At 53.2% G+C, this 1,066,977-nt stretch overlaps 51 protein-coding genes, 4 long non-coding RNA genes, 3 other non-coding genes and 2 pseudogenes across 161 annotated transcripts in view; 27 read left to right on the forward strand and 33 right to left on the reverse strand.

Annotated features, from left to right (window-relative positions):
- PPP5C (protein phosphatase 5 catalytic subunit) overlaps positions 1-11,383 on the reverse strand; it is a 23,602-nt gene extending 12,219 nt beyond the window's left edge. The window contains exons 1-2 of the mRNA XM_059045237.2: positions 11,116-11,383; positions 4,824-5,065 (exon numbers count right to left, since the gene is read on the reverse strand). Of these exons, the coding sequence (XP_058901220.1) occupies positions 4,824-5,065; positions 11,116-11,236 (363 nt within the window). The 5' untranslated portion in view covers positions 11,237-11,383. The remainder of the gene's footprint in view (positions 1-4,823; positions 5,066-11,115) is intronic.
- A 2,199-nt stretch (positions 11,384-13,582) lies between these two features.
- Positions 13,583-44,877, reverse strand: HIF3A (hypoxia inducible factor 3 subunit alpha). Of its 6 annotated transcripts, XM_059045227.2 has the most exons (15): positions 44,823-44,877; positions 39,580-39,770; positions 38,359-38,504; positions 36,665-36,749; positions 36,213-36,325; positions 35,498-35,706; positions 33,941-34,047; positions 33,623-33,770; positions 28,284-28,402; positions 27,114-27,304; positions 25,686-25,790; positions 21,300-21,571; positions 20,088-20,205; positions 18,676-18,757; positions 13,583-16,335 (listed from the first exon to the last, which is right to left on the reverse strand). In XM_059045227.2, exons 1-15 carry the CDS (start codon positions 44,846-44,848, stop codon positions 16,238-16,240), a joined length of 2,010 nt encoding a protein of 669 aa, XP_058901210.1. In that variant the 5' UTR covers positions 44,849-44,877; the 3' UTR covers positions 13,583-16,237. The 6 variants fall into 6 exon arrangements, 5 of the variants coding, with proteins under 5 accessions (XP_058901210.1, XP_058901209.1, XP_066875373.1 ...); XM_059045226.2 differs by lacking the exon at positions 44,823-44,877 and having other exon boundaries at positions 39,580-39,959; XR_010837776.1 differs by lacking the exons at positions 20,088-20,205; positions 44,823-44,877 and having other exon boundaries at positions 39,580-39,959.
- A 16,966-nt stretch (positions 44,878-61,843) lies between these two features.
- Positions 61,844-84,750, reverse strand: CCDC61 (coiled-coil domain containing 61). 9 transcript variants are annotated; one of them, XR_010837692.1, is made up of 15 exons: positions 84,682-84,739; positions 77,166-77,324; positions 76,831-76,913; positions 73,131-73,288; positions 72,356-72,517; positions 69,152-69,362; positions 68,980-69,062; positions 68,123-68,295; positions 67,929-68,004; positions 67,471-67,613; positions 67,303-67,381; positions 67,071-67,125; positions 66,225-66,300; positions 65,839-66,110; positions 61,844-63,273 (listed from the first exon to the last, which is right to left on the reverse strand). XR_010837692.1 is itself a non-coding variant. In XM_067018635.1 (14 exons), exons 2-14 carry the CDS (start codon positions 77,311-77,313, stop codon positions 66,013-66,015), a joined length of 1,548 nt encoding a protein of 515 aa, XP_066874736.1. In that variant the 5' UTR covers positions 77,314-77,324; positions 84,682-84,750; the 3' UTR covers positions 65,794-66,012. The 9 variants fall into 9 exon arrangements, 5 of the variants coding, with proteins under 5 accessions (XP_066874736.1, XP_066874737.1, XP_066874733.1 ...); XR_010837691.1 differs by having other exon boundaries at positions 66,225-66,303; XR_010837689.1 differs by lacking the exon at positions 84,682-84,739 and adding an exon at positions 80,771-80,926 and having other exon boundaries at positions 66,225-66,303.
- Positions 84,751-100,310: 15,560 nt separating this feature from the next.
- NOVA2 (NOVA alternative splicing regulator 2) lies at positions 100,311-125,634 on the forward strand. Its single transcript, XM_059045233.2, has 4 exons — positions 100,311-100,470; positions 109,245-109,388; positions 114,622-114,788; positions 124,176-125,634. The coding sequence occupies exons 1-4, from the start codon at positions 100,386-100,388 to the stop codon at positions 125,256-125,258; spliced, it is 1,479 nt and encodes a 492-aa protein (XP_058901216.1). The 5' UTR covers positions 100,311-100,385; the 3' UTR covers positions 125,259-125,634.
- A 32,593-nt stretch (positions 125,635-158,227) lies between these two features.
- On the forward strand, positions 158,228-158,935 carry NANOS2 (nanos C2HC-type zinc finger 2). Its single transcript, XM_059045267.2, has one exon. It carries the CDS (start codon positions 158,243-158,245, stop codon positions 158,657-158,659), a length of 417 nt encoding a protein of 138 aa, XP_058901250.1. The 5' UTR covers positions 158,228-158,242; the 3' UTR covers positions 158,660-158,935.
- A 6,571-nt stretch (positions 158,936-165,506) lies between these two features.
- On the forward strand, positions 165,507-173,203 carry MYPOP (Myb related transcription factor, partner of profilin). The gene is made up of 3 exons (XM_067018547.1): positions 165,507-165,559; positions 166,308-166,858; positions 171,942-173,203. The coding sequence occupies exons 2-3, from the start codon at positions 166,360-166,362 to the stop codon at positions 172,631-172,633; spliced, it is 1,191 nt and encodes a 396-aa protein (XP_066874648.1). The 5' UTR covers positions 165,507-165,559; positions 166,308-166,359; the 3' UTR covers positions 172,634-173,203.
- Positions 173,204-175,740: 2,537 nt separating this feature from the next.
- Positions 175,741-178,304, forward strand: IRF2BP1 (interferon regulatory factor 2 binding protein 1). Its single transcript, XM_059045230.2, has one exon. It carries the CDS (start codon positions 176,122-176,124, stop codon positions 177,874-177,876), a length of 1,755 nt encoding a protein of 584 aa, XP_058901213.1. The 5' UTR covers positions 175,741-176,121; the 3' UTR covers positions 177,877-178,304.
- A 7,692-nt stretch (positions 178,305-185,996) lies between these two features.
- FOXA3 (forkhead box A3) lies at positions 185,997-194,555 on the reverse strand. Its single transcript, XM_067020075.1, has 2 exons — positions 193,365-194,555; positions 185,997-187,650 (listed from the first exon to the last, which is right to left on the reverse strand). Exon 2 carries the CDS (start codon positions 187,618-187,620, stop codon positions 186,667-186,669), a length of 954 nt encoding a protein of 317 aa, XP_066876176.1. The 5' UTR covers positions 187,621-187,650; positions 193,365-194,555; the 3' UTR covers positions 185,997-186,666.
- SYMPK (symplekin scaffold protein) lies at positions 193,995-230,856 on the forward strand. The gene is made up of 27 exons (XM_059045196.2): positions 193,995-194,155; positions 198,737-198,860; positions 199,006-199,071; positions 200,373-200,426; positions 200,521-200,594; positions 202,248-202,374; positions 203,007-203,256; positions 204,964-205,134; positions 206,339-206,578; positions 210,172-210,326; positions 212,443-212,593; positions 214,026-214,230; positions 215,101-215,251; positions 216,840-217,075; positions 218,063-218,144; positions 218,347-218,460; positions 219,469-219,616; positions 220,628-220,788; positions 222,304-222,412; positions 222,746-222,846; positions 223,486-223,576; positions 224,708-224,809; positions 228,453-228,640; positions 229,386-229,562; positions 229,759-229,854; positions 230,110-230,445; positions 230,617-230,856. Exons 2-27 carry the CDS (start codon positions 198,756-198,758, stop codon positions 230,746-230,748), a joined length of 3,822 nt encoding a protein of 1,273 aa, XP_058901179.1. The 5' UTR covers positions 193,995-194,155; positions 198,737-198,755; the 3' UTR covers positions 230,749-230,856.
- A 169-nt stretch (positions 230,857-231,025) lies between these two features.
- Positions 231,026-245,194, forward strand: RSPH6A (radial spoke head 6 homolog A). 3 transcript variants are annotated; one of them, XM_059045218.2, is made up of 6 exons: positions 231,026-231,829; positions 234,254-234,494; positions 238,840-239,610; positions 240,942-241,086; positions 241,867-241,984; positions 244,797-245,194. In XM_059045218.2, the coding sequence occupies exons 1-6, from the start codon at positions 231,156-231,158 to the stop codon at positions 245,032-245,034; spliced, it is 2,187 nt and encodes a 728-aa protein (XP_058901201.1). In that variant the 5' UTR covers positions 231,026-231,155; the 3' UTR covers positions 245,035-245,194. The 3 variants fall into 3 exon arrangements, with proteins under 3 accessions (XP_058901201.1, XP_066876174.1, XP_066876175.1); XM_067020073.1 differs by lacking the exon at positions 241,867-241,984 and having other exon boundaries at positions 231,052-231,829; positions 244,868-245,113; XM_067020074.1 differs by lacking the exon at positions 241,867-241,984 and having other exon boundaries at positions 231,052-231,829; positions 244,797-244,996.
- A 1,749-nt stretch (positions 245,195-246,943) lies between these two features.
- DMWD (DM1 locus, WD repeat containing) lies at positions 246,944-253,982 on the forward strand. 3 transcript variants are annotated; one of them, XM_059045222.2, is made up of 5 exons: positions 246,944-247,467; positions 248,707-248,889; positions 250,928-252,187; positions 252,976-253,050; positions 253,427-253,982. In XM_059045222.2, the coding sequence occupies exons 1-5, from the start codon at positions 247,024-247,026 to the stop codon at positions 253,472-253,474; spliced, it is 2,010 nt and encodes a 669-aa protein (XP_058901205.1). In that variant the 5' UTR covers positions 246,944-247,023; the 3' UTR covers positions 253,475-253,982. The 3 variants fall into 3 exon arrangements, with proteins under 3 accessions (XP_058901205.1, XP_066875435.1, XP_058901206.1); XM_067019334.1 differs by lacking the exon at positions 252,976-253,050 and adding an exon at positions 253,171-253,237; XM_059045223.2 differs by lacking the exon at positions 252,976-253,050.
- On the forward strand, positions 252,202-265,216 carry DMPK (DM1 protein kinase). 19 transcript variants are annotated; one of them, XM_067019319.1, is made up of 15 exons: positions 254,064-255,510; positions 257,602-257,693; positions 257,962-258,045; positions 258,137-258,232; positions 258,776-258,924; positions 259,091-259,184; positions 259,472-259,678; positions 259,759-260,022; positions 260,734-260,822; positions 262,115-262,223; positions 262,984-263,141; positions 263,232-263,329; positions 263,512-263,558; positions 263,868-263,957; positions 264,307-265,216. In XM_067019319.1, exons 1-15 carry the CDS (start codon positions 255,351-255,353, stop codon positions 264,427-264,429), a joined length of 1,860 nt encoding a protein of 619 aa, XP_066875420.1. In that variant the 5' UTR covers positions 254,064-255,350; the 3' UTR covers positions 264,430-265,216. The 19 variants fall into 19 exon arrangements, with proteins under 19 accessions (XP_066875419.1, XP_066875420.1, XP_058901253.1 ...); XM_059045270.2 differs by having other exon boundaries at positions 263,872-263,957; XM_067019325.1 differs by having other exon boundaries at positions 263,872-263,957; positions 264,830-265,216.
- On the reverse strand, positions 259,767-267,011 carry LOC136793046 (uncharacterized). The gene is made up of 3 exons (XR_010837782.1): positions 266,120-267,011; positions 264,013-265,850; positions 259,767-263,417 (listed from the first exon to the last, which is right to left on the reverse strand). It is a non-coding gene; the product is annotated as an uncharacterized lncRNA (long non-coding RNA).
- Positions 266,075-270,264, forward strand: SIX5 (SIX homeobox 5). The gene is made up of 3 exons (XM_059045221.2): positions 266,075-266,911; positions 267,903-268,705; positions 268,981-270,264. Exons 1-3 carry the CDS (start codon positions 266,112-266,114, stop codon positions 269,577-269,579), a joined length of 2,202 nt encoding a protein of 733 aa, XP_058901204.1. The 5' UTR covers positions 266,075-266,111; the 3' UTR covers positions 269,580-270,264.
- Positions 270,265-270,525: 261 nt separating this feature from the next.
- On the reverse strand, positions 270,526-289,652 carry MEIOSIN (meiosis initiator). Its single transcript, XM_067019335.1, is given in 14 exon segments — positions 270,526-271,109; positions 271,709-271,798; positions 272,642-272,886; positions 272,963-273,127; positions 274,105-274,178; positions 274,581-274,736; positions 275,221-275,321; positions 276,149-276,257; positions 277,204-277,449; positions 278,308-278,442; positions 279,861-279,972; positions 284,310-284,417; positions 288,542-288,667; positions 289,578-289,652. Coding segments are annotated over 14 exon segments (1,911 nt in total). The 3' UTR covers positions 270,526-270,940.
- Positions 289,653-292,873: 3,221 nt separating this feature from the next.
- Positions 292,874-306,106, forward strand: FBXO46 (F-box protein 46). The gene is made up of 3 exons (XM_059045229.2): positions 292,874-292,952; positions 293,728-293,802; positions 303,939-306,106. The coding sequence occupies exon 3, from the start codon at positions 304,017-304,019 to the stop codon at positions 305,832-305,834; it is 1,818 nt and encodes a 605-aa protein (XP_058901212.1). The 5' UTR covers positions 292,874-292,952; positions 293,728-293,802; positions 303,939-304,016; the 3' UTR covers positions 305,835-306,106.
- Positions 306,107-310,285: 4,179 nt separating this feature from the next.
- QPCTL (glutaminyl-peptide cyclotransferase like) lies at positions 310,286-316,951 on the reverse strand. 2 transcript variants are annotated; one of them, XR_010837847.1, is made up of 8 exons: positions 316,672-316,905; positions 316,063-316,206; positions 315,020-315,301; positions 313,354-313,506; positions 313,154-313,253; positions 312,540-312,656; positions 310,623-310,989; positions 310,286-310,471 (listed from the first exon to the last, which is right to left on the reverse strand). XR_010837847.1 is itself a non-coding variant. In XM_059045247.2 (7 exons), the coding sequence occupies exons 1-7, from the start codon at positions 316,879-316,881 to the stop codon at positions 310,844-310,846; spliced, it is 1,152 nt and encodes a 383-aa protein (XP_058901230.1). In that variant the 5' UTR covers positions 316,882-316,951; the 3' UTR covers positions 310,286-310,843. The 2 variants fall into 2 exon arrangements, 1 of the variants encoding a protein (XP_058901230.1); XM_059045247.2 differs by having other exon boundaries at positions 310,286-310,989; positions 316,672-316,951.
- Positions 316,952-317,612: 661 nt separating this feature from the next.
- SNRPD2 (small nuclear ribonucleoprotein D2 polypeptide) lies at positions 317,613-331,596 on the forward strand. 2 transcript variants are annotated; one of them, XM_067019816.1, is made up of 4 exons: positions 317,613-317,715; positions 319,401-319,580; positions 330,186-330,367; positions 331,579-331,596. In XM_067019816.1, coding segments are annotated over exons 1-3 (363 nt in total). In that variant the 5' UTR covers positions 317,613-317,713; the 3' UTR covers position 330,367; positions 331,579-331,596. The 2 variants fall into 2 exon arrangements, with proteins under 2 accessions (XP_066875917.1, XP_058901252.1); XM_059045269.2 differs by lacking the exons at positions 330,186-330,367; positions 331,579-331,596 and adding an exon at positions 323,045-323,309.
- On the reverse strand, positions 325,337-334,599 carry GIPR (gastric inhibitory polypeptide receptor). Its single transcript, XM_059045633.2, has 13 exons — positions 334,337-334,599; positions 333,899-333,998; positions 333,317-333,424; positions 332,713-332,816; positions 331,909-332,012; positions 331,353-331,497; positions 330,438-330,597; positions 330,169-330,229; positions 329,780-329,849; positions 329,565-329,653; positions 329,334-329,472; positions 327,498-327,539; positions 325,337-327,401 (listed from the first exon to the last, which is right to left on the reverse strand). Exons 1-13 carry the CDS (start codon positions 334,406-334,408, stop codon positions 327,195-327,197), a joined length of 1,401 nt encoding a protein of 466 aa, XP_058901616.1. The 5' UTR covers positions 334,409-334,599; the 3' UTR covers positions 325,337-327,194.
- Positions 330,326-369,381, forward strand: EML2 (EMAP like 2). 7 transcript variants are annotated; one of them, XM_067019815.1, is made up of 22 exons: positions 330,326-330,367; positions 346,599-346,817; positions 346,910-347,033; positions 347,218-347,322; positions 349,207-349,235; positions 349,443-349,572; positions 353,223-353,372; positions 354,306-354,375; positions 354,477-354,587; positions 355,644-355,739; positions 356,631-356,765; positions 357,636-357,735; positions 359,950-360,104; positions 360,262-360,387; positions 362,097-362,228; positions 364,288-364,355; positions 364,628-364,716; positions 364,948-365,045; positions 365,543-365,630; positions 366,206-366,301; positions 367,361-367,491; positions 367,817-369,380. In XM_067019815.1, exons 2-22 carry the CDS (start codon positions 346,625-346,627, stop codon positions 367,940-367,942), a joined length of 2,352 nt encoding a protein of 783 aa, XP_066875916.1. In that variant the 5' UTR covers positions 330,326-330,367; positions 346,599-346,624; the 3' UTR covers positions 367,943-369,380. The 7 variants fall into 7 exon arrangements, 6 of the variants coding, with proteins under 6 accessions (XP_066875916.1, XP_066875912.1, XP_066875914.1 ...); XM_067019811.1 differs by lacking the exon at positions 330,326-330,367 and adding an exon at positions 343,692-344,031 and having other exon boundaries at positions 367,817-369,381; XM_067019813.1 differs by lacking the exon at positions 330,326-330,367 and adding an exon at positions 345,569-345,640.
- An 868-nt stretch (positions 369,382-370,249) lies between these two features.
- Positions 370,250-390,022, forward strand: GPR4 (G protein-coupled receptor 4). Of its 8 annotated transcripts, XM_067018489.1 has the most exons (4): positions 377,186-377,271; positions 380,628-380,708; positions 383,866-384,034; positions 385,633-390,022. In XM_067018489.1, exon 4 carries the CDS (start codon positions 386,408-386,410, stop codon positions 387,551-387,553), a length of 1,146 nt encoding a protein of 381 aa, XP_066874590.1. In that variant the 5' UTR covers positions 377,186-377,271; positions 380,628-380,708; positions 383,866-384,034; positions 385,633-386,407; the 3' UTR covers positions 387,554-390,022. The 8 variants fall into 8 exon arrangements, with proteins under 8 accessions (XP_066874586.1, XP_058901237.1, XP_058901236.1 ...); XM_067018485.1 differs by lacking the exons at positions 377,186-377,271; positions 383,866-384,034 and adding an exon at positions 370,250-370,411; XM_059045254.2 differs by lacking the exon at positions 383,866-384,034 and having other exon boundaries at positions 377,151-377,271.
- Positions 390,023-391,015: 993 nt separating this feature from the next.
- Positions 391,016-392,263, reverse strand: LOC131745082 (uncharacterized). Its single transcript, XR_009332252.2, has 2 exons — positions 391,843-392,263; positions 391,016-391,443 (listed from the first exon to the last, which is right to left on the reverse strand). It is a non-coding gene; the product is annotated as an uncharacterized lncRNA (long non-coding RNA).
- OPA3 (outer mitochondrial membrane lipid metabolism regulator OPA3) lies at positions 391,951-448,896 on the forward strand. 2 transcript variants are annotated; one of them, XM_059045266.2, is made up of 2 exons: positions 391,951-392,190; positions 447,578-448,896. In XM_059045266.2, the coding sequence occupies exons 1-2, from the start codon at positions 392,049-392,051 to the stop codon at positions 447,976-447,978; spliced, it is 543 nt and encodes a 180-aa protein (XP_058901249.1). In that variant the 5' UTR covers positions 391,951-392,048; the 3' UTR covers positions 447,979-448,896. The 2 variants fall into 2 exon arrangements, with proteins under 2 accessions (XP_058901249.1, XP_058901248.1); XM_059045265.2 differs by lacking the exon at positions 447,578-448,896 and adding an exon at positions 428,227-431,728.
- On the reverse strand, positions 409,131-416,326 carry LOC131745246 (barrier-to-autointegration factor pseudogene; annotated as a pseudogene).
- Positions 448,897-449,413: 517 nt separating the features above from the next.
- Positions 449,414-463,354, reverse strand: VASP (vasodilator stimulated phosphoprotein). 11 transcript variants are annotated; one of them, XM_059045249.2, is made up of 13 exons: positions 462,256-463,354; positions 455,154-455,325; positions 454,915-455,080; positions 453,794-453,890; positions 453,263-453,312; positions 452,902-453,143; positions 452,656-452,756; positions 452,102-452,153; positions 451,510-451,546; positions 451,249-451,294; positions 451,008-451,095; positions 450,384-450,441; positions 449,414-450,258 (listed from the first exon to the last, which is right to left on the reverse strand). In XM_059045249.2, the coding sequence occupies exons 1-13, from the start codon at positions 462,258-462,260 to the stop codon at positions 450,221-450,223; spliced, it is 1,152 nt and encodes a 383-aa protein (XP_058901232.1). In that variant the 5' UTR covers positions 462,261-463,354; the 3' UTR covers positions 449,414-450,220. The 11 variants fall into 11 exon arrangements, 8 of the variants coding, with proteins under 8 accessions (XP_058901232.1, XP_058901234.1, XP_066874851.1 ...); XM_059045251.2 differs by having other exon boundaries at positions 451,510-451,543; positions 462,256-462,639; XM_067018750.1 differs by having other exon boundaries at positions 449,414-450,269; positions 451,510-451,543; positions 462,256-462,611.
- On the forward strand, positions 461,389-469,202 carry LOC136793016 (uncharacterized). Its single transcript, XR_010837718.1, has 4 exons — positions 461,389-461,475; positions 463,788-463,879; positions 466,215-466,771; positions 467,904-469,202. It is a non-coding gene; the product is annotated as an uncharacterized lncRNA (long non-coding RNA).
- On the reverse strand, positions 464,568-469,264 carry PPM1N (protein phosphatase, Mg2+/Mn2+ dependent 1N (putative)). Of its 3 annotated transcripts, none has more exons than XM_067018744.1 (5): positions 467,942-469,264; positions 467,219-467,336; positions 467,035-467,140; positions 466,890-466,950; positions 464,568-464,921 (listed from the first exon to the last, which is right to left on the reverse strand). In XM_067018744.1, the coding sequence occupies exons 1-5, from the start codon at positions 468,854-468,856 to the stop codon at positions 464,691-464,693; spliced, it is 1,431 nt and encodes a 476-aa protein (XP_066874845.1). In that variant the 5' UTR covers positions 468,857-469,264; the 3' UTR covers positions 464,568-464,690. The 3 variants fall into 3 exon arrangements, with proteins under 3 accessions (XP_066874845.1, XP_066874846.1, XP_066874847.1); XM_067018745.1 differs by lacking the exon at positions 464,568-464,921 and adding an exon at positions 465,267-465,710; XM_067018746.1 differs by lacking the exon at positions 464,568-464,921 and having other exon boundaries at positions 467,035-467,120.
- Positions 469,265-470,013: 749 nt separating this feature from the next.
- Positions 470,014-478,474, forward strand: RTN2 (reticulon 2). 2 transcript variants are annotated; one of them, XM_059045239.2, is made up of 10 exons: positions 470,014-470,223; positions 471,888-471,932; positions 472,056-472,535; positions 472,641-472,901; positions 475,133-475,340; positions 475,699-475,837; positions 475,984-476,053; positions 476,180-476,226; positions 477,646-477,704; positions 477,977-478,474. In XM_059045239.2, the coding sequence occupies exons 1-10, from the start codon at positions 470,190-470,192 to the stop codon at positions 478,056-478,058; spliced, it is 1,425 nt and encodes a 474-aa protein (XP_058901222.1). In that variant the 5' UTR covers positions 470,014-470,189; the 3' UTR covers positions 478,059-478,474. The 2 variants fall into 2 exon arrangements, with proteins under 2 accessions (XP_058901222.1, XP_058901223.1); XM_059045240.2 differs by lacking the exons at positions 470,014-470,223; positions 471,888-471,932; positions 472,056-472,535; positions 472,641-472,901 and adding an exon at positions 473,499-473,603.
- Positions 478,475-481,458: 2,984 nt separating this feature from the next.
- On the forward strand, positions 481,459-481,545 carry TRNASTOP-UCA (transfer RNA opal suppressor (anticodon UCA)). Its single transcript has one exon. It is a non-coding gene; the product is annotated as a tRNA-Sec (tRNA).
- A 2,984-nt stretch (positions 481,546-484,529) lies between these two features.
- FOSB (FosB proto-oncogene, AP-1 transcription factor subunit) lies at positions 484,530-491,441 on the reverse strand. 3 transcript variants are annotated; one of them, XM_059045262.2, is made up of 5 exons: positions 490,799-491,441; positions 488,543-488,872; positions 488,171-488,278; positions 487,007-487,162; positions 484,530-486,866 (listed from the first exon to the last, which is right to left on the reverse strand). In XM_059045262.2, exons 1-5 carry the CDS (start codon positions 490,922-490,924, stop codon positions 486,864-486,866), a joined length of 723 nt encoding a protein of 240 aa, XP_058901245.1. In that variant the 5' UTR covers positions 490,925-491,441; the 3' UTR covers positions 484,530-486,863. The 3 variants fall into 3 exon arrangements, with proteins under 3 accessions (XP_058901245.1, XP_058901243.1, XP_058901244.1); XM_059045260.2 differs by having other exon boundaries at positions 484,530-487,162; XM_059045261.2 differs by having other exon boundaries at positions 484,530-487,162; positions 488,543-488,960; positions 490,799-491,436.
- Positions 491,442-492,178: 737 nt separating this feature from the next.
- On the forward strand, positions 492,179-536,731 carry ERCC1 (ERCC excision repair 1, endonuclease non-catalytic subunit). The gene is given in 12 exon segments (XM_067020204.1): positions 492,179-492,254; positions 515,718-515,760; positions 521,208-521,525; positions 521,997-522,108; positions 523,110-523,325; positions 527,010-527,113; positions 527,901-528,000; positions 528,973-529,049; positions 534,429-534,528; positions 535,926-535,997; positions 536,228-536,296; positions 536,619-536,731. Coding segments are annotated over 12 exon segments (1,326 nt in total). The 5' UTR covers positions 492,179-492,193; the 3' UTR covers positions 536,673-536,731.
- POLR1G (RNA polymerase I subunit G) lies at positions 536,562-540,125 on the reverse strand. Its single transcript, XM_059045234.2, has 4 exons — positions 539,998-540,125; positions 538,968-539,336; positions 538,440-538,581; positions 536,562-538,267 (listed from the first exon to the last, which is right to left on the reverse strand). The coding sequence occupies exons 2-4, from the start codon at positions 538,987-538,989 to the stop codon at positions 536,851-536,853; spliced, it is 1,581 nt and encodes a 526-aa protein (XP_058901217.1). The 5' UTR covers positions 538,990-539,336; positions 539,998-540,125; the 3' UTR covers positions 536,562-536,850.
- On the forward strand, positions 538,819-560,986 carry PPP1R13L (protein phosphatase 1 regulatory subunit 13 like). Of its 9 annotated transcripts, none has more exons than XM_067020195.1 (14): positions 539,149-539,389; positions 540,713-540,797; positions 545,102-545,182; positions 545,299-545,444; positions 545,793-546,282; positions 546,386-546,484; positions 546,560-546,651; positions 546,965-547,397; positions 548,832-549,286; positions 551,512-551,643; positions 551,740-551,873; positions 551,962-552,128; positions 553,812-554,011; positions 560,238-560,986. In XM_067020195.1, exons 3-14 carry the CDS (start codon positions 545,128-545,130, stop codon positions 560,283-560,285), a joined length of 2,451 nt encoding a protein of 816 aa, XP_066876296.1. In that variant the 5' UTR covers positions 539,149-539,389; positions 540,713-540,797; positions 545,102-545,127; the 3' UTR covers positions 560,286-560,986. The 9 variants fall into 9 exon arrangements, with proteins under 9 accessions (XP_066876295.1, XP_066876292.1, XP_066876296.1 ...); XM_067020190.1 differs by lacking the exon at positions 560,238-560,986 and adding an exon at positions 554,861-555,448 and having other exon boundaries at positions 539,330-539,389; XM_059045204.2 differs by lacking the exons at positions 539,149-539,389; positions 560,238-560,986 and adding exons at positions 540,006-540,478; positions 554,861-555,448.
- Positions 550,642-553,226, reverse strand: LOC136793111 (uncharacterized). 2 transcript variants are annotated; one of them, XR_010837935.1, is made up of 3 exons: positions 553,098-553,226; positions 552,122-552,444; positions 550,642-551,985 (listed from the first exon to the last, which is right to left on the reverse strand). It is a non-coding gene; the product is annotated as an uncharacterized lncRNA (long non-coding RNA). The 2 variants fall into 2 exon arrangements; XR_010837936.1 differs by lacking the exon at positions 553,098-553,226 and adding an exon at positions 552,540-552,624.
- Positions 560,987-562,904: 1,918 nt separating the features above from the next.
- Positions 562,905-582,529, forward strand: ERCC2 (ERCC excision repair 2, TFIIH core complex helicase subunit). 2 transcript variants are annotated; one of them, XM_067020196.1, is made up of 23 exons: positions 562,905-562,960; positions 563,208-563,372; positions 564,370-564,447; positions 564,530-564,592; positions 564,749-564,862; positions 569,393-569,509; positions 569,598-569,714; positions 570,061-570,184; positions 570,281-570,377; positions 570,463-570,596; positions 570,679-570,847; positions 573,421-573,539; positions 575,721-575,790; positions 575,881-575,950; positions 576,042-576,143; positions 577,309-577,372; positions 577,894-578,015; positions 579,431-579,523; positions 579,623-579,695; positions 579,916-579,986; positions 580,091-580,234; positions 580,363-580,506; positions 580,816-582,529. In XM_067020196.1, the coding sequence occupies exons 2-23, from the start codon at positions 563,340-563,342 to the stop codon at positions 580,906-580,908; spliced, it is 2,211 nt and encodes a 736-aa protein (XP_066876297.1). In that variant the 5' UTR covers positions 562,905-562,960; positions 563,208-563,339; the 3' UTR covers positions 580,909-582,529. The 2 variants fall into 2 exon arrangements, with proteins under 2 accessions (XP_066876297.1, XP_058901193.1); XM_059045210.2 differs by having other exon boundaries at positions 562,910-562,960; positions 563,273-563,372.
- LOC131745705 (small nucleolar RNA SNORA46) lies at positions 566,750-566,888 on the forward strand. Its single transcript, XR_009332435.1, has one exon. It is a non-coding gene; the product is annotated as a small nucleolar RNA SNORA46 (small nucleolar RNA).
- On the reverse strand, positions 580,995-607,927 carry KLC3 (kinesin light chain 3). 7 transcript variants are annotated; one of them, XM_067020202.1, is made up of 15 exons: positions 607,625-607,713; positions 594,877-594,971; positions 589,249-590,276; positions 585,874-586,139; positions 585,135-585,365; positions 584,756-584,825; positions 584,129-584,348; positions 583,630-583,717; positions 583,448-583,549; positions 582,736-582,909; positions 582,063-582,153; positions 581,947-581,987; positions 581,741-581,847; positions 581,507-581,570; positions 580,995-581,226 (listed from the first exon to the last, which is right to left on the reverse strand). In XM_067020202.1, the coding sequence occupies exons 4-15, from the start codon at positions 586,129-586,131 to the stop codon at positions 581,155-581,157; spliced, it is 1,518 nt and encodes a 505-aa protein (XP_066876303.1). In that variant the 5' UTR covers positions 586,132-586,139; positions 589,249-590,276; positions 594,877-594,971; positions 607,625-607,713; the 3' UTR covers positions 580,995-581,154. The 7 variants fall into 7 exon arrangements, with proteins under 7 accessions (XP_066876303.1, XP_058901215.1, XP_066876302.1 ...); XM_059045232.2 differs by lacking the exon at positions 594,877-594,971 and having other exon boundaries at positions 607,625-607,927; XM_067020201.1 differs by lacking the exon at positions 594,877-594,971 and having other exon boundaries at positions 580,996-581,226; positions 581,947-582,153; positions 607,625-607,927.
- On the forward strand, positions 599,382-608,262 carry CKM (creatine kinase, M-type). The gene is made up of 8 exons (XM_059045246.2): positions 599,382-599,696; positions 601,760-601,970; positions 602,889-603,043; positions 603,370-603,502; positions 605,347-605,518; positions 606,471-606,594; positions 607,013-607,202; positions 607,724-608,262. Exons 2-8 carry the CDS (start codon positions 601,778-601,780, stop codon positions 607,900-607,902), a joined length of 1,146 nt encoding a protein of 381 aa, XP_058901229.1. The 5' UTR covers positions 599,382-599,696; positions 601,760-601,777; the 3' UTR covers positions 607,903-608,262.
- Positions 608,263-611,290: 3,028 nt separating this feature from the next.
- Positions 611,291-641,682, reverse strand: MARK4 (microtubule affinity regulating kinase 4). 3 transcript variants are annotated; one of them, XM_059045214.2, is made up of 18 exons: positions 641,374-641,526; positions 636,628-636,828; positions 634,415-634,468; positions 634,269-634,317; positions 633,466-633,531; positions 633,311-633,381; positions 632,115-632,171; positions 629,589-629,825; positions 625,827-625,946; positions 625,270-625,369; positions 623,789-623,898; positions 623,524-623,683; positions 620,284-620,501; positions 617,765-617,868; positions 615,295-615,573; positions 615,072-615,151; positions 614,040-614,084; positions 611,291-612,611 (listed from the first exon to the last, which is right to left on the reverse strand). In XM_059045214.2, exons 1-18 carry the CDS (start codon positions 641,422-641,424, stop codon positions 612,547-612,549), a joined length of 2,067 nt encoding a protein of 688 aa, XP_058901197.1. In that variant the 5' UTR covers positions 641,425-641,526; the 3' UTR covers positions 611,291-612,546. The 3 variants fall into 3 exon arrangements, with proteins under 3 accessions (XP_058901197.1, XP_058901195.1, XP_066876298.1); XM_059045212.2 differs by lacking the exon at positions 615,072-615,151 and having other exon boundaries at positions 641,374-641,682; XM_067020197.1 differs by lacking the exons at positions 611,291-612,611; positions 614,040-614,084; positions 615,072-615,151; positions 615,295-615,573 and adding an exon at positions 617,347-617,467.
- A 4,174-nt stretch (positions 641,683-645,856) lies between these two features.
- On the forward strand, positions 645,857-665,807 carry EXOC3L2 (exocyst complex component 3 like 2). The gene is made up of 12 exons (XM_059045199.2): positions 645,857-645,901; positions 649,524-650,062; positions 652,660-653,293; positions 654,828-654,939; positions 655,936-656,037; positions 656,138-656,238; positions 656,457-656,567; positions 658,152-658,287; positions 661,250-661,372; positions 661,845-662,000; positions 662,807-662,928; positions 665,173-665,807. Exons 2-12 carry the CDS (start codon positions 649,540-649,542, stop codon positions 665,450-665,452), a joined length of 2,400 nt encoding a protein of 799 aa, XP_058901182.1. The 5' UTR covers positions 645,857-645,901; positions 649,524-649,539; the 3' UTR covers positions 665,453-665,807.
- Positions 665,808-681,836: 16,029 nt separating this feature from the next.
- LOC131745309 (very-long-chain 3-oxoacyl-CoA reductase-B-like) lies at positions 681,837-694,893 on the reverse strand (annotated as a pseudogene).
- Positions 694,894-711,422: 16,529 nt separating this feature from the next.
- On the forward strand, positions 711,423-711,526 carry LOC131745668 (U6 spliceosomal RNA). Its single transcript, XR_009332402.1, has one exon. It is a non-coding gene; the product is annotated as a U6 spliceosomal RNA (small nuclear RNA).
- Positions 711,527-727,799: 16,273 nt separating this feature from the next.
- BLOC1S3 (biogenesis of lysosomal organelles complex 1 subunit 3) lies at positions 727,800-730,532 on the reverse strand. The gene is made up of 2 exons (XM_059045390.2): positions 730,352-730,532; positions 727,800-729,906 (listed from the first exon to the last, which is right to left on the reverse strand). Exon 2 carries the CDS (start codon positions 729,896-729,898, stop codon positions 729,308-729,310), a length of 591 nt encoding a protein of 196 aa, XP_058901373.1. The 5' UTR covers positions 729,899-729,906; positions 730,352-730,532; the 3' UTR covers positions 727,800-729,307.
- Positions 730,533-730,831: 299 nt separating this feature from the next.
- TRAPPC6A (trafficking protein particle complex subunit 6A) lies at positions 730,832-742,442 on the forward strand. Of its 3 annotated transcripts, XM_067019810.1 has the most exons (7): positions 730,839-731,027; positions 738,085-738,152; positions 738,300-738,417; positions 738,992-739,075; positions 739,226-739,319; positions 739,937-739,954; positions 740,119-740,415. In XM_067019810.1, the coding sequence occupies exons 1-7, from the start codon at positions 730,896-730,898 to the stop codon at positions 740,148-740,150; spliced, it is 546 nt and encodes a 181-aa protein (XP_066875911.1). In that variant the 5' UTR covers positions 730,839-730,895; the 3' UTR covers positions 740,151-740,415. The 3 variants fall into 3 exon arrangements, with proteins under 3 accessions (XP_058900951.2, XP_066875911.1, XP_058900957.1); XM_059044968.2 differs by lacking the exons at positions 739,937-739,954; positions 740,119-740,415 and adding an exon at positions 740,970-742,442 and having other exon boundaries at positions 730,832-731,027; XM_059044974.2 differs by lacking the exon at positions 739,937-739,954 and having other exon boundaries at positions 730,845-731,027.
- Positions 742,443-742,872: 430 nt separating this feature from the next.
- NKPD1 (NTPase KAP family P-loop domain containing 1) lies at positions 742,873-750,142 on the forward strand. Its single transcript, XM_059044975.2, is given in 4 exon segments — positions 742,873-743,876; positions 746,459-746,590; positions 747,878-748,944; positions 749,083-750,142. Coding segments are annotated over 4 exon segments (2,181 nt in total). The 5' UTR covers positions 742,873-743,644; the 3' UTR covers positions 749,833-750,142.
- A 1,969-nt stretch (positions 750,143-752,111) lies between these two features.
- On the reverse strand, positions 752,112-797,957 carry PPP1R37 (protein phosphatase 1 regulatory subunit 37). 3 transcript variants are annotated; one of them, XM_059045113.2, is made up of 13 exons: positions 795,744-797,957; positions 761,201-761,298; positions 760,326-760,371; positions 759,985-760,085; positions 759,178-759,297; positions 758,588-758,738; positions 758,341-758,496; positions 757,042-757,154; positions 756,242-756,383; positions 755,977-756,143; positions 755,111-755,885; positions 754,694-754,784; positions 752,112-754,600 (listed from the first exon to the last, which is right to left on the reverse strand). In XM_059045113.2, the coding sequence occupies exons 1-12, from the start codon at positions 795,943-795,945 to the stop codon at positions 754,702-754,704; spliced, it is 2,154 nt and encodes a 717-aa protein (XP_058901096.1). In that variant the 5' UTR covers positions 795,946-797,957; the 3' UTR covers positions 752,112-754,600; positions 754,694-754,701. The 3 variants fall into 3 exon arrangements, with proteins under 3 accessions (XP_058901096.1, XP_066875910.1, XP_058901095.1); XM_067019809.1 differs by having other exon boundaries at positions 759,931-760,085; XM_059045112.2 differs by having other exon boundaries at positions 759,985-760,371.
- An 87-nt stretch (positions 797,958-798,044) lies between these two features.
- GEMIN7 (gem nuclear organelle associated protein 7) lies at positions 798,045-809,164 on the reverse strand. Of its 3 annotated transcripts, none has more exons than XM_059045120.2 (2): positions 808,816-809,164; positions 798,045-798,747 (listed from the first exon to the last, which is right to left on the reverse strand). In XM_059045120.2, the coding sequence occupies exon 2, from the start codon at positions 798,737-798,739 to the stop codon at positions 798,353-798,355; it is 387 nt and encodes a 128-aa protein (XP_058901103.1). In that variant the 5' UTR covers positions 798,740-798,747; positions 808,816-809,164; the 3' UTR covers positions 798,045-798,352. The 3 variants fall into 3 exon arrangements, with proteins under 3 accessions (XP_058901103.1, XP_058901102.1, XP_058901099.1); XM_059045119.2 differs by lacking the exon at positions 808,816-809,164 and adding an exon at positions 806,570-806,660; XM_059045116.2 differs by lacking the exon at positions 808,816-809,164 and adding an exon at positions 801,592-801,680.
- ZNF296 (zinc finger protein 296) lies at positions 808,753-812,708 on the forward strand. The gene is made up of 3 exons (XM_059045114.2): positions 808,753-809,182; positions 809,484-809,633; positions 811,636-812,708. Exons 1-3 carry the CDS (start codon positions 808,885-808,887, stop codon positions 812,610-812,612), a joined length of 1,425 nt encoding a protein of 474 aa, XP_058901097.1. The 5' UTR covers positions 808,753-808,884; the 3' UTR covers positions 812,613-812,708.
- Positions 812,709-813,206: 498 nt separating this feature from the next.
- CLASRP (CLK4 associating serine/arginine rich protein) lies at positions 813,207-836,781 on the reverse strand. Of its 5 annotated transcripts, none has more exons than XR_009332243.2 (21): positions 836,458-836,781; positions 835,540-835,667; positions 828,137-828,234; positions 827,463-827,564; positions 827,155-827,234; positions 824,922-825,006; positions 823,610-823,758; positions 822,744-822,840; positions 821,675-821,753; positions 821,517-821,590; positions 820,222-820,263; positions 819,096-819,311; positions 818,693-818,980; positions 816,984-817,253; positions 816,621-816,664; positions 816,266-816,326; positions 815,959-816,017; positions 815,818-815,864; positions 814,042-814,124; positions 813,659-813,683; positions 813,207-813,365 (listed from the first exon to the last, which is right to left on the reverse strand). XR_009332243.2 is itself a non-coding variant. In XM_059045132.2 (21 exons), exons 2-21 carry the CDS (start codon positions 835,636-835,638, stop codon positions 813,323-813,325), a joined length of 2,037 nt encoding a protein of 678 aa, XP_058901115.1. In that variant the 5' UTR covers positions 835,639-835,667; positions 836,458-836,735; the 3' UTR covers positions 813,207-813,322. The 5 variants fall into 5 exon arrangements, 3 of the variants coding, with proteins under 3 accessions (XP_058901115.1, XP_058901116.1, XP_066874342.1); XR_010837626.1 differs by having other exon boundaries at positions 836,589-836,717; XM_059045132.2 differs by having other exon boundaries at positions 816,625-816,664; positions 836,458-836,735.
- Positions 836,782-836,930: 149 nt separating this feature from the next.
- On the reverse strand, positions 836,931-866,457 carry RELB (RELB proto-oncogene, NF-kB subunit). The gene is made up of 11 exons (XM_067018606.1): positions 866,225-866,457; positions 865,174-865,221; positions 859,953-860,299; positions 850,407-850,564; positions 848,975-849,066; positions 848,662-848,793; positions 847,034-847,138; positions 842,176-842,391; positions 841,297-841,365; positions 841,081-841,158; positions 836,931-837,741 (listed from the first exon to the last, which is right to left on the reverse strand). Exons 1-11 carry the CDS (start codon positions 866,277-866,279, stop codon positions 837,356-837,358), a joined length of 1,686 nt encoding a protein of 561 aa, XP_066874707.1. The 5' UTR covers positions 866,280-866,457; the 3' UTR covers positions 836,931-837,355.
- A 4,730-nt stretch (positions 866,458-871,187) lies between these two features.
- CLPTM1 (CLPTM1 regulator of GABA type A receptor forward trafficking) lies at positions 871,188-900,499 on the reverse strand. Its single transcript, XM_059044541.2, has 14 exons — positions 900,381-900,499; positions 894,839-894,951; positions 887,085-887,208; positions 886,055-886,213; positions 883,541-883,658; positions 878,927-879,012; positions 877,978-878,098; positions 877,180-877,424; positions 876,013-876,106; positions 873,663-873,853; positions 873,302-873,397; positions 872,860-872,995; positions 872,035-872,202; positions 871,188-871,830 (listed from the first exon to the last, which is right to left on the reverse strand). The coding sequence occupies exons 1-14, from the start codon at positions 900,450-900,452 to the stop codon at positions 871,571-871,573; spliced, it is 1,983 nt and encodes a 660-aa protein (XP_058900524.1). The 5' UTR covers positions 900,453-900,499; the 3' UTR covers positions 871,188-871,570.
- Positions 900,500-904,815: 4,316 nt separating this feature from the next.
- APOC2 (apolipoprotein C2) lies at positions 904,816-906,693 on the reverse strand. The gene is made up of 4 exons (XM_059044583.2): positions 906,162-906,693; positions 905,668-905,743; positions 905,351-905,510; positions 904,816-905,032 (listed from the first exon to the last, which is right to left on the reverse strand). Exons 2-4 carry the CDS (start codon positions 905,720-905,722, stop codon positions 904,942-904,944), a joined length of 306 nt encoding a protein of 101 aa, XP_058900566.1. The 5' UTR covers positions 905,723-905,743; positions 906,162-906,693; the 3' UTR covers positions 904,816-904,941.
- Positions 906,694-907,056: 363 nt separating this feature from the next.
- On the reverse strand, positions 907,057-908,753 carry APOC4 (apolipoprotein C4). Its single transcript, XM_059045636.2, is given in 4 exon segments — positions 907,057-907,154; positions 907,157-907,206; positions 907,440-907,593; positions 908,678-908,753. Coding segments are annotated over 4 exon segments (378 nt in total).
- Positions 908,754-917,229: 8,476 nt separating this feature from the next.
- Positions 917,230-920,023, reverse strand: APOE (apolipoprotein E). Of its 2 annotated transcripts, XM_059044567.2 has the most exons (4): positions 919,891-920,023; positions 919,038-919,103; positions 918,383-918,575; positions 917,230-918,086 (listed from the first exon to the last, which is right to left on the reverse strand). In XM_059044567.2, exons 2-4 carry the CDS (start codon positions 919,078-919,080, stop codon positions 917,369-917,371), a joined length of 954 nt encoding a protein of 317 aa, XP_058900550.1. In that variant the 5' UTR covers positions 919,081-919,103; positions 919,891-920,023; the 3' UTR covers positions 917,230-917,368. The 2 variants fall into 2 exon arrangements, with proteins under 2 accessions (XP_058900550.1, XP_058900549.1); XM_059044566.2 differs by lacking the exons at positions 919,038-919,103; positions 919,891-920,023 and having other exon boundaries at positions 918,383-918,693.
- A 1,769-nt stretch (positions 920,024-921,792) lies between these two features.
- On the reverse strand, positions 921,793-933,202 carry TOMM40 (translocase of outer mitochondrial membrane 40). 3 transcript variants are annotated; one of them, XM_067020390.1, is made up of 10 exons: positions 933,135-933,202; positions 932,699-932,978; positions 931,893-931,960; positions 931,318-931,410; positions 930,340-930,441; positions 929,607-929,712; positions 924,166-924,288; positions 923,975-924,051; positions 923,751-923,853; positions 921,793-922,465 (listed from the first exon to the last, which is right to left on the reverse strand). In XM_067020390.1, exons 2-10 carry the CDS (start codon positions 932,970-932,972, stop codon positions 922,326-922,328), a joined length of 1,086 nt encoding a protein of 361 aa, XP_066876491.1. In that variant the 5' UTR covers positions 932,973-932,978; positions 933,135-933,202; the 3' UTR covers positions 921,793-922,325. The 3 variants fall into 3 exon arrangements, with proteins under 3 accessions (XP_066876491.1, XP_058900548.1, XP_066876492.1); XM_059044565.2 differs by having other exon boundaries at positions 933,062-933,155; XM_067020391.1 differs by lacking the exons at positions 924,166-924,288; positions 933,135-933,202 and having other exon boundaries at positions 922,230-922,465; positions 932,699-933,055.
- Positions 933,203-934,787: 1,585 nt separating this feature from the next.
- Positions 934,788-962,821, reverse strand: NECTIN2 (nectin cell adhesion molecule 2). 4 transcript variants are annotated; one of them, XM_067020410.1, is made up of 10 exons: positions 962,248-962,528; positions 954,419-954,565; positions 951,320-951,715; positions 947,757-948,053; positions 946,376-946,493; positions 945,659-945,807; positions 938,938-939,091; positions 936,785-936,848; positions 936,553-936,639; positions 934,788-935,891 (listed from the first exon to the last, which is right to left on the reverse strand). In XM_067020410.1, exons 2-10 carry the CDS (start codon positions 954,501-954,503, stop codon positions 935,628-935,630), a joined length of 1,614 nt encoding a protein of 537 aa, XP_066876511.1. In that variant the 5' UTR covers positions 954,504-954,565; positions 962,248-962,528; the 3' UTR covers positions 934,788-935,627. The 4 variants fall into 4 exon arrangements, with proteins under 4 accessions (XP_066876511.1, XP_058900534.2, XP_066876512.1 ...); XM_059044551.2 differs by lacking the exon at positions 954,419-954,565 and having other exon boundaries at positions 962,248-962,821; XM_067020411.1 differs by lacking the exons at positions 934,788-935,891; positions 936,553-936,639; positions 936,785-936,848; positions 938,938-939,091 and adding an exon at positions 941,234-941,918 and having other exon boundaries at positions 962,248-962,530.
- A 5,183-nt stretch (positions 962,822-968,004) lies between these two features.
- Positions 968,005-978,789, reverse strand: BCAM (basal cell adhesion molecule (Lutheran blood group)). 2 transcript variants are annotated; one of them, XM_067019270.1, is made up of 16 exons: positions 978,497-978,789; positions 977,999-978,074; positions 976,080-976,201; positions 975,285-975,513; positions 975,113-975,183; positions 974,794-974,890; positions 974,518-974,700; positions 973,887-974,023; positions 973,440-973,596; positions 971,364-971,479; positions 971,122-971,263; positions 970,812-970,948; positions 970,486-970,630; positions 970,251-970,395; positions 969,262-969,379; positions 968,005-969,167 (listed from the first exon to the last, which is right to left on the reverse strand). In XM_067019270.1, the coding sequence occupies exons 3-16, from the start codon at positions 976,152-976,154 to the stop codon at positions 969,162-969,164; spliced, it is 1,758 nt and encodes a 585-aa protein (XP_066875371.1). In that variant the 5' UTR covers positions 976,155-976,201; positions 977,999-978,074; positions 978,497-978,789; the 3' UTR covers positions 968,005-969,161. The 2 variants fall into 2 exon arrangements, with proteins under 2 accessions (XP_066875371.1, XP_058900510.1); XM_059044527.2 differs by lacking the exon at positions 978,497-978,789 and having other exon boundaries at positions 977,999-978,195.
- A 5,094-nt stretch (positions 978,790-983,883) lies between these two features.
- Positions 983,884-997,112, reverse strand: CBLC (Cbl proto-oncogene C). The gene is made up of 11 exons (XM_059044557.2): positions 996,744-997,112; positions 994,034-994,180; positions 993,652-993,808; positions 993,253-993,374; positions 992,002-992,139; positions 989,211-989,298; positions 988,386-988,517; positions 987,093-987,239; positions 986,686-986,766; positions 984,015-984,133; positions 983,884-983,893 (listed from the first exon to the last, which is right to left on the reverse strand). Exons 1-11 carry the CDS (start codon positions 997,091-997,093, stop codon positions 983,884-983,886), a joined length of 1,491 nt encoding a protein of 496 aa, XP_058900540.1. The 5' UTR covers positions 997,094-997,112.
- A 9,790-nt stretch (positions 997,113-1,006,902) lies between these two features.
- BCL3 (BCL3 transcription coactivator) lies at positions 1,006,903-1,016,957 on the reverse strand. Of its 3 annotated transcripts, none has more exons than XR_010837688.1 (9): positions 1,016,610-1,016,957; positions 1,014,744-1,014,897; positions 1,009,862-1,009,970; positions 1,009,418-1,009,622; positions 1,009,222-1,009,310; positions 1,008,933-1,009,010; positions 1,008,063-1,008,317; positions 1,007,665-1,007,782; positions 1,006,903-1,007,527 (listed from the first exon to the last, which is right to left on the reverse strand). XR_010837688.1 is itself a non-coding variant. In XM_059044554.2 (9 exons), the coding sequence occupies exons 1-9, from the start codon at positions 1,016,863-1,016,865 to the stop codon at positions 1,007,340-1,007,342; spliced, it is 1,365 nt and encodes a 454-aa protein (XP_058900537.1). In that variant the 5' UTR covers positions 1,016,866-1,016,957; the 3' UTR covers positions 1,006,903-1,007,339. The 3 variants fall into 3 exon arrangements, 2 of the variants coding, with proteins under 2 accessions (XP_058900537.1, XP_058900536.1); XM_059044554.2 differs by having other exon boundaries at positions 1,008,150-1,008,317; XM_059044553.2 differs by having other exon boundaries at positions 1,006,903-1,007,782; positions 1,008,150-1,008,317.
- Positions 1,016,958-1,041,624: 24,667 nt separating this feature from the next.
- Positions 1,041,625-1,048,758, reverse strand: CEACAM16 (CEA cell adhesion molecule 16, tectorial membrane component). Its single transcript, XM_067019654.1, has 5 exons — positions 1,048,326-1,048,758; positions 1,047,718-1,047,993; positions 1,046,494-1,046,772; positions 1,044,092-1,044,418; positions 1,041,625-1,041,849 (listed from the first exon to the last, which is right to left on the reverse strand). The coding sequence occupies exons 1-5, from the start codon at positions 1,048,756-1,048,758 to the stop codon at positions 1,041,839-1,041,841; spliced, it is 1,326 nt and encodes a 441-aa protein (XP_066875755.1). The 3' UTR covers positions 1,041,625-1,041,838.
- Between the last annotated feature and the right edge of the window lie 18,219 nt (positions 1,048,759-1,066,977).

Genomic DNA, 1,066,977 nt, shown 5'->3' on the forward strand with positions numbered 1-1,066,977 from the left:
ATGAGACAGGTTAGGAAACTGAGGCCCAGAGAGGTGAGAAGCCAGGATTCAGTTCTCTCCCTGCTTGAGATCGTGCCCCCCCAGGCACGCTGGGATGTGCTCCCCTCCCTACCGCTGCCACCGTCCCCAGTGCCCCGCGCGGCCTCCAGGGAGACACTGTCGTGGTCACGAGTGCAGGCTCTGGGGCCAGGCCTCCAGGGTCTGCATCCAGGCCTTCCAGGGCAGGCAGCCCTACCTCTCCAGCCTCCCTCAGCTTCTAGAAAGCGAGGGAGGCTGGAGGGGTGGAGGGTGGCTGTGAGAATTTAACATCAGGCCCGTCTCAGGGCCCAGCAGCGAGCGAGTGCCCCTTCCAGGGCCTGGGGCCGCTGCGACTGCTACTGTAACTGGCCGCCTGGCTGGGAGAGGGAAGTGACCCTGCCAGGCTCCCGCTCCTGGGGAAGGTCGTTTGCTCCAGGTTGGAGGGGCCTAGTGGGTCCCAAGGCCTGTTGGGTCAGAACTGAATGCTGGACTTTTCTTTAAAAAGTGGGATCTGGGTTGTATCCGTGTCAGTATCCAGATCCCGATAGTGATGCCAGATACGTCACTGGGGAAAACTGGGTGAGTGAGATCTCTGTAATACTTCTTACGGCTGCGTGTGAAGCTACAAAGCCCTCAAAATAAAAAGCTGCTTTTAAAAAGTGGCATTTTCAGCTGGGCGTATTCCCAGGCAGTAACTACAACGGCTCAAATCAATGAAACGACAACGCAGGCTTGTGACCCCCACGTGAAGCCGTGGGGGCTGGAACTCTTCAGATTTTAGAAAGGTGACACAGTGCACCTGCGTGCTGTAAGTTACAGGACACCTCCAGCAAGTGCGGGTGGCACCTCGTAACCACACACACTCCCGTTTCTGCAGTGGAACTTCTGGTCGCGCTACATGGGGGCAGACGAGACCATCAACGGCCTATCAGTTCAGGTCAGACTGTGCCACCAAACGAGTTGCCCAAACTCACCAGACTATTTTTCACAACGGCTCGGGTTTAGAACTGAGGTGAAGGAGGACTATAGTCTGGGGGCAAAAGCTGACTTCAGGGGACCCACATGACAACGTGTGGCGGGCCATTGTGATTATTTCCAATGCAGAGGGGATGGGATGCAGCCCAGAGAGAGGCCACGCCTGCCCGGGGCACACGGGCAACCAAGGAAGCCAGGATCTGGGGGAGGCAGCGGGAAGCAGGACACGAGGGTTTCCAGCCCACGGGTCGAGGCCCTCCAGCGAATTCATCTAGGAGGTCACACCCCCACTCCTTCCATGATAAACCAGAGTGAGGCCATGGGAGTACGCCGCCCGAGCTAAGGGCGATGATTATGCCACCAAGGCCGGGACCGGGCTGCCCCTTCCTGGCCGCGGGACCTTGGGGCAGTGGCTACTCTCTGGGCCTCGGTCTTCTCACCTGTAAACCAGGGATAGTAAAAGGGGGCAGAGGCTGTGCCACGGCCCCACTGCGTAGGGCTGTCACGAAGATCACGTGGGTTATCACAGCGCGAAGGTCACCAGCGCGCCCGGCCCGAGAGCGCCGTGTCAGGTGTCAGCTGTGACCGTTCCTGTTACTATCATACGTCCACACCTTAGGGGGACGGGCGTTCGTACAGGCTAGCGAGGCAAAACGCACTGCTAACTGACTGTGCTGGGCTACGCTGTAGGAAGAAACCCAAATGCAAACCAGATTACAAACCAAACCCCAAAACCCCAGGAGAGGGTGAAGAGGGCTGAGGGAGTCCCCCAGATCCGGCCCGGGCCCGTGCGACTCACCACCTGAGTTCCAGCCACAGACGGGAAAGAACACAGGTGGAATCTTCTGAGAAGAGGACCCAATAAGGGGGCGGGGAATCCTGGAGCCAGAGTCCCCCGGAAAGGATGAGCTTGGAGGTGAGGGGCGTCGGTGGGGGGATTCAACGTGGACCCATGGAAAGGGGAGATCAGCTCCTGCCCTGGAGGGAGAGCAGAAGAGGGGTGCCCCCACGTCCCCGCCCCCTAACAAGGCCCTGTGTCTGCACACGGTCCTTCCTGGGGGCCGCAGGCTCTTCCCCAGACACCCCCAGGAGAAAGTGCACCCAGTGCTGAGCAGGGGCAGGCCCTACTCTGAACGTACTACTCTTGCTGAATCCTCACAAGGCCACTGAGGCAGGCTCTGCTGTTCTCTTCCGTTTACAGATGAGGACACTGAGGCCGAAGATCCAAAGCTCTCAGAGATACAGAGCTCATAGCCGGGCGTCCTGACCGCGGAGCCGGTGCCTCCAGCCCCTGCACGAGTGACCTTCAGAATTTGAGACTAGGACTCACAGTAAGAAATATATTATTTTATCACACCTAATACGCATCCATATTCACATAAATGAAAAATACTTTCTCAAATATATACGTACTTCCTCCAAACAACAAACTGCTGTCTTCTTCTCTATTCTATTTGATGAAGCCAGAAGTGCTGGTCTCAAGCTGTTACACTGACTTCACGGCCCACTAACCATTACAAGCATGGACTATGGGTTCAAGTCTCAGCCCTGCCACTTCGCTGCCGGGTGACCTTGGAGGAGGAACTTCCTCTCTCTAGACCTCTTTTTCCTTCTTGTAAAACGGACTGAACGCTTTTTCCTTCTTGTAAAAAGCACGTCAAGAGCTCACAGCAGAGCTAGGCCCACAGTGGGTATGCAGGTGAGGAAACAGGCTGAGAAAAGAAAGGTCCTTCATCCGAGGGCCCAGGCTGCTGTGAGACACAGCCTCAGGCTCTTTGTTTAACCACGGTCACATCTTGGTTCCGCCTCCAAGGATGCCATGACTTAAGAGGGGGCCTGGGCACATCCTCCGTGAAACTCCAGCATGTCACAAGATAGCCCTGGAGGTAGAGACTCTGGATGGGGAGCCACCCCGGGGCCCAGCCCCGCTGCCCTGCACCCAGAGTCGGATGAAATGTGTCAGAAAGGACGGCCTGCAGGCGGGCAGCTGGCCCAGGCGGGCAAGGATCTCAGGCTCGTGCAGGGGCTCCCCAGGGCTGCTGACAGAGCCCTCACAGGGAAATGGGCCGTGACCCGGCCCCCAGGGCATCCGCAAGGCCCGGGAGAAAACTCAGATGCAGTATGCCCACAAGACGGCTGCAAGTGACCTCTCAGCCTCATGGAATACGCGGGGCGAGGCCCCAGTCTGGGCCAGAGCTGTGCCGCAGACCTGTGCTTGGGGTTCCTCTCACCTCCTGCCCCCTCCCATCTCTCCCAGGCCCCTCCCCCCATTTGGGGACCTGCAGGAAAGCCCTGCCTCCATCCAACCTCACCTGTCTTCCGAGTTACTCACTACTGAGCCCTCCAGCCCCATGATCTTTACGCACACCACTTCACCAGAGCCCAACAGCCGCCCACTCCTCCTGTCACCATTCTCCAAATGAGGACACCAAGGGACAAGGGAGAGGTCGGGCTGGGGAACAGCCTGGGAGCCCACGCTTGTTAGGGCTCTGTTCTGCTGCTCCTTCCTCCGTCCTCCTCCCGGGGGGTCACCCCAGCCCCCTCCTCCATTCCGCCCCTCAGTCTCTGAATTATCTCCTCCTCCAGGCCTGTGCCCCCCCCCCCCGACACAGGTGCCCCCAGCCCAGCGCCTGGCTCGAGCCTGCACTTGGCCTGACGGCCGCCCTCCCCTCCGGGCCAGCAGCCAGCCCCAACCGTCTGACCCGGCTCCCTGCAACCGCAGCCTGTGGCTCTCAGCCTCCCCTGTCATCTCTCCCGACACAACAGAAGCCGCGCGGAGTGCGTGACGAATGCAGTGAAGGGAGGGAGTGCGGGCTGCGCTGCGGGGAGGGGGCAGGCTGATCATTCCCTCAAGCAGCACTAAAGCCCCTGCTGGGTACCAAGCGCCGTCCCAACGACCAGGATAAACAACAGCCCTACTCTCAAGGGGTGACCCTCTCCAGTGGGGAAGGCCGCAGACGGAAGGCTGGGCTGCCTGCGCTCAGACCCCAGCGTGGCCGCTCCCCGGCTGCGTGCTGGCGGGCAGGGGACTCGAGCCTGCTGGGCCTCAGTCACCCCATCTGTACGATGGGAGCAACCACAGTTCCCACCTCACAGGGCTGCCGCACAAGTCACTCAGCCAGCTGACCAGAGGGTACAGAACACGCCTGGCACGAAGGCGTGTGCTCTGGGGGCCCTTACCACTATCGTTACCATCAGGGCAGTTACAGTGATGCGGTGGCAGGTGAGCGAGTGAACTGGTGACTTCTTGTCCTCCTCTAGGTCCCCTCCCTTGTCACCTCGTTAAAACACATCCCCCGTTCGTTGTCCCTCTACAGCGTGTCACCCTAGTCTATTTCTCCCAGGCCCACAGCCTCACCTGCAACGATTCTGTGTACCCTCACAGGGACGGGTTTGTTTGCTGCCCTCCTCCGAATTATCAGCTCCACCAGAAGAGCTGTGTGCCTCTTGTTCACCAACAATAACAGCAACGATTATCGTAACAGTTAATTATTACAGAACACTGACTACGTGCTAGGGGCTCTTCTAAACACTCGGAAAGCAGAGGCTCATTGATTCTTCACGGCAACCCTGAGAGGTAGGTCTTACTGTCCTCCCGTTTCACAGATGTGGGAAAGAAGGCACAGAGAGGCCAGGTAACTTGTCCCAGGTCACCAGGCGACGATGGCAGAGCTGGGCTACGAGCCCGGCTGGCATCTGTTGGATGAGCAAGCGGCGAGTGAACGTGTGAATGGCCTCCTCACGCCTTCCCCATCTCGCCCAGCCGCACACACAGAGGCCGGCCTCCCGCGGCCCGCCCCGCCGGCCCTCGGCACCCAGGCCCGGCTCACCGTCTCGTAGTCGCGCAGGGCGGCCCGGAACTTGCCCAGCGCCATGTTGCTGGCGGCCCGGCGGTAGTAGCCCTTGATGTACTTCTTGTCCATCTCGATGGCCCGCGTGGCGTCGGCCAGCGCGTAGCCATAGCACTCAGTGCGCAGGTAGGCCAGGCTGCGGTTGCCATAGTAGATGGCATTGCTGGGGTTCAGCTCGATGGCCTGGCTGTAGAACTTGATCGCGTTCTCGTAGTCCTTGGCTGTGAAGATGGAGGAGGAGAAGCATGAGGCGAGGCTGCCACCGCCCAGCCAGAAGAGGCCCTAGGCTGGGTACTCACCCAGTCCCCCAATTTACAAATGGGGAAACTGAGGCCCACAGCTAAGCTCAGAAACGTCTCTTCAGCCCACCCCCCTTCCCTGTCCTGACTTGTCCCACCTTAGCACAGGCCTTGTCTCCTCAGGCCCAAATCCCTAAGACCCCAAATCACTTCCACACACCCATCCACCCAACCATCACCCCCCAAGGCCCCAGGTGGACACTACTTCTTCCAGGACTTCAGGAGGGTCTTACTGAATGTTCCCCATGGCCCAGAGAGGATATGTTACTGAGCGCCAGACCTGAGCTGTGAACAAGCAAATGTGAGTCTGCCCTGAGCCCCTTGGTTGTCCAGCCCCCCAAAGCAAGTAAACAAGCCCGAAGAGGGGTTCTAGAAGGAGAATAGGAAGTGGGGAAGGAAAAGGAACCTACTTAGGTCTCAAGAAGGGGACATTTCAGCAGAGACCCAAAGGAAGTGACAAACCAGACCAGAGGAAGAGCATTCCCAACAGAAGGAACAGCAGGTGCAAAGGCCCTGGGGGGGAAAGGGGGTGAGAGAGCATTACGTTCCAGGACCAGCAAGAGGGTGGTGTGGCTGGGGTGGAGTGAGCTGGGGGAGGGCAGGAGATGAGGGCAGGGAGGCTGGCAGGACAGATTCCAAAGACCACAGCCAGAGCTGGGTGTGGACATCAGTGTTCTAAGTGTGGAGTGACGGGATGTGATATCTAGCCAAGGGGAAAGGACAATTTTATTTGAAATGAGCTATGGCCATGCCTTGCACGTTACATCTCGGCCTGTGGAATCCTCACATCCCCACGGCATAAGCACCGCCCGGTGCTCACTTTACAGCAAGCCACAGAGGTCTTGTTCAAGGTCAAACACTCAGTTTGTATCTGCAGAGCTGTCTTGGGTCCCGCCCATATGGCCATTCAACAGGCAGGAGACCGAAGCTAGGAGGTGTGCCCGAACTGCGGGGGCTATGATGTGCCAGGAGCCACGTGGGGCTCTTGGGACATGAGTTGCCTCACTGAACCCTCACGGCAGCCCTGAGGACAGCTGCATTAGCCCCATTTTCCAGACGCGGCTCTAAGAGGGAAACCCCAGCACACACAGTGGCAGGCGGGAATTCTGAGCCAGGCCAAGACCCAAATGTTCCCACTCTCAGCCTCCGTACCAGGTGGCCTCTCAGTGGGAGCCTGGCATAGAGACAGGCACAGACACAGGGGCAGGTAGCCTGGGCCCAGTCGCTGGCTCCACTCCTTGCTAGCTGTGTGTCCTTGGGCAACTTCTGTGCCCACTCTGGCCTAAACTTTCAGGGAGTCCTCCAGACACTGAGCCTAAAATGAAAATTCCTGCCCTAACTCCCACTATTCTTTTCTCCAGAGCCATCTGAAAAACCATGGCTTTCCATTGTTTTGTTTGCTTATTATCCATCGTCCCAATTTGAACCTAAGCCCCATAAGGGCAGGGGCCCTGTTTGTCTTACTCCTTTGAACCCTTGCCCTGTCCGAGGACACAGCAGCCCCCAGCCCTGCCCTCCTGGGGCTCACAGTCCAGTTGGGGGGGTGGGAGTGACACAGCACACACAGATGCACCCCCAGACGGTGAGGACCCAGAGTGTTTTACAGCTGGGGCAACCCAGAGGGGGTGCTGGGGCTGAGACGTGGAGGAGGAGAAAGAGTGAGCCAGGTGCAAAGAATGGAAGAAGAGGATTCCAGGCTCCACGAATGGTTCCTGAATGAAGGAAGCAACGAATGAAAGAAAGAGAAAGACAGGACACGCCTACACTAGAGAAAGAAGCCGCCAGGAACAGTACAACAGCGATTGCTTCTGCAGGCTAACGTCTGGCAATCTTTCAAATGGCTTGGATGTCACCTCCTTTGGGAGGCTTTCCTTGACACCCAGGCTGGGTCAGGTACCTCTCCGGCTGCCTCGGCCCCTGGGCTCCCCTATCCCAGCCCCGCCCCCTCTGGGTAGTCACCGTTAGGTGATGGGTGTGTCCCCCAGGATGGTGAGCGCTGGAGGGCAGCCCAGGGCTTCCCAGAAACACGCAAGAGCAGAAGCAGGCAGCCCGAGTCTGACTGATCCCCCGGAACACCAACACCTTCAAGGGCTCCTCCCAGCCTCGTGGCTGGGCTCGAGGCCGACTGGCCAGCGCTCCTGCCGGGCCGTTTGGCATGGGGTGGGGAGCCTGGTGTCTCGAAGCCGGACACCTGGCTTTGAGGATCCTGACCACGAGACCCGGGGCAGACAGCCTCCCCTCTCTCGGCCTCAGCTTGCTCATCTCAACTGCGGGAACCACAATCGGCCCTGCCTCATGGGCTGGTTGTGAGGGTTAAAGGAACTCCCAGATGAAATGTGGCTACAGCAGAGAAAGAGGTCAGCAGAGGCTTGTAAAAGAAGTGACTAAATGATTGAATGAAAGGAAGAAGAGACTAGAGCAGAGGAAACAGGAGGGCCTGTGCTTCGCACAGCTACCCAGTGGCACCAGATCCCAGCCCTGCTCTATGGGCTCGACAAACACGAGCGCATTTAATCCTCGAGAGGCCCCATTTTAGAGGAGGAAACTGAGGCACAGAGAAGTTAAGGTCTGCCCAGGGGTCACACAGCAGGTAAGAGGAAGAAACAAGATTTGAACCCAGGCAGCCTGAGCTCTTAAGCCTGTCTACAAACTCTTAGACTCAGAGGCCTCCTGGGGGGTCAAATAGAACCCCTCTCTTTTTACAGAAGGGGGTGGGGGTCCGTGAGGCCCAGAAAGAGGGGGAGAGAGCTGAACGACAGTGGGGACCAGGCTCTGCCCCACCAGGGCCTCTGGGATGGGCCTGAGTTCACAGAAGTGATCCAGCCATGCTGGCGGGGCCGGGGGGCCTGGGGCCAGGACAGCTCCAGGTGAGGCTGTGGGTAAGGACTCTGAACGTGGGTGCCAAGCACGTGGTGAGGAAGGGGGATATCCGGGCTGTGCTGCTCACACACTCCGACCTTGGGCAAGCGGTTTCACTTCTCAGAGCCGCAGCTTCCTCTATAAAACAAACAGGCCCGCTCCTACCTAGTGCTGGGGGGAGGATTAAACAAAGTGGTGTATCTGGCCACCACGGGGGCTCAATTAAGGCGAGCTGTACTTATGCTTTTCATTGTTATTCCCCCAGCCCTGGGGACTGGGGCTCTGTGCCTGCAGCTGCCTGCCACCCAGCACGGGACCTGGACCAGCAGGGGCATTCCCGTCCGTTCCACCTCAGTGCCAGGACCGCTGGCTACTGCCCAGTCTCAGGCCTCCTAAGAGCTCAAATCCAGGTCCTGGAGGGCAAGGAGCCCTTCCCGACGGCCTACTGTTCCCCAGAGTCCCTCCCTCGCCACAGCATCATCGCCAGACTTGCTGCTCCTCTCGAGCCCCGTTGCAGGAACGGTCCCACCTTGCACACCACCCCCAGCTGGAGACTGGACCCTGTCCTGGACACCTGATACCGCAAGCCCCAAAGCCAGGCAGTCACCCTGTTCTGTCAAGTCAGCCTCCAGAACATCTCTCAAATCTATTCTCTCACTCCCATCCCGAGAACCGCTCTCTGCCCTGGTCTGGCCTTCATCCTCTCCTGCCCAGGTTCCTGCCGCAGTCTCCTCCCAGCTCTCCCAGCGTACGCCCCCTCCTGCCCCTCCAGAGGGGTCTTCCTGAAGCACTAACCCAACCCAGTCCTTCCCCGCTCAGGACCATCCACGGCTCCTCGGGGTCCTCAAGTGGAAAGCTCGGACTCCTGCCTGCAGCCTCGCCATAAACTCCTCTGGCCTCTTACACTCCAGCCCCACTCACTTCCTTGGTGCCAGGCTCACCTCTGGGCCTCTGATATCCGGCTCTTCCTGCCTGGGGTTCCCTCCTCCCTCTCTCCAGGCGGCCGCTGTCATTCTCCCTCGGAAACATTTCTTGAGCCGATCTTCATCTCTCCAGCCTAGTGGGCAGCAGCCCCTCCCCACTCACCTGTCCACCATCCTAGTCTCCTTCCTGGTCTCCAGCCTCACCCTTGGGCCCAGTCTCCACAAGGCCGCTGGGGGATCGCCTTCAAGCGCGCTAATCAGACCATGTCGCTCCTCTCTTCAAACCTTCCTTGGCTTCCTACCACCCTCGGGATCACAGCCCTGACCTGCCTCCAGGGCTCTACCTTCCAGCCTCACCTCTCACCAGTCCCACCTCCTTCTTGCTGCTCTGGCCTGACCTGACTTTCCCACTCTTAAAATCTGTTCGTGCTCCCACCAGAGGACAGCTCTCCACTAACGCTCTGGATTCCTCCCATGCCCCACCCCTCCTCCAGGGCTCTGCTGCTGTAGGTCTCCTCTCTCTCCTGCAGGATCAACTCTCTCTCTGTAGGACCATACTCTTAGTCTCTTCTATTCTTTAAAAAAAAAAAAAAAGCACCCTCCCGCCATTTCTCCACTCCCCCTCAGAACCAAATTTCTCAAAACCCTTGTCAACAATTTCTGTCTCCACTTCCTCATTTCCCATTCACTCTGCAGCGCCCTTCCCTCTGGCTACTATCGCCACCATCCCCTAGAAACGGCTCTGGTCAAGGCTATCACCAACATGTTATGGAGGCAAATCCAACGGTCAATGCCCGGTGCTCGGTGCTCGCTTTGGCAGCATCCGACCTCAGGTAGAGCCCCTCCTTCTAAAAGCACTCTCTTCTCTCAGCTTTCCTGATTTTCCTTCCACCTCACTGACCACTCTTACTCAGCCTCTTCTGTTCTAAACATTAGAATCCCTTGAGAATTCCATACTAGGCCCCTTCTCTTCTGAGGTGACCTCATCCATTCCCAGGGTGTTCCAGTCCACCCATAGGCTGATCATGCCCAAATTCCTCTCCAGAGTTCCAGACTGGCCCGTCTACCTACTCAATGTCTCCTCTTGGATAGCAGAGTCAAATCCACACTAGTCTATGCAGTGACTTGTGACACCCTACATGAACTGGCCCCTGTCCTAAGCTTATCTTGTACCTGTTTCCCTACTAACTCGTTAAAAGTTCCAGCCAAGCCAGCCAGTCTCTTTTCATTCCCGACCTCAGGGCCTTTGCACAGGCAGCTCCACCCACCTGGGACACTCCTTCCCAATTCTTCTCCTCAACTTAAATGCCTTCTCCTCAGTAGGATCTTCCTTGACCGCCCTCTCTAAAGTACTAGCCTCTAACCCTTATTCTCTATTTCACACTCCGTTGGGGTTTTTCCAGAGGACTCATCACAGCTTTTAAGTATTTTAATATTTATCTGTGTGTTTATTCAATGTCTGATTCTTCTGCTAAATTACAAGCTATATAAGAGCAGGGCTACATCTGTCTCATCTGCTGCTACATCCCTAACGTCGAGCATGGTCCTTAGCACATAGCAGATGCTCAATAAACGTAATGAATTAATGAATGAATGGGTGCCCCCACATCTTTCTTTCCCAAGATCCTAAGTCATACTATTCTTGGGATTGCCTCACCTCTACTCCCAGAACCTCCCTTCTCCTGGTGTAACCCCAAATCTCCTACTTCCTTGCCCTCCCATCTAATGATCTATTCTCCACTCCCATGATTTCCTGCTCTATTGGGACAGTTCCTCCCTCCCCCTCACTTGGTGTCTCTCCACTTGGTAGCGCCATCACTGCTCCGCCCCATGTCACTACTTGGTAGCGCCCTCTTCAGGTCTCACCATAAGCTGGCACCTCTGGGGTCTCACATTTGGTAGTGCTCTCATTCCCGTCCCCCCTCCCGTTTCACACTTGGAAGCGCCTTCCTCAGTCTCCCCACTTAGCACCCGCTCCGTACGCCACTTCTAGGTGTCACCCCTTCTCTCAGAAGGCCCCTCTGTCGCCCCTTGGTAGCGCCACCCTCGGCCTCCCCACGCCCAGTCACTTGGTACTGCCTGCCCCGCGCCCAGGCTGCCGCTCCTCGTTGCCATGGTTCCGCGCGGGCCCGGCACCCCTTGACCTGGGCCGCTCTCCACCCTCCTTCGCTCCCTCCAGGGCGGGCGCACCTTTGAAGTAGTCGTTGGCCTGCGTCTTGAGCACCTCTGCCCGCTTCAGGGCGCCATCAGCCGGGGGCTCGTCCCGGGGGTGCTCAGCACACTCAGTCCGCTCGCCCTCCGCCATCGCCATGCCGCAAAGCGACCCCCCACCCTGGCAACCGCGGCCAGCGGCACCCGGCCGAATCGTCGCGAAGGAGTGCCGAGTTGCCGCTGCTGCTGCTGCACAAGTGTCGTAAAGCGCGGGCCCTGAAGGCTCCCTTCGCGCGCCTGCGCAGGGCGCTTTAGCCATAGAGCGCGCGGAGAAGGTGAGCAGAGGGCCCCTTGACGGCGCCCTTCCTAGCATGAGCCAATGGGGAAGGCGAAAGGGGGCGCGCGGGCAATAAAGGCCCGGCGTGGCCCCGTCTCCCAAAGTTCCGTGTTCCGAGCCGCAGAAGTTTCTCGGGGTCTTAAAGTGGGATTTCTCTGCCGTCTTCTCCCGTTGGTAGGTGGGTTGCGAATGCTGCTGGTGGGTGTGGCTTTTCTGCGAGGCAGCACCTGGCCCAACGCGGAACCTGAGCCGGGGGTCCAGCCCTTCTGTCAGTTTACCTACGTGACCTTAAACAAAGAAATCTTCCCTTCCTCTCTAGGGCCTCACTTACCCCTCTCTGAAAAATGGGCGGTTTCTCAAACCAACACCAGAAAGGGCCAGTGTTTCTAAGTTATTAATTAAAGGTGCCCTGGATCCCCTAGCCCTGAGCTAGGCTTAGAAGTTCGTTGCACCATCTCCTTTCTCCTTCCTCACCCCCCAGTCACCAGCCTTCCATGGCTCCTCAGTGATCTTAGGAGAAAACCCAGACTTTTTCTGATGACCTAAGAGACCCTGGATAGTTTAGCCTCAGGCAGCATCTCCAGCTGCCACTCCCATCCCCGAATCTTCATTCACGGTACACCGTTCCAGACTATCCTTCCTAAACCCACAGCCGCTACTCAATACCGAACTGTAGCACTAAATCCTTTAAAGCACTGTTCTGGATCCCCTCCTGGGGATAGCACGAGCTATCCCACCCGGAACACTTCTTGTCCTGGCAATCTGACCCTACAACATCCAACAATCACCCAAGAAGGTAAATACTAGTATCATCTCCATTTTACAGATAAGGACACTGAGATTTGCAGAGGTCAACGTATTTGCCCAAGGTCATACAATAAGTGGCAGAGCCAGAACTTGAACCTGTCCCACCTAATTCCTGTGCTCTTAATTCCTACTCGACTGTTCCTGTATGCTCCAGAGCCTACGCTGTGGGTTAGATTTTCGAGGTTTTTTGTGTGTGTGGGGGGGGGGGAAGAATGCCATAATGGATTTGAATCCTGGATTCGAGTCCAGCACAGCCCTTCCCTGCTGTGTGACCTCGGGCAAGTGATCATCCTCTTTGAACCTGTTTCATTATCTGCAAAATGGGGATAATAACTGCCTATTGTATAGGATTAGAGGAGAGTTTGATAAGATCACTGTAAGTAAAGTGACAGAGGGCCTGACACAGTGTAAATACTTTTTATATCCACTCCGTTATAAGTACTCAAAGTGGGACAGAGTTACCTAGAGCTGATGGGGGGGGGGCAGGCAGCTCTCAGGAGGTTGTGGGAGGACCTCACCCAGCTGAGGTAGGCAGGGAAGACTTCTTGGAGGAGGGGGTGTCTGAACCAACATATGAGTAGGAGATAATCAGGTGAAGAGAGGGGAGAAGAGAGAAAGGCATTTAAGGCAGAGGGAACAGCAAGTGCGAAGGCTTAAAAGTGGCTTTCTTTCCTTTTTAAAAATTTTTATTTATTTATTTATTTATTGCCACACCGCGTGTCTTGCGGGATCTTAGTTCACCCCAAGCAGGGATTGAACTCGGGCAATGGCAGTGAAAGTGCCAAGTCCTAACTACTGGACCACCAGGGAATTCCTAAAAGTGGTTTTCTTCCTTTGAAAAGATTACTTTGCGGAACATAGGAGAGGGGTTATGAGGGTGACATGACAGAACAGGCACACCCGTCCACACATGAATCTGTAGACACAAAAGTCTCTCTTTGGCACGTGTGCGCGCACACACACACACTCAAGTACAGAGAATCATGTCACAGACACAGTACACAGAATTATCCTGTCAGACAGTCCCATACATGCATCCAGAATCACAACACACAGACAACACACAGGTACAAAAAAAAAAATCGCAATGCCTCCTACACTCAGGAACACAGAAATCCAAAGTAATGAGAGACACACATAAGGCTGAATCATTTCACCTAGACAGTAACACACGTAGGAGGGATTACAACCCTCCCCATACACAGGTTCACAGAATTATGTCACAGTGACCCACACAGAATGAAAACATCACCAGACACACAGCGTTACATAGACCTGTATCACAAGGTGACATGGACACCCGGTTACCCGGTGCACCCACACCCCCTGACGCGACCCCACAGATGAGTCATCACACAGAGCTCTGGTGCCTACCAAGGTGAGATCTTTATGGGGGTTCAGAGATCAGTGGGTTTCAGAGCCAGCATTGCTGGTCCAGTCCCTTCCCCTCCCCCAGCCCACACAGTTCCCTCCATAGAGGGCCTAGGTCACCCCCTGAGAGAGGGAGGGGTCAGACCCTTCCTCTCATAGCACCGATCTGGACAGGCCATCCCTTGACAAAACAGTGAGAAGTGCCTTCCATAAAGGGGGTGAATTGGGTTGAGAGAGGGAGGCCTTTTCCTGTGGAAGACCAAGAATAGCACCATCGTCGAAAGAAGGTTGGGGGAAGGGGACGGGGACACATAGGTGGTGGTGGAGTACTGAGGAGTCCTGGCCCCTCTCCCCACCCCATGATATGCAGATAGGGCTGTGCGTGTGCCTGTGCGGCTGGGGAAGTCACCTGGATTGTGAGGGAGCCCCAGGTTCCCCAGATACCTGGGGTTAAGTAATAGTAAGTACATATCTGAGGGCTGAGGTGGGGAGGGAGGGGGTTCTAGGACAGAGAACTTTTAGGGATATGAGACTGAGAATGGAGAGGCTTGAGCATGAAGTCCATTAGCTCAAGGACCTGGGGGGTAGGGATCTGGAATGGGAAGACTTAAGGCAGAGAGTAGTAATTAGAGCGAGTTGAGTTGGGCGGGAAGCCCAGAATAGAGTTAGGAGGGTGGGGTCTGGAGTGAGGGAGTCAGAGGTCTTAAGATTCAGAACTAGAGGAATCTACAGGTTAAGGTCCAGATTCTAAAATCAGAAGCCTTTGGAGGCTGAGTTCTAGAGCCAGAAGAATTTGGATCTGAAATCAGAGGCACTTGGATGCTGTGAGGTCTAGAACCAGAGATACAGAGTAAGGACTAGAATTTGAAAAAGTCTGAAGACCAAGTTCTAGGACCAGAGGGATTTGGGAGTTGTAAGGTCTAGAATCAGGAATTTAAAGCTGTAAGGTCTAGAGCCAGAAAAATTTATAAGGCAAGGTCTGTAATCAGAAGATGTTTGAAGGCTGAGTTCTAGATACGTGGTAGTTTGGAGTCATAAGATGTGGAAGGAGGGGGAATTGGAGATTGTGAGGTCTAGAACCAAGGAAATTTATAGGACGAGGTCTGGAATCAGAAGACATTTGAAGCCCATTACTAGAACCAGAAGAAAGGGAGCTCATCAGATCTGGAATCAGAGGGCCCTGTAAATTGCAAAATGTAAAGGTTGTACAGTCCAGGACCAGTCAGTGGTAGCGATGATGAGGTCGAGAGCAAAAGAGAACTGGGACACTGTGTCTGGTTCTGAAAGGTCCAGACATGAAACCCATAAGGTCAAGACATGAAACCCATTTTACTTCTTTTTGATGGGAGAAGCAAGTCTCGAGTGTAGAGTTGAAAAGGGATGAGCTGGGCATCATGAATCAAAATGATTGAGACATTATGAAGTCTAGATGTGGAACGAAATGCATTACAGATCAGGAAGACTAGAACCAATTCCAAGCTTGGGGATGTGGGGTTCCAAAATCAGAAGAAATCTGGTTGTAAGAGCTGGAATCAGCAGGAGGGGGAACATGCACCGTTGAGAACAAGGGAGATTGGTGGGGAGAGCTCTAGAACCAGAGGAAGGCAGAGAGTGAGTTCTAGAACCCGAGGATTCTGGTGGTCCTAGGCCTGAGGGAGTTGGAGGTCGTGAGGCCTAGAACCAGGCAACTTTGGAGAGCGTGCAGTAGAAAGATAGACAGAGTTGGAGATTGTGAGGTCCAGAAGGAGAAAGAGCTGAAGACGGTGAGATCCGGAGTCACAGCGGTTTGGAGGATGCAAGGTCTAAAGCAGACCACGTTGGGGGTTGTGCAGCCTAGAACCAGAGAAGGCCAGGAGTGGCGCAGCCCGGAACCAGAGTAGGTCGAAAGCTGTGTGGTCTAGAACCAGAAAGGGTTGGGGGTGGTATGGTCTGGAAGCAGAGGTCGGGAGCTACACCTGGGATAGGAAGACCGCCTATGGAGTCGTGGTCCAGGTCAGGCAGGAGCCAGCAGAAGTCCAGAGCGGAGGGGTGGGCAGAGCTGGGTGGCAGCATGGGAGGCTAAGGGCCCAATCAGGAGTCGCCGGGGGTGAGGTCTGGCCCAGAGGCCTCCCGTCCCCATTGACACCTGAGTTGGTTGGAAGAGCAGAGTCCCACATTCTTACGGACCCCAGGCAGTTCGTAGCATTGAAAAACATATCATGAAGGCAACAAAAATAAAAATAAGAATGAAAGACGGATGGAAAGCAAGGTGCTTATCGTTATCAATACTCCCCCAAGCCCAGAAATGCAGATCTGAGCCCCAAACTCCCCCACCCCTAATTACCGAAAATAAAGCCAAGAGAATTGGAGAAAAGGATGAGGTAACCGGTACTGAGAACCCCAAGGGAAGTCCTGAGAGAAGCAGGAGGGGGCCAGGGACCCCCTCCCAGAGGTCACTGAGCTGAGACCACCCCGGAGCACCCCCAGGCAGTGGGGGTGGGGCAGAGGGGTGGGGGCTGAGGTAGGCCTGAGGCGGGCGGGGGTCACCGAGAGGAGAGAGGGAACCCCTCTCCCGGCACCTCCGTCCTGTGCATTGGCTGCCGGCTTGGAGTATGATTGACGTCCTTTCTTGGTGGGGGGAGAAGGGAGATGGGAAGAGGACCTGGCTCAGTTGGCCTGGGCCAAGCCTGCCGCTGGCTGAAAGTGGCTCCTGGGCTGGGTGGTGTCCTCGTCCGGGTAGAGAGAGAGCAGGGAGGGGCCCAGGCCTGTGAGGGAACATGGAAGGTAAACCAGTGGGGAGTTATCACCCCAGCCCGTCTTCAGACAGTTAACAGCATGGCTGGTGAGGCAGGCATGCCCGGATTCAAATAGGAGTGAAATCTTGGGCAAGTGCTGTTCTCTGAATCTCGGGTGTCCAGACGTTAAGAAGCCTGGAGCCAGATGCCACCTGAGTTTGAATCCAGGCCCTGCTGTTTACTTGCTGTATGAACTGGGACGGGCGACTTTACCTCTGTGCCTCAGTTACCTCATCTGTAAAATGGGCTAACAACAATACCTCTCCTGCCTCCCACAGGGCTGTCAGTGAGGAAGTAAATGAGTGAATCCACGTAAAGTGCTTTGAACAGAGCCCAGTGAGCTGTGGTCATCTGGGAAACAGGGATACTTAGACCTACTTCATTCATGAGAATTCACTCATTCAAAAAATATTTGTTGAGTACCTACTGTGTGCCAGGCACTGGGGACACAGTAGTGAACAGGATAAATGAAACTTCCTGCCCTCGTGGGGCTGACATGCCAGTGAGGGACGTCAATTGGATCACGTACGTAACGGATATAGCACAAAGCTTGGCACAGAATGAGCTCTAGATAAATGTTAGCTCTTCATTTACAAATATGTACTGAGGCCCTGCTCTGTGCCCAGCCACTGCCCAGCCTTGCACACATGGTGAAGCACAATGACCAAGACAGGCCAGGCCCCTGCCCTGTGAGGAGTAGACAGTAGGAGTAATCAAATAATGTTGCAAACTCCTATGTGAATGTGGACTGTGATGAGTGTTTCAAACCATAGCTTGGGAAATGAGGGAAGGCTCTGTGGAAGGAGTCATATGTGATCTGAGATCTAAAGGATGTGGTAATTAGACAGAGAATGGAGGGAAAAGCATTCCAGGCAGAGGGATCAGCATATGCAAAGGCCCTGAGGCAGCCTCGTCAAGCAAAATGACTTCAAAGTCCTCACAATGCCCCACAGTGGCTCTGTGGAATCTGCTTCTCTCCTCTCTTCTCTGTGCTTCAGCCACACTGGCCTGATTTTTCCCCATAGAAGACAGATACACTCCCACCTCAGGACCTTTGCATTCGCTATTCTCTCTGCCTGGGATGCTCTTCCCCCAGAAATTGTCACAACTCACTCCCTCACCTCCTTAAGGTCTTTGTTCAAATGGCACCTTCTCAATGAGACCACCCCTAATCATACTGTTTAAAATGGAAATCCCCCCACCGCAGAACTCCTTTTTCCTCTGCACACATTATTTTCCTAAGTAGCACTATTTTTCATCATGTGTACTCTTTATTGCATTTGTTTCTTTGTTCTGGACTGTCTCCCTCACTAACATGTCAGCTTTATGAGGGCAGGGGTGTCCGTGTGTTTTGTTCCCGGTTTTGTCTTCAGCTCTTAGGACAGTGCCTGGCACTTACTGTGTGTTTAGTGAATATTTGTTACACACGTGAAGGAAAGAATGAATTAAAGGATAGTGACTGTGGCTGAAACGGAGGATGTGAAGTGGAGTGCAGTCTGAGACGAGGCAACAGTCAGACCCCACAGAGACTGGAGTCCAAGATAAGGGGCTTGATCTTTCTCTGAAGGGCGCTGTAGGGAGGCATACAAGAGCTTTGAGCAGAGGAAGGCCAGGGTCAGATTCGTGCTTCGGAAAGCTCCCTCATGGCCAGTGCCTGCAGGTTTCAGGTGGAGCTATGGCTATTCGTAGTTGTGCTGGAAGATGATGAGAGCAACACAGACAAAGCAGCTTGTCTCATACTCTGCAGTGTTGGTGGGGGGTGGTCTGGGACCAGCGTCACCTTAAGGGTGACATTTCTGGAGTGTTTTTTGTGAAACAGGTCTCGTCGTGCTAAGCTCTTCCTGGGCAGCATCTCCACAAGTCCTCAAAACATCTCCTTAAAGTATGAACTCTTATATTGGGTGGGCCAAAAAGTTCATTGGGGTTTTTCTGTACGGAAAATAGGCCCCCACTGACAAGAAGGGGGAAACCGAGACTCCAGAAGCAGAAACTATCTCCCAAAGCCACACAGCTGGGAATGACCAAGGGACAAGCAGACACAGGCTTCGGGAGACCTAGACTCAGGCCCGGGCTCAGCTTCCACCTCAAGGGACAGCTTTGGCCAGCCCCTGCCTCCCTCGGGGCCTCTCTTTCCTCCCACCGTGTCCCTGAGAAGAGGGAGGGGCTGCCTGTTTCCACTAAGGTCATGTCCAGGCACGGACAGCCCCCCCACCAGCCTCAGCATCATCTCACCCTCTCTCAGCCATCTAAGGCACCCCCCACAGGAGATGGGGACCCAGAGCCTCTCTGTCTACCCAGGTTGCTACTCACCCAGGGGCTCATTCAGTTCTAGGAGGTGGGTGCTGGGATCCTGCTGGCTCCCTGGGGCTGGTCCTCCTGTCAGAAGGAAACTCTAGGGGACACAGACAAAGCTGCCATCACCATCATCATCATCACCGTCATATCCAAGGAGGCAGGATGGGGCAGTGGTTACGGGCACTGTGGTGTTCAGTGGCCGCTTACTGGCTGTGTGAACTTGGGTGAGTCACTGTGCCAGATATCCTCTGTGGGTCCCTCCGGAGCCTTGTTCTCCCCTCCTTCGGTGCCCCAGCAGGCTGACCTGTGCGTGTGGACTCCATCAACGTGCACCCTTGCTCTGCGTGTTCCTTTGAGGTTCACGTGACGGGAGATACCAGCAGGTGGGAGGAGGGAGACAAGGGGTATTTGGCCTTCTAGCTGCTTCCCTGCTGGGTCATCTTGGGTTGGCCGTGTTCCTCCATGGAAGGTTTCAGCTCTTACAAGGTGGACCCTACTCTCTCCAGGATCCAGTGACCACCCCTCTGCCCTGTGCCTTCAGGCTAGGGATGGTGTCGCCAGCCCCAGGGTGACGCCTACACCTTTGCCAACAGTCCTGTTACTAAATTCTCCTCAGCACCCCATTTGAACATGTTCTCTGTTTCCTGTCCAGCCTCTGACTGATACAGGTGCTTAACCTCTTGTGTGTAAATGTGAATAATTAATAACAATAATAATATTTCAAGAGTGGCTATGGGGACCAAATAATCATGCAAGGCACTTTGTGCAGTCAGTGTCTGGCACATGGTAGGCACTCAACGAATAAGAGCTGTTGATATTATCAACCATACTCTCATGTTCAAACAGCCCTGTTTGTTTGGTTGGTTTTTACACACCCATTTACCAGCAGCCCACTAAGGAGCAGCTAAGGGCCGGATTTCATTACGTCTCATGCCAGTCCTATGAAATGTAACTGTCTGCTACTTCCCAGATGAGGAGACTGAGGCTGAGAGTGGTGACGTCACCCACCCAAGGTCTCACAGTTACCGAGTGACGGACCTGGGCCCCGAACCCAAGTCAGTCTGACTTCAGTGTCTGTACTCTTAAAGCTACACTAATAATCCAAGGCCAAGACCTGTGCTAGGTTTGGGAGGGAGTGTTCCATGGGAGCAGAGAAGATTCCTAGAGATATTCACCCTTGTCATTTCTCCCCTTAACCCTGCTTATTTTTTCTTCTTAGCACCTACCACCAGCTTACGTCTATTTGCAAAGCCCTTCCATACCTGTTGCCTGAACCAGCAGATCAGGGTCCTAGCCCTAGCTGGATGGCTGACCGTCCACTTGACCTTCAGCCAGGCCCTGCCTCTCTTGTTTTTCCATCTATAAAAACTAGGTTTAAGCCTGCTGGGTTCTGAGGGCCAGAGAATCCCACGAATCCCCACACATACCAGGCTGAGGGGAGGCAGCAGGAAGTTTTCGGGTTCTGGGCTGGGGGACCGTTTGGGGGGTCTCACTCCCAGCAGCTCCACCCCCTCTGCCTCGTCCTCTGAGCTCTGGGCCAGGGCCCTGGAGGAAGACAGGCAAGAATCTCAGAAGCCAGCAAACCTGGGCAGGTGTGGGCCCCGGTGTGCGCAGGTGACGAGCGTTCATTCGCTCCCCCCAAGCACCTATTTATTCCTTTACTCGTACACCCACCAATCCATCCATTCATCCGTCTATCCAGTGATCCATCACCCACCCACCCACCCACCTATACAACTACCATCCGTCTGTCCTTCCATTTGTCCATCTATCTATCCATCCACTCAGCCACCCACTCCCCCATCCATCCATCCATCCATCCATCCAACTACTATATTCACTAACTTCCTCCCTCTCTCACTTCACACATCTTTATTAGGCACCCACTGTATATCCAGCTCCAAACTGAAAGCCTTGGAAAATAATGAGATGTATCCATGAAAGCCTTATACGGATAGTAACGAGACCATCCCGGAGACTAAATGGGCACATGCCTACAATTTGCAGAGCAAAAACTTGAGTATTAGTAGTGTAACATCTTTGGAAGGGGGACATGGATCCTCTGAAATTATATGCGAAATCATGTGTCTGTATGTGTGTGTAAATCTTCTTGGGAAGGGTCCCTGGCTTTCAACAGATATTCAAAGGTGTTAGGGAACTTAGTTCTAGACAGTTTCTCTGACACCGTGGCAATGTCCTCTTAACTATGACAAAAACTGTTACTAGGCCAGATAGAAATATATTCTAAAGGAGAGGGCCGTGGTTGACTGATGGGATTTGGATAAACAATGAGAACAGTGGAGGGCACTCCAGAAGGAAGGCACAGCCTGGGCCAAGACATAAAGTTTGGAACAAACATGACATGTGCTAGGGACACTGAGGGCCTGGCTGGAGCAGAGGTCAGGGTAGGAGGAGTAATGAGAGATGAGGCTGAAGTAGGAGGCAGGAGGGAGATGGGGTCAGGGACCTTCTCTACACTTCTTTTTTTTTTTTTTGCCACCCCACTGCTTACAGGATCTTAGTTCCCTGACCAGGGATTGAACCCACACCCTCAGCAGTCAAAGCGCAGAGTCCTAACCACTGGACCGCCAGGGAGTTCCCTCTACACTTCTTTATATCCCACCTCTACTGTGGCTCACCTCTTCCGAGCCCCAGCCATGGGGGAGGATGCTGAGGGGTCCCCTCTGGAGGGGCTGGAACAGCTCAGCCGGGGGTCACTCCCCCAGCGGGGCAGCAGGGAGGGCTCAGGGGTTGGGGGCGACATGCCGTGGAAGCTCCGTGCGCGGGGCCGGGGAACAGCCCCTGGAGGTCTGTGGTAGGCCCTGGGTAGCTGCTCACTGGAGTTGAGCTGGAAGTCATCATCCATGGAGATGTAGGGGGCCAGCATCTCCAAGTCCAGAGCATCGACGTCCTGCGGAGGGCAGGAGGGAGTTAAGAGCATGAGCCTTGGCCTTGGGTGGACCCGGGCTGGAGTCCCAGCTCCACCACTTCTGAGTTGTGTGCCTGAGGTCAAGAGTCTGAGCCTCAGTTTCCTCATCTGTAAAATGGGTAGAAGGACTCTGTGGTAGCCAGTTGCCGAGATGGCCCCCAAGGATCCTCACCTCTTGGTATTCACACCCTAGCTTAGTCCCCTACTATGGTGACTAGGGCTGACCTGGTAACAATAGGATATTGAAGAGATAATGGTGTTTGACTTCCAACATTAGGTCATAACGATACTGTGGCTTCCGTTGTTGCTGTGCTCTCTCTCTCTCTCTCTCTCTCAGGTCACTGGCTCTTGAGGGGAGCCCTCTGGAGAGGCCCACATGGCAAGAAACAGACCTCTTGCCAACAGGCAAGAGAGGCATCTCGGAAGTGGGTCTTCTAGTCCCAGTCAAGCCTTCAGATGGCTGCAACCCTGCCTGACATCTTGATCGCAACCTCACGAGAGACGCTGAGCAAAAGCCACCCAGCTAAGTGTCTCCCAAACCCCTGACCCTCAGAAAGTATGTGAAGTAACACACACACGCCTGTATCAACCTTCAAAGTTTTACAGTAATTTGTTCTCCAGAAATAGATGGCAAATGAGATCTTGATAAGGAGTGTGGGGTGTGGCGGTAACAAGAACGTGCAATGGGGGAGTGGCTTTTGCACTGGGCAGTGAGCAAGGCCTGGAAGAGCTCTGAAGGGCCCGTTAGAGGAGGCCTAGATCGCCTTGAACAAGGCGTCCGTCAACATGTGAAGCGCGAGGAGCCTGCCACCGAGGGCTCGAAAGCAAGCGAGGCACACGTTATCCGAAGCTGGAGGAGAGAGTTTTGCTGGGAAGTGGCTGAAAGTGTAGCAACACTGCCACCTGCAGTTTTGTGCAAAGTAGAAAATGTAACTAGGAAGCCGGGTGATCCAGCTAAGGAGACTCCCAGCCAAAGTGTTGAAGGGGCTGCCTGATTCCTTCTTGCTTACTTGGAGTAAAAGGCAAAGGGAGAGAAAAGATAAAGGAAGAAGTGTTAAACAGGAAGGAGCTGGGGCTTGAAGGGCTAGAAAATTCTCAACCTCCCTGTGTACTGAAGAATTTTACCCAAAAAGAGGTTCGGCCTTTGTCCCGGCTCCTGGGAGGTGACATCTAAACCCTTGGAATCTCCCAAGTGATAGGTGTGTCTTGGCTACTCGTGATGGACCCCTTGGACCACACCCGATAGTTTATTCTGACTCAGGATGGGGACTATCCATGCCGGAAAGGCCAACCGTGGGATCTGAGGGCTGGGGCTTTGGGCCCCGTGAAATCAGCCTGACCTCCGAGGAGAATGTGTGCGTGCTGGCGAAGGTGGAGATGGAGATGGAATTCAAGTGCACTGGCAATAACTCTATTGATCACGCCTACACAATGAAACCTCAATAAAAACTCTGGAGACCAAAGCTGGGGTGAGCTTCCGGGACTGGCGGTGTTGCCATATGCGTGTTTCCACGCATCGGTGACGGGAGGGTGATACCGTCCCTGGGGACATGAAAGCTTTGAACTTGGGACTTTGCCAGTCCCAGGTTCTACCCTATGCATTTCTTCCTTTGGCTTTAATATTCTTTTGCTATAATAAGCCTGTAATCATAAATACAGTGCTTTCCTTAGTTTTATGACTAGTTCTAGTAAATTATAAAACCTGAGGGAGCCCATGAGAATCTCTGAATTTGTAGGCAGCTGCTCTGAAATGAGGGTAACTCTGGGGACCCCCAAACTTGTGGCTGAAGCCAGAAGTCTTGGGCAGACTTGACAGTCTGGAGGACTGTGCCCCTCACCTTGGGTGTGGCTGAGTCTGGGAACTCCCCAGATGGCAAGTGAGGCTCAAAGTAAGCAATGGTTTCTGAGCAAAGAAGGGCCCTCCCAGGGATGCATGGTCTAAGGCCAGGGTGCGTTTATAGAATTCCTTGTTAAGACCTCAGAAAGACAAAAGGTGGTGCCTAGCATATCCTCAGTCAGGCGAAAGGTACTCTAGGGTTTAAGGAAGTGCCTCATAGGTCTTCTCAGTCAAACAGTAGGGCTTCTCTTAAACCTCAGGGCCCTGTCACTCAGCCATCTCAACAGAAGCCCAAGGTAGAGAAGGGTTTATCTCGGAGATTTGTGGGTACGGCTTTGGCCTAATGGAGTGAACTCCCAAGAGATTCATTTAAGACATACAAAGTTTTTTGTTGTTGTTGTTTTTAAGAGAATTATGTGAACAGAAGCATTGCCAGCTTGGCCTGAAAGGGACAGAGACGGTACACAATGAAAAGAGACCTTTGGGCCGTCCAAGTTCTAAAAGCAGGAAGCAGGTTACAAAAACCACTCAGCTGCAAATACACATTACCTTTTTATGAAAAAGAAAGGGTGACTCAGAGTGAATTGCCCAGAGCCCAGAGGGTGGAGCCAAGAACCATGGAGAAAAACTCCTGGGATGTTTTTGAGTCAGAATGGGTTCTGACTAAGGAACCTTTTTTTTTTTTTTTGCGGTACGCGGGCCTCTCACTGTTGTGGCCTCTCCCGTCGCGGAGCACAGGCTCCGGACGCGCAGGCGCAGCGGCCACGGCTCACGGGCCCAGCCGCTCCGCGGCATGTGGGATCTTCCCGGACCGGGGCACGAACCCGTGTCCCCTGCATCGGCAGGCGGACTCTCAACCACTGCGCCACCAGGGAAGCCCACCAAGGAACTTTTGATATTTGCCCAACTGGATTTCAAGTGATACCTGTGTGCTCTCCTTTCCCCCTTTTTTTTTTGAATAGGAGTGTTTTTGGCAGTTATTCTATGCCTGTCCCATCACTGGATGTTGGGTACATGGGTGGCAGGCAACTTGTCTCTTTAGTTCACAGACCAATGGATTGAGAGGGACTGTATTTGAGGTGCTTTGCCACACCCAGACCTGATTGAGGTGACGAGATTCTGGACTTAAAGTTGATGCTGTAGTGGCAAGAGACTTTGGGGGACTTGGGAGGGGGTGAGTGAGTCTTGCGTGAAGGAGAGACATAAATCCCTATGATCCTTGCCTTTTGGTGTTCCCACTTGTTTGTGGCTGCCTTCCACATTGTACCAGGGTTGGTCTGTATGACCAGGACGATACAGCAGAAGCGATGGTATGTCACTTCTGAGATTAGGTTATAAAAGGCTGCGTCTTCTGTCTTAGGCTCACCCTCTGTCTCTTGGATTACTTGCCTTGGGGGAAGCCGGCTGCCATGTTGTGAGGGTGCTTAGGCAGCCTCTATGCAGGCCCACATGGTGAGGAACTGAGGCCTCCAGCCAAAGCCAGTGAGGGACTGAGGCCTGCCAACAACCATGTGTGTGAGTCTGGCATTGAATCCTCTAGCCCCAGATGACTATGGCCCTGACTGAGAGCTTGATTTCAACCTCATGAGAGACTCAGAACAACCCATCCAGCTAAGCTGCTCCCAGATTCCTGATTCGCAGAAATTGTGTGACATAATAAATGTTTGGGGGTTTTTTTTAAAGTTTTTTTTTTTTTTTGATGTGGACCATTTTTAAAGTCTTTATTGAATATGTAGCAATATTGCATCTCTTTTATGTTTTGGATTTTTGGCCCCGAGGCATGTGGGATCTTAGCTCCCTGACCAGGGATTGAACCTGCACCCCCTGCATTGGAAGGCAAAGTCTCAACCACTGGACCGCCAGGGAAGTCCCATAAATGTTTGTTTGAAGGTACTGAATTTTGGGGTAATTTGTTACACAGTGATATATAGCTAATACATCCATGCCACTGTCATTTCTCTCTCCAGACCATCAATCATCCAAACATTATCCATCTATCAAACATCCAATGGTCTATCTATCCAGCTACCCATCCAAACATACACCATCCATCCACCCATGCATGCATGCATCCATCCAAATACCTAAGCATTACCCATCCATCGCTCTACCGTCATCCACCTCCACCTAGTGAATTCAATGACCCATCTATCCATCCATCCACTCATCCCCTTAACCATTCCACCATCCTTCTCTAAAACTTAGATATGTCACCCAGAACCCAGAGGTAAAGACTGTTCCTTCCATGCCAGCCCTTACCTGAGCTATATCTAGATCTGTCTCCACTGCCTCAATGTCTTTCCCAGAGGCGAAGAGTTTGTGTGCATTCTCCACATCCACAAGTAGTTCATCTGGGAGATCAGCCTGTGGGGAGAGAGAATAGAGACTTAAGGAAATCTTGAGCCTGGGAGATGGTAAGCAGTAAGGCAGTCTAAACATTTGAGCTCAGGGGTAGAAGTGAGGGTCAAATGTCAGCCAGCTGGGACACCAAAGGGGTCAAATAGCAAATGTGAGTTTCTGCACCTGGGTGTTCAAAAGTCTGAGTGCCTGCGTATAAATTTTTTATATATATAAATTTATTTTATTTATTTTTTGGCTATGTTGGGTCTTCGTTGCTGCATGCGGGCTTTCTCTAGTTGCGGCGAGTGGGGGCTACACTTCATTGCAGTGCGTGGGCTTCTCATTGTGGTGGCTTCTCTTGTTGTGGAGCACAGCTCTAGGCGCGCGGGCTTCAGTAATTGTGGCGCACGGGCTCAGTAGTTGTGGCGCACGGGCTGTAGAGCGCAGGCTCAGTAGTTGTGGCACACGGGCTTAGTTGCTCCGCGGCATGTGGGATCTTCCTGGACCAGGGCTCGAACCCGTGTCCCCTGCATTGGCAGGTGGATTCTTAACCACTGCGCCACCAGGGAAGTCCCTCTGGGTGTAGATCGACAGAGAAAACATCAAAGGTTCAAAAGACCAAAGCCTGAGGCCAAGATATTCTGGCCTTCTGGGGTTAAATGTCTTGGAGTCTGGAGGAAAACAATGCCCAGTCCAGCTTCCCAAGGGTAAAGGGTGAGGTCAAAGGTCACAGTCTGTTTCTCTGGTGGAGAGAAGATATTTTTTTTTGGGGGGGGGTCACAAAGGTGGGAATAAGGAAAGTCAAGACCAGGTAATATAGACCCCTGAGTGAAAGGTCAGACTATCTGGACTCTTAAGTGAAAACAGTAACCGTTAATGGTCTCTTGAAGCCTTTCTAAGTGCTTCTCATGAATGATTTCATTGAACCCTCCCAATAACCAATGAGGTGGCTTCTTGCTATTATCTGAATTTTACAGGTGAAGAAACCGAGGCCCCACTTGTCCAGGGTAACACAGCTATAAATGGCAGAGTCAGCATTTGAATCCAGGTTTGTGCGGTTTAAGACATTAGACATTCTGGACTCTCTGAATTCCAACTTCAGAAAACCTGGCTGCTTGGTCACAAGCAATGAGGGGGTCACCCACACCAGTCCCAAACATCCTAGGTTTGGGTCCAGATAACAGTTGAAGAATCTGGAATCTAGGTCTTGAAGGAACCCCCGACTCCATCTCATCCCAGCCTTTCCACTACATAGATGGAGAAACTGAGGCCCAGAGAATAGCAAGGTTCAAGCCAAAGGCCAAAACAGCCTAGATCCTGAGGGCTGAAGTGGAGGGGACTGCTTACCGGAAGAGGACTTCGGGGGCGTCGTGGGGCTGGGGGTGCGCTGGGGGTAGCGGCTACTGAAGTCCCATCCAGGATCGGTGCCAGGAGGCGACGGAGGTCAGGGCTACAGAAACGACGGGGGTCAGCGGCCAGGGCGGCCTCACTCAGGGCAGGGGGGTGCAGGAAGGCTAGGATCCGGGGACCAGAGGCGTCTGCAGGACACATCAAGATGGGGAGGACACAGGATGGTCACCCAGGGCTGAGGGGCAGAGCCCTCTGCCAACCCCTGGGAGCATAGCTGACTAGGTAATCAGCATAGACCCCGTTCACAGTGCTGCCGAGTCCTGGAGAACTCCTGCTGTCCCTTCAGTTGCCCTGGAGGGGCTAACAGGCGGTGAGGGCACACAGTAGGCTGGGGACTGTAGCAATTGCCCAGCGGCGGGGAAATGTTGTAATATTCAAAATTGCCATGGCTGGACCATGGCACGTGACTGACCCGGTTCTCCGGTGGCACAGAATAACATTCAGCCTGGGGGGCTGTCATGTTAGGAGAAAAGACAGGCTCATGATCCTCAAGGAGAGTCTAAGGTCCCTGGAGGTCAAGATGTGGCCCTGAGCCAGTTCTGAGCCAGAAAAGGAAAGGATATGGGGGACCTCATTACCACACCCAGGAGCATGGGTTGCCAGCAACAGTTTGGGAGATGGTGAGGCCCTGAAGAACAAACAGGGAGGGAAGCTCATCCATCCAGGATTGGAGGGGGTGGGGTGTTAAGCAGAGGAGAAGGAAGAGGTAGAAAGGAGCCAGACGTGGAAGGGTCATGATTACCGGAATCCAAAGAACAGTGAAGTGGGAGCACGGAACAAATGGAAAGTGGGGGCGATTGGAAGCCACAGCAGGATTCAGAGCAAAGAGCAACAAGACTGAAGCAATCATCCTGGGGACAGAGGAGAAGAGGGAGGAGGGAAGAGAGAAGGGCATTCTGGGCGGAGGAAACTACATGTGCAAAGGCCCTGAGGCATGAAAGAGTTCGGTTTGTTCCCAGAGCACTAAGGAAGCTGGTGTGGCTCAGAGAGTAAGAAGGGGAGGGGAAGCAGGTCACACAGGGCCAAGCGAGTGGCATTAAGACACTTGGGCTTTCTTCCGAGCATCCTGGGGACACAACCCCTCCCGGCCCCAGCCGTGCCCCATACCAAGGCTGTCACCAGGATTAGGGGCATCCTTCTGAGAGGGGGTGCCCCGCTGAACGTGTCTGCGAGAGTGTCGCTCCGTTTGCTCCAGGGACAGCACCACTTCGGTCTCTTCCACCCGGCTGGGGTACAGGGCAGAAAGGGGAGTGGGAGTCAGGGAGGGTGCTTGGCAGCCTCCACATATGATGTCCTGTTAGAGGAAGGCAGTCTCATCCGGGGGCTGGTGGGCATTGTGCAGAAAATAATTTGCCACATTGACTTGTTTTAAAGATTTAAATTTTGTTGAATGCCTTGTATTATAATAGCATTGAAAAGAAAGTGAAGTGTGTCTTCCCAAGCTCCCTCTGTGGAAGGAAAGGCAGAAAAAAAGAGTTGGAATTTAGCACAGCCTGGGTAGAGAGAGAGAGAGGAGAGACTGAGGGGCCGTCAGGGGCAGAGAGCAGAGAGAGTGAAAGGCATGAGAACTAAATATTCTCTTTATAGATATTTACTTATAAATACATTCTTATAAATGTATTGATGAGGAATATGTACTTACTATATTCTTATGTTGCCAAATATGAAGAATTTATGGGGTATATTTTTATGAATAAGAGATTTTATTTATGAAGCTTCTATTCATAGGCATTTGTCACATTCAAGGGAACGAATTTATAAATACATCCGTATGTCCCTCGTGCCTTCCTGCCACCCCCTCTCTCCCCAGTCTGTAGCTGCAGAAGCAACTCAAATGTTCTCCCTGAAAATTAGCTTCTGGAGAATGGGTCTGGGGTGGAGGACCAGACCTTCATTTGCATCTCATTTGCATCTCATTTGCAGAACACTATCCAGGTCCGAATATGGGTGGTCCTTCTACCAGCTCTTTGAGAAGCTGTGACCCTTCCCCATCCTCACCCACCCCTTCTGAGCTGGGAACATTCCCAATTTAGGCTGGATCCAAAGCTACCCCACCCCTCTTGAAAAACATAAGGTCGCACAGTCACACGTGTATGCACCCTCGGCACTTACAGGCACAAACAGGAACTCCCATATACGCCCAAGTGTATACATCAGATATGCACACATGCTCTATACACTTGGGCTCGCACATATGCATACACGCCACATGAAATGCACGCGTTCATTCATTCCACAGACATTTCCTACACAACCAGTAATACTTAGTGGTTAAGAGCAAGGGGTCTGCAGCTAGCAGCCTGGGTTCAAATTCCAGCTCTGCCAGCTTATGAGCTGTGTGACCTTGAGCATATGGCTGAACCTCTCTGGGCCTCATTTTCCTCTTCTGTAAAAGGGAATAATAATAGTACCTCCTCCCCAAGTTGTCATGAGGCCTAAATGAGTTAGTGTATGTCAAATGCATAGAACCGTGCCTGGCACAGGGTGAGCTCTATGTAAGTATTTGTCATTATTGTTTATTGAGCAACTACTGTGTGCCAGACACTGTTCTAGGCGCTGGAGATTCAGCAGCGCACAAGACAGACGAAACTCCCTGGTCTCATGGGGCTTAAATGCTAGTGGGAAAAGACAGACCTTCAATAAAAGATATTATTTGTTGGTAAATGTATCTATCTAGTTACAAAATATGTATTTCCACTAATGAAGCACCTGAAACATGGCTGGTTGGAATTGAGATGTACTGTCAGTATAAAATACACCCCAGGTTGAAAAAATTGAGTATGAAAAGGAATCTAAAATATGTCATTAATAATTTTTAATATTGATTACATGTTGAAATGACATTTTTGGATGTATTAGAATACACGCACATATACTTATATTACAGTGTATAATACACTTAATAGTGTGTTGTTAATTACATTAATAATGTATTACTGATTTAACAATGTATTATTGACGTGACATATTATTGTATTTAATAAAGTATTATTGAAACTAATTTCACCTGGTTTTTTAAACTTTTTTTGGGGGGCGAGTATAGTTGTTTTACAATGTCGTGTTAGTTTCTACTGCACAGCGAAGTGACGTAGAGTTCCCTGTGCTATACAGCAGGTTCTCATTAGTTATCTATTTTATACATATTAGTGTATAGATGTCCATCCCAATCTCCCAATTCATCCCATCTCCCACCCCTCACCCCCCACTTTGCCCCTCTTTTTACTTTTTTAATGGCTATTGGAAAATTCAAAATAACATATGTGGCTCATGTCACACTTTTTTTTTTTTTTTTTTTCCTGTGGGGCTGGCTTGAGGGATTTCACTTTCCTGACTTGGGATCAAACCCGGGCCCTCAGCAGTGAAAGTGCGGAGTCCTAACCACTGGACCACCAGGGAGTTCCCATGTCACACTTTTATAGGACAATAAGTATTAGGGGAAAAAAAGGCGAAGAAGGAGATACGCAATTTTGAAAGGGTAATCAAGGAAGAAGGCCTGGTTAAACACAAATAAATAATTACAAATGGTTTTAACTGCTCTGAAGCAAAAGGACAGGACCAGGAAAATGGGGAGATATGACCTCCTGTAGGGGTTCAGGAAAGGGTCTCTCAGTAAGTAATGTCTGAGCTGAAACCAGAAGGATGAGTGGGCGTCATTCAGGAGAAAGAGGAGGAGGGAAGGGGGAGGAGCATCCTGGCAGAGGAAACCGCATGTGCAAAGGTCCTGAAGCTTGGAGTGATAAGGGGAGGCATGCAGGAGTCAGGTCACACGGGGCCTGATGAGCCACGTTAAGGTTCTTGGGCTTTCTCTTCTGGATACTGGAGAACCACAGAAAGGCTCTGAGCAGGGGAGAGACATGAACCAATTTGTATTTCAGAACCTGCCCCCTGACCTCCGCACTTGTGTGATCAGTGGAATCCAAACCAGCTTTAGATCTCAGTTAGGAGGTTAATGCTGTAAACAAGGTGTGAGATGGTGGTGGCCATGGAGACAGACAGAAGGGAAACAAATTCAAGATCTATCCCAGAGGCGGATAGAGTGGATGGGGATAGGAAGGAATGAGGAAAAGGATGCAGGAGAGACTCCTAGGTCTCTGGCTTGAGCAAGTAAGTAAGAGATCGTGTAGTTTAGTGGTTATTAGTGTAGCCTCCTGACCAACCTTGGGTCAAAACCCAGCTCTGACATTTACTAGCTGTGTGACATCAGGCAAATGACTTCCCCTCTCTGGTCCTCAGTTTTCTCTCCTCAAAAATGGGGATCGAGGGGGCTTCCCTGGTGGCGCAGTGGTTGAGAGTCCACCTGCCGATGCAGGGGACGCGGGTTCGTGCCCCGGTCCGGGAGGATCCCACGTGCCGCGGAGCGGCTGGGCCCGTGAGCCATGGCCGCTGCGCCTGCGCGTCCGGAGTGCTCCGCAGCGGGAGAGGCCACAACAGTGAGAGGCCCGCGTACCGCCAAAAAAAAAAAAAATGGGGATCAAAATAATTGCTATACCTCATGGGGTGGTTTTGAGCACAAAGCCCAGGGCCTGGAATGTTGTAAGTGCCCCGTGCAAGTGAGTTGTATTTTTATGGAGCAGGGGCTCACTGCAACGGAAGGAGGCTTAGGTGTGGAAGAGGAGGGATGGATTCTACAAAGTGTCAGCACCTGGGCACGCACAAAGAGCCACGCAGCTGCACACCACACCGTATGTACACAGCACTAAGCGTGATTCATACCATACACTTCTCATCTCACTGTTACTAAAGTAAACATCTATTCCTTCTTCTCCCGTTTTCTGCCAGTAGAACTGAACTCGCCAGATTGAAATTCCAGGGCCTGGCCATCAAAAGGCAAATCTTCATAATGAATAAAAGGAGCTTGCTGGAAGATATTGGGGTTGGGTCCCCTCTCCCTAGCCCCGACAGTGAAGAGGCTTCTTCCCAAGGCTACAAGTTATTCAAAGATTATGCTTTGAAAGGGTGTTAAGGAGCGAACATTCCAAAGACGATCAGCCTTGTTTCCTTGTGTATGAAGACTTATATGAATATTCCTGTTACCAACCTCTGTTTTCTAATAGAATCTGTTCTTGATCAAAAAGACCCAGGGAAACTCCTATGGCTTTATAAATGAATGCCATGTCCTGGAAGATAATCTTCAAAGAAAAGCTGTAAGTCTCAGCCTTAGGTGATAATTTGCTGCCCTCGTCACAATGTTGTCATGGTGAAAAACTTCTAAGATGCATGACGGAAGCATGAAAGACTATGATTCACCACTACACACCCATTAGAACGTCACCCAAGAGGGAAGAGATATGGGAACATATGTATATGTATAACTGATTCACTTTGTTGTAAAGCAGAAACTAACACACTATTGTAAAACAGTTATACTCCAATAAAGATGTTAAAAAAAAAAAAAAAGAATGTCACCCAGCGAAGACAAAACCAGACAAAACCAGACAATACAAATGCTGGCAAAGATGTGGAGGAACTGGAACCCTCCCACGTTGCTGATGGGAATGCAAGAGGGTACAGCCACTCTGGAAAGCAGTTTGGCAGTTTCTTAGGAAGTTAAACATACACTGACCATATGACCCATCCATTCCATTCTTAGGTGTTTGCCCAAGAGAAACGAAAACATATGATCTCACAAAATCCTGGATGAGAATGTTTACAGTAGCTTTTTTGGTAATTGCCCCAAATAGGCAACAGTCCAAATATCCTCCAACTGGAGAATGGATAAACCGTGGTCCATACATATTCATACCATAGAAGATTACCTAGCATCGAGAAGGAACGTACTGATACGCACCTCAACATAGAGAAATTTTGAATATATTAGGCTAAGTGAAAGAAGCCGGGCTCAAAGGCTACATACTATAGAGTTTCGTGTACATGACATTCTGGAAAAGGCAAAATTCTAGAGTCAGAGAACAGATCAGTGGTCGCCAGAGATGACGGGTGGGGGCGGGTGGAGTGGGGTTCACTATGAAAGAATTTTCTTGGGTGATGAAACTACACTATAGCTTTTTTTTTTTTTTGGCCACACTCCGTGGCTTGTAGGATTCCCTACTCTATAGCTTGATTATGGGCGGGGTTACACGACTCCATGCATTTGTCGAAACTCATAGAAGCGTATACCAACAAGAATGAAACTTCTCCATGTAAATTACACATCAATTTTTAAAAAGCAAAAAAAGCCCCCAAGATTCAGCTAGATTTCTTATTTTAACTTGAATATAGAATCCTTTTAGTTTAAATTACACGCTCACACACATTTGTGTCTACATGCAGATACGTGTGTGGTCAGTCACACGTGTTCTACATACGTGTACCTGTGCACATTCCCTCTCACACGTGTGCACCATACACACGCACACCTGTGCATACACACACACACACACACCTGTTCACACGTATGCAGACCCGAAGAGAACCACACACAGCCACCCCACCTCCTTCCCGCTTACCTGATGAGGAAATGGACGCAGACGATACTCTCAGACTGGGGGCCCCGGCCCCCCGACACCACTGTGGCCTGGGTCTGGGTCCACAGGTAGCCACCACTCCGGGCCAGGAAGCGGTACTGCCCCGTTACTGCCTGGCCCTTGCTCAGCACTGGGGAGGGGCATGGGGAGGGGTTAGGGCAACTGGGGAGAGAAAGCTGTGGGAGCAGGGTGCTGGGTATGAAGGGGCCAGGGAAGAGAAGGTTCCTTGGGACTTGGGGAAGCAGGCAGCTGGTGTTGGCTGGGGCCATGCAGCACTGGAAACGGAACCTGAACACGTACAGGTATGGATGGTCTGGCCGACTGCGTCTGAGTCCAGCGCATGGATGTACTCATAGGCAGAACAGCCAATCAGGTCGTCAGGGCTGTAGCCAGCAACCTCCGCAATCCTGAAGTGGGTGCAGTGGACCCGGTCAGTTCAACTGGCGAGAGTGGAGGGTGGGTGAAAGGGAGGAGAGGGGGACACGGGGACGGAGCCAGCAAGACAGAGAGTGACAGGGTCGTAATAGAGAGAAAGGGAGAGTAAGAAATAGAAAAAGGGGTGTGGCCGGTTGAATAATGGCCCCTGAAGATGTCTCCGTCCTAATTCCCGGAACCTGTGAATATGCTACCTTACGTGGCAAAAGGGACTTGGCGGATGTGATGAAGTTAAGGATCTTGAGATGCGGAGATGATCCTGGATTATCTGGGTGGGCCCCGTGTAATCCCAGGAGTCCTTATAGGAGGGGAGTAGGTGATCAGAGTGAGACTAGACGTGATGATGGAGGCAGAGGCTGAAGGGATGCGCTGTGAAGGTAGAGAGAGGGGCCACGAGCCAAGGAATGTAGGAGGTCTCCAGAAGCTTTCATGGCAAGGAAACGGATTCTTCCCTGGAGCCTCCAGAAGGAACATAGCCCTTGATTTCAGCCTCCTAAGACTCATTTCAGACTTCTCACTTCCAGAACACTGAGATAGAGAATTTGTATTGTTTTGAGCCACTACGTTTGTGGTAACATGATACAGCAGCCATAGGAAACTAATAGGGGAGGAGAGAGAAGGTAAAAATTGGAAGAGTGATGAAAAGAAAGACAAAAAAGGGGGACTTCCCTGGTGGTCCAGTGGTTAAGAATCCGCCTTCCAATTCAGGGGACGCAGGTTCGATCCCTGGTCAGGGAACTAGGATCCCACATGCGCAGAACAACTAAGCCTGTGTGCCACAACTAAAGAGCCTGCATGCCGCAACTACAGAGCCCATGCACTCTGGAGCCCGCGTGCCACAACTAGAGAGAAGCCCACACACCGCAATGAAAGATCCCGCGTGCCGCAACTAAGACCTGAGGCAGCCCAAAAATAAATAAATAAATATTTTTAAAAAAAGAAAGACAAAAGAGAACGTGAAAGAAATAGGAGAGGGGAAGAGAGAGAAAGAAAGTCACAAAAAGATAAAAAGAATGAATAGAGATAAAAAGTAATCGTGATGATAATAATTTTAAAAAATAGGCACTTCTAGAGTGCTTTGTACCAGGCAACTCACTGAATGCTCCGAACAACTGTTCAAAGTAGGTTCTGCTATCACTCCATAGGACGGATGAGGAAAGCGTGGCACAGAGAGGTCAAGTCATTTGGCCAAGGGTGCACAGCCGCCATCTGAACCCAAGTAGTCTGAACCCAGATACGAAGACCCACAGACAATTCAGAGACAGAGAGATACGCAAAAACAGAGATAGATGGAGTCAGAGAGATAGAAACAGCAGAGAGAGAAGCTGGGGCGTAGGAGAGGAGATGTGAATGAGCTTGGGCAGAAAGGAAGAGGAGGAGCCAGGCTGGCAGGTTGTGGGTGGGACCCTGGCTCCTGCCCACCTCTCGTCACAGTAGGTGAACTTCATGTCCAGGCTGTGGCGGCTGAGGAAGGCCCCCCGGCCCAACGGGGGCTCCAAGCTGCCAGGGTGGGGGATGGCTTCACAGATTAGCACCAGGCATTGCAGCGGGGGCTCCAAGTTGGGGCTCCCGGCCGGGGAGGACTGTGCAGGGGGCTTGTAGGCCCTCATGTGTCCAGAACAGTGCAGTACCTGGTGGGCAGGGAGCGAGGCGATGATGCACCTGGGCCTAGGGCTCCCCAAGGGGCTGGGAGGCAGATCCCTGTGGGCCCCTCCCCTCGGGGCGCTGAGAAGAAGAAACCCCTGAGGATTCTAGAGACCCAGCTCAGGGAGCTCTGAGGACCCCCAGACCCCAACCCCACAAAGACCCAACCTAAGAAGGTTCTGACAATCTCTAGATTCTTAAGACTCAGGGAGCTCTGAGGACCCCAGATTCCAACCCCATGGAGACTCCAGGCCCAGGATGCTGAGGACCCCCAGCCCCAGGCCCACAGAGACCCAGACTAAGAAAGGATACAAGGAACCCCCAGATCCCCAACCGCCTAGGTACCCAAAGGATGCACTAGACCCAGCCGGAGAATGCCCCGCTGGCTCCCTGGCCCGGGAGACTCCCGGACTCCAACCCACTGGGAGAACTTTAGGGCTCCGGTCCAGCCCCGGCAGGTCCCTCACCCTCCTCCAGGCCAGGCCCTGCCCACCTTCCAGGTGGCTGCCTTGAGGTTGAGGGTGTGCCCGCGGCTGGTGAGGGTACTCTTCATACGCAGGGAGAAGCGCCGCTCGGTGGGGGCCTCCGGCTTCTTTTTGGACAGGCCTGAGGAGGGCCGTGGGGGGGGGGGGGGGAGGGGAGGAGCAGGTCACCGGACAGCTTGGGACAGCGCCCGGTCCCTCCAGCACCCTGGTTACGAACCTCTCCCCAGCCTCATCCCCCACATTGAGACTTCTGACCCAGAGAGGGTCTCCACGGGGTATGCCATGCTCCTTTAGACCCCCAGGGTGGAGCCATGTCCCTGTATTCCCCTGGGGCAGGGCCACGTCCTCCTCATCCCATTTTTCTCAGTCCGGTATTTCAGAGGGGGGGGAGGAGATATGCTGAAGGAAGGATGGAGCCTCCGTTTCTGTAATTTGGGGGCAGAGATCTCCAAGGACTCACTGTGCCGGGGGGTCAGGGCGTCCTGAAGCTCCTCTTGGTCACAGGGATGGATAAAATCAAAGATACTGTGTCCGATCAGCTCGAGCTGGGAGGGAGGGAAGCAGGGGGTGTCTTAGAGGAAAAGCATTTGTACCAGGGCCTCTGACCCATCTCCTCCCTCCCATCCTCATTATCCTGCCCTAATTCATGAGCCTGGATTATTTCCCCAGTCTCCTTATTCATTCACTCATTCATTCATTCATTCGTTCCTTTCTTTGGCATATAATTTGCTGGGCGCTCTTCTACATGGTATGGGCACAGCACTGACGATGAAGGCAAAATCCCTGCCTCTCAGGGCTTACTGGCTAGTGGCGGGAGATAGCCAATGAACAGACAAAACAACACACATGCATAAAACAATATACTAAGTGATATGAAGAAAACTAAAGCAAGATAAGATGATGAAATGATGGGATGCTATCTTAGAGGCAGTAGTCAGGGACAGTTTCTTGAAGAAGTGACATTTACACGAATTGCTGAACAAAGCCAGTGAGGTGGCCCTCTGGGGTAGAGTGTTCCAGAAAGCGGGAACAGCACGTGCAAAGGCCCTGAGGTGAGACCCTTTTCAAATTCCATTTGTTGTGCAAGCCGAAGACCCAACTCCTTATTTCAAGTCAGGAAATGAGCCTGGTGCTGGGAGGAGGTGACACAGATGAAAGGGGACCCACAGAGCTCACAGTCCAGAGCTAATGCTGAATAGGGGAGGAGTGAGATCGTGTAGTTGGATTTGAATCCGAGCTCTGCCACTTCCTAGCTTTGGGATCTTGAGACAGTCACCTATCTGAGCCCAAGAGCTCAAACTAACAGAGAAACTGGTACCAAGAGTGGGATTACAAGGCAGGGGAAAGGGACAGATGCCAACTGTGGATCCCATTTATGTGAGCTAAGAAGAAGAATGGTATTGCTGTAAGGATCAGCTGAAATTAGTTCTACTCTCTAAGTGTCTCCTGTTTGTCTTCCCATCTCCAGACCCCTAATCCTACTTCTTTTCTCCCACTTGGGGCCCTGCATCCACTTCCTTATGGACTTTCCAGCTGCTAGTCTCACTCCCTCTAATTCTATCTCTGTGCAGTACCTAGAGGGATCTTTCTAAATAAAATGAAATTCTGATTCCACCTTTGTGACACAACCTCTCCCCTGCTTAAAATCTTTCCATGGCTCCCCAGTGCCCTAGAGATAAACCTTCTATTTTGGTCCTAAATTATGTCCTCTCTAGCCTTTTCTCTCTCACTTTCTCCCATTGCACTCTGCACCTAGCTTAGATTAACGTCTTTATTTCCCCCAAATGCTGTTTTATCTCACATCTGTGTCTTTGCATATTCTGTTCCCTTGGCCATGTACATTGCCAGTCTTCTCTGGTCCCATCCATTCACCATACCCTTTGACTGGCTAAGCCCTTCAGGTTTTAGCTCAGAGGTCTTCTCCTCCAGGAAGCCCTCAATTCCCACCCAGGCTGGGTCAGGTACCACCCTCCACCCCCGGCCTGTACAGCCCCCTAGGCTGCCCCACCCTAGCCCTGACCATTCCGAATCTTCCTGTCGGGTGACATATTCGTCTCCCCTCTGCACTGTGGGCCTTGTAAAAATAGGGCTAAGGTGGTTCTGGCCACCTCTGTATCCCAGCATCACCTGCACAAAGCAGGCAGCTCCTCTTACCTGACTGAGGCCCAGGTGTTTGCTGACATTCTCTGACAAGTAAGCCATGTCTCCCTCGGCGGTCAGCACCATAACGAAGCCCTCCAGGGCCTTCAGGTAGCAGGCATCCAGTGGTTCGCCCCCTGCTCCCACCTGGTTCCACTCCCCTGGTGTCCGGACCAGGATGGATGGGGCATCTCTAGTCAGCGGTAAGCCCACCCTGGCTAGCCTCCCTCTGCTTTCCTTCACTCAGAGGAACTTATAGGTACCTCCAGGTGAGTGGGGCACATCCCAGTGGCTTGGAGTCCAAGGAAGAGGGCAGGACCACCAAGGACTGGAATTCTAAGGGAGCAGAGCCTCCCAGGGGCACAGAATTCTAAGGAGATAGAAGTTTCCTAAGGGAATAGAACTCTAAGGAGGGCAGAATCTTAAGAGGATGAAATTTCCAGGGGTCAAAATTCTAAGAAGCCAGGGCCTAGGAGGAGTCAGAATTCCAAGGGGGCCAAGCTTCCCAGGGGTTCAGAATTCTTGGAGCAGGACCTTCCAGATCGGCGGGATTCTGAAGAAGCAGGGACTCCCAAACAACAGAATTCTAAGGAGGCAGAATTCTAATCTAATGGGCAGAGCCTGCCAGAGGATGAGTCCACCTTCCCCATAATAAAAGCTTTTCAGGGTCCTGGGATTCCAAGGGTGTGTGTGTGTGTGTGTGTGTGTGTGTGTGTGTGTGTGAAGGTGTCCTACAGAGAATTCTAACAGGGAGGGAATTCAAGGGGATGGCTACTAAGGGGACAAGCAATAGAACTAGGGACCTGAGGAGGGGAAGCAGGACTGTGAAGCCTCCTGGGGATATTGATTATAAGGGCAGGAAGCCTAGCCGAGACCAGGAGACCAAATCCTAAGGGTCCAGATGCCTTAGGGATTAGACGGCTTCCAATTCCCTAGGGTTCTAACTCTAAGGAGGCGGAGCTTCCCAAGGGCGCATTCCAACGGGCGGGGCCACACAAATGATAGACTTCTAAGGGGGCAGGGATTCCTAAGAAACTGGGTTCCGATTGGCCTAGAACTTGAAGGGGCGGGGCCTCTCCCACTAAGTGGATTCCAGAGGGGTGGGGCTTCGCCGGGAAGACCTCGGGGAGCGGGGCCTTGTAGAGATGAGGCTTCCCGGAGGAGGGGCTTCCCTGGGATGTACCTTCCCGAGGGCGGGGTCTTGCTGAGGTGGGAATTCCCGGGGGCGGGCCTCACCTGCGGCGCAGAGTTGGTGCATGCGCAGGTAGCTGATGGTGAGGCGCATGATGGAGGCCTTGTCCAGGTGGGCGCTCACCCCGCGCGCGAAGGGCAGCGTGTGCGCCAGCTGGTACAGCACCTCGGTCTCCTGGCTGCGCCGGCTGCGGGCCGCATCCCGGGACTTCTCCTTGCGCAGCTCCGTGCTCGACCTGCGGGCATGGGCAGCGTTCACTGGCGGCGCCCCGGGAAGGGAAAGAGTTGGATGGGACAAGCACGTGGGTTGCTGCCACATGGGGCTCGGGTTCAGAGAGCGCAGAGCCGCGACTGTGCTGGCCTCGCAGTGTGGCCCGGGCGAGTTGCCGGAGCTCCCTGGGCCTGGGTGGATTATACTGTGGAGTCGCTCCTTGCCTCAGGTTTTATCTTGTCCCCGCGCCAGCCCATGCTGCCCTCCGGTGCCTCACTCCTCTCCAAGGCGTGCCCAGGGCCGCTCTGTCCCCTCCCTGACTTATCTGCTGTTTATTCTCCGGGCTTGGGAAGACTGGGGAACAGGGAGGCCTCCGGCTGGGAGGGGGCTGGCAGAGCTGGCCAGGAGCCAGGGAAGGGAGGGCGCAAGAAGATGCCTGCAGCCCCCCAGGCCCCCTGCCCTACAGCCTCCCAGAACCCCCTCTTCTGCCCTTTCCCCTCCTCAGCTGAGCTGAGTCCTCAGGATCTTGGAGTACAGATCTCAAAGTCCAACGACCCACCAACAGGGGCCCTGCCAGGGTGACACAGCAAACCAACCCCAGGGCCAATGGCTAACCACTCATCGCTGCCCTTTAATCCACTTCAAATGCCTGAATTCTGCATGTGGGGTTGGGAGGAGAAGGATGAGTGTCATTTTTTTTTCAGAAATATTTGCCACTTATCCAGCTTTTACTATTAGGTCAGACCCTGTGACAAGTGTGTAACTTACATTAACCCATTTAACTCAGACATCCCTAGAAGGAAGGTAATAACATTTTCCCCATTGAACAGATGAAACCCAGGCACAGAGAGGTGCAGTGCTTGCCCACAAGGAGTGAAGCCAGGGTTTGAACGCTGGTCTTCCTAAACTCTTCAGTTTCCTCTGTTGTATGGCCCTGGGTTTATCTCCAGATTTTAGTACTTCTCCCTGTTTCTGCCACTGTCTTAAAAGTCAAACTCCAGGTCTGTCTGAATCCAAATTATAGTCTGGGGAAAAAAATTATAGAGTATATTACATATAGTATAGTATATGTAATCTTATCTATATTGATACTATTGATAAAACCATTAATAAGCAGCTATAAGTTGCTAAGCATTTATGGGTCTGGCATTGCACTAAGTAAGGATTCAGCCTATGTGTACTCATTCAATCCTAAGAAAGCCCTAGGCTTTCTTTAAACCTCCACTTTAAACCTCCACTTCACAAAGGTGAAACTGAGGCTCTGAAAAGTGAAGTCCTTTGCCCCAAAAGTCACAAAGCCATTAACTGGTGGAGCTGGGATTTGAAGTCAGGCAGTGAAGTTCCAAAGCCTTTATTCTTCTAATTCCTTTCTTGTGACGTCCCCGCCAACCTCCATGGACGCAAAGCTCTAGGAGGGGAAGCTGCCCCTTCCTAAGAGCCAGAGGAGACCACTTCTGGGGCATCAACCTCACCCCCAAGCAGGAGACCTGCAGCCCCACCCACAGGCATGATGGAGGGAGGGGAGTGGACTGTCCTGACTCTCCGGATGGGAAAGAACTCCTCAGTGCAAGTGGGTGGGAGGCACAGAAGGGGGCAGCTGGGTGGAGGGAGCCAGCAGTTGCCCTCATCCCCTCCCTCCTGGCTGATGGGGGGCAGGGGCCTCCAGTCCTGCTCTGCCCAGGGGACATTCCGTCCTCCTGTCCCGTTCTGTTCCAGCCCTGTTTGTCTTCCTGCCCAGAGGGTGGGGGTGGGTGGGCCTCACTGAGCTGGGGGCCCAGACAGAGGGAACAGGGAGCAGGAACAGGAACGGGGCTGGGGGGGTGGGGTTGGCCCCCCACCTCCCGGGCAGCTGGGCTCTATAATCCTCTCTGTGGCCAAATGACTCCTCCCTGCATAGAAGAAGCTAGCTGGTGGCTACAGCGGGACCCTCCTTCTAGCTCCCAGCCTGTTCTCCGGATGTTCTGACAGGAAGTGTGGCCTCTCACTTGCTCCACAGATGCCTGGTCTCTGGCCTTTCCCTTTAAACAGAGTCGGGGCTGGTTCCTCTGGTGCAGGGTTCCAATCTCAACTCCATTGCTTATCAGCTGTGTGACTTTGGACAAGTTGCACAGCCTCCCTGAGCCTAAGAACAGCACAAACTCATGGGGCTGTTGTAAAGATTAAATAAGTTAATATATGTCAAGGGCTTAGAACCGGGCCTGGCAATTGGTTGGCGCTATATAAAGGCTCAACTTTTATTATTCCCCCTTTGTCCACATCAGGGATGGAAGGCTTAGGAACATGGTGGGCACTGGAGAAACCCTCGGGCTTCAGTGGTAACCCCATGGTGTGGTGTGTGTATGTGTGCAAGTACACACGTGACTTAAACAACACCTTGCGAAGAAGACTAAATCATAGTGATACTACTGATGTTGATAGTTTTGGTGGATCAAACACTCATGAGCTTAGAGACCCCATTTAATCCTTTCAACAAACCCTAAGAACCTGGAAAAGTGATCTCCCTTGGACAGAGTCAGAAACCAAGGCTCTGAGCAATTGCATCACCCACCCAAGTAACCAAGCTAGTAATCTCAGGGCCCTCCACCAACGCGCAACTCTGCTCAACGCTTCTGTTAGTCTGACCACGTATCTGCTTCTACCCAGAACCCTGTCTGACTTGAACGCAGTTTATTGCTCACCTATCGGGTATCCTATCCCGAAGATGTGTCCCCTCACTGCTTCTCATCTTGAGCGGGTGCAGGGGAGGGGAGGTATAACCCTCATTTTCCAGGCTACAAAACTAAGGCTCAGAGAGCAGTCGCTGGCACAAAGCCACACAGCCAGGCAGCGGGTGAGCTGCAATTTGAACCCTGATTTGGGGGCCTGTGCTCTTAAATGCCATGCCTTGGTGGGCGTGCCACCCAACAGACCCCTGTCCTGCCCCTCCTCTGTCCATTGGCCCCAGTCCCTTCCCCTTGTCTCACCACTGCTGCCTCCAGATTTCCCCAGCTGGCCAGTCTCCCCAGCTGGCCCCATGCCCAGCCCTGGTCCGTCCCCTTGGCACTCTGCCCAGGTTGGGACGTGCAGCTGGAACCCTGCCACCCTTCCTCTGTGTTCCAGTAGAGAACGGGGGTGGAGCCAGGCTGGGAGGCCCCAGGGTAAGGCCTGGGAATGGGGACTAGGGCTTGGTGCCCCCCCCCCCAACCAGGAGAGGGAGAAGCCCACCTCTTCCCTTCCCTGAAGAACTTGCCACCCGAGAGCAAAGGCATGGAGAAGCGGGGACACCCTTCCCCACATTCAGGGCTACTCCTGGGCCTCTCTCTCCTTATATTCAGCTGGGTACTGGGGGTCTTGCAAAAAGTGTACAGGATTTGGCGGGGGCTTAGGTTGAATCCCTGCAGGGACTCCTCTTGGCATTGCCCCAAGGTGGCCTGAGAGGGTTTGGGTTTGAGAAGGGACTTGGGGTGGGGGTCGGTGGGAGTCTCTCTACCCCTAACTCTGCTCATTCCTAAGGACATGATAATCCAGTGGGGTGCCTGTACCCAAAGCCCTATGTTCTCTGGGAACCCTCTGACCGGAGGGGCGCCCTGGGCCTAGTGCCCATCAGGGACTTCCCAAGAATCATCCTTGCCTGGGGTGGGATGGCAAGGATGGAAGAAGGGAAGGGGGTAAGGGAGTATGGGGGGCCCACTCACCACCACCCTGACCCTCTTTGGCCCTAGCGCCATCCTAGCGGTGCAGCAGGGGATGGAACGTGGCTGGGGTCTGGGTGCGAGTTATGAGTGGGTGGTGTGTGGGCTCGGATGACACCACAGGAGAGGGCTGGCCTTGGATGGGGAGTGGGGCGTGCCCCAGCTCAGCCAAGAGGGGCCCCCACCTAGCCAGGAAGGGGTGCTGGGAGGGGCTAGGCCAGGGCTGGCCTAGAAGGGGTGGGATAGATTTCCCTGGCAGGCCTAGAGCCAGAGACTAGAATAGAATTGGGGGGTGTATAAGTGGGGGGAGTGAAAACATGGGGGTGTGGAAGGATCCAATCAGACCTGCGAAGCCAGGGAGGAGGGAAGGGGGTGAGGCTTCCTGGACGCCTCAGATTGGACAGGAGAAACCAAGGGCGTGGGATATTTTCCGGGGTCCCATGAAAACATGGTCAGATAGGACCCCCTGGCAGTGGACCCAGAGCACGAGTTCCCTGTGCTGCCCCAGCAAATATGCACCTGCTGGGAAGGGGAACACAGAAACCCACCACCTGTCCAGGATGACCCCAGCTGGGCACTGCGGCAGGGGGCGCTTCCCACAGCTTGCACTGAATCAGGCATAGCACCCTCTCTGCAGTCTTCCCCAAATAAGGCTTGGGCGCCCCTTCCCACTGTCACAGGGACTGGGTGGGAGTGGAGGAGTCAGATAAGAGGCTAGACTTTGGGAAGTGGGTCAGGCTGTTTTCTTGTTCTTAAAGGGGGTGACCCTACCTTCCAAAAGGCCCCTGGGAAGCGTCCCAAGGTGGCTTCTGAAATGTGACCGTCTCTGCCTATTTCTAGGCAAGTCAAGGTTTGAGAGACTGTCAGGGAGGGTCCAGTTAAAGAGGATCTCTCTTCTCTTGAACTCAGAAGCTGACTCCGCGTTCCAAGGGACTCCCTATATCTAGGAAGTTTCAATTTGGGGGTACCCCGGACCCCCTAGGACCCTAGGGGTCTGGTGTCAAAGAACAACCTCAATTCTGGGGGCTCGGACGCCAGAAGCGTCAGTATGTGGAGGGAGAATGCCTGCCGCAGAAGCCTGGGAACTGCTCAAATGCAACCACCCCCGATCCCGTGGGGACCCCGAGTTTCACCCCCAGTCAGGAGGGGAAGCGAACCCGGAACAGCAGGAAATCTAGGATCACGACCCCGATGTCGCTCCTGGCTAGAGGGGTGTGGCAGCTTGGACTTGGGGAAATGCCCCCACCCCTGCAGTCCCCTAGGGTGGAGGGTGCGGCGGGGATGTGTCTACAACCGCGCGCCCGTGTGGCCCTAGGCTTGCACCCGCGCCTTCCCCACCCGGCTCAGGGGTCGCTGGAAGAGGAGCCCCCCCAATTCTTATCATTCCTGCCCCCAAAGCCCAGTACCTTGCGCGCTGTAGCCCCAGCGCCATGACTCGCCAGTCGCCGCTCCGGAGCCCTTCGAGGCCCCTAGCCCCCTCCCCTGCCCTGCGAGCCCCCTCCCCAGCTCCTCCCCCTCCGAGCGGTTGGCTGCGCAGCGCCCGGCCCGCGGCTCTGGTTGGTTGACCGGTCTGTCACTTCCAGGAAAGAGGCGGGACAAGAGACGAAGACTTGGAATGCCGGGGGGGCGGGGGGGGGCGAGAGGGGTGTGTGTGTGTGTGTGTGTGTGTGTGTGTGTGTGTGTGTGTGTGTGTGTGTAGAGGGGGCGGGTGCCGTGGAATACACCCCCCCACACCCAGCCACACTCCTTGGCGCGGACTTCTCAGCAGTGTCGCCAGCACGGTGCAAGCAAGGTCGGCTGGCCGCGCCTTCTGGCCCAGTATCTCCCGCCAAGTTCCGATACCAGTACTCTTCTGAACCCACCGAGTTCACTCCAGCCCCCACCCTCTAACTCGCAACCCCGGCTCACTCCTCCATTTCCTACCCCCAGGTGGGCCCCTCCGACCTCCAATCCCACCCCCTCCAGTGGCCCAGCCCTGCCTCCTGAGTCGCCCAGCTCCGCCTCTTCCCCGTCCCTATCCACCCAGTTCTACAATCCCTCCCCCCTCTGTACCCCATCGTTCCCTCTCAGTCCCCAGCCCCTTCCTTCCACCTTCACCCCTCCATCCCGTGCCCAATCCCTCTACTACCTACTCCTCCGGTCTGGCACCCTCTGTACCCCAGCCCCACCCCCTTGCCTCTCTAACTCCCTTTTCAGGTTCTCACTGGTGAGTGATCAAGTTTATGTCAAGTAAATATGTAAAACTCAATCACACCCACTTTTCAAAAGAGTGGAGAAATGATCTTTCTACCAGTGAAGTAAGAAGGGAGAGGCACAAGGTCACCAAGGAGTGGTGAAAGTGTTACAATTGGATAAGGAACAGGGTGTGTGTGTGTGTGTGTGTGTGTGTGTGTGTGTGTGTGTGTGTGTGTGTTGGTGGTGGCTGGGTTCTAATCCACAGCAGACCAATATTCAGGATGCAGCTTTGGGCAGGGAAGAGGACACTATAGCAGAAGTCTGTGGTTTTTGCCCACGTTAGTGTCCCTCTCAGTTTTCTTTTGGGGAACCACTTCTCTCCCCTCTCAGTCTATTTAATTTGAATAGGGCTGACCATAACCCTCTCCTCACCAGCTCCAGGGACTAGACCTAGCCAGTTTATTCTGTTTTCCTGATCACAGTGATTGGTTCATTGAAGACATGTGACCTAATCTAGCCCAGTGAGAACCAACCCTGAGACATTTGCTGCAACCATCACAAAAGATGTTCTCTTTCTACTGGAGTTGCCAAGCTGGTGGGACGTGGGCCTGGAGCTCATGGGGCTCCGTTACCATGAAAGAAGAGGCTTTATGCTGAATGTCAATGCAGAGGAAAGCAGAAATGAAAGTTTGTGAAAGATAGTCCTAACACTAGCACTCAGGTGCCTAGATCCAGCCATACCTGAAGTCCACTTTAATCTTAGAACCATTATGGGTTTTTTGGTTGTTGCTGTTGTTGTTAAATATTGTTTTATTCATTTACTTTGTGCTTAGATTAGTTGAGTTGATTTCAGCTGCTTACCCCCAAAAGAATCTTGATAAACTGAGAGAATATCTCCTGAGCCTCAGTACAGAGACATGTGAATGAGAGGTCAAAATTAGAAAGGGCTGCAGGAGAAGCAGGTCCTATCCGAGGAAGCAGAGGCTATCTGAGTCATAGCAGATAGCCAATCTGAGGATTTACGGTGCCCAAGGAAAACTGGCATTTGTTAAATAAACATTAAAACAGGACTAAAACTTATATACACAGATGTGCCAGGCATCTATGATCTAGATTAGTGTTAAACTTCACTTGATGGTTCCTGGCAGCAAAGGTGATACGGGAAATGTGTTTTTCGAAACGGTTTTCAATTTTTGCTAAAAGGATACGTTCTTGTTTGGGGCTTCCCTGGTGGCGCAGTGGTTAAGAATCTGCCTGCCAATGCAGGGGACGCGGGTACGAGCCCTGGTCCGGGAAGATCCCACATGCTGCGGAGAAACTAAGCCCGTGTGCCACAACTACTGAGCCCGCACGCCTAGAGCCTGTGCTCCACAACAAGAGAAGCCACCACAATAAGTCCGCACACCGCAATGAAGAGTAGTCCCCGCTCGCTGCAACTAGAAAAAGCCCGTGCACAGCAACGAAGACCCAACACAGCCAAAACTAAATAAATAAATGAATAAAAATTTTTTTTTCAAAAAAGGATATGTTCTTGTTTGTCTGGAGAGACAAGTTTTGTTCCTGGAGTTGAAGCTTAGGGGAGAGCTTTTCATTATTAAAATGCAGAGTGATCCGAGCGAGCAGGAGCTATGGGAGCTCGGTGCGGCCACCTCACCCAGCCTGGGGGCGGGGGGTTGTCAGGAAGGTTTCCTAAGGAGGAGACCTCTGAACAGAGACTTGAAGAATGAATAAGAGTGAAGAAGGTAAAGAGAGGGGGAGAGAGGGCTTCTCTGGTGGCGCTGCGGTTAAGAATCCGCCAGCCAATGCAGGGGACACGGTTTAAGCCCTCATCTGGGAAGATCCCACATGTCGTGGAGCAACTAAGCCCATGCGCCACAACTACTGAGCCTGCGTGCCACAACTACTGAAGCCTGTATGCCTAGAGCCCGTGCTCTGCAACAAGAGAAGCCACCGCAATGAGAAACCCGCACATCTCCAGGAAGAGTAGCCCCGCTGACGGCAACTAGAGAAAGCCTGCGCAACGAAGAGCCAACACAGCCAAAAATAAATAAATTTATTCAAAAAGAGAGAGAGAGGGAGAGAGAAAAGTATTCTGGGCAGAGGGTAGAGAATGCAACGGCTTGGAGGCAAAAAAAGAGCTTGGGACCTTGAGATATTTGAAAGGTACCTGTGGCTACAACGTGGAGTGTAAGGAGAGGAGGTGGGCAGTGATGGTGGAATGGTGCGGGCAGGTGAGATCAAACCAGATCTGAAAGCCACGAAAGAAGTTTGGGCGATATCCTGGGGGCACTGGGGAGCCATGGCAGAGTTTTGAGCAGGACAGGAACACAATGTGTGGCCTCGTAAAGGTGCCTCTAGTTGCTATGTGGAGAGTGGATAACGGGGGTGAGACTGAAGGTCAGAGAACAGGAAGGAGGCTGGGGTGCAGATCTGGGTGCAAAGAAGAGATTCCTGGGCCAGAGAAGGGGCACTGGGGGTAAAGGAGAGGAGACAGATCGAAAAGATATTGACGTTCACACCTACATCAACATGTTAATATACTGATACGGATAAACAAACTGTGGTACACCCATACAATGAATACTGCCCAGTAAGAGAAAAGAGTGAACTATTGATACACATACAACACAGATGAATCTCAAAATCATTATGCAGAATGAAAGAAGACAGACACAAAAGAGAATTACTATGTGATTTCAATTCCATGAAGTTCCAGAATGGGCAAGGCTAATCTGCTAATCTACGGTGGAAAAAAAAAAAAAGTGCAAATGTCCTGAGGTGGGATTTGCCTGGTAAGTTCAGGGATCAGCAAGGAGACCAGTGTGGCTAGAGCGGAGGGATGGATGGGAAGACTGGGAGATGAGATCAGAGAGATGATGTGGGGAGGAAGTGGACAGTGGTGTGGAAAGATCGTGTAGGGTGAGGTTTTTTTTAGGTTATGTGTTGGCTTTCACTCTGAGGGAGGTAGAAACATAGAAGGCTTTTGAGCAGGAAAGTGACATCTGAGTTAGGTCTGAATGAAGTCCTCTTTCCCCACAGGTTGGAAAGAACTGGAAGCTCTCTCATTTACAAAACAAACCACCCAAATGAGATTTATTTTGCTCATGAATCTGAGATCTGGGCAGGGCTCAGTGGGGACAATTCAGCTCTGCCCCACTTGGCATCAGCTGGGGCAGCTTAAAGACTGTCGGCAGGAATGATCTGATGCTTCCTCACTCATATGCCTGGCGGTTGAGGCTGCCTGTCAGCTGAGACCTCAACTGGGGTCTGTGGCTGGAACGTCTACATGTGACCTTGCCATGTAGCTGCTTGGGCTTCCTCACACCATGGCAGCCAAGCCCCAAGGGAGAGGGAGAGGGAGTGAGGAGACAGGCAGAAGCTGTGTCTCCTTTATGACCTAGGCTTGGGAGTCCTGCAGTGTCACTTCTTTTCATCAAGACAATCACAAAGTCCTACCCAGTGGAGGGAAATAGACTCTACTTCTTTTTGACACAATTAATTAATTAATTAGGCTGCACCGGGTCTTAGTTGTGGCACACGGGATCTTCGCCGCAGCATGCAGGATCTTTAGTTGCGGCACGCAGGATCCGATTCCCTGACCAGGGATCGAACCCGGGCCCCCTGCATTGGAAGCATGGAGCCTTAACCACTGGACCACCGGGGAAGTCCCCAGACTCTACTTCTTGATGGGAAAGGTCAAGCTTCCACAGGAAGTGGAAATATTACTGTGGCCATTTTGGAGAAATATCTGCAACATTCTTTATAGAACATTTTCTTAGAGCTCTGCCTATGAGCAGCACCATGGAGGTAGAGTCTTAGGCTTTGGGATATTGGAGAAGAAATGCTTGATTTATTGACAGGGAAATAGGGTTGAGCAACAAAACCCCAGAACCAGGCACACACCCAATCTGACAAGTCAGCATCTCTGGCTACTGTGTTCTGTACAACTGCTCAGATATTGTAGCTGCTGATGTTACCTCTGTAAGGCTCACCCTCCCTACTGCCCAAGACTGGGGGGAATTTCTCCTAACCTCTCTACTGCTGCCTCTTGTGATCTGATTTTCTCTCTGCTCTCCCTTCCCCTGGCTCTGACTCCTCATAGTATGGGTTTATAAAGGTCAGCTGGCATTCCTGGAACGCTGCCAGGGGCAGAAAATCCCTCCAAACTCAAGCCAAGGCCAACCTGGAATCAGATAATGGATGTAAGTAGGGCGAGGGTTCTGTGCCCAGTGCTGTTCTGCTTTGACTGGAACATCATGACAGCCCCATTAGCTGGGCTCCATGATTTTCCTGTAGTTTAGTGGTTTCAATATATGGTTCTAGAGACAGCCTTTTGGCTCCTTCACTTGCCACCTGTGTGACCTTGACCACGTTATTTAACTTCTCTGTGACTCAGAGAGTCATTTCTGAAAAATGCATTTAATAAAAAAAAATAATATACCCTGTGGTAGATTGGATTACGGTTTCCAAATCTCCCCTCCCCTGCCAGCCAAGGGGCTCCAACCTGGAGGGTGGGCAGACAAGGCTCAGACAGGCACGGTCACTACCCACATGGCCACATGCACACGCGTCCATGTGTATTTTGATGTCACACACATAGGTGTCATGGAACAGGCTGCCATTAACACACAAGTCAGTAGCAGCACGTGGATTCTGCCAAATAGACATGTCAGTACATACCATGGTCAACATGTATGTCTTGGCCTTAGGCGTGCCTTGATGCGAGCCTGCTTGTCGGTGTTAGCACGTGGATGCATGTTGTTGCACACACAGATAGTGACACATATCTGGGTTCTGTAAATAAGGGCACCTGTCATCAAGAAGACATGTGAAACACACGCACGACTATAATCACACACATGTAAAAGTCTCTTGCATGTCATGGTTCCCTATGCAGACGCTGATGTGTACGTTGGTATAGATGCAGGTAACTGCCCCGCGTCTGCACTGTGGCCGGAGTCCCCTGCTCGCGTGCTCAGCGCTTTGGCGCCCCCTGCAGGAGAATCTCTCGCGCGACTCTGGGAGGCCAGGAGGCCCCTCCCAGCGCCCCGAGTCCCCCACCTCACCGGCACGTCCCTCCTCCAGGGTTCAGTGAGCCAGACTCAGTGGCTGGGGCAGTACCGGGAGATGTATGTAAATCTGTAGGGCTTCTGGTGTTTGGTGGCCAGGGCCAGGGAACCCAGATTCTTGCAATGCATCGTGCAGCCCAGATCAGGAAGGGTTTCCTGGGTTCCTGCCCGAGTTCGTAGGTGCAGGTAGAACCTGTTAAGGATCATCTTAGGCTACAGCGGCTCCCATTTTACATATAAAGAGCAAAAAATTTACACGATTTTAATATACTCTGAATTTGCCAGGAAAGCAACTACATGTGAATCAAGGGAAGGTCATTCCCTGTTTGGAGCAAAAGTTGGTATTAGGAGCGCTCACCGTGTCAGAGAATCCTATCACTGACATTCTCCCTCTTTAGGGTATTTGAATCCCAGACAATCTAGCTGGTCACTCCGTTTCGGTTTCTCTCTTAATAGGCAAATGAATGTTTTTCATTTAGCCCTTATTTCAAAGTGTCAAATATAAAGATAAAAAGTTGACTGACTCTTGTCTTCTTCACCTTAAATCTAAACTTATAGTTCATCAAAAGCAGGAACATCGGGCCCTGTAGTGTCTGAGAACATTGACCTAATGGAACACTTCATATTTAATCGTAGATTACAGGCTCACCATCAGTCATCCACAATTCCAAGATCCAAATAGCTCTGAAAAGGAGGGATTGTTTTCTAGTGTACTTGACAGCAAAACCTGACCCGACCCGGGCCATTTTGGTAATCTATATTAACAGCCCACATTTCACTGCGGAAATATTGATCTCTTTGATTCCAGGAGCCACCCTGAACCCAGTTGGGCTGACCTCATGTATGCCATATACACAAACCACCTTTCTAAAAACCAAACACATCTTCACTCCTAAACACACATGTCTAGTAAAGGATTGTGGAGTGTATTTTTCTTTTGTTTCTTTTCTAAACTACTGATAACGTACTGTAATAATTTTAAGTTAGAGATTATATGTACAAATAAGTTATGCTGTGCATGAATTTTGTTTCCTGGTAATAAAAGGAATACTATAAATATCTATTATTTTTAAAGGGGGTACTGGGTTGAATAGATTTAAGACATATTATATTATATTATATCATATTATATTACTAAGCCAGTGATTCCCAAGTATGGTCTGCAGAGCCCTGGGAGTCTCTGAGATCCTTTCATGATCTCCACAAGGTCAAAACTATTCTCATAAGAATACTAAGATGTTATTGGCTTTCCTCTTCTTCCTACTATAAGGTAAAGCTTTCCGGAAGCTATATGATGCCTGATGATATCATTGCTCTGATAGTAACATGTAATGGATTTATCATTGCAACTTTTCAATGAATAAATACATCTTTAAAAATTATCAGTTTAAATTTATATAAGGTAAATATGAATAACTACTCTGTGGTGTGCTGGTACCAGCCCTTACTGGCTTGGGAGAGTGACTTGTTAAATTTGGGATCATGTGTACCAGTTGTTAAAACTTTGATAGCACGAAATGGGCCGTGGTGAAGTATTTACACCATAGAAACATTATATCATGGATTTTTTTTCAGAAGGCTGGTTGAACAGTACACCATATTGTATATTACCCACACAAGCAAAGACTCTCTGGGGGTCCTCAACTTTTTTTAAGAGTATAAAGACGTTCTGAGACCAAAGCCTATGAGAACAAGTGGTCTACCTAAACTAAAAAACAATGAAGCCCTAACCTGAGCCCGACGCGCCCCCTGGTGGATGTGATGATATACACACTCAAACATACACACCTAAAAAGTGTGTGCGTGTGTGTTTGCGAAGAAATAGCTACGGGTAAAGGTCACATTGATTACATATTTTCAGTGTCTTGATTTTACATAATAAGAACACCTTCAATTCAGTGAAATATTATGTGCCAAGGAATGTTACAAGATTCCACATCTTATCATTTAACCCTCACATCTATCCTATAAGATAAATATTACTACCTCGCTTTGGTTTCCAGAGCCATTGAGAGTAAGTGGCCGACATAATGCCTCATCACCTCACCTTTGAATATTTTGTGTGTGATTACTGCAAACAAGGGCCCCTTTTCCTCTATATCTACCTTCAATATCAGGAAAGTCACATGATACATCACTAGTAGTGATGTATTCAGACTGCATTCAGGTTTCACAAACTGTCCCCCTTTATAACAACAGGGCCCAAGTCAGAACCACCCACTACATTTAATTGTCATGTCTTATTTGACTTTCATGGTCTTCACCCTTTTGAAGCTTGCAGTCCTGTTATTATTATTTTATTTTTTGGCTGCACCGCGCAGGATGTGAGATCTTAGTTCCCGGACCAGGAATCGATCCCACGTCCCCTGAAGTGGAAGCACGGGGTCGTAACCACTGGACCACCAGAGAAGTCCCAGGCCAGTTATTTTGTAAAACATCCCTCGATTTGGGTTTGTCTGATGTTTTCTCATCATTCACTACAGGATATACACCTCTGGCAGAAATGCCGCAGAAGGGGTTCAGTCATCTTATTGCGTCCTTTCCAGTGACACGTGATTACGATTTGTCTCATTATCCATGAAATTAACTTTGATCACTTTTAATAATTTGAGCCTATCAATACCTGTCACTTGACTTCAAAGTGATATTACTGGGGAAAGGTGGGGAGGAGTGATAAACTAGGAGTTTGGGATTAACATACGCACACTACTAAATATAAAATAAATAACCAACAAGGACCTACTGTATACTATCGGGAACTCTACTCAGTATTCCTTTTTTTAAAAGATTTTTTTTGATATGGAACAGTTTTAAAGTCTTTATTGAATTTGTTACTATTTTATATTTGTTTCTATTTTGTGTTTTGGTATTTTGGCCTTGAGGCATGTGGGATCTCAGCTCCTCGACCAAGGATCGAACCCTCACCCTCTGCACTGGAAGGCAAAGTCTGAACCACTGAACCTGGGAAGTCCCTCAATATTCTGTAATAACCTATATGGGAAAAGAATCTGGACTTCCCTGGTGGCGCAGTGGATAAGACTCCACGCTCCCAATGTAGGGAGACCGGGTTCCATCCCTGGTCAGGGAGCTAGATCCCACACGCATGCCGCAATTAAGAGTTCGCGTGCCACAACTAAGGAGCCCTGGAGCTGCAACTAAGGAGCCCGCTGCAACTAAGACCCAGTGCAACCAAATAAATATTTTTTGAAAAAAGAAAGAAAAGATTCTGAAAAAGAATGGATATAAGTGTATGTATAACTGAATCACTTTACCGTACACCTGAAACAAACACAATATTCTAAATCAGCTATACTCCAATATAAAATAAAATTTAAATTTAAAAAATACAAAGATTAAAAAATGATATTACTTTCAAACATTGGTGTGGAATGTCTATGCAAATTAAGTTATTTCTTAAAAAGTCGTCTGTGTAAATCCAGAAGTAAAGACAGACAATTGTTACTTTATCTTCCATAGACAATACCACATAATACTCCCCTGAGGAAGACACTTACCAAATATTGTAAAATAGATCATACTCCCGGATGGGAAGAATTTCTTTTTAAAATGCTGCACTAGACATACAGAATGGACTTGAGGACACGGGGAGGGGGAAGGGTAAGCTGGGACGAAGTGAGAGAGTAGCATTGACATACATACACTACCAAATGTAAAATAGATAGCTAGTGGGAAGCAGCCGCATGGCACAGGGAGATCAGCTCAGTGCTTTGTGACCACCTAGAGGGGTGAGATAGGGAGGGGATATGTGGATACATGTATACATATAGCTAATTCACTTTGTTACACAGCAGAAACTAACACAACAATGTAAAACAATTATACTCCAATAAAGATGTTAAAAAAAAATAAAAAATAAAAAATCACTTCCTTGATAACATAAAAATAAAAAAATAAAATGCTGCAATATATAAAAACATATCTAGTGCTATTCTAACCAGTTTTTCATACAATTTGAAAATCAAACTGAATTTTTGGGGAAAAAATATTCTCAAAGATACGCAGAGAAGGTAGGATTGGGAAAATAGGCAAGAATGACTTGCAATGCTAATATCAAATCAAAGCATGGTGTAAATCTATGTTAATTGAAAGCAGGGTGATGATTTCACAGGTAAACAGATGCATATGAGGTAAGCTGAAGCCAAATAAAAAGCTGGTTAATTTATATTTGTGCATTTATTATGTGGTGAAGATAAAATTCAAATCAGTGGAGATAAATGGAGTATTTTAAAATAGCATCTGACACGGCTACTGATTTTTTTAAAAATTAGATGCCAACTTCACAGCCTTCATAAAATCATAAAGTGATAGGGGAAAGAATGGTATATTACAAAGAAAAGCCACAACATTATTAGAAAAAAATATAGACAGCTTAAACAGGTTGATAAGTAATGCCTTATAAAGGTATACGTGAGAAAGATTTATGAATCAGATTCTATCCAAAGTAAGTATCTTCATGTTTTGTGTGTAGAACTGAAAAAATGATGAGGTCAATTGACATGTTATGAAGTACTGTGGTTTCCTCTGTGAAAGAATAAAGTCAGAAATATGGATGGCTGAGGAGAGAGTGCTGGGGCAGTGGATGAGAACTGGAGATGCCAGTACCAGATCTCTACTGGTTTTAAAAAACCATCCCTCACATGACGATCCCAGGCTCCTTGGAGAAATGGCTGATTCCAGGTCTAGGTAAGTAAAGTACCAAGTGAGTCTGGCATATCTTGTTAATACAAAGAATAGAGATGTTCTCAAAAATCAATGGGACATTTTTAGAAGACAAAATAGCCAGCATGAATAGGATCCTTGTGTATAATTTTGGGATGTGCGTGTGTGTGTGTGTGTGTATGTGTGTGTGTTCTGTGCTTCCACCAGGAGCACATAACATCCAGTTCTCTCCCAAGTCACACTGTTGGCAGCCATTCATTGATGTTTACTGCTTAGACCCATTCATTCATTTGAGTCACAAAATGGAAATAATGTAATTCTGCCCTTTTTTCCTACCTTTTTTATTTGGATTACTTCTCTAAAGAAAAAATTCTGTCTCAATTAACTGTACGTCGTGAGGTCCAGATCTTATGTGAAAGGCAAGAAAAATGTTTGGTTCTTCTTCTTCTTTTTTTTTTGGGGGGGGTACCAATTTTCATAAAATGACCTGGTTCCCTGATCCTGTAACAGAAAGAGGGCTTGTATTTTCCTTGCCTGTCCCTGGAGGGAAGAAGTGTTAAAAAACAAAATTCAACTGAGTACATTTTAAAGATCTTATTGGCTTTATTCAAATATTTATGAATTCGGTAGTATCCAATCTAGCAGATAGAGGGGGTACCAGGTGCTGTCATAAATCCTGTCTGTTTCCATAACATACCAAAGTCCTTTAATACCCCAAAGGCATAGAGACTGTTAGCATAGATGTTAACCTTCATTCCTCTCCCCTTATGCAATTTGGAGAGAGAGTGATTCATTCACCCACCTGGGCTCATTTAGCATATAGGAGGGCTCGATATTCAAGAGGTTGTGTTGATTAGGGATGGTGTATCCCACCTGGAAAATTCCAACTCTTCTTGGAGGTAAGAGCCTTGGACATAAAGAGTAAGATCAACTTGGAGAAGAGGGATTTCTGATAAATCTAATCTAGGACCAGATAATAATCTGATGTTGGGGGCACCATCTTGGGATATCCGATCAGTGGGTAAAGGAAGCAGGTCAGCAGGGTGAAGGTTTTGACAGGGTATAAGGTGATGTGAGGGGGGAGAGTAGGTCTGTTGAGACACAGAGAGATGCTATGTATTCTCATTAAGCAGTCGGTCTTTACAGCATGAAGGACATGTATATTCCATGGGTGACTCAATATCAAATCAGACTTAGACAAGTTTGGAAGCTGAACACACAGCACTTGAGGGGTATGCCCTCAAGGACAGAAACCGCTCCCTCACAGAATCACTAATTCTGCTTGTAAAAGATGAACTGATCAACAACACTAATTATTAGAGAAATGCAAGTCAAAACTACAATGAGGTACCACCTCCCACTTGTCAGAATGGCCATCATTTAAAAGTCTACAAATAACAAATGCTGGAGAGGGTGTGGAGAAAAGGGAACCCTCCTACACTGTTGGTGGGAATGTAAACTGGTGCAGCCACTGTGGAAAACAGTATGGAGGGTCCTCAAAGAAACTAAAAATAGAGTTGCCATATGATCCAACAATCCCACTCTTGGGCATATATCCAGACAAAACTATAATTCAAAAAGATACACGCACCCCTGTGTTCATAGCAGCACTATTCACAATAGCCAAGACATGGAAACAACCTAAGTGTCCATCTACAGATGAATGGATAAAGAAGATGTGGTACATATATACAATGGAATACTATTCAGCCATGAAAAAGAACAAATTAACGCCATTTGCAGCAACATGGATGCAACTAGAGATTATCATACTAAGTGAAGTAAGTCAGAAAGAGAAAGACAAATACCATATGATATCACTTATATGTGGAATCTAAAATATGACACAAATGAACCTATCTATGAAACAGAAACAGAATCAAGGACATAGAGAACAGACCTGTGGTTGCCAAGCAGGAGGAGGGTGGGAGAGGGATGGATTGGGAATTTGTGATTAGCAGATGCAAACTGGTATATATAGAATGTATAAACAACAAGGTCCTACTGTATAGCACAGGGAACTATATTCAGTATCCTGTGATACAGACCTCCCTGGTGGTACAGTGGTTAAGAATCCACCTACTAATGCAAGGGACACGGGCTCGAGCCCTGGTCCGGGAAGATCCCACATGCCGCGGAGCAACTAAGCCCATGTGCCACAACTACTGAGCCCGCATGCCACAACTACTGAAGCCCGCATGCCTAGAGCCCGTGCTCCACAACAAGAGAAGCCACCGCCATGAGAAGCCCACGCACCATAATGAAGAATAGCCCCCGCTCTCTGCAACTAGAGAAAGCCCGCGTGCAGCAATGAAGACCCAACGCAGCCATGTGTCTCAAAAAAAGCGAAAAGAAGTATAGGCAGGTGGTTTCTCTAGTGGCGCAGTGGTTAAGAATCCACCTGACAATGCAGGGGACACGGGTTCAAGTCCTGGTCTGGGAAGATCCCACATGCCGCAGAGCAACTAAGCCCGTGCGCCACAACTACTGAGTCTGAGCTCTAAAGCCCGCGAGCCACAACTCCTGAAGCCAGTGCACCTAGAGCCCATGCTCCACAACAAGAGAAGCCACCACAATGAGCAGCCCGCGTGCAGCAACGAAGACCCAATGCAGCCAAAAATAAATTAATTTTTTAAAAAAAAGAAATATAGGCAAAAATGTGCACTGTCAGCCTCCCTCAGGGGAGCAGCTCTTCTGATCCCAACTGGCTCCTCTCAGAGGAAAAACTACTCCCCTCTCCCTCAGATCTACTTAAAATCTGGTGTGGAATTTTTGTCCAGAATGGCAACAAAACAAATAAGTATGGTAACAATCTTGCTCACATCAATCACCTCTAAAGTCATCTATTGCTTACCAAGTACCCAGCACAATTTCTCCCATTCTCTCATTCATATTCTTCATATCTCCCAAATCAGTTATCATTTATATTGTTTAGATTATTCCCAAAGCAATCAACAGATTCAATGCAATCCCTTGCAAAACCCCAATGACATTTTTCCTTCTTCCAGTAATGGGAAAGAGCATTCTCAAATTCATATGGAACTGCAAGGGACTCTGAATCCCTCAAAGAATCCTTAAAAGAACACTCTTGGTAGACTCACAAGTCCCAATTTTAAACTTACTGTAAAGGTACAGTAATCAAAACAGTGTGGTACCGGCTTAATCATAGACATAGATCAATGGGATGGAATTGAGTTTCCAGAAATAAACTCATGCATTTATGGCCAATTGATTTTTTGTGTGAATTCTTTATTTATCAAGAGAAGCTATTCCTTAGCCCAGATATTCATAGTTCAGAAACACAGGTAAGTGACAAGCTTCCACAGAACTCAACCCAAAGAAATTCTTTACATTCCAAAATCACTTTGCACTCTGAAAGATACCAGCCTTCCTCATCTCCTCAAAGTCTTTTATAGAATCATAATTTCTGTAGACAGACTTCCCTGGTGGTCCAGTGGTTAAGAATCCGCCTCCCAATGCGGGGGACGCGAGCCCAATCCCTGGTTGGGGAACTAAGATCCTACATGCTGTGGGGCAACTAAGCCCATGTGCCGCAGCTGTTGAGCCCGCACACTCTAGAGCCTGTGTGCCACAACTAGAGAGAAGTCCACGCACCGCAACAAAAAGCCCACATGCCACAACTAAGACCTGACGCAGCCAAATAAATAAATCAATAAATTATTTTTAAAAGAGTCTCTTTTTAAAAAATAATTTCTGTAGAAATCTGCATTTTCAACTCTCAGGGAGACAATGAATGGTCCAACAATATGAAATCACAGATTCTTGGCCAGAACGTCACACATCTGAGGTTTTGTCAAAGAACTGGAAGCCACGGTAGTTTTTCGCCTTGATGGCTCAACAACAATGTCCTTACAGACTGATGGAGAAATGGACTTTGGCGAATTGATTTTTAATGAGGGTCCTAAGACCATACAAAGTGGGAAGAGGTTTTCAACACGTGGCAGACTGTGTCAAATGCATATCCACAGGCAAAAGGATGAAGTTGGACCTCTACCTCACACCATAAACAAATCTAAATCAAAGTTGATGAAAGGCCTAAATGTAAGAGTTAAAACTAGAAAAGTCTTAGGAGAAAACATAGGAGTAAGTCTTCATGACCTTGGATTTCAAAATGGTTTCTTAGATAAGACACCAAAAGCATAGAGGTAAAGGGGGAAAAAAAACCCAGCATATATTGGACTTTAAAATTTTTTTAAAGTTTTGGGTATCAAAGGATACTGTCAAGAAAGTGAAAATACAACTCACAGAATAAAAGAAAATATTGAAAATCATATAGCTAATAACGATCTGGAATATAGTCTCCAGAATATATAAAGAACTCCAACTGAATAACAAAAAGATAAATAATAGAATTTTAAAATTGGCAAAGGACTTAATAGATATTTCTCTAAAAAGAATATCCAATAAGCACATGATATCCTGATCAAAGTCATGTTTTAAGGGAAATTCAAATCAAAATTACTAGGAATTACCACTTGATAGCCACTAGAATGGTGGTACTTTTTAAATGATTAAAAAAAAAGTGTGTTCACAAGGGTATGGAGAAATTGCAAACTGCACGCTTTGCTCATGAAAACGGAAAATGGTGCAACTACTGTGGAAAACTGTTCGTTCCTCACTAAATTAAGCTTGTGAACAAACAAATCTGCTCCTGGATTATAACCAAAAGAATTGAAACATATGCTCAAACAATCATTTGTACATAAATGTTCGTAGTAGCATTTTTCACAAGAGTCAAAAGGTGGAAGCATCACAAATGTCCACCGAATGATGAATGGATAAAAAGATGTGGTATGCCCATACAATGAAATATTATTTCTCTTAAGAAACGAAGTGCCAATACATGCTGCAACATGGATGAACCTTGAAAACATTGTGATGAGTGGACAAAGCCAGACACAAACCACCACATCTTTCATAACTGATATGAAAACTTCAAAGTAGGTGAATACATTGAGACAGAAAGCAGATCAGTGGTTTACAGGGGCTGGGAAGACAGTGGAATGGGCAGTGATTGCTTAATGAGTATGAGATTTTCCTTTTGGGGTGATGAAAATATTCTGGTGATGGTTATACAACATCTTGAATGTACAAAATGTCACTGAACTGTACAATTTACAAGGGTTAAAATAGTAAGTTCTATGTTAGGTGTATTTTTCCACACACATGAAAAAGAAAAGTAAAAACATTTGAATGGGGGTGTGTGTGTCCAAAGAACAGAAGGAACTGTCCACACCTCTAGTGCTGACCAATTCGATCTGTTTCTGGAATGATACTTTCTCTGAGTATCTTCACTTTAGAGTGTGATTTTGATTCCCAGCTACTCGTGCAGAGCGGAGGTCGGTGCGGTTCACCTAAATCTGAAACGCTTGATCTGTTTGGTCCCAGAAACAATTCATTCCCTTCTCACTGAGGATCTGAAGCACACTGGCTCTAATTCTCAAGTGTCTTCCTTGACCACAAAGCCACGCACCAAAAAAAAGCCGTGACAAGCGCTCAAGAGAAGACATCCGAGGTGCTATCAGGATGTAATGAGGTTACAGACCACATTCTCAGAGTTCAGGGACATTTCAGGAGGGCAACATTTAAACTGAAAGCTGCTGCAGGGGTGGTGCGGGGGCAGTGAATAGAACGCACATGAAGAGAGCGGGGAGAGGGTCAGACAGAAACCGTCATGCACGAACCCTGGAGCTTGTGGATGCGGGGGGCACAGACACATGCTGAGGTACAGGAAGAGGGAAGAGAGTGGTGGGGCATACAGATGAGGACTTGGCAGCTGAGCCATGGGAGACATTTGGGGTTGTAATAAGCGGTTATAATAAGTCGGGGGCAAGGGGGAACCATGAGGAATGGGCAGGACACTTGGCCGCACTGCCCTCCACCGTGTGCCTCCTTGTCTGCAGAGGCTGGGAAGATTCCGACTGCCTTTCCTGCATGGCCTCGCAGCTGGGATTCCGGATGTATTTGCAGCTCTGGGCACCACAGCCACGGAGCCACCGGGTGTTTCCCCAGCAGCAACCGTGAGTTTAGACAATAGCTTTGAGGTGCTGAAAAGCCCTTGAGCAGAAACAAGGGCTTCCAGATCCTGGATCAGAGCTCAAGAGTGCTGTCCTGGGTATCATTCGTGGAGACACAGCCTAGAGCCTGTTCCTCCAGCCACCCCTATGACACGTAGGCTCTTAATCCACTATATCATGTGGAGGACCCAGCCAGCGCATCCATTGTTTCATCACTTGAAGTCACCTTGTAGGGGGCAGGGGTCTGTTTCTGTAATCCCAGGGATATGATTGGGGCAAAGGTTTGACGCGGCCCCCCACATCGGCCGGCAGAGGAGGACCCTCCTGGCTCCGGGCAGCCCCAGCCCCTTGTCCTGCATAGCTGACCTTCTCGCCATGCACCTGAAAGTCCACCCCATTCCTGCTTGTTTCCTGGGAGGGGCTCCCTAAGGCCAGATGGAAGTAACACCCGGATACTGCCAGGAGGAAGAGCAGGTCTGTTTATTCCTGGGCAACAAGGAAGCCCGTGGGGAATCCAGTGAGAGCGGAAACTGACAGCATCGCCCTGGGTTTCACATCCAGGAGCCCAGCTCGGCCAGTCCCAAGAAGGGACACATGGGAACGTTGCCCTGGGTCTGCGCCAGGGTTGTCTATGAGCAGAGGCTGTCCTTCCTAGACGGGCTGGGCCAGGGATGTCCGGAGGCCCCCGGACTGGGGTTCAGGAGGCCTGGGCTCCAGTCCAGCCTGAGTCACTGACCAGCAGTAAGACCTCGGGTCAGTGTCTTCTTTGGATTCAGGGAACAGAATGAGAGACTAAAGCAAATGGCTGTTTGAAGTCAGGATCTTACACTTACTGCCAAGAGAAGTAGAACTTTCTCTAGCCGTAAGTAGAGGCAGGTCCCGACGCCAAATGGTGGCTCAGCCAACACAGGCCAGGTCCCTCCCAGATCTGGGCTCTCTTGCAGAAGACAGAGCTGTCCCCAGACAGTGAGGTCCCATGGTGGACACAGTAGGATGGGAGTCTCTGAGGGGGCTGGTGGTAGGATTGGACAGGACTTTGTGCAAAGGCTTTTTTGATACCTTGAGAAAGGGGCCAAGGCAGGATGTGAACCCAGGACTATCTCATCCCAAAGTCTCAACGCTGTTGAGTTAGCGGCTCTTGGTATCCACAGATCTCAGAAATGGCACTGCTCTCCCGTCAGCACCCAGGGCCACCCCCCTACCCTGTCCTGATCTCCTTTCACTCTCCGGCCCTTTAGTGACTCAGCTCCCCTGAGACACAAGGCTCCAGGCCCTGGAGTGCAGTCTGGGCTCGTCCCTCTTCAGAGACGGAACACTAACGCTGCCCTAGAGAACATCCTTTCTCCCTCACACCCTGGTTGCTGTCCAGGCATCTGTCGCACTCCAGATTTAAGCAGAGGCAACCACGCCTGGGTCCTGTCCTGCCTGGAGCCATCACAGGAAGTGAAGGGAATCAAGGTCATGAGCAATGTGCCCCAACCTGTAAAACATGACGGGGCAGCTAAGTCTGCAGCGCGCATCAAAGGAAGAATCCACCCTTGCCTTGAGCCTCCTCCGTTCGAGACTTTGTTAACCAACAGGCTGCAGCTCTCTGGGAAAAAATAAATATTACATTATTATGTGGCTCCCAACATGCCTGAGGGCAAGTTTCAGGACACAATGTTTAATTGCTGAAATCCATTCCCTAATCTATATATTTTCAATTAAAAAATAATATAGCTTATGACCAACTCGAGTGGTCATCTAACCTACTAAAATGTTGCAATCTGGAGCTACTCAGCGGCTGCAGGAGAAAGGACACCAGAGAGCAGAGGGTGATGCGGGGTCGGGAGGGGAGCGTGTGTTTTGAATCCCCATTCCTTCTCACATCTTGTTCGGAGCCTCCGTTTCTTCACCTGTAAAAAAAAAAATGGGGCTCCTGACTACCCCCCAGGTGGTGGGGTTTGAAGTTTAAATTAGATGCATCCATTTAGCGAATATACAGAGAGTACCAACTGCTTGTGCCAGATGCCGGGGCTGTGGCAGGGCCATAACCGGCCAGTCCTGGGGGTCAATATCACTGTGGTACTTCTAGTCTCTTCCATCCAGATTCGGAGAGTCTGGCTTCCCAAGTGGCAGATTCAGGACCCAGTATTAGAGTTCCCACGTTCTGTGCCTCCTTGGGGACCTTGTGAGCCAGAGGACTGAGGTGACAGATAATTGCGTCTCCAAAACGCCCATCTCCTGGTTAATTCCAGTGTGCAAACTCAAACTCACTCCAGCAGGATGTGTTGAAGGAGTGAACCTGACAGATCTGCTGCCAGGATTGGAAACCTCAAAGAGGCAGATGCTGGGACTCCAGGCTTTGTGTCTGGTTGCAGCGCCAACCCTCGAGTCCCTGATCCTGCCACTCAAGGGTACCCCAGCAGGGAAGAGGAAGCAGGAAGCCGGCTGGGGAAAGGGCAGAAGAGCTGCTCAGTGGAGAGCTCTGAGAAGCATTAGTGTCCAGGACGTGACCTTGGGTAAATAATCTAAGTCTGCTTCCTCGGCTTAAAGTGGGGATGACGACGGTGCCTGCCTCCGAGGACCGCGTGTGAGAGTTCAGCCAATCAAGAGCTCAGCCAATCCTCCAGGGAGGCAGGAGAGAGCCAGACCACGTGGGTGGGAGTCTCGGAGACCTGGGTGAAAATCCTGACTCCTCACGGGGTTGAGGCTGCAAAAAGGTGCATGTGGAGCTGTGCTTGACAAATGGCAATGGCCATGGTCATTGTTCTTACCGTGGAAGATTACGGGATAGGAGGAGGGTGTTGGGGAAATTGGGTGTGAGTGACAGGGACAGGGGCGGGGCGAGCAGAGGACAGGGAGGGAGTCCTCCCCCCACCCCGGGAAGCCCTCCATCACTCATCCAGACCACCCTCCCACCCCCACAGCTTCCTGATGGGAGAAGACAGGCTCCAGTATGAGGGCCGGGTCTGGAACACCTTGGGCGCCCACTCAGGTCCCACCTGGAACCCCATATCTCTCCTTCATGGGTAACTACATGGGTAAGTGACTGTCCAGCCATCAGCTAGGGGGGTGACATGGAGCCTGGGGGATGGCACCGCCTGGTGAGTAGTTGCTGGGAGGCTCTGCCACCTAGAAGCTCTGTGACCTCGGGCAAGTGACTCTGCTTCTCTGAGCCTTGTTTCCTCTTTTGGATAAAGACCATTTTCAACCACATGGTTTTGGTGAAGATTAGTTCATCTCTCTAAAAGTTCTGAGACCAGTCCCATGGCCCCTATGAAGTACACGATAAATGGCAGCTATTGCTGTGGCTTGGCTGGGGAGGTCTGCGGGCAGATGAGGGCAAATAAGCAGTAATCTTGACAGCTGACACTTGCTGAGGGCTTACTCTGTACATAAAATAACTCTCATCCCACAGACCTGTGGGCAGGTGCTGTCGTTCTCCCCTTTCACAGATGAGGAAACTGAGGCACAGAGAGGTTAAGTCAGTGCTTGGTGCCGACAGGCTGGGCTCTGGGCCCTAGCGGGCCAGCTCAGAGTACAAAATCAGAAGCACTACCCACACTCTCTCTGCCCTTCGAGAAAGCCCCAGCCTAACTCCTGCCTCTACCTCCCACAGATCAGGTGCCCCCGCCCCGCGCCATCAGGGCAGCCCAGAGTCTGCTGGCTTGCGGCGTGGCTCAGGGATTCCTGACTCCTAGCTACTAGCTACGAGGTCAAAGGACACCGAGATGTGTAGCAGACGCTCTCTCCGGGTGACCAGCTCTACGAAATCATCCAGCAATGGTCACACTACCACCGCGTGTGAGGCCCTGTCCGTCTTCTCACACCGCCCCCGCCACCCCATCAGAAACCCCACTGCCTCCCCCTCCCCCAATAAAGGCGAACCTCAAACTGTATTTCCAGGTCCCGCCATCCCCCTCCCCACCCTCTCTCTCCCCCATAAGATCCCAGCCTTCCCCCCACCAACCTCCCAGAACTCTGATCTTGCTCAGAACCCAGAGGCCCCGACCCTGAACCAAGACCCCAGAGATCCCAGCTTGGAAGCCACGTCACAGCTCAGAACCCAGAGGCCTCAGGTCAGAGCACAGGAATAGCACCAAGTCAGCTGAGATGTCACCACCAGAAGCTCAGGGGTCCTCACCTCCCGGGCAGTGAGCCATGCGGCAAGACACCCCCTCTCTACCGCACCGCCAAAGACATCCTGGACAGCATCTCTGCTTGAACTCCTCTGGGGACAAGCTGCTCACCCCCACCCCTCAGGTCCCACGCCCTCATTGCTTTAGAGAGTGAGGGAGTTTTTTCTGAGCCTGTACTCCAGTCTGCCGCCCAGTCATAGGCATGGCCAGAAATATACCCAGGTCCCAGTTATACCCCCTCCCCACCCAATCTTCATTCCTCCTCACTCCACCCCAACCCTTCGGTCATAAGCTGAGGGGTCCCAAGGGCACATATGTTTATTTACAAAACACACTTACCCTCCCTCCCAGAATGTAGTGCCTGCGGGAGACGTAGGGGTTGGGGCCTCACACACCTGAGACCCCAAGAGCACCAGAAGGAGCGGGGCCTGGGCGGAGCCAGGACACACCGGCCCCACCCCTCACGCCGAATCCATCCGAATCCATTAGAGGGGCAGTAGTCTCTCTCCGAGGTCACGAGCGCATGTCCAGTCTGTTCATGTATTCCTGCAAGGCCTTCAGGCGGGTGTCGATTTCGGCCATGTCAGCTGCCTGGTGGTCTGAGCTGTACTCTGTGAGAGCAGGTGTGGCTGTGGGGGTCCGTGAGGGGCCCAATATCCTGCCCTCGGTAGCATCCCAGCAGGCTCTGGGGCAGGTGAGGGGGAGATGTGGAGTCCCAGGCTCACCTTTGATGGGGACCCGGCCCCCCGAATCGGCCAGGCGTCTCTGATGGCGGCCGCGTTCCAGGGGGCTAGGCTTCTGCTGCTGGGGGTGGCAGGAAAGGGGGTCAGGCACCCTCTATGCCTGCCCCCCAAATCCCACCGGCAATTCTGAACCAAAGGACCTCATAAAAATTAAGGGTTGGGCTTCCCTGGTGGCGCAGTGGTTGAGAATCTGCCTGCTTATGCAGGGGACACGGGTTCGAGCCCTGGTCTGGGAGGATCCCACGTGCCGCGGAGCAACTAAGCCCGTGCGCCACAACTAGTGAGCCTGCGCGTCTGAAGCCTGTGCTCCACAAGAGTGGCCCCCGCTTGCCACAACTAGAGAAAGCCCTCGCACAGAAACGAAGACCCAACAGCAAAAATAAATAAATAAATAATCTCCTACCCTCAACATCTTAAAAAAAAATTAAGGGTTGACACCTGAGCACTTATATGCAAAATAAGCTCCTTGTAGCTTCACCAGAACCCTCAGACGTGAATGCTATTACCATCCCCACTTAACTGATAAAGAAACTGATCTACAGACGCTAAGTAGCTACCCTGAGTCACACAGGTTCTAGGAAGGGGAGGCAGGTTTCAAGACCCGGCAATTTGAGGCCAGAGCCGGTGCTCCTAAGCAGTCTCCTGCCCCCACCTCTGCCCCATCCTCCTCTCCAACCCAAAGGTCTCAAAACACTGCCTCCAGAGGCACTGCGGAGCCGCCTTTACAACCTAATCCCCTAGAATGGAATCACGGGAGAAAGAGCCAGCGAGCTTCCGGTGGTTTAACGCTGCCCCTGCCTCCTCCAAAGCCTGAGGAAAGACACTCACCGTATTGGACCCACTCCAGGTGGTGGGGCTGGGCGGCTTCCCCCGGCGACGAACGCTGAGAGGACGGAGTAATCAAGGACCAATGGGAGGGGCCTGTGGCACCTCCCACCTCGCCCTCTTCCTTGGTTTCAAGGCTCCAGCCCTCCATCACCCAAGTTCCCCGCAAAAGACTGTTTCCAGTCTCCCCAGACATCCGTTTGGAGGCGGTCCTTTCCCCCAGCCCAAGTTTTACCCTCTAGGGAGGGATTCAGAGAAATCCTCGAACTCGCTGCAGGAGCTGGCGGACGAGTAGCGGCTGCGGAAACTGTCCACTAGAGGGAGAAGGAGAGTGTGAGCCTCTTGCACTGGCCACAGCCCCGCCCCGCCCGTCTGCCAGCCCCGCGCGCTCCAGCCCCGTTACCCGAGGAGCTGCGGTTTCGGGAGCGGTTAGCCGCCTCTCCTCGACCGGTCACGGCTGCGGGGGGTCGCGTCTGCCGAGACCAGGAGATGGATGGACCGTCCCCGCTTCCTCCGCTGCCCAATCGGTTTCGCTGCTGCTGCTGCCTGGAGAACGAGAAAGGAGACGCCCAGCTGTGCGCCCAACTAATTCGGGAAAGGGCGTCGCTGCGCCCCGTGGGTCACACCTAAATAGGGAAAAATCTTGCGGAGACACAGACCAGGTGGGGGTGGGAGAGACAGATAAGCAGGGCGGGGGGATGGGGGAGGCTGGCGATCAGGAGCGGGGAGCAGGAGCAGGTAGGGGGAAGGGGAGAGATGAAGCAGATGACAGGTGATGGAGATGGGAGTTGGGGATGGATGGTCAGAGGGGCAGGTAAAGGGGCAGGGATATGGGCAGGTGAGGAGAAAATGGGCGCTAACTTCATCTTGATCGCTCTCTGCTTCTTCTCCTTGGCTTTCACAAAGGCTGTCGGGTCGAAACGGGGCGCGCGACCACCTAGGACCGGGTGGGGGTGGCGTGTGGAGAGAAGAGGAGGCTGGAGTCATAGGATCACGCCTCCACAGTTCTAGTCCCATCCACCTCCTCCCACGGGCAGGGCAGGGTCGTCACAGACCTGTGGGTGAGGGCGAGGGGCGGCGGGCAGGGCGGCCTTGACCCCGGCTCCCGCGGTCGCTCTCCCGGGATGAGGAGCGGGCAGCGCCACGGCCACGCGACGTGGAGCGCTCCCGAGACGTCGAAATCCGATCTTCCCGGGCCGAGGGCGGCACCACCGGTGTAGTCCGTCTCCTGGGAGCACAGAGCCCACTGTCAGTTTCTCACCGGCGACGACAACTCCTATCCCAAGCCTCTTCCCGGACTGCACCATCTCCGAAACTTCAGGCCCATCCCCCATCAACTCCTCAACATTCACGTACTTACACGATCCTCACAGATACCTTCTCCCAGGGTCCACCCCTATCGGAGCCCCACAAACCACGGCCCCCCAAAACCTATCTGCCACTTCCCTACATCCTAACACATCCTTTCACCAGGCCCTTCTCCCAGAGGTCTCCCACAGCTCCCTGGAAACCCTTCCCAATTTTTCAACACCCACCCCAATACATGCCAGCGAACATCACTCGGATACCCACCTGCTTAGCCACGCCCTCTCGCTCAACTAGACCTCAGACCCCGCCCCTTTTCGGTCCCTATCTCCAGGTTCAGCCTCCTGAATGCCGCCTCAGGCCTGCCCATCTCTCTACAGACCCCGCCCATCGTTTTCAACTACTGTGTGTCCTTCCCTATGCCCCATGCAGTCCATTAGGCCCCACCCATCCCTCCGTTCCCGCCCACTCTCAGGCTCTACCCGCCCTCTCCACCCTACCTGGGCCCCGCCCCGTCACTCAGGCCCCGCCCAACCACGCCCGGAGCCCACCTGCAGGCGGGGTCCACAGCTCCAAGGCCCCACCCACCCCGGGCCGCGCCCCTCACCCCCTCTTGTACATTGCCAGCTCGGTGTTCAGCGTCTTCAGCCGGGCACGCAGGCTCCGCTCCGACGCCTTCACCTCCTCTAGCTGCCGGGAGGGAAGAGGGGCGTAGAGGTCCAGACTGAAGCCAAAGTCCGGGACCCGCCGGCGCCCAGCCGGCCGCCCCGCCCCCTCACCTCCTTGGCCAGGCGGCGGCAATCCTGGCTTCGGCGACCGGACCCGCGGTGCCCGAGGCCGCGCTCCTGCCGCAGCTCCAGCTCCAGGCCGCGCACGAGCCCGCGCAGCGCCTCGACCTCCTGGCGCGCCGCCCGCCCGGCCAGCGCCTCTTCGCACGATCTGCCCAGCTGGACCTCCAGCTCGCGCTTCTCAGCCTCCAAGCGCGACACCCTGGGGGGAGGAGGTAGAAAGCGAATGCTGGGGCGGGGTGAGGGGCATGGTCCCATAATCCTCACTCCTCCACTGGGGTGGGCACGCACCATTTCTTGATCGGTAATTAGAGAAATGCAAATGAAAGCCATCAAGAGATGCTGAGCTGATAGGAACTTTATAAGACAGGGATCCAGCTCTCAACATCCAAACCCATCAGTCCCAACACCACCTGACAATAGTAAATACACAGCCCCACCGAGGAAGGCACTGTCCCAGAAACCTGAATCTGATTAGCCTATAGGTTTAACAACCACTTCGCGGGAAATAAACAGAACAGGGGACTACGTGAACCATGGAGATAAAATCAACAAAATCCAGGGACTTCCCTGGCGGTCCAGTGGTTAAGACTCCACGCTTCCACTGCAGGGGACACGGGTTCTATCCCTGGTCTGGAAACTAAGACCCCGCAAGCTGGGTGGCCAAAAAAAAAAAAAAAATCAACAAAATCCAGACTATGGGAAACTGTACAAATAACCAGGCTTCTTCCACAAAGAAGTAGCATGAGAAAGGGGGGGAAGGGGGACTGTAATAAATTAAAAGAGATATCTGGATACTTATTCACACAAGCCAATTACAAAAAGACATTTGTGAGATAATCAGAGAAGTGTCAGCACATACACCCTGGGTATCAGATGACATTAAGGAATTTTTGTTAATTTTGTTGGATGTGATAACAGTGCTTATGTGGTTTTTTTTTTTCAAAAATGTCCTTATATGTTAAAGATACATATTGAAGTGTTTACAGAGGAGATTCAGTGTCTGGGATTTGCTCCTCAGGAGAGAGGAAAGGGCATAGATCAAACAAAATGGGCAAAATGTAGATAACCGTTGAAGCTGGGGCACAAGTACACGTGCATTATACTACTGTCTACTGTGCGTGCTTGGAATTTTTCCCAATAAAACATTTTTTAAAATCGGTGGCTCCCCCGCACTCTCCAAGGAGCTTCCCCATTCGGTCCCTTCCAGCTGACTTCCCCCCTCCCCTCCTCTCCTCCCACCTCCCTCTCCCATTGCTCTTTGCAAGCGCAATTCCCTCCTCCTGAACCCTCTCTCCTTCTCCTGGCAGGAACCACTCCACTCATCCTCCAAACATCACATCCCCCCCTGGGGAAGCCTGCCTGCCCTCCCAGCCAGGCTGTCATGTTCCTCTATTCTCTCCTCTCCTGGCTCTCTGTACGTTTCCTTCCCAGCACCAATCATGGTGGAGCTGACGTTGATCAGTGTTGATTATCTGTTTTCTGTCTGCCTACTCACTCCAGCTGTCTGGTCACTGTGTAGGAACGCGGGCTCTGTGGCCTGGCTGATGGCATCCAACTCTATTCCACTTCTTACAAGCTGTGTGACCTGGGGCAGTTTCACTTCACATCTCTGTGAAGTGGGATGATAATAATAACACCTACTGATAAGGTTGTAGGAATCTATAAAGAGCGCTTAGACTGTGTCTGGCACTGAGTGATGGCTCAGTAAACATCTGTAGGGCCAGGCAGTGTGCCTGGCACACCGTAGGAACTCAGTAAATGTTGGATGACTGAATGAATGAATCTTGGAGTCTTCCGAAACTCCCTAACTCCAAGCCGGGAAGAGAAAGGTAAGAACCAACTGTCCAGTTGTGGATCTCAGGGCAGATGATGCCACCTTGTGGCCATCCTGGGAAACACCGGCACACGCACCTGGAAGACTCACAAGGTTCTCCAAGACCCTATGGGCTTGCACTTCTGGGAGGGGAGAGGTCTGGTGCTCCCAGGCAGCACTGAGCGCTCAGTCCTGGGCTAGCAGCTGCCAGCAATGCACAGTGGCTGAGGAACCAAAGGTGGCTTGGGCTGATTGCCTGGATTCAAGGTCTAGCCAGGCCATATTACTTCACTGTGTAACCTGGGGCAAATTCTCTAACCTCTCTGGGCCTCAGTTTCCTCCTCTATAAAATGGGGACGATAGGGCTTCCCTGGTGGCGCAGTGGTTGGGAGTCCGCCTGCCGATGCAGGGGATACGGGTTCGTGCCCCGGTCCGGGAAGATCCCACATGCCGCGGAGCGGCTGGGCCCGTGAGCCATGGCCGCTGAGCTTGCGCATCCGGAGCCTGTGCCCCGCAACGGGAGAGGCCACAACAGTGAGAGGCCCGCATACCACAAAAAAAAAAAAAAAAAAAAAAAATGGGGACGATAGTAGTGCCTACTTTGGGAGGATTAAATCAATTAAATCATACAGCACTGAACAGAGTCCCTGGCACACAATTAAATGCTCAATAAACAATAGCTACTGGAATTATTATTATTACTACTACTAAAAATGGTATTAGCCCTCCCCAATGAGTGGGGCCCCCACCAGATGGAGACCAAGTCCCAGTCAGCCCCTCCACAGCCCTCAGCACACAGCAGGCACTCGGTAAACATGCCCATCAGGTTCCTGTCACAGCCTCCCATAACACAGGCTCCCTTTCCCGCCTAACCCCATCTCCATTTGCAATATACTCGGTGGGTATGTGATCAATGTCTCTCTGCCCCCTGCGCTGGCACTACACCATGGGCAGGGAAGGGGCCAGCACAAGAGAGGCGCTTGGTGAAGGTGGATTCAACTGAATAGAGCCCTGCCTCGCACGCTGTCTTTGAACATGCTGTTCCCTTTGCCTGGAACACCCTTCCCTTCCCAGGAAGGGTCAGGTCTCCCTCTGGACTCCCTCAGCCCTATCCATGGTGAATCTTCATTGTCTGCAGACAGATCTGTCTCCCGCACTGGACTGGGAGCCCCAGGAGAGGACAGGGCCAGAATTATCTCGGTCATTGCTGTGTCCCCAGCACCATTAACACATGGTGGGCACAGAGGAGGGGCTCAGAATAAGTATTTGGGAAATGAGGGATGGCTGTCCTTCCAACAGTGCTAAGCATTGGATCCCACAGTGCATGATGGGATGTGTCCTCCCCAGCCCCAACTGCCCACCCCCATCCCCAGACTTACTGCTCCCGCAGATGCCAGATCTCAGTTTCCCGGCTGTCCCGAGTGTCCTGGCCATCCAGCCCTCGAAGGCGGCTCAGCTCCTCCTTTAGTGAGCGAATGATGCCCCGCAGGACCACAGGGTCTGGTTTGCCCTGGTACGGGAGGGGCAGCGGGTAGTGAATCCTGAGAAGGAGGATTAGAACAGTGGCATCTCAGAGGCCAAGAATCCACTCAGAAAAGGACATGTGACCATTTTTGGCCAAATACTACAGGAAATTGGTTGGGAGTCTTCTGGGAACACTTTTGGTTTCCTGATAAAAACAGCTGATACAATTAACAAGCATTTGTTAATTTCCTGTTAACAGGAAATGGAACAATCCTGTTCCATTTCCTCCTGCTTTGATATAGATGCAACACCTGGAGAACCAGCAGCCATTTTGTGACCATGAAGAGATAAGGATGCAGTCAAAAAGCCAACACGTTAAGGATGAGGAAAAGAAGAACAAAAACAAAAACAGGAGGAGACTGAGTCCCTAACAAAACTGTTGAGTAGCGGCCATCTACCTAGACATCTCATTATGTGATAAACTATTGTTCAAGGCACTGATAATGGTTATCCTGATACTTGTAGCCAAACACAATACTAAATGATATAACCCTCAACACTGAAGATTCCAAAGGCTAGGCTTAAGCAACATCCCCACCTAGCCCTGGGTACCAGGGGTTCCTAAGTTCTATCCACGTCCTCTCCCACCTGACCACCAGCTAGCAGCCTGGTGGGTATACTGGTACCCACCTGTCAAACTCCACAGAGTAGATGAGGATCAGGTAGCGCTTGGAGTTGAGCTGGGCCGATCTCCAGGCCAAGGGGCCTGGGCAGCCCCCCATCTTTCGGTTCCGCAGGGACTGGAGATCTGTGTAGGTCAGCAGGTCAAGGGTAACCGACTCACTGCTCTGTTGGAGAGAATGGGAGGAGCTGCCAAAAGACCCAATGTGGCCATACCCAGAGCACAAAACCCACACATCTGGGCCTCGGCCCATTCATTCTTTGGGCTAGCCGGGCTTTTCCACACTGAGGCTGGTGATCCAGATGGCCCCGCCCCATGAGGGGCTGCACAGGACATCATCAGAGGGAGAAACTGAAAAGAACCTAAATGTTCAGCCACAGGAGACAGCTTAGTGCTGTGCCTTCCAAGTATTGTCCACAGACCCCTGGGGGTCCGCAAGACCCTTTCAGGGGAGTCCATGGGGCCAAAACACCTTGCATAATAATACTAAGATGTCATCTGCCTTTTTTGCTGTGTTGACATTTGCACTGATGGTGCAAAAGTCATGGTGGGTAAAACTGCTGGTGCCCATTGGCAGAAAGCAAGCCAGGGGCATCAAATGCACTAGTAACCGTTGTAAATTCCACTGCCACGCAGTCCCCGCAGGAGGATGGCAAGGGAAGGAGAAACACACAAATAAATAAATAACTAGATAAAAACACAGAAAACGAAACCTAGGAATGTCCTTGATAAACCTGTAAAAATTATTAATTTTGGGGGGGGCCACACTGCACAGCTTGCAGGATCTTAGTTCCCCGACCAGGGATCAAACCCGCACCCCCTGCAGTGGAAGCGCGGAGTCTTAACCAGTGGACCGCCAGGGAGCCCCAAATTATTAACTTTTTTGACTCTTGACCCTTAAGTGCACAGATTTTTACTACTGTGTGTGACAAAATGGAAAAGTACACATTCGGCTGCGTATCAAGGTATGACATTTTCTAGGAAAAGCACTTGTGTGACTGAATTTTGAGCTAAATTGGCCACTTTTTCATGGAACACTATTTTTACTTGAAAAGGTACTGACAGACAAAAACTACAGTTATTCAGTCCTCTATGTCTGGCAAGCATTTTCTCAAAAATGAACAAAGCGAGCCTGTCACTTCAAAAAAATACAGCTAACAGTATTTGTTGCCAACAATCAAATTCAACCTTTAAAGTGAAAATCAGAATTTTGGAAAACTTGTATCTGCCGTTGTGTGCTTGATAGCTTCTCAGTGTTGAAAGGCTTTCCTGGACAGATCAGTGAGGATATTAACAAATATGACTTCCTGATATTGTATAATGAAATGTGTCAACATCTGGAAGATTTGCACAACTCCATGAATCAATATTTTCCCAATGCATGATGTTAGAAAATGGGTAAAAGATCCCTGCAAAGTAAAGATACACTAATAGATTTTAATGTCACAGAATAGGAAAAGTTCACTGGTACGGTCTCAGATTCCACACTGCGATAAACCTTTAAGAAACTACCACATGTCCAGTTTTAATGTGCTGGCAAAAGAGGATATGCACAATTAACTGAAAAAGCTATTAAAGGACTCCCTTGTTCAGCTATATATCTTCCTGAGGCAGATTTTTCTGCATGTACGTCAATCAGGACATATCACAACAGACTGCAGAAGCACACGAGAATCTAGCAGTTTTCTATTAAGCCAGACATTAAAGAGATTTGCAAAAAAATGTTAAAAAAAAAACACTATATTTCTTACTAAATAATTTTGGTTTTAAAAATATTTTTCATAAAAAGGTTATTTAGGTCAGTAACAGGTTTGTTATTGTTATTTTTAAATGAATTTGTAAATATCTTTATATTTTTCTCAGTTTTAATTTACAATATGGCAAACAAATATTGATAGATAAAATCTGCATGAACAAAAGCTCTTTGGTGTCCTCAGTAATTTTTAAGAGTATAAAGGGGTCCTGAGACCAAAAAGTTGGTTTTTTTAAAATTAATTTTTATTGGAGTTTGGTTGCTTTCCAATGTTGTGTTAGCCTCCGCTGCACGACAGAATGAATCAGCCATACACATACCGGTATGCCCCCCCTTTCGGACTTCCCTCCCATTTAGGTTACCGCAGTGCATTAGGTAGAGGTCCCTGTGCTATACAGTATGTCCCCATCAGTTGTCTATTTTTATCAATAATGTGTATGCGTCAATCCCAGTCTCCCAATTCCTCCTACCCCACCCCTTTCCCCCTTGGTATCCATACATTTGTTCTCTACGTCTGTGTCTCTATTTCTGCTTTGCAAATAAGAACATCTATACCATTTTTCTAGATTCCACATATATGCCTTATTATACGATATTTGCTTTTCTCTTTCTGACTTACTTCACTCTGTATGACACTCTCTAGGTCCATACACGCTGGGACCAAAAAGCTTGAGAACCCACTGGGTTAAATAAATCACGACGCATGGGTACACTGGAATACTAAGCAACCACGAACAAGGATGACAAACTCAAAAGTTGTAATAATAATAAAAATAGACAATACCTGTATAGCACTTATTATGAGCCAGGCACTATTCTAAGCTTTTTACATGTAATTCATTTAATCTTCATAACCTTATGAAATGGGGACTACTATCATCCCCACATTACAGGTAAGGAAACTAAGACATGGAGTAACTGGCCCACGGCTCCCAAGTAGTAAGTGGTAGTGATTACTGATTTCAGAGTCCATGATCTTGGCCATTATGCTATACTGCCTATAGATACCAAAACGTTAACAGTCTGAGGTGGGGGATAGAAACAGAATTTAGACTCTTACTTTCTAAGTCACACATTACTTTAATATCATCCCAATTTTATGAGTGCATATTTTACCTGGAATCAGAGAAATAATGTAGTTCAGTTTTTAAATGATGTCTAAGTAGCATCTATGTCACTCTAAGCTCCAACCTGCTTCTTTTTCTCCTATTAATATTTTTAACTATTTGACATTATATATTTTTTTCAATTGTCTGTCTCTCCCACTAGACTGTCAGGTTCGTGAGGGCAGGAATTTTGTCTCTTTTGTTTAGTGCTGTATTCCAGTGCCTGGCACACAACAGATGCTCAGTAAATGAAATGACTGATTATCTATATCCACTGACATGACGAAATTTTTATGAATTATTGTTGAATCTTTTAAAAGCCTACAGAATACCTTGGGAAATATATCAACTATATAAAATTATAGATCTGCAAATACACACACGTTCACAAGTGAATACAGAAATGGAGAAATGGCTGGAGTGATTTCCATCAAAATATTAATAAAAGGGACTTCCCCAGGGGTCCAGTGGTTAAGACTCCGCCTTCCAATGCAGGGGGTGCGGGTTTGATCCCTGGTTGGGGAACTAAGATCCCACATGCCACGCAGTACGGCAAAAAAATATATATATATTAACCAAATATTACTAGGAGTGAGTATTGGGAATGGAGTGATTTTTACTTTCTTCTTTACATTTCTCTGTGACTTGAATTTTCTCCACGATAATCACTATCATTAGAATTACAATCAGAATAAGGCATTTACATTTGGGAAAGAAGAAAAGAAAACGATAGCCCTGTTCCTTCAATGGAAGAGAAGGTAGAGGGTCTTGCATACATCAGGTGGGCATCTACCCTCCCAGAGACCCAGGGAACAGACAGCTCCCCCAGCCCCCAACCCTGGCCCCTACCTGGGTGAGGGCCGACTCCAGCATGTTACAGAAGATGTTGAACCGTTTGAAGTTCCCTGTCTTGTGAGTCAAATCTTCGATGACTAGGTAGGGAGAAAAGTCCTTCCTGAGGTCTTACCACTTGCCCAGCCCAAGGGCAATGCACCCAAGCTTTCCACCTTTCCCCAACACCAGTGCCTCTGGCCCAAGGGATGAGCCCTACACCCCCTCCCCAGCTTAGAGAGCTTCTAGTCAGGTAGAAGAGGCAGGTGGACAGGATCCTGACTGGCCTCATCTTCCGGGAGAAGCTGATCCCAGGGAAGGACAAGTGAGCCCACCCAGGCTGGCACACTCACAGCTGGCATCAAACTTGGCCCGCCACTGGTCGGCCGTCATCCGGTCCTCCACCTCCAGCTCTAGCACCTGCCCAGACACCATCACCCGCACGGCATGCTCCACACCCCGGAAGACGTAGTCCACCTGCAGGCCAGCTGGCTGGTCCATGGCCAGTGTCGCTGGAGAGGGGAATGAGACAGAGACCCAGAGGGGCTGAGAGTCCAGACTCAGGAGCTGGAAGGCCAGAAATCCTGGTTCCACCATGTACCACCTTAGGAAAGAGACTTGGCCTCTCTATGCCTCAATTTCCTCATCTGGAAAATGGGTACAGTAATGGCACCTACCTCATAGAGCTGTCATGAGAATTAAATTGGACAATACACGTAAAAGCACTTGGAACTGTGTCCTGCACGTTACTATGCCCAATACAAGCTGGTTAATAGAATATATGATTACCAATAAGAGGATCAAGATTAATATTATTGATTATTAATTTATTAATCCTTATACTCATTATATATTTATTATTTATTCATTTATTTAAACATTCGTGGAGAAAAGTCAAGCTGTGAAGGGAGACAGAGTATTGAGATGAAGCTGGGCAGAGATTTTAAATAGAGGGTCAAGGGCAGGCCTCCCTGGGGAGGTGACATTTGGGCAGAGAACGGACTGAAGAAGGTCAGGGAACAAGCCAAGTGGCTATCCCTAAGGAAAGTGGTCCAAGTCGAGAGAACAGCCAGTGCATGGATAACAGATTATCCATGATAAACTTAAACCATTTACATTGAATTAATAATTGAACTTCTTCATTAGTCCGCTGTAAGCATAAAGAATTTCTCTCAGCCAACAGGACTACTACTCACTGTTAGTTCTATGAGGAGCTGGAGGAGAGGGTAGGCCTCCACCCTCAGCATGAATTCTAGGGAGTGGTTCAGAATGGGAGCCCCAGGCTGCTTGGGTTCGAGTCCAAGTTCAGCTATGTGCACTTAGATGGGCAAGTAACTTAACCTCTCTTGGAGCCAGATTCCTTATCTTTAAAGCATGTGCCATGCTGGGTGCTGGGGATATGATGAGAAAACAGATTCTGTCCCTACCCTCAAGAGGGTGGCAACAGTTAGAGGCATAAAAATGGGGAAAGGGGACACTAGGTAGTAGGGGTTGCTCTTTTAGCTAAGGTGGTCAGGGAAGGGCCACCCCCCTCCCTGCTGAGCAGAGGCCTGGAAGGAGGGAGCGGGGGAAGACAGGTGAATATCTGGAGATTAGGATCCAGGTAGAGGGAACAGCCAGGCAAAGATTCCAAGGCAGGATGTACCTAGTTTGTTCTGAAAACACCAAGGAGGTCAGCGTGAGGGAAGGAGAGGGGGAAAGTGAGGAGATTAGAGAGGTAACGGGCCAGATGATGTTCCTGCAGGCCTCTGGAAGCCCACAGAAGGATAACAGCGTTCATCTCCTTCGATTGGTGTAAGGATTAAATGAATTAATCATGTTAAAATCCTTGGTGAAATTGAGCCATGCCTGGCCCAAGCAAGCACTCAATACATATCGGCATGATCATTTTTTTTTTATTGAAAAATAGTTGATGGACAACATTATGTTAGTTTCAGGTGTACTACACAGTGACTTGGCATCTGCATACATTATGAAATGATCACCACGACAGACCTAGTAACCATCTATCCCCATACAAAGTTATTCCAATATTATTGATCATACTATGTGGCTTATTTTATAGCTGGAGGTTTGTACCTCTTAATCCCCTTCACCTATTTCATCCCCACTCCCAGTCATCGCTATTCTTGTTATTATTACTTTGTTGTTGTTTCTGAGCTTGACAGGGACTAGACAGACAAGGCCAGCCCATTCCCTTCCCAGTGTACAGATGGGGAAACTGTGGCTCTGTGAGAAAAAGAGCCCTGTGCAGAGTCCCACAGGTGCTGCAAAGACAGAGCCACCCAGGGATGCCCCCAACCCAGATCATGGGGACTCCTCCAGTGCCTGACCTCCTTCTCTCCCCACTGTCTCCTTTAGTCCTCACACTTTCCCCAATTTCGTCCTTCCTAAAGTCTGATGTTGGAAAATTTAATATTTTGAGCCCTGAATCTCTAGGTCAGTGATTTTTTTTTTTTGACGGTGCCATTGCACAGCATGCAGGATCCTAGTTCCCCGACCAGGGATCGAACCCGCACCCCCTGCAGCAGAAGCACCGAGTCTTGACCCCTGGACTGCCAGGGAAATCCCTCTAGGTCAGTGATTTTTAATCTTTTAAGAGTCCTTGAGCTTTTGAGAATCTAATGAGATCTCTGAACCTTCCCCAGATAAATGAATAGATCCATAACCTCGGCAAGGAATTTCAGGGTCTCCCAGAATACCACACCCCCAGGCTCATCCACAGATCCCCTTTCTCAAATGCCCAAGGACAATAGCCAGAGCCCCAGCCATCCTGAGAGGCACGTCTCTGCCTCTAGACCCCAGCTCTTAACTTTATCTGGGGGAGGGGGTCTCTCGTACTTTGGACGGACTGATGAAATCTGGAGAACCTTTTCCCACTCACACTCTCACAACTGTACTTTCATTCTCTGGGGTTTCAGAAGGGGGGGGGAGGTTAATAATTCCTGATCTACGGGCAAACAAACAGCTACACATTTCAACATATCCCTCATCCCCTAGCCCCCAGTGCGGGTGCCAGGCAGCGCTGGCCTCGCCCTCCCGGGAGTCCTAAACCCCGCCCACCCACTCCGCCCCTCAGACCCCGCAAGCCAATCAGCGGCTGCGCTGTCCCGGCTACCACCGCGCCAAAGGCAGCAGCGGAACACTTGACGAGCCACGCAGCCTAACCGCCCCATTCACCACCCCACTCTTGGTACCCAACTCTCCCGAGGAGGCAGAGGAAGAAGGGGACCCGCCCCACCTCATCCCCGCTGCCAACCCGGCCCTGCCCTCCTCCTTCCCCACTGCCCCACATAAGCCTCCCATTCATAGCCCTTCACTAGATAACAGGGCCTTTCTGCATTCCACTGCCCTGATGACACAGCCAACACCTCAGTCTCCAGATAGTAAGCCCCTGAATACTCTGCCCGAATTCAACTCTCCCCTTACACCTACCTGCCTCCTCACCTGCACAAACTGCGCCCGCTCCCCTCCCTCCATCCTCTCTTCTAGACAGAATAAATCCCACACTCCCCAGCCAGCTCGACTCTCCCCTCCTGACCCCAGCTCCCCATCACTCATACCCTAGATGGCCTCGAGATTCTGGCCACTCCCCTTCTCCCAGTCCCCCGTGTTCTACTGGGGTTCCCCCATATTCTACTTGAATTTTGTCCCGTCCCCCGCAACACACACACTATTCCGCCTGGATTCTGTCTGCAATTTGCCCAAGGTTCTACTCCACACACACCCCATTTTCAGCCTGTATTCTGGAACCCTGATATTTCATCTGGATTCTGTTCCCTCTCAAATTCTATGTAAACTCCCCGCATCCCCCCCCCCCATTTTCCACTTCTCTTCCCTTCGGAGAGCCCTCCTTGAGCCCGCCTACCCCCCCAGTTCTGGGATTCTCCAGGCACCGAGTCACCCCCTCCCTCCTCCATGCCCCACCCTGCCCCCACTGCCGACCCTGTCCTTCTACCTGCATCCTCCATCCTTGCTCTGTGACTCCGACCAGTGGTCTATGACCGCCGACCAGTGGCCCATCCTGGTCGCTGGTTTTGTTCCAGTCGCACGTCTCTCCCAGCTCCTCTTTGCCTCAGCTTAGTGACCTCCGCAACCCAGCCGGGGTGCTGTGCCTTTGAGGCCCCGCCCCTACCAACCCGCGACGTCAGCACTTCCACCTAGTGCACTCCGGGTGGACTCCCCAGCGCCCCACTCTGGTCCACACACCTGACACCATTTCTCCGGCCTTATGGCATCATGGCTTCAGTGCACACGCGCGTGCACACACTCAGTTTTCCAACCCCCAGCCCTCTCATCTTTCACTAAGGTGACCCCCTCTCCATTTCCAGTGTGACATCACCGCCCCTGGCTCCTCCTCCCAAATTATGCTCCCCGGATATTTCAGATTTCACAGCCCTCACCCCAGGACCGGAGTTGACAGTCCTCCACGCTGGGCTCCCCCAAAACAAGTCCACATGACCATGTCCCACACCAGACATGGGTAAATCACCGCCCCTGGCAGCCCCTACCCGACGGTTGTTTTCCCACCATCTGCCACCACCACGCCCCACACCAAATATTCCCGCCAGCCATGACCTAGCTGGAGTCTCCAATACAGCGTACCCCCCGCCTCACCTTCATACACGTGGCCTGACCTCAGCGACTCTTCCGAGCCCCCAGCTCACTGCCCCGCCCCCCATCAAGTGGGTGAATTGGGGCTGGATGGAACCCCCTTCCCCTTAGCCCTGCACTCCAGATCAAAACCTTCTACATGGGCTTCCCTGGTGGCGCGGTGGTTGGGAGTCCGCCTGCCGATGCAGGGGACGCGGGTTCGTGCCCCGGTCCCGGAGGATCCCGCATGCCGCGGAGCGGCTGGGCCCGTGAGCCATGGCCGCTGGGCCTGCGCGTCCGGAGCCTGTGCTCCGGCAACGGGAGAGGCCACAGCAGTGAGAGGCCCTCATACCGCAAAAACAAACAAACAAACAAACAAAAAACCTTCCACATTATCCCCCTGGAATGTATGGACCCCAAAGCCCTTTAGGACACCCCACAATCCAGACCCACAGTGCCCACCACAGCCCATCACCACCCCCTGGGATATCAGACGCCCTCCCCCACTGTCCCTCAAATGCTTTTTGCCTTAGATAAGGACTATGCACACCTACCAAGCAGCGACTCACCCTTAATCCTGCTCTCTGGCAGGTATTGTAACCATCCCCCATTTTACAGAGGATGAGGCATCCTGCCTGGCATCCTGCAGTGAGGGACTGGTACATTCATCCCCCTCCTCCTTGCTCGGCTGCCTCTGCCTGGCTACCTTCCTTTTCCTGCCATAACGCTCTGCTCCTTTCCCTTCCAGCACAAATCCAAATGTGGCCTCACACCTTGAGCACGGTACACGCTGCAGGCTGGGGACTCCTGGGTTCAGATCCTAACCCACAATGTGACCCCCGGCAAGGCATTTACCCTCTCTGGGCCTTTCCCCATCAGTAAAGCGGGGATAATAAGAGTTCCCACCTCACATAGGATTATTGTGGGGATTGACTTAGTCAATACATACAAGGTGCTTCAAACAGTGCCTGGCACTTGGTCAGCTGTTACCATCTGTGCAACTAGCTGATGACTAGTTGCCAGACCAGAAGCTCATGAGGGCACAGTCATTTTGATCATTCTTGTATCTTCAGCACCCTGGGCCTGGCACAGATCGGGGGCTGCTTGTGAATTAATGATCGATGCCAGGAGGCGGGGTTCAAGGCACTGGAGATACAAGCAAGGTCTTCTCCTCTCAGCTCACTCCTTATCATCCTCCAGGTCTCAGCTCCAATGTCTCCTTCTGCAGGAAGCCCTCCCTGACTCCCAGGCTGGGTAAAGGGCTGCCTCGATCACTGCAGAGTCCCCAACATGGCCTAGCACTGGGCCAGCCACAGAAGAGGGGTTGAATGATGAGAGTTCCAGCCCAAGCTCTGAACTGACCTTTTTTTCAAAGTGAGGGCTGCAGACCTTCAGCACCAACACGGGAGCTTGATGACAAGTTCCCCCCAGCACGAACTACAGCTGAGATTCTCTGCCCTTGGCCACCACAATCTGCCCAGTTTATGATCCCATCTAGACCCCAACACCCTCCCAGCTCAACAACCCTGCCCTATATCACGGGGACACCCCCCCCACGAAATGGTGGTAATGGTGGAACAGTACCACTAACACCTTTTAAGCACTATGTGCATTTCTAGGTGCTGAGTTCTAGATCCAATTGGGGCCAACACTCTAGTGAGGGGTGTCTAAGCAGCCCAGTGGATATAAACAAACACTAACATATGTCAGGTAGTGGTAAACCTTATGAAGAAAAGTAAAGCCAGGTGGTGAAGGGCCAGAGGGTGGCAGGAGCTATTTTAGTTTGGGTGGTCAGCGAGGGCCTGTCTGTGGAGTTGACATTTGAACCGAGACTTGAAGGAGATGCCACGAAGGCATGTGGGGGAACTCAATGCAGACAGAGGGGACAGCAAGTACATTCCCCAAGTGGGGATGTATTTGCTATGTTTGAGGGACAGCAAGGGGGCCAGGGTGGCTGAAGCAGAGTGAGCAAGTGGGATTGGTGGGATTTGAGAGCAGGGCGGAGGGGGAGCTGGATCAGGTGGGGCCTTGTAGGCTTGGCAAAGGCTTTTACTGCGTGAGATGGGAGCCATGGGAGGGTTTGAACAGGGGGGCAACATGATCTGACTTTTCTATTAACTTGACCGTGGAGTCAAGGGCAGAGGCAGGGGACCCAGTGAGGAGCCCACTGCAAAAGATAAGGTAAGGACAGGTGATGGCTTAGGCCAGAGCAGTAGCAAGGGAAGTGGTGAGACACGGTTGGATTCTGGATGTGTTTTGAAGGTAGCCTGTGAGATTTGCTGATTGACAGACAGTACGTGGGTGAAAGAACAGGGAGGAGTGAACGACAACTCCAAGATTTCTGCCCTGAGTACCTGGAAGGATGGGACTGCCATCAAATGGGTTTGGAGGTTGAAGGGGGAAAACACCAAGTTTAGTTTGGGACAAGTTTTTAAAGTCTGTATGTCAGCTGGACTTCCAAGTAGAGAAAAGCCGGCCATTGGACCTATGAGTCTTGAGTTCAGAGTAGATATCCCGACTGGAGACAGACACTTGGAAATATCATTACATAAAGAGCATATGAAGCCAAGAGACTGGGTGAGGCCACAAGGTGAATGGTACAGACTGAGAAGAGAGGAGGTCAATCTACTGATGATGAAGCTGAGGCACAGAGGGTTAAACAACTCACCCAGTGGCAGGGCCAGTGGCAAAGCCAGCATTCACACTCAGGCAACCCAACGCCAGAGCCCACACTCTTAGCCACCGGTAGGATTAAGTTTAAGAGTTAATTCACATAAAACACTTGGTAGGTGCCTGGCACATAGTAAGCCCTCAGTAAACGCTACGTGTATCATAAGTTTTCACACCTCGTCAAAGCACACCCTCATCCTTGGAGTTCTCACTCAATATTGTTCTTCACGTGCCCTCCACCCAAATCAAAGGTTTAACTGATGGCAGGGACTTCCACCACTCCACAATGTTCTATAATAACCCTCTGCCTTAAAACCTCCCATTAAATCGCAAGGCTATCTTACAAGGACATTTCTATATTTTACCATCTCCTGTCTCCTACTTTACACACTTCCCCCTTTAAAGAGCCTCCTGCGAAACAGAAAACACCCCCCGACTCACATACTGACCTCTGCCTCACAACTCTACCCCTGTTAAAGGGCAACCCCTCCCGATTCTCACACTGCCAGTTCTGCTGCCTGCCCAGTCCACTCTCCCCCCAGAGCATCCCCTCCCCCCAGGATCGCTACCCGAGCCCGCGCACCAACTCCTCTCGCCGCCTCTCACCTTCTCCACGGACACCCCTCCTCGCGAGCTGTTCAACTGCCGAAGCTCTAGCCCCGCCCCAGGATCCGGCCTTCTCGCTTCTGATTGGTACTGGCTTACTCGCAGCCAAATTCTCATTAGTCAAAACAGACGCCCGTCACTATAGCCCGCCCCAGGGAAGAACCCGCCCTCCAACGCTTGCAATTGGCCAACTCAGAAGAGAGGTTCCGAAATGGGTCGGTCGTCAGTCTCCTCTCCAATCACTACTGGCCGGTAACTACTGCCAGTCATACAAAGAAGGTTGTTCCTCTGAGAGGGGAGGAAATCCCGGAAGTAGCTCTTTGACTCCGCCCATAACCCCCTGCGGTAGAGCAGGCCACGCCCACGCGGAGGGGCAGGCTAGAGGAGAGTGTCCGACGCGCCTGCGCAGAGGAAGGTCTTGGCCGCGGGTACAGAAGCTGCGGAAACGTTCCTGAAGACTGGATGAGATTTATCATCGTTCAGTGCGTTCCAAGCCCGCACTTAGCAGTTTGCAGGCCTTGGCTTATTTAAAGTTACCATGCAATGTAGGGGCTATTATGATCCCCATTTTGCCACTAAGGAAACAGGCTCAGATAGGTACAGCCACTGGCCCGGGATCACACAGCTTGAAAACTACCCCTATTTTGGCTTATGAGTCATCAATAAGGACGACACAGCTTACAGAATTTGATGGGGGAGTAGGGGAGGGGAGCGTTCTTTAAGAAAAGGAATACAAAATCACTAACACAAAACTGGGTATGAACATGAAAATTTACTTAGAATATGAAATAATTGTTATTGTACTTTTAATATTGTTATTGTTACTTTTAAATGGTACATATTTAAAAGAGCTGACAAATACCACAAACATTGCAAAATCCCCAAAGATAAGGTAATGTTTTTATTAACTTACTATCTGACACACCTCTGTGGTATGTTTCCTACTTTTTTGGCTGCTTATACTTATTTCATAATATCCTGATCTGCAGAGAGAAGAGAAAAGTAAATTATCTTTCCTCTAGAATACTTGATGGAACTGTTTTTAGTCATTATCATTTAGAAAAAGTTCAGCTTCACAAGTCAGTATTGGTGATGTCATCTAAGTTTTTGTGAAATTTGTCAAAACTTTCATAAAGTTTAACTCATGTAGAATACGTTTTGGAAGATGATTCCACAGACTAGCTTCTAGCTCAGTCCTTTTAATTCTTGACTCCCTTTCATTATGCAGGTGCTTCTGGAGTAGACCACTAAAAGACCATTCATACCACAACACACTAGCCTTGTAACTAGTGAGTTAGCACCTTGGACAATAAGATTATTCTGGAAGCCATTCCAGACACCAGGACAACTAGTTAGGTAATTTAAGTACAGCTGAAAGTGTCTATGAACCACATCAAAACATCCTATGGAACCCGACCTAAATGTATCCTCAACTCACCTTCCCCTCACCTGGATCCCACCAGTAACCAAGGTGACTCCAGCCCCACCCGTGGTAGAGAGAAATGCAACAGGGGGACATAGAACTGGGAAAAAACAGTGGTCTTAACCAGCTGCATTTTAAATACCTTCCTTTTGCGAATTTTACAAAAACATCAGCCCATAGGAACACCTTGCTAGGGCCATGCAAGGGCCTATGCAAATCAGGGACCCTGAAGCTTATGTGAGCTTTACTATAAATCCACTCTGAATACCTGTCATCATGCACCTTGAATTGAATGTCCACCGTGTGCCAGAGGCTAATGCCAGAAATCCTGCCCTGAAGCATAATAGCTAGTCCTGACACTGCCACCAACTGGCTGTGGGGACCCCCTCCCTCTCTGGGTGTGAGTTTTCCCACCTATAGATTGAGTATTGCTAAAAGGTTAACATTTGGGGTTATTAGGAGGCCCAGACATAAAGTCCACTAAAGAGTCCTATTAAGAACTTGGGAGTTTGCAATCAGAGAGACCTGGATTAGAATCCCAAAGCATATGGAAAAAAAAAAATCTCTCAAGGCTTCCTCTTACCAGCTTGGGACTGTCCATAAGCCATACGTGAGCTTTGCTTTCTTCATCTGTAAATGGAATTCAGTGCATTCATTCATTCATCAAATGTTTACTAAACACCTGCTATGTTCCAGGCACTTTTTTTATATTCCAGACACTATGTGTTGAGAGTAGGAACCTCAGTGAACAGGCAGAAAAAGCCCATGCTCTAGTGAAAGGGAGACAAACAATAAAATGCAAATAAATAAATGTCAGGTGGTGATAAGAGCTGTGGAGAAAATAAAACATAGTAAAGGGGACAGGGTGGTCAAAGAAGTGTCTCAGCGAAGCTGGCTTAGAGCAGAGACCTGAAGTAAGTGAAGGAGCCAGTCTTGTGGTCCAGGGGTAGAGCATGCCAGGAAAAGGAAACAGTGAGTGCAAAGGCCCTGAGGTTGAGAGCATGCCTGATGCATTTAAAGAACAGTGAGGGGACTCCCCTGGTGGTCCAGTGGTGAAGACTTGGCACTTTCACTGCAGGTTTGATCTCTGGTTGGGGAACTAAGATCCCACATGCGGCGCAGCCAAAAAATAAAAATAAATTTTAAAAAAATAAAGTCTTTTTTTTTTAAAAAAAAAAACAACAGTGAGGAGGTCAATATTGAGTGACTGGGAATGTGGTAGAAGAAGTCTGGGAGGGATCCAGAAGCCAAGTTGTGTAGGGTCTTAAAAGCCATTGTGAGGTCTTTGCTGTGAGTGAGAAGGGACCCATTGAAGGTGGAGGGCAGCAGGGGCATAATTTTACTCACGTCTTGAGCAGTCATACTCTGTTAAGAATAGGCTGCTAGAATAATTCCAATGAGATAAAATGGTACAACCCGGGAAAAACATTTTGGCAGTTCCTCATAAAGTTAAACATCGAATTATCTAATGACCCAGCAATTTCGCTCCTAGGTATATACCCGAGAGAACTGAAAACTCGTGTTCAAACAAATACTTTCCGTGAATCTTCATAGCAGTATCATTCATGAAAACCAAAAGGTGGCAACAAGCCAAGTGTCTATCAGTAGACGAAAGGATAAACAAAATATGATCTATCCATACAACGGAGTATTATTCAGCTGTAAAAAGGAATGGAGTGCTGCTCCATGCTACAACACGGATGAACCCTGAAACACTGTGTTAAGTGAAAGAAGCCAGACACAAACGGTCACATATTGTATGATTCTGTTTGTATGAAATGTCCGGAATAGGCAAATCGTAGAGACAGAAAGCAGATTAGCAGTGCCAGGGACTGGAGTTGGGGGGTGGAAAGGAGGGGAATGGGGAATCATTTAATGGGTGTGGGGTCTCCTTTGGGGATGATGAAAATGTTTTGGAACTAAATAGAGGGGATGTTTTCACCACATCGTGAATGTATGAAATGCCTTTGGTCTGTGCCCTTTCAAATGGTTAATTTTACGATGTGCGGCTTTCACCTCAATAAAACAATCTTCTAAGCAAAAGATTACAAAAAAATCATTCAAATGAGAGATGATGGTGGCTTTTCTGAGGGTGGTAGCAGGGGAGGTGGAAAGACGTGGTTAGAATCTGCATCTATTCTAAAGGTAGAGCTGACAGAATTTGCTGATGGATTGGGTGTTGGGAGGGAGAGAAAGAGGAGTCAGGAATGATTGCAAGGTTTCTGAGCTGAGAAGCTGCCGAGATGAAGTTTCCGTTTATTGAGATTAGATGAATAGCAGGTACAGGAGGCAGGGAAAGAGTGAGATTAGGGAGTTTGGTTTTGGATGCATTGAGGTACCTAACGGATTTCCAAGTGGAAGTGTTGAGAAAGTAGCTGAATAGATGGGTCTGAATTCAAGGGTGAGGTCCAACCTAGATAGATAGATAGGTAAGTAGATAGATCGATAGATCGATAGATCGATAGATCGATAGATCGATCGATCGATAGATAGATAGATAGATAGATAGATCGATAGATAGATGAATGAATTTGGGAGGCCATCCGCAAAGGAGCGAGTGGAGAGAAAAAAAGAGAAGAGGACCAAAGACTGAGCCCCAAGACCCTCCAATGTTTAAAGACCCCAAAGATGAGGAAGAAACGACAAAGGAGTCTGAGAAGGAACAGCCACTGAGATAAAAGGGAATTCATGAGACTGGGGTGTCTTAGAAGTCAAGGGATGAAAATAAACCTAGGAAGAGGGTGTGACTGTCTGAGAGAAGCCTCAAGTCATGTGTGGGCAGGGCACTGAACTATTAAATTGAGCCACAGGGACGTTCCCTGATAACCTCAAGGGGTGATTTAGCCAAGTGGTGGAGCCAGACCCTACCTGGAGTGATTCAAGAAGGACTGAAGGAAAGGAATTGGAGATATTAGTACAGATAACTTTTTTGGCGGGTTTTGTTGTTGTAAAAAGCAGCACATCGCTGGAGCTGCAGCTAGACGGGGTTAATAAAACTTGTTTGTATGGCACCGTGTTTTTACACCAATGGGAATGATCCAGAAGAGAGGGGAGAATTGATGATACAGGAGAGGAGAGAATGGCTTGATTTACATCCCTGACTAGGCAAGAGGGGATGGGATGTAGCGCACCCGTGAAGAAGTGGCCTTGGCTAGGAGCGGTTCCCATTAGTAGCAGGAGGGAAGGCTGAGAATAGGGTCTCTGGTACAGGTAGCCGGGAAAAATATGTTGGGGACCTGTGGAAATTCTCTTCTGATGGATTTAAAACAGGAGCAGGGTCAAGGGTGAGAGTGAGGACACAGAGGAGGCGGTAGAGGTTGAAGGAGGGAGGAGACGGTGTGAAATATGCTTCCAGGAATGTGGGAGAGTGAATGGGCAATGAGCGGGGCTTCCAGGCATGAAATTACGGTAAACTCAGGCTCACTGCAGTGTGTGTCTTTGTCCAGCCACGTTCAGCAGGTGCCGGCACGTGGCAGATGAGAAGGTGAGTTAGGTGAGAATTGCCTGCAATCTCATTCACATAAAAGCTAGGAACAGGGCTTGCCTGGTGGCGCAGTGGTTGAGAATCCGCCTGCCGATGCAGGGGTCACGGGTTCGTGCCCTGGTCCGGGAAGATCCCACGTGCCGCGGAGCAACTAAGCCCGTGAGCCATGGCCGCTGCGCCTGCGCGTCCGGAGCCTGTGCTCCGCAACGGGAGAGGCCACAGCAGTGAGAGGCCCGCATACCACAAAAAAAAAAAAAAAAAAAAAAAAAAAAAAAAAAAAAAAAAAAAAAAAAAGCTAGGAACAGGACCTGGTACCTGGTGAGTGCTGGAAAGGAAGGCAACTGTAGCAGCTATAAGTGCTTTGATTTGGGAAGACAGCAGGACTGTGAAAAGAATAGGGACCAGGATTATGTCCGACATTATCCCTTTACAGGAAGGGGGAACAGAGGTCCAGGTGAGTCCCTTCCAGGTTTCACACACTCTAACACGATTTTTTTAATGTGACATGCTGTGATTACTATATTTGTAAAATGTGTCAAATTTTACAAATTTGTACAGATTTGTACAAATTTGTAAAATGTGTACAGCTGTGATGATTCAGGGCCTTCATTAAGCCCCAGGTATTTTTCCTGCGTCGTCTCATTCAGAGGTAGTGAGGTGGTGAGTGAGCGTGTCTGCCTGGGTCTGAATCCCAGCTCTGCTCTGTCTAGTCAGTTTCTCTGTGTGTCAGTTTTCTCATCTGTAAAATGGGGGTGATACCAGGAGCATGTGCCTCATAGTGTTTTTGTGAGGAATAAATGAGTTAATACAGCTAAAGTCCTTAGCACAGTGCCTGCCATGTAGTAAACATATAATAAACAGTGGCAATTATCATCACGATATAGGAAGGATACTGTCATGTTCCCTTGTTTACTGTGACAGTGGCTAAAATATTAAAGTGTTAGCATTCAAAACCACACACACACACACACACACACGCACACACAGAGGTAAGTTTGTGGTAATTCTGAGCGGAGATGCAAGCTAAAGCAACCCAGAGAAGCTTAATTGATGTACATAACAAAGTACATAAAACAATGCTTTCTTTTCTTTAAATAAATTTATTGGGCTTCCCTGGTGGCGCAGTGGTTGAGAATCTGCCTGCTAACGCAGGGGACACGGGTTCGAGCCCCGGGCTGGGAAGATCCCACATGCCGCGGAGCAACTGGGCCCGTGAGCCACAACTACTGAGCCTGCGCGTCTGGAGCCTGTGCTCCTGCAACAAGAGAGGCCGCGACAGTGAGAGGCCCGCACACGGCGATGAAGAGTGGCCCCCGCTTGCCACAACTAGAGAAAGCCCTCGCACAGAAATGAAGACCCAACACAATCAAAAATTAATAAATTAATTAATTTAAAAAAATTTTATTTATTTTTGGCTGTGTTGGGTCTTCGTTGCTGCATGCAGGCTTCTCACTGCAGTGGCTTCTCTTGTTGAGGAGCACGGGCTCTAGGCACGTGGGCTTCAGTAGTTGTGTCACGAGGGCTCTACAGCACAGGTTCAGTAGTTGTGGCGCACGGACTTTGTTGCTCCGCGGCATGTGGGATCTTCCCGCACCAGGGCTTGAACCCGTGTCCCCTGCATTGGCAGGCGGGTTCTTCACCACTGCGCCTCCAGGGAAACCCAGCAATACTTTCAAATCCATTAGATTGGCCAAAATTAGACAGTCTGAGAACACCAAGTTCTGCAGAAGTGTGTGGAAGAACAGGTCATTGGGCGCTGAAGTATTAGAAGGTGTATCGGGACTTCCCTGGTGGCGCAGTGGTTAAGACTCCGTGCTCCGAATGCAGGGGGCCGGGGTTCGATCCCTGCTCAGGGAACTAGATCCCACATGCATGCCGCAACTAAGAGTTCGCATGCCGCAACTAAGAGTTCGCATGCCACAACTAAGAGTTCGCATGCCACAACTAAGACCCGGTGTAACTAAATAAATAAATATTTAAAAAAAAAAAAAAAAAGGTGTATCCTTTCCAGAGAACAATATGACAATACTTCGAGAAATTAAATCTGAGGATGCCGGACAACCTCATTTCCCCACTATCCAAATGAGGCCTGTATGAGGATGAGCCTTGAGTGGAGTTTAGGTAGCAAAGAGTTGGAAAGAATTTGATGTCCATCATTAAGTCTCAAAAAATGGAATGTAAATCAACAATACTTCAATAAAATAAATTCTTAAATAAGTGGAATGGAAAATATATCCTGGAACATCCCACAGCAGTATAAGAGGTAGAAGCTGACATTCATACCATGCTTAATAATGCTTCCTAAATGCTTTAAGATGTCAGCTTGCAACGATCCTGTGAGAAAGGTACCATGATTTAACAAGCCCCATTTTAAAGATAGAGAAACCAAAGCCCAGAGAAGTTCAGTAACTTGCCCGAGGTCATTCAGATAGTGGGCAGCCGGGCTGGGACTTGAACCCAGGCAGCCTCTCCAGAGTCTATAAGACTCACTCCTGGGCTTCCCTGGTGGCGCAGTGGTTGAGAGTCCGCCTGCCGATGCAGGGGACACGGGTTCGTGCCCCGGTCCGGGAGGATTCCACATGCCGCGGAGCGGCTGGGCCCGTGAACCATGGCCGCTGAGCCTGCGCGTCTGGAGCCTGTGCTCTGCAAAGGGAGAGGCCACAACAGTGAGAGGCCCGCGTACCGCAAAAAAAAAAAAAAAAAAAAAAAAAAGACTCACTCCTCAGGAGCTAGAAATAAGCACAGCCACATTGAGAGCTCTCAAAACAAACAAACAAAACACACACACGCAAAGAAAGAAAGGTAATGAGTGTCTTCGCTCAGTGACATTTTTGCAAATTTAAAACACAGACAACAAAACTGACCTTAAGGATACATGGGGATCTTTGTAAAAGAATAGAAGGACTGGGGGCCCCAAATTAAGCACGCTAGAGTGGGTGCCTATGGGAGGGGGCAGATGAAGGGGGGAAATTACTAAAATTAAATTCCACCAAAGGTGGTTGTGTAGAATCAGCTTCAGCCTATGCACTGGTGGTTTGAAGCTCGAGAAGCATGGAAGTTCCCAGGGAGGGGGAGAGGTTATGGAAAGGGTGAGGGTGTACCTAGAAATTCAATTGAAAAGAGAAGAACTCCTGAGGAATAGAGGCAGTGTGATAGAGTTAAGGGGGTAAGGCTGCCAGAGTTCAATTCCAAGCCCTGCTGCAAGTGACTAAACCTCTTGATGCCTCGGTTTCCCCAACCGCACGTGGTGGAAAGATGCAAAGAAAGCTCCTTCTCCCTCCACCAGGCCTAAGGCAAGAAATCTATATCGTTCTTCAGTGTTCTTACAGATACCCCATTTTTGTTTCTCTTGCATACAGCACAGTGTCTTATCTGACTTGCCTTTTTGAAGGATGGCTCAGCTGCTGTCAAAAGGATAGGCAAGGACAGAAGCCAGGATCCCAGGAAAGGGGCCCCTATGGGAGTCCAGATGGGAGCCGATGGGGGCCTGGACTTTGGTGATGTTGATAGAGGTGGTGAGACGGGGTCAGACTTGGAATTTAAAGGTGCCGCAGCAAAAGTTTTCTGATGGATTGGATGTGGGTGTGAGGGGAAAGAGGGGGTGTCAAGGGCGAATGCAAGGTTTTTGGCCCGAGTGACTGGGAGAGTTTGGAATTTATCCCAGAGGCAGTAGGAAGTCATAGGAAGATGTTGAGGCTTGGCGGGGATGGGGGGAGGAGGGGATGTGGTCAGATGCCATGATCACCAAGGAGGCAGCCGGGATCGTGAACACAGGCTTGCGAGACAGGAGAGGGGGATGGAGTCTAGCCCTGGCTCAGCCCCCAACTCACGGTGGGCTCCTGGGCAAGATACAACTGTTCTCCAGATCTTCATTTCCCCATCCTACAAAAAAAGACTATTAGGAATAAAAGACACTCAAGTCCTCCTCAGCACAAGAATTTTTGCTCCAACATTCTCTGACTCAAATAGACCCAGGATCGGATAAATATAAGATCATCACTCAAGATCAGACCTCCTCCCTTCATCCTCCTTCCCAAAGCCCATCCTTGCCCCACTGGACAGGACACAGAACCTCCCTGGTCTGGGAGCCTGGAGGATAATATCAGTGACAATGGCAGGCAATGTTTGTTGAGTACACATTCTGTGTCAAGGGCTATTCATGCTCTGCCACACAGAGACCACACAGGAGCCCTGAGAGGTGGGTGCTTTATTATCGCTCCCATTTGTAAATGGGGAAACTGAGGCTCTGGAGAGGTGAAATGGTTTGCCCAAAGTCACATGGGAGAACTAGGACTCCAGTGATGTCTCCCCAGCTGCACTGCTATCGACCGCCCTGGTCCAGCCACCAGCGCTTCTCACCTCCTCATTGGGCTCCTTACTTCTACCCCAGCCCCCCACATAGTGTTCTTCACGTGCAGCCAGAAGGATCTTGTGATAAAACCTAAGTCAACTGAGATCTTTCCTCAAAATCCTCCCAAGCTGCCCATCTCACTCAGAGCCAAAGCTAAGTCTTCACAGTGGCCCTCAAGGCAGATACAGTGTGTTCCCTGCCTAACCCTCTGGCCTCAACCCTCCTGCTCTCCCCTCCCAACTCTCCTCTAGCTTCCCTGGGCTCCTCCTTCTTCCTCCAACAGACCAGGTGCACTCCAGCCTCAGGGCCTTTGCACCTGCTCTTCCCCCAGAGACCCATATGGCCCACTCCCTAACCTTCATATTCTGCTCAGATGTCACCCCCTCAAGCGAAGCCTTCCTTGTCACTCTGTTTAAAACTGCAGAGAATTCCCTGGTGTCCCAGTGGTTAGGACTCCACACTCTCACTGCTGAGGGCCCAGGTTCAGTCCGTGGCTGGGGAACTAAGATCCCACAAGTTGCGCTGCTCGGCCAAAACAAACAAACAAAAACAAACTGCAGCCTCCCTCCATCCCCTGCACCCCAATCCCTCATCCCCCTTCCTTCATGTATTTTTCTTCATGGCATTTACCATCATCAAACAATGTTTTACTTCTTTTGCTTGTTTATTGTCTACCTCCAGAATGTGAGCTCATGAGGTCAGGAATTTGTCTCAGTTTTGTCTACTGCCATATGTCCAGTGCCTAGAAAAATGCCCAACATACAGTAAGTGCTCAAAATTTTTTTTTGTCAGGTGGATGAGTGAGGATCTGCCTTTAGGGTTGACACTTGTAGCTACTATACGTTGTGTGCCTTAACTGCTCTGTATGTTGGGTTCTTTTTTTTAAAAAAAATTATTTATTTATTTGGGGCTGCATTGGGTTTTCGTTGCTGCGCACAGGCATTCTCTATTTGCGGCAAGCAGGGGCTACTCTTCGTTGTGGTGCACGAGCTTCTTATTGTGGTGGCTTCTCTTGTGGAGCACAGGCTTCGGTAGTTATGGCTCACTGGCTTCAGTAGTTGTGGCTTGCAGGCTCTAGAGCGCAGGCTCAGTAGTTGTGGCTCATGGGCTTAGTTACTCCACAGCACATGGGATCTTCCGGGACCAGGGCTCGAACCTGTGTCCCCTGCATTGGCAGGCGGATTCTTTTTTTTTTTTTTCTGTACGCGGGCCTCCCTCTGTTGTGGCCTCTCCCGTTGCGGAGCACAGGCTCCGGATGCACAGGCTCAGCGGCCATCGCTCACGGGCCCAAGCCGCTCCGCGGCATGTGGGATCTTCCCGGACCGGGGCACGAACCCGCGTCCCCTGCATCGGCAGGCGGACTCTCAACCACTGCGCCACCAGGGAAGCCCGGCAGGCGGATTCTTAACCACTGCGCCACCAGGGAAGCCCTGTATGTTGGGTTCTGATCACACCCTTCCATCTCTCCTGCCCCTACTGGGGTCCAGGCAAAGAACCCCTCCTCCCTGGAGTCTGTTCTGGCTCAATCCCAGCCCCCAGGCTGGCTCCTTCCCCTCCGTTGCCCCTTTGACACCCATGTTACTCCCCTGCTTAAAATCCTCCAATGATTCCAGGATTCCACCTCGTAACTTCCACTCCAGGGTTTTTCATACTGCGTGTCACAACTGGTTAGTGGACTGTGAAATCAACCAGCATTTTTCAATAGCCTAGACTAGATCAGAGTCTGTGCACATAGTATAGACTAAAATATAGGTGAAGTATGATTTCAAGAAACTTTCGGGGACTTCCCTGGTGGCGCAGTAGTTGAGAATCTGCCTGCCAATGCAGGGGACACGGGTTTGATCCCCGGTCCGGGAAGATCCCACATGCTGAGGAACAACTGAGCCCTTGCACCACAGCTACTGAGCCTGTGCGCCTAGAGCCCGTGCTCCGCAACAAGAGAAGCCACCGCAATGAGTAGCCCGCGCACCGCACTGAAGAGTAACCCCCACTCGCCGCAACTAAAGAAAGCCCTCACGCAGCAAGGAAGACCCAACGCAGCCAAAATACAAATAAAATTTTTTTAAAAAAGAAACTTTTGTTTCAGTGTCATATGCCTTGGAATCATGATGTAGAGTGGCATATGCCTTGGAATCATGATGTAGATGTATTTCTTTTCTTTTCTTTTTTTTTTTTTTTTTTTGGTGGTACGCGGGCCTCTCACTGTTGTGGCCTCTCCCGTTGCGGAGCACAGGCTCCAGACGCGCAGGCTCAGCGGCCATGGCTCACGGGCCCAGCCGCTCCGCGGCACGTGGGATCTTCCAGGACCGGGGCACGAACCCGTGTCCCCTGCATCGGCAGGCGGATTCTCAACCACTGCGCCACCAGGGAAGCCCCATGTATTTCTTACTGTGGGTCAAAACATTTTGCCAAACCCTGCACTACACAGATCCGCCTCTCCTAAATCCCACGTACAGACTGGACGGGTGATGTTAATATCAGCTTAGATTTCTCTCTTTGCTGGGACCCATGCCAAGTGATTTTACCTGCTTTGGTCTTGGACTCCTGGCCACACCCCAAGCACTGTTAATGATTCCCAGTTGACAGATGGTGAGACTGAGGCTTATACTGGAGAAAGCCCATGCCTGAAGTCACCAGGCTGGGAAGGAGGAGAGCAGGTCCTGAGTCCCAACCAACCTCCCTCCCTGAGCCCGCCCACTTGCCCTCTGGCCGTGCCCCTCCTAGTCTGCTCCCCACCTACACAAAGAACTCAGCTGTGCCAACTCAGCCCCAGAGCCTCCAGGTGCAAGCTGCCTCAGAGATCCTTCAACATCCCAGCCAGCGGTACTGGTTGAACCCCCATTTTGCAGGCTAGAAAACCGAGGCTAGAAAGCATTTCCAAGAATCCACCGTTCTATCACTCTTCTCCAAACTCCCCTCTTTGAGAGGCAAGAGAGAGAAATGGCTAAGGACGCATCTTTGACTGTCTGGGTTCAAATCTCATGCTTCAAAACTTTATAGCTGTGTGATCCGAGGCAAGCTCGCTGAACCTCAGTTTCCTTTACTGCAAAATAGGAATAATAATAGTAACTACCCATAAAGCCATGCTCAAGACTTAAATAAGTTGGGATAAGTGTAAAGTTCTTAGATCAGTGGCCACACCCCTTGGTTGGGAATCTTCCCAACATCTCTATGTAATTAGACTACTATTTGCCCCCGAAGTTTGTCGCAGAGAAAGGGAGGCCCTTGCCTGAGTTCGCACAGCTAGGAAGCGGGAGAGTCAGAATTTAGATGCAGAGCTGCCTGGGCTTTTAACCACCTGGTCACAATCGTCCTTTGGAATGTTAGTATCAGCAGCAATGACATTTTCTTAATTAAGGGACAGGAGACTCAGAGAGGGTAAGGACATGCCCAAGTCACACAGCCTGTAAATGGCCGAGCCAGGTTTCAAAGCCAGGCTCGTGTGTGTCCAGTACAGGCCGACTTTTGTCCCATGAGCCCCTCCATAAAGCTCTGGTGGGGCAGGAGGAGAAAGCAAGTTGAGAGCTGCCCTTGTGTCCGCTAGGTCTGGGGGTCTTGTATCCCTGGTTCCAGCCCCTGCCCAGCCTAGGGTGACTGCTTCCCTAAAGGCTCTAGGGTGGGGGTACTGGGGTGGCACAGATGATGGCAGAAGGTGCAGCCTCCCCCTGCACCGGCCTCTGATTGGGGCCCTGCAATCCCCCAGGATTTGGTGCTTGGAAGGCTGACGTTGTGTTGCTATGGCAATGGGTTTGGGGCGGTTGCCATAGCAGCAGAACTAGCCTGGGTTTAAAAATATCTAGGAGGAGGTTTGTGTTTGTGTGTGAGTGTGAGTGTGTGACCGACCGTGCTGTTGTGTGTGTGTCCAAATGGGAGGGCTTGGGGGGGGGTGTGGAACTGGGGCTGCAGGCATGACTTGAGGGTGGGGGCTGAGCAGCACCCAGACTCCATGTGTGCCGTGTGCGTTGCTGAGTGGCCTGCGAGGTCCCATGCACTTTGTGCGTTAGTCTACGTGGGCCGTGTATCTAAATGTGTGTGTTCTGCAATTAGTGTGGAAGACACAATCGAGTCTGTTTGTCAGTCTATGTATCACGTCACTAACATGTATGCCTTATGTAACATAGGTTGTGTACGTCTTGTAGCTTTGATCCTGTACGTGTAACTTCTCATCATGTGTGTGGCCAAGTGTGGATTTGTTTTGGCTCTGAATAGGTGCACCTGGGACATACTCAGATATCAGATTATGTATCTATTTGTGCATAAGAACCTGTGGCGTGGCTTTGTGAATGTGCATTATGGGTGTGTGTGTGTATGCGTGTGTATGTCTATTCCCTGTGAGTCTTCTTCATACATCAGAGTGTGCCTGTGTAAAATTGTTGAGTGTGTACCTGTGTGTCTGCAGGTGGACCTGTGTGACTCTGTGTGTGTTGGGGGGCATTTCACACCTTACTCCACGGATGTCGGGATATATGTACCTGTGTGGTGTGACTACATGTGACTCGAAGGTCTAAGGTGTGGATCTCTGCCTGACCCCAGTATCTCCCTCTGCCTCTTCTCTGTCTCTATGGCAACCAGCTCCTCAGCTCCCTCCAAGAAGATGGAGAGGGAGGATCCCGACTGCAGTGGACCACAACCCCTTCCCATCCCCTTTGACTCTGGGGACAATGGGGGGCAGGGGACAGATGGGCGGCCACCCCATCCACCCCAGGCCATCTGCTACCCTCCTCATCCTGGGGACCTGAGAGCGTGGCAAGGGAGGGACAGGAGTGGGATGGAGCAGGGGGAGGGGCCCCCCAGCTGCCACGATTACCCCCATCCAGGCCCCCTCTGAGCCTAATCTTGCCTCTGGCTGACCTAGGAAGGAAGAAGAATCCTTGGAGACCAGAAATCCAGGGAGAAGAAAATTCACGTATCAGACAAAATTAAATATTAGCAATGATCCATTCTAAGGAAGGGGCCCCTACTTCCAGTGACTTTGGGCTCTGAAATTAAGCTTGGCCTATGTTTGAATCCGAGTTTTCCCTCTGTCTACCTATACACCCTTGGACAAGCTACACTCCACATTCCTGGGTCTCCATCTGTCATCTGAAAATCAGGTTTTCTTAATGACGTGAATAGTAATACTTACTCTTTAAGGGCCAAGACTGTTTACTCCCCTGTTGTATCCCAGTGCTTGGGACAGTGCCTGGCACTCTGTAGGTTCATAAGTGCCATTGATTGAATTGAGTGTCAGTTGGGTGCTAGGCTCAAGCACTACATTTTGTAAGTCAGGTGTTCATTGAACTCGGTCCCCTAAGCCCTTGCGGCAACTCTGTGTCGATTCTTCAAGGGATAGATGAAAGATTTGAGGAGCAATTTCCCAGCTGTCGGGGGTGGGAGACATGTAAAGTGGGATTTCTTTTAGCAACCAAGTGATGTCAAGTGACTGAGGCTCAGTTTCCTCATCTGTAAAACGGGGGTAACAGAAGTACCTCACAGAGTCGGTTGCTCTAGGAATTAAATGTGATAATGTTTGTGAAGTGCTTACTTTGAACCGGACCTGGCACATGGTAAGTACTTGTTCAATAAACGCTCATTACAGGAGAGGGGTGGGGAAGCTGTGGAGAAGCCCAGGGTCCTTACTGCAGCCTGGGGGAGCCTGGTCCCTCTCGTAGCTGCGGGGAGGGGCGTGGTCAACGCAGGGGGCGTGGTCCAGGATTCAAGGACAGGCCAATGGGGCGTCGAAGGGCGTGGCCCTGACCTGCATGGGCGTGACCTTGCGCGGGTGGGAGGGGCCAGGCCGCTGTGGGAGCCTCCGGGAAGAAGATGCTCGGGCCAGCAGCCACCGCCAGCCCAGCCACCGCTGCCGCCCGCGCTCGCCGCCCCCCGGGTCCCCAGTAGCGGCCGCCTCCGCCTCCCATCTCCGGCCCCGTTCCTCCGGCCCCCCGCCCCGGGCAGGGTCTGGGGGGCTAGGCCCTCTGCCCCGGGGAGCAAAGAAGGGGGTCCCGTCCCCCCCAGTGGCGCGGCCAGTCCCCGGCCTCCGTAATCTTGAGAGAGACCCCACCCCTCAGTTCTCTCTGGGCCCTATCCGAGACCCCCTTTTCCTTCCCGTCCCGCTCACATCCGCTCTCCAGGCTCTGTCAGCCCCCCAGAAGCAGCTCCCTCCCTCCTCCCCTCTCCGGGGTTCCCCCTCCCCCATCCCTCCGCCACCGCCCCCTCCCCCTCCCACATCCCCTTCCCTCCCCCTCCCTCTCCCCCGTCCCCCGCCCCCCCCCACCATGAGGATGATGGCCGCCGGCGCGGTGCACGGCCTCTTCACGGCCTCCGCGGCCCCGCAGCCGCCGCCGCCCCCGCCGCCGCCGCCGCCGCAACCCCAGCCTCCCCAGCAGCCGTCGCCGCCGCCACAGCAGCCGCCGCCGCCGCCGCCGCAGCCGCCGCAGCAGCAGCAGCCGCCGCCCCAGGCCCCCCCCATGGAGCCCGAGGCCCCGGATTCCCGCAAAAGGCCCCTCGAAACGCCCCCCGAGGTGGTCTGCACCAAGCGCAGCAACACGGGAGGTGAGAAAGGGCTGCGGCTCCGGGTGGGGGAGCGGGCAGGGGGCCGCGCCTTTCTCCAGCCTCACCCCCCCCCCAAATGGCAGGTGCAAGGGCTCTGGGGAGGGGAAGGGCGCCCCTCCCTAGACTGGGGAACGGAGAGGGGAGTTGGGGAGGGAACAGGACCCCTTCCACCTCTCGCCGCGGCCCTGGGCTGGGAGCTTTGTCTGCGTTGAGAGGACTTGGGGGGGAGGGGGTGGTAAGTGTCCTTGGGGGCGCGCAAAGGATGGGGGGCGTGGGTGCCTCCGAGCGGATGTCTCTGTGTCCTTGAGGGGTGTGTGATGTGACCCTTTCGGGTCAGGGGTGTTCCCGGGCTTGCGTGTCCTGGCGGGGGGAGGGGAAGGAGCTGAGGAGGCCTGTGGACCCGGAGCTTCCCAGCCTCCCTCCCTGGGGATGTCCTGAGCAAGGGTTGTCCCGGAGGGAGGCATGTGTGGGCCATGGGCGGGATTTTGCGTGGGGACAAGCTAGGTGGGTGTGTTGGGTGACATGGAGGAAAGGGTGGGTGTGTAAAGCTCAGTGAGAGAATGTGTGGCTGGGACAGGTGTGTGTGTTTGTGTGTGCGTGTGAGCCCTGTAAGGCATGGATGTGTGACATTAGGGATCATGGATATGACAGGAAGGAGGGTGTGTGTGTGTGTGTGTGTCTGTGTGTGTGTGTGTGAGAGAGAGATGAGAGGGGCTGGGCTCCGTGTCTGAGACCCCCATAGGGGTATATGTGACAAGCGCGTGCATGTCACTCCAGAGGGGACCGTGGCAGAGTGTGACACATGAGTGAGAGGGTGTGTGTGACATGCAAGGGGGTGTGTGTGGGCTGCCGAATGGGCCGGCTCTGGGTGTGAGCCATGAGAAGCTGTGTGGATCAGAGGATGGCAGTTCAGTGTGTGTGACACAGGCGTGTCCCGGGTGGGGTGGGACCAGGAGAAGCTGGTGTGGGTATATGACAAGAAAAGAGTGTGGGCGTGACTCCAGAGAGGCTGTGGCTGGGTGTGACACACGGAGGTGTGCAATGGTGACATCAGAGGGGGTGTGTGCAACAAGGGAAGGTGGGTGTATGACAGGGGAGAGTCTGGGGCTCTGTGGTGAATGCATGAGGGTGTGTAACAAGGAAAGGGAAGGATGGGGGCCCATGTGACAGGGAGCAGGAACGTGTGCATGTGACACCCAAGGGGTAGGAAAAGGGAAGGTGTGTGTGTGACACCCAAGTGAGTGTATATGTGTAACAAGGGGCTGTGTGTGAAATGGTTGGTGTGGGGATGATTCTCTGTGTGTGTGACAAGGGAGTGTGTGTGTGTGTGTGTGTGTGTGTGTGTGTCATGGCTGCATGTTTGACAACACAGAAGGGGTGTAAGACAAGAGGGACCCTCACTGTGTGTGTGTGAAGAGGTATGTGTACCAGAGAATAAAAGCCAAGCTGGGAACTCTAGGTGTATGTCTACCCGTGAGGTAGGGAGTCCAGCCCATTAGCTCCCTGGAAGGAGGGAGACCCCAGAGCAGACAAGCCCCTCCCAGCGGTCACCTTGGCCAAAATCTCTGCTTCCTCTGGCCTTTTCCTCCGGATGGGAAAGGGATGGCCTCAGGCAGAGCGCACCCTTCCCACTCCATCAGGCATTGTAGTGGGTGGGGTGGGGACCTCCCACCTCCTCTCCTTGGATGAACGGGGAGCCGAGTCTCTTCCTCCCATCCCAGCCCCCTGCCACCCCTGGCCAGGTGCGATAGGAAATGGGGAACCCCTGGCTGCCTGTGAGGGTGTCCAGCAGAAATTGGAGGAAAGGGAAGTTGGGGGAAGGGTGGGAGGGAGTTTCCTGTCCTTCTTCCTGCTCCCCCACCCCCAGCACACACATGAATGTGTCCCTGCCACATCCTTGCCTCCTTCCTGCCTCTCTGCTATTCCCAGTCCTAGGAAGGGTTGGGTACCCAGGTGGTCCCTGAACCCAGCCTGGAGGTCCAGCCCCACCCCTGCTGCGGGGGGGGGGAAGGAGAGGAGGTCTCATCCTTCTCTTAAAGAGGCTGAGATGCTCAAAATCTGAGCACTCAGAGCAGAGCAGCACCACCTAACTGCGATGCTGCCAGGACGGTCAGGTCCAAGTGTTTGGCGCCTACAACGAGTCAAGCTCTGAGGTTAATTTCCCCGTACAGCCCCCGGGGGAGATGATTTGAGCTGCTTTTTCAGATGAGGAAAACTGAGGCTTAGCGAAATGAAGCCACTAGCCCGAACTCACACAGCTCATAAGCGGGGAAGCTGGGATCTCTCCAACCCTGGGCTGCCTGGCTCCGGAGCTCATGTGCTCAGTGACTGTGTATCCTGCCTCCTTCAGCTGTGGGGAAACTAGGGTGAGCCCTTAGGGACCCTCTCCTCCAGACTCTCCCCAGGGGAAACTGAGGCCCAGAGATGTGAAAGGACAGTCCTCCATTTGCAGAAACCCTCAGGGGCAGAGCTGGGCAACCGTCCAGGACTTTCATCTCAAAATTGACGGTTCCTTCCAATAATATTTTCATGCCTGTGGGACACTGGGTCAACCTCACGCCTTTTCTGATCTTCAGTGTCACCATCTGCCAAATGGGGAAATAGCAATAGTTACAGATGACAGCAGCTACCAGTATCCTTGCTTACTGCCTTACAGGCAATATTGCATTGAATTCTCCCAACATTCTATGATGTGATACTACTACTAATAAATAAATAATAATAATAAATTATAACAGTGGCTGACAGTTGCGGTGCCACGGTGCACCAAAAGTATTAGGGAAAGCCCTGGACACGGACCAATCATTTCATAATCCTTACAATCTGATTACGTTACCCATCTTACAGGTGACCCACTGAGGCACAGAGAGGTTAGTTAACTTGCCCAAGGTCAGTCAGCTAGTAAGAGGCAGAGCCAGGATTTGAACTCAGGAGGCTGGCTCCATTGGATGGGTAGACTCTCGCGTGAACCCCATTTTCAGGCAAGCAAACCAGGGCTCAGAGGGGTAAGGGACTTTCTAGGGTGTCACAGCAAGTCGTGCCAGCCTAGGGGCTGATAGAGGAGGCGGTGGCTGTTAAAACTGGCTTCTGGGCACTGTTAGTGGCAGGCAGACACGGTTGGGAAGGAGACAAGGCGCTAAGGACAGCAGGGCTTGAATGAAGAGGTCGAGACAAGGCGCTAAGGACAGCAGGGCTTGAATGAAGAGGTCGGATGGAAACTCCAGTTGGGAACTCACTGGAGAAACAAATAATCCCAGTCTGGTGGCACGGTAACAGAGTGTCTCCCTTGAGTACAGATGATAACTCTTTTTCTTTCTTTGGCCACTCCGCGTGGCTTGCGGGAGCTTAGTTCCCTGACCAGTGAAAGCGCTCAGTCCTAACCGCTGGACCGCCAGGGAATTCCCACAGATGATAACTCTTGAGGTGCTTCTAGAATGGCCCCCATACTCCTGACTGTACTCCCACCTCTGTCAGCCCCATAGACACAGAAACAGCAACTCCCCACCGCACACACACGTCTCACGCCCGAAATGTAGTTTACACCAGCCAGGCCTTGCTTCCAAGATCCTCGATCGTTAACGCAAAGTCAGTATCACCAAGGTCAAGAGCCCTAGAATGAGAGCTTCCAGGGTTCATCTCATCACTGTCGTGTGCTTGGTGTGGGACCCTCGGGTGAGTTCTTTCACTGCTCTGAGCCTCAGTGTCCTCATCTGGAAAATGGGAACTCTAAGATGCACCTCTGCCTCTCCAGGCTGTTGTGCGGGTTCAGTGAGATTGTATGTGAAGCACAGGGCATCAGGCCTGGCACATAGTAAGCACTCAATAAACAATAGCTATTATTATTGCTGTTATCATCATCATCATTATTATTGCTACGGAGAATGTCACATTCCTAATTTGCCATCCAGTGGTGATTCGCCCCAAGGATATCAAACCCCATCTACCTCTCTCTCACTTGGAGACAGTGTCACAACTCAAAGACAGTTTGTATTACATTTCTCACGTGGGCAGGCAACACCGTCATTCACAGAAAGATGTCACCCAGCCAACATCCCACCCCTCCTCGGGGGTCCCACGCCTAACCACCCCCCTGCCATCTTGTCTTCCTCCGGTGACATCCTCACGCGCTCCCAACGACAATATCAACATCCCACCCCAGCCTCCTCTTACCTCCACAGGACACACCGATGCTTCCACCCCGACCCCCAGACAAGAGCAGGAACCATGAATACAACACCCCGACTTTGGTTCCCCCTGAAATATACTGTCACCAAAACAACACCTCTGCCGCATCCAATTCTGCCCCCTCTCCCAGATCCAAGCCACCTTTCGGGATCAACTCGGTATAAAGTGCCACTCTTCCCATAGCACCCCAAATCTTCTGGGTAGGTTAGCATTATTTGTAGAGGTAGGGGAGTATTGCTTACTTTTTGGACACCTTTATAAGCATTCTTGAGGAGGGTGGGCACAGAAGGGAAAGGGAGACCAGAGACTCAGAATGACTAGAAAGTGGAAAGGCAGCTTGATCCCAAGGTGGAAATGTTGAAATCGCAGCAGAGGGGAACCCGGAGCGCTGAAGTTGGCGTCTTCATTTGCTGTCCTGTGTAGAGGGAGCTGCCTGGACCCCAAAGGAAAAGTGAAGGGAAGGGTGGGTGGGTGGAAAGTTCTGGCATCTAGATTTTGCTATGGTAGAAGTAAGTACTTTTTCACAGGCAGAGCCTTGGTTTTTCAAGCAGGGTGGGATGTGTGAGGTCTGGGGGCTCCGGGTTTAGCTGAGGTCACGTGTCTGCCCTTTGCTACAAGGCAGGCTGCCAGATAAAGGCCTGGCTTCTTCCTGGGGGAGGTGGGCTTCCCACGATGGGAGATGCAAGAGATTCTGAAGAAGACCAGAGCAGACTGTGGGCTGCCATGGGGACTCCTGGGACGTAGAGTCCTGAGCTTCTACAGGCGAGGGTAGGACCCTGGCCTCTGAGGAGGGGCCTCCAAACTTCCACTAGTCTGATATAAGGACTGCCAAGCGCCCACAAGGTGGTTTAAGGGGGTCCATGGACAAACTTGTTTGGAGGGTCATTTTTAGTGTATATCAGTGTGCTTTGGGAGGAAAAAATATAACCAGCCCTTCAAACTCGGACTATTAGTAATGATTTTTTAAATGTCCTCTTTAAATAGATGCATTTCCATTTTAAGAGGGAGTGGACTTAAAGGGCATGGACTGTCTGTCTTGTTCCCTGCTATGTCCCCAGGATCTAAAACAAGGCCTCGCATGTAGCAGATGCTCAGGAAGGGTTTGTTGGAACAAGGGAGGGAAGAGGGAGAGAAGAAGCAAGGAAATAATAGTACAGAGGGCTACAACAAGGGCCAAGTTCAGGAAGAGAGTTACAGAGATGCTGGGAGGGTGAGTGGAAGCAGAGCCTCGTTTCTATCAGTGAGAAGACATTCCTCCTCCAAAAAGCAGGGAGAAGCCCGGGGAAAGGTGATCAAGGAAGTGGGGTCTCCCCTCCTCCTATTTCCTAACAAAAGCCCCAACCTCGGAGGTTCATTTCCCCATTTACCAGTAAGTCTCTCTAACATAGAGCACTCACTGTGTACCAGACACTGTGATAAGAACTTTACCTGTGTTCACGAAATAGGTAATATTAATAATGATGATGGTGCTATCTGACATTTCTCAAATGGTCTGTGTGCCTGAGACCCTCCTAAGTACTTTACAGTTTAGCATTTCATTAATGATAATAACTCCAGGAACTAGCGCTCTCCTGTCCCCATTTTACAGATGAGAAAACAGAGGCCCAAAGAGGTGAAGAGACTCGCCCAAGGCCACACAACCCATCAGTGACAAAAGTTGCACTCAGTCTAGGGCTGTTTCTGCCATTTCATTCGGAGATTCTCAGACAAAACCTGAGGAAGTGTGAAGGAGGGGAGTGGGGGGTGTCCCCAGTTTTCTTCAGAGCAGACGATTACCTTCCATCTTCAAGAGGGAAGCTGGGGAAGTGGCTCTGGCTGGAGAAAAGATGGGGAATGAAATCAAAGAAGGAAAGAGGATGGAGTTCTAGTGAGAACACCTTTCCATCTTTCTGAACCTTCCAAAGGTGGAGAACTGGCCCCCCATCTCTGTGTCAGGTTGAGGGGCAGGGCTGGCAAGGGGCCGCCTCTGTGAGCCCAGGGAAGGAAGTAATTTGGGGGGGGAGGGTGTCAGAATGATTGATGGAAGGACACCCTGGGGGGCTAATTATCTAATAGGCTTAGTGGTTTGATTAGGCAAGTTTAAGAGGATTGCCTTGGGCTAAAGGAAACCCCTTAATTCTGGACCCCTCCCCATGCCTGCATAGCCACATCCCGCCCTCATACCTCCATCTTCACACATCAGGGAACCCAGAACTTTCAATCTTAAGGGACCAGGTGGAGATGGGCATGATTGCCAGACCCCCAGTCCTGCCCCCACTTTTATTTTAAATTTTAACATTTTTGCCCGCACGGTGCGGCATGCGGGATCTTAGTTCCCCCACCAGAGATCAAACCCGCGGCCCCTGCAGTGGAAGCGCAAAGTCTTAACCACTGGACCGCCAGGGAAGTCCCACCCTGCCCCCACTTTCAACAGAGCAGTTTCTCTTTTATCTGCGCTGGATGTTGGAGTTTCACGGGAGACATTGAAAATAGGTTTCCTTTGCTTAAAAGAAAAAGTTGAAAAACCAGTGGGGGATGGTGGCCTAAGACCTTAAGCTTTGGAAGCAAAATGGCCTGGCTCGTCCCTTCCTTTTCCCCGTGTTTGTTGCATGTCTACCAAGCGCTGAGCGCTGCATGAGTCCATGGACACAAGGGCGAGCTTCAGTGACGTGGCCCGCACTGGATGACTGTGGTACATTGTTCCGAAGGCATGAGACAGAGGGATCCTTCCCCTTCTCAGGGTTCCGGTCCAAGAAGGGACATTTGGGGGGGGGGACCTGAGGGACAAGAGGAATTCACTGAGGGAGGGGAGTTCCAGGCAAAGAGAATGTGCAAAGGCCCTGAGGTGGGAGGGAGGAGGGAAGTTTGAGGAACAAAAAGGAAAATGTGTCTAGTGCACCTGTCGGAAGATGAGGGTGTGAAGCTGGAGATGTGGACGGGGCCAAATCACAAAGTAACTTAGACTCAGAAAGTTCCCGAATGTCTACCCAGGGGGCGACAGTTTGGTTAGAAGGTGGGAAAGGTTAGGCACTTGCCTTGAGACTGCATTAACAAAGGGCTTTAAACGTGACCAAGAAAACTGGTCCATAACAAAGAATGACCAAAGCCCCATAAAGGGTCCTTGGTGCCACTTCACCACCTCTGGGTCTTTGAGTCTGTCCTGCAGCACGTTGGTCTTTAGCCACCAGCAGAGGAAAGTGTTAAGCATGGGTGGGTGAAAAATGAATCAGAGTTGCATTTGAATCTCAACCCAGCAACTGTCTTGGTGCCCTTGGGCCGGTACCTTCACTGCTCTATGCCGCTCTGTGCCTCAGTTTCTCCTTATGTCCAAATGGAGCTCATTCTACCCCCTCAGTGGGCGGTTGTGAGGAATGGATGAGATCAAGCTGGCAAAGCACTCAGCAGGGCACCGGCTCAGTAGTGAGTGTTAGAACCTCTCCGGAGTCCAGCCCTCCTCTCCCCTCCCCCTTCGCTGCTTCCACCAGTCAGACCACCATCACTTCCTGCCTGGACCATTGCAGTTGCCTCTAGCTCTTCCGCCCAAGCTGAGCATCAAAGGGATCTTCTTAAAGTCTAAGACAGGTCACATCCCTCCTCTGCTCAGAGCCTTCCCGTAGCTCTCATCTCACTTGGAATAAAAACCACCTTCGTCCACACGTCTGAACACTCCACCACTACCTCCAACCCTCTCAGCCCTCATTTCTTCTAACTCTCCTCCTCTCTCACTCAGCCCCAGCAACAGTGACCACCTCTCTCTCACTCAGACGACGCAGGCATAACCCCATCCAGGGCCTTTGCACTTGCTCTTCCTCCACATAGCCCCATGGTTCTGTTTCCTCCTCCACGGCCTGGAAACAGTGTATCATAATGGTTCAGAGCATGGACTCTGGAGCCAGGTGGGGTTCAGATCTCAGCCCTGCCACCTACTAGCTATGTGAATGGGAGCAATTTCTTCACCTTTGTTTACTTATCTGTAAAATGGGTTTTTTTAAGTACTTCCTGCATAGCATCAGTGTGAAAATGAAAAAAAAACCTCATATTTGTAAATTATTTGGAACGGAGTCTAGCGCATATTGGGTGCTATAGAAATGTTTGATGAACAAAGAATGCCGCATTCTTGGGGAAGGCTTTCCTGGCCATCGGATCTGACAATGCAGCACCTACACTCCCCTTCCTCTTTCCTGCCTCTTTTTGTTTTCTTAGTACTTACCACCATCCGACAGCGTAAAACATACTGTCTGTCTCCCCCCTCTAGGAGACTGTGGCTGTGTGAGCTCTTGGCTGAATCACCAAAACTCTTTTGGCCTTATTTGCCTTATTTGCGAAATCAGGGAGCTTTGTCTGTTTTCTTCATGGCTGTTTCACTAGAACGGTGCCAAGCACGTAGCAGGTGCTCAGGAATTATTTGTGGAATGAATGAATAAATGAGCGAATGAAGATCACGACGTGTTTTATTTTCCTGCTGCTATGCTCTTGGTCATTGATCCTCTGTGTTACTGTGATCCCAGTGGTTTCCCAGCCCAGCCCATACCAGTGCCTCCCTGGAGGTACCGTCCAAACGTGAAGACCCTTCTCCCCTGACTCCCGTGCCCCTCTGTGTGCCCCTGCAGAGGAAGGCGAGTACTTCCTGAAGGTGCTGATCCCCAGCTACGCGGCGGGCTCCATCATTGGCAAGGGCGGGCAGACCATCGTGCAGCTGCAGAAGGAGACCGGAGCTACCATCAAGCTCTCCAAGTCCAAAGACTTCTATCCGGGTAAGCCCCAGCCCAGCCCTCTTCCTCCAGCCTCCCATCCCTCCCACCTGGGCCCTCTAGGAGGGGGAAGGGCTGCCCTAGGGGCAGTGAGAGTGGTAGGGGGCCTCCCCTCCCCCTAAGGGGACAGAGCTGCCCTGGCCCCAGGGGCCAGGCCTGAGCAGATGGGGTGGGGGCGGGGCAAGACAATGGGGCTGCTGCATATTCATGAGCTCATTTGCATGATGTGCTGGCAGATGTGCCCGATCCCACACACCTGCCCCTTTGGGTCAGTTGGAGGAGCTGTGGGGGGGGGCCAAGGAGGCAGGTGTTAGGGTGTCCCTCGGGGCTTGGGGGGCCAGCCATGCGTGTCACCTAGGCCCTCACTCTTTCCCTTTGGATTTCTCTGTCACCCCATCTCGCCCCAATCTGAGTCGCACTGGTTTTCCATCTGTGTCATTCTTTATTTGTCCCTCATTCTGTTTCTGACTTTCTCATCTCTTGTTCACTTAGGCTCCATTCCCCTTGGCTTCTCTGTCTCCTCCTGCTCTGCTTTCCGCTCTGTCTCTCTGCTTCCCTTTGGACATCCCCCATCTCCGTTCTCTTAGCCTCCCAGCCAGTCTGTCTGTCTTGGCTTTTTCCTCTTCCTCCCGTCCTCTTCACTTCCCTTTCTGTCTTCCCATCTCTCTCCCCATCTTTTCCTTTTCCCCCACTTCTCTTATTCTCACATTCTTCTCTCTCTTCCTCTCCCAGCTCTCTCTGTCCAGTCACCCATTTCAACCAGTAGTTGGTAGCGCCCCTCGATGGGGCCATTCTTCGTGGTCATTCCGACGTCGCCCCTCATTTCTTTCTGCCCCTGCTTTTGCCCATTTCTCCTTTTATGTTTCTCTTTTTCTCCTAAGTCTCAGCTCCCTCGTGTTTTTTTTCTTCCCCTCTCTCCAAAATCAGCCCCTTTCCTGCCTCTCCTCCAGCTCTATCTCCCTTCCTTCAATCATACATTTTTCCAGGCCCCTCCACTCTCTGTAATCTCCCTCAATATCTCTCACCCCTTCATATATTCCCCCCCAAGACCTATGCCTGAGTTTTGACATCTAGGAATCCAGGGAAGGCCCCCTGAACTGCATCTCTGGTCCAGCGCTGGTTCTAGTTCATCCTTAATCCCCTTGGATTTTTTAGGTCAAACACCAGAGCTGGAGCCGAGGGTCAGGACAAATTCATATTCTCTCTCTCTCTCTCTCTCTCTCTCTCTGTGTCTCTCTTTCTCTCTCTCTCTCTCCTCCCTCCACCCCACTGCCTCCCATCTCACTAAGCAGCTTTGGCAAGAGGTTTAGAGAACAGTCCAGGGAACCTGGCACAACCCCCTTTTCTCTTCCTCCCTGGCCCAGTTTCCCCCTCACTCCTCTAGCCCACAAGATACAGATGAGACCTCTGCTTGGGACTTTCATCTAAGGACACTTGGTTCCTTGCCCCTGGATCACATTCTGTGACATAACACATGTCATTCCCTCTCAACTCAGTGACACATCCCACTGGCCAGGCAGCCTAGAACCCCAGAGGATGGGACAGTCATTGCCTCTCTCCTGGACCAAACACTGTTGAAACAAGCAATGTGAGCCGGCGTCTCTCCCCAGCCCCTGGATGTGCAGCCAGCCCCGCTCCCCACCCCCGAATTGGAACGTCCAGATCATACAGCATATGCTGGCTCCTGGCTCAGAGATGCAGGACACAGCTCCCTACTCCCTACAGTCCTGTCCCTAGGACTTCCCAGGACCCACAGGAACATAAGCAATGGAGAGGCTACTGCTGAAGCATGTGTTCCTCTGCTCCCGGCTGATACCTTTCATTCATTCATTCAACATATATTCTCTGAGCGTCTTCTCTATGCCAGCACCGGACCGGACCGAGATGGGGACACAAGCAGTGACTGAGACACCCCAGCCTCAGCCCTCCTGGCTCTCACATCCCAGTAGGGGAGATAAACCGAACACCACTGATCACCTAGAATGGTCAGGGCTGGGACAGGGAAACCCATAGGATGGACGGAGCCCAGACAGGGCACCCAACCCAGCCTGAGGAGATCAGGAAGGGCTTCCTGGAGGAGGAGGCCAGAATAATAAGAGTGAGCTAGGTAAGGAGCAGTGAAGGGTGCTCCAGGGAGATGAAAGAGCATGTTCAAAGGCTGGGGGTGGGGGTTAGTTCAGTGTGGCTGGTGAAAGGACAGGTGAAAACTGATCATAGAGAAATTGAAAGGGTCCTCTGGGCCTAGTTGGTTCTGTATCACACACACACACACACACACACACACACACACACACACACACACACACACACACACACACTGATGTATCTACTCCATGAAACAAAAACCTACCTGGCCTTTACCCAAAGGGAGGGGTAGAACACACAAGGGGTGCCCCCTCCTTGATACAGAAACCCCAGGCCCCAGATTCAATCCTTCCAGGTCATACATGGAGAAACTTAGACCCAGAGGAGGCAGGTACCTGCCCAAAGCCACACAGTCTTCTGTGTAGCTCACCAGACATTCTAGTGATTCTAAAACTCCTCCTGATTTTGAGGAGCTGCCTGAAGCCCTGGACCCTAGCCCCAGAAGAAAAACGGACACATACACTTTTTAGATTTTTTTATTGATTTATAACATCTGTGCAGCCAAGTGCAAAATCTTAAGTGACTACTTAATAAATTCATTCATATTCTTTTTTACCATCAAAAATACAAAAGCAGAATTGCAATCATTGTATGCCTCTCCCCACCACACACACACACACACACACACACACACACACACACACACACACTCCACCCACCCCAAATTTAGCACAGCGTGGCTCAGTGGTTAAAAGCCCAGACTCTGAAGCCAGACACCTGGGTTCAAAACCCTGATCTTTCACTACTGGCTGAGTGAACTTGGACAAATCCCAGACCTCTGTGACTTAGTGTCCGTAGCAGTAAATCAAGAATAATAATATCGCCTGCCTCATGTATTAAAGTGAACAAATACATATAAAGTGCTTAGACTATGCCTGGTGATTGGTGTTATGTAAGCACCAGCTGTTATTATTAGATATTCTTTCAGGGTTTAACTGAGTCCCCCAAAGCCCCTGTGGACCCTGGTTAAGAACTACAGGTCTGTGAGATCACAGACTCCCTGAGCTGGAAGGAAGCCTCCCAGAGATGGAGAGCTGGGCCACTTCAGTCAGGCTCTCCCTGGGGCCACCCCACCCCCCAGTTCCCACCCTGACCCACACCCTTTCCTATTTACACCCAGACGGAGGCAGCCTGCACGCTGACTCACGCTTGGCTCAGACCAAGCCATTGTTCTGGGGTGGAGGGGAGTCAGAGAGAGGAACAGCGGCCCAAAGGAGATGGGGGGTGTCAACTACACCAGTGACCCAAGACAGTGACACTCAGACACATGGCGAGGCTCGCTTGCCGGGCCGAGAGTTGCCAAGCAAGCGGTCAGGGTGGTAACACTAGCATGCCACACTGGAATGCCCACAGGACACCGGGCACTCGCCCCCAAGTCTCCCAGACACACAGGCACACGGAGCCTGGCGCACACTCAGGACCTTTTACAGACCCAGGGAGTTTACTGGTCCTGCAGAGAGAGTCCCATCCAGGAAGAGACACACACACACACCCCACACACCTAATATGTCCAAATCAGCCAGGCACTCACAGCTTCACCCCGGCCAGGCTTGGTGGAGTCTTCTTCGTCTGGCTGTAATTCAGACACTCAGACACACACACAAATCCATCAGTCCTCCAAACAGTCTTACATACTGACCCCTGGGTCTGCCTGTCGGTCCCTTTCTCTTCCTCATGTTCACACACGTCAGTCACAGCGTCTTGCCTGTTTCCTATACATGCGCCCTTACACATATGCGTGCATGCCACATCCCACTCATCTAAGTTGTCTTTTGAACAGCTAGGGGTGTCTGGATATCTCTTTCCCTTACACACACACACACACACACACACAGTCATACAATCTCCAAGTGCTATACATTCATCGTACAGCCTCAATGCCACTTCCTGGGATTCTTTGTTTCTTACTCTCAAACCCTTGGGCACACCCAGCTCAGTCTCACAAATAGTGTACATAACCTTGAACGTCACAGCGACACCCAAAGTCTCCCCCTCCACACAAGAGTCTTTACCGGAATCACTATGTCACACAGTCTGTTTGTGTCTCTGTCTCTCCTGCTCTTTCTTTTACACACACACACACACACACACACACACACACACACACACACATAAAGATAATTGAGCCAGTCCTGCCCAAATATACACATGCACACACACACGCCACTCACCCAAACAGCCTGCCAGAGGTACTCACACTGGTCAGTCAGTGTTACCCAGAGTCTCTCTCCCATATATCCCAGCTCACCCAGAATTAGTGTCTGTTCTCCCTGCTGCCCGCCCCCAATACACATAGTAAGGATGCCCAGGTCAGACCCACAGCCAATATCTGGAGAATCGCCAGCAAAGGCACCCACCTCACCCTGCTTTCTCCGTCCCCCTGTCTCCACTCTTCCATGAGTTGCCTTTGCCCCACTGCTCTCCCCTCTCCACAGCCTTGCCCTCCCCCAGCCCTCAGCCCTCCATCTGGTGGGTCCAGGCAGGCACTCAGGCCTCTCTGCTGTCTTCCCCATCCCCCAGCGCTTCCCCATCCTCTCCAAAAGCCCAGAGGCCGTCGCTGCAGGCTTTCAGGGGTTGCCATGGCAACGGGGCCTCATCCCTCGTCCCCCTGGGGGTGGGCTGAGGACCCAGCCAGCCACACCGATAAGGGGGTTCCAGTTACTGTGGCAACCGTTGCAGGCCTGAGCTCTCGGCTTCTAGAAGGTGGGGAGAGGGGAGTGAGTGAATGGTTGCCAAAGCAACCGAGAGAGCCGGCAAGGACTGGGAAGAGGCAGCTGAGCCCTGTCTCCCTTGCCCAGGGCTGCTGTGGGCATAGCAAAGTACTTAAGCGTCATTCTTCCATCCCCTGGGGTTGTTTTAAGGGAGGGAGAGGAAGTGCAGATAATAAAACAGGGATTCCACTCATTCTCCCAGCTACCCATCATGGTGTGGGAGCCCATGCCAGCTTGCCCAGGCTTACCAAGTGACCCGGGGCCAGTGAGGTCCACTCTCTGGACCTCAGTCTTCTCCTTTCATTAAATGGGGGCCTGTCTCTCAGGAATGCTCCCCGTCCTGTCTGATGAGTGTGCCCTCTCTCTTCTTTGCCCAACAGGAACCACAGAGCGAGTATGCCTGGTACAGGGCACAGCAGAGGCCTTGAATGCTGTGCACAGCTTTATCGCCGAGAAGGTCCGAGAAATCCCACAAGCGATGACCAAGCCCGAGGTGGTCAATATCCTTCAACCCCAAACCACAATGAATCCTGACAGAGCCAAGCAGGTTAGCAGGGGCAGAGGCTGAGTTTCTGTATAGCTGGTGGGGTTTGAGAGAAAACACTTCTTCCACGCCACTGGATTGCGATGGCGGTTCAATGGGATAATGGCTATAAAACATTGACCAGTCAGATACGTGGTAGTGGTTAATAGTATTGTTAGAGAGTCACCCTAAGGACTCCAGACCTCTTAGAGTGATTTGCTTCCGAAAGAGAGTGAATGAAGGTCTGGGAGAATCTGACCCAGACCCCCTTACTTATTCCTCCTTCCTAGGATTCTCCAGGGCCTCTTCTCTCTTCCACATCTTCCCAGTGTCTCTCAAAACCACCTGCTTCCCACTTCCTGTTCTCACCGGAAGTAACCTCAGTGACACCCCCATCCATAGGCAGAAAATTTTAGAAACAGCCTCCGGTACTCCCTCTCTCCATTAATTACTGAATAGGAGTAGCCACCATTTTGGAGAAAGGGTGTTTCATTGGGCGGGGGCGGGTCCCTCTCCTATGAAAGGAGGAGAGCAGAGCCTCTCTGTTGCGTGGTGTAGGGGAGTGGCAAGGAGCTGACCGATCGCTTCCTGGGCCTCTCCCGTTGCCAAGACCACCATGCATACCGGGCAGGTGGGCTTGCTGCAAAGCCCCTGGCAGCACGGTCCTGACTGCGCAGAGGGCCAAGGAGGAAGAGAGCACGGGGTTGGCTGCAGTAAACTCCCCGTTTTCTCTCCCCTTCTCCGCTCCCGCATACATGTGCACACGATGCACAGGGGCGAGATGACCCGGGCAGGCGGACAGGCCACTTTGTGAGGGTTCCTTAACGTCTGCCTAAAAGCAAAGACAAGAGAGCGGGCCTCGGTAAAAGGAAGCTGGAATTCCCGGGAACTCTTTTTGCCCTTAGGTGGGGGAGGCCACGGGTCTGAGTTTCTCTGAGCTTGCGGGCTAACAGTGGGCAGAAAGCTCTGGAAGAATGCTTCGGAGCGGAGCGTTCCCCCCAAAGACTGCGGGCTTGGGGCTTGGAGCGCGGCTGCTGTCCTTGGTGCTGAAGCAGCTCTGCTCCTCGCGCCCTGCCAGGCCTCTCCCAAATCCCTTTCCACCAGCAGGCCACAGCTTACCCACAGTGTACAGGGAGGCGAGGCTATTGCCTCTTCCCTCTGCCTTGGTCGTGGCCACTAGGGGCTCAGGGTTCATCAAGAGTTTGTACGTGTTGCAGGGAAAATGGGGTCAGTACCGTCTGTGCCGGAGCCTCCTCTCCACCACCTAAGCCACAGGAACTCTGAAATAGCCGAGTTGAAAGGTTACAGAACCAGGACTTTTTCCTCTGTCTTATTACTCCGGCGCTCCAAAGAATGAGAGAGATAATGGCTGAAGGCTCAGGCTCTGGAATCAGATGTTGAGTTGAATTTTCCTCTGATACTTCTTACCTGTGTGACCTTGAGCAGGTGACTTGATTTCTCCATGTAAAATGAGATTTATTATGGTACCTACTTAAGGGTGGTGGCTAGTGTTCATTAACATTTGAAAAGTACTTATCATGTATGCCTAATGCATGGAAAGTTCTCAAAAAATGTTCACCGTTGTCGCTATTATGGGATTTTTGAGTCAGGAGGCAGGTCTGTCCCCTTTCTGCCTTGGACTTGCTGTGTTGCTCTGTGTCTTTTTCCCTTCTTTATGCCTCAGTTTCCCTTTCTTTACAGTGGGGAAGCTGGGCCAAACCAGGGCTTATAAGTGGAAATGCCTCCAGGATTCAGAAAGAGAACATAAAGGATTGAGGACTGTGGACTCAACATAGAAATATCATGCCATCCCTAAAGGGGGCGGCTGCTGTTCAGCTTCACTTGATTCTTGCCATTTGGGAATGGGGACAGAGTATTACATCTTCCCCATTTTTCCAGAGAGGTCAAAAATATTTTAAATCAACTGATTTTTCAAGGTTGGCTCAGTTTTTAAAACACTGTGTGGCTGTGGGCTGGCTATGGGCTGAGCATCACCAGTTTGCCACCTCTGGGCTAGACCAGTGATTCTCAGCCCTGGCTGGTATCTGAGTCATCTGGGTAGCTTAAAACACAGATTCCTGAGTCGTGGCCTGGAGCCACTGAATCAGAGTTTCTGGGGAGAAGGCGTAGAGATCTGAACATGGACTCTGGCCTGGGATCAAATCCTGGCTCTACTGGTCACTATCTGTGTGACCTTAAGCAAGTTACTTAACCTCTCTGTGCCTCCGTTTTCCAATCCATAAAGTGTGATAATAACAGTACCTACCTTGTAGGGTTGTTGCTAAAATTAAGTTAGTTACTATATGAAAGTATTTTAAACAGTGCCTGGCACATGGTAAGCACTGTTAGCGGCTGCTGCTGTTATTGTTGTTGTTGTTATTATTATTTTTTAATCTCCAGACTTGCAAACCTCTGAGGCAGATGGTCTCTGAGGTCTTTCTGGCTCTAAGACACCTACAATTCTATGGCTCTGTGATTCCAAGATTCTAGACATGTATTTTTCTAACAGTCTACTGTTCTAACATCCAAGATTCTGTAGAACTGCATGTGCAGATCTAAGATGCTGTGGTCTTGCAATCTGGGCCTATCAAGAAGGCAGCTACTGTTTTCTGAGGGCTTCCCATGTGCCAGGCACTAAGGGATCATTTTAGTCATTGAATATTCTCAATAATTATATAGAGTAGCTGTGGTTATGTCAATGTCAGAGACGAGGAAACGGAAGCACAGAGAGGTGAAGGCATTTGCTTTCATCATTTCTTGGCAAACACCGTTCCTTGGATGAAAAGGTTCCATCCTTCCCCCATTGCTCTGAAATACTGTATCACATACTAAATACCTCTTTACCCTTAGGCCTGGTTTTGTACATTTTTCTGTTCTATCCCCTTGACTTGTCAGACTTCTTTTCTTCCAATCATTTCTCTAAAATAACAGCTGTATTGAGATATAATTCACATTCTGTAAAGTTCACCATTTTAAAGTGTGTAATTCAGTGGTTTCAGTAGATTCACAGTTGTGCATTGATCACCACTATCTAATTCTAAAACATTTTCACCACCCCAAAAAAAGCCCCTTAGCCATTAACAGTCATTTTCCATTCCCCCAGTGCCTCTGTCCCAACCCCTTCCCACCATTAATCTACTTTTAGTGTCTATGGATTTCTCTATTCTGAATAGTTTATATAGATTGAATGATATTTCTGTGGCATTTTGAGTCTGGCTTCTTTCCCTTAGCATAATGTCTTCAAGATTCATCCATACTGGGAATTCCCTGGCGGTCCAGTGGTTGGGACTCCACGCTTTCACCGCCGAGGGCACGGGCTCAGTCCCTGGTCAGGGAACTAAGAGCCCCACAAGCCGTGTGATGTGGCCCCCCCAAAAAAGTTTTAAAAAAGATTCATCCATACTGTAGCATATAACAAAACTTCATTCCTTTTTATGGCCAAATAATATTTCACTGTATGGATATACCACATTCTGTCTATTCATCAATTGATAGAAATTTGGGGTGTTTCTACTTTTTAGCTATTATGAATAATGCTGCTAATGAACATATGTGTGGATGTATGTTTTCAGTTCTCTTGGGTATATACCCAGGGTGGAATTTGTAGGTCATATGATAAATCTACGTTTAACTTTTTGAAGAACCGCCAGACTGTTTTCCAAAGTGGCTGTACCACAGATGTGGGATTTAAATCCAGGTCCGCCCGTGGGGATCACCATGACAGCAACCATTTCATGTGTACCTACTATGGGCACATATTAATTGCCTGCTCTCATGGCATCCAATGCTTGGCACATAGTAGGTGCTCAGCAAATGTTGCTTGTTTGAATGAATGGGTGATGACATGCCCACGGGGACCAAGCAGAAACGTGACTGAGGGGAGGTGGTCTGGTGTGACCTGGCAGAGGTAGGCGCTGTGTGTCATCTGGAGGGCAGCCATACTGAGTTCTGGCTAATTGTGGCCATGCTGGAATTTCAAGCTCGTGATTTCATGCACGCTCTCTATTAGACCTCACAGTAATCCTATGGAAGAGGTATGAATATCCCCATTTTATGGAAGAGAAAACTGAGTTTCCAAAAGATTAGGTCCCTTGCCCAGAATCAGCGGTGGAACCAGGATCTGAACCTGAGCAGGTGCCTCCAGAGTCCAGGGCAGCTTTTCAGGGATTTGTGTGCAGTGGACTGCAAACTGGTGGTCTGGCTGCTACACAGTGGTTCTTAGACGTTTTGAAGTGGTTACCAACATTTAAAAACTAGGACGCTTCACATTTTACAAGTCAGGATTGTCAGCTAATTTATAAAACTCATATCAGGCTGAATTTGACTGTCACACACACACACAGAGACCACCACCACCACCAGGTGAGATGCACCTGGCTGCCTACACCCAGTCCCATTCCTGCTTGGTCCTTTGGGCATTTCATCATCCATTCTTTCATCCATCCATTCATTCACCCACTCTTGGCTGAGTATGTGCCAGGCATCCCTCTAGGCACTGAGAACCCAGCAGTAAACAATACAGACACAAATCTCTACCCTTGTGGATCTTAACTTCTTCCCTGGAGAATCAGAAAATAAGTAAATAAATTAAATGTATAGGATGCCAGAGAGGGAAAAGTATTGTGAAGAAAAGACAGAGAAAAAGGAAAGGAAGTATTGGGGCCTTCTTTTCTCTTAACTTTTTATTTGGAAAATGTTTAAAGAATGTTACAATGAACTCCCTATACACTGCACTTAGATTCAATTGTTAACACATGTTTTATCTATACACACACACACACACACACACACACACACACACATGTTGCTTTTTAGTTTGTTTTTTTGTTGATCTGTTTGAAAATAAGTTGTAGATCTCATGACTCTTCATCTCTAAATACTTCAGTGTATATCTCCCAAGAACAAGGACAGTCTCCTACGTTATTACATTATTACTCTCACACCTATAAAAATTAACACTGAATTCATAATATTATTTAATAAAAAGTCCATATTCAGATTACCCCCAAATATCTTTTATATCTATAAAGTATTTTTATTAAAGATTCAGTCAGTGTTCATGCGTTGCATTTGGTTGTAATACTTCCTTAATCTCTTTTAATCTAGCATAGTCTAGGATATATTTTTGAAGGTAAAGCCAACAGAATTGCTGATTGGATGTTGAGGGTAAAGGAAAGAGAGGACTCCTAAGGGTTGGGACTGAGTAGTGGAAGGACACATTTCCACGTGCTGAAATGAGGAACACCATGGCAGAAACTCATTTGAGGAGGAAGATGAGGAGTTCCATTTGGGGTTTTAAGTTTGAGGTGTCCACTCCACATCATACTAGAGACGTGAGGTTAGCAGTTATGAGTCTGGAGGTATCCATGCTGGAGATGTAAAATAAACACAGACAAGCTTTGATAATCAGGCGGTCAGGGAAGGCCTTTCTGGGGAGGTGCATTTGTGCAATGAATGAAGAGAGGGGGCGAGCCGTCTTTTCTTGGGAAAAGCATTCCAGGTGAGGGAACAGCAGGTGCAAAGTCCCTGAGTCTGGGCAGAGCTTGGCAAGTTGGAGGAACGGCAGGGAGTCTGGTGTGTCTGCAGTGGAGTCAGCAAGAGGGAGGGAAGCGTGAAGTCAGAGAGGTCAACGGGGAACAGAGCATGCCAGAGCAGTGGTTCTCAGCCCTGTTTGCCTCTTTGAAGGGAACCAATGTCCCCTTTCTCCTACAAATATTTTCCTATGCCCACTTTACTCTCTGAAATTATATATATAATATGTCTATTTGTATAAATAAAAAACATATCTGGGGCTTCCCTGGTGGCACAGTAGTTAAGAATCCGCCTGCCAATGCAGGGGATACGGGTTCGATCCCTGGTTCGGGAAGATCCCACATGCCGTGGAGCAACTAAGCCTGTGCGCCACAACTACTGAGCCTATGCTCAAGAGCTCGTGAGCCACAACTACTGAAGCCCGCGTGCCACAACTACTGAAGCCCACGCGCCTAGAGCCCGTGCTCTGCAACAAGAGAAGCCACCGCAGTGAGAAGCCCGCGCCTCGCAAGGAAGAGTAGAAAAAGCCTGCGCGCAGCAACGAAGACCCAACGCAGACAAAAATCAATCAATCAATAAAAATTTATTTTTAAAAAAATCTACATCTATAAGATTTTTTAAAATTTATTTATTTTATTGATTGATTTTTGGCTGCTCTGGGTCTTCGTTGCTGCGCGGGCTTTCTCTAGTTGCGGCGAGCAGGGGCTTCTCATTGGGGAGCACGGGCTCTAGGCGCGTGGGCTTCAGTAGTGGTGGCCCGCGGGTTCTAGAGCAAAGGCTCAGTAGTTGTGGAGCGTGGGCTTAGTTGCTCCCCGGCACGTGGGATCGTCCCAGACCAGGGCTCGAACCTGTTGTCCCCTGCATCGGCAGGCGGATGCTTAACCACTGCGCCACCAGGGAAGCCCTATAAGATTTTTAACAATTTTATTGAGATATAATTCACATAAATACATTTGACCCATTTAAAGTGTGCAGTTCAACGGCTTTATCATATTCCGAGTCCGGCATCCATCACTGCAATCAATTTTAGAACATTTCATTTCCTCAAAAGGAACCCTTGATCCCCTTGGCTATCACCCCTCAATCCTCCCAGCTCTCCCCACCCCAGCCCTAAGCCACCACTAATCTACTTTGTCTCTATAGATTTGCCTATTCTGAACATTCATATAAATGGAATTATACAATATGTGGTCTGTTTTGCCTTACTTCGTTCACGCAGCATAATATTTTCTAGGCTTATATGCGTCAATCCTTCATTCATTTAAATTGCCAAGTAATATTCCATTGTACGGATATACATTTTCTATATCCCATAAGACTTTCAAATAAAGGAGAGATGAAAGGAAGGTCATTTGTTATAAAATAAGGGGAATTTTAATATGTAAATACTCAGCCAGGGCCACAGTAGAAGAAATAATGAAATAGTCAGCTGCTCACACATAACGGTGGCCTGAGTGAGACAGAGCGTAGTATTGGAGACTTAAATGATACAGGTGGCATTACTACTGATGTCATGGTTTCTTTCTTTTAATTGAAGTACAGCTGATTTACAGTGTTGTGTGAATTTCTGCTGTACAGCGAAGTGATTCAATTATACATATATAGACATTCCTTTTATATTCTTTTCCATTATGGTTTATGATGGGATATTGAATATAGTTCCCTGTGCTATACAGTAGGACCTTTTTGCTTATCCATTCTATATATAATAGCTTGCATGATGTCATGGTTTTCTAAAATGATGAATGACTCTTGGTAAAATTCAGAACAAAATAAAGTACAGTCTTCCCTTGATCTACCAATAGTTACATCCCCGGAAATTTCAGTAGATCTTAAAACGGTGCAAAAGAAAAAAAATACTTGGTACTTACATGAATCATGTTCTGGCTGCGAGATTTATAAACAGACTTCTCACCAACATGAATGTCCAGGGGGACATTCAGAAGTCGTACAGGACTTGGGACTGTTCTTCATTGTGAGGAACTGACTCACATTACGGGGTGCAAACATCCCTGACCCAGCCCACTGAATGCCCGCATCTGCCCCCCAGTTATTGCAGGCAACCAAAACCACTCCCACAATTTTCCTAACACCCCCAGGGTCTGGCTTGGGGGTGGAAAGGAGAGGCAGGGATGAAAGCTTCAGAGGGTAGAATCCACAGGTCTGAGGGGACGTGAGAAGGATTGAGAAGGAGGAATTTGTATGTAAAAATGCTCTTGGAGATGTGAAAGGAGACATTTGGTGTTAAGATATCCCCACTGGAATCAGGATTGATACGGGGGCTTCCCTGGTGGCGCAGTGGTTAAGAATCCGCCTGCCAATGCAGGGGACATGGGTTCGAGCCCTGGTCCGGGAAGATCCCACATGCCTCGGAGCAACCAAGCCCGTGCACCACAACTACTGAGCCTGCGCTCTACAGTCTGCATGCCACAACTACTGCGCCCACGTGCCACAACTACTGAAGCCCGCGCACCTAGAGCCTGTGCCCCGCCACAAGAGAAGTCACGGCAATGAGAAGCCCACGCACCGCAACGAAGAGTAGCCCCCGCTCGCCGCAACTAAAAAAAAGCCCGCGCACAGCGACGAGGACCCAAAGCAGCTAAAAATAAAAAATAAATAAATTTATTTGTAAAAGATCCGATTTGTAGCTGCAAAGGATGGGCTGCTCTACAACTGAGAAGGGGGACCCTCATATGTAAGTGACCAATTTTCTCCATCTTCTCTGATGTAAGCTTTTTTTTATCATCATTTTGCAGATAAGACAACTATATTAGATTGCTAGAGCTGTCATAACAAAGTACCACGAACAGGGGGGCTTAACAGAAACTCATTTTCTCACAATTCTGGAGGCTAGAAATCTGAACTCAAGGCATCGGCAGTGCTGGTTTCTTCTGAGGCCTCTGTCCTTGGCTTGTAGATAGCCACTGTCTCTCTGTCTTTTTTTCGCGGGGCGGGGGGCCCGCGCCGCACAGCTTGCGAGATCTCAGTTCCCTGACCAGCGATTGAACCTGGGCCACGGCAGTGAAAGCCTGGAATCCTAACCACTAGGCCACCAGGGAGCTCCCCCCCCCTCTGTCTTCACATGGTCCTCCCCCGTGTGTAAACGTCTGTGTCCTAATCTCCTCTTCTTATAAGTACACCAACCATATTGGATTAGGGTCCACCCTAATGACCTCACTTAACCTTAAATGCCTCTTTAAAGACGCTATCTCCATATACAATCATATTCTGAGGTATTAAGGGTTATGACTTCAACATGTGAGTTGGGATGGGAGGGGACAGCGATTCAGCTCATAAGAACAATGAAGAGCTTAAGCGAGGTGACCATGTCATAGGGTGGAAAGCCCGATGGAGCAGGAATCCACGAGGCTGGATTTCAGTTCCTTTGCTGTCTGGGTGACCTTGGGGCAAGTCCCTTCACGTCTTAGGCCTCAAGTGGCTCATCTGCAAAGTGCGACTAACGATGCCTTTTCTGCGGCTGGGAGGCGGAGTACTTAGTGATATAGAAGGACACGTGGGCACCAGTGCAAGATTGGAGAGGGGCCCTGGAGGGCTCCCACTGGGCTAGTCATTCAGCTTCCAGGTGCCGGGTGGAAGCGAGGTCCCAGGGGTGCCAGGAACAGGGTGGCTGAGAGGCCGCTAAGGAGAGATGGCGTACTAGCTCCTTTTTCGTCACCAGTGAATATGGAAGTAGTTCAATATTTCTAACCAGTAGAATCAGACCGCTGGCGCATATCAAGGGGGCGTGCTGGGCCTGATTGTGGACATTTGAGAGCAGGGGTGGGAAGTGACTTGACATGGCAAGTCTTAGACTAATGTTGCCCTTCAGTGTCCGATGACCCCCCCCCCTAAAGACCCTCCCTCTGGCTCCCCACGCAGGCCAAGCTGATCGTCCCCAACAGCACGGCGGGCTTGATCATCGGCAAGGGGGGCGCGACGGTGAAAGCCGTGATGGAACAGTCGGGCGCTTGGGTGCAGCTGTCCCAGAAGCCGGAGGGCATCAACCTGCAGGAGCGCGTGGTGACGGTTAGCGGCGAGCCCGAGCAGGTGCACAAGGCCGTGAGCGCCATCGTGCAGAAGGTACAGGAAGATCCCCAGAGCAGCAGCTGCCTGAATATCAGCTACGCCAACGTGGCTGGCCCCGTGGCCAACTCCAACCCCACCGGCTCGCCCTACGCCAGCCCCGCTGATGTGCTGCCCGCCGCCGCCGCCGCCTCGGCCGCTGCCGCCTCTGGCCTGCTGGGCCCGGCGGGGTTGGCGGGCGTGGGAGCCTTTCCTGCCGCCCTGCCTGCCTTCTCGGGCACCGACCTGCTGGCCATCAGCACGGCGCTTAACACGCTGGCCAGTTACGGCTACAACACCAACTCCCTCGGCCTGGGCCTCAACTCGGCCGCAGCCTCTGGGGTCCTGGCCGCCGTGGCCGCCGGTGCCAACCCCGCCGCCGCCGCCGCCGCCAATCTCCTGGCATCCTACGCCGGTGAAGCAGGGGCCGGGCCAGCCGGCGGGGCCGCTCCACCTCCACCCCCGCCACCTGGAGCCCTGGGGTCCTTCGCCTTGGCCGCGGCCGCCAACGGCTACCTCGGGGCCGGGGCGGGCGGCGGGGCGGGCGGAGGGGGTGGCCCGCTGGTGGCCGCTGCAGCCGCAGCGGGGGCGGCTGGGGGCTTCCTGACGGCGGAGAAGTTGGCGGCTGAGAGCGCCAAGGAGCTGGTGGAGATTGCGGTGCCTGAGAACCTGGTGGGAGCCATCCTGGGCAAGGGGGGCAAGACGTTGGTGGAGTACCAGGAGCTGACAGGCGCCCGCATCCAGATCTCCAAGAAGGGAGAGTTCCTGCCAGGCACGCGGAACCGGCGGGTCACCATCACGGGCAGCCCCGCGGCCACGCAAGCCGCTCAATACCTCATCAGCCAGCGGGTCACCTACGAGCAGGGAGTGAGGGCCTCAAACCCCCAGAAAGTGGGATGAGGCCTGTGGTGTGTGCGCCCACCCGGCTCCCTGTCCCTCCTTTTCCTCCTCCTCCTCCTCCTCCTCCTCCTCCTCCTCCCCCCTCCCCCGCCCCCGCCCCCGCCCCCCAACTCCTGACCTCAGCTCGGTAGAGTCCTGCTCCTCTTGGGATGGGGCTGGGGTAGGCCTGACTGCACCCCCCCTTTCTGGTAGTCATAGGCAGGATTGAGTGATGGCTGGGGATGGGGCCCAGAAGCTCCCTCCCCAGCCCTGAACTGACCCCTTCTTCCTTCCTTCCTATGCTTGACTGGGCCTGACCCTCCTCTCCCAGGGCCCAGGTCTGTGTGATATCTGTATATATTGCATTTTGTTGATTTTAATAGAAAACAAAGCGTTATTTTCTCTTTCTTTCCCTCCTTTTTTTCCCCTCCTTTGATAAGGATTTCCCCCCCACCCTTTATAAGTTTTTGTTTCCATATGGGAGGAGGGGAGGGAGCCTCTGGGTCACCTAGAAAGAGGGGCCACCCCAAAACAACACCCCGCCTCTCCTGCTTTCAGCTCCGGATCTGAGGGACCTGATGGGAGCACAGGTAGCAGAGGAGTCTGAGTTGAAGTGGGGCATTTGGAGCAGGGACCCCAGAGTTCCCAGATTTTCTCAGCTACTCTCCCCTCACCGAAGTTGCCCGTCCTAGGTGGCACTTTTCACTTTTTTTTGTTGTCAGGTTGTATGGGGGGAGGGGTGCGGTGCTGCTGGGAGCGAGGCCGGCTCTGGGATTGGGCCGGTCCGGTGGGCAAGTCTCTGGCACGAGGCTGGAACAACTTCCTGTGGCATCTCCTATGGTTTTTCGTAGCGTGATGGGCATGAAGGCCCCTGTTGTGCTGTCACGGAGTCAAGTACTTTCTGGGGTGCTTCTGGCACTCCCTATGATGTCACAGGAAGTAGTTCCCTGGAGGTCACTTCCTGTGATGGTAGGAGAGACAGGTACTTCCTATGATGTCTCAATGAGCCTTCCTGGAAGGTTATTTCATGATATCATGGAGGCGTGTACTTCCTGTGGTGTCGCCAGGTTACTTCCTTATGACGTCATCGGGGTGAAGCATGCACTTCCCGTACCAAGCCATGGCCAGTCGCTGATCCTCCTTCTCTACCCACACCCCTCTTTGGTGGGTCTTGGCCTGGGGGTCTTCCTAGGAGGAGAATTAGGGGTGGGAATTGGCTCTAATCTGGAGGACTCTAAGGAAGAAGACCCACTCTTCTCAGGGTCATCTCCATGCAAACGCACCACGTCTGAACTCACCTGGCAGGGAGGGGGTGGGAGATGGAGCTGGTGAAAACTGTTAAAGACCCTCATTCCCACCCCTGCCTTTTGTGTGCATGCTTGTGTCTGCGTGGCTTTGTTTCCTGAAGTCTGGTGAGCCAAATGTATGGTGGCTCTGTCAGGCCACGGTGGCCCAGGTGTATTCAGTGAGCTCATGGTAGGGTCCCTTGAGCCGGAATGCTTCGTGTCGTCTAATGCATTAGATTGACTTGTGGTTTCCAGCAAGCTGGAGTACTTTGGTGGTATCTGATGGATCGGAATGTTTTGGTGCTCTCACGAGGCTCTGAGGATCTAGAATGTTCTAATGGAGTTTGCCAAGCCAGGCAGCCCTGAGGCTTGGTTTGAGAGTGCCTCCCTGGGCACTGCGGCTGTGATCAGCTCTGAGGCCTTGTTGGCAGGCTGAGATGTCGGGGCCTGACAACCCCATGGACTTAGGATAGCTGAGACCCACTTCTACCCCCATCCATCTCCCGCTCCCCCATGGAGACCACCTCCACTTCCTCCAACCCAAGGCAGGGCCTCCCAGTGCCCTGGTTCCATCATCAGCATCTCTGGGGGAGGGGCACCCCATGCCCACCCTCTCCCCCAATTGTCCCCCTCCTAGGTCTTCCAGACCCTTCTCTTCTCCATGGCTTTGGGGGAATCCAGCCTCCTCGTCTCTCTCCCAACAAAGGAGGGGAGAAAAGCCAGAAACAATTCCCACCCCTAAAGCCTGGGAGATCCCTGCCCCTTGCGAGAGAGCCACCCCAAAATCAAAATGTGAAAATCCCTAGAAAGCAATAGCCTTCAAGGTATCTTGCACTGAATTTCCCACCCCAGCCCTTCCACCTGATGGGAGGCTGTAGCTTGGGCACTAGGGTGACCTTTCCCCTGCCCTCTTCATCTCCAGGGTGGGGGGCAAGCCCCATTTCCCCATCCCTCACCTCCCATCGCTGCTGCCCTCACCCCTAATCTCCAGACTGAACCCAGATGGAGATTTGAGTGCCAAAACAATTCTTGATGTAACTTTGTACATATCTTCTGCAGTTGGGGGCTCTTGGGGGTCGGAGGTGGAGGTGGCCCTATGGGCCACCGCTCCCCTCCACCTCTCAAAATACCTTACAGTATTTCACAACATCTCCACCCACATGTGGGTATTGCAGTATCTAGCTGGACTGTCCCCACCTACAACTCCCTGAGCTGCCATAAAGAGGGGAAGGAGCCAGGGAGAGGTGAAGTAAGGTCTGGGAGTGGGGAGGTGGGATTTGAAAGCACTCATTTGCATATCATTTGCATCCTCAGCTGCCCTCCGGCTTGTCAGATGCTTTCTTGTAGACCTGTTTCTGGGTCCCAATCAGCGGGGTCCAGTACTCCTCTCACACAGACACGTCTCTGGAGGCTGGGCCTCCTGAAAAGTGTTCCCTTGGGGTATCTGTGTGACAGCCCCCTCCCTATTCACAGTTTTCGGGGACCCCCTACCCCGCCAGCCAGGGCTATCTGAAAGGTAGTTTGCTAGCTCAGTGAGCTAGTTCACTCACTATGTTGGTGAGTGGAGAGCCACACACCTTTCCCCATTTTACCTTAGGAAGCTCACTCTATGGTCTTCCCCATCCCTTGAAAGTCCCTTCTGCAATCTGACCTCAATCTTTTGTGCTGCAGTTTGTCCAGAGGGGACGCAGATGTGGGGTCAGGGATGGGGATCATTGAAAAATCCATCACCTCTTTTTCCCCGCCTCTTCCCTGTTAGCCAATCAGATCTCAGAGACTCTGAGTGGCCTCCCTGCACCCTACTCTTCAGCACCCAGTAGGTGCTTAATAAGTGTTTGCTGCATTGAATTGTCTCCTTGTTCTTTCCCATTTGCCCTCCAACTCCCAACCCTCGCCCCCAGCATTTTCCTCTCTCTCTGGCTCCCTGTGACTTTCACTTCCTCTCCCTGTGGCTTCCGTTGTTATCTGTCCTGTCTCTATCTTCGTCTATGTCTGTCTTTTCCCTTTCCTCAACTCTCAGTCCTCTCCCTTCTTCTATTGCCCGATTAATTAAAAAAAAAAAAAAGTGCCAAACTTCCTTGGAACTGAGCCGCTCTGGGGGGAGGGAACCTCAGACAGAGGGGAGGAAATGGGACCATCTTCCTTTGAAGGGGCCCCTAAGAGGCATTGAAAACGTCTGTGGACACTTAGCTCAATTGCATCCCTCTTCCTCACCCCTCCCGCCCCCGAGTTTTTCTTAGAATCTTTGTAAGAAAAAAAAAAAGAGAAAAAAACTCTCCTTCAGCTAACCCCTAATCTTTTGGATTCCCCCCAATTTCCACCAGCCGGGGAGAACCCCACTTGCCTCCTTCAGGCAAATCTGTAGAAATTGGGGAGGGGGAGACAAGCTCAACCCCTCCTCTGCTGTCTTGAGGGACAGTGCCAACTGGATTCGAGAGAAGGACCTCAAAGCACTTATGAGAAGAAGGGGTTCAATGTGCCAAATTCACCTCCTTCATCCCCCGTCCCAGGGGGCTCTGAGCCAACCTGCCCCAGCCACCTTCTTCTGCCCTGTCCCAACCATCTCTACATGGGCAAGGAGGCTTCACTGCAATAATTATTAAGGGATCAGAAGGCAAAGATCGTGCCATCTTTATCTGCCCTAATGCCTGCCCTGGACTTGTAGGTGGGAAGTATGTGTATCCCAAATGGAGTTTGGTTAAGAGTCGACTTAATAGATGGTTGCGGACCTATACTTGGAAGAATACGGTACCACTCTTTGAGTGGTATACCTTCTCCCCTTCTTAACCCGCAAATCACTCAACATCCCGTTGTTCTGTTTCTCCTACCTATTCCTCCATCCCCCACCCTCTTTATTTTGTTTCTGATTGGTGGCCTACAGTTTGGAAAGTGAGAGGATTCCCCTGCGTTGAGTATTGCTCTGTCAAGACCAGGATTAGATGTTGTGATAGACTGAGAGGTGGAAAAAGTATTGAGTATAAGAGTGGCGATGAGGATGGCATTTGGGGCTTCCAGGCTGCTGATTGGGTGCACACCTATCACCACAGCCAGGCAGGCCTTCGCTGTTGGCCACGCACCTGCCCCCCTGCCGTCTGGAACCCCAAGGCCGGCTGTCGCGAAAGCCTGAACTGGATGTCACGATGGGGAGAACGGGATCGCGATGCCCACGTTGGGGCACTGCGGGCCAGGGGCGCTGGTTTTACGGCTCTCGTGGAGTCGCGACACCCAGCCCGGCTATCGCGATCCCTCTCCACTGCAGTCAGCCGCCTGGACGCCGTAGTGGAGGAGGTTTCTTTCCGTGGCTCCGCTGCAGGTGTGTGTATGGTCTCTGTGCCCTCCGCCCGTTGCGTGGGGGATTGCTGGGTGGCAGGGAGGGCGATGGGGGTGGTGAAAGCTGCTGCTTTTTAAACCCTTCTCAGCCAGTCCAGGACGCTCTTGTCTCCCAGAGATAATTGGGGGGGACCGCCTAATCCCCCTCCCCTCCCCCCTTCTCCTCTCCTCCCCCACCCCCAAAACCACCAACCTCTCATCTTCTAAGTGACTCCATCACCACCGGCCACCGGGACCTGCGGCTTCATTGCTCCAGCCCGCCCCACTCGACCGTCAGACTCGCTCATCGAACTCTTTCTGATTAACCCTTTCTGTGTTCATCCCACGGAAAACTGTGTGTCCGGCGTGGGGGAGGGGGGAGGCGAGGGGCAGTAGCTACCTTTCCTCCATCGCCTCCCACCGCCCATGCCTCCCCACCCGCACCCCATCCCATGCCCCACCCCCATCCCTCGCCCCGAGGGTCCTCCCTGGCCTGGGGATAGAGACCCTTTATAAATATCTACGCTGTTTGGCTTTGTCCCTTTCAAAGGCAGGGTCAGGGGTGTGGCCTCCTCCGAGTGGAGAGCTCACTCTGGCCTCACTTTCTGTGCCCCCCCCCACTCCCCACCCCTTCATTGTAAATAGTCACTTTTGTACTGGTTTGAGCCAGGGGACGTGGGGAGTCATTTTTTTTTTTCTTTGTGTTGGCATCTCAGGCCACTGGAGGCATGGCCCACATCCCAGCTTGATTTGGGAGAATCCCAAGATGTGTCCCCTCACCTGCCTCCGATGCTGAGGATTTCAGGATATCAGTATTACTCCTAAAGGGATGGGGTGCACAGATCCCTTGGCAGGGAGGTGGGAGAGGTGTGAAAAGGTGTAGCCTGAAAGGATGGCTCAGTTTTCCCCATCTGTGAAATGGGTTCGTCCTCCAAGTTCCCTCAGGAGCCTCAGTGAGATAATGGTGGAGTCAGAGGAGTTAGAATCTCTTTCCGCTTTCTCTGCTTGGGACAGATAGGGTAGGAGAAGAATGGGGGTGGGGGGGTAGGACTGTCTTTGGAGAGCTGATTGCTAAATCCTTATTATTAGAACCTCAAGCTAGCTTCTCCCAGGCTTGTTCTCTCTCTTGGAAAATGGAGGGAACCGGAGGACCTCTAAGGCTCCTTGGGTACCCCCAGTCCTTAGATTCAAAGCCTGAAGCCCAGGGCTGGCCCCCTGCCTGCTGCCTCGCTCCCACATTCCACTTCTTGGCCCCAGACCATCTGCCATGTGGCCATGCCTCCAGTGCCTCCATTCAACCCCCTCTAACTGATTCCTTCCATCCTCTGCGACCAGAGACGCCGCCCGCCCACCTCCCCCCCACCACCTCCAGAAGCTCCTGGCTGGGGCCCACTGCCCTCTCCTCTCCCCTCCCCCCATTGCCATGCCTGGGCCATGCCCACCCCCCACCTCCCCCCCCCAGTGTCCGTCGTGTGACCTAGTGCACCATGTATTAGCTTCCATGGCCCCCCCCCGGCCCCCACCACACCCCTTCCCCCACCCCTTCTCCCTCGGCGACTTCACCTTTTTTTGCCGCGATAAACGCCATCTCAGCATCTGTGTCTAATGTTGTCTTTTTTGCTTGACATCACACACTCCTTCTTAACCCATCCCCTTCCCTCTCCCTCCTCCCCCCACCTCCACCCTCATCCTGAATTCTTTCCCCCAGGGCTCTGGGCATCTAGGGGAGGAGGGTGGGGGGACCCCTGAGGATGGGCCCCGGGAGGGGGGGGAGGGGGAGGGGCGGATTGTTCTCTCTGGACTGGGTGAGCGCCCAGAGCAAGTGTGTCTGAGGAGCTAGGGATCCAGGTTGAGCTCCCGGGGCCTCAGTGTCCAATCAGGAGGATTGACAGACACCACCGCCGCCACACACGCACGCGACACCCCAACCCCTGGACGCACATCCCCACACAGCATTGCAAACGCACAACCCCAAGTAGAGTCACGAGAGCCCAGGGTTAAGGTTTTGGACTCAGGTGAGTGTAGATCCCAGTGCTGCTAGGTAACCGTGGGACTTTGAGCCTCTGAGCCTCCATTTAACATTTTTTTAAATGTTATTTCTGTAGTTTATGCTAGGATTCGACATATCATTAGCTTTAAAAGAAATTATTGAGCACCTACTACGAGTAAGGCACTGTCCTAGGTGCTGGAGAGAAGGCAATTAGCAAAACAGACTCAAATGTCTGTGCCTTCAAGGAGCAGAGATTCTGCTGGAATCTGGAGGTTCTTCTTTAGCACAGAACCTGGCACATGGGACTAAAAACAATTCAGAGGTTGCAAACCATTGGCCAGCAGACAGGTCTGCTGCACACATCACCTCGTTTGGCCTGAAGAGCGTGTCATGTGAATCTGGTGCCAGCATTTAAACCTTGGGAGACTTCGCCTACTCATGTGCCCCTTTGGAGAAATCAGATGCGGCCTCTCCGAGTGGCGATTGTCACCTGGCCATAATGGGCTGGAGCAGAACAGTCACTCCATCTTCCAGGGAAGGCAGCCTCAGTCCCTCCCTGACCTGCACTGCTCGTTTGTGTCCCGTGCCTGGCCCTTGGATGCATTTGTGTTTGCAGCCCCTGTGGTAAATGTTTAATGTTAACATCCTTATATCTTGGAGGTGTCAGAAATGCAGCTGGGCAGGCGATCATGTGCCACGCAGGAGGAAGGATGAAGTTTGAGGCGGAGAGACAAAAAGAGACGGCTTTGGCCTGGGGGGTGGGGGGCGGGGCGGGGAGAGGCTGGGGTTCCCGTGTGACCAGGGAACCAGACCAGACTCTCTGGGTCTCAGTCTCCACATCTGGAAAACGCCCGACCAAGCTATACTTACCTTCTGGAATATTCCAGAAGGATTCCGAAAGCAAATCGCTCCATCAGTACCTGACACGGGGGAGATGCTCAGCACCTGGTGGCCACTGGAGCGTCCCCTCCGGCCGAAAAATAACAATAAAAATGATTCTAAAGCAGGACAGAAACCAAGAGAGGGGATGGGAGGAAAAAGATTGAGGCTAGGACAAAGTAAGAGTCAGCAATGGGGATGAAGAGAAGGGAAGACATGGAGAGGAGTCCTCAACTGCTTGGGGTGTGTTTTTTCATTCATTCACTCATTCATTCATTCATTCATTCAACAGACATCTGGTGAGCACCTACTATGTTCTCAGGCCTGGGGACATGGCAACGACCATGACAAGTCATCACTCTCAGGCATACAGCCTGAGCACCATACCCCCAACTCTTAGCACATAGTAGGTGCTCAAAAGTCTCCCATCCCTTATGCCACAGGTACCTCTGGTCCTGGCCTGTGACCTTCTGGGGTTACCTGATATTCAGAAATATCACCAAGCCAGGCCCATTTTCAGGAAAAGTAAATGAATTTTCCACCAGGAACCTGGGAATTTTGAAGGGTTTGGGGGATCGGAGTCGAGGATGTGGAGTTAGGTCTCAATTCTGCTGTGTGACTTGGAGAAACTCTCATGACCTCTCCGGTCCAGGAGATGGAAAGGAAAGGAGATGAAGTCAGGATGCAGGTGAGTAATGGGGCACTCCTAACGTCCCTAAGGCTTCAGATCTTCTCGTCTGGTAAGGGAAGGGGAGAAAGGAAGGAAGGGGTGGAGGGCCTCGATGAGAAGAGAGATGGAGAAAGAAGATGGGGGAGTTGCCTGGAGGAGAGAGATGGCCCTAGAGACAGGGCTGGGGTGGGAGGATGGAGGGAGGAGGGGACCTGAGTGGGGATATGGGGGGGGGGATCTCAGGGGTGGCTCTGAAAGGCCATGGCGAGGTCATTAAGAGTGAACAGAGAAGGCAGAGAGGGAAAACAAGCACAAACCGGAAACGGAAATGAGGCAGAAACAGGACAGAGATGGAGATAGGGTTGTCCGATTTAGCAAACAAAAATACGTGTATGTCCAGTGAGATTTAAATTTCAAATTTTAAAAAAAGCTTAGTTTTCTTAAGCATAAGTATACCTCATGCCATATTGGGGCCATCCTTCTACTGAAATATTAGTCGTTGCTTATCTAAAGTTCAAGTGTCACTGGGCATCCTGTATTTTATCTGGCAACCCTAGAGGGCAAAGAACAAAGAGAGATCGGAGTGGCCACAGCGAAGCCAGAGCTAGTCAGAGGAGTCAGGTCATCCAGGTCCACTATCTGGAATCCTAAATCCGGCATGCCTAGCTCACTGCCTTTCTCTGCCCCTGGGTCACTGCCTCTCTCTGCCCCTGGGTCTCCCCCCTCTCTGCCTCACTCTCCCCAGCTCTCTGCCTCTAAGGCCCCCTCTCTGTTTCACAAAGCCTCCCTCTCTTCACACCCTCTCTCTGATACCTCCACTCCTCTTAGTTCCTCAGCCTTCCACTACCCTCAGGAATCTGCCTCAGACTTCAAAAGTGGTTAAGTCACCGTCGTCACCACTTCCCAAGTCATCAAGGGGGCTGGTCTTTGGCAGTAAGGCCTGAGGGACAAGTGACAAGAGAGGTGGGGGCTGCATTCGGGGCCACTACTCCTTCCTCGGGTAGGGCTGTTGAAGTTGGGGCTGCGTCTAGGCTTTGGGAAAAGAGATATTCTGTCAGAAGAATGCTCCATCGGTGGGTGGGGTCTTGGGGATAATGGCAAGTCAGGGACCTCCCTCTCCAGCATCCCTTCCATCCTCCTGCCTCCAACTGCCGTGCCTTCCGGAGAAGTTTAGTCCCTAAAGGGTCGTCTCTACCACAACTCCCACTCCAGCATTCTGGGGACGTCTCTGTGTCACTTTCTGGCCCCGAGTCCTTGCCTCTGCTTACGCTCCTCTCAGCCTCAGTTTACCTTCAGTATTTCTCTGGGTGTCTGTCTCACTCAGCATATCTTCCTCCTTTCCATCGTTTTTTGTTTTGTTTTTTGCTTTTTAATCTCATCCCATCGTATCCCTGCAAGGCCTGTCTCTCTCCTAGTTTCTGCTGGAGGGTGAAGTCTCTGTGTGCCTCTCTGACTTTCCCTGTTTCTGCCCGCGTCTGAATCTCTTTCCCCCTGTCTCTGTACCCATTATTATTGCTCAGCAGTAGCAAAAAGAATCCACTCTGGGGACTTCCCTGGCTGTCCAGTGGTTAGGACTCTGCGCTTCCACTGCAGGAGGCACGGGTTCTGTTGCTGGTCGGGAGTTAAGATCCCGCGAGCTGCACAACGCGGCCAAACAAAAACAACAACAAAAAGAATCCGCTCGGGCCAGTGTAAGCAGAAAGGGACTTTTTAAGGGACCCTGAGCCTGGTAGAAGGGACAGCTTCCAGGGCACTTCCAAATCCAGAAAGGGCCATGCAGGAGCTACTGCTCCCCTCCGCGATCAGGAAGCCGGCCACTGGCCCCACAACCGTACCAGCTCGCTGAGATCTGCACTGGCAGGGCCTCGTCCTCGCGGCTGCCTCTCTCCCCATTTACTTTGGTTGGAAATTCAAGCTTCCCGCGGAGGCATCTGATTGGTGGAACCTAAACCTCCGTCCGGAACCCCACCACATGGCATTCTGGGAAATGTAGTTTTTAGCTTGCCAGCCTCTTCAGTCCCAGGAAAGTGAGGTAGGAGAGTGGAATAGAGAGACACTAAGTGGAAAAGATGTTGAGGGGGCCCATTGACTCCCCATTATTGCAAGCACTCTGTCCCTATGTGCATGTGTTTCTCACATTCAGTCTTTCTGTTTGTCTCTGTCTCTGTTTGTTCTTGTTTTTATTGCCTCTTTTTCACCGTCTGGTTTTATTTCAGCCCTTTCTCTGTCTCTTTCTTCATCGCTGGTTTCCCTGCCTCACCCTCACCTCTTTCCCCAGTTCCAGCTCCAGTATTTAAGGGAGTCTCTCTCTTGACCCACATCCCATGCTGAAATGGAGGCCCAGAGCTATAGGGAGGGAAGATATGGGTGCCCCTCGGTTCAGCGGTTCAACGGACCAGGAAGACGACCCAAGCTATGGAATTTCTCAACTGCTCTCCCTGCAGGTGGGAACATCCAGGCCCCACAGGTGGCAACGTGAACTGAAAAAGTTTGGTGAGTTCCCAGCCAGAGCTAGAGTGGCCACAGGGTTTTGGGAACAGAGCCCAGCCCTCATTCGGCCAGATGTAACTGACAACTCAACCTGCTCTCCCGGAAACTGTGGCGACCTCCACCCTCTCCCCTCTTCACTGTTCTTCTTACCCAGTGATCTTAGAACTGTGGGGAAATGGAGCTGCATCCTTCTTAGGAGGTTACACAGTCACTTCAAAAACATTTATTAAGCACCTACTACGTCCCAGGCATTGTTCAAGACACTGGGCAACAAAAGACACAAAAAATTTCTCTATCCTGAGGGACTTACACGCTACTGGGGAAATTGACAATAAGGAGATAAATAAATTATACAGTACACTAGATGATAATACATGTCATGAAGAAAAATGAGACAGAGACAGGAAATAGAAAGTGCTGGAAGGGAGGGACACTGCAATTTTCAATACGGTGAATGTAAAGCCTTTATGGAAAACGTGACATGTGAGTAAAGACCTGAAGGAGTGGTGGGAGTGGGCATGTAGATATCGGGGGAAAGAGCATTCCAGGCAGAGGGAACGGCAAGTGCAAAGGCCCTGGGGTGGGATGTATCAATACCTGGAATACGTGTGGGATAGCAGGGAGGCAAGAGTGGCTGGGACACAGTGAGCAAGGGGAGGGTGGGAGGAAATGAGGTCAGAGGGGAGACAAAGGGGGCCATATTATTTAAGGTCTTGGGGGCCACTGTGAGACTTTGACTCCTAATGAGAAGGAAGCCACAGGAAGGTTCTGACCAGAGGGATGTGAGCTGATTCAGGTTGTAACAGGATCCCTCTGGCCATCATGTGGGAAACAGTCTGTAGGGGATGGGGGCTAGGAGTGTGAAATAAACAGGAGGAGCCCAGTGAGAAGGTGACTGCAGCAGTCCAAGTAGACGATGATGGTGGCTGGACCAGATAGTGGCTCTGGAGATGGAGAGGAATAGTTGGATACTGATAGAAGTTGAAAGTAGCACTGACAACATTTGCTGGGAGCCTGGATGTGAGAAGTGAGAGAAAAAGAAGTCAGGGATGACTCTAAGTCACATAAAGCTCTTAGGACTGGAGTTTGGTTCCAAGTAGGATTAGAAATTAAGAGTCAGGCTAAGGCTAAGATTAAGGATCAGTAGCAATCATTATCGGTGGAGTTTGGTTTGAGGTTGAAAGCAGGGTTAAGATTCTGGCAAAGATGACAACCAGCCCTGGTGTATGGGTTATGACCATGGTTGGGGTTAGGATTAAGTATGTAGGATAAGGGTAAAGATGAAGTATAGAGTTAAGACACTGGTTAGAGCAAGAATCACAGTCAAAGCTAGGATTACGGCTAAGATTAGGCCTGGGTGTGGATCTAGGACTGAACTGGGGTTAAAGAGAAACTCAGAGACAGAGAGGAGTGATCAGAGAGCAGAGAGAATGGTGGAGAGAACTCAGAGAGACTAGGGGACAGAAACCTAGAGAGAATAGGGGACAAAGATCCAGGGAGAGGGAGGACAGAAACAAAGAAGGGGAAATGGAGACCTAGAGAGATGGGAGACAGAGACCAAGACGGAAGCCTAGAGACTAGAGAGGAGTGGACAGAGAACCAGAGAGAAGGGGACAGAGACCTTGAGAGGGAGTGAGTAGGGAACCAGAGACAGGAGGAGACTGAGATCCAGGGAAAGTAGAGAACAAAGATGGGGGCGGGGGGCAGAGAATCAGAGGGAAGGGGAGATGGGGGAGAAAATAGATACCCAGAAGGGTAGAAGATAGAGACCCAGAGAGAAAGAACCAAAAACAGAGAAATTCAGGGAGGAGTGGCGAGAGGTGGAGCCCAGAAGTCCCCTCCTCACCCTCACCTAAGCCAGCTTCTCCTCCATTTTTACTTACTGAGGTGTGACCCTCCCCCCGCAACACACACACACACACACACACACACACACACACACACACACACACACACACTGGGTGGTTCTGAGTAATACCTATATGTAGTTCATTTGTTGATTTTAATAGATGAATTGTCATTTTCTCTTTCTTTTCCTTTTTTTCTTTTTAAGTTTTGTATCTTAGAGGCAAGGAAAGGGAGCCTCTCCAATCCTGACCACTCCTCTTTAAAAACAAACAAACAAAAAAAACCTTAACCCTTTCCTCTCTCGCTAGGGATCTCAGAGATTGGGTAGAACTTTGAGGATGAATGTAGCAAACAAGTGTCCTTTGGTGAGGGGTATCCGCACATTCCCAGGCGCCTGCAGCTCTTTTCTCCCCACCGGAAGGTTGATCCCCGAGATGCTTTTGAAAGATCACTTACGGACAAAGGGGTGGGGGTGGGGGGCAGATGCCTGTGAGTCACATGACCTTCAAGGCCTCTGCCTACACCCCTCCAAGGGCCGGAGATTCATGTGGCTCTAGGAAAGGATGTACCTCGCCCACTCCCCACGGCAGCGCCTTTCCAGGGGCAAATAAAGTCTCCAGGACCCACACTCATCCAAAATAGTGATTACTCAAGGCCTAGGGCATTGAGGGGGCTGCGGGGGGCTTCGGGCACCTAGAACCTAGTGGGCAGGGGACGGTGATAGACCGGGCGGGGAGGAGGCATGGTGTTCTGTGGGCGGATTTGGGCTGACCCAGACCTGGAATTGACAGGGAAGCGTGGCTTAAGGACTTCCTGTCTGGGATTGGAGGAGCGATTGGGGGCGTGGTCAAAGGGCTGTGGGCGTAGTTAGGGAACGCGGGACTTCAGGATAAGGGAGGTAGCTGACTTCTTTAGCCCTGGGATTGGAGGGTTGGGGAGGGGGCGTGATTCCGGACCAGTGCCCGGTTCATACTAGGATCGGAGAGTGGAGGCGGAGAATTTCTTGTAACTAGTCCTGGAGTGGTAGATCCAGAAAGTATCGATGTGGCACTTCCAACCGCTCAGGAATACACAGGATGGCAAACATAATAACATCCAATGGACAGGAAATGAAGCTTAGGGTGTATCACCCAGCACACACTGCAGAATGACACATTGAATCAAATAGGCTGCCCTTGATGAACCACAGGCTGCGCCCCGTGCCTGACACCTGACAAGCACCATCTCCTTGAATAATCACGGGGCCATGTGAAGCAGAACTTGTGATTATCTCCATTTTACAGAAAAGGAGGCACAGAGACGCTAAGTAACTTGCCCAAAGTCGCCCAGCTAGTGAGACATGAGGTTGGAGGTGAAGCCATGCAACCTCCTTCCCAAGCCAATGCTTTGATTTACTAAGACTCAAATACTCCCACGGACCCCAGGAGCAGAGTCAAGGTAACAAGCAACAAATGCACACGATGCACACCCTGACCGCATGATCCTCCCTCCGCGCCCTCGTTGCCAACTGTGGGACCCCAACCAAGCCACCCCCGCCCCAAGCCGGGGGTCCTCACCTAACCCAACAGTGACAGCTTCTGCTTTGCCCAGCTTTTCTGGCAGAGCTGGAGTCAAATAACCGACCAGAGTTTTTGACTGGGCTTGAGACCCCTGGGAAGACCCTGGTTGGATTTTAGGGCATCCTTGACCCCTGAGATTGAGTTAACTTGGAGGGAGTCCTGGCCCAATGGCTAAAACCAGAGACTCCACGTTTGTCACCCTTCCCTTGTCACTGGCTACCTGTGTGATCATGGGAAAGGCAGGTATCCTCTCTGGTTCTCATTTTGCCATCTGGATAATGAGGATCACCAAACACCTTCCCAAGACCCTCCCCCCTGGGTTGCTGTGAACACTAAGTTACCTGCCTATAAAGCACTCAGAACAGGGCTTCCCTGGTGGCGCAGTGGTTGAGAGTCCGCCTGCCGATGCAGGGGACACGGGTTCGTGCCCTGGTGCAGAAAGATCCCACGTGCCGCGGAGCGGCTGGGCCCGTGAGCCATGGCCGCTGGGCCTGCGCGTCTGGAGCCTGTGCTCCGCAATGGGAGAGGCCACAATGGTTAGAGGCCCATGTACCGCAAAAAAAAAAAAAAAAAAAAAGCACTCAGAACAAAGCGTGGCACACACTAAATGCTCTGTAGATGCTAGTTATTATAACTAGCTGTGAGTCTCCGTTTACCTGTGTGAGGGGGACAGCGTAGACCAAACCACACAGTCTGCACCTGAGTGTTCCGTGAACCCCCTGAAATCGCACACAAAATTGCACGTGTTTCCATACAGCGTTTCTCAGATTCCCCAATGGTGAGAGAAGCACAGAGAAAGACAAAGACATGCCCCTTTTTAAGCAAGGGTGAAAGGGACCTCGGATCACATCACTCTCTGCTTACAACCCCCATCCCCCCCCCCACAGTGGCTTCCCATGTGAAGTCCTTGCTACCCACGTGGTCTGCAAAGTCCCACCCCGCCGGCCAGCCCACCAGCCTGATCTAGAGGGGACCCGGCCTCAGCCTCACTCGCTCTCCTTGACCCCCCAGTCCCACACCCAGCCCTCTCTCTGTTCATCAAATACACCATATTTTGTGTAGTCTCAGGGACCTATTATATTTGCTTTTCCCCTTTTTTCTGACTCAAAAGCACGGGCATGTTGACACTGCTAACATCCTACCTAAAATAGCCACACACACCGCACCTCACCCCACCCCAGAGTCTCTTTAACAAAGGCTCTGTTTTACAGTCTTTATAGCACTTAATGTTATTCATTCATTCATTCATTTCAACATGTTTTTATGGAGCGTATGTGCCAGGTGCTGTTCTAGGCCCAGATGCAGCAGTAAACAAGACAAATCCCCTGCCTTCACTCAGTTCACATTGGGAACCTCCTAACCATTGGTTTATTTGCTGATCTGTTGCCTTCCTCCCTCCACCTCACCCCCAGCTAAAAGGTTGCTCGGTGAGAAGGAGGAGCATTTCTGTCTCCTCTCTAATGGTAGGCACTTTCTAAAATGTTAAAATGTATCCTAAGCAGGATCTTCACATAGTCTCGAAGTGTTATCCCAGCAATCACTTGGTAATTACAAAGGGGAGGGCGCGTACACAGCGGTGAGGTCTGCTACACACCACCTAAACCAAGGGACAGAACTCAGTACCGCCCATGACAGGCATTCTGATGTCCTGTGCCCCCCATGTGACATCCATCCTAGCACAGGAGGACGGGACAGCACCTATGCACTATGATTGCCCCAAATGCCTGCATCTAATCATGAGGAAATATCAGACAAACCCAAATTGAAGGACATTCTACCAAACACCTGGCTTTCCTGAAAAAAAAAAAAAAAATCAGTATCACGAAAGAAAAAAAGGTAGGGGATTGTTGTCGATTAAAAGAGACTGAAGAGGGGCTTCCCTGGTGACGCAGTGGTTAAGAATCCGCCTCTCAATGCAGGGGACACGGTTCGAGCCCTGGTCTGGGAGGATCCCACATGCCGCGGAGCAGCTAAGCCCGTGCGCCACAACTACTGAACCTGTGCTGTAGAGCCCGCGCACCACAACTACTGAAGCCTCCACGCCTAGAGCCCGGGCTCCCCAACAAGAGAAGCCACTGCAATGAGTAGACCCCGCTCGCCGCAGCTAGAGAAAGCCCGCAAAAAGCAACGAAGACCCAACGCAGCCAAAAATAAATAAATAATTAAATTAAAAATTTTTTTAAAAGACTGAAGAGATATAACTAAATGCAGCTTGGATCCTACACTAGATCCTGGATTTAAAGTGAAAGAAAACACTGCTATATTATTGGAAGGTTGGAATGATTAGGCAATTTTGAACATGTATATTTGATGATAGTAGTCTGTCTGTGAAGTTCCCTGAACTGGATCAATGTACTGTGGTTGTCTAAGACAATGCACCTCTTGTTTGGGGGTGTGCACATGCTGAAGTGTGCACAGGAGTGTCGTGATGTCTGGAACCAACTCTCAAAAAACAAGCAAAAAATATATATATTTATACATATACATAATTACATTATATTATATATAATATATGTAAAACATATTACATATAAAATTTACACACACACACTTGTGAGAGAGAGGAAGCAAATGCAGCAAGTGTTAAAAACTGATGCCTCGAGGAACTCCCTGGCGGTCCAGTGGTTAGGACTCTGCGCTCTCACTGCCGAGGTCCTGGGTTCAGTCCCTGGTCCCGGAATTAAGATCCCACAAGCAGCGCGGTGCGGCCAAAAAAAAAAAAAAAAAAAAAATTGATGCCCCAGTTTATACTGTATGGGGTTTCATTATACTAGGTTGCAACTCTTCTGGAAGTTTGAAAATTTTCAAATTAAAAAATTGAGGGAGGGAGAATGAATCAAGGACAATTACTCAAAGGTCGGCTACACTTGTGCTTCAGGGCATCTGTATGCAAAGTTGTAGATGGGGGGTGGATTTTCCTGGGAGGGTGGGGTGGCCACAGCTTTCAGCAGATTCTCGGTGAAGCCTAAGACCCAGGAAGTGACCCCAGAAAGCAGACAGAAGACTCTCCATATATGGAAGGTATCTCACTGGTGAGCACGGACTCTTGACTCGGTGGTCAAAAGGATCCCCTGAGGGTGTCCACAAATATCTTGGGTGTCCATGAATACTTCAGGAAAGCAGATCCACAGATTGTAAGAAAATTCTGCACTTTCAAATGCTATACCAACTCCTGGTCCACACAAGTACTGTCCCAAGTGCGGGCATGCAAGATGGCCCAGCAGGAGGCCAGAAGGAAATATTAGAACCTGTTTCTACTGTTGATTTTTATCTGGTTCTTTTTCATTTTAACTGGATTTTTCAGGTGGTGTAAATTTATAATGTACATTAAAACATCAGTACAGGAAGAAATATATATTATATATATATATATATATATATATATAAAGTTTGTAAATAAACCTACCTAGTGGTACATTCATGAAAAAAACTTCACTGAATAATTTCGCTATTTGCAGCCAAAAATTAACAAAATAATAAATGAATAAAAGAATGGCCATGCGTCAACAAGAGTGGGAGCTGTGTGATGTGTAGGTGAGAGTGGATATAATAATCTGCTCAGGTGGCCATAGCAAAATACCATCGACTGGGTGGCTTAAAACACAGAAATAAATTTTCTCACAGTTCTGGAGGCTAGAAGTCCAAGATCAAGGTTCCAGAGGATTCAGTTTCTTTCACATGGCCTTTCCTCTGTGCTGGTGGAGAGAGAGGTCGGTTTAGTGTCTCTTCCTCTTAAGTGGACATCGAATCCATCAGATGAGGCCCCGCTCTTATGAGCTCATTTAACCCTAATCATCTCTCCAAAGGCCCCATCTCCAAATACCACCCCATTGGAAGGCGTAGGGGTGGCAGGGGTGGAGCTGGGGTGGACACAATTCAGTCCATAACAGTGTGTGCTTGAAATTTTCCGTAATAAAAAGTTCTTAAGAAGAGCTCTCAATGTGCATCAGAATCACCCAGAGTGCTGGTTAAAAATGCAGATTTTTTTTTTATAATTCATCTGATGGCCTTTTATTTTTCTATCATTAGAAAAGTGCTATGAGTTCACGGTACACATTTCAATCAAACCGAAATATAGAACGTGGAACATACAAGTTCACTAAGAATTCTATTTCTAGACTACCACCATGTGCGGTTACATTAAAGATGGGAATATTTTAAGACTCATCTTCAGAAACATCTGCTTCTCTGGTGTGGGACACAGAAGGCTGTTTTGGTTTTGGTTTTTTTTTTTTTTTTTTTTTTGCGGTACGTGGGCCTCTCACTGCTGTGGCCTCTCCCGTTGCCGAGCACAGGCTCCAGACGCGCAGGCGCAGCGGCCATGGCTCACGGGCCCAGCCGCTCCGCGGCACGTGGGATCTTCACGTGGGATCTTCCCGGACCGGGGCACGAACCCGCGTCCCCTGCATCGGCAGGCGGACTCTCAACCACTGCGCCACCAGGGAAGCCCAGAAGGCTGTATTTTTAACACGGTCCCAAGCTCCTTCTTATGGTCCGTGGACCACCATCATGGTACTCCACTGCCAGTCTTGGAGAAGCAGTGCCAAGGATTGAGGTCCAGGAATTAGGATGCAACCCAGTCCCCATGAGAGCAGGAGATTGGCCAGCTCTGGGGGAGGGGCACCCAGGCTTGCTTCATGGAAACCTCCACTCTGTTATACCAAACACATCTCAGGCCTCCTAACATTTCACCCACAAATATTCCGGGATGTGTCTTTTAAAAATCAGAGTTTTTTGTTTGGGGGGTTTTTTTTGGCTGCACCATGTGGGGATGTGAGATCTTAGTTCCCCAACCAGGGATCAACCAGGGAGCCACCGGGGACTGAACCAGTGCCCCCTGCATTGGAAGCACAGAGTCTTAACCACTGCACTGCCAGGGAAGTCCCATAAAATAATGCCTTTTTAAAACAACAAGGTCCTCCTGTATAGCACAGGGAACTATATTCAATGTCCTGTGATAAACCTAATGGAAAAGAAGATGAGAAAGAATGTGTATTATGTATATATATATATATATATATATATATATATATATATATATATATATATAAAACTGAATCACTTTGCTGTACGGTAGAAGTTAACACAACACTGTAAATCAACTATACTTCAATAAAATAAATTTTTTAAAAAATTTAAAAGTAAAAATAAGGGTTTTTAAAAACATTGCTATAATACAATTATCACACCTGAAATTTTTTTAAGAATAATTTCTACTCTCACTTGATAAAACTAACATGATACCTGGTGTGTTTGAACATAGGAGAGGTCTTTTTACTCTTATAGTGAAGAGTTTGGGGTTGAATCCATGGTGGAAAATTAACCAACAACATGAATGACAATTAGTCAATCTCATGAAAAGAAAATGGTATCTCAGAGAAGAAATATAATCATAGCATACACTAAGGTTCAGCTGAGGACAGGATTTTACTTAGTCATCATAATATAGACATGAATATTGATCTCATGATCAATTGGGAGGTGATTCTGCAGGGAGGAAGGGGAGAGGACGTGTATTTGTGAAGTGGTGTATATGAAGAAACCTCAATCTTTACCTTCCATAGTGGAAGTCAATTGATAATGTGAAATAGAAAAATAAGAAGTAGCATTTTATTTATTTTTATTTCATATTGGAATATAGTTGATTTACAGTGTTGTGTTTGTTTCAGGTGTAAAGCAAAGTGATTTAGTTATACATATTCATATGTCTATTCCTTTTCAGATTCTTTTCCCCTATAGGTTATTACAGAATATTGGGTATAGTTCCTTGTGCTATAGAGTAGATCCTTGTTGATTATCTATTTTATATACAGTAGTGTGTATATGTTAATCCCAACCTCCTAATTTTTTTTTTTTTTTTTTTTTTTGTGGTACGTGGGCCTCTCACTGTTGTGGCCTCTCCCATTGTGGAGGACAGGCTCTGGACACACAGGCTCAGCGGCCATGGCTCACAGGCCCAGCCGCTCCGCGGCATGTGGGATCTTCCCGGACCGGGGCACGAACCCGTGGCCCCTGCATTGGCAGGCGGATTCTCAACCACTGCGCCACCAGGGAAGCCCCCAACCTCCTAATTTATCCCTCCCCCCGACCTTTTCCCTTTGGTAACCATAAATTTGTTTTCTTAGTCTGTGAGTCAGTTTCTGTTTTGTAAATAAGTTCATTTCTTTAGATTCCACATATAAGTGATATCATATGACATTTGTCTTTCTCTGTCTTATTTCACTTAGTATGATAATCTCTAGGTCCATCCATGTTGCTGCAAATGGCATCATTTCATTTTTTATGGCTGGGTAATATTCCATTGTATATATGTACCACATCTTCTTTATCCATTCATCTGTCGATGGACATTTAGGCTGCTTCCATGTCTTGACTATTGTAAATAGTGCTGCAATGGACTTCAGGGTGCATGTATCTTTTTGAATTATGGTTTTCTCCAGATATAGGCCCAGGAGTGGGATGGCTGAATCATAGGGTAGTTCTATTTTTAGTTATTTAAGGAACCTCCATACTCTTCTCCATAGAAGTAGCAATTTAAACATGTTACTTAGAATCCTGAGGGTAAAATACCCAGAGAAACACCTACAAGAGTTCAAAGTGATTTGATTAAAATTAAAATTAAATTAAACAAATAATTGACACAAAATATATTAGGGGTCCTTAAGGTGGAGTGTCCATAGGGCCTCTCAGAAGGCTGGGGGTCCTTGAGCCATGGCCTTGTGTTTGTGTAGGTTTTGGTCAAAGAAGAAGGGTGAAAAAATAAAAATAAAAATAAAAATAAAAATAAAAAAAAAAAGAAGAAGGGTGCTGGACTCTGGAAAGTGAAGGGCCCTCTGAGATGAGATAATGGGAGAGGGGGTGGGCAGGGCCATTAGGATTTATAAAGTGCCTGGCATATGCGCAGGGGGCCGTCACCCCCACAAGAAAGCTCAGGATACCCCCACCTGCCACCTGGGAGGCCAGAGACTGGTATTCCGGCAGAAACAGGGCACATTCAAATTGGGTCATTTGAGGAGTTTGAGAAAGGAGCTATTTACAAAGGTGTGGGCAAGGTATAGGGACATCCCAAAGCATGGTGCCCTGGGCCAGGTAAAGGTAGGCACCCCAGGCTGATGTAGTGATGCCTTGACCTCTCTCCCCTCTCAGTTCCTCCCATCTCTTGGGATGGGGTGGGGGTCGAGCGCTGGCTGAATCCTGTTGATGTAATCTGTACGGGTCAGCATCCCGGACAGAAACGGCTGGGAAGAGACGGGCAAAAGTGGATCTGGAGGGACAAACGGGAGCTTTCTCCAGCAGGGAACTGAGGGACAGAAACTTATCAGTATGTCAAATTTCCATACATAATTAAAAGGGAGAACAGTGATAGCTAGACTGTTGGCTCCTTGGAACCTCTTCCCAGCTGAGCCCCCATCTCCTCCCAGCCCCTCCTCAGGTGTTCCTCCCCTCCATCCCTACCCCACCTTCTAAAATGCTTCCCTCAGGGATGCCTGAAAATAGCAAAGGACCAGAGAATACAAATGACTCATCAACAGAAAAAAAGATAGCTCAGAACACCAGTAGAATCTCTAGGAAAGCTTTTAACCTGGAGAAGTTACGGCCTGGCCATCTTTTTTTAAAATTGAAATATAATTGACATACAGTATTATGTTCGTTTCAGGCGTACTACATCATGATTTGACACTTGCATACATTATGAAATAATCACCATGTAAGTCTAGTAACCATTGGTCCCCATATAAAGTTATTACAGTATTACTGACCACGTTCCTTATGCTGTATATTACATCCCCTGTGACTTATTTATTATACAACTGGAAGTTTGTACCTCTTAACCTCCTTTACTTGATTTGCCACCACTCACCCCCTGGGCTGGCCATCTTCTGAAAGGGAATATGTTTGGATAATTGGAAAGTTTCACGTAGTTTTTTCTGCGTTGGGTAATGGCTGAGTTATTCACAGCAATCTTCCCACTGAACACAATGGAAATGCTGGAAAATTTTTTTTTAATCTCAAAAACACTATGGAGAAACAGTTTGACAGTTTCTTATAACACTAAACAGGCCACTACCACATGACCCGGCAATTGCACTATGGGAGTTACCCAAAGAAATGAAAATAAATTGTTCACACATAAAATTGGTACATGAATATTCACAAGAGATTTATTCAAAGAGCCCAAAACTGAAAACAATACAGGTGTTTTTCAATAAGTGAATGGTTAAATCGACTATGATACACCCAAACCATGGACCACAACTCAGTAATAAAAGGAATGAAGTGTTGGCATGTACAACAACTTGGGTGAATTTCCAGAGAATTCTGCTGCATGAAAAAAAGCCAATCCCAAAAGGTTAAGTGCGGTATTATTCTATTTCTGTAACATTCTTGAAATGACAAAAATCATAGAAATGGAGAATATGTTGCCAGGGTATAAGGAGAGCATAGGAGCCAGGAAGGAAGTGAGTGTGTCTACAAAAGGGTAACACAAGTGACGCTTGGGGTGATGGAAATGTTCTGTGTCTTGACTGTGGTGGTACGTGAACAAACCTACATGTTACAAAATTGCATACAAGTAAACACACACACACACGAGTTCACAGGGCAAAAGCTAAACAAGATCAGTGGATTGTATAAACGTCTACATCCTGGTTGTGGTATTGTATTATTATTTTGTAGGGTATTATCATTTAGGGAAACTGCATTAAGAGTACACAGGATCAGGGCTTCCTTGGTGGTGCAGTGGTTAAGAATCCACCTGCCAACGCAGGGGACACAGGTTCAAGCCCTGGTCCAGGAAGATCCCACATGCTGCAGAGCAACTAAGCCTGCGTGCCACAACTACTGAGACCACACACCTAGAGCCCATGTTCCACAAGAGAAGCCACTGCAGTGAGAAGCCCACGGGCACCCCAACGAACAGTAGCCCCTGCTCGCAGAAACTAGAGAAAGCCCGCGCACAACAACAAAGACCCAATGCAGCCAAAAATAAACAAATTTATTTTTTTTAAAAAAGAGTATACAGGATCTCTATTCTTTCTTATGACTGGATGTGACTCTACAGTGGTCTCAAAATGAAAAATTTAATTTTCCAAAAAACATTGATGAGATGAAAACACAGAGGGGATAAAAGCCTGCAGAGTTTCCAATATAAACAGAGAGGCAAGCATATGATCCATCAATCCCACTCCTGGGCATATATCCAGAGGAAACCATAACTCAAAAAGATACATGCACCCCAATGTTCATAGCAGCACTATTTACAATAGCCAAGACATGGAAACATCCTAAATGTCCATTGACAGATGAATGGATAAAGAAGATGTGGTACATACATACAATGGAATAGTACTCAGCCATAAAAAATGAAATAATGTCATTTGCAGCAACATGGATGGACCTAGAGATTATCATACTAAGTGAAGTAAGTCAGACAGAGAAAGACAAATATCAAATGATACCACTTACATGTGGAATCTAAAATATGACACAAATGAACTTATCTACGAAACAGAAACAGACTCACAGACATAGAAAACAGACTTGTGGTTGCCAAGGAGGAGGGGAGGGCAGGGGAGGGAAGGTTTGGGAGTTTGGGGTTAGCAGATGCAAACTATTGCATAGCTAACAACAAGGTCCTACTGTACAGCACAGGGAACTATATTCAATATCTATAGTAAACCATAATGGAAAAGAATATGAAAAAGAATATACACACATACACACATATAACTGAATCACTTTGCTGTATACCAGAAACTAACACAACCTTGTAAATCAACTATACTTCAATAAAATAAAATAAACAGAGAGGCAATAAGAATATGCAGAAGGTGTTTTTACCCTAAGAGTGTTTGCTGGGAATACACGATTGGGTTTCATGTTATGGCCTCCAGGGTCAAGGCCCAGGGCCTGGGCAAGGTAGAAAGTGGAAAGGAAGACCTTCCCCACACTAAGCTTCCCCCTCTAAGTGAGGGTAAGCCAGATTACACATGCCCCTGCATGTGCCCTGGACAAATACAAAGTATAGAAATAAATTAATTAAATTAACGGTAGATATAACACCAATAATATTAGTAATCACATTAAATATAAGTGGATAAATAACTTTAAGTAAAAGACAAAGACTGTCAGGCTGAAAACTTTATGAGAAGGCTCACTGGATGCATCTCAATATATAAAGGATTGAGATTTTCTTTTTTAAAAAACTCTGGATTTTGAAATAATTGTAGGTATGCAGAAAAGTTGAAAAGATAGTGCAGAGAATTCCTATGTATGCTCACCCAGCTTCCCCTATTTTTAACATGTTATATAACTGTGTCAGGTATATCAAAACTCAGAGATTAACACTGGCACAACACTACTAATGAAATTATAAACTTTATTCAGATTTCACCAGTTTTGCCACTAATGTCCTTTTTCTGTCGCACAGTTCAATCCAGGATACAACATCCTACTTTGTCTTCATCTCTCCTTTGACTCCACTACCTGTGACAGTTTCTTGGTCTTTCCTTATTTTTCATGACCTTGAACTTTTGAAGAGTACTGGTCCGATATTTTGTAGAATGCCCCCCAATGTAGGTCTGTCTGATGTTTTCTCATGATTAGACTGAAGTTATGGTTTGGGATGGGGGGAATATCACAGAGGCAAGGTGCCATTCTCATCTACCATATCGTGGGTACGCAATATCAATATAACATCATGGAACATGTTAACCTTGATCACCTGGTTAAGGTGATGTCTGCCAAGTCACTCCACTCTAAAGTTACTACTTTGGGGGACTTCCCTAGTGGCACAGTGATTAAGACTCCACACTCCCAATGCAGGGGGCCCCGGTTCGATCCCTGGTCAGGGAACTAGATCCCACATGCATGCTGCAATTAAGAGTTTGCATGCCACAGCTAAGAGTTCGCATGCCACAGCTAAGGAGCCTGCCTGCCGCAACTAAGACCCAGCACAACCAAATAACTAAATAAAATAAATATTTTTAAAATAATAATAAAAAATAAAGTTACTATTTTTCCTCTTTCCACACTCTACTCTTGGAAGTAAGTCTTAAAAAAAAAAACTGAAGGGCTTCCCTGGTGGCGCAGTGGTTGAACCCGCCTGCAGATGCAGGGGACGCGGGTTTGTGCCCCGCTCCGGGAAGATCCCACATGCCGCGGAGCGGCTGGGCCCGTGAGCCACAGCCGCTGAGCCTGCGCGTCCGGAGCCTGTGCTCTGCAAAGGGAGAGGCCCACGTACCACAAAAAAAAAACAACCTGAAATAATAGTCTAACAAAAATATATATATATTTTAATATCAAGCTTTACCAAAAATCTAGAATGCTGAAAAGCTGTGTTGCAATCACCACTAGAGTTCCCATATACCTCCTCTCCTCCAGTTTCCCCCATTTCCATCCTGGTCTATTTAATTTTGCTCTGTCCGGAAGTTCTGGGTGGTTGCAGTGAATGAGAAAGTGGTTCAAGACAAGGCTGGAGAAGAACTGGACAACTCCTCCTCAGAGTAAGACAGTTAGTGTTGTATAAGAGACAGAGCCCTTGGCTGGGACAGGCCCCCATCCCTGCCCTCCCCAATTCTGCTTTAGTTTTGGTCTCATTCATTTATCCCCCCAAATCTCCCTTTGTGCCCAGCCCCTGTATAGAACAGTGCTGGGGACACAGCTGTCATCAAGACACTCCTGGTCCTGCCTTCATGGGGCTTCCAATCCTGTGGAGAAGACAGACCTGTCCCCAGACAGGCACGACTCATAGTGGGCAGAGCTGAGATAGGGGAAATACTGGGGGCTGCAGGAGTCCAGAGGGGTCATCTGACCCAGCGGGGGGTCTGGGAGGGCTTCTTGGGAGAGGGAATGTTGGAGCTGAGATTTGAAGGAGCAGTAGGTGTTATCAGGTAGAAATGTTTCAAGCAGAGAGAGTAGTATATGCAATGGCCCAGAATGGAGAGGAAGCCCTAGAGTGTTTTCTAAAGCTCACGGAACTTCCCTGGCGGTCCAGTGGTTGACTCCTTGCTTCCACTGCAGAGGGCACGCCTTCGATCCCTCTTCGGAGAACTATGATCCTGCAGCGCGGCCAGAACAAAAAGAGCTCAGATATAACCATAGCGTATGAACCTTCCTTGGCTCCCAGTGGCCTTATTAGCACAAAGTCCAAAGTCCTCAGGTTGGTATTCATGTATTCATTCAACAAACATTTGCCTACTCTGTGCTCTCTGATGGTTGAGTGGGAGTTACCAGGCCTTATACTTGGGGACACATCGCTGGCTACTGAGAAAGCCCAGCCCTTGGCACATCAGAATCACAGGGGTGTGTGTGTGCGTGCATATATGTATGTGTGTGTGTTTGTGTGTGCACATCCTCCAGGAGGGGATATGTGGGACTGTTCCAGAGCAGCGATGATAGAGTCAGACAGACAAACTTGAGCTCTCCTTGGACTCTGCCATCCTGGACAGATTGACCTTCCATCTCTGAGCCTCGGTTTTTTCCGCTGCAAAATGGGCTTAATAGTAGAACCACTGCACAGAGTTTTATTCAAACGCACATGTAATCTTAGAGCCCAAACTTCCTCAGAAGCCACTGTTAGATCTTGAATCAAATCATGTCACTCCTGTGACATGGCTCCCATGGCTCCCACCTCACTCAGAGCACAAGCCCAAGTCCTTGCAGTAGCCCACGGGGTCCTGTATTACCTCTCACCTCCATTATCTCTCACCTACTCCCACTCTCCCTCTCAATCTACCCAAGCCATAATGTTCACTGAACACAGCAGTCACGCTCTGACCTCAGGGTCTTTGCACTGGCTGTTCCTTCAGTCTGGGACACTCTTCCCCCGTATATCTACAAGGGCTCCCTCGCTTACCACCTTTAAGACTCTTCTCAAATGTCACCTTCTCCAAGAGGGCTTCCCTGACCACTCTTTTTTTTTTTTTTTAAATTTTTGTCTGCACCACGCAGCATGCAAGATCTTAGTTCCCCAGCCAAGGATGCAATCTGCATCCCCTGCGGTGGAAGCGCAGAGTCTTAACCACTGGACTGCCAGGGAAGTCCCCACAATCACTTTTATCTCCCTACCCCCTTTATTTTTTCTCAATAGCCTTACCTGAGATATATTTCACTTTTCTCTCTTGTTATCTATATAAAATTTCAGTTCTGTAAAGGCAGGGATTTTTGTATTTTTTGTTCATTGCTGTATCTTTGGCACCTAGAACAGGGCCAGACACATGTTAGGTATTGTGTAAATATTTGCTGAATGAATGCACAAATATTCCTCTCCCGGGGCCTGCACAGTCTCTTACCTGATACCTAGCACTCGTCAATGAATCTTTAGCGAGGGAATAAAACTAAAACTAATGGCTAAAGCTCACTGTGTACCTGTTCTAATGCCTTCACCTGTGTTCTGAGCTGCCATCTTCAAAACAGCCCCAGAGCAGGGGGTCTTCAATGATCTCCCTTTTTGTGAAATGGAGCAAACAGAAGCCCAGAGAGGTGACATCACTTGCTAAAAGCCGCATCTCTGTAAGTGGCAGTGCCAAGATTTGACCCAGGCCCTCTGGCCACAGCAGCCACACACCCACCCACACTATTTTCGTTTTCTGCCCCTTGCTTCCATCTCTCTCTGATGGAACCTCTGTCCCTTTCCATCCCTGGGAGTGTGAGTGTGTCCCTCTTCTCTGTCTGCAGACCTGGATTTGAGTCTAGGCTAATGGGATAACATCCATGAGAGATGTCACCTCCCTGGGCCTCAGTTTCCTGCTCTGTTAAATGGGGATATTATAACACTACTTGACAGGGTTTTTGCAAGGGTTTCATGAGATCTCACAGGCCAGCACCCAATAAACAGAGACCATGAGGACGATGCCCATGACCTCCTTGGTCTCCAGTGTCTCATTTTCCCCTGGTCTTCATCTCCCCTGTCTTGGTCTCTGCACCAAGACAGTGTGTCCCTCGGTCCCTTTGGGAGTCTCTGTCGCCTCTCTATGTGTCTCTTCCCCTCTTTCCCAGAGTTTCTCTCCTGCTAGCTCCTTCCCACCCTTCTCTGAACCCCCCATGAGCTGTTTCTGGATGACATGAGGCTGAGAGGGAAATTCACAAGTAAACAGGGCCGCTGTGCAGTCTGGGCTGCAGGGAGTGGTGAGGCCTTAACGTGGGGGTGGAGGTTATGATCAAGTAAACACCAGGCTGATGAATTTCCCATCAGTATCATCTTTGACTTTCCCTCAGTACACAGCCGGCAACCCTGCAGAAGAAGGCTTGCCTAAGGACGAATGCCCTTCAGTTACTGATCCAATAAAACACCACAGGGTGGGGGCTGAGCCTGGGGGTGGGGGGATGGTAGTCATGGCCCCAGTAACAGAATCCTAGAAGAAAACAATTGGGGAGAAAATAAATAATAAAGAAAAAAAAGAAAAAAATACTGGGAATTCCCTGGCAGTCCAGTGGTTAGGACTGGGTGCTTCCACTACAGGGGGTCACGGGTTCGATCCCTGGTTGAGGAGCTAAGATCCCGCATGCCCCGACAATAGGTGCGATCGTTAAGGGGATTCTCACACTTCCAGCAGATGCCACAGCTGCAGCGACCAGCACTGACTGGGTCCCCGGGTCCCGCCCTGCTGCACACAGGGGACGCATGCATCTTGAGCTGGCGGTCTCGGCTGTGACTTGACGGAAAGCACTTAGTGCAGAGGCTTCCCACACCCGTCCTGGTTCCTCCCTCCAGGAGCCTCGTTCTTCCACATGGGAGAGAGCCCGGTCTCTTCTGCCTTGGAGTATGTCCATCAGTGACCGACAGGTCCTCCCTGTGAAAACTGTCACTCCAATCCCCCCCCCCATCCTTCCTGGTTTCCCACCTCATTCTGTCCCTACGCCTAGGACGTCCCTGGCTCCCTTGCTTTCCGAGCCCTGGGTTCGAGCTCCAGCCTACCACTCACTGTACAACCTCAGACAAGACCCTCGGCCTTTCGGAGCCTCCCTTTGCTCATGTGTAAAACGGGGCTATTGCTAAACCCTTCTTCACAGGGTCTGGGGAGGAAGCAAGGAAAGCCACTGAGCAGGGTGCGGACCGGAAGGAGATGCTCGGTAAATAAGTGCCCTGAAGATTATTGCCTTAATTGTGCCTCGATTTTCATGACTAACATTGAATAATCATACCTACCCCACAGTCGAAATGTGCTATTTGCCAACACAACTGCAGTCCGTGCCCTGGGGCACACATCGGTGTCATCCCCTCTTGACACATGACAAAACGGGGGTTAGGAGAGGTTAAATAATAAGCCCACAGCCACTCAGTGAGTAGGTGGTAGAGCCTGGCTTGAACTAGGAGCTTATCACTGAACGTTTACCCGCCCCGTAAACTGTGTGCGGGGGGGTGTGCTCAAGCCACCCCACTGCCCGACCCGATGATCCCAACATAATAACACAAAGGTCTGATTTGCTTCTTCAGGGAGATGGACAAGCTGACAACCCCACAGCCTACCCTATGACCACTGGTGTGTTTTCATTAATAGGTTTCCGGAAGGTACTCAGTGTGCCTGTGAATCTGGGGACCTTGGCAAGGAACCATGACTTTAAGAGACTGAAACTTGGATCCTTCCCATCTTGAGGCCTCATTTCCACATCTGTAAAATAAGAACGTGAGGGGAGCTGGACCAGGGGATCTGGAAGATGCTGTGTATGCATTCATTTAGTAGTTCATCCTCTTGATGAGTGTTTATTGAACAGTGTAGGGCAATGGTTAAAGGCAAAGACTGAACTCAGGTAGACCCAGTTTGGAATCCCAGTTCTGCTGCCTGCCAGCTGTGTGACCATAGACAAGTCACCTAACCTCTCTGAACATCAGTTGCTGCCTTTGCAAGTCAGGAATACCGGTACTTAACTCGAGAAAGCAATGAGGGGAATTCCCTGGTGGTCCAATGGTTAGGACTCTGCACTTTCACTGCAGGGATCAGGGTTCGATCTTTTTTGGGGGGAACTAAGATTCCCGCAAGCCGTGCGGTGCGGCCATAAATAGATAAATGAAAGCAATGGGGGTTAAAGGACAGGAGGCACATAAACGTGGGAACAGCCTTAGCCCTGCCCTTACAGTCCAGAGGGAGAAACAGACCCACCTCCAGTCAGTGATGACCCAGAGTGGGCAGGGCTGGGATGGGGTCGCCGAGAGAAGGCTGACCCAGCCTGAGGGTCGGGAGGGCTTCCTGGAGGAGGAGACATTAGGGCTGAGCAGTGAAGAACATTGTAAGCACTCAAGACACAGGAATCACCCATGTGAATGACGTATTAATAGTCTGTGGACATTCTTCCTGCTAACATCTCCTGTTCTGCTCGCCTGGCCCTGTGCTGGCTGATGCTGGGGACACATCAGTGACCGAGAGAGCCCTGGCCCTGACCTCCTTGGGCTCACCGATTACCAGTGAGGACAGACATCAAACAAGTCATTATCCAAATCATTACTTCAAAAGGAAATTAAGAAAGCTAGATCACACCGCAAGAAGACCTTTCCTCTGACATCCACAAATTCCTCCTTTTGTCATCTCCCAACCTCGAGCCCATCCACAGAGAGAATACATTCACTCTACAAGCATGTGTTAAGCTCTTTCTGAAGGCAAGACATAGTGTCCACCAACAGGGAGTCCTCAACGGACTTTGTTCAGACTTTGCTCGCTGACTAGACGGCAGCAATGTGAGCTGACGGGCACAGCCTCCCTGCGTCTATTCAATCAACAGCAACCAGAGGAACATCCTAAAACACGTTTCTCATCTGTCCCTCCCTTGCTTATACCCTTCAGTGGCTTCCTATTGCTCTGAAGGCAAAGACCAATGGAATGATCTTGGCCTATATCGCGGGTTCTTAACCGGGTGAGACCTGACACCCACTTAACATTTTAAGATGCCCCTTTAATATTCTGAAATTAAACGCAGAGGTAATAGAGCCCCCCAACACACAAATTTTATTTTCTGAAATTAATAGCCTGTCCTAACTGAACTACAAAGGAAAAATTAAAAGGCAACAACTTATGATCAACTAATCATCTATTTTGGTGTAGAAATGCTCAGGCATGGCTGCTCGAAAAAGCATCTCACCAGGCAGATACTAGCATCATGAATGAGATAGGAATAAACTGTGTGTTGTTTGGACAATCACCCCAGTCAGCATTGCCTGGGGTGATGTGGCTTCTAGAAAGAGTGAGCAACTCCGGGTCAAGTTCCCAACAAAATCAAGAATAGGCCGGCTGTGATGGACGCAGTCTTTGCCTTTCAGGAGAGGTCAGGGTATCTTAAAATATTGCAAAAGCACTTCGTGTTTATACGTACAACATAGCTGAGCTCTGGACTCAGGCCGTCGTAAGTGGGTTTTTCTACCCACATGGGTGTCCAGTGGGACATTGGAAAGTTAAGTGTGTCTGGGACAGATGTTGGTCATATGGATGGTTGAGACATCTGGACCAGGACATCCCTGGTCCCTGTCCGTTACATCTCATCACACGTCATCACACCTCCAATCACTGTGGCAAACCCAAAACACCCCCATCATTTCCAAAACATCTCCTGAGGGGGGTGGGGTCACAGTCTGATGGCATACACCCCCTGCACTCTGGGCTGGCCTCATCTTGGGACCCTCACTCCGTTCTGGCTACCCCTGCCCCCTAGCTGTCCCCAGACTTCAGGCTTCCATAGCTTGTGTTCCTTTTCCTGGAAGATTGTCCTGTGTGGTCTCAGCTTCCAGGCCACCTCTCCCAGACCAGCCTAGGTAATCGGGTCTTTACGATCTATTGTTTTCTCACTTGCTGGCTGTTTCCCTACTGGACTGGTTGTTCGTGAAACAGGTAAGAGACAGCTGTGGTCACTGCTGAGTCTCCAGAGCCCAATGCAAGGGGCCTCAATGATTATGCTGCGTGGTCAAGGGGACCAACTGGGGACCACAGGTGGAGGAAGAAATCCTGGAGGTGGCATGGGCAGGAGGCAAGGCTTTTACTGGGTCCGGAAGGTCAGGAAGGATCTGAGATGATGTACCAGGCCAAGGGGGAAGGGTCGGCATTCCAAGGGATTCCGTGCCATGCCAAGGTCCCCAGCGTCTCTGGGGCCAGACCCGGGTGCAAATCCCAATTCTGCCATTTCCCTGCTGTGTGACCTTGCGTACTCTCCTTAACCTCTCTGAGCATAATATCCTTCTTTATAAGATGAAAATGATGGTGCCCACCTCCTTGAGTGATTATGGGGTTCAAAGAGATCATTTTTATAAAACATTGAATACCATAGTGTGCCCTCAATCGATATTTGGTGAATAAGTGGAACTAAGGGTCCAGATGTGATGAAAAATGAGGTTTTAATCCAAAAGAGGTAGGAAAGCATTTGCTCTGGAGTCATATGGCCCTGGGTTAGAGCCTCAGCTCTGCCACTTGCGTGTTAGATGACTGTGGGCCTCTGAGTTTTCCTCTCTGAGCTTTAGTGACTTGTCTATAAAATGGGGTCATAACTGTGTCACCCACATGGAGCTGTTGTGAAAATTAGATCCGATCATGAAGGTAACTGTGCAGCACAACGTCTGGCTCATAGTAAGGGGCTGTCGTTATGATCCGGAATGGCTCTGGAGTATATGAAGGCAGCAGACTCCCAGCCTTGGAGTAAGGCAGGATGGGGGTTGGGGGAATTTTCAGATATGCAGCTTTATTGAATGGATAGGGAAACTGAGGCCCAGGGAGAAGGGTCTTTCCAGAGGTCACACAGCACCTTGCAGGCCCAGCAAGGACCAGCAACGAGGGAAAGGACCCCCTTCCAGATCTCCATGGGGAATTAAAGTCAGGAGGGATCAAGGGTAAGGAGTGGGCCCTTTAAATCCTAAGCTCCACCTTTGCTTAGAAGGGTCTTTGGGGAGTATAAAAGGGGGTGCAATTCCTCTCTGCTCCGGAAAAGCATCGGCTGCTCCTGTCCCCGGGCCCCCAGCCCACCTCTCTGCAGCTGCCTACCACCTCCACCTGCATGCCATGCAGCTGCCACCCTTTGACATGTGGAAGGACTACTTCAAACTGAGCCAGGTGGTGTTGGCACTGATCCAGAGTCGGGGGCAAGGGCCAGAGGCCCAAGGGACCGGGGAGCCGAGACCTGGGTCCCAGCTGGAGCAGCATCCGGGGCAGGGAGGGCAGGGGGCCAGCGGGGTCCTGGCCGCCCTGTGCAACTTCTGCAAACACAATGGAGAGTCCCGCCACGTGTACTCCTCGCACCAGCTGAAGACACCAGAGGGCGTGGTGGTGTGTCCCATCCTGCGGCACTACGTGTGTCCCCTGTGCGGGGCCACGGGGGACCAGGCCCACACACTCAAGTACTGCCCGCTAAACGGAGGCCAGCAGTCTCTCTACCGCCGCAGTGGGCGCAATTCGGCCGGCCGCAAGGTCAAGCGCTGAGGACCATCAGGTGCCCACGCCCTGCACCCCCGCCAAGCCCTCCTGGTTCAATCCTCCCAAGTCCCTGGCCTCCCCCACTTCCCCAGACTCACCCAGCCCTCTGGAATGTCTGACCCCCCAGAACTCCATCCCTGCTGAATCCTGAAACAACGGAGGCTATGGGGACCCCGGCCAGCGCTGCCCTTTGGAACTCTCAGCCCCTGGGGTTCCGTCCTGGCCGTGTCTGTGGATTCTTGGTGCAGCAAGACCCCTGCCCCTTGGACCACACAGCCCTGTGGCTCCTTCTGGGTCATGGTTCATGGATCTTTAGTTCTTCTGGGACACTAGCTCTGCCCCTTTGGCTTCTCAGCCCTCAGGGTTCCATTCCTTGCGGAATCCTTGGACTCTTGGACCAACAGGAGCCCACTGTGCTGTCTCAGGCCAACCCTCAGAATCTGAGAGAGCTGTGAACAGGCTGGCTTGGACCTTCCAGCCCAAGAACTTCAAGATGGGATTCTGACTTAAACCAGCCTTCTCCGTCTCCTCCAGCCACCGGCAGACCCACCATTTCATCGTGGACGGTGCCGGATGGGTCCTTCCCTGCTCTCAGCAGCCCAGCCATCAGCAGCTGGGGGGGAGGACGGGGCACGCCCGAGGGGCGCCATGTCTTCGCAGGCTTATCTAGGGCTGGAGAGCCTTGGGGTGAACCGATACCCTTGACCTCCCCCTCGTCGTCCTTCGCATTGTTCACCCCGTTTCACGGCACTGGTGCCCGCCACGGCACATCACCACCACGGCAAATCACCGATGGGTCCTTTCCCCAGCGAGAGGGCGTCTCTCCGCCATCTCCCAACTGCCCCCAAGTCACCATAGTTTGTAAAGTTGCTTTTTTTTTTTTCCTCCCGTGTTTTCATCCTCCAACAGTTAAGTCAACGAAGCTCCCCCAGGAAAGGGGTGTGGATGCCCGGATGGGCATGGCAACTGCCTAGATTTTATTTTAGGGGCAAAGAGAAGACCCCAGTCGGATTTTAAGTTGTTCGGTTTTTGGCTCAGGGCCGGGCCCAGGTGTCGAGCTCTAGTAAATAAAAAGCGTTTCTGGTTGTCTTTGAAATCGCCATGTCTGTTTCCTGCGAGGCTGGGGGAGGGGGCGTGGGGGGTTCCGAATTTGGCCCAAAACGTGGGAAGCAGGAGGCAGAGCAGGAAGGAGACCTGGGTCCCTCCCACGAATGTGACCCACTTACATCCTCTGACACAGGTCACCTATGGCCTGGTCCGCAAGTCCCAGCCTCCACCTTGACCCCAGATTCCCTTTCCCTGTCCTTCCCAGGGCTCTGTCCAGGGTCCCCTCCCAGCCTGCTAAAGCCCAGGTCTTCCAGGACCGACATTATGGTTGTCCTTAAACTTTAGGCTCCCAGACTCCATTGGAGAGGTGACAAAAAGTATGGTCCCCACCTCGGGGAAACGCACACATGCACAAAATGTTGCGTATAAAATCAGGGCTTCTTGTATAACATTGTTCCACACATATTTACTGAGCTCCTACTTTTCTGCCAGGCACTGTTCTGGGTATTGGCGGGTACAGCGATGAGCAAAGCAGACAAGACTCCCGCCCTCGTGGAGCTGACATTCTAGTGCGGATGGGGGCGCCGTGACAGTCAAGCGATAAATATATAATACGTCAGGTAGGTGATAAGTGCTGTGAAGGAAAAGGAGTCAGAGTAAAGGGATGGAGACTGGAGGAGAGGCTGTTTTACGTGGGGGTGTGGTCAGGGGAGGTCTCTCTTTGGAGGTGACACTTGAGCAGAGTCCAAATAAATTGAGGAAACCAGGAGAAGGGCATTCCAGGCAGAGGTGACAGTGAGTTCAAAGGCCCTAAGGTGGGATAGAATCTGGTGTGTTTGCAGAAGAAGAAGGAGGCTGGCTGAGTAAGAGATAAGATCAGAGAGGTGAAAGGCACAGGCCCAGAGTTAAGAATCTTGCAGACCTTGGTGAGAATTTGACCTTCGTTGTGCATTTTCAGACTCTGAAATCTGTGAGATTGAGCGGGCTCCGCTCTCACATACAGTAGTCACAGAGGACAAAACAGAGACTCCCATTAAGGACCTCTGCTCACAGGTCCCTTTCCAAAAACGCAGCTCTGCCCTTAACAGAGATCCCCAAGGCCCCCAAACAATAGCCAAAAGGGACGCCCTAAGCCCGGAGCTGTGGTATGCACGGGCATCAGGCTGAGCCCTGGAGAAAGTGGGGGGCTGCATCGGGCAGGAAGCCGATGGCCTCTCGCATGTGATGACGGAGGAGAGCTTAATAGTTTAATAAAGGGACGGACTCCGGTAAAGCGTGTCCAGCAGTTATGGAAAGCAACAAGGGGTGGTATACTCAGGACTGGGGTGGGAGGGAGGATTACGACAGGTGACGGGGTGCATTTCACACTGGAGAAGTGAGCGGGGAGATGCTGAGGTCAGTCTGGGACAGAGGATATGAAGTGCCTGGGGACATCCAAGGTGAAAGCATCCAGGAGGCTGCCGGACACCTGATCTGGGGTTCCGAGGAGAAGACAGAGAATTAGTGATCAAGTTTTGTTTTTGTTTTTTAATGAATTATTTTTTTTAGTGAATTTTCACTTCTTTACCAGATAATTAAGTGGCAGCGTGGCCCTGACAAGAGCTGAGGACTCTTAAGGAGCTGCAGTAATAATGTACCTTGACCTTGATCTCCTCCAGCACCTGCAGAGCTCCACACACCTCTGCAGATGGTTCCCTACTTGCAGCCTCCTGCAGAGCTCCAAGCCAGATTTAGACCCAACTCCCCCCCTCGGCCCAGACTCTCATGGAGCCACAGCATCGCGGATGCCTTCCCTGGATGCCAAGTGTATACATTTCCAAGGGCCACCATAACAAAGGACCATAAACTGGGTGGCTTAAACGCCAGAAATGCATTCTCTCACTGTTCCGGAGGCTAGAGATGTGAAATCAAGCTGTTGGCAGTGCCACACTCTCTCCAAAAGGCTCTAGGGGAGGATCCTTGCCTCTTCCAGCTTCCGGTGGCCCCTTGGTGGTCCTTGGCTCGTGGCAGCATCGCTCCCATCCCTGCCCCCGTCTTCGCAGAGCTGTCCTCTTCCTTCTGTGTGTCTCTCTCCTCTTCTTCTAAGGACACCAGTCATGTCGGCTGAAGGACCTACCCCTACTCCAGTATGACCTCGTCACGTTCTGAAGTAGTAGGGGTTAGGACTTCAATATTATTTGGGGGGAGTTGGGGACACAGTTCAACCCATAACACCCATTGAGAACCTTACACTCCCCATGTCCTAACTGACCCCATCTCCCCAACTGGGACCTGAGCTGGAGAACTGGGTGTCACCTCCCTTTCCCTCCCCGACCCGACAGTCACCGCACTCTGTACATTCTGTGTCTCACATGTCTTCCAATTCATTTTCACCCTTCCCACCATCCCTGCCATGGTCCGGTCTCTCCCACCCTGTCCTTGGTCCACCCGTGACTTCTTCCTTGACTCTGGCTCATAGTCTCCCATCCACTCTCCACACAACCGCGGGGGTTCTTTCTAAAGCACACATCACACCCTGCCCATCCTCACTCATTCAAGCTCCTTAACGTTGCCCATGAGGCCCGGCATGGGCTGCCCCTGCCTCCTGGATCCTGACCCTTCATGGAGCACGTGGTGGGAGATCACCTAAACCTAGCCCTGGTGGAAGTCAGCTCGCCACCCACCCTGCACCTGTTCCCACTCAGAAAAAGACGAACAGAGAAAAACACACAATCAGGGGGACTCATCACTCTTTTATATCCAATTACCTCAAGTGATTGGTTCTATTTGTCTATAATTCCCTGGCCATTCATTCACTGTTTCATGCTTTCTCCTCTCTCTCCCCTATCCTCAGCACCTCCTTCTCACCCTGACCTTGCTTCCGATTCTACTGAGACAACAGAAGGAACCAGGAGACGACATTCACCTGCTCCTGACACTACATCACCACCTGCCTGCCTCCATGCCCTCCCCGTTTACTGTGGCTGAACAGCCCACGCCCCTTAGACCACCCCCTACTTGTGCCTTGAGTCCCACCCACCAAGCCCACTCAAGGACATGGCTACAACAAGTCTCCCCTCTCTCCTCTGCAGCATCAATCTCCCCGCTTCTAGATCATCCCTCTGGACACACAAACATACTGTGACATCTCCCATCTGAAATAAACCTCTGGAGATCCCGTGGGGAGATACCACCCCATTTCTGTGCCAGAAAGGATCATCTACACTGGCAATCTCTAAAGCCTCTCCTGAACCCCCCCCCAACCAAGCTACTGCCCCCACCACACCACCAAAATTGCCCCTTCCAGGATGACTGATGAATTCCTTATCACTAGCCCCAGTGGTCAGTTCTCAGTCCTCATTGGACTTGACTTCTAGGCAGCATTTGGCATCATTAACCCTTCCCTCCTCCTGGATTTGCACTTCTCACTTGGCCTCCAGCACAGCAGACAGCGCTGGTTCTCCTTTCACTCTCTGACTGCGCCTCTGTAGTCTCCTTGGCGGATCCAGCCCTCTACATCAGAGTGTCTAGCCTCAAGGCCATGGACTTCTTTTTTTTTTTAATGTGGACAATATTTAAAGTCTTTATTGAGTTTGTTACAATACTGATTCTGTTTTTTGTTGTTGTTGTTTCTCTTTTTTGTTTGTTTTTTTGGCTGCGTTGGGTCTTTGTTGCTGTGCACGGGCTTCTCATTGCGGTGGCTTCTCTTTGTTGTGCAGCACAGGCTCCAGGAGCACGGGCTTCAGTAGTTACGGCACGCAGGCTCAGTAGTTGTGGCTCACAGGCTCTAGAGCGCAGTCTCAGTAGTTGTGGCGCACAGGCTTTGTTGCTCCACGGCATGTGGGATATTCCCGGACCAGGGCTCGAACCCGTGTCCTCTGTATTGGCAGGTGTATTCTTAACCACTGCGCCACCAGGGAAATCCACTTCTTTTCTATCTACACTTGCTCCCCTGCCAACCTCTCCCAGTCTTAAATGTCATTATTCACTGACAATTACTAAATTCATATCTTAAGACTGAAACCTCTCCCCTGAAGCCCAGACTCAAATATCCAACTGCCTACCTGATTTTTGTACTTGGGCAAACTTGAACTCCTGATCCTCTTACAGCCCTTTGCCCGTCTTTGCTTCTGGCAGCTCCATGCTTCGTTACTCAGGCCAAAGTCACTGGGGTCATGTTCAACTCCTCTTTCTCTCACTTCCTCCACCCAATTCCACTTCACCTCACCTCAGCAGCTACCACCCTAGTTGAAGCCACCACCACGACCTCTCACCTGAGCCACTGTAGTCGCCTCTTCACTGGGCCCCAGATTCCACTCTCGCTCCCTAAACTCAGTTTCTGCTACTGTTAACACCAGAGTCAGGGACTTCCCTGGTGGCGCAGCGGTGAAGAATCTGCCTGCCAACGCAGGGGACATGGGTTCGAGCCCTGGTCCCGGGAAGATCCCACATGCTGCGGAGCAACTAAGCCCGTGCGCCACAACTACAGAGCCCGCCTACCTAGAGCCCGTGCACCTAGAGCCCGTGCTCCGCAACGAGAGAAGCCACTGCAGTGAGAAGCCCGTGCACCTCAACAAAGAGTAGCCCCCGCTCACCACAACTAGAGAAAGCCCGCATGCAGCAACGAAGACCCAATGCAGCCAAAAATGAATAAATAAATTTACTTTAAAAAATAATAAAAAAATAAAATTACACACACACACCCCATACTCCCCAACCCTTTTGCCTACTTCCATTTATTTCACGATCCTTGTAAACTTTTCACTTATATATATCTTATTTTGCTAAATGTCTTACTCTCCCAACTACAAAGTGAGCTCCATGAGGGTACGGATTTTTGTCTTCTATAATCACTGCACCTAGAATTGCGTAGGCGCTCAAGAAATATTTGTTTGAATGATGAATGAAGCACTGTTTGTGGAATGACCTTGAGAACTCCAGCAGGATGTTAAGCTACAAATTTCGCAGTGTAGACTTAACTCCATCATCCTACCTTCCAGCTAGAACCCGTGTTCTAGGTTCATTCCTGCCTCCATGCATTTCCTTAAAGTCATGCCTGTGCTAGGATCACCCCTTTCCAGCCAAGAAGCTCTCCCTCTGATCTCCCTCCCCGCGTGCCAGCCGTGACGTGTGTGGACACGGGTCCCGCCAGGTAGGGTTGGAAGATTGATGAGTTGCTATGGCTACTGCACCCGCCTGGGGCGTAATATCCCCAGGGTGCCCCGCCCCTACGGGTAGTGGTTAGCTGACCGCAAGCAGCCCCGCGCAGGGGCGGGTATAAGGGGCTGCAAACCCGGTTTTGTTACGCTCCCCCCAACCCACGCAGTTGTCATGGAAACGAACCGCTTCCCTCCAGCACCGTCTCCCTCCCCTTCCCTGAAGAGAGATACAGGCATAGTTAGAGGGCTGGGTGGGCTGGAAGACGGTCCGAAAGGCTAGGAAGCCATTCGGTCCCATCACTCTCCAAGGTCTCTCCCTCATCCTCCAAGGATTGCTACGCCTGCGCAGAGACGGAGTCCGGGTACCAAAGCTAGCGGGGAGAGAAAGGCGCGCATGCGTGCGAGGGTTTTGAGCGTGCGCTCTCGTGGCATCAGGGAGCGAGGGGAACGATCGCTGCGCTAACCTTGCGCCTGCGCAACTGCGGCCCGCTTACGGAGGCCGGTGGAGGGCAATTCTGCGCTTGCGCTCTGGCGGGAGGAGTGAAACCCAAGAGGTTCGGGCGTTGGGGGACCGTCTGGCGCTAGGTGCGCCTGCGCCTTGGCTCGCGGGGCGGCCGGGGGCGGGGCCCAGAAGGGGAGGGAGAAAGCCGGCAGGGGGAGGGAAGAGGCCGCAGAAGCCCGAGTCTTGACCGACGGGCAGGCGGGGGCTGCGGCGGCGCCGGTGAGTGACCCGCGGCCCAACCCGGTCCCCACCCTCTGCGACCCTCACTCTTCCCGGAGTCTCCCGTAGCCCCCGTTGGCCCCTCCTAATCCCGGACCCTCATAACCCTCAGGGCTCCCCTTGATTCGTGGCAATCCCCAAAGCCCCCACAATCCCCGCAAACCCTAATGCCTAATATTTTATTCTTCCAGTTTCTCCACTGTCCTAGGAGCCCCCAATTCACCATTATTTCTGGACTGCTCCTCTAAGGACCACTTCTCTTATTGGTCTTACAGACGTCCCATTGCCCCGGAACCCCCAGAGCGCTCCTCTGCTCCAGATCCCCCCTTTCCTGCTGCATCTCCTCTTCAACATCTCCTTATCCCCATCACCCTTGTGCTTCTTTGACCCCCGAGATACCCCATTCTCCTTCCATTTCCCATCCTCCTATGCCCCCAATTCTCCTCTAACTCCCGCAGACACCCCCTCTTCCGCTTTTCCTCATTTCCCTCCACTCCTCCATACCCATACCCAATTAACATCAACTCCATGGCCTGGCACTTTGCGCCGTGCCAGGCACAAGATGAGCGCTCAGCCGGTGTCATCTATTAGGCACTCTGACGGACTCCCGCTGCTCGTCGCCTCCGTCCACCCTTCGCCCCCACCCCTATCCCCGGGGACATAGGAGACGGTATCGGGGCGGCCGGGGTGGGGCGGGCGGCGCAGGGCCGCTGAACCCCTGCCAGCGCCGTGCGCCCTGTGCCCGCAGCGCCGGCGCCCCCCATGCGCCAGGCGGCCGGACGGCGGCGTCGGGGGGCGCCATGGCCTCGGCGGCGGCGGGCGAAGCGGAAGAGACCACCCGGCTGCGCAAGCCGCGCTTCTCGTTCGAAGAGAACCAGATCCTGATCCGTGAGGTGCGCGCCCACTACCCGCAGCTCTACGGCGCTCAGAGCCGTCGGGTGAGCGTGGCCGAGCGGCGGCGTGTGTGGGACGGCATCGCCGCCAAGATCAACGGCATCACCAGCTGGAAGCGCACTGGCCAGGAGGTGCAGAAGCGCTGGAACGACTTCAAGCGCCGCACCAAGGAGAAGCTGGCGCGCGTGCCGCACTCCACACAGGGCACCGGGCCTGCCGCCGAGGACGCCTTCTCCGCCGAGGAGGAGACCATTTTTGCCATCCTGGGGCCGGGTGTGGCGGGGCCAGGAGCTGGTGCAGGGGCAGAGCAGCCCTCCGCGGCCGCCTCTTCACAGCCAGCGGCCCCAAGCGCCTGCGCCCAACGCTGTGGGTTGTCTGAGGACCGCAGGGAGGACCGACGGGCAGGTGAGTTCCTTCAGCATCACCTTAGCAAAAGCGAACAGAAATTTTACTTTGTACCTGGAGCTGTTCCAGGCTCTTTATATGGTTCATCAGATCCTCACTATAGCTGTGGGAAGGGGGATACTGGTACAATCCCCATTTTACACCTGTGGAGACTGAGGCTCAGAAAAGTGTAGTAATGGTCAGAGTCGGGAATGGAACCCAGAACCAGGAGGCTTGGCTCCAGAGTCCACACATGGGATCATCAGCTCACCCAGGATTTCATTAAACTGTAGTGTAGGGGGAGTGACTCTGAAGGCAGATAGTCTGGGCTCCAGTTACAACTTTGCCACTCAACTGTGTCATTTGGGATAAGTTATTGCACATCAGATTCTGCATCTGTAAAATGGGGATTAAAAATGGTCCCCACCTCAAAGGGTTGCTGGGAAGATTAAATGAGTTAATATGTGTAATTTGCTTGGTACATTACCTCCTTGCTAGCTATTGACATAATTACCAGTGCTGTGAAGCACGAACTGTTTCACCATTTTATAAATCAAAGACTCAGGGAGGTTTGGAAGTTTTCCCAAGGTCATGCCCTGAGTAGAGGAGCTGAGGAGAGTGGAGTACAAAACTTCCCACTCAGCCTTGACTCTGGATGATTATTTCTTCTACAGCTATTCTCCAGGCAACTGCCCCGAGCTGGACAGTGTTGGGGACAGAGATGTGACTGAGACATCCTCAGGCCTTCCCTTCTGGGGCTCACAGTCCACTGGGGGAGACAGACCCATGCATAGACAGTGATGACTCAAAGCAGGCAGGGCTGGGCTGTGAGAGTCCCTAGGGGACATCTGATCCAGAGTGGGAAGTCAAGGAGGGCTTCCTGGAGGAGGAGCCATCAGAGCCGAGATGCAAAGAGTGAGGATGAAGAAGAGATGGGAAAGTGTTCCTGGAGAACAGCATGTACAGTGCCTTGGAGACAAGAAAACTTGGCCAGTTTAGGAAACTGAGAGATGCTGCCCAGTTAGGGGAGGGGAGGAAGGGAAAGTGGAAAGATTAAAGAAAGGACATGTTTTGAGATGAGATCAGAGAGGTCAGCAAAGGCCAAACCTTGCAGGGCCTTTAGGCTGAGATAAGGAGTTCAGTTTTATCCTAAGTACTATGGGGAGCCCTACAAGGGTTTAGAGAAAGAGGGGGCACATGATCCAACAAGGCAGCTCAGGATCATGTAATTTCTGAGAGGTTCATTCACCCACCCAGGGTCACACAGCAAGTAAGTAAGTAGAAGGGTTGGAACTTGAATATAGGTTGTGTCCAACTCACCGTCCATGCACTTAACCAGTGACTAGATGGCCTGATATATACCATATATATACATACATATATATGTAAATATGTAAGTAGTTGACATATATATAAACAATTAATATTGACTACGAGTTATTGGGTGTGCCAGAATTGGATCACATGTGGTTTAAAATAAAAGTCAGGACTTTGGATTTTACCTTGAGGACATTTGTGAGGCATGAAAGTGTCTTAAGCCAGAGAAAGACATAATCACTTGGGACCCTTGTACTCAATATGAATCAAACCTCATTGTTTCTACCTGTGAAATGGCCCCATTGAACCAGGGCAGAGATGGCAAACTTATTACTTCAAAAGCTGTACAACCCCTTATTCATTCATTCAACAGATATTTATTGAGCGCGTATTCTGAGGCAGACACCATGGTAGGTGCTGGGAATACTCTGAAGAAAGACAGTTTTCCTTCCCTTATGGAGCTGACATTCTAGTTATGGGAGACAGACCACAAGCAAGTAATCCCCCAAAGCAGATTATACAAAGAGGTGATAAGAACTAAAAGAAGTAAAACAAAGCATGTTAAGAGGTTAGTGAGTGATGGAAAGGGGGCCTCTGTAGAGAGGGGAAATTTGAGCAGAGGACCTGAATAGAGAGACTGAGCCAAGTAGATATCTGGGGGAAGAGTACTGCAGCTGGAGGAAACAGCAGGTGCAAAGGCCCTGAGGCAGGTATGTGCTTAAAGTGTCCTTGATTAGAATCTCACACAGAGATTACCCACTGTGTAAAACTCTTAAAAGAGGAACTGCTCTGATTGAAGGACAGGAACAGGGCCTGGGGCAGCCTGAGGCATCTTTGTTGACACTGGAAGGAGAGATAAGAGCCATTTATCTTGTGACCTAATATTTGAATGAAAGAACAATAAAAACCACATTGAGACGTTATTATATGCCAGGTACTGGCCTATGCCCTGGCCCATGGTAATTCAATTAATGCCTGTAACGGCCCTCAGGGAGATATTCTGTTACAGGTTTACTTGGTCCTATGTTCACACACATCCATTTACAGGTGGGGAAACTTGAGGCCCAAAGGTTGCGAATAACTATGATTTTAACTCTCACAGTGGTCCGTACATGACGCCTGTGAGCCCTGTGGCCATGAAGGCTGGGCCCCTTTTCTGTTCTTTTTACTCGGTAGACTAGAAAAGTCATATATATCTCCAAGTGGCTGGAATTCTCATTCTCTTATGAAGAAGACTCGCCACCGTCAAGCCCACAGCCCCAGCCCAAGGAATGGTTAAAAGCATAGGCTCCAGAACCTGCCTGGGTTCAAAATCCTCTTCTCCCATTCACCAGCTCTGTGACACCTCTTTGGGCCTCAAGTCACCTCATCTGTAAAATGGGCTAATACTGATAGCACCTACCCCAGAGACTGGCTCGGAGGACTGGGTGAAATAACATAGGAGAACTTAGCCACTGCGCCCGGGGTGGGCCAGGAAAGTGTCCAACTACCGTTAGCTCTGGTTATTGTGTCTCTGCCAGCCTCTCCTACTTGCCCAGGCCAGCTGGCCCAAAGAGTCTGGAGCCCCAGCCTTCGAGCCTGGGGGTGTGTGGGGGGTAGTGATCCTGGTAGAGGGAACAACATACGCACTGAGGCAAGGAAGAAAAATAGAAAGGAGTAAAAGCTGAGGCCTTGTAGCCCTAGAGAGAGGCCTGGACTGTCCCCCGTGGGTGCTAGGGAGCTGCGGGAAGGTTGTTGCCGGGACCTTGGGCCTGGTGCTCGATCAGTACTGACTCCCAGGAAGCCACAGTTCTTTTCTCATTAAAGACAGAATTTTGTGCTGGACATTGTTGTAGGCGCTGGGTAAACAGCAGTGCACAAAACAAAGCCCTGCCTGATGGAGCTGACATAAGGAGGAGGAGACAGACCACAAACACAGAGCGATCCCATGCCAGGTGGAGATAAGTGCTATAAAAGAAATCAGGTAGGGCTAGGAGAGAGAAAAGGACAGAGCTGTTTCAGAAGGAGGGTCAAGGAAGGTCTCTCCAAGGAGGCCGTGTTTGAGCAGAAGCCCGAGGAGGTGAGGAAGGGAGCCAAGCAGGTGTCTGGGGAAAGATCTTTCCAGGCTGAAGGAACAGAAAGTGCAAAGGCCCTGAGGCAGGGGCGGGCCTAAAGTGTATGAGGACCCAGGACTTCCCTGGTGGTCCAGTGGTTAAGACTCTATGCTTCCAACGCAGGGGGCTCAGGTTTGATCCCTGATCGGGGAACTAAGATCCCACATGCCTCCCGGCGTGGCCAAAATTTTTTAAAAAAAAGAGTATGAGGACCTGCAGGGAGGCCAGTTTGGCTGGAGTCAAGTGAAGGAAAGAGAGAGAGAGAGAAAGAGTGGGAGAAGAGGTTAGGGAAGCAACGGAGGCACATCGTGGGAACCTTGAAAACTTTGCTTTTACTGTGGGTGAGATAATAGCCACAGGAGGCTTTTGAGCAGAGAAGGACATCTCACTTGTATTTTTTTTAACACCTTTATTAAGGTAGAATTCTCATATACAACCCACCCATTTAAAGCATACAATTCAGTGGCTTTTAGTATATTCATAGAGCTGCACAACTATCACTACAATCAATTATAGAACATTTTCATCGCTCCAAAAAGAAACCCTGTACCTCTTAGCCATCAACCCCCCGCCTCGTTCCCCCATCTCTGCCCAGCCCTAGGCAACCACTAATCTACTTTCTGTCTCTGTAAGATTTGCCTATTTTGGACATTTCATGTAAATGGATCATATGACATGTGGTCCTTTGTGAGTAGCTACTTTCCAGTAGCATAACTGTGGTGTATTTTAGTTGGACCCCTGAAGCTGCTGGTGGAGAACAGACTCTAAGGGGTGGGGGTGTGGGCTGGGAGCCCAGTGAATAGTCCAGGTTGGGAGGTGGTGGTGGTTGGACCAGGGTGGGGGCCGTGGAGGAGGACAGATGTTGGGTTAGTTTGAAGGCAGAGCCAACGGTATTTGTACACGAGTGGTGTCTTGGGAGAGAAGAAGAGTGCGTTTTTGTCCCCAGCAGCTAGAAGGATGGAGCTGCCATCATCTGAGATGGGGTGGCTGAGGGAGGAGCAGGTTGGGGGAGGACCAGGAGCTCAGCTCCGGGCAAGGGGGTTGGAGGCATTATAGGACGGGATTATTGGAGGGGATATGCCGAGTACACAGCTGGAGGGAGAGGCTCAGGCTGGGCCCGGAAATCTGGGCGCCTCTGCACGCAGACTCTTCAAGTCCGTGAGCGGGAATGAGATCCCAGGTGAGAGGAGGCGGAGGAAGCCCCGCAGGCTTGGGGTTAAACTGGCACAGACCAGAGTTGAGACTGAAATCCCGCCATCTGATTGGAGAGAGCCCCCGACTCCCCGCCTCCAGAAGTTCCCCCCTCTCCTACTCCAGCCACCCAACCTCTTTTCCAGGCCCTCCTTCCCTGGGGCCTCCGCAGGATCCAGCAGTACTGCCTGAGGCGGGGGGGGGGGTTTCTGGATGGTTCAGAGTCTTGTAGCATATTGGCTTTTACACTGAATGAGATAAGAGCTGCCTGGCTCGGCAGGGGACCTCCAGGACCCTGTTCCAGTAAGGCTGGTATCGGCCACCAGATTATTGTTAAATATATTGTCTCTCTCCCCTGGGTCATGGGGCTTCTGCTCCAAGGCATGACCTGACTTAGGTTTGGAAAGGATGCCTTTGGGTCCAGGGTGGGTGGGAGGTGGGAAAGGGAAATCATGACAGCGTTAGGGGTCCCCCACATCTTACCTACATCTCTCTCTCCACAGATACACCAGCCCACAGCAAGGGGGGCTCTAGGAGCCCGGAGCCTTGGGCCAGACCCTCCTGCAATCCTCAGGAAGGGGGCTGCCAGGCACCCAAGGAGCGTGAGTCCCCGCCCCCTCCGGCCCTGCAGACCGTCCAGCTGCCCCGCCTGGCCTTGTCTCCACCCCCCCCAGCCCCTCCGCTGCCACCACCCCCCGAGCCACCGCAGCAGGTCCAACTGGCACCCTCGCCCTCCAGCTCCCCCTCCCCTCCACTGCCTCCACCCTCGGCCCCAGACCCCTCCCTGGACTTCCTGCGGGCGCAGCAGGAGACTGCCAACGCCATCCGGGAGCTGGCCGGCACCCTTCGCCAGGGACTGGCCCAACTGAGCGAGGCCCTCAGCGCCCTACTGCCCCTTCTGCCCGGAACCCCCGCTGACCCACTGCCCCCGCCCCCTCCCCCACCTCCACCGCCCAGGCCTGTCTTGTCCCCCACCTCCCCCAAGGTGGAGGTCACCCCAGAGCCTGTGTCCGTGGTGGCTGCTGTCGTGGACGGGGCTGTGGTGGCAGCCAGGGGGGTGATCATTACTCCTAGGAGCGAGGAGGGGGCCCCCCGGCTCCCCCCAGCCCCACTCACGCCCCATGACTCCCCGCCACACAAAAGGAGGAAAAGTTTCCCTACAAGGAAGAGGCGGGGGCGGTGGAAATCTCCATGACATCTGCTGTGGGGTTCAAGCTTGTTGGCGCACCTTCTGCCTGCACCTCTTCCCCCCAGCTTAGCCCAGCGGAGGAGGGCAATGCACTTACCCCATCCCAGCTGCACCCCGGCTCCCTGCTGCGGGGCACGAGCACCCCACTCCTTGTACTAGTTAGTGCCTGATTCTGGGGGGCCTCCTTGATGGGCCCCCCAGCCCTTTTCCAGTACAGCGCTGTCTGCCTGGCTGCTTTCCTTAACCCTGACTTCTAAGCCATGGATTTTATGTTATTTATTATTGCCCTTCGTGGGTTGCGAGGGAACCTGCACATCCCCCGTCCCCTAACAAAACTCCTGGCCTTGACTTGAAGACAACTGACCCACTTCCCCTCCCCAGACTTTGGAGGGGGTGGGAGTTTCAAGACAAGTCAGAATATGGATGAAGAGGCTACTGCAGTCTGTACCCTTGGGGCGGGTGGAGTTCGCACCGGTGTAGGTTGAGCCTCACGTTGCAGTCTCTGACCTCCAGAGCTCAACCCCCTCCGTGCTCCTCAGTGGTAACAAAATATCAATAAAGTTATTTTTAATATAATTACTTGGGGCTCTGTCTGAGACAGGCCTGAAGTTCCAATACGTACACCTGCCTCGTCCCTCCATGGGCAGGTGACACCCCCTTGAAGTTTTAGAGGCTGGTGGTTTTCCAGACTTTTTTTTTTTCTTAAAGCCATCAGGTCCTGTGTTCAAATCTTATTCCTTCTTTTTCATCCTTCAGATACCACCCTAAATGTCATCTCTGGGAGGACATCCTGGATTCCTTCCCCTGGGCTAGGGTGGGTCTGCTTCTTAGATTCTCTCTCAGCATCCTGTGGTCACTAAATGAACACATGCCTTTATCTATTTAAAGCCTGCTTCCCGTATAGTTTCATGAAGGGAGGAGCTGGTTCTCTTTTTTACTCCCAAACTGGCTGCAGAGTCTGGTAGCAAAGTAGCTAATAGCCATCACCCTGGACTCAGACCTGGCTCGACCCCTGGTGCTGCCCTGGCCAGCTGTGTAACTACGGGCCTCCACTGTCCTCATCTGTAATACGGGCATAAAGATTTAGGTGCCTTTGCTGCCTAGAACTACATTCTCTTCATCCCTCAGGTCACAGCTCAAATATCACCTCCTCGGGAAAGCCTCTCCTGAACCCCCCCTCCCTTTCTTGCAGCAAGTCATGAAAGAAAGGCAGTTAAGTAATCATTTGAGTAAATTTAAATTGAATGTCCTTCCATCACCAGGATGAGCCTTGTCTGGTCAAGGCCTGAGCCTATCTTAGTCACTGCTGTGTCCTCAGCATTGCCCAACACAGAAGCAAGGTTGAATCTTTGAAGTAATGGGAGCTTAGAAACAACTTTCATTTATGGTTCTCCTTTTCTGGGTCAGGTGCCATGCTAAGCATTTATTTGCACGTTTGCATTTTAACCTGAAGGTACCCGATGAAAAGCAGATTTTAGGGGATCTCCATTTTTTCCTGAGAACTTTAGGGACTTGCCCTAAATTTGTCAGGGGCCAATCCAGTCCACCTGAAGCCAGCCTCCGGCCAGAACTCCTGACTCCAACTAGTGTTTACTAAAGAATGGCCCAAAGACAATTTTAGGCGATATATGGATGGATGGCCTTTTTAAAGGTTCTGTGGTTATATGTGTATGTAGTTTTATTTTGTAAAAATGTACCTAGTACATAAAACCCATGATCATGCACATAATACTGCTTAGGATGAGGCAAAAGTAAATAGCGTTTTATTCACAGGAGTCAACTTCAAGGAAAATATTAATAATACAGGTGGTAAACAAAATGGTGAAGCTGAGACTGAAATTTGGGTAACATAAAATCAGACCTGCTATGGTTGCAGTGGGATGAGGGAGAGTGGGGGCAGGCATTCCCTGATTAGTTTGAAAACTACTAATGAATGCAACCCTGGCAAGTCATTCAAATATTTTTGAGCGCTTAACACAGACCCAGGCCTAGAGAGAGGAAGAGGCTGATGTGGGTTAGAAGCTGGAGACCTGTCTCTCCTCCACATGACCCCTCTCCAAGCCTGTCCTGCTTGGGGGGTATTCCATCGCCAGGAAGAAAAAAACATGGAGGTCCCAAAGCCTGCTTGGGCCTATCAGGTAGTAAGCACCCAAGGTTGGAGAAAGGTGGTCTCGCTCTCGCTCTCCCCAGAAATTACTCTGGCTTCCTTTCCGCCCCCCCAAATTGGTGAGCCCTAGAGGGTGAGGACCCTCTCACCCGGTGCTCGGAAAGATCCCCCAGAAATTGAGGCGAGGCGGGGGTGGGGGGGCGGGTATGGACAGCCAGCGGTAATCGGGAAGGCCTCCCCCAGCCTCATAGACAGCGGAAGTGCGTCAGTTTGTTCGCCCCGCAGAGCATTTTGGGAATTGTAGTGAAGTTGGGGTGAGGGGGGCGGAGAAACTGACAGTGTAACCCCTTGGAGACCAGAGCGCGCCCGCAGAGCTGGAACAGAGGGACGTTCGACCACTCCCTTTAGCAGATAAAGCAACTGAGACTGAGACCGTCAGTCCTCTCCTTTCTCCGGCTTTCGCTGGCCCCAGTCAGAGGTTTATATCCAAGATCCTGGGCAAGCAAAGTGCCAAGTGGACAGTCCTGCCCAACACTAAATTGCCAGCTTCCCTTCACTCCCCCACCCGAAAACGTCCAATTAAGGCCTCTCCGCCCCGCCCCAGGAGCTGCTGCCTTCGTAACCGGTCATTGGCCCACCTTTGAAGGGCGGGGAACTGAGCCTCAGAGAAGGCAAGACTTGTCTAAAGCTGCAAAGCTAGTCGGAGCAGAAACTGGCCGCCCGGAAGCCTGTCCACCCCCTACACTTTCTGAATCCGTGGTGGCTCTCACCATTCATATCACATCCCCGCCCCCAACCCTTGTGCTCGAGCTGCTCGGAGCCAGTCAAACTCCCTGACCCCCGGCGAGGAGGGGTACAGGCTGCGCAGCGGAAAGGCGGTGAGCCCCTACCCTCCCCGGCAGCTGGCGGGGCCCTTTAAGAAACGGCCCCGGAGGGACTACGTTTCCCAGAAGGCTTTGCCGGCGCGTTATGTAACTTTCCCTGCGTAGCGGCCTCTGGGGCAGAAGGAGGTGGAGGCGGTGGCGGCGGCGGCGGCGGTGGCGGCGGCAGTGGCAGTTGCAGCGGCGGTGGCGGGAGCGGCGGGAGCCCGAGGCGGCGGCGCCCGCGGCCTATCGCGGGGCCCGAGCTGTGCGCCGCGGCCCGGAGCTCGGACCCGGCGGGAGCACCGACGTGCCTCTGCCTGCCTTTGAGGAGGCGGGAGTGAGGAAAAAGGCTTAGGGCCCAGGGGGCGGGGAAGGGGGGCCGGGCCTGGATCCGCGGGGAGGCCGAGCCAGAGGCCCGACCGTGGCTCGCGCGGTCCCGGGGACACGAATCGAACGTCGGCGGCGCGGATCGAACGTCGGCGGCGGGTGGAACGCGGGGCCCCGGAGGCGCGCGTGCGGGGGCTATGGCGTCCGTGCAGGCTTCCCGCCGCCAGTGGTGCTACCTGTGCGACCTGCCCAAGATGCCGTGGGCCATGGTGTGGGACTTCAGTGAGGCCGTGTGCCGCGGCTGCGTGAACTTCGAGGGCGCGGATCGCATCGAGCTGCTCATCGATGCCGCCCGGCAGCTCAAGCGAAGCCACGTGCTCCCCGAGGGCCGCTCGCCGGGGCCCCCGGCCCTCAAGCACCCGGCCACTAAGGACCTGGCAGCCGCCGCTGCACAGGGGCCTCAGTTGCCGCCTCCACAGGCCCAGCCCCAGCCGTCGGGGACAGGCGGCGCTGTCTCAGGCCAGGACCGCTATGACAGGGCCACATCGTCGGGCCGCCTCCCCTTGCCCTCGCCCGCCCTGGAGTACACCCTGGGGTCCCGCCTGGCCAATGGACTGGGCCGCGAGGAGGCTGTGGCGGAGGGGGCGCGAAGGGCCCTGCTTGGCTCCATGCCCGGCTTGGTGCCCCCCGGGCTGCTGGCAGCTGCGGTGTCTGGCCTGGGAAGCCGAGGTCTGACGCTGGCACCCGGCTTGAGTCCTGCCCGTCCAGCCTTCGGCTCCGATTTCGAGAAGGAGAAGCAGCAGAGGAATGCGGACTGTCTGGCAGAATTGAACGAGGCCATGAGGGGCCGGGCAGAGGAATGGCACGGGCGCCCCAAAGCCGTGCGGGAACAGCTGCTGGCGCTGTCTGCCTGCGCCCCTTTCAATGTCCGTTTCAAGAAGGATCACGGGCTGGTGGGACGGGTGTTCGCCTTCGATGCTACTGCCCGCCCTCCAGGCTACGAGTTCGAGCTGAAGCTCTTCACCGAATACCCCTGTGGTTCTGGCAACGTGTATGCTGGAGTCCTGGCCGTGGCTCGCCAGATGTTTCATGATGCTCTGCGGGAGCCGGGCAAGGCGCTGGCCTCATCAGGCTTCAAGTACCTCGAATATGAACGCCGACACGGCTCAGGGGAATGGCGCCAGCTAGGGGAGCTGTTAACCGACGGTGTCCGCACCTTCCGCGAGCCAGCTCCCGCCGAGGCCCTGCCCCAACAGTATCCAGAGCCAGCCCCTGCAGCTCTTTGTGGCCCCCCGCCACGAGCCCCATCCAGGAATCTGGCCCCCACGCCACGCCGTCGCAAGGCGTCCCCTGAGCCGGAGGGCGAGGCGTCTGGGAAGATGACCGCCGAGGAGCTGCAGCAGCGGCACTGGGCGGCCCCCGGCGGCCCGTTCTCCGCCGACACCCCTGGTGTGCCCTCGCCCATCGCCGCCCTGAAGAACGTGGCCGAGGCCCTTGGCCACTCCCCCAAGGACCCTGCTGGGGCTGCGGGCCCTGTGCGTGCAGGGGGCGCCAGCCCCGCAGCCTCCTCCGCGGCGCAGCCTCCAGCCCAGCATCGTCTAGTGGCCCGAAACGGTGAGGCGGAAGTTAGCCCCACAGCAGGGGCGGAAGCTGTTAGCGGGGGTGGTAGCGGCACCGGGGCGACCCCTGGGGCCCCCCTGTGCTGTACCCTATGCCGGGAGCGGCTGGAAGACACCCACTTCGTCCAGTGCCCCTCAGTGCCCGGACACAAGTTTTGCTTTCCCTGCTCACGGGAGTTCATCAAGGCACAGGGTCCTGCCGGGGAGGTGTACTGCCCCAGTGGAGACAAGTGCCCGCTAGTGGGCTCCTCTGTCCCCTGGGCCTTCATGCAAGGCGAGATCGCCACCATCCTTGCTGGAGACATCAAGGTTAAGAAAGAACGGGACCCCTAGGCCACCACTGCCACCAGTCTACTGCCCATCCGCCCCCCCTTGCCACCCACCGCCGCTGCGGATAAATTATTCCCACCCAGCCCAGTGTCTCCCCCGCCTGTGTACATACCCCCTTCCTTATCCCAGATGGGTCCCCTCCTTATCCCAGATGGGTCCCCTGGGGTAGATGCATTGAGGGTGGGGGGAACAAACTTGTGGCTTCTGTCCGAGGGGGTGTTTGGGGTCCCTTGACCCCTCCGGTTACCCTCTCCCCTCCTTGGCTTGGCTTTGCTGCTGCTTGTAGTTGGAGGAGAGGTGTCCCCGACCCTCCTTGAGAAGGGGCCTCCTGAAATCTCGCTCTTTATAAACGAAGCAAAAGCATTTTATTGCCCCCCCCTCCCCTACCCCGTCTCCCTCCTTCAATAAACCGAAAGATGGGTTTTTTCCTTCTTGGTCCCTTAGTTGCGTGAGATGCTGCGCCCCCTTTGGGACCGAACTGATCCTGCAGGGAAAAGGACGTTGCCTTGTAGCCTCCAGGTGGCGCCCTTCACTCAGGTGGGCCGCCCCCCCCACCCCGGCTGTTTTTATAAATGTTGGCCAACTAGTCAAGCGTTCTAGCCATCAGCCCGTTTTCCAGATGACAGAACTAAGGCTCAGAGAGGGGATGGCTCTTGCGAGGGAGCCACAGCCAAGCTCGGGAACTAGCCTTCCCTTCTGGCCCCATCCCCTGTATCTCCCCCGAAGGTGGAGGACTCAGTGCCACCGAGGGGGAGGGTCAAGGGGCATCCAGAGGCTTCCCAGAAGGGACGGGCCGCGAGTTCTTGCTAGGCAGGGAGAGAATTAGGCCAGATTGCTAGAGGGACTGCCTGAGGAAAGAGGAAATTTACCTCATGAAGTACACTAACAGGTTCCCTGGAAACAAGGTGACTGCTTCTCGCCTCTGGTGGTGCCCTGAACTGCGCGCCCATCTCTGGAGACCAGCCTCAACGGCGGCCGCCCTAAGACACCGTGACTGGCCGGGTGAAAGGCGCTCCCCCCGCGGTCGCCTCTGATGTGCGCGGCCTTGTCCCGCACCTGTGCCGGCGGGCTGATAATTAACCAGGACTTCCTGCTCGCTGGCGTCAGGGGGCGGGGCCTGAGCGGGATGTGGCAAAGCAGGGGTTAAGGGGAGGGGGAGGCCCCAAGAGCCAGCCCCCACCCCAGCGGCCTCCCCTGCGACCCTGAGGTGGAGATTTCGTGAAGGGGGCAAAGCCGGGCGCAAAGGCCAGCGGATGGACAGAGAGATGAGGAATGACGGTGTGTCCTGCCACCGCACAGCCCTGTCACACGGCTGTGAGACCCTAGGTTGCCCCAGGTCTCAGGAACCCAGACGTTAATATCACCTAAATCAGGAAGACCTTAACGTCCTGACCCATCTTGGTTATCCAGGTGTCCCTCCCACACATCTCGCAGACCTCCATGTCCCAACTCCCAAATATTAGGGGCTCTGGGGCTTGGTCCTCCAGATCTGGAGGACCCTCAGTTCTTGGACTGAGGAGTCCCTTCCCCCAGCCACCGGGTCTCAGGTGTTCTGTCACCCCTGGCACTGCCAGCCTGGGCTCTGGGCAGGGCTGGGAAAACCACCCCTGATTAAATATACCAGGCGATAAGCCAGGAGCAAGGGAGACGCTGGATGGAGCGCCATGCCTGGGCACCCCTCCTGGGCAATCTTGTGGCCTCTCCTGACCCAGTTCTGCAGACCCAAGTACTGGGTAGCTCCCCCTCCCCCATTCTCAGAGCTAGAGGCCTCCAGACACGGGGGCGCTGTGCCCCAGTGGGGGCTAAAGAGCTGTGGAGGACACCTGGTCCTTTAAGAACAGCTGGTGGGTGGGTAGGGGCCAGAGGAGTCACCCCCAGCCTGGCTGGTGTGTATTCTAGATAGAGGTTGGGTTAACTATTAACAGAGCCGGCAGCCTGAACTGTGTGGGTGTAGGGGCCTGGATCAGCCCCTCTTCATTCAGTGCCAGGCTGGGGCCAGAGTGGAGGGGTTCTGGATTGATCTGGGGGATCAGTGAGTAGGTGAAGAGGCTTCGTGAGAGGAGAGACAGAGACACAGAGGGAGACCCAGGGAAAGATGGAGACGACAGAGATGGGGAGGGAGATGCAAGGAGACCAGCTCACTGAGAGAGAGAAGACAGAGATCCAGAGAGAGGAAAGGAGCTTGCTCGGAGATGAGGGAGATGAGGTAGAAGCAGAGAGAGATAAACGTTCAGAAAGGAAAGTTATAGAGAGTTATCCAGATGGGTTAAGGGAGGCTGAGGTACACTGAGGAAATGCCAACAATAGAGACAGAAGGAGAGAGAAGAGAGACAGATGTGGAGAGAGAGAGGGAAGGAGGGAGGCTGTGAAATCAGGAAAAGGTACAGGTTTGACCTAGAGAGTGAAGACATCTTCAGTCTCAAAAGTTCTATGAGACCCCAAGGGGGAGAACAGAGCTCTGTGAAGAAGGGCAGGGCTGGGTCTGTCTTAGCCACTTGGTCCCCATGACCAGACCTGGCTCACTGTTCACCCTCCAGTTCTCAGCTCAGCTGACCTCTCCTCCAGGAAGCCCTCCTTGACCCTCAGTCTGTGTCAGGTGCCATTTCTGGGCTCCCACTCCCCTATCCCAGCCCTGAGCATTCTAAGTCATTGTCTGGGGACTGGACTGTGAGCCCCATAAGGGCAGGGCCAAGGCTGTCTCAGTCACCACTGTGTCCCCAGCATTGCCCCGCACTGGCAAGGTTAAAGGATGGATAAATTAATGGACTCCTTTCTTTCAACAAATGCTTATTCAGCATCCACTGTGTGACAAGCCCTGCAGTAGGTTCTGTGGATACAGCAGGGAACAGAATGCATCCCCTGTTCTCATGGAGCTGACATTCAGGTGGGAGATACAGACCCATAAAATGTGACAGCCATGGCGGTAAATTCTAAGAAAAAATAAACCAGGGAAAGGAGATAGAGAATGATGGAGATTGGTATTTTAAAGAGGGAGGTAGGGGGAATTCCCTGGCGGTCCAGAGGTCAGCACTCCATGCTTTCACTGCCAGGGACGTGGGTTCGATCCCTGGTCGGGGAACTAAGATCCCATGAGCCACGTGGCCTGGCCAAAAAAAAAAAAGGGGAGGTAAAACTGAGATGAAACTAAAAACTAAGGGAGGTGAGTGAGCGAGCCACGGGCCATCTAGGGGGGATAGCAGCATGTGCAAAGGCCCTGAGGTGGGAGCCAGCTTGGTTCATTCCAGAAGCAAGGTGACCAGTGCAGCTATGGCATGAGAGAGAGTCATAAGATTGAGGTCAGAAGGATAGTAGGGTGGGGAGCACTGGGGGCCCTGTCTGCCACAGTAAGGACTGTGGATTTAGTTTTAATGGGAGCAAGTAGACGGTTTCAAGCACTGAGGGAAGGGATGAAGCAAATGAGACAGAAAAAGCACGGAATCAGCTGGGATGGACAGCATCCCATTCATCTCTGTGTCCAGGGCTCAAGAGAGGGCCTAGTACAGATGCCCAATGACAGTGTGTGCACGAGTGAATAAGACCCAAATCGACAGAGAAAGAGAACGACATTAGATGGATGGACAGACTCCCAGGGAGAAGCCAGGTAAGGACCCGGGGACGCCCAGGGACAGCAGACACAGACAGACAGACAGCAGCCCAGCTGAGAAGTCCTATTCCTTCCAGAACCCTCCCCACCCGGAAACCTTCCCTGGAGCTGGAAAAATTCCCCAGGCCCCCCTGCCCGCCTTGCCCTGTGGTGTGCCCACTCACACCTCAGGCAGAGGAAGCTGGCAGGCCTCACAGGAACCTTTCTATGAGGGGGGAGTAGAGGCGGGCGGGCGGGCGGCAGGGACGAAGGGAGAGGAGTGGCGGGCGGGCAGGCGGCGGGCAGCAGCTACACAAAGGCCCCAGTGTCTGCCCCTCCTGTCCCCGGGTACAGATATAAATAATATGTACATATACCTTTAAATATATATATGTATACACTTTATATATATATATATATATATATGTATATGTATATACACACACACACCAGTGGGCTGGGGTGGGAGGCTGGGGGCCACACACTTCCCTAAGGACCCTGATATGGCAGAGGTCTGCTCCTGTGGGGCTTGGGGGCTCAGAGACCCACAGAGATAGTGACCAAGACCGAGAGGCTCGAGCTGAGAGGGACACAGGAACAGAAGGGCGAGAGAGAAACTTACAAAGTGCGAGAGACAAACAGAAAGAGACTGGCCGCCTGCGACGCCGAGTTAGAAACCAAGACTGACTCAAATGGAGACGGATCAGGAAAGCAGAGAAATCAAACTTCGCTGAGAAAAGACAGAAAAAGTCAGAGGTAGAGGGGCAGTGACAGAAGGAAGACACAGGTCATTCCCGAGAAAGGCAGAGCCGCAGAGAAACCCAGTTGAGAGGAAGTGGGGACAGAAAGAAGCGGAGAGGCCAGCAGACATCCAGAGAGGGACAGAGAGAGAGGGACGGAGAGAGAGAGAAGCCGGCAGGCAGGCAGGGCCAAGGCTGGGGGCTTGGGAAGGCTGGCGACCGCGCGGGGCGAGGGTCAGGGCACGTCTCCAGTGTAGGGGCACCGCCTGTGCAGCTCTGGTCCAGCCCAGTCCAGGGCAGGCTAAGGGGCAGGGAGTGGAGGTGAGGGAGGTGGCCCTCGGATTCCGGATCTTGGTGTTTACCTGGGGCAGTCATGGCAAACAGGCGCCCAGCCTGGCCCACGGCAGAGCGAGGGTGGGATGGGCTGGGCCCCAGCTCTGGGCCCCAGTGGGCCCGACACGCCCACCTGTGGCCTGGGTGGTGAGTAACACACACGGTGACACCTGGGTAGATGGTGACACATAGGGGGACAGACACGGTGACACACAGGGACAGATATAGGCAGACCCAGAGTGTCTGAGACATAAACAGACCCACAGAAGCCAGTGACAGAGACACACTGTAATAGACACAGTGACAGAGACCAGGACACAATGATGGGCAAACGCAGTGCTGGGCTTAGAGACACAGCAGCAAAGCACAAGGACAGAGGACACAGCGACAGACACAGAGAAGACAATGATAGAACAGTGGCATACATGCGTACCCGGTGACACAGCACTGCAACACCTACAGAAACCCGGTGAGAAGACACCAACACAGAGACGTACAGGCACACACAACACACACTCACACACTGATCAGACAAATCATAGGGTAACACAGAAGCCTGCAAACACCTTGACATTGACACAGACTCATAAACCTCCCTGGCTGCTGGCTTCTGGGGTGCCCCCTCGGCCTCCAGGAGCAGGGTGTGAGTGGAGGTGACCGTGAGGGAGGGCTTGGGACCCGAGGGCCCTGCTGTGCAGCTGTTGCCCCTCCTATGCTCTAGAATAACGTCCTGGTTAAGGGCATCGGCTCTGAGCCTGGGTTCAGGTCCTAGCTCCCCACTCACTACCTGTGTGACCTTGGGTAAGTCACTTCATTTCTTCATGCCTCAGTTTCCCCAATAATAAAATGGGTGGTGGGAAGGATTGGGTGTATCGATTCTGTAAGGTGCTACATAATGCCAGACACATGGTAAGCCCTAGTAGCTGTTGTTATTATTATTTTCATCATCATCACCTCATGTCTTCTGCCCAAGGTGGGGGACCCTGCCTTGGCCTCTGTTTCCCCACTCACGGCCCCTCCCGTGGACTATGTCACCCAAAGCCCACAAGCCGTGCCCAGGTCCATCTGTCTCAGCCCAGGCTTCTCTGTGTCCCCATGGCTATCCCTCCATCCCTGATCCCTAGCGTCCTCATGTCTGTCCATGCGTCCCATGTCTGACTGCGGTACTTTTCCATTGCTGGCCACCAGCCGGCTGTCCCTGGGGTAGGGGTCACACCTGCCCACGCCAGCCGAGCCGGTGGCCACCAGACACCCTGACAGATGGCCCCACCCTCCCCCCCAGGACCCTACAACAACACCCGCCCCTCTGGCCACCTGAGGTCCCCACTGGGGCGGCCTGAGGCCTGAGCCTGGGGACAGGAAGCCCCAGGCCTGGCTGCCCTGAAAGCCTCTTTCAGCCTGGGCCTCCTCCCGCTGCCACCGACTCCTCCTGCGGAATAATATTTGGGCTGTTGGCCGGGGGGCGGGGGCCAGATCCGGAGGCCGCCTGGGAGAAGCCAGAAACCGCAGGGCTTCCTGCCTCGGGCCGGCATGACTCTGGGAGAGACCCCCAGGCCCGAGGGAGGGGGGTGGGCACCCAGGGAGACTGAGGGCCTTTCTCTTGACACCAGTTGTTTTTTCCAGGAACCGGGAGGAATTCCCCAGCCTGCCCAGGACAGCAAGGCTGGTGGGACGGCTGACTGGGAGCCAGCACGGCAGGGGGCGGGGTGGGGGTGACACGCAGCCGGCAGGGCGGGCACGGTGACAGAACTAGAGGGCCTGGCCTGCGAGGTGGCAGGTAGAGGCGGAAACTCCGGGAGCTGGGAGAGAGAGAGCGGAGGTGGAGGAGAGAGGCAAGAGAGCCAAAGGAGCGGGGGGGGGAGGCAGACCCCAAGAGAGGAAGACCCAGAGCCCCCAAGGGAAGGAGGGAGCCACCCAGAGGCCCAGAGAGAGACAGAGGACGGAGTCGAAGCAACGGAGAGGCTGAAGAGAGAGAGCAAAGCAAAGCATATGAAAGACAGAGGCACAGAGGATGAGCGAGCATTTTCCCATAAACCAAGGGACAGAGATAAAGGCACACAGAGAGAGGTAGGGACATAGATGACACTAAGAACCGGAGAAAGATGGACACACAGGAACTGGGAGAAACACCTCTCCCCCTCCCCAGCTCCTTCTCTCCGTCTGTCTGTCTCTCACACAAACACACACACAGGCGCGCGCATAAAGAGACAGCCTTTTGGTCTTTGAATGACTGCCTGACTAAATGAATAAGTGGCTCGAGAGCCAACGACCAAGTCAGACAAACGCAAACTAAGGAAAACACACCTGCTCCAGCGTGGCAGACGACCTTGGCCCAGTCCCTTCCCATTCTGGGTCTCTGTTTCCACCCTGTGAAATGGAGGGCGCGAGGAACACAGTTGTGGTTCACAGAGCCATCCCTTGGAACATCTGAGCCACCGACACCAGACTCAGAGCCCGGGCAGAGACCTGGAGGAACAGAAATACCCAAACCCAGAGGCTCCCAGAAGCCCCCAGCCCCCGAAGGAGGGCCCAGCTCCTTTCCCACACGCCTGCACGTGAAAGAGACAAGACACACCCGGGCCAGTCAACACACGCTCACACACAGCCACGGCCGTCACAGGCACACAGCAAAGACAGGCATAATACACAAACACGGACATACTTTAAAGAAAAACTACAGGCGCGCGCTGGTTCCCAGACATACACATGAAGCACAAAATGACCCACGACGCCGATGTAGTCACACGTAGACTCTTTAAGGCAGCAGGTATGTAGACAAATGGACATACGGGACACATATCCAACAGAGGGAGACCCAGAGGGTCCCAGGGATAGGTGTATAAGAGAACCACACGCACAAAACAATAAAGGAAACACGCACACGAGTCTGATATCCCGAGACACCGACAGTAAGCACATACCCAGGGGAGGAACAGACATACAAACTCAGACAGTTGAGGGATACAAACAATAGAGAACGCCCTGCAGCAGACCACAGGGACCTCAGTGGCCGTAGTGATGCGACCCACAGAAGCACAGGTGCACGCACACACACACGTGCAAACGAATAAAGTAACGCACACCCTGTCTCCTTCAATTAGCACCCCGTTTGTCCCTTCTCCTCCTCCCTAGCTTAACCAAAAATCGAGCGGCCCCTGGGCTCCCTGAACCTCGGCGCTGGAGGCATGTGTCTGGAGAGTGGGGGTAGGGAGATGGCCTTGGTCACGGCATAGCCACAGCCACCTCCTCCTGCTGCCCTGGCCCCACTGCTGCAGGGGCTGCTATCTGTGAGCAAACTGTCCTTGGGGTCAGGGACAGCAAAGAGCCAAAGGTCAGGTCGATGCCTCCCCCAGCCCTTCCCCCAGGGGCGGCCAGCTCTTGGGGGCAGGAAGGAGAGGGGACAGGGGACAGCAATTCAGGTGTTCAAGCCTCACAGGGCCCACTCGCCAAGGAAAAGAGACATTCAGTAAGAGGCAGAAATGGTGCCTTTAATGGTCAAACACAGCCAGTATCCCGCTTCCCAGGCAAGAACCAGACTTCAGTAGAAATTCCCCACACCCTAACCAGTCCTTTCTGGTTTCTCCTGGACCGGAGCAGGGGATGGGCTCCAGAAAAAAAACCAAGGAGTATCCTCATCTCCATCCGCCGCTCAACTCACACCAGAGACTGTGACGGCACGGCCAACACAGGGGCTGTTGGTGGCCATCACGATACACAGTGGTACGCTGGTTACGCCAGCCAGTCAAGATGGTGGCCATCACAGCGCCCAGTGGGCCCACGTCACCGTCACATCCAAAGGATCAGCCACGGGGATGTGCACCACGGCGCCCAAAGGGCCCACCAAGATGTCATCCCAGATGGTGGCCAGCAGAATACCCAACAGGTCAACCAATAACATCAATCAACATGGCAGTCTTCCCAGTACTCAGCGGGCCCACCAAGATGTCAAAGGCAGTTATCACAGTAGCCAGTGGATCAACACGGTGCCCACAGAGACGGAAGCCACCGCAGTGAGTAACGGACCAGCCAAGATGTTAACTGACAGGACAAGCCAAGTGTCCCCGGGAGGATCAGGCCGCAGGTGCCTGACGGTGTGAGCTACAGCCATGCCCCACCCACCACGCTCCCACCCCCCCGCTAGGACGCATTAAGCAGAGAGCGGGAATAGAGGCCCTGGTAGTAGATCCCAGGCTCCCCACCCTCCGCCCCGTAGCCCCCAAATCCCGCGTCCAGTTTGGGAGGAGCTGGCGTCTGTTCCGACATCAGGTTGTTGATGGAGAAAGGGTGGTTGAAGTTGTAGGGTGCATCCAGCTTCAGCTCCCCTGGGAGCTCCAGGCCAGTGAAATAGGGTGTGGAGGAAGGGGGCGAACCACAGTCCAGAGTCCCCACGTCTTCCCCACCCTGGGCCTCAGGTTCGGGGGCTGGCGGCTGGGCCTGCGGCGGAGAGGCGACTGTGGCAGCGGGGGTGGTGGTCGAGGAGGCTGACCCCGCACTGTTCCTGGAGGCAGAGGTCCCGCCGCCCCCTTTCTTCACCTTCTCCTCCAGCTTGAAGCGCTTCTGGCGGCGCAGGTAGCAGCCATTCTCAAACATGTTACCTGAGCTGGGGTGCAGGGCCCAGTAGGAACCCTTGCCCGGCTTGTCTGGAGAGCGCGCCACCTTGACGAAGCAGTCGTTGAAAGAGAGCGAGTGGCGGATGGAATTCTGCCAGCGTTGTTGGTTCTCCCGGTAGTAGGGGAAGAGGTCCATGATCCACTGGTAGATCTCGCTCAGGGTCAGCATCTTGCCCGGCGCCTGCTGGATGGCCATGGTGATGAGCGAGATGTAGGAATATGGCGGCTTGGCATGTGCCAAGGGCCGCCGGTACCCTTTCGGCATCTCCTTCCCGTGCACCAGCCCCGGTCCCGGGCCCCCGTACCCTGAGCTGCTGCCGCCACCACCGCTGGCACCCAGGCCTGGGAAGGTGGGCCCCAGGGGTGCTGTGGGCGCTGGGGGCGCCAGGGGTCCAGTGGGCAGTGGGGAGGCAGGGAGCCCCCCCGGGGGGTAGGGAGAGCTCAGAGGGTTCAGGGTCATGTAGGAGTTGAGGGGGGCCATGGTGGGTACTGGGGTCACCGGAGAGTAGACCTATCGGGAAAGAAAGAGAAACGGCGAGCGGTGAGTCTCTACTCTGTTGGTAAGCAAAGGGTCACTGGACCCATTGTGTGTCCATCTGTCTGTCTGTCTTGCCTCCTCTGTAAACAGCTGTCTGTTGAAGTCTCTCTCTCTCCCCCCTCCTCATGCACCTCCCTCCCTGACCCCATCCCCCCACGCTCCCAAATACTGAAGCTCACGCTTTAAGTGGTTCTCAGAGTGTGGTCCAGGACACCCTGGGGAGTCTCCAAGACTTTTTTGGGGTATCCGTGAGGTCAAAACTATTTTCATATAACGAAAGATATAAGATATGACTAGCCCTTTTCACTCTCTTTCCCTCATGAGCGTACAGTAGAGTTTTCCAGAGGCCACATGACAGGTGATATAGCAATAGACCAAATGTAGAAGCAGCTAGGAAAATGCAGCTGTCTTCTACTGAACCAGACACTAAAGAGATCTGCAAAAATGTAACTGTGCCACTCCTCTCACTAAATGTTTTGAAATAGTTATTTTAATAAAAATACATTGCTTATACTAACACATTGTTGCTATTTTTAAATGAATTAATGCCTATTTTTAAGACACCTCAGTTTTAATTTTGAATGCTGTTAACAATCAATATAACCCCGATCAATAAAAACTGTTTGGGGTCCTCGATAATTTTGAGTCTGGACTTCCCTGGTGGTGCAGTGGTTAAGAATCTGCCTGCTAATGCAGGGGACACGGGTTCGAGCCCTGGTCTGGGAAGATCCCACGTGCCGCAGAGCAGCTAAGCTCATGCGTCACAACTACTGAGCCTGCGTTCTAGAGGCCGCGAGCCACAACTACCGAGCCCATGCACTGCAACTACTGAAGCCCGTGCTCCGCAACAAAAGAAGCCACAGCAAGGAGAAGCCCACGTGCTGCAACGAAGAGTAGCCCCCACTTGCCGCAACTAGAGAAAGCCCGTGCTCAGCAATGAAGACCCAACGCAGGCAAAATAATAACTTTAAGAGTGTAAAGAGGTCCTGAGACAAAAAAAAAAAAATCAAGAACTGTTGATTTATCTAATAATAGAATCTATATATATTTTTTTAATGTGGACCATTTTTAAAGCCTTTATTGAATTTCTTACAATATTGCTTCTGTTTTATGTTTTGGTGTTTTGGTTGCGAGGCATGTGGGATCTCAGCTCCCCCGCCAGGGATCGAACCCGCACCCGCTGCATCGGAAGGCGAAGTCTTAACCACTGGACCGCCAGGGAAGTCCCTATATGTGTACTCTCTGTCCATCTAGCCATCATCTTTTAGGTTATACAGTTACAGTTTTTATGGGTCAAAAGCATTTGAAAATCAGAACTCACATATTTCTACCTAATATATGTCATCTGTTTATTATATATCATCAAATCTAAGACATCACTTCGTAAGCTGCAGTATTATTTTAAGTATCAATAAGAATGGGAAAAAACACTATCAATTATAATCCCGAGACACCATTGACTGAAAAACCCATTCCATTTTCAGATATGTTCAAATGGGGGGAAAATGTGCCTCTTAGCTCAGTGAAATACAGTAGACATTGCTATGTCTTTGTAAGTAACTATCTAGTCTCTCAATTATTCAATATTTCTTGGCCTACTCTGTGCCGGCACTGCTCCATCCAGGCACTTCAGAGCAAATGTCTGCTTTCATCTTTACAACCACACTGTGGGGGAGGCACTATCATGACACCCATTTTACAGCTGGGCAAGCTGAGGATCAGAGAGGTTGTCCAGGGGTCACACGACAAGGAAGGAAAAGAACGGGGATTGTGAACCCAGGCAGTCTGGCTCCAGATCGGTGTTCTGGATCAAGCTATAAAAGCAGTGACCAAGGCAGGCGGAAATGCCTGCCCTTAGGGAGCTGTCAGTCTAGCAGGAAGTGAACAAGATAAGCAAGGAAAATAGGAAGCACAGTGGACGGTGATTTCTTTCTGTGCGCGTTTACACCTTTCATCCCCTGCCTTCCATCCTTTCTCTCTCAATCTTCCATCTGCCTGTCTGCCCCGCTCCCTCCCCCTGAGGGAGGGTGGTCTCATGGCACTGGGGGGGTGGTGCTATAGCTCTGGTGGGAGCCACCTCTGCTATGAATCCGTGTGTCCCATCTCATTCCCGTGTCACTTAAGTGTCTGCACGTCCAAAGGTCCAGAGAGAAAAGGGAAATGCCAGGGTCACTCAGGGAGTCAGGGCCAGGTGGTAACCAACCCAGGTCTGTGTTCTAGTAGAGAAACTCTCCCCTCTCTCTTTCACATGACTGTCCAGGTAGTTCTTTCCTCCTATGTCTCTGAATCTCCCTGTGGCTCTGTGTGTATCTGTCCATCTCCTTCCCTGTCTCAGTACCTCTATACGCCTTCCCTCACCCCCTCCCCACGCCTGTCTCTCTCCCCTCCCCATGCTCCCTCCCTTTATCCCTCCCTGTCTCTCTCTCTCTCCTCGCCTTTCTCTCCCTCATCTCCCCACCCCACGCTACTCTGCCTTTCTTTCCTTGTGACTCTCCCATACCCCGTATCTCTCTCTCTACCTCTGTCCCCCCCTCATCTCTCACATCTCTTTTCCCCTGCCTTGGCACTCTCTCTCTGTCTCTCTCTACCCCACTCCTCTCCCACCCTGTTATTTCTTTCCCCTTCAGCACGTCTTTGCATCTCTCTGCCCCTTGCTGAACACCACCGTCTCCCCAGAAGTCTCACATTGAAATTGGAGCCACAGCTACTCCCCTCCCCCAAGCACTGGTCTCCCCCCACCACCCCCCACCACCCCCCACCCCGCCCCGGGTTGGCTGGCTCTCGTCCCTTCCTAAGAGTAAGGGAAGAGGGTCCTTCAGAGAAAGGGGAGAAGGTGATGGACTCAGGGGGATCCCCAGAGAGTTCCTAAATCCCTCTACAACCCCCTACAGTTCTCCAACTCAGTCAGACTCTCCTGTATCACAGAGGAAGACAGACTGGGACCCCAGAGCCCTCCTCTTCTGGCTCTCCATCCACCCGGAAGTCCTCCTTGAGGTCTGACCTCAAGCACTGCAGCTGCCCTAATCCACCCTAGGCTTTCACATGCCTGGGGCTGGGATGAACCCCCAGTGTCCGGGTCTGAACCGGATCTCCCCAGCGAGGGCGGAGCTGAGATTGGGGGGAAGCCCTCAGGGGACCTGCACGCCCACCCCTGGAGGCTGGAATTTCTCCCCTTTCATTTCCTTATTGTCTCTGGAGGAGGGTGTGACAGGGAGCGGGAGGCTGTGTGAAGCTATGAGCTACTTTCTAACCCTGGTCCCACCCTAGGACCTCAAGTGGCTCCCCCGACACGCCAAGAGGCTTTAGGTTTTCCACCTCTAAAATTGGGGAGCAGCTGGACCAGCCGATCTGTGAGAACCAGAGGCCAGTGGGGATGCCTTAGGGCAATAACTTTCCAGTCTCCTTCCAGACAGGGAGCCAGCCTGGGGAGGTCCACATCACCCCAGCGGGAGGGTGTGGTGGGCAAGCAGCAGCTTGGGGGCCCCTTCAGTCCTCAGTTGCTGAGTGAGTGCAGATGTTTCTCCCCACATCGTTCTGACCCAGGGGGAGGAGGTGGTTCAGTTGATGGGAAAGCTGAGGAGACCCTCACACAGTATGTCCATTTCCAGCCCCCTGTATGTCAACCCTTCCAAAATATGCCCCCAAATGCTGACTATCTCTAGACTGTCCCTCAATTTCAGAGACAATTTCCACACAAATTGTCCCCTACTAAACGTCAGGTTTTGCCCCAAATAATGACTCCTTCAGCCTAGACCCCCGCAATTTACTTCTTAAGATATGCCTCCAAAACACTGATTTGTAGTTGGTACCCTTAAATCAGGCCCCCGACTCTGAACTATGTGGGGGCTTCAGCCGGGATCCCCCAATACCTGGGAGTCTCCACCTCCAACCTGGTCTCTGCTTTCCCCACCGTATAACTGACATCCCCAGCTGCCCAGGCTCCGCCTCTCAACACTCCCAGTCCCTTCCCTGCACCACCCCACGTGCACCTCACACCTCCACGGCCCCAGGACTGGCCCCTCCTGGGCACCTTGCCAAGCCCCGCAGGCCTGGGTATTCAGGAGTCTCACCCTACAGCTTCAAACCCCAGACCCAGGACTCAGGCACTCTGGGGCCCCTGTAAACCCCAGATCTTGGTCTCTTTGGAGAACTCAACCATTCCAGTCCCATACCCCACCTCAAGCCCCACAGTCCCCTTCCATCAGAAACCCAGGTATCCAGACCCCCATAACCCTCTGACTAGGACTCCTCCACTTCACAATGTTGACTAGGCAGAGAGCACGCTCAGGAGGAGGAGTCCTTGCAGCAAGAGGAATGGGAGTTAGACCTAGGGAGGGACTTCCCGGCGGCTAGGGTGAGCGAATTAAGATACATCCCTGCCCCCTACTCCAGGGAAATCTTGTCTGAGATGGGACTGGTGAGGACATTAGCAATTAGTGGAGATTGCTGGAAGGCGGAGTGGGGGCGGGGATAGGGGGTGCGAAATCTGAAACCCTCCAGACTCCAACAAGGAGAATCCCTGCTGAGGGTCTCTGATAACAATTAAACCACTGAAGTTCAGCTGGGAGGGGCGAGGGTCATTAGTAGGGATGGGGGGCTGGGGTGGAGACCGACCCCTCCACTGCCAATGCTGTTGCCGACATGTGCTGATCTCAGGATCCCGAGTCTGACCCCTATCTATCCGAGCCCCAACTCTTAAATCACCTGTTATTTCACACTCCCCAGACCAAGCTTCATCTGAGCACCTTCGTCTCTTATACCCGAGCACCAACCCCCATTTCTGACTTTGACGTAGTCGCTGCCCCAATCCTTTTCCCGGAACCCCAATTCTTATTTCTACCCCAGACCCCCATCTTTAACACTAATTTCTAACGCTGAGCTCTCAGCTCAGATTTTCCCTTAATGGTGACTTCCCTCTCCCATCTCTTAGTCCCTTATATTTTCCCCAGTTTTGAACCCCATTTCCTAATCCCCCAGCTCTGTCCGTATCCCGGAGTTCTGAGTCTTATCTTTGGTCTGTTCATTTTAATTCCTTGTACTTTGGGTCCCTGACACCCAGCCCTCACATTTAAGCTATGACTTGACCCTTGCCTAAATCTTCCTGACTCCGTTTAAGCCCTCACTCTGACTAGCCTGCCTAAACCACACTCCCATGCATTGTCCCCCGTCCCTGACTCCTACACCTGGTCTCCGTGTCTCTAGTTCCTCCGCTCCCCAATTCTATTTGGGGCCCCCACTTGAGTCCACACCCCGGTCCTTGCCCCCATTTAGGCCCGCACCCTGATTCCTGCCCCCCCCTTCCCGCTCCGCCATCCCCGAGGACACACCTCGCCCGCCTCCGGGTAGTAGCTCCACTCGGCCAGGTCATGGGCCTCCATCTTCACCGAGCCCAGCATCCCCCGGGCCTGCGCCCCCACCCGCCCCCGCTCCGACCCGGGGGGGAACCAAGAGCTTCGGATCTCTCAGCCGGCACGGCCTGAGTTCCGACCGGCGCCCGTCCGTCCGACCGCCCAGGGTCCCAGCCTTCCCGGGCGCCGCGGGAGGCGGCCACGCTTTATAGCCGGGACACCCCCCCCAGCCCCCCCGCCCTCGCCCTCGCCCTCGCCCGCCCTGGGCTCCCCTCCCGCCTCCCCGAGGGCGGTGCGCCCGGACTGGGGCGCCCCCTGCGGGATTGCGAGGAGACAGACCTCAGGCGCCGGGAGCCGCAGCCCGGGGACGCGAGAGCTGGAGATGGCTGACGAGTGAGGAGCTACAGGTGGGAGACATTGCTGATACTAAAAGCCTCGAAGGCAGAACTCTAGGGCCCTTCTGTCCAGGGCTTTCATCATCTCGACAGGAGCAGGCGAACAGCCAGAGCCCAGCAAGACTGCCGCGGAGGAAAGGAGGCTCAGAGCCGAGTGGTCTCCATGGGTCCCGATGTGTTACTATAAGAACCTGTAGGAGCTCCTCGAAACCACATTTCCCATTGGACGGACTGGAAGACTGAAGCTTCTGATAGCTGGAAATGCTCCATACTGTGTAAATGGTCAGGACCAAGGGTTGAGGGGATCGAGGCCTCTGCTCAGACCCCGCTGAGGAAACACACCACCTTCCAGACCTAGGAGCTTCGCCTCCCGGACTCTCCACTCTCTCTAACACCTGCCGTCCAGGGACCCAGAACTGCTGTGAACTCCATTTCCCAGAAGCCTCTATCCCCCTTTCCTTCCGGACCCCGTCAAAGGACTACATTTCCCAGGAGGCATGGCTCCCGAAAGCCGGAAATGAAGGGGCTGCCCCGGCGTCATAGGGGGCGGAAAGCGGAAGGCCGGTCGCGCGGCAGAAGGTAGGGGCGGGGTACTGCCGCAGAGTGGACTCCATTTCCCAGCGACCCTCCGTGCTGGGCGCATGCGCAGTGTCACGGCGGCGAGCGAAGATGGCGGCGGCGTCTGTGAAGAGGCGCTGCTGAGGGGGCGCGAGGGGGACGGAGGCCTGAGCCGCGGTGAGAGGGGGGGCGGCGTGGGGACCCGGGGACGAAGGGAGGAAGGACCCTGAAAGGGCAGGGACGCTGCCGGGGGGAGTGGGGATGATGAGAGGGGAAGGGAGCAGTGACGCTCGGGACCCCAGTTTCTTCCCCAGCTCTGGACCCTCCCGTGGCTCCCTAGTGCCCTCAGGGCAAAGTTCCAACGTGGCCCCCAAGGCGCGTCCGCCCAGCCGGCCTCGGCTCTGCCTCTTTGCTCGTTCCTCACGTCGCACAGCTGCACTGGCCTTTCGGTTCCTCAGACTCGCCATACGCCTTCCCGTCTCAGGCTTTTTGCACATGCCGTCCCCTCTGTCTGCAACATCCTTTTACTCATTCCGCCTGGATGACTCCCATTCATTTTTCGGGTCTCGGCACCAACGTCACTTCCTCTGCGAAGCCCTCCTTTCCCGCTCTCCGTCCCGAAAACCGCCTGTTAAACGCTCTTATAGGTTCCTGTGCCTTTCCTTCATGTCACTTGGCGGCGGGTCTCATTTGTTACTGGACCTTTATTTGTGTGGCTCTTTTCGTTCTGTCTGTGACCATGAGCTCCATGGAGGCAGGTGTGTGTTGGTCACCGACGTGTTTCCCAGCACAGCGCGATCACGCCGAAAACTCCCGGTTAATGTTCGTTGAATGCTGAAAGATTTTCAGCCACTCTGTGTATATGCGGGGAGTCGTCATATTTCCAGGTGGGAGTGGGGCGGTGGGACCGGGAGGGAAGGGGAACCAATGATTGTTGGTAATAGCAAAAGACTACAAACACCCCAAATGTTCTTTAGTAGGGAGACTGGCAGAGGAGAAAAACAGATAACAGCCACATAATAAAATATCATGAAGCTGTAAAAAGGAATGAGGGAAGGGGGGCAAAAAAGGAATGAAATATAGAGAGTGGGCTCCAGCATAGATTAAGTGAAAAGCGAAATGAAAGACAGTGTTTATCATACGCTCCCTTTTTATAGAAGCAAAGGAAATATGTATATACGTTTAAAAATTAAAGAAAGAAACCAAAATGTGGAAGAGGAAGAACATGGTAAAAAGTTTGGGTGGATCAGTGTGAAAGGTTCATCATGAAAAAGTTCACTGTGTTCTGATGGGAAACAGCAGTATACTGGATTGTTGGGAACAGCCCTAGCAGGAGGAAGCAGTTCCTCTAGAGAGGCAGTCCAGCACAGCAGTGAGAAGGCTGGATTCTGCAGCCATACTGCTAGGTCTACATCTTACAGGTTGTGAGCCTTTGATCAAGTGACTTTACCTCCTTGAACTTCAAATTTCCTCATCTGTAAAATGGAAATTAAAAATAGCACTTACCTTGGGGACTTCCTTGGTGGCGCAGTGGTTGAGAGTCTGCCGGCTAATGCAGAGGACACGGGTTCGAGCCCTGGTCTGGGAAGATCCCACGTGCCGCGGAGCAACTGGGCCCGTGAGCCACAACTACTGAGCCTGCGCGTCTGGAGCGTGTGCTCCTCCGCAACAGGAGAGGCTGCAACAGTGAGAGGCCCGCGCACCGTGATGAAGAGTGGCCCCCACTCGCCGCAACTAGAGAAAGCCCTCGCACAGAAACGAAGACCCAACACAGCCACACACAAAAAAATAGTACTTACCTTGGAATCTAGAAAAATGGTACAGATGAACCTGTTTGCAAGGCAGAAATAGAGACACAGATGTAGAGAACAAACATATGGGCACCGAGGGGGGGGAAGGGGTGGTGGTAGGATGAATTGGGAGATTGACATATACACACTAATATGTATAAAATAGATAACTAGTGAGAACCTGCTGTATAGCACAGGGAACTCCACTTTGCTGTACAGTAGAAACTGATGCAACACTGTAAAACAACTATACCCCCATTTAAAAAAAAAACAGTACTTACCTCAAAGAATTGGTGTTGTGAGGTTTAAATAAGTTACTATGTGTGTTAGAATTGTGCCCGGCACATATTAAATGTTCAGTAAATATAAGCTGTTATTTTTCAGAATTCTAGAGCCAGAGGGTAGGGATACTAAGCCCAGTGATTGTTGAAGCCCTTTGGCATTCACTCAGCATTTTTATTGAATACTTACTAGGTGCCAAGCTCTGTTCCGTGCTGGGGATAGAGAAAGTGAACACACACACACACACATCTCTGCCCTCATGGAGCTTATAAATATGTAGTGTGTTGATGATAATAAATGCCATGGAGAAAAATAAAGCAACACAGATGGGGAGGGAGAGGAAATGGAAATTTGAAATGGGATCGTCAGAGGAGACCTCACTGCTGGGATATTTGAGTTGAGACCTGGAGGAAATAAGGAGGGAGGGGGTTGTGCCAGTCTCTGAGGGGAGGGGTGTCCCAGCCAGAAAGAAGAGAAGCCCTTGGAGGAGAAGGCTTGGAGGAAGGGGTATGATTGGCATGGTGACAAGGAGGCCAGTGTAGCTGGAGCAGGCAGGGCTGAGAGGGAAATGAGGGCAGAAGTGGAAGGGACCATGGGCTTCCCTGGTGGCGCAGTGGTTGAGAGTCCGCCTGCCGATGCAGGGGACACGGGTTCGTGCCCCGGTCCGGGAAGATCCCACGTGCCGCGGAGCGGCTGGGCCCGTGAGCCGTGGCCGCTGAGCCTGCGCGTCCGGAGCCTGTGCTTCGCAACGGGAGAGGCCACAACAGTGAGAGGTCCGCGTACCGCAAAAAAAAAAAAAAAAAGTAGAAGGGACCAGATCACATAAGGTCTTCTGGGCCTTGGTGAGGAGTTGGCTCTGACTCTAAGCAAGATGTGGGGATGACAGGCAGCAGGGAGACTAGGAAGGAGGTTGTTGGATAGTCATTCATTCAACAGATAACCTGTTAAGTAAACTACTGTGTGCAGTATATCTCCTTTAAAAGATGCACCTTTTTCACCCTCCTCAAATAATTGTTAACAGTTTATGCAGTAGCCTTCTGAAACTAATCTACTCAAAATAGTCCTGAGGGCTTCCCTGGTGGCGCAGTGGTTGAGAATCCGCCTGCCGATGCAGGGGTCACGGGTTCGTGCCCTGGTCCGGGAAGATCCCACATGCCGCGGAGCAACTAAGCCCGTGAGCCATGGCCGCTGGGCCTGCGCGTCCGGAGCCTGTGCTCTGCAATGGGAGAGGCCACAGCAGTGAGAGGCCCGCATACAGCAAAAAAAAAAAAAAAAAAAATATAGTCCTGACAGAGAAACACTGTTACCATCCCTGTTTTACCTATGAGGCAGCTGAGACCCAGTGGTTTCTTGCCTCCAGTGATTCTGTGTATACATACACAAACTTGACAAAAGTCAGTTGAATTGTATACATTCTTCTGTGATGCAACAGGCTGTCACTGTCATCTTTTCATGATGATAATACATTGAGATCCATCTGTTTTTTTAAACTATATTCTCCCTTTTCTACTTTTTGGTTTTTCCTTTCAGTTTTTTTTTTCTTTTTTTAACATATACACATATTTTCCTTTCTTTTGTAAAAAGGGAGCATACAGTAAACATTGTCTTCAGCTTACTTGCTTTTACTTAAAATGTGCTAGAGCCCACTGTTTATCAGTGTATATAGAGATTTTCCTCATTTTTTTTCTTCCCTCATTCCTTTTTATAGTTACATAGTGTTTTATGATGTGGATGTATCATAGTTTATCAGCCAGTCTCCCTATTTGAGAACATTTGTGTTGATAATAGTCTTTTTTTTAAAAAAAATAAATTTATTTATTTATTTTTGGCAGCGTTGGGTCTCGTTGCTGCACACGGGCTTTCTCTAGTTGTGGCGAGCCGGGGGTACTCTTCGTTGCGGTGCGTGGGCTTCTCACTGCTGTGGCTTCTTTTGTTGTGGAGCACAGGCTCTAGGCACACGGGCTGCAGTAGTTGTGGCGCTCGGGCTTAGTTGCTCCATGGCATGTGGGATCTTTCCAGACCAGGGCTCGGACCCGTGTCACCTGCATTGGCAGGCGGATTCTTAACCACTGCACCATCAGGGAAGCCCGATAATAGTCTTTTGCTATTAGGAATAGTGCTGTAATTCATACCCTTCTTATTTGTTAATTTTGCCACTGTGACTTTGGGACAAATGCCCAATAGTCCCCCGCCCCCGGCCTTTTAAAGCACAACTCCATAGTAATCCGGAAAATGGCAGAAATATAATTTAATTAGGCCTTCTCTGATGTATTGAGTACTTAACTACGTATAGGACTCCGACTTGCCCTCCTCAGAGCTATGTTTTAGAAAGCTTGCTCTGGTGTCCAGTCTAGAGTACAGCCCTGATGGAGAGACAGGAGGCACTGAGAACAGGGAGGTGGCTGCTCTGTGTTCATTTGTTCAGTCATTCAGCAGGTGTTTGTGGTCAGCCCGTTATGTGTAAAGTACTGGAGGTGAGGCTTGGTACTCCATGAGGTACTGCCTCTGAGCTGGGAGACATCAGTCTCCCCCAGGTTGCAACCTCACGGACACATACAGTCTGATCCAGACTCTGGAAGGGGGAGGGGCTTCAAAAGACCCAACAGAGACCCAGCAGGCTAGAAAGGAGGGTTGAACCCTTTGCAGCTAGTGAGGTAAGGTGCAGAGCTTGATCTGTCTTCTCCAGGGAGTACCAGGCAGCAGCCATGGCAGGCAGCAGTGGGGACAGCATCACTCGCCGGAGCGTGGCATCACAGTTTTTCACACAAGAGGAGGGGCCTGGCATTGATGGCATGACCACGTCAGAGAGAGTGAGTATGGAGAGAGGGGTTTGGAGTGGGGAGGCACAGGCCCTGTCTTGGGGCCATCCACCTCTAGGTGGCAGAACCCAGGGAGCCCCGTCAGGGCTAGGCTGGCAAGGTGAGTACTGTCACATGCCTTTCACCTTCCTTCCAGGTGGTGGATCTCCTCAACCAGGCAGCACTGATCACCAATGATTCAAAGATCACAGTGCTCAAACAGGTGAGGGGAAGCGGGTGATGCTGGGCTAAGCGGGACAAGGGGAGCTAGGATGGGAACCTCTGGAAAAGAAGACACTGATAATAACACTAGTGTCCACAGTTAAGCACTTGGGATATGCCTGCCATGGTGCTCAGTGCTATTCGGCCACGCTGTCATTGAATTCTCACAAAAACTCTGAGGCAGGGTAATTTCTTCCCTGTTTTATAGAAAAAGAAGCAGAGTCTCAGAGCTTAAATGAGCCCAAGGTCACTCTGCTAGCAGCTGGCTGAACTAGGACTTGAGTGCTGGATTCAGACTCCAAATTCTATGCTCTTGATCCTCATATTTGCTCTCTGCCAGGGTCCTATCCAGTGGGGAAGACATGCAGGTCACAAGACAGTGAGGACCCAGAGTGGGCAGGGATGGGATGGAGGAGACCAGAGGGGTGTGGAAGCCAGAGGGCGCTCCTGACCCAGCCGAGTGGTGGGGAGTCAGGGAGAGCTTTTTAGAAGAGGGACGTCTGAGCTGAGACCTGGATGATAAGGAGAGAACCAGGCCAAGTGAGAGATGGAGAGTGTCTTGACCAGAGGGCATAATAGCTTGTACAGAAGCAAAAGAGGGCATGGGGAAATGGGGAGGCAGGTGGAGTTCAGAGGTTGGGAGGTCAGGTTGCCTGGGTGAGGACCCCAGTTCTGTTTGTTCAGCATGTGGCCTTGGGCAGTCGATTGCGCCTCAGCAGTAGAGTGGGGTCCTGACCGGGCCTCCCTCGCGGAGTGGTTGTCAGGACTATTCAGCAGTGCCTTGGGTCATAGGCAGTGAGCTTCTGGGAGAATGTTTTTGGGAAGGGCTTATTCCAAAGAGCCTGGCAGGTACAAGGGCCTCAGAAAATGTGTTCTAATTGTCATAAAATGCCTAATGAATTGTGACAGTTGAGTGGGGAGTAGAAACAGAAGGAGAGTGGAGAGAATTGCTGGGTGAGCCTCAGGAAGGTAGGAGTCCTGCAGCACTTCCCTCTTTTCTTTAGCCTCCCTCTGTAACACGTACTCACTATCCACCAGGACCTGCGCCCTGTAGCATCTTCTTATTGAAGCCTCACAACAGCCCTATAAGTTGTTTACGATTCCCATTTTACAGAAGAGCAAACTGAGACTCAGGGGAAGCCACTTGCCCAGGGCATGGTAGGAGTGGCAGAGCCAGCATTTGAACTGAGCTTATCTGCTGCCTACCCCCAATGCTGTTTTCTCCTACATGTTCCTTTCTGCACTGATTGGACCCTGGTTTTATATGTGTGTTCCTCCTTCGCATCGCCAATCTCTTTCCAGGTCCAGGAACTGATCATCAACAAAGATCCCACACTACTGGACAACTTCCTGGATGTGAGTGACCGGCAGGAGAGAAAGGGTGTGGGTGTAGGGATAAGGGAATGGATCCTGGTGCAACTCTGACCTACCTTCTTCCTGACCTTGGCAGGAGATCATCGCTTTCCAAGCAGACAAGTCCATTGAAGTGCGCAAGTTTGTCATCGGCTTCATCGAGGAGGCATGGTACGGGGCCGCGCAGAGAGCCCCTGGGAGCACCCCTGCTGGAGTCAGCCTCTTTGGCGCCTGGCCCTGCCCTGAGAGTCTTGCCCTCTGCTTCTCAGACCCATTCTCCCTCCCATGCACAGTGATTCCCCAGCAAATATTTAATAAGGTCAAAATCTTGGACTCATCCACAGTTCCTCTACTTCTCCCACACTTTCACATCTGCATCATCAGTAAGGACTATCGGCTCTACCTTCAAATTGTAAACAGCATCTGACAGTTTTTCAGCCACTTCCTTTGCTGCACTAAGTACTTCATCTGCTTTCTTATTCGATCCTCAGAATAACACTGGATTATTTGTTTGGTACATTTAACTGAAGGCAGAACTGTGACTCAGAGAGGTGAAGTGAGTTCCTAAGGTCACACAGCCAGTATGTGGCCATGCTGGGATTTTAACCCGTGTCCATAACACCATTGCCCAAATTCTCAGTCTCCACCTTTTACTGGGAGAATTTTTTTTTTTCAGTTGAGGTATAGTTGATTTATAATATTATATCAGTTTCAGGTATACAACGTAGTGATTTAGATTTTTTGTATATTATATTCTACTTAAAGTTATCGTAAAATATTGGCTATATTCCCTGTGGTGTAAATATATCCTTGTAGTTTATTTTATACATAGTAGTTTGTACCTCTTAATCCCCCTACACCTATCTTGCCCCTCCTCCCTTCCCTCTCCCCATTGGTAACCACTAGTTTTGTCCTTTTTTTTTTTTAAGTTATAGTTGATTTGTAATATTATATTAATTTCAGGTATACAACATAGTGATTCAAAATTTTTATTGATTATTACTGGGACAATTTGTGGTAAGTTTTCTGAGTTTGCCAAAAAACTTTTTGTTCGACTGATATGTATCACATAACTGCTATGTGCCAGGCATTTGTGTCAGACTGTAGGACTATAACAGTGAATAAAAACAGGTATCGTTCCTGCCTTCATGTAGCTGACAGCTGAGTTTCATATTTTTGACTGATTAGCTTAATAATTCAGATTGTAACGTGTTATGAAAATACACATTCTGAGCTCTAGGTGTAGCCTTGAATTTATTCATTCACTGAATATATATTTATTGAAGGCCTTTCATTTTTTTTCCTTCAACAAAAAATGAGACTCTGCTAGTACTCAGACTAGAAAGGGTCCCCCACTTTCGGAGCCCTCAGACTTAGGTAAACAAATTAGTAAACAAAACCAGTGATTACATAAAGCAGAGTGCTTTAAAGTAATAATGGCTAATATCTATTGAATGCTTTCTATGCTGTTCTAAGAACTTTACATGTGTTGTTGCAGTTTTCACAGCAAGCCTTGAGGTAGGAACTATTCTAAATGAGACACAGTTGCTTATCCAGATTTACAGTTGTCTGGCTCTGCTGCCCCTTACGTGAACAGCAGGGCCCTAATAATACAGAACAGTGGGGGTTACAGGACCAACCTAGACAGCGTTCGGGGGCAGCTCTGTCTGAAGGTGCCAGCTGTGCTGGCAAACAAGACAGGTGCCCACCTCCATTCCAATCTCCTGACACACTGACCCTGATTTCCCTTTCCTTGTGGACCCCAGGCTCCCATCACCTGCCCAAAGACCACCTTGACCTTTCCCTTTTTCCTCCATCCCCTAGTAAGCGAGACATTGAGTTACTGCTGAAACTGATCGCGAATCTCAACATGCTCTTGAGAGATGAGAATGTGAATGTGGTGAAGAAGGCCATCCTCACCATGACCCAGCTCTACAAGGTGGCCCTGCAGGTAAGAGCTCCCTCCCCACCGGGGGCTGTCCCAGCCTGACAGGTCTCATTTGCAGACTCATCTGTTAGAGTTCAAAACCAGCGTCAGATCAGATTCGTTATGAGCAAGACGTGCTGTTGATCTTTAGGAAAAGACAGCAAAGGGTTTCTAATGTGTAATGGTCAGGGAGTTGCCATTAACCCATCCTTCCATCCATCTGTCCATTCATTTGTGCACTCAACAAACATTCCCTGAGTACCTCCTTTGTGACCAAGATGGGCCAGCCAGGTCCACACTGTGGTGTGATGTACATTTACATTAATGAAAGGAATGAATCCATTTAATCTCTGCCACCACCTTGTGAGGTTGGCACTGTTATTCCTTTGGCTTCCTTAAGATCTGAGTCTTCATCACTCTGGGTTGTCACTATCTGTGAACCTCGTGAGGACAGGACCAGACCTGGCTTGGTCACCACTGGGTCCTGTCCCCGGCATCAGCTAGCATGGGGCCAGAGATAGAGTTGTAACTCAGTGAACATTTCCCCAATGAATGTATTCATCATCATTTATGGATCTCTGGGAGTTGGTGGAGTTGGTGATTGATGTCTTTTCCCCATCTGTCTGTCCGCCCATCCCTCCCTGGCCCACTCGCAGTGGATGGTGAAGTCACGGGTGATCAGCGAGCTCCAGGAGGCCTGCTGGGATATGGTGTCTGCCATGGCGGGGGACATCATCCTGCTGTTGGACTCTGACAATGATGGCATCCGTACCCATGCCATCAAGTTTGTGGAGGGCCTCATTGTCACCCTGTCGCCCCGCATGGCTGACTCGGAGGTGCCCCGACGCCAGGAGCACGATATCAGCCTGGACCGCATCCCTCGTGACCATCCCTATATCCAGTACAGTGAGTGCCGCCTATCAGCTGGTGCCATTTGTCAGTCACGGCCCTGGCTCTCTTCCTCCTCCTTCTCCCCCTCACCCCCTTTTTTCTTGGTTTTTTTTCATGTCTGGAGTCAGTTTAAAACAGTGCTTAGGAGCCCTGATGCTAAGTTCAAATCTCAGTGTTACCACTTACTCATGTGAGCTTGGGCAAGTTACTCCTCTCTGAACTTTACCTTCTTTTTGTAAAATGGAGGTGATAGTAGTACTCCTTTCACAAGTTTGTTGGGAGGTTCCATGAAGACGTGAGCACTTAGTAGTAAATACTAGCTAGTTTTACAGTTTTTCTAATTGCAAGTTATAGAAGTAGTACATGCACATTACTGAAATGTCAAACAATAAATATAGAGAGGTATAAAGGAAAAATCCCCCCTCCCCCAGTCCTGCTTACCAGAGATGAATACTGCTAAGAGTATTATTTTCTTTCAGACCTTTTCTATGCAAAGATATTTATATGTATATATTCATAGTTTCTGTGTCTGTTGGCCCTGTTTTTACAGAAAACAGGACCATGCTTTATACTTTCAACTGAGAGGCATTAGAGTGTAGTGGCTTGTGTTTGAATCTCTGCTCTACCATTGAGCAACTGACCTATTCTCTCATCCTCTTTCTTCATTGGTAAATTGGGGGTCATTATTATGGCATCTACTTTAGGGTGTAGGTATGAGCATTTGGTGAGTTAATGTGGCTGGCATAGTAAGCATTCCCCAAATATTAGCTCTTCTTATATGTTGTTTGACAACCTTTTTATTAAAAAATTAATTAATTTGTTAGTTTTGGCTGCGTTGGGTCTTCATTGCTGCATGCGGGCTTTTTCTAGTTGCGTCGAGTTGGGGCTACTCTTCGTTGCGGTTTGCGGGCTTGTCATTGCGGCAGCTTCCCTTGTTGCGGACCACGGGCTCTAGGTGCACAGGCTTCAGTAGTTGTGGCACGCGGGCTCAGTAGTTGTGGCTCGTGGGCTCTAGAGCACAGGCTCAGTGGTTGTGGCGCACAGGCTTAGTTGCTCCACGACATGTGGGATCTTCCGAGACCAGGGCTCGAACCTGTGTCCCCTGCATTGGCAGGCGGATTCTTAACCACTGCGCCACCAGGGAAGTCCCTTGACAACCTTTTGAACTCAACAAAATTATCTTGTTACATCTTTTCCTAACAATATCATGTTCAGATGCTACAAAATATTCCACAGTATGGTTACATCACATTCTATTTTTTATTCACTATTTCAGATAATGTGGCATCCAGTATGTTTGTGTAAGAAATGTCAAGGTATCTTTCACAGTTGTTAAGAGTTAACTTTTGGTGACTGGATCAAGGAGCGTGGTGATTAAAAAGAACTTTGAGTTCTTTGTCTGTGTGTGTACAGACCTATACATATTCAAAGTTTTACATCAGTGTAGTTCAGACAGTCAAATTCCTTATAGTTGGATATTTTAAATTATTTCTACTTTTTCACTGTTGCAAGTCCATGCTTTGAGCATCAGCTCTAAATTTTTATACTGATTAATAGTCTTATAGTCAGGCTCATCAGCCACTAAATTTTCTGTGCTTTTTCAGCCATTCACAGCCATCCATGTATGAGGATCTTTCTCCTTTTGGTCCCAAAGGCTGCCTTTCTCCCTGGAGGCCAGGGAGAAGGGGCCCTACTAACTGGTTCTCTTCTTTTCCTCATTAGATGTGCTGTGGGAAGAAGGCAAGGCAGCCTTAGAGCAGTTGCTCAAGTTCATGGTGCACCCCGCTATCTCCTCTATCAACCTGACCACAGCCCTGGGCTCCCTCGCCAATATTGCCCGCCAGAGGCCCATGTTCATGTCTGAGGTGATTCAGGCCTATGAAACCCTGCACGGTAAGTTGGTCCCCTCCTTCTCCCCTTCCTCTGTCCACAGACCGGTCTCCTCTTTTCTGAGGAAATGTGAGCTAGGTAGTGGGCCCATAAGGGATTCATCATCAATCTAGTAGGTTGTGGACACAGGGAAGGATTCTCTAGGTTAGACATGTATATTTTGGTGGTTGTATGTGACAGAAACTTGGTTCAAAGCTGATTTTAATATTGAGGTATGTGTGGGTGAAATGACCTGGTTGGTGTCTGTGAAGTACTTTAAAATACTCCAGCTCTTCCCTTCTCTCCCCCAAAAAGCAGGGAGGATCGATGTGCCAAGATCAGCAAAATATTGATGGGTACATGGTGATTCATTATACTGTTTTCTCTACTTTTGTGCATGTGTGAAAACTGAAAAGTCGGGGGTTGAGGCACGAGTGTGTGCAGATCATAAATCCCTCTCCATCTCCTGGCTCTTGTGTGTCTCTTTCCTTGGGGTAGCGAAGATGGCCCCCCAGTTGTTACAGGCTTCCATTCCATCTCCTTGGGAAAAGAATGTCTCTTCCCAGTCATTCCAGCGAAGGTCCAAGGGCTCATTGTTTCTGATTGGCCAAGAAGATATTGTCAGCCTATATCTGAACCAGTCACATGGCCAAGAGATTGCAGTGTTCTTACTGGCCCTGAGTCTCTTGCCCACTTGGACTGAGAATGGAGCCGAGGTGGTTCCCTCAAAGGAAAATGGGGGTGTTGTTGGCTGAGGAAGTGGGAAGGGATGCTGGGCAGGAAAGATTGCAGGCGTCCTCTTTCTGGAACAGGGGAGGCTTACTTGTCAAGGTGATTGTTAGACATTCGAAAGTCATTCTGGTGTCAGGGACCAACGATGAACTGTTGTGGCAGTTCGGTTGGGACATTCTGGAGGTGATTATAGCCTTCCCCAGGGCAAGCATGTTGGAATTTCTAGACCAGAGATGGAGGGAGATGAGACTATGTTTAATGAAAGGGAGGGTGAGTTTTCTCATCGTTTTAAGGTTGACTAATACTGAAAGAGACCTCTCCAGGGTTTTGAGTTATCACTTTGTACAGGGGGAAGGCCATACATTAGATCTGAGAGCCAAGGAACTTTTCCAAGAGATGTCCGCCACCACTGCCGAAGCTGAGGCTTGGGAAGTGAGGGTGGCAGGGCCCCATGAGCTCTGTCCACAGCACGAAGTTCTTGCTACTTTCCTCACAGCCAACCTGCCCCCGACGCTGGCCAAATCTCAGGTGAGCAGCGTGCGTAAGAACCTCAAGTTGCACCTGTTGAGTGTGCTGAAGCACCCAGCCTCCTTGGAGTTCCAGGCTCAGATCACCACCCTGCTGGTAGACCTGGGCACACCTCAGGCTGAGATCGCCCGCAACATGCCCAGCGGCAAGGATGCCCGCAAGCGGCCCCGAGATGACTCAGACTCCACGCTCAAGAAGATGAAGCTTGGTGAGCTGAGGAGCCGAGTCAGGCCTGGCAGGAGGTGGTGGCGGGGACTCTGACCACGTTCGAAGTGTCTAGTTATTTTCAGGAAACTGTAAGCTAAATTTACATTATAAATTATGTTGTATAAATATGGTGACATATAAGTCATATCAAAGCAAAATTACCAAAGAATGTAATACACTTACAAGTAATTATGAGTTACTTAAGTTATACAGGAAGGAATAAAATGAAAATAGTCTCTTTCATCCCACACCCCAAAAGTAACCACTGCACAAGTATTAACACTTATATTTTCTTTCAGAAATGCCTTATATGTGTTATATGTGTAGAGTTCTCCTTTCCTGTGTTTCATTTATAAATCGAGTCTCTTTTTGAAGTAATTTTTTTTTTTTTTTTGGCTGTGCCACGTGGCATGTAGGATCTTAGTTCCGAAACCAGGGATTGAACCCACATGCCCTGCAGTGGAATTGTGGAGTCTTAACCACTGTACCACCAGGGAAGTCCCTGAAGTAATTTTTTAATCGTTGTATTATTTATCAATAGTGTTGACCATGGCAACCTTCCTTACTATAAAAAAAAATATTTTTAAAGTGCTCGTTTGTTTCTAGAACATTTATGAAAGAATCGAGTTTTGGATTTCCCTGGCGGTCCAGTGATTGATACTCCGTGCTTCCACTGCAGGGGGCGTAGGTTCGATCCCTGGTCAAGGAATTGGGATCCCATGGCACAGCCAAAAAAAAAAAAATCAAGTTTTGTTTTTGGCTTTTTTTTCCACTTTGAAAAATAACTTATTTTGATATAAGGAGTGAGGTAGGGATCTATTTTTCTCCCCCTAATTAAGCACACAAAGCAGAGCGTTCTGTACCTTATTTGTTTAGGAATTATCTTGGAGTTTTTTCTATATGTGCACATGGAGATCTGCATCCTTGTAATGGTGGCATAATAGTCTATAGGGTACATGGACCACTTTAACCAGTCCCCCTGTTGGTGGACATTTCATTTGTGTCCATTTTTATAAAATATGAAGATTGCTATAGTGTACAGTCTTACATGCGTGTCAAGTCATGAGACAAGTTCCCAGTAGTGGGATTGATGGGGCAAAGAGCTTATACATTTATTTTTTGCCAACCAATTTTATTTTTCTAACTTTAAACTTTTCATTTTGAAATAATTTCGAACTTGCAGATAAGTTACAAGAATAATACCAAACACTCCTGTGTACCCTTCACAAGGTGGGGATTACACATTCCATTTAGTTGTCACATCCCTTGAGTCTCCCAAATTATTTCCTCAGCCTTCTTCTGTTTCATGACCTTGACATTGTGAAGAGTCCAGGGCGGCTGTTTGGTAGAATGTCCCTCCTCTTGGGTTTGTCTCCTCTTGCCTCCTGATTGGATTCATCTTCTGCACTTTTGGCACGAACACTGCAGAAGTGATGCCCCAACCTCCTCTGTGTGTTGTGAGGAGGCACATGATGTCAGTTTGTCTCATCATTGGTGGTGGGAATTTGATCTCTTGGTCGAAGTGATGACCGCCAGGTTTCTCTAGTGTAAAGTACCCTTTTTCCCTTTGTAAATAATAAGCTGGGAAGAGATACTTAAAACTATGTAAAATACTAGTTCTGCTTCAAACTTTGTGTGGTTTTTGGCATCCATTAATGATTGTTGCCTGCATCTATTATTACTGTAATGGTTATAAAAAGGTTTCTACAGTTTTTTAAAAAAATAACTTTATTTATTTACTTGTTTTGGGGTCTTCGTTGTTGTGCACGGGCTTTCTCTAGTTGTGGTGAGTGCTTCGTTGCAGTGCTTGGGCTTCTCATTGCAGTGGCTTCTCTTGTTGCGGAGCGTGGCTCTAGGCACACGGGCTTCAGTAGCTGTGGCTCGTGGGCTCAGTAGTTGTGGCACACGGGCTTAGCTGCTCTGTGGCATGTGGGATCTTCCGGGACCAGGGCTCGAACCCATGTCCTCTGCATTGGCAGGCGGATTCTTAACCACTGCACCACCAGGGAAGTCCCTCTTTCTACATTTATTACTTGGCATTTTGCTGTAAGGAAGAGCTTTCTTTTCTTCTCCCTACTTTATTATTAGTGTGGACTTCTGGATTCTTATTTATTCTCTGGGCTATAATCCATTATTGTTGTTATTCATTTTGTTACTCAATTGCCTTATATTTAGTAGCAGGAGCCTTTGAGCTGGCTCCTGTGTCCCTTTAATGTGTCCTGTAAGTTTTTTTGAGCATTTCTTATTTTCTGGCGTAACAAGGTGTTCTAGACTCATCATGTACTTTCCTTACCCCAGCCTTCAATCAGCCATTTGTCTAAGGAGCCCTGGTTTTTTTCCTTTTCTTTCTTTCTTTTTTTTTTTTTTTTCTGGTTTCTTTTAAGTAGGGAATCGTTTCAGAAACCAAGATGTGAGCCATGGATGTGTCCATTACTGCTGGGTGCATCTAAATTCTTTTTTTTTGGCCACACTGTGAGGCATGCGGGATCCCAGTTGCCCGACCAGGGATCGAACCCATGTGCCCTGCAGTGGAAGCTCAGAGTCCTAACCACTGGCCTGCCAGGGAAGTCCCTAAATTCTTGCTAGCAGTTTTCCAAAAAGTCACACCAGCGTATACAACCCCAGCAGTGTGGGAGTGCCAGTTACCCCATTCTTACCAGCCCTGGACATTTGTTAACTCTCTGGGTATAAATGGTATCCTAGGTCTCAGCTTGCTTTTCTGCATGTGTTGGAGTCAGGCTGCAAGTTGTTTTACATTTATTAGCTACTTGCATTTCTGTGAAGTGCCCGTTCTGTTGTGTGGGTCAGCCTTTTGTGACTGTGCCCTTGGCTAATGCAGGGTATCAGCTCTTTGTTACATGTGTTACAAGCTTGAAGACACAAAGCCTTTTCTCTAAGGTTCACGTTAGTTAGTTTTTTCCCTTGAGCTAGAACTGCTGTGCTTGTAGTCACCCAGCCTGTTATTGACAGAAGTTGTGTGCCATATCTCTGTACAGTCAGTGTTGCAGTGAATTCTCTGTACATCTTACCTTAGCTATATCTGTAAGTTTTTGGGGTAGATATTTAAAAGTGGAATTGCTGTGTTGAAGAGGTGTGCGCATTTAAAATATTGACCTACTATCAAACTGCCCTTCCAAAAGGCGATACCAGTTTACATTTCCACAGTTCACACCCCTATTAACAACTGTCACTACTAACCTTTTTATTTTTTGTCAATCATATAGGCAAATTCGCTGTCTTATTAGGATGTTTTTACATTTTCCTGATTCCTGGTGAGGTTGAGCACTGTTTCAAACGTAGGTGTTTTATAAACAATAAAGCTCTGTGAACTTATTACTTAACCTTTTTGTCTTTTGGAGCTTAGTGTGATCAGCCAGGCTGGTATGGCTTATTCCCATTTCCCAGATGAAGAGAACTGAGGCCTAGAGAGAGGCAGGTAGTTCCTCAGGGTCATATGGCACAAAGGTCTTCATCTGCTGCACTGCTCCTATTTGCTGAGGCTGCCTGGAGGCAGGGACCACTGGGGGTGCCTGGGAGGAGGGGAGGACTGCTGCCCTCTCTAGAGCCATCATCTTGTCTCCTTTTCTATCCCAGAGCCCAACCTGGGGGAAGACGACGAGGACAAGGACTTGGAGCCAGGCCCCTCAGCAACCTCGAAGGCCTCAGCCCAGATCTCAGGCCAGTCAGACACAGATATCACAGCCGAGTTCCTACAGCCTCTGCTGACACCTGACAATGTGGCCAATCTGGTGAGGATGTGTGGGGGCCATTTCCCACCAGGCAGGGAGGAAGGGTCTCTAGTCTTTTCTCTGCCCCTCTGCTCCACACTGCCCACCTTTTCCAGATGACATCAGACCTGAAAAACTTTTCTGTTTTCAGTGTTGGGAGGGTGCGGTCCGGTGAGCCTTCCTCACTTTGGATGGGCCTCTTCTTGCACGATCTTTACTCCTTCGGGAGGTTACTAGTCACTGCCCCCCCCCAGTCCCCCTTTGGGTTTTCTGAGTCTCCATCTAGACCCACGCACTCGCACTCTCTCTCCTCTCCTTCGCAGGGAGGGTCTGTTAACTGGAGGGTGAACCCTGTGACTTGTTGGCTAAGTGGTGTAGGACTGGCATCGGTGGAGGGGGATGACCAGGGTCTCCTCTGGATTTTCGAAGATGACCTGCTTCAAAGTGAAAGAACCACGGGTTTGAGTTGATGAGGGAGCTGGAGTGGTCAGGGTGTCTCACATCGGTCCTCTGGCTGGAGCAGCACCGAGACCTTTCTGTTGGGTGCTCATGGAAAATAAATACCTCTTCCCGTGCTCAACAGCAGTCACCGTCAGCTTTCCCTTCTCTCTGCCTAGAGCCTCCAAGGGGCTTAGTTGTTGGGTGATTGGGGTGGCGGGGAGTTTTCTGTCCAGCTCAGATCTCTTTGGTGAGCTCCGGGCCTGGCTATGCGGCCACCTCCTGCATCTTTCTCTCCTTGGGTGTTTCACAGGCACCTCAGACTTAACATTTCAAAACTAAACTTGTGAAATTTCTCCCCCGACTCTTCTACAGGCCCTTGGCCCCTCATGTGTTCTTGGCACACATGCCTCTCGTCCCCACGCCAGAAACTTGGGAGTTAAACTCTTTGCCTCCCCCTCAGCCCGAGTCCTTCCCCTCTTCTCCATTCCCCATGGCCCACGCCCTGTCCAGGCCCCACCCTTTTCACAGAGAGAACTACCTGCTTGTTCCCTGGCTCTGCCTTCCACTCTCCCTGTGGCAGGCAGAGGCATCTTTGTAAAGTACAAGTCATGATGCTCCCCTGCTCAGATCCCTGCCTTCCAGATAAAACTTAAATTCAACTTGCCTTAGACCCTGTCTGATTTGGCTTCCATTAACTTGTACCTTATCTATCCCTGTCACACTCCGGGAAACTGTCTTTTTCAAATTATCAGCGTGAAGTTCATAAGATTCTTTTATTTTTATAATACCTGCTGTCTCTAGTAATGTGCCACTTTTTTGTCCCTAATACTGTGTCCTTCCTCTTTTTTTGTTTATTCTTGCTGTAGATTTGGTTGGTTTCAGTCATTTCAAAGGACTGGCTGTTAAGTTTTGTTGATAATCTTTTGTAACCTTTCTGTTTTATTTCTGCTGTCTTTATTTCTTTCATGTTACTTTCTGTGAATGTTCTTCCCCAAGGTTAAATGCTTGGCTTATTAGTTTTCAGTTTTCTTTTCCAGTGTAAGCATTTAAGGATCTGATTTTCCATCTAAGTAGTGTTGTAGTTGCATCTTACACATTTTTACTTGTAGTTATTTCATTATCTTTCTGTTCTATTATTTTATTATTTAAGAGCATGCATTTAAACTTCTAAGCCTGTAGGGAGTTTGAGATTATCTTTTGTTACTGATACCTGACAGACATGGTTGTGCTCTATTAGGATACTGATTTTTTGTTTTTCATCAATTTCTGGTTCATATTATACTGTGTCAGTGAACCTCCATCCACTCGCTGGGCAGGGTACCAGCTCTGCTGCCTCTTAGCCTTTCTATACCTGGAATGTATTACCCCCCAACCCCTCGCTTGCAAGACTTCACTCTGTGTCAGTCTGATTCTGTCCCTTCTCTCAGTTCTCAGCCTATGTGCCACTGCCCCGGGGAGCCAAAGCCATCCCTGGCACCCTTTACTGTGTCCCGTGGCACCCTTTACTTCTTCTCTCGTGCACCACACTGCATCAGTACTCGTTTTGTCTCTGACTTGCGCAAGAATCTGCGCTCCATGAGAGCAGGCCCAGGTCTGTCCTAGTCACTGCCATTTCGCCAGCATTGGCCTGGGTGTGGAACGAGTGTTTGTTGAGTCAATAAGTAAGGGAAGGCTCCTTTTCCTGGGCATCTCGCAGGTCCTCATCAGCATGGTGTACCTGCCCGAGGTCATGCCCGCCTCCTTCCAAGCCATCTACACCCCAGTGGAGTCAGCAGGCACTGAAGCCCAGATCAAGCACCTGGCTCGGCTCATGGCCACACAGATGACGGCCGCAGGACTGGGGCCAGGTGAGTGTCACATGGAGCTGACCAGGACCAGGGGTTGGCACTGTGGCCACTGGGTTCTCCTTAGTGGAAGAGCACCTCTTTGTAGTGCTGCAAATGGAAAATCATGCGATCTTAGGCGTAAATAGTTACAGGTCCAATAGATACAGTGACCACTCAATAGTTTCAGGCCCTGGGCTTTGAAATCCAGCAGACCTGGGTTTGAGGTCTGAGTTGAACTAGACCACCTCAACCACTTAATAGCTGTGTGTCTTTGGTTAAGTTACTTAACCTCTCTGATCCCCAGGTGTTCTCCCATTCTAATAGTACTACTGAGGTATAAATTATGTACAGTGAAACACACAGCTCTTAAGTATACACTTTAGTGAATTTTCACAAAGTGAACACACCAGTGTAGCCACCACTGAGATGGAGAAGGACTGTTACCTGCACTCTGGAAAATTCTTTCTTGCTCCTTTCCAGTTGACACTCAAAGCATCCCCTGTCCAGAGACAACCACTGTTCTGACTTCTGTCTCCACAGATTAGTTTTTTCTAGTTTTGAACTTCTTATAAATGGAATCATAGAGTCTGGCTTATTTTGCTCAGCATAAGGTTTTGTTTTGTTTATAAATTTATTTATTTATTTATTTATTTATGGCTGTGTTGAATCTTCGTTGCTGTGCGGTGGCTTCTCTTGTTACAGAGCATGGGCTCTAGGCGCGCGGGCTTCAGTAGTTGTGACACGCAGGCTTCAGTAGCTGTGGCTCGCGGGCTCTAGAGCGGCAGGCTTAGTAGTTGTGGCGCACGGGCTTAGTTGCTCCGTGGCGTGTAGGATCTTCCTGGATGAGGGCTCGAACCCGTGTCCCCTGCATTGGCAGGTGGATTCTTAACTACTGCGCCACCAGGTAAGTCCCATCAGCATAAGTTTTTGAGGTTCATCCGTGTTGCTACGTGAACCAAGAGTTTATTTTTTATTGCTAAGTAGTCTTCATTATGTGAATAGGCCACGTTTGTTTATCCACACTCCTCTGTTGATGGACCTGTGGATTGTTTATAGTTTTTGGCCATTGTGAATAAAGCTGCTGCAAACATTTGTGTACAGATGTTTTGATGCACATGTGCCCTCATTTATCTTGAGTTTATACCAAGGAGTGGAATTGTTGAGTCGTGAGTTTGGGTGTGTTCAGTGCTATTCGAAACTGCTCATCAGCTTTCCAAAGCGGCAGTACCATTTACTACTCCCACCGGCAGTGAGTGGACATTTCTGGTTTGAGTCTCCGTTGTTGTATTGCAAAATGGAGATGAAAAAGGTACCTGCTCCAGAAAGCCATTTTGCAGATTTAAATGAGTTTTGTGTGTACAAGGCTTAGAGTAGAGCCTGTCTCACAGGACGTCCTTGGGTGGGAGCGGGTGGGTCTGACGTGCCAAGAGCCCATTTGCTGCCTCCCCCTCAGGCGTGGAGCAGACCAAACAGTGCAAGGAGGAGCCCAAGGAGGAGAAGGTGGTGAAGCCGGAGAGTGTCCTGATCAAGCGGCGCCTGTCAGCTCAGGGTCAGGCCATCTCGGTAGTGGGCTCCTTGAGCTCCATGTCCACTCTGGAGGAGGAAGCGCCCCAGGCCAAGAGGAGGCCAGAGCCCATCATCCCTGTCACGCAGCCCCGGTGAGTCCCCTTGCAGGTGCTGGTGCAGGACTAGAGGCCTGGTTCTTGGTGTGTGTGTGTGACAGACAAAGACAGATAAACAGAGATCGGTCTGGATGAGGGTCTGTCTGATTCCAGAGTCAATGCCCTAACCACTAAGGCTTAGCTATTGTTTTCTTTTAGAAAAAACACCCCTTACTTATATCTAAAATTGGGATGGGATGAGAGTATCTCTCTCTAAGGATGAGGGAGAATTAAACGAGTTCACAATGATGGTTAGATGATTAAATCAGGTAACTCTTGGGGTGGACAGTGATCATGACGTAAAAAGCACTTAGCATGATTCCTGGCACTTCCTGGGAAGTGCTGCTGGTTGTTGCTGTCCTCGTCCTCATCATTACCTGCCTTAAAGACCACAAAATCCAGCCAGTCCCTGCCCTGTCCCCAACCAAGGCTTGCTAAGAAGGCCCTGCCTGATCTGCTGCCCCTCCAAGCTCTCCATTCCCCTTCCCCCCTCCTCCAGTCACACCAGCCTCTTGGTATTTCTTGAACAGCCAAGCAGGTTCCCACTTGAAGGCCTTTGCACCTCCTGTTCCCTCTGCCTGGAAAGCTCATCCTCCAGATATTTGTGCATCTTATTCCCTCGTTTCATTCAGATCTCCAGTCACACGTTGCTTGCTCCTTATAGAGGCCTTCCCTGAGATACTGTTTACAAAACCAAAATAGCATCCTCTTCCTTCCCATCACCCTGTGCCCTGCCGTGCCTCAGAGTCACAGGGGAGTTGGAGAGACAGTGTGGGGGTTGTCTCTGTATGTATGGCCTGGGGTGGCCCTGGGCTCCAGAAAGGATGTTCCGAGTCACCGTGTCCCTGTCCCTACTCTCCCACGTAGGCTGGCAGGTGCCGGCGGGCGCAAGAAAATCTTCCGTCTTAGTGATGTGCTGAAGCCCCTGACCGACGCCCAGGTTGAGGCCATGAAGCTGGGCGCTGTGAAGCGGATCCTGCGGGCTGAGAAGGCCGTGGCCTGCAGCGGGGCAGCCCAGGTGTGCCTCTGTACCCCCCAGCCATCCTTCCAGTCCCTCTCCCCAAGAGTCTACCTCACATCCCAGCAGAGACAGGCCCCAGGGTCAACCTCCCTGGCTCCAGATTCCAGCCCTGCCGTTCACTGGCCACTTCTCCAAGCCTCACTCTGTCATCCCATAAAACGAAGAGATAGCAGCTCCACACAAGTGACAAGGAGGAAGAAATGTGTGGACACGCATGCGCTCTCACTCAGCACAGGGCGGCTGCGAGGAAGAGCCCTGCGAGTGCGGGCTGCCGTGATGCTCTTTCTTCCTTGTGGTTGACAGTGTTCTTGTTCTTTAGCTTCAGAAACACTTACACACTTGCTTTAAATCCTGATTCTGCCACTTCCTGGGATTGTAACCTCAGTCAAGCGACTTTTTCCCTATTTTTTTGAAGTTTATTATTTTTTAAATTATTATTATTTATATAAATTTATTTTTATTTTTGGCTGCATTGGGTCTTCGTTGCTGTGTGCGGGCTTTCTCTAGTTGCGGCGCGAGGGCTTCTCATTGCAGTGGCTTCTCTTGTTGTGGAGCACGGCTCTAAGCGCGCGGGCTTCAGTGGTTGTGGCGCGCAGGCTCAGTAGTTGTGGTACACGGGCATAGTTGCTCCGCGGCATGTGGGATCTTCCCGGACAGGGGCTTGAACCCATGTCCCCTGCGTTGGCAGGCAGGTTCTTAACCACTGCGCCACCAGGGAAGCCTTGAAGTTTATTTTTAATTAACCAAATAGTATATGAATGTATTCTCTCTGGTAAAAAGTATTTCCAGGCCACAGAGGGCCTGTAAGTCTCCTTTGGCCCCGACTGCATGCCATCCCCTCTACAGAGGCGACCAATGTACAAATGAAGGGAATCCTTCAAGATCTTTTTCTGTGTACCTAAGTATGTAGATATTACTTCTAGAAATTTAGATATTTGTGCTTCCCTGGTGGCGCAGTGGTTAAGAATCTGCCTGCCAATACAGGGGACATGGGTTCGAGCCCTGGTCCGGGAAGATCCCACATGCTGCGGAGCAACTAAGCCTGTGCGCCACAGCTACTGAGCCTGAGCTCTAGAGCCCGTGAACCACAACTACTGAAGCCCGCGCGCCTAGAGCCCGTGCTCCTCAACAAGGGAAGCCACTGCAATGAGAAGCCCGCGCACCGCAACGAAGAGTAGCCCCCACTCACCACAGCTAGAGAAAGTCCGCGCACAGCAAAGAAGACCTAACGCAGCCAAAAATAAATTTTTTAAAAATTTAGATATTTATATTTTAGATACATTTTAGATATTTAGATAGATATTTGTAATTTCATATATTTACAATTTAGATATTACTCCTAGAAATTTTAGGGATTACTCCTAGTTTTATTCCATGATGATTAATTTTTTTCCTCCCTTTTCATTTTTTTTCTTCCATACCAATGAGACCTACTGAGAAAAAGGTTCTTCAGCTTTCCTTCCTCACTTAACACTGGGTCTGCGCTGGGGGTCCCTGAGGCTGGGCGGGAGTAGTTGCAGGGCACCATCGTGGGGTGCCTGGGATTGCCCACCCCCGCGCCAACACAGACCCTTGCTCGTGTCAGGTGCGCATAAAGATCCTGGCCAGCCTTGTGACTCAGTTTGACTCGGGCCTGAAGGCCGAGGTCCTGTCCTTCATCCTGGAAGACGTGCGGGCCCGCCTGGACCTGGCCTTTGCCTGGCTGTACCAGGAGTACAACGCCTACCTAGCAGCTGGTGCCGCAGGCACCCTGGACAAGTATGAGGACTGCCTCATCCGCCTGCTCTCCGGCCTTCAGGAGAAGCCAGACCAGAAGGATGGGTGAGGGGGATGGCCCTGCCCCCTCCTGTCCCCACGAGTCCCCCCACCTGTGTCCTGCCTTTTCTTTCTAGTTTCTGACCACCTCTGTCTTCATCCGCACCCGAGTCAGTCCTCCATGCGCCCATCCCAAGTCCCCCTTCTCTCCCCACTCTCCCCACGTGCAGACAATGTCACCTCACTGTAGGCTCTGGGTCACGCACCCTGGGCTTGCTTCCCAGCTCTGCTGCTTGCTCTCTGACTGACCTGTGTCACTCACTTCTGGGCCTCTGTTTTCTCATATAATACGGAATAAATAACAGTGCCTGCTTCAGAGGCTTGTTCTGGAGGTTGACTTCTCGCCATCCCCATCTCTTGCCTGAATCCGTTCTGTGGCTTCCTCATTGTCCTTGACCTCCAGTTTATCCATTCTCCCCACAGCAGCGCAGGTGACATTTTATAATGTAAATACTGTCTTGTTATTCCCCACTAAAAACCTTCAGTTGTCCTCGAGATAAAATGCAACTTTCTTACTATGTTTTATGAGACCTTGTGTAATCCAGTCCCTACCAACTTCTTTAGCCTCCTTTCTTACCTCTCTGCTTTTCCTGCTCCCAGACTTTAGCTGCACTGCTCCTTGCATGGCTGGCTCTTTCTCATCTGCCAGCATTGACTCAAGTATCATCTCAAAGCAGCCTTTCGTGGTCACCACGTCTAAAATAGCAATACCCTTTCCCAGCCCCCATCATTCCCTCCCATTGCTGTATTAAACAAGCTAGAAATCCCCATTTGACAAAGGGGAGAAACTGAGTTTCAGAGAGGCAGTCTCTGCCCAAGACACCCACCTGGCAGCGTTTGAACCCTGCTCTGTTGCCTCCAAAGCTCTGTACCCAGGGGCGTTGAGCGAGCTGTGAGGGGGGGGCCCTGCCAGCTGTGAGCTGCGATCAGCAGGATGGGGAAACCAGGGGCCCCCTTCTCTGCAGCTGTTCACTGTCCCTCCCTCTCTGGAAGGATCTTCACCAAGGTTGTGCTGGAGGCGCCGCTGATCACTGAGAGCGCCCTGGAGGTGATTCGCAAGTACTGTGAGGATGAGGTGAGGACGGGCGGCAGATCTCCCTGCATCCCCGACGTTGTGGTGCAGGCAGGAGCCCTGCTGGTTGCAGCCTGGGCGGGGGGGGGGGGGGGTCTGTGAGGGACCAGTAGCTTTTGTCTAGGACCAGATCCGACTGAAGCAAGGGAGACACCCCAAAGGCACGCCATGGGTGCCTTCAGCTCTGGTTCCCTTCCTGCTGCAGAGTCGCACCTACCTGGGCATGTCCACTCTTCGAGACCTGATCTTCAAGCGCCCGTCCCGCCAGTTCCAGTACCTGCATGTTCTGCTAGACCTCAGCTCCCATGAGAAGGACAAGGTGATCCCCCGTCGCCCTTTGCTGGGTTACACTCAGTCCTTCCTCTGTCCCGAGTAACCAGCCCAGTCTTTTCCACATTCCCCTGAAAGTTTCTGGGCCTAATGTCCTTCTTGCAACAATTTTTTGGTGGTGGTGGTAGTTTTTCCATTTACAATGGCACGAGGCTGCTTAGAATATACACACATATATACACTCGCCGCCTCCCAGGAAAGGCAGTCCTATTTTCGCTCTTATTCCACCTGTGTTGGTGCGCCCCTCTTAAGGCCTGGGGGTGTGCTGGGACCTGGGGGAGCGCTGACCAGGAGGGGAGCCACTGTGACCCACACGGTGTGTTCAGTGCCAGGAGTGGAGTAGGGTGTGCGGTGGCAGAAGCCTGGAGGCTGAGGAAGGGGGGTGGTCTGAAGAAGGCTTCTGGAGGAGGGGCTGTGTGAGCCAAGACCTGAAATACGAGTAGACGGGTGTGCATGTGTGCGACTGAGAGGGCCCGTGGTCCACCCTGCTTCAGCCTTCTGCCAGCTCCTGTCTGATGTCTTGTGTCCATTCATTCAGCAGACCCTCACTGCACACCCTGGCTCAGCCCTGTGGTGCTTTTGGGGACAAAGCGGCGCCCCAGACCAGGCCCTGTCCTCATGGCTCCCAGCAGGGGGTGTCTGAGTGAAACAGGACACAGCCAGTGACAGGCATGCCGGGCAGTGGGAACCTTCTGTCCCAGGTCGCAAAGCCGGGGAGAGTGCTGTTGCTTTTGTGGAGCGGAGGAAAACTCCTTCTGGTTGGAGTATAGCAAGCAAGGCAAGAACGATAAGAGGTGGGGCTGGGCAGGTAGATGGTGAGGTGGTGCAGGGCCCTGAGGTGGGCCAGGAAACCTCTCTGCGCAGCCGGTGACCAGTCTTGGGCATCGGTAACTCAGCCCAGCTGAGCCTCTCTCAGACTTGGGCTTGTTTTCACACTGGTGCTGCCAAGCTCAGAACAGCTGTCTTCCCCTCCACCATCTTCCCCCACTCTCCTCAGGTGCGTTCCCAGGCCTTGCTGTTCATCAAGCGCATGTACGAGAAGGAACAGCTACGAGAGTATGTGGAGAAGTTTGCCCTCAACTACCTACAGCTCTTGGTCCACCCCAACCCGCCATCTGTGCTTTTTGGAGCCGACAAGGACACAGGTTTGGTGCAGGTTCTTCAGAGGTGTATTGAGCACCCGCTGTGTCTCAGGCTCTGGGCTGGGTCTTGGGGACAGAGCTGGATCTAAGCTGAGCCCTGCCCAGCCTGCTAGAGAAGACAGCCAGACAGTAATAACCAGAATGAGCAGGCCTCAGGTGGCGAAACTAGGAGTCTGTGGAAGCCCAGAAGGAGCACCTGACCCAGCCTGAGGGGTCAGGGAGAGCATCCTGAAGGAGGAGACAGCTGCACTGAAAGCCGAGGACAAGGAGAGCTAGACAGTGATGGGGCTACAGGAAAGGCCAGGCAGGATCATCACAGGCCAATTTCCTCAGCAAAGCTCTGGGTCCTCCAGAATTGCAGACAGGGAGACCCGGGCCCCAGGGGAAGGGATCATTGAATTGGAAGGTTCAGGCTGTGGCAGGAAGCACAGGGCCTTCAAGAAGCACAGGAGCCCTGGTGCAGCCCGGGTGCCAGGAAGGCTTCCCAGGAGAGGTTCTAGCTATGTGAGACCCAGAGGAGGAGGTACAGAAAGAGGAGTTGGGCAGCAGTGTTCTAGGCATCAGAGCAGCACGTGCAAAGGCTCCAAAGTGGGGGTCCTGGGGGACTGTCAAAAGTAGGGTGTAACCAGAGCACACAAGCCCAGAGGCAAGGCCACCCTGAACAGGACCTGGCAGGTAGAGCAAGGTGAGGAGGAGGAGCTGGGGGTTTATCCTGAGGGCATAGGACAGTCATGGGAGCACTGAGCAGGGGAGGAACAGGGTCAGAACTTGGAAAGATCTCTCTCACCGCCTTGTGGATTGGAGGTCAGAGGAGACCAGACGGGAATTTAGTGCAGAGACTTGTGAAAGGGGAGCAGTCCTGGTTCCACCCCATTTCCCAGATGATTGGCTTCTTGCCCAAACAATTTGCTTCCCAGGCCCAGCTCCCTTATGTGCCTGTCCCCTAAGAAGAGCCAGATGCTGGGGGTGGGAGGGGAGTGGGGCCACCCTGATCTTCACCCCCTGCCCTATTAGAGGTGGCAGCACCCTGGACTGAGGAGACAGTAAAGCAGTGTTTGTACCTCTACCTGGCCCTCCTGCCTCAGAACCACAAGCTGATCCACGAGCTGGCAGCCGTGTATACTGAGGCCATCGCTGACATCAAGAGGACAGTGCTGAGGGTCATCGAACAGCCGGTGAGGCCCCTGAGCCCACCAGGCTCTGCCCACCCATGGGTGGGGCTCAATCCCCAACTCCAGCCCTTCCCCTGGTATATTCTCCTTGTGTGCGCTAAGCACTAAGGGTTGTCACCCCAGGTTGAGCAGCTGTGTCACTTGCGGGTGGTCCACACTTCCATCTGCTCCTGAGAAGACAGCAGGGTAGCCCCGCGGTTAAGAGCCTAGAGTTGGATGGACCTGGGTTCACATTCCGCCTCTCACTTTCTCACTGCGTAAACTTGCACCTTTCAGTAAAAATGGGGAAGATAATTCAGTCCCCCAAGCTTGTTGGAGGGATTCTGTGACCTCATGCATGTAAACATCTGTGTCACCGTTACCATTTATGAGCTGTCCCTCCCCTGCCTTGCTGACAGGAATCTTTAGTGGTCATTGCCTAAGTCCCTCCTGCTCCTCTCTGGAACCCCAGGGTCACCCACAAGAGAAGCATCTCAGTTACAGACTGGCCCCTAAAATTCAGAATGTCTGCCCTTCCGATTTGTAGCTGGGTTTGAAACCTTTTTCATGTCTCTGTCCCTGACATTTTATTACTGAGAATTTCCAACATAAACAAAAGGAGAAAGTGTGGTACATTAATTCCTACATACCCACCTCCCAGATTCAACAGTGTCTTTACCTGTAATGTGGGGGTAATAGGCTCGGTGTGAGGAAGAAGCAGATTCTTCTCCCCGTTCTCAAGGTGAGCCCACCAGACTCTGAGCTCTTCGAGGGCAAAGACTGGCAGTTCCACTTGCGATTGTAAAGATTTACGGGGCAGAGGAAGGCGTGAACCCTTGAAGCCTGGCCTTCCGCTCCTTGTGTTTGGCGTTTGTGGTGGGTTGGGGGGAAGCCTGCAGAAGCAGCCGCAGGTCGAGCCCCGATCTGAGCACTCAGCCAAGCCAGGGCCCTGACAGTCCCAGAGGTGGGTGGGCCAGGGACGCTTACAGAAGCCAGAAAAGTCTTCACCGAGGAATTGAAGGGCAGGTTGGGCACTAAAGCTCAGGTTAAGTCCGAGATGGCAGAGAGGAGGCATGGTCTGCCTAGAAGGGCAGCGTGGGTGAGGGCTCAGGAGCTGCAGAAAGCCTGTGTCTGTGTGAGATTGGGTGGAAGAGACGGAGATGCTTCTGCCCAACCCTCGCCCCCTTCCCCCACTTCTGTGAACCCTTTTCCACCTGTTTTATTGAGATATAAGTGACATATGACATTATCTTAGTTTAAGGTATACAACATAGTGATTTGATATATGTATATATGGTGAAATGATTATTACAGTAAGTTTGATTAACATCCATCACCTCACAGAATTAATGATTTTTTTTCTAATGAGAACTTTTAAGATCTACTCTCTCTGTCACCACTTCTTACTCCCGAGTCCCAGCATCTACCCTGCCCCCGACACCTGGGCCTCCCCGAGCTCTCACCCTGGGCCCCTCATCGTCCTCACGTCACCTAGCCTCTTCCCCGGGCCTTCCCTGTCATCCCTCTCTCTCCATCTAGATCCGAGGAATGGGCATGAACTCACCCGAGCTGCTCCTGCTGGTGGAGAACTGTCCCAAGGGGGCAGAGACGCTGGTCACACGTTGTCTGCACAGCCTCACAGACAAAGGTGCCCCCTGGGACCCTACCTTTCATCCTTTTCTTCCATTGCCCAGGTCTTCCCCACTTCCCCTTCCCCGGACCTGGGGATCAGAGCTGCTGGGTCCCCAGATGCTTGGCCTTCTTGTGAGTCTCTCCCCATCCTTGGGCCTCAGTTTCTCCATGTGGAAGAGTATATTGCTAAATGCACTTGAGAAAGCAAGGGGCCAAGGATTTCTACTCTGAAATGGAGTTGCCCCTCCCTGCCCCTCCCACACACCCACCACCATTTCTCCTCCTCCTCGGAGCTCACCTTCACCCCACCGCCCCCAACACCTGTGCCTCCTGCTGCTTCTACCTGCAGTCCCACCCTCCCCAGAGCTGGTGAAGCGGGTCCGGGATCTCTACCACAAGCGACTGCCCGACGTCCGCTTCCTCATCCCTGTGCTCAATGGGCTGGAAAAGGTATGGAGCTGGATGCCTCGATGCCTCCACTGACGAGGACGTGGCAGGGCAGGGGCAGGGAGGAGGTAGGCACCCAGGTGCCCGTGTCAGATGCTTGTAAACACATTCTGGGGCTCGTCTGGGTCAATCTCAACTTTGCAAGACGCTCCCCTCTCTGAGCCTCAGTTTCTTCCTCTGTCAAGTGAGTATCACAGTGATCCACCCCCACCCCCACCCTCCTTGCTCCCCGCCATACACACAAGATTGTCCTGAGGCCTAAATATAGCCACAGAAGCAGCACTCTTCCTAGCGTAGGAAGCACCTCCTCTTGAGGTTGTGCCTCCCCTGCCCATGCTCGATCTTGTTCCTAACAGGCTGTGGTACCTTGGGTGAGCCTCCATCTCCTCCACTTGCAGGAGGAATCACTGAGCTGACCCAGGGGGCTCAGATGGGGGTTGATGAGGCTGGGGCTGAGTCAGGCCCAGTGAGTTGGGAAAGCTCAGCCTTGAGGGGCCAGAGGAAGTGAGAGGAGGAAAGCACTGAAGGGGCTTGGTGAGGCCAGAGCTTGCCCCCCACCTCCCCAGGGTGAGCAGTGGGGAGGCTTGTCTGGAGGGGCTGGGCGGGCATATCTGACCTGCCTCCCCTGCCTTGCCCTTGTAGAAGGAAGTGATCCAGGCCCTTCCAAAGCTCATCAAACTCAACCCCATAGTGGTGAAAGAGGTCTTCAACCGCCTGCTGGGCACCCAGCACGGTAGGTGATGTGCTCTCCGCCCCACCAGCGACCAGCTCAGCCCTGGCCCTCATACCCCTCACCCGTGGCTCCCTGTGCCCCAGCTCCCCCAGGAGACCCCACCTCAAGTGGCAGGAGGAAGGGGTCCCGGAGGTGAGATGTGGAATGCTGGGGGAGGGATGCCATCCTTAGAGAGGAAGGGGGTGGGGGCTCATCTTGCTCTCTGGGGCTACCTTCCAGACTTGGCGACATCTCAGCGTCTGTCCCAGAGCTCCCAGGTCACCCTCCTGTGATACATGGATAATGGTTTCATCCACAATGGGGACAAAATTGTGGAATTGAGGTCTGACTCTCTATAAGCGTCTTCCCTTCTAGGACCCAACTACTCTTCCTCAAACATGGGCTCCACTCCTGCCCTTCCTTAGCTCTTGCCTGAACCCCTCCAGCTGTGGGTGGGGTCTTTGTTTGACCTGGTCAAAAAGAAAGAAAACTTCCAACCTAGAAAGACTACTAAGTGGCATAGGGTAGATTCCTCACCCCTCACCCCAGTGGCTGGAGCTAAGGAGAGTGGAGGCTGTCTGCTCCACATGTAATCTGGTGATTTAAAACATACACACAAGAGTGACTGGGACCCTCAAAACCCCACCAGAAGACTGCCATCTCCCCCAGCCTCCTCCGCTGTGGCATTCAGTTCAAGCACTGTTTGCACGTCTGTTGCCTGCCCCAGCCTGTCCTGTCCAGCAAATTCCCCTCAGTATCTGTGCTGTGCTGGGCACCTGGGATGAGCTCGTCCTAGCTCTGCCGTCATGGGTCCCCAGCCTGGGGCAAGTGTGGGAGAGAGCAGCCGAATCAATCACACTAGATGTTGCCCTCACGAGGGTAGGAGTGCAGTGCTGGCGAGGAGGAGAGCACAGTGAAGGCCTCTGATGATGCTCTTCGGTTGTGAAGGATGGCTTTCTAGCTGCTTGTCTCATTCAGGCCCCTCCTTTTGCGTTCTCAGTCTCCTTCCTCCGCTCCTTTAGCCCTTTGTACCCCTAATCCCAGAGGGCGCCTGTCTTCATTCGCCGCTCCCCCCAATTTGGGGGATTTGGACCTGTCTCTTAGGCCTCCATACTGTCTCTTCCACCTCCCCGCCACTCCTACCTGCTGCAGGTGAAGGGAACTCAGCCTTGTCCCCCCTGAACCCTGGAGAGCTTCTCATCGCATTACACAACATCGACTCCTCGAAGTGTGACATGAAGTCCATCATCAAAGGTGAGGCGTTCCCCCCAAACCCCCTTGAGTGGTCTGGCCACTTGGGACCTGGGGAAGAACCCAGTCGCCCATGTGCCCCTGCTGGAATCTGCCAACTTGGAGATTGTGCCACCTGCAGCCCCATCTCAGAGCTCCAGACACCCACCCTCGTTCCTTTCCCTCCCTCCCCCCACCTAAGAACTGATGCACCCACTGTGCACTGACACAGAGTAGTCCTCAGGAAGGGTGGGGAGCCCATCCCTCCCAGCACCAGTCTGAACTAAGTAAGCAGAGCCCTTGGCGAGGCTGGGCAGATGCATAGCCAGCAGAGCCGAGAGTGCACCAGGGCAGTTGTTGGACCGGGAGTCTAGTCTGGCCTCCAGTTGAGACCAGAGAGTGTGCCTCCAGGGCAGGGGAGTTGGTGGCAACCTGGCGGGCTCACCACGATTAGCAGTTTCATAATAGCTGCTGTCACTGTTTACCTAGCACTTACTCTGAGCCAGGCTTTCCTCAGCGCCTTACAGGCCTGCCTGCCAATCTGCACCACTCTTTACCTGGTAAGTATGCTGACTTCCGTTTTGTAGACGAAATGGAAGTTGCAGAGAGGTTAAGTAACTTGCTCAGGGCCACAGAGAAGCTAAGTGGTATAGTGCAAAAAAACAGAATCTGAAGTTGGGTGGATCTGAGTTGGAAACCCGGTCCTCCTGGTTCCTCCTGCAGATGGCATCCTGGGTCCCAGGGCTGCCTCCTGTGGGACAATCTCTCTCCCTCAGCTCTCCACAGCGCTCCCCTCCACGTCCTCCCTGAAAGAGGTTTCTGGTCCAGAAGCCATGCTTCCCCCCAGAGGTGGAAGCCCTTACTGTCGCCTGCTCTTCTCAGAAGACAGCTGTCCTTTGCTCCCTCCTCTCCCTTCAAAGCGGGGAGGGGGTTCCCTCCTTGCCACTTAGTTTCATGTCCAGCCTGAAGCAGCTTCTTCAGTGACTTATTTCCTAGTCTTCCTCAGCAAATTCTCTCAGAAACTTTTCGGTCAAGAGAGGAGCTTATGAAAATTTTAAACACACACTAAGAGAAGGAACTGAGAAGGAACTAAGGCCTCTAGTGGAAGCAGCAAAGTGAAAAGTGTCTCAAAGCTGAGACTCCAGGAGTAGTCTTTTTACACACCCTGGCCCCTTAGATGATCTCTGGAAAGTTACGAGCCCATTCCCAAGGACGGTAGCCTCACGTGATTTTGTGTACAATTTGAGGGGTTCGGATTATGCTAGTATGGCCTGATTCTGGAACTGCAGAGCGGACCCTGTCTAGGTCTGGTGGTTCGGGAGAGGGGGCCTGGTCAAGAGATGGGGTCAGGTGGTAACCGTGTAGGCCCCGCCCACCCCTGCCACCTCACTAAAGCCCATTCATGGACCCAGATTTAGTCCCTTATCTTATACATGGGAACCAAGGCCCAGGGAGAAAACAGGCTTTAGCACAGGTTACACACGAAGCCAGCGACCAGGCCCTGGAGATGTCAGCAAGTCCTGGCCTTCAGAACCCCATGTGTTTCTTCCTACAGACCCAGGCCCACACGGAGCCTCTATATTGGTGAGCTCTTGGCAACCCTTCAACTGGTCACCCTACCGGCTGTTCATCCCCAGCACGCAATCCAGTCAGTTCCCAGAGCATGCTTCTCTGCTCAGGCACCAGTGCTTTTCTTAGTTGCACTAGTAACCCTACTTGACTGTAAGCTCCAGATCCAAAGTCCGGATACAAAGTCTAGTCCTGTTTTGGGCCCCAGTGGAATCCCCAGTGCCTAGCAGTATAAGCAGTCATTCCTGGCATTCACTCTCCCCTTAAACCACCCTTTTTCTCTGGTGAGTTTTTCTACAACTGGACCTGTCCAGTGGACTGGTTCAGTGATTAAGAAAACTCACTGAGCGCCTCTGCTCAGTCCTTTGCTGGGCAGTGCTGAGGATACAACAGGGATGGGGATAGTCCTGGCCTTGCCCTGCTGGGGCTCACAGGCCATCCCCAGAGTAACAGTCTAGAATGAACAGGACTGGGACAGGGGGCCCAGAGCGGCCACTGACTCTCCCTTGTTTGGGACGTTAGGGAGGGCTTCCTGGAGGAAGGGACACCTGAGCTGAGACCACAGAAGGATGAACAGGGGTGAGGTAACAGGAGAAAAGATGATCCCAGAGAACGGAAGAACGTTTGCAGAGGCCAAGAGAGATGCTAGCGTGGCCTGGTTCTGGAACTGCAGAGTGCAACCTGGCTGGATCTGGTGGTTTGGGGGAGGGGGCTTGGTCAAGAGATGAGGTCAGGCTATAACCGTGTAAGCCCCGCCCGCACAGGGTCTCTCATAGGCCACAACTGAAGTTTGGACTTGCTCGCTTGAGGGCCTGTGGAGGTACAGGGTCAGGTTGAGCTTTTGAAAGACCCCTCAGGCTGCTGTATGGAGGGTGGATTAGAGGGTGGGTGGGAGGCCCAGGAGGAGGCTGGGGTGGAGCTGAGGGGGAGGAGAGGGAAGAGGGTTGATTTTGGAGGCTTTTAGGCAGAGCAGGCAGAAGCCAGCAACTACCTAGAAGGGAGGAGGAACAGCCTCGGTTTCTGACAGGTCCTCTTGCACTTTGTTCACCTTCTACTCTCCCTTCTGCTCCTTCAGCCTAGATATCCTCACTACCCTGCCTCCAGCCTCCTCCCTGCCTATCTACCTGTAATGCCTCCATCCTCCCCCTTTTCCTTATAGGAGCTCTCCACCCCCCATTCTTTATAGGCACCCACCCCTGTTCTCCATTAGCCTCTCAAGGATTGGGGGTCTCTTCTAGTCCAATAAAAACTTCCTGGTTGACAGACTCACATGGCCAGTGGTGTTTGGGGAAGAAGGGGTTCAGAGGCAGTTCCTGGAGTCTCCCCATTAACACAGTGGATCTGAGCACCACTGATTTTGGGGTACCACAACCCACTCCTGAGGGAACAGACCCCAGGGCCTGCCCTGGTCTGCCTGCCTTCGTGGGTGCTTGTGTTGTACCAGCCCTCCTTGGGCCCTTCCTGGCACTGGGTGCTGAGCTGGGGAGCTCATTGTATGCCCAGACTTCCTCCTCTCACCCCTCTCTCATTACTCTGTGGACCGTGCCCTCCACGTAATCCTACACCTGGTAACCCCTGAGCACCCGCACAAGCCCTTATGCACTGGCTTGAGAGTGGGCAATCTCTTGACCAGCCTGCTGGTGGAGACCGTCTCTTCTGTCTCCTGTGGGATTACTTACGGAAGCTAAAGTTCCCTCTCCAGTAGGGGTGGAGGTGCCATGCCACACCAATCAAGCCAGAATAGGTCCCCAGGGGTTGGCAACATATCTTTCTCACCTCACCCTTTCTGGGGGTTGTCCCCAAAGAGAGAGGGCCAAAGCCTTCCCACTCTGCCCAGTGGGGCTTCTAGGAGATGGAAGTGTCTTTTCCCTTGTACCCAGCTCCCAGGCTTTCCAAGGACCAGGCCACAGTGTCCCCTTAGAAGGAGCCCTTCTGGGTGGGGGAAGTCTTCTGTCTTGCCTGGAGCTTCAGGGAGTCAGGGCTGGGTCTCCCCTCACACGGGCAGATAATGGGGCTGAGGTTCTCTAAGGGGTGGGGCTCCCACTTCCCAGGGGGCAACTGGGCAAAGGGGACAGGCCCACTCTCCGCCTCCTCGCAGCCACCAACCTGTGCTTTGCGGAGCGGAACGTGTACACGTCGGAGGTGCTGGCCGTGGTGATGCAGCAGCTGATGGAGCAGAGTCCGCTGCCCATGCTGCTCATGAGGACCGTCATCCAGTCCCTGACCATGTACCCCCGCCTGGGGGGCTTCGTCATGAACATCCTTTCCCGCCTCATCATGAAGCAGGTAACCCACCCCTGGCTACCCCAGTCTCCCAAGCAGGGGACTGCAGCAGGACACACTACAGACAGACTTGAGGCAGAACCCCAGGCTTTTCCAGCCTGCTTGGCCCCTCCCCCAAGGGAGCCGTGATGCAGAGAATAAGCTCTGCCAAGACAGCCAGCTCCTTTGCCCTGCCCTCTGCTGAGACAGTACAACCCTTTAGGGGTCACTGAGTCAGACAGGTGTAGGGTGGCAGCGTGATGAGTGAGGGCTGTTGGGTGGGAGGAGCAAGCAGAAGGCTTCAGGGGGTGCACGTCCCAGGAGAGGTATGGCCGGCCCTTGCCCCCCACCACTGTGCACCCAGCCAGGATGCATACTAGAGCTGACAGATGGTCCCGTTTTTCAGGAGAAGCTAGAAATTGTTTTTAGAAATACCATGATGAAACAAAAAACAAACCCCATGCACAAGCCTTCAGACTGGATTTAGGCCACAGGTTGCTACTTTGCAACATCTGGCTTAGAGGTTAAGTGCAGATTCAGACACACCTGGGTTCAGATGTTGGTTCTGCCCCTTGGTACCGTACCTGTGTGACCCTGGACAAGTCCCCGCACCTGGGCCTTGTAGGTTTTGCAGGGCTAATGTCGCCCTCTAGAGGCTGCTGTGAATGAAATGAGGCGGTGCCATCTTGGCAAGGTCTTTCTCCCAGGTTCTGGGGTGGCTGGCTGCCTGCAGGCCCCCTGATGACTGCTCCCTCCCTGCCTGGTCCAGGTGTGGAAGTATCCCAAGGTGTGGGAGGGCTTCATCAAGTGCTGTCAACGCACCAAGCCCCAGAGCTTCCAGGTCATCCTGCAGCTCCCACCCCAGCAGCTGGGTGCCGTCTTTGACAAGTGCCCGGAGCTCCGGGAGCCCCTGCTGGCCCACGTCCGTTCCTTCACTCCCCACCAGGTACCCCAGGGTGTGGGATGGGTGGCCCCATGGGTCCAGCCCTGGGGGACTGGGTGGGATGGGCAGAGGGGAGCCCTGCACTGCCATGAAGGTCTGGGCCTCTGGAGGGTCAAGGACAGACACCAGGATCTGGGTGAGGTGGGGGTGTCTCTGGGTCAGAGCTGTTCGCAACGCCCCCATCCTGCTCTTCCCCTAGCAAGCACACATCCCCAACTCCATCATGACCATCCTGGAGGCCAGCGGCAAGCAAGAGCCAGAGACGAAGGAAGCGCCCGCCGGGCCCCTGGAAGAGGTGAGGGCCTGCAGCCCCCTCCCCAAGCCAGAAAGTCCCCGTCCCCTCCTCCCACCCACTCCACCCATCTCTCTGCCGAGGCTTCTACTGAAAGGAACTGGGGGTGGGGAGACAGCTGCCCCTTACTCCCTATGCCCAGGCGGCTGTCTGCCTTAGGATGGTTTCTGTCTTCTTTCCCACCAACCTCTTGAGAGCAGCCTAGGTCCTAGGTCCCACCCGTCCCTGAGCCTTTGTGTATCCCTCCCCACCCCCCAGGATGACTTAGAGCCCCTGGCCCTGGCACCGCCCCCAGCCCCCCGCCCCCCTCAAGACCTCATCGGCCTGCGGCTGGCCCAGGAAAAGGCCTTAAAGCGGCAGCTGGAGGAGGAACAGAAGCTGAAGCCTGGGGGAGTGGGAGCCCCCTCCTCGTCCTCCTCGTCGTTGTCCTCTTCCTCGGCCCGGCCAGGCCCTCCCCAGCCGGAGGAAGCCATTGATTTCCGGGAGGAGGGGCCGGAATGTGAGACCCCGGCCATCTTCATCAGCATGGATGATGACTCGGGGCTGACTGAGGCTGCACTGCTGGACTCTAGTCTTGAGGGACCCCTACCTAAGGTAGGGATGACAACCTCAGAGCAACAGAGGACGAGAAAGATCAGGGGCCTGGGGTTAAGTGTGTGTGCCGAGTGCCCAAGGCGGGGAGGGAGCAGAAAGGGTACGGCCCGAAGAAATATTGGAGGTGGGACCACGCTGTCTTTTGACCGCTCCCCATTCTCCTGTCACCAGGAAGCTGCAGCGGGCGGTTTGATTTCAAAGGAAGAGCGGAGTCCCCAGACCCTCACCCCTGCCGGAGAAGACACCGTGAAGACTCCCACTGCTGAGGAAGCCGGGGAACCCGAGACCAAGGGGAACAGCTGACGGGACTTGGTGGGGAAGGGGAGTGGGACTGGGAGCTCAGGGAGGCCTGGGAGGGGCTTGGCCGGCGGTGCTTTGCCTTTAAAAATTAAAAAGATCGCTGGTCTGGGGCAGGGGTGCAGTCTCTTTGCCTCCGTGTCAGCTGTGGAAGTGTGCAGAAGCTAGTGGGCGTGCCCAGGAGCTCCCTGGAAAACTGGAAGCCCTTCTGGCGCGCCGTTGCGCCTGCGCGGAAACCAGCTGCTTTGGCCCCAGCGTCTCCGCGCGCCCTCCCCTGGTAACGGGCCGCCCCCTCCCTCCCTAGAAACCGGCACCGCTGGCCTAGCGGCTGGCGAATACACACAAGCCGGGCGACTGGACTGGCCTGCCTATCTGCAAGCCTTCCTCCTAGAAGTCTGCGATCCCTTTGAACGATGGGAGACCTACCACCCGACCCTGAGCCCCCTCCTCAGCCTACCTCCAGCAGTAGGAATTCCGAGGTCTCCGAGCGGCGGCGCAGTGGGGAACAGTCTAGGCCCCAGCCCACAGTCCCTGAAGAGGTGCAGCAGATACCGCTTGACGCTCAGATCCTGCGCGGCAGTCGGGAGACGCTGTCGAACCAGATCAACCGGGGCTGGTCACAAGGGGCCAGTCTGACCTCAAATGAGAACTTCATTCTTCAGGCCGAGGAAGCCCAGCGGGGGGGCATTGAATACCCTTCCCTGAATACGGGCTTTCCCTCAGAGGTACAGCCCCAAACTTACCCGAGTGAAGGCAGGCTCCAGGCCAGCCACAACGCCAGCTTAATGCTGCAGCAGCTACAGCAGGGCGAAGGCAACCTATTCCAGCAACTGGAGTCTGCCTACCAGGAGCCCCGGGCTGACCTCTTGGGCCAGTACACCAGGTACGAGAGAGAAGACGTGCAGTTCAGCCAGGACACCCAGCACGGGCCGTCCCTACGGGATGACGCTGCGCTCCCGTCCTCGCCCTCTGAGCTGGGCTTCATGCCCTTCACTACGGAGTTGCCCGAGCCAGAGCCTCGAGAGCTGGCCGTGCAGAGCGCCAAGGCCTACCTGCTGCAGACCAGCGTCAGCTGCGACCTCAGCCTGTGAGAAGGGGGCCCCGGAGTGGGGAGAGGGCGGGGCCCAGGCAGGGAGGAGCCCCAGGCAAGGCCCTGCCTCAGGCCTGGGGTCTAGACGAGATTGCTCCTCATTGAGAACCAGCGACCACTCGGGGGGCCTCTAACTGAGCTTAGGAGTCAGGGAATAAATACTCACAATAGCTAGCATTTACTTACCAGACACTGTGCCAGCACTTCACACAGAAACATCTGGGTCTCATGGCTGAGACTAGTACACCTTCTGTTCCTGTTTTACAGGAGAGGAAACAGACACAGAGGAATTAGGTCCCATATCCAGAATAACACAGCTAAGATGTGGCAGAGCCAGGATTTCAACACAAGTGATTTGGCTCCTGAGGCCCTTTTATCCACTAAAATTTCTTGCCTGAGGAAGGCAGTTGCCAAGGCCACTTAGCTGCAGTCATAACACACCTCTCAGCCCCCTATCACATCCTCATGAAGCTGACACTCCAGTGGGAGACTAGACAGTGAATATAATAAGATTATAAGGTGATGATAAGAGCTAAGGTGAGCAATAAGGCAGAGTAAGGGGGATAGGGAGGGGATATTAAATAGTGTGAGGTCAGGGAAGGCCTCCCTGAGGAAGTGACACTTGGTCAGGGACCTGAAGGAGGTAAGGGAGAGCATCTTGCAGGTAATTGGAGGGAGAGTTGTCCAGATATAGAACACAGTGAGCTTCAGGGCTTTGAAGCTTGCCTTGTTTGAGGAACAGCAAGGAGGCTGGTGTGACTGGAACCAAGGGAGGAAGAGAGGACGTGAGAGAAGAAGAGTTGGAAGTAACGGGTCTTGCTAAAGCACAAAGCTGACTCCCATTCCTCCTATGCTCCGAGCCTGCTGTGGCTCACCAGTGCCCTCAGGAGAAGGTTCAGGCTCCTCATAACAGCCTTCAAGGCCCTATATGATTCAGCCCCTTCTCCCTCTCCAAACTTCATCTTTAGTCAGCTCCTACTTCAGATCCTAGAATCTAGTCAAAATTAACCTCCAGCTCTTCCCCAATACTACCCAGCCCTCAGGAGCTTCAAGGTCCCTTATTGTAAAGCCTTGGCCAAAGTCTCACTCCTCTTTACCCTTCCGAATTTAATGATGGCCCTCCATCACACCCAGGACTGCTGCCAAAGGGTCTGCACACTGAAGAGGGCTAGACATACATGTTTTGAAATCAGGCCAACCTGGTTTTAAATCCTGGCTGTGTTACCCACTGTGTGACCTCATGACCTCAACTTTTCTAAGCCTCAGTTTCCTCATCTGGAGAGTGGGGATCGTAATTGTTCCTCAGGTGTATGATTGTGGTGAGAATTCAACGTTGCTCTCGAGTGCCCAGCACAGTGACTGACTCAGGTGATTGGAAGCCATGATGATACTGTTATCACTCTGGCCTCCTTTCCTGCCACAAGCCCTCTCCCTCACTCCAGACCTCCTCAGTGTTCCTCCAACATGCCAGGCACACCTTTGCACTCCATTCTCAACCATATCATCTGCAAACCATGACAGTTTTGCTTCTTCCTTTCTAATTCTTTTACCTTTTCTTTTTCATGTTCGGATTGCATTAGCTGGGACCTCCAGTGCAGTATTATATAGAAGTGGTGAAAGGCGGCATCCTCATTTCCAATCTCATAGGAGAAATAGTCAGTCTTTTACCATTACGTTTGGTGTGTGCTGCAGGTTACTTGTGGCTCCCCTTTATAAGATTATAAAATATTAAATTCTATTTCTAGTTTGCTAGGTTTTTAAAAATCATGAGTGAGTGTTGAATGTTATCAGTTTCTCTGCACCTATTGAGGTGATCTTACATATCTCCTTTAACATGTTAATGTGCTGAATTACATTTTTTTCCTATTTTTCTAATACCAGTTCAGTCTTGCATTCGTGTTATTAGCCAGATTTAATCATGGTGTGTCATCCTTTTGAGAACGTTGGATGCCACTTGCAAATATTTTGCTTAGGATTGCAGCATCTATATTTCTAAATGAGAATGACATGGAATTTCCCTTTCTCCTAGTTTCCTTGAGTTTTGGTATCAAGATTATGTTAGACTCATAAAATGTCTCAGGGCCCTACGCATATGCTGTTCCCTCTGACTGAAATACTCTTCCTTCCAATATTCGCACGGTATGCCCCTCCCTGGCCCCCCTATTTAAAATTGTAAACCATCTCCAATCCCTGGCATTCCCAGTCCCCCTTCCCTGCTTTATCTGTCTCTGTATAAATTACCGCCCCCGACACACTATATGTTTTGCACATTTGGTTAATATGTCTCTATCACCAGACCATCAGTTCCCTTTCTCTTCCCTGTGTCCCCAGAGCCAGGCACAGGGCCAGGAACACAGCAGCAAGCTCAGTAAGCTGAGTGAGCGATGTCCCCCACCTCCCATTCCCCTCTCCCGGAGGCAGGTATGAGCACCTGGTGAACCTGCTGACCAAGATCCTGAACCAGCGGCCTGAGAACCCCTTGTTCCTCCTGGAGTCGCTGAACCGCACCACTCAGCGGGAGTGGTTCCACCCCAAGTTGGACACGCTTCGGGACGACCCAGAGATGCAGACCGCCTACGAGATGGCCGAGAGGCAGAAGGCGCTGTTCGGCCGGAGCGGCGGCGGCGGCGGCGAGGGCGAACAGGAGATGGAGGAGGAGGCGGTGAGTGACCCGGTGGGGAAGGGCGCGCGGCGGAAGAGCGGTGGTGGCCCGGGTTTAGGCACAGCTCCTAATAACGCGTGGAGGGGAGGGAGCGCACAGCACCACCCAGAAACACACGCGATTTCAGTCCAGAGTGTGGGTCGGGGACCAGGTCACAGAGGTCCTTGAACGCCAGGCTAAGGGGCTTGGGCTTTCTCCTGAGACCACCGGGGCGCCATGGGAGGGTTTGAAGCAGAGGAAAGTTTGGACAGCTGTGCTTTGTAGAAAGCTGACTCCAGCGCCACATGGAGGTGGAGGCTGATTTCTCCTACCATCCCTTACTTCCTTTCTGCAAGTAACTGCTCTGTGGACGTTTTCTGTGAAACCCACTGACTCCTGGAGTCTCTCAACACTGAATTTGCCTCCTATCCCCCGGACTCAGTTTCCCCTTTTGCAAGTTGAGACCCGCAGAGAACTCTTCCACCCATGATTGATGAACATTCTACTATGCTCAGAATATTTAATTCCACGATTCTGTTTCCAGCATTAGACGACGGCTTAAAATTTGGCTGAAATGTTCTTTCCCTCATTTAAGAAACATTTGTTGAGGGCTTCCCTGGTGGCGCAGTGGTTGAGAGTCCGCCTGCCGATGCAGGGGACACGGGTTCGTGCCCTGGTCCGGGAAGATCCCACGTGCCGCGGAGCAGCTGGGCCCGTGAGCCGTGGCCACTGAGCCTACGTGTCCGGAGCCTGTGCTCCGCAACAGGAGAGGCCACAACAGTGAGAAGCCCGCGTACCACAAAAAAAAAAAAAAAGAAAAAAGAAACATTTGTTGAGAACTCAGAACTCTGTTTATCATAATTCTGACACCTCCTAGGCGACACCCCCCCACCCCCCACCCGGCTAAGAGCTTTAGGAGCGTGGGCTCGTTTCCTCCCTGAAACAACCTTGTAAGGCAAGTGCCATTTATTATTCCTATTTGTGGAGGAAGGACTTAGAGGGCTCGAAACTAGAAAAGACAGGACTAGGAAGGCAGGACCATGTCCTCCAAAGCATAAGAAACATAAGAAAAATAAATAAATTAAATCCTATCTCTGGCCAAGGCAGTCAGTAAGGCTTACTTTGGGCTACAAGTGCTTGATTGAAATGGCGCAAGCAGTTCAGCAAAACATTTCATTACTTCACTTTGCCAAGAGTGAGTAGAGTGGGGGCAGTGTCCCTGTGAGATCGTGAAGACTCCCAGCTCTTTCCTCCCCTTTGTTCTGCCTTCATCACGTTGATGTTTGGTCCTTGAGTTTGTCATTTTATGTTTGAAAAATGACTGCTACAGTCTCGGACATCATATCTCCACACCAGTGCCCCCAAAAGAGAGGGGAAGCTCTTCACCGTATGTCTCCCCCTTTTTTCCCTTTCCTCTTTCTTTCTCTCTTCCTTCCTTCCTTCCTTTCCTTCTTCGTTTCTTTCTTTCTTTCTTTCTTTTGGCTGAGCCATGTGGCTTGCGGGATTGTGGGATATTAGTTCCCCGATCAGGGATTGAACCCAGGCCACAGCAGTGGAAGCGCTGAGTTCTAACCACCGGACTACTAGGGAATTCCCTCCCCCTTTATTTTTTTAAACAAGGGGAGCAAGGGAATTCCCTGGCGGTCCAGTGGTTAGGACTCTGCCCTTTCACTGCTGAAGGTACAGGTTCAATCCCTGGTTGGGGAACTAAGATCCCGCAAGCCATGCAGTGTGGCCCCCCCAAATAAATAAGTAACTAAATAAATAAATACATCAATCAATCAATCAGGGGAGCAAAAGATTCCCAGGAGCCCCTCAGAAAATCTCTGCTTGCATCTTTTTTTTTTTTTTTTTTTTTTTTTTTTTGTGGTACGCGGGCTTTTCACTGCTGTGGCCTCTCCCGTTGCGGAGCACAGGCTCCGGACGCGCAGGCTCAGCGGCCATGGCTCACGGGCCCAGCCGCTCCACGGCACATGGGATCCTCCCGGACCGGGGCATGAACCCGTATCCCCTGCATCGGCAGGCGGACTCTCAACAACTGCGCCACCAGGGAAGCCCTCTGCTTGCATCTTATTGGCCAGATTGGGTCACGTAACCATCCCTTGACTGCAAGGGGCCCTGGGAAAGTGACTGTGGAGAAGGCAAGCGGTGGAGAAGGGGGTTGAGGATGGTGCCATATGCCGTCGAACCCAAGGGCAGGAATGTAGCTGGGCCCCAGGCCAAGCTGATATTCAGGGATCTCAGGGCCCATTTCTCACCTCTGCTCCTCTCTCTCCCCTACCTCCTCACACGGCAGCATACAGCTGCCCCACAGTTCCTGATTTTTTTTTTTTAATTCCTCTAGTTGCCACTAGGAAATCTTTTCTCCCAGATCATAGATAGGATCTTCCTGGAAACTGGGAGAAGGAAAGAGGAAGGAAGATTCTGACCACAGTTAATAGAGGAATTAAGGAGTAGGGACTAAGAATATGACCTCTGGAGCCAGACCAACCCGGGTTTAAACCCAACCATCCCAAAGAAGTAATTTCTAGGCAGGGAGATGCCAGATGTACTTTCTCTCCACCCAGTTACAAATTGCAGAGGTAGAGAAGGAGAGCCTGATCTGCTCCATTTTGGAGCAGTTGTCCTCACTTGCTCCAATCACCAGTGGCCAGAAGCCAGGGTGATATCATTTAGTCACGGTTGGTGAGGCCACTCCATTGCCAAGTGGGTGGAAGACATTACCAGAAAGAGGGTGATGGCCATTGCCTCATGGGCCAGGCACACACCGCAAAGAGAGTTTTCTGTGCTCATTCCCTTATCTTCCCTGCTGGCAGCACAGTGAGTCTTGGGATGCTGGTGTCAATATCAATTAGGCAGACAAGCTTCATTTATTTATTTGGTTGCGTGGGGTCTTAGCTGTGGCAGGCAGGCTCCTTAGTTGCAGCTCCAGGAATCCTTAATTGCAGCTCGCCGGCTCCTTTAGTTGTGGCACGTGGGCTCCTTAGTTGTGGCATGCGAACCCTTGGTTGTGGCAGGCATGTGGGATCTAGTTCCCCGACCAGGGATCGAACCCGGGCCCCCTGCATTGGGAGCATGGAGTCTTATCCACTGTGCCACCAGGGAAGTCCCCTAGGCAGACAAGCTTTTGCACTGTGTTTAAGATTGAGGAAGGGGAATTCCCTGGCAGTCCAGTGGTTAGGACTTCACACTTCCACTGCGGGGGGTGTGGGTTCAATCCCCGGTCGGGGGCCTAAAATCCCACAAGCTGGACTGCATGGCAAAAAGAAAAAAAAAAAGATTGAGGGCAACTGCCAGAATCACTTTCAAAATAACAGTTCTCCTCCTACAGAGTATTAGTCAGGGTGTGCCGTTTCAAGCCGAGATAACAAACAGCCTGCGCTTCCCCGGTGGCGCAGTGGTTAAGAACCCGCCTGCCAATGCAGGGGACACGGGTTCGTGCCCCGGTCCGGGAAGATCCCACATCCCGCGAAGCAACTAAGCTCGTGTGTCACAGCTACTGAGCCTGCGCTCTAGAGCCCGCGAGCCACAACTACCGAAGCCCGTGATCCACAACAAGAGAAGCCACCGCAATGAGAAGCCCACGCGCCACAAGGAAAAGTAGCCCCCGCCCGCCGCAACCGGAGTAAAGCCGGCGTGCAGCAACGAAGACCCAACGCAGGCAGAAAATAAAATAAAATAAACATTTAAAAAACAAACAAACAGCCAAACAATCTCAGTGACTTAACGCCACACAGTGTATTTCTCACTCACACTACCCGCCCACCCAGGCTTGGCAAGGGGACTTGGCTTCTCAGACACTTGAGCTGGAGGGTGATGGAAGTGCCACTGTAACACAGGCTTCCACAGTTGCAGAGCAGGAAAAAGAAGGCAGAGCGAAACCCACGTTGTTTCTTACAGCCCCTGCCTGGGTGTGACCCGTGTCCCTTTCCCTGCCATTTCAAGTGGTCAGAACAAGTGACATGGCCACTCCTGAATGCAGTGGGGTGGGGGTGGGAACGTATAACCCTCCTGTGGACAGGCATTCGTGAGCAACGAAGCAGTCTGGCCGGCATAGGAAGAGGATGCAATAATTGTTCCTTTTAACACTGTGTTGTTCACAAACGGAGCTTGTAAGAACATGGGAACGCAGTATATACCTTTAGGAAAAAAACCTCAGTGTGCTCGTCCCCAAATCTTTTACATCAACTGTACAATTTAGGCATCATCTTTCCTTGGCACACTTACCCCTACATCTCAGTGGCCAGAAACGGTGGCATGAGCAACTGGGTTACGGAGGCGTCTCACTCTGTAGACTCTAGAAAAGTCAGGCTGGGGAGCAGGGCTTCAGCCTGGTTCCCTCCACCTTCCGCCCCGCCCTCTGCAGGCTGAGACGGCCGTGCCCAACATCATGGAGAAGGCCTTCTACCTGGAACAGGCCGGCGTGGGCCTGAGCTCAGACGAGAGTTTCCGCATCTTCATGGCCCTGAAGCAGCTCGTGGAGCAGCAGCCCATCCACACCTGCCGCTTCTGGGGCAAGATCCTGGGGCTCCGTCGCAGCTACCTGGTGGCTGAGGTGGAATTCCGGGAGGGCGAGGAGGAGCTGGAGGAGGAGGAGCTGGAGGAGATGATGGAGGGCGGAGAGGTCATGCAGGAGCCCGGCGAGGAGGAGGGCGAGGAGGGCGAGGAGGGCGAAGAGGTCGCCGACGTCATCCCCAAGCCCACGTGGAAGCCGCCGCCCGTCGTCCCCAAGGAAGAGAGCCGAAAGGGCGCCAACAAGTACGTGTATTTCGTGTGCAACGAGCCGGGCCGGCCGTGGGTGAGGCTGCCCCATGTCGTGCCAAGCCAGATCGTGCAGGCCCGCAAGATCAGGAAGTTCTTCACTGGCTTCCTGGACGCGCCGGTCGTCAGCTACCCGCCCTTCCCGGGCAACGAGGCCAACTACCTGCGGGCCCAGATCGCCCGCATCTCGGCCTCCACACACATCAGCCCCCTCGGCTTCTACCTGTTCGGCGAGGAGGAGGGCGACGACGACGAGGAGGGCGGTGCCGGGCGCGACTCTTACGAGGAGAACCCCGACTTTGAGGGCATCCCGGTCCTCGAGTTGGTGGCCTCCATGGCCAACTGGGTGCATCATACGCAGCACATCCTGCCACAGGTGAGGGCCGGCCTCCAGCCTCCCCGCGGGTCGTAGCTCCAGGTGTGACTCCAGACTACCTGCTCGGCAGCTGGGCATGGTGCGCAGTAATATTCATCCATCCATTCCTTCATTCATTCAACAGATATTGGTTGATAGTCCCCTGTCAGAAACCTTTGGGGCCAGATGCACCTTGGAATTCTGAATTTTTCAGATTTTAAAACGGTGACAGGAATTCCCTGGCGGTCCGGTGGTTAGGACTCAGTGCTTTCACTTCCGGAGGGGGCTGCCCGGGTTTGATCCCTGGTCGGGGAACTGAGATCCCACAAGACTGCTGGTGCGGCCAAAAAAACAGTACTTACAAAAATAAGAGTACTTAAAAAATTTTTTTAAAAAGGTGACACACACACTAAAAAAGTGACACAGTGCACACACTATAGATTATGCAACATGTCAAGCAGGGGCTGGGGCTGCAGCCTGTATTCAAACGCATCTTTATTTCTGCAGCAAAACTGAAGAGCTTCTGATCACTCAGGTCAGGGTTTCTGCCAAACTACTTATGAAAAATCTTTTGGTTTTCAAAGCTTTTCAGATTTTGGAATTGTGGATAAGAGATGGTGGACCTGCATTTATTGACTGCCTACTGTGTCTGAACTTCACATACATTTATTTATTCACTCAAGGCAGCACGTGCTGTGTGCTGGGAACTTTTTATGCATTCATTTATTCAATAAACATTGATTGACTCCACACTGTTTTATTAAATCCAAATAACTGCTTCTGAGATTGGTACGATGGTCATTCGCATTTCATAGTTGCTGAAACTGAAGTCTGCTATATGCTCTGCACTTAGGTTCACTCATTCATTCAACAAACATTTATTGCTCTTCAGTACCTCCTGCAACCCAGCAACAATCCAATGAGAGAGGCACCCATGACACCCCCATTTCTCAGATGAGCAAACATAGGATCATATGGGCTTCCAAATGTCAACTCCACAAGGGCAGGTATGGGGGGGGGCTCTTTTCTCAAGGACGCATATCCGGCACTGAGAGCAGTGCCTGTATATGGTAGGTGCTCCTCAAATATACAGTAAATGAATGGATGAATGGATGCGCAAATGGAGGCCACAGAACCTGAGAGAGGCAGGAGTCCCCATCTCACTGCTGCAGCTCTCAGCCCATTCTCCCCTCACCTCCTACCTGTGCAACTAACCTTGTCCTTCTACCCACTTCCGGGTCCCTGAGAACAGGCCCCGTCCCCAGTATCCTGCCTGGTCCTTCACCTCCTCCCAGAGTACAGGCCGGGCTCTGTGCCCTGGGAGTACCACCTGACCTCCTCCCCACTTCCAGGGCCGCTGCACTTGGGTGAACCCTTTGCAGAAGACGGAGGAGGAGGAGGAGCTGGGGGAGGAGGAAGAGAAGGCAGAGGAGGGGAGAGAGGAGGTGGAGCAGGAGGTCGGGCCCCCGCTGCTGACGCCACTCTCAGAAGATGCAGGTAACAGCCCTCACCTCACACACAGCTCTGGTGGAGACTGGGAGAAAGGGAGGAGCAGAGAGACTGGTGGCGGGGGGCACCTCTGTGAGCTTTGGTTGTGTTCTCATCTGTAAAATCGGCATCCCATGGGGTTATAGGAATGTGTCCATCTTGTGAACCTTGTCTGGCACATGGCAATGGTCCAGATGGTGAGATATGGTCTTTCAAGTCCCATATGGGTTTGGGGAGGGGGAGAGAGAGCTAGGGAGGCCTCCCCAGAGGAGGCAGAACTTGAGCTGGATTTTGGAAGACTGGACAGGAATTTCCTGAGGTGGGGATCTCAGGCATCTGAAGGAAGAAAGGAGAGGCTGAGAGTGGGCAAGCGAACAGAGTCTGGACGTGGACCCCGATTTCCATGAGCCTGGAGCCTGTGCCCTGTCCTCTGATCCCTGGTCCAAGCTTATGGCCAACCTTGAAGGAGAATCACAGTAGCTCCCTTGTTGGGGCCTCAGGGCTCACTGCCACCCGACAAAGGAGGTGAGATAATTGCCTCCTTTCCCGGGCGCAGTCACTGAGGCTCAGAGAGGTGAAGTGGCTTCCTAGGGCCACACAGCGAGAGAGCGGTCAGAGCCAGGGTTCAAACACTGAAGCCAATGCTGTTAGCCCCACACGCCCTTCCTTGTCCTCCCTCTTTTGCTCCCTCTCTTCCTCCTCTCTACCTTCCCTCCAGGGGGCTGTGCAGGGCAGGCGGGAGCTGCAGCCTAGCCTCTGACCTCCCTGGTTCTCTCTGCTCCCCCACAGAAATCATGCACATGTCACCCTGGACCGCCCGCCTGTCCTGCAGCCTCAGCCCGCAGTACGCCGTGGCTGTCGTGCGCTCCAATCTCTGGCCAGGGGCCTATGCCTACGCCAGTGGCAAGTAGGTCTTCTCCTAGTGCCTGCCAGCAGAGGGCGCCGCTACAACTTCATCCGAGCCAGGCCGGGTGGGGCAACTCACCAGGGTGGGCAGAGATTGGGACAGCTCCCTTCAGGAAGCCCCCAGGGGCTAACCTCCTCACTCAGCTCCCAGGGGTCCCACTAGGGCTAAAACGAGAATCCCATACCGAGTGTGTGAGCCCCTGGGATGAAACAATGGAAGGTCAGGAAGGGGAAGGAACTAACTCAGGGATCACACTGCCTGTGCAGTATTCAAACTTGGATACCTTGGCCTCTTGGCCCAGGCTTTCCTGCTGTCTGAGGCATGGAGCCAGACAGCACTCAGATGTCCCCTTTGGGGTGGCCTTGATGGGCAGAGTCTCATCTCTGGGGAAGCTAACTCCTTCCAGTCTGAAGGAAGAAAGCTGAAGGGCACAAATCTTCCCCACCAGGATCCCCCACCAGCTGTTCCCAAAAGATTGGCAGGTGGAAGTCACTCCCACATCGTCCCTCCTCGGCTACACCCTCGAGGCACGTCCCTCAGCCTCTCACCAGGCACATCCCAGCTTTTCTACTCAGCCACTAGAGGGCGCAGCCTGCAGCCACGGGGCGTGCACTTACCGGCTCTGTCCACCAGATGGCATGACGGTTTCTCATAGCTTTTCCTTTTCCATATCAGTGAACAGCCTGCCCTGTATTCGATACTATGCTTCACAGTCAAGGTGGGATTTTACATCATCTTGATAATTTAACCACATTCTTGACAATTTCTTGTTCGCCTCCAGAAGCATGGAAGAAGTATGCTTGCTTTTGCCAGCGCCCTTCTTCCGGCCACACCCTAACTTGCCAGCATCCCTCTGAAAGCAAAGGATCCAAACTTGGAGCTCCACTCACCCACCCATCCTCCAACCCCCACTTACCCAACCACCCATCCACCCTCCCATCCACCACCCAACCATGCATTCATCTCGCCACTTTTTTTCTTTATAGAAGACTCTTGAATGTCACCGTTTACCAGCTGTACGCTGGGCCCCAAGTACTTTGTTGAAAAAGCAGATATGGATCCTACTCTGGGAGCAGGCAGAGGAGGCATAGGTGTTAGATGTACATCGAGCCTCACCCTCCCTCACCCCCTTACCCCCATGAAATATCCTGTTACAAACTAAGAGAAGTACCACTAGGGAGAGGGGAGGGACCAATGACGACAGCGCATACCTGTCATATCTTGAGGGGATCAAGGAAGGATTCCCGGGAAAAGCAGCCTTGATCGGAAATCTTTGGGGGAAAAAAAGAAGTAACTAGGGGAAAAGCAGGCAGAAGGACATTCTAGACCAGAGCTTCCCAAACTGTGTATGTGTGTAGGACTCACCAGGGGCTCTGGTTAAAGCTCAGGTTCTGGTCGCCTGGGTCTGGGTTGGAGCACAAGACTCTGCCTTCCTAGCAAGCACAACCTCCTGGGTGAAGTTGCTGGTTCCTGGACCCCAGGAACCAGGGCTGGCAGAGGTCAGGGGCTTCCAAGGAAGCAGTGTATTTGAAGGCTCCGAGGAAGACCCAGAGGAAAATGATTCTCGAGGGAATAGCAAGGCTATGAAAGTAAGGTCAAATCCAAACTGCTCCCCGTGGCAAACTCTCTGCCTCTCTCCCTGTCTCTTAGTCCGCTCCCTTTCCCCCTATCTACTCCTCTCCTCTTTCCTTCTCCCATTAAAATTCCGGGGAGAGGTGAACTGGTGGGCCTGGGATGCAACCAGTTATGCTCTTGTTTATTATCAGTCTCCACTCTCTAGAATGTACGCACCACAGCAGGGATTCTTGTCTAATTTGTTCACTTCTAGGTTCCCATATCTAGACCAGTGCTGGTCAACATAAACAAAATATGAGCCACATATGTCATTTTAAATTTTCTTGTAGCCACATTCAAGAAATAAAAATAAACAGGCAAAATTCATTTTAATAACGTATTTAACCCCAACATTACATTCTCATTACAACATGAAATCAGTAATGTAAAAATTATTAACGAGCTAGTTTACACTCTTTTTTTCATACTAAGTCTTCAGAATCCGGGGTGAAGTTTACACTCACAGTACATCTCAATTCGGGTACTAAATTTTCATCAGAAATACTTGACCTGTATTCAGATTTCACAACACTTACAGTTGAAAAAGTAGATTCGTGTACCCAGGTTGTCCCAGGCATGCTTAGATGTCTTCCAATAAATGAAGTATCAGGTTTATTGTTTAAATTTAAGTTAATTAAAATTAATTAAAATTAAATAAAATCCACTCCAACAACAGTAGAACACACATTCTTTTCTAGCGCGTATGGAACATTCTCCAGGATAGACCAAATGCTAAGCCATAAAACAAGTCTCAATACATTTAAAAGGATTGATCATATAAAATTTCTTCTCTTACCACACTGGAATGAAATTAGAAATCAGTAAAAGAAGGAAATGTGGGCTATTCACAGGTATGTAGAAATTAAACCACAGAGTCCTAAATAATCAATGGGTCAAAGAAGAATCCACAAGTGAAATTTGAAAATTAAATAAAATTTGAAATTCAGTCTCACCACATTTCAGGAGCTGTTCAGCTACACGTGCTCTTAGACAGTGCAGCTCTAGACAAGACGTGGCCCTTAGTAGGTGCTAAGTGAATACTGAAAGAACAAATGAACACAGAAACGTGGTGGGCACATTCCACTCTACCACACATAACTTTGCAGGCATGCCATGCCTAGGCTGGGTCCCACCTTTAACAAAAGTCCAGGCCGGGGTCTTTGAGGGAGGATTTCCCAGCATCTCTCTGCCCCTTCAGGAAGTTTGAGAACATCTACATCGGCTGGGGCCACAAGTACAGTCCTGAGAATTTCAACCCGTCCCTGCCAGCCCCTGTTCAGCAAGAGTACCCCAGCGGCCCGGAGCTCATGGAGATGAGCGACCCCACGGTGGAGGAGGAGCTGGCCCTCAAGGCTGCCCAGGAGCAGGCCCTGGAGGCCACGGAGGAAGAGGAAGAGGATGAGGAGGAAGATGAGGAGGAGGACCAGGATGACTGAGGCCCCATAGCCCCCTTCCTCAAGCAGGTAGATAGCAGGTTTTCCCTTATGCATGGTTTTAGCTTGGTTTTTTTTTTCACTGTTGGTTTGCTTTCTGCCCCTAGAGGGCAGGGGTAGAAGAGGAAGGCAGCTGCTCTAAATAAAATTTCCTCAGGGCATGCCAGCCGAGTCACTCATTCATTTGTTCACCGCATTTGTTGACATGGCCTCCAAGTCAGGACTGTGGCACTTTGCTAGGAACACAGACTTTGCCCGGCATAGTCTCTCCCGTCTGTTCACTTATGCATTCATCTGGCCATCAAACAACTATTGAAGTGGCCCGGGTCAACCCAGCCCTGTGCTGGGAACACAGCGTCAACCCAGTGGCCCCAGATCTGCCTTCCAGAGGCTCACACTCTACAGTAGAGACAGACACATTCCCTAGGCAATGACAACCCAGATAGGGGAGCCCAGAGGACTGACAGAGCTCCTGAGCTGGCTCATAAATGGTCAAAAACAGAGTGGTGGGCGTTCCAAGCGGAGGGAATGGCATTCAAAGACCCAAGGGCAAGAGAGAGTGTGCTGCGTTGGGGTGGATTCTCAAACCTCATTTTTGGGACATGGTGTGAGGAGTCAGTGGTGAGAAATGAGGCTGGAAAGAGAGGTTGGCAGGAACAGATTACCCAGGGCTGAACTTTGTCCTGAGAGCCCTAGGGAGGCCACAGATGGGCTTTGAACAGGGCAGGGTCCTGATCATTATCATGCTTTAGAAAGACCTCTCTAGATGCCAAGTGGAGGGCAGATAGAGGGGTGAGACAGGAGTCTGGGAGAGCAGAGACAAGGCTGATACAGGGAGGGCCCAAGCAGGAGAGGAGGAGTTTAGACCAGGGCTGCACAGAGGAATGGACTGGAACAGAGGAATTCAGGTGACAGAATGCAAAAGACTTGGGGACTGGAATCAGGGAGTGAAGGGAAATGGCAGAAGTCTAGGGAGACACTGAGTTCTGCAGCCTGGTGACTGGAGGGGATGTCAGTGCCAGCCCTAAAACGGGGACACAAGAGAGGAGCAGGATTTGGAGTAAGATGTCAGTTTCATTGCAGGACTTGTTGAGTGTGAGATGCTTCTGGGACGTTCCGGTGAGAAATCTGGGAGGCGATTGAATAAGTGGGTCTAGGAAGATCTGTGATGGGGACAGGGTGGTGTCAGAAGAAGTGAGGGGCACTGGCTATCAGGGGGCTGATGGGATCAGGAAGACATTTTGGGTTACTAGTGGATTATTGGGACACTGGGGACATTGCAGGGATCAATACAATTTTGGTGGGTGTCGGAGGACCGAGTGAGATTGTTGAAGATTGTGGAGTTATGGAGATACACAGGAGGTTGGTGGGAAATGTGGAGATGTTTGGTGTTAGTATTAATCAGTAGTGGGTTAGATGAAGTCCTTGGACTTTTATGGAGGCAATGGAGATCAGTGGGATTTGCGGGATCATCAAGGGTGGGGAGGAATGGTTGGAGATGCTGTGGCCAGTCGGGGACTTTAAGATGTAAGTGGGAAACACCGGAGGGTGTATGTTGGGAGTCTTCGGGAGACTCCAGGGTCACCTGGAGTCATCTGTGACGTCATGGGAAAGACAAGGTTTGGATGAGGCCTTCTCTTGAGGGTACTCCCGTTGCTAGGCAAACGGTTCCCAGAGCGCCGTTGCTAGGGACCTGCGCTCTTTTGATGGCCGCGCCCCTTTCCCTACGGGCCCCGCCCCCACAGCCAACCACGTCGGCCGCAGGCACGAAGGCCGCGCCCACCTTGTAGCCCCGCCTTCAGCCCAGAACTGTTACCGGAGCGACGGCTGGAGCTCGTCCCGCCTCCCTACCCTGTTGCCAATCGAAGAGGCGTTGCCGGGGCGACGACACCACCTCTTCCGGTGCGGATCCCCGGCTTCCGGCAGGGGGCCCGGCGGCAGGCGGCTGTCCGGCACTAGCGGGGCGCTGGGCTGGGGTGGGGGTCGCCCAAGATGGCGGCGGGCGGCGCGGAGGGCGGCTCGGGCCCCGGCGCTGCCATGGGGGATTGTGCGGAGATCAAGTCGCAGTTCCGCACCCGCGAGGGCTTCTACAAGCTGCTCCCCGGCGACGGCGCCGCTCGCAGGTCGGGTCCGGCTTCCTCCCAGACCCCGGCGCCGCCCCAGCCGCCGCAGCAGCCCCTGCCCGGCCCTGCCTCCACCTCCGGCCCCGGTGTTGCGGGCGCCGCGCCGTCCCCTCCGCCCGCAGGCCCAGGGCCCGGGCCCGCGCTGCCTGCGGTGCGCCTCAGCCTCGTGCGCCTCGGGGAGCCCGACGGCGCCGGGGCCGGGGAGACTCCCGCCACGCCCGCAGGGCTGGGCGCTGGGGGAGACCGCGTCTGCTTCAACTTGGGCCGCGAGCTCTATTTCTACCCGGGCTGCTGTCGCCGCGGGAGCCAACGGGTGAGCGGCCCGCATCCTGGGGCCCTGGGTGCTGGCTGAGAGGATGGGGATCCCTGAGGTGGTTCACAAGTGACAGGAGAGCCCCTGAATGATAGGGGGCCCTGAGATAGGCATCCTACATGTGACGGACATCTTAAGGGGAAAGGATTCTTGGAGGTAATACAGGGTTCTAAAAGGTGATGGGAGGCTCCCTGGGTGCTGGCCATCCTGGAGGTGATGGGAAACCCCGAGACCATGTGAGATCCCGAGGTTATGCGTGGGGGTCCTGGGATGGTGACTATTCTGGAGGTGATGGGGAATCCGAGATGGTATGGGGTGCTCCAAGGTGCTGGCTGGCAGGCATTTGGCAGGTGATGGGAAATGCAGGCTCAGAAGTGATGGAGAGCCCATGGGTATTGCTGTCTGGGGGTGTTGGGGGGACTTGGGGAGCCCAGAGGTGAGGAGGATTCTGGAAGTGATGGGGGCTTAGAGGTAATAGGGATCCTGAAGGTGAATGGGATCCTAGAGAAACTTGGGGTTCTGGAGGTCATGAGGGTGCTGGAGGAAATGAGAATCTCAGAGCTGATGGGAGATCTGGAGATAATGAGATCCCAGAGGGAACATCCTCAGGTGTGATGGGTGTCTCTAAAGTGATGTCAGTCCCAGAGGACACGAGACCCTTGGAGTTTATGGTGGTCCCCAGAAGTGATGGGGATCCTGAGAGCCCAGAGATTATGAAGGCACCTGAAATTTGGGGGACCATGAGGTTTAATGGGTCCCTGAACTGTGATGGGGATGCTGAGATTTAAGGACTCCAAAGTGAGGAGACTCCTGGGACATTGGACTTTAGAATTCTGGGGACTGGGTGATCCTGAGTTTTGAGGGTCTTGGAATATAGTGGTTCTAAGACCCAGGAGAGTTGCTGAAATTATAGGAAGGAATTGGAGCTCAGGGACTACAGGGACCCTGAAACTGACACTGTGGCCAAGGGTGTCCCAGAAGTTGGGGGTGTCCATCTTTGGGGAGGACGCACTGTGGTCTCATGTGGTGGCAGGGGGAGAAGCTTCCTGCCACTGTTTGTGATGTGGGTCCTCCTTCCTGTCTGTGGTTGCCCCTTCCCTCCCCGCTCACCCATCCACCTACCCACTCCCCTCAGGGATTTAACCCTGCTTCCTCTTTGTGGTTTTCCCCCAACCTCAACACCCTCTTCCTTCCTCTCAGTGGTAGAAGCCATTAACTCATTTTCTCCCACCACCCAAGTCCATTGACCTCAACAAGCCGATTGACAAGCGGATCTATAAGGGCACCCAGCCCACTTGCCACGACTTCAACCAGTTCACTGCTGCCACGGAGACCATCTCCCTGCTGGTGGGGTTCTCAGCCGGCCAAGTGCAGTGCCTGGACCTCATCAGGAAGGACAGCGGCAAGCTATTCAATGAGGAGGTGATAGTGGGCCCCAAGCTTCCCCCGGGCCCGCCCGCCCGCCCACCCATACACCGTTTGCCACGAGGCCTGAGGGGGCAGAATGAGGGAGAGGCGGGGCGTGGACTGACAGATACGGAGGACGGGGTGACAGCAGCTGCTGTGACGATAGCTCATAATGACAGTTGCGTCTCCTGTGCCCAGGCCCTATGCTGAACACATTACTCCTGGAGTTTTCATCAACCAATGGGCTAGGATTGTGATACCCATTTTGTAGATTAGAGAACTGAAGCTACTTACTGGTTGGGATTTGTTTGAAGCCACAGCCCTTGCTTTTCAAATTCTGGGCCCTGTGGGCGTTGTATTCAAATCTTTGCTGCACCATCTACTCACTGTGTGGCTTTGGGAAGGTGACTGTTCCTCCCTTAGCCTCAGTTTTCCTCCTCTGAAAAATGGGATTCCCATCCCTACCTCACGGGACTGTTGTAAAATCATACATGGAGGTTGCTCAGTCCTGGGTGGACCTGGCAGGAGGGGAAGTGCCAGTGAAAGACCTTATCTGTGTCCAGAACTACTCTTGTCCTCCATCTCTCTCTCTCTGTTCTGAGAAGGTGTTTCAAATGTACAGAGTGCACGAATGGCAGAGGGGAGCGAGTGGAACAGGGAAGGGATTACAGTGGACCAGGTCATCCACTCACAGAATATTCCTTGAGTTTTCGTTCTTCGCCAGGCATTGTTCTAAGCACTGGGAATACTACATCTCCGTGAACAAAACAGAGGGCCCTGCCTTTGTGGAGCTTCTGTCTAGCTGGAGGAGACAGACAGTTATCAAATAACTAAGTAGGCTGTGTGTCAGGGTGTCGTGGAGACAGACGCAGCAGGGAAGGCGAATGGGGAGAGCTCGGTGAGGTTAGCAGAGGTCTCACTGGAAGGTGACATGGAAATAAAGTCCTAAAGGAGGCAAGAGAAATTTCTGGAGAAAGGGACATTCTGAGTAGAGGGAACAGCTAGGACAAATGCCGGAAGCAGGACAGCAGAAAGGCTGTAGGGCCAGCGCGGTGTTGATGGGGAGGGTAGTAGGTGAGCTCGGAGAAACAAGTCGGAGGGACCAGGGGATGTAGGGGCTGGCAGGTCATGGCAAAGACCTTGGCTTTTAGAGCCTCTTGCCACTGGGGTTCGTCTGAGCCATAGGACACAGAAACAATTTGATTTAATTTCTAAATTCTCCAGAGAATGGAGAATGGGAAGCAACTTGGGTACCTGGGAAAGAAGTTAACTTGTTACCGACGGTGGAAGCCAAAGGGCTTTAGGGCTTAGTTCTCCCCAGAATCCTGCTTGAGAAAGGCTGCCATGGTGTTCAGAATGGGAGAGACAGTGCCGGGTGCTGACTTAGGTCTTCATAGCATCTCTTTGGCAACTGTGCAGAGAAGAGACCCGGGTGGTGGAGGCCAGTCAGTTAGGCCGCTGCAGGCCTGACGGCAGCTGAGACCAGGGTGGTTGGAGCTGGGGGTGGTGAGAAGAGATCAGGTTCTGGGCACAATTTGCAGATCAAGCCCACAGGATTTCTTGCAGGTCTGGAGGTGAGTTGTGAGGACAAAAAGGAGCAAAGATGCGCAGCTGACAGGATGGGGTTGTCATTCAGGGGTCCAGGAACTACTTTCCAGGCCCCTCCTGCGGGCACAGCTCTGTGCTCTGGGGCTAGAACAATGAACCAAATAAACAAAGATACCTTCCCAGGGGGAGCTGATACTCCGTGACTCGATATCCTGCCTTAAGCATGACATGGTAAAGATGGTGGAGGGGGTTACCCAGGAGAGTTCTCTGGAAGGCAGCACTGTCCTCCTGCCGAAGAAGGGACATCGAGGCTCCACGGAGCGCCCCTCACGCAGCCCTTCTCCCCCGGCTTTCCCCTAACCTGGTGTCTGTCCGTCTCCCTCAGTTCCTCCTCTCCGAGGAGGCCCGGGCCACTTATGATGACCTTCTCCGGGGAGGCAGGCAGGGGAGGAGGTGGGCCGCGGGAGGATGGCCTTCTCCCAACCCCCGCTCTCTCCCCTGGCAGCGGCTCATCGACAAGACCAAGGTGACATATCTGAAGTGGCTGCCTGAGTCAGAGAGCCTGTTCCTGGCATCACACGCCAGCGGCCACCTGTACCTGTACAACGTCAGCCACCCGTGCGCCTCGGCCCCGCCGCAGTACAGCCTGCTGAAGCAGGGCGAGGGCTTCGCCGTCTACGCGGCCAAGAGCAAGGCGCCCCGCAACCCGCTGGCCAAGTGGGCGGTGGGCGAGGGGCCCCTCAACGAGTTCGCCTTCTCGCCCGACGGCCGGCACCTGGCCTGCGTCAGCCAGGACGGCTGCCTGCGCGTCTTCCACTTCGACTCCATGCTGCTGCGGGGGCTCATGAAGAGCTACTTTGGGGGCCTGCTCTGCGTGTGCTGGAGCCCCGACGGGCGCTACGTCGTGACGGGTGGTGAAGATGACCTGGTCACCGTGTGGTCCTTCACCGAGGGCCGCGTGGTGGCCCGAGGCCACGGCCACAAGTCCTGGGTCAACGCCGTGGCCTTCGACCCCTACACCACGAGGGCTGAGGAGGCGGCGGCTGCCGGTGGCGAAGGGGAGCGGAGTGGCGAGGAGGAGGAGGAGCCGGAGGCCGCGGGCACGGGCTCGGGCGGGGGCGCCCCCCTCTCCCCGCTGCCCAAGGCCGGCTCCATCACCTACCGCTTCGGCTCGGCCGGCCAGGACACGCAGTTCTGCCTGTGGGACCTCACCGAAGACGTGCTCTACCCTCACCCTCCCCTGGCCCGCACCCGCACCCTCCCCGGCACGCCTGGCGCCACGCCGCCTGCCACCGGCAGCTCGCGAGGTGGTGAGCCAGGCCCCGGGCCCCTGCCCCGCTCGCTGTCCCGGTCCAACAGCCTCCCACACCCAGCGGGCAGCGGCAAGGCGGGCGGCCCGGGGGCGGCGGCGGAGCCGGGGGCGCCCTTCAGCATCGGCCGCTTTGCCACGCTCACGCTGCAGGAGCGGCGGGACCGCGGGGCCGAGAAAGAGCACAAGCGCTACCACAGCCTGGGCAACATCAGCCGCGGTGGCGGTGGGGGCGGGGACAAGCCCAGCGGCCCCGCCCCCCGAAGCCGGCTGGACCCCACCAAGGTGTTGGGCACCGCGCTGTGCCCGCGCATCCACGAGGTGCCGCTGCTCGAGCCGCTCGTGTGCAAGAAGATCGCCCAGGAGCGGCTCACGGTCCTCCTCTTCCTGGAGGACTGCATCATCACCGCCTGCCAGGAGGGCCTCATCTGCACCTGGGCCCGGCCGGGCAAGGTGGTGAGTCACCCCACACCAGCCCACCTGGGATCCAGGCAGAGGCGGGAATTGGCAGAGAGGTTTGGTAGCATCACAGCCTCTAGCCGTGTGGGATGAGGGGAAGCCATGGAGATCTGTGTCCCAGAACAAGCCTTCTCAGATCTGAGAGTGACTTCTAGAACGCTTGGCAGGCAACGGTAAGCAGAGAGAGGGTCAGGCATAAGAGACATCTGGGCGTGGTGGAGAACATGGCCAGTTATCAGAAGGGCAGCCGGTGGGCCCACGTGGCTAGGTCTTACGGAATGGTGAAATTTTATTAATACTGCGGCTCGAGCTCTATGGGCAAGGTTGAGCCTGTGCACCCAGCTTCCAGCCTGAGTGTCAGACTCTTGGGATCTGAGCCCACTGCTGGAGGCGTGGGCTGCGGAATCCCAGGCTCAGGGGCCAGTCCACCACTTCTGCTCCCTGTGTGACCTCGAGCAAGTCACTGCCTCTTTATGACCTTTCTCACCTCTTAGGACAGGGAAGCTTGAAGATGGGTAGGCCATGGGGTTCAGAAATGTGCTAGTAAGGTGCAGTGCGGGCCTGGTGCCTTATAACTTGGGACCTGTGTTCTCAGATGTCTCCTAAGGGTTTGGGCTCTGGGGCCCAGGATGCCAGATCTGAGGGCTCTGCCTGGTTCCTTGGAAGAGCAGTTTTGGAATTGTAGGGTCCTGAATCCCTAGAATGTAAAGTACAGTCTGAGAGGCAGGGGCATTGGGATTTGGGGAATCTGGTAAGTCCTGAAAGAGATCCCTCTGTCTCCCTAGTTCACAGACGAGGAGACCGAGACCCAGACAGGGGAAGGAAGTTGGCCCAGGTCACCCAGCAAGTCAGTGGTAGAGGTAGGACTGTCCCTAAGTTCTTCCCTCCCAGAATCTTAGGACCCCCTCCGCAGTCAGAAGGGGCCCCCAGTTTCCCCCTCTCCTCCCTACCTCCACCCCTACCCCATCCTCTTTGCTCAGGATCACCTGAGGACTTTAATTATTGTATAAAAGTGCCACCTGCTGGGACAGGGAAGCTAGCCGACATGTAAGTTCCTGAGCCTAGAGCAGCGGCCTCTGTCTGGGTGGTCTGGGGTGGATTGAAGGGAAAGGCCAGGGTGGCTTCCCCGCCCCCCCCCACCACCCCCACCCCACCCCCCGCACACTGCCCCGCGGGACTGGTGAGAGCCCCAGGCGGTCTCTAACCCCCTCCTTTCTCCGCCCTCATCTTCCCCAGGGCATCTCCTCCCAACCAGGCAACTCCCCGAGCGGCACAGTGGTGTGAAGCCATGGATGTCGGGGTCCCCCACCCCATGCCCCCAGCTCCTAGCATAACCGTCCCCGCTGACCTCATGGATCAACGTATTAACAAGACTAACCATGACGGATGGACTGCTCCAGTCCCTCTCCCTGTACAAATTTGGGGCAGAGGGTCCCTCAGACCGGCCCAGACTCGGGGGGGATGTAGTGGCCCGTGTGGCCTCAGCCTTGTCCCCACCCACTGCCAAGTACAATGACCCCTTCCTCTGAAACATCAGTGTTAGCCTCACCCCTGTCCCCAGCATGTGACTGGTCACTCCTGGGGGAGAAACTCCCCGCCCACAAGAGCTCCAGCTCTGCAGCGCGCCTCTCGGTCCTGTGTGCAGCGCAGGGGTTGGCCCAGCCCTCCCCTGCCCCCCCCCACCCCGCCCTCGCTGTTACTTGTGCTTTTGAAGAATGTTAAATTATGGAAGCCCCTGGGGTCCTCGCTGTCCCCCAGGACCTCTTATTTATACTAAAGTTCCCTGTTTTCACAGTGTCTCTGTTCCCTTCCGCGGAGGTATGGAGGAAATGTGTGGGTGCTTTCGATGCAGCCCTAGAATCAATCCACTTTATCCAGAGGAAGAGCTAGGCCCTGCCTCCCCCCAACCCCCTTTTGAGGGCAGGAAGAACTGAAAAGCAGAGGACGGATGTGCCCGAGGCACACAGCTGCTGGATCTGCCGCTGGCCAGCCCCGGGCAGGGCCCTTCAGACAGAGGAGAGTATCCCTCGCCCCAGTCCAAACTCTCGGAGGGAAGAGAGCCACCAGGACCCCCTCTTCAGAGTCTTCAGTGGGAGTTTTAAAAGTTGTTTCAAAGTGTCCAGATATTACAGGGCCCCCCGCAGACGGTTCCCGAGATGCCCAGAGTGAGCTGCCACAGCATAGGCCCTGGCCTTCTGCTGCCGCAGGCCTGGCTTGGCCGGGCCCAGGCATCCCGGGCCAATTAGAGACCATGGTTTCCTCTGGGAGAACTGTCCACCCTGGAAAGAACAGCGAAAAGCCCTCCTGGCTGGCTCTCTGGAGCCACAGGGAGTGGTGTCTTCCCGCTCCACCCTCCACCCCCCGAAATGTTTCTGTTTCTAATCCTAGCCTGGGCAGGAATGTGGCTGTGCTGCCAGGGTCCAAGGAGCTATTTTGGGGGCTCCTTTGCCTCCCCCAGGCTTTGGCCAGTGGGTCACCCCTGATCCTGGCTCCTAAGGGCCTCCCTTCCCGATTCTCTCACCACCCCTTCCCCATCTCTTGCCAAAAAAAAGTGTAAAGCAGAGGGCCTGAGGGCTAAATTTAAACCATCCCAAAGTCTGAATCCTTGGCTGAATCACCCGCAAAGCTGCCCTGGCCTCTCGCCCCCCTTCCCAGGCCTCACCCCATTGCCTCCCCCCAGCCCCCCCCCCCGCGCTCCCAACTCAAGAGCTTGGGAGGGGTGTTACCAAATCACACTGAACCTCAATTGGTCCCCTCTGGGGAATGGGAGGGCTCATCTTTGGCATCTGTCATACCTGTAGCGTTCCTCTGTGCTTTGCCTTTTCAGTGAGGGGGGCAGTTTGAGGGTAGAGATTCTCCACCACCCCTCATCTCACACTGAAGCGTTCCGAGGGGCCCTGGAAGGAGCAAGTTGGGGGGGGCCTGGCTTGTGAGGGGTTAAGGCTGGGAGGCTGGAGGGGGCCGGACCGCGGGGTGGGGAGAAGGGGAGGAGGCCTTAGCAGCCAGCAGAGAGAAGTGGCCAGAGAGGCCCAGGGGACAGCCAGGGACAGGCAGACATGCAGCCAGGGCCCCAGGGCCTGGACAGGGCCCTCCAGGCCCCGTGACGGGAGGACCCCGAGCCCCTGGCCCGGGGAGGGGGCCATGGTGCTGCCTGCCCGACATGTCAGCCGAGGTGCGGCTGAGGCGCCTTCAGCAGCTGGTGTTGGACCCCAGCTTCCTGGGGCTGGAGCCCCTGCTCGACCTTCTCCTGGGCGTCCACCAGGAGCTGGGCGCCTCTGACCTGGCCCAGGACAAGTATGTGGCCGACTTCTTGGAGTGGGGTGAGTGCCTACCTGCCTGCATGGCACCCTCCAGATTTGGGGGTGGGGCAGGGCAGAGGGAGGAGGTGGGTCTGGGCTGGGTGTTGGGGGCAGGATGGACATGGGGAAAACCTCCCACTCAGGGGCCCAGAACTTGGGGCTGGGTCTTGGGGCGACATATTCCTACCCCTGTGCCACCCTGGCAGGGCAGAGTGAGATGAGCAGAGGCCAGGGCAGCCATGACTCAGAATCATGACTTGGGAGCCATGGTAAGATGGGTTGGGCACAGCCTCTCATGGTCCCCCTGCACCCCCTCCCCGAGTCTAGGCCTAGGGACATGCTGGGGAGCTCTGTCTTCTAGGACCCCTCCCCACCAAAACGGGCCCTGTGGCCCTCCACCCTGGTTCCCCAGAGCGCAGGGGCAAGCGGAAGGGACAGCACAGGGCAGCTGCCAGGGGCGCGGCCGACGGGCAGGTGTTCGGCGCCAGCCTCTCCAGCTGCTCCAACAGGTGCCCAGGCACTGGGAGGGCTCGGTGACTCAGGCAGGCCCGGGGAGAACCAGCTCTGCACACAGGCCCCACCGAGCACCCCCTCCACCCCCTGGTTGGAGGAGGAAGAATTAGGATTCTTCTGAGTGGGCCCGCTTTCTCTGTAGGTTCCTCCTCCACCCGAAGTCCCTTTGGGCCAAGTCTTCCCCTGGAGACAGGTCCAGAGGGAAGGCGCCTCATCTTCAGCCTCAGCCTCCTGCCTCGTCTGCCCCACTCCCTCCTGGCCCAGGCTCAGGCTGACTTGGGTTTTTGTCTCTCTAACATCTGCCATTCTGTCCCTCCACTTGTCTGTCCCTCAGTGGCTTGCTCTTGGTCCTTAGGCTCTGTGTGTCCCTGTCCCCGTCCGCTTCCCGTCTCTCTTCCTTCTCCCGCTCCCTCTTTTCTTGTGTCCATCTCTTTCTGACCCAGGCCCTGCTTCTCTCTCCCCATTTTGCAGATGCGAAGGTGGAGGCCAAGGGCTAGACCACTTGGCCTCTGGGAGAACCTTCTCCGCGCATCCCCCCAGCCCTTAGTAACTCTCTCAGCCCCTCTTTTGCAGAGCATGAACTGAGACCTGAGGTGGGGCAGCTCTCCTGAAAGGAGCACTCCTTTTGTGGCCCCTCCCCTGCCAGGCCGCTGGGGCGGGGGAGGGGGCCTGGGTTCCCGCTGCCTTAAAAGGGCTCAGTGTCTTGACTCTCTCCTCCCTCCCCTATGCTGGGCCCTGGCCGCTGCTTCCCTGCTGGCCCACTCTTCCTGAACCCCGAACCCTCTCCATAGCCCACTGTATCTTCCCTCATTCCTAGTTGCACCCACTGCTCTCTCCCTCCTGCCTCAGAAGCTCCCAGCTTCTTCCAACTCCGGGAGTCCAGGCTTCCCCCTCCCAAACTGCTCTCTGTAACGCTGCTAGCTGTAGGACCTTGGGCAGAGGACTTCACCTGTCTGAGCCTTGGTTCTTCATCTGTAGATAAGGGGTAATAGTAAAAACCTCCTCCTGGAGTTGAGAGCGTAGAGGTAACACACTTGACTGTGCCTGCAGCTCTGGAGCAGGGATGCGGACCCATGCTGGCTTTGTCTCCCTCTCCCGTTCCTTCTCCTGGCCCAGCCCTAAACTCAGGGTTTCCCAGAGTGTGGTCCCAAAGCCACCAGTATCTGAGCCTAGGATTAAACTGCAGGCTCTGGGCCGTGACCCAAAACAGACTGAATGAGAGCCCTGGGGGTGGGTGGGGTCACCGGGAGTAGGGGCCCCAGAAGCCCAGGGAGCTCTTAGAACTGGGCCTATTTCTTCTTCCTCTGTTCTTCAGGGCCTCCCTTCGGCAGACTTGTTACCTCACCCTGTCCACCCAGTGTTCTGTCCCAGAAAGGGGTTCCCAGGCATCCCACTTTTCTCTGTACAGGAGCACTTTTGGGTCCCCAAAGCGTCACATAATGTTTATGTGAAGTCTTTAAGGAGGCAGACCAGTGCTAAGGGGAGGAGCAGGGGCAGGGGAGACTCAGCGACAGAGGGTGGGACTCTCTCTCCTCGTCTCCAGTGTCAGTCCCTGTGATTCTCGGTTCTCATCCCCCGCCTTCGCCCCCTCCCCCCCAGTGGAGCCCATCGCGGAGAGGCTTAAGGAGGCCCGACTGCAGAGGAATGACTTCGAGATTCTGAAGGTGATCGGACGCGGGGCGTTCAGCGAGGTGAGCCTGGGGCAGCGGAGGCAGCTCAGTGGGGTTAGAGACCCGACCTTTCCTGCAGTGGGCGGGATGTTGGAGTTCCGGTCTCGCGGGGCCTTAGAAATTGATGAATGACTGAGTTTAGAACCTAAGGCGGGGCTTGAGGCCGATGGACGTGGCTTGTCGAGGTGGGGCGGGGCCAAGTCTGGCCCGGGTTAAGGGTGGAATCCAATCTGGGGGACCCTGGTGTTTCCCCGCCACCTCCGCTCCATTACGCTGTTTGGGCTTTCAGGTGGCGATGGTGAAGATGAAGCAGACGGGCCAGGTGTACGCCATGAAGATCATGAATAAGTGGGACATGCTTAAGAGAGGCGAGGTGACGGCCGGGCTGGGTGTGCGGGGTGCTGAGGATCCCCCCTTCCGTCCCGCCAGCCCCGTCCGCTTCAGCTCCTCCGGGTGCCCCGCAGGTGTCGTGCTTCCGCGAAGAGAGGGATGTGTTGGTGAACGGGGACCAGCGCTGGATCACGCAGCTGCACTTCGCCTTCCAGGATGAGAACTACCTGGTGAGCCCCAGGCCGGGCGACTAGAGGGACGGACCCCCACCCCTGAGGCTGTCGATTATCGAGGTGCGGGCAGGCAGAGGAAGTTCTAGGATCGGGGAGCCGCCTCGAAACGCACGCGGCAGTCCCTGGGTGTGGTGCGAGCTGGCCTTCCTTTCCCGGGATGGGAGATGTCCCTTTACCGCCTTTTTCCCCAGGTTGATTCTGGGGGCACTACCTGGAATGAGATAGTCTCTAGAGTCTATGTGGGAGCCACTGGGCAGGGGGTAGCTGGGCTCCATACCCTGGACAATCGGGAGGTCTCTGGGTTCTCTTTGTCCTGACTCCCTTGGTCGGGGGTGGGGGAAGTGAATCTCTGTCCAGTGACATCGTGGGGGAACGAGGATTGGGGGTGGGCGTGTCTCTGATTTGGCCTGGGAGATCTCTTGGGGCTGGGGCTGCCGAGTCTCTGCCCAGGGATGGGGCGTCTCTGGGAGTCTTTGTCCCGGGCTATGGGCCATGGGCGCCCAGGCAGGGTACCTACCCCCGTGACACGCCCCCTCCCAGTACCTGGTCATGGAGTACTACGTGGGCGGGGACCTGCTAACGCTGCTGAGCAAGTTTGGGGAGCGGATCCCGGCCGAGATGGCGCGCTTCTACCTGGCCGAGATTGTCATGGCCATAGACTCGGTGCACCGGCTGGGCTACGTGCACAGGTGGGCGCTGCAGGGGCTGAGGGCCGCGGGAATTGGACGGGAATTGGAGAGCGTGGTCCTTAAGAGGGTGGGGCCCAGGCGGTGCTGCCTAGTGGGGTGGAGCCTGGTGAGATGGCTGGAGAGAGGCTCACTTATCCCTCTCCCTTCCCTTCTTCCCTCCGCGTAGGGACATCAAACCGGACAACATCCTGCTGGACCGCTGCGGCCACATCCGCCTAGCGGACTTCGGCTCCTGCCTCAAGTTGCGGGCGGATGGAACGGTGAGCGGTGCACCGCTCTCGGGCAACCGGGACGACCAATGACGGGTCGGGAGCAGGAACCGGAGGTGCAGCGTGGGGGCGGGGCTGAGGCGCGCGGGCAGAGCCAGGGTGAGGGCAGGAGTAGATTTGTAGGGGAAAGAAGGAGGCGACCCAGGCCCTAGCCTGCCTGTGGCTCAGGCTTAGAACAGGCAAAAGGAGGGACTAAGCTCTAGGGTAGTGGTTAAGAGGGGGCGGAGCCAGAGCTAGGAGGGGCGGGGTCAAGCCTAGCTCGGATCCTGTTGGCTCAGGTGCGGTCACTGGTGGCTGTGGGCACCCCGGACTACTTGTCTCCCGAGATCCTGCAGGCCGTGGGCGGTGGGCCCGGGACTGGCAGCTACGGGCCCGAGTGTGACTGGTGGGCGCTGGGCGTGTTCGCCTATGAAATGTTCTACGGGCAGACGCCCTTCTACGCCGACTCCACAGCTGAGACCTACGGCAAGATCGTGCACTACAAGGTGAGCACAGCCCGGGGAGCCCCTCACCTCTCCGCACATGCTCCCGGGTAACATCCCCTCTTTCCCCTCCCTCCGAGCAGGAGCACCTGTCTCTACCGCTGGCAGACGCAGGAGTCCCTGATGAGGCTCGCGATCTCATCCAGCAGCTGCTGTGTCCCCCCGAGATGCGCCTGGGCCGGAATGGGGCAGGCGATTTCCAGAAGCATCCTTTCTTCTTTGGCCTTGACTGGGACAGCCTCCGAGACAGCGTGCCCCCCTTTACGCCGGATTTCGAGGGTGCCACGGACACGTGCAACTTCGATGTGGTGGAAGACGGGCTCACTGCCATGGTTAGCGGGGGCGGGGTAGGTACCTGCGATCTCTGGTCTGCAGAGGGTAGCCCCGCATCCGACCGCCGTTAACACCGAGGTTAGGAGAGTACCCTCCTCCGCGGGTCCTGAAATCATTCCTTCCCCCAGAACACCTGCTCTGTGTGGCCCCAGGGCTGGGAACCCAGCAGTGACCTAGACTCACAGTCCAGTGGAGGATACGGACTTGTCCCCAGACAGTGATGCCCCAGAGAGATCAGGGCTGAGATGGGGGCGGGGGGTGCAGGGGGGCGGGCCTCCTGACCCAGCGTGAAAGGTCCTGGAGGGCTTCCTGGAGGAGGGGGCTATCTGAGCTGAGACCTGGAAGGATGAGAGGTGAGAAAGCACCATAGAGGAATCTCCCTTGCTTAGACCATCCCTCTCTCAGCTGTTGTATGAGCTATCCCGTGTTTGTTCAGCTTGACTGCCTTTGTGCTGGGCACAGCGGGGGACACACATGGACCAAGCCAGCCCTGGTCCCTGCCCTCATCTACTTACAGTCTGGAGAAGTGTATAATTATACTGTGGCAAATGCCCTGAGGGAAGCAGCAGGATGTAATAAAAGAAAATGATGCAGGGTCCATTTTAGATAGACCCCAGGCTGGGGTGGGAGGGTGGGAGGGCACTTAAGCCAAGACTGGGAAGGGGTGAGTGAGGGCCCATCCCTGACAGCCGCTGGTCATCTCACATTGTGTTTCTCTCCTATAGGAGACGCTGTCGGATATGCAGGAAGGCATGCCACTGGGGGTCCACCTGCCTTTCGTGGGCTACTCCTCCTATTCCTGCATGGCCCTCGGGTAAGTGCTGCCCCTGTGCAGCTTGAGAGGAGTGGATGGGGGTGGGGGTGGGTGGGGGTCCTGCCTCCAGAGGCCCCAGGAGGCTGCTCGGGGTTATTACATCCTGGCCCGTTGGTGCCCAGGAGAATTGCAGGGTCAGTCTCGGAACCTTATTGTCTTGAGATGAAGGGCTTTTAGGAGCCCAGAATGGTAGGACCTTAAATTCTCAGACCGTAAGTACTTTGAAATGTAGACTCAAATGTAAAACCTCAGAGTCAGAGGCTCGGCCTTCTGGAATCTTCTGACCTTCCACTTTTAGGTTTCTAGTATACAGTCATGGGACCTCAAAATCTTAGAGAATAAGAAGTTTAGAATTGTTAAGTCAATCTTAAAAGAACACGGACTCACTAAATTACATAACCACAAAGCCTTCTTAAACCATTGATTCTGAAAATAATACATTGCTTATCACAAGTATATTAGAAAATAGGGATGAGAAAAAGGAAGGCCGCCAGCAGCAACGGTCCCTGGCTCACAGCACACGTACTTAACAGCTGTGAGAACATGCTGTATTCTAATCTGTTTTGTTACTGGACAATGTGCCGCAAGTGCCATTTCTTGAACAAACTATAACACAACCCTGACCCGCTGGGGAGTGTTCTCCTTACCGGGCGCCTCTCTGTCAGGACCCAGGCTGGATGAACAGCTGCAGGTTGGTCTTGGCGCTTGTCGAGCACCATTGGGTCCTTGAGACAGATTTCTACAAGAGGGACTGCTGGGTTGGAGGGGACATCACTTTTATTGCAATTTCATATTCCTTGGGAGGGTCTGTCTTCCTCCCAGCACCTGGGTCTGGGGGTGTGTGGGGGGTGGCTGCTGTCTAGAGTCAGTCTTGGGGTCCAACACCCAGTCTGAAGACCACCTCTTTGGAGGTAGCCAGAGCTGGGAGTGTCTCCCTGACTTCCTGAGGCCCTTAGGAGAGGGGCCTGTAAAGCGCACAAGGAGACGGAGATGGGCAGATCCTAGAACATGGGTTTCCTGACCCCAGGTTCCCGAGGAAGGTGCAGAGAGGCCAGCTTCCAGGGGCCTGAGGCCATGCCAGGGGCAGGCCTTTTCCTAACAAGAGGAGGACCTGTCCCACCAGCCTGGCAATTTGTTCCCTTCCCTCTGGCCCTCCCTCTCCTCAAGCCTGGAGCCTTCAGGTCTGGCTGCCCCAGGGCACAGGCTAGGGAGTCCTGGCTGTAAATGCAGGGGGTCGGCAGCCTCTGGGGTGAGGCCGGCTCTTCCTCCCCTCACCCTCTTCCTCTCCCCAGGGCTGATGAGATCCTGGGCTCCGTGCCCATGGAACTGGAGGCCGAGGCGTTGTCTGAGCCATTGCAAGAGCCCAGCCCGGAACCCACGGTGCCCCCACCAGAGGAAACGGTGAGTCTTTAGGAGTCTTTAGAGGAGAGGGTCAGTGAGGGACGAATGGAGAGAAAAGGGGGGGCCTTCAGGGATAGTGTGCGCCATGGAGTGCTAGGCCCTCTGGGAGCTTCCTCGACAGAAAGAGATGGAAGGCAAAGTAGAGACAAGGTTACTTCAGTCAGAAATGATCCCCACAGAGAAATTAGAACAGGTCAGTGAGTGTGCATGGAGGGGAGCTCTCTGGGGAGGGGAAGCCCTGGAGAAGGAGGAGGACCACCCATTGGTCAGCAAAGAGAAGGGTAAGGGCTCTGAGGTGAGAACCAGCTGGTCTGCTCTGAAACATGAAAGGAGGGTAGTAAGGCTGCGTTGTTCCAGGAGGAAGGAGGGTGAGGAGTGAGGAGAGGGGAGGCTGAAGAGGCCAGCAGACACACACCAGACAGGGCCTTTCGTTTTCATGTAACGGGCCTCCTCCTCAGGGCACTGAGGGGCCGGAGAGATTCTCCCGGGGAGGAACGTGGTCAAGCTGCGTAGTGTTATAGGAACAGCCCTTTGGTGTGGAAGGTGGATGGGAGGAAACCAGATTAAAGGCTGGAGGCGAGGGCTGGGCTGGGTTAGGGAAGGAGGGGGCTTGGATCACTGCAGGAGCTGTGGGGATTCCAGAAAGATCTCAGGGGTGCAGGAATAGAGATCAGAGGAGGATCCCAGGCCTGGAACCTATGCCTAAGTCTCGAATGCTCCAGGAGCCACAGGCAGCCCTAAGCCCGGTTCCCATACCCAGGCTGAAGCGGCAGTTCCGAAGGCCATTCCGGAGGCGGTGGCAGAGGCCGAGGTGACGCTGCGGGAACTCCAGGAGGCCCTGGAGGAGGAGGTGCTTACCCGACAGAGCCTGAGCCAGGAGCTGGAGGCCATCCGAACGGCCAACCAGAACTTCGCCAGGTCGGGGTCGGGAGTCGGGGACAGTCAGTACCTTTAGCAGTCTCTCTAGCCGAAATCCCGAAGGGCTCACGGTCCTTACCTCCCCTGCAGCCAACTCCGCGAGGCCCAGGCCCGTAACCGAGACCTGGAGGCGCACGTCCGGCAGCTGCAGGAGCGGATGGAGTTGCTTCAGGCCGGGGGAGCCGCAGGCGAGTCCCTCATCCACCACCTTTCCTGAGGCGCCGGCGATGGGGGGGTGGGGTGGCGGGGAGGTGGGCCCGCGGCGTGTGTATACACCTGGGGGAGGGTGAGGGGCCCAGGCTGGGGCACGCCGCGCCACCGCCCTTCTCCGTCCCTCCACGCGCCCTACGCCTCTCTCTTCTCCTTCCAGCTGTCACAGGGGTCCCCAGTCCCCGGGCCACGGATCCACCTTCCCATGTAAGACCCCTCTTTTTCCCCTGCGTCAAGCCTGCTGCCCCCTTTGCAGACTCTGTCTCCATCACCCCGTACCCCTGTCCAGACTTAGAGGTTCACCCCTACCTCTTTGAGGTTCCAGTCAGCAGACACCCTCCATTCATGCCCAAATCTACCAGATCTCCCTCGGTTCAGGCCTCTCACCAAATCCCATCCAGGATCTCCCTAGATGACCTCCCCGACCTCGACTCCCCTCTCTGTCTCTTGCACCCCGCCGAGGGCGGCCGTGCCGAGCTGGGCTCGGATCGGGTCACCTGTCCCTTCTCTCTCCAGCTAGATGGCCCCCCGGCCGTGGCTCTGGGCCAGTGCCCGCTGGTGGGGCCAGGCCCCATGCACCGCCGCCACCTGCTGCTCCCTGCCAGGGTACGTCCGGCTGCTCACGCCCGCCCGCCGCGCGCCCCCGCCCAGCTCCACGTACCCCAAGCCGCCTCTGCTTAGCTGCGCCTCTGCGGGGTGGGGCCCACGGCGGGGAGGGAGGATGCTCGGGCAGCCAATCAACACAGGCCTCTAGGAGGCAGCCAATGAGGAGTTGGGACAAGACTTAGGCTTCCGAGCCGACCAATCACGGGCTCGCTCTGAGGGGGCGGGGCGGGTGCAGGGAGTGTGTGGACCCTTTTATGGGCGTAGGCGGGGCTGGTCCCAGGAGCCAACCAGAGGCCCGCGTCGCCAGTGCTGACCACCCCCCCTCCCCCCCGCCGCCCTCTCCCCGCAGGTCCCTAGGCCTGGCCTATCGAAGGCGCGTTCCTTGCTCCTGTTCGCCTCTGCTCTGGCTGGTGCCGCCGCCCTGGGCTGCATTGGGTTGGTGGCCTGCGCCGGCTATCTTGCCGCAGTCTGACCCCGCCCGGGATCCGCCTTCGCCGCCTGAACCCTAGAACCCGAGCCTGTCCTCCACTCGGGCTCCGCTGGAGGGTTTGGAGACCCAGGCACGGCCCAGAAGCCACTCCCACCGCCTCCCAGTTCACAGCACTCCGAGCGTGGGTTTCCGCCCCAGCTCCAGCCCTGTGATCCGGGCCCGCCCCCTGGCGGCCGGGGAGGGAGGAGCCGGGGCCGCGGCTCCAGGGAGGCTTGTAGCCGGGAATGCTGCTGCTGCTGCTGCTGCTGCTGCTGCTGCTGCTGGGGGGATCGCGGACCTCTTCCTTTCTCCGGCCTAGCTGAGGCTCCCGACGTGGATGGGCAAGCTGCGACCTAGAGAAGGCAGCAGGGCCAAGGCTCGGCATCTGTTTTTCACCCTCCAGGCACCCCACCCACATCGGCTTGCAAACCACAAATCCTCCTTGTGCCTGAGGCCCTGCCCTCCCGGGAAGACTCTCTTTCCGCGGTGAACGTCTAGCGCGAGCTCCTCCTTTGCCTTTTGACAGTCCCGCTTTTTTCGGGGACTCTCGCGCCCTCTTCACGTGCGCTGCTCTCGGAGCCACAGCCGGCTCTGCCCGCCTCGGCAGCATGGGTATTTATTGACCTTTCCTCCGACCCGCTGACTGGCTCCAGGACCCCAGCACCCTAATCCACGTTTTGGATGCACTGAGACCCCGACATTCCTCGGTATTTATTGTCTTTCCCCACCTAGGACCCCACCCCCGATCCTCGCGAATAAAAGGCCCTCTCGTCTGCCCAAAATTCTGAAATTCCTTCGTGTCCGCTGTTTGCTTTGAGGGCAGGAGGCTTTTCAGTGGGCCAATAGGAAGGCGAGCGGAGGTGGCCAATGGCCTGGCAGCAAGCTAGCGGGAGGCGAAGCGGACGTATCAGGGGTGGGGGTGGGCTGCGGGGCGCGGCTTCGACACCCGGCCAATAGGAGAAGAAGAGCGGGCCACCAGGAGGCACCGCCTCTTGTCCAGCTGTGGCCCAGCTGTGCCATCAGACCGCGGTGAAGGGGGGGGCTGGGCTGGCAGCTAGCGCAGCCATCCTCCTACCACTGCGCCTGCGCGGGCCACGCGCATCCGTTCCGGGGACTCTGACTTAACGCTCAAGAAAAGTTGCTTCAAACTTTCTAGCCCGTTTCCCCCGCCCCTTCTCCCAGCCAGACCCGCCCCCCTGCGGAGCCGGGAATTCCGAGGGGCGGAGCGCGCGGGCCGAGATGGGGAGTGAGGGGGGCCTTCGGAGGACCCTGGAGACGGAGGCGTGCAGAAGCTCAGTCTCGGGGCGGAGGCGGCTTCGCGCCCTTAGCCCTCCCGGACGGCCTGTTGCCTTCTCCGTTGTCCCGATGGGGAAACTGAGGCCCTGAGCCAGAGGCACACGCGGGGGGGAGGCAAAAAGCGCGGCCTGAGGCGGAGGGAAAACAAAGGGAGAATCACGGACTGACGGGGAGGGGGACGGGCACACACACAGACACTGGGACAGAGACCCTAATAGAGAACTGGGCCTGGCATCGGTGGTGAGGGGGGAGACGCGGGGTCGGCGGGAGAAGGTCGGGAAGCGCGAAGTTGCGGGGGGTTGCGGGGAGGGGAGACGGACGGGGGAGGGGGCTGGGGAAAGCCCGAGGGAGGAGGAGAAGGAGGGAGGAACTTCCCAAAGTTGCAAAACATGGCTACCTTGCCTGCGGAGCCGAGCGCGGGGCCGGCGGCTGGGGGGGAGGCGGTGGCGGCGGCGGCGACCGAAGAGGAGGAGGAGGAAGCGCGCCAGCTTCTGCAGACTTTGCAGGCGGCCGAGGGTGAGGCAGCGGCGGCGGCCGGGGCCGGGGCGGGCGAAGCGGCGGTGAAAGTGGAGGGCCCGGGATCCCCGGGCGTCCCCGGGTCGCCCCCCGAGGCCGCTGCCGAGCCGCCCACGGGCCTCCGCTTCTCGCCGGAGCAGGTGGCGTGCGTGTGCGAGGCGCTGCTACAGGCGGGCCACGCTGGCCGCTTGAGCCGTTTCCTGGGCGCACTGCCCCCGGCCGAGCGCCTACGTGGCAGCGATCCGGTGCTGCGCGCTCGGGCCCTGGTGGCCTTCCAGCGGGGCGAATACGCCGAGCTCTACCGGCTGCTCGAGAGCCGCCCCTTCCCCGCCGCCCACCACGCGTTTCTGCAGGACCTCTACCTGCGCGCGCGCTACCACGAGGCCGAACGGGCCCGCGGCCGCGCGCTGGGCGCGGTGGACAAGTACCGTCTGCGCAAGAAGTTCCCGCTGCCCAAGACCATCTGGGACGGCGAAGAGACCGTCTACTGCTTCAAGGAGCGGTCCCGAGCCGCGCTCAAGGCCTGCTATCGCGGCAACCGCTACCCCACGCCGGACGAGAAGCGCCGCCTGGCCACGCTCACCGGCCTCTCGCTCACGCAGGTTAGCAACTGGTTCAAGAACCGACGACAGCGCGACCGGACCGGGGGCGGCGGCGGCGCGCCCTGCAAGAGGTGAGGGGACCCGGGCGGCGCCAGTCCCGCTTTCCCGGGGACGTGCCATCCACCAGCACCCCCTCCCCTCCCCCCAATGCCCGTTGTCCTCGGACACTCCCCGCTTACACTCTCAGGCGCCAGCCGAGCGCGGGGAATCCGTGTGCATGGAACGGGCACGCGCCCCGGCCCTCTCCCAGACACCCGGACACCAATGCACCTCTCGCGGAGGCCGGGAGGCCGCCTCTCTCTGCTCCACTCAAGGCTCCGTCCCAGATCCCATCCGTGTCCGCGGCTAGACTCGGGGCGGCAGTGAGGAAATGAGGGGCTGCGGGAAAGGAGGAGGGGCCTTTGTCCTCCCCACCGGGCGTAGGGGCTTGTTCAGTCTCCTTCGCGGCCAGGCCCTCCCTGACCGTTGCTCGGTCTCACCTCCCCCCTTCCCGCCCCCCCTCAGGGCCCAAACAGCGTGGTCCGTCTTCTGTCTTTGTTGTGAAACGTGAACCTTCCCCAGCTCCGGTTTCCCTGTAACCCAAGCCCTTCTCCTCCCACCCTGCGCGTCGGCCTCCTACTCCTCCGACGCCCGGGGAGGAGGGGGGTCGGGGGAGGGCACCGGGAACTGAGCGGGCGACTACCTCCTTACTCTCGCCAAAGCCACTCGGCTGCTTTCAGGCCGACTCAGGAGACTTCAGGCAGCCTGGTTGCTCAGCCTCCGGGGCCCTGAGGCCGAGGAGTTGGGAGAGGAGGGCCTCCTCCCCCCCAAAGCGGCCAGCTTGAGCCTTTAGTCAGTGGTATTGCAGAGGCTCCTCCCTGGGGCCCTTGGGTGGTCTCAGAGAGGAGGTTTCATAACCCCCTGAAATGGTGCACAGGATCTTGGGCTGGGGAAAGGTGGGGAGGCAGTGGGCGGCTTGTGCTTCCTCCGAGCACTTTGCAGCCGGCTCCGTGCAGGAATCGGGCTGTCCAGCGGGGAAACACAGCATTCGGGACCACAACTCACAATCCTTTCTCCGGCCAGCGAATCTGATGGGAACCCCACTACGGAGGACGAATCCAGCCGCAGCCCTGAGGACCTGGAGAGGGGGGCGGCTCCAGTGGCGGCCGAGGCCCCCGCCCAGGGCTCCATATTCCTGGCCGGGGCCGCTCCTCCCGCGCCGTGCCCCGCCTCCTCCTCCATCCTGGTGAACGGGAGCTTCCTGGCCGCCGGCAGCTCTCCAGCGGTGCTCCTCAATGGGAGCCCCGTCATCATCAACAGCCTGGCCCTGGGCGAGGCCTCCAGCCTGGGCCCCCTGCTGCTCGGCGGGGGCGGGGGCGCCCCTGCACCGCAGCCCAGCCCCCAGGGGGCCAGCGAGGGCAAGACCTCCCTGGTCCTGGACCCTCAGACTGGGGAGGTTCGCCTGGAGGAGGCTCAGCCTGAAGCCCCTGAGACCAAGGGGACCCAGGTGGCTGCTTCGGGGCCACCTGGAGAGGAGGTCCCAGGACCTCTGCCCCAAGTGGTGCCTGGCCCCCCGCCGGCTGCCACCTTTCCTCTGCCCCCAGGACCAGTGACTTCCGTGGCTGCTCCACAAGTGGTGCCACTTTCCCCACCCCCTGGCTACCCTGCCGGCCTGGGCCCCACCTCCCCACTGTTGAACCTGCCCCAGGTGGTGCCCACCTCCCAGGTGGTGACCTTGCCTCAGGCTGTGGGGCCACTGCAGCTGTTGGCAGCTGGGCCGGGCAGCCCCGTGAAGGTGGCAGCTGCCCCGGGCCCTGCCAACGTGCACCTGATAAACTCTGGGGTGGGCGTGACTGCCCTGCAGCTGCCTTCGGCCACTGCCCCAGGTACCCCTTTCTGGTGGCTGGGCGGGGGGTACAGTTACCTCAGGGAGGGATGGCGCTGTCAGTGGGCTTCCTGGGGCAACGGTGGGGAGTGGGGAGCTCACCCCCGGCGGGTCCCAGACCCTCCCGTGCCAAGCAGTACCCTGAGGCTCGAGCCGCGCGGACTTGGCCTCACCCTGACCCTGAAGGGGCTCCTTTTGCCTCCGGCTGATCTCCCTGCCTGCCCTCCAGCGGCGTACTCTTCACCTCTGCACCTGGCCCCTCTCCTCTCCCCACAGGAAACTTCCTGCTGGCCAACCCCGTGTCTGGCAGCCCCATCGTGACCGGTGTGGCCGTGCAGCAGGGCAAGATCATCCTCACCGCCACCTTCCCCACCAGCATGCTGGTCTCCCAGGTCCTGTCGCCGGCCCCCAGCCTGGCCCTGCCCCTGAAGCCAGACGCGGCCATCTCGGTCCCCGAAGGAGCCCTTCCGGTGGCCCCCAGCCCCGCTCTGCCGGAGGCCCACGCCTTAGGCGCACTGTCTGCGCAGCCGCCCCCCGCCCCAGCCGCCGCCAGCCTGCCCTTCTCCCCAGACTCCTCCGGCCTTCTGCCCGGCTTCCAGGCACCCCCGCCCGAGGGGCTCCTGCTGTCGCCCGCGGCCGTGCCCATCTGGCCGGCCGGGCTGGAACTGAGCGCCAGCACCGAGGGGCTGCTAGAGGCGGAGAAGGGGCTGGGGACGCAGGCCCCCCACACGGTGCTGAGGCTGCCGGACCCCGACCCCGAGGGGCTGCTCCTGGGGGCCACGGCGGGGGGCGAGGTTGACGAGGGGCTGGAAGCGGAGACCAAGGTCCTGACCCAGTTACAGTCGGTGCCTGTGGAAGAGCCCTTGGAACTGTGACCCGCTGGGCCCTGTGGCCTCCCCTGACAATGGTGCTCGAGGACGGCGGGGAGGAGGGAGCCTCTCAAACACGAGGACGGCTGCCACCCCCACACACTACACCCTCCCCGCGGCCACTCAACCTCTCCACGCCCTGGAGGCCCACTCCTGTCCGGGGCACCGTCCTCTGACGGGACGCCTCCTCTGTTACAGCCCTCTCCTTGTTCCGCCTCCTGATCTACATGGGGAGATTCGGGGCTCCTGACTTAGGGGCTCTGCCCCCCTCAACCTGGTACTAGCTGTGAGCTGAAAGCCCTGCCGAATGGCTGGATTTCCAACCCCCTTGAGCCCTCTCCCTGTCACTCCCTGAAACACTATTAATAGCTCCACTGACATCCAGTGTTCCCAGAACTGCTTGGAATCCGAGGGTGGAGCACGGGCAGTCCTGTGCCCGGAGACCGACGGACCCTCCCCGCCGGGCCCTTTCTGCCCACGAGGGATGCCGGTGTGCGGTCTGTGGGCCAGGGTCCTCCGTTAGCTCCTCCTGGACTAGAGCCCTCGGCAGCTCGGCCAGCCCCAGACCAAAGATCCCTTGACCCTCGGGCCAACCCTGACCCCTGTGTCTAGTTTGTATCCTAAATCTTTATTTTTCTAGGACATGTTATGCCTTCATTTCAATTAAAATAAAGTTAACAGACAACTAGAACCTCGGGGGGGTGTGGGTTATCTTCCAACGACTTGCCCGAGGAAAAGCTGAACCACAAAAAGCTCACCTTGAGATTCTGGCTTTCTGACCAAATGTTCTCTGAGGGGAAACAGGGTTGGAGGTCAGATTTGTGGTGCTGCTCGGGAAGGTGCCTGCCGTGAGCAGAGCTGAGAAAGCAGGGGCCCGGCCCTGTCTCTTGCTGGGAACAGTTTCCACTTTATTTAGTTGAAAGCAATAAATAATCTATAAATAGAACAGGGCCGGAGGCAGAGAGTGAGGTACGACTGAACAGGGGTGAAAGCATTTGATTCTGGGCTGGGCAAAGGACATGCAGAGGGCAACTAAACCTCCTCGCATTTCATTGTGCGTCGGGGGGCGGGGCGGGGGTCCTTCCTCCCCACCGGCGGCTCCTCTGATAGGCCAGGCCGCGGTGAAGGGGGCTGTGAGACGCCTGTAGACCCCGGGCAGGAGAAGTTCAGGCTGCCCCGCGCAAGACGAACGCACAAAGCACCGGGGTCAATAAATAGCCGCCTCCCAACTTGGGGGTGCCTGACCGAGGGGATCTGCACTAGCGGTGGTGACGCCCAGGACGAGACAACCTCTTCACCACCGGCGCCTGGTTTCAGACCACGGCTGCAGGAGCCGCGAGGCAGTGGCGGAGGGGGCGAGGCTGCGCTCACGCGCGGTAAGGAGGCGGCGGAGAGGCGGGGCCTGCGGAGCTGCGGGCCTTCTCAGCCAGCAGCTGGTAGAAGGGCTTGGGGGTCTCCCAGTCCTCGTCCTCGCTGCTGGAGCTATCCTTCTTCACGATCCGGTTGTGCCGGCGGCTGAACCTGCGCGCTTTGGCGCTGGGGGAGAGGTGGCAGGATGGCCGGGGTTCCTCGGTCTCCTCCCGGCCATCTCTGTCCCACCCCTAGTGCTCTGGCCCCAGCAGTGACGAGGGCCTGGGCTGAGGGGGCGGCCAGGGCTTTCTTTGGCCCCAGCGGGGGAGCCACTGGCTCCCGTGAGACCTGTCACCATCTGCACACGTGCACGTGTGTTTCCGGGGCCAGTTGCGAGCTGGGCAGGTGGAGAGGAGAGGGTTTCAGGAGGGAGGGGGCATCAAGAGGGGAAGAGAAGGAGAAGACCAAGCGACAGGGAAGTTAAGACCCAGTTTTCTGCTCTGAGAAACTCCCTGTGACAGAGAGGGCAAAGGAAAATTAGGGCAGTGGGGTCCAAATCCAGAATAAAGCTGTTCGCCCTTCGAAGTTACAGGCAGGGGTAGAGCACCACTCTGCTTCTGTCACACCAACTCTTTCATAAGAGCTCGTGACACCCAAATCTCTTGCCCGAGGAAACTCCCAACCTGTTTCCAACATCACAGAGCTCAAGGCTCTGAAAATCAGAGCAGGATGAGGAGCAGCAGGGCCTCACCTCCACGACCCACACCTGGGCAGGGGATTCTCACCAGTATGGTCTCCGCTCCTTCAGGGTCATCACCCGCCAGAGTTGGGCCAGCTCCTTGGTGGCAGACGTGGATGCAATCCCAGGGCAGGCTCTGGGGCAGGAGGGAGGAGAAGGTGAGGAGAGGCCTGCAGCCTCGCCTGGCTTGGGCGAAGGCCAACGGTGTGACCATACAAGGGTCCCTGGCCCTGTCAGAGCCGTAGCTCTCCAAATCTGAGAACTCATGTCTTTCCGTGTTGCCCTGAAAGATGCCCCCTTTCGCGCCCCCTGGAGCAGAGGTGGCAAAGAAGGGAGCTGGACTAAACGGTGGTTGGAAAGGGGCCACCTGGTGTCCTGGGACCTGCATCTGCCGCTCCGATACCAGCACCACCTCTTCTCCACGGAGGCTGCAGGCTGGCAAGATCGGTTCAGGGCTAGGTGCCTGATAGATCATATCAAGTCGGCCCCGAGAACTTTTGCTTGAAATCTTAGAAACGAGGCGCTCTCTTCCCACAGGGTTGCTGGGGCGGGAGACAGGACACGAGCCTGAACCTCCTGTGGGTGAGCCTGCCCACAGCCCAGCCCAGCGTGATGGAGCACAGAGCCGGCCCAGAGCGCGGAGTGGAGGGCGACAAGGATCCCGGGCGGTGTCCTTTGAGCCCAAGGACCAACCACATCCGAAGGTGGCTCCTCTTTTTTCAGGTTGTATAAATTTAATTAATTATATTAATTAGTTCATTATATTAATTAATGCAAGCCAGTTAGTTTCCTTTTTTTCCTAAGTCTGAGCTGAGTTTCACTGCTTGCAGTACACAGGCCCTGACCAGTGCCACGGGGCCAGGGGGAGGCTGGGAGAGTGTGGCTGGGGAATGTGTCGGCAGCAGCGGGTGGCGTGCTCTGCGGGTGGATGGACAGTGAGGTGGGGCCCCAAGCAGGGCCGAAGAGGACGCCCTCCCACCTGATGTACTGCTTCCGGTTCATCCTGCAGAACATGATGAAGCCGTTGACACACTTCTTCTTCGTCTGGGTGGGGCAGGGGGCTTGCTTGCTCTCCTTGGGCTTCACCAGGCCCCTGCCCGCCCTGCCCCCGCTGGCCTTCCTCCCGGCTGCGGGCAGGGCCGAGGCCTGCCAGGTAGGGGGCCACGTACAGTCCTCATCCTCATCGCTGGAGGACTGCAGGCCCTCGAGGTTGGCCTCAGCGCCCTGGGTGGGAGACAGAGAGGTGAGGGCGGGCAGGAGACGCGGGCTGACCACGCGGATGGCTTTCTGTCTCCCTCACCTCCTGCTGCCTCCACGCCATGTCTGTGTCCGTGTCCTCCGAGCTGGGGCTGGACGGCACCTTGCTGTTCTCACTCAGCGACAGGTAGCAGTGGTCCAGCGAGACCAAGGACCGGCACTGGCTGTGGGAGTCGGGAAGGTCTTCGGGGGCCTCAGGGGGTGTGTCCTGGGGGGTGAAGGAGAAAAATGGGAGGAGACGGAGGGGGACAGTGCTGTCCCTTCATGGCCCCCACTCACTGCTTTCCTAGGAGGTCACACGAGCATCATCACAAACAGCTCAGGCTCAAAACAGCCTCATCCAGATGCCTCCTCAGAAATTCAAGCAAAGTTTCCCCAGTTCCCACAGGGGGTCGGAGAGGAGGTGGATGGGGGTCTTCTGCCTCCTATTCTGGGGCACTCTCTCTCAATCCCATCAGTTTACCACCTGTCGAAGTAGCCATGATGCCCCGGGCAAGTCTTAACTCCTCTGAGCCTCAGTTTCATCCATGGATGGTGTCACTACACATCCTCCGCAAGGCTGAGAGGCACTTGGTGCAGTGGCTGCGCTTCCAAGAGCTCCGCTAAAGGTGTCTATTTTTGTTTCTACATCAGCTTCAGCTGTTCATTGAGGCAGGGGGCCACCTTCCCACACACTGGAGGGAGAATCATTTGGGGGCCGGAGCTGGGGCTGCCCCTCTGGCAGTCAGACGTTGAACTGCTGGAGCAAACAATGCTACGGAAATCAGCCTGGGGGCCTGGGAAGGAGGCTCTTTCCAACTGAGGATCCTGGGGGTCACCTGCTATTTTCAATTTCCTCATCTGTCAAATGGGGTCACAAGAGAGCCTGACTCATAGAGCAGTCGTAAAATTATGTGGGGTCTTTTCTGGGCACCTGGCAGCTTTTAGCTTTTATCCTTTGTGTCTGGTTCATTCTAAGGGCCCAGCACAGAGCAGGGCGCCTGGTGGCCAGCAGGGAGTGCTCAAAGGACGGGCAGGCAGGTGAGGGCACAGATGGTGGATGAGTCTCTGGAAGGATGAGGAGAAGCATGATGGATGGACAGGTGAGTGGGGGAGGAGCTGAAAGGTCGAGGGGACGGATGAGTGGATCAGGCAGGTGGAGAGAAGGTTGGACGTGTGTGGACAGATGCGTGGGCAGACGCCTACCTTCTTCTGTGGTCCCTCAAGCGTGCAGGCAGAAGGTGAAGACGCAGCATCTACGACTACTTCTTCAAAGAGAGCTGTCGGGGGCGGGGAGGGAGACCAGAGAGGTGGCTGGGACAGAACACCTCTCTCAGGGCACCGTACCTCTGTCCCGCCAGCCCTGCTATCCGGAATGCTCTTCTCTGGCTTTGGCTTTGGGATCTTCTGCCCCAAGTCCAAATCCAGCTCACAGGCCAGCTCCCGTGGGGAACCACCAACTGGGCAGAGCGAGTGGGTCCCCATTCCAGGCTCCTGGAGGCTCCCACACGCCACGCTGGCCTGGGGCTGCTCCCCACCAGGCCGTGGGCTCCTCGAGGCCCGGGATGGGATTCATCCCTGGTTATCCAGCACTGCCAGCACAGGGCTGCACACTTGGTGGGCGTTACTGTAGGGGTTTTTTCTGAATGAACCAAGCATCGGGTCCATCCCTGGGTGCTCACCTTGGGTCAGGTACTCGGTGCCATCCTCCAGGATCTGTTCTGGCAGCAGTTTCCCCGGGGACCTGAAGAGGGAGGGGCTGAGCCCTAGGATCTCGCTCCGGTAGCCTGTCACATTCCAGTTGTCAATCTGGGGAGGCCCCAAGGCGAGTGGGCTCCCTGAAAAGGAAATACCAGGCTCGAGGGTGTGTCAGAGGTTGCCCTCTCCCCCAGCACAGTAGCTGGCTTTGAGCAGATGGTGCCAGACACTGGGGAAAGGTGACCGTGTCAATTCCTTGTTGTGAGTGCTTGGAAGAGGAAATGACGAGGCACGATGCCTGGCATCTTGTTAGGGACGGACGGGAAAAAAGTCAACATCATGATATGCCAGATCCAACAGACTGATTTTAGCTGTCTGGAGCTCTGTGTTAAGAAAGATTCTGAGGCAGTGTCTGGGATCAACAGAAAGAGTAACGATTGATCTGCAACGTCTGCCATGGCAACCGATGGCTCAGGGACAGTGGGCAGGCTGTGTGTTGCCATCCCTGTGCTTAGCGGACATCCATCCCTTTCCCGCTCTCCCTGCTTCCAGAGACATCCTCAGAAGGAAGGTACCAAGAAGACCCCACACCAGGCTACAGGGAGGAAAGACAGCTTCAGTCACCATGGGTGCTGCCCTTGGGGGTCCAGGCAGGAAGCCAAGGGTCAGCATCTGGGGACTCCTTGTCCACCTCCTCGCTGTATTCGTACAACTCCAGCTTCTGCCTGCAAGAGGTGGAATTGAAGAGGCAGACCTGGAGCCCCGGGCTGGAAACACCGTGGGCCCTGGGGCGAGCCCCTTCCCCTTTGGGTGTCTCAGTGTCGCCCACTGTGGACTGAGACAGGGATCTCTCCGTGCCGGCCGCTGGGGGGGTGCCCGCCCTCAAGGAGCTTCAGGGCTTATAAGGAGAGGCCAGCTGTAATCAGCTGACTAAATGGGGCAGAGATGTGATGGGGCTCTGAGGACCCAGGGAGGGCAGGGAGGACCGAGCTGAGCTAAGCTTGAAGGATGGGTAGTTTTCCAGGTGGACGAAGGGATCAAGCTTCCAGGAAGAGGGAACAGAGGGTGAGAAGCCCAGAGGGGGACACAGGCATGGCTTCCGCAGGGAGTGGCGAATATTTGGTGGTGTTAAGGGTGAGGTTCGCAGTTGAGGAGCAGGAAAGATGGGGCTGGCAAGGTGAGCTGGGACCAGAGAGGGTCTCAAATGCCAATTAAGATATCTGGGCTTTACCCAACAGGAGGGAATAGCTTAAAGCCGAAAACTGACATGATCAAGGTCTTGTGTGTTAGAAAAGCCATGCAGGTGACTAGTGGGGACAGGCTAGAGGGCGGGACGGGAGGGGACGGGAGTCAGGGAGGGGCTGCGGCCCTGGTCAGCACCTAGGAAGCAAGGCTTTGAGCTCACGATGCCTGACGCAAAGCTAGGCCCTCAGAGGTGCTCACTCCACAGACACCAGGCAAGGGTGGTGATTGACCCCATTTCTCACCAAGTCTTAGCCAATCCCACCAAATGCCTCAGCCTCCTCCACTCACATCCCTGGGCTTCCCTTACCTGGGAGGGGGCTGGGTCCTGTTGAGAAGATGGATCCTCTCAACCCCTTGCTGGGCCTCGAAGGCAGGGTAAGGCCCCGCATCCTGGGCACTGTTTTTGCAACAGCAGCCTACGGGGGGTGGGGCAAGTCAGCATGGTCACTCCTGTGACTGGCCAAAATCCCGGGACTCACACAGGCAGGGACAGGCAGGGACCGACCCCATCCCAGCCAGAACCTCAGGCTCTGGGGCCTCTGTGTGAGGTCTGGGGGCTCCCTGAATCACCCGCAGGTTTCTGGAATCCCACATCCCTATCAGAAGCTCTAAGGAAGATAAAATCCTTAAGCAGAATGATGATGATGAAGATGATGAGAGCAAACAAGTATATAGTGCTTACCGAGGCAGCACGGTTTTAATCGTTTTGCATACTACTCGGTAGCCCTTTACCAAAGGGTACGGTTTTTATAATACCCATTTACAGTTACGTAAACTGAGGCATTGAGATATCAAGTAACTGGCCCAAGGTCACAAGATTAGCTCAAGATCTGGGACACCTCGCTCCCCAGGTGGGTCAGGCGCCTCCTTGGGGCTCCCACAGCCTCGTGGGCGACCCCAGGAAGTGAGAGCGTGGGATTTCTTCACTGGACTGTCACCAGCACCGCGCACATGGCCTGGCCCAGAGGAGATGCTCTGGGAGGAAAGGCTGAAGGAACAGACAGAGGAATAGGATGGCCTGAGGCCCCACCTTCCAGTCGCGCCCGTATCTCCTGGGGGTTTCACACCTTTGCAAGCTCGCAGAGGGATGGGGACCCACAAGAGTGCTTGTCTGGCCGCGTCAAGTGAAGGAAGGCTCACGAGGCGGCCCTGCCCTTGCCCCCAGTTCTGTGACCCTGTCCCCTGCTTACACCCCCAACAGAGCCTGAAGGGAAAAGGAAACTTGGAAAGAGGCTGTGAGACAGCGTCTCTCTTGTCCGTTGTAGAATCCCTGGCGACTAGGACTGTGCCTGGGACGTCGAGGGTGCCTGACAAGTGGTATATAAACGAGTGGCTAAGTTAGTGGAGGGGAAAGACACCAACTTGGGATGTCACAGTGGACGCTGTCCTCAGCCATATGCAGCAGTGTCAGCCAGGATCTTCCTCCCTTACTGTCACCCTGAGATGGTGATGACACAGCCTTGGGGTGACTGCAGGAGTCGAGGCATCTTGGAGGGGTGATGGTTCCCACCATGTTTCCTCCTCTCTGGTCTGGGGATGGGGTCACCTGCTTCTCAGGCTTGTCCAGGGCCAGACAGCGACGAGGGTTCTGGGCCCGGGTCTGGCGTTCTGGGAGAGCAGAGATGGCATCAGACAGGGCTGGGGGCCTGACTGTCACCAGAAGGTGGCTGAGGTGGGGGTCTTTGCTCTGGGCCCAATAACCTGCTTCAAAGCTTTGCCTGGCCTGGTCATTCAGTCCTTCCCGGAGAGGCCCAGATCCTCAGTTCAAGATCACCTAGTCGGATACCCCCTTCCCCTGCCCACACGTTAGAATCACCTTGCGAGCTCTGAAAATACTGATGCCCAGGTTCCACCCAGATCACTGAAGCCCGACTCTCTGGGTGTGAGGCACAGGCAATAGGCATTTGTAAAAGCACCCCAGTGATTCAGATGTGCAGCCAGAGCTGGAAATCATTGATTAGGTCCAACTCCCTGTTTAAGGACATGGAAACGGAGGCTCGAAAAGGGGAAGGGACAGTTAGTGTTAGTAGCGAGGCTGAGGTGGGACCTGGGACACTTGCCTCCCGCACTGGGGTCCTTCTGTCACCCACACTCCCTGCTGCCCTGGCCTGGGGATGGATGACTGGGTAGAGGGATGATAAATGCTGACACTGGCCATGTGCCCCATCACTTAAGCACTGCTTGAGCGGGGTGCGCCTGGCTCCTAATCTGAGGGCCACCCTGTGGCAGGCCCTCCAATTTCCAGGCCAGGAAGCTGAGGCTTACAGGAGAAGAGTGGCCCACCCCCAGGCCTCAGAGCTAGGAAGAGGAGGCACCACAGCTGAACCCGGGCACATCTGAATCCAGAGCCTCGTCAAGGGCTCAGGATTGCCGACTGGGCCTCCCAGGAGTGGGGACGGTCCTGGAGAAGGAGCCCCGCTCCCATCTGACCCCTGCACCCTCTTCTGTCTCCACTGACGGCTGTACCTGATGCTTGGGCCAGCTTCTTCTTCCGAGGTTTCTGGCAGCCTCCCCAAAGATGGGATTCATGAGAGTGTGGGTTGCTGGACGGGGTGGAGTGTCTCCACTCTGCTGGGCCTGCGGCCGGCTTCCAACCCAGCCCTGCACAGGACGGAGAATGAGGCGGGTCAGATGCCCTCACCCTCTTCCATCCCGAATTCTGCCTCTGGACAGCACTTCATGATGGACAGGGAGCAGAGAGGCTGCCACGGTCCCCAGACTGACTTTACAAATGGGGAAACTGAGGTCCCGGGAGGAGATGGGACCTGGCTGAGCTTGCGCAGCCAGGCGGCATAAGTACGGGCGAGAACTCAAGTGTCCTCAGGGCCATTCCGGGCCTCGGCTGAGAGGGAAGACAGACCCAACACTTCCCAGATGCTTCCCCATCTTCCGCCTCCCAAATCAGTTCTTCCTCCAGCCTCCTCAAGATGGTAGGGGCTCCAGCATCCACTCTGGGTGGCCTGGGGCCTCTCCCCCAGGCCTCCCAACTCTTCCTCATTAACGCCTCCCAAGAACTTCCCTGGCCGTCCAGTGGTTAAGACTCTGCGCTCCCAAGGCAGGAGGTATGGGTTCCACCCCTGGTCGGGGAACTAAGATCCCGCATGCTGTGCGGCATGGCCAGAAAAAAACCACAAAACTCCCAAATTTACCTACTTCTGTCTACACCCTCAGCGACGGTGCTACATTGGCCTCATCATCTCCCATCCAGATCACCCCTAAAAGTATCTTCACTCATCTCCCCCACTCCAGCTTCTTACTTAATAGCGAGTCCCCACATTAGATGTCAGGCACCTCTTCCTCAAAGAAACTCTGATCATGGCTTTCCTCTGGCTTAAAGGCCTTCAGTCATTCTCATCTTCTTCATCTCCCTCCTCCGCCAGGCGCTCGGGGCCCTTCAGAATCTCGTCCCCGCCTCATCTTCTACCCTTCTTGCCCGTGTATTCCTCACACCGGTAACCACGGCAGCCAGCGCACGCAGCATGGGGTGACTGGCTTGTCCCAGGTGCCGTGTTACAGCACTCTTTACGTGTATTAACTCATTCAGTCCTCACAACAGACACAGAAAGGGGGTATGGGTCCATTTTGCAGTTGAGGAGACTGAGGCACAGAGAGGTGTAGGTCACAGGACGTGTGCCTGAGTTGGGACCTGGCTCAGGAGTCTGCGCACATCATCTGGGTGCTACACGGCCCCTCCAGTCATACCCACTGCTTGCCTGTCCCCAGATGTCCCACATGTGTCTTCTCGTGCCTTCAGACTTGTTCACCTTGTTTCTCCTGCCTGGCGTGGCTCCCCCTTCCCTGTCCTCGAAGGCCCGGCTCCAAGGCCCCTCCCACCACAGTCTTCCCAGACACCCTCCTCTGGGGTCACAGCACTTTGGACATCCCTCTGACTTGTCCCGTGAGACAGGCTGTGAGATCCAGGAAGGACTGGACCCGTCTAAGCCCCTCAGCGTCCCTGACGGCCAAGACAATGCTTGGCACGTAGCAGGCGCTGGGAAACGTTGGCTGAACTTACTTACCCCCCAGTCCACCGTGCCCGTCGGTGGCGTGGAATTCGAGCAAGGCCTTGGCCGCATCGATGTTTCTCTGGAGGTGGTGAATGTAGTGCAGGACGTACAGCAGGATGTCCTTCTGCCCGCAAAAGAAAGACAGGGCTGAGCGGGGGCCTGAGATGACGTGAGGCTGCTGGGGACCGGGAACCCTGCCCCAGCGATCCCCCAATTGGCAGAGAGGTTCCTATCCTGCTCTTTAGTCCTCACTGCGGCCCAGTGAGCCGGTGGTTACAGCTAAGGAGACGGAAGCCCAGAGCGCTAAAGGGACTTGCTGGGTTACAGAGAGGAAGTGGCGGAGCTGGGATCTGAGCCCGGGCCTGCCTGCCTCCTGGTCCAGTTTGGGGGGCACACACTGCTCAGCTTCCCAGCCCTGGCCCTCAGCACACGCAAAGCCCTCCTCTTCTCCCCACAGACTCCTTCCCTGGCTTCTCCTCCTTTGAGCCTCAGCGCAGTGTTCTCCCCTTCTGGAAGCTTTCCTGCCCTCCTGGCCCCTCACCCAGGCTGGCTCAGATGTCCCTCCTCCGCACTCTTGTAACACCCTGGGCCTGTTTCCACCAAGGCACTTGCCATGGTGTTTTATAATTGTCTGTTTATGTATCATTCTCTCCCATTGACCTTGAACTAGCTGAGGGTAGAGACTGCAGCTAATTGATTTCTGGATCCCAAGCACACAGAATCGAGAGGTGACTTAGTTATCCCTGAAGGAACGACTTCCTCACAGCATCAGCGGGCACCCCCCAACCAGCCACCGAATACCGGCTGAGCTGGTACTGGAGACACTAAGCTAAAAAAGATACTACCCACTAAGAGCCACGTGGAGGGCTGAACTAGACATACTTTTGTTTGCCTTCATGAAACTTGCAGTCCAGAGAGGGCAGCAGACCTTAATAAACTCATAATTCATACAAAATTATCAAGTGTGTGATAAGCATTATGAATAAAAGAGCATGACATGTGACTCTGAAAGTGGACTTGGGTGTCCAGAAAGGCCTCTCTGAAGTGGCAGCATTTAAACTGAAGACTGAAAGGAGTTAACCTGGTGAAGGAAGAATACCCATAAATATTTTCTGGATTGAACTGGATCCCCAGAATAACAACAAAACCGTTAGCAGGAATCTTCCAACACCAAATCAGGAAACGTGGTCTGGGGGGTGGGGGATACATTGGGAGACTGGGACTGACATATACACACTACTATATATACAGTAGATAACTAATAAGGACCTGCTGTATAGCACAGGGGACTCTACTCAATAGTCTGTAATGGCCTTTATGGGAAAAGAATCTAAAAAAGATTGGATATATGGATATGTATAACTGATTCACTTTTCTGTACAGCAGAAACTAACACAACATTGTAAATCAACTATACTCCAATAAAAATTAATTTTAAAAAAGGATGGTCTCATGAGATGACTTACGTGAAATCGTTTCATGAAATATAATACAGTCACTGAACTTATTTAACCTGATCCAGGGAAGGAAGCTATAATCTAACTAAGGAATAGCGTGACACAGCCAAGAAATTATTGGTTTGGGGCCTGGCTCCAAGCTGCCACTTACTGGCTGTGCACTGGGAGCAGGTCATTTTACTTCTCTGGGCCTCGGTTTTCTCATCTGTGCAATGGGAACGAGGATATTCATTCAGCCTCAGAGGATTATCATTAGGACGAAATAAATTGGTGTGTGTGAAATCGCCCAGCACAGAGCCTGATAAATCAGTTGTCCAATAAATGCTTAGTTGATACCTGGATGAGAACACCTTCATCGGCTTCTCAAGGGATTAAATAGAAACCTTTGGGGGCTTCCCTGGTGGCGCAGTGGTTGAGAATCCGCCTGCCAATGCAGGGGACACGGGTTCAATCCCTGGTCTGGGAAGATCCCACATCCCGCAGAGCAGCTAAACCCGTGTGCCACAACTACTGAGCCTGTGCTCTAGCGCCCGCGACCCACAACTACAGAGCCCGCGACCCACAACTCCTGAGCCCGCGACACACAACTACTGAGCCTGCGTGCCGCAACTACTGAAGCTCACGTGCCTAGACGCCATGCTCCGCAACAAGAGAAGCCACTGCAATGAGAAGCCCGCGCACCGCAATGAAGAGCAGCCCCCGCTCGCCGCAACTAGAGAAAGCCCACGTGCAGCAACAAAGACCCAACGCAGCCAAAAATAAAATTAAAAAAAAAATAAGATAAAGGGAATCAGAGAAATGGAAACGATCACAGTAATGTGCAGAGGGCTGTGATGGTCAGACGGCTGGGAAGCCACGGACCAGATGGGGCAGGGGTACTTCATCAGCCAGGATGGTGAGGAAGGATACCACGGACCTAAGCTGCAGCCTAAATCTCAAACATGGGTGAAACAACGCATAAGAGCTCCCGCAGTTTATTCGGCAGTGGACTGAGCACGTCACACAGCCCTTGGACGAGCTGTGATGATGCATGTCAGGCAGACTGGTCTGGTGGGAGGCTGGGGACTGACTGGGACACTGGTTGTACATGGAGCAGGGGGCCCAGGACTGAATTTAAGGGAGGATGAAGATGGGGAAGAAGTGGGATTATTAAGACAGCAGAGAATCAATGGTAAAGAAAGTGGGCTGAGGCCTGGGGACGATTCCACGAAGAGATGTGGTCATCTAGTCAGTGAGGAAATGCTGCCTGTGCCCTGACTCAACTGTCATTCCTGCAGGGCAGGGGCTGTGTCCCAGTCATCTCTGCCTTCCCCGACAAGAATTTATAGTGCCTATGCACAGCAAATACTCAAATGGTGGAGGGCAGAGGGCAAAATCCCTCAGATATTTTTTGAGCACCGTGGTGCTCTGCGTAATGCCTCCCCCAAAGGTGTCCATGTCCTAGTCCCCGGCACCTGTGAATATGTTGCCATGTATGACAGAGGGGTCTTTGCAGATGTGATGAAGTTAAGGATCTTGAGATGGGGAGATTATTCTGGATTATCTGAGTGGGCCCAGTGTAATCACAAGCGTCCTTATGAGCAGGAGGTTGGAGGGTCAAGGCAGAGAAGGCGAAATGACAAAAGCAGAGGTAGAGGAGAGACTAGAAGATGCTACGCTGCTGGCTTGGAAGGGGCTGTGAGCCAAGGACCATAGGCGGCCTCTAGGAGTTGGCAAAGGGAGAGGAAATGGATGCTTCCCTGGAGCCTCCTGCTGACACGGTGACTTTAGTCCAGTGGGACTGATTTTGGATTTCTGACCTCCAGCACTCTGAGAAAACAAAGTTGTGTTGTTTTAAGCCACTAAGTTTGTGGTAAGCTATTCGAGCAGCCACGGGAAACTGATACAAGCACCTACAATTGAGAGGGATTTATGAGAGACAACCAGCGTGATCTGGTGATTGACGGGCTGTGGTTGGCAGGGAGAATAGGGTTAGGGTCAGGCACATCTCTCCCAAACACCCGCTCCCCTGAACCTCTCTGAAGGCAAGTAGAACATTCTAGATTGGATCAGTTATTGTGCGTTCAAATCTTCCTCTTTTTTTTCTTTCTGGCCATGCCACACAGCTTGCAGGGTCCCAGTTCCCTGAACCGGGGATCGAACCCAGGCCCCAGCAGTGGAAGCACCGGGTCCTAACCACTGGACCACCAGGGAAGTCCCTAAATCTTTATCTTCTTGACCCGATTCTAAGTTCTCAGAGGAGAAGGGCTGGGTTTCAAATTTCTTTGCTTCCCCTTGTTGCCGGCAGAACAGCTTCTGACATCTGACAGTCTTTCCATAAATGGCTGATGAATGAATGAATGAGGGACTGAATGAGAGAAACTATAGCAAGAAAACATCACACCAAACCTTCCAGATCTCTGAGTCTCATATTAAGTTGTTCATCCTGGGAGCAAGTGTTAGCTCAGCTCTATAAACATTTATTGAGTAGCTGCTGGGGAGACACCGAGAAGCTTTATCCCGACCTCATGGAGATGACCCCCACGAAGTCACCAAAGAAGGCACCCGGAAAGGGAACCGACACTTACTCAGGCCCCGTCATGGTTATCATGTCACTTTGGGCTCACAACGTCTCTGAGTAGGAGGAGTTATTTTTCTTGTTTTATAGCTGGGACACCTGAGGCGTGAGCGGCTGATAACCTGAGCGAGCTGCCCAGAGTTCTGCAGGTGTGGGGCTGGAGGGCTCAGATGCAGGCTGTGTGACCCCCAGAGGGATGACCTTGACCCAGCACCTTGCCTAGTCTTCCCCTCCCAACCTCCCCCGCCTCCTTTGCAGGAAAGAACCCCCCAGGCTTCTAGTCATGGGATCGCAGACTCCCAGAAATTCCCAGTCAGGACCATTGCCATCTCAGTGCTGTCACTGGGTGGGTCTGTCTAGGTTTCCTAGGACAAGGGAGGTCAACCCGATTGCTGATATGTTCAGATCTGCCTCCCAAATCCACCTCCTCTCCTTCAGCCCCCTCACCTTGGTGAGCTTCTTGGTGCTGGTCCTCAGGGCCACAGGTAGCAGCAGTGCCAGCTCTTGCAGTTTGTTGGTGTGGTCTTTCCTCTGCCTCCTGTTTTGGGGCAAGAGCTGGTTTGGATTAAGACATCCAAGATGGCATTTGGCATCTGACCTCCCAGAGCGCTTGTCTCAGTGTCCCCCATCTCGGAGAAGCTCCTTGCCCCAGGCGCCCAAGACAGAATCCTGGGCGTCGTCTGGATGCTCACTTGCCCGCATCCCCTGGTCCAGTCCGTCACCAAATCTTGCCCATTCCTCCTCCATTCCCTCCTCTCCGTCCCCTCGCTCCTGCCCTAGTCCATGTGCTGACATAGTTCCCCCAGCCTTCCATCTGGCTGCCTCCAGGCCATACTCTCTACGAGAGTCACGGTGATCTTTCTGAAACACAAACCTGTCTGTGGTTTTCTCATCTGTGCAAAAGGAATGAGGATATTCTTTCAGAGGCAGAGGGCTACCAATGGGACTGAATACATTAGTTACTTAATAAGCACTTCGAACCTCTCAATGCCATCCCATTATCAAGGATCAAGTTTCAACCCTTACTTAACATGGCTTTTAATGCCCCCCATGGCCTGGCCCGCCTGACGCTTCTGGTCTCATCTCTTACTTCCTTTCGTTCTCTCCCATCAGTGGACCCCAACTCCACAGGACAGGTGAGGTATCTCTGCTCAGGTCCCCCTGCCCCTGTGCTCATGCATTTCTCTGGTCCCTGCAGTTGGGTGAGAGCTGAGTGGGGGGCACCGCTGTTTCTCCAGCACCTAGAACAGGGTCTGGCACACTGCGGGAAGTCATCGCCTATTTGCTAAATGATTGATAAATAAGGGCATGAAAGAAGTTGACTCCTGAGCAGGTGCAGAACTTCCAGGATCCAATCCCTGAATTCATAATTCATAATATATCCATGTACACACACCTGTACCCCTCTCTCCTGACAGATGGAGACACGGAGACGTTGGAGTCTCTCTCCCAAATTACACACCGCTGCCACTACTCCGGCTACTCCTTTGGGAAGGCCCAAACACCTCGTCTCCACCAATCCTTATCTCACCTTCCTTCAGGGCCTGATTCAATTGCCACCCGAGGAAGCCTCCCCCGACCTCCCTTGTTTTTCTCCCCAACTCTGAATGTCCACAACACTTTGTGTCACCTGCAGCACCGCCCAGCCAAAAACATTTCCTTGATTACAGATGTATCTTTGGTTCCTACTCAGACCCACGAACTGACACCCCCTCTTTGCCAGGCCCTGTGCTGGACACTGTGGAAAGGGAGAGGAATCACTGTCCTGCCCTCGAGGACATGGAGGAGCAGTGTGGGAGACACTTACCTCCCTAACCAAACTCTGAAGTCCTGAAAGAATCGTTCTCACTCATTCATTCAGCAATTACTTATTAAACCCCTACTATGTGCCAGGAAGTGTGATCGCTGACAGGGACGAAAGGCTATAAAACAACTACAGCCCCTTCTAGAGCCTACAATGCAGTCGGGGATAAAGTCATTCATCACATTGTCACACAAATAAACATAAAATGGCAACTAGGACCAGAACCGGCTGTATAATTTGCTGGGGGTGGGGGCATTGCAAATGAAACTGTGGGTCCCCTTGTTCAGAAATTAAGAATTCGGGGAATTCCCTGGTGGTCCAGTGGTTAGGACGCCACACTTTCACTGCTGAGGACCCGGCTTCAATCCCTGGTCCGAGAACTAAGATCTCGCAAGCCACACGGCCTGGCCAAAAAAAAAGTTAAGAATTCCAAGATGGTGAGAGCAGAGCATTAAACCAAGCATTGGGCTCCTCTAAGCTCAGGGCTCTGTGACTGCATGAATCAATCACATGTCCCTCCTGGGGACAAAGGAGAGGTGCTGCTCCGTGTTATGGAAATTTGTGATAGGTGGTTTTGATCTAACCTATGAGGTTTTTCCAGAGGAAATAAATCTGGCCCGAAGCTGTTCGGAAGGATGAGTGGAGCTACCTCAGCGGAGGGGGAGAGGGAACATTTCAGATAGAGGGAGCATGGAGAAGTCAGAGCAAATAAAGCTGAAGTGTCTGGAGCACAGAAAGCAAGGAGTCCTGTGGGGTGAGATGAGGCTGGAGGACGAGGTAGGGGCCAGATGACACAGGGTCTTATGGGTCTTACAGGCTCACAGTATGAAGTTTTGCCTTTATCTGAAGCCCAACGAGAAGCATTAACGTGTTTTCTGCAGGGGATGGCATTTCTAGCGCACCCTCCCAGAACCACCACGAGTACAGGAGACTATACGTATTAGTCAGCTGAATGAAGCAATGAAAGAAAAACAAAACCACCAATTGGTCTCTAGTTCTTTCCTGATAGAAACCATAATTTCGAGGGGCAAGGGTGGGTGCTAGGTTTTTATCCATGGAGAAACACTGGGTAGGCTGAACTCTAACGTCTTGCCTGGCCCTGATATTTATTTTCTGCATGCGACTTTCCTGCTGTTCTAGAGGACTCCCTAGAAGCTCCAAAGAGAAACAGCACAGAAAGCCAGGAAGAAAAAGTATCCAGGTCTATTTAAGTTCAAGGTGCTGTTTGACCATGTCTGAGAAAAAGGGTTTCATATCAACCAGCCCCTGGGTGTTTCCTCTGGGTTTTGCAAAGTACTGAGAGAGCCTTCTGCACAAACACAGGAGTTCCAGGAAAAAAAAAAAAAAAAAAACTTGAGGGAGAAAAAGGGTGACTAGGAAATGCAAAATCTTGGCCGCTCTTGGGCAGCGGTCCTGAAGAGGTGTGACATGGGGCTCTGCTCACAGGGGCCTCCGGGAACTGGGCACTCACTCTCAAGGCTGCTCCTTTCCTGGCTGGATGGTTTTGGTTTCAGCCAAGTTCTTTCCTCAGAGTCTGTTTAATTTTCACCCACTAATCCCAGCTCTGCCCTCTGATTCTGTGGGGAACAGGTCAGCTCCAGCCACATGGGTCTTTTTCTGCTTCTCTCAACTGCCAAGTTTATTTCTGCCTTAGGGCCTTTACCATTGCCTCCACCTGGAATGTTCTTTTGGCCCGATTTTTACATGGCTGATTTCTTGCCATTCGGTGCTTAGCTTAAATGTAATCTCCCGAGAGGCCTTTCCTGACTACCTGATCTAAATAAGCACATTCTTTGTCACATCCCCATATCCTTTATCAGCATCTGAAATCTTTCTTTCTTTCTTCCTTCCCTTCCTTCTTTCCTTCCTCCCTCCCTCCCTCCCTCCCTTCCTTCCTTCCTCTCCTTCTCTCTCTCTCTTTCTTTCTTTCTTATAAATATAAACATAAGGAGAGGGATTTTTGTCTCTTTTAATTATTGCTATATCCTGGACTGACTTATCCATCAGGTAGCGTAAGCACAGTGCCTAGGGCTGGTGCTACTTTTACGGGCTTATGAGAATGTTTTCATTTCTTTTAAAACCAGAGGAGAAATAAATGAATATAATTCAACTTGGATTATAGTCATATTTATACCAGTGCTGTCATAAACTATAATTTTTAATGTGTTTTTTAAAATATTTTATTTATTTGGTTGCTCTGGGTCTTTTGCGGCATGTGGGCTCCTTAGTTGCGGCTTGCCAGCTCCTTAGTTGTGGCAGGCAAACTCTTAGTTGCGGCCTGTGGGATCTAGTTTCCTGACCAGGGATTGAAGCCAGGCCCACTGCATTGGGAGCGTGGAGCCTTAACCACTGTGCAACCAGGGAAGTCCCTTAATGTGTTTTTAATGTAGGAGCTGGAAGGAGCCTTAATCAAGAACCAGTCCAAATTTCTCACATTAGCTATGGGAAAACCAAGGCCCAGACCCTAATTTGCTTTAACATGTGCAGGAGCTTAAGAGTAAGAGCTGTTCCAAAGTGGGACAAAGCAGGGGCAGTCCCAAGAAGCAGCATAATAGTTGGTTACAAGGTTCAGCTTTTGAAGCAAACAGATCTGGTTGAAATCCCAGGTCTGCCACTTGCTGTGTGACTTTGGGTAAGTGCTTTCATCTCTCTGAGCCTGTTTATAATTAATTTACAAAATGGAGGTGGCTGGAAAGTGTGATCTTGTCCAGAAGGTGTTTCGCACATAGGGAGTGCTCACGAAATGTTAGTTCAAGACAGAAGGTAGACAGTCATTTGTTGGAACGATTTAGGGATAAGGGATGTTGGAGAATGGGGTGGGGGTATTGTACTGGATGACTACTGTTGATAAAACTGTTGTTTTTGGTTGACCGACATCCAATTCCTCCCTTTCCTGGTAATAGTTTCCTTTGGGGAGTGATCCCTCCCTCACTCTCAGTCCATATGGTTCAGAGAAGCTGACCCCAACCTCCCCTTCCACTAGGGAGCACTGAAGCAAGGTCTAGCCAAGAAGTCAAGTGATTGGTTCAGGATTGTGGTTGTAACCCAGGCTTGGCCAATCAGAGTCAACGGATCCTGGAAAGAGACTCTCTGCTACACTTGTCACGTTGGCAGGATATGGACCTGGAGCGGCTGGGAGCCATCTTGCCCTCACAAATGGAGAGCCAACACAGACAAGAGCAGAGCAAAGAGAGGCAGATTCTTGGCTGTATCATTTAACTCCTCAACTAGAACCAGCCAAGCCTGATGCCCCGGAATTTTTTGTTTAAAGGATTCAATAAATCCCCTTTTATGCATAAGCCAGTTTTAGCTAGGTTTCTGTTCATTGCAACTAAGAGTCTTTACTAATACAAAGACCCCACATCTAGAAAGGGGGGAAAGAGGATGCATTGTTGGTGAACTCTGGAATTCCAGGAGGAAAAGGCAAGCGAGAGAGGCATTCTTCATTTTCTTCGTTTGCTCCTTCTGAGCAACGTACCTAAGTAGAGAACCTGAACAAAGCAGACACTTATTTTTGGAGTTAATAAATGAAGACATAGGTGGGCGGCCGATCCAACCCTCAATCTGCTAGGAAAATCCCCTCTATAAGATTCCTGACACTTGGTAGGTGCTTGATGGCAAAGTGAATATGTGAATAAAAGAAAGGAAGGGCATTTAAGAAAATCAGAATGTCAAAACCTTCAAGGGCTTAGAGATGATCTTTGCCAACTACCTCAGAGTTATCTCATCTTGAAATGGCGGTAATATTCGCACCTCCTTCCTCGTGGAGTTGTTTTAAGGATTAAAGGATTTTATACAAACAAAAGGCTTAGCAAAAGTCTGGCAAACTAGTAAATGCTCAGTAAACACTACTGTTACTATTCTTCAACCACAGTGGCTGGAGCTGTAAGGGAGGTGGGCCCGGGAAACACTTACCTGTCCCTGGGACCCAGGGAGTTGGTCCTGGGCTGTTCAGGGGAACACAAGTGCTTGCTGGAATCCCACATCTGCAAAGAGGGGAAACGAAAGAATTATTAGTGACCTCTGGGATTCCAGGAGGCATGCACAGCTTGACAGGCAGCCCCATTTCCCCCATCATACTCCTTTGAGCACTCAGAGATCCCCAAATAAGTCCCCAGTCCCCATAAACACAGGGCAAGAGACCAAATTAAAATGCCCAAACTCTAAACTGAAGTCCATGAATCTCAAATTGCAAATTGGGGCCCGTAAATCATGATCCAGACCTAAAACTAAAAGGAGCAGATTCCCAAACTTTGACTTCAGAACTTCAGTCTTAACAGTGAAATGTCAGACCCTGCAATGGGAACCAGATCTGAAAACTGTGGCTTGAGATCTCTAAACTGTGATATTAAGACACGAAAACTATGTCTATAAACTCCCAAAGTGAGGACCTAGAACATAAAAAGGAGCCCTTCCCAAACCTAAACGCCCTAAACTCTACTACTGAGATGCTCTAGACCCCTCAACTTAATTTCTGATCTCTAAATATGAACCCAATCCTAGTATTAAGAACACAGACCAGGGCTTCCCTGGTGGCTCAATGGTTAAGAATCCGCCTGCCAATGCAGAGGACACGGGTTCGAGCCCTGGTCCGGGAAGATCCCACATGCCACGGAGCAACTAAGCCCGTGCGCCACAAGTACAGAGCCTGCACTCTAGAGCCCGCGAGCCACAACTACTGAAGCCCGCGCGCCTAGAGCCCGTGCTCCGCAACAAGAGAAGCCACCGCAACAAGAAGCCTGTGCATCGCGACGAAGAGTGGGCCCCGCTCGCCGCAACTAGAGAAAAGCCTGTGCGCAGCAACAAGACCCAACGCAGCCAAAAATAAAAATAAGCTAATTAATTAAAAAAAGAAAAAAACACAGACCACAAACCTTAATATTGAGAACCCAAGCCCTAAAGTAAGAAATCCAATCTCCCCAAAGCAAACCTCAGCCCCCCAAATTGACCTCAGATCCTAAAACAAAGACCTCTAGATCCCCAAACTGTCACTTCAGACCCTCAAATTGTGACCCCCAACCCTAAACTGAGATCTCACCTGTGAGTTCCACTCTGAAACCCAAACTCTAAAATTGAAGCCTCACACTCAACGTGGGGGACTGCAGGCCCTAACAATTCTCAAAGCTCCAAACTGTGACTCCAGACCCTACATCTCATACCTCATACTCTACATTGAAATTCTAGACGCTAAATCTACACTGAAGCGTCAATCCTCCCAAATTAGACCCCGGACCCCCAAAACGCTATTCTAGACTTTCAGAGACTCCAGATCCTAACTTGTGACCCCCCCAAATCCCCAACACTATTCAGAGACTTCGTATCTCAAACTTGAGCGTGGATCCCCAAACCTAGGTCCAGCCTCAAACCCAAACTCTGGCTCTGCTGCTCGGGTCCTGCCTCCCCCAGGGCCCCGGGCACCCAAGGCAAAACCGCCCTGCCGTCTGCCTGAAAGTCCCAGAGGGAAGCCACGACCACGAAGTGGACCCCAGGCTCCCCTCTGGCCGGCTAGTCAAGCGCCCTGTTCCCCTTGGCCTCCAGCACCCGCCTCAGGACGTGCACAATGGCGTGAGCACCCCCCTTCTGGTTTTCCGCCAGCCCCACACTTGGGAACCCGATCAGACAGCGTCTCGTGCGGGTCCCGGTAGGCTGGCCGCGTGCGCGAACCTTAGGCCGGCCTCAGCCACCACGTTCCCAGCCCAGACGTGGGGTGGACGCGAATCCCCCTTGGCGCGAGTCTCCTGCGCGAGCCTGAGGAGAGCAAGAGCGAACGCTTGAGGCCAGGCCACGCCCTCACCAATTCCCGCCAAGATGTGTTGGGTGCGAGACTGGAGAGGGGAAACGGCAGGGTTCAAGTGGCCACGCGCACGCGCGTCTGGGGAAAGCCCTGTCTGACAGCACAGCGCTCGCCTGGCCTCACGCCTCCTGACACAGTTTGCCGGTGCGCGCCAAACTGCCGACCAATCAGCGCTTGCTCAGCTGCCCGCCTTTTCGGCAGGTACCGCCCCTCAGGCCCCTGCCCCCAGACCACTTCTGAGGTCCTGAGCCAGTGGAGCCTAATGAGGAAGCGGGGTCTCCCTAACTGCCAACTCACCGGAAGCAAGGGAGATGTGACCAGTCTCCCTTCCCAACCTCTGGTGTCCCGTTGCCAACTTTCCCCTTTAGTGCATGTCTAATGAGGGCCTACTGTGTGCCAAGCGCTATGCTAGAAGTTGGGAATTTAGCCAAAGTCTTCCCAGTGCAGTTGGGAAGGCTCACAGACCATGAGAATCTAGTGAGGCAGAGGCTGCATTAAAGAGAGAGAAATTGAGAAAAGATTCAGAGGAGGGCCATTGGAATCGACACTTAATAGCAGTTCCCCTCATGAAGTTGTTATGTTCCTTAATATAGCAAACTTTCCATTTTAGAAAGTTCACTCTCATGGCCCGTGAGGAGTATGGACAGGAAAATATAGCTTAAGGGGAGACGATCTAGCAACCTAGCGGAGAGAAGAGGCCCTGGGGTCCAACACATTTCAGTTCAAATCACTTTCTTGCTGTGTTGCCCTGGAGAAGAATCTCAGTCTCTTGCTGCCTTAGTTTTTATCAATTTGGGATAATACTTGGGTTCTGTGCAGAGTGTCTGGCATATAATTATTAACATACAATAGGTATTTACTCAACATTTATTTACACTCTTCTGCGTGCTTGAACAAGATACAAAAAGATGCCTGTCTTCGTGAATCTTCTATGATACGCACAAATTTCTAGTGCATGGAGCTATCCTCCCTCCTAAAGCTTAAGGCTAATTTCCTTATTTGTAAATTAGGAGGTGGTGGTAAGAAAACCAGGGGGAAAAATGGATGGGAAAGTATTTGAGAAAGTTCAAGGCACTGTTAATTATTATGTTAATCAGTTTAAGTGAATCGGTAAACTTGCTCTTACCACCTCTCCACCCCTCACAAAAACTGCCCCTTTGCAGTTTTCTCAACCCCTTTTCCAAGGGCCCCGGGCCAAAATGGAGGAGGCTGCACTCCAACTCCCAGTGCGCCTGGAGGGGGCGCTCTGTGCGCCTGCGCTGTCAGGCCCCCTTGCTACCTCCTGGGAGTTACAGTCATTCTCCTCAGCCCGCCCAGTTTGCTTCCTTCCCCACCTCCAAGCTTGACCGTGCTGCCTTCTGGGAGTTGTAGTCCGTGGCCGCCCGGACTCCAATTCCCAGCGGGCTTCGGGGCGGGAACCCGGAAGGGGAGGCTGGAGAGGAGCGAGTGGGGGAAACCCGCGTAGCGGAGGGAGCTGCAGCGCGGGGAGATGGTGAGAACCCCGAGAGGGGGCCGGGGGCGCTTGAGAACCCGGGCGGGGGTTCGGGACCCTGTGGCGAGAGGGAAGAGGCAGGGGCTAAAGAAGAGGCTGGGGGAGGGGAGATCGCTTGGGGGAGGGGATTGGGAGAAATGGGAGCCGGAGGGAATAGTAGAAGAATGGGGGCTGGGGATGGGTCTTGAAGGTGGGGAGAGAGTCGAGCTTTGGGATTGATTGTGAGGGAGCTCAGAGCTGGGGAAATGAGTCCCGAGTTGGAGAAGGGGCTGGGCGTCCTGGCAGAGGCCCTGAAGGGGGCAATTTCGAGGAGTTTAGCGTAGGGGATGTGGAAAGGCATGGGAGTCAGTGCTAGATGAATGAGGGGGTCTGGAGGCTCCGAGGGAAAGGCCAGCTGTGGATGCGGTGGGTTGGAGCCTCTGGATCGGATTGGGGGCAGGAGGGCAAGCTGAGATGATGGAAGAGGGAAATCAGTGGTAGAGTGGTGTGTAGGTTAGGATACAGAACTGTGGGTGGAGTGCGGAGCATGAGATGAGGGGCCTGCCTGTAGCGATAGTTTGCTTAGTTCAGCCAGAGACTCCCGATAAACTGGACAGTCACGGAACTGTAGGATAATATGGCCAGCAGGGGCCATAAAGACGACCTTTTGCACTCTCGTTTCTCCAATGGGATTAGAAAAGTGTAGCGGATTATGTGTATGGACATTCCAGCATTCAGATCTTTTCTTCTGCTACTCCTTTGTGACCTGGGCAAATGTCCCCTCTCTGAAACTCAGTGCCTTTATCTATTGTGGGAACAACATGCCACTGAGAAGAGAGGAGGCTTCATAAGATCGTCGTCCCGGCTCGGGGTAAGTCCTTAGTCTAAAAGCTGTTGGTGGGAAGTTCCCCACCCCAGGAATGTGACTGGGTCACAGGTGCTAATGGATTCCCTCCTTTTTAGTCCAGCCCCAGGGGTGTTTTCTCAAAACCTGACTCTGAGCTGGGCACACCCCAGCTCAGAAACATGCGGGGGCGGGGGTGGGGGGTGGGGTTCCCCACAGTCAATTCCAGCTAACACTTATTGTTTAGGAAGTGCCTGGCCCTGTTCTTAGCTACTTGTATGTATTAAGTCCTTTAATTCTGACAACACCCCTAAGTTGTAGGTTCTGTTATTGTCTCCATTCTACAGAAAGGAAGCAGAGGCACAGAGAGGTTCAGCAACTTTCCCAAGGTCATCCAGCATTAAACGATAGACTCAGGATTCCAACCTAGACATCCTGGCTCAGAATCTGCTCTCCCCACTGTAATTTAGTCCTCTCTCCTTGTACCGAAGTACAATGTCATGAGTATGGCAGAGACTTGAGAACTGAAGCAGTCCTCAGTTTGAATTTTAGTTCTGCCATTTACTTGCTGTGTGACCTTGGGTAAGTCTTTTGGCCTCTCCTCAATTATAAAATGGGATTAGAACCCCTAGGAAGGTTAGAGGGTTCGGGCAGGTAAGCACGTGAAGTGCTTGGAGTAAGTGCTTTATACACCTGAGTTGTCGTTTTTTTTTGAATGGGAATGGGAAACGCAGACCCGAGAGAGGGCAGTAGAGAAGGACCAGTGAGGGAGACATCAGCCAGGCTGCCTTTCCTTTCTGTTCCAGGTTCCTCCCATATCCTGACTCTTGTAGTTCCCCACCCTCTACCCCTGGGCACCCAAGCTCAAGAGTGACTCCCCAAGGGGGTGCTTAGAAACTCCGTCTGTCCCCATTCCCATTCCTAGCCCCAGCCAAATATAAATATTTCACTTGCCAATGCCCAGCCTGGCCCAACTCCACGTATTTCGGTGAATATGAAATATTTCTAACAACTGTGTGCTTTTTTTTCTCCCAACTTTTTGGTCATTAGGACCTCACTGGGCAGTTTGGCAACTTTGTCAGTCATTTTGAAACAGTTTGGTTCATTTGTCTTGAGGCTTCCAGAGTTTATCCCCAAAATTGTCTGACCCTGATAGGAAAGCTTATGGTTAATAGCATCAGCGTCAGATAGGACCACATTCCTGTCCCCCACCTCTGCTGCCGTGTGTCCTTGGCCAAGTTACTTCCCCCCCACCCCCACCCCCGCCTCAGTTTTCTCATATGTAAAATGGGGCCACATTCCAACCGTGTTGCTCTTGTAAGCAGTTGATGAGGTCACATGTATAAAACGCCTAGTGCATATTAAGCTCTTAATAAGTGTGAAGTATTTTGATTAATTTTATTCTTTCAAGAAAAATTTATTGAACATGTGCTCCGGAACCAGAACACCCAGATTTGAATCCTGGCTCCATCACCCACCAGCTATGTGACTTTGGACAAGTCACTTAACCCCTCTGGACCTCAGTTTCCTCTTCTGGAAAATGGGGGTTCATCCCTTGAGTAGTCCGCCATGTTGATAGAGCACCTACTATGTGCCAGGGCCTGTACCAAGCACATTTTTGTCTCCAGGTCTCCTGTTAGTTTGGGGAAAAGTTGCCAACCTCTTACTCTTCCCTGTACCAGTTTGTCACATCTGGGTGCCCCGGGGTGATGTGACACCTTTTCCCCCCTTTATTTGTTTCTCTTAGAAAAGTATCTCCTTTCCAAGTTACTTTGCCTTTTCTTCAAATCTTAAGTGCGTTTTCAGCCTGTGCTTATCTGAAGCTTACTCATACAAAATGATATTTTTTTAATCATTGCGAATGGTATATATCTAGCAGCTCTGGTAAAGCTGCGTTATTCCTAAAAGCACAGGTTTTCTCAAAGACTTGGCTTGTCACCTGCTCCTCAATTAAGATCATAACCCCCGCTTTACGCTCCTCATCCCTCTCACTTGGTATATTTGTTTCCCTGTAGCACCTTGAAAATTACTATCTATTTCTTGTCCCCTCTCTCCAATCCATGAGGACAAGGATTTCTGTCTCCTGTGCCCTTGTCCCCGATGCCTGGAACAGTGTCTGGCACCCAGTAGCTGCTCTGTAAATTCTGTTTAATTACTAGGTGAGACCCAATTCCCAACAGTAACAAAGGCATGGCCATATTTTGATTATTGTGGGGGACTAGGATCGGTTTCATTTCAGAATGTGAAATAAAGAGAGATGTCTGGCTCTATCAGTGATAACTCTTCAGCAGTCTCACTTTTTTTTTTTTTTTTTGGCCACACTGTGCAGCTTGTGGGATCTTAGTTCCCCGACCAGGGATTGAACCTGTGCCCCCTGCAGTGGAAGCGGGGAGTCCTAACCACTGGACTGCCAGGGAATTCTCTGTCTCACCTTTTCTTAATAATCCTGGTGCCTTCGTATTGAACATGTCCTTGGTGCCTTGCTGGCAGTGAGTGCGCTACTGGGTTGATCTCAGTGAATCAGCAGCCAACCCATGGGTGGGTACTGTGATTATCTGTATTTTTCAATGGGGGAAACCAAGGCACAGAGGGATTAAAAACCCTGCCTATGGTCACACCCCTAGAAATGGGAAAGCTGGGGTGCTTGGAGGCCCTGTCTGGATTCTGTCTGCACCCTGGATCTCTAGATCCTGAGGATTTGGATGATTCCTACCATGAGCTGTTAGTCAGAAAGGGAAACTTGAGAAGGGGGAGAGAGGCCAGCAGACCCTGAGTCCAAAAAGCCAATAAAGGGACAGGGATGGATCAGGATTGCGGACAAAGCAGTAGTGGGGGTGACAGGGTAGAGACAGCGGAGGATAGAAGGAGCAGGACCAGGAGCAGAGCCCCGGGGCCCTGCCACTGCCGTCTGTTTGGCAGTGGGCAAGTGCGTTCCCTGGGCACCACTCTGTGCCCAGTCCTGTGCGGGCACGACCCTGACCTCCCGGGCCGCGGGATGGAGGTACCCCAGGGGGGTGGGAGGGGAGTATCCCCTGACTCGGCGTGGGGGAGTCAGGCATCTGCTTTTTACCCTTTCCTTCCTTCTTTGGCTTATTCTGTGGTTGCTACTGTTTCCAGCTTCTCAAGTCGCAGGCTCAGCTTGTTCATTGTCAGCCTCTCTCCTTTCTCTGCACTGAGAGTCGCAGGTTCTCCCTCCACCTGCTGCGCAGCTGTCCTCCTTGGAGCTTCCTTTACCTTCACCTGGGGATTCCTTCCTGTTGCCTTTTGCTGGGCTAGATCTTATTTCTTTGATCTGATAGCTTCCTTTTTCTTGGTTTATTCCTTCCTGTGCTGAAGCAAATCCTCCAGCAGCTTTCTGAGAAACGGTTCCTGGGCATGTTTTGTTTGTTTTTTCATTTTGTTTTGCCAACGTGCACCTCTTATGGAAGAATTTGAAACAGGGGAGTGCTGTGGTCTGATCTGTGTTTGGAAAGCTCTCTCTGGCTACCATGGAAAGGATGGAGCCGGAAGAGCTAAACCAGGCCAGGGAGCCACGTGCGGAGGTGGAGCAGCTGTACCTTTGAGGAGGGGTCCCAGCCTTCCAGAAACCCAGAGGATGAAGGGGAGAGAGGCCCTCACCCAGGTCACTGTCATTCAGCAAGGGCAGGTGACAGGTGCTGCCAGAGGAGGCCTGAGGAGGAAGAGATCCTGTGTAGCTTAGGATGGCACCAGCACAGCTCCTGGAGGAGGTGGCATCCTACCTTGGTCCCGGGAGCAGGATTTCCACCGGTGGACTCGGCTGGACCAGCTAGTTTTTCACAAGAGGTTCCCAGTAGTAACTGTGCAGAAGGCAGACAGTATGGCAGTGTTCGGCGTTTGTTCAAACAAATGTGCACTGCACACCTGTGATGTGCTCGGGCGTTGCTTCTCACACTTAATTGTGCTTGCAGTCCCCCAGAGAGCTTGTTGAAGTGCACATTCTGATTAAGCGCGTGTAGGGCAGAGCCCAAGATTGCATTTCTAACACACTCCCAGCAGCTGCCACTCTGGGGAACACACTAATGGTAGCCAACCGCTCGGTGCTGTTCTAAAAGCTGGCGACACGGCAGTGAAAGAAAAACTAGTCAAAAATATCAGCCTTGGGGGAGCTTTCATGTTAGTGAGGGGAGCGGACAATAAACTTTATAAAGTTCATAGTGTATTAGATAGTAACACGTGCTAAGGAGAAAAGTAAATCAGGGAAGGAGAGTGTGTATGTCTGTCTGTGGCAGGGGCTGCAGTCTTCAATCAAAGAAGGTCTTGTGAACAATAAGGTCCTACTGTAGAGCACAGGGAACTCTATTCAATATCCTGTGATCAACCATAATGGAAAAGGATATGAAAAAAGAATACGTATATATGTGTAACCGGATCACTTTGCTGTACAGTAGAAATTAATACAACATTGTAAATCAACTATACTCCAATAAAATAAGTTTAAAAAAAAAAAAAAAAAGGAAGGTCCCATGAAGGTGATCTCAGGAGGGGGTGAGTCCTGTGAATACCTGGGGAAGAGTATTCTAGGCATAGGGAACAGAGAGTGCAAAGGCCTTGAGGACTGAACAAGATGACCCAGGAAAAGTGCTCCGTATACGCAATGAATGAGCTTTGTACTCTGGAGTCATCCAGACTCTTGGAGTCAAAGCTCAGCCACAGAGCTGCATCCGACAGTATTTACTTAGCCCTTCTATGCCTCCACTTCCTAATCCCTGAAACGAGATGAAAAATAGTAAGATGACGTGAGAATTAAATGAGTTAATATTTGTAAAGTACTCACAGCAAAGCCTGGCTCACGGTGAGTGCTCCAGTGTTAAACTGCTGTTGTGATCATCATTTGCTCTGTAATGTATTCATGTTGGCCGTGATTGTTTATTTGGATGTCTGCCCCCTTTCCCATGAGCTCTTTCTGGTGAACTCAGTGTCATCTCTGTATCCCCAGCATCCAACCCAGGGCCAGCACACAGGAGGACCTCTGAATGTCAGATGAGGGATATAAAGCTGGATTCTCTAATTGTCGGGGGCATTCCAGCAAGGGTGCTGGTTGTGCGGTTCAGGTCCTTACTGATTTGATCTTTTCAACCGATGTCTTATGGAGAGATATATTAAGGTGTCCCATTACATTTGTGGATTTGCCAAACCGTTTTTGTCATTCTGTTGTTTTTTGCTTTGTATATCTTGAGGCCATAGTATTAGGAGCACGTATGTTGAGAACTTCTGTGTATAATGGGTCAGTTTGTTTTGTCACCATCTTTGTCCCTAATAATACCTTTTGCTTTTGTCAGTTGTTACTATTTTTTTAAACAGCGATGTCACTCCTCTCCTTGACTCTTGGTTCGTATTTGCCTGGTCAGTCTTTTCCCATCTTTTTATTTTCAGTCTTTCTGGCTTCTGATGTTTTACAATAAATGGATATTCACAGAGCATTCTCTAAAAGCTGTTTTAGCGTAGGGCTTTGTGCTGGGCTCAGTGTGTGGAAGTTAGAAAATTCTGCCCCAGTGACCTCGGACACAGATAGAATACTTGGGTGTGAAACAGAATTTACACTGTCAGGCTTCATGGAGTTAATGACATGGAGCCTCTGGAAAAGGAGCTTTGATCCATTCAGTCCCATGCTGGGCAGTGTTGCTGGGGTCACCATGATGAGCATGATACCTCTGACCCTTCCTCCCTCCTCTCCCCCCGGGGGTTCACTCTCCAGTGGAGGAGACAGATCCATCTCTAGACAGTGATGACTCAAGAGTGGGCAGGGCTGGGACTTGGGAACCCGGAGGTCCCCCGCTGGGCATTTGGGAGGTTTCCAGGAAGGGAGCTCAGGGAAGGCCTCTCTGTTAAAGATACAGGCCCATTAACGTTACATTTGAGCAAAGACCCAAATGACAGAAGGGATTGAACCATGTGGAGATCTGGGGGGAAAGCATTCCAGTCAGAGGAAACAGCAGACGCGAAGACCATGGAAGGAAAGAGCTTGGTGAGTGAGAAATAGATAGCAAGGAGGCCAGTGTGGGAGCCCAGAGGTGGAGCCTGACCCAGCCTGGGAAGTTAGCTTCCTGGAGCAGGGGATGGCTGAGCTGAGACCCCAGGGAATATATAATTAAACAAGAGAGCGCAGCAATCTAGAACCAGATTCCCTGGGTTCATATCCCTACTCGAAGTCACACCAGTTTATGTGTGACCTTGGGCTAGTTAGGCAACCTGTCCTGCCTCAATTTCTTCATCTATACAATGGAGATAACAGCTCCTATCGAGGATCAGACAGGGCCCCAGTATCCTAACTACTCTGTGTGCCAGATCAGGTGCTTACCTGGGTCCACTGGGGGTGTGGAAGAGTGGGGAAGGATGAGGCTGGACCAGTGGGGTATCTGGGCTTTTTCCCAAAGGCACTGGGGAGTTATGGTAGGTTCTGAGAAGGGTAGGGACAAGGTCAGGTTTATACTTTTAGAAGACCCTTCCGGCTCTGATGTGTGGGATGGTTGGTAGCAGGCAGGGTGGTGGGGATGGACAGATGCCTGCAGTGGGGCCACCTTTGAGTGTCTCTTGAGTCCGCCTGGCACTGAAAGGTTCTAGGCCAGTGCTGTTCAAGAGAAATATAAAGTGAGCCTTACGTGCAATTTAAAATCTTGTAGTAGCCACATTTTAAAAGTCAGAAGAAGGAGATGAAGTTAATTTTAAGTATTTTAACTCAATTATATCCTAAATAGTATCATTTTAACAGGTAATCAATATTAAAAAACCATTATTGAGGTATTTCATAGTCTTTTATTGTACCAACTCGGAGTCAGATTTGCGGCGCCTGGTTGGAAGGGCTGGCCGGAGAGGTCCTTTTGGCCACAGGGCCTGAGCCTTGAATGCCAGGCCCAGAGGCTTAGACGCAGTGATGCGGGAGCCATCGCAGGGTTCTGCCCATTTGTTTTTCAGGGTTAGGTGATCCCGCTGCACAGTTTCCGCCGCAGGAAATCTCGCCCCACAGGGCTCCCTACCAAAGCTAGGCACTTTTAGATCTTTCTGCCCCCTTCCTTCCGCCCTGGAGTCTCAATCCCTAAACTGCTTGGCCCTTTAAATCTCAACTGTCAATCAAGGCTCCTGTTTAGAGGAAACGTCGTAATAAACCTCTCCTTGAATGCCGTGCCCTCGGTCCTGGCCTTGTCCCTACGTTTTGTAGGAAGTTGGGAGTTGTTCCACGCTCTCTTGCACTCGGCTGTTTCCACACCCCCCTTCGTCACCTCTCGCCTACTCCTCCCTCTTCGAAGTTGGGCCCCTTCGCCAAGGCCTTCCTTATATGGGCATGGCCCCGAACGGCCGCCGCTCATTGGCTGGGGGCCTCACGCGCGCGTCTGTCAACAAAGGGGCGGAGGGAAACTAGTCAGGTGCTCGCCCGCGCGGCAGCCGGAGGGAAGGAGCGAGGGGGCGGGCCCTCTTCCCACTCGTACGCACGCGTGTGTGCAGCCACCTCCCGCCGCAGGGGGCGGGGCTCGCCGGTGTGGGCGCTTTGGGGGCGTGTCTCGGTTTCGAGGGTAGCCCCAGGGGTTGGCGGATTCCGGGGAGGCTATATTTGGGGGCTTGGGGACATTCTTGCGTGCGTGTGGGGATACTTTGGGGTTCCCTTGAGTTTAGGGGGCACCTTGGGATTTTGGTTTCCGTTTTGTTGTAGTGTGGAAGGTTCGGTTGTGTTGTAGGGGATCTCCTGTGTGGATTGGGGTGTTTGGTGGGTATAAGATTTGGGGAGCCACGGAGAGACCGAGAAGCAAAGAAAAGAGTCCAATTCTGGATCCAGAATGCGTGGGCTTTCGGCTCTTCCGACTTCCTACCTGATTGTCTCCGGACACGGGATTTAACCTTTCTGTGTCTCATCCGGAAGCTGGAGTTGTTATAACAGTACCCAGTAAGCTGCCAGCGAGCATGCCATAAGCTCATGTCTGCTTGTTAACATTTTGTAAGGTTTCTTTGGGAGTATTTTGGAGGTTCTTTTAGCTTTTGAGAAATACCTAGTTTGGGATTAGTTTTATTTGTTACGGAGCTTTTGTGCTTTAGTGAGTTGTTTGGGGGGCTTCTGTGGAATTAGGGAATACATGTGGAGGTTTAGAAAGAGTTTGAGGTGAGTATAGGATTTCAGGAAACTGGTCTTTGGGGTCATCTGTGAGGTTGGGAAATTGCTGTGTGTGTTTGAGTTCTTGGTTAGGCATGGGATCTGTGAGGGGTTCGTTGAGATTGAGGCTTTCTGTGCTGGAGGGGATATTTTTAGGTTTGGAAGTTTAAAGCAGGATTTGAGAGGTTCTGGATATTTTACATCAGGATACATTTGCATCTACAGAGAATGAATGGCCTTTGATGTGGTAGCTTCTATTCCTGGACATTTTAGATGTGTTGGTGGTTGGTAAACTTAGCCTTCTGTAGGTTTTAGGGGCTGTGTGGCATTTTTTTTTGTTGTTTTTTTAAGCAAGAAACTGGCATGTAAGTATTGGGGTAGGTGGGATTGGGGATTTTTTGGGGGGGGCAAGGATTTTTAGGATTAGGACTTTCTGTTTCTGGGGTCTGTGGATGTTTGGAGGCTGTCTAGATCTTGAATGGTGTCTACAGGGCTATGAAGTAAATGGTGATTTAGTGGTGTCTGTGGTATTGCCTGAATTTAGAGGGACCATATATACTGCGGAGGTCAGCAAACTTTTTCTATAAAGGGCCAGATAATGAGTATTTTAGGCTTTGCAGGCCATATGTTCTCTGTTGCCACTACTCAACTCTGCCATGATAGCATGAAAGCAGTCATAAACAAATGAACATGTTTCAATAAAACTATTTGCAGAGGCAGGCAGTGGGCCAGATTTGGCCTGTGGCTCAAAATAGTCTGACCAGGAGTCAGCAAACTACTTTTACCAGTCAGTAAGCATGTGGGAGTTTCGATGTTTGGAGGGTATTTTGTTGTTTTGTTTGTTTGTTTTGTTTTTTAAATTTTATTTTTGGCTGCGTTGGGTCTTCGTTGCTGCACACGGGCTTTCTCTAGTTGTGGCGAGCGGGGGCTAGTCTTCATTGCAGTGCGCGGGCTTCTCATTGTGGTGGCTTCTCTTGTGGAGCACAGGCTCTAGGCACGCGGGCTCAGTAGTTGTGGCACACGGGCTTAGTTGCTCCACGGCATGTGGGATCTTCCCAGACCAGGGATCAAACCCGTGTCCCCTGCATTGGCAGGTGGATTCTTAACCACTGGGCCACCAGGGAAGCCCTGAAGGGTATTTTGGTTTCAAGATGTCTGGAGGGAAATGGGCCAGGGAAGGATTGAGACTGAGGGATTGAGGCTGTTGGTCCTGCAGTGGAACGTGGTCGTGTTAGAGTCATTAGCAAAATTGCTTCCAGATTAGATCACGCACACAAAGTCATTGCAAAATAAAATGGTCACTGTTACAATCCCTAAACTGAAAAGTCTGGAAAACAAGTTTGCGGGCCTGGTGTTACACTATGTAAGCCTTCCCCACCCTGAGCCTCAAGCTCAGCAAGTTGTGAGCAACTTGAGGAAACTAGACTAGAAAGGCCTTCTCATCCCAGGGGTCTGCATTTGTGCTTAAGGGAATTACCTGCACAGTCTTGGTGCAAGTGTGTGCATTTTTCGGGGTGAGGATACACAGCTTTAAGGGATCCTTCAAGAGCCTCACGACCCGAGCAAAGTGAGGAGCTGAATTCTTAAAGACCTCTCTGTCTCCGACCTCTGATTTTCTTCCCCTGCCCAGCCTACCTTGTTGCTTCCTCTGGGCTCAAGCCGCAGTAGCTGTGGGCAGGGCTGGCAATTCTTGTCTTTTCAGGAACTTGTTACCAGGTGAGCAAATAGAAAAAGGAGGTGCTGTCTGTCAGTTGGTACTTTCATTCCTGCTTAAAAAGTTATGGCAGCAGGAGGCCTCTGGATCGTGACTGAAACCAGTCAGGCTGTGAGACAGCGGAGGGTTGGAGCAAACTGCCAGCTTTGGTCACACTCTGAGTTTTACAGGAGCAGGTCCTATCCCCTCTGCCGCCTTCCGTTTGCTCACCTGTGCCAGGGGGGCGGGAACAGGATCTCAGTGGTCTAGTTTGGTCTGCCCCCTCAGGTCAGGAGACGTTGAGGTCAGTGGGGTACTGGGAGGGCAGGCCGTTCCCCAGCTCCCCAGCCTCCTCTTCCCTGTCTCCAGGTGGCCTGTGGAGCCCCCCACCGCCATTCAGGTCCTGAGATGTGGTGAACCCCCGCCTGTCTGCCACCATTCCCCAGAATGGACCGAGGGGGCCTCCTTCCCTTCCAGCTGTGGTGTCCCCGGCCCTTTGGCACCTACTCCCAGAACCAGCCGCGCCCGCCTTCCGCAGCCCTCAAGCCGTCAGCCTGCCCTGAGCCAGGCGGGGGGCCGGAGCCAGACCATGGCCCTGCCCACTCAGAAAACACGCCCCCCGCCTTGGCCACGGAGGCTTCTGCCTCCCAGCCTGCCGCGCTCCTTTCAGCAGCCGCTGCCGGCGACGAGGGTCGAGTCCTGCTGGACACGTGGTATGTTATCAAGCCCGGGAATACAAAGGAGAAGGTGGCCTTCTTTGTGGCCCACCAGTGCGGTGGAGGGAGCCGGGCCAGCTCCATGAAGGTCAAGGGGCACTGGGGCAGTGACAGCTCCAAGGCCAAGCGGAGGAGGCGCTGTCTTGAGCCTACGAAGGCTCCTCCGGACCCAGGGGGACAACACGGGTCCCCTGCTGCTGAGGGGGCCCCAGCCTCAGCCAGTGAGGATGTGGACCTGCTCTCTGTGGCCGAGATGGTGGCCCTGGTGGAGCAGCGGGCCGCCCTGGCCCTGCAGAGCTACCCGCGCCCGGGCACCCCAGCGCCTGTGGTCTACGTGTCGGCCGAGCAGGGTGGGCCTGCCAAGGGGCTGGGGTCCGAACGGCGGTCTGGTGGCGGGGACTGCAGCCGTGTGGCGGAGGCCGTGGCCCACTTCGAGGCTCAGCGGGACAACCCTCCAGCTAAAGGCCTCCGCAAGGAGGAGCGGCCCGGGCCAGGCCCCGGGGAGGTGCGCATCGCCTTCCGGATCTCCAACGGCCGAGAGCCCCGTGCACCGGATGGCAGCTTGCCCAATGGGAGTGGGGGCCGGCCGGGTTGTGCCTACCCTGGCAGCCCGGGTCCTGGGGCCCGGGCCAAGGACAAGATCACCTGCGACCTCTACCAGCTCATCAGCCCCTCTCGGGATGCCCTCCCCAGCAATGTGGAGTTTCTGCTGGCTCGGGCGGATGAAGCCAGCGAGGGTGAGACCCCAGCCCCTGCCAGGCCCGAGGACACTCCCCCGGCCCCCCCTCCACCCCCTGCCCGGGACTGTGGCACGTCAGGCTTCCATGTGGATGTGGTGGTGACGGGGGTGGTGGATGAGTGTATCTTCTTCGGCAAGGATGGCACCAAAAACGTGAAGGAGGAGACGGTGTGCCTGACCGTCAGCCCCGAGGAGCCACCCCCGCCTGGCCAGCTCTTCTTCCTCCAGCCCCGGGGACCGGATGGGCCCCCCGAGCCACCGCCAGCCGACTCGCCCGCCACTGCACCTGGCCCGGACGATGCTGAGGGCACGGTGGACACCTCCCTGTGCCGCCTGTACCGGCACGTGTCGCACGACTTCCTGGAAATCCGCTTCAAGATCCAGCGGTTGCTGGAGCCGCGACAGTACATGCTGCTGCTGCCTGAGCACGTGCTGGTCAAGATCTTCAGCTTCCTGCCCACGCGGGCCCTGGCGGCCCTCAAGTGCACCTGCCACCACTTCAAGGGCATCATTGAGGCGTTCGGCGTGCGGGCCACAGACTCGCGCTGGAGCCGCGACCCGCTCTACCGCGATGACCCTTGCAAGCAGTGCCGCAAGAGATACGAGAAGGGCGATGTGTCGCTCTGCCGCTGGCACCCCAAGCCCTACCACCACGACCTGCCTTACGGACGTTCCTACTGGATGTGCTGCCGCCGAGCCGATCGCGAGACACCCGGCTGCCGCCTGGGTCTGCACGATAACAACTGGGTGTTGCCCTGCAATGGGCCAGGCGGTGGGGGCGGCCGGGCTGGCCGGGAGGAGGGGAGGTGAAGCCGGGGGAGGGGGGGGGAAGAGCCCACCGTGCACACCCCCACCCCCTCCCCCTGGGAGCCGGGGTCAGGACTGGGCCACCAGCCCATACCCTCAGCCCAGGCAGCGTTGATCCCCCTCCAGAACTGCGTTGGTGTTCAGGGGGATGTGACCCAAGAAAGCACTCGGATTGACCCCTGCTGGTTTTCTACTCTTCAGACCCTCAAGTAGGGTGTTTTTTTATCAGCATCTCAATTTCTTCTCCATTCAGCCCCAGCGCCCTCCCTGCCACTCTTCATACCCCAGGGACCTACAAGCAGGGAGCAGACGGCAGCTAATTTTGGTACTACTTAAGGGTTTCCCCATTCTGGCCCCCTTCCGTTCCCTCCCCACAGTTCTTTCTCTCTGGAGCTGTTTTTTTTTTTTTTTTTTTTCCCCAAGAGGCTGCAGCACCCAGGGTTGGTACCCTTCCTAACCTACTACACCAGGGCTCACCTCCTCTTTAGGAATCGGGGCCATCAGATCAAAGGTCACGTTTGGCAGTTTTCATGGCCGCCTGCCATTTCTAGACGTTTTCCCCATTAAAACAATACAAATCAGTTTTCTCCTTAACCTCAAGCTACCAGTCTCTCTACTTCCCCTAAAGGGGAAGAGGAGAAAAAAGTTGAAGTGTAAAAATTCTCCTCCTCCCAATATTTAAGCTATTGCCATGACTCTCCCCCCTCCCCCCCTGCAAAAAAGCTGTGAAGCCCTTTGCCTCGCTCTGGACAGCGTGGGGGGCCGGTGGGCAGGGACTGTGGGTTTGAATTTCTGGGTGGTTTTTCCTTCCACTCTGGGTACTTGTTCAGGTGTTGGGGTCTCTCCACCCCCCATCCACATGTGTTTCTTTAGAAGCCTTTGGTCAACCAAAACCTTGACCTTTAGGCAGTTTGATCTGGGGTATTTTTGTTTGTTCTGTTTGAGATGTGTTTTTGTTGTTTTTTTGTTTTGGTTTGGTTTTGGATTTTCATCCTTGTGGTTCTGGAAAGCTTCTAATGTGTGGCATCTGACCAATTCTGAATTGGTCCTTTCTATAAAATCAGTATTTATAAGGCTGGGCCCAGACTTGTTTGTGTGTTGTTCAGGGAAGGGGTTTGGGAGAGAAGGGAGTCATGGGCCAGTGCATGGTGAAATGGAAAAAGTTGAGAGAAGAATCCTTAGCCGAGTCCCTTAGCCTGAGATTATTTTTGACTCTTCATCTGTGTCGTTTTGGATTCGAAAACCTCAAAATAGTAGACGCTCAAACAAGGTAGTTTTATTGTTTTTTTTGTTTTGTGGTACGCAGGCCTCTTAATGTTGTGGCCTCTCCCGTTGCGGAGCACAGGCTCCGGACGCGCAGGCGCAGCGGCCATGGCTCACGGGCCTAGCCGCTCCGTGGCACGTGGGATCTTCCCGGACCGGGGCACGAACCCGTGTCCCGTGCATCGGCAGGCGGACTCTCAACCGCTGCGCCACCAGGGACGCCCACAAGGTAGTTTTTATTTCTTTAGAAGAAGGAAAAATGGATATTGAGCGGTGGCTAACAGTCTCTGACGTTCTTATCAAGGAATCAAAATTTCCAGAGACTAGGCTATATCATAGCAGTTATTTAATACTTAGATTTTAGAATCAGAGAATCCTGGGTTTGAATCTTGGCTTGCTTTTGTGGGATTTTTGGTTTCTTATAGCGGGAAGGCCAGATTATTTGGACTCTCCTGCTGAACACCAGAAGTAAAAAAAATCTGAAAAGCATCAAATATCCAATAAAATACAGTTAAGGATATACTAAGCCAGAAATTTAAGGGAAAGGCCCATGGGGCCCTGAAGCCACTTTTGCTCTGAGGGTATTTGTTGATGTGAACAAACTTGGATTTCCTATTTGTAGCCTTATTGGGACAAGCAGGCAGAAGTCAAGGTCAAAGCCTGTCCAAGGTGAAGAATCTAATAGGAGGTGGGATCCCACTGAACTACAAGCTCAGGTAAGGCTGACCCAGAACACTGCAGAGAAGATGTTTTAAATGCTGAGGGAGAGACTTTCCTGGTGGCGCAGTGGTTAAGAATCCTCCTGCCAATGCAGGGGACATGGGTTCAAGCCCTGATCCGGGAAGATCCCACATGCCGCGGAGCAACTAAGCCAGTGTCAGCTACTGAGCCTGTGCTCTAGAGCCTGCGTGCCACAACTACTGAAGCCGGCGCGCCTAGAGCCCGTGTTCTGCGACGAGAGAAGCCACCGCAATGAGAAGCCCGCGCACCGCAACAAAGAGTAGCCCTGGCTTGCTGCAACTAGAGAAAGCCCGCACGCAGCAACAAAGACCCAACGCAGCCAAAAATAAAATAAATAAAATTTTAAAAAGATTTATTGAACGTAAGCTAGGTCTGAAGTAGCACAGAGACCAAAAAAAGAAAAAAAGAAAGAAAATAGGAAGGAAGGTTATGGAGGATAGAGTGAGGAAGTCTAACACGTTTAACTGGCGTTCTAGAATCAGAAGAGAGAATGGTGCAATGATAATATTTAAGGACACGATGATTGCAAATTCCAGACTGGTAAAAAGACCGGTATGCCCAGTGAGTCATAGGCAGGATAAATAAAAAGAAATGAATACCTAGACACATGCAGTGAAAGTGTCCAGGTGTGATCTTCAGCAACTGATTTCTCTGAAGCTCAGTTTCTTAACCTGAAAAATGAGAATACTGACAGCTCCTCAGAAGACTGACATGTGAGCTGTTGCATCTAGAATGTTCAACAGTTGTGCTCACCAAAGACACCTCATGGCCTCTTCATAGTGTGAAGCTGAGGGAGCCTAAGTTTGGGGGACAGATGGGAGCTGGGGGAAACATCACCTTGCCAAGCATCAGCAGCCTCATCTGTAAAATGGGGCTCATAAGCCTTATCCTGGATTCAAGTGGAAAGTGTGCCCAGGCCCCTTGCCCGAACCTGGCATGCAGTACACTCAGCGAGATGACCTGCAGGGAGGCAAGGGGCCAAGGACATCACTGAACACACCGCTTCCCCTAACGCGGAGGTGATGGTTTCACCTACTTCTGGAATGGCTGTGAGGCTAAGGGGACCTGTTGCACTCTTAAGTGCTTGGCCTCGTGCCTGCCACACAAGACATGAACAAACAGGAACTAACTTTGTGATTTGAGACCCTCCTGCCGCCCTGGCTGTTGATACCTGTCGGTTTCCTTTCTGAACTCAACTTCTGCCAATTCCACCTCTAAGAGGCTGTTAGTCCCCACCCCCCAAAGCTCACTCAGACTTGCAGCCAGTTAAAAGCCTCAGGAGGAGCTACGTTTGACCAACAACCTGTTGGTCCAGCACAGGTGGTTTTTGGAAGGGAGGTAGGACATGGGGATAGGAGCACAGCTGTGGGTGAGAATCTGGGCTCTGTTGATAACTGGTTCGTAATTCTCAGCCCTGGCCACCTTCATTTGCAAAATGAGAACCGAAATTGTCCCTCAGCCCGTGAGTCCCCTCGAGTCCTCGCCAGCCTTGAGTTGGCTTACGAGGCTGATGTTGACCTTCACTCTTTAACCCTGCATCCTGGCCTGCCATCCCTGTGGCCTACCAGGCCTCCATCGAAGTCACGAAATCAGCAGGTACAGAGCCCAACACGGGACTTCCTGTCTAGGTGCCCTTTAGGTTTGCTAAGGAGCTGTGAATGAGCCAAACTTGTATCCTTAAGGACAGCATGTCCCACATTTTCTCAGGTGCTTGTTACAGAGTCCCAGCCCCTCCCTGAAGTTCTGATTCAATAGGTGGGACCTGGGAGTCTGCATTTTATTTATTTATTTATGTATTTATTTGCCTCACTGTGCGGCTTGCAGGATCTTAGTCCCCTGACCAGGGGTTGAAGCTGGGCCCGGCAGTGAGAGTGCCGAGGCCTAACCACTGGGCCGCCGGGGCGTTTTAAGTAAGCGCCCCAGTTGAGTCTGAAAAGTAGGGCTGGGAAATCATTTCTTGGGCCATCACTAGAGTTTGCAGTTACACACACCGTCTCCCACTCCTGTATCCACAGCCAAAAGGGAAAGGATGGTTTGGTGGAACTAGTTCACAGTGAGCCTGGATCTGTCTGACCCATTTCTACCATAAGTACACTCAAACTATCAAAACCCAATGTTTTTGGGCTTCCCTGGTGGCGCAGTGGTTGGGAGTCCGCCTGCCGGTGCAGGGGACACGGGTTCGTGCCCCCGTCCGGGAAGATCCCATAAAAGAAAAAAAAAAAAAAAAAAAAAAAAAAAAAACCCAATGTTTCCCAAAGTATCTTCTGAGGTACCATGGTTCTGTGAGGTGCTCCCCAATAAAGGGGTTCCGTGGTGAAATACTTTGGGGAAACATTGCATTCTCTTTCTTGAAAATCCACACTGCGCAAATGAAGGAACTCGCTTAGTGTCTCACCCCACTTTGGCCCCCCTTTTCATGCAGCACCTATGTATGCTAGTTCTACAGGATATATTTTGCAGAAACACTCGTTTATTGGCCATTGGATCCGGCAGAATCTGGAGTTCCCACGTACCGGGTTTCCATCTCCTCTGCTCCCTGCTTACGAGCACATCTTCTGCGGGCTCCCCGTGGCACATCCATGTGGGAGCTGGGTTTGGACTGATGCGGTAGCAAGGCTGCCATTCTGGAGAAGGAACTGCCACAAAAAACAGAAGCCACAGAGAATTCATTCGGTCAGGGGTATTGCTGGTCCACATGCCATTTGCCGACTAAAATGGAGAGCGGCATTTGGCCCCTGCAGACGTGCAGCCCCAGCGTTTCCCTCAGGGCGGCGGCCAGGCTCTTACTCCTTCGGCTCTGACACCGCAGCGGTCTGTCTCTTCCATGTCTCTGAAGAGTGGCGGCTTGAGATAAAGAGGGTCCTCCAGTCAGCACAAAAGCAGAGCCAAAGGTGTTACCACAGGACGAGCCAGCACACGGCGAGCAGGCCCGGCCTGAGCTCCTCGGCTCCAGGTGCCCTCGTCGCATCTGCTGCTGGGCGCTCCTCCCTCAGGGTCCGCCGGGCAGGCTAGAGCCCCAGGTACTCAGCCAGGAACACGGCCAGGATGCGGCTCAGGTTGTGTACCGTGGGGGGGTGCAGGTTGGCCTCCGAGTCCTGGGCCGTGTGCCAGACAGAGGGGAAGGGTGTGGAGATGAGGTGAAGCACAGGGACCCCTGCGGGACAGAGAGGAGGCCCAGGCTCGCGCGTGGCCCCCAACTGACCCAGGAGCCGGGGCCCACGTCGGGGGAACCTTGCCTCGTCCTGCCCAGCAGAAGATACTCTGTTGTGGCACTTGAAGAATTCTGAGCAATGATTTTTCAGTGTGTGAGGGTAACACGTTCGTTTTAAAAAGACATCCAGTGTATTATTTTCATAACGCAAATTCGAAAAACTCAAAACTTAATGGATGATGGAAAGACAGAAGAAGGGAATGAGGGCTTTGAGCTTCCTCGCTGGGTGTACATTATTCGGCTCTTTTTCTCTTCTTTACTGATCGTTAACGTTTATGTTCTATTCCAGGCCCGAGTCTCCTTACAATAATCCCGTAAGGTGTACTAGAATACCCCCGTTTTACAGATGTGGACACTGAGGCACAGAGGCAGGCAGAGTGAGTTGCCTGAGATCTCGCCTCTAGGAAAAAGCACAGTCAGAATTTGAACCCAGGCCACACGTCTCCAGAGTGTGTGCTCCTAACCCTTGCACTGCATCGGGTTCCTGTCCCCAGAGTGTCTCACTCTTTGCTTGTCCAGATTTGGTAAATACCTGTCCCCCTGCTAGACAGGAGCCACGTGGATTATGGCCCATCACTGGATCCCTGACAGCTAGCTCAGTACCTGCCTTGGGAAGTATTCAGTGAATGAATCCATAAAGGCATTGTAAGAAACGCATATTTGTTGAATGAGTAAATTATAGAATAAAAATTTAAAAAGCAGTTTTTAGCACTTACTGTATATGCCAAGCACTGTGTAAGAAGGCATTTTATATATCTAATCTCATCTAATCCTCCCAACCCTGTGATTAAGAATACATAACATAAGTTTGGTGTAGCCACTACGGAAAACAGTATGAAAGTTCCTCAAAAAATTAAAAATAAAACTGCCGAATGAAAAAAAAAAGAGAGAATACATACATACATATGTGTCTGTATGTATCTATCTCTTCCTTTTCCAGAAGAAACGGGGCCACAGAGAGGCTCGGTAATTTGCCTTAGGTCAACCAATGGTAAGTTGCAGATCCTAGAACCCAGACCTACCAATTCTAAAACCTATGTTTTGAACCCCTCTACCAGATGTCGTCAACCCTGGCTGTGCATCCGAATCACCTGGGAGTTTTGTAAAAATAATGTAGAGGCCCCAGATTGTGGTTCAGTAGGCCTGAAATGTGACTGGGCATTTTTCGAAGCTCAGGTGATTATGCTGGGTGGCCAAGGGCTTGAGAGCCAAGAACTAGAAGAAACTGCAATCACTGAGGCACAACCAGTAATAGCTAACATTTCTTGAACACTCGCTAGCGTCAGGCACTGGTCCAAGGTCTTTACATTCAATCCCCTCAACAACTCTGAGATGGGGGCCGTTATCACCCCCATCCTTACAGATGAGGAAATCAAGGCACAGAGAGGTTAAGCAGTTTGCCACCAGTCCCCTAACCTGGGAAGGGGCCAGGGCCAGGTCGCATCTGTGGCTCCCTGGGACCCCTGCCCACCACTCCTCCCCACAGCAAGTACCTCGGCGGAGGAAGGGGATGTGGTCGTCTTCCACAGAGCCAGGGGGCTCCCCGGGCTGGAAGTACATCACTTCCCAAGGATGAGACTGCAGTAGGTTCAGACGGTGCAGGCGCTTCTCTGGAGGCGGTGGGGATTAGAGAGCAAGGGTCAGCCCCTCAACGGTCAAAGGTTCCCCTGCTCACAAATCAGAGGAGGGCAGGGGGTCTGGGGGTGAAGCACTGGTCATCCCAGCAAGGGTGAATGTTAGTAACCCCTTACTGCAGGCCGACTATGTTCCCAGTCTCAGTTAATCCCTCTGAGTCTAAGGAGGTGGATACCCCTATTATTACCATCATGCCCATTTTATAGATAGGAAATCGAGGCTCAGGGAGAGGAAGCCACTTGCCCAAGCTCACACAGCTGGTAAGAAAGAGAGGCAGAATTTGAACCCAGGGCTATCTGACCCCAGAGCCCCCATCTGTAATCACTTCATTTGACTGCTGTGGGGTCTTTTTGTGTTTCTGCCCTAGTGCTTTAGAGAGAGACTAGGGAGGTAGAGGGAAGGCTGGATGACCCCTTAGAGGACAGGTGCCTGGCCTCCCTCCAGCATCCTAGGTGGGTGCCTGCCTCCTTACCGATGCTTCTCAGCCGTTGGAACCAGCGGGCCGTGCGAGGAAAGTGACTGTAGAAGGTCGGGTTGGGGGCTCCCAGGAGATCAAGAAGCATAAAGAGATCCTAGGGAGAGCGGCCAGGACTGGAGAGGCCAGGCGGGATGCTGCCAGCCTCGTGTCACCCACTTCCCACATCACCGGAACCCAGTGGGGCCTGGTCTTACAATAGCCTGGATCCTGGTGAAGCCGGGGCCATGGGGTGCAGACTCCATGAGCTGGGCCAGGTGCCGGGAGCCGTAAAGCGAGTCCTTGGGTCCCCACTCCTTCAGTGCCTCTTCACCGTCCAAGAAGAGCAGCTGCAAGGTCACTGGGGCTGCCTGTGAGGGCCAGCGGTCAGGGCCAGCCCGCAGCCTCGGTGCACACACATTTCCTGCCTGCCTGCACAGCTGACGAGGGCAAACTAAGTCTCCTCACTCGAAGAGCACAGTGGCCAAGAGTACAGACTCGGAGCCAGACTGCCTGCGTTCAAATCCTGGCTGGGCTGCTCAGTAGCCAAGCAGTCGTGGGTAAGTTACTAAGTTCTCAAAGCACTGGCTTCCTTATGTAGAAATGGGGTTAATACCAGTCCTCATCATAGGGTAGGATTCGAACCCAGGTCCTAGGACAGCGCCTGGCACGTAGTAACTAAATAAGGGTTAGCTCTGATTGTAATTGTTATTCCTCAAGTTCATGTAGCCAAAGAGACCCACAAATAAATAATTACACAAATGATGAAATGCAGTTAGGGCAAATGCTTCCAAGAACAGCAGCGTCCTGATCTGGCCTGGGGAACATGTCAGGTCTGTTGGAAAGGGATGTTTGCAGTGAGGCTCAGTAGGAGCTGGCCTGGCAAAGCGGAGCAGAGGGGAGAGTGTTCCCTGGTGAGGAAGCAACATGCATCAGGACTGGGGCCAAAGAGGTTTGAGTAGAGGCCCAAGGGGTCAGCAAGGGCCAGGGAGCTTGGGCTTTGTTACAGGGGCACTGGGGTTTGAGCCATGGAAGGGATCTGAGCAGGGGAGGAGCGTGAGGAGATCTGTTGTTTCCATTCATTCATTCCATACATTTAAAAAAAAATTTTTTCCCACAGGGTTGATGTTTTTATCTTTTTGTTGTTGTTTTGGCATGTGGGCTCTTCGTTCCCCGACCAGGGATCGAACCCATGCCCCTGCATTGGAAGCGCAGAGTCCTAACCACTGGACCACCAGGGAAGTCCCTCCATACATTTTTATTGACATCCTACTTTATGCCAGGCAATATTCTCAGCCCAGAGGATACAGCAGGAAATAAACGCAGCCAAGGGCCTGCCTATCTGGAGCTTATTCTAGTTGGGGAGACATAAACAAATCAACATAAAGCACCATGAGGCATGGGAGAGTGACAGGGAGCTGTTTTAGGGTGGCTGGGAAGGTCTCTTTGAGGAGGTGACATCAAAGTGGACGTCTGAATGAAGGGTGGCAGCCAGCCAGGAATATATCTGAGAAAATCACATTCTAGGCAGAGCAAAGAGCAAGTGCAAATGCCTGCCTGGGGTAGGAGTGAATTGTGTGGCTTGAGGTACACGGAGGAGGTGGGAGGCTAGAGTGGAGTGAGCGACGGGTGAGAGGCGGGAGGGGAGACCAGAGAGGTGAGAGGGCACACCTCATGGGCTAAGAGAAGGGCTCTGGCTTATTTGTGGAGTGAGGTGGGAGCTGTGGGGGAGAAGGGACAGGATCTGACATTCAGGAAGTGGAAACACCCTGCGGCTGTGTTGTGGAGCGGAGGAAGACAAGACCAAGCACGGGATGGTGTTGGTATGGACCAAGGTAGAGGCAGTCCCTACCCACCCACCCCCACCCTACCCCGGCTCCTCACCTGCTCCTTGGCTCTGGCCAGCTCCAGGTCCAGGGCCTGGGCCAGCTCCAGTAGGAGGGCGCAAGGCACAGCCGAATCGGTGGCCCCCACAAAGGGGGCTGACCCAGATGGGAAGAGCTTCGAGTCGTAATGGCAGGCAAGGGTGAGGTGACGGGCAGCCCTTGGGTCCAGCGTGGCCACCACGTTGCTGAAGTGCAGTGGCCCCAGGGGTGTCGAGGCTGTGAAGGGGTCCAGTTCTACGTGCCAGCCTGCCGTCAGGGTCCGCAGTGTGGCCTCCAAGAACTAGTGGCAAGAGAGAGGTGGGAGAGTGGGTGGGGACTGGGGAGAAGGTCGGAAGAAGGGCCACGTGACCCGAACCATGCCGAGCAGTCAGGTTGACTCACAAATCTCACTTTGGTTTAATCGTTCCCTTGATACACTTCGGCTGAGTACCTACTAAGTGCCAGGTGTGGAGTGACCCTATCTCTTGATGCCAAGACTAATCACAGCTCACCCTTCCATAGCACTCACTCTGTGCCAAGCCCTTGTTCTAGGAACCCTGTGGAGTGGGGACCGTCAATGGTTCCATTTTGAAGATGAGGAAACTGAGGCACAGAGAAGTTAAGAAACTAGTTCAAGGTCACACTCCAGGTGGCTGATGTGGATTTGAACTCAGGCAGTGTTCAAATGACTCTTAATACTTTCTGAGAGGCAATGTAGAGATGTTACCACACCGGCTCTGGAGCCAACCCATTTGGGTTGAAACCCTAGGTATCTCATTCATTAGCTGTGGGATTTGGGCAAAATGCCTAATCATTCTGCTCCTCAGTTTCCCCATCTACACAATGAAGATCAGATTGGTGCCCACCTTATCCGGCTGTTGCTGATGCTTAGCATATAGTAAGATTTTGGTGGGGGCAGTAAAGAGAGCAGTGGTCTGGTGGTTAGCAGAATAGGACTCGAGTCAGATTACGCCCAGCCAGAGCCCTAGTTCTGCCACTTGGGCAGAATACCTATTTCCTTGGTGGGCTGCGGGGTCACGGGTTGGAAGTGGGGCCCCTTACCTTTCTGACTTGGAGATTTCCGGGGCTGCCGGGGGTCCGCACAACCAGCAGGGGGCGCAGATAATTGTTCCAGAGGCGGTGAGGGTCCAGTTGCCCCACCACCCTCCGCACCCCGGCTTCGGGAAGACTTCCGATCGACGGGCCCTTGGGAAGGGGGTGGGGAAGAGAAGAGCAGAGCGTGAAAGCAACACCCATTCCAACCCTACCCTGGGGGCTGTCGCCCCTAAGAAGCCCCAGTTCCTCTTCCTAATCGCAGCCTCCAGCATCGGAGGTTTCTAGGATAAATCCTAGACTCGGGAAAGTCCCCCCAAGTCCATCCGGCCCAGCCCACCCGGCGAGAGTAAGGGACTCTTCCAAATAAATGACTTTAGGATTAGAACCCAGAACTCCCAGTGTTACTCCTCCAGACCCTTCCTCTTACGGGGTAACCGCTATTACAAAACAAGCCCGAAGCCTCATTCCTTTGGAAAGAGGCATGCGCTCTAAAGACGGAGACGGCGGCACCTGCGGCTAGGGCAATACGATAAAGTCACGTCAACCTGAAACCTCAAAGAAGGGGAGGCGGGGAATAAGGGCTCCCGCAGTGCCCGCGTCCCCTCCTGGCCTCACCCGCAGCTCCCGGCCTAGCGGCAGCTCCTCGATCTGGCGGTGCCAGCCGCTCCAAATGGTGTATAACACCGAGGCCACCGCCAGAGCCAGCAGCAGCAGAGGCAACAGCTGCGCCCGAGGTAGCAGGCGGCGCTTGGGCGGTGAGGGTGGCTCCAAAAGGCCGCGTTCCCCGAGCCGTAGCCGGGGCCGCCCGCGGCCCCCGGAACGCATGGCAGCTTTGCCCTGAAACCGGTCTGGGACAGCGGATAGAGTTTAGGCCCAGCCAAGTCCCACCCCGTGTAATCACCGGACCAATGAGCAACAAGAGCGGCTGCACCATCCCACCCTTCCGCGGGCAATAAAGCCAATGGGACTTTCGTTCTGAGGACACGCCTCCCTGTCTCCCCGGAGCTTTGGCGGTTGGTTCCCCTGAGGGTTGCACAACCCAAAAGGGAGCGCGAAAGAGGTAGGCACCGCCTCAGCGGAGGAGGGGAAGCCAATGAGAAGCGTTTGATCATGGAAAACATTCGACCTGCCGGGCGCAGGTCCCCGCCCCTCCCGGATGTAGGCAAAGGATTGGTTACCCCTAGTCAAAAGATCAATAGACACTTAAATGAACGGTCCCCGAAGGAAAAGGGGAGGTGTCCATCCCGGAAGCGAGGAGCGGATTGGCTTCGCGGAGGCCGCTCCCCCAAAGGCAGGGCGGGCGGGCATGTGGAAATAGCTTGTCCTTTCCTTCCTTCAACCTGTGCGGTTCTACAACAAAATGGTTTGAATCAGTCCCGCTTTCTTTTCCTCTCCATTGTCGTGAACATCCACCCCGTACTGTCCTGAATGGACTGGAATCACCACGTGAAACTTTTATCCCACAGCCGCGAAGGGCTGGCGGAAATCGCTATGGCAACTGGCCACGCCCCCATCCGCTGGTTGGGTTTGCGCAGGCGCCCACGGAAGTGGGCCGCAGGAAGCGGAAGTCCCGCCTATGTGTAGCTCTCTGCGGAAGGCTGAAGCAACGCGGAGGTGACGGTAGTGACTTGAGCGTGCGGCCACCACCATCGCCAACATGTGAGGCCGGGCTAGGCTTAGGTGGCGGGAGTGGGGTTGAGGGTGTAAATTTGGCCACTTACCGGTGGAAGGGGATGGGCAGAGCCGGGGGTGGAGGCAAACATTTTAGGGGTAAAGTGGCGTGCTTTTCTACTGATGCGTTTGAGAACGGACGTGGGGCCTTTGACGGATTCTGACTTCGGGAGGAGGGACAGCTTTATCTCATAACGGGTTGGGCTTTCCCAAATAATGAATCTTACTGAAATGAATTTTAAGGGGAAGCGCTTTTATGAATAAAGAACCTGGAAGAGGGGAATACGGACTTGTAGGAAAAACGATCTTAGATAAGGGGCTTATACGGATAATTTGAGCTGGAGATGGTTGGCTTTTCAACTACATTCCCGATTTTTACGGATAACAAGTTACGGGAATGATCTTCCTTACGTATTCATTCAACAGTTATTTATTGAGTGCTCCTATATCAGGCTGTTTTAGACACATAGGCTCTATCAGTGAATTAGCCCACTCCCCCAAGGAAGAAAATCCCCTTATGCATCTTATGGGTTGGGAAGAGGCAGGCAGTAAACGTACTGGTAATAAACAGGTAAAGTATGTGGTGTGTTAGGTGACCGGGACTATGAATAAAGAAACAGTAGAGCAGGGTGAAACAATGTAGAACGCCACTTTTGAGAGACCGGACACATAAAGGAGGCAACACTTGAGCAAAAACCTGAAGAAAGTGAGAGAGTGAACCACAGAGCTATCTGAGGAGGTATCCAGGCAGAGGGAAAAGCAAATGCAGGGACCCAAGAAGAAGTTTGCCTAATATCTATTTTTTAATATAAATTTATTTATTTTTATTTATTTATTTTTGGCTGCGTTGAGTGTTTGTTGCTGCGCATGGGCTTTCTCTAGTTGCGGCGAGCGGGGGCTACTCTTCATGGCGGTGTGTGGGCTTCTCATTGCGGTCGCTTCTCTTGTTGTGGAGCACGGGCTCTAGGCGCGCCGGCTTCAGTAGTTGTGGCTCGCGGGCTCTAGAGCGCAGGCGCAGTAGTTGTGGCGCACGGGCTTAGTTCCACTGCATGTGGGATCTTCCCAGACTAGGGCTCGAACCCGTGTCCCCGGCATTGGCAGGCGATTCTTAACCACTGCGCCACCAGGGAAGACCATGAGAGGGTTTTGAAGAGTGAGATGATATATGACTTGAGTCTTGGCACCATCCCTGAGACTGCTTTGTAGAGAGCAAACTGTTGGGGAGCATGGATGGAGGCAGGGAGACCAGTAGGAGAGAGATGATGATGGAGGTTTAAGCCATGGTAAGAAATGGACAGATTCCGATATATTTTAGCGGCAGATGACAGGATTTGCTGACAGATTGAATATAGGATGTGAGAGAAGGAAAGAAGAGTCAAGTTGACGTGAGTCAACTTTGAGTTTTTGCTCAAAGAACTAGAAGGATGGAGTTGCCATTGATGGAGATGAGGAAGGCTGTGGATAGTATAGTATAAGTTGGGGGTATTGGGGGATCTGGAGTTCAGCCTAGGACATGAAGGGTGGAAATGTCTATTAGGCATCCAAGTGGAGATGCCGAGAGAGGACCGAGCAGGAGGGTGGGTGTGTGAGGGAGACACCGAGCCAGAGGCCGTGACCACCCAGGCTCCAGCTCTGGGCCCTCTCACCTGTGGGTTCCATACTTGCCCACTTAGGAGCCTCCTCAACAAGCCCAAGAGTGAGATGACCCCAGAGGAGCTGCAGAAGCGGGAGGAGGAGGAGTTTAACACAGGGCCACTGTCCGTGCTCACCCAGTCGGTCAAGAACAACACCCAAGTGCTCATCAACTGCCGCAACAACAAGAAGCTCCTGGGCCGTGTGAAGGCCTTCGACAGGTAAACGCCTGGGTATGGGGAGGTGTTCTTTCCAGGCCTGGAGAAGCAGTCCCAGCTCCAGTCCGAGGCCCAGGGCAGAAGCCTCTCAGGACCTCAAGATGTGGTGGTCTGTCGTTGTCCCTCCAGCTGTGAAGCACAGTGGTTATGGTCGTGTACTTGGGAGCCAGTCTTCCTGGATTCATGTCCCAGCTCTGCCTCTTAACAGCCATGTGACCTTTCGCAAATGACTTTATCTCGTCTGTACAGTGGCAGTAATCATGGTGGTTGCAAAGATTCAGTCACTTAATATATGCGAAACGTAGTAAGTGATTAGAAGTCGAGCATTTGGCACACAGAGCTCTTAATCAGTTTTTTTGCAGTTATTGCATAATGAGAGCGTCCACCTGGGTCAGGTACTGTTTTAGGCTCCAGAGATACAGCAATGATGGAAACAAACATGCTTCCTATACTCAGGGAGCTTATGCTGTAGGCAGGGAAGCCGACAGCAAACACGTAAATAATGTCATAAAGACAAGTGATGATAAATTCTATGCAGAAAAGTGAAGCCAGGTAAGAGTTTGAAGTACTGGGAAGGGGGTGCTGTCTTAGGTAGATAATATAGGAGGCCTCAAAGGAAGAGGCAAAGGTGGACAGATATGAATAAAATGAAGGTGCAAGCTAGGGTCTGAGTGTTTCAGCCATAGGGAGCAGCAAATGATTTTTCCTCTCTGGGCCTCAGTTTCCTTATCTGTGAAATATGCATCACAGTAATACCCCTCAGAACAGTTGTGAGGCTTAAATGATATTATGTATGAAGAGCACTTGGCTCAGTACCTAACACATAATAAATGCTCAGTAAACATATGACCTGCAGCCTTTAGTTTGCATTTGGGAAGTGCTTTCTCATGGTGGTGTGATGAAACTTACTCCTGGAATGCTTTTGCCACTAGCTTTTATGTGACCATGAACGAGTCTTTCGCTCAGCGTTAGTTTCCCCTCGAGTAGAATGAGAATGAGAACAACAGGAAGTGCCGGGTACAGGAGGTAGAGAGGTCTGGATTCGAACACAGGCTCTGCCACTTCCAGACTCTGACCTTGGGTGAGTCACTTCAATCCCACTGGGCTCAGTTTCCTGCTCTAGAAGCTGGAGAGAACTAGTAAACTAGTGTTTGCCTCCTGGGGGTGAGATGCATGGAGGATTGATGGGTTAATGCTTAGAAAGTGTTTAAAGAGGCCTGGTGAGTGCCTGTATGGTACGTGCTCAATAGGTGGTGGATATATATATATAATTTTTTTAAAGTTAACTCTTTCCTTTTCCCCTGGCTTCCTCCTCTGCCCCCATATCATCCTCTCATCCCTCTCCCCACCCAGCCTACCACCCTAGTATGCGTCCTGCCATGTTTGATTCACCCAGAGACTCCTTTGTGGTGGTAGTTAACCGCTTTATTGAGGCATAATTGATCTGTCATAATATCGTAAAATTGTTTTTAAGATAGAATCATCCATGTGATTCTGTTGCATCTTGTTTTTTCACACAAATCAGTGGTCTGAGGACATCACTGCAAGTTAGCTAAGGCATTCGTAAGCACTTCATTTACTTAATTATGTTACTTTCTTGAGTGAGCGATGGATGCAAAATTTGAAAAATACAAAAGGCACCCAATGAAGAGCAAGTCTTCCCTCTGCACGCCCCAGGTGCCCTCCCCAGGGACCCCATCATGGCTAATTTCTCAGGTCTCCTCCAGGAGGATTACTTGCACAGAACATCATACACGTAGGTACAGGAGGGTGCTTTTTATTTATTTTGAAGTCACTACTAATGGCATGCCACGCCATTTTAGACCTTGCTTTTTTCACTTAACAATATACCTTGGAAATGTTCCCATATTGGTATGCTACTTCCTTTTTTGTTTTTGTTTTTGTTTTTTGTTTTGTTTTGTTTTTGCAATACGCGGGCCTCTCAGTGTTGTGGCCTCTCCCGTTGTGGAGCACAGGCTCCGGACGCGCAGGCTCAGCGGCCGTGGCTCACGGGCCCAGCCGCTCCGCGGCATGTGGGATCCTCCCGGACCGGGGCACGAACCCGTGTCCCCTGCATCGGCAGGCGGACTCTCAACCACTGTGCCACCAGGGAAGCCCAAGTACCTTTTTTTTGACTTATTTTCTCTGAATTGGTAATATATTCACATGATTTCCAAAACAGTAATAACAGTCCAATGAAAAGTTTCCATCTGGTTTGTCTCCAGTCTACCTAGGTCACCCCACTGCCACCAGTCTTTAGGTGTATTTCAAGGATTTAGTATTGCACAACCAGTGGTGGAATGTATGTTTTTCCTACCCACTTTTTTCCTACAGAAGATTGCTTTCCATGCATCCTGTTCCCTCCCTTGCATTTTTCACTCAACAGTATCTCCTGGAGGTTACTGCAGAGCAAGGCACAGAGCTTCCTCATATTCTCCTCATGAGCTTCCTCGTCTTTCTTTTTTTTTAAATAACTTTACTTATTTTATTTATTTATTATTTTTGGCTACGTTGGGTCTTCGTTGCTACTCTGCGTTGCGCTGCATGGGCTTCTCACCGCAGTGCCTTCTCTTGTTGCGGAGCACGGGCTCTAGGTGCGGAGGCTTCAGTAGTTGTGGAGCCCAGGCTTAGTTGCTCCGTGGCATGTGGGATCTTCCCGGACCATGGCTCGAACCCATGTTCCCTGCATCGGCAGGCGGATTCTTAACCACTGCGCCACCAGGGAAGCCCCCTCATCTTTCTTATGCTTGGAAATATTTCCCTGTATCCTCCTATCCCTTTACCTTGCTTTAATTTTTCTTCATAGCACTTGCTACCACCTGACGTATATTACGGGTGTCTTTGTTTACTTGTTTAGTGTTCTTCTCCCATCACTAGACTGCAGAGCCCATGAGGATAGGGATATTATCTCTTTTATTCATTGCTGTATTCATTGCAAGCATTTGTTGACTGAGCTCATCCATACTGTCGTCACACGTGCCCACCCAGCACCCTGAGGACAGGGACAAAAAGCAGGACTGGAGTGGAGGCGTCACGTACTGGCCTCAGGCCCCAGGGACCTCTGGTTCTCCAAAGAGAAGTTGTACCTTTGCTTATGCCACCAGAAGTACTTGGAGTTAAAAAGCACAAGCAGCACCATTTCATTTGCCTTTATCCTGTGCCAGGCCCTGTTCTAAGTACTTAACAAGAATACTGTATTGATTCATTTAATCTTCACAACAGCCCTAGGAGGTAGGCACCATGAATGTCTCCATTATAGAGAGGAGGAAACTGAGGCACAGAGGAGTGAAGTCCTTTGCCCAAGCTTCAAGCTGAGGACTTGCAGAGGTGGCCTTGGAGCCCCGGCCATCCTGGTCCCGGGCCTGCACCTTCCCCCATGCCTCGCTGATGGAGGAAGAGGCAGTGCTGCACAGAGGAGGGGGTCAGCAGGCTCCCTCTCATTCCTGATGCCGCCCTCTGCCCACCAGGCACTGCAACATGGTGCTGGAGAACGTGAAGGAGATGTGGACCGAAGTCCCCAAGAGTGGCAAGGGCAAGAAGAAGTCCAAGCCAGTCAACAAGGACCGCTACATCTCAAAAATGTTCCTGCGCGGGGACTCGGTCATTGTGGTCCTGCGGAACCCGCTCATCGCCGGCAAGTAGGGGCCTCCTCCCTGCCGTCAGAACTTGCCCCCTCGTTTTGCGAAGACTTGCCCTTTGTGCTGGGAATAATAAAGTCATGTGTTTTTTCTAGTGGCCTCTGTCTGTTCATAGGGCCTAGAGAGTGGGGCAGACCCAGGAGGGGGGCAGCCGGGCATGGGGCCAGGCCCGGGGGTTGGGACCTCTCTGAGCAGGTGAAGAGGCCTGACTTTCCCCCTCTGCGAAGTGAACTGGTTGGGCAGAGGGAGCTTTTGCTGCCTTTTGTGCTTTAACTTGTTCTCGCTTCTCGTCACTTTCTCTTTCTCTTCCTTCTCCCCACCTCTCAGTAAGTCGGTCTCACTCAAAATTTCTTTGTCTTTTTCTTTTTTTTTTTTTTGCGGTACGCGGGGCTCTCACTGTTGTGGCTTCTCCCGTTGCGGAGCACAGGCTCCGGACGCGCAGGCTCAGCAGCCATGGCTCACGGGCCCAGCCGCTCCGTGGCACGCGGGATCCTCCCGGACCGGGGCACAAACCCGTGTCCGCTGCATCGGCAGGCGGACTCTCAACCACTGCGCCACCAGTTTTTTTTTTTTTTCCATTTGTTCAGTCAGACAATCCCCCAAGTGCCTTCTCTGTGCCCAGCCCTGTGTTGCAATGCTGGGGACACAGCAGTGCCCAGAAGAGCCCCCAACCTGCCCTCACTGACAGGAGAAGGAGCTGCAGTTAAAGCAGTTAGTACTCAATACCAACAGCATTTGTAGCTGACACCTGACCTTTGAGGTTGCCAGGCCCTACACTCTGCACTGTTCAGACTTCCTAACAGCTCTGAGCAGGCACTGTGATTTATTACTTCCAATTCCGGAGGCAGGGACTGGGGCACAAAGGTGATGGCGCCTCCCCAGGGGTATCCAGCCAGGAAGTGGTGATGCCGCGATTCAAACCCACCCTGCTCCTGAGCCTGTGGCTTAACCCCTGAACTCTGCAGCCCTCAAATCACAGCTTAATTACCCTTGAGAGAAATTCTCTGACACATGTAAGGAGATAGAGCTGGGAAAGGGAGACCTTACTTATTGTGGGTGGATTCAGAAAAATCCCTGTCTCGCTCTGACGTGCACACATCATGCTCCCGCCCCCCCCGCCCGCCCCCGCCTGCTCTCTCTTTTCTGTCTCTGCATCTCTATCTGTGTTCTCCAGATAGGGCCAAGTGCCAGGCTGGTGCAGCTCGCAAGTCTGATGTCAGGGTCGAATGAGTCGTCTGACACACTGAGCTGTGGAAGGCGCAGCCATGATCCCATTAGCGACAGAGCTGAGGACCCTACAGCAGGAGGCCTGACACACGCAGGGCAACGGCTGTGAGGTTATAAAGGCTTATGTTTACTGAGTGGTTCACATCTAATTTGAACAACCATCTGGGGGGTAGATGCTAGAGGCACCCCATCTTACAGATGAGACAGCCAAGGCCCAGAGAAGGTAAGCGAGTTGCCCAGGATCGCTCAGGAAACAATGGAGCCAAGTTCAAACCCAGGGAGCCAGGCCCTCATGACTGTCGGGGAGCAGGATGGAGCCATAACCGTGTGGGGAATGATGCTGCTGCAGGAAACTTACCCCCAGGATTTGGTTCTTGTGCAGGACCTGGGACAGCACAAGCTCCGGGGTCACAGTTCAAAACCCTTCCCCACATCCCTCCTGTTCTCCCCAGGAAATAGGAATTCCTTTCCCTGCCTTGCAGGCTGGCAGCAAAGATTCTAGCCTAGGACACCCCTGCCTGGCATCAATCTGAATTTCCTCATCTCTTTACCCAACCCACTGCCCAAATGGTCTCTAATCCCCTCTTCTGTTACAGTGAGTGAAAGTGAAAACAAAGGTTGCGGGAAAAGCACTAGGCAAACTGGCCAAGTGTGCTCCATGCACCAGGCAGTATCCTAAGAGTTACTCATTGGAATCTCAGGCAACCCTAGGATGTTGGTACCATCATTATTCCCATTTTCCAGAAGTGAAACTTAGGCACAGAGAGGTTAGGAATTTTCCCCAAGTCACACAGCTAATCAGTAGCCAAAAACTAAGATTTGAACTAGGCTGCTTCCTGCAGCTTTATTATTCCTACACTACCTTTCTGGAGAAGCAGCTCTCAGAAAATGTTTGGCACACACACAATTTTTAATCGTACACATTGTAAATAGTTTAAATAACAGGAGATCACATGAATGTTCCCAGCTGGGAATGTTCTCTTAGGCATGGAGGACGGTGGCAGCATGGTGTCCATGATCTCTTGGCAACACGTGGCTGAAGTTGAGCAGTACTGCTCTCCAGTGAGTGCAAGGCCACCACCGGCATCCGGCCACACAGCCTGCCTCTGTCATTTCCCTTATGGCCTGGCCGAGAAGATTTTCCTGCCCCCCGCCCCATCCCCACAAAAAACAACTGTTTCTCAGGCTTTATTTACAAGGGCCCAGCCCTAGGGCCCCCACCTTCCCAGAACCCACAAGAGGGGCCCAGCAGGACCACATGCTTGAAAGGACTCTGAGTTCAGCGACTATGGGCCATATCTGTCCAGGGAGCTGGGGACCCCCACGGAAAAGAATGGACAACACCCAAGTACTAACTGGATCTAAGTGTGTGTCTATGTGGGGGAGGAATTTAGGAGTGAGCGTCTTGCATGTGTACAGGTGGTCCAGCCACAGTGAGACTGCTGGCTTTCCTCCTAACTCTCCTAGTTCCCAGGAGCCATCAAGAAGGGTATGCATGTGTGTCCACACTCTCCAGCTGGCAGTGGTCTTGGCCTCCCTGGATGTAGGTTTCAGCTCTGACACCTGCCCTGAATTGCCCATGTTGATATCTACACACAGAATCCTCCTCTCTGCACCCCAGTGCCACTCACATTTCTATCTCTCACTCTGACCTCTCCTGTGAGCTCCAGACGCTTATTCCCAGCTTAACATGTCCAAAGAGCACTCTTGGTTCTCCCCACCCTGAACCCCATCTCCCTCTTTCCTCTCTCCAGCCCCAAGCGAGAAGTCTTCCCTGGTTTCTCTCCTTCCTCGGCAAATCCTCTCAGTTCTACCTTTAAAACAGCTCTAGGGCTTCCCTGGTGGCGCAGTGGTTGAGAATCTGCCTGCGGATGCAGGGGACACGGGTTCGTGCCCCGGTCCGGGAAGATCCCACATGCCGCGGAGCAGCTAGGCCTGTGAGCCATGGCCGCTGAGCCTGCGCGTCCGGAGCCTGTGCTCCGCAACGGGAGAGGCCACAGCAGTGAGAGGCCCGTGTACCACCAAAAAAACCACAAAAAAAACAAAAAAAAAACCCAGCTCTAGAATCTGTTTCACACCCTATGTGGCCACTACCCTGGTCCAGCCAACATCACCTCCCACCTGCATCAGCCTCCTCCCTGGGCTCCCAGCTGCCACCCTTGCCCCTAATAATCTGTTGGCCCGGAGGGCAGACAGAGAGATCTGTTTTCAAAACGTAGCCCACTCCATTAGGAGCCGCTCCAAAGAATCTTCAGTGCACCTGAAATAAAATTCCCACTTTTCTGCCGCCGCCCACTTCTCTCTCCATCCGTTGGCTCTGATTCGTCCCACTCCGGACACGCAGGCCTCCTCTCTGTTCCTCAGGCACCGCCAAGCTCCTTCCCGCCCCAGATGCTCTTCCTTCTGCCTAGAATCTCGCCGCCAATTCTTTCCAAAGGTGTCTCCTTCACCTCTTTCAGGCATGGCTTGAATGTCGCTTCCTCAGAGATGCCCCAGGCCACACTAGGCCCCCTTCTAACTTTTCTTTATAAGCCGTTCCACGGCGTATATATAACTTGGTTTATCCTCACGGTCTGTTTCCCCCACTCCGTTGTGATCTCTAGGAGATCAGGGACCTTGTCTTCTGTCTCCTTCCCCTCCGCCCCTCGCCCCCGCGCCGCCCCATTTCCCCAGCGCTCTCCACACCAGGCCTGGTACACAGCAAGCGCTCAATAAATACGTGCTAACTGAATGGACCCAAGAATCCCGCTGCCTAGCAGTAACTTTCTAAGACATGGCTGGCCTCACCCCCAGGACCTGGGAGTGTCCTCGAGCACACAGCGCGGCCGGCGGCGACCTGGCCGGGGCCGGAACCCGAGGGCAGGGTCCGGAAGGCGCGCTCGGGGGGTTGGCACGGCTCTTCGCCGAGTCTGTGGCGCAGGCGGCAGCGGTGCCAGCCCCGCCGGATCTCCGACTGCACCTGCAACGGGACAGCGGCGCTCAGAGGCAGCGCGGGGCGCGCCATTCCCTGCGCGGCCGGCAGAGGGCGCGGGCGGCGGGCCGGGGCTCTCCCTACCTCCTTGTTGATGAAGCAGTAGAGGACGCTGACCAGAAAGCCCTGCCAGAGGAGGTGCGGGGTTAAATTGGGGGCAGGGGCAGGGTTATAAACACCCCTTAATGAGCTCTGACTCCTTCCCGGCCCCAAACCACCTCGCCTGCCGCCACCCTGGTCCTACACTATCGCAAGTCACCTTCTCCCTGGCTCCCGAATCCCCCCGTTGCCCTCGCCAGTTTGCTGAGCTCTCAGGGCTGGAGGTTAAGAACAAGTGACCCCGGAGGTAGCCGGCTTGGATGTGATCACCGCTTCCCCACTTTCTTCCCCACTTGGGTAAGCTGCTTAACCCCTCTGTGACTCAGTTTCTTCCTCTGGAAAATGGAGTAATAATACAGTGGTGGTCGTGAGAATTGAGGTATTATTAATATGCAAGAAGCTCTAGTGCGTGGCACATAGTTAATCCTTTTTCTGAATTTTATCATAACTTACTACATGGTTTTATTTATTTATTTATTTAGCCACACTGTGCGGCTTGCGGGATCTTAGTTCCCCAACCAGGGATCGAACCCAGGCCCTCGTCAGTGAAGGCACGGAGTCCTAACCACTGGACCGCCAGGGAATTCCCTATTTATAAACTTTAATAAAGAATTAGTTTTATATTTATATAAGTTTATACATATTTTACATATAAATTTAAATAAATATAAAGTATATTTATAATTAAGAAAGTAATTGATATATTAATGCAAGACAATTATTTTATGTGTAATTATTAAGATATTTCTTGTCACTTTCCACTATCCTTTTAATATCTAACTCTGATCACGTCCCTCTTCCCTCCTGGCTCCCACCTCAGTCAGAGGAAAAGCCAAAGTCCTCGCTTGGCTCAAGGATCTTCCCAGGTCTCTCACCTCTGTCCTATCCCCCACTTGCTCTCACTGGCTCCCGCTGCTGAGGCATGCTGACCTTCTTCCGTCATGATGGGTACTCTCTCCCACCTCAGGGATCTTGCACTTTGCATTTCTCTTTCTGGAACATTTTCCCCAAATATCTTCCTGGCTTGTTCCCTCATCTTTGGGTCTCTGCTCCAGTGTCTTTTCAGCAAGGCCTTCCCTGACCCCCCTGTCTATAACCCCATCCTTCTTTGTGGGTTCCTCATCTCTGTTTTCTTGCTTTCTTTCCCCCCTCCTTTAGGCCCGTCTCACCATCTGACATTCTGTATATTTTACTTATCTTTAGCATCTGTCTCTCCCACTAGAGGGCAGGCACCATTTGGTTCTTGGCTGTATCCCCCTAGTAAGCCTGGAAGAGTGCTTGGTACATAGCAAGTGTTCAAGAAAGTTTTGCCGAATGTAATGAACGAACAGCCTTATGAAGTGAGACAAGTATTGTCCCCACTTTAGAGATGAGAAAACTGAGGCCCAACAAGGTAAAAAGCAGGGTGGAGGCTAGGGTAGGGCAAGCACGGGCAGGGTGGGCCTTCAACTTCGGGGAGCACTTCCTTAAAATTTGCGCTTCAGGTACTTCAGATGCCTCACCCTTGCCCTGGCCCTGAGGTGAAGGCCACAGAGCTGGGAGTGACAACCCAAATTTGCCCCCAGCCCTGGCTGGCCTCAAAGCCCTCTATCTTAACCAGGAGGCAGTACTGCTGGGGCTGCCTGGTCTCCTGTCTCCTCTCTGCTGCTTCCCCAGCCCGGGGACGGCGCTAGCTCAGTATATTGTGTAGAATGAAAGAACACAATCCTATCTTCACACCCCATTCTGTGGCTGCGCCAGAGGATGACTGTAACCCTCGTGCCCCCCTGAGTAGGAGGACCCCAAGTCAAAGGGTGTAGCTCCTGCACCCTGCTTAAGCACCTGGAAAGAACTGAGGAAGATCTCAAAGCTGAGCTTGGCCAAGCGCAGGGCACCCCGGGCCTGTTCCTCAGTCACGGGAGCAAACACCACCTCGTGGACGCCCAGCAGGGGCACCAGCGTCAGCGTGGAGCGAGCCAGCCTGGGGGTAGAGGGTGGCAGTGGTCCCGCGGCCCCGGGTCCCCCATCTTGAACCCAACCACCTTCCCCTCCGTCCCCACCGCCCTCCTTCACCTCAGTCGGTAGTCCGGGCAGCGCATCTGTTGCGTCCTCAGCTTTGACGCGAGGATGCCAAGGATGCGGATAAAGATGAGAAAATTAATCTGCGGGGGAAGAGAGAGAGAGAGACTGAGCCAGTTCCCCCCCTCTCAGCCCTACCCCCCACCGCCCCGGCTTCTCAGGATAGGAAATCCCTGACACCAGCCTGAAAGAGGTGGGGCCGGCCGTACCAAGATGGTTAGCAGGATAGGGGTCCTTATAATCCACCAAATGCCCTTGATATCGTTCCGCTCCCAGCACCTGGAGGAGGGTGAGTAGAGCTAAGGGACAGAAAACCGTAGGCTCGCCGAATTAAGCACTTAAACTCACAAGGCCCCGCCCACCTTCCTTAACGCCACACCCACATTTCCTTAAAGCCCCGCCCGCTACTAGTTAGGCCCAGCCCTCATCCCTCCCTTTCCCGTAGTCCTGCAACCCAACTTTCTAAGCGACCTGTTCCTTTAGACCCCACCCAGGTCCCTAGGTGCAATTAGAACCTCCCCACGTTTCCATCGCACCCCTCCCGCCTCCCTCAAAGCTCCGCCCACCTCCCAAGCCCCGCCCCAGACCCGCGACTCACTGCGTGTTCTCGTACAGGTACCTGACGATCACCCAAGGAATGACGAAAAGCGCGGGGACCCCTGTGCAGACCCAGCCCCCGCCCCCCACCCCGCCGCAGCTGTCAGAGCGCGCACGGGCCCCGCCAGGCCCAAGACCCGAGGAATTCCCCCGCCGGCAAGGGGAGGCAGAAGCCTGGAGAGGAGAGGAGACCTCCTGAGGTAGACCAGCAGGGTAGCTGGGGGGAGGGGAGGCGCGCTGGGCTGGGCAGGGGACAGGGTCGGGGCTCACCCCAGCCGAGGAGCATGTAGCAGCGGAAGTGACCCTCCTCGGAGCCTCCCACAAGCACCAGGAGGCTGTGCAGGTAGATGCCCTCCACCAGCAGCCACGTGTAGTTGGCACCCACGCAGTACTGGGTCAAGATCTGGGCCGTGCGACAGGCAGCTAGGGCCTAGTGGGCGGCCAGACAAGAGGAAGCGGCAGTCAGGGCCCCCTCCACCCCCATCTCTTGTCGTCTCTTGACATCAAATGTTCTCCTCTCATTCTATATCACCAAAGGATGATATAGAATTGGTTTCTCTCGCCCTATTCTCTTTCCCTATATGAACTCTCCCACTCTAACCTCTTTAACAATTGGTGTCCTACATCTTGCTATCAGAGTTCCCCCCAGATCCCCCCAAATATGGCCTCTCCCACCCCATCTCCTTCTAAGAATTCCACTCAACTACTCCACCTCTCAAAAGGTTTCTCTCATGTCCCACCAGCATATGGACTCTCCCACCCCTTGGCTTTTTAACAATTGGTATGGCCCAACTTAATAGGTTTTCTCCCCGCTGTCCCTAGACTTGAGTCTCCCACCTTGTCTCCCAGGAACAAATTGGTATCTACCAAATCCCCCCACTAGCCAGTTTCTCCCACCCTGCCACCGTCTCACCTCTAGCAGGGGATTCTTTCATTGGTGCGAAAGTCCAAGGATGGGTGAGATACTGAGAGAACGGAATGGAAAATTCCAATAGAGGAGGTGATGGGGTGGGAGAGTTCAATGATGGGGGAGGCCGAGTTGTGAGGGTCCCTCTCCATTTGTGTTGGAAGGGTCAAGAGAGATTAACTGTCGATAGGGTAGGAGGTAGTAAATGGAATGGGAACCCTCTGGCCTCACCAGAGGAGAGAGAATCCCAATTTGAGAAAGCGAGAGAGGGTGCTCACCGGGTTCCACAGCATAGGAGCCTGATCCGCTGGGTAGGGGCCGTGTGGAGGAAGCAGACGGTCTCGGGTGAGGATGGCTGCTGCCCGCAGCATGAAAGACGTGAACAGGTTGATGTGGATGTAGTTGCGAGTGCAGCGCAGCCGCCTGGGGGATTTGTTTTGTTTTGTTTTGTTTTGCGGTACGCGGGCCTCTCACAGTTGTGGCCTCTCCCGTTGCGGAGCACAGGCTCCGCACGCGCAGGCCCAGCGGCCATGGCTCACGGGCCCAGCCGCTCCGCGGCACGTGGGATCTTCCCGGACCGGGGCACGAACCCGTGTCCCCTGCATCGGCAGGCGGACTCTCAACCACTGCGCCACCAGGGAGGCCCCGCCTGGGGGATTTGGAAAGCAGTCTGGGGACCTGTCCTTGGCCACACAGAGTCCCTTAAACTACCCCCCAGCCCATCCCACATAACCACCATTGAATGCTTGTTTCCGGTGGAGCCTGAGTACCCTATCTTACTGGGAAAACTGAAGCCCAGTCTCTGCTGCCTCCGCTCAGGGCTGGGGGTCCCACCTGAAGAAACTCAAGATGAGCAAGGCGAGCAGCAGTGTGGCAAGGGACAGGGAGTAGCCCACGGTGTACACAACCTGCAGCCGCTCCAAGCTCAGCCTTTGGTCCTGGGGGTGGGGCAAGAGGACACAGAAGTAGAGCTCAGTTCTTCCCCTAGGGCCATAAAGGTGCTGGAGAGATATCTGCTCTTTGTTCCTACCCCACACCCCAGTGTTCTTTTGGGGATCCACCTACCATTGTCTGAGTGGGGCACTCCGCCCCTCAGCTCCAAGGCTGGGCATGTGACCAGCCAAAGCATTCTATCTAACACTACACCACACACACACACACACACACACACACACACACACACACACACACACCGATTAGTCGAAAGCAGTTATATGACCCAAATCAGGCCAATGACAGTCAGTCCTGGGACATAAAATTAGAGCTATTGAGAAAAAAGCTCAGTCTTCCTACACTGTTGCTTGGTAGGTGGAATGTGAGCCTGATGCCAGCGGGAGCTACCTTTTCCACCCCACAGAAAAGAGGACACCATCATACAGAAAAACAGAGGAATAATATGGTGAGATTCCCAACCACATCATTTTAGCACCCAGATCCAGCTGTGCCTGAAGCTGTAGCCTTATACCTTTCAATCACAGACGCCAATATATTCTTTTTCTTTCTCCTTCAAACAAGGAACTGAATTTCTATCACTTGGAACCCAGAGTCCTGAACAGTACAAGGGGTTTGAGGCTCTGTCTGAGGCTGCTTTCTGCCTATGTCTGGACATCCTACCCTGAATCCCTCAACTCTTCGTACCTGAAAAACCCCATTCTTCTCTGGGTTCTCACACTGAGAATGGTCTCTCCAAGGTCCCCATTGGCCATCACTGCCACAATGGCGGAGGACAAAGCCTGCAGCCACTGTGGGGAAACAAGGGAGGGGATCAGAGGCACAGAGATGGAGGCAGAAAGACAAATTGTGAGATGAAGGCAGAGAGAGATCTAGTGATATGATGATGATAAACCCTTATGTAGCATTTTACACGTATCAATTAATTTAATATTCATAGCAAGCCTGTGAACTTGGTACTATCATAAACATCATTTTACAAACGAGGAAAGTGAGGCGTAAAGAAATTAAATAAACTACCCTAGGTCACACAGCTAGTTAGGCAAGGAAGACCAAGATATGCAGAAACAGACTCATGAAAAGGAGAGAAAATAAGAACCTGGTGGTCCTCAGACAGATACAGAGACAGAGAAGGGGCATTATGTGGTGACCCAGCCAGGGGTGGACAGACAGGAGACACCCAGCCAGACAAAGAGGAGCAGGATTGCTGCGGGGCAGTGGTGTCTGGGGCCAGGGTTAGAAGAGAGCTGTTTGTGTCAGGGGAGGGCCCGGTGTCCACGAGGCAGCTCACCGTGGCGGTTCCAGGGCAGGTACCAGGGGCAGGACGCACGGGCAGTGGCATTGGGTGCAGTGTGGTCCCAGCAGACGTACATATCAAAGGACCCGTTACAGGCGAGGCCTGGGGTGGGCGTGGGGGCCAGATGTCGGGTGGACCTTCTGTATCTCTCGCCCAATGATTCTCCGCCTTCCACACACAAGCCCTGCCCCAGCCCCGCCCACCTGGAGTGATCGGGTCCCTGCTCCGTCACAGCTCCTCCCCTCAGACCCCAAGGCCCCGCCCACCTCCCGAGCCCCGCTCTGGGCTCCTCCCACCAAGCAAGTTCCCGCCGCAGATGCTTCCCACTCTGCAAGGCCCTCCCTAGGCTCCACCCCAAACTCCCTCTTGGCGGTCCACTTTAGGTCCCACCCACCTAGTGTAGGCCCCGCCCAAGACCCCTCCCCTTTCAAGGTTCATCTCAGGCCTCTCCCACGCAGCCCACATTTAACACAGACTTCTCTCTCAGGCCCCGCGGGTCAGTCCTAGGCCGGCCTCAAGCCCACCCCTCTCAGCCGCAGCCCTTCTCTTGCCCCCAGATCTCCACCCCTGTCACACCTGCTGGGGGCGCCGCAGCCTCCAGTGTCGCCTGGCACTCCCTGCGGTACCGTTCCCAACGCTGGTACAGCTCTCCCGCCGTGTGCCCCTCAGAGCCTGCCTACAAAAAGAGAGAAGGGAGGACCCCCCCAACCCCGCCCCGCGCTGACCCCTGCTCCCAGGCAGCGTGGTTCCTGAGGGTCAGAAACACTCTAGAGGGACTTGGAGGAGCTGTCCTGTTTTGCTCAGGAGTCTTGGGTGGCTTAGAAACCTCTTCTTAGTCTTGAGGGATGCCTAGAAACCACCAGGGGAGTGGCTGTGGGGAACTGAAAACCTTCAGGAAATTTACGGGAAGGAGGCGGGGAGGTCTTAAAACAATCTTCCCAGTGGGATAAGCCTTAAAAGCCGGCCCCAGACATCCCGCCAAGCCTTGAGCTCCTTAGCTCCTCGGGTTCTCACCTCCGCCCTCCGGAGCAGCGGCTCCCACAGCGAGAGCAGCAGTGGCAGCCCCCAGGGTGGACAGCTCGGCATCGTGTGGGAGGCAGGGCATGGGGGGCGAAGGGTCCGGTCACGCAAGGGCAGCCGGCTCTGGGGGTCCGAGGGCAGAATCGGGAGCCGCCGCCCTCCTCCCCCAGCCCCAGCGCCACCCCGCAGAGGGATTCAGGTACCCGGAGGCAGAGCCCCCCTCCCCCAAGAGCGGTGATTTGGGGCCGGGGGGCGGGGAGTGGTGAGGAGTGGGCGGAGACCGAGATCCAACACCTGATTCCCGGGCCCGCCCCCGGCTGTTGCCGGGGCAGCGGCTGTAGAAGGGGGGTGTTTGCTGAGAGTGCGGTTGCCTTAGAGCCGCGCTGGGCAAAAGAGCCAGTGTCACCCGGAGTATGGACCTAGAGACTCCGGGGAACCTGGGCACCGCCTTGGAGAGGAGGGCACGGAGCTTGAAATGACTCTTGAAGTTCCCACTCTCCCAAAGGGTTTTCAAATCGACCGTATCAAACTTTCCCTACTGTGGATAAAACCCAGGGTCAGCGGGACAATCCTCTCCTAGGGACCAGAGAGGCATCAGACCCTCTTAGGTCTGCAGGGGTCCAGACGCCTGGAAATCGGTCTAACCCCCAACACCCCACCCCCGGCACCATGTAGGGAAAGGGGAAAGGAAGGAGGATCTCGGTTGGAGCCCCAGAAAGACACAGAGTCACAGAGGCATGAGACAGATACAGAGACTGAGAGACAGAGACAGACAGGATGAGACGCACGGCAAGAGACCAGAAACCAAAAGGCAGAGGAAGACAGAGACAAAAATGTGGGCTAGGCGACAAAGAGGAGATAGAGACGCAGAGAGAGATACAGAGAATGGGAGAAAGAGGCAGAGATACAGAGCTGTCTAGAGGCTAAACAGAGATTGTGAGACGTGGAGACATAGATGCTGAGAGACAGACAGAAGGAGGATATAGACTGTGGGCACAGAGAGGCAGAGCGGCAAAGGCGCGGGCTAAGACATGCAGAAAGAGGGTCCCAGAGACTTGAGGGGGACGTGGGGCAAGGGGAACGGACTGGGATGGGGGGAGCCCTCACCTGTCCCCAGCCCTCCTCTCGATCACTTGCTTCTGACGCTGCTGCCTCCACTGCCTCGCCTGGGCTCTGGAAGAGGTGACAGCCCCGGGGTGGTGGGAGGGGGCGGGGCCAGGGCGGGCCAAGGAACAGGAAGGGGGGAGCTCGGGGCAGAGACCCAGCACAGGGGGCCAGTTGCGTGTGAGTGTCACAGCCCCTCAGGGTCACGTGGGAGAGCAGTCACTGTCATCATCCTGAGGCCCCCCCCCAGGATGCACAGCCTCTCACACCGTCCCACCCGTCCCACTCAGCCCCTGCACACGGAGTCTCAGTCACACACGGCGTCACGCACAATCCCATGCCCCCAGCCGCAGGGAGGCACGACACAGAATCTCACACACTGTTCCTCACAGAACACGTTCTTCGTGTTCATTCACAGCCCTACAATCCAGAGTCACACCCAGAGACCCAAAGTCTCCCCCCGACAGGCTGACAGTCATTCGCAGTGACACAGCCACGTACCTGGGGCGTGGACTCCTCCGCTCACACGGAAACGCAATCACAGCTTCCCACAGTCCCAACGATACAGTGTCCGTCACACACACATTCACACCATCACTAGGTCACATCACAAACACTGTCTGTCTCCCCCCACTGGCCTGTGTGCCCCATGAGGACAGAGCCAGGGCGTCTCAGTCACCACTGGGTCCCCAGCCATCACTCAGCACGGGTTGGGGCATAGAGCAGAGGCTCGAAGAATGATGGTCGACGAAATAAAGGCAGACAGTTATATGGTTCCTCACGCAGTCATACAATCCTCTAATGATGCGATCTGAAGGTAACACACAATGTTACACAACTCCACCCATGAACACGCTCACACATCGAGTCACACACTTCACCTAATCACCTACAGAGTCACCTACAGAGTCACCTACAGAGTCCACAGTCATATTCCAACAACACACATTCCCCAAGTGTCACTAAGGCACACGCTCGTGAGCTCCCGCTGTCACGTTGTCACACTGTCCTCCTCAGCCACACCCAGCGCTAAGGTCATACAAACATACAACTCTCCATCACGGCCTCACCCGCACTCACAAGTCACATACAGTCACCCACAGTCACACATTTTCCACAGGGTCACACATCCTCATCCCGTGATCACACACGAACCCATAGCCTCACGTGATCTCCTGGTCCCAGTCACCACTGAATCGCACGCCCCCTCACGACCTCCACTTTCAGTCTCTTCCTTTGCTCTGAAATGCGGAGAATATTTGGCTTAGAAACTGCATCTGGCTCTCAGCACTCTCTTCCCCCTTTAATACAAATCACCGATCCCTGCACGTTAATCATACGAGTAACATTCAGGAACACACACTCCCTGAGGAGCTGTGAGAGAAATGGGTGAGTCTGCCCATTTTGCAGAGGAGCAACTGAGGCCCAGAGGCCCCGGGAGGGGCAGGGCGTAAGGGTGGCGTGAGATCCAGCACCAGAGGCTAAACGGAGAGCAGTCGGGGGGAGGGGGGTTGACGTGGGGTGGGTCCTGGCTTCCCGACCTCCAGCTGGCCTCCCTGCTCTCTGCCCCACATTCCTGGCGCCCTCTGGGTCCTGGGAAAGGCTCGGTTCTTGAAGTGGAGAGGGGAGGGGTCTGAGATTGCCCGGCACCTTGGGAAGACGCTGGGGTTGGGAGGGAGTCTCTTCTTGGCCTCCAGAGGGCCTGGGGGTCACTTGCTAGGGATGGGAAGGTGGGGGGAGGCTGCAAAGTGGGAGGAGAGAGGCTGGGGGTGGGAGGGGGAAGCAGGGGAGAGGAACTGAGGTGGTGAGAGAGACAGGAAAAGAAACCAAGGAGCAAGAAAAACCAGACAGGCAGAGAAAGGCAGAGACAGGAAGAGGCAGAGATGACAGAGACCAAGAGAGACAGATAGTGAGAAAGAAATAGAAAAGGACAGAAAGTAGAGAGAGAGAGTGAGAGAAAACAAAACAGGACAGGGGAGAGAAAACAGGGACCAAGAGAGAGAGAAAGACAGCGAGAGAATTGATGCAAATTGGGAGATGGAGATGGGGAGGGGTGGAGGGAGAGAGAGCCTGAAAGACGGGGGGCCCTGAGGAGAGATTACCAAGGCAGGAGCCGGGAGATGAGCAGCCGGCTCAGAGCCCCTCGCCCCTCCCTCATCAAGTCCCTCTGGGAAAACACAGGGCAGAACAGAGCACTGGATGTGGGGGGGGGGGTGCGTGAAGGACAGGAGGAGTGATGCCTGGGTCCCCGACTGGACCCCTGCCCATCTCAGCCCTCCTGAGGGCTTTTACAGTCTCCCAGGGTCTGGGGAGGAGACACCAGGGCCACGGGGGGGGCCAGAGGGGCCCTCCGCCATCCCCACGCTCAGCGCTTCAGGCAACTGCAGGCAGAGAAGCAGCCCTGCCCTCTCCCCCGTTCTTCTTCTCTCTCTATCATCCATCTCTCTCCACGCCATCTTCTCTCTCCTCGCTCTGAGTCTCTCCTTTCTCCTCTCCTCCAAGCCCTCATTCAGTTTTGTCTGTCTTCCGCTCTCGTTGGCTAGACTGTCTTTTCTCTTCCCTCCAGGTTTCCTTTTGCGCCCTCCTCATTTCTCTCGCTCACTCCATTCTCCAGGTCAGTCTCTTCTCGCCTGTCTTGAAGCTTTCTCCTTTCTCAACCCTCGTTTCCCATCTCCTCTCAGGGTGTCTGTTTTTCTCTCTCCATGTCCCCTGGTCCAGGGTCTCCAGGCTGTTGTTCCCTCCACCCCAGGCCTGACCAGGCACTGCTCCCCCCACCTCAGGGTGCAGTGGTGGGGAGGAAGCTGGGAGACCTGTGCCTCCCCCTATGGGGCTGCCCGGCCAAGAAGAGCCTGCGGGGAGCAGGCAGGGGCCTGGAGTGCCGGCAGATGGTGCAGGAGAAATGAGGCAGAGAGAGATGGGGAGAGGGGGGCCCCATAGGGACTGAGGACAGAAATGGGAGGCCAAAATGGCCCCCTGGGGACTGCGGAGAGACAGGCCTGAAAGACAGAAACCCAGACACACACACACACACTCACACACACACACACAGGATCCAGAGAAAGACAGGAGCCCAGAGACAGAGATCCAGAGATGGGGGCCTAAGAGACCAACACAAAAAACATGGGACTCAAGAGAGAGACAGAGACAAAGAAGGACATGAGACCCAGAGAGACAGAGACAAGACCTGAAGAGAGACCGAGACATAGAGACATAATACCAAGAGAGACACAGAGACGTGGAGAAATGGGATGGGAACCCAACGAGAGAGAGAGAGAGAGTAAAAGGACAGAGAAAGAGACTCAGAGAGAGGAGACCTGAGAGACAGAGACCCAGAGACAGGTATCAGAGAGATAATCAGAGACAGAGATGAAGAAACGGTCCAGAGAGACAGAGAGACTTGGAACACAGATAAATGAGGATGGGGATAAACTCTCAAAGACAATCAGATAGAGACGAGACAGAGATAAGCCTGCCTCCCCTCACTCTCTTCCAGGAGCGGGGGTGCTTCCTCTGACCCTGCCTCTCTCCCCCTCACTGCCCCCCACCCTCCTGCAGCACATCCTGTCTCCATAGCAACCTTCCCAGATCCTGAGGGCAAATATTGTCCTGGGCAGAAGCAGCCTGGCTGTGTTGACATAATCTCTTGCTGGTGGGCTGAGGGCTCCAGGGAACCAAGAGGCCAGGATGGGAGGGCAGGACAGCAGGGGGGCTCTCCGCTGGGGCTCCCAAAGACAGCTCCCACCTGCCACCACCTCCAGATCAAGGTGCAGTGCTCCCTGCCCTGGGAAGAGCCTCTGAGACATTCACACCTGGAGCCCTGGCTGCCCCCTGGTGGTGGTGGTGGGCCATCCCTCAAGCCCATTTTCTAGCATCACGGAGAGCAGGCTGGCATTTTCCTCCTGGTTTGGACTTATTTTATTTTGTTTTATTATATATATATATATATATATATTTGCGGTTCGCGGGCCTCTCACTGCTGTGGTCTCTCCTGCCGCGGAGCACAGGCTCCGGACACGCAGGCTCAGTGGCCACGGCTCACGGGCCCAGCCGCTCCGCGGCACGTGGGATCCTCCCGGACCGGGGCACGAACCCGTGTCCCCTGCATCGGCAGGCGGACTCTCAACCGCTGCACCACCAGGGAAGCTCTATATTATATTATTTAATTTTATTATTTAATTTTATTTTTTGGTCGCACCACACGACTTGTGGGATCTTTGCTCTCCGACCAGGGATCGAACCCGTGCCCTCGGCAGTGAAAGCATGGAGTCTTGACCACTGGACCACCAGGGAAGTCTCCTTTCCTGGTTTTTAGAATCTGGCTCCTCCTCCCTCTCCTCCCAGCCCTCCTCTGATCCAGGACCCTTCTCTCCCTGTTCTGCTGCCCCAGTCGTTTCCCTCTCCTTTCCATCCATCCCCCAACCTCCCCAGAGCAGCCAGGCAGTGAGAGTGGGTCCTGCTAAAGCACAAACCTGTCCCTGTCCCTCTCCTGCTCAGAACTTGCCATGGCTCCCCAGTGCCTTCAAGAGAAAGCTCAGGCTCTTCTCACAGCCTCCCAGGCCTTTGCTGAGCTCTCCAGCCTTCTCTCCATCACCTCCCAACTCTTCAAACCCTTTCCAGTCCCCCAATCTCGGTTCCAGCAGTTTTTTCTGCCTCAGATACCTCCACACAATTATGGTCCAGTCTTCCAAGCCCACCTCAAAATTAGCTCAGTCACTCAACAAATAATGATTTCCTCTCCTGGACCATGAGCTCTGCGGGGGCAGGGCTGGGGCTGTCTCAGTCACTACTGGGTCCCCAGCATCACCCAACACAGGTTCGGCACAGAGCTGGATTCAATGTACTTTATTGGGTACTTGTTATGTATCAGGCCCTGGGCTTGGTGATGTCGGGGGCCTGGATGGCCAAGATAGCCCTTGCCCTGCCCTCATGGAGCTCCCAGCCCAGGTATAGACTTAGGGAGACAGACTAATGGGAGGAGAAGTAGAAAGAGAAACACAAAGAAAGAAAGAGTCAGAAAGACAGAGGAAAGGGACTTCCCTGGTAGTCCAGTGGTTAAGACTCCATACTTCCACTGCAGGGGCTATGGGCTCGATCCCTGTTCGGGGAACTAAGACCCTGCATGCCATGCGGCATGGTCAAAAAAAAAAAAAAAAAAGAGGCTGAGAAAAAAACAGAGTCCAAAATCAGGCTAATTAATAATAATTAATTATTATGAGACTTCATCCTCATAACAGACCTGTAGCAGAGGTATTTTCATTTCCATTTTCCAGAAGAAGAAACTGAGGCTCAGAGAGGGGCAGTAACTTGCTCCAGGTGACGTAGCTCATAAGTGATGCATCAAGGACCCAATTTCCAGACAGAGACATAAAGAGAGACAGAGATGAGGGAGAAAAGCAGCTGGAAACCTAGAAGAGAGAGAAGGAAACCTAGAGGCAGAGAGAAAAGACAAAGCATGACAGTGAGCCTTGCTCCCACCCCACTCCCGTCACCCGGGCTTTTAACATCTCCCTGAGAAAAGCACTTGTAATAAACTAGCTCCATTAGCCTTACCCAAAAGCCACTGTGCCGAGCAGCACTTGACAGGCATGAGATCACTGAACCTGCTCTTCTCCCCTGAGAAGTGGGTGCTGGGATGACTCCCATTTGGCAGAGAAGGAAAAGCCAAGCTATTGGGCCAAGGTCACTGTGCGCACACAGAGCAAGGACTGACTCATCGCTGTGTGTCACCTGCCCCAACAACCCACCAGCCTAAACTCCTCCCCCTGTGGTTCCTTCATTCACAACTTGGTTGCACTTCTCACCCCCAACACACAGAGCCTTCAGGATCTGAACTCCCTTGGGCTCCCACAGGCCTCTGGGGACACTCCGGTAACAGCCCTTAGCACATTGCAGCCTGCTGAACACCGTTCTGTATGTAGGAGTCTGATTTCCCCTCTCCTAGAATTGGAGCTCAGGGAGGTGGAGGGTGAGAGAAATGGGAGTTTGGGAAGCAGGAAATCTGAGTTCCTGCATTGTTTCTATCAGTAACACAGTTAGCTGTGATCATAGAAGGATAATGGCCCGCGTCTATTTCGGTCACCCCTTGGAACCCGTTATTGATCTTATATAGTAGGTTTCACTGAGAAATGAATAGGGTTTGCTGTCATTTATGTGTGACTACTGTGTGCCAGGCACTGCTCTCATGTGTAATTTACATAGGTGGCCTCACTAGGGCTCATGGAGGATACAGTGACAAACCGCCAACATCTGCCCACAATCTTCGAGGTCCTGCAAGATCTGCAGGCCCATTACCTCCCTGACCTCATCTACCTCCTGCTCTCCTCTTCCTCCACAGCTCCATCCTCACCGGTCTTCTTGTTGCCCCAGGAATATGCCAAACTCATACTTACCTCTGGACCTTTGCACTTACTCTTCCCTCTGCGTGGAAAGCTACTTCCTGCCCCTCCCACCCCCGCCTTGTGTGACTGCTTCCTTCTTGTCATTTACATCTCAGCTGAAATGTCACTTCCTCAGAAAGACTTTCGCTGGCCCCACTCTCTCTAAATTAACCTCACCCTCCCTTCCCTGACCATATCACTCTATCTTATCTCTGTAATGCCAGGAGCTGAAATTATCTTAAGAGCTCTGTGCCTGTTTCTTTATCTGTAAAATGGTGATGAAAATAGGATTTGCGATGAAGATAACTGAGTGCTTGACACATAGTAAGTGCTCAATAAATGTTAGCTATTACTATTTACTTGTTTTCTGTATTGCGGTTTACTTCCTCCGCAAGCTGAGCAGTCCTCGAGGGCAAACTCTGGGGCTGACTTGCTTTTCACTGAAACTCCAGCACTTAGAACAGAGCTTGGCACATAATAGGCACTCAGTAAACATTTTATTTATTTATTTATTTTTTATTTTTGTCTGCGTTGGGTCTTCGTTGCTGCGCGCGGGCTTTCTCTAGCTGAGGAGAGCGGGGGCTACTCTTCGTTGCGGCGCGAGGGCTTCTCATGGCGGTAGCTTCTTTTGTTGCGAGGCTCTAGGTGTGTGGGCTTCAGTAGTTGTGGCATGCAGGCTCAGTAGTTGTGGCTCGCAGTCTCTAGAGCACAGGCTCAGTACTTGTGGCACGCTGGCTTAGCTGCTCCATGGCATGTGGGATCTTCTCGGACCAGGGATCGAACACGTGACCCCTGCATTGGCAGGTGGATTCTCAATCACTGCGCCACCAGGAAAGTCCCAAAATTTTCAAATGAATGAAAGAAGTAGGCACTATATGACCCCCCATTTTCCAGATGTGGAAACTGAGGCTCAAGGTCAGAGTCAGAAACTGTGGAGTCAGGATTCAAACCCAGGCCAATTTGGTTCCCAAGATCTGGGCTTCCAAGTCCTGCTTGTGTCCAGAGGCAAATCTCTTCTGCTTTGGGCTCACTTCCCACCGCTATAAAGCATGTTCTGGATCATTTCTAGGTGCTGACCCTCAATGGAGACTTGGAGAAAGTGGTCCAGTATTCTTTAAGTCCATTGTCAGCTTTTCTACCCTCCCCTCTCCCCCCAACTTCGCAGCCGCCTCCGACTGACACCGCCAGCCATCCAGGCATCACAGCTGGGCCTTTGTCAAAACCCGGACTGGAATAAGGTTGTGGGAGATGAACGCTGTAGGGGAGGAGCTAAGGGCCTGGGGCGGCCAATAGGAAAGTGGAAGGAAAGGTTAGGGCGGGACTAACAGGCTTGGGGGTAGTGGTATAAACTTAAGGGGCGGAGCCAATCCTATCAGGAGGCCGAGTCAAGGGCTCTGGGCCAAGCACCATCGCCCTGAGATGCTTAGGGGGCGAGGCCAAAAGCTCTGGGAGCGGGAATAGAACTTTAACTCCCCCCTCAGGATTCTGGGGGTGGAGCTAAGAGCCCTGGGGGCGGGCGTAGATAGAATAAACAAGAGTTCTAAGAAATGAGCTAGAATAAGAGTTCCAGGGCGGAGCTAGTGGATATCTAGCGGATTTGATACTCTAGGGTCAGGCTCTAGTCTTGCAAGGTGGCTTCTCGAAAATCCAGTAAAAGATTAGGGAGGTTTGCGGGGTGTGGGGTGTCTTCTTCCACCCTATCTTCCTCTAAGAGCCGGGGGCTATGCTTCGGGCTGAAAAGCAGAGAAGGCCCTGCCCCTTCCAAACCTTCTGCACCCCTATTGGCGGAGGGGGCCTGCGCGACAGGCTCTCATTGGTCCTGAACAGGCGGGGGTGTCTAGAGAGAATACGCGCCTGTTGTGGGCGGGACCAGACAGTACCGAGGGGGATCTCGGGTCAGCCAATCCCGGCCCGAAGATTGTGTTGGGGGGCCTGGCAGGGGGTGTCCCGACACCCCCCTTTCTGGGCATCCTGGGGGATGACCCCGGTGCCAGGTCCGGCGTCGGCCGCCTGATGCCGGGCAGGCCGAGCCGGGGATGCTGGAACGAAGGGCGTTGCTATGGCAACGGGAGGCAGGGCCTGTGGGGGGAGCCCAGGCCCGAGCTGGGGCCGGGGGGGCTGGCGGTGGCTGTGGCGGGGCGATGGCGGAGCGCGGCCCGGCCTTCTGCGGCCTCTACGACACGTCCTCCCTGCTTCAATACTGCAACGGTGAGACCCCTCCTCAGTTCCGACCCTGGCCCCGCCCAGGGCTGGACCTATCTCCTCCTGCCCCAACCTCCTCCTTCCAAGTCCCCATCCTGGCCCCTTGCTGAAGATCCCCCTTTCTCCCCTAGCAGGACCCTGACCCCAGAGCAAGCTCCCTGATCCCCAAAGCCCTGATCCCAGTCTCCCACCCTCTTCAACCCTCCCCTTTTTCGGAGGTGGCTGAACTGAGAGACAGGAGCAGAACCTCAGGAGCTTGGGGCAGAAGCGGGGGAGGCCTGGAGCTCTGGAACCCTGCCTTCCCTATCCCCTCTCAATCCTCTGGGACCCTCCCCCTTCTCCCTAGCAGAGGGACAGATTAGGGGGAGAGTGGGATTTGGTGTTGGCTTGTGGGCTGGATGTGGGACTGGGTAGGATGACCCGAGGACTTTGCTTCGACTGTACCCCCCAAATCCTCAGGCCCCGCCCCTCCCACCCATTAGGACTCATCCCTTCTCCCTAGACAAATGGGTACGATACAAGAAGGGTCGCCGTGGGTGTCAGGCCCAGATGAGGGAAGCTGGAGGCATGGGGGAGGAGGGAGGGATGGGAGAAGTGGGAAGTGGGGGCTGGTTTCTGGGCAAAAGTGCTGAAGGTGGGGGAATGGTCGGGAGGGAGCAGAGGACTTGAGTCATGGTGGGTGGGGGGTGGGCAGGCCAAGGCCTCAGAATGCAGCTGGCTCTCTGGATGGGGGTTGAAGGGCCAAGGTGAAAGCCCCCCCATTTCACTCAGGGGCCCTGAGAAGGAGCTATCTTCCATTTGGAGGCTCACTCCCCTGGGCACACACCCCAGTGTCAGGGACCACTGGAGTTGGCAGAGCTCCAGAATGCTTAGCTTGTCTCCTCTGCCCCTCTAAGAGGCAGGCTGACTGGGTGCCTAAGCCTGGGGTCAAGTACCTGTTTGCTGCTGAAAGGCTGTGTGTCCATGCACAAGCAGCTCCACCTCTCTGGGTCTCAGTCCCCTTCCACCTTCCTGCCTCCTCAAATGGGTATAATACTACAGCTGCTAGAGTTGCTGGGAGCACTGGGTAGCATAATAACAGTTAATTATATTCTGGATTTACTGAGCACATAACCAGAGCCAGGTGAGGTGCTAAGTGTTTTGCCACGTGTAAGCTCCCTATAACAGATCTCATTTGGGGGGGTAGTATTATTAATGGTAGGTAAGAGGGGTCTTGGCACAAGGAGGTGACCAGGCCCTCCTGCACCTCGCCTATTGGCTGTTTGACCTTTGGTGATCTCTGCACACTCCCCAACCGCCGTCCTTAGTTTCCTCTTTTGCAAAACGTTTCGCCAACGGGGCCCTGAGATTCCTCCTCTTACGAGTTCCAAGTCCCGACAGCTCTCTCCCTCAGACCTCGGGAGGCCCCCACCTTCCAATGCAGGTCCAGGCACCCGACCAGAGAGGAGCTGGGTGGGGGGCAGGGCGGGCGAGGCCAGGCAGGCGATTGGGCTGCGGAGGTCGGGGGGGAGGGAGTGAAGGGATAGACGGCTGCACTGCGGAGACCAGCGGACGGGCGGGGCGGCCTACGGACAGGGATGGCAGGTGCTACTTCCACGCCCGGTTCCTGTTAATGGTACCACCCTCACTTCTACCGGACTGGGAGCCAGGGCTTTCTTGGTTGTTGCCAGCAATGAGTCTGGGTATGAGTGGTCTGGGGGGGAGGGGGGAGGGGAGACCACCTTGGTCCTCTGTCCCTCCCACTTCGGGAAAAATGGGCGGGGTGGGGGGCCCCCCCGCGGGAGATGGCGGAGTTATTCCTTTGCACCCATGGCCTAGAGGGGAGAGGGAGAGCCGAATCAGGGGCATGGGGTACATAAGCCAAATAAAGGAGGGGAATAGAGGGGAAAAGCTCGGGTCGGGGAAGAGAGCTTGGGTGTCAGATCGCCGCGGGTATCTCCCTTCCGTGGGTCTCGGGTCTTGGATGCGCTGCCTGCAACTCCCAAATCTGCCGTCAGGGGCCGCAGAAACTCTGTCCTTGCAGCAGGCTCGTGTGTCGAACCCCTTGGTGAGGAGGGAATGCGAAGGCGAGGGACCAGGCACGACCTTTTTGGCTTGGAAAGTCTTAGAAACAGAGAGGGAACGTTAGTACCCGCGACAAAATCTTGATATTCGTCAGAGAATATTGGGAATCAATTCTAGAATGTTGGTGTCACTAGGGAAAACTAGGTGTCATCCTTAAAATGTTGATGTGACTCATACGTATTTAGCATCTTAGTCATAGACTCTTAAAACCAGAGTCGAGAGGCTCTTGATTCGTAGACTCTTAGAAGGTTAGAGAGGAAGGGACTTCCCTAAGGTCACGCCTCCAGGGCGCTGCAGCAGAGAGGAGTGTGCGGACAAGGGCTGAGAGCTGTGGGGATTTCCTTCCCCTTTTCTTGGCCCACATCCAAGCGTCCCAGCCCCAGGTTACTGGAGAGGAAGGGGGCGTGGCTGGCCCCAGGCTCAGACCAGGGCAGGCTGGAGGGACATCTCACCTCCGGCGTTGTAGCTCCTGGGTGGCCCCCCGCAGCGAGCGCTCCCTTGCCTTCCAGATGACAATTTGTCGGGCACGAGCGGGATGGAGGTGGACGACCGCGTGTCGGCGCTGGAGCAGCGGCTGCAGCTGCAGGAAGACGAGCTGGCGGTCCTAAAGGCCGCGCTGGCTGACGCGCTGCGTCGCCTGCGGGCATGCGAGGAGCAAGGCGCTGCTCTGCGCGCGCGGGGCACCCCCAAGGGCCGGGCGCCTCCGCGCCTAGGCACCACAGCCTCGGGTATCTTCACTAAACTGGAGGGGTGAGACGGGAGGGACTGGGGCCAGGACCTCACACTCACCCCCTTCTGTCCTCCAACTTCATGCCTCTAGTGTGTCAGCTCTTGAAAGGCCTTCCCACCAGGACGCCCCTCAATGGCTCGGGACCCCCGCGGCGCGTGGGCGGCTATGCCACGTCCCCATCCTCCCCCAAAAAGGAGACGACCTCCGGGCGCAGGTAAGGCACGGAAGCCAGGATCCCTAGTTTCCTCCAAGACCTCGAAGGCTGTTCATATGGAAACGGATGGACTCATAGGTCCGAACACCAGCAGCGGAAGATCCGGGGAAGTTCTTGCCCGCCTCCGGCACTCGTCTGCTGGCCTCGCGGGCCCTGCCCCTACCTGCGTGCTCTCTATTCGCAGTGCCCGCCGCTACTTGTCACCAGAGCGCCTCGCCTCAGTGCGCCGCGAGGACCCACGCAGCCGCACCACATCCTCTAGCAGCAATTGTAGCGCCAAAAAGGAAGGGTAGGTATCCGAAGCGGGGTCGTGCCACAACGGGTGGGGCCAGGATCCCAGTTAGACTTGGAAAAGGATGGGGGATTTAGGGTGATGCCCCAGGCCACGAGGTGATAACCTAAAGCGCGGTCATCTAGTTCAGAATGCGGAAACAGTGCCGGAGGCTCAGAGAGACCAATCTTGAGATAGCGTGGTTGAACTGGAAGGCATGGAAACGCGGAGCCAACATGGAGGGGCGTGGTCAAAGCATTAAGGGGCTGGACTAGAACATAGGAGACGTGGATGATTAGCGTCTCTTGGATGAGCCGGAGTAGAAGTTAGGGAGGAGCCAGGTTTGTGGGCGTGGCTATTAAGGTAAAGGGGAGAGTCCCCGTAGAGTCTCTGAGATGCAGCCAGGGCAGGACCCTCAGAGGAGTTTCTGCAGGAAATGGGGTAATCTGAGGGAGAGAAGTGATTGGAATTTGAGGGTGTGGCCAGAGGGTTAGCCAGGGCAGAATGAGAACCTGGGGTGGGGGTAATGGGCTAAGACCAGGTGCCGTAGTGTCCGATGCAAGAAGCTGGGCGGAGGGGAGCCTGGGGCGCTGCCAGGTGGAAATGGGCGTGGGGTGGGCGTGGGCAGATATCGGTAGGCTTGAAGGGACTCTAGGTGAAAGTGGTCATGGTCTGAAGTTTGACCGGACCTGAGGAGGGTAGGCGGTTCCATGGAGAGCTGTCAGTTCAGGGGCAGGATCGGAAGGAGAGGTGTGTATGATCAGGATGTTGGGCGTGGTCAAGTTCCCAGAGCCCTGGCCACACTGAAGGTCTGGGCGGTGTAAAAACCTGAGTGTGGAGTCCTGATGCAGTGGGCGTGGTCGGGGCTTGGCGGGACCGGACTAAGTAAGGCAGGACCAGAGTCAAAAATCACACATTTCGACCTCACTGAAATAATGGCAGACACGTACATAAGCTATGTGCCAGGCACCACGCAAGGCATGTTACATGAATTAACTAATTTAAGCTTCGCAATCACCCGGGAGGTATGTATTTTTATTATCCCCAGTTTAAAAGTGAAGAAACCGAGGCAAGAGGTTTTGCAACTTGTCCGCACTGCTAGGAAGTGGTAGAGCTGGGGTTTGAACTCAGGCAGACGCGTCCCCGAGTCCATGTTCTCAAAAAACACTCTCCCTCCCCCCAAAAAAGAGCCTGGTATCAGGACCCCACAGCCAGGGACCTGAGGCCCAGTGTGACTCTCCTGCTACGGGGTTAGCAGTGGAGGGCGGGGCAGGGCGCGGCGGCGTGGGCGCCACCCAGGGCCGGAAGCGGCGGAGCCGGTCCCGGCTCCACCCCCGGCCCCGAAGCTCCTCCAGCCGCCGCCATGAGTAGCTTTGGAGCTGGGTGAGACTCTCTCGCACACCCCCCTCCTCCTCGCGCTACCGGGATCTGGATCCCAGGTTTCCCCCTTCTCCGGGGACCCAGACCCTCGGGCATCACCTCCTTCCGTCAGCAAAGGGAGTTGGAGACACGCCCCTTCCCTTAAACCCTCACCTCTTCCCTTTCTGCTTGAAGTTTGGGGCTCTGTGGGACTGGGGGTGGGGAGCGTTGGGAGAACCGTGCTGATTAGGTGGGAGGGGTACCTTGTGACGCTCCTCTTCCAGGATTGCATCCCTGCCACTTCGTGCTGTTTGATCTTTGGCGATCACTGCCTCTCTGGGCCTGTGTCTTAGGCTCTGCAAGATCAACCGAGCAAAGCACACGGCCTGCAGAGAGGCAGCGCTCCGCTCCTTACTCGGCCCCCATTTTTCATCAAAGACTTCCGGGGAGCGCTGGGGTGGGGAAGTGGTTTCTCCCAATTTCTGACTTGCCTGCTAATTAGGGCTTTCTTTCTTTTCTTTTCTTTTTTTCCTTTCCTGACAGCAAAACCAAAGAAGTTATCTTCAGCATGGGTGAGTAGGGAGAATGGGAGGGGCTTCCTGGGGCGAGAAGCCAGAACTGGAGGTCAGGAAGCCTGGCTACTGGCTGGGCCTTTGCCTCTTTGGCCTCATTTTCCCGACCTCTTTTAATTAAAAAAGTAAAAAAGTGAAGTCGGAAGGGGAAAGGAAATAGGGTTGGGGGCTGGTGTTGGCACCTGACCTCTGGGGGTGTTCTGGCAGAGGAGGGCTCCGTGAAAATGTTCCTGAGGGGCCGCCCTGTGCCCATGCTAATTCCTGACGAGCTGGCACCCAGCTACAGCCTGGATACACGCTCCGAGCTGCCTGCCCGCCGTCTCAAGCTGGACTGGGTGTATCCTTTTGCTTTAATCTCTTCCTCCTACTCCTCCCAACCGGCCCGCCCCCAGCCTGGAAGGGACCAGAGCCTTTCTGGTGTGGGATTTCAGCTGGAGGGGGAGGGTCTTTGTACTGAAGGTGGGACTTGCCAGGCCTCTGTGGCTTTAGGGGTCAGGAAGAACTGGAGTCTGGAGGGAGCAGAGGAAGGCAGGTTAGCTGACATGACCTTTTATGATTCATTCAAGGAGCAAATGTTTGCTGAGCGCCCTCCATCTGTCAGATCCTCTTCTCCATGTGGGCTGTGTTCCCTGGGCTCACCTTCTAAAGTGCGGGAGACCGAAGACAGTGATTCAGTAAATAAGATAATTTCAGTTAAGTAATCAATGCTGGGAATACAGTAAGCTAAGCTCAAGTGAGAGGAGAAACTGGGTTTCTCTGAGGAGAGGGCATTTGAGCTGAGAATCAAACATTCAGGGCAGGTCTAAGGGCTCTGCGGCCAGAGTGAGCTTGGTGTATTTGAGAAATGGAAGAAGTTGATAACGGTTAAGAACCCTGTCTTTGGAGCCTGGCAGAAATGGGTTGAAACCCCAGCCCAGCCTCTGGTTGGCTACGTGACCCTGGACAAGTCACCTTGCCATTCTGTGCCTCAGTTGCCTCCTCTGAACAATGGGTGTCATGATCTCAGATTCATAAGGCTGTGAAACAATGTGCTTATCATATGGGCCCCATAAATAGAGATTGATTAAAATAATAACCAATCATTATGGAGCACTTATTATATGCCAGGCACTGTTCAAAGCTCTTTCAAGTATCAGTACGTTGAATAATATGATCCTTCTCTTTCGTAGGATTGAGAATATATTTTTACAACAAGTGGCCTCCGAGAGCTCTCTGAGGCCTGCAGGTTGGGAACTATTACCCTTTCTTCCCAGGTGAGGAAACTGAGGTCAAGAGAGGGGACCAAGCAGAAAGAAAAACAAATATATTAACGTATATAAGTGGAACCCAGAAAAATGATACAGATGAACCGGTTTGCAGGGCAGAAATAGAGACACAGACGTAGAGGACAAACATATGGACACCAAGGGGGGAGGGGGGTGGTGGGATGAATTGGGAGATTGGGATTGACATATATAGACTAATATGTATAAAACAGATTACTAATAAGAACCTGCTGTATAACAAAATAAATAAAATAAAATTCAAAAAAAAAAAAAAAGAGAGGGGATATCAAGCCCTGTTCTAGGAAGTCAGAGCAGATCTGAGGCAAGAACTCTGATTCTGAGCCCCAGGCTTTTTCCAAAATGCAAACTGGGGCTTGGGATCAGCATCCTAGGGTCCCAGTCCCTGTCCTCCTCTCTTGGCCTTGGTTTCTGCTCTGGAGGAGGGAGGAATGTGGGAGCCCAGAGCCTCTTTAAGGCAGCTGGAAATATTCGCAGGAATCGAAGAATACCATTCTGTCATGTCAAGCTGGGCTTGATAAGTGAGCATCGAAAGAAAAGCAGCTGAGACAGCAACAGTCAGTACAGGCCTCATCCCCCAGCCCAGAATGGCTGCAGGGTGACGCGGTTTCTGTGGGGTTGGGATACACATATCGACATTCATTCAAATGTTTCCTGAACATTCTGGGGCTAAGGGCTGGGTTCCAACAGTCCCCAAATCACAGTCCGGTGTGGGGACAGAATCCATGACAATGAACTCAGGCTGGGATGGGAGAACCCAGAGAGGGCAGCTGACCCAGCCTGGGCATCAGGGAAGGCTTCTCAGAGGAGGAGTTGTAGAAGAGAACAAAACAGCCCAGTCTTGGCCACTGTGGAACTGACAGTCTCATTAAGGAATAGGTGACAAAATTGATCAGCTAAGTGGATGAGTCTAGCGGAGGAAGTGAGCCTGAAGCTTGATCTGAGGACAGGGCAGCTGAGAAGGGTGGCAGGCAGCGTGCACTAGGCAAAGGGAAACGTTAGTGCCAAGACCTGGGTGACAGTAGTGATCTTAGTGTTTTGAGAAACTCCAAGGTCAGAGAGCAAAGGAGGGCGGAAGCCCTGCTAAGGCCAGGGAGGGGCAAGCCAGGCCAGCGGAGGAGCTTGGGCTTTCTCTTAGGGGAACTGGGGAGCCACAGAAAGTTCTGAACAGAGGAGGGTCACATTCCTTCAGCAAATATTGAACTCACATGTCTGCTGTGTACCAGGCCCCAATCTGGGCACAAGGGGTACATCAGTAAACAAAATGGACAGAGGTCCCTGCCCTCCTGGAGCAGACACTGTAGTTCGGGAGACACAAAATAAATTAAACAGATAACGTGTGGGATGCTGATGAATGTACTACAGGAATACGAAGGGGTAAGGGGGATGGGGGCAGTTGAGGGTGTGTGAGCTTGCAGTTTTTATGTTTGTGTTTGGCCATGGCGCAACCTGTGGGATCTTAGTTCCCCAACCAAGTACTGAGCCCAGGCCCCGGAAGTGAAAGCGCTGAGTCCTAACCACTGGACTGCCAGGGAATTCCAGTTTGCAGTTTTAAATAGCTGGAAACTATCTGGGAGAGGCTTGGGAAGGCATCTCCAAGGAGCTGACAGTTGAGTAGAGACCTGAAGGAGGTGTGGAAGCCGTGGAGAGATGAGGAGGAGGAGTATTCAGGTGGCGGGAAAAGCAAAGGCCCTGAGGTGACTAGAGCTGAACAGGTGTGAGGGGAGTGAGGAATCGGGGTCCAGATCAGGCCAAGCCTCTTGCCTGGGCTTTCATAAGGACTTTTTTTTTGGGGGGGGGATATTTATTTATTTGGGTGCAACAGGTCTTAGTTGCAACACGCAGGCTTCTCTCTAGTTGTGGCACGCGGGCTCAGTAGTTGCAGTGCGCCGGCTTAGTTGCCCCGTGGCATGTGGGATCTTAGTTCCCCGACCAGGAATCGAACTCACGTCCCCTGCATTAGACGGCAGATTCTTAACCACTGGACCACCAGGGAAGCCCCCAAGATTTTGACTTTTGCTCTGAGATGGGAAGGTTCTGAGCAGAGGATGGATGTGAATTGTCTTAGTGTTAACAGATCTTAACAGGATCCCTCTGTGGGGAGGAGGGTAGACAGAAGGTTATATTAGTTTCCTGTGCTGTTAAAACAAATTACCACAAACTTGGTGGCTTAAAACAACAGAAAATGTCACAGTTTCTGGAGGCCAGAAATCCCGCGTCAAGGTGTCAGCAGGGCCGTGGTCTCTCCAGGGGCTCTGGGGGGAGAATTTGTCCCCTGTCTGTCTCCTAGCTTTTGGTGGCTACTGGCAGTCCTTGGGGTTCTTCGGCTTATAGTTACTTTACTCCAATCTCTGTCTTCACACCGCCTTCCCCTACCCTCCCCTACCCCGTGTCTGTCTTTTCTTCTCCGTCCCTTGTAAGGACACTTGTCGCTGGAGTTAGGGCCCATCCAGATAATCCAGGATGATCTCGTCTTGAGATCCTTAATTACATCTGCAAAGACTCCTTTTCCAAGGAAGGTCACATGCACACTTCCCAGGGGTTAATATTTTGGGGGACATATTATGAGGGGATACCATCATTCAACCTCCCGCAAGGGTAAGAGTGGAAACAGGAAAACCTAGCTCTGATGACCTTCATCTAGGAGTCAGTCGGCAGACGCAATGCAAAACAGGCTCTTTAACCGGCCCCTGGGCACCTCCAGCTATGGCTACCGCGGCCGAGACTGCCGGGCCAACCTTTACCTGCTGCCCACCGGGGAGATAGTGTACTTCGTGGCCTCCGTGGCTGTGCTGTACAGTGTGGAGGAACAGAGGCAGCGGCACTACCTCGGACACAATGATGACATCAAGTGGTGAGGCCTGGGGGGAGGATATGCTGAATATTTCCGGCTTCGGACGCTCTTACGGGAGGTGGGCGGGGCCAGGCCTTCCCTGGCCTGCAGGCTGAATTCAGGGGGGTAAAAACTGTGGATTAATGATCAATACTTCAAATGTCGGTGAATTCACTCAGATGCCTGAAGTTTTCACTTCTTTTGAAAACTTCAAGTGGGCACCCCAGACAATCCCACAGTGTGTTGGAGCCCCGTTTTGACAGCCCCTTTATTTTTTATTTTTTTATATTTGGCCTCACCGCACAGCATGTGGGATCTTAGTTCCCCAGCCAGGGGTCGAACCCGTGCCCCCTGCAGTGGAAGCGTGGGGTCTTAACCACTGGACCGCCAAGGAAGTCCCTTTTATTTTATTTTATTTATTTTTGACAGCCCTTTTATTTTGTTTGTTTGTTTGTTTGTTTTTGCGGTACGCGGGCCTCTCACTGCTGTGGCCTCTCCCGTTGCGGAGCGCAGGCTCCGGACGCGCAGGCGCAGCGGCCACGGCTCACGGGCCCAGCCGCTCCGCGGCACGTGGGATCTTCCCGGACCGGGGCACGAACCCGCGTCCCCTGCATCGGCAGGCGGACTCGCAACCACTGCGCCACCAGGGAAGCCCTTGACAGCCCTTTTAAATGGGTGTGTCCTCCTGGCCGTTTGTGGTACAGGCTTGGGCCCTCTAGGCGCTTGAGTTAGAGACCGCAGGCCCGAGTCTTGCTTCTGAGCCAGGGTACCCAGAGAGTATCCCCTTATTGCTACTGAAGAGCTGAATCAGTGTTTATTGACTAAGTAACTCATTCACCCAAACTGTGGAATGAATAATCAGGCATCGCGACTGTGGCCTGCCGTGGGAGGGCTCCTGGCCTGTTGCGAACACCCCCCTGCTGAGCCCTGTCCGCCTGCCCTCTCTCTCCTCAGCCTGGCTGTCCACCCTGATATGGTCACCATCGCCACTGGACAGGTGGCAGGCACCACTAAGGAGGGAAAGGTAACAGAGTGGAGGGGGCAGGACCTGGAGACTGGGATGGAGTCGTGGGTGGGTCAGGAAGCTGGGCCCCCCCAGGTAACCGGCCTCTCTCTTTCCTGCAGCCACTGCCGCCCCACGTGCGCGTCTGGGACTCTGTTTCCCTCTCCACCTTACACGTACTGGGCCTGGGGGTGTTTGACAGAGCTGTGTGCTGTGTGGGCTTTTCCAAATCTGTAAGTCCTGTGCCATCCCCCACCTGCCCCGGGTGCCCCTTGGGGCTGGAGGCCACGCCTTCATCATGGCGTCACAGGTGCTGGCCACGCCCCCTGGCCCTCCAGGCTGTGTGCCCACCTTTGTGGCCTCACCGGCCTGCTCTGTTAGCCCTTATGAGGGGACCATATGTCTTGATTGCTCCGCAGAGAAACTCCTCAGTGATCCTTTGTAGAAAAAATAATGCTTTCTGCATTATTTTTTCACACCACCTTTCATTCTGGAAGGGTCCTTATCCCTTAGGCATTTTAAGCCCCGTGTCTAGGGCAGCCCTGCTCCTACTACCATCCTAAATGGGTGTTGGCAGGTATGGAGGAGATAAGCACAGAAATCGAGAGTTAGCCTTTAGGAATTTGTACAGCAATTTGACATTCACACAACATCCAAGTGTGTGATTGGTGGGCTTTTTTTTTTTTTTTAAATCATATTTTACATTTTTACTGTATTTTACCAGAGTATTGGCTGCAATGGATCAGGGAATAAAAAAGAACCTGTCATCCCATAGACAGTTTAAGAACCTCACAGGTTTTCTGAGACCTGAGGAGACACTTGAGAACTTTGGGGAAATAAAGCTATTTTGTTGCCAAAGTGTGGGGGAAAGGAAAACTTTGCAAAATCAAAACTATCCTGTGGTTAACTACAGGTATAAAAAAGCAGCATCGTCCCGACGACTTCATTAAATGTTTAACTTCACAGCCCTAAAAGTCATTCCATAGGAGAATGCAGATTAGAGGCTCTCAGTAAGAATTCTTGATCGCGGGTTACTTGCAGAGAAATTGTAGCTGAGGGGAAATTAGAGGAGGTTCTTAGGGATGAGTGATTTCAAAAGGAAAATTATAAACAGCCTTTAAAATGTGTGTGGTCCTGGACGGGGAGTATATTTTCATGTGTTTCACATGACTTGGGTCAGAACCTTTGAAGCAGGCCTGAGTAGCTAATGCCCCAGTGGGCAAGGTGTTGGAGGGAGGGGGTGGATCCTGACCGGCCTGCCCCTCCCCCATCCTCTCTCTTCTTCCTAGAATGGGGGCAACCTCCTCTGTGCAGTAGATGAGTCCAACGATCACATGCTTTCTGTGTGGGACTGGGCCAAGGAGACCAAGGTGGTAGATGGCAAGGTGAGGTAACCCTTCTTATCCCCTCTCCTTGGGGTCTCCCTGTGGGATTGGCCAGATCTCAGTGTTCACAAGTCTGGAATCAGACTCATGTTGAAGTCCTGGCTTTGCCATTTGCGGGCTGTGTGACTTTGGGCAAGTGGCTTGCCCTCTCGGAGCTTCAGTTGCCTCATCTATAAAATGGGGATAATGGTAGCATCTTCCTTGTGGGGAAAATTTGGCTTTGATGTTGGCATGTGGGGTGGGCAAACCAGGCCCAACAGGAGGATCGGTACAGGGTGGCTGCTGGTTCTGCTGTCCTGCGATGTCCAAGACAGACCTTGACTTGCATCTCCGGGCGATAACCTGCTTTACAGATGAGGAACCTGAGGCATGGTAGAGGGGAGAGCTACTTGCCCAAGGTCACGTGCTTATTCTGGGCTGGGGGCAAGAGACCTAGGATTGGGGCCCATGGTTTGGGGAAAGAGAAGTAGTTGAGAGGCTGGGCTCTCAGTGAGTTGATTCTGGACACAGCCTGGCTGTGTGTCCTTAGGCAAGTGAATTCCCCTCTCTGAGCCTCACTTTGTCATCTGTAATGGGAGCTGCTAATGAGCCTTACCTTACGGGGTGCTGTGGGGTTAAATGAGTTGATGGATGTTAAGTGCTTGGCACAGAGCTTGGTGCAGAGTAAGGGCTCTCCTCGTGCCTGCCATCATGTTGAGGAAGAAAACAATAATGCTTCACTGGCTGGCCCTGCTTCCTGTACTCTAGTTTGCCCGTAAAGGAGAGGTACAGGCAAGTTGGGTGTGCAAGTGCACAACCCACACAGCTGTATAGGGCAGCCCTCCCTGGGTTGGGTATCGTGGTCCTGATGGCTTTGAGGTCCTCATTCAGAATCTCCCCCACCCCCTAAAGTGCTCCAATGAGGCCGTGCTGGTGGCCACCTTCCACCCCACAGACCCCACCGTGCTCATCACCTGCGGGAAATCCCACATCTACTTCTGGAACCTAGAAGGGGGCGGCCTGAGCAAACGGCAGGGCCTCTTTGAGGTGAGTGCCGGGGGTACTGGGACAGGCTGGCCCTGAAGGAGGCTGGCAGGGACACCCAGGCAGACAAGAAGATACCCCAGGGGCTGGAGGTTTTAGGGATGCTGAGATATTGCCTGCTGGGGCCTCAGTTCCCTTATCCATACAGTGGGGTGATCCTCCTTAACTCTTTGAAGTTGTGAGGAGTCCGTGGGGTGAAGAGCATGGCGACTCCTAGCAGATGGTGGATGCTCAATAAATGGGTTGCTGCGCTTGTCAATATTCTGGATAAACAGAGGTCAGAGGCTGACTGGCCGAGAGAGACAGAGAGAGAAACAGCAGGAAGCACAGGGCCTGGGAGAGAAGATGCAGGCACACCTCTGACAGGGCTCCTTTGCCTTTGGTGAGAGTTGGGGCTTCTACCCCAGAAGGGGAGGCCCTGAGAACACCAGCCTCAGCTGGAGATGAGGATGGAGATATTGAGATGGGGTGGGGCAGGGTGAGGGACCTAGAGACAAACAGAAAGGGGGCGGGAGGGAAGGAGAGGAGAGGGGCAGGGGCAGAGAGGGGGAGACCAAGGGACAGAGAGGGAGGAATCCAAGCGGGAGACAGCAGGGGAACGAAGGTCAGAGACTGGGACAGAAGTCAGGGAGGAGAGAGAGGAGGGAGGAAGGGGGTCTGGGGTGGGAAAGGGAGACAGTGTGGTCAGAAAGTGGTCTGTAGGCCACGTGACACTCCGTGGAGGTGGATTGGAGATGACGGCGCTCCACACAGGGCCGCTCCCCAAAGCGTGGAGGGCATCGCCTGGACCATTTTCCTGGGTGACGGGTGAGCTCTGGGAGGCCTCCCGGCTTCAGCGACCCTCTGACACCTTCCCCTTCTCCCCCACCTTAGAAACACGAGAAACCGAAGTACGTGCTGTGTGTGACCTTTTTGGAGGGTGGCGATGTGGTCACCGGGGACTCTGGGGGGAACCTCTATGTCTGGGGCAAAGGTCAGTGTCAGCCCCACCTGTTTGGTTCCCCCGCTGACTCCTCCCTGACTCCCTTTGGCTGTCCGTCCCCTTCTCGGAGCATGCTGATGTGGAATGTACGATACAACAGTACAAGTCATTATTTGTCCAATTCTAACACCTCCATCAAGGCTCAGCTCCAGTATCCCCACCTGCATGAAATCTTCACTCCCTCCCTCCCCTTGTCCTTTGCAAATCCCACGGCAGTGATCAAGTTTGAACTATAAATGAATGCGTTGACCCGGTGCGGATGGAGGGATGGATGGAGAGGTGGTTTGTTCCAGAGCAATGAATGAATGAATAAGTCAATGAATGAATGAATGAAGCGTTTGTCCTACCCAGTGAATAGAAGAAAGAGTAGATGAATATGCTGTCCTTCTTAACTGGTGGGTGATTAGGTGAGTGAACAATTAAATATATGAATGAATGGGTGTCCCCAGAACGGATGACTGTGTTAATAAATGACTAGGTCTTTTCCCAGGCAGTGGATTACTGTAAAGTTACGAATGAATGAATGAATGAGTTTATTCAGTCATCAAGCCACTTCCTGGAACAATCAATTCTTCATAATGTTAATCCATTGGCTGACGTAACCATTCATCTTGGGGTAGTGGGAGAGGAGTGAGTTTGGGAGTTGGGCAGGCTTTGGGTTCAGGTCTCAGCAGCGCTGTGTGCTCTCTATGTGGCCTTGGGAGAGTCATCTCCCTTCTGAGACTCAGTTGCCCCCATCTGTAAAATGGGTATAATACTCTCTCCCTCATACGGTTGTTTTGAGCTTTTCTTGAGATTAGACAGCTGAGAATAAGCTCTGAATAATTGGCAGTGTGTCTTTCCCAGCAGACTCTAAGCTCTCTGAGGGCAGAGACTTGGTCTGATTGGTTCCCATATCTCCAGTCCCACCACTGGGTCCAGCCCGCAGGGCTACAGGATGTTGGGTGGGTGGGTGGTTAGGAAGATAGGTGGACAAAAGGACGTATGTACACGTGGCACCACTTCTGAGCCTCGAAGGATGGAATTGAAGAGAGTTGCTTTCTCTTCCTCTCCACTGAGTCCCTGCCCCAGCCTCTTCCCTGGTTCCCGGGCCTTCAGTCTTGTCCCCTCCAATTCAGTTTGTTCTCAGAACCAAATGTAAATCTGACCCTATCCTTCCCCTGCGGAACCCTTCCATTACTACCCAGCTCAGATCCCTCAGAACAAGGTCCGGATTCCTCAATGAGGCCATGCATGGTCTGGCCCTGCTTTCTCTTGTCCCTTGCATGTTATACTTGGTCACACCAGATTTCTTTAGTTTCCTAAATAGTCCGTGTTCTCTCTGCCTTTTGCACATGTTGTTCTTCTGCCTGGAACACTTTTCTACTCTCTGTTGTCCTAGCCAACTCCTACTCAACCTTCAGATCCTTGCTCAGCTGTCCCCTCCTCCAGGAAGCCCTCCCTGGCCCACCAGGCTAGGTGCCCACTCTGGGATCCCACAGTCTCCTGGGTCTCCCCATCCCAGCCCCACCCATGTTGGGTCGTCACTGACTGGTAGTAGGTCTGTCTCTGAAACTGGACTGTGATCCCTATGAGGGTAAGATCTGAGGTTGCCTTCATCAATACCCAGCATCCCCCAGCATGAGGCTGGGCCCAGAGTAAATGCTAGTTTAATAATTGTTGACTGAATGGATGAATGAACAGATAGTTAGGTTGACAGATGAGTGGATAGATGGGTGAATGGGTAGATGGATAGGAAAAAAAGATGGAAAATGGGTGGATGTTTGGATAGAAGGATGGATTGACTGGTGAGTGGGTAGTCAGATGAAAGAGAGGGTGAATGAATGGATGAGAGGTGGATTGATGGATGGATAGAAGGAAGGAAGGGTTGATGGCTGGATGGATCGGTAGATGGGTGATTGGATGGGTGAGTAGATAGATGGATGGACAGACCAGTAGGTAGGTGAGTGGGTGAATGGGTGGGTAAGTGGGTTAGGGTTAGGGTTAGGATCAAAGGGTGGATGGTAGATGTTACTTCAGATGGTTTATTAGATAGATGATAGGGTGTTTGAATAGACGGGTGGTTGAGTAGATGGGTGGGTGGAAGGCTGGGTAGAAGAAAAGGTGAGTGAATGGCTGGATGTAGGATTGAGAGTTTGAGGTGTTTTCTGGGGTCAGCATGGGGGAGCTTCCCCATGCTGACCTCTGCCCCTGGCCACCCTGCAGGTGGGAACCGTATCACACAGGCCATGCTGGGTGTCCACGATGGCGGCGTGTTTGGGCTCTGCGCCCTGCGGGACGGGACGCTGGTGTCAGGAGGGGGCCGCGATCGGAGGGTGATCCTCTGGGGTTCCGACTACAGCAAACTGCAGGAGGCGGAGGTGAGGGGGAGAGACTCATATGAAGGGGAGGAGACCTCCTCCCACCCCACTGATACTAGACCCTGTTCTCCCAGCCTGTCTCCCCCACCCCCCAACCCCACCTCTGCGTGTGTCCTACACTCATCTGCCTGCCCCCCACCCCCCTTTGCCTACCCAGGTCCCCGAGGACTTTGGTCCCGTGCGCACCGTGGCGGAGGGCCGGGGTGACACGCTGTACGTGGGGACCACCCGCAACTCCATCCTGCAGGGCTCTGTCCACACTGGCTTCTCGCTTCTCATCCAGGTGAGCGTCTCTTCTGCCCCTGCCCTGCTCCCTCCCCACCCGCCTCTCTTCTCTCCTCTGCACCATTCATTCCTCCTCTCTTCCCACTCCCATTTCACCTCACCTCCCTGCCCCATCCCTTATCCTCTGGTCTGGTCAACACCACTTACCTTCCCTTTAACTGCTCCTGACACACAACCCCACCCCGGAACACCCCGTGGTCCAGCAATGGGTTAACTGGTAGCACAGCAGAGGGGTCCCAGGACCCTGCTCCAGCTGTGCTGCCCCCTGCTGGTCAGGGTGGTGTGTCCATTTCTGTAAGTGCCCTGGTAGGTTGTCACACGGGTCTTGAGCCACACACCTCCCAGGTCTCCGGCTACAAGGATCTAGCAAGACCCTCTGGAGTCTTCTCAGATGCGCATTCCTTCATCCTCGTGGACCAGAACCCTACCACACATCCAAGTAAAAAACCCAGCCTACTGGGGGAATTCCCTGGCCGTCCAGTGGTTAGAACTTTGCACTTCCACTGCCGGGGGCCTGGGTTCGATTCCTGGTAGTCAGGGGAGATCCTGCAAGCCACATGGTGAGGCCAAAAAAAAAAAAAACCCTGGGATCGAAGCACAGCCCTGTCGCTCACTCGCTGTGTGATATGAGGCAAGTGAATAACCTCTCTGTGCCTCTATGAACTAGGAGAATAATAGAACTGACTCATGGGGTTTTGTAATGATTCAATGAGTCAGTTCATGCACCGCATTTAGAATGGTGCCTGGCACAGAGTAAGTGCTCAAAGAGTCTTGGCCAAAATTACTCCTTGTTCAGTGCCCCCCCACCTCCCCTTCCTTCACTCCTGACATGCATTTTACCTCTTATGTGGTAGCTGAGATCCGTACAGCAGCTGCATTTAGATTCCACCCCGCTGGCTCTTGTTTCCATGGAAGAAGATGAGGATAAACAAGGGCTAGAGGGATTTCCTAGGGGTCCCAAGACCAGAATGGACCTTAAAGACCTCTAATAATAGTATATTATTTAGTATTAATTATATTACTAATATATTACTAGATTTATATTATTTATTAACATTAATCATTATACTAATAGCAATAATTATAATTCTGTTGATTATCATCGTTAATTACTTTAATTATATATGAATAGTGTATGTTATCACTACTGATAATAGTCAGCCACTTCCATTTGGTGAGCACTTCATACCAGCCTCATACACTTTCCATCTATAATTTGAGTGAGCAGAAAAATGCCATGAGACACATACGGTGATTGGCCCCATTTTACAGAAGATGAAACTGAGGCTCCAAGGAGAAGTCATCTGCCCAGGTGACTGCTACAGTCAATAAGAGAGAGCTGCAGTCAGACTCACCAGGCTGAGTACCCTCCACGGGTTCCTACAGCCTGCTGGGCGCCATCTGACTCCCAAGGTCAAGCTCCTACTCATCATGTCTCTTGCCTCCCATTGTGCACACTGGAAAGCAGAGACCTGGGGGGAGGGGCAACATTTGCCTCGAGCCCCACACTGGGGCGGGGGGTCTGCCCAATCACAGCCTCCTTCAGATACACTGGGGAAAGGGTCTTCCCTCGGTCTCCTTTGGGGAGAGAGTGTTGCTGGGGCTAGTCCAGCACTTCTTTCTGGCATCAGACTTTGGGGAGGTGGGGGATGCAGAGGAAAGGCCTGGATTGGCAGTCTCCGTGCTGTCATCTCTCCTTTCCGCCAGGGCCATGTGGAGGAGCTGTGGGGCCTGGCCACACACCCCAGCCGGGGACAATTTGTGACGTGTGGTCAGGATAAGTTGGTGCATCTGTGGAGTGTGGAGTCCCACCAGCCCCTGTGGAGTAGGATCATCGAGGTAAGGGGATGGGGGACTTGACACACCATTCTAACAGAACGACTTGTCTCAATGTGTCAGGGTTCAGTGCATCAAATGAAAGCCACACTTGGTGTCTTTAAGCAGAAGATTTAATGCAGGGAACTGGGTGCTTACAAACTCACTTGGAAGGGCTAGAGGAGTGGGTTCTCGACTGGAAGGAAGCCCAGAACAATACCACAGAACTGACCCGCCAGAGGAGCTGCTGCCTCTGCCACAGTCAGGAAGGTGGGGAGTCAGGAACCACTGAGTTCAAGAAAATGCTGTCATTGTAACTGCAATCCAGGAACCAGGATGCTGTGGTCACTCAAGTGTTGGCTCTAGAGCTACGCTGTCCAATACATGTGGCTATTCAAACTTAAATTAACGTTAAATGTAAGTAGAATTAAAAATTCAGTTTCTCCATTGCACTAGCTACATTCCAAACATGTGGCTAGTGGCTACCATACTGGAAAGTGCAGATAGAGAACACCTCCATTATCGCAGAAGGTTCAGTTGGACTGTCTTGTTCTAGAGTGACCCAATGCTGGCTACATTTACACTGGCCAAATACCGATACTCTGTGCCCTTGCCTTTCAAGGCTAGTGACTGCTCACCAGCATAGCAAATGCTATTGCCTTCACAACCCAACTGATCAGTGGAAGTGGCAGAGCGGGGCCTCCGCCTTGTACCTTCCAGAGCCCACAATTGTGCAACTGATTGTCAGACCCAAATCACAGCCAACCCTAGCTACAAGGGATTCTGGGCAATGTAGTTTTTAAGCTCTCCTGCCTGTGTGGTATGGGACAGTGGAAGGTCAGTCATCATATTCCCCACACCACCCTTTGAGGTTTTGCTCCAGGAATCCGGGGTTACCTACGATCCTGGAACACCTGATGGCCTTTGAACTTATAGGAGTCAGGGATGGTGTGCCCGGAAATTATTAGGGCCATGTATAATAATCCTTATGCTGGCTGCCTAATTGAGCACCTACTATATGCCAGGCCCTGTGCTCAGCACAGCAGTTCTCTATCCAGGGCATAAGAACCACCTGAGTTGTTAGAAACACAGAAACCTGAGCCCCAAGCATGGGAAGTCTGGTTCAGGAGGTCTGAGTTTAGTCCCAGAAATCTGCAATTTATAACAAGAACAAGTTCCCTCGGCTTATTCTGACTCGGGCAGTCTGCCCACCGTGCCTGGCATTGGCTTAGCACTTTACCCACATTGTCTTTTTGACTCCCCCCCACCCCAACCTCCACAAGGCAGTGGAGATGATGGATCGCCCAGAAACAGGAAGGTAAAATCAGGAAACAGGCCCGGAAACAGGAAGGTAAAATCTGCCTCTTCGTAATTACAATCATAGCTGACCTTTATTCAGTGCTTCCTGTAGGCCGTCTTACTCACCAGCTTACCATTCTAAGGACTTTACACCTTGCTTATAACAGTCCTGGGGAGTGTGTATTGATGTTCTCCGTTTGGGGCAACCAAGGCCACGATGGGGAAAGTTATCTGATGTCACATAATGAAGAAGTGTCAGGGCCACAGTTTCAAACCACGTCTGATTCCTTGGTGCTCTGTTGCCTGCAAATCAACCAAATGCCCCCGAAATTTAAAAATTTTGTGCTAGGAGTTAGATAAAGATATGAGGAAACAGGCACTCAGACAAGCCTAGTGATGTCAATATAATTGTATAATGGAAAGCAAATTGCCATGATATATCAAAAGTCTTAAAAAGATGGATAGCCTTTGTCCCAACAACCTCACTAGTAGAAAAGTCCCTAAGGAAATAATCGTGGGTTTATAAAGCTGTGGGAGGTTAAAACAGGAGCGAAAAAGGATCCAGAGTCAACAGTGAAAGGAGGAATACTTTCTGTTCGAGCCGACATGTTAAAGGAAAGGAGAGTGGTTTCCAGAGCATCAGCAGCAACAGGTTACTGGAGGGCAGCAGAGGGAGGGGAGAGCCCTCATGCCAGGCTGAGAGTTGCCTCTGAGGCTGGGGAAGTGTGGGCCACACGGAAGGGGGACCCCAGCTCCCAGCCCTTCCTCTTCTCTCCCTCCTCAGGACCCTGCCCATTCTGCTGGCTTCCACCCCAGTGGCTCTGTCCTGGCCATTGGCACGGTGACTGGCAGGTAAAGCTGATGGGCATTGGGGGAGGGCTTCTCCGCTCCCCCCAGGAACTCTCCCTTGATCACCTGCCCCCGCCCTCCCTACTGCCCCAAAGCTTACAGAGAATGATAGTTAGGTACCAACTGTCTACCAGGCCTTGATCTCCCAACATTCCTCTGGAGTCAGCCTCTCTCCCTAGTCTTTTCTGGGGTCCTTCCCTCAGGCCCCACAGATTGCCACCCTTCTCTACCAGATCAGCTCACCCCTCCTCTCCCATCATGCCTTCTCCTTAAAGATGGCTGCTGCTGGACACGGAGACCCATGACCTGGTGGCCATCCATACAGATGGGAATGAACAGATCTCAGTGGTCAGCTTCTCTCCAGGTAAGGGCCGGGGCCGGGGAGGGGACCTTGGAGAGGCCAGGTAACTGAGGCTCAGAGTTACTAGCAGGGGGAAGGGGTGGATTCCGTGTGCCACGGCCTAAGGGCGGGGCCAGGCCTGTGGCAGGGACGGAACTTGGGACTACTGAGGAGTCTGGGATAGTGGGGGGCTGAATCTGAGAGAGGAGGGGTAGAGCCTGGGTGCCTCCTCATAGCCCCCTCCCCCTCCCCCAGACGGGGCGTACCTGGCCGTGGGCTCCCACGACAACTTGGTGTACCTGTACACGGTGGACCAGGGTGGCCGCAAGGTCAGCCGCCTGGGCAAGTGCTCGGTGAGTGGGCAGTGGCCCCCAGCCCGCGCCGCCACCCCGTCCAGGGGGTGCAGAATTAACCAGTTTTCTACCTCAAGGGAGCACAGCTTCAGCACTCAACTGACTGCCCTGATCACGTCAAGGAGTTTTAGCCCCGCCCACACATTTACCCTCTCCTGTGTTTCAAGCCCGTCCCTTTGTGTAGCCCCGCCCCTCACGTTCTAAGCACACCCTCTGTGTAGCCCAGCCCCTTGCATTCGAAGCCCGCCCCTCTGTGTCTAGCTCTGACCACTTGTTCTAAACTCCCCCTTGTGTTCTAAGCCCTATTTGTCTAGCCCCGCTCATCACAGTCTGGCCCCGCCCATGAGAGTGTGGCCCCGCCCCCACACCCCAAAGGCTTGTGTATCTTTCCTCGAGACCCCCTGTGTTTTCACCCTACCTTTCTATTTTGCCTTCCACCCATCCTGGTCTGATCCTACCGGCTCCAGCTCTAACTCCACCCCTTCCCTCCCCTGCAGGGCCATTCCAGTTTTATCACCCACCTGGATTGGGCCCAGGACAGCAGCTGCTTCGTCACCAACTCTGGGGACTACGAGATTCTGTACTGTGAGTTCTCTGAAACCCAAAGGCATTCGTCCTTCAGCCTCTCTATTGCGTGTGCGATTTGCATAGCCTTCCCTGGGTTCTGGAAGGGGAAGCAGGGGCTTCAAGTCCCTTCTCCTCTGGCTGTTTTATTCAGGGGTTGATCTGATTGGCTGGTCTCCTGGCTTCTGGTTTCCTCCCTGGTGGACCCAACTTTTAACCAGTTCCTCCCCCTCCGGGTTGGATGGCTGGGGTACAGGTTTTTAAGCAGATACCCCTGCTCTCGTCTTGAGATGTCACCACCCAGGATCTAGCGCCAGTCTGGAGAGGTAGAATAAGCCCTGGGGCCTTAGCCTCCTGTGTCGGACCTCTGCCCATTGTCTGTGAAATGGATGAATTAAGTCAGTAGTTCTTATCGTTTGGTTTTTGGTTTTTGGTTTTCTTGGCCGCGCCGCACAGCTTGCCGGATCTTAGTTCCCCGACCAGGGATCGAACCCGTGCCCCCTGCAATGGAACTGTGGAGTCCTAACCACTGGACCGCCAGGAAATTCCCAGTAGTTCTTTCTGCTCTGAACATCTCCTCCCATTTTCTGCCCCAGGGGACCCAGCTACCTGTAAGCAGATCACTATTGCAGATGCTGTGAGGAACGTGGAATGGGCCACGGCTACCTGTGTCCTGGGTTTTGGCGTGTTTGGTAAGTTCTGGAATGGGGAGAGTCTTGCTGAGGACAGGAGTTCCAAGAAACATCCCTGACTGGTGGTTTTCACAGTCTCTTATTACCTCTAAGGTGGGAAACTCATTCCTTTAGACATGTGAGCAGCAGTATTTGTATAAGAGGAAAGGTTAGGGTGAGGTGACTACTCAGGTCCCTTGGAACTGTGACCAATTGGGGGTGTCACCTGGCCCAGGGAGATTCACACAGCCTGTGTCCCAGTCACCCATTCATTCAGGCATTAATGCACTCAACACATACCCCCTGAGCACCTCTGTGCCCAGCTGGGCAGTGCTGAGACCCAGTGGGGACCACGACAGCCCTGACCCTGCCATCATGGGTCTCACAGTCCAGTGGAAGAGAGAGACGTGTCCCCAGACCACCCAGAGTAGAGTGGGCTGGGACAAGGAAGTCCAGAGAGGACACCTGGCCCCAGCCTAGGAGGGAGTCAGGGAGGGCTTCCTGGAGGAAGGAACATCCAAACTGGATCTGCAGGATGAGGAGTTAGGTTCTAGGGTGGTGAAGAAGGAAAGCAGTAGCTAGGCGAAGGGAATAATAGCCATGTATAAAAGCCTAGGGGTGACAGAGCTTGGTATTTGGAGAAATACAAGAAGGTAGGATGGCTAAATCATTGCAGAGTTCAAGGGAAGCACTGGTAAGGACAAGGCTGGAGCAGTGTGGGAGACAAGGCAGAGCTTGGGGGTCATGGTGACCATGGGAGTTGTTTTGTTTGTTTGTTTCATTTTTTTTTTTTTTGTGGGATCTTAGTTCCCTGACCAGGGATTGAGCCCAGGCCCTCGGCAGTGAGAGCGTGGAGTCCTAACCATTGAACCGCCAGGGAATTCCGCAGGGGAGGGCTTTGAGCTATAGAGGGATAGGGTCAGATAAGCATTTCCGAAAGATTATTCCAATTCTCATCCCCAGCTAGAGACAGGCTAGGTGAGAGAAAGGCAGGGAGGCTGGGGCTGGGGCCTACTCGCCTTGGGGGTCCCTGGCCCCAGCTGCCATCTTATCACCAGCCACCCCCAATCTTGCCCGCAGGGATCTGGTCTGAGGGAGCAGATGGCACTGACATCAATGCCGTGGCCCGTTCCCATGATGGGAAGCTGCTGGCTTCAGCTGATGACTTTGGCAAAGTCCACCTGTTTAGCTACCCCTGCTGTCAGCCTCGAGTGAGTCCCTCTGGGGGGCTGGCAGGGTGGAGGTACCAAGCAGCACTGCAGGCAGGAATAAAGCAGCCCTTTCCGGATCCCAGTTTCACCATCTGTACAAGGAGGGCAGTGGCTTGATCCCAGGGGCATTTCTTAACTTGAAAGTCGATAAATTACCAAGTCTGTAGTGCTAAAGCTCTGAGTATCTGCATTGTGAGATCTTTGGTTCTTTTTCCCATTAACTCAAGAAATATTTACTGAGCACTTACCAAATGCCTGGGCCCAGGGAATACAGCAGTGAACAAGACAGATGACCTCCTTTCACTTCCTTCTTTCCGTATCACAGGCTCTCAGCCACAAATACGGCGGACACAGCAGCCACGTGACAAATGTGGCCTTCTTGTGGGATGACAGTGTGGCCCTGACCACAGGGGGCAAGGACACCAGTGTGCTGCAGTGGCGGGTGGTCTGAACCGGCGGGTGGGGGGGTTCCCAGGAACATGGGGCCCAGGTAGAGTCAGGTGGCAGGGTTGGAATTCTATTTTCGGGAGATGTCTATTACCGAGTAGAGTAATATATACCCAGAGTATGTCTATAGCAAAGGGGGTTATGGGGGTGGGAGGGTGGACTGACAGACAGAAGTCTCTATTTATTGGGGTGGGAAAAGGGGTCACATTGCTTTGGGGGAGCCATTAGGGTGTTTGGTTTGGGGTGTTTTTTAAGTTTATTATTTTATATCATCCGGAAATAAAAACACGTGCACTGAGGTTGAGTGTCAGGGTCTGTGTATATGGTGTGTCCATCGATTGTGTCTATAAGTGTATGTGTACGAGGTGTGTGTGTGTGGTGTGCATATATTACAGCTTTTGTGATGAGACACCATTATCAGGTCTTTATTCGTCTTTAAGCTTGACAGAAACCAAGCTTGCTCTAACTTAGGCCAGAGGAGGACTCATTTGATCTACATTGCCAATCAAGGAAGGGCGGTTGTCCCCTCTGGCCTTCAGGGCCATCATACCAAGGATTTGAGGGCAACCAAGGTACTCCATACCTTCTCTGACCTTCTGCAAGTCAGCATGTTTCTCTGGGACCAGCATTCTCCACACCACGGAAGGATGGCACCCAGCAGCTTGAGCCCCAAGTCCAAAAATCTCAGGGAAGGGCTATGATTGGCCCATCTGCAGATCTATCAACGTGGCCTGTTGTTTGGCCTGCTGTGATTGGTTCCACTTGGGTGAAGGCCAACCCTGGACCAATGATTGTAGCCAGGGAGATGGAATCATGTAAAAACACGGAAGGCTCCACTTGAGCCACGAGGCTGAAATAGGGCAAGGAACGTTTTCAGAGAAGAGGGCTGATGACACTATCGATGTCTAGGAGATGGGGTATGAGGATTCTGGGTAGCAAGAGACAGAAACCTAAGTTCATCCAGCAGAAACGATAAGAAGCAATTGCCAGGTCATGGAACTGGGTAGTCCAGGAGGGACCCAGCTCGATTCAGGGGGCTCAGATGTGATTGGGGTTTTCCTTTTGGGGATTTCTCAGTGTAGTATCTGTAACTTTGAGCAAATTTTTAACTTCAACTTTGTATTGATGTATGTTACATGCAGAGAAGTACACTCATCATAAATGTATAATCACAAACTGATACCATCCATGCAGCCAGCTCCCAGATGAAGAAGTAGAACATCCCCAGGCCCCAGAAAGTGTCCTTGTGCCCCTTCCTAGCCATTGCGCACCACGCCCGGCCCCCGCCAGTAATTGCTATCCTACTTCTCACACCATAAAACAGTTTTACCCATTTTTGTACTTTAAATCAGAGGCCAGCAGACTGTTTACGGAAAGGGCCATATAGTAAATATTTTAGATTTTATGAACCACTCAGTCTCTGTCCCAGCAAACTCTGGCATTGTCGTGTGAAAGCAGTCACAGACGATGCAGTCATGAATAAGCTTGGCTGTGTTCAAATAAAACTGGATACTGAAACTTGAGTTTCTCAACATTTTTGTGTGTCATGAAATACTATTGTTTTGATTTTTTTGGAACCACTTAAACATGTGAAAACCATCTTAGGGCTTCCCTGGTGGCGCAGTGGTTGAGAGTCCGCCTGCCGATGCAGGGGACACGGGTTCGTGCCCCGGTCCGGGAGGATCCCACATGCCGCGGAGCGGCTGGGCCCGTGGGCCACGGCCGCTGGGCCTGCGCGTCCGGAGCCTGTGCTCCGCAACGGGAGAGGCCACAGCAGTGAGAGGCCCGCGTACCACAAAAAAAAAAAAGAAAAAGAAAACCATCTTAGCTCACGAGCCATACAAAGACAGGAGGTAGATAGGGTTTGGTCCACAGTGGCAGTTTGCTCACCTTTGCTTTAAATAGATGGAATCATAGAGTATGAACTCTTGGATCTGGCTTCTCCCCTTGAGCGGGTTTCTCAAGCCTCTCGAGGCCTCAATTTCCCAATGTATAAAATAGAAGTTAATAATAGCACCTGCCCCATAAGGGTGCGGTGAAAATGAGTTAAATCGACGCAAAAGCTTAGGACAGTGCCTGGTGCATAGCAAGCTCTCTACAAGTGTTAGCTGATTATTTTTACACTGTTGAGAACACAGACGCTGTGGCGGCAGGCATTCTGCCAGGCCACATGGTAACAAAGCCAGAGGAAGTCTTTCTCTCATACCACTCAAGCGTCTCCAGGAGTAACCTGATTGGCTCACCGTGGATCACGTGGCCAATCTCCACGGCCTAGGGAATGGAGTCATCTGACCGGCCAGGCCTGGGTCACGTGCTCATCTTTTTGCTTAGGAAGGGGTTAGTGTACCTGGGACTGACAGCGCCACCTAAACCTCGCCGAATGGGTGGGAGAGTTCTCCCAAAGGAAGGGAGATGGGAAAACACTCAAGCAGGAGACGGAAGCTACCAGCAACCTCAGCATATTTATGTCAAGGTGGGTGACACCCTGGAGGGCAGGGTCAATAATGTTTCTGGGAGTTTGAAGACCCTTATTCCCAGTATCTGTTGCTTCAGAACAAAGCATTCCAAAACTTAATGGCTTAAAACAACAACCATTTTGTTATCACTCATAGTTTGGTGTTAGCCATTCACCCATGATGGAAGTTTGGGTTGTGTCCATAGTTTGCTATTGCAAATAAGGCTGTGATAAACATTTATATACAAGTTTCTATTTGGACATATGTTTTCATTTCTCTTGGGTTTATACCTAGGAGTAGAATTGCTGAGCCATATGGTAATTCTGTATTTAACTTTTTGAGGAACATGTGTGTGTGTGGTTTTAATTAAACAATCTTGACATAATTATAGACTCAAGGGAAGTTGCCAACATAGTACAGACAGGTCCTCTATACCCTTCATCCAGTTTCCCCCAATGATAACATCCTGTATAACTATAGCACAATACTAAACTTGGAAACTGACACTGGTGAATCTACAGACCTTATTCAGATTTCACCATTTTTACATGCCCTCCTGCTTGTGTGCATGCATGTATGTGTGTGTGTGTGTGTGTGTGTGTGTCTATGCAGTTTTATGACGTGTATAGATTTTTCCAAGGGGATGCCAGCAAAGGTTAGAAACTCCCTTTTGTTTCCAAAGTATTCCCAAAGTATACCTGCTGTCTGTATATGTGTATGTTTGCTCTCTGGTCTTTAGCTAGTTAACAAACCCTAATAAGTTCAATGAGTTCTGCCATCTGGGCTGATCATACCTCAGGTATGGGGCTGTATTCTAAAGGAGACCTTAAATTAGTGAAAGGATACCTCTATTTTCAGTTTTGAAGTATTGTATTAGAGAAAACACCAGAGAAACAGAACCAGTGGGGTGTATATATTATAAGGAATTGGCTCATTCAGTTATGGAAACTGACAAGTCCTAAGATCTGCCGGGTGAGTCGGCAAGCTGGAGATCCAGGAGAGGCAGATGTGCAGTTCTAGTCTGAAGGCCGGCAGACTCGAGACACAGAAAGAACCAATGTTTCAGTTTGAATCTAGAAGGTAGGAAAAAGCCAGTGTTCCCGTTCAAAGGCAGTTGAGCAGAAGATAGTCTCTCTTACTCGGGGAAAGGTCAGCCTTTTTTGTTCCATGCAGGCCTTCAACTGATTGGGTGAGGCCCACCCACATTGGGGAGAGCAATCTGCTTTACTCAGTTTCCAGATTTAAATGTCCAGCTCATCCAGAGCACCCAGAATGTTTGACCAAATATCTAGGCACTTCATGGCCCAGTCAAGTTGGTGCATAAAATTAATCATTACAAGAATGATCATCAATGAAAACATAAGTCAGGGTTCTCAATGGGAGTCTCTAATAAACCTGCAAGAGGTACAGAAAGTTCCCCAATCGAGGTAAGACAATTGAGGTTTCCTTTCTTCTGGTGGGGCCAGAGAAGCGGCAGGATTCGGAGTGCTGCAGCAGTGAATAGAAGTAGGAGAGAGAGAGGGTAACAACCTCAGAAGAGGTTGACTGGCTGGCTGAAATCATCGTGTGCTTTTAGTCAGTAGTGATATGCTGGATGAGGAATCATGAAGTCAAGTGGGGCGCCTAGAACTAGCCCAGCAGAAGCATCAAGTTTTGCAGCCCCAACTATTGCCTTAGGACAAGGAGGAGAAGTCTGCTCTTGTTAATGACTCTTTACTGCCTGGTATGAAAGCATTTCAGTATTTTAACAACTGATACAGCCCTATCAGTGTGAACCAGCTGAATATCAACTGTGACTGTCCAAAAGGAGTAGGGATTGAATTGTTCTGATTCCTTCATCTTTGGTAGGCAAGATAATTTATGGTGATGCTATCTAATTACCTCTCTCTCTCTTCTCTCTTCTCTCTCTCTCTCTCTCTCTTTTATGTTTGAAGCACTGACATTTCCCCCCACTATTCTTGAGTTCAGTAGTTCTTACACTTGAAGGAGCAGTAGTAGAATCATCTGTAGGTTTTGTTATAATGAAAACGCACCTCCTTCCAATTACCCATCCAGGGTTTCTAATTCCATCAGTCTGTGTGGGGCCCAAGAATTTGCCTTTCCAAAGAGTTCCCAGATGCTCCAAGGACCACACTTTGAGAACCACTGCACTAATAGAACTCTAATAAGGTAACACATCTATAGGATCTCTCTAGACAGAGCAATACATAAGAATTTTGTAGAACATTACACGCTTGTGTTTCTTTTCCTTGTCTGAACTGTACGGATGATCTCTTGGGATGGAAGGCTCAGAGCCTTGCAGTTTCAGAGTGACAGTTTATCAAGGCCATCAATTCCTAAGGGAAGGAAAAATTACTGCAGGAGAAACCTGCAAATCCCTCTTTGACCAGCAAGGAGGATTGTCCATGTGTCTCCAGGAACAGCTGCCTAAGCTGTAACTCTCCAAATGTCAATATCCTTCAGAAGTGACAGCCCCCAGAGCCAAACATGAAATTCTAGGAAGGGGAGGGTATTCAATCATATCAAAGAGTTTCATCCCCTCCACCTTTCTGGCCAAAGATCTCAATTAATATGACCAGAAGTCAATCATTCACTAATCAATTGCCCACGAGGATGAGGCTTTTGGCTTTTAAGACTGTAGTCTCAAGGCCTAGCACAGTGTCTGGCATGCAGTAAATGCTCAACAAACACAAATGTTGATTAATCAATGAATGAATTCATTCAATATACGTAAGAAACATTTTAGTCTAGGCCAGAGCCTGAGCTGGGCAGTGCTGGGCAGAGTGGTGACTGAAACAGCCCCAGCCCTGCCCTCAAGGGACTCAGTCTGGTGGGGAAGGCAGACCCATCCTTAGACAATGATGACCATGAGTGGGCAAAAGAAGGCCAAGTGGGTATCAGGGAGGGCTTCCTGGAGGGGACAACAGACCTGCCTATTGAAGGATGAGTAAGGAATGAACCAGGTAAAGTGAGGGGAGTGTTCCAAGTGGCAGTCTGACAGCTCCCTCCTTCCTCCTATTCCCCCAACAAACTGTGACAAGGCCCCCTCTAGGCTCCAGCAGCCCCTCGACCCCTGTTCCAGCCTTGACCACTCTGAAGTATGACTGTCAGGGACAGATCTGTCTCCCCCTCACTGACTGCCCGCCCTTGGAGAGAAGGGCCAGGGCTGTTGGGGTCACTGCTGTGTCCCCAACACTGCCTAGCCCAGGGCCAGGTACAGAAGCAGGGGCTCAGGGAGTGTTTACCGAATGAATATGAGAGTGGTGTGTGGGGGTATGTGTGTGTGAAACAGTTGAAAGTGTGTTATATGAAGAGGATCAAAGTTCAAACTCCTCAACCCTAATTTCCCACCCCCAGGAAGTGGCATAACAGCAGTTAAAGACTAGAGCTCCACTGTTGGGAGTCCAGCACTTACCCATCTAGGCCCCATCTGTAAAATGGTGCCTCTGCATATGGTTATTTTGAGGATTAAATGAGTTATTCACATAAAGTTCTTAGAATGGTACTTGGAATGTAATAAGTGGTCATTAAATGTTAGCTGTCCTTATTTTTCAATCATTTCTGATCCTTTTTTAAAAAATTTATTTTTGGCTGTGTTGGGTCTTCGTTGCTGCACACGGGCTCTCTCTAGTTGCAGCAAGCAGGGGCTACTCTTCGTTGCAGTGCACGGGCTTCTCATTGCAGTGGCTTCTCTTGTTGCAGAGCACAGGCTCTAGGCATGTGGGCTTCAGTAGTTGTGGCACGCGGCTCAGTAGTTGTGGCTCATGGGCTCTAGAGCATCGGGTCAGTAGTTGTGGTGCACGGGCTTAGTTGCTCCGCGGCACGTGGGATCTTCCCTGACCAGGGCTCGAACAAGTGCCCCCTGCATTGGCAGGCAAATTCTTAACCACTGTGCTACCAGGGAAGTCCCTGATCCTTCCTTTTTTTTTTTTTTTTTTTGGATCCTTCCTTTTTACGCCTACATCCTCTTCTGTCCCCATCTCTTATATCCAGTCACTTGAATCACCAATACTTGCCCTTCCTTGTGACATTTCATGCCTCTGAGCTCTGCACATGCTGTTCCCTCCCCGCTGGTACACCCTTTCTGAACCTGTCCACCCCGGGAACTCCTATTCAGCTAGCACAGTCCAGCAATCATATCACCCCTCCAGACCTCCAGGTTTCAGATCTATGGGATCAAAGTCTCCTTTCCTGTCCTCCAGCTTTTGACCCTTACCTAAGGTCCAAGTTCTGGGGGAGGAAGTGGTCCAGCGCTAAGCAGCCCTTTCACTGGGTCTCTTGGTGCTCTGTCACCCCCTTGTGCCCAGACTCAGACCTGCATGGAAAAATGTGCCTAGAAAGTTCTGGGAGAATAGTGCTGGTGATTCTCCACCGTGGACCCCAGGGTCACTCTCCGCCTTTCTCCTCCTGCTCTGGGCCCTGGGAGACTGACCTGTGTGGGCTCCATCCACGGGAGTCCCTTGCCCTCTGCCTTCTCGTTGGGGTCTCCCCGTTACAGGCACTGACAGGATATCTGAAGGTAAGTAGTGGGGGAGAGGTTGGAGTATTTCTTTTCCGGGCCCCTCCCTGCACCCCTGCAGTTTTGGCAGTGGCTGTGTTCCTCTACCTAGAGCTACAGCTCCTATGGGCTCCACTCCAAACTTTAGCTTTCTGCCTGAAGGGTGGTCATGGCTTGGTTCTGGCTCCAGCTGGTTCCCTGGCATCGCCCCATATTTTGTGGGTTCCTTCACCCTGCCAACCCTTCTAAACCTTCCCTTCATAAATGTTCTCACTTAAACTCTTTTTTTTTTTTTTTTTTTTGACCGCACCATGCACGTGGCTTGTGGTGATCTTAGTTCCCTGACCAGGGACTGAACCTGCGCCCTTGGCAGTGAAAGCGCTGAGTCCTAACCACTGGACCACCAGGGAATTTCCCCCCACTTAAACTCTTTGAATGGCTACCTGTTTCCTGCCAGGACCCTAACTGAATCACATTATAAACTTAGGGTGAGCCCAGGAGAGCAGGGGACCCTCGCCCACCAGTGCACGCCAGAATTTCTCTTTAGGATGAGCTTGGGGTGGCCAAGGGGCTGACAGGAGGGCTTGTCTTGAAGCTGATAAGATTTATATCAGGTTATTTGTGGGGAGGGGGCTAAAGCCTTCGTGATACTCCCATTGGAGGGTCTCTGTCTGTCCCCTTGAAGGAGGGTGGGAGGAAAAATCTTTTATTCCTGTGTGTATTGCAGGTCACTTGGGTCCTTGGTTAACTCACTTGCTGTTTCCCTCAGGAGCCCTGAGAGGAAGGTGGTAATATGGTTCAGGGAGGTGAAGTCTTTTGTCCAAGGCCACATGGTGAATGATTATAATAGCTACCTTAAACAAAACAGAAGTGTTTCATTACATTTCTGTGAAGTTCTGGAACAGGCAACACTAATTTCCAGTTAACAAAAAGAAAAAGAAAAACAGAAAGGCATGGAGTTGCCTCTGGGAGTGAAGTAGGCTGTCAGTATGCCCTGGAAAGGGGCAAAAAAACCAATGTTCTCAGGTGATGGAAATGTTTATGTCTTAATCTGGGTGCTTAGTCACATGGGCGTATCTGTTTGTCACAACTCGTTGCACTGCTCTCTTAAGGTCCAAGCATTTTTATTTTCAAAATAAATATAAAAGAATTTGCAAGCCTTTTTTTTTTTTTTTTTTTTTTTTTTTTTTTGCGGTACGCGGGCCTCTCACTGCTGTGGCCTCTCGGAGCACAGGCTCCGGACGCGCAGGCTCAGCGCACGGGCCCAACCGCTCCGCGGCATGTGGGATCCTCCCAGACCGGGGCACGAACCCGCGTCCCCCGCATCGGCAGGCGGACTCCCAACCACTGCGCCACCAGGGAAGCCCTGCAAGCCCATTTTTGAGTGCTACATCCCAGGTTGGTCCAAAGTGCTTTGCCCAAGAATGAATTCTCATGACCAATTTATAAAGGACGTGATGATGATAATCAGTAAATATCTTTGAAGCACTTACCAGTCGTGTATTTACTCTCTGAGAATAACGTGTATGGAATGCCTGTCTTGTAGTAAACTAACCAAACACAAAAATGACACTCCTCCTAGTGGAGAGGCAGATAATTAGAAAAAAAAGTGAAATACATAGAATGTTGGATGGTGACAAGTTCTACGGGGAAAAGCAAATAAAGCAGGAGGTAGGGGATCGTGGAGGGGGTTGGGGGTGGGTCCTGTTTTATAGACTTGATGGTATGACGTCCCCATGACAAAGGGACTGTGAGAGACCACGTTATCAGAAGAGGAAACTGAGGCACAGAGAGGTCACCAGCCTAAGTCTCGCCAAGAGGCAGGGCTGGAGCTGGAAACCCCAGGATTCCTTCCAGGGCTGGCGCTGACCAGGGGCCTGGGGAACGAACAGACCCCTCGTTCTCTCCCTCGGGGAAGGGGACATGCAATGATCAGAAAGTTAATGACTTGGGACTGGGGTCTCCAAAAGGTGGAAATGGTTCAGCTCAATGAGGGATCCCCCCTTCCCCCTCCCCAACCCCAGCTGAGGGCTTGATCTAGTTGGAGCGCGGGACTGGGGGCACGGGAACCAAAGGGGTTAATGAGGTGGGGGTCTCCAGGATGGAGATGTTGAAGGACTGGGGGGGTCTTCCAGCGGCCGGTGAGATTTCCCCAGGGCTGGAAGCCTTTAGCGGGGTGAAGACTTAAAGGGGTTAAGGGGGAGCGACAAAGGAGGGGTTAATGGGGGCGGGCCCGGCCGGGCCGGGGCGGGGCCTCGGCTGGCGGCTCTGGCCCGGGGGCCAGTAGAAGTCGCCGCCGGGTTCCTGCGCCGCCGTGGAGCGCGGCTCCCCTAGCCGCGGAGAGAGGCGCCACCTGCCCCGTGCAGCCGTCACGCGCAGGTAGCCGCCGGTCCCTGCCCCGCCCGCGCCGGTCCTGCGGCCGCCGGGGGCTGCTCCTCCCCGCGCCGCCCGGGGGCTTCGCGTCCCCGCGTCCGTCCGCTGCCTCAGTCTCCCGCGCCGTCGCCGTCCCCGCCCCTCTCTGGGGCCGGCTCTTCCCCGCGTCTCTGCGGCTGACTTTGTCTCTGGATGTGTCTCCATCTCTCCGTCTGTCTCTGATGGGTCTCTGGATCCGCGGTCCCTCTCCCTCTGGGTGTGTCTCTCTCTTTCTCCATCTCCGGGTGTCTCTGTCGATTTCTTTATCTCTGCGTCTCCGTCGCTCTCTCGCTCTGCCTCCATCTCTGTGTCTTGACGAACTCTCAGTTTCTGTGGATCTCTCTGCTTCCATCTCCCCGTCTCTGCGCATCTCTTTGCCCTTTCCCTTCCTGTCTCTGTCTCTCGGTATTCCTCTGTCTCTGTCTCTCTGTATCTTAGACCCTGTGCTGGTAACTTCACCCCGTCATCATCTCATTCCAAATCCTCGCAAATTCCAACTTTCACATGGGCTGAGGAGCTGCTTTGGGAGTGCCCCTGTGACCCCCCCTCCCCCTCAAGAGTCACCCCACCGCTCTGGAGGTCGCACCCACCCCACCCTCCAATTTCAGGAATTCCTGGCTGGGGGGTAAACTTCCTCCCCCACTTCCTCCCTTCCAGGATTTGGCTGGGTCACCCGTTAACTCCTTCCTGCCTTGACTTCATCCCCCACCCCTCCTTGAGCTGGACACCCCCCACCTTCAAGCAAGCTGAAGGACAGCTCTGGAATTTCGGTTGTGGGATGTGTGTTGTGTACTCAGGCGGGACGTGCGCTGGGGGAGTTTCCTGAGGGCGCAGATGGAGTTGATGGGGGCCACATCCCCACCGCCCCCCACCAGGGCCCATCACCAGCCCCGCTCCTTCTGAACTCACCAAAGGCCCCTCACAACTCTGTCTCTGTGGTTGAGCTTGACTTCAGGTTCGGGGTGAGGATGGGGAGGTTTTCCTTTCTGGTGGTGGGGCATCCAGTAGTAGAAAATGAGAGAGACCGATGGGGGAGGGGCGCCAGAACTCTGGGAATCATAGAAGCAAGAAGTCTTGCATGTGAAGTCTTTGAATGAAAGGACCAGGTAAGTGAGAATGATCAGAGAGGACCAGGAATGCTCAAACCCTCTAATTAAAGGTCCTTAGGATATTTGAATCCTTCAATCCAAAAAGCTTGGTGGTGGAATCTTGGCAGTTTTCAGTGTTCGCACACAGCCGAGAGCTTGCAAGTGCTTGCAGAGCCAGCTAGACCAAGCCCCCCATTTTACAGATGGGGAAACTGAGGCCCAAGAGCAGAAGTCCCCACAGTGAGTCAGTTTCAGGCTAAGGTTGGGACTCCAGTTCCACTGAAGCCGCAATCCAGAGATCTGGCTTCTTTTGCTGCCACTATGTCGGATTCCTGTGGGGCAGGAGGTCTTCGTAGAGAGGAGGGAAGAATGCCAACGTGAGTGCGAATGGCTGGAACCCAGGATGGAGCCTTTTAGAGGCAGAGGAGAGAAAATATTTCTAAAACCATGGTGTTGGAGAAGGAGAGGGGACAAGAGTTAGTTTGGGTGGAAGGGGTGGAGTTTCAGAGAAGGAGGGAAGAGAGGGGAAGGGGGGGGGTAGTGCAGAGATGAACTCCCGCCTGACTCTGTCTCCTGACCCTCCCCATGAAGCCCACTGCTCCCGCAGGACAGGGCCTATAATTTGGTTTGTGTCTAGACAAATAATAACTCAGCCGGTGTGAGCGAGCAGGGAGGGATGTGGCAAGGCTCCCTGGGAGGCAGCCTGGGCTCCTAATGTCCCCCCCAGGGGGCTGAGAATTTACGGACCAGGTGAACGTGGTGACTACCCCTTCCCCATTGAATCCTTAGTATCTTAGAATTCTGCATAATCTTAGAACTTTAGGCTGCTAGAATGTTAAAAAAAAAAACAAAAACGGATTAGATAGGGAGGAAAAAGGAAGTGAGGTTTACGGTATGTAGAGTATGTTCCCATTTCTGTGAAAAAGAAAAGGGGAATAAATATTCGTGTTTGCTGGGCAAAGATAGTAATCACTGAGAGTTAATAATAGATTCTGAAAGTTATAGAATGTTAAAAAAAATCATAGAGCGTTCTAACAATAGAAATTGAGAATCTTGGAGTGTGAGACGCTGGGATATTGGAAACTTAGAAGGAGAAGGGCATGGAAAGCCACCATGATAATAATAATAGAATGGAAGAAAGGTAAAGCTCTAGAATGCTACAATAATAGAACAGTAAACCAGGAACAGGACTAACGCTAGAACCTGAGGATTTGAGAACCTGGCAATCTAGAACATCAGAGGAGTAGAGTCAAGGACTCTGGTGTCCCTTTTGGACAGTGGGGGGGGGTGTGGGGGGATGAGGACCCCTTCAGTAGAAATGGGGAAACTGAGGCCCAGTGGAGCGGTCACGGTGGCCGGACTGTCCCCTAGTTTCCGCCGGCCAGCCGCCAGGACACCAGGTGGGGAGCGAGGCTTGGTGATCACATTTCGTCCCCTAATGAGCAGACCGGAGCTGGCTGGTCCCCCGGGGCTGTCAGGGGAGCAGGAGCCCTCAGCGGAGGGAAGCGGGGGGTGAGAGAGGCGACCTGGAGGCTTCTAGGACAAGACTGGTGAGTGGGGGGGTGTGGGGCTCTGTTACCTCTCCGTCTTGTCCTTTCACCGCCCGCAGTCCTTCAGCCTTGCTGGACTTAGAGGTGGCTGCCAGGGCCCAGGGACTTATCTGGCTTCAGCAGCTGAGGTGCAAAGTGGGGGCAGTGGTCTGACAGTCCTTCCTGTCTCCCCACTATGGCTCCATATTCTCAGCTTATCTCTCTTCCCTGACCCTCTGGGAGGGGGCAGCAGGGACCACAAGGGAGGCCTGTGGGTCTGGGGAGCTTCTTGTGCGCACTGTGAGATTTGGGGGTTGACCTCCTACACACAAAGCCTGAGTAAGGGAGGCAACTTAGATCCCAGCCCACCAGGGTCTTGGCTTCAGTGGGCTGGGCAAGGGAGTCAGGTGGGCACCCAAGACGCCGAGGTCACTTCCTTTCTTTCTTTCTTTTTTTTTTTTTTTTTTTGCGGTACGCGGGCCTCTCACTGTCGTGGCCTCTCCCGTTGCGGAGCACAGGCTCCGGACGCGCAGGCGCAGCGGCCACGGCTCACGGGCCCAGCCGCTCCGCGGCACGTGGGATCTTCCCGGACCGGGGCACGAACCCGCGTCCCCTGCATCGGCAGGCGGACTCTCAACCACTGCGCCACCAGGGAAGCCCAGGTCACTTGCTTTCTCGTGGTGAGAGTCCGTGGATCTTTCAACAGATTCTTAACGAGGGCCGAGAACCCCGGAAAGACTTGAGAAAAATTACGGGAATGCAGGAGGTGAAGAGAGAAAACATTCAGGTAAGGGGAAGCTTTTTACTTAAGAATGACAGATCTATGCAGTCTTGACACACCGTGTGACTTAGACAACTGCTTTGTGGCTCTAGGCCTCAGTTTCCCCATCTGTATCAGGCAGGGGTCAGAGATAGCCTCGCGCCCCTATATGTTGTGGCATATAGGCCGGTTGCACTGTGGAGTTCTGAGAGTCTGTCATTCCGCGCTGTCTTTCGGGGGTTTGGTGGTGGGCAGATCTCAGGTGGGGGAGAAGAGAGGGTTGAATGCCCCTTCCCCATGCTCAGCATCCCCCAAGAAGCAGATGGGTTGAGGAGGAGGGAGGGGTAAGCGGCCAACTGGTTCCCCCTCGAGGAAATTAGCAATGGGAAGTGTATTTCCTTTGGCTGCAGGAAATCAGTCTCATGCAGTGTACCCACCCCAGCCTCAGCTGAACCCAGGGATTCTTGAGAGGGTGGGGCAAAGGGAACTCCCAGCTCTCAGTGCCTCCTCCCATTATGAACTGGTTCATTCTTGTGTCAGCTGCCCAGTGCCTGTGGAATAGTAATAATTGTTCAAATTTATAGGTGATATCACCTCTACCAAGGATTTTCTTTTTTTTAATTAAGTTTGTTTTTTATTGAAGTGGAGTTGATTTACAACGTTGTGTCAATCTCTGCTGTACAGCAAAGTGACTCAGTTACACACATATAGACATTCTTTTTTTAAAATATTTATTTATTTATTTATTGGCTGTGTTGGTTCTTCCTTACTGCATGTGGACTTTTCTCTAGTTGCAGAGAGCAGGGGCTACTCTTTGTTGTGGTGCGTGGGCTTCTCACCGCGGTGGCTTCTCTTGTTGCAGACCACGGACTCCAGACGCACAGACTTCAGTCGTTACGGCACGTGGGCTCAGTAGTTGTGGCTCCCGGGCTTTGTTGCTCTGTGGCATGTGGGATCTTCCCGGACCAGGGCTCGAACCCGTGTCCCCTGCATTGGCAGGCGGACTCCCAACCACTGCTCCATCAAGGAAGCCCCTAGACATTCATTTTTTAAAAATATTGTTTTCCATTATGGTTTATCACAGGATATTGAATATATCCATAGTTCCCTGTGAATAAATTCGGAGATGTTTCATCCTCTCCAGTTTTCTGGAAGAGTTTGTATAGAATTGATATTTTCTTTTTTTTTTTTTTTTTTTTTGGCTGAGCCACACAGCAGGCAGGATACTAGGCACAGGGTCAAACCCGTGCCCCCTGCAGTGGAAGCGCGGAGTCTTAAGCACTGGACTGCCAGGGAAGTCCCAAGGATTTTCATATCTGGGATGTGACTAGTATAAACGTTGTGCCCACCCCCCCTTTCTATAGAAGGGGAAACTGAGGCTCCTGAAGAAGTAATTCCCTCAGTGTTACAGGAGGAATGAGAGACCCAGGGCAGACAGAGGGGAGAGAGATGTTTGGGTTTTTGTTTTGTTTTTTAATATAAATTTATTTATTTATTTATTTTTGGCTACGTTGGGTCTTCATTGCTGCGCGTGGGCTTTCTCTAATTGCATTGAGCGGGGGCAGCTCTTTGTTGCGGAGCACGAGCTCTAGGCGCGCAGGCTTCAGTAGTTGTGGCTCGTGGGCTCAGTAGTTGTGGCTCGCGGGCTCTATAGCGCAGGCTCAGTAGTTGTGACTCATGGGCTTAGTTGCTCCGCGGCATGTGGGATCTTCCGGACCAGGGCTCGAACCTGTGTCCCCCACATTGGCAGGCGGATTCTTTTTTTTTTTTTTTTTTTTTTTTTGCGGTATGCGGGCCTCTCACTGTTGTGGCCTCTCCCGTTGCGGAGCACAGGCTCCGGACGCGCAGGCTCAGCGGCCATGGCTCACGGGCTCAGTCGCTCCGCGGCATGTGGGATCTTCCCGGACCAGGGCACGAACCCGTGTCTCCTGCATCGGCAGGCGGACTCTCAACCACTGCGCCACCAGGGAAGCCCCAGGCAGGCGGATTCTTAACCACTGCGCCACCAGGGAAGCCCGAGAGAGGTGTTTTAAGTGATTTGCTCTGGACGGGGGGTTTCAGTTCAAAGGTAGGGACCAGATTGCACTGTTCCAGCCAGGAGCAAGCCCCCTCTGTCCCATCTCCACAGGATCCAGGAGTCCCTGTGAGTCTGAGGTGAGGGCAGCTCTTCAGTCATGGAGGAGCCAACAGCCGGGAGGACTTACTAAGTGGGACTCAGCCCTGATCTTTCAAAGTCAGTTGTGCAGCAGATAGATCCTGCCCTCTTCACTTTTTTCTCTCCCCACCTCTTTCTCTGGGTCCCTGCAGGGACTCGCTTGAGCTTGAAGTAGGGGGTGCTGCCACCTCAAGGTGAGCGGGTGGCCTGTGTTGGGGGAGGGGCTGACCAATGCCTCTTCCCTCAGTCCAAAGTCATTTCTTGAGTGCCTACTGTATGCCGGGCCTGTCCTGGGCGCTGGTGATACAGCAGTCAACACAAGGTCCCTGCCCTCCTGGAATGTCCGTTCTAGACAGACAGACAGACACAAACAAGATGCAAAGTGATGTGAGGAGAGAGCCCTGGGAATGGGTGGTCAGGACTCTGGGTACAGAGGGCCTCCCTGAGGAGGTGAAGGAGTTGACGGAGCTAGTCGTAAGTAAGTCTGAAGGAAGAACAAAGGTTTTGTCTTGTTTTGTTTTGGCTGAGTTGGGTCTTCGTTGCTGCGCGTGGGCTTTCTCTCGTTGCGGCGCGCGGGCTTCTCGTTGCAGTGGCTTCTCTTGTTGCGGAGCACGGGCTCTAGGCGCGCGGGCTTCAGCAGTTGTGGCACGCGGGCTCAGTAGTTGTAGCTCGCGGGCTCTAGAGCGCAGGCTCAGCAGTTGTGGCGCACGGGCATAGTCGCTCCGCGGCATGTGGGATCCTCCCGAACCAGGGATCGAACCCGTGTCCCCTGCACTGGCAGGCGGATTCCTAACCACTGAGGCACGGACGTCCAGAACAAAGGTTTTGACGCTGGTAAGAAGCTCCAGCCTTGAGGCTGCTGAGGTGGGGGAGGGGAGGTGGGCAAGAAAGTCAGCTAGGCTGCTCACGCTGGTCAGGCAGTGCCTTGTCACCCGGGGTGAGGATTTGGGATTTCACCCCAAGTCCACTGGGAAGCCGTTGGAGAGTTTCTCAAGCAGAGAAGTAAACAAGAGCTGATTTCCATGTTAGAGAGAACTTCCTGGCTGCCACGTGGGAAGTGAGTTGAGGGAAGTCGGAGTGGCAGCCGGGAAAGCCGTGAGGAGGCCACTGCAAAGTCCAAGCCGGTGGTGATGGCTGAGTGGAGCGGGCAGCAGCAGGGCTTTCAGAGACATGCACGGATTCGGCATTTAGTGTGGAGGTAGGGAGAGCCGAGTGGCCTTTCCCATGAGCAGATGCTCAGGCCCCTGGGAGGTTCCCATGTACCTGCTGTGTACCTTTGGCCTCATCCCTTCCCGTCTCTGGGCCTTGGTTTCCTCATCTGTCCAATCGACTCAACCAGTGGTTTTCAAAGCGTTTCCTGGGGATTCTTCAGAGGTGGCCTTCCTCCCGCCACCTCATTTTTTCTAGAGCACAGAGCAGCTTCCTCTGTCACTGTCTTAGATGGGGTTTCCAGCTGAGATGTCTTTTTTTTTTTTTTTTTTTTCTGTACGTGGTCAACTCACTGTTGTGGCCTCTCCCGCTGCGGAGCGCAGGCTCCGGACGCGCAGGCGCAGCGGCCATGGCTCACGGGCCCAGCCGCTCCGCGGCACGTGGGATCTTCCCGGACCGGGGCACGAACCCGTGTCCCCTGCGTCGGCAGGCGGACTCTCAACCACTGCGCCACCAGGGAAGCACCCCCCCCTTTTTTTTAAGTGGTTTCACAACCTAAAAACGAAACTGATGCAAACCCTTGGATGGAATGGCTTCTGAAGGTGCCTCTAATTCGGGACTTCGCTCCCCACCTCTCTGGGGGCTGACAGTGGTCCGGGGCTTGGTCCAAGATTTTGTCCTTTGCCCTGTCCTTAAAGGTCTCCGCAGGACCAGGAGGGTGAGGCCCTAGACTCTCACTCGGCAAAGTCGGAGCGGAGTGGGAGGAGACAGTGAAGGGGGCAGTCTCTGAGGGAGGGAACCTGCTGGCGCTGCCCCCAGGGCTCCCCCTTGCTCCCGACCTCAACCGGGTCCACAGATGCTCCTCTCAGCCCTTCCCCGCCCCGCCACCCCCCCAGCCTCCTGCAGCTATGCTGCCCTGGGCTGTCAGCCCAGGGCCCCCTTCTGTCCAGTTATTCTTGGGTGAAAACTGAAGTGCAGGCTGGAGAAAGGAGTTGCAGGCTGGAGAAAGCCGAGATTTCCCCTCTCCCGTCATCAGGACCTTGGACAGGTCTCTGAACCTCTCTGTGCCTCAGTTTGTCGAACGGGGGGAATAACCCTATTCCTCATAGGATTCTTGAAATTTTAAAATTCCTACCCATAAAAGTGCTTAAGACAGGGTCTGCTATGTAGTAGGACTTAATAAACTTTAGCTGTTATTATCACCACCGTCATCATTATAGTCAAAAATGGGGTGCCCTGGGTTAGGAGCAGGAGGGCTGATTCTAGCCCGGTTCCGTCACTGCCTTGCTGTGCATCCTTGAGGGGAGTGGCGCAGCCTCTCTGGGCCCAGTCTCCCTGTCTAGAACGTGATAGGTGAGACTAGTTCTCCATTTCCCACGGCATGATACGAGACTTGTGCAAGTTTTACATGGTTTCTGGAAGAAAGTTTTAAAATCTAAGTTGGATCTTTATTCTAACATCTGGTAGGGAAAAAATATATCTGGCATCTCAAATCTGTGTTTTCAGAGATCCGTTGCTTAGAGTGAGGCTCAATTAGGCATCATTAGGGCCCCCGCCCTCTGCAGCCCAATGGAGTCAGGGCAAAAGGGGTGTGGGGGGAAGGGGGTGGTCCGTGACTCCTCTTACTGCAGTCTTCTCTCCCCACAGGTGCTGCAAAATCAGCTTTGAACTGTGAGGCGGGGCCACCTCATCTCAACTGCTCAGCTCCCACCAGGACCAAGCTGGAGCCCCGTCCCTGTCCCCTTTAAATCCCCTGTATTAGTAACCCTGCTCTGATCTAGCCCTTACTCACCTCCTTCCTGTTTCTTAAGAACCCTTCCCACATTCCCCAGACCAAGCCCTTCCTCTCTTTCATCCCTCACAGGACACCTCCTTTTCCGTAATCTTCTCCTCACTGCTTACCTTCCTTATTTCCTTATTTCTTACTGGGGTCCCAGGAAATGCCAGCACCCCCATCCATGTTGCCCGGTCTTTCCAACACTCCCTAACTGTAGACTATCCTATCTCAACACTATCCCCTACATTTCCACCCCACCGTTACTTCAGCACGGCCACGCTTCCTTTCTACATCCTCCGCAGATCTCTCTCTCTCTCACCACTGCCCACGGATGCCTTCATCTCCTCTATAAACACCCCCCTCAGTCAGTTTTGCGTGACCCCAGTACTCCTCCATTTATGCTCTGATTGGGTTCACAAAACCTCCTTGACAAAGATCTTTGTTAATCCTGCCATCCCCCAAACCTCCCTCTTGTCGTAATTCTATCCCTCCTCCAACTCTTCCCTCTCCGGCTCTATCCTTCCCTGCGCAGCCTGGCCCACGATCCGTGGTCAGCCTCATCTCTTCGCCGTGGACTGCCTGCCACCATGTTCCCCTGAGCCTCCGAGGAGGGGGCTCAGGGGGCCTGATGGCCTCCCGCCACCCATGGCCCCACAGCCCCCGTGGGCCAGGGGAAGCGTCTCGAAAGCCTCAGTGCCGAGGATGGGCAACCGCACGTGGGAGGGCTGCCACGTGGACTCCCTCGTGGACCACCTCTTCCCGCCCTCCCTCTACATCTTTGTCATTGGCGTGGGACTGCCCACCAACTGCCTGGCCCTGTGGGCCGCCTACCGCCAGGTGCGACAACACAACGAGCTGGGTGTGTACCTAATGAACCTGAGCATCGCCGACCTGCTGTACATCTGCACGCTGCCGCTGTGGGTGGACTACTTCCTGCACCACGACAACTGGATCCACGGCCCCGGCTCCTGCAAGCTCTTCGGGTTCATCTTTTACACCAACATCTACATCAGCATCGCCTTCCTCTGCTGCATCTCCGTGGACCGCTACCTGGCCGTGGCCCACCCGCTGCGGTTCACCCGCCTGCGCCGTGTCAAGACGGCCGTGGCCGTGAGCTCCGTGGTCTGGGCCACGGAACTGGGAGCCAACTCGGCGCCCCTGTTCCATGATGAGCTCTTCCGCGACCGTTACAACCACACCTTCTGCTTCGAGAAGTTCCCCATGGAGGGCTGGGTGGCCTGGATGAACCTCTACCGGGTCTTCGTGGGCTTCCTCTTCCCGTGGGCCCTCATGCTGCTCTCCTACCGCGGCATCCTGCGGGCTGTGCGGGGCAGCGTGTCCACCGAGCGCCAGGAGAAGGCCAAGATCAAGAGGCTGGCCCTCAGCCTCATTGCCATCGTGCTGGTCTGCTTTGCGCCCTACCATGTACTCCTGCTCTCCCGCAGCGCCGTCTACCTGCGCCACCCCTGGGACTGTGGCTTCGAGGAACGTGTCTTCTCGGCGTACCACAGCTCACTGGCCTTCACCAGCCTCAACTGTGTGGCTGACCCCATCCTCTACTGCCTCGTCAACGAGGGCGCCCGCAGTCACGTGGCCAAGGCCCTGCACAACCTGCTCCGCTTTCTGGCCAGTGACAAACCCCAGGAGATGGCCAACGTCTCACTCACCCTGGAGACCCCGCTCACTTCCAAGAGGCACAGCATGGCCAAGGCCGTGGCAGCCAGCTGGGCGGCCGCTCAGCCCTCCCAGAGGGACCAGGTGCAGCTGAAGATGCTGCTGCCGGCACAGTGAACCTCGTGTCGCGCAGAGCCCCCGCTCCTCCGTACTAACGCCACCCTCCCTTCCCTCTTGGTCCGGTGTATGCAAATTGTATGTAAATTAGGCCATGTGAAATTCCATAAGCATGTAAGACAATAGGAAAATAGTGAGGTTGATGTGTCACTGGTCAACCATCGTCCTCCACCACGATGACCCCCTAACGATGCAGTAGAACTGTGCCTAGCCCTGCGCTGGCTGGTGCTAGTGACCCAGCGGGGACAAATGACAGCGCTGGCCCTGCCCGCGTGGCTCCCACTCCACTGGGGGAGACAGATCTGCCCCTGGATAGTGATGACCCAGAGTGGGCAGGGCTCAGACGGGGAGCCCAGGGGCTGGGGGAACCCAAGAAGGCATCAGACCCGGTCTGGGGGTCAGAGAGGGCTTCCTAGAGGAGGGGACCAGTAGATTAACTTTCCAGGAGGTAAAGACAACAAGGTTAGGATTACTTTCAACAAGGGGGTAAAAGTCTGTGACGCATGGGGAAGGTGGAAGAAGAAATTCGCCGAGCGCTGAGTGGTCACTTTTGCCTTTGGGGAGCCCCCCCCCCCGGTCCTACAGGGGAGAGAGGGAGCAGGACAGAGCATTTCAGAGTTTCAAGATAAACAGCATTCTCCAGGTCAGGATTGAGGAGGAGGAGGAGGGGGCAGAGTCAAATGAAGGGCAATCGGCCACCTGGCTGGTGGAGCAGAGAGCAGGGCAGGCTTGGGAAGGGGGCTGGGGACAAGAGAAGGGTATCTATTCATTCATTCAAGGGAGATTTGTTTATACCTACTCTCTGCCCAGCCCTGTGCTGGCCTGTGGCTGGGGACAAAACGGTAACCAAGACAGCCCAGGCCCCGCCCTCACGGACCTCACAGTAAATGACTAAAGATTAAACATAACATTTGGAATCGATCAGGGTGATGGGGAAAAATCAAGCTGAGGGGGCAGAGAGTGATGTGGAGTCTGATCTAGCTAAGGAGGTCGGGGAGGGCTCACGGGGAAGGGGGCATTTGAGAAAAGACCTGAAGGAGGAAAGGGGTCAGATGGAACCACACGGCAGGCCGAGGGAACAGCAAGTGCAAAACCTGGAGTAAGAGACTGCCTGCATTTGAGGGCCAGCAAGTACACACAGCGGTGTGGCGGGAACCGAGGGCGGGAGAATGTGAGGAGTGGAACTGAGACAGGCCAGGGACAGGGGCCCGTATTATGGAGCTTTCTGAATCCACGTGAGGACTTTGCCTTTCATTCCAAGAGAAATGGGAGCTACAGAGGGGCTCCTAGCAGAGAAGGATTGGGATTTGGCTTAAATGTTAACGGGATTGCCTGGCTGCTGAGTAGGGAACAGAATATGGGAAGTAAGGGCAGAAGCCAGGAGCCCAGGCAGGAGATGCTAATGGCTGGACCGGGATCGGGGGTGGGTGGTGGTGGAGTGGGGAAGGATCGGTGTCAGCTTTGGGATTTATCTTGAAGGAATTTGATGATGGAAGAAGCACAAGGGCCTGTGGGATTGTGTAACTCAAGCCCCTTGCCCATCCTGGGAAAAGGGTGACCAGGGGACCTGAACTGGAAGGATCTCTGGGATCCCAGGCCCTACTCAAAGGCCGTCACCGAAGAGGCCAAGTGATTAGCCCAGGGTCACACAGCCAGTGAGTCAACGCTGGGGCCATCCTGGGCTCCGTCTCCCCTCCCTGTCTCTGCCTCTGTTCCCATGCCCTAGAGTGGCCAAGGCTGCTGTCCCGGCTGATGGCGTTCCCCCCCCTCCCCTGGCCCTCAGGGGTCAACCAGGAATGGCTGTCCTTCTAGAACTAGGCTGGAGAGCAGGAGGAAACACACAGTGCTGGACAGACCTCTCCCCTTCTGACAGGCCACCTCCCTCCCTTCCTCCCCACGGGTGTGTAACAGGCTCCAGGCTCCTGATGAGATGTGAAGATCTCCCTACACACACACACACACACACACACACACACACACACACACACACACGCCAGGCTCCTGATGAGATGTGAAGATCTCCCTACACACACACACACACACACACACACACACACACACACACACACACAGGCACAAATACACCATTGCCCCAGAAGTTCCCAGAAGAGGTTCCTGGAAACCCTTCTCAGAGAAAGAAAGAGGAGGGAGGAGGGGAGTGAGAAAAAAAAATGAACTTAATGAGGAAAATGGTTTTGCAGGAGGAGGGGTGGATCACTGAGATGCAGGAAGTTGGGTCTTTGGTGTTGTGGGGAAGAGAAAAGAGGGAGGCCTGGGATCTGGGCGGGGAGGTGGGGCTGGTACTTTTCCCACCCTGTCTCACTGCTGTAAAGCTACTGGGAGGGCGATGTAGGGGAACAGAAGCTTTCTGAACACAGTCCCCTCAGGGAATCAGATGAAAACCTGCACACTACCCCTCCACCAAATGCCCATTCCCATTCATTCAATAAATATTTATTGAGCACCTACTATGTGCCAAACATTGTTCTAGGAGCTGAGGAAACAGTAGTGAATTATACACAAAAAAGTCATGTACAAGTTTGGAAGCTTCCTAAACCCATCATGTGGAACCTCAGTGCCCCCCCAAACCCCAAGTAGGTCCTTGGGCCCCAGGCTAACACCCCCAGGGATCAGGAGAAGACTCTGGGCTGGGACTCAAGAAACCCCAGCCTCAGTTCCATCTTGATTACCTCTGGAACTCTGGATAAATCCTTGTCATCCTCTGGTTCCAGTTGGTCAGTCAGTAAAATTGGGGGGGGGGCTCCCTAGTGGATGATGGACCTTGAATGGTCCCAACCTCCTTAACATCTTTAGCCCAGAAAGGATCCTGGGGAGAAGTTGTTCTTATGGAGTCTTGGCATTCTTAGTAATTTAGAATATTGAGGTTCACACATGTCAGTATCATCATTATTACAGATGGAGAAATGGAAGTCCATCAGGGCCAGGGAAGTGACAAAGGACACTCAGGGAGTCCAAGAGGATGCCAAGTAAAGCCCTGGATCCCCCAACTCTGTGTCCTGAATGTTTGTTTCCTCCTGTACACAGCTTCTCTGTTCCTTGCACTTCCCATCTCCCTCTGCCTCTTCGAGAATCTCTCAATTACCCATCAGCACTCCACCATCCAGAAATTTCTCTCAACCTCTTCTTGACCTTGTTTATATGATTTTGCTCCCTGCTGGGTAAGGGATGACAGTCTGGGACACGTCCTTAAACTCCTTCCTGAGCCAGCTCCCTAGGGACCCTCGCCCCCCAATGGAGGAAGTGGGGCTGCTTGAGAACGGTATCGTTTATTAGCCAAGATGCTGGGCTATCAACCTCTGCTGGCTGAGGGAACTTGTGCCACTCTCCTGGCCCCTCTTTGGGTCTCAGCTTGTCAGTTACTTGGGAAATGGTTGGATTAGCTGCTTCTGGAGATGAAATGCACCCTCATGCTGGAGTTAGCAATAATAATGCTAATACCTGTACAGTAATAAGGGCTGTTTATTGGATGATTGGCACCATTCTAAGCTCTTAACACAGTTCACTACGTTTTTATATTCAAAATTTGCATGCAAGGCTTACAACAACCCAATAAGATAAGTGTTCTTTTTTTTAGTACATTTATTTATTTATTTATTTTTGGCTGTGGTGGGTCTTCGTTGCTGTGCAGGGGCTTTCTCCACTTGCGGTGAGCAGGGCTACTCTTCTGTGCGGCGCCGGGTTTCTCATTGCGGTGCCTTCTCTTGTGGAGCATGGGCCCTAGAGTGCGCGAGTTTCAGTAGTTGTGGCACACGGACTCAGTAGTTGTGGCTCGCAGGGTCTAGGGCGCAGGCTCAGTAGTTGTGGCGCACGGGCTTAGCTGCTCCGCGGCATGTGGGATCTTCCCAGATCAGGGCTTGAACCCGTATCCCCTGCATTGGCAAGCAGATTCTTAACCACTGCACCACCAGGGAAGTCCCAAGGTGTAAGTGTTCTTATGATTCCCATTTTGTAGATGGGAATACTGAGGCCCAGAGAGGTTAAGTCACTCGCCACACACAGCAAGTAAACAGTGGAGCTGGGATCCCAATCCAGGTCTGTATGACTACCTGCACAGTTTCTTACGCCCAGTGAGAGCTCTAAACTGCGGGGGAAGGTGCATTTGGGACTCGTTAGCCCTAATTAGGACTAATTAAGACTCCTCCTTTGGGGAAGCCACCCAGGTATGTGACGTCACGGAGGAGGGCGGTGGCGTCAGCCGAAGCTGGCGTGGGAACCCACGCACGCTCCGCGAGCAGCCGTTTAACTGCACCACTCTCTGACAGACTTACTTTCGCCGCATATTTGCATATTCATCGGAACGGACGTCGGAGCGTCAGCGTTAACGTGGTGTCGTCACGGAGCGCCCCTGCAGTTCCCAAAGGGGCGTACGTACGTACGTAGGCACGCACAGCGACGAGAGGGAGGGGGAGGAGGGAGAGATCGGAGGCGCCCCTCCTAGTCAGCAAGGTTGCGCGTGCCCCTTGCAACCGCCAAGATGGTGGTGGGCGCGTTCCCTATGGCGAAGCTGCTATACCTGGGCATCCGGCAGGTCAGCAAGCCGCTTGCCAACCGCATTAAGGAGGCCGCCCGCCGAAGCGAGTTCTTCAAGACCCATATCTGCCTCCCGCCAGCTCAGCGTGAGTCTGACCCCCACGTCCCTCCAACCTTCCCATTCTCTAACCCCTTTCAGGTGGTTGCTCAGGAGATAGACTTCTGTTCAAGACCAATCACAGCCCGAACCGGCGAAGTCTTTCAGCCAGTAGGGAGGGTCCCTGGGAGAGGGGCATGCGGGTAGCCCAATAGTAAGAAAGGGCATGGGGTTAAAGGCGGGGTAGGGCGACAGCGCTTGAGTTGGGAATACTAGCTAATAGAGGAAAAGAGCGCGTGGAGACTGACGTCTAGACGGACCAATAATGTGGGGAATGGGAGTGATTTGGGCGGGGCATTCCAGGGCTGAGAGGAGCCGGGGAGACCGGAGCTCCGGTCATTTGACCAAACGGGGTCGTTTGCCAGACTATCTATCCCTGGAAGGGTTCGCTCTGAGGACTCCACCTCGTGCCTCAGTTTCCCTCCTGTCCTGGGAGTTGAGAGGTGCTTATATATCATCCGTTTAGGACATTGGTTTGCCCCAGTTGTACCCCGCGAAATAGGCCTGGGTAGAGGCGTGGCTCGGGGCGAAGTCTGGGGTCTGGGTGCGTGACCTGGGAATCTGGCAAAAGGAGTAATTTTAGCTAGAGTGAAAATTTGTCTATCTATTCATTAATCCACTCATACTCCGTATTTGTTTGTCCATTCATTCAGTAGACAGACCGTGCTGGCTTTTTCTGGGCTGGGAGACACATTTATGACCCATCGTTGTCACCCGAGAGTGGTCAGGACGGTGTGAACTCTGGAGCTCAGAAAGACCTCCTGACCCGGGGGCGTGGGGTCAGGAAGGCTGTCTAGACGAGGGCTGCCAGAGCTGAGATCTAAAGGGCATAGTAAACATTCAAAATATGAGCTACTGTCAAAAGACGATCTATGTGCTATGGACCTGTGGGAGCACAAAGTATGGAAATTTAACGTAATTTGCTGGGTGAGGGAATCACCAGTAATCCATCTGTTACTTCGTTTAGTTAGTGTTTACTGAGCGTCTGCTTTGTACCTGGCCTTGTGCTGGGCAGTGGTGGTGAAACAGCAGGAATCAAGCTAGCCCCAGTCTCTGCCCCCAAGGAACTCACAGTCGGGTGAGGACAGACCCATCCTTCAAGGTGACGACCGAGAGTGGGCAGAGATTGCATGGGGGAGCCCACTGGACGCCTGACCTGACATGGGGTTCAGGGAGGGCTTCCTGGCAGAGGAGACCTCTGGGCTGGGAACTGAAGGGTGAGGAGAGTCTCACCAGACAACACGGGGACGGGGATGATGTTGAGGGAGAGGGAGGAGCATGCGCAAAGGTTACAGGGAGCACACTTTTTTTCCTTGTAAGTTTGGATGCTTAAAATTTGCTTTCCAGGGCTTGGAATTCGTGGTCTTTTGGTGTCTGGTCGGTCCTGTGCCAGAGTTGCAGATCTTAGAACGGAGAAGTGCTGGATTGCAGTTACTGAAGTGCTTTCATATAATCTCTCTCATTTGACCCTCACACTCTTTTTTGTCCCCATGTCAGGGAGGGGAAATGACTTCCCCCAGTTTATAGAAGAGAAAACTGAAGCCTTGAGAGCAGAGGGGAATTGCTGAGGTCACACGTGGAGTTGGTGCCAGAGGCAGGACTTAAATCCTGCATTCTGGATTCCCAGAGCTGGTTCCTGTTTCCGTCCACTGTCTTTCTCCCAAGCACTGTGATGCGTCTCAGCGTTGTGGTTTAGAAAGTGGCTGCTTGAGTCAGACTGACATGGGTTCCAATCTGGCACACCCACCTCCGCCCCCTTCTCAGCCAGGTGATTTTGGGCAGGTCACTAACCCCTCTGAGCTTCAGTTTCCTCCTCTGTACAGTGAGTATTATATAATAGTGGCATTTAATGGGCACTCACTTTGTGCCAGGCAGTCTGCTGAGAACTTCACAGCATTAAGTCCTCACCAATTATTATGAGGTAGACATTGTTATTATTCCTATTTTGTGTATATGCTACATATGCCTTTATGCTATAAATAATACTTACCTCATCATGTTGTGAGGAGTAATGGATGTAAACTGTTAGGTCAGTGCACGGCACTGAGTTGTGGCTGTTGTGTAGATGTGATGGATACAGCTGATAAGAAAAAGTAAATAATTTTGTCTTCAGGGGACCTTGCGTTCTCGGTGTGGGGGGAAGCCAGACAATAAAGAAAACAGTTAAAATGTAAAGTATATTAGATAGCACTAATTGCTCTGGAGAAAACATCAGGGATGCAGAAGGAGGAGGATTTGGGGGACAGTTGTGAAGTTTAGATAGGATTACCAGGGGACCTCACTGCAAATATGAGGAGAGGAGGGGGCAAGCAGTGCGGGCATCTGGGGGAGGAGCTTTCTAGCCTAAAGTTTCCACAGGTGCGAAGACCCTGAGGTGAGTGTACGCCTGGCATGTTTGATGAACATCAAGGAAGCCAGTGTGGCTGAACAGTGAGACTGAGTGGAGACTGAGGGCTGAGAAGGTGGTGGGAAGGGGGCAGATCGTGCAGAGCCTGTGGGCCACCACAACGCTTTGGCTTTACCCTGAGTGGATGGGACTCCCTGGAGGGTCTGAGCAGAGGAGGGATGGGATCTGAGTTCGACTTTAATAGGATCCTTTTAGCAATCATAGGGTGAGCCTGGATGCAGGGAAGACATGACTACAGTATCCAGGTGGGAGGTGAGTGAGGAGGAGGGGTCAGATCCAAGAGACAATTTTTTCCCCAGCAACTTCTTTTTAAAATTTCAATCCCTGAGGAAAGTTGAAAGAAAGAATGGTATGGTCGTCAGGTATATGCCCTTCAACACCTAGTTCATCTCTTATTAGCTTTGTCTTCCCCACCATATATGTATGCGTGTATGAAGGTATACACACAATCTTTTTTTTTTCTGAACAATTTGAAAATAAGTTTTGGACATGCTTCTAAATTCCTAAATACTTCAGCCTGTATCTTCTAAGAACAAAGGCATTCCATATGACACAGAACCAATGTCACACCTGAGAAATTTAACATTGATAACAATAGTATTGGTGACAATATTGTTTAATATACAGCTTATATTTAATATATAGCGCATATCCTGGTCCCCCAAATGTCCTTTTAGCTGTTTATTATTATGATTTTTCACCTAGGGTCAGCTCAAGGATCATGCACTGCATTTGATAATCATGCCTCTTCAGTGTCCTTTAATCCACAGCAGGCTGGGCAGTCTGGCTCACTGCCTGTCTTTGTAAATAAAGTTTTATTGGAACACAGCCGTGCCCATTCGTTTTACATTGTCTGTGGATGCAGAGTTGGGTTTCTATGGCCCACAAATCTAAAATATTTGCTCTGTAACCCATAACAGAAAAAGTTGGCTGACCCTCCTCTTTAACAGTATCCTTGCCCTTTCTTGTTTTTTGTGACATTGACATTGGAAAGGGTCCAAGCCAGTTGTCCCATGGTGTCCCGCAATCTGGGGTTTTCTGATTGCTTCCTCTGATTTGATTCATGTTGAGCATATTTGGCAGGAACACCACAGAACACCTAAGGACATCACCTCAGGGGGCTCCTGATGTCTGTTTGTTCCGTCATTTGTGGCAGTAACTTGGATCCCTTGGTTAAGGTGGTCACTGCTAAAAGAACCTTTCCTTTTCCCCTTGGTAATGAATAAGCAGTAGATTTGTTTGAAAGGTAGTGGCGGCAGGATTTCCTGTGGATTGGGTGTGACATGCAGACTGGAGGAGGGGCAGGTTGGACAGAAAGTACCAGGAGCTCAGTGGGGGACAGGTTTTGTTGGAGATGCTTTTCGACGCTGGTATGCCCTGACTTCTCATATTCACACTTTTTATTTTTAATTAATTAATTTATTTAAAACTTTTTATTTTATTGTTGGCTGCGTTGGGTCTTCGTTGCTGCGCGTGGGCTTTCTCTAGTTGCGGCGAGCGGGGGGCTACTCTTCGTTGTGGTGCGCGGGCTTCTCATTGCGGTGGCTTCTCCTATTGAGGAGCACGGGCTCTAGGCGCGCGGGCTTCAGTAGTTGTGGCTCGTGGGATCAGTAGTTGTGGCTCGTGGGCTCTAGAGCGCAGGCTCAGTAGTTGTGTTCCTCTGCAGCATGTGGGGTCTTCCTGGGCCAGGGCTCGAACCCGTGTCTCCTGCACTGGCAGGCGGATTCTTAACCACTGCGCCACCAGGGAAGCCCGTGGCTAAGGTTCTTCTGACACAGTAGGGTAGGCCTAGCTGTCGGTCTCCTCACAATAGGGGCCGAAGGGGTAGGTGTTTCTGCCTGAGAAAGAACAGTAAATGCAAGAAGCATAAATCATCGATGATGCGCTGTGTTGGGGAGACAAAGATCTTCTTCAACAAAGATTTCTGGGGCAGAGAAAATAAAAGAGGTTGGTGATGCCAGGAAGGTTGGGGCCACTCATGCAACGTGCACTGCTGATGCTGCCAGGGGAACTGTGGGAGGTCTCTGGGCAGTGGGAAAATTCCAGTTGGTTTCCGCTTATTCTTTGGAGAACACTGGTCATTTTTCCAGTTTGCTACTCTGGTAGGCAGAGTAATGGCCCCCCAAAGATGCCCACGTCTTAATCCCAAGAACCTGTTGAATGTGTTGCCTTACACAACAAAGGGGACATTACAGATGTGATTGACTCAGGTATTTGGTGATTGGGAGAGTAGCCTGGATTATGCAGGTGGGCCCAGTGTAATCACAAGGGTCCTTATAGGTGAAAGAGGGAGACAGGAAAGGGACCAATTTGAAGATGCTACCCTGCTGGCCTTGAAGATAGAGAAGGGACCGTGAGCTCAGGAATGCAGGCGGCCTCTCGAAGCTGGAAAAGGCAAGGAAACAAATTCTCCCCTAGAGCCTCCAGAAAGGAACTCTCGCCTGCTGACACCTAGAGTTTAGCCTAGTGAGAACCGTTTTGGACCCCTGACCTCTGGAACTGTAGCGAATAACTGTGTGTTGTTTTAAGCCACTGCATTTGTGGTCATTTATTACAGAAGCAATAGGAAACTAATAGGCCACACAATTCATTCAGGCTGCTGGGATAATTTTTTCAGAAGAGTTTAGCTCTGTGGTCATTCTTACAAGTTTTGGCTTTGGAGTTGGTTTCAGTTTTCTTTTGCTACAAAGCAATCTGACCTACAGTTTAAGGACTTCACGCAGTGACCGTTTTCTTTTTCTCTCACAGTTTCGTGGCTTGACTGGGCTAGCTGGGCAGTTCCTTTGCCAGTCTTGGTAGTCTCTCAGGGGGTTGCAGTCAGAGGGCGGCTGGGCCTGGAGTCATCAGGAGGCTCTACTGGGATCTTGGAATGGCCAGTTCCTTCTCTCCGTCTCAGTGTTGTCTCAGGACCTCCGCTCTCCACGTGGTCTCGCCTCTCCTGGTCACTCAGGGCCCGCAGGAGCTAGATTTCCATGAGGGAAGAAGCAGAAGCCGCAGGCCATTTAAGGGCAGGGCCTGGATCCACACGGCATCACTTCCAGCACACGCTATCAGTCCAAGCAGCTCTGGCACAGACCAGAGTGCGTGCGAGAGGGGACCGCACAGGGCGTGATGCAGACAGTCACCAAAGGCAGTTTGCCACAAGATGCCAAGTGGCTTGGCATCTTGGAGCCACGGATGAGCTGTATGACTTTGGGCAAGCAGCTTGACCTCTCTGAGACTCCAAATCCATGTTCATCAAATGAGGGTGATGATAGAACTCCCCTCCCAGGATTCTTGTGGAGATCCAAGAGCCAGTGGATATCAAGGCCTGGCCCGTATGTGTATCTGGTCGTTAGTGCTGGCTGTGATATCTGTTCTTAGCACGTGCGGGCATTACTGTCCAGAGGCTGAAAGCGCTGCCGCCAGATAAAGGCTGCCTGCACTCAGCTTCCTGCCTCGCCGTTTGCTGCGCGTCCCGCGCAAGTCACCCCGCCTTTCCGCACCTCGGTTTCCTACTCTGCGCAGTATACCACTCACCTCATAGGTCTGATGGGAGGATCTGTTGCGTGTGTGAATACCCTCAGCGCAGGCCTGGCACGTTCGAAGTTCAGTGACTGAAAGTGAACTCAGTAACTTAGTGGGGCGGAGTGGTCAAGAACCTGGCCTCTGGAGCTGAGCTGCCTACGTGTTAATCCAAGTTCTGCCATTTTCTATGTGGCCCCGGGGCAGTTTTATTTTTTTTTAAATTTATTTATTTATTTTTGGCTGCATTGGGTCTTTGTTGCTGTGTGCAGGCTTTCTCTAGTTGCGGCGAGCAGGGGCTACTCTTTGTTGTGGTGTGTGGGCTTCTGATTGCGGTGGCTTCTGTTGTTGCGGAGCATGGGCTCTGGGCGCGCGGGCCTCAGTAGCTGTGGCACGTGGGCTCCAGTAGTTGTGGCTTGCGGGCTCTAGAGCGCAGGCTCAGTAGTTGCAGTGGTTGTGGCGCACGGGCTTAGTTGCTCCGCAGCACGTGGGCTCTCCCTGGACCAGGGCTCGAACCCGTGTCCCCTGCATCAGCAGGCGGACTCTCAACCACTGCGCCACCAGGGAAGCCCCATCATCATCATCTTAATACTAAACTTTCTAGTGCATTCCTTCTCTGGTGGCCTGTTGCAGCCAAGCAGTCAGTACTTCAGGCCTCTAGGTGGCGTTGGTCCCTCTTCCTCAGTCAGACCTCACAGGCTTGCCACAAGCAGAAGGGTCTGGGCTCTTCCATGAACATTTCTAACTAGCACGGGGCAATTATTATGTTTGTCTGGTCAGAAGCTGGGATTGGAGTAAAGAAAAGTGAGAAAGTCAAAGAGAGAGAGGGCAGGGTGGCTGAGTAGAGAGCCTCCTATGACCTAATGCTTCCTAAAATATGTAAAGCATCCTTTGAAATGAATGGTTGTACCTGCAATGAAGAAAAGGGACTCCTCCCAGAGCAAGGAGAAAGCAAGAGCAAAGAGCCAAGGAGGGGAGGGAGCATTGAAGACTCCTGATTGTCTGGGGACATTGAGAGGTTCACATGGCCTTGGGGACAGAGGCTATGCTTTGGGAAAGTTGGACAGAGGACCACCCTGTGAACAGCCAGGTCCTGGGGAAGATACCCCTCAGGGGAAGTGTGAACTAAAAAAAATCCCATCCTGCAAAGGCACACAGCCTTACATCTAGATAGAGATTGAAAAAGTTTTCCTCTGAGAATTGACTGTCCCTCACGTGGGTTTGAGGCTTAAATTATCCTCTTTGAAAGGTCCTGGAAACAGTAGGCTGAGAATGAACCCGGATCTGTGTGCCCCTAAGCACCTGGCCAGGGCAAACATAAACCCTCCCTGGAGGAGCCCCACCCTCTGCCTGGGCCTTGGAGAATTCCTTCAGGTAGAGTTCCGGCACATATGAGCTCATGATAAAACAATTATGTGCCGTACAGAGAGGCAGGCACCATGATCGAGAGTCAGCAGACACGAAATATGGCAGGTCAAGACCCGCAAACATTGTGGATGTGGGAATGATCAGATACAGATATAAAATAGCTCTGTTTATATATGAAAAGGATAAAATAGGACAGATATAAAAACACGAATGAGTACAATCAAAAATCACCAGGAAGTTGGAAAAAGAGCTAAATAGAACTTGGAGAAGTGACAGATAACAGCAATTGAAGTTCAGAGCTCAACAGAACTAAAGAAACACCAGACTAAATATAGCTGCTAAGAGGATTGGTGAGCTAAAAGGTAGATATGCCCAGAAGGGAAAAATGTGAGCTTTGTGGCCTGCTCCGCTCAGCTGCCCAGGATCCTGATTGGATCCACCTGGGGAAGGAAGGGCTGGACGCTTTATTTTTTTAATCTATTTTTAATGTTTTTGGCTGTGCCATGCAACATGAAGGGTCTTCCCCAACCAGGGATCAAACCTGTGCCCCCTGCGTTGGGAGCATGGAGTCTTAACAACTGGCCCGCCAGGGAAGTCAGGGACTTTTTTTTTTTTTTTTTTTTTAATTTATTCGGCTGTGCTGGGCTCTTCATTGGGGTGCACGGGCTTCTCTCTAGTCGTGGTGTGCGGGCTCCAGAGCGCGTGGGCTTAGTTGCCCCACGGCACGTGGGATCTTAGTTCCCTGACCAGGAATAGAACCCGTGTCCCCTGCATTGGAAGGCGGATTCTTAACCACTGGACCACCAGGGAAGTCCCCATTTTTATTTTCAATATTTTCCAGACAGGATCCGCGTGTGCATGAGTGCTTGAAAGCCACTTTCCTGGAGTCTATTTATAATCTCCAGAGCACCACATCAGTTATGTTACATGACAGCAGGCTGCTGTTGGTGACCTCCAAAAGTTTTGTTATGCTCTCCTATTAAGGAAACATTCTGATGATTCTCCCCTAGTATGAATGTGTGTGTGTGTTTGTGTGTGTGTGTGTGTGTGTGTGTGAGATATGAATGTGTATACATAGTTATTTAGGAGTCATGAATAGTACTGACATATATTACTGTGAATATATTATGTGCATTTAAAAACATTCAAAAATTGGAAGGGATGAAATTATTTTATTTTTTGAAATTAATATTTTAATAATAAAATTTTTATTTTATGTATTCATAGCCCTCCAAATATTTTTGCTCTCACTAAAAATATTTTCTTAATACAGGCATTGTTAATGCATTTGGAAACTCTCAGTGTAACCATCTTTGAGAGTCGTTTTGACAGTCTTTGTGCACGGCTGGCTGTCACAGCTGGCAAAGTCCTAACTGAGGTACAGACTAAATGAGAGAAGTGTGCCATCAGCTGAATTTAATGCCCCTGCTCAGCTTTCATTCCCACCCTTCATATGCAGAGGCGTTTGTTGGAATTTTCTCCTGCAGGCCTTGTTAAATCTTCAGTCCTTGGTTTCTGAGCAGGACTTTTAAGAAGCCCTGGTGTGAGGACTTGATTTGCAACCTGAGAATGTCCCCGGGAAATCAATTTACCTAGGCTGCAATGCGCTCAATGGACAGGAGAGGGCGCCCGTGTCAGTCCTTTAGCCTTTAGGTCCAGCGCCTGAGGGTGCTGGCACCTGCGGCTTAGGGGCACTAGAGGGCTTCTCTGTAGTCCATCTGGGTGTGTCTCTGTATGCCTAGTCAAGCTTAATTTCTTCTCCTTATTTTCCTCCTCTCCTTCCTTTCTCCTCTTCCTCTTCTTTCCCTTTTCTTTCTTCAAACCAAACATAACCGGAAGTTGATATTTTCTTCCTATGCTCCAGAGAAACACCTTGTTCACCCTTCTTTGTTCACCTGTCCTTGAGACTCCTTGGTCTACCCCAATGTTCTCGGCCTCCCAGGATGTGCTTCTGTCTCTAACTAGGGTCTTACCCCTTGTTTCTAACTTCTTGGTTCCTCCTTTGTTTCTGCTGCCCTGGCTCCAGCTGACCCCACCTCAGACCCCTAAGCCTCCACATCGCTGGTGATTTCTTCAGAGCCCCCCACTTCCCCTCTTTCCTCAGTGATCTTCCAGCGTCCAGACCCACCTCGGTCCTGCCTTTGAGGAGCACACAGCCACAGCAGCTACCTTCTACTGAAGGCCTAGTGTGTGCTGAATTCTGTGCTGTGTGTGTTGTCATTTTTATCTCTCTCTCTCTCTCTCTCTCTTTTTTTTTTTTTTTTTTTTTTTGCGGTACGCGGGCCTCTCACTGCCGTGGCCTCTCCCGTTGCGGAGCACAGGCTCCGGACGCGCAGGCTCAGCGGCCACGGCCCACGGGCCCAGCCGCTCCGCAGCATGTGGGATCTTCCCGGACCAGGGCACGAACCCGTGTCCCCTGCATCGGCAGGCGGATTCTCAACCACTGCGCCACCAGGGAAGCCCTATCTCTTTTCTTTTTAAAATTGAATCAAGGGTTTCCCTGGTGGTGCAGTGGTTGAGAGTCCGCCTGACAATGCAGGGAACATGGGTTCAAGCCCTGGGCCGGGAAGATCCCACATGCCACGGAGCAACTAAGCCCATGTGCCACAACTACTGAGCCTGTGCTCTAGAGCCTGCGAGCCACACCTACTGAAGCCTGGCACACAGAGCCCGTGCTCCGCAATAAGCGTAGCCACTGCAATGAGAAGCCCACGTACCACAACCAAGAGTAGTCTCTGCTCGCCACAACTAGAGAAAGACCACACACAACGAAGACCCAACACAGCCAAAAATAAATAAATAAAATAAATAAATGTATTAAAAAATAAAATAAGGGTTTCCCTCGTGGCGCAGTGGTTGAGAATCCGCCTGCCAATGCAGGGAACACGGGTTCGTGCCCCAGTCCGGGAAGATCCTACATGCCGCGGAGCGGCTGGGCCCGTGAGTCATGGCCGCTGAGCCTGCACGTCCGGAGCCTGTGCTCCGCAACGGGAGAGGCCACAACAGTGAGAGGCCCGCGTACCGCAAAAAAATAAAATAAAATAAAAATAATAAATAAATAAATAAAATAAAATAAAATAAAATTTTAATTTTATTTTGGGGTTTTAGGGGTTTTTTCCTCTGAAGTTTTTTGGGGGGACTTACTAAATTTACAAAAGTAATATATGCTTATTGTGAAAGAAAGAACAAGACACAAATCAGTTTGTGCTCATCTGTGATTAATCGAAAACCCAGCCAATAAATCTTAACCAAATCTTAAGTCTAAGGGATGTTTATTGTTGGTGGAGGAAGGTGGCTTTGTGGTTGTTTGGTGGCTTGGTGATGTTATTAGGGACCTGAGGACTCTTTCTGTCTCTCCCATCTTGGCGTTCAGGCAGTAACTCCCCTCAAGGCCTCAAAGAAGCTAGTGGAGCTCCAGGCATCGTACCTTTATACTGCAGTGTCCAAAGGGAGAAAGAGTGTGTGTGTGTGTGTGTGTGTGTGTGTGTGTGTGCGCGCGCGCGCGCGCACGCGTTTATATGTGGGGTGGGGGTTCTAGGGAAATGAGAGAAAGCTCTTCAAGGAGAAAAATATTCTCCCAGAAGCCCCCAGGGGACTCCCCTCACTGCTAATTGGCCAGAATTTAGTTAAGTACCACCCCTTGCTATATGGGATGGCAGGGTGGTGAATGAATATAGCTTCTAGACTAATGGCAGGAGAGGATGGAGTTAATAAGACAGTACAGAATGATATAAATAGTATTAATAGTAATAAGCACTAAGATTGTTGTACTCTTTCTGTATATTAATTTATTCTCCCCACACCCCGTGAGGTAGATTGCCATCACTAACATACTTAAACAGATGAAGAAACTGAGCAGAGCTGTTAAGTAACCTGCGTGAGGACGCACAGGTGCTGAGTGGTAGAGCTAGGACCAGATTGTCTGGTTTCACTTTGCACTCACCGTGCTCAACCCCATTCCTGGACTCTGCAGGCGGCCATGCTGAATCTCCCACTAGACAGTTAATTCACGTACAAGCCTTGAATGCACCAACATCCCCGCCAGCCAGAGATTATGATCCCCGTTTTGAAAAGGAGGAAGTGGGGGTGCAGAGAGGTTGAGAAGCTTCCCCGAGCTCACACAGCATGTAAGTAGCAGGGCCAGAACTTGAATCCAGGAACACCCGACTCTAGAGCGCACTAAGCTCTTAGCCTCCTTAGCTGCTTCCCTTGTGCCTCTTTTTTCTTTTAATTTATACTGGATGCTTATTTATTTATTTATTTATTGGAGTATAGCCGCTTTACAATGTTGTGTTTGATTCTACTCTACAGCAAAGTGAATCGGCTATATGTATACATATATCCCCTCTTTTTTGGATTTCCTTCCCATTTAGGTCACCGCAGAGCATTGAGTATAGTTCCCTGTGCTGTACAGTAGGTTCTCATGAGTTATCTATTTTATACATAATATCAATAGTGTATATATGTCAATTCCCATCTCCCAATTCACCCCACCCCCCATTCCCCCTTGGTATATCCATACATTTGTTCTCTACATCTGTGTCTCTATTTCCACTTTGCAGATAAGATCATCTATACCCTTGTGCCTCTTAAATCCCCACAGCTGCCTTCTGTACTAAGTTAAGTTGTACAGAGTCGCCAGATCTGGGCAGGATGTAGAAGTGGGATTATTTTCTGGGACAAGGACTTGCTTCAGTCCACTAAGCGGCTGTATAATTGACTCATTCAACAAATCTTTATTTAGTGCCTGCTGTCTGCTAGGAACTTTTCTAGGAGGTATGACTAACAACACAAAAGCCGCTCGTCTCATGGAGCTCACATTTGAAAGTATTCGTTACCTGCCTAGTGACTCCAGGGCACAGAGAGGTCCTTCTTCCCAGGGTGAATGTCAGTGGTCCAGCTTGGGTCCCATCCCCATCCCCGAGCCAGTCACTGTGGGCCGGGAATGCAGCGCTCTGATTGGTCAGTCTGAGGGACTGGGTTAACCCCTGCAAAATCCTTTGGACCCAGAGTGCGGGAGATGGGATTCCCTGAGACGCTTGAGAGACAGAACCAATCATGTTTCCCCTGGTGACTGTTGCGCTGCACATCATTGCTGTCCCCGGGCAGTCGTGGAGGACGGGACCGGGTTCACCAGGGGAGGCTCCCGCCCTGCGTGTCGCAGCGCCACCTGGAGCACTGCTGGGGCCAGCTTTCAACTGGCTGGAGCCCCTCCAGGAAAGGGCAGCTAGCACGGGGACTACCTCCAAGCTGTGTTTACTCTGAATAGTAATTTCGTAACTGATGGCAATAGTTTTCATTTATTATGCTTTCTGTGATCTCGACAAATTATACTAACCACCGTATTAGGGAGTTTATATGATTGTCCTGGTTGTATGAGCGGGGAAATAGCCCAGAGACCAGCAAGTTCCCCGAGGCAACACTGAATAAGAAATCAAGCCTACTGGCCCCCAAACTCCTCCTCTTACGTTTAGTTGTTAATATTTTACTTTTTGCATATTATTTATTGAAGTGCAATATCTATACAGTATAATACTAAAGTTTAATAAAGATCTATAGTTTAATGAGTATTAACAAATGCATATGCCCGTATAACCAACATTCAAGATATAAAACATTTCCATCACCCTGGGAGAAGTTCCTTCCTTTCCTGTTCTGTCATCCTGTATGACTTCTCTCACTATAGATTAGTTTTACCTGTTGTTAAACTTTGTATAAATGGAATCATGTAGTATGAACCTTATGTCTAGCTTTTGTTCACAAGATGCTTTTGAGATATTTCCTTGTTGCTGCATGTATCAGTGGTTCATTTCTTTCATTGCTTTTAGTGCATGTTCTTTTCTTTTATTCCAATACGTATATGAATATCCTACACTTTGTTTATCCATTCTCTTAATCATTTGGGTTTCCAGTTTTTCTGATTATTACAAGTAAAACTGCTGTGAACACTCTTGTACAAGTCTTTATGTAGACATATGCTTTTATTTCTCTTGGTTCAATACATCGGAGTAAAATTTCTGAGTTATATGGTAAAGGTGTGTTTAATCTTACAAGAAACTACCAAAGAGTTTTACAAAGTGGTTCCAGTTACTCTGCATCCTTGCCAATATTTAATGTTTTCACAGTTAATTTTAGCTATTACAGTTGGTGTAAAATGGCAACTCATTTGCTTTTTTTCCTGAGGAATGGTAATACTGAGTACTTTTTCGTGTGATAGTAAATAAACATTTGTCACCTCACACAGTTCCTGAGAATTAGGAATTCAGGAGTGGCTAAGTTGAGTGGCTTTGTCTCAAGAGTCTCTCAGGATGAAAGCTCACCTGGCACTGGAGGATCTGCTTCCAAGGTGACTCACTCACCTAGTTGTTGGTAGAAGATCTCAGTTCTTCACTGGTTGTTGACTCAGTTGCTTTCCACATGGACCTCTCCTTAGGGCTACCCGTGACCTAGCAGCTGGCTTCCCTCAAAGAGAGTAATCCAAAAGTGAAAGTGACCGAGACTGAAGAAGCAGTGTCTTTATAATGTAATTTTGGAATTGACATACTACCACTTCTGATCACATTCTGTTGATCATACAGACCAACCCTGGTACACTGTGGGAAGGGACTCTACAGAGGTGTAAGTACCAGGAGACGGGGATTATTGGGTGCCATCTTGGAGGTTGGCTGCCATAATTCTACTGCTATCGTGAGTTAAAATTATCGATTTTTTTCTTAAAGCATATTAAACCAATCCTATATTCTTGTATAAACCCCACTTGGTCATGGTGTATTATCCTTTTAATATATTGCTGACTTTGATTTGCTAATATTTTCTAAAAGATTTTTGTATCTGTAGTCATGAGTGATATATGCTGTTATTTTTTTTCTTGTAATGTTTTTCTCAGGTTTTAATATCACCGTTTGGCTGACCTCATAAAACAATTGGGAGAATGTTCCCTCATTTTCTCTTTTCTATAAGATTTTGTGTACAATTGGAATTATTTCTTCCTTAAATATTTGATATAAATGTCCAGCTTGGCTTGTAGTTTTTTTTAAGGGAAGATTTTTAATAACTGATACAATTTCTGTAGTAGTTATAGGACTCTTCAGATTTTCTGTTCCTTCTTGTGTCAATTTCCATAAATTACGTTTTTCAAGATATATGTCATTTCATATAAGTTGTTGAATTTCTTGGGATAAAGTTGTGCATCATGTTCCTTTGGTATCCTTTTAATATTTGTAGCATCTCTAGTGATGTCTCCTCTGTCATTCCTGATAGTGGTAATTTATGTTTGCTTTTTTCTTTATTCTTGATTACTAATCCTGCTAGTGGTTTATCAAAGTATGTTTCAAAGAATCACCTTTTAGCTGTGTTATTTTCCTCTTATTTTTCTGTTTCCTATTTCATTGATTTCCACTCTTATACTTCTTATTTTTTTCGATTTGTGTTTAACTTGCTCTTTTTTTAGTTAGATAGAATCTTAGATTATTGCTTTTTCCATTTTCTTCTTTTCTTAATATAAGCACTTAAATATAAATTTCCCTCTAAGCACTACTTTAGTTGTGTTCCATAAAATTTGACACATTGTGTCTTTTTTTAAAAATTATTTATTTATTTATTTATTTATTTATTTTTAGCTGTGTTGGGCCTTCGTTGCTGTGTGCGGGCTTTCTCTAGTTGTGGCGAGTCGGGGCTACTCTTTGTTGTAGTACGCGGGCTTCTCGTGGCAACGGCTTCAACTACTGAAGTGCCACAACTGCTGAAGCCCAGGTGCCTAGAGCCTGTGCTCCGCAACAAGAGAAGCCACCACAATGAGAAGCCCGCGCACCGCAACGAAGAGTAGCCCCTGCTCGCGGCAACTGAAGACAGCCCGCACGCAGCAGCGAAGACCCAACGCAGCCAAAAATAAGTAAGTAAAAATAAAGTTAATTTTAAAAAATAATAAATACAATAAAATTCATTATCTGTCATATGCCAAAAGTCATGTTCTTTGCAATAATTTAAACTTAGGATGAAAAAATGGATATGAAGACTTCAAAGTGTATTAAGAGGGTGCATGGTTTTTCCAAGATTTCTTGAGAGTACACGGAAGCAATAAGATGCTAATTTGGCTCCCACACAAGGGTGTCTCCCTGTAATTATTCCTGAGTATGTGTCTATGGGTCCTGGGGATGGGTCTGTGGGAGTGTGAGCTGTGGTTTGGGGACACCGTCCAGCTGCTTCCACCCTCTCCCTCCAGCAGGAAGGTCCCCTCCCTCTGCCCATGCACAGGGCTAGGATCCTTGTTGATCCTTGCTAATCTGAGAAGTGGAAATCAATTTCTCATTTTAGTTTTAAATTGCATTTCTTTGTGAACAAAGTTTTATGTCTCTTCTTCATCTGTTTAGGAGTCATTTGAATTTTTCAGTGATCAGTCTGGAGCCTTGGCCCATTTTTCTAGCAAGTTGTTGGGGAATCTTTGTCTAATTAATTTATAGAAGCTCTTTTTAAAAAAAATTTTATTTATTTATTTATTTATATTTGGCTGTGTTGGGTCTTAGTTGCTGTGCAAGGGCTTTAATTGCGATGAGCTGAGGTCACTCTTCATTGTGGTGCGCGGGCCTCTCACTATCGTGACCTCTCTAGTTGCGGAGCACAGGCTCCAGACGCACAGGCTCAGTAGTTATGGCTCACGGGCCTAGTTGCTCCGCGGCATGTGGGATCTTCCCGGACCGGGGCTCGAACCCGAGTCCCCTGAATCGGCAGGCAGACTCTCAACCACTGCGCCACCAGGGAAGCCCTGTAGAAGCTCTTTTGATAAGAAAATTAGCAGATCTTTTTTCCAATATCGTCATTTGACTTTGTTTATTGTGAGATTTGTTTGGGGTTTTTTTGCCATGTAAAAACTTTTCCTTTTTTTTTCGTTTAGTCAAATCTATTCATCTTTTCTTTTATGACCTTTAGGTTTTGTGGCATCCTTAGAAAGACTATCCCTTCTAGATTACAAATGATTTCTCTCACGTTTTCTTCTAGTAATTTTATATTTTTTATTTTTTGGTTTTCATCACCTTTATTGAATAGTGAAAGGAAAATTATCTAAGGACTCTGAAGACAAAAGGGCTTCCATCATTGTCGAGGAAACACAGAGATGTTACTATAACATCATTTGTCCATTGAAGGTCTCAGCAGAAATCTTGGGGCTCCTTGGCAACCCAGGTTCTTACAGGCCACTGAGTGTCAGATCTTCTGCCACCAGAAACTCAAAGAAAGAATGAGATAATCTTCTAGTAATTTTATAGTCTTATTTGTTTGTGTGTTTCAGTCTTTGATGGATCAGGAATTTATTTTGGGTGTTAAGTGTGAGGTAGGGATCCATCTTGCCCCAGCTGCCCAAAGGCCACTGACCTTATTGACTTAAAAAACTTTACAAGGACAGTAACCGTTCTGCCAGAAGGAGCTGACTCAAAACTTGGCAGGGAAAGGAGAAGGGAGATGCATGCAAGGCTGAGAATTCCAAAAAAGTTGAAATAATGAGGGGAGAGAGCTCCCAAAAGACCCTGGAGTACACCGGAGGTCTGCATGACCACAGCAGTCTTTTCCCTTGGAGAGGATGGGGGAGGAGTCCTCACTTGGCTGCAAACTCTGGAGACTCAATGCTGGGGCTCGGGATCAGGGCTCCCCAGAGAGCATCACAGGAAGGCATCGCACCTCTCTCACAGGCACCCAAAGCAGTCCCGGGACTGCTTGGCATTGGCGCCGCGTGCGTCCTTCAGCCATTCCCGGAAGAGGTCTTCATCTTTCTTTAGCACCAGAAACTAGCCAAGAACCACATAGGCGGTGTCAAAGCCCCTTTCCTCCAGCTTCTTGCCCAGGACTTTGCCACTGCCGGCTGGGCTTCCCACTGGCTTTTTCCCCGTGGGCTCTGCCACGAAATCTCAGTACTTTTGGGAGGTTGTCGTCTTTTAAATATATTTTTTTTAATTTTATTTTATTTGGCCATACCACAGAGCATGTGGGATCTTAGTTTCCTGACCAAGGATCGAACCCGTGTGCCCTGCCTCGGGAGCGTGGAGTCTTAACCACTGGACCGCCAGGGAAGTCCTGGGAAGTTGTCATCTTGTTCAGGCTTAATCCACAGCTCCAGTCCCTGTAATGGCTTCTCCCGCCGCTCGACTCTCCCGCCGATACCTCAGCCCACTCGGGATCCATCTTATTTTCTTTCCTAGTTATCCAGTTGTCCCAGCAGCATTGATTGAATAAAGCGTCTTTTTATCACCAAGCTGATGTTTTTATATCTCAGACTTTTCACTTTTGGTCTCATCCTTTCAACATCTCTCCCATGAGCATCTTCTCTATACCTGTGCTGAGTGCTGGGGACACAGGGGTGAAACAAACCCTGTCCCTCCATGCATCCAGCACTCCCCAGAATCTTCTCTGTGCTGGGTCCTGTGCCGAGCAGCGGTGGGAACACAGCCCTGCCCTCGTGGGTCTCACAGTTCAGAGGGGAGACAGGCCCTTCTCCAGACGATCCAGAGTGGTCAGTGGGTCAGTGCTGGGCTGGGGAAGCCTGGAGGGGACCTTAGCCAGTCTGTGGGTTTGGGGAGGGCTTTTGGGAGAAGGGGATATAGCAGAGCTCAAGGAGAAGTGAGCCAAAGTGGAAAGACAGAGGCACAGGTAACAGCATGTGCAAGGGTCAAGGTGTGAAGGAGGGGAATCCGAAGAGGCTGGTGGGGCTGAAATGTAGACGGTGGGGCTGAAAGTGGCAAGAGGAGAGACTGGATGGCCATCCAAGGACAGATCACACAGTCCCATGTTAATACATTTGGACTTGATCCTGAAGGCAGCAGGGACCATATGTCATGGTGACAAAAGAAATCAAGGACAGCAAGGAATTAATTAGTTTGCTGTACTATTTTTCAAAGAAAGTTGATTTCTGCTTATAAAAGTAATGCCTGTTCAGTGCAGAAGACCTATCTAGCCTCTCTTCTGTGATGTTGGCGTCCTGTTGTATATACACATTCATGGGTACACACCACTTCCAGGAATTTCCCCCTCAGTGCTCCTTGAAACTCCTGTCTCTCAATATTTGTCAAGAAGGGGTGATGACCTCACTCTGAACTCCTCCCTCAACTCTTTACAAGTGACAGAATTCTAAGCTAATGGTCAGATGCGTAAAAGCTCCGGAAGTATATAGCTTCAGACTCAGCTAGATTCAGGAACTCAGACAGTTCCCGGAAGGCACGGTCAGGTCCCTGGGCCCTGTGTTTCTCTGTGCCGTCTTCTTTCTCAGGCAGTCTCTCCCTTTGGGGATCAGATGGCCTCAGTAGCTCCGGGTTCACAGCCCACGCACTAAGCAACACCAGAAGAAGGAGAGGGCCTCGTTCCTGAAATTCCAGGAAAAATCCCAGGGCTAAATGCCAGCATCTAAACATGAGGGTAGGATCGGTTTTACCTGAACAACATGAGGGAACATTGAGGAGAGGGCCTTCCTCAAAGGAGAGTCAGGGGAAGTTTCCAGAAAAAGAGAAGTGGCTGCTGGGCAGATACCCACTTCACCAGGGCTTTAGAGGGAGAGAGAGGTGGGGTCTCTGTGTTCCCGAAGAGAGGAGAGGGGGCCTGGGAGCCACCGGGATGTCCTTGGCCTAGATCTTTCCCATCTCCCTGGATTACCAAGGTCACAGCTGAGCAGAGCCCCTTTCTGTACCTCAGTGGAAGGTGTGACCTCACTCTCATCAACTCCAGCAAGGGCCACTGGGGTTTACTCTTGACCTCTGTGCATTGGCCACCAGCCCCAGGCAAAAGGGTCAGGCGTGTTTTCAGCATGGCGCCCGCCCCCTTCGCTGTTCCTGGAGTCTGCACCCTGTCCCCCCCGCCGACACACCCACCCATGGGTGCCTAGGTCTCCTTCCTGCTGGCTTTGTCAGTGGCCTCCCAACCGTCTGCTTCCGGCCTCTGGGCCTGCCCTGACTGGCTCCCCTCCAGGCCGCTGCTCCCTCTTGCCTCTGTTCTTGTGGCTTCTGGCTTCTTTCTGCCTGATTGCCATCTCAGTGGGGCTTGAGGGAAGAGCAGAGTATTTCACCTAAACAGGTTTGACCACAAATCCTGGGTCCAGGGTTATTTGTTGAATTTTTGGAAAAAATTTTAATTATCTGTTTCATTTTTGGTTTAGTTTTTAAGTTCACACGGTTTAAGTTTCACACGAGTATGTAGGAGAAATTCTCCCTCTACTTCTGTCCCGCAGGCACCCTGTTCTCCTCCACAGAGGCGACCACTGTTATCTTGAGTATTTTCCAGAAAGAACAAAAAACAACTATGCATTTCCAAGCAGATGCTGATATGCAACACCCCCCCCCCCTTTTTTTTTTCCCACGAATATAGCAAACAGTATACACTGTTCTGGTCCTCAGTGCTTTTTTTCACTGACCATGTTATATGTTATCCTGGAGAGAATTATCTATCAGCACATAAAAAACTTCCCTCCTCTCTATTTCAGCTGCCGACAGAATTATTGTAATTTCTGAGACCGTAGATAGTCCCGTAGGGTCTTTCCTGGCTTTTTTATTGTTGTCATAAACGATGCTGCAGGACTAACGTGCCAGGCAGGCCTTTCACACCTGCGTGACTGAGATCTGTCGTCCATCCCCAGAAGCAGAATTGCTGACTCACGGGTGCGCAAAAGACTTCTACTGGCAGCCACGAATGTTCACGAGGGTCCATTTCCTCCCAGTCCTGCCACCTGGAGGCTATTTCTTTTTTTACCTTTTTACTTTGAGCTCAGTGCAGATTTACAGAAAAGTTGTAAAAATGGTACAGAGCTTCTGCAGACCTTTCCCTCAGCTTCCTTCCATGACAGCATCTTATATAAACACAATACAGGGAGCAAACCCAGGGGATGAGCACGAGTGCAGTGCTGGTAACGTAGCCACGCACGTTATTCGCATTTCACCAGTTCTTCCACCAAAGTCCTTATTCTGTCCCAGGATCTCATCCTCTGTCCTGAATTAGTTGTCATGTCTCTGTAGTCCCCTTTAACCAGTGATAGTTTCTTGGTCTGTCTTTGTCTTCCATGACTTTGACCCTTTTTGTTTTTTAAATACATTTATTTCTTTATTTTTGGCTGCGTTGGGTCTTCATTGCTGCGCGCGGGCTTTCTTTAGCTGCGGTGAGTGGGGACTACTCTTTGTTGCGGTGCGCGGGCTTCTCTTGCTGCAGAGCACTGGCTCTAGGCACGTGGGCTTCAGTAGTTGCGGCACGTGGGCTTCAGTAGTTATGGCTCGCAGGCTCTAGAGCGCAGGCTCAGTAGTTGTGGTGCACGGGCTTAGCTGTTCCGTGGCATGTGGGATCTTCCCAGACCAGGGATTGAACCTGTGTCCCCTGCATTGGCAGGGGGATTCCTAACCACTGCGCCACCAGGGAAGCCCGACCTTGACCCTTTTGAACAATACTGGTTAGTTAATTTTGTAGGCTGTCCTTTGATCTGAGTTTGTCTGATGCTTTCTCATGATTGGAAAGAAGTTCCACATTTTTGGCAAACACACTGCAGAACCAATGTTGTGTGCTTCTCCGTGCCACCACATCAGGGGGTTCATGATATCAGCCTGTCTGATTTCTGGTCATATTGACCTTGGTCACGTGGTCGAGGTGGTGTCCGCTAGGTTTGTCCAGTATAAACTTAGTATCTTTCCCTTTGCAGCTAATCTAATTTTGAAATGTATACAAATACCAAATCATTAGGTTGTACACCTGAAACTAATGTAATACTGTATGTTAATTATACCTCAATAAAACATAAAATGAAAGAAATCTCTTGGGGAAGACATTTTTTTAAAAAATAAATTTATTTATTTATTTTTGACTGCGTTGGGTCTTTGTTGCGGTGCGTGGGCTTCTCATTGCGGTGGCTTTTCTTGTTGCAGAGCATGGGCTCTAGGTGCGCGGGCTTCGGTAGTTGTGGCGCGAGGGCTTAGCTGCTCCGTGGCATGTGGGATCTTCCTAGACCTGGGCTCGAACCCGTGTCCCCTGCATTGGCAGGCGGGTTCTTAACCAGGGAAGTCCCGGGAAGACATTTTGAGACTATACAGATAGGCTGTTTCTCCTCAAACTTCTGCCCACTAATTTTATTTTATTTTATTTTATTTATTTATTTTTTAGCATCTTTATTGGAGTATAATTGCTTTATAGTGGTGTGTTAGGTTCTGCTTTATATGCCCACTAATTTTAGCATCATCTGTGGATCTTATCTGCAACCGTTATTATTGTGGTATTTGTCCAGTGTTGATATTCTCTTTCCCTCTTTCCTTCTCCGTTTATTAATTGGAAATCTACTGTAGGAAGAGCCGTCCCTTCTTATTGGGGGATGTTTTTACTAGTCATTCTGCAGTGAGGGAAAAGGGGGTTCACGGAGGATGTGGAGATTGGATCCAGGCCTGGCCTGTCTCCAATCCTGTGGTCGTCTTGGCATTCGCAGGAGGAAAGAGGACCCGCTGGGTATTGCTAACGGTGACCTCATCTCCCAGGCCTGGAGGAGCACACCCCACTGTATTTTCTGTCAGCTCCCCTGTACCACACCGGGTGAAAGCTTTTCAATTTTGAGATTCAGCAGCCCCAGCCCGGGGCTAGTTATAACAATGACAATGGATTCCCTGTATGGAAACCTTCTTGATGGATGTCACACACCCTATGGGTAAGGATTATTGTTAAACATTTTTATAAAGGAGGAAACTGAGGCTTGTACAAGGAGCGTCACTGGGCCTCCAGCCTTGGAATCCCTGAATCCCAGCACTAACTCTTTTTTAAAAAATAAATTTATTTATTTATTTATTTTATTTATTTATTTTTGGCTGCATTGGGTCTTTGTTGCTGTGAGCAGGCTTTCTCTAGTTGTGGTGAGCAGGGGCTACTCTTTGTTGCAGCTTCTCATTGCGGTGGCTCCTCTTATTGAAGAGCATGGGCTCTAGAGGCGCACAGTCTTCAGTAGTTGTGGCTCACGAGCTCCAGAGCGCAGGCTCAGTAGTTGTGGCACACGGGCCTAGTTGCTCTGCGGCATGTGGGATCTTCCTGGACCAGGGCTCAAACCCCTGTCCCCTCCATTGGCAGGTAGATTCTTAACTACTGTGCCACCAGGGAAGCCCCTCCTCCTTCATTTCTGATTTTGTTTGATTCCTCTCTCTTTTTTTTGTTGGGGAGTCTAGCTAAAGGTTTATCAATTTTGTTTATATTTTCAAAGAACCAGCTCTTGGTTTCATTGACCTTTTATATTGTCTTTTTCGTTTCTATTTCATTTACTTCTACTCTGATCTTTGTTATTTCCTTCCTTCTACTACCTTTGGGCTTCATTTGTCCTTTTTCTGCAAGTTAGGTTGTTTATTTGAGATTTTTTTTTTGTTTCTTGAGGTAGGTGTTTATCATGATGAACTTCCCTCTTAGAACTGCTTTTTTGCATCCCATGAGGTTTGGTATGTTGTTATTTCATTTTCATTCATCTCATACTATTTTTTAAAATTTCTCTTCTGATCTCTTCTTTGATCCATTGGTTGTGCAATACATGGTGTTTAATCTCCACATATTTGTGAATTTTCCAGTTTTCTTATAATTGATTTCAAGCTTCATATCAGTGTGGTCAGAAAAGATGCTTGATATGATTTCAGTCTTCTTAAATTTATTAAGGCTTGTTTTGTGGCCTAACTTATAATCTATACTGGAGAACATTCCATGTGCACTTGAGAAGAATGTGTATTCTGTGGCTTTTGGGTGGAATATTTGGCTTGACAAGTCTTCTAAATGTATTTGTGTTTTAAAAATTACATTAATTACGAACGTTGTCAAAGGAGTATGAGTACTTAGTTTAAAGTCAAATATATCTACGATTTATGATAAAAAGAACAAAACTGAACCTTTTCCACCTCAATTCCTGTTCCCCACAGGTAAACAGTTTAAATGTTTTAGCTGTTTTTTGGTATTTACCACCATATTTCTAAAAATCGTTTCCCCATTTTTTAATTTTATTTTATTTTTTGGCCATGCTGCACGGCTTGCAGGATCTGAGTTCCCCGACCAGGGCTCAAACCCACGCCCCCCGCAGTGGAAGCGTGGAGTCTTAACCACTGGACCACCAGGGTAGTCCCTGTTTCCCCATTTTTTATTACCTGTTGACTTCTTATTATGGAAGGTAAGGATTTAGTGCTTTTATTCTCCCCCTCCCATGTTTTAAAAAGCACTCCCCTCTCCATAGCTAACGTATTTAGCGATTCAGTATTCAGCATCTCTGTCACAGCCCTTCCATCATCCCAGGCTACCTAAGTAGTAGGTATATAATAGGTAGTGTAGTTACGATGACTCACTGCTCACATTTGAATGATGGCCCATATTAGGAACACGTTCCCTTTATTTTACAAGGAAGCAGCCATTGTGTGCATGAAGGTGTGTTTCCAATATTGGGGGAGAGGCCCTTGGTCCTGTCTCATGTCCTTCAACTCCCGAGGCGCCTGGCCTCTCTCCCCGCCCGAACCCCCGCCGGCCCTGTCCTTGTCTTAGCAGCACACTTTCCTAAGGAAACAGATACACTCCAGCCAAATGCAGTCCCATGTGCAGGAAAACACTTTCACAATATACACAGACCTCAGAAATATTGCCGGTTCTGTTCTAAGGCCACCACGTAAAGCAAACCCCACAGTAAAGTGAACGTCACAGTAAGGCAGATGACGAATGCTTGAGTGTCGTGGTGAGTAGAGCCAGGTGAGAGGGAGCCGTGCCAGGGGTCCGTGGCTACCTCCCAGGGACTTCCACAGATCAACCCTCTCACTGAGTACCTGTTCTCTGCCCCATCCAGGGCTGGGGACACTGCAGCGACAAGTTCAGCTCCAAATCCTACCTTCATGGGGCTCATAGTCCGGTTGGGGAGATAGACCTGTCGCCACACAGTGATGGCCCAGAGTGGGCAAAGCTAGGGTGGGCTGGTCCAGGAGTCTGGGAATCAGGGAGGAGAGGATACCTGAGTTGGGATACTCTGCGGTATGGAGGATGGATCAAAGGGAATGAGACTGGAGATACAGAGACCGGTGAGGAGGCTGAAAACTAATCTATGTAGCCCTAGGGCATAGAGCTCAGACCACCTGGTAGGCCATATTTCCAGGAATAAAATTCTGCACAGGAGTCGGGAAGAGGATGCTATATTAACATTTATTAAATCGAGCGATTTCTCTTTTAGTCTTTCATTGCCATTCTCCCAGTCCTGCCAGTTGGGTATCCCCAGTTTACTGATGGGGAAACTGAGGTACAGCTTGCATACCCAGGAAGTGACAGAGCCAAGGTCTGAGTCCAGGTCTGTATGACTCCACAGGCCTTGCTGCCGTTTATCAAGCCTGGCCCTGAGTGAAAAGTTTTTGCGTGAGCTCATTTAGTCTTTTCAGCAGTACTATCCTGTAGGAGGGAGGGTCCTTATTTTGAAGATGAATGAAGGCTTAGAGAAGAATACGCCCTAGCCCACAGCCAAGTGGCCCAACTTGGACTCAGTATCTCCTCAAGTGCACAGGCAGAAGTGAAGGTAGCAGACCCACGCACCTACAGTCAATTAATCTAAGACAACGGAGGCAAGAATATACAATGGAGAACAAAACAGTCTCTTCAACAAGTGGTGCTGGGAAAACTGGACAGCCACATGTAGAACAGTCAGATTAGAACATTTCCTCACACCATCTACAAAAATAAATTCAAAATGGTTTAAAGACCTAAATGTAACACCTGAAAACTCCTAGAAGAAACACTCTGACATAAATCATAACAACATTTTCTTGGACCAGTCTCCTAAGGCAAAAGAAATAAAAGCCAAAGAAGCAGTTCCGGGCTTCCCTGGTGGCGCAGTGGTTGAGGGTCCGCCAGCCGATGCAGGGGACACGGGTTCGTGCCCCGGTCCGGGAGGATCCCACGTGCCGCGGAGCGGCTGGGCCCGTGAGCCGTGGCTGCTGAGCCTGTGCGTCCGGAGCCTGTGCTCCGCAACGGGAGAGGCCACAACAGTGAGAGGCCCGTGTACTGCAAAAAAAAAAAAAAAAAAAAAAAAAAAGGACTTCCCTGGTGGCACAGTGGTTAAGAATCCACCTGCCAATGCAGGGGACACAGGTTCAATCCCTGGTCCAGGAAGATCCCACAAGCTGTAAAGCAACTAAGCCCATGAGCCACAACTACTGAAGCCTGCACTCCTAGAGCCCGTGCTCTGCAACAAGAGGCCACCGCAATGAGAAGCCCACACACCGCAACGAAGAGTAGCCCCCACTCGCCACAACTAGAGAAAGCCACGCACACAATGAAGAACCAACGCGGCCAAAAATAAATAAATAAATAAAACAAAGAAATTTTTAAAAAGTAAAATAAAGGCAAAAGTAAATAAAGTGGGTCTAATTAAACTTAACAGCTTTTGCTCAGCAAAGGAAACCACTGACAAAACCAAAAGACAACCTATGGAAGGGGAGAAGGTATTTGCAAACAATGCAACCAACAAGGGGTTAATATCCAAAATATATAAATGGCTCATACAACTCAATATTTTTTTAAAACACCCAATCCAATCAAAAAATGGGCAGAAGACTTGAATAGACGTTTTTCCAAAGAAGACATACAAATGGTTAACAGGCATATGAAAAGATGCTCAACATCAGTAATTATTAGAGAAATGCAAATCAGAACCACAATGAAGTATCACCTCACACCTGTCAGAATGGCTATCATTTTTTTATATATAAATTTATTTTATTTATTTATTTTTGGCTGCATTGGTCTTTTGTTGCTGAGCGTGGGCTTTCTCTAGTTGCGGTGAGCAAGGGCTGCTCTTCGTAGAGCTATAAATGATCCAGCAATTCTACTCCTAGGCACATATCTGGAAAAAACGCAAACACTAATTTGGAAAGATACGTGCGCTCCAGTGTTCATAGCAGCACTATTTACAATAGCCAAGACATGGAAGCAACCTAAGTGCCCATCAGCAGGTGGTTGTGATTCTTCTGGGAAGAAGAGGGACCTCAGTCCTCGTCTTCTTTGAAGAAGGAATTCAGCAAAGAGACCAAGATTGTGAAACAGATAAAGCATTTAATACAAGCCAAGTACGCGTGGAAGAACACACGGGCGAACTTGGAGTGAGCTGCGTGCCAATAGGAAGGATTTAAGTTGCTTCCATCGGGGCAGTCTTCTGGGTTGCCTCTGGCCAATCATCCCGCCTGTGTCCATATTTGGTCTGACTCAGGGTCCTTCCCAGCGTGCATGCGCATCTCTCAGTGAAGGTGGATTCCCAGGTTGGCAGGACAGATCCTGAGCTGGTGCCTCCTCCCTCTCTTTTTCCCTCCCCTCGACTGAGGACCTTCCCCGTGCATGTGTCAGCCTGGGAAATCCCCTTCACCACAAGCATGAGAAGAATGTAGTGGCTTTGGCTGTTACCCAGGCAAGGCCCAATACTCCTGATGGTATCTTATCTCAGAGTATCAGCAGGAGACCGCTTGGAGCTGTTCAGCCTGGGGCGTCATCTATCTCCTACCTCAGCTGGATTAAAAAGATATGAGGGCTTCCCTGGTGGCGCAGTGGTTGAGAGTCCGCCTGCCGATGCAGGGGACGCAGGTTCGTGCCCTGGTCGCAGGTTCGTGCCCTGGTCGCAGGTTCGTGCCCTGGTCGCAGGTTTGTGCCCTGGTCCGGGAGGATCCCACATGCCGCGGAGCGGCTGCATGGCCGCTGAGCCTGCGCGTCCGGAGCCTGTGCTCCACAACGGGAGAGGCCACAACAGTGAGAGGCCCGCGTACCGCAAAAAAAAAAAAAAAAAAAAAAAGATGTGAGATATATATGTATGTGTGTGTCTATGTAGAATGGAATATTACCTGGCCATAAAAAATAATGAAGTGGTGCCATTTGCAGCTCCATGGATGAACCTAGAGAATATTATGCTTACTGAAATAAGTCAGAAAGATAAATACAATATCAGGTCACCTGTATGCAGAATCTAAAACATCATAATACAAATGAATGTATATGCAAAACAGAAACAGACACACAGATATAGAAAACAAACTGTGGTTACCAAAGGGGAGAGAGAAGTAGGAAGGGACAATTCAGGGGTATGGGATTAACAGATACAAACTACATATAAGATAGGTAAGCAACAAGGATGTACTGTATAGCACAGGGAATTATACACATTATTGTGTAATAAACTGTAATGGAGTATCATCTGTCACTATGCTGTTCACCTGAAACTAACACAAAATTGTAAATCAACATACTTCAATTCAAAAAAAAGTAGAAGTCCGGAGCCTGTGCTCTGCAACGGGAGAGGTCCGTGTACCACAAAAAAAAAAAAAAAAAAAAAAAAGAGTAGAAGTGAGTGAAGGTAGCAGTATGCCACGTGGTATGATGTTATAAGTTTCAGCAGGGTGGCTAAGGGCAGGTGAACGGGTTGGATGAGTCCTGCCTTCCCCTTGGCTAAAGCAGCCTGTTTACTTCTCTCCGCCTTGGGAGGAGCAGCATTCTCAACTCCTCAGAGATGGAGTAAACGTCAGACTTTAGTTAGGATATAAAAGTTCGAGGGCTTCCCTGGTGGCGCAGTGGTTGAGAGTCCGCCTGCCGATGCAGGGGACGCGGGTTCGTGCCCCGGTCCGGGAGGATCCCACGTGCCGCGGAGCGGCTGGGCCCGTGAGCCATGGCCGCTGAGCCTGCGCGTCCGGAGCCTGTGCCCCGCAACGGGAGAGGCCACAGCAGTGAGAGGCCCGTGTACCGCAAAAAAAAAAAAAAAGAAAAAATATATATATAAACTTCGAAACAGACAACGTTTTGTCAAAATTTGGATGCTTATCGTGACTAAATACGGTAAATTTGAGAAAACCTGAAGGGAAGATGAGCCATTCATCCACTCATTAAACATTCGCCGAGTGCCGTCTCGATGCCTTCTCGATGCCAGGTGCTGGACTGGGCATTTCTGGGAAGCTGCCCTTATAAGGAGCTACAGTCCAGCCTCCAGGCAGTGAGAAAAGAGTTCCCTTGAAGCAGGGAGAGGCCAGAGGCCTCAAGGATCTTAAAAACAGTGAAACCCGCCTTTTTGGTGAAAGGTCAAACGAGGCTGGGTGAAACTTATTTCTATATCCATTTTAGAAGCAAGGCGTTCTGCATCCATATTCTTTTTTAAAAATTCAACCTAGAATAAACAGCATCATGATGAGGGACGCCCAGGGAGCTTTGGGAACCTAGAGGACGTGTCTGACGCAGCCTGGGTATCAGAGAGGGCTTCCTAGAGGAAGGGACACTCCAGGTGAGACCTAAAAGATGAGTTGGGGCACAGTGGGAAAAGAGGAGTGGGGGAGTGGTATCCCAGGCAGAGGTGAATGTAGGTGTGAGATGGGAGAGCAGAACGGGCCTGGGCCCAGCCCTTGGAGAGCGCATGATCCAGTGGGGGAGACAGAGCTGTCACCAGCGACACCCAAGAGGGACCAGGGTTGGGGTGTCGGAGCCCAGGGAGCTGAGGGTGCCCCGAGTGGTGATCTGACCGAGTCCCGGAGAAGGAAATACCTGAGACGCACCTCGAAGAACAACTAGGAGTTAGCAGGCATTTAGTAGAGGAAATCAACAAAGTCAAAAGATGGTTCTTTGAAACGATAAGTACTACTACTCAGGGGGAAAAACACAAATTTCCATTAAAAGGGATGAAAAATGACACATGAATTCAGATCCTAACTCTAGGATGACAAGAGGCTATTATGATCAACTTTAGCCAAAAAAATTGGCAATGTAGAGGAAACGGACAATTTCCTTGAAAAACACAACTAACAATATTGACACAAGACAAAATAGAGAATCTGAATAGCCCTATATCTGTTACAGACATTGAGTCTATAATTTAAAACCTTCCCATAAAGAAAACCATAGGCTCGGACGGCTTCACTGGTAAATTCTTGCAAACATTTAAGAAAGAAATAATGTCATTACCCCAATTCTTCTAAATAGTAGAGGAAGTGGAACACTTCCTTATTCATTTTATGAGTCCAGTGGAACACTGATACAACAACCCAACAAAGTCATTACAAGAAAGGAAAATTTTAGGCTAAGATCTCTTCTGAACATGGATTCAGATATCCTAAACAAAAATATTAGCAAATAGGGCTTCCCTGGTGGCGCAGTGGTTGAGAGTCCGCCTGCCGATGCGGGGGACACGGGTTCGTGCCCCGGTCCGGGAGGATCCCACGTGCCGCGGAGCCGCTGAGCCTGGGCATCCGGAGCCTGTGCTCCGCAACGGGAGAGGCCACAACGGTGAGAGGCCTGCGTACCGCAAAAGGAAAAAAAAAAAAAAATTAGCAAATAGAATCCAGCGTTACATAAGAAAGATAATAAATTATGACCTAGTGGTATTTATTCCAAGACTACAAGGTTGGGTCTAGCATTTGAAAAGCAATCAGATATGTGTGGGTCTAGTTTCGGACAGTCTGTTCTTTCTCAGCCTTCTATTTGTTCATCCTCCTACCAATACTATCTTAATTACTTTAGCTTTGTAGTGAGTCTTGAAATCTGATAGTGTAAATCTTCAAACTTTGTTCTGCTTTAAATTTTTTCTATTCTTAGGACCTCTGAGTTTCCTGTAAATTTTAGGATCAACTTGTTCCCAGCAACAGAAAAGCTCGTTAAGATGTTTATTGCGATTGTCCGGCTGATGCAATGCCCTGTGATTCAGCAGTTTCACTCCTGGGAAACCTTTCTGCTCTAGGCTCCCTAAATGTCCCTCAGTGGGGTGCGCATGAATGAACTGGTCCATCCATACAGTGGATGAACTGAACCACATGGCAGCACCGTGGATCTCACAGATATATTGCTGAACAAAAGAAGTCAGGCCAGAAAGACTACAAACGATCTATCACGAAGAAGACAGAATAGGATTTAAAGAGAACATATCATCTATCATAAGGGGTCAGAATAGTGACATTAGCGGTACTGACTGGAAGAGGGCTTGAAAGTGGGAGCCATTTGTAGTGTGGGAATGTTCTAGATCTTGATCTAGGTGATGCCTACGTATTAAAAAATTATCCAGCTCTACACTTGACATTTGTGTACTTTGTATACGTTATATTTCACTAAAAAGGAAAAAAAAGAATGGATTTAAGGAGGTCACTGGAAAGAAAGTCATTTACATAACTCAACTGTATTTCTATATACCAGCCCCAACCAAAATGAAAATGAAATTTAAAATACCATGACAGGGAATTCCCTGGCGGTCCAGTGGTTAGGACTGGTCCATTGGTTAGAACTCTGCACTTTGCAGGGGGCACGGGTTCCATCCCTGGTGGGGGAACTAAGATCCCGCAAGCTGGTGGCACAGCCAAAAAAAAAAAAACCACCATGAAGAATAACGGCAAAAAATATCATTACCTAGCAATAAGTAAAACCAAAGAGGTGTAAGACTTGCAGAGAAAATGAGAGGCCAAGTGGAGAGAGATACCACATTCGTGGATTGAAAAACTCAATGTTGGGAAGATGTCACTGTCCTGAAAATGATCTGTAGACTCCGTGGAATTCCAGCCAAAACTTAGGACAGTGGCTTTCAACCTTTTGACCATGTTCCAATCACACACATATTCGTACAGTCACATACAAAACAAGACCAAAAGTTTTGTGAAACAGTACTTTCCTTGAGTGCTTAAGATTGGCTTTGATGTTTTATTTTCTTGTTGTTGTATCTGTGAGCTTGACTTGTTGTTTTTATAAATTTATTTATTTTTGGCTGCGTGGGGTCTTCGTTGCTACGTGTGGGCTTTCTCTAGTTGTGGCGAGCAGGGGCTACTCTGTTGCAGTGCGTGGGCTTCTCATTGCGGTGGCTTCTCTTGTTGCGGAGCACGGGCTCTAGACACGGGAGCTTCAGTAGTTGTGGCTCACGGGCTCAGTAGTTGTGGTGCACGGGCTTAGTTGCTCCGCAGCGTGTGGGATCTTCCTGGACCAGGGCTCGAACCCGTGTCCCCTGCACTGGCAGGCGGATTCTTAACCACTGAGCCACTAGGGAAGTCCCTGTTGTTGTTTTTTTTAATTCCACATGTAAGTGAGATCATATGGTATTTGTCTTTCTCTGACTTACTTCACTTAGCATAATGCCCTCAAAGTGCATCGAATATTTTCTGTTATGTTGCAGGAAGGGGGACCCCTTCCAGGGCCTGAGAGTGGGCTCTTGTCTAACATTTGGAAATGAATTGTCCGAGGAGACACGTGCTGACAAAGCAAAAGACTTTATTGGGGAGGGGCGCCCGGGCGGAGAGCAGCAGGGTAAGGGAACCCAGGAGGACGGCTCTGCCACGTGGCTTGCAGTGTCAGGTTATATGGTGATGGGGTTCGTTTCCGGGTCGTCTCCGGCCAATCACTCCGACTCAGGATCCTTCCTGGTGGCACGCATCTCTCGGCCAAGATGGATTTCAGTGAGGAGGATTCTGGGAGGTTGGCGGGACATATTGTGTCCTCCCTCTTCCTTTTGACCCCTCCTGGGTTAGTTGTACAAGACATACTGTGGGCTGGAGCGTCCTCCCTCCTTTCAGCCCCTCCTGAATTCTCCCAGTTAGTTTTCGGCGGCAGCACCTCGTTCTTTATCAGGACCTCCTGTTGCGAGACGACCCCTGCAAGGGGTCATTCAGTCAGCGGTTCCCGAACAATTATATTCTTGATTATACTTTTAATGCTGGTTTGTGCGACCACATTGATCTCATGACCCACTCATGGGACAGGATCTGCAGTTTGAGAACTGTCATGCAAGGGAAGATAAGTCATCCTAGAAAATCATTGTCCAGCCGAGAGCAAACTGACACGTGCTCTGTGGAGTAAGGGCAGAGAAGCTGTCGGACCTCGATCCCGAGGACGCATCAAGGCGTCCAGGTGCTCCCTCCAGGCGGCCCCTCCCTAACACAGCCCATCACAGGGGCTCCTTTCTAGCTTCGTCACATCACACTGAGCAGTGCTTCCGTGATTGTCACCTGGTATGTGCTTCCGTGACTGTCACCTTGTATGTGCTTCCGTGACTGTCACCTTGTATGTGCTTCCGTGATTGTCACCTTGTATGTGCCAGTTATTTATTTTCTTTTTCTGACTTGGCTGCTTCACAGAGTACGAGGGGCCGTGTTATCGCCACCGACCAGCCTGCATGTCAAATCCTGATCATGTGAAAGCGTGGTCTGGCCTAGGGAGATGTGGAGGGTGGAGAGGGCCAGAGGGGCTGCTCGTTTCCTCCCTGGCCATGTTGGGAGCTGAGGGAGATGGTGAAAAGAGTGTAAATACAAGAATAAGAAATATACAAATATACAAATCACTTGTGGGAATGGGGAGCAGAGGGTCCAGGGGAAGACAGGCTGCTTGGGGGAAGAACTGCTCGTCTTTTATGGTGGGGCCGAGGGACCAACAGGAAGTAGTTGTATAAATACAAGCAAATTTCCAGTTGGAAAACTCAGAAACAGACATGAGCAACGTATACTTATCATCAGATGTCAAGGAGAGGATGCTAGGAGACAAAAAGGCCTATCAGGGCAAGATTTAGAGGGATGTTTGAGGGATCAGGACTAGGCCGGGGGACTACTTTGGCTATTTTCTTTTTTGTTCCAACTTCTTCTTCTTCTTTTTTTTTTTTTTTTTTTTTTTTGGCGCGTTGCTCGGCATGTGGGATCTTAGCTCCCCGACCAGGGATTGAACCCACACCCTCAGCAGTGAAAGTGCGGAATCCTAACCACTGGACCACCAGGGAATTCCTGGCTTTTAATTGTATCGTTTGAGTACTTGATTTTCATGCGGTGCGTTACTTTCATTAGTGAAAAGAGTGGTAGTTGTTTTGGTTTTTGTTGTCTTTAAGCAGCTCCTGATTACTACATGGAGAAGGGTTGCGGGGCTGAGGCCGGGGCTGGCAGGTGGGGAGGAAGCTGGGGCAGGGACCCCCTGACGCAGTCAACGAGATGCACTGAGCACCGTCTGCGCGCCCGGCCTGGTTCTGGACAGTGTCCTGGGTTGTGGACAGTGCTAGGGACACAGCCACGACTGTGACGGCCCTGGGCCCACCCTCGTGGGGCTCACGGTCCAGCGCGGGGACGGAGTGCAAACAGCTGGCTGGGTGACAGCATCCTTCCCAGCTGTGATGGAGGCACTTGGAAGGGAATACACAGGCGGATGGGAGGAATGGAGGGTCCCTGAATAGAGAGGTCAAGAAGGGGACCTTGGTCAGAGCGGGGACACAGCCCGGACCAGAACAGTAGAAGGGGGTGTGGTGTTGAGAGCCTGGTGTATGGTGTATGGTCCTCATCTCCCCTTTCTGGAGGAGCCTCAAAACGGACTGTCACCACCCACACAGTAGGTGGCAGAGCCCCACGAGGACCTCAGGATGACCTGATGCTGGGGCCTCAGTGTGGGAGGGTTCTTCGCAGCCTGGACCCCAGGAACCCCACAGCACCAGGGCCTACGTAACAATGAGTCGTGATGGAGACCACAGCCTGAGAGGGCCCCGGGTAGACTCCTCGGCTCTTACCACCGGCTCCAGGCAGAGCTTCTCAAACATTTTTCTACTTAAAAAAAATTGTTTTCTTCATGAAAACAAACAAAAAAAATTTTTTTTTGATGTTTATTTTTTTTTAACATCTTTATTTGAGTATAACTGTTTTACAATAGTGTGTTAGTTTCTCCTTTACAACAAAGTGAATCAGCCATACATATACATATGTTCCCATAACTCTTCCCTCCTGTGTCACCCTCCCTCCCACCTTTCCCATCCCACCCCTCCAGGTGGTCACAAAGCACAGAGGTGAACTCCCTGTGCTATGCTGCAGCTTCCCACTAGCTATCCAATTTACATTTGGTAGTGTGTATATGTCCCTGCCACTCTCTCACATCGTCACAGCTTACCATTCCCCCTCCCCATATCCTCAAGTCCATGCTCTAGTAGGTCTGTGTTTTATTCCCATTCCTACCACTTAAAAATTTTTTTTAAATTTTACTCCTTTAAAAAATTGAAAAGTTATATACCCTTTAGTGCATTTGCAAGTTGACAGCTAAAACTTCTGTTCATAAGTTCAGGTACCTGCAAAGGATATATCGGGTTGGCCAGTAGTTTCTGTAACATCTTATGGAAGGGCTTCCCTGGTGGCGCAGTGGTTAAGAATCCGCCTGCCCGTGCAGAGGACACAGGTTCGAGCCCTGGTCCAGGAAGATCCCACGTGCCGCGGAGCAACTAAGCCCGTGCGCCACAACTACTGACCCTGTGCTCTAGGGCCCGCAAGCTACAACTACTGAGCCCGCGTGCCACAACTACTGAAGCCCGCGCACCCAGAGCCTGTGCTCTGCAACAAGAGAAGCCACCGCAGTGAGAAGCCCGCGCACCACAACTTAGAGTAGCCCCCGCTCGCCTCAACTAGAGAAAGCCCGCGCACAGCAATGAAGACCCAACGCAGCCAAAAATTAATTAATTACTTAAAAACAAAAAACGTCTTATGGAAAAACCCAAACAAACTTTTTGGCCAGCCCAGTAATTTCTGGTGTGTTAAGAATACTGAAAATTGTAAGCACCTGGAGCATCCTTTCTTTGAAGTCTCTAATGCAATCCACACACTCTTGTGATGTGGTGCCTGCCAATGTCCAGTTTATAAGAAAAAAAAATGAGCAAGCTCTTTGTCTACAGTCGGAAATTTTACATTGTTCCTTGTCCTTGAACTTATATTTACAGTTCTGTTTCCCACAGAATTCTATCTAATAAATGATGTATCAGCAATCAAAATATGTACAGAAATTCTTTAATTTCCTGAGACCATAAGATTCTAAATGTTAAAATCTCTTCTCCTGGATTGAATTACCTTTAAAATTATTAGTCCACAATTAATTTAAAACATTTTATATTTTATGCATTTTCACGGATAATTATTAAACGTTAAAAGTAAAATGATATGTAGGAAATGAATCTCCAAATGAGCTAGAAAACAGGGCATCCCCAGTAATCCCATGTATCCTTGGATGAATGTTAACTATTACAGAAGTGAGTCAGGGTTCAGCATCAATTCAGCCTTGGTTTCTAAGACTCAGATGCTGAGAATCTTCCTTCACAAAGGAACAGCTGGGCAAGCGAGTTTTCGTTGCAGCAGCATCAGTCACCTCTGAGCTTCTTCCAAGGTACGTGGCCAAAACCTCGCCGTGAAGAGCTCAGAGTTCTTTCTAGCTCCATCTTCAGGGCCGGTGAAGGTCTAGGCTGGGAGGCGCCAGACTTGCGCAGAGGGTTGGTCACCCTGTGTTCGTCGCTTAGCATCGATTCCTACATTTCTGTTGCCGTTTCTTTGGATCCAGGAGGTCCCTCTCCGTCGCAGCCCTGATTTTGCATTTGGGGAAGATCTGGAAAGAGAGGGGGTCTGCCTTCTTGGCAGTGGGTGGGGCGACGGTGCCAGGGGAGGCGGCTCGAGGGAGCGAGCTAAGCTTCCAGCGGCTGACCCTTTCTTTACACCTCCCTGGGAGTTTGCAGCCTGGGAGCTCCTAGTGAGCTTCCAGGGGCTTGGTCCCAGTCTCAGGACCTCCCCTCTGGGGCAGAGTTTCTCATTCCTGGCTCCTTGCCAGAATTTTCTGGGAGACTTAAAAAGATGCTCTGAAGTTCACCCCAGCGGGGGGTGGGGACTGGCATTCCTAGGACCAGTCCAGGTGCAGGGGTCTTATTTAAAGTGCCCCCTGGTGATTTGGGCTGCTGTGTCCCCATTTCTCCCACCTGGACACCAAGGCGTGGAGGGGCGGTGTTGGCAGGGGGGCTGCCCGTGCACGACCTGACCCCTGTCTTCCCCGCAGTGTACCACTGGGTGGAGATGCGGACCAAGATGCGTATCATGGGCTTCCGGGGCACGGTCATCAAGCCGCTGAACGAGGAGGCAGCCGCCGAGCTGGGCGCCGAGCTGCTGGGCGAGGCCACCGTCTTCATCGTGGGCGGCGGCTGCCTGGTGCTGGAGTACTGGCGCCACCAGGCGCACCAGCGTCACAAGGAAGACGAGCAGCGCGTCGCCTGGGACGCGATGCGGGACGAGGTGGGCCGCCTGGCGCTGGCGCTGGAGGCCCTGCAGGCGCAGGTGCAGGCGGCGCCGCCGCGGGGCGCCCTGGAGGAGCTGCAGGCGCAGCTGCAAGAGGTGCGCGCCCAGCTCTGCGCCCCAGACCCGCCGCCCGCGCCCCAGGCAGAGCCCACGTCCCAGGAAGTGTCCTCCTCCGGGGAAAAGGAGCCTGCCAAAGCCTGAACTTAGACGTGGCCCTGTGTGCCCTGATGTGGCCTTCTCCCTGCGTTACCCCTCCCTGTGCTGGCCCACTGGAAACCGCCGGGGTGTGGATGGAACTTGGCTTAGGTCACCCCATACTGACCCGTGGTACCTTCCCCTGCGACCAGCCCCCAGCAGGTGAAGCGTTCCGGCATAGCCGCCTGCAGCCTCGCGCTCATTTGGTACAGTCCGCAGTGCTGTCTCTGCAGCCCGCTCCAGACCACACAGACCTCTGGGGTCCCAGCCAGCAGGACAACATGCTCACTCCTGACAGAAGAAGAAATGGAGCCGGACTTGAGCCAAATCAACCTATCAGCCCTCCATTTACTTGATCAATGTTACTTTTCCCCGGGACTCTCAGCCTTCACATCGGAATACCTCCTTCCCTTTGTCAGTTGGTACAGGCTGGCGTAAGGAAACGCGGTGTCTTTCAGTGAGCTTCTGCCTCTTCCACCTTCTAAGGTGGGCTTTGTCTGGGCATCACTCCTCTTATGAGGGGGAAAAAAAGGATCTTGGCTTGCAGGTGATCCATCAAATATTACACCTTTCACCTTAACCTGAGCCGTGGTACCTTCCCCTGAGACACTCAAATGGAATATTCCAACGGGAGTCTCCTCATCCTTCAGTCTACGGCACAGCCCACTGGAATGGCCCTGCAGGGTCTCCTGGTAACGCCCTACCAGCCCTGCTTCTGGTGGAAAATCGATCCTGTCTGTGGCCAGTCCGACCGGTCTCAGCCTCAGCCCCTGTTAACCCGTCCTCAGAGTCCGTGGGCCTTTCCTGACGTGTCCTTTCCTACCTTCCGCACTGTCTTCTTCAGTGGCCTCTCTCGGGACTGCCGGCCACGATCACAGCCCCCGTGTTCCATCAAATCAATAGATCTCTGTGCTGTTGCCTTCCTTCCCTGCAGCTCTGGACTGGTCCAACTGTCCCCCTCCTGCCTCCATAACCCCCTCTAGCCCGCTGGGCTAGGCCACCAGTTGGTCTTACCTTTGTTGTTTAGTTTCCAGGGCTGCCATAACAAATGACCACAAACTCGGTGGCTTAAAACAACAGGAGGGAGGCCACAGCAGTGAGAGGCCCACGTACCGCAAAACAGAACAAAACAAAAGAGGAGTTGATTCTTTCACAGTTCTGGAGGCCAGAGATCTGGCCTTGCCTCTTCAGCTTCTGTTGGCCTCAGGCATTCCTTGGCTGGGGCCCCCCTATCTCCAGTCTCTGCCTCCATCTTCACCCGGCCTTCTTTTGCTCTGTCTCTTGGAAAGACTCCTGTCATTGGATTTAGGGCTTACCCTAAATCTAGGATGATTTCACTTCGAAATCCTTAACCGAATTACATCTACAAAGACCCTCTTTCCACGTAAGCTCCCATAACTCTCCCTGGGTTAGGATGTGGACACATCTTTTGGTGGGCCACCATTTAACCCACTCCACCTCCCCACCCCAGGAGTACGCTGGGACTCCTGCCAACCCCATGGGCATTCAGGGAACCACAAGGGTGAGAGGAACAGTCCAGGAACCACCATTCATTACCTGGAGTCTCTTCCAGGACTCACCTCTGAAGCGGGAGGGGTCTGGGCCCCACCAGTCTGCATTCTGTCTTTCAGACTGTAGATGTTTCCCAATTAAAAGAGCCCTGGAGGGAGGAAGTCATCTGAAGGATGTGTCAAAGAATCATGATCTGATCTCCAGAATGAGTACAAGCCTCATTAAAATTCGGAGAGAAGCTGAGAGGGTTCTGATGGGGGTGAGTGGTAGAGCATCGTCCAAGATGGGGAAACTGAGGCCCAGAGGAAGCAAAGGGACTTGCCCAAGGCCAACGAGCCAGTGGGGTGACGAAGCAGTAAGAGCAGAGGCAGGGAGGGAGGTGGAGAAAGGATGCAGGGTGCTGAGGGCACTGGTACCGGAAAAGGAGGAAGATGAGAGGGAGGCGGGTTACTGGGAGGGGGGCAGAGAGCTCTACACAGAGGCCAAAGGCACCCCAGGGGCAGCGTTGAGAGTGGGGGGGCACAGTTCTCTGTCAGAAGAGCCCCAGATTACACCCAAGATCTTAGCATTCAATGAATGAGGTTAGACCCATTCCACCTGGCCCGTCTCCCAGCAGCTCTAGGCGAAGTGGGAGGGGCCAGCTTTCTCTCCCTTCCTCCCTCACCTCACGTCCCCAGCGGAGTGAAAATACTCTGGACCCAAGACCTACCCAGCTAGAAAACCAAGAAACCAGGGTTCTGAAACAGCATCTTAATTCCTTCTAGAAGAGCCCCCTCTGATGTGGAGGGAGCTGAGGGAGGTGGGCCCCGGGTAGGGGTGTCTTTAAAATTGGAAGTGACTTGAGTGGGTTAAATGACGAGGGGAAGAAGGCAAGAGACAGAGCTACCACTGGATGATGGGGTGATTGATGGAGCCAGGTGAGCGGGCTTAGTGCCTGTTGCCATGGTTACCCCAGGGCAGTCCACTCTGGCACTGACACATCTCTGGAGCACGGGTTGCTGGAGGCCAGGGACTGTTTTACTGCCCTCCCCGCATCATGTCAAGGTCAGTGACCCACCTTGTCAGTGAGGTGTGGTCATTACCAAAATCGGTGGAGTTCATTGAGCTCTGGTTAGGTGCGAGGCACTGATCTAAGTGCTCTACGTAAGTCCCCATAACATTTTCTTTGTTGCCTTGATGAGGAAACCGAGGCACAGAGAGGGAAAATCACCTACCCAAGGTCACACAGGCGGGGAAGGAGCAGAGGCGGGGTGTGAAGACGAGCAGTCGGTCAGAACCCGTAACCCCTGCGCCACCCTGACCCTGATGTAGCGCTGCTCTCACGTCCCCGAGACTCGGAACTCAGCCCTGACGTGTGCTTGCGTGTGGCGAGACCTCGTGGGATGCCTCCGCCTCACCCACTGGGTGGGGGTGGGATCAACATGTGTGGAGGTGGGAGGAGCCCCCTCTCAAGACGCACAAGGCCAGAGGGTGCTTCACTGCTCTGGTTTCCCGCTAGCTAAACTTTCGTATACATTTGTGACTTGGGGGGAGGGGTTAGAATAAATGTGTAATCCAAATTGGTTGCCTTCAAGTTGATGCATTTTTTTCCCCATATTTATTTATTTATTTATTTATTTATTTATTTTCCTGTACGCGGGCCTCTCACTGTTGTGGCCTCTCCCGTTGAGGAGCACAGGCTCCGGACGCGCAGGCTCAGCGGCCACGGCTCACGGGCCCAGCCGCTCCGCGGCACGTGGGATCTTCCCGGACCAGGGCACGAACCCGTGTCCCCCGCATCGGCAGGCGGATTCTCAACCACTGCGCCACCAGGGAAGCCCTCCCCATATTTAAAAAAACAGCCCCGTTAACCTGAGAAAAAATATCCTTCGTTTATTCTTTCATTCAAGAAACTGTCACCGATGGGACTTCCCTGGTGGCGCACTGGTTAGGACTCCACGCTCCCAATGCAGGGGGCCCGGGTTTGATCCCTCGTTGGGGAACTAGATCCCACAACTATGGAGCCGGCGAGCCTCAACTAAGGAGCCCACCTGCTGCAACTAAGACCCGGCGCAACCAAATAAATAACTATTAAAAAAAACAAAATAACTGGCCGAGGTGCCCACCATGTTCTGTGCAGTGCTGGGGTCCCAGCCGTGACCGAGACAGCCCCAACCCTGCCCTCGTGCGGGCTCGCAGTCCAGTGGGGGGACGGATGCACATACAGACATTTCTTTTCCGATGTTACCTGCCCTGTGGTTATTTGGGAAGAAGGGACCAGGCTGAACCCCAGCTCCTCCCCTCCTGAGGCACTCAGGGCTTTAGGGCATTAAAAAAACAGAAACTCTTAAACACTGGCTCTCAAAAGCCTCATGGGGTGTCTCAAGGGCTCTGCTTCTCCCATCCCGTGGCAGGCCCCATCGTCCTCTGTGCTGGTTCCCCCGTCGGGAAGGCCCTTGCCTGGGGAGAGCCATCCCAGGGGAAGATTGACTTCATAGCCCATCTCTGAGCTGGCCACCGGTGCTGTGACTCCAGCCCGGGGCCCCCCAGCCCCAGTAGACAGAGGGAGAGGAGAAGCATGTCCAGAGGAGAATCCAGAGGGCATCAGCCACCCGCTCGCTAGACAAATGTTGACTAAGCACCTGCTGCGTGCCTGGCCCCATTCTAGTAGCTGGGAGTCAGCCAGGAGCAAGACAAGGTCACCGCCACCACGGAGCCAACATCTAGTGCAGGGAAGCCGACAGTAGAGAAAAATGATCCAGTGTCGGGGTGATGAGGGCTGAGAAGAAAGAGTTCGGGAGTAATAGGGATGGCTGATTTCGATCAGGTGCTCGGGGAGGAAGTGACACTCGAGAGGAGCTGCCAGAGAGTGTTGTTAGTATCTACAGAGGCCCTGAGGCAGGTGTGGGATCAGCCTTTCCCTGGAACGGCGGCGGGAGGATCTGCTGTCAGAATCGAGCCGGGGTTAGCGGACCGGACCGAGGGCCTGGCGCTGCCTGTGTTTGGGAGCAAAGATGTATTGGGACATAGCCACACCCATGTGCTTGTGTATAATTTTTATGGTTGCTTTTGCACGGCAATGACAGATTTGAGTCATCTGCGATAAATACCACAGGGCCTTCAAAGATGCAAATATTTATTGTCAAGGCCTTTCCGTAAAGAGTTTACGGACCCTAGGACAGAGTAAGCAAGGGGAGACGGATGGGCGAGGGGCTCAGGAGCTGGCCCCCTTTGGCCTCAGTTGGCACAGCTCTGGAGGGTCTTACCAGCTCCGATGCCCCACCGGGTGGCCTCTTGGGCCTCCCTATCCGCTCCTGCTTCCGTCACTCCCCACCCACAGGGGCTACTCCCTGGAGACGCCGCAATAACGCCGCTGTTCGAGGATCTCAGAGTCTCCCCCTCGGTCTAGGGCAGCACCATGAGACGCACAGTTTATATAGTCCGCCATATTCATATTTATATAGTGATTCACAATTCACCCTATATACCTAGGATAAACGCTGTGTAATTCATGCATGGTGTGACATAATGGAATATAATGCCACATATAATGGAATATAAAAATATTTTTTGTGCAACGTCACATGACATTATATATTCCATGTTGTGTGTGTTGTGTGTGTATTTATTTACCATTGGAATGAAAATTTCGCTAAATAACTACCTTTAATATGTGCAGTTGGGCTTCCCTGGCGGCGCAGTGGTTGAGAATCCGCCTGCCGATGCAGGGGACGCGGGTTCGTGCCCCGGTCCGGGAAGATCCCACATGCCGCGGGATGTGAGCCGTGGCCGCTGAGCCTGCGCGTCTGGAGCCTGTGCTCCGCAACGGGAGACGCCACAGCAGTGAGAGGCCCGCGTACCGCAAAAGAAAAACAAAAAAAATGTGCAGTGCAGTTTGATATTTCCTGTTGTATTGCATTTCATGAAGAAAAACTACAGCTGTATATAGATGTATCATATATACTTAATATGTATCATAACCATATAAAATCTGTTGTGTGTATTATAACATGATAATATATATCAGCATCATATATATCATATATTAATATCATATATTACATATCTTGTTAGAACAAAAGTTTCGCTAAACAATAATCGCCTTTACCGTGTGCAACGCACTCTGTTACTTTCTATTCACTTTTATTCTATTTCACAAAGAAAAGCATACACATATGTATGGATTATACAAACCTACATAAAGCGGGCTGCCTTGGGCCACGGCGAAGACTTTGGCTTTCACTGGGGGGCGAGCAGGAACCACGGGAGGTGCTCTGAGCAGAAGAGGGGTGTGAGCTGGCTTAGTTTCAACAGGATCCCCAGACGCCCTATGGGGGGCAAAGGTGGAAGCCGCCAGCCCAGCGCAGAGGCAGCTGTGATTGTCCAAGCGGGAGGCGACGGTGGCTGGACCAGGCGGAGACAATGGAGGTAGACATAAGTGGGATTCTGGGCATATGAATATATCAGAGATGGAGCAGACAGGATTTACTGAGTGACGGGAGGTGGGGAGTCATTGATAGCTTCCGGGTTTTTGCTCTGCGCATGGACAAGGGACATACTGGTGCTGAGATGGCGAGGCTGCAGCAGAACCAGTGTGAGGTGGTACGGATAGCCTTGCCCTTCCCTAGCCCCTGGTCGCCTCAGGTTTGGGAGCCCTCTGGCAGCCTTTGGTTATTTGTTCTGCACTGCAGCCGGCGGGGCCTGGAAAGACAGTCCTGGTCTCTCTCCTCGCGCTGTGAAACTGACATTCTTTATCTCGCAGGCGCCTCCATCAGGGCATGCTATTGGAGTCCACTTGGGACATCCTGGAGGAAGGAGGCAGCTGGAGGTGGTGGGCTCGGACTTGGGACTCTGGTCTTAGGGCTGTCCTCACCCCTGGAATGGCAGCGCCCAGGCCAGGCTTCCCAGAGGCGCCTCCACTAAGTAAGGGCTGATATGGACCTGGGGGAGGGGGTACCGCGGGGTCCATCTCGTCCAAGATGCCTGCCTCACTCGGAGGCCACATCCTTGTGCCTTGATACTTATTATATTTTGATAGTCTCTTCCTAGAGTTCAGCCATTCCAGAGAAACCAAAGTCCCCTCCCTGAAAGGAATCCTGTCTCTGGTTTGGGGGCAATGTTGGCAGAACCCTTTTGGGAGTGATGCCACCTTTGTGGGCATGGACGCTGTCCCCCTCTTCCCTCTTGTGAGTGATCTGCACACACCTCTCTGGCCAGCGTGAACCTTTCCTCAGGGAGATGCCAAGTGCTGAAAGAACCGCATAAATTACAGACATTTATAGTTAATATAAAAATGCCCCCTAGGGCTTCCCTGGTGGCACAGTGGTTGGGAGTCTGCTTGCCGATGCAGGGGACGCGGGTTCGTGCCCCGGTCCGGGAAGATCCCACGTGCCGCGGAGCAGCTGGGCCCGTGAGCCGTGGCCGCTGAGCCTGCGCGTCCGGAACCTGTGCTCCGCAGTGGGAGAGGCCACAACAGTGAGAGGCCCGCATACCGCAAAAAAAAAAAAAAAAAAAAAATGCCCCCTAAAAGCTCTGCGAAGTGTCAGAGGAACTGTCAACACTTGCAATTATCAAACTTAAAGATTTTTCAACCCAAACAAGTGCACAGTGGAATTTCATTCTTCTTTTAATTTGCATTTTCTTGTTTTACCTGTAGGCTGAGCGTCTTTTCGGCCATTTATTGGACGTTGGTTCTGCTTTTGAAAAATGCCTGTTTTCATTGTCTGAAATTAATGTTCGTTTCTGGTGTGTTTTGTCCTACTGAAGTTTTTTTTCATTTTTAAGTAACTGAACCTATGAGTCTTTTTTCTTTCAGGCACTTGTTTTTTCTGTCTTTATTTGAGAAGGGCTGCTCAACCCCAAGAATTTGTATCTCCAACTCTCCCTCCTTCTAATATTTGTATTGACGTTTTCTTTGTGCTTGTCATTCACTGAGCTTGTGTTGCATTGTGTTTTGGTTCCTAATGAGTATGAGGTTGGGATCTGCGTTCTTCAGTTTCTAAATGTATGGCTGGCTGACATCTCGAAGTGCATGGAATGGCCCATCCTTTCCCTCCTCTCCTGAGACTGGACAGCAGCATTCGCTGTGTTCCCCGGACACAAGTACCTTTTTCTCAATCCTGTTCTGTCAACCGTTTGTCCGTCCTGCACCAACACCAGGTCTTTTGAATGCCAAGAGCTTGAAAATATTTTTTGGTCTCTTCAAGGCAACCTGCCAGTCTCGTTCTTATTTTCAAACTTACCTGAGTTATTCCTGTGCCTTTGCCCCTTGATATGCATTTTTGAAGATTAAGAGACTTTACTTTTTTTTTGGGGGGTGGTACGCGGGGCTCTCACTGCTGTGGCCTCTCCCGTTGCGGAGCACAGGCTCCGAACGCGCAGGCTCAGCGGCCATGGCTCACGGGCCCAGCCGCTCCGTGGCATGTGGGATCCTCCCGGACCGGGGCTCGAACCCGCGTCCCCTGCATCGGCAGGCGGACTCTCAACCACTGCGCCACCAGGAAAGCCCTGTACATCTTTTATAATAAAGCTGTAATTGTACGTATAACGTTTTCAGGGGGTTCTGTGAGTCATTCTAGCCAGTTATTGAATCTGAGAGAATTGTGGGAGCCCTGAATTTGCAGCCAGTGAGTCAGAAGTGAACATGGCCTGAGAAGCCCACTTGTGGCTGATGTCTGGAGCATGGGCAGTGTCGTGGGACTGAGCCCTTACCTTGTGGGGTGTGCACTAACTCTGGGTGATTATCATCAGGATCGTATTGCAGTACACCCAGTAGGTGTTGACCAGTTGGGAGTGAAATAGAGCAGGACCTAAACCAATTTCTCATTACCAAGTTACCTTTTTTTTTCAGACTGTGGCAAGACATACATAACATAAAATTCATCATTTTAACCATTTTTAAGTGTACAATTCCGTGGCATTAAGTACATTCAGAGATTCACAGTGTTGTGCAACCATCACCATCTATTTCCGGAACTCTTTCATCATTCCAGACAGAAACTCTTTGACTCTTAAATAACCAAGTTAGCTGCAAATAGGGGCCCTTATTCCCCTCTTCAGAAAGTAATTACAGGGATAATAAATTACTGCTATTCTTTGACTCTTTGAAGGGGAGGAACAAGGGGTTCTTCCGGAGGGAAGTGAGACGGAAAAGGAAGGAAGTCTTCACAGGCTTACGTTAGTGAGCGGTTTACTTGTGTGAGTCCCGGGGTCTCAGCCTTGCAGGGACCCTCCAAGAGACAGTGAATGAGGGACCCCAGAGTTTGCCCCCTCGCCCCTCCAGGTTTCCCATGAGTTTTGAGTTTTAAGCTTAGAAGATGGACGTATCACACACCAAACAGTGGCCCCACTTCTACTTGACCTGGAAGGCAGCATCAGGACGCCTTGATGATTGGAAGGAAAGGACCTTCCCAAACAGCCATGCTAGGCAGAGGGGTGTCCTCGGGGACCATGGGCTAAATCTTTGTGCCTTCCATCCTTAGCTTCTTAAGAATAATTCCTGGAAATGACGCCGCTGGATCTGATCATGCATATGTTTTGAATTTGCCTCTTTGATTTAACAAACAAGTCATCAGTGTTCATAGGAGAAAATTTAAAAATCATAGACCACCACCAAACCCATCTCGCAGAAGTAATCGGCTCCTACATTTTGGAGTATTTTCCACACATACTATTTATTTGTTTGTTTGTTTGTTATTTATATTTCAGTTTTCCCCAATATTTTATTTGGAAAATTTTTCAAACCTACAGAACAATGGAAAGAAATACACAATCAACACAAAAGTGCCCTTACTGGATCCATCCCTTGTTCACACTGTGTCCTGTTTATGTCCTTCAAATATCTAGGTCTACATCTATACCCATGTTTATGTCTTCTATCATGCTGCTATAACCAAATACCATAGGCTGGGTGGCTTAGACGACAGATATATATTTTCTCACATTCTGGAGACTGGGAAGTCCAAGATCAAGGTGCTGGCAGATTCAGTTCCTGATGAGGACCCTTTTCCTGGCTTGCAGACGGCCGCCTTCTCATTGTGCCCTCACAAGGCAAAGAGAGAGAGCGAGCCCTGGTGTCTCTTCCTCTTCTTATAAGGACACTAATCCCATCATGGGGTCCCTGTCCCCAAGACCTCATCTAAACCTAATTACCTCCCAAAGACCCCACTTTCAAACACCATCACATTGGGGGTAAGGGCTTCAACATATGGATTTGGGGGGGCACACAAACATTTTAGTCCGTAACAGTTTACATCTATACCTTTGTCTCTATATATACACAGATTTTCTTGCTGAATCATTTGAAAGTAATTTGCAGATGCCATGGCACTTTCTCCTTAAATTTTTTTTTTTTTTTTTTTTTTTGCCATGCTGTGCGGCTTGCGGAATCTTAGTTCCCCGACCAGGGATCGAACCTGAGCCCTCGGCAACGAAAATGCCAAGTCCTAACCACTGGAATGCCAGGGAACTCCCCATCCTTAAAAACTGAAGCAAGTATCTTCTAAGAATAAGGACCTTCTCCCACATAATCCACAAACCACTAATACACTAAGAAAATGATTAATAATTTCATAATGGCATTTAAGAAACTGCTTCTTTTCAAATTTCTCCAACAATGTCAAAGTGTCTTTTGCAGATTTTTTCCCCTCCAATCCAGGATCCAATCATGATCCACAAATTATATTTTATAGTCACATCTCTTTAATCTTTAAAAATCAAAGACAGTTCCTTAGCTCTTTTTGGATTTTTATGACTTTGGGTTTTGGGAACTTCCAGCTCAGTTGCCCTGTAGCAAATGACCCACACTCTGGACCACAATTAGATTCAGAGTGAACATTTTCAGCAGGAAAACGATGTGTGTGGTGCTGTGTCTTTCCCTTGGCAACTCCATTGGGACACGATGTCGGTGTGTCCTGTTTCTGATGATGCTGCGTTTGTTCAGTTGGTTCAGGTGACGGCCACCAGGTCTGCCGCTGGAAAAGCGCTCTTTGCCCTTTTGTAATTGGTCAGTAGTTTATTTATTCATTCATTGATTCATTCATTCATTCATTTATGTTTTTAGCAAATATTCCGTGAATATCATCTCTGTGCCCAGTCCTGTGCTAGGCAGGGCTGTGCTGGGGACACAGTGGTGACCAAGACACTCTGGACCCTGCCTTCTCGGGACTCCTGGGTCACGAGGGAGACAGTCCATCCACAGATAGTGACGAACCAGAGTACGTGGACCTGGGGTGGGGGAACCCGCATAAATCGTGATGGACCCAGCCTGGGTGGGTGAGGGGGCAAGGATCCAGGATAACAGTGCTCAGGTCCCACGAGTGTTGTGTCTGTGCGTGTGCACGTGTGTAATTACACTAAACGTTTATTTTTATTCTCAGTTTAAAGAACAAAAACATTCTCTAAGGCTTATCATCCAAAGCAGCAATTCCCAGCCCCACGCTACCCACTCTGTACCCTTTCTCCTGCCACAAACTCCTTCGGTCCTTTTTCTCTGTTTCTAAGTAGGTGCTTATCCTGCCTTATCTCGGATTTTTTTTTTGTCAAAGCAGCTTTAAGTGAGGTATAAGCTTTAAGTGAGAGGTATAAGTGACACACAATACAATGCACGTATATAAAGTGTATAATTTGATGGTTTAAATTTTTTAAAAATTGTATTCGAGTGCAGTTGATTTACAGTATTTAAATATCTATTTTTTCTATATATAAAATACCCCGTCTATGTACAGTAGTGTGTAGTATTTGATGTTCTGACACACGTATGCACCCGTGAAACCACCACCACATTGAAGATAGTAGACACATCTCATCACTTCCCGGTCTCCTTAAGCCCCTCCCCCTGCCCCCCTCCCCTCTCCCCTCCCCCAGGCAACCACTGAGCAGCCCCCTCAGGCTGCAGATCACAAGCGTCAGGCTGCACTCATAGAAAACAACCTATGGTTACCAAAGGGGAAAGGGGGAGAGGGACCAATTTGGAGTTTGGGATTAACAGATACACACTACTGTATGTAAAATAGATAAACAGCAAGGTCCTACTGTACAGCACAGGGAACCGTGTTCAATATCTTGTAATAACCTGTAATGGAAAAGACTCTGAAAAAGATACATACGTATAACTGAATCACTTTGCTGTACACCTGAAACTGTCACAACATTGTAAATCAACTCTACTTCAATTAAAAAGATAAAAAACGTCAAGTTACAGGTCCCATGGAGGAAGCAGGATCCTTCCTCCACAGTTGTTGTTCTTTGGCTTCTTGCAGTGAGGGTAGCTCAGGCGGTGGCAGGAGCCGAAGCTGTGGCTGACGGTGCCCCTTGTGTGAGTTTTGCAGTTTTGGCTTTGGTTTTGGTTTTGGTTTTTCAATTGGTGTAAAATTCACACAGCATAGAATTAACCATTTTATCGTGAATAATTAAGTAGCATTTGTACATTCACCGCGTTGTACAACCATCACCTCTATCTAATTTTTTTTTTTTTTGCGGTATGCGGGCCTCTCACTGTTGTGGCCTCTCCCGTTGCGGAGCACAGGCCCCGGACGCGCAGGCTCAGCAGCCATGGCTCACGCGCCCAGCCGCTTCGCGGCACGTGGGATCCTCCCGGACCGGGGCACGAACCCGCGTCCCCTGCATCGGCAGGCGGACTCTCAACCACTGCGCCACCAGGGAAGCCCCATCACCTCTATCTAATTCCAAAACATTTTCATGACCCCCCATATAAGAGTTGGTACGCATTCAGTGGCTACCCCCCATCCCCTCCCTCTCCAACTCCTGGCCACCAGCAATCTGATTTCTATCTCTATGGATTTGCCTGTTCTGGACATTTCTTAGCAGTGGAATCATGCAATATGTGAACTTTTGTGTCTGGCTTCTTTCGACTTAGCATCATGTTTTCGAGGTTCATCCATGTTGCAGCAGGTCTTAGTACTCCGTTGCTTTTTATGGCTGGATAATATCCATCGTACGCATAGACCACTGTTTGTTTATCTGTACATCTGTCAATGGACATTTGGGTTGTTTCTCCTTTGGGCTATTGTGAATAGTGCTGTGTGAAAATGGAGGTAACTGGCAGTCATTTCTAGGCTTAGAGAATCTGTCTGGAGGGCAGTGGAGCATCGTGGAGGAGAGTGTGGGCTCTGACACTGAAATTCCTGGACTCAAGCCCTAGATCCACCTCATACTATTTGGGTGAGCTGGAGTTCACCGGATGTCTTTGTGCTCGACAACAGAACTTCCTTTGTGGGATTATTACAACATGGAAACAGTTAACACATGTAAAACACTTAGGGAGGCGCCTAGCTCAGAGGAATTACTAGCAAAGCACTGAATTTTTGTCATCATCAGTGAACACTCTGCATTGCCAGCAACAGAAGCCATCCTGGGCCAACGGAAGCAGAAAAAGAATATATTGGGAGGATATACTGGAGACCAAGGCTGGGAAAATCAGCAGGAATCTTGGAGGTGTATAGTTCAGGACACCAGTGTTGTCACCAAGAGACCCAAAATGTGTAATGGCACCTAGAACAGGGGTTCATTTCTTGCTTGCATTGCAGGCGAGTCACGTGGCAGGACAGCTCTCTTCCTCTGCTCAGTCGTTCAAGGACCCAGGCTGATGCAGTCCCACCATCTTCAGCTTGTGCCTTTCAAGGTCACCCTGGGGGTCATGTCCACTCTAGCCAGAGGTCAGTAAAGAGCATGAAGGGGGAGAGCACAGGTTTTATGGACCAGGACTGGAAGTGGCACTCTATTCACTTCACCTCAATTCCCCTTGCCGGGACTTAATGCCCTGGCCACACCTAACCCCGAGGGGCACTGGGAAATGTAGTCCCTGGTTGGGCCAACACTTGGCAGCAAGGCGTCTACCCCAGGTTGCCATGAGCACGAGACACTGGTGGACTCCTGAGGTCAGAGGACTGAGAGCACCACCCCACGTCCGCCCTTCACCTGCCATCCTCCCTCCTGCATGACTCCTAGGCACTCCTGGCATCCTTGATACCTTGCTCAAGATTTCAGGTCCAGGGACTTCCCTGGTGGCGCAGTGGTTAAGAAGCCACCTGCCAGTGCAGGGGACACGGGTTCGAGCCCTGGTCTGGGAAGATCCCGCAGGCCGTGGAGCAACTAAGCCCATGCGCCACAACTACTGAGCCTGCGCTCTAGAGCCCGTGTGCCACAACTACTGAAGCCCATGTGCCTAGAGCCTGTGCTCTGCAACAAGAGAAGCCACCGCAATGAGAAGCCTGCGCATTTGCACAGCAGCATTTGCCAATTTCAGTGGGAGAGACTCTACTTTTTGTTTGTTTGTTTAAACAGCTTTATGAGGTATAGTCTACATGCCATAAAATTCACCTGTCTTGAGTGGACAATTTATTTTTAGTAAACTTACATAGTCGTGCAATTGTTATCACAGTCATTTTAGAACATTTCCATCACTGAAAAGATCCCTCAGGTCCGTTAGCAGTCACTCCCCATTCTCCCCTCCCCCAGCCCCTGGCCAACACTAATCTGCTTTCTGTCTCTATGAATTTACCTATTCTGGACATTTCATATAAAAGAATCATACACTACGTGGCCTTCTGTGTCTGGCTTCCTTCGCTGCGCGTAATGTTTTCAAGATTCATCCCTGTCGTAACATGTATCAGTACTTTATTCCTTTTTATGTATTAATAATACTCCACTGTATAAATACACCAGATTTTGTTATCCATTCACAAATTGATGAACTTTGGGGTTGTTTCCACTTTTTGGCTGTTGTGAATAACGCTGATGTGGACGTGTGTGCAACTGGCCGTTGTTTTGAATACAGTTATTCTAGTGGGTGTGAAATGGAATCTCATTGTGGCTTTGACTGTTATTTCTCTGCTGACTTTTCTTTTTTTTTCGCTGTGCCATGTGGCTTTTGGGGATCTTAGTTCCCCGACCAAGGATTGAACCGGATCCCCCTGAAGTGGAAGCACCGAGTCCTGACTACTGGACTGCCAGGGAATTCCCAGCTATTGTTGGGTTTTAAGAGCTCTTTATATGTTCTGCAACAAGTCCTTTATCTGATATATGATTTGCAAATATTTTCTCCTAGTCTATGGCTTGCCTTCTCACTTTCTTAATCTTATAAAATTCCTTTTTATTTAACAACTTGTTCTGAGGTATGACTTACATGCAATAAACTGTACTTATTTTAAGGGTTCACTTTGATGGGTTTTATCACAGGTATTTGCCATGAAACCGTCACCATAGTTAAAAATATTTCCTTCACCCCCCAAATTGCCTTGTGTTCCTGTGCAGTCCATCCCTCCCGCCATACCTGACCTCAGGGAAGCACTGACGTGATTTCTATCACTGTGCCTTCATCAAAATCCTTTTTTCCCCAAATGGCCAAAAAATATAATTGTTATTCTTTTTGAACTGATTTTTTACTTTTAATTGTGAAATATTGCAGACATAGAGAAAATACTGTAACAAACACCCACGTACCTACCACTTAGAATTAATAGATATTAACATTTTGCCCTATTTGCTTTGAGTTTTTTTCCCTTTTTTAGGGACTAAAGCTAAAAAGCCTCACCCCATTTCTCACTCCTTCCTCCTTCATCTGTCCTGAAGTTGCCAAGTATTATTCCATGTGAGACTTTATACTTTTCCTGAATATATACGTGTGTCCAGAGTGCACGTTCTTGTTTTTATCACGCTGTTTGTATCTTTTGGACCTTGTATTTCTTCTCGTTATGTTTGGGAGATTTTTCTGTGTTGAAATATATAAAGCTCATTCGTTCTTTTAATTTTTTCCTTTGCAAATCAAGAGATTTATTAGTAGTGAAATATTTCAGAAGTGTTGGTAAGTTGGCAAAAGCATGCCTGGGGATAGAAGACACTGCTAGGGAAGCAAACATGAGTAATTTTACCATTTTTGCTTTGTTTTGTTTTAACTACTGCGCTTGGCAAGCATAGCTTCATTTACAGATTGTGACATAAAATCCTCCTCAATTTCAGGCCGAGATTCCCTTTTGAGCCTTTACCTTTAAGAAACAGTTCTAGATTTATGGAGGTAATTGACATATGGAATTTGAATTTTTTTTTTTTTTAATTTTGTCTATGTTGGGTCTTCGTTTCTGTGCGAGGGCTTTCTCTAGTTGCGGTGGGCGGGGACCACTCCTCATCGCGGTGCGCGGGCCTCCCACCGTCGCGGGCTCTCTTGTTGCGGAGCACGGGCTCCAGACGCGCAGGCTCAGCAGTTGTGGCTCACGGGCCCAGCCGCTCCGCGGCACGTGGGATCTTCCCGGACCGGGGCTCGAACCCGTGTCCCCTGCACCGGCAGGCAGACTCCCAACCACTGTGTCACCAGGGAAGCCCGGAATTTGAATATATTTTTTTAAATTGTGGTTAAAAATCATATAATAAAATTATATTATAAAAGACTCTCTTAACCGCTCATCAAATTTTGTTTTTTTTAAACAAAAAGGAGTGTGGGGAATTCCCTGGCCGTCCATTGGTTTAGACTCCGTGCTTCCACTGCAGGGGGCATGGGTTCGATCCCTGGTTGGGAAACTAAGATCCCGCAGGCCCCGCAGCACAGCCAAACAATATATATAAATTTTAGAAAATTAGAAAATTTTAAAAAAGAAAGGAATGTGCTGTCATCGTGTCTGAGTCGCTTTAACACAGGCCATAGCCGTGCCCGTCCCCCTCCCGTTGTGAGTGGCGGCCTGGACTTTCTCAGTCCTGGATTCTGAATCCATTTTGCTTTTTAACAGACCCTCAGGGAGAAATAGAGAGTTCAAGGTTCCATCACGGCCCTGCTTCCTGCACCCAGGGAGGAGCCTGGGGAACATCGTTAAGACTGGGGCTCCTTTTGGGAGGGGCCAGTGTAATTTCCCAACAGGAAGAGGGTTAAATAGGCAGTCATGACACCTTTTTTTTTTTTTTTAATTTTTTTTTTTTTTTTTATTGTGGTACACGGGCCTCTCACAGCTGTGGCCTCTCCCTTTGCGGACGCACAGGCTCAGCGGCCATGGCTCACGGGCCCAGCCGCTCCTCAGCATGTGGGATCTTCCCAGACCGGGGCACGAACCCGCATCCCCTGCATCGGCAGGCAGACTCTCAACCACTGCGCCACCAGGGAAGCCCATGACACCTTGAAGTTAGATGTCTCAGGCTCATCTGATAGGTGGCCAAGGCCAAGTCTGGCTGCCCATGGGCAACAAGGAGGAAACAGAGTGATCTAGGGCATGGCACCGGACAGTGGCATTTCTCTGGGCCTCACCAGATGCTGCAAGTAAAACTCGCTTGGAAGAGATCAGGAAGGTGGCTGGACAACTCTCGTTCATTTGGGTCATGAAAACTTTTTTTTTTTTTGGCTGCGTCGGGTCTTTGTTGCTGCGTGTGGGCTTTCTCTAGTTGTGGCGAGCAGAGGTTATTCTTCATTGTGGTGCGCGGGCTTCTCATTGTGGTGGCTTCTTTTGTTGCAGAGCACGGGCTCTAGGGCACAGGCTCAGTAGTTGTGGCGCTCGGGCTTAGTTGCTGTGCAGCATGTGGGATCTTCCCGGACCAGGGCTTGAACCCGTGTCCCCTGCGTTGGCAGGCGGATGCTTAACCACTGCACCACCAGGGAAGCCCTGGGTTATGAAAACTTTTAACTGGATTACAGTATACCTAAAGCAAAGGGTACAAATCCTAAGTGTACAGTTTGATAAACTCACAGAAAGAACAGGAAACAGAATATAACCAGCCCCCCAGAAACCCTACCATGCCCCCTTTCTAGTCACTATGCCTCCCAAGGGTAACCCCCATCCTGACTTGTAACCCTGTGGATTGAGTTTGCCTCTTTGGGGACTTTATATAAATGGAATCACACAGCATGTATGCTCGTGTGGCCTCTCACTCAACATTGTCTGTGAGATTTATTCAGCTTTTTGTATGTCACTGTGGTTCATTTGTTCTCGTTGCTGTTGAGTGTTTCACTGTGTGCGTTCTTTTTTACCAATCCTTCTATGGGTGGGCATTTGGGTGGTCTAGAGTCTTTTTTTTTTTCATAGCACTGAGGTGAACATGCAGGGACATGTCTTTCAGAGAACATGTGACAGGTTTCTGTGGGTGTCCACCCAGGAGCGGAATTGCTGGCTCATAGAGCATCGAATGCTAAATTTAGGAGTCGCTGCCAACCAGCTGCCAGAGTGGGTGTCCTCAATTACCTCCTCCGAGTCTGAGTGTGGTACATCTTTGGCAGCGCTTAGGATGTGTGGGTTTTTCATGTCAGCCATTCTGGTGTGTGTGTAGTGCTTTCTCTTTGTGATTTTAATTAATATTTTCCTGACATGTAATGGAGGTCAGCATCTTTTCACATGTCTAGTGGCCATTTAGATTTTATCCTCTTAGGTGATTCAAGTCCTTCTCTATTGGCTGGTCTGCCAATAGAAGTGGTTAACCTCTTAGTGGTTAGGATTCCAGGCTTTCAATGCTGTGGCCAGGGTTCAATCCCTGGTGCAGGAATTGAGATCCCACAAGCCGCGCTGTGCAGCACACACACACACCCCCCCCCCCCCGCAAAAAATAGTCCTCCTATTCCTTTGAGGAACAGGAGAACTAAAGCTGGAGGTGGAAAGATGGACTTCTGTCTTGCAATTTACCCCCTTCTATGTAGTCTAAATGATTCCCCCCATGTGCACGCTATTCTTCTAACTTAAAGGAAGAAAACCTAATTAGGTCAGCCTGGTTGCTGTGGAGGATGGTTGGAAGGGGTCAAGTATAAATGTTTTCAGAAATTCATCCCTTAATGAGCCCAAGGAACCTTATTTTTCCCATCAATTCTTGTATCAGTGGATGAATATTAATTATTACTCCAGTGAATCAGGTTTCAACATCAACTCTAGGCTTATGTTGCATTTACAAGTGGTCACAATGCTGATAATCCTTGTTCACACGAGTAAGTGATTAGATAAGGATGGAGTTGGCGTTAGAGCAGGCGCTCCAGCCCTGAGCTCCGTCCAAAGCCCCAAACTCCACAGTGAACACTCGTCAGGACAGAGCGCGGCACCGTCGGCTCCACCTTCGGGGGCAGGGGAGGAGCCTGGCAGGTGGGTTGTCGGGGGGGTAGAAGCAGCAAGCTTTACACCCGCCCTGGACTTTTGACCGCTCCCACCCCCTCCCAGAGGTTGCGGCCCCCACTCTGGACCTCCCCTCCAGGGCAGCAATGCTCATCCCCAGCCGATCACCAGAATCTTCTGGACGTTTTCCAAAGATGCCCTCAGGGCCACCCCTGGCCAGATAACTAACTGGGCATTCCGCGTGCGAGGCCCGGCGCGGGTCTTGGTAAAGGGGTCCATTCCCCGCTGGCGTCCGCGATTCTGGCTACCGTGTCGCCATTGCTCCGACCCGGACACCGAGGCGTCGAGGGGAAGGGCTTGCGTTTCCCAGCAAAGATCCCTGACCCCTGTCTTTCCCCCCAGTGTACCACTGGGTGGAGATGCGAGCCAAGATGCGCCTCATGGGCTTCCGGGGCACGGTCATCAAGCCGCTGAACGAGGAGGCAGCCGCCGAGCTGGGCGCCGAGCTGCTGGGCGAGGCCACCGTCTTCATCGTGGGCGGCGGCTGCCTGGTGCTGGAGTACTGGCGCCACCAGGCGCACCAGCGTCACAAGGAAGACGAGCAGCGCGTCGCCTGGGACGCGATGCGGGACGAGGTGGGCCGCCTGGCGCTGGCGCTGGAGGCCCTGCAGGCGCAGGTGCAGGCGGCGCCGCCGCGGGGCGCCCTGGAGGAGCTGCAGACGCAGCTGCAAGAGGTGCGCGCCCAGCTCTGCGCCCCGGACCCGCCGCCCGCGCCCCAGGCAGAGCCCACGCCCGAGGTGTAGGAGGCCGCAGGGCCCTGGTCCCAGACGTGACTGATTCTGGGCTGCCATGTCTGTCCCCACTGTCCCTTCCTAAACCGGCCCAGCTAATACCACCAGGTCCCTTTAGGGGCAGAAGGGATCTTGGACTGGGGCTGATCCAACCAGGCTTCTGGTCACCTCCCTACTAACCTGTCCAGTGAGGGGTACCTTCCACTGGGACACCCCCATCCACCGGTGGAACGTTCCAGCCCGCCCCCCGCCCCCCGCCCCCCCACTGGTTTAGCACTTTGGAATGGAAAAGCAGTGTCTTCCACCGGACCCCACCCACCCACCAGTAGGAGGGCCAGCAGGGCACAGGGACCATCTAATTTTGTCACTCACACCTCCAACTTACCTGAGGAGTGGTCCTTCCCCTGGGACCCTCATCCGTTACACCAGGACACCTCTTCCCACTTCTTCACTGGTACCGACCATTGTAGTGAAAATATAGAAAGCTCGGATGGACTTCCCCACCCCTTGACCTCCCATCTACCTCGCTCTTTTGGGGGGGGGCAGGGAATAGGGTGGATCTTGGTGTGCATTGGCTCCAGTGAGTCACCCTGTGGCTCCTCTAGTCCACCACTGGTGCCTTGACTGGGGTCCTCCCCTCTTGAAGTGGATCATTCCAGCAGACCCTCCCCTCCAGCCAAATCTCCTCTTCAGAGTACTCAGGGATTCCCCGTTACCTCTGGCCTTTGAACTAGACACGCAGTGTCCGCCCCAGTCCTTCGTGCAAAGGCTTCCTCCAGTGGGGACCACCTGCCCCCTCAGCCCTGAAGTTCACCACCTCCAACCAAATGGAATAATTCCACCAGGTAGTGTTAAGTGTTACCTACCTCACCTACCCCCTGCCAACCCACTCGCTGAACCATTAAAGGGGATGTGTTGTGAGCTCTGTTATTTCTGAATTCTATTTTTTTTAGACTATAAATGTCGTATAATTTAAGGAGCTCTGGGGGAAAGTCAGCTGGAGAATGTGTCTGGGAACCATGATGTACATCTGCAAAATAGGGGGCAGGCTCACTAAAATTCGAAGCTGGGAGGGTTCTGGTGGGAAGGGGCCAGTGTCATCCTTTGAGCCCTTTCCCGGATGGGGAAACTGAGGCCCAGGGGAAGCAAAAGGTCTTGTCCAAGGGCACACGGTCAATGAGGGACTTGCCCCTGGCTTTCCTCTAGGGTGGTGAAGTGGTTGGGGCAGGGTGGGAAGGAGTGAAGAAGCTGCCTGGTGAGGGGCACAGAGAGGAAGGGAGGCAGGAAGGCCGAGAGGGGCCAGAGGCCAGCCTATAGCTGCAGGAGTCTGAGGGCAGGTTCGGGTGAGAAGAAGGAAGGTGAGGGGAGGGCAGATGACTGGGGGAGGGGGGGACACGCCCCCATCCTCGTGAGAGCAGCCCTCCAAATCACTCCAGAAGTCTTAGCATTTATAAAAACTGGCAGATTTATTCCACAGGGGCCCATTTTCAAGAAGCTAAAGGTGAAGGTGGGAGAGGGGAGGTTTCCTCCCCTTTTCCTTTCCCCCTCATCTTTTTTTCCCCAGGGGGTGAAAATGGCCTGGACCCCAAAACCTACCGAAATAAAAAAACCAAAAAACTGAGGTTCCAAAAAGTTACAGCATCTTAATTCCTCATAGAAAAGGGGAAGGAGCCAGAGAGAAGGGAGGTCCCTGGGGTGGGGGGAGGTGCCCCCAGCCTGATGGGACAACCCCCCTTAAATAGCTGTCCCAAGTGGGACAAGCCGGGGGCACAGCATTTAAAAACTCCCCACATCCCATTTTATCAAAACCAAAGAGAAAAAACATTTCCTCCCCCCCAAACCTAAATATATATATATACTTTTTTTTCTTAAAAAACAAAACTTCAAAGGCATTAAGCGTTAAAGTGAATCTAGAACAAGGGAATGTGAAATTCCCTCCTTCCTTCCCCCTTACTGTGGGGTTAATTGGTACATCCCCAGCAGAGGAACCAGCCCCAAGGGGATGGCAGAGGGGAAGGACCAAAGGGAGCAAAGGGTGGGGGCCTCTCCAGCCAATCAGCAGCCAGTATGGGTGTGGGCATGGTGCCAGGAAAGCCACACCCCATTGGAATTTTCCAAGTGAGATAGGGAGTGGGGAAGACGCATTCCTGTGTAGTCTTCAGCCAATTCCAAGTCAAGTTGAGGCAGGGAAAGCAGGGTGACAGGCGGAGGGCGTGTGCGGAAAGGAGAAACTGGATCTTCTGGGGCCCTGTGGTCAGGGGGAACCCCGCTTCCTCAGCTCCTGGACAAAGGCTGGAAGGAAACTGGGCAGAGGTCAGGGGCAGAGCTTCTTCCCCCTTCCCTTCCAAAACAGGGCTTTCCAAGGGACATGATGCCTCCAAAATAAATAAATGTTTAAAATAAAAAAACAACCTCACCTTCAATTATTTCCTCTTTCACTTTCTGCAGTTCCTTCCTCACCTCTTCCAGAAGCTCCTGAAAATAATGGGGTACCAATCAGGAAGGGTACTTGGCCTTGCAAAAGTGAATCCCCCCTTTCTTAATGACTGAGGGGCCAGAGGAAGGAGGTTCAAGACTCCTATTACACACACACCATGACATCACTGGCAAGGCCACAAAGTGAGAATTCTAGGGGAGAGTTCTGGATCCTTGGAGCCAGAAGGAAAGTACTGGAGAACATCCAGTACCAAGGCTGGCAAATACATTGCAGTCTCCTGCCACCTCCATTGGTGATAAATGTCTGAGGCCAGTGTACTGAAAAGGATTCTGGGTACTCAACAGGAGTGCATCCAGTGATAAGATTAGTAAGGTCTGTCATGGGCACTGGATAAGGTGGATTAGTAAGGTCTGTCATGGGCACTGGACAAGGTGGTTATGGTGTCTGTGTCATCCCTGACAGGATCCAATCTCTATTTCTCAGACTGGAAAACTGAGGTTCCCAAGGTCTTTTCTAGAATCACATGGCAGGTCAGTGGCAGAGTCTGGACCCAGATCTCCTTTCTATCCCCCGAACCTCACTCCCAGTCCTTTCCCCAAGCTACCTGTTTCACCCTCTCCAGGTCTGACTCATCACTGGAGCTGGGCGTAGAGGGTTGGGCCTCAGAAGTGGTCACTGAAGATGACTTCATCCTGGGAGAGTTGGTGTGGTTTGGGGTGGAAATGAGGTTAGAGAGAGGGTCTGCCTCCCCTGCCTCCCATTCCAGGGGTCACACTGTGTTCCTCCCTACAAATTTGGCAAATTCAACTATTCTGGGGGGTGGGGCCCCAGTATTGATGGCCCACCTTGGCAAGGTTGTGCTGTTCTTCTCCCAGGGTCTCCGCACAGATTCTGGGGGACAGGCAATAAATCAAAAAGATCAGGGACAAGGAATGCCCTGCCTCAATCTTTCTCCCCGCGCCTCGTCAGCCCCGGTTCAAAGAACCATCTCAGGAAACTACAATCCCCAGCATTGTTTGTACAGACTCCCATCAAGGTGTGTTATATATGAGAAGCAGGCATCCTGGGACTTGTAGTTCCTGTGACTAGACTGGGCTCTCACTCACCACTGTGGGCTGGGACTCTGGCCTCTGGCTCCTCCTGCTGGTGGGAAATAAAACTGTCATGAGCCAGGGGCTTCCCTGGTGGCGAAGTGGTTAAGAATCCACCTGCCAATGCAGGCGACACGGCTTTGAGCCCTGGTCTGGGAAGATCCCACGTGCCACGGAGCAACTAAGCCCGTGCGCCACAACTACTGAGCCTGCACTCTAGAGTCCGCTAGGCACAGCTACTGAGCCCATGAGCCACAACTGCTGAAGCCCGCACGCCTAAAGCCCGTGCTCCGCAACAAGAGAAACCACGGCAATGAGAAGCCTGCGCACCGCAACCAAGAGTAGCCCCCGCTCGGCACAACTAGAGAAAGCGCGCGCGCGCAGCAACAAACACCCAACGCAGCCAAAAGTAAATAAATTTAATAAATTTAAAAAAAAAAGAAACTGTCATGAGCCAGCCCCCCTACCCCCCCACGACGCCACACCTCTGCTCATTTTCCTCCTCCACCTTCAAACCTAGCCCATCCCTATCACAGCCCCCTCCCCAATATTCCTACCCAAACGGTACATCCTAAGGGGTATATGGCAGGAAGAGCCCCTGACTCACATTGGCAGATTCATCCTTGGTGGTTTTCTCCCCGACTTGTGTGGCTTTCCTTCTGTAAGAAAGGCAAAAACAGATGGCTTCAACAGTTCCCTTCCCCAGAGCTCTGGAAAGGTGGATTCTAGCGCGCAGACTTCTGGAATTTGTCAAGGCTAAGAAAATTTTAGTTTTAGAAGTTAAAGAGAGTGCTGCTCTCCAACTGGGGTGGGGCTTTCCGATTCCCGCCGTTTGCGAGTCACAAAATTCTAAGGGCGGAGTTCCCAGGTTCTGAGGCAGGATTTCCTAAGGTCCTAGAATTCTGGGTTTTAGAACATTCCAGAGGCTACCTGGGTGGTTGCAAACCTCAGCCATCTCAGGAGACTGCAGTCCCCATCATTATATCCCAAACCTGGCTATCAAAGGGTGAACTTTCACCCAAAGAAACCAACTAACTGGGAATCTGAGCCCTCCCCCAACCCGGCCCTACTGAACAGGAATCTCCAGGTGATAACTGCTGGTCTGAGGGGTGTGTTCCAAGGGCTTTCTGCGGCTATTGAGGGCTCCAGGCTCAGGCTCACCTCCGCGCCAGCATGGCATTCATCTCTTCCATGAGTCCCCCGCCCGTGCTTCGACTGCTCTCAACTTTGGGGGCCAAGGGCCCCCCTGAGGCCTCCTCCTGCTGGAGAAATTACAAAGAGGTGGGGGCGTTATGGGCGGGCCTCCCGGCCTTCCAGCCCTCCTGTGAGGCTCCCAGGCAACTCTAGCCTCATCCCATTATAATATCAGGCCCCATCACCCCACACCTGCCATGCCTGCCCCCTCACCTTGCTGACTTTCCTGAGTTTGGCTCCGGCAATGGCTGCGGCCAGGCCCGGGGCCCCGGTCCCTCCACCACTGGGGCCTTGTGCTGTGGGGAGAGGGGGCGCAGGGGGTGGGCCTCCCCCTGCTCCATGCCCCCCAGCCGAGATCCCTGAGGAGGAGAGACCAGGGGGTGGGGGGGGACCCGGAGGAGGGGGAGGTCCTGGAGGCGGGGGTGGTCCCCCAGCTGGGGGAGCAGGTGGGCCTCCTGTAAGAAACACAAAAAAGGAGGGGTGCTGAGAGAGAAGCCTTATTCTCTGTTGTCCGGCTGGCCCACCCCCTCCTCTGGGGTGGTCACCCGACCCCCGAGGCCATTCGAGCAATCACCTGCGTTGGAGACCCTGCGCTCCCGCTCCATGAGCTCCGACTGCTGCTGCCTGGGGAGGGAAGGCGAGCTGCCGTCACTCAGAGCCTCAGGATGGCCAGCAACTTCCCGGATCGCCCCTCAGAGGCCTCCGGCAAGGCTGGCTCCTAAGCCCCACTCATGTCCTCCATTCCCCAGGAGCCAGGAAAGGGTTGCAGGGGGAAGAGGACAGGGACAGAACGAGAGCAAGAGGCAAGCAATCTAGTCATCAGACTGTCAAGAACACCAGAATTACAGAACACCCAGGATGGACTCGGGGAATCTGGGGGACCAGGACTGGAAGGCCCAGAAGGTTCTGCAACTCTGGGTGTCAGGAGTTTTTCAAACTCCAGGAGGTGGGGGGTTTCTGAAAGACATCCATTTCTAGTCCCCTGGGAGTTGGAACATTCTGAAAACTGCAAGTTGGAGAGGTCTGAACTCTCGGAGTCAGGGGTTCTGGAACAACCTAGGACTCCCGGCAGCAATAAGGTTCCCCACCCAGGGACTGGCCCCACCTTTTCTGTTGCTCCATCTCCTCTGGGGAGGGGCCGTTCTGGACAGACCAGGTGGGAGGTGCTGTAGGTGGCGTCGGCAGGGGCGGAGGCCCACCTCCTGGAAGGTGAGAGTAAAGGCTGCTGAGTCACCCCGGAAGCCAGCGCCACCCCTCAGCATGTTCCCTGGGCTCTCCCGGGCCTCCCAGGGACTCTGCGATGAGGGGTCGGCACGGGCTTCCCCTGACTGAGCTGATGTGAGGTGGGTGCTGGGAGGATGCCCAGGTCCCAGGAGGGACAGCAAAGGCCCAGAGGGGAGCCGCTTGCCCCAAGTCCTGCAGACCCAAATCTGCAGGAACAAGACTTGAATTCAGGCCCACTCCAGCATCCAGGCTCTTAACGCGCCTGTCACAGCCGCTCAGACCGCCCCCACCTGAGGACCCAGGAGAGGCTGAGAGCCTCTTCCTCACCCGCCTCAGGCCTCTGGCTCCCATGCATTCTCCTGTGCCTCGAACAAGCCAGCCCCTCCCCACTGGCACTGAAGCCGCTCCAGGAAGCAAACACGTCCGCCGTTTGGTGATCTGTGACCCCAGATGCATAGCCGTCACCTAAAGCCTTGCTCCTCAAAGTGTACTGTTTATGGACCGGTAGCCTTGGCGTCACCAGGGAGCTTGTTAGAAGTACAGAGCCTCGGGCCCCGGCCAACCCAACTGAATCGGAATCTGCGTTTTTCCTAGATGATTCGTGGGCACATTCCAGTTTAAGAAATACCAACTGGAGGTTTCTTCTTAATATTGTTTCTTGAAAACTAACCGATGATGACATAAGTCAGTATAATGGTTACCTGGGGAAAGGGCACAAGGAACTTTCTGGAGGCTGGAAATATCTATATCTTGATCTGGGAGGTCACACCGGAGTGTGCATGTGTAAAAATTCCTGGAGCAAAATGTACTCTTAGGAACCGTGCGTTTTATATGTGGGTGCACTCAGGGCACACAGGGACCCACAAAATCCTCATAATAATTCTCCACAGAAGTTGTGAATTGGCCCCATTTTCAGATGAGTAAACCGAGGCCAAGTGGTAAAGTGGCGGCCCCAGGCCACACGGCAGGGCTCAGCGGTCCCCTCGGCCCACTCTCTCTAACCTTCCAATGCCTCTAGGGCGCTGGCCATGCCGGCGGCAAACTGTGTTGCATCCTCCTTGCTGCCGAAGTTGAGGCCCCAGACCTGGCGGGCGTCACGCCACTGGTGGAAGTTGGGGGTGGCCTGGTTATACTTGACACCGCGGATGATGGCACAGTTGATGACCACCTGGCAGCGGGGGGAAAGTGGGTGAGGAGCGGTGGGGAGCAGCGGGCAGAGGGGGCGGGGAGGGGAGCCTCACCTGCTGGTCCGGCTGCATCTTCCGGCCGACCACCCGGAAGGAGTTGGCAGTGGGGTTGTGATAGATCTGGACGCGGCTGAAGGCCTGGGGGCCCGTGCCTGCAGGCAGCCATCGCTTGTTGCTGTCATCATAGAGCATCACAGTGGCCCGGCTGGAGCAGATAACCGTCTCACTGCCCGGCGGGAGGACAGGGGAGAGAGGCCAGTTAGCTGAGGGGGGCCTGGCACCCTTCCTCCAGGGGCCGGTCACCTTCTCCATCTGGGCCCCCCTGGGAGATGTGAAGACACAAAGACGGTGTGAGAAGAAGAAGAACCCATGGAGAGGCACAGAGGAAGACGGGCAGACGGGGAGAGAGGGCTGGGGACAGACCCTCGGAGAGACCCAGACAGGGAGACTGGGGGGGAAAAGACAGGCGGCACAGAGAGACAGACAGACTGGGAGGGTCAGACAAAGAGACAAACAGGGGATGTGAGACAGACAAGGAAAGAGACAGACAGTCAGATTGGGGGAAAGAAGACAGGAAGAGGAAGAGTCAGACAGACTGGAAGAGACAAACATACAGACTGATGCAGAGAGAGCTGAGAAAGGAATCAGGCTGACGTAGCGGAGACAGACTGAAAGACAGACAGACAGAGGAGTAGTGGGGGAAAAAAGATGGAAAGGCAGGGAGCAGAGAAAGATACAGAAATGGAGATACGGGCAGATGGAGAAAGACAAAGAGATGGACAGAGAGACTGAGCCAGAGAGATGCAGAGGGAGAGCTGGAGGACGGGGCCCGGGAGAAGCCGATGGAAGGGGTGGGGCGGGAGCTCTGGGCAGTGCTGGGAACCAGCCCCCGCCCGGTGCTCCTGGAGCCTCAGTTTCACCATCTCTGCTGGGGTGCTCGGGGGCCCCCCCTTACCCCGACCACCTCTCCCCACTCAGGAGGAGGGAGCTGAGGCTCAGGGAGGGGAAGGGGAAGGCTTGCAGCGAGTTGGGGACCAAGGCTAGATCCTAGGCTCCTCCACTTCCTGCTGCCCAAGCCGCCCAGCTGGCGCCCCCGGCGCCAACGGGCGTCAGTGGACGCTCCCTGCTCCATGTCAGGCAGGGACCCAGACAGCCCCGGCCCCACCCTCCAGGGCAGGAGAGAATCACAGAGGTCTGTCCTGTCCGCAGATAGTGATAATCCAAGACCAGGCCTGGGGGGCCCAGAAGGAGTGCCTGCCCCAGGCTGCGGATCAGAGACTTCCTGGAGGATGTGACATGTGACTTAGCCTTGGGGGGAGGGTGCCAGTAAACCGGTTCAGGGTTCAGGATCTGATATCCACAGATGTAGGTTCAAATCCCCATTGGGCCACCTACTCCATATGACTCAGGCAAGCAGCCTTCCCACATGAGAGAAGGCATCTTCCTTGCCTACAGACTGGGGAAATGACAGACCCCACCTCCCCCAGGGCAGTGGGAGAAGTAGATGAGTCTGGACATGTAAAGTGCCTGGCACGGTGCCTGGCATGTACTCAGTGCTGAGTAACTGTCAGCATCCTTTCCACGGGCACCCCGAACAGGTACCACTGGGTCCCCGGGCAGCCACATCCCTCCCACCCCCTACCAGTCCTTCTGGGGAGGTTCAATGCCCTCCTCCCCCAGTGGGGAAACTCGGCCTCCCAGACAGGAAGTGACTTGCCCAAGGTCACACACAAACCAGGGGGAAGCACTGGTCCCCACCCCCACCGGACTTTTTCCTGAAAAGAGGAAGTTGGTGGTCAGAGGTTTCCGGGGGGAGAAATTATACCCCACGACGGCTCTGTCTCTACCAGGGCTGGGGGTTGGCACATAACACTGACACTGTAAATCACAAGGCAGGGAGAGCCCCTCAGCAGACCAAGATCTGGGTTCCTAGGCTAGGAAGCTGAGCCCCCAGACCCTCCCCCCAGGTTTACGTAATTGGGGCACCTCCCTCTTATCAGGCACGTCAGCTGCTCACATGCCCCAAGCCCTTTCCTCAGAGTCTCTCATTTCATTCTCACTGCAGCCCTTCTAGATGGGCTATTTCATCCTCATTTTGCAAGGACTGCAAACAGAGGCCCAGAAAGGTTGCGTGACTCGCCGGTGGTCACACAGCTAGTAAGCAACACAGCGAGGGTTTGAACCCAAGCCACCTGGCTCCCAAGTCCACAATCTTAACCACCGGGGACTGTGTGGGCCCTACCCAAACACCAGGTGCTGTTTCCAGACAAGTGCAGCCTCAGGGGCTCTTTCTGGCTTCCACTGCCCCTGGCAGGGCAGGGTTAAAGCCTTGCCCACACCTGCCACCCACACCCAGGGCAGACTCTGCCCAGGTGCCCGGGGCCTTCGTTGCTACCCAACCCTGGCTGCACTTTGCTCTCCCAAGCGACCCTGCCCTGCTGAGTCTCTGGACTGGCCAGAGAGCTGGATGTCTGCAGAATGACCCCAGACTGGTCTTGTCCCTCTCCAGGCGGTGGTGTCCCCATTACAGCAAAAGGATCCTGTTAAAACACAAGTCAGATCGTGCCCCTCCTCTTCTTGGAAGCTCCGGTGGCAGCTCCCACTGAATTTTTTTTCTGGCCAAGTTCTCTCCAGGGCCTTCATGATCTGTGTGATCTCTGATCTCATCCCTTCCTTCCCCCCAGCTTGCTGTTCCAGCCCCACTGGCCTCCGTGCTGCTCCTTCAACATGCCAGACACATTCCCACCGTAGGCTGGTGCTCTTGTTCTCCCTCATCCTGGATTTTCACCTCCTTCAGGTCGCTACTTAGCCGACACCTCTTCCAAGAAGCCCTCCCTGACTACCCTATCTGGAAAAGCTCCTCTCCCTCTCATTGCATGTCCCACATTTCATAGCACCTGATCCCTGCCTGACAGACCCCTGTCTCCCCTACCAAAAGGTCAGGAGCATGAGGGCAGGGATTTTTGTCCTTTCTGTTTTGTCCTTTCTTGCCGTGTCCTCAGAACCTAGAATCATGCCTAGGACATAGTAGGTATCCAAGAGTTGTTAAATTAGCCGTCTGTAAAAAAGGAAAAGTTCTTAACAATGGCAGCTGACATTCATTGGTTAGCCTGTGTAGCAGGCACTGTTCTAGGTACTGAGCTGCAATTTCCACAGTGAACCTTGCAATGACCTCATGAGATGGACTCTGGTGCAGATGAGGAACTGTGGCCACAGAGAGGTGAAGACAGTTATCTCAGGTCACGCAGCAAACAAGTAGAGGGGCTCATATTTGAACCGAAGTTTCCCCCCACCCCCGGCAATGTTCTTAACCTCATTTAAAGATGAGAAAACAACTAAGCTGATTTTTTTTTTTTTCAAGGCAAGGTATAAAGTGGTGTGTATCAGAAGTTTTTTTAATTTTTTTAAAAAGGTGTGGGCTTCCCTGGTGGCGCAGTGGTTGAGAGTCGGCCTGCCGGTGCAGGGGACACGGTTCGTGCCCCGGTCCGGAAAGAGGCCCGTACCACCAAAAAAAAAAAAAAAAAAGAAAAAGAAGAAAAATAAAGGTGGGGAGGATATAAATACCTCTGCACACAGAGTGGTGATATCTGCAGAGGCTGCTTCTCAGGCGACTAACCATGGCTGCCTCTGAGACACTGGGGACCTGGGGGCCTGAGGAGGCAGGCAGGAAGTGGACATTTTGTACAGTTTACCTTCTTGAATTGCTTGATTATGACTTTTCGTTTTGTTTTAACATGGGCTGGTATTACCTATAAAACACTAATTCATTACTTAAGTTCAAAATATAAAACTATAAACCAGGCAAAAAGCTAGAAGAGAAAAATCCCACAGCCAGGAAGCAGAGAGTGAGATGGAAATGGGGTCTGCCTAATTCCAGTGGTCTCTGGGGTCTCTCTCATACCCTCAACTTGACATGAGAGCCTTAATCCCCAGCCAGCCCAGAACTCTCCCACAAGTCCTCCCATTCTGGAAAACTCTAGCATGTGGTAGATAAAAGAAGGTTCAAGTCACCCCCTCGCTGTGTGGCTTCCCATCTCTGAACCCTGGCAACCATAACTCACTGGGGTTTGGTAAGGACTGAAAGAGATAAGAAAAGCCCTAAGCACAGGACTTGGAATTTGGCAGAGGATCCATGTGAGGGAGCCGAGAGGCAATACAGGAGGGAGAGAACTTCTCGTCAAGGGAGGCAATCAAACACAGTCACTCTGGTTCACTCAAACCTTCCATATGAGAGGCTTGTCCTTCCTTTCACCCCTTCATCCTACAGCCCCTTAAACCACAAAACTTGTGACCCACCCCCCAAAGCCCCAGGCACACACAACCTTTCCAAACGACAAATCTTTGATAGATTTGGATAGAAAGTATCCAATAGTTTCTGGATAGAAACTCAGATGCAGGGTCTGCAGGGCTTGTATGGGTTCACTCTAGTCCTTCCTCCCTGACAGGCCTCAGTTCCCCATAAGTGATTAGGAAGGTAACTGGGTTCCTTTTTGTTTATCAGCATTATCTTAAGTGTTTGTACAGTGAAAGCACGTTACTTGTATTATTATTATTATTTTTTAAAGACCACTGAAGGTTTGATTTTCCTTTTTCTCTAATAGTATAATACTCTGGAAAGAGGCCTGTGTTCAAATTCAGGCTTGCCCACTTCCAATCTGCCTTTAATAGGCAATTTGCTTAATTTCTCTGTGCCTCAGTTTCCCCATCTGGGGAAGGGGGACGGTCCTAATAGTATCAATCTCTTAGAATTGCTGTGAGGATTAAATTGAATCAGGCACCTAGTACAGTGCCTGGCACAAAGTAGATGCTTGATCAAATGGTCTCTCATTATTTTTAAAAAAATAAAAACAACAACAATAATTACTATTATTGGAAGAGGAAAGAAATGAACCAAATACTTCTTGAGTCCCTTCTGCCCTGACACTCTCAGACCTCTGCCCCACTTCCCAGAATTCCAGCTCAGAGTCCCGGACACAGCAGACACTCAACAAATATTTGTCAAACTGGGAGAAAAGGAACTGTATCTTGTAATTTTCCATCTTAACATCCTCTCTTCCAACTGCCCCCAAGACTGTCCCCAGCCAAATCAGCCAGAAATCAGAGGATCCCAGCCCCCTCCCCTCCCTCAATACTGTGTAGGAATTTCTGAGGGATCTTGGGCCAGGCATTTCTCTCTTTGAGCCTCAGTTTCCCCAGCTGCCCCCAGACAAGGCCATGGGTCTTTCTGAATCCTTCCTAGCTGTCCTGGGAGAAGGGGCACAGCCCAGTAAGTCGGGTGTGGCCATCAGAAGGGAAGACCCCTCGGGAGGTGGGGGTAACCCTCTGGTGGGACAGGAATCAGCTCGACTTCTGCCCACCTCCCAGGAGGTGGGAGGTTTGGTCGTGGCCAGCAGTAGGGGGGCCTTGTGGGAGGGCCGGGGCCTCGGGGACTGGGGGCGGGGAGGCTGGCCCAGACATTGCTCCTGCCCTTTTACGGTCTCAGTGAGTGAGGCAGCACTAACTCGGACATCCGCCATCCGCCTTCCACCGTGCCTGGGACCGGAAACGCGGCGGGGGGTGCGGGGGGAGGCAAGGGGCGGGGCTGGGGGGCAGTGGGAGAGGAGAGCCTCCCAGGAAGAAGGTGAAGGAAGAGAGCCCAACTGCCGAAAACCGCCCCCTCCCCCGGGCAGACCTTGAAGGGATGTTGCTATAATGGGGGAAAGGGTAGGCAGGAAGTCTTGTGGGTGTCTGTGGGTGCCCCCTTGCTCCAAATTTTCCAGCAATCCCTTTACAGCAGAAGGAACAAATGTGCGAGGGGGATTCTCTACTGACCGTAAAAAGGAATGCCACCCTCTGGTCAGAGGGCAGGGGTGTGGGGAATGTGGGAGGATGTGGGCGCCAGGGGGTTAATCCCCAGCCGCCCCTAGGGGCCTCCCCCTCGAGCTGGGGGCTTTGGGGCAGGAAGTCCCTGAGAGAGTAGAGGAAGGGAGATAGTATTGTCAGGCTCAGGCCTCAAGGGAGAGCTTATGGGGGGGGCAGGGGAAAGAGAGAATAAGGGGGGGCTAGTCGGGTCCCCCGCCGCACGGGCCCCGCCCTCAGGTGAGCCCAGGAGTTTTGAGGGAGGCCCGGGAAAGACAAAATCCCTGGGTCCCTTCGGCCCCCACCCTCCAGGATTAAATTCCTGGGAAGATAGCTGGAACTCTCTGGGAAGCCTGGGTCCCTTGGGGAGAGGGCTATGACCTTGAAGCTTTGCAACGCCCCCTCCTCCAACCGCACAACTCGGGACTGCTGGGGAAGGGGGGGCGGTGTTGAGAGAAGGGGGAGGCGCCGTGGTGGGGAAAGCAGCCGGCCCACGGCGCTCTTTGCCGGCCCCTCCCCACACCAGCTGTCTCGACAGGTGAGTCAGGAAGACAAAGGCCCCCCTTCCCCCAGCTGCCGCGCCCCCTCCCTCCCCAGGGCCGCGCAGGTTGGGGAGAGGGGCCGCCCTTCTGGCCCGGGGCCGGGGAGCCGCCCTCGGCCCAGAGCGCTCTCGCTCGGTCCTAGGTACAGCCTGTTTTAAGCAAACTGTGGGTGGGGAGCGGCGGGGGAGGGGAGTCCCAGCCAGACCCTGGAGGCTGCGTCTGGGTCCGTGGATCCGTCCACACCAACCTCCTCCACAGGAGGATGAGCCCCCCAAATTTAGGGGGTTAAGTAGCCCCGAAGTTAAGGAGCAAGGTCGCTCTTGGGAAGACTTTTTCCAGCGCCCCGAAAACCAAAGTCTACGTCTCAATCTCTTCCAAGTCCCAGGGACCCCCAAGCCGGCCCCCCACAATCCCTCTAGGGGCCGGGTTGAGCTATGGGGGGAGTCTGAACCCTGCCTAAATCCTGGCCTCCCTGCGAGGAGTATTTACCAACTTGAAGGTCCTCTGAAAAAGTCTTTTAAAAATTCGGGAGTCCTTGGAGCGCCCCCAAATCTAAGGGCTCCCGGGAGAACCTCACCGGCACCACGCGGAGCCTTGAGAGTGAAGGGGAAGTGGTCAATATTTGAAGCTCGTCCAAGGGGGCTCGGCCTCAATTCCGAGGCTCCCAGTGCCCGGTCCCCAAATACCAGCCCGGAGCAAGCTGGGGGGAGGGGGACAAAGGCGGGGCGGGAGCTCGCGCCGGGCGGGGAAGGGTCTGAAGGCAGTTGGAGGCTCACCTCATGGCTGCTCGGCGGACGGGCGGAGCGCCCACGGGGTAGCTGCTCCCGGGGCGCCCCTGGCCTGAGGTTCAGGGGTTCAGGGCTGGCTCCAGGTTCTGCTCAGTCTGCCCCAGGGTCCCGCCCCATAGAGTCCGGCTTCCTGGGGGGAACGTGGACAGGGCCGGGGCGGGTCCTCGGGCGCCTCCTCTCTCGGGGGCTCTGATCGGGGGTCCCGGCAGCAGAAAGGGGGTGCGGTGTCCCCTCCCCGGCGCGCCCCCTCGGCCGGCGGCGGCTACAATGTTACTCTTACTACTGTACTTCTCTTCGCTACATTTCGTTCCAAAATTCCACTCCCCGCACCCATAATGCCCTGCGCCTTAAAGGGGCCGCGGACACCTCAAGGCGGTGAGGTTGGGGGGGTGGAGGGCGCTTAAAAGGGCAACGCGGAACCTTAGACTTCCGCTATTTCCCTCTTCCCCAACGTTACTGCATAGCGATGCACTCTGGGGGTCACCTCCCCAAATTAGAGGGGAAGTTTGATGGAGGGGAAGGGATCCGTCCTTGATCCTTCGTTCTCTCCCACGATGGAAATTCTTAGGGGAATATCAATGGGGGCACAATGTCTTCTCACCCTCCCCATCGACTTCTCCATTTCTTTACATTCTACTCAGTTTGGGGGGCGAAGAGGACCTTATGGTCAAGCATAGATTCTCTCAAATTTTGTCCCTTAAATCCTGCTTTCGGAGCCCTCAGCGTCTCTCTCCACCAATTTATGAGGGACTCCTAAGGGGCGAACCCCCTCCCCCGTCGAAGAGCGGAATGGGTGGGGAGGGGGCCCACCCCTCTCACTGCCCCCCCGCTCCGCCCGCCCTGGGAAGGTGAGGAGGAAGTGGGCCGAGGGGGCGCGGCTGGCCGCTGACTCACAGCCGCAGGGTGTGTGTGGGGCGAGGCGGGGGGGGGGGCTATGGGGGGGGAGGCGCTGGACCTCGGTGGGAATGGGACTCCCGGTCCCTATGTGAATAAGGTCCCTTGTACCCTCTCCACGCACGCCCCGCCGTGACTCAGTTTCATCTGCGGAGGATGGTGGGATCATCCAGCAATCCGAGGGAACGGAGGTGGGGGACCCTCCCTATGCCGGCTCCCGGGAGCCCCCTCCCCCCACGCGCCAGATTTGGGCTGAGTCCCTACACCCTCCCAGGCTTCCGCCACTGGTCCTGCAGACTCCGCCCTACGTGACGTCACCAATATGCTCACGCCCCTCTCGTAGAGCGCCACCTGGCCTGGGTAAGGTGCCTTAGGCTGGGGCAGGAACCTGGGAAATCAGTTCGACATTTAGAAATGGATAAATTGAGGCCTGGAGTCAGGAAGTAAATCTGGGCTATAGCCCTCTTGCCTGAGCCACCAGGACTCCAGTGGTGCAAGGTATGAGTGTAAAACAACTCTTGGGGCCCAGCTGACTAGGTGAGGGGATCAAGATTCCCAGCGTTTTTTTTCCCAAGAGGAATCCGCTGCCAGGTGCCGTACTGATCTCCTTCACCTCATTCTTCTAGGCCATGCTCTGACATTAATTCTTCTCTGAAGAATGGAGTAATCCTCTACCCTTCTCCACCCCACTCTGGGAGACCTTGAACCCTGATCTATGGTAGGTTATAATTGTTTCTCTGTGTGTCTCCTCAGACTGAGTTCTTTGGGGGCAGAGGTAGACTTAATCAATTTCTGGCCCTTACTAACCCAGCAAGGCCCAGAACGGCAGCTCAACACACATTTACATGTATCCAACTGCATGAAAACCCCAGTTCTGTGTGACCATGGGCAAGTCCTTTCTCCTCTCTGGGTCTCAGCTTTCCCATCTGTGAAATGGGAGGGGTGGTGCTTCTGTGTGCCACCTGCACTATAGTCAGCAAACATTTTCTATAAATGTCCAAATAGTAAATATTTTAGGCATATTAAACATAGGGCCTCTTTTGCATATTTTTTTACAACCCTTTAAAAATGTAAAAACCATTCTTAGCTCAAGTGCTGTACAAAACAGGTAGCAAGACCCCTGCACTAGAGAAACTCTTGCAAATGTACACAGGAGCCTGATCAAGGATGTTTACGGCAGCAGTGATGTAAGGGCAAGAAATTGGAAACAACCTAAATACCCATCAAGAGGATGACGAATGCTGAAACCATTGCACATCTCTTGTCTGAAGTGCTGAGTAGCAGCTAAAAAGAGTGAGGTGTGTAAGTGGCATGAAAGAAGTTTCCAACACATTATTGAGTAAAAGGAAACAAATTGCCAAATGATACATAGGGTATGAAAAAAATCAAGGAGACACCTAAGGTACCATATACATGTGTGTACATGCCCAATAAAAGGTCTTGAAAAATCCACTCCAAACTCACTGCAGGGGTTACCAGTAGGACACAGAATGGGATCGTGGAGAGTCTGATGGTCATAATCTCAAGCCTCATCTTGAAAATGCCGAGTTCAATCCTGTCTCTAGGCTTTCACACTGGCTGTTCCTTCTGCCTTGGGACCCTCTTGCATGGCTGGCGAGTTTTCTGTTAGCTTCCTGCTCAGTTTTCCCCTCCTCAGAAGTCTTCACTGACCCCCGTCTAAAGCAACCATCCCCAGGTGGAAAACGGAGTGGCAGTGGATGAGAGATGGAGAGAGACTTCACTGTATACGGTTCTGTGCCCTTTGAATTTCAAACCAAGTGAACTTACCACCCATTCAAAAAATAAATAACAATGTAAAAAACCCAGCATAGCTCCCCTAAGACATTTTCTTATCATGTCCCCCAGTTTCATTTTCCTTGAGACACTTGTCAGTGTCTGAGATGACCTTATTTATGGGTTCCCTTTTTTGCTGTCCCCCCCTCCACTCCACCCCACACACTAGGAGGTTCCTGGGGCAGGACCCTCAGTGGGTCTGCCAGGTTGATGGCCTGAGCAGGACCTTGCACATAGCAGGTGCCCCATATGTATTTGCCAAATGACTGGGCAAATAATACGTGCGGGGTTTTTTCCACAAGAAAAATGTATTTTGAATTATGTAATTAAAATTTAATTATAAAAACTTTCCCCTACCTCCCCGCCAAACAGATGAAAAATAGGAAGGGAAGAGAAGGTTATTGAACTGGGTGATTTTCAGCTCTAAATATTTCAAAGACATTTGGTTTTGGGGTTTTGAGGTTTGGGGGGTTTTTTGGGGGGTCTAGCAGGTGGGCGGAATTTCCCCTCTCATAAGACTTTCTGTCTTATGAGAGGGAAGTAGGAGAAAGGGAAATAAACATTCTGGGGTTCCTCCACTGGTTTCTCTTCCTTGCACTAGTCTGCATAGCTGGGGAAGGGAAGTTTTCTTCCTTAATTCCATTGAGGCCCCAGCTGGGCAGAGGGTCCCTAAAGGACGACAGCTGTCAGGCCTCCAAGTCCAAGGCAGAGCTTGAATGGGTGCCAGTGGGCTTCTCAGCCCCATTCTGCCCCATCTGTAACACAAAATGTGGAAGATGGTGAACAGGAACCCCTTCTGGCCCCTCAGCATTTACTCCCCTGTATTCTGGATGCACTGCTCCTATTTTTCCTTTGAGGAACCAGCATTCCCTATCCCTCATTTCCTCAGTTTTGGGTGGAGTGGACCCCAAGGCCAAGCGCTAGAGGATGGGCCTGTGACCCCAGCCTGGCCAATCAGAGACTGGTCAGGCACATGACCCAGTGTGGCCAATGAGAACCAGCTCTGGAAGCACGGCTGCAACTACTGGGAAACTGGCATGCTCTCCCCACTGGGGATGTTAGGCTTCTGGGATGTGACCATGAGTAGCAACTCTCTGCTACCTCATGTGGAGACCCTGCCTGGGAAGGAAGCCAACTCAGAGAAAAGAAAACTAAGACAGTTCCTGATGACATCATCTGACAACTGGATGCAGTCATGTCTTAAGTCCCTGTGCTCTTGAATTACATGGCCCAGTAAACTCCCCGGTTTGTCTTCCCAGGTTGAATGGGGTTTCTGTCACTCACAACTCAAAAGAATCCTGACAAAGACCTCCTTTCTGCTGCTGAGAAACCATCAACAACCCCCCCCCACCACCACCCTGATGGGTAATAACCCAACTCCCTTCTCTGCCCTGCAAAGGCCTTCTGGTTTCCTCCCTCACATTTCCTCCCAGTCCCCCACCCCATACCTTAGTTTATGTGGCTCCACTCACCACCTCCTCGGACATCTCTAAATAGGCTATCTGGGCCCAATTCGCAACCTCTCTCCTCTAAGACCTGGACCACCCTCAGAGGTGCCCTGGTGGCCTCTGCAGTGCAGTCAGCCCTTGGTATTTGGTCATCAACATTCCTTGAATTTTTCTACCTTATTTTTGGATTGAGGGGGTGGTGCTTGGGATGGTGGGGCTTCACAGAGCAATGTAGGGGGCACATTTCTTGGCGGAGAAGCACAATCTCTTCTCCTCTGCTTCTGCATCACCACCCCCACCCCCACCACCAGCCATCATGCCTAGCACAATTCTTCAGGACCAGCTGTGAGAATTTATCACTATATCAGGTAAGTCCCTGTCCCCTCTGCCCTCAATTTCCCCATCACTTAAAGAGGTGGCATGGTGGGGGGGGGGCGCTGAATTACATGCTTCTAAGAGAAACATTCAAGAACACAGGGTCCTTACCACGCAGCGCTCTCCTGAGGCCTGGCAGAACTGAGAGTAAGCGTCAGCGATGACTGTGGCCCTGGAGAGCAAAAGAAGGCCCTCAGGAGGTGACCCTCCTCCTACCACCCGTCCTCCCATTCCCCCCCACCCCACCCCAACTCACTTGCAGTGGAGCCCTCCCCCAGGAGGTAGATCCGGGATGTCCTCAGAGGCCAGAGTCCTGAAAACTGTGTTCAAGCTGGGCGGCTCCTGGCCAGAGGCACACAGCTCTGAGAAGGAGGCAAGGATTGTGGGAGTTACCCTGCTTGCTGACCACCCCTTCCGCCGGGCTCCTGGCGCCTGCTCACCTGCAACCCTGCGTCCCAGGGCTGCGTCCAGCACTAGCTCCTTCCTGATGGCCTCCTCACAAGACCTGGGGGCCCCCGGGAAGCAGACCAGGATGCAGGTCATGTTATCCAGGCTGCCCTGGAGAAGGCAGAGAAAAGAGAGCCTGGTGGAACACGGCTGAATGCCCCAGCACAGGGCTCCATGCCCTAGGAAACAGTTTCCCAACACTCCCCTTGCTCTAGGGCCCCCTTCCCAATCTGGTTATGCCCATATCTCTAAAGTCCCACCCTTCTGCCAGTCTAAACCAGGCCTCTCACAGGGACCAATGCCTTAGACCACGCCCTCTCACTGTCCTAGCACCACCCTATTAAACAGAGCCACTTCCCTTTTCCAAAGCTCCTCCCACTCTGCTGTTGAGCTGTTCTTCCTTCTGCCACTAGGCACACCTCGGGACCCATCTTTAGGTCTAAGGGCTGTCCCATTCCAAAAGCCACGCCCTTTCTCGTAAATCCCTCCCACTTATCTATCGAGAACTACAACTCTTCCGTCTTGTCTCAAGGCTTCCTTCCCTCAAGTCTCCGCTCCCTGCACATTTTGGCCCTGCCCCGTTCCAGCAGGCCCCGCCCCCTACGTGGAGTCCCACCTCTCCTTTTCTAGTTTTACTCTCGCCTCTGCATCAAAGCTCCTCCCCCCTAAATCCCTTAGGTTCTTCCCTCGAAGATCTCAAGCCCCGCCCCCAGGACCTTGCAAAGACACGTGTCCAACAGCTGCGCGCAGAGAAGCTCTGGGGCCAAGCCCAAGCAGAGGCGAGATGACACCAGTTCCGCCAGGGCAGAGCCAGACATCGCGTCCCACACGCCATCAGAGGCCAGGAGCATGAATTCGTCCTCTACTCGGCGTGCCAGGGCGGTCACTTCAGGCTCCGCGGAAACGAGCTGCAGTTCAGGGGGTCTTCCCGGAGCCTCTTTGTAGGCAAAGTCTCCCAGTGCTCGGGACACTGCCAGAGAGCCCTCGAGGCGCCGGCGGCTGATGGTGCCGCCCGCGTCATGGATGCGCTCGCGTTCCCGGGGACGGAGGGGCTGATGGTCTTCGGTGGTGAAGGCCACGGCGCCGGCGCGACTCAGCACCGCGCGGGAGTCACCGCAGTGCGCCAGGTACAGAAAGTGCGGGGAAACCAGCAACGCCAAGGCGGTGGAGCCTCCCGGCTCGCCGCGGGGCCAGAGCGCGCGCAGGCGTGCGTCTGCGCCCAGAAAGGCGCGGCGCAGTGCTTCGCACACGCCCTCGGGCTCTCCGGGCGCTGGGCCCAGCTCCTCGAGCACGTAGCCCGGCAGGTGGCGCGCACCGAAGAGGGCGGCTCTCGTCCCACCGTGGCCGTCGAGGACCGCGAAGAAAGCCCAGCCCGGGCCCAGCCCGGGTAGCTCAAGCCAAGCGCAATGCGCGTCCTCCATGTGTGCGCGCCACCCTTGCACTGCGCTCGCCCCGAAGCTCAAGCCCCAAGACGCCGCCGCACCCCCGTGCGGCCGCTGGGCACATCGCGGCGCGTCCAGGAGGGACTGAGGCCCGTCGGGAGAGCTGCGCCTTTCCTCTGCCTCCTCCACCCGCTCTTGCTTACGAGCTGGCCAGAGGAGACGTTCCAGCAGGCGGGCAAGGGCCGCCATCCTTCAGCCTGGGGATCAGGAAAGCTCCACCCTCTGCACATGTCAACAGCCCCGCCACCCCGCCCCCGTCACCTCCACTAATCCTCTGCACTGTGAAATTTTAAACCACCTAAATCTCCTTCCTATGCCCTTGACGTGCACTCAAGTCGAGTCACTAGAAGGGATTGAACTCTTCGTTCTCCTCTCTTCCGCACCTTCAAAATGAGGTTTGGGGTTTGTTTTGCGTCAGGGAAAAAAGATAATAGTACCAAACTAGCATTTACCATGAGCTACACACTGTTTTACATCATCATCTCCAATTTACCGAAGAGGAAACTGAGTCACAGAAGTAAACAGTGTTACAGGGAAACAATCTCTAGAATCCGTATTCTCAACACAACACTCGGCTTCGTCTCCCCAGCCCGACTCTGTTCAATCTCTGCCCACATCACTGGTCCCATCCGGGTTTCAAAAGCTTTAAACGCTTAATTTTTTTACTTCGACCCCTCCCCTCTCCGTCTCTCCTCACTCCAGGTTCAGCTCACCTTCTGGGCAGCAGCACCACCCTTGATTGTTCTGCCCTATTCCCTCTAGGCCACGCCTCTAGCTCCTCAGTCTCGGACTGACCCCACCCAACTCTGAACAATTCTAAATTGGCTTAAACCTCCCCAAGTCTGAGCTCCTCTCCTTGTCTCAAAACTTTCCGAGTAGTTTCTTCCCGCACCCTTTCCCATTCCCATTGAGAATCTAGGCTTATACCTCTACCTCTCAGCGGTAAAATCTTTACACCCTCCCCTCAATGCCACCTCTAGCTCCACCCCAACCCACTCTGAGATCCACGCCCCCATCCTCTCCGCCTAGGCTCCTTCAGCATCATTTCCCGGAGCCCCTCGCGCTAACCTCGGTCCCGCTTCTCTCCCCCTAAAGGTCCCGCCCTCTTCTGTCTAGACGCCGCCCTTCAGACCGCCTTCCAGGCCTTCTCGGCAAGTAGCCTACGGTCCTAGCTCCGCCCCTCTATTTAGGAAGGCCACGCCCACCTCCATCCTCCCGGGTGTTTCCCCTCCCCCTCGCCCTCCCTCAGGTTCCGCCCCCCGTTTTCTGGCCCCGCCCCCGGCCCCCGCGCTGCAGTCGCCCCACAACGGCCCCGCCCGCCCCCGCTGAGCCGAACCGAGGGCGGCGGCGGCGGCGGCGGCGGCGGCGGCGGCGGCGGCTGCTGGAGCGGCCCGGGAGGAGGAGGCAGCGAGGATGGCGGCGGCGGCGTCCTGGGCGCGGCGGAGATGAGCGCTCGCGGCCCCAGGCCCAGGGCGGCGTGGCCGGAGTGGGCGGGGGTCCCGATGCAGGCCCGAGGGGGGCCATGGGGCAGGTCCTGCCGGTCTTCGCCCACTGCAGTGAGTAGGGGGAGGCTCAGGCCTGGTGTGGGGCCCAGAGGCCCGGGCGGGTTCCTCCCCGGTTTCCCCTCCGACTTGGGCCGCGGGAGAGCAGAGATGGGGAGGAGGCGAAGGAGACAAAGGAAGCTCTCCCTTCCCCCGTGTTCTAGCGGCGATGGGGGCGACTTGACCCGGACAACCTGAGTGAGACTGGGCAGAGGCTGGGGGCACTGAGATAGCCGACGGGGGGCGCTCTGGGCCCTTGAATGTGCCGCGGGGCTCCGCCCGGGGAGGAGGAAGCTCTCCGGGAGCTGTCCCCTCGCCCTGGTGCTGGCCACAGCCAGCGGTGAGGGGATTTGAATGGAGGGGTAGAGCCACGATGGAGAAGAGGGGTCTGACTCCCCCCTTCCCCCGCATCACCCATCTTCGCATCCCACCTCCGTTTTCTCCCCAGACTCAGAGGCAGCCCCGACCTCGCCCGAATTGTACAGTCCCCTGTCCCCGGGATACAGACATCCCTGGGTTTGGGCTAGGACTCTTGGTCCTTAGGTTTTACCACTCCGGGTCTCTGATTCCTGGCCTCCTATTCCCAGCTGAAGAAAAGAGGTGGGGGCGGGGGGGGCATCTGATTTCAATCTCCAAACGATATTGAGCATCTCTTGTAGGCAAAGCCCCAAGCTAACTCTGAGAGGCTGAATTCCATAATTGAAAACGCCTTGCCTGAGCCTTATGATTTCTGAGCCCAGGACTCTAACAGTCCTTGTCTAACATTCTCTGTCTCACACCCCTATGGTTCTGACAGCTGGGGATTGCAACGCCGACCTAGCCACTTGCATGTCTTGGGAGTCGACATGCCAAAATTCTGAGAATTTGTTATTTCAACATTTTAGAGTATCATCCCAACATTCTAAGATCTTGTCCTTACCTGGGCTTACAAAGGAAGGCCCTACGTGATCTCCCCACTCGCACCCCACCCCGCCTTTCCTCTCTGCCCTCATCTCCCTTCCATCTCACCATCAGTCACCCTGTTCCAGTCACATCTGCACACTTCTCAGTTCCTCAGATATGCAAAGCTTAGTGCTTGCCTCAGGGCCTTTGCACTGGCTTTTCCCTCTGCCTGGAAGACTCTTCCGTAGATATCCACATGGTTTCCTCACATCATTCAGGTTTCTGTTCAAATGTCATCCGGGAAGTCTTCCTTACCAACCTGTCTGAAATAGCATCCCCGTACTTTCTCTTCCCTTACCTTAATTTTTCTCCACACACTTAGCACCCAACATCATAAGTTTAATTGTTACTATCTATCTCCCCTATAGAGTGTAAGCTCTATGAGACTAGGGATTTTATCTGTTTTGTTCACATTTGTATCCTCAGGATCTAAAACAGTGCCTGGCATGTATTAAACACTCAATTAATGGTTGTTGAAAGAATTAATGAATTGAAGCCTCCTAAAATCCCTAATTTAAAGACACTAAGATCGAGATTTCTGGATTTGAACTTCTAAGACTGAGCTTCAGACAGCAGGGATACTAAGGTTTTACAGTCTGTATACAGAACATTCTAGAGGTCCTGTAATTAAAACTCTAAGATTCCTTAATTCAGACAGGTTTCCAGGAGTAGCACACTACTTCTGTAACTCGGGCAATCTAAGCTTCTAAGAGTCTTTGATTCTTTCCCTCTTGCAGAAGAAGCTCCGTCTACAGCTTCCTCTACCCCTGACTCCACAGAAGGTAAGCAGAGAGGGAGGGTGTGAGAGTGGGACTTGAAGGGGGCTCGCAACTGGGTAAAGGGGTTAAGGGGAGTGGGCTAGGGTCTTGGTCAGAGAAGTTCATGCCCTCCTTTGCTCATGGCAGGAGGGAACGACGACTCGGATTTTCGGGAGCTGCATACAGCCCGGGAATTCTCAGAGGAAGACGAGGAGGAGACCACATCGCAGGACTGGGGCACTCCCCGGGAGCTGACCTTCTCCTACATCGCCTTCGATGGCGTGCTGGGCTCTGGGGCCCGCAGGGATTCAGCTGCTCGCCGCCCACGGCCCCAGGGCCGCTCAGTCTCGGAGCCACGAGAGCCGCCCGAGCCGCCCCCGCAACCTGGCCTGGGCGACAGCTTGGAGAGCATCCCCAGCCTGAGCCAATCCCCGGAGCCCGGGCGCCGTGGTCACCCCGATTCTGCCCCTCCAGCTGAGCGCCCCCTGGAGGACCTGGGGCTCCAACTGGACCAACTGGGCTGGGCGGCCCGGGGAGCAGGGTCCGGGGAGGACTCTGCCACCAGTAGCTCCACCCCGCTGGATAACGAAGAGCCCGACGGATCAGAGGTTGGAGAGGCTGGGAAAGGTGAGATGTCCCAGGTGCTGGGACCAAAGCCACCAGGGGTGGGTGGTCTCTCCTTAGGGCATCTCCATGGTGAAAGCTCACAGCCTTCTCTCTCTAACGCGCCAGAACTGGACCTACAACTCGGATTCGCTCAGTCCTCGCCGCCCGAGGTCTTGACTCCACAGCCTAGCCCTGGCTCTGGGATCCCTCAGGCCCGTACTCCATCTCCACTTCAATCTCGGGATTCAAACTCTTGGCCAGTTGAGCCCTCACTGGACGAGAAGGAGGAGGAAGAGCCGTGGGGGCGGCTGGAGCGGGAACCAGTCACAGGGCAGTGCCTCGATAGCACGGACCAATCAGAATTCACACTGGAACCACACTTTCTAGGTAAAGTGCATGAGGGAACGTGCTCCTTTGGACTACAGCGAGGGTGGAGGATTGATTTTTAAAGGGACCATCCTCGGGAAGGAACGGAGGAGAATGGAGAAGCGCGGAGGTATAGCTACTGGCAAGACATTGTAAACTCCACCCTTAAAAAAAAATTTTCCCGTTACCTGAGATTGCTATTGGCTCTTTTAAAATGGTTCCCCCGCCCACTTGAGAAGTTAGCCCTCCCACCTGAGAAGTTGGAAGAAGCATTAGGACTGGCTAATTGCTAAAAAATAATCCCTCTTTTGGAGTGCTCCCCCTAGAGGCTGATTTTGGACAGGCCAAATCCCTGAAAAAATAATGCTCTTTTCTGAATGTGGCCACTGGGCAAGTAAAAGTAAACTCTGTGCGTTTTAAAAACTCTCCTCTTCCCTGACCACATGAATTGGCCAATTGTAAATGGACCCCGCCTTACTTTAAAGTATGCTCAGCCTCCACGAACGGTTCCTATAGGTAGGTTATAGACATCACTGCTTTGGGCTGTTTACAAAGAGAGCCACCCGGTTTTGGAATTGTTCCCACCGCAATGGAGAGTCATTGGCTGGGTACAAAGGGGCCCCGCCCCCTTACTCCCTCCCTCCGGGTTCCACTGAAGTGGGCAAAATCCCTGAGAAGCAGCAGTCTGTAGCCTCTCACTCGGAGCCGAGATGGGGAGTAAAGGTGGGCTTTTGGGGCGGGTTGGGACGCGGGCGCTGGGGGACCGTGGAAAGGGACCCAGATTCACTTTTATCGCCCTCAAATCTGGGAGATGTTTCCTCTTGGTCCCAGATTCCCTGGAGCGGCAGGCTGGGGCTGAGGGGCTGCGGGGGTGTCTAGGGAGGGCGTAGAGGGAGTATGGGGTCCCCTGTCTCTCGAGCCGGAGCTTTGGGGCCCAAGAGCAGCGAGGCCCCCTCCCCCAGCCTCAGGCCCAGGCGGTGCTGTCACTCAGTAGCTGTACAGGCCGGCACAGCTGCCTGAGAGGCACCCTCCCCCCAGCGCGCCTAAACTTAGCTCCCGCCTCAGGCGACCCGGCCCCTCCCCCCCCCCACTGGCTCAGGCTTTGGGGAGCCTGCAGGGGAGGGGTTGAGGGGAGGTCTACCCTAGTTAGAGGTAGATGGGAGGATGTGCATAGGGAAGATACAGAAGTGAGGAGAGTCAGACTCTGAGGGGGACTGGTTGGGATGGGTCAGTTTAATTGGAGTTAAGGGTGGGAGGATGGAGACTGTCTGGAAATAGATGGCAGGGTACTGGGCTGTCAGTTCAGGGCTCAAAGCAGAGCCGATTATAGGGACGGCTGTTAAAAGTTAAGATGAGTGAGATGAAACGTTGGGGTCCAAAGGTCACTGATCAGGACATAGGCTGGGCTTGGGAGGTGAGTTTAGCAACTCTGAAAAGGGTCGGAAGTTTGAGTTAGGGCCTAGGAAGGAGGATGATGTTATTAATACATTTACGACTTAGATGTATGTGTTGGTAGGGGTATCAAGGAGATATGACTTTACACCTGTCAGGGTGCAAAAAATTAAAAGAACAATAACACCCATCGTTGGGCAGGATGCTGGGAAAAGATCACTTGCATGTTGCTCATAGAAATAAGGATTGTTACAGTCTTGCTAGTAAGCAATCTGATAATATTTATGATATTCGAAAATACATAATTAGTCCACCCAGCTATTCGACCCCTGGCATTCTATCTCAGAAATAGAACCTCCCGGAGGTAAGAATATCTGCAGGAGGCTGGTGCTTGTAGTACTGTCAGGGAAGAGGATGGGGGGAGAAAACAAAGTAAACAACCCGGCAATAGCTGCATGGTTGAATAAAATGAATGATAGTGTAGCCACACCATGGAATATCGTGTAGCCCTTAAAAAGAGTGAATTAAGAGCTATTCCCATTGACTAGGAGGGAATTCTAGGAGCAAAAGTAGAGTGAGATATGCATGATGCAGAAGATTGATTTTTCACCCAAAATTGTGTTCACACATTATCTATGGGCAGGAGTAAGCTTGAGGGGACTTGCCAGACAGTTAACTTGGGTTTTCCAGGAGGCAAGCGTGGAATAAAAGAAGATAAATAAAAATCTGGAAATTGGGTTAAGGCTCTGACAGGTGTGTCAAGAGATGATGTTTCAGCCCCGAGACAGGAAATAGGAGGTCAAAAGGTCAGCCAGGCCAGCTCCAAACCCCAGCCTGATTGCCACCCCCTCCCTCCACAGTGGCAGACCTGCTGTACTGGAAGGACACGAGGACGTCAGGAGTGGTCTTCACAGGCCTCATGGTCTCCCTGCTCAGCCTCCTCCGTTTTAGCATCGTGTCCGTGGCCGCCCATGTGGCCCTGTTGCTGCTCTGCGGCACCATCTCTCTCAGGGTTTACCGAAAAGTGCTGCAGGCCGTGCACCGGGGGGACGGCGCCAACCCGTTCCAGTGAGAGCCCGCAGCCTGGCCCCCAACCCTGAACTCTGTCCAGACCTCAGCGCTGACCCTAAGTCATGACCCATGACCTCAGATCAGGCACTGACTTCTCACCCTGGCCCTGACCCATCCTGTTCCTGTTCCTGACTCCAACCTGACCCTGACATTAAACCAGACTCTGACCCTTGACTTCCAGCCATAACCTCAGACCCTAACCTCTTACCCTTAATCCTTGATCCCGTCTCCTGACCCTGACCTCCACCCTAGCACGCTACACGTGGCCTTACTCCCCAACCCTCACTTCTTGCCCTTGTCTCAGCCTGGGTCCCATCCACCCACTGAGTGGCCTCACACACCTCTGTTCTCTCAGGGCCTACCTGGATGTGGACCTGACCCTGACTCGGGAGCAGACAGAACGCATGTCCCAACAGATTGCCTCCTGCATGGTCTCTGCGGCCACGCAGCTGCGGCATTTCTTTCTGGTAGAAGACTTCGTGGATTCCCTCAAGGTGCCCCGAAGCCCCCTACTCCCTCCTGGGTCCCAACATTCAACTCCCTGCCCCTGGGGGGAGGAGGGGAGGAAGGCCATTGCTGGGGAAGTTCCCAGCCCAAGGTGCATCCCATAGACTCTGCTGACCCTGACCCTCACCCTCAGCTGGCCCTTCTCTTCTACATCTTGACCTTCGTGGGTGCCATCTTCAATGGTTTGACTCTTCTCATTCTGGGTGAGCTGGGAAGGCTGCGAGGGGCGGGGCGGGGAGGTGGCTTGCTGGGGTCTGCTGGAGGACAGGGCTCCGCAGGGAGCTGTTAATCTCCCTGGAGAGTCCTGACCCCCATCTCTGTGCCCGCAGGAGTGATCGGTTTATTCACAGTCCCTCTGCTGTACCGGCAGCACCAGGTAAGTGCAACAGGCCCTCAGTTGGCAGTACCCAGGCCAAACAACTCCACACCCACACAGCCAGGGTCCGTGACAGATGTCCCAGCCAGAGACAGGACAAGCTGGTGTTCCCACCCCTGACAGAATCACGCTCTGACTGACACATGCCAGGCACAGGTGGTCTGCCTGCCGCCCCTCCTCCATGCAGCTAGAGTCTACCTAATACGTTTCAACAGCCAGAGACAGGCATTTCGATAGGTGGCCCGTGACAGAGCCAGGATCTGACTGACACATTCCAACCCAAGGCAGGTAGACTGACTGATGCTCCTCCCCAACAATGATCCAAGGTCTGCCTTGACACGTCCTACCTCCAGAGAGGCAGCCTCACTGGCGTCTCCTCTCCCTGAGCGTCTCCTCTCCCTGACATAGCACGAGGCTGAACAACACCCTTTCTAGCCAGAAACAGGCAGACAGATGAATGCCTTCTCCTGATACACCGATACCCCGTCTCCCCTGATGGCACCAGAGACTGACAAACACATATTCCGTTTGCAGACAGACAGACTGACGCCATCTATCCCTACACATAGTCTGGGTCTGACTGACACCCATCCCAGACCAGAACACTGACAGAACCAGGGCCAACTGACATATATCCTATCCAGAGACAGGCAGATGGGCCAACATTCCATGTTTGACATTCTCCGACACAGCTGAGAGCCAAACGATACATGTTCCTGCCAGGGAGACGGTCCTAACTCCCTCACGTGCTGGAATCACCGAGGCTCACAAAGTCGATTAACACTGAATTAAACTAGTATTTATTTATTTATTTTCGGTACGCGGGCCTCTCACTGTTGTGGCCTCTCCCTTTGCGGAGCACAGGCTCCAGATACACAGGCTCAGTGGCCACGGCTCACGGGCCCAGCCGCTCTGTGGTATGTGGGATCTTCCCGGAGCGGGGCACGAACCCATGTCCCCTGCATCGGCAGGCGGATTCTCAACCACTGCGCCACCAGGGAAGCCCTAAACTAGTATTTAAATCAATCCACTCAGGGACTGGACAACCAACACTAACGCCCTCTGTTCTTACACTGCCCCTAAACACACACACACACACACACACACACACACACACACACACACACACACACACTCACTCAAAGATTAACAGTAGTTCCCAGGATGCAAAGCCACTGGCAAATTCTTGTGTGTCTACCTGACTTCAGTTCCCACACAGAGTGTGGTCCAATTGACTTGACACTTCACCTTGGACTTCTGACTTCCAAGGGTATTTTATTACGTTTAGAGTTGATGGTGGAGGGGTGGGCCGCTCCTCCCAACTCCTGATCTGGGGGTGGGGGAGGAAGCAGCTTTCTTAATGAATTAGGGAGAAGAACCCCCTCTAATCTCTCCTTTCACCCTTTCCTGTCTCCCCAGGCCCAGATTGACCAGTATGTGGGATTGGTGACCAATCAGTTGAGCCACATCAAAGCTAAGTAAGGGCATGTGGTAGAGACGGATGGGATGGGGGATGAGAAAACTTGGGAATGCGCCTCCTTCCCCCCACCCCCAATATTCCCTGTCCCTAAATCTCCTGGGGCTGAGTGCCTGCTTTTCTTAAAAGGTGAGAGACAGTTCCATCGCAGGCCAGTAGGTGGAGGGCAGGGGCTGGCTTGGGCACTCAGTTCCTCCATCCAGTTTTTAGTTCTCAGATACTACTTATCCTGTCACTTGACCCACCCCTTGACTCCACCTGTTTCTCCCTCAGGATCCGAGCTAAGATCCCAGGGACCGGAGCCCTTGCCTCGGCAGCAGCCGCAGTCTCCGGGTCCAAAGCCAAAGCCGAATGAAAGGGGTGTCTCTGCCTGCGGGACGCCTGCCCCCACCCCCTGTAGCCCTGTGCCCTCCTCCATTTCCCTTCCATCCCCACCCTCTCCCTGCCTCATCCCAAGCCATTTCCCAGTGGGTGTCAGGATCGCTCACACCAGGGAGTTTGCGCAAATTGCCTGAGTGGCCAGGACTACATTTCCCAAGAGGCTCTGCTCTAGGAGTCTTGGAAAGACGAGGCACCTTGGCCGCGGGGCCTGCTGGGACTTGTAGTTGCCAAGATAGGGCACACGCCCTGCACTTCCGGGACCCCACCGCTGGAGGCGCCGTGAGGGGGTGGTGTCTCCTGGATGCCACTGGCCCCAACGCTGGGGCTTTGCATGGGGCCCAGGGGAGGCCTGAGCTTGGATTTACACTGTAATAAAGACTTCTGTGGAAACCCAAGGCCTCCTGTGCTTCCAGCCCTCTCCAGTTTTCACCTTCCTGTACTGAAAAGCAGGTAAGTGATACTCAAGGAGGAACCTTCCCCATCTCTGCGGAGGAAGAATCTTTCCCTCTGCCATCTAGAGTTGGCTGATCCCAGGGCTATCCAAGCCTTGACAGCACTTTCCATGCCTGTGCTCAAGGCAGACATCACGAGTTGATCCCCACACTCTCCCTGCTGTGCAACCATTTCACCTGAGTCCCAGACCCATGTATCCAACTACCTAATGGAAGACTCCCCCCTCAAACATATCTAAACCTCTACCTTGTCCTAGTCCTATCTGATTTCCCACTCAGGGACATCCCCTCCTGCCCACATTGTCGCCCAGCCAGAGACCCAGGTATGGCCTTGGACTCCTATTCCCTCACCCCCCACATCTAGTCAGTCAGCAAGCCATGTCTTTTCTCTCTCTCCAACCTCTCCACCCACTTCTCTCCATTCCGGCTGCCTTGGGAATAAGCACAGGTCCTCGTGGCCTCTTTGGGCCTCAGTTTCCAAAACTAAACTGGGGGAGGCGGAGACAGGAGACTGGAGTCTAAAGACCCACAGACCTGGATTTGAATAATCTTCACTTTTTGGCTGCGTAACCCTGAGCAAGTGACCTCACCTCTTGAAGGCTCATTTCCTCAAATAGAAAATTGTCGCCATAAGCTACCTACATGTAAAGCCCTTGTTACAGGGCCTGGCATAGAATAAATGTCCAGTAAACAGAAGCTGCATTGTTAGCTATGACATTGTTTCCCAAACCTCAGTCAGCCCTCAGGACCTTGATGATCTTTATATCACCTGTTCTGCTATTTGCCTAATTTTTTCTTTAAATTGGTTTATTAAAAAAAATAAAACAAACAAATGTCTTTTAAAAGGAAATGTTACTCCACCACCAAGGAAGTCAGTATCGCTTGCCAGAAATAGAAGATAACAGTTAAACATGAAACTATTACCATTTAAAATGTTTGTGCATCCCCTAAAATCTTGCCTTTTGTGATGCATGTCACATTTTAGGAGATAGATAATGATGTTACATGAGTAGTAGTTACAGCCTCAGGTTTTGTATACAGGGGTTGCCTAGCAGCAGCTAGCTAACTGTAAGAGGACTTAGGGGGGCTTCTCTTGAATCTGAATTTGCCAAGCAGGGGCAGTGTTTTAAACTTCCAAATAAAAGAGCAACATTTCCTAAAGATACTTTTATTCATACTTTCCATAAGGCAAAGTGTCCATTTGTCTATCTCAAAGAAAGGAGGAAGATGGACCGGTTGTGATTATGGGTTCAGGAATGGCTAAAGCCCCCAAGCCCATCCTTGGTACCCCCACTGGAGGCAGGAAACAGGTTGGAAATGGAAACAGCCTTTATTGAGTGACTCCCAGTTGCCTGGTGCCATGTCAGCCTTCTATATCCAACTGCTTGTTATGATTCCCCCTAGTTGCACTAGTCTTGTTTTCCAGATGGGGAAACTGAGGCTCAGAGAAGGATAGTGATTATATTCTTGCATTCATCCTACATTTAGTGAGCATCTGGCAAGTGCTCAAGCACTCTTTGGGTACCAGGGACAAAGAAATGAACCAAAGTGATTAGGACTCTGTGCTCTCACCGCCTAGGGCCTGGGTTCAGTTCCTGGCCAGGGAACTAGGATCATATCAGCTTCGCGGCGCGGCCAAATAAACAAACAAACAAAATCCACCAAAACAAAGTCCACGGTTTCATGGAGCTGATATTCTAGCGGGAGCAGCCAGACAATAAGCAAATAGAAGTAGAATATGGCAGGTGGTGATCAGGGTGATGGAGAAAAGTCCAGCAGGGGAAGGGGATAGAGTGACAGGGCTTGCTATTTTAGATTGGGTGCTCAGGGAAGGCTTCATTAAGTGGTGATATTTAAGCAGAGGCCAGAGTGAAGAGAGAGGCAGTGAGTCATGGGAACATGCAAAGGAAAGGAGATTCAGGCAGGGGGACCAACAAACGCAATGGCCCTGAGAAGGGAGCATGCCTGATGTGTGCAGCAAGAGATCTGTGAGCCAGAAACCAAGTATATGACGGGAGAGGAGTAGGAGATCGGGTCCGAGGAGTGCAAAGGTCTAATCATCGGGATTGTAAGGCTGTGATGAGAGCTTTGACTTTTACTCTGAGACGGGAGCCATTGGGAAGGTTTCATGTCGGGGAATGATATTGTCAAAGGATCACTGGCTTGGATTTTTATAAGGATCACTTTTTTTGTAATAATATAATTACAATGGCACAAGTTCTGTTCTCCCAAGTGGAAGGGCTGTGTGGATAGGGTAGGGTACTATCCGTTTCTACGCCTCACTTTCCTCGGCCATAAAATGCAGATGCAAAAACGGATGATCTCTAGGGCCGAAGCTCAATGGGGACAGAAATTCTGTCATCCCCAGAACCTAGGACTGCGTCTGGGACTCTGTAGGTGCTCCCTGAACATGTGAAAGAACGTAGGGCTCTGTAGCTCGCTGAAGTTCCACAAAAGAACAGCAGGTGTCGCCCCAGCCCTATAGCCGCCACCTCGGAGCCTCCGGGGCTGGGCTAAATCAGACTCTAGCAGGAACCCACCCACTTGAATTCGGATTTTTCAGGAAAGGGGCCTCTGAATGCCGAATTATGAATCTTTTCTCTTAAAAAATGGACTTCTTACTTGGGAAAAAAAAGGGGCTTCTGGCCCTTTAACAGCCAGAAGGGAGGACACCAGGTCCCCTGGCGCCGTTTCCCAGAATGCGCGGCGCTATGCAAATGAGACAGTTTCTAAAGAGACAATGATTCAACTCATATGAGGCAAACTCAACATTTTGGAAGGATATGCACCGTAATAAATAGCTTGGGAGAATTTATAGATATTGAAGTCAACAGTCTCACACTCTTCCAAACTACATCACCATAGGTTAAAAAAGTAGAAATTTATGGGTTTTATATAGCTCTGTGGGAAGATTGATTATTCGCCCGGATGATCCTCAGTGGTCTGGGGTGCAGGCTTCAAACCTGTAGCTGTCTAGCGACAGAGTGGTTCAATTCCACCTTTCGGGCGTCGTACTTCCCTTTATCTAGACCGTTCGTTACGGAGTGCGCGTTGGCTCAGCGAACGTCCTTGGCAATTTCTTCTTCCCCATCTCAGTCTCCCTGTGGATACGTTTTTCTTTTTCCGCGAATAACAAAGAACTCCAAAAGATTAAGAAAAATTCGTCTACAGTCTCTGTTCTAGGATATTTACAGTTGGAGAGTGATCCTGGATTCCTCCCCTTCACTTGCCTACTCACTTATTCATTTACTCACTCATGTATTTAATCACGCATGCGCTTACTAAGCAAATATTTATTTATTTGATCATTCATTCATTCATTCACTCATTCAACAAGTATCTGCTGGGTGGTTGCTCTATGCCCGGCCCTGCACTGAGCGGTCCTGGGGACACACTGATGACGACAACAAAGCCCTGCCCCTGACTTCATGGTGCCCCCAGTCCAGTGGAGGAGACAAACCATTTAATTAACAACTACAAAAGTGATAACTACTGAGAAGGCAGGCACAGAACCTATGAGGACATCTTACAAGGACATCTGAATTCAGGTAGGGTGTCAGGGTAATATCTGAATATACACCTGAAGGATGAGAGTGGATTAGCCAGCAGAGAGGGGGAATATTCCAGGCGGGGAAACAGGGTGGCCCCAATAACAGCAATGAAGATGGTGATAACTGCATTTTACTCTGCGCTCAGCGCTGGCGTGTACTAGCTCACTGACTCCCCTCAGCCCATTCTGCAGCTGAGGAAACTGAGGTTCAGAAAGATGAAGTCTCTTGTCCAAGGTCACCCAGCTTTGGGAAGCCTCCAGCCCCAGGGCTCTCAGACCTCTGGCCCATGCTATTTACCACTGCCCTGTGCTGTCTTTCCCAAGTCAGCTACTCACCAAGTCCTGTCTGTTCTAATCCTTCCGCTCCTCTCTATCCCACAGCCCTGGTCCTCTTCCAGGCTCCCCCTCACACCTCAGTGTCCTCACCCTAGCCTCGTCTCTGATCTTCTGCCTTATCCTTGCCCCCTTCCTCTCCCAGCTTCCCTCAACCTGGCAGCTAGAGGAGTCTACCTAAAGCACAAACCTGTCCCTGACCTTCTTATGCTCAAAACCTGCCAGAGCTCCCCAGTACCCTCAAGAGAAGATCTAAACTCTTAGTCTGGAATTTCAGCCTGCCGAATCAGTTCCCTGGTAACCTCTCTCTTCACACCTTTTGTTCTCGCACCTGTGAACCTCTAGCTCCCTCAATGTATCAAGCCCTCTCCCCACTCACAGCTGTTTGCACTCACTATTTCATTAGACTCAGCCTTTTTCTATTCCCTTCTATGCTGTCTGTTTACCCTCTAAGGCTCAGCTTAGCTGTCCTCCCCTCCAAGAAGTCTCCGGACCTCCAGGTCAGGTTAGGGGCCTCCACTGGGCCCCTCAAGTCCCATGGGCTCCCCCAACCCTGTCCAATTTAGATCATCCCTGACTATGAACAGGTAGGTCTGTGTTCCCCACTGGACTGTGAACCTTAGGAGGGGGGGAGCCTGGGGCTGTCTCAGTCTCTGCAGTATCCCCAACCCTGCCTAGCACAGGGCTGGGCACACGATAAATGCCTAGCAAATTTTGTGAATTAACTAAGAAATTAAGTAATTCCATCCTGACAAATTCCCCTGCTTAGTCATTTACTAAGACATCTGACCTCTGGACCAGTACTTCCTTTCCCAGAGTGCTTGCTGCTATGCTAATGAGAATGGGCTTGGATCTTGCAATGGGGATGGCTCTGCTGTATCTTTGGACAAAGTGGCAATGGTTTTGGTTTAGTCAATCTTGGTTTGTCCCCAATATGTTCCAAATCCAGAAGAAGTGATCATGTGAAAAAGCAAAAGGCAACTGACCTTCACTGTAAAAGTGATTCAAGTTTTGTGATTCACATAACCCTGAGGTCTTACCATAAACCTGAGTGGTCTTCAGCAGCATAAATTTCTTCTACCTCTAACTTTTGCTCAGACAATTCCCGGAACATTACAGGGTCAAGTACAATAAGTTCCCTACATAGGAACCTTCAAGTTGTGAGTTTTCAAAGATGTGAACATTCATTTGCATGTCTAATCATGTAAGTTAGTTCATGTGTAATGATACACGAAGGTTGCAGCAGCAACCTGCCAGAGCAGGTTCAGAATGCAATCCAGTGCTAGCTACCATGTCATCTATGACGAGAAAAATAGAGCTACTACCTAGACATCACTGGATGACTAGCAAAAAAGAGCTACTACCCAGACGTCACTGGATCGTTTTTTCAAGAGGGTAGATAGAATTGAAGTCATCAAGAAACCAGAACCTGTGCCATCGTCAGGCATGAGTGAAATTGCAGCTTGCCCTCTGTCTCCTGTTGCTGACGATCCTTCAGCTCTACCATCTCCCACCTCCTTTCCCCCCTCCCGTAACTCTTCTTGCCTGTTCATTCGGTGCCAGCCCCTGGATGCCAGCTGCTGTACTTTTCAAGGTATTGTACTGTAAAACTAAAAATGTTTCCTTTATTTTTTGTGTTTGTTTTTTATGTATTATTTGTGTGAAGTATTATAAACCTATTACAGTGCAGTACTATGTAGCCGATTGTGTTAGCTGGGTACCTACGCTAACTTTGTTGGGCTTATGAACAAATTGAACTTAACGAACGCCCCCTCGGAACAGAACTTGTTTGTATGTAGGGGGCTCACTGTATAAATTCTTCCCTCACCAGGAAACCTCCCTGACCTTTAGCATTTTGGTATCAGACACCTCATGGCTTATATTCTGCCTCATTATTTCTTCAAGGAGGAGGTACAGCCTGTGTGTGTGGGAAGTCCTCCTGACTGTCTAGCCTCCCTCCATCCTGCTGTTGGCTGATTCACTAGTAAGAGTTCCAGCGTGTGTGTGTGCGTGCATGTGTAGTCCCATAGCAATCTAACCTCACTCCTTCATGCTGAAAGGAAGGCAGGTGATTGGTGTCAGGAGCAAACAGACCCTGAAGCTTGGTGGATGCACTTTTAAGAGCTTTTTATTGGCGACAGTGCAGAACCACGAAGGGGAGGGTAGCAGCCCAGTGCCAGCCAGCCCCAGCCCCTCAGGGGTTAGGTGCAAAATACAAAAAGAGAATCACAAATACAGCATGGGGTGGGGGTAGTTGGATATTCGATAAATTGTGGTCTGCAGGGGCAGGCCCTGCTCACAGCTTCACACTCACACCCAGAACCCTCAAAGATACAGATTACAAAAATCTATAATTCCCCAGGCTTACTCACAAAAATAAAATCTCAGGTCCCCAACGAACCCGGAGTCGGAAGACCGCTGGAGGATCAGGGACAGTCAGATGGAAACGGTCAGGTAAAAACAGACAGAGAAAAGACAGAGGGGAAGGGACACTCGGGAAAGAGACAGCCAGAGACGGCCAGAAAACAACCAGAGGGGCCGAGACAATCAGAAAAGAGACAGCTAGAGACAGAGGCAGCCCAAGACAGGCTGCCTCGAAGTTTCCAAAAGCAGTGTATCCAATTCAACGGCATGGCTTTGAGGGCCAACATGGCCTAGAACAAGGTTGCGGAAGCGCTCACGTACGCGCACACACACACCCACATATAATATATTTATTTATACATAATAGATATAAGTGCCTTTCGGAAATCAGGAAAGGGATAAATAGCAACGGGAGCGGGGGGGTCTGGGTTCAGGGCGGGAGCTGCGGGACGGGGCAGTGGAATGTTCTCCATGCAGCACGGAGGGCGGCGTGACCCACCCGATATTAAAAAATATCAATTGGCCTCATGACAAAATTCTCATGAGGTGAAACACAGGGAAAGGCGGGGGGCCGGGGGGAGGGCGCCGAAACCAAGAATTGGGGCTGGGGCTGGGGGAGGGGAAGCTGGGACGGCGGGAGCCCAGCCCCTTCGGGTTCAAAGCCTCGGCCTTTAAATCTTCTCCGGAAAAACGTCGGGCCCCCTGGCAATCTCCCCTTGCTCCCTTTCTAGAAAGGATGTGGGGTGCCGAGGCGAGGGAGAAATTGGCGTCCTAGGCTGGGATAGGGTGATAGGCCTTAAAGGAAGAGGCCAGGGCTTGGTCTGGGGTGGGGGTGGGGGATCCTGAGGAGAGAGGCTACGCGAATGGATAAGTGTCAGTCCCTCTCGGTTCTGTCACCCCCTTGAGTCAAACTCATCTCGAGGGGAGGAGGAGGCAGGTGGGGGAGGGGAGACCACGGAAGGGCTTCGGGGAGTGGGCGGCACAGTCCCTCCGGAGGGGTTCGGCCCCACCGGGCTCCTCCCCCCGCCCAATCCGGCCAACTCATTTCACAGTATAAAACACTCCCGCGGGACAGGCGTCACAGCACCCCCTGCTGCCTGAATCCGAGGGGCCCAACAAGGAAGGCCCGGAGGGGAGGCTGACGGGCGGTGGGGGAGGGTAGACTAACACTGTAATCCGAAAAGAGGGCTGGGGGCTGAATGTGCGGGGGATCCTTAGGGTTCAGGGAATTTAAATCAGAGCCAGTCTCGCTGGGAGGCAGCAGCTGGACGGTCAAGGGAGGGAGGTTCACATTTCAGACTAAGTCTGGGTGGGGGAGAAGGGGCTCATCATGGGGGGGGGGCGTCAACTTCCCTTTAAAGAGGGGCTCAATTCAGAGGAGGATCTACCCACATGGAAATGTTAGATAAATAAGCTAAGGTCGTGGTGGGGGGCGAGCAGGGAGAACCAGCCTGGTCACCCCTTGAAGGGTGGGCGTGGGAGACTCTTTGGGGGTCCTGTGGCATTTCCTTGTTGGGCCTCTCTGCAGAGGACTACAGCTCACCCCAAAGCCCACCGCCAGCACGACTTTCCCTCCAGCCCAAAGGTGGGCATCACCCCGCCCCCACTCCCCCATCCCCAGAGGTTGGGTTGAAGCAAGACGGCCGACAGGCAGCCCGGGGGCGGTGTCCATCCCCTCCCCACCCCCTGTCCCCAAAGTCACCAGCTCTCTGGTCTCGCCGGGCCACAGAAACAAGAGGCGGCACAAAACACAAGGAAGTCCTCCTGTCCGATGGCAGTGGCGGCAGAGGGTCAGACAGGAGAGGCAGGGAGGCCACACACCCGCTTTGTCTCTTCCCCTCTCTCCTCCTCCTCCTCCTCCTCCTCCTCCAAATCTCTCTCTCCCTTGTGTGTTTGTTTGTTTTTTGTCTAAGGAGTTCACAGAGCGAGAAGGGAGGGCGAGTTCAGGGGGTCGGAAGGCTGGTCACTGCCGCTGGTGCGTTGGGCGCCGGCGAACGCGGAGACCTCCGGGCAGGTGAGGACAAACGAGGAAGTGTACGAAGGGTTAACAACGGGGAAGGGGTCGCCGAGGACTTGAACTTCACTGTGTGTAAAGAGAGAAGCTGTCAGGTTGGGGGGTGCGTCTTGGCTGGTCTGGAAGGGCAGGGGCGGTGGTGGCGGGGGCGGAAGCAGCCAGCTGAAACCATCTTCCTTAGTGGATGCTGACCCCGGCAAATCTCTCACCTCCGCCAGCGGGCCAGGCCCGGGCCCCTCTTCGTAGGGGATCTTGCAGCCCGGTTTGTGGGCCACCAGCACAAACTCCAGACGTTCCTTCTCCTTTTGGAGCTCGGCGATCTCCGACTCCAGCTCCGCCTTTTCTTCCTCCAGCTGGTCTGTCTCCTAAGGCCCGGGCGGCCAGGTCGCCGAGAAGAGCAAGGAAGGAGAAAAAGACCGTGAGCGACTAGAGAAGGTGAGTCATGGCTGAAGCCATCTCTCCTAGACTGACTGCTGAGGTCCAGGGTTGGAAGGCAGCTCTGGACTGAAAGACCCCCTGAGATGGAGGCCTGGTGTGCTATGGGACTTGGAGCAAGGGTCTTGCTTTCTAGGAGCCTCAGTTTCCCCATCTGTCCAGTGGATGGTTGGGAAAGGGCCAGGTACACATGGGAAGTCTCTGGTTGCAAGAGGCACTCAGAGGTTTGTTGAGTGAATGAACGATCGTCATATGTTTCTAAGGCCACCTATTCCCCTCTGTTACCTTTCCCCCTCTGCCTCCCAGGGAAGAGACCAGGTAGCTCAGGGAAGTAAAGGATTTCCCTGATTTCCTCTAGGGTTAGCAGGTCACCCCCTGCAAGCATAAAGTAGAAAACTCTCAGACTGAGGTAGGGCATGAAAATAGAGGGGCATCATGGCAGAGGCCACCAGTCCAAGCTCTGAGAACTACGGGTGGCTGGCGCAGGTGGTGGGGGAATTGACATAGAATCAAAGAATTTCGTTTCACAGACTCTCCAGAATGTTAAATCTAGCAGGAACCTGGGAGATTCACTGAGGAGTTGAAGGGATGGAGAAACTGAGGCAAAAATAGGTTATCGCTTGCCCAAGACCAAAAAGGGGACATGACTGGAGCACCCCTCTATTAAAGTTCGCTCATATGTCCCCTCAGGATGAAGTGAAGGCCAGGCAAGTGGTGTGGGGCGGGGGGAGCCGGGGTCATAAACCAGGACAGGGAGCAGCCAGGAGTACGTGAGAGCCTGCGTGTATGAGCTGGGTGACCCCATCTGTATCTAGTTCCACATGTGGAACCTCTGGTTCTCGGTCCAGGATAAGGGCACAGGTGGTGGTGGGTAACACAAGATGGGGAGAGAGCCCTCCTTCAGCATACCCTCACCCCACCCCAGGGACCATCCTCACCGCCTGGAGTCGGTCAGTCAGCTCCCTTCGCCGGTTCCTACACTTTGCCGCTGCCAGTTTGTTTCGTTCTCGGCGAACCCTTCTCTTCTCCTCCTCCTCCGGAGTGAGCTGAGTGGGGGAGATAGAGATAGTGAGATTTGGGGAACACGTGTTCCTCCCCATCCACCCCGAACCTCCTCTTCTTCAAGAACCCCCAGGAGTCAGAAAAGAACCTTCTAGGCTTCACTGACTGTGGGGAGGATGATAGGGTTTCTGCAGCATTGAGGCTGCAGATGGTCCCTCACCCCAACAGTGGGAAAGTTTCTGCCTCTCTTGCTTCCTCCCCCGCACCCGCACCCGCACCCAGAGCAAGCTCTGATGCCCTTTACTCACCGTCTCCTCTCGGGGTCTCCTAGGCCGGGCTCGGGCTGGGCGGGGCCCAGGTCCAGTCCCAGGTCCGCTGGTGGTTCCGCTGGTGGAAGGCCCACCACTGCCACTAGCTCCGCCACTGCTGTAGCCACTCATGCCCGGCGTGGAGTAACTGGTTCCTGGCATGTCATAGGGGTCAACGGCTGTGGGCTGGGAGGCCAGTGGCTGCCCCTGGGACTGGGCCATGGAAGAGATGAGGGTAGGTTGCACGAGCCACTGGAGGTCCTGGCTGGTTGTGATCGCGGTGACCGTGGGCACGAAGGAACCGGGCATTTCCCCAAGACCGGCGCACTCCTACGGGGTGACACATACACACACAGGCGTAGACACACAAACAGAGACACCGACACACACACACCCAACACACATACACACACCGACCCTGTGAGTGAGCACAGGGCCAGCGGGTGTGGATGTGTGTGTCACAGGCAAAAAGCCACAACACCCACCCTTCCACTACACCGTGACGCAGTGGTTAATGAGAGGATTTCTGTGCAACTGGCTTCTACCTCCTCCTTCTTCCTCGGGGAAAGGTTGCACGGTTCCAGCGGGTGGTGAATCACACCCCGGGTTGGTGACTCTTAGGTGTGGGGGGTGGGGAGGAGGCTGGACACAGCCGGGTGACAGAACCCCCGGGATGGAGTCACAGCCACATACACAGCCACAACACCCCACCCCCACCCCAGAGGCAAGGGGAGGGAGAGGGAGAGGCCTTAGGCTAAGCCTCCCTCTACACTCACACACATATACACACCCCTCTGAGCGAGGGGATGAGAGACTGGAGGGTCCATGAGACCCCCGTGCAGGGGCGGGGGTCCCAGTTTAAAGGGTGTTGGGGGACGGGCCTAGGAGTTTAGAACAACGTTTCAAGTAATTGTCTCTCCCCAGAGTGAGACTGACAAGCGACAGGTTACGGTGGGCAGACAAGGAGAGAAAGTGAGCAACCAGGCTCCCTCAGACTGTCGCGGAGGTGGAGTGGTGTAGGTTCTGAGACCCCAAGCCCAAGCACCGTTCATCTCCCCCACCCCCAAAATGTAATCCTAGAACTGCTCGGAAGGCTTAACTACTCTCCCAGGGGGCGTGGTGAGGGACAGGCTGGCTCGCTGGCCAATCAGCATCCTGGAAACCCAGAGGGGGCGGGGCTCCTGGAGACCACCTGGCTGGTTCCCCTAGGGCTAGCGGTTCTAGTCCTGTCTTCGGACAAACCGGAGACACCCGGCGTCGGGAGCAGAGGGAGTGGGAATGTGTCTGTGTGTGCCTGGAGAAGTGGGTGACGGTCACTATGTCTCCTAAAGGAATTCCGGCACACAGACACCCTCTGACCCTGAAAGCGGAGGGACAGGATCCCGGCAAGGTCCTTGCGGACTCATTGGGTCGCAGAAGATCGCTCCTGTGGCGACAGGAATCCCCTCGCTCTGCCTCTAGAGGCCCGTAAAAGAGACCCTAGTGCCGAAGAACCACGGGTTCCGGGGACGAACTGGGGGAAGGAAACTGCACCCTACAAATAGGAAGGGAAAGTTGATTGGCCAAAGCTTGCGCCGCGGCGGCCAATCGGAACGCCGGGCTGCCCCCTCCCTTAGCAACGTGGCCCCGGCGTTCCAAAATAGAACGCTCCCGGGACGTCAGGGGCGGGGCGGACGAAGGGGGCGCCACGCGCCGTGCGTGCCCCGCGTCAGACGGAGGATTCCAGCGCGTCAGCCGTTACGCACGGGTTCCCCGTTACGTCTCCGCGCAGGAGGCGGAGGCAGCGCCACCGAGGGTTCGAGGCCCGCTTTCCCACTGGGTCGAGGGTGACCCGGCGCCGGAGTAGGCGCTCGGATGGAGGAGGAAAAAGGGAGGAGGCTACTGGAAGCTTCCCCGGGATTTCCCCCACCTAGCTAGCCTAACCGTGCTAGCTTCAGGTTAGTGACCCGAGTGGGGGGCAGTCCCCGAGCCGGCTAAAAGTTCTCAGCCCTGCTATTTCATACACGTTGCACTGAACGGCGCACTCACCCCACCCCCAAAGCTCACCCCTCTGTGCTCCCTCCCTGCGCTCCACGCACACAACCAATTGCAAGCACGTCCGGACTCTGCAGTTTGCAGAGTGCGCCGTGAGCCTATCCCCTCTCAGATCCTGGATTTTGACGCGTCTTTATTTGGGGTGGGGGGATTGCTCGCTCCACCCTTGACTTTAAAAAAATTATAAACCACAAAGTAGCACCCCAACCCTCTAGAACTTACCTGGGAGGCGGCGGCGGTGGGTGGACTGCCGAAGGAGTCCACCGAAGACAGATATTGAGACTCGGCGGAGGGTGAGGAGCTGCACCGGGAGCCTGAGTCGTAGTCTCCGGGGAAAGCTTGAAACATTTCCCTGGGCACAGGGGGCCCCCTGTGACCACGCTGAGGTCGCCGGGAAGCCAAGGCTATGGCCGGGTGGGGGAAAGAAAGGTGAGAGTCCGGGGAAACTCGGGATGGGGGCAGCGTCCCGCTCCAACAAAGGCAAAGTTTCTGTGTAATTCTTTTGCGGTGCCCAGGCCCCCACAAGATGCCGCTGTGCCTCCTGAAAGTCCAGGCTCCGTAGGACCCGGGGGCGAGGGGGGATCGCTCCCCCAGAGGCGGAAATCTCTGTCCTGCTGTACAGAATCTGCTTCGGGTGCGGTCCCCTCCACGCGTCCGGCGGGTCCCACGGGGGGAGGGGAGTAATAAGGAAGACGAACAAAAGTAAGTCGATCCTCCAAAATAAAATGTAGAGTTATCTAGAAGAATCCTTCCAAAAACTTTCCGGAAAAAAAAAAAACAATTTCACAGCCCCCAAGACGAAGAACCACAACAATCAAGTCTCAGCTCCGCGTGTCCCAGCCTTGGCCGTAGCTCTCAGTCTTATGAATGAAGCCCAGAGCCGCTGTATTTATATGCCCAGGGCCCGGCCCCCCTGCTTACGTCACCCTTCCCGCGCTCCGCGAACTTCTCAATATCTCCGGCCCTGGTGAACCCAGCCCCGCACCGTCCGGCAAGAGGCCTGCCCTAGCCTCGATCTGATCACCTGAATCACCCTCGAGGCCCTGAGGGTCTTGGGGGCTGCGTTCTGAAGCACTCGGCGGGAGGGGATCCCGGCTTAGTCTCCCCGGAGTTCCTGTGACGCAATTAGCCATATAAGGAGCTTGGCCGGCGCCGCTGAGTGTTTGTTTGGTATCCTAGCAATTACGTCAGAGGGAATCCCTCGCTCGCTCGTGCGCTTGCCCCGCGCGCCTGCGGAACCCGCCCGTGCCTGCGCAGTGCAGCGCCGCCCCGGGGGCTGATATTAATAGGCTATTAGACTGACACAGCGGAGGATCCCCGCAGGGGAGACCCCAGATGGGGGTCCCCCTCACCTCTGGCCGCCCCTCCCATTTCCCCTGGTGGTGCAGCGCCCTCTCTCAAGAATAAGGTCAATCTCCAAAAGCAGACTCTGGCTCTGTGGTGTAGTCACATAGGCGGGGAAACTGAGTCCCGAGCCGGGTGGGAGGGGCTGTGATGCTCCAGGTGAAAGTGGAAGTGGGGGTGGAGTCCCGAGGCTCACACCAGCTTCTGCCCTGACTGGCTGTGCGACCTTGAAAAATGTCTTTTCTCTCTGAGCTTCAGCTTCACTTTTCCCGGATGGACAAAGGATGTGTGTCTTGGACCCTGCTGCCCCCAGAGATCCGGCGGCGTTTGGGAGGTACGCGGGTTTGGAGGGGGTGGGGAATAAAACAGGGTGAAGTGTCCCTCCTGCTGATGGTATTGTTAACCTCTCCTTTCTGCTTTATAATTCTATCCGTAGTCAGAAATAATGTATGTGTGGGGGGGCATAATAAATAATAATAGTGATAATAACGATGATGATGAAATAATAATAATAGATGCCATGTATTTAGTTAGCACTTACCACATACCGGCTCTTGTACTAAGCCTTTCAATACAAGATTTACAATCCTTAAAACAGCTTTGGAAGGTTAAGGGAGGAAAAATCTTCATTTTATAAAAGAGGAAAATGATAGAGAGTTTGTGACCTGCCCAAGATCCCATCTCATCCCATCCCATCAAGAAATTCAAAACCAGGATTCCTATTCTCTTCCTGACTTCTGAGAGAGCTGCCTGGTTCAGTGAAACTCCCTGAAAAACCTGGGTGTTGGGATTGTTTAAATGACAGTTCCATTGGTGGGGAGTTATAAGCCTTGCAGACCTATCCTGTCTGCTCACAGCATACACTATTGTAACCCAGGCTCAGAGGGGCAAGCTGCTTACCTAGCCACCCAGTTAGGAAATGTAGTTCAAGAGTCTAATTAGGGTATTTCAGACACCACAGCCTCCAACTCTTAGGCATCCACTGGTAAGGATCTCACTAGCTGCTTCAGAAACCTGGCTTCCTGGCACTTCCCTCTCAGTGCAGAGCCTGGCCCAGCCAGGGCACAGAGGGTGAAGCACTTTAAAACTGTTGAATCCCACAGGCCCAGAGAGGGGAAGGGCCTGGCTCATGGTCACACAGCAGGTATGAAGCCAAGCTGGAGGGGTTGGGTGGTTCCTAATTCCCAGGAGAGTCTTGATTCTCTGTCCCAATAGTGGGGAAGGGGTAGGGAGACGTGGAAGGCTGAGGGGACAGGGGGACAATACAGGGAGATTGAGGTTTCCAGACCAAAGCCCAGCCTCAAACACCTCTTCCGCCGCGCCCCCTCTGTCTGCAACCAGTCTGGGAGGAGGGATAGGGACTAGGAGATGACACGGCAACCACCAACAGGCAGTGACTCGGCCCCAGCATCAGACAGGGAGTGACCCCTCATTCCTGTCCTGTACAAAGCCCCTCATCTCCTCTCCCACGGAATAAAAGAGACACACAAATACCTACCCTAGCTGCCCAAAGACCTTCACACCCCGCCCCAGGTGGCCCATATATCCACACATATACTCACAGGGGCACACAGGCACTCAGACATCCACCCACAAGCAGCAACACACACCGCCACACAGAGAAACAGCTTTACGCACACACACACCTGCAGATAGAAACACACACCTTCACATGGTTACCAACACACATGACACACACATCCTCACTATAGATGCATGTGGTGCTCCTCACACGCAATAACAAGAGTAATTCTTCTGAGTACTCATATTAACTTACTGAGTTCTCACAACACTCCTATGAGGTAGGAACTATCATTTTACAGGCAAGGAAATGGAGGCCCAGAGAGGTGGAGTCACTTGCCTAGAGTCACACAGCAAATTAGTGGCAGAGCTGGGATAAGAATGTAGCCTGCGGGACTTCAGAGCCTTTGCTTTTAATTATTATTCAATGAGTTATGTATGTTGACATATTCACATGCAGATGGTCACACATGCAGACATTGGACATTCAACCCCCGACAGGCAGACCCAGAATCTGGGTGGCCTGGGCTTACATTCTGGCCCCACCACTTAGTAGTTGGGTGAACTTGAGCTAGTGATGTCTGGAGCCTCCGTTTCCTCTCTGGGGAAAGGAGGGCAGGAATAGTGCCCCGCTCATGGGGCTGGTGAGGGGATTATGTGAAGTGAATATCAGTAAAGTTTCTGGAACATGCCTGGTACATTGTAGGCGCTTTTTTTTTTTTTTTTTTTTTTTTTTGCGGTACGCGGGCCTCTCACTGTTGTGGCCTCTCCCGTTGCGGAGCACAGTCTCCAGACGCGCAGGTCAGCGGCCGTGGCTCACGGGCCCAGCCGCTCCGCGGCACGTGGGATCTTCCCGGACCGGGGCACGAACCCGTGTCCCCTGCATCGGCAGGCGGACTCTCAACCACTGCGCCACTAGGGAAGCCCAGGCGCTTTTTTTTAATAAAAAAAAAATCATTTGTTTTGTTTTTGGCTGCATTAGGTCTTCGTTGCTGTGCGCGGGTTTTCTCTAGTTGCGGCGAGCGGGGGCTACTCTTCCTTGCGGAGTACGGGATCCTCATTGTGGTGGCTTCTCTTGTTGCGGAGCATGGGCTCTGGGCGCGCCAGCTTCAGTAGTTGTGGCTTAAGGGCTTTGCTGCTCTGCCACATGTGGGATCTTCCGGGACCAGGGCCCGAACGTGTGTCCCCTGCATTGGCAGGTGGATTCTTAACCACTGCGCTACCAGGGAAGGCCTTATTTTGTTTTTGAAACAAAGCTATGCAGACCTTGGCAGGCCCTCATAGAACCGTGACCTTTGCAGACCCTCATAGAGACGTGACCAGAAGCAGAGACACACAGGATCACATTATAGCTTTCATGGGTCCAGGCACTTTTGCCTTTGTGGGCCTCTTTCTCCATAAAGACATCTTTAAAATTATTTATCATGACTATGTTGGTATAAAGACAAATATTAGATATTAAAACATTTCATTTGACCTAGAAGTTTAGTTCTTCCTTGATTTTAAAAGAAATTAAACACTTTCATCATGGGCCTCTAAAATTATCATGGGCCCTAGGGCCTAAAGTAAAAATTGGCCCTGGAGACACACACACACACACACACACACACACACACACACACACACACTCTCTCTCTCTCTCTCACACACACACAGAGTCTTACTCAAACATACACATGGACGTGAACACCTTGCCCCCAGAGCATGGCATGGGCAAGGCAAGTCTTTTGCCATGAGGCTGAATCCCAGGGAACTTCCAGGAGGAGGAGGACTTGAGTGTAGGGGAGAGGGCAGGACCCCTACTCTGGCTTCCGAGGGCTTGGATCTGTGTGGGGAGGAGCAGGCAGAGCCCTCAGCCTTCTGCCCCTGTTGGGGGTGGGGTGGCAGTGCCAGCTCTGCTTGCCCAGAGCATCCTGTAAATAGCCCCGGGGACCCAACTCTGCCAAAGGGAGCCCTCAGCACATTCTTCCATTCTTCTTTTGGCAAAACCCTTGCTACTCTGTTTCTCAGTTTCCCCATCCATAGAGCAAGAAGGTTGGATGACCATGGGCTCTGAAAGTCCTTTCCAGTTCTGAAATTTCATAATAAAAATGAGGAGGAAGATATGGAAAGTAAACACTTGGCTCTGCTCACCTGCATTTTCTCAGTTAATCCTCACACCACACCAGCCCCATAAGTAAGTTATTGTCCCCATTGTACAGAGAAGGAAACCGAGGCACGGGGAGGTTAAACCTGAGAACAGTGCTTCTCAGCTGTTATGTGCAATAAAGTAAGCTGGGGAATCTGGTTACAGCTCACATCTGGTGTAGCCTTTTGTGTTTCCGTGCAGCCCCTGGGTGATACCAAGGCTCTGGCTCCAAAAGAGATGTCTGTGAGAGTTTCTGAAGCACGAGAGGAGGGGAGGTGTGCATGTGTGAGTGTGTGTCCTACTGTGACCTCCGTGAGGGTAGAGCCCAGGTGGTTAGTAACTGCTGGCTTCTCCATGTCCAGCATTGAGTAGTGAGTGTTCCTGGCTGGCTGGGCCCGCTCCCCACTGAGCAATCCTGGTTGCCTCCTGGAGGGGGTGTCTGTGGTGTTTTAGGGAAGCAGAGTGGTCCAGATTGGAAACTGTTAGCTTGACCCTCCCAATACCCCTGCATCCTGCATTCAAACTCCTCACTCAGCACAGCCCACAAGGTCCGGCATGACCTGGCCTAGGCCGACCACTGCAGTCTCACCTCCCCCTCCTCTTCACCGTGTTCTAGACGCCGTCCGTGGTCTCTCTCCCTAGTCTTCAGAGACTTTGTATGTGCTCTTCCCTCTGCCTAGAGCATGCCCCTTTTTCCTCCCTCTAGCTCATACTCTCTTCCTCCAGGTCTCAGCTCTTGTATCCCCTCCTCCAGGAAGCCCTCCCTGGGTCAGTACCCCTCCCCTTAAGAGCCCCCCTCCCCTCTCTGCCTGTCTGGGTTCATCACTGTCTGGGGACAGTCTGGTCTTCTTCACTGGTCTGTATTATTATTCAGGCCCGGGTCAAGGCTGTCCAGGTCACGGCCAAGTCCCCAGCACAGTGCCAGGCACTCAGCAGGTGCTCAATAAATATTTGTTGATTAAATGAATCTTCACCATCCACTCATTTATTCATTCATAAACTCTGACAGACTGCCTTGGACAGAAACATATCTGTCTTGCTCAGAGCTGCATAAATGCCTACAGAACAAGGCGCACAGATACATAGCATCACACACTCCGATCCCATTATTGTGTACACTCTTTCCCATGTATGCTCACAATTATACACACGCACAGTGTCACATGTGTGGGCATGCAGACACAGCTAAGTAGAGGCCACCCTCAGATGCTGGCTTGTCTCAGGCCCTGGTCCAGGGACCCCCTCACTGTAGGGGCCAACCTCTCACCCACCCCAGACCCTCCCAGTGTGGTGCTGTATCACTGGCTATAACCACTCCAGGCACTGGGTGGCAGGAGTGCTCAGGGAGGCCTGAGCAAATCAGGAGGACTTCCTGGTGGAGGTGTTTGGACAACTACTGTCAAGTCCTGAAAAGATTCAGATAAGGAGGGAGTCCGGAAAGCCCTCTCTCCCTACTGTAGACATGTAAGACCAAAGAAGAGGAAGCAGGAGACTGTGGGAAGCTAAAAGGAAGGACTGTACCAAGGTGGTGTGTATAATGGTTTTGGAGACCTTTCCATCTGCACTTTGAGTGAAAATAATATGAGTAGAATGAATAAGATAGCTGGCAGTCACTTAAGAAAATTAACCAGGGGCCAGGTGCTACATACAGATCCACTGTATTTTCTTGTTTAACTCTTCCAATACCATTATGAGGAGGGCACTACCTGTGTGACACCAGGCAAGTAACTTAAGTTCTCTGGACCTCAATTTCCTCATCTGTAAATCAGGGTTAATAACAGCACCTCCCTCCCAGCATTTTGAGGAGTAAATGAGTTTGTACGTAAAAATGCCTAGAACAGTGCCTGGCAGAACGTATGTTCCCTGTAAGTAGAAGCTACAATGGCAATTATTATTATCCCCACTCAACAGAGGAGTCAACTGAGGCCAGGAGCCCTTAGGGAACTTCCCTGACCTGTGGGTTTCTGTGGGGTGAGGGCTGGTTACAGCCCAGGTGGTGAGGCTCCACAGTTGTGGGTGGACGGAGGCAGGGCCTCCCCGCTCTGGGGTGTTTGCATGTGTGAGAGCACGTATGGTGATTCCATTGTTCTCCGCACAAATACCCAGACCCCATCCCACCCCAAGCAGGTCAACCAGCTGCTGGCCACAACCCACAGCCTCCCAGTCATACCTGAGCGGGCTTCCTCTTCACCGCCCAGGGGCCTCCCCACCGGCTCTCCCCCGCCTCCCCTTCCTGCACCCCCTTCCTGCACCTTGAGGACGCCTGCGGCTGGACTGGGTGGTCTCAGCCTGGAGCTGCCCTGTCCCTGACTCAGGCCCCACGCCCCCTCACTGACCCGAATGCGGCCTGCCCGGCCCCCGCAGCCAGACGGACACGGGGTGGTGGTGGTGGTGTCATGGTGGGGGGGGGTCACAGAGGGCCACGTGCCCGCGCCCGGGGTGGCTGAATTCCACCTGTGATTCAGTCGCTTGTCTGGGCCACTGGGGGGTGCCCTGGCTGGTGATGTCAGCGGCCAGGTATGCGGCCGGGGTTTCTCCGAGGTGACTCAGGCGCCTGAGCTACCCTCTCCCTCCTGCAGACACTCTGGGCAGCTCTCCAGGGCCGGCAGCCAGCAGCCTGACCCTCCCTTCCCGGCCTCTTCCACGCCCCCCACACCCTCCACACCCCTGAACTGTGGGAACAGCGGGCTTGGGGACAGGCACGAGGCGAATCTCAGAGGCTAGGGCCCTGGGCCAGTCCTGGCAGCCCACCAGGACCTCCTCACCTCCCCTGGAGACCAGAACTCACAGGTTATTGTAGGGTGAAATTCATTCATTCATTTATTCATTCAATCAGCCATTCAAACACATGTTCTCAGCACCTCCCCTGTGTCAGGCTCTCCAGGCACCGGAGACGGAGCTGAGAACAAGACAGAAATTCCTCACAAAGCCCCATCAGAGCCTGAACACTGTACAACAGTGTTATTGCTATTGTTACCCCCTCCCGAAGTTCCACCAGCCCTGCAAGACTCAGGCTGGTTTCTGTTCCTCCTCCACGCAGCTCTCCAAACAGTTCCAGTTACTTTTAATCCTTAGCCCCGAAACCGTCCCTTGAGGGAAGTCCTTTCAGGACTCTGACCTTCAGCCAGCCTGCTGCAGCCTTTTCTTCCCTCTTGGACTTTACTCATTCCCAGTCCCGTTGAATGATTTGAACCTCTACTTTCCCCACCCCCAGACTCTGCCCCTCCACTGCCTTCCCCAGAACCTGAGCTGCACAGTGATGATCATGACTGTCCTTGCAGACACGGAGCGCTCCCTGGGTCCTTACACCAGGGTCAAGACTTAGAGACACAGCTTCATTTGGTCACAGCCACCCCTGGAGCAGGCCTGTTTTCATGCCCATTTTGTAGGAAGGAAACTGACACACGGAGGTATTTTGGCACCCACTAGCTCAGAACCACGCCTGAGTCTGTAGCTCAGATTCTGGACACATGCATACAGGGGCACACAGAGAGGAAGTATGTAATACCGCTGACAATCAAGTGTGGTGTTTTGTAAACATTTATTCTGTGCCGAGCACTTTCCAAATGTTCTCTACATGAACTCCTTTACTCCCCACAACAGTCCCATGAGTGAGTACAATTATTATTCCCATTTTACAGATGATAAACCTGAGGTACATGGAGGTCCTAATGCTAATACAGTTCAAGTCCACAAATATTGACGGAAGCTCTGCTATATTTCACACAGTGTGGTGGGTGCTGAAAATTCGAGCTACACAGCTAGACGCAGCTACCTAGACCCACAAAGCTGGAAGGCAAACACAGGAGACTGCCACCCAGAAGCACAGAACCACTCACACAGTTACACACACGTGTGCACTTGACATGGACACACATGAGTCACTGATTCATTTACTCAACAAATAATTACTGAGCACCTACTGTGTGCAGGGCAGTGCTGGGGACCCAGTGGTGACCACAACAGCCCAGGGCCCTGCCCTCATGGGGCATGCGGCCCAGCTGGGGAGACAGTAAACAAACAGATATATAATGACAAATTGTGATAAACACTGTAGAAAGAACTGTGAGAGACAACTGGTTGACAAACGATTACCTGCACAGTTACACACAGATGACCATACAATGAGATTCAGAACTACACACATACACACACAGCCAGAAATGCAAGCTAGAGGCAAAACCGTACACATCCATAGGTACCTACACACACATTGTTTCACGTATGACCACACAAAAAGACTCACAAGTATACACATGCGAACACATACATGAACACAAGTCAGCAGGGTTCAAATACCCATGCATCCAGATACACAAGTGCAAACTGGGGAAACCACTCACTCAGTCCAGCACTTGCTCTCACACACGAAGGAAGCCTTCCGGAGCATGCTCTCACACAGGAAATCCCAGGTAGACACATTGTCACCGACAGAATCACTCACCAACAGTCACAGCCATTCACAGCCACACACCCAATTTCTTCTCTCTCCTTGGACATTCACCCCAGCCCTGGTCACATGAAGCTACTGGATGCGGGGTGTCGGGGGGTGTGTTGGGGATGAGCTATTAAAAAACCTTCCAACTGTGGACAGCTTCCCAGACACAGGATGGAAGGACCTCGGGCTGCTTGTCTGATGAAAGAGCCTCCAGAAAGACAGGCAAGAAAAGAAAACCCGAGGGGAGCGGGGAAAGGAAAGGGAGGGAGCTCTCGCGCTGTGGCTCCAAGTGTGTATGGGCGCGCACAGGTTGTTCACTGTGCCTGTCTCCACTGGTTGGGACCCCAAACGGAACAGTGCACCCAGAAACCCGGGAGTCGGAGGCAAAAGCAGCAGGCCAGAGAAGAGTGCTTGGATCTATTTCAGTTGTTATTGTTTGGGGGAATATGAGACAGCCACGGCGCAGGAGATGCTGGACAGACAGACATGCCTGGGACGAGGGGGCGCAGACGGACAGATACCCAGCGGAGGCGGTCCCAGGTCAGACAGGAGGAGCGGGTGACAAGCAGACGGCGGCTGTCTAAAGGGAAACCGGCAATTTGGGGACCTGGTTCTCCCCCGCTCCCATCACCGCAGCGCCCCCCCCCCCCCACCACCACCACACACACACACACACACACACACACCAGGCTCCCGGCCGGCCAGTCTGTCCGCCCTGGCTGGTCCTGGTTGCGCCCTGTGCGGCCGCGCGGCCAGGCCCGGGACAAACAGCCTTCATGTTGCTAAGCGACGGCGTTCCACAGCCCGTCGCGTCACCGCGTCTGCGCGGGCGGGGGGAAGGGGGGGTGTGCGGAGACAGCGGCCTTGTCATTTGTTGACGTTGCCTGGCAACCGCCGTGGCGCTGCCGGGCAACGCCGGCCGACTGTTCCTTCTCTTAAAGGGCCAGGAACACTTTACTGGATCCAGCTCGGACCGCGCTGGGGCACTGAGGCCCTGCTGGGAGAGGGGAGGGTTGCTCCCCAGGCGTCGGGGAGGTTTAAGGGATTGGAGACCGGGTTATGCCCTCTTGGAATAGAGGAAGAATACGAGGCAGGAGCTGTTGATATTTGAACTAAAGTTTTTGAGATGTTAGTGTAAGATGTTAGGTTGATTGCATATGTGCATAGGCGCACTTGTGGGCACGCACGTCCACAGGGGAGTGGGTGGCAGAGATAAACCGATAGAGAGACCTGGATTCAAATACCCACTCTGTGACCTTGACCTGTAACTTCCTTTTTCTGAGCCTCTTTCCTTCCTGAATTGGGAGTGAAAACATCACCCGCCTCCAGAATTGTGACTGTATGAAATCCTGTTAAGCACTTAGTACATAGTAAGTGCTCCGTACATAACAAGTATAATTATGTTATTTAACAACTGGGTTCTGTCCCTTCTTCACTGGGATTTGGAATAAATGAGATGGTGTTTGTAAAGTACTTATTGCAGCACAGTGTGCTTAATACACCGGGGCTGTCATATTATTACTGATGTTTTTATTATTTCCTCCAGTCTGTAAAGGAACACATCACAGGTCATTGGCAGTCATTGCCTTTCTTGGTATCTTGGGGTGCAAAGGCAATAGAATCAGGCAGATGAGGTTGGAATTCTTGTCCTACTGGACCCTGGCTGTGTGACCCCAGAGCAAGTGCCTTGCCCTCTCTGACCCTCTACTTCCTCCTCAGTGAAACCTACAATCTCTCACTTCTCACAGTCACTTCCAGGTAACAGTCCTGGGTGAGGGGTCCCCTCTCATTGGGCGTGTCAGGTCACTGCCCCACACGTCTGCAGCATGACTCACGGGGCTATGTTATGTAAAGCTCCTAGATTCTGCACAGAGGGCAGGTTATATAAACGTGTTTAATGTGCATCCTACATGTAGGGCCTAGGGAGGGAACCTGGCTTGGTAAGCCTGCAATTGCCAAACTATGTCACTGGTTGCTTCTAGGAAGTAGAGCCTATAAAATGTGGGCCACATGTATACTGTTGAAAATGTGCCCCTCTTGGGGTCTCTCTATCCCCCGAAATGATTGTCTGTCTGTCTCTCAGTCTCTGTCTCTTAATATGCCTCCAATTTCTCTCTGCACCTTTCTGACCCCTGTCTCTCTGTCTCTGTTGCACCATCTCTGTGCATGTCTGTCACTCTGTGTCTCTGTTTCCCTGAGTCCCTTTCTGGATTTCCGCCCCCCTCCCACTCCCCTTTCTCTGAGTCTTTATCCATTTCTGGGTCTGCCTCTGTGATTCTCTTTTATTATTTAATTTAACTCCCAAACTTGTTCCCAAAGGGAGTCCGTGGATTCTGGATAGCTCCAAGCCCCTCACAGCTGAGTGCTGTGGGGTGCTGGGATGGTTCCTCTGTTCTCTGGACCTCTGCTCTTCCCTTTGTGCAAAATTAGATGGAGTAGCTAGTGCAAGTCTCCATCACCTGGGGAGCTTGATCAAAGTGGATTGCCCCAGTCCCACACCCAAAAGCTGTGGGTCGGAATCTCAGAGAAAGAAGTGGCAGAGATTATGACATGCGAGATCCTGCCTGAGTAATTCTGAGCAGCTGAACTGAGGCCTCCACACATGTGTCCCGATGCCAGGTTTTTTTTAAATGTTTTTTTTAATTGAAGTATAGTTGATTTACAAGGTTGTGTTAGTTTTAGGTGTACAGCAAAGTGATTCAGTTACATATATATATATTCTTTTTCAGATTATTTTCTCTTATAGATTATCACAAAATATTGAGTATAGTTTTCTCTGCTAAACAGTAGGTCCTTGTTGGCTGATGCCAGGTTCTGATGTCACATAATAGGTGAGGTTCTGCGGAGACACGTGGCCAGGGACAAGAGTGATTTCCCCTGCAGGTAGAGGGTCCTGAGTGCGAGGAGTCAGAGAGACAGATCTGGGGGTCAGTGTGGGGACAGAGAGAGACAAAGATAGCAAGACACAGAGAGAGAGAGAGAGACGGAGAGATATGGAAACACAAAGAGATAAAGCCAGAAATTGCGTTTTCTGCACATCACCTGAAAAGGTACCTCCACGGTGGAGGGCCACGTACCTATCTGCCTGTGAGTGTGTGACTGTATTAAACAGGTCACTGCAGGCAGCACTGGGGTGTACCTGGGTCCAGTGGCTGGGACTGAGTGCAGGAAGCAGATGCTGGGCTGGGAGGTTCTGGGTGTACCCTCTCAGCATGTACCTGCCTGCCTTTAAGCAAGTGTTCCGGGCCAGCATGGGTGACTACCTGACAACTGGAACACCAGTCAGGCAGCATTCTCCATCAGGCCACCACTTTCTACACCCACTGGGTGCGGTTGATGAGGATATAGCTCCAGGGGTCCTGGGGCCCACATGGATAAGTTTAGGTATAGTTCCAGACTCTGAGGGTGTTTCGGCTTTGGGAATAGCCAACCTAATAGAGGGGTACCATCTTTGGAGCCAGACTGAGCTGGGTCCTTGGGCAAGTTGAGTGACCTCCTGGGGCCTCAGTTTCTGCATCTGTAAAATGGGGATGCTAAAGACTTCTGTGAAGATTTTGTGAGCACCCCCTAACTAATGGTAACTAATGCCATCTACTGAGGGCTTGCCATGAATGTGCCTTTCAGCAAATTCTACAGCTCTATGTTCAAACACCTCCAGAATCTGCAACTTCCAAGCCACCATCACCTCTTGCCTGGACCATTGCCTGGGGCTCCTCACTGGTCTCCCTGCCTCCACTCTGGCCTCCCAAAGTCTATTCCCCACATACAGCCAGAGGGATGCTATTTAAATCAAAATCACTCCATGTCCCTGTTTTGCTCAAAACCTTCCCATGGCTCCTAACTCACTCAGAATAAAACTCAAAGCTCTCACCATGGCCCACAGGCCCCAGTGTCTCTGCCACTCCGTCTCTCCTTGCTTTCTCTGCTCCAGCCACACGGGCCTCCGGCTGTTTATCCAACACACCAGGCATGTTCCCACCTTAAGGCCTTTGCACCTACTTCTCCCTCTGACTGGCATGCTCTTGGCCCAGATATCTGCAGGCTCCTCTCACCAACTTCCAGTCTTTGCTCAAGCATCACCTTCTCATGTCGGCCTTCTCTGATCACCCTATTTAAAACGGCTACCCCAACCCTCCCCCCCTCCCCCTCCCCAGCAATGACCACTTTCCAGTGTGTTACATAATGTGCTAATTTGTTCTTCTATATCGTCCATCACCTCCTTCCCCACTCCCAAAGTGTAAGCTCCCACGAGGACAGGGATCTTTGTTTTTGCTCACTGTTGAATTCCCAGCACTTACCACAGTGCCTGGCACATAATGGATGCTCGATAAATAGCTGTTGAACGAATGAATGACGGATGGGATGTGCCAGGAGTGTGCCACGAGCTCCAGGTCGGTGAATTCACTGAATCCTTACGACAGCCCTATTGTCACGACAGCCCTCTGTGCTGGGCGCTACCCATTTTACAAATACGGAAACTGAGGGTCCGAGAGGGAGGCCCCTGAGACAGAAGGGCAATGGCCCAGACGATCTGAGGTGGATTATGCTGCCCTCTGGGGCGTCCCTGCGGACCCGTGGGGTGTCTGTGTTTAGCCTCGCTATCCCCGAGTTTATTTCGGGGCCCGGTCCTTGTTTGCTTTGTCGCGCGGTCTCTTTATCACTGCGCCCCAGACAGCACCCTGTGGCTTCGGCCTCCACGAATTTCTCGAGGTTTTCTGGCTCCGGGGCCCTGAATCTCTACTTCCGCGGTGCCGTCTCCCCGGGTTTCTGCGCCCTGCGGGCCTCCGGAGGCGAAGGCCCCTGCCCTGTGAGCCCGCCCCGCCTCCGCGCGCAGTCTCGGCCTCGGCGCGGCTGGGCTCGCAGCGGGCCGCCCTGGGGCGGGCGGGGCCTGTTGCCCGGAGACCAATGTTTTGCCGCCGCAAACTGGGTCTCTAGGCCACCGCGGGAGGGCGGCCTGGGAACCCGAGCCGGGCGTGGGAGCGGGCCGGCGAAGGGCGCCGGCGGCCAGGGGCCTGCGGCCGGGGAGGGGCCGGGGGACCAGGCGGCTCTCTGGAGCCGGGAGGGTATGGGGGACCCGATTTGGGCGGAATGAAGTAGGGATACTGGGGCAGTTTCGGGGAAACAAGAGAGGGCTGGGATTAGGGACGAGAAAGAGTATTCGGGGTCAGTTTGAAGGAGGTGGGGAGGGGTTTGGGGAAGACAGATGATGGGGAAAGTTTGGGGGAGCCAAGGGAGGAGATTGGGAAGGCGGGAGCGGGGTAGGAAGTGGGGGCTAGTTTGAGGGACCCGGGAGAGGGGCCCAAGGATGGGTGAGTGAAGGAGGGCGTGGGAAACTGGACGTTTAGGGGATTCAGAAATCACAGGGGACTGGTGTGAGGGCAGGGAGTTTGGGTAGAGGACATGTTTGCAGGCTCGGGGAAAGACGTGAAATTTAGGGAGGACAAGAAGTGAGGGTAGAGAGTTTGGGGGAGATAGGGATTCTTGAGGAGGAGGAGGAGGCTTAAACGGGCCGGAAACAAGGGTGAATCAGAGGAGAGGGTGCCCTTGCCACTTCCAGGCTCCTGGCGGGAGGGCCTTTCCCCGCCCATTGTCCCTGGCCTGGCCAGGACGTCCGGCGACATCCCTGGGGACGCGACGTCGGGGGGTTATGTAACACTGCCAGGCCCCGGGGAGCGGCGGAAGTTAGGACTCCCGGGTTCCTCTCCACGCCCCATCCCAAGGGAGGGACACGGGTCGGGATCCCCGAGCGGCTTGTGACATCACACTTGGGCGGAGTCCATCAGAGGCACGAACTCCTTTTCTTGCTCACCCCCACCCCACTCGGGAGCGAGGACTGAGATCTGAGACCCTAGGTGGGGAGGGGTATCCCTAGCAACGCCATTGGCTGAGGTGGCCTGATGGCCAGGGCTGTTAGGCAAAAAGGTAAAGTGAGTCCCAGAGAGTGCTGACCCCTTTCATTTGATTCAGTCATTCAACAAAGATGTACTGAGCCCCTACTGTGTGCCAGTTATGTCCTTGGTGATGGGGACCCAGAAGCAAACAAAACAGATGTCCCGATCTCAGCAGCCTCTGGGCTGACCCCTGATTCTGAGCCCAGACCTACTCCATCCCAGCCAAACGTTGTTGAAACTAGACCTTCTTCACTAAACAGAACACCAAAACGTGGATCCTCTCACCCAACTTTCCCTAGTGCAGGGGGCAGAACACATCTCTCAGCTGCTGAGTCCCTGGTCTCTAAATGACTGCATCCCTGTCACCCCCACCCCCCGTGGCCTGTCACTTCCTCCCATCCTCATCCCCCCAACGGGGCATGACTAGAGATGCTGGTCATAACACGCAGTTGGCGAATCACTGAGATATCATCACAGCCGGCTGTGCTATCACCGTGTCCCTGAGATGTCATCAAGCAGCCTCAGTCTCTTCCTGTGAACACCTCTGGGGCCTGAGGAGGGGGTGCTGCCCTGCTGCCCGGGGTACCTCAGTCTCCCAAACGGACTGACTTACTTCCAGCTAAGCCCTTCATCAGAAGGCTCTGGAAGTTACCTTCCTAGCTTTCCTCACTCCTCCTCCAGGCAGCCCCCTTGAACTCCCTGCCACTCCCCTTCAGTTCCCTGGGCTCTGGCCCTTTGGACTTTTTCCTCTCTGCTCTCACATGCTCCCATACCTTCAATTTTGAAAAACCTTCAAAGCCAGGCCCTTGATAGGACACATCCCTGCATTTCTCCAAGCCTCAGGCTTCACTTCTCTAAAATGGGTATAGCAATGGTGCCTGGCCAACACACTGGGTGGTGAGTGATTTGAGCAAGGTCACTTCTGTGACGGGGCTTAGCACAGGCTGGGGACATTGTGAGAGCTCAATGAATCCTATTGGCCAAGGTACACAAGAAATAGTTAACAGTGAGAAGTGGGGATCAGAGGGAGGAGGAGAATTTACTTTTTCAAGTTACACTCTTTTATTTGCCAATACATGTTCCCCCAATTTTTTAAAAAGTTAATTAATTAATTAATTTTTGGCTGCCTTGGGTCTTCATTGCTGCGCACCAGCTCTCTCTAGTTGAGATGAGTGGGGGCTACTCCCGGTTCCAGTGCACAGGCTTCTCATTGCACTGGCTTCTCTTGTTGCGGAGCACAGGCTCTAGGTGCACAGGCTCTAGGTGCACAGGCTTCAGTAGCTGTGGCACACGAGATTACTTGCTCCTCAAGTGTGGGATCTTCCCAGACCAGGGCTCAAGCCCGTGGCCCCTGCATTGGCAGGCAGATTCTTAACCACTGCACCACCAGGGCAGACCTTCACTGACTTTCAAATCTGCTCTCTCCTCCTCTTTCCCCTCCTCCCACTCCTACCTAGGTCCAGGCCCCTCCTTTCCCCCTCCCTTCTTCAGTCTACCTCAGGGAAGCAGTCAGAAAGGTCTTAAAACCTTCCTCTGTCCCTGCCCCGCTCAGAACCTGCCATGGCTCCCCAGTGCCCTTTGGGGAGCTCCTCACCATGTGTCCAGGCTCCTCACCATGGCCCATGGGGCCCATTTCTGTCTGGTCCTTGCTGACTTTTCCAGCCTCCTAATTCTTTGATCCAACTACATGATTCGTCTTGCCTTAAAGGATCCTCCAGCTCAGTCCCTTTGCGTGGCAGTTGAGTCCCATCCAGACAACATAACAGTTGGACACCTGGCTAAAGCTTGGTGTCCACTAGGGACAGGGACACCACTTGAGGCTGCCTTCCATCCACAGCCAAAGAGTTCTGCCTGAATTTTCACCGAAGCAACATCTGTCTACTGCACTGTGCTCCCTGGGTTCACACAGGACGGGGCAGGTTCTGTCCTGTGATATTTCAGAGGCTAGAAGGATGCAGACTTTGAACCTCAGGTAAATGTGGTACAAGATCCTTGAGGCTGATTCTTGGAGTGGGCAGTGAAAGAGTCACAGGATATCAGAGTGGGAAGGTGCCCTAGAAGATCCAAGTGCAAGGGGGAGACCTAGGCCCAGAGGGAGCAGGGTTCCTGGCTGTTTCCGCTGCCTGGAGCTGTCGTGTCCCATCACTGACTTGCAAGGGAGGGAAGAATCATAGTAGAATTGGGTTTGTTGAACTAAACAGTGGGTGCCAGGCTGAGCCCTGACTCTGGTGACCCCAACCTTGGTGACAGCAGACCTGTGTCTGACCCCAGTCTGAGCCCCAACCCTGGCCCAGGCCTGAATCCCTGACCCTGGGCACAGTATGAGCCCTGAAACTGGTTAAGACCCAGAACTAAGCCCACTCAATCCACTGTAGAAACTAAGCAAGAAGTCAGAGGCTCATCCCCAGCCCTCTGCTTGCTGGTCTGGTGTGACTTCCTGTGACCTCCCCATCCCCCCCCCAATAGAAGTGGAGCTGAGAACTGGAAGGGGGGGGGGCGGATTCAGAGAGGCGCAAGATTCGTGCTGTGGCTGGGGAGGGAGAATAGGGACAGGGCTTCGGGAAGAGTAGGTTGAGGACTTGGGGAGGGGGCGGCAGGGCTAGGAGTGAAGGTTAGGATAGGGAAGGGGGAGGTAGATAATGGTCAGGGATGAAGAATGGAGGGGAAGCAGAGGATGCCGGGGACCAGGAGACAGGGGATCGGGGGGGATGGAGGATTGGGGGTGCTGATTCGAGGCTGGTGACAGGTTAGGGTCAATGCGGCGACGGCGGGGGCCGATCGTCCGGCCGGGGCTGCGCGGCGAGGCCCAGTTGAGCCCAGGCCCACCCCCAGGCCCCCCCGCCCCGCGCTGCTTCCCCCTTCCGCTCCCCGGAAGCGCTGAGTCGTACTGCCTTATCTGGAGGCCGCTATTTCGGGCTCAGCTCCTAGCGCGAGGACTATTTTTAGCGGCTCTCGGGTAAAAATGGACGCGGCGCCGCGCGAGTTCCAGAGGCCGTGCGCGCTCCCTCGCGAGAACTGGGGGCCCGGGCCGCGCGCCTGAGTCACCTCCAGCCCAACCGCCCCCCTTCGAGGAGCGCGGACACTCCCCCGCCCATCCGCACGAACTCTTGGGCTCCTGGACGCCTGGAAGCCAGCGCGGCTCAGAATATTCCAGGACTATCGGGACGCATCCACCCGGGCTCAAGCGGCTGAGGGTCGACTATTTGGGCAGAGGCGCCGCGCCCCCTGGTGGCTCTTGCGGGGATAGCAGGCAGGGGCTGGGCCAAGAGTTCACAGACCCCCAGACCCCCAACCTCCGCCACACACCCATTTTATAAATGAGGAAACTGAGGCCTGGAGAGGAACTGGATTGCATCATGAATTGCAAGGTACGCTCTTTGAGTTTCAGCTTGGACACTTCTCTTAATGGAGAACCCAGTACCTATCAGACGCGCAGGCTCAGCGGCCATGGCTCCGGGGCCTAGCAGCTCCGCGGCATGTGGGATCTTCCCGGACCGGGGCACGAACCCGTATCCCCTGCATCGGCAGGCGGACTCTCAACCACTGCGCCACCAGGGAAGCCCATTCTTCGTTTTTATAAGCAGTATTTATCTAGTCATTCAACAAGTATTTATCAAGGGCTTGCAGGGTGCTGGGAACACAGCAGTGAACAAGGCAGAAGAGAGATCCTTGTGCTCGTGGGGCTGACGTTCTAATGGGGGAGACAGTAAATAAATAAGGTGATTTCAGATTGTGGTAAGCACTGTAAGGGAAATAAAATGGGAGGATATATTATAATACAGGGGATACTTTGGTAAGAGTAGTCAGGGAAGGCCTTTTTCTGAGGAGGTGATGTTCTAAAATGACCTTCTGAAAAAATTAAAAATCAAATAAAATAAAATGACCTTCTGGTTTCATGCAGTCCCCTCACTCATCCCATTTCATAGACCTGGAGACAGAAGCCTGGAGAAGAACCAGTTGGGGACTGAGCTTGTACAGTGTAGATTGCATGAGCTTTCACTGCGTAATTGTTCAGTTCCAGTTTGGTCTCCTCCTGAGCCTGGGAGCTTATTTCCTCCCAGCATAGCCTCTCATCATCAGTAGTAGTAATACTGATTACTAGTTTTTAAATAATAGCTACCTTTTATCCAGCACCTGCTCTCTGCCTAGCTGTCTACTAAATGTCTCACCTGTGTTCATTCATGGACTCCTCACCCTAACCCTTAGAGGTGAGGTAATATTCCCACGCCCCATTAACGTATGAGAAAATCTGTTTTCCAACCTTCCTTTCCTCCCAGCCACATGGGCATCTACAGTTTTGCTGGCCTTCTGCTTGTTCTTTGGGAAACCACCCCTTTCTCGATTTCAGTTCACCTGGCTGTCTTGGGGCTCACCCCATCCTCCGTTTCCAGGGAGTGGCACGTGTCCTAGGCCCAGCCAATCAGAGTATTCCAGTTGGGCTGTCCGTTGATGACAGTGATTGGTTCAGAGGTGAGCATGTGACCCATTTGGGACAATGAATGATGGGACCATTGGCTAGGAGCACTTTCTTCCCTTTGCGGTGGCTAAGAGGATGAGATGTGAGCCTAAAGCTGCTAGGGCTATCTTTGCTACCTCAAGGAAAATCTTTCTGAGCGAAAAATCAGAGAAATATGAAACCCAGAGATGGGACAGTGACTTCATATCATTTGAGCTCCTGGATCAAGCTGTAACTGAAGCTGCTTTTGCTCAACCTTCTGAACATGTGAGCCAATACATTTCCTTAAACCAGTTTTCATTTGAAACCGAGAGACTCCCAATTAATTCGCTTTCCCTCTCTGTGCCCCGCCCCCCAACCAGGAACTGGTCCTGACACTTTCCACTGCCCCTCGTCCTTGGGAATGGATCACTGTACCCCCTGAAGTACCCATTCATTGCACACTGCCCCCATGGAGGCATGCATTGCTTGTATACATCTGTGCTCTCTACCCCCCACTGGGCAGGCACTCCTGTGGGGATTTTGGGTCTGCTCATCTTCCTGTCCCCAGGTACAGACCAGGATGAGAACCTGACACCAAGGCTACTGTCCTGGGCAGGACCACTTTCTGCTGTCATCACTGGCTGATGGTGAAGTTACCCTACTGCACCCTCTACTTTCTCCCACTGTCAGGATTTCAGCCCTGTCTGAGCTCTGTCGGCCTCCCAGCCGCTGCTTCACCGTCTCTCCCACGCTCCAGACCCATGTGTCTAGGAGCCTCTTGGATACCTTCCTCCGGTTGTCCCGCAGACTTTCACCCTGACCTCAACAGCTTCCTGCTACACCTGTGCCTCCTTCTCCCAGGTCCCCAGCTCAGGCGTACTCCCACATGGACCCCGTCTCCTGGACCAGGGTTCTGGGCCTCCTCCTGGTACCTTCCTCCCCTTACCTCCCATAACCCATCCCTCATCTCCATTCTATCTCTTAAAGATTTTATATCTTCTCCTTCCTCCCCCTCCTTACTCTGGTCCAGTTGCCTACGTGGTCCCTTTTCCCCACTTCATCCTTCATCTCTACACTCATCCCTGGTTTCCTGCCCCAGTTCTGCCCCTTCCCATCTAGAAGGATTTTGCTAAACCGCAAACCTGCTCCTGTCAGGTCTCTCCCCTGCTCAGAGCCTGCTATGATTCTCCAGTGCTCTAGTCCTGTGACCTACGAGGCCTTCCGTGGCCTGCTGCCTTCTTCAACCCCATCTCTTGCCCCCCACCCCTTTCCCCAGCACACATTTACTGCGCCCGCTAACAATACTCAAACAGCTTGCCTCTCCCCCAACGCATCGTTCATGCCTCCCGACTTGAACATTCGGCTCCCCTCTGCCCCAATACCTTTCCCATGCTTCTCCACCTAGTGACTGTGTTTCCGTGCTTTGAGGTACAACACAGCTATTCCCTCTGCTGAGAAATCTAGCGTGACTCCCTCCGACCCAAGCAGGGCCCCCGCCTCTCAAGAAACCTGGTCGCTGCTGTAGCTCATGCTCTGCCTGACCACGTGTCGGGCCCTTTGCACGTGGGGTCTCACTGAGTTCCCCCAACAGCCCTCAGGGCACAGGGACAGACACTTCCAGTTTCTGGATGAAGAAACTGGGACTCATGGGAGGAATCACAGCTCGGGAGGGGACAGGGTCTGAATTTGAACTTGTGATCTCGTGCAGCCTGGCTCATCCATGAGTACTTTATCTCTGTTTTGTAAGTTTTTATTTTATAACGCTCTCAGTAGAGGCACACATGTATATAATTTATGAATAAAAAATATACTCCATATACCAAGTGGCCGCAAAGTACTGCCTGGCACTGTGGTCTTTCTGGGTTAAGTAGCTTCTTCACCTGGGCCTGGTGGAGGCAGGGATTTGAGAGTGTCCTTTAAGGCCAAATTTTTTTTTTTTTTTTGCGGTACGCGGGCCTCTCACTGTTGTGGCCTCTCCCGTTGCGGAGCACAGGCTCCGGACGCGCAGGCTCAGCGGCCATGGCTCACGGGCCCAGCCGCTCCACGGCATGTGGGATCTTCCCGGACCGGAGCACGAACCCGCATCCCCTGCATCGGCAGGCGGACTCTCAACCACTGCGCCACCAGGGAAGCCCAAGGCCAAATTTTTGACATGAGCATCAGTTGCTCTGTTTGAATAAGCTTCTGACATGGATTGTTCCAGAACATCCCAAGAAATCCCGAGGCTCATAGGCCCCGGAACAAATGGCGCTCCAGCATCTGATGTCCTCCCAGATGGAGAAACAGCAAATTCCATGGACCAGCACTGTCCACAAGAAATAGGACACTAGCCACATATTCAAGCTTAAATGCCCTAGTAGCCACACTAAAAAAAAAAAAAAAAAAAAGCCAAAAGAAATAGGTGAAAATAATTTGTTCCTGTATTTTATTTAACCAGATAGATGCAAAATATTATTTCATACATACTCAATGTCAGCATTTTTTTTCCTTTTATAAATTTATTTATTTATTTATGGCTGTGTTGGGTCTTCGTTGTGGTGCGCGGGCTTCTCTTGTTACAGAGCACGCGCTTTTGGCACGCACGCAGGCTTTAGTACTTGTGGCTCGTGGGCTCTAGAGCACAGGCTCAGTAGTCGTGGCGCACAGGCTTATGCTACACGGCATGTGAAATCTTCCTGAACTAGGGCTTGAACCCATGTCCCCTGCGTTGGTAGGCAGATTCTTAACCACTGCGCCACCAGGGAAGTCCCTCAGCAGTCTTTTAAATGAGATAGTTCTTAAATGAGATTCTTTTTAATCACGCTAAGTCTATGAAATCTGGTGTGAATTTTACACTCATGACACATCCCATTTTGGACCAGCCATGTTTCAAGTGCTTAAAAGCCACGTGTAGCCAAGTGGCTGCCATATTGGACATCACAGCAGTAGACGGTGCCTGACCACGGATCTGGGAGTATGGCTTCCTCAAAGTCCAGCTTTAACATGGGACAGTGTGCCTCGAGGTGACAGCATGGCTTAAGGTCAAGATCCTAGACTCTGAAGCCAGACTGCGGGGTTCAAGCTCTGGAACTTCCCAAACTGCCACTCCAGCCTCTCTGCACCTCAGTTTATTCCGCTATGAAAGGAGAATCACCAGCAAGACATCAGAGGGGTTCTTGTGAGGATTAAAGGAGTTAATAGATATTTAAACACTTAGAACAGGGCACATATTAATTGCTGTATGGGTGTTGATTTTTATTATTATTTGGCATTTTGTGAAAGAGAAAATCTCTCGACTCCACATTAACAGTGGAAGAATGAAAAACTCCCTTAAAGACTTCCCATCCTTGTGGAAGATGTCCAGAACAGGGGCGACACACGGGACTTCTAACTGCCACGTGTAGGACGTACAGACCATTCTGGGCGGGCTTCCCTAGTGACGCAGTGGTTGAGAATCCGCCTGCCGATGCAGGGGACACGGGTTCGTGCCCCGGTCCGGGATGTTCCCACGTGCTGCGGAGCGGCTGGGCCCGTGAGCCATGGCCACAGAGCCTGCGCGTCCGGAGCCTGTGCTCAGCAACGGGAGAGGCCACAACAGTGAGAGGCCCGCGTACTGCAAAAAACAAAAAACAAAAACAAAACCAGACCACTCTGGGCTCTCAAGGGCAAATGCTTCAACATTCTCCACTGGCACGGGCGTGTGCAATCGCAAAGCTTTGGACACCTCCCAGCCTAAACTCTGCCGCATCTTGTCCTGTTCTCATTTTTCTGTTTTAATCTGTGTAGTGGGTTGAATGGTGTGCCCCTCCCCCCACCCAAGATAAGTCCACCTGACACCTGTCAATGGAAACTTATTTGGAAAAAGAGTCTGTGCGGATATAATTAAGGTTAGGATCTCGAGATGATATCACCCTGGATTATCCAAGTGGGCCCTAAACCCAATGGCAAGTGTCCTTTTACAAGAGAAAGGCAGAGGGAGATTGGACACAGATAGGAGAAGAGGTGGCCATTGTGAGGATGGAGGGAGAGATGAGAGTGATGGGGCCACCCAGGAACACCTGGGGCCACCAGAAGCTGGAAAAGGCAAAGAAGAATCTTCCCCGAGAAAATTCAGAGGGAGTGTGGCCCCGCTGTTACCTTGCTTTCGGATCTCTGGCCTCCAGAACCGTGAGGGAATAAATTTCTGTTGTCTTAAGCCACGAAGTTTGTGGTAATTTGTTAGGCAGCCGTAGGAAACAAACACAGTCTGTTTAGGGGCCTGTCTTCTTCCACCCTGAAGACAGAGTTTCTGTAGCTTTCAGCTGCTGTCTCACAGCAGGAAACAGGCTCAGAAAGAAGGCAGAGCCAGAACCAGAACTCAGGTCTCTGGAACCTCATTCCAGATCCAGGGGGTCACTGTGGAAACTCGCAGGGTATTTTGCCTGTTAAAGAAATACAGAGTGACTATTGAATTTTCTTTTAAGGCAGTGGTTGAAAACACAAGCTTTTGTTGGAGTCCTGGTTTGTTTGCTTACTTGCTTTGTGGCCTTGGTCAAGAGACTAACCTCTCTGTGCCTCAGTTTCTCCTTCTATAAAATAGGGATAACAAGATAAGTCATCTCAGAGAGCTGTGATATGGAGTATAGGAGAATTGATCAACTTTGCCATTTGACGTTGTCCTGAAGGTCTTTGCAAATGCTATAAGACAAGAAAAATGAGATGTAAAGATGGGAAGGCAAGACATAAAACTAACGTTTGGATCATTTCAAAGGAAAGCTAAGAGAATCAACAAACTTTTTGTATGTTTTTGGCCACGCTGCCCGGCAAGTGGGATCTTAGTTCCCTGACCAGGGATCGAACCCATGCCCCCTGCAGTGGAAGTGCAGAGTCCTAACCACTGGACTGCCAGGGAATTCCCTCAACAGAATATTTTATTTTATTTTTATTATTTACTTTTTAAAAAGATTTTAATTAATTTTTTTAACTTTAGCCATCCTAATGGATGTGAAGTAGTATCTCATTATAGGTTTTTTTTTAAAAAATAAACTTATTTTTTGGCTGCATTGGGTCTTCCTTGCTGTGCGCTAGCTTCCTCTAGTTGCAGTGAGTGGGGGCTACTCTTTGTTGCGGTGCATGGGCTTCTCATTGCAGTGGCTTCTCTTGTTGCGGAGCACGGGCTCTAGGTGCGTGGGCTTCAGTAGTTGTGGCACGTGGGCTCAGTAGTTGTGGCGCATGGGCTTAGTTGCTGCCTGGCATGTGGGATCTTCCCGGACCAGGGCTCGAACCCATGTCCCCTGCATTGGCAGGCGGATTCTTAACCACTGCGCCACCAGGGAAGTCCCCCACTTTAATGTTTGGCTCAACAGAAGATAACTGGGTCTTCACCTCTGCTTGGGTGCTCAGTCTGTTGTGGTATTTTGCAGGTTGCATTGAACACTCAGGAGAGAGTGAGAGTGAAAAAGGGAGGTAAGTGTCTTAGTATTATTATGATAATCATTTTGACCTCAGGGACCTCTTGAAAGAGTGCTGGGGAACCCCCCAAGGTTCTGTGGACTGCACTTTGAGAATCACTCCTTACCTTTGGGTTCTATAGGGCCTAGAGACAGTGTCCTGGGAACTGAACACCTCTGGGGCCGTGGGACCTGGTTCAGGAGACAGCTCTGACTACAAGCAAGGTATTCTCTGAGCCTCAGTTTCGTCATCTCTAACATGGGGTTGGTGATGATGAAAATAATAAAAGTACCTCCCTCCTAAGGTTGTAGTGAGACCCATAGGAGATAACTCTGACTCACACCTGGCATGTAGCATACAATAATCATTTGCTATTATAGTTTGGGAAACGTCATTTTATTTTATTACCAACACTTCTTATTCATGCAATTAACTTCTCCAGAGGCCTATCTTGTGCTGGGCAGTGCTGGGGACATGGTGATGAATGAGAAGGGCCTGGCCCTCCCCTCATGGGGTTCCCAGTCCAATGGGTCACCGAGTTTCATTTGTGAGGGATTGCCCTTAGCACCAGGTCCCTGAGGAGCATGAGTTCTTAAGACTGGGGAGGCAGGGAAAGGTATTCTAGGGAGTGGGAACAGCATGCGAGGAGCCATGGCAAGTGGAGAAAGGGACAGCTGTGGCCTGATGGTTGGCTGGTTGTGTCCATTTCTCTGCCCCCAAGATGCTTCAGTCCTGTTGCTGGTGAGAAATACGTGTGTATATCTGGTTTATCTTTTTAATATTTATTTATTTGGCTGCACCGGGTCTTAGTTGCGACATGCTGGAATCTTCTTTGCAGCATGAGAACTCTTAGTTGCGGCATGTGGGATCTAGTTCCCTGACCAGGGATCAAAACCGGGCCCCCTGCATTGGGAGCGCAGAGTCTTAGCCACTGGACCACCAGGGAAGTCCCCAACCCCTCTTCTTGTGTAAAGTTAGTTCCTCAATTCTGGGCTCTTTTTTAAGGGAAGTCCCACCTCTGATCTAACCTCAGTCTCTCATGCTGCAGATCCTCCTTTTGCTGCATATCCATCCACGGTGCCCCGTGGAAACTTGGGACGTCCCAGCAGAAGAGGTGCCTGGGATGGGGCGGGGTCAGGTCCAGCTCCTCCACTGTCCCCCATCCGGGGGCCGCTGCTCGGGGCCGGGTGAGTCAGCCCCCGGCGGCTCCCGCGTCATCCTGGCCGTTAGGCTCCGCGCTATTTCGGGCTCGGGCGCTATAAATAGAGGCTCGCGGAGCAAAGCCGTTCCCCCTCCGCTCGGGCGCCCCTGCGTCCCTGGACCCGCCGCGATCGACGGGCCGCGCGTCACCGCGGCTAAGTTTAGAGGCGGGTGGGGACGTCGGCCGGGTCACTGCTCCCCTCGGCAGCGCCCCCGCTTACAGAGCCTTCGGCCCGACGGCAATCTGCCCCCTGCCCAGAGTCCCTCGGGTGGAATTAGGGGCGAAGTGTCTCCATATTCTCCATCCCCACCCCAATCCTTCGGAGGCGCAGAGGAAACTCGCAGTTGGGATTAGGGGAAGGTCTGGGCACTGTGTGTGCTACAGCGGTGGCCACAACAGCTTCAGCCTCTGCTTTCCCAGGACTTGGTCAAGGCCTATTTTATTTTTATGGACTCGAGGAGTCGCCCGGGAACTTCAGTTGGGACTGGAATTTGAACTTGGAGCGTTTGGAAGAAGGACAGGGAAATAAGAGTACGGACAGCTGTTAGACTCGAACTCGCAACTCTGGGAGCCGGAAAGATGCGAATCCGGAATCCGAAAGTTAAATTTGGGAAGAGTGTAGGAATCAAACTTGGAAATATAATATATTACAGAGCCGAGGACAACTTTTCTCCCCCTTAACTAACGTAAATAGGCTCAGAGTTACCTGAACCGCGCTCAGCGGGCCCTTTGCCGCACTTCTGCGATAGTGAAACGGGTCGGGAGAAACGAAAGGGCAGCCCGCCGCCTTCTCACGGGTCTTGCCCCGGAGTGCGTTCTGGCGCAGCAGTCCCCGGCCCCTCTACACCCCAAATCCTCTTGTGGGGCGCCATCGCCCCCTGGCGGAAAAGGCACGCTTTGCGGGTTTATTTGGTAATTCCCGTTCCCCGACGGGAGAAACTGAGTCCCACCCAGGCTGGCTTCCTTCTAGAAGCTCTCTCTGCCCTTGGATTCAGAGACACATTTTCATAGTCCTTCTCTGTGTCACTGGGGCCTCAGTTCCTTCATCTGTCAAATGAACTATCGATACCTAAGGGGAGGGTTACTGTGAGGATTTAGCTCATAGGAAGCTATCTGTCTGGTTTGATGGGTATATAGTTGATGGTAATATATGTATCTTTTATTTATAGAGCCCCTCTTCCTGTGACCGTGTGGCCCCCTCCCCCATAATCTACTTCACGTCACTGTTTTTTTTATCATCTCCAGAGCATGTATGACCGTCTGGAACTCTCTATTTGTGGGTTTCTTTCTTATGGTCTGCCTCCCATGAGACCATCAGCACCACAGGGCAGGGACCTGGTCTGATTTGCTGCCAGCTGTATCCCCAGTGCCTGCCACACCGTAGGTGCTCAATATGTAGTTATTCAAGGAATGAGTGAACCATGGGTTTCAAGACGGGGCTCCATGGTCTTATGGAATTCTCACAAGCTCAGCAGTTACAGATGGGAAAACTGAGGCTCCCAGTGGTGAAGTCGCTTGCTGGAGGATTCTGCTTCTGTTCTTTGTTCATTCATACAACATATGGTTCCGTAGCCCCTTCCTGTTTCTGGGCACTGTGCTACAGCGGTGGCCACAACAGCTTCAGCCTCTGCTTGCCCAGGACTTGGTCAAGGGCTATTTTATTTTTAGGACAAACCTGAATATTTCACCTACTGCATGCCAAGTAAAGATGTAGGGACTTCACACGTAACTCATTTCATATTCCTAATAGTTATGCTCTTGTTATCCCCATTTTAGAGATGAGCAAACTGACGCACACAGAGAAACTGAGTTGCTGGCACCAGGTCACACTGCTAGTAAGTGATCCCGGGGAAAAATTACACCCAGCAATGAGACTGCTTATGAAGGAGGGAGAATCAGGGAGATGGTAGACTTCCCATTAGTGACCCAGATGGAGCACCAGTGTCTTCTAACTTTGCAAGAAAAATAACTAGGAACCCAGAATTTTTTTTTTTTTTTTTCTTTTGCGGTACGCGGGCCTCTCACTGTTGCGGCCTCTCGTGTTGCGGAGCACAGGCTCCGGACGCGCAGGCGCAGCGGCCATGGCTCACGGGCCCAGCCGCTCCGCGGAATGTGGGATCCTCCCGGACCGGGGCACGAACCCGTTTCCCCTGCTTCGGCAGGCGGACTCTCAACCACTGTGCCACCAGGGAAGCCCGGAACCCAGAATTTGAGATTCCATTTGTGAGGGTCAAATAAAGACATTTTCAGATGAGCAAGCTCCGAAATTTTCTATCCAGAATGTTCTCTGAAAAAGTTAGAAAAGAATGTACTCTAGCAAGAAGTAAAAATTAATTCAGAAGGAAGAAGTTTATAAAAAGTAACAGAAAATTGTTAAGGGTTGACTCGTGTCCCCCAAAAAGATAGGTTGAGTCCTAACCCCCGTTACTTCAGAATGTGACTTTTGAAATAAGGTCTTTACAGAGACAAGTTAAAATGAGGTCATTATGGTGGTCCCTAATCCAATATGACTGGCATCCTTATAAAATGGGGAAATTTGGACACAGAGACGGACATGCACAGAGGAAAGACAGTGTGAAGACACACAGGGAGAAGATGGCCATCCACAAGCCAAGGAATGCCTGAGGCTACCAGAAGCTAAGAGAGGGGGCTGGAACAGATCCTTCCCTAGTGCATTCAGAGGGCACATTGCTCTGCCAATACCTTGATTTTGGACTTCTAGCCTCCAGGAACTGTGAGAATAACTTTCTGTGGTTTAAGCCAGTCAAGTTTTGGTACTTCTTTACAGCTGCCCTAGGAAACTAATACCATGAACCAATTATATAAATAAAAATTAACTAGAAAAAATCTTTTACAGTAGGTCCCTAACAAAAGCCCAAATCAATGGAGAGATAGAGACAATATGTTCATGGGTATGAAAAAGATGTCAATCTTCTTGTAATTAATCCATCAATTCAGTGCAATTCCAATCTCAATAGGATTTTTCAGGGAACTAGAAAAGCAGCTGCTAAAATCCATCTAGAAGAGAAGATGGACAAGAATGGTAAAGACAGATTTGAAACTGAACAGAGGTGGGGAACTTGCCTCATGTGATATCAAAACATATCTAAATGAAATAATTAAACTGGCATGGAGGCAAGGGACAGATACAGAGATAAATGAAACATAATAGAAATGTCAGAGATAGACCTGTGTATACATGGGAATTTGGCACATGATAAAGGTGGAATATCAAAACCAGGGAAAGGACTGGCTTCTTTTTTTTTTTTTTTTTTTGCCCAGCTGCATGACTTGAGGGGTCTTAGTTCCCTGATCAGGGATGGAACCCCGGCCCCGGCAGTAAAAACACTGAGTTCTAACCACTGGACCCCCAGGGAATTCCCAGGACTGGCTTTTAAAATAAATGGTATCCGGACAATTAGGTATATCCACCATAAATTCCTACCTTAGTACATTTTCAAAAATAAGTCTCATATGGATGAAAGACAGAAACAAAATCAAAACTAGGAAAAGTATTAAAAGAAATGATAAACTATGACCTTGGGGTATGGCAAGCCTCTTAAACACACCAAAAGTCAGGATAGATTGATAAATAGGTGCGAATAAACACTAAGACCTTCTGTGTGAGAAAAATAAATAAAGTTAAAATATAAAGTGCAAACTAGCAGGAAATATTTGGAATATGTGTAACTAACAATTAGAATTGGAATCCATAAAGTACTCTGACACATTAACAGTAATAAAAAAGGCATACAACCCCATTGAAAAAATGGGCAAAGGATATGGGCAAGCAACTCACAGAAAACAAAGACCAATAAACTCACAGAAAGATGTTCTCTTCTTAGTAATCAAAGTTGCAAGTTAGAACAGTGTGATACTATCCTTTCAGGAAATGACTAATACTTACTCATCAACCAGGTTTCTGCTCAGATGTCCCTTCCTCTAGGAAGCTCTTTCCTGGCCCTCGGGCTGGATTAGGTGTCCCCTGCCCCACCCCCCTCCCGGGCCCTCTGGGGTCTCCTAGCCAGCCCTGTCCACTCTGGATCGTCACTATTTGGGAAAGGGTTTGTCTCTCCGAATGCGTTGTGAGCTCCAGAAGGGCGGAGCGGGGCTTTCATTATCCGGGGCAATGTATGTGGAGTAAGAGAATGAGTGAATGGGGAAACTGAGGCTAAGTCAATGACAGAGCTGGTATTCAAACCCAAGTCTGTACTGAGAGAAGGAACCTAGTTTGATTATCTGCCATCTCTTCTCCACTAAGCCCTGCCCAGAGCCCAGGCACACAAGAGGAGCTCAGTAAGGGCACTGAAATCAAACTGCTTGGCAACCGGAGACGCTCAGGGCCAGAGGCGGACAGCTCTCTCCAAAACCAAACCTCCGCAGTCCTCCAGAACCATAGAGAGCTGCGCGAGGAACCGCCCCTCTCGATGCTCTACGCCGTTGGGGAACGTCGGGAGCGGGCTGGAGGGCTAGAGAGGCCGGAAGTGCGACCAGCCTGGGGATCCGCTGGCCGCGCCGGAGGTGGGACGCCTCGAGCTCTCTCCTGTCTTTCCTTCTAGGCCTGGGGCCGAGGAGGTGAGTTCTTGGGTCGCTGAGACCGCGGGGCCGGGTTGAGAGGGGCGTGGAGTTGAGACCGCCTGTGGCGATTGGCAGATGCAGAAGCCAATCAATCGTTACAATGTCAGAGAGTTTGAGAGGGTGGAGCGACGGAAAGGCATCCAGGTGCGAGCCTTGGGGGCGGGCTGGACGGAGGGTTGGGGGCTGTGGTCTGGCCTGGCAAAGGGAAGGCGGGGAACAGTGAGGGCGGGGAGAATAGAAAGGTGGGAGCCTGAAGGGCGTGGCGAAAGGAAAGTGTGTCCCGGTAAGGGGCGGGGCGAGCCGCAGGTGGAGGCTCCATGGGGCGGGGCCTTGTAGAACCTGGGGCCCTGGGTGTCTGGACCTGGACGCGATGGAGCCCTGGAATTTTTTTGGGGGTACGGCAGTGTCTGGGGGTTCCTTCTGGGGAATGTCGATGCTTTGCTGCCTCCTGACGCCACGGCTTCATTTTCAGGCCCCAGAAGGACCTTGCGATGGACGAAGAGAGAGTGCAGAAGCCCGCTGGCCCACCCACAAGGAAGAAATTCCTCATTCCAGTGGACGAGGATGAGGTCCCTCCTCCCGGGGTAGGACTAGGAGATGGGGGGACTGCTGGGAGGCTTGGGGGGTGGTTGGGAGGAAGGGGGACAGGAACGGGCCTGTTGGACCACAGTGTGGGTTAGGAAATTTGGGGGCCTGGGTCACTTTGAGAAGACAGTCTTTTGCCTTCTGCAAGTATCAGTTTCCTGTAAAAAGCAAAATGTCATGGTCAGGAGGACTAAGGCAGAGGCTGCAAACCAGGAAGTAGTCCTGAGATACGTTTTATGTGGCCAAAACCCTGGTTCTGCAAGGAATGAATTTATAGCTGATAGTTGAGAATTGGAAGGTTTGGCAATTTTTAAAAAATCTGCATTTTTGACATCTTTTGGTAAATAAAGGATCTGGCAACACAGAGATCTCAATCCTACAGGAACACAATTGCCTGGTGCTAAGTAGTGGCTGCCATCTATGTGCTATGAAAAAAAAAAAAAACGTAGGCTAAGGATAGAGGGTGTGATGGGGGAGAAGAGCTACCTTAGATAGAGCAGTCAAAGGAGGGCCTCTTGGAGGAGATGAAGCCTTTGCCAAAATGTGAAAGAAGTGAGTGAGCGAACTATGCAACATCAGGGGGGAAGGGAACAGCCAGTGCAAAGGCCCTGAGGTCAGAGAGAATCTGATAAGTTTTAGGGCAGCAGGAAGGCCAGTGGGGCTGGAGTAGAGAAAGCCAGGCAGAAGACGTAGAAGGTGAGGTCCTTGAGGCAAGGAGGCAGGGGCAGATCTTTACGAGGCTCGAGGACTGAGGTGACAGCTTTGGCTTTTACTCTTAGTAGGAACCACCTAAGGGCTCTGAGCAGAAGAGGAACATGATATGACTCAGTGTGGGGAGCAGACTGTGGGAGGTAAGGGCAGAGGCAGGGCACTGGTGAGGAGGTGACTGCAGTGGCCCAAGGGAGAGAAGATGGTGGTCGGCACCATGGTAGAGGCCGAGGAGGCGGGGAGGAGTGGCTAGATTCAGATTTTGTATGCCCTCTCACATCTCTCCCCTCAGGCCAAGCCCTTATTCAAATCCACACGGAGCCTACCCACTGTGGAGACCTCACCCCAGCTGGCTCCTCAGACCTACGCCGAGTACGCCATCTCAGGACCTCCAGGAGGGTCTGGAGCCACACGCCCCATAGGGCCAGAACCCCTGGCAGGAGAGACCCCCAACCAGGCCCCCAAACCAGGAGCAAAATCCAACAGCATCATTGTGAGCCCCCGGCAGGTGAGGAGGGGGCTGGAGAAGTGGGGCTTTGGGGTTTCTGGTGAGAAACGTGGTTATAGGGAGGGCTTTCTAGCGGACAAGGAAGGAGTTCTGAGTTCTAGCCATTATGCTCTCAACAGCACCATTCATCCATTCCACTAGCGTGTGTGGGTTGCATATGCCCCGTGTCTTAGTCTGTTCAGGCTTCTGTAACAAAAATACCATAGACTGGTGGTCTGAACAACGAACATTTATTTCTCACAGTTCTGGAGGCTGAGAAGTCCAAGATCAAGGCGCTGGCAGATTCGGTGTCTAGTGAGGACCCGCTTCCTGGTTCATAGACAGCCATCTTCTCACTGTGTCCTCACAGCATATAGGAAAGGGTGAGGGAGCTCTCTGGGGTCTCTTTTATAAGAGCGCCAGTCCATTCCTGAGGGCTCCACCTTCATGACCTAATCACTTCCCTTCACCTCCTAATATCATCACATTGGGGGGTAGTATTTCAACCTATGCATTTCGGGGAGACACAGACATTCAGTCCATAGCACCCCAGCTCTTATGGTTGGGGGCCCGATTATGTTCACGAAGCTACATTTCCTGTCCCCGGGTTTGTCCATTTATTCAAAAACAGTTGAACACAGGCCCGAGTTTGAATCCCGCTCTGCCACACAGTAGTTGTGTCATCTGGGGCATCATCTTGGGTGACTTAACCCCTCTGAGCCTTTAAAATGGGGGTTCACCCACTTATAATCCATAAATATCTTCAGAGGTTACCTGGTGCAGTTCTTAGCTCCGGAGATAGCAGATAAAGTCTCTGCTATTGACGGGGCTGGCATTCCGGAAGGAGACGGCAGCAGTACACAGAGATAATAGTGGGACTCCAGAACATGAAATATGCTCAAAATTGTTAGCCATCAGGGAAATGCAAACCCAAACCACGATGAGATACCACTTCATACCCTAGAATCTAAAGGATAGGCAATAACGAGGGTGGCGGAGTGTGGAGGCGTTGGAAGCCTCGTACCCTGCTGGCGGGAATGTCAAATGGTGCAGCCACTTTGGAACACCGCCCGGCAGCTCCTCAGACACTTAAACGTAGAGTCGTCATATGACCTTGCAGTTCCACCTCTAGGTATATGTGCAAGAGAAATGAAAATACGGTCAACCTTCTGCAACCATGGATACAAAACCCGCAGACACGGAGGGCCAACTGTACTATGTCATCTGTGGATTTTGATATCCAGGGGGTCCTGGGACCAGTCCTCTGTGGATACTGAGGGACCACTGTCTTACGTCCACGCAAAATCTAGTACACAGATGTTCACAACAGCGTTATTCACAGTAGCCAAAAAGTGGAAACAACCCAAATGTCTAGCAAATGATGACTAGTTTTTTCACTTAGCGTGACGCCCTCAAGGCTCATCCATGTCGGGGCGTGAATTAGTGCTTCATTCCTTTTTGTTGCTAAATAGTGTCCATGGCGTGGATATGCCGCTTTCTGTTTGTCCATTCATCCATTGACGGGCGTTTGGGTGGTTCATATTTTTCAATTATTATGAAAATGCTGCTGTGAACATTTGTGTACTGCTGTTAACGTCTGTTTCCAGTTCTCTTGGGTATTTATCTAGGAGTGGATTTGCTGGGTCGTATGGTGACTGTATGTTTAACTTTCTCAGGCACCCCAAACGGTCTTCTAAAAGGCTGCAGCATTTTACATTCCCACCAGCAGTGGGTGAAGGTTCCATTCTCACCATATCCTCACCGCTTGTCATTGTCTGTCTTTCGGATTTCGGCCATTCTAATGGGTGTGAAGTGGACAAAATACTTTTTTAAAAATTAAAATTGGGATAAACAAGGTCCTACTGTATAGTACAGGAAATTATATACAATATCCGTGATAAACCATGATGGAAAAGAATATTTTAAAATATATATATGTATAACTGAATCACTTTGATGTACAGCAGAAATTAACATGACATTGTAAATCAACTGTGCTTCAATTTTTTTTTGTTTGTTTGTTTGTTTTTGTTTTTGTTTTTTGCGGTATGCGGGCCTCTCACTGTTGTGGCCTCTCCCATTGCGGAGCACAGGCTGCGGACGCGCAGGCTCAGCGGCCATGGCTCACAGGCCCAGCCGCTCCGCGGCATGTGGGATCTTCCCGGACCAGGGCACGAACCCGTGTCTCCTGCATCGGCAGGCGGATTCTCAACCACTGCGCCACCAGGGAAGCCCTGTGCTTCAATTTAAGAATATAAATTAAGTAAAATTGGATCCCGCCCCTCCCTTGCCCAAAGCCCTTCCATGGCTCCCAGTGGCTCAGGTCCAGATGGCCCAGAGCCTGTGGGACTTGGGACCCCTGCAGACCCTTCCCACCCCAGCTGCTCTGACCACTCCACAGTCCACCCCGAGAGCAGGTACCACACCCTTATTAGAGCTGCATTCCACCTCACTTGGTAATTACATGTTCGTCCCTGAGATGCTTTTGTTTAATGTCTGTGTCCCCCACGAGGGCAGCAATCTATGTCCTCTTGGTCACGGCTGTATCCCCAGCACTTAGACACACAGTAGGCACTCAGATACCTGAATAGATTAGAGCTTGACTTGTTCAAAGTATTTTGGTCTTGGGCTACAGGGTAGACCATGAGGCGGGGGTTTATTTATTTCTTTTGGCTGCGTTGGGTCTTCATTGCTGCACGTGGGCTTTCTCTGGTTGCGGCGAGTGGGGGCTACTCTTCGTCACGGTGCGCGGGCTTCTCATTGCAGTGGCATCTCTTGTTGCAGAGCACGGGCTCTAGGCGTGTGGGCTTCAGTAGTTGTGGCACATGGGCTCCAGTAGTTGTGGCACATGGACTCAGTAGTTGTGGCTCACGGGCTTAGTTGCACCGTGGCTTGTGGGATCTTCCCAGACCAGAGATCCAGCCCATGTCCCCTGTATTGGTAGGTGGATTCTTAACCCCTGCTCCACCAGGAAAATCTGTGAGGGGTGTTTAGAGAGACGAGTCTGCTGGGCAGATACCAGGCTTTCGGGGCTCTGACCCTGTGGAGGGTCACAGACCCCTGTGAGGAGCTTCCTCCTGAGGGCACTGGGAAGCCATGGCAGGGCTTAGAGCTGGAGAGGGGCAGCTTTGTGCTTTAGGAAGAGCCGTCTGGCTCCTGTTTGGAGGGTGGCCAGGAGGGGACACCACTGGGGCAGGAGACCAGGAGGAGGTTGGGTGGAGGCCATGGCAGTGGAGGGGGAGAAAATTCATGGGAATGCTTAGAAGGTAGATGTCCCACCTGGTGGTTGAGGGGGAGAGGGAAGTGTGCAGGACAAGGCTTGGGTCTCTGGATGGTGGGGCTGTCCCTGAGTTGGGGCTGGGAGGGGGAGCAGGTGTGGAGGCCAGTGCTGAGTGCAGTGAGGTAGATACCTGGAGACAGGTGTCCCGTGGACCACAGGACACACGAGCTGGGGCTGGGGAGAGGGCTGAGCTGGAGAGAGACCCAGGGACCCTTTAGTTAAGGCCTAGGGCCAGGGAGGAGGGGCCTAGGTCAGAGCCCCAGTACCAAGAACATTCCAGGCTGAGGAGGAGGAGGAGTCTGGGGAGAGGAGGAGAGCAGAGCTAGAGAAGCCCCAGGTGCAAAGCAGGAGGTGGGGGGAGGGGCCCTGGGGTGGCGGTGGTCCCAGGGTGACTCTGCTAATGGCTTCTGTTCTCCCTCCCCCAGAGGGGCAACCCTGTGCTGAGGTTTGTGCGCAACGTGCCCTGGGAGTTTGGCGATGTGCTTCCTGATTACGTGCTGGGCCAGAGCACCTGTGCCCTCTTCCTCAGGTGAGCTCTGGGGGCCACCCACCCTCAAGATGGCCTGGGAGGGGTGTGCTCTGGGTGTTCTCAGCCTTTGTATGGGAGACCTCTGGGCACGGCCTGGGCCTAGGTGTGACCCTGTGTGCGAGGTGGAGATCTTGGCTTAGACGTGTCCAAAGCAAGAGCTGGGCCCTGGACTCTGGGTCTGAGGGGGGAGGGGCTGGGGGTCTGGATCCTGGGTCTGAGCGGGGAGGGGCCGGGGGCCTGGATCCTGGGTCTGAGCGGGGAGGGGCCGGGGGCCTGGATCCTGGGTCTGAGGGGGGAGGGGCTGGGGGTCTGGATCCTGGGTCTGAGGGGGGAGGGGCCGGGGGCCTGGATCCTGGGTCTGAGGGGGGAGGGGCCGGGGGCCTGGATCCGGGGTCTGAGCGGGGAGGGGCCGGCGCTCTCTGCGGTCAAAGCAGGCAGTCCCGGGGATGGGCCCTGCTTCCCAAGACCAGCTGTGCAGCGCCACCCCCTGACCCCGGTATACACTCTCTGGGGTTTCCTGGTCTCCACCTGAAACCTGAAGTCCTTCTCTTCCCCGGTGAAGAATCCGGGGGTCCACCCTTCCAGGGAGTCAGAGCCAGGCATCCCTCACTGCCAGTCCCCCCGTGCCCCTTTCTTGAAGGGTGACCTTGGGCAAGTCACTTAACCTCTCTGAGCCTCGGATCTGCCTGTGCTCCCCAAGCCCTCTGCTTTCCAGCAAGAGGGGAGAAGGGCTTCTGGGGTCTCTTAGCTGGGGACCTTCCAACCCCTCCCTCTCCCGCCCCCCCAGCCTCCGTTACCACAGCCTCCACCCAGACTACATCCACGAGCGGCTGCAGAGCCTGGGGAAGAGCTTCGCCCTGCGGGTCCTGCTCGTCCAGGTGGATGTGGTGAGCAGGGGTCACTCCTCCATGGGCCTCACTGTCCCCATCTGTGAAATGGGGAGCCTTGGGCCTCCCGGTTGCCTGGTGGACTGTTGAATCTCTTCCGAGGAGAAACGCAAGTTGGGACCCCAGTGGGGAATATCTCACATCTGTGTTGGCGAGGAGGTGGAGGGTCAGATTACCCGTCTCCTCCTTCCCCACGCCCCCCTTCAACCAGGCCCTACCCCCTGCCACTTCAGTACTTCTTGAACCTGTTTCATTGTGTCCTCACAGCCGGCCCCTGATCCAGGCCCTTCCCTCTCTTGCCTGGGTCCCTGCCCCAGCCTCTTCTCTGGTCTTGTGGCCTCCAGCTTCGACCCTGCAGTAGTCAGAGGGGTCTTCTGGCACACGGATCTGATGTCCCAACCCCTCTGTGGTCCCCCCGTGCCCCCCATGGCCCGTGAGGCCCAGTGTCACCTGACCCCTGCCCAACTCTCCCGATTCATCTCTAAGCTTCCACGTGGTCACCCTTTCATTTCACAGCCTCCACCCCATAGTGGTGACTTGTGTTTCCTCAAGCCTTCTTTCCCCTCCCTTCCTTTGCACACGCTGTTCCCTCTGCCTGGAGTTCCCTTTTCTGCTCTCTGTTGCCCTCACTCCTCATCCTCCTTCAGGTCCCAGCTCAGCCATCCCCTCCTCTAGGAAGCTCTCCCTAACCCCCCAGGTAGGACAGACGCTCCTCTGGCTCCCCCACCCCAGCGCTGGCCACTCTTGAGTCATCACTGACTGGGGACTGTCTGTCCCCCTCATCAGGCTGTGAGTCCCGGGAAGGCACAGCCAGGGCTGTCCCGGTCACTGCTGGGTCCTGCACAGGCTGGGCGCCCAGTTGGAGATTAGGGAGTGTCAGCTGAGTGAAAGGCTCTTGGCGTCCTAAGCTGCTCTGCTTCCAATTCTTTGCTTCCTCCCAGATCCCTCATTCTAATTTTCTTCTCTACTCAGAAAGATCCTCAGCAGGCCCTCAAGGAACTGGCTAAGATGTGCATCCTGGCCGACTGCACCCTGATCCTTGCCTGGAGGTGAGATGGAGGCTCCCCTCCCGGGTCAGACTCTAACCTGAGAGTTATCGGCCCTTCTGCCCCCAAATCTTCCCAGCCCTTCTTCCTCCCACGAACTCCCTGTGTGTGTCTGGTCCGGGCACTGCCTCTCTGGCCTTCAATTTCTTTATCTGTAAAGTAGGGTCTTAATTTCTTTCTTACAGGGTTGTAGGCACAAAAGCAGGTGACGTACATCAAATCCCAAGACCGTACTAGGCACTTATGAGTTAGACATAAAATCTGGCTGAATAATTAATTTCAAGTCAAGGTTTCTGAAGACCATTTTGATTGACTCTCCGTAGGGAAAAGAAGACATCCCTTCCTCACACCATAATCAGAACGAAATCTGGATAGTTATAGACACAGAAAGCAAAACTATAGTAAAAGTATTCAAAGAAATCTTATAAAAAATATATATATTTATTATGATCCTGTGGTAAGGAAAGTCTTCCAAAACAAGACCCAAAACCTAGACACCATAAAGGAAAAGGTTACCCAATTTGAGTAAATTAAAGTTTTAAGACTTCCAGATGGTAAGAGATACTGTAAACAAAGTTAAAAGACAAGTGACAAACTAAGAGAAAATACTTGTTTTATATATATAAAACAAAGACTTATGATCCTTAATTTATATATGTATATATAAATTTTATATTTATACAGTTCAAATATATATAAAGGTTTATATTCATAGGAATGTATTTAAACATTTGTTATATATTTACATGTATATGTATATATACATATCTATATCTATCTATCTACATATATATATGTAGATAGATAGATATAAAGAGCCTCTTACAATTCAGTAAGAAAAAGATAGCCCGATTTTTAAAAGTCTAACGCAGGTTGCCAAGAACACATGAAAAAAACTATCAACCACACAGCTTATCAGGAAAAGTAAATTTTCAAAGAATGAGGTGTTATTTTTCACCCATTAATTTGGTGAAAACTTCAGATGGATAATATGAAAGGGGCACCTGCATGTTTGGTTGGCTATTCAACAGAAAATAGACATACTCTCCGAGGCAGAAATTCCCCCACTAGGAATATCTCCCCTTTGATGATCCCTCCTTGGGCGTGCAGATCCACACTGGCGTGGGCCTTCCTGGCACCATCTGTGCAGTAAGCTGCAGGACCAAACAGCATGATATTTTAATTTATGTATAAAAGGAAGGAAAATGAGCCATGTTTTTGAACAGATACAGATGTGAATAAACTGAAGGGGGCTCCAAGGGGTCCAAGCTGTGAACAGTGTTGAACCTTGGGAATGCCACAAGGGGAGAGGTCCTGAGGGGAGGGAGACTTCTATCCTCTGCCCTTCTCTTTTCTTCTGAATATGTAATGGTTAGGTTCTTTTGTTAAAGAATAGGTAGCATATTCATGTAGTTCAAAAATCAGAGGTGATTATATATATATACATATTATATAAGTATGTGTAAGTATTATACAATGTAAGTATATAAATATTATAAGTGTATATAAGTATATATGAGCATATACATAAGTAATATATAAGTATAATACATATACTTATATAAGGATATATAATACATTTTATAAGTATATATAATATATACCTATATCATATAAGTATATATATTAAGATACATAATCACTTCTGATTTTTGAACTACATATATAATATATATATATACCATTTTTATATTGCTTTCAGATACTGTGTATGTGTATACAGAATATATATCAATGGTAGTATATGCCCTTAAAAATCTCTCTCTTCTGCCCCTTGCCTCCCACTCCCCTCCCCTCACCCTTACAGGTCACCATTATTGTTGGTTTCTTTATTTCCTTCCAACGTTTCTATAAAATGCGAACACGTGTGGAAACATCTTAATTTTCTTTCTTAGACAGACGTAAGCCTAGTGTAGATACCGTTCTGTGCCTTGTGTGGGCATGCCATTACCTGGAGGCCTTTTCTATATCAGTGTAGAGAGCAGCCGCATTATTTTTTACAGCCATGAGCACAGGCTCCGGACGCACAGGCTCAGCGGCCACGGCTCAGGGACCCAGCCGCTCCGCGGCACGTGGGATCCTCCCGGACCGGGGCACGAACCTGCGTCCCCTGCATCGGCAGGCGGACTCTCAACCACTGCGCCACAAGGGAAGCCCAATAGACTTTCTTTTAGAGAAATTTTAAGTTTATAGAAAAATTCATTGGAAAGTTGAGAGAGTTCCCACATACCCCCTCTCCCCCTGCACGCAGTTTCTGCAGTTATTTATATCTTGTATTCATTGGTGGCAGTACATTTGTTACAACTGATGAACTAATATTGAGATACCATTATTACTAACTAAAGTCCACAGTTCTCACTTTGTGTTTACATGCTATGGGTGTGATGTGTCCATAATTACTATTGTACAGAATAATTTCACTGCCCTGAAAGGTCCTCTGTGCTCCCCCTTTTCATCCCTTTCTTCCCCCAACCGCTGGCAACCTCTGACCTTTTTACTGTCTCCGTAGCTCTGCCTTTTCTAGAATGTCATATAGTTGGAGTCATACAGTATGTAGCTGAAAGAGAAAAATTCACAGTTCTCCTCGTGTGTTTGGAAAACCCAGTTCTTCATCCCGTGTGTCTCCTTTACTCATCACACAAAGCCCTTCGCTGCTGGCCACCAAATATGTGGAGGCGTTTCCCCACACCAAGCAGTTCTCTGCCAGCTGGGTGTCCTGCAGTGTAGCTCGGTTCTGACACCGTCCACCTGGAGATACCGCCAGATCCCACAGGTCAAGGGCTCGCAGCGCTGCCCCATCACACACACACTGCAGGCGCCAGCCGCAAGCCCAGGTAACGCCCTGTGCTCTGACCAGCCGGCTGTAGGTCAGGACCTCCGATGACCCCTTCCTCAGGTTTGATTATTTTGCTAGCGCAGCTTACAGAACTCAGGGAAACACTTACTTCTGCTTACCAGTTCGTTAAAGGATATGATCAAGGACATGGATGAAGAGGTACATAGGGCAAGGTCTGGGAGGGGCCTGAGCGCAGGAGATTCTGTCCCCGTGGAGCTGGGGTGCGTCACCCTCCCGGTGTGGATGTGTTCGCTGGCCTGGAAGCTCCCCAAACCCCGGTACTAGTGTTGGGATTTTATGGAGGCTTCTCACGTAGGCATGATCACTTATTAACTCCATTTCCAGCCCCTCTCCCCTCTGGAGGATCGGGGGTGGGGCTGAAAATTCCAAGCTTCTAATCCTGGCTTGGACTTCCTGGCTGCCACCCCCCATCCAGGAGCCATCCAGAGTCACCTCAGTGGAACAAAAGATGCTCCTGGTGTTCTTATCACTGAGGAATTTACAAGGGTTTGGAGCTCTGTGCCTTTTTGGCTTCGTTGGATCTTTGTTGCTGCGCGTGGGCTTTCTCTAGTTGCTGCTAGTGGGGGCTACTCCGTTGTGGTGCGTGGGCTTCTCATTGCTGTGGCCTCTCTTGTTGCGGAGCACGGGCTTCCGTAGTTGTGGCTCACGGGCTCTAGAGCGCAGGCTCAGTAGTTGTGGCACACGGGCTTAGTTGCTCTGCGGCATGTGGGATCTTCCCGGACCAGGTATCAAACCCGCGTCCCCTGCATTGGCAGGCGGATTCTTAACCACTGTGCCACCAGGGAAGTCCTAGCAATAGGCTTTTAAGGTTCCTCTATGTCTTTTCATATCTTGGTAATTCATTTGCTGTTTCAGCTGTATAGTATTTTCATTTTCAGCTGTATAGTATTCTACTGTGTAGATGGACCAGCTCTGTAGCCCCCTAATGGTGGACACTTGGGTGGATTTCCAAGCTTTTGCTGGTACCAGCAACACTCCCACTACTGCCCTGAACCCCAGGAATGGGTATTTAGGCCAAAGGGTAAATGTATTTGTAATTCTGTGCCCTCCCTGGGGGTGTGTTATCTCTATACTGTTTGACTATTTGGAAAAATGTATTTATGTATTAATTGTGTATTAAAACAAAAGCAAGTATAAAAATTGCTGTTTGCTGTGGGAAGTAGTACAGTGGAGTATAGAGAGCCCAGCCAGGTGAGACAGACCCACTGAAGGAGCTCTCTCTCCTCCTCGCCGGCCATGTGATCTTGGGCAACGCTGGTCTCAGTTTCCCCCTCCGCGTAATGGATTGAAAATAACTGCCTTACAGGATCTCTCAGGAGAGCCTCTGAACATAAAGGGCTTTGGACAGTGCCTGGAATGCATCTGGGACCCCACACAGGGAATATTTCCCATGTCTTTACATCCAAACTAGGGGATGTTTTGGACCCATTAAGTAAATGAGATCGAGCTCCGTCTGCAGATGTGGAAGGATGTCCTGATTGTACTGTGGAGGAAAAGTGAAAGCAAGGGAGCGGATACAGCATGCTAACTTGTGTGTCCTGAACAAATGATTAATAACAATAACAATAATAATCCCCGCTGCAGTGAGAGGAAAGCAACAAAGCCCATGGAAAAAACACAGAATTAGAAAAATGAGTGTTTCTTTCAAAAATATAAATCAACGTTTAATCAACAAACATTGCTCACTAGCTAGACTTTGAAGGCCAAGAAAATGCCTCAAGAGAAATACTTTATTTATTTCCACACAACTCAATATCCTCAAGTTCCAAAGAGAAAAAAGACCAGCTTTTTCCTGTTCCTTTATTCCACAGACAGACAGTCCCTTTTAGTGATTTAGCTGTTTCAACTACCTTTGAAACAGTTAATTACGTGTCAAAAAAACCCCAGTGCCTAATGGGAAAATGAATGGCGATTGTGAAGTTGGGTTAGTTGTGGTAAAAGATGCAGCAGTCAGAGTCCGGAGCTTTTTCCTTTTGAAGGTACGCTACATGAAAAACCTTCAAAGCTCCATTTTTCTTGGTAGTGGGAGCTGACTGCTTTAGGAGGTCGTCTTCCTGTGGTTGAGAAAAGAAATGGTATTTTTGGTTTTCCTCTCTCTCAAACCTGGCCATACTCTCTGTGCACCGACCTCCCTCCCAGAAGAGCTAACATTTCTTAAATAGACTTCTCAGCGCCAGGCGTGGCTCCTAGCGTGGACTCGTTTGTCAGCTTAATTGTCAGTTGTCCCCCACTTTACAGATGAGGAAACCGAGGCCCAGAGAGATGAAAACCATTGGCCCAGGGTAACTCAGGTGGGAAGTGGGGCCTGAACCTAACTGGTCATGCTCCCTACCTCTGGCCCTTAGTCAGAAAAGATGTGTGAAGATGCTCCCACCAAGCAAGGGTTACCGCCAGGGGACATTTTGGGGGAGGTTGAGGACATTCATTCCTCCATACATTAGAGTTTGGAATTCTTGGAGTCAGCAAATGAAATTAATCTAAAACATGACCCCCTCTTCCCCTGACCCGAATGCCTCTCACCCCAGCCCCGAGGAGGCCGGGCGGTACCTGGAGACATACAAGGCTTACGAGCAGAAGCCGGCGGACCTCCTGATGGAAAAGCTGGAGCAGGACTTCGTCTCCCGGGTGAGGCCACCTCACCTCCCTGCCTGGGCCTCCCCCCGGCTCCTCCTTGGAGGTCTGAGCTGCAGTTCTGATCTCGAGTCATACCTCTCCCTCCCCGACCCCACCCTCGGCTTCCAGTCCCTTCTCCTGCTCAAACAGCAGCGAGAGGGGTCTTCCTAAGCACAAACCTGACCCTGCCCTCTCCTGCGCAAATCCCTCCCGTGGCTCCTCGGTGCCCTCACCATGCTCTCCAAGGCCTTGCCTGTTTGACCCGGCAGCCCCGTCTGCCCCCTGCCCCCGCATTCCGTCGCTTCTCTGTGCCTCTTCCCTCTGCCTTGATTAGCTGCCCAATCCCATCTTTCCCCCATCTCCGCTCCAATGCTTCCTTCTCCAGGAAGTCCTCCCGGATCCCCAGGCCAGGTCAAGGGCCCCCCCGCTGGGCTCCCTCAGTCCCAGCCCTATCTGGGTCACCATGTCTGGAACTGATGTGTCTCCCAAACCGGACTGGGAGCCCCAGGAGGGCAGGGCTGGGGCTGTCTCGATCCCTGCTGTATCCCCAGCACCACTGAACACTCAGTGAGTGCACAGGGAATATTTGCTGAATGAATTACTGAATCTGGGCTCCAATGATAGAGTAATGGAGGATGTCCACAGCCACCCCTGAGGTGGGTACTATGAGGACCCCCATTTGCCTGCAAAGGGAGGCCCAGAGAGGTCAGTTCCCTTGCCCAGGGTGTCACAGGGAGTAAGCACCGGGGCCTGGTTTTGAACTCGGGTCCAACTTCAGAGCCTACGGTCTGCCCCTGGGGCAGAACCAACTCAAGATAAATGGCGTTTATCTTTGAATCACATGACCAACGCCCTCTCAGCTAGTTGGGGATCACTCTGAGATGACCTTTTTTTAAAAAAAAAAAAATTAATTTATTTAGTATTTATTTTTGGCTGCACTGGGTCTTCGTTGCTGCACGCAGGCTTTCTCTAGTTGCGGCAAGTGGGGGCTACTCTTTGTTGCGGTGCACGGGCTTCTCACTGCGGTGGCTTCTCTTGTTGCGGAGCACAGGCTCTAGATGAGCAGGCTCAGTAGTTGTGGCTCACGGGCTCTAGAGCGCAAGCTCAGTGGTTGTGGCGCACGGGCTTAGTTGCTCCGCGGCACGTGGGATCTTCCCGGACCAGGGCTCAAACCTATGTCCCCTGCCTTGGCAGGCAGATTCTTAACCTCTGTGCCACCAGGCAAGTCCCTGAGATGACCTTTTAATCATCAGAACACATAATCAAAACACATGCCCCCAAAGCATTTACTGAGCTCCTCCCGCATGCAGGGCAGTGTGGGAACACAGCAGTGACCCAGTGCCGCCCTCACAGACTCCGTCTCGTTCTCCTTTCTTCCAATCCACCTCTGCTCCCTCCTTCCCTTACAGGTGACTGAATGTCTGACCACCGTGAAGTCAGTCAACAAAACGGACAGTCAGACCCTCCTGACTATTTTTGGGGTAAGGAACAATTCCCTTGTGCCAACTGGCGTTTCTACCCCCTTTGCTTTTTGAGGAAGCCCCCTGCGTACTCCCTTCTACCTCCCTGTCCCCTCCGCCATCCTTCCTGCCTCCCCTGCCCTCCTGCAGGGTATCAGTTCGTTCCAGGAATATTTTACACCCCTAATCAGCTGGGGCAGGGGAGGGTTCTGTGCTCACCTCCCCTGATCGTTCGCTCCTACCTTCCTCAGTCTCTGGAACAGCTCACAGCTGCATCGCGGGAAGATCTGGCCTTGTGCCCAGGCCTGGGGCCCCAGAAGGTAAGAGCCCTGGAAATGGGATTGAGGGGTTGGGGGCAGGAGGGAGCCCCAAATAAATGGGACCTCAGACCCCAAAGTTCTGAGGTTTCAGAAGGCCCACGGTGCCTCTCCCCACAGATGGGGAAAACTGAGGCCCAGAGAGGGTGTGGACCAGCCCAACCTCACACAGCCAGTCTGGGATAGAATCCAGATCAGGCTACTTCTCTCCTAGCCCCCTGAGTCCCCTCCAAGCTAGGAGAAAAAGAACCAAAAGCCCACTCTGATGTATCAAACAAATGGCTCATTTAATGACCACTTCCTGTGCTTTCTCCCTTCCCTCCAGGCTCGAAGGTTGTTTGATGTCTTACACGAGCCCTTCTTGAAAGTGCCCCGATGACCTCTGCTGCCAAGGAGGCCCTTGGTGTAACAATAAAGCACTTTCCTGGTCCAGGCTCAGGCTGGTGTGCTGGTGTGGTCAGTGAGAGTGGGAGTCTTCTCTGCTCTCGCCTCCTGATGGCCCAGGTGGCCACCTTCAGCCTGTCTGAGTTACAGTCATCAGTTTCCCTGGTGGAGACTTACACGGGATCCTCCTGCGGCTTCTTCTTCCTCTTCCTCTCCTGTCCTGTGGGAGCCACCTCCCCAGACTCGGGATTCAGCAGTGGCTCTGGCATCTCCTCCTGGGATGCCGTCTCTGGCACCCAGCTTTCCTGGCCCCGCTTTTTCTTCTTCTTGGTGGATGCCGGATTGGCCCCGGCCTCAGGCTGCCCCTCATCTGGCAGCTCGGGCTCCATCATCTCACCTTGTGGGTTAATCATCCCAGTCCCTGGCTCTGTTGCTTTGTGCCCTCCTTCTTTCTTCTTCTTCTTCTTCTTGGTGGATGCTAGAGCTGCCTGAGGCTCGGGCTCCATGACCTCTTCCTGCGGCTCCACCACCTCTGTCCCTGGCTCCATCATCGCGTTTTGTCGTTTTTCTTTCTTCCTTCTCTCTTTGGGGGATGCCAGAACTGCCTCAGCCTGCGGCTCCACTTCATGTGGCAGCGCAGGCTCCATCATCTCCCCTGGGAGCTCCAGAGGTTTCATCTCTGGCTCTATAACCTCAGTCCCTGGCTCCCTCATCACTTTGTACCCCTTTTCTTTTTTCTTCTTCTTCGAGGACGGCAGTGGGATGGCTTCCTCCTGTGGCTCCATCTTCACCTGCAGCTGAGGCTCAACTATCGTCCCCTCCACCGGCTCCATCCCTTCTGTCCCCTTCTGCTTCTTCCTCTTCTTGCTGGAGGATAGGACTGTCTCTTCCAGAGGCTCACTTTTAACCATGAGTTCCAGCTCCACTGTCTTTCCTTTGGACTCCAGCACCCCCATTTCTGGCTTGACCATTTCTACCTCTTTGGGCTTCTTTTTCCTCTTCTTGGCGGTGGCTGGGGACAGCGCTCCCAGAGGCTCCAGCATCTCAGCAGCAGGCTCTGTTGCCAGTGGCTCTGTCACCTCCAGGTCTTTCAGCTGCTGCTTTTTTTTCTTCTTCCCCACATCCACCTCTGAGGACCCCAAAGCTGTATCCACCTCCAGGGCCCCAGGCTCATTCACTGCCTCCTGAGGAACTGAGGCCTCTGGCACATGCCTCTTGTTTTTCCTCTTCCCGGAGGCCAGTGACTTCAACGCCAAGACTGACCCAGGCCCTGTGACTGGTGGGCTGCCTCCAAAGGCACAGAACCGAGGCTTCAGGCCAGGGGGGATCTGTGGTGGGGGATTTGCTGGAATGGGCTGCAGCAGGGTCCCTGTGAGGGATTCCTGGGGACCCTCAAAGATCCTCAGGCTGCCCTGTAGCGCCGGGGCAGAGGTGAGTCCCCCTCCGGCCTCTGCTGACGGGGCCAGCAGGGTTGCTCCTCCTCCAGCCTGAGGGCCACTGCTGCTGAGGACCCGGTAGCGGTGCCGCTTGCCTGCCAACTTGCCTTTCAAGATCCGGGAGCCAGAGAGAGGCACGAGTCGCCCATTGAGGCTGAAGGGAGAAAGGGGGAGGGCAGAAACTTGGTCAGATTCTTTTGGTGAGACAGGACAGCCGCTGAGAAGCAGCATTACTGGGTTCCCCAGGAAAGACCCTCTAAATTTCCCCCAGGTTCAGCCACTGGGCTGAGGAGTATTCCTGCTAAGTGGCATGGGACCACACTCACCAGTCTGGGGCGAAGTCTACAGGGGCCTGGATAAGCCACAGTTCTGTATCTGGGCCGGTCAACGCCTCCAAAGAGAAACGAGTGTGCTCTGAGGCTGGGGGTGTCGCAGAAAAGTTGGGGGGACAAGAAAACCGAGCAGCACCTGCAGAAGGGGAAACGGGAGTCCGCTGACACTTAACTGCTGGTCCAGTCCTCCAGGGCGCCTATTGGTCCATTGGTCCCAACTTCCTGAGGGTCCCAATCCTCTTACCGCGACTTTCCTCTCCCGTCTGTCCACCAGAGGCGCACCTATATCCGCCGACCCAACCCTTGTTCTCTCCACTGCTGTTCCCGCCCCCCACCCCGCACCAAGGTATCTTCTCTCTATCCTAATTCCCCGCCCCCCTGCCCGCCATCTCCGGATACACTCTCCGCTGATCCTGCCTCCGAGGATGTCCCTTTTTCCGTCCGAACGCTCCAGGGTACCCCCTTTTCTCCTCCCGCCAGACAACTCTCTGCACCTTGTCGGCCCGCCGTGAAGCAACTCACCGCCGGACGGGGTCCCCGCCATCCCGGGACTCACGCCTCAGACCTAGCAGCCAGAGCCACTCAGGCCCCGCCGCCGACCACGTGGAACCAAAGGGGTGGGGCCTCATCTGGGAGCGTCCACGTGGCACCAGGGCGCGGGAGGTGTCGCTTGGAGCCCCCTCGCTCTGTGAGCACAGGTGGGGGAAATTTCCACTTGTGCACAGCAGACTACCGAGAAAGCCATCTTTTACCCAAAGTCTGCTCCCAAAAGCAGCCGACTTGCCTGTTTGGCGGGAGTTAGAGCCTCACCAGGTACCGGCGGGTGTCCCCACAGTCTCAGACATGATTTGCTCCAACGTTGCCTTAAAGGGGCAGCCACATTCACAGGATCTACTCTTAAAGAGACAGGAAGATCGATTGGACTGAAATTCTTAACGAGGCAGGTAAGAGTCTAGGTCGTCAGGACTGTGCTTTCGGTGTTACAATCCCTTCTAGGGAGGCCCAGATGCCTCAGAAATTCAGAACTTGAGTGAGAGAGGTGGGAAAATGGAGGAATGGGGGTAATTCCTCCCGAGGGCGTTAACTATCAGCCAGGGGCGGGGCTCTGGGCTCCGGGGGAGCGGGAAACATAGAGGGAGGAGCCTGTGGATCCCGGGGCGGAGCCTCTGGACTCCCGAGCTGGACACGCGTGGGGCGGTACGGACTAAGGGGCGGGGCTGTGGCCCCAAAGACGGGTAGATGCCCTCGAGGATTTAGTCTCGTGCGTGGGGGGACATTTCTAAAGGCTTTGAGGAAGGGAGAGAGAGTAGAAGTCCTGACTAGCGCCCCTTCCCTGCCTTGGGGTGCGTGTAAGCAGCGGCACGTGAACGCAGATTTGGGGGACACGCCCACGCCCCTTCGCGCGGGGACCGCACAGCGTAGGGCGACGGGCGGAGCCGCGGGACGGTGGCTAGACAGGGTGATCCGACTGCATTCCTGACCGGTGTGTCAGCGCTGATTCCCGCCCCCTCTGCCGAGATTTCGGATCCTACTTTAGAACTGGGGCACCCACCTTCTCAGCGAGTCAGCGGCTGCTCAGAGAGGAGGAGGGTCAGGCGAAGAGGACGTGTTGCCTCCTCCCGGGATCGTCAGACAGTTCCCGCGCGTGGGCGAGACACCCGGGCCCTGCCCCTGCGGGCTCCGGGACTACAATTCCCAGAGGACGCGAGGCTGGGAGGCGCCCGACGTCGGTCGTGGAAGCTGCTGGGAATCGTAGTCCCAGCCTCCAACTTTGGGAGCCGTTAGTGGGAAATTCTGTAAAGATCCCAACAACCCTTTTTACCGACGGAGAGATTGAGGCTCAGAGACCCGACGGGATACTGATTTTAGCGAGGCCCTCTTCTCGCCTTGGGGGCGGGATTTGTGAGTCTCCCCCAGCCTCTGTAACTTTCCACCTCTTTGGTGGCGTCTAAATCTTCTTTCAAGAAGGGGGAAACTGAGCCTGGAGGAGTGGGGCAGGGACTCAGGAGCTCTTCTCCTGCAGCCACAGCGAGGTAAGGGTCTGGATTCTCTTTACGATTTACGTAGCCAGGTCACCCTTGGCCTTTCGACCTCGCCCTTCCTGTCTGTGAAATGGACTTTGGGTCAATCCAAATGGGAACCTACCCATCTACGTCCTGCCCCTCCGGGACTACAAGTCCCAAGGTGCCCGAGGGGACCCCGGCTCCCCCTCCCCTTCGGGACGCGCCTCCCTCCGGTCCGAGTCACGTCGTCTAACCTGTTCCCAGCGCCTGCCACGCCCCGTCCTCCGCTCCCCGCAGCCGGAGCCGGAGCCGGAGGAGGACCCCCGGTGCCAAGATCTGCCCCGGATCCGTGAGTTACAGCCCCCGCCCCGGGGTTCAGCGGCCCCGGTAGAGCCCGACACTCGCGTCCCTGGGAGGGTCGGGAGGAGACTCGGACGCCAGGTCCCAGGGCGGACTTGGGGGACTCCAGGAACGTTAGAAAGCTAGAATTCGGATGCCTGATTTACTGGGCAGAAGGAGAAGGGGTCCGGATGCCTGAGTTCTTGGAATGGAGGGCTCGGACGCCTTGGTCCCGGGGAGACATTCGGAGACGCTCGGAAACGTCGGGACGTTTCAGTCCCTCGAAATGGGGGCTCTCGGAAGCCTGAGTCCTTGAGTGGAACTGGGGTATTGGATCTCTTGGGGAGAAATGGGAGACTCGGACTGCTGGGGCTCTGGAATGGGCGACCATCCCTACCACCCTTCAGCTGCCTTCTCGACCGAGCCTTCAGGTCTCCGAGCAGAATTAGGGGTAGGGTGGGGATAGTGGAACCCGGGTTCCTGAAATGAAGCAGAACAAACACCAGGGTCCCTCTGGAGGCTGTGTCCCGCCGTTCCCCCCAGTTTCTGGCTCAGGGGTGGGGCCAAGGTGGCAGGAAGGGAGTAGGACAGGTCTCCAACCGCTCCTGTGCCGCTGCGCGATCCCCAACATGTCATTAACCGGGGCATCAGAACTGCCTAAGCAGAGGAGGCATCTCCGCCCCAGAGCGCCCCCTGGAGGGGGCGGAGAACCTCCTATTGTCCCATAAAGGTGGGAGATATCTGGGATTTGCAAAGGGCGTTCTAGAATCCAGGGCAGAATTCCAGAAGGTGGGGTTGGATTCTGGGGGGCTTGCATGGCGGGCACAATACAGCCATTACACAGAGAGGACAGGGGTAAACTGAGGCTTAGAGGTCACACTGACAGCAGAGTTGGGGGTCAGGAGTTGCCCTCCCCCTTCCTCAGCCGCTCTCTGGGCGTTGGGATACCATCCACTCCCACCGGATTTTCTGACTCACTTCTCTCCTAGGGCTCCTGGCCCTGACCCTGAGGTGAAAAATGTCACCTCCACTCCCATCTGTCTGACCTGAGGTAGTGTGGGAGATAAGGGAGTATAGAGGCTAATTCTGGAGGTGTGTGTCTGTCCTTGAAGCTGGGGGAGGGCAGGGCTTGGCACCTCCCTCCGCCCGACTCCCCCGCCTCTCCATCCCCATGAGTCACGTGAAGGGATTAAACAAGGGGTGGGGCAGGGGGTTCTGATGAGAGACGGAAGAACTTCCTAATGTCTGGGCTTGAAGGGCATCTGGTGATAGCCTGAGATGAAATAAAAAATAATAACCATGGCTGCCAAGACAGAGCTCACAGCGTGCCAGGCTCAGGGCTGGCAGGTAATGGATGGTTCCCATTGTCTACAGAAGTCTCCGGCAGCTGCCCAAAGGTCTCAGTTCCATTGAGGTTTGCTGAGCCCAGCCCAGGGAATGACTTCTCTCTAGTCCAATGGGGAAACTGAGGCTGGAGTGTGGGCACAACGCACACCCTAGGCTTTTGCCACCTTCTGTCTGGAATCTTCCAGGGACTCCTCTGCCCTGGAATGGGCCAGAACTGGGGATGGCTAGAACTCAGGAAAGCAGGGGAGAATTTAGCATTCTGAGATCCAAGGGCTGAAGTCAAGATTCCAGGGGTTAAAGCTCGGGGCTTTTAGAATCTCAGAAAGATTTGAAAGGGTTGTTTTGGAGGAAAAAAAAAAATTACTTTGGTTATGAGCCCTCAGTCTGTTCCAGGCCTGGGAATTAGGAATCTTATACGTGTGAACTTTATTTTGTAACCTTCCCTGTTCTAAACTCTGTACATAAATTATGTCATTCAAACCTCACACTTCTTTGAGGTGAAGGTATTAATTCCCCCATTATACACACAAGGAAACTGAGGCACGGAGAAGCTAAATAACTAGCCGAAGGTAGAGATTTAAAGAGGGGGGAGGCCCTAGCTCATTCCACAGATGTCCACAGAGGGGGGAAACCAAGTCCCAGACAGGGTGGAGCCTCTCGCAACGTCTGTCTATGCGGACAGAGCTGGGGGATTCCAATCTGGGTATTCCCAAACCAGCCTGGCGCTTTGACCCGATTCCTACTCAGGATGATTCCTCCAGGAACCCCCCAGCCCTGATTTTTAACCCCAAAGAACCTGGCTGGGGTGCAGAAGATGCCGGGGAGGGAGACCTAAGGGCGGAGGAGAGGGGAGCCCGGCGGAGAGGACGTGGGGGTGGAGGACAAGGGCCTGGAGCAGAGGCGCGGCCCGCGCCACCCTTGCCCCCCGCCGGGCCCCCCGCTCCCCTGCCGCGGGAGATGCTGCACCTGCCCGGGCCCGCCGCGCATTCCCCTGCTCTGAGCTCAGGAGCTGTCCGTCCGCCCCTCTGCGGTCGGGCCGTGACCTGGAGCATCCCCTGGCGGCCCTGACGCCCGTTTGGCCCGCCCCAGACCCGGGACGGCGCACGCGCAGCCCTGGCATTTCCTTAGACCCACAGGGTGTCAGCGTCTTAGAATTTGGGGATCATGAAATCCCCAAAAGAACCATTCACTACCAGAATGCTGGCCCTGGAGGTAGCATAGATTGTTCATTTTTATATTTTAGTGAACACAAAGGGTTTCCTGTGTATCTCTGAGATTCTAATGCGGGGTCTTACCTGGACCAGGGATCGAACCCTGTGCCCCCTGCAGTGAGAGCTCAGAGTCTTAACCACTGCACCGCCAGGCAAGTCCCCAATAGTCTCTACTTTTTGAGGCCTCAATTCTCAGAGCCTTGATTCCTCTTGCACCTTTTGGCCAGTTGGATCCTCACAACTGTCCTCTGAGGTAGACTGCTATTTATCCTCATTTTACAGATCAGAAAACTGAGGCAGTCTTGTCAGGTGGGACAATGGTGCCACCAGATTTGAACCCTCCTTAATTGTGCTTTTAGCAACTCCACTATACCAGACATTCACCTAGACTGGGATAGATAGAATCCTGGGATAGATAGAACTCAGTGCAGGAAGACAGAGAAATCTAGGCTAGCCAAAGGGGAGAATTCTAGAATGTTCCAAAGATAGGATCTTGGACTGAGAACTTTCAAACAATAGACTCTCAAGCCGAGGGTTTTGGCCTCTATGGAAATTTAATTACAACCTCAAGGTCCTTATAATTTCAGAATCTAGGCCTCGGAGAGATTGAGGAGGCCTCTCAGAATAGCTGATTTGCCTCCTCCATTCACAGTTGGGGAAACTGAGGCCCAAGGAGTGGAGGGGACTCTTAGCCCAAGGTCACACAATCCTAACACACCCAAATGAGCCACCAGCCCCAACAGGTTCTGTTCCGAGGCTTCCCAGACTGAGGCCAGAATCAGCATGCCCCAGCCTGCCCTGCTGCCCATGCCTGCACCCCAAGTCAAAGCTAAGTGGTCGGTTGGTGTAGTGGGGAGGTGGCAGAGCTGGTGGGCGTGGCGGCTACCATGGAGATGGGGGTGGTGCTGGCCTGACTAGTTCCTGGTGGCCTGGCTCCTTCCCACTGGGTTGGAGGCCACAGTGGCCCAGCCACCCCTGGCCAACTCCCTGTTCTTCCTGTTGACGCTGGGTCTGTGTGAACACGCTGAGTCTCCTCTGGGTGGGGACTCTGGGGAGAGAGAGCTGAGTGGTCCCCGTCCTCTGGAGCCCCTCCAGACTGATGGAGATGCCCCAGAATAACAAGTTAGGTCCAGGTGTGAAATCTAGTATGCTGACTTCTTGCAGGGTGACCTGGAACAAATGTTTCTGAGCCCCACTTTTTTTTTTGCTATGGAGGTTTTGATCATGGGATAAGGTATTAGCTGTAAAGCACCTGGCACAATTCTAGGGGGCAGTGTTCTCTCAGTAAATGGTTGTTTTATTTCATTATACCCTCGAGTAACTAGCAAAGGTCCTGGCACATAGTAGGCAGCACCATCATTATTTTTGAAAAGATCCGCAGCATCTAGCACAGTGTCTCTCGGTCCCCAGTAGGCATTCAGTAATTGATAGTTATTATTATTGCAACCTCTGTTCACTATAATGTCTGTCACATAGTAGGTGGTCAATGGATTAATTGTTGAAGGAATGATCACGTCTCATTAGGGCTGAGATAGAGAGATGGACCAGGAGCCACGTAAAGAGAGTGAACTGTCCTTAGCCTTCCTGGAGGGCTTTGCAGGAGTTGGCATTTCCCAGCAGGGGAAGTGGTGGGTCACAGTGCTTCCAGTGGAAGGAAGTAGGAGAGTAAAGGCACCGTCCCGCTCCTCAAGGCCCCAGGTTCCCTGTGCACGGGCCCTGAGCAGGCTCTCCCCCGCCCCCCCCTCCCCAAACGCAGGCGCCCCGCTGCGGCCAGCCGGCACCATGGACAGCGAGGCGTTCCAGAACTCGCGGAACCTTCAGGACCTGAACTTCCAGTGTGAGCTGGGGTAGGGGGCGGGACTTGGCGGGGAGGGGCCCACGGGGCGGAGCGGGGGGGGGAGGCTGGGCCCTGCCCAGAAATCCGGGTTCTCACTGCTACTCCCGGCCGCCCAGCTCTAGCCACGAAGCACATGGACGTGAAGCATATGGAGCTGGACACGGCGGTGGCCAAGGTGGACGAACTGACCAAGCAGTTGGAGTCGCTGTGGTCAGACTTGCCGGCGGCGTCTCTTGGCTCGAAGGCCGGAGCGCCGGCTAGGGTGAGCCTGCTTACCCTGGTCCCCACCCGAGCCCCCGAAGTCGGGTTCTTTCCTCCAGGAGTTCGGGCAAGCCTGTCCCTTGGGGCCGTGCAGGCTGTGGGCTATTTAAACGCACTTGTAGGATTAGTGGAAGTGGACGTCTGTCAGGACCCTCGGAAGAAAAGGGTTTTTTTCTAAGCGGCACAAAGGCACTGTACATGCAAGCCCCAGCCCTGATCGCAGGGCTCCCTATGCCTGAATCTCCAGCCCCGTCCACCTCTCCAGGGTTGATTTTCGATCACCTCTATTGACCTACCAACCCTCTACTATTGTCTCCTTTGACCCCTCAATGTCCCGACCTCCCTACAGCTGTCCCGGTACAGCCTCAGCCCTGTCCCCGAGCCCTTGGGCAGCCGCGGGTCTCCCCGGAAGGCGACCACCGACGGCGGAGACATCTCGTTCAGACGCTCCGATAGCGCCCCGGCTCTGCACCCCTACAGCTCGCTGTCCCCTAAGGGCCGGCCGTCGTCACCGCGCACCCAGTTCTACCTGCCGCCGGATGCCTACGGCAGCCTGGACCGCGCGCCCTCGCCCCGGCCCCGCGCCTTCGATGGAGGCCGTGCGGCCTCCCCTCGCCCCGGCGCGCTCAGACAGCAGGGTCCTCCCACGTCCTTTGACTTCTTGGGCCGTGCCCGCTCCCCCCGTGGCAGCCCTCTGGCCGAAGGGCCCCAGGCCTTCTTTCCCGATCGCGGGCCCTCGCCTCGCGCCCCGACCGCAGCCTACGATGCGCCGACTGCCTTTGGGAGCCCCCTGCTGGGCCCTGGCGTCAGCGCCTTCGCCCCACCTCCGCGCGCGCAAGGTGAACCAGGGGGCCGAACTTGGCGGGTGGGCGTGGCGCAAGGTCCGGGACCAGCTTCGGCCCCCCCGTGCCACCCCCATCCTCATGGGCAACCTCTCTCCAGACGACCTAACGCTTCGGCGGCGGCCCCCCAAAGCCTGGAACGAGTCTGACCTGGACGTGGCGTACGAGAAGAAGTCCTCGCGGACAGCGAGCTATGAACGTGAGTGGTGCGAGGCCAAAGGAGTGGGGGATCCGGAGAGGCCTCCCCCAGACCCTAATGATTCTCGCCTCACAGGACTCGATGGCTTCGCGCGGCCTGCTTCACCAGGCTTGCAGCTGGTACCCTGGAGAGAGAGCAGCCTGGATGCGCTGGGGGCCACCAGGAAGGTGAGGGGCCGGAGAAGCTTGGGGAGGGGGCTGGTGGGCAAGGGTGGAGTCAGGGCTAGTCTCCCCCTCCTGGCTGCGCCCGCAGTTTCCGTACCCTTCCCCAGACTCTTCCTTTATCCTGGATTTCCATCCCCTCCCTGACCCTCTTTCCTTTCCCTCCCTCTGTCTTCCCTCCCCTCCTTCTCTCCCTTCTCACCTTTTGCCTTTACCTCCCTCCTCCTTTCCTCCACTCCCTTATCATTCATTCCCTTATGCCTATCTTCCTCCCACCTGAGCCCCTTCCATCTTCCTTCCTTCCCTCTTTCTCCCCCAGGACAACTTCACCAGCGCCACTCTGCCCCGCAATTACAAGGTCTCCCTTCTGGCCAACGACAGGCGTTCTGATGTGGACAGCTACCGCCGATCGCTGGGCTCCGCGGGGTCATCAGGCACTTTGACCCGAAGCTGGCAGCCTGTCAGCCGCATCCCCATGCCTCCTTCCATCCCCCAGCCCCGAAGTGCCCCCCGCCAGCGCCCCATCCCCCTCAGCATGATATTCAAGCTGCAGAATGCCTTTTGGGAGCAGGGGGCCAGCAGGGCCATGCTCCCTGGCTCCCCCATCTTCTCTTGGGCTCCCCTGCCTAAGCTGCTTCCCCAGCCCCAGATGCCTCCACAGTCCCAGCCACAATTACAGCCTCAACCCCAGCTTCAAGCCCTTGCCCCAGTCCCCCAATCCCCCCAAGAGACTTGGTCCCCTGTGAGTGAAGGTGAGTCAGCAATGGGGGTTCCGGAGGGATGGGTGAAGGGAGGGCAGATGGCTGGGGACCAAACCAGCTTGGGGTCCCATCACAACCAGACTCCTGTTTCTAGACATTGTCCCTGCAGAGAGCAAGGCCAGATGAGCTTGGGGATTTGCTCAGGAACTAGGGATAGCACGGTGCTTAAGCATGGACCCTGGAGTCAGACTGGCTGGCTCCACGCTGTGTGACCTTTGGCAAGTCATTTAACCTCTCTGGGCCTCAATTTCCTTGAGTGTAAAAGGCGAATAGCGATAGAACCTACCTTATTGGGGTACAGTACTAGATTATTTAATCCATATAAAGTCCTTAAAATAGGGCCTGATGTATAGTAAGCCCTCAATAGCTATCATATTAATCATTATAATTATTAATAGTTTTTGGTGTGAGAGCAGCACTGGGCCTGGATTTAAGCAGAGTGGGATTTGATCCCCTCTCTACCATTGACATGCTGTGTGACTGAGGGTAAATTAATTAACCCATCTGAGCTTACATTTTCTCATCTGTGAAGAGAGATTAATAACATTTACTTCATAGATTATGATGGACAGTCAATGAAATCATGTATAAAATGATCATTGTATATTCCTACCTGCTTTAGAAGCTCTGATAGAGAGGCAAGAAATGGAGAGGAGACCAACAAGTACCAAGATTCTAGTCCCAGCAATTTTCTTTCTTTCTGTATTTATTTTTGGCTGCCTCGGGTCTTCCTTGCTGTGCGCGGGCTTTCTCTAATGACAGCGAGCAGAGGAGGTGTGCGGGCTTCTCATTGCGGTGGCTTCTCTTATTCTGAGCCCGGGTTCCAGTAGTTGCGGCGCGTGGGCTCAGTAGTTGTGGCGCACGGGCTTATCTGCACCGCGGCATGTGGGATCTTCCCGGACCAGGGATTGAACCCGTGTCCCCTGTATTGGCAGGCAGATTCTTGACCCCAGCGCCACCAGGCAAATCCTCAGCAATTTTCTGCCTGAGATGTTAGGAGAGGAAATTCTTACAATCTTAGAAAGTCAAGTTTATCATAATGGTAGGAGCAGAGATTCTGGAGTCAGATAGGACTGAGTTCAAATCCCAGCTGTGTGGCTTTAGGCAACTGACTTGCCTTCTCTGAGACTCAGTTTCTCTTTCTGTAATAATGAGGTGTTAGCCATATCAACGTCACAAGGTAGTGGTGAGAATTCAGTGATAGGCATGTAAAGCACGAGGAACATGCTAAGTGCTTGTTAAATGGGGGATGTCATAATTGTCTATTATTCACAACCCAGGGAAAGTGTAGCCCAGAGAAAGCAAGGCACTGCCCTGAGGTCACACAGCAAATCAGGCATTTGTTGCAAGTCCTGGAAGTTGTGGGGAGGGAGCCTCTTGGGTCTCTTGGGACCCCTCCTTTGATGGGGCTCTTGCTCCTTCTAGGCCTCCCCAAACCTCCCACTGAGCTGGAGCCTGAGCTGGAGCTGGAGGGGCTGCTGACACCAGGGCTGGAGGCTGGTGATGCAGATGAAGGTGCTGTAACTCGGCCCCTTAGTCCCACACGGTTGCAGCCAGCACTGCCGCCCGAGGCACAGTCAGTGCCCGAGCTGGAGGAGGTGGCACGGGTGCTGGCAGAAATTCCACGGCCCCTCAAACGGAGGGGCTCCATGGAGCAGAGCCCTACTGTAGCCCTGCCCCCCACCCACAAGAAGCAGTACCAGCAGATCATCAGCCGCCTCTTCCATCGTCATGGTGGGCCTGGGGGGCCCGAGTCTGAGCTGAGTCCCATCACTGAGGGGCCTGAGGCCAGGGCAGGGCCCCCTGCTCCAGCCCCACCAGCTCCCATACTACTCCCAGCCCCTCTCCAGAGCAGCCCACCAGAGCAGCCACAGAGCATGGTAAGTAATATAGGAGGAAACTGGGGTATATTACTTAGCATATGGAAGCATCCCTTCCCTTTTAGGACAGAACCTGGAAATTGCACGCATCACATCTGGCGCATTCCACTGGCCAGGAACCCAGCTGCAAGGGAAGCTGGGAAATGTAGTTCTAAATCTAAGTGTACCTGTGCTCAGAAGAAAGGGAGAACATTATATGGAGGGGCATTCAGAAATCTTGGCCACATAGAGATTTTCTCTGCTCCTCTCCGGTGACCTGTCCCCCCAGGGCTTCCCTTCAGGAATCTTAGAGTCTCCCAACCTGGAAATGACTTCGTCTTGGCACGACAGAGGGTTTATTCTGGGGTCTGAAAAGCCTGCCTGAATCCAGGCAGTCACCATTTCTCTCCCTAGTTGCCACAGCCTCTCATGTCCGCCTTCTCTGGGGAGCTGCTCTCTCCTCTTACACCTCAGCAAGCCTGTGCCATGGCTAGAAGTGGCCCACCCAGCCCTGACTCAAAATGACCTCTCAGTTCAAGTCTATGGTGTCCTCTGACTGTAGTCAGAGCTTCTTCCATTCAGATTTTCAAGAACAAGTCTCTGGTCTCTGAGGCTGTGGGTGTCATGGTTAAGTGTACCAGCGGCAGAGCTAGGCTGCCTGGGTTCAAATCCCAGCTCCACAGCACTTATCGGCTGTGCAACCTTGGGCCAGACACATAGACTCTCGGTGCCTCAGTTTCCTCATCTGTAGAATGGGGATGAAAACAAGCACAGGGTTGCTGTGAGGATTTAATACATTAATACAGTGCTTAGAATAGTGCCTGGCACTTAACTATTAACTATTAGTATTGTTATCATTTGACCAGGGGCTGGTCTCCTGCTGATCTTGGTCTGGTCTCTGCATCGTGGCTTGGAGGGGGCGGGGCGTAGTCACATGGAACAATCCTGATTGCTCTGTGTGGGTACACGGATGGAGGAGAACAATTCCCAGAGAAGACGTGGGGGCCAGATGGACCCCCAAATACCTATTCCCAGACCCTTCTGAGGGCGGAGCCAAGAAATGTTGAGGCTCAGGATCTTGAAATCAAGAATGGAAGAATGACAGTGTCTTGAAATGGTCAAGTTGCCTCATTGTAGAATCACAAAGTTCTGGCCACAGAGAAACCCGAACACTCACAGAATTCAAAAATTAAATCCTGGCATCACAAACTCAGAAGAGTAAAATTTCAGAATTCCAGAACGCTGAAGGTTTGCACAGGATCTTAGAATTTAAAAGTAACACAAACCCTGGTTATTACTGATTCTTGAAGTCCTCAGAACTGAAAATTAAAGAAAGACTCATCATTTGAATCTTAAATCATAGATTAATGCATGAATATGTTATAATACTGAATTTTATTTTAAGTGAATATTTTCCACTAGAAAGGAACACACAAACATAGTAACTAGGAAGAAATAGATAAAAGTCGAATAAAGAGGCCCAAATAACAGCATTCAGAGAGAACCACGATTAACATTTTGAGTATTTCCTTCCAATCTTTTGGAATGAAATTCTCACCATGAAATATTCAAGTTCTCAATCATAGAATCTTGGGAATGCAACATCCTGGGTCCTCAGCAATTTGAAATGGCACAACTTAGCATTTCTGGACTCACACATATTGGAAACTTAGCATCAGAGAATTTTTAAATGAGTAGCTCATGGGATCTTCAAATTCCAGAATCTTGAAATCATTGACATCGAAGACCAGAATCACAAATGCTATATGCTCAGAACAAATGAATTTTGTAGGACACTTGAAAATCAAAAATAAGAAGGCACAAGGAATAATATGATAAATAGTCTAATTCCAAACATCTGAAATTAACACTTGGTAACATCTTGTTATGTGTGCTGCCTAGCATTTTTTTTTTTAATATATAAAAGAAATGAAACTATGGATCGAATATCTGGCTTCCACAATCATCAACCTCATGGTCTCCAAGCTTCCTCTCAGGTCTCAGGGCCCGAGATTCCAAAATCACCCGATTACCTGAGTGTTGCAGGGAACCAGAGGCTGTAGGACCCTCCTTCCCATGGCCCTCTGGACTCAGGCTATGTACGTTCCTGGGTTCCAATCTCAGCCGTGTCTAGTTGGATGACCTGGAGTGGCCGCCTGGTCCCCGAGCCTCTGTTTCCCCGCTCTGAGGAATGGGTATATTAGCAATCCCCGCCAAGCCGCTGAAGCCCCAGTCCTGTCCCCCAGGAGATGCGCTCCGTGCTGCGGAAGGCTGGCTCCCCGCGCAAGGTCCATCGTGCGCGCCTCAACCCGCTCGTGCTGCTGCTGGACGCCGCGCTGACCGGGGAGCTGGACGTGGTGCAGCAGGCGGTGAAAGAGGTGAGTGCTGCCGGACAGAAGGGCGGGCGGGGTGGGGGCGGCAGACGCTGGATAGCAGCCGCGGGACTGAGCCTCTCCGTCCCCCGGCTCGTCCAGATGAACGACCCGAGCCAGCCCAACGAGGAGGGCATCACCGCCCTGCATAACGCCATCTGCGGCGCCAACTACCCCATCGTGGACTTCCTCATCGCGGCGGGTGCCAACGTCAATTCCCCCGACAGCCACGGCTGGTGAGTCCTGACCTCGCGCGGCCGGCGTGGGGCGGGGAAGGCGCTGCAGGCCCCAGCGCGGCCTCTCACGCCTGCCTCCCACGCCTAGGACACCGTTGCACTGCGCGGCGTCCTGCAACGACACGGCCATCTGCATGGCGCTGGTGCAGCACGGCGCGGCAATCTTCGCCACCACGCTCAGTGACGGCGCCACCGCCATCGAGAAGTGCGACCCCTACCGCGAGGGTTACGTCGACTGCGCCACTTACCTGGCAGGTGCGAGGCAGGGCTGGGGCGCCTCGGTGGGCGGGTTGGGCTACCTCTGTGGGAGGGCGTCGCGGGGACTGGGACACCCAGCTGGTAGATGTCGGGCGGGGGAAGGCGGCAGACTGCGGCTCCTGAGAGAGGACGCAGGGGGCTGTACCAACTTGTGGCAGCATCACCGAGGAGGGGCCGGCGGGATGGACCACCTGCAGGGGTGGGGCGCTGGGCCTCCCACCTGGCAGGTGCAAGAAGGGTGTGTGGGCGCAGCAGATTGTGCCACCTTCGAGGGAGAGGGGGACAGGGGAACTGTGCCACGCAAGCTGGACACCTGTAGGGAGAAGAGCAGGTGTGGAGACTGCGCCGCTTTATCTGCTTTCTCATCCACGGGGGTGGGGAATTGGACGTTCCAACTATACCATCTACCTGGCGTAGGGCTGGGCACATGGGCTCTGCTACCTGTGGGAAATACAGCACCACACAGGTGAGAGGTGAGCAGGCCACGGCTTCTGGGGAGGAGCTTGGGGACTCTTCTACTCCTAGTGAGACAGGAGGCTGTACCATATATCTCCGGTTGGGGGATGGGCACATCACTTTAAACAGGTGATGGGAGGAACTAGGTAGGCCGTATCCTGGGGAAGCGCCTAGGGGCTGTAGCGCTCACCTGGAGGGGCCAACTGTATCATAAGGCGGGGTTGGGGGCCTCAGAGAGTTGGGGAAAGGCAGGCTGTAGGACCTGGGGGTGGGACAATGTATTTGAGAGGTGAGCCTGGAGGGACTACACGACAGCCTGCTGTGCCGTGGCAGAAAGTGGGTGGGAGCCATGGGGCTGTAACACCTGCCTTAGTGGTGAGCAGCCGCAGGCGAGAGCTGGACCGCTGGGGCGGGCAGTAGACCGTCCACTGAAGCTTTGGGAAGGGGGACTGTGACCACATTTGTCACAGGTAGATGAAGCCTTTGAGATAAGAAGATTGTACCTCCTACCTGCCTGGACTTGGAGAGTTCTGTGAGGATGAAGTAGAGATTGAACAGCACACTTGCGGGCGGGGGCCGGGGGGCGTGGGGGGGGGGTGTGGAGAGGAGGAGAAACGGGAACACGGTGGACTGAACCATTAAAGAGGGGGGAGCGTGGTGGACTGTACCATCTGGAAAGGGGGGCTAAACCCTTGATGGGATTAAAGGGGGGTTCGGGTGGCCTATACTATCTGAAAAATTATTACATCCTCTTTGAGATTTTCTCTTTTGGGGAGGGGGCTCAGTGTGCACTGCACCATCTGGAAAGGGGGAGTTGGGACCCCTTTGTGGGGAGGAGTAGGGCTGAACCATCTGAAGGAGGAGTTGCGTCATCTATGGAGACTGTACCACTTACGGGGGGGGTGCAGACGACTATACTTCTAGGAGTGATACAGGGACTTAACCAGATATAAGTGGAAATGGGGACCACTGACCCTGCCTCGGGGGTTGATGGCCCGGCTTGATGGCACCCCAGTGTTTTAGAGACTGTCGGTCCTGGCAGCTGACTCCAGCTCAGGCCCCCCTCTCCAGACAGGGGTACACAACTTTTCAAGCGGCTCATTCCCCAAGGTGAGGCTGGCGCCAAATCTCAGGGTCTGTCCCTGTCCCCAGCGTGTCATATTCCTGAGTGTTCCCGGCCCCCCTGAACTGGGCACTGACGATCCCTGCGGTTTCATGTTTCAGACGTGGAGCAGAGCATGGGGCTGATGTACAACGGAGTGGTGTACGCTCTCTGGGATTACAGCGCTGAGTTTGGAGACGAGCTGTCCTTCCGCGAGGGCGAGTCGGTCACCGTGCTGCGGAGGGATGGGCCAGAGGAGACGGACTGGTGGTGGGCCACGCTGCACGGCCAGGAGGGCTACGTGCCCCGTAACTACTTCGGGGTGAGCCCAGAAGCGATGTTGTGAGGAAAGGGGTGATCCCACGGGGAAAAAGGGCAAGAGAGACAGTGCATTACATTGGGGAGGAGGGGAGGTCAGAAGAGTCCATTATCGGTTGTGGGGAGGTGAGGATGAGCCCATTATAATAACGGGGGAGGTAAGGGAGATCCCCTTTTAGTTAGGGGAGGAAGAGCCACTTACTGGTGGTACTTCGTGGGGTACTCACCAGTACTGCCTTCCTAGTTATTTGATTGGTTCGTGCTCAATCAAATATTTTTATTATTCCTAATTATATTCATGGGGAGGTAAAGAATGTATTCTAGCCAAGGAGAGTCATGAAGAATCCCATCTTGGTGATGGGAGTTAAAGGATTGTGTATTACAGGCATGGAAGTTTTTGTTACACTGCATTCGGCAGGGTGAGGAAGAATCCATTAATAAAATCCTGGTAGAACTGAGGGAGATACTACTAGATTAGGGGAGGAGACCAGGAAGATCCCATTATATTCCTGGGAGAGAAGACGATTCCTTTAATTGGGGAATAGGTGGAGGTGGGTCCCAACCAGACAGCCATGGTGGTAGGGAGAGGCGGGCGTCTTTTTTATGGCTGTATGGGAGACTCGGAAATACTCCATTTCATGAAGCCTGCTGCTGATTGGAAGGCTCCAGCTGGTGCTTGCAGCTGACAGGGGATTCTGGTGTGGTTTGGAAGATACTGAGAGAGTCCATTAGGAAGGGATGGGAGGATGGAGACAGTCCGCGTGTTTGGGGGTGGATCAGGTGACTGTATTAAGTTTGGGGTGGACTGAAGGGGTGGGAGCTCCTGGTGTCTGAAGAGCCCGTCTTCCCTCAGCTCTTCCCCAGGGTGAAGCCTCAGAGGAATAAGGTCTAGCTGGAGAGAAGGACTTTTCGAAGGGAGACAGGAGAAAGCAGCAGCTGCCTTCATTCCAGAACTTCTCCTCCCTTACTGCTGCATCTCTCTGCGCCCCAAATCCTTGCAGGGGCGAGGTCCTTGCCAGCACCTCTCTGCTTCCCTGGAAGCCCTGGGGAGAAGGAGAACCCCAGCCTGAAATTTAGAAAACTGCCTTAGCTGTGGGAGGTCGTGGTGGGGCTGGGAATCACTGGGGGCAAGAGAGACCCCCCCCATTTGCCAAATCACATCCTGTCCAAAGTGCCTCCTGCTCCCACCCACCCCCGCCCCCCAAAAGCAAGGCAACCCACCATCCCAGCGGGGCCTGGAGTGGGTCACCGCCGCTGGATTTTCCCAGGAGTCACCTCTGCCACTATCTCTACCAACAGCCTTCAGGGGCCAGGTGAGGCATATTAGTCTCTATCAGCATCCCTGTCCCCCTCTCTCCCCAGTCAAGTGCCTTTACACAGTTCCAGTTTTATAACAAAATGGGGACTTTTTCATTATGAATAAAGGTAGTTTGCACAGAAACTGACTTCCTTCTCTTTGAACTCCATTCTAACTTAATAATTCTCCTCATTGTTACTATTTTTGGTAAACCAATCTTAAAGTAGCCCCTTTGGAAGGGATTTCTCTCATGTGAATCCAATCCTTCCTCTTTCAAATATGCCTGCTTTTTTTTTTTTTTTTTGTAGCGTCTTGACCTTTTTTTTTTTTCATGTTTTGGATTCTTCTTTTTAAGCGTCCTTAAGCTTAAAGACATAAAATGTCTGAAAATCTATCATCTGAAGTTTGGTGCCGTCTCCTCCTGTAATTTGGTGTGTCTGCTGACTCTCCCTCGCGGTGGCTCGTTTCCTCACGTGTATTGAAATTATGGATTGTGAGATCATCTTCAACAGGGCTTTATCTACTGGAAATCCATGTGGACTTTCTGAAGGTCTGACCCTGAAGAGTGATTTCCCTTCACTTCTTCCCCACTTTTTTATTTCATAAACTGCCCCTTGAAGATTTTTGACAGATCAGAACCCTTTCTCTCTTCTGATTTGTATTTCTTTACAAATCATAAAACTTCAACATTGTCATTGTCTGCAATGTCCAAAACAACTCATGTGGGAATTTTAATTATTTTTAATTAATTTAAATTAAATAAAAATTAAGGATTCAATTCCTCAGTCACACTAGCCACTTTTCAAGTGCTCGGTAGCCACATGTGGCTAGTGGCTACCATTTGGGACAGTGCAGATCGAGAGCATTTTCATCATCCCAGAAAGTTCTATTGAGTAAAGCTGACGTACATTCCCATCATCCAGAAGTTCCATCATGCCTCTTCCCAGTCAATATATGCATGTCTCCTCCCCATAAGGGATAGCCGCTTCTATCACTGCTGATTAATTTTCATGAATGTACTTTAAAAATCAAATGGTACTGGTACTAAGATATTTGTAATGAAGAAAAACAGTCCTCCTGCTACCTCTCCCTACTCCCCTCTGCTTTCCAGAGGCCACCACTTTCAATTGCTATAGCTGTTTCCTCTGGTATTTTCTTGTATGTTTCTAAATATGCTGGCGTTGCTGTCTCTTGTTTCTCAATTTTAGACATTCTCTACTGATTTCCTGGTATAGTAGATGAAGTTTGAGGTCTATTAATCTGACTCTACTTTCCCTCTCCTCAATGAAATCATAATTTTTATATCAATCAATCATTTTTTAAAGGTTGTGATATGTAAATATGTTTTCACTGCAGAGCCATGCAGTATATTAGAATTTTCTCTTCACAAACTTCTAAATTTTTGAGAATTAAATTTACCTTTGTCACTTGCTTAATTTTATTTGCACCTATACTTAATATTTTTCAAATGTTCCATGGAATCTTCCATATTACTAACAGCTCACTCAAGCTTTTTTTCCTCCCTCCTAAAGTCCTTTCTCCTACTTGAATGTGGACTTGATGCTTTCTAGGTCTACACTAAGCTCTCTTGGACTTCCCTGTGTTGGATATTGTTTCCTGGATTCCATGTCTATCTTTCTTTGTTGACTCCTCATTTTGCTGGAGCACATGCTCCAGTCGTTCCCTTAAAAGGGAGAGGAAGAGATAAAGATTTTTGAGTTTTGCATGGCTTAATATATCTTCATTTTATCCTCCAACTTTATTACAGTTTGGCTGGGTATAAAATTCTAGGTTGGAAACATATGTATCCCTTGTCACTCAAATCTATTTTCTTCCTAAGTTGGAATGCAAGTTTGGATAACAAAGGAAACCTGTTTGGTTTTTTTTTTTCCCCTCAGATTTGTTTTCATTCTCCCTCTGCTTTGAACTTGTATTTGACTTGCTTTATTCTGGAAGCTTTTGGGATCTTCTCTCTTTCTCTGGTTCTGAAATTTCATGAGGATATGCCTCACTGTAGCTTTTATTCATTAATCATTCTGACCCTAAGTCTGTCCTTTCAATCTGGAGACTCATAGCTTTTGCTTCTGGGAAATTTTCTTGTATATGTATGTGTTGGTTTCTCTGTGTGTGTGTGTGTGTGTGTGTGTGTGTGTGTGTGTGTGTGTGTGTGTGTTGGTTTCTTCTTCATTTTCTTGCTCTCTTTTTCTGGAATTTTTATTATTTGGATGTTGAATCTTCTGGTTTGAGCTTTCAGTTTTCTTATCTTTTCACCACTATTATCTATCTCTGTGTTAATTTTCCCCTTACTTTCTAGGAAATTTCCTTGACTTTATCTTCTAATCCTTTTATTAAAATTTATGTTTCATCTATTATTTTGAATTCCCAAGAACTCTTTCTTGTTATTTAATTATTCATTTTTCATAGCCTCCAATTCCTATTTTATAAATGTGATATCATCTATTATCTTGCTAGGTATTTTTTATAATATTTTAGTTACAGGTGCTTTTGTGTTTGTTTTGTAGCTTTCTTTTTTTTCCCGTGTAATCTTTGTTTCTTCTGGGCTTCTTTATTTTGTATGTGTTTACACTAGTCTGATCTCTCTTTTGCATAACAGAGATATGTTAGTTTCCCATTACTGCTATAACAAATTATCACAAACTTAGTAGGTTAAATAACACAAATTTATTGTCTTTTAATTCTGGGGGTCAGAAGTCTGAAACAGGTCTCAGTGGGCTAAAATCAAGGTGTTGTCAGGGCCATGTTCTTCTGGGGGGAATCTGTTTCCTTGCCTTTTCCAGTTTCTAGAGGTTGCCTAGATTTCTGCCAACAGTCTGTTTATGATGATTTAGTGTTCTCTAAGATTATAGAGATTTACTCTACCTTACTCCTCACTTCCTTCTGAGTCCTCACTAGCAGAATTGCTAACACCCATATTTCTACAGATGGTCTGCAAGGCTATCTAGGCTTTTCCCATCATCTTCTCAACATTCTTTCCACCCTCTGCCCATTGTCCAATTCCAAATCCACTTCCACATTTTTAGGTATTTGTTACAGCAGCACCCCACTTTCAGTACCAAAATCTGCACTAGCTTCCCTTCGCTGCTTGCAACAAATTGTCACAAACTTGGAGGCTTAAACAATACAAATTTATTATCTTACCATCTGGAGGTCAGACATCTGAAATGGGTCTCACTGAACTAAAAGCCAGGTGTCAGCAGGGCTGAGTTCCTTTCTGGAGACTATGGGAAAGAAGCCCTTGCCTTGCCTTTCTAATTTCTAGAAGCTGGCTGTATTCCTTGGTTCATGGCCCCCTTCTGTCTTCAAAGCCAGCTCTTGCATCACTTCCATCTCATACTTCCATTGTCACATCTTTATCTCTTGACTCTGACCCTCCTGGCTCCCTCTTTCACTATGGCTACACTGGACCCATCCAGATAATCCAGGGTAATCTCCCCATCTCATAATCTTTAACTTAGTCACATTTGCAAAGTCCTTTTTGCCACATGAGGTAGCAAAGGAGAATAAGTAAACAAGGAGACAGGACTTCCCTGGTGGCGCAGTGGTTAAGAATCCACCTGCCAATGCAGGGGACAAGGGTTTGATCCCTAGTCTGGGAAGATCCCACATGCTGCGGAGCAACTAAACCCGTGCACCACAACTACTGAGCCTGCGCTCTAGAGCCCGTGAGCCACAACTACTGAAGCCCACACGCCTAGAGCCCGTGCTCCGCAACAAGAGAAGCCACCGCAATGAGAAGCCCGTGCACTGCAACAAAGAGTAGCTCCTGCTCGCCGCAACTAGAGAAACCCACGTGCAGCAACGAAGACCCAAAGCAGCCAAATAAATAAATAAAATTTAAAAACAAAACAAACAATAAAAACTCCACGCAGACAGAAGTCCCTGCTCTCAAATTCAAACAGTATCTGGAACTTTGATTGTCTTAAGCAAGTATTACTCCTTTTTTTTGAGATGTGCTATGATATTATGGTTATGCTTTTACAAAGAGTTTTACTTTTAGAGCTACATTCTGAAATACTGATGGATGAAATGATATGATGTCTGGGATTTGCTTCAAAATAATCAACTGGTGGGAGGGGAAGTGGTTGGGGTATAGATGAAGCAAGATCAGCCCTGAGTTGAAGATTGATAAAGCTTCATGTATGTAGGACTTCGTTAGACTATTCTCTCAACTTTTGTATCCATTTGAAATTGACCTTAATAACCGGTGATAAAATGCCCCTGGTTTTGTAGAGCTGACATTCTAGTGGAAGAGACAGACAATAAACAAAACGATAAGCAAAAAATATATTCTATCAGATGCTGATCGCTGCTATGGAAAAAACTAAAGCAGAAGCGGATATATTGTGCCTGGTTGGAGGTGTATTCATTCATTTCCTCTGGCTACTGTCACAAATGACCCCAAACTCAGTGGCTTAAAACAACACACTTTTATTTTCTTACAATTCGTAAAATCGGAAGTCTGAGGTTAGTTTCACTGGGCTGAAACGAAGGTGCTGGCGGGGCTGCACTCCCTCCAGAGGCTGTAGAGAAGAATCAATTTCCTTGTCTTTTCCAGCTTCTAGGGCTGCATTCTTGACATTCCTTGGCTCTGCCCTCTTCCTCCAGCTTCAAAGCCCACAGCGTGGCATCCTGCTTCAGTGTAGCACTGCCTTTGTTTCTGTCCTGCTGTCAAATCGCCCTCTTATGAGGACACGCGATTACATTTAGGACGCACCTTGATATCTCTCAAGATCCTTAACCATCACACCTGCAAGTTCCCTTTTGCCATATGCAGAAGGAAAATAAAAATGGAGTCAGTATGGCTAAGAGAACTCTCTAAAATGGAGCTGGGAGGCCATCGACGAAGTGTGACTTACGCACATCCCAGCCTGGATGGAATCTGACCTTTTGATCATTTATTGTCTTAACATAGGCATCAAGAACATCTGCCAAGGGACTTCCCTGGTGGCACAGTGGTTAAGAATCCTCCTGCCAACGCAGGGGACACGGGTTCAAGCCCTGGTCCGGGAAGATCCCACATGCCGCAGAGCAAATAAGTCCGTGCGCCACAACTACTGAGCCTGAGCTCTAGAGCCTACAAGCCACAACTATTGAAGCCTGCACGCCTGGAGCTCGTGCTCCGCAACAGGAGAAGCCACCGTAATGAGAAGCCCGTGCACCTGCTCTCTGCTACTAGAGAAAGCCTGTGCGCTGCAACTAGAGACAGCCTGCGCGCAGCAACGGAGACCCACGCAGCCAAAAATAAATAAAGAAATAAATTTATAAAATTTAAAAAAAAAAAGAACATCTGCCAAAAATGCAAGATACTTATCGGACCCTTACCCTAAAATAACTCATGACAGCCTGTCTACTTGTGGGACCCTTACCCTAAAAGAACTCTTGATTCCTTAAGGACAAGTATTCCCTGGCTTGTGTCAGAGCCAATCACAATTCTCACCAGACAACTTTAACAACCTTGTGGCTTTTGTTTTATAAGCCCCTGATGCTTTCTCTTCCCCAGAACACTCCTTCAGTTTTACCGGAATCTGTCTCCTGAATTGCAATTCTTCTTTTTTAAAAAAATTTTTTATCAGAGTATAGTTGATTTACAATGTTGTGTTAGTTTCAGGTGTACAGCCTGAGTTGCAATTCTTAAGACCCCATATAAACTCTTGTTTGCAACCTTCTGTGTTTTGTTTTGTTTTGTTTCTGGTTGACACATGTAACCTATGAACATTCATAGGTTCCAGGGCCTGGAGATCTTTGGGGACCATTATTCAGCCTATCCAGGGTGTATTGCAATTTAAACAGGGTGGTCAGGGAAGGCCTCGCTGAGGAAAGGACTCTTGAGGAAGACTCTAGGAAGGCTTGAGAGAGGTGAGGAAAGAAGCCATGCAGAGATCTGAGAGAAGAGCCTTTCAGACACAGAGAATAGTGACGGAGGCCGGAGGCAGTCATTCTAATTGGCTGCTGTCAATCACCCCTGCTTCCAGGTATGCATGCCCTTCAGTAGCCCCTCCCCCTGACTGTGGGCTTTGCAATACACTAAGTCCTCACTATCCATGGGTTCCCCTCAACCAACAGCAGATTGAAAATACAGTCGTCCCTTGGTATGAGCAGGGGGGGATTGGTTCCAGACCCCCACGGATACCAAAAATCTGTGAATACTGAAGCCTGTCATATAAAATGGCCTAGTACGGTTCGTCTTCTGTATCTGCGGGTTCTGAATTCGTGGATACGGAGGGCAGACTGTAAGGAACTTGAGCATATATTCACTGAGCCCCTGCTCTGTGCATGTCCTGTACTGGGTGGCAAAAGGCACACACAGTGGTGACCAAGACAGTCTCAGCTCTACCCTCCTGAGGCTCACAGTCCAGTGGGGGAGACAGAAACATCCCCAGAGAGTGGGCAGGCCTGGGATGAAGGTGGGATACAGGGCGCAGCACCTGGCCTAGCTGTAAAGCCGTGGGCAAGTTTTTCTCTGAGACGCAGTTTCGTCACCTCTAAAGTGGCGGTGATGACCCTTACATCAACAAATGAGGGCTTCCCTGGTGGCGCAGTGGTTGCGAGTCCGCCTGCCGATGCAGGGGACGCGGGTTCGTGCCCCGGTGCGGGAGGATCCCACGTGCCGCGGAGCGGCTGGGCCCGTGAGCCGTGGCCGCTGCGCCTGCGCGTCTGGAGCCTGTGCTCCGCAGCGGGAGAGGCCACAGCGGTGAGGCCCGCGTACCGCAAAAAAAAAAAAAAAAAAAAAAAAAAAAAAGACATTTATCACAGTCATACAAATGAGAATATACTTCCAAAGTTAGGCAAAGGCTCTGAGAATAAGTCCTAGGGAGCTAGTAGAACTCATGATGGTGGTGGTGGTAGGGGCGAGTGTTGAGCCAGTTAGTGAGGTTGCTGACATGACCTTGAGCCTTAAGAGATACCACAGAGATGCTCCGTGCAGTACCATGCACGAGGAGAACAAACTGGGAAGAGCAAACACCCCTGACATCAGATAGTTGGGAATAAATCATGGTGATGTCTTCCACTTCAGAGAAGTTCGTGCTCCTCAAGCCACATTCCAGCCCCATCTTGCTGCTTAGTTCCCTGCTTTCCACTTTCCTTTTTGCCTGCAGTGTCGTCTGCCCCACCTTACCCTGCCGCATCCCTACTCCTCACCTTAGTTCTCAGAGATGACTCCTCCGGGAAGCCCTCTCTGAACCCCAGGCTGTCTGGGTTCCCCCATTCCAGCCCTGGTCACTTTGTTAAAGTGTGGGGGAAAGGAGGGAGGACATCTTAAAACCAAGAATATAATAGAATGAAACTGAGTATGTATTCATTACTCAGATGATCTGGGCAGATGCCGGTAGACCGAAACCCAGTGAATGGGATCGAGTCTCTCGGTCTTCTTCCTTCCATGTTTTGTTCTTGGTACTCGGCGATCCTCAGCGATGCCTCCGGCACCGCCTCTCCCGGAGCCCGCCCCCGCATTGCCGTGCGCACGCGCATTATCATGATTGACTTCGCCCCAGTGGAGTGACGGGCGGGATCAGCCAATGGAGTCGTGACGAAGGTGGAGCAGCACCTCGAGGACGCCCTGCGGATCCTGCCTCAACTGAATATTAATGAGGGAGGCGGGCCGACGCCGCTTCAAGTCGCGACCGGCGCCATGAAGTGAGAGGGGTCCATGGGTTCGCGGCTCGGGAGCGGGCGTGGGGGTCTGGAAGATGCGGGGGCTAGTGGGCAGGCCTCGGGTCCCGGCGGGCGAGGGGAGGGGTAGGGATAGCCGCGGGGACCCACGGGGCGGTAACGGGGATGGTCAGAGACGAGATGCAGAAGGGACCCGGAGGCTTCTGGAGAACTGGGGGATATCCGGCGGGGGCGGGCAGCGGGCCGGTAACCCCTCTCGGTTCGACGGCAGGGGAGTGTGGAGGCTGGAGAGGGGCTGAGGGGAAGGGGGACTGACCCGGCAGCCCCCGCCGCCAGGCTCAACGTGGACGGGCTGCTGGTCTACTTCCCATACGACTACATCTACCCGGAGCAGTTCTCCTACATGCTGGAGCTCAAACGCACGCTGGATGCCAAGGTGGGTGGGCCGGCACCCCTGCTGCCCATCTGACAGCGGAGGCTGCCGCACGTGCGTCTAAGACTGAGATTGCAGGACGTCTGGAGTTTAGAAATCTGAGGTTCTTGGGAAGCCAGCGCTGCCAAACTTGGTGTTATCTCAAAATAATAATAGTTAATAGTAGCAGCAGCTGACGCTTGTCAAAGGCTAAGCCGCTCAGTGGTTGGCTTAGGAATATAGAGACTTTGGAATCGCCCACCCACAGCTGTGTGTCCTTGGGTAAATCACTTAACGTAATCTCCCAGTTCCACAGTTTTCACCTTTGTAAAATGGGCATAGTAATAGTACCTACCTCAGCTTAATATGAGGGCTGTAGGGGTTAATTCACTAAGTAAGGTGGAGGTTCTCAACTGGGGGCCATTTTGACCCCCAGAGGACATTCGGCAATGTCTGGAGACATTCCTCATTGTCAGTACTACTGGAGTGGTGGTGCTACTGGCATCTAGTAGGTAGAGGAGGCCACACGTGCTGCTAAACATTGTACAGTGCACAGGACAGCCCCCTCACAATCAAATATTATCCGGCCGCAAAATGTCAGGAGAGTCGAGGTTGAGAAACCCTGATGTAAGACACTTATTAATAGTTTCAGGCACAGAGTAAGTGCTGTGGAGGTGCTTGCCAAATTAAAACAAAAAAGGTTCATTACATATCAGACACTGTACTAAATATTTAACCCCCGGTTTCTCACTCATCTTCATAGTCATGCTATGAAAAAGAGCTTGTTAGGCCCATTTTCAGAGATGAGGGTCCTGAGGCCCCAGAGAGGTTGCGAGGTCTTGCCTAAGACCACTCAACAGAAGTGGGGTTCAAATCCACTGCCCCTAGGGCCCAGACTTTTAACTGCTGTGTTGTCCTGCTATTCCAATGGTGGCATTTCAGGGCGGGGGTGGTTTCCCAGAGTTTGTGCCCCTGAAGTTCTGAGAGCCTGTGTCTTGTCCCTCCTGCCCGAATCATGCAGGGTCATGGAGTCCTGGAGATGCCCTCAGGCACTGGGAAGACAGTGTCCCTGTTGGCCCTGATCATGGCGTACCAGCGGGTAAGTGACCCACTGGGCCCGTGGAGGGCGAAGAGGGAGGAGGCTGGACAGGGGCCGAGGCTGAACCTGTTGTCGTCGGCAGGCGTACCCACTGGAGGTGACTAAACTCATCTACTGCTCGAGGACTGTGCCTGAGATTGAGAAGGTGAGCCTGGGACCAACCCCAGTGGCCCTCACTGTCCCCTAACCCAGCGGTCCCCCTGGCGGTTGCCATCCTGGCGTTGGGGGCCTGTGGGAAGCTGGGGAAGGGGCTGGGGCTTTCAGTGAGGCCAAGTCCCCCCTCCCTTGTCAACTGGAACAGGTGATTGAAGAGCTTCGAAAGTTACTCAACTTCTATGAGAAACAGGAGGGCGAGAAGCTGTCGTTTTTGGGGCTGGCTCTGAGCTCCCGAAAGAACCTGTGTATTCATCCGGAGGTGAGTGCCCATTCCTCCCCTCGCCCTAAGCCTCAGGGTGGAGGAAACTCTTCCATCCAACCAGGAGTCCTAGGTCCCCACCCAGACCAGACATCTCAGGGAGACGTGCAGGTGCCATGCACGGAATTCTCTTCTCAGTCATCAAATGCTGACTCATCGTTCATGGCGCAGGCACACCTCCTCTGAAGCGCCTTCCCGCTTTCCCCAGCCTGAGAGAAGTTAAAAAGGCAGCTCCTGGGCTTCCCTGGTGGCGCAGTGGTTGAGAGTCCGCCTGCCGATGCAGGGGACACGGGTTCGTGCCCCGGTCCGGGAGGATCCCACACGGCGCGGAGCGGCTGGGCCCGTGGGCCGTGGCCGCTGAGCCTGCGCGTCCGGAGCCTGTGCTCCACAACGGGAGAGGCCACAACAGTGAGAGGCCTGCGTACCGCAAAAAAAAAAAAAAAAAAAAAAAAAGGCAGCTCCTGGAGGCTGGCAGGCCTGGTTTCCTGATTCTGAAATGTACTAGCCATATACTCTTGCATAGGTGGTTTCTGCTCTCTGGGCCTCAGTCCTCTTTTCTGTAAGATGGGGATGATTAATCACCTGCTGCATACAGTTGTTGATAGGATTGGGCGTGGGGGCGGGCTTGGGGGCAGTGGTTGACGGGGTCAAGAAGTACAGACTTCTAGTTGTAAGATAAATGAGTCACATAACCACATAACGTACAGTTGACCCTTCATATCTGTGGATGCAGAACCTGCGGATAGGGAGGGCCAACTGCGCTACACCACTTTATACAAGGGACTTGAGCATCTGTTAATTTTGGTATCCACGGGGCGGACCTGGAACCAATTCCCCCTTGGATATTGAGGGACAGCTGTACAGCATGGTGACTGTAAGTCATATACTGTATTGTATATTTGAAAGTTTCTAAAAGAGTAGATCTTAAAAGTTATCATCATAAGAAAAAAAATTGTAACTATGTACGGTGATGGATGTTAACCAGACTTATGGTGGTGGTCGTTTCCCTACATATACAAGTATCAAATCATGTTGTATACCTGAAACTGATCTATAATGTTATATATTAGTTATATTTCAATAATAAAAAAAAGATTGGGCAAGATAATGCATGTATAGCCCTTCACATGTATGACGAGCTAAAAGAATGTTAGGAATTATGGGGAATTCCCTGGTGGTCCAGTGGTTAGGATTCTGCGCTTCCACTGAAGGGGACACGGGTTCGATCCCTGGTCAGGGAACTAAGATCCCACAAGCCACACGGCACAGCCAAAACAAAAAAACCAGAATGTTAGAAATTATAGTGATGTTAATAAATATTAATATATGATACATAGAAAAATAGTTATTATCATTAAGTTACAAAACCATTGGGGGTCACTGAGCTCCAGGCACGGTTTTACGTGCTTTAGTATGGTAATTCCTTAGTGTGGTATAATATATTCCAAGAATGTATTTTTTATTTATATATGTATACATATATATATATTTTTTTGGGGGGGCGGGGGTTACATTATTTATTTATTTGATTGCACCAGGTCTTGGTTGTGGCATGTGGGTTCCTTACTTGTGGCTCACCAGCTCTTTAGTTGTGGCATGAGGGCTCCCCAGTTGTGGCTCGCAGGCTCCTTAGTTGTGGCTCGCAGGCTCCTTCGTTGTGGCTCGCAGGCTCCTTCGTTGTGGCATGTGAACTCTCAGCTGCGGTATGCATGTGGGATCCAGTTCCCTGACCCGGGATTGAACCTGGGCCCCCTGCATTGGGAGTGTGGAGTCTTAGCCACTGTGCCACCAGGGAAGTCCCAGAATATATATTATATAACGTTATTTGTAAGAATGTATGAGAAATAATACAGATGGTGGATGATGACTAAAGAGCAGTGGCACCCCAGCACTGAGTTTAAACCCGTGGATGGGAATCTTTCCCATTCTTGGTGATGCTGTAGTGCAAAAATATCCCTGCCTTTTTCTTTTTGGACATCCGACTTTGTGCCATCCTGCTGTTGCTACGTGGAATTAAGGAACATAACTCTATTCAGCCTTTGTTATCTGATAGCAAGGAGGATTGGGATATATGAAAGCTTCCACAGACTCTGGAGCAAAATTTCACAAAATTTCAAGATGCTTTCTTTAAAACAAAAGTTTAAATTATGACTTTAAGTTTAGAGGCATAAATGAAGAGGAACCATGTAGTAAATGGATGTATGCGTGTGCTCAGAACACGCTCAGGTGGTGGTTCTGTCCCCCTTGGGAAAGTGAGAAGTTGAGAATTAATTAACTGGATTAGATTTTCTGGAAATGTGATAAGTGTATAAGTAGTATTCTGCTGTATGTCAGGATGGTATCTTAGTTGTCTCCAGAGATATAGAGTGACCTGGATAATGCTAAAGATTGCGACAGATGATTCCATCTTGGTTTTGTCCCTCCACATGCCTGCTGCCTTGGAAGGATTTAAAAGCATAGCTGTAGTTTTCATTTGGATTGAATTTAGTTCTTCAAAATAGATTTGCCATTGGGTCTCTGCTTCAATCCTAGATAAAGTTTTCATAGTTTAAAAATACTTTTCTGTGGGAGCATACATGACACTTAACATTGTGCACCTTGTACGGTGTATTTTTTCTTAATAAATTTATTTATTGTTTATTTTTGGCTGAGTTGGGTCTTCGTTGCTGCGCGTGGGCTTTCTCTAGTTGCGGCGAGCGGGGGCTACTCTTTGTTGCAGTGCGCAGGCTTCTCATGGCAGTGGCTTCTCTTGTTGCGGAGCATGGGCTCTAGATGTGTGGGCTTCAGTAGTTGTGGCTCGTGGGCTCTAGAGCGCAGGCTCAGCAGTTGTGGCGCATGGGCTTAGTTGCTCCGCGGCACATGGGATCTTCCCGGACCAGGGCTCGAACCGGTGTCCTCTGCATTGACAGGTGGATTCTTATTAATTAATTTATTTATTTTTGGCTGTGTTGGGTCTTCGTTTCTGTGCGAGGGTCTCCTCTAGTTGTGGCAAGCGGGAGCCCCTCACCATTGCGGCCTCTCTTGTTGTGGAGCACAGGCTCCAGACGCGCAGGCTCAGTAGTTGTGGCTCACGGGCCCAGTTGCTCCGTGGCATGTGGGATCCCCCCAGACCAGGGCTCGAACCCGTGTCCCGTGCACTAGCAGGCAGATTCTCAACAATTGCGCCACCAGGGAAGCCCGACAGGCGGATTCTTAACCACTGCGCCACCAGGGAAGCCCAATGTATTTGTTTTTTTTATGTGATTGTTTTTGGTATTTATTGTTTATTTGTTTATTTTTGGCTGCGCCGGGTCTTAGTTGCAGCATGTGGGATCTTTAGTCACGGCATGCCAACTTCTTAGTTGAGGCATGCAAACTCTTAGTTGTAGCATGAGGACTTAACTAGTTGTGGCGTGTGGAATCTTAGTTGTGGCATGTGGGCTTTTTAGTTGAGGTATGTGGACTCTTAGTTGGGGCTTGCCGGCTCCTTACTTGTGGCATGCAAACTCTTAGTGTGGCATGCGAGGTCTTGTTCCCCGACCCGGATTAGAACCCTGGGCTCCCTGCATTGGGAGCAGGGAGTCTTACCCACTGGACCACCAGGGAAGTCCCATACGCTGTATTTGTATTACCTAATTAAAAAAAGATAAAATGTAAAGGCATTTAAGAAAGAGAAAGAAGTAGTATAAGCCTTGGCAACTAGGGACTTCCTTGGTGGTCCAGTGGTTGAGACTTTGCCTTCCAATGCAGGGGTACGGATTCGATCCCTGGTTGGGGAGCTAAGATCCCACATGCTTGGCAGACAAAAACCCAAATATTGTAACAAATTCAGTAAAGACTTTAAAAAAAAAAAAAAAGCCTTGGCAACTGATGGAAAGGGAGAGGGGGAGGGGTCAGTAGCCTCAGAGCCTTCCCTTTGGTGAGGGAAAGGTTTTATTCTGAGGAGAGGGAGCCCTGGGCTGTGACGGTGCCACCAGTGGAGCCTCCGAAGGTTCGGAGCAGGGCAAAGGCAAGGCAGGTTCAGAGCGATCAGAGCCTCCTCTGATTCTCGGACCTTGCCAAAGTTCTGGCTGTTTTAGCCTTTTAAAAGATAAAGCAGGGCTTCCCTGGCGGTCCAGTGGTTAAGACTCCACGCTTCCAATGCACAGGGTGCAGGTCGATCCCTAGTTGGAGAATTAAGATCCCACATGCCGTGCGGCACGGCCACAAAAAAAAGATAAAGCAGTTATCCTTATCTACATGCTAAAGAATCTTCAAGCCTTAATTTTTAAAAAATTGAGATGTAATTGGCATTATATAGAGGTTAAGATTTTAAAAAGAATAAGAGTCTAACAACTGTACCACTCTTGCATCCCTGCAGTAAGTTCTCAGGTGTCTTAACTGTTTAATAACAAAGCAGATTGAGGTTCAAGTTTTCCACAAATGTCCGAGTCTCAGCCCGGTTGGAACGGGATGGCCTCCTATCCCGCCTTTAGGTGTTGAGACCTGGATTTGAGGAGTGGTTGGGCCTCTCAGCCTGTCTCGGTGCTAAGATGCTCCCTGGCCCCTCAGGTGACGCCCCTGCGCTTTGGGAAGGATGTCGACGGAAAATGCCACAGCCTCACGGCCTCCTACATAAGGGCACAGTACCAGCGGGACCCCAGCCTGCCCCACTGCCGCTTCTACGAGGTGCCTGCGGGGCGGCGGTGAGAGACGGAGGGCAGGACCGCTAGCAACGGCCAACCTCCCTGACCCCCAGGTGCCCTCTCACCCATAGGAATTTGATGTCCATGGGCGCCAGGTGCCCCTCCCCGCCGGCATCTACAACCTGGACGACCTGAAGGCCGTGGGGCAGCGCCAGGGCTGGTGCCCGTACTTCCTTGCCCGATACTCAGTGAGGAGGCCAGCGGGGCTCGGGCAGAGGGGCGTGTGTGACGGTTACAGGCCGCCTGCCCATCTGTCTGTCTGCCTACATCTCCCTATTGGTCTGTGCCTGTATCTGTTTGTCAGTCTCTGTCCGTTTGCGTGTATGTATTTGTGTCTTGCCTGTGTCTGTCTTGCCTCGCCTCTGCCTGCCCGTCTGTGTCCTTCTGTCCATCTGCCTGTGTCTCTTGCCTCGCCTCGCCTCTGTGGGCCTGTGGGGCAGTGATGGGGCATCGTGGTGTGGACGGCGGTGGCAGGGCCCCAGGGCCGGGTGCTGGCAGACGGGCCGGGGTGACCCTGCCCGCCTCGGCCCCCAGATCCTGCACGCCAACGTGGTGGTCTACAGCTACCACTACCTCCTGGACCCCAAGATTGCCGACCTGGTGTCCAAGGAGCTGGCCCGCAAGGCCGTCGTCGTCTTCGACGAGGCCCACAACATCGGTGAGGAGGGGGCCGGGGCGGGGAGGCGATGCCAGCCCCTCAGGCTGCCGCGGCGTCCACCCGCCTGAGCCCGGCCCGCTGCCCACCCTCCTCCAGACAATGTCTGCATCGACTCCATGAGCGTCAACCTCACCCGCCGGACCCTGGATCGGTGCCAGGGCAACCTGGAGACCCTGCAGAAGACGGTGCTCAGGTGGGGATGCTGCGGCCGGTAGGCCCCGGCGCCTGACCTGCCCCCCAGGTGTCCCCAGCTCTGCCCACACACGGCCTCCCCGCAGGATCAAGGAGACGGACGAGCAGCGTCTGCGGGACGAGTACCGGCGCCTGGTGGAGGGGCTGCGGGAGGCCAGCGCCGCCCGGGAGACCGACGCCCACCTGGCCAACCCCGTGCTGCCCGACGAGGTGCTGCGGGGTGAGCCGCCGCCGCCCCCACGCCCCCGCACCCCTGCTGCCGGGACCCCCGGCGGCGCCTGGCTGAGCCCCTCTTCCCGCAGAGGCGGTGCCAGGCTCCATCCGCACGGCCGAGCACTTCCTGGGCTTCCTGCGGCGGCTGCTGGAGTACGTCAAGTGGCGGCTGCGCGTGCAGCACGTGGTGCAGGAGAGCCCACCCGCCTTCCTGAGCGGCCTGGCCCAGCGCGTGTGCATCCAGCGCAAGCCCCTCAGGTGTGGCCCCCGAGGCTGGGTGGGTGGGTCCCTGCGGGGGTTGGGGGGGTCGAGGCCGGCCCTGGCACTCGCTGAGCCTTGTCCTCGCGGCCTGTGGCCTGCGGTCACTGTGTCACCAGTGTCAGGAATAAGGGAAGTCGGGGGGGGGGGGCGGCACGTGTGTGACACTCGTGGGTCAGAGCGGGCAGGTCCGCGAGCTGGTCCTGGGGCCCTGGTGGGGCAGGCGGCACATGGCTCGATCAGAGAGTTTACCTGAGGAGAGTTGGATGGAGGGGCTGTGTACAGGGGGGCGGGCGGTGTGGAGGAGCTGACCCCTGGGCCCTTGCTAGAGGTCAGAGGTGTTCCCGCCCCAGGCCACAGGGGAAGGGGAGGGAGCGGCGCCGGAGTGGGGCTCCTGGTGAGGCTCAGCAGAGTGGGAGCTGGGGGAAAGTGGGGTCCTCCCCCCAGACCCCCGTCTCCTCCCATCAGTGCCTCTCGCTGTCCCCCTGCGACCCCGGCCTCCAGCCTGTGGGCCGGAGCAGCCCCTCAGTGCCATCTGGGGCACAGGGTCAGTCTCCCCGTCACAGGGCAGGCAATGAATGGACCTGGGAGTGGGGGTGGAGTTTCCTGTGCTTTTCCTTTGCTGTTTTGCATAAGTCATTGATCTTCTCTGAACCTCCGGAGGAGTGAGGGCTACTCTTCGTTGAGGTGCACGGGTTTCTTGTAACACTGGCTTCTCTCTTTTTTTTCTTTTTAATTCATTTATATTTTATTTTGTTTTTGGCTGCATTGGGTCTTTGTTGCTGCACGTGGATTTTCTCTAGTTGCGGTGAGCGGAGGCTACTCTTCGTTGCGGTGTGTGGGCTTCTCATTGCGGTGGCTTCTCTTGTTGCGGAGCATGGGTTCTAGGCCCACGGGCTTCAGCAGTTGTGGCACGCAGGCTCAGTAGTTGTAGCTTGTGGGCTCTAGAGCACAGGCTCAGTAGTTGTGGCACACAGGCTTAGTTGCTCCACAGCATGTGGGATCTTCCTGGACCAGGGCTCGAACCCGTGTCCCCTGTGTTGGCAGGCGGATACTTAACCACTGTGTCACCAGGGAAGCCCTGCACTGGCTTCTCTTGTTGCGGTGCTCGGGCTTCAGTGGTTGCGGCACGCGGGCTCAGTAGTTGTGGCTCGCAGGCTCTAGAGCACAGGCTCAGTAGTTGTGGCGCACGGGCTTAGTTCCTCCACGGCATGTGGGATCTTCCTGGCCCGGGGCTCAAAGCCGTGTCCCCTATGTTGGCAGGCGGATTCTTAACCACTGCGCCACCAGGGAAGTCCCTCCTGTGGTGGTTAAATGACAGAGCAGTGACGCCAGGAACCTACCAGGTCTAGAGCACTGATGACGAGCTAAGTGCTTTACGGTCCACATCCCATGGAATCTCAGTACAGTGTCCTCCTTCCCTCGCAGTCCAGTGGAGTGGTTAAGACTCTGCCCTTCCACTGTAGGGGGCACAGGTTTGATCCCTGATTGGGGAGCTAAGATACCACATGTCACGCGGCCAAAAAAAAAATATATATATACTGTCAATACAGTGTCCTTGCCTTGTGCTGCAGACGAGGACGGCGTGTCCCGCAGAGGAGAAGCCATTGCCCAGGGCCACACAGTGCTGCATATGGCGGTTGTGACTCGAAGCCCAGCCTGTAGGGCTCCAAAGCTCCTGACTGCTCTGCCTCTGAGGGGGTGGGGAGCCCTCGGTGTGGCTTCAGCTTTCTCCCGCAGCTGAGAGACTTGTGAGGACAGAGGGAATCTTAGATCACCACGTGATGCACGTTCTGAGGGCCTGTTCTGTGTTGGGGACGCAGTGATGCCTGAGGCAGCCCTGGCCCTTCCCTCCTGGGGCTCACGGTTCAGTTGGGGAGACAGACTCGTCCCAGATAGGGCCAACCCAGGGCTGGGATGGGGGAGTCCTGGGGGCTGAGGGAACACAGAGGGGGCACCTGATTGAGCTTGGGGGTAGAGAAGACAGACTTGAAGAAAGGAGGCTCAGGAGGCCGGTTTTAAACTTGACCGTCTGCCTGGCTCCAAAGCCAGGTGCTGCGGCTTCCCCGCCCGTCCCGAGGGCTGAGAGCCTCCAGCTGGGTGGCCTTGCGTGTACGGCTCTGTGAGGGTGTGTGGGATTGTCCTCTGTGAGCATGCGGGACTCTGACGCTGTGAGTGTCACAGGGTGGCGAGTGTGACTGAGACATTGCGAGAGGTTCTGGGCATGAGTGCGTGATGGTGTGGCCGTGCGGGATTCACGTTGTGACTGTGGGATGCTGGGTCGCCCCTTTGGACCGAGAACCTGCGTGTGAGAGTGTGACCTCACGTGACATGACCGTGCGACTCTGTGGGCCGTGTGATCATTGCTCCGTGTGTGCCCTCGTGTGGCTGTGGCCCCACGGGACATGCAGTTGTACAAGGTGGGGACACAGAAGTGACTGACACAGACCCAGGCCCTGCCCTCACGGAACTGCCGGGCGGCTGGGGAGGCGGTGCGTGAGCACGTCCTCTGAGGGCGAGGAGGGGGCTCTGGGGCCCGCCGCCCTGCCTCAGCCCCCCCGCCCCCCCGCCAGGTTCTGCGCCGAGCGCCTCCGCTCCCTCCTGCACACCTTGGAGATCGCGGACCTCGCTGACTTCTCCCCTCTCACCCTCCTGGCTAACTTCGCCACGCTCGTCAGCACCTACTCCAAGGGTGAGCTCGCCTCTTCCTGCCTCTGCCGGCCCCCGGCAGCCGGAATCGGGATCTGGCGGAGCTTAGAGGGTTGCCCCTGGGACTTGGACAGGCGGGACCTCGTAGGGTTGGGCTCGGGAGTTTGGGCTTTATTTTGAGGGCAGCGGGGAGCCACAAAGAGCTCTTGAGTGAGCGAGCCTCGCGCTCAGATTTGCGTGTTCAGAGGTTCCCTCTGGCTGCGGAGTGGAGAAGTACGGGGGTGGACAGAGGCATGAGATGAGGCCGGAGAAGTTCTCTGGGGTCTGCTCACACTGGGGGTGGGGTAAGGGGGTGGTCCTGCTGCTCCCAGTGGCACTGGGGAGCCATGGCAGGTTCTGGGCAAGGGAGAGGCAGGGTCAGATTGTGCTGTAGAATGCTGCTTCTGGCGGAGGCTGGGCCAGTGCGGGAGGAGAGAAAAGGAGGGGCCGGAGAGAGGTGTGGGAGCTAAAGAGGCCGGGACTTGGTGCCCGGTCGTGCCGGGCCTGGGGGAGAGGAGTCGAGGAGGATGCTCAGATTTCCAGCCTGCCGGGGAGAGAGGGGAGCATTGCCTCCGCTTCCTCAGCTTTGAGCTGGTAAGGGCTCAGTCTGATCCCCGGGGATTACTCCTCTATCCAGGAAACTAGGTCAGGCCTGCCTGATGGCCTGCAGCCTGGTGTGGCCTTGGCAGGAGGATAGCAAGTCCGTCTCCCCCACCCCAGGGCTGATCGGCAGCAAGTCTCACTGGAAGCTTCCTTCTGCGTCCATCCCTCCATCCTCCCCGTCTTGCCTCTCGGTCTCTCTCCTCTGTTCCCCACTTCGCCATCTCCCAGCACCTGACATTCTTTACTTGGAACGTCCTTCCCCACCTTCCTCAGCCCCCAGCTGTCTCCCCCTCATCCTTCAGTTCTCAGCTCGGGAGAAATACCGCTGCCTCCTCCTCCAGGAAGCCCCTTCTGACTCCCAGCCTGGGCCAGGCCCCTCCTCTAGGCTCCCCTGTCCCAGCCTTGCCCACTCAAGAGTGGTCACTCTGTGGGGACAGGTCTGTGTCCCCATCACTGGACTGTGAGTCCTGAGAGGGCAGGACCAGGGCTGTCTCATTCACTGCTGCATCCTCAGCACAGGGCTAGGCACAGAGGACTTGATTTTTTCAAAAATTTTTACTAAGTGAAATTGAATACGTGGATTCATTCATTCATTTATTGGTTCAACAAATGGGCCAGGCCCAGCACTGGGGAAGTGGCAGGAACCAAGAAAGACCTCATTCCTGACCTCCCAGAACTTATGTTCTAGCTGGGAAGACAGGGAGCTGAGATGCAGACACAGGTAAGGAAGATGACTCCAGAAAGTGATAGTTTTCATGAGAAACAAACATGTCGCCATGTTGGAGAACACCTACATGGCTGGCGTGGCTTTTCTGAGGAGCTGACATTTGAGCTGAGTTCCAAATGACCAAATGGAGCCAGCTGCCTTGGGAAGCTTTCCAGGCAGTGGGGCAAGTGCAAAGGCCCTGGGGTGGAATGAGCCTGGTGGTTTTGAAAGTGAGGCAGGAGGCCCGTGAGCAAGGAGGAAACGGGGTCATCTTGGCAGGATCCCACAGACAATTCTGGACCCTGGGAGGAGTGTGGGGGGGCTTCTGAGCAGGGGAGAGTTGTGAACTGACTCAGGATTTCACAGAGTCCCTCTGGCTGCTGTGAAGGGCGCAGGGGTGGGAGTGGGGAGCCCAGTGAGGAGGCGACTGCAGTGGTCCAGGCAGGAGGTGATGGTGGCTGGACTGGGCCGGGGGTGGGGGAAGTGGGCAGCTAGACTTTGGAGGCAGAGCTGACCAGCCTCCTGATGGCTTAGACGGACAGGTGGTAGGAGAAGGTTCGAGACTTTGGCTTGAGTTGGTGGGTGGGCCCCTGCAGCCCCGGGAGAGTGAGGGGTGAGCCTTTGGTACTCTTGGCTCAGGGTCCTCTGAACGTTTGCACAGGTGTCGGCCCTGGGGAGACGTGGGCGGGTTGGGGTATATTTTGGACTCAGATGCCTGGGTTTTAGGTTTGGGCTGCTGGTGGCTGGTCCCATTCACTGAAGAAGGTCGGCAGAGGAGGACTGGGGTGGAGGGAGAAAGTGGGGGGCAGGGGTTGGGGGTGGCCTAGTGGGCATGGTCATGACTGGTGCCCAGGGAATCTCACCGGCCCCCTGTAGGTTTCACCATCATCATTGAGCCCTTTGACGACAGGACCCCAACCATCGCCAACCCCATCCTGCACTTCAGGTGAGACCTGACCCCAGAGGGGGTGTGAATGGACCACAGGGTCCTGGGCCCCCCAGCCTGGCACTCACCACCCTTGTCTGCTCCTCACAGTTGCATGGACTCCTCACTGGCCATCAAACCCGTGTTCGAGCGCTTCCAATCCGTCATCATCACATCTGGGGTGAGGGCCCTTCTGGCCCCCAGACCTCCACGGGGGGACTTCTGATTCCTGCCCAGTCCTGCTAAGATCCCTCCTGCTGTCCCTGGTACAGACGCTGTCCCCGCTGGACATCTACCCCAAGATCCTGGACTTCCACCCCGTCACCATGGCAACCTTCACCATGACGTTGGCTCGGGTCTGCCTCTGCCCCATGGTGCGTGGGAAGGGGTGAGGTGATGGGGGAGGGGAGGTGGGAACGAGGGCTGCCTTTTCTCCCTTCGCTCCCCACCACTTCTCAGGCAGCTGTGGGATTCTGGATTCAGACAGACCTGGGCTTGAGTTCGACGCCCCAAGCCTTAGTTTCCTCTTGTATGAAATGGGAACAACCCCCTCCGTGATCTCCCAGGGCGGTTGAGGGGATTGAGTGAGATAGTGGGTGTGAAAGGCCTTTGTGGCCCAGGGCCTGGTACTTGGTTAGCGTGGCTAACCAAGTTCATCGTCTGGCTGTGACCTTGCTAAGTGACCCTTCCACTCTGCCTCGGTCCCCTTCTTTGTAAAATGAACATCGTGACACGGGCCCTCAGTTTCATATCTGAAGTCCCTGGGCCGGATGTGTTTTTTGTTGTTGTTGTTTTTTGTTTTGCCACGCCACATGGCTTGTGGGCTCTTAGTTCCCCGATCGGGGATTGAACCCGGGCTCTCAGTAGTGAAAGCATGGAGTCCTAACTACTGGACCACCATGGAGTTTCCCAGATGTGTTTTAGAGTTGACAATTTTCCAGACTGGAAACACTGCCAGTGGGGTCTGGGCAAGTCCCTCCAGTGAGAGTCATATTTCAGCAAACGTTCTGAAGAGTCAAACTAAGGGAGATACGTCAGGACTCTGAATAGACTCAGGGCAGGTTTTGCTGCTGTAGGAGTTCGTGCCAAACTTAAACATCTGGAGTTTCCAGAGCATTTTCGCTTTTGAGTTGCCCTTCAGGGGTTGTGGACTGGTGCTGACCGTGGGCCGTGTACTGTGTCGTGCTTCTGTGAGGTTGCTGGCGGCGTTGCAGTGGTTGTCGAGCTGGGGGTGAGAGGCAACTTCCGGAACCGACTGGCTGGAGGCCGGCACGGGCTAAGAGGGTACTTGTGCTGAGACGCATGGGCAGGCTTTGGTTCAGTTCCGTCTCTGCTGTGACCTTGGGCGGGCGACATGACATGCCTTCCGTGAGCCTTAGGTTACTCATCTGCGCCATGCAGATAACAGCGTAGCTGAGGGTTCATTCAATGACCCTGTGTCTATAAAAAGCTTAGAACAGTGCCAGCAGGCCACCTGCACTCACATGTTGGAGAGGTTGCTGCTGTTTCCCTTATCATGACCTCTCTTGCTCTCTCCAGATCATTGGCCGTGGAAATGACCAGGTGGCCATCAGCTCCAAATTTGAGACCCGGGAAGATATCGGTATGGTACCCACAGGGGATGGTTTGTATGGGTCCCAGGAGGGGGGGTGGAGCAGTCAGCGTGGGCTGGGTCATGATGCAGTAACAAACACCCCCAAATCGAAGTGGCTTTAGGCAGAGGTACTTCTTGCCCACAGTACATGCCATCATGGGTTGGTGGGGGCCTGCCCCACGTCTCCTCATGCCGGGAACGTCCACCATTGGACACATCATTGTGGTGGTGAGCTGTGACAGGAGGGATCGTGGTGAATTGTGAACTGGCTCGTAAAGGTTCTCACCTGGAAGTGACATGTGACCCTTTCTGTATTCGGCCATGGCAAGTCACGTGGCCACGCTTAACTTCAGGGATTTGGGGGTGCCATCCTCCCAAGGAAAAGCAGAATGTGTTTGAACAGTCCTACAGAGGCCTCAGTGGGGTTTTTAGGAACCCAAATTCAAGACAACCCATTAGACAGGAACGCTCTGATAGGGAGTGGGGAGGAGGAACCAGGCCAGGAGAGTCCAACCTCTGACCCCTCACAGCGGTGATCCGGAACTACGGAAACCTCCTGCTGGAGATGTCCGCTGTGGTGCCCGACGGCATCGTGGCCTTCTTTACCAGCTACCAGTACATGGAGAGCACCGTGGCCTCCTGGTATGAGCAGGTACGCCCGCTACTCACCCCACAGAAGGCCCCCGTCTCGGCTCTCTTCCCCTGTGTGTTGGCTTCGTTCCTCTTGTGTTTTAAATGGTGACGTGTATCATAGGTGATAGGACAGCGTATAAAACACAGATGGACAGTTTAAAGAATAAATAGCGTTCACTCTTCTCCCAATATCCAGGTTAAGAACTAAGACTTGAGCAGCCTCGCTGGGCCCCTTCCTCAGAGGCGTGGCCCTCAGGAGAGGTGACCACACCCCACCTGATGGGTTTTGGGGGTTACTTCATGACTGTCTCTCCAGCACATATGGCTTGGTGTGGAGACACTGGGTAGCAGGTGTGACTCTAGCTGGGTGCTGTGCCGCTAGAGGAAGGTTCTGGAGAATTATGGCTGGATACAGGCTCAGGGCAAAGAACCTGTAGGAGCCCCTTCTGGGGAGCGTGTGGGTGAGGTCATGGGGAAATGGGGCTCACCATGGCTGGGCACTGGCAACCCAACAGGGTGTGGATGGGGAAGGGGCACCCTGTCCTTTCTGATTCTGAATGCACTACGGGCCCAGCTCTCAGGTAGGTTAGGGCAAGTGCTTCTTTGGGCTGAGACGAGTGAACTTGTCTAATGTGAGCACCAGGCAATATGTGGGAACCTCACTCACTCACAACCAAGACCTTGGTCTTGTCCTCAGGCTCTTTCCACACAGTGGGAAAGGTGGCCGTCAGCCACCTGGGCACCACATCCTGTGTGCCTTTCATGTCTTATTTAAGAAAACTTTGCCTACCCCAGGGTCACGAAGATGGTCTCCTGTGTTTCCTTCTAGAAGCGTTGTAGTTTTAGCTTTCACATCTAAGGGCTGTGAGGTACCTCAGATTTACCTTTGTGTATGATGTAAGGCAGGGGTCAAGATTCATTTTTTTTCCCATATGGAAATCTAGTTGCTCCAGCCCCACTTAACTGAAAAGAGCTCCCCGCACTGAGTGGCACAAGTGACCGTGTGTGTGTGTGGGGGGGGGGGGGGGCGTGTTTCTAGACCCTCTGTTTTGTCTCTCTGGTCCATCTGTGTATCTGTCCTTTATTAGTACCACACATCTATTTCAGTGTCAAATATGAAATCTCAAGGCAGCCTCTGATTGGCTCTGCCTGGCCTCTCCACCTATCACCTGCATCCCAGTGGGCCATCTTGAGCCACATGCCTGTTCCATTCGTCCAAAGGATGAGGATTGGTTCCCTCCCCGGGTCACGGGGTTTTCCAAAGAAGTGACAGTACCACGACCCTCCCCAAGTCTCCAGTGGGCAAGCTGAGGCCTGGGGAGAGAAGTGGTCTGTTGCATGGGAATCTAGCAGAGTTGCGTTTAACCAGGACTCCCCTGTCCTTTAATCCTTCTGCCAACCCGCACCCTGACCTCCCTGGTGTCTTTCCCTCAGGGCATCCTCGAGAACATCCAGAGGAACAAGCTGCTCTTTATCGAGACCCAAGATGGGGCTGAGACCAGTGTGGCCCTGGAGAAGTACCAGGAGGTGGGTATTACCTGGGGAAGAGGAAAGTCCAGGGTGGAGAGGGGCCAGAGGAGGCAGCTCCGAGGTGACGCATCTCGTGTCCTGGCCTCCCCTCTGCAGGCCTGCGAGAACGGCCGTGGGGCCATCCTGCTCTCGGTGGCCCGAGGCAAAGTGTCTGAGGGAATTGACTTTGGTGAGTGGACTAGGCTCTCCCCTCCCCAGGTGCCTGCGTGGATGTCTGGCCATTTCTTCTCCCCCAGGAGACCGGCGGCCCATAGCCTGGGCACGCACGGGGGCTTCCCCCTCCTTCCATGCCTGGGTGCTCTGCAGGGCCCTTGGGGTGCAGTCACTCAAACAGCATGAGCTCCCGGGCCGCGCGAGGTCAGCCCTCTCACTCCCCCTCTGCCCCGCAGTGCACCACTACGGCCGGGCCGTCATCATGTTCGGGGTGCCCTACGTCTACACCCAGAGCCGCATTCTCAAGGTGAGCAGCGCCTGGGGGCGGTAGGACGTGAAGGCCTCTGTCGGGCCCTCTCATTAGGACTTGCGTGAGGAAGGGACGTTGCGCCCCCATCTCCGCACCCGCAGGCGCGACTGGAATACCTTCGGGACCAGTTCCAGATTCGAGAGAACGACTTTCTGACCTTCGATGCCATGCGCCACGCGGCTCAGTGTGTGGGTCGGGCCATCAGGGGCAAGACTGACTATGGCCTCATGGTCTTCGCCGACAAGGTGCGGGTTCTGGGGCCCCCGCCAACCAGGGTGTCCCCCAGTCGTTTCCCAGATGGGGTGGGCCAGGCCGAGGGTGCCCGGGCTCCCCCTGCCAGGGTCCTGACATCCTCCCTCTCCCCCACTCACAGCGGTTTGCCCGGGCCGACAAGCGGGGGAAGCTGCCCCGCTGGATCCAGGAGCACCTCACCGACGCCAACCTCAACCTGACCGTTGACGAGGGGGTCCAGGTGGCCAAGTACTTCCTGAGGCAGATGGCACAGCCATTCCACCGGGTGAGCTCCTCTTCCGGGAAGGGCCCTTGGCTTTTTCCCGGAGCCCCAAACCCAGCCTGGGAACTGGAACTGCGGGGACCTCTGGAAAGCCAGTCCTTCTCTAGCTTGGACACAACTCTGGCTGCCACCTCCCTCCCTCGGCCCATCTTCTGGTGACAGGGATGGGATGCCCTGGGTTATACGGGTGTTTTGAAATTCAGGCATCCTGACCTGTAGCCCCCCGAGCGGGCCACCTCTCCCTACTGAGTTGTGGACCCCTGTGTTAGGAAGTGTGGCAGCTGACACACACACACACCCGCCCCCCACCAGGAGGATCAGCTGGGCCTGTCCCTGCTCAGCCTGGAGCAGCTGGAGTCGGAGGAGACGCTGCGGAGGATAGAGCAGATCGCTCAGCAGCTGTAGCGGGGCCCTAAAAGGAGTTGGCCCTGGGTCCCTGCAGCTTGGAGGGCACCTCCAGGGGAGGTGCTTAAAGGTCCCTGCAGGACACCTCAGGCAGACGTTCTGGCTTTAATCACAGGAGGAGAGGACAGCGGGGAAGCCCGAGACACTGGGTGCCCCCGAGGGGTGGGAGCGAGTCAGGGAGATGAAAGGACTCCCCTCCCTCTCCTGCTCCTCCTGAGATGCCGCAGCCACGTGGTTCTGTCGCCTTCAGCGGGGGCCCAGGTCCTGGGTGCTGGCGCTGAGGGTCCAAGAGGCCTCGCTCAGGTGCCGGCTGGGGAACTGGGGACAGGCATTGGGGTGGGTGAGGGGCAGGACACAGCTCTGCCGCTGCCCCTAGGGTTACTCCCCGGCAGCCTCGCTGCCAGCTTGTCTGTCCTCATGGCCGTGTTGCTCGTCCTGTCCCCACGTCCACCCTGACTCCGGTCCATCCGTTCCCCCGCCTCTACCCAAGTTAAAGCCATCCGTGCTCCCTGTCCTGGTGTCCACTCCACCCTTCCCTTGCCTCTGGGCCTGCCAGTGTGGCCCCTCATTCCACCCTTGACCCGGGCAGCCCCCTCACCTGGTTCGCAGCAGCCCTGGAACCGTCCATGTTCAGCATGTTGAGTGACACGGCCCTCTTCATCCTGCAAAGGAAGGTTGGGGCGTGGGGCACGAGTGAGCCCAGGAGTGTCTGGCTCCCACCCTGGGAGGGACCTCACCAGCGCCAGGTTTGATTGTATGTGTGGCAGGGGAGATGGGAGCCATGGAAGGTTCTTGAGCGGGAGAGGGGCCACCAACCTGACCCAACTCTCACCCGGCTGCTCCCGCCACACCCTCGCCTCGGAGCCGGGAGACCAGCTTCTCGCTTCCCCGCCGGATGGACTCTCGGAGCTTGGAGAACGAGCTGCTCCGGCGAAGGGTCTGGGGAGGGCACCAGGGACACGGGTCAGTTCCCCCCCGCCCCCAATTCCATCCACTCCCCACCTCCACCCTAGGAGCCGAGGCAAAGCCTGTCCTCACCTGCTGTTCTGCGTCACCAGCTGTGCCTGTGTTGGGGGCTCCTGGGGAACAGATGGGGCCGTTGTGGTGGGGATGCTGAGGAGCCCCGAGGGAGAGGGGAGGGGCTGGGGGCTCACCGAGAGGGGCGGGCAGGGCCTCCCTGCTGAGGATTTCTTTGTACAGCTCCTCTGCCTGCTGGTACTTGTTCTGTTTCAGGTAGGCTGAGGCCTGCGGGGAGGGCATAGCCTGGGTGATCTTGGCTCAAATCTGGGAGCTGCCCAGGCCCCGGCACCGCACCCAGGCACATCCTTCCAGCCCCGCAGGAAGAAGCCCAGGTTTACCCCACACTCCAGGCCTTGGCCGACAGCAGGGTGGGCTTGGAGCCCAACCCCACCACTTCCCATAGGGTAGGTGACTTCCTGCCTCAGAGCAGGAACCTGTTCCTCACTCTACCTTGAGCCAGTGACACACCTCTCTGTGCCTCAGTTTCCTCATCTGCAAAATGGGGCAGCAGGAGCACCTACCTCAGGGCCCTTGAAGAAACGGACAGCACAGGCCAAGTCCTAAGAAGGGGGTTTAGCTCAATAAATGCTCTCATCTGCTCCCCCCGGTGCTCTGGCTTCCTCTTTGACTGGAGCTGTTCTCTGGCTGCCACCAACTTGCCTGTTTTCTGATGCTTCCGTGTCCTCTGTGCTGAGCAACCTCACCACTCAGGGCCCAGCTTGGAAGCCGAGTCTCGTGGGACAGCTCGAGGGCTGGGCAGAGGTGGGGCCCCAGGACCAAGACACCTGCGCCCCAAGGCGCCCTCACCAGGTTGTTCTTGGTCTTGGCCACGTTGGGGTCATGAGGCCCACCCAGGGCCTTGTAAATGCTCAGGGCCCGGGCGTAGTGCTGCTCCACCTCCTCGAACTTGCCCTGGTTCTGGCACAGCAGGGCCAGGTTGTTGAGCTGCTTGGCCACGTCCGGGTGGTTGGCGCCCAGGACCTAGGGGTCACGAGATCACAAGTCCTTGGGTCAGCAGGGCCTGGCGGGCCACATGAGGCCAACAGCCGTGATGAGGGTCATGGGTTGGTGGCTATAGGATTGAAGTGGATGGAGAATTACAGGAGGTTGGGGGCGGAGGGCAGGAACTGCACGGTCAAACTGGGGAGTAGCTGGGTCAGAGGTCATGGTGCAAAACCTCGTGATTATGGGTCAAACAGGTAGATCAAGGATGGGGTTGTACAGGTCACGTGGGGTTGGAAGGTCAGGACCGGGTGGGGGCACGAGGTGACCTATGAGAGTCAGAAGTCAAGACCAAACGGAAGTCATCGGTATGTCGAGGGTGGTGGGTGGGTCATGGGATTGGGTGCTCTAGGTTCAGATTGGAGGCTCACGATGTCAAATGGGAGGGGCACAGGTCAGAGGTCACAGGAGCAAATTAGGATCATGCAAGGGCCACAGAATTGAGCGCTGAAGTCAGGATCAAAGGGTGAGAGCCCCTCAGGACAGGGGCTCCGTGGGAGCTGGGTGGGGGCAGGACCTTCTCACGGATCTCCAGGGCCCGCTGGCACAGGGGCTCCGCCTCCTGGTAACGCCCACGCTTCCCGTAGAGGACGGCCAGGTTGTTGAGGGTGGCAGCCACCTGCAGGGCGGGAGAGGCGGGTCAGGGGTGGGAAGGCACAGCCCACAGCCCACAGCCCTCCCTCCTGGGCCCCCGCTCACCGCGGGGTGCTCCCGGCCCAGCGTCTGCTCCCGGATCTGCAGGGCATCCTGGAGAAGGTCTGTGGCCTCTTTGTACTTGTTCTGGTCCCTGTGGGGTGGCCCAAGGGTGGAGGGGCTTTGGCCAGGCTGGGGTAGCAGGCGCCACGGGCTGGGCTGAATCCTGCAGGCCCAGGGACCTGACGACCAAGCATGGGTGGCACCCTCTGGGGGTCCCCATACCTCCCGAGTCTCGCACAGGGTCCCCACACTCCCAGGTGGCTGCCAAGCTTGTGCCACCCCACGTCTCTTCCCCACTCCACTGTGGTCTCGCTTGCCCATGGGGACTCCTCTCTGCCTGGGTCTCAGTGAGCGGCCTCCCCAGATCTCTGTCCCTTCTCTCCACCACCACCCCTGGTGCCCTGTGCTGGCGGAGCAGGACACCGGGGTCCCCACCTCTTCAGCCCAACAACAGGTCCCCGCCCTTCCTGCCCCCTCCAGCCGTGGCGGCTGCAGCCCTCACCGGTACACCAGCGCCAGGATGTTGAGCATGGTGGCCACGTCAGGGTGGCAGTGGCCCGAGCTCCGCTCCAGATCCTCCAAGGCCTGGCGGCACAGCGGTGCGGCCACCTCGTAGCGGCCCTGTCCCGTGTACTGGAGCACCAGGTTGTGCAGGGTCCGAAGGCGGGCCGGGATCTCGTAGCCACCCTGCTGAGCAGAGACGGCCCCCGCTGCCTCGGGACCTGGGGGTGCCGGGCACCCAGTCACTGCAGGCCTCCTACTCCTACAGCCCCGCACGAGGGGACACGTGCACCCCAAAGCTACAGCTGCCTTGCTGGCCCCTGGGACCACGGGCCCCTGTTCTGACGTCTGACATTGGAATCACAGGCATCTTACTGGCCTGTGGGATGTGTCCTAGCCTGCGGGACAGAAACATGGGAGCCACCTGGCTCCCGGGGCCGTGGCAGGCCTGCTTTTGCAGCTTCCAGCGTCACCTGCCCGCTGTCACCCCCACAGCCCCCTGCTTCATCCTCCTGACACCCCGCCCTGACCTTCCCCATCCTCCCTCAGAGGCCGTGGGGGTCCAGCGAATCAGAAATGCCCCCCAGCCTGGGCCATTCATCCTCCTGGCTGAGCTCCCCGCACCCACCTTTCCTCTCCTCCTCCTCACTGGGGAACAGGGAGGTCAGGCTGTCCTGCCGATGGGGGGACTCGGGCTGCTGCAGAGAGGACAGGAAAGTGGGTGTCATGAGGCTTGGGAGTTTGAGTCAGAGACTGGGGTCCTGGATCCCAGGGTTTGAGGGAGGTGGTGGTCAGGGGTCTCCTGAGGGCTTGCGGAGGATCCTCGGGCTTTGTGGAGCAGCTGGGGGGCTTCTGTGGAAGTTCTAGTGGGTCTGGGATTTGTGGGGCTCTGCAGAGGGTCGGGGGGTTCTTCGGACGGTCTGGGGCACTGGGGGGCACCACGGAGGGATGGGGGCTGCGGGGTCCCCAGCACATCACGGGCCCCGCCTCGCTGGGTCCCGCAGCACCTGGCTCTCCGCCGGCGGGTCACACTGCTGCAGCTGCCCCAGGAACTCCAGGTGGCTCTTCTCCTCCTCCAGCTGGGCCACAGCCTCCTCGCTGGCCCGCAGCCGCTGCTGCGTCTCCTCCAGCTCTTCCCGCAGCCATGCGTTCTCCTGGGCCAGCCGCCGGGCCTGCGCTCGCAGCCGCTGCTTCTCAGCCTCCAGCGCGCCCACATACGCCGACAGCGCCAGCAGCACCTGCCGGGGAGGCAGGGGTGGCGAGTCAGAGGCATGGTCCCTCCCGCCCCCCGACCCAGCCCAGGGCCTCAGATCAAGCCAGAGCACCCCATTCTCTCCAGGGTGCCCCGGATTATACAGAGACTCCTCCGTTGCGGCTCCAGGGACGCTCGGAGGCTCTCAGGGACACACCCCAATCCTGCCCCGGGACCCCTCTGATTTCACCCAGGCACACAAATTACACTCAGGACACTTCACATTCCACCCGTGCAACCCCAAAGTCTCCCCAGGACCCACAGTTCCACGGAAGGGCCCCACGTGGTTCAGGGGTCCCTGTCGCACGTAAGGACCCCATCCGCAATGCAGCCCAGGCATCCCATCCCAGGACTGGAGCCTCCCCCTCCCAGGCCTGGCTCCCCTCGTCCTCCCTCCACCCAGGCTGCCCCCTCCAGCGCACCTGGCCCCCTCATCCCTGGGCAACCCCCAGGCCTGAGCCACATCCCCCATAGTTAAGCTGGCCCCCTCATACCTGGGCCTCACCCAGCCCCAGCTCGATGGCCTCCAGCGAGTGGCCCACCACCTCCTGCTTCTCTTCCAGCAGCTCCAGGCCAGCCACCGGGCCCTGTCCTGCCTGGGCCTCCGCCAGGTGCCCGGCCAGGCCCCGGTGCTCTGCCCGCAGGGCCTCCAGCCCCTGAACCACTTGTCGCGTCTGTCGCACCAGCTCCTCAGGGCTCAGGTGCTCCGGGCCCAGCCCCGTGCTTCCCGGGGCCGCCACCTTCACGGACATTGCTGCTCCTGGAGGAGACCGGGATCAGGGGGTCACTGCCAGGGCCGGGCGAGTCAGCCCCTCTGCCTCTGCACCCTGTGAGCCACAGGGCCCCTCAGCCCTCTCCCTGTCCACCCATCCCGGCCAGCCCTCTGCCTCCGTGCTCTCCTCGCTCCGGCCAGCACCCCGTCCATCCTGGCCAGCGGGCAGCGGGAAACCTTCTAGTCTCCTTCCCTGCCCTCGGCCCGGGGCCCTGCCCTGAGGGCGACTCCAAAACCTCATTACATATGATTAACCAAAGGAGGGCAAATAGCCATCTCGAGGCCTCCCACCCTCCTCAGCTCACCCGGCCAGCCCAGCCCACCCCGAGGACGCTGGCCCAGCACTCCCGGCTGTGTGACCTTGGGACCAGAGGTGCCCTCTCCCGCTGGGCGTGTGGGGCAGGACGTGTGGAGGCGGCAGCCTCTGTGAGCTCATTCTTAGGGTGTTCTTGTTGGGAACCAGTCAGACCACTGGGGGTGGGGCGGGAGGAGAGGGCCACGGGGCTGGGGTGCTGGAAGCAGAGGCCTCTAGACTGGGGAGGTCAGGAAGGGGGGCCCCGTGCGGTGGCTCCCGGAGCCCGAGGACCTGACAGACCCAGAGGAAACAGGTTCCACCCTCCACTGCAGACATGCTCAGCCAGCCCGAGGCATGCTGGGACACACGTGTGGCAGGCGTGGCCCATGGATGTCATATTGGCCATGTGACAGCTGAGGGTCTGAGGCCCAGATGGTAATGGATGGGGGGGTTCACATGTGGGACTTCATGGGGTTGTATATGGGTGACAAGGTCAATGACACATCTGGAGACAATGCCTCTGGAGCCCTCACATACATACACACACAAACATCTCTCAGAAATACAGCGTAATACATAGTGTCCTCAGAAATCACACACACACACACTTTCTCTTAAAAATACAACTCAGCACACTCTCACACACATCCACGTTTTCCTTTCAAAATATTGATACAACCTAATGCAACACACTAAGGCAGGCACACAAATACATTCTTCTTTCAGAAATAACACATACACACTCCCCTCCGAGAAATACAACTCAACACACAGGTATATTTTCCTTTCAGAAATAAAAGCCAGACATAGAAAACAAATTTATGGTTACCAAAGGGGAAAAGGGGTGGGGAGGGATAAATTAGGGGTTTGGGATTAACATATACATATGTAAAATCGATAACCAATAAGGACTTACTGTGTAGTACAGGGAACTATACTCAGTATTCTGTAATAACTTATAATGGAAAAGATTGTGAAATATATATATATATATATAATACAACTGAATCACTTTGCTGTATACCTGAAACTAACACAACATTGTAAACCAACTATACTTCAATAAAAATTTAAAAACAAAAGCCAACACACAAACTGTCTCCTCCCTCAGCCCCCCTCACCTGCAAAAAGATAACCAAATCCCAAATCACTTCCATTGGGACTGTCTCCTTGAACTTTTATGCCCATGACACGTGCCCTCTCCTACACTCCCACAGTCCTGCCATCACCTAGCGCCCCATCCTGTGCCCAGCGCCTCCTCCATGCTCCCAGGATTCACGGTCGACCCGTCACCATCCTCCCCATTTCCTTCCTTCCTCCCCACCTAGCCAGCCAGGGATTCGCACACACAGACACACTACAGAGCTTCACACGCAGACGTGCGAATGACCCCTGAGGCCAGGCTCTGACACCGTCACGGGTGGGTGCCCGTGGCACAGACAGCTGTAGAGACACAGGCATTTCCATGCTTTCCTCACACAGTCTCTCAGGCTTACTTCACTCAAGCCGCTGTGTTCCCCGGAACAGCCCAGAGCTTTTAGCACCTGTGCACATTCTCCCAATCGCATCCACTCAGACGCAGAGTAAGGGCAGGTGTGTAATCCTGCAGATTGTACATACTGCAGCCTCTCTATCGCCATCAATCTCTCTCTCTCTCTCTCTCTCTCTCTCTCTCTGTGTATATACCTGTTCGTGCATATATCAATCTCTCTATGTACGGAGTATCTAAGTGTGTGTATGTATATCACACCATACGTAGTCTCACACCCCACACCCGTTCATTGAGTCAACTCGAGAACCATGACCATCCTTCACGGAAGTTTGCGGACGTATAACAACCTCCCACAACATCCCGCACAATCTCAGACAGCTGAGCCGAATGTTCCAGACGCAACCTCTGCACAGTAACACAGCGACACGCACAGCCACACATCACTCGGGCTGTTTCCTTGACACACGCTGGCTCCCACACTCATGCCAGCCTCCAAACAGCAAACTCCCCTTCACCAGCTGAGCCCCGACCGCGCAGCTGACAACGATGATCACAGTCACACTCCACGCATCCATCCTGAACCCACAGTGCCCACCTCCTTGTCACCCCCCCGGTCTTACAGGCAGAGAGACAACCATGGCCACACAATTTCTTGGTGACACACCTAACCCTATAAACAGTTCAACTCCCTGCCAAACACACACACACACACACACACACACACAATCAGAGGTCGCTCACATTTTCACATCACTGAAACAGTTTCACATCATTCAAGCAGTCCCTCTGTGCCCTCGCAGGCTTACACGGACAGGCCATCTCCTGTACCCACCTGTACCCACAGCCTGACACCATCACACACACCTGAGCTTCGTACACCAGCTCATGCACACGCACGCACCATCTCCACACACACAAGCACGCGCAGGCGGGAGGCCCCCATCCTGGCCAGCCCCGCAAACCACGCAACTTACCCCTGGCCGGCCGGCCGGCCCAGCCCCTCGCGCCCCGGTTTCACCGCCCGCGCGCCCGCCCGCCGCCGGGCCGTCACAAGGGCCCCCTCCCGCCCCCAGGCCCCGCCCCGTCCTCGCTCCTGTTTACCTGAGCCTGGCGGAGGGGGTGAGGCCCCAGCTGGGCCTCCAGACTCCGGGGAGCCCCAGGGGGGGACAGGGGGCGTCCAGGGGCCCCAAGGCCCGTCCCCGTCTCCAGGCCAGAGGGCCCAGGGGTGCGCCAGGCCCAGCCCACACCCTCCGCCCTCGCCTCCATCCTCGCAGCTCCTGGGGTTCCCACCCCGCATTCCCGGCGCCTACCTGACCGCAGACAGCTCCCCGTTCTGCTTCGCCGCGCTGTGCCCGCCCGCCGCGCACGCCTCGCCGCGCACGCCTCGCCGCTTCCAGCTGCGCAGCGAGTCTCGGGCCGCGGGCGGGTCCTCCGGGGGGAGGGGCGGCCTGGAGCCACGCCCACGCAGGTGAGACCGGCCCCGCCCACCGCCCGGGGAAAGTTAAGCGCTGCGTCCCCGGCCCTGCGGCAACAGCAGAACTTCGCGCGCGCGTAGCCGGTAGCCTCTAGGGCACGTCGAATCTGAGATGATTCCAGTGCGCAGGAGGTCTGGAAACCAGAGTCTCGGCGAAACTAGAATCTTGGAAACTTTGGATCCCAGACGGATGGCATTCTTGCAGTGCCAGCCTTCGACTCTTTGCCTTGGCTGTGCGCCCTGCTTGGACATCTCTCCACACAGATCTCGACGTTTGTCTGGTCCCTTTTCAAAGGCCGCTTCCTCCGAGAGGCCTCCCTTGCCTGTCTCTTCTAAATTACACCTTCCCACCAAAACACAACTTCATTTCTCTGCTTGATTTTGTTCACAAAACTTTTCAGGACCTAAAATTATTTCACGTAACATTATAATTACTATGTTGTGTTACATCACATTATTGGTGAGGCTAAAAATTGAGCTCTGAGTTCACATTCGATTTCAGCACTTACTAGCTGCGCAGGACTTGGACAAGTAACTTAACCTCTCTGTCTCCGTTTCCCTAATCTGTAAAATTGGGGGTAGTCAAAGGCTGTGAGAATTTTTTTTCTGGCTGTGTTGCGTCTCCGTTGCTGCACGCGGGCTTTCTCTAGTTGCGTCGAGCGGGGACTACCAGTGCGCGGGCTTCTCATTGCAGTGGCTTCTCTCGTTGCGGAGCACGGGCTCTAGGCGCGCGGACTTAAGTAGTTGTGGCGCACGGGTTTAGTTGCTCCGTGGCTTGTGGGATCTTCACAGAACAGGGCTCGAACCGGTGTCCGCTGCATTGGCAGCGGATTCTTAACCACTGTGCCACCAGCGAAGCCGAGGCTGTAAGAATTGAATGCGTTAATATATGGATCGGAAGCATTTAGCAAATATTACCTACTGATTTTATGGTGTTGTATTATTGGTTCTACCCCACTAGAATGCCAGCTCCCTGAGGGCAGGGCTCTGTATTGTCAGTACGGTATCGTTAGCATTAGAACAACCTGGCGCAAATTAGGTGCTCAATAAATAGTTATCTTTAGCATTAGAACAACCTGGCACAAATTAGGTGCTCAATAAATATTTGTTGAGTGACTGACTCAATGAATCAAGTCCTAGAAACATAAATTGGCCAAAGCTGGGCGCACAGGATTCTAGCATCATCGAATTTGGTTCAAGGCGAGCTTTGCCAAACCCCGGCAGTACACCGGTCGCTGCACTAAAGGATACTTCCAGCAGAGGGCGCTGTTGGTCCGTAGACCGGGCACCAGATTCCCGCGCGGCTCTCTGCTCCTGTTTTCCGAGCCCCCGTGCAGATGCTCCCTCCTGCCGGAGGCCCTCTCTGACCACCCCAAGGCTGGAGGAAACGCCCTTCCTGGGCTCCTGCAACCTCCTGGGCTCCCATGTTCCAGCCATGCCCATCCTGAGTCATCACTTGTCTGTCTCCCATGCAGGACTGTAAGACCCAGGAGGGAAGACAGAGCCAAGGCAGTCTCAGTCCCTGCTGTGTGTGCCCAGTGCTACCCAGCACAGCCCGAACACAGAGAAGGCACTCGGGACAATGGTTGTTGACTGACTGATGGAAAATAAAACTCAAACTCACGCTCTAACTTCTCCAAGTATTTCTAGGGAACATGGTAGAAAGGGGCAGCTGAGTCCTTGTCCCCCATTGTTCTGGCCTCAGGGCACGGGACATTGGTTCTGGAACTGCCACACGCTTACTACGAAGCAGTGCAGGGACTGGAGCCAGATGACCTAGGTGCAAATCCCTGCTCTGTCATTTGTTGGCTGTGTGACCCCTGAGCCAGGAACTAACCTCTCTGGTCCTCACGTTCCTGATCTGTAGAAATGAACTCACATGTGTAACCTACTTTGTGAGGCTGATGTGGGGATTAATCAGTAATCCCTGTAAAAGGCTTAGAACAGAGTGGCACATGGTAAACACTGTGTGTGTATGTGGGGTGGGGGGTGGGAGGGAATTGGAGCCAGGTAGATCTGCATTCAAATCCTGGTCTTGACATTTCCGTTCCATGTTACCTGGGGCAAGCCATGATTTTCTGAGCACCTATTTCCTCATCTATAAAACAGGGATGGGGACTTCCCTCGTGGCACAGTGGTTAAGAATCCATCTGCCAATGCAGGGGACATGGGTTCGAACCCTGGTCCGGGAAGATCCTACATTCCACGGAGCAACTAAGCCCGTGCGCCACAACTACTGAGCCTGCGCTCTAGAGTCCGCGAGCCACAACTACTGAGCCCGCATGCCACAACTACTGAAACCCACTCGCCTAGAACACGTGCTCTGCAACAAGAGAAGCCACTGCAATAAGCCCGGGCACCGCAATGAAGTTTGCCCCTGCTCGCTGCAACTAGAGAAAACCCACGTGCGTCAACGAAGACCCAAGGCAGCCAAAAAATAAATAAATATAAAACAGGGATGATTGCACTCATCACATAGCATAGTGGTGAGGATTAAATGAGATAAAGGCTGAAAGAAGGTGTTAACCAAGGTGACCATTTGGGCTGGCCCTGTGCCAAGCACTTTTGCACAGCGTCAGCTGGGGCCGGCATTACAGAGTTCTTACCCGAGACAGGCCCTATGTCAGGTCTTGTCTTATAGATTAATTCTGTTCACCTTCACACCAACCTGCTATGATTGTCCTCATTCCACAGGTGAAGAAGATGAGGCACAGAGAGGTTAAGCGACTTGTCCAAGATCACACAGCCAAGGAGTAGCAGAGCCCCTGAATCCATACAGCCACCCTCTGAGGTAGGCACTCTTACTTGCCATAACTAAAAAGGAGGAAACTGGGCCAGGCTTCACTTCAGAGGACGTGGGGCTAGCCGGTGGAATCGGTGGGGTCTCTGGACTGGCTCTGCCATGTCAAAGGTTTTCTTTAAGATCACTCTGACGTCGGACTCTCAGCTGCCCCACAAGTACTCTATGTTACCAAAAGTACACCTTTCACAGCAGTCTTAAAGTTCGCAACAGAAGAATTTAAAGTTCCTGCAACATCCAATAACTGCAATTATTACCCATAACGGAATAGGCATAAGTCCTGCACAGACTGCTGGAAATGTTTTTCCAAAGCATGGTTCAGAACTGCAAATTCGGGACTTCCCTGGCAGGCCAGTGGTTAGGACTCTGCGCTTCCATTGCAGGGGCCCTGGTCGGGGGGAAATAATATCTTGCAAGCTGTGTGGCCAAAAAAAAAAAAAAAAAGAAAGAAAGAAAAAAGAATCGCAAATTGTTCCTAGAGATCATGTGGGAAGTTGTTAATATCTGCTACTTGGAACATAAGATTACCTTTCAGAATGAATATTGGTATTGCTGTTGTAAAATTGAAATCAGGCATTTAAAATCCTATGGAAACGCCAATAGCTGAGGAAATAATGAAAGTGACTGTCCCTTCCTGTGATTCACACTCTTCACGTGAAGAGGAAAGGCTTCCGCATTGAGGGCATCACTCCCGCTGAGGTTCATAGTCTTTCACGGCTACCTTACAACACACACAGGTAGTTCCTGTGGGGTAAATGGATTTACCCAACTGTGTTTGAAAACTGGAGGGATGCTTCAGACGTAGAGAACAAACGTAGGGGGAAAGGGGCAGGGGGTGGGGTGGGGATGAATTGGGAGATTGGGATTGACATCTATACACTAATATGTATAAAATAGGTAACTAATGAGAACCTGCTGTATAAAATAAATAAATAAAATTAAATTTAAAAAAACCCACTGGAGGATGCTTCTGATCATTCTTTCTGAGAACATTTGGGAAATTAAAATGTACTAAATCTTCCTATTTGTCTTTGAGTTAAAAATGTAAGAGGATTATGGACTGAACATGGCAGTTGGCTTGATAGCATCTGACTTGCGGATGTAAAAATAGTTGAATTCTTACTTATGTATCATTTATGATAGAGAATATAAATGTATTTATGAGTTCTTTTTATCATTTAGGTTGTTTTTGAGTTTCAAATTCATGTATTCATATAAAATTTAATATCAGAGCCCAAAATTGGCTTTTGGGATCCAGCCCTTATGTGTAAAATTGATATCCTACATCAAGGTGTTTTAACTATGATCTTGCAGAATCCAACAACTGTAATGGTGAGAATTGAAAATAAAGTAGAAGCATCTTTGGCTGAAAAAAAAAAAAAAAAAAAAGAAAGAAAGAGGAGGAAACTGAAGCTCAGAGAGGAGAAATCCCTCGCCCAAGACCACAGTCAACAAGGCAGCCAGCATTTGAACTTGATTCTAGCTGGGGGAAGGCAGCTCTAGTTCAGTCAAAGCATAACCAATTCCCTGGTCGCCTACTCTGTTGGACTCAATTTTTTAGCATTTCCACCTTTTTCCTCCACTTGCAAGAACGCTGTGGAAATTATTCCTAATGGTCCGTGAAAAGATCAAGGACCAATCAAACTCAGATGTCTTCAGTTGCCATGTTCTAATTTATCGGCAATAGGGTGGATAATGCTTTCCTGAATATTTCCTGGTTAGGTTGCTTTACCAGATGAAAAATGGCCAAGACAGTTATTAATTCAATAAAAATGCAGCAACCAAATGTGAAGATCTCAAACAGTTTCATTTTGAAGTATCCATTAAGAAACACTGGCTGAGGACTTCCCTGGTGGTACAGTGGTTAAGAATGTGCCTGCCAGTGCAGGGGGCACGGGTTTGAGCCCTGGTTGGGGAAGATCCCACATGTCCCGCAGCAACTAAGCTCGTGTGCCTAGAGCCTGTGCTCCACAACAAGAGAATCCACAGCACTAAGGCCCGCAGGCAGCAACGAAGACCCAACACAGGCAAAAATAAATAAAATAAATTTATTTTATTTATTTTTTGTTTGTTTGTTTTTTTGTGGTACACGGGCCTCTCACTGTTGTGGCCTCTCCCGTTGCGGAGCACAGGCTCCGGACGCGCAGGCTCAGCGGCCATGGCTCACGGGCCCAGCCGCTCCGCGGCATGTGGGATCTTCTCGGACCGGGGCACGAACCCGTGTCCCCTGCATCGGCAGGCGGATTCTAAACCACTGTGCCACCAGGGAAGCCCCAACAAATTTATTTTTTTTAAAAAAAAAGATAAAGCACAACTATTTTTTTTTTAAAAAGAGGCTGTGTCCAAAAAAAAAAAAAAAAAAAAGAAAAAAAGAAACACTGGGTGGGATAGATTGGGAGTTTGGGATTAGCAGATACAAACTATTATATAAAGGATGGATAAACAACAAGGTCTTACTGTATAGCACAGGGATATATTCAATATCCTATGATAAACCATAATGGAAAAGGATATGAAAAAGAATGTATACATAGATATATATGTATAACTGAATCACTGTGCTGTATAGCGGAAATTAACACATTGTAAATCAACTATACTTCAATAAAATAAATTAGAAAACAAAACAAAAGAGACACTGGGTAGAAGAGAAATTTGTCATACCTTTGAGCTTATAAATGTATTTTCAACATCCATCCATATACAACTAACTCCTGGTTGCATTTTCTATCAAACGATTCTTTGAACTTGTCTTCCTTCTAAAATCAAAATCATCCCAAATAAACTCATATTAACTAGTGACAAAAAAAAAGAAGAAGAAGAAGGCACTCAACAAAATCCCCATCCAATCACTTAAGGCCTCAGTTTGCCATGTCAGGAAAATGGGTAGATGCGACGGGGGCTTTTCTATTTTCATCTCTTGGCCATAGTTTTTAAAAAGCCTCCCCCCTTTTTAATTTTTATTTATTTATTTTTACTCTCTTAACTTTCATATAACATACAGCAGTGTGAATTATATTTACTCCCTTTTTTAAGAAGTAAAGTGCTGTCAGAAAGGATGTTCACAGAGAACAAAAGACTACAGAGTGAAAAGTAGGTCTTTGTCACTCCGTGATCCCCACTCTTCCAAGAAGCAAACACGATTACCAGTTTCTAATACTCTTCCTGAGATACTCCAGGGATATGAATTGTATGTGGATGTCTGAGCATGAGTGACCATTTAAGAAAAACACAAATGAGAAAAACCTTACCCATGGAGGTAGACTGAACAATGGCCTTGACCTTGAGTGTGGTCACGTGACTTACTTTAGTCAATAGCAGGATGGCACAAGAGCCAGTCATGCCAGTTCTGAGCTTCGACCTCAGGGGCCTTGAACGTTGCCTTTTGCGCCCAGGCACGGGCATGAGAAAAGCTTCCCCTGCATGGCTGCTCCCCTCTGGCCCACACGCCACAACGCCTCTGTAGTGTTAAAAGATAAACTGAGGTATGTTAAAACTGTATTGAGTTTGAGCAAAAATCGATTTGAATCAGGCAGCATCCAACCTAGCAGATAGAAAGGAGCTTCGAGGAACTAAACAAAATGAAAGACTTTTATAGGTGGAAGAGAGCAGAAACAAGAAAGTTGTACCCGGAAAAAAAAGCAGGCTGGTTATTGCAAGGTCATTTCCCTTTAGGGACGGCAGGAGTCTATCAGGCAGATCACCTAACTCGTGCTGATCTGAGTGGATGGTTTAAGGTTCCATCTCCAGGAGAGCCGAAACTGTCATTAAGTCTTGATTTGGTGGCATGGGGCTTAGCATTTTGAGCCTGTTGTCTTGTTTTTAACATAAGAGTATGGAGCAAAGCGTCCCAGTTGTGCCCAGCCCAAATCAGCCAACCCTCAGTCAACCGCACATCCATTTCAAAGCTCCTGCATTTTGGGGTGGTGTGTTTCACAGCATTTTTGTGGCAACAGGTGTATATATATATATTTTTTCTTCCCGCCCCCCCCCACTTAGCAATATATCTTGGTGCTATGATCTAAATGTTGTGTTTTCCCAAAATTCATATGTTGAAATCCTAACCTTCCAAGGTGATAGCATTAATAGCTGGGGCCTTTGGTATTAGTTGGAGGAGAAGCCCTCATGAATGGGATTGGTGGTCTTATAAGAGAGATCCCACAGAGCTCTCTTGTATCTTCTGCCACCTGCTACTTCCCAGCTGTGTGATTTTGGGAAAGTGACTCAACTTCTCTGGGCTTCACTTTCTTGACTTGTAAAATTTGCATATCTACCTCATAGGACTGTTGGAGAATTAAATTGGTTAATACACATACAGTGATTGAATCCTGAAACCAGACTGCTAGGGTGATGAAGGGGGCAAGGGGATGTGGGTACAAATTGTCAAGGCCTAAAGACCCAGAAAGAGACTCTGGGATGACAATATTGTCTGACCTTGCTGAGAGGCCTGAAAATTATCTTTACCAAAGCCTGAACCCACTCTCAGCAGCCCTGTGCCAGTATGATTCCCAGCTCTGCCCCTTCCCAGCTGTGTGACCTTGAGCAAGTCACTTAACCTCTCTGAGCCTTATTGTTGGGAATGTTAAATGAGCTAATATATGTAAAGCAGTTAGTCTAGTACTTGACATATAGGAGTGCTCCATGAGAGTTAACTGTTAGGGTGTAGACTGTGGAGTGGCCACTCAATATCCATGCTAACTTCCTTCTAGTATGTCCAGTTTTTCAGAGGAAGCATGATTCTGGGGGCAAGAGGTGTTCCTGGAGGCCCAGCCTAGAACCTGCTCCTTCAGCCCTTCCAACAATTTTGTGAGCACCTAATATCTGGTAGGAAAGCCCTTTCTGCTTAAGCTGGGTGAAGGGGTTTCCAAATGACTGATAAAGCTACTATTATTTACTTAGTCAACAAATACTCATTTATCCTGAGGGCACTGGGGAGCCATGGCAGGTTCTGAGCAGGAGAGGTCAGCAAGTAGGGAGTAGGTGGGACAGGGCAACACTGGGGCGGGAGCCGAGCGAGGAGGCTAGGGCAGGAGTGAATGTGGAGGTCTTGAGCTAGGGCAGGAGGGATGGACAGGCCTTGGAGACTGATGGGCTCAGGGGCTGGGAGTGGGAGGAAGATATATGATGGGGATTATAGTGCTCCCCAAGGCCAACTGTTCCTGTGAGACTCAAAGAAGATAAAGGAGGTAGAGCTTATGATACAAGGTCTGCTGGAGTGTTTGATTGGCTCAGCCCTGGTCACATGACTGGACCATTGCTGCAAAGGATTATGGGAAACCGAGTTTCTAACATTTTTGGCTTCTCCAAAGGAAGTGGTCAGAGGGTGGGGGGCTCCCCAGACACAGAAAGGGCTTTGGATGCTGTGTGGCCAAAAGGAATGTCAAATGTCCACACAAGGGGTTATTAGGGGTCCAGGGGGCTGAGCTGTGTGTGATGTGGCTGGATCCTGTCTCTCCCTTGCTCATAGCCCTCAGGGGGTCCTATCCCACTCACAGTGGGATGGAAACTCCTCCACGGCCCCTAGAACCCTACAGGTCTGCTCCTGTCTTCTCTCCAACCTCATCTTCTCCCTCCCACTCTCCCCTCTGCCCCATCTGCTCCAGCCCTCCAGCCGTCTCCCTGTCTCTCAGATATGCCAAGCCACTCCCACCTCAGGGCCTTTGCACCTGCTGTCCCTCTTCCAGATCCCCACATGGCTGGCTCCCTCCAGTCTCTGCTCGGATGTCACCTCCCCAGAGAGGTCTGACTGGATCTCCTCTGCTGTGCCATCACTCTCATCCCTTACCCTCTGTCACTTTCCTTCAAAGCCCCATTGTCCCTGACATTAGAGCATATATTGACTTGTTTACTCTCACTGAAATGTCACCTCCGCGAGGGCAGGGGTTTTGCTTATTTTCTGCTGTGTTCCCATTAAGTGCTTAATAATAAATAATTGTTGAAGTGATAAATGCATAATAATTCTAGACCAGTTCCTTTTAGTTCTCTGGGCCTCAGTTTCCCTAACTGTGAAGGAGAACTTTGCCACTCTGACCTTACTGGGAAGGGGAAGTTGGTGGAGAGATCAGGGGCTGGGCCCCAAGGAAAAGTTTTCTAAGCAGCTCCCCCTCTCAATAGTAACCTAGGGAGAGGTAGAGAGGGTCCCCTTTCCCTAGATCAGTGCCCCCATGCCTGGGAAGAAGTGGGGAAGACCGGGGAGGAGGGAGGAACCTCAGAGGGAAAGGAACGTTCTCTTCTTTGTTTCAATCCGGTCGCTCCCTGAACTCCTCCTGCTCCCTGGACTTGACCCCGCTTGCCCAAGTCTTGGCGCCTTCCAGGCGGAGGAAACAGTTTCCTCTGTGCCGTCCCATTTCCGCAGAATCTCATCCTCGACCCTTGAGGTCCCCCGTCACGGTCGAGGTGCTGAGAGCCCGGATCCGAGCGAGTCCTGCGCTCTGACCTGAGCCACCACCCAGCCCCCTTCCCCTGCGGGTGGGGCTGGCCTCCCGGGCTCGAGGCTGCCCTTGTAAGGAGGCGAGGCCTAGGGACACCCGAGATGCCTGGTTATAATTAGCCCGGACATGTGGCGACCCCACCTCCTCACACCTGCCCCCGCGCCCCCCCATCCCCAGCACCTCGGGTCCCCCAGAGGACACAGCGAGCTAGCTCTAAAAATAACCTCCCTTCCTGACAGGCCACGTCCCTCCCTGTCCCCTCCACAGCGGAAGTCTCCCAGTGTCACCAGGCGGGCGGACTGGAGTGGGAAAGGTGACCACCGCCTCCAACCTGGCTTTGAGTTAGAACCGCCCCAACTCAGCCCAGCCTCAGTTTCCCTCCCACCTGCTCCCAAGGAGGAAAGTACATCCAAGCACAGGCTTCTGGGGTCAGGTCGCCCCTGTTCCCACCTCGGCTTTGGTCAGATGCTCCCTGTAGCTGGGTGACAGCACGCAAATCACACAGCCTCGCTGGATCTGTTTCCTCTGCTGGAAAACCAGATACCTGACCTTCAGGGGCCGTTGCAAGGTTTCCCCAGGGCTAGGGCTCAGGACCTGCTGTTTGCTGGGGTCAAGGCCACTGGGGGCTGAGGAGAGGCTGGTGGCCTAGCGGAGGGCCAGGGGAAGGTGGCTTCTACATGCCTGGGACATTCCCTGACACTATCCCGTGGCCCCGGCGGGGGGCCAGCTGTCCCCGCCAGTCCGACTCAGCACTTGGTTGGGGGACCAGCTTGGTGGTGACGGGGGAGGAGGGAGTCTGGGCCCAGACCCTGGGGCGGCCCATACAAGGCCATGGGGATGGGCGCGAGGTATGCCTGGGTTCCGGGTGGGCACCATGCCTGGGTGGTGAGGTGAGAGGCTCAGCTGCCTTCCAGACCCTCCCGGGGGGCAGCCCCTCCCAGCCAATAGCACTGCCCGGGCTCCCCCCTATATAAGGCCAGGGCTGCGGGCCTTTCCTTCGGGTCAGTGTTGCCTCCGGGATACAGACAGCCCCTTCCAGCACAGCCCAGCCAGGTACTGCCTGGGGTGGGATTTGGGGTGGGGTCCAGAGTGAGGTCCTCCTCTGGAATCAGAGGCCGAGCTGGCTCTGGAAGGGGTCGTACGTGTCCTCCCCCGCGTCCTCCTGCACACGGGTGGGTCAGTGTGTGGCAAGTTGGACCCTGTGTCCGAGAGTCCCCTCCACCTGTGAGCCCCCGACTCCCGGCCGTGACTCGTGATCTCTGCGGCACAGGGTCCTGGGGAGGGTTCCCAGAATGGGAAGGCGTCTTGACAGCTGCCAGCTGTCACCCCCTGCAAGGGGCTTCGGGCCAGGCCTTGTTCATGATGGTTTGTCACCAGAACTGGGTGCCATAAACTGTGGGCGGTGTCTGTGTGTCACCTGTCAGGGTCTCTGCGAGGGCAGGGGCTGCGGGGTCTTTGTGTTGGTGACCTTGTGGGTCCTTATGGCGTTCCGCACAGTGTGACCTTGTGTCTAACTTTCCGTGGCTCCTGCATGAGTACCTGTGTCCCGGGTGTGTCCCTGAGCTTGGAGGTGTGCGAGTGTGGGTCCGTTTACGGCGTGATCTGGGGGTCCATGGTGACGTGGGGGGGTGGTGGTGCTCTGGGGCTATGACTGCTGGGGTCTCTTGGGCTCACCAACCTTGCTTCCGTGCCTTCTCCGGGCCTGTTCCTAGCAGGGATGGGGGTGGTGACATGCTCTGAAGGGTGCTCTCTGGGTGCTAAGCCCTTGAGCCCCACGGCCTGAATGCATATCCTCCCGGCCACCCTGGCCCACCTGTCTCTGGCCTGCTGACTTGGTGCAAGTCGAGCGCCTGGAATGTGGGGGTGGCGGCGGGGAAGGAGGAGTTTGCCAGACTCTAAAAATAAGTCCCCAACCCTGGACATCAACTCCAAAGGCTTTCGTGGGTTTCCATCCCCCTTGGCCTGATGCCTCGGCCTTCCCCCTCACCCTGGCCCCCATCTCCTTCCCACCATCCTACCCGCTTCCCATTCCTGGAGCTGGGAATGAGTAGCCCATCCCTACCACCACCACTAAGGGGTCCCTCCTCCTTCTGGGTCTTGTGGATAAAAGTAATAATGACAATAATAGCAGCCACCCCTCTAGGTATCAGGCCCCAACTCCACGCTGGGACCTGTGCTCAACCGGCCACATGCTTGAGCTCAAAGAATCCTCCTGGCAATCCCATGGGGAATGTTCATTTCACAGAGGCTCAGAGAGGCTGAGTGAGTGGCCTGGGGTCACACAGCCCGGAAATGGCATAGATGGGATTTGAACCCAGTTCTGTCAAACTCAGAGGCTGAGCTGTTCTTTTACTGTGCCCTGCAGGAGAGGTGTCGGCAAACAGAGGTGGGGGCAGGCACCCAGCCATCACTCCCATCCTGTCCCTCATCCCTCGACTGAGCACCCAAGAACTTTTATGGAGAGAATGTCCCTTTTCTGCTCGCACACTCATTGCCAGCAACACCCTCCATCTTCTCACCAGCTCCCCACAGTGTTAAAATAACAACAACAACAATAATAATAGCTGAGCAAAAAAAAAATGATTATTGTGTTCCAGGCACTATTCCAAGTGCTTTACATAATTAACTCACTTCATCCTTCCAACACCTCCATGAGGTGAATGCTATTATACCCGCATTTTACAGGTGAGTACTTTCAGGCACAGAGAGGTTAAGCAACTCACCCAAGGTCACACAGCTTGTTGTAAGTGGCAGAGCTGGCATTCAAAGCCAGGCTGTCTGATTCTAGAACCTACACTCTTACCCATGCCATGATTACTACTCTGGCGTGAGGGGTTTCCCCCTCCATTTTCCAGCTGGAGAAACTGAGTCTCTAGCAAGGTTACTAGTCTAGGGTCACCTGCCAGGATGCGGTGGAGCTAAGATCCTGACACAAAACTCTTGATACACCCTGTCGAGATTCAGGGACTCAGAGAGGGGACCCCTCTGGCTCCAAGTCACACAGCACAGGAGTCCGGACGGACCCTCAGGCCTGCCTGACCCCAGAGCCTGGCTCTGTTCTTTGGCTGGTCTCTACTGGATGTGAGCTAATCTTCCCCTCCGTCCCTGCCCACCAGGTCCCCCACGCCGCCACCATGCCGTTCGGTAACACCCACAACAAGTACAAGCTGAACTTCAAGTCTGAGGAGGAATACCCAGACCTCAGCCACCACAACAACCACATGGCCAAGGCACTGACCCCCGAGCTCTACAAGAAGCTGCGGGACAAGGAGACGCCGTCTGGTTTCACTCTGGACGATGTCATCCAGACGGGTGTGGACAACCCAGGTAAGCCTCCTTGGTGGAGCAGCACAGGGACCAGAAGGCGGGGGGGGGGGGCTCTGGAGGCTGCCTGCCAGCCCTCGATCCCACCTCCCTGGGTCTCAGTTTTCCCGTCTGTAAAATGGGCACCCTACCCATGGGGCTGTTGTGAGAAACAGATGAGTTGAGATGGGTGAAGTGCTTGGGACGGGGTCCGGCACGTGGTAAACCACTCGCTAAATGTGCAGGAGGATAATGTGAGACCCCCCCCCGAGGAAGCTAATGCATCTCCCAGGCCTCAGTTTCCTCACCTGCAAAATGGGCACCCATGTTGGGAAAACACAGGCATCAGTACACATGGTGAGGCACCTGGCACAAAGGGAGCGCTCAGACTCTGACGGAGGGTATCATGAGCGCTGCGCTTCTTTCTCCAAGGACACCTCGCCAGGGTGAGTGGAGCTGGGCAGGAGCCCAGCTTCTAGCCTTAGCCCACAACTCACGGTGTGATTGAGGGGAGGGGCCCTTTCTCTCCAGGCCTCTGTTTCCCCACTTGGGAAATAAGAGGGTCTTTCAAGTCTCTTATTATCTGTGGGGGCTGATAGTCTAAGGTTCTGAAATTTTTTAGGGCAAGACTCCATGATTTGGGGACTCTGACATGGTACTATTTTTAGTAACTGGCCCCCCAGACTCTTTCTCCTCTGTCCTGCCCACAGCCTTCCTCCCACCCCCACCCCCAACAGATGCCACCTTGACCTCTCCCAGCCTTCCCTCCCCACTCCTACCAAGCCTCAGCCTTCTCAGTTCTGACCCAGAGGTGTCGCGTGCACTCCCTTGCACGCGCGCACACACACACACACACACACACACAGTCTACACTGGATCCAGGAGCCCAGGCCTTCGTTGCTGGGGACGAGCGCCTCTGACCTCCCCCCCGACCCCCCCCAGGTCACCCCTTCATCATGACCGTGGGCTGTGTGGCTGGTGACGAGGAGTCCTACATGGTTTTCAAGGACCTCTTTGACCCCATCATCCAGGACCGGCACGGGGGCTACAAACCCACCGACAAGCACAAGACCGACCTCAACCACGAGAACCTCAAGGTCGGCTGCCCCCAGGGGAGGGGAGGGGTGGGAGAGAGAGGGTGGAGGGCTGAGGAGAAGAGGAGGTGGGGGAGACACCCAGAGAGACAGGGAGACGAACAGAGATGGAGAGAAACCCAGAGGGCGATGGGGAGAGAGAGGGACAGAGAGAGAGAAGGGGGGTGGTGGGGAGGGAGGCCAGTGGGGAGGGAGGCGCCAAAGGAAGCAGCAGAGAGCCTGAGAGGGCTGGGAGGGCCTGGCCGGAGACTTGACCTCGCTGGGGAGGGGGGCAGGGCTCACAGGATGGCCCGCCCCGCCCTGACCACGCCCCCCCACCCATTCTCCAGGGCGGAGATGACCTGGACCCCAACTACGTGATCAGCAGCCGCGTCCGCACGGGCCGCAGCATCAAGGGCTTCTCGCTGCCCCCCCACTGCTCCCGCGGTGAACGCCGGGCTGTGGAGAAACTCGCCGTGGAAGGTGAGAGCTCCCACCCCGCACCCTGCCGGGGTCGCCCAGCTGTGGCTCTGCTCCTCCGTGGGCGGGTCTCTGGACTCCCCTGGGCCCCCATTTGCCAAGACACTGAAAGAACTTGGTAAGTCATGAGTCCTTGATGAGTGGCAGCTGGCTGCATTACCCCCGGTGGAAGCCTGGGGGCGCTGTCAAGACTTGACACCCAGTTGCGCCAGGGTCCTGACCTTCCCCATCTATTCGTCCATCCACCCATCCACTAAGCAAACAGTTACGGTTGTTCTGGCTCTGTGTGGGGAGCTGGGGCTCCCGTGATGAATAAGATGGACAAGGTCACTGCTCTCACGGAGCTGTCAGCCTGGTGGGGAGATAAGAGGAAACACAGAATCCAACAAAAGAACAAGATAATTCCAAAATGCCATGAAGCCAAGAAACAAGGGTTGTAGCACAGGACGACCTGCGGGAGCTACGTTAGAAAGGAGCTGAGACCTGACTGACAAGAAGGGGCCGACCTTGGGAAGAATTCCAGGCAGGTGGAACAGCAAGTGCGAAGGCCCTGGGATGGGAAGGTGTGTTGGAGGAACAGCAAGGAGGCCAGTGTGCCTGGAGCTGAGTGGCTGATGGCGGGAGGGGAGGAGGTGAGGTCAGAGGGGTGTGGGTGGCCAGGTCGTGCAGAGCCTTGTGGGCTGCTGGGAGGACTACGGCTTTGACCCTGTGGGAGAAGGAAAGCATGGGAGGGTGGCGAGCAAAGGAGGGACAGGTTCAGACTAATATGGACCCCTCTGGCCGCTGAGCAGGGAGCAGACTGTGGGCAAAGGTAGGAGAGAGGCTGAGAGGGGGCAACTGCAGCTGTCCGGGTTGGGGGTGAGGGGTAGCAATGGAATGGGGAGAAAGAGTGGGGCTGTTTGGGAGGTGGAACCGTTAGGGCTGGCAGGCAGTGTTGTTCTGCTAAATGTTTAACAGTTGGCTCTCAAAAAAAACCCCAAAAACAAAAAACCCAAACAAACAAAAATACAAGCCCTGATTTGCAGCCAGCAACGACCAATTTCTCTGGTGTAAACTCTCCTACTGTGGCCAATTTTAAGCTAATCACGTGACATCATACAGAGCTGGGCAAGGGGAGGAAACGTGCAGTAGCACATTGTTACGTAGCATTTCCACCGTACAGATACAATAGATGAGAATAACTTCAAGAACATAGAAAATAGTAAGTGTAGTAAAATAATTAGAAAGTGATAGTTCTGAGTATGTACTCCCTATGTTTTAAATAGAATTTATTTAATTGTAAGTTTTTATAATTTATTTTTAACAACATAATTAGTATATAGTATATGATATAGAATATATTATGTGGTATATTATACAAATAATGTATAAAATCTATAAAAATATGTATATGTATTATATAAATATATTTATTATACACACAATACATATTTATTATGTATTATGAATACATATGAATATATATAAATACTATAATATAATAATATTTACTGATGGCTCCCGGATTCCCGAGACTTTGACTCTCTGTCCTGCCAGCCAGCAGGAGCAGGCACCAGCACCCTACTACTCGCAGGTGAATTGGATGTGAGGCTTGGTGGTGGGAAGGGGAGAATCCATGTTTTTTGTCTTGAGCACTTGGTGTGGGTTTTCCCAGGGCAGACAGGGGAGGAGCACGTTTTGGGGAGGGGTCACGAATTTGGGTTTAGACGCAGTGTTTAGGCGCCTTTAGGACCTCCACAGGGCCAAGGTCCAGGCCCGTTAGGGGTAGCAGTGTGGGGTCCCCAGCACCTCTGCGCCCCACTTGAGGTGGGGCAGGCTGCTGACCACTCCTTCCTGCGGCCCCTCAGCCCTCAACAGCCTGACGGGAGAGTTCAAGGGGAAATACTATCCTCTGAAGAACATGACAGAGAAGGAACAGCAGCAGCTCATCGATGACCACTTCCTATTTGACAAGCCCGTGTCCCCGCTGCTGCTGGCTTCAGGCATGGCCCGAGACTGGCCCGATGCCCGTGGCATCTGGTGAGGCCCCCCGTGCCCTATGGTCCCCTTCTCCCCTGCCTCCTCCAGCCTTCCCATGACTTTCCACCAAAGTCAAAACCATAACAGTAATTATCCAGAATGATCTTGCCCTCCACCCCTGCCCACCCTGTGGTCTGCATGTCACATTTTGGGAAACTTGAAACTTAGACTTGAAGCAGACTCCCTGGATTCAAATCCCAGCGCTGCCACTTACTAGCTGTGTGACCTTTGGCACATGATTTAACATGTCTCTGCCCCAGTTTCCCCATCTATAAAATGGAGATCATGATAATTCATAGCTTCTGGGGTTCTTGTGAGGATTAATTGAGTTAATTTATGTAAAGTATTGGAAAAAGTGCCTGGTATATAGTAAGTGCTCATATTGGCCATTAGTATGATTTTTATTACCAGCTGTTGTTGCTAGCTGGGCTTTCCATGAATCTTTGAATCCCTGATTCTGATAGTCAAAGATTTTAAAAGGTTTTGAGGACCTAGGTTTCAAACGACTTGGAGAGTGTAGGTTGTAAGATTTCAAGATTTTAAATAGTTTTAGATTCCACTAATTTCCGATTCTGTGATTCAGTGGTTTCAAACATTTCCAGATCCTAGAGTTTTACAGTTCTAACACTCTTTCTAAGAGATGCCACAATGTGATGGGAAGATTTATCAATTCTGATTCCTGGCTTCCGTTTTCCAAAGATTCTGAGATTCTAAGAGTCTATAATGTTGTCCAAAGAATTAAGACCCTAAAAGTCACTGATCCCAGGATTCGAGATTCCACAGGTCCAGTGACATTAGAGTCTACAGGTGTTAGCTTCTGAGACTTTGAGGTGCTCTCACCTCTTGCCCTTCAGGCCAGCTGCCCCCTAGCGGTGGGTATGTGTTTGCAAGACGCAGGGGAATGGGGTTCCCGCGGAGCTGATTCCTCAGCCTTTTGCTGCACCCGACCTAGGCACAATGACAACAAGAGCTTCCTGGTGTGGGTGAACGAGGAGGACCACCTCCGAGTCATCTCCATGGAGAAGGGGGGCAACATGAAGCAGGTTTTCCGCCGCTTCTGCTTGGGGTTGCAGAAGGTGGGTGCCTGCCTCTCGCGTGACTCCACGTGACCACCCCAGCTGCTTTCCGAGGCCCCTCCCCTCGGAACCCGGCTCCTCCCTATACCCAAGCCACGCCCCTCAGCACCCGCCCCACTCGCTTTCCAAGGCCCCGCCCTTTGAGAAAACGGCCCCACCCCTACGTTCAAGCCCGCCCCTAAGAACCCGCCTTCCCGGCGTCCTCAAGCCCAGCCCCCTCAGAATCCTGCCACCACCTGTGCGGTCGGGCCCCTCCCCTCAGAATCTCGTGCCTCCAGGTCTTCCAGACCCGCCCCCTCGGAATCCTACCCCTACTACTGACATTCTCACACCCTGTCCCTCCGAACCCTGTCCGGGTTACGGGTGTATTTGGGGGCGCCCGCCGGTTCTGATCCAGGGTCCTCCCCCCCTACCTCAGATTGAGGAGATCTTCAAGAAAGCCGGCCACCCCTTCATGTGGAACGAGCACCTGGGCTACGTGCTCACCTGCCCATCTAACCTGGGCACCGGGCTGCGTGGAGGCGTGCATGTGAAACTAGCGCACCTGAGCAAGCATCCCAAATTCGAGGAAATCCTCACTCGTCTGCGCCTGCAGAAGCGGGGCACAGGTGCGGCCCACATCCCCTCCTGCGGCTTCTGGGGCTGGCCCTTTGCGGCGGCTGAAGGGGAGGTGGGGCATCCCCAAGAGTTCTGGGGGTCGGCAAGGGCTGCCCTTCTGTGAGCTTCAGTTCCTTCCTCTGCAAATAGGCATCAGCACGCCTTATCTCAGATGAGTCAATATATCATCATGGTTATATAATCATTATACACTGTGTATGTCCCTGGCCGCCTAGGGACCTCACTTTCCCATCTGTAAAGGGGAGGATGGTCAGGATTCGACCCCAGGCAGCCCGGCTCCAGAGCTCAACTCTGTTACCCACCGTGCTGGATGGTCGAGGGGTGAGGTACCTAAAGCCGGAGATGTGGGCCCGTGAATAGACAGACGCTTAGGAAACTGCGTGCACTTAACCTTTACACAGTAGGCACTCACTCAGTACATGCGGCAGTCGCCGTTGGCACGGGGGTTGCGTCCCGGACCCCGCTCCTGCATCTCTGCTCGCTCCTTAGCCCCGGCCTCCTATTCCCGCAGGTGGCGTGGACACGGCCGCCGTGGGCTCAGTGTTCGACGTGTCCAACGCCGATAGGCTGGGCTCGTCGGAGGTAGAACAGGTGCAGCTGGTGGTGGATGGTGTGAAGCTCATGGTGGAGATGGAGAAGAAGCTGGAAAAGGGCCAGTCCATCGACGACATGATCCCCGCCCAGAAGTAGGCGCACTGCCCGCCGGCCGCCGACTGCTGGAGCCCCAGCCAAAGGGAGGACCCAGCCCACAGGAGGCCCGCCTTCCATCCTCTGCCCCGCCCCTTTCTCCCGGAGTCCCGCCTATAAAGGTTTAGTCTACTCGGGGCTCTATCCACCCTCCTTCGAGTTCCAGTTCCAACCAGAGTTCCAACCAATGGGCTCCATTCTCTGGGTTCTGGCCAATGAATTAACCTCCCTTATGCTCTCCTCTCCTTTTCCCGGAGCTCCGCCCACCATCAGGCGTTCCGGCTAATGGAGAGCACCTTAGCTCACCTGCGGCTCATGCTTTTTCTCCGCTCAAAGCAACAAATAAAAGCAATGGTGGCCTTAGCGTTGTGTGCGATAGTTATGGGGGGGGGGGGGAGGAAGAAGAGGAGGAGGAAAGACTTTTGTAATTGGCTACTGTGTGACCTCGAAGCGGTTTGCCGTCTCTAGGCATGTCCTAGGGCCTTTATCCCATCTCTAAAATGAGGCAAAGTTAGGGTACAGAATCTAATCCAAACATTACAAAGCTCTATGGGGAATCTGAAACCCGGAGAGGTGTGGTCCAGTGTCACACCGCAGAGCTTGGGCCCTTCCCAACCTCGGCTCCCAATCACTCACGCTGAGATCTCAAACACAGGGTCCTCGCGAGGGAGAAACGGAAGCCAAAGAAAATGTCTGAGACTTCAATTTGGCCCCCCGGCCTCCGGTTTGAGACCTCCCATGCATCTCATCACTGTCTACTTTATTATGCTTTTCACTGGCCTCCTTCTGTGCGATCTGACTTCAGCCCTCTACAGCTGCTATCAGTCTTTCCAACTTGCCTTGCTTTGCTAGAGAACCTGCCATGGCTCCCCACATCGCCTAGAACGCTCTCGTATTAAGTGCAATTCTTCAAGGCCAAACAAATTCATACCATTTGCTGAAGGCTCATCCTTCTAGCTCTTTTCCCATGATTCCTCTATATACTCTTTTGTTCCTTACACCCTGCAATTCCCACCTTAATGTCTGCCCAAGCTGTTTCCTCCTCCAGACTGGGGCTCGGGTCAGAGCATACCTGTGAAGTCTTTAAGGATAGGGCTTTTGGAGAGCTTGGTCCCAGAAAAGAGCAGGAAGGGGCCTTGGGGTCGTGTGTGGAAGAAGCAGGTAATAGAAGTCAAGAAACATCTGAACATGTATTGGGTGTTGGCCACGTCAATCACTTCTACTTGACCCAATAGGCTGAGGCCTCCACGTGCTAGGACATAGCACGTGGGCCCCTAAAGAGACAAAGGCCTCAGAAGAAAAGGTGAGGCAGAGTTAAGAAGACAGAGCTCCCAGGGACCTGGAGGAGGCACTTTTTCAAACCTTGCCACATAGGTAAAGGGCCCTTAGAGATCAAGAAATCTCTCCATTTTCCAGAAGGGAAGCTGAGGCCCGGGGATGTCAGCGTTCCTAGAGAGGTTACCAAAACAAAAAGGTCAGAAGAGACCCCAAAGGTCAAGGCACGCAGGGCCTGTTAGACATGGGGATGCCCTTTACAATACTACCCCCAAATGAAGATCCCATCACTAACCCCAGCTCCACCCCTGAGGCCACACAGACCACACACACTCCAGGCAGTAAGGTCTGAGCCAGCCAAATCCAGAGTCCAGGCACTTGACAGCTACCATGCCCGTCCCGCCCATTTTGCCTCGTTAGGCTGAAGTCCACCCCTTCTCTCCTCACCTTCTGTCCGGTCCTGACCTCCTCACTACTCTTCCGACCTGATTCCTTCCCTCCCTTCACAGCACAAACCTGCCCCTGCCTCTCCCTGACTCACAACCTTGCCATGGCTCCCCAGTACCCTTGGTACAAAGCCCAGGCACCTCTCCACAACCTTCAAGGCCCCGCCAGCATGTCCAGCCTCATCTCTCACAGTGACTCTACACTCACTCAAGTCACGTGTCGTTTGCGGAAGGACCTGTACGCTCGCTCGCTTCCCGGCCATCTTACATGCTGTTCTCTCTGCCTAGAACACGTGACCCACCCCCGCCATGTCTGGCTAGCGGCTCATCGTTCTCTCCGTCGCAGCCAAGCTGTTCCTCCCAGGAAGCCCTCCCTGGCTAGGGCAGTTTCCCCCTTTGCACTCCTGAGGGCTCTGGACTCCCCCACACCAGCCCTGCCCACTCTGGATCACCGAGGACACGGCTGTCTCCTCCACCGGACTGTGAGCTCCGTGAGGGCAGGGCTGGGGCTGTTTTGGTCACCACTGTGTCCCCAGCACAGGGCTGGGCACAAAGGAAGCCCTCCGGGATTGAGGTTCCGTGACAGGATTGGTTCCCCCTACACACACCTCATTTTCCTACCCTCTCAACTCTAAACACTTCTCTTTCAGCAGAGTCCTATTCTGGCCTCACTCACGACAGGACTTTGGTTCTGCCCCAGACCCTGAATTTTTCAACACTGGCCACTCTTTTAATCTTTACCACCCTTCATTTCTCATTTGACTTTCCTGCCAGCTCCATGAAGAATACAACAGTTGAACCTACTATGCTCTAAATGGGCAACTGAGGCGGTTTGACTAAACCTCCTCCCCGCATGCAACCCTCCACAGCTCCCAGGGTCCTCGGATGAAAGCCCGGCCTGCTCACTGTGGCCCACAAGGCCCTGGGTGAAGCAGCCCCGCCCTTCTGCACTGGACAGCCCTCTACTGCTTAAGTCCATCATGCTTCCACTTTCCTTCTCCTGCTCCTGACACCTTGACTCTCCTTTGGGGAGCCCCTTCTAAGTCCAGTTCTAGGCACAGGCCACTCCAGAGTCACAGCAACTGGTCCAGGGACGATCACATGACTTAAGATCAGCAGACTTTCTGCTGCAGCAACTAAGCTGGAAGGATGAAAGCTTGGAACTGCTGGGGTCATCACTGCCATCAGGGAGTGCCTACTGGATGAAACCACTAGAATGAAACTCACACTGAAAAAAGCAGAGGTGAGCTTGCCTGCTGCCTAGATCCAGATGTACCTGAAGTCAGGCACCCCTGGCCTATGAAATGAGCAAACAAATACCTTTCTGCTTAAGTGCAGATGGATTATGAGTCCTAATACAGCATTTCTCTTGCTAATTCTCCAACCACCCCCAACATAGCAGCCACCCTGAAATTACCCACAGTTCTCTGAGCTATACCATGCACTTTCACTTCCAGGCTTGTGCCCAGGGAATACCCAATACCTGGTCAACTCCTACTCATCCTTCAAAGCCCAACTCCGGCACCAGTTCCTCTGGAGTGCCTTCCCCAAACCCCCTCACTTTCTCTCCTGTGGCCCCCAAAGCAATGGTTTCTCTAGTGTCTGTCAGAACCCCCCCTGCCCCGACAGACAGGGGCTCCCTGTGTCTCGTGTCCACACTGGGCCTGGCATGGAGTAGGCACCGGTCAATGACTGTTTATTGAATAAATGTACTGCTGGAGTAAGAAGTGGCTTAGAGTCCAGTATAACATGTGGGTGGGTATGTGAATGGATGAACAGGGGTCCGATATAGGAACTGGGGCCTCGTGGATGAGGCCGAGTCCTGTCCTGCCCTCTTCCACGATCGTCCTTGACCCTCACACCCCCACTACTCCCATTCTGCGGATGAGAAAACCGAGGCTCAGAAAGGAGAAACCACTGGCCCAGTCACACACCTCCTCTTCATCTCACTTGCAGGTGAGGGCAGGGAAGGAAGACCCCAGGGTCAGCGTGGGGGAGGGGGGACTTCCTAAGTTTATTGGGCAACAGGCTGCAGGTGAGGGGCTGACAGGAGGAGGGTGGGGCTGTAATAACTTAAAAACCGGAGGTGAGAGCGGCAGCTCCTCGGGAGACCTCTGCAGAGGGGAGGGTGTGGGGGTATTTACAAGGATTTGTACAAAGTGCCCCGCGCCAGCCTGGGGCAGGAAAGTGGGGTTCGAGCAGGAGGGGATGGGGAGGGGAAGGAATCTGCCTCTCTGACCCCCACTCCCGACCCCACCCACCCCAGTTCTCCATCCAGTCTTTAGGCTCAGCAACTCTTCTTGCCCCTGCCCAAGGCCTAATTCTTGAGCTGTTGGGGGGAATGGAAGTTTCCTGTTTCCCTTCCTGCCCCCACCCTGCCCCCAAAGTTTCCTCAGGTACCCCGCGGCAGGGTGAGGGGGGACAGGACGAGCTGGAGGCTCCAGGAAGGTGCCAGCTTCCCCTGCTAAGCCCCTTTGCTCTTCTCTCCTGCCCAGCGGCCCCAGAGAACAGCAGAGGGGACAATCTCTGCCCCCAGATCCATTTCAGGGAAACTGAAGTGATGACAAAGGGAGAATCCCCTCCTTGATCCCCTTTCTCTCCTGCCGAAGCGAAGTGGGAGAGGAAAAGAGGAGGGGACCCAGGGCCGTGACGGCTCAGAGCTCGAGGTCATTGGAGATGCGGGTGACGAGGGTGCGGAAGGCCAGGGCAGTGCCCGCCACGCGGCGGAAGAGAACTCCTCGCAGGCCTGGCCGGGGCAGCTGGCAGACCTCCACTTCAAAGTGGGACAGGGGCTCGGGCCCGCCCGCACCCCCGTGCAGGCAGGCCAGCAGGAACGGCTGTGGCTGGCGGCAGCGGCAGCGGGCAGCTGCCGTGGCCTGGCGCAGAGCTGCCATCAGGGCCTCGGGCGGGCGCGAGCTGGTCAGCTTCACACTCCAGGGGAATCGGAGCAGCCGGGGGGCGGTTTCCGTTTGATCCCAAGGTAGATGGCAACTGAGGTGGGAAGATATTAGGGGTTAAAGATGGGGGAGAAGAGCAAGGTAACCCACTGTCCCCACTTTGGGACAGACTCCTAGGTATCTCCTCGAAACCTCTTTTACCCCAGTGACAGAGTATCAGCTGTACATATAGCTATCAGCTGGAGACTACATTTCCCAGCCTCCCCTGCAGCCAGGTGTGGTCTTGTCTCCAAATTCCCGGATGTGCGTGGAAGTGATGGGTGCAACTCTTCATCACCCTTTTCAAAGGAAACTGCATGCCCTGGACTCTCCTGTCCCACCTCCTGTGAGGCTGCAGCACGAGCTAGCCTGGATCGTGAAGATGACGGGGCTCTAGGGATGGGGATGTCAGAGCCCTGGGAACACAGTGAATGACCTCATGGAATGGAGTGGCCCTGCCAGCCTGGCCTGGACACAGGGTTTGTGTGTGAGACAAGTTTATTCCTGTTTGTATTTTGGGGTCTCTTTGCTATAGCAGCTCAGCTTGCCTCCTAACTGATATATCCTTCTTCTGGTAATAATCATTTTCCCTTGAAGGACCAACCTACCTTACTCTGGACTAGGGGTTCTCACCTGGGAGCAGTACTGTCCCCCAAGGGATATTAGAAAACTTCTGGGGGCTTTTTGATTGTTAAAATGTCTTGGGATGGGAGCAATGCCGGCACTTATTAGGTTGGGCAGGAGGTTCAGGAATGATACATATTCTGCAATGTGTGAGAAGGCCCTGCCTAACAAAGAAATGTCTCGCCTAAAATACCAAGTGTTCCCCTTGAGAAGCACTGCAGATCTGGTCTTTCTGGTTTAGGTGGGGCATGAACACAAGGGTGAACACATGACTCACTTCCGGTCAATGAGAGCATGCAACCCCCGTGGTCACTGTGATTGGTTCAAAGATGAGCATACCACTAAGTCTGACCAATCAGAATAGTCCACCCTTCTGGTCCCAGGCATTAGTTTAGGGATGGACATGTGACCCATTTCCAGCCAATGAGATTCCGTCCTGGGACTGTTGGAACTGCTGGGGAAGCTCTTTATTTCCACTAGGGTTTCTACAATGGCCCAGAGCTGTCGGCAACCCTTGTGCCTCATTGGATGAAAGCGGAAAGGAGGTGTGGTGTCAACAGGGGGAGGAGTGGGTTAGAGATGGGAGAGGCTGAAGTTAAAGATGGTCAAGGGATAATGCTCAGGGATGGAGGTGGAAAAGAGAGGAAATCAAGGGGGCGGGGGTGGGTAAGAGGTGCCAGCAGAGAAGGGAGGGTCACAGGGACATTTCAGGAAGTTGGCCTTGGAGGATGAGGATGAGGCTTGGGCCCCATCTAAGGGTCTGGTTGGGGGGTGAGGAGAGGTACTTACACAAGTGGGGTCTGAAACAGGCAAAAGGGGAGGGGCTGGTGTGGCACTCAGGGGAGGCACATGCACTCACCTTGTGACCTCAGGTCCCCCGATTCTCTCAGGTTCGTCTGTGACCCTAGGGGAGGGGAGGAGGGAAGAGTGACTAATCTGGACATAGGGGCCTCTCCCTCAACCCACTGGTTCCAGGAATCTGGGCAGCCCCTGCCTCAGCCCTGGTCCCTCCCTGCTATATGGAGCTGGGCTGGGGAGGGCTGGGAGTCAGGATTGATCTCCCTCTCCAGGCCCAGAAAGGGAGCCCCGTCTGAAATGGTTAGTGCAGGTTGGAGGAAAGATACTGAAGGATTTGGAAGACAAAAGAGAGGGGTGGGTGGGTGGGCAGCGACACATACCTACATATAGGACACGGACGGACACACACACACACACACACACACACACACACACACACACACCCTCCTTCTGGCTGTACTCAAATGAAACCTCCTTAGTGAGGCCTGCCCCATGTAAAACTGCACCCTCCCTCCTCCACACCCCTGACGCCCACTTCCTTGCTTCCTTTTTCTCCTTAGTACTTGTCACTACCTGACAGTATATATATTTTACTTATTTATTGTTTACTGTCTGGGTCCCCTAGTAGAATGTCCTGGGCAGGGATTTTATCCCTTTTGTTCACTTTACTCTGGGCCCACGATGGTGGCAGGCCCACAGTAGACACTCAAAGAATAGTAATAGTAAATATTTATAAAGCATTTTCCAAGGCAAGATTTTAAGCTCAGTCCATGCATCGCCTCTCTTAGTGATATACCTCAGCACACAACAACCCTATGAGGAAGGGACGTTATGACTATCCCCACTTTAGGGAAGGGGAGAGTAAGGCCCAGAGAAGTTAGGTCATTTGCTCAAGGGCACTCAGAAGAGCTCGGGTCTGAACCCTGAGAGTCTGGCTCCAGAGACCAGACTATCGTTTATTGACTGAGTGAGGAAATGAACAACCAGAGCCCCTACCCGACTCACAGCGCCCCCTCCCGCCAGGCCCGCACGCAGCTCAGACATGCAGATAGAGAGGCAGAGCCAGCGAAAGCAGAGGGTGGAGGGGACTTACTGATCTTGGATCCCTGGGGCAGAGAGGCGCCCGAAACGCAGCGGTTAGAGTTCTGCCGTTTAGAGGGATCGAGGGTAACCCTGCAGCGTGAGGAGGGAGGCGAAGGGTGACGGAGGAAGAGGAGGAGACGTGGGGATACAGAGGCAGAGTAGAGCAGAAGACAGGTTAGGCCCCGTCAGCCCCCCCATCCCGCTCCCCAGACCCCACATCCCGTGGGGCTCACCTTCGGGTCAGTTTGGAGGTCAGCTTGGTGAAGAGGTTGGTGGTGGGGCGGGGCCGCCCAGTGGGCAGGGGTGTGGCCTCATGGGCCAGCGTGGGAGAGGCGGGGGGCCCATTCTGCACGCCCCCACCTGCCCCGCCCCCTGCCCGCCTGTCCCGGACCTGGCCACCGTGGAACGTGCTGCGGATGGTGGAGCCGCGTGCCAGGCGGCTCCGCTCCCCTGATGGGGGAGCCAGGCTGTGACTGGAGGGGGAGGCGGGGGGCACCCGTGGGGTCCCCGAGCTGTGGGCAGAGAGGTACAAGTCAGGGTGGGGCCTTGAGGCAGGCCAAGTTCCCAGCCCCCTGCTTCTCCGCTGGTCATTCCTGAGATCAGAAACCTCCTGCAACCTGGAGCTCCGAGGCAGGGCTGCTGTGTACACGGTGCAGGCTGTGCGCTGTGCAACCCGGTATTGTCTTACCACCTCGTCTCAACTCCGAAGTCATCCCTCCTTCAAACTATCCTTTCTTTAAACTCTGCCCCCTCCAATCTGTCCCCTATCCCAATTCGCCTCTCTCCAAACGCGGCAATTGAATAGATTCAGATACATTTTTGGATGAATCCCTTGCTATTTGCCATCCAAACCTCAGGAACCAAACCAACTGTGCAAACACTTTGCTATTATTCAGTTGGGGGAAAGGAATAGATGTGAACATCAAGGGGACCTACGTTCATTATGAAAACGTTTCAACAGGTGAAAAGAAAGAGGACGGCACCCTCTCCCTAACTCTCTCAAGATGCTGTGTGGGCAGAGGTGGCTCCACTATCCCAGGACCCTCCTCTAGGCCCTCTGAGGCCCCCCAGTCCTGACAGCAGGAGCCAGACCTCCAATTTCTATCCTAGGGAGCCAGGACGAGCCTGGATCTCAAAGAGGAAGCCCTGATTGGCAGATACCACTACCTCTCTCCCAGAATCCATACACCTTGTTTTACTCTTAGTGACTAAACCGTTTAGAGTATGAACATTGCACATGGCTGCCCAGCCAGATACTACATTTCCCAGCCTCCCTTGCAGCTAGGGGTGGTCATGTGACCATGCTCTGGCCAACAGAATATAAACAGAAGTGCTTTGTACCGTTTCTGGGTCATGCCTCTAAAAAGAAAGCAGTTTGCACTCCACTTTCTTTCCACCCTACTTGCTGGTTGGGGAAATAGTGGCAACTGGTGCAGTGGCCTCAGATCCAGAGCTGGAGCCTCATGTTGAGATTGGTCCTGAATCCTGGGAGGGCCCTGCCTCCTACCTCCGGATGGTTGCATCACAGAGGACTAAACCTCCGTCTCACCCACTGCGCTCTGGGGTCTTTTCATTCCTGATTCTATAATCTAACTATACACTGTCTCTCGGCCAGAACTGGGAGGCCACATATTATAGTGGTTACAAGTACGGATTCTGGAGTCAGTCTGGAATCTTTGCTCCTTGACTTACCAGCTGTTGTGGCCTTGGACAAGTTACTTAAGCTATCTATGCCTCATTTCCTCAGCTGTAAAACGGAGATACCAGGATCGACCTCATAGAATTGTTAGGGGCATTCGACTAGCTAAGGTACAGGGGCCTGGCACATGGTTACTGCTTGAAAAATGTTGGCTGTTATTATTTTTATTTAACAACCACAAAAAAGCTCATACTCATCAAATGCCTTCTGTGTCTCGGACCCTGTGCCAGGTACAAGGACACACCTGATCTCCACTGGATCCCTCTACTAGGGTCTGGACGCAGAGAACATGAGACCCATCTTACACAGGAGGAAATGGAGGCTCAGATACCTGCCGAAGAGCTAAGAGGCAAGATTCAAACTCAGAGCTGAGGAGCCACAGAGTCACTGCCCTCAACCACTCGGTTACCTTTGCCCCCCACCAAAGAGCAACACCTGCATCTACTTAGCTGCCTCCCAGAGGGCACCTCGGCGTCACGCCCGCCAGTGCTGGTGGGCGGCAGTGCCACTATCCTGAAGCCTGCCCCACTCCCAGACTTGAACTGCGATGTGAACCAATTCATTCCCTTTTTATGCTCCAGCCAGTCTGTACTGGTCTCCCTCACGTGCCAGCTGAAAGAGACCGAACAGACTCAGGCAAAGAAGTTTGAAACCCAGCCAACCAGAGGATGTTGAAGCTGTGACAATCTGGGGGCTTCTCTCCAGCTCTAAAAATGGATCATTCAAAAAAAAAAAGAATCAACTCAGGTTCCCGAGGCTCGTAGGCAGAGGATGGGGCAGACTGCTTTCCTGGTGCTGACAACTGATTAATTAAGGGTGGCGGCGGATTTTCAGGGGAGCCTGGGAGAGGGAGGACATGGGTAGATTCTGCCAAGGGAAGGGCAGACACAGACTCCCCAGTCCCCATGGCACCCCTTCCCCGCATCTGTCAGCCGAGATCAAGGGGGGGGCCCTGCTCACCTACACCCCACTGCCCCCGCCCTGTTGCTGCCCTCCCTCCATACCTGTTTTCTTTGCCATTTGGCAACAGGGATGGGCGCTCAGCCCCCGGGCGTTCTGTGCAAACGTAGGTGTTTCTGCGGGTCATCATGCTGGGGGGGAGGTTGTTCTGCAAGAGACAAGGCCAGGAGGAGAGTGAGGGAGCAAAGGGACACCCCTTAATCCTCCCTTTTACCCTCTCTGGCCTCCTTCATTAGGAACGAGGCAGGGGGGACTTCCCTGGCGGTCCAGTGGTTAAGAGACTCCGTGCTCCCGATGCAGGGGGCCCGGGTTCGATCCCTGGTGGGGGAACCAAGATGGCGCATGCTGCAAGCCTCAGCCAAAAAATAATAATAATAAAGGAATAAATAAAAATAAAAGGAACGAGGCAGGGGCCTGTGTGTGAACTGAAAGTGAGTAGGTGGTTTATTGTACTTTGGCTAAAGGCATGAATGGTTCGTGGGCTACCCCAGCAATGTAGGCTGAGAGTCACAGAAGCCTTGGAGCTGGGAGGAGAGAAGGTCAGGGAAGGTTCCCAGGGGCCAGCCTCGCCCCCCCTCTCCTCTCCCAGCTCTCCCCCACCTCTAGCCATGTCAAACTTTGAAAAACATACTTATTCATGCCATGCTGTCTCTCCTCATAAAGGCCTTTGCACATGCTGTCTTATCTGCTTGGATATTCCTCCTACCTTTCCCTCTGACTCACTCTTAGGTATCTTTCAGGTGTCAGTTCACAATATATCCGTGCCCTGGCCCCAGGCTGAGTCAGCTACCTTCTTTGCACTCCTTGCTACAGCCTTGATCACTTTGACTGACCACATCTGTTCACACATACATCCCCACCCCTTACTGCGTGGAGCTCTCCGAGGACAGGAATGGCACATCAGGATCCTGTTGCCTCACAAAATGTGTTGGAAGGCGATCCCTCTTTCTTCCCTCTGGATGTCTGCCTAAGTTGGGTATTACTCCTTCTTTCAGTGTGCGGAAGACTTCCACCAGCTTAAAGCCATCTGGGTCTGGAGTTTTCTTTATGGGAAGATGTTGAGACTGTTTAGGTTTTCTATTTCTTCTCGTGTCAGTTTTGGTTAACTGTGTTTTTAAAGACATTTGTCCATTTTGTCTAAGTTGTCAAATTTATTGGCATAGAGTAGTTCCTAATACCATCTTACTACCTTTTTATGTTAGAACAAAGTTCTCTTTTTCACTTCGGATAGTGGTAATTTTGTATTTGCTGTATTTTTTCTTTCTTCTATTTTTTTAAATTGAAATATATTTGATTTACAATGTTATATACTGTCTTTTTTATTAATTAGTCTTGCTAGGGGCCCACTGGTTTTATTAATCTTTTCAAAGAATCAGACTTCGGCTTGTTGGTTTTCTCTAGGGTACATCTGTTTTCTCCTTTATTGATTTCTTTTCTTCTCTTTATTATTTTCTTCCTTCTACTGCTTTTCTGGGTGCGCATGGGGTGGGGGGTGTAATTTGCTGTTCCTTTTCTACTGTCTTAAAGTGTGGGTTTATTTCAACAATTACAACAGCTCTCATTCATTGAGTGCTTACTGAGCCAGACACTGTGTGAAGACTGTACAAGATCCTCCCAACAACCCAAGTTCTTTGATGAGCTCATTTTCACAGGGTGGAATAGTGAAGCTCAGAGAGGGAAAGTTACTTGCTCAAGGTCACACGGCTCATCAAGGTAATTCAAACTCTGGTCTATGCAGCTTCAGCATCCTGACCAGTTTCCTGTAACTTGTCTCCACCCTTGTCTCTGATGATGAGGATATTTTGGTTCCCTTAGCTTGTATTATATTATTCTAAGGAGCTGTAGAAGCAAGAAAGCCAAATGCTACATTCCCCAGAAACTTCTCTGTAGCCCAGGTTCTGGATATGAATGGGTTCTGCCAATCTTTGCACTCATGAAGGTATGGAAGGTGGAAAAGGGGTGCCAGCCACTTTCTTGCCCCCTTTGACTTGGGCTCACACAGGCAAATCCGTGAGATGAGGGTCTTTGCTTCAGCAGGGCACCAATGCCGGTTCTCCAGACTTCTGGGCAGCAGAGGCTCTGCTTCTGGAGAATGAAGTTTCTGAGTCTTGCATTGCAGCCATGACTGTATGTTCTTGAATTCAACAGAGTTGGAGGTGGCCTCAGAGGCGGCAGCTCCCTTGGTGGGTCAATTCTGCTGTGGCAATATGTCATTCTTGTAGGTCTTGTCTATTGCCTGCCCCTCCAAACCTTCCTGCAATTGTGTAAACACCACACCTAATTCCCCCTATTAAATCCTTCCCGTCGAAAGCACAGAGCACTTCTTTCTGACACTGAATCCTAATTTATACATTAGAATCAAATACAAGCTTAGGCAGAGAGAGCACTCAATAAATGTCTGTTGAGTGAATGACTGAATGGATAAAACAAAGAGTCCCATGTGGTGGTCTGGGGAACAGGATGGGAAACAGGCAGAGTCTGAAAAACGTGACCCAGGTGGCATCGACAGGCTGGGCCACAGGTGGTGGCACCCCTGGTCCCATCCCCCAGCCCCTCCACTCACAGGGGTGCTCGTACTGTCCTTCCGCCGCTCTGGGATTTCTGCCTTGTTGGGGTTGTGGGCGCTGCTGACCATGGGGCTGGAGGGGGGCAGCCCTCGGCTTCCACTCCCCACGGCACTGCAGCTCGCCTTCCGGCCTGGCAGGCGCTCCTCCTTCAGCTCCGCCTCCCCTGTGCTGGTTGGGCTGCGCTTGGGGTGCAGGGGTGCAGGGGATGGGCCACCTGGTAGAGGGAGGGGACAGTTTAGGGTTGGCGTCACCTGGAAAAGCCAGAACCTCCTCCAGATGATCCTCAGGACCTTAGAATTCCTCACAGAGGCTACAACCTTTGCGTGGGCCATTCTGATAATACCTAAGTGACAACACGTATACTGACCCAGAAGCTCCACATAAATGACATGACACACATACAGGTTATTCACTGCATCCTTCTTTTTTCAGGCCAAAAGACTGGGAACAGGCTAAATGCCCCTTAATAGGGGGATAACTAAGTAAGTCAAGATATTGTCACACAATGGAATACTATGCAACTATAAAAAATGTTCCAATACAGACAGATCTTCAAGATAGATTGTGAGGTAGAAAAGGCAAGGCAAGGTAATGAGGTCTACAGTGGGCTATCATGTGTATCGAAAGGGGGAAAAGTGTTTAACTATATTTACTTATCTATACTTGCTTATAAATGAATGGTGCCCAAAGGCTATCATTTGTATTAAAAGGGGGAATATATCTTTATAGTATATTAATATATTAATATTGTATTTATCCATCTTTATGCATTAAAAATTTTTCTCTTTCTCCTTCTTTTCACATCTGTCTCTTTATCTATTTATATATGAATGAAACTTCTCCAAAAGAATTGATATAAAACCGGTAACAGTGGCTGCCTCCAAGGAAGACCGGGGGCTGCGAGACACATGTAGGACAAAGACTTTCTTACCATCTACCCTTCCTGCACTATCAAGTTTTGAAGGATGTGAGTGTAACAGTTTCAAAAACAAAACAAAACAAATTTTGTCCTTCAGAACATCTTGGGAATTTACAATTTTAGAACCCGGGAGTTAAACGTGTTCTAGAACTTCAGAGAGTCAGAATTTCTGCATGTTAAATCCTCAGGAACCATAACAAGGTCTACAATGACGGACACAGGGCACTCATAAACCATCTTTTATCCCGAGAACCCCAGAACCCAGAAGGTCTCCATGTGGGTTATTTTGAAAGGTTACCATGTTCTAACCGTAGGATGTTGGAGTCACAAGCTTCTTAGAGACTCTCTGGGCCAATCTCGCTATTTTATAGGTGGGGAAAAGGAGATCCAGGGGAGGGGAATGGCTTGACCGTCCAGAACAAAGCAGGTTCTGCTCAGGACTGACGCTGAGCTTCCCTGACTCCCCTCTCCCTGCACTAGTGCCCATCTCAGAGTAAAGAATTTCACCCCTAGAGAGAAGTAGGGCTGCAAAAATAACGGAAAGTTGGAAATCACCTTGGCAGTTCCTTAATTGTTAAACGTAGAGTTACCACATGACCCGGCAATTCCACTCCTAGGTACATGCCCAAGAGAAATGAAAACACAGATCTACACAAAAACTTGTACATGAATGCACACAGCAATGCTGTTCACAGTAACCAGAGGCGGAAACAACCCAAATGACCCTCAGCTGATGAATGGATAAACAAAGTATGGTATATCCATGCAATGGAATATTATTTGGCCATAAAAAGAAATGAAGCACTGATACTGCTACGACACAGATGAAACCTCGAAAACGTGATGCTAAGTGAAAGAATCCAGTCACAAAAGGTCACATACTGTATGATTCCATTTATATGAAATGTCCAGACTAGGAAAATCTACGGAGATAGTAAATAGATTAGTAGTTGTCAGGGGCTGGAGGTTGGGGTGGATGGGAGATTTGCAATAGATGAATAAGGGTTATGGAGTTTCTTTATGGGGTATTGACAATGTTCTAAAGTTGACTGTGGTGAAGGATACACAAATCTGTGACTATACTAACGCCACTGAACTGCACACTTTAAATGTATGTGAATTATATCTTAATAAAGCTGTTAAAAAATAGCGGGGGGGCTTCCCTGGTGGCACAGTGGTTGGGAATCTGCCTGCCAATGCAGGGGACACGGGTTCGTGCCCCGCTCCGGGAAGATCCCACATGCCATGGAGCAACTGAGCCCGTGAGCCACAACTACTGAGCCTGCGCGTCTGGAGCCTGTGCTCCACAACAAGAGAGGCCACAATAGTGAGAGGCCTGCACACCGCGATGAAGAGTGGCCCCCACTTGCCACAACTGGAGAAAGCCCTCACACAGCAACGAAGGCCCAAGACAGCCAAAAATAAATAAATAAATTTATTAAAAAAATAGTGGGGATGATTAACATTTCATGAGGGTATAGGTAAGAGACCTCTTGGAAGTTCCCAAGTCTCATTTGTGGTGGTAGTGGTGGTGGGTCTATTTTCTGCAGGGGATGAGATATATGTTAGTTGCAGAATGTGGGATACAATCAGGTGTCTGCCCACTCCCTTCCCACTAGTAAGTAAGGAGGAGAGGCCAGAGGGCAGGCTCTCAGCAGCCATTTTGTACAATGTGTCATCCTGTGTCCTAGTCAAGTGGATTAATCCCAACTGGACCCTGATATCAAGTGGACCAAAGAGATTCCAGCTATTTTTTTATTTTTTATTTTTTGCGGTACGCGGGCCTCTCACTGTTGTGGCCTCTCCTGCTGCGGAGCACAGGCTCTGGACGTGCAGGCTCAGCGGCCATGGCTCACAGGCCCAGCCGCTCCATGGCACGTGGGATCTTCCTGGACCAGGGCACGAACCCGTGTCCCCTGCATCGGCAGGCGGACTCTCAACCACTGCGCCACCAGGGAAGCCCTCCAGCTATTATTTGAGCTGGGCTCTAAAACCGAGTTGTAAGGAGTTAAAGAGACTGGGAGAAAGATAAGGCAGGATATGTAAAAAGAAAGGAAAAAACAGACAAGCAGAGAAGAAGCAAGACACAGAGTGTCTGCTCTGGGTCTGGCTGCTTTTCCAGTTTCTAATCCCTTACTGAAGCCTGACTGCCTCCAAATTTCATGCAATGTCCCTGCACCTTTATTAGATATTCCTCCCTTCGTTGCAGTTGGCTCGAGCAGGTTTCTGCTGCTTGCCAGCCAGAGAACCTGATGTAATGCAGGTCCGAGGCCCTGGGACCAGGGATGGCATGTGAGGGTGTGGGGCCGATACTTACAGAAGTCGCTATGCCTGCGCTGGCGGTGGTAGGTGGAGGAGGAACTCCGCTGTCCTTTGCTGTGGCTGGTGCCTTTGCTGGAGCTTGTTCCATTGGTGGTGTCGCTGGGCGCCCGCACCCGTGCCAGGGCCAGCCCTGGGGTGCCCCGGTCCCCACCCTCCTGCAGGAAATGACAGACGAGGAACATCAGCCCCTGTCCCCTCTGCCCCAGAAGTCCCACCACCCCGGGCATCGCGCATCCCAAATGTCCCTGACGCTTTCTGACCTCAGTCTTCCTGCCCAGCAGGAGGTAGGTGGCGGTCACTTCGTTGTACTTCTGGCTGGTCAAGGCCTCTTTGATTTCTTCCCGCGTGTAGCCCATACCCACCATCACCTCTGGGAGAGGGGGATGGAGAGGAGGTTCAGTCTCCCCAGATCCTTCCCTTCCACTCGTTTCCACATCACATAATGCCTGCTCTTTGGCTTGCCCAGTATCCATTCCTCCTTCTGCCAGCAGCACCCTGATTTTCCTTGGAGGAACATTTCTTCCCAGCTCAGATCACCCGGATGACTCCTGCCTGCTCCAAGCCCCAAGGGCAGGCATATAACTCAGGTCTGGACCATCAGAGAGTTCCATCCCCAAGGCCATACTGATTGGTTCAGGCTGGGCAGATGACCCAGGTATGGCCAATCAGAATGCTCCATACCCAAAGCCACAGCGATTGGTTAGGGTGGACATATGACCCAGTTCTGGCCAATAAAAGTGTTCCACCCCAAGGTCAAATTGATTGGTTCAGGGGTAGTCAATGGGCACCGCCCTAGGGCTTCTATTGGAACATTAGGAAAGTGGCTTCTCTTCCTGATGGGGTGTCCAGGCCACTAGGATATGCTGCTGTCAGCTTGCTCCTGGCAGGGAGAGCTGCCTGGGAAAGAAGCCACCACTGAGAAGATCCCTAACAACTGTCTCTGAGCACCTGGATCCAGCTGTGCCTGAAGGCTGATATACCCTGGCCTTTTCAGTTATGTGAATGAATAACATCACTATTAGGTTAAAACACATGAAATTGCTGGTATTAACAGTTTTGAGCTATTACAATGGCAATTTCACATGGTTCAACCTATTATTATTATCTGGTTTAAGCCAGAATGGCTTGGGTTTTCTGTTACTTGCAACCAGGAAGTCCTGATTAATACAGTCAGATCTGATGGTGGCCTTGGTTTCCTCAGCTGTAGAATGAAGGTTACTGGATGGTTTCTAAGGGGCTCTTCCAGGGCTAATGCTTTTGGGGTCAAATGTTCAAGGGCTCCAGGCTGAAAGGATTGGGACCAAATGGGTGGAGGGTGAGGCATGTACCAAGGTGGGAGTTTTTCTCAAACATGCAGATTACTGATGGCTTTGACCAAACTCTTCTGGAAGTGACTGTGATTTCTTGTGTCTTAATAGTCAAAGCTAACACAAAAGCACTTATTACATGCCTGATATAAGTGCTTTATATAAATTCATTCATTGAATATTCATAACAAACTTATGAGATAGGCCCTCTGATTATCCTGTTTTACAGATGAAGAAACAGAAGCACAGAGAGGGGAAGCCACTGGCCCTGGGTCACACAGCTAGAAAGCAGCGGCGCAGGGACTGGAGCCCAGACTTCTCTGCTCTCCCAATTGCCTTGCAAACTTCTGTGATGCACTAACCAAACAGGTAGGTGCTGGGAGGCTCCTACCCCCGGCTCTGAGGCCTACGGCTCTGCTCTCCCTGACTCTCACCGATTCGCTTGGTGTCCCCGAAGTCCTCCTCGGGCTCTGTGTATGGCTTCAACTCCTCACCCTCATAGCCGATGTTGATCCATTTGTCTTTCATGATTTGCTACAGGAATCGGGAGCAGGACAGGGAAGGGGAAAGAGAGATGTCAGAAGGAACTGAGAAAAATATAGCTTCCTACCTCCCACGCTGGCCCCCCGCAATGGGGTTCCTGCCCTGCCCCGTCCCCACCTCCAAGGCCTAGAACCCCAGAATCAAGAGCTTCCTGAGAGCTAGCACCTCCTCGCCCCATCCCTCACCCACCCAGCTGACGCCACCCTTCCTCCTCCACATCATCTGGGTCCCCGGCACCCTGTAATCATTCTAGGAGCTCATTAGCTAATTACTGGCATGTCGGGGAGTGGGCGAGGCTGTTTGGGGGGCGGTGTCAGGACAGGCCTGGGAGCCTTTTCCTGGGCTGCCTGTCTCCCCTCACCTTCCAGCAGCGGGTGGGGCACGGGAGAGGAATGGTGTCAGCCAAGAAGGCTTCAGTGGGAGGCGTGTGGCTGGAGGCTTAGCTTACCTCGAGAGTACAGCGTTTCGCTGGGTTCAGCACCAAAAATCTCCGCAGGATGCTCTCACAGTCTGTTGACATGTAGAAAGGGACCCGGTACTTCCCTCTGAGGACTCGCTCTCGCAGCTCCTGGGGGGATGGGGTTACTGGGGGAGGGGTCCGCCCCGCCTCCCCACCCGTTTTCATTACACACACACACACACACACACACACACACACACACACACACACATCTTTCTCCCAATCCCCCGACAAAAGTGATAGGAGCTCCAAGTGCCAGCCCTGGCGCAGTGGGAAAAACCCCACCACTTTTCCCGACCTCAGTTCCCATCTGTAAAATGGGAACATTGTCAAAGATGCAGCAGTTTTCAAAAAAGTTTTTTTAAAAAGTGATATAACTTTTCCCTCTGAGTTAATCCTACAGAGAGGGTGAGTTCTATAAGCCAGATAAGAGGGGAGGTGGGTCGGTAAGTCAGCCTCTGGGGCCTTAGTTTCTGTATCTGTAAACAGGGATCACAGCACTCACTCCCCAGGCCAGGGTAGGAGTGTTTGTAGAAGTAAATGCCTAGCAGGAGTCATGTCCAGAACAAGTACTTTTTTTTTTTTTTTTTTTTGACCTTGCCGCATGGATTGTGGGATCTTAGTTCCAGGACCAGGGATCGAACCTGGGCCCTCGGCAGTGAAAGCGCGGAGTCCTAACCACTGGACCGCCAGGGATTCCGCAAGTGTTTTTTTAAAAATTAATTAATGAATTAAGTTTTGGCTGCATTGGGTCTTCGTTGCTATGCGCGGGCTTTCTCTGGTTGCGGCGAGTGGGGGCTACTCTTCGTTGCAGTGCATGGGCTTCTCATTGCGGTGGCCTTTCCTTGTTGCAGAGCACGGGCTCTGGGCGTGCAGGCCTCAGCAGTTGTGGCACGTGGGCTCAGTAGTTGTGGCTCACAGGCTCTAGAGCGCAGGCCCAGTAGTTGTGGCGCACGGGCTTAGTTGCTCCGCGGCACGTGGGATCCTCCCGGACCAGGGCATGAACCCGCGTCCCCTCCGTCGGCAGGCGGAGTCCCAACCGCTGCACCACCAGGGAAGTTCCTGCAAGTGCTTTTTTAACACTAGGTTTACAAAAGGAGAGGAGAGAGGGGCATCCTGCCCCCCATCCCCCGTCTGTCTCTCCAAAAAGCTATGAGGCCCTTGCAGTTTCAAAGAATGAGCCCTGATTTATATGCTGACTTTTTTTTTTTTTTAAGGGCCTTTTGGGAGGGCCCTGCCAAGGTTATGAAAGAAAAAATAAATTCCACGCTCCATGGCATGGCAGACAAGGGAGAGCCCCTTCTATCCTGAATAAAGAACTGAGGTAGACAGAAAATGGAGAATAGGGTGAGTGGGGGAAGGGGTCTCTTGGGGTGGACCCCTCTGCCGGGCCTGGGCTAGGAGCTCCCTCGCGGGGCCCTTCTCCTAAAAGGGCCGGATGAGGCCTGAGCCTGGGGAGCCTGCAGATCGTCACGGCCTGAAGGGCCGTGAATATTTCATAGTAACGAGGATCGCTTTCAGAGCGCTCACCCGGGGCCGGGCAGCGTTCTCCGTGCTTCACACATATGACATCTGTGTTCACAAGGATGCCGTGAAGCAGGATTGTGACGCCCCGTCTTCCAGACGAGGAAACTGAGGCCCAGAGAGGTTAGGTCACTTGCTCTGGGACTGTGCAGCCAGAAGGTGGCAGGGCCAGGATCCAAAGCCAGGCAGTCAACCCTGGAGCCTGTGCTGTGTCATCACCGCTCCACGCCACCTCTGTCACGTGACGGTGAGGAGGAGTCATCAGGCCACGGACACCACCACCAGGGCAGCTCCCGAGCGCGACACCCTGGGCAGATGCCAGGTCCCTGTGAAGGGCTTCACACACCCGGTCTGGCTGTAACTGTCCCCATCTTTCAGGTGAGGAAACGGAGGTTCAGAGAGGGACTTGTTCAACGTCACCCAGCAAAGAAATGACAGAGCAGGGATCTGCCCCCAGCCGCATGTCTCCTTCACCCAGCAAGGCTTGGGGTGCCTGGTGGGGAAACTGGGACCACGGGAGGTGACAAGGGCCTGGGGCAGGTGAGAGGCAGGTCTGGCCCTTTGAAAAGTTCTCTTGGCTTCATGCTTGGGGCTCAGAAAGATTACCCTGCGATCTCAGCAAGTCCTCGAGTCGCTGCTGTGAGGTCGGTACCTTAGGGTCCTCACTGAACAGAGGTGGAGACTGAGGCTCGGCGGAGTCGGCTGCTTGGCCGATGCCACTGTGAGGAAGGGGGTCCCCTTCCTCATCACTCGGGGCTCTGCTGGCCTGTCCTCGGCAATGACCTCCCTGATCCCCTGACGGATCCTCACGGCCACATCAAGCAGCCTGAGCACTCCCGCTGAGGAATTCCCACCCGAAATGCACCGCCTGCATCCAAGCGCGAGGACACGCCGCGCAGCCCGGACCGAGGGAGCCTCTTCCCGCAAGATGACTGGCCCGAACTCATCACTGCCGTGCCACGGAAGACAGAACGGCGGAGGGACTGCTCCAGGTGAAGGGAGACTAGAGACAGGACAGCCGAACGCCGTGAGGGCGCCTGAGCGGATGCTGGAGAAGAAGACGCGGCTGCCGAGGATACTGTCGGGATGACGGAGGCAACCCGGGCACGGGCCGTGGGCCAGGGGCCGGGAACACGTCGGCGCTGGATTTCCTGAGCGTGATCGCGGATGGGGAAAGGCCGTGTCTCACGAGATCCCTGCCGTGTGCAGCCTTCAGGGATGAAGGGACATTGTGTCTGCAACTGACTGCCACGTGTCCCCTCGGCAACGGTGATGACAGCGGTACCACGAGCGTATGTAGACACTCACGGGGCACACGTGGCCGCAGGCAACTGGAGCGTCTCCTGAAAGGTACACACCTGCCCCCTGTTCTGGGCTGGCAACTTCTCTGTTGACTGGCAATGTTTCAGAATAAAAAGTTCAAAGGGAAAAAAAAAAAAATCCGCCCCAAACAGTACAACTCACCCGCTTCCCGCCCCCTTCCACAGAACTGGCCAGCATCTAGCGTGCTATATATTTTGCTTATTATTTTATTTTCTGCCTGGTTCTGCTGCAAGAATTTGGGTCCACGAGAGCAGGATTTTTCGTTTGTTTGTTTAGCTGCGCCATTCAGCAGCTTTCCGTATGTTCACCGAGCTGTTGCAACCATCGCCAGAATCCGGTTTAGAACGAGGCCATCGCGCCCAGGAGAAACTCCGTAGCCCAACTCCCCCTCCTCCCTAGTCTTAGGTAACCACTGATCTGCCTTCTGTCTCTGTGGATCTGCCTATTCTGGACATTGCATAGAGGGGGAAGCCACAGCGGGTGGTCTTTTGTGACCAGCTTTTCCCACTTAGCGTGTTTTCAAGGATCGCCCGGGGAGCAGCATGTATGAAGGCAGGGCTTTCTGTCTCCTTTGTTCACCCTGTGTCGGCAAAACTTAAAACAGAGCCTGACCCGTGGACGGAAAGCAACAACTACGTACTGAGTGAACGCGTGAGCGAGCGGGATCTGAACCCAAGCCTGCTGGCGGCCGAGCCCACACCCGGAACCCCGACGCAGCCCGGTCCACTTGGGCTGGCCGTGTGGCTGTGGGGACCTGGGTCCCACCCGACCCCCGTCGCGCCCCGTGACCTCGGCCCCACCCCTCCAGCCCTCTGCAGAAGAGGTGTTTGGGGGCCCGACCGTGAGGGCCAGAGAGACCCTCCCCGGGGGAGTCACAGCCCCCGTGCCAGCCCCGCCCGGCACCTTGAGGTTGTGCCCGTCGAAGGGCAGGGAGCCGCTGACGAGGGTGTACAGGATGACGCCGAGGCTCCAGATGTCCACCTCCGGCCCGTCGTACTTCTTGCCCTGGAACAGCTCCGGGGCGGCGTACGGGGGGCTCCCGCAGAACGTGTCCAGCTTCGAGCCCAGCGTGAACTCATTGCTGAAGCCAAAGTCGGCGATCTTGATGTTGGCCTCGGCGTCCAGCAAGAGGTTCTCGGCCTGCGAGGCAAGGAGAGGGCAGAGGGTGGACGTGTGCGGCGCCACAGCCAGCTGACTTGGTCCGACTGTGGCTCTGTCCTTCATTCCCTGTGTGACCTCGGGCAGTGACTTTACCTCTCTGGGCCTAGTTTCCTCATGCATAAGATGGGGATAAACACAGTCCCCACCTCACGGGGACTTATGCCGTGAAAAGTCCTCGAACAATATTTCACGCCCAGGAAGCGCTATATAACGTCAGCTCTATTACCCCGTGTGTCTGCAGGGCTGGAAGTCCTCAGGCAACCCCCTGCCCTCCGCAGAGCCTCGGTTCACCCAGCAGAAAAAAAAAATGAGGATGGATCGCTCAAGACTTACAAAGATGAAAAGCCATTTTATATAATATTTATTGTGCACCTACTATGCGCCGGGCTTTTAGACTACCATTTTTAAGAGTGGCTACATACAGTGGGGTTCAAGTACAGATTCTGGAAGAATCCTAGCTTCAAATCCCAGCTCCACCACTCACTCACTGTGTGACTTTGGGTGGATTACCGGCTCTCTCTGGGCCTCAGTTTCCGATGTGTAAACTGAAGGGTCGTTATGGCACCTGCCTCACGGGTGGATGCGGGGTTCAGTGGCAAGTGCTTACCACGGCACATGGGACAGAGTCAGCGCTCAAGAAATATTTTGTGCTGTTACGAGGTTTGGTCTATTTGTGGTGGCACGTGTTTGTTATTTGCCATTTCATGGGGGAGGGAACTGAGGCTCAGGGAGGCCACCTCGTGCCCACAGCATGAAAGTGGCAGAGATGGAATCCCAAAGAGGCCTGCCATCCCCACAGCCCCAGCGCGGAAGGAGCCTCGGGCATCCCGCCTCTTACAGCTTGTTGACTACAAACTGATGCATGAATCCACCCTTCAGACTGCTGCCCGTGCCGGCCCCTCCCAACCACCGCCCTTCCCTAGCCCAGCATCTCTGGCTTCCTCCCGGTCTCCCTACTTCCCGGGGTATTTCAGTACCACCCTGCCCCACCTCTGGCCCAACGAAGGGATAGAACCCACACAGACACACACTTCAGCGGGATCTTCCCCAAACCTCACTCTACTGGCGTCTCCGGCTCGCTCAGTGGTGACACTCCCCCTCGTGGCATTTGAGGCTCCGCAGTTCAGCCCCAACCTCACTTCTGGGTTGGTGCCCCTGGAGACTGGATCCCCAAATCCCCTTTCAGCCACTTCCAGGACCTTCCACCAGGGAGCGTGCCTCCTCCAGGCTGTTCACCGCGGATCGCCACCCCCCCCCCCCCCCCGCACCCACCCCGCTGCAGGGCAAACTCAGAAGCCTCCAAGGTGCCTCCTCAGGGGGTTGTGTGGGGACATCAGGGCAGTACAGAGAGAGGGAGTGCTTCAAAACGTCTACAGCAATTTGACAGTGGAATTTTATGTTTTTTGAATCTATTAATAATCATCTTAAAAATCAGGCTTGTATTTTGCACATCTTTCTTTTCCTTTCATTTTTATTATACTTTACCAAAGTACCTGTCCGCAGTGGATTGGGCTTTGAAAATACTCAAACAAACCTGGTCCTTTGCTACAGAAACCTTGAGAAGCACTTCCTTAAGTACTTAGACCAGGGCCTGGGACACAGCAGATGCTCAAGAAATCACGGTGTAGACAACAGACAACTTGATCCGCACCAGACAAATGTTCCTCTCGCTGGTCTAGGACGGGAAGTCCTGAGACAGGAGGTTCCCTCTGGGTGGGGCTGTGGAGCAGGGGCCCTGGGACAAGGAGTTGCCCCAGCTCAGCTCGGCCAGGCAGTAGGGGTAGGGTGGGGGGAGGCCCTGTGAGTCCCTTCCCCGAGGGGCACTAGCCCTCCCGATGGTCCTTCTCAAGTTCACAGATGCCTGTGATTCTAAGACCCTGGAGGCTGTGTGACTCTGGGGCTCTAAGATCTCAATTCTTAAAGTTTCCTGAATATTCTGACATCTCCCGCAGGCTCTGGAGTGACTAAGTCTTTATTGCATTCCAGTGACCTTGTCCAGGACGCATGTAACAGTCTGAGGCTGTTCCGGGGACACTTTGTTTCTTTTCCCTTTGTTCACTCCTCCTGTCCCCATCCCCCACCGGCTCCCCCATCAGCTGGCCTTGTTTTTGCCACAAAAGCTTGGGAAAAAGTCAAGGGGCTCTGGATGCTGAGGGAGGAGCACGAAGACAAAAGGGAGAACGTGGTGGAGGCTACCGGGCACCCCAGCGGGTGGCGGGGCGGTGCTGGGGACAAGCAGGGGTCTGTGGGCTGAGCTGGGAGGCTCACCTTCAGGTCTCTGTGTACAATGTTTTTCTGGTGACAGTAGTGAACAGCCGATACAATCTGGAGGGGAGGGGAGAGGAGAGGAGGGGAGGTCAGTTACTTATGGCTCCCAAACCCCTCAGCCTCCCTCAGAGACCCCATGAACCTGCCCCTCAACTGAGCTCTGGACTCCGGGCCTCCCCAAGCACAGGCTGTGATGCTGGTGCCCTTCCCCACCCCCCAATTCGGCCACAGCAGGAAATGATGTGGGACCTGCACAGACACACACCTCCACCCGGACATCTGGACATCCTCGCACCCAGACATCGGGACACCCTCCCAGCAAGCACCTCGGCACCAAGACAACAGGACTGGCCCCTCCTGACTTTCACGTCAAGAAACACGCATGAGAACATCGCACAGCTACAGACAGACACGCGGCCCAACATACCAGGGCTTAAGCCCCGCGCACCCAGTACAGCCGCGTCCAGCAGCTGGACAGTCCCGGACCAGCACCCTCGCTCAGATCTCTTCACCCACCCAAGCCTCACACCCAAACGCCCTCTTACCCACTGGGGCACCCTCACTGCCACACACCTGGACATTCACACACCTTCTCATCCACCTGGACATTCTCGCACCACACACGCTCTTGCTCACCAACCCATGTGCCCACACCTGGGCATCCTCCCTGCCACACATCCGAAACCACACGCCCTCTTACCCACACGCCTGGGCACCCACATATCTGCGTGCCCTCTTACCCACAAACTTAAGATACCCACGCTTGGGCCCCCCTCACCCACACACGCCAGCTGCCACATGCACTTTTACCCACACAGCTACACCCCTATATACCTGGGCACCCACACTCCTACACTCACACACCTCGGCGCCCTGGCACCTGTGTGCCCTCTCAGGCACACTCTTATATACGGGGCGCACCTTCAAACCCGCACATCTGACACTGGCGCACCTGGGCACTTTCACGCCTGACCCCCTTGGCCACCCAGCTGGGTACCTGCATCCCTCCATCTGGGTTTCCTCACACCTGGGCATCTGCACGCCCACAGCCACCCAGCTCTCCACCTTCACCCCCACGCTGCCTTAAGCCACGCCCCCAGGTCCTTGGACAGCCCAGACCCACACCCAGCAATCAGACCCTTGTCGCCAGGGACTGGGGCTCCCCTCCCAGCCCCACCCGCAGCTGTGACCCCAACCTGTCGGAACTTGGCTCGAGCTTCCTTCTCCTTCATGCGGCCGTGTGACACGAGGTAGTCAAACACTTCTCCTGCAGGGCAGAGGCCGAGCGGGGGGTCAGGGCGGGGCTTGGGGGGGGGCGCGGAGAGCAGGGCGGGGAGGGGAGGAGCCTCACCAGCACTTGCATATTCCATCACCAGGTACAGGGTCTTCTCTGTCTCGATCACCTCGAAGAGTTTCACTGCAATGGCCGGGGGATGGGGGCAGGGAGTTACAAGAGAAGAGACCCCCTCACCCTCCACCAGCACTTGGTAACTGCGCACATGCTGACCATAACACCCCTTACTCAAGAACACTCGGTGGCTCCCTACTGATGACAAGATTTTCCAAACGCCCTGGCCCCACTTGACCACCTTCTCCACTTCCTCACAAGAATGTCAGCTCTATGAGGCCAGGGGTTTGTACCTGTTTTCTTTACCGCCGTGCCCCAGAGCCTGGCACATAAGCAGCCACTCGGTAAGTATTCACTGAGTATATATAAACAAATAGATGAATAAATGCTACGGCCACATTCAGGCCAGGCTAAATCCTGCTTCTTTTGTAGAGACCCCACTCTCTCCACTCTGCCTAATGACAATGGCAATGACGATGGATGCTGCTGCTGACAATAATCAGACCAGCTCCCACAGCTTAGCTCCCAACTAAGTGTTTTGCATGCATGACCTTACCCAATGCTCGCAATGACCTTGAAGTCAGCCCTCTTATCACCACCACCACCACCCCCGCTCCAGAGGAGGAAACTGAGGCTCAGAGAGGTTGAGTGACTCACCCAAGGTCACACAGCCAGGGAGCAGGGATACTGCTACGAAAAAACAGGTCTTTCTAATCACTATAACGGCCAGTTCTCTCCTCCCCCGACTCTCTTTTCCCAAGTGCCCTGGTTGGTATCCACCGAGCCCACTCCCTTCCCCTCCTCACCGATGTTGGGGTGGTTTAGGCCCTTCATGATGCGGACTTCTCGGAACAGCTGGAAGAAAGGAAGAAAGAGAAAGATGAGGGTGGGCTGCTTTGAGGACCCTCTTCTCAACCTTGCCCCTGCCCTGCTCCCTCTCCCTGGGCCTCACCTTCTGCAGGCTGCTGGGGTTCAGCTGGGTTTTATCGATGATCTTGATGGCCACCTAGAGACGGAAGAAAGGGGGGAAAGGTCTAGGTACCACAGGCCCTGGAGCTGGGAAAGGTTCCCTCAACCCAGATCACCCTAAGATTATCCTTCCTTTTTCCCTTTTCAGAGACAGCTCTCAACCTGGGCCATTCTTAGTGGATGTGGGCCCTGAGCCTCACGACCTCTGCACATGCTGTTCTTAGCATGTCCAGTGCTACCCTTACTTCTGCAGGGAAATACATGCCCTGTACCACCACGGGGCCTGGGTGGGGCGGCTCCGAGGGCCTGCGTGAGTGAGTGTCAGGGTGACTGAGACCTTGAGGCGGCCCCTCTGGGAGGGCATCTCAGACCATTCACCCGTCACATCTTTGTTTTGAAGACACAAACTGTGGAACAAGAAATAATAACCAGACCTCACCTCTACTGAGCAGTCACACGGGCCAGGCCCTGGTCTATGCGCTTTACAAATGAGAACTCTCTTACTCCTCACAACAACCCTATGAGATGATCCTCGTTTTACAAATGGGGAAACCGAGGCACAGAGCTGTTCAGTCACTTGGCCAGGGTTACTCTTGGCCGGTAAGTTGGTGGGCTGGGATTTGAACTTAACGCAGACTTGACAGTCAACCTCTCAAACACTTAAAATCTATAGGTAGCTTTGAACGAGCTTTGAGGTGGTCATCATGGGGGAAAAAAATCAGAACATTACTGAATCCTCTTTGTACTTACCCTGAAGTTTGGTTCAGTTTTTATTTTGAATTTCACACTGGGGTACAGCACTTCAAAAGCCGTAATCCAGCTTAGGTCTTTAGTTTTCCCAAAGGATTTTGGGGTCACCCCCCAATCACCCCAGATCCACTGGATTACAGAACTCTTCCCTCAGGAGGCTCTGTTCCTTTAGAAAACCCTGGAATCACGTTCAAGACCACATGAGAGGAACAATGTGCTCTTTGTGGGGGAAGAGGGTCCCTTAGCTTTCTTCATATTTTCACAAATGCGTTTTTAATCTTGTCAAGCACTTTTCATGCCAGTATTGAGATGATCATATGGTTTCTGCCCTTGAATCTGTGAATGTGGCGAAGTACATGAATAAATTGTCAACTTGAAAAAAACTGTGCGTTCCTCGGATAAGCCCAGCTTTGTCGCCACACAGCTTTCTTTAATTGGTCTGTCAGATTCTTTTTGCTAACGTTTTGTTTAAGATTTTTTTACCTATATTCGCATGTAACACGGGCCCACAATTTTATGCCTTATCTGGTTTTGTTGTCACCAAAGAGCACATAAAATATGTCTGGCAGTGGAACCTCTTTCTTTAGTCTCTGGAGATATTAGCATAAAAATGAAATGTTTGGTACAATTTGCCCATAAAACCATTGGGGCCTGGTGACTTTTGTATGTATGGCACAGACAGCGTGAGGGCAGGATGAATTGCTCCAGTTACTTTCTCTAAAATTGAAAGAGGTGCAGAGGGGTCATAAACCCACCCACCATCTTTTTTTTTCCCCATTAAGTTTGAGTTAGACGTGTCCTCTCCCTTTCTGCAATAATGTTGCCATACTCAGTACATATACCCATCCTGGAAGGCAAAGTGGGGAGAGTGAGACTGTGTAGACATGAATAAACCTCTTGTGTTCTCAATCAAGATCACTGGAAGATTTGGTGGGACCAAAGTCCACCATTAAAACAGGGAGGTGAGGGCTTCCCTGATGGTGCAGTGGTTAAGGGTCCCCCTGCCGATGCAGGGGACACGGGTTCGTGCCCCGGTCCGGGGCCCGTGAGCCATGGCTGCTGGGCCTGCGCGTCCGGAGCCTGCCCTCCTAAACGGGAGAGGCCACAACAGTGAGAGGCCCACGTACCGCAAACAAAAACAAAAACAAAATCAAAAACAGGGAGGTGGCCTAGGTTTAGATACAAAAACCATGTGACTTCTTAGAAACCCTACACATGGCTTGCCTGCGATCGGAGACAGCCCAACAATTTCAGGGATGCCTGAAATTGGCTCCCTTTTCCTACTTGAGTTGTTCTGGGAAAATGTGAGACGTTCTATTGTGAGGGTGAGAGACTTACATGTGGTCACAAAGCAAAGCGAGGGCCAAGCCCCACTTCTCCCTACCTCCCACCAAGAGCCAGGGCTGCAGGATTCTGCCCCGAGCCCCGCCCCCTCCCCTCACTCACCTCCCGGCCGGTAAGGATGTGCCGGGCCAGCTTGACTTTGGCAAAGTTGCCCTTCCCGATGGTCCTCAGCAGGCGGTAGTTGCCTACATGGGGCTGCTCTTCGGGACAGGAGGCGATGGAGTTCCGGCAGCGGGCACCCAGGGAGCGGCTGGACCAGGACGGTCCCTTGTCCGAGGAGCGGCCAATGCCCAGGGTGCCATGCTGGGCGGGGGAGACGGAGCGTGAGAGGTGGGCAGCGCCCATCCAGTCCACCTGGGCGCTGGGGTGCTTAACTCCAGCCATGGCCACTGGTCCCCTCGTGGCGCTTTCCAAAGCCGCGCCAGAGAGGAGGCTTTGGGTTCCCCATCTTTCTCTGCAAAAAGACACCTCCGAGAACAAAGATGCTGGGGCTCCCCCAACTCTGCAGCACCTGGGACCCCAGGTATCAGGTCTCTTCTTCACCCCTGCCTGCAATCAGCCTACCCACTCCCCCAACTTCCTTTCCTAATTACTAGAACCTCCATCAGCTCCAAGATACTGTATTCTAATGCTGCAGCCTCCAACCCCAATCAACGCCGACTCAGTCTGGACTCAACCCTCTACCCCTACCCTCACTGCTTCCAACATTCCATTTTATCCATCACTGCCCCCATCCAGCCCCCCAGTTCTATGGCAAGCCCATATTTCAACACCTGACTTCCAGTTTACTGCCCGCAATGCTTTCTTCTGATCCTTATTGCCCCAAGTTCTACTCCAAACAGTGTAACCGACCGTCTTTCATTTCGCCCTGACACTGTAGCCCCACACCGTTAACCTTCCTCTGCGGGAAACTTTGTTGCTTCCTCGCTGGGGTGGGCGTGGGGCGGCACCGCCCTGCGAAACGCGGCTGCTCCGTCGGTGCCGACACCCGCTGACTCCCACGCTACACCACGATGTCCCCGACGCTGTGTTCCTGCCATCCCGTCCCTCCTGGGCCTCTCTCCCCCGCGGGTCACCTGCCTGCTCCTGGCTATCCTGTCCTGATTGTGAGCCCCAGGGACCGTGCCTCCCTTTTAGCGCCGGGGCCCAAGGTGTGGGTGACAGAGGCCGCAGCCAAGATGGCTCTCTGCTCAGACCCTGGGCTGCCGCTGGGCCCTTCCCAAGGGCGGGGGTGGGGGTGGGACACAGGAGGACACAGGGAGCTGAGGAAGACAGAAGGCCAGGTAGGCAACGAAGAGGAGGACCCGGGCTGCTCCTCGCAGCGATCTGCCGGGCCACTGAACAGTGGTGAGGCTCACCATTTACTGAGCACTGGCCATTAAGGCACCACCATTCCCATTTTAGAGGCAGGCAAACTGAGGCTCAGAGATGGGACCTGAACCCAGACAGTTGACCCCAGAGTCGATGTCTTCACCGCTGCCGCGCCACACCGTCTCACACTCCTGCCATTTTTATTAAGTAGGCTTTACTGTTGGCCAAATCCTGGGCATTAAAGCACCTCATCTGCATTTAATTCCTACAGCAGCCCAATGACGGCGGCATCTGTATCCCCATATTCCAGAGGTGAAACTGGGGCTTGCAGCGAGATGGTGCCTTGTCAAGGTCACACAGTTCATTCATAAGAAGCAGAGAGGTAATGCTCCCCACAAGGGGCAGAGAGACAGCCGCCCCTGCTGGCGCCCTAACCACACGCCTGCTGCCTACGGTGCCTTCACCTGACTTCCAAGGTGGGTCCAGTTATGCTCCGCACTCTCCACGTGGGGACCCCAAGGCTGAGGGCAGGGTTAAGTGCCTCGCCCAAGGTCACAGGGCAGACGTGGCAGAGCGCCTAGGATTCGAACCCGGGCCTGCTGACTCCTGAGCCCCCAGCTCTTTCCCACATCCCCCACCGGGCTGCTCACAACCCCAGGCTTCCTTCCCGGAGAGGGCAGGAAGGGAGCTGGAGATCCTGGCAGATAAGACCTCTGATTCTCACCCAGATAAGGGCTTGGAGAAGAATCCCCAGCAGGTGGTACGAGGGGAGCCAACTGGGGCTGGGCTGGCACCCCACTGAAGGCAGCGTGGCTGAGGGACCCCTGCAAGGGGCAGCTGGGGCAGTGGGTGACAAGGCCCTCAGGGGCCGGGGGCGGGAGCTAAAATTGGCCGGCACCACCAGCTGGCCTGGCTCCCTCCCGCCGGCTGGTGCCCCAACACCGGGTCTGTTGCTAGGGAACCTCCAGAGAGCCTGGGTGGTGGGGGGCCTCGAACTTGGGGTTGGGGAGCATGACCCCACATGGCTGTCATCATGGTAACCAGGTGGCAGAGGAGGGGGCTATGACCTCAGATTCCAGACGGAGAGAGGTGACCCTCTGCCAGGACTGACAAGCAGGTCTTACAGACTGGAGCTGGGAGGAGAGGGGAGAATTAGCCTTCCCGAAGTCCCCCTGTTGCACAAATCTGAACAATAAGAGGAGGAGGAAGTGCTCGTATAAGCCCTGTTTTACAGATGAGGAAACTGAGGCTCAGAGACGTGAGGTAACCTGCCTGAGGTCACACAGCTAGGGAGGGACAGAAACTAGATTTGAACTTACGCTTCTCTGAAAAATCAAAATCATAACAACAACAATAATAATAACAGTAGTAGCTACAATAGGCCTGGCCCTGTGCATCTCGCTCACATAATCTCTTTGGCTCCTTATAACGTCCCTAACGGGGAGGTGCTACCATCAACCCCATTTAGAGGTGAAGAAACTGAGGCTCCGAGCAGGGAGTGGGTCTGCAAGCTCACATGACAACTAATGACAGCCCTGGGTTGAGGATCCATGGCTGTCTGACTCATGTCCACAGTCACAATAGCAGCGAACACGTGTGGAGTGCATCCGATGTGTCAGGCTTTGCCCCCATCATCTCGACTAACCCTCTGAGGGACTCAAGCCATCACCCCATTTTGCAGGGCAGGAAACAGGCTCAGAAGGCGAGAGCCAGTTGCCTGAGGTCACAGTGCCAAGTGGCTGGCAGAAGCAGCACCGGAACCCAGGCCTGTGGGCTCCTTGTCACTTTCTGGAGTGGCTGGGGTGGGGTCGGGGAGAGGTGGGTTTCTCATTGAAGACTCCAAATCAGAGGCTGGCCTACAGCCTGATGGGTCGTGATGGCAGTGGTGGTGGTGATGGGGGAGCTCTATGAGGCAGGGTCCTACAAGATGAAGGCACAGAGACAAATCTCTCTGGTGGGGATCTGGGGTGAGGGTGGCTGAGGATTCGCAGGGACCTGGCAGAAGGCCTGGAAAGGGACGAAGACCCCAGCTGGGGAGGAGTCTGGCATTGGTTGGTGGGAGGGTCTTTTGAAGCAGTGAGAGTAAATCAGGGAAATGGGGAGGGGGGGTCTCTCTGGGATTGTTCCTGGCTGTGGTGCAGGGACAGGGTGGGTCTGGGAATAGTGGGAAGGGTACAAGCCATGGGACAATGGAAGTCAGGAGCCAAGGATACCTAACCCAGGGGCCTGGGTCTTGAGGAAACTCCTAGAAGTCAAAAAAAGGGGTTTCTAGGAGCACTCCTTGGAACCAGAGAAAAGTCCAGGGGCCTGAAATCCTGAGGAAGGGGCTTCCTGGGCAAGGGGCAGATCCAAGGAATAAAGGCTGAGCCTGGTGGGGGTCAAGAGGCCTAGGAACTTGGGGAGAAAGCTCCCAGCGGACAGACCCCAAGGGAAGAGGGCTTAGAGCCAGGGCAAGACCAGAGGATTCAAATCCAGGAGTTTTCTGGAACAAGGATCTGGGGCCAGGCCTCGTGAGCTGGGGAAGGACTCTGAAGCTGAGGAGGGGGTTTCCCTGGGAGACCAGACCCCTGGCAAGGATAGGGGAGGCCCTGGGGCAGCGGAAGGGATGGGGGCCTGGAGATCTAAGGGATGAGGTAGTATCCTGTGAGGAGGGGCCTGGCCTAGGAGTGGGGTCAAGGGGTTGGGGGCTTGGGGAGGGGGCTTGCCTGAAGTGGAGAAGTTGATACAGGGAGGAGGAGGCCTGGAGTCAGACTGGTTCAGGGCCTAGAAATCCGAGACTGAGCTGGGGGCCTGGAAGTTGGAGGCCAAGGCTTCCTGGGAGAGGAAGAGACCAGAGAGGGTCTGGGAGGATCTGGGGGGGCTGGAGATGCTGGGAATCCAGGGACAGGGCTGCTTGGAAGATGGGGACCAGGCCTGGAGGTGGAGAGACCTTGAACACTGTAGAAAGGACCCTCGGCCCAGGAAAGGTGGAACCGGCTTCCTGTGAGGGGGTGCCCACAGGAACCCGGAGGATCCCCGAGGGCCAGAAAGCTGGGAATGAGAGGACAGGGGATCCTGGGGAGCCCGGCACCCAGATCCAGACGGGGAAGGCCAGAGGCAGAGGCAGGACTGGGCCAGGCCTTCCTGGGAGAGGGCCGGGGCTGGGCCTGAGGGTCAAGAGCCCGGCAAATCCGGGAAGGGGCCAGTTGTCGGATGCGGGAGGCCTGGAGGGGAAGGGGCTTAAGAACCCGCTGGAGAAGGGAGGGGCTCCTGCAAGGCAGGGGAGGGGGCTTCCTGGAGGGAAGAGACCCGAGCGGAAGCGGTCTGCAGAGGGACAAGACAGGGGTCCCCCGAGAGGGGCGCCCCCAGGGGTCGGGCTGGGCTGAGGAGTGGGGGAGGGTCGAGAGGCCTGGAAGTCCTGGCGGGGGTCGGTGGGTGGCGAGCCAGGCCGGGCCGGGGAAATGAGGGTAGGGGCTCGCGCGGCGAGGGACACAGCAGGGCGAGGGGTCCGGCGGCCGGACCCAGCCGGGGCTCCCCAAGGGGCCGGGCCCCACTCACCGTGTCCGAGTTCCGATCGTTGCCCGGGGCCAGAGCCGTCCGCGAAGACATTTTCTCCGGGTCTCGGGGGACTGGGCGGCCGGGTCGGTGGGGGGGGCGGGGGTCCCGGGGTCCCCTCTCTTCCCCTCCCCCCCCGCCGGCCTGGGGACGCGAGCTCAAAAGCTGGGCGCCGTGGACACCCGGGTTCACGCCGTGGGAGAGGGGGCAGGGCGGGGCAGGGAAGGGGATGCCGAGGGTCCTAGTGGCCCCGCACAGCGGGGGCCCGGGGCGCCATGGGGGCGGCGGGCAGGCGGGCGGGCGGGGGCCGGGGAGGGGGCGCGGAGCCGGCCCGGGCGGCGGCGGAGGGAGGCGGTGGAGGGGCCGGGGAGGAAGGGACGTCAGGGGGAGGGGCGGGCAGGGCGGGGCCGTCAAGACCCCGCCCCCTGCCGCCGGCACTTAAAGGCGCAGGCCAGGGCCGGCCGGGGGCTCTGGGGGCAGAGGCAGGTCTGGGCGCGTTGAGGGGGGAGCGTGTTCTCACCAGAGAGTACAGACTCACCGGAAGAGAAGAGAGAGAAACGCCAAGGCACAGCGCCAGCGACGCAGAGAAAAATACTGAGAGACGCAGAGATAGAGAAGCTCAAAAAAAGAGAGACAAAGAGACACAGAGATAGAGAGACAGAGGTGGGGAGAAACACAGAGACACAAAGAGATGAAAAGACAGCCAAAGCACGGAGAGACCAAAAGACAGAGAAAGGCAGAAAGAGGGAGAAATGTAGGGAAAGAGAGACACATACAAAGAGACAGAGTGAGAGATACAGAGACACAGAGAGCGACAGGACTGACAGACGCACGCACGGAGACAGAAGGAGAGACAGAGATGCAGAGACCCGCGAAGAGAATGGAGACAGGACTGACAGAGAAGCCCTCAGAGGCAAGAACCACGCAGGCAGCGCTGTCCACATTCTCCCTCCCAGCCCCCCTCTCCCCAGTCCAGGAAGCTCTGGGGACCGAGGGCTAAGGATGCTGGGGGGATGGTGTATGGGCGGAGCCACTGAGGAAGGGTGACCTACCTCTCTAGCAATGCTGCCTCCCACCTCCCAGAAAACTCCAGACCCCAAGGTTGTAGGTTGCAGGCTCCTCTCTTCTGCACCCTAGCTGGGGTCCCAGGACTCACTCTGCCCAGCTCTGTGACTCAGGGCAGGCACTTGCTCTTTCTGGGCCTCAGTTCCACAGTCTGTAAAGTGAGGGGGAGGATCTGCATGTTGCTTTCGTGGCGGGGCTGAAGTAGGTGCAAAGGAACTCGGTGCAGGTATTCTCCTGATGGGCAACCTGAGACCAGAGAGGTCAAGGGCGTTGCTGAGACCACACAGTGCCCTGGGAACCACGCGTTCCCTCTAGATCAGGGTGGGATGAAAGAAAGACGGGCATTGTCTTGGCCTGGGAATCACACAGCCCTTGCATGGGACCTATCTATGCCCTGCCCCTGTCTGTTTGAACATCTTCCTGAGCCTCAGTCACCCTTTCTAAAAAATGGGTGTGACAGTAACAGCAGTGTGCTGGAACCAGCTCAAGCAAGCTGATTTTTGAAGTCTCAGAGATTTTGGAACTGTTTTTTTTTTTTTTTTTTGCGGTATGCGGGCCTCTCACTGTTGTGGCCTCTCCCGTTAAGGAGCACAGGCTCCGGACGCGCAGGCTCAGCGGCCATGGCTCACGGGCCCAGCCGCTCCACGGCACGTGGGATCCCCCCGGACCGGGGCACGAACCCGCGTCTCCCGCATCGGCAGGCGGACTCTCAACCACTGCGCCACCAGGGAAGCCCTGGAACTGGTTTTTAAACAGCCATTAATAAAAATTAAATTATGCAAACATACAATTAAATAAATTATATTTAAAACAAAGCTAATAATTACTCATCACGTCCTCATTATTTTACATGTTACTCCTGTGTGTGATCCTGAGGTTATTTACATCTATTGTATTCACATAGTGAAACTGCTATGTAAGGGGTGACTGCGCATCTCTTCCTCCCGAAACGCTTTCAGTCATGTCACCCCGGTAGCTTGAAATTAGCCACGGTGGAATATTTACACCATGGAAATGGGCAAGTACTACAAAGCAAGGTTTTCCACCCTCATTCCCCAGAGAGCTGGTTGTTACACATTTACCAGGATATCACTGGTTGATACTATCAGCTGCATCGACTCACAGAGGCTTCCTCTGTCCAGGCTCTGAGCACGTTATCCTTTCTGCCACACTATGAGATTGGACCATCATTATCACCCCCACTTACAGAGGAAAAACAGCATGCTGAAGGTCACACAGCTGGCGAGCAGCAGGGCTGAGATGTGAACACAAGTTTCGCCAGACTCCAGAACTTGGACTCTTAACCACTACGGTCCCCTATCCCTGGATGGTAATAGCAGCAAAGTCTGTCTGCAACAAATTAATGAGACTATGTAAGTGAAGTGCTTCACGTGGGAACAGATTAGAATTTCCTAAATGGGTGATATTATTATTCAGCAAATGGAGCCTGAGGAGTCTCAGGGAGGGTGGGAGGCAGAGAGGGAGGAGTTCAGGATGTTGTTCTAGAAGCTCTGGGATCTCAAGGGTTCTGCGGGATGAGGGGTGGGGTCTTGGGCATAGGGGGCTGAATCAGCCCAATCCCATCCCAGCTCTAGCGCGGAGAGCTGCAGTTCTCCGGTACACCACACGGGGGCAGAAGATCACCTTCCTATACACGTTTGCCCACCACACTGCGGGATGCACACTGGCTCCCCAGTTCCCAGTACTATCCCCACCCTATTTCCCAGATAGGGAGACTGAGGCTTAAAGAGAGGAGGCTATGACATGGATGAGCCTTAAAAAATTATGCTGAGCAAAAGAAGCATACAAAAGACCACTTATTGTATGATTCCGTTTATATGAAATATCCAGAATAGGGAAATCCTTTCTGACAGAAAGTAGATTCAGGGTTGCCAAGGGCTGCGGGAGGGTGAGGAGTTGGGAACGACTGCTAACGGGTTACAAGGATTTCTTTTTGGTGACAATGTTCTGGAAGTAGATGCTGGTGGGTTGTCACAACCTTGTGAATGTACTAAAAACCACTGACTTACACACTTTAACAGGGTGAATTCTATGGCACGTGAATTCTATCTCAATAAAAAAAATTAAGTTAAAAAAAAAAAAGGGAGAGATCCAACAGTGGCCACGGCCCATAACAGGCCACTTTGGTTCCAGCTCGGGCTGCCTTCCGATTACCACAGGTCCACACTGATTTGGGGAGGACATAAACTGTTTCTCCCCCTCCCCTCTAGGCCAGCAAACCAGCCCCTTTCCCAGGGCCCATTGTCTGGCAAATCCAATCCTTGAACTGAAGCCTTCAGACCTTGGAATCTTAACCCCTGATCCACCTATCCCAACCTAATGTCTACAGAGCCCTGGCTGGGGCTGGGGGAAAGCAGTGACCTGACCCCAATGTCAACCCTACCTCATCCCAACCCCAGTTTTGCTGAGGCAAGTGACCATTCTCTCAGGCCAAACACCTGGGATGCTATGCCTGAGCCCCCAAAGGGCCACCTAAACTTAAAACTCAGCCTTAAAAGTCACCCTAATCCTGCATCTCACCCCATCCAACCCCCAACCCATTCCCAGTCCCAACAGACCTGCCATCTCTATCCCCAACTTCCAATCCTTAGCTCTGATCTGTCCCCATTGGTGCAATCGGTTCCCAGATCTTTACTGAGCACCTACTATGCGCCAGGCACGCATCTAGGGGTAGCAGATGAACAAGGTAAGCAAAATCTGCTTTGAATTTATATTCGATTGGCACGGTCAGAAAATCTGCCAGGGAGACAGAGGAATTTGATCATTTCAGATTGTAGAAGGTGCTATAAAGGAACGGGCAAATCAGAGCAATGTCCCATGGGGAGAGAGAGCACAGGGCTGGCAGAAGTACTTCTGCTGGTCAGGGAATGTGTCCTTTGAGGAAAGGACTCTGGAGCTGAGACCTGGATGATAACGAGGAGTGGGGGGGCGTATGGAGACGTGGGGATGGCGGCTTTTCGGCAGAGAGAACCACAATTCCAAAGTCATGCCCAAGGGTCACCCCCTTAGGGCTCCAATCCCAGCCCCTGGGCCCAGCAGAACCTTCCTTCATGTCTTTACCCCAGAGCAGGGAACGCAAGAGAGAGCTTCGGGCTCACATCCAGCACGGGGTGTCTCCGGGGGTACCAAGGATGGTGTTGTCACCTTGGGAGGTGTGAAGAGCAGGCTGGGGGGGGGGGGCGGTGCCAATTCCGGCCTGGGGTTGGGGGCCGAGGGTGGGGACCTGACTGCGGCCTTGTCCTTCTTCCTAGCCCAACCACAGCCTGGCCTAAAAGGGCAGACAGATAACAAGTCCTTCCCGCCCCTGGCCCCAGAGAGGGAGGGGTTTCCTGACAGGAAATTGACCTCCTCTAACCCCCCCACCTCCTCAGATCCAAGCTCTCAGCAGTCCTGGCTGAAGTAGCCTCAGGACAGGACAGCAGCACAGAGGGGTACTGACAAGGAGGTGAGTCTGCGGGAGGAGGGGGCAGGGTTCACAAGCCCCTGGGGCCCTCCGAATTGGGGGCTGGACCAGAACTTGCGAGAACGGGTGCCCTGAAGCCAGGAGAGGCTGGGGGCAAAGAGAAACCCTAGGGCCTGAGCTCGGGAGGGTGCCAACCAGCAAGAGGGTGGCGGGAGGAGATGGAGGAGCTGCAGGAGGGTGCAGGGACTCTCACGGTCTGGGTTGCCCGGGAGCCACGGAGAGCTTGGAACCACCAAGGGAGAAGAGAGACAAGATGTCATTGGGTCGGAAGCTCTCTGAGTTCAGGTGGGAAGGCGGAGGCCAGAGAGGGGTGAGCGCTCTACTCCATCCCCAAGAGACGGGGTCTTGGAGATGGAGCCCTGCTGGGATGGGGTGGGGAATGAAGATGTGGATGAGCCTGAAAGAGGCTGCGCCGGTGTCAGAATTGTTTGCGGGCAAGGTCTGGAGTGCGCTTGTGTTGGACACAATTTGTCAGGGCAGCTCCCCGATGCGGGACTGGGGCTGATGACTTCTGCAGACAGGTCGGCCGGCCGGGGACCTGTTTGGGGAAAGGCTGGCAGCGAGGAAGAGGAGGAGGAGCCCAAAGAGGGAAGCTCTGGTGGCCAAGACATCCTGCAGGAGCTGGGAGGCTGGGGGCTTTGAGGGATGCCTCGGAAGTGAGTCAGGGGCCCGGCACTGGGCAGCAGACGAGGGGGCTGGAGGGGGCAGGATGTCAGTTTGCAGAGGTGGGTGTCGGAGCCAGGAAGGGGAAAGACGTCGGGCCCAGTTTTGGGAAAATGCTGCAGCCAGGTCTGAGGATGTTGGAAATGGCTTGAGGGGGATCCCGTTTAGGGGTGGATATGGGAGCCGGCGTGGGAATGTCAAATCCAGCATGGGTGGAAAAAAATCCAGTTTGGGTGATGTTGACTTCAAATGGAGGGAAACCGGAGGCCCCTGTTTCGAGGGGGAGGTGGACTTTTTTTTGGAGCGGGGGGGGGGGATGATGGAGCCATTCTGCGGATTAGGCATGTGGAGGCCGGTTTGGAAGATGAAAGACAGAGAAACCAGTGTGTGAGTAGTGTGTGTATGGGGAGGGGGGCTGGTATCGATTGCCCACAGCCATGGGGGTTCCAGGCAAGGGTTGCCATGGTGACTGCCTCCCTGGGGGATCGGGGACCATGGAGACTGGAGAGAGGGTGGGACAGTGTTTCTAGAAAGAGGAGGCTTGAGAAACGATGGCTAAGGTGTACAGGGTGAAGTCAGGGAGGAAAGAAGGGGCGTCCCCACCAGGAAAGGAGATGCTCTTGCCCATAGTTCAGCCAACCCAGGGCAGCATCAGCCTTCCTCCCACGCCCCCCGTGCGCTCCTACACCCACTGCCCCAGCTTGACGCTGTCCCTGACCTGCTCAGAACCTGTCCCGGTTCAAAACAGCCTACGTGTCCAGCCACAGGAGGATGCGCGAACATCTGAGCCTTAACACAGACCGTTCACAGTCATACGGGGAAACAGTGGGCAGCACTTGACTAGTGCCACAGAGACAGGCATGGAAAATCTCACACGTAAAACGTGAGGGCCGAAAAGCAAGATGCCGGGGATACACGGAGCATGACAGTATTTATGGAGAGTTCGAAACCACGTAAAACAGTACGTTATCTCTGGATACTGGTCTGGGTGGGCAGGCACAGGGTCAAAGTCCGCTTGGACTGGCTTTCCTTGGGAGAGGACTAGAGTGGGAGGCATCGGGGAGGGGCTTGGGGGCCTTCAGTGCATTTGCAGTGCTTGAGTCTTAGTTCCCAGACCAGGGATTGAACCCGCACCCTTGGCAGTGAAAGTGCAGGGTCCTAACTACTGGACCGCCAGGGAATTCCTGCAATGCTTGATTCTTAAAAGAAAAACAAAAACAAAAACAAAAAAAAACACAACACCCAAAGAGCAAATGCTTGCATTAGATGCAGCTAGGATCGTAAGCACAGGGGTGTTTGTTAAATTTATTTTCTATACTTTTCTGAACATTTGGAATATTTCACCATTTTCAAAAGTGCCCTTCTAAGGCTCCCAGCGCCCTCAGAAGAAAGTCCAAGCCCTTCCTTAAGGGTTTTCAAGGCCCTGTGTGGACTGCTCCTCGCCCACCTCTCCGATTTGACTTATCATGCCTCCTCTCCCACAAAGAATGAAGCCCTTGTCTCCTTCCTTCGTTTCCCCGTTTAGCACCCACTCATTCCCAGAGCGCCTGCCCTGGGAGCTGGGGACACACTGGTGACCCAGGCAGCCCCGCCCCTGCCCTCTTGGGGCTCACAGCCCAGTGGGGGACACAGGCCCAGTCCCAGAGTGGGAGTTTCAAGCGGGGTGTGCCTGACTCAGCCTGGGCATCTGGGAAGAGGCAAGGCGGGATAGCGCTGACGAGGCGTCCGGCTGGCGAGCGGGGGGCGGGGGGGGGCTGAATTTTATCTCGAGGGCACTGGGGAGCCATGGAGGGTTAAGGGAAGGGGGGAGGGGCAGGTCGGAGCCTTCACAAGGTCCTCCTAGGTAGACTGGAGAACTAGAGGCTGGAGATCAGGGAGGAGGCTGCAGCAGGGAAGCGGGGGGCAGGGGGGCTTGGACTGGAGCAGGGGCCGTGAAGAGGTAGGAGACAGGGATTAAGGAATGGGCAGGACTTGGGAAGCTTCGAGCTCCCTGAGGGCGGGGACTGGGTCTGCCTTGGCCACTGCTGTGTCCTCAGTGCCTGCTCAGGGCTGGGCCCATGTAAATACCTAATCTGTGTGTGTGTGTGTGTGTGTGTGTGTGTGTGTGTGTGTGTGTGTGTTAAAATCTACATAACATAAACTTTACCATACCAGCCACTTTAAAGTGTACAATTCAGTGGCATCGAGTACATTCGCAATGTTCTCAACCATTGCCACGAATTCCAGAACGTCTTCATCCCTCTAAAAGGAAACCCTGCACCAGTTAAGTGGTCACAGCCCAGTCCCCCTCTCCCAGTCACTGGAAACCACGAATCTTCTTTCTGTCTCTATGGATTCGTCTGTTCTGGATATTTCCCAGTAAAATGTTTGCTGGAGGAATGAATGGGGAGGGTAGAGGACACAGGGGGTACTGACTGGACAGGGGAGATGAAGCAGGTGCCCAGCTGTGCGGACAGAAGACCCGGGCAGACAGTGGGGTGGGGCCCGGGTCCCCATGCAGTCTCTGCCCTTCGCTGGCTGTGCCACCGCGGGCAAGACCCTGCCCCTCTCTGAGCCTGTTTCCTCGGGCAGTAGAAGGGCGCCCGAAGGTGATGAACACCCCGGGACAGGAGTGAGGCAGGGGAAGGGTCTGGAGGCCGATGCTTGGGGGAGAGAAGCCTGCGTCTGGAATCTGACATGCCTGGGTTTGAAACCCGACTCTGTCCCCGAATCACTGTGGGACCTTAGGCAAACACTTGTGCTCTTCTGAGCCTCAGTTTCCTCATCTGCAAAATGGGCATAGTGACGTCACTCTCTTCACGAGATTGTGCAGACTCAAGGGGTAAGTAAGCGCTCAGACCAGTGCCTGGCACACATGCCCCAACGTGCTGGGTACACAAAGGCATTGTCATCACTGCCACCCGGCATCAACACCACCGATGGTCCATTATTTTTTCCCCAGGTCCCCGCCTGTCAAAATGCCCATCCTGAAGAGTCTAGGGGTGGCAGACTCTAAGATGTCCCGGGCGGGGACACTGCCTCTGAGGTCCTCTCGGAACCCCTTTGAGGAAGCTTCGGGGCTGGAGGAAGAGGAGGCTGGGGAACTGGCGACCCTGCCCAACGGAACATCATGTCGCCGCCGTGCCACCCTGGAGAAGCTGGCAGGCCTGGCCCCCTTCCGGCTGGGCAGAACCCCTGGCCGGCGGGCGGGCAGCCCTGGGGACGGGCAGCTTCGCTCTTTCCTGGGCCGTGTGCTGACACCAGGGATCCGCAGGAGCTCAGCAGATTTTGGCCTCCTGGCCAGGCTTCAGGGGACCCGAGCCCAGGGCGACGAGGAGGCAGCTGGGGAGGCTGCCCGGAGACTGGCCTTCCTGAGACTGGGGCGTGGGCCCAAGCCCCGGCGGGCATCACTGGCTGAGAGGGTGGTGCCCGCAGGTGAGGCAGCTCCCGAGCCCCCGCCCAAGGTCCCGGAGCCCCCGAAGATAAAGGAGCCGTTGTCAGGTGAGTCGGGAGTCCCGGCCCAGACCTGCGAGGATCACAGTGTCTCCACCCGTGGCCCCATCTCCATGCACATCTCCAGCTTCCATCGGCCCACCTCCACGGACACGGCCAGCCTGTCCCCGCTGTGGTCCTAATCTCCATCACCGAGCTCCAGCTTCAGCCCCGTCTCCACCCCCAGCCCAATCTGTCCCTCTCTCCATCTGCCTTCAACCTCGTCCCCTTGTGCAACGACAACCAAGTGACCAACTTCGGTCTCATCTCCTCCAATCCCCTCCCTGTCCCCAGTTTCGACCCTCTCTCTGTTACTATCCTCAAATTCAACCTCAGTCCCATCTCCTTTCAAAGCTGCCTCTTCCAGCTTCTGGTGCTTTGCTGGCAAACTCTGGCGTGCCTCGCCTTGTAACTGCATATCCCTCCCCCCTTCCATCCACACGTGGCCTTCTCTCTGTCTTCACATCATCTTCTCCTCTGCGCATGCCTATCTTGGTGTCCAAGTTTCCCTTCTTATGAGGACACCAGTCATAATGGATCAGGGCCCGCCCTATGACCTCATTTTAACTTGCTTGCCTCTGTAAATTACCTATTTCCAAATAAGATCCCATTCTGAGGTACTGGGGGTTAGGACTTCACATATCTCTTCTTCTTGGGGTGGGGGACAAACACAGTTCGACTCAGAACGCCAGCCCTCTTGTATCCTCAACCCCAAACCCCGATGTCTTCCTCAAAGCCTTTCTGGTTTCCAGCCTCACTTATTCCAACCCCATCAGCCATCGCCACCGGAGGCACAACCGCATGCTTATTCCCAATCCATCCCTTTCGCCAAACGCCATCTTCAACCTCCCTGCTGTGCCCAACACCATGACGACCGCCAACGGGTCCAGCCCCCCGCCATAGAGCGCAGGCTCCGGACGCGCAGGCGCAGCGGCCGTGGCTCACGGGCCCAGCCGCTCCGCGGCACGTGGGATCCTCCCGGACCGGGGCACGAACCCGTGTCCCCTGCGTCGGCAGGCGGACTCCCGACCACTGCGCCACCAGGGAAGCCCCCCTTTCCCCTCTTCGGTCTCACTCCCAACCCCCAACCCCAGGGCCGTCTCAGCGTCCCCCTTCAATCCCATTCACCTCCCCCAACTTCCTCATTCAGTCCTAGTTGCACTCCCAGCCCCCATTTTCAACCTCAACCCCAAACTCAACCTCTTAAGCCCATCTCCACCCCCATCCTGAGTCTCAGTCCTAACCCCCCCATTTCCAACCTCCAACTTCAACTGTCCACATTCCTAACCCCAACTCACGCCCAGACTTCTTCAAACTCACCTCCATCTCTCCCTTCTTTCCATCCTCAACTTTCACCTAAACTCAGCTCCAAGCCCACCCCCACCCCAAACTCCAGACGACATTCTCGATTCCTTTCACGTCCCCCTCTTCGGATGTCAGCCCCAACCTCCCCCTGATCCTAAACTCCCTCACCCCAGCCTCCTCCTTCACCCCCATCCTCTTCTCCAGCCCCGGTCCTGCCCAATCCCCACCTTCCTTCAACCCTACCCCCCACCCTGTCTCTATCCCCCGCCCCCACCCCCACTCCTACCCTCCCCCCACGGACAGCCCTTGCTGCCCCATCATTGGAGAGCCCTCCCTTCAACCTGATGCCCTCGACATCCTGCGCCAGAAGTTATTTCAGCCCCTGCTCCCCAGGGACTGGGAGGGCACCACAGGGAGGTGAGAAGGGAGTGACTCAAGCCCCCGCCTTCTGGAAACGGATGGGCAGAAATAGCTCTGGCCAGGAAATAGTTTCTCTGCCAGGGAGGAAGTGGAGGGGGCTGGAGGTGTTGGGGGTAGCCCTGGGCCACTGGGGCCCTCTGCCTTCACCCAGAGGCCTCCCGAGCCCATGACTCCCCTCTCCGGGGGAGTGTGAAGTCACCAGAGAGCCACGTCACCCCTATACTTGTCCCCACCCGCGAAAGACCCATCTCTGGTCTTCATACCCTCTTCCCACCCCCATGCTCCCACCCTGCCCCCCAGTCCGCTGGCTCTCTCCATCCCTCTCCCCCTTACCTGGCTCCCTCCCTTGGCCGCCCCACTTCCTCCCATGCCTTTTTTTTGACCCTGATGCCCTTTCTCTATCCTATCCGCCCTCAACTCCCCTAACTCCTCCCCACATCCTCACCTACCCCCCATACTCTCTTCCTCGCCCTGACCCCTGACCCCGAGCCCTAACCCTTTCCTCCTTCCTCATTCCCTTAGCCCCACTTCCTCTGGCTCCTCCTCTCATCTTATCCTCTTCCTAATCAGACACCCTTTCATCTTTTGACCTCCTTCTTGTATCCAGACTCCTTCTCCCATCGCCAGACCCCGCTTCCCTTCCCTAGCACCCTCCTGTCCCCTCCCCCTTGCTCCCTCCTTCCTCTCCTCCCCCTCCCTTCTCCTAGGCCCCTCACCTGACACCCTTCTCTCTTCCCCTTCTCCTGAAACACCCCCACATCCCTCTCTGCCCCCCACCCCTCCCCCTCCCCGACCCTCTTCCCCTCGCCTCCTACACGTTTCCCTTCTTCGCCCCCTCCGCCCGGTTTCCCAGCCACTGATCTCCCGTTTTGCGCCCACAGTGCTGGAGATCCTGAGCTTGATCCAGCAGCGCGAGCTCGCGCGGGCCGACGAGCACATCTTGGAGCTGGAGGCCGAAGAGCTGGCGTCGTCGGGGGGCGGCGCGCCCGGGCCGCCCAAGGCCGAGGGCGCGGGCGGGGGCCGCCGGGCCCGGGACGTGGCTCTGCTGTACGAGGCCCTGCAGCGCGAGCTGTGGGCGCTGGTGCGCGAGACGCTGGCGGGCCCCGGGCCGGGCGCGGGCGCCGGGGCGCGCGCCGTGGCGCAGCTGGGCCAGGTGCTGGTGCAGGAGGAGGCGGCCGACGGGCGCCGGGGACCCGAGGCGGCCCGCAAGCTGCGCGCCCGCTGGGCGGAGGCAGTGGCGCGTGCGGCCCGGGAGCGCCTGGAGGCGGCGGCGCCAGGGGCGCCCGGGGGCCTGGCCGGGCAGCTGGAGGCGCTGCGGGGGCGGCTGCTGGAGGACATGGGCGTGGTGCGGGGCCGCCTGGCGCCCTCCTACCCCGCCGGCCTGGGCGCCTTCGGCGTCTACCTGCGCGGCTACCACGGCGCGCTGGCCGAGTGGATCGGGGCCGCCGCCCGCCGGAGGCTGCCGCTGGCCGACCGCTACGCGCTGCTGCACTGGCACAACCAGGTGTACCCCAGGTGAGCGGGGGGCCTAGGGATCGGCTGCCCCAAGCTTGGCTGCCCCAAGCTCGCTTCCCCCCACTCCCTCCAGCCCCGGCCCCTTCAGAACCTAAGGACCCTCCTGGACCTTCATTCCTAGAACCTTAATATCGTTGACCCTTCCAGGCTCAGCACTGGTGACATTTACAACCCGAGGATCTTAGCGCTCTCCACGCTTCCGGCGCTAGAACCTCAGCAACAGGGATCCTTCCGGTCCTAGAACCTTACCACCCGCCGTCCTTCCGGTCCTAGAGCCTTAGCATTGTAGACCCTTTCAGTCCAAGAATCTTTAGAATCATCACTCTTAGGATCTTAGCACGGCCCACCCTTCCAGTCCTAGAAACTTAACATCAATGAGCCTTCTCGTCCTAAAATCTTGGCACTGTTGACCCTTGGAATTCTAGAACCCTTACACTGCTTTCGCCTTAGACCCTAGGGCACAAGCGCCGATGACTCTTCCAATCTTAGAACTTTAGAACTGATGACAATTTCAATCCTAGAACGTCAGCGCCAACAAGCCTTCGAATCCTACATCTTGGCTTCATGCCCCCTTTGGATCCTAGAACTCTGACACTGTCGGTCCTTCCAGTTTTAGGATGGTAGCACTTTTGGTCCCTTGAACTCTATAATCTTAGCATCTAGAACCTGAGTACCGTGGACCCTCCCAGTCCTAGAATCCTATAACCATTGAGCCTTTGGATCTTAAAACATTTCCATTCTTGTCGCTGGGGGATGGAGTACGGTGATCAGCTATGACTGGGTCCCTACAGGCTCCAGGGAAAAGGGACTTAGCCAAACCCAAACCACAGGTTGGAGGGTCAGGGAGTGGGTGGTCCCTCATTGAAATCAGGATGCTGTCACCAGAAGAATGGGAAGGCAACAGTTACCAACACTGACCTGTCCAGATCCCATCTGGGAATATATGTTCATGACACTCACATGCCATCCATGAGAGATGGAGGAGGAATAGAGAGCCTGGGATGGTGAGACATGAGTGAAGTCTGATTTGCAGGGAGACGGGGCTTCTGGCTGAGAGGATGCCATGAGCAAAGACCTGGTGTGTGCAGGGCTGGTGGGGAGGTGTGGGGAGCATGACGGCATGGCACAGGCCAGGGCATGCAAGAGGGTAGAGGCTGGGAGTGAGGTCTGGAGTGGCGAGGCCTCCAAGGCTAGGCGAGGACGTAGGGACTAGGGGCGGAGGTGGAAGGGAGCTTCTGTCTGGTGAAGCTCTGGTGGGTGAGACCTTGCGTGCCAGGTCATAGAGCCTTGGACTTGACCCCTACGAGTCTTGCCCGGACACCATCCATCAAGGAGCTGACTCAGGGAACTGGAGCCAGGGGAGCAACAATTCCAGAGACTTCCTTTGAGGGATGAGCAGAGCTGGCCCCAAGAGAGGAAGGGAGAGGCCCAGGTCACAAACACACAGGCTGTGAAGGGATGGGGGTGGGGAGGGGTTCAGCTGCCCAGCCCCACCTCTCACAGACCACCCCCTGTTTCTAACCCCCACCCCCAGAGAGGTCCTAGGTCTGGTGGACATGGTCGCCCTGGAAAATGGGGAGCTGGAGCCCCTTCTGTCCCCTGGCACCCTTCGTGGCTTGGAGGATGAATGTGTCACAGACGTTAAGGTACCTGGAACTTGGCTTTGCTGATCAGGGAGCGGGAGGCGCTCTGCAGAGAGGGAGGGGTAACACTGAGCTTTGGGGCCTCTCTCCGCCCCCTTTCCCTATCTCCCTCTCCCCTTGCCCTTTGTGGACTTCCGAGTTCCGTCCAAAAGACATAGAAATGTGAGCCCATACCGATCACTTCTGTCTTATGTTCAGTGTATCCAAAGCACCCGGCCGGGCGTGGAAACACGCAGTAAAGATTCAATACATTCAGACACTTCAAATCTTACAGCAAGAGAGAGTCAGTCACAGAACCTCAGCTCGCAGACTCAGAGACTCACAGAAGGAGGGCATCCAAGCATCTCTGCGTATAAGCAGGGCTGATAGTAAACACGGTTACTAACTGGCCGGGCACAGGCACCGCTGAGCAGAATGCCCCAAGCTGTAAACAGCCATTCCAGCCACAGGAGTGTTTCCGGTCTAAAAGCTGGTCCTGCCCCAGCCACAGAAATCAGTATCTTTGCAACTTGAGAGCTTTGAATCTCAGGACTGAACAAGTCTACATTCTCAGACTCACTGAATTGAAGACAACATAGGACCAGAGAATCAAGAGATGTGTAAACCTTAGAATCCTAGACAGCTGGAATTCTTGAATCACAGAATTTGGAAATCGTGAAAGAATTGTCTTGCAGACCTGAGAGCAGAGTCTTAGAATCATCAGATCATGAGAAAATAAGCCCTTAAACCCCTCTGGCTATTAGATGGAGGAGGCTTAAAACCACAGACTCAATATCAAGTGCCAAATTGTAGGCTTAGGAATGGAAGGGTCTGGGGAAGTTTTCTGGTCCAGGCTCTCTCCCCAGCGTTACCCTGATGAGCTCACAGGTAGAATCCAGACCTGCTGGGGGCTGAGGGGCGGGACGGCGGGGGAAGAGGGGGGAGTCGTGGTGTGAGAAAGGGAGGGAGAGGCTCCCAGGGACTCTGACTCCCGCCTCTCCCCCCTCTTCCCCGCTCCAGGCTCAGACACGGGCAGCCCTGCTTCGGGTGCTGCAGGAGGACGGGGAGCGTTGGGCGAGTGCGGAGGACCCGTCCAGCAGCCTGGCGCAGGACGTGTGTAAGGTAGGGGCCGGGGAAGAGAAAGGAGAACCAGCTGGACGGTGACCAGCGGGAAAGTGGGACCTCACCTCCCCGTCACTTCTCGCCCCCCTGGACCGCGCAGCTGCTGGAGGAGCACACAGAGCAAGCACCCCGCATCAGCCAGGAGTTTGGGGAACGGATGGCCCACTGCTGCTTGGGGGGGCTGGCAGAGTTCCTGCAGAGGTACGGAGGGCTGGGGGGCAGGGCGCAGGGCTGGGGCGGCGGTGGGGCATCTGGACCCGGGAGCCGGCAGAGAGACGAGAGCTGAAACCGAATCAAGTCAGGATGGGCAGGGGCGCCTCTGTGGGGATCACAGGCTTCGCTGGGCCGAGCGCCCGGCCAGGGACCCTTATCCAGGGGTGCTCCCCCTGTCTACCACCCTCCCTTTCTCCTCCCACCAGCTTCCAGCAGCGCGTGGAACGATTCCATGAGAACCCGGGGGTCCGGGAGCTGCTACCCGACACCTATATCAGCAGGACCATCTCCCTGGTCAATTGTGGGCCCCCCCTGAGGTGAGAGCACCCACGGCGTGTGGGCGAGAAGGCCAGTCCCGGGTGACAAGCTGAACTGGGGTGCCTGGATCCTGGGTGGGGATCGCAGAGCTAGCCCCGAGAGGCATATACAGGGGACCTTAGAAGCCTAAAACCTGGGAGTCCTAGAAAGAACCATAGCATCACAGAGCACTAGAATTATAGAGTAATCAGAACCTGGGAGTGTTAGAATTACAGGAACCTAGAAGCCAGACTCTAGGGATTACATTTTTTTTAACATTTTTATCTTATAATACTTTCCTTGTATAGTTGATTTAGCATGTTGTGTTGATTTCTGCTGTACAGCAAAGTGATTCAGTTATATTACTTTACCTTTTTATTAACTTATTTCTAATTGAATTTTTAAAATTGGGAATGCATTCAAGATACAATAAGGCACACAGTGAAAAGCCTCCCTCCCCCACTCCTTCCCTCCGGTTATTGCTAACGGCCTCACATATCTTTCCAGGGGTATTTGATACATTTACCAGTAAATGTGTATAAATAATGTATATATGCATAGCTATCCATGCATATGCATATTTCATAATATACAAGTAAATCTATTACTATGTGCATACATATTATTCCTTTTCCTTAAAAAAAAATACAAATGGTAGAATATTGAACACATTCTGTCCTTTTCCACTTAACACCTTGGGGCTTCCCTGGTGGCGCAATGGATAAGAATCTGCCTGCCAATGCAGGAGACACAGGTTCAATCCCTGGTCCGGGAAGATCCCACATGCTGTGGAGCAACTAAGACCATGCGCCACAACTACTGAGCCTGCGTGCCATAACTACTGAAGCCCTCACGCTTAGAGCCCACGCACTGCAATGCAGCCAAAACTAAATAAATAAATTTATATATGTAAAAAAAAAAAAATCTCAGTCAACACTTAACACCTTGGAGATCTTTCTGTTAGCACCTGAAGGGTTCCCACCAGTTTCTTTTATATCTTTTATAGCTGAACTGACTTCCACGTTTGGATGTGCCGTCACTCATTTAATCTGTCCCCAGTGGATAGACAGTTGCCTCCACTTTTTTGTAGAGAAAAACCTGGCACATCTGTCAACTCCCACAAGTGTGGGGACTAGGGATACATTCTCAGAAGGGGATCTGCTGGGATGTGGGCAGAAAGTGCCCAGTTGCCCTCCAAACCAAGTTATTCTCCTTTCAGTGATGGAGAGGGTCATCAACTGTTACAATGACAGAAGATGAGAAGGGTCGAATTTTAGAATTACAGTCCCTTAGAAGCACAGACTTTTAGGATGGAAGCATCCCCACTCTCACCCAGAAAGCAGCGAGAGAAACAGACCCCTTCCTCCCCACTCCATCCCCCAGACTCCCAGCCATTCCACAGAGCCCCCCAACCCCCAACCCTCCAGACATCCCCTATTTCTCAGCCCCCAGGCCCCCCCAGAGCCCCTGACTTCCCCCAGCTCCCCATCTGACCTGTCACCCCTGTGCCCCACAAAATAGGGTCCATCTAATGGGAGACAGGTCCAGGCAGTTGGGCCGAGATGTTGAGGCTCCTTGACTTTTGGCTCCACTGATCCCCACAGGGCTCTGGCGGAGCGCCTGGCCCGGGTGGGACCCCCTGAGAGTGAGCCGGCCCGGGAAGCAGCAGCCAGCGCTCTGGACCGGGTGACCCGACTCTGCCACCGCATCCTGACCGACCTGCTGTTCCAGGAGCTGCAGGTGAGAGAGGCAGTGGGCTGGGTGGGGGGGGGCAGGGCCAGGAGCGGGGAGTGCCCCCCGCCGCATCCTGCAGTTCCTTTCAGCCCATGACTCAGTGTTCGGGAAGCAGAGGGGGTGGGGGTGGGGGTGATGGCCATGTCTGGGCCGTTTGGGGGGGGGGCACAGGAAGGAAGAGGTGGGAGGATATGGTCAGGGGGAGGATAGAGAGCGATCAGCACCAAGGGGCCTAGGGGACTGGGTGGAATCCCTCCTCACTGAGGTCCTCCAGATCCCTGTCCAGTCTCTCCTAGACCCTAGGGCCTCATTCACTCATCCCCGGGGTCCTGCACATGCCCAGAGGGGACTAGGTTCAGAGGTGGGTGAGAGTGGGGGTGAGGAGCTGGTGGGAGTACCCGGGAATGGAACTGAGAGGTGTGCACGTTCCTGGTTGTAATTCGTGCTCAATCCACATTGTACGTCGGGTTGTGTCCCACCTCTGCTTAGAACCCTCCGTGGCTCCCAGCTCACTTAGGGCGAAAGCCAAAGTCCTCCCTGTGGCCCCCGAGGCCCACATGGTCTGCCCTTTCCCTCTCTGCCCTCATCTCCTTCCACTTTCCTCCTTGCCCCTTGCTGCTCCTTAACGTGTCAGACACATTCCAACCTCAGTACCTTTGCACCTGCTCCCTCTGCCTGGACTACCCTTCCCTCGATAGCCACAAAGCTCCCTCTCTCACCTCTTTCAAGTTTTGAGTCAACTGTCACCTTCTCAGAAGGACCTCCCCTGACTGCCCTATTTAAAATAGAAGCCCCTGAGATTCCCACATGCCCACCCCCGCCAGCCACTCTATTTGTTTCCAAAGCACTTATCACCACCTGCCATGCTATATCCTTTGCTTTTTTTTTTTTTTTTCCAATCTGTCTCCTCCCATTGGAATGTCAGCTTCTCAAGGGCAAGGATTTGTTGGAATGTTTCTAAAATAACTTTTCTATTATGGAAAATTTCAAACATACACAAAAGTAGGCAGAAATACAGAATGACCTCTTGTGGACCAGCTCCAGCAAGTATCAGCTCCACCTCTCCCCCCACCTCTCCTGCCCACTGGATTCTTTTCAAGCACATCTTTGGCATCCTATCACCATCCATCAACACTTTAGCCTGTATCTCCAAAAGATAAGGAACCCAGCCTTTATAAACAAACGTAACCGCAGTGCCATTTTCCTACCTAACAAATGGAACAATCATTTCTTAATATCATCAAATATCAGATCAGAATTCAGAGGCCCCCAAGTGCTTATAATTATCAAGCGCTTGGAGTTTTGTCTATCTCCTTTTGTGCGGTGTCTCCAAGCGCTCTCTAATGTATCCCCAGTGATCCACCCAGGGCTGGGCCACGGGAAAGGTTCAGAGAGTGTTTGTTGAATGACTGAATGGACAAGCATGGGAATGAAAGTAAGCGAGTGTTGGGGGGAAGGGGGTACGGGCTTTGTTCCAGGCCTGGCTGTACTGCTTCCAGGTGGGGGGGACTTAGGCAAATGGCTTTCCTCTTGGGGAGGGTCTATGTGAGCTCATCTGGACAATGAGCCCAGAAACTCCTGGCTTCTCAGACGGCTGTGAGGAAGCAATGGGCTTGTGGCCATCAAGTACTTAGCGTGGGTCCTGGCCCTCGGGTATTGGCCATCGGGGAACTTCATAAACGTACAGAGTTTATAGCAACAGCAACACGTCCTGAGCTGAGTGCTGTACCAAGAGCGTCAGCTCATTTGATTCACACCTGCTTTCCAACAAAAGCCCACAGGCCTCATTTTGGGAGGTTCAGCAAATTGGGCTGCTATGGGATGAGAAAACAGGAAGGGGGTGCCGGGCTGAGTGGGAATAGGAACCTGCTTCAGACCCCCGTGGACACCAACCCCAGGGGTGTCCGGGCACCTCGTGTTCTCAGTGTCCGTCCGACAGCAGCGTCTCCCCCTCGGTCCCCCCAGCCTCCACCTGAGGGACAGACCCACTGCCCATCCCACCTCCAGGATCCAGCTGCCTCCCTCCCCTCCCCCCACTGGTGGCCACTTACTACAGCCTATGAATCTACCACCTGCATTCTACCACCTGCATTCTCCTTTCCCCCTCCTCGTCCCTTCTCACCCCTTCCCCTCCTTCCAGACCCCCCATTTCTGCCTCAGTCTTGCCCCCTCCCAGCCATCTCAGTGAGGCACAAAGCTGACCCTCTCCCTCTTCTGCTTAGAACCTGCCATGGATCCCCAGTGCCCTCAAGAGAAATCTGGGGCTCCTCACAAGCCCAGGAGGCCTGTGTGCTCTGCTCGGTTCACCTGACCAGCCCCATCTCTTCACTGGGCAGTCATACAGGCCTCCCCCACCATCCCCCTGATTAGAAGGGTCCTAGCTTGCTTTAAAGCTCTGCTCGCTCTGTCTTGAAGTTCTTAATACTTTTTGAACAAAGGGTCTCCCGTGTTCATTATTGCGTTGGGCCCATGAATTATATAGATGGTCTTGCCAGCCACACTGATCTCCTTTCCGGCCCTCCGACCCGCAAGCCCATCTGAAATCTGAATCTTCTTCGCACTGGCTTTCCCCTCGGATTGAGATTGAGCCACTCCCTCTCCCACCGCTCACTTGGCTAACAGTGACCATCTATCTTCCTGGCCTCAGCTCTGGTGCCCCCTCCTCCAGGAAGCCCTCCTTGACTCTCTGTGCTAACTCAGGCTGGGTTTCCTAAACCCCTGGGCTCCCTCTTTCCAGCCGTGGCCACTCTGGGTGGTCACTGTCTGGGGAACGGGTCTGTCTCCTCTTCTGGAGGAGAGCCCCAGGAGGGCAGGGCTGGACTGTCTCTGCACTGCTGTGTCCCCAGCACGGCGCAGCCCTGGTTCAGCTCGGAGCATGCGTTTTGGGAACAAATGTTGAATTGATCTATGAAGAAAGGGGGCGGAAGGGAGGCGAACTGTGACCCTCTGCCCACTCTGTCCCACCCAGCCGCACTTCAGCAAGCTGATGCGCAGGAAGTGGCTGAGCGGCTCGGAGGCCCTGGACGGCATCGTGGGCACGCTGGGCGCCAAGGCCCTGGCGCTGCGCAGGATGCAAGATGAGCCTTACCAGGTGCATCTGCTTGTGCGGGGGAGGGACGCAAGGTGGAACCCGAGGCCGGTGGGGGGAGGGTGGGAGAGCGGAGCTAGAGCGCTCAGAGGGGAGAGACCCCTTCTAGGTGGGGAGAAGCGCTCTCAGGGCGAGATAGGTGGCGCTCTACCGGGTCAGCGCGGAGGGTGCCCGCGGATACCGCGGTGCAGCGCGGGATGCTGGCAGGGTTTGGGGCCTCTGGATGGTGGAGCTCCGGAGAAAGCGGAGAGGGCTGGGATGGGGCACCGTTTGGGGGCCGGTGGGGGAGGGTCCGCGAGCTGATTAGGGGGGGGCAGGACAGGGGTCACCCACTGGGAGCCGGGAGGGCCGCCGGCGGCTGGGGGTGGGCAGGGGTTCCCGTTGGGTGTCTGGAGCGGGAGCGGGCGGGTGGGAAGCGGGGAAGCGGGGGGGTCGCCGGCGGCTCACACCCCCTCGCGTCTTCCCGGGTCCCCAGGAGCTGGTGGCCGAGCTGCACCGGCGGGCGCTGGTCGAGTACGTGCGGCCCCTGTTCCGCGGGCGCCTGCGCTGCGGCTCCGCGCGGACCCGCAGCCGCGTGGCCGGCAGGCTCCGGGAGGACGCGGCGCAGCTGCAGAGGCTGTTCCGACGGCTGGTCAGTGCGGCCCGGGGGCGGGGGGCTCCGAAACTACGGAAAACCTTGGCTTCCGGGAATCCCCTGACTCGATAGCCGGGGGCGGAGGCGGGGGCTTAGAAAAAAGACCCTCACCCAATTTGCAGCCAATAGTAACACTCTGATCTTCGCCCTCTGAGGGTAAAAATTGGCTAACTGAAAGAGAGAGCGCTCTGGGCGCAAATGAAGAGAAAAATGGTCCCTATGCCTCGTTGTAGGGATTAGATAAGTGCCATTAAAAAGGCTTAGGACCTAAACATTAGCTATTATTATAAGCACAGATAGTCGCTAAATGCAAGAGAAACTCACAACCTTAGCGTTCCCAAATCCAAGCATTTAAAAATCAGCAAATCTTATTTGTACCCAGTTGTAATGAGCTGGACGGGAAGGGTCTCACTGAGCCGCTATTCCAGGAGTTTCTAACCTAGAGTCCTTGGAATTTTCTTTTTAATTTGGGGGGAGATAATTGTAGAGTCACATGCAGTTATAAGAAAGAATGCAGAGAGATCGCTGGCATACCTTATGCAGTTTCCCCCAATGGTAACATTTTGCAACTTTAGAATAGGTTTTGAGGGGTGTCCCCGAGCCCCAAATTATCTGCAAAACTGGGAGTAGGTTATATTATGGATTTTTCTTCAAATTTCCAAAGGTTCCAGATAACCTCTGACTGCAGTCTGCCCTCTGCCCGGTTTTACGGACGAGAAAACTGCCAGACGAGGCGAGGCCTTGGGAGGCTGTGGTTTCGAGGGGGTGGGTGTTGAGTGTGAGCCCGGGGTCTCTCCCTGCAGGAATCCCAGGCCTCGTGGCTGGACGCCGTGGTGCCCCGTCTGGCCGAAGTTCTGCATCTGGAAGACACGCCCAGCATCCAGATGGAGGTGGGGATGCTGGTGCGGGACTACCCGGACATCAGGTGAGGTCCCCGCCCCCACGCCGGCTTGGTTCCTTTTTGCCCTCGCTGCCGCCGGGCCGAGGTCTCCCGGCGAGCCTTGGCATCCGTCCCTGCATTTCCTGCCCCTTGGGCGAGGGAGGGAGGTGGCGAGCGTGTCTGACGGCCGTTTCCTGCTGGAACCAGGGCATTATTAATACGATTTCCCTCCTTCTCTTGCCGCCGCCGCCGTCGCTGCCGCCGCCGCCGCCACCAGGGCTCGCAAACAAACAAGCAGCCACAGGAAGCCCAGGGCAGGGGGGCGCGGGGCCGCCCGGCGGCAGGAAGGGCCGGCCCAGCTGGGGAGCCGCGGGGAACACGGGGACACGCACGGGCACACGGGCGCACACGCACCGGGACGGTGGCAGGCGCCGTTCAGATCCTGATGGACCATTTCCTTTCTCTGTGATCCTCTCTGAGCCCCAGTTTCCTCTTCTGATCCATGGGGACAGTAATACTCTTTTCATAGGATTATTGGGGGCTGATTAATCATCATCCGTGGTGACAGCGGTAACAATACCAATTCTTGCTTATTGAGTTCTTATGTCAGACCTAAGAAAGCATCTTACATACCCACTCTGTGAGTGTTATTTTATTTATTTTTGTAGGCAGTATTTGAGCATTTTATTCTTTGGCTGCAAGGCTGCAGCATGTAAGAGTTATTTTAGAATATAAGCTATTTGAGAAAATCTTTGCACGTCAAAGGCAGCAGTATTCTGAGTGCTTAGCACCGTCCGAGGCAGGCGGAAATTAAGTAGCTGACCCCAATGTTATGCTAGCCAGCAGCGAAGTTGGGACTTGAGCCCAGGCAGCAGGCTCTAAAGCTGGTACACCTGACCAACACACAGCACTGCCACTTGCATAAGAGGTGGTGGCAGTCCTGCAGTGCTAGTCGGGCATACAGACACTCTGTAGGCAGAGAGACAAGCCCCCAGGACCCAGGAGTAAGGCATCAGCTGGGGTGAGGTTGAGGACGTGGGGCTGAAGGTGAGGATTCTGGAACTGATTCAGGATGGGCGGTCCTGCTTCTGAGGTGTGGGGCTTATGCCCTTGGGAAGGCACAGAGCCCTGGAGTCGCATGGGGGCCAGGGTCCCGGCATTCCTGCTGGGTTGGGGTTTCTGAACTTGAATCTGAACTTGGATATGCAGCTGAGTTTGAACCGTCTCAAGCTGGGCTGGGAGGAGTGGTTCCAAAGCTGAGTCTGGGGGCTGTGCTTTGCATCTCTATTGAGCTGGAAGGTTCTTGAGCCCCATTTTGGATGAGTGTTTTGGAGCTGTGGGGATTCCAAACTTGGGATGCGGGAGGGTGAAGAGACTGAGCTGGGTTGAAGGGGGTGGTGAAGACCCCAGAACTCTGTTTGAAATGAAAGTTCTGGAAATGAATGTTGGGTGCAGGATCTTGAGTTGCAATATGATGGTGGTTCTGGAGTTGAGTTTTGGATCCGGGATCTGGAGCCGAGATTGGGGTGAAGGGAAGGTTCCACTGTGTTGGATTTAGGGGCAAGGGTTGTGCAACAGAGTGTTTTGAGCACAAAGTTTCTGGTTGGAGTGAGGGTCCCCATGGTGAATTTTAAGTTCTGGAGGAGAATTTTACTTGAGAACAATTCCAGGAATGGGTTAGAGGTGAAGTGAGTGTCCCAAGGCCGAATTTGGAGGAAGGTTCTGGAACAGCAGTGGTGAAGACTCCAGACCTGGTGCTGGGGTGAGGTGAGGGTTAGGATAGGGATGTGGTGAGCACTTCCGGCTGGATTTGAGTGATGCTGTGGGGCTGTTTGAGATGAAAGTGAAGATGAAGTTAAGGGTTGCTGTAGAGTCCAGAGCTTAAACAGGTGCAAGGGTACCAGAATGGAAATTCAGGAGCTGTCTGAGCCAAGTTGGGGGTAAAGATGGAAAGTTATTTTAATCAGGAGCTGAGATGGGGCAAAAAGGAATATCCTTGTGCTGGGTTGGGAGGTGACAGTTCTGGAATCCATTGTGAGTAGGAGGATTTGGAAATATTTGGAAGGGAGGCTCTGGAGGGGGGCTGGTATGAAGCGGAGGGGGGGGATCTAGGGGTGCTGGTGGGAGGGCGGGATGTGGGGGGCCCTGGTATGGAGGAGGAATCCAGAGGGAGCGAAGGGGCTCCAGAGCTAAGGCAGGTTCTGGAACAGATGCCCGGGTGGGGCCCACAGGTGGGCTGGGAGTGTGTCTGGAGGACCCCGTGGCACCTGTCCCCTCCTCTACCCACAGGCGGAAGCACGTGGCAGCCCTCCTGGACATCCGTGGCCTGCACCACACAGTCGCCCGCCACGAGATCCTGGCGGTGGCCCGGGACTTGGAACTCTCTGAGGGGGGAAGCCTGTCGCCCCCCCGGGACCGTGCCTTCTTTGCAGACATCCCTGTGCCCCGGCCGCCTTTCTGCCTCAGCCTCCCTCTCTTCCTGGGCCGCCTCTCCCTCTCCCGGCTGGCCTGCCTGCCCTGGCCTCGGCCTCCATCTCCGTCTCCATCACGGCCCCGGGCCCAACACTGAGACTCTCCCGGCTCCACCTCAGTGCCCCCCATCTCTGCTGCTGACAGACCATCCTCCCGACTCCCCGTCTGGGGCCACAGACCCCTGGGCTGGCAAGATCATTAGAGGTCTCCTCACCTACCCCCAAACTCCCTGTACAGAAGAGAAAGCGGCCAGAAGGAGCAAGGACTTTCCCGAGGCCATGAAGCCCGTTCCAGCGCCACCTCCCCAGCCCAGTGAGTGGTGGGTGGTGTTTTGGAAGGCTCAACAGAAATATCCCAGGCCCCCCCTTTCCCCTCACCTCAAGGTCTGGCCTCAATCCAATGTATTAAGGAACGTACGATACTTAGAATAAAGAGGTTTCTATTTAACACAAGGAAGGGCTGAGTCCCCAGTGTGTGGGGGGGAGGAAGGACCCGGGGCAGGGCCCAGGGCCAAGGGCTTCTCACACGCCCAAGGCCGGGCTAGGGTCCAACTCTTGGGCAGGGCAGTGGAGGCTGAGGCAGGCCCTGCAGTGCAGGAGCAGCCGGGCCGCCCTGTTTACACCAAGTCCCCAAGGCTGCGTGACTCCACAGCAGGCCCTTGACCTCTCTGAGCCAGCGTCCCTCATTTTGTCAACCCCAAAGTGCCTTCTTTCCTGGGCCTAGTGGGTCCACGTTGGCAAGCGCCCCCCCGCCCCCCATCCTTAGCCGGGAAACTGTATCAAGAGAGGAAGGAGGTTGGGGGCAGGGCTGGCGGCATCCAGGGCGCCCTCCTGGGTTGACGCAGGAAAATGTCAGGGTGGGAAAAATTCCAGCCTCTCACCCCCAGCCCTGCCGGATCCTGGTCCCCACGGAGACCTTGAGGTCACCTCCTTGCTGACCCCTGCCCCTCCGGCCCAGTTGGACAGCCTGTGATGGATGCTTCCTGGCATGGCTTTTTTTTTTTTTTTTTTTTTTTTTTTTCCTGCAAAGTCGGAAGGAGGAGGCAGCCAGGGGTCAGCGTGGAAGCTGCGGTTGGAACCTCACGCACACTTGAACTCACGTTTGAAGGTGGGGACTCGGGACTCTTGGAGCCCCAGGGCTGTGTGACGCTGGATAGGAAGCTGACCCTCTCTGGGCTGTGGTTCCCGTCCCTCTCTGAGGAACTGCTTAACCTCTCTTTGCCCAAGACAAGGTGAGATGCCCAGAGGATACATGCACCTCACTTGACGTCCTAAAATGACACTTTCAATGTCACTGATATACAAGAGAGGAGTTGAGGAATGAACATTTTGTACGTATTTAATTAAAGATGTATTCACCGTGGTTTGGCCAGGTTCTTTTCAGATTTTGGTGCCCCGCTTAAAAACGGCTGTATTGAAATATAATTTACACAGCAGACAATTCATCCATTTAAAGTGCACAGTTCAGTGCAATCACCCCTGCAGTCAATTTTAGAAAATTTTCAGCACCCCCCGCAAAGAAACCCTGCACCCCTTAACCATCAACCCAACCCCTGTATCCCTCTGTAGATTTGCCTATTCTGGACATTTCGTATAAATGGGATCATAGAATATGTGGTCTGGTGTGTGTGTGTGTGTGTGTGTTGTGTGTGTGTGTGTGTGTGTGTGTGTGTGTGTGTTAAGAGCACAACGTGAGATCTACCCTCTTAACACATTTCTAAGTGCACAATACAGGAGTGTTTACTGCTGGCAAAATGTTGTACAGCAGATCTTTGAACTTTAACTTTATGCTCATTAAGCAACTCCCCCTCCCCCTTCCCCATCCCATCTGTTCTCTACTTTGACGAATCTGAGTATTTTAATTTTTTATTATTTTTTATTGAAGTATACAGTTGACTTACAATGTTGTGTTGATTTCTGCTGCACAGCAAAACGTATATAGACGTTCTTTTTCATCTTCTTTTCCATTATGGTTCATCACAGGATATTGACTAGAGTTCCCTGTGCTCTACAGGAGGACCTTGTTGTTTATCTGTTTTATATAGTAGTTTGTATCTGCTAACCCCAAACTCCCAATCCATCCCTCCCCCACCCCCAGAGGCTGAGTATTTTGAACATCTCACGTGAGTGGAATCGTGCAGAATTTGTCCTTTTGTGACAGGCTTATTTCACTTCACACAATGGCTTCCAGGTTCAATCATATTTCACAGATGGAAGGATTTCCTCCTTTGTAAAGGCTGAATAATATTCTACTGTGTGGGCTACACAACATTTTCTTTATCCATTCATCTGCCGCTGGACCTTTGGGTTGTTTCTGTATCTTGGCTATTGTGAATAAATAAGTGATCTTTGGGGTCTGTCTTCTTTCACTTTGCGTAATATTTTCAAGGTTCGTCATGTTGTAGCATGAGTCAGTACGTCATTTCTTTTTATTGTCAGATAACATTCCTGTATGGATGCACCACATTTTATTTATCCATGTATCAGCTGACAGACATTTAGGCATTTTTTTTACTTTTTCGTTATGAACATTGTGCTCCACTTTTTTTCTAGATTACAAACATTTTCTTGGTCCCCTGAGAAGCTCTGACCTTACCCTGAGCCTCAGTTTCCACTTTTTTTTCTTTGGCCTCGCTGCACAGCTTGCGGGATCTCAGTTCCCCGACCAGGGACTGAACCAAGGCCATAGCAGTGAAAGCCTGGAATCCTAACCACTAGGCCACCAGGGAACTCCCTCAGTTTCCATTTTTGTAAAATGGGGGAAAGACTCCTAACAGTTGCATTAATTTAGCAGCTACCGCGTGCCAAGTGCCACGCCCCTGAGGATTCACTCAACAAACTTGCAGATTTGGAAACAGAGGCCCAGATGGGGGCAGGAGTGCAGCTAAAGTCATCATCCAACGAGTGCCAGGGGCAGGGGACCCCTCCTGCTCACCCCAGGCTCTGACAACAGCCCCGCTGCCAAGCGAGCGGGCTGGGCGTGCTCAGCGAGGAGGCTGTGTGTGAGGCATTTGGCTCAGATCCTAACCCAGAGAGATTGCCTGTAAAACGCTGTGTGGATTCAGACGGAGGTGATTTCTGGCTGTGGGATTGGGGCAGGGTGACAGCTGTTTATTGGGTACCTGTTCTGTGCAAGGGGTTCCCTGAGTGTATCTTAAATGCAGAACATCTCATGGCACCATCCCCCTGGCCCTGGGAGAAGGGACTGTTTCTGTCAGGCAGGAAGTAGTCTCAGAAGGTTAGGACAGTATGTTAGAGGCAGTGGCCGGAATTTGAACCCCAATCAGATAGATTCCAAGAGCTCTTGACCACTGTCTGCCAGCCCCGCTGTGTGCCGGGACCAGCGTGTACCTAGCTCACTGCACCCTGTGCCTCACTGCCTGGTCCCATCCCCGTCAGCCCCTGTGAGGTGGGTGGTGTTAGTTTCCCTGGTGCACTGATGAGGTCCCCAAGGCTCTGGCGGTCACCCTGGTCACACAACCAGGAAGTGGCTGAGCAGCCCCATCACTGGGGAGAAAGATGAAGCCAGATGGGAGGGGACTACGCACGGCCACGGTCCAGATGAGAGAGAGGGAGGCAGGGAGCCTCCAGGTGGCCATGCCCTCTCCTCCAACTGGGCTTGAGTCAACTGGGATCAGGATAATTCAACTCCATCTAAACATGAAATTGCAGCCAGGACCAAAAAGTCACCTGGGCAGGAAATTCTGGGAAAGGAGAGGCACCAGGGGTCAGGATCCACATTGCCCTGGGGCTTCCCGCCCCCTCCCCTCCATCCCTGCCCAGAGAGGGTGGGGACCCTCCTTTTCAGCCCAATGCCTTTCTGATGAACAGCGTGGAAGAGGTCCCTGAGGTGTAGGGGAGAGATCGACGGTGCCCAGTGCTGACCCAGCAAAGCCCCTGGGCCCCTCCCCAGCCCTCCAGATCTGAGCAGGTGTCAAGCTTGAGGAGACAAGCCTGGAGGCTTGTCTGCAAAAGGAGGAGGACAAAGGAGGGAACTTACCGAGCCTGCAACCTGCCTTGGAGCCTCAGCTCTCGGGCCTTCTGCAACTTGCACCCCCTATCGGAGCATCCGAGGTCCTTGCCAGCTTGAACTCCTCTCTCTAAACCCGTCACCTTTCTGAGTTCCCATGCCTATCCCTGAGATGCCACCCTTCTCTGAGTCTCTATCTCTCTCCTTGAGACCCTGTCCCCTTCTGGAAGCCCCCTCCCAATCCTCAAGTCTCTACTCCCCTCTCTGAGCCCCTGGGAGCTGAGTCCTGTCCGCTCTGAGTCTCCACTCTCTTTAGTCCTATAAATTCCATCCATCCATCCGAGTTCATCCCCTGTGCCCAACCTTGTGCAGGGTGGTGCTGGGGACACTGTGGTGACCTCAACAGCTTTGGCCCTGCTCTTATGGAACCGACAGTCGGGGGTGGGGGTGGGGAGACACATCTATCATCCAGAGTGGTCAGGGCTAGAGGTGGGGAGCTCATGCAGCTGGGGAAGCCCAAGAATTCTCTGACCCTGTCTGGGAATCAGGGAGGGCTTCCCGGAGGAAGAAGCACCTGCTCTGAGATTCAACCTTCACCTGGAACACAGATATCATCTTGCAGTTCACAATATCCCAGAGGCCCTGAGGTGGAAAATGGTATCAATAGATCTACCACATTTTCTTGTAGTCTCGCCTAAAGCACTTTGTTATACATGGAGCGGTTTTCAAAGGGAAATTGAAAATGCTCATATCCTTGAATTCAAAAACCCCACTTCTAGGAATGCGTTCCTTTGCAATACTCACACAGGTGCAAAATGGACACTGCTACGCTGCTCAAAGTGGCTAATATGGAAAACAGTCAACAGGTGACTGTTTATACTGGGTCTGGTAGGTATCGCCCCCAATGGAATACAACGTAACTGATAAAAGATTGGAGGCAGCTCTTTACAGTTCTGATATGGCACATCCTCCAAGATACACTGTTACGTGAAAAATGTAAAGTGAGTGACAGTGGAGACAGCTCAGTAAATATATTTATAACTGGATAAAGACACTACCCAATTTGTATCCATGGCTACCTCTGGGGAATAGGATTGGAAGAAGAAAGGCTACCACTTTCTGATTTATAAAACTTTCGTCTTTGGGTTTTACGGAAAGGCACACTGATCATTAGTGCAAAGCTCAATGAATTTCCAGAGTGAATCTATGTAACCAAAAACGGATCAAGGCATAGACCTTCCCCCCTTAAACCCTCTGCCAACCACTTCTGCCCCCCAAAGGTAACCACTATCCTGGTTCCAACACCACTGATTACTTTTGCCAGTTTATGAACTTTACATCGTTGGAACCATACATTGACGCGACTGGTTTCTATCTTCTTTCACTCAGCCTTGCATTTGAGAGACTCAACCACTTTGTTGTGCAAACTAGTACTTTGCTCGTTCTCATTACTCTATGGGGTTTCATGGTAGTAACCTGTCAGAATTTATTTATCCATTCTATTGTGGATGAACGTTCGGGCTATTTCCTGTGTCGTATCAGGGAGGTGTTATTCTTTGTCCTTGCCAACACTTGATATTGAGAGTCTTTTAACATTTTAACTATTCTAGTAGGTGTGTAGTGGCATTTCACTGTGGTTTTAATTTGAATTTTCATAATGTTTAAAAATACTGAATACCTTTTCATGAGCCTACTGGCTATTCATATATCTTCTTTTGTTGAGTGTCCAAGGCTTTTGCCTATTTTTTGTTGTGGTGTTTTGTCTTTTAATTAATTACTGAGTTCTTCATATATTCTGGAGACAAGTTTTTCATTAAATATATGTGGTGCAAACATTTTCTTCAGTTTTGGGCATGACTTTTAAAACAGATTTTATTTATTTATTTTTGGTTGCATTGGGTCTTTGTTGCTGTGCGTGGGCTTTCTCTAGTTGTGGCGAGTGGGGGCTACTCTTCGTTGCGGCATGCGGGCTTCTCATTGCGGTGGCTTCTCTTGCTGCAGAGCACGGGCTCTAGGCGCGCAGGCTTCAACAGTTGCAGCACGAGGGCTCAGTAGTTGTGGCACGCGGGCTTAGTTGCTTCGCGGCATGTGGGATCTTCCCGGACCAGGGCTCGAACCCGGGTCCCCTGCATTGGCAGGAGGATTCTTAACCACTGCGCCACCAGCTAAGCCCAAGAATATATATTTATAACATTGTAAATCAACTATACGTCAATAAAATGTTTTTTCTTTTTTTTGGTTTTTGTGGTACACGGACCTCTCACTGTTGTGGCCTCTCCCGTTGCGGAGCACAGGCTCCGGACGCACAGGCTCAGCGGCCATGGCTCACAGGCCCAGCCGCTCCGCGGCATGTGGGATCCTCCCGGACCGGGGCACGAACCCATGTCCCCTGCATCGGCAGGCGGACTCTCAACCACTGCGCCACCAGGGAAGCCCAATAAAATGTTTTTTAAAGCTACAGTAATCAAGACAGTGTGATACTGGTGTAAGGATATATATCATACAAACAGAATAGAGAGTGCAATAGACCCTAAGTTGATTTTCTATAAATATGTAGTGTAATTCAAGGGGAGGAAAAGATAGTCTTTTCAATAAACGGTGCTGAAACAACTGGACATTTGCATGAACAAAACGGAAGCTAACTCACAATGCACACAAAAATTACCTCAAATGAATCACAGACCTAAATATAACTGCTAAAACTATAAAACTTCTAGAAAAAAATGGAGAAAATCTTCACGAACTTGGCGGAGACAAAGGTTTTTTAGACAAGACACTAAAAAGCACTAACCATAAAAGGAAAAAAAAAGATAAATGGGACTTCATCAAAATTGAAAACTTCTGTCCTTCAAAAGACAAAGTTAAGAAAATGAAACTGTAAGCCAAAACCTGGGAGAAAATATGTGTAATTATGTTTTCTACCAAATTAGTTGAATTCAGAATATATAAAGTATCTTTACAACTTAATAATGAAAAGATTTTTTAAAATCCAACTTTAAAATGGGCAAAAGACTCGAACACTCCCAGAAATGAGATATATTAATGGCCAACAAACATATAAAGATATTCAACATCTACAATTACCAGGGAAATTCAAATTAATGCCACAAAGAGATATCACTACACATCTTCTAGAAAGGCTAAAATTTTAAAAGACTGACAATACCAAACACTGGAAAAATATGAAGCAGCTACAACTCACATAGTATTGAACTCACAGAACTCTCACATAGTATTGAAGGGAGTCTAAAATAGTACCAGCACTTTGCAAAACAGATTGGCAGTTTCTTGTCAAGTTGAATATACATTTACCCTATGATTCAGAATTCTCCTGGGTATTTATCCAAAAGAAATATAAATATATATCTTTAAAAAGACTTTACACAAATGTTCATAGAAGCTTTGTTCATAAAATCAAAAAACTGGAAACAACTCAAATGTTCATTAATAGGTGAATAGAAACAAACTACAGTAGATTCATACAAAGGAATACCACTCAACAAAAAGGAATATGACACATCCACGCAACATCATGGGTGAATCCAAAACCATTATGCTGAAAGAAAGAAGCCAGCCCTAAAAGTGTACACGTGATGTTATTTCATTTATATAAATTCTAGTATAGGCAAAGCTAATCAATCATAACCTAAATCAGAGTTTTGATTGTCTGGAGGAGTTAAGGAAGATTGGCTGGAAAGAGGATAATAAAAACACTCTATACCTTGATTTGTATAGTGATTATGGAAGTGTAGATATTTTTCAGAACTCAGTGAACCATACAAGGGTAGGGTGAGCATTTTTATCATACGTGTATTACACTTCTATAATGTTAATTTTAAAAGAACTCATTTGATGGATTTAACAGCAGACTACTGCTAACAGAAGGAAAGAACAGTAAACTTGAAGACAGGTCAACAGGAATTATTCATAATGAAGCTCCAAGACAAAAGAACGGAAGTAAAAAACAAAGGAGGTGCGTGAGATGTGTGGGTCACTGTCAAATGATCTGTTATGGGTATAACTGGGGTAGCATAAGGAGACAAGAGAGAACATGAATCCAGAAGCAATTTTTAAAGAAGTTTTTTGAGGGGAACCCTCATACACTGCTGGTGGGAATGTAAATTGGTGCAGCCACTGTGGAAAACAGTGTGCAGGTGCCTCAAAAAACTAAAAGTAGAACTACCATATGACCCAGCAATTCTACTCCTGGGTATATATCCCAAAAAATACACTAAAAGCACTAATTTGAAAAGATACATGCACCCCAATGTTCACAGTAGCATTACTTACAATTGCCAAGACACGGAAGCAACCTAAGCGGCCATCAATGGATGAATGGATAGAGATGTGGTATTTTATATATATATATAATGGAATACTACTCAGCCATAAAAAGAATGAAATTTTGCCATTTGCAGCAACATGGATAGACCTAGAGCTTATCATACTAAGTAAAGTGAGTCATAAAGAGAAAGACAAATACCATATGATATCACTTCTATGTGGAATCTAAAATATGACACAAATGAACTTATCTACAGAACAGAAACAGACTCACAGACATACGGAACAGAACTGTGGTCGCCAAGGGGTGGGGGGAGGGAAGGACTGGGAGTTTGGGATTAGCAGATGCCAACTATTGTATATAGAATGAATAAACTACAAGGTCCTACTGTAAAGCACAGGGAACTATATTCAATATCCCGTGATGAACCATAATGGAAAATCATATGAAAAAGAACATATACATATAAAACTGAATCACTTTGCTGTACAGCAGTAACTAACACAACATTGTTAATCAACTATAATTCAATAAATTTTTTAAAAGACATCAATTTCTGAGTGTGTCTATTCAATAGAAACTATGTAGCTGTATTAGTTTTCTAGGGTTGCCATAAGTACCACAAATTAGGTGGTTTAAAACAAGAATGTATTGTCTCATCACTCTGAAGGCTAAAAGTCCAAAATCAAAGTGTCAGCAGCGTCCTGCTCTCTAGGGGAATCCTTCCTTTCTAGCTTCTGACAGCCCTGGACACTCCTTGGCTTGCAGCTGCATAACTCCCATCTCTGCCTTCCTTTTCACACGGCACTCTCCCTGTGTCTCTGTCTTTGCATGGCCATCTTCTTATAAGGACACCAGTCATACTGGATTAGAGGTCCACCTTATCCCATTATGACCTCATCTTAACGAATTACATTGGCAACACACTATTTCCAAATAAGGTTGCATTCTAGGGATTAGGATGTCCACATATCTTTTTTTGTGGGACTCAATTCAACCCATAACAGATGCCAAAAAACAAGAGAAGGACATGTTTAAAGCACTGAAAGAAAACAAATTGTTAACCTAGAAGTCTATACCAGTGGTGACAACCTTTTAAAAGCAAGGTGAACAAAAGGAAAAATAGATAAATTACACTTCTTTAAAATTGAAACTGAAAAGACAACTCACAGAATGAAAGAAAATATTTGCAAAACATAAATCTGATAAAGGACTTGTATCTAGAATACATAATTAACTCTTTCAATACAATAATAAAAAGACAACCCAATTTTAAAATGGGCAAAGGATCTGAGTAGACATTTCTCAAGTGTCCAATTACAAGTATCCAATAAGCCCGTGAAAAGATACTCAAGATCATTAGTCATTAGGAAAATGCAAATCAAAACCACAATGAGATACCACTTCAACCCATTAGGATGGCAACCATAAAAAAGACAGCTAATAACCAGTGTAGGCAGGGCTTCCCTGGTGGCGCAGTGGTTAAGAATCCGCCTGCCAATGCAGGGGACACAGGTTCGAGCCCTGGTCCACGAAGATCCCACGTGCTGCAGAGCAACTCAGCCCATGCGCCACAACTACTGAGCCTGCGCTCTAGAGCCCGCGAGCCACAACTACTGAGCCCACGTGCCACAACTACCGAAGCCCGTGTGCCTAGAGCCCGTGCTCTGCAACAAGGGAAGCCACCGCAAGGAGAAGCCCATGCACCACAACAGAGTAGCCCCAGCTCTCAGCAACTAGAGAAAACGCATGTGCAGCAGCGAAGACCCAATGAAGCCAAAAGTTAAATAAATGAATAAATGAATAAATTAAAAATAAATAAATAAATAAAAATAAAGAGGGTTAAAGAAACATGACAATTAAATGCAATGTGTGACTCTGGACTGGAACCCAGACAGGAAAAAAACATTACTAAAAAGACATTATTGTGATAACTGGAAAATTTTCAATATGGACTGTGCATTAAAAATAGTATATGTCAATGATAGGTTTCCTAAATTCAATCACTGCATTGTTGTTATGAGGATAATGTCTCTGTTCTTAGGAACTACCTGTGTCATGATGTCTCTATTCACATTCTTTTTTTTTTTTTTCTTTGGCCACACCGTGAGGTATGCGAGATCTTAGTTCCCTGACCAGGGATCAAATCCATGCCCCCTGCAGTGGAAGCGTGGAGTCTTAACCACTGAACCACCAGGGAAGTTCCCTCAATTCACCTTCAAATGGTCCATTCGTCACCACCACCACCACCACCATCATCATCATCACATATACGTGGAGAGAGACAAAAGCAAATTAAGCAAAAATTAAGGAGCAGTGAATCTAGACGAAGAATATATGGATACCAGTCTTGTAACTTATATAGACTTAAAAATCTTCAAAATAGAAACTTAAAAATAGCCCCACCTGTTACAGAGATATGTCCTCCTTTATGTCTTCAAAGGTTATCAAGCTTGACCCCAAGGTGAGGGTTTGCTCTTTCTGTGGAGATGGGTCTGCAGGGTATATTCCTGGGGGTGGCATTGCTAGGTCTGAAAGTAAATGCATATGTTGTTTAGTTAGTCAGCTATCATCAAGTTTCTCCCCATGCAGGTTGCATCATTTTGCATGCCCACCAGCAATGCATGAGAGTGTGTTTCCCAGTTTAGGATTTTTTGCCAATTTCATAGGTGAAAATCCACTTCAGAGTAGTTTTAATTAGAATTGCTCTCATTATAAGTGAAGTTGAGCATCTTTTCATATAGTTAAGGATGACTCATGTTTGTTTCTCTGTGAACTGTCCATTTCTTTTGCACATTTTAAAACACTGGGCTTTTAGTCTTTTATGTATTAAGGAGATAAACATTTTGTGTGTGATGTAAATTGTAAATATTTTCTCTGAGAATGTCACAGTTTTATTTTGCTTACGGTATCTTCTTTTTTTTTCAATAATCTCAAAAACTCCAATATTTTATTAACCATTTTATGTACATTGAGATCCAGTCTTGAAAACTGATAAAAGAAAACATGTCCAGAGTTCCTTGTAAAGGCAATGTATAAATGCTATTTACATTCTGCATATTAATAACGATGATGAAAATGAGACAATAGTTACAGCTACATAAAAATATATACAAGGATTCGAGCATTCCCTGGCAGTCCAGTGCTTAGGACTTGGTACTTTCACTGCCACGGACCCGGGTTCAATCCCTAGTCGGAGAACTAAGATCCTGCAAGCCGTGAGGCGTGGCCAAAATATATATATACAAATATATATATTTATATATACAAGGATTCAAGATAGTCTTGATGTTATTTGGCTTATAACATGTGTAGATACTACACAAAAAATGAGGGTGTAATTTTCAGAAAAGTAAAATGTAACCAAAATCACTCTTCTTAAAATTTAAAAATAAAATTCCTAACTATTGTAATTACTAATTCATAGCCAAATCTTAGACTAATTCAAATTAGCCAGGGTTAGACATAGGTTAAGTTAAATATTTGCATTAAAAAAAATAAGGTTTGCAGCTTAATAAACATACATTTGATAACATTTTCTCAAAATTAATTAAGAATGGCTTATCCACATCCTTCTAGATTCTGGAAGCATACCAGAAAAAGTGAATGTTGAACAGCCTGATTCTTTGGAAAGCTGCACCTCGAGCCCTGGAAAACAAGGGGCCCAGTGATCAAACCCTAATGGGAAACTTACAATGTACCAGTGATGCTGAGAACAGAGGGGGAAGTAATAAGCAGCTGTTTCACTAATATATAGTATAATTATAAGGCATGAGGTGATATTAATGGGATTTTGGGAAAGGTTTCAACTATTCTTAGGGAATTAATTAGACATTGAGAATGACCAATCTTATAATTACCTCAAAAAGAGTATTTCACCTATTATCATGGTGCTACCTCACTAACAGGAACTTTAGTTTCTTTTTTTTTTTTTTTTTTTTGTGATATGCGGGCCTCTCACTGTTGTGGCCTCTCCCGTTGCGGAGCGCAGGCTCTGGACGCGCAGGCTCAGCGGCCATGGCTCACGGGCCCAACCGCTCCGCGGCATGTGGGATCTTCCCGGACCGGGGCACGAACCCGTGTCCCCTGCATCGGCAGGCGGATTCTCAACCACTGCGCCACCAGGGAAGCCCAGGAACTTTAGTTTCTAATGACTCTTTTTTGTATTTTACTGTACTGGCTTGAGAAGCAGCTTCCTATTTTGAGAATTGTATGACATAAAATAATCATATATATAAAATCATATATAACTAATGGTTTAGGAAACAAAACGATAGTAGTTTTAGAAAGGAGCAAGTATCCCTTTTACTAGGTTGTGACACCAGGCTAAGAGGGCTTAAGGTTGGAAAGCAAGGAGTGGGGGTAGTGCAGGGGTTCAAGTGCAAATCTACTTCCGTTCAAGGACAGGAAGGACGTGAGAAGGGCCTGGACAACCCAGAATGGCAGTGGCACCTGGATGTAGAGTTACCACACTGGGTCAGAGACAGGCTGATGCATCGTCTTCTCGCCTAGATGCCATGGAACCCAACCCCTACGCAATATTAAATTGGGAACACAAACATCTCAAAGCACACTTACCAAAAATAGATTATTCACCCTCATATTACACTGCCCAGAAGGAAAAGACATTTGACTCTTTTGAAAAGTGAGCTAAAAAATGATGAAGTTTGGGCTTCCCTGGTGGCGCAGTGGTTGAGAATCCGCCTGCCGATGCAGGGGACACGGGTTCGTGCCCTGGTCCGGGAAGATCCCACATGCCGCGGAGCAACTAAGCCCGTGAGCCATGGCCGCTAGGCCTGCGCGTCCGGAGCCTGTGCTCCGCAACGGGAGAGGCCACAACAGTGAGAGGCCCGCATACCGCAAAAAAAAAAAAAAAAAAAAAAAAAAAATGATGAAGTTTCTCCTTACTTCATCTGAAAAACCCAAGGAACAAATATTTTTTAAATTCTGGGACTTCCCTGACAGTCCAGTGGTTAAAACTCCACACTTCCACTGCAGGGAGCACGGGGTTCCATCCCTGGTTGGGGAACTAAGATCCCACATGCCCTCAAGGGGCGGCCAAAAAATAAATAAATAAAAGAGAAATTTAAAAGCTCCTTAACACTGTAAGGAATCCTCCGCTGCTTCCTGCTTCGTGGTAACTGTGGGGGATCTTCATATGGATTTTTAAAAATATCTTTAAAAACTGGCTCAACTGGGCTTCCCTGGTGGTGCAGTGGTTAAGAATCCGCCTGCCAATGCAGGGGACACGGGTTCAAGCCCTGGTCCGGGAAGATCCCACGTGCCGTTGAGCAACGAAGTCCATGCGCCACAACTGAGCCTGCGCTCTAGGGCCCGCGAGCCACAACTACTGAAGCCCGGGCACCTAGAGCCCATGCTCCGCAACAAGAGAAGCCACCGCAATGAGAAGCCTCCGCACCACAACAACGAGTAGCCCCTGCTCACTCCAACTAAAGAAGGCCCGCGCGCTGCAACGAAGGCCCAACGCAGCCAAAAAAATATTAAATAAAATAAATATTTTTTAAAAAACCAAAACTGGCTCAACGTTTTTGAAAATTACAGTAGACACCTCAAAATTTCTTTCTAGCCCTTCCATACGTTCACGAAATTCTTTTTTTTTTTTTTTTTTTTTTGCGGTGTGCGGGCCTCTCCCTGTTATGGCCTCTCCCATTGCGGAGCACAGGCTCCAGAAGCGCAGGCGCAGCGGCCATGGCTCATGGGCCCAGCCGCTCCGCGGCATGTGGGATCTTCCCAGACTGGGGCACGAACCTGTGTCCCCTGCATCGGCAGGTGGACTCTCAACCACTGCGCCACCAGGGAAGCCCCACGAAATTCTTGACAGGTCCATCCACTTCTTCATTTTACTAAAAAACTGTATTAAACTTAATTTAGCTGAAAGCAGTATTCTGGTAAGTGAAACACAATTTCCTTCCATGATACCCTTTCCAACCGTGGGAATAATGCTTTTGAGGCAGGCAAGATATAATGAACAAGCCAACCTGTGTATAACTTCTCCCTCTAGGCTGTAGTTGCCCTGGACAGTTGCGAAGTCCTCCAGGGCTTAGGCTGCGCTCCCCTCGTCCACGTTCAGCTCCTGGCACAGGGCCTGCAGCTCCTGCCAGGGTCGCGGCGACCAGCATCGTCCCTTCGGCGTCGGCGAACGTTCCCCGCTCATCCTCCCTCTTGGGCGCGCTACCCACAACCACCCGCGCCAAAGCTCAAAATCAGTGCCGCTTTATGATGTCTCTTCGATGGTCCGCATCCGCGTTTCTCCGCAAAAAAGTCCGTTTCTTCTCCAGGGCTCGAGCCGTCCTTCTCCGGAAATGTGATAAGAAGAAGCGTATCATCTTTTCTTAAGTAATTTCTAAATCTGCTTAAGACTTTTTATTTATAAATTTAATTTTATTGCTCCTGGATTTTCCCCAGCATTTTTTTTTTTTTTTGCGGTACGCGGGCCTCTCACTGTTGCGGCCTCTCCCGCTGCGGGGCACAGGCTCCGGACGCGCAGGCTCAGCGGCCATGGCTCACGGGCCCATCCGCTCCGCGGCATGTGGGATCTTCCCGGACCGGGGCACGAACCTGCGTCCCCTGCATCGGCAGGCGGACTCTCAACCACTGCGCCACCAGGGGAGCCCTCCTCATCATTTTTAAAAGACATTTTTATTTTATCATTATTATTATTATTTTTAATTTTTTTGCCTGTGTCGGGTCCTAGTTGTGGCATGTAGGATCTTTGCTGAGGTATGCGGGATATTTCCGTTGCAGCACGCGGGGCTCTTCTTTGTGGCGTGCGGGCTTCTCACTAGTTGTTGGGCGCAGGCTCCAGGGCCAGTGGGCGCTGTAGTTCGCAGCATGCGGGCCCAATTGCCCCACGGTATGTGGGATCCTAGTTCCCCGACCAGGGATCGAACCCGCGTCCCCTGTATTGGAAGGCGGATTCTTTACCGCTGGACCATCAGGGAAGTCCCTCCCCCAGCATTTTACTATGAAAAACTTCAGATATACAGGAAAGTTGAAAGAGGGGTACATGTGCCTACTGCTTAGATTCTACTAACATTTTACCATACTTGTCTAACCACATATCTATTCACTCTATCCATCTAACTTTTCAATCCATTTCAAAGTAAGTTGCCGACATCAGTGCACTTTTCCTAAATAATTCAGCCTGCATATCATTAACTACAGTTCAATATTTGTTAGTGGTTTTTTGTTTGGTTTTGGCTTTTTTTGCTGCTTTTAATTTTCAGTATTAATAAGAAAGATTCTCCCACTCCCAAGATGGAAAGAAATTCATTCATGGATTCTTCTGGTTGTTGTGTTTCTATTTTTACACAGGGATTTAGGGATTTCTGATTCATTTGCAGTTTATGCCGGTACATGGTGTGAGGACTGGATCCAATTTTATACATATATGTATACACACAGACACACACAGAGACACACACACAGGGAGTCTCTATTTTTAAAAATATTTTTATTGAGATTTTTAAATTGAGATTGATTTAATTCACATACCATAAAATTAACCCTTTTAATGTGTACAATTTAGTGGGTTTTAGTATTTCACAAAGTTTTGCAGCCATCATCGCTACAATCTATATATGTACATATCTATGTATGTATATATCTGTTTGCTTGTTTTTCTCCAAATGTCTATCTAGTCTCAGCGCCACATATTAAGAACTCCATCTTTCTGCCAGAGATTTGAGATGCTGAAGTTGTTACTAAATTTCTGGGTGTTCGGGGGTCCAATTACGTCCCGTAGGTCTGCTTGTCCATCTGTTTCGATGTGTGGGAAGTCTTTGCTAACTACAGCCCTGGCCTAGGATTCCGGAGGGGGCGGGGGTGGGGGTGGGGAACGACGAACACGTGGCCGCGCCTCTTCAAGGCCTTCAGTCAAGTTCTGTTACGAAGAAACCGTGCCCTATTCCAGCTCACCAACAGAGATTAAAGCTTTAATCCCCAGCGACTGAGAAAAGACCAACTGGGCAGGAAGATGGTCAGCAGGAAACCCTGGGAAGGAGAGATACCAAGTATCAGTGAGGTACCCCCCATTCTTGAGTCCCCCATCTCCTCTCCTGGCTCCCCAGCCCGGGGTGGGGGCCCGTCCCTTCTCTGGACGTCTCCCCCTTTCTGAGGGCTAGTGGACCCGGGCCAGGGACTGTCGCATCCAACTCTCTGACAAGGATTGCCCCAGGAAAGCACCTGCACAGCGTGGCGGAGGCACTCAGGGGTTAAGCGTGTCCAACGCCTGCCAAGTGAAGTCCTCGGGACTCACCACGAGCAGCCCGCTTTTCAAGGGATTTGTTTCAACCAAAAAGGGGCTCACTGTTTGCAGGCAGGAAGCGGGTCAAGAAAACGAACTCCCCTCCCCCTAAGCCTAAGCTCCCAGGTCCTCTCCGAGAATCCCTGAGTCCCACTCCTCTTGCCGACCACGCCCCAGACACGCCTTCGAGGCCACGCCCCCTCGAGAACCCACCGCTTCGGATCGTGGCTCCAAGGTAGCTCATCTTATTCTTTTTTTTTTTAGGTCCTTCCTTCCTTTCTATTTTATTGAAGTATAGTTGATTTACATCCACTAAAGCTCGTCTTGAGTCTCGGTCCTCTCTCAGACGCACCCCCCACCCCATCCCCACCCCGCCCCTGCTCCTAAGACCTTCAGCTGTCTCTAAGCTCCTCCCCCCTCAGAGCCCTCCCCTTCTGAGCTGCCACTGTTGTCCCTTTTGAGCTCAGTCCCCGCGGAGTCAGGCACCTGCACAATGACCCCCTCGGAGTGGTACTCTGCGCCCGCTGCTACGGAGAAGCTTCGCACGAAGGCCTGCGGAGAAGGAGAGGGAGGGTCCCAGGACCAAGAGCTTTCCTCGTGCAAACTCCTCCAGCCCGCCCTTGCTCCAGCGCCGTCCCTGATTCTAGAACACTCTACCGCCACGAGGGGCCCCTCCCTCGAGGCCCAAGTCCTCACCGCAATGCCGGAAAGCTTCCTTGCTCTAAGCCCTCCCTCTGTTCCCATACACTCACTCTCCATTCCAGCCGGACCAGTCTCGGAATTCCCTTTCTCCCACCTCATGGGTTCTCTTGACCCCTAGCCTCTGTTTCTCTTAAAAAAGGAACAAAAACCTGGCTTGTCCACTGCACTGTGCCCCAGACGTCTGTCTGAACTATTATGAGCCTCAGACTCAGGTGGCACCTCACACACATGCATGCAAGCCTTTTCCACCATAACCTGCAGTGCCAGAATTAAGGGCTATTGCAGGAATTCCAGCATGGCAGCCAGCCCTTGCCTGCTCTGTGGGTCTGGGTACCTTGGTGGCTGCATACACTGCTGCAAATGGATAGGGGCTCCTGGCAGTTATTCAGGATATGTTGTTGATGATACCTTTGCCCCTGGAGGAGGGAGCATCACTTGGAAGGTAGTTTGCCAGGGAATAGAGGGTCCCAGTGATTTCCCCACCTCCACCCCTTAGTCGCTGTCCTAATTTGAGAAAGATCAGAGAGACAGTGAAGAGTTGGAAATGTGGATGGGACGGCGGGGAATGGAAAAAGCCCGGAAGTTGGATGGGGGAAGGTCCAGAGTGAAAGACAAAGAGACTGCAGCTTACCTGGCGACCACTTGGGGCAGGACGAGTCTCGTCCTCTGCAGGAGGGATGGAGAGAACCCTGTCTTCCCTTTCCACTGCTTTCACCTGCCTAGACTCCTGCCCCCTCCTCAAGTTCACTCCTATCCCCCTACCTTCCCTCAGGGAATATTCCCCTAGCACTTCCTCTATGCCAGGCCCAGTTCTGGGGGATGGTGGGGACCACCGAGCGTGGTCAGAGCTCGCTGACCTTGGACCCAGTCCCTCCTAGCCCCGACTCACCTGGACCACAGACATCATGTTGCAGTTTATAACGTCCAAGAATTTCTGGGGGAAGAAAATGGAACCGATCAGTCCTTCCCTTCACCAGCCCTGCCACAACTCCGATATTTTCTAGTTTACTTTTCTTTTAATATGGAACACATTTTTATTTTATTTTTTAAACATCTTTATTGGAGTATAACTGTTTTACAATGGTGCGTTAGTTTCTGCTTTACAACAAAGTGAATCAGTTATACATAGACATATGTTCCCATATCTCTTCCCTCTTGCGTCACCCTCCCTCCCACCCTCCCTATCCCACCCCTCTAGGTGGTCACAAAGCACAGAGGTCATCTCCCTGTGCTATGCGGCAGCTGGAACACATTTTTAAAACGTAGCATCTACTAGAATTTAAAATGCACATAAACTTCGACACATCAACTCCACTCTGGAAATTTATTCCTTTCTAAGATACTCACACATGTGGCAACTGCATATGTCCAAAGATAATTCATTGCAACACAATTTGTAGTCACATATACTAGGAAACATCCTGAACGTCCATCAATACTGGGATGCCTAAATAAACACACCAATGGATGGATCACTGAGCACCAGTAAAAAGAATGGGTCAGCGAATTATTCTGATTAGAATAACCCCCAAGACACATGCCTACCTGTGAAAGGTAAAGTGCAGAACAATAGGCTGCCGCCATCTGGATAAAAGATACATATACATACTTCTCGATGCACAGAGAAAAAACACTACCACATTTTAAATTGGGGGTCACTTTTGGGGGATAGGATTGGAGGGAGAGGGGAAATGTTCACTTTCATTTCATAAACTTCTCTCTGGATTTTTTGATCAGTAAAGTTTTTTTATAAATGTATACCATACACATACCAAAGTGTATAAATCATTAGTGTAAAAAATGAACACAAACCTTTAGCCTCTATCCACATAAAGTATTGACAGTTTGACAGATTCTTCATCTCCTGCAGTCATTACGCTTGCCTCTTCCCCGGTTAACCACTGTCTTGACCTCTAACACACGCTAGAAGAGTTTTGTTCAGTTCTGAACTTCATTTAAGTGGAATCATTGAGTATGTATCCTTTTATCTCTGGCTTTGTCTGCTAAACATTATGTTTATAAGATTCTTCCGTGTTATGTGTAGCAGAAGTTCATTCACGTTCACTGCTATAATTTTCCATCGTATGAAGGCGGCATGCTTTATTTCTCTAATCAACCCACTCCTGGGCATATATCCAGAGAAAACCATAATTCGAAAAGATACATACACCCCAATGTTCATGGCAGCACTCTTCACAATAGCCAAGACATGGAAACAACCTAAATATCCATTGACAGAGGAATGGATAAAGAAGATGTGGTACACGTATACAGTGGAATACCGCTCAACCATAAAAAAGAATGAAATAATGCCATTTGCAGCAACATGGATGGACCTAGAGATTATCATACTAAGCGAAATAAATCAGACAGAGAAAAACAAATATCATGTGATATCACTTACATGTGGAATCTAAAAAGATGATACAAATGAACTTATTTATGAACCAGAAACAGACTTGCAGACTTTGAAAACAAGCTATGGTTACCAAAAGGGAAAAGAAGGGGGTAAGGATAAATTAGGAGGCTGGGATTAACATATACACATTGCTACATATAAAATAGATAAACAGGGAGCTTCGCTGGTGGTGCAGTGGTTGAGAGTCCGCCTGCCGATGCAGGGGACGCGGGTTCGCGCCCCGGTCCGGGAAGATCCCACGTGCCGCAGAGCGGCTGGGCCCGTGAGCCATGGCCGCTGAGCCTGCGCATCCGGAGCCTGTGCTCTGCAACGGGAGAGGCCACAACAGTGAGAGGCCCAAGTACCTCAAAAAAAAAAAAAAAAAAAGATAAACAACAAGGTCCTACTGTATAGCACAGGGAACTCTACTATTCTGTAATAACCTAAATGGGAAAATACTCTAAAAAAGAATGAATATATGTATAGCTGAACCACTTTGCTGTACACCTGAAACTAACACAATACTGTAAATCAACTACACCCCAGTATTAAATAAAAATTAAATTAAAAAATATTTAAATTCAAAAAAAACAGAGAAAGAATTCCAGTTGTTCCGCATCCCCAACAACACTTGGCACTGACAATATTTTTAGCATTAACCATCTTAGTGGCTGTGCAGTTGTAGCTCACTCTGGTTTTAATCTGCCGTACCCTAATAAGAATGAGGTTTATTTTTTAAAAGTTCAGTGCAAGGCTTCCCTGGTGGTGCAGTGGTGAAGAATCCACCTGCCAATGCAGGGCACATGGATTGGAGCCCTGGTCTGGGAAGATCCCACATGCCGCGGAGCAACTAAGCCCGTGCGCCACAACTACTGAGCCTGCGCTCTAGAGCCCGCGAGCCACAACTGCTGAAGCCTGTGCGCCTAGACCCCGTGCCCTGCAACAAGAGAAGCCACCGCAATGAGAAACCTGCACACTGCAACGAAGAGTAGCCCCCGCTCATGGCAACTAGAGAAAGCCTGTGCGCAGCAACGGAAACCCAATGCAGCCAAAAATAAATAAATCAAATAAACAAATTTATTTTTTTTTAAAGGCTAAAAAAAAAAGTTCAATGTACCAAGAAGATATAACAATTATAAAGATATACAAACCTAACAACAGAGCTCCAAAATATGTGAAGCAAAACACCATATACAAAAAACTCTAAATGGATCAAAGTCCTAAACATAAGAGGTAAAATTACAAAACTCTTGAAAGAAAACAGAGGAAAAGCTTTATGACATTGGGTTCAGCAATGATTTCTCGGATGATACCAAAAGCACAAGCAGCAAAAGAAAAATAGATAAACTGTATTTCATCAAAATTAAAACCTTTGTACATTAAAAGATACTATCAACAGAGTGAAAAGGCAACTTGCAAATTGGCAGAAAATTTACAAATCATTCATTTGATAAGGGATTAATAACCATAATATATAAAGAGCTTCTACAACTCAAACACCAATGGGTCAAAGACGAAATCACAAAGGAAATTTAAAAATACTTTGAGACAAATGAAAATAGAAATTAAAACACAACATACCAAATTTACATTTATCTAGATTGGCTAAGAAAAAAAAATACTGAAATTACTAAAATCAGAAATGAAAGTGGGACATTACTACTGATTCCACAGAAATAAAAAGGATTATAAGGGAGTACTATGAACAACTGTACACCTATAAATTGGATAATCTAGATGAAATAGATAAGTTCCTAGAAAAACAAACCCTACTATGACTCAATCAGGAAGAAATAGAATATCTGAATAGACCCATAACTAGTAAGGAGATTGGACCAATAATCAAAAATTTCCCAAGAAAGAAAATTCCCGGATAGATGACTTTGCTGATGAATTTTACCAAACATTTAAAGAAGAACTAATGCCAATTCTTCTCAAACTCTTCCAAAACATTGAAGAGGAGAGAACACTTCTTAACTTATTCTAGGAAGCCAGCACTGCCCTGATACCAAAGTCAAAGACACTACAAGAAGGAAAATCTACAGACCAATATCCCTCATGAACATTGACACAAAAATCCTCAACAAAATGCTAGCAAATTGAATTCAACAGCATATTAAAAGGATTATACACCATGACCAAGTGGGATTTGTTCCTAGAATGCAAGGATGGTTCGATATACAAAAATTCACTAATATAACACAACACATTAACAGAATAAAGAAAAAAATCACATGATCACCTCAATTGATGCAGAAAAGTATTTGACAAAATTCAACACCTTCCATGATTAAAACATTCAGTAAACTAGGAATGGAAGGAAACTATCTCAACATAATAAAGATATGAATAATGCACATAAAATAATACATATAATAATATGAAAAGCCCACAGCTAACATCACACTCAATGGTGAAGTACTGAAAGCATTTCCTGCTTTTGCCATTTCTATTCAACACAGTACTGAAAGTTCTAGCCAGAGCAACTAAGCAAGAAAAGAAGTCAAAGGTATTCAAACTGAAAAGGAAGAAGTAAAGTTATCTCTGTTTGCAGATGATATGATCTTACATGTAGAAAATCTTAACGATTCCACAAAAAAGTGAAAACTAATAAGCAAACTCACAAAGAAGTGGGATACAAAATCAACACCAAAAACTCAGTTGCATTTCTATACATGAACAACCCAAAAGTGAAGTTATGAAAACAATTCCATTTGCAATAGCATCAAAAAGAATAAAAGAATAAATACACTTAGGAATTAACTTAACCAAGGAAGAAAGACATATGCTGAAAACTATAAAACATTACTGAAAGATATTAGAGAAGAGATACAAATTGGAAAGACATCCCATATACATGGGTTGGAAGACTTAATATTGCTAAGATGTCAGTACCACCCAAAGTGATCTACAGATTCAATGCAATCACTATCACAATCCTAACAGCATTTTTGCAGAAATAGAAAAACCCAGCCCCAAATTGATATGGAATCTCAAGGGACCCTGAGATTAGCCAGACTAATCTTGCATCATCATTTCCACTTCTGGGTATATGCCCCAAAGAATTAAAAGCAGGTACCCAAACAGATATTTGTACACCAACAGTTCATAGTGGCATTATTCACAGCAGCCAAAAGGTGGAAACAACCCAAGTGTCTATCAACAAATGAAGAGGTAAACAAAATGTGGTATATACCTATGATGGAATATTATTCAGCCTTAAAAAGGAAGAAAATTGGGACACATGCTGCAACATGGATGAACCCTGAAAATATTATGCTAAATGAAATAAACCAGGCACAAAAGGACAGATATTGTATGATTCCACTTATATGAGGCACCTAGAATAGTCAAATTCATAGAGACAGAAAGTAGAATGGTGGTTTCCAGGACGTGTGGGTAGGGAGGAATGGGGGGCAGGCGTTACTGTTTAATAGGTAAAGAGTTGAAAAATTCCTGGAGATGGCTGGTGGTGATTGTTTCACAACAATCTGAATGTACATAATACCCATGAACTGTACGCTTCAATATAGTTAAAATGACAAAATTTCAGTTATGTATGTTTGCCATAACTTAAAAATAAAGAAAATAAAAAGAATGAAGTTCTGATACTTGCTAACAACATGGATGAAACTGAAAACATTACGCTAAGTGAAATAAGCCAGACACAAAAGGAAAACTATTCTATGATTTCACTTGTATGAGGTATCTAGAATTAGCAAGTTCACAGAGACAGGAAGTAGAGATTATGTTACATATGTTACAATTCTTTTTTTAAAAAATCTATGCTATTTCCATTATCTTGGTTACATGTGGACCTCATTACATTATCTATTATTTCTCTTGCTTTCAATCACGATTTTTCTTCTAATATTCCTGGTTATATTTTGTTGAGTGCTGGATATTTAATATTTTAAAAATCGTATTGCTAATTCGAGTCCCTGGACTACACCGTTTTTCTCTAAAAATGGTTTGGTTTGGTTTTGCTTCTCCCCGGCAGCTAAACTAGGGGGCGCTAAAATATCAGATCAACTTAATCCCGACGGGAATCGAGATCATTTAAAACCTGGCTTCAGTTCCTATGAAACCTACTTTACCCTAACTCCTGGATTATAGTTTTCAGGATCCCAGCCTAAATAAAGCCTGGGATATTTTCCAAAGCTTTGCACTACATCATTTGGTGCAGCTCGCACACTATGTTGAAAGCTCTGCTTTGCCTCTTAAACGCTCATCCACTTTGAAGGGAAATGTTGCTTCAAATGTCAGATTCACCCCTCTTGGATTCTTTCTTCTCTCAAATCTTGGTGCGACAATTCCTCATTGCCTTAGTAGTTTGATGCCTTCAAACAGCTATTTTAAAAATATTTTATCCAGCTCTCCTAATCGTTCTCATTTGCAGGGTTAGTCTTAAACCACAACTTCCTCTAACACCAGAGGCAGAATACACAGACTGCCTCTCTTTACATTTTCTAAAATGAGCTTATGCGTTACTTTTGAAATAATAATATGTAAAATCTAAAAGCCATCCTGATCTCCTATCTTGTCTATGTCTAATAATAATGGCCCACATTTATGGAGCACACAACTTAGGTTTATGTGCATTATTTTATTCCATTGTCATATCAGCCCTATGAGGTCAGCAAAAACATGGATTCCCATTTTATAGATATGAAACTGAGGCACTGACTTTCCCACGTAGCTCACTCCCCCTTCAAGTTAGCAGACTCAACTTGAAGAGTTGTCCCCGTTGGGCACCACAGAAGGGCGCCCCATGGAAGGAGAGACCTCCTTCATGTCCTAGACATCGTAGATTTGTAGCTCTCGAGACAATGAACAAAGCTAGTGTACTGTGCCGGGTTTTCCAACAGAGGAAGCAGTGTGAGGCAGAGGCACCCGCAGACTAGTACTCGGTTTTACTCACTTTGGCGATGTCCTCACAGTCGAGCAGTTTCCTCAAGCCAGGTGCTAATTGCTTGCCCACATTGTTTACTGAGTGAGAGAGGGCAAATTGTTTGTTTCACTCCAACGGTCCCAGGGAGACGGGGTAGGGGCAAAAGGGAGGGCGACCCCAAACAGTTCCGGGTCAGGGTGAGCACGGGGGCAAGTTGAGGGCAGCACTCCTCCCAGCAGGCACAGGGACGTACTCAGTACTCCGATCTCCAGGTCCTTCAGTCCTGCCTCAATGGCCTCGTAGATCTCCAAGCCTCCGGTGAAATCCACCTGGGTGACTCGTGTGCTTTTGCCATGAAGCCCGTCTGGGACGGGCAGTGGTTGCCAGGCCCTTAGCTGGAATCTAGTCCGACCTCTGCTCCCGTCCCTGTTCAGCCCCAGCCCCTACGTGATGGCCCCCAGGTGCATAGATGGCTAGTTTCCACGCGCCTCGGCCACCTACAGACCTCTTCCGGGATCACGCCCCAGACCACGCCCCGGCCACGCCCCTGTCTAGCCCCAGCCCTTGACCCAGAACTTTACCCGCTCCTCTCTTCCCCTCCTCACCTAACGCCTTTGCCTCGTGCTCCAACTTGCTCAGGTCGATTGATGAGGACGATGTTCAGACGTCTCCCGGCGAGCTGCAGGGGAGGCATTCATTTATTTATTCACGGAAGCCACAAATATTTACTGTGTGCTGACAGGGTGCTACAGTGTATAGGCGCTGTGGATGCAGAGGTGAACAAAAGAGAAATACGAAAGTCTGCCCTCCTGGAGCATGCATTCTGGGGAAAGACTATTCCAGACAGACAGAACAACAAGTGCAAAGGCCCTTGCACAAAGGCTGGCAGCTTCGAGGACGCCATACAGTCCAGTGTGCACCGAATGAAGTGGCCGGTTGTACAGGAGCCCAGATCATGGAGCCTCGAATGCCCCAGTAAAGACTCTGGCTTTTATTCTCAGTGACATAAGAATCCAATAATTTTTATACCTTCCTTCCTTCATGCATTTATTCAAAATGAGTCTATTGAGCCCTTGCTCTTTGCTGGGTGGTGCTGGGGACACAGCATGCCCAAGATAGACCCATTCTCACTCAGCAGCCAGAGGGTTCCCTCTGAAATACAAACCTGTTCCTGCCTTCCCCTACTCAGAACCTGCCTTGACTCCCCAGTGTCTCTGAGATAAAACTACACTCCACACCGTGGCCTCAAGTGGCCTGGCTCCGGCCTGAGTCTTCAGCTGTCTCTCCTGCCGGTGGCCCTCTATGGGAATCCAGGCACAGCAGACAGTTCATCTAGTCCCAAGAGCACCCCCTGAACTTTCCTGCCTCTGGGCCTTTGCACATGATGCTCCTTTTGCCTTGAATGCCCTTCTGCTTGAAACAAAGTCAGCCAATATTTGTGGAATGGGTGCTCAGCAGCATTTTGGTGCATGTCTGACCCTCTCAACCTGCCGGTCTGAGGGTGACATGTTATGTGGGACTGAGTGTCCATCAGCTTTGGAGGGGGGCCGGGCACAAACATCTCAACAGCTCCAGCGTCTGAGAGGTTGATGCTGTGAAGGGCATTTATTCATTCAACAAACATCTGTCCAGAATCTGCTTGTGCCTGGCCTTGTGCTAGGTGGTGCTGATCAGCACAGCCACAGCCCTGCCCTCTTGGGGCTCACAGTGCAGTGCTGGGACAGACCAGTCCCCAGATGGCAATGACTCAGAGTGGCCATCACTACCGGCTGACTTGCATCCAGACACAAATTCTCTCCCTTTCCGCCAGGGATGCCTTTCTATTCATGCACTAGCCTCCCCTCCCTTCTTTTCCACTCAAGGACATCGTTTCAGCTTTCTCCCATCTTCCCCCTTCATCAAAACCTCTCCCTCTTCTGGATGATTCCCATCAGCATGAAATCCTACCAGAATCTCTCTCATGTTCTCTGTTCAGGCAATGGCCCATTTCTCATCACACCACTGCAGTTTACTCAACATTCTAAGAGAGGATTGTTTATCCTGGCTCTCTTACCATACCCTCTTGTACCCAATCCCATCGGTCTCCCACCCCCACCGTGCCACCCAAACCACTCTGGTCACCAATAACTTCCATGATGGTAAACTCAGTGCTGTATTCTCAGCACCTCCCAATAGCAACTGACACATTCACCACCCCCTCCTCCTAGAGACATTCTTTCCCTGGCTTCCAAGACCTCTCTTCCAACCCTGGGTTTCCCCCCATTCTCAGTTCTTGTGCCTTCTCATCTTCTGTACCTCTTAACTTTGGGTGCTCCAGGGAGCACTCTGGGGTGATTCAAACCGTGCTCCCCTTCTCCATCAACACCCACTACCACAGGCACCGCATCTAGTCTCGTGACTTTAAATGGGATCGTTATGTTGATGATGCTTCCACTTATATCTCCACCCAAACCTCCCCTCTGAACTCCAGAATGGCATTTCCAACTTCTGGAGCTTCTCAACCTGGATACCTAATTGGTATCTCAAACTTGGAATGTCCAAAACGAGACTCCTTCCTGTTTCCCCCAAGCTTGGTCCTCCCCTCAGTTCAACTCCATCTCAGTAACGGCAGCTGCATTTTTTGACGTATTCTGGTCAAACATTTTATAGTCATTTATTTTATGAGGCCAGCATTACCGTACTACCAAAAACCAAACAAAGATATTACAAGAAAAGAAAACTATAAACTAATATCTCTCATAAACTTAGACACAAAAATTCTCAAGAAAATATTAGTAAATCAAATCCAGCAATATAGAAAAAGGCTAATCAATAATCACCAAGTGGGGTTTATTGCAGGAATGCAGGGTTGGTTCAACATTTGAAAGATCAACTGATGTAATGTACTATCTAAACAGAGTAAAGAAGAAAAACCATATGATCACCTCAACAATCACCGAAAAGTTACTTAACAAAAGTCAGCCTCCATCCATGATAAAAACTCTCAGCAACCTAGGCATAGAAAGGAAAGTCCTTAACCTTATAAAGGTTACATAAATACATACACACATACCTACATTTTAAAAATCTACAGCTAACATTATACTTAATGGTTGAAAACTGAATGCTTTTCCTCTAAGATCAGGAACAAGGGAGAATGATGTTCACTCTTACCACTCCTCTGAACATCATATTTAATTTCCTGGGCAGTACCATAAAGCAAGAAAAAGAAATAAAAGGTATACAGATTGGAAAGTCAGAAATAAAATTGTCTCTTACACAGATGACATGACTGTCTACATAGAAAATCCCAAGAAATCCACAAAAAGGCTACAAGAGCTAAGAGCTGAGCTTAGCAAGCTTTTGGGTTACAGGGTCAGAGGTTTGGAGTCATACTCCACATCCAATCTTTTTAATAAATCTTGTCAGCACTACCTTCAAAATCCAAGTACTTCTTACGCCTCTATGCTGTCACCCTGGTCTAAGTCATCAAGATCTCTTGCTTGGATTTTGCAAGAGCTTTTTTTTTTTTTCCCCTGCAAGAGCTTTTTAGCTGATCTCCCTGCTTCCATCCTCACCCCCCTGTAGTATCACATCCCTCTTCAGAACCCATGTCACTCAATAAATGTTAAAGTCTCCACCATAACCTACCAGATTCCCCATGATCTGCCCTGAAATTGCATCTTTGCCCTCATCTCCTACTGTTCCCCTCTCCCTTTCATTCGGATACAATCACAGTGGCCCCTTTCCTGCTTCTCCAACAAGCAATGCTTCCTACCTCAGGGCCTTGGCAATGGCAGTTTCTTCTCCCTGGAAATTCCTTCTCCCAGTTATTCGCAAGACTCCCTCCCTCACCTCCTTCTGTTCTTTGCTCAGTGCTGCCTCTTCAGTGACACTTCTGATTATCCTATATAAAAATTGGAATGAGCACATCCCCAGGGCTCCCTGTTCTCATTTTCTGATTTATTTTTCTCCTTAACTCTTAAAACCATTTGATACACTATACATTTCATTTGTTTATCTTATTTACTCCTGTCTCCCCTCACTTCAACATAAGCTTCATGATGGCAAGGTCCTTTGATTTTTTAAAATCTATTTTGTTCACTGCTGTACCCCTGCCACCTAGAAGATGCCCGGCATGTGGAGGTGGTATATAAATATGTTTTGAATGAATAAATCAGGGTAATGATGGGAGAACATCAAGGGTCTGTAGAAGCCCAGTGTAAACACCCACCCCCAGCCTGGGGAGCAGAGGGGAGGCTTCCTGGAGGAGAGGATGCCTGAGGGAACCAGATAAAGCACACAATTCTCAGTCTAATAGGGTTAGCTAACAACAGACAGACAGGAGAAGCTCTCCCACCACACACGCCAAGCCCTGGCTCACCTCATGTGCATAATAAGCCTTGCTGATGCAGAGGACAGGAGGGAAGTACCCCCAGATCCAACCCCCTATCATCTCCTCCATTGTCCCTCTTGTCCCTTTTTGCACCTTTTCTGGGACCCTCCTTCACCGAAGCCCAACCCCTCCTGGTTCGAGAACTTCATGCATTCCATGCCTCCCTTGCCCTGGTTGCTCCAGACGTCACCTGTCTTTCTTCCAGGAGTCCCTGGCCTCTGCCCTGATTAGGGACCCTCACCCGTCATCTGTCCTCGTTCCTGCGGTCCCCACCCCTACCTGCCTGGCTCAGAGCCCTCCTTCCTCACCTGCCCAGGCTCTGTGCGCCCGGAGCCAGGGCTTGCCCCGGCGTGCCTGAGCAGCAGGTAAGCATAGACTGTGTAGCCCGGCCCCCAAGTCGCCCACAGCAGCAGGCACCTGGCGGTAACCGCTCCCCCCACTCTCAGCACATCCCAATCCGACTCCATCACAGCCCCAGCCAACAAGTCATCCAACCCAGGGCCAACGAGGCTTTCTTTGCGAGCAGCTAATTCAAGCCCGGCCTGCCTACTCCGCCTTAGCCCCGCTCCCACCGCTAGTCAAGAATTACGCCCCGCCCCTCACTCTAGCCACGCCCAGTGGGGGGGTTATTCTAACCAGTAGCCTCGCCCATCGGTCCTAGCACCGCCCCTATCTAATTGGGCCACACTTGGGCCTAATGTCGGTCTTGGATCCCTGCAGAGCAGGTGTACGTCCAGCCTCCCCTCAGCCCACAGAGCTGGGCGAAGGGTGCCCACAGATGACCACCGTTTGGGTCACTGAACTCCACCTAGATGCTGGTGGGGGCCAGAACTGATAATAGCGATCAGTCACTAGAGGGTTTTGTCAATACACAGTTTGTCTGAAGAACCTGACCTACAGATTATCTGCTTGGGCAGTGTAAAAGCCAAAGCCCTTACAGCGGCTTTACGTGACCTTTCCTCTTTTTGCAAATTCTATTTGTTTCACTTGTTCTTAGTGTTTATTATTTAATAATAAACTATAATTATTATTTAATAATGATGGATATTATTTAATAACAATAATTTAAATTATAGTTATTGGTATATGATTAAATTATTATTTAATAATAAATTACTGTGGTGAAATATACGTAACATAAATTTTACAATTTTAACCCTTTTAAAGTGTATATATAATTCAGCGACATTAGGTATATTCACAATTTTGTGCAACTGTCACCACTCTCCATTTCCAGAAATATTTCATCAACCCTGATAAAAAGTAGACAACAGGTCCCGAATGGAGTCAGTTGTGCTAACCCCCAGGTCAGCAAAACGAGATTTAATAACAAACCTAACTGTAGTTTCAACCCCACCAGAATGTAACCTTTAACCATTCAACCTAGAATCGCCTGGTCAGCACTGGTGAGGTAATTCACCCAATAAGCCCTTCCATCCCCTTAGGAGGATGAATTCAAACAATGAACTCTTCGATAAAAAGGTCCTTTTTTTCCACCCCCTTTCTGCCTTTAACAACCTTTTCTTTTCTACAGCTCAGTGGAGCTCCTTTCTATTGCCAGACGGGACGCAGCCGGATTCGTGAATCATTGAATAAAGCCAAGTTGATCTTTAAATTTACTCAGTTGAATTTTTGTAATTTAACAGATTTGATGGCAGCAGCGAGACCAAAGGAGACTTCCGATGGCTTTGGGGACAGCAAGAAACACAGGCGTAGTACCCCGTGAATCCTTCGAGCTCACTGTCTTTCTCACCATTTCCGAGGCCTTTGGGTGAGCTTCTCTCGGTTCTGAGTTCTGTTCTGTTTGCCTCAAGCCCCTGATCTACTTGGCTTTCCAGTTACTTTCCCATTTGTCTGGAATCACTAGTTCCACGTTGGGAACTGCTGGTGACAGCTACCGTTTCCCATTTGTCTGGAAGATGCCTGCAGTTCCCATTCCTTGGGGTCTGCTGGTTCAATCCTTTCCCCAGTCCCCAGTTCCGTGTTGGGAATTGCTCATGGTATGCACAGGACCTTTTCTTGGCCAGGATGCAGTAACACCTCCGGGCTATTGCCAGTATGTTAAAGGCCATGGGTTTGTTTGTCTTGTTTTGTATCAATGAGAGTTGTTGCTGACTGGGACCTCAGAGGTCAAAAAGCCGCAAAAATTGGTGGGTGTGGATCGAGCACTTCAGACCTGTTAGAGTGTTTGTTCATCACCAAACCCAAAGACATCGTGTTAGGATAAGTTGGTCAAGGAATGGGTTAGATTGACAGTAGGTCAACTACCAATCTCAGGAAAATTTCCACGCCGTAAGCTACACTGTAAAATGCAATACAATCCCCAATCCAGTGGCACAGCCCTTTTAGGTGTGGATTCGGCTCTGAGAATCCCAAAGGCTTAGCTAATGGGATCCTTAACTTCTAACGAGTTAAGTGCCTCACCTTCCAGCACACCTGCTTATTTTATGTCTAAAAACTATGGTTCTGGAAGCTATAAATATCTATAAAAAGAGCCAAATCTGACTGAAAACAATCTAGAGTTACAATGAGGGAACGTTCCAGTTCGACAAGATCCTTCACTTAAGAACTGCACTTGAAAGTAAGGGTTCATGAATTAAATGAATAGAATGGGATGCCTATTTCAATTGGTGTACGTGAACTTCCAAAAGGCTTCAAGATTCCAAAATAGCTTCATTAAAAGACTTGTTACCGAAGGCTGATGAAAAGTGAAAGACAACAGAGGTACCTAAAACAATAGATGATAGGACTGGCAGGACTCTGCTCCCCTCTATCCTTCTTTGCCTGAGGGCTCACATTTTACTCATTCCCTGTCTGGACTGCCTTTCTACTCTGGAGACTATTAAATAGTTACCTTTTAAAATAAAAAGGCGCGAGGTTGCAGGTGATCCTCCTCGGACAGCTTTCACTCCTTGGTCAAAGATTAAACCAAGGGACTTCCCTGGTGGTCCAGTGCTTAAGAATCTGCCTTCCGATACAGGGGACATGGGTTCAATCCCCGGTGGGGGACTAAGATCCCATCTGCCGTGGGGCAACCAAGCCCGTGAGCCACAACTGGAGAGCCCGCGTGTGGCAACGACAGCCTCCACGAGCTCTGGAGCCCACATGCTGCAACAAAGAGCCCACACGCCACAACGAAAGATCCCGCATGCCGCAACGAAGATGCCGTGTGCTGCAACTAAGACCCGATGTGGTCAAAAAAATAAATAAATATTTTTTTAAATTAAAAAAAAAAAAAGACTGAACTAAGAGCCATAGTTAAAGAATTTTCTAATCCCCAAAAGTTTTGTTGAAACGTTTAGAATCCTATGACCCTGGGTTTGCCAGATCTTTACCAGCTTGTGTATGTGTTGGTGGGACCTGGTGAAGCCCCAAAACAGATGTGGGAAGCAGAATGGCTTCATCCCGAGGATGATATTCAAGATCCTCAGCCTCGGGACGTCCCTGGCTGTGCAGTGGTTGAGACTCCACGCTTCCTATGCAGGGAGTGCGGGTTCGATCCCTGGTCAGGGAACTAAGATCCCACAGGCCACAGGGTGCGGCCCCCAAAATCCCCAAAACACATATTAAGATCCTCGGTCTCTAACATGATCCTCTGACAGACCAGAAAAATCTCCCAATGTGGCAACTGAGCCAAGGGCGTTCCCTGCCTACATGGATTGGTCTATTATTCAAATATGCAAACAAAGAAAGAGGAATCTGTGGCAGATTTTAAAGCCCATTTGGAAGCTCTCTTCTGATGGCATTCTGGATTCCAGTCAGTAAATGAGGTCACTCCCTCTGCTCTTGCTGCTCTATGAGTAAACAGAGTATCTCCGGAGATTAGCAGGCTAATAAAAAGACAGAAAATAGGATGGGAGGCCACTGGTCTTGTTACTAATAAGCCAGTTTCGTTTGCCCTACATGCAGCAAGCCAAACGTTGATACGTCAAGCAACAGTTTATTCACAAGGCAGCCAAATGGGGAGACGGGAGAATGAATCTCAAATCTGCCTACCCAAGGGTGAGGGGCTTGAGATATTTATGAGATAAAAAAGGTCTTAGGTTTGGGGGAAGGTGGCTGTAGGGAGGGAAGAGATGAAGTAATCAGTGCTTTGCATAGGCGTATCTGGGTTACATGCTTCTTCATGGGATGCATGTTCAAAAATAGAGGTGCTTAGCACAATCTGAGGGTGGAGGCTTTGGCTCTCTGATGTCAAATTGTCATTCATCAGACACCTGTGCAGGCCCAGTTTTAGGGTCGGTGGTCCCAACCAGTCTTAGCTGGCTCGAACTGGACAAGAGCTGACTCCAGTCTCCTAAAAAAACAACTTAAGCCTCCATTATTATAGCATCCCATATGTCAAGAGGTGTTATCTATAGGGGTGGTTAAGGAGTCTTGTGATATATTACCTAGGGTACATGAAGCTTCCAATTAAGGAGAGGAAAAAAAAAAAAAGAAAAAAAAGAACTAAAGCCAGCTTACTTAGTGAAGGCATTTTACTAGCAGAGGGTTTTAAGCAAGTTCATTTATCTCGTGTTCTGTAAAACAAGCTCAAGAATTTCTGTTAGTCACCAGCCTCTATTAACCCTGTGGAGCATGGTTTCAGTCTCCCCTATCTTTTTAAAAAATATTTATGTATTTATTTGGTTGTGCTGGGTCTTAGTTGTGGCAGGCAGGCTCCTTAGTTGTGGCTCGTGGGCTCCTTAGTTGTGGCATGCAAACTCTTAATGGTGGCATGCATGTCGGATCTAGTTCCCTGACCAGGGATCAAACCCGGGCCCCCTGCATTGGGAGCACGGAGTCTTAACCACTGCGCCACCAGGGAAGTCCCCTCCCCTACCTTTTGATCATTCCTCAACCTTGAGGAAAGAGGGGCCGAGACCATGCTGGCTACTTCCTGCTGATAACGGGTGTAGGCCTACCAAGGGTTTGAGAAATGAAACTGTTATGCATTTGATTGCAAATATGCACAAATCCCAAGGTGAGGACAGGGCTTTGGGCTTAAGGATACAAGACAAACAGCAAGAACAGAGTTATGACAAGAAGGAATATAAATTCTAGCAAGCACAGAACAATAATACCGAGTTTAAGCGGACCTTATTCCCTACGGGATCCACGAGAAGGTACTTCCTAAGAGATTGAATCCATGTTCTTGTGATGACGCCTGTGGGAGCCAATTTGTCTAATTTTGTCTAAGAAGGTTTTTTCCTTCAATGTGGTGTTAAAATATACATAACAGGAGCTATTGGCCACTACATATACTCCTCTTTTTTCTGCTAAAATATAATCTAAAAAATCTTATTGTCTAGTACTATTCTGGCTAATGAATCTAGGGCCTTTTGCAGGCTATGGCTTGAACCTGATCTTTTATATCCGTTATAATCTGTCCTTGATATAGATGAGGAAGAATTACAACAAAAATCCTCTAGTGTAACAGAGGTGCCCCCAAATCTATGGGTACTTCTAGTCCTGACATTGGGAGAACAAAAAGCACAGAACTGTAAAAATTCTGACATGTGGTTAAACCTCTTCCTAAATTGCCTCAATGTTCATTAAAGCCTGAATCTATACAGGTCTCACATCAACAATCAAGATCTAATCAACCAGGGGTTAGTCATTTCCTGTACGAGCCCCTTTAACACAAAAAAACCTAATGGGTGGGAAGCTGTTTACAAGATCATTATCCCCCATTTCCCAGTTGTTCCAAACACACACGCCCTTTTTTTTTTTTTTTTTTCAGTACGCGGGCCTCTCACTGTTGTGGCCTCTCCCGCCGCGCGGAGCACAGGCTCCAGACGCACAGGCTCAGCGGCCGTGGCTCACGGGCCCAGCCGCTCCGCGGCATGTGGGATCCTCCTGGACCGGGGCACGAACCCGCGTCCCCTGCATCGGCAGGCGGACTCTCAACCACTGCGCCACCAGGGAAGCCCCTACACATGCTCTTTTGTCACTAATTCCACCAGACTCAAATGGTTCACTGCTGTAGACCTTAGTTTAGCTTATTTTTTTTTAGCATCGCTGTGCTAATCTATTTGCCAATATCTATTTCCCTTTACTTTGAACAATCAACAATATGCTTGGACACTCATGTCTCAAGGATCCACAGAGGCGCCTTCTTATTCCTCTCAAGTGCTCCACCAAGATCTAAGCACCCTCCAGTTCCCCAGGAAATCAACTCTTTTACCATATGTAGATGAACTCTTGCTGTGCACAGTTCTCCAAGAGGCGTCCATAAACGATTCTATTTATTTGCTACTATTCTACTTATTTGCTCTTTTCAGTTAGCTGAAAAGAGACATAAAGTCTCTAAGGAAAAATAACAACTATCTCTAGACACTGTTCATTACCTAGGTCATAACTGAAGTACTGAAGGAATACAATTATCCCCCAAACAGATTAAGCTAACCCAAGAATTTCCTTGACCCACAAATAGGCAACAGCTTCGTGAATTTCTAGGCCTGGCTGGCTACTGCAGACCCTAATTTTTCTCTGTTGGCTTCCCCACTCTATAAAACTTAACTAAAGTAAAGAGTCCCTGATTCCCTTTGGTGGGAAGATTAACATCGCAGGTCTTTTCACCACCGCCTGCCCTAGGGCTACCTAACAATTCAAACCCTTTCACCTTATTTGTGCTTGAAAGAGATGAGCCAGTCCTGGGAAGGCTCGCACATACCATGGTAATAAGTACAGTCCCGTTTTTAATTAAAAAAAAAAAAAAAGTGCAGGCCTATTGCCTATTAATAGCTCACAAGTGGATTCAGTGGCTTGTGCCTACCCCAGCTATAAGGCTATAACTAAAACTGTGCCCCAGGGGGTTAACAGAAATTGGTGACTAACAGAAATTCTTGAACTTGTCCTACAGAACAGCAGCTAAGGAAACAGCTTGTTTAAAAAAACAAACAGGGACTTCCCTTGTGGTCCAGTGGGTAAGCCTCCGCACTCCCAACGCAGGGGGCCCGGGTTTGATCCCTGGTCGGGGAACTAGATCCCACACGCATGCCACAACTAAGAGTCTGCATGCCGCCACTAAGAAGTCCACGTGCCGCAACTAAAAATCCTCCGTGCCACAATGACTATCCCGTGTGCTGCATATAAGACCCGGGACAGCCTAAATAAATAAATATTTACAAACAAACCAACCAACCAACCTCTGCTTGTTAACTTGCCTTCATTGACCAAGTTTGCCTTATTTTTTTGATGCCTTAATCACCCCTATAGGTAACACCTCTGACATATGGGTCACTATAGTAACAGGGGCTTAAGTTGTTTTCCAGGAACCTGGAGTCTGCTCTTGTCCAGTTTGAGCCAGCTACGACTGGTTGGGAGCACCGACCCTAAAACTGGGCCTGTGCAGGTGTCTGATGAATGACAATTTGACATCAGAGAGCCAAAGACTCCACCCTCAGATTGTGCTAACCACCGCCATTTTTTTTTTTTTTTTTTTTTTTATGGTACGCGGGCCTCTCACTGCTGTGGCCTCTCCCGTTGCGGAGCACAGAATCCGGACGCGCAGGCTCAGCGGCCACGGCTCACGGGCCCAGCCGCTCCGCGGCACGTGGGATCTTCCCGGACCGGGGCACGAACCCGTGTCCCCTGCATCAGCAGGCGGACTCCCAACCACTGCGCCACCAGGGAAGCCCTAACCACCGCCATTTTTGAACATGCCTCTCATGAAGAAGCACGTAACTCAGATACAACTGTGCAGAATGCCAATTACCTCATCTTTTTCCCTACTTCCAATCTCCTTTCCCCATGCTTATGACCACCCTGTTTTGTGGCCTATCAAACATACCTTGTACATCTGCTTTAACCATGAAAGAAAAGAATGCATTTAAAAATAAAAATAGAGTGATTGTGGTTCCGGCATGCAAAATAGAGCTGGGTGGTCATTGTGGATGCATTTTCAGACACGTTTCTGTATTACTGAGAACTTGAGTTTTCTGAACTTCATGAGCTTCAAGGATGCCACCAAAACAATATCTGCTTGGAGCTGCCGACTGCAAGGTCTCCTCTTGTAACTATAAAGTCTTTCTCTTACACTGGGAATAGTAGCAAACAAGACAGCTCAAGCCATAGCCTGCCAGCAAAAGGCCCTAGATTCATTAGCCAGGATAGTGCTAGACAATAAGATTGCTTTGGGTTATATTTTAGCAGAAAAAGGAGGAGTATATGTAGTGGCCAATAGCTCCTGTTATGTATATTTTAATACCACATTGAAGTTAAAAAACCTTCTTAGACAAAATTAGACAAATTGGCTCCCACAAGTGTCATCACAAGAACTGGATTTAATCTCTTAGAAATATCTTCTCATGGATTCTGTCGGGAATAAGGTCTATATTGGAGGGATTGCTTACCTGGGCATTATTATTTTGCTATTGTTTTCTTCATTTCTATTTCATTTATTTCTGCTCTGATCTTTATGGTTTCTTCCCTTCTACTGACTGGGTTTTCTTTGTTCTTCTTTCTCTAGTTGCTTTAGGTTTAGGGTTAGATTGTTTATTTGAGATTTTTCTTGTTTCTTGAGGTGAGATTGAATTGCTATAAACTTCCCTCTTAGAACTGCTTTTGCTGTGTCCCATAGGTTTTGGGTCATTGTGTTTTCGTTGTCATTTGTTTCCATGTATTTTAAAAATTTCTTCTTTGATTTCTTCAGTGATCTCTTGGTTAATTATATATTTATTTATTATTGTTTTTTAAATTTTTATTTATTTTATTTTTGGCTGCCTTGGGTCTTCGTTGCTGTGCACAGGCTTTCTTTAGTTGCGGTGAGTGGGGGCTACTCTTTGTTGCAGTGTGAGGGCTTCTCATTGCGGTGGCTTCCCTTGTTGAGGAGCACAGGCTCTAGGCATGCGGGCTTCAGTAGTTGTGGCTCGCAGGCTCTAGAGTGCAGGCTCAATAGTTGTGGTGCATAGGCTTAGTTGCTCCGTGGCATGTGGGATCTTCCCAGACCAGGACTCGAACCCGTGTCCCCTGCATTGGCAGGTGGATTCTTAACCACTGCGCCACCAGGAAAGCCCCCTCTTGGTTATTTAATAGCACACTGTTTAGCCTCCATGTATTTGTGGCTTTTACAGTTTTTTTCCTGTAATTTAGTTCCCATCTCATAGCACTGTGGCTGGAAAAGATGGATGATAAGATTTCAATTTTCTTTAATTTTCCGAGACTTGATTTCTGACCCAAGATGTGATCTATCCTGGAGAATGTTCCATGTGCACTTGAGAAGAAAGTGTATTCTGCCACTTTTGGGTGGAATGTTCTCTAAATATCAATTAAATCTATCTGGTCTATTGTGTCTTTTAAAGCTTGTGTTTCCTTATTTATTTTCTATTTGGATGATCTGTCCATTGGTGTAAGTGGGGTGTTAAAGTCCCCTACTATTATTGTGTTACTGTCAATTTCCCCTTTCATGGTTGTTAGCAGTTGCCTTATGTATTGAGGTGCTCCTATGTTGGGTGCATATACATTTATAATTGTTATATCTTCTTCTTGGATTGATCCCTTGATCATTACGTAGTGTCCTTCCTTATCTCTCATAACAGTCTTTATTTTAAAGTCTATTTTATCTGATATGAGTATTGCTACTCCAGCTTTCTTTTGATTTCCATTTGCATGGAATATCTTTTTCCTTCCCTTCACTTTTAGTCTGTACATGTCACTAGGTCTGAAGTGGGTCTCTTGGAGACAGCATATATATGGGTCTTGTTTTTGTATCCATTCAGCAATCCTGTGTCTTTTGGTTGGAGCATTTAATCCATTCACGTGTAAGGTAATTATCAGTATGTATGTTCCTATGACCATTTTCTTAATTGTTTTGGGTTTTTTTTTTTTTTTTTGTAGGTCTTCTTCTCTTGTGTTTCCTACTTAGAGAAGTTCCTTTAGCATTTGTTGTAGAGCTGGTTTGGTGGTGCTGAATTCTCTTAGCTTTTGCTTGTCTCTAAAGCTTTTGATTTCTCCATCAGATCTGAATGAGATCCTTGCCGGGTAGAGTAATCTTGGTTGTAGGTTCTTCCCTTTCATCATGTTAAGTATATCATGCCACTCCTTTGTGGCTTGTAGAGTTTCTGCTGAGAAATCAGCTTTTAATCTTATGGGAGTTCCCTTGTATGCTATTTGTCATTTTTCCCTTGCTGCTTTCAATAATTTTTCTTTGTCTTTAATTTTTGCCAATTTGATTACTATGTGTCTCGGCGTGTTTCCCCTTGGGTTTATCCTGTATGGGACTCTCTGCGCTTCCTGGACTTGGGTGACTATTTCCTTTCCCATGTTAGGGAAGTTTTCCACTATAATCTCTTCAAATATTTTCTCAGACCCTTTCTTTTTCTCTTCTTCTTCTGGGACCCCTATCATTCGAATGTTGGTGTGTTTAGTGTTGTCCCAGAGGTCTCAGAGATTGTCTTCAATTCTTTTCATTCTTTTTTCTTTATTCTGCTCCTCGGCAGTTATTTCCACCATTTTGTCTTCCAGCTCACTTATTTGTTCTTCTGCCTCAGTTATTCTGTTATTGATTCCTTCTAGTGTATTTTTCATTTCAGTGATTGTGTTGTTCATCTCTGTTTGTTTGTTCTTTAGTTCTTCTAGATCTTTGTTGAACATTTCTTGTATTTTCTCAGCCCGTGCCTCCATTCTTTTTCCGAGGTCCTGGATCATCTTTACTGTCATTACTCTGAATTCTTTTTCAGGTAGACTGCCTATTTCCTCTTCATGTATTTGGTCTTGTGGGTTTTTACCTTGCTCCTTCATCTGTGACATATTTTTTTGCCATCTCATTTTTAATTTTTTTCCTTTTTTTAATGAGTGGGATTGTGTTCCTGTCTTACTGGTTGTTTGGCCTGAGGCTTCCAACACTGGAGTATGTAGGCTGTTGGGGAGAGCTGGGTCTTGGTGCTGAGATGAGGAGCTCTGGGAGGCCTCACTCAGATGAATATTCCCTGGGCTCTGAGGTTCTCGTTAGTCCAGTGGTTCGGACTCGGAGCTCCCACTGCAGGAGCTTCAGCCTGACCCCCAGCTCGTGAACCAAGATCCTGCAAGCCCCACAGGGCAGCAAAAAAACAAGAGAGAACAATATCAAGGTAAAAAAAATAAAATCAGACTAGGAAACTAACAGATATGTTAGAAAAAATAATAATAAAAATATAGATGAAACAACCACCAGAAGGTAAAACAGAACCACAATAATAAAAAAGAGAAGGAGAAAAAAAAGAAAAAAAGGTGGAAAAGGCCTTGGCTGTAGAGGGCAGGGCCTAAGGATGAGCGAGGTTTGGGCCGTGGCTGGGGCCTATGCTTAGGACACATAGGGCTGGAAAAGGTTCTGGGGGGGTGGGGGGTGGGGCTTAGGCTCAATAGTACAGAAGGAGTCCAGCTGTGCCTCCCGCCTCTGGTCTCAGAGGGTGGTGGACCCCAGCTGGGGGTCCAGCAGGCTTCCTGGGCTCGAGTGGGCAGGGCAAATGCCCTCTGCTCCTCTCCGGCTCCTCCCATCCAGGAGAGCCCCTCCCGCCTGCCTTCCTGTTCTCTCCTGGCCTCCCTACTATGCCCCAGGACCAACCTGGCCCAGAGGGGGCCTCTGAGGGCATAGGACCCAGCCAGAGAGCTGGGCAGACTTCCTTGGCCGACTGGGCAGAGGAAACGCTGGGCCCGCTCACCCTTGATCCAAGCCCCAGAGGGTCCCTCCAGGCGTGGGAACCCCTCCCCCCTCTCAGCCACCCCTCAGGGGCGCTGGTCCTGTCCAGTCTCCACGTCTCCTCTCCCCTCAGTTCCCCCACATCCTACCGGTTCGCTTGGGGGTTCTTCCTGTTTCCTTGGGCACTGGGGTCCCCCATCAGCGTCCAGCAGGCGCCCTCCCAAACTGATTTTTTAATTTACTCAACTGAATTTTTATTTAACATCCCCAATAGAAACTCTGTACCCATTAAACAATCATTCCCTATCCCCGGGTCCGTGTAACCTCTATTCTACTTTCTGTCTTGATGAATCTGTGTATTCTAGATGCCGTACATAAGATAAATCATAAATATTTGTCTTTTAGTGTCTGGTTTTAGTTCACTTAGCATAATGTTTTCAACGTTTGTGCATGTTGCAGCATGTATCAGAATTTTGATCCCTTTTCAGGCTGAATATTATTCCATTGTATGTATATACCACGTTTTGTTTATTCATTCATCTGTTGATGGACATTTGGGTTGCTTCCACCTCTTGGCTATTGTGACTAATGCTACTATGGACATTCATGTGCAAATATCTGTTTGATTCCCTTCTTTTGATTCTTTTGGGTATATACCTAGAAGTAGAATTTCTGGATCATATAGTGATTCTATATTTAACTTTTTGAGGAAACTCCATACTGTTCTCCACAGTGGCCATCCTATTTACATTCTGACCAGTAATGCACAATTGCAATTTCTCCACATCCTTGCTAATTCTTGTTATTTTCAGGTTTTTTTTAATAATCAGCATTCTAATGGGAGTGAAGTGGTATCCATATTTTTATGGGTTTATTGGTCATTTGCATATTCTTTGTAGACATGTCTATTCAAGTCTTTTACCCATATTCGAATTGGGTTGTTTGTTTTGTTGTTTAGTTGTGGGTGTTCTTTATATAGTCTAGCTATGAGTTCCCTGTTTTATATATAATTTGTAAATATTTTCTTCTATTCTGTTGGGTCACCTTTTCACTTGTTGACAGTGTCATATGAATGATACACAAAATTTTGAATTTTAATAAAGTCCAATTTATCTATTTTTGTTTTTGTCACCTATGCTTTTGATGTCATATCTGTGAAATTCTTGCAAAACCCAATGTCTTGAAGATTCTCCCCTTTATTTTCTACTAACAGTTTTTTTATTAACTTTGATTTTTCTCCCATCTTCACAATGATTTCTTTTAAGAGTTGTATAGTTTTAGCTCTTACGTTAGGTCTTTGATTTGTTTTAAGTTTTGTATATGGTGTAAGGTAAGGGACCAACTTTGGGTGTTTTTTTGCATATGAATATCCATTGTTCCCAGTACCTTTGCTGAAAAGACCATTCTTTTCTCGAATGTTCTTGGCACCCCTGTTGAAAATAATTGACCATATATGTGAGGGCTTATTTCTAGGCTCTCTTATTCTATTCCATTGACCTATCTGTCTGTTCATATGCCAGTACCACATTGTTTTGATTACTGTAGCTTTGAGTCAAGTTTTGAAATCAGAAATTGTGAGTCCTCCAGCTTTGTTCTTCTTTTTCAAGATCGTTTTGGCTATTCAGGGCCCATTAAAATTCTATATGAATTTTAGGATGTATTTTTCTGCAAAAAAACTCCAGATTTTGATAGAGATTGCATTGAATCTATAGATCACTTTGGGTAATACTGATTGATATCTTAACAATATTAAGACTTCCAATCCATGAAAACAGGATGTCGTTCTATTTATTCATTTGTGTCTTCTTTAATTTCTTTCAGCGATGTTTTATGGTTTTCAGTGTACAAGTTTTTCTGCCTCCTTGGTTAAGTTTATTCCTATTTTTAAATTATTTTTGATGCTATTGTAGATGGTATGTTTTCTTAATTTCTGCTATGAACACTGGGGTGCACGTGTCTTTTCAAATTAGAGTTTTCTCTGCATATATGCCCAGGAGTGGGACTGCTGGATCGTATAGTAGCTCTATGGTTTTTTTTGAGGAACCTCCATACTGTTCTCCATAGTGGCTACTCCAATTTACATTCCCACCAACAGTGCAGGAGGGTTCCCTTTTCTCCACATCCTCTCCACCATTTATTATTTGTAGACTTTTTGATGATGGTTGTCTCTTGTGTTGATTGTCATTAGGAGAATCATAAGGTAGAAGAAAGGCAAAGGCTCTACAAGCCTGGGGTTTGAGCTGGCCTCACAGCCTGGTGGGTTTACAGTTCCCAGACTGGCATCTATCTAGACAAACTTTGCTGTGGGTCATCCATAAAAGAAACAAACCCGATGGAACTCTCCTTTCATCTCCTCTGGTGTCCTGAGAGCTTGGCTTTGTAACCAGTGAGAACACTCTCTCTGGTTTGCCCAGCTGGGGGGCGCGGCTGGCATCAGGTGGCTCGCCAGCCGGGTGTAGGAACCCCAGATGCAAAGTGACAAGCAGCATTTCCTTTCTCTGATGGTGCCAGCTCTCAGGGGAGTTCTTTGCAATTAGGAGCCCAAGTCCCTTGGGGCTGTGTTGCTCTAACCTTGTTGCCTTGTCGGTGCTGGAAAAATCCCATCCCAGTATTGACTGCCCGTAGTCACAGATTACCAGGTCTGTGACTGGAAGTGTCTCATTTCTGTGGGAGACTGGAGACATGAGTTTTCATAAATATTTTTTACCACCTGTGGCAATAAGGATCTTTGCCTCCTTAAGGGCTATCTGTGGGAGTGGCCTTTTGCATCATGGGAGGTATGTCTTCTGCAACCAATTTGGGTGATGCCTCCTGGATCTATGGTGAACATTTATTCGAAGCCAGGAAAATTACCTCTGCGTCTTGCCATAAAAAGGCTTAGTGGATTGAGTCACTAGTAGAATGGATACACCTTTGAAGATCCTACCCATCAATGGTGAGATGAATGATCCTTTGATTTGGAAAAACACTTACATTTCTTAAAGATTTTAGAGGGGATTTCCCTGGTGGTCCAGTGGTAAAGAATCTGCCTTCCAATGCAGGGGACGTGGGTTCGATCCCTGGTCGGGGAACTAAGAGCCTGCATGCCCCAGGGCAACTAAGGCCGGGTACCACAACTACTGAGCCTGCACGCCTCAATGAGAGAGCCAGCGTGCTGCAAACTACAGAGCCCACGTGCCCTGGAGCCCATGCGCCACAACTAGAGAAGAGAAAACCCACAGGCCACAACTAGAGAGAAGCCCGCGCGCAACAAAGAGCCCATGTGCCACAACTAAGACCCGAAGCAGCAAAAAAAAACAAAACAAAACAGATTTTAGAGACCTCTCATCCTAAATAAGTGTCCTATTGTTACCAAGGTCAAGTTGATAGAAGGACACAAAAGAGCATTCTGGCTAACCTTAGGGACTCCTTTAACAAGAGTAAAAAACAGAAATCAGACTTAGAACAAAAATGAAAATCCACAGCCCCCATAAATTCCCCTTTTCCACCCTCCTATATGCCCCTTTATAACCAACTCCCTGTCCCTGACCCTCCAGAAGATCTTTGGATCTCTGGCTCCCTGCCCCAAATCCCTCTCCCCAAATCTAATCTCACCTCCTCAGCAAATTCCTTTAATTCCTAAAACTCCTCCAACCTCCCCAGAAAATCTCTCTAACACCCAGCTGCGAGCATTAAGTTCCCTCTCCCTGCAAGAATTCCAGAAAGCACTCTGGCAGGATCCTCCAGGCCTGGGGGATATAGGTTATTTATGTAAATACTGATATTGAGGAAGAAAACCTGGCAGGGGCTTCAGGACCTGTCTTGCCATCTCTGGCAATTAGGAGTACTTCCCAGGGCTCTATAATCAAAACTCATCAGCGGGCTTCCCTGGTGGCGCAGTGGTTGAGAGCCCGCCTGCCGATGCAGGGGACACGGGTTCGTGCCCCGGTCCGGGAGGATCCCACGTGCCGCGGAGCGGCTGGGCCCGTGAGCCGTGGCCGCTGAGCCTGCGCGTCCGGAGCCTGTGCTCCGCAACGGGAGAGGCCACAACAGTGAGAGGCCCGCATACCGCAAAAAAAACCTAAAAAACAACAACAACAAAAAACTCATCAGCTTCAGGCTTTCCCAGGCAAAGGGCTTGGTGAATGTATCCTGGACCCCCAACACAAAGATCTCATGCCCTGGACACCAGCAGTTCTTTTAAACTACAAAGCCCCTTTACTCCCGCTTTCAGAAGATCCTGCCAAATGTTGAGAGGAGCTAGAAAGATTAGTGGCCATTTATAACCCTGCTCATAGGGGCAGCTTGCAAGGGCTGTTCTTTCCACCCGTGATTATACTATAGCTATACGCCAAGACCTCCTGGAGAAAACTCCCCACACCGGGGAAACTGGTGGCCAATCCTGCCCAGGCCCTCCTGCAAATGACCAGGAAATGATGCAGGTAGAGGCTGATGGGAATGACGCTGAAGGCCTTTCCTCCAAAGGTGAACTGGTTCCAGGTTGACTTGTGCACTCAAACATCCCCAGATCTCTGTGGGAGGTGTACGCAGACTTTTCAAAGAGATACTGCAGCAAACCCCAAAGCCCCAGCTCACAGAAATCTTTTGATTTCTGCTTTAGTTGGAAATCTTCTCCCTGATGTAAAGAGGCAAATCCAAAATCTTGCAGTTGGGATAGACAATCTCTCAATGTTATTACAGAGACTGCAAAATAGCCTGCAGGAAAGCAGGAAGAAAAAGCAATCGAAAAACACAGTCCTTGCCTTTGTCCCAAGACAACTGCACATTCTGTAAAAAGCCAGGCATTGGGAAAACAGTTGTCCTGAACTTAAAATAAAGGAAACCTTAAAAAGCAACCATCCAGGGGACTTCCCCGGGACTAACCCTGGTGCAGTGGTTAAGAATCCGCCTGCCAACGCAGGGGACATGGGTTCGAGCCCTGGTCCAGGAAGATCCCACATGCTGTGGAGCAGCTAAGCCCACGTGCCACAACTACTGAGCCTGTGCTCTACAGCCTGCAAGCACAACTACCGAGCCCGCATGCCACAACTACTGAAGTCCGCACGCCTAGAGCCTGTGCTCCGCAACAAGAGAAGCCACCGCAATGAGAAGCCCGCGCACCGCAACGAAGAGTAGCTCCCACTCGCCTCAACTCGAGAAAGCCCGCGCGCAGCAACGAAGACCCAACACAGCCAAAAAAACAACAACAAAAAAGCAATCATCCTAGAACACCGAGCCCTCAGAGGGTCTGTTCTCCCCCTTCTAGGGGCAATTCCCCATCAAGGACAAGGTCAGTCTATCCTCAGTCACACCCCAGCACCCAACATTTAACTTAAGATAGAGGATCGGGGGACTTCTCTGGTGGTCCAGTGGGTGAGACTCCGTGCTCCCAATGCAAGGGGCCCGGGTTCGATCCCTGGCTGGGGAACTAGAGCCTGCATGCCACAACTAAGGAGCCTGCATGCCACAACTAAGAAGCCTGCATGCCGACACTAAAGATCCCGTGTGCTGCAACTAAAACCCAGCGCAGCCTAAATAAATAAATATTTTTTTAAAAGATAGAGGATTGGGAACTGAATTTCTTTTTTAAAAAATTTATTTATGTGCTCACTTCGGCAGCACATATACTAAAATTGGAACGATACAGAGATTAGCATGGCCCCTGCACAAGGATGACACACAAATTTGTGAAGTGTTCCAAATTTTTTCACTTTGTTATAAAGCAGAAACTAACACAGCATTGTAAAGCAATTATACTGCAATAAAGGTGTTTATAATTTTTTATTTATTTTAGTATTTGTACAAGGGGGGAAATCTGTAAACTCTCGCCACCCCTCTCCAGCCCAGAGTCCCTAATCCAGCCTCTATCCTCTCATCAACCCCCGCTGACGCAGCCTGGTTTACAGTGATTGACCTCTGCTCAGCTTTCTGTCCCCTGCTCTTGATCCCTCACTCACAATTTCTCTCTGCAATTACGTTTAGAGGGAGACAATTAACATGGACTCATGTACCTCAGGGATGTTGCGTGTCTTCCTCTATTAGCTTCCCAAGTCCTTACAGTTGACTTCGCTTTGTAGCCTTTACCCCAGACCCCACCCTTGCTCAGTACATGGGTGGTCTCTTACTCTGTAACTAGACGAGCAGACAGACCCTCTCGTTCTCCTTAGGGCAATCACTAGACAAGACCAGAGAGCTTTCAGATCTATGTTTCAGTGGGTGCTAACCACTGCCACCTACTCAGGACAGGAGTTATTGCAGGGGACTCAAAAGACTCCACCCCAAAACGCCTTAAATCACTTCTGTCCATCCCTCTCCCCAAATCAAAAGAGCAGCCGTGTACATCCCTGACGCACCTGGCTACTGCCGCCAACGGATTCTTATTTTTGCTGCCCTCGTTCAAGCTTCATTTGTCCTCCTTCCAGATGCTACTTGGAGCCCATGTCCTGGCCCTCGGAAGCGTGAACCTCCTCTGAGACTGTTTTCTTGTAACTGAGGCGTAGCTGATTTACAATGTTGTGTTAGTTTCAAGTGTACAGAAGCGTCATTCAGTTATACATATCCTTATATATCTATTCTTTTTCAGATTCTTTTCCCTTATAGGTTATTGCAAAACCCCTGTGCTATACCATAGGTCTTTGTTGGCTGTCTATTTTATATACACTAGTGTGTTTATGTTAATTTCCAAACTCCTAACTTATCCCTCCCCCCCTTTCCCTTTGGTAACCATAAGTTTGTTTTCTATGTCTGTGGGTCTCTCTTTTGTGTATAAGTTCATTTGTATTATTTTTTTAGATTCCACGTATAAGTGATATCATATATTTGTCTTTCTCTGTCTGACTTACTTCACTCAGTGTGACAATCTCTAGGTCCATCCATGTTGCTGCAAATGGCATTATTTCGTTCTTTTTTATGGCTGAGTAATATTCCATTGCATATACATATACCACATCTTCTTTATCCATTCCTCTGTGGATGGACATTTAGGTTGCTTCCATATCTTGGCTATTGTAAATAATGCTGCAGTGAACATCGGTCCCCTGAAACTTTAAAATGATCATTGTCCACAGCCCCAGCTCTTGGCTGATCTCATTTTGACGAAGCTCTTCACCTCTATTGCCATGAAGATGGTGGAATCGCTGTAGGTATTTTAGAACAACTTTCGGCTTCTCGGATAAGTCCTGTCGCGTATTTCCCAGGTCAGTTTAGACCCTGTGGCATCAGGCACGGCCCCCTGGTCCACCACCCTCACACGGGGCTCCCCAGTCCCCTCTGCTCTCCCTGCTTTTCCTATGACACGGCCCCTCTCTACACAGTGGCCCTAGGAACCCCCCCCCCCACCATCATCTTCCATCGCTGTAACACTTTAAACCCGGAACTAAGATCCCACAGGCCAAGATGCACCCAAGGGAAAAAAAAAAAAAAAAGTCAATTACACCTCAGTTTTTAAAAAAATGAACCAAACATTCACTAGCGGATTATACACTGGGCCAAATGGACTTCCAGTGGCCCCCCCTTTCTTTTTTTTTTTTTTATTGAGCTATAATTTGACCTTCTGGCTGCCTTATCTCCCATTAGGTGGAAACTGAGTGCAGATTGGCGGCAGCAAAGCAACTAAAGGACAATGGGTTCTGCCTCAGCATCCATAAAATTTCTAACCAAAGTATTTCCTGATGTGCTGTTTGGGACTCTCAGCAGGTCTCTGGAGAACAGCTTATCTCAGGAAATCCTCCAAGGTCCACAGTGACCCTTGCACTGGCCCGCACAGATTCCATACATTGACCTCCAGCTTCAGGCTATTTCCGCCGTTTGCTGATTGCATGTTTACTGGAGGGCCTGGAGGTTATCCAACTAGATGTGCTGACGCCATGACAGTGGACAAGAGGTGAATAACCGAGATTATCCCTCAGTTTGGTATTCCTCTGTGGCTGGAATCAGACCAAGGAACGGTGGAAATAAATACATAAATAAATTTACAGCAGAAACAAGCTGCTTGCTTCGCACAAACTCTGGGATGCTCCTTAAAATGTCATGCCTTGTAACATCCTCAATCATCCGGGCAAGTGGAACATAAAAATCTTGACCTAAAAAGGACTTCAGGAAAAAAATCTGGCAAGAACTTAACTAGAAGCATTACCCCTGGCCCTTATAAAAATATAAAATACACCAAATACAATAAGAGACATGGTTAACTGTTGAAATCGTTCTGGGGCACCCTATGCCTACTGGCATTTATTTCTCCCGTTTGTTTGTTTTTCTGCTGGCATTTCCTCCACGGAGTGAACATTATGGAGACTTGAGTAAGCAATTTGATGCTATGACTCGCTATGTACAAGAACTAACTGGTACAGGCAAGACCTTGGAGATATTTCGAGTTTGGTTCCAGATCACCGTGATAAAGTGAATATTGCAATAAAGCGAGTCACAAGAATGTTTTGGTTTCCCAGTGCATATAAAAGTTATGTTCACACTATAGTCTATTAAGTGTGCAATAGCATAATGTCTAAAAAAATGTGCCTACCTGAATTTAAAAATACTTTCTTGCTAAAAACATACTAACCATCATCTGAGCCTTCAACAAGTCATACTCGGGCTTCCCTGGTGGCGCAGTGGTTGAGAGTCCGCCTGCCGATGCAGGGGACACGGGTTCGTGCCCCGGTCCGGGAAGATCCCACATGCCGCGGAGCGGCTGGGCCCGTGAGCCATGGCCGCTGCGCCTGCGCGTCCGGAGCCTGTGCTCCGCAACGGGAGAGGCCACAACAGTGAGAGGCCCGCGTACCGCAAAACAAACAAACAAAACAAAACAAACAAACAAACCCATAACAGAAACTGGTGACTAACAGAAAGTCTAGAGCTTGTCTAACACGGCAGTAGCTAAGGGAATAGCTTGTTATAAGCCCCTCTGCTTATAATACAACAAAACTGGCCGAAACCAGACGCAACCAACATGGCCGATAGAAGTCTGCACAGAACAGACTTGCTTGTTGGATGGGTGACCTTCTGACGTCACAGCCCCCAATTCCCCCGAGTTTGCTCTTGCATCCCGTGAAGAAGAAGGTAACTTAGATACGCCTGCGCAGAACACCGATTACCTCACCTTCTCCCTCCCTCCCATCCCCTTTCCCCCACCTAAGACCACCCTGCTTCTTTGGCCCATCAATATCCCGAGCCCCTCGCCTTTGGGGGGGCGGGTTTGAGATCTGGTCTCCCGGTCTGCTCGCTTGGCTGCCTTGGGAGGAGAATAACCCCTTCTGTGCTGCAAACCTCGGCACCTCCGCGTTTGGCTTGCTGTGTGTTGGGCCCGTGAACCTGGTCTGGCAGCACTCTTGCAAGTGGACAGAAGCACGTGGAGAACGCAGGTGTCCCGGTGGGGATATGACCAAAGGACAAAGGTTGTGAACCTCTCCGAGCCTAGGGAACTGTCGGTTTTACTCTGACCCTGTTGGTGAACCACACCTACCTTTTTCTCTCCTGTGGTGATAGGGTATCTTCCTAACTAAACGGTCAGGACAGTGTGACTCGGATACCGGGTTCCCTCCATCGCCAGGCTGTGCACCTTAAATGCCAGCACATTACAGATGTGTGCTCCTTCGTTCACAAAGACGAGAAGACATAGAAAATCCACTTGTGTATGGCCGGGATGGTTTCAGTGGTGACAGTCTTATTTCCAACTTCGGGGAAAAGTTGGAAAAGGAGATCCTAAATCTTCCGTGGTCGTAGAACAGGAGTTCGATAGCATATGCAGACATTGCAAGTGCTCTAATCAGAAGGTAATAGTTTAGCCTCTGTTGTATCCCCAAATTGTCCCACCCTGGGTACACTGACTGCAAGCAAGGAGGCGCTTGTGAAATCATTGGCAGAAAATGCTGCCTTTATGGGAATCCGACAGGACAAACAGCGTCTAGTTTACACCTTTTAAAAGAGAAGATAGGGGACTTCCCAGGCGGCCCAATGGTTAAGACTTCGTGCTTCCATTGCAGGGGGCAGGGGTTTGATCCCTGGTGGGGGAACTAAGATCCCACATGCTGCGGGGCATCTAAGCCCGCGCGCCACAACTACTGAGCCGGCGCACCTCAACTAGAGAGCCCCGCGTGCCGCAAACTACAGAGCCCGCGCGCCACAACTAGAGAGAGAAAACCCGCACGCCACAACTAGAGAGAAGCCCGCACGCTGCAAAAGATCCCACGTGCAGCAATGAAGATTCTGCGTGCCACAACTAAAGACCTGACGCAGCCAAAATAATAATAATAATAATAATAAACATTTTTTTAAAAAAGAGAGAGAAAAGATAGGGGACTTCCCTGGCGGTCCAGTGGTTAAGACTCCGTGCTTCCACTGCAGGGGGAGCGGGTTTGATCTCTGGTCAGGAACTGAGATCCCGCATGCTGCACTGCGTGGCCAAAAAGTAAAAAAGAAAGAAAGAAAGAAGATAAACACTCTCCATCCATTAAATGAGTCTCAGCCATTTTATTGGACTGACCTATTCCCCAGATTGGGAGGCTGGTTTACTGGGATGTGGAGAAGCATTCTTAGATTTATTCTCTGCTGTTTGTTTATTCTCATGCTAATCTATGTTTGTATCTCACTTCGCAGATCTCTTGCCACTCAACTGCTAACCTGAAGCTTCTCTCCACAGCCAACCACTCAACTTTTAATACGTGAATCTTCGGACAAAGCTTCAGATGGGGGAAATTTAGGAGATCAAAATATGCCATATTTGCATAAGGACTGTTTTGAGGTGAAGACATTTGAGAATGAACACATGCAGAGGCTTTCTCTGAACTTCCTATGCCTGTCTAAAATTAGATCCTCTTCAGAAAAAATGGAGTTGCCATAAATTGCCTCTCTGGAAATTTCATCAACCAGGGAAGATTGACTTTTATCCCAGGAGAGGAGACTAGAAGTTGGCACCAAATCTAGACAAACATTGACACAAACTCTCATTTCTCCCATCTGTTCTCCTAAGGGCCCGTTGATCTTCTGTAAAAATCACTTTCTCTCCCATATGTGACCTCTCTTCCCCTCCCTTTCCCCTATTAAGATGGTATGAAAACTCTCAGATTTCACTTTTTTTTGGGGGGGAGGTACTCACTTTTTTTTGTATGATACCCCTGTGCACAAAAAATTGAAAATTAATAAATCTGTATGACTTTTCTCTTGCTAATCTGCCTGTTGTCAGTTTAGTTTACAGACCCGGCCACTGAACCTAAGAGGGTAGAAGGAAGTCCCTCCTCCCCTACAGTAGTGTCAGATCCCCCAACCTCCCCAACACACACATAATTTATGCCACACAAAAAAAAGAGATTTAAAAGACTGCCTGATCAAAATTGTTGCAGGCAAGATCTACTGATGGATGCTAAAATTAGTGGGCAAAAGTTTGAGGAGAAACAGGACATTTGCATAGTCTCAAAGTATCTGCCCCAAGACATTTGTCAATTACAATGGAAAAATAGTAACCTCACACTGAAGAAACCCAGCAGACACCACCTTAACCAAGTAATCAATATTAATATCACCTTGTAATAAGACATACCTACATCATGTACCCTCAATATAACACACCAAGGAGCAAAACGTCACTTTTGGGATATTCTTGACAAAAATGCACATTGTCAATATAATCATGAAGGAACCTCAGACAAACCCAAACTGAGGGATGTTCTACAAAATAACTGATCGATATCCTTTCAAAGTGCCAAGGTTGGGACTTCCCTGGTGGTCCAGTGGTTAAGACTTTGCCTTCCAATGCAGGGGGTGTGGGTTCAATCCCTGGTTGAGGAGCTAAGATCCCACATGCCTCGTGGCCAAAAAAACCAAAACATAAAGCAGAAGCAATATTGTAACCAATTCAATCACGACTTTAAAAATGGTCCACATCCAAAAAAAAAAGTGCCAAGGCCTTGGAAGATAAGGAGTGATTGGGGGACACTCAGGAAGAAGAACCACTAAATGCAATTTTGGATCCTGGATTGGTTTCTGGAACAGAAAAAAGGACATTAAAGGGAAAACTGCTAAAGTCTGTCATTGAGTTACTGGTTTTGTACCAATGTTAATCTCCGGCTTTTGATAATTGGACTCTAGTTATGTGAGATGCTAATATTAGGGGAAGCTGGGTAAAGGGTTATATGGGTATCTCAGTCCAGTTTTTGCAATTTTCCCATAATAATTTCCCCAAAAAAAGTTTAAAAAAAAAGGCTGCCTCATGAAATAAGTGCTAATTTCCTGCTTCCACGGGATAGCAGGAGCATCCGTGACAGTCTGACTTTTTTTTTTTTTTTTTTTTTAGCAGCGAAAGCACCAAATCCTAACCACTAGACCACCAGGGAACTCCCAGCCCAACTTTCAATCAAAAGGCCCTGAGCTAGAATGTGATGTGAGGCAACCATCTTTATTGGTGTGGCAGCCACTTTCCACAGAAAGCCGTCAAGGAACCCTTCCCCGGGACTCAGCCCCTGTGGAGGCCTTCCCATTAGAATCTGGCCTTGGCCGTGAGGCTTGCTTTGGCCACTAGCACAAGATGGAAATGACTGTAATTTCCGAGGCTGGCCTTAAAATATCGACATCATCTGCTTTCCATACACGTGGAAACCTGAAACCCAGGTGACACCTGGAGGAGCCCCAAGGAGGAGACTGAGGTGGGCCCCAGCTGAGCTTCCGGCCAAGAGCCATGTGAGTGAGCCGTTTGGGGCATTTAAAGGCTAGTTAAGGGGACTTCCCTGATGGCACGGTGGTTAAGAATCCGCCTGCCGATGCAGGGGACACGGGTTCGAGCCCTGGTCCAGGAAGATCCCACATGCCGCGGAGCAACTGAGCCCGTGCGCCACAACTACCGAGCCTGCGTCCTAGAGCCTGTGAGCCACAACTACTGAGCCCGCGAGCCACAACAAGAGAAGCCACCTCAGGGAGAAGCCCGGGCACCGCAACGAAGAGCAGCCCCCGCTCGCCGCAACTAGAGAAAAACCACGCGCAGCAACAAAGACCCAACACAGCCAAAAATAAAATAAATAAATAAATAAAGTCTAGTGAAGCATCCAGATGACTGCAGCCCCCGCTGTCACCACATGCAGCAGAACCACCCAGCTGAGCCCAGTAAACCCAGGACAGCTCGTAAGTGAGTGCTGTTGTATCAAGCCACTGAGTTTCAGGGTGCTATGTCGTGTAGCAGTAGACGATCCAAACAGTCTTCCTTATTCAAATACTGCTGTTTTCCCAACGTCTAGCACATTGAACACAACAAATGACAGCCCTATCTGTAAGCTCAGGACCTCACACATTTATAACGATCCTAGGAGAGGGATCATGGTCTTAACCTGACTTAATAGATGTATTCGTTTGCTAGGGCTGCCATAACAAAATTCTACCAACTGGGTTGCTTAGGCATGAGAAATTTGTTTTCTCACAATTCCAGAGTCTGGAAGTCCAAGATCAAGGTGTCAGCAGGTTTGGTTTCCTCTGAGGCCTCTCTTCCTGGCTTGCAGACAGCCACCTTCTCGAGGTGACCCCACATGGTCTCTCCTCTGCATGTGCCTGGTGTTTCTCCCTGTTCTGTGTCCAAATTTCCCCTTCTTAGTGGACATCAGCTGGATTGGATTAGGACCCACCCTAAAGACCTCATTTAACCTAGTCACCTCTTTGAAAGCTCTATCTCCAAAAACGGTCGGTCACGTGCTGAGCTCCTGGGGATTAGGCTTTCAACACATGAATTTTGAGAAGACACAAGTCAGTCCATAATACTAATAAGGAGATGCACAGGGAAATGAAACAATTTTTCCGAAGTCACACGGCTCAGAGGTGGCAAAGCTCAGACCTGAATCCAGGCAGGCGAGCTCTAGAGGCCACACTTTTCACCACTGAGCTCCACCACCTCAAGAAGCAGGAAGTGAATTGGGCTCAGCCAGCCCTCATGCTTCCCTCGGGCTAGAACCGGGGAAGGACTTAGCCAGAGCAAGGGCAAGCAGAGATCTGGGGCCAGTTCAGTTGCCCTGAGGCCTTCTGACAAGGACAGGGCACTCACCACCCCCCCCCCCCAGCATGGCTTGTGCCCTTGACTGAGCTCCTTGGTTCAGGGGGGTATGGTAGGCTGAATAATGCCCTCCAGTGATCTCCAGGTCTCGAGCCCTGGACCCTGTGACAGCTACCTTCCATGGCAAAAGGAACTTTTGAAGCTGTGACCAAATTAAGGATCTTGAGGTGGGGATTATCCTGATTATCCAGATGGGCTCAAAATAGAATCACAAGTATCCTTAATAAGAGGGAGGCAAAGGGAGATTTGACAGAAGAGAGAGGGCAATGTGACAACCTCAGCAGAGAGAGAGAGATCTGAAGATGCTGTGGTTCTCTGAAGGTGGAGGAAGTGGCCATAAGCCAAGGAAAGCAGGCAGCCCCCAGAATCTGGAAAAAGGCAAGGAGATGGATTCTCCCCTAGAGCTCCAGGAGGAATGCAGTCCTCTTGATACACTGATTTTAGGATTTCTGACCTCCTGGACTGTAAGATAATAAATCCACATCGGGTTGTTAAAATTTTATGTAATTATTTATTTATTTTGGCTGCGGCGGGTCTTAGTTGCGGCATGTGCGTGGGATCTAGTTCCCGGACCAGGGATCGAACCCTGGCCCCCTGCTTTGGGAGCACACAGTCTTACCCACTGGACCACCAGGGAAGTCCCCAAATCTATGTTGTTTTTTGTTTTAAAGCTTTTTTTTAATTTTAATTTTTTAAAATTTTTGTCTGCGTTGGGTCTTCGTTGCTGCGCACGAGCTTTCGCTAGTTGCGGCGAGCGGGGGCTACTCTTTGTTGCGGTGCGCGGGCTTCCCATTGTGGTGGCTTCTCTTGTGGCACAGCACAGGCTCTAGGCGCATGGGCTTCAGTAGTTGTGGCTCGCGAGCCCTAGAGCACAAGCTCAGTAGTTGTGGCTCACGGGCTTAGTTGCTCCGCGGCGTGTGAGATCTTCCTGGACCAGGGCTCGAACCCGTGTCCCCTGAACTGGCAGGCAGACTCCCAACCACTGCGCCTCCAGGGAAGCCCTCTATGTTGTTTCAAGCCACTAAATCTGTGGTAATTTGATACGGTGACAATAGGAAACCATATTTTCTATACCTCCATCCATTCAGGGGCTCAAGCCAGAAAGCTAGGAGTCATCCTTGACCTCCTCCTCCCCTCCATCACCCTTCAGCAGGTCTATTGATTTCACCTCCTAGCCAGTTCTTGACTCCAGCCACTTGTCTCCAGATCCCTGTACTTGCAGGTTTGGAAGGTGATCTAAGCCACCGTTGCGCCTCACCTGGGTCCTTACGCCAACCTACTGTTGGGCAAAATTTCAGAAACAAAGACGTGATTGAAATAAATAGATGTTTATTGGGGCTTTGTTTGGACTGCAGCCCGGGAGACACAGATTCAAGAAGCACTTGAATTGTTTCCCGCTGGATTACAAAATAGGGGAGGCTTATAAAAGCAAACTTGCAAAGTTACAGTTAGTTACATGAGTTGTTTCTCAAGCGTTATAATTGGAGCTGGCGAGCAGTAAGGGTGCTTGTTAAAGTAAGGATTGGTTGGGGTCCGAAATGGTTGCATAGTTACAAGGAGAGAACTTGAGAGGAAAAGGCTGCAGCTGGAAGGTATTGTTCTGACTACAGCTGTTGGTGTCCTCGGATCTGGCACAGTTCAGAGAAAGTTCAGGGCTTCCCTGGTGGCGCAGTGGTTGAGAGTCCGCCTGCCGATGCAGGGGACGCGGGTTCGTGCCCCGGTCCAGGAGGATCCCACGTGCCGCGAAGCGGCTGGCCAGTGAGCCATGGCCGCTGAGCCTGCGCGTCCGGAGCCTGTGCTCCGCAACGGGAGAGGCCACAACAGTGAGAGTCCCGCGTACCGCCAAAAAAAAAAAAAAAAAAAAGAAGTTCAGGTTCTCAGTGGTGCAGAGAGGTGTCTGAGACCAGATGCTCAATCAACGGCCGCTTGACTCCGTTTTTGAACCCCTGAACTGGTCTCACTCTGTTGTAATTTCAATTTGTCACCACTCCTGACTGGACTCACCGCTCCCACTCCTGCTTCTGTCTGCTTTTCATCCAGTAGCTGATATAATCATTTCAAAGTGCAACTCTGATCGCGTAACTTACACGCTTAAATTCCTTCCATGATTCCGTTGTTCTCCGGAGAAAGGAACACAGTTCTTAAGGGGGCCCCAGCCTGGTCTGGCCCCTGCAGACCGTCTCGTCACATTTCACTCCCTGTGCACCCGGCTCTTTGCCTCAAGATCCTCATCCCTGCTGTTCCCTCTGCCTGGGACACCTACCCTCATTTCTCATTTGCCTTATGAAATATTTACAACGTGCTAATCTTACAAGGAACAATGAACACCCCTGTCCTGACCATCCAGTTCAAGGGCAAAATGTCTTCAATTTAGGTGAAACCTGCCAATTACTCCTCCTGGATAACAGCCTTCTCCTTACCCACCAGAAGCAACCAACATCGCAACTGGGGCATTCTTTTATTGCTCCCACATTCCTTTAAACTTGTAGGGCACGTGCTTACAAACCCAGCAATCCATACCAGTGGATTGGTTATTTTTAATTTTTTTTAACTTTTTAATAAGCAAAAAATTGCTTATTTTTAAACTTTAGATGAAGGATAACATCCTGAATGTATTCTTCTGCAGCTTGCTGTGGTCTGCTGATGTTATGTCGGGGGGATTCATCCATGTTTATGCTTATATCTTTAGTTAATTCAGTTTCATTGCTGTATAGCTTTCCACTCTGTCAATATACCAAAACTTATATCTTCATTCTCCTGTTAATGGGCACTTAGTTACCAGTGTTTCTACCAACAAAGAGCAGGGCTTCCCTGGCGGCGCAGTGGTTGAGAGTCCGCCTGCCGATGCAGGGGACGCGGGTTCGTGCCCCGGTCCGGGAAGATCCCACAGGCCGCGAAGCGGCTGGGCCCGTGAGCCATGGCCGCTGAGCCTGCGTGTCCGGAGCCTGTGCTCCGCAACGGGAGAGGCCACAGCAGTGAGAGGCCCGCGTACCGCAATTTAAAAAAAACAAAAACAAAGAACACGCACTGGGGTGTGCAGTGGGTGGTACAACATCAGCTATCTTTAGGCTGTCTCCCCAGGGGGTCATGTCAATGTCCGTTCTCACCCACAGGGTGTAAATGTTGTTGTTTCACCTCCTCACCAACAATCAGTATTGTTAGACTTTAAAAATGTTGCCAATCTGATAGGCGTGAAATGCCTGTCCCACTATGGTTTTAATTTCGTTTCCTGCCATTTAAAACTACCCTGAGTACCGTTTTTCACCTATGAGATTGGCAAAGATAAAATCCGTTGCTGACGCTATTTGCCATTGGAAGGAAGCGGGCACTTCCACAGGGAGTTTGGTGGGGGGAGGTGTGTAAATTGGCCCAGCTCAAGGCAGGGCATCGGCCAACTCTAACAGGAAGCTTACATGTCTGTATCTTAGTTTTTCTGTTTTACCTCAGGTAGAGAAAGAGTATACATTCATGCTCTTAGTCTGCCTGTTTTCAGAATGGACTGATCTCCCCCATACCCGACTCCAGGCCAAATATCCTCTTATTTCCCCTCCAGCCGGCCCCCACCCCCTGGATGAATCCCCGGGCTTTTTCCAGAACACAGGAGGTGTGGTTGCCTCATCTGCAGTTAGGAGAGGCTAACAGGGATCTGGCTGCTTCTTAAACACTTTCAATCAACTCGTCTTATTTTTGCCTTCCCACTTACACTGTAGCTGTTTCAAACAACTCCTAAAATTTGAGGGAATTTTGCTGCTTAAAGCTGGTTCTCAGCTGTTGTCCTCTTCTAGGTTATTTTTCTCAGGACTGCTAAGATCTTTTCACTCATCTAGGTGCTTTTCATCTTTCCAAGCATTCTTGCCGTTGCATCTTCTTCCGTTCTTTCGAAATCTGTAGGATTTTGCCCTCTAAAAGTCCCTCTTAGAGAAAACTAGAACAAACCAGCAATGTTGGATTGGAATAGAAAGAAAGATAAAAAGTGTGTGCCAACAATCATGCTTCTTGGTATTTATCCAAAGGAGCTGAAAACGTATATCGTCCCCAAAACCTGCACACAAATGTTCAGAGCAGCTTTAAATTCATAATGCCCCAAACTTGGAGGCAGCCAAGATGTCCTTCCGCAGGTGAATGGATAAATAAACTGAGGTACATCCAGACAATGGGTTATTATTCAGTGCTAAAAAGATATGAGCTATTAAGCCGTGAAAAGATATGGAGGAAACGTAAATGCATATTGCTAAGCAAAAGAAGCCAACCTGAAAAGGCTACATACTGTATGATTCCAACTATATGATATTCTGGAAAAGGCAAAATTGTAGAGACATGAAAAAAATCATTGGCTGCCAGGGGTTGGGGGAAGGGAGGGATGAACTGACAGAGCGCAGAGGATTTTTAGGGCAGGGAAACTATTCTGTGTAGACATTCTACTGGTAGATACGTCATTTATACATTTGTCCAAACCTAAAGAATGTACAACAGTGAACTCTAATATATAATCTACAGACTTTGGGTGGTAGTGATGTTGACGTAGGTTTATCAATTGTAACAAATGTACACTAGATGTGTGGGATACTGATAGCGGGGGAGGCTGTGAGGGTTAGGGTTGGGGGCATATGGGACTTCTCTGTACTTTCTACTCACTTTTGCTGTGAATTACTCTAAAAATAAAGTCTATTTTAAAATGTGTGTGTGGTATGGGGATTGGATAGTTATTTTGTTTTTTGCCTCGTTTGTGTTTTTCTTCTAGGTCTGTGCATTGAGAGGGCCTGGGAGTAGCAACACCTCATTAGCAATGAGCCCACCCAGCACCCACGTCTCGGCTTCTAAACAGCATTTCCCACTAAAAGGAACCAGGGACCCTTGCAGAGATGGATGGTTTCAAGGCTGAGGCAGAGGAAAAAAACAAGATGTGCCTAGATCATTTTGTGCCAGAGGGCAAGAGAGTATTCAAAGAATGGTGAAGAAATCTCAATAGGACACAGAAGCCAGCTCAAAAGGGGTCCTGCTGGCCAAACTGGACACAATTTGAGCATCAGAATAGAGAGTAATATGTTATAACCCATTAAATAAAATAGTAATCTGGAGCACCCTGATGTGACCTCACGCTCCCCAGAGGGTCTGAGTGGCTGATGCTCTTATGTCTCAGGCAATCGTTTACCCAAGACAACAGTGAAAGAGAGGGACCAAAAAAGTCAACGACTCTTCCACAACCCACTGCCCCATCTAACTGTAGTGGTTTCAAAATAGATCCACAAATTCTGATACTCTCATTCATCAAAGGTCTATGTCTCCTTCCCCTCCACCCCCTCCTTTGAATCTTGGCTGGACTTAGTGACTTGCTAATAACTGAATGAACACAGCAGAAGTGATCATGCATGAAACCCAAGGGCTTCTACTTTGCCTAATGAAATATATTTGGAGTGCTGAGCTGCCATGTAAGGAATCTGATGACTTTGGGGCTGCCATGTTAGAAGGAAGCTCAAGGCCACATACAGACACTCCAGTCGGCAATCCTCATCTCTGAGTCATTGTAGTCCAGCCACCTGAGTGAGGTCTCTGGGACCCTCTGTGCCAACCCACTTGCCAGCTGAATACGAGTGACCTGTCATTACTCCAGGGAACTGAAGAATCTTCCAGCAGAGCCTTGCTGGAATTCCTGACCCACAGAATCTGTGGGCATAATAAAACAACTGTCGCAAGCCACTAAATCTTGGGTCATTTGTTACAAAGAAATAAGATGCAGAATACTATGTCAGACCACCTCTTTGTCCCTGAGGACTTCTCAACATTTTGTTATTCCTCGGATCCGGATTTCTTTCTTTTTTCCAGTCTCTCCAACGTTAAATTTGGGGAAGGGAACCAGCAGCCCATACTGGTTCATCACTTTATCATCTGGTCTATTTTGCAGTTTTCTTTTTTAAATAATTAATTAATTAATTAATTTTGGCTGTGTTGGGTCTTTGTTGCTGCACGTGGGCTTTCTCTAGTTGTGGCGAGTGGGGGCCACGCTTCATCGCAGTGCATGGGCTTCTCATTGCAGTGGCTTCTCTTGTTGCTGGGCCTGGGCTCTAGGCACTTGGGCTTCTGTAGTTGCAACATGCGGGCTTAGTGGTTGCGGCACGCGGGCCCTAGAGCACACAGGCTTCAGTAGTTGCGGCGCATGGGCTCAGTAGTTGTGGCTCGCAGGCTCTAGAGAGCAGGCTCAGTGGTTGTGGCGCACGGGCTTAGTTGCTCCGCAGCATGTGGGATCTTTCTGGACCAGGGCTCAAATCAGTGTCCCTTGCATTGGCAGGGAGATTCTTAATCACTGCACCACCAGGGAAGTCCTACTCTGCAGTTTTCAACTATGAACTTAGGTTTGGTCTATATTAGTCTGCTGTAATTCTGCATGAGGCTGGTTGAGGGTGTTTTCCCTGGCTTTGGCTAGAGCCTACTTTCAGTTTATTTCTATGCTTGGGGTTTCCTGAACTGCTCTATAAGGGTATGCCCAAACCCCAATCAGGTCTGAAGAAAAGCCTGTGGTTATGAACTCCCTGAGGAAAAATTCCCTCCACCAAGAGCCTAAGCCAAAATGGACAAGTTTCCTAGGTATGCCTCAACAGTATCAATCAGATTTTTTTCTACCACATTCTTTCATTCAAGATATAGCCCTTCAACGGACTAAGTTTTATGCCAGGGCCTCTGCTTCTCTAATAAGAGCTTGGCCCAAGGTCCAGCAGCTGTTAAAATCCAAGGCTTTATATGATCCAGCAATCCCACTCCTGAGCATGTATTCAGAGAAAACTATAATTCTAAAAGATACATGCACCCCTATGTTCACTACAGCACTATTTACAATAGCTAAGACATGGAAGCAACCTAAATATCCACCAACAGATGAATGGATAAAGAAGATGTGGTACACATACACAATGGAATATTACTCGGCCATAAAAAAGAATGAAATAATGCCACGTGCAGCAACATGGATGGACCTAGAGACTATCATACTAAGTGAAGTAACTAAGAGCAAGACAAAAATCATGTGATATCACGTATATGTGGATTCTAAAATACGACACAAATGAACTTATTTACAAAACAGAAATAGACTCACAGACATAGAGAACAGACTTGTGGTTGCCAAGGAGGAGGGGAAGGAAGGATTGGGAGTTTGGGATTAGCAGATGCAAACTATTATAGACAGAATGTATAAGCAACAAGGTCCTACTGGATAGCACAGGAAACTATATTCAATAGCCTGTGACAAACCATAATGGAGAAGAATATAAAAGAGACTACATACATATATGTATATATATATATACATACACGTGAGTAGAACTAAATCCCTTTGCTGTGCAGCAGAAATTAACTTGGGCCCAGATGTCTCATGTTCTCTCTGAGCTCAGCTGTACCTTTAAAAGGAAGTTTGATTTTTTTAAACCAGTATTTCTGGGTATTTATCAGAGGCAACCACACTGCAGAAGCACCAGTCTCAGAGTCTCCTTCCCCCAACACATCCATCAGATGGCATCATTCTCTGTTTACTGGCTGTTCAACAAAGACCAAGAATCTTTGCCTGGTTTAAAAGCTCAGCTTCGTCTGGCCCCTGCTAGCAGAGCACTCGCCACCCTCACCACCCCCGTCTCCCCTGCTCTCTCCACTCTAGGTGGAGAATAGAAGGTCTCACCCTCTTCTGTTACTAAACAGGCTCTGCCCCCTTCTGACTCAGGGCCTTTGCATATGCTATTCCCACTGACCGCAACTCTTTTCCACCCAACCTGTTTTACCTTTTTTACACCTTCAGGGATTGGCTCAAACTCAGTCATCACTTCCTCAGGGAAGCCATGTGACCTCCCCCCAAACAAGGTCAGACAGACCTCAGTTACACCCTCACAAAGCTCCTATATTTCTTTACGGCACTAATCACAATGCCAGAAAAACTATAGTTGAAATATAAATAACAATTATTAAAACTATCCACTTATTTGCAAGAATATTTTAATGGCTGTCTCCCCCACTGCACTGTGGGCTCTGCGAGGGCCCAGCCTGTGGGGCACCACCTGTGCCCAGCTCAGGACAGGCAAAGAACAGGAGCTCAGTGAATGTGTGGTGAATTAACAAAATACAAATAAATGCAGAACCAGGGCAAAAAACCAGGAGCCCCGATTTCCCGGCCACAGGCTCACCTTCAATAGGCCAGGCATGAAGGATCCCTTTCTTGGGACCCACATTCTCAGCAAAATCACCAACCTACCTGCCCCCAGCTTAGACGGGGAGATAAGAGGAACTGACCATATCAATAAATGTCTTGAGTTTTAATGAGTCTGCCATAGAGCCTTCTTCCCCACTTCTCCATCCTGGGGGCCCAGAACTCGGCTCAGGTTGGGGTAAGAGTGGGGGAGGGGAATAAATGTGAATGGGACTGAGGGACTGGGGCTGGGAGAAGAGGCACCAGGTGAGGAGCAGAAAGAAGGAGCTAACCCAGGCCCTGAAACAAGCCAGACAGCCAAGCCCTTTTAGCATCCAGAGAACACCACGGTGACCAAACAAAATACATGTGGTCCTTACTGGCAAAGTGGTGTCATATTGTGCCCAAAGTTCCAGGGCAAGTCTGTACTGGCCCCTAAGTGCCTGCTGGGGGCGCACTCAGAGTCAGGAGGAGGCCCATCCGGTACCTGGAACTTGGGCAGAAGGCGCGATCTTGGCCTGGAGGGTGGGAAGGACACACCAACTTGGGCCTGGAGAGCTGGGAGGGGGACGTCCTCGGGTCAGGAGAGGGTCTCATCTTGGGCCTGATGAAGAAAACCATACGGGGTCCCTGGAGCCCATAATTAAGTAGGTAGTTTAAACAGGATGGGAGATGCAAAAAGAAGCAGAACCAAACCTAAGGGTACAGCTGGACCCAGGAAACAAGATAAGGCCAAGGGGGTGGAGCTAAGCCCAAGGAGAAGGAGCCGGGAGGTTGGAAGAGCAAGGACTAGGAGGAGATGGAATCAGAGCCAAGCCTGGGGAGCAGGAAAAGGGTCCAGATTAGAGGGCAAATTCCAGAGGTGGGACTAGGACTAGAGACATCAGGGAATCTGCGCCAGAAGCAGGACCAGCCCGTGGGAACAGAAACCAAACTGAGGAAGACAGACTGAAAGGAAAGGTGAGGCTCTGTGAACCGCTAAGATGGAGACAGATTAAGGAGTGGCTAGTTACCCAGGAGTTTGAGCCAAGCTTCAGACACACACAAGCTCTGAACCAGGGAGCAAGAACCAGGACCAGGGGGAGGAACCAGATGCTAGGGCCTGGCAGGGCTACACAGCATTAACCTCCCGTCCTCCCCCCCACCCCACCAACACACACACACAGAGCATTATCCAAAGGGCGGGGTTATCCCTGAGGGTGACAGCAAGATGGGTGGGTGGCTAAACAGGGCACAGAGCCGGTCCCAGAGGCCGCAAGGCCTACCCCCAGGGCTCAGTCAGGCGGGAGACTGGGTCACGGCTAGGCTCGCGGTCCCGGGTCTTGTTCGGGCTCGGTGGGCGGCACGCCGCGGATGTCGGGCAACAGGCGGCAGCCGGCCACGATATCCAGGCGCTCGGCCAGCGCGCAGAGGTCCCCCCGCGCCAGGCGCACGCTGTGGGCCGCCGCCAATCCCGCCGCCTGGGCAGCCGCTAGCCTACCGGCCAGGGCGGCCACATCACGGCCCGCGCGGCGGTATACGCCGCTCACCGCGGCCGCTACGTCGTGGTCCAGCCGCGCCTGGCTCTCAGCCAGCCGGAGCTGCAACAGCGAACGCGCGGGGGCGGGCGCCGGGGCCTCCTCCTCCCCCCATGCCTCCCCGGCAGTCTCCCGCTGCACCACGAGCGGAGGCAGATCCCTCGGCGCGGCCTTCGGCTCCGGCTCCGAGTCCGAGTCGGACTCCGCGGCCTCCCCGGCCACCCGCAGTCCCGTGGGGCGGCCGCGCGTCGGGCCCGAGGGGACCAGGTACAGCTCCTCCTCCTCCGACGAGGACGCAGAGAGCTCCGAGTCTGTCTCGGCCGCCTCCCCCGGCACCACCGTCTCAGGCCTCCGCCGACGACCCTGGGACGCCATGGCGCGAGCTAGGGAGAAGACGTGCGAAGGGATGATATGAGAGGCGGGCGCCCTGCCGTGGTTAAAAGGCGCAAGTTCTGGATTCTCAGCCTCTCCACGGACTACCTTAGCAATTTGGGGCCATCTGCTTCCCCTGCCTGGGCCTCAGTTTCCTTTTCTGCATCATCGTCCCTGATGATGATGATGATGGGGGCTACTGGACCCCAGCCTCCTCAGTGTACTGATGGTAAAACTGAGGACCCGGAGTCCCAAACTAAGCTCTTTCCGATTTTGCCTCCTAGCAGAGGCCACACCCTCCACACCGTCCTCCAAGCCTGTCAGATTCGGAAGCACACGGGCTCCTGAGCCGTTCAGGTACCAGTGCCTGGGTCACAGAAAGGGTAACAGCCCAACTGGACTCTGGGAAGGGTGCACTAAGGGCAGGGTAGGGAGCGCTATCACCGAAGACCGTACCGAGTCACCGGAGAGCCCAGCCTGCGGGATCCGCTACCTAGACGAAGTGCAGAGTCTTCACCGAGAAAGGAGAAGGAGGCAGCCCCAACCAATAGAGGAGCAGGTTGGGAGGGTGTTGGCGGCCAATCACCTGGGCCGCTCGCCTACCAACCAGGAAGCAAGCCCTCGGGACCAGCTTTGAGGGGGTGTGTGAAGAGCCACGTGAACATGGGCATGGCCAATAGGAAAGCTGTTGGGCTGGCGCTTCCGGATTGTGCTGCGAGGCGTAGAAACAAAAGGACGAGAAGTCACGTGTAACAAGCGACTCGGCCTATGGAAATGCTCGAGGACCCGGAAACGGGTAAGAAGCAGACGGAAGGGCGGAAATGCTTGTCACGTGCTGCCGATATAGACAAAGCAGGCCCTCCCCCTAGTCTCCCAGGTTCAGACGCGCACCACGAGAGGCCTTAAAAGGAAGGCGGGGCTAGCCCGAAACACCAATGGAAGCGAGAGTGGGCGGGCTCGCGCTTAGGTGCAGGAGGCGGGGGCCTGCCCAGCCGGGCCAATGAGAACACGAGGCGCTGGACGGTTGTTAGGCAGGGGTGGCCGGCGCATGGCTGACGCGGCACTGTTCGAGTTTCTGCACACGGAAATGGTAGCGGAGCTGTGGGCGCAAGATCCGGACCCCGGCCCCGGGGTGAGCGCCGGGCCCCGGGGGGAAGGAGGCACGGGCCGCGGTGGGAAGGCCGGGTCGAGGCCCCGGGATGAGCAGAGGGCGCGGCACCGGCCCGGGTCGAACCCCCGCCCCGCCCCTGCCTCGCTGGGAGACCTGAGGCGCCAGCTTCCGCCTCTGCAAAGCGGGATCGCAGCAGGGCCGGCCTCGAGGGTCGCAGCTAGAACTGAGCGAGACAGTTCGGGGTCAGGCTCTTAGCTCAAAGCCTGGCACAGAGTAAGCGGGTAGCAATTATAGTAATTACGATTATTGGGTATATATTGAGAAGTTATATATTGAGCCTGGGTTGAATCCCGCCTGCACCACTCATACAGGGTGTGAGAGCCAGTGATTCGACCTCTGTGTGCCTCAGTTTCCTCCCTTGTAAAGTGAGATCATAACAGCACCTAAGACTCCGAGCGAGACATTTAATTCATTCAGCAAACTTACTGAGCGCCTACTGTATTCAGGGCACTGTTTCCCTGTCCTCGTGAAGCTTACGTCTTAGTAGGGGAAATCAAAACAAACAATAAATAAAAATAGAATGTGCCACCAGCTAGTGAGACGTTTTATAAAGACAACTTCAGCAGAGTCGGGGAAAGAAGAGAGGTGCAGTGGTGGATGGTGGAGGAAAGCCTTTCTGAAGAAGAGAAGGGAGGAATCAAGCCCCGGGGATAAGTGGGGGGAAGAGCATTCCAGGGAGGGGGGAAGCCTTCTGTGAAGCCCTGCGGAAGGAGCGTGCCTGGCATCTTGGAAGTTGGCCCTCATGAAAAATAAATGCTCAGACTTCAAAGCACTGAGTACGATGTCTAGCACCTAATCAGCCCTCAAAACACGGAGCTCTTGTTTTAAAGTCCGTTACCAAGAAGAAAGGGTGATGGAGAGAGTAGGTGCTTAATAAGTGGGGCTGTGCTCACTTTTTTCATTATTCTTTCTATGATCATCATCATCAGTATGCAAGACATTTTTATTGGTCTGTTTTCTTCCCAATTCAGGAGGACAAGGGTGTTGCTTGTTATCATCTCAACATAGTTTTTTCAAGTTCATTCATTCAACAGACTGTCACTAAAACCTGCAAGGTGCCAAGCTTTGCTGTAGGCTCTGGGGATTATTCAGCGAACCATGCCAAAACCCTTGCCCTCCTGGAGCTTACGTTATAGTGGGGTAGATGGACAAATCAGATAAATGAGTATATATTGTACCTTGGGAAAGTGCTATGAGAATGTTAGCGTGTGGGAGAGGGAGTGTGCACTGGCCTGTGTTTTGGGGAGGGGGCTGCAGTGTCTCAGCACCCCATCCATCCTGGTTTTCAAACCAGAAACCCGGGAGTCCCTGACATCTGCCTTTACTCCCTCACCTCCAGCCATCAGCCAGGCCCTTCCTGTTGTGCTGTCTAAATATGGTTCCCATCTGGCCCCTCCCTGCTTTAGTCTGGCTTCCCTCCTCTCTGCCCTGTACCAGCCTCCTCCCTCATCTTCCAGCTCATTTCACCTGTCACATCATCACTGCCTTGACACCTATTAATCCTTCAGATCTGGGCTCAAATGTCCCTTCCTCGGGAAAGCCCTCCCTGAGCCTCCAGTGGGAGTGGGGTATCCTTGTATCACGATAAGTATGTATCTGAATTATGTACCCATATGATCCTTTGATTCACAGCCTCTCCTCTGCCAGGCTGCCTGCTCTGTGGTATGGATGGGGACCGGGTCTGTGTGGATCACCCCATAGCAGGTCCTCAGCATGGATTTGTTGAAGTGAGTGCAGCCCCTGTGCCACGGAGGGTGTGGACGGGGACTGGAATTCACTTAGTATCGTGGCCAATAGTAGCACCCATCATGTGCCCTGGTGGGCTTCAGATTCCTGACTTCGTTTGATCCACCTAACAACCCACAAAGGTCAGCATGATCCTCCCCACTTCGTAGATGAGGAAACAGAGGCTTTTATACATGGAGTCTTCACTGTCAAGTGGCAGAGTCAGGAATGTAACTGGGCCTCGCACTTCCACAGCCTGTGCTATATACTCTCGCCTGTCTTTCTCAATGTCTTCTCTGACGCGCTGGGAGGATTTTAATGGGTTCCTGCGGCCAAGCAAGTGGGGGGGACACGCGGTTACTCAGCTTTGCTCAGCACCGGGCTTTTAGAGCACGAACGCGCCTGTGACACTTGGGTGTGGCTCTCTGCCCAGCTGCCTCTGCGGTTCTGATGCTGGGGTCCCACACCAGAGATTCTGGTGGAGCTGGGCCAGGAGGTGGCCTGGGTGTCAGGCCTCAGAGCTTCTGGGTGGTTCCTGTGTGCAGCCAGGGGAAGGACTGCCGTCTCCCCCACATTCTTTCAAGCTGGGAGCCCCGTTTCTTAGCACATCGTGGGCAGCTGCCCTGTTTTCGCGCAGTCTTTTCTCTTTTGCTCCCGGCCCCTCCCCTCTCTGCTCCTTCTCTTTGGTCCAGCAAGTGTCCTGTCTGAACGACATGCAGGCCTCCTTCTGTTTCTTGGGTACTTATCGTGTCTCCAGCACAGGATTTTATCTGATTTAGTCCTCAGAACAGCACTCTTGAGGTTGACGTCATCATCCCGTTTTACAGGGGAGGGACTGACGCACCAGAGAGGGAGGGCTCCTCCGACGCTTCAGAGCCAGGATCAAAGGCAAAATCAGGACTCAGGCATCCGTGCCAGAGCTCATCTGTGGCATTAGGCCTGCCCCTCCCACCTGCCCCAGAACCCCTTGAGGAAATCGATGGTGGCTGGTTCATCTCTGTCCCCACAGCACAGGCGCCCAGGAGCCACAGTCACTGTTTAGGGCTTTTTGATCTCCACGTCTTGCCTGATTATTGGTGGCTGTTGAATGGATTCTCCTGGACGGTTACGGGTTGAATGCAAGACTGGCCAGAGGAACTGGGAGGTCGAAGGGCCTTTGTTATCAAAGAGGGAAAAGTTCCAGGAGTCCGAGGAAGAGGCTGTGGTTTGTCCACCTCAGGAGCTCTGAAGATAAGGGGAGCCTGTGGGCAAAGGAGTGAACCCCTCTGTGTGTGTAATGAGCTGTCATCCACTGGCTGCTGGCCCGGGAATGGCCTGGTCCCCCGAGGCCCAGTGAGTGCCCAGGCCAGCCCCTTCTCTCAGGAGGGCCTGTGGTGGGTGTAGCAGCCATCAGATATAGTCCTTGTCCTCAGGCAAGAGCCTGGAAAACCAACCAGTTCCTGGCACAGTGGATAGCAGGGGGCAGAGCCCTGGAGGGGGCGCAGTGCATCTGAGGCCACAGAGCCAGCAGTGGGGTCTCCATGTGGGAACTGGGGCTCTGTCCTGAGGGCGGTGGGGGCCAGAGAAGGTTTAAACTGAGGTGTGCCAGGCTCAGATTTACTTTTCCGGAAGTCCTCCCTGGCCATGTGGATGAGACTGGATGGAGATTGGGTGGGGAAAGGCGCTGCTGCAGGAGCCCAAGCAGAGGTGAGGGGTAGACGGAGGGCAGGCGGAGGGGGGGCTGGGTGAGCTCGGAGAGTGTCCGGGGAGAAGGTGGGATTTGGGGTTGTCTGGGCACCACCTGGGTGCATGAGGACAGGGCGACAGGGTGGGAGGTGTGCTCTCACCCCGTCACTCACCTGGTCACTCAGCATAGTTCTTTTGGGTCTTCTGGGGCCATTCACCTTGGGGAAGCTGGCAGTCATCCCTTCTCCCTGTGCTTTTTAAAAATATATTTATTTATTTATTTATTTATTTATTTATTTATTTATTTATTTTTGGCTGCATTGGGTCTTCATTGCTGCACACGGGCTTTCTCTAGTTGAGGCGAGTGGGAGCTACTCTTCGTTGCGGTGCGCGGGCTTCTCATTGCGGTGGCTTCTCTCGTCGCGGAGCACGGGCTCTAGGCATGCGGGCTCAGTCGTTGTGGCTCGCGGGCTCCAGGGCGCAGGCGCAGTAGTTGTGGCGCACGGGCTTAGTTGCTCCGCGGCATGTGGGGTCTTCCCGGACCAGGGCTCAAACCCGTGTCCCCTGTATTGGCAGGCGGATTCTTAACCACTGCGCCACCAGGGAAGTCCTCCCTGTGTTTTTCTTGAGGCAGGAACCAGCGCTGCTCCTTCCTGGGATGCCCTGCCCCGGGCCGGCACAGAGTGGCTCCGTGGGTGGGGCTTGAACCTCACAAATAACTAATAACTAAGGGGCAAGGCAGGCCAGGCCCACAGCGCCCCACCCAGCGCCACTGAGTTTCAGTCCAGGACGGGACCAGGGGGGAGGCAGTCTGGTTTACTTGTTTTCCATTCATCCTACTCGGAGCTCTGTGGCCCTTTTCGGTCTGGACACTTGAATCTGCCCTTAGCAGAGCACATGTTCCTCTTACGCTCCTTTCATTATTTCTTCTCCCGCATTGTTCCATCTCTCGCAGTCAGAGGAATCCTAGACTTGCTAGCTCTCTCTCCGCATGTCAACTTTTCTCTCATTTTTTTTCCTACCTCATGCTTTCCTTTTATCTTAACCATCTGTGAGGTTTTACCTACCTTCCAGATTCGTCTCTTTTTCAGCTGCCTCGTGAACAAACGTTTCTTTTGGCAACCATTTCATTTCTAAGAACGTTCCCTTGTCCGACTGTCCCTTCCTCCAAGTGCCTGTGCTGCTTCATGGACGCCCCTCGTGCGCACGCCGATAAGCCTCCTCTGAGGGGTCCCCCCTGTCTCTCCCATTATCTCGGTTCCTCTCCATGGGCTGTTGTGTCAGCTCCGCTGAGGCAGGTGTGGGGAGCCCGGAAATGCACGGGCTCTGGGCTGGGCCCCAGAGGCTCCCAGTGGGATGGGAGTGTCCCGCCTTGCCCTCTCTCCTCGACTCCCTAGCGTCTGGAGAGCTTGGGTAGGGACTGGGGCTTGAACACTGCTGAGTCCTGGGAGGCGGCTGCCAGAGAGCAGGTGGGGTTCTGCCGCCCTCCTCCTCCACCCTCTTTCCCGAGTCACCACCCGCTCACCCTCCGCCCTCCCCTCCCCAAGGCCTCTCCTCCTCCCTGCTCGCATTATTACCCCCTCCCCCCCCACCCACCCCCACCCCCACCCCCGTCTCTGCAGCGCAGCAGATATTTAACGGGCCCCTTTCAAGGGCCGGGGACCACGGAGCCAACAGCAACAGCTGCTGCAGAGCGAGCTGCCGGTCACACCACCCCTGTGAGGTCGGGCCCCCTCTGCCCTCTCACCAGCTTGTCATGCCCTGGGCGCCCGTCACCCCCCACTAGGCTTGCTCGGCGAGCTCCTGGAGGCCAGTCAGGAAATGTCTGTGGGAGTCCTCGGGACACAGATGCACTTAGAGTGGAACCCGGCCAGGCCCCCTCGGGGAGCTCACCTCTAGGAGGGAGGTGACGCAGGGGTGGCAGTGATCCAGGTGCTGAGATTCGTCAGCCCACAGAACGGAGCCCCTCCTTCGCGGGGCTTTCCTCCCCTTTCCCCATCAGCTCGGCATGCAGTTGGACAGATGCAGAGGCTGCAAATGACAATGAGAGTCACGCTTCCTGAGGCTGACTCAGAGCACTTGGCTTGCACTTACCCACTCCCTGAATCCTCACGAGGACCCTGGGAAGGTCCTCATTTTACACGTGAGGAAACTGAGGCACGGGGCAGCTGGTAGGGCTCAGGGGCTGATCTGGCCCCGGACCCCAGAACCAGCCACCAGGCACACGTCCCCCTCTCTGCCTCTCATGCCCCAAGCTCAGATCCCGCACATCCTGAGTCTTCAAGCCCTCCCCGCAAGGCCGGCCCTGCCGTGCTGGGAAGAAACCAGAGAGCGCACGCCAGTGCCACCAGCGGGAAGCGGTGTCCTTCCCCAGGCCCGGTTCCCGCTGGAGGAGCACAGAATGGCGGGACAGGGCCTGCGTATCACGTAGCCCAGCAGAGCAGAGGGCCAGCACGCAGGCCGCCTCTGCTCCGACCTCCCTACGCCTGGCGCATCCCCCCAGCGGGCCTCAGCCCCGGCCACTTCCCTGGGGCAGGGACAGCTGGGGGCGTTGCCCCGGCCGCCCACCCACCTGCCACCTGCAGGAGCCAGACCTGCTCAGGTCCGAAGGACAGCCCCGTGGCCGAGGGTGCCTCTGGGAGCCGTGACCTAACCCCTCTGTGCCTGGTCTCCAGGTGTGAAATACAACCCGCCTCATGGGGTTGTTAAAATTAAACAGGGGGGTCGGTACAGGGCACCCGGCACAGGGTGTGCTCGAGTCCCAGTTCCTCACTTTGTTCGTTCAGCATCTGTTTCTAACGCACCTCCTCCGGTGTGCCCGGCCCCGTGTTGGTCACTACAGGCCATCCTGGTAATTCTGACGCCCCCAGTCTGGGCCAGCCTCCCTCACCCGCTCAGCTCTCTCCAGGTCACACAGATCGAACACACACACAGGTCAGCTCTCCCCCAGCCACACCGTCCACACTCCTGGGCACGTGGACAGACACCAGGTGCAGCCCTCCTGCCACCCCTGTCCGCGTGCCTCAGCCCCTCCACCGTGAGACCCTGGCCTGCCCTCCAGAAGGCCGCGTTGCCACCACTGCCTCCACCGGGCACCCGAGGGAACGTTTCCCTCCCCTGTTCCCCTGTGCGTCCCTCCCAGGATTCTCGGCTAGTATGTTAAGGCCTAGTGATCACAGTTGACTTTTCAGCCCCGCTGCTGGCCAGAGGCCCGGGCCCATGCTTTGTGGACCCCTTACTCGTCACATGAGCCCCAGGGCACGTCGCCTTGAGTTTCTGGGGGTAATGGGAGTGCTACTCCACAGGGTGTTGTAAGGACAGACACTGAAAGCACATATAGGAAGTGACAGGTGTTACCAGGAAAGACTTGACCAGCAGGGTGAAGCTGAGCCTGCAGAAAACCCCTGTTTTCCTGGAATGAAGCGGAGCAGGTCCTGAGGGCTGATGGGGTTTCTGGAGGCGTGTGAGGAGGTGGAGGGACACCTAAGCCTAACGGCCTGTCCTGCCAGCCTGTGCAGCAAGGCCCTCTCCTCTGGGCCTCCTCGCCCTGCACGGGGCAAGGACGGCAAGTCCCCTGGCAGCTACCACACCCGGCGGCTCCCAGCGCCTCTCTTCCCTGGCCTTCTAGGGACAGAAGACGAGCCTGTCGGTCCTGGAGGGCATGGGCTTCCGCGTGGGCCAGGCCCTGGGCGAGAGGTGAGAGGCGGGCAGGAGCTGAGGTGGGGCCCCTTCCTGGGCACAGCCGGGCGGGGAGGGTACCTTGCTCCACACAGGAACCCAGCCTGGTTTCCCTCTTCCTCATCCCGGGGCTCCCCCCTCCCCTGGCCTGGCCCGCCACCCCAGGCTGCCCCGGGAGACGCTAGCCTTCAGGGAGGAGCTGGACGTCCTCAAGTTCCTATGCAAAGACGTGTGGGCGGCCGTGTTCCACAAGCAGATGGACAGCCTCCGCACCAATCACCAGGTGCGTGCCCACGCCGTGCCCAAAGGAGCTGGGGAGGGGAATCCCGCGCGCGCGCGGGCGGCTGCAGCAGGCCCAGCCCGGCCAAGCCGGGAGGCAGGCACGGGCCCCTCGGGGCCTCTGTGCCGTCCTCCAGGGGAAGCCGGGAGGCTGCCGTGGGGCGTGGCAGCTGCTTCCAGCCTCCCCGCAGGCCTCCCGGGATGCGCCCCAGAGCCGGCAGAAGGCCCCTTGCGGCGGGCGGTGCCTTGCCTTGGCCTGATGCTGCTCGTCCGGACCTGGTCCTAGTTCGCATTAGGAGCCCGTGCTGTGCGGGGGGGCCCCGCGCGGGCCGCTCCACGGGCCTGGCCTGCAGCTTCTCACCGCCACCCTGGAAGGTCAACGCGCCCAGCGGGGCGGGACACCAGGCCCGGGGCGGAAGGCCCGTGGGTCCTCGTGCAGCTCCGAAGGACAGGCCCATGACTGACCACCACGGTTTTGAGGGAAGGGTCCTTCCAGACCTCGGCCCAGCGGGGCTGGGCCCTGGGTCCTTGCTTCCCCTCCCCCCCCCAGACCCCATGGGCCCCTCCTCTGTCCCCAGGGGACGTACGTCCTGCAGGACAACAGCTTCCCCCTTCTCATCCGGATGGCCTCGGGTCTGCAGTACCTGGAGGAAGCGCCCAAGGTACGGGGGGCGGTGCTGGGACTCCAGCCCCAGGCAGGCCTCTCCCTGAGCCCAGGACCCCGGGAGAGGGAGGGGCCGAGCGTGGTCCCCCTGGTCCTGGGTGTTGGCCTCCCCCCTCTGCCCACAGTGACCTGTGTCCCCCGCCCCCAGTTCCTGGCCTTCACCTGCGGCCTCCTCCGGGGCACGCTCAGCACCCTGGGCCTCAAGAGCCTGGTCACCGCCTCCGTGGCAGCCCTGCCCGCCTGTGAGTTGGGGTGGGGGGGGCTCCCGTCCGAGTGAGGCAGGGGTCCCCCTGCTCCCGGGGGGCCGAGGAGGTGGGGCCGGGCCACCCCAGCCCCATCTCACAGACGGGGAGTCTTGGGCCCAGAGAGTTTAAGTCGCGTTGCCCAGGCCACGCAGCTGGTGCGGCGCGTCCGTGCCCCTGCCCCTGGGTGTCCCCCGCAGCCTGCTTCCCCCGGGGCACGCCAGCCTGGAGGAGACAACCCTTGACCATGACCTCTGGTCGAGTGGTTTCGAACACTCTTCCCGGCACGGGAACCCGGGTGGACATGACGGGAGTCTCCCGGGTTGGTGCTGTGCCGAGGGGCTCCACAGGCAGCCAGGCCCCATGGAACTTGCAGCCGGCGTGATGGGCTGTGCGCCTGACCCCCGGTGCCCTCCATCAGACGGGCCGAGGCCCCACCCTCACCTGGGGGCGGCCTGCAGGCGTCTTCCCCTCCGCCAGTCCCCGGGCCCACTCGTCACGGGGGGCCTGGGACCCGAGGAGGCAGGATCTGAGCAATACACGCCCCAGGAGCCCGTGCCAGCCCCTTCCCCAGCAGCTGACGTGCTTGGCCTTCACGCCCCCGGTCACCCACACAGCCCCGGGATGCAGGCCAGGTGGGCAGGAAGCGTCACCACCCTCGGCCAATGAGGAGACTTGATGCCCAGCTGGGGGCACCCAGGCTGTTGGCGCAGGGCAGGGGCGAACAGCTCTTAGCTACTGGGTGCTGCCTCTCCCCTCCGGTGCCAGCCGCAGGCTAAAGCCAGCCCTTCTCTTCCAGGTAAGTTCCAGGTGGTGATCCAGAGATCCTGAGGGAGCCCCAGGCCCCACCCCCAGCCGAGCCTCACGCCACCCCATCCCGGGGACCCAGCTGCTGCCCGCGGTGGTGGCTGGTGCCGGGGAGACGGGTCCCACCGCTTCAGGGCCTCACGAGCACTCAACAAATGGGTGTCACAGGGAGGTGTGGGTGTCCCGGGGGGCAAGGTGGGCCCCGCCCCAGTCGGGGCTGGTGTGGAGGGAGCCCACATCGGACACGTCCCTCCGCACGGCAGGTGCTCAATAAAGGTTCTGTACGTGGGACCAGATTCCAGGTGGAAGGCGGGGGTCACGTAGAGTGCCGGGGGCAGGGTCCCCTGCAGAGGGACTGTTTGTGTCACAGGTCCTGCGGGGGAAGAAGGCTACCCTGTGTGGCTCCCCATCCCGCCCCCTCCTCCCCAGCCTTAGCCCTGGAGCTTGCCGCCTCCTGCCCCGCACACCTGGCAGGGGAGGGTGGCCCCTGACGCTGGCACCCTTGCCAGCGTCAAGTCTGGGGCTGCTCTCTTCCCAGCGGGGCCCACAGAATGGACCTGTCCCTAGGAGGAGGGCCAGGGGCCCCCGGGGTGCTGGCAGGGGTGGGCTGGGCTGGGGCTGCCAGGACCAAGGACGGATGCAGGTGAGGTGGGCCAGCCAGACACCCTCAGCTCCCCCCAGAACACACACACACACACACACACGAGTACACAGTTCACGTGCCTGGTGGATGCAAGTCATACCAAGAGACGAACAGTGGCCAGGCTGACCAGTCCCTGGGCAGCTCGGCCTCCATGCCTGTACCCCGCCCCCTGCCGCCACCTCCAATGTTTACATTCATAGCATCCGGGGGCGTCACCTGTCTGGACTCTGCCAGGCTCTGCCACTTGCTGCCTGATGTGGGTAAGTACCCCCACCTCAGAGCTGTACACCGAGGCTGCGGCAGACCCAAATGGGAGGAGGAGGGGTCTCCTCAGTGGGTGGGGCTCCTCTGCAGACAGCCCATGCAGCCCCTCCCCGGCACACACAGCTGAGCACCAGGTCCCTGGCCTGCCTCCGTGCATTTGCACAGGCCATTCCCTGCCTGGCCCACTCCCCAAACTCCTGCTCCCTCTCCAGTCTCCAGCAGCCACCAGCCTGGGCTGCCCACCACATCCCTCGGGGCAGCTGCTCACTCGCCTGGCGCCTGCAGCCCTGGCGAGGGGGGCTCCTAGACAGCCTTGTCCTGCCCTGCCGCCGTGTTTACTTGTTTATGTCCCGCCACGCTTCCCCTTGGGTCCCTCTGGGTCCCTCAGCTGGGTGCTGGCACTGTCCGGCACGGAGCCTGCAGATGTTTCCCAAACGAATTGCAGTCATTCAGCTAAACTGTGTGCGTGCGGACGGGGTGGGGGGAGCGGGGGATCGGCCCAGCCCTGCCCTCAAGAAGCTCAGGGCTGTCCTGGAGGTTCCCCCCCAGACTCACCATGCCCCCACTCAGACACACCAGCCTGGCCTCCCTGATGGGGCAGGGGTGCTGGGAGGGGGGCAGAGTCCTAAACTGGCAGAGGACAGGGAGGAGGAAGTTGCTTGAAAGCCTGGTGAGGGGAGGGAGAAGTAGCCCAGGGGAGGGAAGGGGCATAGCTGGGCTACAGGGGGCAGTGTCTGGTCACTGGGCGCTGCTCTGTGGCTGCCTCCCCCATCTCCCGGGGGAGCCTCTGTTCGACCCATCACGCCAGCAGCAGCCACAGGGAGACAGGACCCTGGAGAGCAGAGGGCCCCCCCGCCACGCTATGTCTAAGGTACCTCCTTCCCAGCCATCCCCACCCCCAACCCCGCTCTCACCTCTCGAAGAACTCTGCAAGGCGCCTCCACCTACCCAGCACAAACCACTGCCTGCAAGGCCTGGCTCTGCTGCCTAAGACCGGGGGCAAGGGACTCCAGCAGTCCGGGCCTCCGTTTCCTCATCTGTAAAGGGGGCATTCACCCCCACCCCACTGGAGCGTGGCAAGGAGGAAAGAGGTTACTGTAGATAAAAAAGCATGTTGGGACTTCCCTGAAGGTCCAGTGGTTAGGACTCAGCCCGTTCGCTGCCGGGGCTGGGTTTAATCCCTGGTTGGGGAACTAAGATCCTGCAGTCCACGCGTTGGAGTCAAAAAAAGAGAAGCAAGTACGCTGAACGCGGCTCCTGGTGAGCCTGGAACACGCGTGTCATCATCATTTTATGGGGAGCATCTGGAGCAGCTGGCAAATGGGACAGTTGGCACCACTGTGGCTGAGCACCAGGCTGTGGGCTTCGGGGACTCCTCCTGACCACCACGAGAGGCACGCACGGACGCCAGCCTGCTCAGCAGTGAGGAAGCTGAGGCTCAGAGAGGTGAAGTCACCTGCCCAAGCTCACACAGCTGGGCCCTGGAGGAGCTGGCACCTGAACCTGGGGCTGCATCTTCTCTGGGCCTGGACTCCCAATCCGTGTCCTAGCTTTCTTCCCTCCCACAGCATAAGTGCCCAGACCAGGAGACTCTCTGGCGGGTCCCGCCCCATGAAGCAGCGTGGCCTGCCATCTCCATCCCTTACTGGGGTACCGCGTGGGGGGGGGGGGCGGGGCGGGGCGGGGCGGCGGCAGTCCCCAGTCCTTGCGAGCTGAGCACACCAGACAGGGACTGGGCAGGCTTGCTGGGAAGGGGCGGGGACAAGGTGGGCAAACCGGTCGGGCCACTGGGCTCCTGGCTCCCAGCTCCCAGGCCTCTCACCAGTCACCAGTCGGGCCGGCGCTGACGCTGCCCGACGGCGGGGCTGGCAGAGCAGCTCAGCTGGTGGCAGCGGCGGGGCAGGGAGCTGGGGCTGCGAGGCTGCCATCAGGTACGGGGGACCCCAGGCCAGGGGGGATGAGGTGGGCAGGGCCCCCAACCCTCACCGACTCCAGCTGTCACCCCCTCCCGTTTCCTCTGCCCCTTGCGTTCTCCCGTGCCTGCCTCTAAAACAGCCTCCTTTCCTCGCTTCTGCTTGGGGCTCCTCACACTTTAAACCCAGTGCCCCCCACCTCATCCCGAGTTCGTTCAGCCTCTCCCCAGAACAGACCGTGCAGACTTCATCTGCCCCCCTAGAGTCCCCCTTCCTCCAACCCCTCGTTAGGTCTCAAATGTCTCAGCCCTGACATTTCAGCCGCTCGCCTGCTCGGTGGCTCACTGCTCCCCGCCTCTCACCGCACTGGTTTCAAGTCCCTTCAAAGGGTGCCAGGCTCCACCGCCCACAGCACACCCGCCCAGTACCTAGCTCCCCACTAATCTTCCTCAGCCATCCCCTGGCTCCCAGCCCAGGTCGGCTCAGCACCCGCATTGTCCCAGCCTCTTGGAAACTCCCAGCGGCTCCCGAACACCCAGGCCTTGGAAATCTCACCCACCCCAAATCACCCCCCAACAGCCCCCAAGCGTTCTCATCCTCCCGCGCCTGGCTGTCCCGTCCCTCCATCCTGACCTCTCCCTGTTACTCTGAAGAGCACCCCCATGCCACCTGCGTAGCCCAGGACCCCAACATCAGGGATGAGGTCTCATCTATCGCAGGCCTCGGGGCCGTCCCGCGGGTGGGTGCTTGCTGCTGGCGCCCAAGGGGGCTGGGTACTGAGCCTGGCCTCTCCTCCCCCCCCCGCCCCGCCAGCAGGCCCACCGGCCGCCATGAACCAGCACTACACCGTCCAATTCGCCAAGGATGTCCTGCCCCCCCGGACCCCCACCAAGCATTACTCCTCGGACAGGGAATTGGGGCACCAAAAAGGTAGGGGTTCAGTCTGGGCGGTCCTGGTCACAAGAGAGACTTGTGAGTGGTGGGCTGCTGAGCGGATGGCCGAGCAGAAGAACCTCAGGCCCCCGGAGGGAAAAGCCACCGGCGCTCACCATGGAGGCGTCTGCACAGGGGGCCGCGGGGACCGCAGTGGGCCGTGGGAGGTCAGAGGTGCGAGCCTGGGCTGGGGATGCCAGCAGGGGGGGGGCCCACCTGGCCTGCCCCTCCCCCCAGCGTGGACAGAATTCTTCCCAGCCCCCCGTGGCAGCAGCTCTGCCCCGCTCACGGCGCCCACAAGGGGCCGCCTGCAACCACTACTGCCCGCGTGCAACTGGCCAGCACCCCCCCAGCCGGCCCCTGCACGCACCCCCTCACCCGCCGTGGCACGCACCACAGCCAGCAGCAGCCCAGCCCTACCCTCTGCAGCCAGTGCCCTCCTGGAGCCCAGGAGGCCCACGGACACCTGGCTCCTGCCTGCCCCCATAACCCGTAGCTCCCTTCACCTCCAACAGGTCCGGAGCTCAGCCAGCCTTCCCTTCCCGGGGCTCTGTCCCTGCCACGCTGCCTCCCACCTAGGCCTGGGGCCTGCCCTCCTCACCCTCACTCCGGGTCCTGTCTGGGAGGGCACTCGTCCCTGACACTGGGCCTCCGGGAAGCCACTGCTCCTTCACCTGTCGGGATCCAAGGCTTCCAGGCCAGGCCTGTCCGTGCCGCCTCCGCCCCGGGCTGGCCAGGGGCCAGGGCCCCAGCTTTTGACACCCTTGCTCTGCTCCCTCTCTTCCCAGCCCTCCTGACTTGGGGCAGCGGGGTCTGAGCACCAGCTTGCTCTGGTGTTGGGGGGTGCAGCTGCAGCAAGAGGTAGGGGGTGGCCCGAGGGTCGGAGAGAGCACAGCCCCATGACGGACCCGCCCACCCACCCACCCACTCACTCATTCACTCTGCGACCAGGTACTGGTTGCCTGCAGGGGGTGCCAGGCTCTGTTCTGGGGGTGTCACAGGAAGCAGGGCAGACAGAGATCGCTGCCCTCATGGAGCTCCCGTCCTATAGGCGGTGGGGGGCGGGGGGAGGCAGGTACAGGAAACAAGATAAACAGGGAAGTTCAAAAGCGTATCACCGGATGATAACCACGGTGCCAGAAGAATAAAGCAGGGAGAGGAAATGGGGTTTGCAAATTAAACAAGGCCGCCAGGCGAGGCCCCATCAAGTCTGCGTTTAAGAAAGATGGGGCAGTTCTCGCGAGTAAATAGCATTAGGATCAGCAACTGCAGACTCTGAGGTGGCCTGTTCAAGGGACAACGAGGAGGTACGTGTGGCTAGATCAGGGGAGGTGAGGAGGAGGGTCAGACGGGGTCCGAGAGGGTGGGAGGTGGCCTCGTGGATGCAGTGAGGGCTCAGCCTTCTCCCCCTGGGGAGGTGGGAGCCACGAGGGCCCAGAGCTGACTCGGGATGTGACCTGAGAGTTGACCGCAGGAGGCAGGGCAGGAAGCAGGAGTCCAGGCGAGAGGTGCCGGCAACCTGACCAGGGAGGTGGCCGTTTCCAGGTCTGGTTTGAAAGTAGAGCACAGCTGAGCGGGGACTCAGCTCCAGGTCAGGCACCACCTCATCGCTATAGCCTCTGGGCCTCAACGCCCATTTCACACACAGGTCAGCAGAGGCTCGGCGAGGTGAGGTCAGCCGCTGACCAGGCAGAGCAGGCTCAGGTCCTCCCCAGCTGCCACCTCAGCTGACCTTGGCCCAAGTCTGCCTCCTGCCCTCCCAGCTGTGCCTCCAGGCCCAGTGCTGGCCCCCAGCGAGGGATGGATGCTGCAGCCCCCGAGGCCTCTATGAAAGCGGGCGTGTCGTCCCCACCACACACCCTGAAGCTGGCCTGGCCTCCCCCCCTGCCCCACTGCCAACTGAGCCCTACCTTTCTGGTGCCCTGACTCCGGGTCCAAGATGCCTCCCAGAAGCACCACTCTGCCCGGGTCACGCGGGGAAAGGTGGCAGCGCCAGGACCCAGAAGACACATCTGTCTGGGGCTCGGGGCGGAACTAGTGACTTGTGGGCACGGGGTCATGGAGCGGGAGAGGGATCAGAGTAAGGGGTGGACAGGCAGCTGCGGAGCCTGTCCATGCTCGAGTCAGGCTAGTCGAGCAGAAAGGAACAGACTCGGCAGAACTTTTGAGGGTGTAAAGCGCCATCTTAGGTATCTGAGGGCCCGGGAGTCTCAAGAAAACCCTGTGGGGTTTTCCCAGGGGAACCGTGATCCTGGTGACCTGGGGCCAGGGCAGCCAAGTTCCCACACACCTCTGCGCCGGGGCCGGGGTGGGTCTAGCCTCCTGGCCTTTGCCTGGTGGATCCGGGGCCCAGAAGGGCAACATCTGGTCCTGAAGGAGGGGGCTGTCCGTGGCCACAGAAACCCTCTGTCGGAGGGTTTGACCTGAGTCATGGCTGGGAGTCAGGGAGGCGGGTGCCGGTGCCGGGAGGGACTGAGGGCAAGCCCTGAGGAGGGCAGACGGGGAGTAGGGTGGTGCCTGGCCAGCGTCATTGACTCAGTTTCCCCACCTCCACCCCCTCCCCACCCCCGGGGCCCCAGATATCCTGACAGAGGATGACATCTACTGCAGCTGCCTGGCCAAGACTCTCTGCCACGTGCCTGTCCCTGTGACCGTGGGTTTCTATGCCCACTTTGGCTGCCGCCTGCACATGATGCTGGACAAGATCATCGGTGAGGATCTGCGTGTGTTGGGAAAGGAGGGATTAAGGGAAACGGAACCTTTGGTCCCTGCCCAGCTCCAGGCTTCCCTAAGACCTGCTCACCCCTGAAGCCAGTCTGCCAGATGCCCATAAATCAGCATTAACCAGGTCCCTCCCTACGCCTTTGCCCCCCTCCCCCGCCAAGTCCACTGCAAGGAGTCTTTTCTAAAATACACGTCTAGCCCTGTCCTTCCCCTGCTCAAAAGCCTTCCATGGCTCCCCAGCACCCTAGGGAGAAAGCCCAGGTTCCTTGCTTGGCTCCTGCCAAGTCCCTCCAGGCCTCTGTGCTCCTCGGACCTATCTCTTCTCCTCAGCCCTGGCCGAGGGCCTGGCGACCACAAGACCCCTGACAGATAATGTTAATTGAAGACATGAGCTGAAACTTAGCCTGGTTCAAATGCTGCTAGAGCTCAGACCCCAGCCCCAATCATGGCCAGAGAAGCCAGAGGTGCCTCTCACCTCCGTGTGCCCAGCCCTGGTGAGCACCTATCAAACAAGCCCATGTCCTGCTCCTGTGTTGTCACAGAGCAACAAACAAGGTCCTGGAAGGAGAAAAGATTCGGCTCTAAGGTGAAAGGAAACAGAGCTTCTATTCTACACTGAGTGGCTCCGACTCATGCCCACTGGCTCACTCACTACCCTCACAGCAGGCAGATCGTGCCCCCAATCTCTCATGATCCATCCTCCAGACATTGCCCCCAGCACTTCCTCAGCACCCAAGGGACACAGGGTGGCCAAAACAACCAGGGCCCTGCCCTTCCTGGGCTCACAGACCAGTGCGATCGACAGACCTGTCCCCAGACAGGGATGACCCAGAGTGGGCAGGGCTGCAGTGGGGGAGCCCAGGGTCACCTGACCCAGCTTGGGGATCAGGGAAGGCTTCCTGGAAGAAGTGATAGCTGAGCTGAGAGCTGGAGGAGAGGCAGTAAGCCAGGAAAACTGGACCAAGGGTGTACACTTGCTACCCAGCATTTCTCTTCCTCAGCACCTGGCATGCATTCTTTCATTTATTAGAGCCCTCCCTGCCCCCACCGGTCCTCTCTCCTCTGGGGGCTCTACTTCTGCTCTCCCCTGACCCCCCAATTCCCCCTCAGACCCTTTCCTGTTCAAGCCTGGCTCCAGGCCTCTCCTTCCGCACTTCTGCACCTGCCCAGCACTTGGGGACGGGCCCTGGCTCCCCATCTAACATCCAGGCCCTATCCTGGCCTGAGCCAGGTCTAGACGCTCACACCTTCCCCTGCGCCCTCGGTCCCGGCAGCGCTGATGCAGCAGGAGGCGACCCAGTGCGAGGCCGAGGAGCTGCAGCACGTGCAGCGGCAGCCGCGGCCCGTACGGGGCTGGGGCTTCTCGAAGCTGCTGTGGTACCTGGTGTTCCTGCAGCCCATCATCACCGAGGTGCATCTGCAGCGCAAGAACGTCAAGTTCCTCTTCATCCGCTTCAGCGCCTGGCAGTACGCGGGCACTGACAAGCTGTGGGCCGGCCTGGTGACCACGCTGTGCGAGGGCATCCGCCAACAATACGGCGCACTGCCCTTCAGCTTGTACTCGGTGCTGGGCAAGAAGGCGGCCATGCGGCCGGGCTTCCGCCAGCACGAGTGGCACTGCCGGCGCCAAGTGTGCCTGGCACTGCTGGCGCTGCTGGCGGCGCTCAGCCTGGGAATGAGCCTGCTCTACCTGTCGATGGGCTCCCACGCGCTGGGCCACAACAACCTGTTCCGGGCATTCGGCGGCGCGACCACCGCGCTTTCGGGCTCCGGACTGCTCATGGCCGTGTACTCGGTGGGCAAGCACCTGTTCGTGAGCCAGCGCAAGAGAATTGAGCGGCTGGTGTCGCGCGAGAAGTTCAGCAGCCATCTGGGCTTCATGTGCGAGGTGAAGAAGGAGGTGGGGCTGCTCACCGACTTCCTGTGCTTCCTGGAGATCTACCAGCGGCGCCGGCTGCGCGTCGTGCTCGAGATCACAGGGCTGGACACGTGCTACCCGGAGCGCGTGGTGGGCGTGCTGAACGCCATCAACACGCTGCTGTCCGACAGCCACGCGCCCTTCATCTTCCTCCTGGTGGTGGACCCCAGCATCCTGGCCTCGTGCCTCGAGAGCGCGTGCTGCATGAGGGGCACGGCCGACAACGGTTACCTCTTCCTCAACCGCACCGTCACGCTACCCTTCTCCGTGCCCATCATGGGCCGCCGCAGCAAACTGCAGTTCCTGCACAATGCGGTGCGAAGCTGCCATGACCTGCTCTGTCGCGAGATGACGCTCAACGTGAGGTCGCGGGGCGGGGCCGGGGGCGGGGCTGGGGCCGGGGGCGGGGCGGGGGAGGGGGAGGCGGGAAGGGAGGGGGAGGCGGGAAGGGAGGGGGAGGCGGGAAGGGAGGGGGAGGGGGGAAGGGAGGGGGAGGGGGGAAGGGAGGGGGAGGGGGGAAGGGAGGGGGAGGGGGGAAGGGTGGGGAAGGGGGGAAGGAAGGGGCCGGGGGCCGGAGACCTGCCGCTCCTGGAGATGGGGGGGCTGGCCCGGGGCGAGAGTGCGCAAAGCCTCCTGGAAGCCCAGGCGGCGCGCCGCATCCGGGAGGCGCTCTACTGCCTGCACGACGAGTGCGACTGCCTCTTCGACTACGTGCCCGACAACGTGGTGTCCATGCGGCGCATCGTCAACACCGTGCCCATCACCGTGCGCCTGCTACAAGAGCAGCAGGGGGACTTTGGGGGCCTCTCGCCGCGCCAGGCCGTGGCTTGGGTAGTGCTCGCCAACCAGTGGCCGTGCCGTCTCAGTTGGGCCCTACAGTGTCTGGAGGACGAGCAGCAGGCCGGGAGCGCGCCCGAAGCCTGCGCGCGCCTCTGGGACGTGTTCTGCGACCACAGCCTCGAGCTGCACGCCATGACCGGGACGCTGCAGAAGGTGCTCGACCTGGACGGCGACCCCGAGCTTTTCCAGCGCTTCCTGGCCGCTGACTTCCCCTTCACCGTGGCCGAGGCGCAGAGCCTCTTGCACTGCACCGTCAACCTGGACCACTCCATACGCCGCCGCATGGGCCTCATCCGGGCCATCAGCACGCTCAAGCCGCCCTGCCCGCCCAAGCCCCCTGCCCGCAAAGCCCCGTAAGCCGCCAGCGGAGCCAACCATGCCCCCGGGGCGGCTTGGGCAGGCCAGGCTCCTGCGCGTGACTGCGAAGCCCACCAACCCCCGGCCGGGGGCAAGTCGGGACCCGTGGCCTGAGTGCCCTCCACTTGGGGTCAGTCTAGCCCAGGGGGGCCTTGAATGGAGGACCTTGGGCGCAGCCGAGGACAACACTTCCTTCTGCCCAGATGAGAGCGTTGGGGGCCTAAACTGGACCCAAGTCCCAGGGTCCAGTGTCTGGAATGAGGCCTGTGGTGGCCACATTCCCCAGGTGAATGTGTGAGCCCGAGAGAGCTGTTGGCAGTAGCCACCAGGAGGCAGGCAGTGTATCAGTGACAGTGTCTGAGAGCCCGGGCAGAAGGACCCATGCGGAACTCGGGGTTCAATAAACGAAGATGTGAAAACCTCAGATTGGTCTTCATGGCCCAGTCTCCCCAGCTCAGTGAGGACTGGCCACCAGGCCTGCCCTGTTCTGCCAAGCCCACTTCATCCCCAGGGAGTCGGGCAGCCTCAGCTGGCAGCCTGCTCCCTGGCACCCCAGAGGCGGGAGTGGCTGCTGGGGAAGCGGGCGAGGCTGCGGAGGCCGGGGAGATGAAGGCCAGAGGGATGCGCCCAGCTGACTCAGTGGAGCGCACCCAGGCCTCCGGGGATCCAGATCCCTGTCCCCACACCCGAGCTCGCCCCTCTGTGGGCGGGGGCAGGAGCTGGCATCCCCGAGGGTGGTGTCCCCAGCGACCTCAGCAGGCTGCTCCACTCGGGGTGGCTCCTCCCCTGGCGTAATGAGTTAATTAGGCCTCGACGGCACTCCGGTCAGCTGGGGCTGGTAGCGCCGCCCCCACGAGTAATTGTCCAGGGGGTACCTGCCTTACGGGTCACTCCAGGGCCACCCAAGGAGGCCCCTCGATGAGGACAGGGAAGTTGAGGGGCATCGGATGGGGCACATGTAGGCCAGGGTGGAACTAGGGCTGGACTCCACCACCACCGTGGCTCACCGCCTTCCTTTCCACCGGGGGGACAGAGACCTACGAGGGGGGCGCCACTCCTCAGGGCAGCTTCCCAGTCCTCACTAGTCAAACAGCCACACGCTCAGGCCTGTGGTGTGCCTGGCCCAGTCCAGTGCAGGAGGGGGCATGACTTCTGAGCCAGGGCCCTGAGAGCCAAGGGGACAGTCCCAAGAGCTCTGCAAAGATGCCCAACCTCAGGCCCTGCAGCCTAGTGGGATACTGACCTCACACGCCTTACCTCCAAGGCTGGCCACAGCACTCCAACATCCCTGGCCGATAACCGGTTCAGAGTGGACATGGGGCAGAGAACCAGCCTGTGACTTACAGGAGCTTCCGGGACTGAAGCCCTGGCAGTCCTGGCCTGGCTGAGCTAGTGGCACCACCCTGGGCGTGCTGAGAGATGTTTTCCAACAGCAGAGGGAGAGCCTCTGCCCCAGAATGAAGCCACCACAGGGAGAGATGCACGGGTCCTCGAGACGCTGTTAGACCGACATCTCTGCAGACGTGCGACTGAAGACAACGTACATCCCTTCCCGCGGCTCCCTCGGCCAACTTGACTTGGGCTTCTGTTTCTTACCACCCAGAGTCCAGGCTGGAAACAAACTGGCCCCAGCAGTCTGGGCTGCTGGGGAGGCAGGACTAACCCTTAGATTTGGCTGGAGGTCGGGAGCAGGACTGAGGACACTGACCCCCGGGCCCCAGGAGGAAGCTGCTCCCCGTGACAGCGGGATGCTGAGCAGCGGTCAAACTGGTGCCCAATTTATCTTAGACTCTGACCGTGTGCCTGCCAAAGCTAGAGCTTTGGGAGACAAAGAAACAAAAAAAACAAAACCAAAACAGTATGTCAGAGGGGCTGGGTGTGGCCAAGATGGCTCCCTGTCCCCCGGCATTCATGGGCCTCTACAGTGTGGGGCTTTTGCTGGGGACTTGCGCCTAGAAGGGAGCGTGGAAGTGACGTGTGCCCCTTTCCCATCACAGCAACGAGTTAAGAGGCAGGTTTGCCTTCTCCACTTTCCTCCCCCACCTGCCTCCTGGATGCAGGGTCTCCTGAGGCCCTAGGGGATGGCAGAGCCACCAGAGGGCGCGGGGGCCTGGCTTCAGGAGTCACTTCGTGGAGAGAAGCTGCCTGTCACCCCGAACACCCACATGCAGGAAAACAAACATCTCCCACGTTAGGGCATCGAGATCTAAGATGTGGTACAGCGCCTAGCTTGGGCGGTACTCGGATGGCTGAAGGCAAAAGAAAAGAAAATACTCGGCCAAAGGGATCTAACGCCGTGATCCAAGACCCCTAAAAGGTCGGAAAATCAGAGCATTGCAGAATTGGTCCATTAGTCTCCTGGGGCTGCTGTTAACAAAGCTCCACAAACTGGGTAGCTTGGAACAACAGAAATTTATTTTCTCACAGCTCTGGAAAGTCAGAAGTCCCAAATCAAGGAGTTGTCAGGGCCACACGCCCGCAGAAACCTATAAGGGAGCCCTTTCTTGCCTCTTCCAGCTTCTGGTGCTCTGCTGGCGTCTTTGGCGTCCTTGGCTTTTGGGGTTGCATCATAAGCCCTCCATCCTCCCAAGGTCTTCTGTGTCCTCACATCTTTCCTTTGAGCATGTCTATTCTGTCACTGTCTCCAAACTTCCCCTTTTCATGTTGGATTGGGGCCCACTCTATAACCTCATTTTTAACTCGATTACCTCGACAAAGACACTTATTTCCAAACAAAGTCCCATCCTGCGGTGCTGGGGATTAGGACTTCCCGTATCTTTGTGGGGCGGGGAGGTGGGCACAGTTCAACGCTGAAGGAACAGTTGAAAAGGCCCAATTCCTCACCACAAGCTAAACTGAAGGGCGGGGACAAGGCTGGGAGCAGGACCCCAGCCCCTCCCAGGCACCGCACACCCTCCCCGCCCCTCCCTTCAGCCATCTGTTGACCACCTGGCCTGCAGGTGGCAGCAGAGAGCAAAGAGGATGGGCGAGCACCCAACGCCGCTGTTCAGGGCCAAAAGCCCCCACCAGGGTCGATTCCTGAGCAATGGCTAAACGCGACCAAAGGCCTACTGAGATTTTTAGGGGACTGTACGGACAGACCCCAACCTGGCAAAGGACTGCGGTTTCTCAGCATCTTGAAGCAAATCTCGCATTTCCCCAGTCCCCCCAAGAAGACCTGGGCAGGAGGCAGGGCACCCTGGAGGGGCTCATTCCACACCCACCTCACACCGGGGCACAGCTGCGCCAGCCAGAGGATGACACTGTGCGGGTGTCTCCCCGGCTGCCAGCGGGGTGGCTTCCCCCAGCCCCTCGCCCAGATGAGAGGGAGCCCCAAATGTGGCTGCCTTAAGGAGTGGTCAGGACACCGGAGCTGTCGGTGACTGAGGAGCAAACAGACAGCGCGGCCTCAACAGGAAAGGTGCTCATCCCAGACACCGAGGCAGCTGCGGCAGAACATTGCCGGGTTGTGCTGGAACCAAACGGGCTCCCAGTCAGCAACGCTGTGATGCTCATAAACTTTCCACCGCGGGAAATTTCTACCCTCCCCGGGCCGGCCTCCCACGCAGGAGAGGAGTGGGCACAAAGGCCTTCCCCTTAAGTGGTTCTCGCCTTTCCTGAAGGGTGAAACTCAAGATTTCCCAGAAATGCCCAAGAGCCCGCTGGGCGCACCTCGGCGCCTGCAGGCGGCCGGCCAGGCTCCGGGGCAGAGTGCCCTCCTGCCTGAACAATCTAGGGCTGCCGGCGACGGGCTGGTGTCTGTTCTCCTTGGGCCACAGGCGACCGGGCACCGGAATGACCTCTGGACCCGCGTGCCAGGTCCACCACCCTGAGAAGCTGGACCTGAAGCTGGAAGGTATTTGGGGGCTGTCTCCTCTGAAGAGAGGAAAGCGGAAGTGGGATCATACACGAGATGGCCAGCTGTGTCAGACGCGGGAGTGTGGGCGTGCGCGCCAGGAAGGGGCCTGCTCGTCCCGCCTCTCCTCTGGGGCCCATCCACACACGCCCCAGCAGATGTTCCGCAGCCAGGACCCGCCTGGCCCCTGCCCTCCCCATCTCTGTGCCAGAACCCCCGCAGGGGGAGCCCAGCATCAGCACAAGCAGAGAGCAGGCCAGTGGGGAACCCAGCTCTGGTTTATTAGAAAAGGTGTTGAGACCTGCACCGACAGGAGCAGCCCTCCCCCTCCCGCCCCCCCCCCGCCCGCCCGCCCTTTGCCCCACACCCGTGCCAACCCCACCCTGCGCTGCAGTGCCTCTCGGGGCGCCGCCTCGAGTGGCCCAGACAGCAGGGTCTCCAAGCCCTGGCTGCTCCCCACCCCAGCTCCCTGATAGATTTATTGCACTTAAGAAAAAGAAAGCTCTGATCCTCTGATCTCCCCCACCCACCCCAGCCCAGGCCCTCACCCTGCCTGGGGCTGCTCTACAAATTCCAACCACCACCATCACTCACGGCCCCTCCCAATCCATGCCTCCTGCCTGGTCCTGTGCCCGGGGCCACCAGGGGACCATCCTGCCACCACCTAGGACGCCTGCCCTCGACACGGGGCAAGCCTGGCCAAATGGTGCCCTGGAGAAAGGTGCCCGGCCCTGTGGCCGGTAACATCTCCTCCCCACCCCCACCCCCACCCCCGTCATCCTCCCATCCACCCCCAGCCCAGTCTTCGAGAGTGTCGGACACATAAATAGAAGTGCTTAAGTCAAGGCGGGGAGGGCCACTCCCTGTAGCTCCTGCGCCCCATGTAGTGTTGCTGTGGGGGACAGGGGTCCCCAGGAAGGCCCCCCACCCGCTGGGGTCCCAGGCCTCAGGAAGGCTGGGGGTGAGGGTGAGCAGATTCTCATGGCTCTGGCCTCAGCTCTTCAAAGACGGACCGGAAGAAGGGAACTTAGGGAGAAGAGATCGCAGGGGGGCACCTGTCAGAGCCAGGAGCTCCATCACCGGCTCCCCAGCTCCCGGGGCCCCAGGCCCTCACCGCACCTAAAGTGTCACAGTGTCTCCTGCCCAGATTCCTGACTGGCTTCCAGAAGCAGCTCCTCGAGCTCCTTGTCGTTCTTGGAGCAGCTCAGCTCTGTGCGAGAAGAAGGGTGGGTGGCCTCCCGTCAGGCGGGTGGGTGGGTTGGGGGGGTACCAGCCCTGCCTGAGCTAGACCCGCAGGGTAGCACAGGCTCAGGTACCAATGACACCATCAGACTCAGAGTCAACAGATCTTGCGTGCCCCGCCCCCAAGGAGCTCCCAGGGATCCAAGGGAAGTAAGGCGGGGCCTGAGGATCAAGTCCCACTTGTCCCTGCCCCTTCAAGGGCCATTTCAAAGAGGGGGAAACCGAGGCACACCGACAAGCAGGTGCTTGGCCGGGGTCACACACAGCACGCAGGGGCCCCAGAGGTCCTCTCACCGTGTTCCAGGCCACAGCTGCCCACCTTGGCCTCGGGCCCTGGGGGCGGCTCCGGGGGCAGTGCGAGAGCGAACTCGGGCTTCAGGCCGTTGGGCAGCGGCGGCCCTGACTGGGGCGGCTCCGGCTCCGGCTGCGGCTGCGGCTGCGGCTGCGGCTGCGGCTGCGGCTCAGACGGCCCTGGGTCCCGAGTGTTGACGGCCTCAGCTGGCGTCCGGCCAGGTGAGGTGGGCAGGAAGGATAAGGCAGGTGGGGAGGGAGGACAAGGAGGGGCAGGTGGGGAAGGAGAGGCGGGTGGCACAGGAGGCTCTGCCCTCTCGGGTGGGCTCTCCACCCGGGTCACCACAAACACTTTGTGGCCCCGGCCCGGGCTGGACACGGAAATGCGCTGCTCAGTGGGGGAGGAGGGGCAGCCTGGGGGGCTCCTGTCCCCAGGGCCCAGGGAGTCTGTGGGGGGCACCAGGGCGGGGCAGGGGGCCTCAGCCCTCTCCCCATCCTCCTCCTCCTCCCCATCCTCCCCCTCGGAGTCCGAGTCCGAGTCCGAGTCCGGCCCGGCGCCGGGGCCGGGGGCCCCATTCTCCTGCGCCTCGGCGGCGGGCTCCTGCCCGGGCCCGTCGTCGTCTGGCTGGGGCTCGGTGGCCGAGATCTCTGGCATGGACGCCGACGGCTGCAGGCACCGCTCCTTCTCCTCCCGCTCCCGCGCCAGCACGAAGTTGCGCTTGCAGCCGTTCTGGATCTCAGCAAGCAGCGCCTTCTGCGTCTCGATGAAGCTCTTCACCTGCGGGCAGAGCGGGCCTGGCTCGGGCTCTGGGTGGCCCCGCCCCAGGCCAGCCAGCCCCCCACCTGCCCGCAGGGAAGAGCGCACTCACCGCCTCCTTCTTGGGTTCGCGGTCAAGGTCCAGGCGCAGCAGAGAGTGGTTCACCTTGAGGGCCAACGACAGTGCCATGAGCCCGCCCGTCTTGATCTCGTTCTCCCGAAGGTCCAGTCTCAGGAGGCGGGGGCTCTCGGCGATGAACTCCGCCACCGCCACCGCGCCTGGGAGGGGGACCGCAGGGGCTGGCCACGGGCCCACACCCGGCTGGCCGCCCCCCGGCCCGGCCGCCCCGCCTCCCACGCCCGGCCCCGCGCCCTACCCTCGCACGTGAGCTTGGTGGAGGCCAGGCCGAGGCGCAGCACGCTGCGGTTGCCGATGAGGCCGTTCTTGAGGTTCCGCACGCCCTCGTTTCCAATGGGGTTGTGGCCCAGGTTCAGCGTCTCCAGGCTGTGTGTGTGCGGCTGGAGGGAGCGGCGCACGAGAGCCAGGAAAGGCCCAGGAGGCCGGTCAGGAACGAGGCAAACGCACACGCTCTCTCCTCGGCAGGGCCCCCCGGTCCGAACACCAGCACGTTCCTGCTTCGGGCCGGATCCCTCGTGTACTCGGAAGTCTCCCCAGAGCCAGCTGCCCTGTCCACTCCTCAGCCCTCCGAGCGTCCAGCCAGGCCCCTGTCCCCACAGCCCGGGCCCAGCCTCTGCCCTCGCCAGCATCCCAAGGACTCTGGGCACAGGCCTGACCGTGGAGAATTCTTAACCTGGGTCTGAGTCTTTGAACCCTGTGGGCTGCCTTTAAGTACCACATAACGAAGAGATTTAAGACTTACTGATGGCTTCCGGAAATACTAACTTTCTATGCAAAACCCTTTCACCTCGTACAAAGCATTGTACCGGGCTATGGTGCCGGATGCAGAGAGACAATGAAAGAAGGGCTACTTTCCTCAAGGGAAAGAGGGTGCAGAAGCTGAAGCAAAGACCAAACAGGGCTGGAGGAAGAGAGCAGGTTCCTGAACTGGCAGGACGAGCAAGACCGGGAGCCGCGACAGCGGGAGACGATGAGAGCGGGGGAGGGAGGGGTGCTGGGCCGGACCGCGCTGCCCCCTCCCCTCTCTGGCCGACTCACCAGCGTCATGCCCAGAAAGGCCATGCCCGTGTGCGTGAGCTGGTTGTTCCACAGCACCAGGGTCGCCAGCCCCTTCCTCTGCTCCTTGAGGCCCTCGCAGATGTAGGCCAGACCTGGGGAGGCCCGTGGGCAAGTCCTGTCTGTGGTTGGGGGACCTCCCCGGGGGACACCGGCCCGGGAGCCACCACACCAGTACTCAGAAGCCCCTGCCCCAGCCTGCCCGGCCCCACAGGCTCTGGCCCTGACACCTCCTGATACTGCCTGCCCTGCCTTGGGCCTGGCACACATGGCTCCCCGACCCCTGGGCCGGGAACGTTCCTCCTCTGGACACCCTGATGAAGGCCTCCGCCATCTGTGTGAGGTCTCTGCTCAAACCTCCCCCTCTCATGGGACAATCCCGGCCAGCCTAACCTCAGCAGACAGCTCAGCCCGCCATCACCGCTTTATTTTTCCCCAGAGCACATTTCACCATCCGACAGACTCAGCATTCCATCAACGTATCTTGGCTTTGTCTCTCCCGAGGGCAGAGACCCCTGCCGCACTCACGGCTGTGAACCCAGAGCCGACAGGCCCCGAGCGTGGGAGGTGCCGAGTACTCGTGGTGTCCGGGCCCGGCTGCCCCGGAGGAGGGCACCGGCCTCACTGTCCCACTCTGCACCCCCTCCCGCAACCCTGTCTTCACACTGAGGCCAGGGGACTCTGCTCGACGGCGAACAGGGACGAAATCAAATTCCTCCCGCTGGCAAGGCCTTGCTGACTATACTCCCTCTTCACTTCTCACTCACCTCCTGGCTCACCAGGGCTCTTCCCCCCACCCAGATATCTAATATCTAAGCTCTTTCCCACCTCAGGGCCTTTGCACTTGCTATTCCCTCTGCCTGGATTCTCTGCCTAGGCTTTTAAAACGGCTGGTTCCACCCCAGCTTCCTCATTACTGCCCAGAGGCCCCTTCCTGCACACCTTCAGCAGCTTTCGGTTGACCCTTTATCTCAACATCCTTGTTTCCTCCAGGGCACTTTCCCCAGATTGAATTATTTCAATTATCTGCTCAATACCCCACCTCATCCTGAAGGAAGAGCTGAGCTGTTCCCTCCTCCAGGATTCCTCCCTGATCCCCAGACTGGGTCAGACACCTGCCCTGGGCTCCCCCAGCCCAGCCCAGTCTGAGGCATCACCAAGAGGGCAGGGCCGGGACTGTCTTGGCCACTACTGCGCTTCTAGCACCACGAGCACCCGGCTGGCACACGGCGGGTGCCGGGCAACCAGAGCCGGGCGGGGGCGCGCGGACCTCGCGCACACCTGAGTCCAGTACGTGGTTGTTACGGAGGTCCAGGATCTGCAGGGAGCAGTTGAACTTGAGCAGGTTGCCCAGCTGGGCCGAGTCCTGCAGGCCGTTGAGCTTGTTGTCGGCCAGGTACAGCTCCCGCAGAGTCATGTTCATCTTCAGGGCCGTGGCTGGGGGAAAAGGGGAGGGTGCTGCGACTGGCCAGGCCCGGGGGACCCGGCCAACAGCCCGAGCCCGCCAGCACACCGCCCCGGGGCTCACCGAGCAGCACGAGGGGCCGCCCCGACAGGCTGGCGTTCTCCAGGTGCAGCACCGCCAGGCTGCTGCGGATACGCAGGGCGCGCGCCACGAAGGGCGCCGCGTGGTCCAGCAGGGGCGTGTTGCGGGCATCCAGGTACTGCAGGCAGCTCGTCTGCGTGGCAGGTGCGGGGCTGGGTCAGGCTGGCCCCGGCCCTCCCCGCTCCGGGGGACCTCCCGCCCCACACCCCAGTATCCCCGTGCGCAGCAGGGCCACCCGGCTTTACGGCTGGGGACACCGGCCGGTGAGGGAAGGCCCAGCCTGGGGCCGCGGGGGTGAGCGAGGCAGTGCTGGTGACAGCTGAGCTCGCTGATTCCTGTGTGGCAGAGACGCCCCGTGTGTGAGTGAAACGGGAATGGTGACCACAGCCACCTCCAAGGGACACGTTACGGGCAAGTGGAGGAGGAGGGGAAATGCCTGAAGGCAGAGGAGGGGCCGGGGTGGGCCTGGAACAGGGTGCCTCTTGACACCGCTTTCTCCCAGGCCTGCGAGCTGGGGCCCAGCGCCCTCCGACGGCTCGTGGCCCCAGGCCCTACAGGCCAGGGGCCCCCACCTTGCGCATCATGTGGGCAGCGGCCTGCCAGCCCCGGGTGCCGATGTGCTTGTTGAAGGAGATGTTGAGGTGGGTGGCCGACTCGTAGTACTCGATCATGTCGAAGAGCGCCGAGGCACCCTGGGCGGAGACAGCGGGGCTCAGCCTCAGGGCGCAGCAGCCCGGGGAAGCCAGGAGGTAGGGGCTGAGCGGCTGGGGACGGGAGAGGCCGGGTGCTGCTCTGGCACCTCTGGGTTCCAGCAACCAATCCTTCCCCTGTCCTGCTGCAGCCGGTCCGCTTCCTCTTACTCGCCCCCCAGAGCGGTCTAAGTGACCGGGACAGGCCTCTGCCGTCCCCGGGCCTCAGGTCTCCAGGAGCCCTCCCCCGGGCTCCTGGTGGTCTCCGGACCTGGGGAGGTGAGGGCACCTGGGCATGAACAGGGGGGCTGCTTTCAGAATGTTTCGTAAACTCTCTCCCCTCCGGGCGCTGTGATTCTCAGCGGGCTGGGGGGGCATGCGTTTCTGGAAAGGCTCCTTTCTGGTGGTCATACACCTCCCCTCCGGCTTGGCTCCCCAAGTCTCTCCCTTGCTTACAAAGCCCCTGCCTTTGGGGTGGGACTGTGAGACCCTTCCTTCTCTGGGCCTCACACACAGTCCAACATCCCCCGCTCACTCTGGCCACACTGGACATCTCCCCAGTCTTGTCCCTCAAGAGGCCCCGCCCAGCCTTGGTCCAAGGGGGCTCCCTCCTCCTGCCACGCCCTCCCCCCAAACCTCTAAGAGGCGGGGAGCTCCGGGAGTAGGTATGGGCAGTGGCGGGCTGCTCACGTCTTCGTCCAGGTTCGTCTGCTCCAGATCCACGACCTTGAACTGCAGCCTCTTGAAGACCTCTTCCAGGGCCTCGCAGGTCTTGTAGTCGAGCTTCTCACCTGGGACGGCACGGACGCCGCGTGTGTGCACATCTACGATTCCCCTTGTGCGTGCACGCTCGCGAGTGGGGTGAGGGGCTGGGTGGAAACACGGGCTCCGGGCCAAGCGGGGGAGGAAAGGTCCTCTGCCCCTCCCCACGCACCTCCCCACGGCTCGCAGCACCTGCCTCACCTCAGGAGGGGCGCCCACGCCTCCCTGCCCGCTACCCAAAGGCCCCCCGGCCCCGTCCAGACACACACCTTTCAGGTCCAGACAGTCAATACGATGCCCGAGGTCCGTGAACTCCTGGGAAAGCAGAGTGCACGGCGGTTAAGGCAGGAGGACACCTGCAGGCGCCAGGCTGGACCTCCCTGAGAGTGGGGCAGCCAGGGCTCTGAAACAAGCCACCTTGGAACACGCTGGAATGACCCATCCAGAGGGAAGGCACCGAGGCAGTGCTTTGCCAGCGCGACCAGGCCGGGCGGGCGGCAGGAAAGGCACCTGGGAGAGACGGCTGGGGGCGAGCAGGCCAGGCGTACAGCGACACCCGACTCATCTAAAAATGGAACCTGCCCTTGCGTCTGTGTCCCTCTACATAGTGACTCGTTCTCTGTTTATAAAAACGCAGAAAGTCCAGGGGACAAAAACCCCAAGCTGTCACCAGCGGGGACTCCTGGGGAATTGGGACTCGGGCAAGAAGTGAGAAACAGGTTTTGCTTTTTGTATCTGTAGTATTTTAACTTTTTTTAAAAGTCAGAGAATATACATTACTTTTGTCATTCAGACTTTTCAATTTTGTATACGTGGCTTTTCCCCTGGGGAAGAGAATTGCTTTGGGAAGTGGAAGATCCTTGACAAGGAATTTCCCACTTCACATAATCCTGTACTGCTTAAATATTCAGGAAGAGCCCAGTTGCTCTTACAGGTGAACAGAGGGTTTCCAGAGACATATTTACAGTCCCCTGGCTGGCCAGCCAGGCTGGGGCGGGGAGTGCTCTGTACACCCTCCCTCTCTTGCTCCGGGGGGCGGACACCACAGGCCCGGAGGGGGCTGGGGGGCGGGATGAGGGCAGCTTCACCCCAGGGACTGCCCCCCAGCATCCCCCCCCCCCCCCACTCCCAGCATGCGGCATACCTGGAGCTGCCTGAGGAGCTTGGGGAGCTGCCTGCAGTTTAGCTTCTGGCAGGCCTGCTTGTAGGCACCGAGGACCTCATCCACAGTCACGTTCTGGGCTGCAGGCAGAGAGGACCCGGGCCTGTGACCTTCCACACCCTGGGCCTCTTTCCCCCACTCCCGCCCGCTGGCCTGTGCCACCCCCCCTCCCCCTCAACCTCCATGATAAACCTTCCTTCCAGCAACCCACTGAGCCCAGTCCCGCCTTGAGGTGCCTCGCTGTGGCTGCTGCTCTGGGGAGGTGTCCCCGGATGCCCCCAAACCAAGTCCGCGCCACCCTCCCCAACTCGCCAGGGCTCCCCCAAACACCTTCATGTGAACGTTACACAACTGCTATCACGCCATTTCTCTACTTGCCAGCTGCCTCCCCCTCTAGACTGCGAGTCCCAGGAGGGCAGGGCTGGGGCTGTCTTGGTCCCCACTGTGTCCCCAACACCATCCAGCACAGGGCCAGGCTCAGAGCAGGTATTTTGATTTGTGGGGTTTTTTTTGAATGAGAGAATGAATCCACACTTCGACCTTATAAGGAAGTGGAGCTCAGAAAAGTGAAGCACCTTGCCCAAGGCCACACAGCTGCTAAGTGGTGGAGCCGGAACTCAGCTCTCCACTGAGGTGCCACGTGGCTTCTCAAACTCCCCGCTCCCTCAACAGCGAAATATTCCTGCACGGTACTCAGGACGGGGCTTCCTGTCCCAGGGATACGGCAGCGGTCAGAGTCCCTGACACGGCCCTGGTGCCCCGTGGTTACAGGCAGTGGCTCCCAAAATGAGCAAAAGGACGCAGCCCAAACCCAACAACTGCACAGCCCTGTCCTCGGGAAGCTCAGGGCCTGGCACCATGTGGAAGGTAAGGCTGGCCTTTGTCTGCACAGATTTGCCTTTTCTGGACATTTCACAAAAATGGTAGTAAACAGTATGTGACCTTTGGTGGCCAGCTTCTTTCTGGAACATAACATTTTTGAGTTTCGGTCCCTTTGTAGTGCTACGTAGTAACTGTCCGATGCATGCATTTTGTTTATCCATTCGCCAGGTGAAAAGACATTTGTATTCTTTTCAGTTTTTGGCTCTCAGAGCTTGGATTTTGTGCTGGGGCAACCAGGAGAGCAGGAAGAAAAGGCTCTGAGCAGGGGAGGGACAGGGTCAGGCCTGGGAGTAGACAGCTCTCAGGGCCAGCCCAATGCAGAGGGCACAGGAGCGTCAGGGTGGCCAGTGGATGGGCCGGCGGGAGCCCCTGCTGAGCTTCTGGGCAAAAGCATCTCTGAGAGGATGCTCCCTCCGGCCCCTGCTCTGGCCGGGAGCCATATGCCCCGACCTCATCAAGCAGCACCCCGTCTTCTAGGGGAGGACACCAAGGTCCAGGGAAGGAAAGCTGCCTCCCTGGGGTCAGGCAGGTGGTAAAAGGCAGAGTCAAATATTTGCTGCAGAACCCTCTCCACTGTGTTGGGTGGGGTTGCTGGAAGAAAGAAGCCGACAGAGGCCCCAGGCTTCACAGAGGTCAGGCCCCGTCCTCTGCCCCTCTCTTCCTCCCTGGGTGGAAGCAGGAGGGGTGGAGCCTGGGTGAAGCTATAGGTGATCAGCAGCCTTCCCCAGTGTCAGCTGCCATCGTGTGCCTGGTGGCTTCCAGCTCTTGGGGACGGGGTGGGGGGGAACAGGAGCTGGCCTGCAGCTGCCTCAGGGAGTCCAGCCAAGCAGGGGCCACTGACCCCAGGGGGGTCCATGAACTTGAGTGGGGAAAAACTGCCTTTTTATTTGCACTAACTGAACTGAAATGAAATCCAGCATTTCCTTCCTAGTAACATAGCACAAAAGAGAGAGAAAAAAAGAAATATTGTTTAGCAGACCCGAAGACTTTGTCCTCAATAGAAATGGCAGACGTTTTCCCATCACATCACAGTTATTATTGCAGATTGTGAACGCTCATCACTGCTTTGGTGGTCATGCGAGCTGCTGCTGTACCCTGTTATTTCATGTGTCCACGAGGAAGAGCATAATTACTAGATCACGATTTTTCGAATACTTAATAAACTGTATTTTAACTGGTATCCTTTGTAATCCTACTTTTTGCCTTTAAAAATCATCACTCCAAGAAAGGGCACACAGGTTTTATCAGACGACCAAAGGGCAAAAAGCTGCTCCCCTAGACACTCTCCTTTCCATAAAGGCCCCCAGGCCAAGGCGGGGTTGGCCTGCTCATGTCAGACGGGGATGAAGTAGGGACTGGGTACACGTGGGGTCGTCAACTAGCAGTTCTCGGTGTCCTAGACCAGGGGTCCCTAACTCCCGGACCGCGGAATGGTAGCATTCCGCAGCCTGTTTAGGAACCGGGCCGCATAGGAGGAGGTGAGCGGCCGGCAAGCGAGTGAAGCCTCACCTGCCGCTCCCGTCACCTGCATTACCGCCTGAGCCATAACCCCCACCCGCTCCGCCTCCAGTCCGTGGAAAAACTGTCTTCCACGAAACCAGTCCCTGGTGCCAAAAGGCTGGGGACCACTGTCTTAGGCAGTCTACAGGGAATAAGAGCCCTAAGCAACCTCTCAAACTGCAGCTGGTCCTTTAGGTGTTCAGCTCTGACATCCCTTCCTCCAGGAAGCCCTCCCTGACCGCATAGGACTTTCAGCTCCTTAAGTCCCCTGGGATCCTGCGTCTTTGTTCTGACAAGCCTCCTGGTGAGGGTCTCTGACCCTCACCACCTCCACACCAGTCACAGGTACCATCCAGCCACCCCTTCAGCCAGGCACCCATGGGGTTTGGATGCAGGCACAGCCTCACACAAGGTCACAGCCAGGGTTCGGGGAGGCTGTATCTGCCCACTCGTGTACAGCAGGGGAAGTTGAGAGCTGGGGGTAGGAAAGATGGACATACTCAGAGACATGGGGGGTCCAAGGCCCAGAGCAACTGGAGACAAGAATGATAAGTGCATCTTGTCACTTTCCTCTGATGCTGAGACACATGTTCAAGGTGGGGACGGCACTGGGGAAAGACACTAAAGGAACAGAAGCGGGGGTTCAGTCAGTGCACTGTGGCGTGGGCTCGGCAGCCTGCTGGCACCCCAACAGCATCACGAGCACGTCCCCAGGCCTGGCCCGTCACCAGTGGGCACACGCGAGTGTCAGGCGGGTCGGGAAGAACCTCGTAGTAATCATTACGTATGTGTGTTTCATTCATATACTAAGAAAAAAGAACTATCACATCAAAACCATCACTTGGAAATGAATGAGATGAAACATATTCAATTTTTTTAAAACGAACCAATTAAAAGAAAATGGTAAGGAAACGGCAGTGCAGGTGGTTTGGAGAAATAACACGGAGCATCGAGACAGCACTTCCGCTGTGCCAGGCGCCACCCAAGCACTTTATAAGCTGGCAGGGCTGGCCCGGGCCGGCTGGCTCAGCCCCGGCTGCCACACACTTGTTCATTTGTGATGTTGTGACAAAATCGAGACCTCTACCTCGGGTCACCCACCCTCGACTCGTCCAGCCTTAACCGAACCACACAGGCTGCGGCGAGTCAATGGGCTGCTCTCCCAGGCCGCAGCGGCTCCGAAGCAGGCGGCCCGGGCCTCCAGGCTGCAGCTCGGCACCCGCAGACATGCACGCGTGCCCAGTCTACCCCGAGGACTCAACGGGCGGGCGGCGAGCTGGGGAGGAGGAGGGCCGCTCATGCGGTGTGCTGGCTGCACACTCAGGGGCGGGCCGGGCTGAGAGGCCCGAGTCGGAGCTCTGGGGCCAGGTTCCGGAGGGCGGGGTTGCAAAGTGGTGAGGGCCCCGCTCCAGCCCGAAGTCAGGGGGCTTGGATCCTGGCTCCTCCCTCCCGTACTCTGTGAGCTCGACCTCGGGAAGGCCCTCCCCGGGCAGCATCTCACGGTGCCCACCGCAGACGGGGCATCTCGCAGCACGGCTGAGAGCACGGGCTCCGGAGCCAGAGCGCCGGGGGCCGAATCCTGGCTCCCAACTTAAACTCCGTGACTCCGAGCAAAGCGATTTGACCTCTGTGCCCCAGTCACCTTAACTTACCCTGAAAACGGGGCTGAGTGTGAGTCCTCCCAGGGTAAGCGCGGTGACTGAGTCAGCACAAGTCCATCCCTCAGACCAGGGCTTCGCACACGCCCGTGAGCGCTCACCAAAGGCGGGCTATCACTGTCGCGCTGTGTCCCCCACCGGAAGGCAGGGACCCAGAACAGACTTGCCAAAGCACCTGTCCAGCGACGGACCGGTTGGCGAGACCGGGAGGACACGTGGGTGTGCGAGGGGGACACGGACGTGAGTGTGTTTTCCCTCAGCTCCCAAGGCCACGGCTCCGAAGGTTCGACTTATGCAGGGGCTGGTTGAAGCGGCTGTCGGAGAGGAGGGGAGGTGACGTGAGGGGCGCCCAGCCCCGTGTGCCAGGGATGGGATGTGCCGAGGTCATGGCTTTGAATAAGAGGACCTGCGTTCCAATCCTTGTCCTGGTGAGACTATGATCGACATTGTCAACAACCTCTTTCCCTCTCTGAAAGCGACATCTGTAGGGTCTCAGGAGATAAGGGACGTGAGGGCGCCCGCCAAGTAGCTGCCCAGTGCGGGGCCTGACTCAACAGGAGACAGAGCTGGAGAAAAAGATGATGGTGGTGGTGGCCGTGGTCACCACTTCCAGGTATCGGGCACTTACTCCGTGTCAAGACACCACTCCGAGCACTTTCTACGCACAGTTTCATTCAGCCAGCTGCGCGATCCTATGAAACTGGCAGTGATATCTCCATTTCGTAATAAGGGGAAGAGGCAAGCTCAGAGAGGGCAAGCCGTCTGTCCAAGGGACAGACTCCACGGAGCCACGAGCAGCAGCACTGGAACGCACGCCCAGGCCTGTCTTGCTCTGTAAGTGGAACACAGCTTCATTCTCGCATTACCTTGACAGGCCCGAGCGGGAGGCAGGGGCCGGGGCCAAGACGAAGGTCTGAGCCCGGGGGAGGGACGCTGCCGTGTGCAGCGGGCGCCAGTCTCCCGGGAAGAGGCTGTGGGGCAAGCAGAGACTGCTCCCCCTCCCGCCCGCCCTCACAGAGGGACGGAGAGAAACCCAAGGCCAGGCATCAGGTGACAGGCAGAAAAGTCCGTCCCTCCTTTGCACACAGGTGCAAAGGCACCCACAAGATGCAAGGACAGGTTGGGCACCAGGGGGCGATGACTCAGGCCACCCCTGCCAGCCTGGAGCTGGCACTCATCCAAGTGGGAGTCAAAAACCAGGAAGCAACAGTGGGGGGTGGGGACAGAGTGGGGACAAGGGGGTAGGGGGCCAACTCTCTCTGCTGGGGCTTCAACAGCTAGTTGGAGACACGCATGAGACAGGTACAGACACAGCGGCGGGCACCAGGAGGCCAGCACGGCAGGAGGCGGAGGCGGAGGCGGGAGGCGATGGCCTCAGCAAGGACTTTGCTCTCAGCGTGACACAGGGGCCACCGTGAGGTCTAGGGAGGACTGAATCTGTAGGAGACCAGGGTTGGGGAGGGGGAGCCCACTGGGTCCCCTAACAGGGAGGCTGCCAGGACTGGGCACCCCAGAGGTGACCAGCGAGGCTGAAGCTACTGGGCGGCCCAGAGCCAGGCCTGGGTTCTAATCCCCCCCCATTAGCTAACCGCAAGCGGCCTTCACTCCCATCAGCAGAGCCCACCCTGGGAGGCCACCTGTCACGCCCTTCCCGCCCCAAGAGGGAAGGGCACCGTCACCGTCACCCCACCTGACAGAGTGGAAACTGAGAGTCTCGCGCCGAGTGGGTGGCCGGGCCCACGCGGGCCCCAGGACCCCGGCTCGCGAGGCTCTTTCCTGCAGGACTCCCCAGGCTCTCGTACTCCCACGACTCGACGTGTGTGGGCACCATCCTCCCCCGCCCAGGCTGCCTGGGCTCACAGCTTCAGAGGGGGCCAGGCCAGTGCTAAAAAGGCACACGGAAGCTGGGAGCTGAAGCCTACACCCCCAGCAGTCCCCCTGGCGGACGTATCAGGCGCACAACCCGCCTCTGGGGTGAGGCTGCCTTGGCCTGTGAAAGCGCCAACCGGCCCGCTTCCCCTCCCGCTTCCCCTCCCGCTTCCCCGGGTAGACGGGCACTTCCCACCACCTCCCTCGTGACGCCACCCCAGGACCCCAGGGGGGACGTCCACGTTACTTCCACTGCCCACTGTCCTCCCAAAGCCCCTGTCACGGTGACTGGTCGAGGACAGGAGGCTGACCCGGGTAGGACCAGCCACAGCCCATCCCGGGGCCTGTGCTGGAACGATCAGGAGATACGAGCTCTCTTCCCGCGGGGGTCGCTGAGGTTGCCTCCCATTTCTGGAGCTGCTGGCAGCCACCCAGAGGAGGGAACCTCCCAAGAACAAAGCCGACTCACAGGAAAGGTGACCTCAGAGGTGAGGAGAGACACAGAGTCCCGACGGACGACGCTGTTTGAGACCCTGGATCCAGCGAGGCCTGAAAGTCAAACTATTCAAGGCTCCTCAGATCCATAAGCCAATAAATTGCCCCTTTCGGCTTCAGCCCCTTGGAGTTAGGCTTCTAATCCAGAATGCCAACTTACATACCATCTTGCTATTCATCAGTAAATATCGCCCGAGGATGAATGCGTGCCAAGCTCTGTGCTGGCACTAGGAGGACAGGGAGGGCTCTGACCGGGTGCCCTGCCCTTCAGGGCTTCTCCCTGGGGAGAGGGGTATGCAGACGATCCAGGGAGGCCCTCGAAGGGCAGGGCGCCGTGAGTGTTCTGGACTGAGCTAGGACAAGGCGGGCAGGAGGGAGCCAGGCCTCAGGGGCCCCTTTTAAGCCTTGTCCATGCACGGGACCCTCCCCCGACCACCGGGCACTGTGCTCTCGCCTCACCCCAAACTCTTCCCTTTCCTCCCAGTGCAGGCCCCGTGCTTCACCACACCTCATTCTCTCCCTCCTCTTATGCGTTACACTCTCATTCCAACCCTCGGCTCAAGGGTCCCCTTCTCCAGGGGGACCTCCATGAGCCCCAGCTGGTCAGGCTCCCTCCCCCGGGCTCCCCCATCTCAGCCCTGCCCACACTGAACTGTCCCCGTCTAAGGGACCGGCCTGTCCCCCCCACTGGACGGGGAGTCCCAGGGTTGTGGGGCTCCGTGCATACCCCCAACACTGCCCAGAACAGGGCCCGGCACAGAGAGGGCACCAAGACAGGGCGAAGGAGCGACGGACGGACGGAGGAGCTCACGGCTGGCCGGTGTCCTAGGCCTCGAAGGCAGACGGAGCCCTCTTGACACTGCAGGGCGGGGGGCGGGCGCGGGGGGCCTGCTCCACGTGTAGAAGACCACGGAAGCCTGGATAAAGGCGAGAGGGACGCCAAGGCCCAGACCCGGCCAGAAACTACTCGTTTTGTGAGGCAGGCTCTCAAAGTCCGAGTGCTCCCTGTATAGAAAGGCACAAGGTGCTCTTATTTCACCCCGATTCCCTACCAGGCACCCTGCCAGGCGCCCCGTGCTGGATCTTTAATCCTCATCAGGTCCCCGCAGAGCAGAGAAACCCCGAGCCCACCACCTATCACTGCACACAGGAAGAAACCTCTGGGGATGCTAACTGGCCTCCAAGGGTCGTGCAGCTGGGAAGGGGTGGGGCGTCAAAGCCAGGACTGTTCCCGTCTGACGCTGGTGCCCTGCGGCCCTCAGGCCCCTCAGCTTCAGGCCGGACACAGGGGTCCGGTGGGCAGCAGAAACGCAGCCTTCTCTAATAGCAGGACAGGGAGGTTGCCAGAGGGATCACTTTCTCTTTGTGGTTTCTGGGGCCTGGAGAGCCAGTCCTGCCCTGAGCAGGGACGCCCTCACAGCACCTGCTGAGACCGGCTCTCCACAGGACATCCTCAGGTACCGGTGGCTTCAGGTGAGAAGCGCAGGTGTGGGACAGCCTTCTCCCCACCCCCAAAGTCCCCTAGTAAGCAGCCACCAATTCCCCTACACGCTGGCCCTATCCCAGAGCCCCCGTGCGGACAAGGAGACAAACCCAGAAGCAGTCGCAAGGCAGCCTCACGAGCCGTGAGAGATTGAGGAGGGATCATGGAAGCGTGGAGGACAGGCCGGTTGGGACCTGCTGAGGGGAGAGCACCCGGAAAAGCCTCCCAGAAAAGGTCTTGCAGAGTGAGACAGCAAAGGGGGAAAGACACCCCGGGCAGAGGGAACTCTGTGGACAAAGTGCAGAAGTAGAGGCTGCACTGTGCGTCTGGGCGGAGAGCTGCAGGACTGGGAGGGCCCAGGGTACGTGAGAGGACGGGGTCAGCCAGGAGGCTGGGGGAGGCCACCCATGGAGGCCTCAGCCGCTGAGCATGGACTGGGGGTGTCTTCCTAGAGGTGCTGGTGGCAGAGCTTGCACGCAGGTGAGGTGCGAGGGCAGACCTGGCTCGGGGGCTACAGCAGTCAAGGTCCCCATCCGAGCTACATCAGTGACAGAGCCACCTGGATATAAGGCCTCAGGGCCTTTGCACCTGCCGTGCCTCCGCACAGAGCACTCTTCTATCTTATATCCTCATGGTTTCCTCTCTCCCTCCCTGCCTGCAGGTCTCTGCTCCAACATTACCTGCTCGGAGGCCTTCCCCGACCATCCTATAGAAAACAGCCCCCTTTGTCCTTGTCCATCCCTGTACCCGGCTTCATTCTCTGTGTGGCACTTCTCACGACCCAACATAAAGCTTTAGGATCTATGTGTGCGCTTATGCTGCAAGGAGGGCAAGGGTTTTACTGCTTTTGTTCACTGAAGCATCCCCAGAAGGGTACATACTGGGTGCACAGCAGGTGCTTAACATTTGTTGACAGAGCAAGTGAATGCTGAGGCGGGGGCAGGCAGTGGGTCCCTGAAGTCAGAAGGACAGGCAGCTGAGTCCCCAGCTCTGCCCAGGCCAGCTGGGCGAACTCAGGGGAGACCCCTTCTCTCTCGGCGCCGCCTACTCAGGCAGTGAGGGTGGGAGTGTGAGGGGGTCACGGATGGGCGTGCTTAGCCCAGAGTGGCCACTTCCAGACATCCCCTCCAGGGGCCCGGATGCTTCCTGCACTCCCGCAATGCCACACACATCCCCCCCACGGTCTGGGCCGCCCCAAAGCTGGGGCGGGGGCGGGAGAGAGGCAGAGCAACGCAAGGGCTCCTGGGGCCCAAGCGGGGAGGAGGCAGGGAGCATCCAGAAAGCTTTCGGCGGGGGTCCCAGCGCCGCTGCCGACGCGAGGCCCCGCGGCCCCTGTCTCTGCAGAGCCACGTGTCTTACGCTGCCCACGTGCGGCTCTTCCTCGTTCCCTGACCCGTGTTGCCCTGGGCACAGAATCAGAGTGTGCAGGGCCCTCAGAGGCCGCTCGAGACCAGGCATTTCTCACGGGTGTACTTCACTCGGCCAGGCCACGGGCGCTCAAGGGCTGGTGGGCAGCCACGGTAGCATCCAACTGTGAACATCCAGAGACCCCAGGAGACCAGGCACCACACCACCTGTTCACCTCTGTCCACGGCCGCCTCCAAGGTCATTGCCATGAGAACCCTGGGATGCGGCTGGCATTCTTCACTGTGGCACTGGTCACTTTTCCAGGGTGGGGGAGGCACTCCCAGCCCCTTCCCTGTATCTGAGGAACTCCCTACCTTAGGTGTTCAGATGCCCACTCCCACCCCTCCTAGGCCTGGTTCTCCACCTGCCTGGTGACATCCTCCCCCCATATACTCCTCTGCTATGAGTCCTTCGGGGATCCGTTTCTGGGCCTGCAACCGAGAACACAGGCCTGACACACGGGGAGACAGAGGCCCCGAGGAGGAAAGTTCCTCAGCCCGGGGAGTGGGGGGGGGCCTTTAAATCCAGGTCCATGCTTCTGACCCCATCCCTCCAGCCAACGCCCTGCATTTCCAAACACCGCTCCTCCCCACCCCCCTCCACGCCCAGAATCTTCTCCGGAGCACAGCAGAGAAGGAGGGGAGGGAACACCCCCTGTGCAGGGGCCTCTCTGGTGCTCGGTAAAGCCATCGTTTTGCACCTACCCCCAGACAGACTAAGGGGTTTACGAACCTGTTCTCATTTACGCCTCCTAACAGCCCTGAGAAGCAGGGCTTATCCCCCGCTGCCTTCCGGATGAGGCCTGCAAATGGCAAGTGACCTGCCCAAGGACACCTTTCCGGCTGGAGCGAGGCAGGAGCTGGTCCATCTGCCGCCCTCCTGCCTTCCCTACCGCCGGGCTGGCTCTTCAACTGGGGAGGGGCCTTCGCCGCGGGGGCTCATCGAATTCCCCGTTCCGCCCCTCCAAGAAGGCCTCTTCCAGCCCAGTCCCCAGAGATGGAAACGGAGGTGCAGAATTCTTACACACTCAGCGATTCTCAGAATAAAGAGAAACTCAAGTTAAATGGAAGTACGCTGACAGATTTTTCACCTACCAGAGGCCAACACCCACAAACTGGACAGCACACGCTGGGGATCGTGGGAAGCAGGCACCCACTTGAGCAGCGGCGTCCCCAGCCACCGGTACAACCCCTTTTGAAAGCAATTTGGCTACCAGTCAAAACTCCAAAATACAAATGCATGTACCCTTTGCTCCAGCCACTCTACTCCTGGAGATTCATCCTACAGATACCCGTGCAAACTTATATACCTATAAGGTTACTCATGGCAGCACTGTTTGCAAACAGAGACCTGAACTGACACCAGTACCTATCAGTAGGGGAGCAGTCAATACACCCTGCTCCACCCAGGCACAGGAACTCCCCGTGGCCACAAAGAATGAGGCCGCTCTCTCTGAGCCAATGGGGAACAACATCCAAGACACATCAAGTGAAAAAGCACAGTGCAGGGCTTCCCTGGTGGCGCGGTGGTTGAGAATCCGCCTGCCGATGCAGGGGTCACGGGTTCGTGCCCTGGTCCGGGAAGATCCCACATGCCGCGGAGCAACTAAGCCCGTGAGCCATGGCCGCTAGGCCTGCGCGTCCGGAGCCTGTGCTCCGCAACGGGAGAGGCCACAGCAGTGAGAGGCCCGCATACCGCAAAAAAAAAAAAAAGAAAAAAAAAAAGAAAAAAAGAAAAAAAGCACAGTGCAGGGACTTCGCTGGTGGTCCAGTGGTTGAGAACCTGTCTTGCAATGCAGGGGACGCCGATTCAATCCTCGGTCAGGGAACTAAGATCCCACATGCCACGGGGCAACTAAGCCCGTGCGCCACAACTAGAGAAGCCCACGCACCACAACAAGGAGCCCACACGCCGCGACAACAACGAGATCCCGCGTGCCGCAACTAAGACCTGACGCAGACAAAAATAAAATTAAGAATTAAAAAAAGAAAAGCACAGTGCAGAACACTGTCTGGTGAACGCCACCTTTTATGAAATAAAGGAAGAAAATAAAAACCAGTGCTCACTGTTAGCGCGTAGACTAACACAGAGACGGAGCAGCAAGCGAAGCCACTCAGGAATCGGAGCAGGAAGGCTCCCAGTCGCCTCACTGGGCTTCCTGGCAGCCCCCAGAGCCACGTCCTGGGATGGGAGCCTCCTTCAGCGGGGCGAGGCTGTGCTCGTCCCCGAGCGCCACATACAGCCGCCCATCGTGGGCAGGGCCACAAGAGAGCACGGTCTCATCCTGGCCCGGGGGGACATGACAGCAGAGGACAGAGGTAGCTGGCTTGGGGCGGAGTGTCCCCACAGCTTCAGAAGCAACTCAGAAAAATGGACAGGTGAGATGATCGATATCTAGGATATTTGCTGCAAAACAACGGGGCTGGGGCAGCACGGAGGATAAAGATCGGTCACATACTGGTCATTGCTGAAGCTGGGAAGTGGGTCCATCTGGGTCATCATACTCCTACTGTTGCATATGTCTGGAAATCTCCGTGCTAAAGTTAAAGGGCGGTGGGGGGAGCAGCCGCTCAGAGCTGGTGGTCCACACGGGGCCCAGAGGCAGCATTTGGGATGGAAGGAAAGTCTGGTTCACGCCTGGGGCTGGAAGCTTGCGTGAGGCCAAGGCCAGCCTTTCACAACAAGCTTAATTACAAAGCTGGGGTCCGTGGTGGTCACCCTGGGTGGCTCCCTAGGGCCTGGCCCAGCAGGTACTCAGGGAACATGGCCTGGAGGGAGGAAGGAACGCAAACCCGGGCCAGGGACAGGACAGCTAGAGGGAGGGCTGTCGGGGGGAATCTGAGGCACGCAGTGAGGGGGAGGGAGGGGGACCAAGGGCTCCAGCGCAAGCCTGGTGATGGCGGCATCCCTGAGCTCTGCAGGGAACCCACTGACAGTGACATTTACTACGCTGTCACCTCGGGCGGCCCCTTCATGTGCCCGAGCTGAAGGCTCACAGCCCTCCGACCGAAGACAAAGCAAAGGAGGTTCAGAGAGGCGGCGACGCGTGAGTGACCACACAGGCCCCGCACTCCACAGGCCCTCCCTCCTCTTTCACGGCTGGGCCACTACGGCCTTCAGAGTTGGCCAAAGTCAGCTCCACGGCTACCCACCCGCCAGGAAGAAGCGTCCTCGGATGCCCCCGTCCACAGCAGTTACAACCCCTCAGGCTTGGCTTCCGAGCCCACTGCCCCTGGAGGACCTGTCCCCTGCCAGGCTGGGGGCTCCCACAGGACCCGGCCGAGATCAGTACACCACCTGCTCCCTTAGGGTGCTCTGGGGGACACCGGCTGGGTGCCAGGAGGCCTGGACACAGAATGAGGGCAGTGACAGGGCCCAGACAGAGGGCAGGGGAGCAGCCAGCAGGATTTCTGGCAGCTCAGCCTGTTGGGAAAAACCTCTGCCTGTGACTCCTCAGGAAAAGTGAAGGGACACCGGTCACGAGTTATGCTTCCGAATGACGAATCACTGAGGCTTCCCCCATCCCCACCAGCCCTGCAGCAACTCAGAGGGTCCGAAGGGGCGCAGATTACGTCGAGGGTGGAAGCAGTAAGTTTCCCAGCAGAGGCGACGTTGCCAATGGCGATGTGAAGCCCGAGCTGTCCCGGGGCCACACCAACGCCGGGGGCCGCTCTAGGACTGGCTCCTCTGGAAGGCAAGGGGGCTGCCACCCGCCTCACTCCAGCCAGCCCGGTCTACGAGGCTGGGCCTTTGCTCGGGCGGCCCCTCTGCCTGTCCCTGCCAGAGCCGAGGGGGGCTGAGGCGATCCCCAGGTGGTGTTGTGTGGGTTTGCACCTTCAGAACCACACGCCCAGGGCGGGCGGTGCGTAGAACCTGGAGAGGATGCGCAGGGACGCTCCAGGCAGATCCCCCGGTTAAGGGAAACCCACCACCTCGCAGTCCCTGCCCCTCAGACAGGCGGGCACGCAAGGAGCTTATGGTGACCGTGGCAAGGAACAGGCTGGGCTCTGGCACTTTTTGTCTCCACCGTCCGTCCCTGCGCTGGGAGCGAAACGGCCAATTCTTGCGCCGGGATGCGGCCTCCTGACTCAGCCCTGCCACGGGCTCCCCCCCGTCCTCCCCGGTCACCGCCCCCCCAGCCCTAACCTCGTTTGCTCTGCCTCTAGGTCCGCGACAGCCATTCCCGCAGCTCCCCCTAACCCGTTATTCGGGTCTCGGCTCAGAGGTCACCTCCTCTGAGAAGCCTTCTCTGGCCCCTTTCTAAAGGGGCCGTTATTCTCCACTACCTCCCTCCGAGCCCTCATGGGACACACACATCCCGATCTGTACCTGTCTGCTTGCTCACTCTCTGTCCTAGACCAAGGGCTCCCTGAGTCTAGCGACATCACTGCAGTGAATGAATGAGATGACTTGCTCTGTGAACCGAACAAAGCCTCCCTTCCCTTCTCCCCAGAGAACCACGTGACAGAGGCAGGAAACCACACTGTGCCCTGGACAGGAGGCCCCTCCGGAGAGGCTGGGATGGCCAGTCCTTTCCTCTCAGGCCCCGTGTCCCTCCCCGGGCCTGCTAAGGGGCCGTGATGCCCACAGCTTCCTGAGTGACAAGAGTGGTCTTCCCTGCCCCCTCCTGGGAGGGAGGCATCATGACTTGGGGAGCCGGTGCCACCACCACGTGCTGCAGGATGGCCAGCTGCAGGGGTCGGGCTGGGCTTACACAGCCCGCCAGGAGCCGGGCCCCCAGCGGGAAGAGGGAGGGCCTGCTGCTCCACCGGCCTGCACCCTCACACCTCCATCCGGACCTTCCAAGCTGCCTGGCCCAGCTGAAGATCCTGTTACAGAAACACGTGCAGTCAGAAGGTGCCTGCAGCTTTCCAAGTCACATATGACTTACCTGGGCCCACCAGGGAGCCTCACACTCAGTAGGAGCTGGATAAAGCCAACGGTGCTCGAGGGTGAGGGGGGGAGTCAAGGCCTCAATCCCTGGGTCCCCAGTTGCACAGGGCGCACTAAGGACCCAAGTGCCAACTGTGTGACAGGCCACTTTTAGTTCTAAAGTATTACTACTAACAATTGCAAACACATAGCACTTTGCCAGTGTATTACTTCACTTACTGCTTTTTTTTGTGTGTGTGTGGTACGCGGGCCTCTCACTGTTGTGGCCTCTCCCATTGCGGAGCACAGGCTCCGGACGCGCAGGCTCAGCGGCCACGGCTCATGGGCCCAGCTGCTCCGCGGCACGTGGGATCTTCCCGGACCGGGGCACGAACCCGCGTCCCCTGCATCGGCAGGCGGACTCTCAACCACTGCGCCACCAGGGAAGCCCTACACTTACTGCTTTTTTTAAAAATTTATTTTATTTTAATTAAATTCAATTTTTTTTTTTTTTTTGGCTGTGTTGGGTCTTTGTTGCTGTGCGTAGACTTCCTCTAGCTGCGGCGAGCAAGGGCTACTCTTCGCTGCGGTGCGCGGGCTTCTCACTGCGGTGGCTTCTCTCGCTGTGGAGCACGGGCTCTAGGCGCACGGGCTTCAGTAGTCGTGGCACGCGGGCTCAGTAGTTGTGGCGCACGGGCTTAGTTACTCCACAGCATGTGGGATCTTCCCGGAGCAGGGCTCGAACCAGTGTCCCCTGCACTGGCAGGCAGATTCTCAACCACTGCACCACCAGGGAAGCCCCCACTTACCGCTTTTAACAACCCAATGAGGTAGGATTTACTCCCCATGTGAAAAATACACCTGAAGCAGGAGGAGTTGAGGAGCCTGCCCAAGGTCACAGAGCCAGTGAGGGACGAGCTGGGATTCAGGCCTAAGTAGTCTGGCTCCAGTCTTTGCTCTTATCCAAACCCGACCACCTTTCTGTCCACAGCCACCGTTTGGGGTATGATACCCCTCCCCCACCCTTTCCAGAAGAGGAAACTGAGGCCCAGGGAGATGGAGGACTTGCCAAGGACAGACAGCCCAGACAGAGACGAGCGCAAAGACAGGCCTGGCTTTGGAGTCCAACTCATCAGGTTCTGGGAGGGGGTGGGACAGGCCGAGGTGTTTGATGTTCTTACCTAAGCCACGTACTGGCCCACTGGCGCCACCATGTTCTTCTCTATCCCGGCCCTGGGCTCGTGTCCTCCCACCCCCTTGTGTGGGTCTGTGTTGGCAGCTTGGCTGATTTGTCTCTCTTGACTCCCCTTCTGGACCGCGAGCCCATGAGGAGGGGCCACGTTTCCCTTGGCCGTGCTGCATCCCCGGCACAGGTCCAGGCACAGAGCTCAATTCTGGCTGACACCTGAACCACCCAGGAAACACATCCAACTCTGGGTGGGTGGAGCCTAACGACACCCACCCAACACAAGTGTCCAAGACTGTGCCTCTGACTGAGGGCTGTGTGTGTGTGTGTGTGTCGGGAGGTCATCTGTGGCCTCCATGAGCCTCCAGCTGGAAGGAGCTTCGTACATCTGAGGACACTGGTGGCTTTCTGCCTCGTGGCACGAACCTGCCTTCTCAACACAGAACAGTGCAGCCGGTGCTGGAGGGTGTGGCCTCTGGAGGCAGACTGTGCGTTCAGCGGTACCTGCTCCGGGCGTCTGCGGAGCCCAGGCCCCCTTCTCTGAGAGCTGTCCCCAAGCCCCCACGAGGGTGAGCCTGGCCCTCTCAGGCCCCATTTGATGGGAAGGATGTGGGATCCTTGCTAAGCCTGCATGCACCGCCTGGGCCAGGGACTTGGACTGAGCAGTCCTGTCCTGACCACCAGGACGGCCAGGCTTGTTTGGCTCGTGAGCAGATAGAAAGAGGAACACATCAGCAGTGCCTGTGGCCCAAAGAGCTGGAACCAGTTCTGGCTCCCGTCGGCTTTCAGGCACCCACCCCCTCCCCCCGGGGCCGGGAACTGGCCGAGGCCCCTGTGCCCTTCCAGCGAACACTCTCCTTTACCTCACATGGCCCCAAGCGGACGATTCTGGACCTGACAACTTAAACAGATCCTAACCGCTACAGGAGAAGGCCCTAATCTCTTTATGGTCGAGTCTCCTCTTCTGGAAAATGAAGCCAATGAAACAAACACATACACACACAGAGGCTTCTAGAAGCAGCCGCTGAGATCACAGGTGTGAAGCGTGTGGCGTAAGGCTGGCGTGTAGTCAACCTGTAGTCGCCGTCAGCAGTGGCCCACGGCCGGACGCCTCGGCAGCACCGCCGCGAGTGGACGCAGGACGAGAACAGGGCAAACAAAGTGCTCAGCTCTACCCGGAGGCTCCCCAAGCGTCTGGCTGCAAACCAGCTGCCTCCACCTGTCCCCTGCCTCCTGGCTCGGAAACACTGGTCGCACCACTCCTGCTCGCCCGAAGACAAATATTTACCCAGGGCTGGGCACCCAAGGGCGAAGAAGTGAAGCCTTGGGGGCAAATGAGGACCAACAAGGGCAGCGGGAGAAAAGAGGCCTCCAGGGAGCAGGCCAGGGCAAGGAGGAGCCCAGGCCGGGCCTCTCCGGTGTGGCGCCGGGGGCCACGCAGCTCTCTCAGTCATCCCGCCTGCAGCGGGGGGCGCTGCTCCCCATCTTCCAGGGGGCCAAGAGGAATCAGGCGCGCGGGACGGAAAGCTCTGTGCCCAGCGCTGCAGGCAGGCCCGCTTGCTGCCCCTGCGCCGCACAGGGCCGAAGGCGGCAGACTCCCGGGGGACGGGCCGGGGGAGCTGGCCCCCACCCTCTGCGACCCGTGGCCCCCCTCGTCTGTGAAGTGGGGCGACAATTCCACCTATCCCGTGGGACGGGGTGCGCACAGGACCGGATGACGCACGGAGAGCACTCCGCGCTGCGCCCGGCGCACAGCGGGCACTCTGAGAACAGCAGCCGCCACCATCCTGGCTGGTACAGACCTACAGGCCCGAGACGGCCCCTCGCGGCCCCGACTGCTCCTCCGACTGCTCCTCCGGGACTCCTCGACTCCTGCCTCGCGCACCTTTTGTAAGGCTCCGCACACCTCCCAGCCCCGCCCTCTTCAAAAGAACACCCACACCAACTCTAACCCCCAGGGCGTTGGGCAGGCCTCCCACTCCTCAGCGAGGCACTGCCGCCCAGCCCCACCCACCGTCCAAGCAGGGAGCAGCTGGGCAGCGGCTCGTCTCTCGGCTGCCGAGGGCAGAGGCCACGGTCCCTCCTTCTGCCACGGGGCCAAGCCCGGGTCCAGGCATCTTGTGTGCTCAGCCATCTGCAGAGGTGCTGGACTTTGGGCCAGGTGGGCCTGGGGCCCGAGTCTAACTCCAACAAGTACTGGATACTGGACTCCATTTCTCTCTCTTAATCCCACCTGCCTCAAGGGTCAGTTTCTCAGCAGTAACTAAACAGATCCTTCACTGAACGGCTGCTCTGTGCCCCACCCCAGGCGGTGATACTGTGAAAACAGTATCCAAAACAGCTCTGATCCCTGTCTACACGGGGCTCCCAGTCCAGTGGGGGAGAGACAGACCCGTTCCCAGAGAGTGATGACCCTGAGGGGGGAGGGCTAGGGTAGGAGAGCCCAGAAGAGCACCTAACCTGGTCCGGGGCTCAGGGAGGGCTTCCTGGAGGAGGGGCTACCTCCTAACAACTACCTAACAATGCTGGTCATGTGAGCACAGGGTCCTGTGAGTCTCATTCACCATTGCACCCTGGAACGTAGCTGCACCTGGTATAGGGCAGGTGCTCCATGGGCATCTGCTGAGGAAGGAAAGGGGGGAAGGAGACCCAGGGAGGATGAGTAGGAGTCAGCCAGGTAAAGGAGGGAATAACCAATTGAGAGGGTTGGGCACGATCACGTAACGCTGCACAGCTCCAACTACAACCAGCAATTCCACTCCAACGTCTGTACCCTGGAGAAATTCTTGCTCACACCGCAGGTGATGTGTACACGAAAGTTCACAGCTGTACCAGTTTGTGATACTGAAAGCCAGAAACAACCCAAAGGTCCACCAATGGCACAACGGGCAATCTAAGACACAGTCACACAACGGAAAACTCTAGAGCATCTACATGGATGGAAGTGGGACACTCACTTTGAGAGGAAAGGCAAGCCCCACGAGTCCACTCACGACACAATGCCATTTTTATAACACTCGAAAACAAGCTAGGGCTTCCCTTGTGGCGCAGTGGTTGAGAGTCCGCCTGCCGATGCAGGGGACGCGGGTTTGTGCCCTGGTCCGGGAGGATCCCACGTGCCGCGGAGCGGCTGGGCCCGTGAGCCGTGGCCGCTGAGCCTGCGCGTCCGGAGCCTGTGCTCCGCGACGGGAGAGGCCGCGGCAGTGAGAGGCCCGCGTACCGCAAAAAAAAAAAAAAAGAGGCCTGACATTCACAATATGCCTCGTAGCAGTCACAGGGCTCTGTGCTCCACCCACCCACCCAGATAGAGGTAAGTTAATGGCAATGCTGTCAGCCATAAATTGGGAGGCTAAGAGGTGTTCATTATACTACACTTGAACTTACGCGTATGTCACATATGTAGTTCATATGCCAAGAAGAGAATTTAATAACAATAATTTTAAAAGCAGAGACAGGGAGGGACTTCCCTGGCGGTCCAATGGTTAGGACGCCGTGCTTCCAGTGCAGGGGGCATGGGTTCGATCCCTGGTTGGGGAATTAAGATCCTGCAAGCCACCTGGCATGGCCAAAAAAAAAAAAAAGCAGAAGGAGGGAGAAGAGTGTTGCAGCGGAGGGAACAGCACATGCAAAGGCTCAGAGGAAAGAGAGCTGAGGCGCCTCTGGGGAACTGAAGGCCGCTGTCAGGGTCAAATAAGGCAAACGGGCAAGGGACCCAACATGGGGCTGGGGGCGTCGAGGTGCTTGAAAAGGGTCTGCGAGACACTCAGTGGCTCCCTGCTTCCCATCACTGCCACCCACTGAAGTCCTAGGTACCAAGCGCGACAGGCCAGGCTCGGGGAAGGGGACCTCTGAGAAAGCCAGTGCCCGTGGGGACAATCAGCGCTGCCAGGAGCAGGCCAGCTATTTCAGGCGGCCCGCCTCACGCTTCCGGGCAGGAGCTCCAGATGGCCAGCTGCACTCGGAGGCACTGGGGAGTTTTAGTTTGCAATTTTAAAATCAAGTAACTGTGAGCTGTTTACTGGTCCAGCAAAGGCTCCAGGGATGGACACTGGGTGCCTGGAACTTCTCACTGCCCAAGCTGACTTTCTTCCTCTGCGAAAGGTGAGGAACACCGCTCACCCTCACGAGGTCTGTTTGGGAACTAAAGGACGTGTCATTCATTCTTTACCAGACGATCTGCGCTGGGCAGACAACTGAGCAAACCAGCTCTGGGTCCCTGCCCTTGGGGAGTAATTACTAGGAAGGCAAATAATCACACGGATAAAAATGACAAATTATAAGAAAGAAAACAGTCTTATAGAACAGAGGTGATGATCATTTAGATTAGAGGGAGTAATTGGGCAAGACCTGTAAGAGAGAGGAACATTTAGGCTGAGACCTAAAAGACTAGTAAGAGTCAGAAACCCATTCACTCCTCCCAGTATTTTTCGAGTGCCTATTCTGTGCCAGGTGCTGTGCTAGATGCCAGGGCTGCGGCAGTGACCACAGAGCTTGAACGTCCCCTCCAAGTTGCTTGCGCTGGAGGAGGCAGGCATAAGACAGTCAGCAGATGCAAGCAGACGAACAGCGACCACACAGAAGTCGTGGAGAGTCTCCCAGGCAGAGGCAAGAGCCAGCGCAGAGGCCTGGCACGCGCATGCTGGAGGAGCTGGGGTTCAGGTTGCCGGGGACTCATTAAGACTGCAGCAGAGGCAGACTGGACGTGCCCAGGGCCCGGGCTGCCCTAGCTTCTGCCACCTTCCGCGAAGGAGCGTGACCTCAGCAAGTGACTGATGGTACCAAGTCACCAAATGAGGGGCCCCACCAGGGTGCTCGGCCCGGTGCTCAGCAAACAGTGGCTACAGCTGTGTTTACAGGAGAACCTCTCCGGAACCTGCTGTCCCTTCGCCTGGGCCTGGCCCCCACTCACACGCCCTCCCCCGACCCTGCACTGCCCCCAGGGCCCGGGCTGCTGCTTCCCCCTCCTCTGCGCTGTCTGTTGTGGAGAGCCACTGAAAGAGCAAAGGGGAAAGTGATTCTTCTTAAGGAGGCTCCCCCGCCTCCACCTTTCCAGCAAGGCAAATGATAAAATGAGGAAAAATATATCTGCATAATGAAATTCCAAACACTCAATATCTGAAATAGACACAGAGTGCTCACAAAAAGTCCCAAAACAAAAATGGGCACAGGGCATGAAGAAGCAACTCCGGGAAGTATGTAACTAACACGGCAACAATAAACAGGTTCACTACTAGTTAAGGAATGCTCATTAACGGCTTCCCTGGTGGCGCTTCCCTGGTGGCGCAGCGGTTGAGAATCTGCCTGCCAATGCAGGGGACACGGGTTCGAGCCCTGGTCTGGGAAGATTCCCACATACCGTGGAGCAACTGGGCCCGTGAGCCACAATTACTGATCCTGCGCGTCTGGAGCCTGTGCTCTGCAACAAGAGAGGCAGCGATAGTGAGAGGCCCGTGTACCGCGATGAAGAGTGGCCCCCGCTTGCCACAACTAGAGAAAGCCCGTGCGCAGCAACGAAGACCCAACGCAGCCAAAAACTAATTAATTCATTAATTCATTAATTTTTAAAAAGGAATCTCATTAAAACAAAATACCATCTTGGCATCAAGACACCCAAATGCAAGTATTATTCATTTATTCATTCTTTCAAAAAAAAAAAAAAAATCAAGAGATACAACCAAGTCCCTCAAGGCTTCCAGTCCTGTGTGGGCACAGACAGTATACGAGACTTCAAAGGTTCCTACCCTCTGACCCGGTAAAACCACGTTCTAGGAACTTCTTCCAAGAAAGCTACCCGTGAGGAACAGAAAGATTTATAGACAAGGCTGAACGTCACTGCATTATTCATGCAGCTGAAAACTGGAAAGGACCTAAATGCTCAGCAACGTGGAAACGGCTGGAACAAATGACAACGGCCTGGTGGTGACAATGGATTTTAATCACGCTTTTGTAAAAAATGGAAAAATGAAGCAAAAATGCAGGACATTCAACCGTATACACAGGCTCCACCCAGTTTTATTTTTATGCGTCTGTGGCGGTGTATAGAGCCAAAGAAGAGAGATGGGAAGGAAGTGCCCTGGCATTTCACGCTGACGACATCCACGCACATGTGGCTCATGTCGTTTCCGATAAGAGTCTTGCATCTAGAATATATATAGAACTCTTGCAGCTCAACCAGAAGACAAATGATCCAATTTTAAAACGGGCGAAGGATCTGAGTAGACATTTCTCTCAAGGAGACACACAAGTGCCCAAGAAGTGCGTGAAAAGGGCCCAACACCTTCGGCCGTCCGGGGAAGGCACATCAAAACCACAATGAGACACCACGTCATACCCTCTGGGGCGGCCAGAGTCAAAAGGACAGACAGTAACTAGGACGTGGCGTGGAGGGAGCGGAGGCCTCGTTCAACGGAGGGCAACGATCAGTGGGGCGGCTGCTTGGGAAAACGGTCTGGCCGTTGCTCAAACGGTTAGAGTCACCAGATGCCCGAGCAATTTCACTCCTAGAAACATGAAAGCGTGCGGCCACGCAGCAACCTGAGCGTGAATATCCACAGCAGCATCATTCGTGACGGCCAGAAAGTGGAAACAACCCAAATGGACATCGACGCATGAAGCGAGTGGTATATCCATACAACAGAACATTCTTCAACAGTTGCAAGGAACGAACTACAGACACATGCACGACGTGGGCGAACTCGGTAAACACTGTGCTCCGTGAAGGAAGACAGACACAAAAGGCCACGTATGGCATGACTGCATTTATAGGAAATGTCCAGAAGCTAACGAGACAGAAAGCGGATCCGCGGTGGCCTGACGGGGTGGGGAAGGGGCGCTGGCATTGCCGGCTAAGGGGCACAGGGTTTCTTTGGGGGGCAATGAAAATGTTCTAAAATTGACTGTGATGACAGATGTACAATTCTGTGAAAAACTGTTCCCTTTACACTGGTGAAATGTATGCGAATTACATCTCAATAGAGCTTTTTAAAAAATTCCAGATGGTAAGATTAAGAAGTGATTTTCATTTTCTTCTTTAGACTTTCCATCTTTCTTTTTTTCTTTTCTTCTCTCTCTCTCTCTTTTTTTTTTTTTTTACAGTGAACATACCTTACTTTTAAAGTCAGAAAAGAATCAAAGTAGTATGAGCTTCCAGGGTGACTGCACGCCCTTCTCCCCGAGCTCCCCTCACCAGCTCCAGGAAGGGGGCGAGGAGAAAACTGAGCCACACGCAGCACAGGCTTGCTCAGCTGCACAGTGGGCCCGAGATGGAATCTCCGTTTCCCCAGAGCCCATACCCTGACCAGGTTCACAGCAAGGCGGGTCTCTTCACTTGCCCACCCTAGGACGTGTCACTCCACCCCTCAAAGCTACAGAGGCGGCCGGGAGCAGCAGAAGCCATCCTGAATGCCAGGCCATCCCTCTCCAGCCTGCTGCCTCACTTATTAAACAAGGAGGTTATCCTTCCACACCTGACAACCTGGATGCTGGGAACAGGGAAGGGGCCTGCACCAGCCCGGGATTCTCACAGCTGGGTGGTCGGTGAGTACAGGAGTTTCGACCCAACAGCTGGTGGCGGCTCAGTAAGCCAGGTGGCCCTGCCTCCCCCACTGCGCTCACCGGCCTGGGAGGTCTTCCCCCAGGACCCGACAGGGTCAGGCTGCTGTCAGGCATGGGAGCTCTAAGCAGGGCTCCACAGAGGGCTCTGTCTCTGGGCTCTGCCAGTACCCACGCCCCAACTCTATCCTAATGGAACGACACTCACTGAGCACCTGTTCTGCACCTGGAGCTGTTCTGGGGACACAGCAGTGACCAAGACAGCCCAGCCCTGCCCTCCTGGGGCTCAAAGTCCAGTGGCAAGACAGAGATAGGGCAGGGAAGCCTAGGGAAGCTCAGCACTGCAGATCCCGAGGGCTGAACCCAGGCCCAGCAGGAAGAAGACCCCCCGAGCCCCACCCCCCGAGGAATGCAGCACTTTCTAGTCACTGTGATCAAAGTAGGGAGAGCTGGGTCAGGAAGCAAAGATCCCAAGGAACGAAGGGGATTACAGGACAAGGAAGGAGATGGAGGAAAAGGAGAGAGGATGGAGGCCTGAGCTGGGGGGCTGGAGGCTGGACACCACTGACATCCTCCACCTCCTCCTGTGACACACCTTGTTGCTGGTGGGGCAGGGAATCAGGTCACCTGCCACAAAGGTAGAAAGGCACACCAAGCTACCAAAACCTGGGCTCTCTTGCCCTACCCCCACCCCCACCCGCATGATGAGGAGGAGGTCCTGGCACTCAGTTCCCTAAACTGTGGGGGTGACCTACGGACAGAGACAGGGAAACACACACAGTGGGAAAAAACCTCAGACACCACCGTCCTGCACAGAAAGGGCAGTGCCTTGGCCTACAACGCACAGCAAGTCCACAGCAAAACTGGGTCTGCAACCCCAGACCTGCACTCCCGCACCCCACTGGGCTGGCTAGCTTGGGGGTCGGGCAGATCCGGCAGGGGTGCCCTCCTCCTCTCGTCACGCTTCCTTTGCTGGCCCTGGGCTACGTCAGGCCGGGGCCCACCTAGTACCTGAGGCCCAGCATCCCACTGTGCTTCCTTCTCCTCCTACCATACTCGGAGCCAGGCTCAGTGCCACACGCCGTGGGCACCAGGGGATACAGGGCCACCAAACCAAACCCACCCCTGCCCTCAGGACGCTTGCAGTCAAGCAGGCAAGAGAGAATATCCGCAGGCCTGCAGATAAACAGACCGTTGACACCTCACGGCGGGAACCTATTTAGTGCGCTAGGAAAGAAGGGTTTGCTGGTACCAGAAGGACAAGCTAGGGCCGTGACAGCAAGGCAGGCATTCCAGGACAGGATGTGGGGAGCTCCTCGCATGTAGGAACTGGAAAGAAGCCACCGCAATCGAACCCAGAGAGGACGTGGGGAAGGGAGAGCCCAGTCGTGGTCGGCGACGGCGGCGGGGACCGGCCTCCTCAGCTGTTTTAGGGGTCTTGCACGGGGTGTGCAAGGCAGCGGGGGGAAGCGGGCCATCAGTGCGACTGGAAGCTGGGGAGTAGCAGGGTCCGGTTCCTCGGGAGTGGAGAAGGGGCACGAGAGGGCGGGGAGAGCAGGCAGGACTCCTCCACCTGGCTCACGGTAGAGCGAGGTGGAGGCAAGGAACGAATGGATGGATGGATGGATGGAAGCGTGGACAAATGACCCAACGAACACGTTCCCCGGGCCCTGTTCTCTTTGGGGCCCCGCGGCGCCTGGCCTGGGGCCCTCGCCAGCAGACCCACTTTGCTCAGCGCCCCTGTGGTGCCTGGGTGTGCTCAGCGGTCTGCCTCCCCCAGGGAGCCAGACGGACAAGATGTCGTCCCTCACGGCGCTGCTAGGTCCAGTGCAGGGAGATGGACCCAAACAAGTAACAGCAGCGTGAGGAGGTGTCATGGGGACCCGGAAGAGCAGAGCGGCTCTGTGTGGGGACGACCTGTGCGCCAGGGCAGGAAGGCTGAGCATAGGGAACCAGGACCTTGGGTCGGGATGAGGAGGACAGACGCCAGCTTGGGAAGGGCTCCCACCAGGCTCAGGGGCGTGGCCTCTACCCTGTGGTGACAAAGGAGCCCTTGGAGGCTTTCGGGGAGTAGAGGATGAGCCCCGTGCTTTCTGGTTCAAACACGGCTCCTCCCCTTACTATCTGTGTGGCCTTGGCACCTGTGAGCCTCAGCTTTCCCTTCTGGCTGCTGTGAAGAGCTTAGATCACCACCACCATCATCGCCATCCCAAAGCGTGACCCTCCGCAGGGTCACTTCCCTGGCGTCTGCTCTCATCTTCCGGCAGTCCCACCCTTCCTCGCTCCCCGCAGCCCTGTTGCTCTGAGGAACCCAGTGAGTTCAGCTGGGAAGGTGCTTTGCTTTTCTCAAAGGGGAGGGCTGCCGAGAACACGAGCGGCTCTCCCACTATACTGCTGACGGCAGCTGGCAGGAGATTAAGGCTGTGGAGAGACGGAGGGGTGGGCGTAAAGGTGGCACACGAGTCCGACCCCAATGGGTTCCAAGAGGGGCCCGCCCACCCGACCAGGGAGGACATCCCAGCTGGGATCCAACAAGGCCTCCGCAGAATCAGACCACAGGGCTCCCACCCCAGGCTGGAAAGGGAGAGGGTGTCAGGCAAGTGACATGAGCCTAACGGCTGCCAGCAGACACTTCCAAGCTGCCACCCCCACCTTGAGGCAACGGCTCCACAGCAGTTGCAGAAAGTAAGGCAGGGGGTGAGAATAACTTTACAGTGCCCACTGTGTACCTCCATCCACCACCAATCCACCAACACGAGGGCCTGCGGAGCGCCAGGCACCAAGAGAAGTTCTGGAGACCCAGAGGGGAGCCAAACCAAGATGGGCTCTGCCTTCCCAACAGCGGGGGAAACAACCGAAGCACGATGGCTGTCTATCATTCCTGTGGCCGCCTGGCCTCGGAACCCCCTTCCTGGAACACGGGACCCCCTCCATCTCTCCTACACCAACTGCAAACGCCAGACCCCAGCCTCCTGTTGCAGCTCTAGCCTGGAAAGCCCCCCGCAGAGGGAGCTGCCCTAACACGAGCAGCACCAGGCCCAGGGTGCGCAGTGATGGGGGCAGCCGGGAGACGGTGACGTCCCGGACCCAGGGCATCCTCACCAGATCTGCTGCAGTTGGAGTGTGCTCCTGGCTGCGAAGGCCCCGGGCCTGGCTCCTCCCAGAGAGCCCAAAACCTTTGAAATAGACTCCTCGTCTGCCAAAATAGCTTCACAAATGAGCAAATTGTGACACAGGGAGGTTTGGGGACATGCCTAAATTCCTGCAGCTGCATTCACACCAGGCAGAGTGCTCGCCTCTCCCATCCAGCCCAGGGTCACGGGACGGTCAGCCTGCTCTCAGAGAGGAGGGAGCCCGGGCGGGCTCACGAGGGACACGACCCCATTCAATTCTGACAAGCCCTCCCTGAGTGCCTGCAGTAGCTGGTTACTGGTCCAGTCGCTTCCCAAGTTCCGAATAATCTAATGCTCAATCCCCGTACAGATGGGGATACTGAGGCAGAGAAGCTGGGCGACCGCCTCAGGGCAGAGACGGACTGGCACCAGTGCGCCCCGAAGCCTGCGCCCGAGGCTGCCTCTCGCGTCGCTACCGTCGCACAGATACGGGAATGAGGTCCACCGGGGGCTCCACGGTCTCCTACTGGAAACTCTAGGACCACATATTCCAGAATTCAGAATTTCCTGGCCTTTAGAAAGGAGACAGGATACCTACGATTGAAATACTACGTAAGGCCCCCAGCAGGGCCTGGGTCAGATTGTAGAGCTTTCTGGATCCGGGAAGCGTGGGACCTAAGGGGGATTTTACAGGTGGAGCCAGTGGCTGAGGTCACACGGGGGAGGCAGTGCCTCACTGCCCACAACCTCACCCCAGGGCACGAGGAACTGACGGGTGGCGAGGGGGGCTGGAGTTCAGAGACCCAGGGAGAGAACAGATGGGGGAAACTGTCACCTTGGAAGTGTTAGGGAGAACACTGCAACGGGAAAACCTGGGAGAGGGGGAGGTTCAGATAAATCTGATGAATAAATCAAGAAGTCAAATGTCAGCTACTAGGAGCTTCCCTGGTGGCGCCGTGGTGAAGAATCCACCTGCCGGCGCAGGGGACACGGGTTCGAGCCCCGGTCCAGGAAGACCTCACATGCCGCAGAGCAACGAAGCCCGCGCGCCACAACTACTGAGCCTGCGCTCTAGAGCCCGCGAGCCGCAACTACTGAAGCCCGCGCACCTAGAGCCCGTGCTGCGCAACAAGAGACACCACCGCAGTGAGAAGCCCGCGCACTGCAACTAAGAGTAGCCCTGTCCGCTGCAACTAGAGAAAGCCCGCGCACAGCAACGAAGACCCAACGCAGCCAAAAATAAATAAATTAATTAATTAAATAAATCTATTAAAAAAAAAAAAAAAGTCAGCTACTGGTCTCACCCTCTTCACGCCACACCCCCAGAAGGTGCTGTTAAAAACAGCAGGCATGCCCCTTCTGCTGGCTCCCCGCCACCCTCAGGCTAACACAGCCTACAAGGCCCCACCTGGGTGGTCCCCCCCAGCCTTCTCCAGTCTCACCTCCGACCCTCCCGCCGCCACCTCCACACCTCTGACTCCAGTGAGATGGGCTGTCATCTCCTCCCAGATGCTCCTCACGGGCTCCCTGTGCCTCCGACCCTTGGCACATACTTGCACTGCTCAACTGGCTAACTCCAGTGACTCCTTTAGGCCTGAGATGGCCCTTCCCCCAAGAAGCCACCTCTGCCCTGCCCGTCAGCCCTCAGCTCTTCCCAGTCAGGGTCCTGGGCACCCCGGTTTGATTACAACTGTTCACTGTGCGTCTCCCTCACTCAACTGTGACCTCCATGGAGGCGGGGCCGGGCCTGTCTTCTTCCCGGCCTAAGGGAGAGGCTGCTCACGCATTCGGCCGGGATGTTCTGAGCACCTACCGCGTCCCGACACTGGAGCACAGGAGGAACTTGGGCCAAGAGTCAGAATAAGGACCCGATGCTGAGGGCAGGGAAGGTGAGCGAACCTCCCAGGACTCCGGAGCTGTCCAAGAACCACAGCGAGCCCCTCCTGAGTGCCAGCCAGCTGGGCCCTTCACTCGGTCTGCGTCTCATCCCTCCACTACCCGGCGAGGCTGGAATCGTCACCTCCGCCTTACAAAGGGTCACGGGTTCAAGATGAAGAAACCGTACAGCATGCAGAACTGGATGCGGCAACTTGCCGAAGCTCACACAGCCGGGACACTGGGACGAAGAGCGCAGGCCCCGCAGCCAGACTGCCTGGGTTTGAATCCCAGCTCCCCGCTGCCTGCCTGTGTGACGACCTCAGGCAAGTGACCTCGCCTCTCTGTGCTTCTATTTCCTCATCTACAAACCGGAAAGAATAGCACCTACCTCCCGGGCAGCTGGGAGATGTAGCAGAGATACAGACTCTACCCAGCAGTGGGCACGTGGGAGCAGTGAGTGGTGACTGCTAGGGTCACCCGGAGAGCAGGGACTTCGGCCTGGGCCCCTCTATGCTCGACCGCAGGAGGCTGCCCGCCCAAATCACATTTCTGCAGTTCCCACAAGTCCGACACTTCAGTTCGCTCTAAAACAAGTCTATGAGGCCAAGCCCGGCCAACCCCTGAACTGAGGTCTGGAAGGCAGCCCTGGGACTGAGTGCTGAGTGGCTGAGCTGAATCAGGGGCCCTCAGCAGAAGGACAGCCAAACCTGGCCGTCTGGGGAGCTTTCTAGAAACACAGATTCCTGGCCTCCATTCCCAGAAGCTGCCTCAGTCACCGCCAGTCCAGCCCGGAGCGTCTGGCTCCATGATTCTTAACACTTTTGCAGCCAAACGCCTGTGACAGACAGGAGACGTCTGGTTCCCAGAAACATGCGCTCACACCGCCGACGACCCCCCGGATGACCGTGTGCCAAGCGCCCGCGGTGACGGGACCCCGTGGGGCCCGCGAGTTCCTCCTCGGGGCGCTGAGGGAGAGCCCCGTCCGGGCACAGGCCAATCACGTCCTCCCGGAAGCTTTCTCCCGAATGCCACGGCGGCACATGAGATCCGACGGAAAGCCTCACTCTCCTGCCAGGCATCGCCCCGTCTGGCGCCTCGAGCCCCCCTGGGCGCCAGGCAGAGGTCACAGAGGTGACTCTCGTGGTCTTCGCCCTTGAAGGGGGAAACACGACGAGAACGCAAATAAAGCACAGGGGGTGGAAGGACGGAGGGCGGCCCACATGAGCCCCAGGGTGCAGAGGGCCCAGCCTGGCGGAACAGGCGCTCCCCACAGAGGCCCGTCCACACGGTCGGGTCCCCACGGGGCAGAGGGCCGGGGAGCCGGGCCATTCTACAGAGGGGACCGGGGCTCAAGGGGCAGCCGTAACTTGTCGACAGTCACGGCCAGCATCTGAGAGGCTGCAGCTAACGCTTTGAGTCTCGACTCTTGGTGCCCTTGCTGCCTCTCAGGCTGGGGGAGGGCCGAGACAGGCTGATTGGGTTGCAGCTCAGAGAGGCCGGGCAACTTGCCCAGAGCCACCCAGCTTGGAGCGGGCAGGATCATCCCTGTGAGGGGTGTCGGGGCACTCGTCTGGGGGAGTAGGTCTCTGAATGACAGACAGCAGGGTTCTGACGAGGGAAACGCTGGGGGAGACAGGGAGACGCACCGCACTGAGGGCACGGGGAGGGGGGGTGAGAGGCGGGGGGAAGGCTGGCAACGACGGAATGACGAGAGGGACACCCGCTGAGTGCTTGCTGTGGATGCTGTTATCTCACTTAATCCTCACCACCCTACGAGGAGGTACTAATGTCAGCTGTATTTTACAGACAGAGAGAACAATTGCCCAAAGTCACACGGCAGAGTGTACGTGCCAACACCGGCAGTAGGAGGTGAGGTTGGGCCCACGTGGAAATCTGGGCGAAAGCATCCAAGCCGCCCCCCCGAGACCCCACTCCCTACTCCCCAGCAAGACCACCCACCACTTAGGCTAAAAATGAGCCATTACTAACTAGTAAGAGAGCCTCTTCCCACCACTGACTGGTACCTTCTCACCAGTCCAACCAGTTTCAAGGACTAAATTTGCAGCACGGGTTTCAATGAGAACAAACAGTAAGGCATTTATTTCCATCCTCTCTGATCGTCATTTAAGAACATCATGGCCTGTGTACATATAGCTGGTTCTCTTTGTTATAAAGCAGAAATTAACACACCACTGTAAAGCAATTATACTCTAATAAAGATGTTAAAAAAAAAAATCATGGCCACTGTCCCCACCACCCCTCCCCCCCGCCCACTCCAGCCTCGAAGCTTGGACGGCTAGAGGTGGGCATGTTCCAGCCCCCTGCACCTTGCAGACACCTCCACTTCACATGAGGAACTTCCTGGTGGGCACAACTCCCCTACCCCCACTCCCGGACTCCGCCGGCTGGAGGTCAGGGAGGGGGCAATGAGTCACGGGCAGAACTGGACGGAGGGGGAGACAGCCGCCCAGACCGTGGCGGTGTCATGTGCTCTCCGATGCCTGCCTTGCAAACCCCATGTCTCCTCCCCACACGGCATTCAGCTGGGACTGGGGAGACAGCTGAGCCTCAGGTCATTCTTGCAGTTTGGTCTGAAGAGTTCCTGGTACACAACCGGCCCTGGTCCTCAGAGGAGCAGGGAACACAGGGCCTGCCGCCACAGGATAGGGGGGCGGGGGCGTGCACCAGGCCAGCCCCTCCTCCGCTGGCATCCACATCCACCCCCACAGGGAGAGTGGAGTGCACGGTGCCCAGCCTGGCAGTACCGAGGCAGCCTCCCCGCCAGCTTCACGTCCCTTCCACTCGCAATGGGTTTGCCACAGAGACCCTGCCCCACCAGGTCCATGCCCTCCATTCAGACATCCTGGGTGGTCAGCAGGGCAGGGATCACAATTTCACAGATGAGGAAACAAACAAGCTCAGCAAGAATAAGTGCCTTGCTGGAGCCATAGCACGCTGCGGCCAGGGCTGGCCTGGAAGCGCACCCTGGCTAGATGGACCCCAAGTATGGCCTGGCCTCACCCCTTGCAAAACGGTTGCACACATGCCCCTGGCGCTCACTCAACCATGATAACTGTTGTGTCTTTCGAGGGGCTGAATAGAAATGAGGACAGACGGTGTCTATTCCCCCATTCCAGCGGGGTAAAGAGACCACCAAAACGAAATAAACATGAATGGTAACAGCAGATGGCCTTTAGTGCAATGAGAAAATAAGCAGGGCCCTGGCACTGGGGGCAGGCGGGGACACCATGTGAAATGGGAGCCAGGGAAGGCCATTCTGAGTGCTGGGCCGGGTTGAGCCTCTGTAGACCTGAGACCCTCCCGCACCATCTCCCTCCTTCAGATGTCTGGTCTCCAGAAATCCCCCAACACGTGACCTCTGACAGGGCCTGATGGGGCTCTTGACTTAGGCAGACATCCCCAGAGGCTCCCACCCAGCTAGGCCACCACCTAGTCTCAGTCCCAGCCCTCCTCCACCCCAGTCAAAGGCTGTGTCAGGGCCTAGCTGAGCTCTCCTCCCAGGGCAAGGCCCTGCTGAACAGGCACCCTGTGCTGGGGCCCCAATTCCTCCAGTGGCTGCTTCCTCCCAGCTCCCAGCTCCCAGCTCCCAGCTCCTGCACCTCCTGGCCCAGGCAACTTCTCCAACTCTGCGATGGAGAACAGCTTCTGAAGGACCTCTCTTCCAATTCAGATCCGCCAACTCCTCCCTCACCCTTGGCCCTGGGGTCGTGTCACCACAGCAGGCCCCAGAATGACTCCTTCCTCACGCTTCCCACTAGGGCCACAGCTCAAATGACACCCCCTGTGCTTTCCCACAGTCTACAGACCAACTCCAACAAATCTCCTGCCCCTCCTCCAAGGCTGGCCGGCTCCTCCCTGAAGCCCCCAGCCACGATCCTTGGCTCTCTCAACTAGGCAGTCCCTTGGCCCCACTTTCCACAGCCTGGGGGGCGAGGCTCCACCTCCCTCAGTCCCAGGCCAGCCAACCCCTCCACTGTCCTCCGCAGGCATGGAGGTGAGCCACCTGCCCCTCAGCACTGCCAGGCCCGCCAAATCCCATCATCCAAACTCACCAACTTCACCAATGACCCCTCCTCTGCCTGGGGCCCAAGATCGCCCAACTCCTCCCCTGTCAGGTCAATTGCAACCCCTCTCCCCGGCCCAGACAGACCAACTCTCCCAGCCGAAAAAATCGATCCATTTCTCCATGTCATCACCTCTCCACCTCAGACCCACCGACCCCTCCAGAGTGTAAGTCCACACCCGTCCTTGCCGTCCCTCCCTAAACTTCCAGGAATGAGAGACTCCCCCAGCCCGTGAGCTATCACCACCTCTACCCCTTACCGGGGGCAGACCAGTCAGCGACCATCCTCATCCTCTCAACCTCTCCCAGCCAGACGCCAACGGACCCTCTTTCTCGACATTCTTCCCACCCTCCCCCCCCCGCCCCCCACCCAAACTCCTTCACTGCATCTCCACAACTGCCCACAAGAGAAAACAACAACAACAAAACCGGACTGAATCTGCCTGGAGAACAGCAGCTGCTATTTACGTGGCAGGAACTTCCAAGGACTATCTTATTTAATCCTCACAACTACTACACAGAAGAAATTAGCACCTCCATTTGCAGAGAAAGAAACAGGAGGCTCAGAGAGGAAAAATGGCTTCCCCAAAGCCCAACAGCTGGTGACACACAGCTGTCCCTCTTCTGGGAACCTGCAGACCAGAAACTTTCCCCCACTCCCACCTCCTCCCCGCACCGCCAGAATCTCCAACTATGCTAAAGCCCACAAACGGAACATCCTCCCTTCCCCTTGCCCAGAGCCCACAAATGGACCACCATTCTGGCCCTCTCCTGGAAGGAAGCATGTGAAGCGCAAACATCCAGGCCCCAGCTCCGTGAACCAACTCCTCTAGGCTGGCCCCTAAAACGACCGATAGCACCTAACATCTCCCCTAAAATGACCAACAATAACTGCAACCTTATGAGGGCTCATCCTGGCCAATCACTTTCCACACACAATCTTACTCAGTCCTCTCTGAAACCCTGTGACGTGAGATTCTCACCCACTTACAGAAGGGGAAACTGAGGCTCCGAGGAGTTAGGTACCCAGCCTGAGGTCATGCTTTGGGTAAATGGGAGTCAGGATTGAACTGGAGCTCCGGCTCATAACCATCCTGCTCTGCCTCTCCAGGTCTTTCCCACTTCCTGCTGAGCTCCCTGGACTGGATACCAGGCTGCAGCCAAGGCCCATTCCAACTCTTCCCTTCCTCAGCCCCAGTCCCCCAAGCCCTCCAACCCCAAAGCGCCTGCCTATTCCCGGAGCCAAGAACCCAGGGACTGGGCTGGCTCCCAAGGCCAAGAATTTTAAATTAACCACCGTCTCTCTTTAATAATAAATGGCCAAGGTGGCATTTATGGTGGTTCCCCGTGTGTTCAGCTTCCAGTTCCCACGTCTCCCACTCTCACATCAAAGCCACCAATTCCTCCACTGCCCACAGAATAGCAACAGTTCCTCCTCTCTCCCCAGGGCAACAGACCAACTTCTGTACAGCCGGGCCAGGCTGATCCCTCTCTTCGCGGGCTCCATCCCAGCAAGACTGCCAGACCTGGCCAGGACTCAACACTGCCAATCCACCCCGAAGCAACTTTCCACCTTCCCAGCCCTATGGATAAAACACACTCTTCCAACTGCCCTTTCAGTTTCAACACTGAGCCGACCTTCTCCAGAGGACATATAGCCTATGAACTTGCTCTCTCTCCCCACACCTCAAGCCACCAAACTTCAATGCTCTCACCTTCAACTGACGGCAACTCCAATTCCCCAATGCTTTCTCAGCGGAAAAAAAAAAAACCAAAAACCCTCCTAGAGCCAGGCTCCAAAGTTCCTCTGCTAGTGAATGACTGACAATACTCTGCTTCCCTTTGGGGGGGGGGGGGAGAGGAAAAGGAGGCACGCAGTGACTTTTCTTCTTCTTAATGCCAAGACTGAATATCTCCTCTATTTTACCCACCCCCAAACTGACCACCAACTCTGCTACTTTTCTGGCAAGTTTGTTTACTTTGACTCCCTTTTCCCCACCCCAGGATCTACTGACTAGTCTAGAGCCATAGTCCAGGTTTATTCCTCTTCCTTCTTTCACCCAAGGAAGTGAACCACATGACCATACCTTGCCCCGAGGCTTGCAGACCAGCAACTTAACCTTTCTGTCCCCAAGGGCCCATCAAACTCCTCCAACTGCCCTTTCAGCGCCAATGCTGACCCACTCTACCTCCCCTGACTGCTCTATCCTTCTCTGGGGAAACTATAAACACAAAGGCTACCGCCCTCCTAATCTCCCAAGCCACCACTTTCTTTGATTGCTCACCGTTTCAATTCCTAAAAAAATCACCTTCAGCGTCCCTAGCGTCCCTTGGCGGGGGGGGAGGGGGGGAGTAGCATAAACCAGCTACTTTTCACCTTCCCAACCCAACAGCCACCTCCTCTCCAACACTCTCCAGCTCTAAACTGACGACTGTCTCCTTAAATCATCATTAGGTGCAACTTATTGAGCTCCACCTCTTGTGATGGGCTCTGCACTGACTCCCAGGTCCCCCACCAGCCCGCCTCCACGCTCCAGCCGCAGCTACCGTGTCTCCAGGGGTCTTTGGGTTCCACAGCTCCGGACACGATATCTTCGTCGGACGGGAACGTGACGCGCTTGGCCGCAGCCTTGAGGCGCCCGTCGGCCGGGGGCGATGCGGGACTGGGAGATGGGGCCTCGGCGGGGGCCTCCTCGGCTTCGCCGTCCGCGCCCGGCCCGGGCGGCGCCTCCTGCGGCGGGACCTCCATCGCCGCCGCCGCCTCCTCACGGGGGCCCTGGGGACATGCCCCGGGCCCCGAACTTGTCTCTCCGGGCCCTCCCGCCGTCCCGGGGCATGGGCTCAGCCACTGCTTCAGGCGCCGCCTCTGTCCGCTCTCCTGGTCGTCGTAGTCGTCGCCGCCGGGAGCTCGAGCGCGCCTCCCCCGAGCCCCGTGCGCGCCTGCTCGTTCGCAGCCGCACTTTCGTTAAGGGCCGGTGAGCCCGCCGAGTACCCAGAAAAGCAGAAAATCAATTTAAGTTATTTCCAGGTAGAGTTGTCTCGTGCGTTGTTAAAGGGTGTAAACAAAAGGCAGAAAGAGCCACAGGAAAAAGAAACGTGAGCAGTGAATCTGCAGAGCCGGAACTGCAGAATACGAGGGGCGGGGCGAGGTGGACGCCGTCTCCCAGAGCAGCGCGCAAGCGCGAACCTGAGCCCCCACCCCCACCCCGCCTCCCCGCTTTAATCTAGATAACTAACGTTTAGGCTCTCACACATTCGTCACGAGCTCAGGCACGGAGAAGGGAATGGAGTTGATAGAAATAAAAATATCTGCTTGGCGGGGCTAGGACAACTGGTAAGGAGAGAAGTAAAGAGATGGAGAACTTGAGAGGGAAGGTGACAGAAGCTGTGTTGAATATATGAGTACAGGTGATGGATACGGGAAAAGGATCATCTGCCTGCAGACGAAGCCGGTCCCCACTTGATGGTTAGTCTCTAGCCTTCCGTTTGCAGACTGCAGCTTCATCAAAACCCTCTGTATTTGGATAGCGTTGTATAAGATACAATTTAAGTTTAAAAATTAAAATAGGAGCCCATAAGGAATATTATAGCCCTGATTTAAGTTTTTTAAAAAACTGAACGAAGGAAGAAATGCCAAAAGCAAGGGACCAATCTGCCAACCAAAATACCGGGCGATGGACCAGGTGGATCACGGAGCCAGTAGCGAACTAGCACGAACTCAAGCCACGCCCCCACAAGGGCTCGATTCAGTCGCTTAGTATTCGCATCCGCACTTTCTCCACGCTATCCCAGCCCAACAAGCCACTCGGGGAAGGAGGAGCTAAAACCAAAAAAGGATACATGGGGAGGAGCAGGCGACGTCGTTGCTTAGGCAACTCGAAGCTAGGCCCAGGAGTCACCAAAAGGTAGCTCTGTGAATGGACATATGGGAGCTGAGGCTCTCCACATGCTTCATTCAACTTCACTGGCTACCGCACTTTGACGACTGAGGAGGAACAAAGCAAATCTCATCTATATTTAATGGAATCTTCACTTACCTTCTTAAATAGATGGGACTACAAAGGGGGCAGAAATTACTTTTTAAAAGTAAATCTCCTGAGGGAATTCCCTGGCGATCCAGTGGTTAGGACTCGGCGCTTCCACTGCAGGGGGCAAGGGTTTGATCCCTGGTCCGGAATCTAAGATCCCACATGCCGCCCGCGGCGGCCAAATAAATAAATAAATAAATAAAAACAAATCTGCTGAAAGACTACTAGTAATGGGGCTAAGTAAAGCGAGTGATACGGACGGCCACGCTACACAGCTAGGGTGAAATGGAGAAAGGGCAAAGTTTCACCCTAAACCCTTAATCCTCTGCCTTTTCCCAGTGGTGCCGCCACACAGGGTTAGACAGGTCCCAACCAGTCACCGTATGGGCGGGGAAGTGAATCTACCCACCCAGAGGCCAGGCACTAGGAGGAGCCCTTGCGCGTGACCATGTGACCCAATGCGAGCCGCGCAACTCGCTACGGACATCCTAGACCACCCGAAAAAGAAATCAAGTCCAAATCTCCCAAGTCTGGCATCCGGGTCGCTCCAGCGTTCCCAGAGACTAGCGGGAGGTCCAATCACCACACCTTTATCGGAGTTCCCCGCACTCCCTTGACGTGTCCTCCCCTTCCTGGCCCAGCTCCATGGGATTCAGCCCGTGGATAGCCGCCCTTCTACTCCCTAAATCTGGCTCAATCCCTATAGGGTACATTTAAACAAAAAAAAAAAAGGAGGCAAATTTTCCTGGGATAACTGGTACTTTGGCAGGAGGGGAGTATTTCCAGGGTGGCTGAACTTTGCAGACTCTTCAACAGACAATTTCCCACTAGACAATTTGCCTTCCTTTATTCCCTCTCTCCACCCGGAATCTTCAGGAACGGGCATGAGGCCCATGTATCTGTATAGTTTAGAGTTCTGTGAGGTAGAGCCTTCCTTTCAACAGGATCTAGAACTTCTGGGGCCGCAGAATTTTACTGTCCCAAGAAGCCAGAGTTGCTTGAAGCTTGGCTCAAAATTCCAAGGGTGTTCTGAACTCTCTGGGGCCCAGAGGTCCAAGCTCAGGAGCAGATGGAGGCCTGGGAGACTGTGGCTACGCCCAAGGCGGAGAGATGAACACGATGACATCTTTAGGGTTTGAAGGTGTATGAGATAATGTCACTACACCGGAGCAGCGCCTCAGCCTGCACGCCTATCGGAGTCTGCAGCTGCGACACGTAGAAGTTGGCCACGTCCAGGTCAGTGGCTCCAAAGTGGGCAGTCACATGCACACCCTCGTGCAACGTGAAGCTCACCTGGCGCCCCACCATGGCCAGCAGGCTGCGGACGTAGCGCTCCCGAAGGGCGGCTCGGGCCCGCTGTTCCTGGGATTCCCGAGATTCTTCAGACTCCGGGATTTCAGGAACCACCGGTTTCAGGGGGACTCTGCGTCTGTCGGGGGCAAAGCCTCGGCTCAAGCCATCAGGGCCCCGGGGGAGCCGGAGCACGGGCACAGGAATGGTCAGTGGAGTCTGCATTATCCTGGCTGTTGGGTGAAGAAGAGCAGGGAGCCATTATGGGGAGTGTGGGGCTACGGGAAGAGGGAGGCCTGGGAGCAGAGGACTGTCTACGCCACCTCCACTTAACCTGACCAAAACCCAATTCCTGAGTCCCCCCCCTCCTCTTAAAATCTGTGCCACCCCTCAGCCAGTCCCCCCTCTTCCCAGGAACTGGCACCACCACTCGTGAGGTCCACGAGAGCAGGGCCTTTGCACTGCTTTTATCGCAGCTTTATCCCCAGTCCCTGGCAATAAATATATTTGCTGAAAGAACAAGTCCTGGCCTCCTCTCTTCTCTCACACACAGCCCGTCCAATCCATCATGAAATGCGATCTTCCAAACAAATTCCCAGTCACACAAGAGCCAGCTTAAAAGGGCCAAATGCCTTTGAGTGAGTCCATACTTACCGTAAATAGATAAATGAAGAAATACAGAAAGGGGGAGAGGGAAAAATCCGCATCGTACAACGGCAGCTAAAATTGTCAATGGATGCTAAAACTTGTCAGTGAACGTTTCAGAAGGTCCAGGCTATCTACAAAGTCTTAAAGTACCTCCTCACAAGATATTCCTTGTAAAGACTAAAGAGTAACTTTATGGTGGAGAAACCTGGTGGACGCCACCCTAACTTAGGCATGAAAGCCAACATGTGCAGTAATAAGACAAACAAACACCATGTGCATCCTGATGTGATACACTGAGGACAGGGCACCACTTCTGTGGTATTCCTGCCAACAACGGATGACCTGAATCTAATCACGAGGCAGCTCAAATTGAGGGACATTCTACAAAAAAAAAAAAAAAAAAATATCCTGTTCTTCGAAAATATCAAGATCATAAAAGACAAGGAAAGAAATACTTGGGTGGGGGCGTGGGGGTTGTAAGTTCCCTGGTGGTCTAGTGGTTAGGATCTGGCACTTTCACTACAGTGGCCGGGGTTCAATCCCTGGTTGGGGAACTGAGGCAGCCAAAAAAAAAAAAAAAAAAAGAAATATACTCAGGGAAAATATATATATATATATATTTTTTGAAAATATATTTTTTAATTAAAAACATATGTGTAGGGGCTTCCCTGGTGGTGCAGTGGTTGAGAATCCGCCTGCCAATGCAGGGGACACGGGTTCGCGCCCCGGTCCGGGAAGATCCCACATGCCACGGAGCGGCTGGGCCCGTGAGCCATGGCCGCTGAGCCTGCGCGTCCGGAGCCTGTGCTCCGCGACGGGAGAGACCACAACAGTGAGAGGCCCGCGTACCGCCAAAAAAAAAAAAAAAAATATGTGTATATGTATTCACAGCCTAATAGTTCTCACTCTGTCTCCTGCCAACATCTCGGTCCAGCCACCGTCACTTCCTGCCTGGACTACTGAAGTCAACTCCTCACTGGACTCCCACCCAATTCCACCTTCACCCCCTGCCAGTTTGTTCACACACACGGCCAGAGGGACCCTGTTAACAGCCGAGTCAGATCCCATCCGTCCTCTGCTCGGAGCCCTCCCCTGCCTTCTGTCTTGCTCAGAGTCACAGCCAAAGTCCTCACCACAGCCCTCAAGGCCCTGAGTGCTCCAGATGCCAGCAGCACCCTCGCCGAGCGCGGCGCTTACCCTCTCCACCCGGCCACGCCGGCCTCCTCGCTGGGCCTCCGGCACGCCTGGCGCGGCCCCTTGGTGGGCCCTGGTACTTGCGGTTCCCTCTGCCTGTACCTCCCCTCCCCTTCCCTGACCACCCTGCCTTCAAGATCTACCCCTCAGCCCCCTCCATCCAAACGGGCTTCCTCAGTCTTTGTCGCACACACCACTCCTGCACGTGGACGCTGTCTATTTATTTTTCTGCTTTGGTCTTTCTCCCTGCGAGATGGCTGCCTCCCCACGGGCAGTGACCTCGCTTTCTTCGCACTGCTGTGCCCCCAGCTCCTGAACACTAAGTGGCACAGGGACCAGGCTCCTTAAATACTGTTTCTGCTGGAATGAATGGAGTGGAGAGTGAGCTCCCAGGCCTGCTTAGCTGGGTGACCTCAGGCAAGAGACAGTTTCCTCTTCCACTGTGTGGAGGAATGGCACCTAGGGCCGGCCACCTTGCCTTGTTATCAGGATTCAACAGGCTCATGCAAGACAGGGCCTATTATGTACTAGGTTCTCCATAAAAGTTACAGTTGAATACCGACTGCATTAGTATCAGTATTGCTGTGTGACCTAGGGTAAGTTGCTTAAATGGTCTGTGCCTCAGTTTCCCTATCTATAAAATGGGGGTGATAAGAGGACCAACCTGACAGGGTTGTCACGGGGACTAAATGACCTAACAAACGTGCAAGTTAAGCACTGGCCTGGAACATATTACATGCCACTGCACTGAGGTGTTTTTTGGGGGGTTTTGTTGTTGTTGGTTTGGGGGTTTTTTTGTTTGTTTTTTGGGGGGTTGTTTTTATTGAAGTATACTTGGTTTACAATGTTGTGTTAGTTTCAGGTGTACAGCAAACCGATTCAGTTATACATATATATTCTTTTTCAGATTCTTTTCTCTTATAGGTTATACAGAATACTGAGTATAGTTCCCTGTGCTCTACAGTAGGTCCTTGTTGGTTATCTGTTTTACATATAGTAGTGTGATATGTTAATCCCAAACTCTTAATTCACCCTCCCCCGCCACTGCACTGCTGTTGATTGCATGCAGGGAGATGCTGGCTTTGCGAGCAGGAGGAGAGAGAGAGAGAAGGACCTAAGTTTCAGGCAGCTGCGCCCCTCCCCTCCCTGGGGCTCAGTCCCCTCTTCTCTAAAGCGATTAACTGAAGTGACTGACACGTATCAGGCACCCAGCGTCCCATCCCAGGGCCACTCACCGTACAGGGGTGATTGGGATTGTCCTTTTTCTTGTGAGGCTCTTCCTGTCTCTGCAGCTCAACTGTCAGCTCCTTGCAAGAAAGGATTCTGCAGAGCAATGGACCAGGGCTTCTCAACTTTGGCACTATTGACAGTCGGGCCTGGACCATTCTTTGTCGCGTTGTAAGGTGCTGTCCTGTGCATAGGTGGAGGGTTTGGGCAGCATCCCTGGCCTCTACACGCTTGATGCAGGAGCATCCCCCACCCTTACCCCAAGCTGCGACAACCAAAAATGTCTTCACTGGTGAATACTTTGGTAGGAGAATTACAACCCGATGAAGCCATTTAAAAAAAAAAAAAAAAGATCTCCAAAAAATAATAATAATAAAAATAAAAATAAATTTTTTTAAATTCAAAAACAAAAACAAAACAAACAAAAAAAGATCTCCATATATTGCCAAATGTCCTCTGGGGGACAAAAAAAAAAATCATCTCTGGTTCAGAACCACTGGTGCAGACAAACAGATGCAGGGTGGGTAACAGAGACTACTGAACACATGAACATATTTACAGCCTCTCGGACACTCAAAGAGGGGCAGTGTGACAGTCTCCAGCAAAACTGCAAACAGGGACCTCCCTGGCAGTCCAGTGGTTAGGACTCGGCGCTTCCACTGCTGGAAGCCTGGGTTCGATCCCTGGTTGGGGAACAAAGATCCCGCAAGACGCGTGGCACAGCCTAAAACCGAACAAACAAACAAAAAAACTGCAAACGCACGTGGGTCATTCAGCCCATGGAGGGCCTGGGGTGGAGACTTTTAGCCGTCTACCTTTTTTTTTTTTTTTTTGTGTGTGTGTGTGTGGTACGCGGGCCTCTCACTGTTGTGGCCTCTCCCGTTGCGGAGCACAGGCTCCGGACGCGCAGGCTCAGCGGCCACGGGCCCAGCCGCTCCGCGGCACGTGGGATCTTCCCAGACCAGGGCATGAACCCATGTCCCCTGCATCGGCAGGCGGATTCTCAACCGCTGCGCCACCAGGGAAGCCCCATCTACCTTTTTTTACCTTTTAAATTCTGTTTGAATTTGGATCCGTTTTGAATCTGTATAACCTTTTCAAAAGATTTTGAAATTCTAGTTTTAAAAAGGAAGGGACATATCGGAGTGCTTCCATGTCCCTTAAAAAACGTTAGATCCCCCCTCAGGAATCTGAACTCCCTCTCCTACTAGCTTTTCTGTCACACACTCCCCAAACCTCCTTCTGTCCCTGACCCAGATCTTTCCCAGCCCCTGTGTAACTACCTGCCAAGTCCTCTTGATAGGACACCCCCGCTGCCGGCCCAAATCTTATTAGCAGAACTTATAGCAGAGGTCAGCAAATCTCCTTTGTAAAGGGCCCAATGGTAAACATTTTCGGCTTCAAGGGCCTGTCTCTGTCTCTGTCACAACTACTCAACTCTGCCAGAGTAGGAGGAAAGTGGCCAGGCAATACGGAAACACGTGGAAACACGGCGGTGCTCCAATAAAACCTTACTTATTGGGACACTGATATTGAATTTTATATACTTTCATGCGCCACAAAAGATTTTTTTAGTTTTCCAACCACTTAAAAACGCAAAACCCATTCTTAGCTCTCGAGCCATATGAGAACCTGCAGCAGGCCACAGCTCACCACCTAGCATAGGGGATGAGGGTGTGGTCTGGGGGAGAGCGGGTGGGTCCCAGGGTGGGTCCCAGGGTGGGTCCCAGCCCTCCCAGATTTACTACAAGGGGTCTGGGCATATCACTGCAACTCTAGGAGCAGCTTCCCTGATCCAGTTCCTCATCTGTGAAATGAAACATTTAAAAAAGACCTCCTAGGGCTGTCAGGAAGATCTTTCACAGGGAGGTTGCTGATCAAACAGGCAAAGGACATCCGCAGTATCCTGGACTCTTTGCTTTCTCTTCCACCCACATCCAATCCTTCAGTCAAGTTTGTCAGCTCCACCCTCAAAAATGCATCCAGAATCTGGGAACTTCTCACCACCCCTACTCTGCCCCTTCCTTGGTCTAGCCACCATCACCTCCCACCTGGACTATTCCAGTAGCCTCCCCACTGGGCTCCTGGCCTCCACCTTCACCCCAGTCTGTTCCCCACACGGCTGTCAGAGGGATCTTCCTGTTAGAACTAAGTCTGATCACACCCCTCCTCTGCTCAGAGGCCTCCCATGGCTCCTATCCCACCCAGCGCAAAAGCAAAAGTCCTCACGATGGCTACAAGGCCCTATCACCTCTCTGACCTCATCTCCCACCCTTCTACCCTTTGGTCACCATTGTCAGTCCCTGAAAATGCCAAGCACATTCCTGCCTCAGGGCCTTTGCACGGTGCTGTTCTTACTGCCTAGAACCCTCTTCCATTTGGGAGACTTATATATATTTCCAGATACATGACTCACCTTCCTCCCTTATGTCATTCAGCTCATTCAGCTCGCTGCTCAAACATCGTCTTTGCGGGGAGGAAAATAATAGCCCTTTCACCCTGCAGTATCTTTTTTTTTTCCACAACACTATCACCTCCTGACAATATGCATTTACTTGTTTGCCTATGTGCCGTCTGTTCTGCCCCAGAACATAAGCCTTTGAGGGAAGGGATACATCTGATTACTTCACAACTCCATCCCCAGCCCCAATTAGGGCCTGGCAACCAGGGGGCACTCAGTAAACATTTGTGGAAGGATTCACTCCCCCTGTTATCTGAGTGCCTGCTCGGTGCCTGGCCCATGCTGGGTGGTGCTAGAGACACAGCTGGGAGTGAAAGAGCCCAGCCCTGCCCTCCTGGGCTCACAGTCCAGTGGATGACACATACTAGGCCTCCAGACAATGACAGCCCAGGGTGGGCGGGGCTGGAATGAAGGAGCCCGGGGGCATCAGGAGCCCAGAGCAGACACCTGGCCCTGCCTGGCGGGTAAGAGGTGGTTTCCAGGAAGGGGCTCAGGAAAGATCTCTCTGATAAGGTCACTTTGGAGCAAAGACCAGAATGAAACGAGGAATTGAGCCATGTGGAGATCTGGGGGGGAAGCATTCCAGTTCGAGGGAGAAGCAAATGCAAAGCCCATGGAAGGGAGACTGAGGCACAGCAAGGAGGCCAGTATGCAGGAGGCTGGGGCAAGGGCAGGATGTGCAGGGGCTTGAGGACTTGGGTCTCTCCAGGGGCTGGTTCTGAGCAGAGGAGGGGGCAGGGTCTGACTTCCGGTAATCACGGGATTCCTCTGACTGCTGCAAGGAAGAATGGACTGTGAGGGCAAAGGGAGAAGCAGACAGCCTGGTGAGGAAGCCACTGCAGTGGGCGGTGTGGAAGATGACAGGTGTCTGGGACGGGGGTGGGGGTGGGGAGAAGTGATTGGATTAGGCTATCTTTTGAGGGTTGAGAGCCCTCACTATTTGCTAATGGACTGAGCAAAGCTGAGGAAGACTCCCTGGTTTTTGCCTGATGCGCAAGACCACAGAGGATGGAATTAATGAGATTGCTACATTTTCATGATCTCACCACTACGGCTGTGAATGAGATTAAGGGATATATACATTTTCTAATGTATCTGACCACTGCATTCCCAGTTTAGTCAAGGGTAATCAGCTCCCAGGGCTTTCTCCCAACCTAGGTTAACACTTAAGTATTTTAGGAGAAACACTCTCCTCTCTAGGACTAGTACTTAATGAAGGACTGATGGGAATTATGCAAGTGGCTAAAGAGTTATGTTCAATCCCTGGATAAAACAAAATTAAACATGTTTAATTACATGACTAATTAAACATGTTAGTCCTGTTTTCTCCATTAGGGAGGGAAAAACAAAGATTTGGTCAAACCTGCACAAGCCCCATTTTCCCAAAGAGGAAGCTGTGAAGCTGGACGATGCCAAATCATTGACTGGGTGCAAGCTTGTGATTGGCAGGAAAAAGGAGCAAACCTAGGCTGGTCTGGGGCAGGGCCATCACCCCTGCCCTATGCAAATGGGCAGTTTTTTCAGCCAGCATAGGGGATCCGTTGGAGGTTTGGGAGTCAAGGTGTGACCTGATAAGAAACTGGTTTGAGAAAGGTCACATAGGGTGTGCCCAAGACAGCAAAAGCAGGCATTATCCATTCTCCCTGGTGACCAAGCCTGAGAGTCCTTTATCCTGTCAGTCTCCAAGCCAAGGATTTCCTGCCCAGGTTTCAGGAAAAAATGTCCAAACCCCTTTCCCACTAGAAAAACTAAAGTGCCCATCGCTTTGGTCAATGGCAGGGCCAGGAGATTCACAGACTTCCATCCCTGGGGCCTCAGGGCTCACTTTCTAGAAAATGGGAACGATCCGTTCAGTGGACAAACTAACCCTTCAGTTGCCAGGTAGAGAACCAGCTGAGTTACCAGCTTAACCGAGATACTGACCAGCCTACACCCACCTCATGGGTGGGCCCCGTCTGGATGCAAATTAGTTAAATGGGCCACACACACACACACCCGGTGAGGATCGGGACCCTGAAAGCAGAATCCCCCCCCCCAACCTCCGCCCACTAGGCCGGTCAGTTTCCTTTCAATTCCGCCCTGGCCACGCATCGCTCTCCTTTTCTTACACTAAGTAGGTCCTCCCGGCCCTCAGGCGTCCACTCCCCACTCCGCCCTGGGCTGGACGTTCTTCCCACCTCCCGGCTCAGATTAGGCGAGCGATTCCACTCCAGGAAAGGCGGGAGTCTCAAGACTGCAGCCGTTATTACTGTTATAATATCGTCGTCGTTATTGTTTTCCCGAGGGGGTGCATTCCGCCCCCGCCCCCACCCCCACCCCGGGCGCGGGACTGTGTGCGCTGCTGCGTTCGGAACCAGAGTCCCGGGTGCAGGCGTTCGGGGACCAGAACGTCCCAGCAGCCGGCGTTGCAGGCGCGGACTTGACTCTTGCCGCCACTCCCGGTCTTGCACGCGGGTGGGCGTCCCGGGCCGGTGCCGGGGAACGGGAAAGTGCTCGCGACCCACCAGCAACAATCCCGCACTCACCGAGGTCCGCAGCGGCTGGAGCCCCCACTTCCGCCGGCGCCCCAGCTGCAGAGGCCCGGGCGGTCCGCGAGCCGCCGAGCCTGCGTTCCGCCCGCGCCGCCACCGCCCCACGTGGTCTCGGGCGGGCTCGCGGGCTCGGAAGCCAGCACAGACTCAGGCACCACCCCGCCAGCGGCTTGGCCCAGCTCTTAGAGCTGATCCACCAGTCTGCGAGGTGGGGACGTCCAGGATGTACATTTTACAGAAGAAGAAATGGAAGCGCCTCCCGTCTGAGTTAAGCGCAGATTGGACTTGGCACCCCCATCTCCCTACACGTGCACACTCCTACCCCTCACCTCCAGTCCGAACCCCACCGTCCCTACTTGATCATGCTCTCAGCAGCCACCCACCAGGCAAAAGCCTTGGAGAGCAGCAGCTGGGAGAGACCAGAGGCGGTCATTTGGTCCTGCAGCCCTCCCCGCAGCCCCATCCTACACAGGGGGAAACTGAGGTCCTGAAAGGCAACATGTATGGCCTGAAGTGGAAACGCGCTGATGTGGGCTCAGAATTCACTTCTTCCACACGGTTTCTGTAAGGCAGGGCCTTGTGGGCCTTGGCTTCCCAGCGGACCCCCAAGACCCCGTGCCTGGTACGCAGACCTTCTGCAAATATCTATTGAAAGAATGCACATAGCAGGAGCTCAATACACAATTTGTTAACTGAACTATGAATGATTAGGGGCTCTATTTGTGAACAAGACAGACTTGGCTCCTGCCATCTCAGAACCTACACTCTAGGGAGGCTGAGAGGGACACCACAGGTTATTACATGAACAAATACATCGACAAGATCCTTCAGGGCTTGACAAGGATGTAAAAGGAATAAAATAAGGGCAATGGGATAATGGGTGGCAGGGTTAGGGGAGGTTGGGTTGTCAGAGGAGGTGGCACTGAAGAAGAAGCCACCTTAGGTAACAAATGGGAAACCTGAGGCCCAGGAGGGAACTGGGGACAGATGGAGGTCATGAAGTGTAAATTGTAAGGCCTTCAGCAGGGTGGGGCTCCTTTAGATCCTGTGGTCAGGGAGGTCCTCTGCTCTCTGGAGGACAATTGAGCTGAGACCTGAATAACAATATGAGGAACCCTCAGGCCTGCAGTGGAGATTAGCATGTGAAATTCCCTCAGTGCTGGGCTTGGGGACACGGCAGGGGCGGACTGACCCTGGCCCTGACCTCAGGGGGCTTGTGTTGGGGGAAGGGGTGAGAGGACAGTAAACAAACAGTTCTAGATCAGATGTGGTTGGTGCCAGGAAGAAAAGAAAACTTGCAGGGTTGAAGGGTGGGACAGGGTGTTGATGCCACTTCAAATAGTGATCAGAGAGAGCAGCCTTGAGGAGGGAAGTTCGAGGAGGCCCCATCCGAGGGAGGCAAGACGGTTGGCTGTTTGGTTTTAAAGACGATCCCAGGTCTAAGAGCAGAGTCATTGTATATGATCACGACCCTCCTCTGCTCAAAACCTTCCCAGGGGTTCCATCTCAGAAAAGCCAAAGACTTTAAAGTGGTCAAAAGACGCCCTTGGAGCTGACCTCGTTTGCTCACAGAACTCAATCAATACAGAACTTAATCACTACAGAACTCCTCGAATACACAGGCCCGGCACGGGGAGACAATTGAGGCCCACCCGTCACCTCAGTAATCCTGTCCCTTTATAACCCTTCCTGGATTTTTTTTTTTTTTTTCTCCATGACAGGTGTCATGGAAGGCACTCTGTATTTTACATAGTTATCTTGTTAAGAGTCCTGTCTCCCTGAACGAATAAACTGCATGAGGCCAGGGTTATTGTGTTTTGTACCCTGCTGCATCCCCAGTACTTGGTCCAGAACCTGGTGCATAGTAGGCGCTCAATCAGTTTGCCCAAGGAACTTTTATCGTAATGCGTTTAATGGAACAGACCAGATTACTATCAGGCGCCTAGGTAGAAACGTGGCCCCTACCATTTTCTCGCTTGGGGGTGTGTGTGGGCACCTTGTGACTCAATTTCCACCAGCCCGAAAACGGGATCAGGAATAGCTGTTTCTATGCGTGCGTGGTTGTGTGAACTCGTTATGGTTAAGATTTGATCACTTAGAAAAACGCAGGGGGCACGGTCCAGATTAAGTTTGGCTGAGGGTGGGGCAGTCCTCTCGCGTCAGGCCCCGCCTCGGTGGGCGGAGCCACGGGCCGGGCCAGCACGTGTAAGAGTTCGCCGCGGGTCGCCGCAGTCACTCACCTGGGCGCCTCGGTGTGAGCGCGCACGGCTCGCGAGTCCTCCGCCCGCCAGTCCGCCTGCCCGTGACCCATGTCCCGCCGCAAGGCCGGCTGCATGCCTCGCCGAAGACAGCCCGCTCCCGCCGCCAACTCAGACGACGAGATGGAGATGCCGGACCTCTTCATCGATGTGAAGCCCGAGCCGGACCCGCGGCCCCTACAGGCCCGGCGGCTAGGGCCCTTCAACCCGAAGGAAATGCCCGCGCCGGGGCGGTTCGAGGGAGAACCCCGTCACTCCCCCGGCCCCGTGCACGCTGGCGGCCTCTTCCACGCCCTGGGCCTGCGCAACCAGTGGGCGCCGTGGACGCCGCTGACCCCGAACCTTCACGGTGAGCGCCCCCTGCCCCTGCCCCGGGCCCGCCTCCCTCCCCCCCCCACCTCTCTCTCTCTCTCTCTCTCTCTCTCTCTCTCTCTCTGTCTCTCTCTGTCTCTCTCTCTCTCTCTCGGGTGGGCCCTCCTTCTCGGGGCACCGCCCCCGCCCCCCCCACACACTAACCCCCCTGCCTCATTTTCCTTGCCAGGTCCTGGCCTCCAGCCCCCCTTTTGACCTTCGGGTTTCCCCTCTCCCTCGGAACCCCCAGGCCCCATCCTGGCCCCACCCCACGCTCACCACCCGCTTCCTCCCTGCAGACCGCCAGCCGTGGACCGACAAACACCCAGATCTGTTGACCTGCGGCCGCTGCCTGCAGACCTTCCCGTTGGAGGCCATCACTGCTTTCATGGACCACAAGAAGCTGGGCTGTCAGCTCTTCAGAGGCCCCAGCCCCAGCCAGGGCTCAGGTGAGTAAAGCCGAATGCAGTCTCTGGTCTCAAGTTCAAGGGCCCAGCTTCCTGTGGGAGAAGGGGCTGACCTGGACAGGCGGGGCAGTGAGCACTACTTCCCCTTTCTGGCTCCCCACCGGGTGCAGCCTAGGCGTGGCCAGAGCCTGCCCTGTCCTAGGGCTGAGACTAGGGGTGGTGAGGGGGGTGGGTGAGGATGGGGGCTGGGCAGGGAAGCAGGGCCACCCACAGGGTGTGGCCAGCCCCAGAAGACTGGTCTGGGGATTTGCCATACACACACCCCCAATCTGGTTTCACTTCTCCTTCCCCTTGGCCAGAAATAACTGGCCAGGTGGCTGGACCAGTGTGGCAGCAGGGGGCACCTCTGGGGAGGGCAGCGGCCTGGGGGAGGGGAGCTGAGGCCAGCTGGACGGGGGGGTGTTATCACCCCCTCCACCTCTTTATCACTTCTGATTGAGGTGCTGGGCATTTGCTCAGAGCCAGGGAAGGGGCTTCTGGTTTCCCTCCCTGATGGAATCTCCCAACCTTGCATGCTGGGAAGGCCCTGTTTTGAGCCGGGTCCTGGGTGTCTGGATACCCGGGTTCCTCCCCTTGGGTGGGAATTAAAACTCTTAACTTGGTTCTAGACTCATGGCGAGCTGAGCATTTGGTCAACGTTGATTGTGGGGCTCACCCACAGCTCTAGATTTCCAGTCTCTGGGCCATGTGCTCCTGGGATTTGTGAGAAATGGAATTATATTCAGGGCTGGGCCAGGGAGAGGGTCCTGTGGTGGGAGAGGGGGAGGAGGAATCATGATTGGCTCAGCTGTAGAGTTAGAGCCTGGTGGGCAGAGGAGGGGCTGTGACGGGATCATTAGAACAGTACACTCTTAGGTGCTTGGACTTGGGAGAATTGTGGACACCTCAGCTAATGTTTACTGAGGGCTTGGTGGACCACAACTCTCAGCGGGTTCTGAGCTCACAGCAAGTCTGAAGGGAGAAGACCCCGAGGATCCCCATATTCCAGCAAATGAGGAAACTGAGGCTCAGAGAGGGGTATTTCTTGCCCAAGGTCACACAGCTAGGGAGCAGAAGAACCAGCTGGAAGTCAGGCCAGGCTGACCCTCTCCATCCCCACCTATGCTCTTGACCCTGGTGTGTGGCATCAGGAAAGCCACCCCCATCCAAGACATAAAGGCAAATAGATCTGGCAGTGCCTTACTGACAGTTCCTGGAGTATCTTGATTTGGAGGACTCTCAATTTGGGTTCCATGCAGAGGGAGGGGAACCTAGCTCACGGTCCACACCCCTACCTGTCTAGGTGGCTGCTAAGTTACCTTCTCCCCATTTAGACCTTGGCCCCCTCTTCTGTAAGGCAGGAAAAGGGGATCATGCATGGGACCCAGGAGCCTGGGGCCTGGCACAGAAACCCACTCAGCTATCAAGAGCTGTTTTGATTATTAAACCAATCGTTTTTCTTGAAAACCTCTATCTCCCACTCCCTGGGTTTCTGGATTGAAACCCCAGCTCCACCCATTCCTAGCTGTGTGACCTTGGGGAAAGTTCTCTTTGCCACAGTTTTCCTGTCTGGAAAATGGAGGTCTTATTTCCCGTCTTGAAGGAAAGTCGTGAGAGGGAGCTGAGCGTGGCAGGTGGCAGGTGCCTAGCACACTGAGTCACCTGCTCACACCTGCTCAGCAAGGCCTTCCTAACCCCAGTAATAAAATAACACCCCCCCCGTCCATCACTCTGCTCTAACTTTTAAGTTTTTCTTGGATTTTTCAAAGACAAAGAAAATCCCCAAGTACTTATCCTCCACTGCATGGATTTTCCTTGCTTCTTGTCTGTCCACCCGCCTCTCTGAACACCAGCTTCCTGAGGGCAGGGGGTCTTGCCCCTTACTGCTGCCTCTCGGCTCCTGGAATAGAGCCTCTCCCCCAGCAGGTGTCCAGCCTGCAGCTGTGAGCAGCAACTGCTCTGACTTGCCTGACACACTAACCCCTGGCCCTTCTCTTCTCTGCAGAACGCGAGGACCTGAAGGCCTTGAGCTGCCTCCGCTGCGGCCGACAGTTCACAGGAGCCTGGAAACTGTTGCGCCACGCCCAGTGGGACCACGGACTGTCCATCTACCAGACGGAACCCGAGACCCCAGAGGCCCCGCTGCTGGGCCTGGCCGAGGTGGCTGCTGCCGTGTCGGCGGTGGCGGGGCCAGAAGCCGAGGCCAAGGGCCCCCGTCTGGGTCCCACCCGGCGGAGCCCCACCTGCCCCGTGTGCAAGAAGACCCTCAGCTCCTTCAGCAACCTGAAGGTGCACATGCGCTCGCACACTGGCGAGCGGCCCTACGCCTGTGACCAGTGTCCCTATGCCTGCGCCCAGAGCAGCAAGCTCAACCGCCACAAGAAGACCCATCGGCAGCTACGGCCCCAGAGCCCCTGCACGGCCGATGCCAGCCAGGAGCAGGCCTCCGCCGCCCCTCCGGAGCCGGCCGCCCACGCCGCCACCCCGGCCAGCATCCTCTCGTGCAGCGGCGGCGAGGGGGCCGGAGCAGCCGCCACGGCGGGGGTCCAGGAACCTGGGGCTCCTGGCGGTGGGGCCCAGGCGGGCCCCAGCGTGGATGGCTGGGGAGCTGACACCAAGGAGCAGAGAACTGACCCTGAGAAGAACCAGAAGACGTCACCCAAGAAGACGCTGAAGCCAGCCAGCAAGAGCCGGGGGCCCGGGCCCGGGGGCAGCTGCGAGTTCTGCGGGAAGCATTTCACCAACAGCAGCAACCTGACAGTGCACCGGCGCTCGCACACGGGCGAGCGGCCCTACGCCTGCGAGCTCTGCTCCTACGCCTGCGCCCAGAGCAGCAAACTCAACCGCCACCGCCGCATGCACGGCCTGGGGCCTGGCGGGCCTCGCTTCAAGTGCCCCCACTGCTGCGTGCCCTTCGGCCTGCGGGCCACCCTGGACAAGCACCTGCGGCAGAAGCACCCCGACATGGTTGGGGACGCCTGAGCCGCGGGAATGCCCCCTGCGGTCCCTCGTACCGCCGTGAACCACTTCTGTGACCTCCCTGTCCTTCCCCTGCGAGTAAATCCTCCCCGTAGTTACACACGTGTTTGGACTCTGGCTTTCTTGGGGTGTCTGAGGTGGGGCGGGAGGCTTCACTCCTTGGGGTGGACAGCTGGACAGACCGGTTTGGAACTAGGGGGTGAGGGAAAAGGCCAGCACCCAGTGCCTGGGGCACAGCAGGACTGGCACCGAAAGCTGTGCTCCCGGTTCCCGATGTGGGTGTGGGCGAGGCCAGGGCAGGGGCCAAGGCGAGAGTGGGGAGAGGCCTGGACCTGTCACCACAGGCCCCTGGGCAAAGTCCTGGCCCATCCTCTCCACGCTGGGTGCTCGGCCCTTTTCCCACCGCGGCGCGCCCCTGCCCTCACCGAGAGTGGCAGGAATTCTGATTACCGAGGAGCCACCGGTCCAATGCCCAGATGTGGGCGGGACCTCCACCTGGGCCACAGCTGAACCCACCAAGCTCCTTACCCAGCTGGCCTTGGCTGGTGGGCACTGGGGTTTGGGAGCCCTGCAACAACCACACGGACAACACGTAGGCCAGGTGAAGAGAATTAAATAATGTGTGATTTTATTCCATTAGAGATAAAACCAGCAGCATCGCAGCTTGAGCCCTCGCCCCACCCCCTCACCCCTCTGCCCCCCCACGCTTCTGCCTAGTGTCGGTAGTGGGGGCTTCGGGATCTGGACCTTGAGCGCCTGGAGAGAGAAAGGGGAGAGAGAGGCCCCATGAGGGTTGGGCAGGAAGCAGGGAGCCCTGCTGTGTAGGCACGTGCACACATACACCCACATGCTTGGGACCACTGGGGCCTCAGTGATGGGGAAGTCAGCTTCAGAAAGGGATGTTCCCGAGGGGTGAGGCCAGGCCCTACGACTGGAGGGGGCTGGAGGGGACTGGAGGGGGCTGCGTCGGGATGGAGCCATCAGGGCTGGGACCTCCTGCTAAAGGGCAAATGTGATTCCCCAGGGAGCTGGGCCAGCCTGCTTATTACCTTCGGGAAGAGCTGTATTCTCGACCTGGAAAGAAAGGACGGGTGAAAACAAAGCAAGTGCCCAGGACCAGGAGTGGGCTCCAGGGCTGGGCTTCCAGTGTCTCCAGCTAAGGCAGCGCCGGCGCTTCTGGCCTGTCCACTGCTGGACGCTACCTGTGCCCTCCGGCCCACACCCACGCGCTGGGAATGAACTTTTCTTCCAATTCCTCTAAGTCCCTTGTGACTGAAGCAATCACCCTGTGTTGTGTGTGTGACTTAAAAGTTTTAACGTATAGAAGGCTGATGTGGACAATGTACCACGGTTTTTTTGTAACCCAGTTTGACATCTCTTCTTTTTTTAATGCCACAGAGCCTCCAGACCAAGCACCCACGAGGACACTCACTGTAACGGGGGGAGGGCGAGCGGCTCTGCCGGCTGTACTGGCGCTCCCATTCTTCTCTCTCCTTCTCTCGGCGTTCCCGTTCCCTGCACGGGGAAGGGGAGGGAAACCAGGGGAAGGGGTGGGCATTCGGCTGGCGACGACACCGAACTGAACTCAGTGGCTGGCTGGGTCCCTGTCAGGGCAGGTGCTGCCGACAACCTAGTCCAGGTGGAAGAATAAGCCAAGGGGGCACGTCGTGCTCCTCTCCTCACTTGGAGATGAGGGCACTGAACTCAGACGGGATACTGGCTGGCAGAGCCAGCATCTGAATCCCAGTCCGCCTCGCGACGAAAGGCTTGCTGAAGGGCTGGAGAGTTCGATAATTTCCTGTCATACTCAGGGCACAGCCTCAGAACAAAGGGACTTACATGCTAAGTGCTTAACTGGTCCTTGTCAGAATGACCAGGATTTGCAACCCCGAGGGCTGCATTTACTGGGTGCCTTCTTGCCTGGCTCTGATCTCATGGAATCCTCCCCACCAGCCTAAGAGCTGGGACAACTATTCCATCCCCATTCGGTAGAGAAGCAAACTTAGGCTTATCTATAGGCCTAAGGCTCGGAGGAAGGCGCACAGCTGGTGGGCAGCAGAGGCAGGTCCGACTCACTACAACACTGAGTCCCTAGGCACTCTGCTCCTCCACCCCTTGATGGGAGCACGTGGCATCCCTGGAAGCCCAGCACATGATGCGCCTGTAATAAACAACTAACAGCAGCAGCTCCAACCATCGAGCCTCCCCACATGCCAGGAACCACACACCAGGTGCCTTAACAGGAGAATCCCATGGAGGTGGCTGCCTTATTACATCTATCTCATATAGTTGAGTCCTGGCTCAGAGAGATTAAAGTGCTTGTCCAAGGACCCACAGCAAGTGCAGGGTGGAACCAGAAACAAGCAACAGGTGAGCCGACCCTGCGACTGACCAACTCTCCTCTTTGCCAACACCAAGCACTACCGCCTCCAGTTCTGCCCAGGGGTACTGGGTGGGCTGAGGCTTTATGGGCACTAATCCCTGAGTTACCCTGTGCAGTTGGCACCAAGGACTGTTCAGACTCTGGGCCAGAGCCCACCCCAGGGCCACACAGTCAGAGAGGCAGAGCTGGGAATGAACCCCGAGTCTGTCTGACCCAGGCTCTGAGCCACTCAGCTCTGCAGGGGAAGAGTCAAGGTGAGAACTGGAGCAGAATGGGAGAGGGGAGAGGCCCTGGCTCCCAGCGCAGGGCCGGCTTGCATTCAGCCGTTCCGTTCGGCCAACGTTTATCAAGCGCCAGTGTTCTAGGGGCAAAGCACACAGCAGGAACCCAGCAGCCAGACCCGACTTCTTAATGGGGACACGAACAAGAATGAGTGAAGGACACAGACAGTGCACACTGGGATGCCAGGTGCAGATTAGTGCTATGAAGAAAAGCAGAGTGGGGCTGGAGGATGCCGTGTTCTGGGGTGCTACTCCACATAGGATGGTCAGGAAGGACCCCTGAGTTCAGCACGGGAGGGAAGTGGGTGGGTATCTGGGGCACAACAGGAAAGGAAACCCAAGCTGGAGGCTGGCGGAGCTGGGAGGAGGGCACAGTGGCCGAAATAAGCTGGGGATGGGAAGGAGACTGGGGGAAAACATGAGGGCCGGGCGAGGGCTTCGATCATTCTCATCCACCCAGCGGGATCGGCCAAGGCTCTGGCTCGGAGCAGGTGGTGGGGAATGCAGGGCAACCCAGAGGCAGGTGGGAGGGAAGGGGTCTTACTTCATACGGATCTTGCGGGCCATGGCTCGAAGCTCATCTTCCCGCTCCTACGGCAGAGAGGGCAGGACGGCAGTGAGGGCAGTGTGGGCAGGGCCGGGCCGGCGCCCCGTGTGAGCCCTGTGCCCTCACCCCACCCCGTACCTGGCGCTCATGCTCCTGCTGGATCATCTTCTCCTGAGCCGCCTTCTTATCCGCCTTGACTGTGGGGAGGGAGAGACACAGTGGCTGAGGGGTGCCCTCAAGCCCCCGCCCCCAAGCTGTGGAAGCTGAGCTCAGAGAGGCCAACGAGATTGCCAACGCCCTAAACGTGGTGGCCGCAGGGCAGGTGCACACCCACTCCTCCCCAAAGGGCCTCCTATCTGGCAAAGGGCAGGGCCTCCCCACGGTCAGGCCAGAAGGAAGAGGGGCAGGGGAGCCCTGGAGGGGCAGGTGGCAGGGCGGAACATACACTGCCTGTTCAGTGCCTTCTGCATCCTCAGCTTCAGCTTCTCCTGTGGCGTCAGCTTGGGCTGGGGAGGGGGAGAAGAGGCAGGAGACCGGGTGGGTGTCCCGGAGCTCCCACAACCCACCTCATCCAAGAGCCTGGGACTTGCGGGGGCATGTGTGGAGGACGGACGGGCTGCGGAGACTGGCCACGAGGGTCTGGGAGCCCCAGTGGACAGTTGAGGAAGGGAGGGAGGCACAGATCTCAATCCCCGGGGCTGGATCTCCCGGCCCACCCGGGCCCCCCTGCAGGCCCACCGGGCCCAGCTCTCGGGCACTGCTGCTGGCGGGAATTACACGGGCGAGTTCCAAATTCTTACTGACTTTGGCAGCTCCTGTCTCTTTACCAGCGGCAGGTTCGGTCCTGGGAGGAAGGAAAACCAGCTGCCACCTTCGACCCCACACGCCCCCCCCACCGCCCTCCGAGCAGACAGCCAAGGCCACGAGTCCCTACCACCCCCCAGGGAGAAACCAGGTCCCGCCTGGATCCTGCAGGACAGGGCCATGTCCTCCTCTGACCCCCAACCCAAGGCAAGGACGTGACTCCTCAGAGCCCCCAAGAGCAGAACTGTGGCCCCCCGCAGGCCTCCCAGGACAGGACCAAATTCCCTTCAAAAAGCACCGCGGAGTCACCCTGCTCACCTGAGCTCACAATCCCCTTCCCCCAGCCCTGCCCCGCTCACTTTTTCAGCTTCTCGCCCACAGCGGGGGACGCTGCCGGCCTGCCCAGCTTCTCCCTTGGGGGCGACGGCGAGTGACTGTGGCTGCGGCTGCGGCTGCGGCTGCGGCTGCGGCTCTGGCTGGGGCTGCGGCTCTGGCTGGGGCTGCGGCTGCGAGTCAGGCTGCGACTTCGGGACGGGCTGAGGGACCAGCTGCTGCGGCTGCGGCTACTGCTGTGGTGCCGGGGCCCCCGGCCGCCCCGCCTGTAGCGGTCCCCTGAGCGGGAGCGGCTCCTAGGGGTGCGGTGAGGCAGGAGAGAGGCCGTGAGGCTCCAGGGACCCCATGTGCCCAATGCCCCACCCAGGCACTGAATCTACGAGCCTCCTCCGAGGCCCTGGGGTCCTTGTGTCTCCACTCCTCTCCCGCTACTTTCCTCAGAAATCCTCCCTGGCCTCCCTCAGTCTCTAAACAGAGACTGCCCTCTGGATTCACCGGCCCTAAGATGGCTCTTCACTTCTCACTAGACACCCATTCATTCACCCACTTCCCCGAGAGGTGATCTCTGGGAGGGCAGAACTTGGCTGGCGGCGCCCCCTTGTATGCTCACCGCCTCCTCACCTTGCCAGGTCCAGGGTCTCGCCACCAGTGGGGATGACCCCCCCGCCCCCCCGGAAGACCGCAGCACAGACCCACAGGATCCAGTCTGGGGACATGCAAGCCCCATCCTCTCTCTGCTCAGAACCCTCAGAGATGTGACCAGGGCCCCCCCTCCGACCCCAGTCTTTCTCCTGACATCGCCCTGTGTCAAGCTCCAGGGAATGACCCAGAAGCCAAACCAACGCCAAACACCGATTCTGGTGGGACTGTCCTGGGTTTTTACAAAATTCAAATTTGTTGGCAATATTGAGAAAACAAGAGCTGTCCTCTAAAAATCCAACCCAACTTCTCTTGAAAAACCAGAAGACTGAGCAACACCACACCCGCCACTGAGTGGCCAACGAGCCCAGCAGATGGGACACGTGCTCCCAGTTCACCGGGGCCCACGCGGCCCCTCTATTTTACCTGCTCAACCTTGTAGGTAGCTGACATTGAGAGCCACACAACAATAACACGGGTAATGATGCCGAGGACAACAAAAGCACTCACCAAGTGCCAGGCCCTGTACTAAACACTTAGGTAAAATTCACTCGTCACAACTTCACGACTCAATGAAGGGGACGCTGTGACTGTATCTCTGTTACAGATGCAGAAACAGGCCCCGAGAGGCCACCAACGGGGCCAGAATCCACACCCAGCTGGCCGCGCCGCAGTCCATGCTCTCCTCCGCCAGGCCACGCTGCCCCTCCACAGGCAGCCCTGATCCCCTCGGGCAAGAGGACCAGAGGGTTGCTCCCGTCCGGAGGTGACTTTACTCCTGCCCCATGTGCAGCGCTTGCCTCACGCCCCACCTTCTCTCAAAGGGCTGCCTTGAGTTCCCGGCCCCTGCCCACGGAGTGCCCCGGTCCTAAGGGTCGCCAGCTGCAAACCCCTGGGGACTTCCCGTGACAAGCGCAGCTCAGTCTCCCTCCCCACTGCGTCCCTGAGAAGGGAGGCTGCGCTCCAGCCCCGGCACCACACCTGGAGTGAGCACACCCCCCCCCCCCCCACCAATCCCAGGTCTCCCCTCCCAGAGGCTGGTCTCGCCGAGACGGGCCCACGGCCACCCCAGTCCCCACACCCCAGACCCACGCACCTGCTTCTGCGCCGGGGCCCGTAGCCGCCACGCCGGGCAGGCGAACGGGAGTAGCGGTGTCCGTCTCGGGAGCCCCCCCCTGAGTGCCGCCGGCCGCGGCTGCGGGATCTCGAGTAGCGCCGAGAGCGGGAGCGGGAGCGCGACCAGGAGCGCGAGCGGGAGCGCGCGTGGCGGCCCGAGCGGTAGTAGCCACCGCCGCGGCGGGAGCGGGAGCTGGAGCTGGAGCGGGAGCGGGAGCTGGAGGTCCTCGAGGCGGAAGAGGAGGAGGAGGAGGTGGAGGAGCGGCGGCTGCAGGTGGGGCACGGAGGGCCGGTCAGCGCCGGCCCGGGCCGTGGCCCACCGCCGTCCCGAGTCCCCCCCACGGCGGCCGGGGTGTAGGGCAGGCAGCGTGAGTGTTACCGACCGGGCGCTGGCATTACGTCCCGGTGTGGGGCCGCCTGGCTGGGGGGGCGCGGGGGGCTTCCCTGTGGCGGCCCCTGACGCAGCTGCTGCAGCTGCGGCTGCGGCTGCCTCCTCATCGCTGCCCCCAAAACTGGTGATGAATGTGATCTTCTCCTCGCGGCCTGGGGTCGGGGAGCGGGAGCGGGAGCGGGACTCGGAGCTGGATTCCGAGGGCGACCTACAGAGCAGGGAGCAGGGGCTCAAACACCAGGCCCCTGGAGCCTGTCCACCAGCTGACAAAGCCACCACGGAGCAACAGAAATCAGGAGAGCGGAGCCCCGAGCAACAGCAGACACCGGCGCAACGAGCAGAGCCAACGGGCAGGAAGACACCAGCTACGCAAGGTCGGATTCCTGACCACGGAAACGCGCTCAGAACCACCAGAAAGAGGCGGAGCAGAACGCTGTACTAGTAAAAAGGGACGAGCACAGCGGCAACGTAACAGGACAAGGTTTCCCCAACATCGACGCCAGGTCAGGCGGAAAGCAAGTTCTAAAGCGTTAACTGTGATATAATTCCATTTTTGTGAAAACAAAGTATACCTTATCCCTTGTGGCGCCCATGGTTTGAGCGCTTACTGTGCCAGACTTTTCATCGAAAGGTATATATACCTGCCTCATCTCACCTATCCTCCCAGGAGCCCCGAGGGGTCCCTCCCACACCACTCTGCAAAGGGAACTGGGGTCAGACCGAGGTCTGTCACCCTCAAAGCCTCTGTCCCAACCACTCCCACAGCCAGGAGACACACGCGTGTGCAACCGGGCCCTTCTGTGCCTCATTTCTCACTGCTTATTTCTGCGAGTTCAGACTAAAGGGACTTGACTTCTAAGTCCTGCCTTTCTGCCATGTCTGGTCATTTTCCACACAAGACTACGTTACGTTTAAATCAGAAAAAATTTTAAGGTTCACATGTAAAGGAAAAATAAATCAGGAAAGCAGGCTAACACTCTAGAAAACAAAAAATGATTCCGACCCCCAGAACACATTCTCCAGTCTGTGATCTCAGGGCAGCCTACAGGGTGGGCCCCCTGCCCCTCCTCACCACCCCTGCCCTCCATGAGGAGGACTGCTGGGCCTTGGGAACTCACCGCTTATAAGGGTCATAGGTGGGGCTGTCTCGGCGGGCATAGCTATGAAGAGAAGAACGGGGTGGGACAGATGGGGGGTTGGGGATTAGCGTGCACGGAAGTAAGGCCAACCCCCAACCTGGGCGCCCAAGGCCACACGCTGGGCACAGTGATGAGGGGGCCGCTGGCCAGGTTACGGGCCCTGATCCCTCCTCCTACTCACCTCACATCTGTCCGAAGCCTGAACCTCAGCCCGGACCCACAATGTCCCAGACCCACCCTGACTCTGAGCAACAAGGACTTCACAGCCTCCAACCTGGCTGGCCTCTGGACCCTAGACTAGAAGCAACCCTCCTCCCACTCCAAGTCCCTGGTTCTGCTGGGTCCTGGCTTACTAACGATGATGATGTTAAAATTAGAAGAGCTAACACGTCTTAGAGGCACACTATGCGCCAGGCACTGAGTGCTTTACTCAGTGAACTCGATTGCTCTTCCTAACAACTCTCTGACATGGGCACTGTGATTATTCACACTTCACAGCTGAGGAAACAGGCCCAGAGAGGTGAAGTCACTTGCCCAGGGCCACACAGCTCATAAACGAAAGAGCCAGGATTCCTACCCAGGCCACTGAGTCCAAGCTTTTATGAGCTACACTGACCTGCACCTCTACAACTCTTTAAGGAATATTTTCCAGACTGTACATCAAACCCTGAACCCACAACAGGTCCCTTAAGCTTCACAGCAACCCTCAATGACTCCCATTAAACAGAGAAGATGTGTCAAAGACGCATGGGTTTGCCCGGAGCCCCAGGCTGGGCTCTCCGCATCAGACTGCCACATCCAAACCTGCCCGAGACCTCGCTGTGGGCACCGGCATAGCCCCTCTCCTGAGAGGTGATGGTGCCCCTTTTCCAAAAAGGAAACTGCAGCTTGAGAGAAAGTCACCTGCCCAAACTCTGACACTGAGGAAGCGGCCAAGCAGCAAAACCAGGTCAGAGCCCAGGGCCAGGACCGTGCCCCTTGACTCTGCTCTCAACCCTTCCAGCCACCCCATGCCACCTCGCCACTGGCTCCCAGGGAGCATGGCAAGCGCCCTGAGTCCGGCAGGGTGAGGGGAATGCCTGGCAGGGCAGGTGTCCACACGCCCCTCACAGCCACTCCTACTCCAAACCTTCCCTATTCACTGCCCTACTAGGAGGTAACTGCCCGCGAGCGGCAAGCTTGCCCCCAAAGTCTTCCTGAGCCCCAGTTCCTCCCCCAGAGCCCTGAAAGACTGGTGCTGGCCGGGTGTGGGCAAGGGGCAGAACCCATCCTACCTGGGAGGGCTGATCTTGCGGCCCCTTAGCCGCTTCTCCCGGAACTCCCTCCGCTGGCGCCGGGAGCGACGGCCCTGGAGCAGGGTGGGTACGAGGCTGGTGAGAGTGTGCCTTCCATGAGGCACACACCTGCCCTGACACCCCGGCCCAGCCCTCACCGAGTACATGGCCTTCTCCTCCTCAAGGGCCTTGGCGTGTTTGATGGCCTCTGCCTCCTCCTTGTCCTTCCTGAGCATCCTGCAGAGGGGCACGAGGGGCACGATGGAGGAGGGGCCAGGCCACAGGCAGAGTCACTGCAGGAAGTGAGGAACCCCAAGCCATCCTGGGGGTCTCACATTCATTTTGCACTATTACTGAGCATCCACTGCATGCCAGCTGCTATTTCAGGTATTAGGGATTATTGACAACGAACAAAAATCCCCACCCTCTTGGGCTACCATTCTGGGGAGAAGAGACACAGTGACCACGGTCACATAACATGGTATGTTAGATGGTGAAACCCTCGATGGGAATGTAAATCTCGGAAGGGGGAAAGAAGGCCAGGGAACTGGTGGAGGCTGCTGCAGCCTTCAACAGGGAGGCTGGGGAAGCCACCCAGAGAAAAGTGAGAGCTGATGTGAAACCTGGGGGAGTGAGCTGAGCAGGTGCCGACAGAGCCAAGGGCACCCTGAGCGGCCCCGAGGTCAGGTGGGGCCTCAGGCATCGAAGGGGTAAAGAGGCTATGGAGGCCGGGCAGGGGTGCGGTGTGTGGGTAGACGACCAGACAGGTGAGACTCTGCGGCCGTGGGTGAGGAGGCTGGCTGCTCCCGAGTGAGGTGGGAGTCACGGAGGGTTCTGGGCAGAGGACGCTGTGTTCAGACTCCAGCTCAATACCCTGTCAGATGGGACCGGTCTATGTGGCCCACACAGGTGTGGCACAGGGCAGAGGTTCAACCAGCAACTGTGAGTGAACGATCCAGGGAGCGAAGTGTCTCCACTGGAGGGCGCTGTCCACCAGGCCCAGGAACCCCGGGAGTTTCCAGGGTCAGATGGCCTCAGGTCACACAGCTGGGGGCAGCCTCCACTTCAACAAGGCTGAAGCCGGTCACAAGTACCCACCCCACGAGCTCAGGAGCCTCTGTGTGTAATGCCCTGGTGCAGGGCCAGGCACACAACTGCTCGGGAAGAGGGGTAACAACATATGCCAGGTCCACAGGATGTGGAGGGGCGTCAGCCCGCAGGCCTCACCTGACGAAATCACCATCGGCCATGCCATAGGTCGTGGCCTGTTTGTTGAGATCTGCCACCTGCTCCTGGTTCAGTTCATCCACGTCCACCTCCACGTCTACACCAAAAGAAAGGCTGTCAGGGACCAAAGCCGAGCGAGAAGGGGAGAAGGGGCAGTGCCCCAGGAGTTGGGGGCGGGGGTGCCCACCAGACCGCAGACCTCTGCAGGGAGGGAACGAGTCAGCTCATCTCGGCATCCCCAGGCTGGTACACGGCTTGGCCAGAGACAAGCACAACAAATGGTGGGTGGGGGCCAGGGAGGGGTGTGTGATGTGGAGGAAGTAAACGGGGGACGGACAGAGGGCGGCGGCTGAAGATCTAGGTGGGCGGGAGGCAGGGGCTTGGGTCACAGGCATTCAGAAGCCAGATGCTTGATGGCTCAGTGGAAGGTGGGACGGACACTCCACATATGTCTGAATGTGTCTAAATAAACAGCGGGTGGGCCGAGTGAGAAAGGGATGAGAGGTGGAGGAGGTGGCAGCGTGCGGGATGAGGCTCTGTAACTGGAGGAACAGTTGTTTTCCAGAAGAGAGAGAAAGAGAAGGGGAGGGAGAGACAGAGAGGCTGACACAAGCAAGAGGACAGACTCAGAACCTAGGTGGGGACAATACCATAGAAGCAGAGTCCTAGAAACGAGGAAGGAGAGAAAACACAGAAAGGGAGGCTGGACCAGGAGGACATGAGTGAGAGGGGAGGACAGCAGTGCCCTGGAGCTGGGGCGGGAGAGGCAGGGCTCAGAAGCACAGGACACCCCACAGAGGGGGAGGGACGAGACACAAGAACAACGCCCAGGGACTGTGGGGGGGAGGGCAGAGAGGGGACCCCACCGATGTCGGGGATGACCTCATCTTCGTCCGAGTTGCTCTCCTCCTCGGCTGGTGACTCCTCCTCCTCAGGCTTCTCTGTCACCTTCTCCACCTCGGCCACCGTGCTGTCCTCGTAGGTGTAGCCAATGGAAGCCTTCTTCTCCGCCAGCCTGGGACAGGGGAGCCATGAGCCAGGGAGGTGCAAGGTGGGGCCTGGGGCTGAGACTATGGGCAGGATAGAGCCCAGGCCAAGCCTCGAGGGCCTGCACACAGGACCGCCCGCACACTGCCCTCCCAAGCTCCCGGGCGGCTCGGCGCCCTTGCCTGCAGACCTTCACCCACACTCTCCCTCAGCCTAGAACCCTCTGTGGCCACCTCCCACCAGTTCTTCCCTCCTCCTCCAGCTCCAATGCACCATCCTCCAGGAAGTCCTCCCTCAGGCGGGGTCGAGCACCATCCTCAGATCCCCGGCCCCACTCACACCGGATCTGTCTCCCCCCGCCCCAGACTGTGAGTCCTGCAAGGGCAGGCCCGAGTTATCCTGGGTAACAGCACGGCCCAGCTTGGTCCAAAACAGCGCAGGGGCCTAGTGCATGTCTGCTGCTGAATTTAGTCAATATTCCCTGACGCCGTCCCAGTGCCAGCCTCGTCCTCAACGGGGGGTCGGGGATAAGGATCAGAGTCATCAAGAAGCTCCCGCCACATCGTGAAAACTCTTCAGATGGAGGGAAGCAGCAAGCGCTGAGGATCACAGTGGGGGAACTGCTCAGCAGGAGGTGGTAAGGAGGCAGGGCTCTAGGACCGCCGGGGAACAAGTGGAGCAGCGGCTGTCCTGGCTAAGGGGGGCCATTCCTCGAGGGACACAGCCTGGAGAGGTCCCTCTCCAGAGCGACATCAGCCGCTGCTGACCAGAAGCTTACTGCACAGCAGCAGAGGACAAGCACTTCACAAGCCCCGTCTCTGTAGTCCTGGCAAGTGCAGGCAGGGGGCACTGCTGCCAGCCCCCTCACAGGGGAGCACGCCAAGGCTCGGAGGGAAGTCCTCACCGGCAGGATTCAAACCCAGGCCTGTCCAGTGCAGGGCCTGCTCTAACTCACCTCCTACCATCCCATGGGTTGCAAACGCAGTGTAGAGGTTTGCCGGCAAACCCATCCCGTCCAGCTGCTGCTTCCTCCTCTAAACACTGATCGATCGAGTGCCTACCCCGTGCCAACCACCAACCCTGGCTCTGGGGAGCCCAAGGTGGACAGGGTGGCCGAGGCTGGGCCCTGTGGGGCCCTCAGTCCGCCTGCCGCCCTCAATCAAGCCCACAGTGCCCCAGACCCCAACTCACTTCTTCTTCTCATCCTCACTGGGTCTCTGGAGGCCTCCGTACAACTCGTCAATGTAGATCTGGTACAGGCACTGCTCCTCTGAGACTGGGGCAAGGCAAGAGGCACGTGGGTCAGGGGGTGCTGGGGACACCGGGAATTCAGGGGGGACACAAGAACACAGTGTGGGGGGGGGTAGGAGGGCAGGTGTGATCCAAGCACAGCCGGGGGCAGAGTCGCGGATTCCCAGATAATCACACCGTGTGTCGTGAGGACACAGCAGCTGCGGGAGGGCCCCGGTGACACCACTGACTCGCCATGCAACCCTGGTCAAGGAACTGAGCCACTCTGCCTCAGTTTCCTTTTCTGTAAAATGGGACCACTGGCAGGACGAGCGCATTGTATTTCGGCGCTGCTACTGCTACCACCGTTAGGAAGGTCTTCAGCTGGACCCTTCGGAAGGACAAAGCTAACCTGAGCACTGGACCTTAGTCACCTGGACCCCGTGGGCCACTCCACTCTATGGCTCTGTGGGCCAGTTTAAATTAAGCGCGGTTAATCTGGGCTCTCGTTCATCCACAACACGCAACTCGAGGAGCTCAGCAATGTACTGGAGGCTCCCCAGCTCTTCCTGCAGTGAGACACGCCCGAGTCCCGGTGGCACCCCGGGCAAGTCGCCTTGCCTCGGTGGGCCTCAGCTCTTCTATGTGTAAAGCGAGGTGCGCGCGCCGGGAGAGCCCAGGCGTGCCACGGTCCAGCCCTCCCCGCAGCCACCGCGGTTCTGCTGGTAATCCACAGAGCCCCGCTGACCTGCCTCACGTGAGCTCCAGCCACGCCAGCCCTCCCTGTCCCCCCAGGCCACCCGCCCCCCTCCCCCACAGGGCTGTCCTTGTGGCCCGGGGTCCGGTGGCCTCTCCTCACTGGGGAAATCTTGCCCACCCTTCCCTGAGCCAGCCTCGGCCAAGCACCTCAGAACAGCACACATCTGTCGTGACGGCGCCTTAGCTTGTGGCTCCCCCACTAGACCCCTGCTCCCAGAAGAGTGCCTGACACACCACAGGCGCTCAGGAACTGCGGGAATGAAGGAATGAATACAGAGTCAGAACTGAGGGAAACCCCGGCGCCATCACCAAGAATCTATGTAGCCTGGGGGGAAGTAAAAACAACAACGGCATCAACGATGACGTGTTCCCCGATTCTAAGGCCTCAGGGATGGCCAAAATTTGACAATCTCTGATTTTAGAGATGCTAAAACACCTATTTTATAAACAAAGAAATACGGGGACAGTGAATCCACAGGGAGGGCTGACGGCCAGGCACAGTGCAGGGCCTTAGGCATTGCTCACCGAGCCATCACAACCACAGCAAGGGACAGAATCCACCTTCATCACCCTTCTCCAGGAGGAGGCCGACAGCGGCCAGGCTAAGGGACGAGCGTGTGGCCCTTAATTTCACAGGGAGATCCTGGGAGTGCGGGGTGGTGGTGTCTCAAAGTCCTTCTCAGGGGGCAAGCTGAAGTTCAGAGCTGTCCAGCAGGAGGCAGCGGTGGTTAAGGGCAAGGTGAGAACCCCAACTCCTTGGACATGGTGTCCCCCCCAACCACTGAGCCTCGATGTCCTCATGTGTGAAATGGGGGCATCACCCCTACCTTACTGGGAGGTTATGCAGATGTACTGAGATAACAGAGATGAAAAACTTTAAGTTTGTCAGGGTCTGAACCACCACAAGCCCAGAGACGGGAAAAGTCTCTAAACGTGTTTTCTCATTTGTGAAGTGTTGACGGTGATGGCTTGGGAAAAGAATACTGGATGTATATGAACACTTGGCAAACTGTCAAACTCTTCTAAATAGTCATTTAAAACAAGGAGAAATTTCCTTTCCAGAGCTAACATTCTGACCCACGCAGGCAGGGGAAAATACACAGAGGAAAATAATGTATTCTTGCTATTTTCACCAATTTTTTAGGAAGAAAGGCCACAGAGTTTGAGGGCATGGGATGTGGAAGTGACTGTGGTAGGACCATCTAGTTCACCAGACATCTCCTGTACCAACTCCAGAGACAGAGGGCCCCAAGAGAGAAAGGGATGTGAACAGAGCGGGTCCATGACAGAGCTGGGACCAAAGCCCAAGGCCCCTTAGTAGAAAGGCCTGGGATAACTTTTCTTGCCAACCTTGTTGAGGTCTTCCAGTCTCCAGGGACACCCTCCGCCCCTCCCGCCAAAAAACCCCACTCCCCCGCCGCCCCAGGTCACTTACTGCCAGCAAAGTCATTCTGCACCAGGCCTCGGTAGCGCTCGTAGTTACATTTCCGCTCGTCCGATTCCTGTTCTGGGGAGCTTTGGGGGAGGTCAAGGTCTTGAGACCACAGGGAGAGGGTAGACCCCCATCCCAAGCCAGCAGGAAGGGGGATGAGGGGCTTGGCTCAGCCTGACGGGCGGGGGGACCTCCCCACGTGCCCACCTCCTTCCTTCCCAGGACGGTGACGGGCGGGCCAGGGCTCAGGAAAGAAGAGGTGCTGCTGGGTAGGACTCCCTGCCTGGCAACCCCTGGGGGAGGCGGCTTACATGGTGGTGAGCAGAGGCGGGGTGTAGTCAGGGATGTGGTCCAGGTGGGCGCGGACATCGAAGCGGTCAATCATGTTGTTGGTGTCCCCCTGCCAGGGCATCCTGAGGTGGAGAGCAGGGGAGCAAGGAGCCTAGGGTCCCCACTGCCCAGGACACAAAGTGCCTGCTCCCTGCCACCTCACGCTTGGCAGTCTGGCCCCCAGCCCCTCTGATCCCCGTGCCAGCCCCCACCCTCACCCCCCACCTCTCAGTCCCTTATGCCACCAACCCCCTCACCAAATCTACATTCAGGCTCCTGACATGAATAGGGCCCTGGGGAAACTGGAGCCCTGTTTTTCAGAACCAAGCAAGAGTGGAGAACTCGAGCCAGGTCCTAGGGGCCACCTTTTTAAGCCCAGTCACCCCAAAACACCCACTCTGGCAACCTACTCTCTGCTGCATCTGGGCCTCTGGCCCCAGCCCCACCCATTCCCCTGTAAGTCCTCCTCCAACCACTACACCACGGGGCCTTTATCCCAACCGCTGCCGTTCTGCCTTAGCTAGTGACCTTCACCTTCCCATGCAGGCCAAAGCTTCCCTCCCCGAGACTCCGAAGGTCTGTGTCCTACCCCAGGTCCCTTTGGACCCCCAACCCTCAATCACAGACACTACCCTACCCCTAGACCCAGTCTTACATGTTAACGGGGCTCTCGGCGGCCAGGGCAACTGCAGAATCCAGGTGCACCTTGCAAGCTCGACCGTGCACCTGCAGGAACTGGGCCGGGTCCTTCTTCTGCAGGGAAGGACAAGATGGAGGTCACCACCCAACGGAGCCCCAAACCCCGCCACTCACACACAACCAAGTTAGCAGCAGGCTCCCCTCCGATGCCAAGCAGGCCCTACTTCAGAGGTAAAAGAACCTACACAAGGCTGGCAGCACAAACGGGGGCCACCTAACCTCTGGGGACAGGGGAAGAGTTTCCTCTCGAGGTGGTAGCAAGAGGCTCTGAGCTCTGGGCCCACCTTCTACACAGCAAGTACCAAGACCCACCTCCCTAAAATACTTCCCCCAACTCTTCACCCCACCCCCACCCCAAGGCCACTCATTCAGAGGCAGGTGTGAGCATTTTGGCCAGGACCAGCCTCTAAGACACCAGGACTGCATAAGCTCATGAAAAGACAATCAATGTCACTATTCACCAGAGACATAGCAATCAGAACTGCAAGACACCTCCTCACACTAAGATGGCTAAAGTTGAAAGGACAGATGATAGCAAGTAATATTGACAAGAGGGCCTTCCCTGGTGGCGCAGTGGTTGAGAGTCCGCCTGCCGATGCAGGGGACACGAGTTCGTGCCCCGGTCCGGGGGGATCCCACATGCCGCGGAGCGGCTGGGCCCGTGAGCCATGGCCGCTGAGCCTGCGCGTCCGGAGCCTGTGCTCCGCAACGGGAGAGGCCACAGCAGTGAGAGGCCCGCATACCGCAGAAAAAAATAAAAAAATAAAAAAATAAATTATATATATATATATATATATATATATATATATATATATATATATATATATATATATAGACAAGATTATGCAGAAATCAGGTTCCTCAAAAAGTTAGACAAAGAACTGCCATATGACACCCAGCAATTCCACTCCTAGGTATATACCTGAAAAAACTAAAAACAGATACTCAAATACTTGTACACAAAAGTTCACAGCAGCACTATGCACAATAGCCAAAAAGTGGAAACAATCCAAATGTCCATCAATGCAAGATAGATAAACAAAACATGGCATATCCAGACAATGGAATATTGTTTGGAAGTGAAAAGGAATGGAGTACTGATCTACACTACCAGGCAGACGAGCCCTGAAAACATTACACGAAGTCAAGTCAGTCACAGAAGGCCACATGTTGTATGATTCCATTTATGTGAAATGTGCAAAACAGGCGAATCCATAGAGACAGAATGTAGATTGGTGGCTACCCAAAGCTGAGGGGCACGGGGAACTGACTGCTGATGGATATGGGGCTCACTTGGGGGGTTATGAAAATTTTCTAAAATTACATTGTGGAAATGGTTGCACAAACCTGTGAATATACTGAAAACCACTGAATTGTACCACATGTGAATTATATCTCAATAAAGCTGTTTTAAAGAAAAAAAGGTACCTAGATGGAGAATGGCCCGAGTCGCTCCCACCACCTGATGTTACACCTTACACTCACTCATCGCCTCCGGCCTGAGGCCTCCTGTGGGGAGTCATGATTCCAAGTCACCAGAACTGCGTCAGGACAGGATAAAATCTAGCAGCAGCAGCAGCTCCCACCACTGAGCTTCCCGAGCACGGGGCCCTGGCTGAGCTGCAGCCCTCTGAGCTGCCACGTCAGAAGAACCCAAAGGACCCGCAAGCCGGGCTGCTGGTGCTCCCCTCTACACCCTGGGCAAGCTCCCAGCACTACCTTCCCAGAGCCCAACCCCTTCCCACCAGCCCTGCCACCTTCCCCAACCACTCGGCAGCAGCCTCCTGGCCTCCTCCCTGCTCCCACCCTTGCCCTCTGCAGCCCATTTTCCGCGAGGCAGCCTGAGGGGTTCTGCTAAAACCTATTAGGCCACGTCCGCCTGCTCAGAGCCTCCCCGCTCCGGCCTGGCCCTCTCTGACTTCTCTCCCCAGCCTCTGCTCCAGGCGGCCGGCCTCCAGGCCACAGCACACGCACTGCTCTCGCGCGCTTTGCCCCTCACTTATTCCCCATCTCCTTCTAGCCGCCATCCTTATCAGCTCTGCCTAAACAGCTCCCCCGCACCCGACTGACTCCAGCTCCCTAACCGCACCCATCTGCTTCAGAGCACCGCCCATCACGGGTCACCTGTCTCCCACACGAGACCGCAGCTTCCACGATGCAGGATCTGTCTTGCTCACTGTTGTGTCCCCAGCGCCTAGAGCAGGGCCCGGCCCACAGCAGGCGCTCAGGAACACTGACCAAAGGAAAGAGACCGAACCCTCACCACAGACGAGGAGGCCGAGCCCCTGCAGGAGGAAGCCATCAGCACCAAGCTCCGGGCCTCGCTCTGCCTCCACCTCCCGCCCCAGCCCCCGGGCGGCAGGCGAGCAGGAGCTGAGAAGGACGCTCACCAGTGACCACAGCTACTAGGGGCCACTACCTGTCCTGCGCTCACTAGGTGCCAGGCACCAGGCCGTTCTCCCTCTCCTCTCACATCTGAAGGTGCTGAGGGTGGGGTACACCCGAGCCCACGGGGTCCAGCGCGCTGGCGCTGCTGGAATCCAACTCCGCATCCCGCACCTCACCTGCCTCCCTCAGTCCCTCACCTCGGGCCACACAGCACCCTCGGCCCATGACCGCCCCAGCCAGGTCTAAGGCCAAGAGCCCCTCGCGTTCTGAGGCTGCGACAGGCCAAATGCCCAGCTCCCACAGCCAAGACTCACGTGGGACACTTTGCAGGATGGACTTTGGCCTGTAGCGTGAAGCCACTGGCAGTGCCAGCACCACAAGGAAAAAAGCATTGGGCGGGGAGTAAAAACCTGGGTCCGTGGACTGGCTCTGTTGGGAGCGTCTAGAAAAGTCAAGGAACCGTACTCAAAGCCAGGAGGAGTTGGGGACTTCCCTGGTACTCCAGCGGTTGGGATTCCATGCTCTGAATGCAGGGGGCCCAGGTTCGATCCCTGGTCGGGAAACTAGATCCCGCATGCATGCCACAACTAAGATCCTGTGTGCCGCAACTAAAGAGCCCGTACAGCCAAATAAATAAATATTAAAATAATAATAATAAAAATAAAAGCCAGGCACTGAACTAAGTGCTTTATGTACATCTCAAACTTCTCAATCATGGAGAAAGGTGTCACTCTTACCCCATGTCCCGTGAGGAAACTGGAGCTCAAAGTGGGGAGGCTCACTTGCTCTTGATCACACCGGCCATAAACAAAACTAGGATCTGAGCCTAAATGGTCCTGACTCTAAATTCACTCCTTTTTTTTTTTTTTTTTTTAAAGTGAAAGGTACAGTAGCATTAATTATATGCACCGTGCTCTGCACCGGATCTCTAGAACTTTTCCAGCTTACAAAACCGAAACTCTATACCCAATGAACAACTACTCCCCTTTTCCCCTCCCGCAGCTCCTGGTAACAACCATTTTCTGCTTCTAAGGTCTTGACTGCTTCTAAGACCTCATACACGTGAAATTTTGCAGTGTTCGTCTTTTTGTGACTGGCTGATTTCACTAGACATAATGTCCTCAATGTGCCTCCACGCAGTTGCATGTGACAAGATTTCCTTTCTCTCTAAGGCTGAATAATATTCCACTGTATGTACGGACCACTTTTCTTTACCCATTCATCAGCTGACGGACATTTAGGTTGTTTCCACATCTTGGCTATGGTGAATCACACTCCAATGAATATGTACAAATACTTCTTCAAGACCCCCAATCTATTCTTAACCAATGGATCATTATATCTCCAGGATCAGAGGGGGTCAGAGGAGTTCATGGAGTCTTTCACTCACTCATTCAGCTGTTAAGCAGGCACCGACTCTAGGTGCAGGCGTTGTGCTAGGGCCACGGCAGTGACTGAGACGGCCAGCCCGGCCCTCAGGGCTCACAGTCCAGTGTGGGGGACAGACCCATTCCCCACAGTGACGACCTAGAGTGGGCAGCACTGGGATAGGGGAGCCAGGTGATGCATCATTTAGCCTGGGCTCTCCTGGAGGAGATGCCAGAGCTGAGATCTGTTTTATTTCCCACTTTCACATCAACAGGGAATTGTTTCTTTATCCAAACCACTGATCAGAAGAAAGCTGACAAGGACAGGAGAAATGACAAAACTAGGGTCAGCTAGGGAGAGAGAGCAAGCACCAAGGACAGATCAGCAGGGAAACCGGCTGCCTAGACACACCTGCCCGGCCCATCACAGCTGACCTCGGCTTCTTCAACACCCGCCTCAGACGCCTCTCTAGGCCCAAGAGCAAGTTGAAAGACCCGTGTGACAGCCCCATCCCCTCTTCAAAGCAGCCATCATCCGCAGCTTGGTGGCTGTGATCTGAACGCCGATCACGTTCTCGTACGGGGACAATGGCTGCTTGTACAGGCCTGCACCACAAAGCACCCCACAGACACTGTTGTATTCTTGAAGCTCTTCCCTGTCACCCTGTCATCACCACTGTCCAAGGGGGAAAACAAAGCTCAGGGAGCTCCCCAGCTAACAAGAACAAGAGCATGGAGTCCCAGGACTTGTAAGTGGCCCAATTCCAGCCTTTTTTCCTCCACACCATCCATCAACCTGGATGCTATTCCAGCTCTACTTGGTAATAACAACAACCTCGGAACGAACACGAGCCGGCATTTACTGAGCAAGTTACCCTGAGCAGGCCTGCCCTCGGTGGTCTCTGGGCCCTACCTCACTATACTCCAACAGCCTGGGAGAAAGGTGTCCTTGTCCCCACCATTTGTGGCAGACCGTGAGTTGGCAACCAACATCCATTGCCCCTTCTTCGATAGTAATAAGACTCCTAACATAACTGGCACTGGGCCACCCAGAATACAGTCTACGCCTCTTGGCCTTCCTGGCAGCTGTATGTGGCCATGGGGCTACCTTCCAGCCAGGGGGATATGAGTGGTCACATCATGTGCAAACATCTAGAGACTTTCTCAAGTGCACGAGCTCCCTGGCCTCTTTTCCCTCCCTTCTTCCTCCCCGCTGGATGTAATGAAAACATGATGGCTAGAGCCTGAGCAGCCCTCTTAGACCTTAAGACAACACTGGAAAGACAAGCCATGCATGGTTGAACAACAAAACGGTCCCTGAGCAGAAACGGCCACCTCTGGGCTTTTATGTGAAAAGGAAATCAACTTCTATCTCGTCTAAGCCATTGATGCTTTAGGTCTCCGTTATTCACAGCCAAACCTGATTTTACAGGATACATCATTTCACATGCAGGAGAGGAAACCAGGCTCAGGGATACAGTCACTTGCCCGGGCCACATGGTATGTAAGTGGAATAGCTGGAATTGGAAGCCAGAGCCCTGTGACTCCAAACTCTTAAGGACCTGGTATGGTTTGGTATTTTGCCTCCCAGCTGTGTCACCTTGGACAAGCTGCTGCACCTTTCTGAACTTCTATTTCTGCAGTAGAAAGCCCAGGTGAAGAGCTAAGAGAGGTCCAGGGTCACAGAGTCTGGGTTAGAATGCCAGCTCTGCCCTCTTGCTATATGATCTAGGCCATGACTCTCTGAGCCTCAAGTTTGCTCATCTGTGAAATGGAAACCATAAAAAAGCAAACCACCTCCCAGGCTGGGGTTGACAATTTGATGAAGCGGAGATGCATGTCAAGTGCTCAGCACAGCAGTGAACACATAAATACTCAACAGCATCAGCCATTATTATCAGCATCACCTTTAACGTAGGGATCAATACCAATCTCTCAGGCCTGCTGAAAGAACGAGAATGTGCCAAGGTAGCAGGCACAGCGTCTGGCACACCATGAACCCTTAATAAATGGCAGCTATTCATTCCTGAGCACTGATTGTGTTCTTGGTCCACTGCTGGGGCCTCAACAATAAGCAACACAGACCCAACCCCTGCCCTTGTGGTCATGTTATAGTTATTCTGACACCACCGGAGAGGGGGCTCTCTCTACAGCCCAGTGGTTCCCTCCCGGGAGACAGAAGGCAACTGAGGCGCTCTCAGAGATTCCTCTCCTAGGGTAACAGCAGCCTCTGTCTCACGGGTGACTGTGGGGATTCAAAGAAATTATGCATCTAAAGCTCTTTTCAGAGCCTGGTGCCTGCGAAGGACCAATTAAAATGGTAACTGCTATGTTTTATTCATCTGTTCTTTTAAACCATGTTGGGCTCAAGCTTGGAATGCAAACATGACCCAAATACACCTAGTCCCCAATGGTACAGAGCTGGATAAGTGTGTTAAATTCCACAAAGGGGAAGGACAGGGAGCTATGATGGCTGAGTATGAAGGATGAGGAAAGACTTCCCTGAGGACTGAGATCTGACAGATGAGCAGGAGTTAATCGAGTATAGGAAAAGCTCGTGCAAAGGCCCTGTGGCTGGAGAGGGCTATATAATTTGGGGAGGTAAACTGGTAACTCTTTATACATCTTTTCTTTGTTGTTGTTAGAAAAAGCACCCTAGGTATTGAGGAGGCCAGATGGCGTGAGCAAAGGAACAAGGCAGAAAGCAGAGTGACAAGAGTCTGGAGGGGGTGGTAAAAGCCAGAACATGTAGGGTCTTAAAGGCTGTGTTGAGGAGCCTGGCACTGGGGAGTCACAGAGAAGTTCTGAGCAAGGGAAGGACAGGCTCAGCTTTGTGCTTTAGAAAGACCTCTCTGGCCCCTCTAAGGAGGGTGGATTAGAGGCGGCAGGACTGGAGGCCAGGAGACAAGGGAGGAGGCTGGGGCAGTGATGCAATGATAAATGAAAACGTCTATAATAAATACCACCTAACAGGAGAACTGAACCTAGTACGCAAATGCCATTTCAAGCTGGGGTCTCAAGAGCAAGTAACAGTTAAATAGGTGAGAGGAGGCATTACAGGTTCAATCCCTGTGGTGGCAGAGATGGAAAAAAGGCCAATGGAGCTACCTAAGGATGAAGCTGAGAGGCCAGACCACAAGAGCCTTTTAGATCACAAGATGCAGTGCACTCTCCTCTCCAAAAGCAACTGAAGCATCAAAGCCTCAAACAGGGGAGGGAAATGGTCAGACTTCACTTAGTGAACGATGATGGCACAAACTAAACCTCAAGAATGCTGAACTCTTCTGGGCACTGCGCATATAGCAGTAAGCAGGACAGACAACATTCCGGAGGTGGCCAATCTTATGTCTGGACGGCTCTGAGTGTTACAAAGACTTTCCTCCTTCCTACTAAGCCCAGCTCTGTACTGAGTCCACACCAAACAGCACAGTCTACTACAATCAACAGAACGCCTCAAGCGTTTACCCATGATCACGTTCAAAACAGGGACGTTCTCTTGAGGAAACTGGGCTCTGGCGTTAGCGTATTTCCAAGCCCAAATTGTACCAGGAGGACCAGGGCCCCACCCTCCAGTAGAGCCCAGCCCAGTTTAAAGGTTACTCACGATCTTTTCATAGTACTCCCGCCGCCGTTCTGCCCTCTTTTTGTAGTCGACCATCATACCTCGAAGCTTCCGCTCATGCTTCCGAGCCTCGTGCCACATCGTGGTGAGGCCAAGCCTGGGGCCTCAACCTGAAGGACAAGGAGAGGGGTGTCAGACGGGCTTTCAAAACCATCTAGGCAGAATCTATGTCATCTAAAAAGTTGGTGACACAGTGGATCCTGAACAGCAGCTTCAGGGAGGGGGAAGTGAGGCTGTGGAACTGTGCTGCAGACGCTCAGGTGTATCCCAGACAACCCTGACTCAGTACCCTGGGCATTCTGAAACCGCCCCCTCGGGTGATTCTGGAGTGAGCATCCCTGGGAAAGGGGTATCCTGTGTTCAAGGAGCCAGAATCAAGGATGAAAGGTTCGGGAATGGAAGGAGCGAGTGTTAGAAGCAAGGTCTGGAGACAGACCTTGAGCAGCTGGGGCTGGAGCTCAAGGGAGGGGGAAGAGCTGAAAGGGCTCCCACCTGGGGGCACCTGTGGGTGTGCGTACGGGTAGCAGGGGTCCGGAGATGAAGGCAAGTGGACGAAGAGGAGAAGATTTTATGGGAACAGAGTAGTGGTTTGGAGGTAGGGGTCGAGGGCAGGTGAAGGGCGTGGACGGAAGACGGCGACCCTTGGGGGAGGAGGGGGAGCATGGGAGAGTGCTGTTAAGGAGAGACCAGAGCGCGGCTGAGGTCTAAAGACGGAATCTAAATTGGGGGCGGGAGGGTAGGGGAGAGACTGAGGGAAGCGGAACGGACAGACAGGACGGGGTGGGTTGAGCTTCGGGGCGAGGATGGAGGACAGAGGCAGAGCCCGATTGTTTGGACAGGGCTCGAGCACCGGGTCTGGGCCTGAGAGTTCGGGATAAGTTTTTGTGATGAGGAAGGGACCTGTGGCAAGCGGCGGGGTCCGACGCGGCGAGTTCGGCCCGACGGCGGGAGCAGGGCGCGGTCTGAGGCCCGGCAGGCCGAGGGGGTGCGGAGCGGTCGGCCCTCGAGGCCGGGGCCGAGCGGAGGCTCACAAGAGACCGGGGAGAGGTCGAGGCAAGGACGAAGCTGGGCTGACGTCCGCCCGAAGCCAGGAGGTCACAGCCAGCAGCCTGCACTCAGCAGCTCGCCGCCGCCTCCCACCGCTGCGCTCGCGCGCGGCCCGCACCGGAAGCGGAAGTGGGAGGCTGAGTGAAGGGGGAGGGGCGGAGTCTGGAGGAGGGAGCTTCCGCTCACGCGAGCGGCGGGGCCTATATTCGGGCGAGGAGGGAGGGGCGGGGCTTGGAAGAGATCGGCGGTGTGTCTGGAGATCCTGGAGACTGTATGTAAGGGCCGCAGGTGTTTCTCAAGCGGAGAAGAGAAGAGACCCCCAAGGCTCAAAATCTCAGCTTTATTGGGAAGACTCAGAACAAACAACCTACCCCCCCACCTTCAAGCCTGGGGACGGAGGGCGGGGGATCTGTACCCTCCTCCCATATGTACACAACAGAATCCGCCTGGAGAAGGTGCCCCCGCTTGTGAGGGCTGAGGCAGCCGCTTTAACAAGCTAGCGCTTGAGAGCCACGCAAGCCCCCTTTCCTCTCCAGACTCAGTTTTCTCACTTGTAAAATGGGCTCAGGGGAAACCGATGCTACGGAGTTTCTCGCCAGCGCTGAAGATGTCCGATTCAGAAGGATGAGAACGTCGGAAGACTGACCAAGGGCCGCCCAAGGGTATGGGGGTGCTGGATATCCTGCTTGGGTTCGCACGGCCCCTTCCACCTCCCTCCCCACCCAGCGCCTCTCCTCCAGCGCCGCGGGGGCTACGTGGCCTCAGGCCCCGGGGACAGGAGGCTGCCCCCAAAGCCCGCCTCGCGGTACTGATTGGGGAACATGTTGCTGCCCACGAGGCTGGCAGTGCCTCCGTCCCCGGTACCCGGGGACTGGTACGAGTCCAGCGTCAGCGGCTCGGGGCCGGGGGGCTCCCCCACCGCGGCCCCTGCACCCCCATTGCCCGCGACAGCGCTGCTGAGTGGTGGCGCTGGGGGCAGCATGTCCAGCATGGTGAAAAGCGTGGGGGCAGCGGGGTTGTAGGCAAAGCCGTCGTCCAGGAGGTCCGGCTCGCAGGGGGGCTCCAGGCCTGGGAGGGATACGGTTCCCGGGAAGAAGTCTGTGTCTGGCAACAGCGCTGATGGCGGGAGGAACGGGCCTGCAGGGATGAGAAGAAAGAAGAAAGTATTGGTGGGCTTTTAGGGTCGACCTCCGGCCAGGCCCTAACTCAAATGCCCCCTCTGTTGCTAAATGCTTTATCGGTGTGGCCTCCTATAATGCCAAGAAGAAACTCTGAGTAGGGACTGTCACCGTTCTCTATCTCCCTTTTTTTGTTGTTAACAATTTTTTTTGAGGTAGAGTTGATGTAAAATATTATATGTTCCAGGTGTACAACATAGTAATTCACGATTTTTTAAGGTTATACTCCACTTAGTTATTATAAAATATTGGCTATATTCTCTGTGCTGTACAATATGTCCTTATAGCTTATTTACTTTATTGTTTTTTTGTTGTTGTTGTTTCGCGGTACGCGGGCCTCTCACCGCTGTGGCCTCTCCCGCTGCGGAGCGCAGGCTCCGGACGCGCAGGCTCAGCGGCCATGGCTCACGGGCCCAGCCGCTCCGGGGCACGTGGGATCCTCCCGGACCAGGGCACGAACCCGTGTCCCCTGCATCGGCAGGCGGACTCTCAACCACTGCGCCACCAGGGAAGCCCTGCTTATTTATTTTATACATAGTAGTTTGTACCTCTTAATCCCCTGCCCCTATCTTGTCCCTCCTCCCTTTCCTCTCCCTATGGTAACCACTAGTTTGTTCTCTGTATCTGTGAGTCTGTTTCTTTTTTGTTATGCTCACTAGCTTTTTTCTTTTTTAAGATTCCACATGTAAGTGATATCATACAGTATTTGTCTTTCTCTGTCACTAAGCTTATGTCCTCCAAGTCCATCCATGTTGCTGCAAGTGGCAATCTTTTTTTAATGGCTGAGTAGTATTTCATTGTGTATATGTACCACATCTTCTTTATCCTTTTATTTATTGATGGACACTTAGGTTGTTTCCATTTCTTGGCTAATGTAAATAATGCTTCTATGAACATTGGGGGTGCATGTATCTTTTCAAATTAGTGTTTTCATTTTTAAAAAATATATACCTGGAGTGGAATTGCTGGGTCATATGGTATTTGCAAATGATATGACTTGATAAGGGGTTAATATCCAAAATATAAACAGTTCATACAACTCAACATCAAAAACACCCCGATTAAAAAATGGGCAGAAGACCTGAACAGACATTTTTCCAAAGAAGACATTACAGTTGGCCAAAAGGCACATGAAAAGATGCTCAACATCATTAATCATTAGAGAAATCCAGATTAAAACCACAATGAGATATCACCTCACACCTGTCAGGAAGGCTATCATCAAAAAAAAAAAAAAAAAAAAAGACAAATAACAAATGTTGGCAAGGATATAGAGAAAAGGGAACCCTCCTACACTGTTGGTGGGAGTGTAAATTGGTACAGCCACTGTGGAAAGCAGTTTGGAGGTTCCTCAAAAAACTAAAAATAGGATCATTCTCATTTAATAAACAAACAGGCAAAATAACTTGCAGTCCACAGGTGAGTTGCAGAAGCAGGGTTGAAACCATGCTCCTGTAGTGTGAGGGAGTTTTCCCCAAGAATGAGGAAGAAGAGGAGGCTCCAAAGCCCCCCCCTCCAAAATAAAGACAACCCAAAAAGTGAAACATCCACACCATGGGAGACCCAAGGGAGAAGTCACAAGTCCCAAAATTGTATAGTAAGATGGTAAGTGTCACTGTGGGACAGTCTCTCTTTTTGAGACAAGACAAACCTCACCAGCAAAGGCTGACTACACTTGTCTCAGAAAGAGACACTGTGCTGCTGGAGCTCTTACTTCCCAGCCTCCCTTGTAGCTTGACGTGACTAAGTGCTGCTGCTGAAATGTGGGCGTGATGGCTGCAGCTGCAACAGCCACCTTGGACCATGAGGTGGAAACTATGACCTGAAAATGGCAGGAGCTTGGGTCTCGATGATCTTGCAGCCACCAAACCATCCATGGACCACCTACCTCTGGACTGTGTTTATGTGAGAGGAGAAATTATGTTCTATCCTATTGAAGCTCCTGTTATTTGGGGTTTTGCTATGATTGCAGTTAAACATGATCAAATGCAGTTAAACAAATGCAGGTGGCATTCCTGCTTTCTGGCAAGTTCCTAACATCTCCTGGGCACCAACTCTATGTCAGCCACTGTGCTAAATAACTGTGTGATGTGACCTCACTAAATTCTGGAAGGAACCCTAAGAGGGAGGGTCTCCATCTGCAAGTTAAGTAAACTGAGGCCCAAAGAGGTCATACAGTGGATACATTGTGTCCTCAATTCAAACCCAGTCTGATTCCAGAGGCCATGCTCCTAACCATCACGCTCTAGTGCCAGGGCAGCTTTGCCACAAGGATGAGAGAGGTGAACTTTAGACACTGGGAAATCGGGGTGATAGAACAAGTGGATGAATGACAGGTGGCTGATGAGGAGAGGCTTTGGGGATTGGGAGTTGAAGGTTGATGAGATGGGCTAGGATTGGGGGTTTCTAGGGGCAGAGCTGTTGGGCATTGGTTACAGTGGGTTGGGGGGACAACAGGTGATAATTGAAACCTTCAGGGTGGGACGGGCTGGAGTGGCGCAGGCTCAGCAGACTGACTGGTTGGCAGCTGGCTGGGAGCTGGGCACCATGGGGTAGCTGGGGTGTTGGGGGCAGCATTCTTAGAGCTAGCGGTCAGCGAGTGGGGAGGCTTTGGATGGCAGCCAGACAGGGTTGGAATTCATGGGAGCTGGAGGCTGGCATGTGAGGTGAGACGAAGGCCGCAGTTGAAGAGGCCAGAGGGTGGCTGAATTCAAGGCTGGCTGGCTCTGACACCATCCCCATTTATCCACTGTCTACTCACATGTCATCACTAATCTAAACCTATGCCCAGGTGCAGCTCCCCACCCCACCTCAGACTGACTGTGTGACCTTGGGCAAGAGACATCGCCTCTTTGGGCCTCAAGTTTTTCACCCGTAAAATGGGGGTGGGGTGTGGGGGGAGATGACAGCATCCCCCCAGGGTGATTACCCAGATTAAGTGAGTAAGCACACACAAAGCAGTTATGTGATCATTATATAGTGTCTGTAAAAATAAGTACATTAAAATTTAAAAGGTCAATGAGGTAGGTATGTGGTGAGACTTTTCAGAGGAGCCCTGAGGCTCTAAGAGGTAGAGCAACTTGGTGAAGGTCACACAGCAGGTAAATGGCCCAGTGGAGATCAGAGCCTCCAGACTGTGTCCAGAACCACTATTCTTTCCACTTTATGTTGCTGGCTAAGTGGTGAGGCACTGCCCTAGTAGGAGCTCCTGGTGGGCCTGCAAAGGCCAGAAAAGCAGGGCTGCGGCTCACCCTCAGCCCACCTTGCGGGCAGGGGCTTGCACTGAGCCAGGACCCACCTGAGCCGTGGCTGGGCAGGAAGTGATTCAGGAAGTCCGGCTTTTTCCTCCGCCGTTTGCTTTCGATGCCATGGGGGTCTGAGGGAAGGCAGAGATAAGGACCCCTGGATCCCCACAGCCCCTCCTCCCCATCCTGGGGTGGCCCAGGGCAGTGGGGTCAGACACCCCCTCCCAGTAACCTGGAGAGGGATGTGAAAAGGGGTAGAGGGAACACACCAGAGCTATTCAGCTCCCCAAGGACATCGGGCAGCCCCCGTTTCCGCTTCTTGTCCACACCGTAGCTGTCTGTTTAGGAGATACCAGAGGCATACAAAAGAATCCATTAAAAATAAGAATTAATTATAGAGACCATTTGGGAAGTTGTTGTGCTGTTCTGGTTTTTGCCCAACCAATGCAAATAGATGTCCACGTCTTAATCAGAATAAAACCCAAATCCACTCCTAGCTACACTGGAACGTCCCAGGCACAGTCCTGCCTCAGGGCCTTTGCACTTGCTGTTCCCGCTTGCTTAAAACACTCGTCCTCAACTCTTACCACTTCCCTGGAGAATTACTTAGTCATTCTCCCATCCTCAGGTCAGCCGTCCCCTCCTTTAGGAAGCTCTCCTTGAACCCTAAGGCTGGGACAGGTGCCCCACTCTGGGCAATCCGAGTTCCGTAAGCAATTCCAATCCCAGCCCTGCCCACTCCGGTTGTCACTGTATGGGAATGGATCTGTCTCCCCTCTCCCCATAAGACTATGAGCCTCATAGGGTAGGGCTGGGGCTGTCTCAGTCACCGCTATGTTCCCACCACTACCCAGCGAGGGCCAGGCATGAGCAGGCATGCTGAGGGGAGGAATGATGAAATAGTCCCAAAATGTCATAAAATGGGTACTATTATCAATCATTTCCATTTTGCACAGGAGGCATCTGAGGCCAAAAGAAGCCAAGATCGCACAGCCAGTAAGCAGCAGACCAGGATTTGAACCCCTGTCTGTGCAACTCTGAGCCTGCATTCTACTTCTGCCTCTTCCCCTTTCCCCTTTGGGTCACCCCAAGCAAGACCAAAGACCTAGTCTCTGGGGCGGTGGGTCACCCTGGGTGGCCGTGGTTACCATGGTCCCGAGGCAGGTATGTGAAGGGCAGAGGCTCACTGCAGACCCCATCAGTAAGCCGCTGCAGGAAGACGTTCACTGTCACAGGTTCAACAATCTCCAGGTCCTCGTAGGGTGGTGTCTTGAACACAATGGCGATCTGGCGGTGCACGTCGGCCTGGGAGAAGTCAGCCCGGCCTTCCCAGGAGGCTCTGCTGAACACCACCGATATATCCTCTGGCAGGAAAGTGCGGGCGTCAGCTGAGCCAGGACACTGGTCCCCCGGAGACCCAACTCACTCAGCCTCCCCCCAAATCAACACCAATATTTCTAAGAATAAAACTAATCATAATAAAACTAATCATAGTGGCATCTAACTTTCTGTTGAGCACCTACCGTGTGCCAGTCACTGACATACACACACACACACACACACACTCATTTAATCCTTTAACAATCCAAAAGGCAGGTAGAATTAATATTTCCACCTTATCAGGGGCCCCCAAGACCACCATCAGATTCAGTGATTCACTAAGGGGACTCACAGGACTCAGCATAGAGTTATACTCATGGCTATGATTTATTACAGCAAAAAGATAGATGCACATGCAGTAAAGAGGAAAGGTGCCTGGAGCGAAGTCCAGAGGAAACCAGGTGCCAGCTTCCAAGAGTTCTCCCCAGGGGAGTCACACAGAACATGCACACCACACACTGCTGCCCCCAGTGGCAACACACATGAAATGCTTCTACCAAGGAAGCACATTAGAGACTTACTGCCCAGGGTTTTTACTGGGAGTTGGTCAAGTAGGCTCCCTCTAACTGGCACAGATCAAAATTCCAGACTCCCAGAAGGAAAGCAAACGATCCACACAAACCATATTGTTTGTACGGTTTAGGTACAGTGAGCCACTCTTAACAGTCAGGGAATGGTAGGAGCCCTCTCAAAGTTCCCAAAAGCCAGCCAAGGGTCAACCTTGTAAGCTGGGCTTCCAAAGGCTAACAGTCTCAGACCTGCTATGTTAACTCTTTTCTAGATACCCACTTCATAGATGGGGAAACCGAGGCTTGGAGGGTTTAAGAGACTAACCCAAGGTCATACAGCTGGTAGCAGAGTAGTTGGGATTCATTATGCTACTCTGCCTACTATTTCTTTTTCTTGTCTTGTTGCATTGCCTCTCATCACACTAACTCCATATACTGAGGCTTTATATGTGTTGGACAGACATGGTTTGCCTCTAAGACACATAACAGTCCTATGAAAAAACTACCTTTAGGAAGTCCATTATATTGAGGGGAAAGCAAAGGCACAGGGAGGTTAAGTCACTTGTCCAAGGTCACAGAGTCAGCAAGTGGTGGAGCCAAGATGGGGATCCAGGCAGGCTAGAACTCTTCACCACCAGCTCCTACAGCTTGAGGAAGTTACTGATATCTCTGGGCCTAGTTTCCTCACCTTCAAGAGGGAAAGTCATAGTACTTACCTCACAGGAGTTGTTAGGAGGATTAAATGAGTCACTCCAAGAAGAGGGCTTAACCTAATAGGTGCTCAGTCCATGTTAAGTATGATAGTTTTTATTAGTATTATGCAAAATACTAGCTCCAGGTCTGGCACTCAGGAAATCCTCAGTAAATGCTAACTCTCTGTAGTGTAGTTTTTAGGTACGTGGGATCCCATCTCATCCTAACACCAGCTCCAGCTCATTTTAGGGATGAGGAAACAGGCTCAGGGTGGTGAAGTCACCTGCCCGAGATCAGTCAGTGAGTGAATAATGGAAGAGGACTCACATGTACCGCGAATCATTCACCCGGGGCAGGAACAGTTTCCCTGCCCTGACCCCGATTCCCAGGCTCCTAACAGCCTCCTTGGCATTCCTCAGATTTCAGCTCAAATATCACCTCCTCTGGGAAGCCTTCCCAGATGCCAGGACCATGTCTGGACTTCCTGTTGTTCACTCAGCACTTTGTCTTCTTCCCTCTCAGCATTACTCACATTTGTAATTTGTCTTTCTTTCCCTACCTCCCTCTGAACTGAGAGCCCTGTGAGGGCAGAGGCTGGGCCTGTCTCTGCCTCTGTTGTGCTCCAGCACTGCCTAGCATAGAAACCAGCACAGAGGAGCCACCCAATAAGCATTTGCTCATTCATTCAAAATCTTATAAGAACCTCCCACTCCTGGGTTCATATCCAAAAGAATTGAAGACAGGTGTTCAAACAAAAACGTATACACAAATGTCTAAAACAACACTATTCATAATAACCAAGAGGTACAAATAACCCCAATGCACATTAACTGATGAATGGATAAACAAAACGGGGTATATCCATATACGGAATATTAGCCATAAAAAGGAACAAAGCACTGATACCTGCTACAGCATGGATGAACCTTCATAACATTACGCTAAGTAAAAGAATCCAGACATAAAAGGCCACATATTGTATGATTCTATTATATAAAATGTCCAAAATAGGTAAATCCATAGAGACAGAAAATAGATTGGTGGATGCCAGAGGCTGGAAGAGAGAAGAATAGGGAGTCACTGCCTAATGGGTACTGGGTTTCTTTCCGGGGTGATGAAAATTTTCCGGAACTAGAGAGTGGTGGTGGCAAAACCTTGGGAATGTGCTAAATGTCAATGAAGAATACACTTTAAAATGGTTAAAATGTTTTGTTTTAAGAGTAAAACTTGCAGAAAAAAAGAAAAGAGAGAGAGAGAGAGAGAATCAGGGGGAAAAAAAGGTGTTGTTGTTGTTTTTCCCTGAGAACCTCATGTGTGCTTGGCCCTGGACTGGGTGGTTCTGGGGCTGCAGCTGCTCACCAGGATACTCCCAGGTCCTGCCCAGACAACCCAGTGGCAGGGGGTGGGGATGGAGATAGACGTTAACTATATAACCATACAATCTCAGAAAGGATTGTAGGGGGGATTCCTGAGGCTGTAGCATGTTCTCCTACCCTCTCCTCCCCTCTCACTGCCCTCCTGCCCCATTGGCCTCACTGTTCCTCCAACAACCAAGCCTGCTCCTACCACAGGGCCTTTGCACTTGCTGTTCCCTCCGCTGGAACACTCTTCCTCACATGGCCACACAGATTCTTCATGGCTCCAGTGTCATCTCCTGAGAGCGGTCCTCCCTGGCCCCACTAAGTCAAACTGTGCCCCACAACACCTCCAGCCGTCTTTATCCCCTTCCTCAGCATTATCTATCTCCAGATACTACTTTTTCACCATCTTCCTGATTTTTTTTCAACTCCCTTTCTTTATTTTTTACTTTTCCTCACAGAAGCACAGACCACCTGGATTCAAATCCTGTCTCTACCTGACTACTTCTGTGACCTTGAGCAAGTTACTTAATCTTTCTGTGCCTCAGTTTCCTCATCTGTAAACAGGGAATAAGAGAATCTACCTCATAGAACTGTTAGGCAATTAGATGATTGAATAAATGACGCATACAAAGTGCTTACGACAGAGTTTGGCACTTAATAAGAGCAAGACAGGCTTCCCTGGTGGCGCCGTGGTTGAGGATCCGCCTGCCAACGCAGGGGACACGGGTTCGAGCTCTGGTCTGGGAAGATCCCACGTGCCGCGGAGCAACTAAGCCCGTGCACCACAACTACTGAGCCTGCGCTCTAGAGCCCATGAGACACAACTACTAAGCCCGCGTGCTGCAACTATGGAACCCTGCGTGCCTAGAGCCCGTGCTCTACAACAAGAGAAGCCACCGCAATGAGAAGCCCGTGGGCACCGCAATGAAGAGTAGCCCCTGCTCGCCACAACTAGAGAAAGCCCACGTGCAGCAATGAAGACCCGAGGCAGCCAAAAATAAATAAAGTTTTTTTTAAAATGTGGAATTTAAAAAAAAAAAAAAAAAAAAGATCCCGCATGCAGCAACGACGATCCCATGTGCCGCACCTAAGACCCAGCACAGCCAAATAAATAAATAAATAAATATTGAAAAAAGAAAAAAGCTTCCCGGCCCATGCACCAAAAAATAAATAAATAAATAAATAAAATAAATTAAAATAAAAAATAAATTAAAACAAAGAAAAAAAAAGAAAAAAGAGAAAGCTCTCCCCCCCAGGCAATCCTGGGTTGTTTTTTCTTTTTTAAAAAACCCTGTTTTTAATTGGTCCAATGGTTAAGACTCCGCCCTTCCAATGCAGGGGGCGCAGGCCAAAAAATTTTTTTAAAAAACAACAAAAACCAACAAAAAAACCCCAAAACCGGGCTTCCCTGGTGGCGCAGTGGTTGAGAATCCACCTGACGATGCAGGGGATACGGGTTCGTGCCCCGGTCCGGGAGGATCCCACGTGCCGCGGAGCGGCTGGGCCCGTGAGCCATGGCCGCTGAGCCTGCGCATCCGGAGCCTGTGCCCCGCAAAGGGAGAGGCCACAACAGTGAGAGGCTCGCGTACCACAAAAACCACAAAAAAAAAAAAAAAAAAAAAAAAAACCCAAAAACCCTATTTGAAAAAGGGTTTTGACATTTGAATAGATGTGAATCATGTGGAAACATCGTCCATTTTCTCCATTCGTAGCCCTGATCCAACTGTCATAAAGCATTTATTCATGCAACTCCACGATTTTAATACCAGAGTCCCCCCGGAGCTCATGATGGCAAGGCCTGCCAGGTACCCAGCGCAGGCCAGCACTGTTTGTTTGTGCCTCCTTCTTTGTTCATGAATGAGTGAGCAGGTGAGTGAGTGACTCAGTGAGTGAATGAATCAACTGGCTGTTTCTGTCTGCCTCCAAAACCAAAGCTCTGGACCCTTCTACTCGGCTACCCTGATTAACTGGCTCTTCTTCACCCTCTCATCCTCCAGGCTTCCCAGCAGCCCCTGCAAGCCGGCAGACCCCCCTCCGCCCACTCGCTGTCCCAGGCCCCTCACCTTTCTGCACCTTGTCGCACAGCAGGTAGAGCTCCTCGCCACCCGTGCACGGCCCGCTCTCCTTGTTGATTCGGCAAATCCGCAGCTCTGACGTGTTTGTGGACTCTGGGAAAGAGGAGAGGAAGGGGCACACAGAAAAAAGGAGAATTCAGTCATCAAACCCTTACCAGGTACCCCATGGGTACCCACCCTGGGGTGTAGAGAGGTGGGAAATGGAGAAGCCAGGGTGCCTGATCCTTCTGGAACCTGTGGTCCAGGTGGAAAAAGAAGATGCCCAGGCAGGAGCGGTGAGTGTCTGCCCAAAAGGGAGACCCTCAGACCTCAGGGAGGGGTTGGTGGGGTCAGGAGTCAGGGATGAGTCTTAGCTGAGGGCTAATGGCCTGAAACTTGTAGTGGACACATGCTGTTTTGCCTGTCTAGCAGTCCTGGCCCTTCTTCTGTTAACAGCCCCCCCAGTTTTCCTTTAAGGAACCACCCCCCACCTCAGTCATGGGGATTGGGTAGGGCAGAGCCCACTCCCAGCTCAGCAGTGATCATTTGCCCTAGACCTGGCCAGTCAGAGCACCGCCTCCTTCCGGCTACAGCTGATTAGTCAGAGAGGAGGACACGACTAAAATTAGGCCAATGAGAGACAGCCCTGGGACTTGGAGCAAAAATACTGAGTAAGAGAATGTCTCTTTGGGAGCAGGGGAGAAGTGTCATGCTGGTAGGATGTAAGACTAGAGCTGCATACAGTCATTTTGCCCCTGCATGACAGGGCCCTGCCAAGAGTGACTCTAACATAAAGGAAGCATGGCTGAGAGATGGAAAGAGATCCCTATTGACATCACTGAGAACCTGGATGCAGCCAGACCTGAAGCACTGTGCTACCTCTGGATATTTTTAGTTCATGGAACAAATTCTTCTTTTTTTCCTTATTTGAGTTGGGATTCTGTCTCTTGCACCCATAGAAGTCCTGATTGAACTAATATCCCTGCCCATTTTGATGCTTGTGGCAGTCACTGTAGGCTGGCTAAAATCTAACAACCATTCCCAATCTCCTCTTCCATACCTGTACCCCTCTATAGAGGAGGAAAAACCTAAATACTTGCTTTCTCAGATTCCCTGGCAACTAAGGGTGGCCATGGGACCAAGTTCTGGCCAAGGAGACATAAGGAGAGGTCTACCAGGGTGATTCTGAGGAATATATTATTTTCTCTATGAAAGAGAGAGAGATTATTACTCATGCTGCCCCTTCTCAAGGGCTGCCTAGTATAGTTGTACTGGTTGTGCATTCTGCCACACCAGAAAGCCCCATTCCCAGAGGCTACCTAGTAAATGCTGAGCCCTAGAATTGGGCAGTGTACAGCCTGCACACTACACAGGGTGTCACTGCTCACCATGCCTTGAACACAGACATGATGCCTGGAGCTGTGGTAGCCAGTTTGTGACCATGAGGGAAAGCCCAAGAGAATCACAGAGCTGCTGAGCCAGCACCCTGATACAGCTGAGCAGCTGAATCAATAGGAACAGCCTTAATAACTGAGAAAAAAAAAAAAGAACTCCCTGTTTGTTCATGCCATTGTATGTGGGGCTTTCTGGTACCCGCAGCCAAAGACAATCCTAATGGAACAGCACCCCCGACTCACTCTTGTCGTAGACGGGCTCAGAGAGCACAGGGTCCATCCGGCGCATCTGTCCTTGCTGGTCCCTGTATGAGGCCTGGAAGCAAATCCTCACGACGTTCATGTCCACCTCCTGATGGTTCTTCAGGGACCCAGCTGCAGGAGAGATATGGGAAGGCTGAGTGTGGGGGGTGGAGACCCTGGTGGGGGGATGGGGGACAGGGAAGGGCTGGGGCTGTGGCAATGGTGGATACTGGAGAAGGCGAGGGGACAGGGGTGGCAGAGGGGGCGAGGGGTCTGAGAGGACAGGATGCTGAGGCTAGGCGTGGGGACTCACCATTGTAGGGGTCGATGCCCAGCTGAATCTTCCGCTCAATGGCGGCCTCGATCTCCTTCTTCCTCACACACTGGATGCCCAGGTTGTTAAAGCTGAGTCGGGGGGAAGGGGGAAAGGGAGGTAATCCTGAGGGGGCAGGTGTAGCCCTAACCTACAGGACGGCTCTGGTAGATGCTGTCTCAGGGCTCACAGTCTCGGAGGCTGAAGCCCCCCCAGGCCCAGGGGTCCCAGCATTGGGAGGGGACTGGGCTTCAAACCTTTCAGGGGTGTGGAGAATTCTTGAGAGAACTTATCCTTACCACAGGAAAGCACCTATTGACCTCATTTATAATAAGAAAACTGCAAATTAAACAGCAATGTGATGCCAATTTTTAAAAAAACTCATCAAAACAGCAGAGATCAAAACGTCTGACAATACCCTCTGCTGGTGATATTGTAGAGAATCAGGCACTCTCACCCATTGCTGGCGGGGCTGTAAATTGCCCCAGCAATCACATATTGGAGGACAACATGGCAGTATTCATTCATTCTACCAATATTTCCTGAGCACCTACTGTGTGCCAGGGAAAGTGCTAGGCACTGGGGGATGGATACAGCAGGGAACAAAAGAGATAAAATCCCTGCTTTCATGGAGCTGACATTTTCACTAAGTTTATAAATCACTAAAAGTATAAATGCACAGACTTGGGGCCAGCAATTTCATTTTTAGGAATTCATCCTGCAGAAGAAAGAGTATATATATGAAGCTGTTCACTGAAGCACAGTCAGTAATAGAGCAACAAGAGATTGGAACCATTGTGGGTGCCCATTCATAGGGACTTAATTGTGTGCATCCATACATTGGAATACTATGCAGTCAGTAAAAAGGATAGCACAGCTCTAAATGTACTGACAGGAATTATCTCTAAGATGTACTGGAACATAAAAACAATGTGCAAATGTCTGCTACCATTCATAAGGGAAGGAAAAAAATATATATGCATAGCATATCTTTAGCCGCCTCCAGAAAGGGGCACTGGTGGCCAGAGGACCAAAGATGGAAGGGAATTTATTTTTCACTGCACACCCTTTCTGAACCTTTAAATTAAAAACATATAAATTATAAAACGAAAGAAAGAATGGGACTTGCAGCTAAGTCAGGTCGGCAGTCAAATTCCAGCTCTGCCAATTGGCTATCTGGGCTCCTTCGCCTCTCTGAGCCTCAGTTTCCTCCTCTACAAAATGGGGATAAATAGAATGCGTGTGAATGCATGTGCAGCAGGGTTCCAGGCCTAGGTAAGACCCTCCACGGCCCCCAGGCCTCAGTTTCCCCATCTGGGAAATGCAGTGGGGAGAGTCTGGCTAAGGTGCCCCTGCTCCTAAGGTTTTCCGGGGTGATCCTCAGCCCCTCAAAATCTCCGTGACCAAGGGTGAGGGCTCAGGGCTCAGGTACCTGTGCCGGGGGCTGACATGAGGCCGGAGCCGCACCCTGCAGACGCCGTCCGTGCAGTCTTTCCCCACAAGGCTGTGAGGGTGAACGCGGTGAGGCCAGTCCTTCCACACCAGGCACGCGGTCACCTCCACCTCCCGCAGTCCTCCACAATCCCGGAGCTGTACGAAGACAGGTGCTCTTGGGGTCCCTTTGCAAACACTTGCACCCATCCAAGCCTCCTTTGGTAGCTCCCCGCCCCTCCCCTCTCCCCCAACGATGGAGGAATGTTTGCTGAAGATCCCTCCCGGGATCCTAACTCGGAGGCTTCCAACCTGGGGGCCTCATAACATGAGAGCTGCCCCACAGATGTGCTTTCTTTCGCCACTCGACTTTAAAAAAAAATTGCATACACACAGGGTCTCCAAGTACAGCCCACAGATGATAACATACTAATTGTGGAGAGACCTGGTAGACACCACCTTAACCATATGATCAAAGTCAGCGTCACCACTACAGGGCCAAAGTAACACAGGCATCCCCTGATGGGATGTGCTGGGAAGAACACGTCACTTCTATGACAGCCCCTTCAGAAGTGCATCACCGGAATCTAATCAGGAGGAAACATCAGAAAAGCCCAAACTGTGGTCATCTGGTCAGACATATGAGTGTCGTGAAAGACAGTAAAAAGACGGGTGTCATATTTTGGGTTAAAAGAGAACAAAAAATGTATTTTGACCTGGCTGGTAGTTACACAGTGTATATATGTATATTTCAAAATTCCTAGAGCTATACACTTAAGATTTGATCAAATATAACTCAATTTCAAAAAATAAAAATAAAAAAGAGGAGAGAAGCTACAGAGACACGATCACCAAATGCAACATAGGATCCTTGACTGGATCCTGGATTGGAGGGTGGAACAATTATAAAACACACATTTGGGGAACAATTGGGAAATTTAAGTATGGACTGTATATTAGATAATATTATGGAATATTATTAATTTTCCTAGAGATGGTAATGAGTGTCCTAGACATGCAGGAGCTTATTTTTAGGAGATGCCCACTGAAGTATGTAGAGGCGAAATAACATGATATTTATCACTTATCTGCAAATGGGTCCGCAAAAAACACAATGTATTTGTGTGTGTGTGAGCGCTGTGCATGCGTGTATGTGTGTGCTTGTGTGTATGGAGAGAGAGTGACAGAGAGCAAATGGGGCAAAATGTCAACTGGTACATATAGGTGAAGGGTACACACGTGCTTATTGTACTCTCCTTTTGATTCTTCTGGAGATTAAAATTTTTTTCATCTAAACTTATCAAAATGTGTACATTAAATACATGCATTGTTTGGATATCAGTTATACCTCAATGAAACAAACAAACAAAAAAACCTAGAAAGAAAAGATTTAAAGGATTTTTTTTTTTTCAGAATAAAAAGTTGGGGCGGGGTGGGGGAGGGAAGGACTGGGAGTCTGGGCTTAGCAGATACAATCTCATATATAGGATGGATAAACAACAAGGTCCCACTGTATATCAGAGAACTCTTTTCAATACCCTGTGATAAACCATAATGGAAAAGAACATGAAAAAGAATGTATATATATATATATATATATATATATATATATATATATATATGTATAACTGAATCACTTTGCTGTACAGCAGAGATTAACACAACATTGTAAATCAACTATACTTCAATAAAATATATATTTTTTAAAGTTGGGGAAGGGCTTCCCTGGTAGCGCAGTGGTTGAGAATCTGCCTGCTAATGCAGGGGACACGGGTTCGAGCCCTGGTCTGGGAGGATCCCACATGCCGTGGAGCAAGTAGGCCGGTGAGCCACAACTACTGAGCCTGCGCATCTGGAGCCTGTGCTCCGCAACAAGAGAGGCCACGACAGTGAGAGGCCCGCGCACCACGATGAAGGGTGGCCCCCGTTTGCCACAACTAGAGAAAGCCCTTGCATAGAAACGAAGACCCAACACAGCAAAAATAAATTAATTAATAAACTCCTACCCCCAACATCTTAAAAAAAACAAAAAACAAAACCTCCTTTACTAAATGTGGTTCCAAAAGATTAAAAAAAAACAAAAAGTTGGGGAAAGTCTGGAGCTTACATTTTAAAAGTATGAGACATCACGTTATTCCAGATTTCCAGGTTCTCTTTTTTTAAAGGGGAGTTATGGCAACAGGGGCTGGACTTTTACTCAGCAGCCACGTGGGGCAGCAGATAGAAACTAGCCCCTTGAGACAGGTCCCAGACCCACTTGGCCGCTTGGCTTTCCTGAGTCACTCACAGGGCCTGAACTGGCATGAAAGAACCACAAAAGCCTGCTCCGAATGTGTAAAGCCGGTGCCTATAAAATACAATGAACAGGTGCGTCTCAGTGAGGGAGTACTGCCCTCTAGGGGGCGTTTGGGATACTGAGGACAATTTTGGTTGACGCTGGGATCGGGACCCACAGCAGGCAGTACAGGGCCACAGATGCTACACAGCCTACAATACCAGGACAGTCCCACACAAGTCCTGCGAGACTGCTGAATGGGGCCTCCCCGGTGGCGCAGTGGTTGAAAGTCTGCCTGCCGATGCAGGGGACACGGGTTCGTGCCCCGGTCCGGAAAGATCCCACGTGCCTCGGAGCGGCTGGGCCGCTGAGCCTGCGCGTCCGGAGCCTGCGCGTCCGGAACCTGCGCGTCCGGAGCCTGTGCTCCGCGGTGGGAGAGGCCACAACGGTGAGAGGCCCGCGTACCGCAAAAAAAAAAAAAAAAAAAAAGACTTCTGAATGTACTGCCAACGTTCACATCAGTGACAAACCTGTTTTAAATGGTCAGAACCCAGAACCTCCTTCCGTTTTACATGTACAGTATTTTTTCCCATAACTTTCAAATACACTGAATTTTCAAGGACTGCAATCACCATGTTAATCGAGAGAAGACTGGTTTCATTTGACCTGAGAATTGTTCACCACTTTGGTGGCCTTTTTTTTTTTTTTTTTTCCTGCGCCACTGGACCACCAGGGAACTCCCAGTTGTTCACCATTTTGGAAAATCCTGTCACCTATGGCCACGCTGGACGCGTGGCATTTGAGTCGCCAAGTCCACCACGCTGGGTCCGGCTGCATTCATGCTGCTGTATTAATGAGATCCAAAGCAAGTGCTACTTTGTTTTCGTTTCCCTGAGGCTGTGCCCAGGCATTTACATACTGAAATAAATGTGCTTGTATAGGCTGTATAACTTTCCTTTTATTTCTCCTTCATACTAAAGTTGGGACATTATGCATTTCAGGGGTGATTATGAGTAGACAATTTATATTGAGTAGACAAATTTCATTGAGTCAGATGGGTTAAAACCATTAGTTTAACCAGCTCCCTGATGCAACATTAGGAGATTCTGAAAAGCTCAGAGTCAACAATCTCAGGAGTCATGAAGACTGCAAAACTGAAAGCTTTTCATCCATTTTTTTTTGGCTGCACCATGCAGCATGTGGGATCTTAGCTCCCTGACCAAGAATCGAAACCGCGGCTCCTGCAGTGGAAGCTAGGAGTCTTAACCACTGGACCGCCAGGGAAGTCACGAAAGCTTTTCATCTTTGAGATGTCATGCGAGATTGTGGATAGACATTAGGCCTTGAAGTCAGTCAGAACTGGTACCAAACCAGGCTCTACCACTGGCCGTCTGTGTGATAAACCTCTCTGGTCTTACTGTCCTTATCTGTAAAATAGGTACTAAGTACCTGGCACACAAGTGCACTTAGTAAATGGCAGTAATTACTACAATGAATTTGCTGTGTACCCTTGTGCAAGTAACTTACACTCTCTGAGCCTCAGTTTCCTCCTCTAAAACATGGAGATGAAAACACGAAATCAAAATTCGGAGTCAGGTCACCCACTATTGTTGGACATTTACTGTTCTAACTCTTTGAAATCAAAACCACACAAAGCTAGAATAACTGCCTGGAAAGACTTAGAAATTAAAAGTTGGGGAAAACACAGCCTCAAAGTATCACCCCACAGGTAATGGTGGTCACTCCCTGTTATGGGCTAAACTGCATGCCCCCAAAATTCATATGTTGTAGCCCTAGCTCCCAGTACCTCAGAATGTGACTGTATTTGGAGATAGAGCCTTTAAAGAGGTGAGTAAATTAATGAGGCCTTAGGGTGGGTCCTAATCCAGCCTCCCAAAGGCCTTATAAGAAGAGGTAATTTGGACACACCAAGAGACACCAGTGCTGACACAGAGGAAAGACCAAGTGAGGACACAGAGAGAAGGCAGCCGTCTGAAAGCCCAGGAGAGAGGCCTCAGAGGAAACCAGCCCTGCCGATAGCTCGGTTTTGGACTTCCAGCCTCCAGAACTGTGGGACAATAACTTCCTGTGGTTCAAGGCACGCAGTCTGTGGTATTTTGTTATGGCAGCCCCAGCTGACTAATACACCACCTTCACCACGGGCTCTGACTCGGCACCAGATATTAAACTGCCACCCCATGGCCATGATGTGAGACTCCTAGAGGGCCGCGGCATCACTGCTGGGGTATTCCCACCAACATGAATAGCCTGATCTAATCTGGAAACAGCCAATAAACCCGGAATGTGGGACATTCTACAAAACGCCTTTCCTGGGCTTCCCTGGTGGCGCAGTGGTTGGGAGTCCACCTGCCGATGCAGGGGACGCGGGTTCGTGCCCCGGTCCGGGAGGATCCCACGTGCCGCGGAGCGGCTGGGCCCGTGAGCCATGGCCGCTGAGCCTGCGCGTCCGGAGCCTGTGCTCCGCGACGGGAGAGGCCACAACGGTGAGGCCCGCGTACCACAAAAAAAAAAAAAAAAAACCAAAACAAAACGCCTTTCCTGTCCTCCACAAATGTCCCTGTCCTGAAATGGAAAGACAGACCAAGGAATGAACCCAAGTCAAAAGATACCAAAGACAACTGTCTTCCTCTGTTTGGGCTGCTGTGACAAAATGCCATGAACTGGGTGGTGTATCCACAACAGAAATTTATTTCTGGACAGTTCTGGAGGCTGGAAGCTCAAGATCAGGGAGACAGCACACTTGGGTTCTGACGAGGGCCTCTTTGGGGGTGCAGACTGTGTCACTGTGTCCTCACATGGTGGAAGGGACCTTCTCCATCACCTTCCGGGTTAGGGCTTCAATATATGAATTGGAGGGGTGGGGACACAAACTTTCAGACCATAGCAACACCTGACAAGTAAAGGCAGCACATGATCCTGGACTGGATTTTAAACAAGGAGACAAGAAAAAAAAAAAACAGGTATAAAGGATATCTGGGGTTAGCTGGGATCATTAGACTATGGACTTAATCTTAGATAATATTCTTGCATGACTATTACGTTTCTAGAATGTGATAACAGCATTGTGATCAAACAGGTCCTACATTGTAGAAAAAAGTCATGGCTCTTGAGAGATACAGGCTGAAACATTTTGAGGGAAGTGTCATATCTCTGACTCACTTTCCAATCTTCCTCCGTAAATGTCGATATAAAGAGACAGGCATTGGGAACTCCCTGGCGGTCCAGTGGTTAGGACTCTGTGTTTTCACTGCCGAGGGCCCGGGTTCATTCCCTGGTCCAGGAATTAGGATCCCACAAGCCTCGCAGCGTGGCCAAAAAAAATCAACCGAGAGAGAGGCATAAAGCAAATGTGGCAAAAGGATACGGGTGTCCGTTGTGCTATCCTTGTCTGTTTTGCATAGGTTTAGAATTTTTCCAAAAAAGTTGAGACATAAAGTTCAAAAAATATCCCTTATCAAATTGGAAAAACAGACAAAATGCTTAAAGATAAATGAAGGGGGCTTCCCTGGTGGCGCAGTGGTTGAGAGTCCGCCTGCCGATTCAGGGGACGCTGGTTCGTGTCCCGGTCCGGGAGGATCCCACGTGCCGCGGAGCGGCTGGGCCCGTGAGCCATGGCCGCTGCGCCTGCGCGTCCGGAGCCTGTGCTCCGCAACGGGAGAGGCCACAACAGTGAGAGGCCCGCGTACCACAAAAAAAAAAAAAAAAAAAAAAAAAAAAGATAAATGAAGGGCTACAAAATTGCCCCTTAACATACCACACTTGCCCATTCCTGAAAAGCCAGTGATGGAATATACGTTTCAAAGTAAACCGTTCTTTTCACCAGAATGTCCCGCTAACACGCTACTTCTGGCCACGACGCCTGGAGCCGAATCCAATAACAACAACTACAACCACCTGTCTGAGTAAGGGGTCCTGCACACCAGTGCTGGGCCATCTCCCTGGTTTCCTCACAGTGTCCTGTGGGGGCAGGAGCTTCATGCCCATTTTACAGATGAGGAAACTGAGGCCAGGGGAAGCACTGGCCTTGCCCTAATCGACACAGCTGGTAAATGGCAGAGCCAGGACCAAAGCCCAAGTCTTTCTGACCCTACAATCCAAACTTGTTGGGGGTAGGACAAGGTTGCTCTGCTAATCCCCCAAGTAAAGCTCTGAGTACAAATCCCACTGGGGAAGAGGAGAGGGAAACAGATCTCACACGAGGGAGCTGGGACCTGGGGCCGGGGTCAGGGATGGCGTTCCTGAGGTGGGCTGAGGCCTCACGGGTGAATAGGAGGTGACCAGGTTGCAGGTGGAAAGCCTCCAGGCAGGAGGAATGGCACAGGCGAAGGGCTGGTGGCTGGATGGTGGTGAGTGAGGAGGGCTGAATGGGAATGGGTAGCAGGAACCGGACCACGAAAGGTCTTAGAGGCCCAGGGAGGATCTTGGGTTTCCTCCTGAGGGTGCTAGGGAGCCAAAGGAGGATTCTGAACAGGGGAGAGGAGCAGATGTGTAATTTAACAGCACCCCTCTAGTGGTCTTGTAGGGGGAAATCTGGAGGAGACGGAGAGCTGGTCACCAAGGAGGAAGCTGGAGGTCAGGAAGCAGATGAGCTCGGGATCCAGGGCTGGTGGGATGGTGAGGACATAATTCAGGGTCCATGGACACTTGGGCAAAGATCCAGAAACACATGAAGTCTCCATATTGGAAAGGCACAGGAACCAGGCCTCTCAGAAATCACTGGGAGAGACGTGTATGCAACCTCCCAGGCAGGGCAATTTGGCAACAGCCGTCAAATTATCTTTGACGGGCAATCCCACTTCCAGAAGTTGTTGGGTTTTTTTAACTTTTTTTTTTGGCCACGCCATACAGCTTGCAGGATCTTAGTTCCCCCACCTGGAATCGAACCTGTGCGCCCTGCAGTGGAAGCGTAGAGTCTTAACCACTGGACCGTCAGGGAAGTCCTAAAATGTGTTGCTTTTAACTTAAGAATATATCTTGGAGCTGAGTTCACATCAGCATGACTGAAGCTGCCTGATTCTCTTTCCCATCTCATCCCGCCGTGTAGATATAGGATAATATATTGTGCAAGTCTCCTATCGGTGGACATTTTGGTTGTTTCCTGTTTCCCGCTATTACAAGCAGGGCTGTAGAGAACGACTTGGTTCATCTATTATGTCCTTCATGTGTGTCACTCAGTTAACTTCTGGAAGGGAATCTGGTGGTCCAGTGGTTAGGACTCCATGTCTCCACTGGCCTGGGTTCGATCCCTGGTTGGGGAAATAAGATCCCGCAAGCTGCGTGGCACGGCCAGAAAAACCCAAAAAACAAAAAAAAACCCACACATTTTATACACACACGTGGACGCGCGCTCCCCTTTATGTACAAAAGGGGGATAGTATGTACGTATGTATATATTTGCCTGTATAATCATTCATCATAAAATACTCCTGAAAGGCTCCATGAGATATTGATAACAATGGTTACCTCTGGGTGGGGGGGGGGAACCCGGAGCCAGGAGTGGGGGACTTTTGTTCATTTTAATTTAATTTAAATTATGTTAATTTAACGTGACTCTTCATATTTTTGAACGTTTTGATCCACATCATATGATTCAAAATTTTAAAACAAAATAAAGGGCTTCCCTGGTGGCACAGTGGTTAAGGGATCCCCCTGCCAATGCAAGGGACACGGGTTCGAGCCCTGGTCCGGGAAGATCCCACATGCCGTGGAGCACCTAAGCCCCAGCGCCACAACTACTGGAGCCCGGGCTCTGCAACAGGAGAAGCCACCGCAACGAGAAGCCCACGCACTGCAACGAAGAGCAGCCCCCGCTCGCTGCAACTAGAGAAAGCCCGCACAGCAATGAAGACCCAACACAGCCAAAAATAAAAAATAAAATAAAATAAAGATGGGTATAGTTGAAAATCTTGTCTGTACCCTACCATTCAGCACTGCCTCCAAAAAAAAATTCACCTGTATTTGTTTTCCTTTCCAGAGTTTCTGTATGCAAATACTAGCAAATACAAATTGAAAATCTTTTTTTCCCCTCTTTTTGACACACACGGTAGTACAGTTTACCTTGAACAATGTGGGGAGTTGGGTAGGGAGCACTGGGGCATCGACCCTGCCTGCAGTGGGAAATCCACCTATAACTTATAGCTGGTCCTCAGTATCCGTGTTTCTGCGGTTCCGCCTGGGGGGATACCAACAACTGGGGAATCGTATTTACTGTTGAAAAAAATCCCCGTTTAAGCGGACCCACCCAGTTCAAACCCATGTTTTCAAGGGTCAACTGTATAATACCCACAAAATTCTGCACCTCAATTTAAACAAAATTAATATATCTTGGAGATAGATACTTCCACATCAGTACCTAAGGGACGGCTTCATTTAAAAGTTTTTCTGTATTAACTGTATGTATTTATATTTATCTGCACACTTACACAGATATATTTGCCCCTGCTGCATAGGATTGCAATCAGTAGATGTATCGATTATTTCACCAGTCCCCTGATGATTAACACGGAAACTTCCAATTCTTCTCTATACAAACAAGGCTGCAAGGGAGAACCTTGTACGTCCCTCTTTCACCCAGATGCAGGCACATCTACATGATAAGTTCCTAGAAGTGGAATGGCCCGGCCTAAGAGTAATAATGATAATAATAATTATACTAGTAATAGTAGAAGCTATCTCAGTTGAGCACTCACCATGTTGGAGGTACTTGGCGTGTATGAGTAACTCATTTACTTCTCCCAACAACCCAGGTGCTTGGTTATTATTATTATTCAGTTTAAAAATTTTTTTTTTGGTCATGCCACAGGGCCTGCAGGATCCTAGTTCCCCAAGCAGGGATCGAACCCGGGTCCCTAGCAGTGTAAGCGTGGAGTCCCAACCACTGGACCGCCAGGGAAGCCCGTATTACCCCATTTTGTAGAGGAGGAGGCACAGAGGGACCGAGTAACCTGCCCAAGGCAGTACCTGGATTCGAATCCACATGCTCTGATTCTTAAGGCCTCACTGGTGAACCGGGAGGCTACCAATGATAATTTTGACCAATATTGTCAAATTGCCGGGAAGAAGGCCTTTCTTTGAATGCCCTTGAAATTTAAGGCCAAGTGACAGTGGTATCGTCCGCTCCAGCAATAGCAAGAGCAATAATAATAACCACCATAAAATACATGAATAATGAAATACATGCATATGAATCTCCGGGGCGGGGGACACGCGAGTCCCACCGCCCCTGGTGCCGCCCCCGCCCCCGGTGCCCACCTCGATGGCGGGCAGCGTCTTGCTGGCCTCTGTGCTGCTCTCCCCGAGGATGCTGCCGGCCGAGCGGCCCTCGCACTCGTAGCGGAAGCGCATGCCGCGCTGCTTGGGCTGTTCGGTGATGACCAGGTGCGGCCGCGGACCGGGGCCCGGAGCCGGGGGCACCAGCCGGCCCAGGGGACAGCCCCAGGGCGGCGGCGTGGCCGGGGGCGGGGGCGCCGCGGCGCCCAGGGTGACGGTGCTCAGGGAGGCCGCCCCGCGAGACACCAGGCGCGGCAGCCCCTCGCCCGGGCCCGGCTGCGCCCCCTCCAGGCCGAAGCCATTCTCCTTGATGTACTCGTCGATGATCTCTGCGGGAGAAGCAAAACCTAGGGATGACTCTGATTGTCAAAGAAAAGGCTTTTTTTACCCCCAGACTTGTGCTGCTCTCGCCTTTTCCCGTCCGTTCATTTCTTCAAGACATATTTCTTGTGGGCCAAGGGCAGGGGCGTCAGCTCCAAACACAGAAAAGCCCCTGCCCTCCTTCTTGGAAACAGACGCCTAGCGTCCCCCAGTTCTTGAAGCCCCAAACCCCAGGGGTCGGCCTGGTTTCTCCTTCTCCTGCACCCTCCTGTCCAACTGCCTCCGAAACAGCTCCTGAACCCATGCCTCCATCACCTCTCACCTGGATCAAGGTAGAACCAAGTCACAGGTACCCCTGCCTCCATCTTGCCCCATTTAATAACGAGAATAACAGGGGGCTCTGCCCAAGCCGTTCCCATCTCAGAAAGCAGCACCACCATCCACGGTGCTCAAGCTGTAAGGATGCACATCTTTATCAGCTGCTCACGATCGCACATCTCCTACGTCCAATCCATGAACGTCTCCTGCGTCTACCTCAAATATACATTTACGTTCCCACCACCTCTCCCCACCCCCACTGCTTCCTCCCTGGGCCACCCGCCATCATTTTCCATCTGAACCACTTCTCCTGTTCCCCACCTCGCCTCTTGCAGTCTATCTGCCAAACACAGCCAGAGGGATCTGATGTCAGACCCTGTCCCCTTCTGAACGGAAGCCTCCAGTGGCTCCCATCTCCCGAAGAGTCAAAGTCAACACCTTCCCCACATAAAACTCTCCCCAAACTCCACTCCTCTCAGGAAAACAGGACAAAGACAAAACCCACACCCCCGACCTTGGCCACAGAGCCTTCTGTGGACGGGCCCCCTCTCATCATGCTCTGGTCTCTTTTCTGTCACTTGCACCCACCAAGCCCGCTTCCGGGCATTGGACTGGCTCTTCCATCTGCCTGTTCCACGCTTCCCCCCATTCAACCCATGCTGGCTCTTTCTCATCCTTCCGGTCTCAGCCCACCTCTTCAGAAAGGCACAATCTCATGTGTTTTCCCCAGGCCTCTTCCTGTTTATTTCCTTAGCCCAATCTAACATTATTTTGTTCTTTATTCCTTTTCCTCCTGTCTCTGCCACTAGAGTATCAGTTCCAAGAGAGCAGGGACTTTGGCTCGTGGCTGAATCCCCGGTGCCTAGAACAGTGCCTGGCATGCAGCAGGTGCTCAATACAACTCATCAAAGGAATGAACAATAGTTGTAGTAACAGTAACTAATATTAAAGACGGCTGGCATAATGCTGAATCTTCACTAAGTGTCAAGCATTGCTAAGAGCCCTGGGAGCACATGACTTTGTTAAAATCCCCCAGCAGTCCCAGAAGTCGCACTGTGACCTCGTCCCCAACCAGGAAGGCCAAGATCCCTCTCTGTGAGCACTTGGACTCCCCAGCCTCCCCCCAGAACTGCCCTGTGATACTCACCCAATTCATCTGTGGAAGGAAGAGAAAGAGAAAGGTGAGGTCCAGGAAGTGGTCAAGACTTTCATCTTTTAAGACAGATTCCCCAACCCCATCCCTTCCCAGAACCCTTCCCCCTTCCTCCATCCTGGGAAATCCTGGGCTCTGACTCCCTGGGATGTTAAGCCCTAACCCCCATCTCTCCCTCCTGGCCTACCCTCCCCTCAGCTCCCAATGTTGGGGTCCCAGGGTCAGGCTATCCTCAAATGCCTCCCCCCAAAAAGCTTTAGACCAGGGATTATGAAGCAGTGTTGAGAATCTAAGGAAAAGCCAAAGGTCTCATCACCAGGAAAAAAAATGGATGCCCCAAATTCTAAACAAAATGTGGGGGTGGACCCCTCCCTAAAGCCCACCCTAGACCCCGGGAGATCACTTCCTGGTGTCTGAAGATCGAGGAAGGCTGATCCTTCACTTCTAGGCAACCACCTCCCTCTGCATCCCACGCCAGTCCCCAGCGGTCCCCAGCCATTATCCGGGATTTGCCCCTACTTCCTGAGGGGGGAATGAGAGCAATGCTGGGGAAGCCCCTTATCACCTCCCCAGGAAAGCTCAGCCCTGGAAGGGACCGTGGAGGATGGAAACCAACCTCCCATCCTTCCACAGACAGAACGAGGGGAGCCCAGAGGGAGCAAGCAAGCCTGTGGGGTCGCACAGCAAGGGAGGGCAGACTGGGGCCAGACGCCCCATCCAGGGTTGCCTGCGCTGGCCTCTGGCCACTGAAGCGTTGCCAACCTGCCCTGCTGCCAGACCTGTCCTCCTCCTCCACTCTCGGGGAGTGGCTCCCAGCAGCCAGACCTTTGCTCCCTGGAAAGCAGTCTTCCTGCCCCGCTTATCTCATGTGATCTGTGAAGTCACCGGGGTGGGGAAGACATCCCCACTTGGTAGATGGGGACACTGAGTCTGGGCGAGAGGAAGGGACACGCTACAGATCACCGGCAGGGCCAACTTCAAGTCACTTCCACTTGGAAACACCTTCCCAGGCATCCGTGCTGGATGACCTGGGAATCCAAAGATGAGTTAGACTTTGTCTGAGCCCTCAAGGAGCTCCCAGGCTGCGAGGGGAAACTGAGGCCCGGGCAGCTGTGGCTGAAGCTTTGTACTGCCTCAGTTCAAATCCTGGCTCTGTTCCTTGCTAGCCATGTGGCCTTGAGCCCATTACTTAAACTCTTTTTGCGCCTTGGTTTCTTCATCTATAAAATGGACACAATAATAATGCTTGTCTGGTTGGGCTGTTTAATATACGGGAAGCATTTAGTACTGCCATAATAGTAGACGATACATAAATGTTGGCTGCTGTTGGGTAAGGTGTTGGGAGACATTATTTTGTGGATGTGGGTAAATTGCTTCCCCTCTCTAGGCCTCAGATTGTCTGTCTATAAAATGGGGAGGTTGGAAGACATGGTTTCAGAGCACGGGGTGTGGAGTCACACAGATGTTAGTTTGAATCCCGGCTGTAACTTCTGGCTGTGTTGCCTTGGGAAAGTTGCCTAACCTCTCTGAGCCTTCTTCTCTATAAAAAGGTCTGATATATCTCAGGCATTAGCATGAGGATTTAGAAGCACACTGGGAAATTGCTTAGCACAGGGTCCGACCACTTCAGGCCCTCCATAAAACTTAGCCATTATTATTATTATCTAAAATCCTCTTTCAGCCAGGAAATGTTAGGGACTTCTTCTCTTTATTCAGAGCTCAGCTCAAGTAACAACCTGCCCCCCTCCCAAACTCCCACACAAACTTGCCATCATTCAGGGCCAGCCAGGATGGGCCACACTTAAGCAGCCGTCTTTCATGCCTCAGGGCCTTTGCACAGGCTGGTCTCTACCAGAATGCTCTTCCTTCAGATCTTTGCATGCCTCCTCCTCCACTTTCAGATCCCTGGTCAAATGTCACCTCCTAGATGGGTCTTCCCTGACTATTTTATCCAAGATAGCCCCCAGAACCCCCACTCCAGTCACTCACAGTTAGGTGCCTTGGTTTTATCATTTTCATGGCACTGGCTAGGATTTGACATGATCTTATATTAGAGTGATTCATATCTGTCTCCTGTAGACTGTGAACACCAGAGAGTAGGAAACACATCTGCCCCATCCCCACTATACACCCAGGGCCCATCAAAATGAGGGAAAATTTCCCTCCCGCTCTATCTCAGTCATTCTCCCATCCCCACCATTCTATTTAGGTGTCACTGATCCCAAGATTTGTTTAGGGCCTTTATCACATTTATAATCCTACATTTAATTCATTGTGTACACATCTGCTTCCACATCTAGGTAGGGAACCCTATGAGGACACAGCACAGCACTCACTGCTGAGTGCTCAGCACTGCCCAGCACAGGGCCAGGTATGCAATTGGAACTCAATAAACATCTGTTGAATGGATAACATCAGAAATTACTCTCAATTGAAAGAAACCAAAGATCTAGGTCTTGGGTCAGAAAAGTCTCAACCTTGTTCTTCCCCAGAACCAGTGCTTGGCAGTACCTGTTCCCAATGCCATCTCCCACCATTCACTATCTCCCAAACTTCCAAACTTCTTAGAGGACCCACAGGGCCTCCTCCACAGCCATGCCAGCACTTCTGGGGTCCATCCCAAGATTTTACCTCCAGAGAAAGGTTCAGACCCAGCCCACTGGGGCCACTGAGTTTTCCTGGTGGCAGGACTCAATGCCTGCCCTCCAAATTCCAGCACATTTATGAGAGATGATGTCATCCTTTGGCCATGCTTCTGCATTTCCTTGGGCACCACTGAATTTTGGATGGCACAGGATGAGGGGCCTTATAGACTAGTGGTACTTCAGCATCTCTTGGGAAGTTGCTAGAAATGCAAACTCTTAAAGCCCATCCTGGAGCTACTGAATCAGAAACTCTGGAAATGGGGCCCAAAAATCTGTTTTAACAGCTCTCTGGGTGACCCTTAACTGTGTGCCAGACACTGCTTTAATACTGTTATTGCTTTAATACTGATACTGTTTAGCTGTATCAGCTCATTGAATCCTCTCGGTCCCTCTGAGGCACTGATATTATGCCCATCCTACAGATGAGAAAAACTGAGTCCCAGAGAAGGGAAGTGACTTGCAGTGAAGGGGTGGTGGCACCAGTATGTAATTATTACGCTCTGCACTACCATAGTGAATCTCTAAAGAGGACTCTCTTAGAGAGTGAATAGGTGGTTAGCTTTATTTGCCCAGCTCCTTATCACCCGGGAGGTAGGGGCATCTGGGGACCCCATCTCAACGGGCAGGGAGGGATACAGGCTGAGGAAAGCTGAGGTAGACCTCCGCAAAACCCCCAGACAGAGGCGTACACAATGCCACCTCCACATGATTCCCCCTGCCTCATCCTGAGCGTGCAGATGGGCCGGAACTGTGGAGGGCTGCTCACCCGTGGTCCTGGAAACGGCGAGCGAGAGCGAGGAGAGGTCCGCGGCCCCTGCAGGGAGGGAGGCTTGTCTCAGGAGATGATGGAAATAAGGCAGGAGAACCAGAGAATCTCCCAAGCCCCACCCCGTTCCTCTCCTGTCCCCGTCCCTTTAGAGCATGCCCCTCACCCTTATAGCCCGCATGGTCCGGCCTTCCTTCCTTAACTCATGGACAGGTTCCCTAGTTCCTGTCAGTCACCCCACCCTTCATCACACTCAGGCCCTGCTCCTTCTCTCCCTTAAGAAGGCTGAGAAGGGCCTGGAGGAGCTCTTCTCAACCTCAGTTAGGAAAGCCCCCACCCTCTTCCTTATTTCAGGGTCAGACCCTACCTCTTCACTTTTCCAGTGTCAGGCCCGTCCCCTTCTCCCTCAGACCCTGCCACTTCTCTCCAGAGGCAATCCCCACCTCCCCTTTCTTCTCTGAGTCAGACCCCGCCCTCTTTTTTTCAGAGCAGGCCCTCCCCCTTCTCTCTGCCAGAGTCGGGTCCGCCTCTTCTCCCTCTCCGAGTACGGCCCCGCCCTCCTATCTCCCTTAAGGCCCGCCCCTTACTCTGAGTAGGTGAGACCTTGCTTCCTTCTTTGAGTTAGGTCCCGTCCTCTTCTCTCACTCGTGGTCAGGCCCCGCCCCCTTTTGTGGGCCAGGCCTCTCCTTTTTCTCCCTCTCGGTGTCTGGCCACGCCCAGTCCCTCAGGAGCAGCTCCCGCTCCTCCTTCTCCGAGTCAGGCTCTGCCCCACCCCTCTCGTAGTCGGGCCCCGCCCCCTTCTTTGCCTCAGGGTCAGGCCCCGCCCCCTTCTCACTCTCTAGTGGGACGTCTCTCTCTTACCTTGGACCGGACCCGGTTACCATCCTCTGCCTCCTTCCTTCCCTTTGATATAGTGTCCCCGGAACCCTCACACTCTCCCCGCAAAACCCCTAAGACTCCTGTAGGAACCCCCAGACCACTCCAGGACCCCAGGCCTCCCGCGTCTCCAGTCCCGCCCCAGACTCCTCTCCTGAACCCCGGCCCCGCTTACCCAAGGCCCCCAGCTCCGGCGCAGCGGACGATCTGGCGACGCGGCGACTCGGCATGGCCCAACCAGTGGGGACTGACGGCCCGGAGGCCAGCCCAGACCAAAACACACACACGCGGGCAGGCCGAGCGGCCAGGTGGCACGGTCCAGCGGACGATCGCGGGTCGGGAGAGCGACGCAAGGGCTGGGGCCGCAGGCCGGGCTGGACGCGCGGCGCCCGGGGCTGCGGGGGGCGCCGGGCCGGGCCGGGCGGGCGGCGGGCGGGGGCGGGGCGGCGGAATTCCCCGGCGCCGGCGGCCTGCGCGCTCATTGGCCTGCACCCTGTCGTTACGTCACGCCAGGGAAACGGGAAAACCCCCACGCGTCACGTGGCTTCGGGGGCGGGGCCGGCCGGGAAGAGAAGGCCGGGAGCACAGGAGGGGCCCGGCCCGCCACGACGCAGATTGCTCTGGTTGAGACCACCGAGTCCTGCTTGGGGCCACTCACAACCTACCCATGGATCAAGTAAGAAGACTGAGGCCTGCCCACCCCAGGTCTGCCAACCGGACTTGACCTGTTGTTTCTCTGGCTCGAAGGGAAGCTTTGGGATCAGGAGGTTACCAGAGCTCCATAGCTGCCAATGATGATAATCTTTTCGAAACCTCCATGGTCTCTCTACACCTCAGTTCCTTAACCTGAGTTAATCGGGAGTGATCATACGTAAAAGTTTAAAGCTAGGATGTCAGCTGTAGGACTTGTCTGTTTAGTTCCTTGCTGTATCCCCAGCACCCAGAACAGCACCTGAAAAACAGTAAGTGCCCAATAAGTTTTTACTAAGTGAGTGGATGGATGTTTTATTCCTCCCCACAGCTCCTCCAAGTTTCCTAATAGCCCGTAGCACTTTCAGCTCAAAGGCTCAGTAACTTAGTCCAGGAATGGTAACAGCGTAGCCCCCAGGATACATATTGAGCTGAGTGCCTGACCCCTGGGCTTACCTGGGGGCCTCACAGATACCTCACACCTTGCACCAGCATCAGAGGAAGGTGATAGAATTGTAATTATTGCAGAGAGGAGGAGACTGAGGGCTCAAAGAGGGGCAGCCGTTTGGTTAGATCACATTTCTAGGCCTATTCCTAAGAAAGATGGGATGACATTAGGTCCCAACTTGGATGCCGGGCACCCTCAGACCACAGAGCCAAGGTTTGATGTCCTTTGTCTCCCTGTGAAAAGTTTGAGTGTTCCATCTCTACTCTTCATGGCCTACATGGACTCACTGATTCAGTTGACATACATTTATAGAGCACCTGCTGTGTGCCAGAGCCTGCACTGGGTACTCAGGCACAGCGCTCACCAAGCCAGCCCTGGCACCTGCTCGTAGGAGGCAGACTAGTCTACAGCAGTTCTCAAGGTTGTGGCCCAGCACTTCAGGTGATATGATGCAAGCTCAAGTTGGAGAACTACTGCTATAATGCAAAATATGGAGCAGACTTTTTCTGCAAAGGGCCAGATAGCAAATATGCTCTGCTTTAGGCTTTGAGGGCCAGACAGTCTCAAAACTCAACTCTGCCATAGCACAAAATCTGCCAAAGACCATACAGAAACAATCAGCATGACTGTGCTCCAATAAAACATTATTTTATGGACACTGAAATTTGTATTTTGTATAACTTTCATGTGAAACAAAATACTCTTCTTGAGATATTTTCCAACCACTTAAAACATGTAAAAATTACAGAAAAACTGGAAAATGCTGGTTTTGGCCTGCAGGCTGTAGTCTGCATTATGACAAGGGCATTGCCAGAAACACTATGATTTGAAGGTTCAGAATCAGGCTGCCTAAGTTCAAATCCTAGGTCTGCCACTTACTAGGAGACCTCAGGAAACTGCCTTCATCTCTTTAAGCCTCTGTTTCCTCATCTGTAAAATGGGTCTAATAGGATGGTTGTGAGGATTAAATACCAATAATAGTTGACACTTGTATAGACCTCTTCCATATGCTAGGCGCTGTTCTAGCACTTCATGTCACATTACTTTGTGAGACTTTGGACACATTACTTAATTTCTCTGGGTTTCAGTTTTCCCATCTGCTCTTGTGAACATCTGACTTAGAGTCATTGCACACAGGGTAACAGTACCAGGCACTGCTCCAAAAGCTGGGGACACAGCACACAACACAATAGACAAAAGCCCCTGCCATCATGGAACTGAAATCCAAGTAGGGGAGACAGATGGAAAAGAGATAAGCAAATATATGTCTGATGGTGATGGCAGTCTTACAGAAGATTAAAGCAGAATACATGGCTTGAGTTCGAAGGGTAATATTTGGGTTAGGAAGTTTAGGGAGGGCCTAAGGTGACATCTGAGCAGACAGCTGAGACAGTGAAGGATCCATGTGGATATCTAGGGAAGAGTGTTCAAGGCATAGGGAACACCAAGTGCAAAGGCCCTGAGGTGGGAACATGCATGGCATGTTGAAGGAACAAACAGCAAGGAGGCTGGAGTGGAGTGACAGCTGGGGAAGTAGTGGCGATGGATAATACTAAATTTAAGGAAGCGAACCACATGCAGCACAGACTAGAGCTTGGCTCATGATAAGAAGTGTTGAATAGTGGCTCCTACGTGTAGGAGTAGGAGCCTACCTGATTCCCCTCTGCCCCTTGAAATGTCAGGCCTCACAACTGTTTGTTGGGTCAACGGCTGAAAGGACACATCAGAAATCCTCAGCGTTCAGGATTTCTGTGGGGCTCTGAGCCCCATGAGGGCAGGCCTGGGGCTGTCTTGATCCCTGCTGTATACACAGAACCCCCAGTTCCAAGCAATGTCCAGGGGAGGGGCTCAGGGAACATTTGTTGACTGACTGTATGTCAGTCTCTCCACCAATGTCTTAATGCAGGCCTCATCAAGGTCCACACTTCTGGCTGTGTGCCTGTGTCTGTGAAAGTCAGGATTGTGCAAACGTGCACTCAGCAAACGATCCCAGAGCGACTCCTCTTGTGCTGTGGACACAGAAGTGACCAAGACAGCTCTGGCTCTGTCCTCACACGGCTCAGTCCAGTGGAGAAAGACCTGTCTCCAGGTAGTGATGACCCACAGCGGGCAGGGCTGGGATGTGGGAACCCAGGGAGCTGGTGGGTGGGGGGCAGTGTCCCAGAGGAGGTGGTCAGGAAGGGTTTCCTGGAGGATGCATAGGGTAAGGTGAAGAGTTGCATGCCTCGAGGTGTGTCTCAGTTTAGGGAAGGGTGCCAGGAGGTAAGCGGTCACAGCTAGTTAGAGCAAGGGAGATGAGGCTGTAGGACTTAGTAAGTCCTCTCCCCGCAAGGTATCGTTCACCACAGTTAGCAGCCTGGGCTCTTCTCCCGAGGGTACTGGGGAGCCATGGGAGGTTCTGAACAAAGAACGGGCAGGGTCAGGTTTGTGCTTCAGAAAGTTCTGGCTGCTGGGACTTCCCTGGTTGGTCAGTGGTTAAGAATCCTCCTGCCAACGCAGGGGACACGGGTTCCATCCCTGGTCCAGGAAGATCCCACATGCCGTGGAGCGACTAGGCCCGTGCGCCACAGCTACTGAAGCCTGTGCGCCTATAGTCCATGTTCCGCAACAAGGGAAGCCACCACACTGAGAAGCCGGCACACTGCAACGAAGCTCGCCGCAACTAGAGAAGGCCTGCGCGCGGCAACAAAGACCCAAACCGGCCAAAAATAAATCAAAAATAAATTTTAAAAAATTGGTTAAGATGGTAAATTAAAAAAAGACTCTGTGCTTCCACTGCAGGAAGCACTAACTTCCACTTAGTTCCTGCTCCAGGAAGTAAGATCCCCCACGTGGCCAGTGCTGGATGAAAAGTGAATGGGAGGGGCTGGGGACCAGGGAAGAGGCTGAGTTGGGATCCCAGGGTATGAGGAGGAGCCGGGACCGGGTGGTCTCAGTGTAAGTGAAGAGGTGAGAATGCCAAGCAATTGTGGGGTACGGCTGACAGGCCCTGCCGAAGACCGTGGGATGAGGATTTGGGCAGGAGGTAGGCCAGTGAGTTTAGGTGGCCTGAGAGCCGACAACCTGCTTGGTTCTATGAGCTCAGCAGGGGAGGGAGTGGAGCAGGTCTGTGGCTGTGGCTGTGGCTGCCTCAGGGATGGAGCCTGCAGAGCGTGTGTGTACACAGGTGTCTGCACACAACTCTCCCGGGACCTCGTGGATTCCCTGCCTGGCTCTACACGGCACTGTGGTGGTGGAGCCCAGGGGAACCTGGCTTGGTTCTCGGCCCCGGGCCTCCTCTCCTGGAAGTGTTGATGAGACCACCCCGCCAGCAAAAAAAATCCTGGGAATGTGGGGTCCCAACCCCTCAGAGTGCAGGGACACCCAGGGGCCTCAGTCTCCTCATCCATAAAGCGGGTGAACAGTTCTGGTACCCAGCTCGTTGGGAAGGCACACGCGCCACATACGAAGAGTCTGGCTGGGTCCTTGGCACAGGCAACCCTGAGGGTGCTGATGGCACCCCAACCGCTATGGCCGCTACAGCTGGGCACCACTCTGAGCCAGGATTCACTGCCAAGGTCCCCTGGAGACAAGCTCATAAGCCCAGAGGTAAGCAGGGTCCGGCAGCCGGGGTCCCAGGACTGCTGAACCAGGCAGGCTAACGGGACTGTGTCGGTGGTGGGCAGGCGCTCCTGCCCTGCCGGGCTGTGTGAGGCCAGGACATAATCAGTGGCACAGGCGAGGCCCCGCGCCTCGGCGGGCCTCGTGGTTAAGAGCACTAGTGCGGTAAGGTCGTGGCGAGCAGCTTCCCAATCTGTGAAATGGGGATGGTTACAGAAGCCCCCTCAGAGGGCTCCTGGGAGGGGGAGGGGGAGAAAGGGGCCTGGCCCAGAGGGTCACTGTCCCCAGTTTAGCAGGTCCCGTGTCCTGAAGGTCTCCCTGCCAGACTCAGGAGAGACACCCCCACCTGCTCTCCAAGGTGGCAGGGGAAGGAAGGCACAAGATGGGGGGCTCTGCCGAGTTTAAGTTAAACACCCATATGAATTTATTAAATCCAGACTGTGTTAAAGGGCGGCCGTCTGGGAGGAGGGAGTGGTGGGGGATGGAGGGACAAGATGATGGACGGCCGTGGGTGTCCCACAGAGGGGCCCGGCCCCCGCCCCGCCTGGCCCGCCCCCTCGGCAGTGCCACGTCGGCTTCACCATGATTCCCGATGGTGTTGGGCTGGCGGGGCGAGATGGCTGGAAACACGGAGGGACAGACAGACAGACGGCGCCTCCACAGACGACACGCCCTGGCCCCCACACCACACGCCGGGCCCCGGCCCGATCTGTCCAGGGAAGGGGCGACCGGGAGGGGAGGCGAGGGGGCCGAGGCGGCGGGGGTGGGGGTCACCAGGAGCGGCTAATCCCTTTTTTTGTCCTCTGCTGGCTTTGGAGGGGCCTCCTGGGGCTCGCTGTCAGAGCTGGGCCCCTGGGGAGGCGTGGTGGGCGGGGGTGCGGAGGCCTCCTCCCTGGCAGCGGCAGTGGTCGTGGTGGGGGCGGGGGCCGGCGGGAGGGCCCCTGCTGCTGTCGGGGCCTCGCCACTCATGCCAAACTCGTTCACCCGTGTGGGGTCGACGCGGTAGATCCACCGTTGGTAGAGGTAGATGAAGAAGACCACATCTGGGGGTGGGGTGAGGGGGCAGCGTGAGGGGAAGGGGCAGGGCCCACCCGGCTGTCAGGCTCGGGGCAGGGGGGTCCTGCAAAGAGTGGGCTGAGCCCCCAGGCCGAGGCCGGCACGCCTCCCTCAGACCAGGGCCCTGCCCGTGCCCAGCTCTGGTTGGGAGCCTGCCGGCCAGCCCACCCCCCCCGCCCACCAGGCCTCACCGTCCCGCAGGCAGCCGATCCGGTACATAACAGGCATCTTGATGACAAAGGCGAACAGGTCATCGATGAAGGTGTTGAGGGCCTTGTAGGTGAGCATGCGCCAGGGCAGGTGAGCCACAGACTGGAGCTTGTAGTTGATGAAGAGCTGGGGTGTCATGGTGATGAAGCCTGCGGCGGTGAGGAAGCGACATCCGTGAGCAGAGGGAGGGGCGTCCTGACCCCCCACCCCTGTGACTGCACTTCTGGCCTCTGTCCCTTCACTCACTCTGTTCCAGCCACACTGGCCCCCGTGCTGCTTCCAACACCCCAGGCAACACCCTCCCTCAGGGCCTTCGGACTTGCTCTGCCTTCTGACAGATCTCTGCACAGCTCCTTCCTCGGCACCTTTCAGGCCTCAGTTTACATATCATCTCCTCGGAGAGGTGATGATGGAGGTCAGGGACACCTGACCAGCCTCCACGGCCCTCTCACTCTGGTCCCTGGAGAGCACTCATCACATGCTGTAACTCACTTGTCTGCTTGTTCACTCTGTCCGTTCCCCTGAGGACGAGGACTGAAATGCACTGTCCAAGGCTTCCCGGAAGCCCTCCCTGACCCCCAGACCGGACCGGGCACCTCTCTGAGGCTGTCCACGTGCCACCCCTGCTCCCCCTGAAGCGTCCCTGTCCGGAGACAGGTCTGTCTGTCTCCCGCACCGGACCCCAAGTGCCGGGAGGGTGGGGCCAGGCTGACTCGCTCAGTGCCGAGGCCCAGCGAGGCCCAGCACGGGGCTGAGGACCGCCGCTGGGCGCCTGCAGGGGCCGCGTACGCTGAGGGCCTGCTCACCGAAGGTCAGCAGGAAGCCATAGAGCATACTGAGCACCCAGGAGTACCAGCCCTTGTGCTCCAGGTACAGGAGGCTGTAGACGGCATAGCAGCCCAGGAGCGGGAAGAGGATCCAAGATAGGTACCGGAACGCCATCTGCGGGGCACAGAGTGGGGCTGGGACCCAGCTCCTTGGGCCCCACCTGGCACCCCTGCTCCCCACCCTCACACACCCACACCTGGTCTGGCAGGCCAGCCCGGGGGAATTTCCAAGTGGCCCTGGGAACTCTGGACTCGGCCAGGAAATATACGTGGCAGGCAGGGGACACTAGAGGGTGTGACGCAAGCCACGAAGCATGGGCCTGTCAGCCGACAGGTGGACATCCTGGCCCGTGTCCTGGGCCCCCAGGAGCGTGTGGGTACCTGGAGACCCTCCCTGGGGCCCACTGTTGGGGACACTCACGTCATCATACACTTTGGTCGAAGACTCAACGTATGTTGACTTGTCTTTGAAGGTTGGGCGGGGGAAGAGTCCTGCCACCTTGTGCTCCCGGTCCAGCTGCGGACGGGGAGGGAGGTTGCAGTCAGCTGCCACGCTGGCTCCTGTCCCCCAAGCCAGTTCCAGCTCCCGCCCTTCCCCACTGTTCCCAGTTCCCCTGCCCCACGTGTGACCCGAAAAATCCCCTGGTGCAAAAATCCCCTTGGTCTTGGGAGTGTGGCAGGCGTTGGGAATCCCCTGGGGGCAGCTCCAGGGTCGGGCCGGGCCACACGACCCGCTCCCAACCCCCAGCAGCTTCTGAAACAGCATGGCAGCCTGGTCTTACCCGGACATCCATGACCTTAGTGATCTTCCAGAGGTCGATGAGGACCCCGATGAAGACGCTGACCTGGACCACGAAGTTGGTCTCGTTGTCCAGGATATAGAGGAGGACCACGAAAGACTGGAAGACGCCAAAGAAGACGGAGCGCACGGACAGGCCCTCCAGGGACTGCCGGCTGTTCCAGAACTGGATATCTGCGCACAGGAGTCGGGGAGGATGCCAGGAGGGTGAGGGGCCTCCGCGTCCGTCCCGCAGCTCCCTCAAGCCCCGTCCTCCTCACACCCCCCGGGGCAGCGCTGGGTCTGCCGCGGGAGGAGGGTGCACGCTACTCCCCCTGGCGGTGAGAGTCTGCTCCACGGGCGCCAGCCGGAGCCCCAGGCAGGCAGGATCTCTGCAGTCTCACTCTGGACACACCCTGCCCCCCAGGGTGCGGTCGCTCCCTTGACTGGCACTGCCGGTGGCGGTGACTGCTGCCGTGTGCCGATGCTCCCCAGTCGCTAAGTGCCACACCCCTAAGGCCACACAGCCTGACCTGGCAGAATCTGCATGGAAGCCGGCCTGTGTGACAACAGACCTGAGCTGTCCGCCGTGGCGCCTCCGCTGGGTGGGAAGGTCTGGGACATGCACTTCAAGACCGCCTCTTCCAGCCCACCACCCTGAACCTGTGAAGGAACCAGCCCACATTCCCTGGCGGTCCAGGACTCTGCACTTCCAGTGCGGTGGGCGTGGGTTTAATCCCTGGTCAGGGCACTAAGATCCCGCATGCTGCTGCGAGATGTGGCCCCCCAAAAAAAAGGGACCAGCCCACAGACACGCTCAGGACATGCACAGGGGCCATGGGCTCTGCTCTCCAACCAAAGCTCCTTCCAGTACTACTCTCCCAGGCCCCCGCCACCCCCCGCAGGGCCCAGCTCAGCCCCCCTCCCAGCCCTGGTCTTCCCATCGGCCAGACGAGGAAAACGGCACCACTGGACTCTGCCTGGACTGTGTGTCCAACACTTGCTGCCACAGCCGACCCAGCACGATGCCTGTCTTCCAGGAGGGAAGCCGTGCCCGAGGTCACACAGGGGCGAGACCCAGGTGCTGGCCACCCCCCCAGCTCTGACTGATTCCAGAGCTCCAGCACACCCGGCAGGCTTACACCTCTCCCGTCAAACCATCAGACCCTGAGGAGATACGAAGGGGACACTCACAGGACACCCCCCAATCCTAACTGGGAAGAATCTGTCTGAAGACAGCGTTCTGGTGGGGGTGGGTGGATCCGAGCTCTGCCTCAGACCAGAGAGGCAGCAAACACGGGGTGTAAGGCCGAGCTCGCCCAGGGCCCATGCCCTTGCTCTGTGACCCTGAGCAAGTAACCACCCGCTCTGTGCCTTCATCTGTCATTAGGAAAAAAGGGACCCTAGGGGATCCAGCTTGCAGTCAGCAAGAGCGTTTGCAGGCATGCGCCCACCCTGGCACAGCCAGGGCTCCACGCACCGCGGCTAACAGACGCCTCCCTGCCGGGGTGAGCACCACTTACTGCTCGGTTTTGATGCCATAATTTTCCAGAAGGTAACTCAATCATGGTAATGTCCTCTTAATAAGAACGATGATGATAATAATAACACCCATTACTACTGCCACTTCCAGAAGCTGCAGAGCAGCAGGCCTCCTTCAGACCGGGGTTCTCTAGGGAAGGAAGAAGTGGCCAGCAGGGCCTGGAGTATGAGGTGGGAGCTGGAGCAGGCTGCCTGGATCTAAATCCTGGCCTTGCCACTTGGGAGCTGTGTGACTGTGGGCAAGTAACCGACCTCCCCAGGCCTCCGGGTCCTTGCTATGATCGCGGGGGTAACGACGCCTCCTCAAGGGGCTGTGGCTGCAGGGCTCAATGCGCTCACCGGAGGGCGCCCCAACCGTGCCTGGCACGTGGCCGGTCCCCCTCAAACGCTGGCCATCACCACTGTTGGCCTTTGGAACCTCGGGGCCCTCTGGGACAGGGCTGTCACTTTCCCACTCAGGGGGGCCCTGTCCACTCAACCCGAGGGGTCTTCCCCAACAGGCGGCCTGCCGGGCAGGGCGGCAGAAGCAGCTCTGGGGCTTCCCTGCTCCCAGCCTTGGAGTTCCCCGGCCCTGCTTCCTGGCGGGCCGTCCTGGCCTTTGCCAGAACACCAGTCCCAGCCCCTCCCCCAGCACCACGCCCGGTAGATGGGAGTTTCTGGGCTGGGAGTTGGTGGAGAGCGGGGCTGACAGGCCCCAGGCAGGGGGAGGGCCCGGGAGGAAAAGGGAGGGAGCAGGCCCTATCCTCCCACAACACAACCCCTTGTCCCCAGTCCCCCACGGCCTCTCACAGGGCCCGGGGCCCCAGCCTTACCATTCTTGAAGGCCAGGAACTCAAAGACACTGTGGACAATGGACACGATGATGGTGAGCGCCAGCAGGTAGGGGTTGGTCTCCAGGAGGGCAACCTGGGGTGGGGGTGGGGGAGATGCTGTGAGCACTGCTGTGCCCCGGCCGGGGGCTGACCGCTGCAGTGCCTTCATTAGCTGACCCATCGCTCCTTGCTCGCGGCCCCGGAAGGACCTGCTGATATTGCCCAGACCTGACCCCAGGGCTTCCCAGCGGGGCGCGGTGCTGGCCGGGAGGAGAGCAGGTCAGAGGTGGGCAGATGGGCACAGGGAGGCGGGCGAGGGATGCACGGAGAGGGAGGCAGGAAGGTGGGGGACAGAGGAGGCGTGGGGACAGTGGTGGGGGCAGGCAGAGAAGTAACGGAGAGGGATGAAGGGAGTGTCCGAGCCGGGGACAGAAACCCAACCCCAAAGACAGCCCCCGGCAAGCACAGCCCAGGCTCAGCAAGACAGGCGCAGGCAGAGAAGAATGACATTGACGGACACAGTGAGTGGGAGGAGACACATGGAGTCAGAGCCCGAAGCCAGGGAGGCAGAACATGGGGCGCAGAAGCAGGGAGGGCAGGTCCACACCCGGAGGGCCGGGCCTCGCAGACAGAAAAGCCGTGACAAGGAGGACCACGGGGACTTCCCTGGTGGCGCAGTGGTTAAGAATCCGCCTGCCAATGCAGGGGACACGGGTTCGAGCCCTGGTCCAGGAAGATCCCACATGCCGCGGAGCAACTAAGCCCGTGCGCCACAACTACTGAGCCTGCGCTCTAGAGCCCGTGAGCCACAACTACTGAGCCCGTGTGCCACAACAAGAGAAGCCACCACAATGAGAAGCCTGCGCACCGCAACGAAGAGTTAGCCCCCGGTCACTGCAACTAGAAAAAGCCCGTAAGCAGCAGTGAAGACCCAACGCAGCCAAATATAAGTAAATAAATTTTTTTTTAAAAAAAGGAGGACCATGGAAGCCTCAGAGGCAGGACCCCCAGAGTCAGCCCGAGCCAGAGGGCCGAGTGCCTGTTTCCTACCCACTGCAGGGAGAGTGGCTGGGAGGTTGTGAAACTGTGGGCAGGGGGGCATCAGCTAGCAGTCCCCAGGCCGGCAGCCTGGCCCACTTCCCCTTCCCCTCCTGCCGCCCGCCCCACCTTCACCGAGTCCTGCTCCTCATCTGACTGCTCGTACAGCTCGTCGCCCAGGAAGTTCCAGGGCGACTTGGTGCTCTGGGCGGCGTAGAGCTGCCAGCGCCAGAGCGAGAGTGGGCAGAAGGAGACGCGGAGGGGCAGGCTGGCCAGGCTCTCGTTGATGGGGTAGTAGTCCTTCTGCAGGTTCCAGTAGTCGTTGAAGTAGACGATGGGGTAGTAGTCACCGCTCACGGCGTCAAACTTCACATCTGCAGGCACACGGGGCAGGGGTTACCACTCAGCCTGGACCAGAGGCCACAGGCACCACGGGGGTGGGGAGACCCCTCAGCCTCCGAGGACAAAGGTGTCAAATTCGGATGTTTGCAGGGACCCAGTGGGGCCCCTGGGACAGAGACTGGGACACAGGGAACATTTCCGGGCTGTGCCAAGGAGTCAGGGAGAGGGCAGGCTAGGGAGGGCTGGGCGGGCCCCGGCTGAAGGGGACAGCTGCAGCTCAGCCCCCGACTGTGGCCACCCCGAGGCTCTCCACTCGTCAGGCTTTAGGGAAGGAAGTCGGAAACCTGGGTTCCTAAGCGATGCTGCCCCACTTTCCAAGGCTGGCAACGGATGTACTTTTTCCGAAAACAGCTCATGGCTGGATGAGACCAGTCTGGGCGCAAGGTGGTCAGGGCTGGGGTCACCGGGGGGTGTGGGAGGGAGAGAAAGGGGAGTGTCTAGAGGGGCGGGGCAGGCAGCTTGGGAGGGTGGAGATCTCAGGCTGGGGGCGGGGCCAGGAGCCCGAGCGGGCGGCCAGGGGCTCACACTGGTCCAGGGGAGGAGGCACGCTGCCTTTCACCCACGGCGTGTGGTCGTCCACAATGTTGATGGTGATGTTGGGGTGCCAGTGGGAGATCACCTCCACAGGCCCGTAATCCTCGGCCCTCTGAGGGGAGACGGGGGGGGGGGTGGGTCTCAGAGGCACCTGCTCACTTCCTCCTGAGGACTCCCGTGACAGTCGCGACAGCAGAAGAGCAACCACCACAGCGCCGGCCGGCCGAGGGCTCACCCTGGCCAGTCCCCGCGCCAGCCTCTAGGCCCCGCTGCCCTGGCTCCCCCCCAGCCACCTGACGGAGCAGAAAACCCAGGCCTGCCCATCTGGATGGGACGGCGCACCAGGCTGCAAAGTGCAGCCTCATGACCGCCCAAGCGTGGGACCCGCGTGTAGCCTCCATACTCAGGAGCCGCCCTCCCACCTGGAACCACCTCGTGGAGAGAGGAAGACTCTTGGGGCCACCACGGGTTAACATCCCCGGATTAACCGGGAGTATTCCTTCTGGAGCCACGTTAGCGGGTACCTCATCTGTGCCGGGCCGAGCCCCGGGCTCTGGGGTCCGGCTGCGTGGGTGTGAATCCCGGCCCTGCCACTTCCCTTCCTGGCTGTGATACTTCGTGTAAGTCTCCTTGTGACGGGACCCACCCAACAGGGCTGGCGCGAGGCTTCCAGGTGGATGCGTGTACGGCACACAGAGCACCCGCCCTGCCACTGCTGGAGGTCAGCTGTAACCTCGCCAGCAACGCCCCTACTCCCTGAGAGCTAGCTCTACGTTCTAACACAGTTTCCAGGGAGGGAAACTGAGGCTCAGAGAGGTGAAAGCCCCCGGCTGCCAGCGGCTCAGCGGTGGTGTCAGAAGACAACCCCCGTGGTCTGGCTGCTGGGCTGGGAACGGGCCGGACGGCACCCCCAGAACGCGACGGCTCTGCTCGTGTTTACCTTGATCATTTCTGGGTCAGCTTCCGTCTCTCCCGTCAACAGGTTCTTGGTTTTCTGAAACCGCCGGCGCTTGTATTTGTTGATCACTGAGGGCGAGGAGGCAGGGAAAGGGGGCGGATGTGAGACCTGCTGGCGCTCGCGGGACCCAGGCCCCAGACCTCTGCCCACCCGGCTCCCACCCTTCCACCCGCCAACCGACGATAACGGCAACCAGAAAGCCTGCACCGCCTTCTCAAATCGCACCCCAGCCCCAGGTTCCCCATCTTTAGAGTGACACTGGCATCCACCAAATTGCCCCAGGAGCCTCCTCCTCCAGGATTTGCTGCATCTGTTCCAACAGCCCACCCCGAGTGAACGTCCCCTCCGGCACATGCCTCAGATCCGAGCACTGCCTCCCACCTCCAGAGCCCCACCCCAGGGCGGCCACGGCGCCCCCTCCTGGATGACCGCCTTCACCTCCCCACTGGCCTCCCAGTGGCCACTCTTGCCCCTAAGATCCAAGTAACCGACCGAGTCATCCCACGGCCTCAGAATCCTAGACAGCTCCTGCTGCCCCGGGCAGGGCCTCTGAGGTGCTCACCACGGCCCCACCAACCTCAGCCCTCGCCACCTCTCCTCCTTGCACACCCCGCTCCTTCCTCCTCAAACGCGCCGACCTTGGGCCTGCAGATGTGCTGCTGCGCCTCCCCGGCGGGGATCCGGCGTGGCTGGAATCTCCCTGGTTGGCTCCTCCTGCCCCCGCCAGCCCCTGGTTAAACGTCCCTTCCGCCCACTCCACTGAAGGCGGCTCCCGGAGCCCAGGCGAGCTCCTCGCCACTTCTGTTTCCTTCACAACAGTTCATCACGACCCAGTGGTTCACCTGCCCGCTGGTTTACTTGTTTGCTGTCTGTCCCCTCAACCAGTCTGCAAACCCCAGGTGGGGCTGGGCCCGTTTGGGGCCCTGCCGTATCCCCCACCAGTGACGAACAGCAGCATCGATAAATGTAAACAGGTGGGCCGAGACAGGGCCGGAGAAGCCCAGAGCCGCCAACGCGAGAAGTACTTTGGGGCTGTGAATCCCCGGGCAGGCGTGGACCTCACTTCCTCTTGCAGAGGCCAGGTCAGCCACGGCTCCCTGCCACCCCGCCCCAAACCCTGCCAAGACCTGCCAGGAGGACAGGGCTGGTGCCTGGTCGTGCTCCGTCTCCCTGCCTCCGCCCTGGTCTGGGTAGTAACTCTTCAGCTCCTCCTTATGCTGGGACAACACATGGCCTGTCCCTCCTGTGACTTCTCCGTCCTGCCCCCAGGTGCCAGGGAGAGATGGGGAAATGGCAGGGGGAGCTGGCCACGAGCGGGAGCCCTGGGGTCACACCCTGGCTCTGTCCCCCATGAACTGAGGGATGCTGGTGAGCTGCATCACCTCCCTGGCCTCAGTCCCCCCTCTGGAGGAGGGGGATTAAAGCCTCGCCTCTCCTGGGCAGGACCACTGGGAAGTGGCTCTCTGCTCTACAGAGCCCGGCCAGCAGAGCACCCCTGCATGTCACACTGACACATGCCACAGGGCCCAGATCCCTCCCACCTGCTCAGAACCAGGGGCCTCTGGATTCTGTGGACGAGCTCAAGTTCAAAACCACTTCTGGGAATTGACTCAGGGTTTCAGCCCGGGGGCCAGCTGCTCTTATGGTTCCCATGAATATCATCCCATCACTTCTATCACAATTAACGCATTTGAGACCTTGCTCCCACGTCAGGGGAAAGCAGTAAACACCCAAGGGTGGGCATCCTGGAGAATAAATTCCCCGGGGACATGCTCCCGCTGCTGTCTTCCACACCCATGAGAGGCTGTCCAGGGAAGGGAGGGACCGTGCCCGGCCAGCCCCAGAGGCGAGAGGCTTTGGCTCAGGTGGAGAACATTCTGCAACTTGGTGGCATCCAGATGGGGTTATGACATGAGATGGACCTGGCTTCTGTAGGGAGGAAGAAGCCCCCTTTTCTTGGAGTTAAACTATACCCTGAGCACTGACGCTGTGGCTGGTTGAAACTGAAACGTGCTGTGAGTGCAAAACACACACTGGAATTTGAAACTTAGCGCAGGAAAAAGAAGAGTGAAAATACCTCGTTAATTTTTTTATACTGATTACATGTTGACATGACAACACGTTGACCTCAATAAATTACTAACGTTCATTTTATGGTCTTTTTTTTTTTTTTTTTTAACGTGGCCACTTAGAAAACTTACAATGCCTTACAGTGCGGGCACTGTATCCCCCTGGGACAGTACTGTGCTACTGTGCTGATCACTGGCCCTTTGGGGAAGGGAGGAGGGGGCTCTTCCGATCCCACACTCTCGCTCTGTGCCCTGGAGTGGGCCGGTGGCCAGCTTCAAGCCCCTGCCCTAAGGGGGCCCAGGTGTGAGGCAAGCCTGGGGGGTCCTGGTGGTTTCTCGGGTCCACAGGCTGCAGAGTCTATTTTGCAGACCACACCAACATCTGTCACGCTGACCATGGACACGACCTCACCACACAGTGACACGGATCACATTCACCAGAGACGAAACCACAGAAGATGCTGGCACTGAGTGTGACTGATGGGTGTGACTGGGACGCAAGCGAGTGGCCGCCCACCTGGGTCACAGTCAAAGCAACCTCTGGGGCTTCCCTGGTGGCGCAGTGGTTGAGAATCTGCCTGTCAATGCAGGGGACACGGGTTCGTGCCCCGGTCCGGGAAGATCCCACATGCCGCGGAGCGGCTGGGCCCGTGAGCCATGGCCGCTGAGCCGGTACGTCCGGAGCCTGTGCTCCGCAACGGGAGAGGCCACAACAGTGAGAGGCCCGCGTACCCCCCCCCCACCAAAAAAAAAAAAAAAAAAAAAGCAACCTCTGAAGCGTCAGGCACATGTAACCCAGACTTTCGGGGACACCTCCGTGGGGATGGCCCCTGAAGGCCACACCCCCTCAGCCCGCCTCTGCCCGCCTCTTCGCAGATGCGCTCCACGGAAGCCAGCCAGCCAGCCGGGCGGGCGGAACGCCCTACAGAGCACGGTCCGCAGACATACTTGCTTAGAACAGCGCTTAGCACACCTGGGGGACTTTTCCAAATCAGCTCTGGGCACTGACGTACGGTCACGAGAGTTTTGTTTCATCCAGTGTAGATGGTCACAAAAAAAAATTCTCATCCTTTGGGTTATTTTTATACCAGAAGAGGCAGGAAAAGACCAAACCCATGCAAATTAAAGTACACCTGTCGCTGCGCCACACAAAACAGCCAGAGGGATCTTAACCAAGTCCACAGGCGCGGCAGAATCAAAGCGAGGTGGGGCACGCAAAATTCACATGAAGGGAACGGAGGGCTTTCGGGAGGAGGGTGTGGGGGGCTGTCTCTTCTCTAGATCTGCTGAAACTGGAGTGCAGCGAGAGAGTCCCACAACTGCCGATGAGGAGACAGTGGACTCAAGGACAAAAGACACAAAGGGCGGGCAAAAAAATGCCGACAATTATTAACCTCATGGGAAAGGAGACGCTGGACAGGAAAGGAAAAATAAACTACACACACTGTATGGTTCAGGCGGGAAGAAGAGTCACATGCTCAAAGCCATTTGAATGCTGAATATGAATCTAATCAAATTATGTCCCTGAGTTGAGATTTCCTCTTTCAGAGTAGGAAGTCAGGAGACAATGTCAAAACTGAAAAACCAAGAAGTTACACTATCATCTCATTCTTGGGAGCCCTGGAGATTAAGTAGCAGAAACAGCTAAAGCAGTTGCCTGTGGGGAGTGGAAACTGGGGGAACGCCAGAGGGGGAGAGCAGGACACAGGTGAGTGTCGCTGTCCGGTTAAATTACTTGAATTTTAAACCATGTACTTATAACAAGAGATTAAAAAAAAAATTTTTTTTAAAGAAGATGCCCTGGGCAGAGAGAATCTGTTTCAAAATGAGGCCGTGTCAGAAGTCCCAAATGGCCACCGTTCTGACCCAGGGCTTCTTGGGGTCACCGGTAGTCCTGCGGTTTGCTCACGTGATCAGGATTCTCAGGGGGGCACCAGGAGGGTGGCCAGCGAGGTGAGAACGGGGCCTGTCCGGTGACGTGGCCCTCACCAGCTTGCCTCGTCAAGGGAGGCCCTACTCAGAGGTGCACGTGCTGGGGCGGAGGCTCACAGCGCAGCCACGCGGGATGCACTCAAACCTGCAGCCTGGGAGCCTCGCACGGCCCCGCGGGAGCCCCCAGGGCGGTCACCGTGCAGCACCCATTCCAAGAGCGGCCGACACAGATGCGATCACGGAGAGCACACCGGATGCAACTGATGGCAAAGGGCCCTCCAGTCTCCCTCTGCTCATTTAATCTAGCCATTGTTCTCTCACAGACTATTCCAGAGTGTCTGCTCTACCAGGCCCGGTACTGTGCACACGCCGGCCTCGCCCTTCCTCTTCTTGGAAGTCCCTTTCTTCACCTGCTCTTTCTAAGCCGATTCCTCTCCTGCCTGCCCGCGGGTGTCCAGAGGCATGCAGGGTACGTGGGGTTCGAGCCCGGCCACCAACCCCGGCCTCCCTGAGCACAGGGTCCCTGCCTGCCCTCGTGGAGCTGGGGGTCCAGGCCCGCAGCACCACGGGGGCCCCAGGACGGAGGGGGACTTACTCCGAGACATGTGCACCGTGGCGAGCCGGCGGTACAGCGCCTTCTGCCGGGGGTCTGGGTGGAAGCCGCTCTTGGTGAAGTAGACGTGGATATAGATGGAGCCGTTCTGCTGGACGCTCTGCAAGGCGGTCCGACGGGGACAAGGAACAGTGAAGCCCCTCGTGACGCCCGCCCCCCGCGGCTTCCCCACCTCCGTCTACTGAGTGTTCAGGGTGGGCAGTGTAGTTAAGCGGTTAGGGGCCAGACACTGGAGTTAGGCTCAAATTCAAAACCAGGCTCTAGCACACAATGGCTGTGTGGCCTCAGGCTTCGGCTCGCTGAGCCTCAGGGCCCACCTGCAGGACGCAGATCATCAGCACCGAGGGCACGGCAGGGCTGTAAGGATTATCTGAGCGCACTAAGCACGGTCACTCAAGCACAGAATAGGAGCTCAATAAACGTCAGCAGCCTTAATTCACTAAACGGTAAAACAACGAAGGCCAGGTTCCACTCTGGCACTTCAAATGGTAACTGCCCAATCCAGTGAGTTCACATCCGTATAACTCACGTAAACCTTGGGCACTGGGTCGTGTTATTTCCCATTTTCCAGATGCGGTGACTGGGGCTCACACAGAGAGGCTACGTGCAGCGAGTGAGTGGATCCGAACCCAGTCTGTGGGCTCTCCCGTGGCCCTGCCTCTCACCGTCTGTGTCCTACCTCTCTGCCCGGGCCTTTCACCTTCAATTCTCATCCCCCTGCCACACCCACCCAGATGAGGAAATGGAAGCGGGGTGGCCCACCTGGCTGAGGCGCAGGGTGGGTGGCCGAGGCCGCACTGCGGCCTCTCTGTCTGACCTTCGTGGTGAGCTGGGATTTACCTGGCCACGCTGTGTCCTCACTTCCCTGCCTTTTAAGTCCACCTCTGTGTCAACCATGTTTTTATATTTCTTGCTGTTTTCACACCTGGCAGGGGAGAGACCACCCGTCCCAGGGCTGGCTGATTCCTGGAAATAACAAACAACTCGCCTGCCTTCGAACATACCTTTAAAATGCAAACCAGCAAACCCAAGTCCACACCCCAGGCACCCCCTTTAGCTGACTCTCACACGCCAGGCCGCACTGAATCACTCAGGGCAGGTACCAGACAACTGCAGACCACCCCTCTAGCCCAGAGCCCGAACGTCAACCAAGCAGGCCAGTCCTAAGGTGTTTCCCCACCTGCCCTGCCTCTCCTGTGGAAACCTCAATAAAAGCTCCAGCCTAGGCCTCCCCTTGCCCCTCTGCTCCTGTCCAAACCTGGGGCTTCCCCGTGCGGCCCTGCGTAGTGAGGGGGCCCCCTCCTCTCGGGAAATGTAAGTAGTAAATTCTTCTTCCAATGGCATTGGCCTGTGTCGCTGCTCAGTCACCTCCATAAATTAAAACCAAGTACAACTTAGACACCCTCCCATCACGGAGCTGGGAAGGAGGGTTAGCACCAAGCGCTCGGAAGCTGCTCTCACTGCCGGGCTCACTGCCCCTCAGTCTTCCTCAGATCTGGGGTTGGGGTCTGGGGGCTGCACAGGAAGTCTCAGTGGGAGCCACCTCTCAGCACGGGCTACCCTACCTGCCTCAGAAAGAATGCATCCACCCACTGCTTCCAGCCACCCAAACAGACCTAGACAGAGCCACACAGAGCAGAGAGGCTCCCTCCTCCCCAGGAGGCTGAGGAGAAGACTTGATGGGGAGAAAGGAATGAGAGAGCAGCCCCAAAGAGACGTCAACATCCACAGATTCATCAAATGCATTGAGTATTCAACAGCCACTGATTCTGCACCCAGTCCTCCGCTGGGCAGAGCTGGGGACAGAGCTGTGACCAAGATGGTCCCATGGGGAAAACAGATCCGTATTCAGGTAGTGACAACCCCCTAGAGCTGGCACGGCTTGGGTTGGGGAGCCCAGAGAGGGTGCCGGCTGAGCCTGAGTGTCAGGGAGAGCTGCCTGGAGGAGGCAGGATTTGAACTGGGGCTGCCAGAGTCCAGAGCCAGACAGCCTGAGTTCAGTTCAGTTCACACTGGCTGTGTGACCTTGTGGGGGGGGGGGGGCTTCTCTGCACCTCAGTTTCCTCATCAGTCAAATGGGAAGTAATAGTTCCCACTTCCTAGGGTTGCTGGGAGGTTTCCACCAGTCAGCCTAGGCTGGTGCCCTGTATGTAGTAGGCACTTAATCGACATGAACTATTATTTTCAAACCAGGCTGGCTGACTGGCCACCCCCAGGGATGATTACTAATCTTTCACTGGTTTACAGCACAGATTTACACAACCCTGAAGGCAGGTGGGAGGATCCTAGGCCGATTCCAACTCCATCCACATGGAGGCGTGGTGGGGACAGGCCCAGAGGCCTCAGGGACCTGTCTGTGGTCACAAAGCATGTGAACTGAGAGGAGAGCCAGGCCTGGGACCTGGACTCCCGGCTGCAGGGCTGGGAGCCGGCTCAAGGAGATGCCCTGAGCGCTAGCCGAGCAGCCGTGGGGCCAGAGACCAGAAGCCGCCCCACCTGAGGGATGTCGAGCTCAGCAAAGTGCTCGTAGCAGCCGTCTGAGTTCGCGCCGCTAGTCCAGTCGCCGTACACGAGGTCGTGCTGCTCCCAGAAGAGCGCTGACGCGGCGTTAAAGTCTGTAAAGTGCTCGTGCTCTGAGATGTACACGTGCAGGTTCTGTTGGGGGGGAAGCGGGGGGAGCTTAGTCAGGGCTGCTTGTAGGGCCCTCTGCAGGTCGACAGACAAAGAGCAGATGAAGAGCTGTGGCAGCAACAGCCACTGACAGGAACAATCTGCGGGGGGCGGCGGGAGTTAGTGGAGAGAAGAGCAGCAGCTAGTAGAATAAACTTTCCCTTTCCTCATACCCCCGCCACGTCTGTCCTGGTCTGAGTCTGTGACGTCTAAGAGCAAAAAACAATTAAACAATGGCCGGCCTGCCAATTAGAATGTGGGGTTAGAAAGGATCCAGACCTCCCTGAATCACTGTCCCTCTCAGCCTCTCATGGGCTTCTCGGTCAGAGCTGTGCAGCCTTATGGATGAAGCACAGTCAAGATGTGCAGGAGTGTCAGCCGGCTACTGAGAACCGAGGGGAACTGGGGAGCTGGCCTCAGAACTCCCTCCTTTCCCAAGTCCCCGTGGCCACCTTTGCCCAGAGCCCAGGAGGCCCACTGATAAAGAACAGCTGCGTGGTGGTCAGCCTGCTGGCCAGAATTCCATGAAATCAGGAACCCCAGAGCTGCAGAGAACCGCAAAGGTGGGAGAAGTCGAGGTTACTGAGGTTAGAGCACCTGCTGCAGACGCCCCTGAGCCAAGTCCTTCTGTGCAGAAAGACCACCACCACAAACCCAAAAGGATTACTTGTTCCTTATGCGTCACCTGAGTGACTCAGATTTTACGGGGCTGAAGCTGCACCTGGAGTCTCTCAACCCTGGACCCGTTCACAGACCTGACAGTGACCAGGGACCGCGTCGGGCCCGACAGCCCATGTCACTGCCCCACACCTCCCCCCGCTCCTCTCCCGGGTCTGGCCTCCCAGCCGGTGGTTACCATTAAAGTGTCTTTGGGGAACAGGTTGCGGCTGGCGACGCGTGGGGCTCCTCCGGGCCCTGCCTGGTCCTGAGGGGCCGGCCCGCGGCGGAACCAGCTGCTGATGGCCCAGATGATGAAGATCCTGAGGAGGCAAGCAGGGCACGCGGTGAGTCCCTGTGCCTTTTCTTTCCAACGTGGATCTGCTTGACCTTCTGGCTCAGCACCTGCTGCGGCCTGACCCGGGCCAGGCTGATCAAGTAGGAAGGGTCCCTGAGAAGGCAGTTGCAGGGCTGCTGAGAAGACAAGATGCCCCCAAAGGTCATGCCCGGGGACAGACCCCAGACGCCTGGCACCGACTCCCTGGAGTCTGGCGGCCACAGGGCTGCAGGGGCTTCGACCCTCGAAACCTCAGAACTAGGAAACCTAACGTCCCAGTCCCCTGGAATCCCAAAGTGTGACAACCCTACACCCTGGAATCCCAGCGCTTTAGAGACGCAGACATTAGGGAGAGCAACATTTCAGAACGACAAATCAACTGAAAACTGCAGAAGCAAACGGTAAGTAATGGGTGAGTCCCTATTTTTAGTAACACCGGGCTAGGTTATTCAGACGAACTTTCCTGTTGGAAACAACTTGAAAAAGCTTGATAAAAATTAATATAGTAAGAATATACTAACACCAGTTTTACATTTACAATTATATATCTCGATAGAGCAACATATTCTATATGTTCGTCTATTTTCTTATACATTTTTAATCAAGTTTGTATATATATGTAAACATATATTCTTTTTTAAATTAATCAATTATTTTATTTTATTTCTTTATTTTTGGCTGCGTTGGGTCTTCGTTGCTGCATGCGGGCTTTCTCTAGTTGCAGCGCGTGGGTTTTCTCTAGTTGCAGCAAGCGGGGGCCACTCTTCGTTGCAGTGCACGGGTTTCTCATTGCGGTGGCTTCTCTTGTTGCCAAGCACGGGCTCTAGGTACCTGGGCTTCAGTAGTTGTGGCGCACGGGCTTAGCTGCCCTGCGGCATGTGGGATCTTCCCAGACCAGGGCTCGAACCCATGTCCCCTGCATTGGCAGGTGGATTCTTAACCACTGTGTCACCAGGGAAGTCCTTCTTTACTTCTTTGGTTCCCATCTTCCTTTCAGTTTTTGCCTGGTAAGTCTGCAGTCTTGTCCATTCTTCAATGCTTTTAAGAGAATATGTTTGGGCTTCCCTGGTGGCGCAGTGGTTGAGAGTCTGCCTGCCGATGCAGGGGACACGGGTTTGTGCCCCGGTCCGGGAGGATCCCACATGCTGCGGAGCGGCTGGGCCTGTGAGCCGTGGCCACCGAGCCTGTGCGTCCAGAGCCTGTGCTCTGCAATGGGAGAGGCCACAACAGTGAGAGGCCCACGTACCGCAAAAAAAAAAAAAAAAAAAAAAAAAAAAGAGTATATGTTTACAGGGCTTCCCTGGTGGTGCAGTGGTTAAGAATCCACCTGCTAACGCAGGGGACACAGGTTCGAGCCCTGGTCTGGGAAGATCCCACATGCCGCGGAGCAACTAAGCCCGTGCGCCACAACTACCGAGCCTGCGCTCTACAGCCCGCAAGCCACAACTACTGAGCCCATGTGCCACAATTACTGAAGCCCGTGTGCCTAGAGCCCATGCTCCGCAACAAGAGAAGCCACCGCAATGAGAAGCTTGTGCACTGCAACAAAGAGTAGCCCCCGCTCGCCGCAACTAGAGAAAGCCCGCGCATAGCAACAAAGACCTAACGCAGCCCCCAAAATTAATTAATTAATTAAAAAAAAAAAAAAAAGTAAAGGAGCCCTGGAAGCTTCTTCTTTTTTAAACTGAAGTATGGTTGATTTACAATGTTGTGTTAGATTCAGTGTCAGGTGTACAGCAATGTGATTCAGTTATATATACACATCTTTATATATACATATATATAATTAATAATATATGATATAACGTGTATATATATTCTTTTTTCGATTCTTTTCCATTATACGTTATTACGAGATATTGAATATAGTTTTCTATGCTATACAGTAAGTCCCTGCTGTTTTTCCTTTTTTTGGGGAAGCTTCTTTTTTGTGTTTGAGGACATCTGCTAGGTGTTTCGATGGGTGAACAAAAACGCCAGCCCAGGGCCCACACAAGGTAACCAGAGACCTACTCTATGAGAAGCTAAGGCTCCACAGGGCTCCCCGCCAAGGACAAGGGGAAGCAGGTGTGGCCTAGCCCTCCTCAGAGTTGCACACCAGGTGGGCACAGCCAGAGCCTTGAACCTGGTACAAGAAGAGCCCGAACGACAATGCCCCAGGCAGCCGGCAGGGGCAAAGCAAGTCCTCTCTGTAGGAAAACAGGTTCATCCTAGGCCTGAAATGATTCCTATAAATAATTTTCCAAGTATGATGATCAACACACAGCCAAAGATAAGCCAGGAGCACAAGGAAACAAGACACTATGAGTGAGAAGCAGCAGAAACAAAAACCAACCTACCTAATGCCCTGTGGTGACCTAAATGGGAGGGAAGTCCAGAGGGAGGGGCTACCCGTATGTGTATGGCTGATTCATTCTGTCGTGCAGCGGAGGCTCACACAACATTGTAAAGCAACCATTTTCCAATAAAAACTTTTTTTAAAAAAAGAACAAAAAAGAACCCCAAATCTGAGATGCTCAGAAGGACTGGAGGTTTCAGAACGTTACAAACCCCTCAACATGTATATTGAGAGAGAGCTTCAGAAGTATCCACCAGGAATAACATGACAGAAAAAAATCAAAATGGAAACAAAATGATAGTTAAAACAAATATATTAAGAGTCATTTTCTCCATTTACAAAATTGCATAGACATAATACACAGTCTTTGAGTTGCAAATGAAGTGGAGATATTTACAGGATACGCTGTCTAAAGAGAAAGGCAAGATGAAAGGAAGTGTACAGAGTAGCCATCCATTTTTGTGTAATATACTATGTTAAAACAAAAACAACAACCTGGGCTGGGGGAAAGAGAAATGGGAGTTAGTGTTTAATGGGGACAGTTCCAGTTGAGGAAGATGAAAAAGTTCTGGAGATGGATGGCAGAGATGGCTGCACGATAATGTGGATGTACTTAATGCCGCAGAATTATACACTTAAAAATGGTTAAAATCGTTAAAATGGTAGATTTTGTTATACATATTTTGCCACAATAAAAAAAAAACCCAACAATTTGTAATGCACCTTTATGTCAACATAAAAGTAGAGAAAGGTATAAAATACACATCAGACTTTAAAATGGACTCCCTTGGTTTGGGGGAATAGGGAAGGCCTAGGGGTAAGCGAAAAAACCCAGAATGCCTCAAAACACAATACTGTCTCTAAAAGAATTCTGCACAGTAAAAACAGCATGCACATGAATCAACATGGGAAAGGATCACCACCAATACAGTAATGATGAATGGTTGCCTTCAGGTGATTTTTTATTTTCTTCTTTATGCTTTTCTTTTTGAATATTTTTTAATGAACAAAATAAAAGCCCCACAATAAAACTGTAGCAGACTGCTAGTTGTTTCCCAATATTCATCTTTCCATTTTCCCTCAGAAAGAAGACTCCTAAATTTTAACTGGACCCCTTGGCTACCTGGAATAAAGACTACAAAATCCAGCCTTACAGCCAGGTGTGGACACATGGTGAAGTTCTGGCCAATAAAATGTAAAAACAGTGTGTTTACTGGACTTTGGGGAAGTGTCTTAAAGAGAAAGAGCATCCGTCCTTTATTTCTTCTTCCCTCCTGGAATGTGGACGTGATGGTCTTATCCTCAGCACCCATAGTAGGCCATGAGGATAAAGGGCAAAACCTAGCAATGGTGGAACAAAGAGCAGGAAGGAATCTGGGATGCAGAAGACTGCAGAATCCTGGTCTGCCTAGGTCCAGAATAGTACATGAGAGAGAGGGAAACTTCTATTGTGTTAATTTGGGTCTCTCAGATACATGCAGCTCTATAATTATTAAATAAGACAAGTACTTATTGATTGCAGGTGTGAAAAACAATACAGTTGACCCTTGAACAACAAAGGTTTGAAGTGTGTGGGTCCACTTATACGAATCTTTTTCAACAGTAAATACTACAGTACTACACAATCCATGGATGGTTGAATCTGTGGATGTGGAACCACAGATATGGAGGAATCGCTAGTACAGAGGGCCAACTGTAAGTGATACGTGGATACACAGGGTCGGCCCCCTCCATCCCCATGGTGTTCAAGGATCAACTGTATAGCAGAGAGGTTAAGTGCTCAGCCTCTAAGTTGCAATATCTGTATCCGAGGCCCAGCTCTCCTACTTCCCGACTGGGTGACCTCAGGCAAGACCCTTAACCTCTCTAGGCCTCCATTTCCTCAACAGTTAAAATAGGCATAACAGGGCTTCCCTGGTGGCACAGTGGTTAAGAATCCACCTGCCAATGCAGGGGACATGGGTTCGAGCCCTGGTCTGGGAAGATCCCACATGCCGCGGAGCAACTAAGCCTGTGTCCCACAACTACTGAGCCCGCGCTCTAGAGCCCATGAGCCACAACTACTGAGCCCATGTGCCACAACTACTGAAGCCTGTGCGCCTGGAGCCTGCACTCTGCAACAAGAGAAACCACTGCCATGAGAAGCCCGCGCACCGCAACGAAGAGTAGTCCCCGCTCGCTGCAACTAGAGAAAGCCACGCACAGCAACAAAGAACCAAAGCAGCCAAAAATAAATAAATGAAAAAAAAAAAAATAGGGATAATAACACTTCTTAACTCGAAGGGTTGTCTACAAGCATTAAATGCGTTGATACACACACACGATATGATACATCATCTAGAATGGAGCCTGGTACATACAGTAAGTGTTTTAGAAGTGTTAGCTGTCATTGTTATTTTCATCACAGGAAAAAGGCATACAAAAAACTTCAGAATGGAAAAACACTAGGAGAGGATTCTAGCGTTAGTGGGTGCCTCCCTGCTGAGCCCCAAACCACGCCAAAGGGCAGCATCAGGCACAGAGACTTGCCTCTGCCTGTACAAGCCATGGAGCCCTGGGGTCCAGGGTCTCAGGGGCCATGGCCCAGGTGAGCTATCTGCTGCCTCCCACCACCCCAGGAGGTGCGTGTTGCACACGGCTGGGGAAGGTCTGGAACTGGCAATTCCTGAGGACCCCTCCATTTCCAAGGGAGGCTCCCATTTTAGCAAATATGCCAAGGGAGAGTGTGTGAGCAAGGACACGCACAGGCAGCGGTGCCCCGGCTTAGCGTGTGGCCCGCAGGGGGCCCACGCACTCTGGGCTCCTGGGTCTCCGTGTGTGAGACGAGGCAGACTGGACCAGACTTTCTGTAGGATTCCAGATCCCCAGTTCCCTGAAGAACATCTGCTCACCGTGAGCCCTCCCTCCCCGCACCCCAGACCAGGAAGCCCTGCCCTAGGACACCAGGGCTGGCCCTCATCTAATGCTTTTCAACTTCATATCCTCCCTCCCACCCCAAGTAGGCCTTCTACATTCACGGGGAAATTTTAAGTGTATGAAAAGACATACGATATACCCTGAGAAAACCATAATTCAGAAAGACTCATGTACCAAAATGTTCATTGCAGCTCTATTTACAATAGCCAGGACATGGAAGCAACCTAAGTGTCCATCAACAGATGAATGGATAAAGAAGATGTGGCACATATATACAATGGAATATTACTCAGCCATTAAAAGAAATGAAACTGAGTTATTTATAATGAGGTGGATGGACCTGGAGTCTGTCATACAGAGTGAAGTCAGTCAGAAGGAGAAAAACAAATACCGTATGCTAACACATATATATGGACTCTAAGGGGAAGAAATGTCATGAAGAGATTAGTGGTAGGACAGGAATAAAACACAGACTTACTAGAGCATGGACTTGAGGATATGGGGAGGGGGAAGGGTGGGCTGAGACGAAGTGAGAGAGTGGCAGGGACATATACACACTATCAAATGTAAATTAGATAGCTGGTGGGAAGCTGCTGCATAGCACAGGGAGATCACCTCTGTACTTTGTGACCACCTAGAGGGTGGGATAGGGAGGGTGGGAGAGAGTGTGACGCAAGAGGGAAGAGATATGGGAACATATGTATATGTATAACTGATTCACTTTGTTGTAAAGGAAAAACTAACACACTATTGTAAAACAATTATACTCCAATAAAGATGTTAAAAAAAAAAAAAAAAGAAAAGAAAAGACATACGACAACTCCCCCTCCCACCCTGCCCCCCGCTCCAGGTAACCACTGGTATAGTTGGAGGATGTGCTGAAAACCATGAGCTCTACCCTCTACTCTCAAAAAAGGCCATTGTCCCCCAATGTGCTCGATGCTTCAGAGAGTTCACAGGCCCCTGAAAACAAACCCTGAATCCCATCTACGAACTCCAGATGGAGAGAGTCTTCCAGCGCCCACCGGGACTGATTCGTGGTGGCGCCTGGTCCTAAGGAAGGAAATTAGCCTGCACTGTGGCTGTATTAAAAATGTCTATCTGAAGGAAGCTCCCTTATGTACTGATGTGGAAAGATTTCTAACATATAGTGTTAATGAAAAAAAAAAATCAAGGTGTAGAACTGTGTAAAATAGGCTACCTCTTATGTAAAAATGAAGGAAAAGAGAAAAACAATCTTTATTCCTAGCTGCTTGAAGCATGAAAAGAAGAAACTGATATATCAGAAAATTCTAAGTCCTTACTGGACACGGAGGTGTCCAGTAAGGAGGGGCTCCACGGATGAGGAAAGCCAGTCCCGGATGGATCCCCCTGTGCCCTCCCAGCAGCTCCCCAGGGCCTCACTCAGAGGCCAGGCTTCCAGGAGGCAGGCCCTGTACTCGCGGTGCCTGGGAACGGTCATATGCACCCACGTGTAAAAGGATCACCGCCAGCCGGTCTCAAAGACACAGCCGGTATGACTTCACGTACAGGAGGCACCCAGAGCAGTCAAACTCACAGAAACGGAAGGTAAGAGTGGCGCTGGCCAGGGGCTGGGGGGAGGAGGGAGAATGAGGAGTTCGTGTTTAATGGGTACAGAGCTTCAGTTTGGGGAAGATGAAGAAGTTCTGGAGATAAATGGTCTGACGGCTGCACAACAATGCCAATCTACTTAATGCCACCGAGCGGTGCACTTAAAGATAGTCAAAATGCTAAGTTTTATGTTAACGTGGATGTTGCGGCTGAATTGTGTCCCGCCCCCCTCCAAATTCATGTGTTGCAGTTCTAACCCTCAGTATCTCAGTGACTGCGTGTGCAGATAAGGCCTTTAAAGAGGTGACTAAGGCCAAGTGAGGCCATCACTTAGGGTGGGCCCTAATCCAGTCTGACTGCTGCCCATATAGGAAGGGGCGATTAGGACACAGACAACACAGAAGAAAGACCATGTGAAGACAGGAAGACGGCCAGCTACAAGGCAAGGAGAGAGGCCTCAGAGGAAACCAGACATCCTGACACCTCAATCTCAGACTTCCCGCCCCCAGAATTATGAGACAGTAAAAAGGATCTCCAGCAGTACAGTAATGATGGTAATCCTCAGTGATTCTTTCCTTTCCTCTCTTTCTAAAAAATGTGTTTGTTTGTTTGGCTGCACCACATGGCTTGCAGGATCTTAGTTCCCCAACCAGGGATCGAACCCGTGCCCCCTGCAGCTGAAGCACGGAGTCCTAACCACTGGACTGCCAGAGAATTCCCTCCCTTCCTCTTTATGCTTTTCTTACTTGAACTTTTTTCAATGAACAAAACCAAAGCTACATCTGCTCACCTGAACAGCACGCCTTTGATGACCTGCCAGGCGTTGGGTGCCGGCTGGGCTGGCGGGTTCTGGGGCTGGGTCTCTGCTGGCGGGTCCCTCCCGATGATGCCATTGCTAGTCACCTGCAGGGACAGAGGCCAGGGTGAGGAGGGAGGATGCATCCTGAGGCGCCAAGGCTGTTGTAGGCACCACCATGTGCCAAGGCCCGGTAAGGGCTGAGCACAGAGAGGGCGCCTGGCCCATCCTGGGGGTCAGGGAGGGGTCCTGGAGGAGGAGACGTCAGAGCTGAGCCCTAAATCCTAACCAGTTGGCTGGCGCAGAGGAGGCAACGAGGGAAGCAGCAGGTGCAGACAAGAAGAGACAGTCTGACTCCAGGATGCTCCCTGGGGCTGGAGCCCAGGATGCAAGGAGACGGCTACTGGGGACAACGTAGAAGGGGTTAGGCGGCAGGTGTCAGATTCTGCAAGGCCTGGGTGTATCTGAAAGGTCCTTCCGGGGGCAAACAATTCTTGACGCCTCCTCTGTGGCCAGCCGTGTGGGGGGCCCATCCCTCCAGGGGCTCTGGATCTAGCAGGTGAGACAGACACAGGGAAACACAATCAGAGCGTGAGCCACACTCCCATGAGCCACACAGAGGTGCGTGAGATGTACACAGCACAGACCACCCCGTGAGGCCAGAACTAGGAACACCGCCATCTGGCAGCCGAGCAAACGGGGACTCAGGGAGCCTAGGCCACTTGTCTGGGTCACTCAGGAAGGATGATGGCAGCACGATGACAGCAGTGCGGGCAGGCCGGGGAGTCAGGCGGGGCTTCCCAAAGAAACGATCTTCGTTCAGAAACAGCAGCTCAGAAGCGGAGAATTTCAGGATGTCAGGTTGGAAGGGCCCGAGATGGGGAAATTCCTCCTGCCCCTCTCTTTGCACCTGCTGGCTCCCCTGTCCTGCCCTCTTCCCTCCCGCCAGCTGTCCCCTCAGCCTCCAGCTTTTAAGAGGCAGGACCAGGACTGTCATGATGGCTGTCAGGTGGGAGCATTGCCCAGCCCAGGGCTGGCAGAGAGCAGGGGCTCAATAAACACTCATGGAATCAACAAACGCTCCCCGAAGGGCTTGCCCTGAACACTCAGGCCACCAATCCACCTACTCCTGGGCCTCCCCAGTCCCCCAGCTCCTGCCCCAAGCCCGCTCCTCTGCATCGTCTTCTGTCGGCTTCAAATGCCCCTGAGAGTAGGCACAGAGGCTCCCAAAGCCAGATGAGGCTGCCACGAAGCTGAGGCCAGCACCTGTTAAAGGTGTCACTTGTCACTTCCTGTCCCCTTCACCAGCAAGAGCTCTTCCCTTTCATCTTCCAAGTACAGAAGAGCACTGTGGTAAAAGGTGGGGCTCTGGGGTCCAACAGACCTGGGCTGTGGGCCGGTCCTGTGGTTCCTGGCTGTGAGACTTGGGCGGGTCACTTCCCTCTCTGGCTCTTCACCTCTGACCCAAGGGCCAGGCTGTGATCATACCGCTACGTTTAGGGTAGAAAAGATTTCCTTTGTGTGTCGATGAAAGTAATTCCTGAGAACCTCCTGTGCGCCGGGCCCAGTGCCGGGCAGCAGGCTCAGTGGTGGCCGTGCAGCCCTGGGGTCTGCCCTCCCGGAGCTCAGGGTCTGGAGGGAAAGGCACCGGCGGAACAGTGACCAGGGTAATTAACAAAGGTAAACAGGAAAGTGTTCCAGGGGAAACAAGCAGAGGGGGTGAGCGGGGAGGGTGGGGGGGGGTTAGGGAGGCCTCCAGAGGAGCTGTCTTTGACATTTGGGTGAAGTGTGTCTAAGGCAGAGAAAAGGTGTGGACCAAGGTTTGTCTGAGGGGCGGGCAAGGTCGAATAGGCACAGGGCCCCCTTGTTCAGGGCTGGCCTCGCTCCTGGGAGCACTGGGGGGCCAAGCATGGGTTTGCAGCAGGTCTGAGCTGATTCTGGATCAAGAAAAGGAAGCTTGAGGCCGGGAAAGGATTTGAACCCATGTCTAGCTGGCTCCCAGGTCTGTTCTCTTACCTGCAAATGGTGGACAAGCTAGCTGGAAACCCTCCCCGGGAAATGCAAAGGAAAGCCAAATGCAAGGTGCTACTTCACTAGGATGCCCGTAATTGAAAAGACGGACAATCACAAGTGCTGACGAGGATGTGGAGAAACTGAAAGAGCTGTACGCTGCTGGTGGGAGAAATGGAGCTGCTGCTTTGAAAAATACGCAGATACTGAAAAAGCTAAATGTGCCCCTGCCATCCGAACCAGCAATCCCACTCTGAGGTCTCTGCCTCCACACAAAAGCTTACACGCAAATGTTCCTAGCACTGTTACCTGTAAAGCCAGAAACAACCCAAAAGCCTTCTGATGAATGACCGGTGATGGATCTGCACAATGGAATACTACTGAGCAATAAAAAGGGACACTGCTGGGGGCAGAGAAAGTGCAAAAGGGAACAAGGGAGCGTTTTGCAGGGATGGGAGTGTTCTCAGAACACACGGCGGTGGTGACTGTACGGCACAACTGCATAAATGTACTGTAAACCACTGAACTCTACACTGACAACAGGTGAATGTTACGGTATCTAAATTACACTTCAATAAAAAGGCAACTGTCCTGTGGCTCCACTTCCCTCAGAGTACAGGCAAAGTTGTCATCAGGGCCTCTGAGGCCTGGCAGCATCCTCTGTGCCCGTCTGCTCTCAACCTGCTCCCCTCAGTCACCAGTTCCAGCCACATCAGCCTCCCTGCCGCTCCCTCATCACACCTGTTCCTCCTCAGGGCCTTTGCACTGGCTGTTCTCTTTACCAGAAAGGCTTTCCCCCACCATATGTGGGCCTCCCTCCCTCTTCTCCTTTAGGTCTTTGTTCAAACGTCACCTCCTCAGAAAGCCCTTCCCAGACCACTGTATTTAAATGGCAAAACTCCTACCCACCCCTCACTTCCTATGCTCCTCCCCAGCTTTAGTTCTGCCCATGGCACTTAGCACCATCGGAGCCGCTGTATATTTTTCTTCTTTACCTTGTTCACTGTCCCTGTCCCCAACCCCACCCCACACCCCACTCCCAGCCCTCAACAAATACATGGGCTCCAAGAGGGCAGGGCCTCGGTTCTGTTCATAGCCGTGTCCCAGCGTCAGCAGGGGGACCAGCATGCAGTGGGGACTCAACCCACGTCAGCTGAAGCGATGATGACCAGGGCTGTGGGCCTGGTGTCTGAGTCCCCGCCTGAAGGAGGAGCAGGCTGGCGGGAGCAGGAGATCGCTGAGGGTCTGCGCATGAGCCAGGAGAGGGCAGCGGTGGCTGTGGACACAGCCGTGACTAAGAAGTAGTTCCTGCTCTTGCACCCATGAGCCCACTCTCACACACAATCCCCGGAACACCCACTAAGGGGCCCAGGAAGCAGCTGAGGCCATGAGACTGGGCCGCGGCTGGGAGGAAGTCAGGGCATCCTCCCTGACTGCCTGCGTCCACCATGGGAATTCCACCTCAGCCCAGCCTCTGCCTCAAGACCCATTCATTCCACTAACGCTGAGGGCTTGCTCTGTGCCTGGTCCTGAGCTGGGAAGTGCTAGGCACACAGTGGTGACCAAGACAGTTCCTGCTCTGCCCTCCAGGGGCTCCCGGTCCACTGGAAGAGACAGACAGTGACAACCCAGAGTGGGCAGGGCTGGGGCAGAGGAGCCCAGGGACTTTTGGAGCCCTGACCCAGTCTGAGAGGGTCAGAGAGGCTTCCTAGGGGAGAGAACACCTGAGATGCACAGGACTAATAAGGATCAGGCAGGTAAAGGGAAACATGTGCAAAGGCTACAAGGCGGAGAGAGAGCGCGAAGCGCACTCCTGGAAATGAAAGAGCTTCCCAGTGGCTGATGCGCCTCTTGTCCAGTGACTCAAGCGGGGACGACTCTGCCCCCCAGAGGACACTTAGCAACATCTGGAGACATTTTTAGTTGTCACAACTGGGGAATGATGTGTGTGCTACTGATATCCAGCATGGCCAGGGATGCTGCTAAACATCTTACAATGCACAGGACGGCCCCCTACCACGAAGAATTATCCAACCCCAAATGTCAATAGTGCTGAGGTTGAGAAATCCTAGCCTAGTCTGAGGAAAAAGGGCAGATCATGCAAAGCCTTGATCTACCGAAGAATTTGTACTTAATCCTGAAAGCAAAGGAATAGGTCTTGCAAGATTTTAAGCAGAAGTGGGACAAGAGGAGGGGGAAGGGGTCCTCTGTAAGCTCAGGGCAATCAGGGCACCCTGAGCCCTAGTCTCTCTGATCACCCCCCACCCAATAATCAATAGAAACGCAGAGGGGGAAATATCTTTCAGCGAGACTGGGAAGCCCCTAACGATGGAGAAAAACATTTCCTAGGGCTGCCCCCAGGGCCAGGCCCTGGTTGAAGATGCTGAAAAGATCCAGACCAAGGATGCTGGCTCTGTCACACAAATCTCACCCTAGTGTCCTCCCCAGGTGATATTATTTGCTCCTCCTCTGGGCTCCCTCAGTTTCTGACACGGACTTTTTGTCACCATCCTTGTCATCCAGGATTATAATTCTTTGTTTACACACCAGTCTTCTCTCTCACTCCACTGACGAAGGGACATGGCTGGAGCCATCTTCATGGCCCATCACAGGGCTGGCCCTCCCGTCCAATCCCTCCATTTACTACTGGAGAAATGAAGGGGGAAAGGAACTTTCCAAGGTCACAGAGAGCCAGCTTCAGCTTCGTTTTCCCCTCCCAACCTGCACTCTTCTCCCCTGTGCTGCCTCCCACGTGTCAATGACATCCCAGTGGGTGGGTCGACAGCAACTCGCTGTCACTCCATCGATTCCCTAAACGTCTGAACGGTGGCTGCCTGAACTAGTATGTTCTGCAGCCTCAGTTTAGTTCAAGTGGCAATGGGTCAGAAGTCATCAGTACCGGGACGAATTCCCGCATAGGACTACTTTATGCTGAAAGTAAACCCATCTCAGTCCCGACCACCTTGCTTCAGCAATGGCTGGTAGGTTCTACAGGGAATGGATCCCAGATCTAACCTGGGTGACCTTCTGTAGGAGCCTTTGTCTGTTCCTTGGATTCCTGACTATAAAATGGGTCTGTCAGCCTCCACAGCACGTGCCCTTATCCACAATGATTACCTGACTTCCCCAGAGTTAGAAAACTCCCAATCAATCAATCATTGCCCACACCTAGAGCACCCCGTGAACGTCAGCCAGGAACTGTCCTGGAGCCTGGAATCACGGAGTCGAGAACCCAGGGCGCTTGGGTACAAGTCTGCGCCCCTCCGCGCCACTGTGTCCTCAGCTCGAGCAACGAGCCTGGTGGCCGCCCGGCGCGAGCATGCAGGGGACCCGGCGCGCAACAGGGCCCCGATCCCTGCACTGTCCAGCCTCCCGGGCTGCCCGGCCCCACCTGGGCCCGGTATTCAAGGTCCCTATGGGCAAGGAGCCCCCAGTGCACAGGATTCCGTGACAAGAGGCAGGACACGCCCCGTGGGAGGCCCCCCGGGTGGGGAAAAGCCCCTCAGGCCCCTCTCGGCCTCCGTACCTGACCGGAGCTGCCTCCCCCGGCCGCCACTACGGCGCTGCCGGCCCCGTCCGCCTCCTGCGCGGCCGCCATCTTCCCGCTCCGGGTCCCCGCCCCCGCCGCCAGCCCCGCCCCGTCCCCGACGGCTCCAGCGCGATCGCGCGAGATTTCAAGCTTTGCCCGACCTGCCGGCCACCGTAACCCGCAAGCGCCTCAGCCACGCCTCTCAGAAGCCGCTTCAGTCTATGAAAGGACCAAGCAGGCCACCGTACTCTCCGTTCCGTCGCAGCCCGTTTGTTTTCGCCTAGTAGACAGAGTGCATGCCCCGAACTCCCAGGGCTTTCTTGGCCAACATGTACGCTTCCCAAAGCCTCCGTTCTTTCTGCCCCCACGAATAACCCCCTTCTTCCAGTTATACGAGCCTCCTGGGTCGTATAACTGGGGTCCACTTTGCCCCGCCTATTCTTTAAGTTCCAAGTTTCTTAAGCTTTCCCGGCCACCGTAACGCTTCGAGGCGCTCCACTTGAACCACGCTCCTCCTGCGTTAAAGGAACCTTCCCGGTCTCCGCACGCAAGATTCGGAGGGCAGGATCTTTGGTCCGTGGCCTCGCTTTCAGACCCCTCTTCCTAACGCAGCCCTTTCCTCCGACAAGTCTCCCTAGGTTATAGTTCTGTGCATTTAGTTACTATTTCAGTGTTCTCACGCCACCACACTTCCAAATCGGACCTTGTCAGCCCCTCCCTAAGTTTTCGGGCCGCCTAGTTTAATGCGCATGCGCGTTCCTTAGAGGTCCGCTTTCTAGTAAACCTCGCAGGTGTGGCCTCGGCTTCAAGGGCTCTAAGAGCTCCGTACTTTTTCATTAGCTATCTTCCTACAGCTCCGGGCTTGGACACGTGTTGAGAGACCCTTGGCCCGGAGAAGGAATTATAGAGGCCCAGAGAGGACAGAAGACTCAGCGGCTTTTAAACCTTCACCAGTGAATTGGGTGGAAGTCTGACCTGGGTTCAGACCCTGATTATGATACTGACCGACTAAACGATCCCGGACAAGTGACCTATCTCTTTGGGCTTCATTTTCTTCCTCTTTTATAAGCCAGGCACTATAATGGTACCCGCTATTCCTCTCCGTCTTTGCCCCGCCGGGTTATTGGGAAGACCCAGTGAAATCAAGAATATAAAACACCTGGCCCGGGTCCTCAGTGTGGGGCTTAGTAAGTGATCAGTATCACGAACTGTTATTATGAACTTTACATATTATCTGAAAAGGAGAGGAAGCTTTGCATAGAGATATTTTAATTATTTATTTATCATTTTACTGTCTATTGATAATCCTCCACTTTCCTCGTGGTCTCAGCTCAATAGTATTATCCCTCCTCCCTGGCCCCCAGATGGGGCGGGGCACCGCCTCCCAGTCCTCCTAGATCCCTGGACTCCCCACCCCCTCCCTGCCCACTTTGTGTCATCACTGACAGAGATGGGTGTGTCTCCAGCACTGTCCCAGGGCATGATTGCCGAGTGAAAGAAAGGATGAAACTTTGAGTGGGGAAGGTGAATGAATTACCTCTGTGAACCAACACAAGGACAAGAAGAAACCTTGGAAGACTTCTTGGAACTTCCCTTGTGGTGCAGTGGTTAAGAATCTGCCTGCCAATGCAGGGGGCACAGGTTCGAGCCCTAGTCCAGGAAGATCCTGAGTGTTGCGGAGCAACCAAGCCCGCGTGCCGCACCTAGAGCCGGTGCTCTGCAGCAAGAGAAGCCACCGCAGTGAGAAGCCCACGCACGGCAACGAAGACCCAACACAGCCAAATAAGTTAATTAGTTAATTATTTTTTTTAAAAAAAAGAAAATTTCTTGCCTGGTCCCCTTCTCTTACAGACAACAATGATAGTAATAACGATTCTGTGAAATTGTAGACCCAGTCTTCAAGTCTAGGGATGAAATGAACATACTGATGAAGTCCCCCACAAGATGGGCGGATTGAGATTTTTGTGGGCTACTTTTTAAAAAGTACAAAATTACATGTACACACGTAAATAGAGAACCATAGAAAGCCCAGGCAGGTGAGGAGCTTTGAAGCGTCATCTTCTCCGGTTTCATTGTTACCCCATCTCTGCTCTCAGCTCTAGGTCCCCCAACGTCCTCGCTCATCTACCGCAGAGTCCTGATCTGTTGGAACACAAGAGGCTCTTAGCTGGACTGTGACCTCAGACGGGGCCCTTGTAAAGCCCTCCCCCATGTCTTCCGAGTGACCAAGTAAATTCTTCCATTCCTACTAACTGTTAAGTGAATCACAGGCCAGACCCACACTGCGCTCTGCGCTCCACTAGGGGACGCCCGACACCAACCAGAGGCTGGAGTTTCAGGTTCTAAGGGGGCTGGGGACCTGAGCTTCTGGGTCCTGAGGAGAATGGATTGGGGCTCCTGAGTTCTGGGGGAGGAGGAGTCTTGGGGCCTGGACTCCTGGGGTTCTGAAGGGAGTGGGACTGGGGTGGGAGCCTGAGAAAGGAAGGCGGAGTCTGGGAGGTACACCAGGATTGGTTGGAAGCAGAACTGGACCGGGCAGTGGTTTGGTTTGGCTTGAGTCTGTGGGAAACAAGTGGACAGAGCAGGGATTGTTCCTCCAGGGTTCCCCCCTCCCCATCACCCATTGGGCTTGGCAGCCTCGGCTCTTCCCAGGCCCTGCGGACTTGGGGGCATTTCTCACAACCCTTCCCCAGGGACCCTGTTTTCTGCTAGATTCACAGCTGCCCAGCCCCAGGACCTGGGAAAAGTGCCCCAAGAGTACTGAAAAGACTGGCTGGAAGTTAATGCCAGGTCTATTAGGAGAATACAGGCCCTGCATCCCCAGAGGCCAATAGCCCTGCTCATAGTACTTGGCGGCCCAGGACCACTCTCTACTCCCTCCAGATGCAGGAGTCCAGGCTCTCAGCCCCTCTACCCATGTGCCCCAGCACTGTCCTCTCTCAGACTGCAGGGCCTCTGCTCTTACTTTACACCCTGTGCTTTTGGCCTGTAATTCCCCACTGCCCAGGTACCCTCTTCCATCCACCCAGACCTGGGAGCCAAGTGAGTACTCCCCTCCCCCTACTTTCCATCAACAGTAGTCCTTACCACACTGCATTGTGACGCATGCCCTGTGACCGGCCCAGCTGGGTCCTCTAGAGGGCTCTCCCCGTGCCCCAACCCAAGGTGGCCGCCCCCAGACCTTGAACTCCTCACTTCCTCTCCTTTTCTTCATTGCCCGCATTGCTGTCTGAAGTTATCTTATCCATGGGTCCTCTTGTTCATCCTCTGCCTTCCACCCCCTCAGGATGGACCAGAGCTCCTGGCCCTGAGGAGGAGCTCGGGAAGTGTTATTACTATTGCTAATAAGAAGAGAACAGCTAAAAAGCATACCACAAAATGGTAATCAATAAAACCATGTGACGGACTTCCCTGGTGGCGCAGTGGTTGGGAAACCGCCTGCCGATGCAGGGGACACGGGTTCAAGCCCTGGTCCAGGAAGATCCCACATGCCGCGGAGCAGCTAAGCCCGTGCGCCACAGCTGCTGAGCCTGCGCTCTAGAGCCCACGAGCCACAACTACTACTGAGCCTGCGTGCCACAACTACTGAAGCCCGCACACCTAGAGCCTGTGCTCCTCAGTGAAGAGTAGCCCCTGCCCATCACAACTAGAGAAAGCCCGCGCACAATGAAGACCCAGCGCAGGCAAAAATAAATTAATTAAAACAAACAAACAAAAAACGTGTGAAACTGGGTCAGGACCCAATCAGTACATTTTTGCAGGGGCCACGTGAGGGCGGGACTGTCTTGTCTTTTCCCTGCTGTGTCTCCAGCACCTGGCTGTGTCTCAATAAATACATGTGGGACAAATGTATAGGAACTGGCACAGAGCACAGCGTGTACGGTTTTGTCCTCTCAGGTCCCAGCCAACCTGGGCGCTGCCTTGCCACGCTCGGCAATGACTCATGGGCACCGCTCTCCCCTCGACCACAGGGCCACTGGACACCTCACTGCGATGGCATATTCAAAGTGTCAGCCCAGGTCCCAGGTATGGCCAGAGTCCACTGCAGATTCGCTATGTCTATTTATCATTTCACAAATGAGAAAGCCGGGAGTTCCCTGGCAGTCCAGGGGTTAAGACTCTGTGCTTCCACTGCAGGAGGCATGGGTTCGATCCCTGGTCGGGGAACTAAGATCCCGCACGCATGCCACAGAGTGTGCCCCCCCACCAAAAAAGAAGAGAAAGCCAGACGTTGGTGAAAGTCAGTCTCCAGTTATTGTTATGATTATTCACCTCTTTATTCCCATTGACCAGGTTAGGGCGATATACATAGAATAGAAGCTCAATAAATGGCTGGACAGCATCGGATCCTCCATCTCGGCCCTTGAGGTCTCAGAAAAGCAACCATACCCAAAAGAATAAACTTGGCTTTTTTTTTTTTTTTTTTTTTATTGATAAGAAGTCAGGCTAGAGCTGGGAGCAGAATGCTAAGAGTTGCTAGGAAGTGGGGGTGGGTATAGATCAGGGGACCAAGGGGTTGCTGGGGTCTGGACTCCCCCCGAGATTGGGGGCCCAGCTGTTAATGTTCTCCCTTCAGCAGAGAAATGACCTGGTCAGTAAAAATCCCTGCATAGGTGGTCATAGCTGCCGTGCTTTTGCTGTATATGTCCCTGGGGAGAAAGGACAGAAGGGCTGAGGAGGAGGGGCTGGGGGCTGGGACTCCTGGGTCTGAGGGAGGAGGGGCTGGGGCCCAGAATCATGTGTCCTGTGGGAAAACGTGGCTAGAACCCAAACTCCTGGATCCCTAAGTAGGACAGGGATGGCGTCTCAGAATCCCGGGTTCGACTGGGACTGGGGGCTGGGGGCTGAGATACCTGGGCCTTGAGATACCAGGTCCAGGTTTGAACCTGGACTCCTGAGTCTGAGGGGGAAGGGGCTGGGGGCTGGGAGTCCCTATTCCTGGGGTGGGGGTGGGAGGCGGGTGATACCTGATTTTCTCATCCATGGTGGGCAAGTATGTCTTCTGGTACAGCTTCTGGGCAGCTGCCTTAGCTACATCCCAATAACCTAAGAGTGATTCCTGCACCTTGGTGAACAGGCCAGGGCTGGCAGTCTCTTCTTCCTGGAGCACATGGGTGCCCTGGACCTCTGCAGGAGGAGAGTGAGTTAGGGGATCTGAGGGGCCTGCAGCGGGGGGAGAATGCGTGGGGGAAGGAGAGGAAGGGGCAGGGCCAGGGCCAGGCAAGAATTGGGCTGCGCTCATTCCCCTCCTCATAGGCCCTCCTCTCCTACTGACCGCACTCACCGAATCCCAACACGAGGAGGATGAGAAACAGAGCCAAGAAGTATCGGGCGCCCATGGTGTCAGGAGACCTGGTACGCTGAGGAGGGTGTGGGACAGGGCCACAGGAGGTGTCTAATCCTAGGGTCCCCTGCGCTCAGGGATACCAGCCTGGGACCCCCTCTCCCCCTCCCCCCGACCTGAGTCAAACCCCTAATGGCTTGACTTGGGCCTCACTTCCTAACATTCTATGATGCTACTCCCGATTGCTGATTGTAACATCTTAATTTTTTTTTTTTTGGCAGCCCCGTGCTCTTGCAGGATCTTAGTTCCCCGACCAGGAATTGAAACCTGGCCGCAGAAGTGGAAGCGCCGAGTCCTAACCACTGGCCTGGCAGGGAATACTCTAAATTCCTTGACTCTATCACTGGAATCTAATATCTTGACTCTTGCAGTTTCTGCTGTAACAATCTTGGCCACCTCCTTGCTGTCCCCCACCCGCCATGTCCCTCTCTTACCGGACTCTTGCAGGCTGTCCTCACCAGGTCCAAACAGGCAGAGAAAGGCTTTATAGCTCTTAAGATCCACCCCGTCACAGCCACCACCCCCACCTCAACACCTAGGCCAAAGTCCCGGCCAACAGAACTGCTGCGGGGGGGTGGGGGGTGGGCAGAGAGTGCAGTGACATCCCTGAGGTCAAGCCACAGGGAGCCTCCACTCGGAAGGTTCACCGCCGAGAGAGACAGGCTGGGTGGGGAGCTGTGGAGGTGATGGGGGCTCTGGGTGCCCGCCAGGCATGAGGCCTGGGGTCTCTATCCCGTGGGAGGTGAACGCAGAGCGCTGAAGGAGAGGCCGCTGGGGGGGGCTTGTTAACCCTGCCTGGTCTCCAGCCTTCAACCTCCACCCTCCACCCCAAACTGAGAAGCCTGGAGTCTTCCGCGCTGCCCACAAGCCTGCGGTGGTGGGTCTCAGCCCTGGGGGAGCACGGTCGTTCCACATACACACACACCCCCGCCCCACTCCTTCCCCCACCCCCACTGGCGCTCCCCTGCCACGTGTCACTTCGTTTTGTCACTTCCTCTGCTCCTTAACCTCCGGGGAGCGGATGGGGTGGGGTTATCTCTGGCAGCATCCGGGAGGGACGGGGACAGGCACACAGAAGAGAACTTCTTTTTTATTTTTTTTTGCGGTACGCGGGCCTCTCACTGTTGTGGCCTCTCCCGTTGCGGAGCACAGGCTCCGGATGCACAGGCTCAGCGGCCATGGCTCACGTGCTTAGTTGCTCCGCGGCACGTGGGATCTTCCCGGACCAGGGCACGAACCCGTGTCTCCTGCATCGGCAGGCGGATTCTCAACCACTGCGCCACCAGGGAAGCCCAGGAGAACTTCTTTATCGCGGAGGCTGTGAACATTTTAATCCCAGGAGCTGTCCCCGCAGAGCAGCTGGGGACACAGGTTGTAGGCCTTGCTCAGGAGGCTGTCCTTGGAGCTTTGGAGCCAGGCCTGGGTTTCAGGTGGTCATCGTAGTAGGTCTGCACAAAGCCCTGGAAGGCCCTGGGGCCCCTGTGGACATCACAGTGGAGACTCCAGCTACCCCCCCGGGACTTCTGCCCCGTTGACCCCTTCCTCCCTCTGACCCAGGAGTCCCTGCTCTCACCTCTTACCCTCTACCCCTCGAGGACCCAGGGGTCACCGCCCTGCCCCCGCCATGTCCTGCTCCCCGGGAGCCCACGAGTTCAGGCCCTGCCCCTCCTCCCTCAGACTCAGGCCCGCAGCCCCGTTCTGCGCACGCGCACCAGAACCACTGCCACCTCTCCCTCATCCTGGTCACCAGCGGCTCCATCCACTCCTTCACCTTGCCCGGAACCAGGCTCCAGGAACTACTGGCCGGCTCGGGGGGGGGGGGGGGGGCGGGGCTCGAGGTTCCCCCAGGCCCTTCTTGCTGACATGCTAGATGGGATCAGAGGGCAGCTTGGGACGGCTGGGACCCCAGAACCCTTCCATCTCCCTTCCCTACGTGCTCACCGTCACCGTGGCTCCCGGTGGCCCCTTGCCGGTGCTCTCATCGCCTTCTATGTACCTCTGACCCCTCGCCCCCCTTCAGCCAGCGGTCATCTCCTTTCATCCTCTGTGCCCGGGAGCCTGGTCACCCCTGCGTCTGCCTGGGGTTTCCTCCCTCAGTCCGTGACGCCGCCTCTCTGCCCGCTGCCCCGCTCCTGATGCCTCCCTCGCTACCCGATCTTGCCGCCCCCTCCGTTCTCCCGTGACTCCCACACGGTCTGAACAACCTCCGCTGGCAGTGAAGGATGCCCCCGGGGATGGAGGTGGGCAAGGCCCTGTGTCGGGCTGGTGGGCCAGGGGTTCTGCCAGGAATCCCACACACCTGTCTGTCCAGCACCCATGCACCTGGGCAAAACCTCACCTACAGAGAGCAGACATCACGTGGGTACACGTGTACATGCGTGGACAGAGGCACCCATGTGACCTGTGGCGTGCCCTTGGCCAATGACTTAACCTCTTCAAGACTCAGTTTCCCCTTCTGTAGAATGGGGTAATGACAGGTCCTAGCTTATCGGGTTATTGTGAGAGTTAGGGGTTAACATGTAGAAGGCACTTGGACCAGTTTCCTGCACATCGGATGCACTGCATATATATATATATATACAGTTTAAATGCATGTGCAGAACCCAGACATACTCACACACCAGTACACACAGACACCCTTCCACATGCCCAGACTGTCAAATCTTTTGCATAAATACCCCCTAAAGACACACACGTGTGCACAAGCATACAAATACCCGTTCACAGATTTACACGTTTACCATGACTGCATACTCGTCTGCTGACACACGCACGAATGCATATTCATGATCACTGTCATCTGTACCAACCCCGTGTACACCGTGCACACATGGCCGCCCCTGACACACACTCCCAGACGCACGGGCACACCTGCACGCCTCACAGCCGCTCACGCGCGCACCCCATGCTGCATCGGGGTCCCCACACCCGCCCACCCACTCCTCCTCACCCACGACACAGGCCAGGACCAGGACGCAGAAGCAGAGCGAGGACAGGGCCTGGGACCTGCATCCAGGGAACAACATTTCTGTCCCTCTGTCCCTCTGTCCCTCTGTGCTCAGCTCTCTGAGCTGGGGGAGGGGGAGGCTGCACTGAGCAGAGCCCTCCCCCGGCCACCTCCCCACGCCCCTTGGCAGGGACTTCAGAGAGAGAGGGGCCCCGGTGACAGAGATGAGCCATGCCCACCCCTGCTGGCCTCTTTCCTTTCTCCTTCCTACCCTCCCACCACCCTAAACTGACCGAGGAAGATTAGCCTCCTGTGCTGAACTGGGTTCAAATTCTGCCTCCCCCTTGTGTGACAGCCCCTCTTTTGGGCCTCAGTTTCCTCCTCCGTAAAATGGGCCCACAATCCCTACTTTAGGACATTAATTAAATGACGTGATAACAAGGGAAATTCTTCTTTTTTTTTTTTTTGGCTGTATTGGGTCTTCGTTGCTGTGTGCAGGCTTTCTCTAGTTGCGGCGAGCGGGGGCTACTCTTTGTTGTGGTGCGCGGGCTTAGTTGCGCCACAGCAAGTGGGATCTTTCCCGACCAGGGCTCGAAACCGTGTCCCCTGCATTGGCAGGCCGATTCTTAACCACTGTGCCACCACGGAAGTCCCCAAGGGAAGTTCTTAACGTGGAGTCTGGCAACACAGGCGCTCACAGATCAGACCTGTTTATTATTATTTCTTTTGTCTCTGAGATCCGTTGGCCACTGGACTACAGGGCCAGACACACCTTCACTGCGTGACCAGGGCAAATACATTCCCTTCTCTGGGCTCAGTGTTTTCATCTGTAAAATGGGGATGGTAGTAAGTGCCTGCCTCCCAGAGTCCACATGAAGGCTCGGTGAGGCCCTGTGAGGGAGAGCTTAGTGAGAGGGTGTCAACATCAGGCTTGGGCCAAACACCAGAGAAAGAAAATGAGCCTTTTTCTCCCGGACGACCCAGCCGCGAGCCAGGGTGCACAGTTTAGCCGGGGAACCATGGGTTGGATTCCTTGCTCTAAGGTTGCCAGATAAAATACAGGATGCCCTGTGACATTTGAATTTCAGATAAATAATGAATCTTTTTCAATTAATTGATTTATTTTTAAAAATGGGGGGGTCATGCACGGCAATGCAGGATCTTAGTTCCCCGACCAGGGATGGAACCCGTACCCCTTGCAGTGGAAGCGCAGAGTCCTAACCACTGGACCGCCAGGGAAGTCCCATGAATCTTTTTTTTTAGTGTAAGTATGTCCCATGCTGTATTTGGGAATCATACTATTATTTATTTGTTGTGTATCTGAAATTCAAATCTAACTAGGCATCCTATATATTATTTTTCTCAATATTTATTTATTTATTTTTGGCTGCCTTGGGTCTTAGTTGCGGCACGCGGGATCTTTCATGGCGGTGCGTGGGCTTCGTTGCCCTGCAGCATGTGGGATCTCGGTTCCCCGGCCAGGGATCGAACCCGCATCCTCTGCACTGGAAGGCGGACTCTTAACCACCAGACTACCGGGGGAAGTCCCACGCCCCGTATTTTTATGTGGTGAATCTGACAGCCCCACTTTGGCCACGACCTGGATGACTGTACAGGACAAATCCAGAGGCTTCCAGAAGAATGCTGTCCATCCCAATGGCCCCAGTGTGGGCTCTAGCACACAGTAGTTGCTCAACGAATGTTCCCTGGAGTTCCTCCCTGATGCTAATCAGCAAAATAAAATCTCCTGGAGTCTCTGTTTGGGATGATGAAAACATCCTGGAAATGGATAGTGGTCCTGGCTGCACAAGATTGTGAATATACTCAATGCCACTGAACCGTACACCTAAAAATGGTTAAAATGGTAAACTTGATGTTATGTATTTTACCATAATAACAAAAGAAAAAGGAAACACTCACTTTGCATGGTGTTAGGAGAAGCAGCATGGTGTTCCGTTCACACTCTGGCTCCACCTCCTTCCTGCTGTGTGACCCGGTGTATTTCCTTAATGTCTCTGGGCCTGTTTCTCCGTCCAGGAACCAGAGTCGTGGACTACGTCCCTACACAGGAGAGTAAAGCAGGTCATTTACCTAAAGAGCCTTGAGCAACCAGAGACACGTAGCAAAGCTGTGCTGTCAACGCCAGCTGCTAGTTATTAAGCTTGTGCTTCCTGAGCGCTCACTACACATCAGGTGCCACCGCAAGGCTTCGGCGCATTAACTCACTGAATTAACCTCAGACCTTATGAAGTGGGCATCTTTTTCATTCCCGTTTTACAGATCAGGAAACTGAGGCTGTGGGGGGTGGGGCTCCCCAGCCACCAAGTGGTGAATCTGAACCCAGCCCTTTCAGACTTAGCTAGCCGTTTCTGGCTAGCTAAGCCAGAGATGACCTCTGCCCTCACCTCCCCACCCCAATTCTAGAGGGCAAGAAAGAGGTTGAAGCAGAGCCAGGGTTGGGTGGGCCTGGGGGAGGGGGAAAAAGGTCTCTGACCCTGCCCTGCCTCCAAGGTCAGCATGAGCTGTTTGCTGCTGGCAGTGTTTGCCCATCTGTTATCCAGGGCAGGCATGGGCTGAAGGTCGTTCAGGGTGGACCTCAGAGGCAGTTCAAAAACAACAGCAGTTGGGAGGTCGGGGCAGAGAGGTCACAAGGAGGGACTGGGGGTTGGGAGCGGTGGGCCCCGAGACCCCAGCATGTGTGTCTGGGGACAGGTAGCATCTCTGAGCCTGCACCTCTGTGTCCACAAGATCATCAGTCCCACCACCAGACTCCCGAATCTCTCTCTCCACGCCAGGGTCCCTGCCTCAGTCTGGACCCCATCCCCTCTCCCCTGAATCCCTGTAGCCACCTCCCTTCCAGCATCCCTAACCACTCACATCCCTGGCTGCTCTGGGTTGTGGCAGGGAAGTCGGGGGGTGGAAGAGAGGTTGCTATGTCCCCTCCTTTATATCTCTTCTTTCTGCCTTTGTCTGGAAGATCTCCATTCATTTTTTAAAAATTGAGATATTCAAAAAAGAAAACAAAAAACAACAACAAAAAATTGAGATATTCACATACCATAATTTTTACCCTTTGAAGGTGTGCAATTCCATGATTGTTGGTATATTTGCAAAGTTTGCAACCATCACCACTATCTAATTCCAGAGCATTTCATCACCCCGAAAGGAAACCCCACACCCTTTAACCCTCACTCCCACCCCCTTCTGCCCAAGGCAGGGCAACCGCTAATCTGCTTTCTGTCTCTATAGATTACCCAATTCTGAACATTACATATGAACAGAATCATATAACACGTGTTCTTGGGGCTTCCCTGGTGGTGCAGTGGTTAAGAATCCGCCTGCCAATGCAGGGGACACAGGTTCGAACCCTGGCCCAGGAAGATCCCATATGCTGCAGGGCAGCTAAGCCCGTGTGCCACAACTACTGAGCCCGCGTGCCACAACTACTGAAGCTTGCGCTCTTAGAGCCCGTGCTCCACAACAAGAGAAGCCACTGCGATGAGAAGCCCGCGCACCGCAATGAAGAGTAGCCCCCGCTCGACACAACCAGAGAAAGCCAGCTCACAGCAACGAAGACCCAATGCAACCAAAAATAAAAATTAAAAATAAATAAAATTTTTTTTTAAAGTGGTCTTTTGTGACTGGCTTCTTTCACTTAGCATGAAGTTTTCATGGTTCATCCGTGTTGTAGCATGTGTCAGTGCTCTGATCCTCCTTTCTTTTTTTTCACTCTCTTTTGTTATTTTTTATTTTTTGGCCTCGCCGCGAGGCTTATGGGATTTTAGTTCCCAGACCAGGGATCAAACCTGGGCCCTCGGCAGTGAGAGCTCGGAGTCCTAACCACTGGACCACCAGGGAATTCCCAGTGCTTTGTTCCTTTTTATGGCTGAATAATATTCCACTGTATACACTGTATTTGTACCTATACAGATATACAGTGGATATACAAACACTGTATAGATTTATTTATTCATTCATCATTTGATGGGTATTTTTTGGCTATTTTCCACTTTTTGGCTATTATGAATAATAGTGCTATGAGGAGTTGTGTACAAGTTTTTGTTGTGAAAGTGTTTGCAGTTCTTTTGGATAGAGACCTAGGAATGCAATTGCTGGGTCATGTGGTAACTCTGTTTAACTTTTTTTCTCTTCCAATTTTATTGAGTTAAAATTGACAGACAGCACTGTATACGTTTTAGGTGTACAGCATAAGGATTTAACTTACATATATCATGAAATGATTATCACAAGTTTATTAAACATCCATCATTTCATACAGATACAAAATTAAAGAAATACAAAAATATTTTTAAAATAAATTTATTTATTTATTTGTTTATTTTTGGCTGCGTTGGGTCTTCATTGCTGCCCGTGGGCTTTCTCTAGTTGTGGCGAGCGGGGCCTACTCTTTGTTGCGGTCCGCGGGCTTCTCATCACGGTGGCTTCTCTTATTGCAGAGCACGGGCTCTAGGCGCACAGGCTTCAGTAGTTGTGGCAGGCGGGCTTCAGTAGTTGTGGCTCACGGGCTTAGTTGCTCCACGGCATGTGGGATCTTCCTGGACCGGGGCTTGAATCCGTGTCCCCTGCATCGGCAGGCGGACTCTGAACCACCGTGCCACCAGGGAAGTCCCCAAAAATATTTTTTGTGATGAGAACTCTTAGGATTTACTCTCATAATAACTTTCATATAACACACAGCAGTCTTAAAAAAAAATTTTTTTAACTCCCAAGGTGATTCCTTTTTTTTTTTTTTTTTTTTTTTTTTTTTGCGGTACGCAGGCCTCTCACTGTTGTGGCCTCTCCCGTTGCGGAGCACAGGCTCCGGACGCACAGGCCCAACGGCCATGGCTCACGGGCCCAGCCGCTCCACGGCATGTGGGATCTTCCCAGACTGGGGCACGAACCCGTGTCCCCTGCATCGGCTGGCGGATTCTCAGCCACTGCGCCACCAGGGAAACCCCTGGTTCTTTTTTTTTTTTTTTAATTAATTTATTTATTTTTGGCTGCGTTGTGTCTTCTTTGCTGCACGCAGGCTTGTAGATTCAGGACCGCTGGGACACAGGGCACACAAATGCTGAACGTCAACAGAAACTTCCAGGTTGCATCTATAACAGTGACCCAGCCCCCACTCCTGCGGGATGTGTGCAGCCCCGCAGGTGTCCCTATCCTCAGCCACACCTGGTGTTCTCTGCTCCTCTGCCTCCACCGTGTGACTGGGAGCTGCCTGGGGTCTTTTGGTTGTTTTCATCTCATTGCTCCTGAGTTTAGCTTCTCTTCAAAAGTGGAGTGCATACTCCATGAGCTGCCCGTCCATCTTCTCTGTCCCTGTGTGTCTTTTTAAAAAAAAAATAAATTTATTTATTTTATTTATTTTGGGCTGCGTTGGGTCTTTGTTGCTGCACGCGGCCTTTCTCTAGTTGTGTTGAGCGGGGGCTACTCTTCGTTGCGGTGCGTGGGCTTCTCATTGCAGTGGCTTCTCTTGTTGCGGAGCACGGGCTCTAGGCGCGCGGGCTTCAGTAGTTGCGGCACGCGGGCTCAGTAGTTGTGGTTCGCGGGCTTAGTTGCTCCGCGGCATGTGGGATCTTCCCAGACCAGGGCTCGAACCCGTGTCCTCTGCATCGACAGGCGGATTCTTAACCGCTGCGCCACCAGGGAAGCCTGAGAGGTCTTTTCAACCTGTCAAAAGTGCAGAACCTCAGCTGCCAGGCTCCCGATGTGCGCCCCTCCAACCACTCCACCAGAAGCTCCCTCCTCTCTGCTTCCGCACTGTCCAAGCCTCCAGGGCCCCTGTAAACGCTCCATCTGCTCTTGTGCACCCTCTCTGGCCGCTCCGCTCACCAAGCACCACCGCCCTTTCCTTCCACCACATCAGTCCCTCAGGGCTGCCGTCCCCCTTCCTCCCAGCTGCATTTTTTTTTTTTTTTTTTTTGGCTGCATCGGGTCTTCGTTGATGCACACAGGCTTTCTCCAGCTGTTGGCAAGCGGGGGCTACTCTTCGTTGCGGTGCGCGGGCTTCTCATTGCGGTGGCTTCTCTTGTTGCGGAGCACGGGTGCTAGGCGCGTGGGCTTCAGCGGTTGTGGCACACAGGCTCGGTAGCTGTGGCTCGCGGGCTCTAGAGCGCAGTCTCAGTAGTTGTGGCGCACGGGTTTAGTTGCTCTGCGGCATGTGGGATCTTCCCAGACCAGGGCTCGAATCCGTGTCCCCTGCGTTGGCAGACGGATTACTTAACCACTCCGCCACCAGGGAAGTCCCATCCCAGCTGCCTTTGACTGCTAATGAACCCTAGCCTCTGGGGGAGGGTGGCCCTGGCCCCAGACTCCAGGTTGGCTGGCCTCGTGTCCCCACACAAACGCATCAGCCTTGGGGTGAGGGGGATGGTTGTGAAAGGGAAACACAGACACCACCCTGGCAGGATTGCAACAGCCCTCTGGCCAGCTCCACACCGCCAATCCCTGTTGGCCCCTCAGCAGCCTTCCCAGACATCTGCTTCCTCTGTGAGCCCCCAGTGTTTCCCACACAGCCCCCAGATGTCCCCTTCTCCTCCTCACCCCACCCCACGAGACCAGAACGCCACCTCCAGTTTGCCAGTCTCATCCTCATGTCAGCTGTAGGAGTTTCTGTTTACAGTTGGGGCAACTGAGAGGTAGCCAAGAAAATTCAACGGCTTAGTGAGAGGCTCTAAGTGTCCTCCCCTTCTTTGTCTGTCATCTTCTCCCTCCCCTTCCTGGACTTCAGGCTGTCTCTCTGGATCCCTGCTGGGGACGGCCTCCACCCCACAGCACCCCGTTGCAGCCTCCTTTCACAAAACTAACCGGGGTGGGGGGGCTGCTGCAGTGAGGTGGGACAACCTCTCCGCTTAGCTGGCTTCATACCAAGTTCAAGATTCAGGACTTCCAAGTGGGCGATATGGCTGACGCCCCCGCCCTCACTGACATCTGGGAAACGGGTTCAGGGGACTTGGCCCCAGGTCCTGGGCACACAGTGAGTCAGCAGAAACTTGGGTGGGACTAGGCCCCCTGCCTCTGAGCCCACAGATAACCTCCCCTCCTTACTCAGCCCCCAGGGTGAATCATCTGGGGTGGGAGGGGGCGGGGAAGCCTGATTCCACAAGGGCAAGCGAGGCAGCTTGGGCGAAGCTCGGAGTGCGGAGCGTGTCGGAGCCGAAGCAGGCAGAGGTTGGCCTGGGAGATACAAGTCCTGGCCCCTCCCTGTGACGGGAACCTCGTTCTGCTCCTTGGAGCACTGAGGACGTGAAAGGGGAGCGCGCCCTGCATCTCCAGGCTCCAGCCACGCTTCTCTGTGTGTCAATTTCCAACTGGATCGTCCAGCCCTAAACCCCAAGGGGCCTGCTGTAGACCCTCGCCGAGTGTGCCTCTCTCGGCAGCCTGAACCCAGCACCCAGGAGGCTTGTCAGGGTAGGCCAGAGGCTAACCAGCCAGCCGGAGGAGAGAAGGAACAAGAACGAGGGGAGAAAGACAGAGGGTCCACGTGCAGCAAAATGGTGGCGAGGATGAAGTAGGGAAAAAAGAAATAAGCGGGGCCAGGGGCAAGGGAAACTAGAGGAGGGAGAGGTAAAAGATAGAGGTGGAGGAAAAGAGGAAGCCAGAAAAACGAAGCCTCCCTGGGACAGCAGGACGGACACAAAGCCCAGGAGAGGGAAGAAAGCCGAATCAGATGAGACAGGAGGGAGAATGAGAGTGGGGGGGAAAAAAAAAAGTGAAAATGGTTCACAATTAATGACAGCGATCTTAGGTCTTTTGAGTCACAAGGCTGTGAAGCAGGTATTGAGAAGCTGGGCCACTGGAGGCTCAGAGGGGTTGCTTTTTTATTTTTAAAATAGGAATTAATTAGTTTTATTTGGGGCTGGTCTTCGTCGCCTCACGTGGGAGATCCCACCACAGAGCACGGGGCTCAGGTGCCCCGCGGGCATGTGGGATCTTAGTTCCCCGACCTGGGTTCGAACCCGCGTCCCCTTAACCACCAGAACCGCCAGGAAGATCCCTCAGAGGCGCTGCTTCTTTGCCCACCGTAGTCAGGGGCAACCGTAGGGTTTAACCCATCGGTGGATTGGTTCCAGAACCACGTCTCAGAGACAGAAGGGTAAGAGGGGCAGGGAAGAGAGCAGGCAGTTGTGAGCAGAGATGGAAGAAAAAAGGAGACTCGGCAAGGGGCAGAGGGTAGCAAAGATGGACGTCAAAGAGACAAAGAGGGCTTCCCTGGTGGCGCAGTGGTTGAGAATCCGCCTGCCGATGCAGGAGACACGGGTTCGTGCCCTGGTCCGGGAGGATCCCACATGCCGCGGAGCAACTGGGCCCGTGAGCCATGGCCGCTGGGCCTGTGCGTCCGGAGCCTGTGCTCCGCAATGGGAGAGGCCACAGCGGTGAGAGGCCCGCATACCGCAAAAAAAAAAAAAAAAAAAAAAAAAAAAAAAAGAAACAAAGAAACAGACACACACAGGCGGCGGGGGCAGGACGGAGCGCTGCCTGGCGGCGTGGGGAAGGAACGAGAAACTGAGGCTTGAGCTGTGGGAAATCACACACGGACGCCCAGCAGCTGCCGTGAAGCTTGATGAACCTTTATTAAGCTAGCGCCCACCGGGAGGACAGCTGGGGCGGGGACAGGGCCTCCCGTAGGCTGGGGAGGACGTGGGGCCGGCGCAGGAGTGGGGCCTCCCAGGGGGATGCGCGGGCAACTCAGTGATTCTCGCTGGGCGCAGAGGTGGAGCCGGTGGCCACGGCCAACTGCACCTTCTCCACCAGCTCAGCCCACTGGCGCTGCATGTCTTCCACCAGGGGCTCGAACCAGCTCTTGAGGCGGGCCTGGAAGGCCTCCGCCTGCAGGCGCATCTGGCTGCCCTGCTCCTCCACCTTGGCCCGCACCACGTCCAGCTGCTCGCGCATCTCCTCTAGGTGGTCCCGGGCCTGGGTGCCCATCTCCTCCACCCGCCCGCGCAGTTTCTGGTGCCAGGCCTCGGCGCGCTCCCTCAGCGTCTGGCTGGCCAGGGTTCCCACGGTGGCGGCCCGCGCCCGGCCCTGCTCCACCAGGGGCCCGAGGCGCTCGCGGATGGAGCTCACGCTGCGCTCTGAGCCCTCGAGCGCCCCGGCGCGGTACACGGCCAGGCGCTTCTGCAGGTCCTCGGCGTCGCGGAGCAGCCGTTTGCGCAGCTTGCGCAGGTGGGAGGCCAGGCGGTCACGCAGCTCGTTGGTGGTGTGGCCCATCATGGCCCGCACCTCGCTGCGGTACTGCGCCAGGCGGCCGCGCACGTCCTCCATGTCAGAGGCCAGCCGGGCCTGCGCTGCCTGCAGCTCCTTGGACACACGCGCCTGCGTCTCCTGGGCCACGGGGCCCAGCTGCTCCTCCAGCTCCTCCCTATAGGCCTTCACCTCCTTCATGGTCTCATCCATCAGCACGCTGAGGGGCAAGAAGGAGGGAGCATGGGCGTGAAGAGAGAGAAATAGGGATCCTGCGCTACAGTGATGGAGCGAGAGATGGAGAGGAACATGCCAGAGACAGGAAGCGTCGAAAAACAGAATCAGAGAGAGAGCTAAAGCCAGGAGCTGAAAAGGGAAAGAAAGCAAGAAGTGAAGAGAGATCCAGACCACCAAGAGTTGGTGATGGGGACAGAAAGAAACCCAGTCCACTGGAAGCTGAGGGTCCAGAACGCACTGCCCACCGCGAGGGTCAGGGGCCAGGGCAGGGGCACTCACGTCAGTTCCTGAATGACCTGGGTGCTGAGCAGTTCCTCCTGCACCTGGTCAGACAATGTCTGCACCCAGCGCAGGTAATCCCAGAAGCGGCCCAGCGCCTGCTCCCAGGGCTGGCTGCCCTGCCACCGGGGCCACTCCTGCCCCAGCTGCACCTCGGGCTCCGGCTCTGGCTTCACTTCTTCTGCCTGGCATCCTGCACGGAGCAAGTTCACAGCAGTCAGGGTCCTCCTCTGTCCCCTCCAGGCACACAGTACCTGGTACAGAGTAGGTGCTCCACAAAGGCTGGTGGGGTTCATCAGAGCACAGTGGTGGGCCGGGAGGGGGTGGAGGGACGCCCAGCTTGTTTTAATCGCTTGGCAAGCATTGACCGTGTGTTCCATGCACCGCCATGCTGGGGTGATGGAGAAGAAAACTAATCGCAGCTGACACTTAACTACTGCTCACTACCTGCCTGACAGCAATGGATTAGCAACTGTTACGACTCTCATTTTAAGGATGGGGAAACTGAGGCTCAGAACGAATGAACGTCAGAGACCTCAGACCTGGGGAGACAGGCCGGCAAAAGAGGGGACCCACGGACGGGAAGAGGGCAAGGGGTACAGCTGAGGATGGGAGGGGGAGGGGCAAGGAACCGAAGCAAACCCCGCCCCCATACCTGCCAGGAGCGTGATCGCCAAGGCGACCCACAGAACCTTCATCTTCTGGCTTGCGATTGGCCAACCTGGGGGAGGGAGACATTGTCACTCACCAGCAGTGGGGACTCCTCCCACTCAGAGCCCCGCCCCATCAGGTCTCGGCCTTCAAAGCCTAGCACTCCATATCTGCATCAGCCTAATCCAATCACAAATAGTTACCAAGCGGCCCGGCCCCTTCATTGTCTATTTAATTCCCTCATTGTCTTCTCCTATCTCCCCATCCTCAGGTCGGTCTCTGCCAAAAATTCTATCCCTCTCTCCCAGGGTTCAAATTCCACTCACCGCACCCTCCCCTCCACCCCGCAGTTCCCTGTGAGCCCCAACTGGACTTTCTAAGTTCCAACCTCGCAATGAGGTACAACCTCATTGTACGTTCACATTCTAAGCTCCGACTTGACATCTAAACGGTATCTCCCACATATTCGCTAATTTAATCCTCATTTAAAAGTCCTTCAACCGACGCTCTAGCTACCCTGCCACCACCCCTGGTCGCCGCCACCCCCGCGCCTCCCATTAACGGAGATCTCAGGATGATGGGGGCACCCAGTAGGTGCTCAATAAACGACAGTGACAACTGGTGGGCTCTTGCTATGGCTGGTTTTCCTACAGGTCCAGCTGCCCCCCTGCCCCCACCTTCCAGCCCAGACGGGATGTCCCTGCTGCTCACCCTTCTTCTAGGTGCAGTCCCCTGCCTCTGGCCTCATCCCCTGCTCCTGCGTAGGACCGCCACCTCCTCCTCCCCGCCCTGCACCTCCAGCCCGTCCCCCACAGAAGCCCTGAGCTGGACTCCGTGCCCCCAACTCTTCTTCTCACCCGCTCCTGGGGAACGGTGTCCTCCGCTTCCTCCGGGGCTGACTAGGAGTCAGGGATCCCAGGTCGGTCCAGTTATAGGGCTCCCCCTGCTCCGCCCACTCCTCCGGATCTGGGGCAAGCTGGGCCAGCCCCTGTCAGGTCACGAGGTGGGCTGTCCTCCCCCTTCACACACAGCAGGGAGCTGGAGGGAGGTGGGGCTTGGAGGCTAGCAGATCCCACTCCCAGCCTCCGTGAAAAGAGATGACATCTCACCCAGTAACTCAGGCGCCTTCCTCCATTCTGGTGGGTGGGTGAGTTGGGGGCGGGGTGCTTGCTGGGCATGGAAGGGGAAGGAGCGGGCAGCTGCCCAGAACACCCATTCCCTGTCCCTCTCTTTTCCAGCGGTTGGATGAATAGAATTTGAGGAAGGGGCTGGGGGCCCCAAATCCTGGGTCAGAGGAAGCAGCGGGCGTGCCGTCTGGGATTTCTGGATTGCGGGAGAAGGGAGCTGGAGGCCCGGACAGAAATGGGATGCGAGTTCTGGGGACAGTGTAAGGCATCTGCTAAAAGCCCAGGCTTTGAGAGTGAAACCTGGGTTTTAACCCTAGCTCCCTCTTGGGCTGTGACCTTGGGCAGAGCTGAATGTCTCTCTGAGTCCCCTTCCCCATTTGTGACTTGAAAACCCAGCATTTCTCCCCAACACAGGCATCGTGGATTCCAGGAATCGCCTGCATGTTGTACCTTCCGCAGGGCTTGAAGCATTCGTGTTGCCTGGTTAGGGCTGTGGACTCCGGAACCAGACTGTCCGGGCCTGAACCTAGGCTCTGCCGGTTGCCATCTGTGTGACCTTGAGTCAATGACCTAGCCTCTCTGAACATCCAGTTTCTTGGTCCACAAAACCGGGAAAACAGTTGCACCTAACACCATCGTTTGGCGAAGCAACAGGCTACTATGTGTAGGAAGTACAGAGAGCAGTTCCTGGCAAACGGCAGGCCCCGAGTTGGAGTTAACTTCTGTGATGGGCCACAGTGGGCGCTTACTGTCCCCTCCCTCCTCAGCACCTCTGTGACATGAACCCCAGCTGTTACACAGATGGGAAACAATTGAGACGAGATTCAGGATTGAGGTGGAGGATAACGCCACAGTGGACGAACTGGGGGAGCTGGGATTCACTCCTGGTCCTTTGAGGGGGTGGGAACATTGGACGCCATGGGGTCAGGGGAGGCTGGATGCCTGGTTCCAGGAGGGGAGCCCCAGTGCCAGCCAGGCCCGGGCCTGTTTGCTTGGGGCTCAGCAGGCGCTGGCAGGGAGCTGGTGGGGTGGTCTCTGGGCCCTGACGGCTCGTCACGGGTCAGGTCAGCGGCCTCCCTCCCCGGTGTGTGTGAGAGGCGGGGTCTCGGCTCCTCTGCCTGGCGAGGGCTCAGCGGTGTGGGTCTGCCTGGAGCAGGAGTGACCGATTCTGAACTCTCTCCATCCAGGTGCTCGAATGCTTCCTGAAGCTTCTTGGAAGCTCTGACCTTCCTATCAGCAAGTCCTCACACCACTTCGTCCCCTGCCCCTTTGGGAACCTGGAAAGACCCCGGAGTCCCAGCTCGCCGCCCCCACCCCTGCACCCAGAGACAGCCTCTCACCCCTGTTACTTCAGTTCACAGGGACAAAGTCCTCTGCAGCCATGCTGGCCAGGCCAAGCTGAGTGACCACAAGACCATGCCCTCCTGGGGAGGGAAGGCCTGTGGTGCCCCTGTAGGGAAGGTCACAGGGAGGCTGTGTGATCCTTGGCCAGGCCCTTCCCCTCTCTGGTCTGGGCTCTGGCCAGGGACTCGGCTTGATCCCCTTGCCCCCTGCCAGTCACTGTGGGAGGTCAGACCAAACGGAACAGGCCAAATGGACCACAGACACGTGGAGGAAAACAAACGCCTCCCATTTCTTTTTTTTTCCATGTATATTTTTTGTAGGTTTTTTGGTTTTTTTCTGTAAAATGTCCCAGTTCATCCATAACTTATAAACATGATTTATACCGAAGGGTGGGTGGGAAAGCGGGCAGGGGTGGAGTGACTGGGGACGGGGAAGCCCCTCTTCTGGCTGCCCCCTTGGGGCTGGGCCCAGGGCCCTCTGGGGCATGGGGACACCCCAACACCTCCCTGAGGTTGTCTGGCCACCTCTGCCCCTGCTGCTCAGAATCCCGTGCGCCCCTAGATTCCAGAATCCCTTCCTGGACCCCAGGCCCACCGGGTACGCCGCCCCTGGTACTCCGAATCCTGCCACGCCTGTGGTGGGTTCCAGGATCCCCCCACCAGCTGCGGGGGTGACGGGTCCCCTCAGTTCCGCTGCCCCCCTGACCCCCGAGGAGGAGGGAAGGGAGGGGGAGGGGGGCTCAGGTGTCCCCTCCGTGGCAAGGGGAGGGGGAGGCGGGTTCTGAAGGAGAAAGGGCGTGGAAGGCAGGGGCCAGGAGGGGCTCAGCCAATGGTGAGGCCAAAGCCGCACTGGAACTTGTTCTTTCGGTGATTCAGGAAGGCCCCGAGGGCCAGCGTCAGGGGTAGGGGTGGGAGCTTCTTCTCCAGAGTGGCGCCCACGATCCAGTTGCTGTCCACGGAACCTACGGGTGAACAGCTGTGCTAAGAGCCTCGCGCTGGCTTCTCGCCCCATCCCTGCCTGCTGCCCTCCGGGCCGCCTCAGATACCACAGGCCAGACCACTGACCGTGCTGTTCCCGCCCCAAAAAACCTCTTCATGCCCTCCAAGTACTTCAGCTCTGAGCTCAGTGACCCCTCCCCTCCGGGAAGACCCCCGCCACCCCACGGGCCCCATCATCCCAGTCCTGTCTATACCAGGTCACGGCTCTCTGGGGATGGGTCTGTCCCTCCCACTGTGAGCGCCGGGGCTTGGGGGGGGGGGGGGGACGTGGGAGGAGGAGCCCGGTCACTGCTGTGTCCCCCGCATGCTCGGCACAGGCCGGGCACAGAGCAGGTGCTGAGCATCTGCTGAATGAAAGACTGAAATCTCTAACTGTACTCGATACTCTGTAATGGCCTATATGGGAAAATAGTCTAAAAAAAAAAAGTGGAGATATGTATACATATGGCTGATTGACTTTGCTGTACAGCAGAAACACGCCATTGTAAATCAACTATACTCCAATAAAAGTATTTTTTTAAAAAAGTAAGGAAGACTGAAATCTCCTCCAGGGCCTGTGCCCCAGGACCTGACAGGTGTGCAAGTACCTGGTGCGGTCCCCACAGGGTGCAGCCTGAGAACTCACTGAACAGGAGCAGAGAAGCTAAAGCGCTGCTGCCCAAACCCAGCCTCTGACCCCGGCTGCCTGCAGAGCAAGGGCTCGGGAGGTGGGCAGGGAAGGCAGGCTTCAGAAGCAAAAAAAACAAAACAAAACAAAAAAAACCCCAACAACAATAAAAACCCCCAAACCCAGTCCCTGGCCCTCTTGGCTGCTTTCGGAAGCCCTGACCCAGGCCCACTGAAGCGGCCTTTCCAGGGCGCTCTCCACACACCCCAAACCTGAGAGCCACTGAGGCCCAAGAAGAAACTTAAGACTAGAGTCGGTCGGCCTCGGGGAAGGTTCCGGATCTGGCTGTGACTGGGCAGCCTCCCTGACGTGAGACCGTGGGGTCGGCCGGCTGTGCTCCAAGTTGCCTTCCACTCATGAGAAAAAGAAAAGTGAGGGCCGCGTGCACAGACCGGGAGAGGGCCACTCGGCGGGGTGGCAGGTGCAAAGCTCAGGGCCCAGGCGCCCACCCACCCTCTCAGCTAGCGTTCCCGGGCAATCCGGGGGCCTGGCACGCTGCCCTCTACCGACTCCCCTGGCCGGAATACCCACTCAGAGGCACCTCCTGCCCGCTTCCCACGCAGGGAAATGGAGGCCTGTACCTTTGAAGAGGAGGTTGGCCTTGGGCAGATCCAGCTGGTACCCGAAGGAGACACTCGTGTCCTGCATCCTTGTGCTGGCCTCGAACTCCACACCCACCTGCAGCTGGAGGGGCCAGGGCGACACACACGGTTCAGCCTCCCAGGCTGAACTCTCAGGCATGCAAGCCCCGGGCACCCCACACCCGGCCCGTGTGCCTGCACGGCCAGCCCCTGGACCAGCTCACCTGGTCGCTGGCTTTGTGGTAGTATGTTGCATGCATGCCTGCCTGACCCAATGTGACTGTCGCCAACCAGTTGTTCACTGTAAGAGAGCAGGGTAGGGGGCGGGGCGGGTTACCACGGGGGCTTGGCATCTGGGAACCCAGGTTTTCCCCCACCTCCCCCAGACCCAGGAGTCCAGGGCCCCCAGGCTCACATGTGTATTTCCCAGCTAGTGACATAACAGTGCCCTCCTCCCCAGGCCGCCGGTGGTAGACCAGCTCTCCGCCCAGGGCCAGACACGGGGTGATGCTCTGGAGGTAGTGGGCCACGAGGATTCCTGCAGGTGAGATGGGAAGATATTACTTCTGGGCTCGGTGGTTAGTTTCTGCCCAGCTGGACTCCCGCTCCCTCAGGCCTCCCACTCGGGCTCTTTTTTAAAAATTAATTAATTAACTAATTTACTTATTTTTGGCTGCATTGGGTCTTTGTTGCTGCACGCAGGTTTTCTCTAGTTGCAGCAAGCAGGGGCTACTCTTCATTGCAGTGCCTGGGCTTCCATGCACAGGCTCTAGAGCTCAGGAAGCCCTGCGGGCTCTAGAGCACAGTCTCAGTAGTTGTGGCGCACGGGCTTAGTTGCTCCGTGGCATGTGGGATCTTCCCGAACCAGGGATCGAACCCGTGGCCCCTGCATTGGCAGGTGGATTCTTAACCACGGTGCCAGCGGGGAAGCCCCAACTCAGGCTCCTTGCTCAAGCAGTTTGCAGGGCTCTGAGGTCAGCCTCCCAGGCCCCCTGGGACCTCATCTACCCTGCATTGATTTGTCTCAATTTACAGAGGAAGCCACAGAGGCTGAGGGGGTAAGTCACTTCCGCGTGGTCACAAGATGCATCCGGGGCAGAATCCAGGCCTCCCCAAGCCCTGAGCCCAGGCTCTGAGACACTATGCCGCCATGAGCAACAGGGAGGATAGGGCTGGTAGGAGCACACCTCGGGGGGCCAGACAGCCTGGGTTCAAACCCCAGCCTCACCACTTGCTGGGAGAGTAACTGCGGGCCACGGGCCTCGTTTTGCTGTGAACGGGACACCCTGTGAGGCTGTGAGGAGGAGAGGGCTGGGTGCAGGTGCGGTGCACAGGGCGTGCCTCGCACACAGCCAACGCCCGGCGATCAGGAGGACAGGCTCTGCTACCTCTGTCCCCCGGCAGGAGGGATGGCTCTGCCTGAGGCCACCTGAGTGTTTGTTAACCCCTGACTCCACCACTGGCCTGAATCCCTTGAGCCCAAGGACTCATTCGTGTCTGTCTTGGAAAGCCCAGGAGAGGAGACGCCACAGATGGGATCTCTGTGGAGAGGAAAAGCCAGGGAGGAAGAGAGAGTGAGTGGGGGAGGCAGATGGAGTGGTGACAGAGAAAAAGAAAAGAAGAGACGCCTCTGTAGAGACAGGGAAACAATCAGAAACAGACAGATGGGGACTTCCCTGGTGGTCCAGCGCTTAAGAATCCACCTTCCAATGCAGAGGATCCCAGTTCGATCCTTGGTCAGGGAACCAACATCCCACATGCTGTGGGGCAACTAAGCCCACGCAACACGAGCCGCAACGAAAGACCCCGTGCGCCGCCGCTAAGACCCAAAGCAGCCAAGTAAATAAATAAATATTCAAAAAGAAAGAAAAGAAAAGAAAAGAAATGGAGAGGGGTGGAGGAACTGAAGATTCCCACCCTGATGAGACAGAGCCGGTGAGGACAGGTGACATAAGCTTAGAGACGGACCCCCAGCCAGAATGAGGGAGACCAGAGCAGAAGGGAAGGTAGGGACAGGGAAAGCCCAGAGCCGGGGGTGGGGGTGGGACGAAGCCTCGGGGACAGGAGCACGAGGTGTGAACAGGAGACGGGAAGACGCTTCCCACGCAGAGATCAGAGGCACAGACTGGGGGCTTGAGGAAGCAGGGCAAGACGGGATGACGGGATCCGGCTGCTCGTATCTTCAGGCACACCTGGGTGAGGGTTGCCACCAGCGGGGCTGAGCGAGGCTGAGGGCTGCTGGCCAGGGCTCTGGAGGTGCCTTGGGGGAGGCTGCGGTCAGGGCGGGCTGGAGCTGGCTTCTCCCCGTGAGTAGGAGACACAGATCCACCTCCTGGCCCCTACCCCTCAAGCCGGCCGTTAAGCCATTACCAGCACACCTCTGGCCAGGAGCAGCCGCTCCTCCAGCAGAAGGGGAACCTCGGGTCCACAGAGGAAAAAGCGACCATCCAGAGGTCACACAGGGACTTCAACTCAAGAGTCTCTGGCCATGATTGGGACTGAGGGCCTCGAGGGCCCTGCACTTCTCCCCCACCCCCCATCTCCTGGGCCTGCCCCGCCCTCTGCTCCCCAAGCCCCGCCCTTCTCCCTGGTCTCTCGCCCGTCTCACACTCTCCAAGCAACTCGGCATGCAGCAGAGGGGTCTTGTTCAAGCACACACCTGGCCCTGCTCCCCCTTCCCCGCTCCAGAACCCGCTATGGCTCCCCAGCACCAAGGAGACCCCAGCTCCTCAGGGCACAGGTGCAAAGGCCCCACGTCGCTCGTCCCCAGCTTCGCAACAGGCTTCCGCTGAGAGCTTCACGGCTCACTGCCCAGTGCTCATCTCCACACAGGCCTTTTTCTTGAACACCCCAGCCCTTCCTGCATCTCTTTCCTTCAGCTGCTCTGTTTTTTCCTCCCACTTGTGTCCACACCCAGCTCCCCCGGGAGCTCCCCAAGGCAGGGGCTTTGTGAAAGCCAGTGGCTCTCAACCAGGGGCCATTCTGCCAATGTCTGGAGTGGCCATGAAGAACCTGTCGAGTTCATAAACCCCGTGAGAAGGAAAGAAAGTGAGTCAGAGGTCTGTGAGCAAAGAAGAGGCCTTGGGTAAGGGGCAGAATGCAGACCTGGGAAAGGAGCGTGGTTTCCCGAAACCTGCAGGGCTGGGGCCACATCTGGGTCCCTGGGGAAAGTCACCTCGGGCAGGAAAGGCAGGCCCCTCGGGCAGATGCTGGCCGGGGGGAGGCAAGCACCGAAGGGAAGGTGGCTCTTGGCCTCGGCCCCAAAGAAAGGCTTCCCGCACTGCCCACACCGCGCTCCTTGGGGCTTCGTCCAGCAGAGCCCTTTTCGGGGAGCGGTGCCCTCCTCTTCACCTGCCTGCCCAAGGTGGGCACATGCTAGGTGCTCAGAATGCAGCAGAGGCAGAGGGGCCAAGGCCACGGGAGGGGACCACGTAAGCCCAGTGGCTCCTCAGTTAGGCCTAGGCCGTGATTCAAACTCCAGCTGCTCTGCTTCCTGGGGGACTGATTTCACCCTGGGCCTTTCCTCATCTGTGAGAGCCCTGATCCCCCTGTCCATGTGGGGCGGCATGGAGAGCCAACCCAGAGCGGACCCTAACTAGGCGCGTCTGGCCCCGCACTTGGGGCTGACAGCTTCTCCCACTGACTCCTTCAGCAAGGTGAGCTCCCTGCAATCGTGCCCATGAGACGGATGAGGAAATTGAGGCTCAGAGGGGGTGGAGCGCCCAGCAGTCAGTGGTCAGTTACTCATGTGCTCAGCACTGACCTGGGACCAGAAGTTTTGATCAGTCCCTGAAGGGAGGAAGGGACACCTGTGGGAACTAAGAGACGGGAGTGTCACTGGTGGCCTTGGGCTCCAGGGAGGAGGGACCTAGAGGCCAGTGTGGAGGCACACGAAAGGCCGTTGCTGGTGAGTGTTTGAGGGGGCAGGGGGCCCCTGTGCCCTAGAGAGGAGCATGGACTCTGGAAACAGCCTCACTGTGTCTCCTTGGGAAGTTACTTGCCCTCTCTGGGCCTCAATCAGACAAGGATGACGGCAGCGCTACCCCACAAGGCTGTTGAGAGGATTCCACGAACCGTCTGCTCGCTGCTCCATCCCTAGTGCCTCGAGGGACTGAATGAACGACCGGGTGCACGCAGTATGCTTAGAACCTGACGAAAGGCAGGAGGTGAAAGACACTTCGCTCAGTATTTTCTGAGCGCCTACTCTGTTCCGGAAGCACCTACAGTTCCAGGTGCTGGGCATACAGATATCCTGGCTTCCCACCTTCACATACCTTTGCTCAGCACTCACTGCGCAAGAGCCTGCTGTTCCCGACAGAGCAGACACAAGAATCCGGAATCACCACCTCCCGCCCTTTTAGTTGTTCAAGACAAGAAAACGGCTGACCTCTCATCTCTGACCTCCCTCTTATCTCCCACACCCAACCCAGCAGCAAATCCCATCGCTCCACCTTCAAAGTACCTCCAGATCCCCAACCACTTCTCACCCCTTCTGCTGCCACCAGGCTGGAACCCCTCGTACGCTGTTCTCCACATGTCAGCACAAGTGGTCCTGTTAGAAGCTAAGTCAGATCCTGTCCCTCTCCAGTGGGCCCAGACTCAATCCGAGTAAAGGCCAAAGTTCTACAAAGCCTTAAGTGATTTGGCCCTGTTATCCTCTGACTTCTTCTACCACTTGCCCTCCTTCCTCATTCATTATAGCCCCAACCCTCCTTGATGTTCCAGTGAAGGGTCCTACCTCAGGGCCTTTGCACTTGCTGTTCCTTCCGGCTGAAAAGCTCTTTTCCCATATATTTGCTTGGCACCTTCCCTCACATCCTTCAGTCTTCATTTTCAATTATCACCTATGTAACGAGGCCTTCTCTCAAGACGCTGCCCACCCCTCCCGAGGCTGTAATTTTTCCACACAGCTCCATCACCCATCTGCTTTCCTTATGTCACTAGAATGGAAGCTCCCAGGGGACAGACCTAATTTTCCTTTGTTCACCACCGTATCCTCTGGAGGCGGAAGACAGAGTGCGTGATCGATAAACTCACTAAACGAATATAGACAAATCAAAAGCAGACACTCAGGGCCTCCCTGGTTGCGCAGTGGTTGAGAGTCCGCCTGCCAATGCAGGGGACACGGATTCGTGCCCCGGTCCGGGAAGATCCCACATATCGAGGAGCGGCTGGGCCCGTGAGCCATGGCCCCTGAGCCTGCGCGTCTGGAGCCTGTGCTCCGCAAGGAGAGAGGCCACAACAGTGAGAGGCCTGCATACCTTGCAAAGAAAAAAAAAAAAAAGAAAAGCAGACACTCAGAGACAAAAATAAAAAAGAGGGAAGCAAACTGAAGAGATCAGAAGTACAGACATTAGTCAGCTGGTCCCTGACCCCAGCCAACCTAAACAGCAATGTTCCTCCTCCACCTCCATCTCAGACTTAGTTGCCTCCCCTCAGCTGCACATGGACTCTGCCTGCCTTGGGATCTGCTCTGTGCCCTCGAGCAACCCCAGAGCCCGGTGAGTAGTAACAAGAACAGCTCATTTCCTTGGGACCATCACATGCCCGACCCCGTCCGGAGCTCTCCACACATGACCCGCTCAACTGCCCTGTGAGGCAACCCCATTTTACAGATGAGGAAACTGGAGCCCACAAGGGTGAGGGACGCTCCCACAATCGCAGTTAGGCCAGTGGCAGAGCTGGGACTTGAACCTGCTTTCTCCCCCACAATGCTACGGGCTTGACGTTCTGTGTTCTGAAGTCACACCTGCCCACACCTGCCCGTGACCGTAGAAGAGGGCCAGCGAAAGAAATGGATTTGCTGGCAAAGCTGGGACTGGGCTTTGACCCCCCTCCAAGCCCTGTGCCTCTTACCTGAACCCACCAGGACGTCTGGGTTCCCCAGGGTGACAGCCGCTGTGAAGTCTGAACCCCGGTACTCCCCGTCCACCTGCCAGTTCACAAACTTTGCCTGCTGGGTCTGTTGGGGGGAGGGGCAAGGGTGAGGGTGAAGCCCAGGAGGACCCCATGGGGCCCTCCCAGGTACTAAAAGCCTTTTAGTCCCCATACCCAACCCCCTTTTCTAGTTTGTAGGGAAAAGGCTTCAGCTTCCTAGACCTTCCCCTAGGGCAAATCCAAACCTTTTCTAATCAGGGAAGTGAGGGAAAGCAGAAACAAAGGAAAAGCAGTCACAGAATAGTCAAACAATACTCCCATGATAAGGCAGAATCCTAGCTCTTTCTCAAGGACATAAAAGGCCTCCCACCAGGTGGAGGATGGTAACTTCAGGCTGAGTAAAAGATTCCTGGCCTTCCACCCTGTCCCCTCACCATCAACCAACCAGAACAAAGTCACACGTCCTGCAGCCCTCGCCCCAAATTTGTCTTTAAAAACTCTTCCGTGAAAACTATGGGGGAGTTTGGGTCTTCAGACCACAAGCCACCTGTATCCCTTGCTTGGTCCTTACAATAGACCTTTCTCTGCTCCAAACTCTGATGCTTTGGTCTGTTTGGCCTCACTGTGCGTTGGGTTCTTGGATTCAATTCAATTCAAGGGCAGCCTGGTGCTCTGGGTGGCTAGGGGAGCAGCCGACTCGACCCCCACTCACCTGGATGGCCATCTTGGACCTGAGGCCGGGGCCCAGCTGGTGAATGACCTGAGCATTGAGGCTGCCACTATTGTCCATGTCACCCACCAGCACGGGGAAGGCCTGTGGGGCAGAGGACAGGGTTAGAGGTTAGAGGTCTAGCATCATAGCAGTATATGCGTGATGGGCCTTAGTGAGAAGCCTCGGATTAGAAAGCCTCAGAATGAGGTTCTCTCCTCCAGGAAGCCCTCCAAGACCACCTTGGCTGAGTTAGGCTCCCCTCTGGGCTCACACAACCTTTGGGTTCCCCCATTTCAGTCCTACTCTCCCTGGACTGTTACTCTCTGGGGACAGGCTGTTCCCTTTCTCCAGTAGGCTGTGAGCCCCATGGCTGTTTCAGTCACTACTATGTCCCCAGCACCACCCAGCACAGGGCTGGGCACAGAATGGGGGTTACAATGAAGGTTTGTTGAATAAATGAATTTAATGCATGGAATTCATTAATATAATCAAAGACCGAATTTAGTCCCGCAACTGTGTCCTGCCCAAGCCTCCTTCCGGGTCTCCAGTTTTGCCTTCACTCCCTTAACCTAGCCTTGGCAGACTGCCTGAGAAATGCTATCTATCTCCAAAGCATTCATCTGACAGCGTCTTTCCCTCACTTAAATCTTTCTGTGGCTCTCCTGCGCCCCCTAGCGAAAGTTCAAATGCCTAGCTTGGCTTTCAAAACCCTGCAAGATCTACAGCTCAGCCCTGCCCACTCTGGGTCATCACTGTCTGGTGACCTTGGTGTCCCCAGACTCAACCAGCACAGGGCTGGGCAGAGACGCGGGCATCAGGATGAAGGAATGACCCAGGTTCCAATGCACCTTGGAGAGACAGTCTCCACCTCCCGACACTCTCAGCAGTCCTGGCCTCCCATTGACAAGGGCTTCCTTCTTCGCCTGACTGGCTACATTGTTAGAAGATACAGTAAATGAATGGCAAAAGGAACCTCACCTCTGTTGGACTCAGCTGCTTTGTCCCCACGTACGTGACCCCGAAGTGGTAGTTGGACTCTCCGACTGTGCTGAGGGCTACTGTGTGGTTCACCTGGGAGAAGAGGGAGGGCTGTGGTGACGAGTCTGTGGGCCACCCCCTAAGGAACCCAGCCGAGCCCACTCCCAGGACAGCTCCTCTCCTGCCTGGGATGGGAGATACTTGCCAATCTGGCTTCCCCATCAGGGCATTTCTAGTCTGGGCAGGGGATGAAGACTGGGAGGTGTGGCCTGACTGGATTAGAGACTCAGAGAAGGGATGTGCTGGGGCTGGGGCTGGGGCTGGGGCTGGGGCTACACACCTGGTACTTCATTCTGCCTGGATGCTGGCTGAGGGGGGATGGTGTATCTCTGGATTCTGGGTCCCTAAACCCTACCACTGGCCGCCATTGTGTGATCAGCCCGACACTGTGTCTCTGAGTCTTTCCAAGTACCAAGGAGCCCAGACCTTTAAGGAGGAGTAAAAGGGTTGTACGTGCAGATGCACAGGGATGGCTGGGATGACCTCTGGAGGATAATGGGACCAGGAAGGCTCACCTGGAAATGATTACTCAACCCTTTGTTGACTGTGAGCTTGACACCTTCCATCTGAATAGGAAACAGCTCTAAAGGAGAGAGAAGTGCTGTCACACTCCAACACACACACACACTCTCACACACACACACACACACACACATACACACACACACGCCCATTTCTCATCCCTTCCTTCCATACTGTCCCCGCTCTCCCTTTTCCAGGGATCCCAACCAGTAAATAGCCTAGTGGATGGGCCCAGGACCAAGTCCTTTGTCTGCATCCAAATTCCAGGGCCAGAACCTACTACGTGTGTGACCTTAGGCAAGTCACCTTATCTATGTCAAATTTATCATCTGTAAGGTGAAGATGCTCGCCACGTAGAAATACTGCAAGGATTTAATAAGTTAACACATGCTGAATGCCAGGACGGTGCTCAATAAGCTGCTGCCACCACTTTTGCTATCACAATTACTCCAAGCCAGGATCCAGAAGCTTTGGGTTCCACCTCCACTGGAGCTTTGCTGACACTGTGACCTTGGGCCTCAGCTTCCCTCCCAATCACAGAGGCTGGCTTAGCTGATTCCTGGGGCTCCTGAGGTCCCTGAGGCCTTCTCTACTGCTCTGGCATTCTATCCTGAGGTTCCACCATTTGATCCCATCGTTCTAAGCCCCAAGTTCAATGTGCCATTCGATCCCAACGTCAACTCCTAACGCTCTGTTAAATGAATCCAACGGTCCGTGCCAATTTCCAAGGTCCTCAGTGTGCTCCTCCTTCCCCCGATATCCGGGCCATCACAAGCCCGCCGGGCCCCTAGCCCCTCACCCTTGCACTTCCGGTGGCACTCCTCGAACGTGCCCGGGTTGGGCAGGCAGCCGCAGGCCCTATCATCCCCGGTCCCTCCAGCGCTGGCGGCCGCAGTCCCCGGGGTCCGTTCGGAACCTCGACCTGTGGCAGCTCCAGCACCCAGGCCGCCCCCGATCGGCGGCAGCGTGAAGCCCGGAGGAGAGGGCGGAGGCGGTGGCAGTCCCACGAGGGGAGGCGCAGGCGGCGGCGGCGGCCCTGCGGGCGGCGAGCTAGCGGCCAACACGTTCCCCATCGTCGCCTGCAAAGGGAAAGGTCAGAGGGCAGAGGTCAAGGCCCGCAGGCTCCAGGCCCAGTCACCAGCGAACACCCCTCTGCTCGGACCCCGTTTTCACGCGCGGCAGCGCCTCCTCCCGGTGTGCTCCGCTGCCACCCCGTGCGCCACGCGCAACCGAACCTGCTGCCGCCGCCGCCGCCACCGTCGCCCCGCCCCGCCTAGTCCATTGGTTTACCGGGCCCTGGGGTCCGCCCACCAGCTACAGGGTCTGGCCTTACTATTGGAGTCATGGATGAAAGTCCCACCCACCTCTTTGGAACGTCCTTTTCTGTTGGTTCCCACTCGCAGACAGGTCAAAGCGCACCTCCCCCCCTTCCCATTGGCTTGGGGAGCCCACACCGATTGGCTCTAGATGCCGCGGGTTCCGGTGCTCGCCCGCCATTGGTCTGTGCTGAGCACTTTGCAACGCCCCTTGGCGTATCGCCTCTGCCCCATTCCAGAAGGCGCCCCACTTTCGACTCCGCCCTTCAGCGAAGTTGCCATGATAATTGGTCGGCCTTTGCCCTTGAAGCATTCTGATTGGCTCCAGCATGTACAGGGGTCGGCTCTGGTGACGTAATCAACGTTGTGTGTTCATTGGCTAATGTGCCAGGGTCAAGGGACACGGGTAAAGGTGGGTTGCGCGGCAGAGGCTGCTAGGCAGCAAGGTCAGGCCTCGCGTCCCACCAGGCACCGCGGCAAAGGGGCGGCCCCTAGTCCGGAGTCGCACACCGAAAGCCGGAAGTGCTACCCCTTCCCACAGTGCCATGGGAGAATTCTAACCCGTTATGTGAACGCTGTCCTGCTTCTTGTTACCCACAATGCCCCCTAGCTACTTAACGGGACGGTTGCCGTAGACCCACCCCTTTCGTTACCCATCATGCCTTCTGGATCTCTCCCCCCAACGCTTGCCCCACTCACTGCGTCTTCCATCTTTGGCCCATTCATTCCTGTCCCATTACCCAGCATGCCTTCTGCTTCATTCATTTCAGCTTGGTTGCCTGTACTACCTTTAGCCCATTTATGCCCGTTCATTTCCCTAATTCTTTTAGCTAATTCTTTTTTTTTTTTTTTTTTGCGGTACGCGGGCCTCTCACCGTTGCGGCCTCTCCTGTTGCGGAGCACAGGCTCCGGACACACAGGCCCAGCGGCCATGGCTCACGGGCCCAGCCCCTCCGCGGCATGTGGGATCCTCCCGGACCGGGGCACGAACCCGCATCCCCTGCATCGGCAGGCGGACCCCCAACCACTGCGCCATCAGGGAAGCTCCTTTTTAGCTAATTCTTAATTGATCATAAGGTTTTGGGTCTATTGCCCATCATGCCCGTGGCCCCTATTTCTCCATTATTCAGCCCTCTGCCCCTGGATCATTCTTTCACGCCCTGAGCTCCTATTACAACATTATTCATAATTTTGCCTTTGGCCTATTCTTATTGCCATTTATTCATTACACCCGAGCGCCTCGTACTTAATTACTGCTATTTCTACTTTGTTCCGTTTATTTCGGTCCATTACCCATTAGACTGCTGTTGCAGATTCTTTGTCGTTAATCGCAATGCCCTGGACTCCTCCCCACTCCTTCCATTACCCATCACTATGTTTTTGGCTGTGCATTTTTGCTCATTATCCCCTCAATTATCTTTTTCGCATCTTTGGCCCCTTTCTTAATGTCTGTAACCCATCTTGACTTATAGTCTACTGATTCCCTCAAGCCCTGGACCCCCCTATTCATTACCCATTATGTTCCACGCCCATCCCCTTCACAGCCCACAGTAAACACGAGTTGAGACCTGGTCAAAGTACAAACTCATTTCGTAGGAAATGCTGTATTACAAAACAATATCACATCCCCTACGCCTGACCCAGGTGATCCACGCCCCACCCCCCACCCAGGCGGGTGGGTCCAACCCCACTGGGCAGGGGTAAGAGGACTCAGTAGTCTTCAAAGTAACAGCAAATCCTCCGAAGGCTGGGGTCAGCAAGACCCACTCTGCATGAAGCTCACCCCATGTAGCCCTGAGCTGGGGCATAATCCTCTGTACACAGGAATTGGGGTAATGGGAGCTCAGGGAAGGGTCTGTACCCTGAGACTCCTGCCTGCAGGAGGGAGGAGATGGGGAAGTTCTGCTTTGGGCTGGGGAAACCCCCTCCCTCCCACCACTGGGGGACAGGGTGGGGACTGGGCGAGTGGGGCTCTGCCACCTGGAGGGCTCAGGTCTGAGCAACAGGATGCCCCCAACACCCACCCAAGCAGAGCTGTTAGAGGAGTGACTGCCTGAGGTCCAGTCAGAGGTCTGGGGTCTTCTTTGGGATTTGGGGGGAGTCTGGAGATGGTGGGACATGAGAGGTATAAGGTCACAGTCTGAGGACCCCTTGGGTAAGAGGTTGTGCAGAAACCTACCTTCTCCAGCCCCTCCTAAGATAAGGTTATCAGTTTTCCATTGTCATGGCCCATTTCTCTGAGTCAGAGATCATGCATTAGAGGTCACAGTGGAGCCACCAAGATAGAAGTCACAGATGAGATGCATGTGTGTTAACTGACAGTGGCCAAGCGAGAGATCAGGGGGCCCTAGATCTCTGGCAGAAAGTTGAGGGATCAAAAAATAAGAGGTGAGAGGCCAGGGCCATGGCGGCTTACACATACATGGCCCGGGACATGACAAAGCCTTTGCCCTGGTAGGACTCAGAGGGGCTGGAGTAGGACAGGGAATCGTAGATGGGGTTGATCTTGTCCAGATAGGCTTCCTCCTCCTCCTCGTCCTCTAGATCCAGGGAAACCCTCTCCAGAGCAAGCGGCCCTGGAGGCACCAGCATGGGGGACCCCAGGTTCGTGGCCCCCAGGAGCAGAGGCCCTGACCGTTCTTCCAAGGTGGGAAGCTCATGGTATCGAGGCACTTCCTGGGGATGGGGAGGGAATGAATCCAAGGTCACCTCTTGAACATGACACAGAATCCCACTCTGCTCCTTGACCCTCAAATCCTGACCACCATCTCCCCATGCCAACCAGACCTGACCTCACCCTATGTCACCCCTTGTCACCTGGGTTGATATTGAACTGGGACAATCATACAGCTGGTCCCTAACTCAAAGCCCAGAGCATGGACTCTACCCTGTTAATCCTGAGCCTCTCCTTTTCTTTGGATCACTGACTCCAAGTCTTTCCCCATGAGCCTTTGACTTCCATCTTGACCTAAGCTTAAGCTCTAAATGCCCCTTGAAAACTGACTGGTCTCAAACTCAACATCCAACCTCTGATCTCCAGGAGGCCACTGAGGGGAGTGACTGTCTGTCTTGTCCCAGCTCCAGGTACAGTGTCTGGCAAATGGAGATACTCAACCAGTCTTCTTTGATGGAATGACTTTAAACTCTCACCCCATGTCCTTGGACTTTTACAACCATGACCTCCCCCACTGAATCCTAAATGTATCTCAGAGCTTGAAGGTCTGACCAGAGGTACAGCTCTGAACTTGAGTTGTAACCTTTAGTCCTTGACGACTTATGTAAGGAGGCCCTTAAACTCAGATCCCAAACCCACGCTTGTCCTCTCCCGAGCTCCTACCTGCTCAGCGCACGAGACAGTAGCATCACAGTAGGGGGTCTTGAGTGGGCTGTGCTCCGAGGCCCCCAGGGTGAAGAGCTGGGAGGGCTGCGATGCGAGAGAGAGGGACAGGTCAGGACCACCCCCCCTCCCAGACAGCGTCTCCCCACCAGTCCCCCCTCCCAGCCCTGGCCTCAGTGGCAAAAGTGGTGTGGGGATGTGAGGGCAGCCTGGGCTCCAGGGAAGTACTCACCATCTCCGGCTCCTCCAGCTTTGCCTTTGGAGTCGGCGGCTTGTATGAGGGAGGCCCCTCTAGGCTGTGGGGTAGGAGGTAGGTCAGGTGAAGGCTAAGCCCTGAGAAGCCCTCTACCCCAGGGCCACTGCACAGTTCTTTCCTCTGTCTGATCTCTCTTTTCATCACCCACCTCCCCTTTCCCAGCTGACTCCTACTCATCCCATGAATTTCTCTTCTTCCAGGAAGCCCTCCTGACTCCCTAGGAGGATCCGGAACTCCTGTTATATAATCATATCTACCTATACGTCCCTCACAGGGCACTTACTGAGTTTGTATTTGAAATATTATTTCTGATCTCATTCAATGACTGTACTCCACTGTGAGCAATGTGAGGGGAAAAAGAATGAGATCTGTGTTGTCAACATGGTTCCCAGAACACACTATGAGGAATATCAGGAAATATTTGTTAGAAGAGGGAATGAAATAAATGAATGAACTGCTTTCCTGCCCCCCAAACTATGTTAAACTCCCTCATTCTACACACCCTCAGACCAGAGCATCCTATATATATAATAATAATGATGGAGGCTTACTATGCCTTCAATCCCCAGCTCAGATGTCCCTGCCTCCAGGAAGCCCACCCTGATCTTTCAGGCTGAGTCAGGTGCCCCTTCTAGCCTCTCCCAGCTCCCTCAGCTTCCCTAGCCCATCCCTGGCCATGCTGGACTGTCACTGTCTGGGAACAGGTCTGTCTCCTTGAGACTGTGAACCCTGGGAGGCCAGGGCCAGGGCCATCTCAGACACCACTGGGTCTCATGGGCTTCGAAGAAGAGATCAACAGCAAGTTGTTGGTTTGCATTGACTAGATGATTAAGACAGTGGTTCACAAACTTCCTTGTGCATCTTAGGGAGTTTGTTATAAATACAGATGCCAAGCCCTTCTTATAAAAGTTCTGAGGTGCTTTTTTTTTTTTTTTTTTTTAGCGGTACGCGGGCCTCTCACTGTTGTTGGCTTTCCCGTTGCGGAGCACAGGCTCTGGACGCGCACGTTCAGTGGCCATGGCTCACGGGCCCAGCTGCTCCGCGGTATGTGGCATCTTCCCGGATCAGGGCACGAACTCGTGTCCCCTGCATCGGCAGGTGGACTCTCAACCACTGCGCCACCAGGGAAGCCCAAGGAAGGTGCATTTTTAACAAGTGTTCCCCCTCACACACACTGGGTCATATTATTTCAGAACCATTTTGCCCCCAAAATGCTTTCTTGCTGGATGAATTTCAGCAAGTGATTTCAGCTCTCTGAACCTGTTTCCTCTTTGAGAAGATGGGTACCCTTAGCTCCATCTGAAAATTAGGTTTCCATGATATGATATGTTTATGTGTGTGGATGTCTTTTATTTATTTTTAAAATTTATTTTATATTTTTGGACATCGTTTAAGTGCTTGTCTCATCGTTGTGTTCCTAGCTTTCAGGGTCTTGCCCCAAGTGGGTACTTTCTGAATACCTATTGAACAAATGAATGAATGGATGGATGTGAGGCTTCATTGAGATCACACATGTAACGTACATCTCATCAAGCCTGGCACATAAGTGTTCTACACAGAGAAGTAGGGCTAGTTTCCCCCAATAGCTAGGCTCCTCTTTTCTCATAGTAATAGAGACTTTGGCTGGGTACGTGGCCACCAGAATAAAGACTACATTTCCCAGCTTCCTTTGCAGCTGAGGCAGCCATGTGACTAGGCCACTGGGAAATGGGAAATGAGAGGAAGTGATGAGTTCCCTTCCAGGGCTGCCACTGCCCTCTATTTCCATTTCCCTTCCCCACTGAAAGGAATGGGGTCATTGAGGCCAGGATGGCCACGTCTGGTTGTCATGTAAATAGACAACAATAAAAGAGGGGCGAGCTATCCTGGAATGTGAACGAAGGTCAAGCGCTAGGGAAGGTGGAGCAAAAAGATAGCTGGAGCCTGGGTTCTGATGACGTCACAGAGCAGAACCGTCATAGCCATGATTTCTAGGAGACAGAAATAAACTCTCCTCTCCACCCCATTTAAGTCATGTCATTTTGGGTCACTCAGTCATTGCTGATGACTTTCTCCCAACCTCCTCCCCAACTCTGTGCACCCAGTTCTGGGACCCCTCCCTCATCCACTTCTTAGGGCCCATCACTCACTCCTCCTCCTCCTCTGCCCCCGGCAGCCTCTGCTCCTTCTGCTGCTGTCGGCAAATGAGGATGCCTGTGGCGGCCACAGCAGTCGCGATGATGGCAGCGATGATGCCTCCGATGATGCCACCTGTGGCCCCTGCGCCTGCTGTGTTGGGTGTCTCTGCAAGGAGAGGGGCTGCGTGAGGGAGTCTCCGGGAGGAAGCCACGGTGCCTTATTCCCAGCCCCACCTCCCAAGTCACCACCCACCTGCCTACCTCTTTTCCCAAGGGCAGAGGACATTCTTTTCATTCACTTAATCCTTCATGATCATTTGTTGTGTGATAGGGTGGTGAACAAAACATACAAAAGTCCCAGTCACATTGGACTAATGTTCTGTTGGGCAGGGAGGACACCAGTAGAGAAATATACACAATAGCTAATATGCCAGGTGATAGTAAGTGATAGAGGATACTAGTGTATCATAGGGTAGGTGATAAGTGACAGAGCAGGGGCCCTCAAGGGCAGTCACAGAGAGCCTTACTGAGGGGTGACATTTGAGCAGAGACTTGAAGGAGCTGTAGGGGGTGAACAATGAGAAATATGAGAGCATTCCAGGCAGAGCAAACAGTCAGTGCAAAGGTCCTGGGGAGGAAGCCTCAAGTTGTTTTTAAAGACAGCAAGGAGGCCATGTGGCCAGGGCAGAATGATGGTGCGAGAGCGTAGAGCTAAGGGAAGAGCGCTGATGAGGAATGGAGCGAAAGGGCAAAAAAATTGGGGGGCGGGGTGTGATTCTGGACTTGGGACCAGACCCCCTCCTTCATTATATAGAATGGAGTCATCCTAGGCAGAGGATCACAGCTCCTCTAACCCAACAGGAAAAGGGGTGGAGAGAAGCCCATGACCCCTTGGGCCTCTCCTTTGTAACACTCGCCACTTCCTGAATCGTTTTTGGGAGCCATTACCTGTTTACTTCCCAATTTCCACACTGCTCCTCCAAGGGGTGGGGTCTGGCACACAGTTGGTGTTTTTCTAGACACGTAAGGAGAGGCCCAGCAGGGACACTTAGGGACCTACTGTCTGCCAGATCAGCCAAATTCCTGGCCCTGCCCTCCTGGCACTACCTTCCCACTGGGGGTGGGGGTGGGGGCTGGACAGGGTGGCACAGACTATAAACAACTAGAGGGAATAACATGTGTGCCAAAGCCCCATCCACGGGCTTCCCGCTTCCATCGACCCCACTATACAGATGCAGAGAGAAAGCTGCCGGTGGACATGCTGCCTGGATCTCTGGACTATCCGATTTCCACAGCTTCCTGTTCCACAGCCTGGCACCCTCTGGGGGGCTTCAGGGCGTGGGGGGACATCGGAGTAACTGCTGCTCAGTCTACACACGCTCACCCTAAAATCGCTGCTATTCCCGTTGTTGACCGCGTATCCGCGAGGGCAGGGCAAGCTCTGCCCGAGTCACCGCGGTGGCCCTGCACCGTGAGTGGAGGGCGATGCAGGTGGGAGAAACGGGCTCACCGAGCCCCCCCGGGTGCTCAGCCCCACGCTGGGCATTCGGGTGCAGCCTTACTGAGTCCCATGACGGCCTCAGGAGCAGAGATGAAGGCCACTGGTGTTTTACCAAGGTGGCCATGGGGCTCAGGAGAGCAGAGGTAACCTTGCCCCCCTCCACGCCTCCACCGCAGTCCCTGCCCGGGTCTGGGAGATTTTCTAATGGTGTGGGGGAGTGAGAAGCATACAGAGCTGCAGCCCCTTCCTCTGAATCACTGAAGATCCCCTTGGGCACAGCCTGGGGACAAGGGAACACAAAGGAGGTAGGAAAGGCCACTGCCCTGTCTTCCAGAGGTGGGACTTTCCTGGTTCCTCAGCAACCCCACCTGCCCCATCCCCTCAGGGCCCCGAGAATGAAGGGGAAGTCCTCCCTCCCAGTATCCTCAGCAAGCTCTGGGAGGTCGGGTCGGAGCTGCCCTCAGAGGATCAGATCACAGCACCTCCCCACCTTCAAGGGCCCACGAGTCCAGTATCCCAGCCCAGCTCTCCCACCAGTCTGGCCACTCCACGCAGGCAGGTAGCCTCTGTCCTGGAACTCGCGAGTCCAAGCACCAGCCTCTGAGCCCAGTTCCTACTCCCACTGGCCTTAGGTGTCTCAGGCATGCAATGGGTCCTTCAAGGACCCAGGTGACCAGAGCCCAGCCCCAGCCTCACCAAGTCTAGCCTCCACCAGGCTCCCGGTCTCCAGGGCCCACCCCCTGGGACCTAGCAGTCCCTGTCCCACCCCCCAAGGAGGGGGTCCGATGTATTACAAGACACCCCCAATGTTTTCCTCCAAGGTGTTTATTAACTCCTGAGTGTCATGGGGCCAGAGCAGGCTGGAGCCCAAATTAAGTCTCTGGGGGGGGGAGGGTGCTCTGTGGGTCCCCATGCCTGAGCTCCCCGGGGAGGGGGGCTCCCCTGCCCCATGCAGCCATGGAGACATTAGTCCAGTGTGTGACATTCCACCTCCCTCCACATCCCAGAAAAGGAAGTGGGAGGTAGCTTTGAACTCCAGTGTCTTCCGGACAAACAAGTTCCACCAGTCTGGGACCCTTGGCTGTCAGCCTGTCCTGGGGTCACACATAAACTGCCCGCCGGGAGATGAGGGAGCCGTCCAGCTGGGACTCCATGTCGTCCTCGAGCGCCGGGGGCGGAGGCAACATGAGGCCTTTCTCTGCCTTGTCCTCCTCTTCCTCCTCGTCCTCCTCGTCCTTGCCCTCTGGCCTCAGGGGACCAGGGGCAGCTGGCGTCCAGAAGTCGGGACCCCCATTCCCAAACACCTGAGTTTTCGGATCGTAGGATCCTCCTCGGCTGCCGTCTCCTCCTCCTGGGCTCTTCCTTCTCCTCCTCACCCTCAGCAGGATGAAGGCCAAGGACCCCCCAGCCAGAAGCAGCAACACCAGCAGTATTCCCCCACCAGCCCCCCATACCACTGGACCCACATCTCGGGGCGAGGCCCGGGGGGTGTCTGAGGAGAGAGAAGAAGGGGCGAGAGAGAAAGGGAGACACGAGGTCAAGAGGATACATCTGGGAGTGGGGAGGGGGGGGGACCCAGGACACAGCAGGGCAGTGACGGGAACTAGGGAGTCGACTCAACTTGGGCAGGAGGTGGAGGGAAGGGAGAGCCCGGTCCCTCTTCGCTACATGCTGGGCGCTTTGCATGTGGAGGGCTTGCCAAGGGGTGGCCCCCAGATGGATCTCCTTACACCTGCACGGCGTTTTCCCCAAATTAAACTTGCTAACAAAATAGAAAACCAACCAACCAACCAACAAAAAACCAAAATTAAACTTGCTAGCTAACATTTAAAGCACCAGGCCATTTCACTGCAAATTCCAGATTTCTTTTAGGGGGAAAAAAAAAAAAAAAAAATCAGATCCCAGGGACTTCCCCGGCGGTCCAGTGGTTAAGAGACCGCGCTTCCACCGCAGGGGGCATGGCTTCAACCCCTGGTAGGGGAATTAAGATCCTGCGTGCCATAACGCATGGCCAAAAAATTAAAAAAAAAAAAACAAAAATCAGATCTGGCAACACTAAACTTTCATCTCCTCCACCTGGTGATGGGCTGTGGCTGGCTCAGGCTGGTGACTCCGAAGGGGACAGAGTTCCACACCTGGCCACCCCGGTCACTCGCCAGGACCCCGCAGGCATCTGAGTTTGAGACCCCCCTCCCAGAAGCTCTGAGGTCAGCGTCACGGAATCTTGGGGCTGATCCAGCCAGGAGGAAGAGGCAGCCTAGATTTGAGCGTGAGGCTGTCTGATCCCAAAGCTCTTTGCACTTGAGAGAAAGGGGACTGAAAAGGGCGAGGGGCCTCCTGGTAACTCCCCCCCCCCCCGCCCCACCGGGAGCAGGAATGGCTGGGAGCACATGTCCCCAGTGTGGCAAATGGGGCTCCTGAAGCCCACAGTCCCGGTTTCCTCTCCCAGCAGGGGCTGAGCTTGTGGGAGGGGAGGGGTCTGGGGGAGGATGGGGGGTGGGGTTGGGCGGAGAAGGAAGCCAGGGAGCCCTAAGCGGGGAGGGATGAGGATGAGGGAGGGGGCGTCCGGGCCCCACAACAGGTATAGACATGGATGCAACCGGCATCTTATCAGACCCCCCCACCGCGCTTCCCCGCCCCCTGCATGCAGGGTGTGACTGGGAGAGACGGGGGGTGGGGGTGGGGGCGGTCCACTTATACCCTCCCCTCCCCTCCCCTCCCCACTTACACCTGACCCTCCCCTCCCCGTGCCTCTGCACGCCAGAGGGGCTGGGACCCAGGCATCAGTTTCTGGATGTTTTCCAAAAACGGGGGGGTCATGACCTAGCGGGCTGTCAGATCGGTCTGCCAAGCAGCAGTAAAACAAAATAGAACAGAAAAAGTTTACCTCAAGTATGAAGGGTAAGTAGTATTTTGTGAAACATTTTAGGGGGCATATATTCCTATACCTGTACCCTGGAGATGGGAAAGATTTCTTTCAGTGAAGTCTGGAGACCAGTTTTCGCGCGTGTCGGAACGTGTGTCTGTTACTGGGGATGATGATTTGGAGATGGTGGGTGAGCGTGTATCTATCTGTCTGTGGGTCAGAAATTCTCTGAAGCAATGTCTAGCCTGTGGCCTTGCCTATGTTCTTATGTTTTCGCTGGCGTGCGCCCCAAAGCGAGCGTGAGAGCGCGTGCGGGTCTGTGTGCGCGTGGGGACGTGAGGTGTCTCTGAGACCCTCTGACGTGACTCCGCCAAGAGCTGTGAGTGAGTCTCCTCTCTGGGCAAGGCCACCTGTTGGCACACTCACTGCCCGTGATGATTTCTAGGGTGCTCAGAGGGTGTCCCCACGTTTGCTGGCGTCCATCCGTAGGTGCATGTCTTTGCAGTGAAGCTTTTGACTGTCAGCGGGTCTGTGGTTACCACTGGGAGAGTCTCTGGGGGTGTGATTCTGTGCGCATTACCCACAGCCCCCAACCGCCCAGGTTCCTGATGGGGCTCCGAGTATGTGTGTTTCACTTGGTGAATATCACCCAAGGCTGAACTCTGAACCCAGTGTGTTCGCTTTGGGGTTTCCAGTGGTGGATATCCCTGCGGTTTCTGGGTGTTTCGGGGGGGAGGGGTGTCCACGCTTTCTTGGCTCTGTCTTCCTCCGATGGCGCTCAAGTGTGATCCCGCCTGTGTTCTGCAGGCTCCATCCCACAGAGGTGCCTACTGACCCAGCGCGGGTGGGGAGACCAGTTTCTCCGGTGAGGATCTGGGAGAGGGGTTCAGGGGGTGTACTTCCAGTTGGGCACCTTGCTGGGTGCGTGGAGCTGACCCTCCTCCCGCTGTTCCTTTGAGGGCAGGCACTGAGACTGGGTCACCATTGTATTCCCACATTGAGGAGGACGCCTGGCCAAGAGGAAACCTCAGCAAATACTTGTCAGATGACGGTTTGTTGAAAGAGAATCTCCACAATGGGGTTTTTGGAGTTTCCCAGGGTGTGCACTTGAACGTCTTCGAGTTACCTTCTCAGCATGTGTGTGTGAGCGACGCTGTTTCCGCGCGTGGAATCGTTGCTGGCCGCGGTTCTTTTTGCTTCTAGCATGTCTGCGTGGTGGTGTCTGCCTCCAGGCGTGTGTGTTTGTGCCCCTGAGCATGTCAGATGCGCTGAAGGCGGGCCAACAGCCTCTCTGGGTGTGTGGTCCGCGACACTGTTTCTGAGTAGCTACGTCATATCTCCCCGGCGAGCGTCTGAATTCCTCAAGAGGGGTCCGTTTTCATTCGGGTGTCTTTCCAGGTGTGTGTGTGTGTGTGTGTTATGATCATCTCAGTAAGGGGGCCTGCTTCCGTCTGTCTCCAGGTGTGGGTGTGTCTGTCTTCACACCAATGCCTATGAGTTTGTCTTTGGCTGTGTTTCTGAGGGGGCCCCCCCTCCCACCCACTGAGGCTCCCTGCCTCCCTCTAAGCCTCCCCGGCTACAGTTGTGATTGCGACCCCATTTCCACCAGCCCGAACCTGGGCTTTATTTTTGGCTTTATTTTTTTCCTCTCCAGATGCGAGTCTTGGGTCCTATCTGTGTTTTTGAGTTCCCATCGTGGAGACTCAGAGAACTTTTGACCCACAGACGCATCAGCCACCGTTTCCAAAATACCACCTGCAGGGAATTCCTTGGCCGCCCAGTGGTTAGGGCTCCACACTTTCATTGCCATGGGTTCGGTCCCTGGTCGGGGAACTAACATCCCGCAAGCCGAGTGGTAGGCCAAAAAAACCCAAAAAACAAAGCAAAGCAAAACAAACCCAAAATACCACCTCTAGAAACACAAACATCCCAACACACACTCAAACTGGTTTCTGGGTCGTACTGACCAGCCCTCACTGTAAGAAGTCCATTGTTTCCGAGTGTTTGTCTAGCTGCCCTCACGTGACTGTTAGCTGTGCAATTCTGTGGGCGTGTCTCACTGGCTGGAGGCCAGGCCAATGTGCCTGGATCTCTCCCCGAAGGCCCTTCTCAGGCCTCTACTTTCTAGGAAGACCCCAGCGCAGGTCTCGGCGTCCTGACTCCTCTGTCAGCGCCTACCCTGTCACCCCAATCCAAATCCCACCTGGGGGCAAGCCACACCGTCCCCCTCCCATCACTGAGGCGGGTCTGAATTCTCCCCAGGTCGGCGGCGCAGCCTCCTCCAGTGCAGCCCCAGAACCCAGAAGGGAGGAGGAACACTTGGGGAGCAGACCCAGTCGTACACACCATCCCCAAGACCCGCTTACCTCGAACTAGGACCACCTGCTCGGCATGGCCCGTGCCCACGGCGTTGGTGACGGTGCAGATGAAGGTGGTGTTGAAGAGCCGGTCCACCGAGTGCACGATCAGCTTGGGGCCCTGGGCTACTGCTGAGGCTGGGAAGAAGCCTGAAGTCCTGGAGGGGGGTGGGGGTCATATGAGAAGGACAGCACGGTCCACGGGGAGTACAGGTCTGACAGCCCTCAGGAGCCAAGCTCTACGGACCTGAAACTTACTCCTTAACACCCCAAACTGCGAGCTCCTTCCTTCTGGAGGACTCACGGTTTCGGCTGATGGTGCTCCTCTCTCACGACACAGTAGTCCGGGCCCCCGGCCCCTCCCCCCTCAGACCCAGGATCCAGGCCCCCGGCCCCTCCCCCCTCAGACCCAGGATCCAGGCCCCCGGCCCCTCCCCGCTCAGACCCAGGATCCAGGCCCCCGGCCCCTCCCCCCTCAGACCCAGGATCCAGGCCCCCGGCCCCTCCCCCCTCAGACCCAGGATCCAGGCCCCCGGCCCCTCCCTCCTCAGACCCAGGATCCAGGCCCCCGGCCCCTCCCCCCTCAGACCCAGGATCCAGGCCCCCGGCCCCTCCCCCCTCAGACCCAGGATCCAGACCCCCGGCCCCTTTTCCCTCAGACCCAGAGTCCAGGCCCCCAGCCCCGCCTCCCTCAGACCCAGGAGTCTGGGTCCAAACAGGACTCACGTGCTCCAGTCGTATCCTGTGGGCTCAGGTTTGCTGCGGACGTCACAGTTCAGGGAGGCCTCACTACGGCCGACATACCAGTTGTCATCATAGCCGGATATGGAGACCTCAGGGGGGTCTGGAGGCAACGGGGGGACTGGCTCAGTGACAGGGAGAATCCCCAAAGGGGTGATAGGTGAGCAGATAGATACGCATCCTAAAGAAATGGGCTGGCAGGAGGTGGACCCATGGAAAACGCATGGGGCAAATCAATGCGGGCTGTACAGACACTGTCCAGGGACACGGCTGAGGGTCATTTTGAGGAAGTTACTGTTCGTTGCAGGCAGTGCCCAGGGAGCCACTCTAGATAATGTGTGTCATTTCTGACATGCCCAGAGTAGATAAGGGAGTTAGTTTAACTGCAGGCATTGTCTGGGGAACTAGTATAGAAAATGCTGAGTTGGGGTATGGGGTATGATTGGACAGTGGCTGGAAAAGCTGCTAAAGTAACTGTTTGGCAGGGCGTGCGGGAAGAGTGCCGGGGGAGCCTCGCTGGGTCACATTAGGCAGCGCTGGTGTAAGCAGTCTGGCAAAGAGGTAGCACAGAACATATCACAAGGGGTTGATATTGACAGCGTACAGCGGGGAACTCCTTGGCGGTCCAGTGGTTAGGACTCGGCTCTTTCACTGCCCTGGTCCCGGGTTTAATCCGCAGAGTGGCCAAACAACAAAACACATAGTTTGATTCTGTTGATAGGGTCCAGAGGGGCCAATGTGATTACACTGGGGGGGCAGAAGTAGGTGTAGAGGCCCCAGGAGAGTCAGTATAGACAGTGTCCAGGGAGCCAATTTAGACAGTATGAATGGGGGTGTGTATGTAGACAATATTGGGTTGGGTAGTGCAGACAGAGTAGTGGATATCGACAGTGAGGGGCCGGTGTCAACTGGGGTCCACGAGAGCCAGAAAAGATTGCTGGGTGCAGCTGTGTGCTGGTAAACTGGCTCTCTGAGAAGGGAGGGGAAAAACAATAGAATAGCCCTGATTTGAGGTGTTTGCCAATTTCCTTGGTGTAAATGCTCCACACGGCTGACTGAAGCTACGGGTAAGACTTCACTGGATGTGGAATTGGGAAGAAATGTATAATACCGACCCTTGCCAACCCATTCTGATTTACCATTAATTGTGGCAGCAAGGTGAGAGCCTACTGAAGCCAGTATAGACAATGAGGGGGCAGTGTGCAGATGTTGTCCCGGGGAGCCAGTGTAGACGATGGGCAGGAAGGCAGTGCAGAATTTGACCCAGAATGCCAATGTAGACAACACTCAGGGGTAATGTATACGGTGCCCTAGAGAAGCCGGTGTAGACAGTATTGGGGGTGTGGTCACATCCTGAGGCACTCACAGCGCACAGAGAGGGTCACAGGCAGCAGAACTGGCTCCTCAAAGCTCTCGTGCTCCACTTTGCAGGTGACCTTGACACCATCTGCTTGGCCCAAGGGTACCAAGGTGAAGCGGCTGGTGACGGTGACTGTACCAGGCAGGGGTCCTGACACCTGGCTCTCTCTGGCCTCCCCATCCAAGGGTGAGAGCCAGGAGACTCGGGCAGGTGGCCGGCCGCCCGTGGAGACACAGCGGGCCACGGGTACAGGATCCAGACTGAGTGTGACTTCTTGAGTTTCGGCATGGTTCTGGGGCTGGGCTGGGGAGAGGAACAGAGGGCAGTGTGGGTCACTCCACACCTAGAGTCATTCAACAAACACCTCAGCAGTGGAGCTGAGCAGTTAAGCCCCAACTGCCTGGGTTCAATTCCCAGCTTTGCTGCTTTGCTGCTTTGCAGCTGCATGGCTTTGGGCAAGTCATTTCCCAACTCTGTACCTCAGCTTCCTCTTTTGTAAAGTGGGGATAATCATAGTACCCACCACACAGGATTGTTGTACAGATTAAATAGGTTGATATGTAAAGCACTTTGGACGGTACTCGACACTCACTGTGCTATCTAAGTGTTAGCCATTATATTTTCTGTTCTGCTCTGCTAGAAAAACAGACAATGTCCACAAGTCTGGAAGAGGCCGAGATTTAAAAAAAAAAGCCAAAGCAGAATAATGAGGTTCAAAGGTCCAGCTGAGAAGCCCTCCAACTTCTTTTCCTTTAATCACCATTAGATTTTGGTGCCAGAAGTGGGATAAAGGCAATGGAGCTTCCCAAAGCTGGAAATTTTTTGCCCTTTTCACTCATCCTCCTGGAAAACATAGAAAAATATTAGGCAGGGTAAACCTCCACGAGGAATAATAATGACAACCCACAGTTACTAATGTGTGCCCATAACCAGACACCTGAGTTCTGACACCTGAGTTCTCCACCAGGTGGAGAGATCCAGGAGGCATCTCTAGCTGCCTCCTGGATCTCTCCACCTGGATATCTCCTGAGCTTCTCAACGTGGTACTGCCTTCCTCTCCTTTCCTGTCTTTCCTGCATTCTCTCCTGACTGCCCAAGTCTCTGACGGGCCTCCCCACATCCTCCCTGATCACCCTCCCATCAGTCCTATGACAGCTCCAGGCACACCCACCCCATTCTCCTGCTCCCGGCCACTGCAGGGTCTTAGCGACTTGCACTGCCTGGAGTGCTCTGGCATCCCTTCTCCTTGTCTTGCTCTTCCTCCTCCTCCAGATCCCAGCCTCACTTCCTCAAGGAAACTTCCCTGACATCTGACTCCCCAAGGAAGCGGAGGCTTCACTGTTCTGTTCTGCACTTTTGTAGGCACCTGGTGCATGGTAGGTGCTCTCTATGCATCTCTTGAATAGAATAAATGATTGCAGAAGAGAGACCTTTGTGAGGGATAAGCGGGGAGAACAGCTGTGCTTTATGCAAAACAACTGCGGTTTGGGGGCTCCTTGGGAAGGGAAGTGTATACTGAGGGACAGTACAGGGTACACTTCCCCAACTCTCTGGGGCTGAGAGGGAGGGAGATAAAGTGCCCAGAGTGACGTGGCTTCTGTGGAGTTGCCGGGGGAAGATGGGATCCCAGGGGATTGCCTAGATTTCGCAAGAAATAGCATCTTCAAAAAGACGCCTTCCCTAGGGGCTTCCCTTCCCTGGTGGCGCAGTGGTTGAGAGTCCGCCGGCCGATGCAGGGGACGCGGGTTCGTGCCGCGGTCCGGGAAGATCCCACATGCCGCGGAGCGGCTGGGCCCGTGAGCCGTGGCCGCTGCGCCTGCGCGTCTGGAGCCTGCGCTCCGCAACGGGAGAGGCCACAGCGGTGAGAGGCCCGCGTACCGCAAAAAAAAAAAAAGACGCCTTCCCTAAGTCTTCCCCATTTCGCTAAGTGGTTGTGCGGGTCACCTTCCTGCTGGACCAGAAGCCTGGGAGTTCTTGATCCTCCTCCTCCCTTAATTCACAGACAAGCACCTTCTATCTCTTAAAAGTGTGATTATTTCCATTTCTCTCCTTATTCCACTCCCCTCCCCTCCTCCTGCTTCTTTCCCCTTCCAAGCCAACGCCTCCTCTCACCTGGTCTCCTTGCTTCCCTCTCCCTTCGTCTACCCCTCTGATGGGCCCACACACAGCAGCCAGTCATCTTTTTTAAGCAATTTCAAGAGCCTGGTCAGGGTGCCCTTATGGTTTGAAACCCTCTGATGGCTCCAAATAATATTTCAGATAAAGGGGATTCCCTGGTGGTCCAGTGGTTAGGACTCCAAGCTTTCACTGCCGAAGGTAGGGGTTCAATCCCTGGTCGGGGAACTAAGATCCTGGAAGCTGAGCAGCGTAGCAAAAAAAAAAAAAAAAAAAAGATTCAAATGAAGTCGAGCCACCTCGCCTCTGTCTATGAGGCCCATGCAATCGTCATGACCCTGTCGGTTTTCTTGCCTTGTTGAGGGTCACTCAAGCCCTTGCCACCAGCCCCATCAGCCTCCTTTCTAGAACGTGCCAAGCTGGCTCTCATGTCCCAGCGTATGCACAGGCTGTTTCCCCTGCTTGTGCATTCATTCCTCTGCCAGTGGACGTGTCCCCGAGGGTGGCTTCTGCAACATCCTGGTGTTTCCTTTGTTTGCCAAATTGATTATTCTCTGGCTTTACCTCTAAAATATTTCCATAATCCAATCTCTTCTCATCACCCCCACTGCCTCCATCCTGGTCTAGTTGCCATCACCTCCCACCTGGACTTATGCCGTCACCTCCTGTGTGGTCTCCCAGCCTCCACCTTCACCCATCACATAGCCAGAAGGAGCCTATGAAAACCCAAGCCAGATCACATCCCTCTTCTGTTCAGAATTTCCAGTAGTTCTTGTTCTCTCAAGGCAAAAGCCAAAATCTTCACATGGTCTGTGAGGCTGTGATCTGTGCTCCCCCATCACCTCCTTGACCTTGCCTCCTTCTACTTTCCTCCATTCATGCATCGCCAGCCACAATGACTTCCTTGCTCTTCCTCAGACATTCCAGGTGTGCCCTGCCTCAGGGCCTTTGCACTTGCTATTCCCACTGCCTGAAACTCCTTCAGGGCTCCCTCACCTCCTAGTGTGGGTTAGCACCAGACCACCCTCACTTACAGTGGTAACCTGCTCCCCTCCAACTTCTGAAGCACCTATATATAACCACCTGACTCACTCTTATTTTTCTTATGTATGTTATCTACTCCTCTGTCTGGAGTATAAGCTCCAGGAGGGCAGGGAGTGCCGTCTTCCTCACTGCTTTATCCCTAGAGCCTAGCATAGTGCCTGGCACAGAGTAGGTACTCAATTTGCTGAATGCTTGTTGCCGGCTGTTTCTCCACCTTGCAGAACAGCGTGTGGCAAACAGTAGGTGCTTAATGAATAGCTGCCCATTGGCTGAAGATCACGGACAAGGTCGATATCACAGCTACGGAGGAGAAGCCGACCGGTGACGGGCTCTGGCGCATTGCATGGCTCTCGCGCATTGCATCCCCGACCCTCCCACTCCGTTGCAGCCCTGCCCCCCACCCTGCTCACCTATGACTCTGAGCCAGGTCACTCCCCGACTGGTGCCCCGGGGGAAGGTGGCAAACTCGCAGGTGTAGTTGCCCTCGTCCTCCACCGTCAGCCCCCGGAGGGCCAGTGTGGCGTCCCGCACCTCCAGCTCTGTGCCTTGCTCGGCACCGGTGCTCTGCCCGGCGTTGACAAAGGACAGCCGCTCCTTGCCAGGCTTCGGGCTGGGGAAGCTGGGACCATAGAGCGGGTGGAAGATGGCCACGTTCTGGTTACCCTCAGGCGCGTCCAGACGCAGCCACGTCACCTGTGACACTCGGATTTCAGGCGCTGGGGGCAGCAGGTGGCACGGCAACTCTACGGTGTCCCCCAGCTGGCCCCGCACCTCGGCTGCGGCCCGAACTCGCACATCCTGGGCTCCTGCGGAGAGAGGAGAGAGAGAGGTCGGGTCAGTGAAGGACCCAGACACCCCCGGGCCAGGCCGGGCCATCACTGAGGGCCGCGCCCTGAAATGCAGACCCGCGATGCAATGCAGGAATCTTTATGAAATCCCAATTTCCAAAAGGCCAGCCAGAAAGACAGTTTGAGGAAAGCTAGGGACGTTTGTGTCCAGGCTAGATGACATATGATTATGGAATTACCATTCATGATCTTAGGTGTGATGATTAAATTGTGGTTAAGTGGTATTCCTTTAAAATTAAAAAAAAATTTTTTTAAATTTAATTTTATTTTATTTTATGCTGAGCCGCATAGCTTGAGGTATCTTAGTTCCCCCACCAGGGATTGAACCCAGGCCATGGCAGTGAAAGCCTGGAGTCCTAACCACTGGACCGCCAGGGAACTCCCTATTTTATTTTTATTTTATTGAAGTATAGTTGATTTACAATGTGTTAGTTTCAGGTGTACAGCACAGTGATTCAGTTTATATATATATATATCTCAACACATATATGTGTATTGTATATTCTTTTTCAGATTCTTTTCCTTTATAGGTTTTACAAAATATTGAGTATAGTTCCCTGTGCTATACAATAGGTCATTGCTGGTTATCTATTTTATGTAGTATTCCTTTTTCTCAGAAGATAAATGGCGGATGGGACTTCCCTGGCGGTCCAGTGGTTAGGACTCTGCGATCTCACTGCCGAGGGCCTGGGTTCAGTCCCTAGTCGGGGAACTAAGATCCCACAAGCTGCGTGGAGAAGGAGAAGAAGAGAAAGAAGAGGAAGAGGAGGAGATGATAAGGGGTGGAAATGTCATATCTGTAATGTACTCTCAAATGATTCATCAAAAACAACAACAACAAAAACGATAAAGTGACGAAGCAAACGTGGCAAAATGTGACCCTTTGTCGAGTCTAGGGGCAGAGGATGAGGGTGGCTTCTGGGTCATTCTTCCAACTTACACATGTGTGTTTGAAATTTTTCATTATCAAACGTTTGGAGGGAAAAAAGAATCCCCCCAAAATAACAAAAACCTAAGTCGATCCCAAAAGAAATTTTAAAAAATTCAAAGTGTGAGGATAGTTTTCATTTTTTTTTCCTACACAGTAATAATACTTTCTCTCACCTTTCTATAAAACCTACAGCCCTCTGTGCCTTTTCTTTTTAAATTTTTATTTATTTTTTGGCTGCGTTGGGTCTTCACTGCTGCACGCGGGCTTCTCATTGCTGTGGCTTCTCCTGTTGCAGAGCACGAGCTCTAGGCGCGCGGGCTTCAGTAGTTGCAGCACGCGGGCTCAGTAGTTGCTGTGCCTATTTTTTTTAAAACAGCCTTGCTGAGATATAATTCCCACTCACCCATTAAAAATGTACAATTCAGGGACTTCCCTGGTGGTCCAGTGGGTAAGACTCGGTGCTCCTAATGCAGGGGGCCTGGTTTTGATCCCTGGTCAGGGAACTAGATCCCGCATGCATGCCACAACTAAGAGTTCGCATGCTGCAACTAAGAAGTCTGCGTGCCGCGGCTAAGACCTGGTGCAACCAAAATAAGTAAGTATGTAAATTAATAAATGTCTATGTCTTATGTATATATTTTAAAAAGTTAGACTAATAACTAAATAAATAAAGTACGATTCAATGGCTTTTCCTATATTCACAAGAGTTGTGCAACCATCGCCATAATCAAGTTTAGGACATTTTTATAATCCCCCAAAGAAATCCCTGTATCCATTAAACAGTCACTCCCATTTCTCCTCCTCCCACCCCCTAGCAATCACTAGTCTATTTTCTGCCTCTATAGATTCTCCTCTTCTGGACATTTCGCACAAATCAAATCATACAACCTGTGGCCTTTTGTGTCTGGTTTCTTTCACTTGGCATAATGTCTTCAAGGTGTAACATGGGTCAGTGCCTTGTTCCTTTTTATGGCTCAGTAATATTCCATTGTATGGATCGACCACACTGTGTTTATCTGTTCATCAGCTGATGGACGTTTGAGTTATTTTCACCTCTTGGCAATTATGAATAAAGCTGCTGTGAGCATTTGCGTACCAGTTTTTGTCCGAACGTATGGCTTTTATTTCTCAGCTTATCTTTTGTTTTCTGATTGTTAATAAAAACTGGAATAAAGGGGACTTCCCTGGTAGTCCAGTGGCTAAGACTCTGCACCTCCACTGCAGGGGGTACGGGTTCGATTCCTGGTCAGGGAACTAAGATCCCGCGTGCCGCGCGGCGTGACCAAAAAAAAAAAATAATAATAATAATAATAATCAGGGGCTTCCTCGGTGGTGCAGTGGTTGGGAATCCGCCTGCCAATGCAGGGGACACGGGTTCGAGCCCTGGTCCGAGAAGATCCCACATGCCGCGGAGCAACTAAGCGCGTGCGCCACAACTACTGAGCCTGCGCTCTGGAGCCGGCGAGCCACACCTACTGAAGCCCGTGCACCTGGAGCCTGTGCTCCGGCAACAAGAGAAGCCCATGCACAGCAGCTAGAAAAAGCCCGCACACAGCAACGAAGACCCAACGCAGCCAAAAATAAATAAATAAAATAAACAAAAATTTTTAAAAATAATTAAAAAAAATAAAAACCGTTATAAAGATGAATGTTTCTCTGCTGCGTAAGGCAGTACAGCATGGTGACTGAGGGCAGAGGGCCTGGGTTTCAATCCTGGCTCGGCAACTTACTGGCTGTGTGACGCTGGGCAAGCCATTTAACCTCTCTGTGCCTCAGTTTCCTCGGCTGTAAAAGGAGGGTAATAATGGTGCCCATCTCCTAGGGATTGCCGTTTTAAGGATTAAAGGATGTTTGTAGAGTACTTGGCACACGGGACCCTGGGAAACACAAGACCAGTGCTTGGTAAATAAGCATAGCCAGGTAAGTGTAATTACAAGTAGCCCTCGACACTCAGCCTCAAGACATGCCCAGCTGTCTCCGACCGAGATGTGAGGGGAGGAGCGCGTGCCGCCACTGGCCTCACACAGGAATCCAGGGAAAATTAACAGGGGACCCTAGTGAGAGGGTCCCCAGCAGAAGGCAGCCCCTTGGGCAGGACCCGTCCCAGGCACTTCCCAAAACAAGTCATCAGTGAAGGCCATTGTGTGACACAGACATCGTCTCGTGGGAGCCCCACATGTATCTTGCAACTCAAACCCAAGGGTGCCAGCTTGGAAGATGGGCTCCTCCTCTGTGGCGGAACCGACCTGCAGAGTGTCATGTGTGGGCCCCCGGAGCAGCTGGCTCGGGGCTTCCTGCTGGCTCTGTCCCTTTCCAGGTGCGGACCTTGTTTCGAGCCTAATTTCCTCCGTCTGTGAAATGGGGATGTTTAAGCAGCCCTACAGGGTCCCTTGTGACAATTCCATTAAAATGATTTTCTCCTGTAAGCTCCTCACAGGGCTGGCGGGGCAGGGGAGTCGAGCAGAGGCGGCCAGCCATCCGCTGTAGGCCAAATCCGGCTCTCCCACATAGTTACTTTTGGCCCACATGACATTGTTCCAGAAGTGAACTAGCAGCACAGAAGGGTCTGGAGATTAAAGGTCGAATCCAGACAAAAGTCAGGATGTGAGGCTCTGGGGGCAACAGTTAGGGGGAGATGAGGAAAGGCCACCCGCTTCCCTCAAGGTGCCAGGAACCATTACCCACATGGCCCCCAAAGGCACTGAGTATGGGACAAGGGTCCCCAAAGGCTATACCCCTTTCTAGCTGGGTGCTAGAGGGTCAGCCCCTGAGGACAGAGATTTGCCTGTCTTGTTTCCTACTGTATCCCCAGAGCCTACACCAGGGCCTGGTTATAGTAGGTGCTCAATCAATACTGTTAAAAAAAAAAAAACAACCTGTTGAATAAATATCAAGCTCTGTTCTGGGGGCAGGTACCACAGATGTGTCAGGACAAATCACGTGCTTATCCTCTAGGAGCTGACATTCAGGAGGGGAGACAGATATTGTACAGACAGTGATCACCAAGCACTTCGTTGGAAAGACTGAAGGGGTGGGGCTGGAGGTGAGGGGGAGAACCTAGAGCAGGGGTCTGACCCAGCCGAGGGGAGGGGCAGGAGAGCTTCCTGGAGGAGGAGACCCTTTCCAAGGGAAGCCAAGCTAGAGCCCACAGAGCCCCACACCCCTCTTTGGGTCGCTGGGTCCCTTCTGGGACTCAGATTTCCTGTCCTAAGGAAGTCATTGTAGCTGCAAGATACCTCTCCTCTTCTGGGGAGTTCTCTGGCGGTCCAGTGGTTAGGACTCGGCCCTTTTACCGCTGTGACCTGGGTTCAATCCTCTCTTCCGAGGGAGGCTGCCCTCCTGCATCTAGAGTGGCCCTGGCTGCTTCAGAGGATTTAAAAAAACCCCACTTTTAGGAATTCCCTGGCGGTCCAGCGGCTAGGACTCTGTAATTTCACTGCAGAGGGCGCAGGTTCAGTCCCCGGTTGGCAAGCCACGTGGTGCAGCCAAAAATAAATAAATTTTTAAAAATTAAATTAAAAAAACCCACTTTTAGCCTCTTGTGGGGCAAGGTTCTCAGCAAGTTCTTTCATCACCACTACTCTGTCCCCGATGGCCACACAGCCCTCTCTCTCCAACTAGCTGGCCCTCGTTCCCTCACCCTGCACCTCACTTTCTCTCCATCTCACACAGCAGATTTTCATGACCTTCTTGGCTCTCTGAGAGCAGGAATTCTTTGCCTGGTTTTGCTCACCCTCAGCATCTGCAACAGAGACCGGCTCCTAGTAGCTGCTCAATATTTGCAGAATGAATGAGGTTCTAAAATCCCACGGCTTGGACTTCCCTGGTGGTCCAGTGGGTAAGACTCAGCGCCAATGCAGGGGCCTGGGGTTCGATCCTTGGTTGGGAACTAGATCCTGCATGCATGTCCCCAAACTAAGATCCCGCATGCTGCAACAAAGACCTGGGGCAGCCAAAAAAAAAAAAAAAAAAGAAAAATCCCATGGCTCTACAATCCCTATTCTAAGTGTCTCACTCTGAATGAATGAATAGGATGGTTCAGCCCCCGTGGGGTTAATGGCCCATTTATTAGGTATTTCCACCTCAGTAAAAGGTTCCGGATGGAAGCTTTGGAGTCATCCCTGACTCCTCTCTTTCTCTCACCATCGCCCCCCACCCTCCGCGCCACCCATGCAATCCATCAGTAAATCCTGTCAGCTCCATCTTCAAAATATATCTGCAAAGCGGACCAGGTCTGATCCCCGCATTGTCTGTATCCTGGTCTAAGCCAGTGGCATCTCTGCCCTGGGTCATCCCCCCAGGGAAGGTTGCCGTTGCCCCTGAAGTCTGTTCCCACACGCAGCCAGAGAAGCTACAGCAGATGAGGTCCCTGCTGTGGCTCTCTCCCCACTCAGAAAAAAGCTCAAGTCTTTACAGCGGCCCACAAGGCCCTGCGTGACCTGTGCCCATCCTTCTGACCTCATCTCTCACCCTCTCCCCTTGGTTCACCCTGCTCCAGCCACACCATCTTCCTCACTGTTCCTCAGACATGCCAGGCAAGTCCCACCTCTGGACCTTTGCACTTGCTGTTCTCTCATCCTGGAACACTTCCCTTTCCCTCCCTCCCTTCGGATCTTTGCTCTGGGGTGTTCCCTGACCACCTTAATGATGAGAACAGAAACTCCATTGACCCTGCTTCGATTTCCTCATAGCAGCTGATGCCTCTTCCCCACTAGAACATCAGTGCCGGGGGCACAGATCTTCGTCTGTCTTGGTCACTGCTGTATCCCCAGAGCCTAGAACGGTGCCTGGCACACTGTACGAGATCGACAGAGGTGAAGACGGGGAATCAGCAGTGCACTAGCTCATACAGGCTGAGGCTGAGTTAGAGTTTGGGCTTTTTCTTGGGGGCACTGGGGAGCCACAGAGAGTTATAGGCAGGGGGAGGGACAGGGTTAGGTTTGTGCTTTAGAAAAATCCCTCAGGATGGAGTGGGTCGGGCCTTCAGGGGTCAGGGCTGTGGGGATGGAGGATGAACCAGATTGGAAGCACATTCAGAAGTTGGAATGGTTGGGACACGGAGGCTGACTGGCTGTGGGGGTGAGGGAGACGGGGTTAGTGTGGGCTAATGCCCAGATGTTTTGCGTTTCAGGCAGAGGCAGGAGAAATGATGCCAGGAGGAAAGCTGGCCTAGAGTTCGGACCCTAGTGTCCAGTGCGCTGCTGGGCAGGTGATTGTGCCCTGACCTTGGCCCGGACGTGACCAGCACCACAGCGGGGGAGAGTGTGGCCATGGGAACACTGCCCTCCCTCAGCTTCCCTTGGCCAGCCAGGCTGGTGACAGCTTCATGAGGTGTCAGCTGGGTCCCCAGACACGCTTCCTCTGCCTGGGCCCTGGGATGCAGGCTTCCTGTGGTGGCAGAGTTGGGGCTGCCCAGGGCATTGTGTGAGCCCAGGGGAAACATCTGGGGGTGGTGCAGAGACTTATAGCCTGAGATCCTGAGATCTGGTGAAGGGAAATCAAGGCAGAGAGGAAGGGGCTGGGGGCCCGGACTCCTGGGTCCCTTCCTGGCTGGCTCCTCCAGGCTTGGCTCACGCTCTCCAGACCAATGACCTGCCCTCTCACCACGGGGTGCAACAGACTGCAGCAGGCCCTTGAAGGCCAGCGTGCTTGGAGCGCTGGCCTCAGCTGCCGCCTCAGCTATCGCCTCAGCTACCTTGTCAATTAATTAACTGCATTAATCAACGTGCCCACCCTCACGGCGGACATCCAGGGGCCGGTCTGAGGAGGGGGTGAGCAGCAGCGTAGCCAGGATATGGGGCTGTCTGCCTGGGCCTGCATTTCGCCACCTCCCCCCCACCCAGCCCACCTCTCTGATCGTGTTCATCACTCAGCTCGGGGGACCCCTTCCCTCCCTGCTCTGAGATTTCCCTGCCTTTCTGCAGGGGCTTGACCCCCCTGAAGGTTTCCCCTGTGGGGTCCGATACTTCTGGGGGTGAATCTCTTCCTGGTCAAGCCCCTCAGACAGAACCGCACTCCCAACGATCTGCTCAGTGTCGAGTTTACACCCAAACATTTCTGTCTCTGAGACTCTGGCCTCCTCCTCCTGCAGGTCCTGTCTCTTTGATCTCTTGTGTCTCTGTCTCTGATTCTTAGGGTTCCGAGTCTGCCCACCCGTGTCTCCCAGGAGTCCCTGGTCTCTGCTCTCTGTGTCTGTCTTTCTCTCTAACTGCTTTATTGGGATACAATTCCCATACCATACAATTCCCCCTTTTAAAGCGACCAGCTTGGGACTTCCCTGGTGGAGCAGTGGTTAAGAATCCGCCTGCCAATGCTGGGGACATGGGTTTGAGCCCTGGCCTGGGAAGATCCCACATGCCGCGGAGCAACTAAGCCCGTGAACCACAACTACTGAGCCTGCGCTCTAGAGCCCGCAAGTCACAACTCCTGAGCCCGTGTGCCACAACTACTGAAGCCCGCATGCCTAGAGCCCGTGCTCCGCAACAAGAGAAGCCACCGCAATGAGAAGCCCGCGCACCGCAACAAAGAGTAGCCCCCACTCACCACAACTAGAGAAAGCCCGCATGCAGCAACGAAGACCCAACGCAGCCAAAAATGAATAAATAAATAAAAATAAAGTGTCCAGCTCAATGGCTCTTAGTAAATTCATAGATTTGTGCCTCCATTACCACAATCAATTTCAGATCATTTTCACCAGGCCAAAAAAATCCTAGCTGTCCTCATATTCTTTTTCTTCTGTATCTCCAACATCTGAGGTCTGGGTCTTTCTGGGTCTGGGTCTCCTAGTCTCTGGAATCTGGCTCCCTGCACCGATTCCTGGGGTCTCTAATCTCTCCAGGTTTCTGGTCTCCATCTCTGAGGGCCGCCATTTCTCAGTGTCTCTGACCCTCAGCTCTCTCTGCCTCCTGGGTCTCCCCATCTCTGCATGTCTCTCCACACCTCTGACATACTTTCTCTTTGCTGGGCCATCTTACTGGGTCCCCTCTTCTCCTCCCCCTCCTGCTCCATTTCTCAGCATCACCGGGACATTAAAAATGTAACAGCATCCCTGGCGGAGGCGGGGGAGCTGGCCAGAGTGCCCAACTCCCCGTCCCTCCTGTGTCCACCACTCCCCGTGGCCCCCACACACTGCTGGCCTTGAGGGTCGCCTGTGCCCTGACCTCCTTGGGTCATGGCATGGCCGTCACTGACTGGCTGGGGTCTTTTGGGCCCCCTGCCTGTCACCAAAGCTCTGCCTCTCTCTTTATGCTGTTCCTGCCTTTATCCAGATGTCCTTCCCTCTCCCTTCCCCCCCGCTCCCCCCCACACACTGCCCCATCCCTGTGGCTGTATTTCATTCCCCCATCTCTCGGTTCCATTCCTGTATGTGTCTCTGACCCCATCCCTAAATTTGTTTCTGATGCCCTCCCTCTATTGGCTTCTGTCCCCATCCCTGTATCTCCAGCCTCTCCCTGTCTCCCTCTCTCCCCTCTCCTTCCCCTAGGATGTGAGCAGGCCCACCCTTACTTCTCCCCTGTCCAGTCCCCCTTCCCTAACAAGAAGAGACAGCAGGCCGGCAGTCCCCTCTCCTCCCATCCCCCTCCGCTACCATGGGGCTGCCTGGCTGACATGGATGAGCAGTGAAAGCTGGGAGGACTGGGGAGGGCAGCCACAGCAGGAAGCCCAGGTGGTGCACCCTCATTCCATGGAGGCCAAGGAGGGGGAAGGCAGAGGAGCCAGGGACAGGGAAACAGAGATGGATGGAAAGGAGAGAGAGAGGGCAAGAAAGGAGGAGAGAAGGAGCTTGGAGAGAGATTAGAGAACCAGAGGAGCAGGAGGGAGAGGGAGAGAAAGTGAGGGAAGGAGGGGAAGGAGAGAGAGAAAGAGAGGGAGGGAGAAAGGGAGGGAGGGTGGGAAGGAGAGACGCAGAGAGCAAAGGCACAAGGATGGAGGGTCAGGAAAGGGGAAGACCTCCTCCTCAGGTGCTAAGAGCTCTCCGCCCCCCCACCCCGCCACCCCGGGACCAGTGGGACCTCTAAAGGCCTCCAATGGCCCCGCCAGGGAAGGAATTATCTCAGTTTTCCAAAGGAGGAAATGGAGGCTCAGAGGAACTTTCTGGAGCCCACCAGGTGGGGCAGAGCCAAGAAAGGCTCTGAAGTCTGCAGACCGGCTGTGGACCCTGAGAAAGTGGCTTGCCCTTTCCAAGCCTCTGTTTCCTCATCTGCAAAATGGGAACAGGAACCGGACCTGTCTCCCAGGGTGATCAAGAGCCTTCCATGAGATCATGCACCAAGTCAATGTCTGGCCCAAGGTCGGGTGGATTCTGAGCATTCTCACAGAGGTGGCAGGTTCTGACTTTATCTCCCTATCTCTAACACAGAGGGAGAGGCAGGCGATGGAAGAGTCAGTACACAGTTCTGGGTCAAAGCTGGGAGACAATTCAGAAACATGCTGGGAAAAAAAGACCAGGGGTCCCGCAAGCTCCCTCCGTAGTTTCTGGCAAACCTTTGGGAAACTCCAGTATCCTGAGTTTCTAGCTGGGAATAAACAGCCGGGTCACCTGCAAAGGGGCGGGGCCAGAGCCTCCTTTACCGGTTTCCTCCCATCCCCTCCCTCTCCCGGGGCTGCACTCCTCCCCTAGGGGAGGTGGGGGGTACGGGAGCGGGGGAGTGGGCCGAGCAGAGGGAGAGACAGCGGATTAGGGCGGCGTCTCTTCGCGTCCACCTCCCGCTGCGGCTCCTAGGACAAAGGCGCGAGTAGAGGAAAGATAAGGTCCCGAAACCGGGAGTCCGGGACCGGGAGCCAGGAGAGCGCCCGCCCCCGCCTTGCTCTGGCTCGGCGAAAGTGAAACCCGGAAAACTTCCCCAGGGATGCCCCGCCGACGGCTCGCAAGGAAAGGGAAGTGTCCCAGCCGGCGGGACTCGGCCTCCTTAGTCTACCTGGGACACAGCCGACCGAGCCTCCAGCTTCCAGACAGGGCCTCCGGCCCCTAATTATATCTATAACCCAAGAGTCAGGGTTTTTGGCCACGTTTATGTCTGAATCTCAGGAGACATTCCAAAGCCCACAATTAAATCTGGACCCCAGGAGACAGGGCCTTCTGCCCTCCCCTCCCCCCAGTTCTGTCTGGGACCCAGGAGACAGAGCCCCCTGCTCACAATCTGGAACCCACAAGTTTGAGCCCTTCCTGCCCCCAATTCTACCAGGACCCCGGTAGACAGAGCCCATAGCCTTTATTCTTCCTGGAGCCCAAGAGATAGAGCCCTCAGCCCCTAATCTTTCTGGGCCCCGGGAGTCAGAGCCTTTAGCACTCTCGGGCTCGGGGTTGGAGCTCGCAGGCCCTTCCCCAGGTCGCCCGAATTATCACTGTTGGCCCTCTAAGGGACCCAAGTCCGAGCTCCCCGCCCCTCTCGAGGACCTCGGCATCTGGCTCCCTGCCCTCAATTCTCCCCGGGCCTCAGACGCCCAACTCTGGGGGAAGGAAAGGGGGGTGGTCTCGCCTCATCATCGCGACCCTCCTGCTGGGGGTAGGGAAGGGGATGGGCTCGCGCGCGGCGCCGCGGCGCCTGCGGTCTCTCACCGGCTTCCCGGAGAAGCAGCAGCAGCAATGGCAGTAGCGGCAGCTTCGGCGGCGACAATCTCGACGGCGGGAGGGCTGCGTCCCGGGCCATGGGGGGCCCGGGGGGGACTGGGCCCGGGTGGGGGCCTGCGGGCCACTCTGCGTGCGCCGATCGGCTGGGCAGACGCGCAGGTGCCTGAGTGGCTTCGGCTCCCGGCTGCGTCCCGCCGCGCTCTGCTCTACCGGCTCGGCTCTCGCGGTCCGGTTCTCCCGGCTCAGCGCCCCCGGCCCCCAGCTTCTTTCTGGCTTCGGACTCGCTGACGTCACAGGACCCACCCCCTTCTTCCCCCGGGCACCAAGCAGCTCGTAGGCTCGGGCCACGCCCCCTCATGCTGGTCTGACCCCGCCCCCTCCCGGGACTCCACGCCCGCCCCACCCCCAGCATTCCTCTCCCTCCCAGTCATAGGATTCTACCTACACCCGCTCGCTGCTCCCCAGGATTCTCTGTCCGCCCCTCCCAGGATTCTTTGATCACCGCCCCCCTGTCCCAGAATTCTATCTTTGCCTTCTCAGCGTTCAAACCCCGTCCCTTAGTGTTCTAGCCACGCCCCTTCACACCAGAGGTTGCCCTCGCGCCCCGCCCGCTGTCTAACAGGGCACGCTTAGGGGCTTCCGAACGTCCCGCCTCCGTGAAGCCCCGCCCCCCAACGCGGCCTCTCCCATTCGTTCTCCAGGTAGTCTGCCCCGCCCCTTCCCAGGAGCTAAGTATACCCTGGCCTCGGTCCCGCCCGAAGCCCTAACCCCGCCCCCTTCAGTATTAGTCCTGGCCGTCTCGTCACACCCGCGTGAGGCACTTGGGTTCTCATAGGTCCGCCCCTCTGGAGCCCCGCCCCCACGCTGAGACCCCACCCACTTTCCCTCCTCGAAACTTCCCCAGTTCTTGCCCCTGGGCCACTGTCTCTGAGGTCTGGGCGCATCTCAGCCTATCTTCATCTTTTTCAATCTCTGCCTGCGACTCTGGGAGTCGTTTCTTTTTAGATTTCTCTCTGCCTCTTTTTTTCCTCTGTTTTTGTGTCTATCTTTGCCTCTCTTTTTCCGTCCCTGTATTTATCTCTGGGTCTTTCAGTCTTCACGTTTCCGTGTCTCTTAGTGTTTATGGTCTCTTTCTTCCTGGTGTCTTTCTCTATCACTGTTTATGTGTCACTTGGTTCCTTGTCCCTTTCCTTCCCTTTGACTTTGTTCTCGGTTTGTGTTTCTGTCTCTCTCGCTCCCTGCATCTGTGTCTCTCTATATGTTTCTATCTCTGTCTTTCTCTGTCCCTCTGTCTCTCTGTGTGTTTCTGTGTCTATTTCGGTATCTCTTGTTTCTCTCTGCGTCTCTTGACCTCTCTCGCTCCCTTCATTCCTCAGTCTTCTCCTGCATCTGGTCCGCACCGTCTCCTTACCCCCGCCAGGGGGCAGCACAGACCACCCCCCCGGCGCTCCGCTGGCCCTGCGGGGCTGGTTTAGGATCGGGCCTCCAGACTCCGCTGGTCCCTCCCCGTGTCCTTGTCCCACTTCTATCTTCCCAGCCTCCTCGCGTCTTTGTGTCTTTGGCTCTGACTCGGCCCCTTTGTCCCTCCCCGGCGGCTCCTGCTCCTCCCCACCCCCACCTACCTCTTCACATTCCTTGGACTGCCCGGTGGAGCTGGTGAGGCCGCCGAGCGTGTAGGGACGAGGGCGGGAAACAGGAGGCCGAGGGACGGGATGCCACCGAGCGCCTGAAATCCCTCCGTTCCAGTTCCTCTGAAAAGGAGCTGATCAGCTGGGGGCAGATGCTTGGGAGCTTCTTGCCCTACCAAGAAGACCCCCATAGACTTGTCCTCCCTTCCCACCTGCCACGCACCTGAGTTTTTCTCTCCAGAAGGGCAAGATCTTACATGGTGGAGACTCTTACTGACTGGCATTCACGTCTTGGTAAAAATACTGTTAATAAATGTATTTAGCACTTACTATGTGCCAGGCACTGATCCAAGTGCGCTACAAGTATTATCTCAAATAACCCCCACAGCACCCTGTGTGATGAGGAAACTGAGGCACAAAGAGAGGTGAAGTGACTGGACCCAAAGGCAAAGGGCTTGCTACTTGTCAGTTAATTCCGCACAAGAATCCCGTGAAGGGGACACTTATGATCCCCATTTCACTGAAAAGTACACAGAACACAGAGTGATCATTTGCCCCACGCTACCCAGCAAGGAAGTAGCAGGCTGGGAGCTCCCCATAATGTGTTTCTCAGACTCGACACTAGCCTGGTGTGAGGCCAGCTGGACAAGTACAGTAGTCCCCTCTTATCTGCGGTTTCAGTTACCCCACAATCAACTACAGTCTGAAAATATCAAATGGAAAATTCCAGAAATAAAACTTCATCTTTTTAAAAATTTTTATTTATTTTTGGCTGCGTTGGGTCTTTGTTGCTGCAGGCGGGCTTTCTCTAGTTGCGGCGAGCGGGGGTTACCCTTCATTGGGGTGGCTTCTCGTTGCGGAGCACGGGCTCCAGAGCGCAGGCTCAGTAGTTGTGGCGCACGGGCTTAGTTGCTCCGCGGCATGTGGGACCTTCCCGGACCAGGGCTCGAACCTGTGTCCCCTGCACTGGCAGGTGGATTCTTAACCGCTGCGCCATCAGGGAAGTCCACTTCATTGGTTTTAAATCATCCTGAGTAGCGTGATGAAGTCTCGAGCCCTAGACGTACATCATCCCTTTGTCCAGCATATCCTCACTTATACACTACCTGCCTGTGAAGATCTATCAGATTGACTGCGGTGGTATCACAGTGCTTATGTCCAAGTAACCCTATTTTACTTAATAATGGCCCCAAAGCACAAGAATAGCAATGCTGGGGACTTCCCTGGCGGTCCAGTTGTTAAGACTCCATGCTTCCACTGCAGGGAGCACGGGTTCGATCCCTGGTGGGGGAAATAAGATTTCTCATGCCACACAGCGTGGCCAAAACAAACAAACAAACAAACAAAAGATGCTGGCAATTCAGATATTCTCTTACTCTGCCTCATTTATAAATTAAAGTTTGTCATAGGGATGTATGTGTAGGAAAAAACATTGTATATGTAGGGTTCAGTACAATCTACATTTCCACTGGGGGTCTTGGAACATACCCTCCACAAAAATAAGGGAGAACTACTGTAGGTACATAATAAATTCTCTCTAGAACTCTCTGTCCTCTCCCCAATCTGGGGCCAGACTAAGGCCAGGATCTCTCGGGTTAGTGCCATCTTTGCTACTAACTCGCTTTGTAAAATTCTCTCCCCTCTCCCATTTCTCCCTTGAATAAGATAACCAGTCCCCAGGGAGACTTCTTCCAGGAAGCCCCCCTTAGCACCCATTCTTCTCCTGGTCTGTCAGGGAGCGTGCTCAGCTGTCTCCTGGCTATTCTTTGTGAGCTGGGGTGAGCCCAGGAGGGAAGGCCGAGGAGGGTGGTAGGCTAGAGTTTCATGCCCCCAGTCACATGCATAAGGGGACATGGATAAGGTTGAGGACTGCCCGGTGTGTTTGTTGACAAATGACTAGGTGGGTCTCATACCTGGGGAGTTGATTTCCAGTGTCAAGGAGCCTCAGAGGTGACTAGTGATAGTTCACTGAAGAACTATAACCACCAAGAGGTAGGGGCACAGGGCCAAAGGCTTCCTGATGGAGCTGGGGAGTTGATGCCAAGTATTTTACCTGCCCAGTAACCTCTTCCATACTAAGCCCTTATGGTTCAGAGTGAGCCTGGCCAGTCCTGGACAATCAGAGCATTCGATCCCCTGGCCACAGGGATTGGTTCAGGGATGGGGGTGGGGCCCATTCCTGACCAATAAGAATTAGCCCTGAGACTTCTGCTTGAACTAATAGGAAAGGGACACCCTCTTTTGATGGGGGTTGCTAAACTTGTAGGGTAGCAATCTGGTACTATGGGTGCCTCCAGAAACAAAAGACCCTGCCCGTGCATGGAGGACAGCACAGCTGAGAAATGGAAAATGACAGCTTTCTGGGTTTCCCTGGGGGCTCAGTGGTTAAGAATCCACCTGCCAATGCAGGGGACACAGGTTTGAACCCTGTTCCGGGAAGATCCCGCATGCCGTGGAGCAACCAAGCCCGTGTGCCACAGCTACTGAGCCCCTGTGCCACAGTTACTGAAGCCCACGTGCCTAGATCCCATGCTCTGCAACAAGAGAAGCCACGGCAATGAGAAGCCCATGCACCACCACGAAGAGTAGCCCCTGTTTGCAGCAATGAAGACCCAACGCAGCCAAAAATAAATTAAAAAAAAAAAAAGGATAAACCTCCCTTATAAAAAAAAAGAACTGTTTTCTGATGAGACTATTTGAGCCCCTGGATCCAGCTATGCCTGAAGGTAGTCAGCCTTTGCCTTTGATCTTCCTGGTTATATGAGTGAATAATTTTCCCTTTTCACTTAACTTTTTGGCTTCAGTTTTTTGTCATTTGCAACGAAGCTTATCTTTACTAATAAAATCTGTACGAGTCCAGAGGTGGCACAAATTCCAGTAAAGTTCCAAGGACAAGGAATGGGGAGTGAAAACTTGTCAGAATTCTTCTCAAGATGTCCTGGCTTTGAAGGACAGGCAAGCCTTGTTACAGCTGGAGAAAACGAGGAAGGACGTTCCAGGTGGGAGGAATAGTAAAGTCACAAAGGCACAAGGTGTGAGAGAGGGGGCAGTGGGTGTGTGAGGGGCAACATCTTAGCAGGTCCTGAATGCCAGGTGAAGGGTGGTTCATGCTCGTGAAAGCAATAGGGAGCCACAGAAAGTTGAGGAGCAAGGGGAGTCTACTCCAAACTTGTCTTTACTTCCTGGAGCTCCAGATCCTGGTGGTTCCTTCCTCCCCCTCTCCCCTTCCCCCAGACCCTTGCCCAAGGTGGGAGGAGGGGTCAGACTGAGGAGGGCGCAGGCTACCATCTGTATGCAAATTGCCTGGGATGTCATGCAGATGAGGGACCTTTTGCAAATATATGCCCTACTGGGAGGCAGGCCAGGCCCCTCCCTTCATTAACTCGGGAACCAGGTGCTGGGCGGAGCAGCCTTTCCTCCCTGGGGTCCCCTTTCTCCCCTCCCCCAGCCATCTGTTCACTCCCCCTCTACCAATATCTGCCCTTAGAGTGGTACCTCTCTCCACCTGGTCCCTTCCTTGCTTTTCTTTCTGTCCCTCCATTTTCCATGAATGATAATGGTGATAATAATAACAATAATAATAATAAACACATACTGAACACATGCCCTGTGCAAGACTTTGTACCAAACACTTTCCACAGTTATCAAATTCTCCCAACCACCCTATGACTTTTATGTGTGTCTGCTGTATTTTTTTTTTTTTTAATTTACTTATTTTATTTATTTATTTTTGGCTGCATTGGGTCTTCGTTGCTACACGAGGGCTTTCTCTAGTTGCGGTGAGTGGGGGCTACTCTTCGTTGCGGTGCACGGGCTTCTCATTGCGCGCTGGCTTCTCTTGTTGCGGAGCACGGGCACGCGGGCTTCAGTAGTTGCAGCACGTGGGCTCAGTAGCTGTGGCGCACGGGCTTAGTCGCTCCACGGCATGTGGGATCTTCCCGGACCAGGGCTCGAACCCGTGCCCCCTGCATTGGCAGGCAGATTCTTAACCACTGCATCACCAGGGAAGTCCCACATTGTTTTTTTCGGCATAATGTTATTGCACACTTACTAGACTACAGTATAATGCAGACATAACTTACATGCACTGGAAAACCAAAAAATTCATGTGACTCGCTTTACTGTGATATTCGCTTTATTGCCGTGGTCTGGAACTGCACTGGAAATTGGTCCAAGGTATGCCTGTATTTGTCTGTCTTTGCCTCTCTCCCCAAATCTCTGTCTGACTCAGTGGCTCTCTCTTCTCTGAGCTGCCCCAGTCCATCCCTCTACCTCCCCTTAAGCCTCTCCATCCTGCTTTCAAATCCCTGCCTCAGTAAGTCTCTCTAGCTGGCCTTGCCGTTTCTACCCTCTCTTCTCTCTGCCCCAGGCCCCTTCACTGGGGTTCCTCCAAGTCACCCCCCCTCCCCCAGGGAGTCCTCAGCTGCAGGGACCAGGCCACCCTCAGAGTAGACAGCTAAATCCCTAATTCCATCCACTGTACGGCTCAGAGAGAGCTTTTCCTCTGGAAGCTTCAATTCCCCTGGGTCTCTGGCAAAAGAGACTGGGAAGTTTTACTTAAGGGGGCAGCACCCCACCCCGCAGATAGGCACTGGTCCTCAGGGGCCAGGCTCAGCTCCCTCTGGACCCGCAGCACCTCTCTCCTCCACCCTCATCTAGCTGAGTCACCTCTTTCTCTCTCTCGCGCGCGCTCTCTCTCATTTCTTTCTCCATGACATCAGATTCTCCCGAGGTCCAGCAAGGGGGCGGGCGGGCCAGGGGGGCGGGGAGTATCACCTGCGCCTCTCTCCCCTTTCACCCCCCAGAGGAGGCTCTGGCCACAGGATGGTGTCCACGTGACAGACAGCATTTATTCCAGAATCCAGTGTCCACAGATGAGGGGGCGAGGGCAGGGGCGGGGGGGTGAGGTGGGGATCCAGTGTCAGACTCTGCAGCAGGACGTCAGGTGGGGGGACCAGCAGTGGAGGCAGGAGGTAAAAATAGCCCCGGCCAGCCGACCCTCGAGTCTCGTCCCAGGCCAGGCCTTGGGCTTGGGTCCAGGAGCTATTCTGGGGCCTGGGAGAGTCATACTCCCTGGAGGAAGGTCTCCTCCCTCCCAGCGGCGGTAGGGCTGCTGTGGTCCCTGCCCAGCCTACAGAGGAAGGAAGGGAGGGCCCGAGAGGGATGAGGGAAGGCCGGGAAGGCGGGGGCAGGCGGAGGCGTGAGCAGGGCTGGTTTTCTGGTGCCCGCAACTCCAGGTCGGGTTCAGTGAGTGCCCCTGGGAGGTCCTCGGGCTCAGCACTGGGGAGAAGATGGAGGGGTCAGCCTGGGCCCATAGAGGATGAGCCACCCCCCGGCAGTCCCCTCTCACCAGGGTGCCCAGGCCCTCACCCACCTCCTCTCCAAAGCCCCTGCTCCCGTGCCTGGCTCCTCCAGAGGCGCCCCCCACAAGAAGGCCCGTCTGCTCTCGCCGCTCTGACCCTGAGTGGCTCAGCTCAGGTTCTCCAGGCGGCCTAGTGGGAGGAGGCAGCGTGTTGGAGGTGGTCACGGCCAGGGAAGGAGCTGGGCCTGGCGTGTGTTGGATGGGGACGGACTTGGGGATGGGTAGGAACGGGTTGGGACGGGGTAGGAGGCGGTAGTGGCGCTGGGGCTGGGGATAGGCTGAGGCCACGGTCGAAGATGCTGTTGGAGTGGGAGCTGGTGATGTCGCCGGGGTCGGTTTGGAGGGTGGGTGTGGACTGGAGCCGAGGGTGGCCGTGGGGCTGCGCTTGCAGACGAGGTCAGGTGGGGATGGGTTTGGAGCTAGGAATGGGAATGGGATGGGGTTTGCAGGGGGACCTTGGGGATCGGGATGCAGCTGAAGCTGCGTTTGGTGCTGGGTACGGGCTGGAGTTGAGGATGCGGCTGGGGGAGGGGTCGGAGATGGAGAGGAAGCTGGAGTTTGGGGTGAGGTTAGGGGCACGGTTGGGATGGGGTTGGAGATGGGGATGTTTGCGTGTCAGGGCTGAGCATGGGGACACGGTTGGGGCTCGGAAGGAGGTTACCTGGGGACGGGTTTGGTGATGGTTATGGGCTGGGTTTGGGGTTGGGACCGGAGATGGGGTTGGAGTCGGGGCAGAGGAGGCTGGGGTACAGATGGGGTTAAACTGGGGTTGGGGTGGGTTTGGGTTAGGGGTAGGGAGTTGCTTATGGGTTGGGTGGGGCTGTAGCTGGGGATGAGGATGGGGGAGGAGATGGTCATGGATCAGATCTGAGGTTGGAGATGGGACAGCACCTTACTGGCGACGGAGCTGGAGTTGGGGATGTGGTTGGTTTGGGGTAGAGGTTGGGGGTGAGGTCAGAGTTGGGTTCGAGAGGTCAATTTCAAGGTGGCGGGCCACTCACGGAGATCCCTTCTCCCCCCGCCGGCAGCAGCCGGGTTGCCCCTTGTGTCTCATGCAGTAGAAGGCGGCCACGACGAAGAGCAGGAGGCCCACGCTGACGGCCACGGCCATGACCGCGACTCCAGCCTGGGAGGTCTGGGGGGCCACTGCAGGGCAGGACGGAGGGGGAGGCGGTCAGCCAGCAGCGCTCCGTCTGCCCCGCGCCCGGCTCCTGTCCCAGCCCTGTGGTCACTCGCCAGTGCCGAAGTGGAAGACGTGCCGGTCGCTCCCGTGGGGGTTGGAGGCCTCACAGGAGACGCCATCTCGGCTCAAGGCACTGGTCACCTTCAGGGTCAGGGAGCTGCTCACCCAGCCCTGGCCTCCGGGGGCTGGCTCTGCTAGCTGTGGAGGCTCGTGTCAGGCCTGGGCCCACGGGGTCAAGGGCTCGGGTGAGGGCGGAGGTGAAGGGGAAGTGGTCGGCGGAGGGGCGTGGGGTGGGTGACACACGGTGCTTGGACCGTTGAGGGGGCAGGGACTTGGGGAGGGTCCCAGAGGGCTCAGGATGCAGAGGAGGGTCCCTTACGCTGCCGCCCAACTGGCTCCAGCTGAGTTTGGGCTCTGGGTAGCCGCGTGCGTAGCAGATCAGCCTGACTTCATCTCCTTCCCTCCAGCTGCCCTCTGCCTTGGGCTGAGGCTCCTCTGCCCTTAACTCTGGGGGGCCTGCGGGCGGTGGGGTGGGAAGGAGGTGAGCAGGAGGCACCCCGGGGAAGGGGACAGAGGGAGAGAGAACGAGGAGAGAGAGAGAAGGACCAGCCGTGGACCCCTGTCCTGTTTGGCCCTGGCCCCCCACTCTCCCACACTACCGCTGTTCAAGCCTGCTCCCGCCCCCAAACCTTGGACCAGCAACTTGAAGCTCCGGGTGCGACTAAGGACGGGGACCGTGGGCATGGAGGCCTCACACGTGTAGGTGCCGGCGGAATCGAAGGTGATGGAGCGGAGGGAGAGCGTGCGGTTGTCCCCCAGGGGTACCGAGTCCTGGGTGGGGAGAGACAGAGCAGGTCAGGCCGGCCGCGAGAGAAGGGAGGGGTCGATGGAAGCGGGGGTCTTGTGCTGGGGGGACGTCTTTCCCTCTCACCTTGGTCCAGCGTAGGGCTGGGGTGGGCAGGCCTCGCACGGAGCAGTTCACGGCTGTGCTGTTGCCCAGGGGTAAGGAAAGCTCCTCCCCAGTGCTGAGCTCCAGGGGGTCCAGGTCTGGAGGGGGGTACAGACTGTCACCTTCCCCGGACCCTCACCCACTCGGTTAGGGACTCTCCAGGGCTGTTGGGGGTGCAGACGTGAATGGACAATCGTCAGCAGAGAATGCCAAGTTCTCCCCAGCGCCATGAACTCTCCACTCTCCCAGCCAGGCCCTCGAGCCCAGATCTAGGCGTCTAACTCCAAAATACATGCCCACCTTGACCGCTTGCCTCCAGAGCTGATGTCTGGGCCCAAGGTTAATGGATAACCTTGGAGGTGTGAGGTGCTCTTTCTCTGACTTACCACCCAAACCCTGGCCTTCTCCTCTGTACTACCCATCCTTTTATCAAATATTTATCTGCTCTGCCCCCCCAAATGGATCTTCTCCCTTCTTTCCATCTTGATCCCAGGGTCCAACTGCCTTGATGGCTGCAGTCACCTCCTCACTGGTCTCCCTACTGGGCGAGACTCTTATCCTTCTGGTCCATCCTCTGCTGAGCGGCCAGGGGGATCTTTTCAAAACACACGCTGGTCAGCCCTTGCCTCTGCTGAAAATCCTGCGGTGGTTCCCCACTACCGTGGCCATCAAGGCCACGTTCCTTGATGAAGCCAAAAGACGCTGCCTGGTCGACCCTGCCCACTGCTTCAACCTCATCTCCCACCCTCCCCCCCCTGATCCCAGGAGCTCAAGCTACCCTATTCTCTCCCTGTTGTTCTACAGTATGCCAAGTTGGGTCCTGCCTCAGGGCCTTTGCATGTGCTGTTTCCTTGGCTTGGAATGCTCTTTTTCTGGCTCTTTGTATTTCTGATTCCATTCTTTGGTTTCCTACTCAAATTCCCCCTTCTCAGAGAGGCCTCTCTGACCCTCTACTGTGGACACTCAGGCTTCCCCTTTGGCACTGAAGGAGTTGTTCCCCCAGCTGTTGAGAAGGATGTCAGCTGTCAGCCCTCAGCTGTCAGCCGTCTCTGGAAACTGCCTGAGCCTCAGAGAGCCCCTCGTTCAAGGTCATGTCCCCTCCTCCCCCAGGCAGCCCACATCCACTAATGGGTTGATGTGGACGGTATAAAGGCCCGGCCCCCACGCCCCAACTGGGGATATCCCAGCCTCCAAGTGCCCTGTGGGGCCGACCGAGGTCTTCCTTAGACTGAAGCCCAACTTCCCCCCCTGCCCAATCCTGCTTCCTTCCCCTCCCCACCCCGCAATAGGTGTGGATCCCAAGGCACTCCCCGTAAGTTTCCTGCTTGCAGTCAGAATCTGCTTCCTAGGGATGCAGCCTCCAACACCCCCAATCTAAAACAATCCTCGCTCGCCGGGCAATTCCTTATCCCATTCCTCTGCGTTAGTCCCTGTAGACGCAGGATTGCTACTCAAAGTGTCTTGTTCAGTGTCTACCATCTGTCTCTCCTACCGGACCTGGAGCTCTGTGGTGGCAGGGACTGGGCTGTCTTGTTCACAGAGGTGTCCCCAACATCTGGCACAGGGTCTAGCCCCAGGAAGGGAGGTGGAAGGAGCGTCGAGGAGGGACAGAGCCTTCACACAGGGCTTGGGTGCAGGTGGACAGAGAAGGCTTCTTAGAAGACTGGGACCCATGAGAATGATCAGGAATGGATGGTAGAGAGGATGGGTAGTTATCGCAGGAAAGAGGATAGGAGCTTGTGGTGTGACGGGGAGAATGCCTTGGCTGGGAGAAGGGTCCGCCAAAGGCGAGGCCAGCCAGGTGGGCCTTGAAGGCCACGGTGAGGCACGTGGATTTTCTCCCGAGAGCACTGGGGAGCCATGGCAGGTTCCAAGCAGGGCAAGGTCAGGTTTTTGTGCTTTGGGAAGGGCTCTCCGGCTGCCTTGTGTGGGAGACTGGAGGGGCCTGGTGGACCAGGGCAGGGACCGCAGAAAGGGTTGGAGGCAGGCTGCGGGGGTGTGAGGGTGAGGAGGCAGCCGGTGCCAGGCACCCCCTTCCCGCGCTCCCGGGGCTCTCACAGGCCACGTGCAGCTCCAGGGTTTTGGAGAGCTCCGCGTCCTCCGCGGCGTCGTAGTCCTCCACCCTGCAGCCGTACGTCCCGCTCTGGCTCCGCTGCACCCCTTCCAGGGTCAAGTTCCCCTCGAGATTTGTTTTCAGCACATCCTCCTGCTTGTCCTGGGGGACCAGGAAGGAGGAACCTGGTTCAGGAAATGCCTTAGGCTGGCAAGGTCATGCTAGGTCAGGGGTCATCCAAGTCAGGCATCACGGTGAGTCAGGACTCTCTCAAATCAGAGGTCCTGATAGCTCCTGGGTCACCGGTCAGGTGCCCGGCGGGTGCCTGGGTCACCGGCCAGGCGCCTTGCTAAGCCAGGCACCACCCAGGTGAAAGGTCGGAAGTTGGTGCAGGTAAGTATGTGGCAGAGGTCAGAGGTTGGCAGTTCCAAGGGAGTGATGCGGCGAGTTACCTGAAGGCGGAAGAACGTGTACTCCGGGTTGGGGCTGCCATCCCCCCGGCAGAACAGCTGGACAGAGTCACCCTCGCGAACCCAGCCTGCGGTCGTGGAGGGGCTGCCCAACCAGAACTGCACGTGCTCCGTGGGATCTAAGGGAAAGGGCAGACGCACGATCAGGGTCAACTGTAAAAAGCAGGGCTGGATTAAGGGAGAGCGGTCAGTGAAAGGTTAGAGGTTCTATCTTTCAAGGTTCAGGTTCACACTTATGCTGAGATCAGGGACCCAAGGTCAGAGGTTGAGATAGGCTGAGAGAACAGGTCAAGGGTCAGAGGTCGGTGTGAGTGACAGGTCAAGGTGAGATTCAGGGGACCCCAATGTGAAAGGATGGGGCACAACGTTTAGTCATGAAACTCCGTGGGGTTCAGGGTGCTATGGGCGGGGGGCGGGGTCAGAAGTCAAGGTAGGGCTCGTGTTACCATTTGAGCTCAGAGGTCAAAGGCCAGAAGTCAGTACAAACTGCAGCAGGAGCTAAGGGAGTGGAAGGCCAGAGGCGAGTGACAGTTCACGGGTCTGCCTGGAGGGTCAGGCCACAGTGATGTGTAGAGTCCAAGGTCAGGGCGGTCAGAGGCCGGCGTGGACTCACAGTGCAGGGCGAGGCGGAAGGAAGGGCTGTCCAGGCGGCCGCGCCGGCCCGAGGGCAGGCGGTAGTGAGCGGAGCAGTGGAAGCTGGCATCCCGGTCGGCCTTGTGGAGCCGCAGGTAGAGGGTGCTGGTGAGAGACAGCAGGCCCGAGGCCTCCCGGACTGTGCGGCTGGTCATGTAGCCCTCTGGGGGAGACGGAAGGACGAGGGGCTCAGCCAGCCTGGCCCAGCCCCTCCGCAGCCCCCAGGGGGTCTAGCCGGGCTCCCGCGCGCGCTCACCGGAGTTCACCTCCATGGGCACCTCCAGGCGCTGCCCGTTCCGGTACCACGTGATCTGGGGGGCCGGGTTCCCATTGCGACTGTTGCACGTGGCTATCTGGGGCAGACACAGGCCCGCACTGGGCTCGGAGCCAAGACCCTGAAGTCTGGGTCCCCGTCCCTCAGGGTTTCTCCCCAGCCAGACGCAGGAGTCCAGCTCCCAGCACCCTACTCCTCAGACTAGGAAGCCCAAGCCTCCGGCCCCTCCTGACCTTAGGATGCAGGAGACCAGGTCCCCAAGCCCCCTCCGCCCCCAGAACCCAGGTGTGGCCCGAGGTACCTCCTGGGCGAAATCGTCCATCACGGACAGTGTCCCTCTGTTGGGGGAGACCTCGGTGGCCTCTGGTTTCGCTACGGGAGACATGTTACTGTCAGGAGCCCCTTCCCGGGGTTCTCACCGGCCTGCCCCTTCCCAGGGCGGCTAGCGGGGCGGGGGGGGCCCAGACACTCACCGAACACACTGAGCCTCGCGGTGGCCTCGGCAGTGCCCGCTGACCCCGCCCTCACCAAGCACACGTAGTCCCGCTCGTCGCCCACCTGGGCCTCGGCCAGCACCAGGCGCCCCCGGGAGTCCAGCTGGTATGGGGGGCTGCGGCCCCGGGAGTCGTGCACCTTGTCCTGGAGCTCAGTGCCGTGCAGCTCGGCCGAGGCCAGGCGGTGGCGGACCCCAGCGCGGTCGGCCTGTGGGCGGGGCAGCGCCTCAGCTAGGGGCTGCCTGGCCAGCCCGGCCCTGCCTCCTTGATGTGCCTTTCTGTTTGCTGCTCCGTGGGTCTCCTTGCCTCACGTTCTCTCTCTCTGGCCCCTCTCTCCATCCCTCCCACCCCTGCTCCCTGTCTGTTGTCACATTTTCCTCTCTCTGGTTCCCTCTTTCTCCATCTCACTCTGTTCCCACCTGTCTCCCGGAGTCTCCCTCCCTGTCTCTCCCCCCTCTTTTCTTCTTCTCTTTAGTCCCACCCCCCAGGCTCTTGCTTTCTGGTTGTTTGCCTCTAAATGTCCTCTCTCAAGAGCCTGCGCTCTGAAGGGGGACTTCATTCTAGCCTCGGCTGTGCCCGGACACCAGGGGACCCTGGAGAGGGCCTCCCCCTTGCTGGGCCTCCATTTCCCCACCTGTAAAATGGAAAGGCAGCTTGGTGGAGCTTCTAGGGGCCTTTGGGCTCTGATGAGGGAATGAACGTCTGCAGCCCCACTGTGCCCTGACTCTCCGGCCCCCCTCTAGCATCCCCTGGCCCCCAGCCAGCAGCACTCACCAGGAACCATTCCAGCACGAAATGGTCATGGGCCTCCAAAGGGGTGCAGTCCAGAGTGACAGGCTCTCCCCTCATCACCTCCACCAGAGGGGTCACAGACAGGCGCACCTCAGCCTTGGCACCTGCGGGAGGGCGACTGAGCTCTCTCTCGCCACCACCAGTAGGCAGTCTTCCAGACACAGCCCCTCCTCCCCCGGGACCCAGGAGTCCAGGCCCCCAACCCCTCCCCCCTCAGACCCAGGATCCAGACCCCCGGTCCCTCCCCGCTCAGACCCAGGATCCAGGTCCCCGCCCCCCTGCCCAAGACCCAGCTCCTCTCTCCCTTCATCTCTCGTCTTTGCGCCTCTGAGCTTCAGATCCCATCAGCATTTCTCTCCATCTCGCCCTTCACCTGCAGAACTAAGCCTTCCTCCCCTGGGCCACCCAGGGCCCCGGTGGCCTCCATTCAATCCTCTTGGGCTCAAATCACGTCTGTCCTTGCTTTTCTCACTAGACCAAACGTCCCTCAAGGGCAGGGCTGGGTGGGCTCATTCCTTTGCCTCCAGCACTTTGCATAGGGCCTGGCACAGTGCTGTGGGATAACCGTCTCTCTCTCATCCTAGTCGCCGCCTCTGCATGTGTGCCCCTCCCCGTGGGTCCCCATCTCTTAGTTTCCCGGTCTCTGCGTCTCTCTCAGTGTCCATGTGGCCCGGCCCTGCCCCTGGCCCTCTCCCTCAGGAGTGGGAGGCTGGGGCTGGGCCGGAGCTGAGGCAGGGTGGGTGTGTGGGCGCGGTGAGGGGGACAGGGCTGGGCAGGTTTCAGGAATGTGGGAGGGACAGGCTGGCTCAGACCTGCCCGAGCCCCCTGTCCGCTCCTTGGCCCCTCTGGCTCGTTGAGAGAGCAGTGTGTCACCTCAGAACGGTACAGGGTTGAGGCCCCGGATCCTGGGTCCCGAGGGAGAAGGGAGCTGCGGGCTGGCACTCCTGTCCCAGGATCCTGGCAGACAGAGCTGCTCGCATCGGGCAAAGCAAGCTCTTTCACTCTCTGGGCTGGCATCCTGGCCTGAGCTCTCAGTTCTTAGAACCTCCGTTCCCTTCCCCGCCCAGCCTGGCCCAGCTCTGCCCCTGGGGACCCACTATTTGCCATGCTTGCGCCAGGGGCCTGGATTCCCAGGCACCCACCTGTGGCTCAGGCCTGCCCCCTGGGAGGGAGGTGGGACCGGGCTGGTGCCCTGGGCTGGGTCTGAGCGGCAGACAGCCGAAGAGATCTCTCTCTCCCCCAGCTCTCTCATCTCTCTGCCTCTCCGCTGCCAGCCCCGCAGGGCCTCCTCCCCTCCCCCCACCACCATGCAGGTGTGTGGGTTTATTATGTGGGGCCTCTGGGAAGGGGGCACTGTCACTTGGAAACACTTGGTTCCGCTGTCAGGGCTGGTGCCCCAGCCCTTTCCCATGGAGGTGGAGGCGGGGCAGGCGGGTCCTTTTGAGTCTGGGCTCTGAATCTACACGGGGGAGAAACCCTCAAACGCATGTAACTTGTTGGTTTCTAGCCACAGCGTCCCTGACCCTCTCGAAACTTGACAACTTTTGAGCGGGGAGATCCGTTTTGGTCTCTTCTGTGCCGGGGAAAGCTCCAGCCACTGAAAGCCTGGACCTCTGCGGGCAGATCCCAGGGTCCGAGTAGGGGAGGGAGAGGAGAGCCCGCGCTCCCGGGTCCCGCGACTTCTCAGGTCGCCTCTAGTCCACTGCAGGGGCTCCCCAGCCCCTCTGCCTGGCTGTCCCCAGGTCTCTCACTGGGAGGGGCACCCCATGCTCCCATATCCCCCCTCCCTGGGGTCCCCAGGTCAGGCTTCCTGGGTCGGTGAAAGCCCCTCCCCTCTTCCCTTCCCGCGGGCCCCCAGGGGCCGCCCCTGAGTCGCGGCCCGCTCTCAGCCCGAGCCATACCTGGGTGCGCCCCCAGCAGCAGCGCGAGCACCAGCACCCGCGAGGCCCTGCGCGCCCCGGCCCGGGCGTCCGGGGGCTCCATGTTCAAGGTGGCGGCGAGCGGCGGCGGGCGCGGCGGTGGCGGAGGAAACAACTGAGCCCGGGCCGGGGCTCGGCGGCCGCAGGGCTGGAGAGAGGAGGCCCCGCCCCAGGGAGCCCCGCCCCGCCCCGCCCCGCCCCGCCGGGCCCCCCTCGTCCCCCCCAAACCCGGGCGCCGGGCCAGGACCTCCCACTGCCCGGAGCCGACCTCCCAGCGCTCAGCCGGGAGCGGGGCTCCCTTCGCCCCCAGCCCGCGGGGTGTCAGCCTCAGGCTGACCAACGCCTGTGGCGGGTGGCCTGACCGACCAGTCCAGCCGGTGTCCCGAGCGGGGGACCTTACTGGACAACCGCGGACCCTCTCTCTCCCCCTCAATCTGAGCGGGGGACTCGTTCCCACCATGGCCGGTGGCCTGGGCTCACCTCATCGGTTTAAAACAGCTGGCCCCGCTCCAACGAGTGGCCTGCACTGGCGTCCCCAGTCCGACCAGCAATCCCCAGCCTGACCAGAGGCCTAGAACGGCTTCTCCCAGCATGCCCTGTGAAGCCTCCCCAGTGGCCAGTGCGCCAGGCTGCTCTCCTGTCTGACCAGTGGCCTGGAACCCACCAGTTCAATCTCTTGTGTCTAATGGTCTTCAAATCCCAGGTCTGCCCAGGCCTCTGTGGTAGCTACTGGGGCCGTGGGGTGCGCCTTCCTCAGCTCTCCTCCGTAGGGCCCTCCCTCACTTCCCCCCCATCCAGGGAATCCCAGGAATGCCACCCCCCCTTCCTCTTCACTTCACTCCCTCCCAACTTTGGGGGGAGGGGAAGAGAATCAGGCTGGCAGTAGCAGGTGAGTGGGGGAGGGGAGGAGGCCAGGGCACCTGAGGGAAGGGAGGAGGAGCCCCTGCCACGGGTCAGAAGGAAGGGTCACAGGTCAGGCTTGGGATCACAGATCAGACTTGTGCACAGCTCCTCACAAGCCAGGCCTGACTGGGGCAAATCCCTAGACGCTGGCTGGGGGACGGGGGTGAGATTTCACTGGTTGCCCCGGAGAAGAATAGGGGGGCAGCTGGTCATGCTGGGAGAGGTTCTCCGGGCCTCTGATCAGCTGGGGGTGGGGTGGTCACTGGTCAGACACCAGGGAAGTCTTAGATTACAGGTCAGCCTCGGAGTTATTGGTTAGACTGGTCAACGCTACTTTGTGCATACAGGACAGCAATTGTCATCCTGGGAGAGGTAACCTTTTAGTATTAGCCGCACCATCCCCTCCTCCAGGAAGCCCTCTCTGCTCCCCTGGGCTGAGTCAGGTGCCTCCTCTGGGCTCCCCCACCCCAGCCCTGCCCATTCTGGGTCACCTCTGTCTGGGGACAAGTCTGTCTCCCCCACTGGACTGGGAGCCGGTGAGGGGAGGGCCAGGGCTGTTTCGGTCACTGTTGCGTCCCCAACACTGCCCTGCAAAGGCCAGGCTCAGAGCAGGCACTCGGGGAAGGTTTGCAAGGCTCAAACGCAGAAGCACACGGCCTCACGTGCAAACCCCACCCGCACCAGATCATCGCAGGACGCACATGTAAACTCGCGCGTGGACCAAAGTGCTCCCTGGGACAAGCGTACACACAGTGACCCCAGGCACCCACTTCCCTGTTGCTCTGGCCCTGGCTCAAGTACCTACTGCTTGGGATGCTTGGCGCCCTCTCATCAGCACCCTCCCTTCCACCTTCCTCAAGAGTCCGACCAGCTGAGATTCTAGGTGAGGATTCTACGGAGTGTGTATGAAGGAGGGAAGTCATAAATACCAGCACGGTTCCTCGCAGACTTGCAGAAACTAGTACTGAAATATCATCTGCCTTTTGTCCCCTACAATTTATTTCCACAAAACAGCCGGAGGGATCCCATTAAAATGCGAGTGAGCTGCTGTAACTCTTCTGCTCAGCACCCTTCCAGGGCTCCTCTCACTCAGAGTAAAAGCTGAAGTCCTCTCCATGGCGCACAAGGTCCTAGCTCTGGCCCTCTACTTCCTTGACCCCATCTACCCCTCTCTTCCCCCTCGCTAGTTCTGTTCTTGCCACAGTGGTCTCTTTGCTTCCACGCTGTTCCTCCAACGCCAGGCGTGTTCCAGCCTCAAGGCCTTTGCACTTGCTTTTCCCTCTCCTGGGACATTCTTTCCTGCCATAGCTCCCTCCCTGACTTGCTTCAAATCTCTACTCTATCACCTTATCACAAAGCTTCCCTTGACCATCCAATCTCATTTAGCAACTCCTGCTATCCCAGCCCTTTATCTCACTACATTTTTCCTTTGTAGCACTTATCACCACCACATATTTATTTTTTGTTGTCTTGTACAGAAGCTCCAAGAGAACAGGAATTTTTTTTGTTCACCACTGTATCTCCAGTGCCTAGAACAGTGCTTGGCGTGAGGAGAAGCTGAGAAAGTATTTGTGGAATCAATGCATTTTCCACTTCCATCCATGCTATCCCATGTGTAGATACTTATACATTTAAATTAACAAGTCCTCTCTTTTCTCTATGTTTATCCCATTATCTTACACTGTAGCTTGGATGGTTAACTCTAAAACTGGTTCACAGCTTGTGGAATATGGGATCATGACACATTTGGAGGGGGAATGTCTATTCCCCAATGATTCCAGACTTGCACTGGAAAATGTTAATGACTGAAAGTTTGTGTTGATAAAAATATACATATCTTGTTCCCAAGAAGGTTCTGGGTCCCAGAAAGTTTCCGGGTTTGTTAGAGCATCAGAAATATGAAATGAGGGAACTCTCTGGTGGTCCGGTGGTTAGGACTCCGAGGGCAGCATTGTCAAAAAAAGAAAGAAATGATAGTGATGATTAAATATATATATGTAAGCATCTGTACATTGACAATAACAAAATATTGATGAGAAAAACCAAGAATAAATTCCCCTCATCAGGTTGAAGAGGAGAAGAAAAAAAGAGAAAGTTTTTGTTGTCTAGGGCAGCAGTGTGATGCAGTTTTTGTTGTACAAGAGTTAGTTGTGCAGGGAGAGCTTAGATGAGAACTTTTGGCAGGGACTTCCTTGGTGGCGCAGTGGTTGAGAATCCTCCTGCCAATGCAGGGGACGCAGGTTCGAGCCCTGGTCCGGGAAGATCCCACATGCTGCAGAGCAACCAAGCCCGTGTGCCACAACTACCGAGCCTGTGCTCTAGAGCCCGGGAGCCACAACGACTGAACCCCCTGCTCCTAGAGCCCGTGCTCCACAACAAGAGAAGCCACCACAGTGAGAAGCCCACGCACCGCAATGGAGAGTAGCCCCCGCTCGCCGCAACTAGAGAAAGCCCGCGTGCGGCAAGGAAGACCCAATGCAGCCAAAAATTAAAAAAAAATTTTTTTAAAGAACTTTCGGGGGAAGAGAATGTAAAAGTGTAGAGCAAAGGATACATACTGATGTTGAGTATTCAAAGGGCTGGATGGTCATGGGCTTTTTGGAGGGAGGGTTGACTAGCATGTGTATCCCCTTCCCACATTAAAAAGAATCCCTGCCATCCGAAAGCCTGTTACCTTACCCTCTGTTGAAACCAGTAACGACAAATGTTTCTTTCCTGCCTCTGTTGTAGCTCAGGTGAGCCGAGCTTGGCAAATCCCGCGATACTTTGGAATCATGTGCTAGCAATGCCAAATAAACAGAGCCTGGCTAATCTATTCCTGCTGTGGCAGCTGGGACAGATTCTACTTTCCAAAGATGGCTGTGACAATAGCTGTCATCCCACACACTCTTTTGTAAAAAAAATCAATTAATTAATTAAGTTTAGTTTTGGCTGCGTTGGGTCTTTGTTGCTGCATGCAGGCTTTTCTCTAGCTGCGGGGAGCGGGCTTCTCGCTGCCGTGGCTTCTCTTTGTCGCGGAGCACGGGCTCTAGGCACGCGGGCTTCAGTAGTTGTGGCACACAGGCTCAGTAGCTGTGGCTCGCGGGCTCTAGAACTCGGGCTGAGTAGTTGTGGTGCACGGGCTTAGCTGCTCTGCGGCATGTGGGATCTTCCTGGACCAGGGCTTGAACCCGTGTCCCCTGCACTGGCAGGCAGATTCCCAACCGCTGCGCCACCAGGGACGCCCCCCCCCCCACACTTGTGTACAACCCGATCTTGACACTCTTTCCACTGAGAGATGGGGGTCTATGTCCCCTTCTCTTAAATCTGTGCAGTTTTGTGACTCGCACGTAACCATTAGAATGCGGCATGAAGTGACGCTCCATGACTCCCAAGGTTAGGTCGAAAAAGCCATGTAGCTTCTGCCTGCGTCACTGGAATACTTTCTGTGAAGGCTTCAGCCACCATATAAGCTGTCTGACTACGCTGAGGCAGCCATGCTGTGGGGAAGCGCAGACTAGGTCTGAGACTGCAGAGGGATGCCTGTCCAGCCCCCAGCTGCCCTGCTGCAAGTGCCCCTTGATCGCACCCTGAGCCAGAACCCCCCCCAAATCCTGAGCCCTTCCCCCAATCCTGGCCCATCGTAACCATGATTACTGTTGTTCACCAATAAGTTTCAGCGTGATTTGTTCCACGTAACAGCTAGCAGATGCGACCTGTTTCCGGGGCAGCAGAGGCAGAGATGACCAAGGTCCAGTGGTCACCGGGGCACCAGTGTATCCTCATCGGACGGGTTCTGTGGTGTGATCATGGCTGGGCTCTGGTTGGAGGCCAGCTGCTGTCGTGTTTTTGATCACTTTCCAATCCTGGCTCTCTAATCACTCCTGGGAATCTGAGTGATCCCGAGTCCTCTCAGTCAATTCCCTTCCTGCCCCAAAGGAGGTTTCTGTTGCTTGGAACTAAATCCGTGACGCATGCGTCCATGCTGTGTTTACACGGAAATACCTTTTTCTCATCTTTTCAGTCTCAGCTTAGACATTCCCTCCTCCTGGAAGCCCTCCCTGACCTCCCAGGCTGGGTCAGTTGTCTGCTCCAGGATCCTGCAGCCCCCTGGGCTGCCCTCATCTCAGCGTTGCTCACTCTGTGTCACCACGGTCTGGGGACAGTTCTGTCTCCCCCACTGGACTGTGAGCCTCAGGAGGGCAGTGATTAGTGCCACATGCCCAGCATTGCCCGGCCTGGGACTGGGCACAGGGGATGCCAGGTGGTTTAAACTTAGACAGAGGGAGGCTTGGGTCCCTTTGGGAGACACTTCCACTCTGCTCCTCTGGAAGAAATTTCCCAAGAGGCATGGAGGAAAGAGAGGGAAGAGAATGGATTGTGGGGAGACTGGGTGTATAAATAACTCTCAAGGAAATGTGGGCTCTTTTTGCCTTGGATACCTGGGTTTAGGTCCGGGAATTTTTTTTTTTTTTTTCCATGCTGGGGAAAGGGAGTTGAATGACTCTGAGAACTTGGGACTCTGGACTCCTAAGTCCTGAGGGCGGGACTCCTGGGTCTGAGAGGGGAGGGGTCTGGGAGTCTAGACTCCTGGATCCGGAGGAGCTGGGTCTCCCACTCTCAGCTCTCGGAACCCCAGACACTAGGGTTAAGCAGGTGGGGATCAGGCCTCCGGGACCGCGGTTCCCAACACCAAGCTGCCCCCTGGTGGCCACTACGCTCCTTCTCCACAAACCAGAGGACAGACCCGGCTTGGCAGTTTATTTCCGCCTCCCAAACCCCTTGCAGCCCCTGGGGCTCCCTTTCGCAGCACATCTTGGTGCCCTGTGAGGTGGAAAGAGCGGTGGGTTAGATACTATCACATCCAGGCGGGGTGGGGCAGGCAGGGCCAGGCTGAGGGAGGGAACCTGGACGGTGCAAGGCCCTCACCTGGCATCCAGGCCTTCGTGGGTCCTTCAGGGGCAGATGCAGGGGAGACGTTCCCTTTAGGAGTTTCTGCAATAGGGAGAATTTAAGCGGGGATGTCAATTTCCTAGGACCGGCGTTTCCCTTCCTCCCCCACCTCCTCCTCCCTCAGACCCAGGAGTCCTGGACCCCAGCTGCCCTCTCCACTTACCCTCTGGCGCCCTCCCTGGCCTGGGGGCTGGAGGTGATTTCCAATGAAGCTGATAAGAACTCAGTCCAAAATCTTGGCAAGGTTAGAGGGGCTCGAAGTCTGGGGAGCGCCAGAGGTGCCTGGAGGGGAGGAGATTAAGAAGTTTCGCAGATGAGCTGCGGCTGTCAGGCCCAGACAGGGATAACCCAGTGATGGCAGGGGTGGGGGGTGGGGGGTGGGAGGGGGGTAGGGCAGTATGGCAGGGTCTCGCCCCTAGTCCATGCTGTTTCTTCCCCCTGACACCTCTGGCTTGCTTAGGAAAAACTTTTGTTTGTCCATCTATCCATCCATCCACCCACCCATTCATTCCCCCTTCTGTCCCCCCCATCCATCCATCCACCCATTCATTCATTCATTCATTCATTCCTCCCACAAATTCCCTGAGCAGCTACAGTGTGTCCGGCACTGTCCCGGGCTCTGAAGAGTCAGCCAGGAACCAGATAGACAAAAATCTCTGTCCTCATGGAGCCAACAGTCTACAAAGCAAGAGGCTTAACATGAGTCATCAGTGCAGGAACAAGGAACTACCCCAGAGTGTTAGGTGTCCTTCAGAGAACTGAAATAGTGGAGGGGGAGAGTGGGGGGGGGGTGATCAGACATGAGGGTGGCTGGGGAAGGCCTCCTGGAGGAGGGGAAAATTGAACAGAAGCCTCAGTGCAAGAAGGATGTGGGCAGAAGCGCTGCAGTGGGTGGTGAGCTTGCTAGAAGAACAGCAGGGGGTCCATTGCTGCTGCAAAGGAGTTGAAGGGGTGGTAGGAGGTCAGAGAGGTGGGGAGGGGGTCAGATCCCCAGGCCTTATGGGCTGATGGAGAGGGTGTTGGCCTTAATTCTTGGAGTCCTGGGATCTTGGGGGCTTCTGAGAGGTGAGGGGGGCGGAAATCTGATTCAGGTTACAAATGCCCACTCTTGCTGACTTCATCACAAGCCCTGGGGCCCATGCCACGCCTGTCCCGATTCTCCCCATGGAGACACGGAGGATGGGAGCGGTCCCCTGTAGCCACAGCGAGGTGCCTGGGTCCCTTTGAATGACGGTGTCAACCCCTAGAAGGGGGTTTCTCTGCTGGAGGACAGCGTTGGGAGGGAGCATGTCTAGCCGGGAGATTCATCCAGTGATGGATGGGTGAGTCCCTCATGGCAGAGACCGGTATCACACCCATTTCACAGACAAGGAAATCGAGGATGAATTCTGGAGTCTGGAGCCAGGGGCCTGGGCTCCAGTCCTGACTCTCTTCCCTTTGAGCTGGGTGACCTTCAGATCTTGGAGCCTCAGTGTACCCGTCTGTATAATAGGGATCATAACAGCATCTACCGTATCAGGTTGTCATGGCAACTGAACAACTGCATTAAAAAGCGGCACCCGGCGTACAGCAGGAGTTATACACGCGTGTTAGCTATTCTCATTACGACAGTCACCTTGCTGGGAAGTAGCACACCCCACGCTCTCTTCTGCAGCATGTTTTGAACAATGCAGGAGTGGGAGTTGACTGGAATTTGAATCAGGCAGGGTTTGGGGAAAAGAGGAAAAGGCCTGCCAGGAGGAGGGCACAGCCTCGGCATAGGTGTGACCCTCTGGCCAGAGGTGCCTGCCATCCTCTGTCCCCCTGCATTGTCCTCAGAGGCTGAGTGCCCCTGAATGTTTCCATTTGTTTTTGGCTGCAGGTCAGGATCTGTTTTTAGCTTCCCTGGCTGGTGTCACCGCCCCTGCCCCCCTCCCAGCTGGCTCTCTTGTTTGCTGTGGTTGACTAATGTTCCCAGACTTCCTGAGCTGTTTGTTTGAAGACTGCCCAGTATTGATTGGCTGTGGTGTGTACTCAGCCTGAGATGCTAACAGAGACCCCCCCCCCTTTCCTCCCCCCCCCTGCACCCCAGGAAGCCAGGGGCTCGGAGGCCAGGGGGGTGGGGGGAAGGAAAAAGCAAGGCCAGGGCTCACTTAGAAAAATAAGCAGATGATTTTGGGGGGTTTTTAAGGTTTCTCCTCTTTCAGGCTGTATGTTTGGGCAGGTGCAGTCACCTCTCTGAGCTTTTTTCTTCTGGAAAATGAGGAGAGGAACATTTTTGACTTCATAGGTTTGTCGGGAAGACTCATTCCATTGATTCATTCAACACCTGTTTATTGAGCACCTACTATGTGTCAGGCACGATTCGTAGAACAGAGAATAAGGCAAAGTCCTAACCTTCAGGAAGGTGACAACATGCTAACGGTGACAGAAAACAATAGACCATACACTCTGCCAGCCAGTGCAAAGGACTGAGAGAATGCAGCTGGGCAGGGGCTTGGAGGGCCAGAGGCGCTGTTTTCAATAGGGTGGTCAGTGAAGGCCTCCCTGAGAGGATGAGATGAGAAAGTAAGCCTGCGGAAAAGAGATATAGGCAGAGAGAAGAGCTCGTGCAAAGACCCTGGGGTAGGGGAGGGCACACCTGGGATGCTGGAAGGAGAGCCAGAAAGCCAACGAGGGGGGATGAGTAAGGGAGAGAAGAGAAGAAGCCATAAAGGTGTGGATGCCAGATGGCACCTCCTAAGTGGGTGCAAAGAACAAGTGCCTGGCCTGTGCCCCTGAGCACCCGGTCAGACTGGGGACCCCAGGGATGAATGGGACCCAAGTTGCCCACCTCAGACCAATGCCTGACTCACCACCTTCAGCTGGCATTTGCTTCTCGGACTCTCGGGGGGCAGATCCAGCCGAGGGGGCAGGGGAGGAGTTGAGGGGGTCACCTAAGGGAGACAGAGGGTGGGGAGGGGGGGGTATGAGTTACCATTTTCTTCTCACCTACACGTCCCCCTGCCTGGAGGCCCAGCATTCAGGCACTTTCTAGGCTTTGGAGGTAGAATGGAGAATGAGACAAAGTTCTACCCTCAAGAGGGTTATACTAGAGAAAGCCACAGCCCCAGACCCTAAGGGATGCAACAGTCTATGCCCCTGGGACCCCAGAATCCTGTCACCAGCCCCCTCCTCCCTCAGACCCAGAGTCTCGGCCTCTAGCCCCTCCTCCCTCAGACCCTAGGGATTCCAGTTCCAGCTCCTGCCTGGGCCTACTTACCTGTCCCAGCTCCTCTTCCGTATCTTCCTTGCCACTGCTGTCCTCTGAGTCCTCAGCAGTGGCGCTGGCTTGGAACTCCTGGATACTCACAGCCTCTCGGCCCTCGATCTTGCAGCAGCAGAAGGGGCAGGTCTGGCTGTCTGAGTGCTGGGGGAGCGGGGAGGGAAAGGATCAGGGTCTCCCTGTTCCCCACCAGGTCCCCTGGGGACGACAGGGGCCTTTATCCCCAACACAGTGATGTGGGGAGGACAGTCGGAGGGAGGGAAATGGAGAGAGAGAGAGGAGGAATTATGAAGAGAGAAAGATGGAGAGACACATGCAGGGCAGAAAGGAGGGGCTGGACCAGAGCCCGAGGCCAGGCGGAGCCCGGGAGAGCCAGGGTGCTGTGTAGGTCTCAGCCTCACAGTGGTGATGCTATGGGCTGGGAATGCCTGAGACACGTAGCTGGGCCATATGTATTCACTGTGGGGAGCCCCACAGACACCCCCCTGCCACCGCCACTGGGGCCAATGTCATGGCTGGGCCAGCCCTTTGGTTCTTATTAGGACTGCAGGGCGCACCTCAGCGTCAACCATCAGGGAACTTTGAAGAACAAGATTTTATTACTCGCAGGTCCTGGAGGGTACGGGAGGTTGCAGGGAGGGAGGCGGACCTGGAGCTCTGCTTTTATTAGGGGCCGAACGGGGTGCCTAGGGTTTCTGGGGTTCATTATTTGTTGGCAAATTTCAAGCAGAAGAGCAAGAATCAGGGTACGGGAAGAGAGAAGCAGGACCACTCCAATGATCAGTTACTCAGAGCTTTCTAATCAAGGGTCGGGGTGGCTAGTTCCTTATCTAGCTGTTTTGCTAGTCGCTGTTCTGGGAGATGGATGTCTTTGTTATGATAAGCCCCGTGGGCCTGGATCCTTCCTTGGAAGGTCACTACCATCAGCTCCATTCCCCTGAGAAGGCAGCTAAGGCTCAGAGAGGTAAAGCCACTGGCCCCAGATCACCCAGAGAGGGAATGCTACGGGCTAGGAACGCCTGGCCGTATTAATTGTGGTCAGTCCCACAGACACGCCCCTCCCACACCAGGGCCAGTGTAGCATCTTCCCCTAATAATGTAACCGGAGAAGGAGAAGCAGAGGTGACAGATGCAGAGTGAGAGAGACAGAGGCTTAAATGGAGCAAGTTTCTCCTCTCCCTGGGCCTCAGTTTCCCCATGTGATTGACGAGGCATGCGGGCGATCCTCCAGGGGCTTTTCCTATAGGGAGGGGGGGACCGGGTGGGAAGTCAGGGCAGGGTCGGACCCACCTGCCAGGCAGCCAGGCAGCGGCTACAGAGCAGGTGCCCGCACGGCTCCACCTTCACGTCCTTGTTGCTCTGGGCACAGACCTTGCAGAGCTCAAACGTGGAGTCCATGGCCCAGTACAGCTGCAGCTGCTCCTGGCAGGTAACATGGGGATGACGAGGATGGCGATATCAGCCGTGGAGATGCAAGTCGGGCCACAGGAAGTAAGTCCCAAACCTCTGCACCAGCCCTGAAGCCTCCCCTAAAGTTCAAGGCCGTGCGTCCCAATGCCTCCTACATGGGCTTTTGTTATGGGACTTGTTCTCTGGGGGGTGGTCTACACTCAGGGCTGCCAGATTCAGCCAATATACAGGATACCCTGTTAAATTTGATTTTCAGATAAACAGTGAATATATTTTGAGGTCTAAGTGTGTCCCGAATATTGCACGGGATATACTTGTACTCAAAATTTTGTTTGTCATGTCTGTCACCCACAGGATGGCCAGCAGCTAAAAGCTGACACGGGGTCTGCCTCCTAGTGAGTGCGCAAAGTGCATTAGCTGCTCTGATGATCTCAGAGGTATCATTTCCTGGTTTTATTCCCATGAAAACCCCTGGGTAAGAGGCAGGAGGAGGTGTGTTTTCCAGAGGAGGAACAGACAGGCTCAGAGAGGCCAAGTGATTTATTTACGGCAGCTCACGTGGCCTCCAAGCCAGCCCCAAACCCCAAGCCCTCTGGGAATCCAGGGCCTGAGTCATGGCAGGGGATCCCTGAGCCATGGTGCAGTGGATGGGGGCGGTGGGCGGTGCGCGGTGAGCCGGGGAGGGTGGCCGGGCTTGGGCCTCACCTCCGACATGTGGGTGCACTGATGGGGTTCCATCTGGCAGAGTTCGGTCAGGTCCGGGTTGTGGTTTTTCCCATCTGGGTAGAGGTAGCTGGGGGAAGGGAAGAGGGGGTACCGAGGGGCCCTCCAGCACCCAGCACCCCTCACCCCGCCCTGGAGCACCTGCCCCCAATACATAGCTGGCCTGGGGATATTTTCCCTCCCTTCTCCTGAAATTGGGATTTTCTAGGGCAAGCTGTGTCCTCTCAGGCCCCCAAGGTAGGGCTGTGTCCCCTCAGACCCCCATAGAAGGACAGACTAAGTGACTCCAGCTCTGGAAACTCCAGATGCATGAGAACCAGGAAACATCAAACCTCAGGCCCAGACCTTCCAGAACTTTACCCGTCCTAGAGTCTTCAGGTCCCAGCATAATAGCATCTTAGTCACAGATGGTGGGAGTGACCAGATCCTAGAGTCTTCGGCCCACAGGGCTGGAAGGACCCCCCCTACTCCGTCTACACTATTCTCACTTCACAGAGGGTGACTGGGGCTCAGCGTGGGACAGGCGATGCCCGAGGCCACAGGGTGAGGCCTGGAGGGATGCAGAACCAGGGTCAGGTCCGAGAGCCTGGCTCCAGGTCAGCCCACAAGAAGCCTCTGCACACCTTGGGTCTCCCGTCCAGGTCATAACTGCACCCCCAGATCAACTCGGGGCCACAGGTCCCCCAAGGCCGGTGGCTCTGCCTGGCCGGCCAGGTAGAGCAGTGCAGGCACCCCGGCCTGGGTCCCTGGTGTGGCTTCCCACAAACAAACCGTGTGACCTGAGCTGGGCAACTCTACCTCTCTGGCCTCAGTTTTCTCTTCTGTGAAATGGACATAATTGTGCCTAAGGCAAAGATGGGTGGTGAGGATTAAGTAAGACAGTGCTCAGAAAACAAGCAGGACTTGCCCCCACGCATAAGTACCCAGTGAGAGGGGAACTGCTAGGATCAGTGTTAGACCCAGAAAACTGTCTTGCTGTGTGGTAGAAAGAGCTTGGGGTCCCCTGCCCCCTCTCTCTTGATTTTCCCACCTCTAAAATTGTGTGTGTGTGTGTGTGTGTGTGTGTGTGTGTGTGTGTGTGTATACACAGGGCAGGGGGGTTAAACCAGATGGATGGTATTCACACTTATTTTAACTCTGGGAATTCTCCACTGAAATCTGACCTGGAACTTAGTACTTTATTCGTCAGGCCCGAATTCTGAGCCTGGCTGCCTGGCTTCAAATCCCAGTTCATTAGCTCAGGAGCTGTGTGACCTGGACAAGTGTCTCTGTCTCTCTGTGCCAAAGTGTCCTCAGTTATCAGATAGAGATATGATAGTATATGTCTGGGTATGTGTATACATATATATACGCATACACACACATACACTCACACTCACACACACACACACAGACACAGACACAGACACAGACACAGACACAGACACAGACACACACACACACACACACACACACACTAGATTTTCATTACTCGCAGACTCTGTAATTTGCAGACTTGCCTACTTGCTAAAATGTATTTGGAACCTCAAAATCAACACTCCCTGTGGCACTTTCACAGTCATTCATGGCCAGGCCCACTCCCAGCTGAGGATGAACAAGGCAACATTTGGCCTTTTCCTTTCAGTTCTCATACTGTAAATGTGTCCTTTTTACAGTCTATTTGGTGCCCCATTTTCACATTTTAATGCTTTTTCTCCGTGACTTGGCTGGCTTAAATGCCCCCCAAGTAGAGCGTTGAAGTGCCGTCTCATGTCCTAAGCACAGGGAGGCCGTGATATACATGATGGAGAAAATACGTGGGAGATGAGCTTTGTTCAGGTGTGAGTTACTGTGCTGCGGGCCGTGAGTTCAATGTGAATGTATCGATGATATATCAATGTATTAAATTAGGTGTCTTTAAACAGAAATACACACAAAGGTTATTATGCAGTGACTGCTTGACAACAATGTGACCAGAATCTTGCAGGAACCTACAGCTGTATTTCCGCTAGGAGCGACGGCTCAGGATTCACTAATTCAGCGTTGGCTGCGATTTTGTAGAACAGAACTGCCACAAATAATGAGAAATCACGAGAATCAACTGCATATCTATCTGTCTGTCTGTCTGTCCGTCCGTCTTTCCATCCATCTACCTAGCTACCTAACTACCTACCTATCTAATCTATGTATCCATCCATTCTCTCTCTCTCTACCTACCTATCTATCTACTATCATCCATGTATCCGTCCATCATCTATCTCATGGTGTATCATATAGATATGACCGCTAGCTAAGGAGGCTCTGGTTAAACGTCCAGGGTGAGACTTGGGAACCTCTCCTACCAATTTTTCCCCTCCCGTCCTACCCAAGGCAGATTCCGAAAGAGGGGCCCTGGGGCAGCCAAGATTACAGATTGAAAACCCCAGTCTAGCTTTTTGCCCAGTTCTCCTTCCGCTCCAACAGTCCAAATTCTAGAATAGGATATGGATACCTAGAAGCAAAAGCCCTTGAGCGCAAGTCCAAGGAAGGGGACCACTGCGGTTGTGACAAACTCCCACACACTCGGAGAGCGGCTACTAGCCCAACAGGGCAGCTTTGTGGGAACTAGAGAAGGTGCCCTTTCCTCTGGACCCTTGTCTGCCACCTGCTGGCACACTGTGGTACTGCAAATTTATGTTGTCTACTCTGCGAACCCCGTGCCCTCAGGCGTGGTGCTCTTGGGCAGCGCTCTACATGCACGACCTTCCGAAGTGCATTCTGTCGACACCCTCCCCCTGCTAGGATGGTGACTCACAAGCCGTCCTTTTGTCCTTCCAGGAGTGCCCGGAACAGAGGTTTGTTGAGAGGGATGGTCTGCAGGATGTTGCCTTCTGAGCTCACGAATCCGATGGCCCACTGCCCCGGGCGAGTGCAGCTGGGCCGGAAGATGTAGCTGGAGGAAGAGGTAGGAAGGGATGGGGTGAGGGAGTGGTCACTGCTGCCCCCTCTGGAACTTGCCGGCCCTTCACCCTGTCGGGGATCCGGGTCTCTAAGTCCTTGCTCCCTTATAAACTTCTAGGCAATGAGGCACTAGATCCCTGTCTGCCACTATAGGGAATGTCTGCTGTGTTCACCTGCTTGGCTCCTCCTCCACCTTCACTGGGGTTTAGACAAAGCTGATTCTGGCTTGGCCAACCAGTCCATTTCAGGACCCCGACCATAGTGATGGGAGTCAGCCTTGGGACTTTTGCTGGAAGTATTAGGAGTAAGGCACTCCATTTCTATAGGGGTTGATAAGCTGGTAGGGTGTAAAGCTGGGGCTTCTAGAAACCATTTGCCACCATGAGGAAAGACTGTGGTTGAGAATGAGGCTAACAAAGAGGAAAGCAGGGGAAGAACAGGAACTGATTTCTGACAATAGCACCTGAGCACCTGGATCCAGCTGTGCCTGAAACCCAAACCTAGTCTTTTCAATTATGGGCATTAATTCATTTCTTTTTCTTTCCCTTTACACCAGTTTGAAGTACAACTGGAAGAGTGCTAATACATACCATCTTGGGGGCCCTGCACCTCAGCCCTGCAAAGACTTAGGAATCTGACATCCTATTCTCTTAACTTCCAGGGAGCTCAGTCCCTCAATTTTTAGCCCTCTAGAGGGATCCAACAGCTCAGAACTCCTGGCCTGAAATACTTTAAGGACTCAGGTGTCTGGTTTCCCAGAAGGGGGGAGGTCATATTTAAAATATTTAACAGATGGCACTGCATGGGCTCTAACCTATCAGAAACAAACCTTATCCTGGGGCAGAGCCTTCAGGCCCCCTTGCCAGACCAGGTATTGTCCCTTTAGCTGCTAGATCGTGGGCAGGTCTAGGTGGTCCCGGGAGAACCTAGGTTGTAGGGGGCACTCAGCATCCTACCTCTGAGTTCTCGACTCTCTGGGGTCCCATGTACTGCGGCCCTTCGCTTCTTACTTTCTGCAGGATGTCTAGGCCATCCAGACACCCCAGCCTAGGACCCAGACCCCTGCGCCCTCAGCAGCCTTCTCTTCGAGTCCTGGCCCTTTTACCTGCCTGGCTTGTCTTTGTAGGTCTGCAGACGTGCTCGGACCTCATCGTAAGTGAGGAAGGCCATGTAGCCTGGGTGGTTCACTGCCAGGAGCTGCCAGTTCTTGAGGAGTGTTGGCCATGGCTAAGGGGGGGCAGTGCTTGGGTCAGGGAGGGGCTGCTGAGGAAGCAGCCCACACCCCTAGTGCCTCCCAGAGTCCAAGAACCCAGACACCTCCCTCACTCCCAAAGATATACCCTCAGGAATATCTTTGACGCAGAAGATTCCAGACCCTTCCTTCTCCAGAACCCAGGAATCCGGCCCCCACCCCCCTCCTCCTTCAGACCCATAAGCCCAGGCCCCCAGCCCCTCCTCCCCCAGGACCCAAGTGTCTGGGCTTCAGGCATTGGCCTTGCCTGACCTGAAAGAGCCTGGTGAAGATGTCAAACTCGAAGATGGACACATGGCCGCTGCAGGTGAGGTCGATAGTGGAGCGCAAGGCCAGGGCCATGGAGCCAGGCTCCACGGGGTGGCAGATGCACAAAAGCACCTCAAACTCAGCCCAGGGCAGCACACACCTAGGTGCAGGGGCGTGGCGGGGAGGGGATTATAGGTGAAGCCTCTGGGAGGCTAGAATGGGAGCACTTCTGGGAAGGAGGCAACTAGGGGCCTGGATCCTGGGTCTGAGGGAGGAGGGGCCGGGGGCCTGGATCCTGGGTCTGGGGGAGGAGGGGCTGGGGGCCTAGACACCTGGGTCCATGGGCAGGGGCAGGATGGGGTCCCAGGGGCGGGTGCTCACTCACCGGGCTCCGCACTGCTCTCTCCAGAAAGTGTGGGCCAGGACCTCGGTGAGCTGGTACGTGTGTCCACAGTATTTGCCCCCAGGGAAGAGTGCGCCCAGCTCCGCACACATGTGGCTGAAGATGAGGGTCAGCTTGGCCAGCTGTCGCCTGCGAGGTTGGGCTCTGAGGACCTGGACTTGACCTTGGGGCCCCCACTGACACCTCCACCCTCTGGCCAGAACATCCACAGGGGTGAGGCCCCCAGAATCTGTCTAAGGTGTCAGTGCAGGATAAAGTAGATTCCAAGACTGGCTGTTGCAGTCCTGATGCCTCCCCACGCAGAACCTCAGTGTCCCTGTCTGTGAAGGAAAGGGAGGTACCGCCTAATATCCAAGGCATCCTCCGGCAGATAAATCCCAGCCTCTGCCTGAAGCCTTGCCTCGCCGGACGTGGGACCACGAGGGCTGGGGCCATTTAGGGTGGTCTGTTTGGAGACTCCCTGTTGTTTTTAGAACAACTGGGTGGTGGACCCCTGTGCTTCCTCCTGCTGGCTGCCTCTCTGAGGGGCCGTTCAGGACGTGGCGAGCAGTAGAGGGTAGCTCTGACACTTAGTTGTGTGATTTTTGGCAAGTTCCTCCCCCCCTCGTTAAGCCTCAGTTTCCTCAACCGTGAAATGGGCATAAATACAGGATAAGTACAGCCTCTGCTTCACAGGGGGAGCGATGAGGATTCTTACCTGTCTTACGAGCACCTAAAATGCCAAGCACAACCTGGTATACCGTCGGCATGTTAATTACTATTACTGTTCTTAATATTTTATATTAATAGCCTCCAGGTCTGTAGGATTCCTGATGCCTTTTTTTTCTTTGGCTGCATCGGGTCTTAGTTGCGGCACACGGGATCTTCATTGCAGCGCGCAGGCTTCTCTCTACCCGTGGCTCGCGAGCTCCAGAGCATGCGGGCTTAGTTGCAACATGGCATGTGGGATCCTAGTTCCCTGACCAGGGATCAAACCCGTGTCCCCTGCATTGGAAGGTGGATTCTTAACCACTGTACCGCCAGGGAAGTCCCCCTGATGCCTTTTATAGGGCCACCATTGACAGTTTCTAAGCACCCTCCCTTCCCAGAGTCTGTAATATAGTCACTATTCACATGTGACTGCTCCAAGTTGAGATGTACTCTAAATGTGAAATACACACTACATCTCAGAAAGTTAGCGCAAAAGGAAAAAAAAAAAGAATGTGAACGATGTCATTAATCATCACCTTATATTGATCATAAGTTGAGATATATTGGATAGAGTGAGTTAAAGAAAATGTTACTAAAATTTATTTCACCTGTCTAAAAAAACTTTTTGTAATATGTCTACTAGAAAATGAAAAACTACATATGTGGCTTGTATTAGATTTTAGTGGAAAGTCCTGGTCTAGAATCTCCATCAAAGAGTTGTTAGGACCCCCAACTCTAGAAAATCCACTGAGATACTCACTGAGCCCCTAAGCTTCCTAGTTTCTGGAACCTACTGCATCTAGAACAGTGGTTCTCAGTGGACTTATACCACCATTCTAAGGAGCTTCTAGAAATTTACTTGAGGCTGGATTGTGGGGACAATCCCCTCCAGTTAGATTTACCCACACCCCACTCAATTTTCCAATGTCCCATCAGACATTCGTGAAGGTGGAAAGTCCGTTTATAATGATCTGAGCTTAGAACCCAGTTCAGTTTCACATAAGCATTTTTATGGCCACGCCCCCGCAGCTTGTGGGATCTTAGTTCTTGGACCAGGTATTGAACCTGGCCTCTTGGCAGTGAAAGCATGGAGTCCTAACCACTGGACGGCCAGGGGATTCCCTACATAAGCATTTTTTGCACTTTGAAAATTGATTCTGAATTTTACAGAAATTCACTAACCTATGTATCCAGGGAAGTCTGTTTGATTCAGCAACAGAGTGATTTTTCCCTCCAAGTGCAAGTGTCTGACTAGTCAATTCTGCCTTCCAGAATAATTGTAACTATGCCTTGGCATTTTCATTTGAAATATTGATAATTTTATTATGAAGAACATTCCTTTTATCTCTTCCTTATAATACATTTTGGGCATTATAGTGGTTTTTAAAAAAGAATTATGAAAAGGTAGGTTATTTACCCTAAAATACCTGGAGGTATTTCATTTCAGGATGGATTTAGAGAAACACTACAAAATATTTGCTCTAAAGAAGGGGCGTGGGGGCCTGTTGGGATTGAGAGCCGCTGTTCCAAACCTTGCTCTGGGCTCTAGGCCTCAAACCTCTGCCCCTGTCACTCATCAGCCTTTTCCCCAGAATTCAGAACCGGAGCCGGGAACCTGCAGACAAGCGCCAGGTCCTGAGTTAGCTCTTCCTCAGGAACTAAAGAGGCTCTGGGAGTCCCCCAGGCGGAGCGGTGAAGGGGGCTTAAAGAGCACTTCGTCTAGCTATCCTCATGCAGGAAGCTCCCTGGGGTCTCCACATTCCAGGATGTGTGTCTAAACCCTCTGGGAGAGCAGCCCGCTTCTTAGTCAAGAAAGAGGGGGAAATGGGGAGCTCAGTGCCCAGGTGCCCAAGGAAGGAAAAACCTGGGTGGCCCAGTTTTCCATGTTTCTTCAGGGAGAAGGGCTTGGGACCGGGACCCCTGGGTCCGAGGGAGGAGGGAGCTGGGAGCATGACCTGGGACCCACTCGCGAGCTCACCTTTGTCCTGGCGCAAGGGCTCACCTGAGTCTGGAGCCCTCCCGGAAGAGCTCGTCGTTGGCAGTCTTCCGGCCCCGGGGTGGCAGCAGTGCCGCCACCTGCCTGCTTTTGGCCTCCAGGTTAGCGAGATAGACCACGAGAAAGTCCTCCGCACCACCGGGACCCTCGGGGCCGCCTCCGCCGCCCTCCCGTCGGGCGTGCGCCACCTCGCGCAGCAGCTGCGCGGTGCGGGGCAGCAGGTCGCGCAGCGAGGGGGGACTCGAGGCGAGCCGGGGGTCCCCGCATTGCTCTTCCAGGCGCTGCAGCAGCCTCACCGCCCGACCGAACGCGCTGGATTCTCTCCACTGCCGTCCTCGCAGGGCCGCCGCAGCCATGGGTCCCTCCGAAGCCGGAGGAGGTGAGCGAGCGGCCGGGAGAGGCGCGGCCCCGCCCAGCCCGAGGTGGGGGCGGGACGGGGCGGGCCAGGTGAGGGCGGGCCCTGGAGAACCCTGGAGGGGACTGCTGGTACCTGTGTGTCCAAAGGGGGCGGGGGCTGGAGACTCTGGCAACTGGGTTCCTTAGATAAGGGGTTCAAACGTCTGATCCCCAAAGAAAAGCCGGATGGGGTGGCTTTGGTGGGTGGCGATAGGACTTCCTGAGTGGGTGGGAATCGCAGGTAAGATGACTGGGCCCCTTCTGGGAAGGGCTGAGGACTGGGTCCCAAGATAGCAGTGGAGGAGGGGTTGGGGGAAACCTAGGACTTTTTGTTGGGGGCGAGAATGGGATTGGGAGTTTAGCTCCCAGTGGGTTGGAACGTGGCTTTCCTGGGTCGCGGCTCAAAGTTTGGGTCATGGGTCGTGGCATGGGATTAAAGGTCAGAGAGCTGAACTTTCTAGGAGGAAATGTTAGGGAAATAGTGTGAGTGAGCCCTCTGTCCCTGAGAAGGAACACAGCGTGCCCAGACCCGTGGGTCCGCTAAGAGCAGGAGTTGGGAGAAGGGTGTCTGAGGGAGCAGGAATTTGGTGACATAATTCCTGGGTCCCCACAGCAGGGGCCTGCGAGAAATCGGGCTGGAGTTGAGACACCCAGATTTCCAAAGGAGGTGGGGGCTTCTGGGTCCTCAGGGGATGAGGCGGGAAGATGGGGTTCATGAATGCGGAGGCCCAGGCGCGGCTGCTCAGTGCAGGGCTGGAGAGACGTGGTTCCCTCCCCAACCTGCGCCACCTGTAGCTTCTCCCCAGCCTGGGCTGTGCGCTGGGCGGCCACGGCGCGGGGGCGTTGTGGGCCGGACCGTCCCTCCGCCCCCAAGGCATCCAGGCCACGCCCCTGGGCGTCCTGGCCACGCCCAGGCCTGGAGACTGGTCAAGTTCTGATTACAAATATGCACATACCTAGAGAATTTCCAATCAGAAAATAATAGTAATAGCTAACATTTATTAAACATTTACTCTCTGTTGGTCCTTGTGTGTCAGGCTTTACATTTTCTCACTGAATTCTCAAAAACTCTTTGAGGTAGGAGGGGGAGAAGGATGAGGATGAGAGATGAGGCTCTCGTTGCACCCCACTCTCCTCCTCAGCCCCCATCCCCCATCTCTCAGAACCCGAGAATCCTTAACTTGTGGAATCTTCGAATTTACATCTCAGACTAAGCGAAGACCGGGGCTTTGCCGGTAAGGATGGAGGGGTCTGCCTCCCAGCTCCTTGCGTTTCTGCGCCCTCTGAACCTCAGTTTCCACCTCCGCGAAACAGGATGAAAACCCACTGACCTGGCAAAAATTCAGTTTTGATTATACCAAGTGTTGACCAGGAGCTGATGGAAGTGTAAACGGACAACTTAGGTTGGAGAATAACTTGACAGGATCCATCAAAGCCTTGGCAGGGCAAGTCCATTGCCAGCTACCTCCTTCAGAGCCGTGACTTGTAAACACTTTTGCTCACATTGGGACGTTATACGCCTGAAACAAACAGTTTTCACAGGGCAATCCTTACCCCGACTATGTGCATGCGCTCTCGTATCTTCTATTCAATTTAATTTAATTTCATCAAAGGGAAAATTGTGTTTGCAACCCACGAAATTGATTTCACAACCCACTAATGGATCTTGTTGGGCAGGTTGTAAAATACTGCCCTAAGAAACTCCAAGAGACGTGTTCAGGGATGTTAATTGCAGCCTTGTCGGAAATGGAGAAAACTGGAAATCATCAGAAGCAGTGAATACATTGTGGTATCGGTTCACAAAGGACTCCCACAGAGCAGTTCAAGTGAATGAACTGGACACACATTCCAACAACCTGAGTCGTAAAAAACGTAATGACGAGTGTACTGTGTTGAATAGTACCCCTCCCCCATTTGTGTCCACTGGAACCTATGAATGTGACCTTATTTAGAAAGTGTATTTTTAATTTAAAAAAATTAATTTATTTTATTTATTTATTTTTGGCTGTGTTGGGTCTTCGTTGCTGTGAGCAGGCCTTCTCTAGTTGTGGTGAGCAGGGGCTACTCTTCGTTGTGGTTCACGGGCTTCTCATTGCGGTGACTTCTCTTGTTGAGGAGCACGGGCTCTAGGCGCGCGGGCTTCAGTAGTTGTGGCTCGGGGGCTCTAGAGCGCAGGCTCAGTAGTTGTGGCGCACGGGATTTGTTGCTCCGCAGCATGTGGGATCTTCCCCGACCAGGGCTCGAACCCGTGTCCCCTACATAGGCAAGAGGATTCTTAACCACTGCGCCACCAGGGAAGCCCAGAAATAGCGTTTTTGTAGGTGTAACCGAGTTAAGATGAGGTCATACTGAATTAGGGTGGGCCCTAAATCCAATATGACTGGAAATTTGGACACAGACACAGGTATACCCAAAGGGAGAAAGCCATGTGACGACGGAGGCAGAGATTTGAGTGATGCATTTAGAAGCCAAGGATTACTGGGAAACACCCGAAGCTAGGAAGGGGCAAGGAAGGACCCTCCCCTAGAGCCTTCAGAGAGAACATAGCCCTGCCAGCACATTGGTTTGGGGCTCCTAGTCCCCAGAATTTTAAGAGAATAAGTTTGTTGTTTTAAGCCACTGAGTTTGTGGTCCTTTGTTACAGCAGCAACAGGAAATTAATACAATGAGTTTAAAAAAAAAAAAAAAAAAAAAAAGCAAGTGCAGAAGGATTAGTACAACACAATGTTGTTTATACCAGGTAAGAAAACCTGCAAAGGGAATTCCGTAGCGGTCCAGTAGTTAGGACTCTGTTCTCTCACTGCCGAGGACACGGGTTCAATCCCTGGTCAGGGAACTAAGCTCCCACAAGCTGCATGGCGTGGCCAAAAAATAAAGAAAAGAAAAGAAAACCTGCAAAACCAATGCTCTGTATTATTGGGGGATGCATCGTACGTGATAATAGTATGAAACCATGAGTGGTAAGTTGAGCATTAAAGGCAGGACATGTCGAAGGCAAAAGATGGACTCTGAGGATACAATGGGACTACGATATCGTTAACGCTTTAATTAAAAAAACTGGGTCAAATATGGCAAACTGGTTAAGAGCAAAGTGGATACAAAAGCAGCGGATGAGGGCTTCCCTGGAGGCGCAGTGGTTAAGAATCTGCCTGCCAATTCAGGGGACATGGGTTCGAGCCCTGGTCCGGGAAGATCCCACATGCCACGGAGCAACTAAGCCCGTGCGCCACAACTACTGAGCCTGCGCTCCAGGGCCCGTGCTCTGCAAGAAGAGAAGCCACCGCAATGAGAAGCCCACGCACCGCAAAGAAGAGTAGCCCGCGCTCACTTCAGCTAGAGAAAGCCCACCCGCAGCAACGAAGACCCAACGCAGCCAAAACAAAGTAAATAAAATAAATAAATTTATTTTAAAAAATCAGTGGATGATAAGAAAAGATACTGAAAAATCATTAACAGTTAGGGAAATGAAAATCCAAACCACAAGGACATCCCACTTCACACCTGCCAGGAAGGCTATAATAAAAAAGACAGACAATAATAAGTATTGGAGAGGCTGTGGAGAAACTGCAACCCTCAGTCAGTGCTGGTGGGGATGAAAAATGGTGCAGCTGCTTTGGAAAACAGTTTGGTAGCTCCTTAAAATGTTAAACATAGAGTCATTGTATGATCCTGGAATTCCATGCCTATGTATATATATCACAGAGAATTAAAAACATATATCCAGCGGCTTCCCTGGTGGCGCAGAGGTTGAGTCTGCCTGCCGATGCAGGGGACACGGGTTCGTGCCCCGGTTCCGGAAGATCCCACATGCCGCGGAGCAGCCGGGCCCGTGAGCCGTGGCCGCTGAGCCTGCGCGTCCGGAGCCTGTGCTCCGCAACGGGAGAGGCCACAACAGTGAGAGGCCCGCGTACCACACAAAACCCAAAACAAACAAACAAACAAAAAACAAATATATATATATATATCCACACAAAGATTTGTGGAAACAACTTAAATGTCCGTCAAATGACAATGGATAAATGGGTAAATTAAACGCCGTATTCCCATATAATGGAATATCATTTGGCCATTAAAAGGAGTGAAATATTGATACCTCAAAAGCATTATGCTAAAGTAAAAGAAGCCAGTCGCGGGCTTCCCTGGTGGCGCAGTGGTTGGGAATCCACCTGCCAATGCAGGGGACACGGGTTCGTGCCCCGGTCCGGGAAGATCCCACATGCCGTGCAGCGGCTGGGCCCGTGAGCCGTGGCCGCTGAGCCTGCGCGTCCGGAGCCTGTGCTCCGCAACGGGAGAGGCCACAGCAGTGAGAGGCCCGCATACCGCAAAAAAAAAAAAAAAAAAAAAAAAGCCAGTCGCAAAAGACCACATATTGTACGACTCAGTTTATATAAAATGTCCAGAATAGGCAAATCTATGGAGACAGAAAGAACATTAGGGATTGCCTAGGGCTGAAGGAAGGGGGTTGGGGGAAATAGGGAGTGACTACTAATGGGCAGGGGGGTTCTTTTGGGGATGAAGAAATGTTTTAAAATTGATTGTGGTGATGATTTCACAATTCTCTGAATTCACTAAAACCACTGAATTGTACACTTTAAATAGTTGAATTGTAAGCTATATACATTAATATTTAATAAAACTTTTAAAAAGTGGAGGCCGGACCCCAGGGTAGCCACAAGAGGGCGCGCCAAGCACAGATTTACCTCCTCCCTTGGGAACTGAGTTTCTCAGGCCCTGACCGCAGAGCCTGGCCACACCTCCGAGAATCTGGCCACGCCCCAAGGTTCTGACCACACCCCAGGATATGGCCTGCCTTTCATCCAGGCCACGCTTCTGAAACACTGCCCACACCCTCAAGGCCCTGGCCGCACCCCGAGACCTTAACACACCCTAAAGCCCATGTCACACCCCAAAGCAGAGTCTGAAGCAGCAAATTCACACTCCCAGCTCCCCAAGCTCTGAGCACAGATGCATGCACAGACATCAATCCTCTTAGAAACACAGAGCCTTAAAACCATGACTTTTAATTTGCAACCGTTTTCTTTTTTGAAATCATTTTAAACTTATAAAAAAGTTGCAAGAAGAGGACAAAGGTTTCTTGTATACCCTTTACCCAGACTCATCGATTGTTAACAATTTGTCAATTTACTTTATTATTTGCTCTCCCCCTCCCTCGAACCATTTGAGAGTAAGTTTCAGACATTTTACCTCTTTGCTCCTAAACACTCCAATGTGTATCTCCACATCTAAGAACATTCTCTTACACAGTCACAGTACGGTTATCAAAAGCAGGACAGATTCAAATCGCCAGTTGTCCCCAAATTATCCTTCATAGCAAACCATTTTTTCCAGTCCAGGATCCAATCTGAGATCATGTGTTGCATTTAGGTTTTTTGTTTTAAATTTAGTTTATTTATTTTTGGCTACATTGGGTCTTTGTTGCTGAGTGCGGGCTTCTCTTTGTGGTAGCTTCTCCTGTTGTGGAGCACGGGCTCTAGGCGCGTAGGCTTCAGCAGCTGTGGCTCTCGGGCTCTAGAATGTGGGCTCAGTAGTTGTGGCACACGGGCTTAGTTGCTCCATGGCACGTGGGATCTTCCCGGACCAGGGCTCAAACCCGTGTTCCCTGCACTGGCAGGCTGATTCTTAGCCACTGCGCCACTAGGGAAGCCCTGCATTTAGTTTTGATATCTTTTTGTTGTTGTTGTTGTTGTTGTTTTGAGGTACGCGGTCTCTCACTGCTGTGGCCTCTCCCGTTGCGGAGCACAGGCTCTGGACGTGCAGGCGCAGCGGCCATGGCTCACGGGCCCAGCCGCTCCGCGGCACGTGGGATCTTCCCGGACCGGAGCACGAACCCGTGTCCCCTGCATCGGCAGGCGGACTCTCAACCACTGCGCCACCAGGGAAGCCTTAGTTTTGTTATCTTTATATTGTCCTTCAGCCTGGTACAACCGCTCAGCCTATCTTTGTGTTTCATGAAGTTGACGTTTTCGATAAATCACAGGCCACTTCTTAGCTCTTTGGTAAGATGTCTAGATTTGGGTTTGTCTGACATTTCCTTGTGATCAGATCCTGGTTGCAGGAATATTATTAAAGTGATGCTGTGTCCTCCTCAGTGCACGGTATCAGAAGGTACACGATGCTGGTTGTCACATTCTTGGTGATGAATTCCTTTGCTTGGTGAAGGGGAATTGTGGAATCCCGGACTCACCTATTCACCAGATCAGTGTCTCCCCTTTCTGGGCCTCAGTTTCCCTTTCTGTAAAATGGAGGAGTGGCTGACTTGAGGGTCTGCTCACACACTGAACCAGCAGATGTGTTCTGTTCAGTTCTTATGTAAAAGTATTTTGGGGGGACAGCACCCACATTTAAGATTTGGCAGATTTCATGCAAGCGCTTGGAAGAGATATTCTCTGAGCATCTGGGTTTACTCAGGGTGATGATAACAAGTGAAACTTTGCAACAGGGACTGGGCCCCCGGAGAAATGCATTGAAAGTATGACTTCTGGTTCTAGAATGGTAGGACTTTCACAGGAGAACAGTTCTTGGTGGTGGTGGTTAAGGGGGGTGTTTAATTCTGGGAAGGCTGGTGGGGGGGGGACTGGAGACCCTCTGTATAGCCCTTCTCCCCTCTCCTTGGAGTCTTTCTTCAGGGGAAGGGGGCTGGGTGTGGAAGGACATGTGCCCAGTCCCAAGGTCAGGAAGCTGAGAGGGGGTTTCCATGTGTGGACAAGCCAGATCCTTTGTTTTAGAGAAGTAAGTTACCAAGGTCAGGGCCGGGTTCAGCTTTTGAACCCGGGGATAGTTTCTCACACACAAAGAGGCACATCACCTCCAGTCTTGACCCACAGATACAAGGAGATCTTGACACGCACTCCAGGCTGGTGACGGGGCTGGCACCTACACTCTCATCAAATCCTCATCGACCCATCAGCCCTCAGATGTGGGCATGATCCCCATTTTACAGATGCGGAAATGGAGGCGCAGGGCCTGAAGTCACCTGATCAAGGTCACGTGGCTAGGGAACGGAAGGGCTGGACTCGAACTCAGTTCTAACTCCGGGGCCTGTGCTCTCAACGACGCACCACCTGTTATCTTGCACCCTTTCCACACACACATGCATGTGCACACACAGAATAATAGGCATAACCACACACAACCTTCCTGTGAGTCAAGAGGGCCCAGTGCCTATGAGCGTGGGTTTAGGAGGCAGGAGACCTGGCCTTGGACGGGCAACTTGCTCTCTCTGAGTCTCAGTTTTCTCATCCGGAGTATGGGTGCCATCATGGTCAATACATGGTTGCCAATATTTGCTCCCAAATTGGTCACACAGTGTGACAGGGGACCAGACACAGCCACAAAGAATCTCAGACACCATAATGCAGTGGGGAGTGGGTGAGGCTCACCCATTCTACCATCACTTCTCAGGGGTCTGCGCCACGCCAGGCAGTGTGCTGGCTGCTGTGGGTAGGGCAGCAGGAGGAAACTGTCCTCCCAGGGTTCACAGTCTACTGGAGAGACAGTCATTGCACATGACCTTGCTCATGTGGTGGGATTATCACGTGGGAGGTTCTCACACACAGCTGCTTTCAGGGCCCAACAGTCACCCTCTGTAGTGGGTTGAGCGGTGGCCTCCCACAAAGATATGTCCCCATCCTAACCCCCCAGAACCTTTAAATGTGACCTTATTTGGAAAAAGGGTCTTTGCAGATGCACTCAAGGTTAGGATCTCAAGATGAGATCATCCTGGATTACCCGGGTGGGTTTAGGGCTAAACCCAATGACAATTGTCCTTATAAGAGCCAGAAGAGAAGACACAGACACACAGCAGAGGAAGCCACGTGAAGATGGAGGCAGAGATTGGAGACATGAAGCCACAAGGCAAGGAATGCCAGCAGCCACCAGAAGCTGGAAGAGGCAGGGAAGGATCCTCCCCTAGAGCCTTTGGAGGGAGTGTGGCCCTGCTGACACCTTGATTTTGAACTTCTGCCTTCCCGAGTTGTGAGAGAATAAATTCATTTTAAGCCATCTAGTTTGTGGCCATTTGTTACAGCAGCCCTAGGAAACCAACATGTCTTCCACATCAGGCAGCTCTAGGGACACCATAGCCCAGAGGCAGCATCAAAAGCACTGGCACGTGGTCACAAACACACACACAAAGACGCATGGCCACCTAAGTCAGGAGGGCCATGTGAACATGGGCTACCCAGTGAGAGCTGCCCCAGAAGTGCGTGTGCATGGATGTGTGTGCGTGTGAGTACACACACACACACACACACACACACATACACACACCACACCCCTAGCCTAGACCCAACAGTGTCTCCTAGGAAGACATTAAGGCAGAGGGTCCCACAGATACACAGCATGTTGTGGAGTCACCGCAGCAGAAATGTTCACAATCACCAAGACATACAAAGACCCAGAGGCCCAAGGAGGGCCCCCCAGACTGAAAAACCCACACTCAGCATCACTCGGAAACACAAACACATGGTCACTCAAGAAAACCAATAGAATAGGACAAAGGTTGCGAGCTTCTCCCAAAGGACGCCCCTTTCTCCAAGGCTGGAGGCACTGGGGGCTGACATGGGGTCCAGCCCTTTCTTGGGGTTCCAGCTTGTCCTTGCCCCCCACCATGGTACATCCACCTTCCCTTCCCAACGGGCAAATCCCTGTAACAAATCACGTACCCATATACCCACTGCCTAGTGATGTTGCTTCTCTGATCGAATAAAGACGCCGATGATATTTACATCCTAACCCCTGGAACTCTGTGAATGTTACTTCATATGGCAAAAGGGATTTGGCAGATGTGAGGAAGTTAAGGGTCTTGAGATGGGGAGATTATCTGGGGGGAAGCTGGGGGAATCACAGGGTCCTCCTAAGAGGGAAACAGGAGATCAGAGTAGATGTACAGATAGAAGCAAGAAGGTGCTGTGATACAAGGAAGGGGCCATGAGTCAAGGAATGCAGGCGGCCTCCGGGAGCTGGACAGTGCAAGGGACCAGATTCTCCTCTAGAGCTTCCAGAAGGAACCAGCTCTGCTGACACTTTGACTTTGGGCCAGTCAAGTTGATTTTGGACTTCTGACCTCCAGAACTATAAGAGGATGAATCTGTGTTGTTTTAAGCTGCTGAATTTGTGGTGTTTTGTTACAGTGGTAACAGGAAATGAGTGCAAACCCTGACTGATTCATAAGAGATGCGTCCAGACAGTCAAAAATATATATGTATGTCAGGGGGGCCCTGGAGCCACTGAATAAAATGTGACACACCAAGCGAGGCAGTCACATAGAAACAGTCACAGGCTGACCGCAGGTCTCAGTGTCAGGAACACTCACAAATGCTACACGCACGGAGACCCAGAGGCACCTGGCATCAACAGTTGACCACAGGTACGCAACAGTCAGCTGTACCACGGGGACCCACAAACCGCAGAATCCTTCAGAAGCACACATGCACACACACGCACACACCTAAGGTCACTATGGAACCCAACAGAGTCCTCTGGAAAGATGTCACACTTCACGTCATCCCCAGAAACAATGGCACAGTGACACAATGACAGAACATTTACAACACACCGTAAGTCCTGGAGTCGCCCACACATGTCGCTGTCAGTCTGAGACTCACATGCAGTCAGCTGGATACAGCACCCAGGTGGCCGCGCGCGCACGCACACACACACACACACACACACACACACACACACACACACACACACACACACTCTTCCTCCAGACCTCCTCATGAAAGAGGCCTAGCAGAGCCAGGGATACGGTACAAAAATAGTTTATTACAAAAGAAATCCAACCAAAAAGCCTAATAATTTACATTGATATCAGTGCCTGGCTACAGCCCATCTCTCCCTCCTTACTGAACTGGGTAAAGGCCAGAGGGGAGGGCTGTTCCTTGGTTCCACCAGCTCTGGGGGAGGAGAAGGGAATGCACGATTGGGTGAAGTTCCAGATGGGAGACCGATGCCTGAAAATAATAGAGTAAGAGTCCCGGGCTGGGGGTGGGGACGAGATGGGGGAATATCCGTGCTGAGAAGAGGGGGGCGGTTACAGGTAAATATATGTGCCTCTGTGCAAATCCTGGTCCAGAAGATTGGGGGGGGGGGCAGAGAGATCTTCACAGTTTCCAGGAGGGCTGACCCCATAGGGCAGTGAGGTCCCTCCTCATGAGTCCGAGATCTGCCCCCCCATCCCTCTCAGCTACCTCCTGGAGCTGGGGAGGGGGGCACCGGCCGGCCAGGGGCTCGGAGGACCCCGGCATAGGGCAGGAAGGTCGGTGGAGATGAGGCAGGAAGGAAAAAATTGGGGGGAACCATGGGGAATCCAGGGGGTTCCTTGGGGGGAGACTGGGAGGGCGACGAGGGTGGTGATGCTGACAGAAGACCTGTGGGAAGAGAAGAGAGAGGAGCGGTGAGGGCAGCGAGAAGCTGGATCCAGGGAGAAGGGGGCTGGGGACCCCCACTCCTGGGTTCTGAGGGAGGGCGGAGCTGGGCTGCTGGAAGTTGGGAGCCGGTTTCTCACCATTGGAGCTGAGGCGGCTGCTGCTCTCAGGGGAGGTGGTGGCACTCCGGTCAGGGGAGGGCTCTGGCTGGCATGCAGGAGCAGGCCGTGTGGCCTTCCCTCTCAGGATGTCGATGACCTGTGGGGCGATGGGGCGGGGTGTCCTCACCAGGCCACCCCTACCCACACAGTCCTGCCTCTCTCCATCTCTCCTAGCTCACGGGGTCTCCTAGCTCAGGGAGCACCGCCTCTTTCTCAGTACGTGCAGGGGGACAAGTCACTTCCTTTCTTTGTGCCTCAGTCACTCCTTTGTCTAGAACTCACACCCACGCCCTCAGGCTCACCGGCTCGCCTCCAAGCCCTGGCACAGACGCGCACACGCCCACCGCCGCATCCCCTGCACGCACGTGCCCACTCACCTGTCATCCGCGCGGACCGGCGCTCGGGCACAGACACCCCTGCAACCCCTGTAACCCCCGCCGCCACCAGCGCGCACACTCACTCACCCGGCGGCTGCGCGCCACCATGAGCGGCGTGTCGTTGTGGCAGTTCTTGAGGCCGCTGTCGGCGCCGCTGCGGACCAGCGTGCGCACGAGCGGGAGGAGCCCGCGGCCTGACGCCGAGTGCAGCGCCGAGCTGCCCGAGTACATCTGCGCGTTCACGTTGGCGCCGTGCTGCGGAGGAGGAGGCGCGGGTCAGGACCACCGCCAGGTCCCGGTGGAGGGGGGGCGGAACCCAGGGGCGGGGCCACAGTGAGGGGCGGGGCCGGGTGTGAAGGTGGGAATCACAACCTGGGGCGGGGCCAGATCGGGGTGAGGTGATGGAAGGGTAGAAGTTGGAAACAAAGGCGGGACAGGGCGGGATTGGAGGGGCGGCGCCGAATCTACCGGAGCTGGACTCGGCAGCCCCGCCCAAAGCAGGGGCGGAGTCAGAGAAGGGAAGGGTCCAGAGTCTGGGCCTGATCGTGGACGGAGTCGGGGCGGAAGGACAGCGCGGAGACAGGGCCAAAGCCGGAAGGCAGCAGGGTCGGCAAGACTCTAGCTGGTTGGGGCCTGGGACGTTTGGGGGCCGGAGGAGGGATGGGAGAAGACCCGGGACTAGTTCATAGCCTGGAGGGGTGAAGTCCTAGGGTTGACAGAACGAGCCCTCGAAGGAAAGGTCGGGGCTGGAAGCGCAGTAAGAGCAAGAGCCAGAACTGGAAGGCGGCGTCGGTGGCAGGGATGGGGCGACAGCCGGTTGGTGTCAGAGGAAAGGGTGGGCGAGAGGCCACGGGCAGGGGCCTTACCCACCTGTAGCAGCAGCTGCACCATGCTAAGGCTGTTGTTTTCCACGGCGTGGATGAGTGGGGAGCGGCCACTCTTAATGTCCTGCGGCAGGGAGGGAAGGTTTTAAGCGTCTCCTAGCACTGCCCAAACAGCCGGCGGCCCGCATCCTAACCGCTTGGTCCAGCATCTCAATCCCCTTAGATTCTTCAAGCCCCACCCCACCCACTCGGGCTCTCTCCCACCCAAGCCCCGCCCCGTTGGCCCCGCCCCTCTCTGCTCCTCTTGGCCCCTCCTCCGGCCCAATCGCGCTCACCACAGCGTCGATGTCCGCGCCGTGCTCCAGCAAGAGCAGCACCGCTTCTTGGCACTCGGTGTTCACGGCCACGTGCAGGGCGGTGAGCCCTGAAGGAGAGGGAGACTCAGTTAAACCTGGGCCTGGGGCTTTGCAGCCTCAGAAGGACTCCAGGTCCTGCCGGACAGCCCCACCCCGCGCCCGGGTATATGCTCACCGTCGTAATTGCGGGCCTCCAGGTCCATGGTGCCCCCGCCCGTGCTGTCCAGCAGGGCCCGCAGGCAGGCCGGACTGCGGTGCTCGCAAGCTAGGTGGGCTGCCGTCTGGCCGTGGCGGTCCAGTGCCATGGGGCTGGCACCGGCCATCACCAGGAGCCGGACCACAGACGGCAAAGTGGTGATCACAGCCAGGTGTAGCGGTGTCTGGGGAACAGAGACCGTGAGGGACCCGTTCCCTGCCCTACGTCCCAGTCCTACCTTCCTCAGAATTCCCGAGTCCTGACCCCCAGCTGTAGTCTTAGGCAGGAACCAGAAATTTGGAGCACCTCCTCCCTCAGATTCAAGAGTCAGGGCCCCCCAGCTCTTCTTCCCGTAGGAAACAGGAGTCCGGGTTCCCAGACCCCTCTTCCATTAGATCCAGGCCCCCAGGCCCCCAGCCTCACCTGCCGGAGGTTGTTGTAGATATCCAGCTCCCGGCCGCCATGCTGGAAGAGGTTGACTAGCCGATGCACAGCTGGTAGATTGCCCTGCACCACCGCAATGTGGAGTGGCCTGGGGGTGGAGGATCACAGGCATTAGAGGCTGGTCACCTCTCACCCCCATACTCTTAGCAGTGCTAACTCCAAAATGTGCAGGATACTTTAGAAGTGTCTCTAGAATCCAACCACTGCTCCCCACCCCCACTCCCTCCATCCTGTCAGGCACCACCATCTCCCCTCCTGGACTGTCCCCTCCTCGCTGGCCTCCCTGCTTCCATCCTGATCTATTGTCTGTCCCTCACATAGCAGCCAGAGGGACCCTTTTAGAACCTAAGTCAGGTCACGCCCCTTTTCTGCACAGAATCCTCAGAGTAAAGTCCTCACCATGGCCCACAGGCCCTGTTTGATCTTGCCTCCTGCTCTTCAATTCCTTTTTTTTTTTTTTTTTTTTTGTGGTACGCGGGCCTCTCACTGTTGTGGCCTCTCCCCTTGTGGAGCACAGGCTCCGGACGCGCAGGCTCAGTGGCCATGGCTCATGGGCCCAGCCGCTCCGCGGTATGTGGGATCCTCCCAGACCGGGGCACGAACCCGTGTCCCCTGCATCGGCAGGCGGATTCTCAACCACTGCGCCACCAGGGAAGCCCTTCAATTCCTTTTGATATCATCTCTGTCCACTCTCCTCAGCCCACTCTGGCCACTAGCCTGCTTGGTGTTCCTCAAACATACCAAGCATGCTTGCCTCCTAGGCCTTTGCACTGGCTGTTCGCTCTGCTGGGAAGAGTCTTCCCCCCATACCTGCAGGGCTAGCTCCCCTCATTTGGGCCTCTGCAAAAACAGTACAGCAGCGGCTCCCTCCCCCTCCCCCGGCTTTATTTTCCTCCAGTTCATCACCTGACATGGTACACTGTACTTGTTTCCTGTCTGAATCTCCCCCGTAGAAGGTCAACTCCACCAGGGTGGAGTGTCTGGTGTGCTTCCATCACTGCCCAGTGCCTGGGACAGTGGCTGGTGCTGAGCAGGTGCTCCACAAACACGCTCTGAATAGATGAGTCCCCCTCAACGATCCCTGGCCATCCTTGAAGCTGGTAACCACATTCCCACCCCACTCCAGGCCAGTTTTCTCATCTGTGGAATGGGCGTGGATGAACTCGATACCATCAAGGTCTCCACCGGTGGTGACTGGAGATCACGGTCAGCCTCCATCCCAAGAGTATGTATGTGGAGGAAGTTCTGCCCAGAAGGGAGGTGGGACAAACTAGTCACTGTTTGGGAAGCCGGACTGCGCAACCCAGGTCCGCCCCCCTTCTGGACTGAAGGACTCATTCCCTCAGCTTCTGGGAAGGTTGTCAGCGCTCAGCTCTCTCTGGGAATTACCCTCCGCTGAAAAGAGCTGCTGGCTCAGGTCATGGGGGTGAGGTGGGTAGATGCCACCCAATGGCATCCAATGACTGGTCCGTGTGGACGTCGAAGGCCTGCGCTTCTGGCCCCAACTCTGAAGGCCACTCCAGCTGCAACATTCCCTGTGGGATAACTGAGGCCCTGATGAAACTACGTAGCAGCTCAAATTCTCCCTCGGCCCAGTCCTGCTTCCTCCATCTCTGTAAGGCATTGATCTGGATAACACTTTTCAATAAACTTCCTGCCAACTTCCCAGGGTCCCCAACCTGGAAGAGCCATTTAGAGCTGAGAGCAATCTGGGGCGAATGTATGGGGTGGGGGACATTAGCGCTGAGGGCACAAGGCTGACTGGAGGTACACAGTCCCTACAACCTTTCTTTAAAGGCCATTTTCTAGAGCGACTTCTTCTTTCTCACCCACCACTGCTTGCTGACAAACCAGGGCGTGGCTAAGAGAGGTGAACAGCCGCTCTCCCCAGTTGCGGAATCTGCATCCAGAATCCAGCTCCCTAGGTACTGGAGGCAGAGAAATCCTGCAGCCCTGGGGGCTTTGCCGGGGCTGAGTAGGCCAGGGTTGCAAATTGCGTTACCAGTCTCTCTGGCTGTGCGGCTAGGTGGCCCTTTACAGCCTCGGGTTTCTCCTCCGTAACGTATAGCCTACAAGAACGCCCATCTCCCAGGAGGAGATTATGCAGGTGTAACGCTGAACCTGGATCCTGAGCCGAGAAAGCCAAATTTAAAAAGAAATCTTGGGGGAGGGGTAGGACCTGGGCCAGGGCCCCCTGGGGAAGGGCTCCCTCCCCTCCCTGCATCTCCCAGGATGCCCGGCCTGGGTCCCCTTCGGGGCAGGAGGGGTTAAATGAGGGCTGAGGGAGAAAATTATTTCAGAGAAACCGTCCAGGCCTGAGTTCCCATAAACGCGCGGGCCGCAGGGGGTGGGGCGGGGCTGGAGGAAGTGGGGACGGGAGGGGCGGCCCAGCCCTCGGACTTCCAGTAACAGGTCTGCTGGGCGGGGCTCGGCTTCCTGCTCCCGGGGGAGGGAAGCCTGTCCCGTCGGGGATCTACCCCGGCCACCCGGACACCCCAACTTCCATCCTCGAATAGGGCGGACAGGGGAGCCTAATCCAAAGCGATTTAGTTACCCTGCGGGTAAGGGCCCCAACTTCTCCAGCCAGGGGACCCCTCTGGAACTCCACCCTCCAGGGCTCCGACTCCAGCTGGCTCCCTAACCCCCACATCCTGGCATCCATCCCCAAGATCTCTTGGAACCCGGGAATACGGTGCCCTAACTCTTTGCGGATACGGACTTTCCCCTTCCCTCCGAGTTCTAGATCGCCAAGCTAGCTGCCCTGCCCCCTGCTCCTTACCCGCTCAGGGGTCACGGAATGCAGTACCCCAACCTCTGCTCTCTGGGACTCAGAACGCGTTCCCCCCTCTCTTGGAGACGCAGACTTCCATCTCCCCAGTGCCTCCCGACTTCTTGGTGGCGGGGGTGGGGTGGGGTGGGGGGTGGGGAGGTTGTCCGAATGCCCTGAGATCTTACTCCCTTGAATCCCTAGAAGTCCGCCCTCCCAACCGTAGCTTTGCTGCTCTGGGGACCCAGACCTAGCGTGTCCCCCCCCCCCCCGCCCCAGCCTGGCCTGCGCCTGCTGCCCATTCCGGTAAAGCCTCGGCCCCAGCGGAAGGGGTTAAGGTTAGAGGGAGCGCCAGGAGAGGGGGAGGCTGCGAGTGAGTGACGGGTGCTGACGTCGGGGAGGCAAAGCAGCTGGGCTGCGGTCAGGTTCTGCGGGAAGGGATTTCCCCCAACAGGCAGCTGAGGCAGAAGTGTTTGCTTTGGGGGAGAGCGGGGAGGGCGGGGAGGGCGGCTGGGGCGTGGGGCTGGAGACTGGTGTGCCCGGTCGCCTCTGCACCCTGCTTTCACAGGCTGCAAACAAATCACCCCTGGGGACAGGTACAAATTAAATCTATTTCACTGATGACCCCAGACGTACCCAGAGTGGGTGGGAACTAGCTTTACCGAGCCCTGTATATCGCAGGCACTTTCTCCTGCTTGGGTTCACAAGGATTTGTCCACGACAACCCTGGGAGCTCTGTTCCACCAACCAAAAGCCGCTCCCATGTACTGAGCACCTACTGTGCGCCCCCCCCTCCCCCCGCCACCGTTCTATGCACTGTATGTATGTACATCACTGCACTGAATCCTAACTGTGATTATAAGCCCGGATTTCCAGACAGGGAAACTGAGGCTCGAGGATGTGAAGTCACCCAGGAGCCAGTGGTGGAGGCCCCCCTTTCCTTGTAGAAATAGGCTTGTCCATCCCATCTCCACCTGTAGTTTCCAGTCCCCAAACCCATTCCCAGATAATCGCTTTATAGAAATCATTTCATTTCTGCCTCACAGAGACCCTCATCTTACGCTTCCTGTTTTTACAGGGGGAAACTGAGGTAGAGAGGGGTGAGAAAGTGGCCAGCTGAGATTCAAACCGAGGTCGATAGAATAACGATAACCATGGTGGTCGAGTATATATGAGTGCTTACTATGTGCTAGGCCCTCCCATGCAGGATTTATCAGCAGCTTCCTGCTGCTCAGAAGCATGTCTCTCAAACGGCAGGTGATAATAAAACCATGAGATTTGGGAAATCAACTTAAGGGCTCATCAAATTAACTTAGTGGGCTATGACCAGGAAACAATGACATAAGACTAGAATAGAAAATCCCAAAGTAGATCCCAAGTCGTAAGGGTGAGTGTTGTTTTGTTCTGTGCAATTTTTTTTTTTTTTTTTTTTTTTCGGTACGCAGGCCTGTCCCTGTTGTGGCCTTTCCCGTTGCGGAGCACAGGCTCCGGACGCACAGGCTCAGCGGCCATGGCTCACGGGCCCAACCGCACCACGCACGGCATGTGGGATCTTCCCGGATCGGGACACGAACCCGTGTCCCCTGCATTGGCAGGCGGACTCTCAACCACTGCGCCACCAGGGAAGCCCTTGCAATTTTTATTTCAAGTTTATATGTGCGTGTATATGCTGGGCTGAGTAAAAAGCAATAACGATAATAATACCAGTGATTAATACATATTGAACAGTCCATCTGCGAGGCTCAGTGCTAGGAGCTTAACATGTATAGTTCATATAATAAATCGGTCGGTGAGATGTCTTCCTTATTTTGGGATTTTGATAAAACATTTGAAGCCCACTGCTCCAAAAACAGTCCTGGGAGGTAAGTGCTCTCAGGGTGCCCATTTTTCAGAAGAGGAAACTGAGGCCCAGAGAGGGAAAGGGGCTTGCTCAGAGTCACACAGACAGCGGTGGAGACAGGGTTCTAACTCAGGTGCAGGGTAACTTGAAGGCCCACGCTGAGTGTCCCTGTGCTGTGGTGGGTGGGTGAGGTGGGTGGAAGGTTGGTCTCCCCACTCCCTACTGCCCTCCATGAATGGGGGACTGTCACTCACGTGTCTCCATCCTCGTCGGCATGGGTGGCCATGGCGATGTCAGACGACAGGGGGTGTTCCATGGAGCACAGCATGGGGTACAGGGGTGTAGGCAGGTTCAGCAGAGGAAAGGGGGAGCCCATTGTTGGGGAGGGGTACAGGGAGAGTAAAGGTCCTGGGCAGAGAAAGGACACGGGTGAGACCAAGCCCACGGATCCTCAACCCACCCCCCACCTCCCGGCCTTCGCTCCTGTGTGTCACCTGCTCTTTTTCCCAGGTCCCTTTTGCATCTCCTACTGAGTCCTCAAGGCGCAAGACAAACCCTTCTACCGCATCCCTCCCTCTGGGTTCCTGCAGCTTACCCCCCCCCACCCCCGCCTCAGCTCTGGACACTCTCACTGTCACTTATCTTTACTTGTGTCTGATGCCCCATCTCCCACTAGGCAGAGAGTCCCTTAAGGACTGAACCCCCATCATCACTCAGCAGGGGGACCTCAGGGCCTGTTTGCTGAGTGAATTTGTGGCTAAGGGAGGTAAGGATGGATGAGGCACTGGATGTAGGGTGTGGGGTGAATGTGTACAGAGTTTGGGGAGAGGGAGTGGTGCCAGAAACGTGTTCAGATCAAACTATTGGAAGGGACCGTGGTAGCACGCAAATCCATATCCACCCATCACACGTATGGGGAAAACTGAGGCCTGGGTTCTCATGGGGGAATGGGAAAAAGGAGAAGGCTGTGACGGGCCTCCTGATGCACAGCTTGAAGCTGTACTCTGAGGGGGTGGAAGGTGCAGAAACTGGGCAAAGGTCTGGAGGCACTAGGCGTGGGGTCTCCGCAGCTCTGAGGGTCACTCCGAGATCGTGAGGTGAGCCAAGTTGTGGGAGGGGCCACCCCCTCCTGGAGGTCAGGGACGGAGACAGGATTGGGAAAATGGATTTTGGCCTTCTCTGTCATATCCTGGCCCTTGGGGGCTCCCATTCCTGAAACCCCAAGTTTCTTTGTCCTTGCATGTCTAATACCAGGCCTTGACACCCTGAGGCCTTCTGCTCAGAGACCCCTGAATCCTTCTTCCTGGCTCTAAATCCTTGAGTCCCAGAACTCCCCAGTCCTGCCCCCAATTCTTAGACTGAACCCAGGCCCCCTAAGGTCACCTGACCTTGTGACCCCAGCAAAGACACTGATTACTTGCAAGCACACAGAACTGAGTGCTCAGAACCCCAGATCTCTGTCCTGCTGGCTCCTTAAGGACCCCTGGTATCTGGATCGGTTTCCTTGGGTCCTTGTGATCCCAGATATTGGGGTGCTCAGAACTCCAACGCTGTTCTCCTAATTCCCATCATCTCCCGATATCTTGGTTCCTGAGATTTTGACATCCGGGGATCCTTAATATCTGTCTCCTTAGAACCCCAGTCTCGGTTCCCCTGACTTCCTTTGACCCCACATATAGTTCGGGATGCCAAGAACCCCAGTTTCTTGGGTCCAAGTGCTGATTCCTTATAACCCTAGATATCTGGGTTCTGAAGAGTTTATAATTATTCCCTGAGAACCCATTTCTGTACTGCTGGGCACTGTCTCCTAGCTCCCTTATATGTGGCACTCGGACCCTGGACTCTATCCCTCAGGGCCCCCTGACACCCAGCCTTCCTACAACCCCGATGTCTGTGTCCCAAGGCACTGCTCCCTGAAGCTCCCATATCTGCACCCCTGGGACCTCAGGCTGTGCGCCCAGCTCCCCAGGAACCCCATATCTGTGCCCTTGGGACCTTGGCTTCTGTCTCTCAGCTGCCCGAGGCCCCGTATATTACGTCGGGGCTCTGCCCCTGGCTCCGGTAGTGACCCTTTGCACTGCCTGGCCCCCACCCGGCCATGACCCGCGGAAACCACTCACCCTGGTAGTAAATTGCTTCTGGCCGGGCCAGGCCGTGGGGGGGCGCAGGCACAGCTGGAGTGTCTGAGCCTCCGCGGAGGGGATCCGGGGGGACGACGGGGCCCGCAGCGTCGCGGGGGGCGGCGGGCTCCGGGGAGGGCGCGCGCAGAGGGCGCTTGCGGAGCGGCAGCGCGGCGCCTGGGGGTCCGGCGGCCTTGGGCCGGGTACGCAGGTCCACGGGCCCCTCGTCCATGGTCCCCGCGGGGCATCGGGGCATGGGGCCGCCGGGGACGGCGGCCGAGCGGGCGGCCGGAGTGCGGCTGGGTTGGCGGCACGGGAGGGTGGCTGCGCCGAGCGCCGGGACTTCCCCTGCCGCCGGCTGAACTGAAGGGACTTTTGTCAGCCCGGGCGGTGCCGACCTCCCGCCTCCCCGCCCCCGGCCCCCCCGGGGCCACCCGTCCGCCCCAGGGGTTTCCTGGACCAGCCGCCGCTCCCGCCGTCCCGCGGTGCAGCCTGCAGAGCGCCCCGCCCGCGCCGCGCCCCGCGCCCGCCCCCTCCCAGCCCCGCGGCGGCCGGAGCGGCCGGGTCTTGGCGGGGGGCGGGGGGCGGGGGGGGTGGGAAGAAGGCGGGGTCGCGGGTTGCGGGGTCCCCACCCCCGCGGCTGCACGCGTCAGGCTCTGTCTCGGCGTTTTTGTCCTTCTGGCTGTAGGCCTCTGTGTCTCTCAGTCTGTAACTCTCTCTCTCTGGCTTTCGGGTCTGGATAGATGTCTCTCTATCTCTGTGTCTCTGTTCTCAGTGTCTGTGTCGCTATCGTCTCTTTGCTTCCCTCACCATCTCTCTGGCACTCGAGTGCTGTCTGCTTCTCAGCCTCTCCCCCAGGGAGGCAGTTCCCTGAGGCCCTGGGGTCGCTAAGACGCGGGATCGATTCCCGACTCCTACTTCCTCGCTGGGTGACCTTGACCAGGCGCTTCCCTTCTGTGGGCCGTTTCCTCCTTTGTGCCTCCTCAGCTTTGGGTCTGAACTTCGCTGGGGCTGGTGTTCGGTGGGGAGAGCGCAGGGAAACAGTGAACGTGTCTCTTCCCGGCGGGGTCCCTGCACCCAGCCGGAGCCGCCGGGCACAGGGTGGGTGCTCCGGGAATCCTCGATGCACAGAGAAAGAAAGAGACGTGGCGAAAGGGGCATGGAGGTCGTGAGAGACTAAGGAGGAGGGAGACGGGGACATAGCAAGAGCCGCAGGGCCGCAAGACCAGAGTCACGGCGACCAAAGCCCGGGCCCAGGAGTCGGGGGCCGTCTGGCTCCCCTTCTGCCCCACGTCCCCCTCCCATCCCGGGCGGGGTTGGTGGGTGGGGAACAGGCCAGGCTGGTTGGGGGAATGACTCAGAGGCAGGCAGGAGCTGCGGGCGGCTGGGCGGGGTCGGGTAAGCGGGGGAGGGAAGGGCAGAGGCGGGCTTCTCCCGTGACCCCTCCCCGGCCGCCCTTCTCCCCGCCCCGGGGAGGGGCCCCAGTCGCGCGGGGCTTTCCCGGATTTCCCTGGAGGCGGGGCCGTCGCCGGGGTTGAGTGTCGGTCACGGAGTTACCGGAGGCGGAGCGGAAGGCTTTGGGGACCTAAGGGGGCGAGGGAATGGGTGCTGCACCCCGGGTCTGTCCAGGCGGCTCGCAGGGTCTCCCTGGTTCTGTGTGTCTCCCCATGTCTCTGCATCTCCATCCCTGGCCTCCCTCTCTCTGTCTCCAGCCCCGTCCCATATTTTTGTCTCCCGATCTCTGGCTGCGCCTCGTCTCCCCTTCCTGGGACCCTGAAAATGGGTGTGGGCCCCCGGTTCTCAGAAAGGGACTTTGCCCAAGACTGGGGCCCCACCCCAGTGGATCGTTAACTGGGATGTGAGGAGCATCCGTGGGCTGACAGAAGCCTTACCCTTTCCCCTCTTCTCTCCTTTCTGCCTCTCTGGATCTCCCCCTCGGCCGCCTGTAATGGGAGAGCATCGGGGGCCAAGACCTGGGTTCAAGTCCCACTTCCCCCCCTTGTTGACAGTGGACCTTAGACAGGTCATTTCTCTGGAGACTCAGTTTGTTCTTCTGGAAAATGGGGCTGATGTCACCCCCTGCCCGCAGAGTTGTGGCTACAAGGGAAAAGGTGAGGGAATTAGGGTGGAAAGTCTGGGGTCCCCGCCTACCCAGCCCTCACCTCCCGGGACTCTCAAACACAGGGGAGGACTGCCCTCCTTTACAGAGGGCAGCTGAGCCTCGGAGCAGCGGGGCTCGTCAAGGTGATGACCCTAGAAAGTGGCGTTGGACGGCTGCCCAAAGGCCCTCCCACTCGCCGACTCCCTTGCGGCCGGTGGAGAAATGACTCTGGGCCCAGACAGGGGGAAGGGGGTGTTTGCGCTCGGCCCACAGGGGCCTGGAGGGGCTGAGAGAGAGGGCGCTGGGGGTTCTGAGTCTGAGGATGGAGGAGGGATACAAGTCTGAGGGAGGAGGATCTGAAGGAGAAAGACAGGTCTGAGAGAGAAGTAGGTTGTCTAAGGGAGGGGAGAGAGTCTGAGGGAGGAGGTGAGGGTCTGAGGGCGAGGGAGAAGGTCTGAGATCTGAGAAGGACCAAGTGAGGACAGTGGCTCTGAGGGAAGAGGAGAGAGTTGGTGGTGGGGGGGGGGGGGCGGTTGGAGGATGAAAGATCGGAGGGAAGAGGAGGTTTGAGGAGGGTCTGAGGGTGGCGGAGGGAAGAAAGGCATGCTGGGGGAGCCAGCAGGGACTGAGGGGAGGGAGGAGAAGGGAGGCCTGGAGTCTGCCCCGCCCCGCAGCTGTCTCTGATTTCCCAGAATCTTCTGCTGCTCAGGAAAGTCCCAGCTCCCACAGCCGCCTCCCTCCAGTGTCCGGAACGGGAGGATGAGGAACCGGGATGGCTCCCCCCTCCTTTCTCCCCTTGCTCCCTGCGCCCTCGGTGGGAAGGACCAGGGTCTCCCCTCTCTGGGCCTTGAGCTCTGGAGGTCCCCCACCGGTAGGGGCGGCCCCTGGATGAGTCCCAGAAACTTCCCAGAGAAGGCCCGGAAGTCCTGCCTGGTGTCTAACCACTTTCCCTCACACAGGCCACCCTTTGTACCCGTTCAGATCTCCTGCCTCCTACTGCTTCTTCACCCCTTGTCCTTCTCCAAATGTCCCTGGGGGAGGAAGGGCCACCATTGTACCTGTTCAAGGTCCCAAGAAGGCAATGAAGTCCTAGCTAGAAGGCTGTGATCCTGGAACAGCTTGCTTGCTCTTGGTGGGGTGGTGGGGAGAGCTCAGTTTCTCCTAAGAGGAGAAGATTGGGCTGGTCAGACCCTAAGTTCCTATTGGCTTCATTCCTGGGCCTTCTCCTCTTTGCTTCTGACTGAGGCCTGGGTATAAGTCCTGTCTCGGGCTTTCATTAGCTTTGTCACTTAAAGCAGTTATTTAACCTTATGGAGTCTCAGCTTCCTCATTGATAAAACAGACGAAATCAGGAAAATACGCTTCCATTCTGTAGGTCCTGAGTTATAAAGTGCTCAGTACAACGTAGTGGCTATTGTTATTCTTCCTGTTATAACTTGGCATAGCAATAATAACAATTATTATTATTATTATCAATTAACCCAAATTTTCCACGGCAGGACCCATTTCATTGAGGAGATTGGGATTCCACATGCTGGGCTTAGAGACATGGGCTTGAGTCCTGGCTCTGCCATGCGCTGGCTGTGTGACCTTGGATAGGTACCTTTCCCTCTCTGTGCCTTTGACGTGACTTTGTGGTTGGGGATGATACCAGCTTCTGCCTCCCAGGACTGCTGAGCAGATTGAGACCAGGTGTGCAGAATGAATGGCTGAATAAATGAATGATATCTGTTCTCGTCTCCACGTTGCCTGCCTTCACCCACCAGGCCAGGTCTTTCTTGTCACCGTTTTCCACCCGGAGATGAGACAAGATGGACATATTCAGTCTAGCTGAGCTCCCACTAGGAATTGACCCACTTCATTCTCTTGACACCTTGTGAGGAAAAGTCAACGAAAATCCCTATTTTACAGAGAAAGAAACAGGCACAAAGGAGTGAAGTCACTGCCTAGGGAAATGTGAGAGATGGGGGAGTCATGTTTTTAAGCCAGGTCTCTGTGACCCCAGCATCCTGGTTGTTGCATCACTTACCTGGGAGGGGTGGTCATTAGTCCCAGAGACCGCAGGCCTTCCCTCTCGGCTCTAATTCTAGACACTTCCTGGGAAGAAATGGTTCAGATGGGGAAACTCAGGCACAGGAGAGGCAAGGTCACGTGCCCTAGGTTCTACACTCTTTCTACAGTGCTCTTCTGCAGGCCAGGGAGGGTTGACCCAACAGAGAGAAGGTCACATTGCAGCAGGAGGGAATCAAGTTAGCTTTAAGAGAGGCTTGGGGAGAGCAAGTGAATTTTGCAGACAGAGGAAAACAGAGACAGTGAGCAGGATGGGAAGGGACTTGCCCAAGGTCACACAGCCTCCCGTCTGGGCTCTGGGCCGCAAGTCCACCCTGGGTTGGCAGGCAGCTCTGTTCTTCAAGGCTCCACCCCACCCCCAGGGGTGAGTGCAGGTCAGCTTCCTGGAGCATGCCCTGCACCTCCTGGTTCCTCCCCACCCTGGGGCCTTGGCGGCTACTGGAATCCCTGGCACTAGGTAGGATCAGCCCAGCTGGGGCTTGGGCCAAGACTCAAGCTTCCCCTTTCTCCCTGTTGCTGGGTCTGCACGCACTCTGCTGAGTCAGAGGATTGCAACATCCTCTCCAGGCCGGCTTTGAGACTGGACACCCTCCCCGGCATTCACTGCCTTGATCAGACAGGGGCGATGTGGTGGGAGAGGTTTGTGGATATCAGCATCTGCCCTGGGCAGGGGTAGGGGCGGGTGGTGTTCTGGGAAGGTCAGGTGTAGGGCAGAGGGGTCCCAGTGAGCTGATGGTGGACAGTCAGGAGGTATAATGCTGAGCCTCAGTGTCCTCATCTGTAAATGGGGCTCACTCTTTAATTGTGCGGGTTCAAACCCCAGCTCTGCCACTTAGCAGCTGTGTGACCCTTGGCAAGTGACTTACCCTCTCTGAGCCTCAGTTTCCTCATCTATAAAATGGGGTAGAACCAGTGCATGTCTCACAGGATCGTTGTGAGGGTTAAATGAATTAACACACGTTGGCACAGGCTGGCGTGGAGTCAGTTGTCAGTAAATGGAAGCTGTTATTTTCAAACGATTGTTGTTATTAATATAGGGTATGGGAGGGCTGCCACAGAGGCATGCTGCTTGGATCCTCTTTTAAGAAAGGACTTGTGTACGAAGACCCAACGCAGCCGAGAATAAATAAATAAATAAAGAGCTTCCCTGGTGTCGCGGTGGTTGAGAGTCCGCCTGCCGATGCAGGGGACGCGAGTTCGTGCCCCGGTCCGGGAGGATCCCACGTGCCGCGGAGCGGCTGGGCCCGTGAGCCGTGGCCGCTGAGCCTGCGCGTCCGGAGCCTGTGCTCCGCGACGGGAGAGGCCACAGCGGTGAGCTTCCAGGTGTGCAGATGGCTAACAGTTGGCTCCTTCAACTTGGTCTGCCTCAGCTTGCCCACTGGGGACATGGTGTCCTGGGCAGCCTCTGGCCATTGACAGAGCCAGGCAGGGTCGGAGGGAGAGTCTGGCCATTTCCACCCACCCTGGGATTCCTCTCATGGGCAGTCTTTGCTTCAGGGGCTCCCCCTGGGGCTGGCATCATGGCCTGATGGTCCCCCTCCCCAATTCTGCTCCCCCCACCCCCTTTTCTCATAAACATTTTGCCTTCCTAATTGTAAGCGTCTGCTTTCTGGGGGACCCCATCCACGACAGTGGGCTTTGCAGTCAGACAACCTGAGTGTGAGTATCAGCTGTGCCTGAATGGCTTTGGAGTGGCGTCTGCTCTCTCTGGGCCTCAGTTTCCCCCTCTGAGTCATGGGGATGGTAACATGGTGTCTGAGAGAGGATCCAGTGAGTTAGCAATAGCGCCTTCAGCTCTGCTGTCTCCATCATCCTCATCTGTAAGGAGTGAGACGAATCGAATCTGGGTCTACCTTCCACTCTACCAGTTTCCAGCCCTGTGGCCCTTGCCAAGTGCTTTGCCCTCTGAGCCCGGTCTGGCCGTCTGGGTCCTGTCTCTTCCATCAGACGAGCTCACTGAGTGGTGTAGCTTGAATCGGCCATCTTTACTAGGAGCGCTTAATGAGATTAAGTCTTGCCCCCAGTATTAAAGGGCAAGCTATGAGTTACCCAGGAGGAAGCCGGTGCCTGCGTCACCCATCAGCCTAGCCACTCCCTGAGACAGATGACCCTCCCTGGATGAACGACCTCCTTCCCAGGGCAGAGCACAGAGCCCATCTCTAAGGAAGGGACAGCACCTTCCCTGAAAAGCTGGCCTTTTCCCTGGAAGTCGGTGCCTCCCCAGCCCGAGGCCACAACCTCCCCTGCAGCCACCACAGCTTAAAAACACAGATGCGAAAGTTCCCCAGGCTCCTGGAAAAGCAGGTCACGCCAGGCCCTTCCTCATTTGAGCAGGGGCCCCGGTGGACTCACCTTCCCTGGCCCCAACCGCTGTACCAGTCGGGGCCACCCCTGACCTGCAGCCCTTTCCCACAAGAGTGAGGACCGGGTGGGTGTGTCTCCACTACCCCTCCCGCCCCGTGGAATCAGGTCGCAGGCTGGGAGCAGCGAATGACTGCACGGAAACCTCCCAGCTGCTCAACCCTGGGCAGGCTCAAAGCCTGGGGCTGGTCACCTGGAGCCCTGGCTCTGGGCTGGCTGGTGACAGCTGGGGTACACGGGACTTCTTACTGTTAGGCTCCACGGGAGGTGGGAGTGAGGGTTGGCTTGTGACATCTCCTTTGGACATTACCCACCTCTGAGCTTGTCACTTTGGCCTCCTGTGGTCAGAGGTCAGAGGTCATTCGCTCGCTTCTGGGAAAATCAAATTGTATCATGTGTTTCAGATCCCAAATTCTCTTCTGTGACTTCTCACTGCACCCTCCTGCCCCAGCCTCAGCGATTTTGCCCCCTGGATAATCAAGTCATCTGAGGAATGGAGAGGTGGAATCGTGGGATGAAAAAGAATATATATTTTAAAATTATGGACCATAATGTGGAGAATTGCATGACATAGAATGTTCCATTTTGTGAACAGTTAGGCTCAGAAATGGTTCTGCCAGTTTCTCAGAAGCCTCTTCAGGCCTCTTCCAAATCAGAACTCTCTCTCCTCTCCCTCCTCTCAAGGTAACTCATTCTTTTTTTTTTTTTAGATTTTTAAAATTTTACTTATTTATTTTTGGCTGCGTTGGGTCTTTGTTGAGGCTCTCAGGTTTTCTCTACTTGTGGCGAGCAGGGGCTACTCTTTGTTGCGGTGCGCGGGCTTCTCACTGCGGTGGCTTCTCTTGTTGCAGAGCAGGGGCTCTAGGTGCACGGACTTCAGTAGTTGTGGCTCGCGGGCTCAGTAGTTGTGGCACACATGCTTTATTGCTCTGCGGCATGTGGGATCTTCCCGGACCAGGGCTCGAAACTGTATCCCCTGCATTGGCCGGCGGATTCTTAACCACTGCGCCATCGGGGAAGCCCAGGGTAACTCATTCTTTTATGCTTTTATTGCTTTCCTTTTACTGCCTGTGAATACACACTTGACCACTACAGTTTTGAATTCATTTATTTATTTATCTTGCAGGACTGAAACTGTATGTATTCACATAAGACATGGCTGTGTACATAGAAAATCCCATATCTTTGAAAAGCCACCATAATAGTTCAGCAAGTCTTAGAATATGAGGTCAATTTACAAACGTCAACTGTATTTCTTTTCTTTATTTTTTTATTATTTAAAATTTTTTAAATTTTTAAAAAAATTTTATTTTATATCGGAGTAGTGTTGATTTACAATGTTGTGGTAGTTTCAGGTGTACAGCAAAGTGATTCAGATATAGATATAGGTAGATAGATAGATATTCTTTTTCAGATTCTTTTCCCGTATTGGTTATTACAAAATATTGAGTAGAGTTTCCTGTGCTAGACAGTGGGTCCTTGTTGGTTATCTATTTTATATATAGTAGTGTGTATACATTAATCCCCAAATCCTGATTTATCCCACCCCTACCCACATGCCCACAGTTTTGAACCTTAGGTCTGGCCTCTTGTACTCAGTCTTTTTTTTTTTTTTTTTTTTTTTTGCGGTATGCGGGCCTCTCACTGCTGTGGCCTCTCCCGTTGCGGAGCACAGGCTCCGGACGCGCAGGCCTAGCGGCCATGGCTCACGGGCTTAGTTGCTCCGCGGCATGTGGGATCTTCCCGGACCAGGGCACGAACCCGTGACCCCTGCATCGGCAGGCGGATTCTCAACCACTGCGCCACCAGGGAAGCCCTTGTACTCAGTCTTATTAGGTATGTGACGTTCACTCATATTCTTACGTCTGTTGGCTTGCCTTCATTTCCATGATAGTGTATCACTCTCTTGCATGGAAAACCACAGTTTGTGAATCCATTCTCCTGTTGATGGGTATATGAGTAGTCTCCAGATGCTGCCTCTTTTGACAATGCTGTGTGCGTCTCCTGGCACCCATGAGTACACGCATTTTCCCCCAGAATCCAAGAGTGGAATTGTTGGGGCACAGGGTGTGCAGATGTCCAGCTGCGGAAGGTACGGTCAGACAGTTTTGCACCAAGTTTCACTCCCATCTCCAAGGTCTGCTGTGAGTTCTCCTCGCCCCACGTCCTTGGCAGCACTGGATCTGGCCAGACTTTGAAGATACGAGTCATCCTGGAATTCGTGTCTGTGTGTGAATCTCATGGTGGTTATAATTTGCAGTTCCTCGTTCCTTAATGAGGTTGAGTCCACTGTCCACTTGAATCCAAGCACACAGAATCTTTAGGACAGAAAAGCTCTAGCTCCTTAGATAAACCAAAATGGAAAAGAATCTGGAAAAGAATATATATATATATATATATATATATATATGTATAACTGAATCACTTTGCTGTCCAGCAGAAATTAACACAACATTGGAAATCAACTATACTTCAATTAAAAAACAACAACAGCTCTAGGACCTTCGAATCTTGGGGGCAAAGAATTCTGGAGTCCCAGACTTTTCGGAACAAGGCATTCCAGAATCCTGTGCCTCAGTTTCCTCGTTTCAGTAATGGGGACTGCTCATGTCTTTAACTCATAAGGTTGGGCGCAGGATTAAAGTGCATAGTGAACGCTCAGGAAGCGTGGTTTCCCCTAAGGCAGGAATTTCATCCATTTTGTTCTTTTCTGTGTTTGTCACCTCACACAGGATAGAGGCTCAATAAATATTTACTGAATGAATGAATCTGAGACTCCGAGGACTCAGGATACCTGCCACTGTGGAACTTTAGGAGCAAAGACGAACAGAATTTAAGGAATAAAGAATGATCAGGTCAGAGAGTCTTAGGAACTGAAGAATGATCAAAAAGCATCTTTGGCAAACCTAAGACTCACTGCTTTAGTGCTTTAGAAACGAGGAAGCTCCGTTGGCAGAGGCCTCCTAGCTCTTGGAAGGGTCTCAGGTGGGACCTAACAGACGAGGCCTCTGCCTTCTCATCCTACTTGCACCTGCTTCTCCATGTGGCTCCGACAGACACCTGGTTCTTATCGTTTCCACTCACCCTTCCGGCCTCTTCCCGCCTCGTCCTCCCTGCACACGTGGACGGATCTTGAGAGAGCTATTCCTGCCCGGCGCGTGAGTGGGAGAAAGTGCAGGCTCCTGCCCTAGAGGCCCTGAACCAGGCACCGCCTCCCTCCTGCCTTATCTCCCACTGCTCTGCCCTCACCCACACCCCAGCTTTCAGCAGCGGCCTTTCCCCTCACCCTCCTGCCCACACACGCCTCTTTCACTTCAGCCTCAAAAATCCGTCTCTTGCACTGAGATCCAAACCAGGGCACACGGCGAGTGTACAATCAACATATCAGGGCTCAGCTCTGGCAGCCTGTCCTCCAGGAAGCCCTCCCTGATTTCTCGTGCCCCCCTCTGGATTCCACAGCCCAAGTCCCAGCCATTCCGGGATGTCACTGCCTCGGGGCACATCAATCTCCCCTACGTGTGAGCCTGGGAGGGCAGGCCAGGGGCTGTACATACCCAAACTCTTTCCCGAACAGCTGAGACTGAAAGGAACTGATCTGTCAGCTCCATCTGACTACTGAAAAAGATTTTCGTACAATGCTCTGAATTGTGCACCCCTGATGCCATCCCTCTGGGATCCAGGGATGGCTCTCCTCGCTTTTCTAGGTCAACAAGGAGTGCCCAGTGGTTCAAAGGGACTCAGGTAAGACCTGACAGCGCTCAGCCCAGGACCTGCCCTCCTGAGACACAGGAGCCATTGTCAGCGGCTCAGCTGTCTGCCCCCAGTTTCACCCTAAAGCCTTATAAAAGCCCTTCTGTTTTGTTTGTAAACATTTCTTGCGTGTACTTGTGTACCTGGGTACCCACGGTGAGACCGGAGACCTCAGCACCCACCTCCTCCCCGAATCCCTCCTCCTTCACCGGAGGCACAGAGAGGTTAGGGGCTTTGCCTAAGGTCCCACAGCCATGGAAGGGCAGCGGGGCATAGGATTTTTCAAACCTTATTGAGGGGCCTTCCCTGGTGGCGCAGTGGTTAAGAATCCGTGTCACCAATGCAGGTGACACGGGTTCGTGCCCTGGTCCGGGAAGATGCCACATGCCACGGAGCAACTAATCCCGTGCGCCACAACTACTGAGCCTGTGTTCTAGAGCCCGCGAGCCACAACTACTGAGCCCACGTGCCACAACTACTGAAGCCCGCGTGCCTAGAGCCCGTGCTCCACCACAAGAGAAGCCACCGCAATGAGAAGCCAGCGCACCGCAACAAACAGTAGCCCCCGCTCAATACAACTAGAGAAAGCCCGCGCACAGCAACGAAGACCCAATGCAGCCAAAAAATAAATAAATAACTTAAAAAACAAAAAAACGAAAAACCCCAAACCTTATTGAGGTGTAATTTACAGTACAATAGATACAATGGAATGCACTCATTTTAAGTGCGTACCGAGGATGAGTTCTGATAAAAGTTTACAGTCGTATTTTCGCATCACAAGCAAGATATAGGACCATTCCATCGCCCCAAAACTACCCCTATTCCCCTTTGCAGTCAAATCCTCCCTTCATCCCCAAACCCTGGCAGCCACTGGTCTATTTTTTATTCCTATAGTTTTGCTTTTCCGGAATGTCATATAAATGGGATCATACATTATGTACCCTTTTAGAAAAACTCATGAAAGAATTTGCATACAGTAAAATTCACTCGTTTCTCTCTACTGTTCTATAAGCTTTGTGACACGCATGCAGTAGTCAATGCCAGAATCAAAATGCAGATGGTTTCCATTACCCCCAAAATCCCCTCCTGCTGGCTCTCTGTGGTCACACCCTTCCCCCACCCCACCCTCACAACCATAGATCTGCTTTCTGTCACTATCCAGTGGCCTTTTTCAGAATGTCTTGTAAATGAAATAATAGAGACTTCTGAGTCTCCCTTCTTTGGCTCAGCTTAATGCATCTGCAATTCATTCAGGTTGGCATATCAGAAGCGTGTTGCATTTTATTGCCACGTGTGGATAGATCATGGTTTGCTTCTCCATCTACCAGCTGAAAAACCTCTGGGCTGTTTCCAGCTGTTGGCGATTCTGAAGAGAGCTGCTAGAAACATGCGCGTATAGGTTTGTTTTGTGTGTCCAGAGGTTTTTATTTCTCTTGGGTAAGTACCCAGGAATGAAATTGCTGGGTCATATGAGAAGTGTATACTTAACCTCTGGGGAGATTGGCAAATTGTCTTCCAAAGTGGCTACTCTGCAGGGCCTGAGAGATCTGATTGCAGAACCACGATGTGATTCTGGCTCTGAGATGGATCTGAGGGCTTGGCCACCAAGCCACACCGCTCCTGGAAAACAATGATTGCGACAAAAGCTCTTTCCCCCTTGGTCGCCATGCATGCAGTTGCTTAAAAAAAAAAAAAAAGAAAAGAAAAGATGAATGAGGAAGCGATTCTGGACTGATGCGGTGTGATCGCCTTGATGTATTGCTAGGAGGAAAGTGCAGCACAGGTTAAGAGTGTGTGCCATCTGTGGAAAGAGGGGAGGGGAAGGACGTATGTCTACATATTTTCTTGTCTGCGTGTAGACTATCTCTGGGATAAAACACAAGAAACTGGGAGGTGGGAACAGCACTGGGGAGGGGCGGGGCAGGAGTCATAGTGGAGAGGCCACTTCTCGCTACCATTTTGTGCTTTTTGGATTTTGAAACTTGTGAACGTCTTACAGGTTCAAAATGGATGCATGCAATCCATTTACTCCACCAACAGGTATTTCAGGCCTTGCTCTGGTGGTGAACAAATAAGGTCTGGTGCTTGGGGAGTCAGAGTCTAGTTCTCAAGACAGATTGTCAGTAAGACAAGGAAAATATAGACAATGTCAAGTGTTTGCTGTGGAGAAAAAAAGCTGTCAAGGGACTGGGTTGGTGGGGGAGAGATGGGCAGTGGTTTGAAGTGCTTTTTAAATCCAGAGGCCTATATGAGGAGTGACGTTTGGGAGGGGAGAGAAGGAGCCATATGGGCATTTGGGGGAAGAATGTGCCAGACTGAGGGAACAGAAAGTGCAAAGGCCCTGAGGTGGATCGTGCTGGCTGTTTGAGGCCAGTGTGGCTGGAGTCCAGTGAGCGGGGGGGGAGAGTGGAAGTGAGACTGGGGAGATGAGGGCAGGAGGGCGGGTTGAACAGATCATTTGGGTCTTGTGGTTCACTACAGGAACTTTGGCTTTTACTCAGAGGGACCTGGGAGCCATGGGTGGGTCCTGAGCAGGAGATGGACGTGATCTGACTGAGGATTTAACAGGGTCCCTCTGGCTGCGTGGGGGGCGGGAGGCAAGGACAGAGGCAGGGAGCCCGGTGAGGAGAAGACTGCAGAGGTCCAGGCCATAGGTGATGTGATGGTGGCTGGACCAGGATGCAGGCAGTAGTGATGGGGAGAAGTGAATGAATTCAGAGGCTATTTTGAAGGTGGACACCCCAATACATCTTATTTCTACCTGTGATAGGGGCTGTGTGGAGAGGTACAGGGAACCAGGAGAGGGAGGAATGAGAGGACCAGGCCTGGTTTGTGGAGATCAGGGAAGACATCCTAGGGGCCTTGATGTTTCAGCTGAGACCTAAAGCAGCTGGGGAAGTGCTTGAAAGGGGAGACCACCAGGATCTTTTAGAAAAATAGAAAGGAGGGTGGAGACAAGCAGTGGTCAGGCAACACAGCGCCCAGGAGGCCTGGAGCTGAGGTGCGGCCCTTGGGCTTTCTCCCGAGAGTACTGGGGAGCCGTAGCAGGTTCTAAGCAGGGGTCGGGGTTGAATTTTGTTTTGTTGTATGGTTTTTTTTTTTTTTTTTTTTGCCAAACTTCGAGTGGCTTGTGGGATCTCAGTTCCCCGACCCGGGATTGAATCTGTGCCCCCTGCAGTGGAAGCGTGGAGCGCTAACCACTGGACCACAAGGGAATTCCCAAGGATTGAGTTTTGGAAAGACCCCTCTGGCTGTGCAGGGGGACCGGCTGTGCCTCAAGACAGCAGGTGGCTTGGATTGGGAGGGTCCGTGAAGGAGGAGTGAAGAGGATCAATTCCAGAGATTTAGGAGGCAACCTCCCGGGGAAGGCAGATGGTGCGGTCCGTGCTGACTTCCGGGGTCACCATGCCCCTGTCCCAAGGGTTTCTCATGTACAAACTCAGCAAGTCTTCACAACAGCCACAGAAGCATCCCCTTTTCACAGCTGGGGAAACAAACAGGCTTGGAGAGGCTGCAAAGTTCCCAGTCCAAGGCCACACAGCCGGGAAAGGGTGGGGAGAATTGAACCCGCACTCTTTCCCTCCACGAGGCCAGGATGAGGCCCTGCCCATCCCCCACCCACCCTGCTGCCCTCCAGGGGCGTCCTCCGGCGAGGTTAAGCTGCCACCTCTCCCTCCCTCCTCAGCCTGAGCCCCAAGCCCAGCTCTGGACTTTATCCCCAGCCGCCTGCCTGCGCCAATAAAAGGCAGGCAAGCGGTGCAGGGGCCTGCAGGCGAAATTCCCCTACTCCCAGCGCCAGGGGAGTTACCCAGGGCGCGGAGGGCAAAGGGTAGGTGCGGAGAAGGGGGTAAAGGGGGAAGGCGAGCGTCTGCAGCTCGACTGGGCTGTGCCGCCTTGCTGCTCTGTGCCTCAGTTTACTTCTCGGTAAAATGGGCATGGCTCCTTCGATGGACGGAAGAAGGACCTGCAACAACAGAGGAATCTTCCCCTCTGGTCTAACTGGGAGCCAAAGTTTCCCAAGTCTGATGAGAGAGACAGGATTTCCCAAATAAGATAGAGAAGATAAGTCCCATTTTCCTGGATGGAGAACAGGTGTCTAGTCTGCTTTTCCAGTCTGCTGGGGGAAGGTAAGGAGGGCCCATTCTGATGTGTGAGATGATGAGTTTCTAATCCGAGGGAGGAGGCAGGTAGCCCCAGTCTGATGGGGGCGGTAAGAATCCCCCCACCCCTCCATGACCCCGAAGTGGGAAACAAGAGGCTGCAGTCTGAGCTTCCAACGTGAGGAGAGATAAAGGATGTCTGCTGCAGCTCAGCCGGCCCCTTCCTGAGTCCCTGGGATCCAAGCAGCACCCGAATGCTTGAAATGCTACCATTAGCAAGCCCCAGCTCTGGAGGGGGCCAGGACCCAGGGACACAGAGGCAAAGGGCATGTGGGATTTGCTCCTCGGACCCAGAGGCGGTTCTGCTGGGCTCTGGGCCTGACCCCCACTATGTGAGCTCAGACCTGGCTGGTGGGATCCTGGCGCCACCTAGTGGTTGCTTCAGGCCAGGCCTCCCATTCAGAGCTGGAGGAGAGCCCCCAGAAAGTCAAGACCCCCTCCTTCAGACCTCCTCCACAACCCCCGGAAAAAAGAAACCCGTCTGTGATTCTGAGGCTTCATCGTGTTCATCCTCCAGGTGGCTGGGGGGGGGGGCAGTGTTTTTCTGACATGCTTATTTCTGTCTCTCCTCTGCTCACAACTTTTCCGTGGTTCCCCAGTGCCTTGGAGGGAAGCCCACACAAGGGCTGCGAGGCTGGCCTCTCTAGCCTCTCCCAAAGCACCCTGTGCTTCAGCTGAACATGAGTAGTTTGGGGAGCCTGTCCTACTCAGAGCTCACCTTCAGGCCTTTGCACAGCCTGTTCCCTCTGCCTGGAACACCCTTCCCTGCCTCTTTCCCAGCATCTCTTATTCTCCTCTTTCAGGTCTTGGAGGAGAGGCTTCCTCCTCCAGGAGCCCCTCCCTGACCCCCCGAGTCGGGGTCACAGTCCCATGGGGAGGGCTATGTCCCCACGGGGCTTGACACTAGCTACAAACCCCAGGAAATGTTTGTTTGAATGAGTGAGTGAGTGAATGAATGAATGAATGCCAGGCTAAAGAGTTTGCCAGAGCAGCCATAGGAGAGTTTACTCAGAGGAGGGACAAGGTCAGACTTAGAAGTCCCCAGCTTCCCTCTTTTTCTTTTTTAAAATTTATTTTATTTTAATATTTATTTATTTTTGGCTGTGTTGGGCCTCCGTTGCCGCGCGCGGGCTTTCTCTAGTTGCGGCGAGCGGGGGCTACTCTCCATTGCGGTGCACGGGCTTCTCATTGCAGTGGCTTCTCTTGTTGCGGAGCACGGGCTCTAGGCGCGCGGGCTTCAGTAGTTGTGGCACATGGGCTCAGTAGTTGTGGCACGCGGGCTGTAGAGCGCAGGCTCAGTCGTTGTGGCGCACGGGCTTCGTTGCTCCGTGGCATGTGGGATCTTCCCGGACCAGGGCTCGAACCCGTGTCCCCTGCGTTGGCAGGCGGATTCTTAACCACTGCGCCACCAGGGAAGCCCCCCAGGTTCCCTCTTAATCCTGGGCCTTTGCATATGCTGTTCCATCTGCCTGGGACATTTGCATTTATTACCTCCCTTTCATCCTCTAGGTCTCAGTGAGCCATCCCCTCCTCCAGGACGTCCTCCCTGACCCCCCCGGCTGGGTCAGGCATCCCCCAACCCAGACTCCTGGGCTCCCTCATCTCAGCCCTGACCAATGCTGGGTTGCCACTGTCTGTGACAGTTCTGTCTCCCCTACTGGGTCCTGGGAGGACGGGACTGGGTTCTGTTCACCCGTTGCCTTCTCCTCGGAGCTTACAACAGAGGTATCGTTCGGTCAGGACCTGGGTTTAAATCCCGACTTCCCCATTCGTGGAGAGTCTCGGGTGAGCGTGGAGCGCTCCTGGAGGCCCAGTTTTCTCGTGAGAAATGTGCAAAGAAGGGTCGGTTCCTCCCCCAGCCTTCCAGGGCTGTGGTGGGACATTGAGAAGACGAGACCCTGCGTCCTGAGCTGACCCCGTGCCGGGTGACCGTGGGTGACCCGCTTCCCCTTTTGGGGCCCATCTGGCTGGATGAACGGGTGGCAGGGGCCCCATCCTGCCGGGACATTTTAGGAGGCCGGCGCGGGGCTTCCCGAGGCAGGAGGGTTAGGGACAGGCGGAGGAAAGAGGTGTCTGCTGGGTTAGGGGAAAACCAGCCTCCCCCTTCACAGAACGGATGATGGGAGGGAAACAAACAAGGCTGGCTCCACCCGGGTGTGAGGGGAAGTTGGGGGAGAGGATAAGGGGCCCCGGGAGGTGGGTGAAAACCACAGTCCACAGCTTGTGCCAACTTCCCTCCCGGAGCCTGTATGCCTCGGGGTCCAGGCCGTCTGCCTGATCACTGGCCTCTGAAATGTCACACGTCTTCGTTCCAACCTCAGTTCCTCCTCCGCCTGCAGCCTTCCGGCCTCACGCATGGCAGCCCCATCCTGTGTCTGCTCAGGGAAAAGCTTAGAGATCCCTTGACTCCTCTTTTCCCTCCGACCAAGTGCAGCCCATCGGCGAGTGCAGTTGGCTCCACCCGCAAAATCGACCCCCGGCCCCACGGCCGCCATCCCGGTCCAGCTGCCGTCACCTCCTGTCACCACTGCTGCCGCCTCCTCCCAGGGTTCCCTGCCCTTGTCTGCTTCCAAGAGGCAGCCCGAGGGATCCTATTAGGACCTGAGTCAGAGCCCATCCAGCCTCTGCTCAGAGCCCTCCTGGGGCTCCCACCTCACTCGGGGTGACAGGTGACGGCCAAGGTCCTCACCGCAGCCTGCGAGGCCCTGCACTATCCCTGTTCCCCTCGGCCCTCGCCTCCTCCACTTGCCCCACGTTTACTCCACTCCTGCCACACTGGCTTGACTCTGCTTGCCTGTCTCCTGGCCTTTGCCCATCCTGTGCCCTTGGTTTGAAATGCTTTCCCTGCCAACTTTCCACCCGGCTCCTCTGACCTTTCAGGTCTCACCTTGTGATAGGCTGAATAATGACCCCCCCCCCCCCAAAGAGATCCAGGTCTGAATCCCTGGAACCTGCAAATGTTACCTGCAAATAGATGACAAAAGGGACTGGGTAGATGCACTGAAGTTCAGGATCCTGAGGCAGAGAGATGGTCCTGCATTATCTGGGTGGGCCTTCAATGTAATCACAGGTGTCTTTTAAGAAGGAGGCAGAGAGAGACTTGACTACAGGAGAGATGGTGATACGACAAGAAGACCAGAGACGGGAGTGATGCATCCACAGCCGAGGAATCTGGCAGCCAGCCACTAGAAGCTGGAAGACGCAAGGAACGGATTTTTTCCTGGAGGCTCTAGAAGGATCCAGCCCTGTGGACACCTTGATGTGAGCCCTGTAAGACTCCTTGTGGACTTCTGACCTCGAGAACTGTAAGAGGATACATTTCTGCTGTTTTAAGCCACTAAGTCTGTGACAATTTGTTACAGCAGCCACAGGAAACTGATACACACTTTAAATATCATCCCAGGGAGGCTGCTTTGGAGCCTCCACCTAAATTACATGCTCTGGTGTTTCTCTCTCAGAATCCACCCTTTTCCATCAGAGCATCCTGACCCTTTGTAATGACCTGTTAACACCTGTCCCCCACTCTGGGCTCTGAACTCTGTGTGAGGCCAGGGTCCCGCCTGTCTTGGTCAGTATGTGCTCCCGTGACCTTGCACGGGACCTTCTGAGGGTGCACACTCAACAGATATTGGTCAGATTCATCCATTCATCCATCTGTTATACTTATCAAGTATTTACTGAGTACCAAGTGCTTGCCTGGCACTGTTCTTGGAAGTGGGGGGTGCAGACAGTGATTATGCCCTTGTGTCACTCCTTAGTATGAACTGAATGTTTGTGTCCCCTCCCAAATTCATACGTGGAAGCCCTAACCTCCAATGTGCCTGTATTTGGGAGTGGAGCCTATAAGGAAGTAATTAAGGATGGGGTCCTGAGCTGATAGGATTAGTGTCCTTATAAGAGGAGACCCCAGAGAGCTTGCCCTCTCTCTGTCCCCATAAGCCCACGGAGAGGACATGAGAGAACATGGTGAGATGGACCCACCTGCAAGACACAAGAAGAGGACTCACACTAAAACCTACCTTGCTGGCACCTTGATCTTGGACTTCCCAACCTCTTGAACTGTGAGAAATAAATGTGTGTTGTTTAAGCCACCCTGTCTGTGGTATTTTGTTACTGCAGCCTGAGCTGACTCAGAGACCCTTCAACATTTATTGTGTCTCCATTGTTTTTTTCCTCATTCCACACTGCTTTACTTATTACGACTACGGTGGTTTAAAAATATTCCATCGAAAGGTGGAGACGAATCCCCTTCCTCTTGAATGTGGCTGGATGTAGTGACTTGCTTCTAATCGGTAGAATATGGCGGAGGTGATGGTGTGTGGCTTCTGAGACCAAGTCATGAAGGCACTGTGGCTTCCTCCTTGTCCTCCCATGGGTCAACTCACTCTGGGAGAATCCAGCTGACTTGTCATGAGACTTCTATGGAGAGGTCCATGTGGCAAGGAACTGAGGCCTCCTGCCAGCAGCCATGTGAATGAGCCAGGAAGCGGATCCTGCAGTCCTAGCCAAGCCTTCAGATGACTGTAACCCTGCCAACCTCTTAACTGTACCCTCACCAGAGACCTTGAGTAAGAACTATCCAGCCAAGGGACTTCCCTGGCGGTCCAGTGGTTAAGACTCTGTGCTTACCCTGCAGGGGGCACGAATTTGATCCCTTTTGGGGAACTAAGATCCCACATGCCACAAGGCACAGCCAAAAACAAAAACAAAAACAAACTCTCCAGCCCAGCCAGTCTCAGATTCTTGACTCACAGAAACTTTGAGATAATAAAGGTGCTGAGTGTTGGGGTGATTTGTTATGCAGTAGTAGATAGCTGATACAATAATAGCTCAACAGTGTGTTTTGTTATCTGGTAGGGAAAGTCTCCTTATCATTATTACTGCTATTTATTGAGCACATATTGTGTGCCAAGCACTGATTTAAGGTGATAGACAAAAGAAGGAAAATTCCTGCCTCATGGAGCTCATAGCCTGGTGGAAAAGACAGATAATGAACAAGTGAAGAAAGAAATATACAATATCCAGTTCCCTGATGGTCTAGTGGTTAGGATTTGGCACTTTCACTGTAGAGGCCTGGGTTCAATCCCCGGTCAGGGAACTGAGTTCCCACAAACCATGCACATGGCCAAAAAAAAAAAAAAAAGTAAAGAAATATATAATATGAAGTGGAACATGTGTGTGTCATAAATGATCTGAAGAACAAAGCTAGACAACGTTGGGTGTTGGGGGGGTTTGAGCATAGACCTTAATGGAGTGATTCAGGCATCCACAGTGAGAACATTCCTGGCAGAGGGAAAGGCCAGTGCAAAGGCCCTGAGGCAGGGGTTGTGTGGTTTCTTCAGACAATAGCCAGGAGGCCAGTGTGGCCAGAGTGGAGTGAGAGGAAAGGAGAGGAGGAGGGGAAGGACTGTGATCCATAGGGGAGATGATTCTAGAAAGGTGACCTTACCTCTGGGGGCACCTGACACCTGCTTCTGAAGGCCACTGTGGGAACTCAGAGAGCTTCTGCCTGTGGTTAGTGGAACGGGTGAGGCTCTTTGGCTGCCCTGGTCCTGTGCAACCTCGAGGGGCTGGGATGACCTCTCTGGACTCTGCAGTGTGCGTCAGGATGGCCTGGAGTTGACCAGACTCCCCGCTTGGTTCCCAAAGTCCAGCTTTGGGACCCTGGTGCCAGGCACCCCCTCTTCCCTCCTCCTCTTCTTTCTTCTCACCATCGTCCTCCTCCCTCACCTCCTCCTTCCTATTCTATCCTCATCCCTCCTTCCTCTTTCTCACCCTCCTCCCTCCCTCTCTCCATCCTGAATCAACATTCCAGCCCAGGGTAGAAAAACAGGGCAGGCTTCCTTCCTCTCCCTGGCGGGGCTCCAGAGACTGACTGGGCCATTGTGTGTTTTGGCCTCAAGGTCAACCCTAAACCCCACCCCTGCCCTCCCCATTGCAGAAAGGTTACTTGAGAAAAGGCACCTTGGGTGAGGGGGAGGGATGGGGGAGAGAGAGGCAGAGACTGCTCTGGAGGTCTGGCCTGGCTCCCACCCATGGCTAATGGAATCTGAGGGCCCAAGAGGACCCCAAGCACCCTCCGGGCTTTGTGGGAGAGGGAGATGGGGAACCGCTATGAGCCCCGTGGGGCAGAAGGGAGTCCCAGTCTCAGCCTTCAGTCTGAAAACCTGCTGTGTGATCCTGGCCCAAACCCTGGCCCTGCCCCTTCCTGGCTGAGTGACTTTGGGTAAGTTGCCTCCCTCTCTTTGTGCCTTACTTTCCTTTTCTTGTCAAACAGTCCCCGCATGTGGGTCCCCCAACTTGCCAGCTGACAAAAATCACCCAGGCTATTTATTTAAAAAGTCCAGTTTCCAGGCCCCTTCCCCGGAGACACAGATTTCCTGGGCCCAGGAAGAGAGACCTGGGAGGTGTATTTTTAATAAACAGCTAGGAGACTGGGGACATGGGGCCCCATTTCAAAGGGAGGCTGTGAGAAGCAAGTCAGGGCATCTGTGTTGAGAGCACGTTTCCTCGGGCACCTGTGAGGATGTGTCGGAATTCTTTTTTTAAAAATTATTTTTCTTTTTTTGTTGGTTCTTTTCTTCTTTACTTTTCTTTTTCTTTCTTTCTTTTTTGCTGCACCATGTGGCTTTCAGGATCTTAATTCCCTGATCAGGGATGGAACCCCACACCTTGGGCAGTGAAAGCACCAAAAGTCCTAACCACTGGACCACCAGGAAATTCCTCATTATTTTTTTATTTTTAAATTAAAAACAATTTTCAGCATCAGGATTCTAAAAGCTTATACATGGATATTATTTTTCTTGTAAGCCATTTTCAGGTGATTACAATTTCCCATAAATTGTATTTCCATCCTGTATTCCATAAAATGAGGGAAACCTGTGTCGTAGGGTTAATTAAGTCCCCCAGGAAGAAGGCATTATAGAAAAAGGGTTATATTTGGCTTTTCCATCAGCCTGTTGCCCAAACCTAACACCTGAGTGAGTTAAAAAGCATTTATCAAACATTTATGTAACTAGATTCTTTCCTCGTATTTTTTTTGTGTGTGGTACGCGGGCCTCTCACTGCTGTGGCCTCTCCCATTGCAGAGCACAAGCTCCAGACGCACAGGCTCAGCAGCCATGGCTCACGGGCCCAGCCGCTCCGCAGCATGTGGGATCCTCCCGGACCGGGGCACGAACCCGTGTCCCCTGCATCGGCAGGCGGACTCTCAACCACTGCGCCACCAGGGAAGCCCTCTTTCCTCGTATTGACTCATTTCATGTTTTCAACAGTCCTGGGAGGTGGGTGCTATGACTATCTGTTTTACAAGTGAGGAAAAGCCACATCTCCTGGAGTCCCTCAGCTCAAGTGGCCACCTCAGCTCCATCTGGGCTCTGAACCTGCACCCTGCCTGGCCAGCCCTGCTGAGGAGTGATGCGGACTCCTCAGCTAGCCTCCTCCGAGCAGCCGTGGGAATTATGGAACATGGAGTGAGGTTTTGGCTCTCTGGGCCTCAGTTTCCTCACCTGTAAAATGGAGGAACTGCCAGTAATACTCATGAGGGTTCTGGTAGGAATTCACTGAGATAGAGATACAGAAGAACCAAATCAATGCTGGAGATATAGAAGCTATTATTATTTTGTGTTTGTTGCTGTTATTCCTCCCTGGACTGTTAAAGAGGGGGATTAGACCGCCTGGTGGATTCAGTTCAGAAGCCCAGAGATGCCTAGCGGGACGGGAGACTTGGTCCTGGGGACACCTGAGCCTCCACCCTGAGGATATGGGATCTGGCTTGACCTAGAAAACTGAGCTGCTACCCCCTCCCCTCCTTTGGCCCCTCCCACTGGCCTCATTCTGCCTTGCACAAAGCAAGCCCCGCTGGAACATAACCCTAGTCTTTCCCAAATCCTGGCTACTGTGCCTGGGGCTCTTTTGCTTTGGGCTTAGGTGAGAAAGGCCATTTTGTTCAGCTTGGAAGGTAGGAGTTCCAAGGTGTGTCATGGCAGAGCCTACCAGCTGCCCACCTGGGATCCATCCTTCTTGTCTTCCTTGAGAGCAGGACCCTGAAGTTCTTTGGAGCAGCAATATACCCAGGGAAAAGACTACATGTCCCAGTCTCCCTTGCAGCTAGGGTGGCCGCATGACTGAGAGCTGGTCAATCAGATGTAAGTGGAAGTGCTAGGGTGGGGAAAGTTCCTTAAAAGGGGCACAGTCCATAATCGGGCATGGGGCTTCTTTTACCCTTTGTCCCCCTCTTTCTGTTTCCTGCGTGGAACATGGTTGAGGCAGCTGTGACTCCAGCAGCCATCTTGGACCATGAGGTGATCAAAAGAATGGAAGCCCCAAGCTAAGAATGATAGAGCAGAAAGAGCTGTGTCCCTAAGGACACTGAGGACAATCTGCTTAAGATTACCTTTTAAGTGAGAGAGAAATAATCTTTTATCCATGTAAGCTACTCTTACATGTACCAGTTTCTCTTTTATCTTATATATTAATGTCCTCTCTCTTTGTTGTTTGTGTTATTTCCAGTCTCTCTTACTAACCACTGAAGAAAAATTCTAACTGATATATATGTTACTGACTCTTATGTGAATATGGAGGGGTGGGGAGAATATGGACACTATTTCCCATTTGGGGGCTGTTCCTGTTGTTGGGGTTGAGTATGGGCTTAAATCTATCCTCACTTCCTAGCTGTGCCATTGCCTGGAAACCTCATATTGGAGAACACTGATTTAGCTAATAACTTTCAAACTCCATGGAGCTCCCTTAGTGCCCACTCAGGTGGGGCAGAGTCAGTGGACAGAACTTTTAGCTCTCTCCTTCCTTTGTTGGCCAGAACTGGTCACATGGCGACCAATAGCTGCAAAGCAGTTGGGAAAGTGAGTACCTGACATTTTCAGCTTCTTTTATGGGAGGCAGTGCCTGCCATCATGAAAGAGGAGAGGGGAGTGGCTGTTGGGGAACTATTCTCTTCCCTCACTATATATATTTATTGAGCATCTAACCTGCTCTACTTCAATCAGAACAGTTTCTCTTTTATTTTACATATTAGTCTCCTCTGTCTCTTGTCATACTTGCAAAAACTTTGTCTATTTCATTGGTATTTTCAAAGAACCAGCTTTAGGCTTTATTGACTAACTCTATGCTTTATTTTATATTTCATCCATTTCTGCTTTTACTTTTCTTAATTCCTTACCTTTTTACTTTGGTTTATTTCATGGACTTTTTCTAGTTTCTTGAGTGGCAACCTTATTTTGCTCAATTTCAAAATCTTTTCTTTTTAGTAATCTCAATGCCTTTAAGCATTTAAGGCTATCATTCCCCCTCCAAGTGCAGCTTTGGTCATATCCCACAGTCTGTCTGTCTGTCTATCTGTCTCTCTCTCTCTCTCTCTCTCTATATATATATATATATATATATATATAAAATGTTTTCACTGGCAATTGATTCTGGTTGGTATTTTGCATTTTAATTGCCTCTGTAATCCAAGTATTATTTAAATTTAAGGATATTTTTCAAAAATGTGTAGAAATTTGGTGAGGGGGAGGACTATAGCTTTTAAATGCATATCTACTTTTATTGCATTGCTATTTTAAAAAATATATTGACCTACCATGTAAGTTCGCATATGAAGAAAGGACTCTGAGGCTAATAAAATGGTTTGGAAAACTCTAGTCTATCCTAAGTCCACACATTTTTACTGAAGGACAAATTGAGAGTCTAGTGAATCCATAGCAAATGCAGGATTCTAACCCAGGTTTTATAACCCTCATTCTGGGTGCCTTTCACCACTCACCATCTCAGCTCAACATGGCCATCCCCAGAAAGGATCTGTCTTGAAAGTTTCTGGGAAGTCTCTCTACCAGCCCTTTCCATCCTTGCCCAAATCTCTCTTTCTACCCCAAGCTTGGAGTCTGCTATTACCACTTCTGACTAACACCAAGAGTCTCCCCATAGTGGGTCATCTCGGCTGGGTTAGGCTTGCGGCTTACACCCTACTAGTGAGAGGAGTTAGAAGACACACTCCTTCTGGTTCCCACTCCCCTGCTCTCCACCCCTCAACCCCACCCCTTCCCCATTTGCATTCATTTATTCATAGGGGCTTTTTTGTGTGTTTAGAGGAGGAGGGAGATATTTTTAGGACTGTGCAAGTGATGTTTTAGATAGATGGGGTGGGGGTGGGGGAATCCCAGGACAATGGAGGACACAAAAGGGCATCTTTGGTTAAATGGATGAGGGCCAGAAGATGCTGGAACTCTTCTTGAGAAATTTGGTCATTCTTTGTCCTGTGCCCAAATCAGTCCCTGGGTTATGCAGTGAGGCGCAGTGTAGGAGAGGGCCGTGTTCAAACAGGGCAGCTGTTTGGTGCCACAGGAGGGGCACTCTTTGGGCCACTGGGAAGCAGGACCCTCAGATATAACCTGGGGAGATGTGGGAAGGGCCTAAGGCCCTGACATCAAGCAGTGGGGGCTTGGAGCCCTGTGCATGCATGCAGCCAGACTGAGAATAATCTTGGGATTATTCTCAGTCTTGGGATTATTCCCAGGAATGGCAGGGTTGGGAGTGGTGGAAGGAGAGGCTGACACAGGCGTGTGTTAACCAGGATGTTTATAGCCTCTGTGGCTCTCCGACAGCTCAGTGAAGGAGCAGGGCCCTGTTGGCTCTAACTCTAGGGTGGAAGCAGGAGAACCGTGAACCATGGTCCTGCATCCTTGCTGGAAGCAAGTGGTCCTCCACTCAGGGGGAGGAAACAAGGAAGGTGGCACGAAGAGCTGGTCTCTCCGGAGGTCTCCAGGGCCATGGTGCTACGCCAGAGCTGTGGAGGAGGATGGGGCACAGGGATGGAGGAGGCTGTCAGGGAGGTAGGGGACCAGGTCCCCAGCGCTCCCATTCCTTCGGCTCCCCGGCCCAACCCCGGCCTCCCAGCGGCCCCACCCGCCCCGTGCTCAGCCTGTGCCAGGTTCAGGTTCAGGAAGGTGGCGTTGGTCCTTGTGCGAGGAAGGGAGGTTGACTGTGAGAAGAGAGACAGAGTGAAAAGGAATTCCGAGGCTTCATCGGGGGTGGCCTGCTGTCATTGACCAGCCTTCTCCGCCCAATGCTGACCCAGAAAACTAGGGTTTGATGAGTGAATGGGTAAAGGAGGGTACTAGGGTGTCTGGCAGTGATTGGGTCCCTGATCCTGGAAGCTTCAAGTCTGAGGGAGGGCGGGTCACTGTCCTTAACTCAGGGACATGGTTTCTGAGACTGCCTGGTCTGATGGGGGAGGCAAGGCTCCAGGGACATGACTTCTGGGAGCTCCCAGTCTGATGGGGGAGACATTGTTCCTGACTTCTGGGAGCTCCCAGTCTGATGGGGAGACACGGCCCCCAACATCTGAGAGCTCCCAGTCTGATGGAGGAGACATTGTTCCTGACTTCTGGGAGCTCCCAGTCTGATGGGGAGACACGGCCCCCAACATCTGGGAGCTCCCAGTCTGATGGAGGAGACATTGTTCCTGACTTCTGGGAGCTCCCAGTCTGATGGGGAGACACGGCCCCCAACATCTGGGAGCTCCCAGTCTGATGGAGGAGACATTGTTCCTGACTTCTGGGAGCTCCCAGTCTGATGGGGAGACACGGCCCCCAACATCTGGGAGCTCCCAGTCTGATGGAGGAGACATTGTTCCTGACTTCTGGGAGCTCCCAGTCTGATGGGGAGACACGGCCCCCAACATCTGGGAGCTCCCAGTCTGATGGGGGAGACATTGTTCCTGACTTCTGGGAGCTCCCAGTCTGATGGGGAGACACGGCCCCCAACATCTGAGAGCTCCCAGTCTGATGGAGGAGACATTGTTCCTGACTTCTGGGAGCTCCCAGTCTGATGGGGAGACACGGCCCCCAACATCTGGGAGCTCCCAGTCTGATGGAGGAGACATTGTTCCTGACTTCTGGGAGCTCCCAGTCTGATGGGGAGACACGGCCCCCAACATCTGGGAGCTCCCAGTCTGATGGAGGAGACATTGTTCCTGACTTCTGGGAGCTCCCAGTCTGATGGGGAGACACGGCCCCCAACATCTGGGAGCTCCCAGTCTGATGGAGGAGACATTGTTCCTGACTTCTGGGAGCTCCCAGTCTGATGGGGAGACACGGCCCCCAACATCTGGGAGCTCCCAGTCTGATGGAGGAGACATTGTTCCTGACTTCTGGGAGCTCCCAGTCTGATGGGGAGACACGGCCCCCAACATCTGGGAGCTCCCAGTCTGATGGGGAGACATTGTTCCTGACTTCTGGGAGCTCCCAGTCTGATGGGGAGACACGGCCCCCAACATCTGGGAGCTCCCAGTCTGATGGAGGAGACATTGTTCCTGACTTCTGGGAGCTCCCAGTCTGATGGGGAGACACGGCCCCCAACATCTGGGAGCTCCCAGTCTGATGGGGGAGACATTGTTCCTGACTTCTGGGAGCTCCCATGCTGGTGGAAGAGACATTGTTCCTGAACACAGGGAATTTCCAGTCTGAAGAGGAAACACAATTACCACCACCTAGAAATCTCCATCCTGATGGAGGAGGTCGTCCCTATTTCAGTTTGAGAGATTAATTTACCTTCTGAGGGTAGAAATTCTGTTCTCACTCTTATTGCAAAGCCTGAAACATGGTCCCCATTGTCTAGGACGACAGTCTGAAGAGGAAGGCTTGATCCACCCTCTAGACCTCTAGTCTGATGGGAGAGGTAACCGACCATCCTTAACCTATTCCCCCAGTATGGTGGTAGAGGCAATATCTCCTGTGTTTTATGGTCCAGGAAAAAGGAGGCGTTACCCTCAGACTACACACTGTGTTTGGAAACCTTTGGTCTGGTGTGCCTCTTACAGAAGAGAGAAGGCATGGAAGCCCCGTTTAGTGTCCCCAGCCCGATGGAGGCAAAGCCAATCTATCCCTGGTCTAGGTCATCAGTTTGACGGAAGAGGCCAGAGCTCCATCTGGGGAGTCCCAAGTCAGATGGAGAAAGCGGAGCCCCTCTTCTGGGAGTCCTTGTCTGAAAAGAGGCCCCCCTCTCCCCGTCCCCTCCCGCACACTCACGGGCCACCTGCAGCTCCACTTCCAGCGTCTCAGTCTTGCCCTGCAGCGTGACGGTCTTGAGTGTGTAGCGGCCGGTGTCGGTGAGGTTCAGCTTCTGCACCAGCAGCGAGCAGTTGGCGAAGCCCACCTCCCGGCCTGTGTGCGCGGGGCCTGCGATCCAGTTCCCCGATGGCAGTTGGCTGAGCAGCCGATTGGGCTCGGAGGCAGGCCCGCGGTACCAGGCATAGACCAGCAGATCCTTGGGGTAGCCCTGTACGGTCAGGGTCACGTCCTGGCCCTCCATCGGCCTGCTCGGCACCGGCGTGATTGTCATGACGACCGCGGCCGCTGGGGAGAGAGCGAGGTGGGCTGGGTCAGCTGGGCCTGCGCGGGGCAGAGCGTCCCCCGCCCACCCCCGGCCAGCGCACAGATGCCTCCCCGAGCTGGCACTCCCCCTGCGGGTTGGCGGGAGGGAGACAGAGGAAGGAGGCGACTTGTGTGGTATGGAGGTGGATTTTGTGTCTCAGCAATGCCTGCCTGCCAGGGAGCTGTCTTCACCCATCAGATTGAGAAACCCCATCGGGGGCTGTCTGTTCCCCCATTGGACTAGGAATTTCCAGTCTTTGGGGGAATATCTCTCCCATTAAACTGGAAGACCCTAGAGGGTTGAGTCATGTCTCCTCCATCAGATTGGAAATTCTCAGAATATGGGGGCCGTGTCTCCCCCATCGGATAGTTGGGAGCTGTGTGCTCCAGGTGTTGTCTCTTCTGTCAGCGTAAGAGACCTCGGAATGTGGGGGCGATAGTTCCCCATCAGACTGAAAGCTTCCACAGGGTGGGAGGCCATGTCTCCTCCATCAGATTGGAAATTCCAGATTATTATCAGGCTGGGTCTTTCCAGTCTGGCTGGGGACCCCAGAGCTTGAATGGGGGCATGTCTATCCCATTAGACTGGAAATTCCTAGAAAGTGGGGGGCTTGTACTCCCCCATCAGATTGGGAGTACCCCAAAGGTGGGAACTGTGTCTCCCCCACCAGACTAGGAATTCTCAAAAACAAAACAAAAAAAAGCCATGTCTCTTCAAGACCATGTCTCCCCCATCAGAATACAGAATCTCCTCAAGTGTCTCCTGCGTCTCCCCCATCCGATTGGAAGCTCACTGAGAGTGGCTGTCATGTCTCCTTCGTCACTGCTAGAATGGACCATGAGGCATTGCCTCTTCTCCCTGGCTGGCAGCTCTTGAATAGGGAGGCTATGCTTCCCTGTTGCAAGGCCATCTCTGCAAAGGCAGAGACCATGTCTCCTCCATCAGATCAGAGTCTCCCACAGGTGGAGGAAGGGTGGCGTCTCCCTTTCCTCTGTCTCTCCCCTGGCACCTGCCACAGGGGGTGCTGACAGTTTAGGAGGCCGCTGGGGGCGCTCTACCCACTCCCTGCACATACCTGCACACCTTGGACACCCCCCATCTTGACCTGCACGGACAGGGCTCTGGACGGCGCCTGAGGTCATCTGGTCCACCCCCCTGTCTCCTGCCAAGACCAGCTGCTAAGGCCCCAGGAGGGTGGGGCAGGAGGTACACTTACCTCTGGGAATGCCATTTCTGCTTTGGGTGAAAGAGTATCCACCCTTTGGATGAGGCCCAGCCTGTTAGTAAGAGGGAGGTAGGAGGGAGGGAAGGACCGCTCCCACTGTCCCTGGGAGATGGTGGCCACTTGGGAAGGAACCAAGGCGGAATGAATGAGGCCCTAATGTTCAAAGCCACCATCCCCAGGGGATGAGAAAATGTCCCCTGAGGATCCTGATGGCTCTGAGAACACCAGCTGTGTCTGCACTACCCCCACCGCCAGGTTGCTTAAGGACAGAGACAAGGCAGCGCCTCTCTTGCTGTGTTTTTCCATTTGCCAACGACTGGCTGTGATTTTCCAGGCGTGTATGCATGTGCGCGTGTGCGCGCACGCGCACACCGGCATCTGGGCCAGATAACTGGGTTATCTCGTTGGATGCGCTGAGGTTCAGCTGTCTGTTTGGCAGGGAGTGGGTCCAGCCTGGAGCAGCTGTGACAGACTGAATTTAGAACATGGGCACCCATGTGAAGGGACATCCGAATGTTTTCCCACTCCGCGGCGGCACGGTTTGGGGACACGTGGCCCATTTCTCACTTTGCCAGCTCTCCAGGAAGAGAGCCTGATTTGTCAGTTGCTTTCTGGGTGACAAGGCACAGACTGCCTCTTTTTGTCCCCTGGATGAAGAGGGTCCGCCTGATATGCCACTTTGTCACTTGACCAACGAATGGGTTGAGAATCTCTCACTCTCCAGTCATCTCTTGGGCAAATGGTGGCCTAATGGCGGGTGGAACAGCCAGAGCTTGAGTCCAACTGGGCCTCCATGGAGAGGCGGGGCTGGTCAGGCTGGGGACGACTCACCAGAGAGTTTGACCACCACTGAGGCAGATCCAGAAAGCAGGGTCTTGGGGTTCTTAGCAATACACGTGTACGTGCCCTCCTGGGCTGCCGTCATGCTACTGATGTTGAGGTGGTCTTGGCCATTCTTTAAGGCCCGCCCGTTGAAGGCCCACATGTACTCAGGCTCCGGGCAGGACCGGGACACGCACCACAGCGTGAAAGATGTGTTGAAGTCGACTTTGATGGTGCAGCCCGTGCGGGTGATGGAATCCTGGAGGATGGCCACGCGTTCTGGGCCAACTGTGATGGGGTGGGAGGGAGAGAAACGGGGCAGTGGAGGGAGAGGGTGGTCGAGGTGGGCACCCCCCTGGCTTTCTTTCCACCAGGATGGGCCCCTGGGAATATCTGGAGGGAAAAAGAGCTCTGGCCTTTTCGAATCCCACATGGATCTCTAACTTGCTCTGAGATCTTGACAATCACCTTCCCTCTCAGGGGAATCTCAGTTTTCTCTTCTGTAAAAAGAGGGTGTTGGGCCAGACAACATTTCAAGATATTTTTGAAATCTATGGTTCCATTAAAAAAAAAAAAAAAAGTCTAAGTGGTTTCTGATAAGCCATTCTAAGAGTCTAGAATTCTAGGGTTCCAAGAGCAGACGTTTCTATGTTCTAGGATTCTAAGAGTCTAGAAATCTATGTTTCTAAGATTCTTGGGTTGGGTGGCTCTAAGGTTTTAGAAATAGATTCTAAGATTCTAAGAATCTCTGCTTCTAGAGTTTCTAGGATTCTCAGAGTCTAGAATCCAGTGCTTCTTAAATCCAGAATGCCCTGGCTGTAGGATTCTAGGTTCTAAGTTTTTCTACATTGCCGGCCCTCGTGTACCTGAGTGATTTCCTTTCTCTGGATGCCACACTGCATATCTGCTGCCCCTGGGAATGACTCCATGCTTTGGTTATGTTTTTAATTTTACTTCCCCTCCCATTCCACCACTCACGCCGTCCCCCCTCCCTTTCAAAACCAACCAGTCCTGGAGGTATTGATTCAAAGGGAAGGATTATTCAATTTCAAAGGTGGTCTTTTGTCCTTAGGAGATGGATCAAGGGCATTTTACAGGGAATCCCTGGTTCCTAACCCCAGCTGCTTACTGACTCACTGCATGCCCTCGGGCACTCTCTCCTGGCCTCAGTTTCCCCATCTATGGGGTTGGGGCACTGGGTATCTCTGCAGGGGCTGGGCCAGGAGGACTCACAGTACACGGTCAGGTTGACGGGCTCGCTGCGGCTGACACTGACCGGGTTCCAGACCTCACACTGGTAGGCTCCCGCCTCCTCCCTGCGGATGCCGTGCCGGGTCAGCACCCGGCCGTCAGGGGACAGGCCGAGGCGGACGGCGATGGGCAGGGTGTCGCCGTTGAAGAACCAGCGGACCTCGGCGGGGCTGGGGCTGCTGCATGTGAGGCGCAGGGTGTCCCGGCGCTCCACCAACGCCGTGCTGTTGGTCATGACCACAGGCTGGGCCAGGATCTCTGTGGGGCAACAGACAGAGGGGGAGGGGGCCGGGCACTGCCTGCTTCCAGGGCCTCCCCCTCCCCAGGCAGGGGGCATGGCTGGATCCCGGTGGTGCCCCTGAACCCCCAGCCAGAGGGGCAAAGAACAGGATGAGAGGCAGGTTTAATCCCAGAAGCCATCTGGGAGGAGGTGAGCATTTTAATGTTATTTTAGGTCAGTTTTTTTTTTTTTTTGATGCTTTTAATATTTTTTAGAGTTTTTTTTTTTTTTTTTTTATAAAAAAAAGAAAGATTGGGAAGGAGATGGGAAAGCCCAGCTGGGGAAGAGGGGGCTCTGGGGGGTGTCTCACCATAGACCTGCAAGTGTCCGTAGCCCACCTCCGTCTGAAATTGCCTGTTGAGAGTCTGTAGGATGTAGGTGCCCGAGTGCCCGGGCAGGGCGCCCTGGATGTCCAGGCCGCCGTCGGGGCGCACAGCCTCCCGCCCCGTGTGGGCCGGGCCAGGGGTCTCATCGCCTGTGCTTACGATGTAGCTGGCCACCAGGTAAGACAGACTGAGCGTGGGCCCCGCATACCAGTTGTAGGCAAGCAGCTCCCCTGAAAGCCCTTGGACAGCCAGTGTGACATTGTCGCCCTCGGCTGGCTGGGCAGGCTCGGGGGTGATAGCGATCTCGGCCCCCGCGCTCAGGAAAGCAGCTGAGGAAAAGGAGCCAGAAGGGGGGGATGAGGTGGACTTGATCGCTCCCCACGTTTGATGGAGGAGGAGACGTGGCTCCTGGCACATGTGCTCCTCCCACAAGTAACTGCTCAGTAACTGTCAGTCAGGTGTGGACTCTCAGTCCTGGGGAGGGGGCTGTGATCTGAGGATTGGATTCGCTGGGCTGTGCTAAGGATCTAGCCTGAGGCTTTGCGCATAGCAAGCTCCTAGCACGAGCGAGCGAGAGAGCTCAGCCTGCAGGGCCTTGGATACCACCCAGAGGGTCCCCCCCCCACCCCACCCGCTGTGAGAGTCACTAGGCCTCCACTTACGAGATCAGGCTGCCGCGTGCAGCCCCTGGGCCCTGCCCTGACTCCCCGTCCAGCGCCCTTCCTCTGCCTCTCCAGAGGCAGAAAGTAGGGCTGTGATTAATACACTCCACCCCTTCTGTTCTCAACCCAACAGATAAGCCCCAAACCTGACTAGCTGGTTGAGGCTGCCTGGGTTTGAATTGTGTGTGGCTGCCTGGATTGGGAAGCCGCGGCGGCGGGTTCTCACGTAAGAAGTGCTTACGTGCTTGGCTTGCTTTCTGGTACTTTCCGTGCTGATAAAGGCTGACTATGAGCAAGGCCTCTGGGTCTAGCACTCAGCCCTGCCGCTTTCTGGCTGTGTGACCCTGACCGGTGCCTTGACCTCTCTGAGCCTCAGGCTTCTGGTCTATGGAGTGGGGGGGGTCATGGGTGGGCCTTCTTCATAGGGTGGTTATGAATACGTGGAAAGCATTTAGAACAGCACCCAGTAAGCACCAGTAAATGCTGCTTGGAATGACCTTCAAATGACCCCAGGAGTTAGGCCCATTGCATAGATGAGGAAACTGAGGCCGAGAAGAGGAAGGCAAGTGCCCAAACCATAGCCTGAGGGAGGGCCAGAGCGGCTGGTTACAACTTGCTCTAGTTAAGGCTTCCAGAGCTCAGTAAGAGTTTGCCACATGCATGAAGGCATAGCAGTGGCTCCCTTGCCCTAGCTTACACCCCGCTCTTAGAAATCTCCAGAGTCCACCCTGAAAACCTCTCTGGGCGACGGTCCCCGGCCTGCCCCACACTGGTGACTCTTAGTGGAGCAAATTGTGCCTGTGCGAAGCAGAGCTGTCCTCCCGACGTGCTGGATTTCCGGCTGCCACCTTCCCTCCCCAGGCCAGGGGGCCCCTCCCTTCCCCGCGGCCGTGGGGGCTGAGGTTCTGGGGGCGCCCTTCTCGCTCACCACTGAGGAGGAGCCAGCTGCATCTGCTCAGCACCATCCTTCACCCCAAACCCAGCTCTTGGAGACAGCGGCGTTGGCGGCCCGATGCTCCGAGACCCTTCCTGGTTGGGGTTTGGCTCCGTCTGGCGCCAGACCTGGGAGGGTTCGGTGATTTGGAGCCGGGGGAGATCACCTGAATTTGGAGGGATCGAGTCACCGAGGATCTGGGGCCCCGTTTGGGTACCAGAGCAGGTGTGGCAGGCACGGGCCAGGGGCCACGACCTGGCCAGGCCTCCTGGGGCGCCGCCTAAACTTCTTTGTGCCGAGGTTCCAGGTTTGGTACCAGGAGAAGAACCAGGTCATCAGGGAGGAGGAAGGAGGGGCAGGGCAAGGTTTTAGGGCAGTTCTTACCCACGGCCCAGGCCCTGGTCTCCCTGGTGAACTTGGGGGGTCACCAAGGGATAAACCCCATCTGTCGTGACTGCCGTTTTCCCAGCCCCCAAAGCTGCGGGTGACTTTCAGGTGTCATCTCGGTGGCTGCCCTGTGATGAGGGCTCTCTCAGGACCCCCACTGACACATGGGGAGACTGAGGCACCAGGTAAGGGCTCTGACTTACCCAATGTCCTGCAGGCGGGGGAGGCCTGTGTGGCTCTGTTTCCAAAGCCACACAGAAGGGAAGGCTGGGGGCTGCACACTTCCTCTGGGGCTCTGCTTCTTGGCCTCCTGCGTGGGGCTGAGAAATCCACACTCTCTCTCTTCTCCCCCTGAGGCCTTGTTCTTTCTATACGTCAAATGGGTGTATGTGGAGACTCTGGGGCTAGAGAGCGTCCAGTTTTGACCCTGGCTCTGCGCTTACTGGAAGTGGGGCTGGGAGCGGCCCCTTTTCTGAGTCTCCATTGACTGCTCTGAAAAAGAGGGATGGTGTGGCCCCTACTTAGGGTTGCTGAGAGCAGATGCTCCATGTCAGGAATCAGCCAGCCCCCGGCAGAGTCGGGTCCCAAACGTGAGGTGTGGTTGACGTTACTGGACCTAGTTGCACTGTTCCCAGCTTCCGTGACCTCGGGCAAGTTATGGAGCCCACTGGACCTCAGTTTCCTCATCTGTAAAATGGGAGTCATGATGATACACTCTTCATGGACTGTTGTAAGAAATGAAATGAGGGAACTTGTGTGAAGTACTTACCACGATGCCTGGCACGGAGCAAGCCTCAAGAAATCACTCATTCACTTATCCCACAAATGTTTAGCGAGCATAGATTGTCTGCCAGGCAGGCACTGTCCTAGAGGCTGGTAGGTAAAATCCCTGCCCTCATGGGGCTGACATTTGCAGGGTAGACAAATAAACAAAGTCTATTTCACATTGGATGGAGATAAGTGCTTGGGGGAAAAATAAAGCCGGGAAGGGACTTCCCTGGTGGTCCAGTGGTTAAGACTCCGCGCTCCCAATGCAGGGGCCTGGGTTCAATCCCCGGTGGGGGAGCTAAGATCCCGCATGCCACTCAGTGCGGCCGAAAAAGAAAAAGAGAAAGAAAGAAAAAAGCCAGGAAGGGGGCTGGTGCTTTTGGAGTTGGGGGCAGAGTGGGGGTTCAGGGAGGATGTCTCTGGGAAGATGATGCTGGACGGAGGCCATGGAGGGATCTGGGGGAAAAGCATTCCTGACAAACGTGTTATTATTGGCATCTTAATGGCTTCTGGATCCTGGTTTCTCCAAGGCCCGCGCATCCTGCTTCTGGGCAAGGGGCCATACCTGTGGCTCATCTGTCCTGGTTTGCTCCTCCAGCACCTCGTCCTGAGCTGCCCTGGCAGGGAGGGGCTCTGACGTGGGGGTAGTGTGAGGTGAGAGGGGTGGGTGCGGCCAGGTGAGTTGTGGGTGACCTGTCGCCTCCTGCTGCCTTCACCCCTCCCGTGACCTCAACTCACCCTTCTCTGTCCTGGCCCAGCCCTCTCCCCTGAGCCCGGGACCTCGTCCTAAGTGTCATTCGGGATGCCTCCCCCCCTCCCCCGATGTCCCTGGGCACCTCTCCCTCACCCTGTCCCAAACTGACCTCGACAACATCTTCCCCCAGACCTGCTCCTCCTCCCTGTCCTCTTATCAGGGATTGGCGCCACCATCCACCCGTCACTGGGACAGAGAGACTGGGCCTTGTCCCTGAAGTCCAATCCCCCTCTCCCCACCGCATACCACACCCGAACGTGCCTGCCTCTTAAATGCCCTGGGTGCCTTTGTCTCCCTGGTCCAGGTCTCCCGACCGCCCACCTTGTTTGGCTTCCCCTCCCCAACTCCTCCCTGGTCTCTGGCCCTGGTTTGGCCCCCTCTGTGGTGCCCAGAACCTGCTATGGCTCCCCAGTGCCCTCAGGAGAAAGCCCAGCTCCTCACCATGGCCCTGCACGGCCTGGCCCCTGCCTGCTTGACCAGCCTCACGGAACATCCCTTCCTTCTGGGGACTCTCTGCTCCAGTTATTCTGCCTCACTTGTGCTCTCTCTACCCAGCACATCCCTGCTTCCCTCTGCTCTAGTTCATTGCCTATTCAACAACTCCTCCTCCTCCTCCTCCTCCTCCAGGAAGCCCTCCTTGACTCTCAGCCGGGGTTAGGTGCACCCCTCATCCCCAGTCCCAGCCCTGACCACCCTGGGTCCTTACTGTCAGGGGGTTGGTCTGTTTCTTCAAATGGACTGTGAGTCGTGGGAGGGAAAGACCAGGGCTGTTGTGGTCGCCACCGTGTCCCCAGCACTGCCCAGCACAGGATCGGATACAGAGCAGAGGCTGAGAGAGTGTTTGTGGAACTGGACACCAGGGGTAGGTGACACAGAGAGAGGAGTCTCCAGGGAGGTCCAGATTTCTGGTGATTTGCCGTCTGGCTGAGGAGCGAGAAGAGTTGCGGCTATTAGAGACTTGGCGGGGGGCAGATCCCGGCTTTTGTCCAGACTCCGCCATGGCTCCATACCACCCACAGCATCACGTCGACCCTTCCCTGCTGTCCTTGCCCTTCCCGATCCGCTCCCAGCCTTCACCTCCCCAGCCCTTCCTCAGGTGCTCCCGGACACGAGCCCAGATTTTTGGTCCAGCTGAGCCCTACAGTTTCTTGAACACCTACTATGTGCCAGGCCCAGAGGGCAGAAAGTAAACCTGGCTACCCTGGGCAGGGGCCTTTGCCTGTCTGGGAGGTGGGTGGTGGGTGATCTTGACACTGACCTCCCTGGGATTCCTCTGAGAGTGAGGGACGGCAGGCGCGTGGAAGGCTCAACGCTGTGCCTGCCCCAAAGCGGGCACCGGCTACGTGGGGACCATTGTTCATTCACCTTTTAACAAACATTTACTGAGCATCTACCAGGTGCCGGGCACTGTGCTAGGCTCTGGGTTATAGCCACAAATAGGACAGACAAAAATCCCTGCCCCCATAGCACTGACCTTTTGTTTGGGGAGATACTCAACTGACAAATAAACACAAACAGGTATAATATATCAGGTGGAGATAATGCTATGGAGAAGAAGAAAGCAGGGGAGGGGATGGAGGTGTCTAGGACACTGTTTCATGTAGGGCGGAAAGAAGATGTTTTAGGAGGCGACACTGGAGTAGAGACTCAATGAGGGAGCTGTGCTGAATCTGGGGGAAAAGAATTCCAGGCGGAGGGAACAGCAAGTGCAAAGGCCCTGAGGCAGGAGTGTTTTGGTGAGTGTGAGGCTGGTGTGGCTGGAGCAGAGTGAGTGAGGGCAGAGAGGGAACGGGGGCGGATCCAGCAGGGCTCTGTGGGCCGCAGGAGGACTTTGGCTTTTACTCTGAGATGGGAGCCCTGGGAGGGATGTGGGCAGAAGAAGGATAGGAGCTGACTTAGGTGTCAATAGGATCTTCTGGCTGCATGTGGGGAACAGACTGTGGGAGGTGAGGGCAGATACTGGGAGGCAGTGAGGTGACTGCAATAGTCTAGCCATGCTGTCCAGTATGGTAGCCACTGCCATTAGCTTATCCAAGTTTAGATGAGCTGTGAGCGAAAAGTACATACCAAAGTGGTGAATATTTTGTAACGTATAGGAGTATTGAATCACTATGTTGTGCACCTGGAACTAGCATAGTGTTGTAGGTCAATTTCACTTCAACTAAAAGAAGAGAAAGGACACATAATCACAGTATCCTAATAGGTTCTGCAGTGAACAATATTTACATTGTTATAATGGTGCAAATGCTAATTATTGATATAATTAAAAGTATGATAAAATTTGGGGAGAGGATGAGAGGAGAGATGGAGGTATTAAAACTTCATCTCATAACACCTACAGATTAAAAAATTTTTTCTCTTCTTATTGTATCTATAGGAGATGATAGATTTAACTAAGCCTATTGTGATAATCATTTCATGATATGTGTAAATCAAATCATCATGCTGTACACTTTAAACATATACAGTGATATATGTCAATTTTTTCTTTCTTTTTTCCTTTTGGCCATGCTGTGTGGCTGCTGGGATCTTAGTTCCCTGACCAGGGATTGAAACCAGGCCCTCCGCAGTGAGAGCAAGGAGTCTTAACCGCTGGACCGCCAGGGAACTCCCTATGTCCACTTTTTCTTTTTTTTTTTTTTTGGTATGCGGGCCTCTCACAGTTGTGGCCTCTCCCATTTCAGAGCATAGGCCCCGGACGTGCAGGCCCAGCGGCCATGGCTCACGGGCCCAGCCACTCCATGGCACGCGGGAGCCTCCTGGACCGGGGCACGAACCCGCGTCCCCTGCATCGGCAGGCTGACCCTCAACCACTGCGCCACCAGGGAAGCCCCAACTTTTTCTTAATAAAACTGGAAAAAAAGAGATTCTGAAGGTGAAAAAAAAAACACCCCACCAAATATTGAAGATTTATTGCAGACACACACACACGAAGAATGCAAAATAGACTGTTCACTTTTTATATTGAGTCCATGTTTGCCGAGGTTGGGTGAAAAATTTGTTTCACCTGTTTCTTTTTACTTTTCTCCATGTGATACTAGGACATTTTAGAGTGTATATGTGGCTCAGTCGTATCTACTGCATGGCCCGGGACCAGGCAGGAGGTGGTGGACCAGAGAGAAGAGAAGTGGCCAGATTGTTGACATATCTTACTAATGATACATTATCCATGTGGACATTGTTGGCTTTCCCTGTTAGCCAGCCTCACCTTCCCTCCCTGAGAACCCATTTTGCAGACGAGGAAACTGAGGCTCAGGCCTTAGCTTCAGGAGGTTAGAGTGGGTAAGTCGTTATTTTCTCCGTAGCTGGGGACAAGTTTCTCTGACCTTGTTTTGTCAGCTCTCTCCCCCCACCCCTGCTCTCTTTTCTCACCAGCCACATCATTAATGTCCTAGGGAGCGGGAGGTGACCTGGGACCTCCTCGTTCTGTCTCCCCGCTGAAACCTCGCCCACTACTGACTTAGTATTTGTAAGATGGCCTGGGCTCCCGTGGCAGGACCTTTGTCCTGTCCTCCTGGGCGAAGCTGAAGCGGGTTTCTGGACCCCCCTTTTCTGTTTCCCTTATCTCTTCAGAGGGAGGCTGAGGGAGATGTAATATTTACTCATGGATCTGACTTCAGGGTGTGGCTTCCTGTGCCGGCCTGGCAAGGTCTGGCCTTGGTCCTGGGGAGGCTGTTATGTCCCCTTAATTCCTCACCCTGGAAAGAACATCCAGGCTACTGTGCCAGAGGGAACAGTGGATTGGAGGGGCAGGCCTCAGACCTTCGCACGGGCTGTTCCTTTTGGCTGGATACCCGTCCCTTCCCCCAGTCCTTGTCCCTGTCTCACCTCAGTTACCTGGGTTTTTCCAAGTCATTCGATCGTTTAACAAATATTTATTGAACACTGACTATCTGCCAGGCTGTGTTGGGCAGATAGGCAACATCCCTTTCCTTGTGGGGCTAAATCCTATTGGAGGGAGATGGGCCATAATCAAGAAACTGATAGAGCATATCATGTCAGGTGGAGATAAGTGCTATAAAAATATGAAATAGGGCAAGTGGGTCGGGAGTGGCAGGGCTTGCTCTTTTGGTAGGCAGGGGTCAGGGAGGGTCTTTCTGAAGAGGTGATGTTGGAGCTGAGACCTGAAGGAGGTGACCGAGGGGGACTGTGACGATCTGGGGGAAGAGTGTTTTTGGCAGAAGTCTTGGCAAGTGCAAAGGCCCTGAGGCAGGAAGGTCTTGGATGAGTGTGAGGATGGCAAGAGGCGGGTGTGGCTGGAGCTGAGTGAGGGAGGGGAACAGTGGGAGGAGCTGGTTATAGAAGGAGCAGGGAACCCGGAACAGGGCGCTTTGGACGCCACGAGGTGGCCCATTATAGATGAGTCAGGTGATGGTAAGGTCCAGCTTGTGGTATGAGAGCCAATGAGAGACAGAAGGGAAGGGTCTAAGTGTGCGGTGAGGGGCTGCAGGGGGACAGGTTGGTACACGTGAGGGGCTGGGCTTTTCAGGAAGGTGGTCGAGGGCAGGAAGTGAAGGACAGAATTAGGGAGGTGGAGGGGTATGGCTGAGTACTATTCCATTGTATCTATGTGCCACATCTTCTTTATCCATTCATCCGATGATGGACACTTAGGTTGCTTCCATCTCCTGGCTATTCTAAATAGAGCTGCAATGAACATTTTGGTAGATGACTTTTTTTTTTTTTTTTTTTTGCGGTACGCGGGCCTCTCACTGCCGTGGCCTCTCCCGTTGCGGAGCACAAGCTCCGGACGCGCAGGCTCAGCGGCCACGGCTCACGGGCCCAGCCGCTCCGCGGCACGTGGGATCTTCCCGGACCGGAGCACGTACCCATGTCCCCTGCATCGGCAGGCGGACTCTCAACCACTGTGCCACCAGGGAAGCCCCATGACTCTTTTTGAATTATGGTTTTCTCAGGGTATATGCCCAGGAGTGGGATTGTGGGGTCGTATGGTAGTTCTATTTGTAGTTTTTTAAGGAACCTCCATACTGTTCTCCATAGTGGCTGTACCAATTCACATTCCCACCAGCAGTGCACAATGTCCTTTTGCACATACACACAAAAGGGTTGAATTTGGGAGAGAAGGGTTTTCCCCATGAATCATAATCACTCTTGGTCATGGCCCAGTCCACTTCCTTCCCCACGCAGCCACTTCCTCATTTGTAAAACAAGGAGCCACAGCCCTGAGAATCTAGACGTGCCAGTGGACTCACGGGAAGTAGGTAGTGGTGGGCAGTGACCCCTGGTGGGTAGAGATGGGGCAGAGAGAGCCAAGGAGCCTGGGAGCTCCCAGTCCCAGCCAAGGACATTGGTCTCTTCCTAATTGGGCCAAACACTGAACCCACCATCAGCGATACCTCCTTTGGGTTAAGCGTTGCCCTCTCCCTGGCGCTCTTTGCTTGGCCACACAGATCCCAACATTTTAGTGGGTGTGGGTTACATCTCGGTCCTTCTTCCTTTCAGACTCGAAACGTGCACAGGATAAAGCTTGGATGTTAGCAAGACTTTGATTCCATTCCCAGTTTGTCCCTGGATAGCCCGTGTGACCTGGCCTCTTTTTTTTTTTTTTCCGGCTGCGTGTGGCACGTGGGACCTTAATTCCCGGACCAGGGATCGAACCCGTACCCCCTGCGGTAGAAGCACAGAGTCCTTAGCACTGGACTGCCAGGGAAGTCCCTTACCCGACCTTTCTTAGCCTCAGTTTCTGCATCTGTAAAATAGGGATAATCGTGGTACTTGCCTCATGAAGCTGTTTTGTGGATAAAATAAATAAGTAAAGCACTTAATGCAGTGCATGGCGTTTGGTAAACGCTCAAGAAACGTTTATTATTAATTATTATTACATTGGTTTCCATCTTGCCTCCCCCACTAGACTCTGAGCTCCCTGAGAGTGGGGGCTGGTCTGGTGCCCAGTTGAGTTCATTTGACAGAGCTTGCTGTATGGTAGTTGCTCAATAAACATTTGCCAATGAATGAATGGAGATGCTGGGCACAGGAAGGGACGGATATAGGTAATGAGAATCCACACATGTTCACTTATTCCACACGCATTCCTGGAGGCCCTGCCCTGTGCTGCGTGGTGCTGGGACCCAATGGGTGACTGAGGCAGCCCCTTTCTGGAGGCTCACAGTCCAGCGGGGAGATAAGCCCATCTCTAGACAGTGATTGATGACTCAGAGTGGGCAGGGCTGGGGTGGATATAAACTCAGAGGTGGGGATCTGACCCAGCTTGGGAGTCAGGGAGGACTTCCTGGAGGAAGAGGCATCTGAGCTGAGACTGGAGGATGAATATGGACCTGGGGCAGGCAGAATGAATTGATGTGGCTCGGGGCATGGAAGGTAATATGCGAGATTCTCGAAGAAGTTCAGTCCCTCAGATCCCAGACCACAGGGTGGAGGTGAGGGACAGGGGTCCGAGAGGTAAGGCTGAGAGGCCCCCCCCAGGAGCCAGACGCGGCAGTCAGTTGAAGGCTGTGGTGAGGAGCCTGGACTTTAAGGGCACTGGGGAGCCATGGGTGGTTCTGAGCAGAGAGGGGCAGCGTCGGGTTGGGTCTTTAGAAAGATCCCTTGGGCTGTCTTGTGTTGGGAGGATTGGAGAGGGCAGGAGACCAGGTAGGAGGCTGGAGAGGCAAAGGGAGAAAAAATGGCAGCCTGGCCCAGGGCTGGGCTGTAGAGAGGAGAGGGGAAGGTCCAGCTCAGGCGACTGGGGGCAGGGTCCGGCACCTGCCCCGGTGAGACCGAGGGAGGGATGCGCCCATGTTTCGGGGCCTGGGCAGCTGTGTGGATGCTCTGGGAGCCCCGAAGGGTAAAGAAAGGGGCAGAGGCTGGAGGCAGGTGGATGCGGGACACCACGCGGCCAAGCCCTGGTCCGTGTGTCTCCGTGGCTCTCTGCTGCCCCCTGCTGGCTCCGCCTTGAGTCGTGTCTTGCCTGCAAGTCTGGCAACCAGGACGGATCCAGTAAAGCCCAAACCCAACCAGTGACAAAAGAAGACATTTCCTGGGCGACCATGCTGCAGGGCGCACTCACGTTCACTGTCCCCAGTCCTACACCCCGGGTCTCCAACTGCCTTCCCCTGCTGACACACTGAACTGAATTCAAGACTGTCCTCCCAAACCCTTCCCTTTTCTTTCTTTCTTTTCTTTTTTTTAAAAAAACAGTGTTATTGAGATGTAATTCACATACCATACAATTCACCCATTTCAGGTGCACAACTCAATGTTTTTAGTATGTTCCTAGGGCTGTGCAACCATCACCACAATCTTAGAACGTTTCCATCACCCCCAAAAGAAACCTTGTTCCCGTTAGCAGTCACTCCCCATGCCCCCTCCCTCCCAGGCCCTGGCAAACATTAACTGGCTTTCTGTTTTCAATGGATTTGCCTATTTTGGACATTTCATATGAGTGGAATCATACACTACGTGGTTTTTTGTGTCTGGCTTCTTTCACTTAGCATAATATTCTCGAGGTTCATCCATGCTGTAGCACGGATCAGTGTTTCATCCCTTTTTATGGTTGAGTAATATTTCACAGTATGGATAGACCACTTTTGCTTATCCATTCATCTGCTGATGGACAGTTGGGCTGTTTTCAATGTTCAGCTATTATGAATAATGCTTCTGTGAACATCTGTGGATAAGTTTTTGTGTGGACGTATGTCTTCATTTCTTGCAAACCTGGTCCTCTTGCAGTTTGAATGCCACCACTGTCTCCTACCCCTCATTGGCAAACCAGGCGCCTGGGGGTTCCTCTGCTCTAGTACCCCGGCTTCCTCAGCACCTGTTGCAGTCTTCCTCATAGCATCTTTCCCCACTGGATATTACATTCGATGCTGTTGTCAGATCTCTGGGGGTAGGGATCTGTGTGTGTGTTGTTCACGGCTATCTCCTCAGAGCCTAGAACAGCTGCACACGGCAGGTGGTCAATAAATATTGAATTGATGAAGGAACACATTACTGACAACACCCTTCTCCCTCATCCCACACATCTAAGCCAGGACAAAATTCTATCAATGTTTCATTCTAAATATCTTTCTGTACACTTCTTCCCCAGCCAACCTCACCGCTCTGGTCCAGCACTTGCTGAATGAATGAATGAGTTATTGAAGGAATAGATGGGGGAGGGCAGGCCTGCCTGGAAATTTCTCTCAGGAAAGCACAGTGGTTGAGTGTGGGCTCTGGTGTGAATCCTGATGGTGTATTGACTGGACTGTTCATATAAATTTTGGTTCTCCCTATTCTGGGAACGTGGTTGAATTGCACCTGCCCAGCCCTCTTGACATTAGATTGTGCCATGTGACTTTCTTTGGCCAATGAAATGCGAGTAGGAGTGTCACTTCTGGGTGGAAGCCTTTAAAAACCGGTGCATGCTTTGCCAGGTTCCCTCCCGTTCCCTGCATAGTAGGGACAGTCCCTCTGTCAGCCTGGTTCCTGAATGAGGAGATGTGACAAAGAGCTCTCTTGACCCTTGTCACGCCTGCCTACCTGACATGAACACGTAGCATGAGCAGGGAATGAGCCTTTTGATGTTCTAAGCCATGGAGAGTGTGGGGCTGCTTGTTACTGCAGCATAACCCAGCTCATCCTGACTGCAACACTGGCCTTTCCTATACTTGGTGTGTGATCTTGAGGCAGTCACTTCACCTCTCTGAATCTCGATTTCTCCATCTGCAAAATGGGAGTATGATAGTCCCGCCTCCCAAGGCTATTCTGAGAACTTAAGAAATTCAGACATGAAGAGGTATAAAGGCCAGGCCCTCTTCACTGTAGCTATTGTTATTATCATTATGTTTAAATCTGGTTTTGTCCTGGTGAAGGAAGAAGGAATGGTAGCCATTTCCTAGACTGTAGTAAGATCCTATATTAGTCTGCTAGAGTGGCCATGACAAAATACCACAGACTTGATGGCTTGAACAACAGTTATTTTCTCACAGTTCTAGAGACTGAAAGTCCAAAATCAAGGTGTTAGCAGGCTTGGTTTCTCCTGAGGTCTCTCTCCTCGGCTTGCAAAGGACTGCCTCCTTGTTATGACTTCACCTGGTTTTTTCTCCATGCATATGCATCCCTAGTGTCTCCTCGTCCTCTTCTTTTTTCTTTTAATGGTATTTTTATTTTTTAATTTTTATATTTATTTATTTATTTGGCTGCACCATGTGGCATGTGGGATTATAGTTCCCCGATCAGAGATCGAACCCGGGCCCCCTGTAGTGACAGCACTGAGTCTTAACCACTGGACCACCAGGGGATTCCCTCCTCCTCTTCTTGTAAGGCCACTAGTCATACTGGATTAGGTTCCCACCCTATGACCTCATTTAAATTTAATTACCTCTTTAAAGGCCCTACCTCCAAACAGAGTCACATTGGGGGTTAGGGCTTCGACATGAATTTGGGGGGACACAATTTATTGTATAACAAAGCTGGTACCAAGTGAGCTAGAAGGCGTGCAGTCAGGCTCAGAGAGCTTACTCTTGAAAGTATTGCCATCTTGGAAGTGAGGGTTGACTGATTTTAACAGGATCTCTCTGGCTGCTGAATGGGAAACAGACCATGGGGGCAGGAGTGGAAGCAGAGACACCAGGCGGAAGCTGTTACATTGTGAATGAAAAGAAAACTGTACAGCCCAAGGTAAGTTGAAAGTGGGAAAATAAGGTGAAACAGTGGTTTCGACTTGTAGCTCCATATGGTTCCCAATTTTCTCTTTGTAAAAGCTAGCAAGTATTAGAAAGGCATTAAAGGCTGACTAGAACCTGATTGAGACTTTCATTTGCCACTATCAGAATCATGCAAAAAGAGTAGAAAAAGGGATTCTTTTCACCATGTGATTCAAAGCCTTTAAAAATATCATAACTTTAGGGACTTCCCTGGTGGTCCAGTGGTTAAGACTTCACCTTCCAATGCAAGGAATGTGGGTTCGATCCCTGGTCAGGGAGCTAAGATCCCACATGCCTTGTGCCCCCCAAAAAAACCAAAAAACATAAAACAGAAGCAATATTGTAACAAATTCAATAAAAGACTTTAAAAATGGTCCACATCAATTAAAAAAATCTTTAGGGCTTCCCTGGTGGCACAGTGGTTAAGAACCCACCTGCCAATGCAGGGGACACGGGTTCGAGCCCTGGTCCAGGAAGATCCCACATGCCGCAGAGCAACTGAGCCCGTGCACCACAACTACTGAGCCTGTGCTCTAGAGCCCGCGAGCCACAACTACTGAGCCCACATGCTACAATTACTGAAGCCCTCGTGCCTAGAGCCTGTGCTCCACAACAAGAGAAGACGCCACAATGAGAAGCCTGCACGCCACAATGAGAAGCCTGCGCACTGCAATGAAGAGTAGCCCCCACTCAACGCAACTAAAGAAAGCCCGCGCACAGCAACGAAGACCCAACGCAGCCAAAAATAAATACATAAAAAAGAAAAAAGTCTCTAAAAATATTATAACTTTAAAAAACCATCAAAATTAAAAATTTTTTATTTAGAAATAGTTCAGACTTATAGAGAATCATTGGCTCTGTTGGAAAGAAAGCTGGTCAGAGGGTCAGGATACGTGGTGTCTAGTTTTGGTTCTGGAGATTACAAGATTTTCAGGTAGGCTTCCTATCGTGGGAACTTTTTGCCATTCACAGCCCAGTTCTATGCCATTTTGCAGTCTCTAAGGCTTAGTTTGTTCTAGAGACTATGGCAAACTGTCGCCTGCGGGCCAAATCTGTCCCATCACCTCTTTTTGAATCACCTTTGAGCTAAGAAGGATGTCTAGCAGGAATGGCTCACGTGCCTCCACTACCTTTGATATGACTGTGGCAGACATTGTTAATCAATCACAGCATCCTTTCCCACTGAACTTAGATGTGACCCCCCACCTTCTCTCCCACCAAGCTCTCTAGTGCCTAAAGCAGTGCCTGGCCCATAGCGGGCCCTCAACATATATGTGTGGATTTACTGATCGGAATTGGGCTGGGAGGTGAAAGCTGTCTGCCTCCCCCCCCCAATTAGAATGTATTCAGAGAAAGACAAGTAGAATCATGAAGGTCAAGAAACTAACACATAAGGAAGAGTTGAGAGAGGAGACAAGATTGCTGCTTTCATTTTCTGGGGATTACTGAGTGGCAGTGAAATTAGACATCTTATCTGCAACCAGCTCAGAATCAAGGTCAGGAGACAAAGTTCTGAAGAGACTGATCTCAAGAGGAAGGAAGTTTTCATGAATAGACTGTCCCCTGGGGAAACAGGCCCCCTCCCCCTTTCCTTCCTGCCTACCCCCCTCCCCCAAAGGTAGGTACCATCTGATGCCTTTGCCTGCCCACCATCCACTCCCATTCTTTAGCAATTACGTCTGGTTTTCCCTTGGGGAGCCCCTCCCCACTCTCAATCCATTTGATCATGTGGAGCTGGGTCTGTCTCTGGCTCTAAGGCTACACAAATAGCCCAAGTTTGGCCCGTCAGAGCATTCTAACACTTGGCCATGGTGATTGGTTCATGTAAGAACACGTGATTTAAGTTAAGCCAATGAGAGGCAGCACTGGGGCTTTTGTTGGAACTATCAGGAACAAGGTACTATTTTCCTCTGGGGTGGCGGAGCTGGTGGAATATAAGTCTGGAGCTACTGGGAGCTATCTTGTCACACCATAGGGGAAGAGCCTAATGACTGCTGCACGTGGATTTTGAAAGAGGTGCCTGTGTCCTGAGAGCCCTTGAATGGTGGGAATGAGCTATTTCAGGCTCTGTGTGAGTAGTGAAGACTGTTATTTCTAAATGGACTACAGTCTCTCTCTTTCTCTCTCTCTCTCTTTATATATATATATATATATATATATATATATATATACATATATATATATACACATATATATATAAAATAGTGTAATCACATTGATAAATATTTTAAGTCGACCTTTGCCTATTTCACTCATCTCCCTAAAAGTTTTCCTGTTCAAAGTGTCCAAAGCCCATTTTGAAACTTAATCTTGTCATTAGGAGGAAGGGGATAGCCTATATCCAGACTTGTCTGATATTTGGGCATATTTGATGGTTGTCTCCACAGCCCAGGGAGGTGGCTAAATTAGGCCCATTTTGCAGAGGGGCAAACCAAGGCCAAGAGAGGCTGCATTTGGGCAGAGGAGAGAAGGCTGTCCCTCTTCCAGACACTGTGCTAGCAACTTCTGCACCTTCTGCTTTATTGAATGCCCACAAGAGCAAGTGGAAATTCAGTGGCTTCTGTGAGTGACTCAGGAGGAGGGGCAAGGCGGAGGCTGTGTCTGTGGATTCAGGGAGGCTCCCAGTCCCTGTCCGCCCCCTCCCCCCATTGCCCAGGCTTCTTGCAACATCCGGAGCCCCTTCTCCCCAAATCTGCTTGCTCTGTCCCCTGTTGCCCCATATAACCACCCAGCCTCATCACCCACGGCTCCCAGCCTGGCATGCTCTTGTCCCCATGCTATTGCTCTCGCTCATTTTCCTGTTCCCAGCTCCTTCTGGAAGCCTTCTCTGACAACCCCAGGCCAAGGAGACTCCTGATACACTTCTTCATAGCTTACTAACTTAATTATGTGATTAGTTGATTAATGTTGGTACAGTGGACATGTGGGTGTCTCCCCAGCGCCTGCCACTGCTCCGCCAGTGGGAGGCCTCCGGGGGTTTAGGCGGGATCGAGCCCACTCCCAGCTCTGCGTGGGCTTCTTATTAGCTATTCCCATTGTATAGTCCCACCCCTTGTCACCGTGATTGGATCAGGGATGGGCAACCATCCAGACCTACACCAATCAGAGAGCCGCATTCTTTTGGCCTTAGGGATTGGTTCAGATTGGTCCAATCAGAGTGACGTGAAGGACGGTGGTTCAGAGTTATGGAACAAGAGATCCCTCGTTCCGGAAGCAACCAAGGAGTCTCCCTGAGTCAGCAGACACAGCCTGGCCTTGCTCTTTCTCTCGAGGAGTTGTGAACATGAAGACTGGAGTCATTTGGTACCATGAAGGCACTATCCATGTCTCCTTCCTTGGAAAGAATCCTGAACTTTAGCTGGGCGGAAGCCTGCCCAAGATAAAGACATTTTCCAGCCTCCTTTGCAGCCTCCTCTTGCACAGCTCATTGGAACATGCCTTAAAGCACTGTATTGACCAAACAAGATGCGATATTGCTGTGATGTTCAAACCCGGGGCAATTTCACATACAAAATTCTGTCTCCAAATTTCCCCATTTGATAGGGACACCAGTCATATTGTATTAGGGCCCACCCTAGTGACCTCATTTTAACTTAACTACCTTGGTAAAGACGCTATTTCCAAATAAGTTCCCATTCTGAAGTAGGGGGGGTTAGGACTCAGCATCTCTTTTTGAGGGGACATAATTCAACATACAACACCTCCCAAGCCTGGTTCCCTGCCATCCTGGAGACTCTTTGAACAGCTCAGGATCCTTTAATTTGTTCCTTTTCTGTTTAAATCAGCCAGAAGCAGTTGCTGCAGCAGAAACCTTGCCTGATTCACGTGATTTTTGCAGCTTGTTATATTTTCTGCTTTTTATCATAGACCGTGAACTTGTAAAGAGGGACCCTGTGAGTCACTGTATTTTCCAAAGTTGATTACAACTGAATGCTCTTCTGTGATAGGATTTTGCCATTTTCCCATCCAGCAGAAGGTCTAATCCCCCTCCCTTGAATCTGGGCCAACCTTAGTGGTTCACCTGTAATCAAAAGAATGCAGTGTAGGTGACTGTGTGACTTCCAAGGCTAGGTCAGAATAAGCCATAGAGTTTCTGCCTTGGTCTTTTGGAACACTTGCTCTCCACATGCTTTCCCTCCGTGAACCCAGAACCTGGCCACCATGCTGTGAGGAAGCCCAAGCAGTCACATTGGCAAGGACATGTGATGATGATCTGGTTGATAGCCCCAGCTGAGCTCCCAGCTGACAGTGAGTGAGTAAAGACACCTCTGGGTGATTCTAGCCTCCAGCATTTGAGCCAAGCTCAGCCTTTTGAATCTTTTCATCTGGGGCTTGATATCACGAAGCTGTCTGTATTCCTGATCCCCAAAATCGTGAACATAATAAATTGGTTGTTATTTTATACCACTGAGTTTGTTCCACAGCAAGTAGTAACTGGAACAGAGCCCTGCATTCTGTTTCTTCTTCCAGGACTGAAAATTTTCTTTTGGCTTTTCCCTTTACTGGTCTCTGGGACCATCTATTTTCAGTTCTACTAACAAAGAATCATATGGGTCCTCTGTGGAGCAGATTTATCCATGCTGATCTCTCTTTTTTAAAAAAAATATTTATTTATGTATTGGCTGCGTCGGGTCTCAGTTGCTGCACGTGGGATCTTCGTTGTGGTGTGTGGGCTTCTCTCTAGTTGTGGCATGCGGGCTCCAGAGTGTGTGGGCTCAGTAGTTGTGGCACGCAGGCTTAGTTGCCCTGTGGCATGTGGGATCTTAGTTCCCCGACCAGGGATCAAACCAGCGTCCCCTGCATTGCAAGATGGATTCTCAACCACTGGACCACCAGGGAAGTCCCCCATGTTGATCTTTGATTAGATACAATCACATCTAAAAAGTGCTTTGAGAGACCAGTATACAAACTGAAAATTGTCAGACCACCTATAAAAATAGAATTCTGACTCACAAGGTGCAGCAAGCTGCCTAGGAAACCAACCCTCTTAAAAACAGCCCAGGAAGCCAACTTGCTTTAATTGGGACTTTCAGGAAGCCAGATTACTATCTCTAGTGACAATGCAGGAAGCTAAACAATAACTTCTGTAACAATCAGCTCCGAATGGCCAGGACTTAACAACTAACAGCCTCCCTAATTTTTGTCCCTTCTTCTAACTTAGGACCAGCCAGAGAAAGCCAAATATGCACCCTAATCAATCGCCTAGGACGTCCTGCTTCTAATAAGCCCGCCTTCTACTTTTGCCTCCAGCAAGGGCACACTTGTAGCCTTTCGTGTTTTCCATTATAAAGCTTTAACACCTCTATGCCTGCCTTTGAGTCTCTGCCAAAATGCAAGTGACAGTGGCGGACTCCCTTGCTATAGCAAGCTCTGAATTAATAGCCTTTGCTTTTTTCCTTTGGTTGTTCTTTGTTTATTACCACAGCTTCAAAGGCAGCCGCTTTACATGGATTTGCCCAGCCAGTCCTCCAAAGGATCCTGTTG

The sequence above is a fragment of the Kogia breviceps genome, chromosome 18 (genome assembly GCF_026419965.1).
Source record: "Kogia breviceps isolate mKogBre1 chromosome 18, mKogBre1 haplotype 1, whole genome shotgun sequence".
In the NCBI taxonomy this organism is placed as follows: Eukaryota; Metazoa; Chordata; class Mammalia; order Artiodactyla; family Physeteridae; genus Kogia; species Kogia breviceps.

What these genes read in the sequence shown, in the direction of transcription:
- SIX5 (XM_059045221.2), top strand. Translation starts at nt 266,112, where the DNA reads ATGGCTACCTTGCCTGCGGAGCCGAGCGCGGGGCCGGCGGCTGGGGGG. An exon ending in GGCGGCGCGCCCTGCAAGAG is followed by an intron (nt 266,912 to 267,902) that starts GTGAGGGGACCC and finishes TTCTCCGGCCAG; the next exon opens with CGAATCTGATGGGAACCCCA. An exon ending in GCCTTCGGCCACTGCCCCAG is followed by an intron (nt 268,706 to 268,980) that starts GTACCCCTTTCT and finishes CTCTCCCCACAG; the next exon opens with GAAACTTCCTGCTGGCCAAC.
- CBLC (XM_059044557.2), bottom strand. Translation starts at nt 997,093, where the DNA reads ATGGCTGCGGCGGCCCTGCGAGGACGGCAGTGGAGAGAATCCAGCGCG. An exon ending in AGAGAGCAGTGCGGAGCCCG is followed by an intron (nt 993,809 to 994,033) that starts GTGAGTGAGCAC and finishes CCCTGCACCTAG; the next exon opens with GTGTGTGCTGCCCTGGGCTG. An exon ending in TACAAAGACAAGCCAGGCAG is followed by an intron (nt 992,140 to 993,252) that starts GTAAAAGGGCCA and finishes CTCTTCCTCCAG; the next exon opens with CTACATCTTCCGGCCCAGCT.
- GPR4 (XM_067018485.1), top strand. Translation starts at nt 386,408, where the DNA reads ATGGCCCCACAGCCCCCGTGGGCCAGGGGAAGCGTCTCGAAAGCCTCA.
- CEACAM16 (XM_067019654.1), bottom strand. Translation starts at nt 1,048,758, where the DNA reads ATGTGCCAGGAGCCACGTCTCCTCCTCCATCAAACGTGGGGAGCGATC. An exon ending in CGGACACTTGCAGGTCTATG is followed by an intron (nt 1,047,994 to 1,048,325) that starts GTGAGACACCCC and finishes GTTGCCCCACAG; the next exon opens with AGATCCTGGCCCAGCCTGTG. An exon ending in AGTGGTGGTCAAACTCTCTG is followed by an intron (nt 1,044,419 to 1,046,493) that starts GTGAGTCGTCCC and finishes CTCTCTCCCCAG; the next exon opens with CGGCCGCGGTCGTCATGACA.
- KLC3 (XM_067020198.1), bottom strand. Translation starts at nt 589,235, where the DNA reads ATGCGGGGTGGGAACCCCAGGAGCTGCGAGGATGGAGGCGAGGGCGGA. An exon ending in ACCCCCTCCGCCAGGCTCAG is followed by an intron (nt 586,140 to 589,039) that starts GTAAACAGGAGC and finishes GGTCTCCTCCAG; the next exon opens with GAGCAGCAATGTCCGTGAAG. An exon ending in ACCCGCCGGCGGAGAGCCAG is followed by an intron (nt 584,826 to 585,134) that starts GTGCTGCGGGAC and finishes TCCTCTCTGCAG; the next exon opens with CAGCCCGAGTCCCCCCATCG.
- NANOS2 (XM_059045267.2), top strand. Translation starts at nt 158,243, where the DNA reads ATGCAGCTGCCACCCTTTGACATGTGGAAGGACTACTTCAAACTGAGC.
- FOSB (XM_059045260.2), bottom strand. Translation starts at nt 490,924, where the DNA reads ATGTTTCAAGCTTTCCCCGGAGACTACGACTCAGGCTCCCGGTGCAGC. An exon ending in CCACCGCCGCCGCCTCCCAG is followed by an intron (nt 488,873 to 490,798) that starts GTAAGTTCTAGA and finishes GTCACCCCGTAG; the next exon opens with GAGTGCGCCGGTCTTGGGGA. An exon ending in GGAGACCCCGAGAGGAGACG is followed by an intron (nt 488,279 to 488,542) that starts GTGAGTAAAGGG and finishes TCCCCCACTCAG; the next exon opens with CTCACTCCGGAGGAGGAGGA.
- MYPOP (XM_067018547.1), top strand. Translation starts at nt 166,360, where the DNA reads ATGGCCTCGGCGGCGGCGGGCGAAGCGGAAGAGACCACCCGGCTGCGC. An exon ending in CAGGGAGGACCGACGGGCAG is followed by an intron (nt 166,859 to 171,941) that starts GTGAGTTCCTTC and finishes CTCTCTCCACAG; the next exon opens with ATACACCAGCCCACAGCAAG.
- BLOC1S3 (XM_059045390.2), bottom strand. Translation starts at nt 729,898, where the DNA reads ATGGCGTCCCAGGGTCGTCGGCGGAGGCCTGAGACGGTGGTGCCGGGG.
- SNRPD2 (XM_067019816.1), top strand. An exon ending in CGTGTGAAGGCCTTCGACAG is followed by an intron (nt 319,581 to 330,185) that starts GTAAACGCCTGG and finishes GTTCTCGTACAG; the next exon opens with GTACCTGACGATCACCCAAG.
- HIF3A (XM_067019271.1), bottom strand. Translation starts at nt 39,853, where the DNA reads ATGTGGCAGCAACCCACGTGCTTGTCCCATCCAACTCTTTCCCTTCCC. An exon ending in GCACCAACTCTGCGCCGCAG is followed by an intron (nt 38,505 to 39,579) that starts GTGAGGCCCGCC and finishes TCCGGACACCAG; the next exon opens with GGGAGTGGAACCAGGTGGGA. An exon ending in TAATCCTGGTGACAGCCTTG is followed by an intron (nt 27,305 to 28,283) that starts GTATGGGGCACG and finishes TGTGTCCTGCAG; the next exon opens with ACGCCTCTGGTCCCCGGATC.
- PPP1R37 (XM_059045112.2), bottom strand. Translation starts at nt 795,945, where the DNA reads ATGGAGGTCCCGCCGCAGGAGGCGCCGCCCGGGCCGGGCGCGGACGGC. An exon ending in AGACGAACCTGGACGAAGAC is followed by an intron (nt 759,298 to 759,984) that starts GTGAGCAGCCCG and finishes GTCTCCGCCCAG; the next exon opens with GGTGCCTCGGCGCTCTTCGA. An exon ending in CAACCACGTACTGGACTCAG is followed by an intron (nt 757,155 to 758,340) that starts GTGTGCGCGAGG and finishes GGGCCTCCCCAG; the next exon opens with GTCTGGCCTACATCTGCGAG.
- FOXA3 (XM_067020075.1), bottom strand. Translation starts at nt 187,620, where the DNA reads ATGGCCCCCCTCAACTCCTACATGACCCTGAACCCTCTGAGCTCTCCC.
- CKM (XM_059045246.2), top strand. Translation starts at nt 601,778, where the DNA reads ATGCCGTTCGGTAACACCCACAACAAGTACAAGCTGAACTTCAAGTCT. An exon ending in TCTGCTTGGGGTTGCAGAAG is followed by an intron (nt 606,595 to 607,012) that starts GTGGGTGCCTGC and finishes CCCCTACCTCAG; the next exon opens with ATTGAGGAGATCTTCAAGAA. An exon ending in CCTGCAGAAGCGGGGCACAG is followed by an intron (nt 607,203 to 607,723) that starts GTGCGGCCCACA and finishes CTATTCCCGCAG; the next exon opens with GTGGCGTGGACACGGCCGCC.
- DMWD (XM_059045222.2), top strand. Translation starts at nt 247,024, where the DNA reads ATGGCGGCGGGCGGCGCGGAGGGCGGCTCGGGCCCCGGCGCTGCCATG. An exon ending in GGGCCCGGCCGGGCAAGGTG is followed by an intron (nt 252,188 to 252,975) that starts GTGAGTCACCCC and finishes CTGTCTCCCTAG; the next exon opens with TTCACAGACGAGGAGACCGA. An exon ending in CCAGCAAGTCAGTGGTAGAG is followed by an intron (nt 253,051 to 253,426) that starts GTAGGACTGTCC and finishes CATCTTCCCCAG; the next exon opens with GGCATCTCCTCCCAACCAGG.
- GEMIN7 (XM_059045120.2), bottom strand. Translation starts at nt 798,739, where the DNA reads ATGCAGACTCCACTGACCATTCCTGTGCCCGTGCTCCGGCTCCCCCGG.
- NECTIN2 (XM_059044551.2), bottom strand. Translation starts at nt 962,671, where the DNA reads ATGCTGGGGGTGGGGCGGGCGTGGAGTCCCGGGAGGGGGCGGGGTCAG. An exon ending in GCTGCTTCTCCGGGAAGCCG is followed by an intron (nt 951,716 to 962,247) that starts GTGAGAGACCGC and finishes CTCTCTCCGCAG; the next exon opens with GAGCCCAGGATGTGCGAGTT. An exon ending in GGGGCAGAGGAGGAGGAGGA is followed by an intron (nt 936,849 to 938,937) that starts GTGAGTGATGGG and finishes CCTACCCCACAG; the next exon opens with CCTAGAGGGGCCTCCCTCAT.
- APOE (XM_059044566.2), bottom strand. Translation starts at nt 918,678, where the DNA reads ATGAACCCCACCAGCCTTTGTGGAGCACCTACTCTGTACCAGGTACTG. An exon ending in CAGGTCATTCAGGAACTGAC is followed by an intron (nt 918,087 to 918,382) that starts GTGAGTGCCCCT and finishes CTTGCCCCTCAG; the next exon opens with CGTGCTGATGGATGAGACCA.
- GIPR (XM_059045633.2), bottom strand. Translation starts at nt 334,408, where the DNA reads ATGCCGAGCTGTCCACCCTGGGGGCTGCCACTGCTGCTCTCGCTGTGG. An exon ending in CCTGCCCTGGAACCGCCACG is followed by an intron (nt 332,817 to 333,316) that starts GTGAGCTGCCTC and finishes GTTTCCCCACAG; the next exon opens with TGGCTGCAGGCTTTGTCCTC. An exon ending in ACTGCTTCATCAACAAGGAG is followed by an intron (nt 327,402 to 327,497) that starts GTAGGGAGAGCC and finishes GTCCCGTTGCAG; the next exon opens with GTGCAGTCGGAGATCCGGCG.
- CLASRP (XM_059045132.2), bottom strand. Translation starts at nt 835,638, where the DNA reads ATGTGGCACGAGGCTCGGAAGCATGAGCGGAAGCTTCGAGGTATGATG. An exon ending in GGGAGTACTATGAAAAGATC is followed by an intron (nt 828,235 to 835,539) that starts GTGAGTAACCTT and finishes CCTTCCCTGCAG; the next exon opens with AAGAAGGACCCGGCCCAGTT. An exon ending in GCCCGCAAGATCCGTATGAA is followed by an intron (nt 814,125 to 815,817) that starts GTAAGACCCCTT and finishes TTCCCCGTGCAG; the next exon opens with GGAACGGGAACGCCGAGAGA.
- RSPH6A (XM_059045218.2), top strand. Translation starts at nt 231,156, where the DNA reads ATGGGAGACCTACCACCCGACCCTGAGCCCCCTCCTCAGCCTACCTCC. An exon ending in AGGAGATGGAGGAGGAGGCG is followed by an intron (nt 234,495 to 238,839) that starts GTGAGTGACCCG and finishes CGCCCTCTGCAG; the next exon opens with GCTGAGACGGCCGTGCCCAA. An exon ending in CGCAGCACATCCTGCCACAG is followed by an intron (nt 239,611 to 240,941) that starts GTGAGGGCCGGC and finishes CCCCACTTCCAG; the next exon opens with GGCCGCTGCACTTGGGTGAA.
- OPA3 (XM_059045265.2), top strand. Translation starts at nt 392,049, where the DNA reads ATGGTGGTGGGCGCGTTCCCTATGGCGAAGCTGCTATACCTGGGCATC. An exon ending in CTGCCTCCCGCCAGCTCAGC is followed by an intron (nt 392,191 to 428,226) that starts GTGAGTCTGACC and finishes TCTTCCCCGCAG; the next exon opens with TGTACCACTGGGTGGAGATG.
- TRAPPC6A (XM_059044968.2), top strand. Translation starts at nt 730,896, where the DNA reads ATGAGAACACGAGGCGCTGGACGGTTGTTAGGCAGGGGTGGCCGGCGC. An exon ending in ACCTGGAGGAAGCGCCCAAG is followed by an intron (nt 739,076 to 739,225) that starts GTACGGGGGGCG and finishes CCCCGCCCCCAG; the next exon opens with TTCCTGGCCTTCACCTGCGG. An exon ending in CGTGGCAGCCCTGCCCGCCT is followed by an intron (nt 739,320 to 740,969) that starts GTGAGTTGGGGT and finishes TTACATTCATAG; the next exon opens with CATCCGGGGGCGTCACCTGT.
- BCAM (XM_059044527.2), bottom strand. Translation starts at nt 978,080, where the DNA reads ATGGAGCCCCCGGACGCCCGGGCCGGGGCGCGCAGGGCCTCGCGGGTG. An exon ending in TGGACGATTTCGCCCAGGAG is followed by an intron (nt 974,891 to 975,112) that starts GTACCTCGGGCC and finishes TGTCTGCCCCAG; the next exon opens with ATAGCCACGTGCAACAGTCG. An exon ending in ACACGTTCTTCCGCCTTCAG is followed by an intron (nt 973,597 to 973,886) that starts GTAACTCGCCGC and finishes CTGGTCCCCCAG; the next exon opens with GACAAGCAGGAGGATGTGCT.
- EML2 (XM_067019811.1), top strand. Translation starts at nt 343,860, where the DNA reads ATGCTGGAACGAAGGGCGTTGCTATGGCAACGGGAGGCAGGGCCTGTG. An exon ending in GAGACGACCTCCGGGCGCAG is followed by an intron (nt 347,034 to 347,217) that starts GTAAGGCACGGA and finishes CTCTATTCGCAG; the next exon opens with TGCCCGCCGCTACTTGTCAC. An exon ending in CCAAGGTGGTAGATGGCAAG is followed by an intron (nt 355,740 to 356,630) that starts GTGAGGTAACCC and finishes CACCCCCTAAAG; the next exon opens with TGCTCCAATGAGGCCGTGCT.
- FBXO46 (XM_059045229.2), top strand. Translation starts at nt 304,017, where the DNA reads ATGGACCGAGGGGGCCTCCTTCCCTTCCAGCTGTGGTGTCCCCGGCCC.
- PPP1R13L (XM_067020195.1), top strand. Translation starts at nt 545,128, where the DNA reads ATGGACAGCGAGGCGTTCCAGAACTCGCGGAACCTTCAGGACCTGAAC. An exon ending in CCCACCTCCGCGCGCGCAAG is followed by an intron (nt 546,283 to 546,385) that starts GTGAACCAGGGG and finishes ACCTCTCTCCAG; the next exon opens with ACGACCTAACGCTTCGGCGG. An exon ending in TGCCCCGTAACTACTTCGGG is followed by an intron (nt 554,012 to 560,237) that starts GTGAGCCCAGAA and finishes GTCTTAACATAG; the next exon opens with GCATCAAGAACATCTGCCAA.
- APOC2 (XM_059044583.2), bottom strand. Translation starts at nt 905,722, where the DNA reads ATGGGCGCCCGATACTTCTTGGCTCTGTTTCTCATCCTCCTCGTGTTG. An exon ending in CCTCCTCGTGTTGGGATTCG is followed by an intron (nt 905,511 to 905,667) that starts GTGAGTGCGGTC and finishes CTCCTCCTGCAG; the next exon opens with AGGTCCAGGGCACCCATGTG. An exon ending in ACCATGGATGAGAAAATCAG is followed by an intron (nt 905,033 to 905,350) that starts GTATCACCCGCC and finishes CTTTCTCCCCAG; the next exon opens with GGACATATACAGCAAAAGCA.
- BCL3 (XM_059044553.2), bottom strand. Translation starts at nt 1,016,865, where the DNA reads ATGCCCCGATGCCCCGCGGGGACCATGGACGAGGGGCCCGTGGACCTG. An exon ending in GGAGGCCCGCAATTACGACG is followed by an intron (nt 1,009,311 to 1,009,417) that starts GTGAGCATATAC and finishes CCTCTCCTTCAG; the next exon opens with GGCTCACCGCCCTGCACGTG. An exon ending in GCGCGGACATCGACGCTGTG is followed by an intron (nt 1,009,011 to 1,009,221) that starts GTGAGCGCGATT and finishes TCCCTGCCGCAG; the next exon opens with GACATTAAGAGTGGCCGCTC.
- PPM1N (XM_067018744.1), bottom strand. Translation starts at nt 468,856, where the DNA reads ATGGCGGCCCTTGCCCGCCTGCTGGAACGTCTCCTCTGGCCAGCTCGT. An exon ending in TGGACACGTGTCTTTGCAAG is followed by an intron (nt 467,337 to 467,941) that starts GTCCTGGGGGCG and finishes TGCCTTCTCCAG; the next exon opens with GGCAGCCTGGATAACATGAC. An exon ending in CCTCAGGAGAGCGCTGCGTG is followed by an intron (nt 464,922 to 466,889) that starts GTAAGGACCCTG and finishes TGAAATTCAAAG; the next exon opens with GGCACAGAACCGTATACAGT.
- NOVA2 (XM_059045233.2), top strand. Translation starts at nt 100,386, where the DNA reads ATGGAGCCCGAGGCCCCGGATTCCCGCAAAAGGCCCCTCGAAACGCCC. An exon ending in GTCCAAAGACTTCTATCCGG is followed by an intron (nt 109,389 to 114,621) that starts GTAAGCCCCAGC and finishes TTTGCCCAACAG; the next exon opens with GAACCACAGAGCGAGTATGC. An exon ending in ATCCTGACAGAGCCAAGCAG is followed by an intron (nt 114,789 to 124,175) that starts GTTAGCAGGGGC and finishes CTCCCCACGCAG; the next exon opens with GCCAAGCTGATCGTCCCCAA.
- POLR1G (XM_059045234.2), bottom strand. Translation starts at nt 538,989, where the DNA reads ATGGCGGGGACCCCGTCCGGCG. An exon ending in GGCGGGGACCCCGTCCGGCG is followed by an intron (nt 538,582 to 538,967) that starts GTGAGTTGCTTC and finishes CCCCTTCTGCAG; the next exon opens with GTGCTGCTCGGTTTTCTTGT. An exon ending in GTAGACTTCGCCCCAGACTG is followed by an intron (nt 538,268 to 538,439) that starts GTGAGTGTGGTC and finishes TTCTCCCTTCAG; the next exon opens with CCTCAATGGGCGACTCGTGC.
- CCDC61 (XM_067018632.1), bottom strand. An exon ending in CCCCTCGCCCTCACCCACAG is followed by an intron (nt 68,005 to 68,122) that starts GTCTGTGACGAC and finishes ACCCGGTCCTAG; the next exon opens with GTGGTCGCGCGCCCCGTTTC. An exon ending in CAGAGAGCGATCAAGATGAA is followed by an intron (nt 67,614 to 67,928) that starts GTTAGCGCCCAT and finishes CTCGTTCTCCAG; the next exon opens with GCAGCAGCAGCAGCGAAACC.
- RELB (XM_067018606.1), bottom strand. Translation starts at nt 866,279, where the DNA reads ATGCCGAGTCGCCGCGTCGCCAGATCGTCCGCTGCGCCGGAGCTGGGG. An exon ending in CGCCGTTTCCAGGACCACGG is followed by an intron (nt 860,300 to 865,173) that starts GTGAGCAGCCCT and finishes CTTCTCCCGCAG; the next exon opens with AGATCATCGACGAGTACATC. An exon ending in TGAGCCCGTCTACGACAAGA is followed by an intron (nt 847,139 to 848,661) that starts GTGAGTCGGGGG and finishes CCTCTTTCCCAG; the next exon opens with AGTCCACAAACACGTCAGAG.
- ERCC2 (XM_059045210.2), top strand. An exon ending in AACGCACGCTGGATGCCAAG is followed by an intron (nt 563,373 to 564,369) that starts GTGGGTGGGCCG and finishes CGAATCATGCAG; the next exon opens with GGTCATGGAGTCCTGGAGAT. An exon ending in CGACGAGGCCCACAACATCG is followed by an intron (nt 570,185 to 570,280) that starts GTGAGGAGGGGG and finishes ACCCTCCTCCAG; the next exon opens with ACAATGTCTGCATCGACTCC.
- IRF2BP1 (XM_059045230.2), top strand. Translation starts at nt 176,122, where the DNA reads ATGGCGTCCGTGCAGGCTTCCCGCCGCCAGTGGTGCTACCTGTGCGAC.
- CLPTM1 (XM_059044541.2), bottom strand. Translation starts at nt 900,452, where the DNA reads ATGGCGGCCGCGCAGGAGGCGGACGGGGCCGGCAGCGCCGTAGTGGCG. An exon ending in CACGGTGCACATGTCTCGGA is followed by an intron (nt 879,013 to 883,540) that starts GTAAGTCCCCCT and finishes CCTCGCCCTCAG; the next exon opens with TGATCAACAAATACAAGCGC. An exon ending in CTGACCCAGAAATGATCAAG is followed by an intron (nt 878,099 to 878,926) that starts GTAAACACGAGC and finishes GTCTCCCCTCAG; the next exon opens with AGGGCCGAGGATTACGGGCC.
- RTN2 (XM_059045239.2), top strand. Translation starts at nt 470,190, where the DNA reads ATGGGGCAGGTCCTGCCGGTCTTCGCCCACTGCA. An exon ending in GGTTGGAGAGGCTGGGAAAG is followed by an intron (nt 472,536 to 472,640) that starts GTGAGATGTCCC and finishes CTAACGCGCCAG; the next exon opens with AACTGGACCTACAACTCGGA. An exon ending in ACTTCGTGGATTCCCTCAAG is followed by an intron (nt 475,838 to 475,983) that starts GTGCCCCGAAGC and finishes CCTCACCCTCAG; the next exon opens with CTGGCCCTTCTCTTCTACAT.
- VASP (XM_059045249.2), bottom strand. An exon ending in AGATGCAGCCGGACCAGCAG is followed by an intron (nt 455,081 to 455,153) that starts GTGAGGCTCCCC and finishes CCCCGCTGCCAG; the next exon opens with GTGGTCATCAACTGTGCCAT. An exon ending in ACCTGGAGAGGGTGAAACAG is followed by an intron (nt 450,442 to 451,007) that starts GTAGCTTGGGGA and finishes CATTATTTTCAG; the next exon opens with GAGCTTCTGGAAGAGGTGAG.
- ZNF296 (XM_059045114.2), top strand. Translation starts at nt 808,885, where the DNA reads ATGTCCCGCCGCAAGGCCGGCTGCATGCCTCGCCGAAGACAGCCCGCT. An exon ending in GCTGACCCCGAACCTTCACG is followed by an intron (nt 809,183 to 809,483) that starts GTGAGCGCCCCC and finishes TCCTCCCTGCAG; the next exon opens with ACCGCCAGCCGTGGACCGAC. An exon ending in CAGCCCCAGCCAGGGCTCAG is followed by an intron (nt 809,634 to 811,635) that starts GTGAGTAAAGCC and finishes TCTTCTCTGCAG; the next exon opens with AACGCGAGGACCTGAAGGCC.
- MARK4 (XM_059045212.2), bottom strand. Translation starts at nt 641,424, where the DNA reads ATGTCTTCGCGGACGGCTCTGGCCCCGGGCAACGATCGGAACTCGGAC. An exon ending in ACATCCTTACCGGCCGGGAG is followed by an intron (nt 634,469 to 636,627) that starts GTGAGTGAGGGG and finishes TTCCGTCTCTAG; the next exon opens with GTGGCCATCAAGATCATCGA. An exon ending in AGGACAGTACGAGCACCCCT is followed by an intron (nt 617,869 to 620,283) that starts GTGAGTGGAGGG and finishes TGTCTCTTGCAG; the next exon opens with AACAACCTCCCCCCCAGCAT.
- DMPK (XM_067019315.1), top strand. Translation starts at nt 255,351, where the DNA reads ATGTCAGCCGAGGTGCGGCTGAGGCGCCTTCAGCAGCTGGTGTTGGAC. An exon ending in CGGCTGGGCTACGTGCACAG is followed by an intron (nt 258,925 to 259,090) that starts GTGGGCGCTGCA and finishes CCCTCCGCGTAG; the next exon opens with GGACATCAAACCGGACAACA. An exon ending in GCAAGATCGTGCACTACAAG is followed by an intron (nt 259,679 to 259,758) that starts GTGAGCACAGCC and finishes CCCTCCGAGCAG; the next exon opens with GAGCACCTGTCTCTACCGCT.
- EXOC3L2 (XM_059045199.2), top strand. Translation starts at nt 649,540, where the DNA reads ATGCCCATCCTGAAGAGTCTAGGGGTGGCAGACTCTAAGATGTCCCGG. An exon ending in GATAAAGGAGCCGTTGTCAG is followed by an intron (nt 650,063 to 652,659) that starts GTGAGTCGGGAG and finishes TTGCGCCCACAG; the next exon opens with TGCTGGAGATCCTGAGCTTG. An exon ending in CGGGACTACCCGGACATCAG is followed by an intron (nt 662,929 to 665,172) that starts GTGAGGTCCCCG and finishes CTCTACCCACAG; the next exon opens with GCGGAAGCACGTGGCAGCCC.
- TOMM40 (XM_067020390.1), bottom strand. Translation starts at nt 932,972, where the DNA reads ATGGGGAACGTGTTGGCCGCTAGCTCGCCGCCCGCAGGGCCGCCGCCG. An exon ending in ACCACAAAGCCAGCGACCAG is followed by an intron (nt 923,854 to 923,974) that starts GTGAGCTGGTCC and finishes TGGCCCCTCCAG; the next exon opens with CTGCAGGTGGGTGTGGAGTT. An exon ending in GGCCAACCTCCTCTTCAAAG is followed by an intron (nt 922,466 to 923,750) that starts GTACAGGCCTCC and finishes GTTCACCCGTAG; the next exon opens with GTTCCGTGGACAGCAACTGG.
- SYMPK (XM_059045196.2), top strand. Translation starts at nt 198,756, where the DNA reads ATGGCAGGCAGCAGTGGGGACAGCATCACTCGCCGGAGCGTGGCATCA. An exon ending in GGCTTCATCGAGGAGGCATG is followed by an intron (nt 200,595 to 202,247) that starts GTACGGGGCCGC and finishes TCCATCCCCTAG; the next exon opens with TAAGCGAGACATTGAGTTAC. An exon ending in TGGAGCCGACAAGGACACAG is followed by an intron (nt 219,617 to 220,627) that starts GTTTGGTGCAGG and finishes CTGCCCTATTAG; the next exon opens with AGGTGGCAGCACCCTGGACT.
- QPCTL (XM_059045247.2), bottom strand. Translation starts at nt 316,881, where the DNA reads ATGCGTTCCGGGGGCCGCGGGCGGCCCCGGCTACGGCTCGGGGAACGC. An exon ending in CGCTAGGCCGGGAGCTGCGG is followed by an intron (nt 316,207 to 316,671) that starts GTGAGGCCAGGA and finishes CCCCTTCCCAAG; the next exon opens with GGCCCGTCGATCGGAAGTCT. An exon ending in CATCCCCTTCCTCCGCCGAG is followed by an intron (nt 310,990 to 312,539) that starts GTACTTGCTGTG and finishes TCTGTCCCGCAG; the next exon opens with GGGTCCCTGTGCTTCACCTC.